Source organism: Panthera leo, chromosome A2, assembly GCF_018350215.1.
Source record: "Panthera leo isolate Ple1 chromosome A2, P.leo_Ple1_pat1.1, whole genome shotgun sequence".
NCBI classification, from domain to species: domain Eukaryota; kingdom Metazoa; phylum Chordata; class Mammalia; order Carnivora; family Felidae; genus Panthera; species Panthera leo.
In genome coordinates this window covers 100,573,181-101,726,613 of record NC_056680.1, presented here as the reverse complement: position 1 = coordinate 101,726,613, position 1,153,433 = coordinate 100,573,181, and the positions used below count along the sequence as shown (strand labels likewise).

At 36.8% G+C, this 1,153,433-nt stretch overlaps 5 protein-coding genes, 3 long non-coding RNA genes, 2 other non-coding genes and 1 pseudogene across 40 annotated transcripts in view; 3 read left to right on the top strand and 8 right to left on the bottom strand.

Annotated features, from left to right (window-relative positions):
- Positions 1-141,015: 141,015 nt before the first annotated feature.
- On the bottom strand, positions 141,016-190,419 carry LOC122208139. Its single transcript, XR_006197125.1, has 3 exons — positions 190,353-190,419; positions 190,013-190,130; positions 141,016-141,131 (listed from the first exon to the last, which is right to left on the bottom strand). It is a non-coding gene; the product is annotated as an uncharacterized LOC122208139 (long non-coding RNA).
- A 103,452-nt stretch (positions 190,420-293,871) lies between these two features.
- Positions 293,872-927,501, bottom strand: NXPH1 (neurexophilin 1). 5 transcript variants are annotated; one of them, XR_006197112.1, is made up of 8 exons: positions 927,282-927,501; positions 854,337-854,452; positions 812,415-812,666; positions 811,381-811,544; positions 520,353-521,006; positions 501,167-501,298; positions 403,751-403,831; positions 401,614-401,686 (listed from the first exon to the last, which is right to left on the bottom strand). XR_006197112.1 is itself a non-coding variant. In XM_042918775.1 (7 exons), exons 4-6 carry the CDS (start codon positions 811,432-811,434, stop codon positions 501,197-501,199), a joined length of 810 nt encoding a protein of 269 aa, XP_042774709.1. In that variant the 5' UTR covers positions 811,435-811,544; positions 812,415-812,666; positions 854,337-854,452; positions 927,282-927,501; the 3' UTR covers positions 293,872-293,907; positions 501,167-501,196. The 5 variants fall into 5 exon arrangements, 3 of the variants coding, with proteins under 3 accessions (XP_042774709.1, XP_042774719.1, XP_042774692.1); XM_042918775.1 differs by lacking the exons at positions 401,614-401,686; positions 403,751-403,831 and adding an exon at positions 293,872-293,907; XM_042918785.1 differs by lacking the exons at positions 401,614-401,686; positions 403,751-403,831 and adding an exon at positions 450,912-451,023.
- Positions 324,934-325,491, bottom strand: LOC122213182 (annotated as a pseudogene).
- LOC122214616 lies at positions 416,964-417,070 on the bottom strand. The gene has a single exon (XR_006199997.1). It is a non-coding gene; the product is annotated as a U6 spliceosomal RNA (small nuclear RNA).
- On the bottom strand, positions 674,628-685,123 carry LOC122208138. Of its 2 annotated transcripts, XR_006197123.1 has the most exons (5): positions 685,043-685,123; positions 683,642-683,788; positions 676,306-676,327; positions 675,571-675,720; positions 674,628-674,772 (listed from the first exon to the last, which is right to left on the bottom strand). It is a non-coding gene; the product is annotated as an uncharacterized LOC122208138 (long non-coding RNA). The 2 variants fall into 2 exon arrangements; XR_006197124.1 differs by lacking the exons at positions 675,571-675,720; positions 676,306-676,327.
- Positions 861,742-861,932, bottom strand: LOC122214712. Its single transcript, XR_006200087.1, has one exon. It is a non-coding gene; the product is annotated as a U2 spliceosomal RNA (small nuclear RNA).
- On the top strand, positions 863,730-873,783 carry LOC122213181 (the record flags this gene model as incomplete). The annotated part of the gene is given in 2 exon segments (XM_042927342.1): positions 863,730-867,445; positions 873,690-873,783. Coding segments are annotated over 2 exon segments (3,810 nt in total), but the record flags the coding sequence as incomplete, so codon positions are not given.
- On the top strand, positions 926,711-933,868 carry LOC122213180. The gene is made up of 4 exons (XM_042927341.1): positions 926,711-926,804; positions 927,440-927,664; positions 928,105-928,184; positions 933,070-933,868. The coding sequence occupies exons 1-4, from the start codon at positions 926,711-926,713 to the stop codon at positions 933,283-933,285; spliced, it is 615 nt and encodes a 204-aa protein (XP_042783275.1). The 3' UTR covers positions 933,286-933,868.
- Positions 933,869-943,856: 9,988 nt separating this feature from the next.
- LOC122208129 lies at positions 943,857-964,970 on the bottom strand. Of its 3 annotated transcripts, XR_006197122.1 has the most exons (5): positions 964,868-964,932; positions 963,124-963,269; positions 960,963-961,005; positions 944,451-944,553; positions 943,857-944,181 (listed from the first exon to the last, which is right to left on the bottom strand). It is a non-coding gene; the product is annotated as an uncharacterized LOC122208129 (long non-coding RNA). The 3 variants fall into 3 exon arrangements; XR_006197121.1 differs by lacking the exon at positions 943,857-944,181 and having other exon boundaries at positions 944,410-944,553; positions 964,889-964,970; XR_006197120.1 differs by lacking the exon at positions 943,857-944,181 and having other exon boundaries at positions 944,410-944,553.
- An 11-nt stretch (positions 964,971-964,981) lies between these two features.
- ICA1 (islet cell autoantigen 1) lies at positions 964,982-1,113,705 on the top strand. 24 transcript variants are annotated; one of them, XM_042918556.1, is made up of 16 exons: positions 964,982-965,125; positions 986,405-986,439; positions 990,194-990,359; positions 994,163-994,235; positions 999,235-999,358; positions 1,003,232-1,003,430; positions 1,072,335-1,072,460; positions 1,073,466-1,073,564; positions 1,085,831-1,085,928; positions 1,087,925-1,087,977; positions 1,091,209-1,091,271; positions 1,091,382-1,091,414; positions 1,101,037-1,101,306; positions 1,111,145-1,111,234; positions 1,111,691-1,111,786; positions 1,113,429-1,113,516. In XM_042918556.1, coding segments are annotated over exons 2-16 (1,509 nt in total). In that variant the 5' UTR covers positions 964,982-965,125; positions 986,405-986,422; the 3' UTR covers positions 1,113,431-1,113,516. The 24 variants fall into 24 exon arrangements, 22 of the variants coding, with proteins under 22 accessions (XP_042774490.1, XP_042774518.1, XP_042774509.1 ...); XM_042918635.1 differs by lacking the exon at positions 1,111,691-1,111,786 and adding an exon at positions 967,335-967,387 and having other exon boundaries at positions 965,039-965,125; positions 986,402-986,439; positions 1,113,429-1,113,705; XM_042918593.1 differs by lacking the exon at positions 1,111,691-1,111,786 and adding an exon at positions 967,335-967,387 and having other exon boundaries at positions 965,039-965,125; positions 986,340-986,439; positions 1,113,429-1,113,705.
- Positions 1,113,706-1,129,175: 15,470 nt separating this feature from the next.
- The window catches only part of GLCCI1 (glucocorticoid induced 1), a 105,191-nt gene continuing 80,933 nt past the window's right edge, over positions 1,129,176-1,153,433 (bottom strand). Inside the window, exons 5-8 of the mRNA XM_042918745.1 lie at positions 1,153,042-1,153,194; positions 1,147,659-1,147,869; positions 1,133,257-1,133,377; positions 1,129,176-1,132,082 (exon numbers count right to left, since the gene is read on the bottom strand). Coding sequence (XP_042774679.1) covers positions 1,131,740-1,132,082; positions 1,133,257-1,133,377; positions 1,147,659-1,147,869; positions 1,153,042-1,153,194 — 828 coding nt within the window. The 3' untranslated portion in view covers positions 1,129,176-1,131,739. The remainder of the gene's footprint in view (positions 1,132,083-1,133,256; positions 1,133,378-1,147,658; positions 1,147,870-1,153,041; positions 1,153,195-1,153,433) is intronic.

Sequence of the window (1,153,433 nt, the reverse complement as noted above, 5' to 3'; positions counted from 1 at the left end):
TATTTATTTTTTGGTTAACATAAATATTTTCTTTCTGGATATTTACACATGTATATTTAGCATTAACTTTAAACTTTTAACATTAACTTATAACTAAATCTGCATCTATTTAAATAATTTTTATTCACTGAAGCTATTATTCTGCTTAGGGTTATTATCTGAGGCCCTTATCTTTAATATTTTCTTCAAAACATCTTTAAGATTTGTTTCATATTATCTGATATCTTTCATAGGCAGACCTATAATTTTTAACACAAATCTCTACTTCCTAGTTTAGTTTTATTTTTAACTTTTTTTCCATTTTAAAATTTTCTTTCTCTTTTCCTCTATTACATGAGAGCTTCTTATGTTTATTCTCCTCATCCCATGATATGCTTCCTTTTACTGTTTCCAATGTACATCTGAATTCTTCTTTTAAATTTTACTACTACTTTTATTTTCTCCTTCTGATTCTAGTCATCCATTTATTCAGTATATCCATTTATACTTCACCCTACAGCCCTTTGCACTTTTAAGATAACAGTTATAATTTTTTCTAAACTTTTACTCTATTTCATGACAAAAAATATTCTAAACCCAGTTTTCTCAGTATTCAAGAGAACACAAGAAGTCAAGTATTCTATTTCGTACAGAATCTTTTCAAAGACAGTAAGATTTCCCTCTGCTTTAAACAAGAACAAAGAGAGATCTGTTTTGCATTCACCTTTTCCAGCAAACATTGGTGCAGCAAGAGGCTTCAGGTAATTCATCAGTGTGCACTTGTAATCTGTTAGCTTCTCATATATATAGTTGTATTGTTTGCAGCTACAAGAGTGTGACAAAATCACTCCCTAGGCTGTTAGATTCCTTAATAACTCTCAAAAGTCAGATTAAGTGTGAGGGTCTTCACTGTGCAACAAAGTACGTGAAAGAATGCACATACTGGCATAAATGACCCTTGGCCCCCTCATATCTAACCACGTTTATACACATTACTGAAATAAAAATACATTCAGAATGCCATATCCTGTAACTTTACCACCTCATCCCAGCATAATAACGCATTCTGGAATTTATAGTTTTTGCATAAAGTGAGAAATGAATCGAAAGGGCAGCCAGTGGAGAGAAGTAGAAGGCACATTTCTTGATTTCCTGAGTGTGGTATGAAATCTGTTGCTATCTGCTGTGTTTTTTTCTTTCCAATCATATTAATGCACTGTAAGTTGTATTTATTAACCGGTAAGCTTACTACTTTATATGACATTTAGATTTGATTAGCCTTTTTATTCACAAACTGAGGAACCAAAATAGGCATGGTTGTTAATTTGCATGTGATATGAGAATAAAGTTCCTTCTCATTAAAGGATTCTCATTCTACAGAAATTATTAAATATATCCTATATACGGAAATAGCTGCCATTTGTCCCTCTATAGTGAATAGCTGTCATTTGGCCCTTTAGATACACTTTCCTTGGATTGCATCAGTGGGTTGCTTGTATTCCGGATTGGCAAAGATGAGGCACCAGAAGGAGGTGCTGAGGCCAGTAGAAGAGGGAGTCCAGGGTATTTATTTTCTCAGCTGCCTCTCCATCAGGTAATCATAGGTTTATAACATTCATCTTTAATGGCTTCAGCTCCTGTCCGATGGCTCTTACCACACAGATTTCTCTTATATTCCCCCATCCCTTATCATTTTCCTAAACCCATCTGTATATCTGTAAATAATCCGTTCAATTAAACTGTCCTCAAATTTCCTAACTTGAATGTATCATGCATTTCTTGACACCAACTCAATTAATGCACCTACTCAGAGAAAAAATATGCTACCTAGAAATAACAAAGACCCTGACATTTAGAAGCCACGTGATCTGGTCAAATTGCTTAGTACCATGTAGCCTGTTTCTTCATCTGTAACCATGTCTAATAACATCTACTTTGGATGATGTGTAAAGAAAAGTGCACATAAAGCTCTTGAGACATAGAAGACATCATATAAATGGAATCTGGTATTATTTTTACCTTGTGTTGGCCAAATAATCTTAGTAACTAAGAATAAAAAATAAATATATGTGTATATATGTAAGGCACTACAGAATTTTTATTGATTCTTTAATTCTATTCCAAACACAAAAGCATATGAAACATTTTCATGTCAAGAATATATAAGTTTAATCCACATCATAACTTTGTAATTTGTTTTAATGGTTATTTATTTATTTTTGAGAGAGAGAGGCAGAGAGAGAGGGAGAAAGAGGATCCCAAGTAGGTTTTGTGCTGTCAGCACAGAGCCCTACGCAGGGCTCAACGCAAACCTGAGATCATGACCTAAGCCAAAATCATGAGTTGGACGTTTAACCAACTGAGCCACTGAGGTGCCCTCATACTTTGTAATTTTTAATGTCACTTACACTGCAGAATAAAACACAAAACTGCTGTAAAAAGTAAATGCAGCAATAACAAGAGGTAAATGGGCAGCGTTAAACTTCAAAATATATTTTCTAATTTCTATATCCCTCTCTATATGGCAAATTTATTAAGTTGTTGCTATTTTTCAAATTTCTGTGTGTAGTTATCTTAAATAATGGGTCAAAGTGGTTTATTGTACCTGAGATTTCACAATGCAGAATAAATTTTTACCTTCATGCAGTATTATCTTCTTCCAATCATTTCCAGGCCTGAACCACTTCTGAAGCATTTACAACTCAAAATAACAACACTATGACATCCACATTAGGTTTAGTCAATAAATGTAATGTAAACTTAAATATTAGTATTGACATGGGTTCTATTAATATGTGTTATTTTCCATGAGATGCATGAACAGAGCTTTGATTTTCCACTTCTGAATTGCAATACTGCTATAGGTGTGGAAGATCTTTTTTTTTAATTAATTTTTAATGCTTATTTATTTTCAAGAGACAGAGAGACACACATAGAGCACAAGCAGAGGAGGGGCAGAGAGAGAGGGAGACACAAAATCAGAAGCAGGCTCAGGCTCTGAACTGTCAGCACATAGCCCAATGCGGGGCTCGAATTCATGAACCATGAGATCATGACCTGAGTTGTAGTGAGACACTTAATCAACTGAGCCACCAGGGTGTCCCTGAAGATCTTTTTTAAGATGTTGGGTTCCAACGTCCTCTCACTAATATAATTTTAAATAACATGCACATAACCACTTCAATCTAAACACACTTTATGTTAGGAATCTTTTAACGAGTAAAATGCATATACAATGTTTTAGTATATAGTGCCAGTCTTATAGAATTTATAAATTTTGAAAATGTAATAAAAATATTTTCATTTATATCATTAAAATATCTAATAAAAATGTTTTTCAAAGCTCATACCATAATACTTTCTTCACTTTAGGTTAGAAGATTAAGGGGGCACCCAGAAGTTAATATAGACTATATTTATCTGTTCAATAAACATTAACTTTCATTTTGTGCCATAAAATGTGCTGAGCAGGTGTCTTAGACTAGTTCATGTTTTACAAATAAAAATATTGAGGAGAGACATGAATTATCTTTGCCATAAAGTTGGTAAATAGAGAAGCTAGAATTGAACCTCAGACAATATAACTCCAAAGCCTAAAATCTCAACCACTATATTATGCTTTTCCCCACCTAAGTATTACTTTTTACTTTAACATTCTAAAATTGAGGTGAAAATATCTTCCCTCAAATAAAAATAGGTGGTAAACCTAGGTGATACGGTATTCTATAAATGTTCTTACCTTAGTATTTTCTTTCAGTTACAGCCAAATAATTATAATTATTTTGATATCCCAAGGTGTAGAGGTACCCTCTGAGGTGCCAAAGAAATCACAATGTTTTCAGTATAGTCATGAGCTAAATGTTTTAGTAGTCTAATTCTCTGAAAATTATTAATGCATATTTGAAATAATTTTACATTATTTATAATATTTGCCTAAATAGAACACATATTCCTTGCACATGTTTTATAATAGTATATGTGTCTGTAGCTTAGGAAACATATAAATATTTTATTTCAATGTGACAATTAGAAGGATTCTGCTAACTGAACTCCTGTCCCTAGTGTTTTAAACCTTGGAACTAAAAAAATACCTCATGGGACTTGAAACACCCTGAGAGGGTATATATAATAGCTCAAAGTTGGGTTGTTTTTATACAATGGAAACTGAGCATTCTTACCTTCTTAATTACTATTAGATTAGATGGATTTGGAAAAAAATAGTTAAAGAGAAAAAAAAAAACAACTCAATATCAGCCTTGGTGCTGAGAAAAAGACATGACCAGATTTTGAAAATTAAGTGATTATTCTTACAACTTTTAATACTTCTTAGAAAAATGAGAACTTACTTTTTATTTTATATATTTTCTCTATAGTTCTTATGACTACTAAATAGTAACAGTTACTTACCATCATGGGTGTATCAGATCTGGCCTTCAGGGATGTCTGTGTGGCTTAGTCAGTTAAGCGTCTGACTCTTGATTTTGGCTCAGGTCATGATCTCATGGTTTGTGAGATTGAGCCCCACATTAGGCTCTGACAGCTCAGTGCCTACTTAGAATTTTATCTCTCTCTCTCTCTTTCTGTCCTTCTCTCCCCTCCCCCCGCCTCATGCACACACACACACACACACACACACACACACTCACACTCTCTCTCTCTCTCAAAATAAATAAATAAAATTTTAAGATCTGATCTTCATAATTACCCTCAGACACAGGTGGCATAATTATTTTATCTGATATTAAAGATGAAAATGCCTTGAGACGTTTGTGGAGTTTTCCAAGACAACATGACTAGTAAATAATGGAGGCAGAATTTTCTCTTTTACTTAGTATTATTCTTATGTGCTATATACTCATCTATGTCAATAATTATCCTAACAAAATTATTATTTTAGTGATAAGAAATGAGTTACAATTTCATAGAAATTCCACAAGCAATCAATTGATGCTGATTTAATTTTGTTTTCTGATTGTAAAAATATGTGCTCACTGCAGATTTCTGAAAAGTAGTGGGAAATATAGAACAATGAAAAATATCTGTATGTCTGCCACCAAAAGATAACTGATTTAATATCACAGACCCACCTTAATTTCAAAATGTCCAAACTGAACTCATTATCTTTCTTCCCGTTTTCCCTCCTAACAAACCATGTCTTTATTTTCCTCATAGATGCTGAAAACAGAAGCTTAGGAAATATCTCCAATTCCTCATTTCCATGCATCCTTAGCAACTAATTAATCATTAATTTCTACAGATACTTATATCTAAATATCTCAAATTTATTTAACACCTCTCAGTGCCCAAACCTGGAATGGTACAGTCTATTAGGATTGCCTCTGAGGCAAAAAACTCAAAGTACAGTTGTCCTTCCAATATTTTTCATTCTAAACTATGTTCTGTCACATACTTGAAATTCTTGCTTTCATATTTTTTTTTATTTTACTTTTTATTTTAGAGACAGAGAATAAGCAAGGGAGAGGGATTGAGGAAAGGAAGAAAGAGAGAGAGAGAGAGAGAGAGAGAGAGAGAGAGAGAGAGAGAATATCTTAAGTGGGCTCCATGCTCAGTATGAAGTCCAATGCAGGGCTCAATCCCATGACCCTGGAATCATGCTCTGAGCCAAAATCAAGAATTAGATGCTCAACTTACTGAACCACCCAGGTGCTCCAAGTATGGATATCTTAATGTTATTATTATCTTTTTAAATATTTTGTGTCAGATTTGATATTTTTACTCTTTTATGAAGATGTGGTTGGTATAGATTTATAAGTCAATCACATTAACAAAATAAAAAAGAAAACCTAACTATTTCAACAGATTTAGAAAAGCATTTCACTAGCTACAATATATCAGAAAAATCATTATCAAATTGGAGCTATAAAGAACTTCTTAATCTGATAAAGCACATTAAAAAAATACCTAAAGTTCATATTTAAAGGCAAAATCTGAAATTTGTTTCCTGGATAATAAAAATAAAAAAAGAGTTTATGCTGTGATCCTGTATATGTTATATTTTACTAGAGACTATCCATGGTATAATTTGACAAATTAATAAATAGTCATTATAAATAAATAAAAATAAATAAATAAATAAATAAATAAATAAATAAATAAAATAAACCATACACAGACAGGAAATGAAAGGATTTAACTGTCATAATAAACAAATAACTTGAAAGTCAATGTAGAAAACTCAAAAGATTTATGGGCAAACTACTATAATTAATAATTGAGTATAAAAAGTTTACTAGATATACAAATGATATATAAAACTCTATTTACTAGGCACAGATCATTAGTAAATGATTTTTAAAAATAGGTTTTACAGTAAAATAAAAAACATTTAAAAAGCTAAGAATAGGGGCGCCTGGGTGGCTCAGTCGGTTAAGCTTCCAACTTCGGCTCAGGTCATGATCTCACGGTCGGTGAGTTCGAGCCCCGCGTCGGGCTCTGTGCTGACAGCTCAGAGCGTGGAGCCTGTTTCGGATTCTGTGTCTCCCTCTTTCTCTCTGACCTTCCCCCGTTCATGCTCTGTCTCTCTGTCTCAAAAGTAAATAAACGTTAAAAAAAAAAAAAAGCTAAGAATAAATCTAATGAAGAGCGTAAGACTTTTATACGCATTGTTATAGAATTTGTTTTAAAGAAATTAAAGAAGACCTTAATATAAAGACATGATACTCTATATCAATATTTATGAAGACTTGGTATTATTATAAATAAATCATTTTTTCCTAAATTAATTTAGAGACTCAATTACATACCAACAGGTTTTTCATGGGAATTAAATAGAAAAAACTATTTTTTAAATTTACATGGGAAAATAAAACTAAAGTAACCTTGGAGAAAGAATGTGATATAAAATCCTATAGTAGAGAAAAGGAGTAAATCAACAGTAATTATGATAGTGTGGCACTAGTAAAAGTAGTATAGGTCAAAAAAAAAAAAAGAGAGAGAGAGAGAGAGGGAAAGAGAGACCAATGGAATCAAATAGAAGGTACAAAAACCAATAAATAAACAGGCAGACATGTTAGATAGATGATAGATAGATAAATAGATGGATGATAGATAGATGATAGAGATGATAAATGAATACTTAGAGAAGTTGTGTAAAAGTAGTTTTCTTTAATTGGTCATGGGTTAACTGATTGCATACATAGAGAAGAAATAAAACCTGACCTCTCCCTTTACACTATTTTGAATACGTGTTCCAGGGAAATTTTTGATCAATATTGAAAAGGTTGAATGATAAATATTCTAGAATAAGAAATATCTCTTCGACTATGCAGAAAGGGAAGCAATTGATAAAGTGGACTATGCTAAGTATAGGAAGTTCTGAAATGAGTAGTTACAATATACAATAATACAAAACAAAAAATATATAGATAATGGGTATTAAGGAGGGCACTTGTGATGAGCACCAGGTGTCGTAAGTAAGTGATGAATCACTAAATTCTACACCTAAAACTAATGTGACACTGTATTTTAACCAATTAGAATTTGCATAAAAACTTGGAAAATATATATTTCTATATATCTATATGCTATATGTGTATATAAATTCCATGTATCTATGTATGTATCTATTATCTATCTATCTTATCTATCTAGAGAGATAACCAAAAGAGAAATGACCAATAGAAAAATGAGCAAGTTCTTGAATAGACCATTCAAAAATAGGTTGATCAACTGGTCAATAATAATATAAAAAGATGCTCATTCTCATTGGTTATTAGAGAAATACTCATAAAAGGTACAATCAGGTATTCCTAGAATAAAATGTCTAAAATAAAGAAAATTGACAAAGATTTGGATTAGCTGGCATTTTCATGTAGTGTAGCTGCTGGGAATTTAAGTTCATTCAGACACCCTGGAAACTGCCAGTTATCTACTAACGTGAATTAAAGCATTCGCTGTGACCCAACCATTCCACTCTAAGACCGTACTTACAGAAATATTTTTATGTCTCAAAAGACATTGCAAAATGTTCATTCAGTGTTACTATTAATAGCGAAAAGTTGGAAAAACACCCCAATTGTTTATCAAACAATATGTAATAGATTGAGGTATATTCTTTTTTTCATGTTTATTTTTTATTCTTTTTATTGGAAAATTCACTGGAGAATCTACTTTTTTTTATTAACTTGTTTTATTTTTTATTTTTTTTTAATTTACATCCAAATTAGTTAGCATATAGTGCAACAATGATTTCAGCAGTAGATTCCTTAGTGCCCCTTACCCATTAGCCTGTCCCCCCTCCCACAGATTGAGGTATACTCTTATCATGGAAGAGTGCAGTGAAAATTAGTAAATTGCTACTCATAATATTGGATGGAGCTCTCAAAAATCATGTTTGCCCAAAAAGCAGACACAAGTAAATATAATATATGGTGTCATTTTTATAAAGCTAAAAGCAGCCAGACTTAATGTATGGTATTAAAAGTTGGGCTAGTGATTAACTTTGTGGAGTAGGAGAGACTAGTGATTAGGTGGGAATAGAAGAGTAATTTCTGGTACTGGAGATATTCTTTTCCTTGACATAGGTGATAATAACATGGATAAGTTCATTCCCTAATAATAAAATAAAATTTTTATATATAATACAACAAAAGTTTTTTTTTTTTTTTTTTTTTTTTTTTTTTAATATGAATGCACTAGGGACCCCTGGATGTGGCTCAGTTGGTTAAGCGTCTGCCTCCTGATTTTGACTCAGCTCATGATCTCACGGTTGTTAGATCGAGCCCTCCGTCGGGCTTTGTGTTGTCAGCATGGAGCCTACTTGGGATTCTCTCTCCCTCTCTCTCTGCCCCTCCAATGGTCGCAGGCTCTTTCTCTCTCTCTCTTTCTGAAAATAAACTTAAAAAAACTTTTAAAAAATAAAATAAAATATGAATACACTATACAATCTTAATTTTTAATTAAATGGAAAAAGCATTAGAAAGAATACATGAAATATGAATATTTTGTCTCCTTGTGGCAAAATTAAGAGTGATTTCTATTTTTTCTTTTAATTTTTTGCATTTTAAATTTTGGGTAAATTAAACTTTGTAGTAATCAATTATTTTAAAAGTCAAAGAGATGAATGCACATTAAAACTGGTTCTACAATATCTTAATGCATTGAATGAATTATATAATCCACAAAATCCAACAATACAAACACAAACTAATGTAATCATATTAGCTTCGACCTTAACCTTTGGTTTTCATAATCTGATTTCATAGTCTGTCTGCTACCAACTCATACAATTATACAAAATAAAGCTATTTTTATTGCTCTGTTAAACTACATCATTCCAAAACTAAATAAATAGTTTATGGTTCTCAAAAAACACAGATTCCAATGATGAAATATAATACTTACATTAATCATGAGGTAACACCAATTTTATTATTTTAATTTGCCAAAATCTCAACTCAGGAATTGGGTTTTATATCAGAAAGAAACACACTAGTAAACATTGTATGTAAATACAAATATTTGAAGAATGATCTGGAGATATTTTTATGTCCCTTTCCCAGATATAGCTTTTATTTCTCATGTAAAATGTGAAAACATTCAATATGAATGTTCAGATAGTATCAGCATAAATCTAATTAGAATAAGATTATTCAACCAACAAAAAAGTAATAAAGTTTTTATGAATATGCCCAGATGAAACTTTATATTCATTCAGTGTCTCACACATTCATAAAATGATATTTCTTCTGTTGAACTACAGTTGTAAAAGAACAAGCAAAAAAAAAAATCAAGTTGCTAATGGCTTTTATTTAGTAATTCAGAAATTCACATTGGAAACTTGTTCTAAAGGAACATAAGTTATAAGCCTTTGCGAAATGTGCACATAGATTTGCTATTTTTGATGCGTCTGTGGCAAAAGTTAGTTAAATGCAAGCAGCAACTGGCTTGTGTGAAATACTGGGATACTTTTTTTTAAAAAAAATTTTCCTTCCAATTATCCCAGAAATACTTGGAGGATAATACTATCTGTACTTCAAGAAGAGAAATCTGCTTCTTATCTGAGAACTTCCCCAAGATCATAAAAGTAAAAAAAAATTAAAAAAGTTTTTCAATTCTGGGGTTCGTTACAAACCTGTGTAGTAATTTTACACATTTTAAAATGTCTATGTATTTTAGGAATTTTGCATTTACAGCTACTTTTATTACTAGAGCAATTAATATAAATTTTACACACATTGGGTTCTTTAATGGCTCTTTATATTGATCAAATTAAGCAGATAATTAGTAAATCTTAGAAATCATGTACATGTTGTCACAATGTTCACATTTTACTTTTTATAAGAAAGGTACTTTTTTCCGTTTGGTGGAAAATGAGTGTATTGAGGGATGGTATAATCGGACAGAAAAAGTCAACTATACTGGGAAAGTCTAAGGTGATGTGCTACATACAGCGCTACGTTTTGGTCCCTATAATAATATGTGCTTTCCTTCACTCAATTTTTACAATGAATAATGCCATGATAACATATGTGTGGCAGTTAAAGTTTATAGAATTTTTAAACATACATTTATTCATTAAGATCACAAAATCTGTGTAAGAAAAGTAGGGAAAATTCTTTTCACCATTTCACAGTTAAGCAAAGAGGAGGTCTTATGACATTGAAAGGCACCCAGAAATAAATTTGACATACTTTTACTCCAAGTTTCTGCTTTTCCTCCAAGCATGCCACCTATCCTGTACCAAGGCTTAATTTTGCAAAGTTTGTGTTATTATTGTTTTTAATTTTATTTTGTATTTCAGACACCTGACAGAAGTAGGGTTTACATTATTGGGCATAGAAAAAAAGCTTACCTGAGCATTAATGGTGTTAAAGTAATTCTTAAAAAATTTTTTTTTTAAGTTTATTCATTTTGAGAGAGACAGAGACAGGGCAATTGAGGGAGGGGCAGAGAGAGAGGGAGAGAGAGAATCTCAAGCAGGCTCTCAGCTGCCATCACAGAGGACGATGCAGGGCTTGAACTCACAAAATGGTGAGAACAAGACCTGAGCTGAAACCAAGAGTTGGACGCTTAACCGACTGAGCCACCCAAGCTCCCCTGAAATAATTATTTTTAAGCTATACAGTCATGATGCCATGTTAAATACTGGGTATGTATGGGTTCAACTGTGGCACGCTCTGTGGTCTCAAACACACTTCTCATTCTTCCCATGTCCCCATAGTAACAACGTAACAAAACATTTCTCTGCCTGAAGTGGAGTTACCACTCTTCTAGTATAGCAGCTGTATTCAGAAAACATGCTTAGATTTTCTTGTATGTTTGTGTGATATACTTTTTTGTTGGTCCTGTGGAAGGTGCTAGTGATGGCTGAGTATAAATGCTGGATCAGTGGTGCCTGCCCACATCTTGGCCACTAGGATAGGATGCAAGTCTTTATGGTTTGAGGGATAAAGACTCATGGATTTTTAATATGAAGTATTTTAAAAGATCCTGAAACAAGCAGAACTTGGAAATGTGAGGAGCAGTAAATTCCTTGTCCAAGAATCAAGGAAAGCTGTATTTTCTTGCCTCAGATCCCAGCACTGTTGTGAGAACTCTGAGAGGTAGCTTTGGAAGACTGGGCAACGCACCTTGAGATGAATGAGTTCTGACACTATATAGTCTGTGAAAATTTCTGGAAAACAAAAAGTGGGTGGGACAGGAAAAGAAAGCACAGAAGACTTCGCGTAGTCAGTAGTATGCTGACTAGTGTTTTACAACTGATTTTCGGAGGAGGGGGAAGAACAAGTTTGTAACATTTGCCAATTCCTATAGCTTAAACGCTTTCACAATGGGTGGTTTCAAATCACCAAGATGGAGTTTCATGTAATATGGAAGAGATGTCCACAAACAGAGCATGTGAGTCAGTAGAAGCTCACTCAAGCACAGCAGTGCATGTAGTAATTCTGGAAGGACTGGTGATAAATAGGGAACATTAGAGCCCCTTTTTGGTTCCTTCAGGCATACATTGTAAATATTTGTGTAAAGTGAACAGGTTTGAGCAGTGAACAGTTGGGGTGTTCAGACCACTGTAATTTGACCAAAAATATTGTGATTAGACTCTGGGCACCATCTCAGTCACACTTAACATTGCTTGATATAAAATGCGGTGTTAAATGTTCTGATCCTACTCTTTGGAATTTCTTTTCTTTTCTTTTTTTTTTTTTTTGGTTTATTTTGTTTATTTTAAAGAGAGAGAGAGAGAGAGGGAGACAGAGCATGAGCGGGGGAGGGGCAGAGAGGGAGACACAGAATCTGAAGCAGGCTCCAGGTTCTGAGCTGTCAGCACAGGGCCTGACGTGGAGCTCGAACTCACAAACAGTGAGATCATGACCTGTGCCAAAGTTGGACACTTAACCGACTGAGCCACCCAGGCACCCCTATCCTTTGGAATTTCAAGTTCTGTTATTTTATTTTCTAAATACATGTTAGATCCTTCTTCCTGTCTGCTCATTAGTTCAACTTTATGTCCAAGTACTATTCTTGTTACTGGGGATATAATGATGAAAAAGACAGAAAAGGTTCCTGCCCTTATCATTTCTTGCTTCAACTATGACAAACCTTCTGATTTGTTTCACTGTATCTAGTGTCTTCATTCCATTTGAACATTGTGGCCAGACTGATTTTTTTTCCAGGCTACAAAAATGATGACCCCATTCCCCCAGTTATATTCTACAAAAGTGTTTCAGAATTAACCCCTGTCTATCTTATTCTAATATCTATCCCTACTCTTCTCTACTAGACTCAGGCCTGAAGCATATGATAAATCCAGCTCCCTTGTCTTTGCCTGTAATGTATGTTCTGCCTGAAATGCCTTTCCCATCACACTCTGGAAAAATATGCTCCTTACGGTTCAGGAACAGCAAAAACATAACCAAATTTTTAAAGCTTTCTCTCACTTTTTCCACATAAAAGTAGGTTCTCTATTTCCTACTCCTGCATTCTTAGGTTGCTCTCTCTGAGCAGTTACTTGTTGCTGTCCAAAAACAAAAAACAAACAAACAAACAAACAAGAAAAACACCAGATATGGCCACACAGAGTGTACCACACAGCCTCAGAGGACCCCACGCACATAAGAGTGTATGCTATAATTAAGGAAGTGATAACCATAACCTATGTGAATGGTGAATCTTTGCAACATGGAAACCTTGATATTGTATGTTCTCAAAGAATGTGAACTCACCATTGAAAGAAATTATGTCTTATCCATTTGTAAAACCTGCTTGTAATAAATTACTTGGAACCCAATTTTTTGGTGAAATGACTTACTGAATATAAGAAAGTGTGTTTACCAGACATTTATATGGATATGTACTCCGAATGATGTCACCACTCGAGGCCAAAAGGACTGATGTGCAACTAATTTCTAATCCACCCTTATGCAAGCTCTTGATCTGAAGTATTTTCAGTTATTAAAAATGACCATTTTTAAGTTGGTTGTAGTTTATTGGTGCTTTATTAACTCTCACCTATCTCTAGATTCATATAATTGGCATGTTGTTAAACTATTCCTTGTACCTAGAAGATTTTCATATAGCAACAGACAATAGTCTCTGATGAAGCTTTGATTCATGATTAATTAGTACAGCAAAAGGTTTTGCTGTTGGCTCTGTCCCTTCAGTAAATTGTGATATGACACATATTTGCATTTATTCAGCACAGCTGGTTTTCATGAAAAGAGCATTTGCCCTCAGAATAATTTAAAGCTAATGCAGAACCGTTTCATTCCTAAAAGAAGAAAACTATGGTGCAAAGCAGGTGGCTTAAATGTGTTATGGACAAAAAGCATTTTCCATGTATGTTATCTTAAGAAATCTTTTTTAAAGAAGCTCTCCCTTGTTCATCAGTTGGAAACCTTATAATAAAAGATATGTATCATGCAAAATTCTGCAATACCATATTATATTATTCTTTGAGATGCAAATTTTATACAGTATATTAAAATCATTCTATACTACTTTATCAGATAATTATTCTAATCAAGGCTATTAATCTGTTATGTTGGAAAAATATCTTATGGTAGGTTAGTGAATATTAATTTTCAAATGAGTTTAGATCTAATGTGAATACATGCATGGAACATATACAAACTCTTTAAATCCACAGATTTTCTTCAGCTCTGACTCATTATTTACAGCATTTTATACAAAATTAACATTTTTTTCCTCAAATACGATTTATATTGTGGTTTTATTTCTATTAAAACATGAACCTGAGATCTTACCATTATAATTTCTTTGCACCATATAATTTGAAGAAACATTTGGATACAAGAAAAATGATGTGTGGGTGTGAAGATATATTTCTACTGAAAATGAACTAAAAATACCTTTGAGATCTATAATTTTCCAAAGGATTTGAATAGTAATCACAGAAGGATTTGGCATTTCATCCTAATAATATGTATCATCATTGTACCAAGTAGGGTTTTTTTCCACATATGTTAACATTATGTTTCAATGTACTTGGACAGTCTTAATATTTAGTATTATTATGTTTAAATTAGCTTGGGCAAGTTTAATATTTAGAATATCACTAACTGTTGTTGTATACACCATACACATACTTCTTAATGCAGAAAGATGAAAGAAAAAATCCATTTTAATGCAATATTGTCTCTGATAATTTCCTTTATTCATACTACAACAAATTAGAAGAATAAATTTAACCCTAAAACTACATTGAATAGAATTTAACCATACTCTAGGAATAAAAATTTTATTCAAAAATTTTAACTGAGTCATGATCTTTCATCTTGTATATTATTTATAGGACAATATACCAATATTATTATGTTTGAATATAGCTTAATGGGACTCTCAGCTAGTATTAAGTTATAACCTGGAATTGCTTATTTTGCCAATTCGTTCAATGAAGTTCTGCATGTGCAGCCATTCAGCAATATTCGATTACACAGCTGAGGACACTTGACAACGTGCTGAAGACACTGCTGGAGTCTTAATACCTAAGGGGAAATGTTGCCTTAGGAAGAGTCTTCTTCCACTGTATCACCAAAGGAAGATTGGAAAGACATCAAGAGTGTCAGGGTCCATGACTTATAGTTCCTGATTTCTATCACCTTATGTCATAGCATACCTGTTTCACTCGTCTGGGGTCTATCGAAACTTGCCTTACCCAGTTCTGTTATCATTGTTTTCAGCTATTTGAATGACCCTGCTTTATTTTATTAGTAGCAAAACACCACTAACACTTCTATATATCTATATCTATATCTATCTATATCTATATCTATATCTGTATGTATTTATATATTATCTTTCTTCCCCTTCCATCAGAAGGGCTTATTTCCCTGTCTTATAAAAGGGAAGCAAATCAATCTCCAACTTTCTTTCTAGGTCAGAGCTAGTTATTATCGAAGTCGGAGGAAAGCCAACAAATAACTCTTTGGTATCTACTCCTGTAGTCATTTGGTAGCAAGTTCTCGAGAAAATGACTTCAATTACCGATCAACCCAGTCAAGGAGTGTTCACCTCATTTTTGAGGAATTTTAACTTGTGTTAGAAGAACCCAGACATGAGTTCCATTTGAGCAGAGGGACTTGTCCCATGTCAAGGCCGAAGGTGGCAAGGTAGCTGGCCTAACTATAACCAAACTCATGGCCAGACTTGCACCGAGCTGAATGATGAGAACTGTGTTTTCTTAGTTTTTCAGGCCAGGCCTAATTTTAAATTAACAGCCTGATGTGTTTGGAAAATATTTGTATGACACAGTATTCAAAAATGTGTTCTCACAATATGGTGAGATTTTCTTTGACTCTGAAATAGGGTTTCCTGCTAAAAGAAATATTTTAGATGAAAAATATATCCAATCTGTTAAAAGATTACATATTTACACTTAGCCTGTACATGTAAAACTATGTGTGGGAAATAAGTGTCATTCAAGGTAGAGCAGGCGTTTATGCAGAATGAGTGAACGATTTTAAAATCATTCATATCCAGGTCTATAGAAAGAAACATCTACCTAATAGGATATTCATCTCCACATTTACCATCACAAAATCATATAATTTGTATTTTATACATATTATTTAAATGTAACATGTATAAACTATTTGCAAATACTGATATTACATATCATGTGCTATATCTATGATGCTAAATAAATGGTAATATAATAAAATACTAGTAAACCTAAAGTTTTAAGGATAAGGATAAGCTGAGTCTTCAAAGAGAAGTGGAACTTAACACCGTGGCCAGGGTCAATTCCAAGGACTCTGTGCTTTGTCTGATATCTGTTGTTACCATGTTGAAATCTTTAATAATTGTATCTTTGGACTTATGCTTTTGTCTCAACAGGCAATGGACCATGTACATTGGCAAAGGAGACACATGTAATATGTTTTTGTTCCTTGCCACATTATATTTGCACATAGTGTTCACAATACCCTATGAATACAGGATTCTGATGGACCCCTCATGTATGGGAATTGAAAGGCTCAGTAAGGACAAGGTAAGAAGGCCACATTGATGGCCCTGCTTGCCTCTGAATCAGAACTTGCTTCAAATGCAGAAAGTGGTAGTGTTCCAAGAAACACAAATGACCAAAGAGCCCTATATCCTTGATTGCATGTGCTATTTTCCTACACTAGCCAGCCACATATGTGAAAATGATGACATAAAAGAAAGGTAAAGATGGGACAATCCATACTTCCTCTTCTTTCAGCCATTTCTTATTCATCAGTAGGCTAAAGGTAGTGCATTAGTAGAATGTGCACATATCAAGAAGTGAAAAAAAAAGGTGAGTTAATTTTGTGCCTCATTTCCACTTTTCTGGAAAGAGAAAAATGCATATACCTATGTGAGGCAGAAAATACGAATTGTGTGATTTCAGTGATTCCACAGGCTGCTCCTGTATTTGCCTTTAAAACTGACACAGTACAGGGGCACCTGGGTGGCTCAGTCAGTTAAGCATCTGACTTTGGCTCAGGTCATGATCTCACAGTTTGTGAGCTCAAGCCCCATATTGGGCTCTGTGCTGACAGCTTGGAGCTCGGAGCCTGGAGCCTGCTTTGGGCTCTGTGTCTCCCTCTCTCTCTCTGTCCCTCCCCTGCTCACACTCTGTCTCTCTCTCTCAAAAAATAAATAAACATTAAAAAATTTAAAACTGACATAGCACAATATGAAAATGAATGGTAAAATTCTTGCTAATAACTTTTCATTTTAATTTTTATTTACTTAGAATGATATCAAATAGAAATAAAAACAACTAGACAAGTGTAGAGAGAGACCATGGAAGAAAGAAAACAAAAACAAAAACCTTTATAGTTTTGTACCATTAACAGCACTTTTTTCTTCCTTTTTGAACAAAGCACCCTGGATTTTCATATTTAAAAAAATTAACATTTATTATTGAGAGAGAGAGAGAGAAAGAGAGGGAGAGAATATGAGTGGGGGAGGGGCAGAGAGAGAGGGAGACACAGAATCCGAAGCAGGCTCCAGGCTCTGAGCTGTAAGCACAGAGCCTGATGCAGGGCTCAAACTCACAAACTGTAAGATCATGACCCAAGCCAAAGTCGGAGCCACCCAGGTACCCCTGGATTTTCATATTTTAAATGGGCCTCAGGAGTTATGTAGTTGGCCTTGCAGGCAGACATCAGACTGGAAATAGAGGATGCAAATACCAAGAAATGGAGATAGGAAAGAGATTAACATAATTGAAGCACAGCCTGTGAGTGTCTGTAGGCTAAAAATAAGCCTAAAGTTCAAACACAGACCACATTTTCACATCTTAAATATAAATTGTACCAAGATATTTCTATTTCATCTCATAGGAAATGTGAAAGTTTGAAGACAAGTGGGAAAACATCTAAGGAGGGGCAGAATTTTATATGGTCTGGTTTAGAAATTAGATGAAGCTAGTTTCAAATCCTAGTTCTACAATCTGTCTCCTCTGTCACGTTAGTCACATGAGTGAACAATCATGTTGGGTCAGTTTTCTTATTTCATATGCAGGTATTTGTAATACCCACCTCATGGGGATATGAAGAGGCGTACATGGGGTAAAATGTTTTTCAAAACTTACTTTAACAAGGATACCTAATTAACCTTAATAAGTGATAGCTATTATCATTTTTATCAGGCTTTTAAAAAGTAGGCAGCCTGAGGTTTGAAAGCTGAATTCCAGTATAATTTAAAAAATTAAGCCAGGGCACCTGAGTGGTTCAGTCCATTAAGCATCCGAGTTCAGTTTAGGTCATGATCTCACAGCTCGTGAGTTCAAGCCCCACCTCAGGCTCTGTGCTGACAGGTTGGGCCTGGATTCTGCTTCAGATTCTGTGTCCCTCTCTCTTCACCCCTCCCCCACTTGCACTCTGTCTCTCTCTGTCTCTCTTAAAAATAAACAAACATTAAACAATTTTTAAAAAATTAAGGCAAAGTTTGTGAAGAAATGATCTAAACATAAAATACAACTATTTGTTGTATTTTTCAACGGAAAGTGAGAGTTCCTACAATTCCCAGATTTCTGACTTGGATGATAAGTCAGAAATACAGATTTAGAGGCAATGGCCAGGGAATAAAAAATACATATTCAGTTTGGGATCTGTTAACACTGAAGCCTGTGAGGGAAACAGAATATGAAGGTAGACAATTTTATATATCATTTAGTAGGTTATCAGAGAGATCTATGGTAGAAATACAAATTTGGACTTATATAGCAAAGTTAATTAAAACCACAGAAGTGAGTGAGGTAGCCCAGGTGCAAGATTTATATTCACAAATCTTAATGGGATATTTGTACTCTGAGGAGAGTAGTGAGTCTGAGACTGATAATAGGCAATGGAAGCTAGGGTTCACATAGTGAAAATAGCAAGGAATGGAATTCTTTACATTGGGTTTTCAGCCTAGTTCTGCCACTATATTCCCTGGACAACTAAGGTAACTTTCTGGGCTTCAGAAAAAATAACAGCATTTATTGAACATTTACGATGACTCATACATTTTTCCAAGCAAATTACAATATTAACTCATTTACTCACAAAATTCTAGGAGGTAGGAAGTTCATTATAAAAAATTGTACAGATGCAGATCCTGAGATACAAAAATATGATGTAATTTTCCCAAGGTCCAACATCTAATACATGGCAGAGCAGGTACTAGAAACAAGGAAGTTTGATTCAGCACTTACACATTCCTAACTTCTATGTCCCTTCTCCTTTACTGGAACTCTCTAATAAGGCTGATTCCATTTTTGATGTTTGCTGACATTTAAGCCACACTCCTTCCTTTTCATTTTCTGCCCTATATCTGGGCAAACTGACAAGAAAGCCTGGATGTTTCCTTCATTGATGCCAACAGGAGATTCTGAAGACTCAAGCTCTTGCCTCTAGGTGGAAACCCAATAACCCAACCCCATTTGAAGCCACAATGGACACCCTGAGCCAGCATCCTTTCCCTGCTTTCTCAAGCCATTTTGGATCTGATTGAGAGGACTGCCCTGATCTCCCTAGTGATCTCAATTATATAAATAATAAATATCTTCTTACCTTTTGTATGTGTGGTATCAACAGTCTTGATATCAAAAAAAAATATTTGGTCTGGGAGTCTATGTTTTATCCACAGGGTAGTCACAACAAAATTCATTATATTCCAACACTGCATCATTCTAGAATTTTGAGTAAGTGTTGTGCTAGTTGTATAAATACTAAACAACTTTTGGCATTGTGTCGATTTAAGTGGCTTTGATTTATACTGATTGAAAATTTTAAATTTACACGGTTTTTAAACTATTATTCTTGCTGTATTAAAAGTTATCTTGATAGACTGCCTCATTTCTACAGTCATTGATACATGATATGGAAAAATTTATATATTTAGTCAGGTTGTTAACTTCATCTATCTAGAGCCACAAGAAATATCCATGTAGCCATTTTGCAAAATCATTCTTAGACAAATATTTGTTAAGTCCCTACTACATGCAAACTACTATGATCTTTCCCTCAGTGATGGCATCATATTATTTATCCCACCAAAAGTGTAACAATATTCAATTCTCTGAATTCAGGTAAAAAAACAAAAACTCAATTTCAATATTACTATATTTTCTTGCCCAGATTTCTGCTTCTTTCCTATTACTTTTCTCATCAGGGAATTTAAAAATATAAAACAAGTTATATAAGCAGGAGTGACAGAGTGAACAGGTTGTGAATTAATACTTATTATATACTTAATTGCCTTAAAATAAGTGTGGCATCTGTGTATGTAATATTTGCAGGTAGGTATCTTGATTAGATCCTGGTAAATCTTTTGCCTATAATATTCTCTATTAGGACACTAACATCTGCTTAACTTATTTTTAATTTTGTTGTAGGGTAAGCTTACTGATACAGTTGTGAGGTAACATCTATTCCCAGTTGCATAAGATTTTTTTTCAAAACTTTTCCTTATTCCTGTGATATATACTGAGTTGAATAATTTACTATTATCTATAGTTTAATGACAAGTATAATGGATAAAAGCCAAAACATGGTAAACATGGATACAGAATTTTTCTTTATGAAATATAAACGTGGAATATGACTCCAAAAGTATGATCAACAAAAGAAAAAACATAAATAATATTGGCTTCATCAAAATTAAAACATTTGTGCCTCAAATGGACCATCAAGAAAGTGAGAAGATGACCCACATAATGGGGGAAAGTATCAGAAATTATATATTCTAAATAAGGACTTATGTCTGGACTCCATGAAGAGTGTTTAGAGCTCAATATTAAAAAGCCAACTCAATTATAAAATGAGCAAAATATCTAAATAAACACTTCTCCAAGGAAGATTACAACAAGCACATGAAAAGATGCTCAACGTCATTAATCACCAGGAAAATCAAAATCCAAATCATAATGAAATACTACTTCATATCCAGTAGGATGGCTAGAATCAAAATGTCAGATAATAAAAAGTTTTAGAAAGGATGTGGAGAAATCAGAACACTCACACTAACTGCTGGTGGGAATGTAAAATGATGTATTCACTTTGGAAAACAGTTGGGCAGATCCTCAAATTAGTAAACACAGAAGTACCATATGTTCCATCAATTGCACTCCAAGGTATATATACCTAAGAGAATGGAAAACAGGTAGGCAAACTTGTGCGTGGTAACAGGTAACAAAACTGGTGCATGAATGTTTATAGCAGCACTATTCACAGTTGCCAAAAGGTACAAACAACTCAAGTGCCCATCAACAAATACATACACAAAATGAGGTATATCCACAGAATGAAATATTAAATCAAAAAAAGAAATGAAATACTGATACATGCTACAACTGAGATGAACCTTGAAGATATTAAGCTAAGTGAAAGAAGCCAATCACTAAAGATCACATAGTATATAATCCTATTCATATGAAATGTCAATGATTGGGAAATAATAGAGACACAAGTAAATTAAGAGTTGCTTAGGTCTTGGAGGAAAGGGGTGAAAAGAAGAAGGATAGCTAAAGTGTAAGGGATTTCCTTTTGAGTTGATGAAAATATTCTAAAATTGATTGTGGCAATTATTGCATATATCTGTGAATATACTAAAAATCATTAAATTGAACACTTTAAAAGAGTAAATTGTATAGCATATAAATTATTTCTTAATAAAACTGTTTTAAAAAAGAGAAAAAAATGAAATCAGATTATTTAAAATATATTTTGTTACTACCAGCAAAGAAGGAAGTTAAGATAAAATATAAAACACAATTATGCATACTCAGTCACTCTCTGTTTGATATCATTTGATGTCACTCAGTTGTCCACTTCGCAAGACATAATCCAGACACTTCAGTATGGCTAACACTTGCTGACCCCTCAACATCCATTTACCCACTACCAGATACACTCCAATTTGGCTACAGGTAACTCCCTAGTTCCCTACCATGCAATCCTTTTTCTTAGGAGGATGCAGGTCCCACCTCCAACAGTGAGTCATGTCCTTGCCAGTGGTTGGCTCTGAAAGTCCAAGACTAATCCAGTCACTATATAGGGTCCTATGGTGGCAGGGATTGGTAGAGATAGACATCTAATCTAGCCTGAGGTGGTGAAACATAGGAGAATTTTACTGGGGAACTACAGGAAATAATTTTTCTTTCTCTTTAGAGAAAATCACATGAAAAGCCTTTAAATATGGTCCCAGAAGCACAGTGATTTTAACACATAAAAGAAAGCAGTTCCAGAAAATCACAGGAAACAGAACTGATCGGGCCATACCTGATCTGAAATTTGTCTTCACAGCTTTTTTAGGAAATAAATCCCTGTAATGATTTATATCTGTGTGAGTTTACTTTCCTTTTACATTCAGCTAAAAGCAGAAATTTAGTTCCAACTTATCTTTTCAGTCCTCTGGCTATATTCAACCATTAACTTCTAATTCTATACTGGTTAATGTTTTATTGTTCTTAACAGATATTTTTCCTTGTGGTGTTCTAGGCCCTAACACATCTTTTCCAGCTGGGAACTCTTCATTTCCCAGGTGAAAAGCCACTGCTCCTGAGAAAGCTCGATAAATGCTCATAATGATCATCACAATGGACTCTTCTCCTATCATACACAGCACTATGAATAAAAGTGTCCTCTCACAAATTTCCATTGGGGCTGTATCTGTGAGTATTCATCCATCTCTACTTAGCTGTTAGAGTGAACGTGGTAACCATTCCAAGAGCAAAGAGCCATTTTCATTGATCTGTATTAAGTTCTGAGAATAGTGCCTAGCTATGTAGGAACCAAGAAATTATTTGTTTAATGAATGAGCAAGTAACTATATGTGAAATGGATAGAATTGCAACTGAGGCTTTCAAGATACTGTTTCCAAAAAAAAAAAAAAAGTATTTTAAAGTAAGCAAAAGAGATAATAATAATGACTTATTAGTTTAAAAAGTGTGGTTTATAAAATTTGTGGTATTTGTGATAAATGAATATAAAAATATACTAGTCATTGACAGTTATATAATATGTATTATATATATTTAATTAGAAGAGAGGTTTGTTTAAAATTCAACAGACTGTAAAGCCACACACACACAAAAGGAGATTAATAACCTTTATGCCAATGGATCCATGCAGGTTTACAGTGTGTTTAATTAATGTTACATTACAATGAGTGGATTGGAAAATCTATCTGAAATAAATCTGTTATGAACTATCAAAGCTTAACATAGAAAATCCTTGAGACAGTAACTGTTTATTTTACTTTATCCTAGATACTCAATATGTATTGTGATTAATATATGGTAAAACATAATCAGTGTTTTCACTGAAGAAAATCTAACCAGCAATGCTAATTTTGGAATAATAATGTCATATTAAACTTTTTACTAGGAAAATATGATAGAAGCAGAAAATACTTGAGGGGTTTGGATTTTTCACTCATTTATAATAAGGACTTAAACACGTATATACCTATTAATATATAGAAATACCTCATATGTTTAACTTACAGCTGGAGGGGTAAGCTATAGCCTACTGGCCAAATCTAGACCACCACCTATTTTTGTATAGCCCACAACTAATGAATTGTACAGCTTCACATGCCTGAGCAAAATCAAACACGAATAATAATTTTTGACAGATGAAAATTACATAAAATTTAAAATTTTATTAGGACACAGCAATGTTCATTCTTTGTGTATTGTCTGTTGTTATCTTTACACTTCTATGGCAAAATTGAGTGGTTTTTCAGAGACGGTATAGACCAGAAAGCCTAAAATGTTTACTATCCCTTTACTGAAAAAGTTTCCTGATCCCCACTCTAGATAAATATAAATTACAAACCATAGTTTTCAAAGAACTTCAATAAAGAGGTACATTATATGAAGGTACTGTATTTTGACTCTAACATTATTCAAGACTTGCATATTAGGGACAATTAGAAATCTTATCTGGAAGTATATACCTTTGTAAAGAAGTATAGTTCTTACGGTAAGCAAATGACAGGGTTTTAGTATTAGGAATTTAGGAACTGTGTTGTTTGACTTTAGGGGAGACAAGGATAAGGTTGAATGAGTGGTACAGGAGTTGCTGACACATCAGGCTATAGGACTGAATGCTGGACACGGATCTTCTATCCCCTTTCCACCATAAGCCTTCAAGCGTCCAGATTTAAAATCAGGGGAGCAGGGGCACCTGCGTGGCTCAGTCGGTTGATTGTCCAACTCTTGACTTTGGCTCAGGTCATGATCTCACAGTTCGGGAGTTCCAGCCCCGCATTCAGTTCCATGCTTACAGTGTGGAGCCTGGTTGGGAGTCTCTCTCTCTCAGCCCCTTCCCTGCTCGCTCTCTCAAAATAAATAAATCAACTTAAAAAATGAAATCAGGAGAGCAAATGGAGAAGAGAGAGAGAGGGAAACCAAGAAACAGGCTCTTAACTATAGAGAACAAACTGATGGTTACCAGAGGGAAAGTAGGTGGGGGGATGGGCTCAATAGGTGATGGGGATTAAGGAGTCCACTTGTTGTGATGAGCACTGGATGATGTATGGAAGTGTTGAATCACTGTACTATACACCTAAACTAATATTACACTGTATGTTAACTGACTGGAATTTAAATAAAAACTTCAAAAAATAAAATAAAATACAAATAGATTTAAAAATTAGTACTATAATTGAACAGGACAAAATTATTTTGCTTTGGGCAAAGAGAGGGTATCAGAATAGTACTATATGGACTTGTCATCCAGCAACTCTATTTTGAGCTACCTTGAAAAACATATTTTGCTGTATTTTCCCAGAGCCAAATAAGAGGGAGTAAGTGACTGGGGAGTTTAAATGATAGATAACCAATTTATTTAAAGACTTTTGGGGCACCTGGGTGGCTCAGTCAGTTAAGCACCTGACTGGTCATGATCTCACGGTCAGTGAGTCTGAGCCCCAAATTGGGCTCTGCACACTAGCAGTGCTGAGGCTGCTTGGTATTCTCTCCCCCTCTCTGCCCCTTTCCTGCTCGCTTCCACTTGGGCATTCTCTCTCTCTCTCTCTCTCAAAATAAATCAATGCTTTTTAAAAATTAAGAAGACCGTTTAATGATGTGCCTATTTATATGATACTAGTCTCCAAAGGTGATAGGTGATTCTTATTCCTTATATTTAAAACTTCTGGCATTAGTTTTAAAAAGAAAAATTCCAGGTGCTATGACACAAAATTATTGTTATATTCTAGCAGATTATAGGGACTAAAAAGAGGCAGGAGTCTGTTATGACTGAAATACGTTTCTGTTATTCAAGGCAGCCTCCAAATTTGTAAAAGTCAAGTTCAAGGAAGTCCATTTTCACCACCATTGATTTTCACTGAAGGCAGACTCTTTTCACCTCATTGATTTTGATGTTGATTGAGTCATGTTCATCTGGCTGGTCAGTATTTGGGAGCTTGTTCACTTTTGATGGGTTAATTTGCTTAGGATCACTGATCAGTTACCTTGATCTAGAGCTACTGTTATTCAACACTTTCTCAGGCCACATATTAAGAAATTTAAAGAGCCATTTAATTGAATGGGATTGTTTCCTAAAGAATTTACCTAATTCTAAATAATTAATAGCTAAAAATAATAATTAATAGTTTATTTACCTTTAATCACAAAATTTGGATCACATATTATCCTTTAACCAGATGATACTACACAAGGCCATATAAAACATACATTTATGTTATTCCTGTTGTAATTAATTAAAAAAACCCACAAGCTTTACTAGGGAAAATGAGTTCTACAGGAGTATAATTTGCAAAAGTCACAAAACTGTGAATGGCCATTAATTATTGAAAATGGAAAGCAAGTTCTACAATCAGATAGGACTAACAACATCCAAATAAATCTCCAAATCTAAAATTCTTGATTCTGCTATGGTCCAGTTATCATCATTCATAAACCAGCTTCTCTACCTACTGCATTGTAAACCATCAAATGGAATCTTTCTGTCTAAACAGAACCTTCTATCTGTGAATATTAATATGCAATTCACAGGAGAGCATCTGGTTTATATCTGAGATAATAATTACCTTTTTGTGACACATTTATGAGTTTTCCTTTCATTAATTTTTATCTTAGAAGTTTTCATTGTTCTGGTAGTCTACTTTTAGAACAAACACCTGCTTTTTACAACTCTTAGCTGAATTCCTCAAGATTTTATGCTGAAAACATCTGACGATTCTATATAAGATTTTTGAGCCTTTGTTATTCCAGCTGAAACTGTCCTATCTTCCCTTTGTTTCCAACTCTTTCATAAAAATATAAATCTGTAAGTGATTTTGAATGAATGGTGAATCAAGAATTTGCTTTTTTTCTATACGAGCAATCTCCTCCAATTGGCTTTTGTCCCATAAAGTGCAAATGATTTAGACTTACTATGAAAATATTTCTGAAACCTCTTTCAGTTCATCTCATTTTGCACTGAGATCTTCTATAGTGCTGCTGATCATGCTATAAGCAAGTGACTCCTAACACTAGAAACACATTATTACTCTTATTTATTATTTTTTTTTATTATTACCACCATCATTTTAGTCTACCATCTATTTTGTATGTCAGGTAAAGTGTAAAATGTGAAACTAATTTTGTACTCAGAAAAAATGATATATTGCCCAGTATACTGAGAACCTATCTAGTCTCTTACCTATTATGAGATGTCTACAGAGATATCATTACATTTCTAGAACTCACAGAACTTCAATTATTTCCATATTATACAATGTCTGACATACAGAGGCAAGAGTTTCTGCTATACTATTTACTAAAAAATACCTTTCTGAACATCTTGTATGTATACGCATAGACTATTAAGTCTTAGGAAAGGTAGCATTACTTTTACACAGCTTACAATTATTTATGTAGAGCAAGACATGGAAATAGAAAAAGTTAATGTATGATTATTATAAATAATATCACCTAGTTATGTAAAATTAATTGCCAGATAAGAATTTTAGGCCATTAGTATAACTAAAGAAGAGGTTATTTAGTGCAGTGTATGGTATATACTACAGTAAGAACTTCAAATTTTACTGAGTGAATTGAGAAAACCTTTGAAAATTTTAAGCAGCTTTGTGCCATGACCTGACTTGCTCTTTAAAAAAAAAATCACTGTCATTTCAATTAAGGCAATTGCACCATTCCAAATGCTCTGTTAAAAAAACTCAAAGTCATCTTAGGCTCCTCTCTTTCTCTTAAGCCCTACATCCAATTGTTCAAAAAATTCTCTTAGTAGGTTCTCCTTAAAAAAAGATATCAAGGATCAAAATATTGTTCATCATCTCCATTGTTACTACTCAGATTCCAACCATAAAAATCTCCTAACCTGAAATATTTCAATAGTTATCAAATTGGTGTCCTTACTTTTTGAAGGTGTTCTTCTTGAGATTATGTTTGATTGTTAGGTTCTGCCCTTTAAGTTCATTTCGGAAGGATTGGGAATATTCAAATACTCTGTCACTACCATTATCTTGGCCCAAGCAAAATGCATTCTTGTTTTTCTTGATCCTACCCTATAAGTTTTCATCTTCACCACTGAAATAGATCATGGTCAAGGCAAACAATGCCTTGTATTTTGCCAAGCAATATTTTCAACAATTAGACCTGTTCTGAATTGGCCTATAGGACATGGTTGACCACTCGGTCCTTCATAAAATACCTTTCTCAACTTCACTTGCAAGGTACCACCTTACCTTTCTTGGGTGCTTTACTTGTTGGATAGACTACCTCTCCTAAGACTCTTTTACTTGTTGTTCTCTTTTTCTGAGTTCTGAATGTTTGGGTGTTCTGGAAATCTATCTTGAGAGTTGGCATTTTCTTAACTTAATACTTCCTAAAGTATATGTACCTAATCTCATGACTTTAAATAGCCTTATTAAACTGACAACCCTAAATTTTCAGCTTTAGCTTTTCCTTGTATATCCAATTAACTACTTCCAAAAAGATCCCCTGATTTCTGTCTACAGATAAACTCCTTTAGTCTACTGTGTCTCAGTAAATATCAACTCCATTCTTCCTCTTGTTCATGCAGATTAACTTGTTATCTTTAACTTCTTTTTTTATTTCCTATTCCATATAAATTCCATTAACATATTTTATTGGTTGTAAATCCAAATTATATCCAAAATTTTATCATTTTCCACCACCTCCACCTCCAAACCCTGGGTAAAACTCAAGATACTCTTATACTCTAGTCTATATATAGTCTAGTCTATATATAGTCTAGTCTATAACTCCTCCCTTTAAAACACCTCAATATTTTCTCACCCAGTGAAAAACCCAAAGACAGCATGAGTTCCCCATCCCCAGATGAAATGGTTCCCTCCTGCCTCTCTGACTTCATCTTATACAACATGTTCCCTTGGTCCTATGTTTCAGTCATTAAGGTTCCCTAGTGTCCTTAGATACATCAAGGGCATTCTTCTATTTCTAGACTTTTGTATTTGTTCTACCACCTTCTAGAGTATGTTTTCCCCTTAAAGTCTTCACTGCTTAGTCTCCTACTCTTTTAGTCTTCTACTAAAATATTAACGTTAAAGAAATCTTCAGTGGCCACCCTATAAAAATGAACACTCCCCTGACCTGGAACTCTTTAATCTTTCTGACTCCTGACTGCTCCTGTATTCTTTTCTTTTCTTTCCTTTCCTTTCTTTCAATTTTATTTAAACTCTAGTTAGTTAACATATAGTATAAAATTCGTTTCAGGAATAGATTTTGGTGATTCATAACTTACATATAATACCCAGTGCTCAACACAAGTATCCTTAATACCCATCACTCATTTAACCATCCCCTGCTCACCTCCCCCCCATCAACCCTCATTTTATCCTCTATAGTTATGAATCTCTTATGGATTGCTTCCCTCTCTTTTTTTTTCCTTCCTTAATGTTCGTCTGTTTTGTTTCTTAAATTCCACATATGAATGAAATCATTTGTCTTTCTCTAATTTATTTTGCTTAGCATAGTACACTCTAGTTCCATTCTTGCCATTGCAAATGTCAAGATTTCATTCTTTTTGATGGGTAATATTTTAATATATATATTATATATAATTTATATAATGTAATATATTATATATATGAATATATATGAATATATATGAATATGAATATATATCTTCATATATATGAAGAAGATGTGGTATATATATACACATATACATATATGTGTGTGTGTGTATATATATATATATATATATATATATATATATATATATGAAGATGATGTGGTATATACCACATGTGGTATATACCATGATGTGATATATATATATATATATATATATATATATATATATATATATATATATATATATATGTATACCGCATCTTCTTCATCCATTCATCAGTGGATGGAAATTTGGGCTCTCTTCATAGTTTTGCTACTGTTGATAATGCTACTATAAACATTCGGTGCATGTGCTCCTTCTATCCTTTGGGTAAATACCTAGTAGTGCAATTGCTGGGTTGTAGGGTAGTTCTATTTTTTTAACTTTTTGAGGAAATTCCACACTGTTTTCCAGAGTGGCTGCATTAGTTTGCATTCCCACAAGCAGTGTAAGAGGATTCCCCTTTCTCCAAATCCTCACCAACATCTGTTGTTTCCTGTGTTGTTAATTTTAGCCATTCTGACAGGTGTAAGGTGCTATCTCATCCTGGTTTTGATTTGTATTTCCCTGATGATGAGTGATGAGTATCTTTTCATGTGTCTGTTGGCCATCTGGATGTCTTCTTTGGAAAAATGTATATTCATGACTTCTGCTAACTTCTTAACTGGATTTTTTTTTGGTGTTGAGTTTGATCATTTCTTTATAGATTATGCCTTTAAAAAAGATATACTTGGGGTGCCTGGGTGGCTCAGTTGGTTAAGCCTCTGACTCCTGGTTTTGGCTCAGGTAATGATCTCATGGTTTGTGAGATTGAGTCCTGCATTGGGACTCTGTGCTTCCAGCTTATGATTCTTTCTCTCCCTCTCTCTCCCTGTCCCTCCCTGGCTCTCTCTTTCTCTCTCTCTCTCTATCTCAAAATAAATAAACATTAAAATAATAAAATAAAGATATACTTAGCACCGATTAAAGGTGAGACATTGGTGTGTTTATGTTTACTTTTTGACTCCTCAATTATTTTGTATGATTCACTGATACTGATACTTTTCTGCTTTGTCTAGTACAATATTCCCAGTGCCTAGAACATTTCCTACTCAATGGAAGATGCTTAAGAGATATCTGTTGATGAATATATCTCAACACTCACATTTAATAAATCTTATCTTTACAACAGATTTTCTTCAGGTCCAGTTTTAATAAAATGTTAAACTATCATTGTCTTTCCTAACTCAAGTAGAGGTGGTGGCATTTTGCCTCTCCACCTGGGTGGAACAGAAATAGTGGAAGGAGTCATGTTGATGATTCCTTCTCTGCATTAGGCATACAAATGTACACAAAAACTGTAGATGTAAGGGGAAGATAATGGGAAAGAGGAAGCTGGAGAAAGAAATCTATTATATCTGTGTATGAACTCTTTGCTTAAGAAGTCCATTCATGAAAGCAACTGATAGGTTCGTGTGTGTGTGTGTGTGTGTGTGTGTGTGTGTATTATGTGCAGACACACACACACACACATATATAAAGAAGAAACAAGTGGAAATATTTAGAACTACACATATGACAACCAAAATAAAAGTCACATTTGATAGGCTCAGTAGCAAAATCCAGAATACAGAGGGAAAATCAGTTAACTCAAAAGCAAAGCAATAGAATTATCTAAGTTGGACCACAGAGAGAAAATAAATTGAGATAAATTGAACTGAATTCCAGGGACTTGTGAGGCACTAACATAGGTGTAACATATATGTTATCAGAATTGCAATAGGAGAGGAGAAAAAATATGGAGCCAAAAATTTTTTTGATAAATAATGGCTAAAAACTTCTAATTCATAAAAGACACAAACCTACAGATTCAGGAAGCTCAGCAAATCCCAAACAGGATAAATCAAGAAAAATCCATGAGCAGACACATCATCACATTTTGAAAACTAAAGCAAAAGACAAAAGTGTAGCATTCAGAGATGCAATGGGCTAACTGAAGAAGAATAGAAAATTGAATGACAGTGGATTTTCCATCAGGGATTATGGAGGTCAGAATGTTGCACATATTTCAACTACTAAAAGAAAATAACTGTCAACCTAGAATTATACAACTAGTGAAAATATCCATCAGGAATGAAGTTTAGATAAAGGCATTCTGAGAAGAAAGAAAACTAAAAGATTTTGTTGCCAGCAGATCTGCTCAGGCAATATAAAGTTCTCACAGTGAGGAAATAAGACAAGAAGAAAACGTAAAATATCAGAATTTAAAAAGAGCAATGGAAAGGGAATTCACATAAGTAGGGAAAATGGGAAATAACCTAAATGTCCATTAACTGGACTATCATAAAATACATAATAGAATATTATGCTGCTCTTAAAAATAAGAATAATGATTAAAAAAGACATCCACTACTAAGTATTACAACTCATTACAGTGCTAGGGTGATCAAACTTTATGGCATTGACAGAGTAGTGTAAAACTATTCAGTAGAATAAAATGGAGAGTACAGAAATTCATCAAAGTTAATATGAAGAATTCATACATGATAGATGCTTAATTTAAACCAATGGATGCTTTGTTTTAAATGGTGCTGATGTAATTGAATATAAATTCAGAAGAAATTACATAATATCATGTAAAATGCCATATAAAAATAAGTTACAGATGGAAGAGATTTTATACTTATACATAAACATTAATAATATATATCTTTTAGATATTTATTAGATATCCAACAGAGATACAGTAATATTCAATAAATAATAGGTATGTAATAAAATAAGTAAAAAGAAAATGATTTATAAGAAAATACATTTGGAATCTCATAAGTATCAGTCCTTGCCTAAAGCAAGTATGGAAGTTCAGATACCATAAAAGAAAATGCTGAAAAAATTCGCCACATAAAATAAAAATTTTCTATGGCAAAATTCACCCTAGGAAAAAAATCAAAGACTGAGGAAAATATTGTCAATATATATGATAGTAAAATTGTTGGCACCTTAAGCATAAAAGTGACAATAAAAAAAACCATTTACTTAAGCAGTGTTTGAATGTAAAAATTTTATAAATACCTACACGTAAATCAATAGGGCAATGGTTGAATGATTTATGCTATACGTATGGTATCACATGCTATGGAAGATATTAAAGGTGGAGTGCAGTCTATAAGTATGTCCCCCAAAGAGAAAGGGACATGACAGAAAGTGAAAAACAAGTTTTAGGCTATATATTATTTTATAAAAATAAATAGAATAAAAATAAAACATTACATAGGATGTTGAGGTTACTTTTTGTTTGCATTTTCAATTTTATTTTAATTTTAGTTTCTTATTTTATTATTACCATTATACCTGTACAAATTAAAATACAACATGCAAGTAAGATGCTTGATATCAGAAGTGGTTGTTAGAATTTTTACATAATTTCTTCAGACCTAAAACAGTGTAAAACACCAACTTTCTATAGAGGAAAACCTTTCTCAAACTGACTACTTATCTTCACTCACTGGGTACCATATTTAACAATGCTCTAATTAATATACTTGCTTGCTAGTCAGGAGATGTGGATTCCATTTCTGCTCTTACCACTCTGCTTTAGCCATGACACTGACCACAAGAGTCATTCTGTACAAGAATATTCACCACCCCTGTCTGACAGACAAAATGAGTGAGGAGATGCCATGGTGTCTGAAAAACTAAAGTCAGCCTTTTCCCAGAGGTGTCACCATAAACATGGAGTTATCTTCAGCTTTTCTCATTTTTACACCATAAATGCTGTCTTTCAACCTGACCTCAAATTCTAAAGTTATTATATATATTGCTGCTCTTCTAAAAAGCCAAAGGATCTTAAGATGCTTATAAAGAAAAAGAAGACATCAGCTGTAAGCATATTTGAAGTTAATAAAATATAGCTTTAAAAACTATAGTCATGTTTCCAATGTGATCTAAATTTATAGGATCCTCCTTCCCCTATAGAAAATAATAGTATGAAAAAGTAGATGAACACTCCTTGCTGGATATCTTTTCCACCTGAAAAATAAGAACATTTTTTTCAAGAAATATATACCATTACAAAATACAATACAATACAGTGAATAAAATCTATGAAATAAAGAGTAAAAGTGAGTAAAGAAAGTTAAAAAAAAAGAGTAAAGTGTAAAAAACAAACAAGAGATATTCCAGAGCTATGAAAGGAACTTAATGATACACCTAACTATTACAGAATAAATAAAATACATTTAAAAAGAACAAGAAATAGAATATAAACAGCAAAATGTGCCAACTGCATTCAATATTAAAAGGTGACTAAAATCCCTTAAGGGAGGATGTTTAGCCCCTCAAAATATGATCTTCAGCTAAACTGCCCTGCGTGCATACATATATTTTTAAATGTTATTCAATGTCCACAGAATCAAAAATTTAACAACCAAAAGTGAGAGCAAAAGCAACTACTACAACTTGTGGCTGAAATCTAACCAACTACGACATTTATCAAAATAAGAAGCTCAGGAATGAAGAAAGTATACTATAAAAGAAATTGTATTTAACATTGAGTGTACAAAGATGCATAATGGGGCTAAACAGCTGTTGTAGTTCCAGAGACGAAACAATGCATTATTTAAAAATGACAGAAATCCTACAATATGTAAAACTATTAATATAAACATGGTTGACTGCAATAAAACTAAAAACGCCCATAAACGAACTTCTGGACAGCGCTATTGTGTCTGTTGCTGAGGTTATAATATATATTATGCCCTGCCTGGTTACAAAGGCGGAGAGAGGTTAACATATAAAGGCCTGTTAAGAGTACTAATTCCCCCATATTTTGGCAACAGTCAATACTGTTGCTTTTCTAAAGCTAACAAATAATGAAATAGAGATTTAAGTGTGTTGTTTAAAGCACTAAAAGAAACCATCAGAAGAGAAAACAATTTCTACATTCTCCAAATTCCCTTAAGAGGAGATAAAAAATTGAGGTCTACTAATACAAGATAAATACAAAAGCAAAAAAAAACAGAAACAAAAACAGATATATATAGGCACATATATCTCCCATGTCACTTCCACGTCTTGGCAAAGGTTTCATAACATTATGCAACGTGCATCTTGTTTCCACTCAAATAAAGCCTCTGACAGTATTTTATTTAAAAACTAACAAATGTACCTTGATTTTACAATAGCATAGATATACTGGTGAGAAAATTATATTCCTCCAAAATTATATAACATCTTAAAAGTCTGGCTGTAGGCCTTCTTTGGAACTGTTGTTTCATTTAATGTATCTTCAAGTGAGAGTTTAGTGTTCCAGATAGAAACATAAAATCCAGCATAAACAGACACCAATAGCCTTTTGTTTATTTTTCTATAAAACTCATACAACTGGAGCTTGCACAATTATCATCACAAGCTGTCAGCTTTCAAAACACTTTATACTCCCACAGTTTTAGGGAAGCAATGGCTTTATGTTAAGTGGTTTTGTAAATATTACAAATATATTTGTAAACACTTAGAAAATATACATAAAATAGCAAAAATCATACTCTTGAAATTATAAATGCAATTTTGAGGGTCTTTCTTATCTCCATGATAGCTTGAAAAGTGAGTTTGGGTTTAGAAAGTCTCTCATTAAAAATACCAGTCATATATTTCAATATAAAAGGTACTAAAGTTACTATGAGTTTTTATTTATTCACATTACATGTAAAGTAGAGAGAATCATTTGAATCAGTTAAATAACTAGTAACTATCTAGTAGTTGAAGCACAGACTGATTATATTAAATTGGAAACATCTAAGCTTCTTTCAGTTTGTGTCACAACTTGTTTGTTTAACTGGCTGAAAACATTAAGAAGGTCTGATTAAATCCAACTTCATTGCATGTATGGAGAAATTCTAACCTTGAGTCAGGAGTATTTTGCATAGATTCCTATCTCAATGGACAAGAGGAGTAATAAGAAAATTTGTCATTTATTTAATATTTATTCATCAATATAGAATTTAAGGTTTCTTGTGGGATTCTGCTGGAATTAACACCTACTGTGAATTATGATTTCTTAAGTAATTTGCATAAAATATGAAGTGATTCTCTGAGAAATCACTTGTATCTTATAAGACAGTCAAGTATTACCATTTCATTTAAGATGATAAGATATAGAGCTCAAGTAATATGTCCAAAGTCAGTAATTTTGTAAATGGGGAACAAGAGTTTGCAAAAAAAAAAAATCTGAAAGCACATGGATCCTTTATGTTAACACTGGGAATCATAACAGCATATCAGCTTAGATATTGCATATAGTCAAGTGGTATAAAGACTTCTGGAAGTCTAATATATGTCAAATCTGTAACCATTAAATCAGGAAAAGAAACAACACTTAGCTTCTTGCCTCCCATTTGTTATCCCATCTTAAATGATTCAGCACTGCAGCAGGTGTATAGGTTGTTATCCAGAGTAACCTTCATATACACAGCACACATTCTGCACATCCCAGACATGATGACCCTAGCAATCCTTGATGAATTATTCTTATTCAAATTTCTTTATATTCAATATTTTTCAGTGTATTCCTTTCAGTGGTTGAGGTATTTCCATTGTTGAAATGCATACACAAACACATGGAAAACCTCAGGAAGATTTTGAAATGCTTTTAGGGAAGGTGTTGCATCACTGCTATGGACCGTCAGCCTCACTTTTGATTGGTCACTAACTCACTCATACGTTTTTCCAAAATTTGGCTCAACTGAAAAAATAAGTTGAATCAATTTATCATTTTGTGGAGTAAGATCTACATTAGCAAGTTTTTTTTAATTTTTTTTTAATGTTTATTTATTTTGAGAGAGAGAAAGAGACAGGTCATGATCTGCAGAGGGGCAGAGAGAGGGAGACACAGAATCTGAAGCAGGCTCCAGGCTCTGAGCTGTCAGCACAGAGCCTAGAGTAGGGCTCAAACCCATGAACCGTGATATCATGACCTGAGTCAAAGTTGGACACTTAACCGACTGAACTACGCTGGTGCCCCGTTTAAGTTTTAATTATACATTGAAAATCAATTCCCTTCTTTTTGGAGGCTCTTCCAAAGTTCAAATAAATGGTAATCATATATAATTTAATGTAAAGTGTTTGTATTTTTTTGTTATTGTTGTTGGCATTTCTAAGTTCAAAACACCTGGAAGTGGGCATACATATGGGGCCAAAACCCACCTACTGAAAGAGATACTCATATTTCATACTCCAAAACCTAAGAGGAAAACCTTTCCTCTGGCTATTTTCTTTTGTCTCTTTTTCCTCTGGAAATTATTGCATCACTAACAGAAACAAGGGAAAGACCATTTTGACAGAGCTGGTAAGTCTACTCTTACATTACACATTGTGCCTTAGTTTGTTTTGTCATTAACTCAACCTGGGTGACTCAGCTTCATTTGAAAGGAATTAAATAAAGGAATAAATGTCATGTACTCCTCCACAGGGCCATTATTTTCACCTTGCAGATATTTCCTGAATATCTCTTTCCTTTAAAACAATTTAACTTTAAAAGTTCTCATAGAAATTATGTATCCATCATCATGGACTCTGAGATGCAAAAATCACTGGGAAGGGTTACTTGACTCCTTTTCCAAAGTTCATTTTAGGTAATAAAGTGGGGGAATTTGTTCTACACCTTAGCCTTGTGCTACAATTGTGTGGTGGCTTTATCCTGAGTGCAATCAGATATTAGACTCTAACGATACACACTGCATTTATTAAATATGTAAACTGATGCTATACAAAATGATTTCCTGTTTTGCACAAGTGAGTAAGAATTATTATCAAAGGAAACTGGATGTATTGAAAGAAGCAAAAATGGTTAGAATGTTCAAATGAGCCCAAATGTAAAATATTTTACGTATCTGGGGTTTTTTTTGTATTATTCCTAGAAATTTTCCCCTCAAGTCACAAAAGAGTAGCCAAGAGCACAAAAGTATTTATTTTCTTTAGCAAAAAACAAAAACAAAAACAAAAACAAAAACAAAAGTATACACTCAGCAATGCATCATTTCTGTTATTGTATATACAAACTATCAGTCTTCAGGAAACTATAAGAAAACTTTGAAAGCCTTTAAAATTGGCTATTTATGACAAGGGATTAAAAACTGTCATCACCAGATTGCAATTTTCTACTAAACCATTTTAGTTCAACCATTCAAGTCCTTTTTTAGTAATGTAAGAATTGTTTAATACTAGATTACACTGTAAATCCATTTGGGGCAGTAAGTAGACTACAGGTCTCAAAAAGCAATATCTCAATTGTCAAGAACAACTCTACCTGATTACTAGAGGACATTGTATTTAATCTTCTATCAGAGGTAATTCTTTATTTTACTTGCATTCCCAATTTACTACTTACATATTCTCATTTCATTGATAAGGTGGTATTCATCTGCAGGGTTCTTAGGACTGTATTGTGACTTGGGACTGTACTTGCAAAATCTTAGCAATTAACTGACTGTACAGGTGTCTGCATGTGTGTGTGTGTATGTGCGTGTGTGTCTAAGAGAGAAAGAAAGGAGGATGGAGAGAGCATGTACAAAAGTAGTGGTTTTTTTATTTACCTGAATTTTTATTTTTGTATTTTTATTTTTTAAGTTTATTTATTTATTTTGAGAGAGAGAGAGGGAGAAAGCAAAAATAGGGAAGGGGTAGAGAGAGGGAGAGATAGAGAATCCCAAGAAGGCTTCGTGCTGTCAGCTTGCAGCCCAACACAGAGCTCCAACTCACGAACCCTGAGATCATGACCTGAGCCAAAATCGAGAGTCTGATGCTCAACTGATTGAACCACGCAGGCACCTCTATTTATGTGAATTTTTAAAGACATTGAGTTAGATCTTAAAGAATTTAGGAACACTAACAGAAGATTAACTTTGTTTATTATTGACATTTCATCAGCTTGTTATATTTCCTTTGCTATTATGGATATGTTAAAAAACAGATTTCATATTTCAACCAATGCTTTCTGCAAGCATAATGTTATTGTTCATTTTGCAAAAAGACCCATGCCTGCTGTGCTACAATAGCACCACATGGTGACCAACTCCTCCTTATGAACAACCCCAGGCCTTACAGCCTTTGGAATACAAGCCAAGTTCTAGGTCAATGATCTCCTGTTGCTTTATTCTGATCTTGCTGGTACTGACTTCATTTCTAACTAGGCAAGTGTCATTCAAAAACAACAACAAAGTCCTTGTCTAGAATATTGAACACAGATGAGTCTTGTTGTATGTGTCTTTTTAAAAAAGTTATCAGACCCTTCACCTTTTGTTATTTAGAGTCTGATTTTCACATCAGTTTAGAGTAGTTTATGTTACACACACACACACTAGCAGATTCTCATGTATGTTGCAAATGCATAATTTTAAAGCTGGATGGCATAAATGTATTTTAGACAGATAATATGTTCCAACTTTTTGATATACCCTCACATAAGACAGAAAAGTGCAAATGAAAATGTAAAAGACCACTAGACATAGTATCAAAAATGAAAAACTACGTTGAAGCATTGTCCAGACTGAAAATAACACATGCAACAGAGAACGTCAATATGTTAAGTAAAATTAGAACTGTGCCTTCTGATCACTATGTCAAGCTGATTATAAAAGCTGAATATGTATTTCAACTGAATACATAAAAGTTTAATATTTAGAAAATGTTTCCTATATAAGATTTTTCTTATTTTCTGTATGGAAACAGAGAAAATAGCAAGCATAAAATAAATCCATATTGGTAGAAAGAACTTCTTTTTGTTTACCTGCAAGAAAGTAAATTTGAGGAGGAAAAAATACCATGAGTGATGAAAGTAACTTATTTGTGCACCCAGTTTTCAAAACTGTTTATTTCCTATCAAGATATTATGTGACTTCTTCATTGATATTCTTTATGTAAAATTAAACATATACCTTTAATTCAACCAAATCTAAAGACTAAAAAGTTTTAGACAAGCTGGTTTTCTTAAATTGCAAAGAATATAGATTATGAAAATGGAAAGATATTTTATATAGAAGATCATGCTAATAACATTAACCAAATTATTCCTTATAAAACCACTTGGCGCAGATATTATTTCAAAAGCATCTACATATTAGAAATCTAGGTTAAAATCTTACCCATTAACTGTAAAGTGTAGGCTGGAATCAAGACACACAAGTCCATTAGCAGCAAAGATCAAAATTTAGGGAAGAATGGGTCACTGAAGATAGTAATTATATTAACAGGTCATTATAAAGATCCAGGAAATTTATTTGTCTGCTCTATTTTTTTCTACAACAATATAAACAGTAGTGATAACAATTGGCAGTTGCAAAGTGCTTTATTGTTTAGTAATTGCATCACATTTGATATCCATCTCACTGTTCCAAACACTTTCAGATGTATTATCTTATCTATCCCCATTTCAAAAATGAGGAAAAATAGACCCACATAACCAATAGGTTATGGACAGAAGAGAGTTCCACTAGCAGGCCCCATGCAGTAGATAATACTTTATATCCTGCATCACGTACCCCTTTTTTTTTTGCTGATAGATAATATATGGTTTGACATAAACACTACCATAATTATTACTCCAATTTTAAAAGATTTTCAGGTTATTAAACTGAATAAACCAAAAAGAAGACAGTGACAATGATTATGTGGAATATATATTATCAAGCACTTTTTTTAATTCAATTTTTAATTTTTTTTATGTTTATTTTTGAGAGAGACAGAGGCAAAATGCGAGTGGGTTGGGGCAGAGAGAGAGAGGGAGACACAGAGTCTGAAGCACGCTCCAGGCTCTGAGTTGTCAGCACAGAGCCTGACATGGGGCTCGAACTCATGAACCATGAGATCACGACCTGAGCCAAAGATGGACGTTTAACTGGCTAAGCCACCCAGGCACCCCTATTATCAAGCAATTTAAAAAAAATATTTTAAAAGGCAAGGTAACTTTTAATACAATGTATTTGTGATAACTGTAAGAGGTGAAACTGAGTTGCTACAAGAATTTGGCAGATAAGTGACTGATTACTTAAATTATTCCATATTTCAGAATAGATGCATACTTTATACTTGCTATATTATAGCAACAATTGTAAAATTGGGGCAAACAAAATCATTCCAAACATTTAATGTCTCATTTTAATGCCTGTACTTCTTATGTACTGACTGCTACTAGTAATTTTTTTTTCTACTAAATTTGAAAGAGAAAATAGAACACTATCTTATATATTTTAATCAGGAATGGTTTGGGAGTTTTCAAGGAGTAAGAAAAGTTCCAGGAATCAACTTTGGCAATCATTTCCCACAGCGAGTTGAAGAATAGAATAGCAGAACTACATCAAGATTGAATTTGCGGTTGATAATGCCCTTGCAGTCCTGCCCTATTTTAGAAGACTCTCTTGGCTGAAAGGCAAATTTGGAAATCTGCTCAAGGTTAGGAGATTTAAATCTAAAAGCTATTCAAAGACTACAACATACTTTACTAACTAAAAATTTGATGGCTCTTACAAGCCTGTATGAGCTGGTTCTAGCACACCACTGCCTAAAATCCATTGTTCAGCAATTCACACTGAACCTAGCAATATTTCAATACATTAGAAAGTAAAATGATTTCTTCTGATTCATATTTTAAAACATATGGTACCTAAATTATCAAGAATGAGTTGACTTTTAGAACATATTTTGTAAATGAAAGCAGATAAAATTATTTTTCATGAGTTTTCTTTAGATAATTACATAATCAGAAGTGATTCAAAATTTGGTTCACCAAACTCTCAGAAGCCGTGGTCCAGTTTCAAGAGAAGTGCAACTCACATGAATGGTTTTCAGTACACTACCATAGTTGTGCAACTATCACAACTATCTAACATCATCACTCCAAAAAAGTAAGTCATTATCCATTCCATTTCCTCCAAGTCCTGGCAACTATAAATCTACTTTGTCCCTCTGAACTTGCTTATTCTAGACATTTCATATAAATGGAATCATACAGAGTGTGACTACTTTCCTTCACTGAGCATTATGTTTCCATTGTATCGACATAGACATTTTGCTTATCCATGAATCAGCTAATGGATATTTGTTTTGTTTCCACCTTTTGCCAAATGTGAATAGTGCTGCTATGAAAATGCATGTACAATTTTTTTTTCAAATACTTGTTTTTAGTTCTTTTGGGTATATACATAGAAGTGCTAGGTTACATGGTAACTCTATAATTAATTTATTGAGAAACAGTGTTTCAAAGTGGCTATACTATTCAATAATGCCACCACCAAAGTATGAGGACATGAATTACATTCTTGACAATACTGAGTATTGTGTCTTTTTAACCTTAGCTAACAGAGAGGGTAAGAATCCACAGTTAAAATCATTTTGGTTTTGATTTGCATTTCTCTAATGACTAATGATGCTGAACATCTTTTAATGTGCTTATTGGTCATTTCTATACCATCTTTAGAAAAATATTTATTCAAATCCTTTGTTCCTGTTTTAATTGGGTTGTTTGACTTTTAAAATTTGAGTTACTATTATTACATAAATGTATTCTGAATATAAATCCCTTATATATATGATGTGCAAATGTTTTCTCACATTCTGTGTATTGACTATCCATTTTCTTAAAGGTGTTCTTTGAAGTATAAAAGTTTCTCACTTTAATAGAGTCCAGCTTCTCTATTGTTTGTTTGTTTTTTCCACCTTTGGTTGCATGTGCATTTAAGGCCATCTCTAAACAGCCATCATTAAACCAAAGATAACAAAGATTTATTCCTATGTTTTCTTCTAAGAATTTTATAATTATATTTAGATCTCTGATCCCTTTTTAATCATATTTGTATGTGCTGTGAAACAAGGGACCAACCTCATTCTGTCTCACAAAGACATCCAGTTTTCCTGACATAATTTGTCAAAAATACTATTTTTTCTCATTGAATTGTCTTGGTACCTTTGTTGAAACTCAATGTACCATAATTGTGAGACTTAATTTGTGACCTTCAATTCTATTACACTTGTCTAAATATTTAACATTTATCTTTATTTCAGTACCACATTGTCTTGATTACTGTAGCCTTTAGTAAATTTTGAAGTTAGGATATGTGAGTGAAGTTAGGATATGTGAGGATAAGTTTGTTATTTTTCAATATTATGCTGACTATTTTTATCTCCTTGGATTTTTATTTTCATTAAGACAAGATTATCGATTTTGCAAACAGAAAGGCAACTGACATTTTGATAGGGACTAGGTAGATTTAGTATATCAATTTGGAAAGTATCGTAACATGAGATATTTTTCCCATTATTTGTCTTCTTTAATTCCATTCTATAATATTTTACAGTTTTCAGTGTACAAACCTTATACTTCTTTTGTTTAAATTTATTCTTAAATATTTTATTCCTTTTGATGCTACGGCATGGAATTTTCTTCTTTTTCTGTTAATTGCTAATGAATAGATATACATTTGACTTTTGCATATAGAGCTTATACTCTGCAAACTTAAACTCATTTATTAGTCATAAGAGCATGTTGGTGCATTCCTTAGGAACGCTACTTGTGAACAGAGGTAGTTTTGCTTCTTGCTTTCCAACCTTTTTTTTTTCCTTTTTCTTCTATGCCTTTGTGATGGACTGACTCATTCATCCGTCTAAAGTATCTTTCTTTGTCTCCAATAATAATTTTTATCTTAAAGTGTGTTCATCTGATATTAGTACTGCAATTTATTCTCTCTTTAGACTACTATTTGCATGGTGTGTATTTTTTACATCTTTCAAAAACTATTTGTGTCTTTGAATCTAAGATACGTCCATTTTAGATACTATATAGTTAGACCATAGCTTTTCATTCATTTTGCCAATCTCTGTCTTTTGATTGGAGTGTTTAGATCATTTACACTTAATGTAATTAATGATGAATTTGAATTTACATCTGTCATTTTCTTGTTCTTTATACCTTAGGTACATTTTATTCCTCATTTCTTTCATTACTGCCTTTATTTTTGTTAAATACATTTTGTCCTAATATCACATTTAATTCCCTTGTTTTTTAGTGTTTCCCCTGAATTTTTCAATTACTTCCTTAATTTAAAACATTGTTTTTGATTAAAATCGATTAGCTTTAAATAGTATATAGGAACTTTGCTTCCACTATAGCTCCATTCCCTCCTATCTCCTTTGTGCTATAATGGTATTACAAATTATGTCATTATATAAGCCCACCAGTGTAGTTTTATTATTATTTTATGTAATTTTTGTTTAAATTAGATTGGAAAATATTTACAACCAAAATTAGATCTGTACCATCTTTACATTTACCTATGTAGTTTTCTTTACCAGTTATTTGTTGTGTTCTTTCAAGTTACTGTCTAGCATTCTCATTACAAGCTGAAGGACATCCTTTAATATTTTCATGGGGCAGTTCTGCAAGATATAATATCTCTTAGTTTTTGTTTATCTAGAAATTATTTCTCCCTTTTTGCAAGATATTTTTTCTAGTTACGGGAATCTTTGTTGACAATTTTTGTTTCAGCACGTGTTTTGTTTTGTTTTGTTTTGTTTTCTGCTAGTCCATGCCCAAATGCAGATATGAAACTGGGTAGCCAGAGGAAGAGGGTAGGGGTGGGAGGAGCAGGGCTGCTATTGCAACAGGCCACAGGGAGGCACAGTGTCAAGGAGTTTGGAATGGGAAACAGGCCAAGCAGGGGCAGCAACAAAACACATGGCAGGTATAAGTTCAGGCAGAAGAACAGGAGGTGTTAAGTGGAGATAAGGACAGCATAGTTCATGGGGTCCCAGAGGGCAGATTCAGCACTTTAAATACGTCATCCAACTGCCTTCTGGCCTCCATGAATTTTCGTAAGAAGTTAGATAATATTCTTATTGAAGATTCCTTGTATGTAGAAAACCTTCTCTTGATGCTCTAAGAATTGTCTTTGTCTTTGACTTTTGACAGGTTAGCTGTGATGTGTCTGGATGTGAATCACTTTGAGTTTAATCTGTTTGGAGTTCATTGAACTACTTGGATGTGTAGATTAATGTTTTTCATCAAATTGGGGAAGTTTTCAGATATTATTTCTTCAAATATTTTTTTCTGTACCTTTGTTTCTATCCTCTCCTTCTGGTAATTCCATTATGTATTTGTTGGTATGCTTAATGGTATCCTATATGTCTGGAGCTCTGTTCATGTTTCTTAATTCTTTTTTTCTTTCTGTTCTTCAGATTGTATAATATCAATGGATTTATCTACCAGTTTGCTGATTCTTTCTTCTGCCAGTTTAAATCTGTTGTTCAGCTCCTATAGTGAGTATTTTATTTAGTGTAATTTTCAAATCCAGAATTCCTTTTTCTTATAATTTCAACTTTTTATTGTATGCTCTATTTCTTTAGATATCATTCTCATACTTTCATTATTTAAAGATGGTCCTCTTTAGTTCTTTGAATATATTCATAATAGTTGATTTAAATAAAATATTTGTTTTTTTTTTAATTTTTTTAGTGTTTATTCATTTTGTTGATAGAGCATGAGTGGGGAGCGGCAGAGAGAGAGACACACACACACAATCAAAAGCAAGCTCCAGGCTCTGAACTGATAGCACAGACCCCAACATGGGGCTGGAACTCATGGACCATGGGATCATGACCTGAGCCAAAGTCAGATGCTTAATGACTGAGCCACCCAGGAGCCCTGACAAAATATTTGTTTTTAAGGGGCACCTGGGTAACTCAGTCAGTTAAGTGTCTGACTCTTGATTTCGGCTCAGGTATCGATCTCACACTTTGTGGGATTGAGTCCTGCACTGTCAGCATGGAGCCTCCTTGGAGTTCTTGCTCTCCTCTATCTCTGCCCATCCCCCCACTCATGTACACTCTCTCTCTATATATATAATAATATATTATTATATATATATATAATATATATATTATATATAATATATGTATATTATATTATCTATATCTATAAAATCTATATCTATAATATCTATAATTATCTATATCTATAATATCTATATCTATAATAATATCTATATCTATATTATAATATTATCTATATTATATTATATATAATAATATATCTATAATATAAATATTATAAATATTATAAATATAAATATTTATAATATTTATAAATAAATAAATATTAAAAAAGTCTTTTTTTAGGTAAGCTTGATCACTGGACTTCCTCAGGGACAGTACTATCAACTGTTTTTCCCCCTGCGTATGATTTTTTTGTTTGGAAGTCTCGATCTCTTTATCATAAACTGAACATTTAAAATAATATAATGTGGTAACTCTAGAAATCAGATTTCACCTCCTAGGTTTATTATTTTTACTGTTTGTTTTAAGGACTCTTCTGATCTAATTCTCTAAAACTTATATTCTTCCTGATATATGGTAACTGAATCCCTTGCTTGGTTAGCTTAGCGGTCAGCTCGTGACTGGTCACAAATTTTCTTAAATTCCTTGAACTAGTAGGGGCGCCTGGGTGGCTTGGTCGGTTAAGCGTCCGACTTCGGCTCAGGTCATGATCTCATAGTCTGTGGGTTCGAGCCCCGCGTCGGGCTCTGTGCTGACAGCTCAGAGCCTGGAGCCTGTTTCAGATTCTGTGTCTCCCTCTCTCTTTGCCCCTCCCCTGTTCATGCTTTGTCTCTCTCTGTCTCAAAAATAAATAAACGTTAAAAAAATAATTAAAAAAAAATTCCTTGAACTAGTAAGTCTCTCAGTCTTTGCCCAGGGGCTCTGAACATTTGTGTTATGGCAGGACTTCAGTGTTTATAACAGTTTATAATTCTGCTTAGCCTTTAATTTCTGCTTGTGTAGTGCCTCAAAGTCAGCCATTGTTGTCTCATTAGGGCCTCCCCAGCTCTTTTCTGGTCACATGCATATCCCCACATATGGAGGTAGCCTCTTATATTCCCAGAAATATGTCAGAGCTTTTTCAAAATGTCTCCTATGTACATCTCATTGCACATATCTTCCTTTTAATTTTTTTGTTCAACCTCTCACTTGCCCCAGCTGGTACTACTGCCTTAGGCAGCTGCACACATAAACAATTTCCACTGAATTTTTTTTTTTTTTTTTTTTTTTTGGACAATCATCTTATGGATCATCTATTCTTACAAATTGAGCTCTAAGTCATGTGAAATAAAGCTCCAAGTTAGTCAAATAGTAAAAGATCTCCACGTTTTACATTTTTGGAGTAACTCTAAAAACATTCTGCACCTTCCACTGGCCATTTGGCTACTCTTTTTCACAACAACTACTGTGTAGCTGCCAGTATTCAAGGATACATGTTACTGGAAAGGGTTTAATGGGAACAGGGAAAGTTAAAACACCTTTACAAAGCTCATTGTTCTTTTCAAGATTCAGCACTGTTCTTTGAATAAGCAGTCTTTGGACATTTGTATGCCTTGGGTTAATTCCCAGAAGTTCCAAAAAAAGTTGATTTTGACATATTTTGCCAGTGATCTTGTTTTAATGGAGCAGCAAATTTTTGGAAGTCCTTACTCTATCATTCTTAAAAGTACTTCTCCACATTAAGGAATTTGGCTACTTTTATTTTTTTTCTTTATTAAACAAATGAGATCTTAATATTGAAAACCAGCAAAATGTGTTCCTCTGTAAAAATTAGTATAGGGTCCTAACCTAAAGATTAAGAAAACTTTCAGAACCCTTAGTGCTGCTATGATTTTACATATATAAAGAGTCAATTATAATACAATTTTTATAATATTTTTGAGTTAAGAAGCTCTTCTACACATAATAAAACAATGACACATGACATTTATTGAACACTTAATATATGATAGGCATGTTCTAAGCACCACAATTCCAGTTTATTTCACAACTATTTCATTCTAGAAATGCAGACATTGCATATATATGGTCTCTGCTCTCATGTAGCTTACATTCCCATGGAGAGAGTACATACATGAGAAAGATAAATTGGAATACAGCAAATAATATTTCTAAAAGGAACAAACCTATCCTGAGAGAGAGAGTGAGTGGTGGAACAGATATTCAATTAGGCTATGCTGTCACCAAACATTTCTTTGAATGAGTAACATGTGAAATGAGATATGAAAGACAAAGTAGACACAGACATGTCTATCAGAGAGGGAATATTTCACACCAACAAGCCAGCAAATGAAAGTACTCTAAAGCCAAAAACAAGTTTCTTATATTTACAAAATAGAACAATGGCCTTGGTTGCTGGTGATCTGTGAAAGAAAATAAGAATACAAGTTAACAAGTACAGAAAGGTAGGCAATGACAAATCATGCGGGGCGATAGAAGGTAATTTTATTTTATTTTAAATACTGTGGGAAAATACAGCAGAAATTTAAGTGAAAGACTTTCTGACTTACACTTTGTATAGATGTTTCTGGGTGCTCTGTGGTGAATGGAGTGTAGGAATTTAAGAGCGAAAAAGGGAGTCAAGTTAAAAGGCTATTGCAATATCTAGCACAACCTATTTCTCTTGGTTGGTTGTGGCAATGGAGAAATTGAGTATAACATATAGAATGATAGGATAAAATGTGAATGCAGAACAGACAGAACTTTTTGACACACTGAATGGTAAGAAGAGGGAAGTATCCAATGTGACATCTAGATTTTCACTTGAGAAGCTAAAATGATATCATTGGCAGTTATAGAAATAAGACAAATAAAGCTAAAATCAGTTTACCAAATGAGAACAAAATCTTCTATTTGGATCATATTAAATTTGTAGTATTTATTAGTAGGACTGGCTATTTATCTTGTAGAGTCCAGGGTAAAATGAAAATGTGGGGTCTTTGTTCATAAATTATTTCAAAAGGGTGACAGCAGATCATTAAATCAACTATGATATCTTCCTCAGCACAAGGCTCTGTATGACTGAATACCTAGGATGAAGCCAGCCTTGCCTATTGGACAGCCAAGAAGAGACTTCTATCAGTTGTACATAGATGCATTAGGCTGTGACAGGACTTAGTAAGGGCAAAGCCACCCAATTAAAGGTGAGCTATTCACACAGCATTGGCCAGGTCTACGGATAAAAATGAGGTTGTCAACCTGTAATGCTATTGAAGTTTGAACACAGGAATGGAAAAAGACCTTGAAAAGTTGAGAGGTTTTTACAGGAGTAGGAACATTTTATCCAACATAACTGAAGGGAAGGGAAAGAATGTGAATAAGGATATTAAGAGTTTGATAGATTTAGAAATGAAAAAGGTGAGGGACTTTAAGTAGTAATACCCTTATTTTTAGAGAAAAATGAAAACCGATTTTTGGCTGGAAGTGTGTGTGTGCTCAGCTGTATTTTTTATGTGTGAGTGGAGTGTGTGAGTGAAGTGAATAGAGATTTAATGAACTAGGAAGTCTGAAAGGATTGTTTTTGGGGGTGAAAGTACAAACGCAAAGAAATTTAATGGGCATATTGGATGACTATTTGAGATCATGGCAATTATTTTAAAATTGTACCAGTCAACACCCTTGCAAGTTTTTGTCTAACTACAGCTGCACATGTGCAGACATCAAGTAAATTAATCCAAGGACTATAAGATTGGGAAAGCAGAGCAAGGAAATTGAGTCTGGATCCAAAGAAGTGTTCATTGTGATAGATCATGGAAATATAGGGGGATAAGGATGGTCATGCAATGTGAGTAGGGTTAATAATTAATGAAAATGCAATCAATTCAGTGATATGAAGATTATGGGACTAAGGGTTTCTGGAGAAGGAGGAAGGAGACTTTGAGAGAGTAGAGGTTTCTGAAGTGGGGGAAGAGGGAGAAGAAATGGCATTGAAATGGCATTATAGAAAAGGAGGACCACCATCATCACATCATAGCCTTAATGACAGATGGTACATTTGAGAAGACAAATTGGAAAGGTTTACAAGAACATAGAGAATCTGAAAACTGAATCTAATTAGTAGATATTCAGAGCCCCCACGTTCTTAAAGATGATGAAAATAACTGATCCCAAAGGCTGGAAATTCTAGCAGTATCTCTCATAAACAGAAATATGCCACAAGAAATAACTTTTTGGATCAATTACAGGGATATTGGGTATGAGTTCAAGCCAAAAGTATTGGGGTGACTGGTGATAGACATGTCTCAAAGTACACAGTGAAGGCCAAGGCAATGATCAATCACAGTGCTTCTTTACTGGGTTGATCTGCAATGCCTAAAATAGGTGAGAAAAGCATGGGACATAGAAATCTAGACAGGCTTATACCTGTAAATCTATACTATCATAAATATCTATATAGATTTATGAGGTAAATCTTTACTTCTTCTTTTTTATAGAAAAACAAACTGTGGCTTAAAGAAAATTAGAAAATCTTGGCCCCAAGTACACAACAATTGGTGGCAAATCCAGTATTCAAACTCATGTCTTCAGCTCTGGAAACCTTAACCATTATACAAACTGCTTGTCCTCTGATCCCACCTTTGATCTGCAGTAAAATACTGATAAGTAAATAAAGTTATATTAGGCTATTATGCTCATTTTTTTCAGACATGAAAACCGAGTCAGTTGAAGAGAAGTAAATTTCTTAGTCATACAGCTTTATAAGTGACCCCGCCAAGACTTGAATACATAGCCCAAGACATCCAGAATAAAGTGGGACTTTTAAGACTCTAAATAAATAGTATCTCATAAGAAGACCTCTTGTTAAAATGTGCTTGTTTTTTCCGGATTGAAAACAGTATATAAATTTAAACCTCTAGTTCAAAGCAAAGAGTAGGAAACTGTCTACTTGTGAATACTTTTGTCTTACAATAGAATGAGGAGAAATGGATTAAATGAAAAGCTCCCATAGATTTGAGAGGGTTCATCTGAGTGTAAAAGTGCTTCAGTGACTGAATGTATTTTATATATTGTAGCATTTTAAGATCTTGGGCGTATTATAAGTAAATGATTTAACTACTTTCAGCTGTCCTGTAAGTTGTTCATAATCACTGATTTTGCTTTTCAGATGAGCATAATAAAGTTCTCAATATAGCTCTTTCAACAGCAACAGCAGTGCTGACTCTTCAATATGAGATGGCTCAGTCACACAGGATATCTTCACATCCAAGCGAAGCAAAAATTAAAAAAAGGAATGAAAGTCCATGCAGCGGCAGTCTGATACGTCTTTGGTTTCTTTTTTGTTAGATGAAGGCGCTGAGTCTTTGAAAAGTTAGACACTTTATATCAAATTTTTCATGACATCCATGGCTTCTGACCTCAGTAATTCTGGTAAAGTGACGTTTTTCAATTTAGTAATTTCTTTTTATAGGTTTGATTTACAAGCCAATTCTGATATTGTCAGATTAAAATGTTGTGTGCCAATGAAAGCCAAAACAAAACACTATCAACCGACATTCACCAATGAATTAAGGTACCCTTGTTCGTGAGAACATCTGTCCTTGTCTCATTTTGATCATTGTCTTCTCTTTAGGAACCTAGAGCAGATAACAAGACAATGTGTAGCGACAGAAGGACTTGGGCCAAGAGTTAAATCATCTGACACGGTCAGTGAATGTCCAGTTGACCTCAGTGAAGCTGTCTCACCTTTCTAAGTTTAGCTTTGAGTATGGGTCAAATTACGGCACTTTATAGATAGGAATATGCTAGAGCTCAACACCATAAGAAGATTTTTAAGTTATGCATGAAAAAATGTTTTGAAGTAAGGCTTTTATAAAAGTGAGGTTTTAAAAACATCCTGCATATTTGTTTTAGGTTTTTTTTTTCCTTGATATATTACCTTTCCATTTTATCAATGATTTCCTTTACAGAGCAAAAGCTTTTTAGTTTGATGTAGTCCCTTATGTTTATTTTTGTTTCTGTTACCTTTGTTTCTGGTGTCAAATCCAAAAAAATCATTGCCAAGGCTGATGTCAAAGAGCTTACTCCCTATGTTTTCTTCTAGGGGTTTTATCATTTCAGGGCTTATGTTCAAGCCTTTAGTCCATTTTGACTTGTTTTGTTTTGTTTTGTTTTTGGTACGGTAGAAGATATGGGTCCAGTTTCATTCTTTTGCATGTGGTTGTCATGTTTTCCCAGAACCATTTGATGAAGAGACTATCCTTTCTCCATTGTACATTCTTATTCTTTTTTCATAAGTCAATTGACCATATATGTGTGAGTTTACTTCTGGGCTTTCTATTCTCTTCCATTGATCTATGTGTCTGTTTTCATGCCAGTACCATATTCTTTTGATTACTATAGCTTTAAAAAACTTTGAAACCAGGAATTATAAAACTTCGAACTTTGTTCTTCTTTCTCAAGACTGCTGTGGCTATCTATTAAAGGTCTTTTGTGGTTCCATACCAATTTTAGGATTGTTTGCTCTATTTCTGTGAAAAATGCCATTGGAATTTTGATAGGGATTGAACTGAATCTGTAGATCACTTTGGGCAATATGTACATTTTAACATTTTCTAATCCATGAACAAGGAATATATTTCCATTTATTTGTGTACTCTTCAATTTGTTTCATCAATGTCTTATAGTTTTCAGTGTGCACGTCCTTTACCTCCTTGATTACATTTATTCCTAGGCATTTTATGCCTTTTAATGCAATTATAAATGGGTTGTTGACTTAAGTTCTCTTTCTGATAGTTTGCTGTTAGTGTATAGACATACACTGATTTTTGTACATCGATCGTATATCCTAAAACTTACTGAATTCACGTGTACGTTCTAACAGTATTTTGTTGGAATCTTTAAGGTTTTCTCTATATATTATCATGTCATCTACAAATGGAGACATTTTACTTCTCCCATTCTGATTTAGATGACTTTTATTTCTTTTTATTTACTAATTGCTCTGGCTAGGACTTCCAATACTATGTTGAATAAAAGTGACAAGAGCATCCTTCTTGTCCTGTTCCTGATCTTAGAGGAAAAGCTTTTGGCATTTCAACATTGTGTATGATATTAACTGAGCCTTGTCATATATGACCTTTATTATTTTGAGGTTTATTTCCTCTATACCCAGTTTGTTGAGAACTTTTTTATCATGAAGTTATGTTAAATTCTGTCAAAAGCTTTTTCTGGATCTATTGAAATTTCACATAATTTTTATCCTTCATTTAGTTTATGTAGTATATCACATTGATTGATTTGTGGATGCTGAATTGTCCTTGTATACCTAGAATAAATCCCATTTCAGCATGGTGTATGATCCTTTTAATGGGCCACAGAATCTGGTTTGCTAATATTTTGTTGAGTATTTTTGCAGCTATGTTTGTCAGGGATACCGGCCTATAATTTTCTTTTCTTGTAACATTCTTTCCTGGTTTTGATGTCAGGGTAACATTAGCCCCATAAAATGAGTTTGGAAGTGTTTCCTCCTCTATTTTTCAGAAGAGTTTGATGAGGACTCATATTAATTCTTCTTTAATTGTTTGGTAGAATTCCCCAGTGACAATCCTTTCTCCTAGACTTCTGTTGAGAGTTTTTCGATTACTAATTCAATATCCTTCCTAATAGATAGAGAGCAGAGGAGGAGCAGAGGGACAGGGAGAGAGGGAATCCTAATCAGGCTCCACACTGTGAGCACAGAGCCTGACACAGGGCTCAATCTCACAAACCATGAGATCATGACTTGAGCTGAAATCAAGAGTGAGACGCTTAACCAACTGAGCCACCCAGACACCCCGATTTTCTATGTCTTCTTGATGCAATCTTGGCATAGGCTGTATGCTTCTAGGAATTTATTCATTTATTCAAGTTGTCCAACTTGTTGGTGTATGATTGTTCATAGTAGTCTGTTGTGATCCTATGTATTTGTATGGTATCAGTTGTAATTTTTTCTCTTTCATTTTCAGTTTTATTTTTCTGAGTCCTCTTTTTTCTTGGTAAGGCTAGCTAAAGATTTGTCTATTTTGTTTATTATCTAGCCCTTAGATTCACTGATCTCTTCTATTGTAATTTTCATCCCTATTTCATGTATTTATGCTCTGACCTTTGTAATTTTCTTCCTTCTACTAACTTTGGGCTGCTTGTTTTTCCCAAACAATATTTTTAATATGAATAAAGTCATGTAAATCACATTTTTAAATCTCTTCCAAATGAATCTCCCACTTAGTAAAAATCAAAAATCCTTAAGTTGGCCAAGAAGTTGCTTCATGATCTGTCGAGCTCATCAATCATATATCATATCCCTCTCTTCCCTCCTGTTTTGTCATGTTAATATTTTTTTAGTCTTGGCTGTGCATAGATTTTTTCCACCTTCATGTTATTCACATATGTAATTCCCTTTGCATAAAAAGTTTCTTCTGGAAAACTCTATATGAGATAAATACAATTATTTATTTCTTCTGAGAGGACCATGCCTGATACCTCAATACAACTTATAAATAAACATTTACACTTCTTTGAGAAGATTCATCATCTTTGTTTTGTTGACCCTGACACACCTATTTTGTAGCACAGTACCGAGCATATAGTAAGAAGACAACAAATATGGATGTATAAACTCATGTATTAAATATACTGATTGTTTTGTTGAATGAATGGAACTATACTAGACATAGTATCCTCTCTCAAAAAAATTAAAATGGCTATATTGATAAAACTTAATAACTCATACTGATACCTCAAATATTCATAAAACCTTAGTTTTTAATGAAACATTAGAGGTTTTGAAGAGTCTCATATAATCAAATTTCTACTTTCTAACACATCTGAACCTACCAGCTCAAGTGGGTAAATCTATTTCAAAAAAAAATCTTACTAAAACTAATTGATTCATGAATATACTGATCCTACTCACTACTCATATTTAAATCATTATGGTTTCCAAAATTAAATCAAGTCCAGGAAAACTGGACCACCGGATAAAATATTTTCAATATGTAGAATGGTCTACACTGAAGTACTGTACTAATTTATTCCTGAATGTAAAATTGTTGGATCCTCAAATATTATTTGAGGCTGAAAATTTGAGAGTATGTTTATTGATTCGAAACAGTGGTTCAAGGTGACATGTACAAAATTATAAATATAAAAACTTTGACTCAAGTATTCTATTATTGTCAACAAAGAGTATAATCTCCTTGAAGCAAAAATGACATCTTTTTTTTTATTGAAGACCTACTATCCCTAGTAGTCAGTAAAATTTTAGAAACAATAAGAAATTAATATGAATTGTTAATAATACAGATAATACTTCCTTAAAGAAGCTATTAAGAGAGCTAGTCACATTGTATACACAAAAGTAATAAAATGAAAAATGAATCCCAACACATAAGAGACCATTTTCTAATTAACTGATATTATATCATGACATATGAAAACAAAATAGAGTGTAGAAATTGTTCATTCTTACTAAGTAAATTCAGGAAAACAATGATCAAATTCGATGTATTTAAGAATAAGATGTATCAGGGGCAGCTGGGTGACTCATCAGTTAAGCATCTAACTCGACTTCAGCTCAGGTCATGATCTCAAGGTTCATGAGATCAAGCCCCATGCTGGACTCTGTGTTGACAGCGTGGAGCCTGCTTGGGATTTTCTTTCTCCCTCTCTCTCTGCCCTGCTCTCACTCTATCATAATAAAAAAACAAATAAACTGTATCATGTTGGGTGAAATAAAGTTTTATTAACATACTGTGTTGACAGCACTGTTTTTTTGACTGTTTCAAAGAAAATGGGCACTTTTGTAAACACTGTCACATCAGCAGGAGTTTACAAAATATTTGCTTTAGAGATTATTTTGCTCACAAATGTAATGCATAACAGTTCACATAAGAGAAAATACGATATTGTCATAATATTGTCAAACTTGAAAAAACACTCCACTGGACCAGAAATCAAGTGAATTTCATTGAAACACTAGATTTCATTAAATTGCCCTTGTAGTACATTTTTTAAACTAGCAATAAGGATTTGCAGAAGTGCTAGTACATAATCTAAAACTGTTTTAACACATCATTTAAGTTGTTGTTGGTGTCCTTTCATATTTTTCTCTTTACTTTTTTATAGAGATTCTACTAAAATCAAATTTAATGGATCATATACATCTTTTCTCTCTCTTTAGCATCTATTTAGTAAACTGTCTCATCTACAGTTCTTGGGTAGATATGTTTATGTGTGTGTGTGTGTGTGTGTGTGTGTGTGTGTTGTTCTCTCTCTTTCCTCCCCTTCCACCTTTCCTTCCTTTCTCTCTTCTTTCTTTAATATAGATGTTCCTAACTACAGACCACTTTCCATTTTTATCTTCATTATGTTTCAGCCTTACTACTTGGTGGTTAACCTAACAGAAACAGCATGAGATCACGTCTACTGACACCAATGAGGAATGTGGTAATTCTCTTAATTTAGTTGTTTACTGGTAACATTATATATGTGCACCAAATATTGACAATTAAAAATAACTCGCAATTATAAGTGTACATTTCAAGGTTCTTTTCTAAGTTGATATTCAAAACTTAGATACACAGATTTTTATCCTAAATGTCAGAATTGTGAGGTACACCATTTACCAAATGAAAAAGTAAGAGAGCAGCACTCTTGGCTTTCTTGGGTGCCTTTTTATAGTTCTTCCATTGACTCACTTGTGACCTTCAGCAAATGGAGCTCAGTTGAGCTGACTGTAAAAGGAGGACAGCCACAGTGACCTGTCTTCCAGTCGTGTTATAAGACTCAATAAATCAGAGCCTACAAAGTTCTTTAAGGTTCTCAGATGAATTGTGCTATATAAAGGTGAAATGTCAGATTAGAAAAACTGCTTATACCTTTTATACGTCAGTTATTACCAAATGGGCACTACAAAATAGTATCACCTCACACCTTCATAAAATTATTCTCAATTTCTGAAAGAACACTTAGTTCAGCCACTTTAAAATAGCATGTTTAATAGATTGTGTTAACCTCAGAAAACTATTTCTCTTCTCAGGCATTCAATAAAACTATTTTTGTCCTGTTATCTCTGATCACTAACATAAATAAGTCCTTTTAAAATAAATTATGAATTAATAAATGCATTTGATATATTTGCATGTTATACTGTCTTTGCTCACTTTTCAGATATGCTATTTGCAGTTGATTAACAACTGTGAAATCTTCACCAACCCAATATATAAGTAGTTGATGGTATATTTTTAATCATCTATATTCAGAGTTGAAAATTAATTTTACTTTGATTTTTTTTAAACATCCACTGATTAAACTTAAGCAGCCTAACATCTTAGGCATTTAACTTCAATGTTGTGTCCTCCCTTATCAGAGCAAAATTGGGCATTTTCCTACACACAATAGAGGAAAAAAAGCAATTACTATCAATCAGTGACTAAGCAACAGATTGGAGTATTTAGAAAGACTCATTCATACACAGATTTGCAGCAGTGTTCAGCTCCTCTGATTAGATTCCATAGATTTTAAATTGTAGCTAATTAGGCTGTCATAGGTTCATTAATGGCTCTACTGATTCAGCACTCCCTCACCTGCATGCATATTAAAGCTCATTAGCTCCCTTGTCTAAAATACCACCTGCATTAATTGCTGCCGATGCACCAGGACTCTTCAGAAGGCTCTTCTGACAATGATTCTACCTGCTTACAGTGCCCCGTGCCCCTGAAAGCTCTTCAGGAGAGCTCACACATAAAGTTCATGGTGCCGCACACGTGGTGAGATTGCAGCTGTTGTAAGGGCAGTCAAGCCTGTTTTACGCTTAACAGCAGGATATAAATAATTAGTGATGCTTCTGCTATAGGGCTTAACACAAGGCCACTGTATTCCATTCTAAGCTTCTACTAAACCATTCCTCTCTACCAAATAAGCTCCCGAGTCATCTTTCTTTTGATTCTTGATTCTTTAAGCAGCTTCCACAAAATGCTAAGACTACGCCAGAGGAGAAAGAACAGTGTAGCTTTCTTTCAGTTCACGGTCAATGTCCCTCGTGAATGCAAGATGAGTCTCTGAGCAGTATGTTTAAAAAACTCTCAGTTCATAGCTGCCTGAATAAGTTACCAGCATCAATTAACCAATTATGAGATCATGTGTTTTAAAATAGCTTTCTTCTCTAAAGTCAAAATCCGCTTTTATTTATTTTTTATGTTTATCTTTCACTCCCTCAGAGTAGCACCTTTGTAGCGAAAGGCTGTTGAATTCAGAGTCACCAATAGAAACTCTCATGAGAAATCCAACTACTCATGTTAAGCAAAGGGCTCTACTAAGGATGAGCTGGCAAAAATGGTGATGATTTATGATTTTGAAGTTGGTTAATGGTAAAACTAATTCTTATTTTCGGCTCTTTGGAATTAACTCTCTCTCCTTAGTGCTAAATCTTCTAATGTAGGTGACTACCAACTGCTAGTTACCATTCAGAAAAGTATTTCTGTGTCTTCCAAATGTATTATTGTAGTGACTCATTTGAGTTGAGTTTCAGATGTGGAATGAGTGTCAAATTAGAAGAAATGGATGATGTCAAATGTATTGAAAGCCATTTTTTTTCCATTCATTGTTTCCAGTTTTTTTGTAGTGGCCAATAAGAGGGTATATCTGTTCTCTTTCAATTCATCGTAGGCAGAAAAAGGCCAGTAATAAATAATGTTTAAAAAATGAATGAATAAGAAATTAAGTACCTAGTAATTTGAGTTTTGTTTTGTTTTTATATGATAACACATGTAAGTGAAAAGCAGCTGGATATTTTTTGGTAGATTATCAACAACACTGTCTTTTCTTATAATAAAAGCATCTGATGGATGTAAACACAAATCTTTTTTTTTTTTTCCTTCTTCTCTCATATTGCCTAATGATTTTAAGCCAGGTTTGTCAATGATCATTGATTGCATAGACCAAGGGATATTTATTATTTTTTTGTGTGTCAAAAGATAAGGCTAAGCCATATTGAGAAAGAAGAACCAAAAGCTTTTTCTGCAAATGCCCATTTATACTCAAAATAATTTATATGTTTATAAGTTTAAATTTCTCTTAGAAATTTTAAGTTTTTGTACATTTTAACAATAGTTTTGTTTTAATCTGCAAGGAATGTTATTTTCCATAGGGTGTATATGATGTTGACAAATACTTTTTATGAAAAGTTAAATAAGTTACCCAATTATGACCTATCTACTTGAAAGTGGACAGAGAGGAGGGAAAGGTCACTAAAGAATATTTTTTTAACTATTACTAAATATATCTTACTTTGTATTTTCTAGCCCTTTCTATCAATCAAAATCTACCACAATCAAAAAAATCACCTGTACTGCCCAGGACATCTGCAGACTATAAAGCCCCAACAGGCCAAAATATAAATCAACATACTGAACCCAAGATATAAATGAACAATTTTTAAAACCTACACTCTAGACTGGCATTTTGGATGAAAGTTATAGCTGCTCATGACAATCCTTTAACAGGCAACAAATTAGGGGCGCCTGGGTGGCTCAGCCAGTTAAGTGTCCGACTTTGGCTCAGGTCATGATCTCGAGGTCTGCGAGTTCAAGACTCACATCTGGCTCTGTGCTGACAGCTCAGAGCCTGGAGCCTGTTTCAGATTCTGTGTCTCCCTCTCTCTCTGACACTCGCCATTCATGCCCTGTCTCTCTCTGTCTCAAAAATAAATAAACGTTAAAAAAATTTTTAAAAATAAAAAAAAAACAGGCAACAAATTACAATACAATGCTCATAGATTTAGAAAAGCAATTATTGATGCTTAACATCATACTTTGCTGTCCTACCTGGAATAATACAAGGAGATATTTTATACCAGTATCACCATCTCTTCCAGATTGTAGCTTAAAACCCCTTTCAGTTTCCAAATTTAGGAAAAAGTCATAAGTGCTTCAGCATTTGGGACTTATCCCACCACCTTTAATTCAACTACAAACATTTAGTAAGTACTTACTATGTTGCAGAGACTGCATAAAGCTCTGGGGATGATGATGACATAATGTTTATATATATGTATATATATGTATATACATATATGTGTAATTTATAAAAAATTTATTTAAAAATTACACATTATACTAAATGTGTACATATTACAATTGTTATTAGTTATATTCCTAATATTATATTGAACCATAAAAATTTATTTTGACAAAATTGTAATTTCATATGCATCAACTATATAAGAGGGCCAATATAAACTCTAAGCTTGAAGAGAAAAATATGTCCGACCATGTTTATCATATAGTTTGATGAGTATAATAAGGGGTCATGGTATGGTAAGGTTTGATTGGGTAAATATACAAATTTGGTACTATAGAAATATAAGTAGAAAAGAAGATGCATGTAAGCAGGAGACAAATCTTTAAGACCTCTGGATACTATTTTGTGCTCATCAGTCTAGACCCGACCCCAACACCAAATATGTCCATGATGTGTGAAATACCCACACATCTGCATTCTGCATTCTGCATTCTGCAGACCTTTGAATGCTCTGATCAGGTAAGTCAAGCCACAGGTACAAATACCCAGGGATGGTATATTCTCTTTCTTTTAATGCTGATAAGTCTACAATTTAAATGGGATTTTCATGTATGACATGATTTTATTTGTCACTTACTGGAAAGTTGGCTTTAGTATATGATAATATTGCACTCAAAAGTGATAAATCAGTATTAAGAAACCAATTTATCTATAGAAGCAATGTTTCAAATAATGACTAAGGTTTCTGAGTCATGTAATCAAATGTAATTAACCCATAATTATTCACTGATTCAACACATTTTTGTTGAGCACTTGATGCAACTTTGTTGCAAGCAGAGTTCTAGATTTGTCCCTAGACTAGATTGTCAAATTATTTCCCGCTAAGGACAATAAACTCTTATTAACCTCTAGTGTACTAGCTTCTCCAGCAATCCCAAAGGAAGGGCTTTCTGACAGAGAGTTTTGGGTGAAGCACAAAAACAACTGTACATCTATATTAAAAATTCACTTATCCCATGGTCTGAAGAGCAAAAGTCTATGTAAATAAATATTAATACTATATACACCTAAACCTTATAATCTTTAGTAACAAAAGAATGTAACTTCAGAGGCAATCTACAGCATTAAGAGTCCAATTTGGGATATTCTAAATATGTATCTTAATATTTATGAAGGAAAATTTGCTCCTACCAAAGGAAGCATAACTTTAGATCTTACTGTTGATGAAGTAACATATTAGTTGGTGATGAATAGCATGTGGTATTGATATAAAGGCAAAGTTTCACACAGTCAATTCAAGAGTATATAAAAATTTTCTTGGTTACAAAAGTATTATTATGATCATCGTTTAGAATTTCTGATACTATACACCAACTCATAAAAGAAACCTTCTATTTAAATATGCATGGACATCTGAGATTTATTTTCTGCTATGCATCATACTTAATATATTTCTCAGGCAATTTTATTCCACTTATGGCATAGTGACATGATTGTAACTAAACACATGATTCATAACAAATATATAACTATATCTATAATCCACATATATTGGTATGTCAGAGAATCATTATTTCAAAATCTATCCAATATAGAGTAATTGACATCATTCAGGTAAAATTAATGACTGCCATAATACCTTGCACATACTAGGTTTTTACTAAATATCCACAGAATGCATTGATAAATGAATACGTGATAGTATTTCATAGGCAATAACACTGAATTTATAGCAGTTGGCAGTTGCATATTCAAGACAGAAAAAACAGTGTGTTTGAGCCTGTTGGCTTTATTATCCCATTCACTTATTCTGCTCTGTTTTTCTTCATAACATTTGCTGTCATCTGACATATAAGTATTTCTTCATCTGCATATTTTCTGTTTCAACCTACCATAATGAATGCTCTAAGAAAGCAGAGACTTTGCCATTTTCTTGACTGCTGTAATCTCAGCAGCCAGAATGTTGTATCATATTGAATAGCCATTAAACAAATTAGTTGAAGGAATAAATACATGGATGAGTTTTTAAACAATCATGCAAAAGAGTTTGTACAATTCAATCAATAATACATCATAAGACAATGACTCAGTCATGACAATAAAAATTGAGAGTAACAAAACTGGGACCATATCCAAGATTTTCAATCTCCATTCTTTATTGTGTTATACACTATTGATTCATAGGGATTGGATCAACAATCTAATAATTACCTTAAAAGCAGGAAACTTATCTTAAAATTCCACTACATTAGGTTTCTATTCCACTGCAATGTTAAACCCATAACATGTGTTCAGGATACATTCATATATTTTGGTTTTTATCATTAGGGTCTATTGAGGAAAATATTGCAGTAGTAGCAGTCTAAGTATGTGGCCCTCTCTGCTAATGTGTATATTTGTCAGGGGAGAGGGATTTGGTTTTATGATTCTGGTTAATAGTAAGCTCCACTGAAATTTTATAATTGTCATTTAAAATGAATACTTATGTCAAATTAGACCATCTACAATCCCAGATTTCACACTAGCAGATATTAGGAAGGAGCTCTGTCTTGCGTTTACTAACTAGATTGCCATTTATTTTCCTTTTATTTAGGTATAGTAATTATTAATGTTGAAATTATAAGTTTGGGGCAGCTAGGTAGTTCAGTCAATTGAGCTTCCAACTTTGGCTCAGATCATGATCTCACGGTCTGTGAGTTCGAGCCCCGGGTCAGGCTCTGTGCTGACAGCTCAGAGCCTGGAGCCTGCTTCAGATTCTGTGTCTCCCTTTCTCTCTCCCCACCCCCCACCCACTCACTGCCCATTCATGCTCTGTCTTTCTTTCAAAAATGAACATTAAAAGAATTTAAAAAAAAACAAAATTGTAATTTTATCAAAGAAAAAATATTTTAATTTGCCACACTTTTGCAGGATTGCTCTTCTTCTCCCTGTCCTATACCCAACAGCAGAGCTAAGCTTTTGGAAACCTTTAGGTAATCAGACCTGAAGGAAAAGTTTGTGAATTTTACAAAAAATATGTGGACATATAATCAAACATGACAGCTATACTTACCATAAGAAATCAAAAGCTTAAAGCCTAGACTCAGTTTTATCTATTTTGTGTAATGCTTTCAGTTTATTCACATAAAAGTATGATAGAATTCCCACATTATATTTAGGGTAAACTGAACTTGGATTTATATGTCCTTTCATATTCCTAATGTATTCATGTCTTCTTTCTTATTTTCTTCTTCAACTGAACAAAGATTTATGTCTTCTGTGTATTTCTCTATATTATTTTTATTTTTTACTAAGTTCTGCTTTTATCTTTATCATGTTTTTATATTTATCTTTGGGTTTATTCTGTTTTATTTTTTAATAATATCATAACTTGGACACAGCTCATAAATTAATATCAAATATTATTTTATAAGTATTCAACTATAAATATTGACTTTAATTGCATTTCATAAATTTTACATGCAATATTTGGATTGTTATTCAAATCTAAGAAATTGTTTATAACCATAATAATTTCTTCTTTGACCTATGAGTTATTCAGAAGTATATATTTAAAATTTCTAAATAAGTGGAAATTTATGAGAGTTTTGTAAGCTTACTTTTTCCCTTTCTTTTTTTTAGTTATTTTATTTTGCCATTTATGCCAGTGTTAATATTTTTTGTGTAACTGGAAACCTACATATTAAATTTATTCCCATTTTTCTGGCTTGCAGGATATAAAAAGACATTTCAGATATTTTTCTTATTTTCTGAGAATCAGAAATCCAATAAAATTTGTTTTAGTAGGGATCTATCAATTTTGCAGTGAGTAGGGGCCTTTGCAGTGTCTATTCCATTATAATTTATAACACAGAAGTCCCATTAATAATTTGTGAAATTTTCTAATTTTTTATGCAAAATTTTTTTGTTGAGCTTGTATTTTTAAAGAAATTTTAAAAAAAAGAAATTGAGGTTGTGCATTGTTGTGTGAAAATGTGTGTGTGTGTGTGCATGTACTAAATTTATTTTATGTTATAACATTATTATAATTTCCGCCTTTATTTCTGCTTTTTAAATGCTTAATAAATTCCTTAAGTAATGTTATTTAAGCCTGGGCTTTCCTTTATGGGGATATTTTAAATTACTAATCAATGGCTTTACTTGTTGTTGGTATACCCATATTTCTATTTTATCTTGAGTCAACTTGTATCTTTATGGACTTTGTAGATTCCATTTATCTAATCTGTTGGCATAAAGTTCTTCATAATACCATCTTCTTTATGCAAGATTTGGTTATTGATTTTCTAATAAAAGCACTTAAAGCTATAAATTTCCCCCAAGCACTTCCCTACAAACTTTATCTGCATCCTGCCAATGTTGATCAATTATTTTTTCTCTTGGGGTATCATCTCTGTAGGTTCCTAGAAACCTGTGGTTTAGTAGGCTTATTCATTGCCTTTGAAAGTGTTCTCAAATTGATTTGAGAATTGCTGATATCCTGGCACCAAGTTTATAATTTACATAACCTTCCCTAAATCCAACCAAAATAAGATGGCAGATATTGTAAGTCTTATTTTCACCTTCAATTTAAAAGAAGTTTTTTAAGAAAGGAAAGGAAATGTGACATTCTGTATTTGATAAAAGCATGATCTTCAATGAAGAAAAGAAAAAAAAGAATATAGAAACATACTGATAAATGCACTCTTATATTACATAAGCTGGTGGCCCAGTAGATCATAATATTAATTCATTGGTATATTTCCCTTTTAAGCCAATCTCATTATTAACATAGTAAAGTTTCTGTATACTGCTCTTGAATTTCAGATAATAAATCCAAGTTTCAGTATTTCCTTGAGAACGAGGGTAGATTTTTTTTGCTGGACAATCTTATACATGATTTGAAACTTCAAAAAAACAGATATTATCTCTGCATTTTCCAGGAAAGATTCCATAGTGTCTCTGTCAGGAGGAAGGGAAAAAGTAATCATTTTGAAATATGCCTGGTGCATTCTCTGTAACAAAGACATAGTTTCCAGTAGGAAAACCTTATCAAAGCCTTGTCTCAGAGAAATTGATAAGGACATTACTCTCCCTCCAGCCTCCCATAGTCCTCCTGTTTCACCTAACAGTGGAAGGGAACTATGTAAGAATATACACTTATGAAGGTAATAGGCCAGACACATGTGCACTAGAACACTGAGATTTAACTGGAAGATTACAGCATGTATCCCTGCCACCACCACCATCATACACTTTACCACCACACCACCCCAGGGCCAGAATAGTAACAATGGAATACACTTAAAGTTGTAAAATGCATGTAAACTACTCCTCTAAAGAGGAACACTTAGGGAGATCAAAATTAACAGGAGACAAAAACAAGGATACTAGGAAATCATGAACCTTCAAGCACCTATAATAACAGCAAACATTTCTTAAAATACAGCTGCTAGCCAGATTAACAGAAATTCTCACAATAGAGACCTATGTACCTCAGTTCCCATTATACAAGTCTGGTTCTTGACAAAAAATTATGAGGTATTAAAAAAATACCAAGTCAGAAGAGAAAAATCAAGCATCTTAACCAAACTCAAATATGACACAGATGTTGTAATGATCACGCAAGTAATTAAAAATAAGTATAATTAATATGTTAAGGGTTATAATAAAAAAAGCAGACAATGTAAGAACAGATGGATAACTTACATGGAAAGAGAGAAACTGTAAGAATCAAGATGAATTCAGTGTAATAGGGAGTAGAATCGTAGTTACCAGATGCTGGAGTATGTGCAGAAGGGAAGGTTTAAAAAAAAAAAAAAGAAAGAAGAAGAAGAAAAAAGAAGGAAAGAATTTAAAGGAAATGTCAGATATCAAAGGGACTGCAACAGAAATAAAGAATGCCTTTGATATATGCATGTAAACTAAATGTAGTCAAGAAAACAATCATTTGCTGTGTTTACAAATAGATGAATTTCCCAAATGACTTTTCCCAAAATGACTTTTTTTAAAGAGTTAATTTACAAAAGAACAAAAGAATCTAAGAATTGTGGAGATCTCAATAAGAAAAAGTAAGGGATTGAAAAACAAACTTCAGGATTATTATTGCCTCCTCTCAGGATAAAATATGAGAGTCATATAGATATATGCATAATTTGGTTTGAGAGAAAAGAACACAGATGCCTGATTGTTTCATTCTTAAGATTAGGGTAGGTTCATATGTGGTAATTATTGTTTTATAACATGCACGATAAAAAGATAAACAAAATACAGTTTCCAAAGAACATTGTAACTAACATTGATACACTGATGAGATATCAGTGTCAAAAATGGAGTTATCCTTTTAAGTATATTGCATAAATTCCTTAAAATTTCTAAAACCCTATAAGCCCCATATATATTTTTTAATGAATGAGGAAATAATCTCAGAGATGTATAATAGCTCCTTTAAGATCAAAGACCCAGAAAGTGGTGGAGGCTGATTTGGAACTGGAGCCTAATTCCAAATCTTTTGAGTCCAGTTCACTGTAACTATTAAAATAATAGTTTGTGGAGACCTGGGGAAGATGGTGGTGTAGGAGGACCCTGGGCTCACCGCGTCCTGCTGGTCACTTAGATTCCACCTACACCTGCCTAAATAACCCAGAAAACCGCCAGAAGACTAGCACAACGGAGTCTCTGGAGCCAAGCGCAGATGAGAGGCCCACGGAAGAGGGTAGGAAGGGAGGAGAGGCAGTGTGCGCTCCACAGACTGGAGGGAGGGAGCTGGGGCGGAGGGGCGGCCCACGGGCCAAGCAGAGACCCTGAGTCTGGCTGGCAAAAGGAGAGGGGCCTTCCGGAGTGTGTTCCGACAGCAAGCGGGACTTAACATCTGGAAGGTTATAAGTTAACAGCTCTGTTCAGAGAGCGGGAGGGCTGGAGGACAATGGGAAGGAGAGTTATTGAGCCCCGGACAATAGAGCACAGCTTGGTGGGGAACAAAGGCGCTCACCAGGGCCATCTCCCTCGCCCATCCCCCAGCCAAATTTCCAAAGGGAACCAGTTCCTGCCAGGGAACTTGCTTGTACCGGGCAAACACCCAACGCTGTGCTTCTGCAAATCCATCACTCCTTTGGGTATGACTCCCTCCCAGTCAGGGCAGGGCCCCTCCCAAAGCATATCTCCTAAGGAAAAGCCAGCTAAGCCTGCCCCTCCCGCCCCTGTGCACCTTGTGGATCCAACCCAGCTAATATGCCAGATCCCCAGCACCACAAGCCTGGCAGTGTGCAAGTAGCACAGACGGGCCATGCCACCCCACAGTGAATCCCACCCCTAGGAGAGGGGAAGAGAAGCACACACCAGTCTGACTGTGGCCCCAGCGGTGGACTGGGGACAGACTTCAGGTCTGACTGCAGCCCCGCCCACCAATGCAAGTTATTCAAGACAGCACAGGGGAAGTGCCCCGAAGTCCTGCACCACTCCAGGGACTATCCAAAATGATGAAACGGAAGAATTCTCCTCAGAAAAACGTCCAGGAAATAACAACAGCTAATGAACTGATCAAAAATGATTTAAACAATATAACAGAAAGTGAATTTAGAATAATAGTCATAAAATTAATCACTGGGCTTGAAAACAGTATAAAGGACAGCAGAGAATCTATTGCTACAGAGATCAAGGGACTATGGAACAGCCAGGAGGAGCTAAAAAGTGCTATTAAAGAGCTGCAAAATAAAATGGGTATGACCACGGCTCGGATTGAAGAGGCACAGGAAAGAATAGGTGAACTAGAAGATAAAATTATGGAAAAAGAAGAAGCTGAGAAAAAGAGAGATAAAAAAATCCAGGAGTATGAGGGGAAAATTAGAGAACTAAGTGATGCACTAAAAAGAAATAATCTACACATAATTGGTATTCCAGAGGAGGAAGAGACAGGGAAAGGTGCTGAAGGTATACTTGAAGAAATAATAGCTGAGACCTTCACTGATCTAGGGAAGGAAAAGGGCACTGAAATCCAAGAGGCACAGAAAACTCCTTTCAGATGTAACTTGAATCGATCTTCTGCATGACATATCATAGTGAAACTGGAAAAATACAAGGATAAAGAGAAAATTCTGAAAGCAGCTAGGGATAAACGTGCTCTAACATATAAAGGGAGACCTATAAGACTCGTGACCGATCTCTCTACTGAAACGTGGCAGGCCAGAAAGGAATGGCAGAAGATCTTCAATGTGATGAACAGAAAAAATATGCAGCCAAGAATCCTTTATCCAGCAAGTCTGTCATTTAGAATAGAAGGAGAGATAAAGGTCTTCCCAAACAAACAAAAACTGAAGGAATTCGTCACCACTAAACCAGCCCTACAAGAGATCCTAAGGGGGATCCTGTGAGACAAAGTACCAGAGACATCACTACAAGCATGAAACATACAGACATCACAATGCCTCTAAACCCATACCTTTCTATAATAACAATGAATGTAAATGGACTAAATGTGCCAACCAAAAGACATAGGGTATCAGAATGGATAAAAAGAACAAAACCAAGACCCATCTATTTGCTGTCTACAAGAGACTCATTTGAGACCTAAGGACACCTTCAGATTGAGAGTGAGGGGATGGAGAACTATTTATCATGCCACTGGAAGTCAAAAGAAAGCTGGAGTAGCCATACTTATATCAGACAAACTAGACTTTCAGTTAAAGGCTTTAACAAGAGATGAAGAAGGGCATTATATAATAATCACAGGGTCTATCCATCAGGAAGAGCTAACAATTATAAATGTCTATGTGCCAAATACAGGAGCCCCCAAATATATAAAACAATGACTCACAAACATAAGCAACCTTATTGATAAGAATGTGGTAATTGCAGAGGACTTTAACACTCCACTTACAGAAATGGATAGATCATCTAGACACATGGTCCATAAAGAAACAAGGGCCCTGAATGATACATTGGATCAGATGGACTTGGCAGATATATTTAGAACTCTGCATCCCAAAGCAACAGAATATACTTTCTTCTCGAGTGCACATGGAACATTCTCCAAGATAGATCACATACTGGGTCACAAAACAGCCCTTCATAAGTATACAAGAATTGAAATCATACCATGCATACTTTCAGACCACAATGCTATGAAGCTTGAAATCAACCACAGGAAAAAGCATGGAAAACCTCCAAAAGCATGGAGGTTAAAGAACACCCTACTAACGAATGAGTGGGTCAACCAGGCAATTAGAGAAGAAATTAAAACATATATGGAAACAAACGAAAATGAAAATACAACAATCCAAACGCTTTGGGACGCAGCGAAGGCAGTCCTGAGAGGAAAATACATTGCAATCCAGGCCTATCTCAAGAAACAAGAAAAATCCCAAATGCAAAATCTAACAGCACACCTAAAGGAAATAGAAGCAGAACAGCAAAGGCAGCCTAAACCCAGCAGAAGAAGAGAAATCATAAAGATCAGAGCAGAAATAAACAATATAGAATCTAAAAAAACTGTAGAGCAGATCAATGAAACCAAGAGTTAGTTTTTTGAAAAAATAAACAAAATTGATAAACCTATAGCCAGGCTTCTCAAAATGAAAAGGGAGATGACCCAAATAGATAAAATCATGTATGAAAATGGAATTATTACAACCAATCCCTCAGAGATACAAACGATTATCAGGGAATACTATGAAAAATTATATGCCAACAAACTGGACAACCTGGAAGAAATGGACAAATTCCTAAACACCCACACTCTTCCAAAACTCAATCAGGAGGAAATAGAAAGCTTGAACAGACCCATAACCAGCGACGAAATTGAATCAGTCATCAAAAATCTCCCAACAAATAAGAGTCCAGGACCAGATGGCTTCCCAGGGGAGTTCTACCAGACGTTTAAAGCAGAGATAATACCTATCCTTCTCAAGCTATTCCAAAAAATAGAAAGGGAAGGAAAACTTCCAGGCTCATTCTATGAAGCCAGTATTACTTTGATTCCTAAACCAGACAGAGACCCAGTAAAAAAAGAGAACTACAGACCAATATCCCTGATGAATATGGATGCAAAAATTCTCAATAACATACTAGCAAATCGAATTCAACAGCATATAAAAAGAATTATTCACCATGATCAAGTGGGATTCATTCCTGGGATGCAGGGAAGGTTCAACATTTGCAAATCAATCAACGTGATACAACACATTAATAAAAGAAAAGATAAGAACCATATGATCCTGTCAGTTGATGCAGAAAAGGCATTTGACAAAATTCAGCACCCTTTCTTAATAAAAACCCTTGAGAAAGTCGGGATAGAAAGAACATACTTAAACATCGTAAAAGCCATTTATGAAAAGCCCACAGCTCACATCATCTTCACTGGGGAAAAACTGAGAGCTTTTTCCCTGAGATCAGGAACACGACAGGGATGCCCACTCTCACCGCTGTTGTTTAACATAGTGCTGGAAGTTCTAGCATCAGCAATCAGACAACAAAAGGAAATCAAAGGTGCCAAAATTGGCAAAGATGAAGTTAAGCTTTCACTTTTTGCAGATGACATGATATTATACATGGAAAATCCGATAGACTCCACCAAAAGTCTGCTAGAACTGATACATGACCTTAGCAAAGTTGCAGGATACAAAATCAATGTACAGAAATCAGTTGCATTCTTATACACTAATAATGAAGCAACAGAAAGACAAATAAAGAAACTGATCCCATTGTACCAAGAATCATAAAATACCTAGGAATAAATCTAACCAAAGATGTAGAAGATCTGTATGCTGAAAAGTATAGAAAGCTTATGAAGGAAATTGAAGAAGATATAAAGAAATGGAAAAACAGTCCGTGCTCATGGATTGGAAGAATAAATATTGTCAAAACGTCAATACTACCCAAAGCTATCTACACATTCAATGCAATCCCCATCAAAATTGCACCAGCATTCTTCTCAAAACTAGAACAAGCAATCCTAAAATTCATATGGAACCACAAAGGGCCCCGAATAGCCAAAGTAATTTTGAAGAAGACCAAAGCAGGAGGCATCACAATCCCAGACTTTAGTCTTTACTACAAAGCTGTCATCATCAAGACAGCATGGTATTGGCACAAAAACAGACACATAGACCAATGGAATAGAATAGAAACCCCAGAACGAGACCCACAAACGTATGGACAACTCATCTTTGACAAAGCAGGAAAGAACATCCAATGGAAAAAAGACAGTCTCTTTAACAAATGGTGCTGGGAGAATTGGACAGCAACATGCAGAAGATTGAAACTAGACCACTTTCTCACACCATTCACAAAAATAAACTCAAAATGGATAAAGGACCTGAATGTGAGACAGGAAACCATCAAAACCCTAGAGGAGAAAGCAGGAAATGACCTCTCTGACCTCAGTCGTAACAATTTCTTATTGACACATCCCCCAAAGCAAGGGAATTAAAAGCAAAAATGAACTACTTGGATCTTATGAAGATAAAAAGCTTCTGCACAGCAAAGGAAACAACCAACAAAACTAAAAGGCAACCAACGGAATGGGAAAAGATATTTGCAAATGACATATCAGACAAAGGGCTAGTATCCAAAATCTATAAAGTGCTCACCAAACTCCGCACCCAAAAAACAAATAACCCAGTGAAGAAATGGGCAGAAAACATGAATAGACACTTCTCTAAAGAAGACATCCGGATGGCCAACACGCACATGAAAAGACGGTCAACGTCGCTCCTCATCAGGGAAATACAAATCAAAACCACACTCAGATATCACCTCACGCCAGTCAGAGGGGCCAAAATGAACAAATCAGGAGACTATAGATGCTGGAGAGGATGTGGAGAAACAGGAACCCTCTTGCACTGTTGGTGGGAATGCAAATTGGTGCAGCCACTCTGGAAAACAGTGTGGAGGTTCCTCAGAAAATTAAAAATAGACCTACCCTATGACCCAGCAATAGCACTGCTAGGAATTTACCCAAGGGATACAGGAGTACTGAGGCATAGGAGCACTTGTATCCCAATATTTATAGCAGCACTCTCAAAATAGCCAAATTATGGAAAGAGCCTAAATGTCTATCAACTGATGAATGGATAAAGAAATTGTGGTTTATATACACAATGGAGTACTACATGGCAATGAGAAAGAATGAAATGTGGCCCTTTATAGCAACGTGGATGGAACTGAAGGTGTGATGCTAAGTGAAATAAGCCATACAGAGAAAGACAGATACCATATGTTTTCACTCTTATGTGGATCCTGAGAAACTTAACAGAAACCCATGGGGGAGGGGAAGGAAAAAAAAAAGAGGTTAGAGTGGGAGAGAGCCAAAGGATAAGAGACTCTTAAACACAGAACAAAGTGAGGGTTGATGGGAGGTGGGAGGGAGGGGAGGGTGGGTGATGGGTATTGAGGAGGGCACCTTTTGGGATGAGCACTGGGTGTTGTATGGAAACCAATTTGACAATAAATTTCATATATTGAAAAAATAATAATAAAATAAAAAAATAAAATAAAATAAAATAAAATAAAATAAAATAAAATAAAATAAAATAAAATAAAATAAAATAAAATAAAATAAAATAATAGTTTGTAATAATTATACTTAGGAAAAAGAAGAATGTAATTAGCATCAAATACTCACTTTACTATTATAATACTTGGTAAATGCTTCCTTAGTTGCTCCCTTTCTTCTTTTAGAAAAAGACTTGTTTATATGGTGTAAGCACTCAGTACAGATTGAGTTGGTGTGCAAATACTGTGGTTTTAAAAGACGAATTCAGTTAAGTTTCTCAAGATCGACATGAGTGAAAACATATGGTATCTGTCTTTCTCTGACTGACTTATTTCACTCAGCATAATACTCTCCAGTTCCACCCAAGTTGCTGTGAATGAGAAACTTAACAGAAGACCATGGGGGAGAGGAGGCGAAAAAAAATAGATAAAACAGAGAGGGAGGGAGGGAAACCATAAGACACTAGTAAATACAGAGAACGAACTGTAGGTGGATGGGTGGGGGAAGGCAAATGGGTGATGGGCATTGAGGAGGGCACTTGTTAGGGTGAACACTGGGTGTTGTATGTAAGCCAATTTGACAATAAATTATATTTTTAAAAAAAGACCAATTCAGTTATTTGTAGACAAATGGTTAAAGTCTTATACTCAATATGCATATACCCACTAAAATATATGGTGATGGACTAAATTTGGAGATGGTATGAACTCATGTTTAGATTAAAATAAATATATAATAGAATACAATACTATCTATCTATCTATCTATCTATCTATCTATCTATCTATCTAAGTATCTGCAGTAGATATCTGTATGCACTAGTTAGAACATACACATATATTCCTTTGCTCTGTCAGTTTAGAGGGCTTGGAAATAATGACACATCATTGGCAATGAAACACCTAGTGCCCAGATCTTGGTTTACAACACTAAACTCTAATAACAGAAACCAGATCTCCTTGAAGAAATGGCTGATTCTAGGACTAGACAGAAAATACATGAGTCTAGAATATCATATAGTGTCAGAAAGTAAGGAGCTGCTTAAGAAAAACACAAAGATAAGGGTAAGTCAAAAGGACAAAAGAGTCAACTGAAAAGAGTTCCAAATGGTTAAAGCTGGAATAATTTGAGCAAAAATAAATAAATATCAGTTTATAACCCCAACTATAAAATAAATGCCTGTGGTCCTACACTGATAAAGACATATGATTAAAATAAATAAACTGGGAAAAACTAGACATATCCCCACACAGAAAAAAATTCAAAGAATTCATGTAGATAATCCACTCTGGGGGAGGTGGAATGTAATTCCCCACCTCTTAAGTTTTGGCTGCACAGAGCTCTTTCTTTCCAAAGAGTATAGTATGAAAGGGAAAAAATAACTTTACAAGTGGAGAAATCTGACAAAAACTATCTTAGCCAGGTAATTAACATCAGTAGAAATACCTAATGTTGACAGGATGTCCCCTTGATATGATGTGATGAGATGGCACTTTGACTCTATAAGTTGTCTCTCAAAAAGCAGTAATCCCTGTTTATTCATGAGAAAAACATTAGATAAGTGAACCATGTTTTACAAAATACCTGATCAGTTCTCCTCAAAACTGTCAAAATTATCAAAACAAGGTAAGTCTAAGAAATTGTTATGGCCTAGGGTAGCATGAGGAGAAGTAATGACTAGATGTGATGCAGTATCCTGAATGGGACTGGGGACATAAAAAGGACATTAGGTAAAAATTAAAGGCATATGAATAAAGTACGGGCTTTAGTTAATAACAATGGATAAAATTGATTCATTATTTGAAATAAATATATCATACTTATGTAAGATATTAATAATAGAGTAAGCTGGATGAGAGTTATATTAGAATTCTCTACATTATCTTCACAACTTTTCGGTAAATATAAAGCTATTCTAAAATAAAATGTTATAAAAAAGGAAAGGCATCACAGAAACTTACAATTTAGTAAAAGCCCATGTAAAGTGAATGAATTTCATCTCATTGTGATTAATTATTCCTCAATTTTTGGAATTATTCTTAATTTAACATCCCAAATGGGAAGATGACTATGTTCACCAAAAAATCTTGAAATATAGTGTTTTCCTTGCAGCCAATAGGATAAAATGAGGAAAAATTGGGGAGCCATTATGAAATATATTTAGAAGGAAGTATCTATTGTATCTATGGCATGGTAAAATAACTGATATTCCTTTCTCATTTAAAAGTAAGATTTCTATTGGGTTTTAGAAAAAAGTTTTGTCTGTCCAAGTAACTGTTTTTAGTTCAGCACAGTGATTAAAGAGATATGATTTTGCCCATCCTCCTGATCACTAATTTAACATATTCCATTGAAATGTCCCATTATGTAGGGTAAGAAGAGTCTTATCAGCCAAAGAATGCAATCATCCTAGGACCAGTTAAGTGTGAAATAATGAAAAAGGAAGAAACTGAAGACAGGATTATTGCAACATAAAAGCCTTAAGCAAATATAAACTGAAGACATAATTAGGAATACTCAGCTGAGAATATTAGTGTTTTCGAATACTTATATATCTTATTCTTGCAAAAATTGTCTGAAACTCAGTTGTAAAATGACATTGACAGAATGAATGAGAATGATTCAGCAGCCTGTTATGGGAGAGATTAATAGCTTCTGTTCTCAAACAAGTTAATCTTTGTAAAAATATAGTGCCTTTAGGTTACCTTAGAAGAAAAGAACAAAATACTTAACATGATAGATCTTTGTGTGTGTGTGATTCACCAGCTGCACTAATTTCCTATCAGTGTTCTCTTTCAGAGAGTAAAAAATCTTTGTGTATAGAATATATTCTGTAGTGTTCTACCTAAATTATGTTAAGGTAGTAATATTGGTTAACATTACGGGAATTAGAAAGAAAATAATTATAGGCTGAAAGAGTCAAAGTTGAGGACCTAGCAGATTACCAGGCATAAGGAAAGTATCTAATACATTCTTCTTTAATCTTCATTAGCAAGCATTCAATAATAAAGCTATCAGAACTAAATTTTCCATTAAGATACGTATATAAAAGAATATGTCAGACAACAGATGTAAAACCCTTTTTTTGTTATTGTTTTTGTTTTCATTTTTCTGGATAGAGCAGAAAAATAAACAGAAGACAAAATCTCTGCCATTGTTTCTGGATGAAGACATAATGCCCTTCTACTGAAAAGATTTAATGAGCTTACCTAAGTCATTTAACCTAACATTAAACAATCAGTTCATATCTATACAGAGGGGGTCCTATCAAAATAATCAAAATATATAGGTCAGAAGTCAACATGATGGCTTCTAATGGGAGTGACCTTTTATATAATAGTTAAAAGTTATATATATATTTTTTCACATACGTATATATATATATATATTTATATTTCATATATACACTTTATATGAAATTGAAATTTCCTGTAAATTTATTTAAAACATATAGGTACCACATTTCTGATAACTAATGATCACATTATTATCACCAGTAACATTCAAAGCTCAATTTCTGTTTGGAATATGTTTTTAGGCATTAAAGATCATTTGCACCTTTACTACCACTTAGGGAAAGAAGAAAAGCAGAAAAGAATTAACTTTTATAGAGCATCCACTATGTGCTAGACCTTATAGTGGCATTACACATATAATTATATTTGTACCTTATGAAAGTAATGACATAAACTCTTTTGTCAATGAGGATACTTAGGGCAAAAGGTGAGAAGATTACATTTTAAGGTCACAGAGTTGTCAAATAGTGAGGTTGAAATATAAATGCAGACCTTTTCGATATCCAACCACCAAGTTAAACAGTTTTGCACAAGAAATTATTTTCTTATAAATCATGTATGTATTTTTCCACACCAAAACCAGTTCATAAATAATGTTGCACTAGTCCTTGTACATTGAGCAGTGCAAAATATTTCTAAGACTGCTGTACCATAAACAGCTCAAGTAATACTTTAAGAGAAATACTTTCTCTTTCTCTCACTTGAACCTCAAAACAACGCAAGGTTGTTCTTCCCATTTTACAGATAAGAAAACTCAAGTTCAGATAGTTAATATAATATCCTCAAGATAAAGAAAAATAAAAGCCCTTAAAAAGTCGAGGTATGAATACGACTAAAAAATACACTTCATGATATTGGTGACTCAGTAATGGCAGCTTTGTATTCAAAGGACAGTATAATACTGTTGTCACTTTATACTGTGATAGCACAGGTTATAGCAATAAAATTAGTTTATAGCAGTATTTTATTATTGCTCATATATCAGAGTATATAGTTTAAACTGTATGGAGATACAAGAGGGTATTATGAATAAAGAGCTTTTGAACATAGTGCTAAATATCCCCAGGTAGGTAACAAGGAAAATTGCTTTGAATTATTTCTGCTCAGTAACCATTCAACTCACAATATTGTAGACAGTTAGCCCCATCAGAAAAAAAAAAATCAAAACCACTAAAATTTAGCCTTATTAATATTCTGAAAATAACAAAAACTGTTCTTTTGGTCAAGTAAGAGAGGCCACTACAGGTTAAACTTAACAGTTAACACAGTTCATTTTTAATGGAATTAAATTAAATATAGTCCCTTTCCTTTTGTATTTAATCATTAATATTTTTTGTTAAAAATACATATGAGAATGATTATAATTATTACATAATTTGAGTACAAGTGCACTTTTAAATTTTTGAGAATTTAGGGAGACTGAATATCCTTGCATACTGAGGTGTGTTTATATTTTTCTGCCCTTCAAACATATTTTCAATTTTAATACTTGAATGTGACCAGCAGTTAGTCCACAATTTGTTCCAATCATGGATGATCAAGATAATGAAGTTTAAAAATCAAATACTGTGCATGTGGTAGCTTCTTCTAGCTATGCTTCTACAATAAGCACACAATACTTTGACACGATTGTTGCAGACCTCCAACTAAGAGTTGCTACTTAACAAGAAGCCAGCAAATTCTTTAAAAAAGAAGGATCGGTGTTTGGATATCTCCTGCTGTGTTAAAAATTTTAACTGTAGTAATTAGCAGCAGTTTTTTCCATCTTTATATGAGAGGTAGAAGAAAGGAACCTCTGGAAAGGAGAATAGAAAGAAAGCAAAAACTAGAAGAGAACTGTAACAACTGAGCAGATGGCATGCTGCTAGATCAATGGCCACAATTGTTGTAAATATGTTTTATAGGAAAATATCAGAGAAACACTCGAAATTAACTCCATAAGGAATTCATGAGTTAGAAAATAATTTCTCAGCACCAGGATCTTTAAGTTTAAAAAATATGTAAGTACAATTGGGCCCACTGGAGAGAGTATACTTTTTATTTGATGTTTTTAAATAGTGTTTCTGGCTTTTGTCTAAATCATGGGTTTGACCTATTGGCAATTTTTAAATAAAATGTCAAAACATTTTATTTTTCAAAGATACAACTCACAAATTGGCACTTTAAGATCATAAAAACACTTTAAATAACCATTCTAAAAAGCAACTTTTTATATTAAATTCTAAGTATTTGAGTCTTAAATGTAAATTATTGTCAGTGAGTAAAAGGGTTAATAATGTTAAATTATTAAATATATTTTAAAATACCTTCAGTATATTCTTAAAATAAATATTTAAGAAATTCCTCCAAATTGTTACAGATGTGTATCTTGTTTTTTGCAAGACTACCTTTGTAAACTTAAACAATCATTGGTTTCATAAGAAATTGAAATCAGAGACAAAAAAAAATGTTATCTATCATCTATCCATCCACCCATCCATCCATCCATCCATTTATCTCTCTCTATAAAACCTATCTAAAATGAAAATTTAACATGTCCTCAAATTTTTATACTTGGAGTAAACATATGTGATAAAAGAGAATGAGATTTGTTTTAATATTTTTTTTAACTTTTTAATTTATTTATTTTGACAGAGAGACAGAGAGCGAGCAGGGGAGGGAGAGACAGAGAGGGAGACACAGAATCCGAAGCAGGGTCCAGACTGTGAGCTGTCAGCACAGAACCCAACGCGGGGCTCAAACTCACAAGACTGTGAGATCATGACCTGAGCCTAAGTCGCAGGCTTAACTGACTGAGCCACCCAGGCGCTGCATGAGAAGTAGATTTATTTTAAAGAACAAATTCATATACACTACATTGAGTTTCATTTCTCAGCAACATCTATTTTAAGCACAGGAATAAAGAAATAAGCATAGTCCATTTTAGCCCTAAATGGAGACTTTGCTTCTCAACAAAAAAGGAAGAATTGTATAATTTTTTTTGAGAAGTGAAATAATTTCTGGAAACCTTCTTGTCAGCACTAAAACTGTTAATGCATAAATCCTTTTCAATTTTTGAGAGATTTCATTCTCTTTAATTCTGCTTAGGATCCACTTTAGTGATACTTTCTGCCTTAGATTAATTACCCTGATCTAATTCATTTAGTGGAGGACAGCTGTGGTACGTGGGTTGCCCACTGATGTATTGTGTTAAATGACGCCCATCTGTCATTGTAGCATATCAGCATGGATTCAGTGTCATCCACTTCATTGGTTCTGCTGAGATGTGAAGTACAGCTACAATGTTTACTACTGTTGTTAATTTAATATCTACACCTTTAATAACCTGACTGCTGTCACTCGGTGAACAATGATACATGATGGCCAGCAAAAAACCAGATAGAAAGCATTAACTAGACAGCACAGCAGACCCTCTGGTACAGTTAATTAGAACACTTCTGGCCAAAGTTGTTATTGGGGGCCCTGTAGCACATTCCCTTGGGAAATTCTTTATTGAGAAATAAAGCTAAAAGTATCTGTGCTAATATCCATTTTAACTAATGTAATCATTAATCTGTTCTCTTAAAACAGGATTATTTTTCATAGTCACTTATCTCTTAAATAGTTCAAATGGATCCTCTTTTTCACATTCTTTTGTTCTTTTCTTCTACTCCCCAAATTTGAAAATTTATGTGTTTTCTTGAGTTTGCTTATGCAAATGTAATACACCAAATCTAACATTTTGGACTTAAGATTTTCCTTCTTGGCTAAACCACCTTAACCCAAAATTTACTGGGAAGATTCAAGAATTCACAAATATACATATTATGTTCAATATTTGACTGTTTTTAAAAGAATAATGAAATATTACTGTATATATAGGACATGTATATCATTGCTTATATAACATGATAAAATGAAAATTTTAAAAAAATGTAATATGCTTTAAGTTCTAAATACATGAAAAGACGATCCTAATAAATATATGAAATTATACAAAATACTGATAGACTAGAAATATAGAGACAGGCAGATTTTTATTTTAATAGTTCTAAAATATTGGAAAAGGAAAAATTAGCTAAAGAGAACGTAATTTGATTTTTCTATTTCCTTTCAATTATGGTTTTTCGTATTTCTTATGTTAATATGTCTGACTGACTTACATTGTATTCATACTTGAACCTTTCAAAAATCTCAATCACTTCTTTAAACTTTCCTCTACTTCTTGCTTTGAATAAAATGTGGCTGCCCCCAAAGGGACTGCTTACATTACACTGTTTCCCAATAAATTCTACTCCATTGCCCCAGGATCTATATACTTAAGTTTGAGAAATTGAATCAATCTCTCAGCAATACTCAAATACCACCAATACACAGTTATTCTTCCCATTTTTGTCTGCATACAGATTTCTCTTTCAAGGTTTATGCCATCTGGATAAACTTCAACCCCTCCTCATTTTGATTTCTTGGTCTATTCTATTCCAAGCATTAGGATCAAACTGTTTCAAAATCACTTAACTGTGCCCCAGAAAAAAACTTGAGAATATTAGCCAAAACAAAAAAGCAAGATTATCCATCACATACAAAAAAGTACAATTTGCAATGCTTGACATTTACAGACAGTTATCATTTTATGCTTATGCTTTTCAGAAAGTATTCCTGCAAGGGTTTCATCTTCAAGGAGAGTCATGGAAAGGACTGTAACAAGTACAGGTTTCTGATAACTTTCAGGTCACACTACTCAACTGAGTAAGACAGTACAGAACTCTTTAGATTCATAAAACTAACAAAAGATCAAGATCTTTTGGGAGTAAATGAATGGAGATGATTATAATTTCTATGACTTGTTTGAAACAATGTTGCTTCTTTAATGTATTCTTTTTTCCAGATTTAATGAAAATTTTCTCTTTTCTCTTAAGCTATCAGCAATTTGATAAAGTATAGCTTTGTGAACAAAGATAAAGCAATTATTTTTTCACTACCTGATTCCTCCAGAATTTAGAAATTCTCAGTATTCTTATTTTTATGACAATATAATTGTTTGTATAAATTCAATAAGAGTCTGTTCTCCTTCTTTTATAAGACACAATGGGAAATATTGGTTATAGAACAACAGCTTTGACTGGAATGTCATATTTGAAAGAGATATACATATACTCAGGTACGACCAAACAGCTTTAAGGAAGCAAAGTTGACTTATAAAGCCAAAAAAGCTCCTTGGAAAATGGAGCCTCGTATCTCGCTTTACAGGATTCCTGGAAGTCTTTCAAGGTAAGTAAGAAAGGTCACTTCTTGGCAGGCCAGGAACCTCAAACGACCTTGAGAAGAGAGGAACTCGCTCAAATCTATAGGTATTACAGGGAAAATCCTTGGCTTGGCTTCCTAGCCTTGAGAGGCTTTTAAAGGTCCAATCTGAGATTCCTTATGAAAAGTTCCAGCAAAGCAGACTTAAAAGAGCTATATAAGTTGTTAGAAATAAGCCCATTGACCCAATCAAAGGGGGGATGCAGAGACCCGGAGCACAGTAAAGCGAGGCTTTAATCAACATTTTTGTGAGACCTGATATCTGATGGACAGGCACACTCTGGGCAGTTAGAGCAGACAATTTATCTCCTAGTATTCAAGTCCCTCCCCTGGCTCCCCATTTGCTGAGTACTACAGAGGTTACAGCCTTACCCAGATGTTGCCAATGCCCAAGTAAGGCAAAAACTAGTCTGATTGGAACAAATGTACATTCCCTGAGGTAGCACAGAGACCTTCAGTCCCTCCTCCCTTTGTTCTTTGGTGCATGATCATTGCAAAGCCTGTGAAAACAAGCCCTCAAAGGAGAGGGGAAGAAGAACCAGGAAGTGAAGTGTCTAAGGGTTTGTGACGCCACTGGTGGGGGTGTTCATGGATATTTCCAGTAGGTTATAAACCTATTGTTAATTAAACAGCACAGCTTTTATTTGGTATTTCTGAAAATGAATCATTTCCCTTATTTCAATGATCAATCGCATTCTTGCTGAACTTACATAAAAAAGTAGACCAAATTTAATGAGACTAGACTTACTTTGTAAACAAATTAGTTGTACTTTGATTATCTCTGATAGAAATGGGAGTGACTATAGAGAGAAAAATTACATTCCTATGGAAAACTATAGTACACCTTTGTGGCTATCAGATTCTAGTCCTGTTCATTGTCTTTGAGGTGTTGTTTTCTGCCTGTAAAATGTACTGGATCCTGAATTCTCTCTTCCCTCCAACATCTAGCTATAAGTCTCCAAATTAATGTTTCAAATTTTTCTCCCACCCTTCTGAATTGCCACCACGAGAACTAAACTGCCCTTTTCCCAAAGCCATGCAAGCTAGAGTGGGTCAACTCGATATATACTTCAGAGAAATCAGCACAATAGCTTATCTATACACAATCTTCTTGAGAGTTGTTATTTGGGCCACTCAGAAAGTTCACCAGAGACATTCAAACTGCAGAGCAGGAAAATCTGTCAGATTGCCACTGCCTGCCCTCCCTCCATCTAAAGATGCTTTGAGCCCAACATCTAGAAATCTAACCCACTGGCTATCCTCAGGACTCAGACTAGGTTTATAGTCTGCTGCAACCATTAATCATTATATTCCATTTGTTTCCATAGAAATGCCTCTCACTAAATGCTTGGATCAGGTAGGCCTGACGTTGGGAGCAAACCTACATCACTGCCTCCTGAAATGAGACACAACCCTTTAACTGAACTGACCTGTTCTGCCACTAAGAGATTGATTTGATGAGATATGGAATATCTACCAATTTGGGACAATTTCAAACCTACTTACACCAGATGACCCAAGATATTAAAATATTCCTCAAAATTACCCAAATCCTTGAACAGATTCCCAGAGCCCCTGTGATCACTGACCTATATTCATGCTGAACCCTTCACGTTTGGGACAATGGCTATCGACTGGATTTCAGGCTATTGCCTACATAATTGTTATAGGACTTGCTACTATAATACTATTAAATGTGCAATATATATGTTAAAACATGTGCCAGCTTAACTTTTAACTTTTAATGTATCTGTTACCCAAAGTCCTCACTATTGACTCTGATGCTTGAGCAGCACAGGGTGGATTTTAATGTAAGACTTGACAGTAGCTGTTCTTTTTGTAATGCAAGTGTCTGATTTTAGTTTTGATTGCTGAGGCATCCACTGCAAAAAGTTTGGGTGGGGGGGCAGTCACCTTTATTTTGGAAATCTTGGTTTGTTCTGATAACTAACCATTGAGGCCTGATGTTTTTTTTTTCTTTCCCACTTTAAATTCCTTCTCTTATGTTTTAAATTTTTCAATAGTGAGTAAGTGCCTGAAACCCTGAAACCTCACCCTTGACTCCAGTAAAATCAGAACTTCAGGTCCATTGATACTCTCTCTCTCTGCTTGTGACCTCTCTGTGTGGCCTCAGGTGTGCCGTGTAATTTCCAAGATCTATAAGAAGAAATAAACTTTTTTCCCCAAAGTTTCCTAGTGGTTATTGCTGAGAGTGTCTTGCAATCATAATAAAAACCACAAGGACCAGACGAGTTATAACATTGGTTAGTGACAGGCTAAGATTAACACAAAACAGAACTATTACAAAGCTATAGTAATCAACACAATATGGTATTGGCATAAAAACAGACACACAGATAAATAAAACAGAAAGAGAACCCCAAATTAAATCCACACACAAATAGTCAACTATTTTTCAACAAAGGTGCAAAGACTACACAGTGGCAAAAGAGTAGACCTTTCAACAAATGGTGTTAGAAAAACGGGATAACCACATGCAAAAGAATAAAATTGTACTCTTACTTTATGCCGTACAAAAAAACCAGCTCAAAATGGATTAAAGACTAAACCACAAAACCTGAAATCTAAAAAGTCTATAAACAAACAAACAAACAAATAAGAGGAAATGTTCTCAACATCAGTCTTGGCAATGATTTTTTTTATATGCCATCAAAAGCCAAAAGCATGGGTAATAAAGGCAACAAAAGCAAACAAACAAATAAAAATTAAAAATCCCACAAAACAAAACAAAGGTAAAGAAACAAAAAATAAGTGAAACTATATTAAACTCAAAAGTATCTACACAATACAGGAAACAAACAATAAAATGAATGGGAGAAAATATTTGCAAACCATATATACAAGATTGGGTTAATATCCAAGATATATAAGAAACTTATATAACTCAGGAGCAAAATCAAAACAAAACGAAAACTCAGTAAAAAACAGCCCAAAAGGTGCACCTAGGTGGCTCATTTTGTTAAGGGTCTGGCTCTTGGTTTCAGCTCAGGTCATGATCACATGGTTTCGTGAGTTCAAGCCCTACTTCAGCTCTGCACTGCCAGTGCAGAGCCTGCTCGGGATTCTCTTTCTCCTCCTCTCTCTCTGCCCCTCCCCCACTCACACTATCTATGTCTCTCTTAAAAGAAATAAATAAACTTTAAAAAAAAAAAACAGCCAGGGTTGCCTGGGTGGCTCAGTCGGTTAAGCGTCCGACTTCGGCTCAGGTCATGATCTCACTGTCCGTGAGTTCGAGCCCCGCGTCGGGCTCTGTGCTGACAGCTCAGAGCCTGGAGCCTGTTTCAGATTCTGTGTCTCCCTCTCTCTCTGACCATCCCCTGTTCATGCTCTGTCTCTCCCTGTCTCAAAAATAAATAAAACGTTAAAAAAAAAAACAGCCAAATGACTTGAATAGACTTTTTCCAAAGAAGACATAAAAGTGGCCAACAGTATAGGACAAGGTGCTCAATGTCACTACTCATCGTGGAAATACAAATTAAAACCATAATGAGATATTATCTCACACCTGTTAGGATGTCTATTCTCAAAAATACAAGAGATAACAAATGCTGGTGATGATGTGAAAAAGAGAACATTTGTTCACTATTGGTTGGAATACAAATTGATACAACCATTATGAAAATACAGGAGGCTCCTCAAATTTAAAAATAGAACCTTAAAATGAACTTCCATATGATTCCACAATCCCACTTCTGTGTATATATATAAAGGAAATATCTTGAATATCTTCAATATTTTGAAGAGATGTATATCTGCACTCCGATGTTCATTGTAGCATTATTCGCAATAACCAAGATACTAAAACAACCTAAATGTCCTTCAACAGATAAATGAACTTTTATTCAGCCTTAAAAAAGAAGGAAATGTTGTCATTTGTGACACCATGTATGAGTCTGGAAGACATGCTATGTGAAATAAGCCAAAGAAAGAGAAAAACTGAATGACCTCACTTATTTGTGGAATTTAAATAAAATCAAACTGATAGAAATAGATAGTAGAATGTGGCCAACTGGAACTGTAGGGTACTGGAAACAGAGAGATGTTGGTCAAAGGGTGTAAACTTTCAGCTAGAAGATGAATATATTCTAGAGATCTAATGTACAATGTACTAATGTACACTACTTAATAATAATGTATACCTGGAAGTTGCTGAGAATGTCTTAAGTGTTCTAATTACACACACACACACACACACACACAAAAGAATAACTATATGTAGTGATGGATATGTTGATAAGTTTGGTTGGGATAATCATTTCACAATGCATACATACATTATCATCAAATTGTTTAAGTTAAATATGTACAAGTTTTGTCCATCTTACAACAAGAAAGTTTGAAAAAAATAAGTTAAATTTTAAGAATTAAATAAATAAATAAATAAATAGGGCTGATAAATTTTTGACTCCTTCAAGAAGCATGAAATATTTTGGTCATTACTGTATATACATAATAATCAGTCATTTCTAACATGCTGAAAATGGAAATATTAAAATTTAAAAACTTTTTGTACCATGTGGTAACAGCATCATATAGATAATTGAGTTTAAAAAGGTCTTTATATATAAAATAATTTTATTGTATTATAAAATAATTTTAAATTTGAGGAGGTCTAATTATCAACTTTTTATTCTACAAATGGTGGTTTTGGTGGTATACCTACAAAATCTTTAATTCAAGTTCACAAAGATTTTTTTCCTATGTTTTATTCTAGAAATTTAATAGGTGTAGATTTTTATTTCTTTTAAGTTTATTTATTTAGTTTGAGAGAAGAGTACACCACCAGATCATGAGTGGGGGAGAGACAGAGATAGAAGGACAGAGAATCTCAAGCAGGCCCCAAGCTGTCAGCGTAGAGCCTGATGCAGGGCTGAATATCATAAGCCTTTAGATCATGACCTGAGGTGAAACCAAGAGTCAGATGCTTCACTAACTGAGTCACCCCAGTTTTAGATTTTTAAATTTATGTCTGGTTTTGAGTTAAGTTTTGTATATAATTTAAGGAATGCATCAATATTCACTTTTTTGCATATGATGCTCAAATGTTCCAGCACCATTTGTTGACAGGATTGCCTTTCTCCAATGAATGCTTTCTACCTCTAAGATTTCCCACCATCTTGGCCAGGCTGGCTTCTCCTCTTTGACATCCATAACTGCCCCATTCAGGAATTTTCAGGAGTCTGTTCAACTAAAGTCGGCCTCTGCCAAATAGGCAGTCACATCTCCTGAATATCAGCTCTTAAATATCATTCAGCATCCTAAGACAGTTTTATATTCTGAGTTTGCTTACCATTTGGGTTTTGCAAAGGGAGGGAAGGTGCTTCTGGGATACCCTTTATATTCTTTCAGATTTAGCTAAATGTTTATAAGAATGATTCCTGGCTTATCTGCCATCTTGTATTTTACAGCAGAAGGATTTTCCAGACTACCTAATTGACCACATTGCTAGAAATAAAAGTCTCTCCTTCTCTCCTTCAGCTAACTCACATTTCACTTTTATCCTTATTAAAGATTACCTGGAGGCTGAATAATGTTATATACCATTATTTCTATGGAAAGTCATCAAATTCCTTGTACCTGACTTACAAACACAATTGGAATTCAGTTCACACATGGATTTGGCATAGCCATAGGTTCAATAGTCCCTTGAAAAACTATTTTCATAGACACAGATAAAAAGTATGTTAACATGAATGATATTTTCTTAGGCTCCATCATGTGCCTTAATCACCATTTGTGGGAAATGCTTCAGAAAAACTCCCAGAAATATTTGAGCATTACTAAAATTGAGAAAATTGAACCACCTCAAATAAGTTCATGCCAGTTGTAGAGACAGCCGATCTTTTCAAATTGAGATAGCTGAATGAAATGTCTTATTTATGACAATTTTAGGATAATGACACCATTTATATGAAAAGATAAAGTGTGAATAAAAATAATTTATAGTTTTTAAAAATAATAGTGATACTTCAATCTCCAATTCTCTTTGACCCATGAAAATGAACCTAAGCTTGATCTAAACATTTATGGAAGAACTACTTAAGAGATTTCTAGGGGAAAGAAAACCTCTATCATAAATACAAAGAAGTTAATGAGTAATAAACTATTTTATTATTATTTCTTTTTAATTTTTTAACATTTATTTTTGAGACAGAGACAGAGAGAGAGAGAGAGAGAGAGAGAGCATGAACAGGGGAGGGTCAGAGAAAGAGGGAGACACAGAATCTGAAACAGGCTCCAGGCTCCAAGCTGTCAGCACAGAGCCTGACACGGGGCTCGAACTCACGAACAGTGAGATCATGACCTAAGCCGAAGTTGGACGCTTAACCGACTGAGCCACCCAGGCACCCCTAAACTATTTTATTATTAAGTAGAATCCTGATAACTTTTTTTTTTCCTGAGTTCAAAAGTATTACAAGAACATTTGTGCTTTGCACTTCTTGATGTCTCAGGATCCTAATGAAAGTAAATATAAAGAAAGACTTCTTGTCTTTCATGTTTCTATATCTAATAGAACATACAAGGAACTGTACTGATGTGTTGATATGACCTACAGACAAACGGATAGATTTGCTTTGCTGACATCTAGGTCTTTAAAACTTTTTTTTTTCAATAACAAAAAAAAAGTAAAAAATGATAATAAAGCAAAATGAAAAATGTTGGAGGGGCCTATGCAAAACCAATCTGAACTGCTTCTGAGGCTAAAAAACCCTGTGCATATACATCCATGTCAAACACTTGCCATTTTGATATTTTATTTATTTCTAAGACAGAGACAGAGCATGAACAGGGGAGGGGCAGAGAGAGAGGGAGACACAGAATCTCCAGCAGGCTCCAGGCTCTGAGCTGTCAGCACAGAGCCTGATGTGGGGCTTTAGTCCACAAACCGTGAGATCATGACCTAAGCCAAAGTCAGACACTTAACCAACTGAGCCACCCAGGTGCCCCAAACATTTGTCATTTTGAATATGAGAAATATTATTTACTACATTTTCTTAGAAGAATTCAAGTGGAGTTATGCCTTAGAAATTATATGTAGATTGTAATCCAAACACATTGTCCTACTTAAAGAAAGCATGTTTTGTGTGTGTGTGTGTGTGTGTGTGTGTGTGAGTGTGTGTGCATGTGTGATGTTTATAGATAGTTCCAGGTCAGTTAACAATGCTGACTTGACTTAGGCAATATAGTATATTATATTGGTTCATTACATAAAATGCACATACTGTTCATGTGTTGTCTGTAGTAAAGTCATGGGGTTTGGAGCCTGGTTCTACTACTTTGCTGACAGCATGGCCACTGTTAATCTCCTAAATTTCTTTGTGTACCAGTTTCATCATCTGAAAAATAAAGATTATTTTACTTATCTGTGAAAATAAATTTGTTGTAGAAATTCCATAAAATAATTGCTACATAGTTTTTGGCATAGTATTTAGCACCCAGTGTAGCAGTCCGTACATTTAGTATGTAAAATTATTATCATCAATAATATTACTTTTTTATATACTATAGCAAGATTTTGAATCCTACCAATCCGTCACAAAGTCCATTGTTTCTCACTGTAAATTTTAACTTGAGGCACCAGTTAAATAGAGTGAGTTTATTGATCCTGGAGACATTAGGACTGGGATTTAGTTAGCTCTGACACTGACTAACTGTGATGTTGCATGCTTTACTTAGCTGTTTGGACGTAGGGGATGTGCTCCCTCAACCACCACCAACCAACACGTTCCAATTTTGCACTCATCTTTCATGCATTTATAAAATATCTAGATAATATTTTGCTTTCTTTCAAAATATTTGAGCTGTATCTTTACCAACTAATAAGACATAAGAAGATGCAGACAGGGGATAAATGGTTAAGTTATGTGGAACCAATTGTGACAAATAATTGATGTACAGCCTTTACTTAGGATTCTCCCACAGGAAGTAAAGTCTGGAGCAGGGAGGGGGAAGCGCTCATTATAGGTAGGGGCCATCAGTTTCCATTGTCTTCATATGCATGGACTCACACAAGTCCCGGCATCAGTTAGCATAAGGAATGTTGTAAACCACTACAGTAGTGCATCACCTTTTCAAACATCTGAGACATGCCTTTAGAATGTACATAACTTTTTGTTTTTTCCTTCCTACCTCAGGACTTTTTAAAGCAATAGTGACAATAGCTCAAGTATCCTAAGTATTCCTAATATTCTGAATCTAATTTTCCCCACTTAACAACAGCAACAGCTAACACTTATTAAGTGCTTATTATATGTCAAAAACTATGCAAAGATTTTTGTAAAAATCATTTAATTTATTTCCCGGGGCAATTTATAGATCAGATACTATTGGCAATATCTGAAGACTGAAGCATAGAGAGGTTCAGTGACTTTTCTAACATTACAGACTGAGAGGCAGCAGTCATACTCCAGAGCCTGAGAGCTGAACTACTGTCTTATACTGCCACAGTAATGCCTCACTTTTAAAATAAATTGTTTAATAGCAAATACCATCACCACAATTACGTTACCAGCAATTAAAGTGGGAAAGGAATTACTAAGAAAGAAAAAGGAAAAGAAAAGGAAAAGGTAAAGAAAACAGAAACAGGCTCACATGATGTACTTTTGGTGGGTGTCATTGACAACTGCCTTGGAAAGCATTTAATACTACTCACAGGGGTGCCAGGCTGGCTCACTTGGTTGAGTGTATGACTTTTCATTTCATCTTAGGTCATTATCTTGCAGTTTGTGAGATCAAGCCCTGACTCAAGCTCTATGCTGACAGTGTGGAGCCTGCTTGGGATTCTCTCTGACCCTCCCTACTCGCTCGCTCTCTCTCTCTCTCTCTCTCTCTCTCTCTCCCTCTCTCCCCTTCTCTGTCTCTCAAAATAAATAAATAAAAATATTAGGGAGATACTACTCATACTCCAGAATGGCTACCACGAGGGATGAGGGATTAGATTGGGCATTAGAGGAATGAGGCATGGAAATAACCCTTTCAGTTAAACTAATCAATTGTGGACAATCTACCAATTCCTAACCCTTCAGGTTTATAAATTCTTAAAAAGAGGTGGAAAGGTTAGGACCTTTTTATTACAAAATATACTGTTTTTCCCCCATCTTTTTGAAGTATAATTGCATGTGAACTTTTATTTATTTAGGGTGTACAACTTGATATCTTGATATACAGATACACCATGAAACAAACAACAGAGTCAAGCTAATTAACATATCCATCACCTCACATAGTTAATATTTTCTTTTCTTTTTCTTTGTGTGTGTGTGTGTGTGTGTCTGTGTGTGTTTGTGTTGTGAAACACTTAAGCCATACCCTCTTAAAAAATTTATGGTATATAATACAGTATCGATAACTACAGTCTACTTTTTTTCTTTGTAAAGAACTTTACTTTTTATTGCAATTATTTTCTTGACTTTTCAAGAAAATTTTTTCTTATTTTTCATCTTTGCAAACACAAAATCTACCACAAAGAGCATATAGTAGATGTTTAATAAGTTCTTGATAAAAATATTAATAGGAAAATAAAGGAAAAGAAATGTTTATTAAGGCCAAGTTCAATGTTGACTTCTAATTGTGTTGTAGATTATAGTGAATCTCTAAATCTCTAAATCATAATTTTCTCATTCTTTTGAAAGATAAAATGCAGCGCTGGCACACTCATATGTCAAAAAATCAGTGCTGCCTTTTATTGTTCCTTTTACTCCTTGAAAATATTATCAGGTCAGTAGTTCACATTCATTCTCTGTACTTGCTATTGCATCATATCAGAAGGCACAAGATGCTTGGGTGTCCTACTTTAGAGATGCTAATGTTAATCAGCTGAAACAGTTCATGACAGCCTGATCTCTCTGTTAGGCTTTCGCATACACTTTTCTTCTTTGTGTGTGTGTGTCTGTGTGGGTGTGTGGGTGTTAAAATTATTAGTGCCTGAATACATTATTTTAATGTTAATGGCAATTTATCTAATTCTGTCATTTTTTTAACATATTTATTAGCAAAAATTTTTCTTTTATTTTATACTTTTTATTTTTTAAATCAGCTAGCAGCTGGCTTTATGGACGTGCAACATAAATAGTCACATTGAACACCATGTTCTGAAGGATCCTATACTTAGTTTAATTCTCAGAATTTGCCAGCATGAAATCTTAGTTTTCAAACAAGAAGTCCTATATTTTCATTTTGGACTCGATTCCTCAAATTATGTACCTGTTCTCAAAAGGCACCATTTCACTACATTGAAATGGAGTTCATAGAGAAATAGAAAGATGAATAATTCAGTTTTTCTTTTAATTGTTGATTTCCAGAGAGAGGACTTGGAGACCTAGTTACTTACAATGGTAACCAAACTGCTGTTGATTTTATATATAAATGGTTTGAAAATCAATTGCATTTGTTATTCTTTTTGATGATCAAATTGTCCCATCATTGGTCCATAAGAGTCCCATCACATTGACTTTTATGTTCTTTTGGCACATTGCTATTAGTCTTTCGTAGGTTTCTTTCTTTCTGGTGACTATTAAATGTCCCAGACTCATTTTGCACATTTCATCTCAGAATTTCTTTTACTATTATTTCATTGCAATATGGTACTTTTCTTCCAAGGAGCCCTGAAATATTTTAATGGAAAACTGTATTTACAGATGACAACTAAGGAATTATGTGTGCTCATTATTTGTCAATGTTTCAGTTTGGTTTTAGTTGAAGGGCTAAAAAATATGTATGTAGATATATAAATATGTATGTATGGCTATGGATACTTAAAACCCATACTTATTTTGAATATTTAAAATATGATACACTTTGAAATGCCTCCAAAACATAAGTAAATGCCAACTGGATACATTTTTTCTTAGAAATTCAGAATTGAATGATCCCATCAAATGTTTTGTAAGTAGCAGAAATCAGCTGTTTATCCCTTCATTCTTTCATTTCTTCTGGTTTTATACTCTTCAACAGTAGCAAATCCATATGGTTATATTCTTGCCCTCTTTGCTTATTTAAAGAAAACAACAACATCTGAATAGATGATTGTGACCTGCTTATAAACCACAGTTTATGGAGATGAATTTGTTCTTTTAAACTGCTTTGTTTGGTTTTTGAATGCATTCTGAGGGGAGAAAAGTTGAGTTTCTGCTGTAAATAAAGCAGGCTACAGTAAATGGAAACAGCTTACTCTGTTGTAAAACTTTTTTTTTCCTCTTGAAATATATCATTGCAGACTGAGCACCTATCACTTCAAAACATAAAAATAGTGCCTATAAATTATCAAAATATTTTGGAGCCAAGTCTAAAACCAACACTGTCCCTCCAAAAAATAAAACTAAACAAATATAAAATAGAGCAAAAGATAAATTTCTTCAACTTATAAGCAAAAATTTAAAGAAATGTTAATTTAATTATTTTTAGTGGTAAGCTATAGTCATCTACTTATGGAAATCTTTTTTCTTCCCCCTGACATTTTAATAAAAAATCAGAAGTTGGTAGAAGCCAATATCCTTAGGGAGTTATCATTATACATTATGGCAAAAATAAAAAATGAAGACATATAATTAGTTATTTCTAAGTAAGTTTGATGTCCGTTTCCCCAAAGAGCCACCACACATGACATTTGGTATTGTTTTTAACAAATAAACTTCTCTCATCTTGATGCCCAATCATTTTATTCACTTTCTCCTAATCTCATCCATTTAATCAGGATATGCTTTAATTTCTAAAATTTACATTTCCTGTACAAAAAAAAAAAAAAAAACCTGAAGAAGCAGAGGTTAAGATGAACCCATTCACCATGTCTACTAATGTGGGGTTATTCTTTTGAACTTAAATACATATTCCTAGTTTCTACCACCATGCTGTATACATGTAATCTATGTGTATATTCTCCTGGTCTCAGTCTACATGTGAATCCATTCTCTTGGTTATATAAAATATTGAACTATCTTGATCACTGTAAGAGAAATAATGTACGATAAAGGATAATTTGATTTTAATTTATAATTTATGAATTCCATTTCAGATGTATTTCTAATGTTCTTTGTCATGTATGGATGGGTAACAAGAAAATATGGATGAGTTACAAAACTTCTCTGGGCCACAGTGTCCTCAAAAGTAAACTGAAGGAACCAATGTTTAAAATAGGGTAAATTACATAATAATTAAACTCCATATACCAAACTTTCACAGCAAATTTATGACCTAGAGATAACTTCATTGGAGATATGAAGTATTTTTTTTCCTAAGTTTTATTGTATGTACTTTGAGAGAGAGAGAGAGCATGAGCAGAGAAGGGGCAGAAAGAGAAGAGAGAGATCCCAGTGCAGAGCCCGACTCTGGGCTTGACCTCATGAACCATGAGATCATGACCTCAGCTGAAATCAAGAGTCAGACACTGAGCTGATTGAGCCACCCAGGAGCCCCTGAAGCATTTTTTTAAGCAAGATCACCAGTTCCCACACTTTAATGCCTAGCAGAATCCAAGTCTGTAAGAATAAAATAATCCCATTATTATTTCTGCCTAATAATTCTTTTTAATAGTTAAAAGGGATTATTCAGGGAAAATGATTCTGTCATTCTTAGACCATTCTGTACATAATATGGTAAGGACTGTTCAGTAACATGATTTTGCTAATTTGGGTATTTTTAGAGGGTGTATTTTTTTTTTCTATTTTTACTGAGTACTATTTAATACCTGAGTTGATATTGGTTTTGAACTTTGTCCTATTTTGGGATTTTTAGAAGCCAACCATTATACAAGCACCAGTGAGGTAGTAGAAAAAGTTAAGCAGGGAAGATAAAGGGCCAATAAAATGTGCACTCGGAGGACTGAACAACTGGGCTCAATTTTGTGAAGGAAATTCAGTTACTATTTAGGACATGCTTCAGTATTGTCTGAGAGTGGGGAAGCAGTGGTATGTATCCACCCACACTTTCTTGCATTAGATGAGGAAACTCTAGCCCAACTTTTAGCCAGGAAAAAATAAAAAAGAGAGAGAAATATTATAAACATCAGAAATAAAAGAGAAAACATCATTATATAATCCTACATACAGTAAAAGTTAATAAGAAAATATTAGGCTTACCCTTATGCCAATAAATTTGATAACTTAGATGGAATGGACAAATTCCTTGATAGACACACTAGCATAGTTCACTTAACTAGAGATAGAAGTAAAAAGAAAATAATTACTCCAGTGTTGAACAGCTGAAATAGAGGTGTAGGGAGAAGGAAGAGTATTAGTAATAAAAGAAGAAAAGAGTATGTTCAGAAAAATAGAAAAGATCTTTGAAGATGCTACATCATGAAAATAAAAAAATAAAAAAAACATTTCACAATATGATGACGTATTTCCAAGTGTTTAATGATGATGGTGTTTGGCAAGTAGTGGCTGACATATAGGAGAATGGTTTCAGTAGAATAGAAAGGGTAGATACCAAATTATAACAACTCAAAGAACAAATAAACAGTGGGGCAGCTCAAGCAACAATGTATAAAGTACAATTTCAAGAAGTGTAGGGGCATCTGGATGGCTCAGTTGGTTAAGCGTACAACTCTTGATGTTGGCTCAGGTCATGATCTCATGGTTTGTGAGACTGAGCCCCACATCAGGGTCTGCGCTGACAGCATGGAGCCTACTTGGGACTCTCTCCCTCCCTCTCCCTCTCTCTGCCCTTTCCAGCATTCTCTCTTTCTCTTAAATAAACATTTTAAAAAGTGTATTTATTAACTGAAGCTTAGAGAAGGGTAACTTAAGGAAATCAGGGTTAAGGAAGTACTTTGATAGCCTATTTTCCATTCATTCCATATCACTTGGAAATGTCTCTGTTGTGTATACTGTGTGCATGACAATTATATTTACTCAACCAAAATTGAGGTATGTTTTCTGAAAATTAATATTATGAGTCAATACATATATCAGAGTCAATTTGGGAGATGTATTACTGGATGAGCAAATGTTTGCATTTCTGCAATAGTCTGAAGATTTATGGGAATAATGAGATCATTTTGGGAATATAAATTGCCCTACAAAACCAAAATACATAATTGCTATGACTGTATCCTTGGCATTTTTCTAGGTGGTGTTGAATCAGCAAAGAATTAAACATTGTCTTTGCCTTTAGGATCTTACAGAGGCAAATACCTAAATATGCATATACAATGTAATGTATCAAGTATTGGCATAGTTCTCAGAAACCTACCTCTGTGGTTCATCAGAAAGAAAAGTTAATTTTTCAAGAATGAGTCTGTGTGAGTACATGTGCATGAATGCTGGAGTTCACTGAGATCAGGAAGAAAAGTCAAGAGTAAATCCAGGAAGATATGGTGGGCAAAGACCTAAGAAAGTCCAAAAGCCAAGTGTCAAGATTCACTCCTCCCAATAACTAAGTGACATTTGTGTTAAAGGAGTAGAAAATATAACAGCAAACATCCCAGAAAAACATGGAGATACTTGGAAAGGTGTTTCAGAAAAGAGAGCAAAAAACAAACTTGGTGAGGTTCCCATGGACTGGATCTACTTGTGCAATCAGGCATCTGTTTTCTGGCTCTAAGAGTAAAATCTAACACCCAATTTGTTCTCCAGCCTAAAGCAATTATGATTCATTTTGATCCCACCCTCTAAAATACGTTATACTCTCTACTACAAACATACTAGATTTGCTTTCATTTTCTTGATAAAGTCATGAAAGTTTACTCCAAACATTCTCACGTGCACTGTAATATATATATATGTAATGTATATATATATATATGTATAATGTATATGTATATGTATATATATATACATATATATGTATATATATAATGTAATACATAATATATATGTAACATATATACATAATATATATGATATATAATACATATACATTATATATTATGTATATATATTTATTTTAATTTCTAAGAGTTCATAATTGACATGTTCTCTTCATATAACATTCCTCATACATTTCTTTCCTATACTCACTGTCCCTTTATCTTAGGGCATTAGATGGGATATAGGCCAACAAGTACACATCAAAATGGAGATAAAAATAAACAAGATTGAAAATTATCTTACCAGTTCAGAGTTGGTATGTAAAATCTTGTTTCTGAGGTCATCTATAGATGTAACTTATAGACCTCTAAATACTGCAGCATTGCCACAGAATGGAAGAGGGAAGAACTTATTTACCTTATCACTTTTTACTTGGCTATCAGAAGCACAGTTTTCTTCACATTGTATTCACAAGAACTTAAGCTATTAGTTACTCCCAGCAAAGAACACTGGAAAAGTAGTCTTCATTCTTGACAACCATGTGTCTGGCTAAAAACCAAACGTTTAATTGAATTATGAACAAGAATAGGAGAAAATATTGAGGCATGATTAGTTGTCTCTGCTATATTCTATCCCTGGATTATCTACATATTCAAGTATTTACTTTTATGCCAACACAGAACACACTCCCCTCCACCTTGTCAAAGAAACTACCACCCAAGCCCATTTAGTGACTACATCTATTTCAAAGTGAGGGCAATGCACTGTTTTATCTATCAGGTATGGATATGGTTCTTATGACCTGGTAAATTATAAAATAAGAACACTTTGTTCCCATCATACCCATATACAACAATGGAGTAGGAATAAAATAAGCAGAATAGAAATTTACTTTCAGAAAAAGGAAAAATGGACAACAGAGGAATGGCTGATGAACAATAAAGATGAAATCCTGTTGCATGGTGATTGAGAAGACTCCCTTTTCTGAGAACAGAATGGGGTATTTGGTGCGCTGATTTGGCAGTCACTGGTTCAGCCATTTGGGAGGAATAGAATTGCCTTATCTGTTTTCATCTGTAAGCTTCAGTTTTAATTCTGGAAGGCTTTTCCATATCGCTTATCCTCAGTGCAATAGCAGAAGTTGCGTCTTGAGAATTAATGTTTCATGGGCCTGCATATTTCTCTTAGATTGAGTCATACCAGGACAAATTTTAGGCCAAGGCACACTTTATGGATAGAATTGGCTTTCATAGGCCAAGCTTGTGTCTCTTCAAAAACTATTTGGAAGTAATATCTTTCTCTGCCCTGCCCCCACCCACACAAAGAGACCCATGTGCAAATACTAACAATCAAATATTTCATTCAGAAATATTTTTAAACCTGAATACTATATTCCTTTACTTTCCTTTACTCATTTCCTTTACTCATTTCCTTTACTCATTTCCTTCTCAAGTTAATGATGGCACCATGAGGCTATTTGAAACAATAGCCTTGATTGGGAAACGAACAGCTTATTTTGATTTTTGTTAGTAGTCTGGTTCTCATGTATTGACAGATAATCTTAATAGGAGATGGCTGAAAAGCTTTGGAAAATCAGTATATCTTCATTTATGCTACCATTTTGGTAACACAGGCATTAGCTTCAGAACTGCAAGTAATTGGTTTTATCAATGTGGTGTCTTCAAATTACCAGATTTAATGTAATTTAACATATCAAGTTCATGACAGAAGATGAATTTAAATTCATTGACTACTATCTACTTGCCATGTAAATACAACTAGTAGTAGCCACACAGGGATAAATTAGGGACTTGAAAATAAAAGTGTTTGTATTCTATGTAATAGGAATTTGAGATTATTAAGTGTCGATATCGAACATGTAGTTTGACTCACACATTTTACACATGCATAAACTACCTATGCTAAGTCTAGTTTCAAAATAAATCTTGTCATTACATATCTAGTGCAGTTTCTACTGTAACGCATCATTGTACAATTATTTTTGTAAACAACATTGTCTTGAACTTGATATGTTTTAAAAGTTTCATTGTATATTGTTTGGTTTAAAGACTAGTTGACAGTGAATTTCTGTGCTCCACTCTGATTCCTTGGTATATAGTACCTTTGATTTCTTAGGATTAAATATACTGAGATAAGAAAAATTATTAAAGGTTAAGAGCTGTCTTATTCATTATAAATTTTCATTGTACTATAATGAAAAAGGAAAAAGCAGATTAAAAACTGATTTGAAAATTAATCCTTAAATCTCTTCTTCAAATGATTTTGGTTTTCAATTAATAAGATGAGATTTTAAGATTTCATATTAAGTACAATGAGATTTGTGTTATTGTCATGGTTGTTGTTGCAAATAACATGGGTTTAGTTTACTTTAAAAATAAAAATAATCCTTGAATCCCATTTCAGTAAGAGATTTCATTAGTAAGAAAGAGAAGTCATTAATCTGCATATTACTTACATGTAGTCACACTGTTTTGCCCTTGGAAATAATATTATATGGGTCTAAGCTAGAAAAAAATTGAATAGTCAAAAACAAAAGAACTTTTGCAAAGTCAAGAATGAAGTTCTAGGGAACACTGATATTTTGGCAAAAAGATTACCCTGTATTCACAGTTCACAACCTCACTTAATTACCTCCCAAATAACCTTGCACTATATGCCAAATTTGACCTTTTTAAAAACCATTTGAGAAAAACATTAAGTTTCAGGTTCAAAATATGTACCAAATTAAAAAGTCTGCGTAGCATTTTAGAAGATACACATAAGGACCTTCTTTTCAGAGAGTAAAAACATCATTAACCTTTAAATAAATAAATATTTTGCAACTTTATTTGTTGAGGATTTATATATCATCTCCTATAGGATTAGAACTGTACTTGCTAGGGAGTGCATACTTGGACAAGAGTTTGTAACATAATCCTACCTTCAGTGAGTTTACAATATGATTATGGAGACATGATCCAAACCTTATGAGATCTACTAGTTACCAAAAATTTTCCAAATACATATAAACATGTAAGGAAAGATTTAAAAAAATGGTGTTGGACAGATCTTGATCTTAATATTGAGTCCTTTTTAAATTGTATAATTATGTACCTATTGGCATACGCTGTGCCAAGTATTTTGCTGGGTATTGGGTCTACAATGATGAATAAGTGTTATACAATATCATCCCTCAAAGATCTTTCAGCCTGATAGTGGATGATACACAGCCCTACCACAATATTTAAATATATAACAAGAGTTGACAAGCATGGCCTTATTGTTTCCTTCAGCTTGACCGAACTTTAGACAGTCTTCTCCCTGCCTCTAGGCCCCTGACTTTCCTCTCACTCAGACTTTACAGAATCCAGGTGGTGTAAGGACCTAGGCCCCTGACCTCCCTTTCTCAGAACATTTACTTTAGAAAATTCTGACCTGTAGAGATGTAAATCTTTCAAGAAGCTTCTTGGGAGTTTTACCACCTAAGAATGCCTTTCTCAGGGTCCTGGGAGCCATGCCTTGCCTGTTTAATTTTCTCAGGTGCAATTTTTGCTCTGACAGGGTTCATAAAGAAACCACCTGGATCTGCTTTCACCAAGCTTTCACCTAGGTAGTGGCTTCCTTTCAACTTCCTCAGAGTGGCCATATGTAATCTGTTCTTTTTCTTCAGACCACTTATCCTGAGTTGTTAATACACGGTGATTTGTGTTTACTCATTTAATGTCCCTGCCTTTACTACCACACCATAAGCCAGATTTCGGTATGATGTCTGACTCACACTATCACTTCAGTTGAATGAACATATGAACCTGGACAATTTCAGATTTTGGACCATTTAAAACGAGTGCTGAGTAGGAGTTATTCAGGTAAGGTGTTAGGGGTGAGGTGAGGTGAGAGCCTCATAAGAAGAGGAAACAATATGGGATTGACATTAAAGCAATAATGAGCTTGATGCTATCCAGGAGCTTAATAATGAATGGTGTGAGCTAGAGAGTAGGGTAATAACATGCCACAGAGGAGGGTGCTGAGACAGGCCAGAGCTGGACTGAGCCAGGCAATGTAAGTTAGAATGCAACCAAATTATGCTCGTGAATTATAAATTTCATTTTGTCTTTTCATTTTCTTCAGAAACTCATAACATGACATGCAAAAGTTATCATGTCCTATTTCCTACATGTCCAAGTTCTTTTTACCTTGTCCCTCAGGGTTCCAAACCTTCAGTTATACTAACACTGCTTAGAATTTGCCTACTGTGCCAGGCTTTTTTCTAACAATACTCTTGATGTATTGCTAGTTCCTTAATTCTACTCTCAGCTAATGTATATCACTTTAGAACAAGTGCCAAACATTCCTGTAAGAATTCTTAAACACTTTCCACTGCAGTTAGGTTAAATGGACTTCCCCTGTGCTTCATTACTCTTGTGACTTTCTCTACATGTTACTCATCAAACCATTTTATACTTGTGGTTTGGCCTCTCTACAAACTACCATTTCTTCCATACCACACTGGGACTCATTGACCTTGCACTAATTGTCTTTGTTTCCCCAATATTTCCCATCATACTTGATATATAGTAGACATTCTAATTAATAATTAGTGTTTGGATGAATGGTTAAGAAAAGGTGGTGATAGAGGGGATGCTTTAGAAAGATAAATGCACACCTATGTTTATTGCAGCATTATTTACAATACATATTTACAATATGGAAGCAATGGAAATATTTATTAATAGGTGAACATATAAAGAAGATGGAGTATATAGACCCAAATATTATTCAGACACAAGAAAGAATGAAATCTTGTCATTCGGACAACATGGATAAACCTGGAAGGTATTATGTAAGTGAAGTAAGTCTGACACAGAAACAATAATACCATGATTTTACATATATGTGGAATCTAAAAAACAAAACAAATGAACAAAAGAACGAATAAACATATTCTTAAATACTGAGAACTGGTGATTGTCAGAGGGAAGGTGTGTCATGGATGGACAAAATAGGTGAAGGGTATTAAGAAGGACAAACTCCCATACTAAATGGAATGAAATAAGTAAATCAAGGAGATGAAAAGTACAGCATAGGGAATATAGTCAATAATATTATAATAACATAATATGGTGACAGATGGTGACTATATTTACTGTGGTGAACATTCAGTGATATATAGAATTGTCGAATCACTACAATGTCACTGTATACCTAAAACTAATATAACATTGTATGCCAACTATACTTCGATAATTTTAAAAATAGTAAATCAAATAAAATATGAAATAAAAATAAATAAAATAAAATAAAATAAAATAAAATAAAATAAAATAAAATAAAATAGAGTCATTTATTTTAAAAAAGAATTGGTTTCACAAAGGAACAGGGAAAGAAAAGTTGCCCCCACTTTCTCATTTGATCCTCTGCCTGATATTACCCTGAGGGAAAAAACCTATGTTTTTAGCTTCTCTGCTATCCTTTAAGTTCAGAGGACTTATCTGAACTTTGAAATTATCATTTCATACCCAGTGTAGCATACACACACTGCTAATTATCTAACGTAATAATTCGTGCATAATAGCAGTTGAACGGGTCTCTGGTGGTAAAAGAGGGGATGGGCCAAGAAAGCAGGATCTAGAAATATGTTTTTATTTTCTTTTGCTGCTGTGACTAATTGCCACAAACTTAGTGGCTCAAAACAATACAGATATATTTTACAAAGTCCAAAATTAATCTTACTATGCCAAAATCATGGTATCTGCTTTCCTTCTAGAAGCTCCAGGTAAATATCTGTTTCTTGCCTTTTACAGTTTGGGGAGGTTGCTTATATTCCTTGGCTCATGGCCACATCACTCAGACCTCTGCTCCCGTGATCACATCTTCTTCGACTCTCCTGCTTTTCTTTTCCCTTAGAAAGACTTTTTGATTACATTGGTCCATTCAAATATCTAAGATAATCTCACCAATTAAAGACCTTAAATTAATCACATCTGCAAAGTCTCTTGTAATCACGTTTATTAGTTACCTAGGACTGCCATGACAAATTACTATAAACTAGGTGATGTAAAACAAAAGCATTTATTTTCCCAGTCTGGAGGATAGAAGTCTAAAATCAAGGCTTTGGAAGAGTCAGTTCTTTCTGGAGAAAGGGAGGATCTGTAAGAGAGTGTCTATTCTATGCCTCTCTTCTAGGACCTGATGGTTGCCAGCAATCTTAGGTATTCCTTAGTTTACCGACTTGTCACTCAACATAATATCTATGTTCACGTGTCTACTTTGTCTATATGCATCGGTGTCTCTATTTTCTCTTTTTAGAAGGACATCAGACATTGGATTAGGGCATACACAAATCTAGTAGAACCTCACATTAGTTAATTACATCTGCCAAGACTCTCTTTCCCACATTCTAAGGCTCCAGGTACACATGAATTTTGGGAAATACTTCACCCAGTATACCATGTAAAGTAGCATATTTACAGGTTCTGGGTGTGGACATCTTTAGTGAGCCATTATTCTGCCTACCACAAAAGCTAATGTCTAACTGAAAAACAAACAAGCAAATAGAAAAACATGCCAAGTGTGAGAATGAATATGTAGAAACCAAAAACATTCAGAGCCAGGGTATAGATGCCAGTCAAATAAGACTGAAACAGGAGCATCAAGAGTTTTGTAGGATCAGAAAACTTTCTGGGAGCAGGTCAGGAGAATTCTTGTTAGTGGCAAGAATATTCACTGAGACAAAGTGCCTGAGACAGAACATTTTCAACTGGGATAGACACCTGGCTTAGGAAGTGCCCAAAAGTCTCCTGCTTAAGTCATGCTACAGATATAAGCGTCCTCTTTCAAAGGCCTCTTTGACCCTCCTCAGCTGACTTAAGTCTGCCCTAGCCTTCAGAGGAAACTTAGAACATTTTCAGGAATTAGGGTGATCTGAGATGTGAAAAACTGGGCATATGTATGGGAACCTTTGTTATCATCTTGCAATTCTTTGGAAACCTAAAAATGAAGTTTACTAAATGTTAAAAAATAATAGCAATAAACCTAAGGGATCAGAATAAAGTACACACTTGAGAGAATGTCCACATAGTGGTATTAGTCTCATGTGTTTGGAAAGAAAATTAAAGGTTTAAACCATTAAGTGATTTAGAATAAGAAAGGAAGGGAAGAGGGAGGGAAAAGAGGAAAGGAAGGGGAGGAGGAGAAGTGTTGACACCAACAACATTACCTGGTAGACCATATGGCAAGACTAAGAACTGCATCTTTTCTAGTAAGACCACTCCATCATTTCCCCTCAACACGCACAGCATCAGCACCACAATCAGCCTGAGAAATGATTGAGATTCAGGCCATCATATTTTACCTCCCTGCCTCACACAATACAAGAAGCTCAAGTCTCCCAAATCATCCTTCTACCTAATTCTTATGCTCCAATCTCAGTCTTACACCTCTTGCACCCCCACACTCTGGTGTGCATTTGTGAATTGATGACCTTTTGAGAGCAAAACGTTCTCACTCATTTTTTGAATGTTCATTTTGGCTACCTGTTCTGAGACTCAGCACTCCACTGAAGACACTACATCCCTGTTTAAAGTAATAGGTGTTTTGCCTCAAGCACCCCTGGGACTAAAGGAGGAGTAAATGCCCACCTACTTGCCTGTCTTACCATTTCAATTTGAATCATTTGCTTCATGCTTGGATCATGGCTTTCTTTATTGGGGTGAGAGGTAGTGAGAAAGCAGTGGTGGTAATTTCTGGTATCTTTTTCTTGCTTGATATCTGTGCCTAATTGTATTCCAGTCTCTCCTAACTTCAAGTTATACGAAATAATATTTTGAATTGTTGTCCTGGAAAAATTGATATTAGAACCCTCTTTCTCTTTTCTATCTCAATTGGTTACTACTGAATAGTACTGCCTAGCCATTTTCCTCAAATTTCCTTTCAGTGATTTTTATGGATCAGAACCATTATTAACCTGGATCTTACATTCTTACTTATTATTATTTACCCATATTTTGCTCAAGTACATTATGTATTTTAGTATATATTACACATACTGTTTATATACTATATACATTTGGTATGATACATATGAATACATATAATGGTCATATCTATACTCTTGTAGTATATACATATAACGTATATACCAATGTTATATATATTTTTTGGTAATAAAGGAGTTTTGGACAGCTCACCTTCCCAAGAATATGCCAGTTTGACATGTGGGTTATTTTGAGCTGAAGGTAATGCAGACCCTGTGGGCTCAAGAGAAAATTTTGCCCCTCTCTTAACTATATAGAAGAATCTAAATTGGGGGTCTTTTGTTATTAGCAGAGATAAATTGTATATGAGTGACCCAACTGGATGGAAAAGCAATAATCTAATTACCAAATAACTGTTCATCTTATCACACTATAAAGTGCATTCCTTTCCTCTAAAGTCCCAGACCTTGACTCCTTTATCCTTAGTTCAGAATGAAATATATACTTAATTGTGCCTGACTGTCTTTGGAATTACCAGGTCTATGTAGACTCCCTCTATGTATATTATTAAATTTGATTTTCTCCTGTTTATACCTCATGTCAATTTGATTCATAGTCCAGCCAGAAAGATCCTTGAGGGGACAGGAATTCTTGTTCCCCACACTGACTCCATTAGACCATATCATTTGTAATATTTTAATTTTTAATGTATTTTTAAATGTTTTTTTTAATCTTGAGAAAGAGAGGAAGAGAGACAGACAGAGGGAGGGAGGGGGGAGGGAGAAAGAGGGAGAGAATCCCAAGCAGGCTCCACACTCAGCACAGAGTCCAACACAGGGCTGGATCCCACAATGGTGAGATCATGGCCTGAGATGAAATCAAGAGTTGGACACTTAACCAACTGATCCACCCAGGTGCCCCTATAATATTTTTAATTTTATCTCAATATATTCCCATTTTAAGCCTCATTTCCTATTTATTTTTAAATGTAGTAATTATGTTGAATATATTATTATTCAAACAAGTAACCCAAATATTTGAGTATCTCCTTTTCTCCCTGCTCCAGAGGTAAGCCCATAATGCCTCTATAAGAATCAGTAGTATAGAAACTATAAATACATGATACCTATAGTTCATTTAACCTAGAAATGAAAGGATGAGAAAAGGTGGGAAATAACTAGAGTAAAAAAAATAAAACAAAATCATAATTTTTATAGCATGTGTTGTTGAGGTAATCGGGATACATACTCATAACCGCTCTATTTGTGTTAAGGCTTTTCATATAGGTTAGTGGACAGTAAACGTTGTTAATTTCATCAAGATATTCAAAGTATATATCAAATGACTTTCTTTTTCCACCTGCTCTGTTTATTTTATCTGCAGATGATATATAACTTTGTTCTTCTGGAAATGCCAAACATAAATTTGAGAATTTTCAAGAAGTTTTATTCTGAATGAAGAAATTACTAATAGCTATTTGCAATAGAATCGGGAAGATGTATGTCATTTTTAAAATGTATTTAATCAGTACAAAGCCTTCAAATAATTTCCTGGGATCAGGTTTCACATGAAATTAATTTTTTCCTACAATATATTAGAACCAATGTTTATATATTTTTTTCAATATATGAAATTTATTGTCAAATTGGTTTCCATACAACACCCAGTGCTCATCCCAAAAGGTGCCCTCCTCAATACCCATCACCCACCCTGCCCCCCCTCCCACCCCCCATCAACCCTCAGTTTGTTCTCAGTTTTTAAGAGTCTCTTATGCTTTGGCTCTCTCCCACTCTAGCCTCTTTTTTTTTTTTTTTTTTTTCCTTCCCCTCCTCCATGGGTTTACTGTTAAGTTTCTCAGGATCCACATAAGAGTGAAAACATATGGTATCTGTCTTTCTCTGTATGGCTTATTTCACTTAGCATCACACTCTCCAGTTCCATCCACGTTGCTACAAAGGGCCATATTTCATTCTTTCTCATTGCCATGTAGTACTCCATTGTGTATATAAACCACAATTTCTTTATCCATTCATCAGTTGATGGACATTTAGGCTCTTTCCATAATTTGGCTATTGTTGAGAGTGCTGCTATAAACATTGGGCTACAAGTGCCCCTATGCATCAGTACTCCTGTATCCCTTGGGTAAATTCCTAGCAGTGCTATTGCTGGGTCATAGGGTAGGTCTATTTTTAATTTTCTGAGGAACCTCCACACTGTTTTCCAGAGTGGCTGCACCAATTTGCATTCCCACCAACAGTGCAAGAGGGTTCCTGTTTCTCCACATCCTCACCAGCATCTATAGTCTCCTGATTTCTTCATTTTGGCCACTCTGACTGGCGTGAGGTGGTATCTGAGTGTGGTTTTGATTTGTATTTCCCTGATAAGGAGCGACGTTGAACATCTTTTCATGTGCGTGTTGGCCATCCGGATGTCTTCTTTAGAGAAGTGTCTATTCATGTTTTCTGCCCATTTCTTCACTGGGTTATTTGTTTTTCAGGGGTGGAGTTTGGTGAGCTCTTTATAGATTTTGGATACTAGCCCTTTGTCCGATATGTCATTTGCAAATATCTTTTCCCATTCCGTTGGTTGCCTTTTAGTTTTGTTGGTTGTTTCCTTTGCTGTGCAGAAGCTTTTTATCTTCATAAGGTCCCAGTAATTCATTTTTGCTTTTAATTCCCTTGCCTTTGGGGATGTGCCGAGTAAGAGATTGCTACGGCTGAGGTCAGAGAGGTCTTTTCCTGCTTTCTCCTCTAGCGTTTTGATGGTTTCCTGTCTCACATTCAGGTCCTTTATCCATTTTGAGTTTATTTTTGTGAATGGTGTGAGAAAGTGGTCTAGTTTCAACCTTCTGCATGTTGCTGTCCAGTTCTCCCAGCACCATTTGTTAAAGAGACTGTCTTTTTTCCATTGGATAGAACCAATGTTTATAAAGCTAGTATTCTTGGAGTATTTAAACTTTTTTTTTGTATCTGTCAGATATAAAGAATTTAATAAGTTGAGCAGAAGAGTAGATAGTTCCTAGGTGATATTAAAGCCCTGTATTGAAAAATAGCCATGGGAAAGAGGAAGCATGAGTGTCTGGACCCTTCATCTCCCTACTACTACCTATCACTACAATAGGGCAGTATGAACTGTTTCTAAGACTGAAGGCTCTTTGGGGGCAAATAGTATACATTTTCTATATCCATATTATTCTATTCTTATTGTCTCAGCAAAGTCTTAAAACACAATATATACTAAATATTGAATATACATCCTAAATTCTGATTTTTAGCACATGACTATTCTTGGAGTAAAGATGGAAGTAAATAATTACAAATAGAATTGGTTGTCTAGGTCAGTAAAAAATAAGAAATGACGGTGGCTGAAAAACTGTGGTTCTGTCAATTTTGTGTGTTCTCTTAGAAAAGGATTACATGAGAAGATATTATTATTTGTTAACTTTGACTCCAAAAAATAGAGACACAGACAAATGAGTATGTAATTTTGAGGATGAGAACGAGTACACAGACAAGAATCTGACTGTGTGTATATAAAGGTATATGTCAAAAATAGCCATGTAAGTATATCACATTTACCATACTATATTTAGACTAAAAATCATAATGAATAAAACCAGCATCTCTCAAAGTTCCCGATTCTACTTAAACCAGTTCTCTCCCCAACAATTAGCAAATATTGGCTTGAAGTACAAAATTAAAATTTTAATTAGTATCTACAAATTCTTTACATGTATTTCCAATTTTTCTTAAAAAGACAAAAACAGGAAAGGAAATTTGTATTCACACCTAATAATAAAGACAAGAGCAGACTCTAAGGAATAAAGTAACTTCCCCCTAAATATTGGGTTCTCCTCCCGGAAAAGACAAGCAGAGAATGGAATGTAATTTCTAAAATGGATCCTTTACAAAGTCACATTGTGTTGCTTAATGACACATAGTTCCTGATGAGCATTCCAAATTACAAGGTAGTTGTTCAAATAGAATTTAAACCAAGGGCTTCATTGATATGCTTCCTAAAACAAGGGACTCTTTTAATTAGAAAAATCTATGGTGCTTTATTTCCTGGCAGCATTTGTGGGGGCTCCCACCAGAGAGTTCCCACAGGCAGCCAAATGCAGGAAACATGCGGAGATTCTAGCTTTGCATCATTGCCTCACTCTCCACACTCTGCATAGCCATAAACCTTCCAGAGGCCAGAGATCAATGATTGTTTTCTCACCAGATTTTAAATAATCAAAGGAATATCTTCCTGCTATTTAGAGTGCACAAAACACAATATGTGTCACTTTATTTTCCCCATTCTATTAGCCTATAGTCATATGACACAAGATACTGGCTCACTTAGCATCTTTTCTCTGTACTCAATGGAGGAAAAAGCTAATTGCCAAACTTATGTTCAATATCAATTATACCTTCCACCCTTAATCAGATTTGATCATTTTTTTTCTGCTCACCACAAAAATGCCGATGAGTTACATGCATACATATGCATGTATTGGAATCATCTACATAATCTGCTTTTATCTATCCAGAGATCCTCTCTCATCTGAGCTTTTTCAATGTCTGCAGAGTGAAAGTTCAATCATTATCTGATCCCTGTGTTTTCACATAACATTAGTGTTATTGACATAACACTACTGTTTCTGAAATAACCTGTTATTTCAATGTCAATAATACAGAATTCCTGTGTATCCTTTACTTAGTTTCCCTAATAGTAACATCTTAAAAATTATAAATCATAACCAGGAATCTGACATTGATTCAATCTATTTTACTGAGATATTTTCCCCAGTTTTACTTGTACTTGTGTATCCATGTGTATTTAGTTTTATGCAACGTTATCACATGTGTAGATTTGTGTATCTACCACCACTGTCAAAATAGAATGGTCCTTTCAAATATATGTCCTTCATTTTGTCCTTTGATAACACATTCACTTTCCCTTCTCACCCCTACCCCCACGCCTATAAGCCCTGGCTGTCATATTTATTTTTACAACTTTTATCAATAGTTACAGCTACCGATTTTAATATTATTGCTGATATAGTTTCAGCTTTAAATAAATTTAATATAAATTTGCATAAAATATGCACAGATTCTAAACACCAAGAAAATTATAATATAGGTGTTATAGAGATGTGAAAAATCAGTAAGGTTTAGGTATGCTGCAATTGGTAGTAACATGGAAATGACAGATTAATGAGGATGAGGACATTACTTTAGTCAGAGCACATGATACACATTCAGGAGTTAGAACAGCAGTGGTTCTCATATTTTAGCATACAAAAGTGCATAACAGCATGACCTAAATGACTTGTTAAACACTGATTGCTAGACCCCATCCCCTGAGCTTCTGACCCAGTAGGTCTGGAATGAGGTCTCAGAATTTCCATTCCTTAAAAATTCCTAGGCGATGTTTTGAGGATCACTGGAAGAGAGTAGAGTTTATGTTGAAGGCTGGGTCTGTGAAGTAGGGGTTCAAATGAAGGAAGATGGCTGGCTGAGGAGACTATTTTATAGGCAATATGGAGCCAATGCAGCTTTCACAGCAGAAGACCACATGACTAAAGCAGACATTATAAAGAATCATCTAGGGATAATTGAGCTAAATAATTTAACAACAAAATAATAGAGAAACAATGTTGAATGAGCTTGGATACTAAATAGCAAAGAAGGTATTCAAATGAGAAACAGAATCCCAGAATCGATAATTAAACAGGAGAAGACCATGGGGGAGGGGAAGAAAAAAAAAGAGAGGGAGGGAGCCAAACCATAAGAGACTCTTAAAAACTGAGAATAAAGTGAAGGTGGATGGGGGGGTGGCAGGGAGGGGAAAGTGGGTGATGGGCATTGAGGAGGGCACCTGTTGGGATGAGCACTGCTGGGTGTTCTATGGAAACCAATTTAGCAATAAATTTCATATTAAAAAAAAAAAAACAGGAGATACTTCAATACCTAATTAGAAGGTAGTTGTGTGGAATATAGATTTATACTGACCAACTCGTTTTGTTCCCTTTCTTAGCCTTTCTATATCTTCTTAAATTTTGTAACTCTATTTCCAAAAGAAGAATCTTTTCAGCAGGAAACACATCCAAACATATCTTAAACTTGTTACATTATAATCTTAACCTATTCCTTTTATCTTACTGGAAATGGCTGGTGAGCCAACTGAGGAGCATGAAAACTATGGTTTGCAGCTATGGTTTGGATTATAAATATTATCTGGCTTAATAGGAACTTGGGGGTCTTGAGCTAAATCTTCAAATCCTAAATTCTACATTAGTCCCTTTGTTTTCCATGCTTCTCTTTGTTATCCTTATTTCTGTGTTCTATTTTCTTTCTTTTTTTTCTTTTTTTCTACGAAGATTGTCAAATAGACAGGTTCTTTCATCAAAAAACAATTGTAATTTTAAGGGCAAACTGAACTCCAAAGAAAAAAAGTTAGAGATGACACTGTTTTAGATTATACTGTAGAGAGATTTTCAAGGAATTTCAAACACTATGTTTCAAAGAAGTGACAACCCATTTTGCTTTCCTTGGTAAATTCAAAATGCAACACAGCATTCGCTCTTCTGTCCAAGCACTTATACACTTCATCTTATCCAGGATTTCTGAAATATCTGGAACACTCATTGGGATCCTTGGCTGAGTATCTGAATTAGCTATTGAGTTTACATTCTGACTGAGAACACCCTTTATTTCCTCCTGTGATATTTTTCCGAGCAAAATATGACCAAATAAATTAAGATTTATAAGAGTCACTCATGTTAGAGACAATTGAAAATAAATATAAATTAGACATCACCCAGCAAAAGCAATACCACAAATGCAGAAAACACAGGGTATACCTCATTACAGAAATAAACTACATTGTCTGCCTAAGGTAGTAATGACTCTTTCTGTGTTTTCCATAAAATTCAAACACAAATATCAAACTATAATGTCTTTCAGGAAAAGCAGTGTGTTATTTGGAATTTATTTATTTACGTTTGAGAAACATCCCTCAGGGCAAGAGACTCAATTTTTCATTGCTGTGTAGATAAAATAGAAGGCTATCCAAAGGCAGGACAGTTGGGCACAGAAAAACTAGTGGAAACTAGAGGAAAAATACTGGATGTGGAAGTGGGCAATTCTCACAAGTTTGATGGTGACCATGGATTATCTTAATCTGATCATCTCAAATTGTATCAGACTTGCAATAAAAGTAGGTTTTGAAATAATGTGTAAGATTTTCTTTAGATACTCTTTGGAGTATCTTTGGGTGAGCCATGGGAAAGAAAGAGACACTTTTGAAGAGAAAGGAAATAGCAGGATAAGAAAAACTGAATACTAGTGTTAATTTAGATCCTGTTCAAATTCTGTATTGAAACATATAGACATTGGTTCTCATGTAATGGTCAAAAGATGCTTTACATGCTTTCTTCATGAACCAACTAAAATGTTTTCAAAGAGGACAGCAAGAAAAAATATTTGTTTCGGTTTTTGGTAAACTAACACAGTTTGATTTAGTAGGCCAGTTTCTGGAGAGTTTAATAAATTATGAAAATAGGGCATGAAGTCTTGGGATGTAAAGACAGATAAACAACAGGGAGAGACCAGGTACACACTCCCATAGTTTCCAATCCTTTATCAAAAATAAATAAATAAATAAAAATAAATAAAAATGCCTGTCCCACTTGCCCAAACTTATAACTAGTTAAGATTACAAGTAAAAAGTGATCAGCTCTTTTAAAAAAAAAAAATAATAATTTAAATTCAAGTTGGTTAACATACAGTGTGATATTCGTTTCAGGAGTAGAACCCGGTGATTTATCACTTACGTTTAACACCTAGTGCTCATCCCAAAAAGTGCCCTCCTTTTTTAAAAAAATATATTTTTTAATGTTTTATTTATTTATTTATTTTTAATTTTAAAAAAAAAAATTTTTTTAACGTTTATTTATTTTTGAGACAGAGAGAGACAGAGCATGAATGGGGGAGGGTCAGAGAGAGGGAGACACAGAATCTGAAACGGGCTCCAGGCTCTGAGCCGTCAGCACAGAGCCCGACGCGGGGCTCGAGCTCACGGACTGCGAGATCGTGACCTGAGCCGAAGTCGGCCGCTTAACCGACTGAGCCACCCAGGAGCCCCTGTTTTATTTATTTCTGAGACAGAGAGAGACAGAGCATGAGCAGGGGAGGGGCCGAGAGAGAGAGGGAGACACAGAATCCAAAGCAGGCTCCAGGCTCTGAGCTGTCAGCACAAAGCCCAACACGGGGCTTGAACTCACAGACGATGAGATCATGACCCCAGCCGAAGTCAGCAGCTTAACTGACTGAGCCACCCAGGCGCCCCTAAAAAGTGCCCTCCTTAATGTCCATGGCCCATTTAGCCCATTCCCCAACCAACCCCTTTCCAGGTACCCTTAGTTTGTTCTCTGTATTTGGAAGTCCCTTATGGTTTGCCTCCCTCTTTTTTTTTTTTTTTCTTATTTTTCCTTCCCTTTTCCTATGTTCATCTGTTGTATTTCTTTAATTCTACATATGAGTGAAATCATATAATATTTGTCTTTCTCTGACTTAGTTCACTTAGCGTAACACAATCTAGTTCCATCCATGCTCTCCTAATGTTAATTTTTCATTCTCTTTAAACATATTTTGGTTGTCTTTAACCCTACCCTGTGAACAGATAACTCCACCATTTTATTGGTTTTGCTTTACAACTCTCTGCCTTTCATTTAGGATCGAATGTGCACTGGGTTTCTGATTCTAAGGTTTGCCACTATAGTTATTATTGGAAAAAAATTTCCATTACTAATTGTGGCTCTCATTTTAACAATAAGTATAATAAAAAAAGCAAAATGCTTTTTTATTTATCCCCCAATAAAGTATTAGAACTTTAAAACATCTGGCATTGAACACGTAGATAGTCCGGATGTTTTTATATAGTGCTTTATTATACTATCATATTTAAACTGATGCATAAAACCTTAATTTCAATCTGTTATTCTCCAGTGAGAAATATAATAATTAGAAGTTCATTTGCTTGAAATTATTTGCTATGTTTGCATGGTAACCTTAGAATTCATATAAGGAAGATAGTTATTTAATTTGAATTTTTAAATAAGTTGTCATCCATAAAACAAGTAAATGAGACTAGTTGACTCTAAGACTCGTAGGAACATTTGTTGTCCTTAGGACTGTACATGGATGGATCTTCCTTCTTAATAACTTGAATGTGCCCACTTGGATTCATTGGAAGAGCCAGTACCTCACTTTAGTCTTTGTTGGTTTTTATCTGTCTTATGATTCTGGTTATCTATTAGAGTAATACCAAACCACCCCAAAATAGTGGCTAAAAAGGATAACATGTATTTTGCTCACAAATCTGAGGGGACAGGGCTCAGCCAAGGCAACCAGTTTTTGGGGTTGCATGCAGTTTTAATTAGATGGTGGCTGGAGTAGGGCCATCTTTGAAGGCTTCTTCACTAGCACTTATGTTGACTGGGCTGGGAAGGCTATGACTCCTTAGCCTTCTCTTTCTTTATGTGATCTTGCCATTGCTCTTTTTACATGTTGGCTTCATTTCTGCCAGACTTTCTCCATGTAAACCATTTTTTTAGAGAACAGTATATACATGAGACAACAGCTCTACATTGGCCTTATCCAGAGGAGTGGCATCATTTTTTTCTTGAGAGCGGTCTTTTTTCAACAACTACAGTTCCTGTCCATGGAATGGCCAGCCTGGATGGAGGACAAGCGTGAATAAGACTTAATGTTTGCCATCTCAAGCATTCTTTTGTGTGACCCCAGGGGAAAAAATTAAAGTTTCTCAGAGTGCAAGGAAGCCAGGAGATCAGCCATTTACAATGACTTTACATCTGGCTTCTTAAGTAGTTTTTTTTTATTTTTTAATGTTTATTTATTTTTGAAAAAGAGAGAGAGAAAGAGATCACGAGTGGAGGGGGGTAGAGAGAGAGGGAGACACAGATTCTGAAGCAGGCTCCAAGCTCTGAGATGTCAGCACAGAGCCCGACAAGGGGCTTGAATTCACTGATTGCAAGATCATGACCTGAAGTCAGATGCTTAACTGACTGAGCCACCCAGGTGCCCCAGGCTTCTTAAGTAGTTTTACTCCTATGTCCTCTTTTAACTCACATCTCAAATGCAATGACACTACATTAGTACAGATAAACCAAAGAAAACAGGCAGTCCACCAGCATCAAAGTCAGACGCATCTGTGAACACAATTTTTCTGGCAGGCATCCTAGTTTGGATTATAATGCTAATAAAAACAACAACAATAAAACAAAACAAACAACAAGACAGGCAATGTGTAACCTACTGAAAGATTTTCACTAGTGGGAGACTCTCTCTGTCCTTATCAGCAACCCACTGCATTAAAAAGCTGCCCACCTTCTCTAGTGTCAGGCCACCACAAACAAGAGTTAACTTGCAAAGATTACAAGTAGAGAGGGCCAAGGTGTTTCTGCAAGGGAGGTGTGAGCTATTATAGGTGTAAGAAAGAAAGAAAGAAAAGAAAGAAAGAAAGAAAGAAAGAAAGAAAGAAAGAAAGAAAGAAAGAAAGAAAGAAAGAAAGAAAGAAAGAAAGAAAGAAAAGAGAAAGAAAGAGAAAGAAAACCAGAAGCCCAAAACGGTGTCACTTAGACAGAGTTTCCAAACCAGGACGTAATACACCATCCAATTGCACTTTTAACCTCTGCTTAGAAATGTGGCTCTAACTGGTCAGTAAGGAAATTTTTCTTCCCATCAGTGCCAGTGATGGTCACATGGGTCCTCTCCAACCCCCAAAGAAAGATCAGGTAATCTATAATACAAGACCTCTTGCATTTTCCCCTAGCAAACAGCCTCCTCTGAAACAATCCTCTTCTTTTGTTCATGACTTTCTTGTCCTCACCCTCCATCCATGAAAACCTATTTTGTGTAACTCCTCCAAGCACCAATCTACTTGCAGATGAGCTTCAGCCAATTCATGAATTATTTAATAAATCCAATGAAACCTTCAAATTACCAGGTTGAATTTTGTTATTTAATACTGTGAAGGTACTTTGTACATGTGCTTAACAGCTACAAATAGTTGACTTCAAGTAAAGGAAATTTCATTGATAATGCTGGTGGGTCTTATATAATCAGTGTAAAGGTCTTAAGAGAAAAGCTGAGTTTCCCTGTGAAAGAAGAAATTCTTCCTAAGAGTACAGCTTCAACTCCTACCCTAGAGTTTCCAGATTACTTATCTATAGATTTCAACCATGCCAGCTCCCACAATAGCTTGAGCCATTTCTTTGAAATGAATCTTTATTTCTATCCCTATCGATCCATATATCCCACTGGTTCTGTTTCTCTGGAGAACCTTGACTGATAGAACTGGTAATAGAGTGATCATATAATTTATCATCCAAACTAGTACACTTTGGGGTGTGAAAGGGGAATTATTAATAATCATGCCAGGAAACTTGCATGAGCCAAACCTTTGCCAGGTAAACCATGTTAAAGTGTTCCATAGGTAAAATAAATCTTATCCACCTAGAGCTATTAAAATAGTGCAATTGAGAAAAGAGATGTTTGTGTTTTTGCTTTATTTGTAAGAAAATCTAGTTAGTTACCAAAAGTGGTCTAAACTAAGGTAAGAAATGAATCACTGGATAATTTTTGAAGAAACCACCTATTGACATGATAGAAAGTATTTTCCTCTCTTTTTACATTTTGTAAAGGTCAAAAGTTTGGAATCCTACAATTATTTTGCATTTGAAAAGTGATGAATCAAAAGATAATTCAGGATCCCCACCCTCCCAGATAATGGCAGGCACTCAGACCTGATGCACTTAATGTACCTATGCAATTATCCAAGTTTAACCCTCCTCGTCGTCACAGCCCTATTCAAATCTGTTATCTGACAAAGTAGGTTTTACAAGACTACTAACTGGCTGAGCATCAAGAAAAAAATGACTTCGTGAAACTGAATGCCGTTAGTGCTTCTATTTAATCTGTATTTGGGTCAGACTGTCAACTGTAAATAACTTTGGTAACTGGGGAATATAGTCTATCATTGCCAATCAAAGTGTATATCTACACCCATTTTTTTTCTTTTTTTGAAAACTAGCAATGTGACTCTAGAATCCTAGATTGGCTCTGAGATGAATTTGACAAAGAACAAGTCACATTCATGGCCGGGATCTCTCAATATCTAATACATTTGCTATACTGATGAAAGATGTGACTTGGTATACTATTGCTAAAATCTCTGATAATAATACTGAGAATTAAATGAACACTAGATAATTATGACTTCATGTGCAGCTTAAGTGGAACCTATTCCAATATTCTGGAAAATATCAACACAGTTGACCATTTAATGATGTCAAAAAGGAATACTGTAGACCTTGCCTTCACACTTGTTCCCCTGTTTATACACTCTACATACAGTATGCAGATTCAATGATTAATCCAAAAGAATCTCTTCTACTCATGAGAATTTCTGGATGAAAGCTTACATAACAAAAAGGTAAAGACAGAGAAAGAGAGAGAGAGAAACAGAGAATTAAAAAGAGTTATAGAAATTATCCAGTAAATTAAGATGATATAAATAAATTTCAATTCAAAAGACTAATTAAAGTAATAGAACATGTTATCAAATATATTTTATAATGGCTCTTCTGGATAGAAGAATGATGGCATATTTAACTGATAGATTAGTCGATCTTAAAAAGACACATGGACACAGCTAGGGACATTTAAAAATTCTGTTATGTTTTATAAACAGACATAGACACACACACACACACACACACACACACACACACACACCCATACCCATCTCCTATGGTCTCACTTGGAAATGTTATACTTGAGAAAACTAAGTCCATATTTACTGAGTCCAAATAACACTGATAGAAGCTGGAGTCATGGTATAAAGCTGTGATATATTCAGATTATTGATGAAATATCAAAGTTTTAAGAGAGTGTTCTGGTTGGTCAATAAAATTATCAACTGAATAAAAATCACATCTCAAGGTATCAAATACAGAAAACAAAAGGCAATGAAATTACAAAACAATAGCAGGCAAAGAGAATCTGTGGATAATTTGATTTAAATAAAATTTGACGAGAACTATAATAATCACATCACATGAACATAACAAGATCACTGTCCTACTTAAAAATTCGTAGGTTAGAAAAAAAGAAAATAAAAATAAGACTGTATAACATTAAAAATTCAAAGGAATGTGACTATATTAGAAATAAAGATGTAATGAGAAAATATACATCAATCGGTATTTTGAAAATATATGTGAAATGGATAATTATATGATATAATTAAAAATGATTAATGAAAAAGGCAGGATGTTTAGATATCATGACAATCAAAATTTTGAAAATTATTATAGCCCAACAGCCAATCCAGTGGGCTTACTAGAGAATTCTTTCAAACTTGCAAGAAGAAAACAAAAACAAAACCTACATATATATATGTATATTTAAATATATATATTTGGACATATTTGGGAAGCGTATCAGTTCATTTTATAAAGCTAGCATATTGCTAATATCAAATGTAATGTTAATTAGCACTCATTTCCTCACCCTGTCTTTTCCTAGCTCTCACATACAGCTCTAGATGATACTACATGGAAAACACCACAGGGGGACATAGGTTAGTAGCCACATAATTTTGGAGAAGAAGAAAGGGATTTTTTGAAATGTCAGTGAAGACAGAAACTATTAAAAAATTCTTAAAAAGCATGTGTACAGTATACTGAATTACACATTAATGAAAATTCACTCAAGTATTAGTTTCAATATTTGTTAGAGTACACATGTTTACGAAAATGGCCAAACTTCTCCACTGCTATTTTAATCCAGCACAGTCACTACATGTGACCTCATCACCTTTGTGGGCAATTCTTCCTGACTTGAAAGATAACAATGTATTCAGCAGTGTTTCTAGTTACCAGATACTCATCAAAATCACCTTGGGGTTGCAGTGCCTGGGTGGCTCAGCCAGTTAAGTGTCCTACACTTGATTTTGGCTCAGGTCATGATCTCACGGTTTGGTTCCTGAGTCCACACTGACAGTGTGGAATCTGCTTGGGATTCTCTCTGCCACTCGTGCATACTCTCTCTCTCTCTCTCTCTCTCCCTCAAAACAAATAAATAAACTTAAAAAAAATTACATGAGGAAGCTTTTATAAAATAGCTGCTGTGCCATGTGCTGACTATTACATTAGACTCTCTGGAAGTGAGATGTAGGTTTCTTTTATACTTATTTAAAAGTATTTTCATGAGAGTTGTTGAAGCTTTCTTTAACATTTTTAGAGAAGTAAAAAGGACATCTCTTCATTACAAGTAACAAAAGCTGCACACATTTATTTAATTCATATGAGGAAATGCTTTTTCATTTTTTTTTCACATCCAAATACAGTAAAACCTTGGTTTATGAGCATAATTCATTCAGGAAACATGCTTGTAATTCAAAGCATTTGTATATCAACATGAATGTCCCCATAAAACATAACGGAAACTCAGATTATTCATTCCACAACCCAAAAATATTTATTAAAAATGATTAAATAATGTAATATAATAAAATATAATAAAGAAAATACAAAATATAAAGAAAAATAAACAAATTCACCTGCACTTACCTTCAAAAACCTTTGTGTCTGGCATGAGGGGGGCAAGAGAGAAGAGGGTTATTGCGTTATCTAACACAAAAAAGGATGACTTTTACTATCACTGCTATCTATTGACTCAATGGAATCTTTTTCTTTTTGCGCAAATTTTAACAAGGAACCTATCCAATGACACTTGCTTTTGCCTCCCTTTGAGGATTTCGTAGAAATGTGACATTGCATTGACAATTACCCACAATCCTACAGGGAGAGAGAGGGAATCGGAGAGAGAGAGAGAGACAGAGAGAGAGAAGAACAATTGACTCAGTTGTGATCATGTGATGCTCAGGGTCACGTACTAATCGTATTGTAAGACATTGCTTGTTTATCGAGTTAAAATTTATTAGAAATGTTTGCACATCTTGTAGAACATTTGCAGAACAAGTTACTTGCAATCCAAAGTTTTACTGTAACCCTAATACTTTGGTTTACCTTGTAACTGTGCTAATTTTCATCTGAAATATATTAAAAATAACAAATATTTTTAAAATATTTTTTAAAAATGTCTATTTATTTTTTAGAGACAGAGTGTGAGCAGGGAAAAGGCTGAGAGAGAGGGAGACACAGAATCTGAAGCAGTCCCCAGGCTCCCAGTTGTCAGCACAGGGCCAGAAACGGGGCTCAAACTCACTAGCCATGAGATCATGATCTGAGCTGAAGTCAGACGCTTAATCAATGGAGCCACCCAGGTGCCCCATCTTCTGTACTTATATTTACTCCCCATAACATCTAGCACAGTGTGGACTACAGGTAAGCACTCAATAAATGTTTGAGTGAATAGTACTAATATAACATGTACCAAGAAAAGAGATAAAAGAGTATCAAACAATGACAGAAAGGATTGTCAGGAGGAAGATAGCAATTGATTAGTAGTTGCCAGAAGCCATTCAATATTGCTCCCACATCAACAAAAGAGGACAAACATAGACAAAGATCAATTTTCCTTTTTACCATGTATTTCTAAAGCCAACTCCACATCATTTTCCTCCTCTAACATGGTAAATAAAGGAGGTCATTTTTACCCTGTTCCTGCATGAGGCAAATTACCGTCATTACCTATTCAGATTCCCTCTATGAATCCACTGCCTAAGAGTGGCATTATCATACACAAAAGGAATTTGTGGAAAGACATGTCATGTCAAGAGATACAACTGACTTCAATCTGCATTAAAACTCATTTTACCATGTGGGCCTCATAGAGCAATATATTGAACTTCTTCTTTCAATTCTCTCTTATTTACAAAGCACTATTTCTAAAGCTACATTAAAAAAAACAGAGACTGTATATTTAAGAACCCCAGTCAGCTTGCTGATTTTATAAATATCATTTGACATAAGAAATAGCATTTGAACAATGTACAAGTTTCTATGAGCAGGGACTAGATTGAAGAAGAAAAGAATAGGAAAGAGAATAAAAGGAATTGGAGAGTTTACCTACATTGAAAAAAAAAATATATATATATATAATATAAATATAAGTATAAATATAAATATAAGAAAAACAAAACAAAAAGAGCAGTAGATAACACTACCCTTCCAAAAAACTTTTCTTTCATTGGTCTTTGAGAGAAAAGTAAAATCAAGCAGTGTTGTCAGACATGCTCTCAAATTTCTCTCCTGTTAGAACACAAAGAGTTACCTCAAATAGTAATAGCAACGACTTAAAGCAGATATTTATCTACAAACTATTAAGTGAAACAGTTGAGCATTATATGATGAATTATACTATGCTTAAGAGTGAGCAATAGAACATTCATTCACTTATTCAACAAACATTTTAACTCTCATGCAAAAACCCATCTATCGCAAAAGGCAAAACAAATGCTATGTGAAATATCAAAGCAAAATCCTCCTGGAAGAAAAAGGAGGAAGTGATTAAAGCCATATAAATCAGAGGAGGCTAAAAGAGAGAGTAAGGAGAGCAGAATATGCCACCCTGAAATATGCCTCTTTGGTATAAGGATTATTTTGGGCTGGTTATTAAAACAAAACAAACAAACAAAAAAACAAACAGCACACACAAGAAAAGCTCTGAAAACCAAATAAATGTTACCCTTTTACAAAAGATACTTAAATTATTTTTAAGAGAAATCTCCATTTGTAAGGCTGTCTCCTTCTTTGTACCAGGGAGAGAAGGATGACTGAAACTCTAAAAACTCATCAAAGGAGAAGGCAAGGATTTGAATGTACATGACAAACTTTCCCTTGTTTACTGTGTCTTGTCTGGTAACCTTCCGTAATTGCCCAGGCTTCAAAACTCAACATCTTTTTTTTGTCGTTAGCTGGGAATATATAAGGCAATGGCTTGGGTCATTTCAGGAAGTGAAACAGTTTTTCTGGGTCTCTCCCATGTATACAGGAGGGATACATGCCATTAAACTTATTTGTTTTTCTTCTGTTAATCTTTTATTACAGGGGGCTGTCAGTCAAAAACTAGAAGGATAGAAGGACAATTGTTTTTTTCCCCCATAAAGAGCATGTTTGCAATGACCTTCCAGAAAGCAGAGGGATTTGACAGGTGGTAACATGAAGCTAAGAGGGAAAGTGAGCAGAGGCTCCCAGACCAAGAAAACTGAGAAGGTAGTCAATTGCAACTGGAGTGCACAGCAGACCGAGTATTTTGGCACGTGTCACTGGAGGTAGTTAACAGAAGCATGAAAAGCAGAAAGGCTGATATATTGAAGGTTGGATGATCTTTCAGTAGCCATTAGATAATTCTCTGTGAGCAGAGCAAACCTGGCACAAAGAAGCTCAATGAGACAGTTGTCAATTAAGATACATTAAGGAAACTATTTAGACAACAGTATAAATCTATGTGGGATAGATTTTATTAATTCATCCAAAACATGTATTAAATGATTGTCACTTGTCAGGAATTATGCTAATTAAATCAAGGGGTATTGACGTGCAAAAGACTACTTCGTCAAGAAATGAAGACAGGGTAAAGCATCAGAGTGAATATAGGGAAGTGTGCAAAGATAAATCACATGGTTCTTAGATATGGATCAGTTTCCCTTACAGGTTCAGTCTAATAATGTAGGTTCCAAAAGCCTAATGACTAACATAAGTCTAGTTGAGGAGGTGGGGAGGATATAAGGAAGAAATGAAGGGGAGGGCTAACAACATGTAATTTCTTCTTACTCTTTGTTTGTCTTATTATTCTTATCTTGCCCTCAATACCCAGGGTTCATCATCTCACCACTTTGAAGAATGAAGAGGTAGACACAGAATAAAGTGAGCAGCAGGCAAAAGTTTAATAGAGTATAAGATCAGAAAGTAAGAATAGTATGGAAGTTCTCTTACAGAGAGGGGGCATTCGAAAGTGAATACCCCTGACTACAAGCCAGGGGCTTTGTTTTATTGGGTTTTGGTCAGGTCACCTTCCCTTCTTCCTTGTTCCTTCTCAGGTTCTACCCTTATTGGTTTGATCACTCTAGGTGCTGAGTCGTTCATTCCTGAATGGCTCAATTCTATCGTGTGAGGAGTCAGACTATGGTCATACTGTCACTTGTATAATATATGTTTTATGGTTTACTTATTTTAGGTGGTTAATTTGATTGTCAAATTCCTGAGGGGAACACAAGGGGGAGTAGGTGGTATCTGTTACCTTCTTAAGAGGAACCTTATGCCTGAGGGAGTTTGCTGAAGGTCAGACGTTTCCTGAAGAAATGTTTTAAAATATGTGTTTTTCCCCACCCAGGGACCTTCAAGCCCTAGCCTCTCCCTTTCTGCCTACTGAATCCTATCTTTCCCTATTATATTTTCGGACTAGTGACAGAAAAGCTTTAAAACAAATGCTCTGGAGGAGGATTACTGATTTAAAGTATACGCTCATATTTCTGACATTGCATGCCTTTTTTTATTTCTTGGCATTCCTTCATAAATACAAATTAGCACTTGTCATTACAAGCTTTCAGTAGTACACAGGCAATTCAAGAACTTTGCCTTTAGTCTCAGTCACCTTTGGAGCTCAACCTAACAAGTATGAAGTAACATACAGCCTCCAAGAAGAAAGGAATATTTTAAAGAAAAAAAGTCCTTAGTCCAGTCTTTGTGTTTAAATTTAACAGCGTGTTTGAGATAGGGGTTATCTTAAGAAAAATATAGATTTACATCTTAAAAATGTAAACTTTAAAAAGTTTTGAATTGCAAGTAAAAGGCAATAGTGATAGACAGTTTCAGGAAGGTGCAAGATGACAAGCTGCTGTCCTTACTCTGTCTTCTCCCTTCCCTTCCCTTTCTTTGATGTTATCTATCCTTTCTTCTCTAACATTTAGTTTTATGTTATTTTGCCCCCTCTTCTAACTCTCATTTGCAACTGGACACAACCCTAGCTAAATAACATCTGGGAATTTTAAATATAGGTGTGTATTTGTACACACACACACACATGCGCGCGCGCACACACACCTGCATTCCATGTCTCCAAACTACTGGGATTTTACCCTTGTTTTTCTCATCCCAGTTCTACAATACCTGTATCTATGTCAGGAATTTTTTATTTTCTCTCTGCTTTACCTTTTGATCTGCCTGCTTGTACTGAGACCAGGACTTTATCAATTCCATTCTTCATGATTAAGGTAGATTCCTACTGGGAAGAATTTATAAATGCTATATTTAACCAAAACACCTTCCCTACCCAGCTGTGCCATTTGCTAGCTGGGGAAGTAGTTAAAGCTCTAAGCCTCCACTTTTCATAGCTAAAAACTAGGAATAATAGTGCCCACTTCTTAAATTTGTTTCTAAAAATTAATTGGGACAGTGTATAAAATGTAGTGATTAGGGGCGCCTGGGTGGCTCAGTCAGTTAAGCGTCCGACTTCAGCTCAGGTCATGATCTCACGTTTTGTGGGTTCGAGCCTTGCATCCGGCTCTGTGCTGACAGCTCGGAGCCTGGAGCCTGCTTCGGATTCTGTGTCTCCCCTCTCCCTGCCCTTCTCCTGCTCATGTTCTGTTTCTCTCTGTCTCTCAATAATAAATTAAAAAACGTTAAAAAAATTTTTAAAAATGTAGTGATTAGTACATAGTTCCTATCAAATGTCAGTTATTTTTTATAATCATCACTTTCATCATTACCATTGAAAATTTGAGAAAATCCCAATTTAATGAGCAAACCCAGCTCTCATCAAGTTCTTTTTGCTCTCCACCTCTTTGAGATTTTTTTTTTCATTCTTTTGCCCATTCATATAAAATTTGTTCTTTAAGTCTATGGTTCCCAAACTGTGTGCCAAGGTGCCACAGAGTCTCTCTGAGATACCTTAAGTTTTCAAGAGAAACAGAAACTATCAGCTCATGATCATACTCTCTTCCTTTCAATGGCATATTCTCTTTTCAAAGCTCAGAATTTACTAGTCACTATCTTAAAAGTCAAGTACAGTGAAAAAAACCATTGTGGATGGAAGTCTTCAACCTGAATCCACGTTCTGAGGAGTTGTGCATTGTCTACAATGTGCACACATTCCACCATGATTTTGGTTCTTAAGAAAGTAAGAAAAATATTGTTTTATTCTTTCAATTTGTATATATTAATTTTCAAACCACTGCTAAGTTGGTAAGACATATAAGGTACTAAGATGCTTGGAACTAATACTCAAACAAAACTCAGGTGTTTTATTTTAGGGGTTCTTAGAAAAAAAATTACTGTAGGTGTCATGAACCAAGAAGACTTGGGATCTCCATTGGAAGTGATTCTTAATCCTGGTTGCTTATTAGTATCATATAGAATAACTACATACATGTTTAACCTCACCAGAGGATCCTGCTATTCCTGATGACTGAGAACTACTACTGTAAAGAGTCTGTTTACTAGATGACAAAACTAGAGAAAAGAAAAACTTCCAGAAATAAGTCCTCATTCTAAGGCCAAGTCCATCAAGATTATATTTTCATGAGCTCTTAAAATGAACTTTTTCCCATTGTTTTCTCTCAAATTCCCCACTTCTTTTTTACTGCATTTGTCTATATTAAAGATCAGTGCTATGTTAAAATTGACTTTAAGGAAAAGGCAACTCCTTTAGAACAGAAATTCTCAAAGTTTAATAATCTTTCTCCAGAGAAATGTAGTAATATGATTATTTCAAGGGCCTTTTTTCTCAGAGATTCTGAGGCAGCTGGTATTAGATATAGGTATTAAATACATTAGGAAGTCTATAGTAGAAAAAACAAGGAAGCAATGACCAAGAGCTCCCCAAAAACTTGAAAATAAGAAGTACTTCTGGAAAGTAAATCATAGTATCAATATGTGATAGATAAGAATGAAACTTAAAACATTTTAAGTTTCAAAAGATTAGGATATGATTATAATCTTAAATGTTTAGTATATTTAAAGAAAATATCCTTCAGGGGAGCCTGGCTGGCTCAGTCAGTAGAACATGCAACTAGTGATCTCAGGATCATGAGTTCAACCTCATGTTGGGTGCAGAAATTACTTAAATAAATAAAACTTAAAAAAAATAATCAGGGAGGAAAAAAAAAAGAAAATATCCCTAAGAAGAATAGTTTTTCAAGAGTGAATGCTTATAAAGTAGTATCTAGGAAATTGACAGTGCATTGGTGTGACAAAGCTGGCTGGTGCTGGCTTGTGAGAGCTGAGTTGTGTGCATCTCTTCCCACCTGTGCACTTAGTGATATTGGTAGCTTGAACTTGGCCATGGTGATGATATGTACACCATAGAGGTTGACAAACACTACAAATTTAGATGGTTTTTCCTTTAGAGTTGGTTTGTTAAACATTTATCAGTACCCTGGATATTGAGAAAACCTACCAAATATGATAGAGAAAAGAAATACCCCCAACAAGAGGATAGGAGTATAATATCTACCTAGCACATCTATTTTTGCCGTGGAGAAAGGTAAAAATTTATACATAAAAACATGAAAATCTTCAGTATTCACATCCTAAAAGAATTCCTCTTCCTCTGTTTTCAAATTCTGACAATTTAGCTTCACATGCAAATTTCTTTTTAAAAGAATGTTACACTGGGTCACCTGATATCTCCTTGTCTGATGGAGACACTCCTCAGTGTAAATGAATAAACTGCTCTTCTAATTTATACTACAGTGAGAATTTAATAATCATTATTATTAATTTAAATCCAAGAAATCTTCAGCACTGACAATATTTTCTACAGAGTAACTCAGTGGTCAGGACTGTCATATAATGTTACCTTATAACCAACAGTTAGTTGGCCTTCTCTGAAGACACAGTTTTGCTTCAGAAGCAATCTACTAGGATGATTAGAGATAGCAGTGCTTCCTCAGACTAGACTTCCTCAGACTTGTTCCAGACAAATTTTACAAAAAGTTGTTGAAATTAATAATGTCACAAGGTTTTTTTTTTTTACCATGTAATAATATTCACATCAGTTAAATTCATATTTAAGAGTCCTCTGCTCTCTTTTTAAAAAAGATTTTATATTTATTCATTTTTGAAAGACAGAGGGAGACAGAGCACAAGCAGGGGTGGGGTGGAGAGAGAGGGGGACACAGAATCCAAAGCAGGCTCCAGGTTATCAGCAGAGAGCCTGACGCAGGGCTTGAACTCACAAACTGTGAGATCATGACCTGAACCAAAGTCAAATGCTCAACTGACTGAGCCACCCAGGGGGCCCAATTCATCTGCTCTCTTTATGGCTACCTTGAGGTCCTTGCAGGTGAAAGGAACAAAGGTATAGGGCTTCCACCCTCTACTCTGTGCCAGTAAAAACACAGTCAGCAGAAATCAAACTCCATACAAGCTCAAATCTTCAAAGTGCTAAAACCTTACTGATTGATTACTTATAAATCTAGATATTTGAATTTATAAGATCAGCATTTGAAATATTTTTGGTACAAAATATTTACCCTAAAGGAACAAAACAACATCATTTGTCTACTTATTATTTCAACCTAGGGGTTCTACTGATTTAGTAAAGAAATTTGAAGGTAAAACTCCCTTGATGACTATCAGATTTATCATGTTCATTAGAAGAGATTACTACTAAAGATTTTTTTTAGAAGAAAACCCATTATAAATTGGAGCTTCATAATAATGTATGGTTATGTTTCCAAAGATGACCTCTGGCATGTATCTATAGATCCATACGGATGGTTTCTCAGGTCTAATGATTTACCGTCATTGAGACAAATGAAAAAATAATCTTGTAAAATTATAATTACTTACTACTTTTTAATCTAGATAGGTTTTTAATGATAATGCCTTATGAAGCTATATTCTTCTGTTCTAATACACTATTTTCAAGACAACCTACTTCAATAGCAAACGAACAAAAATGATTAGTGAGATTAGGAAAGATACATAGAGCGTCTAAATAAATGGAGCATTTTCATGAAAACTATTAAATTGATGAATTAGATTAAAATGTCACTACCATTAAACTCTGTTTAATACATGTCAAATAAATACTTTAGCAGTGTTCTATAACCTTCATGACTGTTACTGTATCTGTTAGGGAAGGCATTACCAATTGTTTTTGCATTTTATTTGTTTTACCTAATACAAAGATTTAATTTCTTTATGAGATTATAATTTTTGAACACTATTGGGCTTCAGTGGGAAAACTTTGAGACCAAGTTAAAATTTTTTCTAATTTCCTACCCAAATCTATATGTTATTGGCCTATTATTATTAGCACTTGGTGGGATAAGCACTAGGTGTTGTATGTAAGCGATGAATCGGGAATCTACCCTCAAAACCGAAAGCACACTGTACACATTGTATGTTAGCCAACTTGACAATAAAGTATATTAGAAAAATTTTCCTGCCAAAATCTATATATTATTGGCCTTTTATAGATCCTTTGAAGACACATACACACATAAATACATCTTAGGATGTTTTTTTTAGCACTGTAGAAAAAGGATATGAGTGTACAATATCTTAAATCTACACAATATTCAGTCCAGGTAGAAGCATTTGATTCTCAGAGCGTCAAGCAAATAGAGATGATTCCGCTCACTGGGCCAGAGCTAAAGCCTCAGCTAGGTTTTTCAGTAGTGGAAGAGTAGATACAGGAAGAGAGCCATCTGCTTTAAAGGCTAATGGAATGTCTGTTCCAGTAGAAATAGCTTACAGGTTGTTGTTCGAACTGCAGAATGTAAAGATGAAGTAGTCCGTGTTCCTGAGAGTATGGGATACCAACCTACATCCAGAGTTAACATCTGAGTGATGGGCATGAAAATCTCCTGCTATACTTTTGGGTTTGTCTAATCTTCCCTTAATTCTGCCAGTTTTTCCTTCATATACTTTGAAGTTCCACTATGAGTGGTCTACACGTGTATGATTTTTATTTCTTCCTCAAATTGACTCTGCTGTCATTATGAAATTTTCCATCTTATCTCTGTAACATTTCTTGTCCTGAGACCTGCTATTTCTTACATTTCTATGGCTCCATTATATTTCTTAATTATATATTTGATTAGAATATCTTCTTCCAACTTTCATATTCAATCTGCCTGTGTATTTGTATCTAAAGTACAACTCTTATCGATAGCATATTCATGACCCTCCCCATCAATGTGATGATTCTTCCTTTTAATTGGAAATTTTTATTATTTTATTGTTTGATTTCCATATTTATTTTTATTTCTTTTTATACCTTTATTCTGCTCTTCTGTTTTTATTTTCTTTCAGGTTAATGAAATATATTTTAATATTCTATTTATTCCTCTGTTGGCTATTTAGGCATAATTCTTTATGCTCTTTGAGTACTTGTTTGAGAGATTACAATATGCATTCTTACAATGTCACAGTCTATATATAATTTATATTCTAATACTTTAAGTAAGTGGTAAGCAATTTATAACAGTATAATTTCATTAAATCTCTCATTGTTTGTTACTATTGTCATTTATTTTACTTCTGTATGTCTTATAAATTACAGAAAGAATTTTTTTGTCTAAAACTGTCAGTTCCTTATTAAAGAAATTAAGATAGGAAACACAAAGTAGTCTTTTCTATTTACTTATATATTTACCATTTCCAATGGCTCTTCATTCTTTTAGATGAATTCAGTCTTTAAAATTCGGTGTTTAAAATTTATAATCTTGCCTATAATCTTGACTATAACTTTTTTATTGTATTTTGGACTTCACAGTGATAGATTATTTGGGGTCTCAATTATTTGAACTTCATTTATGAATCTTGACTTTTATTCTTATGAGGCACTAAAGTATGAGACAATCCTCTTGATCCTGTCAGGGTTTATGTATTTCCTCATAGGGTTATTCTATGTTGGTTTAAGTCTCAGTCCTACATATGATTTGTTCCTTAACCCTATGACATGGCCTTTCTGGGGTCTCCACTAACTGTTCAAGGTTGTTGTAAAGTTTATGTACTATAATTGGGTCAAAACTCCAAGATCTAGTCACACAAACAACGACTCCCCTTCAATGCTCAGTCTTGTATCACTTGCTCTTTATTTTACTTCATAGAATGTTGCCATGTACATGTTTAGCCCAGCCCTCAGGTAAGGAACTAGCCTCTAACCAACATCATGAAACTTTATTTGTGCTCCACATACTATAAATTTCTCCCCCAAACAAGCTACATTGTATATGAGGCTCACCTCATGTATTTCCTTCATTCAAAAATTACAGTTTTTATTGCTTATTGTCCAGTGCTTGAAAGTAATTGTGTCATATATTTTGTCCAGCCACATTAGTGTTTAAGTGGGAAGATAACTCCAGTATCTACTACTTGTTACATCATGGGTTCAACTTAACTTTAAAGCCAAGTAATACTGAATTCAAAATAAACATATTACAGACTCTTAAAAAATACAGAAAAATAGAACATTCTTTAAAGTCTGCCATCAAATTTTAAAATAAATATAAATTAAAATCACATATAAAAATAAAAAATACATCAATCGGATGGTGCAGATATTGATTTAGTGAAAGTCATTGAAATTTTACAAACTAACAAATAGGTTTTGAGTAATGGACGTTTTGACATTATTGTGTCTTGCATGTTGTTTCTAATCTTGGTTAAATAAAATTTAAAATCTATTTTAGTGACATTGTAGTGGAAAGTAAATTACCATCCAACTGAATTAAGGACACAGAGTCAAAAACACGTACTAGAAATCAGATGATCACCATTACTGAGCACTAAAAATGATAATATTTTTTTCCACGTCATTATGTTGTAGAATTAGAAAGAAACCTGTGTGATATAGTAAACAAGGCACACTCTCATCCCTGAACTTGTCAGGAAACATTAAAACCAAAGGAAAAGACTAGACAATAGAGAAGAAAGTTAGGTAGAATTGTATGTTTGAATAAAAATCAAAGTTTCGACTTATTAGAGAATGATTATTGATCACAGATATTATTTTGGATATATTACCAAAATGTGTGAAGAGATTATATCCAGGATGATTAGCTCTCCCCAGTGTTCAATGAGGACTATTTATATATCTTTTTAAAAAATTATATTTAAAGCTAGGCTAATAAAATATTTCACAGTACATTGAATGACACAGTAAATGTTATAAATGGTTGAGAGAAATTAAATTGCAACTTTTTGAAATAGCACCAATCTGACCAGGGTACTTCAAATAGGCACAAATAAAAACTCAATAAAGGCACACATCTATAAGAATGAGAAACAAAATGAAACACAATGGTACTGAAAACACACAGAAGTGAATACTAAGCCTGTAATAAAATCATGGTTTACATTTTAATGAAAGAAAAAAGTTCATATATAAATTGAGTAATCAAATAAATAAAATGGTGGGGGGGAGTAAGTTAAGACTGACAAGTAATTTCTTTTGCCAGCTTCTTATACTTTACTCACACTGATAAAATTAATGATTCTGTTGAGACATTATTCTCCACCTTAGAAACCACAGGAATTTTTTAATGACAATTTAAGTATCTGACACAGAAAAAGGAAGATAAACTATATCAACAGTAAATAACTATCTTCTTAATTTTTTAATATGTATTTTCACTGAAATAAGGCAAAAATAACCATTGTTGTAAGGAAATGAATGCATTTTGACAGACTTGTATATAAGTATTACTTTGTTGAAGATAAGAACTTTTGTTTGTTTTTCATATGGAAATGGATTTCTACCATAAAGATGTGGGGAGAGGAAGTAAATGTTAAATCCTGAAAGCAAAAAAAAGAGGATTGGGAAAATACTGCATATATAAGCACACTGTTGGGGGCCAAGGGCAGGTGGACCCAAGATGGGCCACTTTGGCACCAAGATTATTTTGAGTTAAAAGCAATCAAAACCCAGCAGATTTATAAAAAGTTCTTTGCCTTTCCCACAACTACTTAAAAGAATTAAGAATATTGCTCCAGGAAAAGAGCTATCACCATAGATAACTACACTATGATATGAAATAGGTATGCTGAACAGAGAGGAATCTAACAAAGCCACTTTGATGAAAGTCCTCTCTATCCCATTGTTTTTTAATGACCCAGCAAACATTTGTTTACCAAATATTTATTCCTTTTCATCTTCTTATGAATTTCATTCTTTTACTCTGAAGACCCAGACCCAACTACTTTTTCCTTAGTTCAGGATGATGTATATATCTTATTTTCCTTGATTGTCCCCATATGCATGCTATTAAATTTGATTTTCTCCTGTTAATCAATCTCATGTCAATTTGACTCTTAGTCTGGTTAGTAGGACCTTGAAAGGAATTCTTGTTCCCTAACAATACAAATACACAAAAGGAGTTCTACACATATAAAAATGAATTAGATATATTTAAAATGGTAATATTAAACAGATCTATAAAGACTTCAGGTAGTTGAATATATAAAAAAAGATCATGCACCATTTCTTATATGAACTGTCGTTAAGACCAATATAAAATTCAATGTCATGAGCAAGAGTAACTTGAGAAAGCAAGATGACTGAAGGGAAATAGAAAACTTAAATCAGTGAATACACCACTACAAAAGATAAATAAATCCAGTTGTTAGGGAAGTAAGTAGAGAATAAGATATTTATCAAAGGGAGGGAAAAAAAAATCTCCATCACAAATATATGAAGTAGAGCAAAAATATAGAAACTTACAAATTAGCAATGAAAAGAATGCATCCTATTAAGAAACTAAATTTAAGCAACTAAATTTAAAGAGCTAATTGGCTTTATTAAATAAATGCAGCAATAATCCATCTAGTAAGTGGAGGGGAGCTCCAAAGAGTTGTACAAAATGGAGGGTTTTTATAGAAGGGAGGGTGGGGCAAGAAAATTATTAACAAAAGAAAAGGATTGTTTCCAGAAAAGTTGCTTTTGTTTAGAGGGAAAGAGCAGGGTGTGTTAGTGTGTAGATTACTTCATCTTCCTTTAGGGGATAGAGAGGGCCCACAAAACAGACTCATTGGTGTTAATCAGAAAATTCTGATTAACTAATATAGTTAGCTAACATACAGGGTATATGGTGTGCTCTTGGCTTTGGGAATAGATTCCCGTGATTCATCACTTACATAAAACACCCAGTGCTCATCCCAACAAGTACCCTCCTCAATGACCACCACTCATTTTCCCCTCACCCCATCCCCCCCCCCGACTCCCTTCCACTCTCAGTTTGTTCTCTGTATTTAAAAGTACCTTATGGTTTGCCTCCCTCTCTGTTTGTAACTATATATATATATTTTTCTTTCCCTTCCCCCATGGTCTTCTGTTAAGTTTCTCAACATTCACATATGAATGAAAACACACAATATCTGTCTTTCTCTGACTGACTTGTTTCACTTAGCATAATACTTTCCAGTTCCATCCACGTTGTTGCAAATGGCAAGATTTCATTCTTTTTCATTGCTCAGTAGTATTCCAAAGATATAGATATAGATATAGATATAGATATAGATATAGATATAGATATAGATATAGACCACACCTTCTTTACCCATTCATCAGTTGATGGATTTTGGGCTCTTGCCATAATTTGGCTATTGTTGATAGCATTGTTATAAACAGTGGGGTATATGTGCCCCTATGAATCAGCACTCCTGTATCTTTTGGATACGTTCCTAGTAATGCTATTGTTGGGTCATAGGGTAGTTCTATTTTTAATTTTTTCAGGAACCTCCACACTGTTCCAGAGTGACTGTACCAATTTGCATTCCCACTGACAATGCAAGAGGGTTCCTGTTTCTCCACATACTCACCAACATCTGTTGTTTTCTCAGTTGCTAATTTTAACCACTTTGGTGTGAGGTGATAACCCAATGTAGTTTTGATTTGTATTGCCCTGATTAGGAGCGATATTAATCACATTTTCATGTGTCTGTTAGCCATTTGGAAGTCTTCTCTGGAAAAATGTATATACACATTCAATGCAATCCTAATCAAAATAGTACCAGCATTCTTCTCAGAGCTAGAACAAACAATTCTAAAATTTATATGGAAACACAAAAGACCCCAAATAGCCAAAGCAATGTTGAAAAAGAAAACCAAAGCTGGAGATAATTCTTGACTGATGGGTTGAGACTACTTTTTCGGGGGAGGTTGAACCGCATTTAGATTAGGTATTAAACCACTATTTAGGGATTTGTCTTAAGTGATGCCATTTGGGGTCAATGGGTTTATTTTTAATAATCTAGATGGGTAAATAAAGGATTCAAAAGCTCAATGGGAGAAAAACAAGAGGGATGCAAACTTTAGGATTGCATGTTTAAGAAGTTTGTATAAAATTATTATGTTAGGGGCGACTGGATGGCTGTCTGTTGAGCATTTGACTCCAGCTCAGGTAATGATCTCATGGTTCATGGGTTCGAGTCCCACATTGGGCTCACTGCTGTCAGTGCAGAGCCTGCTTTGGATCCTCTGTCCCCGCCCCCTCTCTGCCCTTCCCCGATTGCTCTCTCCCTCTCAAAAATAAATAAAACATTAAAAAACATTAAAAAATTATTACTGTAATGTTAGTAGCAGTATAATTGTAAGTACACAAATGCATGTACTTGCCTTCAGATAGCCAGCTTAAGAAAATTGCCTAAAATATTTCTGTCCTAATTTTTATAATTCTACCCTACGGCGATCAAGTTTTCATAGACGAAGGACTTAATGGTGACTTGCATCAAATTATCAAGGGATTTTTTTCTTTACGCTATCTCTAAAATAATCAAAATAATCAATGTTTCCATAGATCAAATCCCATAACATATAGAACATTAGAAGACCAAGAACTTCATTTAATTCAAGGCCATTCTGCTCATTCATACAAGCTTAGAACAATTCTCTCTTTTTTTTGACATTTAAGAATACAGAAGTATAAAGACAAGCTTCAAAAATATTAAATTATTTATATATTATTAATAGTGTTAATAATTAACTTTAACAAAAAGGATGTTAGCTTATCCCATTGTCTTTTTAGCAATGTTATATTAATAACCATAGAGTACTTAGTGAATAATTTTAATGAGAATTTAAAAATATTAGCTTTTAAATGAAATGCAGATTTCTAGCCAGGCTTCTGGATGACTCAATTTATAACAATGTTACTTTTTACTAAATTAATAAAAAATTCAATGAAATTGCCATCCATATCTAAATAAGAAAGGTGTTCTTTAAACAACTTGACAAATATGTCATATGAAAAACTCACAAATAGTGACAATTTTAGGAGAGAAGAACCAGTTAAATTATTATGTTTTACCATATATCAAAATGTATTTCATGAGTGCAAAACAAAATATTTCAGGAAGCTAAACACTGAGAGCTACTTTTCTCCAACAGGCCTGAACGGCAAGATATGCTAAGAGAAGTTTTAGGCTGAAGTAAAATGGTATGTGTTAAAAAGCCTCGGAAGAAAGGAAAAGAGAACACAAGAAAGGAAAGATACAGAGGAATGTTTCATAGCAATAAATATGTATTTATATCTATTAATATTATTTTAATGTTAAGTATTTAAAATTCTTGGAAAGAAAAAAAAATAATGATGTTATAACAATGTGTGATGACTACCCCATCAGTCTGGGTCTATGGGTGACTGTAATGAACACTATAGACATGTAGCATAAGTGAGAAATGGGCTATTTTCTTTAAGACAGTGAGGTAAACATATTACAAAATGTGTTTAGTTGAGAAAATACCATATCTACTTATATTAGATTAATATGCTAAAGGAAAATTGCAAAATGTTCAGAAATGTAACCAACTATCTATAAGAAATTGAAATTCAAAGCAAAACACATTAGTACAACAAATCATTGGGGGCAAATGTTGACTATAATATATGGTCTGGATATAATTGTTCATCTGAGTGGGAAAAAAGTCTTAGAGCATACACCATACAAACATCCCAAATGAAGTAAAAGTTTAAATATAAAAATCAAAACACTGAAGTATTTAGAAGAAAATACAGCATAGTTTATGCTATAAATTTCTTAGCAAGACACAAAAGGCACATCTTATCAAGTAAAAGTTCAATTTGGTTTCAGTAAAATTTTATTTTTAAAATTTTTTTTTCACGTTTATTTATTTTTGAGACAGAGAGAGACACAGCATGAACGGGGGAGGGGCAGAGAGAGAGGGAGACACAGAATCGGAAGCATGCTCCAGGCTTTGAGCCATCAGCCCAGAGTCCGATGCGGGGCTCGAACTCGCGGACCGCGAGATCGTGACCTGAGCTGAAGTCGGACGCTTAACCGACTGAGCCACCCAGGCGCCCCAGGTTTCAGTAAAATTTTAAATTTTATTTTAAAAATAGTGCTAGGGCACCTGGGTGGCTCAGTCGGTTAAGCGTCCGACTTTGTCTCAGGTCATTATCTTGTGGTTCGCGGGTTCGAGCCCTGCACTGGGCTCTGTGCTGACAGCTCAGAGCCTGGAGCCTGCTTCAGATTCTGTGTCTCCCTCTCTCTCTGCCCCTCCCCCATTGCACTCTGTCTCTCTCTTTCTCAAAATAATAAGCATTAAAAAAATTTTTTTAATAGTGCTATAAACCAAAAATGCATGCCACAGATCAGAAGACTATATTTGCAATGTGTATAACTACAGAGTAATATCCATAATATATTAAGGATTATTACTAATCAATAAAGGAAAAACAATAAAATAGAACAATGGGCAAAGTTAAAAAAAATCACAGAACTTAAATGGAAAGTACACACTTAAAACATGTTCAAACTTCACTAGTTATCAGGGAAATGTAAATTAAACAATCGTGAGATACCATTTACTAGCTGTCAGGCAAAAGTTAAAAGTCTGAGAGTAACAAGTTCTGGTACACTGTAGAGCAACAGTAAATCTCAGACATTGTTCAAGGAAGCATTACTCTTTAAGTGCAAGGACTTGAAGGAGTAATTTGCCAGGGCACCTGGGTGGCTCAGTTGGCTAAGCATCCGACTTCAGCTCAGGTCATGATCCCCCAGTCCATGGGTTTGAGCCTCATGTCAGGCTCTGTGCTGAGAGCTCAGAGCCTGGAACCTGCTACGGATTCTGTGTCTCCCTCTCTCTCTGCCCCTCCCCCACTCACGCTCTGTCTCTCTCTCTCTCCAAAATAATAAATATTAAAAAGAAAAAAATTAAAGAGTCATTTGTCACTACCTCATTAAGATGAATGTGTGTATTGCTCATACCCCAGGAATCCTACTGCTCAGTAAATATCCTATACTTTTGTTCCTAAAGAAACCTTTGCTCATATGCACAGTCATAACAGAAATATGTTCACTGTAACATCATCTATAATAAGAAAACATAAAAACTCTGACATTTTCATGGACAAGAAAATGGGGAAATTATTCGCAGTATAGTCATATAATTGTATAATTTATATAAATTATAAATATATATAAATATAAAGTGGAAGTATCAGCATAAAAATTAATATGTTTTGTTCATAAAAAAGAAATTTCCTAATAGCCAACATATGGAAATAACCTAAGAGTCTACTGGTAGATGAATGTATATAGAAGAAGTGTCTTATGTGCAATGGAATATTACTTAGCCATAGAAAAGAACAAAATTATGCCACTGGTGACAGTACAACACAGACGGACCTAGAGGGCATTATGCTAGGTGATATAAGTCAGACAAAAAAAAATACCACATGATGCCACTGACATGTGGAATGTAAGAAACAAAACAAATGAACAAACAAACAACAGAAATAGACTCAAACACAGAAACCAAACTGGTGGCTGCCAAAGGGGATTGGAGTGGGGGATAGGCAAAATAGGTAAAGGGGATTTAAGAGGCACAAACTTCCAGTTATAAAAATACATAAGGCATGGAGAGGAAAAATACAGCATAGGGAATATAATCAGTAATACTGTATTAACTTTGTGTGGTGATAGATGGTAACTAACATGTTTACCATGGTGAGCATTCTATAATGTATATAATGTTGTACATCTAAAACTCATACATTGTATACCAACTATATTTCAGTTATAAACAAGGAATTTGACCAAGATAAAGTTTCATACCTTATTTACAAAATTTAAACTCATGCAAACAATGCTGTCACCTGCTTACAGATACGTTTCTATATTTTAAACATATATGCATGCATGGAAATGATAATCACCAAAATAAGGATAGATGTTATATCTAGGAAGGATAAAGTGGAAATGGGAGAAAAATAATTTGCGATATTTTAAGTAATTAAAATGGAAAATATGTTGAGTTATAAAGATTTGAAAACCTGAGTTGTGTGTACACAGGAATTATCATGTGCACATAATTCTTCTATGTATTTGAATTTTTTCATTAAAAAATTCATATAAATAAAGGATGAAATTGTCCTCCAATCCACCAATTCCAGATTGAGTAATGTGGACCTATTCTCTTGAATATCTTTGAAGGCATTTGAGAGCTAAAAACAAGGAAAGGAAAGGAGGTATACACTGCTGGCCTAAATCCAGAGGACAGCAGAGCTCAGGCAAGAGAAGTGAAGAGGTCTGCTTTTTTCCCTGGAGATATTTATAGGGTGAATATGGATATGGTAGATATGGATAGGGTGGCTGAAAGGTTGAACTTTCTAATATTTTAAAAATTTTTGTATAGAATTAATTTCAAACTAACATAAAGGGTTCAAGAATAAAAATATTCAGTACATACTCCTAAGCACTTTATACCAATTCAGTTATTGTTAATAATTTATGCTATTTTCATACATACCTAATTTTTATTTTTTGAAACATTTGCATATAGGTCAATATATTATGGTTCTTTATCCCTAAATACTTTAGCCTACAAGTATGACCATTCTTTTAGATAATGGCAGTATGGTTAACAATTTCAGTACATTCAACATCAACACAATATTTTGACCAATTTTATCAAATGACAAAATAAAACCATTTATAACATTGCCCCCTCCAATACAATATCTCATCTAAAGTCAACTTTTTAATTATTTGCCAAGTCTCTATAGCCTCCTTTAATATGGAACATTTTTACAGCCTTTAACTATTATGATATTAATAACTTCAAATAGTGCAGTAACACCCTTTAAATAGAACTATCCTTGTTTTTTTCTGATATTTCCTCATTAAATTCTCAGTCAAAATACAATATAAGCATCTTAATGTCTTCTGCAGTGTATCACATCTGGAAATTATGATGTCCCATTCATGTGCCCTTCATTGGTAACACCAATTTTCTCCCTCTGAGTATTGTCTGACTGTTCCACTGTACAATGATTATATTCCCTTGCAACCAATAAGAAACCTGACATTTTAAAGCCCAACAAATATACCATTACTTATCAAATTTTTCTCCTAAACTTAATATCTATATTAAGATGATCCTTGCCTAATTCAATCCTCATATGATACTTGAAAATTACTTATCTTCCAACTCCAGTACTCTGAATTTAGCACACATACATGGCATTCTACTGTAAGCAATAGTCCAATTTTATGCCTTGTTAATTTTATGCATTAATGGTTATTTATATGTATTTATTGTTGATACAGATTCATGAATCTCTACATCTGCAATGGTTTATAATTAATTTTTGTATTTCATTACTTTTGTGTTCAAATTGCCTAATATTTGACCAGTGGGAGCCTCTTTGAGATGGCTTCTTTATATATTTTATAATTCACCATCATTTATTTTTAGCAATTCCTTACTTTTCCTGCACAACAAAATATTCCAAGCTCATTCTGTATCTTGTTCCAGCCTTGGAATCAGCCAGATTTGGGGGGATTATTGGTTTCAGCAATACTTTCAACTGTATTATGGGAGTATAACAGAGACTGGAAACCAGAGCTTAGTAAGAGAAGTGGCTCTGCTTAAATGCTCACTTTGGAACAGAGCCTTAAAAAAATGTATGGTAAGAATAAGGTCAACTTAAAGCAAATAGTCAACTGCAGTGCAACTTCAAATCATCTCATTCTCTCAAATTGGATTAACATGATACCAGCCTGCTAATGCCCAATTCCCTTCCAGAATCACACACAGAACTTAGAGAAAGGTAATATCATCCTAATTATCAAATTACTTCCAAAAATACATCTAGAATACCATTAAGAAATAACTAGGCACATAAAGAGAGGAAAACATGGTGATAATAAAGAGACACAACAGATGGTAGAAAGGGATACACAGAAGTTCAAATTCTTGGCATTAGCTAACTTTTAAAAGGTTGTGCTTAAAATATTTGAAGAGGAGAGGCACCTGAGTGGCTCAGTCAGTTAAGCGTCTGACTTTGGCTCAGGTCATGATCCCACAGTTCAGAGTTCAAGCCCATGTCAGGTTCTATGCTGACAGCCGGGAGCCTGCTTAGGATTTTGTGTCCCTCTCTCTCTGCCCCTGCCCTCTGCTTGTGCGCTCTCTCTCTCGCAAAACTAAATAAACTTTTTTTAATTTGAAGAGGAAAAAGTTAATATTGAGAATTTCAGCAAAAAACGGAATACAATATGTAATAAACAAAGATATAAAGCTGAAAATGAATAAGTAAAATTAACACAATTTATGGCTTATCTTAATTTTAACAGAAGTGAGACAGGGATGCTTGATATCACCATTTCTATTAAACGTTATTATATGACCTAGCATATGTGGTAAAGCAAGAAAAATATTGAAAAGTTGAAAAAAAAGACTGGGAAGAAAAATAATACTTACATTAGTTTTAAATAATATTGTTATCTACAGGAAAATATCAAAAGTAGATATATATAAGGTATTAAAATTAATAATTTTAGTAGGGTTTTTGGATATGAGCTCAATGAACACAAATAAATGCATTCTTGTATACTAGAAACAAGAAGATAGGAATTTAAAAACTGAAATTCATTTATTACATTAGAAACATTACTGTCCACGAATAAATCTAACAAAGAGTGTACATGACTTCTATGTAGAAAACTTATAAAGTATTATTAAAAATTTTTTAAGGCTTGTATAAATGGAGGAATATGACATGTTTATGGTTCAGAAAACTTAGTATTGTACGCATGTAAATTCTCTACAAACTGATGCTTAATAATATCTCATTAAACTTTTAGCTTGGCAAGGTGATTATAATGTTTATATGTAAATATGAGAATCAAGAATAGACTAGCACTCTTGAAAAATAAAAGTGTAAAGACTTCTTTTACAAGATTTTAAGACTTCTGAGTCACTTATTAGGATAGTATAATGTTAGCACAAATATACACAAATGTACCAATGGAATAGCATGGAGTACCTAGAGACAGATATATGGGCACATAATTTGTGATAATAATGGTAGTGTACATGAAAAAGAAAAGAGAGCTACTTTATTAAATGGGGGTGGCTCAATTAAATATCCTTGTGGAGAAATACAGAACTTGATTCTTACATATAACCAGATACAATCATTTCCAGGTAGATTATAGATCATAATGAGAAAGGAAGAGTGATATACTTTCTAAAAAAAATAACAAAAGATAATATTTTCACATTTTTCATGTTAAGGAGAGATTCCTTAAATAAGATACAGGAAATAATAACCACAAAGGCAAAACCTTGATAAATTTCACAACATTTAAATAAAGAAATAATTTTCATGAAAAGACATAATTTTGAGAGAGTTAAAGGCAAGTCACATACTCAGAGGAGATATTTATAATATATTTAATTAAAATTCATTGATATTTAGAAAATTCCTTCAAATTTTTATGAAAAAGGGAGTCAATCCAAAAAAAAAAAGAATGATTTTTGAACACAAACTTTAAAAGAGAGGGTTGTCAAGTGACCTACAAGCTCATGAAAAGTAGTTTGACCTTATTAATAATCAAGGAAATAAAAATTAGAACCACAATGATACAGATTCTATGTCCAACAGGATAGATAAAATATATATGTATTGACTGACCATCACAAAGATGTGGAGATATTAGAACTCTTGCACACTGCTAGTAGCAGTAGCCCTTTAGAAACCACTTTAAAAGGATTTTGGCACCAATCACATAAAGTCAATGAATATCTTATGATTTATTAGTTGTACTCCTAGCTAAATTTATGCACATTTGTGGCAAATGACATGTTTCTGTGTTAAGAATGCCATTGTAGCACTGAATGCCATTGTAGAGTTATTTATAGTTTCCCAAAGCTCAAGCAACCCAATGTCCATTAATAATGAACTATGGCATATTTATACAATGGAATATTATACAACTAAATGAATGCGTAACACATTTCTACATAAATTAACCTGATGAAATCTAAAAACACAATGCTGCATGAATAAAACTAGAAAAAAAAAGAACACAAACGGCATGCTTTTCTTTACATAAAACTTAAACAAGTAGTGCTGCAAGTTATATGTAAAACTGTCACAAATATGTGTAAAACTGTAAAAACAGTAATATATGACAAGGAAACAATTACCATACAACAAAGATAGTGGTTATTTTGAAAGGGAGAAACTATCTAGTTATTAAGAAAAGATAGTATTCTATTTCTCGACCAACTGAAAGTTATATTGATATATGTGTTGTTATATATCTTTGTTTATTTGTACTTTCCTATTTTTCTTCCATATTTTAAGAAAATTAAAATTAAAAGATGGCATAGAAAAAATATCTGTTCAAAACCTTTCTGCTTTATTCTATACACCCAGTGGGAAATGACTTACTTGAAAATGACTTAAATGACTTAAAATCTCTCTAAATCTCTTCAAGCACGACCATCTTTGTTTTTCAACAACACTTGCCTACACTTCCATGGAAAGCACATCCAATATAAACTCTAGCCAGGACAAATGACTAGAGAAAACCAGGCTATATCTGTTTCCACCATTATTACAGAATTGCAGACTGGAGGGTGGCTAGAAATGTAACTGGAAAAGTAAACAAGGGTTAGATTACAGAAGGGGTTTTTTTTTAATTTATTTTTTTATTTTTTCAAATTTTTTTGCCAAGAATATAAGGACAAACTCTATGTTCACCTTGCCCACATGCCAACCCTGGAATATAGCAACTATTGCTGAAGAAAAGAATGAATAAATGTTTTTGAACTTTAAAAAATTATGGATTTTATCAACTTACCTCAATGACGGTCTTACAGAGGCTAAAATAAAGGAATACAAATAAATGCACCAGCATGATTCATGATATATAGTATATCCAAAGCACATTATTTTAAGTCTTTGAGCAACTTATTTCTATTTAGGCCATAACTCTAGCTTTAGTAAAATGTGAAGAAATTGTCTTAATGTGCTAGGGTTGCCTTATAAAATACCACAGATTGAGTGACTTAAATAAAGAAATTTATTTTCTTACAGTTTTGGAGGCTGGAGTCCACGATCAAGGAACTGGTAGGGTTGGTTTCTCTCTTTGGCTTACAGATGACTGAATTCTGTGTTCTCATATGGTCTTTTCTCTGTGGGCACATACCCCTGGCGTCTTTCTTTTCCTATAAGAACCAGTCACATTGGATTAGCACACTGCCATTATGACCTCATTTAACCTTAATTCCCTCTTTAAAATACCTTATCTCCACATATAGTCACATAGTGGTTAAGGTTTCAGTATATGAATTTGGGGGGGACATGATTCAGTCAATCATGGGGACTAAATTAACTTGAAACTTTCCTCCAGCTATAATTTCCAAAGAATCTTTAAAATAGATAACCATAGAGCCACACAGCCTTGAAAAAATAGTGTGGAAAGAAATATATCTGTCGTCATGTGTGTGTATGTGTGTTTGTGTGTGTATGTATATATATGTATATATATATGTGTGTGTGTGTGTGTGTTATAAAACACTCTCCAAATCAAACTTCAGTTTATAGATTCACATATTATTTAGTATCTCTAATCTCTGGCTTTTGTTATTACCAGAGAATTTTTAATAAAGGACTGCATGCATTGAGTTCTATGATAGGCTGAAGACAGTTTTTTGGTTGTTTTGTTTTGTTTTGTTTTTATGTGGACCATGCATATAATCCTTAGGGAAGGAGGAAGAGAAAAAAAATGTGAAGGATATGAAGACTAAGAGAAAAATGGATTGGTCTGCAGATACTTCCTAGCAAGGGAACAGTCTTCAAAACATATAAACACAGCTTAACCGTGTACAGAGACATGGCAAATCACTCTCTTTTTCTTCCTGTCCCAATCCACTAAACCAGATATGAGGTTCTGCCTCTTAAGAGCTCTGTGATATAAAACCATTTTAATAAGCTCTGCTGAAATCCTATTTCTTCTACAAAATGGAAATAAGTACATTTAACCTGAAGAAAAGTTGGGGAGATTGAATGCAACAATGTATATCAAAGACCTGGAATATTATAGCACGTGGAGTTCTTAATGATCTTACCCTGAAGTTTTAGTAAAAGTCTTGTATAATTTTCATAAACTAATTGGGTTTTCATTGGAAACCAATTCTAGTGTCATTGTGACATGTTTGCAATATTACTCTGCCCTATAAACAGTGATTAATAGTCATAGATAACTTCATACCTGATGCTATTTCTTTCTCATCAACTATGGGAGAGCATCTTTTCATCCAGTGAGAAAGCATCACAGGGGTAAGATACATAAAATTTTCATCGTTACTATGTTCGATGCTACTTTGCTTTTAAATAAATGCATTATTTTAGTTATTTTTAAGTCATCCTTTTATTTTCATACTCAAAGGATAGGGATAAAGATAGATTTTTATGTTTTTAATCTATTTCATAAAGTTACATACGTTAACCACTTGCCCTTCCTCATTAAGGAAACCAACTAAACCATAAATTCGTTAAAATATGCCAGCTATGCCGTGAAGTCTCTCAATAATGCCGAAAAGGAAAACATAAATGTTTGGATCAAAATAGAGACTGAGGTCTGAAGGAGAGGTTAAAATTTATTTATGAAGAGAGAATCCATGACTACTGGAAGTAATTTTCCTTTGTGGGGCTTGATAGCTCAATTCAACCTAATTTGGAAGGTACAGTAGTCCCCTTGGCCAAGATCCCCAATGGATGCCTTGAAACCATAGGTGGTATTACTACACCCTATGTAAACTATGTTTTTTCCTATACATACATACCTGTGATAAAGTTTAATTTATAAATAGGCACAGTAAGAGATTAACAACAATAAGTATTAACAGAACAATTTTAACCATATACTGTAATAAAAGTAATGTGAATGTGGTCTCTCTTCTCAAAAATCTTATTGCACTGTACTCACCCTTTTTGTGATAATGTGAAAGATAAAATGCCTGCATGATGAGGTGAAATGAGGTGAATGAAGTAGGCATTGTGTTGTAGCATTAGCTACCATCGATTTTCTGAGGATACATTAGAAAGGAGGATCATTTGCTTCTGGACCACAGTAGTCTCTCATTGAAGCCATGGAAAGTACAACTTTGGATAGGGGTTTGAAGGGGAATAGTTTTGTGAAAGATACTCTTTAATGGGACACAAGCCATTGCTGAACAGAGTGATGCCTTTATGACATAGCAAGAATTATTTTACAATGTGTATAGTGGATATGTCTCATTCTAGTCCGCATGTAATGATACGTTTGTTGCTATCCTGTTGTGATGATTAAGTTTTAAAAAGGTGTTTAAATGAAAGCCTAACTAACCAGAAGTTTAGCTCATATCCCTGTTATTGAGGAAGGAATAACTTTGTCACTCTGTTGCATTCAGTACAGATTTTATTTTTAATTCCACAGTGACTTTAGTTAAACCTTAATTACTCTCACCTTCATTAAAAATAGAAAAAAAAAAGCTAGTATTGATCTTTGCATTTATGTTTAAGAGTGAGCTAGGGAGATAATTTATATAGTACAGTCCTTAAGAGCTTCATTCAGTAGTGAGAGCCTGGGTTCCAAGCCTGTTTCTCCCACTTGCTGGCCACATGCCCTTGTGAAAGATGCTTATTCAATCTCTGCCTCAGGGACATTCTCAATAAAATGAGGCTAATAAAAGTACTAATCTCAAAGAGTTCTCATAAGTATTAAGTTAATTTATTTATAAAGCACATAGGCTAGACAGTGGTCCCTGGTATACTTTAATAAGCTTTTTTCTCTCAATTATAAACATTGAGTAATCAATACAGGCATGTTCCTAAAGAAATCAAAACATGTTTTATTAATAAAATGTAGTTTAGTTTTTAAAAATACCACTGATTATTTTCAATGCTTGATATGGTATTTGCATTAATAAATGTCTTTCATATTTTTGCAATGTTTATTATTCTAGACTCCAGAAGAGCTGTGTTTCGGAATTTGCCAAAGACAATCTACAACTGGGTATGAAATGACTGAACAACAGCAATCTTATTTGCTTGATTATTTAAATCACTAGAACCAGTTTAATTCAGCCACAATAAATAGTGTAAGTTGTTAATATAGTAGAAATGATTAATTAACTATAACAGTTTCTTTATGATTTACACATATTATAAGTAAAATCTGTCTTAATTGACTCAATTGTGCATATATAGAATTAATAAACAATAACCATGTATAGTCAGAATTCAAATAAAGTTACAAGCTTTGTGTCAAGCTTCTAGTATTCTTGTCTTGTTTTGTTTTCACCTCTTGTTCCTGAGAATAATAAAGGTTTTCACATTGTCAAGACTCAAATTCTTAAATTAAACCATATGCCCCCCTTTTTTTCTTATCTATAATGTTGTAAATTGCACCAAATTTATAAGTGAACTGAATGCAGTTGTATCATAGGGTTTCCACTTTGTGGAAATGACTTTTACCACTTAAATCTCACAAGTGCTGTTTGGAAACCCACACTTTCAATCTCATAAGCTGTTTTTTTTTTTTTTTTTCTTTTCTCCCCCCAGGTTTTAGAGCTCTTTTGTTTGGAAAACAAACTTTATAATAAAAAAGAAAAGCCTATAGTTGCCTTAGATTCTGTTTATAGTTTCTTTTCTTATACATTGGGATTTCTCAAATCAGGGGAAAATAAGAAAGGAAACAATGATAACTTTATTTACTGAGAAACTTGAGTCAAAAATATTAAAAGGAGACAAAATTTACCTAATATAGGTCATAGTGGATGGCCTAGTCAGTTCACTTGAAGGCATTTACCCATTATAAATGAAGAATATGCTCACAAAAAGACTTGCACATGAATGTTCATAGCAGCTTTGTTTATAAGAGCCAAAACAGAAAAAAAAAACAAACCCAAAATGCTCATAAATAGGTAAGTGGATAAACAACTTGTGGAATATATAAAATAAAATATAACTCAGCAATCAAAATAAACGACTGCTGCTACATCCAATAGCATGGATTCGTCTTGAGAAAGCTATTCTTTGTTAAAAGAGTTAAAAATAGTACATACAGTGTGAGCCTGCTCATTTAAAATTCTAGAAAATGCAAATTAATCTATAGTGACATAAACTAGATCAGAGGTTCCCTGTGAATGGGATGAGAAAGACAGGAAGGAGCAAGAGGAAGAGATTTCAGAAAGCACAGGGAAAATTTGGAGATAATGGATACGTTCATTATTTTAATTGTGGTGATAGTTTTATGGATGTATAAATATGTTAAAACTATTATATATTTCAAAAATGTGTAGTTTATAATATGTCAATTCTGCCTCAGTAAAGACATAAAAATTATATGGGAAAAGCAAAATTTACTAAAATTTACCTCTGTGCTTCAATCCACCTTTTTCTAAACTCATCATCTAAGATGGATATCAGAGTGGCCTCAGTGCTCCCAGTAGATTCTACTTGTCATCCTAGAATTGCTAACAGATCATTTGACTTGTGGCAGACTATGATTTTATATAGCAAAATAGGGAATGTCGAGACAGGAATTCATATCTAACCAGCTCTCACAAAATTTTAAAGGATGTTGGGAGAGAAAGAATAAAAGAAAAGTGAGCATGATCAATTTCTTAAGAAACCAACTGGATAGGTTAACATAGAAAAATCTTTTGGGGGCTTATCATAAGGGAATAAGTACAACAAGGGATAAGACTGGGTTTCTTTTAGGACCTTATTTCTTTCCACCAAAAATACCTCTTTGCTAAATAGTACAGGTATTTTATTTTGAACTGTATAAACTAGACCACATATTAATATAAAGCTCTTTGGTGATTGTGTTTCCCTATTAAGTTCTATCCTGCTAATAAAACAGGTATGTGCCTCATTGCAGGGTTATGAAGGCAGAGTTCAGACTTCTAAGTGATACTCTCCAAAACTCTCTACTATAATAATTTGGTTTTCTCTTGACTTCTCATTAACATATTCCAATTATTTGACAAATAATTTCATTAATTTAAACTCCATACTAGCCTTTGTTCACTATCAATTTGAAAGTAGGTACACAATTACTCAAACCTGTGTTAAAATAAGGATATGTGAATTATAAGGTGATCTAAAGAGTTTTGTTTAGTTTTATTTGAGTATAATACATATAACATAAAATTTATGCTTTTAGCCTTTTTAAGGGTATACCTTAGAATTTTTAAAAATATTAAATTGCTTTGAAATTGTTTATATCAGGAGTTGGCCAACTGTAGCTCATTAACCAAATCCAGCCAGTCATCTGTTTTTGAAAATATATCTTCATTGGAATACATTCATGCTCACTTTTACCTATATTTTACATGGCGACAGAGTCAAGAAGTTGCAACAGAGCCCTTCTAGGCTGGAAAACCAAAAATGTTTAATGTCTGGCTCTTTATTCTAAAAAACAAGCAAACAAACAAACAAATAACAACAACAAAAACTCGCCCATCCTTACTGTTAAGTAAATAAGTTATTGCTGCAACAAGAAAATTCAGAGTGCTACATTGATAGTCAAAAGACAGACTCTTAAGCCAGGTCTACCATTAACCGATTATGTCTATTGAAAAGCTCATCATATTTTTGTTCTCAGTCTCCTCAATTTGCATATGTTGGTTAATTTATACAATCCCTTCTAACCTGAAAATATATTCACTAAGGCATTTAATTCTCTAGTGGAGATTGTTAATACTTTTGACTCTACTCATAGTATCTTAATTCTTTCCTTCTCAAGTCTTTTGGAGATTGAAGAATGTATTCATTAATGAAAATTTCATAATGCAAACTAAACATTTAAATTATTCATTGAAGTTTACAATATCAGTGAGCTAAATACATAATGTTAAAATTCTAATATTCTATACTTAGCTTAATTTAAGAAAATGCTAATCATAGGTGTATTCCTATGCTTTCAAGAGCCCATCTCTTCACTCAAATACTATTTAGGAAAAAACAAAGATTTCTCATGTCTAATGTTTAGAATTACTTCAGATTATCACCCTAGCTCTGGATCTTTTCAAACCAAATGGTATTTAGTAGTTAATAGGCAAAATAAGTGAGTCTTATGAAACATGAGAACAAAAGGCTCTCTCAGTAAGAAAACAACATCGATACCACCTAAGGAAGATCATTATTAAAAAGGTTAAAAGAAATACAAAACTGGAAACCTGTAGCTGTTATTTTATTTCCATGTTCTATGCAAAGGAGAAGTATTTAAACCAAAAATGGAGGGGTGCCTGGGTAGCTCAGTCGGTTAAGCATCCAACTTTGGCTCAGGTCATGATCTCGCGGTTTGTGGGTTAGAGCCCCGCGTCAGGCTCTGTGGTGACAGCTCAGAGCCTGGAGCCTGGTTCAGATTCTGTGTCTCCCTCTCTCTCTGCCCCTCCTCTGCTCATGTTCTCTCTCTCTCTCATCTCTCTCTCAAAAACGAATAAACATTAAAAAATTAAAAAGAAAAAAAACAGTAATGGAACATTTATAGGCAAGATGAAACCACAATGAGCAGAGTAATGAGCCCAAAGTGTCTAGCATTTTAATTTAACTCAAGAGTCCAGTTATTGACATTTAAGATACTGAGTAAGTTCCAGGAGGAATCATAGAAATACTCTCGGCAATGGTGATTTCTCACATATCTTGGAAAAGAGGAGACACAAGATGGAAGAAGTTTAAATGTTCTGATTTGCAAGAAAAAACTAGAAAATTCCAGAAGTTGTCAACCAGAGAACTAGTTGTTTCTCCCTGTCAAAATGTAAAATGAATGAATGAATAACAGAGAAAATTCTGTATTTGTATTCTGTATTTCCATGTGCACCTAGGAAAGGATAAAGGAAACCATAATCTCTAAATTTCTCAAGAATATATTATGGTCAAATAACATCATATTCTAATTCACTGGAGTTATCAGAACAGGATAGCAAAGGACACTATGTTGCTTATATTAGAACCATTTAGACAAATATCTTAGCAGCAAAAGAATGCTTAATTAAAAGGCCTACAGAAATATACACAAACATCTCCAATACCTACAACTGCAACCTGCATATTCAACAACCAACATGAAAACAAGAAACACTGTAAAGGTTTAGAATAGCTGAGTAATCTGTTATTAACCAGAAAAAAATTTTAAACACTGTTCTTCCATTATATTTGTGAATACATGTGCATTTCTTTGAGTAATATAGAGACTATTATGGTATTGGTAATATATTAAAATGTCTTTAAAAATAAATTGCTATTGAGATAGATTGATTCTATTGGCCTAAAACATAAAAGTTACCCATAACAAAAGAAGACTTTTGAAGATATGAAAAGACTTATAAAACATTTAATAAAGCCATGTTATTTTACCAATTAAAGAGTAATGTTTTATAGGGTAAAGAAAGTTCTCCAAATTCCCATGGATAACAAGGCCAACTGGAGCCCCAATTCTATTCCATTTAATCCTTTATATTGAATTTGCTAGTTGGTTATCACTTCGAAACTACAGAACATCCTTACGTAAAAGAATCAAAATGAATTCTACATTCATTTGCTCTTTTTTCTATACCTTCACACGTTGCGGAGATTACATCAGTAAAAACAAATCTTCCCTCTTATACTACTCATTTTATAGTGTGTGGGGGGTGGTGGTGATGAATTTTCTAATTAGTCAATACTCTCATCACTAATGGTAACTAAACCCATACATATATGTCAGCAGAAAAAAATGACTAGAAAATTATGGGAAAGAGATACGACTTACAATGATTTAATTTTAAATTTTGGTCAATCACTAGACAGAAGATTGAGAGGATTATTCACCACTTATCAAAGTCTTAGAGGTTTTACTCTCAGGTGTTTTTATTTTTTTTAAGACTACTAAACACCGGAGCAAAATTAAAAACTAAAGTTAGAAAGTAATCAACACTGTGTTTTCTCTTTTAATTGAAAAAGCAAATGTAGTTCTGGTTCAGCAACTGTGGCTTAGAATTTCTTTTAATTCCTCTCCTACCCCTTTCTTTTCAACAGGGTTCTTCATTTAGCTGGTGGAGATAACTAGTAATGCAAGCTTGAGTTAACAAACAAAAAAGGCATTAATAAAAAAGCACTGCATCCTCATTTCTGATATCAGAAATATATTTTTTTCTTTATTCAAGTAAGAACAAAGGTCTTTACCCTTTCCAGAAATAGAGTCATTATAATCTATCTTTGTATATTCTTTAGGATTATGTATTTTTTTCGCAGTTCATTAGCTTCATAGTAAGTTTCCCTATTGTTTTATAATTATTCATTTCACTACAGAAAAATGTTTTATCTTGATAAATAGCCTTAAAAATTAAGCATTTTAAATATCTCGGGATTTTGCTCAGTATTTTTAGAGATAGTTTTCCTTTCTATCAATCAGCCTCCTATCCTTCTATCCCCACCAAAGGGAAAAAAAATATGGAGAAGAGATGCATGAAGGTCATCACTGAAGAGTCATAAACCATTGTGAATAATGTCAGAACTATAATTTAATTAGTGCCCCATCTGTCACTTTCTGTTTGACGAGCACTAAATGTCCAATTATCATTTAATATCTGCTCTAATCAGTTCTGGCAAATTTTGCAGGCACACAAGAGATGACATTAATAGATGAAAGTGAGGCTACTCTTGCCACATTATCAGAAAGAAATCTTGAACAGCACTGACTTACAATTGGGAAGGTAAGAATTTATTCCAATTAGTGGTAACAACGTTTTATATCAATGATGTTGTGAGGTGTCTAAAAAAGAATTCTTTGTTCTCATAGGAAGTTAATGAAATAGCTCTATGATTTTTCAGGAGTTATTTTATGGATTCTGAAATAAAAAAATATAAAATATCATCTATGTACCCAACTATCCTTGATGCAATGTCTTTAAAAGCCATCTTACTTCTGGGTTAGTCATCTGCCTCTTGTAAACTAGTTTTTCCACAAACACAGGCATTATTAGGGTGCAATGAAACTACAGGGAGTTTTGTAAGTAAACCATATGCTTAGTGCATTTAGTATATTGTCTTTTGTAAAATAGAAATGTGATTCAGTAAGGGAGTCTCCATTTAAAAATAATAACACTGAAAATTTTATCTAATTTATATAACAGTGAAAATAATGGAAATGTTACAAATTTGGTTCCTATTGCCAAAATATTATATCAGTGTTCCATTTGAGGCTACTACTTAACATTTTGGTTTAATTTTTTAAAAATTGGAATTATAACCTGAATTCTTTCACTGTTGTCAAATTATTAAAGCATCTGATATTTTGTGCACCATTCTTATCAATACTAACATTTTTCCTAGTGTTTCTTCACCATCTTTATCTTACCTTCAAGATGAGGGGGAAAAAGGCTTTTATTATTGACTGAAAAGGTGAAAACCATCAATAAATTTCACGTTTTCCAGAGCATAATTGTAGCAGAAGAGATTATTTTAGATATAAAAGAAAATTGAGGCCAAGAGAATTGTTTAACTTGCTTAACATTGGAACAAAGACTTTTGAAAATTATTTCTTCCTGCAATGTTTTATATTAACTATATCTCCTTAATCAGAATTTAGTATGAGGTAGATATCCCTAAGATAAATAAAATGCACTCTATTCAACCAACAAGAAAAATTATTAAACATCTATATTGTGCCCTATTTTCTAGATTTTGTACCAGAAAGGAAGAACGGAGTTAATGTCACAGAGATTCAAAATAGTAAAATTCTGATTTTGAGTTATTGGGATTACAGTCTAGCTGAGGGGCTTCTGGAAAAAAAATATATTTTTAGTTCATACAGGTTATCTGTATATGCTTATGAAGTAAATATCTAATAAATATTTGACACCTTCTAACACATGGTCTATTCACTGCAATCTGTTGTGCTTCATCTTACTCCAGTCCTGCCTCTCTTCTTTTGCCCAATAATGTACAAGCTAGAATGAAAAAGGACCAGCAATATGCCTGTCTGCCTAAAATGTGAGCAATAGTAAAAAGCAAATTCTCAAACAAAACCTCACGTCCTCAAATATAAATGTTTATCATCACAAGAGAGATCAAAGGTCCTTATTGATTCAAAATTGAATTATTAATTTTTCCTAATATGTGTTTTCATTAACAATCATTAAAGGCTTTCCTTGACTGGCTATTCCCTTTAATGACAAAGTACATTTCACAGAAATTTGGGGCCCAATTTAAATATTCTTCCTAAATGAAGTGACTTGTATTTGCAATAGTTATCTTTCCCAGGAAACTGAACTTTATATACCTCCTGGTAGTTGCTAATAAGACAAAGAAAGGTTTTGACAGATCCTTTCCAGTCATCATGACTAGAGATTTAAAATATAGCTCCTGCCCTTACACTGTATATTTCAACTATATTTCTGGTGGGAAAGAAACACATCATTACTAATACATTTATATTCTTGTAAGACTGAAGCTGAGATTGAGCTGAATGTGGTTTGATTTTGGGAAAAATTTGTCAGGCCACTGTACTTCTATTTGACTCCTAATTATATTATCTACCCCAAAACACAGTTTGACTCAATGTTTGTAGAGAATAGAATCTTGATCTCTGCAACTTTGGCAGAGGAAAGAGAAAGAGATTGTACCACTACTGTATGTGAGGGTGAGTTCTCATTACGGGTGTCTCTGTATGTATCCGTTGACCTATAACTTGTAATAAACCTGCTGAGCTTATGAGCCAGAACTCTCATTGTCAGATTTTTTAAAGCATAGGCAGGGAAATCCTGAGTCACAACTTAAGGAAGTTCTTGAGGGGTGGGGTGGGGATAAACCAGCAAATTTAAACCCCGAAGTATTCTTTTCTCATAGGAACAGATCACCATTTAAGCCCTTTTCTATGAGAAGGTATATTATTGATTCTAAATGCCAATGTTACAGTGCATGCTTCAAAGAACAGCCTTAATTTTGAACAATACTACAAGACTCTATTAAAAAAAAAGCTTGTAGGCTCTTAGCCTTATATAAATGAAATATACAGTGTTTTCATTTTCGATGTTTGGAGCCAAGGGACTCATTAAGCTACCCCATCAGTATTTGTTTCTTTGTTCAGACTCCTTAACTGACACATGGTTCATTTTATCCTAAATACCATGAGGAACTAACAGAGAACACTTTATTAAATAGAAAAAAAGATATGGGTTTCATCTTGGTTTGGAAAATGTGATGCCAGAAGAAGCATCACCTTTATAAGCAAAGAACAGCTGTCAGAGATCTGACCTAAGGATAGAAACCTGATTCCTCTATTAGTTTACTCAGTAGCTTTTACACTCAGCTCCTCAGTGTTAACTTTCTGTTCATCTCTGCTTTAGGAAATTCACTTTGGACTATATGTGGTACTAACAGGAAACAAGACAAAATATTTATGGTATATTGGAGAGTTGCTAATTCCTAGGAAGGGAATATGTGATTTCTGCTTTCTCTGATCTCAGTGGTTCAGGGAATAGTAATGTCCTGGGAGGTATCATGGGGAATGGGAAGCTCTAAAAAGACCAGAGTCCTTTAGTCAATAACCTTTTTTTTCCCTTTCTCTAAGATTGCAAAATTGCCTCACAACCAGAGGGCATTCACTCCAATTCTGTCTAGGCTACTTCATACTAATACTAATTAATTAAACACATATTTAAATCAGATAATCAAATAACACAGGAGATGAAGTGTCAAGAGAGGGCATTTCTCAATTTTCTAAAGTTCTGTGAACTTTAATTAAGACTTCTGAAAATCTATATCATTCTGTAAATTTACTCTTTTCACTTAATGACTTGAACTTTGTGTGATTATGAAAGGAAGTCTCTAAGGGCAACAGAACTCAGTGGCCACCCATCTGAAACACTCATCTTATGATCCTATCCAGTCAATTTCTAACCTTTATGCCTCTCCAAACAAACATTTAACCAAAAATAGTGCCATTATTCTTACAGCTTAGAAAATATTCTATCAACTTCTGTATTTCGTATTAATATTAAATATCCTAATTATAATTTTCTCCTAATGCGACCTAACATAACCAAAAAGGACAGATGTAAAAGAGCTGAGTTCAGCTAATATGTAACAAGTAAAATGTATTTTACAGTAACATTGCTATTGTTGAATTTAATTGTTATTCTCTCATTGTGAATTAGGATTAACTCTTTAAACCCCTAAGTGTGCTATTTATTTCCACTTTAAATGTAACCATGTTCCAGGAGCCAGGAAGAGGTAATAGAACTCCAGAGGAAGCTCATCTACACTACAGTTTTATACACACACACACACACACACACACACACACACACACACATATATATATATATAGGTAGACTAAATAAATTGGGGTCCTTGTTTAAATTCTAGATGGTGTCACGTTACATTTGTAAACATTTCACCACCCTGAGCTTCACTGATTGAGTGTCAACACTTATTTTCAAGTTTTTCAGACAGGTAAAGGTAATTTGACCCATTCACAGACAGAATCATCAAGACAGAGCAAACACTGGAACATTTGCAGGACTAAGTTCAGTAAATAATATTGCTTCATTAAAATTCAAGCTGTGGCTTCTAAACCAGATGGGTTAGCAGAAATTTCTACATAGCTCATGAAAGAAAATTGCTTATTTGCATTGAAAAAAACACTGTAGTTTGGACAACATTCTGGAAAACAAAAATATAGGTGGTAACCATGAAAATTTACCTTAAAAAAACACAAGCCCTATGTCTTTTAATATAAATGTATACTTTTGAATTTAATGTAATTTTATCAGACTAAAAAATTGTCTACTTTGCAAGGAACAGGACATGATAAAAATGTAAAAATATTTGAAATAGTAATGTCAATTGTAAATTCATTTAACATTGAAATTCATTAAACAGGTGGGTAAAAATAAACCAAATGGGTAAAGGATATCATGCTTTATTCAAGTGCAAAAATCTTAATGCACTGAAAGAAGCAGAAAGAGAGATATTTCTTATTCAGTATGCTCACTAACCACTACCTTATAGTCAGTAATGACATGCACACTTTGTAGAAAATTTTAGAAAATAAAGATTGATAATTGTTGGAAACAAACATAAGAACAACTGGAAAATAGGATTTTCCCTTCATATTTATAGTAAAAAAAAAACATATAGGTTACTTTTACATTGTTAATATGAAAAAGAAAGTATGGGAATTATAACAAACTCTTACTATTATTTTCAAGTTAAAAAAAAGATTTTAGGGGTTTTAAAAACAAGATCCACTCTAAGCCTCTTTTTATAAGATGACTTTAAGTGCATTACATAATTTAAAAATATTTTTAATAAGGTGACTTTAAACATATCACTTCATTGGAAGACATGGGAGGACAGATAAAATCAACATAAATCAAGATTTTCAGAGCCATTTAGAATACTCTCAACTCACTTACTTGGGTATTACATCACAATTAAATCAATGGTGTGAGAATGTAGGTATGATTTTTAACAGCTAAATGGAATAACAAAGTTTTGTCTCTTAACTATATATTTTATCTGTTTGTGAAAATAGCTCTTATGCTCCCCCACAAAATAAGCATACTATGATACAGAACTGAAAAAAAAAAACTTTAAGTGATAATAGCTTATCGATTTATTAATAATTGTCAGCTACTGTGAGCTTGTCACTGCTCTAGACAACTGGGAATTTGGGAGTAACTGAGAACAATTCCCCTCCTTCATAAAGCTTAGAGTCAAGTCTTCACTATTAGTTTCTATTTGCCCTTTATATTAAGAAAGCATTTTTAACATCAACAACATTTTCATTATTCTCTACAGACTCAGAGTGCTTTGTTTAGTTGTGTTTAGTATTCACCTTAAAAACAAAATGCTATAAAAATTTTTGTTGAGGTAAAAAAAAAAAGAAAGCATTTCTAGTCATTTTTATTTTTAAACTGTGCACACCAGAAAAAAAAAGAAATATAGTCAGAAATATTTATTTTAAGGCTAACACAATTGCTTTTTGTAAACCGATTTACTTTATGTAGATTACTATAATCAATTTTCCTCTTGACAGTTAAGAAATTTATTTATTTGGGGAGGAGACTAGAATTATTTGCATATATTGTTTCTTCATATCATTTTGCCATAAGGGCAAATGATTTTACATTCAAGAAGCACCAAGACATAGAGACAAGTCAAAAATAACATGAATAGGTAAGAGAAAGTATACCCAAAACTCGTGTGAATTATAAAGGATATGGCAAATTTAATGTTTTGGGTTCCTAATATGGAGAATTATCTCACTCTTTTCAAAGCAGCAGAAAGTGTTTTAGCTGAATGGAAAAAAAAAAAAATACCCGCAATCAACCTACCTATTAATAAGAGCTGTCAGTCTCAACATTTCAGAGGAAACGGCAATGAAGATATAACACATACATATTAAGGGAACTATTTTTGGTTTAGGAACCTGTAATTTTTGTGTAACAGTTAAAGTGTGCATCTGTTCTCTTATTTCCAATGAGGGAAAAACATGATCATCATCTGAAAGCATTTTAGTATATTTTTTAAGCAAATGTGTTTTTTACCCAACAATAAGTCACTAGAATAAGCATAAAATGAAAATGAAAAAAGACACAGGAGACAAATTAAACACTGTGGCAAGTTTTCTACTTTCCTACACTTACAAAAGAGTTACTTACCCATTTGTGTGAATCTAGGCCTAGTATTGGTCTGTAAATGCACTACCATGTGCAGGAGCCAGGGATACCATTAAGAAAGAAAGTCCTCAAAACTGGCTTCTTGAAAAAAAAAAAAAATAAGGATATCCTCATATCCTTTTATTTATCTCATCTCCTTTTTTAACTTTTGTTTCCTTCCATTTATACTGCTATGACAACATCAAGTAATGCTCATGCTTCCAGTCCCTTCTATGTGTTCTCACCACCCCCCCCCCCCCGACTCCTTTAATGCCATACATCAACAAATACCTGGCCAATCTTTCATCCTCTCTGAGTCTTTAAAATGACCGATGTGCTAATATTGTTTACATCTTAGAGGGAATGTTCTACAGAGTTTTAGAAAAGGCTCTGAATTATGTTCAGTGTCTGGAATCTTTACAAAGTATCTCATCTTTCCTCAAATTATTGCAACATTAGTAGAGGTGCAAGTAATGCTTTAATTTTTAAATGGTCTGCAAATCCTTAGAAATGAAATTGAGCTATCTGAGGCTACATACTATGTCCTGCATTCTTGGTTGTGGATATGCAGAAAGTAATAAAGAGGGAAGGAATAAAAAAAAAAAAAAACGAATAAATTCTAAATTTGTCTCTTGAACAACTGCAATAAGGACTTTTGACTTCCCAGTTCCCAGTTTATCTTGAGTTGCCTTTTTTTTTAATCGATATAATGAGAGTATATTTGCTAATGTAGAAGGCCCTATCTTCTGAAAATGGCTTCAGAAAAAGATAGTATAATTGTCCTGATGTCCCTTCCTCCTTCTACCTAACCCTTTAATCAAACATATATATTCAAGTACATAAAATTTTAAATGTATAAAATTTGCATTTCGATAAAATACTTTAAATTGGTTCTACTATATCATCAATGAAAAAATTTAAATCATCCACTATATTATTATAATAGGAAGCTTCCCACGGGAGGCGATGATAATAAAGACAAGAACAATTGGGATTAATTGAATTACTGAGCAATGAAGGCAGAGACAGGATGATTTCAACAAGATAAAAAAGAGTAACAATATACATACACCCTCATGAAAGGAGGTTTTGGCATCCAGAAACATAAGACCCAGCTAAAAGCAGGGAAACGAAAATTTTTTTTTAAGAGGAAAGGGAATTTTTCCTATTCCAAAATTGTTTTGTTAGATTCAAATGAGTTGTGAAGGTCACCAAGATAATAATCTAAATAGCTTTAAATATTACTTTAATCTCATTGGCACAGTATCTCAGAGCAAGAGCACAACACCAGAAGAGGATATCCAGACAATCCCAAGATTACTCAGGTCATTGACATTCACTGCATTTATACGATATCACTGCATAAGTTTCCCCAGGAAAAAATGTTGCTATGGGTTGGACATTTGTAAAAGCTCATTTCATGTCACTAATTTGTAGAGATAAGAAATAAAATATTATGCATTTATAAATTTAAAAAGTGAGGTTCTGATAAATGTAAAAAGAAAAAAAAAACTTATGGCCTTAATTTCACAAAAGAATTTCCCTTATATTACTACTAATATAAACACTCTGCTCAAAATATGAGGACCAATATCTAGGTGCCAAGAAATGTGTGGACTAGGACTACCATTAGCACAGGTTTTCAATGATTTTCTGGACACTTTCTTGTATATCTCATTGTGTACTGCAGTACAAACAGAACTAGTCAGCAAGAAAGTTTGACTGATAAAGCATTTGTCATGATAAGAAAAAAAATTAATTAGATAAAATCAAGGAAATGGTGACTGCTAAACCATTTACATTCACAGACATGTGCACTACTTGATTATTTGCCAAAATCTTGGTATTTTTAATGTACAGAATAAGGACAAATCAATACAGTGTATAAATAAATGATAGCTAACAATATTTAGCATTTGTTATTTTAGACATTTTAGATCTCATAGGATGTTCTTGTACTTTAGTCTGAAAGGGAAATTTTACATTTAAAACATTTTTTTAACGTTTATTTATTTTTGAGACAGAGAGAGACAGAGCATGAATGGGGGAGGGTCAGAGAGAGGGAGACACAGAATCTGAAACAGGCTCCAGGCTCTGAGCTGTCAGCACAGAGCCCGAGGCAGGGTTCGAGCTCATGGACCACAAGATCATGACCTGAGCCGAAGTCGGATGCTTAACTGACTGAGCCACCCAGGCGCCTCTACATTTTAGAAAATGTAAACAAAATTAAAAATTATTTTTCTAATAGAAATGTGGATACAAAGTGAAGTAGATCAGCTATTGAAGAGAAGGTAAATAAATTAGCAAGAAGTTAGAGTCAAAGGCAAAAAGAATGAGTGCTTGATAAAAGAAGGAGGATTTATTAATTAGCAAATATCTATGTAGTACTCACCATATGTCCGGCCATGTTACAGACTTGTTTATGTATGTGTGTGGGTGTATGTGTATGTATTCCTAATACCAGTCCTATTATCCCCATTTTGTATTAAGGAAAATGAAGTATAGATATATTCACTAAATACCCATCATTGATGCAGAGCTGGGTTCAAACCCAGGGAGCTCATTCCTTAGATGTGATCTTATATGCTATAAAACATTGCTCTTCAAGTAATGCTACTAAAGAATATGTATACAAGAGAATTTAATAAACCAAGGAAACAGAAAAATAGAAAAAGGTCAAATATGGTTTTGGGATTAGTTACTGAGACAAGAAAAATAGTTAATATCTCTCCCCATAAAGCAATTCTAAAGTTGCCTTAGTGTCAAGAAAGCACAGGCAATTTTGTCCTTTCTCTTCGAAATCCAATTTATGATGTCCAAGGCTGTAAATATTCAGCAATAGCTGTGATCTATAAATATTTAATACAAATGAAGTCATAAGTATAATTCAGACTAAATGCTAATTAAAAAATATAAAGAAGATTGGTAGTTACTTTTCCCCCCAAACTTCCAGATGGTATTTAATCAGTATACGTGACTATATTTAAGAACTGCATAATTTAAATAATAATTGAAAAGCAATTTGTCAGTTACAGCAAGCAGTGCTGCGAAAGTTTCGGTGACTTTATCACAGTCCTTTTACTACATAGTTGTTCTATAATTATCCACTGTACTACCAACTTCCTTTTATCTGGTTTAATAATTCTAAAGTATTTTGTCTTTACGACCTAGAGAAAACAAGTAATATATAAACCACTCAGAGATTTAAAGAAGCTAGACATATTTGACTACAAGCAATGTAAGAAGACTCCAATCATCTTAATATTCTACTTATGTTAAATAATAATCCCAAAGATAGCAAATCATCTCACAAAGCATCTTAAGTAGAAGAGATAAGAAATCATTTAATCAGTTAAACTAAACATCCAACAGCTATTATTAACTGATACCAATAACTAACCCACACAGGCTCAACATAATTGAGCAGAGATTAACAAGTGCAATTGATTTTTTATTATCCCTGTTCAATTAAGTGTTAAGTATGTATGTATGCATGTATATATATGTATGTATACATGCATGTATGTATGCATATATGCATTATCCATGTGTTTCATAGATTCCTAAAGGTTTAATACCAATTTCATCACAGGCTAAACTTTTTGAACCATAAGCATACAAAATTAATTAACAACTTGTGTTTATATTCCAATTAATGTCTACTCATTTAGTTGAGCGCACATTAAATTTCAGTGTGTTAGGCTTTATATATAATGCAATGCTGTCTTGGTGAGAGGGGACTAGATAGAGTCATTCGTTCGTTCATTTGAGATAAAAGGTTGAGTTTAGTCTTCTGAGTCTTCTATCTTAACCATCACTAAAACCATGAAAATTCTCATTGAAAAAATAAGAGGTTGCAAGTTTATAAAGGCTCTGATAAAGTACTTTGTGCTGTGGCCAAGAAAATGGTGTCTGAGTGAGTTAGAATTTAAAAGAACTGTAGAAGTCACCTAGCCTTATTATACAAATGAAGAAACTAAAGCCTAGAGAGATTAAGTAATTCACCAAAGTTTTTAAAATGAGTTTTTATTTGAACTGGAAGTAAATTCCATGCTCTCTGAACTATAATCCGTGGTCTTTTAAAGCACACTAGATTTCTAAATTATATTGTCTGGAACAGAGTTCTGATAGATGTTAATAGCTACTTTGAAGAAGAAAAAAATCCCAACATCAAGGATATTTCAAAGAGAGTTACATTGTTACTAAGGCATGAACATATTATACAGAAACCAAAAGGGATAGTATAGAAATCCAAGGCTGTGAATACAAACTTTGTTACTAATACAAATTAAAGTGATAAGAAGAGGGAGAGCTAACCAAGCATAGAAGGAGAGAGTCATGTGTGGAAGATCATTTTGAGAGAAGTATGGTTTCATCAGAGACAAAAATAGACAAAAGTGACTTCAGGATAGAATGTTAAACATGTTTACACTAAACCCTAAACATGTTTACACTAAACCCTAAAACAACTGCTAACAGAACAAAACAAAGAGAGCTTGTTGCTTAAGACAATAAAGGAAATAAAATTTAAACATAATAAATCCCAAAGAAGACAGAAAAAGTGGGAACAAAGAATAGATTGGACAACCAGAGAATAGATAGCAAGATAACAGGATAAAATTTAACTATATCAATAATAACATTAAACTACTGTGGTCTAAACCCTCCAAATAAAAAAGGAAGAGATTTTTAGACTGGATGAAAGAGAAAGTCAAAACAATATGATACCAATAAGGAACACTCTTTATAAAAACACAAATATATTAAAAGTAAAATGATAGAAAAAAATAGCCCATGTGAATACTAACCAAAACAAGCCTTTCACTGGCTATACTAATACCAAACAGGGTTGATTCAGAGAAATTAATCAAAAGGACATAACATTAAAAAAATATCTATGACCTTAATAACCAAACATAGAATACTTAAAGCAAAAATAATTAGAACTGTAAAAATAGACAAGAAATCGACAAGTTCACCATTTTGGTCAAGGATATGAATATCCTTCTTTCAATAATTGATATAAAATGTAGACAGCATATCAGTAAAATTATTGAAAAAACAATTTCAACCAATTTGACCTAATATACATTTGTAGAACAGCAGGATATACATTTTTAAGTGCACATGGAAAATTTATTAAATACATAATATTCTGAGCCATAAAATACATTAATTCTGAGCCAATCAATTTAAATGGATTCAAATCATACAACGAATGTTCCCTTCCCACAATGGAATTAAATTAGAGATTGATTCTTAAATGATATCTGGAAAATGACCAAATATTTGGAAATCAAATATAATCCATGGCTCACAAAAGAAATCAGAAAGGAAATTAGAAAATATTTTGAACTGAATGACAATGAAAAAACAACGTAACATAACTTGTGGTTTGTGCTAAGGTAGGATGAGCATATTGGAGGGCATGGATTTACAGCACTAAATGCCTATATGAGGAAAGAATAGTCTTCAAATAACCTCAATTTAAACTGGGAAAAGACACAAAATAAACTCTAGACATGCAAAACAAATTAAATTATCAAAATAAGAGTGAAAATCCATGAAAAAGAAAAGGGAAAAATAATACAGAAAATCAATGAAACTAAAACTTTTCTTAAATCAATACAAATTAATAAACCTCTTAGTTGGACTGATCAGCAAAAAAGAGAAAAAAGAAATAAATTACCAGTACCAGGACTGAGTAGATGACATCAGTGTACATTCTGCAGATATGTACAAGATAATGAATGAACGTCATGAATAATTTTATGCTTTTAAATATGACAGATTTGATGAAATGAAAATATTTCTGAAAGACACAAACTATGAAATGTCATGCAAGAAGAAATAGATATCATGAATTATTCTATGTTTATTAAAGAAATTGAATTTGAAGTTAAAAGCCTACCAACAAAGAATATTCCCAGGCCAGTTAACTTTATGGATTAGTTCTACCAAATCCTTAAGGAAGCAATAATATCAATTCTACACAATCTCTTCTAGAAAACTGAAAAGCAAGAAATGCTCAACTCACTCTATGAAATAGCAATACCAAAACTGGACAAAGATGTTACAAGACAATGAAACATACCAACTGGTATACTTCATTAATATACACACCAAAATTTCAAGCAAAATTTTTGCAAAATGAACCTAACAATTATAAAAAAGGATAATACATGTCAAGAATAATTTATCACAGGAGTGCAAACTTGGCTTAAAATTCAAAATCAATTAGTGTAATTAACCATATTAAAAACAAAAAAATACATGATCATCTCAATTAAAAAAAAAAAAACTTCTATAAGTTGTATCAGCCATTCCTGATAAAAGCTCTAAAAGAGAGTATCTTCAATCAAATAAAGGGCATCTATGAAAATCCTACAGCTAACATCATATTTAATGGTGAGAAATTACATGCTTCACTTCTAACAATAGCAACAAGACAAGGGTATTTGCTCTTGCCGTATCTATTCAATACTGTATTGGAGGTTCTAGTCAGTACAAGCAGGCAAGATAAAGAAGTAAACAGCATTCAGACTGCAAACGAAGTAAAACTGTCTTTACAGATAATTTTATCATCTATGGAGAGGAGAAAATTTCATAAACTTATACAAGTTTAGTAACATTGCAGGATATAGGATTAATATAGTAAAAGAAATTATATTTCTATGTATCACTAATGCATAATCAGAAATTGAAGTTTAAAAATACCCTTCATTTTTTGAGAGAGATAAAGGGTGAAAATGAGTGAGGGACAGAGACAGAGAGGGAGAGCAAGAGAAAAGCAGGGCCCACCCAAAGCAGGGATCGTGTTCACCCAATGCGGGGTTCAAACTCACAAACCATGAGATCATGACCTGAGCTGAAGTCAGATGTTTAATGACTGAACCACCCAGTCACCCAAAAATACCCTTTAAAATAGCAATAAAAATATAAAATACAAAAAAGTACTCAAGATGTGCAAATCAAAAACTGTAAAACAGGGCACCTGGGTGGCTCAGTCAATAAACATCTGACTCTTGATGCAGGTTCAGGTCATTATCTCACAGGTTCATGGGATTGTACCTCATGTTGGGGTCTGTGCTGGCAGTACAGAGCTTGCTTGGGATTCTCTTTCTCCTTCCTCTCTCTGCCCCTCCCCACCCCCACCTCTCTCTCTCTCAAAAATAAATTTAAGAAAAAAACTATAAAATAAAATAAACCTGTAAAACAATGAAAACCTACCCAGGAAAGGAAGAGAAATACTTTAGTCAATAGGTTAAGATACCAATTTCACCTAAATTGATATATATATATTCAATACAAACTCAATCCAAATTCCTGAAAGTTTTTTTTTTTTTTAAAGAAATTCACAAAGAGATTCTAAAATTCACATGAGAGGGAGAGGTCAAGATGGCAGAATAGCATGGAAGTTTTTTTGAGTCTCTTGTCCCTGAAATACAGCCAGATCAACACTAAACTGCACACCTAGAACTGATTTGAGGATTAACACAACAATCTGCACAACCTGAGTCACAGAACTCAACAGGTTTGTGGTGCGGAGAGGTGCACTGGGGGAGAAAGCCATGGAGTGCATAGAGTTGTTTTTCTTAAAGACAAAGCAGCTAGAGAGAAAAGAAAGGGTAGGCAAGGGACTGAACAAAAAAGAGAAAGGAGAAGGTTTAAATTCCATTAAGACTCAGCAAACTGGAAGTGCAGAGTCTGAAACTCTGCAGCTCAATACCTGGTGATGTTCTGGTGGGAAGGGCGAATCCCCAGAAGCAGAGTGAAGTGCAGGGGCGTCTTCAGGCCGCATGGGCGAGGCAGCTCCCCTGCTGGGAGGACATTCCGTACAGGTGGTACGGCAGCCCCATGAGCAAAGGTCCCAGCAGACCCCAGAAAATGGTCACATCCACTGGTGTTGGGGCAAGGACGTTAAGGGTGAAGCCTGGTGCCAGATGTGTGTTTTAATTTTCCATAGCACCCGAAACACTGCTGCTACACAATCACTTGAACTTTTTCTGGGGTAGGCTGGCACCCAGCTGCAGTCCCTGGGCATCGGCAGCAGCACGTCCCACAAACGTTCCTGGGTGCAGCTGGCACCCAGCCATTACTCCCTTACTCGATGAGACGCTCCCCCAGAAGTTCTGAGCAGGTCAAAGTCACAGTCCCTCAGAAGTGAGAGGTCGGGAAACAGCTGCATCCGAGATAAAACTCAGGAGGGAGGTGCTGCCCGACAGCCTGACGGCTTGGTCACAGACAGTGTAGAAGCGGGGAGTGGACGGAAGCCAGAGACAAAGGAAGGGTGCTCGATTGCTGGTCAGGGAAAGCAGAGAGTTCTGATACTAGAGACTGGGTAGAGACTGGGTAGCTGGGTGTTGCTGCTTTCACCCCTCCCGCACATGCGCCTACACACCTACAGGCACCACAACAATCCAACCCAGTAGGCTAAGCAGCGCCATCTAATGGAGAACAGAGCCATTACACTAAGCCCTGCTGAACCGGGCCAACCTCGCTCTTCAGGAACACAAGCCTCTCCACCTGCTTAGTTAATGAATCATAAAGTGCTTCATAGTTTGACTTCTAGGGAAAACCCATGTAATTTCAATTATACTTTGGTCTGCTTGCTGGGGGAAACCCATGTAATTTCAATTATACTTCAGTCTGTTTGCTGGTACATCTATTCAATTTTTTTTTCTTTTCTTATTCTTGAATACAGAAAGAGAAGAAAATTATTTTTATTTTCCATTTCAATTAAAAATATTTTTCATTAATTTTTTCTACTAAATTTTTTTACTTTTTTGTAAATTTTTCAAATTCTGTTTTTTTACTTCCATCATTTCATTTTATTCTATTTCATTGTATTCATTTTTTCAAATTTTCAAACATATTCCTTTTTTTAAATTTTCCCCCTTTTTTCTCTAATCTATCAAGCTCCTTTCAACAACCAGAGCAGAACACACCTACAATCTAGCGTCCTTTATTTGATTTTTTGGTGCTGTTTTTAATTATTTAATTTAATTTTTTTTCTTTACCTTATTAATTCCTTTTCTTCCTTCAAAATGATGAAATGAAGGAATTCACTCCAAAAGAACAGGAAGAAATGACATCCAGGGACTTAACACAGATACAAGCAAGATGTCTGAACCAGAATTTAGAATCACAATATTAAGAATAGTAGCTGGGGTTGAAAACCGATTAGAATCCCCTCCTGTGGAGATAAAATCTAGTCAGGATGAAATAAAAAAAGCTATAACTTAACTGCAATCTTGAAATGGATTCCACAGCGGCAAGGAAACAGACAGATAAGGCAGAGCAGTGAATCAGTGATATAGAGGATAAACTTATGAAGAACAATGAAGCAGAAAAAAGAAGGAGACTAAAGCAAAAGAACATGATTTAAAAATTAGAGAAATCCGTGACTCATTAAAAAGGAGCAACAGCAGAATCATAGGGGTCCTGGAAGATGAAAACAGAGAAAAAGGGGTAGAAGGGTTATGTGAGAAAATCATAGTGGAAAACTTCCCTAACCTGGGGAAAGACACAGACATCAAAATCTAGGAAGCACAGAGGATTCCCATAAGATTCAACAAAAAACAGCCATCAACAAGGCATATCATAGTCAAATTCACAAAATACTCAGGCAAGGAAAGAATCATGAAAGCAGCAAGGGAAAAAAAAGTCCTTAACTTACAAGGGAAAATGGATCAGGTTTTCAGCAGACCTATCCACAGAAACTTGGCAAGCCAGAAGGGAGTGGTAGCATACATTCAATGTGCTGAATCAGAAAAAATGTGCAGCCAAGAATTCTTTATCCAGCAAGGTTTTCATTCAAAATAGAGAGATAAAAAGTTTCCCAAACAAACAAAAACTAAAGGAGTTCAGGACCACTACACCAGTCCTGCAAGAAATTTTAAGGGTGGCTCTCTGAGGGCCGAAAAGACAGAAAGAAAAAAAAAAAAAATTAGCAAAAGCAACAAAGACTAGAAAGGACCAGAGAACACCACCAGAAACTCCAACTCTACATGCAACATAATGGCAATAAATTTACATTTTTCAGTACTCACTCTAAACATCAATGAACTAAGTGCTCCAATCAAAAGACATAGGGTAACAGAATGGATAAGAAAACAAGATCCATCTATACGCTGTTTACAAGAGACCCACTTTAGGCCTAAGGACACCTTCAGATTGAAAGTAAGGGGATGGAGAACCATCTATCATCCTAATGGTAACCAAAAGAAAGCCGAATAGCCATACTTATATCAGACAATCTAGACTTTGAAATAAAGACTGTAACAAGAGATGAAGAAGGACATTATATCATAATTAAGGGGTCTAGCCACCAAGAAGATCTAACAATTATAAACATTTATGCTCCAAATGTAGGAGAACCCAAATATATAAATCAATTAATCACAAACATAAAGAAACTCATTGATAATATTACCATAATAGTAGGGGACTTCAACACCCCACTGACAGCAATGGACAGATCATCTAAAAAGATATACAAGGAAACAATGGCTTTGAATGACACACTGGACCAGATGGACTTAACAGATATATTCAGAACTTTTTGTCCTAAAGCAACAAAATACACATTCTTCTCCAGTGCACAAGGAACATTCTCCATAATAGATCACATACTGGGACACAAATCATCCCTCAACAAGTACAAAAAGATCGAGATCATACTGTGCATATTTTCAGAACACAAAACTATGAAATTCAAAATCAACTACAAGAAAAAATTTGGAAAGGTAACAAATACTCGGAGACTAAAGACCATCCTACTAAAGAATGAATGGGCTAACCAAGAAGTTAAAGAGGAAACTTAAAAGTACATAGAAACCAATGAAAATGATAACACCACAGCCCAAAACCTCTGGGACACAGCAATGGTGGTCATAAGAGGGAAGTGTATAGCATCCAGGCCTTCCTAAAGAAGGAAGAAAGGTCTCAGATACACAACCTAACTTTACATCTTAAAGAGCTGGAACAAGAACAGCAAATAAAATCCAAAACCAGCAGAAGACAGGAGATAATAAAGATTAGAGGAGAAATCAATGTTATCAAAACCAAAAAAACAAAACAAAAAACAAAAAACAAAACAAACAAAAAACAACAACAGTAGAACAGATCAATGAAACCAGAAGTTGGTTCTTTGAAGGAATTGACAAAATTGATAAACCCCTAGTCAGTTTGATCAAAAAGAAAAAGGAAAGGACCCACGTAAATAAAATCAAGAATGAAAGAGGAGAGATCACAACTAAGACAACAGATATACAACCCAGCAATTGCACTACTAGGTTTTTATCCAAGGGATACAGGTATGCTGTTTTGAAGGGACACATGCACCCCAATGTTTATAGCAGGACTATCAAGAATAGATAGTCAAAGTATGGAAAGAGCCCAAATGCCAAATGTCCATCGATGGATGAATGGATAAAGAAGTTGTAGTGTATATATATATATATATATATATATATATATATATATACACACACACACACACACACACACATATATATATATATATATATATATATATATATATATATATATTACTCGGCAATCAAAAAGAATGAAATCTTGCCATTTGCAACTATGTGGATGGAACTAGAGGGTATTATGCTAAGCAAAATTAGTCAGAGAAAGACAAATATCATATGACTTCACTCATATGAGGACTTTAAGATACAAAACAGATGAACATAAGGGAAAGGAAGCAAAAATAGTATAAAAACAGGGAGGGGAACAAAACATAAGAGACTCTTAAATATAGAGAACAAACAGAGGGTTGCTGGAGGGGTTGTGGGAGGGAGGATGGGCTAAATGGGTAAGGGGTTTAAGGAATCTACTCCTGAAATAATTGTTGCACCATGTGCTAACTAACTTGGATATAAATTATAAAAAATAAATAAATTATGGGGTGCTTGGGTGGCTCAGTCGGTTGAGCATCTGACTTTGGCCCAGGTCATGATCTCACGGTCTGTGAGTTTAAGCCCTGCGTCGGGCTCCATGCTGACAGCTCAGAGTCTGGAGCCTCCTTTGGATTCTGTGCCACCCTCTCTCTCTGCCCCTCACTCTCTCTCTCTCTCTCTCTCAAAAATAAACATTAAAAAACATTTTTAAATAAATAAATAAATTATAGAAAGTTAAAAAAAAGTTCAGGAAAATTAATTAATTAACTAATTCACATGAGAATGCAAGTATCTTAAAATAGCTAAAATAGTTTTTCATTAAAAAAACTTTCTAATATTTATTTATTTTTGTGATAGAGAAACAGAGCATGAGCAGGGAAGGGGCATGGAGAGAGGGACACACAAAATCTGAAGCAGGCTCCAGGATCTTAGCTGTCAGAGCAGAGCCCTACGTGGGGCTTGAACTCACGGACCGTGAGATCATGATCCGAGTGGAAGTCAGATGCTTAGCCAACTGAGCCACCATGTGCCCCGCTAAAATAACTTTTCAAAAGAACAATGTGGGAGTACATATGGAGTTCTACATATAGAATGAAATCAAGATAACTATCCAGTTTCATATGTTTATACAAAACTGTAGTAAATCAATATCGGTGGTATTGACTCAAAGATACACAAATACATCAATAAAGCTGAGTAAGGGTCTGTTAAGAAACATACATGTAAGTGGTGAACTGATTTTTGACAAAGATGCAAAGACAATTCAGTAGAGGAAGAATAGTCTTGTCAAAAAATGGTATAAAATTTACATATCTATAGCTTAAAAAGAAATAAAGAATTTACTCAATTCTTCGCAGTACATATACCAATTATCTTAATACGGATCATAGACATAAATATAAAACTCAAAACTATAAAATGTGTAGAAGACAACTATAAGTGAGACTTTTCAACCTTGGATCACACTAAGTTTTCTGAGACATATCAAAAACATGATACATAAAAGAACAAATTTAATTAGTTTTTATCAAAAGTAAAAACTTTTGTGCTTTCAAAAAGCACAGTGAAAAGAATAAAAAGACAAGGCACAAGTTGGGAGAATAAATTTGCAAAGCATATATTTGACAAACGTATTATTTCCACAATATATAAAGAACTCTCAAAACTCAATATTAAAACACAGACACACACAGACACACACAGACACACACACACACACACACACACACACACACAATTAGAAAATGAGCACAGTTTAAACAATCACTTCACCAAAGAAGGTATGAGGGTCAAATAAGCACAGAAAAGATAGTCAACTTATTAATCATTAGGAAAATGCAAATTAAAACCATACTGAGATGTTGTGATTAAACCCAGTTAGTAAAATGGCTAAAATGAAGAAAGATCAACTATAACAAGTGTTAGGAGGCATATGGAGCAAGTAGAATTTTCATACAATGTTGATGGATGTTTGAAATGGCAAAATCACATTGAAAAAGAGTTTGGCAGTTTCTTAAAAAGTTAATATACACTTTCAATATGGTATAGTCATTCTACCTATAGATATTTACACAAAAGGTAAAAAGCATACTCCCCTACAAAGACTGGTACATGAAAGTTTCTACAATTTAATTGTAATAGCTAAAAATTGGAAACAATACAAATGTCCACCAAGAAGTGGATAAACAAACTGAGATATCCTCATACTGTTGATACATGCTATAGCATGGATGAATTTCAAAATGTGTGCTGAAAGAAGTCAGACAAAAAAAGAGTATGCATGGTATTAATCCATTTAGATAAAATTCTAGTAAATTAAAGTCAATGTATAGAGACAGAGGTGCCAGGGAAGGGGAGGTGTGGAAACCAAGAATTACCAAGGGACATGAGGAAACATTCGGGGTGATGTCTATATTCTTTATCTTGATTGTGGAGAAGGTTTCATGGATATTCATATAAATCAAACCACATCAAAATATACATTTAGTATGTGAATTTTATTTTATGTCAGCTATACCTCAATAAAGCCACTAAAAAATGGAAGGGAAATTAAGACATTCAGATCAACAAAAACTGAGAGAATTCTTTGCTAGCAGATCTGCTCTACAAGAAATACTTAGTGAATCTTTCATCCTGAAAAGACACTAACTGAAAAACGCAAGAAAAAAACAAAGAATGCTGGTAAAAGTAATTTCAAACTTAAATATACCAGACAGTACAAATACATATTGTTTATACATTATTTATTCTTCTATATAACTATAAGCATATATGAAACTAACATCAGAATCCCAAAAAACATGAAGTAAATTGACTGAATTGAAGGGAGATATAGTCAGCAATAACTGCAGACTATAATGCCCCATGTTCAAGAAGTGATAGAACAAATACACAGAAAATCAGCAGGGAAATATAAAATTTCATAGGCCTAATGGGTATCTATGGAATAATTCACCCAATAACCATAAAATACACATTCTTCTCAAGTACACACAAAACATTTTCTAGGACAGACCACATGAAATCTCAATACACTTTTTAAATTTTTTGTAATGTTTATTTATTTTTGAGAGAGGTACTGAGGTCGAGTGGGGGAGGGCACATAGAGAGAGAGACACACACACACAGATTTCGAAGCAGGCTCCAGGCTCTGAGCTGTCAGCACAGAGCCAGACATGGGGCTCGAACTCACGAACCATGAGATATGACCTGAGCCCAAGTCGGAAGCTTAACCAACCGAGCCACCCAGGCACCCCTGAAATCTCAATATATTTAAAAGTGCTCATTACATAAAAGGTATGATATTAGAAATCAATGTCAGATAGAAATTTAGGAAATTCACAAATATTTAGAAGTTAGACAACATACTCCTAAATACTCAGTGGTCAGATAAGAAATCACAAAGCAAATTAAAAAAAATACATTGAAATAAATGAAATCAACCCCTAACCTTTCACCTTAACAAACTAGAATAAAAAAGCAAATTAACCCAAAGCAAGCAGAAGAAAAGAAATAATAAAGATTAGAGCAAAATTAAAACAATATAAATAGAAAATGTATATAACAAATACAATTTGAACAAAATCAAAAGTTGGTTCTTTAAAAAGTCCAACAGAATTGACACCCTTTAGCTAGACTGACCAAGATAAAGACAGAGCAATTGATTTACTAAAAACAGAAATAAAAGGACATTAATATTGCTTTCACAGAAATTAAAAGGATTATAAGAATGCTATGAGCAACTGTATGTCAACAAATTAGACAACTTAGATGAAAGGGAAAAATTTCTAGAAAAATGCAAAGTGCCAAAATTGACTCCAGAAGAATTAAAACTATAACCACCATGTTATACATTAGATCCTCAGACCTTACTCATCTTATTAAGTGTTCTCACATATACAAAAAAACAGGTAAATATGTGAGATGATGGATGTTTAATTAACTTGATACGGGAATCCTGTATATGTCTATCAGATCATCACACTGTAGAATTTAAATATCTTACAGTTCTATTTGTCAATTATACCTTGATATAGCTGAAAAAAGGAACAAATAGAAAATCAGAATAGATATATAACAAATAAAGAGACAGAAATAGCAATCAAATTTTTTTTTTCCCACAAGAATAAGCCCAGGGATAGATTGCTTCACTGGTTAATTTAGCAAATGTTTAAAGAGTAATTAGCATCAATACTTCAAATCTCTTACAAACCTTAGAAGAGAAGGAAATAGTTTCCAAATCATTCAAAGAGGTCAGTATTATCTTGATACCAAAATCTAAGACATTACTAGAAAACAGCAAACCAACATCCATTACACATGTAGATGTAACAATTCTCAACAAAACTACCAAACTGAATTCAGCAACACATAAAAAGGATTATATACTATGACCAAATGCTTAGTGATGAGAAATTGCATGCTTTCTTTCTACAAACCAGAACAAAGAAAGGATCTCCCCCTGTCATCATGCTTATTAATATTTTATTGGATTATAATATTTATTGTACTATAATAATACAAGAGAAGTTAATAAAAGGTATACACATTGTGTAGAAAGAAACAGTATTGTCCTTGTTCAAAGATAACATGATTGCCTTGTAGAAAATTCCAAAGAATAGGGGCGCCTGGTGGATCAGGAGGTTGAGCGTCCGACTTCGGCTCAGGTCATGATCTCACAGCTCGTGGGTTCAGGCCCCACATCGGGCTCTGTGCTGACAGCTCGGAACCTGGAGCCTGCTTCCAATTCTGTGCCTCCCTCTTTCTCTGCCCTTCTCCTGCTCATGCTCTCTCTCTCTCTCTCTCTCTCTCTCAAAAATAAATAAACATAAAAAAAAGAAAATTCCAAAGAATAAACAACAATAACATAGTTCGTGGAACTAATAAGTGATTATCTCAACAGAATTCAAGATGAATATTCAAAAGTCAAATACTCTATATCAGCAATGAACAACTGGAATTTGAAATTAAAAATATAACACCATTTTCATCAACACCAAAATAAAAGGAAACACCTAAGTATAAATCTAACAAAATATGCATAGGATCTATACGTGAAGAACTATAAACTCTCATGAAAGAAATCAAAGAATATCTAAATAAATGGAGAAATATTTCATGTTCGTGGTTTGGAGAATCAATATTGTTAAAATATAAGCTATTCCCAAATTGGTCCATAGATTCAATGCAATTTTAATCAAAATTCCAGGAAACAATTTTGTGGATATTAATTAACTGATTCTAAATTTTTATAGAAAGGCAAAAACCAAGAATGACCAATGCAGTGCTGAAGAACAAAATTAGAGAATTAACATTACTCAGCTTCAATAGTTATTATAAAGCTATAGTGATCAAGACAGCAGTAGTATTGGTGAAAGAATAGACACATAGATCAATGAAACACAATAAAATGCCCATAAATAGATCCACACAAAAGTATTTAGCTGATCTTTGTCAAAGGAGTAAAGGAAATTCAGTTGAGAAAGGATAGTCTTTTTAACAAATTGTGCAGGTACAAATGGATGTCCACATGCAAATAAAAAATAAACAGACTTTATACATTTCATAAAATTAATTCAAAATGGATCATAAACCCAAATATAAAATAGTAAATGATATAACTTTCAGAAGAAATGATAGGAGAAAAATCTAGGTAACTTTGGGTTTTGTAATGAGTTTTTAGGTACAATACCAATACATGAAAAAAATTGGTAAGTTGAACTATATTAAAATTAAAAACATCTGCCCTACAAAAGACACTGCTAAGAGAATGAAAAGGCAAGTCACAGACTGACAAAAAATATTTGCAAAAGACATTTCTGCTAAAAGACTTGTATCCAAATAAAGAAAGAACTGTGAAATCTCAATAGTAACAAAACAGACAATTAAAAAATGGGCAAAAGATATGAACAGATCTTCCATCATAAATATACACAGATAACAAATATGCACATAGATATGCAATATCATCTGTCATTAGGAAATTGTAAATTAAAACAACGGTAAGATACCACTACACTCCTATTACAATATCTAAAACCCAGAAATCAACAAAATGAAATACATGTGAAGTTACAGTTCAACAGTAACTTTAAATTATTATTGGTGGGAATGTAAAATGGAAGAGCCACATTGGAAGACAGTTTCTTACAAAGCCAAGCAAAAGCCTACTAGACAGTCCAGCAATTATGTTCCAATTGATATTGTGTTTTGGCTCAGTTGAGAAAAAAACTTATACAAAATTTTGCACATAAATACTTATGGTCATTTGATTTATAATATTTATTTATTAAAAAACTGGAAGCAACCAAGATGTCCTTCATTATGTAAATAGACACACATTATCCCCATACCCCTATATGGCATATGGTATATCCCTATAATGGCATATTATTCCATGATAAAAAGAAATGAGATATTAAGCTCAAAAAGACATGGAGGAACTTGAAATGTTTACACTAAGTAAAGGAAACCAGACTTTAAAGTCTATATACTACATGATTCTAATTACATGATTTTCTGGGCTTGGCAAAATTATAAAGATATTAAAAAGATCAGTGATTGCCAAGGATTTAGGGAATAAGAGAGAAATGAACAGATGAAGCACAGGGGACTTTTAGAGTATTGGAACTATTCTGTTTGTTATTTTAGTGGTGGATACATGACATTATGCATTCATCAAACTGGATACAAGCTGTAGTGCTTGTGCTATAAAACATATGTTCTTACACATGTACGTTGCAGTTTAACAATTATATACATGAACAGTGAGTGGTGGGAACTGGGTTTCTTGTTGTTGGACTGGACATTTACATATTAGCAAAGAGAAACAATTGGAATGATCCATGTGGTAATGGATTAGAGTTGGAGAAATCATTAACACTACACATTTAACTTAGATACAGGAGGTTGCATATAGAAATATTCACAGATATATGCATATAGTATTAGTATTAGTATTAGTATTAGTATTAGTATTAGTATTAGTATGCACACACATATTTTCGTGCTTTGTCACTGACAGAGTCTAAAAGCAATGACACTCCAATTGCAACAAGCACAACTGGTCCCAAATCTTTGGTCTCTTAATAAAAGGAATCAGGGCTCCTTGGAGAAATGGCTGATTTCAGCCAAGTGATTTCAGCCGAGTAATCTCCCAATGGTAAAGCTGGAAAAATCTGAGTAGCCAAATAAGTAATTTAGGATTGGTTTGTAACCTAAAGTATAAAATAATTATCCCAAAGTTCATACTTCTATAAATGAATGACTGAGTAAATTTATAAACAAGAGAAGAGAGACAGCTTTCCCATGCAGAAGAATTCTAATTAAATTATATAGGTGCTCCATCCTAAAGAAAGGGGAGCATAACTCCCCACTCTTTAAGTGTGGATTGTGCATAGTGATTTGATTCTCAAGAGTAGAGATTGGAATAGGGAAAAACGAAAGTAACTTTACAGTGGAGAATCCTGACAAACTACTTCAGCCAAGTAATCAAAGTCAACATCAAGTCATAAATCATGTTGATAAAATGTACCCTTGATAGAATGTGATAAAGATAGCACTTTAACTCTGTTATCTTATTTAGTCTAATAATGAGAAAAACATCTGACAAAATTCAGTATAGAGGCTTTCTACAAGATACCTGACCAGTACTCCTCAAAATTGCCAAGGTCATCAAAAACAAAGGAAAATCTCAGAAAATGTCACAAGCAAGAGGAGTCAAACAAGAGATAACAACTAAATGCAATGTGGTATTCTGAATGAGATCCTGGAACAGAAAAACAACATTAGATTAAAACTAGGGAAAGCTGAATAATATAGAGACTTTAATTAACACAGTCCATCATTATTGACTCACTAATTGTAACAAATGTATTTTATTAATGTAAGGTGTTAATAATAGGGGAAACTATTGGGGGGATGGTATATATTGGTATATATTGGAGCCCTCTGTATTATCTATTTACTTTTTCAGTAATTTTAGAATATTTCTAAAAATAAAGTCTATTAATTTTAAAAAAACCTGTATGAAACTATTTATATAATATTCTTAAAAAGATAAAATTATAGAAATGGAGATCAGATTAGTGGTTGCCAAGGTTAAGAAGGGGGTAATGATAGGAGGAAAGTGGGTTTGGTTGTAAAATGGCAACATGAGGGATGCTGGTGGTGATAGAGATTTTCTGTATCTTGACAGAATTAATAACAATATTCTAATAATGATACAGTACTATAGTTTTACAAGCAGTTATCACTGGAGAAACCTGAGTAAAGGATACACAGACTCTCTCTGGATTACTTCTTTCAACTGCATGGAAATTAGCAATTATCCAAAAATTAAAAGACTATAATTTTTAAAAATAGTCCAGTTAGTGTTTTTATGTAGAGATCTGTTTTTCCAATTATGGATTATGGACATTAAGTGGAAAATTCTAACCTTTATTTAAGTAGTCATTCTTATCCTGTGTGGTACCTACTTTGTAAGCCCTGTCCTTCCTTCTGTTTTATTTGATACCTAAAGATGTGGTTAATCCAAAGGAGGGGTCCTATTTCCGTAACCAACTGAGGAGAGAATATATATAACTAGTCCGAATCCTGTCCTTCATTCTGACGTAAAATACTTGTCTCCTCTTTGTTGCTGACTTGTGGACCCAGTTCCCCGTCATGGTGAAAAACTCAGGCAGATTCCCAGGATTGACTCTTTTGTTCAGTCAACCTTTTTCAAAGGCTTCAGAGGTTAGATCAAGACTCCTACAGATGTTGGCCATAATAAACATAAAAGCACAATTCTGTTTTCTGTTTTCTTCCTTCAGAATATGGGGACACAGAGATCCTATAACCTTCCTTTTAAACTAAGACTGGTCTGATCATATATTCTTTAAGGGGCTAAGAGTACTGCAATTTCCCCTCCGCTCTACTGAGCTTAGATGTGTTTTGATAACTGAATTTATAAAATGTAATAGGCTTGAACAAGCACCAAATTGAATTATCTTTAAGAAAGAATAAAGGACAGGCTACATCACAGTATGCACGGCAACAGCATAGTAGGGGTGTGTGACTGCTCTATGCTCAGCGTCTGATGTCCCGGTGATTTCATACTCCGCATTTGTTTTGGTCGCAAGAAATGAAGCTAAATATGTGCAGACAACCTCAGCTCAAGGAAGCAATAAGCTATAGAGTCCCATTAGCCTTTGCTACCAGTTAGTCTCACAGCTCCTTCAGATGTATAGATGAGCACTCATCCCCAAATGCAGTTGCACATCATCAATACTGGTTGCTCCTCATTTAATAAACAATGTTGACCACAAATTTGGTTCAGTAGATAACCTTAGCTAGGTTCTTATCTACCTTGTATTTGGTGTAGTGAGTTTTTAACAATTCTGCAGTTTACTTTATAAGGAGAATGGGCCACACAGCAAATCCTCAAACTATCCCTTTGAGATGGGACAAAGTGAAACAATGTGCTCCCTCATAGGTTGCATTTAGAAAAATAGGGGGACCTAGGTGGCTCAGTTAGTTAAGCATCAGACTCTTGATTTTGGCTCAGGTCATGATTTCACAGTTTGTGAGTTCGAGCCTCACGTTAGGCTCTGTGCTGATAGTGCTGAGCCTGCTTAGGATTCCCTCTCTGCCTCTCACTGGCACATTCTCTGTCTTTCTGTCTCTCTGTCTCTTTCTCTGCCTCTCTCAATAAATAAACTTTAGAAAAATATGTCACCTCTGTGGTATTAGTCCCAAATATATACAAACTGAATCTAATCATGAGAACACATGGGATAAAACCCAAATTAAGGAAGACACTGCAAAATAACTGAACTGAATTTTTTAAATCATGAAAGTCATGGAAAGATTGAGAAATTGTTCAAGTAAGGAAAACTAAAGAAGTATGGGAACTAAGGTCATTATCTCTAAATAAAGAAATCATAGATGATTTTAAAGTCCTTTTTAATATTTTTGCATTAACTTCTAATTTATCTACAAAGAGCAAATAAGACATGTTTCCTAGGAATATACAGAATAAATATATACTAATAAACAGAATGCTTATGAATAATTTAAAGAGCAGATTAAACTTAAGTAAACTTAAGTAAAAATAAAAGCCATATCTTTTAGGCTATTTGCTTATATGTGAATTGTAATAGATTCAGAAACCTCAGTGACACTGACATTTGACCTTCTCCAAGCTCCTCTTTCTATCATATCCTGGGAGAAAGGTAAATATTTTTGAAATTAATTTCATTCTACTTTCCTATGACATGTTCAGTGGTGGAGAGACATAAGTATTTAAACTTGATATTTTATAGGTCATGGTAATATAGACCAACAAGTTGCAAAATGTCTTAAAGAGCTAAAGGCCTTGATAATGACACTGGCCCTGCCACTCACCAATTCAGTCCTCATGTGCAGGTTATTTCATCTTTCTGTATCACAGTTAGTTATTTATCACTTAAAATTAGTGGATGGAATGATAGTTGTTAATGGAATTCCTACAAAATTTATTTTTTCATCTTTTAATATATGGCCATGCTATTTAACAATATTTATATTGCTCGATTTTAAAATATAAGTGCATAAATAAGATTAGGAAAGATTTTGTCTACTATCTCATAATCAAATTAGTGTTAACATTTCAGCATAATAACATTGTGTTTCTTGATTTAAAAGAAGACATTTTCTCATACAGAGTTAATATTTTATTGACCATTACTAATGACCAGGATTTTCTTTTATCCTGAAGAGCCAATACTGCTATTATAACCTTAATGTAGTGTAACTAGTTGAAATGTGTTGTGTCATTGCAAATGATCAAATAACTGGATTAGAATTTTTTAGCAATATATGAAAATCCTTCTGGTGAAAAGCTCAGTTCTCTTGCTATAAAATATCTCCAATAATTTAAACATTTGTTATTATTCATAGGCATCTGTAAAAAGAAAAGAGAAGAAAAGAAAAGAGAATAAAAAGAAAAGAAAAAAAAAGAAAAAAGAAAAGAGTAACTAAGAGATCTGCACAATTTCAATCACTGGTATTTTTTTATTGTCTTTAATTTTTACATTCACATTATGTTTCTTTTCTTTCTCCAAATTTTTATTTAAATTCCAATCAGTTGGAATCTATTGGAACTATAATATTAGTTTCAGGTGAAGAATTTGGTGATTCATCACTTACAGACAACACCCAGTGCTCATCCAAATGCCCCACCCATCACATATTTAAACCATTGCCCTGTCCACTTCCCCTCCAGCAACCCTCAGTCTGTTCTCTATAGTTAAGAGTCTGTTTCTTGGTTTGCCTCACTTTTTTTCTCATTTGTTTTTTTCATTTGTTTTGTTTCTAAATTCCACATATGAGTGTAATCACTTGGTATTTGTCTTTTGCTGACTGTCATTTCACATAGCATAATACTTTCTAGCTTCATCCATGTCATTACAATGGCAAGATGTCATTCTTTTTTATGGCTGAATAATATTCCATTATATATATGGACATTTGGGTTCTTTCTATAATTTGGCTATTGTTGATAATGCTGCTATAAATATTAGGGAGGAAACTCCATACTGTTTTCCAGAGTGGCTAAACCAGTTTGCATTCTCACCAACAATACAAGAGGGTTCCCCCTTTGTCCACATCCTTGCCAACACCTGTTGTTAATTTTAGCCATTCCAACTGGTATGAGCTGATATCTCATTGTAGTTTGATTTGTATTTCCCTGATGATGAGTGATGTTGAGCATCTTTTCATGTGTCTGTTAGCCATCTAGATGTCTTCCTTGGAAATATGTCTTCTTCTTCCTATTTTTTAACGGGATTATTTGTTTTTTGGGGTGTTCAGTTTGAGAAGTTCTTTGTAGATTTTGGATACTAACCTTTTATCAGATATGTCATCTGCAATTATCTTCTCCATTCTGTAGGCTTTAGTTTTGTTAATTGTTTCCTTTGCTATGCAAAAACTTTTCATTTTGATGAAGTCCCAACAGTTTATTTTTGTTTATCTTGCTTCAGAAAACATATCTAGGAAGAAGTTGGTACGGCCAATGTCAAAGAGGTTATTGTCTGTGTTCTCCTCTAGGATTTTGATGGTTTCCTGTCTCACATTTAAGTATTTTATCCATTTTTAATTTATTTTTGTGTATGGTATAATAAAGTGGTCCAGCTTCATTCTTTTGCATTTTGCTATCCAGTTTTCCCAGCACCATTTGTTGAAGAGACTGTCTTTTTCCCATTGGATATTCTTTCCTGCTTTGTTGAAGATTAATTGACCATATAGTTATAGGTTCATTGCTGTGTTTTCTATTCTGATCCATTAACCTATATGTCTGTTTTTGTGCCAGTAACATACTGTCTTGGTGACTACAGCTTTGTAATATAACTTGAAGCCCAAAATTGGGATGTCTGCAGCTTTGCTTTTCTTTTTCAAGATTGCTTTGGCTATTTGAGGTCTTTTGTGGTTTTTAGGGTTGTTTGTTCTTGCTCTGCAAAAACTGCTGGTGGTATTTTTGATAGGGATTGCATTATATGTGTAGATTGCTTTGGGCAGTAGAGACATTTTAACAATGTTCTTCCAATCCATAAGCATGGAATATTTTTCCATTTCTTTCTGTCATCTTCAATTTCTTTTATCGGTGTTTTATAGTTTTTAGTACAGATCTTTTACCTCTTTGGTTAGATTTATTCCTAGTTATCTTCTGGGTTTTGGTGTAAGTATAAGTGGCATTAACTCCTTGATTTCTCTTTCTGCTGCTTCATTATTGGTATATAGAAATGCAACAGATTCTGTACATTGATTTTGTATCTTATGACTTCATGTATCAGGTCTAGCAATGTTTTGGTGGAATCTTTGGTTTTCTATATAGAGTATCATGTCATCTGCACATAGTAAAAGTTTGACTTCTTCCTTGCTGATTTAGATGCCTTTTATTTTTAAATTTTTGTTTTCTGTTTGCTGAGGCTAGGACTTTCAGTACTATGTTGAATAACAGTGGTGAGAGTAGATATCCTTGTCTTGTTCCTGACCATAGAGGAAAAGCTTTCAGTTTTCCTCCATTGAGGATGATATTTAGCTGCAGGCTTTTCACATATGGCCTTTATTATGTTGAAGTATGTTCCCTCTATCCTTACTTTATTGAAGGCATTTATCCGGAATGGATGTTGTACTTTATCAAATGCTTTTTCTGCATCCATTGAAAGGATCATATGGTTCTTATTCTTTCTTGTATTAATGTGGTGTATCAGGTTGATTGATTTGTGAATATTGAACCAGCCCTGCAGTGCAGGAATAAATCCCACTTGATCGTGGTGAGTGATTCTTTTAATGTACTGTTGAATTCAATTTGCTAATATTTTTGTTGAGAATTTTTGCATCCATGCTCATCAGGGATATTGGCCTGTGATTATTTTTTTTTTAGTAGAGTCTTTTTCTGGTTTTGGAATCAGAGTAATGATGTCCTCACTCAATGAATTTGGAAATTTTCCTTCCATTTCTATTTTTTGGAATAGTGTGCAAAGAACAGGTATTAACGTTTCTTTAAATGTTTGATAGAATTCCCCTGTGAGGACATCTGGCTCTGGACTTTTGTTTGTTGGGAGATTTTTGACTACTGATTCAGTATCTTTGCTGGTTATTGGTCTGTTCATGTTTTCTACTTCTTCTTGTTTCAGTTTTGATAGTTTATGTATTTCCAGGAATCTATCCCTTTCTTCCAGGTTGTCCAATTTTTTGGCATATAATTTTTCACAATATTCTCTTATAATTGTTTGTATTTCTATAGTGTTGGTTGTTATTTCTCCTCTCTCATTTGTGATTTTACCTATTTGGGCCCTTTCTCTTTTCTTTTTGATTTGTTATTATTTTTCTAGCTCCTTTAGGTGTAAGTTTATGTTCTTTATTTGAGATTTTTCTTGCTTCTTAGGTAGGCCTTTATTGCTATGTACTTCCCTCTTACAACTGCTTTTGCTGCATCCTATAGGTTTTAGACCATTGTGTTTTCATTTTCATTTGTTTCCATGTATGTTATTTTTATTTCCTCTTTAATTTCTTGGTTGACCTATTCATTATTTAGTAGCATATTGTTTAACTTACATGTATTTGAGTGCTTTCCAATTTTTTTCTTGTGGTTGACTTCAAGTTTCGTAGCATTGTGGCTAGAAAATATGCATGGTATGACCTCGATCTTTTTATACTCGTTGAGGCCTGATTGTGACCCAGTATGTGACCTATTTTTGAGGATGTTCCATGTGTGCTTGAAAAGAATGTGCATTCTGCTGCTTTAGGATGAAATGTTCTGACTAAATCTGTTAAATCCATCTGGCCCAATGTGTGAGTCAAAGCTATTGTTTCCTTGTTGATTTTCTGCATAGATGGGCTGTCAATTGATGTTAGAAGGGTGTTTAAGTCCCCTCCTATTATTGTATTATTATCAATGCTTCCTTTATGTTTGTTATTAATTGTTTTTAAATATTTGTTTTCTTCCATGTTGGGAGCATATATATTTACAATTGTTAGTTCGTCTTGTTTGATAGTCCCCTTTATTATGGTATGGTGCCCTTCTTCATCTCTTGTTATAGTCTTTGGTTTAAAATCTAGTTTGTCTGATATAAGTATTGCTACTCTGGCTTTCTTTTGACTTTCATCTGCATAACATACGGTTCTCCATCCCCTCACTTTCAATCTGCAGGTGTCTTTAGGCCTAAAATGAGTCTCTTATAGGCAGCATATAGATGGATCTTGTTTTTTATTTATTTATTTTTATGTTTTTATCCATTCTGAAACCCTATGTCTTTTGATTCGAGTATTTAGTCCATTTACATTCATAGTAATTATTGATAGACATGTATTTAGTACCATTTTATTACTTGTTTTGTCTTTGTGAAGATTTTCTCTGTTCCTTTCTATTCTTCATCACTTTTGGTCTTTCCTTTCCACTCAAAGAGACCCCTTTAATATTTCTTTCAGGACTGGTTAAATGTCACAAGCTCCTTAAATTTTTGTTTATTTGTTTGTTTCTTTGGGAAACTTTATCTCTCCCCACAAGTCTTTTGAAATGAGCTTACTTCTCCTACAAAATATGTGCTAGGAATATAAAAACATTAGCATTCTAATAAGTAACAAATACTGATGGAATAAATACTGGAATAAATACCAGTGATGTCCAAATTTCCTGGCCCAATTGTCCTTCCTATTTAGATTTCCTATTTGGGAATTTTATCTTTATAATACACTCTGATCAATGTCTTTGGAGCTTTTTCAAGTGCATTTTAATTTGTTTTGCTTACTTTGATTTTATTTTTATTATTATTTTTTTTAATATATGAAATTTATTGTCAAATTGGTTTCCATACAACACCCAGTGCTCATCCCAAAAGGTGCCCTCCTCAATACCCATCACCCACCCACCCCTCCCTCCCACCCCCCATCAACCCTCAGTTTGTTCTCAGTTTTTAACAGTCTCTTATGCTTTGGCTCTCTCCCACTCTAACCTCTTTTTTTTTTTTCCTTCCCCTCCCCCATGGGTTTCTGTTAAGTTTCTCAGGATCCACATAAGAGTGAAACCATATGGTATCTGTCTTTCTCTGTATGGCTTATTTCACTTAGCATCACACTCTCCAGTTCCATCCACGTTGCTACAAAAGGCCATATTTCATTCTTTCTCATTCTTTCTCATAGTATTCCATTGTGTATATAAACCACAATTTCTTTATCCATTCATCAGTTGATAGACATTTAGGCTCTTTCCATAATTTGGCTATTGTTGAGAGTGCTGCTATAAACATTGGGGTACAAGTGCCCCTATGCATCAGTATTCAACATTCGCAAATCAATCAACGTGATACATCACATTAACAAAAAAAAAGAGAAGAACCATATGATCCTGTCAATCGATGCAGAAAAGGCCTTTGACAAAATCCAGCACCCTTTCTTAATAAAAACCCTTGAGAAAGTCGGGATAGAAGGAACATACTTAAAGATCATAAAAGCCATTTATGAAAAGCCCACAGCTAACATCATCCTCAATGGGGAAAAACTGAGAGCTTTTTCCCTGAGATCAGGAACACGACAGGGATGCCCACTCTCACCGCTGTTGTTTAACATAGTGCTGGAAGTTCTAGCATCAGCAATCGGACAACAAAAGGAAATCAAAGGCATCAAAATTGGCAAAGACGAAACTTTGATTTTAAAGTAAGGATACTTACTTTACTTCAGGATATTATTTAGATTACCATGCAATTACTTTACATTATTAGATGTGGTTAAAGATATGTGCATCAAAAATCTCTTGAGACTTTCCCTCATTCTCACCTCCAAAACTGGTCAAATCAACAGAATCTACCATCTGGCATGGTTAACAGTTTTCCATTGAAGTATCTTTATCCACCATTTTCATCCTTTTGTCCAATCAGTTTGCTTATCTCCTTATTTTTTAAAATTTTTTAAATGTTTATTTATTTTTGAGACAGAGGAAGACACAGCATGAACAGGTGAGGGTCAGAGAGAGGGACACACAGAATCTGAAGTGGGCTCCAGGCTCCGAGCTGTCAGCCCAGAGCCTGACACGGGGCTCAAACTCAAGGACTGTGAGATCATGACCTGAGCCAAAGTCAGATGCTTAACCGACTGAGCCACCCAGGTGCCCCTCCTTCTTATTTTTTAAATGATAAACCATCTTTGAAAAACCAGAATAAATGCCACTTAGTTGTAGGGTATGATTCTTTTGATATATTTGTTTGTTTTTATGTGATCATTTTTTGTTTAGGATTTTTACATCTATGTTCATGAGAAATATCAGTCTGTAATACTGATTCCTTGTCATTTTATTTGTTTGTTTGTTTTGGTATCAAGGTAACTCTGGCCTCAAAAAATGTTTTTGGAAGTATTCCCTCTGTTTTTATTTTTCTGAAAGTAATTTTAGGGAGTTGATTTAATGTTTTGTAAATTCCCCAGTGAAATGATCCGGGCCTAGATCTTTGTTTATTTTTTTTATTTTTATTTTTTTAATGTCTATTTATTATTAAGTGAGAGAGAACGAGTTGGGGAGGGACAGAGAGAGAGGGAGACACAGAAAGTGAAGCAGGGTTTAGGCTCTGAGCAGTCAGCACAGAGCATGATGCAGGACTCGAACCCATGAACCGTGCAATCATGACCTGGGCTGAAGTCGGATGTTCAACCCACTGAGCCACTCAGCCGCCCCTAGTTCTCTCTATTTCAGAAGGATATTATTAAATGATTAAATTCTGTTAACAGATATAGGCCTATTCAAATGATCTATTTCTCCTCATGTAAGTTTGGTAATTTGTATCTTTCAAGGAATTGGTCCATTTCATTCAAATTATCAAATCTTAAGTCATAGAGTTGTTCCTACATTCTTTTATAATCCTCTTATTATTCATTGGAACAGTAGTGATAACCTCTATTTCCTGTCTGATATAATAATTTGTAACTTCTCAACTTTTTTTTTTTTTTTTATCTTAGTAGCCTGTGATATGGACTGAATTGTGTTGTTTTTAGTTTTGGCAGTTTTTCCTGCTCCTGACATGAGTTTAAGCTCACTAATTCTTTCCTCAGCCATGTCCAGTCTACTCAGGACTGTCGAGTCTTTTTCTTTCTTTCTTTCTTTTTTTCTGTTACATTTTATTTGATTTCTAAAAATTTTTCTTGATTCTCTCTTGGGGTTTCTATCTCTCTGCTTACATTACTAATCTGTTCTTTCATGCTGCATCCCCCTTTTTTTTATTAGAGTTTAGTGCATTAATCATAGTTGTTATAAATTTTTAGTCTGATAATTCCAACATCTCTGCCATATTTGAGTTTGATTCTAAAGCCTACTATTTCTCTTCCAACTACTTTTTTGCCTTTTAGTACGCTTTTTTAAATGTTTATTTATTTATTTGAAAGAGAAAGAGTGAGTGTGGTAGGGACAGAGAGAGAGGGAAATAGAATCACAAGCAGGCTACCCACTGTCAAAACAGAGCCTGATGCTGGGCTCTGATCTCACACGTGAATTGTGAGATCCTGACTTGGGCTGAAACCAAGAGTTGGTGCTCAACCAACTGAGCCACCCAGGCACCCCAGTATGCACTTTTTTTTAAATTGAATGTTGGATATGATGTATTCAGTAAAAGAAACTGAGGTCATTTACACTTTAGTGTGAGGTTTTATGTTTATCTAGATAAAAATTGGGCTATGTTTACTCTTTGCTGCAACTTTAGATCAGAGTATAAAATTTTCTCTAGTGTCCTTATTTTGGTCTTTGTTATCTTTGTATTTCTCTAGATACTCTTTCTTAAATAGAGCATGAATGAGCCTTAAAGTTCTTTTCAGTTGTAATCCCATATTACTATACAGGGACCTTACTGAGATGGTGGTAAGATGTGAGGGTGGGGAAACAGTCTATATTTCTTTTTTTTTTTTTTTTTTAATTTTTTTTTTTAACGTTTATTCATTTTTGAGACAGAGAGAGACAGAGCATGAACAGGGGAGGGGCAGAGAGAGAGGGAGACACAGAATCTGAAACAGGCTCCAGGCTCTGAGCTGTCAGCACAGAGCCCGACGCCGGGCTCGAACTCACGGACCGCGAGATCGTGACCTGAGCCGAAGTCGGCTGCCTAACCGACTGAGCCACCCAGGCGCCCCAAAACAGTCTATATTTCTATAAGTAAGTCTCAGTCTTTTTGTGGGCCAGTGATTTAGACTGTGGCATCCACACTGCTTTTCAGGTATTTTCTTCCCTTAGATGAGACAGGAAGGCTGGACGAGGCTTAATTAAGATATTTTCATTCCTTTTATTGCCTAGGTTCTGTTAAACCCTATATTGGCTAGAATCTGGTAACAAATTCATTTGGGGGAAGTACTTTGTTAATGAGAATAGAATACTCTGGATGTATTTGAAAATTATTTTTTGCCTTCCCTCTGCCAGATGCATGATGGGATTTTCCTCTAATCCTTACCTGGAGAGCCTGTTGGGCCTCCTGGAGGTAAAAACTCACACAAGTGTGGGGATCTCCTAAAGTTAGGCCTCCAGGACATTTTTTTTTTTTTCTCTCAAGTTGGTCCCTACTTAATCTCTAGCAATTAGTCAATTACCTTTTGATTGTCCTTACCAGGCTCCAGCTACAATTTCTGTTCCTGGTAATCTCTGATTCTCTGTATTCAGTTATCTTTCTGGTTTTAGGGGCAACAAATTGCCTCGTGACCCCATTTTCTAATGGATCTAGAAGAATGGTTGATTATAAGATATTGTGAGTATGTTTCCTAAAAATAAGGAAACATCTCTCTGGTCTAGAGATGAGTGCAGAAATCTTTTCAGGTGAATAATGTTAAGTCTGGAATATTCAAAATAATCCAGTAGAGTGGGGAGGAGGGCATAATGTGAAAGGATATAGGTGAAACATAAGTTCATAGCAGATATCATTGGACGTCCAATACCCTCTACTTTTGTATGTGTTTGAAATATGCCATAATAAAACTATCAATTAAAAATTTCCTCAAATTTCAACATAACAAAAAGATATAAACAACTGGTTGAAAGAATGTATTTGTAAAGGACATATCTGATGAAGGACTGTTATCCAGAACATACAAAGAATTCTTAAAGTTTAATAACAAGAAAACAAACAACCTAATTAAAAAATGGGCCAAAGACCTTACCAGACACCTCAACAAAGAAGATATACAGATAGAAAGTAAGCATATAAAAAGGTGTTCCACATTATATTTCACCAGGGAAATGTAAATTATAACCACAATGAGAGAACACCACACACCTATCAGAATGTCCAAAATTCAGAAAAATAAAACCACCAAATGCTGGCAAAGATGCGAAGCAACAGAAACTCATTTACTGCTGGTGGGAATGCAAAATGGTACAGCCACTTTAGAAAACAGTTTGGCAGCTACTTACAAAACTAAACAAACCCTTATCATATGACCAAGCAATCCCATTCCTTGATATTTACCCAAAGGACTTGAAAATTCATTCTCATAAAAATCCTGCACACAGATGTTTATAGCAGTTTTATTTATACTTGCTAAAACTTGGAAGAAACTAAACATTCTTCAGTAGGTGAATGGTTAGGGACACTATGGTGCATCCAGACAATGGAATATTAGTCAATGTTAAAAAGAAATGAGCTATTAAGCCATGAAAACAACATAGAAAACTTAAATGCATATTACTAATAAAAAGAAGCTACTGTACAATTCCAACTATGTGACTTTCTGGAAGAGACAAAACTATATAACAGTGAAAAGATCAGTAGTTCCCAGCGATTAGGTGGGAAAGAATAAGAAATACAACACAGGGGCTTTTAAGGCAATGAAATTATTCTGTATTATTGATACATGCCATTATCAACCCATAAAATATACAATACCAAGAGTAAATCCTCATGTAAACTATGGAATTTTGGTAACAATGACGTGTCAGTGCAGGTCCATCTATTGTAAGAAACGTGCCACTCTGATGTGGAAGATTGAAAAGGAGGGAAGCTGTGCATGTGTGGTGGCAAGAGATATATGGGACTCTGTACTTTCCACTCAATTTTGCTGTGAGCTTAAAACTGCTCTAAAAAATAAAGTCTATTAAACTTTTTCTTCAAATTTCTTGTGTTTTAACTCTATATTGAGACCTCAACATGAGTTCAGACCTAAATAACCAGAAGGGAAAAGACAGCAACTTATGTGTTGGTAGTTTCTTCACTAGTAGTCAAGAATCCTAGCTCATTCCACTACTGGTATTCACCCAGAGAAAAGAAAACTCTAATTCTAAAAGATGCATACACTCCTATGTTTATTGCAGCATATTTACAATAACCAAGATATGGAAGCAAAAAAAGTGTCCAGTGACAGATGAATGGATAAAGAAGATGTGCTATATAAAGGATTATCATTCAGCAATAAAAAAAGAATGAAATCAAGGTGAAATAAATGAATAGATGATAAGGATTAAGGAGTGCACTTGTGATAAGCATCAAGTGATTAAAATGAAAACTTTAAAAACAGCAATGAAATCTTGCCATTTGCATCAATATAGATGGTCCTAGAGGGTATTATGCTAAGTGCAATAAACAAAGAAAGACAAATTCCATATTTTTCCCTTTAAGTAGAATCTAAAAAAATAAACAAGCAAAAAGCAGAAACACCCATAAATACAGAGAACAAACTGATGATTGCCAGAGGAAAGGTGGATGAAGGGAAAGGGAAAAAAATGGATGAAGGGCAGTAGAAGGTACAGGCTTCCAGCTATGGAATGAATAAGTCACAGGGATGAAAGGCACAGCAAGCAGAGGGAAAGGATCAATGGTATTGTAATAGTATTTCACGGTGACAGATGGTAGCTCTACTTGTGGTGAGTATAGCGTAAGGTATAGACTTGTTGAATTAGTATGTTTTACACCTGAAACTAAAGTAACATTGTGTGTCAACTATACTTCAATTAAAAAAAAAAAAAAAAAAGAATCCTAGTTCAAGTACAGAGGTGCTCCTTGGGAGCTGTTTGAACTAAATGTGCCAACCAGGGAAAAATCAATAAAACTATTTAAATGGTTTCCCAGGGACCTTTGTGATGATGGAATACCACTCTTCTATCAAGACCAATAGCCGTACATATTCTACATTTTTATTTTTTGGTCGAGGAACAGTAACTAAACTTATTCAAACACTGACAAATTTGGGACCTGGAGAAACTACAAAGCAAAGCTGGCCATATTCTCTTACTGTCATATCTGGCTGAAAAATAGCTTTAATTTCTATTTTACTTATACACAATAAATCATTAAATCTCTGAAGCCAGCACCTTTTGAATTAAGGGTTTGTGGTTTTTTTGTTTCATTTTTTAATGCAGGAGACACTGTAGACACTAAAATTTTCTTAGAATACTGAGACAGTACTCCATATGATATGGGATGTTATAGTAGATTAGACTGTACTTCATTTGAAGTAATCATTTTAGTTACTCATCTACACATTACTTGAAAGTCTGGATGATTTGAGAGTGAATTTTCCATTTACAATGAAGACTAGAGCTCTAAGTCATATGCTTTTAAATACTGCCTTCAAAGGATCTGGTAAAATGTTAAATTATGAATAATTTAACTGGTTTTATAAAAGCAATAAATTTAAACATATCTACAGAATTCCTACTCATGGATCTTTGCCTTCCTTGCTTAAATGAGTGGCCAAGAAATGTTCTCTGATTCACAAATCCATTTCAAGTTATTTCAAATGGGTGAAAACAAATGAAATAAATCAACAAGTGTCATTTCTGTATGATTGTATAATTTACAGACTGATAAGTATCAGATCATATCAAGAAAGGTGTTGTCATGTCTTTAATATTTTGTACCCTTAACAGTTCTAGATTTTACCTATATGATGTCATTTGAAATCAAGGGGCAGGACAAAATCTATTAGCTAATGGTAGATAAGAGTTAAGTATATTACCCATAGTAATCCATTTATCTTTTCATTTGGCAAGCATATATGAGAGTGGTAGTATTCAACACTGTGGCCAGTTCTGAGGTGGACATAAAAGAAGTCAAATAATTGTATTGAGGTCTGGGAAGAAGGCAAGAGAAATAAGGTTTTCAGAGCACTAAACCTATGCCAGCTCTTGCTATGCAATTTAAATTTATAATTTTATTAATTTAAAACAATAACTTGTTCTTATTTAAGCAGAAAAGGCATATTAAGTTACTCAAATCAAAACACATAGACATACATACAAAAGAGAAACATCTCAGCCTAGATAAAGTAGAACAACATTGGTAGTATATAATGAAGGTGGGAAAACTAGGTTGGGGAAATGGATTTATGGGAATATGAGGAATTAGTAGAATTTAGAGAAGCTAAACTCCTAGATTTCCTAAGACTGTCAAATTACAGAAACAGTCTATTTGAGATCACTGGCACTGGATACTGGATGTTACCGCAAATACCAAAATTATCTTTTTCTCTACCTGAGACTCCCTAAATTCAAAGTGTCAAGGAGAGAATAAATTGACCAACCTTATGTCATGTGTCCTCAGCCCCGCTGTCAGAGTTCACGGAACATAAGAATTTGGCCTTTGGCTTTTATAGTCAAAGTATGGCCCTTTCTCTTCTGCAGATGGATGAAGGGACAATCCTGCCATAGAGAGAGAGAGATTTCTCAGGGACAACAACAAGTCAGTTGATCTTTTGGTAACACTATGAGCTGATGAGATATATTAGAAAGAGAAAGAACCTCAAATGCTACAATAAATTTCTCACACCAACAATTCTTCCTCTATAATTACCCTAATTATGAGTGGGGGTGGGGGGGAATGGCAATGGGGAAAAGACTAGAAAGCAGAGAGAAATTACATACCCTGGCATATCATTGTCATGCTTGAGTTCAGGAGCCCTGCCAGAATTGAATCCCCAGGTGAACCAAAATAACCTGAAACAAAATATGTCTAATTTATTCCCAGATCAAAAAGACAAAGTCGAATGGCAGGCGTGTAGGGATCCTAAGTTGGACAAATCACAGGTAAGTCCAACCTAATTTAAGCTTTGGTCCAGTGTCAGCTCAACTTCACTCAAGGACAAATCTGAATTATAAGCTCCATACCCTAATCACTCCCTGGAAAATAAAAAAAATAAAAAAATTAAATTTTATTTAGATCTCCATTGTTATTTTATGTACAATGTCTGGAACATGATAAAAATATAGATAAACCATAAAAATAGTAGGTATCTGTGACCTATACACAAGAAGAAAAATGGTCAATACAAAGACACCTCCAGATGATCAAGTTTTTGGAATTAGCACATAAGAATGTGAAAAGAAAAACAAATCTAGGGGAGCCTGGGTGGCTCAGTTGGTTAAGTGTTTGACTTCGGCTCAGGTCATGATCTCACAGTTTGTGAGTTCGCGCTCCACATCGGCTCTGTGCTGACGGCTCGGAGCCTGGAGCCTGCTTCAGATTCTGTGTCTCCCTCTCTCTCTGGCCCTTCCCCTCTCAAGCTCTGTCTGTCTCACTCTCTCTCTCTCTCTCTCTCTCTCAAAAATAAATAAACATTAAAAAATTAAAATATTGTTCAAGGAAGTGTGTACTACTAAAATTATTCAAACTGCATTCATATTACACAATCAGAAATAGAAATTACTAAAAAAAAATTCCTGAGAAGATTTGTGTCAACAACAGCAATTATAATGACAATGATGACTAAGATCATGATGATAATGATAGCTGCTTATTTAGTAAAAATTATTGAGCACCAGAAGTTACTTAATATTACCTTAATGGTTTTGCTATAACTCAGAGAAATTACTTAACTGTATACATACAAACAGCTGGTGAGTGAAATTATATTTAAAATATAGATCACTTAAAAAAAAACAGAAACTTTAGTTCTGCTTTCAAATCCTTACTATCTGGTGGAAAAATTGGTGCTGACTTCAAAGATAAAGGCTGATGCCTATAAAGGGACGGCTTAGAGAAGTGGCCCAGGAAATAAAAATATTCCCAAGAAACTGGACACAAGAAGGAGCCTATAGGGTTATTCCTCCAGCAAAGAACCAATATTTGATTTAAAGTAGAGAGAAAAAATTTCAAATTTTTTGCATATACTTCAGAATTTTTGCCTCTGTCCTCCATGGTATCAACTCATTGATTGATTCATTCAACAATCACTGCACAAGTACCTCTTATGTGTAATGGTGCTCCCAGATGCTAGAACTATAGACATGAGCAAGACCAGTTAAGTCCTTGTCTTCATGAAAAGGATGGTCTTGTTCATGAATACAGTATATGGCTTAAGATTCATTTTAACTTAGAATTCATTAAATAGTTTTGCCCTACAGTTAGACTACTTACTATAAACTACAATTGATCAAGAATCTGAAAAAAATATTTCAGATTTTTCTATGGTGATAGCATATATTCTGCAGAGGGAAGTCACCTGAATCATCAAGCATTCACTTACTTACATCATAACTTTTGTGCCAATAGGTTATATTGATATATAATCTTTTGTGTAAATTTTATCTGTGTGCCTTCAATTTTTCATAATAGTATATTCCAGGTAAGTCAGAATTCATTTATGAACAAAATATCCATGGATAAATCTCTAATTTAGCCAAATGAAACTGTTTTAAAGTGTGCTTTTTATACAGTAGACATTGAATAAATATCAGTTATTGTTAATGGTGCAATTCTACATATGTACTGGAATTTTTAAAAATGAGAGTAGTTTTGAAAGTGCTTCTAAGTTTTGTCTGTATTGGCCTACTTATCAGCTTACAGAGAGTGTTATTAAGATATATTACTTTTCGAAAGTGAAATTCTGATGCCATTATAAATGTGTGACTTTAATCAAAGAATCTGGCACAGAAACAATATTATGGGATTATTTTGTTTATAACAGACATGTTTATCTCTCGTATTATAAGCCATACTATCTTGAAATTATTCTGTTTCCCCATGTTAGAATCAGCCCAACTTTGGCTACTTAAGTTTACGCTGGACACTATGAAATTGAAATTTAGTAATTAAACTAGGTAATCAATGAATTACATGGCCTACCCAAATGCTTTGTTACCAAAAATTCATGTGAAAGGCTGCATTATTTAAATCAATCCCAGTTTAGCCATCAACACTGATCAAATTAATTGGGTAATTGCTAAATCACTACTTTGTTTTGAGTTACAAAGACATACATCTAGAGCCCCTCTGCTGCATATTTCAAAGCACTGAGAACATTTCTAATCTAAGCGATACCCTGGAGCCAGAAAGACATACTGTTCTCCTAGAGGGTCACCTGCATGCTGGGTATAACAAAACTAATAAAAATTTCCTTAGTTTGAGTTGAAAATATAAAATATTTTTCTATTTCTCTGCAATCATTGAGATTATTTTCTTTCTGAAATCTTATCTCTACAAAATACTCAGAGCCAAACAAATAAACAGTCCAGAAAGCAAAGAAAGTCATTTTAATTAAAACAAGTGCAGGTCCTTTGTTTGTTTTCCCTTTTGAAAAATTCCAAGACTGACAATAAACCTTAATATCCAGATTGTCTTATATATGACATTTGCTTTCATAAGCCATGCAGTTATCAAGAGCTAATCCTGTAGAGAAACTAATCAAGGAAGGTGTTACACAAATGCAAAACATATGATTAAAGAGAGGGAAGGCAAATCTCATGCAAAGAACTGAATATTATAATGAAATTGCCACTGAATGGAGATATGAAGACTTCAAGCTCAGTTTAATTAGGCCACTGAGTGGAATCCCCTAAGACCAACAAGAATTGAACAGCTAATAATCAGTTTGTTCTTTGCTGATTACCAGTAAATCATGTCCCAAACACAATCCTGGTCCCTTCTCTAATTATGAATACATTTTCAGGCCTCTCCTTTAATCTCTATACTTTTTATGGGTGCACAAATCTTAATCAGCTATCTGTAAGAGTGCCTACAACCATTAGTGTCTTTGAAAGGCCTTCCTACTGTTTAGGAAGTAAATATTTGCATCCTTTTGTGCCACAGTGGTAAACATTAGCTGATCTTACAAGGGAAAATAAGAGCGTAGGAGGCAAGTGCACATCAATGTAGGGCAGATTCTTTCTAAACAAGGATTATTTTTCCTTATAAACTGTTTGTTCTTTATGGAAATTTGTAATTTTACACAGAAAGAAAGGAAGAAAAAGAAGGAAGGAAAAAATTATCCATGGTTCTACCATGAGAAGAGAATCACTGATGGTATTTTCATTTATTTCCTTCAACATATATTTGGGGAAAGAAATATATATGTCTCATGTATGTGCTTATAGGTATGTATAGATAATATTGCATCCTACTATTAGAATTTAATAAAAATGCATTCTCTAGGTATACTTCTTAAATATTTAATGACTGCATAATTTTCTTTAAAGTGATATAATATAATTTAACAGTTACTAGCAATCATTTAGTTTCTCTTTTTTGACATGATGAAAAACTCTTTGATGCCTGAGGATTTAAAAATCATTTTACATTTATGATTATATCCTACAGATATATTCAAAAGAAACAAACTTAATACTTGTTTAACTTGTCTTCCAAACACCAAGTTCAAAGAAGCACTCTACTTTGTGGGCTCAGGTTCTTTATTTGGTTATAATAATTTCCATCTGTAGAATTCTATTATTTTTTCACCATTAATTTTTTTTATCATTCTGGATTTTTTTAATAGCTCAGCTGTATAGATTCTGAAATCCATAGCTGCTACCTCTTTCAAGTATTCTAACCTAAATTTTCTGCTCATCTTCATTCTGGAAATCAATTTTATGTGAGTAAATTTCCTCACTAGTTCAGTCTTTGGTGATAACAATGCTGCTACTAAATATTTGCAAAATAACTGTCAATATCTTTATCGATAACAACAGCTATCATTTATTTATTCAATGCCCATTATGTACCAGAAAGTTTATGGCTACTTCCTATGAGGTAGATTTTGTCATCACCATTTTTTTTTTCAGAGAAGGAAACATGCTCAGAGAAGTGAAATAACTTGCTAACTTCCACTGGCTGCCATACAGCAGAGGTAGGTTTCAAACATAGATTTGTGAGTCCAAAGCCCATGCTAAATTTATTGAATGATGTATCTTCTAGCCAGATAGTTAACAATAAAAAAGTGGTGTAGGAAGATGGTTAGTCATGGGGGTTATTAAAGTAGGGGGTGGTGGGTTGGTTAGGAGGTGAACTGGTAATTCATAACTTGCCTGAGAGAGTAGACTCCACTGAATTTGAGTCAACCCACTTTTATTCAATTCTGTGCTATTTACAAGCTTTCTAATATTAATTTAATCTTTCTTGGTCTCAGTTTCTTTATCTAAAAAAATGGGGATTATGATGAGTACTGTATAGAATTGTCATGAGATAAAGCATATAAACTGCTTAGTCCAATACTTGGTCCACAGTAAACCCTCCATATCTATCATCATCATCCTCACCCTCATCATTGATGTTGTTATCATTTTGTAGTAATTACTGTATAATTGATTAAAAGTTCCAAATGCAAATAAGTCTATGCAAAAAAAGCAAATAGAAATGAACACAGTTTGATAGAAAAAAATAATAGTCCAAATCTTATGCCAACTAATGCTAAATGTCAAAGAACACAAACCCAGAATAGAATGGAATGAGGGTAACTTGCAGTTCCAAATCCCTGAACTAACACTGGATGATGCAGTTCAAGAAAGGTGTACACCTAAAAAAGAAAAAAAAAAATTGCTTTGTTAACAAGTGAGATTTGAAGTTTGTTTTTTTTTTTTTTCAACGTTTTTTATTTATTTTTGGGACAGAGAGAGACAGAGCATGAACGGGGGAGGGGCAGAGAGAGAGGGAGACACAGAATCGGAAACAGGCTCCAGGCTCCGAGCCATCAGCCCAAAGCCTGGCGCGGGGCTCGAACTCACGGACCGCGAGATCGTGACCTGGCTGAAGTCGGACGCTTAACCGACTGCGCCATCCAGGCGCCCCAACAAATGAGATTTGAATAGGTTAAGTAAGTTGTACCCTTTTTTTCTTTATTTCCTACTGTATTTGGAAAATCACTTTAATTTTTTAGAGTTATGTTTTCTCTTAATTCTTCCAAAAGGAAATTTCTGGTGCCTACTAGATAGATGAATAAGTAAGTGCATTACTCTGCATTAAAAGATGTATAAGGAAATAGAGTGGACCCTGTGATGTACTGTCAAGTTGCCATACAGGACTGAGGCCCTCATTCCGTCTGCTTGCTGAGGTGTTGAAGTTCAGTATCTCAGAGCTGCTCCTACTCCAGAAATTGCCTTCAGCTTAAGGAAGCTGCCATGCCTAAGGGTATATCCTTTCCCTTTCCCTGAACAGAGCCTGCACGGAATGATTGATCCATGTGGGTGGTGGGAGAGGATGTATGTAAAAGCCCAGCCCCTTTGCCTCATTTGGAATAACTCTATAAGGCAACCTCAGTTCCAGAGTTCCCTATGGGATTGGCCAAATCCTCCATGGCAACTGCATAGCTATGTACTTTTTCCCTCTGTTCAATTCTCCTTCCCTCACTTCTCACAGATGTTCCCAAGAGCATTCTCCAGTACAGTCCTTGCATGCAAATCTCAGAGCCTGTTTTCTGAAAATCTAACCTATACCATGTAGTTTGCAAACTGTAATTTTTACTTTTTATAACCTCCTACTTTTATTAAAGATAAAGTTACTTGTGTATCTAAGTATATTTAAGACCTATTATCACTATGAGATTGTAAGGGCAAAATACTGGAGGTTTAATAGACTGTTGCAAACAAGTAAAGATTTCATCTCCTCTCTTTTCTTAGAGACTTGACTTTAGAAAACCTGTCATCACAACTCCTTTCTTTGTCTCTTTGAAATGTATGGAAAATTTTTCAAGGAAGGGGAAATAAGTATTTGATTTAACCCCAGGAATGTGTTTCTCAAAAACCTAGGAGCACCCCTATTGCCCAGTTACTGAGGCAAGTAGGGACCGGACTTCAGTAGGCTCCCTGCTCAAAGTTGCAAAACTTTCTCCTGTCCTACAGATTTGAGAAGTTTATTCTTCTTTTGGACAAAGCAAATATAGAACACAGATGTTCCCTTCATTACTAGTAAATTTAGGATGAGCCATGTACTGTCAGCTCCTCTTCCTTGAGGACCAGTTACTGTTTATCTTGAGAACATGTATGTAATAGGCTGTCCTGGCTTGGCTATACATAAAAAGTGAGATTTCCTTCTGTCTTGCAATCTCTTTAACAAATGGCATGTGATGAGCATCACATTGTGGTTTAATGCTTATCTTTAACACATGAACATCACATTGTGGTTTAATGCTTATTCAACATTTTTCTTTTTCTGTTCTACTTTTGTGGAAAGGTTTTCTGGGTTGTTAGAAAACTTTGCTTTTAATTTTATTTCCTCAACAATATTACATGATCTTTAATGGGATAAGGCGGCATGATAGTGTTTGCTGCTATGTCTGAAGGAGAGAAGTGGCTACAGGGAGTCCTTTAGATTGTAGACGTGGACTCGCCTGAGTCTGATGGCCTAGCCATCACGGTGCTACTTTCCTACCCAGGCTTAAATTTCCCAAACTGGTCAATGTTTGTTTCAGAACAAAATTAGAACATTATCTCCAGAAGTCCCAATCAGTCAAAATGTTTATAAGACCTGAGGAGGACACCTTTAAGTCATCTCCTGATGACAAGTTTGTTTACATAAGGCTTCAAATACTGATCGAGAGGCTGTCCTTTCATGGCCATGGTAAATAGCTGTAAGTGCTCACAGTTATCTTACTGAGCTGGGATGTGGCCTCAGAACCATTCTTAGTCAGAGACACTCGGTACCAATAAATCAGCACTGGCTCTTAAGATGAAACCTATGTACTACTAGCCATAATTTATGGCATTTGTTAGTTGGCACCAGAGGAAGTAAACAAAGTCTGGAATTCTCTGCTAATTTATGGCAGCAACAGAGATAATGAAAGAACAGTTAGCTTGACCGAATCATAAAATATTAAAGTTAAAATTAGGGTATGGAGGACTGTATGAAGTAAAATCTGTGTGCCTCTCTTCCCAGCTTCACAATCAATGATGTCATCTATTTACACCACAGAAATAGCACGTACTACCAATCAAAAGTTGTTATATTTTGTTGTTTGCTTGCTTGTTTGTTTTCCAGAGAGCCAGTCTTCAAACTTTTACAAGAATATTATTGGCTGAAAGCTACTTGAGGGTGAGAAACTCTGAATTAGTGAGTGTTAAGACATAGAAGACAGTTTCAGGTGACTAGATTCTGCAAATTTGTTAGAGTACAGTCATGATAAAAGCAGATTTTCTTTTTGTCGTTTTTCCAGATCAGTCTTTAAGATATAATATATAAACAAGAGCCTTCTAATAATATTATTTTAATCATCAATAATGAAAATTGAAACAATTGTTCAAAATACAATAGTAAAATAATTATTAATATTTTAATAAGAAGTTCTAACAAGTATTGGTTTCTTTTTTTTTTTTTTTTCAGTGAACTGGCACTTCCACATGACCTATCTCAAATTCTTTCATAAATGATTCTTAACGAGGTCTTTTAAACCTCATTAATGATGGAGAAAAAACAAACTCCTCAGGTAAGGGAGGGACCTGTCAGAGGTCACAGAGCTAAATAAGTTGGTAGAGACTACGGTTCCAACTCACTCTTGGTTCCATATAAGTGATTTTTTTCTTCCACACCAGGCTTATCTTACCTTCTACTTCCTTAGATTATAAAAACAGGGAAAGGCATAAAATTACTGGGGAAATATCTTGAAAGCGTTCATTAGACACTTGAAAAAAAGAAAGGAAAAAAGAAAATCCTGTGCAAAGAATACATCTAGCCACATTTGGTCTATGTGTCTTTGATTTTAATATTGTAGCTTTTGAATGAACTTTTTCATATATTTAACAAAATAAGATATAATATCTAAAGAAAAAAGAGGAATTAATAGCACACATAAAGGAAGGCAAATAATATCTAATAATATTGCACTCGTATTTTGTGCTTGGATACTGTGCTGTTTTTAACACACATTCAAAAAGCAACCTTCAACCCATATTTATTGAGCTTCTATTTTGAGTCAGCCATTGTTCTAGATGCTTGACTAGAGAGTGATCAAAAAAATTGTAAACCCCTGTTCTAACAAAGCAAAGGTTTTGTGTTTTTGTTATACTAACATAGACTGAAGCTTAGAGAGATTAAGTAAATTGCCCAGGTTCACACTGTGATTTGCACAGCAAAGTTTCTTCATTGTTTACAATGTTCTGCTCTGGACAGGATAAAAGGAAGAGAAACTACCCAACACTGTTAAACTACATAGCCTCCAGGAAATGCATATTTCAGGTATGGCCATTTTTAAGAACTTATTGATAAAAACGTTATTTTAAAATAGAAGGGGAGAGAAAGAAAAAGAGAGAGAGAAGGTAGTCTCAAAATAGTATGAAAAGGTGGTTGTTATTGCCAAATCTTTTTAGAGATAATTTTTTAGAGAAGTTTTTTGTTCATAGCAAAATTGGGAGGAAGGTACAGAGATTTCCTATATATCCTATACCTTCACACATGCATAGCCTCCCCATTGTCAACATTCCCAATCAGAATGGTGCATTTATTATAATTGTTGGATTTATATTGGCACATCACCATCACCCAAAGTCTACAGTTTAACTTAGGGTTCACTCTTGATGTTATACATTCTATGGCTCTGAATAATGTATAAGGACATTTTTCCAAAATTATGGAATCATATAGAATAGTTTTCTGCCCTAAAATCCTCTGTGATCTGCCTATTTATCCTCCCTTCTTCCCAATCCCTGGTAGCCACCAATCTTTCAATGTCCCCATAGTTTTGCCTTTTACAGAATGTTATATAGTTGCATCATACAGTATGTGGCCTTTTTAGATTGTCTTGTTTCACTTGGTGATAAGCATTTAAGGTTCTTCCATGTCTTTTCATGGCTTCATAGCTCATTTCTTTTTAGTGCTGAGTAATATTCCACTGTCCAGATTGAACACAGTTTATTTATCCATTCATCTACTGAAAAACATTTTGGCTGTTTTAAAAATTTTGCAGTTATGAATAAAACTGCAATAAATATTCATGTGCAAGTTTTTATGCAGAATTGTTTTCAACTTCCTTGGATAAAGACCAGAGAGTGCTGTTGCTGAATGACATGGTAAGAGTATGTTTAGTTTTATAAGATATTGTCAAAATGACTTCCAGTGCCACTGCACCATTTTTCACCATATAAGCAAAGACATAGAGTTCCTGCTGATCCACATTCTTGTCAGCATTTGGTGTTGGTGTTCTGGATTTTAGCCATCTTAATAGGTGTATGATGGTATGCCACTATTGTTTTAATTTGCATTTCTCTGATGACATATGATATAGAGCATCTTTTCAAATACTTACTTAGCATCTGTATATCTTCTTAGTTAAGGTGTCTGTTAAAGTCTTTGGCCCATTTTTAATCAGGTGTTGCTATGTTTCAATAAAATTTTATTTATAAAACAAGTGGCAGACCAGATTTGGTCCATAGGCTATAGTTTGTTGACCCCTGTCTTAGAGGATACACAATAGATATTTGAGAATTATATGATCACATACAATACTAATGTGGCAATATTTTTTTGAAACTTAAGTTAATTCAATATTGCATCTGACAATAAAATTATGTAAGGAATTAAAATTCCCCCCCATAGGCTTTGAATTAGAGAATTGGTTTTATGTAAATTCATCTTTTTTGGAAATAAAATTCCTCTGTAGAATACACAATTTGTTAAAATAATAAATAGATGGGAGTAACAATGCAAGCTTTTCCAGAGATTATATCTCCCAAAGGAAGTTGTGCACTTTCAGGCATTTATTGAAAGCACGTAATTATGTCCTGTGTGCCTCCATCATTTGTAGGACTCCTTTAACTTTAAAAACTACTTAAGTATTTCGTTAATTATAGAGGAAATTCTAGTACAATTGGCAATTGTGACTTTTACACTGTCTTGTTCATTCTCCTAAAAGCAGTAGGGCACAAATAGAGTAACTTCTCCCATTCACCTTTCTCTGAGCAGAGACCAGTAGCCAGCCTGAGTTTTATCAATAGGACCAACTAAATTGCAAACAGGCTGTTTTTAACTTTATAAAAATAATGTTCAAGATACATTTTTTCCCTGATTTTGACTTTTTTATTATGGCAGAAAAGAGAAATAAAACCTCTTTCCCCCCTGCCCTCGCATTACTTCTTCATGCTTCAATAGTTTCACAGTTCGCTTCTGGTGGAGGGAAAATAAGTTGCTCACTCCTTGGATGGAGGTTCTTGTCTGAATGGCAATATATCCTCTTCCAGGGACATGTTATGCCAGTAAAAAGCCCTATAAATGAGTTCAAGGTAATAGAAAAGAGTCTACAGATGACATGTTAAAGAAGGTGCCTTCTGGTTCCACTTCCTCCCTGGAGGTCAGGGGTGGTCTGAGACAAAGTTGTATAATAAATAAATATAAGAAACTTAATTCTTCATTCTATACATTTTCACTATTTAAGCTCATTCACATAAAGAGGCTTTGGAAATATTCTTCTATTCTTTCCAAAGATTCTTCTATTCTGTAGCTGTGTGACTTTGTACAAGTTATTTATACTCTGAGCCATAGAATCTTCATCTATAAAACAGCTTATAATACATTCTGCATAGTTCCTTTAGTTATCTTCTCTCTGTGCTACACTCATCTTAAATATCCTCTGTTCAGGGCACCTGGGTGGCTCAGTCAGTTAAGCATCTGACTTCAGCTCAAGTCATGATCTCACAGTTCATGGTTTCAAGCCCTGCATGGGGTCTTGGGATGTCAGCTCAGAGCCTGTTTCAGATCCTCTGTCCCCTTCTCTCTCTGCCCCTCCCTTGCTCATGTTCTCTCTCTCTCTCTCAAAATAAATAAATAAATATTAAAAAAGAAAGAAAAATATCCTCTGCTCTATGTTTATGAGGCTGGGAGTCTGTACACATTTCTATAAGGCCCATGGTTTCCCATCTCCTCAACCAGGGAACCAACCAATTTCCATTAAGGTTTACCAGTATTGACAAGAGATAAGAAGACAGAAATAAAATTTTCCTGCTTCTGACTTATGTTATGGTGGCAGCAAGATTGGGGTGATCCTAGACTTAGCTACCTAGACAAAGGCAATAGCTTTTCTGAGGTGACAGCCTTTTTTTTTTTTTTTTTTTTTTTGAGAAAGAGAGAGAGAATGCAGAGGGAGAGGGAGAGAGAATCTTAAGCAGGCTCCACTGCCCAACGTGGAGCCCTATGTAGGGCTCTATCCCATGACCCTGAGATCATGACTTTAGCCAAAACCAATAGTCAGGAGCTCAACCAACTGAGCCACCCAGGCTTCCCACAGCCTTTTTCAAAAAGAGATGCCTTTTAGAGAATCCAGTCCCTACTGAAACTGTAGGTCCAACAACAAATTAGCAGGTAGATGCTTGCGAGATTCCTTGTATTAATATCTATTGCTATATAACAAAGTACTTCAAAACTGTTTCTCACAGCTACAAACAACAACAAAAATTATTATCTCATAGTTTCTGATGACTAGGAATCTGGAAGTAGTTATTTAATAGTTCTGCCTCAATATTTCTTTATTATTCCTCCTGAAATCATTGTTGCACTATATGCTAACTAATTTGGATATAAATTAAAAAAAATAAAATGTTTCTTTATTTTTAATGTTTATTTATTTTGAGAGAGAGAGTGTGTGTGTCACATGAGCAGGGGTCAGGCAGAGACAGAGGGACAGAGGATCCAAAGTGGGCTCTGTGCTTACAGCAGAAAGCCTGATGCAGGGCTTGAACTCACAAATTGTGAGATCATGACCTGAGCTGAAGTCTGATACCTAACTGACTGAGCCATCCAGGCACTCCATACCTCAGTATTTCTTATGAGATAGTAGTTAAGCTGAAACCGGGCTACATCATCTGAAGGCTTTACTTTGGTTGAAGAATCTACTTCCATGGTGACTCCCTCCCTCACATGACTATTGATCAGGGGTCTCAGTTCATTTCAGGCTGTTGAGAGAACACCTCAATTCTTCATTATATGAATCTTTCCATAAGGCTGCTTGAGTGTCACCACAGCATGGTAGCTGGCTTCCCCCTGAGTGAGTGATAGGAGAGAGAGAAAGAGAGAGGCAGAAGGCACGACATCCTTTCTATTCTAGTCTAGAAAGTGGTATATCATCACTTTTGCAAAAACTTGTTAGTCACACAGACCAGAAAAGATCACTCAAGGGCATATATGCTTGGAGGTAGGAATTACTGCCTTAGAGGATGGTTATTAATCTTTTACCTCTTCTTCCGAAAGCCCTTCTAACACCTTTTAACTTTCTCTCTCTCTCCCTCTCTATCTCTCTTCCTCTCTTTCCCTCTCTGCTTTTCCCTTTCCTTCTCCTTCTTCTTCTCCCTCTCCCTCTCTGTCTCTGTATCACACCCAGGGTGGTTTCTGTTTTCCTAACATGATCCTTTCTACTAACCCTTCTTAGCACTTATTGAGAAAGTATAATGTGGGAATGGACAGCAATAAGTTATCAAAAACCTGGGCTACTATATTACTTCTATTTTAATAAAGTGAAAAGCATGCATCTTGGCCTCCTATGACTCCCCTGAAAGAGTTAGATCCTTTATCTTTTATGCATTCAAACAATTTAGCAGTACCTCCATTATAACTCTTAAGGTGTAGTGTTAAGACGAATCCATTTACACATCTGTATCCCCATTTAAATTTGAGCTCCTTCATGGCAAGAATCTTATTTTATGTTTCTTTTTTTTTTTAATTTTTTTTCAACGTTTTTTATTTATTTTTAGGACAGAGAGAGACAGAGCATGAACGGGGGAGGGGCAGAGAGAGAGGGAGACACAGAATCAGAAACAGGCTCCAGGCTCCGAGCCATCAGCGCAGAGCCTGACGCGGGTCTCGAACTCACGGACCGCGAGATCGTGACCTGGCTGAAGTCGGACGCTTAACCGACTGCGCCCCCCAGGCGCCCCTGTTTCTTTATATCTACAGTACCTAGCACAGTGTGTGTCTCATAATATGCACTCAGCAAATGAGGGGTGAGGAATGTGGGTTGAGGGTGGGGAGAGATGGGGAGGGGTGGTGTTTCCAATCCCCTCCTAAATGAAAAAAGAATTGGTGAATTGAACTGAAAATGTGGAGATCACTTCAACCATTTCTGAGAGAGTAATATTTAGACACCTTTTTAATCTTTGTACCAAAACAGGAGGTAGAAATAGGTTTTTTTTTTCTGCTTTCTATTCTAAAAATTAAATGGGTCTTTTCAAAATTACTTCGGTATGCAATTTTGCTTATAGAAAAATAATTTTTATTTCAGATAGTCAAGTAGTAAAATGTTGGAGTGGGAGGAAGGGCAAAAACAGGACCTAATTTTTTAAATCTTATCATAAAGCAACCTAAAGATTGGAGCTCCCTTTGAAACTGTTCATAGGTCCTGGAGCAAGATGGGGAATAACAACTATGTGATTAAGGACTGCAGCCTGGTTATCTTTTTTTTGTTTAAATGCCTTCAACTCATTCTTTTGTCAGGGACTGAACCGGCCATACTGAGAGCCTACTATGATGTCACGGTGTGTATTTGTGTGTATGTGTTTGTATGTGTGTAGGATATGTGTGTGTATGTGTGAACCCACATTTTGGAGTGTGTGTGTGTGTGTGTGTGTGTGTATGTGTGTGTGTGTGTGTATGTGAACCAAGATGCTGGAGGGAGAGTCGGGACAGAACTTGACAAACACTGCGGAAGAAGTAAAGGAACATGTTCACTATCTAACAGACTTCAGGAAGATGTGTCTCCCTCACGTCCATGCTCTAACCCATTGTAATCACACTTAACTTTAGGGAGTTAAACTGGCACCCTGAACATTAGCTACAATGTGATTTCATAAATCTAGTTCTATTTTTAAGCACTGTAATCTCTGCAGCATAGGAAGGCACATAGAAGAAAGTGGGGTTTGGATTCCAAGTACGAGCAGACCATATCTAGCATACTTTAAATAAAAATTAAACTGTGTCTGTACCTATAAAATTTTACATTCTAAATTCTGATCTTTTGTTTGTAATTAATTAACAAGCTTAACTGACATCTTGACATAGCATTGCATCTTTTCTAAGGGTAATTAATTACTCAGGAAAAAAATGGTATTTATTTCTCTGTGCTAACCTTTTAAATTTTACATATAACTAGAAGGTCAAGTTGTCCATCCTTGAGTAAGAATTATGACAAAGAATATTCCCTCCAAATAATTCATTTGCATCACAGAACCTTAACTTAGCACATTACTACTTATCCAAAGACCAAAATAGTCAGCCACCCTTGCAGCTGGGTATGGTCATATCTGGTCAGTGATACTGAGGTGAAAATGTTGTATAAGGTGTGGCCTTAGAAAGGAGGGAGTGTGCCCTTCTCTGCCCTCTTTTTATCTAGCTGCCTGGAATTTGAATGTGACCATCAGAGCTATCTTAACAACTATACTGCATTGTGAACACCAAGATCACTTCATGAAGAAGAGTAAACAGGGATTTAAAAGAGTCTGAGTCTCCAATGATAGGTGTAAGGGATGCTATTTGTTTTTCATTCTGATATTCCAAAGAAAGAGATGTGCATAATCTTTGAAACTTAAATCTTGCTTTTGTTTTCAGTCCTGGGCCCAACACAAAATTTCTCATATCAAGTTATTCTTGGAAGGTAGCTTGTTGAATTCTTGGATGTTTGTTGAAGGCTAATCTGACCATAGGATACTATCCATATGAATTGCCACAAATCTATACATTAACATCACCTCATTCATTCATTCATTCGTTCTTTCATTCATCAACTGTAGGTCAAGTGCAACAATATGTCAGACATTGCAATGAGTTTTAGTCATCCATATATATTTCAAGTATCTGTATGGAAATCTATGACGTCACAAGGTAATGACACTTTTCTGAGCTATCACGTCAAAAATGTAATCCACAACTGCCATACATGTTAGGATGATTGGTAGCCATTTTAATGTGAAGGGCATAAAAGGACTTAGGATTTAAATGTTTGAGATAAGGATGAGGGAATCATAAAGAGAAAAAATGATTCTTAAGGTTTATTTCTTATTTACTTAATTGGTATTCTATTATCAGCTATTTTATTAGTAATTATTGCTAATTAATACTAGTAAGTAATTAGCACTCTAAGATTCAAAGTAATGTCAGAAATATCTTTTCCACCTGATTGCTTAGAACCTCAAAATCCCCTTCCACAAATTCTGTTTCCTAGGACACATATGTTCACTGTTACACAGTCTCAAAAATCAGTAAAGAGTGGTATTCTAAAAAATGTGGTAAATCTATATGCCAGTCAGTTCCAAGAGATGCTGGGAAACTGTGGAAGCAAAGGCCAGTCTGGTGGTAAAGGAGGTAGCAGGAATGCACAAAGGGAAGATCAACTCCAAATAATGCAATAGACAGGAAGAGGCAACCAAAAGTTTTTTTGAACTTTTCACTTGATTGTTAATGGCTGACTGCCGCACTTTTGCATACAGTTAATTTTTGCAAAGTGAAATTGAAGACAGGAGATTTTATCCTGTGGAAAACCCATATGTTTAAGGATAGGAAGTATTAGTTCTTAATATTTTTTTAATTAAAAGCTATATGTGTCTAACTGCTTCTGTACCTTCTGGGGGTCTACAACTCCCCAAATTATAAAACCTCTCTTTACATAGATATTTTGTACACAGGAATGTGTTCAGCCTTCTTTCATTTGCGACGGTCTCATGTCAAGATCTTTAGAACTACACTTAAATTATTTTTGAGGTAAATAATGTTAAAAGCTTAGGGAGATTCTAGAAGATAAATTACCCCCAAGGAGAGTTACAGGAGGCATTGTTCTATCATAGAGTTGACAGGATGCCTCTGTTAACTGAGAATGACATGCAGAAGGAAAGGTTTATAACACACAGTGAGCCACAGCCTGTAAGGTCATGGATGCAGGGACAACTTAAGCCTGATGAGAAAGAGCCTTTATGTAATTTCAAAGCTAGATCCTCCCAGGATTGCTTTTCATATTGACTGACACCTGAAACACAGGGATCAACATTGGAACTTAGCAGAGATGAAAAGAAAGACAGAGTGGAAGCAAAATGACAAACTGAATTAGTGGGATGTGCCATACACTCAGCTTCTTGGAGACACAAAACCCTTGTAATACAGGATTATAAATCTTTAGCCCTGAAGACAAGAGATTTATACAATTGTTATGGGGGGAAATTAAATGATCAATGCAAGCAAACACCAGAACACTTACTATACAAGCACTTTCCTCAGTATTTTAAGGGGAGTCTTGCTCTGTATAGGGAGTCCTTACAAAACATGTGTCTTACTGTTTATTTTACCTATTATTTTTGCAGCTTATGTAACAATTGAAATCCTTTGGTGTCATGTTATACATCGCTATTCTACTTATACTTTATGGACCACAACATGCTACATAGTCATTTCTGACTTCAAAAGACAAGTCGACCACATACCTGGAAAGAGACCCAGGGCAACATATTTGTGAAGGAAGAGGCATAATAGCTACTGCAAATTGTATCTAAATTCCATTTTTGAATGAAAAGGTAGCACCAAAAACTCAAAACAGAAAAGCTAAATAAATTATTAATTTTTAAATGATTTTTCCAAGTAATAATTTTAATAGGTAATTATATAGAATACACACACACACACACACACACACACACATAGACAGAGAGAGACAGAGTGAGACAGACAAAGAGAGGATGAGGGAAAAATTACCTCTAATACCAATCTGGAGACAAAGCCCCACCTTTCTACATACTCATTTTTAAAAATTTTTAAATGTTTATTTATTTTTGAGAGAGAGAGAGACAGAGACAGAGCATGAGCATGGGCATGAGCATGATCAGGGGAGGGGCAGAGAGAGAGGGAGACACAGAATCCAAAGCAGGCTCCAGGCTCTGAGCTGTCAGCACAGAGCTCGACGCGGGGCTTGAACTCACAAACCATGAGATCATGAGCTGAAGTCAGGTGCTTAACTGTCTGAGCCATCCACGTGCCCCTACATACTCATTTTTATTTTAAGTATCACACCAGTTATTTAGGACATATTATAGAGAACAGAAGTCATATTAATATTTATATATGTATACATATGCCATACACATTAGTGTGTATACGCATGTATGCATTTATAATATATAGATATGGTTTTGTATCAAGCTTATAATAATTTACAGTCTGATTTGTTTGTTGATAAGTGTTCAAAAATGATGTTTAATAGAATAGTACAGATTATAGATGCATTACAATATTTAATCAGGTTCTTACTTTTGTATACATTTTCCAACATTCTGAAGTAACACTTTTATATCTATATATACTTTTTAAGGAATTTTTATTTTAAGTAGGTTCCACACCAAATGTGAGGCTTGAACTCATGACCCTGAGATCAAGAAGGGTTGCATGCTCTACCAACTAGGCCAATCAGACACTCTAGAAGTAATGCTTTTATAAACCCCAGGAATTCACTAGAATGTGAACACAAAGAAAACTGGGGCCATTTATTGTTTGCCAGCGTAACCCCAGTGCCCAGAACAGTATCTGGCACATATAAGATATTTAATTAATATTTATCAGATAAGTGAAAAATGATGAATAAATGAATGAATGCTTTGATTCACATCACTGAACACGAACTTTTGTTGAATTCTGTCAAAATTTTCTATGGTACATTGTTAATGCCCAATTGTTATAATCAAACAGTAATAATACTATATAATCTCTTTTAAAGACTATTAACCATTTAGATAAATGTAACCAGTGTGAAAAGGACAATTTCATGACATTTGCTCCAATAATAGGTATAATACTTAAGATGTTTTTCCAAAATATTTTCAGTTATATAACTTTGAAGTGTTTTTTTTTTTATTTAAAAAGTTAATTGACTTTTATTTGAAAACAACTGAAATAGGGCATTGTTTCACATTATTTGTTAATGTTTGTATTTTCCCTAATATAAATGTTTGCTTGCTTTCGGCCAATATCTTTGCTTTATCTTTTGTTTTATATTATTTACTTGAAGGTTTTTTAGTATCTTCTCAAATTAAGAAGAAAAAGGAAATCCTTACATATTCTTAAAACAGGGGCACCTGGGTGGCTCAGTCAGGTAAGCATCCGACTTCGGCTCAGGTCATGATCTCACAGTTGGTGAGTTTGAGCCCCGCCTCAGGCTCTGTGCTGACAGCTCAGAGCCTGGAGCCTGCTTTGGATTCTGTGTCTCCCTCTCTCTCTGTCCTTCCACAGCTAGTGCTCTGTCTCTCTATCAAAAATAAATGAACATTAAAAAAAGAAAGAAAGAAATATATGTCTTCATTTTATTACAATTTTTACTTTGTGTGTGCTTTAGGTTTCTTTTAATCATACACAGAAGTAAAAGGAAAAATCTGTACAAAAAGTGACCATTTTCATATGTATTTTACTTTCTTCTCTACTTTTTAATATACTTGACTAAAATAATGTCAGTAGTAATGCCTTGAAAAAAATTTTAGGAAAATATAAACATTGGAGAAACTGTGTTATACACACTCTAGACTCAGGATTTCAGCCTGTAGTAATTTTTCTCAGGATGATTGTGCCCATAACCATATTTATTTTCATCAGCACTAATGTTATTTATTTAAAAGTATATAATCTCTGTCATTGCCATGAGAATATAGATTTATGAAAGAATATAATAATTCGTTAGCTTGAAATGAGTGACAGACTTTATAATATAAAGAATCCAACTTCTATTCTTGCAGAAGTCAACAAATTCTGAATACATTTTAAAGAAAACTTTGAACACTGACTAAAACATAATTTAGCTACGCTCAGTTGTTCCTTTCCTCTATTTAATTTACCTCAATTATGTCACTTGCATTGAAGTAAATAGTGTAATTTATTAAAAATGTCAAATTTCACATTTCACTTCCTTGATTGATTTCAGCTATTTTAGAAATTATGGCATTGTACTTGTTGCCACATTTTAGCAAACACCACAGCTTGTGGAACTTTCATTTTTTTAGTCTTTATTGTATTTTTTTAATGAAAGCATGGGTCCTTTAGGATATGTTACTTTTATTTATATAAATATTTATAACTTTTAAGAGGCCAACCAAGTGACTGAGTTACCTTTAATAATTTTTATTTCCTTCATCTCCACTCACTGTCTAGTATTCCTTTACTATTGAGGAGATATTCAGATTAGCCAAAATCAGCTTCTTTTTTTCCTACTCAGAATTTGGGAGATTGACTAAGAATTTTCCTGGAGAAAAATAAAACAGTGTCTATGTCCAAATACTTTACAGAAATCATCCTTTCATTGCAGGGGACACAAACTCTGCAGAAGATATAAAACACAAAGGAGGTAGCTGCCTTATTAAAAAAAAAACTCAAATATTTTTCCTTTCATGTCAATAGCTAGGTTTAGCCAATATTTTTACGAATCAGAGTTTTAACATTAATATAGGATCTTGCTCCACCTACCTAAAAAGTATTATACTTAGATATAAAATTGCAAACATAACTCTATAAACTTGTAAATTATCTTAAACTCAAAATACCAACATCTCTTCAAGCTGACTGTTGTAACTGGTATAAAAGAACCACTTTGATCATTTAAAAACCACATCATTCACAGATGAAGTCTGACTAATAATAATAATAACATGCTATATTATATCTCTAAATAGATCTGAGTAAGTTTGATAACGAAGGAAGAGTTACAATCTATTCTTTATTTTATTTGTATGTGCCAAATAATTATTAAAACTTTTAGAAATGGTTAGTTCTATCAATCTGCTGAGATAATGTTATCTTCGTAGATATACCTTTAAACATTGTGATTTAGGTTCCAGGCTCTGAGCTGTCAGCACAGAGCCCAACATGGGGCTCAAACTCGTGAAGTGAGAGATCATGACCTTAGCCAAAGTCGGACACTCAACTGACTGAGCCACCCAGGCGCCCCTAGATAAAAATATTTTAAAGTAAACAGTTTTTAAAGACTTTTCTAGATGGATTAGGAAGATGGAAGCATAGGAGGACACTGGGCTCACCTCGTCCTGCTGATCGCTTAGATTCCACCACATCTGCCTAAATAACCCAGAAAACTGCCAGATGACTGGCAGAATGGACTCTCCAGAGCCAAGTGTATACAAGAGGCCCACAGAAGAGGGTAGGAAGGGCAGAGAAGCGATGCCTGCTACATGGACTGGTGGGAGGGAGCCAGGGCGGTGGTGGTGGTGGGGGGGGGGGCAGCCCACCTGGCAAGGCAGAGCCCTGAAAGTCTGGCTTGCAAAAGCAGAGGGGCTGGACTCCGTGAGTTCTGACAGCCAGCGGGACTTAACATCTGGAATGTTATAAGTCAACAGCTCTGCTCGGAGAGCAGGAGGGCAAGAGGACACTGGGAGGAAGAGTTGTTGAGCCCGGGAAGACAGAGCTCAGCTCGGAGGGGAACAAAGGAGCTAGCCAGCGCCATCTCCCTCTCCCATCACTCAGCCGAAATGCCAAATGGAACCAGTTGCCATCACTGAGCTTCCTTGCACCACGCAAATGCCCAACGCTGTGCTTCTGTGGATCCATCCCTCTGACAGACCTGCCTCCCACCCTCTGCTACAGGGCCCCTCCCACAGGGGACCACCGATGGCAAAGCGAGCTAAGCCTGCCCCTCCCAATCCTGTGCACCTTGCAGATCCACCCTGGCTAATACACCAGATCCCACTGAAGCAGCACCACAAGCCTGGCAGTGTACAAGTAGCCCAGCAGGGGCCACACCACTCCACAGTGAGTCCTGCCCCTGGGAGAGGGGAAGATAAGGTACACACCAGTCTGACTGTGGCCCCAGTGGTGGGCTGGGGGCAGACATCAGGTCTGACTGCGGCCCCACCCACCAACACAAGTGACTCTAGACAGCACAGGGGAAGTGCCCTGCAGTTTGGAGCCACCTCATAGACTACCCAAAATGATGAAACAGAAGAATTCTCCTCAAAAGAAACTCCAGAAAGTAGCAAAAACCAACGAATTGATCAAAAACGATTTAAGCAATATAATGGAAGAAGAATTTGGAATAATGGTCATAAAATCAATCGCTGGGCTTGAAAAAAAGTATAGAGGACAGCAGAGAATCTATTGCTACAGAGATCAAGGGACTAAGAAATAGTCATGAGGAGTGAAAAAAATGCTATAAATGAGGTGCAAAATAAAATGGAGGCGACCACAGCTCAGATTGAAGAGGCAGAGGAGAGAATAGGTGAATGAGAAGATAAAATTATGGAAAAAGAGGAAGCTGAGAAAAGAGAGATAAAAAAATCCAGGAGTATGAGGGGAGAATTAGAGAACTCAGTGAGGCAATCAAGCACAACAATATCCATATAATAGGAATTCCAGAAGAGGAAGAGAGAGAGAAAGGGGCTGAAGGTATACTTGAACAAATCATAGCTGAGGACTTCCCTGATCTGAGGAAGGAAACAGTCACTGAAATCCAAGAGGCACAGAGAATTCCCTTCAAACGTAACTTGAATCGATCTTCTGCATGACATATCATAGTGAAACTGGCAAAATACAAGGATAAAGAGAAAATTCTGAAAGCAGCTAGGGATAAACAAGCTCTAACTTACAAAGGGAGACCCATAAGAGTAGTGGCAGACCTATCTGCTGAAATTTGGCAGCCCAGAAAGGAATAGCAGGAAAACATCAGTGTGATAGAAAAAATACGCAGCTGAGAATCCTTTATCCAGCAAGTCTGTCATTCAGAATAGAAGGAGAGATAAATGTCTTCCCAAACAAAAAAAAAAAGCTGAAGGAATTCATCACCACTAAACCAGCCCTACAAGAGATCCTAAGGGGATTTCTGTGAGTGAAATGTTGCAAGGACCACAAAGTACCAGAGACATCACCACAAGCATGAAATCTATAGACATCACAATGACTCTAAACCCATATCTTTCAATAGTAACACTGAATGTAAATGGACTAAATGCTGTAATCAAAAGACATAGGGTATCAGAATGAATAAAAAAAAAAAAAAACAAGACCCATATATTTGCTGTCTACAAGAGACTCATTTTAGACCTGAGGACACCTTCAGACTGAAAGTGAGGGAATGGAGAACTATCTATCATGCTACTGGAAGTCAAAAGAAAGCTGGAGTAGCCATACTTATATCAGACAAACTAGGCTTTAAATTAAAGGCTGTAACAAGAGATGAGAAAGGGCATTCTATAATAATCACAGGGTCTATCCATCAGGAAGAGCTAACAATTATAAATGTCTATGCACCGAATACAGGAGTCCTCAAATATATAAAACGATTACTCACAAACATAAGCAACCTTATTGATAAGAATGTGGTCATTGCAGGGGACTTTAATACTCCACTTACAACATTGGATAGATCATCTAGACACAGGATCAATAAAGAAACAAGGGCCCTGAAAGATACATTGGATCAGATGGACTTGACAGATATATTTGGAACTCTGCATCCCAAAGCAACAGAATATACTTTCTTCTCGAGTGCACATGGAACATTCTTCAAAATAGATCACATACTGGGTCACAAAACAGCCCTTCATAAGTATACAAGAATTGAGATCATACCATGCACACTTTCAGACTACAATGCTATGAAACTTAAAATCAACCACAGGAAAAAGTCTAGAAAACTTCCAAAAGCATGGAGGTTAAATAACACCCTATTAAAGATGGAATGGGTCAACCAGGCAATTAGAGAAGAAATTAAAAAATATATGGAAACAAATGAAAACGAAAACAATCCAAATGCTGTGGGATGCAGCGAAGGTAGTCCTGAGAGGAAAATACATTGCAATCCAGGCTTATCTCAAGAAACAGGAAAAATCCTAAATACAAAATCTAACAGCACACCTAAAGGAAAGAGAAGCAGAACAACAAAGACACCCCAAACCCAGAAGAAGAAGAGAAATGATAAAGATCAGAGCAGAAATAAACAATACAGAATCTAAAAAAACTGTAGAGCAGATCAATGAAACCAAGAGTTGTTTTTTTGAAAAAATAAACAAAATTGACAAACCTCTAGCCAGGCTTCTCAAAAAGAAAAGGGAGAGGACCCAAATAGATAAAATCATGAACAAAAGTGGAATTATTACAACCAATCCCTCAGAAATATAAGCATTTATCAGGGAATACTATGAAAAATTATATGCCAACAAACTGGACTCCCTGGAAGAAATGGACAAATTCCTAAGCACCCACACACTTCCAAAACTCAACCGGGAAGAAATAGAAAACTTGAACAAACCCATAACCAGTGAAGAAATTGAATCAGTTATCAAAAATCTCTCAACAAATAATCCAGGACCAGATGGCTTCCCTGAGGAATTCTACCATACATTTAAAGCAGAGATAATACCTATCCTTCTCAAGCTGTTCCAAAAAAATAGAAAGGGAAGGAAAACCTCCAGGCTCATTCTATGAAGCCAACATTTCTTTGATTCCTAAACCAGACAGAGACCCAGCAAAAAAAGAAAACTACAGGCCAATATCCCTTATGAATATGGATGCAAAAATTCTCAATAAGATACTAGCAAATCGAATTCAACAGCATATAAAAAGAATTATTCACCATGATCAAGTGGGATTCATTCCTGGGATGCAGGGCTGGTTCAACATTCACAAATCAATCAATGTGATACATCACATTAATAAAAGAAATGATAAGAACCATATGATCCTGTCAATCGATGCAGAAAAAGCTTTTGACAAAATTCAGCATTCTTTCTTAATAAAAACCTCGAGAAAGTCTGGATAGAAGGAACAAATAAACATAATAAAAGCCATTTATGAAAAGCCCACAGCTAATATCACCCTCAATGGGGAAAAACTGAGAGCTTTCTCCCTGAGATCAGGAACACGACGGTGGTGTCCACTCTCACCGCTGTTGTTTAACATAGTGCTGGAACTTCTAGCATCAGCAATCAGACAACAAAAGGAGATCAAAGGCATGAAAATTGGCAAAGATGAAGTCAAGCTTTCACTTTTTGTAGATGACATGATATTATACATGGAAAATCCGATAGACTCCACCAAAAGTCTGCTAGAATGGATACATGAATTCAGCAAAGTCGCAGGATACAAAATCAATGTACAGTTGCATTCTTATACACTAATAATGAAGCAACAGAAAGACAAATAAAGAAACTGATCCCATTCACAATTGCACCAAGAAGCATAAAATACCTACGAGTAAACCTAACTAAGGATATAAAAGATCTGTATGCTGAAAACTATAGAAAGCTTATGAAGGAAATTGAAGAAAATATAAAGAAATGGAAAAAACAGTCCGTGCTCATGGATTGGAAGAAAATATTGTTAAAATGTCAACACTACCCAAAGCTATCTACACATTCAGTGCAATCCCAATCAAATTGCACCAGCATTCTTCTCGAAGCTAGAACAAGCAGTCCTAAAATTTGTATGGAACCAGAAAAGACCCCGTATAGCCAAAGTAATATTGAAGAAGACCAAAGCAGGAGGCATCACAATCCCAGACTTTAGCTTCTACTACAAAGCTGTAATCATCAAGACAACATGGTATTGGCACAAAAACAGACACATGGACCAATGGAATAGAATAGAGACTCCAGAACTGGACCCACAAAAGTATGGCCAACTATTCTTTGACAAAGCAGGAAAGAATATCCAATGGAAAAAAGACAGTCTCTTTAACAAATGGTGCTGGGAGAACTGGACAGCAACATGCAGAAGAATGAAACTAGATCACTTTCTTACACCGTTGACAAAAATAAACTCAAAATGGATAAAGGACCTGACTGTGACACAGGAAACTATCAAAACCCTAGAAGAGAAAGCAGGAGAAAAACCTCTCTGACCTCAGTCACAGTAATTAATTTCTTACTTGAGACATCTCCAAAGGCAAGGGAATTAAAAGCAAAAATGAACTATTGGGATATCATGAAGATAAAAACATCTGCACTGCAAAGGAAACAATCAACAAAACTAAAAGGCAACCAACAAAATGGGAAAAGATATTTGCAAATGACATATCAGACAAGGGCTAGTATCCAAAATCTACAAAGAACTCACCAAACTCCACACCTGAAAAACAAATAATCCAGTGAAGAAATGGGCAGAAAACATGAATAGACACTTCTCTAAATAAGACATCCAGATGGCCAACAGGTACATGAAAAGATGCTCAACATCACCCCTCATTAGGGAAATAGAAATCAAAACCACACTTAGATACCACCTAACGCCAGTCAGAGTGGCTAAAATGAACAAATCAGGAGACTATAGATGCTGGAGAGGATGTGGAGAAACTGGAACCATCTTGCACTGTTGGTGGGAATGCAAACTGGTATAACCATTCTGGAAAACAGTGTGGAGCCTCCTCAAAAAAATAAAAATAGAGGGGTGCCAGGGTGGCTCAGTCGGTTGGGCGACCGATTTCGGCTCAGGTCATGATCTCACGGTCCATGAGTTCAAGCCCCGCATCGGGCTCTGTGCTGACAGCTCAGAGCCTGGAGCCTGTTTCAGATTCCGTGTCTCCCTCTCTCTCTGACCTTCCCCCATTCATGCTTTGTCTCTTTCTGTCTCTAAAATGAATAAACATTAAAAAAAAATAGATCTACCCTATGACCCAGCAATAGCACCACTAGAATTTACCCAAAGGATACAGGAGTGCTGATGCATAGGGGCACTTGTACCCCAATGTTTATAGCAGCACTTTCAACAATAGCCAAGTTATGGAAAGAGCCTAAATGTCCATCAACTGACGAATGGATAAAGAAGATATGGTTTATATATACAATGGAATACTACTTGGCAATGAGAAAGAATGAAATATGGCCCTTTGTAGCAACGTGGATGGAGCTGGAGAGTGTTATGCTAAGTGAAATAAGTTACACAGAGAAAGACAGATACCATATGTTTTCACTCATATGTAGATCCTGAGAAACTTAACAGAAGACCATGGGGGAGGGGAAGGAAAAGAAAAGTTAGAGGGGGAGAGAGCCAAACCATAAGAGACTCTTAAAAACTGAGAATAAACTGAGGCTTGATGGGGGGTTGGAGGCAGGGGAGGGTGGGTGATGGGCACTGAGGAGGGCACCTGTTGGGATGAGCACTGGGTATCGTATGGAAACCAATTTGACAATAAAGTTCATATTAAAAATAAATAAATAAACATTATGATTTAGCCTAGCCAATCCTGAGACTTATACTGGCAGCATAAAATTATCCTTTACATTCAATTTATCATTTAATGAAATATCTACAATTCGTGTGTGTCTACAATATGTTTGTCTGCTAGGAAAATTTCTCTGATTAGAACAAGATCAGAGTAAAATATAAAACTTTTCTCACTGCCCCACAGATAAAAAATTCCTATTAATGCTATCTTTTCCAAAATACCAACCTTGGCAGGTGCTGTGGCTTAGTTCACTCACAGTACCCTTTCGATCCTTTTCCCCCTTGGCTTCTTTACTAGAGAGATAGAAAATGGAGTACTTGAATTCCGTGTGCCCCTACAGTTTGTAGAGGTGTAAAGGTCCCTGCAACAAAATCCAGCCAATGAGATAGAGGCTTATGTCTCTGTCCTCAGCAGACAGACATCTGCCCTCATTTTTCTCCAGCCTCTTTCTTCCTGCCTGAAATATATATTTGAAGTATGGAAGTACAGGAATCACCTTCCACTATTAGAATGAAGGTAATGAGTGAAGAAAGAGAAAAAAAATTGGCCCACATCTTTGATGAATATGTTAAGCAGCTGCATAAACTCTGATCAACCCACTTCTGATCTTATTATTACAGCTGGAAATAAACCCCTTACTTTCAGCCATTGTTTTAATCAGGTATTCTCTTATTCACACCAACTGGAATCCCAGCCAGTGAACTAGCCCTTCTAAAGTGGTGGGAAGATGGTAAAGGAGAGGAAATGAGGGATGAGACACCATCCATGAGAATTTCTGATTTGAACGGAGCTATAGAGAACTGGAAGGGGCCTTAGAAATATTAACAACTCCTCGCATTTCATAAAAGAGGAAATTGATGCCTGTGGTGGTAAGAAATTGCCATTTATCTAGCTGATTAGTGACAAAGTAAAACCCAGATCTCTTTACCATCAATCTTTCTCATTCCCCATTTTATCATGTTCAAGTGTACCAAGAGTTAGTGCAGATGTCCTCAATTCCTTTCACTTTATTAGTGTGGTCTATACCCCTCCATTTCACACATAGGCATGGTGTGATATTTCTTTTTTTTTTTCTTTTTTTTTAATGTTTACTTTTGAGAGAGACAGAAAGACAGAGTGACAGCAGGGTAGGGACAGAGAGAGAGAGGGAGACACAGAATCAGAAGCAGGCTCCAGGCTCCGAGCTGTCAGCACAGAGCCTGACGCAGGGCTTGAACTCACAAACCGTGAGATCATGACCTGAGCCGAAGTCGGACGCTTAACCGACTGAGTCCCTCAGGTGCCCCTAGAGTGGTGTGAAATTTCCAGACACACATAAAGGTGCCAAGGGGTTTGGGGAGGGTGATTATGGAACTAGGAAATTTTTATCACTTGGAAAATTTTGACCTTACCCTCCCAATATTGCCTTCCACTCCCACCCCCAATAAATCTCTTTGGCCTTCATATTGTGTAATTTTTGCTAAAAAGTATAAAAAATGAAATGGAAATTAACTTGCTCTATTCTCCCACATTGTGGAAAAGGAGAAACGTATCTCATTTAAACAATAGTGATCACTTTAACTACATACATGTATAGGGATGTATCTAGATATATGTAAAGAATAATGAAAGAAAGAGAGAAAGAGACCATATCCTATAACATTTAAAAGCCAAGTCTGTTAAAAAGTTGTGGGTCTCTCATTCTACTTTAAAGTTAGTTATTATGTGGGAGCCAACAAAGGGGTAAAACTTTTGAGTGAGCATGTGACAAGCAGGACATTAACTTCTGGGCTTGGGTTCAATGTTGTAGTCCTTGGGAAATTAGAGAGACAGGACAAAATCTTGCTATGGTCCTCAAGGAACTAGGACACTTGGCAGGTCACTAAGGCAAGACATCCACGCATAAGATGATGAGATGGACACCCCAATGTAGAACAGGATTATTTTGTTCTTATAATAAAGGCACCTACTAGAAGCAGATATAAAACTGCCATAAATCTCTACTTGATTGTGCTACAAAATGTTTTATGTGTTTCCAAGTATTTCCTGTTTTTTGTTTTGTTTTTGTTTTTGTTTTCTCTTTTGGATAGTTCAGGGCTTTGTTTGTTTAGGAACAAATGACAAATTGTTTAACTGAAGTATCACATGAGGTAGCCAATGCTATAGTGTCCAATCTATATCTTCTCAACCCACCCCAGAAGCTATTTGTAGCTGTGGTAAGCAATACTATACAAGCTGATGGCTTCCTAGTTCAAGCACCCAGGTCTTTGTGCCTCAAGACCTCTTGTCACAGGATAGACAGAAAATATCTTATAGGCGGGCACCAAATTATTTCAGCTGTGATGGGAAGTTTCTGGACACAGTGGTTCTGGGACACAGGTAAGACAAAAGAGCTTACAATGTAGCTACTTTTTAAGAGGTGAGTTAAGAGAGTGGGAAACAAATGCACTTACCTCTTTACCATCTCTGAGTTCAGAAGGCCAGGTTAATTAATGCGAAGTATCAGCTGCTAGAGCAGTGCAGGGGGTTGGGACAGGAGAGAGGATGCAGAAGGATATTAAGATTTGTTGCAAAGAGCAAAAGGCAATTAATAATTAGTTTCTGACCCTCAAAGTAGAACCATGCTCAATACAATAGGTTTGCCAACCAGGCTATTAAATCGTGAGAGATTTCTAAATATATTTCTCTTTCTTTAGAGATATCAAAACCTAGGCCTGGAAGATTCACAACCTAATTTTCTCTTTGGCAAATAGAAAAAACAAACAAACAAACAAAAAACACCTTTGTGTACCATGGATGCCCTGCCATTAGCCTCAATCAGGAAGACAGGGGTAATGATAAGATGGAAGTAAAAGAAAAATAAATGTTTTCTGGCTTGGTAGTTTGTTGGAAAAGAAGAGAGGATAAAAGAGAGAATAAAGAAGTAAAATATGTGGCATTTTTCCATTCTGAAAGTTTTAACCCAGAAAGAGGGGAGATTAATTTGATAAGTGAGGGTAACATAGAAGCTGAGGAGTGGGATTTCAGAGCATTTTCATGGGATTTTGAGATCTGTGGAAACTTTCAAGCTTTTTCTATTTCAGGCTGCACGTTTTCCTTCTGATTTGACTCTTTAATATGATCATTTTCTGCAAAAAGCATCCTTTCCAAATATACAGTAAGTCTCAATACTAATAACCATGGTTGTCTCTTTTAGAATTGGACTTTCCTCTCAAAAATGGTTCAGACTAGGCAAATTTATAGAAAGCAGATCTACAGAAAGTACAATAGTGGTTATCTAAGGCTGAGAAGAATGAGGAAGTGACTGCCAGTGGGGTCAGTGGGGGTGGAAGGGTTATTTTGGGGTGATGAAATGATCTTAAAACTAAATTGTGGTGCAGGTGCACAACTCTGTAAATACAAAACTTTACTTTGAATTATACATTTTAAATGGGTCAATTTTAGGGGTGTCTGGATGGTTCAGTCAGTGGAGCATCCAGGTCTTGATCTCAGGATCATGATTTCAAGCCCCACATTGAGCATGGAGCCTACTTTAAAAAAATAAAAAACAAAAACAAAAAAAAATGGGTCAATTTTATGGTATATAAATTATATCTCAATAAAGATATTAAAAATGCATGGTCTACAACAGTTGTTTTGAACTGTGGACATTTTTGTCCTTCAGAGGATATTGATCAATTTATAGACACATTTCTGGTTGTCACAATAAATAATTATCTAGACTCAAATAGCAACTGTAGAGATGGAGAAACCCTGGTCTAAAGAAGGGTGCTTGGGGCACCTAAGTGGCTCAGTCGGTTAAGCATCTGACTCTTGGTTTCTGCTCAGGTCACAATCTCACAGGTTCATGAGCTCAAGCTCCGCGTTGGGCTCTGCACTGACAGCAAAGAGGCTACTTGGGATTCTCCCTCTCTCTCCCTCTCTCTCTGCCCCTCTCCCACTCATGCAGTCTCTGTCTCTCTCAAAGTAAATAACCTTTAAAAAATAAAAATAAAAATAAAGAAGGGTCCTTAGTGAAATTTTATATTGTTTCTTCTGATACCTTGTATTTGCTTCTGTATTTTCCACAAGCTTGTGGCTCTGTGGTCTACACAACACAAAGATGTTCTATTTTTTTATAGTCCAAATTTTAAATATTTTATTTATATGTCACCATCCTTTGTTTTTGTAGATTTTCTTTTTCTTATTTTAATAGACTTTACCATATGACCCAGTAATTCCACTATTGGGTATTTACCCAAAATGAAAACAGAAAAATGAAAACAGTAATTTTAAAAGATATATATATATATATATATATATATATATATATATATATATATATCTTTATGTTTATTGCAGCATTATTTACAAAGGCCAAGATATGGAAGCAACTCATGCTCATAAATACATGAATGGATAAAGAGAAAAAGAAATATATGCAATGAATAATACTTGGCCATAAAAAGGAATGAAATCTTATCATTTATAATAACACGAATGGATCTAGACACAAATAAATGGAAAGCTCATTTTAGTCTATCCCAAGGTCATAGATTAGAAGATTCAGTATTGTTGAAATATCCATAGTACCCAAAATGACCTATAAATTCAATGTAATCTATCAAAATGCAATGATATTTTTATAGAAATAGAAAAAAAATCCTAAAATTTATACAGAATGAGAAAAGACCTCAAATTGCCAAAGTAACCTTGAGAAAGAAAGACAAAACTGGAGACATCACATTTCCTGATTTTGAAATATATTATAAAACTATAATTAAAACAATATAGTACTAATATAAAAAAAGACACATAGGAGCACCTGGGGGGCTCAGGCAGTTCAAATGTCTGGCTCTCGATTTAGACTCAGGTCATGATCTCACGGTCGTGAGATCGAGCCCCGCGTTGGGTTCTGCACTGAACATGAAGCCTGCTTGAGATTTTCTCTCTCCCTCTCCCTCTGCCCCTCCCTTGCTTGCACATACATGTTCTCACTCTCTCTCTCTCCTCTCTTTCTCAAAAAACAAAAACAAAAACAAACAACAAACAGAAAAAAGTCACAAACACATAAACCAACAGAATAGCAGAGAGAGGCCAGAAATAAATCCACAGTCAACTGATCTTCAACAAGAATGTAAACAATATACAATGGAGAAAGCATTGTCTCTTCAACAAATGGTGTTGGGACAACTAGATATTCACATGCAAAAGAATGAAACTGAACTCTTACATCATATGCAAAAATCAACTCAAAAATGGAGTAAAGACCTAAACATAAAACCTGAAATTACAAAATTTCTGAAAAAAACATAGGAGACCATCTCCTTAACATTGGTCCTGGCAAAAAATTTCTTGAATATGAAAACAAAAGCAAAAGTAGAAGCTTTTGCACAACAAAGGAAACAACTAAGAGCTAAAGGGCAACCTAGAACTCCTGCAAATCAATAGCAAATAAACAAAATACTCTGAATTTTAACAAAGCAAAAGTCTTTGTATATGAAAAGTATATGAAAGTATATGAAAAAAATTGCTAAGCATTAATCATCAAGAAAATGCACACAAAAAATACAGTGAGATATCATCTCACACTGTAAGGATGGCTATTATCAAAAACCAAATGGTAGCAAGTGTTGGTTAGGATATGGAGAATTGGAGCTCTTATCCACTGTTGGTGCAGCCTCTATACAAAACAGGATGGGGGTTACTTCTGACTTGTTTGGCACTTCAGAGTATGTGAGTCTAACACGGCTGCCAAAGCAAGCATCTGCACACATTTTCTGAAAGCACCAGATACTGAATATTTGGGTTTTGCAGGCCCTAACTTCTCTGCTACTATTACTCTGGTGTGTCTTTATAGCTGGCAGAGAAAATTAGCAGCACTCTGTATATCACCATAGCGAGTAATACAAAAAGAATGAGTGGCACTGTGTCCTAATAAAACTTTATTTACACAAACAGTTTGCCAGATTTGGCCTGTCGACCACAGTTTGCTAACCCTTGATCTGAAGCATCCAGTTCTAGAAATGCCAGCTACATGAGAGCAATGCTTGCTTTATTCCCATGCTATTAAAAACTTGTGGCCATTTATGCTGCCTCTTTATCTGGGTTGCTGCTCTGAGGCAAGTGGCCCTCACGTGAGCTATAAGGAATCATAGTAGTGTGTACCCATTTTTCATCTCACTTCCAGTTAGCCTTTCCGATTTTGCTTGGATCATCCCTAGATTGAAATCCTAAGCATATATTTAAATTTCTTTAGAGTTCAGGCCTTATGACAGACCGCTGCTTGGATTACAATGCTTTTGTTTTTGTACTCACTATTTTTTTGATGCTAAGAATTAAAAAAATAAAGTCCTTCCTCCTCTTCTCCCTATTAGTGGTAGGTCAGACCACCACGGATCTTGGCCATTAACTTTCCTAGTGCTCTTGCAGTTAGCTCAGCATCTCCACCCACAGCCCATCCAGCAGATTTTGTGCCAAAGCTTTTGCTGGATAGTATCACTTATTTAGTTTCTTTTGAGTTGTTCCAGAAACCATATGAGAGGAATCTAGCCTGAGAGATCTAGCTTGAAATTCCTGTTCCCATGCTCACAGAAGCAAGGTCAGATCATCAAGGTGCATGAGGAATACAGAACAATATGCAAGGGCATTAACTTATGTTTCTTCTCTCTTTACTTAAACAGACACTGGCATTTTCAATCTCTAAAAAGGCAAAACACATGTTTCCTTGAGTTGAGCTATTAACGTATTTATATTAACCAGCCCGTGAGGAAGAATATAAGGCCCAGAGCAGCTGATAGAGGAAGAAGCCTTATACCCCTTACAAAATTGTTTGAAAAAGGTTAGACTTTTCTAGGTTTCATTATTGTCTTGGATCTCTAATTTAGGCATTCCAACACCAGGGTACCTTGACATCTAGAGAGAGAAAGATAAAATTATCAGGCACACGTGATAACATATGATGCATTCTCAAATGCACCCTGGAAAACTCATTAAATATCCTCCCGTCTTCTCTAATTATCCCAGTGGCCTACCAGGAGTTTCTTGTAACATCATAATAAAAAAGATATTTTTAACTGGCAAATGTAGAAGCTTTCATCAAATTATTTGGGGGCAAGAATTCCATTTCTTGTTAAATAAAAAGATTTCATGTACAGGAGCTTCAACACAAGGTAGCAAAGAGCTTTGATTATTATATTTCAGAGCCTGGGAGTCAAATGTAAAAGCTAAAAGAAAATTCTGTTCCTCTGTGGGAGAACACTCCTCAGAACAAAGACCTTTTACTACCCAGGACTTTTCTGAGTTTTAGATGTTGATTTTCCTCACTTTTCTTTTCAAGATCAGAATGTCTCTATTAGTGCCTTTTAGACAGAAATCTCATGCAGAGAATTGAAAGGGCACCACAGACTGAAAAACATGACTTATTGTATAGATTACATGCATCGCAATTTATTTAATTATAAAGTTACTCCAATTCATGTATATTTCGCATCTGTTAAAAGCCTCAAAACTGAATTACAAAAGTGAAAACTGAGTTGATCATTTGCTTAAAGACTGCATTATTGAGCTTTTATTCCTAAATGAGGGGAAAAAAAGACAAAGAGAAGAAACATAATTTTTTATGGTACCAAATGTATATGTGCTTACACATCAGTATATACCTCTGTGTATACACACACACACACGCACACACACAGGACACACACACACAAAGGACATATAAGTATGGGTCTGTGTTTATAAAACTATATGTATATAGAAAGATATACAAAGACTTTTCCAGGTTTTATACAGTCTATGGCTCAAGCATTTAAAATTTTCTAGTTTGGGGTGCCTGGGTGGTTCAGTTGGTTGAGCGAATGACTTCGGCTCAGGTCATGATCTCACAGTTTGTGAGTTCCAGCCCCGCATTGGGATCTGTGCTGACAGCTCAGAGCCTGAAGCCTGCTTCAGATTCTGTGTCTCCCTCTCTCTCTCTGCCCCTCCCTGACTCATGCTCTGTCTCTCTCTGTCTCAGAAATAAATAAACATTAAAATTTTCTAGTTTATGTACAACAAATATGTTATAAGTAAATCATATATAAAGAAAAATAGCAGTGTTTTAAGGAAACTCCAAAATCCTGAATATAAGTGCAAATTTCAATTAGGTTTATCGATATATTTTAATTTTGTATTATTGACTTGCTGAGTTTAAATTTAAATGGAATACGATAAAACATTAAATTGACTGTTTCTCTTCATTAGGGGAAACTATTATCACGTCTCTGATTTATGTTGAAATATGAAGGTCAATGATAAGGATGGTGGCAACGTAACACCATGGTGTTTTAGTAGATTTAGTTGTGCCAAACTCATCCCTCATAAGAAACATCACATGTTTCTGTAAATCAGAAACCACTGGAAACCTCCACTGTCCAAATCAGCCTCCCTAGAAGTTAGTGTTGAATGAAAATATGACAGAGAATCCCTAAAGATCATTGACTAAATTTAAGACTGACACACTGTTAGGATATGTGAGATGGATGTTGATAGGACTGCCAAGAAAAATGTAGTCATGGAAAGAATGACCTTTCCTGTTTGTGGTAAAGTTTCATGTGTCATAGTTGGGGAAGAGATACAGTGCAAGAACACACCAAAATGTTCCAGAATGTTTGCTACCAGACAAAAGCAAAATACATGGGATTTACCCAAACACCTTAAATGACTCTGAGAGCCATTGGAAAAGTGAAGGCACAGGGCAGGAGTAAAATTAATAAGCTAATTCATTAGCCCTGTGGAGGAAATATTACCATATTTTCACAGAGAGGAATAAGGATTTCTTCCCACGTGCAGTACTTGGTGACAGAGGATAAAGCTCTCTATATCATTTCATTGATTGTCAAAACAGAAGCCTTTAAAGACTTTGGAGCCCTCAACAGCTGCTGTTGGAAAAAGCAAGAAGAAAGTGCCAGGTGAAATGTGAATCCTTCCTATAAAATCAATAGTTTGACTTGGTTCCCAGCCACGATCCAACTGTAGTGAAGGGAAAGTTCTACTCATCACAAGGACACAAACAACAGAAGGATTCTCAAGTGTCCATTACATTCAGAAGAACAAATATTATGGTGATTAAAAACATAAACTCTGGATGGAATCTCACACCTGAAATGCTATGAAGCCTCAGACAAAAAACTCAGCATTTCTAAGCATCATATTCTACATCTGTAAGCTGGGTATAACAATAATGTCTAAATTACAGAGTTGTTGAGAGAATGAAATGAGTAAATTCATGCAGAGTTTTCAAAAACATGTTTATCATAGAGTAAGCAGGTAATTTTAAAGTAAGTAATTGTTATGACTTGTGCTGTTTGCACAAAACAGTAAATGAGTAGGCATTTAAAATCATCAATACTTCATGGGAATGCAAACTGGTGCAGCCACTCTAGAAAACATAATGGGGTTTCCTCAAAAAGTTAAAAATAGAAATACCCTATGATCCAGAAATTATACTACTAGGTATATACTCCCAATACAAAAATACTAATTTGAAGGAATACATGCACCCTGATGTTTATAGCAGCATTGTCTATAATAGCCAAATTATGGAAACAGGCCAAATGTCCATCAACTGATGAATGGATAAAGAAGATGTGGCATATATATGCAATGTCCATAAAAAGAATGAAATCTTGCATTTGCAACGATGTAGATGAAACTAGAAAGCATTATGCTAAGCAAAATAAGTCAGAGAAAGACAAATACCATATGATTTCACTCATATGTGGAATTTAAGAAATAAGCAAAGGGAGATGGAGAGAGAGAGAGGGAAAGAAAAAGAGAGAGAGAGAGAGAGAGAGAGAGGCAGGCAACTCAAGAAATAGACTTAACTATAGAGAACAAACTGATGGTTACCAGAGGGGAGGTAGGTTGGAGGCATGAGTGAAATAGGTGACAGGAATTAAGGAGGGCACTTGTGAGGGGAGCCTGAGTGGCTCACTCAGGTGTCCGACTTCGGCTCAGGTCATGATCTCATGGTTCATAAATTTGGCCCCGCATTGGGCTCTGTGCTGACAGCTCAGAGCCGGGAGCCTGCTTTGGAATCTGTGTCTCCCTCTCTCTCTCTGCACCACCCTCACTTTCTCTGTCTCTTTAAAATAAATAAACATTAAAAAAATTAAAAAAACAAAAAGGAGGGCACTTGTGATGAGCAGTGGGTGTCGTACGTAAGTATTGAATCACTATATTGTACACCTGAAGCTAACATTACACTGTTAACTAACTGGAATTAAATAAAAACTTGAAAAAATCACCAGTACTTCAATGAAAATAAGAATTTAGGTAATGATGATGAAGGGCTTCATGTTTGATGTCTTTATCTATAATTCAAGAAAATAAAATCACTATTTCAAATGCTTTCTCACCTTAAATAATTTCCTTCTTAATAACATAATAGATCCAATAAGATATTGGTGTCAGGTTTTACAAAAGGGCAGTGACAGGGAAATAAGAACAAGTAATGCTTTTACCATTTTGATCACTCACCTCCTCTTATGTTTATAGCTTTACTGTAATTTCTGACATGCATACACACAGACTTCAGCACTCTTTTCTTAATCTAATTTCCTTTACCTAAAATTACAATTTTAGATTCTATTGACCAGCTATTCTATTGTTATGATTTATGTTCTTTTTTAAAAGATACCTGTAAACATCTCCAAATCAATGTTTCTCAATAATGATTTTATGTTTTCTTGAGCAATCTCAATTACTTTATAACAAACTCTGATATTTTATATTTTTTCATAACCAATCCATAAATTCTGTCACTTCCCTTAATGAGAATTTGTGTGATATTTTTATGTGAGACTCTACTCATGAGGTCACTTATGATAAGTGTCTTCTGAAAAGTATGATTTTGTAATAGAGAAAATCTACTGACTGAAGCAAAGAATGTGTGGTTCTCTTTAGATGGAATTTTGTTTATTTATCTTTTTTTCCCCTACTGCCTGCCTCTTTAACACATGTGATCTATCTGTGGCTTTTGAAGACATGATCACAAATAATGTGTAAAAGAGAGGGTAAAATGTCCTTTATTCTTTCATTTCCAATAATTATATCTATATCACATCATCTAGAAAGTAGAACCTAACATCTACAGTATATGCCATAGTTTCTGGTATAAAATCTTTGAAAAGAAGGTAGTCAAAAAATCAACTTCAGAAAGATGTTAATTGACTGCTTAGAGGTAAAGAAAGAAAGATAAGCTTAATTATTTTTAGAACTTTAGATCTTTATATGTAGATTAAGCAAAATGACTGTTATTTCCCAGGACAGTTCTAATTTCTCATTTTCTCAGCCTTTTCCCATAAATACACAGTTGTCAGTCTCTGTACCCAAAGCTTTAGTTTTAATTTTTTTTAATGTTTATTATTTCTGAGAGAGAGAGAGAGAGAGAGAGCACACGTGCACAGCACGAAAGGGGGAGGGGCAGACAGAGAGGGAAACAAAGAATCCAAAGCAGGCTCCAGGCTCCAAGCTGTCAGCACAGAGCTCAACTGACACAGGCCTCTAACTCATGAACTGCGAGATCACGACATGAGCAGAAGTCGGGCCCTTAATAGACTGAGCCACCCAAGCACCCCTCTAAGATGTAATTTTAAATGTTGTGTCAACTAGTATAATTGCTGCTAAGGGAGCATGGTATTTTCATTTTCAACACCTTGATATGTAACTTTTGGTGTTTAGACCACTAAATAAATTTATAATCAACTCTTTCTTCATCAGATTTTCACCACAAGTAGGATTTGCCACCTTTGCTTCTCTCTTTTAGGTTGAGTCCATCATAGAAAATGAAGCAGGCAACTTTTTTTTCATTTTAGTTTTCCCAAAACCTGACAGACAGGAAGAAAAAGACAGTGAAGAACTCGGGTTGGGTGTCTTTTATTTATTTATTTTTTTCCTACTATGAAATAGGTAGAGAAAACGTGTATTAGAAAGTCAAAACACATATTTGTTGAAGGCACAGAGAATGCTGTCTTGGTTCTAGACAGCTTTCAAGAATGTGTCTCAGCACGTTAAGATTCCCCTGGAGCAGCCATAGCCACACTGCTTCTGGGGACCATGTGACCCCCTCTGGCCCTTCTGATTCACTTTCTCTTCATTGGTGGGTAGAAGAGGATGGGTGGAAGCAGGGGACAGGAGGTTTCTCCGCTCTGGGATACTATCTTCCCTGTGAAGTTTCCAATTCTCAGCCACTAAGTAAGTTTTAAACAATTTTCTTAGGATTGTGGACATTTTGTTATATTTTTCCATTTCCTAGAACACTGAGAGCTTTGACTTTATGACAGCCAGCCTGTCGAGTATAACAATGGCAGGACATTTTTAACACGTGAAGATAAAGCTGCTGTATCACAGGCTTACACCAAAGTAGATGAAACAGTAATAAAATAACAAGAGTCATATAAGATTAAATAGGACATGCATACCTCTGTTAACATGACCTCAGCTCACTGCTACCTAAAGGCTCATAAAAACTATATCGGAAATATGGAGAAGATTCCATGGTTCAAGCACCACTGTATAGCTTCCAAAGAAACCTTAATTAAATTTCAAGCAACAGGATCCATATTAGCAGAAAATAATTGCTCCATTTGACATTACTTATTTTTATCAAGTGAAATCGAGTTACCATGCCCTCGTAGGCTAGCCTGTACTAATCATTTATCTGGCACACAGTCACTTTAACAGAGTCATGTGAGGCGTGTTCCCCTTTTCCTCAAAAGCAGTCAGCTCTCATCCATGTTAAAATGTACATTGTCCTCGTCCGTAATATGAAAGCCTATTCAGGCATAGTGATTCACCATGGGCATACTCCATCATACTCCATTATGCCAGCACTTTACTTAATCATTGTCAGCCAGGTCCACCCATTTTTGCTCTTGTCCTACTACCTTCACACTCACAAATGTAGCAGATGCAAGCATGCCATTAATGATGGTCAATTTTTTTATTAGTTTGCACAGATGGTTGAGTTATTTTTATTCATGAGGAAGCCTCAAATTTCAGATTTTAATGGGGGTAAGAATCGTCCATCATAAAAAGATCATCAGTTTAACATGGTGCTTTCCAATAAACTTTTAAGATAAATTTGAGTGTAAAGTGTTAATGTTCCCTTTCTCTAGACTTATTGTTTTAAGACCATCTTCCTAATCATCAGAAATAAGGAATCTAAGTATACAATGCAGCATTATTAACCATAGTCACATTGCTGCACATTAGAATTCCAGAACATATTTATCCCCATAACCGAAACTTTGTACCCTTGACCAACATCTCCCCCATTCCTCTACTGCCCAGCTCCTGGCCACCACCATTGTACTCTCTGCTTTTATGAGTTTGAGTTAGACTACTTTTGATTTCACACATAAGCTAAAACATGCAGTATCTGTCTTTCTGTATCTGGTTTATTTTACTTAGCATATCTTCCAGGTTCATCAATGATGCAAATAACAGAGTAGATCTTAAGTGTTTTGATCACACACCAACAACAATAAAAAAAAGGCAACTAAGTGAAGTGATGGGTATGTTAATTAGCTTGACTGTAGTCATCAGTTCACAGTGTATATGTATATCAAAATATCGCAGTGTACACCTTCAATAGATGCAATTTTACCTTTTTAAAAAAGAATCTCCTCTAAAGCATGCATTGTATTTTATATTGGCAAAATGGGAGTAGTAGCCTGCAACTACACAACCAAGTACAAACAGAAAAATGTATAGAAGTACTTTATATTTTTCCTAATATAGAGTCACTAATGCATATTTCTCAGAGTTCTAAGTAATTTACATGATTAGATTACCCTCTGAGGTAGGTGTTAATACTGTTCCAATTTTAAAGGTAAGGACACTGAGACAAGGATTAAGTTGATTTGAGATTGAATTATGTTCAATAACCCTAATTTGGAACTGCAACAATAATATTAACTTGGTGATTGACTTTAAGGAAACTACCTAAACTCTCTGAACTTTAGTTTTCCTTCTCTGTAAATACGAAATAAAAATAGAGGTGGTTTGGTGTGTCAGTTGGTTAAGTGTCTGACTCTTGGTTTCAGCTCAGGTCATGATCTCATGGTTTAATGAGTTTGAGCCCCGTGTCAGGTTCTGTGCTGACAGTGCAGAGCCTGCTTGGGATTCTCTCTCTCTCCCTTTCTCTGCCCCTCCTCCATATGTGCTGTCTCTGTCTCTCTCAATAATGAATAAAAAAATGGAAAAAAAAGAATTATAGAATAAAAATAACCACCTGCAAATGCTACTATAGCAATAAAATTATGTCTGCAATATGTCTGGTGCACAACAATAAGCACCCAACACATGAGAAATATAATTGTCACAATACTTAGAGAGGGGTACAGTGAGAGAGACTTTTTTATGTGAGTAGCTCTGCATTTATCTACCTCACATTGATGACCACCTGAAATCAGCAATCCTCCTTTTAGAACTAGCAATGTATAAATTTGCCTTTCAAGTTTCAAATGTACCCATTTATTTCATATACCTCATGACCAGGAGGTGAGATCAGTGCCTTGTTCACTCCCAAATATGGCTTCCAGAAAATTATATTCTATATTAAAAATAAGTCTACAAAATTCTCCATTCTCCTTCAAGGAGGATACTATCCAGTTATACCACCTTCCCCTCTTTTTAATACAATTCCATATTAATTTTATTTCCAATAGTATGTTCCTTAATGCCTTCCTTATCATCCTGTTCCATTATCATAGGGGCATGGGATTTTCTAAAGCCATCAATACCAACAATTTTGTCTACTCATCTTTAATGACATTCTCGTCCACTGTACTTCATTCAAAAATTATTACATTCTGACTCCATTCTTGCAATCAACAACTTCCATATCCCTCTCATTGGCCATAGTGTCTAATCCTTTATGAAAAAAATTATTAGAATTCATAAGGCCTTGCCCTAGTTACACTGAATCATTCAGCCTGTTCCTGGCTTTATGCCCTTCCTTATTCCTCATTCATTCATGATCCATAACCACTGTCACTCTCTTGCAAACATCCTTAATTCTTGGACACTTATGTCCGACCCCCACAGCTCATCTCACAATCCCAAATTCAGTGTTGGTGGAGAAATTACAATGGACAGACTGTTTTCACTATAAATTCATGATCACTAACCATAAGGGACTCCTTAAGGCTGCCAGGCCACCTTGCTATGTTTTTCTAGACCTAAGGATCTTTCATAGTCCCTACCAACTATCTAATAACTTTGCTACTCTTCTCAGATCTCCACACTCTCCTCTACTCCCTAGTTTCAATACATCATCCTCACTTCATAGCTCACAGAGGAAACAAAGCCAACAGATTAGCTTCTTCCTCAACTTCCTGCTTCTGATCCCGAGTCTGTCTCCATTTGTACAAATCTTCTCCCTCTTCTGTAATTTTAAGATGAAAGAAGCTCCCCTCCACTTCTCAATAACTACCTCCTTAGTGTGACATCAATATTTCTTCTCTTTCCTTTTTCTCGGGAACCTTGCTCCATTGACTATAGACTTATGATCTTGTCTTCTCCATAATCACTTCCAAAACAAAACAAATAAACAAACAAACAAACAACAACAACAAAAACTCCCTCTAAACTCTGTTATCTTTCCAGTCTTATTTCTATTGGATATTCCAGTCAAATGTCTTGGAAAATACTGTTACTTAACAAGGTTCCTTTACTTCCTGAACCATCTTTCAAGCTTTACTCCTAATTCCAAATCAGGTTCCAATGTCCAGCACTACAAAAAGCACCCTGAATTTCTATATTTAAAGATTATATATAATTATAAATATATAATACAAATATTATTTTTAAATTTTTATAAAATTTTATAAAATTTTTATATAATTTTATAAAATTTTTAAAAATTATATAATTTTAAAATATGTATTTAAGTATATAACTTTCCATGAGCATTTGACAGACCTGCTTAGTTTTACCTTATTAAAAACATCTTCCTGTTGCCTGCATCCTCTAGGCATTTCATTTCTGTCTTTTTCCTCACCAAACATCTAAGTGCTGGTGATTCTTTGTCCTGAGCCCTCTTCTTTTCTCAGTCTGTATTATCGCCTTATGTAATATCCATCCCTAACTAGTGACTGGAAACTCAACGCCACAAATAGCAAGTGGTTGTAGGCTGTAGCTTCCATGGTTGAAAGTAAGAATCAAAGCCCAAAAGCTAAAAGCTGCTCCTGCAGAGGGATTCAAGCACAGAAGGGCAGTGCATTTTTAGAATGACCCACTACTGTGAGATATTTGCATTTATTAAACCTTTTCCTGAACACTAAATGTGATTTCATATTTCAGTTTACCAGATGAAAGCTCTAAATCTACTTTTCAGACAATATTTCAAAAATCTCCAAACAGTTGACAATGCTTCAAAGCCATTTAACATGAGACCTCGTCCTGGGGATAAAGATATCTTATTACACTCAATAACAAAAGTACCTAGAGCTCATCAAATACCTAAGGATTATCATAACCATCCAGCTTTCTGACTTGCAAATGTTGAAAAGCTGCATAAAACTTTAACAGTAAATTTACCAGTTTTGTATGTGTGTGTGTGTGTGTGTGTGTGTGTGTGTGTGTATATATATATATATATATATATATATATATATATATATATATATATATATAGTTGGAGGAAAAAAGGAATAAAACAAGCACTTTTCAAGCCTGCTCATTTTAAAAATATTTTCCTGCTCCAAATTCTTAATTTAATAAACTTTTTTTCCCAAACTAATGAATGGCTCAGATAATAAGATAAACCAATAAGCTTTGGAAATAATTATATAACATGAAATGACTCCCATTTTTCAAGAAAGGGAATATGCATTTTAAAAATAATGTACAACTGGGGACATTTTTCTACAATGAATTCTAAAAGCCTGCGTCCAAATAAAAGGAAAGGGGCAGTTTGAGTTCAATAAAAATGTCCTTTCTAGGAAGCTGACTTTACTTTTGCTCATAATTATGAGATAGGAAAACCAAAGAGTCTTCACTTTAGAAAGGCTCCATCTCTGCTGATTTTCTTCTAGGCCCGATTTCTGACAAGCCAAAGAAGCTATGTTCCCACTTCAAGAGGGAATCAAGAAAGTTAATCATTCTCTGAGTTTTGTCCTAGGCTCCAAATACCTGATAACATCTGAGAGTTAGATCACAAACATCTTCCAGTTTTGAACAAAACTCAGCTGAAATTGGCATCAATACTCCTTACCTTCAGTGACTTATAGAATAACATCTATTGTTCACCCGACACTCACCTTTGATTGGTCCCTACTCAGGATTCCTGAAGGAACACGTACCCTAGACCCTTTCCTATATTAACCCCTAAACCCAAGCATCTAGGAGACTCATTCTCCTTTCCTTTCTGAGTTTCCCAGACACTCTATCTGCTATACTCTGTCATTCACGCTATTCAATAAACACTGCTTTAACTTTCTCCAGCTTGCATTTAATTTTTATTCTGCGTGAAGCCAGGGGCACTCTTGGCTCATCCTGCAGGACTCCCCTTCAAATCCTTGGACCCAGCCTGCCTGCATCATTTCAGCTACTATATTTTTTGCTGACAGAAGCTGCATCTGCTGTAAATAGTATCTTTTCATACAGTATAGAGATGACTTGAAAAGAGCAAGCATTCAGAATCCATAACTAATACTAGTCTTTGCCAGTGTAAAAACCTTAAGGATGCTGGACACTTCATCAAAGGGTATTAAGATACTAAAGTCTGAAGCACACATTTAAGTCATCCATTTTCACCTCTTCTCTAACATCCCCAACAACTCATCTCAACTTGGGCACTTTCAGTGAAGATCTCTCTACAAAGTATCAATTGCCTACATTTATCAATTGCTCATTATGTGCCAGTAAGTTTGCTAGGAGATTTTACATGGGTTATAATAACTGATTTTCTAAACAATCTTTATTTCACAAATGACAAATCGCACAAAGTGCTCAAAAGTTTGCATTACCCACCTAACATGATAGTGCAGTTAGTAAGATGTTGTGTCATGATGACCCCCATCTCATTCCCTTCTTAAACCAACATTATTTCTGCAATGCCACATAGTGTTTTTGAGTAAATTGTTCAAGTTCATACTAGAATAGATCCAGTATGCTTTTAAATGACTACCACCTATTGACCTAATTCTCTATAATGAAGCAACATAAATGATTTCTTGTCTTTTAAAACATCATCATAACAAATATTTTAACCATTTCTTGAAGGCTTATTTTGTGTCTGGCACATTTCTATGTTCTACACAACTTGGACTACCTGGGTTGTGTTTCATTAACCCATTTTTTCAAATTGTCATATTATTTATCTTTCCATTTAGTCAAACTTTCTGAAATAATCATGTTTTATGCTGTCTATAATTTAAAAAAAATCACTTCCTTTTTAACCACCTGTAATTTTAAAAAAGGAAGACAAGAGGCCTCAAATGGAGTTGTATCACCAAACCAATACCTCTGTACAATTTCAGGTCTAAAAAGGGATCTTAAACCTGTCACTCAGTAATCACCAGACCAACACCAGCTTGGTAATATGCCTGATAGGCCTTATCATCTCCTAAAGAAAAGTAACTTTACGACAACCAACTCTCTTTTTTTGCCAGTATAATTTCCTTGTTCCCTCTCCCTTCTGCCTACAGAAAACTTTCATTTTGTATAGATCCTTGGAGCTCCTTTCTATTTGCTAGACCGGATGCTGCCTGATTGAATAGTTTTTGCTCACATAAACTCTTAAAATTTTAATATGTTTCAGTTTATCTTTTAATATACTCTAATAACTACTTTCATGAATTTACTGAAATTGCTTTATCAAGTTTATCACTGATGTCCGAAATCAATCAATTCAATAATTTTATTTTTTATTCTTTACTTTTGTTGATATTGTTAAAGACTCATATTTATTTGTTTATTGTAAAGTAGTTTATGATAATCCTTAGACAATAAACAACTGGAAAGGTAGCAAATCTCATGTGAAGATTCAGGGAGGAATGATAAAGTAATGACCAAGTTGTTGGGCATATGACCATTATAGCCATGGAGTGTCCTCAAATTTAGGACTGCCCGGGAGTGGCACCGATTCATATGTACTATTACTCTCTAAATTTCCCAAAGATAAGAATCATGCCACATTCCTTCATCTTGTACATGACAGGTATTTACTAAATATCTGTTGAACAATCCTAATTTTTCTCCTGTATTTTAGCATCATATTGGTTCAATTTTTACTACATTAAAGTCAGTTACATTAAACAAAAATTTACTCCATACCCAAACTGCTCTTATTCTTCTAGATATCAGCATAAGATATAAAAAATAATGCTAATTTGCTAATAGCAATATAGGAAGAAAAGTACCTTTTGTATAGGCTCTCTCTTCATCCTCTGCTTTAACCATCATATTATACTTATTCCAAAGCAAATAAATTCCTAAAGATATGAGGCATTGCTTCAGTGTCTCTATTCCTAGAAGTCCCTTGAAGTTCATGAGTGGAATATTTGATAATTATGCAGATAGACATGGATATAAAGCCCTCAATTTGTGCCCTAATCTGTTTCCAATTTCTTAATGCAGTCACTGCCCAGTACATTAGATTATACAGAATTACTACAGCATCTAGTGCTTATAGACTTATAGCTTTAGGACATTTTTCTGTACCATTTATTAAGGGTGAAAGTAATTAGGAGAGAGAATTGATAAAATGGTTATTGTCTCTCTGGTTAAATATTGAGAGTTTTTCTGAGATGGATGTGACACAAGCCAGTGAGAAACAATCCATGTGATATATGTGGTACACAGTTGCTACAAGTGATGAAATTGGCTTTTCTGGCACCAAGCCTACACCCTGATGGGGTACAGGATGTCCTCAGCTCTCAGTGTGTCCTCTTTTGTTTCTTCCTTCCACAAAAACACATACATGCATTTTCCTTTGATGCTATTAACTTTGGCAGAGAAATATGGCTCTCATTTTATTTTCACGATTCCATCTTTAAAAGGCAGTGCTTTCTACCTTGGGATACTCAAAAAATTATTTGTCATTCTAACACAGTTGTTTAACATTAGCAGCCTTCCTTGTAGAAGAATTGAAATATTCAAACTAATGAAGCATTGTTGATATCTTTGAGTTTCAGCATGGAATCCAGGAAATACCAGTGATTTATGTCCTGGCTGTCTGACTTTACTATAAGAGATGTCATTATGGTGTATAAAATGGAATAAATTGCCTTAAAAGTTAAACAACATATATATTTCAGTAATCATACAGAAAACATAGCATTGGTATCTAAAACTGAGCTGAAGGATATATTAGTTGTAGGATTTTGTTAAAGTATAAGAAACATTTGAGACATGCTTTCCGACTGATGGAATAAGTATCTCCAAAAAATCTGCCTCTCCATAAAAGTAACAAGAACACTGTCAAGCATTGTATGCATCAACTTTTCAAATTCTGGAAATTAATCACTTTTATAATAATTTAAGGAGTGTTTATGCAAGGAAAATAGCTGACCCTCAGAAATAACAAAGCTTGGTGGTATTTTAACTTGTCCTATGCCCATTACCCTCTCCCCAGCTCCATGGTAGGCTTGAAGATTAATAGCCTTTTATCTGTGAATACTAGCAGCCTAGCAACTAGTATTTTCCTTAGCCTAGAGGGAACACAATGTGTCTGGAGTTCTCCAAAAACTGCCAACCCAGAAAAATGTTCATTATTTGACATATATGGCAGCTCCTTAGAAAAGCCTTATTCTTAGAGTTTGTCTTTATTTGAGTTGACTCAGAGCTCACTCAGTAAAACAAACAATCAGACAAAACCCTTATATTCAGAGTAATTGTTGAAATAATATTAGAGACAATTGTTTCACAATGTAGACGCCTGAGTTGGTGAAAACAGGTGGAATATAAGAGGTTAACAGAAAGAAAGAGAAAGAAAGAAAGAAAGAAAGAAAGAAAGAAAGAAAGAAAGAAAGAAAGAAAAGGTCTGGAGAATGAAATGTCTATAGGGCCTTTGAAAGTTTCTGCTGTATTTCCAAGATCTAGAAGGCCACACTAAAGTACAGAACTATGCATATGTCCAAAAAAGATCTCAGAATATCATAATCTCTCATCTATTAATCTTCAAAAGGAAAAAATGAATATTACAGCAGGATTGTAAACTGTCGAAGTGTTGAAAATATCCCCCAACACATACACAGATCTCTGCTGCAAGGGTTGGTAGATTTATTGCTTCAAAGAATTAAAATGAATCTGTATCTAATCATTATATAAATACTAAGCTAAGTCAGCAGAGATATCACTTGTCCACATATAAACACAGACTTTACAGCATTATTTCAAGGAAGTCACTAAGCAGACAAATAGAAATAATATAAACAAAAAATTCTGGAAAGGAAGTGGAGAATCTGATTTCCATATTTGTTAATATATATTCTTTGATGAGTCCAGTTTTTAACAAAAATGATTGTGAGATACACAAGGAAACAGAAAAACATGTCTCATACCTGGGAGAAAAAATAGTCAGTAAGAATTATCAGTGAGAAAGTCCAGAGATTAAAATTTCTAGGCAAAGAATTTAGACCAGCTCCTATAAATATGTGCAAAGAAACCAAGAAAACTATGTATAAAGGATTAAAAAGTTGGGAAAGTTATTTCTTTCCAAATAGACAATATGATTAAAAAGAAAGAAATTACAAAAACAAATAGAAGTTCTCAAGTTGAAAACTATAATAACTGTTATGAAAAATTTACTATCTTGACTCAACATAATATTTGAGCTGGTAGTAAAAAAAATAAGCAAATTTGAATATAGAAATATAGGACAATGGAGATTATCTAGCTTGAGGAACAGAAAGAAGAAAAGTGAACAGAACCTTAGATCCTCAAGTGCACCAAAATATACATAACGAGAGTACCAGAAGAAGCACGGAAAAATAAAGGAGCAAAACAAATATTCAGAGGAACAATGGTTAAAACTACCTTACATTGATGAAAAGCATGAGTTTGCACATGCAATAAGCTCAACAGATTTAAACAGAATAAATTCAAAGAAGTCACCATCAATGTACATCATAGTCAAAATACTAGAAGTCTAGGACAAAGAGAAACTTGAAAGAAACAAGACAGGAGTGACTCATCATGTACAAGTGATTCCCCAATAAGATGAATATCTGATGTCAGATCTGAAATCATGGCGACCAAAAGGCAATTGAATGACATAGTCAAAAAGGGCTCAAAGAAAATGATGTAAACCAAGAATTCTATGATGAGTAAAGACGTGCTTCAAAAATTAAGGAGAAATTAAGCCATTTTCAGAACAGTAAAAAGAGAATATTATGAGCAATTATGTCAACAAATTGGAAGAAATGGACACATTTCTAGAAACATATAAACTACCAAAACTGAAACATGAGGAAATAAAAAATTTGAACAGATCCATAACCAGTAAAGAAATGGAATCAGTAATCAAAAACCTCCCAACAAACAAGACTCTAAGACCAGATGGTTTTCCAGGGGAGTTCTACCAAACATTTAAAGAGTTAACACCTATTCTATTGAAACTGTTCCAAAAAATAAAAATGGAAGGAAAATTTCCAAACTCATTTTATGAGGCCAGTGTTACCTTAATTCCCAAACCAGACAAAGACCCCACTAAAAAGGAGAACTATAGACCAATTTCCTTGATGAACATGGATGTAAAAAATCTCAACAAGATACTAGCCAACCAGATCCAACAATACATTAAAAGAATTATTCACCACAGTCAAGTGGGATTTATTCTTAGGATGCAGGGCTAATTCACTATCTGTAAATCAATCAATGTGATAGATCACATTAATAAAAGAAAGGATAAGAATCATATGATCATCCTAACAGATGCAGAAAAAGAATTTGACAAAATATAACATCCTTTCTTGATAAAAACCCTCAAGAAAGTAGGAATAGATGGAACATACCTCAAGATCATAAAGGCCATACACAAAAAACCCATAGTTAATATCCCCAATGTGGAAAAACTGAGAAGTTCTCCCCTAAGGTCAGAGACATGACAAGGATATACACTCTCACCACTGTTATTCAACATACTTTTGGAAGTTCAGGCCTCAGCAATCAGACAACAAAACGAAATAAAAGGCATCCAAATCAGCAAGAAGGAAGTCAGACTTCATTCTTTGCAGATGACATGATATGCTACGTGGAAAACCCAAAAGATTCTAACAACAAAAATACTAGAACTGAGACATGAATTCAGCAATGTCACAAGATATAAAATCAATGTACAGAAATCAGTTGCATTTCTATACACCAATAATGAAACAGCAGAAAGAGAAATCAAGGAATCAATCCCATTTACAATTGCACCTAAAACCATAAAATACCTAGGAATAAACCCAGCCAAAGAGGTGAAAGATCTATACACTGAAATCTATAGAAATCTTATGAAAGAAATTGAAGAAGACACAAAGAAATGGAAAAACATTCTATGGTCATGGATTAGAAGAACAAATATTGTTGAAATGTCTATACTACACAAAGCAATCTACATATTCAATGCAATCCCTATCAAAATAACACCAGCATTCTTCACAGAGCTAGAACAAACAATTGCAAAATTTGTATGGAACCAGAAAAGGCTCCAAATAACCAAAGTAATGTTGAGAAAGAAAAACAAAGCTGGAGGCATCACAATTCTGGACTTCAAGCTGTATTACAAAACAGAATTCTTTGCTGCCAGACCTGCCATTTGAGAAATACGAATAGGAATCCTTCAAACTGAAATGAAAAGACAGTAGAAAATATTACAAATCCATGTCAAGAAATGAAGAGCACTAATAATGTTAACTGCTAAGATAAATATAAAACATAACATAAATGTATTTTCTTTTAAAAATTTCTTTTCTTATATAATTTAAAAAGTAACTAATAAAGAATAATTTTTAAATTTTCTTAATGAAATTATGATGTATAAAAATGTATTTTGCTTGACATAGCACAAAGGAAGGAGGAAAAATTATCTGTATTGAAGCAAACTGTTTGAATTTTATTGAAATTAAATTGTATCGCTATAACCTAAACTGGTTTAAATTAAGTTGCTAATTTCAAACCCCAAGGCAATCTCTAAGAAAATAGTTTAAAATTTTAGTAAAAGAAAAACAAGAAAATTAGTGTTAGTGTAGAAATATTATTACTTAAACTTATTCAACACAGGAAGAGATAATGGATAAGATAAAGAATCAAACATGATAGAAAACAAATAGCAAAATTGTAGGCATAATTCCTACTTTTAAAATTATTACATTAAATGTAATCGGATTAAACAAGCTAATCAAAAGGCAAAGATTAACAGAATGAATTAAACACAGGATTCAACTATATAATTTCTTCAAGAGACACACTTTAGATCCAAACATAAAATAGACTGAATCTAAAAGGATGGAAAAATATATACCCAAGCACACAGAAATAAAAAGAGCTGAAGAAACTATAGTAATATCATATAAAATAGCTTTTAAGGCAAAAAGTGTTGTTAGGCACAAAGGATGGCATTTGTGATTGATAAGAGTCAAATCATCAGGAAAAAATAACAATTATAAATGTCTATGCAGCTAGGAACAGAACACAAAAATGTGTGAAGCAAAAAGTGATAGAATTTAAGGGAGAAATAAATAATTCAATAATAATAATTGGAAACTTCAATACTGTCATAACTTTCACAGTATTCATAGCTATATAGAAGAATAAATGACCTACAAACAACATGAATTTATGTTGTCTGGTATAATTAAGTTTGAAATTACGTTTACTGGTATTCTTTATATTATTGTGTGTTATTTGAATTGGTGATTAATGTCCTTTCATTTTAGCCTAAAGGATTCCTTTAAGAATTTCTTATATGGCTGGTCTGCCAGCAAGAAATTCTCTCAGTTTTTGTTGATTTTAATGTCTTAATTTCTCTTTCATTTTTAACAGCTTAAATGAGGTATAATTAACTCACAGTATACTGTACATATTTAAGGTGTACATTTTTTTAAGTTTTGATCTATCTATCTATCTATAGATATAAATACATACACATATACACACACAGGACTGTGGGGACCTCCCACAGACTGAGGTCCCTACAGTCATGATAATGAACAGATATTTTATATCCTATGACTAGCACAGCTATAATATAAAATACAGTCAGTAACAAGCATTGGTAAGGAACGTACAGAAATTGAAACCCTCATATATGACTGGTGTGATTATAAAATGGTACAGCACCTTTGGAAACAGTTTTGCACTTCCTCAAAATAACATAGAGTTAATATATGACCCAGAAATTCCCTTCATAGTTGTATACCCAAGAAATAAGAAAATATGCTCATGTAAAAACATATACATAAGTGTGTTCATAGCAGTATTCATAATGGATCAAAATTTGAAACAACCTAACTGCTTACCAGTTGATGAATGGGTAAACTAAACATGGTTTATCCATAACATGGAACATTACTATACACAAAAAAGCAATGAGCAACTGATACATGAATATATACTACAATATGATAAACCCTGAAAATATACCAATTGAAAGAAACCTGACACAAAATACCACATGTTGTATGATTGCATTTCCATAAAATGTACATAATAGGGAAATCCTTAGGTACAAAAAGTATAGGAGTGGCTCCCAGGATCTGGAGGAAGGGAAGAATTAGAAGTAATGCAAATGAATAAAGGGATAATGTTAATGTTTTAAAATTGGAGAGTGGGTAATGGTTGTATATCTCTATGAATATACTAAAAACCACAGAATTATACACTTTAAAAATGTGAATTATATGGTATGTAAATTATGTGAATTATATCACAAGAATGCTATCATGAAACAATTTTTATTCAACTTCTGAGATCAAAGGACAAAAAAATAAATTATTCAATACTTGAGAATTAAATTCATAGCACACCAAATAATTTTAAAAGTCTGTCAAAAATAAAGTCCTCAATTAGGGAATTAAACTTCCTGAGTGATAAATTGAGGCCTACCTAAGGTATTCCTGAGAATAATAATATTGATGAAATAATAATAAGCCAAAGCATTAAACAATGATAAAATGACATTGGTTGGTAATAGGTCTCTGTATTTGGATAGTTCAAATATATCAGAAGGATACATAAGTATTTTCAGAATAATTTATATTTAGGTATTTGGTGAAGTTAGACTCCTTTTTGGAGAATGGAAGATTTCTACTTTCCAGTGCGTCATAAGTTTTTATCAATTTTACTCAATTGATATATTTCATTATCATCAAAACCTCTAGGGGAACAGAATTTCAGAGTTAAATAAAAAGTTCCTGAACAATGAAAGCATTCTTTTCAAAGCTCTGGTATCTGAAATGGAAGAATAGGATTAAAGCACAGAATATTCTTCTACTCTTTGCAAGTTAAATTATTTCTTTCTGCAACTAAAATAGACTTAAGAAATAAATACTTTTAGACATAAAATTAATTATGTTATAAAATAAAATTCATGCATGAGATAATTCTTATAAATGTTTATAGTGTTAAAAATTTTAAACAACTAAAACATATGATCCAGAAGATAGAGGGAACTGCAATTACTAGAAAGAGTACTTTATTTTCACCTACTTTCTATTAGTACTCATTATAATCAAAATAATCCTAGAACATGTAATTTAAATCTCCTTACACTGTTCACTATTGAACTTCTCATTTCCTTCTCAGCAGTATTCATGGAAAATCAGAATATATGTAGTCATAGTGTTTATATCTAATATTCTTTGCTCCCAAAATAGTATAGATATGATGAATAATTTTTGCTTATATTTAGAAACTGATCACCTTGCTTTATTCTGTTTTCTGTATAGCAATAAAACTGTATCATCTACCAAATAAGATTTATACTAATGAGCATCAAATAAAGGCCTTTGATGATCTTCCAACCTTTACAATCACACCTCTTAAAGCTCAATCCCCAGCTCCACACTACATGCCCTGAACTCCCACCATTTGAAACTACCTCTAAGTTCACTGCCTGTCATACCCTATTTCCGACTGAATATTTTTTCTGGAATGCCATTACTTCCTGTATATATTAGGTCCCCTTCTTATTCATGATTCAGGGCCAACTTAAATGCTACCTGCCAAAAGAATCCTCCTTTGACCATCTCAGTCAAGAAAAACTAAACATTTACCCTCTCTGTGCCAATAGCATTTGAAAGTATCTTTCGAATACTTACCACATCATTGTGTTTATTTATTTTTCTGATTAAACAGGAAGGTTTAGAGGTAGAGAAAACATAATATTTCTAAAAAATGTGGAAAATTCAATTCTCATGTCAAACTATTTCTGCAACCAAGGTACCATTTTCTTCCATAAATATACAAATGCCAAACTTGCTCATAAATATGACATTTTTAGGTTGTCTCACCATAGTAAGTTGGAGAGTATTGAAAGCATGTGTTTCCTCATTCTTCAATTTGAGAGAAATTGTTCTAGAGGTCTCCCAAATTTAAAATTTTTGTCACTACCAGGAGCATTATAAAATATCTGAAACACATTTAGATATATAATATGTTATACAGAGCTGGGGGGAATTATCCAAATCGTTAAGGAATTGATAACATGACTCACTGTCTTCCTCCCAAAGTTTGTTTCAACATTAAAAGATAAATTATTTTTAGGATTTAAGTTGTTACAGGGACTTGGAATTTAAATGCACTGTAAGAACATTTTTTTTTTTTCTCCTTAAAAATTAACTCTGCAGTAAGGCATAGGACAAACTGCTACCAACTTGAGTTCAAGTTTTCAGTTAAAACACTTTCCAGAGGTTTCTCAGGAAAATGCCTTTTTAATGAATCAAGTTCAACTCATATTTTCCTGCCCAGACAGATAAAATCAGAAGGCTCAGTTTTTAATTAAGTAGGTTCACAATCTCTATACCTTTATTGTAGTTGTCATATTTGGTAGTCTTCTACTTACTACATAGGCCAGCCAATATGTCAAATATGACCTGAAGAGTCACAAGACGTTTCTAAAATTAGATATATTATTTATTTTTCTATTTAAAGAAACAAAAATATGTTTAGAAGCATAAAAGTGTAGAATACCTATGGAATAATACTCTCTTTTAGCACAGTGACATTTAACAGGCATGGGCTAAACTCCTACTATATTTTGGCATTGGGGACAGAATAGTAAAGCTCAATAAAAGAAATTTGGTTCTCCTAGAACTTATATTCCACATAGGAGAAACAACAAGCAAATAAATGTGAAAAATATATGACATATTGCATGACATTACTTTTATGGGCAAAAATAAAGTCAAAGGCAGAGATAGTAAGTGTTGGGGGTAGAAATAGACTTTTAAATGAAAGGGGCATGGAAGACTGCATGAGAGGGTAATATCTGAGTGTCAACTACACAAGATGTAGGGGGATAGGGGAAAAGCATTATAAGTAGAGTATCAGCAAATGCAAAGGCCCTGAAGAAGACTGTATGAAGTATGCTGAAAGAACTGTAAGAACCAAAATACAGTAAAATATGTCACAAATATAATTTCAGAAAAAGTGGTGAAGTATATGTATGTTTCATTGAGAGATATATTTCCTTTGACCTAAAATATTAAAAAATAAGGCATCTTAATCTACATATTGGGAATTATTAAAACTAGAATATTTATTATACACCCATAACGAATGTGAAGTTTATAGTTGGTAGATATAAATGTACAAATTAGATTGGCATTTTAGTACCAATTATGCTACTTAAAAACTATGAATTTGAATGGGTCAAATAAACTCAGTTTCCTCAGTTATAAAATTTGTTGGACATACTCTAAAATTTCTCCCACCTCATAAATTACATGAACTGGAAATTCTGAAGATCTATGGACCATCTATCCTGAATAGCTAGTGTGGCAGATGCAGTGCGTAAGATACTGTTGCATAAAGTGTCCTTTCTTGTGTTTAGGAGCCTACCCGGGAGAGGAGAAAAGGGACAGGGGAAAGAAAGAGACTGGAACTGTGCACACAGTAAAAAGTGATGTCTTGAAAGCAGTGCTGGAAGTAAGGGCTTTAGAAGTTCACAGCAAGGAAAGATTACTTAAGGTCAGATGTATCCTAATAAGTCTTCACAGAAAAGTTACTTTATCTTGAGGAATGGTGGAGTTGGGATAAGTACCAACTTGTGGGGAAATGGTCTGAGGCAGACGGAGCTAACTCCATGAGCAAGGCCACAATGAGGGAGCAGTGTCTCAGAGCTAGTGGAAAGTCCTGAGTCTATAATGAGGACAAAACAGATATTTGGTTGGCAGAGGAATTGGTACAGGACAACATATAGTTTTGTCGGGGTGCCTGGGTGGCTCAGTCAGTTGAGTGTCTGACTTCGGCTCAGGTCATGATCTCACAGTCTGTGAGTTCGAGCCCCGCATCGGGCTCTGCGCTGACAGTTCAGAGCCTGGAGCCTGCTTTGGACTCTGTATCTCCCTCTCTCTCTGCCCTTCCCCTGCTCATGCTCTGTCTCTCTCTGTCTCAAAAATAAATAAAAAACATGTAAAAAAATAAAAAACAAATAGTTTTGTCTTAGAGTCCAAATGTAAGAAGGATAGCCTTCAGAGGCTTCTGAGATATAAAATAAAATAAATAAAATAAAATAAAATAAAATAAAATAAAATAAAATAAAATTTTAATTTGAAAAGACAAATCTTTGGTTTTTGGGTTTTTTTTTGTTTTTTTTTTTTTGTTTTTTTTTTCAATATATGAAATTTATTGTCAAATTGGTTTCCATACAACACCCAGTGCTCATCCCAAAAGGTGCCCTCCTCAATACCCATCACCCACCCTCCCCTCCCTCCCACCCCCCATCAACCCTCAGTTTGTTCTCAGTTTTTAAGAGTCTCTTATGCTTGAAAAGACAAATCTTTGAAGTCAAGTCTTCAAAAATCAAAACTAAATAAGTAAATAAATAAATAAATAAGCCATCACAACAGTCAGAGCATGAAGTCAAAAGGTCATAAATTTGATATGCAAAAGATTTTGAAACAAGAATCAAAAAGCATTCATCTGACTGAGGAAGAATAAGAGATACTGATTATCACTAACTTTTTTAGTCTAATGACAAAAGAATAAGGTCAAGAATGCTTGGGATGAAATTTATTTTGGTTTTTGGGAAACAATAGGTAGTAATATCTAGTGTAGGAGTGCTGACAATACCGACTTCATCTTTGGCTTTCTATCTGACTTACTCACCTCCCTCAGGGCTACGTGTTCCAGATTCCATGCAGGTTAACGAATGCCCTGACTAGAATACATAGGTGTAGGTTTGTCCTGGTCTTCACTTAAGTTGTTTACATATCGAGTAGTTGTTTAGATATCAAGTAGAAGAGTATAGTCTCTTCCCCTCCTTCTGATGCACAAACGGTGCCACAAGGTCTTTTAAGAGTTAGACCACAATGTCCTCTGCACATCCCCTCACTCAATAAAATCTATATGCTAAGGTCTAGACTTTGTGGAGTTTAGCTAGCTGCATGTCTATGGATTGTAGGCCACCTAATCCCCCATTAGTTAGCTTCCCTGAATAAAACTGTGTAAAATGTATGAAGTCGCCTGCTTCAATTTCTCGTCTCAAAGTGCCTTCTCAGGAGGATACTTTACTGTCCTTCCTCCACCTTCTAAGACCCAACAAGAATTTGAGAATAAGGCTGGCCTTAAAAATCATAATAGAATCTTAAAATAATAACAGATACCTTACACTGACAACCTGTTCTCTTATATAGTTTATACAAGGTACTTACCTATTTCTAAATCAACATTATTGACTTGTTTTTAGGGACTTTGAGGTTTGCATTATTATATATCCTACTGAGAATCATTCTTCAGATAAGTAGTCGAACTAGGATTCAGTGTGACTCAAAGGTCAGCCTCTTCAATGAATATAACACTCAAATAAATAAATATAACATACAAATAAATACATTTACAGAAATTCAAGAGTATGCTGAATGTGATGAATCCATAATTAAATGGTAGGATTAGAAAATTAGTGGTATTAAATCAAGGAAGTGGGCCTAACCTATAATAAAAAGAAACAACACTGGGCAACAATTAGGGGCAGGAAGTCATTTAGGACATTTAGGATCAGCTGGATGAAGGCTTGCAGGTGGTAGAGGGAATACTGAGTGTGAAGAGAAAAAATTGCAGAGCCAAATTCTTTCAAAATAACAAAGCTATCTGGTCAAAAGCTGGGAAAACCCTGCCCAGACTGTGACCTGCCTGTCCTGAGAGGTGATAAATTCTGTGGGATTAGAGGCTTTGAAGACCACCTAATCCCCCAAAGCATTGGTACTGACTATGAGGACACAATGTTAAGGAAGATTTTAATAACTGACTTTATATTGTGTCAAGTTTAATTTTGGTAAATCACTGTTTAAATAGTAATTCTTTAAAAATTATAAAAATGTTATAATCTTCATTTTTCTTCATTTTTCACTGATCTTCGATTTTCATTTGGGCACCATTCTCATAAGGTTTTAATTACCATTCTCATGAGGTTTTAATTTCTGAAAGAAAAATAACTTGTTTTATAAGATTAGATAAGTTTATTTATATGTTTTAAAAAACACGTTTATTTATTTTGGAGAGAGAGAGAGAGTGAGCAGGAGAGGGACAGAGAGAGAGGGAGACAGAGGATCCAAATCAGGCTCTGCACTGACAGTGCAGAGTGGAGCTTGAACTCACGAACCATGAGACCATGACCTGAGCTGAAGTCAGACACTTAACTAATTGAGCCACCCAGGGGCCCCAATATACATGCTTATTGAAAAAATAAATAATGGAGTAAAGAAAGTACTTGAGAAAAGAAGTAGATAATCTTCCAATATCACCCCAGAGACAATTATTCTTAATATTTCAAAGCGTAAGTGTTGAGATTGTTTTGTTTTTTTTTTTTTTTTTTTTTATTCCTACAAGAAAGAACTTAAAGTACTGTATTGTTAGGGGACATAAGTGATTGCATTGACCTTTGAAAATGAGAGTGCCAATTATAAGGACAATTTACCACTCAGTCATAATGAATACATTTGTTGTAGAATATAGAGACATAAAACAATAAGTAAAAACTTATCTCTAGATAACAATACTTATTATGTCTCTTATTCTTTGTTCTAATAAGTAAGCCATATGGAAGATGCTGTATGTTAAAAGGTGAAGTGAGGCTGGGGCGCCTGGGTGGCTCAGTTGGTTAAGCATCTGACTTCAGCTCAGGTCATGATCTCACTGCTTGTGAGTTCGAGCCCCACATCGGGCTCTGTGCTGACAGCTCAGACCCTGGAGCCTGCCTTGGATTCTGTGTCCCACTCTCTCTCTGCCCCTCCCTCGCTCATGCTCCTTCTCTCTCTCTCAACAATAAATAAAACATTACAAAAATAATAATAATAAATAAAAAGGTGAAGTGAGGCATATTAAAAATTTTTAAGAGCTTATTTGAACGAAAATATATTTGAATTGGGCAGTATCCAATACAGTAAATAGAAAGGAGCTCTGAGGAGTTATACAAAATTAAAAACAGGCAGAAGGGAACAGGAACAAGGTAGTTATTCCAGGCAAAAAAGTGGGTTGGTTGTAATGAAGTTACTTTTCTTTGGAGAATGGAAGGGGTCTATAAAGCAAGCTATATAACTAGTGCTATTCAGGTGAATCTTGGTTGGCTGGGTTAAGATCCCATTTCTGGGAGAGTCCAAAGTGTAATGAAGTTGAGTCTTAGTTTGGGGACCTGGGATTAGCATATGTGACTCCATTTGGGGTCCGTTATCTTGCTTTTAACACCTGGTAAGCCAACTTGAATTTGTGTATGGCCTAAGTCCTAGTGAAAATTAGCCCATTGATTTAGTTAATCAATATTACAAAATTAAAATCTAGAATACCATAGGGGTGAGGTAAATGTTTATTAAATGCTGAATGAATGGAAGGGAGTTTATGAATTTATGTATTGGTCAACATTTATGGAACGCCTGCTATATATATATAATATGCTGCACTATTATTGCAAAATATTAATAAGCAAAACAATCTTTTCCTTCTAGAAGTTCATTATATAGTAGGGGAGAAAAAAGCAAAGAAATAGTTATAAACCCATATGTAAGTGCTGTTATAAAAAAGCATTGTGGATGCATACATTTGCCTGGGTGGTGGGTGGTGGTGTAGTGCTTTGAGTGATGATAACTGAATTGATTTTTGAAGGATAAGTACGAATTTACTGTAATTGTTATTATTGTAATTTCATTTTATAAGTGAAGAAAACAAATTTCAGAGGAGCAATTGCCACAGATCTTGTAGCTAACAAATAGGCATTAGAAATAAACACTTCTGTTTTCTATATTATAGACTTTAGTTATTCCATTATATCACACTAATTGATGTAGAGGCAGAAGCCTGGACATTTGCTTGAGATAACATAGTTAATAACTGGGTGAGGGCAAAAGAGACTTCAGATGTAAAGGTCTCCATTGTTACTGTTTTGTTTTGGGTTTTGTTTTGTTTGTTTTTTTTTTCCTAGACACACAGAGCAGTGGATATACTTAGACACATGAATTTGTATAATTGAATTAACAGCACTTCTCACATAGTGATATCAAAAGTGGGAGAATTATAAGCTGTCCCCAGTGTGTATTCCTACCTCAGTTGTGTTCCAAACTTTGACTAACTTTTGGGAGTATCCATCAAACATAACCTGTTGTTATGGACAGATCTGGCCTAAAGGACACAGGCCCAGAATGGCCACGGATATTGTACTGCTGTAGTTTTCTATATGACCTTAGCAGAGCAATCACTTATTGCTGAAAATCCAGCCCAAATACATTAAGCACTTATTCTGGAAATGAGACCCCACAAGTTTGAGTTTCCACAACATACCCAGGGAAGGGCCTGCCTCCAGTCATTCTGGAACTTTGTCAAAAAAAAAAAAAAAATAGGCCAGTCATAATATTTTACAATTATATATTTGAAACTTGCTTTTTTAAACCATTCTATAAGAGAAATGCCATTTTGGGCCAGTAATAAATAAAAGCTGACTAAAAATAATTCTGGATATTTTGTATTTTATTCTAGCAATTTATCTGAAAAAGTTATTTTGATAATTTGGTGTATCTTTTTTTAAATCCCATCTGTAGTTACTCAAATGACTTCATATACCAGAAACTGCATGATATATAACCTTTCATAGCACTTGAATGTTGCATTTTTCTTAGAAATGGATTTCATCTAGTCTGACAATCTTTTTCTGAAATCTGTGAGCATAAAATTAAAATACCAAACACCAATGAAAATGGCTCTCTGAATTAGAGAAATTTATGCTATGAATTTGATGGGACCTAATGAGAATACTTCTTACTAAGTTTGAAATATATATCTTTTCTTTCACTTGATTTTTTAGTTAAAATGATACTGAGAAAACAGGAAAATAATCCTAGAGTGAGAAGACAGAAAAGGGTTTTAAAGTCTATCCCAAACAAACTAACTAACTAAAACCAAAAACTAAAAACAAAAACAAAAAAGACAATAATTCAAAATGTAAGAGAATTTGAAATTAACAGGAACACCAGAAATCAACTACATTTTATATCTTCATAACCATCTATATTTCTCTTCTGATTCCCAATAACCAACCAACTATTCTTAGAACTATATTTACTATTTTTCTAGAATTTTAAAAGTAAATCATTTAGATGGGAATTAACTATCTGTTTCTGGAAACATTATTTAAATACTGCATGCAGTTCACTTTTGGTCAATTAGAAGTCAACAGTCACATCTCAGTCTCCTTACCTCTATGGAACCTGTAAAAAAGTCGCTAAATACTTGACTTTTTTTTTAAGTTTATGTTTTATATCTGTTATCTCTGTGTAGATAGTCTTAATTAAAGATAAATAAAAACTATTTTTTTCACATAGGACCTAAAAAAAAGGCGAATTGAGGCATATTAAAAATTTTTAAGAGTTTATTTGAACAAAAATCTATTTGAATTGGGCAGTATCCAATAAATAGAAAGGAGCTCTGAGGAGTTATACAAATGAAAAACAGGCAGAAGGGAACAGGAACAAGGTAGTTATTCCAGGCAAAAAAGTGGGTTGGTTGTAATGAAGTTACTTTTCTTCGGAGAATGGAAGGGGTCTATAAAGCAAACTATATAACTAGTGCTATTCAGGTGAATCTTGGTTGGCTGGGTTAAGATCCCGTTTCTGGGAGAGTCCAAAGTGTAATGAAGTTGAGTCTTAGTTTGGGGACCTGGGCTTAGCATATGTGACTCCATTTGGGGTCCGTTATCTTTCTCTTAACACCTGGTAAGCCAACTTGAATTTGTGTATGGCCTAAGTCCTAGTGAAAATTAGCCCATTGATTTAGTTAATCAATATTACAAAATTAAAATCTCCCTTACTCCCTGAAACATAATATGTATGTTACAGGCTTTTATGTTTTCATGGGTATGTATCTGTATTTTCTATAGTGAACATAAAGTAGTTTTATAAATAACAGGTAATAAAAGGGAAAGTGATGTATGCATGGGGAAAAAGTTGTAGGTAAACCCAAATTCATGGCCCAGTTCAGTATCTTTTTCCCTTATGAGAATCATAGCTCTTTATCTCCCAATTCAGAATACTAGGTGGAGATGGAGGTAGAGTAGTACTGTATTCTACACAGGTATAGAAATATAATAATATCCACCACAGACTGGGCAACTAGTTACTCTCTAGAATATATTTGGTATTCTTCCCAAGAAGGCTGAAATTGAGAAGGTTACATAATTTGCCTACGACCAAAAATCAATAAATGTCAGAGGAAGATTTGATTTCTCATCTGTCTGGTAAGAAAGCCCCCACAAAATTCACCTAGAAGCTTCTTCCCAGGTTGGAAAATCCTTTTCACATGAAGATGCAGCAGAGAAAACAAAACCTCTTACAGGTGTAAAAAGGTAGCTTTTGGTAATGACAAGCCCATCTTCCTTCAGAAAGATTTTTCTACCACAAATTTCTGGAAATTTATCAACTGCAGGCAATCTGTTTAACTGGGGCTTTCTGCCTGGGTAATTTAGGCACATGCAGATGCCTAAGATGTGGCCAAGAACATCCGTGGTACTTACATATGAGGGAGGTGAAGAGGGAATCAACAAGGAGAGCAGTGGAACTGTTCTAACTCAGCAATGCGGTTTTCTATTTGGCAGAAAAAAAATAAATGAACATATTTTATTGCCTTTGCCACGTTTGTTAAACAGCTAAATTAGGATTTGTTGAATAACAGGACAAGTGGTCAAGAGAAGTAAGTAGTCAGCAACTATCCATATTAACACTGTGATATATGTTCATAAAACCAGAGGCTGGGTGTCCACCTGTCACAGGTACTTTAGAAAACAGTCTTGCATTGGCTAGACTTCTAGATCCTTCCATCTGTGAGATTAAGTAATTCTAATTTTACATTTATATTTTCATGAACTCTTTATTTAGGGTGACAAGATGGTGGTGGGTAAGAAAAACAACATTTGAATGTAAATACATTCTAATGCATGATGCCCATCAATTCCCTGCCAAAATCTTCATTTTATATAGTTAGCATTCTTGTTGTCTAAATATAGTAAGTTTGAATTGGGAGAAAACAATGTATTTTATTTTTAACATGCAACTTAAATGTTAAATTTCCTTTGGTTGATATGAAATACTTTTTATTGCAATAAAATGACACTGGAAGTTCTATCTAAAAATAAAATATGTGACTATAAAATGCATTCATCAGTTATTTTTTCCCTCTTTCATCATTTAATTGCCTGATTTTCCATAAATATGCTAAAAAGGAACAGAATGGATTAGTTGAGCTCAATTTACTTCTCTGGACAAGATCTGAGCAATTAAAGAGATCAATCCTATTTATAATATTTTCTGATTCTAACATTTTCCAGGTTAGAATGTCTTTCTCTTTTTATTCAGAATATAAAAGTCCCACATATCACTTTACTAATTAGAAAAGTTTTTTTTTAATTCCACTAGCTGTGAATATATCTCTCATTGTCATATCAATGAACAAAGTAGGATACTTAAAAAGCAGCTTTAAAGTTAAAGAAATTAACAATATGCCCCCATATTAACTGTAATCTGCTAAAACATCTCGGTTTGCATCATGCTATGATGGAGATAAACTAAATCAAAACAGATCTGCTCTGAACTATTTTCAACTTCAGCACATCAAGTAAAATGGCTACTTGTCCCATATGTTGTTTATTCTGAAAGTGAAGGATATTTTATATTAAACATCTGCCTGCATATTGCTTTCATGACCACATTCATCTGAGAAAAAAAATCACAAACTTAATTGACAGCATTTTATGACCTTTAAATATACAATATAATAACACTTCCTTTAGATTGACAATAAACTAGATATTCAGCTTTGATGTAATTTTCAGAGGGCTTATGTTACCAGGATCCATGGCATAGTTCACATCAGTGCAAAGAAGTCTGAGTGACTGTAAACATGGGATCAATAAGAGGTTTGAGGAGATTTTTTTTTCTTATTTCCTTTACATATTTAAAATTTTAAAAGCCTGTCAATTTTCCCCCTTAAAGATATAATTTTCAACCTCTTTACCTGATGTCTTACCTAAATCCTTTTACAGACTGACTCCTATGTATGCTTCAAGCAAATCCCAAGTAACATTTTTAAATCCTTTTTTTTTTTTTAAAAGAGCTATTCATTTTCCCTTGTGTGTACCTGGCACTGTCTAGCTTTTGCACTTGTTTTTCACACTGATTCTCTTTCAGCTGCTCTGTCTTGCCCTCTGCCTTCTGCCAAAGGAGTACATTCAAAACCTAATCATAGGGCATAATCTTTCTTGTTTTATAAATCCTATTTTTAAACACTCAGAGACTACTATAGTCTATAATGATGTTTCCATTCTGTGTATTCCTAAAACATGCCTAATTTCTTCTCTTCTTTGGAGGCCAGTACTGTGGACTTCTTTCAATAATTGTTAATAGTATATATTATATTGTAGATAAGTTTTATATATAGTAAATATTATTTACTATTACACTATCTTATAACTATACATGGTATTCTTTTTAAAAATTTTTAATGTTTATTTATTTTTGAGGCCGGGGGAGGTGCAGAGAGAGAGAGGAGACACAGAATCCTAAGCAGGCTCTAGGCTCTGAGCTGTCAGCACGGAGCCCAATGCAGGGCTCAAACCCATGAACTGTGAGATCATGACCTGAACTGAAGTCGGATGCTTAACAGACTGAGCCACCCCGGTGCCCCTATACATGGTATTCTTAAACAGACTGTTACCCCTTGAGGAAAGGAACCATCTACTATTTTTTATATCTTTCTTATTGTTTCTAGCTTTTTTTATTGGCTAACTTGACCTCATAATCTAAGAGTGCATTTTTCATATTTGGAGAATCAGATTAATTTTTAAACTTAAAACAAGTAATCATGACTCTCAAACCGGATCTTACTTATCTCTTTCTGACATGTTACCAGGAAAGGGAAGACCAGTGTAGGTGGAAGGGCTGCACTTCTGTCCAACAATCTATTTGCAAAAGGTACAATGTTTCTCATCCATATAAGCATATACATTTGGATAAATTCATTATAATAATTGAAATGAGATATGTTCAATGATTCCCTTGTTGCCAAACAAAAGCATTTCCCCAACAATACAAAGTTCTCAATATTGGCTACATGTGAAAATCACCTATGGAACTTTCTAAAAGACAGAAATGCTCAGGTCCCTATTGGAACAATTAAATTAAAATCAGCAGAGATTAATCTCAGGCATCTATATTTCTTTTTAAGTTCTTAAAGTTATTTTAATATGCAGCCAGAGTAAAATGCCAGTGGTTTAAAAGGAGGTATGATAAAAAAAAAAGTAGCTGGGGGTTGATAATGAGTGAATGAGCTCTGCCCTAAAGACTGATCCAGAGAAAGTGAGTGATGGGCACTGAGGAGGGCACCTGTTGGGATGAGCACTGGGTGTTTTCCGGAAACCAATTTGACAATAAATTATATTTAAAAAACAAACAAAAAACCCCTCCCCCCCAAAAAAGACTGATCCAGAAAAATATGGGTACACTGTCTATTCCCATTCTGGAACACAGATTAGAATTTACTTGTCTCAGATGAGCATGTAACTGCCTTTTAGTCCAATACTATGCAAGCAGCCTATAAGTTTCTATAATTTTAGTTGGCCTCTTCTGCCCATTGACACAACTCAGAAATATGAATCATTTCTGGACTGTGAGGTAAATAATGACAGTCTAATTAAATTCAGTTCATTAAAATAAATAATATAGTCTACTCCTACTACCCCTATATTTTATTTGATTATTGTTTTCATAGATTTGCCTTTATACTTAAACTGTGTTTTGCTTTCAAAAAAATGTATGTGTTCTCTGACTCCACTGTTTCCAATGATATAGGATACAGTTGAAAAAAGTAGATATTGTATAGGTTGATATCTGTAGGTCTAGAAATAATATAAACAAGGCAAAAGATGGACAGCTTTATAATATAACAGAAGAATAGCCTTATTACTATTATCAACGAACATAAGGTGAATTTAAGCCTACTGAATGCAATGTTTCACAAGCTTTAATGGGGATGGAAATAATCTGGGGTCCATCGTTTCTAATTCAGCAGATTTGAAGACGTGCCTTGGGTAAATATGATGGAAGTGTTCCCTTAACCACTCCTTGCAAAACTTACTCAATTTTGGTTACACGTTTAATTATCATGAGATACTTTTAAATAATACTGTTTTATAGATCCCATACAGAACTAAGTATATCAGAATTACTGGGAATAGGGCTTTCCTATTTTTTAAAAGCTCCCTAGGAGATTGTGATGCACAACAGAGCCAATGACTAGGGTCTAGAGTAGGCAGAGTTCTCAGATCTCACATTATCAGTAGATTCAATTTTATTCAAAAAATGTTGATTAGAAAAGAAATACACCTTTCCAGTAAATTATAAAACAAAGCTACTCTGTTAAGACAAACTGTATAGTATTTTGATAATCTATGATAATCAAGCTCTGTCTTGTCTTTTCTACCTTGATACCAGTAATTTCTGAGGAATCCTGTAGTATACTTTAGTTCCACTTTTTGATATGACCCAAAATAGCTCTAGTAGGTTTTGAATGTTGCCAGTGTGTTTGAGAAGCTTGAGGTCATGAAGATAAGTTAACCTAACATGGAGCTCCTGGGTTGCTGGCAGCTAGGAGCCTGGAGCCTGCTTCGGATTCTGTGTGTGTGTGTGTGTGTGTGTGTGTGTGTGTGTGTCTGCCCTTTCCCCACTCATGGTCGTTCTCTCTCTCTCCTCTCTCTCTCTCTCTCTCTTTCTCTCTCTCAAAAATAAAAACAGTGAAAAACAAAAACAAAAAAACAAAACAAAAAGAGAAAACCTAACATCAGATTGGAAGCCAAGTAACTTGTGCAGGAGGAATATATAGAGAATATTGGGTTGTTTGGCTAGAGCATAATTATAATTAGGGCGGGGTGCAAAGGCTAGACTTTCTGGTTTTCAAAAATCGGAATTGTAATAAAATTTTTTTGATGTGGTGGCTCAATTTTCAGTAGCAAATGTGTATGCAGAGGATCTTATTAAAATTGAGACTTATTAAAAATAAATAATTAATAAATAAATAATAAATAACAAAAAACACCTCTCTAAATTACATTTGAATTCTGAGCAGTCAACAACAAAACAAGAGCATATTAGTTAATTTGAAGGAAGAGCAGAAAGAGGTTTCATATTTGTGTCAAGTGTAAGTCTCCCCCTGCCAAACTCCACACGCCCTGAGGCTATCTGCCACTGCCAGTCATTGCCACTAAGGTATGACAGAGTCAAGTCAAACTATTGAACTGATAAGGTAGACCAAACGACAGCCTCAGATGATCATGCAGTAGAAGAGAATATGGTTACTTAGGTTGAGTGACCTGGCAATTCAATCACTATGATAGAATTAAATGTTGGTTGGGGTTAACGGGAAGGAAAAAGGGACAGAGCTATAAGCATATAGGCATCCTTTTCAAATTCCCCATGATTTTATAGTATTCTATAATAAACTCTGTCCCACTTATTAAACTCTTCGAAAGAGTATATGAGAGAGAGAGAGAGAGAGAGAGAGAGTTTGACAGATACTCACTGGAAGTTTGACGTTAATATATTAACGTCAAAAATATTTTACCTTTCTGTGAGAATATGGGATTGCTAACAAAGATAGTATGTGAAACATAACATACGGATATGATCCAATGAAATAACTACTAACCAGTAACATTTTTACTACAGCAACACCAGGTGGTAGTGCCAGGATAAAATTTCTTCCACTTCCTCCTTTATTCTCTTACATCCATTCTCTTAAACACGTGTAAAGAGACAAAGACCTAGACAACACTGAGATGTGGGTAAAACTTCCTTTGCAGCTCTTACACGTTATTTTCTGAATTCATTTCTATTTTTCCATGAGCAGGACAAATTATTATTATAAGGAAAATAACAGAAATATCAGAAATTCCAGAATCAGAAGCAAGTCAGTAGAAAATTGAGCTTAAATTAAGGTGGCCACCGAGCTTCACCTCAAATCACATTTATTCATTAGTTAATACAATCATTCAGAAAACATTTATTGTCCCATGGAATGCCAGGAAATTTGTTGCATTCTGGAAATTCAGCCATGGTTTCAGCCATCAAGGAATTCATATCATGTGAGCAAGGTACGTTTATAATCCTAATAATGAATTGCAAAAGATAATAAATTCTATGAAGAAAATGTTTTTAACTCTCTGAGAGAAATAAGGTGAAATATAAATCAGAATGGCAGCTCCAACCTTTAAACAGTGGTATAGAGAAAACAAGCTAACAATGAAGAGAGAGAGTATAGAAGAAGAAGAAGAAGAAGAAGAAGAAGAAGAAGAAGAAGAAGAAGAAGAAGAAGAAAGAAGGGTAAGAGAAAAATCAGAAGAGGGAAATTTGAAAAAGAGAAGAAAAGAAAAGGGGTTAAGGGGTGCCTGGGTGGTTCAGTTCATTAAGCTTCTTGATTTCAGCTCGGGTCTTAATCCCACAGTTCATGAGTTCAAGCCCCGCATTGGGCTCTGGGCTGACGGCATGAAGAATGCTTGGGATTCTGTCTTTCTATCTCTTCCAAGCTTGCTCTCCATCTCTTTCAAAATAAATAAAAATTTTAAAAAAACTTTAAAAAAAAGAAAAGGGCTAAGATAAAAGAAGTTGGCAACTGTATTGATAATGTTGGAAAATTAAGTAACTTAAAATTAAAGAAGTATCCATGTGGTTTTACAACCTGAAATTCATCAATGAAGTCAGTTTCACTGAAATTGCTACTGGGGCAGTTTACAATGAACTGAAGAGTGAATACACAGAAAGTAGATATAGATTTGCATTAAAAAGAGGAGGAGGAAGAGGAGGAGGAGGAGAAAGGGAGGAGGAAGAGAAGAAGAAACAGCAGCAGCAGAAGAGGATGAGGAGAAGGAGGAAGAGGAAGAAGAGAAGAATGGAGGAGGAGGAGGAGGAGGAGGAGGAGGAGGGGAGGCGGAAGAGAAGAAGAAGGGGAAGCTGCAGAAGAAGAGGAAGAGGGGAATGGAGGAGGAGGAGGAAAAGGGGAGGAAGGGAGGGGAAGAGAAGAAGGGAAGCAGCAACAGCGGAAGAGGAGAGGAGGAAGAGGAAAAAGAGAAGGATGGAGGAGGATGAGGACGAGGATGAGGAAAGTAATGCTGGATGTTCTGAGAACGTATATGTAAAAGTAAAACATAAATTGGGGGTAAAATCTGTAGGAAAAATGTAAAATCACATCTATTTTAGTTGCATTTTATTTAGGTTTGTTTAGAACAGGTTTTAATAATGCTGGGAATAATTTACTAGGAAAGGAAATATGAGATGTGCAGGAGAAAGGACAGGGGAGAGTATGAAGAATTTAAAGGCAGATGTAATCCAGAATGTAGTTGGAGGGTCTATCTTGTGGTCTGATCAGACGTAATACATTCGTTATGACAGAAAACAGAGAACATGAAGGAAAAGAACACAGTCGTTGTCCTTGCCTGATTGCTGCAATATTTTAAACCAAGAATGAGAAAAAAATAAATTAGCTGAGGGTGAGGGAGGAGGAAAAAGAAATGAGAGATTTGAAAAAGAGAAGGTAGGAAGGAGTCATATTGAAACAGGAAAGGAAGCTCACTAGGAACATTGAAGGGATGTATAAGGTAAGAACATCACCTGAAAGAGGAATGAGGCAAGGAAACAAGACTAGATGTTGCAGTAAAGTAAAGATGGTTAGAAACAGTCATTGCTGAGGATAGAAAAGGAGGACTCCTAAAACTTTAGACATCAACTTTTCCCTTTAACATATGGAAGGCCAATTAATGATCTACAGCAGTAGCTCCCTTTCCTCCCACAGATGACATTTGGCAATGCCTGGAGACATTTTTTTTCATCACAACTGGGAGAGTAACAGTAACATCTAGTGGATAGAAGCCAGACATGGTGCCAAATATCCTACAATGTACATGATGCCCTCTGAATTATCTGACCAAGAATTAGTTGATCCTGTCAAGAGTGACAAACTTGAGAAACTCTGGTCTATGGGAAGATGACTTTAAAATTTAGAATGTTTTGCTACTGGATGTTAAGATTTTGGAGATTTATCATCATTAGTAGACATTTTGGTTTCTTTTTTTTTAAATTTTTTTAACACTTATTTATTTTTGAGAGACAGAGTGAGACAGAGTGCAAGCAGGGGAGAGGCAGAGAGACGGAGACACAGAATCTGAAGCAGGCTCTAGGCTCCAAGCTGTCAGCACAGAGCCCAATGCAGGGCTCGAACTCACAGACCATGAAATCATGACCTGAGCTGAAGTCTGACACTTAATGGACTGAGACACCCAGGTGACCTGAGATTTTGGTTTCTTTACAAACCTGTACATCAAGAAGTTTTCCTTAGTTCCTAACTAAACAGTTTCTAAAGATTTTAGATTCATTTTATTTTATTCTCTTCTCAGGGAATTTGGAAAAGAACTCCCTGATATTTTTTAAAACAATGTTAACAAGTAAAACTTGTTAGATCAACTTCTGCTTTCTTATACATATACTTTCCAAAACATAGTTCACTTTTTGATAATAGAGGTTTATGTTTTGGATGCAAGAGCACCCCCATGACAATGATTATAAGCATGGTCTGGCAGTGTCCCAAAGGCATCCTGGAGGAGTATAAAGGTCTGCTGGGAAGGAAGTAGTTCTATAATGTCAACAACAAGAAAGATGGTGTTGTAAATGATGTTACAAATGTTTTCCTAAGAAGTCTAAATACAAATTCCTATAATACAATGTTGGTATCATGGTAAACATTTCTTAAAGCAAGTATATTCTCTTGTATACTTGCCAAAGAACCTATAATTCATTTTGGCTTTGAATAGAAGCTATGGTTATGAATCAGCCAAGAGCTCAGCATAAATAGAATAAAATCATACATCCCTACCACATTGAGAAAATACTAAAGGGACAATCACCAGGGGAATACCTATACTAATCTAAGTCTGATCTCTGTATGAAGGTAGGTCAAACTAATCAACATTTAAATGGGACATGCATTTAAATAGGACAACTGTTCCATAAATAAGCTTGAGGTTAAAATGAGATTAAACAAAAACTCATACACATTTGCATCAAAAAATTATATGCTAAAGCTATCTTATTAATAGCAGTAATTAAATTCTATTCCATGAATCATCAGTTTCAAACAATTTAAAATTCCAGTTATCTCACTGAAGGGAGATGAGGATTTGAAGATTTCAACAAATATATAGAAATTTTGGTTCACTGAAATCAAGCAAAACAAAGATTATTTACCTTTTGAAAATTTAGATGATTTTACTGTAGAAACTTATGAACAGCTCATTCCCCCCACCAGTTGCCACGTGTGACTAAATGGAATAGAAGTAGATTATAAAAATAAACTTCAACAGAAACTGAGTTTTTACTCACATAGTATTTATGTCAATTTTTAAATTAAACTTTAAAAAAAATTGAGATGATGGCACACTCACGTGCAGTTTAAGAAATAATACAGAGGGGCGCCTGGGTGGCTCAGTAGGTTAAGCGGCCGACTTCAGCTCAGGTCACGATCTCACAGTCCGTGAGTTCGAGCCCCGCGTCGGGCTCTGGGCTGATGGCTCAGAGCCTGGAGCCTGCTTCTGATTCTGTGTCTCCCTATCTCTCTGCCCCTCCCCCGTTCATGCTCTGTCTCTCTCTGTCTCAAAAATAAATAAAACGTTAAAAAAAAAATTAAAAAAAAAAAAAAAAAGAAATAATACAGAAAGACCTTCTGTTCCCTGAACTCAGTTGCCCCCAGTGGTAAAGTCTTGCAAAATTATAATGCAACAACACAGCCAGGGTATTGGCAATAGTACAGTCAAGGTACAGAATATTTCTATCCCCACAAGTGTCACTCATGTTGCTCTTCAACAGCTACACTCGTTTCCCTCCTATCTCTACTTCCTCCTTAACTGGTAAATGGCCACTAATCTTTTCTCCATTTCTCTGATTTTGTAATTTCGAGTGTTATATAAATGGCATGAAACACAGCATGAAACCTTTGGGAACTGACTTTTTTTCATTCAGTATCATTCTCTGGATATCCATTCCAGTTGCTACATGTATCAATATTTTGCTCATTTTTTATTACTGACTAATATTCTGCAGTAAGAGTATGCCAGTTTGTTTAACCATACCCCTGTTGAAGGAAATATGGGTTGTTTGCAGTTTGGGCTATAATAAATAAAACTGTTATAACATTCAGGTACAGGTTTTTGTGTAGATAAAAGTTTTCATTGTTGAACCATATGATAGTTTGATGTGTATTTTTTGAAGAAACTGCCAAACTGTTTTCCAGAGTGACCATCCCAAAATATAATGAGCAAAGTATTAGTGATTCAGTTTTTCTGATTCTGCCAACATTCGGTGTTGTCACTGTTTTTTGTTTGTTTGTTTGTTTTGTTTTGTTTTTTAGTCATTCAGATAGGTGTGTAATGATATTTTATTGTAGCTTTAATCTACATTTCCCTGATGGCTAATGATGTTGAACAGGTTTTCATGTGCTTATATGCCACCTATATCTTCAGTAAAATGTCTCTTTATGTTTTCTTCTCATTTTCTAACAGTTTTTCTTTTACTATTAAATCTTAAGAGTTCTTTATTCTATACATAACCATTTGAAGAAATATTTAGTTTGCAAATATTTTCTTAGTCTGTAACTTGCATTGCCATCCACCTGACAGTGTCTTTGTACAGCAAAAGTTAATTTAAATGATGTCCAATTCGTCCATTACTCCTTTTAAGGATCCTGCTTTTGATGTCCAGTCAAAGAATTCTTTGTCTAGACCTAGATTCCAAAGAATTATATGTTTCTTCTTTTCAAGGAGTTTTATACTTTTACATTTTACAATTAAGTCTGTGGTAATGTTGTGTTAATTTTTATGTAAGATGTTAGGTTTTAGATAAGACTTCTTTTTTTTTTTTTCCTTATGAAAAGTTATCTTCCCTCCACTAAATTTGTTCCGCAACTTCCTTAAAAATCAGATGAGCAGGGCGCCTGGGTGACTCAGTCGGTTGACTGTATGATTCAGCTCAGGTCATGATCTCACAGTTCCTGGGTTCTAACCCCAAGTCAGGCTCTGTGCTGACAACTCAGAGCCTGGAGCCTACTTCAGATTCTGTGTCTCCTTCTCTCTCTGCCCCTCCCCAACTCATGAGCATGCTCTCTCTTTCTCTCTCTCTCTCTCTCTTTCAAAAATCAAGAAAACATTTTTTTAAATCAGTTGAGCATATTTGTAGAAGTCTATTTCTGAATTATCCATTCTGTTTCATTGATCTGTGTATCTCACACTCCATCAATACCACATGTCTTGGTTAGTATAGTGATATAATAAGTCTGAAAATCAAGTCAACTGAATTCTCCTACTTAATTCCTAATTTTCAAAACAATTCTCATTATTTTAGTTCCTTTGATTTTCTATATAAATTTTAGAATAACTGTGTCTATGCCTATAAAACATTATACAGGAGTTTTAATAGAAATTTTTCTAAAACCTGCATTTCGATTTAGGGAGAATTAAAATCATTACTATATTGAGTTTTCCAACCATTTTTAAAAATTTATTTTGCCAACATTTTTTAGTTTTCAATATACTATCCTATACAGGTTTTACTAGGTTTATACCTGTGTTTTCACTTTTTGAGCAATTGTAAATGTCAGTCTAATTGTAATTATAATGTTTCTGTGTCCACCTGTTCATTGCTAGTATATAGAGGCATAGTTGATATATATATATGCTGATCTTGTATGATCTGATCTTGCTGAATTCAGTTATAAGTTATATGTAGGTGTGTGTGTGTGTGTGTGTGTGTGTGTGTGTTTGTAGATTCTTTGAGATTCTCTATGTAGACAGTGATGTCATCTGCAAATAGGAAACACTTCATTTCTATTTTCCAAATAATAATGCCTCTTCTCTCTTTTTTTCTTTTTTTTTTTTTTTTGCCTTTTTCACTGGCTAGAATTTGCCACACTATGTTAAGTAAGAGTAATGAGAATGAATATCCCTACCTTGTTCCTGCTATTAGCAAAAAGTATTTAATGATTCACCATTAAGAACGTTGACTGAAGGCTTTTGTAGATTTTTTTATCACATTGAGGGAGTCCCCTACAGTCCTATTTTTCTCAGAAAAACAAATTATGTCATGAATAGGTTTTGAATTTGGTCAGGTCCTTTTCCTGCGTTAATATGATCTTGTGATTTTTCTTCTTTGGCCTGTTAATATGGTGGGTCACAAGATGGACTTTAAAATAATGAGGCTTGCATCCCTAAAATAAATCCTACAAGGTTTTAAGGTAAAATTCTTTTTATACATTACTGAATTCTATTTGATAATGTTTGTTAAAGATTTTTGCATTTATGTTCATAGGGGCTTTCCATCTGCAGTTAACTTTTTTGTACTATATTAATCTGGTTTTCTATGAGAACAATAGTCCCAATCTAAAAGGAATTAGGAAGTGTTCCTCTTCTATTTTCTGAAAAAGATTGTGTAGATTTAGTGATAAATTTTTAATCATTTGATGGAATATTTCTAGTGAAATCATCTGAACCTGAATATTTATTTTAGAAATGTTCCATTGCAGATTTAGTTAATAGTTAAAAAGCTTTCAAATTATTGATTTAATATTGGGTAAATTGTAGGACATTGAGTTTTTAAGGATTGTTCTATTGTACATAAGTTATTAAACTTAATGGTGTAGAATCATTTCCTGATTATCATTTTGATATGTGTAGAAATACCCTTTGCTCCATTTCTAACACTGGTAATAGGTGTCTTAATTTTTTTTCTGCAAGTCTTGCTAGAAGCTTGTCAACTTTATTAATCTTTTCAAGATTAAGTTTTGTATTTATTTTGTTTTTAACTGATTTCTTCTCTTTATAATTTCCATCTCTGTGCTTGCTTTAAGTGTGCTTTTGAATTTATGTATGTATGTATGTAAGTTCCTTTGGTAGGAACTTACATGTTTGACTAAGGCTTTAAGGTTTTTCTTCTTCTTTCTTCTTTCTTCTTCTTTTTTCTCCTTCTCCTTCTCCTTCTCCTTCTCCTTCTTCTTTGAGAGACAGAGACCACGTGTGAATGGGGGAGGGGCAGAGGGAGAGGAGAATCTCAAGCAGTCTCCACACTCATCTCAGAGCCCCATGCCACCAGGCTCCATCATGACCTGAGCCAAAATCAAGAGTTGGAAACTTAACTGACTGAGCCACCCAGGAGTTCCGAGGCTTTTCCTCTTTTCTAATGTATGCATTTAGTGCTATAAACTTCATTCTTAGCAATGCTTTAGGTGTGGCCTACAAATCTTGACATGTTGTATTTTCATTTTCATTCAGTTATATATATATAACATTTCTAGAAACTTTTAATGTTTATTTATTTGAGAGAGAGAGAGAGGGATAGAAAGCCATCAGGGAGGGGAAGAGAGAGAGGGAGACACAGAACCCGAAACAGGCTCTAGACTCTGAGCTGTCAGCACAGAGCCTGACGTGGGACTTGAACTCACAAACAGTTAGATCATGACCTGAGCCAATGTTGGACACTTAACCATCTGAGTCACTCAGAAGTCTCAATATTCCTAGAAACTTTTAATTTGACTCATGGATTATTTAGAAGTGTATTTTTAGGAGGGCCTGGGTGGCTCAGTTGGTGAAGTGACTGTCTTCGGCTCAGGTCATGATCTCATGGTTTGTGTGTTTGAGTACTGCGTCACTGCATTGGGCTCTGTGCTGTCAGCACAGAGCCTGCTTCAGATCTTCTGCCTCCCTCTCTCGGTCCCTCTCCCACTTGCTCTGTCTCTTTCAAAAATAAATAATATTTTAAAAAATATATTTTAATTGCCAAGTATTGGGATATTTTCCTATAATCTTTCTTTTTTAATGAATAAGTGGTTCTACATTTATTGAGCTATGATAGACATATAAAAACTGTATATATTTAACATATACAATTTGATGTGTTCGGAAGTAAGTATACACCCACGAAAACATCACCACAATAGTACCATTTGACCAAAACCAACCTGTTTTCCCCTCCCTCCAGCCCCTGGTAGCCCCATTCTCTCTGCTTCTACGAGTTTGACTATCTTAGACTCTTCATATAAGTAGAATCATGTACAATTTTTTTTTCATGTCTGGATTATTTCACTTAGCGTAGTGCCCTCCAGGTTCTTGTCACAAATGACAAGATTTTCTCTTTTTAAAGACTGAATAACATCCACTGTATCGAAATATTATATTTTCTTTATCCATTCAACAATGTACATTTAGAACGCCTCCATGACTTGGCTATTTGAATGGTGTTATCACACACATGAAATGCAAATATCTTTAAGATCCTGATTTCAATTCTTTTGGATATATACCCAGCCACATAAAAAAGAGAAAAGACTCAAGTAACCAATATCAGAAATAAAAGAGAAATTAACAACCAACACCACAGAAATACAAAATATTAAGGAGAAAATTATGAAAAATTATATGACAACAAATTGAACAACCTAGAAGAAATGGATAAATTCCTAGAAATATATAACCTACCAAAACTGAAGCAGGAAGAAATAGAAAATTTGAATAGATATATTACCAGCAAGGAAACTGAATTAATAATCAAAAAAATCCCAAGAAACAAAAGTCCATGACCAGATGGCTTCATAGGTAAATTCTACCAAACATTTAAAGAAGAGGTAATACCTATTCATCTCAAACTATTCCAAAAAATATAAATGGAAAGAAAGCTTCCAAATTCATTCTCTGAGGCCAGCATTACTGTGATACCAAAACCAGCTAAAGACACTACAAAAAAAAGAGAACTGCAGGCCATCTCTGATGAACAAAGATGCAAAAATCCTCAACAAAATATTAGTAAACCAAATTAACAATGCATTAAAAAAATCATTCACCACCATCAAGTGGGATTTATTCCTGGGATGCAAGGATGGCTCAATATTCACAAATCAATGTGATATGTCACATCAATGAGAGAAAGAATAAAAATCACCTAATCACTTCAATAGATACAGAAAAAAACATTTGACAAAGTACAACATCCATTCATGATAAAAACCCTCAACAAAATAGGTTTAGAGAGAACATATCTCAACATAGTAAAGGCCAGTTATGAAATAACCACAGTTAACATCACACTCAATGGTGAAAAACTGAAAGCTTTCCCCCTAAGATCAGGAACAAGACAAGGATATCCACTCTCACCACTTTTTTTCAACATAGTACTGAAAGTCCTAGCCACAGCAATTAGACAACAAAAAGAAATAAAAGGCACCCAAATTAGTAAGTAAGAAGTAAAACGGTCACCATATACAGATAACATAAAACCATATACAAAAAAAACCTTAAAGACTCTACCAAAAAAATACTAGAACTAATAAATGAATTCTGTAAAGTTTCAGTATGAAAAAGGACAGGGGCGCCTGGGTGGATCAGTCATTTAAACGTCTGACTTTGGCCAGGTCATGATCTCATGGCTCATGAGTTCAAGCTCCGTGTCTGGCTCTGTGCTGACAGCTGAGAGCCTGGAGCCTGCTTCAGTTTCTGTGTCTCCCTCTCTCTCTGTCCCTCCCCCCCCTCCTCAAAAAAAATATGAATAAACATTAAAAAAGAATTTTTAAAAAATCAATATACAGAAATCCATAGCATTCTAAACACTAATAATGAAGAAGAAAAAAAGAAATTAAGAAAACAATCCCATTGAGATTCCTGGGTGGCTCAGTTGGTTGAGCGTTTAATTTTGGCTGAGGTCATGATCTCACAGTTTATGAGGTCGAGCCCTCCATCGGGCTCTGTGCTGACAGCTTAGAGCCTGGAGCCTGTTTTGGATTGTGTGTCTCCTCTCTCTCTGCCCCTCCCCCGCTCACACTCTGTCTCTATCTGTCTCAAAAATATGAACATTAAAAATTTTTTAAAAAGATAACAATCCCATTTAAAATTGTGTGAAAAATAATAATGTACCAAGGAATAAATTTGACCATGAAGGTGAAAGACCTGTACTCTGAAAACTATAAAACATTGGTATTTTAAAAGCTATAAACACTAATGAGAGAAATTGAACACAACACAAAGAAACGGAAAGATATTCCATGCTAATGGACTGGAAGAATAAATAGTATTAAATTGTCCATACCACCCAAAGAAATCTATAGATTTAATACAATTACTATGAAAATACCAGCAGCACTTTCCCAGAACTAAAACAAATATCCTAAAATTTATATGGAGCCAGGGAAGATGCAAAATACACAAAGCAATATTGAAAGAGAAGAATAAAACTGGAGGTATCACAATCACAGATTTCAAGATATACTACAAAGTTGTAGTAATCAAAACAGTATGGTACTGGCACAGAAACAGACATATAGATCAATGTAATGGAATAGAGAGCCCAGGGATAAAACCATGATTATGTGGTCAATTAATCTTTGACAAAGAGGCAAGAATATTCAATGGGAAAAAGACAGTCTCTTCAACAAATGGTGCTGGGAAAAACAACAGCTACATGTAAAAGAATGAATCTGGATGAATTTTTTACACCAGACACAAACATAAACTCAAAATGTATTAAAGACCTAAATGTGAGACCAGAAACCAAAAAAAAAAAAAAAAAAAAAAAAAAAAAATCCCAGAAAAGACCACAGAAAGTAATTTTTCTGACATCAGCCATAACAATATTTTTCTAGATATGTCTCTTGAGGCAAGGTGAACAAAAACAAACAAACAAAAAAAAACTATTGGGACTACATCAAGGTAGAAAGCTTCTGCACAGAAAAGCAAACAAAGTAAAACTAAAAGACAATCTGAGAGGAGAAGATATTTGTAAATGACTTATCTGATAAAAAGTTAGTATCCAGTATATATAAAGAACTTATACAACTCAACACCAAAAAATAAAACAAACCAAATAATCCAAATTAAAAAATTTCAGAAAATAAACAGACATTTCTCCAAAGAAGATATACAGATGGCCAACAGACACATGAAACATGTTCAACATTAGTCATCATCAGGGAAATGCAAATCAAAATCACAATGAGATATCACTTCATACCTATCAGAATGGTAAAAATTAAAAAATAAAAAATAAAACAAGAAAGAACAAGTGTTGGTGAGGATGAAGAGATAAAAACAAACAAAACAAAACAAAACAAAAAAAAAAACCTCATCATGCACTGTTGGTAGGAATGCAAACCGGTGCAGCCAGTGTGGAAAGCAATACAAAGGTTCTTCAAAAAAGTAAAAATAGGATTACCATATTATTCAGTAATTCCACTACTAGGTATTTATTTACCCAAAGAATACAAAAACACTAATTTAAAAAGATACATGAATACCTATGTTTACAGCAGCATTACTTATAATAGCCAAATTATGGAAACAGCCCAAGTATCCATTGTTTGATGAATAGATAAGAAAGAAGCTGTGTATATATATCAATGGGATATAGCTGAGCCATAAAAAATAATGGCTCATGAAAATGAAATCTTGCCATTTGCAACAACATGATGGGTCTAGAGAGTATAATGCTAAGTGAAAGAAATTAGTCAGAGAAAGACAAGTACATATGATTTCATTCATATGTTGAATTATAAAAGAAGGAAGGAAGGAAGGAACGCAGGCAAAACAGAAAACAGACTTAACTATAGAGAACAAACTGAGGGTTACTAGAAGTGAGGTTGGGGGCAGGGAATGGGTGAAATAGTGAAAGGGATGAAGAGTATCATGATGAGCACTGACTAATGTATAGAATTGGTGAATCACTATATTGTACACCTGAAACTAATATAACACTGTATGTAAACTCTACTTAAATTAAAAAAAAAAAGTTTTCTGATTCTTTCTTCTATTCCCTCCACATTGCTGTTAAAACCATCTATTGGTTTTTGTCATTGTAACTATATATTTAAATCTAAAGATTTTCCTTGTACCTTCTATTTCTTAACTGAGACCTCCTATTTATTTGCTAAGATATTTTATTTTTTTATTCATTTCAAACATGCTTGTAATCATTGAAACATTTATTATGGCTGTTTTAACATCTTTGTCAGGCAATACCAACATTTCTATTATTTCTGTGAGCATCAGTTGATTGTCCTTTTTCAATTACATGGTGATCTTGGTTCTTGGTATGATAAATGAACAATTACTGACAATAGTTACTATATTTATAACTTGTAAATATAGAAGCAGGAAGGCTCTTAAAATATACTGCTGACTGATAAAATGTGGAAAACAGATTGAGATACAGTATAACACTATTTACATAAAATAACACACAGAAACAAAAATGTGCGTGCTATGAGAATTTATACAAATAAGATGACAAATATTAAGTCCATAAGAATAGGTGTGTTGTAACTGAAGAGGATGAGGTTTTAAGGGATTTGAAATATGGGCATCAAAAGTAACAAACAGGTGAAAATTGAGATATAACTAACTTTGAAAAATGGTTAGGAGTGGCAGTACAAGGATCTAAAATATTTTCATGCATTGCAATTGGATCAATATTATTTACAATGATAGATCGAGAAAGCCTGATGTAAACTTAATATTTAGAGATATGAGAGTAACCATTGAATCTATGTACTCAAATAAGAACAATTTTTTTAAAATAAAATGAGATAAGTGTTGGAGAAGCCTAAGGCTTGTCACTGCTGCTTTTCATTATAAAGCTTTTGAGGTTTTTTTTTTTTTTTATTTTTACTATTTGAATCTTTTAATTTCATAGACTTTATTCCAGCAAATTTGATTTAATTTAGTCAATTAATTGGTGGTTTCATAACCATATAACTATTACCTGGAGAGCTGCCTAGTGTTAATAAAGGGAAGGACATTACTGAAAACAAAAATGGAATTTTAATTTTATAGGAGGAATTAATTTACTTTAGCAGCTCCAAGGTGCCATGTTGAAATTTAATAAATAATATAATAAAGATTTACTGGGGATCTACTAAAATGTGCCCATTTTAGATGCTGGGGTCACAGCAATATATTCGAAAGACAGGGTTTCTGCCTTATTATCAAAACAATAGCCAAAGCATGAATTAGGCAGATTATCAAAATAATTCATTTTATTTTTCTAGTGTTGACCTTCTTTCTATGTTGTACTAAAGATAACGTATCTTACTTAAAAATCCCTATTTGTTTTGAATGGATACAATGAATTACCCAGTACAAACTAGTCATGTGGAACATTTCATTAGGAACGAACTGTCAATTCTTACACACTAAATGACATTTCATGTTTCACAATCACTTCAATGATTCTCTGTTTTCCTGCAGTGTTTTATTAGCCAGATGTCACCTCTTAAAGTGTCAAAAAAAAAAGGAAACATAAGGACATAATAAAATATACCGCAGACTTTTAAACAAGTGCAGGTCTTTGCATAGGTTAACATTACTAGTTGATTTCAGCTCCCAGATTTTGTCGTATGTCTTATTTAATAATTATTTTTCTTTCTTATGTTATCTTCATTGATGTTTTAATAAGATATATATTAACTAAAGGCAAGTCCTCCTGTGTAAAACCTACCATAATTAATTTCACTTTAAAACCTCATTTTTTATCATGCTCTAAAATGACTAAACAAAAAGTTGATAATATAAACTTGAAAAAATCTCTTCCTTTAGACAATGCTTAATGCACCCCAAATTTTCCCTAGATAAATACCATTAGGCTATTTAAACAATTATACATTATATAATGTTTTCAACATTTAAATCAGAAATACAGAGCTTATTGTGTGGGGATATCAACTTAATCTTTCATAAGTCCCCACTCACAGATCTAGGATAGACCCAAAGGCACTGTGATGAAATCTATTTAAAATTAGTAAACATTTTTAAAATATTTTTTTTTTACCAGCATGGTACATCATTTACTACGCCTATATTATGTTGGAAACAAAAATAATGAATAAAATATTTTTAGGTATGTAAGCATAGATGAGCAAGAAATCACAGGAAACATAGAGAAAAAGAGAAAGGAGAACCTCAGAGGAATGTTCAGTTGAACTCTGAAATTGGGATATTGCTGAAGGAAGGGATCATTTTTCGGTAATCACAGCATTTCAGAGTAAGGAAAACTGGAAGTAAAGCCTACAGCCTTCCCCACGTAGGGGAACATGACATATTTTCTTTTTCTTTCTTCCTTTTTTTTTTTTTTTTTTTTTTTTTTTGAGAGAGAGAGAGCACAGGTTCGTGCAAACAGGGAAGGGGAAGAGAGAGAGAGAGGGAAACAGAATCCCAAGCAGAATCCATGCTGTCAGCACACAGCCGGAGGTGGGACTCAAACTCATGGAACCCTGAGATCAGCACCTGAGCTGGAAGTCAAAATCTGACACTTACCTGACTGACCCACCCAGGTGCTCCTCTGACAGATTTTCTAGAGCCACTCTCCTTCATCCACCATAAACTAAGGGCCCAAGAGGGCTAAAACATTAGTGCAATGATCAACTAGTAATAATGTAGGAAGTAACTCCATTAACCTGAGAAGGAATACACTTTAGATGTATAAACTTTGGAAAAATTGTAAATTTAGCATCATTATTTGAATATCTTATCTTGCAAAACATTCAAGAGCATCTATGGAAAACATTTTAAAAGTAACAAGAGAGTTTGGCAAAATTTTTATTTAGGAAATTAATGTGCAAATATTTCTAGACTCCAGCAATAACAAATGAGAAAATGTGACTTTTAAGTAGACGTCATTCATACTAGCAACAAAAAAAGTAAAGTCTCTGAATAAATCTAACAAAATATGTGAAACATATTTATGGAGAAAATTATGAAATATTATTAAAGCATAAAATAAAACCTGAAAAAGTTTGTCCTATTTGAATTGGAAGTTTCTCTATTAGAAAAGATGTCAATTTTTTAAGTTAATATATAAGGCAATTTTATTCAAAACATGACGAAATTTTTATAAGCTCAATAAACTGACCCTAAAATCAATATGATATAATTAAGACCCAATAACAGCGAAGAAAATTGTGAAAAAAGAATAAAAAAGAGAGAACTTTTCTAACAAAAACATAGAGTAATTGAAGACATCATTGTATTTTTAAGAGACAGAAATATAGATCAAAGGAATAAAACAGCCAAAAAACATACTGAAGCATATATGAGACTTTGGGATACAACCAGGTAAATCAGAGGCTATAGACAGTCTGTTCAATAAATCATGTTGGGCAACTGCCTTTTTGTAACAAAATGAAGTAAAATAATATCTTTATATCTCCCCTCTCTCCAGTCTCTTATATATGCTTAACTATAGAAACCAATCTTAAACACCATTAAAACTATTGGAAACAAATATAGTAAAGGATCTTATTCCTCAGGGTGGAAAGGAATCTCTAAAACAAGATATCTATAAAACAAGATATAAAAAGTAGTGTAAAATGAGAGATATGGTTATTAACATTCAAGTTAGCATATTATTTTAGAAAAAAATAAGGGCTTAACATTCCCTTGCTACAAAATATGGCTGCCATGAAAATATATCTCTAACCACATATGGCAGGAAGCATAATTGAGGAACAACCCCAGACACTACAGTCTGAACTGCATGATGCAGTTCATGATGAAGATGCATTTCCCTCACTCAGCCTTCTCCAGCCAGTGGCTGAGGGCAGCAAAATACTAGGGTGACATATTCTTGGAGACAGTGGACTCCAAGAACTCGTGTGGCCTGAGAAGTCTCTACCTTTTTGCCAAAACTTTCTTAGAACTGCTTCACAGTCTAATCTTTTCCTTACTCAACCTTCCTTCTTTTCGTCTTACCTCCTATGAATTTGATATGTCTCATGGTTTGACAAGTCTCCCAGCCTCTTCTGATTCTTTGCCAAATTTTTCTTCACACTTTGTCTCTCCTCTTGTATAGCTAATCTCACCTTTGTGTCTGATTCTCAAAGGACATGAATTAACACAGAGTGGCAAACACCAAGAAATACAAGCAGAAGTACAAACAGAATGACAGAAAAACTTAACATCAACTTTTGTCTATAAGATGTAATAGGAAATACACGCACTCTAATGGATCATAGAAGCATGATATGGCTTGAATATTCATGGGGAAAAAAAACAACTATCAAAAAGATAATCACCTGTATCAGCAGTTGGTCAACTTAAAAAATGTTAGGTAGTAAATATTTTCACTTTTTTTCTACCAAGTTGCAAAATTTAGAGTGTTATATAGTATTTATGAAGCCATTTAAAATGTAACCTTTTAAAAACATAAAATCATTTTAGCTGAAGGCCCTAAGAAGGAGGAGGAAGAAGAAAAGGGAGAAGAGAAAGAGGAAGAAGGAGAAGAAAGAGAAAAAAAGAAGAAAAGACAATTATTGTGTGATGACAATATCCAGATATTGATTCTGGTTGACCTATCACAAAGGTAAGACTAGTCCAGTCTATGAGACTGGTGTACAAAACTTTACTTCTACACCCACCCCTAAAGGAATTTTGAAAAACTGTATCCATTTGTACATGAGGATGACTTAACATTTTCATCTTCAGTTTAACAAAGGATATAATTACAGCCAAAATTATATTGTACCTGTGTTTAAGCATGCTTTTATTAAAAATTTGGATCTGTAGGTTTAGTTTATTCAATTTATGGAAAATGTATGTCAAAAATTCCAAATGTCAAAGCTGGTCCTATCTTTCTCAAATTCAGACTCACTTCATATCACACACACACACACACACACACACACACACACACACACACAAAGACTTTGCTTTTCATTTTAAGTATCATGATAAGAATCAGCATCATTAAACCCATCTCATTGCTGACTTTTATGTCTAGGAGACAGGAAAAAAGATGGGTGAAGGGATGTAGAAATGAGAAGTGGGCACATGGACAGATAATTGCTAGATAGAGGCAGACGGGCACACAGACAGGCAGAAAAGACCTTTGCCCCAGAGATTTTTATACCCTGGGATTATGCCACAACTGGATGTTGAATGAGTTGGTGAGAGTTACCTTTTTCCTCTGTAAAGGTGTAGAAGGAGGGTTCTGATGAGAGGTGAGGAAAAGCCAGACATATCTGCTAGGTCAGCTAGTTATGGAAAGGGTACATATAGAATTTGATCATCTGGAAGATATACCCTCCAATTCTCTTTGCTCAGGTACCACTCCCTCCCCACACCAAAAGTGGTTGATTACCTCCCTCGTTACAAATACCCCAACTTGAAGACCACTAGTCTGAGAACCGAAATGTTCCATTTACAACAATAATAGTTGAACACAAAAAGTGTTTGGTGGTGATGGCAGTGTTGGTTTGTATGAGTATGAAACTCCAAGCTCACAAATTTAGGAAATTCTGTGATATTGCACACCTGTTGTTATTCTCCTTATCTGGTTCTAGTTTGTGTATTTAAGTAGCAGGACATTCTCATTGCTTGAATTTCTCTATCAGCCTTCGGAAAGGATTGGCCCTTACATTGGGGGATGGCAGAGTTTGCTCCACTGGCAGTACCTGTAATTGATAGTGACTGACAGATTACTAATTGCTTAACTTTTTTTCCCTCCTTAAAAGCTCCAAGATGGCATGAGATCACTCTGAGGAAATGAGGGCATGTCAAAAGAAGGCTATGAATTCCTACCTCTCATATGGGTTTAAACATTCAAATGCAAAGTTAAATCAGGATTTTTTGAAGTGTATTTTTCTGCAAAAGTCATCACTGAAAGCACAGTAATATGCTTTTATTAAATATAATACAAATTATCATATGTTGTTTAAAAACTAATAAAAATAAATTGATTCTCACCTGAGTAATGTAGCACACAATAATATGCAGGATGTTTTTCTTCAGTTTATTTAAAGTTGATATAACAACTAACTCTCCTCTGAACATTTACTAAGGACCCTTTCTAATGAAATAAACAGACTTTAAAACCCTGAAGACTTTAATGTGAATGAAAACAATATGAAAAAAAAAAAAAAAGCATTGCCACTGAAGTTACAATGCAGTGTACAAAGTAACAAAATGCTTTGATAAAATCTACCAGAAAACATGATAGAACATGATGAGATGACTTCCCAGTCTCATTAGCTGAAACATCAGTTTACAATGGACTGAGGCTTCTAGTACAGCAGTTTCCAGGGAGTACCCAAATCCTGGTTCCAGGACAGTCAAAGAGGTATTAATACCTCACCTGGGTGAGCCTGACTGTTAATGTTCTAATTCATTTCTTTTAAAAATGAAATGATTTGTTGAAACGATCACACACACACACACACACGTAATTCATCTCTTTTATATGAATACTCTACCCTTCTGTACTTACTAAGCATTATATACATGCCATATCATATTTAAGTACCCATTGTGTGTGTGCATTTTTATGTACTCTTAGGAAACATGCTTTTCCTGTTTTACTCAACTGAATTCAGGTTAATGTATATTCTAATAAAAGGATGGCTTATAAAGAAATTCCTAGCAGAAAATAGCTATTTTTGCCTTTGTATATTTAAAAGGCATGCCTGAATGGTTTACTGAGATATAAAAGTACATAAAAGCTTTATTAGTGTTTTATTAAGGGACTAGATGCATAAAAAATAAGTGTCTTCCATGGTGCTACTCTATAAATAAAAGTGATCTCCTTGGTAATAAATGATCTCTCTGCTCCTTTTGTCGTCTCAGTCTTGGGCTACAACAAAACATTTGGCATTGTGTTGCAATCAGCACGACACAAATTCTGATCCAATTTCTGTCTTTAAAAGACCTTGCTTTTTTAATGAAGAACTTGCATAGGAGATCTTATAGTTGTTCCCTTTAAAGTTCTCCATTCCTGGTTGAATTTGTGTCTCTAGAAATTGGGCATTTTGGAATGCTTCCTTGGACCAGGCAATGCCTAGAGAAAGATTATTTGGAATGGGACTTCCCTAGAGACTTGATACATCAATCTGCATGTGACATATTAAGCAATGGTGTTCAGAATGTCCACACGTGTGTACGCGTGCGTGCATGCGCGCACACACACACACACGCACACAGAGTCAACTAGAAATTATTAATGCATGAAAAATGGAAAATAGGTTCAAAAGAAAGACTCCATTATCTAACAAATGATGTGCTTTCAAAGCACTTTAAAATCCTACAAATCTTAACAGGACTGGTTTATTAGAGAACAGTTGCTTTGCTTCTGGAATCACTGTTTCAGAGGCAAAGTGTGCCTCATTTCACTTGCGATTTTATAATGAGATTCAAACCAACATTAAAGAGTGGCATATTTGTTTTCTGAAGGATATTCCCCAGGCATGCCCAAAGCCAGGCTGGCTTCCTGTCTGTGCCATTGTTTGCACATTTTGTAAATATCACTTGAGTTTTTCTGTATCCTATCATAAACTCTCAAATTCCAAACGACCTCCCAAATCTACCATACCACAAATGCTGCTTTAATATCTTGGAAGACACAGTTTTGAGAATAAAAAAAATTCTCCTCAACAAAGGTCACCTAAACACCATCTTCACAAAAGGAAGACATTTCTACTGTCTATTCTATCTCCATTTTGATTGTAGGCTGCCTGCTGCCTACTTTACATTCTGTTCTCTAAAAGGCTTATTAATGGGGTCTAGAGGGAGGCTGTCAGAAATGGCAGACTGAATCAAGGGATTTTCCTTCAACATCCAAATGACACACTGAAGCTAGAGAATTAAACAGATGACTACCCAGTGCCCTTTTGTCTGAAGATGAAGGTGGGATTGCCAACTTGCAAACCAATGACTGACATTTGGGTGGATTAAACCATCCTGCTATTGTACTGCTAGTTTATAATCACTACTGCTTTCTTGATCTCAAGTGCCTCAGCAAAAGCCTTCTCAGTTCTTAGAGTCATGTTTGTAGAAGCCCTCAGCTGAGCTTTTGCTGTAAACATTTATCTACCAAGAAGCAGTGTTCTGACACTAACTGAGAAGAAGCGTTGGCTTCTAGGTATTTAATTAAAACATTAAGGGAAAAAGCGTTCGTGTCAACATTCACAAGTACTTTCCTATAGCTGAGGGTTGCTGTAATTGAGTTTCCCTGTAAATGCATTCCTCCCCTCCCCGGCCTTCTCTGAGAGCAGCAATAGCTTGAGGTTCACTTTGCTTCATGCTGTTAGTTGTGGCTTTGAGACTTTGCCCCATGCTGTCACTTTCCTGATTCTCTCAATCTGGTTGTTAGCTTTAATTTCTAAAATCAAGATTGGATGGCAACAAGGGGCTTTAATGAAGAGTGAAAAAGTCATTTGTTAAACAGCATTAAGAATTCTTATTTGCACTGCTGTATAATGTGGTCAAGCCAAATGCTTTCTCCTTTTATGAATCATCCAATTTCCTTTGCCACATAATTAATGTTAATAAGGAGAAGGCATTGTATAGGAATGAAATTCATCATAATAGATGCTGACTCTAGGTGTAGGTTCCTGGGGTGCCACCATTTTCATTTTGAAGTACTGTAGGAACCATTTATTTTAAGGAAGGACATGGAGAACAAATCATATATGGTCATTTGATTGTTGACAAAGTTCATACAATAGAAGTACTTAGTTTTCCTCAAAAGTTGCATTTTTCAGTGAAAAGATAGTAAAAAGATATCCAGTAATGCCGTATTAGTGCACCTTTCTGAAGAGTATCATTTCTAAAAGCACATTTTAAGCTACTCTGTGCCTTGGACCATTGAATGTAATAAAGGGAGATTGCCCATGCAATTCTCTTCAATGTATCAAGTCAATTGAGAGAAGAAGCTTTATTCTCCTTTCATAAAATGGAAAGGTGGGGATTTCACAAAACATCTTGAACCAATCAAGATGGTAGCAGCCAAGTGTTGCAGGAAAGATGCAAAAGTAGTTATGGCATCCCTATTAAGTTCAAGTTCTACATTCACATGTAAATAATTCATGGGGTTCAGCAGATTTGAAAGAGTTCACTCTTTTAAAGATAACATGGCTACATTCTTACTTCAACGTCATAATTTAGAATAGTCAAATTTACCTAATTGTTACGAACAAGTTAACATGTCAATTCAACAAATACCAACTGAAAACTTGTTAAACTGGTAACACTGTACTATGAAGTGAAAATACACAAAAATGTAAATATACAAAAAAATCACAAAATGCCCAATTTATGGGAATTATTTTTTCCTAAAAGGGAAAAATATTTTTTAAGAGAAAACTATTCTTTGAAAACTTAAATAAAAATGCAGAACATGCGTATACACTAAATTAAGCACTGCAGTCAATAAAGTAACAGCATTACAGCAGGGGTAATGCAGACACAATGGCATGCCAGGCTGTGCTCCTCTTAGTTTCTGTAGTCCTTATAGCTCATACAATAAGTAGAGTCCTAGGCCAGTTCAAGACTTGAACAAGTAAGAATCAAGTCTGCCTTTACTATAGTAACACTCTGACTGGTTCCCTGGCATTTCCTTTTGGTATGTGAGTCCCTACCTTGATGAACTGCCATTTATTTGATCTGTGAAATTGATTTCCTACCAGACTCTCCTTGGTCTTGCCCTTAATCCTGTTCTTACGGCAGACATGTTTCTATGTTTTGTACAACCACGATAATGGCAAACACCTGCCTGCCTGCTTCAGCATTTCCTTACTTGTCAGGTTTCCTGCCTACTTTCTTGTTATATTTTCCTGTGTCCTCCTTCCCATTTGGATGTCTGTTTATTGCTTATTGATACCATTTCCTAGTTGAATGTGAAACCTACCTGACTTATTACCAATAAAATCTGTAATGAGTATGACCTATTCCCCACAACATATGCTTATTTTGGTCTATCACACGATCAATTTACTTGAAAAGGGCAATCTATAGTATATGCCTTCTAATATATTATCCTTCAGTGCTTTCCCCCTAGGACAGGACATGAGGAAGAACCAGTTGGGATAAAAGAAGTTTCAATGAGAGCATTTTGCTTGACATTATTCTATCTGTTCTCCAGGAAAGTAGATTTCCCTGTGGCTTACCCACTTCAACACCAGTCTCTGTCTATTAACCACCATTCTTGACATCTATCCCATTATCTAGCCACTCACCTGTACCTACTTATTTTTGGCTATTAAACTATCTTTTTAGAATTCAGGGTGATTCAACAAACACTGATTAAACACCTACCATGTTCAGGCACCATGCTAAGTGCTAGAAATACAAAGATGAAAATATTGTCCCTGATTCTGCAAAAGTTCCCATTTAATGAATACCCCTCTATCACTACCTGAAATCTGGAATTAACTCACTTCCTACTCTCTTGATCTCGGCAACCACTTTTGCTCTCCCACCAGTAGCAAATTGACACCTTCACTGGTAAATAACCAGTGATAACAAGATTATTCTGGTAAATAATCAGAATAACATGATTCAACTTTCAGGAAGAAAACTCCAGACTCCTGTCTTGAGTATTTCCATGATGAATACTCTGTGCTAGAGAGCTTGAAAGATTAAGATTCATTTTAATCAGCTAGAGGGCATGATATTTAGAGATTATGAAACTGGTACAAAACCTAAGTACAACAACACAATATTCACTCATCTTAAACAAGTTTTTTTTTTTTTATTGTCCTCTACAAGGTAAGACTTATATTACTCAAAGATACCCAACTGAATAAAGACACAGGAGATGAAATCTAGTATGCATTCTATTTTCCACTATATGCACCCTGGCTTGTAACTGCATCTGACTAAACGGGGAATTTTTTTCTAATTTATTTACCAATAACTTGTTTTCTAATTTGTCCAAAGGGGCATAAAAGAAAGCAGTACCCTGATCCTAATGGCTACTGTCTAATTCTTTAGAATTTTAACAGCCAAAATTCTCAAAAAGATTTACATTTGCTGTCTCTGTGTCATTTCCAATTCATTCATAACCCACTCCATTCTGAGTTCTATGCCCAAGACACTTGTGCACTAACTGTTGGAGACTTTGCTAAATTAAAATATCCCACCTAGATCTGCACTTTATTGCTCAGCTGATCTTCACAAAATGGCTCTTAGTATAGTTGTTTCTATATCTTACTACCTTACTTGAAGTGCCAAGTATCAGGAAATATTTATCATCCATATTTGTGTTTTCCATATACTTGTGTTTTCTACAACTCTTTTTTTAATGCTTATTTTTTATAGAGAAAGAGACACACAGAATGAGAGTGGGGGCGGGTAGGAAGAGAGAGACAGAGACACAGAGTCTGGAGCAGACTCAGGCTCTGAGCTGTCAGCACAGAGCCTGATGTAGTGTGTGAACTCATGAGCTGTGAGATCATGACCTGAGCTGAAGTCAGACACTTAATTAACTGAGCCTCCCAGGCGTTCCTATGCTCTGCAATACCTAAACAGTAGGTATTAACTGTTATTGAACATCAAAAGCCCTGTGAAGCTTTAAAAAAAAATCAGAGCCTTAGCTCACCTCCCAAAAATCTGATGTAATGAATCTAAAGTGGCAGCCATGCATCTCTATTTTTGAAGTTTCATCCTAAATGTTCATCAATGGAAGAATAGATGAAGAAAATAACAGAATATTATGTAGCCTTAAAAAAGAAAAAAAAATTGCCACTGTGACAACATGGATAAGCCTAGAGCACATTACGTTAAGTGAAATAAGCCAGAAACAAAAAGACAAATAATGTATTATTCCACTTATGTGAGGTATATAAAATAGTTGAACTTATAGAAGCAGGGTGGTTGCCAGGTGCAAGCTGGTGGAAGAAATGGGAAACTGTTGGTCAATAAACAAAAAGTTTAAGTTATTAAAAATGAATGTTTTGGAGATCTAATATGTAGCAATATGACTATAGTTAACAATACTGTATTGTATACTTAAATTTGCTAAGAGGGTAGATCTTATATGTTTTCACTATACACACACACACAAATTATAATTATGTAAGGTTATGGATATGTTAATTTGTGTGAGATATACATATATATGCATATATAATTGTGTGAGATAGTAATACCCACATTATATATATAGCGAAATATATATACAGATATATATGCACACACACACATTATATTTAGTGAAATAATCCATGGTAATCCAGAGTAATGATCACATCTAGTTTCCTAGATGATTTGTGATACAGCCAGAGTTGCCAAGCACTGGAGTAGAAGAGTTGGAAGATAACATGCTCAAAAATATTTATTGAGCATACCAACCAATATTTTTCAGTAATCACAGTAAAATAATTAATCACATTAGTATTATTGAAAGAGTTGCTTGCTTCAAAAGCACAAAATAAATAAGTGTTGATTTACCTGGCAAGAGACCGTGGACTTCAGTACTATTTTGGAAAAAAAAAAATTAGAAAAGCTTTTATGTTTTTTTTTCCCCAATAAATATAAACAGGCAGTGATTGCAGTATCCAAAATTAATAGCAGGTACAAAACCCATTAAATGAGACACCAATTGATTTGGGGTCCTTTTTATTTAGAGGCATGTATAAATTAACTTACATGGTATTGTAATATGCCAATAAATAAAGTTGTAATTTTGATACAAAATGTGATTGCCTTTACCCTAGGAAAGTTTATCCTTAAAAAGGATATCAAAATTGTTTGGATGGAAGAAAAAGAAAATTATACTTTAATTCATTTACTTATATATTCATTCTTCTAAAATACTTAACATGAATTTTCTAAACTTCTTAATCAGGTAGAGAAAATCTCAGAAGATATGGGAATAAATTGATGAAAATAAATTTATGTTTCTCAGTCACCTCTGAACTGTGTCATTGTTAACTTTGTTGCTTTCAACCCTAATTGAAGAGATCTATGTGAATTGCCTGTATAAAATGATTTTTTTCATTGAATAGTGACATATATCACCTCTTAAAGAATTAATTAACCCAAAAAGGTACAGATTGAAAAGAATCCACCATAATTTACATGTGTAATATAATTACCTAGGATGCAATTTTGTACCAAAAATAGATAATTTCCTTTTTATTGTGAACTACTATGAATTTTAATAACCAAAGAAATGATGAGTTGTTTTGAATCTTATTTAGAAGAAAGCTCCTTAGGAGTTACTACTGCCCTGTCATATGTCAAATATCATTTCATTTCCCTATGCACTTAATGAGTGCTTTGCTGGTATTATTTTGCTAAAGTTATATTGCTCTTAATTGTTGATACTGTTTGTAGTATGGCAAACAGAAATCAGAGAGACAAGAACTTCTGAGCATCCTTTGAAGAGTTCTGGGGCAAACACTATGAAAATACTAGTGTCCATTCCCTACCTGTTCCCACCTTGTAGACTTCCTTTCTACACAAATAGAACTTTTATGTTACAAGGTTAAGATGACTACTCCAGGAAAAAAACATATATGAAGCCCTTTTTTATTACCTTACCCTTCAAAATTTCTGAAATATATTTGTTGTAGGAATCATAAGTCTCAATATATTATTTAAGAAGTTCACTTCCTTTCTATTTTTTCCCCTTTTTGGTCTATTGTTTGTTTATCATTTTTCCTCACCTGAAATTATATTAGAATTTATAAAATTGGGGCGCCTGGGTGGCGCAGTCGGTTAAGCGTCCGACTTCAGCCAGGTCACGATCTCGCGGTCTGTGAGTTCGAGCCCCGCGTCAGGCTCTGGGCTGATGGCTCGGAGCCTGGAGCCTGTTTCCGATTCTGTGTCTCCCTCTCTCTCTCTGCCCCTCCCCCGTTCATGCTCTGTCTCTCTCTGTCCCAAAAATAAATAAAAAAAAAAAAAAAAAAAAAAAAAAAAAATAAAGAATTTATAAAATTTTTTAATTGTTAATAAATTAGTCAATAAGAATACACAAGTACCAACATATAACAACAGGTGTTTTAAAATACAGGTCATTCAATCTCTCAAGTTGCACACACATGCATGTACACACAGACACACACACACACACACACATTCACTCACTGAAACTGTGCAAGAGTCCACAACTATTCAAAGTTTTGGCATTTTTCAGAACTATATTATCCATAGTAGAATCCAAGATGCTAATAATATTTATGTCAGTAGTTTGAAATTCTAGTCACATATGAGATTTGTTAAAATAGCTGCTGTTTTTTAAATATTTCCTCTAAAACAGGTTTTACTTTTCGGGTTTAGAAATAGATTCCTGTACCCACAATGACTATAAAGGGCATGCTAAAAAGCATATCCCAGTGGAAACCCCTTAGCCTGATAGGGACTGCCTAAATGTTTAATGACATTAGCTCCCTGCAAACGACATTCATTTCCTACATATGCAAATTTTCTTAATGTGAACCCCCCCATAACAGGTAGAATGTATAAAGTTAATGAAGCCATGTAATTACAATCACTATGGTGACTGCAGTCCCCTGAGAACAATAATGCGATAATATACATGAGTTTTGACTTTCTTTGGAAATAACAGCTTATAATTTGAAAATAGATAGTAAAATATTTCCATTATTGTCCTCTAACTCCTAAGGCAAAAGCAGGTACAAATAGATTATGTTCTTTATTAACTGAAAATAAAATGATAAGAGAAAGCAAAAATACAATGTTAGTAATTGTTTATTTTCAATTTTCATTGTCTTCATTTGGCTTCATTTTAAAGCCTTTTTTCCCATTTAATCAGGAAAACACCAAGGCCTTTGAAACCAGATTTTTTTTTTCTTAAATCTTGATCTTGTTAATCCCAGGGAGTCTACATAACTAGTGTTTACTGCTATTGTGCTAAGATGACAGGACTAGTCATTTTCAATGGGATAACAAAGTCTCAGGGATTTGAGATATTTCTCAAGGGATATTTCTCAGGGATATTTCTCAGGGATTTGAGAAGCCTGGGAGGAGGAATGAAAGGATGATGCTTAGGAATCCTTGCTGCGTTGATTTTTTTATTCTAATTATTACATGTTTTCCAAAGGAAGAGCAAGGAAATTAGTAACACAGCAAAAAGTCTACAACTCCCTCCTTGTAGGCTACTTCTGAGCAATTGCTAAGTCCGTAGTGAAGTGTAGATGATCATATACAGTAAAGTATGTTTATAGCTCAGGAGTTTTGGGGGGACTGTTAGATACACTGATACCTAAATTTGTTTCCTTTATCTCACATCTCTATTTCCCCAGATATCAAACAGTGTAATCTCTGTTCTTCCATACCACTCAGGACAAAATGTTACATGAGGTATCTCCTATGAAGACACATAATCAAACCATCGACATCTATATCATCATACAATGTTTGTGAATATGGTCCACACCTGAACTTCCCTTTACACACCTCCCAGTCAATTATACTTACTCTGACTCTCGCTCACTCACTCATTCAAAATGGAGGGCCTGTCTTAATCAAGCAGCAAGTTTGGGGAAAGGTTGGTGGCACACAAACATACACTGAGAATTTTGTGTTCCAAATAGTTGAGAAATATAGCCCCCTGCAAAATTAAAACTAATAAAGTAAGATTCTGCTTTATGTAATTACATGTTTTAAATATTAACCAATTGAAACTGTTTGGAGAACACTAATTGATTTTCTTAATCTTCCAAATGAAATCCAATACAACCCATTAGAGATGGAATTGGTCATAGTCAAACACTGAAAATTTAATATACATTATCTATGTATCTATCTATCTATCTAGTTAGTTATTTTTTTAATTAATAAATTACATTTCTCAGAGCAGTTTTAGGTTTACAGCAAAATTTAGCAGAAACTACAGAATTCCCATATATTCCCTGCAACCCCCACACGCATATACACAACCCCTCCCATTATCAACCTCCTGTTCCACAGTGGTATATTTATTAGAATCAATGAACCTACATTGACACACTGTAATTTTATTTTATTTTATTTTATTTTATTTTATTTTATTTTATTTTGTTTTGTTTTGTTTTATTTTATTTTATTTTGTTTAGTTTAGTTTAGTTTAGTTTAGTTTAGTTTAGTTTTTGAGAGAGAGAGGGAATAGGAGAGGGGCAGAGAGAGAGGGAGAGAGAGAATCCCAAGCAGGCTCCACACTGTCAGCGCCGAACCTGATGCGGGGCTCAAACTCATGAATTGTGAGATCATGACCTGAGCTGAAATCAAGAGTCGGGACACTTAACCGACTGAGCCATCCAGGCACCCTGACACACTATTAATATGCACAGTCCATTAATTCACATTAGGGCTCACTCTTGGTATTGTACACTCTTTAAATTGTTGATAAATATCCAATGACATCTATCCCCCATTGTAGTATCACACAGAATAGTTTCACTGCCCTAAACATCTTCTGTGCTTCATCCATCTATTCATCTCTCTCTCCCTTGAACCCCTAGCAACCCCTGTTCTTTTGGCTAACTCCATAGTTTCACCTTTTCCAGAGTGCCATATAGTTGGAATCATAAGTGTGTAACCTTTCCAGGTGGCTTCTTTCACATAATAATACACATTTAATTTCCCCCCACATCTTTTCAAGGCTTGATAGATCCTTTCTTCTTTAGCATTGGATAATAGTCAGTTGTTTGGATACACCACAGTTATTTATCTATTCAATTACTGAAGAACTTTTTGATTGCATCTGTTTTGGCAATTACAAATAAAACTGCTTTAAAAATTTAGGTGCAGGTTTTTGTGTACACATGATTTCAATTCCTTTGGGTAAATACCAAGGAATGAATAACATACATTTTGACCTGACTAGTACATTTCTATGATGGTAAATGTTCATAAATTGGCCTCTGGGTCAGAACAGTAGACTCAGGAGATGGAGTATGTGGATTTATACCACTGTTAAAAAGCAAAAGTTTAAAAACAATGCTTTGGGCTAATTCACTAATTATCCAAGGAAAATGTGTGAAAAAATGTTAGATAATGTGAAGTAGCTATAGAGATGATATTTGGACATGTAATTAATATATTTATTTGAATAGTCTCTACCAATTGACTAGCCTCAAATGAATAGTCTCATACCATTTTGCTATGGAGAGAAGGTAGGTACAAAGACTGAATTTCCATGAAATCTGGCATTAAGGTGAAAAATGAAATAAGCAAAGAATACTAGATGTTTTATATTAAATTTTTTTTTAATGTTTATTTATTTTTGAGACAGAGAGAGACACAGCATGAACGGGGGAGGGGCAGAGAGAGAGGGAGACACAGAATCGGAAGCAGGCTCCAGGCTCTGAGCCATCAGCCCAGAGCCCGACGCGGCGCTCGAACTCACGGACCGCGAGATCGTGACCTGAGCTGAAGTCGGACGCTTAACCGACTGAGCCACCCAGGCGCCCCTAGATGTTTTATATTAAACCAGTCACTTCAGTATGGTATTTTTTTTTTCTGAACAGTGATGCTAGATGGACAAATGATAGATAAATAGATAGATGACAGATGATAGATAGATAGATAGATAGATAGATATAAAACCATTTACACCTGTATCATCATATAATGTTTATGAATATGGCCCACACCTGAACTTCCCTTTACATACCTCCCAGTCGATTATACTTATTCTGACACTCACTCACTCACTCACTCAAAATACAGGACCTTTATTAATCAAGCCCTTAGTGTCTATTAATTATTTTAACTTTGAAAATTAGAGAAATTCCTTAGTATTGTTGGCTTGACCCTGATACTAGATGATGTTTTGTTTATACAGGTGGCAGGTAAGCAATAAAATGGTTAAACATCATCAGGCATATATTTGGTGTTTCTACTACCACCTCCATTCCCTCTGTTTAAAACCTACTCTCATCAGTTTTTTGCCTCCAAAATTCCATCAAACTTGTTTCTGTCAATGTCATCAGTGACCTTCACATTATTAAATCTAATGTTGATTTCATTCCATTTCATCTACTGCATTTGACACAGTTATTCACTTCCGTAATCTTGCTTGGCTTTTTTACAGGGCTCCCTGCTCTCTTAGCTTCCCTTCTACCTCACTGCTCCTTCTGTCTGTGTGCTTGGCAGGATCCTCCTCATCTATTTCACCTGTGATGGTGTAGCACAAGGATCAGTCTTTGGTCTTTTATATGTGCACTCACCTGCTTGGTGATGTCATCCTGTTTCAATCTGTCACATCACATGTATGTTTATTCCCGGTGTTTTTATCTCCACCTTAGACCTCTCTCCTAAACTCTATAAATATTTGTTGAATTAAGAAAATTATGTTTTTAAAGTAATGGGTATTTGTAGAATAGTCATGCAAAGCTCTAAAGAGCAGATTGACAATAGTCAATAAATAAATTGGCAAGAATGTGGGAAAAAAAGGAACCCTCGTGCACTGAGTTTTTGGTAACGTAAATCGATGAAGCCAATGGGGAAACAGTATGGAGTTCTCTTGAAAAATTAAAAAATAGAAATAACATATGATCCAGTAATTCCACTACTGAGCATTTACCCCCCAAAATGAAAAGACTAATTCAAAAAGATATAATGCAACCCTAGGGCTCCTGGGTGGCTCAGTCAGTTAAGCATCCATGTCTTTTTTTTTTCTTGGTTTTCTTTTTTTTTAATACAATTTTTTAATGTTTTATTTATTTTTGTTTTTTTCAATATATGAAATTTATTGTCAAATTGGTTTCCATATAACACCCAGTGCGCATCTCAAAAGGTGCCCTCCTCAATTCCCATCACGCACCCTCCCCTCCCTCCCACCCCCCCCATCAAACCTCAGTTTGTTCTCAGTTTTTAAGAGTCTCTTATGCTTTGGCTCTCTCCCACTCTAACCTCTTTTTTTTTCCATCTCTTGATTTCAGCTCAGGTCATGATCTCACAGTTATGAGATTGAGTCCTGTATTGGGTTGGTTCCATGCTGAACGTGGGCCTGCTGGGGATTCACTCTCTCCCTGCCTCTCTGCCCCTCCCCCACTCATTCTCTCTTTCTTTCTCTCTCTCTCTCTCCCTCTCTCCCCCCCAATAAATGAACATTTAAAAAAAAAACAAAAAGATATATGCAACCCTATGTTTATTGCAACATAATTTACAATAGCCAAGATAAGGAAGCAACCCATGTCCAGTTATAGATGAATGGATGAAGAAGATGTGGTATGTGTCTATAATGGAATATTACTCAGCCATGAAAAAGAATGAGATCTTGCCATTTGGGACAGCATGGGTAGACCTAGTGGGTATTATGTTGAGTGAAATAAGTGAGACAAAGATAAATACCATATGATTTCATTTGTATGTGATATATAGAAACCAAAACAAACAAATAAACAAACAGAAACAAACATGAATATAGAGAACAAAATGGTGATTGTGGTAGGGGGCTGTGAGGGGAAGAGCAAGACGTGAAGCAGATAAAGAGGAACAAAATAAATAAATCATGGAGATGAAAAAAAGAGAGGGAAGATAACACATCTCCTTATACCAATTTAAATTTGGTTGCATGTAACCAAAAAACAGCCCCAAATTTACTGCAGAAATGCCTTCATTACCACAGGTGAGCTATTGAAACAGTCTAAAGTTTATTATCCCTTACTTGTACACAACAGAGGGAAAAGCTTATCCCTTTTTCAACTTTCTGACCAAAAGAACCAGGATTCCTTCTAGGTAGATCATTTTAAATCATGTGCTCATCTCAGCCAATTGTTATGGCAACTGTGATAGAATTAATAGTGGACCAGCGAGAGTCCATATCTAACACCAAGGTTGACAGTTTCATAAACAGAGAAACACGCAAAGAGTAAAGGAACAGCATAAAGCTTGAAAAGCGCTCAAGTTTTGAGGGAACATTTAACAATCAGTGTAGTTGGTGCATAAATTGCATATAAGTTTGCAGTGAAGCTGAAAACAGTTTAGCACTAGCATGGAAAAAACAAAAGCATATTATTTTAAAAGGACAAGTTGACATGCTCAAAGTGCCTTCCCTTTCTTTGTCTGGGAACTCAATCACTAGCCCTAAAGATGTGGTGAAGTTCAAATGTTCTATGAAGCACCTCATGTGGATAGGTGTGCTAACATTTGATTTATTAAAATGAATAGTTTTGTAAAGATCACTTAAGCAAAGTTTTACAAGGTTTTAAACTCATTAGGAATTTATGACTACTTTTTTGAGTCCACAAAATGCTGAATAAAATAAAAATATAATATTTTTAATGGGAGGTCTAAAGGCAGTTAAAACACTGGTACTCTCCTAAAAAAATATGTTTGAAACTCCATTTATTAGGATTTTATGAACCAATATGTCCATGGGGTAATAATGCCTATATTTCACTAATAGAATTTTGATATTTGAAGCTTTGCATTTTGCTTAAAACTTTCAATAAAAGTTTCAAGATAAGTGCTGTATTTTCACTTTTAGCAAAACTGGAAATTATCCTACTAATTGTCATGATTATTTTGCACCTACCTGGATTTCTTTTCACTATCTACTTATGGAAAGATAAATGGTCAAAAAGCTTGTATTTTTATTACTCCTGACTCACAACACCAATAATCCAGAAGCCAGTAATAACATTATTATGCTATTGATAATTCTGTATTGTTTGAAAGATAAGCATATATCATTTATTGTTTCCTGTTCAGAAAGATGTTAGGGATTTGAACTTACCTTCCTGTTTCAGAGACAAACACCATTCTCCACTAAAAGGAAATCCACATCTATGTCTATTATTCATTTTATTCTTTGGCCATTTTTTTTTCTTTATTTCCTGTTTCCTTACCATATCTATAATTGAAAATAGTGGCAACTACAACCATATTCCCAACCCCCACCCCAAACATGAAATAAATGTGTGCATTATCTTTGCACATTTACTCACTGTATCAGCATAGGGAAAGGGAATGGTTTCTCACTGTTTTGGGTCTCTGGAATTTGGTCGGGTCACATTTATAATTGAAGAGGATGGCTTATATCCAGACAGCCTAAGCAGCATCAAATATCCTTCAATAATTGATAAAGTATCTAGCCCCCATACTTTCTTTATTATAGTCATTGAATGCTAAACCATTGCTGTAAATTCCATCACAGGATCTCTCCTCTGTATTATGATTATGTAGGAAGGAGCTCTGAATTCCCTTGTCAAATTTATCTCTGAATAAGTGCTCCTATTCTATTTTATTTCGATGTATGACTCCCCAACCACTTAATGCATTTCAATAAAAATATTTATTTTACTATTTCAATAGCAGACTAGCTCTGTGATGTTTCTGGCTGTTCACAAGCTGAATAGCATTGAAAACACTGTAATGTTACTGCTTGTCATTTATAAGTTAACTATCATTTGCACAACACAGTACTATGACATGATAAAATTGGTTCTTAGAAAACTGTTAGACACCTGAGAGAAAGCTAATACCGTCTGAAATAGGCATTGGGTTGTTCTCTGGAATGGAGTACATTAAGAGTTAAATGACCAAGAACTACTTGGAAACAGAATATCCCAATTCTCTTTGCCTTATTGAAGAAAGGATCAGGTGCACATACTTGAAAGAATTATCAACTAGGAAAAGACTGCAAATATAAATTTAAATTGTATATATAGACACCAACTAAAAGTAGAGGGGGAGGGGTGGCTTAGTGGTTAAACATCTGACTTCGGCTCAGGTCATGAGCCCACAGTTCATGGGTTTGAGCCCCTCATCTAGCTCTGTGTTGACAGCTTGGAGCCTGGAGCCTGCTTCAGACTTTGTGTCTCCCTCTCTCTCTGCCCTTTCCCCACTTCCCCACACACCTGTGCTCTCTCTTGCTCTCTCTCTCTCTCTCAAAAATAAATAAACACTAAATTGTTTTTAATAAAAAAAGTAGAGGAGGAAACACTGTAAAACCATGTGAAACTATAGATATTCCCACACTTCCTTTAGCTACCTACTCCAGCTTTTAGTTAGAGTTAACAAGGCTATCCAAAATTACTTACTATGGCTTCCGTCCTCCCAGACACCCTCTTCTCCCCTTCCCTCCTTTCCTCCTTAAATTCCCTGCTCTTTTCTTTCTTTGATTATCATGATATTAGAAAAGTCAGTAGCAAAGCTTAAGTGTTTTATTTTTCAATGTAAAATTTACACTTTGTGTTTAAAATATAAGGAATATACACTTCCCACCTTGATGCCTCCCATCTACTTCTCAAAAGACTACCATCTCTATTCTAAAAAAGTAGAATAAGTTAATTATAAAACTAGCATGTTTTCATGGAAAAATTAAAATGAAAGAAACAGCATGCCACCTATTCCAAGGAATTCTGTAGCAATCCTTTGGGTAGAATTATTTTCTTCTTTCTCTGACATCCCACAACTCATTTTATGACCCTCCTTTCATTCAATTCATATAATAATTATGTAAATTCCTATCTATTATTCCAGAATGTAGGTTACAACCATGTCTTAGTAGTCTCTAATGGGCCACAGTACATAACACATAAAGAAATCCTGATTTTTAAAAAAAGCAGTGGCTTTCTATATTCCTTAACATGATTTAACATGTCTCCAAAGTTACAGAGAGACTCCCCTAAAGATAGCAGAATGGGAAGCTGAAAAAAACAACCTCTTCTAAGTAACTAGATAGCAGTAGGAACAAAATATTAAGACAAAGTAACCAAGAAAAAGAAAATGTGATAACACCAAATACAAGCATTTTGAAACAACAGTCTTGCTATCATGCAAAATCTCCATCTAGCTTTCAGTTCTCACATCACAGAGCAGCACATCATTAAAAGTGAACAATTTTAGTCTACTCCCAAAATGGAAATGTAAGCAAAAGAAAGCCTTGAAAATGAAAGCCAACCCTAGAAGCGTGCATTTAAAATTGGAAAGCAGTCGTGGGGGAATGAAAAAAACAGACTAATGCCTTACGGTGGTGAAACCTATATGTGTATAATATATGTTGCAGATCCAATTAACTGTCAGCATCATCAAGTAAGAATTCCACAGATAGTTAATGGTTGGTATTACTTGGAGAAGATTTTGGAGAAGATTTTGCCATGTCCCATAAACAAATAACAGTCAATGCTCCCATGGGGAAAACTACAACGAGAAGAGAAAGTTGTTTCTACCATCATGACTTGAATACTCGAAAACTCATTGCCAAGAGTCAGCAGAATGGAGTGCTTATTAGAAGCAAGGGTTTGAAGTCAAATAGACCTTGATACAAATCCAGGTTCTGTCCATGTAACTTTGGACAACTTGCCTAACCTAAACGTTTTCATCTGTAAAATCAAAATACCAATACATATCTATCAGGAGGGTATGTAAGCTACTTAACCACAGGGCCTACGTATATAAACATTAAAAAAACGGTCACTATTATTAGGAAAAGCCTGACTTTAACTTGACAGAATCTCAGATAAAAATAGTTTCATGTTGTTACATGAAACTATGAGACAATCTCACTTAATATAAGAAAGGATTTTTGTGATCGCATGGTTAATGAAACACATCGGGACTTTAAAATGCGAGGTATAATTTCGTACCTAAAGATCACCTCCTACCTTCATTTCTGTAACTGGCAGTCATCCCAGATTCTCTTGGGTGTACTGAGTTTGAAAAAAAAATAGTTTCCATCAATTCTTAGTGCTGTCATCTAGAAAACAAAAACAAAAACAAAAAGCACTGGTGTCAAACTAAGTTGAAGATCAAAATGCAAAGGCTGGCTTAAAAAAATCTTTTCTACCACATGAATGATTAATTTCATAAAGAAATGAAAATCTTCTGCCCTGAGCACAAAGAATGTAACCATTACTGTGCTATAAATACCCCAGGCTCAACTGGGGGATAGAGAAGGAAAAGGACAGTGAAACTCATGGCATCTTTAAAAAGCTCTTTTCTTACAGGGTTCTAAATCAAAAACAGATTATTCACCAAAAGCTTTTTGATACCTTGAAGGGTTTCTTGGCTGTTTCTTTGGAAGCTATCATTCACTAGTTCACACGGATGCAACATTAGCTGTCACTCAGATATGAACTTCAAATTGCTGCCACATGGATGGAAAATCAGTACCAGGAAGAAAGTGTCTTTGTTAACTCAGAAAACATATTTTCTTTAAAATGGAAAGACTGACCATGTGATAAATGCTTTTCATATAATGGATAAAACCACTCTTTACTCCAGGAAGCATGCACCAGCCTTCTGAGACCTGACAGCTCTCAGATTTTTTCTTTCTTCAGATCACATGCAAGATTTAGCTTTACTGGGTGCCTTCATAGCACCTACATCTTGCATTTTCCTCCTTCATCTCTCCATTTCCTTTATTCTTCTGCTTCAGGAAAGAGCAATTAAAATAAACTTGTAAGTTAGAAAATAAGGCTTTGAATAGAGATTAAAGGAGCTAGAGGTTATTTGGCAGACATTACATGGAGAATTAAAGTTTTTAAAAATGCGAAGTATTTTATGGTTATTCAATTTAATTCAACAAATGTTTGTTTAGCACTGAACATGTGCATGGCTTGATGCTTGGTATCATGAAAGAATATGAAGAAGAAACAAACAAGAAATTGACTTTCAAAGGACTTTAATGTAGAAGGCAAATATCTTAAAGTACAGAAATGATTTGCAATTTATTGTTAATACCTCAGTAGATCTAAAGGGGAGATTCAGACAAATCATTGCTGGGGGAGAGGCAGGTGTTATGAGAAACAATACTTTCCAATCGTTTTATCAGAGAAAGCTGAATACAGCCTCAGCTATAGCGGTAGACCTCAAGGGTCAAAAGGCAGTCTAAATTGGGAGAATGATCACAGGTAATGGAGTCTGAGGATAATGAGGCTTCAAGACTGGTTGTAGCATAAGATAAATGAGAAGTGACGGGGAGGTTCTAAAGTGGTAGGCTGGCATTAGATCTTAAGATTTACATGTTGGGCTAGGGAATTTGGATTATAAGGAGACTTTATAACTTTGGAGCAGTGAAGTTATATGATCAGAGTTACAGTTCAGAAAGATAAATAGAGGGCTTGATTGGTGGTAGAAGATATTGGCAAAACCAATTTGAAGACTGTTTGCAGTAGTGAACACGAAAGCACAAAACTGAAGCATGTAGTGGGGACGGAGAGAAGGGAGCATATTTAGAAACAGTTTTGGAGGGTATAACTGACAAAATTTGGGTCCTTTACTTGGTCTAAAATGTTAAGACTAAGTTTCTGTAAGAGAAATAATTTATAATAAATAATAAGGGAAGAAAGTGGGAAAAACAGGATCAGTTTTTAAACAGATTGATGGCAACAAGAAATTAACTACCAGCCAAATTTGGGGAGACTCCTTAGGTGTCATACCAGTACCAGGCATCAGGATATGAAAAGGATCTGATAGAAAGAAAAATAATCTGGGTCACTTCATTAAACTATATCACACAATAATCCCATGTACTGATTATTGTTATTTTTCTAACAGATAGTTTAAAATTAGTTTCATATTGAAACGCTTCTGTTTTCACCCAGTCTGGAATTTCAATAATTCTACAAAAATGTTTGCTTGTGCCTAAAGTTCAAATGTTCACAGAAATGTAAACACTGAGGATAGAAATTTGAAGTGGTCAAGATCAATTACATGCACAATGAACTTTGGATGTTAAAGAGAAGTTGATAATTCTTTTTAAAAATTCTGTAATAGGAATATATTACTAGGTCCTAGACTGCTCTAAACTTAAAATTTTGATGAACGGAAATTAGGAAGAACAACAAATAGAAAAATATATGGTGTTGATATTTGGTAAGTGGATTACATTTATATATTTGACTAAACATGGAACTTTATTTTAGGGCCTCATCGTGAACTTTCCCAGCATGATTTAATAAAACTGTAGTATGTGAATGAATATACAAACTAGTGTAAGAGTCATTACTTTCATTAAGAATATTACAGTGAATAAATTAACCCAAAACAATAAAACCTGAGCAGTTGATATATGCAAGTCATTTACATCTTGTAGACTCATTTGGGGTAGGGAAAAATAAATGTGTTATGGTGGAGGTTTCATTAGCCCTTGCATTTCAATTGACTTCAAAAGCACACAATAAGAATACAAAAGCAATAAATATCATCCATAAACAAGAATACCATACAGGGTTGTGGCTTTTTTTTAACAAGATGTTCTGTGCCATTACACTTTAATAGTCCTGCTGAATTTTCAATATGAAAAAAGCTAAAGAGGACTGCCACAGTGCCATCACTATTCTGCAGCCATATTTTATCCTGTTTTATTACATCACTCTGCATTCAGAGCTACGTACATGATGATGTCTCATGGGAAATGCCAACAATGCTACAGGAAACCTTAAATGTAATATATTGACATCTTTTGGCATTCTGTACCTGATGCTAAAGGGCTTGGCTTACGTAGTGCAAAATAAATACTCAGTGTAAGTCACATAATAACAGCATGTCATATCCGCTGGATTTATAAGCCTGAGGATTTATTGACAGATACAGATATTTTAAAGGTGTTTTCATTTAGAATCTTACTAGTATCCTGGTAGATATATACTGAATGGACCTTCTCACTGTACTCTTGGGGGAGAGAACAAAGCCAAAAAGATTTTTTTTTTGACAGGTAGCCATGTGCTCCTCTATTTTCACTGCATCCTTTGAAAGATAAGATTTCTTTTTAATCCTGTCTCGATCAGTATTATTTTTCAGAAGATTTGTATTTATTATACCAAGCTAGAATGAAAACTCTAGGCTTCAGTATTGACAACGCTGAGTTGGAATCTCATTGGTGATCCAACAAAGAGCTCTAGATATCAAAAGAGCAAAAAAAAATAAAAATAATCTCCTTGTAACAAACATTAAGAAAAATTTTAACTGATCCTTGAATATAGCAGTTATATGAAAAACACTTTGGAGATCCCTTTGGGGGTGAATTAATACATGATAAGCACCACTTGTCATAGCTGACATTGCCTCCAGAATAGGCATTTTGTGGTAGCTCTTCTAGAACCATGTGATAAGGTAATCACAGACACCCAGGCTAAGACTGATGAGCATGACCCTGGAAAAAATATATCTCTGCTCCCTGGAGAGGGTTTGCAGCTCAGCTTCACTTCAGGTACTTCATCCTGAAAGACATCAGGGCCCAAAAGAACTTACACCTATCTGCCTACAACACACCTACACACCTCACCTGGCTCTCACTTGACCGTCTCTCTCTTCCTTCAGCTCTCAAGATTCGCCACTTCCTCAGAGAAGTATATCTTGACCACCCTGCCTAAAGTACCCCACTCCCAACTCATTTCCTTCTTATCACTCTCCTCATTGGCTTCTTTATATTATCAAAATCTGTAGCCATTGGGCTTGCAGATTTGTTTCCTTGCTTACTTGTTTATGGCTCTGACACCAGAATGTTATCTCCAAAGAGGGAGGGATCATGTCTGCATTTCATGACTTCATGCAAGCATCTTGTATAGTACATGGCACATGATCAGGCTTAATAAATATTCTGGAAGAGGGTAAGAAAAGAATGATAAAAAAAATTGAAGGAAGGAAGGAGGAAAGGAAGGTGGGAAGAAAAGAGGAGGAGGAGTAGGGATGAGAGAGGGAAGAGGAGGGAAGGGATGGAGTAAAAGAGGGAGCAGGGGAGGAGGGGAGACAATGGAACCAAGGAGGAAGAAGCAGCACATTATGTGGTTTATAATTCTTCTTGTTTGTTTTTTTAGCTAACTGGTACTAGTGTTTGACTAGGGTTGGATGACTTAACTGCTTTTAGTCTCATTTTTTTTTTTAAATGAAAAGAATAACCAGAGTTGCTTGATTGTTGCCAAGTCTAAATGACACAGCAATTGTGAAGCTCTCTGCAAGTTGCCAAGCATAATACATAAAATTTTGTAATCTATAAAACCCTAAAGAACTGTTAGGTATTACTATTAGCTGAAGTTACTATTTTCTCCACTAAGGATAACTACAAAATTAATGGTTTCATTCTGGTTTCTCCTCCATCCATAAGCATATTGATATAAGGATATTAAGGATCACTCTTAAATGTATACAGTGTGTCTATTAACTGGTTGTTAATATGGTACTTGAGCATACCCTTACCACAGAGCAACATAATAACAATAATAATAAGTTAGATTGATGAACAGCTATTATGAGCCTGAAACTATTCTACAACTCTGAGCTCTTTTTATATCTTTTATCTCATTCAATCTTTACAAAATCCTGTGAGGTAACATATAATTATTTGTATCTTGGCTTAAAGTGAGTAAACTTAGGCACAGAGAGATTAAATAATTTGCTCAGGGATCCAATCCAATAAGAGACAAAAGTTGGCTGTGAAGAGAATATCTAGCCTCAAGGTTAACCGTCTGTACCTGTGCTCTGCAGAATTTTTTTTAATGTTTATTTATTTTTGAGATAGAGAGACCGAGACAGAGTACAAGTGGGGAAGGGACAGAGAAAGAGAGACAAAGAATCCAAAGCAGGCTCCAGGTTCCTAGCTGTCAGCACAAAGCCCAATGCAGGGCTCAAACTCACAGACCTTGAGATCATGACTTAAGCTGAAGTCAGATGCTAAACAAATGAGCCACCCAGGTGTCCCCCTCTGCAGGATTCTTAACAGGAAATCTATCTATCTATATAACTATAAGGCCTATGGAATTGTTTCTAGAAAAGGGTCTTGAATCTAGAATTGCGTTCAGTCAATAGAATGGTTCTCTTCTGCACACTCAATAAGAACATAAAATAATGACCGGGAGATGCCAGAAATGAAAACCGTTTGACCATTTTTAAAAGAATTTTCAAAATATTTTGAAGTAAGACGGGTAAGGCAAGAAGACACTGAAGAAGGAGGCAGGCCACTCCAGATTGGTAGGTGGCAATTTTAATAAACAAAGGAAATTTCTTACAAGACTTGTCTTGGACAGTCCCAAGATGGGTAGAGCTCTGTACCTGCTCACCAGACACTTGAAAGTTAATATAGAGGCTTTAATGAGGCTCAGTCATATATTCAGTCCATATGGTCTCAACAACATCTTATTATTTCAAAACTACATCTTTGAAACAGTTCCAGCTATGGGAATAGTGGGTGGAATGCACATTCCAAGGGCAAGGGAGAGGGTGAAGAACTTCCCATTGCTAGCTCATGGGTCAACTGGAGGCCACATCCTCTCGATAACCTCCTCCAAGAGTACTGTCCTTAAAGATTTTCAAAACAACATGAATGGGCACCAGAAACTCTAAGATATTTCTATACACTTTCAGGGTCTCTTTAACTCACCCTGCCTCTTCCTACCTGCCCTTCAGAAGCTCTTCACGTAGTACTACTTGGTGAGTCCTATTACTGAAAATATGCTCTATCCCATTAGCTCTTAGGTTTGGAATAAAGTTAAGAATCACTGGCTTAACACTTTCTTACACCATACAGAAAAATAAACTCAAAAATTGGTGAAAGACCTAAATGTAGGACAGGAAGCCATCAAAATCCTTGAGGAGAAAGCAGGCAAAAACCTCTTTGATCTTGGCCGCAGACTTCTTACTCAACATGTCTCCAGAGGCAAGGGAAACAAAAGCAAAAATGAACTACTGGGACCTCATCAAAATAAAAGGTTCTGCACAGCAAAGGAAACAATCAGCAAAACTAAAAGGCAGCTGACAGAATGGGAGAAGATATGTGCAAACAACATATCAGATAAAGAGTTAGTATCCAAAATCTATAAAGAACTTATCAAACTCAACACCCAAAAAACAAATAATCCAGTGAAGAAATGGATAAAAGACATGAATAGACTCTTCTCCAAAGAAGACATCCAGATGGCCAACCAACACATGAAAAAATGCTCAACATCACTCATCATCAGGGAAATACAAATCAAAACCACCATGAGATACTACCTTACACCTGTCAGAATGACTAACATCAACAACTCAGGCAACAAGAGATGTTGGTGAGGATGCGGAGAAAGAGGATCTCTTTTGCATTGTTGGTGGAAATGCAAGCTGGTACAGCCACTCTGGAAAACAGTATGGAGGTTCCTCAGAAAATTAAAACTAGAATAACCCTATGACCCAGCAAATGCACTACTAGGTGTTTATCCAAGGGATACAGGTGTGCTGTTTTGAAGGGACATATGCACCCCAATGTTTATAGAAGCACTATAAACAATAGCCAGAGTATGGAAAGAGGCCAAATGTCCATCGATGGATGAATGGGTAAAGAAGATGTGATAGATATAGATATAGATATAGATAGATATAGATATAGATATAGATATAGATATAGATATAGATATAGATATAGATATAGATATATGATGGAGTATTACTTGGCAATGAAAAAGAATGAAATCTTGTCATTTGGAACTACGTGGATGGAACTGGAGGGTATTATGCTAAGCGAAATTAGTCAGAGAAAGACAAATATCATATGACTTCACTCATATGAGGGTTTTAAGAGACAAAACAGATGAACATAGGGGAAGAGAAACAAAAATAAAAACAGGGAGGGGGCAAAACATAAGAGACTCTTAAATATGGAGAACAGAGGGTTACTGGAGGGGTTGTGGGAAGGGGGAATGGGCTAAATGGGTAAGGGGCATTAGGAATCTACTCCTGAAATCATTGTTGCACTATATATTAACTAATTTGGATGTAAATTTTTAAAAAATTAAATTAAAAAAAAAGAATCACTGGTTTAATCAGTTAGAGATTGGTATGGGGAAGATGGCAGGGCAGATGGAGAGTGGATTTTGTTCTATGCTGCTCAAATATAAACTGAGCACTATTTTCAAGGCTATTTCTAGAACTACTGTGCTACCAAGATGTAGTAGTAATAATAATAATAAAAAAAATAGACCCATCTATTTGCTGTCTACAAGAGACTCATTTTAGATCTGAGGACACCTTTAGATTGAGAGTGAGGGGATGGAGAATTATTTATCATGCTACTGGAAGTCAAAAGAAACCTGGAGTAGCCATACTTATATCAGACAAACTAGACTTTAAATTAAAGGCTGTAACAAGAGATGAAGAAGGGCATTATATAATAATTACAGGGTCTATCCATCAGGAAGAGCTAACAATTATAAATGTCTATGCGCCGAATACCAGAGCCCCAGATATATAAAACAATTACTCATAAACATAAACAACCTTATTGATAAGAATGTGGTCATTGCAGGGGACTTTAACACCCCACTTACAGAAATGGATAGATCATCTAGACACACAGTCAATAAAGAAACAAGGGCCCTGAATGATACATTGGATCAGATGGACTTGACAGATCTATTTAGAACTCTGCATCCCAAAGCAACAGAATATACTTTCTTCTCGAGTGCACATGGAACATTCTCCAAGATAGATCATATACTGGGTCACAAAACAGCCCTTCATAAGTTTACAAGAATTGAAATTATACCATGCATACTTTCAGACCACAATGCTATGAAGCTTGAAATCAACCACAGGAAAAAGTCTGGAAAACCTCCAAAAGCATGGAGGTTAAAGAACACCCTACTCACGAATGAGTGGGTCAACCAGGCAATTAGAGAAGAAATTAAAAAATATATGGAAACAAACGAAAATGAAAATACAACAATCCAGACGCTTTGGGACGCAGCGAAAGCAGTCCTGAGAGGAAAATACATTGCAATCCAGGCCTATCTCAAGAAACAAGAAAAATCCCAAATACAAAATCTAATAGCACACCTAAAGGAAATAGAAGCAGAACAGCAAAGGCAGCCTAAACCCAGCAGAAGAAGAGAAATAATAAAGATCAGAGCAGAAATAAACAATATAGAATCTAAAAAAACTGTAGAGCAGATCAACGAAACCAAGAGTTGGTTTTCTGAAAAAATAAACAAAATTGACAAACCTCTAGCCAGGCTTCTCAAAAAGAAAAGGGAGATGACCCAAATAGATAAAATCATGAATGAAAATGGAATTATTACAACCAATCCCTCAGAGATACAAACAATTATCAGGGAATACTATGAAAAATTATATGCCAACAAATTGGACAACCTGGAAGAAATGGACAAATTCCTAAACACCCACACTCTTCCAAAACTCAATCAGGAGGAAATAGAAAGCTTGAACAGACCCATAACCAGCGAAGAAATTGAATCGGTTATCAAAAATCTCCCAACAAATAAGAGTCCAGGACCAGATGGCTTCCCAGGGGAGTTCTACCAGACGTTTAAAGCAGAGATAATACCTATCCTTCTCAAGTTATTCCAAGAAATAGAAAGGGAAGGAAAACTTCCAGACTCATTCTATGAAGCCAGTATTACTTTGATTCCTAAACCAGACAGAGACCCAGTAAAAAAAGAGAACTACAGGCCAATATCTCTGATGAATATGGATGCAAAAATTCTCAATAAGATACTAGCAAATCGAATTCAACGGCATATAAAAAGAATTATTCACCATGATCAAGTGGGATTCATTCCTGGGATGCAGGGCTGGTTCAACATTCGCAAATCAATCAACGTGATACATCACATTAACAAAAAAAAAGATAAGAACCATATGATCCTGTCAATCGATGCAGAAAAGGCCTTTGACAAAATCTAGCACCCTTTCTTAATAAAAACCCTTGAGAAAGTCGGGATAGAAGGAACATACTTAAAGATCATAAAAGCCATTTATGAAAAGCCCACAGCTAACATCATCCTCAACGGGGAAAAACTGAGAGCTTTTTCCCTGAGATCAGGAACACGACAGGGATGCCCACTCTCACCGCTGTTGTTTAACATAGTGTTGGAAGTTCTAGCATCAGCAATCAGACAACAAAAGGAAATCAAAAGCATCAAAATTGGCAAAGATGAAGTCAAGCTTTCTCTTTTTGCAGATGACATGATATTATACATGGAAAATCCGATAGACTCCACCAAAAGTCTGCTAGAACTGATACATGAATTTAGCAAAGTTGCAGGATACAAAATCAATGTCCAGAAATCAGTTGCATTCTTATACACTAACAATGAAGTAACAGAAAAACAAATAAAGAAACTGATCCCATTCACAATTGCACCAAGAAGCATAAAATACCTAGGAATAAATCTAACCAAAGATATAAAAGATCTGTATGCTGAAAACTATAGAAAGCTTATGCAGGTAATTGAAGAAGATATAAAGAAGTGGAAAGACATTCCCTGCTCATGAAGAATAAATACTGTCAAAATATCAATACTACCCAAAGCTATCTACACATTCAATGCAATCCCAATCAAAATTGCACCAGCATTCTTCTCAAAACTAGAACAAGCAATCCTAAAATTCATATGGAACCACAAAAGGCCCCAAATAGCCAAAGTAATTTTGAAGAAGACCAAATCAGGAGTCATCACAATCCCAGACTTTAGCCTCTACTACAAAGCTGTCATCATCAAGACAGCATGGTATTGGCACAAAAACAGACACATAGACCAATGGAATAGAATAGAAACCCCAGAACTAGACCCACAAACGTATGGCCAACTCATCTTTGACAAAGCAGGAAAGAACATCCAACGGAAAAAAGACAGTCTCTTTAACAAATGGTGCTGGGAGAACTGGACAGCAACATGCAGAAGGTTGCAACTAGACCACTTTCTCACACCATTCACAAAAATAAACTCAAAATGGATAAAGGACCTGAATGTGAGACAGGAAACCATCAAAACCTTAGAGGAGAAAGCAGGAAAAGACCTCTCTGACCTCAGCCGTAGCAATCTCTTACTCGGCACATCCCCAAAGGCAAGGGAATTAAAAGCAAAAGTGAATTACTGGGACCTTATGAAGATAAAAAGCTTCTGCACAGCAAAGGAAACAACCAACAAAACTAAAAGGCAACCAACGGAATGGGAAAAGATATTTGCAAATGACATATCAGACAAAGGGCTAGTATCCAAAATCTATAAAGAGCTCATCAAACTCCACACCTGAAAAACAAATAACCCAGTGAAGAAATGGGCAGAAAACATGAATAGACACTTCTCTAAAGAAGACATCCGGATGGCCAACAGGCACATGAAAAGATGCTCAACGTCGCTCCTCATCAGGGAAATACAAATCAAAACCACACTCAGATATCACCTCACGCCAGTCAGAGTGGCCAAAATGAACAAATCAGGAGACTATAGATGCTGGAGAGGATGTGGAGAAACAGGAACCCTCTTGCACTGTTGGTGGGAATGCAAATTGGTGCAGCCGCTCTGGAAAGCAGTGTGGAGGTTCCTCAGAAAATTAAAAATAGACCTACCCTATGACCCAGCAATAGCACTGCTAGGAATTTACCCAAGGGATACAGGAGTACTGAGGCATAGGGGCACTTGTACCCCAATGTTTATAGCAGCACTCTCCACAATAGCCAAATTATGGAAAGAGCCTAAATGTCCATCAACTGATGAATGGATAAAGAAATTGTGGTTTATATACACAATGGAATACTACGTGGCAATGAGAAAGAATGAAATATGGCCTTTTGTAGCAACGTGGATGGAACTGGAGAGTGTTATGCTAAGTGAAATAAGCCATACAGAGAAAGACAGATACCACATGGTTTCACTCTTATGTGGATCCTGAGAAACATAACAGAAACCCATGGGGGAGGGGAAGGAAAAAAAAAAAAAAAAGAGGTTAGAGTGGGAGAGAGCCAAAGCATAAGAGACTGTTAAAAACTGAGAACAAACTGAGGGTTGATGGGGGATGGGAGGGAGGGCAGGGTGGGTGATGGGTATTGAGGAGGGCACCTTTTGGGATGAGCACTGGGTGTTGTATGGAAACCAATTTGACAGTAAATTTCATATATTAAAAAATAAAAATAAAAAAAATTAATAAATAACAATACAGTTTTTACTTTGTACTTAGTACTCAGTTAATCATTTTAACATAAATGCAAGGCTTCCTAACAACATATATATATATATATATATATATATATATATATATATATATATATATATATATATGATAACATGTTTTCATGTTTTCTTGTTACCTCTGTCTCACACAAGAAACTATTTCAGTTATTTGCCTAAGGTCTCCCAACTACATGAATGGTGGATCTGACATTTACAGCCAAATCAACCTGACCCAAAACACCCTCCACTGCTACCTCAAAATACATCTTTCACCACATGAATGTATGCAACACACACACACACACACACACACACACACACACACACGCACACACACACGCACACTTTCTGTCTCTCTTCCTCAGATTCTGCTTGGCTACTTAGGGACAAAGCCAGAGAGGAACTATGCATGAGTATCAACAATCCTTAGGTTTGGGCTACAACATGAATGCTCTAAAACAAAAAGCACTTTGCTATTTCTGTATGCATTTAATGAAATAAAGAACTCATTTCCAGCAAAGTTTATAGTATTCCATATTCAAAATATCTCAGAGTCTGAAACTAAACCTTTCACATGCTATAGCTTCTACACATGTTTTAACCTTAATTACTGTTGATAGATATACTACTAAAAATTCCACTGTCCCCACTTCCTTGGGCCATTGAATTTGGCAGCACAACCACCACCTAGTGTACTAATGTCTGTAATATTTCTGTCTTCATCTTGTTTCATACCATCAAATGTTTCTCCTGTTTTCACTGGGCTGGATCCAGGAGCTCCTGTATGGACTGGGAAGACAAATCATTAAACTTGCTAAGAGTTTTGTGTTAAATAAAAATGAATAAGGTGTCCAAAGGAAGTAGTGTTGGAAACAGGATTATAAGTGAGAAAAAGGATGGCCAGTTCTTTCAGACATTCAAAGTTCTTTTCATAAGATAAACGGGATGCTAATGTATATAGACTCAGGAATTCTCCATTTCTCATTTGCAATAACTTTCATGAAGAAACAGTTCTGCTATGTGATGATTAAGGATCAATGGAAATTTGATTTTAACCTCTCCTCAATCCTCTAATTAAAAGAGCTATGACTCTCATGAAGAAATTCGATAATAAAGATACTGCATATTTTAATTATCTACTGAAATTGAGCAATAATATTCCAACAGTTTAAATACTTTTCCTGGAAAATCTCTATGTTTTGTACTAATTAAACAATTAAAGAAACACTTAGCTCTTACAGAATTGTGTATATTTAAAGACTTTTATAAATATCCAATTAATCCCCATCGTGCCTTTTATAGATGAAGAACATGGGTTGCAGGAAACACCTGTGATTTTCCCCAGATTCCACATCCATAAGACTGTCTATACTGTAACTAAGAAGCTTGGAGAATGGTCTGTACCTACTAAGATTCATGCCAGATTTGGAAAGGGAGCAAGTTTTCAGGATTCTACTTGTTTTGTTTCAGGTATCGCCCTGAATAAATGTTTGTCATTATTTCATTGTTTTCATGAGAAAAAAATGACATTACAAAGTGTCTGAGTTTAGGGGTGCCTGCATGGCTAAGTTGGTTAAGCGTCCTTTTGGCTCAGGTCATGATCTCATGGTTCATGGGTTCGAGCCCTGTGTTGGGCTCTGTGCTGACAGCTTAGAGCCTGGAGCCTGCTTCAGTTCTGTCTCTCTCTCTCTCTCTCTCTCTCTCTCTCTCTGCCCCTCCCCTGAATGCACTCTATGTCTCTCTCAAAAGTAAGTAAAACATCAAAAAATTTTAAATTCGGCTAAGTTTAATTCAGAAGGTGTAATAACCTACAAATTTCAATTTTGATGAAAAATCTACTTAAGAGTGGGATATTACTATTTCTCCTGACTCTTAAATAAATTTGCTACTACATATAATTCTCTGAACAATGAAGGAGATTTTTGATGAATATTATGGACAAATAAAGGCAAGGCATCTCCTCTTATCATTTTTCACCAGGAATTAATTTTTAAGAGAACTAGAATAGTATTGAACTTTACAAAAATAAAGGTTTCATTTTTAAGCTAATATTTATTGAATATATATGGGTCAGGCAAAATGCTCAGCATTTTCATAAATAAGTGGATTCTAATTTCAACTAATTCTCACTGTGATGTCATTTCTTCCCTTTATTAGTTGGGAAAGCAAACCCCACAGTCACACAGTCAGCTAGTAGCAGAGCCATAATTCAAATTCAAGTCTGCTAATGTCATAAAGCCCAGGCTTTGACATCGCCAGTCACTAATATCTCTGTTTTATTTGGTATTTTACATTTAGGTTGCATGACTACAGCACTTTAAACCCTCCAGATTAAGTAAAAATTAACAAAATCAAGAGGAAAGAATATTTGCAGGACTCCTCAAGACTAAAAACCAACAGAATAGCATGAATGAATTGATCTTTGCTTCTGTGCTCTCTTGATTCATAATCTAGATGGGAGACTGAGTAGCATTCAACTCAAAGGCTAGAGCAACACTGCCCAGGCTCTCCATTCTGTGTCTTCAGCTCTTTGCTCTTCTTGCCACTAAGTGTCACATATCTTCAATTCAGTTTCTACCTTCTCTCCTCATTTTCTAACTTCTAGACTATACCAGACAACATGGAGCCACCTGAGGCTGGCTTTATTAAGGAAGCTTGTATTTTGTATCTGCTTACGAGACAAAAATAAGCACTCACAATTCCACACAGTGGCCAGGCTTGTTTGAGCTACAGACTTCTACACCATATACCCAAGTTTATAGGGCCAACTTTACCTAGCATAACATTTCAGAACATCTGGAACAGAGTGGCAAATTTTAAAACTGGGGCTTAACCTGGTTAAGATCGACTCTGCCAATGTGTGTGAGACATTTTATAAAGGAAAATCAAAGAAAGAACTCATAATTCAGTAGGATAAAAGCTTCCACTCCAACCTGCTCAGATGCCAGGATAGGCACTTAGAGATATATGGAAATATATAAGACAGTGTACTTAGGTTTAATATTTAGGTGGAGAATAGAAATACAGTCGCAAGAAAGCATGCCTAAGAGTAGCAATAAGTGTTGAATAAAGAGTGAAGGAACCAGTAAGTGTACTAAGAGTTGGGGGTAGAAAGTAGAGAAGAAAGCTTTTTGAAAGAGGTGGAGTCTGCCTGGTTACAGGAACATGAGTTTGGCTTGGATGGGGCGAAGCCACAACACAAGCAAGGGCACCAGAGTGACACAGAGGAAAGCATCTCCTTTTTCTACATATGTTTTTTTTTTTTGATAGAGAGAGAGAGAGAGAGAGAGAGAGAGAGAGAGAGAGAGAGACAGCATGAATTGGGGAGGAACAGAGAGAGGGAGACACAGAATGTGAATCAGCCTCCAGGCTCTGAGCTGTCAGCACAGAACCCAACGCAGGGCTCGAACTCACGAACCGAACTGTGAGATCGTGACCTGAGCCGAAGGTAGCCGCTTAACCAACTGAGCCACCCAGGCGCCCCTCTACATATGTTTTTAAGTCAGCCTTTTCAGTTTCATAAATTTATCCTATAGGTGTTTTTATTGGGATCACATTCAATGTATAGATTAATTCATGATGAATTGACATCTTTATGGTTTCCTATCTTTCTCAGCAAGAACATGATATGACTTCCGTTTGTCAAAATATCCTTTCATGCATCTTTTCTTCATTTAGGACTTGATTATTCTTTTTTTTTTTTTAGTCTTTCTGTTGTTATTATAAAAAATGTTGTTTCTTCAACCCGATGGTTATCAGAGGGAGGAGAGCAGGAGTGGGCAAAATGAGTGAATGGGAGTGGGAGATACAGGCTTCCAGGTATGGAACAAACAAGTCATGGGGATGAAAGTATAGCATAGGGAATATAGTCAATGATATTGTAGTCGTGTTACAAGGTGAGAGATGGTAGCTACACTTGTAGTGAGCATAACTCAACATATAGAGTGAATCACTCTCTTGCACACCTGAAACTAAGGTAACATTGTGTGTCAACTATACTTAAAAATTAATAAAAATTAAAAAATTAAAGTTGAAAAATGCTTCTTTTGTTATATTTTGTAGCTTATTTCAAAAAAAAGAAAGAAAAAGCACTCACAGAGAATGGTGGTTGTCAGAGGCAGAAATGTGGGGGTAAGGGAAATGGATAAACAGGATCAAAAGGTACAAACTTCCAATAATAAGCGATGGGAATGTAATGTACAGCATAAAAATTATAATAATAATACTGTATTGCATATTTGAAATTTACTGAGAGTTCTACTTAAAAATTGTTGAACTAGAAAAAAATTTGTAACTGTGTATGAAGTCCGATTTTAATTAACCTCATTGTGATCATTTTGCAATATATAAATACCAAGTCATTATGTTGTATACCTGAATTATATAAATTATATCTTGAAAAAATTAACAAAACAAAAACACTATGTATATGAAAGCAACTGATACTACTCCATGCCCACCCTACTGGATTCTCTTTGTTTTTCATAAAAATTCCATTGCTTATCTCAGAATTTCCAGATGAACAACCATATTGTTTGCAGATAGTGATCATTTTACATTTGACTTTCTATTTCCTATGTCTCTTTTTTCTTCTTCTTTACTAATTACATTAACTGGGAACTCAGAACAATGTTAGATAATAATGGTATAAAGAACATTCTTGTCTTATTCCTTGTTTTAACGGGTTTATATGGTGAAAATGAAGACCCAACTAGGTCCAAAGGGTAAGAGGTGGAGAAGAAGTGAGAGCTGCATAAGAGTAATTATAAGACTGAAAAGGTAGGCTGAGGTAATTGGAAATCTTTTAAACACAGGAATCCATTGAAGGTTTGTCAGTGAAGAAATGAGGTAAGGTGACAGGGACATTTCAAAAGAGTTAAAGGTGTTGTGGACTATAAGTGGAGATGCAGGCTAAAGAGGGAGGAGGACAGTAACATTAATCTATGACTTTTTCCGAAAAGACTAAATTTCTAAATGGATTTTAATAGTACGCAAGTATTATAAATTGTAAATTATAAAATAATGAGACTATCTTTCATTTATAATTAGTGGAATCAGGCTATTCAGAGGCAATAAAGAGCAATTAATTCTTTGATCCACATCTCTTTAGAAGGCTTTACTTTAAGTGCTGGGGGAATTCGGAGATGTTAAAATCTTGTACCCTTTTCCCTAGAATACAAACATAATTGAGTAAATATATAAACTGACATATACCAGGTCATATAGGATAAGTACCAGGACTGGTGCAAAAGAAGTGCTCAGAAGAACATACTGGGAGAGATGGTCAGGAAGGCTTTATGTTTGAGGTTGAATTTGTACATATACTTGAAGAGAATGGGCTTTGACTGAGGATATAGAATGAGGAGTGTTTATATAAGACAGATGTGTGTATTTAGGCATTGCACTTCTGACTTAAGCAAAGCTGTAATGAAGGCAAAATATTGGGCAAGAACAGAACTATTTGATAGTAGGTTTTTGCCTGGTTTTTGTTTGTTTGTTTGTCTGTTTTTGGAGAAATGTCAAAATTACTAAAAACCCAAATCAAGGATACATGGTCCAGAACCTTTATTTTTTATTTGTTTTTTAATTTTTTTTTAAGTTTATGTATTCACTTTGAGGAGAGAGAGCACACAAGTGGGCAAGAGGCAGAGAGAGAGGGGTGGGGAGGGAGAATCCCAAGCAGGCTACACACTGTCAGTTCAGAGCCCAACATGGGGCTCGAACCCACAAACCAGGAGATCATAACCTGAGCTGAAACCAAGAGTCAGAGGCTTAACCAACTGAGTCACCCAGGTACCCCAGTCCAGAACATTTAATAAAGAAAGTTTTCAAATTTATTTTTTTTGTTATAGGGAAATGCAACAAATTTTATTGGCAAGAAGATACATGATTAGAGTATGTTTATTTATTGTTTGGTAACAGAAAGTAAGAAGAATGGATGTGAGTAGGAAGATGCCACTACCCTTGCCATGACATTGAATGTTCTCTAGTCTTTTTGTCTCCTGTTTGTAGCCAGTATCACAGATTGGCACCATCTATTTTCTGTACTATAATTCTATAAATGCAAATTTTGATTTATTTAAATATTGAAAACCAGGACAAGTGAAACTTCTTACTTTTACATTGCCAGGTATTTGTGTGAACTACTGTCATTCAACTGAATTTTAAAATTAATTAGTAGGTCTAAAACTTAACCCCAAGTGTCCTATTTATAAGGCCTATTCCAGTGCACATTTTAATTTCTTCTTTTTTAAGGAAAAATCAATAGCCCATCATATTTTATTAATTTCTAAAGTCAAACCTTGGTTAGTATATTCTGCTGGCACATAAGAGCCCTAAGCAGATCTGCCGCTGAACAGGAAGTCACACTTTTAGATATAACTTGAATAATACATTTTTTAATTAAAGAGAAAAACAGACAGTTATTCCCAGAAAGTACAGGGTAGCAATAGCATGACTCTTGCACTCTATAAAAATAGTTCTTACATTTTCAGTTTCTCTTATAAAAATGAAGAGCAAAGAAGCAGACCCATGCTTTCAATAACCACCACAATGAAAGCATAAAAGCATTCGCTTTGTTTCCTTGGTCAGGTATGTTTAGAAGGGCATAGAAGAAGTAAAGTAAAATTTGGCTTCTCAGATCCCGAATATTCTTCTTCCATGGTATCTCCTTCATGAACTCACAACTCATGAAAATAAAGAGTAAATGACACCAACCTGAAGTGCACTCATAGTCCCCATACCCCCCAAAATTGTACTTGAATTGGGGCTCTGCTGTATCCCTGTTGTGTTCAGTGAAGAAAGGGTGACAGCAGATCAGGACCCCCATGGAGAATAGGAATAATTATTAATAGGTTTGTTTCCCTCTGCCTCCATTGAGCATAGACTGTTCTCAGTGAAAATCCAAAGTATTAAATGGAAATTTCAGTTATGTGTAACAGAAGCTTTAGATGTACTAAAAAAGAAAAAAAAATGTTTTTCAAAGGCTCCCTTTCTTTGAAATAGACAAAAAGGAAAGGTGAAATTCATTTGAGAACTGTTCAAAAGCATTATAATCTCAGTAAAAGGGGAAAAATGAAAATATGTTCAAAGCCATCTTTGTTTCTTCAGAAATATTTTACAAATGAAATCAAGGAGTGTTTGCTTAGAGCAATAAAGTCAAACTCACCAGAGAATGAAAATGATATACATGGATGTTTATAGAAAAGTGTTCTTCATTTGAAGTAAATTTACTTTACAGAACATTGAACTTACAGGATTAAGGTGAATAACTATTAAGTTTCAGGAAATGGGCAGCCAGTAATGCAAGAACTTTCTACCTGAAATAAATTGTAAAGTATATTTTGGAAATATCTTAGAAAATGTGACTCTATTTACTAAAATTATGTAATAATTTGTGAATAATATAGAGAAACACTCACTTCTAAAATCCTAAGAGTTGAGGGCTGGGAGAATCAACTGTGTCATCATAATTTTCATTTGTGACCATTTGCCATAACTGGTGTCAGTTTTATGTTGCAATACAATAACGTAATAGAATTTCACCCATATTGTTAAAGTACATCTAAACTGATAGGAAGGGATTCTTTCACTCTCAAAGAGTATCTTCTTTACTCAATTCATGAAGGAGGAAACTTACTAAAAGTTAACAATGCTTGAATGGAACAAAGAGTGCTGCAAAGACATTTGGTCACTAGATTTAATGTAGAAGTTGTCATACATGTTCTCAGAGTACAGAATGGAAGTGTCCATCCTCTGCTCGGGTTTCCAAAGTGGGAACAGTTTCCTGTCTCATCCAATCAAAATAGTTGATGAAAGGATTCTTCTCAGGCTTGGGAGGGGGAAAGAGGACTCGATGTAGGAGGCTACTCTAATCATCTTTGGCTAAAATGGCGTCTGACAAGTAGATGAAGTAGTGTAAGCGCCATTTACTCATAAGAAAAGAACTTTGTGTTTAGAATCCTGTTCCGCACTGTTTAGCTGAGTAATTCCAAGGATGGTATAACTTCTTGAAGCCACAGTCTCCTCATCTGTGAAATGAGGATAAGAACATCTACCTCTCAGGGTTCTCAAAAGAACTTGCTCAGAACCGCTTAATAAAAAGTAGGAAATTGAACAAAATATATGTCTAACTACTATAATATATATACATAAGTATATTTATGAACACATGAATCAATTACCTTTCTGGCACTCACCATGCTCAAAGGATAAATACTAGTACATAGGCAGAAAACTGCTTTAGTGTTAAATATTATGGAGAATATACAAATATACATGAAATACCACATGGCTCCTTCCTTCAAAAAAATGTGTGTACAATGTCTTTTTATTTACTTACTGAATCCAAATAAAAAATTGAGGTGCTATTATTACCATCCCTTTTTTATAGAGGAGAGAATAAGACATTGTGTAGTATCAAGAGGTAGTAGAAGTAGTTAGTAGTGGTAGTGGTAGCAGGTGCTCTAAGTCCAAACAAGATGTGATGTCGTCTAAAGCCAGTGATCAAAAAAAGCTAGTGGTATTACAAGGAATTTGTTTATCCGTGAATAATTGGACTGAAAAATGAAAGAAATTTTTTAAAGGGTATTTTCGCAAAGGGAATGAGCAGTAGTTCTCAACCTAGTGGATCACAAGCTTTAGATAGGGCTATTTTAAAATACATACGTACTGGGGCGCCTGGGTGGCTCAGTCGGTTGAGCCGCCGACTTGGGCTCAGGTCATGATCTCCCAGTCTGTGAGTTCAAGCCCCGCGTCCGGCTCTGTGCTGACAGCTCAGAGCCTGGAGCCTGTTTCAGATTCTGTGTCTCCCTCTCTCTCTGACCCTCCCCCGTTCATGCTCTGTCTCTCTCTGTCTCAAAAATAAATAAAACGTTAAAAAAAAAGTACTTTTAAAATACATACGTACTAAAATGTAGTGGAATTGGTGTGAATATCTTGAAATTGACAACCAAACGTGTAATTTTATTATTAACTATTGGTGACACTATAATCTAAGGATTTTTTTTAAATGGCATGAAACAGTGGACCCAAAATCTGACCAGTATAACAAAAATCAATAGATAAAAGGTGAGAGAGCCTGGAATTATGGAGGCCCATGAGGAGGAGTTTCCAACTGTTTATACTGTTATAAAAGGGGAAGTAATGTTTATGTATGTGTGGAGAGAAAAGAAAGTGATTCTTTGGCAGTCTATAAACAGGAGTACAGAGTTTTAAATGATGTTTAAAGATAATATTTTAAAACATTTTATTTTTTGAAGTGCTTTCACGAACTTTATCAAAAAATCTTCAAATAACGTAAAAGGTGGAGCAAAACAGCCATTTCTTTCCTTGCTAAGTGTAAAAACTAAAGAATATGCAAACCACAGAATTTGCTCAGTCACAAATGTAGCAAGTGACAGCCATCAAAATGCAACCTATGTCTGTTCTCTCTTAATTACGTTTACCCCACTGTACCACACAGTCTTTCAAATGCACGTGTCATTGTTCTCTTTTTCACATCAGGTTATTTTCTAACTTGCAATGTACTTTCTCTGGGGAGGCTTTTGTGAAATTATAAAAAATAATAATCCTAGAATATTTAAGCTTCATGAAAAGTATAAATGTGTTTTATAAATATTGAATGGTAGGTGACTAGAAGTATTAAAATAGTTACTGACTACGTTACTACCGATAATTAAACATACTTTTTTAAAGAGCTGCTCTTTGAGGATTCTATTTATTTTCAAATCCAGTATCTGGCAATGCCCTCTCTTACTGTGGCCTTTTGTACTGGCTGTTTCCCCCCACCCATAAAATCTGTTAGATTCTATTGGCATAAATAAATGGAGGCACTATCCTCAACAACTGAAACCAACAAAGAGCAAAGATGGTGTTAATTGGGAACCAAAGAAAGAAAAACAGTGAGAATGAATGTTGTGAGGATATTTTAAATCCAAGAGAAGAACTGGCTTGATTGATCGTTGGGAATACTCTGTCCATAAGGAAGAGTGGTTCCTAACGAGGATGGATGTATCATCTAAGTGCATACGAAACGGCAGCCGCAAGGAAGAAATTGTGATGCATGTAGAGTGCCTTTTCTTTGAACAGTGCCTGTTATGAGACCACATCTGAAGCCAGTAGAAAGCATTCTCCTATGTATTGTACAATAAGTAAAATGGCATGATGGAAACAAATATCATCAAGCTATAAGAGGCTACAAATTGTGAGTCCTTTGTTTTCCAAACAAAAGAATTTTCCACTGTCCAAATGTCTGACAAGCAGACACTGTATCTTTTACTCAGTTGAGAATTTGTTTCAGCTTCATAATCAAGATGAATTGCTGCAGGATAAGAAAATTATTTTGTAGGAGAATAAAAGACATTTGTAGGGTTGGATATATTAATAACTAATGATTTTAGTTCAGATTTTATTGAAAACAATTGAGGCAGACAAGACAATGAATGTAAGAAAAGCATGATTTGCAACTATTTGCTGGAAGCCTGTAAATAATTGTGCATATTCACTTGTTTTTACTTACCAGTAATTCCAAAGAAAATGTATATATAAATATGTAGCAAAGATTTATTCCCAAAATAAATATTGCACCTAACACTTTGCACAGAGAAAAAAAAATTACAGAAGATACAAATACTTTTGTCCATCATGCTACATGAAAGGATAAGAAATTATATTTCATTTCCAAGTAACAATAATACTACCTTATGGTTACATGGTACATTTTGTCTGGGAGCTGGAAAGGTCAACTCCATGCAAGGTAGAGCAGGATTTTATCATTAAAATTAATAACATTTCTGGTGGTGAAAATTCAAAAGTGATAAATAGCATCTGATTTTTGCTGTGTTGGCACAATACAGCCACTGAGAAAAATTTAGAAATTTGTGGCGTCATATTTTCAGATCCATAAATAGATAAAAAGAACCATCTGGAGACTTCTATAAATTTTGCATGTATTTCTCAGGAGTGAAGTTTGAATCCTAAAGGTAAAAAATATGTCAAATATAAAGGGTTCCTCTTCTATTTAAACTATTCACTTAAGATCATTTAAAGCCCTTGCTTGGATTTGGAAATCTGTGAGATTACTAAATAATTTTCTAGAAATACAAAAGACAAAAATATTTACTTCAATATAACATGAAATTCTGACATATTTCATCTGTCATGACATAGTTCATATATAGTTCAATATATTCTCATTGTACTAGTGAAAATAGTTAACTCAAAATTATAGTTTGGTCCCAACCAATAGTTACCTGTGATCACTGGTCTTCTGATCATTGTATCTATTCTTATCTTCCAGAAAGAGACCTTACGATATATTGTTAACAAAGAAGATAAAAGACAAGCTCTATGTGCTTCCTGTAGATGTCACTTACCAGTAATACTTAGCATTGACTACACTATAATTTTAGATGACATTTTAAAATATATAAACATATATTCAAAGGTATTTTATATAACCACCTCTCAGAATTTCAAAGGCAAAATAAGTTTTAGGAGTCATCTAATCCTCCCTAATTTCACAGCCAAGGAAACTGGAGCACAGAGAAATTAAAGTGACTTTGCTTTAGGTTATGCAATATTAGTAGAACTAGTTCAAAAATCTTGGTCTATTGATTTGCTTTGCTTATATTATTCTCAACTGTTGATTTAAGAGTAGATTAAGACTTGTAATTTGCTTATTTGTGTGTACTAAAAGGATGGAAGTATCAAGAGCACTGAAATTTTCAGCATAGAATTTTTAGTTTTAATAATTTCTTAGATGATGGATTTCATTATTTTAATTAGTATTATGCTGCAATTAAAATCACTGTGACCTGAATAAAATGTGAGTGAACTTCAATGAGTAATCTGTATTAATTCATTCATTCAATCACTATATACTAGGTTCCTACTAATTGTAAGGCACTGTTTTAGACATTCAGAGTACAGGGACAAACAAAAAATAAACCAATTTCATACAATATTTTAAGAAAAAGTTGACACAAAATAAATATGTTAATTGGTGATCAATTCTTAGGAGAAAAAAAGAATACACTTTGTAAGGAAGTCTAAGAAATGAAATAGAGTTTCATTTAAGTAAGGTGTTCAGAAAAGCCCAAATTGAGGTGTTAAAACTTGATTGGCAAGTGAAGAAGCCAGAAGGAAGAACATTACTGGAGGCAGGAATAGCAGGTGCTGAGATCTTCCATGGGGAGAGTGCCTGGTGTCCTTAAGAAGCAGTGGAAGGTTTAGAGTAGTGGAATATAGGACAGAGTTGCTAGGAAAGGAGATCAGAGCAGGTGTAAGAGAGCCATGGACTGGGGAAGATTGTTAGTTCAAGACATGAACTCTTAGATTTGAAGCCTTACAAGAGCTCTGAGCAGAGAAATGATCTATTCTTTCTTATATTATAACAAGATCACTCTGGTTCCTCTGTTGAAGATCAACTTTAGTGGAACAAGAGTAAAAGCAGGGAGACCAATAGGAGGCCATTGCAATCAAGCAGGCAAAAGATGATGTGGCATTGAAAATTTTACCCCTAAACTCAGTACTCTGGGAAATCCATCCCCTACACTATAACAGATCAGTCAGGAAACAGACACATCATTCAAATGGGGTAATTTGATATTTTAATAAAGGAATTCCTTCCAAGAGTGTCTCAAGATTTTAAGACATTGTCGTTAGTGTAATTCATTGAGGCGAGTAATAATAGAGAAAAAAGTGCTACTGTATGGGTCTAAATAGGCAACGGGAGCAAGATATTACTGGAACCTAAAAAGCATAGCTATATGGAAAGGGCCGCCTAATGGAAGTCACCCTTTCCTAAAGGGGAGTAGTCAGCACATCACCCATGAACACAGAGATACTTTGAGAAATAAATGCCCCTACATCACTCTCCCCTCTCAGGATGGAGAGTAAACTAGAAGCACAAACAGAAGGTAACAACATACTGCCCTAATTCACCCTAAGTATACTTACATACACAGTAAACTGTTAAGAACTTACTATATTTTGTTTAGAGAGAACGCATATGTGCAGAAATTTAAAATACATATATTCATGAAAATAATTCATGAATATGACTAACTCATTAAAGTTGTTAATGTGTTCTTATTCTTGGGCAATGGTGTATAAAGTTTATATATGATGGAATTTATTTTTAATGAAATTATTCTATTCAGTATGTCAGTGGAAAAAATGATGTATGTTTACTCATCTGTATAATACCAAGTCATATATTTAGGAATTATTATTTGGAGTTATTGAACATGTGTTGGGCACTTCAGAGATTTTTCAGAAGATAAAAGCATACTTAATTCATTTGAAGTTCTGCTTATCTTAACCAGTTAGTCTCTCTTCTCTCTTTTCCTGACCTTCATAGCACCCTCAGTTGAAACAGATAGTTCAGACGGAGGAAAACCATAGCATTTCTAAAGGCTCAGTAATTTCTCAAGCTGATTCCTACTTTCAGAGTAATTCAGAGTAAATTCAGTACCTCTTATCCCAGTAGAATTCTCAAACATAGAAAAGAACAACACTATAATAAAAGTAAATATTATGTTTTATAGTCCTTTTTATTTTTCAAAGCATTTTCACATGTAAGAACTCAACTGGTAAGGAAAACATGAATAGCAAAAACCACTTACAAACTTAACTACAGCAGTAGAATCTTTGGGTTTTATGGAAAATGGATGTTGTCAGCAGTCCAAACAAAACAAAACAAAACAACACCCCACATCCCAAAACAATAGTGTAATGTAAGTTCAAATGACTGAAGTTACTCAGAAACCACTGAATGTAGAATTCAGTGAAGATTACAGTGAAAAATTTCATGGGGCAGAAGTCAATCTTTCCATCCCTGCTCTTTCACTTGAACATTCAAATAAACTTCTGCTGTGATTCCTAGGTGTATTTCCAGCTATTAAACAATTGAAATGAACCAGGTGAAGAGGAATGGAGAACGTACTTCACTGATAATTCATCTTCTTTCCCATTTCCTTGACTGAATCAACAAGTAAGCTCCAACCCATTCCACAAGAAATATTTTTTTTTGATACTTGTTTTTGTTTCTATAAGAAGATATATTCCAGACGCTACTATCATGCATGGTCATTTAGTTTCTTAGATAGTCCACAAAATTGTATTTAATCTATGACTTATTTGAATTACACTATTATGAGAATGATAATTCCTTATTTTGCTCTGGGAAAATACATTATGAGTTCCAACAAGAGAGTTAGGAAACTGATATGTAGTTCTGGGCTGGTAGAATGAAAAGAATATGTGCTTTATAATTAGATATTTTTTTTTTTTACAAACGCTTAGATATTTCTCAATATGATATTCTAAACACTTTATAAATATTAACTCATTCACTCCTAATAATGACCCCTGGAAAAGGGTTTATCTTTATCATTCAAATTTCATGAATAAGAATCCTGAAGCACAAGAGGTTAAATAACTAACCAAAAGTCACATAACTTACAAGTGGTGAAGTGAGGATCTTAAATCAGTCTCTACTCCTAATGCGAAGGAAACATATCATACCTAAGAAAATTATAAGGATCCAATGAAATATTTAAGTGCTATCACCCTAATGTGACTGGCACATAGCCAGAACTTAATAAATATTAGCTATTATTAGCTGTTTATATTAAAATTGGTGCCAAATAAAATTAACAACTCAGGAAACAACAGATGTTGGCGAGGCTGCAGAGAAAGGGGAACACTTCTGCACTGTTGGTGGGAATGTAAACTGGTGCAGCCACTCTGGAAAACAGTATGGAGGTTTCTCAAAAAATTAAAAATAGAACTACCCTATGACCCAGCAATTGCACTGCTAGGTATTTATTCAAAGGATACAAAAATGCCAATTTGAAGGGGAACATACACTCCAATGTTTGTAGCAGCACTATTGACAATAGCCAAATTATGGGAAGAACCCAAATGTCCATCGACTGATGAATGGATAAAGATGTGTCATATATATATACATACATATATATATATGTATATATATACACACACACAAACACACATATATATACACACACACACACAAACACACATGCAATGGAATATTACTCAGAGATCAAAAAGAATGCAATCTTGCCATTTGCAACAACATGGATGGATCTACAGTGTATAATGCTAAGTGAAATAAGTCAGTCAGAGAAAGACAAATATCATATTATTTCACACATATGTGGAATTTAAGAAACAAAACAGATGAACATATGGGAAGGGAAGGAAAAATAAGATGAAAACAGAAATGGAGGCAAACCATAAGAGACTCTTAAATACAGAGAACAAACTGAGGGTTACTGGAGGGGATTTGGGTGGGGGAATGGGCTAAATTGGTGATGGGCATTAAGGAGGGCACTTGTTGAGATGAACACTGGGTGTTATATGTAAGTGATGAATCACTGAAGTCTTTTCCTGGAACTATTACTACACTATATGTTAACAAACTTGGATTGAAATCTTTTAAAAAGATAATTTCAAGTAGAAATAAGTTTAAACACATATTAATTGTTCAATCACTGTTTAACCCCATTCTCCTTCCAATTCCCTCACATGTAGAAAAGACTACACTAGGGGTGCCTGGGTGGCTCAGTTGGTTAAGCATCCAACTTCAGCTGAGGTCATGATCTCATGGTTTGTGAGTTCCAGCTCCATGTCAGGCTCTGTGCTGACAGCACCAGTCAGCTTCAGATCCTCTGTCTCCCTCCCTCTCCGCCCCCCCATTTACTCTCTCTCTCTACCTCTCTCTCTTTTTCGTAAATTAATTAATTAATTAATTAATTTTTTAAAAGACTGCACTGTAGTTTCCCTCAAACTCATGAAAAGGGTAAAGCATTTTGCTCTTTAGTTGACCCAGCACTATGAAGTGGAAAAATCATTCATCTCTTACCACCCATCGCCCAAGATTAGAAGTGTTTCATATTCCCTCATTTGAGGATCCTCTTTTCCTTTAGGACAAAACTTTAGCCTTCTGTGCTTGGGAAAAAAAAAAAAAAAAACGCACCAAGAAATTCACAAACAGCAGCAAGTTGTAACTATGACTCCCTCACATGCAAAGATCACAAAAACTTCAGAAGTTTATCAAACTCCTGGACTACTAAAGACTACATTGTAATCCTCAGTAGTATGGATTCAACAATGTACGTGGAATGGAATATTAGAGGTCATTAAAGTAGTCACAGCATCCACTAGTGTGCATATGAAGCTATTCAATATTATGCATGTGAAGCTATTCAATATAAAGCATATGAAGATATTCAATATAATGAAAGAAGAGAAAAAGACTATGAATAAAAATGCCTTGCTTCTTGACAAAATTGCTCATCTACCTGTGAGACCTTCAACAAGCCAGTCAGTGTAAAGTAAGTCTCAGGTTTTTTTATTTGTAAAACAAAGGCCATGATGCCTTTCTTGCTCATCACAGCATCTATGGGGAATACTATCTACTCTCCCAATGTTCTGGTTTCTTCTCCCAAACAGTGAAATATCCTCAAGTTTCTTCCTTAAAACAAACAAATGAGTTAACAAACAAAAAACAACCTTGTCTTACTCTACTTTCTTCTCCAAGAATTACCTGATTTCTCTCCCATTTATTGTCAGATTTACTGAAAGGACTATATAACTGCTAACTATACTTTCTTATCCATCCTTCACTTTCTCACTTACTCACCGCTTCCTCCATTCTGTCTTTGATTCATCCCTTAACAAAATCTGTTTTTATTGTGGTCACTAATAACTTCCAAATTTCAAGTCCAATGGAGATTTTTCATCATTAGTCAGTAGAAGTCAATACATTTGGGCACTCCTTATTCAGAATACTCTTTTTTTTTTGGTACTTTTGATTCAAAATTCAGAGTTCTTTTCTATGCCTCCCTTTTCTCATACTACATACCCTGCAGAGATGATATTGTCCACTACTCTGATTTTAATTTCCTTGCATATAGATTCTTGGGAAATATCCTGGGCCCCAGTGCAGTATCTCTTGCCCTAATGCCCAGCTGACAACAGCTCCTGATGTCTATAGTAAGTGAAACCTATAACCTGTTACCTGATTTGTCAGACTAATGATGCTCTTCCCTACTCTGGCTACACAGGCTACTACGATGCCATGTGGTACATTCAGTGGTCTTCAGACCCCAAAAGGGCACCCCCTCCACAGCCTATGGCATTGTGGATACTGCAGAGACATCACTGCTCCCTTTCCTTCCCCTTCTCTAGGGCTCTTTTACCAACTGGAAATTCTTTGGTGTGAGGTGGCAGGTCAGACCGTTTCCCAGCTATCTGCAGCCTCCTTCTCTGGGGCTTAAAGGAAAACTAGAAAGTCCTGTGGAAAATGAGAAGTCTGCCTTTGCCCTTTCTCAACTGGTTATGCTACTGCCTTACATTCTACCTGGGTAGCCACATGTTGTAAATGACATTCCCTTCAGGGGAACATTGAAATTTTTCTAATATGTAGCTAGAAAAGTGAGAAACAAATATTCTTGTTTTAGAATTCCTGAAAATACATTCGGTGTTTCTATTGCTAGAATTATTATAGTGTGTACTGAGCAGAAGAGAAGGGAAGAACAAAGAGAATGGATTTATCCTGCAATTTCTGTCTTTCCTGAGCCAGCTCCCCTCTGGCAATGGGAATGGCAACTTTCATTTTCATTTTCCTCAGTTTACAATTTACTCTTCCCTTTTCTGGGGCCAATATATCAATATATACATAAATATAGTCAATATATATTCAATACTATTCAATACTGTATTAATTTATGTATATAATTATATATCATATTCAATTATACACACACACATAATGGGTTCTATTTCTCTGGAGAACCCTAATACAAGGTTTTATGTCCTTGAGTATCTGTTGATGAATCAAAGGTTAAATGAGATAGTGAAAGTAAGCATGTTTTCTAACTCTAGTTAAGTATGACATGGGGTAATGGGCCAGTATATTGACCAACAGTGGGCTCTGATTGCCCACTTGGCCCACCAGACTACAGTGCAGAATATGAAAGGAAACACTGCTAATATTTTCTACAATACAGAAGGATAGCCAAGTAAAAATTTTATGCATCAATTCATTAAGTCTCCAAAGACCATTTAATTTTAATGACTTTTATTGCGTAAGTCTGCAGTATAACATGATACGACTTCTGATCATGTCTTTCTGTGGGATTCTGGAATTTGTGTTAAAGATCACTGAAAGTTTGGAAATGACATCTCTAAAATTAAAGTTTAGTGGCTATGGCCATGTTTATTTGCCAAAGGCAAGGTTGGTGATGTAAATATATGATCTATTTCAGCTGGTTATGCAGCATCCTAATAAATGCACTGACTCATGCTGTGATTTTAGTCACTTGAGATGAGCTGTTTGGATTAAACCCTTTTCCCCCTGACTCAAAATAATTTTTTTGTCTTATCTTTACTACCTTCTACAAATTTATGTAGACAGGCTGTGCAAATGGTGGAAGGAGGATAAAGAAACCTCTTTTGCTTTGAAAATTTGCATTTTGATTTGTGCGGTGTTAAAGTTGTTCAGAGGTGGTTAAAACTGGAAAAGAACCTGAGCGAAAATGGAAACAGCTGGGGGTATACAGCTAAGTGTTTTCCCGATAAATATCCATTGGAATTATTCAGGGAGAAAGAAGGCAAACAACAACAACAACAACAAAAAGATTTAGAAGTTTGATATTCCAAAGGGCACTAGAAATCGCTTAAAACAGAATTCTTTCATGCTAAAAGTAGAGAATACAAAAGTGTTAAGAAGGCAATTATCACCTGTAACCTAAATATCAATTAACTCTAGATGGAAACTAATGGATTCATAAATTCTGAAAGTGAATTATCGCTTCCTCAAGGAAGAAACACAGCATATTCATCCATTCATTCAGACATTATTTATTAATAATCTAATGTGACAGGCAGTTGGGTTTCAGTCACAAAATATGAGAAATTGGTGAGACACAAACAAGCAATGAAACACATGGATAAACAAGATACCCAAAGGCTATAGGAGGTAATGTAGGAGAAATAAGCAGATGTTTAGATAGGGAAAACAGAAGTTCAAAGTGGGAAATCTTCCAGACAGGATAGTCAGGAAACACCTCTCTCAGTTTGTGACATTTCATCTGAGATCTAAAGAATAAGAAGAATCATAAGAAAATTGCTCAGGCAGAGCTGAGAGTGGATACAAAGACTCTAAAGTTAGAAATCTCCATGTCTCCAAAGAAGACAAAGAACACCTCAGCTGAAGAAAAAGCGAGGGGAAACATGAAGGGTAGAAACCCAGACAGGAGTCAAATCACTCAGCATCTTATAGACCAGGATAAGGAGTTTTTCAATTGCATCCTAGCACAACAGAAAGCTATTGAGAGGTTTTAAATGGACAAGTGTTATGATCATGAATGATCTTTCAAAAAGATTTGTTTTGTGGGAAAATAAAAGGAAGAAATAGAAAAACACTCATTAATTAGAAGACTTCTAGGAATAGAGATGGGTAGGGGTTGGACTAGGGAGAGGCAGGACAAAGAATGTATTGTATAGACATGTATTTTGGAAGAAGAACTAAAAAAATGTGTATTTTGAGCACATATAACTTAAAAAGAAAGGAATTAAGAATGATTTTTGTCTACAGCAAGTGATGGTGCCAGTATAAAAAATGGAAGATATCTGGTAGGTGGAGAGGGAAATCAGCTGATCTATTTTTTTGTGCTGGTTTTTTTTTTTTTTTTTTTTTTCATTAGAGGTCTTTCACTCATCTTTAAAATATCACAAATAGGTCTTAGGAATCATCCAGCATTTTTCTGTTTCCATATTGGACAACTTTTAAACCTTATTCATTACCCTGCTATATAAACTTTTCCTTTTTCAGAGGTATAGTGACCATCCAAATTTTTTCTAACAGTCGTGTTTTTAACTGTTGTGTCTTGCTGAATCAAAGCAGCTGAATTTGATACAAGTTTAATGTCATTTTCTTTAAGAATAATTCATCTGTCTGGACTTGAAATACTGAATAAGCAATGCCCCACATCATCTGAACCCTGTGAGTATATTTTTCAACCAAGAAACATTTAATTTCAATGAGAGATCCATTCTAAATAACAAGGTTGATGGGAGGTGGCACAAATCTCATCCTGTAAAAGAAGCCACTGTGATCCCCTTGATCATGTTGTATATGACTACAGATAATGTGAACAGTCATCAGGGCCTTTCTATTTCCCCACTGTTTGTCAAAGTGTAGTCTCTTTTCATTCCAAGGAGACGGAATTCTACATTGATGTGATGGAAGTCCCTCCACAGAGTTCCTCCCAGGTCCTTGAAAATAATCGTGCATCCTTTCAAAGTGATGTTACATTTTCTGGAATGTCAACAGTCTGATTGCTGAGAATGTTCTTCATCTCACAGTAGATGTGGCAAAAAGCTCAAATGATCTGTTTTGAATGTATTATATTTTAATTGCCCCCAGGGACGATGTCAGAAAAACAGCTGAATATATGTGACTAAAGCTCAGAGAAGAGATCTGGACTGAAGATAGAATCTGGGAGTCATCAGCATATAGGTAAATATTAATTACAGTCATGGAACTAGTTAAGATCATTATTTGGCAGCTGTTAGAGACCAAAGCTAACTAACATGTGTGGAGGAAACCTAAAAAGTCTTGTAACGTTAAACCTGAAATCTGAAACCTGAAACCATTTTGCTGAAGAAATTATCAGAGAGGAGTGATCTACACTCAATTTGGGTATTATTTCCTGATTCATCTATACCTCAAATTCACTCTATTTAGCTATTCTACTCTATTCATTCTATTTAGTTATACAAGGCCTCTTGCATTATTCAAAGAAGCTCCTATAATTCTATCACTTTTATTATTTTTTTAGCTTATTTATTTTTGAGAGAGAGAGAGAGCAGGAGAGGGTCAGAGAGAGAGGGAGAGAGAATCCCAAGCAGGCTCCACAGTGTCAGCACAGACCCTGATGTGGGGCTTGACTCACAAACTAAGATATCAGGACCTGAGCCAAAATCAAGAGTCAGATGCTTAACCAACTGAGCCACCCAGGTGTCCCATCTATCACGTTTATATACTATTTTCAAAGAATGAATTAGCACATTAAAGAGATTGGTGATTTACATTAAGACTTCATTGGAACACTTAAATTTACAAATGACAAAGAGCGGGCTAATGAATGTGTTGACAAAGGTAAGGCTCAGGTGATCAATGACAGAAACAACTATCATAAAAACTCAGTAGTCCAGAGTGATGACCTGGAACATTAGAAAGAAATGAAATTAGTTGATATGAAAAGTTACATATTGCAGTTGAAATAATTACTCAGGTAGAAGATAGAGGAAACTTAACTCTGTAATCACTTTTATTTAAAAAAATAAAAGTTAAACTTCAATTAACTATGTGAATGCAGGTACTTAAAATGCAAATTTAAGCTGTGTGGTTATCAGTTCAAAATCAGACCTGAAGTGTAATCCAGGCCACCACCTTGCAGTCCTATGACTTTGGAGCCTATTTTTTTTCCTTCTCAGAGAGAGAGAGAGTACATGCATGAATGGGGGGCAGGGCAGAGGGGGAAGGAGAGAAAGAGAGAAGTGAAAAGCAGAAAAGAAAGCAATCAGAAGAGAATGCACCAAGCTGCTATGATCTGACCTCTTCACTTATTTGTATCTGTACCTATACACTCTGATTTCCCTTCTGTTACTTTGAATGAACAACCTATGCTTTCAGTGAAGGACATCCCTTCCACGTACACCTGCTCAAACACATCACTCCAGAAAATTTTTTCTTTCTCTTGGATATTATTATTTTCCCTCTTGACTAAATTATCCCCCTCCCAAAATATACACGATGTGCTATTTCTCCAATCTTGATAAAATGGGGAAAAAAGCAATACTAGGAATTTATCCAAAGGATACAAAAAATACTAATTTGAAGGGGCACCTGCACCCTAACATTTATAGCAGCACTATTGACAACAGCCGAAGTATGGAAAGAGCCCACATGTCCATCCACTGATGAATGGATAAAGAAGATGTGGTATTTGGGGCGCCTGTGTGGCTGAGTTGGTTGGGTGTCCGATTTCAGCTCAGGTCATGATCTCACAGTTCATGAGTTTGAGCCCCGCATCAGGCTCTGTGCTGACAGCTCAGAGCCTGGAGCCTGCTCCAGATTCTGTGTCTCCCTCTCTCTCTGCTCTTCTCTGCTTATGCTCTCTCTCTCTCTCTCTCTCAAAATAAATAAACATTAAAAAAAAAAAAAAAGATGTGGTGTATATATATGCAATGGAACATTACTTGGTGAAGAGAAAGAATGAAATCCTGCCATTTGCAACAATGTGGTTGGAACTGGAGGCTATTATGCTAAGTAAATCTGTCAAAGAAAGACATTGATATCAATCATATGTGGAATTTGAGAAACTCAACAGATGAACTTAGGGGAAGGGAAGAAAAAATAAGATAAAAACAGACAGGGAGGCAATCCTGTACTTAAGACTGTCTTAAGTACAGAGAACAAACTGAGAGTTGCTGGAGGGGGTTGGAGGTGTTAAATGGGTGGCAGGCATTAAGGAGGGCACTTGGGATGAGCACTGGTTGTCATATGTAAGAGATGAATCACTGAGTTCTCCCGAAGCCAAGACTACATTGTATGTTAAAGTGGGGGGGGGGGGGGGAAGCAATCCCGCAATACTACATACTTCAGCTACTTAGATTGCTCTCCCTTAGAGGAAAACTTCTATACAGTTCCTTTATAAGCTGCTCTTAGCTCCCTTTCCCCCATTCTCTCCTTAATGCAGTCCAATCAGTATTTCATCCCATATGCCACCAAAACATCCCTCAAGGTTATCACTATCTCCACATTGTTCGAAGCCAATAAATTCTCCATCCTCAGCTTATCTGAAAGACCAGCAGTATTAATATGGCTGATGATGGTCTCCTTGATATATTCTCTTCACTGATCATCAAGGATTTCACGTGTTCTTTCCCCATTTTACTAGCTGCTCCTTCTCATCCCACTTTTAGTTTTATAATACCTACATGACCTCCTTACAAACTGGAAAGGCCCAAGCCTCAGTTCTAAGTTTAAAACTTCTTCTATACCAGTATTCTCCTTTGATCTCATCCATGAATTTTGTTAGCTGAAAATTTACAAATTTATATCACCAGCTCAGATCTCTCTGCTAAACTGTAGATGTGTGGCTGCCTACTAAAAGGGATACCTATTGTGAGGTGTTAGCAATCTCAAAGACTAAACTCATGACCTATACCCCCAACCCTCCAAACCTGTCCTTCCCACAATCTTTCTAAAAGCAGTAAATAAACCAACACCCTGTCCTTCCCATTGCCCAGGCCAAAAATATGAAAACTAAAAAGTCATTCAGGAGTACTATTTTTTCCTCTTATACCTCTTCTCTGTCAGCACATTCTTTTGTTTTTACCTTCAAAATATATGCAGTATCTGAATATTTCTCATTATCTCTGCTACTTCTGTCTTGATACAAGCCACTATTATCATTTACTTGGATTATTGCAATAACCTTCTAATTCAGAAGTGTGCACTGTTCTCTGTAAAGCATTGAATAGAAAGTATTTTAGGTACTGCAGGCCATTAGGCCCCATTGTAACTATGTAACTCTACCATAATGTGAAAGAAGCCATCAACAATATGCAATTGAATAAATGTGGCTGTGTATCAATATTTGAAATAAAAATCATAGCCCATGATGTGTTTACTTAAAACTGCTTGCGGGAGTGCCCGAGTAGCTCAGTCAATTACGTGTCCAAGTCTTGATTTAGGCTCAGGTCATGATCTATCTCATGGTTTGTGAGAATGAGCCCCATGCAAAATGATTCTCTCTGTCTTCCCCTCCCCCCTCAATCTACTCCTTCCCCATGCACTCCCCCTCTCTCTCAAAATAAACTTTAAAACAAAACAAAAAATAACTCCTTGTGTGCCCCATTTCATTCATAGCAAAAGCCAGAAATTCTTATTGCACACTGAGTTTTTAAATAATATGTTTCCCCAGTTTTGCTCACTATGATCCAGCCACATTGCTTTTTCTGCTGATCTTTGAAACCACCACACATATGAGGGCATCTGTCTTTTCTGATCCCCCTGTTGAGAGAACTTTCTAGAACTCACACAACTGGAGAACTCACTCTTCACCTTCCTCAGTCCGTGGTCAGATGTCACATTTTCAGTAAAGCCTTTCCTCTCTAAGAAATTACAATCCCTTTCCTCCCAACATGCTCCATTCTCCTTTCCTGCTTAATTTTTTTCCGTAGAAATTTTACCACTACCAGCTGGTGTGCTAAAAAGTTTAATTGTCTTATTTACCTGCCCCACCTCAGAATATATTCCCTTAGAATAATGGGATATACTTGATGATAATTTTGTTTTAATTGTTCCTTACTTTATCCCTAGAGTCTAGAAAAGTTTCTGCTACAGGGTTGAAAACTAATAAGTAAGCATTTGTTGAACGCAGCACTGTAGACGAACATGGGAAGGGAGAGAGAGGGTTAGTGGCCTACGTCTACAGAAGAGAAATTATTGTATCACATGATAGAAGTTATTGAAGGCTTTTAGTGTAATTTGCCAACTTTTGTCTCTAAATTTTTTACATGAAGTTTTGATGCTGTTTTTGCTCCTCTGTCTCTATGAGGGTTAATTTTTTGGTGTCGACTTTATTAGATTAAGGGGTGCACAGATAGCTGGTAAAACATTGTTTCTGGGTGTTTCTGTGAGGGAGATTCCTGAAGAGAGTAACATTTGAATGGGTGAACTGAGTAAAGCAGATTGCCCTCCCTAATGTAGGCAGGCATCATCCAATCTGTGGAGGGCCAATATGGGACAAAAAAGTGGAAGAAGGATGAATTTGCTCTGTCTTCAGTTGCTCTAGAACATCAATCTCCTCTTGCCTTCAGACACCAGAGTTCCTGCTTCTTAGGCTTTATACTCAGACCTAATCCCACCAGTGGCTTTTCTGGTTCTTCAGCTTGAAGACAGCACATTCTGGGACTTTTTGGCCTCCTTAACTACATAAGCCAATTTCTATAATAATTCTCTTCTCTTCTCTTCTCTTCTCTTCTCTCTCTCTCTCTCTGTTCATATTTCTATCTACTATTAATTCTGCTTCTCTGGAGAACCTTGATGAATACAGTCTCCAAAATGAAAGTGACTATCTTTTTTTTTAAATTTTTTTAATGTTTATTTATATTTGAGAGGGAGAACAGAGCACAAGCAGCAGAGGGGCAGAGAAAAGAGACAGAATATGAAGTAGGCTTCATGCTCCAAGCTGTCAACACAGAGCCTGACACGTGGTTCAAATCCACAAACCACGAGATCATGACCTGAGCCGAAGTTGGACACTTAATCGACTGAGCCACCCAGGTGCCCCCAAAGTGACTATTTCTTTAACAAGCTTTCAGTATTACCCAACAGAACCACATGCACATAGTCATATGTATAGCATTTTCAGTTCACATATTAATCTCCTATTTTCTCCTATTATGCTCACAAATGAAATACATAGGTGAAATGTTTTACTTAAGATCAAAGAACTTCAGTGACTTCTTTAAAGCATTCTATGAACTTATCCCTCTAAACTCTAAACATTATTTTGATCGTTGGCTACTCTCACTAGATCATCATACTACTGAGCATGCTAACTAATTTAGCTAGTATTTTGGAACTAATTTAACTGGTAATGCCCCAAATATCACAGTTTCAGGTACAAAAAAAAAAAAAAAAAGTACTGAATGAATGAAAGATTAGCAGTGCTAGAATCAGGGCTTGGGCTTTCTTACTTCATGTAGGGTCTTCACTACAGCATGCTTCCTTCATAGTGACTTCACAAATACTTGTCAAAGAGGTAGAAGGATCCCTGGACTTTGGGTACAAAAAAGAAACAAAAGCCTTACATACAACTACTGTCATTCTAACTGGACAATAGATAATTTATGAAATGAAAAGACTAATAAAAGCAAACCACAAAATGAGTTCCACAAGGTTATTTTGAAAACAAATACAGTAAAAAATTAGTCACTGGCTGTGTCTAAAAAAAAACATGGACAGAAGAAGGAAGAACTAGTAGATAAATCCCTCCCATGACTCTATGACCGTGCTAGGCTTTGATTCTTGAACCACTGGCATCAATACCACACAGGATATTTATTAAGAATTTAGAGTTTGTGAACAGATACCATCCCAATTTCTGAATCTCTGGAGCTAACTCCAGAACCTAAATTTTTAACTATTTCCCAGATTCTTATTTACAATCAGAGCCTTGCTACTCCTAATGTGCTCTGGAATAGACAGCAAGGACATCACTTGCGAATGTGCTAGTCATGACTCACAGTCTCAGGTCTCTCCTCAAACCTACTGAATCAGAGTCTGCATTATAACAAGATTCCCAGGTGATTGGAATGCAAATTAAAGTTTAAGAAGCACTGCTCTTGAGAGTATCTTCCTATAAGCAATGAAACATAAAGGAACTATTATTTCCCCTATTAGATAGCCTTTCTTTACACTTTCCCTTAATCACCCTCCAATGTTACTTTAAAGCCCTACATGGAAAATGAGCCATTAATTTACATAAGATGGAATTATGTAATACATAAAAACAGAATGTTAGAAGAGGTAAGGACCTTGGAAAGTATCCTTTTGAACTCCTTCATTTTACAGATACAGAAAAATCAGCCCAGAGAGGTCATTTGGGTTCACAAAGATAACTGATAACTGATGGCTAAGCCAAGAACATATGTCAGGCCCCCTAATTCTGCTATTCTGTCTACTTTAATCATACACTACTTCCTTCCAAAAGAGTTTTACCCACAATTGGGATTTTACTAAAAATTTGGCATTTAACATATAGCATTTTTTTTTTTTTTCAAAACAAAGTCAAATAGTTAGCATGGAAGAAATCCATTGTGTTAGTCACATGTGATCTCATCATTCTTTCTAAAAAAGGACTGATTACAAAAATGGGCTAGACTCCTCTGTAATCATGAAGATTATTTTTTAATCTAATTCATTTTTCAGGATAATTACTCAAAATCAATCACTGTCGGTTTATAACAATAATCAGACAGGAGTTAGAAAATATTGGTAATATTGCAGGGTTCAATTTCTTCCCAAGATACAAAGATCAAATCAATCCAGCAACTGGCAATTGCATTAACAACTATTTCTAAATGGAGTTTAGCTGCCTCATTTTACATTCCAGGCCCTTTGGTCTCCAATGTTCAATTTTTTTGTGTGGAAAAATATATGCACAGTGGATATAATATGGTATTTTAGAACTAATTACAGCCCCTTTCAGCTTCCAAAAAGAGGCTTTCTTAGCACAAGCAAATGTCTTTCTTGTTTCTTTCTTTGCATTTTATCTAGTCAAAAAGGAATGACAAGTAACTCAGTCTTGAATGATTCTCTTTTGAGTTGTAAAAGAGGTAAATAAGAAAGGAATGTGCCAGTAAAGCAATAATACAGTCAATATACATGTTAATGGTGATGCATTCATACAGGGTTTGTTTCTCAAATAAACAACTTAAGCTAGTCTGCATTTTCATCCTAACATGTGTGAAATCATGTAGCACAGTGCCAAACCCAGGGGTTCTAAATACATATTACTGTGGTTTTTATAACCCCCAAACCATAGTATAAGCATTGCCCCCATGTTTAAAGTCAGATTTTTTTAAAAGTCCACCTAACTTCTGCAGAAGGGAAAGCATTAGATAACTCAAAATGTAAGTGTTTTTACTTAGAAATTGTGGAATCAAGTCAGTCAGGACACAATTTTAAGAGAGGAACCCAATTGAGTGGATTCAGATTGTAGAGTGGAGAAAAAAACTGTGCTGACTCATTGTCCATCTGACACTGTTTTTCTGGCCAAATGCTTCATTATATAAAGATTTCTTCTTTGGTATGGCTACTTGCTCTTAAAATTGCTGTATCTCAGTGCTCACAGTGACCTCAAATGTCTCAGGGAACAATGCAAGTACAGTGGGTTACCAAGTATTTACAAGAGAGAGGTGACTCAGTTGGTCTAAAATGGTTCTAGAGGAATCAATCTTGAGGCAGCATTAGATATCCATTTGATAAATGTTTTAGCCTAACCTAAGCTTCAGTTTCTTCTCTAAACTGGGGATACAAATATATACTTTAGAAGGTTCCTGAAAGGGATTAATGTTATGCCGCAGGAAATCAGGTGCCCAACTGAAGTTAGACACCCAGCACTACTGATTTCCTTTATCCTTTTCACATGGTGGTCTCATGACTTCCTGTGTGTCTTCCTAAAAACAGTAAAAACTACAGAATTTGGCAAAATCCATTCAGTTGGATTTAATTTACATATCCAAGAGCAGACCAGCCTGTAATGGTCCTTTGGTAGTTGGCAATCAGGAGGATAGTACCTTTTGATTACTTGATCATATTACATCACCTCTATGTGTGCTAATATGTTTGGAATTCAGGCTAAAGGATACCACAAGAAATTTGATTTTAGGAGTCTCAACTGTAAAGTAAATGATGACCAGAGCTTATATTTTGACTAGGGAATTTTCATGTGAAAGCAATTACCAATTGCTTTGTCAATGGAAAATATCAGGATTAGAAGTGCAAACTACTCGTAACTCCTCAGTGGTCACCAATAGTCTCAAATCAAAACCTGGTAAAAGTAGGTAAATAAAAAAAAACAATTCTCCAAGACTGCAATCAGCCATTTTTTTCAATTTCATCCACCCATATTTCACTTAATTGAGCCAGGAGGATACAATATTCAATTGAGGGCAATATAGGCTTTAAAATAATGACTCAGTCCAAAATTCATAACGGGAAATTTTGTTGCCTACAAAAATAGTGAAACGTATTATTAAGATCTTTGGGAGTATGTTCTTAGGCTGTGTAAGCACCATGAATTTAATTCAGGAAAACAATTTTCTTTTGCTAGACTTTTCTCTGCTGCTGAATGAGTTTCATTAGGATGTACTTGAATTTTTAGTATACCACACAAACCAAAGCATATAGTGTAGAATTAGGAATGGGTTTAAAAAAAACGTAACGATAGTCAAGTGAATTTAGTATGCATGCCTGCACTGCATTGGACACTTAGAAGCTTGAAAAATTAGCCATACCATAAATAGTGGTTTGATTGCACTGAGTTTCCACATGAAGAGAAAATGATCTAATTCATACTGAGAATGAAAAAACAAAAACAAAAACAAACAAACAAAAATCAATGTCATGGAAGAGAGAACTTTTGGAAGATGAGAATTGTATTAGTTTTTTAGGGCTGCCATAACAAAATATCACAGACTGGGTGGCTTAAACAATAGAAATTTATTTCTCACAGTTTTGAAAGCTGGAAATCCAAGCTCAAGGTGTCAGCAAATTTACTTTCTCCTGAGAACACTTCCTTGGCTTGCCCATGAGGAATCTTCTTGGTGTGTCCTCACATCATCTTTTCTCTATATGCATGCTCCTAGTTCCTTTCTCTTCTTCAGGATACTAGACATATTGGAATAAGGCCATACCCTACTGCACTTATTATTTTAACTTAATCACCTTTTTGGAGATCCTATCTCCAAATACAGTTACATGGATTAGGGCTACCCATATAACCTCATTTAACCTTAATTACCTCTTAAAAGTTTTTATCTTCAATTATGGTTACAATCTGTGGTACAGAGGGTTGAAATTTCAACATATGAATTTAGGGGAGTGCATAATTCAGTGCTGGCATGTGGCCAGGAACTGGTTCTTGCTATAATTTTACTGCTATAAAACTGACTCCCTTTTATGAACACAGTCACTTATAAAATTCTTGGGTGTTTTGTTACATATCTGTCATTCTATCATTCTTGCAGTTCTTTAGGTTGGTTATTGACAGGCATAATATATTATATATTTTTTGGACCTTGTTATTCTAACACTTTTTTATAAAAATCTTTTACTTGTAACAGAGTTAATAGCTGAGCATAAGATTAAACAATACATTTGGTATCCAAGTTTCCTTTAAACTTTTCATTGGAGGGGCACCTGGGTGGCTCAGTCAGTTGGGCATCTGACTTCAGTTCAGGTCATGAATTCAGGATTTGTGGGTTTGAGCCCTGTGTCGGGCTCTGTGCTGACAGCTCAGAGCCTAGAGCCTGCTTCGGATTTTGTCTCCCTCTCTTTTCTTTTCCTTTCCCACTTGCACTTGCTCTCTCTCTCTCTCAAAATAAAAGATCTTAAAAAATTTTAATAAAAAAAAGAAAGAAAGAAAGAACTTCTCCAGCATTTGCTGTCTCCAGAGGAAGATTAATCTGAATATTAGATATAGGGAAAACTCCTGAAAATATTTGCATTATCTTGACTGAGCAGAGCCATAAAATTAATATCATATGGACTCACGATATGTCTCTAATCATCTATATGATACACATGTTCAGCCACTATGTCTATGATTTTGTCTTATAGCAGATTAGGATGTGACAAGACCAGATGTGTCCTTCTGGGTTTCTCTTCATGCAAATTGGGTTTCCATTTTCTTAAAGACAAGAAGGGAGTTCCTTTGAATTTCCAAGCCACACTGCAAAACTTGTACTTCAACTCTACTATATTTTACCATACACTTTACTTTTAATCTCTATTTCATTCTTTTCCTAATAAAAATATTTACTCCTGAAAATTTTTATTGCAAGAAAAAGTCGCATTCTAGGAATAGATTGAACAACAGCAAAGGTTAAGTTTAGGTTTTATATGGAAAGATTTATAATCTTATCACAAATATTTCAAGACAAACAATTCACACCAAGTATGACTTTATAAACATCTATTTTTTTTAATTTTTTTTTCCCCAGGGATCAGGGATTTTTTGAAGGGTAAGAGAATTCATTTTATTGTCTTACTTGCAAGTGGTTATTTGTTTGGAAGCAATAGAAACCGACAGAAAAAATATTTGTAGGATACTATGCAGTTTACAGGATTGAAGAAAGAGTTTAGCATTCAGTTCTAAGAAAGAATAGATATCAGGAAGGTTCTGGCAAGCTTAATCTCCTAGAAATTGAGTGCACAGAGAATAGAAATGCTACTAAAATTGGAATTTATTAGAGATTATCAGATAATATTAAGATATTGCAAAGATTTATGGCAGAAGGATGAGAAAATAAACAACCCTTAACTAAAATGCTATAAAATAATCTATAGTTTACATCACTGGAAGTACAAGATAAAGAGAAAAGATTTATCATGTAGAAATTGTGCTAAAAATAAGCACAGATCACTAAGATGGCTCAGTGTTCTAAGATTTTCTTCTAACTTTCAAATCATACTGAGTAGAAATAAAGCTTTGAAAAAGTAGCTAAAATGGCTAAATCAGAGCTCTATCAGTATTTTTAAGAAATACATTTTTAAAAATAATAAACCACACAACAAATAAGTCAAAATACAAGAAACAACATTATTCTTGGCTTGGTTTATGCCATTAAGAACCTGAACCTTATTCTTTATAAAGCAAAAGATGTTGACTCAGCCAACATTAATCTATTAATGTAGGAACACTGAAGTTAGCTAATTATTCAAGTCCATCAACAAACTCTCCCCGATTTTATTATATTTAACATTTATATGATATTATCTAACTCAATATCATATAAAAGATATTACAAAGAACATAGTGTATTTGAAAGAAAAAGTACATAATAGGTGACTCTGAGGAGAAAAATAGAAAGATGGAATAAACGAGCCAAAATAATTTAAAAATGTAATTGAAGAACATTTCTGAAGCTAAAGAGTTGAACTTAGGGGCTTAAAAGTAAAAGTTAAAACAAATCATATAATATATGTTTTAAAAATATTTTCTTTAGCTTCTTCTATAATAATACTCAACTTCAGAATACAATGTAATAATACCTAAAATATTCTGAGAGAAAGGACTGTAGCATAAGAAATTTATATGTAAGCAATCTGTCTTTCAAAAATATAGTAACAAATATGCATTCTCTAGCAAGCTTGGATACTGAGACTACAGCATATATGAAAATTATATTAGATGATAACCTACATTAGACCAACATATTAATTAAACTGAAAAATCCTAAAATAGAGATACTGTGGTGAATAGATTTTGGATATATGTAACTATAAAGCTAGTACTCAATAAAGGAGATAATTAAGTTTTCATAACTGCAAATAAGTAGCAGGTACCTTGACAATTTAAAAATAAAAGTAAAATTTAAAATATTTAGAGAGATGAAGGAAAAAGAAAAAGAAGTGAGATAATTTCCTTATCATATTTGTCAAGACTTCAATATAGCCTAAAATTGAAATATACTATTACAAGAAACATATATAATGAACTCATAACCTTAAGGGTCTTCATAATATTTCTTTTATAATTGGAGAAATTTCTTTAGATGTTTATGTCATTTATTATAAGGAAATTTAACAACTGTTTCAGTTTGACCTTATATTCCTTTGTAAAGTATATTTTATTTAATGGTTTATATTAAAATCATATATAATGTTTTTAAAATTAATTCTATCTATATGCCTTTATATTTTTATAGATATTTTATAGAAATAACCAATGTTTCTAAATTGTTAACAAATGACAATATCTCAGATACTTACTGTGTTTGTTTGTTTGTTTGTTTTTTCTTTCTCCATTGCATTTTTTGGACTACCTTGAATTTTTCACCCTGCTGTATATAATCTCAACAGAAGAGAAGATCCATCATTCCTTAAAAAAAGTGTACTCTGTATGATAATATATAGAGAGATGGAATATTTAAAATATTAACTCATAACAATATAACCTGGAGGGAATAATTGTAACTATTTTGGAGCTGACATGAAGATTAATGGTAACAACTTAGAACTGTTTTGAGCACATAGTAAGAATGCAGTATTCATTAACTTTTCCTTCAACTAATCACATTTATACTAGTAGAGTTGTGATTTTTACTTAAACAAGAATTTGATAAATTATAATTTGCAAATACTGCTATTGTATGTTTCTTTTTTCTCTTGGAAAATGGAAATAACAGTAACTACTGAATCATTATTATGAGGTTTAAAGGAAATCATTACTTAAATACAGATGCTGGGGTGTTGTCTAGGCTACCTCTCTAATTGAGTCAGTCTCTTACACCATCCTTGTACCCATCCATAATTAAATATGTGCTATTGCTAACGTATTGTACTCGACACTCCAGACAGTGGTGAACAAGACAGATCACTCATAGACATTCAAGGTCTCTCATGAATAGTTAGAATTTTGAATGGTAAATCTTGTCATATGCAATTTCTAATATCCTGATTAATATATTCAATACATTTCAGTGTTGGTTTTAAAAGACTTTAATTGTTTAAGCTACATTTTATTGAGTTTATTTGTATCCTTGTATAAATTAATTCTGACATAATTTTCATTCATAATTTACTGAAAATGTCAATAAGTTTTTAATATTCAATAGTGATTCAAATGGGGTTTTGACCTAAATCCTAATATGTTCCATATCATTTCTTTCGGAAGACTAGGAGGCTATGCTTAAAGAAAAAGAAGTAAAGTCAAGAGATCCTCACTGCCCAAAAAAAACCAATGACTTTGCAATAGAAACCACCGTGTATTCTTACTACAATTTAATTACTTTTTGACAAATTCTCTTAGTGTTTTATAAATTAATAAATTATTTTAATTAAAGCAATGCATTTCTTTAGTAAAAGGGCATTATAATATACTGGCATTGAAAATAATAAATTACCAAATTTATAAAGTCAAACACACAAAAATCCAATAATGAACACATTCCCTAAAAATTATCTGTTTAACAAGGAGTACAAATCACTATCCAATATAGTCCTTTAAGGGTCAAATTTTAAATTATCTTTAAAATAGGTACTTCTTTAGATAAAAAGTTGAATATTTAAGCTAAATATTTGCAAACCCTCAAACATATAGTAAGAATATTATGTTTTAATGTTTAAGTCTTAAATATTTAATAATTTTCCAGCTTTATACTATACATGATTCACATAATGCTTTATTATATTACTAGCAATTCAGGTAAATGATGTCACTTTTTGTAATTAGAATTCTCTACTATATATTTTGGTATTGAGTATGCTTATAAATATAAAATTTATAGATTAGTTCTTAAATGTTATCCCAATAAAGTAAGTTCACCCTTGAGAAGAAATGATCAGAAATAGCATGGTTTTAGTCAAAATGTGACTCCAAGTCATTATACAAAAGTGCTATTCCCCTTGGTTAGCCAAGAAGGTGTTGAAATTGAGTAACCAAGAGAAACTAAAATGCTATTAGATGAACAGAAAATCAGGAACATGCAGAGCGAATGGTAAAATGTCTTGTCACAAGAGGTAGGTAGTATCGTAGGGACTAAACCAGTAATAAAATCGTTGAGGGGAAATCTTTATCAAAATGTTCCAGCTGAAAAAAAGATACAGCAACTAGAAGGGAAAGCAGGCAGTTCAAATTGCCTCTGAAACAACTCTACTGCCTCCAGAAGGAAATGTTTTCACTGTTCTGGAATTTTTAACAAAAGCATATGTTCAGACTAGAAAAGGTTCAGCAATCTCAAACACCTCCAGTGGGAACACACACATAAGTAAAGATTTTCTAAACATCATATTCACAACACATAACAAAATCTTCAAATAAATACGCAAATATCTTATAATTACCACACATGTATCTTTAGAATTTAACATGGATATTCAAAAAAGATTTTATTCCATGAACGTTCTTTTATTGTTTTTTTTTTAAAGTTTATTATACTTGATTTGAGAGAGGGAGCATATGTGAGCAAGCAGGAGAGGGGCAGAAAGAAAGAAGCCCAAGCAGGCTCCACACTGTAAGTATAGAGTCCAATGTGGGGCTTGAACTCAGGAACTGTGAGATCATGACCTCACAGAAACCAAGCAGAAACCAAGAGTCAGATACTTAACTGACTGAGCCACCCAGTGTCCCTCCTCTAAGAACGTTCTTTAGGAGTGTTAATGAGAAATTATTCTAAACAGAAAATCTAAATAGTCAACAAAAGGCAAATGGATAAATTAATTATGGTAAGGCCATAGAATCATGAGAGCTCTTTTGGAAAACCCCAGTGAATTGTGTCTTCTTTAATCTCATCTATTTTCATTCTTTTGGCATATTTTTCTCTTCAGTTCTTTTAAAAACCAGTTCTTTTCTTCTATGATGTTTAATAAACTCCTAAAAAATTTCTCTTTTTCTTTCCTTTCAAATACCCCTTCTTCCCACCTGACTAACTTTTATTCAATCCTCAGGATTATACTTAAATGCCCTTTCTTCTATTACTTCTTCCCTGAATTCACAAGTCCCAGTTAAATACTCCTCAGATGCATTCCTAAAGCACAATGAATCTTTGCTCCTATCACCTTTATAATACAATGCTTTCTAAAATTTTTTCTGTATTGTTCATTAGATGTTAAGCTCCCTGAGAAAAGCCGTTATATGTACTTTATTCAATGCTATATTCCAAGTGCTTATTATGTAGTGAGTATTAAGAGATATGTTTAAATAATAATTACTAAACCTTTTGGTAAATAAATTGAATATCTGTTCACTATTCATGTAATAAATAATATATGAGATTTTGCTCTATCAGCCTAAATAAGGAAGAGCTACTAATCTTCCCACCAAATGTAAACTTTGAAGAATACAAAAATATTCTTATGGAATCACAGAAGAGCAACTAAACCACTAAGGATTTGAGAGACAAAGGTCCCGGTGGGGTGCAGGGAGGGTAGGGGGGATGTATTGAAAAGAGTCCTGTATTCACCACTGCTTTTTCCCTTAGGGATTTTTTTTTTTTTTCTAATTTTCAATGCAAGGCATAGAGTTGAAACAGAACGTTATGGCTTAGAGAATGAAAAGTCACTTAGTTAAGAAGTGAAAAATTGGAGTTCAAGCCTCCAATGAAGCAAGAAGGAAGGTAGGAGCTGAGATCATTCTGGATGTAAAGAGACAATAAAGATAAGAATCTAATATTTTATACAGTCTCCTCAAGGGATTTGGCGATTCCTAAGCTGCAGATGCATTGGGTAAGTGCTAAAAAGGCAGTTGTTAACAGGCTAAACTCTCATTTTAGAAATATTATGGCATTAATGAGATGAACGTTGGAGTTTAAAGTCCACCAACAAAGAAGAGCATTTCTAAATGCTTTTAAATGAGATTCTGGAATCAGTTGCTGATTGGTTGAAGATAATTTTCCTGAAAGGAGGAAATTAAATTTTTTCCTGGGAAGATATAGCCAATCCTTATTCTTCAATGATTTCATATGTGCAAATTTGTCTCCTCACTAAAATTTGTAGTCCCCCAAACATCAATACTTAGATTTTTTTTTTTTTTTTACAATCATGGTGAACATGAACAGAGTGATGAAAAGTTTGAATTGCCCAGATGCTCACATTCTCTGTTGATGTTGAACAGGTGACACTCTGCCTCCTTGTTTCAGTTCTCATACCGTAAACAAGTCTCTGTTTTGTGATATATTTAGTGCCAAACTTTTTGCATTTTTTTATTTTTTGTGATTTCATTGTTTAAAATGAGCTCAAAGCACAGTGCTAAAGTGCTGATTAGTGCTCCTAATTGTAAGAAGGTTATATTTGCCTTATGGAGAAAATGCACATTCGATAGACATGAGTTATAGAGCTATTGGCCAGGAGTTTAATGTTAATGAATCAACAATGCATATTAAATAATGTCTCTTTAAATAGAAACACACATAAAACAAGGGTCTGTTTGATTGATTGATGACAATATATGACCAGATGCCCCTAGGAACCTAATTCTGTGTTTCCTCAAGGAACACTGGTTCAATATTCACTAATCCAATGACTTTATAACATAACTACCAAAATAGTGAGAATTGACCACACCATAATCCAGAGGCTCTAAAATTATTTTAAATAAAACATTAGGCATTTATTTAAGAATACAGTTGTGGGAGAAAAAGGACTCAGAGACTAAATATATATACATCTTATATATATATATTAAATATATATATATAAGATGTATACATATATATATACATAAAATCAAGATATTAGGATTATTAGAGAACAGAGAACATGATTAAATTTGAATTTTGTTATGAATATTAACTTTGTCATGATAATGGCAATAAACACTCTGCAATCCATATAATACTCACTGCCAACAACAGCATGTATAGCTCTTATTGTCTTACTAATTCTTCACTTGACAGTTTAGATGATAGGACTTAAAATAATTTATTAATATATCCCTACAATAAATAAACAGATATGAAATGCAACTGAAGGGCTAGAATCCATAGATAGCAATTAAATAGAAATTCTGAGATTGAAAAACAAATAATAATCAATAGATGTATTTAAAAGCAGACTAGCCCAGCAGAAAAAGGCAATTAGGCAACTGAAAAGGTGTTGAGTAGAAAACACCTAGACTGAAGCAAATGCATGAATAAGTAAAATGGAAAATATGGAAAAGAGTGAAAGAGAGACATAGGAAATAAGGAAAAGATTAAATATATCTTTAATTGGAGTATAAAAAATGATGAGAGAGAATATGAGGCAGAATCAACATTAAAAGAAGTATTAGTCAAAATTTTCACAAACTGATAGAGCATATCTTGTCACAAATTTTAGAAGCTCTTTGAACTTCAAACATAACTGATAACAACAATAAAAACAACAACAACAAACACATTCAGGTACATCATGGTAAAACTGCTATTAACCAAAAACAAAGAGAAAAATTATAGGAGCAATCAAAAATAAAGAGAGGAGAGATTATTTTCAAAGGGCTAATGGCAAGACTGATACCTGACTTTTTAACAAAAACATTGAAAGCCAAAGACATTGGAATGACAGCTTTAAAGGACTAGAAGTAAATAGTTGTCAATCTAGAACCTATATTCAGTAAAAATATTATTTTAAAATGAGGACAAATTAAAAAAAATTGCACTAAAAATAACTGACCAAATGCATGGACAGGAGTCCCACGAGGTAGAAGGAAGTTCAAAAAAGTTCTCCAAGTAAAGTGATACAATTCCAGATGAAGGTATTATACTATGGTAATAAACAAAGACTACCAAAAAGAATAAGTGTGCATATAAATCTAAATAGATACTATTTCAGACAGCAATAAAGTTGTCTCATTATTTAAATACATGTAGGAATGAGAGCCATGGGAACAATAAAAAAAAGGGTGAATGAAGAGAAGTTTTAAAATTTTTTTTAATGTTTATTTATTTTTGAGAGTAAGAGAGAGAGAGCATGAGTCGGGGAGGGACAGAGAGAGAGAGAGAGAGGGAGACACAGAATCTGAAGCAGGCTCCAGACTCTGAGCTGTCAGCATAGAGCCCAACATGGGGCTAGAACCCACAAGCAGTGAGATTATGACCTGAGCCAAAGTCGGATGCTTAACCAACTGAGCAACCCAGGCGCCCCGAGAGAAATTTGTACAGATATTTACACAATCAAAGAGGTGGTAAAAGTATTTAAAATATACCTTTATAAGGATGTATATCATAATCTCTATATTTAGCAATTCATTTCTAAAAAATAATGTCCAATAAATTTGACACTGTTGGAGATCTGAGCCTGAGTCATAATAGTGGATACAGTTTTTGCTGGCTTTCACCCTCTCTCCCTCCTTTTTGGGAAACTACTTACTACCCCAAGTAGTTGCTTCAGCAGAAGCAAAAAGGAAAATCATGTTATCCGGTGCCCATAATCACTGTCACCTTGAGGTTGTTGAATCTGATGGACTGCATGTAGGAATTAAGTAAAGGGAAGAATCTGTTTACCAGCCAAGAGGATAGAGGTGCTATTCATTGAAACATGTAATATTAAGGAAACATAAGTGAGCCAGTAACCCACAATCCTAATAGAGGGGAGCACGGAAGGCACAAAAAGTGAAACAAGCCAACTAACAAGTAACCTACGCAAAGAAATAATTTTTGTTATGAAATTATATAAAATACTAAGTGGTTAACATAAATTAGATTCTGAGAAAATCAATCAATATATTAAAAATTGTGTAATTTGAAATCTGCACCTACTAAAGTTTCCAGAAATACTAATATTGATAAACATTTCAAATCCTTCCAATGACAATGTATATTTATGTATACAATATTACCAAATTCCATGCAGGTGGATGAGAATGATGTTTACCCTAGAGATTATACACAGAACAGGGAAATTTAAATATAAACATTGCAGGTCAGAGGTAGTATGAGATAAGTACTTTCACCAGTTGAACTCCATGAGAGAGTAAATATCTTCAGATAACGATTTAAATCATGCTTCTGAGCAGGCAGCTTGATGATTTAAATACCTAAAATCAGCAGTTTTCCTGTTCATTTGTGTTATCCAAAAAAACTTCTTCCTGCTTATAAAAGATCCTTAGAAAGTAGGTCTTACTGACCTTGAATGTCTTCAAAAACTATACCATGATACTATACCCCATTACCATCATGCGGGAAAAGTACCATATCACATGTATTTTCTCCAAAAGCATTTGTTAAAAACATACTACCTTACTATACCCCATGGAGTAAGGGAGGCAAAAAAGAAATAATAATAAAATGATAGATCTTCCTGCCCAAAAGATATATCAATACAGTATATAATGGAGACTAATATATTTGAAAAACTCGAAAGAAGTCAGTGTAACTGTATTGTAATATTTAGAGAAAAGTATTGATAAGTGAGGCTGGAGAGATATATCACACTCAAATCATCCATAGTTAAAAGAGCTATACTGAGGAGTTTGGTCTTTATCTTGACAGAAATAAAACCATATTAAAGGCTATTCCACTGCATAGTGCCAAGATCAGATATGCGTATTTTAAAGGATCCCTTTGCTGCTATACACAGAATAGAGTGAGTGACGTTATTACAATAATTAAGTAGAGACACAGTGGTAGACCTGGCTTCGGAAAAAGTGTTGTTGGCATTGGGAAAGATAGGGGAGGGCAGATTTGAGAGACATTTAGTGAGAAAATTCAGTAGAAGGTATTTATGAATTGAACAGGGAGAGTGGCAAAAAGGTGGGGCAGGGAGGGACACTGAGAATAATATCAGGCATTAGGGCTGGCAAGAGTGAATGAACACTGATGCCAAACAGTTGAGCAATACATCTTGCATCCTTTTATGTGTGGCTTCCATCCTGTCGGCAACACCAAAGTTCTCTCAAAGGCCCTTAATGATACTCTGTCTCCAAAACCAGCAATTATTTCTTAACTTTCCTTCTTGGTGTTTTCTGTAGTTCTTAATAGGTTCCCTTGGTTCCTCCTACTTCCTTGATTATTCCTGATATTGCGTTTTCATGGAGGATTTATTCTCAGCCAAATTTTTAGTCATGTTACCTGTTTTCATTGATAGTACCACTCACCCCCCAAATAATACAGTCAAAACCTCAGACTCATTTTAACTCCTTTCTTTTACTCTCTCCTATCAAATTGGTTGGAAGTCTTATTGATTTTTCCATCTAAAATATCCTCTCATTCACCTCACATTCTTCAATCTTACATCCTCATACCACTCTACATACTTGCATTTCTACAGTGCTTACTTTCTTCCAGGTCCCACCAAAGCCAAATCTACCCCTCCTCATTTCAGCTTATATATTGTTGACATATAAACTGGAGACAGCTCCTTAATTTCCCATTGTTGTTAAAAATAATTTGAGTTGGGTTTCTATGTCTTACAACCAAGAATCTAATACAGTAAACTCTTTTCATTACATTTCTTAAAATTATAACTAATTACTTATTTATTATTTATCTAACAAAATTATTATGTATAATTATTTGCTCAACATTTGCCACTCCTGCTAGGTTAGAAACTCCACGCTGCAGGCAAGGATCCTATCTGCCAGGTCCCAGCAGAGGGTCAAAATAAGTCAAAGATCAAATCAATTTCCAAAAACATTAAAATATTTGAAAATTATATTTAAAGTTCTGTGTATGTCTTTTGCTGGTCAAATAAAAACTATTTTCTTATTTATAAACAAAACCTGGAAACTGGAGCCTACCTAAATCCAGGGGAAAAGATCACTTTAAAAGTAGCAGCCCACTTAGGTGGCAATTAGGAAATGGTGAAACTTTGTGTGGTATGGGAATGTGGAAGATAGGTACTTCTGGGAGGATCTGAGTTGAAACCTTTGTTTAACTTACAAACAGTATTTCTGGGCTAACCAGTCTTTAAAAGAAATGATTTGAAAGTCCATTATAAGTTTCAATAACATTTATTTGATAAACATTTACCAACACAACTTGATAACTTATAGCTGGAAGAAAGCAGGACACCACAGTCAAAGGAGACTATTTGCAAAGATAAGGATAAACAAGGTTTGGAAAAAGCAACTGCTGCAGATAGTGTGTCTGCTGCACAAGGTTCAAAGTAAGATGTCACAGCTTATTTTAATGCAAAGGTAGCTTGATTAGCCTTTCTGGCATCTTCAATATACTGTGAGCAAGGTGAGGGGAAAGACTCTGTCTTATTCATAGCTGCAAATGTAGAATAGCCTGATACATCATAGAAGCCCAGTTAACATATATGAAAACAAAAGAATGAGGCAGGCTCCTATCTCTTGCTAAAAAGTATAGACTTTGTTCTGCAAAATTTATGGCAAGGTTTTTTGACAAATGAATATATTCATCCAAGTCTGGAGAGGGTATTACAGAAGGGAGAAAGGAAAAGTCTGAAAACAGTTACAATATTAAAAACAAAAAAAAAGGGAAAAAAAAATAGTTGGAAGGCAATATGAGTGGGGTGTAAATTAAAAAAGAAATTGCAGAACATTGAAACATAAAGGTTAATTTGGGGACTCTATGTGGATTTTTAAGAAAATGAGGGAAGCCACAAAAATAAGAATGACTCCAAGGAACATCCCATAGAAAATTTTTTTCCTAAGCTTTAAATATATATATATATATATATATATATATATATATATATATATATATATATGCAACCACTCACTCCCTGAGATTCCTAGATAATTTGGTTTCAGAATTACAAACTGACTTATTTTTATATTCTCCATGTTTTCACCCACATAAATAGTCAATGTGTTTTGTTTCCCATTCTTGCCTTGTAACCAGTACCATCTTGCTAACTAGGCCTTTCATTTGATCCCACATAAGAGTTCAATACACAGAATGCAAAAGTATTTTTTCACTAAGTAGGGAAGGAATAGGTTACAAAAGACTTAATCTTTTGAGTGATAGCTTTTGTTTTCAAAATGTCAGAAATGTATAAAATATAGACATATATACAGTAAGTGTAGAGGAAAGCAAGATATAAGAAGAAGCAGGATATAAAAGCAAAGAAGTAAATAGAATAAAATGAACAAAAAGAATACATTAGACTCCTAGGTAACAATAAGGGTCACAGGAAGATAAAAGATTTTACATTCTCCATTCCTTTTTATTTACTTGGCTTAAAAGTTAAAAGATTGAGTACCAGGATCCAGCAAGGGAATACCTGAAGGCCATGTATGAAGTATACAACAGTTATTCACTGCTCTTAACACAGACATGAAGACAGAAACTATGAAGGAAGGGGTCTTCAGAAAAGATCTTTAATAATTTCAGGATTGGTATTCTTCTAAGACACTAGGGGACAAGCCATTTGAGACCACCTAACTTAATGTCTGTTAATGACTCTGTGATATATTTGAATCCCAAAATGAGTATCATAAGAAAAGACAAGGAAAAAAGAGAAGAATGATTCTGAGAAAAAGAAAATAAAGAAACATAATGGGACTACAATAGATGATTCTCCTTCTTCAATTGCTTTACTAATACTGCTAAAAATCTAGTAGGACACAAATGTGAAGAAAGTTCTATCCATAATAACACCAAAAATACAAAACATCTAGGAACAGATAAAACATGAATATGCAGGAGTATGTGAAGAATACTAGAAAGCCAGACTAACAGACAAAAAATAAGCACAACAGAGCACCATAAACATTACCCTAAATGTAAAGAATAAGTATTGCAAGATGTTGATTCTCCTCAATAGTAAATTTAATCCAATCTCCCTCCAGCTAAATACTGAAATGTCCTGGAATCTGAAAAATAATTCTACAGTTCTATTGGCACAGAAAGGATATAAAAAGAATAGTAACCAAAAAAAGTGGGAGGACTTGTCTCTCTTTATACTGTAACTTAATTAAAAACAAGGATAATTAAAGGCCTATGGTTATATCATATGAATGAAAATAGAGTAAGTTCATGTGTGTATGCATATATGTGTATATATACACCCCATAAATCTACATACGCACTTTATACACATGGTATGAATTCAGAATATGATTGAAGTGACTTCTCCTGTAAGTGCTTAATGTGTTATTAAATAAGTGAAATTGGGATAATAAACTCTTTTGCAAAACAAACAAAAAGATTAGATCTCTATCTCGTATTAATTTGCTAAGGCTTTCATAGCAGAGTACTACAAACTGGATGGCTTAACACCACCAATAAATTTTTCCATAATTCTGGAGGCTAGAAATACAAGATGAGGGTATTCACAGGGTTAGTTTTTTTTCTGAGGCCTCATTCCTTGGCTTGTAGATGGCTGCCTTCTTCCAGTGTCTTCACAGTAGTCTTCCCTCTATCTATCTCTTAATCTCCTCTTTTTAGAAAGACATCAGTCACATTGGATTAGGGCCCACCCATATGCTCTCATTTTACCTTAATTACCTCTTTAGAAAGGCCCTATCTCTAAATGTAGTCACATTCTGAGGTGGTGGAGATTTCAACATAGGAGTTGGAGGAAGGGGCACATTTTGTCCTAAAACACTTATAAAAAATAGATTCAAATATAATTAATAAATGTTTAAAAACAAAAAAAAAAAAACATGACCCTTTGACCTTGATGCACAGGTTTCAGAGATTCTCTGAACTCCCTGAAGTGGCAGGCAAAATTTTCTGTATATTTGTATTTCTGAGTGAGACACTTTATATCTCATAAGCTATGTGAAAGGATCTGTAATTATTTTTTAAGGTTTAAAACGCTAAACTAGGGGAACATATAAATGCTGTTTATATAATACTGAAGCAGGTAAAGACTCCCTAAACTTAACAGCAAAAGCACACACCCTAAAGTAAAATATGGATGGATTTGACTACATAAATATTAAACAATTTTTATGGAAAAAGAAACTGTTAATAAAGTTAAAAGTAAAAGCCTGGGGGGAATAATTACAGGATAAATAGAGAGATAGCATAAAATAGAGTTAAGTACATGGGTTTGAAATGACCTACCTTTATATACCTTTAATACTAGCCTATCTGTTATAGCTATGTGACTTTCTACAGATTGGGTTAATTTCTCTTATTCTTTCTTCAATTCTAATGTGAGGATTATAATACTATTTAATACGGTGTTGGGGCACCTGAGTGGCTCAGTCGATTAAGTGTCCTACTCTTGATTTCTGCTCAGGTCATGATCTCACAATTCATGGGTTCAAACCCCATGTAGAATTCTGTGCTGACAGCACAGAGCCTGCTTGGGATTCTCTGGATCCCTCTCTCTCTGCTCCTCCCCAACTCATATATACACTCTCTCTGTAAAATAAATAAACATTAAAAAATATATATTTAATAGGGTATCAAGAAAATTATATATTTGTTAAAAGCTAGTATAATGACTAAAATACGGTGTGAATAAACATTGGTTAAGAAGGCAAATATTTAATGTATGTATAAATATACATAATTTTTCAGAGTTCTCTTTTTTTTAATTTTTATTTATTTATTTTTGAGAGAGAGAGCACAAATGGGGGAGGGGAGGGAGAGAGGGATCTATTAGCACAGAGTCTGACTTGGGGCTTGAACTCCCAAACTGTGAGATCATGACCTGAGCAGAAATCAAGAGTCAGATGCTCAATCAACTGAGCCATCCAGGTGTTCCTACAGTTCTCTTTTTAAGTTAATACAACAAAATAAACACCTCAAGGAAAATTGGCTTTAGTCATGAACAGAAAACCTAGTAAAGTAGAGCACTTGGTGAAAACCCTCAGAAACGATATTCAACCTCACACTCAGAATAACAAACAGGCCAGTACAAGTGGCTTAGTGATGGTTCTAAATTGAACCTAGCTCATACATTATTAATGGATAATGCCTAGCATACGATAAGTGTCTGATAAATAAATATGAAATAAATTGTTCTCACTTTAATAATATTAGGTAATAAATTTAAGCCATATTAATGTTTTAGAAGTTAAAAAAAATAGAATAAACCATAAGAATAAATAAGATTAAAAGAGAAATAATTTTAAAGGAAATAAATGCATGAAGCAAATGACAAGACAGAATTTAAAAGGAACTCTAAAGAAAGAGCACAAATCAAAGCTGTAGAATGACTTATAACAACTCCAAGTTACCATAAGCTAAATATTTATAATAGAAACTCAAAATGGTAATTTAGCAAAACATACAACAAAAAGGAAGAAGGGTGGTGGGAAAGGGGAGAATCAGTTGGAGTCAATCACCCATATAATTAGAATGAGTAAGATGCATTTTTTAAAGTCCCATGTTTTGGAAACTTCCACTCCTAGAGAGAGGGGAGAATCTCACTTTATTTCCCATCCTCATTCTCCTTTCAGCTCATATTGTCATCACAGGTGCTGTGGCTCTATAATTAAATTAGGGTCAACTGTGTCACCTGCAGATGATACAAATAGCCCAGTCTCTCCCCAGACTTGCCTTCCACTATGACAACCTCTTCCTTCCTATGTTCAAAATTGTCCTGTCTTGGTTTATTGTGAGAAGAAAATTAGATGCTGCACATGAATATACTTTAAAAGTACACAGCAATAGAATATTTTAACTATAAATATCTACTTTGAAGAGTTGATTCAAGAGAAATTTGACCACTGAGGTTTGAAACGGATTTTGGTTAAGGACTCAAATTTCTATCACTTGTTCCATAGCAATGTATTATCACCACTCCACTTGCTCGCATCCGGAGAGCTGAAATGCCAGCCTTCCATAAAGTCTTCCATAAAGAGTAGCAGTTCAAGGACCTCTCAAATCCCAGCTGACAAAAAAAAAAAAAAAAAAAAAAAAGAAGATATAGAAACCACAAAACTTCTAATACTTTATACTGGAAGATTGAGTATAGATTGATTAAACATCAATATCTCCTATGTTGCTTATCCAATCAATTAGAAGAAAAAAATAAATTACGCTGGACTAGGAATAGTGAATAGAAGAAAAGGAAAAGGAAGCATAATATACGGATCCAAATCACAACAGTAGAAGGTTATAAACCAAGTGTCTGCGAGTTGTCATTCATAGGTGATCAGAGGGAGAAGACACCTTACTTACATTGCTAAGCCAGCCTCCTAACTCCCAGACTAGCTTCCACTCCCCTAAGCCATGCCACTTCCCATTAGCCTCTATGTTTGTTAGTTTGAGTGTTTTACAAAGTGGACCATCTCTTCCAGAAATTTATGAAACAGATCTTTGTCATTAGATTGGATCACACTAAACAGACAGGGGTAATATGAAGCTCTGAGTAACAGAGAGCTCATTCTAAATTATTCATAGGAAATATGCCTCCAGACTGAAGAAATATCCCACATGAGATGAACCCGCATCAGCACACACCTGCCCTATTTTTATTTCCCACTTTGGCTTGACACCTTACATATACAAAGTCTCTCTGAGATTACTGTGGTTTGGATGATTGCCAATTGCTGATATTACATCATTGAAATGAAAACTACATTAGCCATGCTTTTGATGTGCCCTGCATAAAGTGGAGATGGCAGAATAAGTCCCTGAATATATGTAGCCTACATCTGGCTGTGACAAGGTACAAATTTCTTCTATACTCTGACTTGCATTACTTGAAGTGTTAATTTCCATGAGCTGAGATTTTTTTTAACCCACCAAATTAATTTCCTCAAATACTAAAGTACAGTTGATAATCTTAATAATATAAAACTCTCCTCATTATTTTTCCTCGTTTAATTTTGCCCTATTTACAGCCCATTTAGATAACACAAATTAAAGAGGCTATTTTGGAGGGGGTGTGTTAGACTGTACACTAGCATGTAAATGAGGAATAGCTCAGCCTATCTCAGATAGGCAATTATGCATACTGAATGTGTTTTGTATCATTATATATATATATATATATATATATATATATATATATATATATATAATATGTCATATCATATATCACATATATGATATATATATATGATATATGATATATATATATATCATATATCATATATATATATATATATCATATCATATATATATATATCAGCTCACTGCCACTTTGCAAAAATATACCTAAATGTATTCTTAGGTGGGCCCAAGAAGACATTCTAGTTTTAATTTCTGAAATAACAAATTGACTAACTCCAGAATGTTGCTTACCATTACTGGTTGTGGCTTTAGGGACAGTTACTTTATTACCTTACTGAACCTCACTTCAAAGGAATTAATTAATTGATGCTCTTAGCAGCCTCATTCTGACAAAAACATATGATACTCAAATGTTAAACATGGAACCTCAGATGAAACTGTCAGGAAAAAGCTGAAAGTGGTTATTAATATGGCTTTTGATAAATATCTGCTCAGACTCACACTGTGCCTCGTCTGTTTTCATCTTGGAAAGTAGTTAATCTGATTGATGAAGATCCTGGTTCATATTGTCTCCCATGCTGAGTTTAATAACAGCACTTTTTTTTTCCAAAAAAAAAAATCTTATTTTTGAGTGAAGATATTTGCACATTTTCATTTGACTGTTTTCCGGAGCACAGGCTTTAAGTGGGGTCCCTGGCATTTCCTAATTCCTACTGTCGCACATCACAAAAGCACAAGAGGTGGAACTAGTTTCCGGGCCTTAGCCCTTTGCAAAGTGAAGTTCATAAGGATGCTGTCAGACACTAATGACCCTCCAGGCACAGAAGAGCAAACCCATCAGGACAAATCAGGCAGCCAGCACGGATAGGCTACAAACCTTGGCTCATTATCATTATCTACCATCTTTAATGAGCTGTGACATTTTTTCATCATAATTCAAATAGTTCCACTTCTACATTAAGCACAGACACAGATATGGTTGACACAATAGAGAAGGGGCTGTGCCTCGTGGCATTCATGCTTTAAATATGTTGGAGCCACTTAAGTTCCCTCCACCCACCTTAACTGCTTAGTGTTGGCACATATCACTATTCCCATTTTAGTGAAAGAGAAATTTAATCCAAGAAGATAATTCAGAAATTAATCTAATTGGAAATAGTCAAAGATCAGCTTTGAAATAATTTCTTAATGCCACAGTAATTGGCCATAATGGAAATTCAAGAAAAGAATGGAAAACTTGCGTGTGTGTGGGTGTGTGTGTGTGTGTGTGCGCGCGCGTGTGTGTGGTCAACCATATTTGAATAGCACGTATATGATTAAATTATGAATCAGTGCTATAGTGAGAGAGAAAGCTCGCTGCTAAAATTCCCATTCTTTTGGTAAAAGGCCTATAATCATACAGGGAACTATGCAGCCGCATCCATTTGACTATCACAAATCAAGCAACTGATGTTTTTTCATTTTATTTGTAGATGCAGACTTCAACATCCTTGTGCATAATCTAGATATATAACTTGGACCTTCAAACTTTGAAAGCCACGTATCCTCATTTATTCAACAGTACTTTTTTTATATCAATTAATAATGGGTTATTGGATAAGAGGCTTACTTCCTTGTCTTCAATTATTTTTCAAATGCCCTTCTAAATGCCATGGGTGTCTATCTGTGTTCATAAAATTCATGTATATGGACACACACACTTGACATCTCTAAAACAATGTGCATCTTAAAGAAATCAGCACTATTTTACATTAACCAAGATTGAGTAGATAAGATCAACATACTCTGAATTGAAACTGGCCTTATTTAATGCATCAATTTATTTTTAAGGATTGTTAACTTGTTTCATGTTCTATATGGTTAATTCTGTAAATTTAGCACATTTTCTACAAATAATAATACAAAAATAGCAAATTTTCCCTTTATAAAATTATTCTACCATTGGAAAATATTCTTGGCCTTCTATGGGAAAAAGACACTTTATGCAGCTTCCTCCATGGAAAAATAACTTATAACTTCAAGTTGAAATACCTACTAGTACTTATCCAGGTATGGCTACCATTCAGGAAAAAAACAAAGCCATTACTCTGAATTAAAAGTCACTGGATGGGTTTATTAATCAGAAATAGAATACCACTTAGCTTTAGAGAAGCAATAAGATTGGCAGGAAGATATCAGGACTAAGAAAGCTAGTTTCTTGTCTGGATTATTATACAACACTAGAAAAGTAAATCTGCTTACTCAGTGACTGTAAAAAGAAACTAGATGTTATCTTTGGCCTCTTAAAGTTTCAGCATTCTATGATTATAATTTTTTAATTATCACATTTATCTTTGATTTTGGGATAAAATTTTAGACAAAAATTAGGGATAGGACTCTGAACTGTATCTTGAAGATGAGGAAATGTACTCACAAGGGAGTGAAGAGGCAGCTGTAGAAACACATTTCAAGCAGAGGGAAAATGCAAAGTGTGTGTGGTACATACAGGAAAAATAAGAGTATGATGTTCCCTGAGGGATTGTTGCAATAGGCAGAGTCCAAAGATGGCACTCAGTTATCCCCACTTTATGGTACTTGTACCTTTTTTAAATCCCCTTCTCTCGAGCGTGGGCAGGACTTATTGACTCATGTCTAACAAATTAACTACAGAAAAGTGATGGGATGTCACTTCCACAATTAGGTTGCAAAATACCCTGACTTTGATCTTGTTAGCAGTCTCACTCTCCTTCTCCCTCTCTGACCAACCACTCACAAGGAAATCAGGCTCTCAGGAAATCAACCCACCATGAACTGATTTCTACTAGCAAACCCATGAAGATGACACTGCAGACCTGGCTGACACACTGATTACTTATTTGTGAGATTCTGATGCAGAGTAATTGATTTAACTATGCCCAGATTACTAGCACACAAACTTTGGAGATAATAAATGTGTGCTATACTGAACCTATAAGTTTTGAGTACGTTATTGCACAGTGATAGATAACTGATACAAATGTAAAATTCATTAAAACAGGGCGTTTGCTGTGCTCAGAATATAATTAGGTACCTCATATATAGAAATGTTAAATGTATATTTTTTTAATGGAAGGAAGGAAGGAAGGAAGGAAGGAAGGAAGGAAGGAAGGAAGCAGATTCCAAAGATGGCAGTCAGTTATTCCCATATGGTACTTATAACTTTTTTTAATCCCTTTCTCTTGAGTGTGGGCAGGGCATACTGACTCATGTCTAACAAATGGATGGATGGATGGATGGATGGTTGGAAGGAAGGAAGGAAGGAAGGAAGGAAGGAAGGAAGGAAGGAAGGATAAGGTCTGTAAGAAGCGTAGCATGACTAGAAAAAACATCAATATTAACATTTGATTTCTTTTTTTTTTTACTTATCTTTCAAAACAGTCATTCTTAATTTTAGGGAAAAATGCAAATGACTTCACTTCTGACCTTTAGGGACATTTGCCATGAGAAAAACAAAGTAACTATTTAAGAGCTCTACAGAGAAAGGGGTATCCAGGAGACATTCCAAATTCAGTCAAGAAGACAATGGCGGAAAAGGCCCATATTTTCCTAAAGAAACTGGTAAACTGTTCTCAGTGCAAAGAGAATGTTCTGCAGGGCACAGGTGAAAGGTTTTGGAAAGAAGGAAGATGACTATAGTTTTTTAATTGGGAAAACAATAGTAGCTGAATAGGAAAGATTGAAATTTTGGTGAGGGACAAAAATTACAACTGTGAAGCATAAGGATTAATAGACCTTCGGTCTTTACAATCCTGACTTCTCTGAATAGTCATCCTTATCCTGAGAGCATTTCTAAGCAACTTCTCATCCCAGTGTGCATGTAATAGCAAGAAGCAGCAATAAACATACTACTTGCTTTATGCTAAGATGAAAATTTGGTTTGCGTGGTTTTTAGAGACAGATAAGGTTAAAAGCTTGCTCTCATGGAATGTCACTATATCAAGAGATTCCAAGTTACCAATATTGAATGATTTATTATTGTCATGGAGCTCTTTATTGTCCCTTTCAAATAATTAAAAAGCCTATCTGTATTCTCAAAATATAACTGATTCAGAAGGGAGTACAACTACTTATGCATCTTTAATTAAAGATTAACCCTACCTCTATGACACAAGAAATGACACAGAGGGAGACATACATGTATTAGTGAAAAAGAAAGGTCATAACTCCAAGTCAGCTAGACCAGCCCCACTTGGTAGTTTGGTTGAAGGCAAATTTTCTCTCACATGTAAGTTATAGCATTGAAAAATCACTACATGGAAAAGAAGAGTCACTCATTTGAATGCCAATGTTCATAGTAGGGTATGTTCAATGTCTGTATTCAAATGGATTCACCAAAGTCTCTCTCTAGTCTACTACAGCAAATACTTTATGTCCCAATCTTATCACTCATGGGCAAAACCCAAGATAGCTCAATGTTTCAGAATTTCCTGGTGGAACCCCTAACCTAACTAAATTACTAGGTTTTTTTTTACAAACTTTTTTTATTTCAGAATAGTTGTAGATACACAAAATTATTTCAAAGATAGTACAGTTTCTGAACTCCCCACATCCAGTTATCCCTTTTATTAACATCTTACATTAGTATATTTGTTATAATTAGTGAACTAATACTGATACATTATAGTTAACTAATGTCCATATTACACTCAGAATTTCTCAGTTTTTACCCAATATTATTTTCTGCTTCCAGGACACCATTTAAGATACTGCATTACCTTTATGTTATTTTTCCAATGTTGATTTAATTTTGAGAAAGAGAGAGAGCACAAGCAGGGGGAGGACAGAGAGGGAGACACAGAATCTGAAGCAGGCTCCAGGCTCTGAACTGTCAGCACAGAGCCCGATACAGGGCTCAAACCCATGGACCATGAGATCATGATCTGAGCCCAAGCCAAAAGTTCAACTGACTGAGATACCCACGTGCCCCAACACCACATGACATTTAATTGTCATGTCCCCTTAGTTTCTTCTTTTTTTTTAATTTTTTTAACGTTTATTTATTTTTGAGACAGAAAGAGACAGAGCATGAACGGGGGAGGGGCAAAGAGAGAGGGAGACACAGAATTGGAAGCAGGCTCCAGGCTCTGAGCCATCAGCCCAGAGCCTGACGCAGAGCTCGAACTCACAGACGGTGAGATCGTGACCTGAGCTGAAGTCGGATGCCCAACAGACTGAGCCACCCAGGCACCCCCCGCCCCACTTAGTTTCTTCTTAGCTGTGATAGTTTTTCACAGATTTTGTTATTGTTTTTCTGTTTTGATGACCTTGAGAATTTTGAGGAGTGCTGGTCAGGTATTTTGGAGAATGTTCTCCAATTTGTGTGGTATTTTTTTTTTCTCCTGATGAGGGTCAGGTAATTTATGTTGGGGAGGAAGACTGAAAAGGTAAAGTGTAATTCTCATCACATTTCAGAGTTTCATACTATCAATGTAATTTTTATTGTTGATATTAATTTGATAACCTAGATTAAGTTAGTTTTCTCCAGTATACAGTTACTCTTTTTTCCCTTTCCTATACTATACTCTTTAGAAGAGAGTCATAATATACTTTCCACATTAAAGAAATGGGGGCTTATGCTCCAGTTATACTTCCTAGAGGCCTATGTATCTGGAAATATTATTTGGACTCTTTTCTGCACTGAAGATTTGTCTGTTCTCCCCATTTCTTCATTCAATCATTTATGTCAATTCAGACTTATATTTATTTTATAATTTGGGTTATAAGTTAATTCTATTTTATTTATTTTGTTGCTCAAATTATTTCAGTTTTGGCATGAGGAGCTGTTTTCATGGCTTTTTTTTTTAAGTTTATTTATTTTGAGAAAGAGAGAGAGAGAGAACGTGCCCATGCACATATGTATGAAAAGGGCAAAGAGAGAGGAAGATAGAAACCCAAGCAGGCAGGGCTTGAACTCACAAACCTTGAGATCATGACCTGAGCTGAAACCAAGAACCCAATGTTTAACCAACTGAGCCACCCAGGTGCCTTGAGAGCTATTTCAGTTTATTCCTGTGTGTTTTTTACACACTTCTGTCATTGTGAATTTTGGATTTTTCAAGGGAAGGTGGGTACTGACTTCCTTACTATAGTACCTTAGGTACTACAACATGCTACAAGCTCATCTTGTATATTTCCTACCTCATTCCTAAAATTAGCCATTTCTTCAAGGAAACATAGTACCATTTTGGAGACTGGTAGAAACCAAGATTTGGGTACTGGAACTATTGAAAATTGTGGTTTCATTGAAAATCTCTATTGTAAGAAACAAAGGTCTATTTGTATGTTTCAGATGATATCATCTTAAATTGGGAGTGGGGAGAAATGTGAAACCTTAGGGAAAATTTAAATTTTGAGTTCCAACTATGTGACAACCCACAAAACCTGTATAAATTTTTCTCCCTGTGGCAGAGTACTTAAACACTGAAACACTATATTGGCACAAAAATAATAAGCTTTTTTTGAGGTACTATTTCATTTTAATATTTGACTATTCCCTTAATTGAAATGTTTAAATGTTATTCCATTTTTAATTCCAACTTAGTGGCAGAAGGAAGTGGATAAGGCAGGGCAAACATTAGTGACTATAAGATAAACTATAAATTAAAGAAACTTAATAATGTATTTTTAAAGTTAAAATCAGTAATCATTTGGATAGTTTTGCTTTAACATTAATTTTTCATGGATAAACATAAAAATTCCATTATCCCATCAAATCACTTTAAATTTTGAAAATGTAAAGTGAACATCAGTACCATGAAATTGCTTGTTTCACTCCAAAAAGGATACACTTTTCTGAAAGCCCAGTCTATTAAACTAAATGCTGTTAATTCAAGAATAGGGAATTTAACAAAGGAAAAAAGACCGGGATACCTCACTTTCAGTAGTCATAGTAGTTTACTAGTTATTGAAGTTTCACTCATTTTTTCACAAAAGTATAGAGAAATGTAAATAGAATCAGCATCAAATGTTTATTAAGAATGATTAAGAATGATTTACAGTATATTTTACTAAGTCCCAGCTAAATAAATTGGTAAGGCAGAATAAGAACCTAAGAGGGTGTTACTCTGAGGAAGATAAAATAAAATTTCTTATATTTAATTTGAACTAAAAATGTTTCTTAAAAATAGCAGCATAAATTTCAGTTCAAAAGGTTCTTATTCTTTGAACCTTCTCTGACTACTTTGAGTGTAATAGTACATAAATAGTATAAAATATACAGTATACCTTATGTTTATTAATTTTATATAATTTAGCATATTGAATAGTAATTGCATTTTACCTGTCTATTCCCTCAATTGGATTTGTTTAATCTGCTTTCAACACTATTTATGTAGAGGCATTTACTCTTTGATTGGCAGTTTAACATAATGGTTATTGAAGTAACTATAATTAAAGTGCTACATTTGGAGCCTGAATCCACTACTTACTAAATGTGTAGTGACTTTACACAAGCTGATTTACCTTGAAGAGTCTTAATTTCCTCTTCTATAAAGAGAGAAAAATAAGTAATAATACATTCCTTATAGTACTGGAAAGAATGATATGAGAGGAGATACACACACACACACACACACACACATCATATAGTATCATTTGAGAATGTCATATATATCATATGTATCATATCATTATCATTATAGTTCTAGATAGGTAAACGCCCTGTTTATTCTGGAAATTCAATGCTAACACCATAGTTCTTGCCTTCAGTGAGATTTCATTCTGGTGGGTAGCAGACAAATAAATAGCTATTTTAAATACGCTATTATGATAAGAGATACACAAAATGCTATGAATATAAAATGGGCACGTCAAATAGAATTTGGGAAGTTAGGGAAGGCTGACACTTATTTCTTTGATGTTAATAGACAATTGGGCTAATTGATATTCAAGGTCCCTTTCAGCTTTCTTTGTATGTAGCCCAATACCAATGACAAAAATCCAGTACAGTGACAGTTGTTGAGGTTTTGGTTCTCTCGCTTTGTGAAAAAGAAATGTTACCAAGCCTTTACAGTTGTAAAGGCATGCAAATTGCCAAAGTTCCTTTGATTTTATTTCTATAAAAGTATTTATACATCTTATATGAAAATAGAAATTATACTTGTTCACTTTATAAAATCTCTCTGGTGATGAATTAATGCTTGAGACAGCTGATTTCCCAAGCTGTTTTCTATCTCCTCATAATTGTGTGCCATCAGACCTTCAGTTTCATGATCCCACATAATAACTTTAAACCAAATGTAATTAGAGAGGAATTTGCAGTTTGCTAAAATAAACTTCTGATATTATACGCCAAAGAAACCTTTGCAACTTAGTGAGTTTACAGATTTATTTAAATAGATAGAAGTGTATTCAAATTGTCTCTTCTCATGTGACTTCTGGAAGACTGTGTCTTTCAAAGAGTTGGTCAATTTCACCTAGGTTGTCAAATTGTGGTCATGGAGTTCACAAATATTTTGTCAATTTTTTGCATCTATGTTTATGAGATATCTTACTCTATACTTTTCTTGTAATGTTTTTGTCTGGTTTTGGTTATCAGAGTAATACTGGCCTCAAAATGAGTTAGGAAGTATTCCTTCTATCTTCTGGAATAGATTATAGAGAATTGGTACTGTTTATTCTCTAAATGTGTGGCAGAATTCATGAGGGAACCCATCTGGCTTAGTGTTTTCTGTTTGGAAGGTTATTAATTATTGATTAAATTTCTCTTATATGTCAGTATTTCTGATAGATAGGACTTCAAATTGTCCATTTCTTCTTGTATGAGTTTTGGCAGATTGTGTCTTTCAAGGAATTGTTCCATTTCATCTACGTTATCAAACTTGTGATCATACAGTTGTTCATAATGTTTTATTATTAGCCATCTAAAGTCCAGGGATCTGTAGTAATGTTCCCTCTTTCATTTCTGATACTAGTAATTTATGTTTTCTCTTTTTTTTCTTAGTTAGCCTGGATAGAAGATGATCCATTCTGTTGATCTTTACAAAGAACTAGCTTTTGGTTTTGTTGATTTCCTGTTTTCAGTTTCATTGATTACTGCTCTAATTTTTCATTATTCATTTTCTTCTGCTTACTTTAGGTTTAATTTGCTATTCTTTTCATAGTTTGGTAAGGTGGAAACTGAGATTATTGAATTTAGGTCTTGTGTCTTTTTTTTTTTTTAATATATGCATTAGATGCTACAAATTTCCCTCTAAGCAGTTCTTTTGCTGCATCCCACAAACTTTGATAAGTTTGATTTTATTTTCATTATTTTTAAATGTCTCTTGAAATTTCTTCTTTTGCCTATGTGTTATTTAGAGGTATTTTTTTTATCTCCACATATTTTGGGATTTTCTAACTATCTTTCTTTTAGTGGTTTCTAGTTTAATTCTATTGTTCATCGAGAAGAGACATTGTATAATTTCTATTCTCTTAAATTTGTTAAGGTATGCTTATGGTGCAGAATGTCATTTATCTTGGTGAATGTGTCAGGTGAGCTTGAGAAGAATGTGTATTCTGCTGTGGTTGGATGAAGTAGTCGATAGATGTCAATTGTATCCAGTTGATTGATAGTGCTGCTGAGTTCAACTATGTCCTTACTGATTTTCTGCCTGTTGGAGCTGTCCATTTCTGATAGAGAGAAGGTGAAATCTGAAACTGTAATAGTGGATTCATCTATTTCTCCTCACAGTTCTATCAGTTTTTGCTTCACATATTTTGATCCTCTGTTGTTAGAAGCATACACATTCATGATTGTTATGTCTTCTTGGAGAGTTGAACCCTTTATTGTTATGTAATTCCCCTTTTTTGTTCTGATAACTTTCCTTGCTCTGAATCTGCTCTGTCTGAAATTAACATAACTAATCATGCTTTCTTTAGATTAGTGTTAGCATGGCATATACTCCTATATCCCTTTAATCTATATATGTAATTACATTTAAATTCTATTTCTTGGGGTGCCTGGGTGGCTAGGTCATTTAAGAGTCCAACTCTTGATTTTGGCTCAGGTCATGATCACGGTTCCTGGGTTCAAGCACCACATCAGGCTCTCTGCTGATTTGCTGAGACTGCTTGGGATTCTCTCTCCCTCTCTCTGCCCCTCCCCTGCTTTCACACATGCTCTCTTTCTCAAAATAAATAACCTTTAAAAAAATAAAAATAAATTGTATTTCTTTTCGGTCTTTTTTTAAAATTTTCTACTTATGTTTTTATCTATTTCTGAGACAGAGAGAAAACAAGGGCTTGGAAGGGTAAGAGAGGGGGAGACAGGAACTGAAGCGGGCTCCCCAGTGACAGCAGAGAGCCTGATGCAGAGCTCAAACTCACGAACCTAGGAGATTATGACCTGAGCCAAAGTTGAACGCTTAGCCAACTGAGCCACCCAGGTGCTGCTGAGCCTTGATTTCAATCCATTCCAAAATTCACTGTCCTTCAATTGCTGTAGTCAAACCATTGACATTTTAAGGTAATTATTGATTTAGTTGGGTTAGTACTTACCATATTTGTTACTGCTTTTTTTTGCCCTTGTTCTTCATTCCTATTTTTGTCTCCTTTTGTTCTGCCTTCTGTTTTTTTTTCTTTATGTTTATTCATTTTTGAAAGACAGAGAGAGACAGAGCACAAGGAGGGGTAGGGCGGAAAGAGAGGGGGACACAGAACCTGAAAAAGGCTCCAGGCTCTGAGCTGTCAGCACAGAGCCCTATGCAGGGCTCAAACTCACAAACCGCGAGATCATGACCTGGGGCAAAGTCGGATGCTCAACTGAGCCACCCTGGCACCCCATCTGCCTTCTGTTGTTTTATTATTTTTTTAATTTTTTTAATGTTTTTATTTATTTTTGAGACAGAGAGAGACAGCGTGAGTGGGGGAAGGGCAGAGAGAGAGGGAGACACAGAATCTAAACCAAGCTCCAGGCTCCGAGCTGTCAGCACAGAGCCTGATATGAGGCTTAAACTCATGAACCACGAGATCATGACCTGAGCTGAAGTTGGATGCTTAACCGACTGAGCCACCCAGGCACCCCTCTTCTGTTGTTTTAATTCAGCATTTCATATGATTCTATTTTCTCTCCCTGTTTAGCATATCAATTATACCTCTTTTTTTTTTTTTACCTATTTTATTGGTTGTCCTAGAGTTTGCAATATGCATTTACATTTATACCAAGTCCACTTTTAAGTAACAGTATACTGCCTAATGGGTAGTGCAAGTAGCTTATGATAAGAAAATAATACCAATTCCTCCCTCCTACTCTTTGTATCATTGCTGTAATTTGTTTCACATATATATATATATATATATATATATAACCACATTTAAACTATATTATTATAATCTTATTATCCATAAGTATAGATAATTGAATATATTGTTGCTATTATTATTTTGAACAAACTGCTGTTACATCAAGAGTAAGAAAATTAAATAATTTATTTTACCTTTACTTATTTTTTTCTCTAATGATCTTCCTTTATTTATGTAAAAACTAAATTTATGACCTATATTACTTTCCTATTCTTTTAAGAATTTCTTTCAACATTTATTGCAAGACAGGGCTACTGGCACAAATTCTATCATTTTGTTCGTCTGTGAAAGTCTGTTTCTCCACTTTTCAAGGATAATTTCACAGCGTAAAGAATTTTAGATTGGTGGTTTTATTTTTCAACACCTTACCTTTTGCATTCTACTGTCCTCCTGCTTGTATAGTTTCTGAAAGGAAGTCACGTGTAATTCTTATCTTTGTTCCTCTATAGGTAAGTTCTACCTCTTCTCATCCCTTTCAAGATCTTTTCTTTAACCCTGATTTTCTATAGTTTGAATTTGATAAGCCTAGGTGTATATGGGTTTTTTTGGAATTAATCCCCCTGGTGTTCCCTGAACTTCCTGGATTTGTGGTTTAGTGTGTGACATTAATTTCAGTTGTTATTTCTTCAATATATTATCTTTTCCTTTCTTCTCCTCTGGAATTCTTATTATGTGTATGTTACACCTTTTGTAGTTGTCCTACAGTTTCTGTATATTCTATTATAAATTTCTTTCAGCCTTTTTTCTCTTTGCTTTTCAGTTTTGGAAGTTTCTATTGACATATCCTCAAGTTCTGAGAGTCTTCCCTTACTGTGTCTCACTACTAATGAGCCCATGGAGGCATTCTTCATTTCTGTTATGTTTTTGACTCCTAAAGTTTATTTTTATCTTTTTTTTTAGAATTTCCATTTCTCTTCTTCCATTTCCCATCTGTTCTTGCATGCTGTCTACTTTATCCATGAGAGCCACTATCGTATTTATCATCATTATTTAAATTCATATTCTGATCATTCTAGCATCTCTGTCACTTCTGACTCTACTTCTTATGCTTGCTTTGTTTCTTCAAACTGTGGTTTTGGCCTTTTAGTATGCCTTGTAATTTTTTCTTGATAGCCAGACTTAATGTACTGAGTAAAAGAAACTGAGATAAATAGGCTTTTAGTAATATAGTAATAAGTATGTGGGTAGGGAAAGCATTTGATAGTCCTATAATTCAGTCTCAGTCTTTTAATGAAGCTCTGTTTCTGAATTGGGAACTTCACAATTGCTTCTCAGGTTTTCCCTGTTATTTTGCAGGACAGTATGGCTATAGTAGGCTAGAGTAAGGTTTTTCCCTTCCCCCACATGGGAAGCTACACTGAGCTTAGGTTGGTATTTCCTTTCCACTAGGTCATTTAGGCTCTGATAAAACCTCAGGAGTTTGGACTTTTAAATAGTTTCTCCTGAGAGAAGGCTTTTTAAGGACAGAATTCCCTGGCATATTCAAAATTGTTCCTTTTCTCTTCCCCCTGCTATAAGTATGAAAAGATTTTTCTCCAATATTTGCCATAAGAACATAGTATAGCTCCTGGAGATAAAACTCACAAAGGTGTAGCCACCACCCCCACATGCCTGAGTTGTTCATGTTGAGCCCCAACAACTTGTCAAATACAGTTCAGATTTTCCTGTGCAGATTTCTGCTTGAGAGTTTATGCTCCAGTAAGTTGTTATTCTTCGTGTTTCCCCGTTTGTAACCTCCAATTTGGTGGCAATGGTTGGCCCTGTGACCTCACTTCTCTGAATGATCTAAGAAGAGTTGTTGACTTTTCAGTGTGTTCAGTTGTTTACTTGTTGTTAGGGCAGAGTGATACCTTCTGTGCTCTTTACATGCTGAATCAAAAACCAAAAGAAAACCAAAACAAATATTCTTATATTCTTGTTAGTCTCTTTAAGATAGAATATAGCTGACTTTTAAAATCCTATATGGAATTATTATTTTTTAACTGCACACTTTTTTGTGATTACTGATACATTTAGATTTAGTTTTGTTATTTTCTCTCCTCTTTTTTCTTGCCCCTTTTCCCCTTCTTCCTCCTCTCTTGCATTTATTTTAATGTATTCATTATTTTTTTCATTCCATTTTTTCCTCTTCTTCATTTTGAATTTATACAATATCTATTCTTTTAGTGATCTTGGTATGGTATTTAACAAGAGTTATATTGTTCTATATCTATATATGCTCATTTTAACAGTATAAAGAGACAAATCATTATCTCTCACCACCATCTTCCTAAGTTACAAAATTATGTTTTCCAGCATTTTGTCTTTTTTCACACAACACTATAAATGTTACACTTTGTTTTTCATGAAAAGTCTATTTCTAACACATATATTAACCAGTTTCTGTGTGTGTCTTTGATTCTTGTTTCTCAGACCTTACAAATTATAACAAAATCATTCTCCCTGAAATATATTCTATAGATGAATTTTTGATGTAAGTCCTATTAGTGTTAAATGTTTTCTACTTTTGTTTGTCTGTAACTGTCTTAATTTTAAGCCCAAAATCTCAAAAGATGCCTTTGCTTGTATAAGTATAAAATATAATTTTAGGTTAAACATATTTTTATCAGCACAAAGAAAATATGACTCCACTGTCTTTTACTTCTTCTGTGAGTAGTTGGTTGCCAGTTTAATTATAAATAAACTCTTTTTATTTTTCCTTTCTTTTCTTCCTCTCTGACTTCTAAGAACTTCACTCTATCTGTGGTGTTCTAAGTCTCTCTATGATCTGTCTGTATTTGAGTAACATCTTATTTATTCTGTGTGAGATATTTAAATCCAGTGGGTTTCCTGAATCTGTTTTTGGTGTCTTTGTCATACACATTTACTTTGAATATTGTCTCTCATATGTTTTATTTATTCTTTATTGAATATATTTTAGACATATTTATCCCAATATCAATGTCTTCTCCCTTCTTCTTAATATTTCCATCTCTTTATCTTTCTGTGCTAAAGTTTTGCAACTTCTTCCTTTATAATTTCTCAAGTTCTCTAACTCTTTCCTTACTTGTGTTATTTTAATGTTTAACCCATCCATACCATTTTTCATTTTAATTTTTATATTTTATTTCTGACTTATATTTTACTCTTTAAAATACTGAATTTATAATTGCAATATTTGAATACTGTATGCTTTGTTTCAGTTGTCAGCTGTTTGGGGCAGCTCTCTTATGGAGCCCAGGTTCCTCAAGTATTTTGTAATTCTCATCTCTGATTTGGTTTTCTTGTACTTTATATTAATATTTGCAATTTGGTATTGAGAATGCATTCCTCCAGAGATAATATGCTTTTGGTTGCCAGGCTTCTGGGAGCACAAAATCTCAGAACCACTTAAAAAAGTATTTTAGATTACAGCTTTTGTTTTTTGTTTTGCTGTTGTTATCATTTTGTTTGGACCAAATAGGGCACAAATCTAGAGTAAGATCCAGAATTTTCTTTCAAATACTCAAGGCAGAGTTTCCCTTGTCTATCTAGTAGCAAGTTTGAAAAGGCAAGTTTTCTTCACTTTCCATTATGTTTAGCTCCCTCTTACATTGTGATTGTTTCCATCTGGGGTCTCAGCTATATTTCAGTGTCTCCAATTCAATTTTCTACTTGGGAAGGTGCTAGGATTAGTTTCCTGATCCCATCCATCTTATGACTATCAATATAAACTTCCATCATCACCAGAGTTAAGGAGAGGTCTACAGATTCAAATTGGCTTGAGTATTGTCTTCTACCTTTTTGGATTTCAACATTCATACTGTCTTTGCCTTCTTAGGATTTTTTATTTCTTCACCAAGTAATTTATAATTTTTTCCAAATGTAGCTTAAATTTTTTTAGCATTTTATTGTTTATGTTACTGTGATTTTTGTTTTCAGGGGATTCTTATTCCAGGAATCAAGAACTGAAGAAATGGCTCTCAATCTTTTCTTAATCTCTATCAGGATTTTATGCACACAAATCCACTGAAAGCATCCTTTTCACCTGCACCAAAGAATCCCATGCTATCAAATCCAAAGGCTATTCAATACTCATCAATATATGACACTGTTACATTGCATTCTTTTTTCATTGGTTTCCAGGTATCACACTTCCCTGATTCTCTTTCCACACATATTGCTCCTTCTCACTTATCTCTTTCATGTTCCCTCCTTGATTCTTTAGAGTATATATCACAAATTAAAGTTATAATAGCCATTTTCTCATTTATTAGAGCTCCATTACATTACACTGTTAACCATCTTGTTCATTGCTGTTTCTAGAATTAAAATAATGACTGGCACATAAAAAATGATATATCAGTGCGAAAGGCAACTTGGCTAGTGTTTAGGGACAGTGTGGACTCTAGGGCCAGACTCACTGGGCTCAAATCCTCATCCTGCTGTGTACTATGAGCAAGTTATTCAATTTTCCAAAACCTTACTGTAGAATTTTACTAACTATTAAATGGAGATAATAATAGCAGCAATCTTAGGATTAAATTAAGTCAGTAAAGGTAAAAGTACACAGAGAAGTTCTTAGTATAAAGTTAACAGCCAATAACTAGCAACATTGCTATTATAGTAGTAGGCAGCAAATAAATGTTGAATTATTTATGAAATAAACAAATAAATAAATAATTTAGTAATTAGTTGTATTTTTAAAATGATTATTTATTTATTTTTGAGAGAGAGAGAGAGCGTGCAAGCAGGGGAAGGGCAAAGACAGAGGGAGATAGAGAATCCCAAACAGCCTCTGCACCAATAGTGCGGGGCCCGACATGGGGCTCAGACTCATGAACTATGAGACCATGACCTGAGCCAAAATCAAGACTCGGACATTTAACCAACTGAGCTACCCAAGTGCCCCAGGAATTAGGTGTTTTAAGATAGAATAGTTTGTATTAGGTCTATTTTCTTTTCCTCTATGAGAATACACTCTGTAAAAACAGGATATACCATTAAAAGAATTAACTATGGATCTGCTTACTCCAGGATCATAAGCTGGAATTTTTATAAATACTTTAAATAAAAGAAAAATGTTAGAACACACTTTTATCACTGATTCTATGCTATATTTGATCAGTTAGGTTAGGTTTTGATACTATATGTCAAAGAGCAATTGTCAGATAATCAGAAATAAGTGGGGTCAATAGAATAATATATTTTTATTCAAAAAATGAGAAAATAAATATCAATAAATGGCATTTTTTCTATTTCAACAATTATAAATAATTTTAAATTTAACTTGTTCACTTTCTTAGTCAATTTATAGTAAGTTTTGCTATAGTAACAAACAAATCCATATTACCAGATTTAAAATAATAAAGGATTATTTCTCAGTCATGTCACATATTCATTGTAGGATGGCTACAACTCAGCTTCTTTTATCTTTATTTCAGGACTCAGGTAGTCTGAAATAAAGGAGTAGACATGTCTAGAGGATTGCAAGTTTGATGACAGAAGGAAAAGACACTATGTCAGAATCATATAATGGCGTTTAAGGTACATACTTAAAAGTGGTACAAAGCCCCTTGACTCACATGCCATTGGCCCGAGGAAATCATATATCAAGTGTGGTGTCAATGTAACAGAAATCCATAATTTTCTCATAAAAAGAAGCAACACACATCACATGTCAAAATATGATAGTGAAAGTATCAGGATGTATAATCCCAACATAAGAAGGGTGAAATTATGTTTAAAGGTCTCCCATACCAACTTTAAATAAGGGATGCGTGTGTGTGTGTGTGTGTGTGTGTGTAGCTGTGATTTGAGTATCTATTAGAAATAATGTTTTATGTTTTTATTTTAGAGAAAGAGAGACACAGGGAGGGAGCAGGAGCATAGAGAGAGAGTCCTAAGTAGGCTCCATGCCTAGTACACAGCCCCGACTTGATTCCACAACCCTGGGATCATGATCTGAGCTGAATTCAAGAGTCAGATGCTCAACCACTTGAGCCACCCAGGCACCTGAGTACTTATTTTAAATTATACTTGAAAAGTCATTTCCAATGATCATAAAGAAGAGTAGCCTTCATTATAGTTAATTCATCAATTTAGTTAATCTTAATAATAATGCATATTATTACATGAATTATTTGGCTACAGTGATTACCATTAATTGTGAAACTGGCAAAAATGCACAATTTGTGTATGCCACAATATGTCATTTATTGAAAATAGAATTTAGGGCTCATTGGATCATTGAATTTAGACATTCAGTAAGACTCACCTTCTTCCAAAGTGTTCTTATATAAGCCATATACATTTTTCTCTTAGTGCTTAATTAAGAGATTCATGCATAATTAGCTATATGAAGAACTCGGGAACAAGAAAGATTGACTCAGCCTCCTTTATATTTCCATGCAAGATATCCGGAGACAAAGATGCAATAATTTTTGTAATTTCATGGAAATTTTCAGGGGAAAATACCAATTTCATGGCTACATCTAGAGAAATGTGATGATTTCATGCAGATTTAATTCTCTGTCCCTAAACCATCCACAAACACAGCTCACAAAAATGTAAAAACAGACAGCTTCCTGTAAAATTCTCAGTATTCTAATTATGAAAATGAATGAAGAAGTGAAATAGAGCATTTTGAAAGTTAGAGGAGTTGATTCTAGAAAAATTAAAGGAATGGTTATATATTCTCTTGAAGGAAACTCTTCAAAAATATGAATTTAGATTAAAAAACTAATTCAAATCAAATACAACTGCCCATTGGCAAATTCTTAATATAATTTTGACACAAAATTGCCAATTTTCCTATAAGTAACATAAATTGTCATCTGACAACTCAGTTTGGAAAATCTAGCAAATATGTGTTATTGATGTAATCCAAAAAGAGATATTCAATTATTTTTTAAATATGTCTTTAAAATATTATACCATGACATGATGACAACTCATGGATCTGTGGACAAATAGATATTGTTCTGTATAATCTTTGTTAATATATCAGGATATAACCAGCCAGGCCTTTGATTTTAGTCTTTGCCCCACATAAAAATGATATACCCTTCACTAAATCTATTCGAGATGCAGAGTTCTTATAATTGCTGACAGCTAATAAAACAAACACACAAAGAAATAATACAACAAAAACTTCCAGGGTCAATATACATAATCTTCCTGCCTGAAGATTTTCCTCCAGACTCTAATTTAAGCCACCTCCAGAACCTACTGTCTTTTGATTCTATTTAAGTTCATTAGAAAACTTCATAAGAGTCTCCCCATTTGGGGAGGAGAAGGAAATAAAAGAAGTTAAAGGAAAACTATGAATATACAAGAGAAGACAGCTACTAGTGTTCTTAGAGTTTCCCAACCTGGCCACAGCAACTCAGCCTTCCTTGATCATCTTCCTGTCTTACACATAATGTAGTTATTTACAGATCTTTAGTAAATATTAAATTATGAAACAATTGTGTCTATAAACATACTATGTAATGAGACTGGTGTCCTGATGATGGTGAACCTGATCAGAAGTAATACCAAGAAAAAAAGTGTCAAAAAACACTTGAGTAACTCTTTTAAAGTTAACTAAGATTGTGAAAAAGTTAACGTGACTATCTTAAAATCTGCTAAAATTATGAAAAATCTGGTTTTTTTCAGAAACATATCTCACTCTGAATATAGGGACAATCTGCGCATAATTATAATGTTTGCTGCTTGACTGTGTTCATATGAGTGAAGTTGTATGTTTATGTCTATACATCCATACAAACTCATGAGTTATGTCAAAACCCACAACTCAACCACTTTCAGACTTCTGTGATAACACAGAAGCATACTAATGAAAATTCTTAGTGATAAAGACTACACTGGTTTTCTTTAGTAGTGGTAATGTGAAGTGAATTATAGCAATTACTCTCCATGAAATCTCTCCTACCCTTCCCCCTTTTTTATGTTGGCAAGGCACATTATTTTTTCACTACCACCCCAGTTAGGATTTAAAGAAATACATTATTAAGGATATACTCTTGATTATAAAAGACAATGGCTCCAGAACATAGCAAGCAAGGAATAGAGTGGCACAAATAGAGTCTGAGAAATTAGGCAGGCAGTCAGGGCCAGATCACGCACAGACCTTTGGCTGGAGAATGGAGGTTGAATTGTATTCTAGGAGCAATGGAAAGTTTATTATATTGTTTTTATAAACATGTGAGGACTTTGTCTGACTGACATTTTCAATATGTCTACCTGGTGTATGTGCAAAATGGTGTGGAAGTGGGCCTGAGTCGAAACAGGAAAACAAATGAGGCAACGATTGCAATGGGCAGAGGGCCTTGACTATCAGGCGAGGAAGCTTGGAGTGATGAGATAATAAACATTTGCTAGCAGTAGAGGAATAGGACCAATTCTATATTTTCTAGGGAGAACTCTGAGGAAGTATATGTTGGAAGGCTATTGTAACACGCAAATGTGTGTATATGTGGGTGTGTAGAAACGATATGGCCTAAAGTAGAGAAATGGCAGTAGGAATGAAAAATAGAACACCTACATGAGAGAAGATAGAAAAATGTGCCCATTTGGTAACTTTGAAATGGAGGTTAGAACAAGGGACTAAATAAAGCCATTACCAATATTTCATACTAGCTAATTGAAAGAAGTAACAATTTGAGAAACATGATGTTGAACAGAATTTGGGAGAGCAAGTCCCCTAAATTTCAAAGACATTATAATTAGAAAGAATATAAAGATATAAGACAAACTTGAAAATTATGTTTAGGAAAGAGGTCTAGATTTAAGAGCCATTAACATATTCAAAGTCATAAGAATAGACAAATTCACTCAGAGCAAGTGTAAAGATAAAACAAGAAAGATGTTGATAGAACATTGAAAATGACTTATATTTAAGTAATGGGTTAAGGCTGAAAGCATGCACCAGTTCTCTGTGAATAGCCTGTGATACCATCTTGTATAATCAAGTGGATAATGCATCATTTGATTCAGCGCTGATTAATGTCCCAAGATTCAAAAGCAAATGGAGGACATTTAGCCCTTTCAATATCTTAATAAAATCTGATAATCAATATATTCTTAATCATTTCTAAATGTATCTTTCTCTAGTGGCCTCGTCAATAATAGAGATTGGACTTTTCCATCTTGGCAAATGTTTCCAAGGACATCAGATGGCATCCATTGCTGGTACCAACTTTTTAAAAAGTACAACAGTATGAATACAATGTTGGTAAAGCACTGACATTATCAATGGGGAAATAGCTATTATGAAATTGTAACTGATCATCACTACTGAACACAAAAGACATTAGTCAGTTCAGTGAAAGTATTTCCTGTGCTCTAAGTTATTGCCATGCCCATTATTTATTTTCTGTACACTGCCATGACAATGACAAATCAGAAAATGGATAGAGATTTTAATTTTCTGAGGCTGCCACTGTGATCTTGTAAATGGATATGAATTTAAAAAAAAAAAAACCTCTCAGGTATTAGGTAGGTGAGAAGGAAAACTTGAAGCCATGAGAAATGGAACTATGAAACAAATTATTACAGTGCTTCTGAGTTAAAATTTAGACTTTCTGATTCTGGGTAAAAGGTCATTATATCCCAAGTGTTAAAGGTGATTTTAAGTGCAAGAAAACACTTGCACTAACTATGATGATACTAACCATGCACTATTTTAAAGAAAATTTTGGTATAATGCAACCCTCATGAAGGCAGCGACTTGTTACTATTTTGCTCGCCATTGTGCACAGCACTGAATAGATTTTGTAATATTTATTAAATCAACATATGAATGAATAAATATATGAATGCATGTAATGCAATAATTTAGCCATAACAGTATTGCAACTCATGCTAAGAAAGATGTTCCTGTCAAAAAAAGAAAAGGAGGAGACAGAGAACCCAAGAAATTCTAATTCCAGCTGAAGTGATTAATTTACCTTCTTTTATATATTCATATCAATGTCTCCAAACCTGAAGTTATGTTTCACATTTTTATGACTTTCTAGGGAAAAATGATCTGACTTGTTTATTTCTCAAATTAATTTTACCCTTAAAATAAAATACAATTTACAACTCTAACATCTCTTTAAATGGATTGGGTATAATATGTTGTTGATAACAGACATACTTGATTAGACTGTCTAGTTAACTGATAGGGCTGGCTAATGTGATCAGTGCATATAGTCGAAATAGTCAATTATGTAACTGAGGAAGACAAAATGAAGGCTAATATTTCAGAGTTCTGTTGCAAAGTGAAATAAATGAATAGTTATCCTGGTGCTTGGATTCTGTTTGAAATGTTACATGTGGCATTTTCCAACAAAAGATGCAATTAATGTCATGGCTGTCACTGTCATATTGCATGGGAAACACTTTACTGGATGTCTGTCAAAATCAAAGCAGCTGTCACAATTTAACATAAAAAAAACTATTTTAAAGAATTTCCTGTATACTGCTGTTAAGTCAACCCCGTAATTATACAGATAACAGCCAGAAATTCGAACGAGAAAATTAATATATTTTCCCCAAAAAAATAGTTTTGCTTTATCCTTTCTTGAGTTTTTTTTTTTTTTTTTTTTGAAGATGTGACTTTGAAAAAGGAGCAACTCACAAAGTGGGGAATACTATTATGACATTAACTTGCCATTCTATGGAGCAAAAGGCATCCCCCCCCCCCACCACTAAATGCCATCTCAGATGCCTGCCATAAAAAAAAAATGTAGCATTTTATTCCTTATAACTTTTCTATCCTTAGGATAATATGTTACTTCTTTCAGTCTCAAGATTATTAGGTTTCTACAAAGACATTCATTTCAGTGATTGGAAAGAGGAAGCATAGATAACTCACAAAGCAAGCAAGTGACCTTGCAAATAAAGACAAACTTCAGGGACCAGAGATTATATATGTTGTATATTTGTGAAATACAAGTACTATTATCTTTGTTCTTTCACTATTCTGCAAATAAAAAGACTGTGAACATGAAATGTAAGAGAAAATGCATTTATGGATCTCCTTAAAGCTTTTGATTGGAATAACAATTCCTGGAGCATAGTTAGTGTTTTGCATGTCCCTGTCTGTGAACTAGTTTAAAGATAAACTATAAATAGACCTGGGCCAGAACTTTTGGTGTGACCTTGAGAAGATCATTTTACCTTCCTAATTCCACATTCTTTGTTTTCAAAATTGTTTCCCCCATCTTCTTTAATTTAAGCTTTAGAAAAACAAAATATTATACAGATATTAGTAATATACTGGCCCCAAGACATATTGTAAAAACTGATTTTAAGGTCGAATTAGTAAGGGATCCATCTCTATATTATGCTCTTCTCAGATATTAAAACGGCTTTCATTTGAAGTTTCTGTCAAAGAATAATTTTTTTAATTTGATGAGAGCAAGCCCATGAACTTCACTTTATTGTTAAGTAATAAATCATCTCGGTATCTGTGAGAGTAGCTTTCCTTGAAGAATGAATTGAGACTGAGTAGCCCAATTATCTAGGAAAGGAGTTCAGAAGACCTTTGTGTTCTCAGAATTTAAAAGATAAATTATCAACTTTTGGGGTAAACTCCAAGGAGGATTGAGTTCAATGAATAGGATAGAAAGTGTTTCTGAGAATGTTAGGTAGCAGATGACAAAGTCAGTTGTAACACTTTCAGGTTCAGCTTGTCCCAAGGTAAGTGTTCTTGTATATAAACTGAAAGAGCTAATGTCTGGGCCTTTAACTTCAGGATCTCTAGCACAGAGCTCCAGTGACTATGTTGGCATTATAAAGGGAACCCATCCTCTCTTGAAGACTACTACAGACTGCAAGAATCTGAACTTGCAAAGAATCATTACAGCAGGGCACAGGCTTTATGTGTCAGGCCAGTCTAAATGTAATTTTGTTTGGCAGCAAGATGAAATAACAGTAATAAACTAATCACATGCGAATTGGCTTGGAAGAGCCCAAATGACCCCATTTAAACAATCTAAATTATTTGTATTCTTTGACAATACGAAAGATATATGCATGTTTAAGGGGGCAAATTTGTTGATGTCCTATTAATAAGACAAGTGAGAATGTAGGTAACTGATTGGAAAAATAAGAGAATTGTCATCAATTTTGTGTCCTGTGTTTTTGTCCAAGTACAAAGGCACATTATGGCACATGGAGTGGGATGGGGACTTAAACACTATATTCATTTGGAATCCTCTGTCATTAAAAAAAGGTCACTGGTGTGAATGTGAAAAGATAGAACCCCTTCTGAAAAATAGTTTGACAGAGTTTTCAAAAAACTAAGTATGCAACTACCATATGACCCAACAATTGCCCTCCTGGGCATTTATCCTAGAGGAAAGAATAGTAAATTTCACACACACACACACACACACACACACACACACACACACGGAGAGAGAGAACAAAAATGTTTACAACAGCTTGTTTGTAGTAGTTTATCTCTGGAATCAGCCCAGATATCCTTCAGCACATGAAGGATTAAACGAACTATGGTATATCTATGCCAGAGAATACTACTCAGCAATAAAAAAGAACAAATTGTTGATGCACATAACAAACTGGATAAATCGGAAAGTCATGAGTGCGAAAAGCCAATTCCTAAAAGTTTCATATCGTTATGTTACAGACTAAATGTTGGTGTCCCTCAAAAATTCATGCATTAATGCCCTAACTCCCAATGTGATGCAGTTTGCAGTTGGGTCATTTAGAAGGTGTTAGGGTTAGATGAGGTCATGAGTATGGGACTTCACTATGGGAAGAGTGTCCCTTAAGAAGAGACACCAGAGAGACATCAGAGCTCTCACAAGGAACTGCATTGGCCAATGCTTTTATCTTGGACTTCTCAGACTTCAGAACCACGAGAAAATAAATTTCTGTCATGTAAGCCATCCAACCTTTCGTATTTTGTTATGATAGCATGAGCAGACTAAGACATGACTTGATTCCACATACATGCATTCTTGAAATGACAAAATTATGAAAATGGAGAACTGATTAGTGGTTGGCAGGGGACAAGGAATGGGTGGAAACAGGATAAAGTAGTTGTGGCTAGAAAAATGACAACGTGAAGAATGGTTGTGGTATGCAAAATATTTTGTTATCTTCACTGTATCAACATCAATATTCTGGTTACTGTATTATCGTTTTGCAAAAGGCTGATACTGGAGCAAACAGAGTAGAGGGTACATGTATTGTGTCTTATGAGACATTGTGTCACATGTCTCATTCACATGTGAATGAGAGAGAGAGAGAGAGAGAGAGAATAATAGGTTCTAGTATTCCCAACACAAATAAAAATATGTAGATGAATCAAGACAAAATTTCCTATTGCACAGTAATTACAGAAGACAGACTGTTCCATATTATACTTACTGAAGAGAGTAGGATTTAGAAGGGATCTGGTTTATAGAAAATCCCCTCAAGCAAATAATATTCTTTACTTCCAAGATGGATTTCTTTTTAGAATAATAACCCACAAAATATATAAAATGAAGACCTGCCCTCACAAACTTCAAGGGATTTTATTATCATAGTGATATTCCCTTTGCTAAAGTATCACATATAAAAACACTTGTTTCATGGTTGTGTTAGCCAAAGTAGCAATGAGAAAAAGTTCCTATATCATAGACAATTTTTTGTCATAGATAAAAATCTGCAACATATTATTAGCTACTATGATAAACAAACAGGACTTGATTCTATACTTCAGATTTGAAAGTAAACACCAACCTTCCTCTAACAAAATAAATAAGTAACAAACAAACAAACAAATAAATAATCAGACTGAAAATTATATGGTTTCCATTGCAGGTATTATCACTTGTCAAAAGGTAGAAAGGGAAAGAAGTAACTGAACTCTTCATTGTTCTGTTTACTATTTTATCCTTTTACTAAGTAAATTTCCATTAAATCTGGGTGTTATGGGCTGATTTCACAGCAGGAACACCCAGAAACAGACTTTAGAAAGGAAAGAATTGTCTTTTTAAAGTGTAAAGGAATCCATGCATTTATTGATTTTCTTGTCTTTCCCTTCAAATCCTTTGAAATATGATCAAAAAAGTGTCTCCATTTTATATACCACAATTTCCTTTTAATAGCTTTTTCTCCACAACAGAGTCAGAGCTCTGCCTTCCGAACTAAAGAGGAAAAAGCTGTCTCAGAGGAAAAATAACAACTGAGCTAAGCCAACCCTAAACCACCATTAAACGTGTGAACATTTGAAAGGTCAGGAAAAGGCTATCTGGTGGCTCAACTGTCTCTGCTGTAGCTACTCTGCCCAGCAGGGCCTCCCTGGGCCCAGATCTAGATGACATGGCTTATCTGTTTTTTACTCATCTCCTCAGCATCTCCCACCTACCCCCATGTCCCTTCTTATTTTTTATTTTCCTACTTCATTTATTTGCTTACAAGTCCTGATATACCCATGGCATTACATTACTTCCTAGTCCCAGCAGCCAGAAGGAATAATCCTCTGAGGATTCATGGAATGTTTAGGCCCTCAAAACATGTGTGTTTTAACTAGCTTTTGATATTTGACTCCCACTGAGAACACTCTTGCCAGAAGATGTCAACCAACCTACTGGGGAAACTTCCAGATATGGGAAATTTGCTCTCTCAAAAAAGCTTTTTTGAAATTATTTTCAGACAGCTCTGACAGGTAGAAATAGCTTTTTTTTATGTTTAGGTGAAAATATGTGCCTAATGCTTCTAATTCTAGTCTTCGGGTCTATTCAAGATAAGCTAATCCCTCTCTTATTTGACAGGCTGCATAATACTTAAAGACAGTAAACATATCTACCCAAAATTTTCCCTTTATCATGTCTTGTCCCACTTCATTCTGAAATGGCTTTAAGTTATTTTAAGTTCTTTTTCCATCCTGATTTTTACCTGTTGGATAAGCAACCATTAGACTATAATCTTTTTAAAGAACTATATCCTTTGGTAAATACATTACAATGGTTAAGTATGGATTCAAGTCTTGGGTCTTGCACTTACTAACTTCATGACTTTTTTAAGTTAGCCTATGCTTTCATTGCCTCAATTTCATCTGTGAAATATTGATAATGCTATACATCTCCTAAGGTGTGCATGAAATGTGCTCATACATGCAAAGAATTTAAACAATGGCTCACAAATAATGCTCATTAAAAGTTAGCTACCATAATCACTATTTCTGATTTATTCTTAGAAGAGTTAGGTAAGACCAGACAATCACCACACTCATTCTCCAATAATCTTGAATGCCATCTAAGCTCTGGTTTGACTTGATACTTAGACAACAGAGTAACACACAAAATCTATAAGAATTCATCAAAGTGAACTAAGGGTAAGCACGTAGGCCTTGTTGAAGACATTAGTCTTAAAGCAGATGTTAAAGAACTAATAGAATTAAGTATGGACAGAGTAATCCCAGTATTTTTTCAAGTTGAGAGAAACAAACACAGGGTGTATGCTGCTAGGCCAGCAACTAGCAGGCCTAATTGAAACAGAAAAGGCAAAAAGGCGAATAGTTGAATAGGGGGCGATAATTTTTAAAAGGTGCATTGAGACCAACCTAATTATGGACCACTCTGAACTCTGTTACAGTGACAGTTCCAGGTAGAGCATGGTCTATGGTCACTCAGTTTCAGACACAGCTGGAGGCTGGGGAAATTGCATATTGGACTAATAGTAATGTCTAACACACTGTGTCTGGAGTTTTCAGTTTTTACTCCAGGAAACAATCCTTTCTGTGTAAGGTAGTTCAACTTGGATTTTCTGGTACTTATAACTGAAAAAGGATGAGGGACCATATATCAGAGTTAACCAAAAACATGGGTTTGACACCAAATGGAACTGAATTCAAGTCCTAGGTCTCTCACTTAAGAGATAAACCATTTAACCTCTCTAGTGCCTTCATCTAAAAAAAATAAATGGAGAGTGAATTTGATAGGATCATTATTGGTTCCAAATAGAAGATATGGAGTGATATTTTTCTGGAAAGGAGATGAAAATACCCAAATTGTCAGATGTAGAGAAGGAAATATAGAAAATTACCCTTTTTTGGGTCACATTTACTTTGACAAATAGCTTGTCACTAACTCTGACATTCTTTCCAATCAGAGCTATAGAAATGACTAGGTATTGGATCTATTTTGCTATCTATCCCTAAGTCTCCTGAAACACATGTTCATCTCTGGTGGGACTGCTTTCATTGACAGAGATCCTTGTCCTTTGATCTATAGTGGATCTCTTTTAAAATATATCCTCCCATTCAGTTTCATCTCTTCAGCAAATATTATGTGATCATGAGCATGGTGCTATTTCAGGTTCTATTCAATGTGATTGACAGGAGCATGGACACTATCCTTTTGACAATTTTGCTTAGGGAAACCTTAAGTGAACACTCATTCACTTCTGGTTTAATGGTTGAGGAAACACTCCCCAGAGCTTGGCAATAGCAAACGTAGTGTAAGTTACTAAATCCCCACCTGAATATCGGTCCTGACTCTTCCTCCATTACCTACCCATGCCCTCTTAAAGAGGTTTAGGTTGAATTACAGAGTAAGCAGAACTGTGGCACAGAGGAGAATTGCCCTTAGCAGCAAGGAGAGATGAGAAGAGTTCTACCACATCCTGACTTCTCACTTCTGCACTGGAGAGAGCTACAGTACTTTCACAAATGACTAAAATGGGAAACAAAACAAGAGCTTTCCATCATCACTCCCAGTTCCCAGCAGGGTCCTTGACAGCTTCAGTGGGCACTGCAGAAGATCATAATGAAGAGGAGGAGAGAAGCTCTGTTGGTGAGATCATCATCCCACAAATCACTGTTATTTACAGATGAGGCAAACCTGTCCTTCATCACCCTGCTAGCTATTTCTCCCAGCTTCATTTCCTCAGACACAGTATTATTAGGATGACATCTTGGCACAGAAAATGCCAATTCTCTAGTGCTATAATGACATTTCTGGAAGTACTGTCTAAGAAAATGCTCTATGAAATCATGTTTCTGGAGGCCAGGTCAGTGACAACAGAACAAAAGAGGTAAACTCACAAAAATGATATTTTATTACACGAAAAGAAATCATCATAACTAAGAAACTGAAACTGAAGTTGATAACAATTTCTATTTCCTTGTCAGTGAACTAGAATAAGATGGGAAAGAAATCATAGTATTGCATTTCATCCTCTACCCTATAAACAAAAAGAAATCTGGCTATAAATAAGCTGCAATTATGCAATATTTGAGGAATACAAAATAATGCAGTGATAACACATAACATAGATACATGAATATGGGTATCATGCCACAACATCATAATTTTTAAAATGCAATTTTATTTTAAAAAAAGAAAAAAGAAATTAAACATTGAAGATAAAAATTGATAAAAATTAAAAGACAGTTCATGGATGTAAGTGTCACTAAAATTTCAATTCCCTTATTAAACATATCTTGAACTTGTAAAATATACATGTTCAAAAAGAAAATGTCTTTTTCTAAGACTCCAAGATGTCATCTAATTGTCTTTTTTTTTAAGTAACATAAAGATAGGACTTTTATGACTGAAAAAAAGGCAATTTTATCTCCATATCTATATGTTTGTGTAGATATGTTGTAGATATGTATTGATCAATTTAGCAATGATCAATAAAATAATTTATTAAGCACTTGGCTATAAAATGTTAAGATAGTTACAGGTAAAATTAAGCAAGCAAACCTAGCCATCGTATTTTAGAAACTGATAATTTCAAGTACATTTACATAAAACAATGACTATAGTCAGTGCCTTTTGTAAATATATATATATATGCATATATATATATGTATATATATATATATCCTGAAATATACTCATTCCTACTCTTCCTGATATTTCATGATTCTTCTCCAATAATATAGGATTTAATGATTTAGATTTAATTTGATTAATGTTAAATTTTAAAATCTAATGAAATATTATCAATTTAAATAAATCATAATGCTTAACTATTAATGAGAATCTAAAAGTTAAGTAAATCATAAAATTTAAATATTAATGATGATTGAAAATGTATAATCTATTGAATTCCTTAATACAACGACTATACTTTCTCATAAAATAATACCAAAGTCCACAACGTACATGAAACTGTACCTTCGCCATGTTCTCATTTCCCTGTCAATAATGAAGAACTGGCAGTATCTCTGATTTTAAGCATTTTATTTGAGGGGAGCACTACAAAGACCTAATAGAACATATCTATTTAACTACATTCTCAGACTATAATAAATACCAAATAAAACATCCTCCGTTTTTCATGATATTTTTCTGTGAGAGCAACAATGAGATATTCTGTGCTCACTCACACGAAGGGAAACAGGGGCATTACTTAAAAGACACGCATTATGAAAATATTATTAATACTATACAAGAAGAAATGAAAAAAGCTGTATTTTGACAAATGACAATTTTTCTAAACTCAAAAGCAATAAAACCATTCTTGTTGAACAAAACAGAAATTTGTAAAAATTAAAGTTGCCCATAATCTTTGACCACTCCTACATGGAGTTGATGTATCTACCATATTTTAACTAATCCTTTATGATGTATACCTATCATTTTTATTCCAGTTTTGTATTCTTTTAGTTTGTCTTATTATTAGTAATGTCATAATCAACATTACTAATCACAAATTCTTTGTACACAACTGTTAGCCTCTAAACTTTGAATCCCTAGAATTGGAATTGCTAACTCAATGAGGCTTGCATGTTAAGAAATCTTTAAAAAAAAATCTTGATACATATAAGCCAAGCATAAAACTTCAAAAATTTACATGGTCATAAGCAGTATATGAGAGTCTTTCTTTTTTAATTTACTAAAAATTTTTTATCAAAAATTTTCTTTGACAAACTCGTCAATAAAAAACACAAAACTGTTTCACTTTTTACATTTATTTAACTATGAGTTAGCAGCATCTTATATGCTTAAGCAATTTTATATCTTTTTCTGTGAACTGTGTTATGTTTTTGTCCAACTTTTATTTTTGTTTTAATCAAAACTATATTTAGAAAACTGAAAAAGATATTATAACAAATATATTAATATTGTTCCCAGTTAACAAAAAAAATTATGGTAGTATGTTAATATTTCCTTATTTTTAAGGAATAAAAACCACATTGTTAAGCTTGCAGTTTATCTTCTCCTTCAAATTTCTATCCTCCATTTTTGCTTCCTTCCCAAATTCACTGACACATATTTGACTATATATTTTCTATATGTATATTTCTGATTATATGGGTTTTGTTTCATTTTTAGTTATGCAAACATTGTCATAAAGTATTTATTATCCTATAGCTTGGTGTATTATTTAATATTACATTTTTTTAATGATCAAGGTTGAGGATATTGATCTAATTCATAGATTTCAACCACTATATATTTCATCACATGAGTTCATCTCATTTTATTCATCCTCTTTCTTACCAATTGACATGTGTTGTTTTTTTACTTGCCTCTTTAAGAATAAATATTGTGATACATATTTTTCTGAATGGTATGTGAGAGATTCTCTAGTACAGTGCTTCTTAAATGTTAATGTTTACAGAAATCACTAGGGTATCTTCCTAAACTCTAGGTTCTGATTCAAGGTGATGGGTGAAGCCTGAGAAACTTCATTTCTAACAAATTTCCAGGTACTACAGGGGCTGATGGTCCAAGCACCTCACTGTGAGTTGCAAACCCTTGCATATAACTAGAAAAAGGTTTGCTAGATAAACCATGTGTGCATTTTCAGTTTTACCAAATATTCCTCAAGTGCTCTCTAAAGATATTGAACTAATTTTCAGTACTAGCAAATATCTAAGAAAACTTCTCCCTTCATTCTCACCAATACTTAGCATCATGATACATGTTCCCTTAAGTGTGTAACACATTGGAACTAGGATTTTCTTTCAATTAACTGAAGTCTATTTTATAAATTTCAATTCATTTTACTTTTTGACCAGACCACAGTTTTGCTCTTTTATTTGACAAAATCAAACACTTCTAGAAATTAAGCTGCTTCTCTCCCAAGAAAACAAGAAATCACTGGTAATGCCTGATGCTTTAACAATAGTTCTATTCAAATTAGTCACTGGAGAACTTATTATGATTTCACCTGTTCCAGAAGATGAGCCAGTTTTTCCTGCCTTGAGTTGCATTATTTAGTGAGTGGTATCAACAGAAGTAGAGGTAAAAAAGCACATGACTCTGTTGAGATAAGTCACCTGGTTGATGGTGATTATCAGCTGCCACTGCCCTTAGAACACATTGCAGTTTCAAAGATGTTTAAATGCAAAATAAAAGTGGGGTTGCCTGGATGGCTCAGTCAGTTAAGCGACCAATCTTGATTTCAAGTCAGGTCATGATCTCATGGTTCCTGGGTTCAAGCCCCTCATCTGACTCTGACACTGACAGCATGGAGACTGCTTGGGAATTTGTCCTCCGCTCTCTCTCTCTGCCCCTCCCCCTGCTTGCTCTCTCTTTCTCAAAATAAGTGAACTTTAAAAAGTGCACTTTATAATAGATAATAGTGAAAATTCAATTATCTTAGCATCATTTATTGAACAGGTAATTATTTTTCCACTGACCTGTAGTATCTTTTATATTCTAAAATTAACACATGCTCGGGTCCTCCCTAGGAATTTCTATTCTTTTCCATTTTTCTGTTTCTTTATTCTTACATCAGTAACATACTGTATCATACATTAGAGTATGTGTCTTGATAACTAAATAGGTGTACCACGCAACATTGCTCTCCTTTTCTTACTTCTTATCTTTATTATCTTGGTTATTCTTAGACACTGCTATTCTATATGACCTTTAAGTTCAGCTAATCAAGTTCCATATGAAAACCATATAGGGCTTCACAGGAATTGTAGTGAAAATTGGACATAAATTGGGAAGAACTGAACTTTTTATAGAATTGATCCTTCCCATCCCTATTTTTTGGGTTATCTTATATTATGTTTTGTCTTATATATATTATATATATGGTCTTATATATAATAGTATATTATATGTTAGGATTATAACATTTTTTCCACTGATATTTTGGAGATGTCTTGGAAAATTATTTCTAGAAACCATATTAGTTGTATAGCTATTGTGAATAGAATTTTTATTTTCTTGTTGGAAATGCTAGTGATGAAATAATTATCTTCTCTATGCTATACCTTTTATATATAACAATTCTTAATTATCTTATTCTACTTGTATGTCTAGATTCTTTTGGATTTTCTGTGCAGACATGTCCATAAGAATTAACAATCTTATCCCTTACATCACTCTCCCTCCCCTTCTCCCTCTCTCTCATTTTTCTTTAATTGCCTTGACCAGTACCTTTGGTACAAATATTGAATGGACAGGGTGACAACAGGCATCCTTTCCTTGTTTCTACCTGTTTTGAAATGCTTTTTAAAATCATGATTAATTTGCTATAGGTAAATATACTTTATCAAATAAAAGCATATTTTCCGTTCTAAGTTGGTTTAATATTTTTTTCATGAATTAGTATTGAATTATTAAATGTCTTTTGTTTAGCTACTGAAATTATTTAATCCATTCACATAGTGGCTTGCATCAGATTTTTCCGATATTGACTCACCTCTTCATTTGTAGAAGAGGCTCAATTTAGTCAAAGATACTATATTTTCATACACTATTTCAATTTGTCACATTATTCATGAATTTTACATCTATGTTTCTTTATGCTAAGCTATAACTTTAGAGCCTATCAAGTTCTTGCAATGTTTTCTTATCAAGATAATCCAATGAAAGGAAATGGACAGACTTTTTTCTTTTTTCTTTTTTTTTTTTTTTTTTTTAATTTTTGAGAGGGGGCAGAGGGAGAGGGACAGAGAGTCTTAAGCAGACTCTACATCCAGTGGAGAGCCAGTCAGCGGGCTCCATATCACAACCATGAAATCATGACCTGAGTCAAAATCACGAGTTGGATATTCAACTGACTGAGCCACCCAGGTGCCGCGAGATTTCTTCCTTTTTATTCTCTGGAACAGTTTATGTACTGTTGGTGTCATGTGTTCCTTTGATGGTTGAAAACCAGAAGTTCTGATTTGAAGGTTTTTAGAAGGAGATATTTTAAATACTAATTTAACTTACATAACTATAAAAATTCTATTTCTGTTTTTATGACTTATTGAGCCATTTTTTTTTCCTGGAAAATTGTCCATTCACCTAGATTTTCAAAGAAAGTGACTTAAAGGTATAGAGATCATTTCCCCCACCTTTTTTATAATTTTGGCTTTGAGGTGTATCTGTCAAATTGTAAGATATTTAAAGGTACTCCATGGCGAGATGACATACATGTACCTTGTGAAGGGATGCTCTCATGTAGTTAATTAACACATTCATCACCTCACATATTTATCTTTTTTTATTTTTATTTTTAATGAATCCATTTATTTTTGGTCATAAAATTTATGTTCTACTCTTTTAGCAAATTTCAATTATAGAATACAGTGTTATCAACTACAGTCTCCATGTTTTGCATTAGATGCTTAGACTTTATTCATCTTACAGCTGAAAGTCTATTCCCTTTTAAATTATTTTTAAGTATGATAAAGGTAATTAATTATTTCTATAACAATATAGTATTTTTACTTAATTTTGCTTTTACTCCACTCCTGTACTCTGAATTTATGATCTCTTTTTTCATCTACATTTTTTTTTAGTATTTCCTCAGGATAAATTCTAAGTTTTTGTTTGAAAATGTCCTTATTTTGTGCATACACTTGAATGACAATTTATTTGAGTACAGAAAGATGTGAATACATAAATAGAAAAAAATAAGTGCAGATTGTAAGGAGTGCTGTGGAGAGTACCTATTGGTGAATGAGATAGGGAATAATGAAGGGTTAGGGTACAATTTACTTTCAGCAATACGTGTAAGGAAGACCCCTCCATCATGGGTCTATTTAAACTGAGTTTAGGAGCTAAAAATGCAAAGAGCAGCATTAAGTGACTGCAAGCCAAGTAATGAGCATTTACAAAGGCTCTGAGTTTGTAGTAGGTATTAGAGGGCAATGGGAGAATACAGAATACAGGGGTGTCTGTAGTCAGCCAGTGGATTGAGATGAGGTTTGAGAGGGTGAGGCAGGGTCAGATGACACACTGTACATCCCATAGCAAGTAGTCTGTATTTTATTCTAAGGGTCATAGTTAGTTGTTAAAGTCTTCTAATTAACTGTGATTTGAGATCTATGTGCAATGATGTGGAGAATCCAAAGACAAGACACAGAGGAACAAGGGAGCCAGAGGCTTTGGTAGACGTGGTGCCTAGAACAGAGTAGAGGCAGTAGAACTGGAGAGAAGGGGATAAATCTGTGGAATAATCTTGAGCCAAATTTATCAGGAATTAATGAGATCAGGAAAGGCAACAATCAAAGCAATTGGAGGATGGTAGTTTTGATAATTTAAGATAATGAATATAAAATATTTGGGGTTGTCTGGGTGGCTCAGTCAATTGAGAATCCGACTCTTGATTTAGGCTCAGGTCATGATCTCACAGTTGGTGAGTTTGAGCCCCATATCATGCTCTACGCTGACAATGAGACTGCTGGGGATTCTCTCTCTCCCTCTCTGTCCCTCCTCCACTCTCTCTCTTTCTCAAAAATAAACAAATAAACATTTTTTAATAAAGAAATAAAATTTCAACACTATGTCTTCTCTAAACAATGCATTTCTTACTGACTTAGTTGGCTCCATGGAGAAAAACAAAGCAAAACAAGTCCTTATTTATATAATATCATGGTCCTTTTTTTTTCCCCCCAGGCTACAGTCTCATGTGAGAACATTAAACTTATCTTCTTTCTCAATCCACCCTTTTCCTTATACCCTTGCTGCAGGGTAGTTTTGCATTTCTTAAATGTTATCTGTGCTTTCTCCAAGGGGTCAGGAAATGGTTGTATGTGTATGTATGTGCATGTGCCAGAGTGACTGTGTGCAACCACAAAGACAACCCTGACAGGAAAATGTATGATTAAAAGCTGGTGAGAGGGAGCTGATAAGTATAATTATGCAATAACTGTGCTATCAGGGAGAAAGGGAAGGCTTTGTTTTTAAAGGAGTGAACCTGTGTTCTGAAGCCCATTTCTACTTTCTACTGTCAAAGGCTTGGAAAGAGCTAAGGGTTCCGAAGGCAACAGACTCCATCTCTGAGAGAACTGCTATACATAGGAAGGCAAAAGCAGCAAAGTATCTACCTATAAAGGGCACAGCCTTTGTCCCACTGAAATGAGAACCCAAAGGCATTTCTGTGGTTAAGTGGTCATTAGTGGCATCTATGCTGGGTGTCCAGCCCAGTTCCCTCTTTGTACATATTGTTAAATAATTATTCCATCTTTTCATTTTGTGGACTTGTGTTTAAGACTTTTATGGAACATAAAGAATTGTTCATTTGAATTAAGTTTACAATCTAAGAAAGGAAAAAATGCCAAATTGTCATCTGAGTAGGGAGACACTGACTTTTTTAAGTTTTTAATTTTAATTTTTTTTTACTTAGAGAGAGAGAGAGAGAGAGAGAGAGAGAACACGGCGGGGGAGGGACAGAGAGAGGAGAGAAAGAGAATCTCAAGCAGGCTCAGCACTGTCAGCACAAAGCCCAATGAGGGGCTTGAACCCACTAACCATGAGACCATGACCTGAGCTGAAATCAAATCAGATGCTTAACCAACTAAGCCACCAGGTGCCCCTGTTCTTAATTTTTAATCTGAATGTTATTTTTTCTATTTTATTTTTTAAGTTTTATTTACATTCCAGTTAACATACAGCGTAGTATTTGTTTCAGATGTACAATATAGTGATTCAACACCCATACAACAGCCAGTGCTCATCACAGCAAGTGTAGCCCTTAATTCCTATCACCTATTTTCCCCATCTCCCCACCTACCTCCCCTGTGGTAACCATCAGTTTGTGCTCTATAGTTAAGAATCTGTTTCTTGCTTTGCTTCCCTCTCTCTCTTTTTTTTTTCTTTGCTCATTTCTTTTGTTTCTTAAATTCCACATGTGAGTGAAATCATACAGTATTTGTCTTTCTCTGACTTACTTCACTTAGCATAGTACTCTCTAGCTCCATCCATGTCATTGCAAATGGCAAGATTTCATTCTTTTTTTAATGACTAAGTATCATTCCATTGTGTGTGTGTATATATATATACATATATATATATATATACTACATCTTCTATATCCATTCATCAGTTGATAGACACTTTGGCATCTTCCATAATTTGGCTATTGTAAATAAATGTGCTATAAACATTGGGATGCATGTACTCCTTTACATTAGCATTTTTGTATTCTTTGGGTAGATACCTAGCAGTGCAATTGCTGGATTGTAAGGTAGTTTGTAGTTCTATTTTCAACTTTTTGAGGAACCTCCATACTGTTTTACAGAGACACTGACTTTTTAAACAACACTATTATTCTACAGTTTGGGGGAGAAACTCTGAAGATTATGTGGAAGATTCCAACCTGTAATACAGCAAATGTATTGTTGCCTGAAGTAACATGGACTTGCATAGGAAATCACAATAAAATCATGCCAGTAACTTTTTTCATCCTATTATTGAAAATTCTTCTCCCCATTCTCTCTCCCTAACTATCGCTTTTAAAAATACTTTAACACAATCAAATTACCTGTTGTTAATTTTATCTTTCACATTCCCAATATAGCAATGATAGGGACACAATTTCCAAGAGGTGGGCAGAAGAGATATGGGGAGTACATAAATAAAACATAAAATGATACTGTTTCCTAAATAATCAAGAGTCAAATCTATTGATGTCGTGCAATTTAAAGTGCCTCTTTTCTTTGACACCAAATGCTATATAGCAAACCATCCCCAAATTTAGTGGCTTAACCCAGTAATGATGCTTAGTCTCCCCACAAAGCTGCAATTTGTGCAGGGCTTAGTGGGGGTAGCTTGTCTGGGTTCCATTAGTGTCAACTGGGCAGCCTGAAAACTAGGGATGGAATAACCTTAAGGCTTACACCCTTGTGTATCTGCCAGTTGATGCTGGGAAGACTCTAATAGCTGGGAGCTTTAACAGCGAGGGGTCTTCAGGCACCTCTCTTTATCTCTATGTGACCTGTAATTGTGGTCTCTCTCACATGGCTGCTTTAGGAATCCAGACCTCTTACACACAATCTTAAGAGTTCCCCCAGAGTGAGTCAGGTGGAAGCTCAATTCCCCTTTTACGACATAACCTTAAAAGTTTTGTAATGTCGCTTCCATCAGATTCGGTTCAAAGCAATCACAAAGCCCCACTCAGCTTTTAGGGGAGGGGAAATAGACTCCACTTCTGTGGTTTGACAAGTTTCTAGAAGAACATATAGGATCAGAAATACTACTGTAGCCAATTTTTAAAATATTGTCAATACAATAAATAAATACAAACCATGCAATAAACTTGGCTCTATCACAAGTGTGCATTTTCTTGAAATCATAAACACAAATAAATACAAACCGTGCAATAAACTTGGCTCTATCACAAGTATGCATTTTCTTGAAATCATAAACATATAGATCAGATAGAATGGAGTGTGCACACTACCATGTTCTTGTGTTCCTTATTACACTGCTACTATATTTTCACAAATAAGTCCATTTCTTAAAGTACAACCCTCCTAGCAAATGGAAGTGAACAACTCAATCTGATTTATTATAAAGAGATAGAGCTCAGAAATCTTCATAGGGTTAGTTAGAAAAGAGCTGGACAGAATGGCAGATTTCACTCTAGCTCCTGGTTTTTGTTTATGTCTGATTCAGCTAAAACTCAGATTCATATTTCCTTCTACTTCCAAAGCATGAATAGTAGGTAGTAGAGAAGATTGATTAAGAAGTTCAAGTGGAAAATAAGAAACCTGTTCCAGGACTGCTTTGGGAGGGCTTTGAAGTTCATGGCTAGGGGCAGTTATGAGACTACACATTTAAGCTATTTGTAATGAAAGGAATGGTTTTCGTTTCACCAGTTAAGCTAAATTCTTGCCTTTAGAAATAACTTTTCTCCAGAACTGGTATCATGGTCTAAAAACTTTACAGTGTTTTGTTTTGCTATCATTTACAGTCTCTCCTGGAATTGAAAATGAGGAATGTTTAATATTAGAAATCTACGCAAAAAAGTTATAAATTAATATCATTGTCAGGAAGGTGACTCTTTTATCATATATATATATGAATATATATTAAATACATATTAAAGGACTTGAATGAGCATCTACTTTATTTCAAAATAGTGTACAACCAATATGCTTAAAGGAATGCTAAATAATTACACTGTGAATCTCTAGCAATATAGCAGGAAAAGCCCTGAATTTGCAAATTAAAAACCACAATTTGATTCCTGAGTCCACTCTTCAGTTGCTCTGTGACCTTCAGCAAATCACTTAATTAATCTTCCCATATGTAAAAGGGAGATATTAACTGCCTTATTTCTTGCACTGCTTTGTTGTGGGGGAAAATGGTATGTTACATTGAAATTGTTTTGAAAAATAAAAATAATGGTATGATTGCATGTTTATATAGGTAATACTGGACTTGGTTTCTTCCTTCTCCAAATCTGCCTGCATTTGCACCTTAATAAAGCACATCACCATCCATTCAGTCACCCAATCCAGAAACCAGTGATCATACAGACCCCTTCCTTTCTAGGAGCTCCCTGTCCTGAGTGCCTTTGCATGCTTCTCCCATTGCCAGACGTACACTTTCCCTGCTCCTGGTGCTAAATCAATTCATCATGTACAACTTAATTATGAAGCTTCTCCTCTGAGAAACACTTGATGACATTCCAGTCATATTAGATAAGTGGAAATTTTGGTGAATTTTAAATCACTTCCCTGGAATTCTTTTTGCAATGTGCTCACTGATTTAGGGTAAAAACTACCTTCAAAGCATCTCTAAGCTGATAATAAAACTGATATGTTAAATGTGAGAGGCAAAAATAATTAACCTCTTATTGTTAACTTATCACCCTAATAGAGAAAATCTTAAAAATCAAATTAATATAATCATGTAGTCTATACTCTCATACATAACACAATAAAACCAGACATTAATTTCAGAATATGAACCAAAACCAACTACTGATATTTTTAAAATACCCTAAATAAAAATATTTCAAAAATAAAACCTAGAATAAAATATAAAATCACATAGAAATATAAATAAAATTTAGAATCCATATTTTATGTGGTACTGAACAAACTCTTAAAAACTTAAGAAACAGGGGCGCCTGGGTGGCTCAGTTGGTTAGGTGTCCGACTTCGGCTCAGGTCATGATCTCGCGGTCCGTGAGTTTGAGCCCCATGTCGGGCTCTGTGCTGACAGCTCAGAGCCTGGAGCCTGTTTCAGATTCTGTGTCTCCCTCTCTCTCTGACCCTCCCCTTTTCATGCTCTGTCTCTCCCTGTCTCAAAAATAAATAAAAAAACGTTAAAAAAAATTTAAAAAAAAACTTAAGAAACAAAGCAATAATAAACTTAAGAAAAATTAAAAATACATGATAAAATAAAAAAAAATTAAAAAGTTAAGTTATAAATCATTTGTAAAATGAGAAATCATGAGAATAAAATAACAATAAAGTGAATTATTTCTAAAAATCACCCTCTTTAGGAGTGCCTGGGTGGCTCAATCAGTTAAGTGCCCAACTTCAGCTCAGGTCATGATCTCACAGTTTGTGAGTTCGAGCCCTGGAGGTTGCTTCAGATTCTGTGTCTCCCTCTCTCTACCCCTTTCCCACTTGCACTCTGTCTCTCTCCCCCTCAAAAATAAATAATAAAAACATTAAAAAAATTTGTAATAACCAAAATATATTAAGTGTAATTAACTCTAATTAAATCTGAAAATCTCTATGAAATTAGAGTATTACATACATATAAACATAAAATTAAACCAGGCAAATTACACCTGAAAAGATTAAGAACTTAAAAAGTGACTGAGAATTTACCCTGAAAATTTCTAGGAATTGGAAAAATGAACAGATTATTTTCTTTTTTTTTTAATTTATTTTTATTTTTATTTTTTTATTTTATTTATTTTTTTTCAATATATGAAATTTATTGTCAAATTGGTTTCCATACAACACCCAGTGCTCATCCCAAAAGGTGCCCTCCTCAATACCCATCACCCATCCTCCCCTCCCTCCCACCACCCATCAACCCTCAGTTTGTTCTCAGTTTTTAAAAGTCCCTTATGCTTTGGCTCTCTCCCACTCTAACCTCTTTTTTTTTTTTTTTCCCCTTCCCCTCCCACATGGGTTCTCTTAATTTTCTCAGGATCCACATAAGAGTGAAAACATATGGTATCTGTCTTTCTCTGTATGCTTATTTCACTTAGCATCACTTAGAACTCTCCAGTTCCATCCACGTTGCTACAAAGGGCCATATTTCATTCTTTCTCATTGCCACATAGTACTCCTTTGTGTATATAAACCACAATTTCTTTATCCACTCATCAGTTGATGGACATTTAGGCTCTTTCCATAATTTGGCTATTGTTGAGAGTGCTGCTATAAACATTGGGGTACAAGTGCCCCTATGCCTCAGTACTCCTGTATCCCTTGGGTAAATTCCTAGCAGTGCTACTGCTGGGTCATAGGGTAGGTCTATTTTTAATTTTCTGAGGAACCTCCACACTGTTTTCCAGAGCGGCTGCACCAATTTGCATTCCCACCAACAGTGTAAGAGGGTTCCCGTTTCTCCACATCCTCTCCAGCATCTATAGTCTCCTGATTTGTTCATTTTGGCCACTCTGACTGGCGTGAGGTGATATCTGAGTGTGGTTTTGATTTGTATTTCCCTGATGAGGAGCAACGTTGAGCATCTTTTCATGTGCCTGTTGGCCATCCGGATGTCTTCTTTAGAGAAGTGTCTATTCATGTTTTCTGCCCATTTCTTCACGGGGTTATTTGTTTTTCGGGGTGGAGTTTGGTGAGCTCTTTTTACATTTTGGATACTAGCCCTTTGTCCGATATGTCATTTGCAAATATCTTTTCCCATTCCGTTGGTTGCCTTCTAGTTTTGTTGGTTGTTTCCTTTGCTGTGCAGAAGCTTTTTATCTTCATAAGGTCCCAGTAATTCATTTTTGCTTTCAATTCCCTTGCCTTTGGGGATGTGCCGAGTAAGAGATTGCTACGGCTGAGGTCAGAGAGGTCTTTTCCTGCTTTCTCCTCTAGGGTTTTGATGGTTTCCTGTCTCACATTCAGGTCATTTATCCATTTTGAGTTTATTTTTGTGAATGGTGTGAGAAAGTGGTCTAGTTTCAACCTTCTGCATGTTGCTGTCCAGTTCTCCCAGCACCATTTGTTAGAGACTGTCTTTTTTCCATTGGATGTTCTTTCCTGCTTTGTCAAAGATGAGTTGGCCATACGTTTGTGGGTCTAGTTCTGGGGTTTCTATTCTATTCCATTGGTCTATGTGTCTGTTTTTGTGCCAATACCATGCTGTCTTGATGATGACAGCTTTGTAGTAGAGGCTAAAGTCTGGGATTGTGATGCCTCCTGCTTTGGTCTTCTTCTTCAAACTTACTTTGGCTACTCGGGGCCTTTTGTGGTTCCATATGAACTTTAGGATTGCTTGTTCTAGCTTCGAAAAGAATGCTGGTGCAATTTTGATTGGGATTGCATTGAATGTGTAGATAGCTTTGGGTAGTATTGACATTTTGACAATATTTATTCTTCCAATCCATGAGCAGGGAATGTCTTTCCATTTCTTTATATCTTCTTCAATTACCTGCATAAGCTTTCTATAGTTTTCAGCATACAGATCTTTTATATCTTTGGTTAGATTTATTCCTAGGTATTTTATGCTTCTTGGTGCAATTGTGAATGGGATCAATTTCTTTATTTGTCTTTCTGTTGCTTCATTGTTAGTGTATAAGAATGCAACTGATTTCTGTACATTGATTTTGTATCCTGCAACTTTGCTGAATTCATCTATCAGTTCTAGCAGACTTTTGGTGGAGTCTATTGGATTTTCGATGTATAATATAATGTCATCTGTAAAAAATGGAAGCTTGACTTCATCTTTGCCAATTTTGATGCCTTTGATTTCCTTTTGTTGTCTGATTGCTGATGCTAGAACTTCAAACACTATGTTAAAAAACAGTGGTGAGAGTGGGCATCCCTGTCGTGTTCCTGATCTCAGGGAAAAAGTTCTCAGTTTTTCCCCATTGAGGATGATGTTAGCTGTGGGCTTTTCATAAATGGCTTTTATGATGTTTAAGTATGTTCCTTCTATCCAGACTTTCTGAAGGGTTTTTATTAAGAAAGGGTGCTGAATTTTGTCAAAGGCCTTTTCTGCGTCGATTGACAGGATCATATGGTTCTTATCTTTTTTTTTATTAATGTGATGTATCAGGTTGATTGATTTGCGAATTCCTGCATCCCAGGAATGAATCCCACTTGATCATGGTGAATAATTCTTTTTATATGCTGTTGAATTCGATTTGCTAGTATCTTATTGAGAATTTTTGCATCCATATTCATCAGGGATATTGGCCTATAGTTCTCTTTTTTTTACTGGGTCTCTGTCTGGTTTAGGAATCAAAGTAATACTGGCTTCATAGAATGAGTCTGGAAGTTTTCCTTCCCTTTCTATTTCTTGGAAGAGCTTGAGAAGGATAGGTATTATCTCTGCTTTAAACGTCTGGTAGAACTCCCCTGGGAAGCCATCTGGTCCTGGACTCTTATTTGTTGGGAGATTTTTGATAACCGATTCAATTTCTTCGCTGGTTATGGGTCTGTTCAAGCTTTCTATTTCCTCCTGATTGAGTTTTGGAAGAGTGTGGGTGTTTAGGAATTTGTCCATTTCTTCCAGGTGGTCCAATTTGTTGGCATATAATTTTTCATAGTATTCCCTGATAATTGTTTGTATCTCTGAGGGATTGGTTATAATAATTCCATTTTCATTCATGATTTTATCTATTTGGGTCATCTCCTTTTTCATTTTGAGAAGCCTGGCTAGAGTTTATCAATTTTGTTAATTTTTTTCAAAAAACCAACTCTTGGTTTCGTTGATCTGCTCTACAGTTATTTTCAGATTCTATATTGTTTATTTCTGCTCTGATCTTTATGATTTCTCTTCTTCTGCTGGGTTTAGGCTGCCTTTGCTGTTCTGCTTCTATTTCCTTTAGGTGTGCTGTTAGATTTTGTATTTGGGATTTTTCTTGTTTCTTGAGATAGGCCTGGATTGCAATGTATTTTCCTCTCAGGACTGCCTTCGCTGCATCCCAAAGCGTCTGGATTGTTGTATTTTCATTTTCGTTTGTTTCCATATATTTTTAAATTTCTTCTCTAATTGCCTGGTTGACCCATTCATTCTTTAGTATGGTGTTCTTTAACCTCCATGCTTTTGGAGGTTTTTCAGACTTTTTCCTGTGGTTGATTTCAAGCTTCATAGCATTGTGGTCTGAAAGTATGCATGGTATGATCTCAATTCTTGTATACTTACGAAGGGCTGTTTTGTGACGCAGTATGTGATCTATCTTGGAGAAGGTTACATGTGCACTTGAAAAGAAAGTATATTCTGTTGCTTTGGGATACAGAGTTCTAAATAGATCTGTCAAGTCCATCTGATCCAATGTATCATTCAGGGCCCTTGTTTCTTTATTGACTGTGTGTCTAGATGATCTATCCATTTCTGTAAGTGGAGTGTTAAAGTCCCCTGCAATTACCACATTTTTATCAATAAGGTTGCTTATGTTTGTGAGTAATTGTTTTGTATATTTGGGGGCTCCCGTATTCGGCGCATAGACATTTATAATTATTAGCTCTTCCTGATGGATAGACCCTGTAATTATTATATAACGCTCTTCTTCATCTCTTGTTCCAGCCTTTAATTTAAAGTCTAGTTTGTCTAAGTATGGCTACTCCAAGTTTCTTTTGGCTTCCAGTAGCATGATAAATAGTTCTCCATCCCCTCACTCTCAATCTGAAGGTGTCCTCAGGTCTAAAATGAGTCTCTTGTAGACAGCAAATAGATGGGTCTTGTTTTTTTTTATCCATTCTGATACCCTATGTCTTTTGGTTGGCGCATTTAGTCCATTTACATTCAGTGTTATTATAGAAAGATACGGGTTTAGAGTCATTGTGATGTCTGTATGTTTTATGCTTGTAGCGATGTCTCTGGTACTTTGTCTCACAGGATCCCCCTTAGGATCTCTTGTAGGGCTGGTTTAGTGGTGACGAATTCCTTCAGTTTTTCTTTGTTTGGGAAGACCTTTATCTCTCCTTCTATTCTAAATGGCGGACTTGCTGGATAAAGGATTCTCGGCTGCATATTTTTTCTGTTCATCACATTGAAGATCTCCTGCCAATCCTTTCTGGCCTGCCAAGTTTCAGAAGAGAGATCGGTCACGAGTCTTATAGTTCTCCCTTTATATGGTAGGGCACGTTTATCTCTTGCTGCTTTCAGAATTTTCGCTTTATCCTTGTATTTTGCCAGTTTCACTATGATATGTCGTGCAGAAGATTGATTCAAGTTACGTCTGAAGGGAGTTCTCTGTGCCTCTTGGATATCAATGCCTTTTTCCTTCCCCAGATCAGGGAAGGTCTCAGCTATTATTTCTTCAAGTACACCTTCAGCACCTTTCCCTCTCTCTTCCTCCTCTGGGATACCAATTATGCGTATATAATTTCTCTTTAGTGCATCACTTAGTTCTCTAATTTTCCCCTCATACTCCTGGATTTTTTTATCTCTCTTTTTCTCAGCTTCGTCTTTTTCCATAATTTTATCTTCTAGTTCACCTATTCTCTCCTCTCGTTTATAGCATTTTTCAGCTCCTCCTGACTATTCCTTAGTCCCTTGATCTCTGTAGCAATAGATTCTCTGCTGTCCTCTATACTGTTTTCAAGCCCAGCGATTAATTTTATGACTATTATTCTAAATTCACTTTCTGTTATATTGTTTAAATTCTTTTTGATCAGTTCATTAGCTGCTGTTATTTCCTGGAGATTGTTTTGAGGGGAATTCCTCCGTTTGGTCATTTTGGATAGTCCCTGGAGTGGTGTGGACCTGCAGGGCACTTCCCCTGTGCTGTGGTGTATAACCGGAGTTGGTGGGCGGGGCCAGACCTGATGTCTGCCCCCAGCCCACCACTGGGGCCACAGTCAGACTGGTGTGTGCCTTCTTTTCCCCTCTCCTAGGGGCAGGATTCACTGTGGGGTGGCATGGCCCATCTGGGCTACTTGCACACTGCCAGGCTTGTGGTGCTTGGGATCTGGCATATTAGCTGGGGTGGATAGGCAAGGTGCACAGGGGCGGGAGGGGCAGGCTCAGCCCTCTTTTCCTTCAGAGATCCGCTTTGGGAGGGGCCCTGCGGCACCGGAGGAATGGATCCGCAGAAGCACAGCGTTGGGTGTTTGCGCAGAGCAAGCAAGTTCCCTGGCAGGAACCGGTTCCCTTGGGGATTTTGGCTGGGGGATGGGTGAGGGAGATGATGCTGGCGATCGCCTTTGTTCCCCACCAAGCTGAGCTCTGTAGTCTGGGGCTCAACAACTCTCCCTCCCGTTGTCCTCCAGCCCTCCTGTTCTCTGAGCAGAGCTGTTAGCTTATAACCTTCCAGATGTCAAGTCCCGCTCACTGTCGGAACACACTCTGTCCGGCCCCTCCGCTTTTGCAAGCCAGACTTGGGGGCTCTGCTTGGCCAGGGGGCCGCTCTCCACCCCTGCTCCCTCCTGCCAGTCTGTGGAGCGTGCACCGCCTCTCCGCCCTTCCTACCCTCTTCCGTTGGCCTCTCATCTGCGCTTGGCTCTGGAGACTCTGTTCTGCTAGTCTTCTGGTGGTTTTCTGGGTTATTTAGTCAGGTGTAGGTGGAATCTAAGTGATCAGCAGGACGCGCGGTGAGCCCAGCGTCCTCCTACACCGCCATCTTCCCTAGAATCCCCCCAGATTATTTTCATATTTCATAAACTCTTTGTGAAAAAAATAAGATTACTCTTATTTAAAATATAAGCCCTAGTCTACTTTGTAAATATAGACCACACTACCTTACCTGATATTTTTATACACAAAAGTTTTTGTCTGATTAAAAAGCAGTTTAATAGCAAACTCATGCCTAGCATTCAAAAATCTGACTTCCAATTTGGCACTGTCCACATGTGGCCTTGCTCTCCTTGCTGACAGTCATGTGGGCAAGCCCCTTCCCTCACCAACTGCCTGAAGTATGACTGCCTGTAGTTTTAGATTTCTTCTGAGCTCAAAAACATGTATTCCACATCTGCAAATATGACTATTATTTAAATCATACCATCCCCATAATAATTTCCAAATTTTAAAATACCTAATCCTTTTTAAGTGATATTATAACAGATAGTTATAAATCATATTGAGGTTTGGCTTTTTGTTCATTCATTCATTTACTTATTATTTCTAGGCATTATAGCATGACAGAGCCCCATTTTGATGTTTATACAAAAATAAAGTATCAGAGAAGTCCCTAGATGGCAGATATTTAACATTACACATATGGGAATTAGAGCTGAACATTTTGAGTCAAATAAGTCCATAATCACTCTTCTCTCTTTTTGGAAAGCCAAACATTATCTTAGTAAAATTCCTTATACCACAACTCCACCAAAGCCTGAAAATGCATGCTTCCAAAATGAGCAGCTAATTCTCAGATAATTGTCTAACATAAGGTTTATACTAGCATCACTGAACAAGACAAAACATGCCAGTTTTGACAAAGGTTAACTCAACATATTTTTATTAATTGGCAAGTGAATTTGAAATAGGACTCCAAGACTAAAAGCTCTTATATTGCCCTGATTTAGCCATGGGTTGCATTCTTTTACCAATTACATGTAGTAAATGAGACATAAACACCGTGCACCTAAACATATGAGCCAGCAACGCAAGGAAATGTGTGAGCTCAATTCCAACTGAAATTGGTGAGTGAGCTCAGAGGTTATGAAGACGCTGACGTATGAAGAAAGCACCACTGTATACACTTCGCTCTTAAACACTAAACATTTCATTGGGCCAAACCACCCAATTAAGAAGGTCAAAGGTTGCAGAAAGTTGAATGTTGGAATAACAGGGTTAACACAGCAGATATCTAAGGCCCATTCCACATATTCTCATGTAATGTGATATGGCAGGTATATTTTGCAGGTTTTCACACTTATTGCTTCACCAAATAAATAGTGGTACAGACTCTATACTCCTGAATAGTAAGTAGCATTTTTATATTATCTTATGAAAGCATTAAAAAAAACCTGTTTTCTGGAAACAGTTTAGTTATAGCGGCTTCTTGATACAAACTCCTTAGTCATGAACTTACAAATCAGCAAAAATAAAATCCTAAATATCAGCAGGTTCTTCCATGATACTTTCTTTATAGATCGTATAATCAAAAGCAGTATAATACCACCACTTGGAAATATCTCAGTAGAAAACAATAAAACAGACAGAAACTCAGATAGCTATATATTACTGATAAATTTAAAGTATGTGTCAAGCTGAAATTTCAATAAAATGTGATAGTCATAATGCACAGCATTGATTTTCATCTACAGAAACTGAGAATTCACTTACATATACCATGGGATCTCACAAATGCTTGGAAGCTTAATGCTGAATATAAGATCTGAATAACTGACTACGACATTTCTCTCAGAATCCTAATGCCTAAACCTTTGTCCTTTGAACTATTTCATTATTATATCACCAGTGTTCCCTTCACTTTATACTAAGATCTGCTTCCTTTGAAATCCAGATGCTGATACTAAAGGATGGTTTGGTTTGATTATGTCAATTGTGATCATAGCCTAAATCCCATCTCTTCTTTCATCTTTAGGCACTACTGGATTATAAACTGAAAAAAATTGACATTCTATCTCTCTTAACCTTTAGAGATGCTCAAGAAACTATTCCTTGTTTGTGAAGCCATCTAATTGCTAATCTATAATCCTTTTAATATGCTCTGCTTTTTGGATTGATCTATTGCCAGCTGACCTAACACTGCCCATAGCTATATTAATCCTATTATTCACATCCTATTACAGAGTATCAGTGAAACTCTTTAATGAATCCTGAAAAGCTTGCTTGCCAGACACCAATATTAAGGATGATTACACATGTATTCATTCTCTTACTCTTAATTATAAAGCTTCTGATTGTATTAATTGTATTCAGTGGGGTTCAGAGTTTTTCTTCTCCACAGCTTTCTGTGAGCTGACACTAGGTTTTGGGAAGTATCAGTTTTTCTAAATGTCATTACCATACATATTGTTTTGGTCCTTCTCAATGGTAAATAAATTCACAAGATAAAATGTTGTAATATATTTAGAGATTAAATCCTGCTGTAAGGTAAATAAAGTGTATGGGATATGGTAGAATTAAGTAGGGTTTATCAAGAGTAGATAAAATATTCAAGAGAAAGGTTTGCATTTTGAGTTCCTGATATATTCAGAGTACCATTAATCCCCGAATAGGATGGATAAATCTGTCTTGGATGATAAGCCTACTTGTTAAGGGAGTACATTCTCTATTGAATTAATCACCCCATATGAAAGTGAAAAGTATCATCAGCCTGAAAAACTATGATACCTTATCATCAATTTCAGTCTGATGAGTGGCTAAAGAGAATAGTTGTGTTTTTTTTTTTTTTTTGTTGTTAATCTGGTGAAATATATTGGTAATGAGACTCCTTTTATTTAAAAAAATCTGAAAAAGTAGATTTATAGAAAAGAAAACAATATTGCTGTTAATGATGTTTTTGTGTCTCATGAAAGGACAAATAGGGTTTTAAAGTGGTTAAAAGTTCTGGAACTGAAGCTTGTGGCTGGATGAGGAATCTGAAATCTGCAGAATGAAAGTGAATGTCTGCACAAGAGAAGTTGAATAAGTATCCAGGAACTATGGATATTGGAAGTACCTAGAATCTTGGGAGATAATTAAAAACAAATATGCATAATAACATGGTTGTCATTGCAACCTCCCTCTAGATAATGCGCCATGTAAACAAAGTTCTGAATGTAAAGCTATAATTGCCCTCTAATACATAGTCACTTTGCCAAATCATAAAGATAGCTTAAGTTATATTTAAGGCCAGGATCTTAAGCAAAACTTCACACTGGTCTCTCTTCAAGACATTGATCCCCAGAAACCATCATTTTGTTTTCTCCTCGGTATTTGAATATAAGAAAAAAGGCTGTCAATAAAATACAGAACACAAGGTTAAATTAAATTGATATATTTCTAAGGATAAGTATGTCTCAAATATTACATGTGACATAGTTATACAAAACAAACATCTAGTGTATATCTGAAATTCAAATTTAACTTGGTATTATGTATTTTTATTTACTAAATATGGCAATACTAGAGAAGGGCCCTGAAAGTGTAAATAAAAGAATAGACAGTCTATACCAATAAGAGGAAAATTTTTAGCTATGTATCTTCCTAAGTTGACTCAACAGTAAGATTCCTCCAAAGCTGTGGCTTTGAGGATAATGATATTAAAATTATCCATCTTAATGTTTCACTGTCTTGGTGGACACTTGCTTTTTCTCTCCCTGACTTTACTTTTTAATTTTCACTTTCAAGCCATATTATTTAACTCAGCCTTTTGGAACATGATTTTAAAGAAAGACTATATATATAAAAGTAAAGTAATATTGAATTAAATGAGAACTTTCTCTGGACAAGTGTAATTTTCAAAACAGCAAGAGAGAGAGGTTTTACACAGTAGAGTAAAAGCATTAGAATTGAAACTCAAACCAACTAAAATAAATTCACACTTCAATTGTGACCTTCATAGTCCCCTAAATGCATTTTAAACAGTAGGCTGCTTTTCTTTTTATAGTGTAGAGCTGCATGTAATCATAAAGGAGAACAGCAAATGTATACACTGAGCCAGTTATGTAGGGAATTTGCCAGGTCCACATTCCCCCACCTGCCAGCCCTACTTCTTTCCTGATGTGTTTATCTTAGAACTAGAACTAGTTTGATCAGCAGTACATATAAAGTTAAGGTGCAGTAGGCAAATGACTGTTTGCATATACCCTCTTATACACATGACCCACAGTTATTCAGTCACTACCACTGGTAGAAAGTAAAGTGCAGTACGGTTTGAATTGGATAGACATACTGAGATTTAAGAGTCATTTTCACATAATCCAGGAATTTTCACAAATCCCTCTTTTATGGCATTGCTTTTAATTTGACATTTTGGCAAACCTGGCTTTCGGGAAATCCTTAATACAAAAAAAAATTACTTTCATATCCAAATATATGATCTTTTTCTCTCTCACACAGATACTTTTAGATATTTTTTTTCACTTTCCTCATTGATTTAATTCAAATAATTCCCCAACCTTCTATTATAATAGTAATTATTGTTTTTTTCACAGTACATCACTGTAATACTTTAATGTTAAGTCTTATTAGCGCTTGCTATTACAGATGTCATTAAATTTTATAAAGTTCATATCATCCTACAATTACTCACAAATGTTCAAACTAAAAAAAAAAAAAATTCCAAGGCTATTGTAGAAATCTGGAGACAAAGATCAAATACATGCTTGGTAACGGAATCAATGTACATCCTGAAAGGTTGTTCTGAAAGCTCAACAGTTTATGTATATTGTGAGAAAAAAAAAAAAACAAAAAAACAAGCTGGATTCAATGAAACAGACCAACAGATGAATGAGATAGAACAGCCTTAATCAATCTATATTATTAGGAAGTCAGTAAATGCAACTATTAAAGACAAAATACTTTTTAAAAAATAAGAAAAAAAATAATTCAGGTCACTTGCTGAAGGATAATTCATCATCTCCTTTATAGACTAGTATTCAAAACAAGATTACATTTTACTAGATGAAAAAAAATATTGAATGGTCAAAAGTAATATGTATTTAGAATTTCAGGAACAAAATATTTTCCCTTTGTTTTTGAGGTGTATTTTTCTATTTTTTTGATTGAGAAAAATTATTTAAGCTCAAATATATAGGTTTTAAATATATTACTCCTTGAGTTTTGATACGTGCATATACTGCTATAACTTCCACCTAATTAAAATGCATAATATTTCAAATAAATAAAAATAAAATAAAATATGTAATATTTCCATTACCATAGAAAATTCCCTTACACTTCCTTCCAACCAATCCACAATCACTAAATAGATAGATAGATAGATAGATAGATAGATAGATAGATAGATAGATAGATAAACACTGCTCTGATTCTATAAGACATAGATTAATCTTACTTGTTTTTGAACTTCATATAAGTGGATTCATTCGGTAAGCACTTTTCCCCCCTGTGGATTCTCTTATTCACCACGGTGTTGCTGAAATTCAACCATAGTGGATTCATCATTCTTTCCATCAGTGCACTGCATTTCATTATATAACATAATCTGCTTCTCCATTCTTTACTTGATGGACATTTGAAGTGTTTCCAGTTAAGGACTACCATGGGTAACACTGCTATTCATATTTTATGCAACTCTCTTGTGGATACAAGTTTATATTGCTCTTGAGTTAACAATTCAATATATAGGGTAGGTATATGTTCCAATTTATAAGAAATAGCCAAGCAGTATTGTATATATACTCCATGGATTGTCAAATATCTTCCTAAAGGGTCACATATCTAATGTTTTAGGCTTCTTAAGAGCCATAAGTTACAAATACTCAAGTTTGCGATTATAATGCAAAAATAGCCAAAGATAATGTGTAAGTTAATGGATGTAACGGTGTTCCAAAAAGAACTTTATTTACCAAAACAGGTTGTTAATCCGTGGGCTAAAGTTTGCCAACTTCTGATCTACTCCAACAGTCTTTGTTTTTTAATTAAAATATTTATTTAGTCCATTGACATTTGATATAATTATAAATGTGGTTATGTTTAGGTTCACCATTTTGTTATTTTTCTTCTAATTACACCACCTGTCTTTTTTCTTTCTCTTTTCCTGATTTCTTTTGGGTTAACTGAGCATCTTTTGACATTCTATTTAAATTTCTCTATTAGCTTTTTCTCCACACCTCTTTGTATTATTTAAAGCTAAGGGTTAAATGTGCATCTTCAAATTAGCCACTTAGAATTATTGTTGTATCATTTCACACAAAACCTAAGAACTTCAGAGTGGCGAACTTTATTTACAGCACCCAGACTCATTCCATGTGTTACTAAATCATATATTTTAATTATACACATATCATAAACATAAAAATAATCATCTTCTGCTCAGTTGTCTTTTAAGTAAGAGAAGTAAGAAAAGATATTCTCTCATATTTACTCATATATTTACCAATTATGTTAAATACCTTTCTGTAAATCTAAATTTTTATCTTGTATCATTTCCCTTCAGCCTAGAAGACTTCTTTCAGCATTTCTTATACTTCATGTTTACTGATGAAAAATTCTCTTCACTTTTGTTTTTCTGAAATAGTTTTTATTTTACCTTCAGTTTTGACAATTGTTTTTTGCTAAGTATAAAATCCTGACCTAGGTTTTTTTTCTTTTCTTTGTATTTATCATGCTTGCTATTTACTAATATCCTCAATTCTATGTGTTGATGTTTTTCATAAAAATTCAGAAACTTTCAACCATTATTTCTTCCAAAATTGTTGTGCCTTATTGCACAACGATATTTGTCTACAACTCCAATCGTATATATTCTATATTGCTTGATACTACCACATAAGTCACTGGAATTCTGTGTTGTTGTTTTTTTCTAATTTTATTCATTTATACTTACATTTTTATGACTGGACAATTTTCCAATTGGACAATATCAATCTGTCCTTGTATTCACTAGGCCACTTTTCGTAATTTTAAATTCATTGTGAAGCTTACTTATTAATCTTTATATTTCATAAATTACAGTTTGGGGTTTTAAAATTTCCATGTTTACAGTTTCTATTCCTCTGATATGACCTATATATTTACTCATTATAACTATCATTTCCTTTAAATCTTCAGGCATAGTTATATACATCTACTTTGAAGTTCTTGTATGCTACTTCCATCATTTGAGTTATCTTATGGTCTGATTCTGTTGACTACTTTTCCCTTGACCTTGAGTCGTTCTATCCCATATCTTTTAATGGCATATTGGTTTGTTTCATATTTTCTATCATATAATAGACACTATAGATCAAACTTTATAGGGGCTTTGGATTCTTCTTCTAAAGTGCAAAAATTTTCTTCTCATAACCAGTTCAATGAATGACTCATCTTGCCTTTAGACTTTTTTATAATGCATCTGTTTTGGGGCACCTAGGTGGCTCAGTCAGTTAAGCACCCGACTTCGACTCAGGTCATGATTTCATGGTTCTGGGGTTTGAGCCCTATCAGTCTCTGTGCTGACAGGGTGGAGCCTTCTTCAAGTTCTGTGTCTCCCTCTCCCTCTCTCTCTCTCTCTGCCCCTCCCCTGCTCATGCTCTGTCTCCGTCTCTCTCAACTATGGATAATAAAACATTTTTTTAGCTTAAAAAAAACACAATGCATCTGTTTTGTTTTTAGTCTTATTTTGGGGCAAAACTTTTAGTCCTGAAATTTAGTCACTAATTCTAAAGTTGAGGCCATTCTTGAGTTTCAACATAAAACCCACAGTATTTATTACCAAATACTTCATCTATGGAAGAATTCCAACTGCACCTTCTATATACCTTGTAGTGGAAGATTGTCAAATTCATACTTAACTTTTGAAAGTTCAGCTGTTGTTTTTCCCTTGGACTTTTAGAGTCCCCTCTGGATGTGTGTAGGATTTGAAGAAAGAATGTCACAGATGTTTGGGCTCCCCCTCTGGGAATACTTCCTCCTTCCAAATTACTCTCTTAATTGATACCTGCTTTTGCAGTCCTGAACTTCATATTCTGAGACTTCAAGCTTTCTTCCTGAGCTCCAGCTGCCTCATGCATATAAAATTGGGAGCTCTCAGAGGGAAAGACATATAAACATATATTTCACCCAGTGGTGTTCCCTTACTCCAAGAGCTAGATGCCCTCCAATTTCTGTTCGCTTTAGTTACTTCTTGATGTTTTCAAATGTACATTTTAATATATTTACCAGAGATTAAAATTCTTGTCTTTAGGATAGTCTGATAAAAATCCACTTTTCCATTTCTAGAACTAAATATCCAAGTAAACTGTTTTTTAATGAATTAAATTAGCATTTAACTGTCTCTTCTCTACCAATCACTATTGGCCATGCAGGCCATAAATTTGTAGACATGAACCAGACATAATACACCTTATTTGGTGAAGAAAAACATACCTGAGGCTTGATAAAATGCAAATTTATAATCAGTGAGACATATATAAAGACTAACTCATTGTTGGATAAGCATCTTATAACATTAACTGAAATTTTACTAATTAATTTAACAACAAGCTCTTGCTTTTAAAAGACATGGATAGCACGGATATATGGTTACTACTTAGATTAATCATACTCTTAGTTTGACACAACATATTTGTATTGGGTGTAACACAAAAGATAGAGTGTAAGAAGAAAGTAAAACAGCCTAATTAATTTCATCTTATAATACTGAAAACTACTTAAACATGAAAACTCTTAAGATGTTTTAGGGAGGTATTTTAAAATACTGAAACAAAATTTGTTTTGTTTCAATAATATGCCCATTAATTCATATATATATAGTCATATGTATATTCATACTCATATATATTCAGTGATAATTTTTATGCAACCATAAGGCAGAGGCTATGTTGCAATTAATATAAAATATAAAAAGCATCAAAAGAGGACTATGTACATGTTAACACTGAAAGGTGGTTGATCAAGTATGCTTTGGTAAGATTGATAATAAGCTGGTCAGTGAAGCCCTCTCAAAGAAGATAACATTAATGCTAAGCAAGCAATCTTGTAAGCAATCCTTCAGTTTGTGATAATGATCTGGAAATAGTTTCCTTGGCTTTCCAGTGATGTGTGAAATCCTCCTGTTGTACCAACTCAGTAAAAGCTAAGAGAGTAATTTAACAGAACTATGGGTTCTTTGCAGTATTGCTAAGTGAATAGACACACCTGTAGGATGGACTGTCATCTCAGGAGGTAGATGATGATAGAACTAAATGATGCTTTAGATATTACATTTTAAAATTATTCACAGTGGGGCACCTAGGGGACTCAGTTGACTAGATGTCTAACTCTTGGTTTCGGCTCAGGTCATGATTTCACGGTTCGTGGGTGTGAGCCCAGCATCGGGTTCTGTGCTAGCAGAGCCTGTTTGGGATTCTCTGTCTCCCTCTTCCTCAGCCCCTCCCCCACTTTTGCTGTCTGTCTCTCTCAAAATAAACAAGTAAACTAAAATAACTAAAATAAAATAAAATAATTCCCTGTGGAAAAATAACATCATCATCAACTACAATTTTCATTCGTGCTATAATTAATATTGGTGCATGGTCAGTGGAATGACTTGAATTCCTTAGCTTTCTCTGAAGAAACATGTCAAGAGGGAAAGGCATAATAGTTCTAATTTCTGTGTTTAAAAAGATCTGTGGCAGGGCTCCTGAGTGACTCAGTCCGTTGAGCGTCCAACTTTGGCTCAGGTCATAATGTCATAGTTTGTGAGTTCGAGCCCTACACTGGACTCTGTGCTGACAGCTCAGAGCTTGCAGACTGCTTCAGATTATTTGTCTCCCTTTCTCCCTGCCCCTCCCAGGCTCACACTTTGTCTCTCTCTCTCTCTCAAAAATAAATAAACACTAAAAAATTAAAGAAAGACCTGTGGCATCTAAATCATTGTACAAAAAGTTAACCTAAAATAAAGGTGAATAGAATTATGATAAATTAAAATTTTTTATTTTATTACACAATATATGAAGCAATACCACATTTATGTTTTTTATGCATACTTTATAACAAATTTATTAAATCACCTCCTATAATCAATGCAATAAGCATGATGGTTATACCTATATATAACACAGTTCTATTTTTTTAAAAAATTATTAAAGAGACACACAAATAGTTGTTTCTGTACTGTAAAGCATCTGTTTATTCATGAATATGATTTATTTGACATTGAGGTTGGCCAGAAACAGAGAGAAAGAAAAATAGTTCTGGAAAAAGGTGTCATACGTTACAATAATACACAGCATCAAAATTTAGAATTCTCTCTATATGTACTTATATTGGGTTAAGGGAGGAAGAAAAGGTAACATATTTAAACCTAATAAAATATTAATTCCATTTTATGAGAGGAAAAATTTTAAGTTTATTTATTATTGGGGTGTCTGGGTGGCGCTCAACTCTTAAACGTTCAACTCTATTTTGGCCAGGTGATAGTTCACAGTTTGTGAGGTCGAGCCCTGCATGGGGCTCAGCACTACTGGTACAGAGCCTGGTTGGGATTCTCTCTCTCTCCCTCTGTCTCTCTGCCCCTCCCCTCCTCTCATTTTCTTTCTCAAAATAAATAAACTTAAATAACTAAAATAAAGTTCATTTATTATTTATCTTGAGAGAAGGAGAGCACGAGTGTGCAAGCAGGGGAAGGGCAGAGGGAGAGGGAGACAGAGAATCCCAAGCAGGATCTGCGCTGACCGCAACCTAAACTGACCTGAGCTGAAATCAAGGGCCAGAGGTTGAACCCAACTGAACAATACAGTAGCCCCTATGAAAGAAAAATTTTAAATTATATTCAATAGACATCTTTTCTGACTTAAATATTGCTTTGGTGTAACATAAATGTTATCATTTTGTTTCTAACGTGTTACCAAATAATCATCTACTTATTAATTCATCTATTTTTAATTATTAATTCCATAAATATTTGTTGAATGTTTCCTTTGGGACAGGCATTGATCACACAACAATGAATAATACAAACAAAAAAATTTGACTTCATGGAATGCAAATCCTAGTGTCAGAGGTAGAAAAATAATAAAATAAAGAAAGAAATTATAGTATTTTAGATGATAATTCATATGGCAAGAGCTAAGATAGAAAGGTAGAGAAGGGCAGTGAATAGAGGGTCAGTGAAGCAGACTGATATTTTACTTAATATGGCCAGAGATAGTGATATTTAATTAAATACTACAAGGGGAGTAAGTGCAAAGGTCCTGAGGTGGATTCAAATTTGGAATGTTTGAGGGAGAGTAAAATAATCATTATGCTTCCAGTGAAATCATTTTGTTGGGTCATATAGGCCATGTTTAGGACATTAGCTTTTTGTAAGATGGAAAAATATTGAATGGCTTTGAACAGGGAAGTGGCATGGCCTGACTTATTTTTAAAAGATTCATTGTAGCCATTGTGTTGGAAATAGATGTTAGAGAAGCAAGAACAGAAGTAGAGAAACAAGTTAGGATGGCAATGAAATAAATGGATCAAAGATAATTCTCATGACATCCATACTGGTAGCAGTGTTGATTAAAGTGAGATACAATGAAATTTGGAAATGTCTAAATATGAAGTCAATATGATATATTAACAGATTGGATTTTAAAAGCAAGAAATAGAGTATTTAAAAATGATTCCAAAGTTTTTGAACTCACTAGTTGTGAAGATGGAGTTGTTGTCATTTAAGGTAGGAAAGACTATGGATAAAGTAAGTTTAAGGTTTAAGGGAAATAGAAATAAAGTCCATGCTATGTTTGAGACGTCAATTAAACCTTCAAATGAAGATGTCAAGTAGGCAATTGGATATAGTAGCCTGGAACTTAGGGAGAAGACAGATGTATATATATAAATATTTATTTTATAGATATGGAGATATATGGAGATATATAGACATTAATATAAAATAAATAAGGTAAATATATCAGTTATGTCAGTTATGGAATCTATTACCTTGGCTTCACATTCACTGTTTTTTATCCTACATATGATACTAGCATATTTGCTCCTTGCTGGCTGGTACAAGGAAATGTTTCCTCAGTAGATTTCAGAGAGACACTGGAGGGGAGTTTCTCTTCTTCCTGGGAATGTGCACCTTTTGGCATAGTGAGGCAATCAGGGGCATGCAGCACCTCTCCATGGGCAGTTTTCTTGAAACTCCAGGAGTTGGCTCCCCACAGGCAGTTTTCCAGTGAGTTCCATGGTGCAGTATCTCAGTGACTTGTGTACCATCCCGTTGGCCATGGCCATTATCTATCCAAAAAAATCTAGACCACTTCCTGGGGGAAAGAAGTCCTTTTCCATGTTTGTTTCTGTTGTGGGTGTTCTGCCTTAGCCATATAAATAGTTGCTACTCTTTATATTTGCATTCCGAAGTGCTTTAGACTCTCCTTTCCCCTTAGTAGGCAATCCTGTTTACGCATAATTATTACATTCAATTTTCTCTATTCAAATTACTATGTGGTTCTGTATCTTCCTTTGATTTTGACTAATACCGTGATATTTAAAGCTATGAATGTCCATCAACTGATGAATAGATAAAGAAATTTTGGTTTATATACACAATGGAATACTACTTGGGAATGAGAAAGAATGAAATATGGCCCTTTGTAGCAACATGGATGGAACTGGAGAGTGTTATGCTAAGTGAAATAAGCCATACAGAGAAAGACAGATGCCATATGGTTTCACTCTTATGTGGATCCTGAGAAACTTAACAGAAATCCATGGGGGAGGGGAAGGAAAAAAAAAAGAGGTTAGAGTGGAAGAGAGCCAAAGCATAAGAGACTCTTAAAAACTGAGAACAAACTGAGGGTTGATGGGGGGGGGGGGGGGGGGGGGGGGGAGGGTGGGTGATGGGCATTGAGGAGGGCACCTGTTGGGATGAGCATTGGGTGTTGTATGGAAACCAATCTGACAATAAATTTCATATTAAAAAAAAATAAAGCTATGAATCTAAAATAAATAGAGGATGTGCTGTAAGACCATGCTTTTCAACATCTAGGGGTTGAATAGAAAGGAATACTAAGTAATGGAGTCTGGAAAAAAGGTGACAAGATAGAAGAAAAACTAAAAGGAGATGGAAATAAGTTGGGAGGAATGGTTTCAAGGGCAAATGAATGATCAGGCATGTCAAATGTAACTCATAGGTCAAGTGAAATATGAATTGAGAATTAACCATTCCATTTTACAATGTAAGTCATTGGAACCTTGACAGCAGTAATTTCCGTGACTGAATGGAGAGAAAGGCAGATAAACAGGTTTAAGAATGAATAGGAAGAAAAGAACTGAAGAGCACATAGATAAATGGTCAGAGTACACTTCAATTAAGGAAAATATTGTAATGGAGTATCAGGTGGAAGAAAAAAAATACAATCTGGAAAACACTGTTGCAATTTTATTGTTTATAAACAATAAACAATTGTTTATAAACAATAACAGAATGTGTCATTACTAATGTGAGTAATCATTTTGATGGAAAATTAATGATGCAGGAGAGAGAAGCAAGAATTACTATTCTCTAAATAATTTAGTTAAGATTTGAAATCATTTGTAATGGTCATCCAACAAGGTAATGGTCTATTTAGGATTAGAACTCAAAATTCAGGCCAAGACTCTCACTGCCACTGGAAAATCTTTGGTCAATCACACATTCCAATGTAAAATATGTTAAATCATGTTTTTAGCTTAAACTATTAAAATATATTAGATTCTTATATAATCTTCTGCTTAAAATAGTACTTCATTTTGGAAATAAAACACAAGATTATTTCAAAAAGTTTTTGCATTTTTATCATTGCTTTAGACATTGTCAGCATTTAAGGCAATATAACTCTATACAATATATGTGTTCATAAATATGAAAAGAAATATGAATAATTTAGGTGTGTGTATACATATATACACAAGTAAAGAGTGACAAAATAACAATATCCATACTTAGTATGGCCTGTGTCTCCTTACCTTTAATCATACCAAACTTATTACATGTGAAATATCCCAAGAAAAGTGCCATAGATAGTTCAAGTGGTGTAAGAATTAAGAAAACTACTATAATATGTCTACTGCTTTGTTACATTTTCTACTATTGGACGTTATGAGAATAAATTGTTAGTTTTTTTCTGACTGGGAACTTCATTTCATACAAAGGGATGATTATCAAATATGGAGCTGCAAGATTCTCCTCATTCCAGTTAAGCTACATACTATGTCAGCTTCTCTTTCTCCGAAGAGTATCATTTTGTGTATTATAGATAAGATCATAGAGTTCTGATTGGTCTAAGACACAATCACTATTGAGCCCCTTACTGAATTCTTTTGTGTTGCCCAGTCCTGACATTTTCAAAATCACCTTTGTGTGAGGAAGTAGCCAGTAGTACTCAAAATCAACAGAATCAGGGGTGCCTGGGTGGCCCAGGTGGTTAAGCATCTGATTCTAGCTCAGGTCATGATCTAGCAGTTCATGAGTTCAAGGCTTGCATCAGGCTGTGTAAATAGCTTGGAGCCTGCTTCAGATTCTGTATCCCTCTCTCTATGCCCCTCCCCAGATCGTGCTCTGTCTTTCTCTCTCAAAAATAGATATATTTAAAAATTTTTAGAAAATCCACAGATTCAACATGAATACTGTTCCGTCAAGTCATGTGGATCTTACAAAAGAGTCTCTTTTTCTTGCTTTCTAACATATACTAGCAGTTAAACCATGGGATACTGACAGAAATTAATAATGATACTGATTCCTCCAAGTCAACAGAGTGTTATACACCCAGCATATTAAATTTTTGTCTTGATTTTCCTTTCTGGAGAATGTAAAGTCTTAGATCCATCTTTTATATCCTTTGTGAAATATGGTAATGCTTTATTTATTGGCAATCTGACTCATCTGATTAATATGCTACAATAAGTACTGCATATACTGACAGAGTTTCTAGGCAAGAGTAGCTGGGCATTTATATTTGGCTACATTTTTGTTTTTATCAGTCAATTTTTGCATTAATTGCAAGGTATTTATACTGATTTATATAAGCCAGTATCAATAGTGCTCAAAGCTCCCCTTTGGATTTCTGACATCTTCCTCAGCCATGAGCCAAAGGAAATCATCCACCTGAATAGTCTAGCTGCTTGGACACCAAAATGTACCTCCCTAAACTCTGGTCTCTTTTCAAGTTCAAAGAAGTACTAACTCTATAAATACGTATAGACTGCAAATGACTGTATTGTCTTCATTTGATTGTCTTGATATTTATCTTTGAACCCCAAGTCATGCGTTTTATATAACACATTGTACCTGATATAATGTTTGACAATGTTTACTATGCAGCACTTTGTCTTCTTAAAACCCATGCAAGGCCTTATATAGAATTCAGTAACACACTAATCCATCCACCATGTAAGTTTTTCAACATCCTATATGCTTTTGTATCATTTTTCATATTCAAATATGTTTATAAAAATAAACAGTTTCAGACACATGGATGGCTGGTTAGTACGAGTTGCACTAAAGAGGCTCTGAAATATATTATGTAACGTTTAGATTAAAAGATGTTTGTAAATGTTTATGACTATCTGATATGAGAATTGATCGATCTAACAAGCTTAAACTGCATTATGTTTCACAAAACAGTTATAACCTTGAGGCAAAGCTATCAAACAGAAATAGCAACATTAATCAAAAAATGGCTCTCCACAATAATCGGAGCTTTAATAAGAATAAGTGTATTGAAGCAAAACGGTTGGTTAACGTTGTATATACTATGCTGAATAAGCAAAACTATCTTAATATTTACTGTAATAGAGAAGATCTTCCTCAAAATGATGGACTCAAATTCCTTCTGGGAGCTAAGTTTTACCACCAAACTAGCCTTGCTTTTCTGCTGAATATTTCAATTCAACAAGTATTTATGCACTGGATGATATGCTGAACTCAAGTTTTTCTTTTTTCCTTAGATAATAAAAAGATCAAATCAATAAAATTCTTAGTTTTAATATTATAAAGTAAATCAGATATGTTTCCTGAGTTCATCAAATGGCCCAAACTTGTAATTGTTGATTAGATGCTGTGAAAAAGGCACATTTTTATTGAAAAATTATGAAGGTATGGTTATTATATATGTATTGATCAGATAAAATTATGGCCCGTCTAGGGGAGCCTGGGTGGCTCAATCACTTAGGTGACTGACTCTTGAATTCGGCTCAGGTCATGATCCCATGGCTTGTGGATTCAAGTCCTGCATCAGTCTCTGTGCTGACAGCGTGGAGCCTGCTTGGGATTCTCTCCCTCTCTTTCTCTCTCTCTCTCTCTCTCTCTCTCTCTCTCTCTCTCTCTCTCTCTGTCTCTCTTTCTCCCAAAATAAATAAACTTTTTAAAAAATATGCCCATCTATGCTATTGTTTTATCTCCAACAAATTCATCAGATAGATAAGTTCAGCTATAAAGAACATGAGAAAAATTAGCCATTACAACTCCTTACTCACTTTTTTTATTATTAATGTTTAAGGACTTAATGTATACTATTATTTAGAGGCTTCCAAACATTCCCTGGTTAAAATACAAAAGTTTAATTCTAGTGCTCTCTACAACTACTGAAAACATCTCAGAATACTTCCATTCCCAGTCACTTTGCTATCTCTTTTGATGTCTATTACTTTCTCTTTTCTGGGCACTTTTTCCTATTGTCATACATATAGCAGTCTTACACCACCTTACATCACCAGATACACTTGTTCTACTCCTTATTTTGAATTGTGAAATTTAGTTACATTGTGAGATATTCTTTAGTTCACACAAGCCAGGCACTTACTCATACACTTAGCTTTAAGACTACCTTTGTTTTCTCAGTGTAAGTACACACATATATTATATATATGAGTGTATCTGCATATCATTTTCTTGGGTAAAGAGCAAACACAGGTTAATAACGTCCAAATACATGAACAAGCTATAAGCAAAGCTCACTATTGTTGTTTCTTTTAACAGCTATATTGTAAGGCATAATTCTCTAATAATCTAAATACAACCCTATTGTGTTGAAGAAGTGTCATGCTTTGAAATATTAACCAGAATGGGTCTCTTCTGCCAAATGTAAACCAGTATTGTTCACATAGTCATATAAATTTCAAGCTGATTATCTCTTACTGAGAGGCAGTAATGAGAGTAATATAACAGGGAGATCTAAATTAGAACACAGATATTTTTTTCATGACAATAAAAATGCAAATGTAATCCTAATTAATTAATATGCTAATAGCTCTTCTCTATTTATAGACAGTAACTCAAGTCTAGCTTGCACTAATACATATACAATTCTTTCAATTCTCTTCTCCAAACTTAGGTAAGATTCCTGAGGGTAAGAACAAAGTCTAATCTGTTTTCTATAACTTTTTCATAGAAAGAAATCGCACTGTTCAATAAAGATGCGATTGTATTAGTGTAATTGTTATCAAAATTGCCCTAATCTGATAAAATTTCAGATTTTCCTATCAGGTGCAATCTTAGTTGAGGAGAAAAAGGCTGGAACACGCTTGATTTTTTTTATGCATAAAGGCTATCGGGAAACTTTTCTTATGAATCCATAGTCATTAATTCACTTACATTAGGCCCTTATATAATGCCAGAAATTTGAGTTTTTGAAGATGGTGTACACAGAGCTTCATTGTCCTAATCTCTGTGTATTTGTACATGTGTGCCTGAAATTATCCATAATAAAATTTTAAAATGAAAAAGAAATGCCATTCTTCTGTTATAAAGAAATAGATATGCTTTTTGAAAAATCTCTTTGCACAATTTAGATTTTCTTTAAGTGTCTTACAAAAGAAGTTAATATTTATAGTCTAAGGTTGCTAATCAGATTTTCATTCTGTCAATTTTTTTCCACTCAAGAGAAGGATATATCAGCCTCTCCTTTGAAAATATGTAGAAATACAGGAAGTTTTACTACAGCTGATAGACTATAATTAGAATACATGTTGTCCAGAAAAAAAAAAAAAAAAGAATACATATTGTCCTGGTAATCCCTTAATAAAAATCTGATATGAGCTCTAAGGGATATGAAGAAAACCACACCCTGGTAAGAGAATCCTGTGCCAAGTTACCAGTTGACAGAGAAAGTAGCAAGGATGAAGATGTGGCAAAGAAATAATAGTTCCTGCCAAGCAGTTACTAAGCAAAGAAATCTTAGGATTTCACCTTATTATGCTACTTATAATAATTCAATGACATGGTAAGTGTTTTCCAATTCAAAAACAATTGAAGCTAATGACAAAGCAAAATATACCATCTGAGCGTGACAACCAACTTAACTAGGAGGGAAAGTCCTCTTCTATTTGGAGGAATTGTAATTTTCTCATATAAATAGTTACTATCTATTCTGATGAAGAATTCAATTTCAAGCACAAGAGGAATAAAACATCAGTCTTTGTAATGCATTTCAATCTGGAATGGAAGACAAAAATGGGTGCATATATTAAAATATGTTAATTTTAGTGCTCACATAATAGCATATTTTTAGTGTACTTGGACAAACTGGAAGCAACCAATATTAACAGAAAATAACAAATATGGTTAGTCTATGTGTCCAGTTCTTAATTTACAAGCAACAATTATTATACTTCTTTTTTTTTTAAATATGGGACGCTTCACGAATTTGCATGTCATCCTTGCGCAGGGGCCATGCTAATCTTCTCTGTATCGTTCCAATTCTAGTACATGTGCTGCCGAAGCGAGCACCAATTATTATACTTCTTGTCATGCATTTATAATGAAATAGCAGCAAAATAAATTAATCTAAAAAACAGTAAGGAGAGGTTACTGTCATTGAATTTATCACCACTACAAAACCTAAAAGAAATAAATGGGAAACAACAAGAAATCCATTGTACATATTTATTCTATTACTAGCACAAAAGAGTTCAACTGAATATATGGACAAGTTGCCAGAGCCCTGGGAAAATGTATTCTATTTAACCTGTCAATAGCAAACCCCATCAGCATAATATAACCAATATTCAGGTTTCCAAGTGGGTTGAATGACTTTGATAACTCCATTCACAAAGAATGGTCAATATAAAATATGATGTTCTTAATAGAAAAGGGCATAATACTGATAATTAAATAAACTTTTAATAATGAAAATGTCATAGATATGGAAGTGCTACGAATCATTCATACTTGACTTGAAATAAAAAGTGAGAAGTGGTAGACTCATTTATAGACTTCCCTTTGCCAGTTTTGGAAGCCTTTTATCAATTTGATGTGAGTTGTAACCACAGTAATTTCATTCTGTCATTTAATGCTACATAAATTGAATAAATGATAGAGGTATGAGCACATGATGAGCTAACATGTATGGAACTAATCTTTAAGAGTACACTTTTTATTAACTGAGTATCCTTTCCAGAGATGCCATGGGTATTATTTAGTAAGAGTTCATTGAAAGACTGTATTTTATATCCATTTGTTAATTCATTCAACCAACCAATATTAACTACTTGTTTACTAAATGTCAGGCAACACAGTTAGATTTCATGTATGAAAAAAAACCATGTGATAATTATTTCTTTAGATAGTTCAGTCATTTAAAGTGGGTATTGAATTGTAATTATGAGTATTTGGGGGAAGAATAGGTATCTGGTCGTTATTCTTAATAATTTTGGAAAAGATTGTTTTAAAAATATAATTGTCTGAATACTGACATAGCAACATGATTCATGTCATTTATTATTCATTTATGCTTGATAGTGCTTAACATTTCTTAACAATTTATTTTGTAAAGAAAGGACATGTATTACAATAGAGAAGTTCTAAATATGAACACAATCCTCTTCATGGAGTTGCTTTTAAATCAAACAAAATAATGGAGTTGCTTCATGGAGTTGCTTTTAAATCAAAACAAAAATAATGTTTTAAATAAATCTAAAAGAGAAACTTTATAGTTTCTGTTTCCAGAGCTACGAAGTTTTATACAAGTTGCTATAACTTGGGAGAAGAAACCTTTTGGGTTGATTTATATCACCATACTTCTCCTGAAGGAAAAGGGGGTAATCCTACCCTGCTGTCTACTATCTGTATGACTTTTAGTTTCTTAATGTCTCAGTTTCCTAAATTAAAGTAAGATCCTTCCTTCACAGAAAATTGTAGGACTACAGTGAAAATGGCTGATCCATAGATGGTATTCTATATAGGGTCGTCTTTTTTCCTTCACATTTTTACAACTGGCCCAATTTGTAATGCCTTGAAAACACTTACTCATCCCCTAGAGATGGGTAACAAAGGGGAAAAAATGTCTTCTGTAGTCTAGATGTGGCCGTCTTGGAATCACTACATTCTCTACTGATAGTAAATGGAGGACAATGTAAGGCTCAAACAGAAGCTGTAGGGACAAGCCACTGGAGTAGAAATCTGATGGCTTTAAATGCTGCACTGAAATAGCTTCAAGTGCTTAGTGGGTTTCTACCCCTTTCCTACCAGCTATATTTCAGAGAATGGAAACTTATTAACTTCCTGACATTTGCCTTCTTGCAAGTCTGTCTACATTTTCCTTCAACCCAACTAGAAACAGAAATAAGTGGTTCTTCTCAAATTAAAGGACAGTCCTTCCACTTAGGCTCCTACTGCTGTTTCCTTCTATGTTTTTCTTCCTTTACTAGATTTGACTCAACACTGTTAAAACATTCTGAATTCTATACCATCTCCCATCTCCCAAGTAAAACATTCATTGACTCCTCTGTTTTCCATTCCTACTACTGTACAATATTTTCATTTCAGATTCATATTCCAACTTCCTGAAAAAGCTCCTTGAATACACAGCCAGTCACCATTTCTTCACTTCCCAATCACTCCTAAACCTACCTCACTCACTAAGGCTTCTTTCTCCCCACCAGTGTACCAGAATTGTGTTAGGGAAGATCACCAATAACTTTTTTTTTTCTGCTAAACTTAATAAAGGTTTCTCTGTCCTCATCCTTTCTATCAGCACTGATAAAACATAACTGAGCTCTCACTTTTTTAAATAGTCTTCTTCTTTGGCATCTGTAACACCAAAATGCCTTAGGGTTTTTTCATCTCTGATTTACATCTCCTCAACCTTATCTTTAAATGTTGGAATTAGTACGCAACTCTGCAACTCCTTCCCACCTTCATACCTTCTCCCTAAATAATACCAATCATCCCATAGCTTTCAATACCACAACTTTGCTAATGACCTCTTAACTTCACCTCAAATATCCATTCTGACCTACAAAATCATATAGCCAACCACTTTTTTGTGCACTATCTCTGCTTCATCTTCCTTGGTCTTGATAGAATGTCCTTGCTTTTCAGTTGGCCCTTTCCCTAAGGCATGGATTATAGTTCCCTTTCCCCTCTAATGTTTCATACAATCATATCTTTATCATTATAAGTAACATTTTATCATGATCATAAATAAACTAGGATGCATTTCTCTATGTTCAAATCTGAGGGTATATCTGACCACTCCATGGTCAGCCTGAGCTCCTGTGGCTCAGCCTTAGCCAGAGCCCTATGATCTTACTTGTTCCAACAATTGGCTTTTCTGGAACTTCCTAAGTGCAGCCTCTTATATATAGCAGGCAACCCTTGAGGTGAACACTAAATAGGTGAGTATTAAGATTGTACCTAGTTAAAAACATGGTTGCTTAATGAGTGGGAATAAGAAAACACACACACTTGGAGAAGATCCCAAGATCTACTACACACTCTAAAGGTACTAAAATATCCAGAAAAAAAAAAAAAAAACTGAGTTAATCTCATGTCTGCTTGATGTACATTTTAATACTGTTCCTTTTTTCCTATTTCTACCCAAACTAGCTGCATAGGACTTCTAATAAAGAGACATGAGGATATCAAACTTTCTGAGATAGTACCCTAAGCTTTTGAAATGAAGTCATGTTTTTAAAGTGGAAGTTAATTCCAAGTTAGCTTATGCTTTTTATCCCTAGAGTAGGATAAGTAAGTGTGCAATTGATTTTAATTTAATATTCATGGTGTATTACAGCTGCCAGAGAATGTAAGAATTTTTTAAAAGAAAGCACAATCTGAACCTAAACTTACTCTTAGAATTATTGCCAGAGTTGCAAGAACACTCTTGAATACTAAAGAGCATGTATATAGGAAATAACTGCATAAACACATTTTTAAAAGGCAGTGCCTACACCAAACATTCAAAGTAGCTATGTGCTATAGAGAACTCAAAGAGGCTTTTCTCCATGTCATGATCACTTGGTATAAAAATAATACTGCAGTGTCTCCTGATACAAATTACCACCTGAAACATTTTCATGCAGACCTGGCCTGACTCTTATTATACAGTTCCCAGTTCAAATGTCACTTCCTCAGAGATGACTTCCCTGACCATTTATAATTAGGCATATATCCCCTTCCTCCCACATCACTATATGCAACTACCCTGTTTATTCGTGTGGAGTTTTTTTCTTCCTCCACCATAGGAACACATTCAAATATAAACTATGCAAAAATATGGACATTGTCTACTTTGATCACTAGAGCATGACAGCCATTCCCTAAATATACGTATAATACATACCTATCTAACACTGAACTATTTAACTTTTTCTAAAAGTCAGTGACCTCATCTAGAGAGGGAGTCTAAATTATACTCTACAAGATTATTGGGAGTTGAAATGGAAATAAAATGTGTGTAAGTATTTTATACATAGAAAAAATCTTAACATGTAAATTCAAACTGGAAATACATATGATCCTATAGTTATATATAAAAAATAAAACTTTAACAGTTTATACTTTTACTAAGTATTTCCTAGAACCAGTATGAAACGGTCTTATTAATATATATGAGTTCTTGGCTCACAAGAAACAATATAAGTGCTATATTATGTGGGCCATTATTAAAAAGGCTGGGTTATATAAGTCATATATATGGCTTATTTTCCCTTACCACCTATAAATTTCAAGTGTTTTTTTTCCCCCCTTTTACTTCTCCCATAAGCCTTGTCTCATGTTCCAAATTCTCCTCCTCCACTCCTTTCTACTAATCTGCTCACTTAGATACTGCTGTTTAATAAATACTGAACTAAGGCTGTTTCTGGCTATGGCAAATCCTACTGGCTCATTTCTAGAAAGGGTTTTGACACTTAAAATATCACTCTTTCTGCAATAGGGTCTAATACTTTTACATTAATTTCCAAAAGGGCTAGTACACTGATACCAACTCTATCTCATTTTATTTTTAACCAGAGAGAAAACAAGAATGCAAATCACAGTTTCCCTTTGATCTTCACATCCACAGCAACTATTTTTTTTACCCAATAATAAAATAAATTAGTTGAGGTCACTGAAAAGCAAGAAAGAAGTATATAAGAAACATAGAGGAATAAGTTTATAATGACATCATTTGCTTTCATAAATGAGTTTTAGTGCAAAGATCCCAACCATGTTTTGCAAATGTTTTACTATTCCATTGGATTTTAGAGATTGAAAGGATTCAATGGGATATATAAAGACTAAGAAAATGTTAGGTCATACTTAAATGGCTTAGCTGGATAAACAATTCACAGTTGAGGGAGTTTGTCAGGTATACCAAGGATGATCTCTCAGCAGTCTCTCAGATCAGAACACATCCACGGATGTCACCTTCCTTGAAAGGCTTGCACGACCTAAGCAAGAGGAGACATTTTTCCCTCTTTTCCTTGGTTCCTATGAGCACACACATCTTTCACCTTCCTAAGAACATTTCTTAAATATTTCCTACCCCTACTAAACTGAGAACTCCTGAAAGGCAGAAAGCCTTTAGATTTTTAAGTTGAATAATTATTCAGCGACCCAAGTCTTCATAATTTATAACCATTGCATTATGCTGTTATATAGAACTTTCCTGGGAACCTATGCAGATATAGGGGTCATTTTCCCTCACCACTTCATGTACCCCCAGACTATTTTATTTTCTGGGGATGTATATTTGTTTGTTGACATTTTTCCTCTTCTATCCTCTGTTGTCAATTTATACATACCTGTCATAACACTTATTACTTTTACGTCTACTTTAATATACACATCAAACCTGCATGTGTACACCATGGATTAAAATAAGTCTGTGTAGTCACTTCCGAAGCATCTGCCTACCTATGACTCGGGGAAGGACTGTGTCACATCTATCTGGGTTCCTCTGTGGCCTTTTTTACTTGTCATTTTTCACATGTCTCAGATTGAACTCATTCAACATTTCACTGGCTACTTATATTATGTTTAGATTTATTTCATATGTGAGATAGCTGAGTCACAGAAAAGGTTAAGCAATTTGCTTAGGCACACACAGCTACTAAGACAAAGCAGAGACGAGCCTCAGTTCTGCCTGATGCCCAACATAGTATCCCCTTCATTGCTGCTTAATGAATGCCATTGCTCTGCCTTACTATTTATCAGACATTTGACCTGAACATATTTTTTTAAAAAGCTGTTTGTGGTTTTTTTAAATTCTTTATATTGGAACTTCTGGACACATGCATATGGATAATATGCTTGTCCTGACATAAAACTAGAAGATATAATTCCCCAAGCTGTGAAAAGAAGTACATACACCCACACTCATACATCCAAAGAATAGTGAATACCAAGCAAGGCAACTGTTAAAGTACCTTAAAGATCACTTTAAATACTTCAAGAATTTAGGACTTGAAACCAAATACTAAAACTTGAAATAAGAGCCTACCAAAGACCATCATCTATTAGATGTCACTAACTATGAATGTATTTATTCCACAAATAACAGGGTATAACAGTGAAAACCAGAGCTGAGTCCGTGTACTCACAAGCTACATATGTGTTTTATGTTTTAGCTGCAATGGGTCTCATTCTGGTCTTTGAATAAACCAAGGCTTTTCCCACCATTAAATCCTCATGCATCCTTTTGCCCTTCACTTGGAATATTCTGCCATACCATCATCAGCTCAAGTCACAACCACAAAACCCATTTTACCTGGCTAGCTCTTATTTATTTCTCAATTCTAAACTTAAATATCACTTTTTCTCTCAAAGAATATATTTTTCTTCTCATCAAAATTACATGACGTAATAATGTACATAAGGTTTGCATGTTTATTTAAAACCTGTCTCTCCAATGAGATGCAAATCCTAAAATGTAAGAGTCTTAACCTGTTTTGTTCACCAGCTGGCACACAGCACCTAGCACAGTGCCTGACACAAATGCCCACATGGTTTTGTTGTTTCTTTTCTTATTAAATGCTGGACCAGCACTCTCAAGATTTCTGGTTCCCTTTACACCCAAGAGCAACCACAGAGGAACAAAAGAGATGAAACACCAAATAAACCAACTTGTGAGAAACTCATGGGTTGATGGGACAGTTTTGTACTGGTATGATTTGGACTCAGGGCAGGAGGAAAGCCAGGAAAATTGTAGGAGTTTAAATCAAAAGGCACTGTTAGAGGTCTGTTTTTTCTTATTCCTGCAATTTCCTTTCAACCAACAGTACTTGTTTCCTAATATTCAGAGACTCAGATCCTTTTGCGCAAGCATTTTCACAGCTAAATCAGAACTATACAAACGTCTTTTGCCTTTGATATATAAAGATATATTTCTCAGAAGCAAAGGAAAATAGACAATCGGTATTTACCAATATATACTGGAGCATACTTTCTGTACAAAGTGTTACATCATCTTTATCTAATTCAATCCTCTGTCTCAATTTACCCCTTAAGAGAAGAGCAAGAATAATCACCATTTTAGAGAAGAGGAAACTGAAGTTTATAAATACTTATCTATATCACATTGTTACAATGATATAAACAGAATATAATCCTATTTATATATAATTCCAAGGCACATGCCTTTTCTAATATACCAAAATTTTGATAAGGTACTCAAAGTCAGAGGCACCTGGGTGGCTCAGTTGGTTAAGAGTCCAACTATTGGTTTTGGCTCAGGTCATGATTTCACAGTTCGTGGGTTTGAGCCCCACATTGGGCTCTGTGCTGACAGTGCAGAGCCTGCTTGGGATTCTCTCTCTCCCTCTCTATCTGCCCCTCTCCTGCTCTTGCTCTGCCTCTCTCTCTCAAAATAAATGAATAAACTTAAAAAAAAAAGGTACTCACAGTCATAATATAGTACAAACACCACAGATTATGTAGTGTTCTAAAAGTCAAGTATTATAAGCAAATATCCCATAAGCCAATAAAATTTTTGTCATAGATTGATTTCTGTTTTTATATCTGACACTGCCCATAAAAATTCTATCATCAATAGACATTACTGGCCATATTTTCTAAGCAATAGAGTGCAGGTGACACACTCAGATAGTCATATAATTTAGACCAAAAAACCCACTCTGGCTTGAATTACATTGGTAAAGTAATTATTAACCTATATCCAGAAAACAGTGATCTCTTTTGGTCACATTGTGTTTTTGAATAGGATTCTAGCTCTTTGCTGTTTTGTTTTTTTTTTTAATTTAATATCACCTAGCAAAAGCATGCCATAGGCACCACTTAAGACATTGCCAGAAACTATTCCTACCATTTGCCTTATGTTTCTAAACAACAAAATAGTGTTACCCAAAGAAGAAAAACTCTTAGTTTACCATGGCTAATTTATGTTTATATATTTTTACTCTATTGAATAGAATTAAATATTAAAGAAAATGATCAAATATGGGTGAACTTAAAAAAAAGTTGTAGGGTTAGTACTTAGTGATCTATTAAGTAACAACATTTGCAAACTTGGAATTTTTGGAAAACTTTTATATTAGTGATAATGCTGATTTAATATTATAAGAACTGCACATATCCATTTGCTCAAAGTTCAGGCACCTTTTTCTTACTTTTTCTTCTCCAGTCTTCCATTCTTTCAGAATGTATTGTATCGAAACCATGGTTATTTGATTTGGTCATTAACAAATGAGCAATTGTCCATGCTGTCGCCCTGTCATTTCAGATTTGACTAACAAATTAAATTTTCATTTCAGACTGAAAATGAAAAGGGGAAGTTGGTGTTCCCTATTACACCATCTTAAGGTATTTAGCCACTTAGTCAATTTTAGAGGAAAAATCCATTTGTAATTTTAAAGGCTACCCTTCAGTACTATTCACTGCTGTCATTCTAAGTGGTAAGTTGCTTGATCCTAACCCAAAATCCTCAATTAATTTCAATAGCAATTCTGAGTATGTATTTAATACAAGGATCAAGGGGGAAGGATTCCATTCTCATTTCACAGCATCTTCTTCTTTCTCAGGAATCATTTCCCTAAGAGACAACTACCTAGATAGACTGAAACAATTGTTGTGAAGGGTTGCTTTGCATCAACTTCATTTTTAACTACTAATCAGAGAAAGCTAATTAGACGTGCTATTTTCTTATTCCTCAATTTTTCAAAGTAGAGACTTAAAAAGAATTCTTCCTCACTTGTTCCAATTATCGAGTCTGGTTTTAGTACATATATAAAATTTGGGTGTTGATTTCCCTGACATCACAAACTAAAATTTTCAGGTAAAAAAAAAACTATTAGAAACTTAGTTATTTGTAATAAAATTATTACAAAAATTAGCTCTACTTGGCTAGATTGCTTTAGAACTAAAGCTTTGAAACCTGTCACAGGTCTTAAAAATAAAATTGCTTGAGTAGCTGAGGAGAACTGTATTAAAATGCAAATTTCCAGCTGTTAATATTTCTTCAAAAACCAATAATCCCTCAAGGCTACCAATATGTCATAATACTTAATGGAAAAATATCCCTTAGGCAGAATGGCCTTTCTAAGTTGACTTTTGATTAAACTTAAAATATTATATGGCAAAAAAATTAAAATAAAAAAGGAACATAAATATAGAACTCAACTGAAATGTCATACAGTATAAATCGAAGGGAGGGGGAGACCCATCTTGTGTCATTAATTTGTGAGTAAGACACTCTGCTTGAAGAGTAACCAACCCATAATTGTTAACATAACGTATATACCTCCTTCCAAACTGGCCAATAATGATTTCTTCATGTGGGTTTATGTATACACAAGGATGTTCCATTTTGGAACTGGCAAGAATTATTTTTGGCAACATAAACCCTTTGGACAAAATGACAAAAACTAGACATAAGAATTAAATGACTATATGTATTTTTTAGTTAAGATTTCTACAGGTATTAGAATACAAAAATACAGAGTTCATGAATAGTTTATCTACTGCTGTAAAACTATATGGTATTTGCAAGAAATAATACCCAATTTAAAATATTTGAGAGTTCAGAGTTGAAAAAAACTGTGCATTGCACTTCTATATATCTCCCACCTAGATTCTATAAATAATATTTTTATACTTGCTTTGTTACATATCTAGGCATTGGTAAATTATAATGAGAGTTTCTTATTCCAAACTGGTTCTGAATTGGAAAGGGTCGAGCTAATTCACTAGGTAATTAACTGGGTGGTTACAAATGGAAAGACTCTCCTCGATATACAATTTCCTAAAATTTACATTTTAAGTATTTATATTAGGACAATGTTTACATAAGGCTAAGGTCATTCAGTCAAATCTAAGATTTAAATGTGTCTTTGAGTCTACTTAAAATAGTCACCCAAATAATGCAAATAAATGAATCACATACTTTAAAACATCTTTGAATTTCTCCTACTCTAGACTAGATCAAGAATTTTCTTTGTTTAGTTGTTTAATGTTTAAACAATTAAACAATGTTTAATTGAGAAACTACTTAATCCAATTTACTGATCTTCAATCCAACAAAGTTAAGAATCTACAAAATTTGTCCTGCCATCCAAAGTGCTTTCTGTCATATCAACTGCAACAATTATTTTGCTCTGGGGTATTATCCCCCTACCAACTACTGGCAACAAGGGGAACTAGTTATAAATAGAACATGTGCGTTTGTTTGTGTACATTGATCCATGAAAACCCACATATCCATTCTGTGCTAGACAGACTTACAGGTGCAGCTGGATATAAGTGACCCCAATTACAAATAAATGACAAATTAGTATGTAAAAAGTAATGTTTTAGACCTGAAATATTATGATTATAGAAAGCACAAATGATGTTTACAGTTAAAAATTCAAGGGGGTGTCTAGGTGGCTCAGTCAGTTAAGCATCCGACTTCGGCTCAGGTCATGATCTCATAGTTTGTGAGTTTGAGCCCCGCATGGGCCTCTGTGCTGACAGCTCAGAGCCTGGAGCCTGCTTCGGATTCTGTGTTTTGCTCTCTGCTCTTCCCCCAGTTACTCACGTACACGTGTGCTCTCTCTTGCTCAAAAATAAATTTAAAAAATTAAAAAAAAATTCCATCCATAAAGGAACTAAAACTTTTCATTTAATTTATTTAATATTAAATTTGGTCAAATGAACAAGAGTTTTTATGTTACTTTAAATTTACTTAATTTTGATTAGAACGATCTTTAAGACATGCCTCTTCTATTACTTCCCCCAACTATTTTTATTAACAAAGAGTTGTATATGCCTTTCATAGTAAGAAAATTAATGACAAATGAAATGAGACTAATAAATCAGAAATCATAGCACTCTTTATATTTATATATGTAATAAATTTAGACATATGATTTTAAAAATAGATACTTGGAAGAGTCTTAGTTTATCAAGATTATAGGAAATCAACAGTAAATAGTGGTGCGTGGATGGCTCAGTCAGTTGAGTATCTGACTCTTCATTTTGGCTCAGGTCATGATCTCATGGTCCATGAAATCAAGCCTCACATGGGGCTCTGCACTGAGAGTACAGAGCCTGCTTGGGATTCTCTGTCTCCCTATTTCTGTGTCCCTTCCCCTTCCTCACTCACATGCATGCTCCCTCTCTCTCAAAACTAAATAAACTTTTTAAAAAAAGAAACAGTAAATAAAATTTACTTTATAATAATTCTCAAATTCCCAAGACTAAAAACTTATAAATATGACAGCTGTTTACAGAGTTCATTCATATACATTTTTTATTTGTTCTGTAACCTATAAAATAAATAAAGCAAGTAGTTATTTGCCCATTTTACAGGGGAGTAAGCTGAGATTCAAAATGATCAAGTGATGTGACAAGTTGTCACAATAGCTCGCTAATTCAGACAACACTCAATGTTAGGCCTCATTCCAACAACCTTGAGAATATACCTTATAGAAGCTTCAATGTATTTTGTCACCTCTGCATCATTGCCTTTGCTACTCTTTTTTTCCCTTGTATAAAATTGTACAAAGCACTGTTATTTAGAAACATCACTGTACTAACCGTAAGATCTGACTGCTAAGGGTAGAGTACTCATGGTGACTATGTGCCAAGAAATGGGTTAATACTGTCTCCATTTTGGTAATAATAAAGTTCATTAACAAGAACATGTCAAATTTTAGAATAAAGCAGCACAGAAAGGTTTTGTAATTTACTCAGAATCCCATAGGTAATAGCAGACAAAGTTTGAGTTAATGCTCAACGCTTACTATATCTGAAGTTCTCTTTTTCTATGCCAGAAAGTCCTATGAGAATTACTTGTGTGTCAGTTTTAGGTGTCAACTTGGTTAGGTTCCAGTCATCAGTTATTCAACCAAATACTAATCTAGGTGTTGTTCAGAAGGTATTTTACAGATGTGATTAAAGTCTATAATTAGTCTACTTGAAGTAAGGGAGATTATCCCTGATAATTTGTGTGAGCCTGATTCACTAAGTTGATATGCACTAAGAGCAGAACTGAGGCTTTCCTGAAGAAGTAGGAATTCTGTGCATTGAGAACAGTGTTAGCCTGTGCCTGAATGTTCTAGTCTGCCCTTCTGACAGCCAGTCCTGTGGATTTTGGACTTGTCTAGCCAACATTCAAATGTTAAGGAAATTCTTTGCCATAAATATGTTAGTGTACATCTCCTGCTGATTCTGTTTCTCTGCTTGGACTCTGACTGATAAGTATTCAAAAACTTAAATTTTCTGGACCTTAAATTCATAAAGTTAATTTATGTACTAGGACAATTTTCTTTCTAGAACTTATTTCTTGTCAGATGAGTGTTCATCTATTCCCCAGTAACTGGTCACCTCTACAGTTTGCTAATCATCCAATAAATATAAATATTGCATATTTACAGGATGTTTAGTGGTCTCCTGAATGTTTGGGAATATATTAAGGATTTTCTCTGCTTCTTACCCCCAAAAAGAAATAGGAAAAGTAGAAGAGTGTGGTATCACCCAGGCCAAGGAAGTCAAGAATTTCAGAAAGAAAATAGTAAAAAGTATCAAATACAGTCAGGGTATTCAGCTCATTTATGATCACAGAGTGAATTCATGATTCCTAAATTCTCCTGGCTTTGTCATTCAATTACTAATCCTTCCATTTAATTATCCTTAATTGTATCATGACACACAAATCAGAAATTGACAAATGCCCAATGAAGGCAAGCACAGTTGTAGTTTTTCAAAGAGTAGCTAGAATGCCATCCTCCACCCAAAAAGCATGGACTTCTGATATCTCAGAATAAAACCAAGGCTAAAGATTTAGAAATAAGGAATGAAAAAATACTGAAAATAAAATGTATTTCCCATTTTTCTTTAGAAGTCGTGTAGCTAACTCATATGTATAAAGTTCATACCCTAATTCTTTCTGTGTGACAGAGCTGCTCATTTATTTGAAAGTTATATTCAGTTAGAGTGGGAGAGAGCCAAAGCATAAGAGACTGTTAAAAACTGAGAACAAACTGAGGGTTCATGGGGGGTGGGAGGGAGGGGAGGGTGGGTGATGGGTATTGAGGAGGGCACTTTTTGGGATGAGCACTGGGTGTTGTATGGAAACCAATTTAACAATAAATTTTGTATATTAAAAAAATAAAAAAAATAAAAAAAAAGTTATATTCATATTTCGGGTTCTGTTTTTACTGAGTAGAGAGTTGTCCCCATGTATCATGATGTTTCATCTCCAAATAAAGACTTAGAAAATAAGGATTCATCTCATCAATTGTTACAAATGTCTAAATATCCAGGAATATTTTCCTGATTTTAAAGTGACAAAATCGGCCCATAATGTTCCGATCAACTGCACTGTAATATATGCACAGCACTTGACAAGATTCTTCATTAGGTGCAGCCTATCATAGTAAATAAATACAACATATAATCTTCACACAATTTTCTAATGCCAGAAATATAGCAAATCTCCCCCAAACAGACCTCTAAAATTATAATGCAATCCATTATGAAAGCCTCCAAATCCTAAAGTTGCTTTCAAGCATAGTTTTGTGCTGCCAGCTGAGTTGCTGATTTTTTAGCTCTCTCATAAAATATTTCTTTTTTCTTGTTTCTGATCCTCTACCTTGCTGGGCAGCCTCATGCCTGGCAGGATTCTTTAGTCCCAAACTAATTGGCAAAAATCCTCCTGGGAAGATGGATTTCCAGCATTTTTACATCTCAGACTGTCTGTGATCTTGCCTATATAAGGGCTATTGGACATAAGCAACTCAATGTTCAGTTTGTCAAATGGCATAATTAATGTGAAACTAGATTTTATTGTTATATTTTTCGTAGGGCCCCCCTGGTGCTTGCATATTAGCATCAGAGTGAACTTCATTATTTTTCTGAGTTTATTATTATTATGTTCAGAACACTTAATCTATTTTATACATTCAAAGTAGAATACCATTCTTTTATTTTCCAAATTGTTTTTGCAGAGATTATGTACTCTCAAAGTCATATTAAATCCTAGAGCAAGGAATAAATTTTGTTTTTTATCCTAATTAATTCAATTTGCTTATGCATATTTGCTCTGTCTATATATTTTTTCCTTCTTTTCATTCCATGCTTAGTGACACCTCTCTAAAAAGAAATTAGCCCAAAGAAAAGGAAAATAAACACATGTATGTCAAAAATAAGTGTGCTTTGATACTTAGATGTAGATGAACCCTCTTCCTTCTCACCTTGTATCACTGGTTGGCATGTAAATCACGCAAAACAACTTGAAGTTTTGTGGTATTGAAAGGTTCTCGAGTGTAAAGTGTAATTACAGGATAATGATAATGCTCTTCTGTCTCACATCAGTCTGACCTGAAACCCAGACTGACTGAGGGCCTTGACCTTATGATCCCAATTGTTTTTAATGTCCTCTCGGTTCTTATTTATGGTCCTCTTTTTAGTTTTCTCATTTTTAAAAAATATTCTGCTCATAAAGTATTTCAAAGTGACATTTTATGTAATTGTAAATTTGTGTCTGATATAAATAGGATCTGTAGCTAAGTTCATTACACCAAGTACTCAATAGGTCAATCAATGCTGCTAGATATGGTAAGGTGCCCAAAGTGACATGTCTTCCAAAACAAAACAAAGGTCTGTTTCCATAAAATTTATTTATAGGATATTACTACCAGAACTAAAATCCTTGAAAACAACTCACTTCTTATTTTATAACAAATAAACTGCAGTTTATTAATGAAGGTTCTCAAGAATCAATTTGTTAAGGAACTGTCATAGAAGCTTAAACTCCAAAAATCTTACTTTATAATGTACTCTCTTTGAAAATGATTTAGGGTTAATAGGACAGAAGTAAAAATAAACACATTTAAAATTAAGTTGGGTGGCCGCCTGGGTGGCTCAGTCAGTTAAGTGTCTGACTTCAGTTCTGGTCATGACCTCGGGGTTCCTGAGTTTGAGCCCCGCATTGGGCTCTGTGCTGATAGCTCAGAGCCTGGAGCCTGCTTCAGATTCTGTGTCTCCCTCTTTCTCTGCCCCTCCCCCACTTGTGCTCTGTCTCTCTGTCTCTCAAAAATGAATGTAAAAAAATTTTTTTAATTAAGTTGGTATTAATTTATGTTAACATAGCACAGTTCAAATCTTCCAAATCATACCATAGAGTCAATAAATTCTGGATTTTAGATGGAATGCCTCCAAATGATTTGATTTTATTTTGTTTTAATTCAGAAAACTATATTTAAAATTTACATACTGATAGAAACTATAGAAATAAATAGGGTTTCAAAATTATTTTCATTTATATATGTATGTATAATAAATGTGTACTTCTAAATATGTATATTTGGCTAACTTAACAAAATTATGATATTCCTACAAAATAATCCACACAATTTTATGACAACATCATGATCTCAAGAATCATTTAACTTTGGCTATCTAAGTAGAAGCTATGAGAAAGAGAAAGCAAAATTTCTGTTGTGGAAAAACAGCAATTTGCGTTAGAAGAGCCCACTGTTTAGAGCCCACTGTTTGTTGTACTTTAGGTATATCTGGGAAAGGATGGTACATATTAGATATTGCCTAAATATTATTTTATTCAAAGTACTCTATCACAAAAAAATGAATAGATCATTTCCTAATAAGATTTTACTGGTCAGACTGTAAAGCAAACATTATCAATCATTTACCCCCAGGGTTAGGTCATTAAAAAAAACAAAATCCTTGAGCTATTGTTGCTTGAGATAACACTGCTTGAAATTAAGATAGCTAGTTGTTTCATTTTTGTCATTTTCAGGAGGCAATGTTATTTGAACAAAAAAAAAAACAAAAAACATTTTTTAAAGCTCTTTTCATGCAGCAAAGAACTACTATAATTTTTAAACTGCCATTCACTAATCTTCTGTGGGTATAATATCTTATATCCAATACCAAAGGCTGGCTGCCCAAGAAAAACAAAAATCAGCACTGTTCTGTATGGACATCGTGGTTGATTTATTACTTTATGAGGTTTAATCAAAAATACCCCCCCCCCAATAGCTTAATTTTTAAAACCAAATTGCTTCTCCATAATTGTTTGTTCTATAATACAATTAATCAGGAGTTGCAGCTTATCTATTTCTCAGTGAAGAAAAAGAATTTTAGTAAGAAAACAGGAGTTCAGTACTTTTATGTAGTTACATAACAAACACTGCTGGCAAGAAAATTCACAACTAAAGTTCATGTTGCTAATTTCTCAAGGTGTTGAGTCTGCTGTACAAAGGAAATGAACAAAAATGGCAATTATTTATGTTGATCAGTTCTATTCAAATTGTTCCTTAGAATCTTGGTTTTAATTGAATTAGATATGTGATTACTACATAGTCAAGATGATATTGGTGAGAGAGGGATGTACAGTGAATAGACTAAAGTAGATTAAAACTCAGAAGTGGTCTCAGGGTTGAAGAAATAAGGAATCCTTTATTTCCAAAGGACTTAAGTCTCTAACTTAGAGAACTTGCCCTAATTCTTAGGTAGTCATGTCCCTGGTGATCTAACTTCACATATGCTCAATACCTATATATATGCACTGTACTAAATGAAATAATTCTGAAATGCAACCTGGAAGTGGCAAAAAGAAAGAGATCACCAAACAGTATTAAACAGAAGAAACTCCAGAACAACACAGTCCTTACTGAAGTAAGCCAATTCCTGGACCTTGAACAATATTGCTGGTCACTGGCCCAGATGTTGCATAACTTTTATTCCCATAAGTGATCTTTTGGCCATTTTCAGTATTTTTGATGAGACCTATATACTTCCACTCACAAATCATGTGACAGCTAAGTTTAAAAGCTAGCATTTCTTAGCACCATAGCAATACTCTATCTGAAAATAAGAAGCTCTTGAGTAGTTAGTTATTAAATGTTGAAGGTGGCCAGGCTGTTGAAAGTCAAGGATTCAGTGGTTATCTCTTCTTTTTCTTGTTCCAGTGGCTACAAGCAGGATTTTAAAGGTGTGGCAATCAACAGTATCATGGATGCTCAGCATCATCTAATCTACCTGATCTGTCTTCTTCTCAATCATCCAGAACAACAACAGGCTAACCAAAAAAAAAAAAAAAAAAAAAAAAAAAGATAAAGATAAAAAGACAATTTATCACAATATTAGCCAAGAACAACAACAAAAATTCACACAGCCATTTGGGAATATGAAGAGATGAGATTTTAGGGAGGAAAAGCTTCAGGATTAACATAAAGACAAACCAGTTGGTGACCCAGGTAAGAGGAACATGAGAAAAATTATCAAGATGAAGCTGAATTCCCAAAGAATTTCATGGAATCAGGAGCATAGGCATTATTTTTAATCTCTCAGAATATATACTATTTATGTATTAGTTTGGATTTCATCTGCAATGCAACATTAGCAATAGGGTATATCTGAGCTAAGAATTACCCTCATTTCGTATAGGTCAAGTGAGTGCACTTGAAATTACACAGGTTTAGGGGGTGAACAGAATGAGTTTGAATACAAGCTCTTCTTCTAAACATATTATTTTCCCTCTCTGGGATATTTTTTAATCTATAAAATGAGTATTAATGTTCACTTTATAGAGCTGTTTATGGGGATTAAAAGAAATAATTTTTGTAAAATATTGAGTAGTTGCTTAATAATATGCATTAAGTCTCCACAATTTAAAATGAATATTAATGAAATAGTACAACAGACAGCAATATTTAAACTTGCACCCCAATTTTCCCTAGAAATCATGGTTTAAATAAAAAAAAAAGAGTTATCATAAGAAAAACCATGATGACTGTTCATTCTTAAACATGGGAGCCAGTATCTATAACGGTGAGCCTACTCTTAATTTTATTAAGGCACTCCCCAGGACTAACCGCTGCAACTTTGTGCACATTCTAAAATTTTTGATGAGACAGTTTAGCTACAAAATGCATAATGCAAAAAAAAAAAAAAAATTCTCAAATAAAAGTCTAACTTTACACCTCAAGGACCTAGAAAGAGAAAAACAAACTAAACAGAAGGTTCGCAGAAGGAAGAATGTAGTAACAATTAGAGCAGAAATAAATCAAATAGTGACCAGAAAAACAATAGAAAAGATCAACATAACTATGAGGTGGTCATTTGAAAAGATAAACAAAACTGACAAATCTTTAAGTAGATTAGCCAAGAGAAAATGAGAGGACTCAAAATTATAAAAGAAAGAGGAGACATTATAACCAATAATGCAAATATACAAAAGATCATAATAATACACCAATAAATTAGATAGCCTAGATATATGGATAAATTCCTAGAAATATACAATCTACCAAGGCGGCATCATTGGAAAGTAGAAAACCTGGACATGTCATTAAGGAGAAAGGAGATTAAACCAGTCATCAAAAACCTCCTACCAAGAAAAGCCTAGGACCAAATAGTTTCACTGGTGAATTCTAAATATTTAAAGGTAAATTAACACCAATTCTAAGTTATTTCAGAAAATATAAGAATAGGGAACACTTCCAAATTTATTCCTCTGGGCGATCATTATCCTGATACCAAAATCAGATAAGATCACTACAAGAAATGAAAATTACAGGTTGATATTCATGTAAAAGAATGAAACCTGACTCCTGTCTTGCATTACTCAAAAAAAAAAAACCTCAAAATTAATTTGACTTAGCTATAAGACCTAAAACTGTAAAACTCTTAGAAGAAAACATACGCAGAACGCTCTTTAACATTAGTCTTGATTTCTTTGTATATGACACCCAAAGCACAAGCAATAAAAGCTAAAATCAACAAGGCTATATCAAACTGAAAAGCTTTATCAAAGAGAAAAAAAAATTAAAAGGCAACCCACATAATGAGAGAAAATATTAGAAAACCGTTCAATTGATAAGGAGTTAATATCTAAAATACATAAGGTAGTCATGCAAAGCAAGAGCAAAAACAAACAAATAACCTGATTAAAAAATTGGCAAAGGATCTGAATAGACATTTTTTCAAAGAAGATATACAAATGGCCAACAGGTACAGGAAGAGGTGCTCAACATCATTAATCATCAGGAAAATGCAAATCAAACCTACAAGATATCACCTCACACCTTTTAGAATGGCTGTGATAAAAAAGACGAGAAATAATAAGGGTTGGTGAGGATGCAGAGAAAAGGAAATCCTTGTGTACTGTTGGTGGGAGTGTAAACTGGCACAGCCACTGACGAAAACAGTACGGCAGTTCCTCAAAAAGTTAAAAATACAACTACCATATGATTCAGCAGTCCTACTTCTGAGTATAGACCCAAAAGACACAAAATCATCACAAAGAGATATCTGCACCTCCAAGTTCATTGCAGCACTGGTCACAATAGCCACAGAAAGAGTGTCCATCAATGGATAAATAGATAAAGACAATGTGCTATATACAATGAAATATTATTCAGCCATAAAAAAATCCTGCCATTTGTGACAGTATGGATGAACGTTAAGGGCATTTTAATAAGTGAAATAAGTCATAAAGAGAAAGACAAATATTATATGATCACACTTAAATGTGGAATCTAAAGAAGCTGAACTCATATAAACAGAGAGTAGACTGATGGTTCCCAGGGGCTGGGAGTGAAGTAATTGGGGAGGTATGGGTCAGAGGATATGAACTCTCAATTATACAACAAATCAGTTCTCGGGATCTAATATACAGAACAGTGAATATAATTGCAATATTTTATAATATACTTGAAATCCGCTAAGAGACTACACCTCAAGTGTGCTCAACACACACACACACACACACACACACACACACACACACACACACACACAGTACAACTGTGAGGTGATGATAGATGTAACTAATTTTACTATGGTAATCATTTCACTATATATGTATATCAAGTCATTATATTATTTATCTTAAATTTACACAATGTTATATGTCAGTTATACTTCAATAATACTGGAGGAAAAATGCAAATGTCCTTTAATTAAATTAACTCCATGGCCCAATGTATAATTGACTGAAAATTAACTCTCCATTTGTTACAGACTTACTTCATTTACCATCAAGATTTGGTCAGCCATTTCTGCTCCATAGGCATTGGCCACTTGATTAATGGTAGATCCTGGCCATCACCTTCCTGTCCTCATTGCTGTCACCCCAACTGGTTGGGCCTCTCCACAAGGTGCAGAAATTAATGCACATCCTATATAAGATTTTTCACTAAGTTCTTAGAAAAAAAGTAGCTTATGTTCAGCTTTGTCCTAAAGGATTCATTATACCACTGTCACAGTCAATTTTTAATCATGAAATACTGACTTAAAAATAGGAAACACCTAATGTGTTCCTTTGTTTTCATATCCTTTCCTTTAAAGTATATTTTGATTTTTTTATTTGGATTATTATAAAAGTACCTATAATAAAACTGTTTCAATTTTTTGCATTGTTTATTTTTTCTTTTACCCTTTTACTTTTTCCTACTTCTTTAACACTACTACATGTATGGTTTCAGAAATATTTGACAATACTGAGAACACGCACAAAGCATTAAAAGGTCTAAAAGAAGCTACACAATGAATAGATGTGCAGTGAAATTTACAAAAATGTGCACTGACATTTTAGGATAAGGCCAAATTGTATTTTTTAAAGTACAATAACTAAGGAATATTAAATAATCTGAATGTCGTTCTGCCTGCCTCACACATGAACTTCCTTCTCATTATCTCAAGTGAATTGTTTTGTGAACTTTTGTCAGGCTCACTCAAGCTCTGCTAATATTTTACTGATGTTTTGATTCAATCTAGTAGATATTTGATCTTTTCTCACATTTTCAAACATCCATTTAAGCATCATGGGATTTGTTTCCATTACCTTTCCCAGAATGTGCCTGAGTTTGGGTAGTAAAAAGCAGGTAGTTGTTCACTTTTGATCATACCATTAATGTAGAGGGGAAAAAAAAAAGGTACAGATGATTTTAATTGTGGCTAATACCAATGTATATAGGCCTAATTTTATAAAGTAGTTTAATAACTGTCAAAAACAAATAAAGATGGTCTTCTGTGAATTTTCTCCAAATGAAATGACCAATTCTGCATGGTCTAACCCTCTTTGCCTTATCCAACAAATTTCATGGCAAACCCCTTATTCTTTGTATTCATTCTTTGAAGATGCAGTGTCTTCCCACCCTTGGGCACATTTTTACTTCTGAAGGAATGTGGCTTCTGGACATGTTTCCTTCTGGTAGAATGTGGCCCTTGGACATGTTTTTCTTTCTTTTGGAATGTGGCTTCTACTCACTCCACTACTAATCCCTTCCTTTTCAAAGTTCAAACCAAACATTACTTCCTCACTGTCATCTTCCTATGGTTGTATATAGTTATGTTCTCCAGAGAATCAGAATCAAAAAGATATGTACATATAAATAGAGATTATTTTAAGAAATTGTCTCACACAATGGTGGTAGCTGACAAGTCCAAAATTTCTCAAGACAAGCTGGAAATCTAACAAAGAGTTGATGTTATCTTGAGTTCACAGGCAGTGTGGAGACAGAATTCATTCTTCCTTGAGAAGCTTAGGTTTTGTTTTGTTTTGTTTCTTGGAGGACCTTCAACTGATTGGGTGGGGCCTACCCATATATAATGAAGGCTATCTCTTTTAATCAGAGTCTACTGATTTAAATGTTAATCTCATGTAAAGAATACCTTTACAGCAACACCTAGACTAGTGTTTGGCCAAATATTGGGTACTATGGCCTAGTCAAGTCAACACATAAGATTAGCCATAACAGATTGACAATTCTCCAATCAGGATTTGGCCAAGATTGTCTGTTAAAGGCTTTTATTACTACCATTATTTTTCTTTGTAACACCTATAATAATTGTACTTCAATGACCTTCTTTGTAACTACTTATGTAATATATTTTTCCATATTTGGAATGCTATGTCCATTAAACCAAAAATTCAACTTATCAGTTGTGTCATGTTTATGGATGAATCCCAAGTAAACATTCAGTCATTTACTCAGTATGGTTCATAGAGTCCCCTCTTAGTAACAGGCACTGGTAATTTAACAATAAAAAAGACATACTCCCTACCCTCTTACAATGTAGTAAGAAAGATAGATGAATAAATAGGCAGCTTTAACACAGTATGAAAAGTACATGATTGGGTTCTGTAAGAACAAAGAAGGGCACTGAACTAATCTGGAGGTTGAGGGAAGGTTCTCTGAGGAAGTGGCATCTAAATTGAGACCTCAAGGAATAGTAGGATTTAAGCAGGCACAGTTACATGTAGAGAAGGGGAGAAACAACTCACAGATTAAAAAACATTTGGAATATTCAAGAAATTTTAGAATTCCGTGTGGCAGAAGAATATGTTAGGGGCACAGAGAGTGGCAAGTGAGGAAGTTAAAGTGAAAAGCTGGGACCAGGTTAAAAATCACAGCTGCTAACTTTACTTTGACTCAAAACATCATTATTCCATTTCAAGGCTAAGACTGAAATAATTAAGAGAATAGAACTAGCAGGTGGTCTGATTAGTTTTTGAACCCAAATCAGCCTGATTTCAGAGCCCATGTCCTTTCCATCTTAATGCAATGTCTCACCAATGCCCATCTTGGGAAGGAACAGTTAGCTAGTCTTCCTATTCTAATCCTTTACCCGGTCCCACATACACATGGCTTCAGAGTAGGATATGATTTCAAATGAGATGAAATGTTACTCTCTTCCAGGACTCAGAATATTTTAATATCCTTGTTTCTACAACATCTAAGGAAATAACTAAAATAAAAAAGTGATGTCAATAACCTCAGTTACAAAATTTACAGTAGATAAACTAAAACATGGAACCCTGATGAACTAACTCTGCTCTTGGACTGTGAATATTGATACTGTCCTTCCTCCTCACTAGTAGAGTTCCAATATTTTTTATATTCTTGGATTCAATTCCTCCATGTACAATCCCTCTGATGATTCTAGTAGGTAGTGTTCACACAAATGATTGGTAGAGTTATTTTTGATTCATTAGAACTGCCAAGTATTTGTCTATATTAACACATTCCATGATTTTCCTACATTAATTTTCTCAGAGTCCACACTTTTATTCAGTATGTTTAATGAATATTTTTGTTCATGATTGTGAAGACTGCACCCAATTGTGAATATTGTACCCAAGAAATACTTCCAACATAAATAATCCCTAAAATTAACTTAGCATATTTCTTATGTAGGATATTATACAAGTGCTTATGTAAATGCATGATTTTAATTTTTAACATTATTCTTATTTAAAATATCTTTAAAAACTTAAGTTTTTCCAAAGAGTCATTCAGTCAAAGTAAGTATCCTCCCATAATTAGCACTGGGCTACATAGTAAAGCCAAAAATGAAAAAAGACACAGTTGAATCCTAGGGAAATCTATTGTACTAAACACATTAATTTATCTCTATCTTTTCCCACACTCTTACTCTGTTGGTGGGAATGCAAACTGGTGTAGCAACTCTGGAAAACTGTATGGAGTTTCTTCAAAAGTTAAAAATATAACTATCCTATGACCTAGTACTACTAGGTATTTACCCAAAGGATACAAAAATACTGATTCAAAGGAACACATGAACCTTATGTATACAGCAGCAATACCAACAATAGCCATATTATGGAAAGAGCCCAAATGTCCATCAACTAATGCATGGGTAAAGAAGATGTGGTGTGTATATATATATGTATATATGTATATGTGTGTGTGTGTGTGTGTGTGTGTGTGTGTGTGTATGCAATGGAATATTACTTAGCCATCAAAAAGAATGAAAACATGCCCTTTGCAATGACATGAATGGAGCTAGAGTGTATTATGCTGAGTGAGGTAAGTCAATCAGAGAAAGACAAACACCATATAATTTCACTCATGTGAAATTTAAGAAACAAAACAGATGAACGTAGGTGAAAGAAGGAAAAAGAGAAGGAAGCAAACCATAAGAGACTCCTAATTATAGAGAATAAACTGAGGGTTGTTGGATGGGGAGGTGGGCAAGGGATGGGCTAAATAAATAATGGGGATTAAGGAGGGTACTTGTGTTGAGCACTGGGTGTTATATGTAGGTGATGAATCACTAAATTCTACTCCTGAAACCAGTATTAGACTATATGTTAACTAACTAGAATTAAATAAAAATTTCAAAAAGATAAAAGAAAATTAATGCACAATAATATAAAGTTAAAACACCTAGGCATTATCATAGTAAAACTGCTAAAAAACAAAGATATAGAGAAAACATAAGATAATCAGAGGAAAAGAAGACAAAATGTTTCAAAGAAATAAAAAATATAATAAAAACAATTTCCTAACAGAAACAACAGAAGCTGGAAGACAGATTGAAAGTTCAATGTACTAGAAGGTAAAAAACAAACAAAAACGATCAACCTATAATTCTATAGTCAAAATAACTTTTTTAAATAAACTTTTAAAAAAAATTTTTTTTAATTATTTTTAGACAAGTAAAAACTGAGATAATTTATCACCATCAACTAAAAGATGTTCAAAATGTGCTTTTATGCATAAACAAAATGATCCCCAAATAAAAGATGTAATAGATTGGGGTGCCTGGGTGGCTCTGATGGCTGGTCATCCAACTTCGGCCCAGATCATGATCTCACGGTTTGTGGGTTCGAGTCCCACATTGGGCTCCATGCTGACAGCTTAGAACTTGGAGCCTGCTTTGGATTCTGTGTCTCCCTCTCTCCCTACCCCTTCCCCACTTTCACTATGTCTCTCTCTCAAAATAAATAAATAAATAAATAAATAAATAAATAAATAAATGTATGTTAAAAATTTTTAAAAAGATATAATACAAAGCAAATCAATGATAAAATATATGAGTTTATCAAAATAATCCTTGACTATGTACTCAATAACAACAATATATTGTGATGTCAAAACTATATATTGGATTCCAATGCAAGACAACAATGGCATATAAGTAAAGATGTAGATAAATGATATTAAAGTACCCTAATGTCATCACACTAAACATAAAAGTATCATTTATAATGAGCTTTAATAAGGCAAATTGTATATTATCATCTCTAGGTTACTCATTATAACAAGCAAGTCAACTCACTCATAAACAAGTTTAAGAATATCGTAAATAAATCATTATCAAATCTTATTCAGTGATAAAAAAATAACATGATCATATTTGGTCAATTCTAAAAATAATCCTATTCCAAATATAATGCTTATTAGTGAATTACAAAAAGCTTTTTCTTTGAAATAAGGAATGAGACAACATATCCACTATCACCAGTTCTATAATTATACTGGAAGTCCTAACTGGCATAGGACAGCAATAAAAAAGAAATACTACTTTAGAAACTTCGAAAGGAAGAAATAAAATCACTACTATCCACAGATAATATAAAATATATTTTTAAACTACAAAAAAGTTCTAGATGAGTCATTAGCCTTCATAAGTGAATGTTAAGAGGCCACTGAATTCAAAATCAATTTTTAAAACTCAATTGTAACTTTAAATGCTGGCAAGCAACATTTAGGGAAAAATAAAATAAATATGTTATTTAAAATATGTCATTAAAAACATGTCAATAAATCTGAAAATGGATATGCAAGATCTCAACAGAGTAAAACTACAGAAATATTAATTTAAAAACTATAGAAATTCTCAGTAAATGGGGGAATACTGATATTTATGGATTGGAAGAATACATATATATATTAATTCTACCCAAATTGATATATAGATTAAAAATAATTCCAATCAAAATACCTGGTTTTTAGAAATAAAAAGTTTATTCTAAAATTTATATGGAAATGCTAATTCTCAGAAGAGAACTGTGGAGAGCTTACACAGATATCAAGAATTAAAATAGTTCACAATTATTAAAATATCAAACTACTGGCAGAAGGATGGATGCATAGGTGAAAGGAATACAACAGTCCTATACAGTCCTACACAAATGGAGACATATAATGTATTCTAAAGTGGCACTGCAATGCAGTAGAGAATGAGGTAGGTAAACTATAAATCTGTATGAAAGCAAAATAATGAAACTTGGCTGCTACCTCACACCTTATACAAAAATCAATTCCAGGGGAATTGTTGTTCTAAATAAGAAAATAAAACCCTCAAGATGACAGGGAAAAAAAAAAAAAAAGGTCATGAATTTGGGGTTAAATCTTTTTAAAGAACACAAAATAGCACTAGACTTATAGAAACAGAGAATAAAATAGACTACATTAAAATTAAGAACTTCTGTTCAACCAAGACTTCAATATGAGAGAGGGGAAAAAAAGGAAATCAGAGGGTGAGAGAAGATACATTTAGTGGATAAAAGACTCATAGAATATATAAAAATTCTAATGTATCAATAAGGAAAAGGTAATTGATCCAGTAGGAAAAAAATGGGTAAATAATGAAAAAAATGAATAGCCATGTCAAGAGAGAAGATATTCAAATGGCCGGTAAGTATGAATAGGTTTTCAACTTCATCAGTGATCTGGGAAATAAAAATTTTAAAACAGTAGAAGATAGCACCATACACTTAAAAGCACGGCTAAAATTTAAAGGACTGTCCACACCATATGTTTGAAAAGATATGGAGCATCTGGAACTCTGACACACTACTAAGGGTTAGGAGGAATTTGTACAATCATTTTGAAAAACTTTTTGGTAGTATTAATAAAATACAAACACACATTTGGACCCAGAAATTCCACTTCAAGAAATGCATCATATGTGCACAAACAAAAATATATAAACAAGAATATTCATAGCAGCAGAATTCATAACATTAAATATTGGAAACAACTCAAGAGTTCATCAACTATAGAGTGAATATATAAATTGTGGTATATTTGTACAACGTAAAATTTAACATTATAGAGCAGTAAAATAAAATAACTACCACTAGATGGAATAACAGTAAATATAACTCACAAATATGACTTTGAGATGAAAGAAGGCAGACTCAAAAAAGTATAAACTATAATACTATGAAGTGTGGGGTTTCTTTTGGTACAAACATACATTAATTCCTTATCTTTTAAATCAAAACCTCAGTCTTCACATTTTTTAAGTCTCATAATATGGATAATATTTAATACCACCAAACATTATAGTTATTTGCAGGTATTCACTTAAGAAACTTCTGAAACTGGTTTTATCTCTGAGATGGTGTACTTGCAACTCAGAGCAGCTACTTCCAGATGGTGGCGATGTCTTGCTTTGTAGTTACCCAGATATGGCACTATAAATATATATCTTGTCCCCTAGCTTCAAATAGTTTCCTGTTCACTTTAAGGAATAGGAGATGTTTTATTTCCATTTGGTACAGAGACGTTAGGATTCAGATGTGACACACTGGCAGCCAGAATCACAAGTACTGATCTGGGAAAGTCCCTGTTGTGTAATACCCACATGCCCAATCTCTGCTCCACCTCCCTTCCCTCTCCCTTTCTACTTACTTCACCTGCCTGATACCTAAATATCACTGCTTTCAGAATTCCTGGCTAGGCATCCAAAAGTAGCCCCTAGGTCTATTTCGATTACCTTTCCCTCATTAATGCCATTTTAATGGGAGGGTCCATTTTTATATTATTAGCTTTATTAAGCTAGGCATCCCAATCATTGTTTCCCTGGGATTTGAGGCCAGGTGAATTTTACAGTTAGATTTTTTTTACTTACCCAGCACACAGAAAGGGGAATCTCTATACCCAGCTTCTTGCTCTCAAAATCAATTACTAATCTATCCTTTCTTCAATTCTTTATCTTATTTTATTTTGCTGTTTATTTAAATTCCAAGCCCTACAAATCTTTTGAATTATGTCTTAGATGTAAGGAATTAGTGATTCATAAATACTATAATTCTGTTTTAATCAAAAGATTAGTTTTCAATAGAAAAACTAAAGTCAGTCAAAAGGCACTGTTTTTATCTCTAGATTCACTTTTAGTGCAACTGATGTCTGCCTGTGTCATTTAATAACCTAACAAAGAATTATTTCCATCTACTCAGAAATGTAGGCATGGAAGTCAACAGCAATGGTAACATAAATATCTCTAAGGATAGAAATGATCTATACCTGCACTGCCCAACATTAGTCACATGTGGTTATTAAACACTTATCAGGTGACTAATGCATCTAATCATTTCAATTAATTTAAATTTAAATAGCCACATTTGGCTTGTGGCTATCCTATTAGACATTGTTGAACTATAGACTAAAATGAGTATGAAAATATTTCCTAAAGTGTGATTAGGAGAGGAAAACAATGCATACTCTCTTAGTCTTGCAGTGTGCATTAGGAGAATAAAAGTCCTGAGAAGGCCTACAGAAGACAAACTGATTTCATTGTTCATGCCATCACTTACCAAATATATTCAGCCATGGTGACCACCTATATGAGTTACTACCTCCTGGAACTTTTGTTTGGGGGAACAGATGTTGGACAATGCAACTATGGAAGTTGAATTTAATAAATTAGTAACATTTTGTGACAAAACAGTTAAGTTCAGAAATATGTCTAAAAAGTAACAAATGAGGTGGAACATGGGCTTTGACCTGAGACTGTTTGGGCTCAAATTCTAGTGCCATCACTTTCTGGATGTGTCACTTTGGCCAATTTGCCTAAACACTCAGCTTCCTCATCTATAAATGTAAAGGAAGATGAGTATCGATTTGACAGGATTAATTTGAAAATAAATGTTGTAGGGGCGCCTGGGTGGCTCAGTCAGTTAAGTGTCCGACTTCAGCTCAGGTCATGATCTCTCAGTTCATGAGTTACAGCCCCGCGTCATGCTCTGTGCTGACAGCTCAGAGCCCGGAGCCTGCTTCAGATTCTGTGTCTTCCTCTCTCAACCCCTCCCCTGCTCATGCTCTATCTCTCTCTGTCAAAAATAAATAAATGTTAAAAAAAATTTTAGTAAAAAAAAGAAAATAAATGTTGTAACTTACAAATTACTTGGAACTAATCCTGGCATATTAAAGTTCTCAATAAACACTGGCCATTATGATAATCTGCTATTCTTTGGCAAGGTTTATTTATCATTCATTATGGTGGTATCAACATGATGATATCAAAATCAAAGAGCAGCGTCCTAATTCACTCCACTTTTGCCATAAACATTTGAATTAGGTGAAGAACCAGAATCTTAAATGTTGAAAGAGAAAACTTAAATGACTTCTGACACAGAAATGTTATGGAGAAAGTTAAGAAATTTCTCCTACAGAAGTCTTTAAAATGAGACCAACCAGAGACTGACTTACTAGGTCCTCTTACCTGGTCTCTTACATTGTAAAGACACATATAGCAGCTATGTCTATTTGAGTAGAAAAAAACAGAGTAAACAAAGAAATAATTCATCTGCATGAGATACTATCTTTCCCTCTTCATCCACACATCAACTCTCACAAATGCTTTCTAAAAACTGGGAGTTTTGATTATAGGGAGATCCAGAGTTGTTCTTTATATTTTAAAATCATTTATTTTCACATGAATGATAGGTACACAATGACAAAAACCAAATAGCTATTTATTCTGATCAGTAAGTGATAGTGATTTTTAGCAGAAAGCCACATGACACACATGTAGATTTCATTAATACCATTCAGCTTGGAAGCTAGAATAATTATAGGTATTTTTTAAATTTTGTTTTGGTCTGGTACTTTGCCCATTCTACTGTTGAAATAACTGTCACCGTCTCAAGAGCCATTGCTTCTGAAACCACAGGGCAATGAAAATAAATAAGCATGTCTTTTGCAAATATTTGTATTTACTTAATTGTATTTATGAGATGCTACAGTTGCCTGCCTAAGAAACATCTTTATTAAATTCTCATAATTCAGTGATGTTAGGTGTTAGACCAACACACATTAATTGCTTTTTCTATCTTTCTAGATCTCAGAAAACTGATACTTGAAGGTACTGCTCCATAGAAGTGATTAAAAAAAAAAAAAAAACTATAACAAAGGAGACTCCTTTACAATAGCTCCTTTCTCAAGGCAAATATTCTCAATGCTAAGTCCATTTACAAAATCTCTTATTTTTTAAGTTTTAAAATTTGTTTAAAGTACAAAATTATGAACTTCTTAATGATAAAGTCTATGTATTTGCTTCCTTAAACATGCTCAGCTGCTTTTAAGAAATAAGGAGCCTCTGAAATTAGAAAAAACTGGAGCCACACGAGCTTCTCAGTGCAGATACCTACAAAGACAACATATATACTCATCAATACCTGGACATTTAATAGAGCATTGGTTCTGGACAAATTTGAGAAGTATAAAAGTTCATTAGTGAGAGTTGCCTGATTTTTTGTTTAATACAAAACCTCGATGCTTTCTCCTCTGACTCAGTGTTTTATGGCTACTTTTCACCCCCCTAAGGTTTCTAGCTCCCCCTCTTGGGCATTCAGCCTGCCTGGCAGTGGTAATTCTGCCAAGGGTCTAGTGAATCAGTTGAATTGATTGGTTTGTTTGGTGTAAGCAAAGCCTATGCAAGGTCATTCTGACAATCTAAGCCATCGTTGTGAGAAGGATAGCTAAAGTGCGTTCATTACCAGTTCACAAGTGTAAGGTAAGGTTATAAATAAGAAGACAAATCACAAAGACAGAATTCAGTAAAAAGGGGGTCTCTAAAGCTCTAAGGGACATGGTGCTAGATAGGCTAAGCATGCTATAATTAGGCTATTTCATTCATGCATTCATTTATCCACTAATTCAAAAGTGATGGTTAAACATCTCCTTTGCACTAGGAATTGGTGAATAACATTCACTAAGGGACAAAATACCTACATCTTTACAGAGTAACAATTAATTTAGGTAGTAAATTCAATCATAGTAATGGGAGAAGTTCAAATAATGCACAAGGCCTCCCTCACATATATTGGAAAATACAGAATCAAAGCTTCCAAGGTAAAACAGACCTTAGAGAGCATGTGGTTCATCATCCACACAGAGGAGAAAACTGCAAAAAGCTCAAACACCTTTCTTAAGTGCATGTAGCTGAGTCATTCATTGGTGAATCGTAATTAGGCCCCATGTCTCTTGACTCTCAGTCTAGGACTTTCTCCACTCTAAAATATTTTTTTGTAATCTTCTGTAAATAATGACCCTCTCCATCACCTTTGGACATTGAACTCAAAGAATGACTCAGATCAGACAAGGATAGAAGAGTTGTATCTTGACAGAACACCAAATGAGATATTGTTGGGTAGAGGAAACTTTGCTGTATCCTTAAATCATTTCATTTACCCAACTCCAACTGGGCAGAGAGCCAGCTCTGACTTTGTAGCTCTTGTTATCAGGATTTCCTCCAAGCAGCAGTACAGGAAGAAGAAAAGAAAAAAAAATACATCTGGAGTACTGCACTCTAGAACAGGGACCAGCAGACTTTTTCCACAAAGAAGCAGAGTGTATATTATAGACTTTGTAAACTAAATAGTCTGTGTCACATCTATTTAACACTGCTGTTGTAGCAGGAAAGCAGCCGCAGACCTAATAAGTGAACAAGAGCATGACTGTGTTCCAATAAAACTTTATTTATGGATACTGAAATTTCAGTTCCATCTAACACTCCCATGTCATGAAAGATTAGCCTTTTTGATTTTTCAACCATTTAAAAATGTAAAAAACAATTCTTAGCTCATAAGCCATACATAAACAGGTGGTGGACTTTAGTTTGTCAGCTTCTGCTCTTAGAGGAACATATAGATAATCTAACTGCAACACAAAATGTACATAAAAGAAAAAAACAAACTATTTTGAGTCCAGTAAATGCAACATTCACAAGGACATTGTTCTTTATAATCATAGCTGCCCCTCAGATATATTTCTTAAATTCTTTTTGAAAACATTTCCAGCCTTTATAATATATTACTATAAACTTCTTAATGCGAGAGGCTCTTTTCCTTTGTTTGCATCATGAGCTAAAAGCCCCACAACCACTATCCTTGTGTTTGAGCATGGCAAGTGCAGTTTCTACAGTCAAAAGCTGTGATTTTCCTCTGCCTACCCTTAGTCTAAATGGCATCCTATTATACCAATCAGAAGTGTAACAAAAAGTTTCAGTTCTTTCCAAATCTAAAGGAATGATCTGTGGCAAATACAAAATGCCCTTATAAAGCGAAGCAAGGTAATTTGAAAAAAAAAAATGTAATGAGTTTCAGGTTCATGAAATGTGATATTGACAACAGCAAAAATAAATTGCTCCTATTTAACTGCAGTCTAGCTCAGAAGAGATGAGCATAAGCCATGCTCCAACAATGCAGCTGATGCCGGACCCTGAGAGACACACTCTATTAAGACCAAAGTGCTATTAAGGAGACAGACTTACACTGTAAAGTTGGAAGGGGTGGAGGAGAGGAAGAAAGCCTCAATCTACACATCTCAGGGACTTGACAGCACTTGGCTTCTTATAAATCTGTCTAAGTAAAGTTATTAAGTGGCTGAGAAATGTACCATTGGCAGCCAACCTGGGACAACAATGGAAAATGGATAGCCAATAGACAAGACAGACAAGTAAAAGGACCAGGAAAGATGCTTGCTCACAGATTCTGAGAGGTAATAAACACTGCAAATGGGATTTGGGCTGCATCTCTCAGCACTAAGAAATAGCAGATTCTGAGTAGACTGCATAGCTGCATTATCACCCACTATTTCCTAAATATGGTTGGGAAAGAAGATCTGAATTCTATTGGAAAATGGTCTGGAATTTTCTAGTTATAATAAATGTGCTGAACGAAGTCAAAATAAAGACACCCTCCCCCAAAAAAGAAAGACTCAAGGAAAGTTCATTCTTCATGCATGCCAAGATAAAATTAAGAATAATAAAAGCAACACAGTATGTTTCACTTCCTAATTCCTGAAGCTTTACTACCCAAAACTGAAAAGATGATCAATAAAATCAATTAAGCAGAAAACTACTTGTTTAGTAATGTATAGAATAGACACCAGTTTTCTAATTTTACTTCTGCTATCACTTAATCTAAGTTACACTGAAATATCTTAACAAAGCATCCATTTAGGAAGTCATTTTAAATTTTGTAAAGTCTAAGGTGTCAAATACATGTGTGTATTGCCTTATGGGCTAGATCATTAGAAATGTTTGCATAAGGAAATTGCATCTATTGAACCTTACTTTGCAGGTCTTACAACAAATAAACTGAAGACATGATAAATAGAAGTGATACTCAGGAATTCAGGGTTCAAACCCTGACTCTATCACTAACTAGATGCAGAACTTTTAGCAACTCCATTTGCTTCTCAGTTTCTTGATCTTCAAAATGAAGAGATGATGATTTCTTTAAGAACACTTAAAACTGATATTCTGAGGCTTTATATTAAAGTGAATACTCTTTCCAAATGTTTGAAATATATAATTTAAGAACCGTATAGAACTCAGGGGTGCCTGGTGCCTCAGTCAGTTGGGTGTCTGACTTCAGCTCAGGTCATGATCTCCTGGTTTGTGGGTTCTGTGTTGACAGCTCAGAGCCTGGAGTCTGCTTCAGATTCTGTGTCTCCCTCTCTCTCTGACCCTCCCCTGCTCGTGCTCTCTGTCTCTCAAAAATAAATAAATGTAAAAAAAAAATTTTTTAAAGAACCGTATGAACTCAAAATTCAAAATATTTTTATTAAACGTAGAAAAAATATCACAATGCCAAGTATCTCTGGTTATTTTTATGTTTAAAGCAATTAGAAGTCTAGAATGGATGTTATTAGAAGGTATAAGGAGGGCCACATGTTATCCCACAAATGTGTTTTGATTGTCCTGAATCGTACAAACCAACAATGTGTTTTAAAATTTTAAATTAATTTTTCTCTCTTAAAAATATGGAGACCTCTTGAAAGAAAAAGATATCAGATCAGAAACATTAAGTCTTTATTTCTACACTGCAACAGTAAGCAAAGACACGGCTGTTCTCCTGAGATAGTAAATGAATTCTTTCATTCATCATCATCTTCACTCCTGTTGTCTCCAGATACTGCAGTCCAGTTTCAGCTGCCGTTTATCATCACATCTGCTCAGTCACTTTTCTTAAAGTACAGTTCAGGGAAAAATGAAATATTCGTTGGATTCATCTCTCTATCAAAATTTAAAAATAGAAGGTCTACCAAAAGGACTATGGTATTTAAGAAAACTAGAAGAATACATATAACTTCTGAGAAGTAAAGACTCTCACTCCTTAAATAATCTGCAAATTAAATGATACAGAAAGAATTCAACTTAGTCAATTAAGACCACAGAGCGTGCTTGGGATTCCTTCTCCCTCCCTCTCTCTCTCTCTCTCCCTTGCTCGCTATCTCTCGCTCTCAAAAACAAATAAATAAACATTTTTAAAAACTGAATGAGTTCTATAAATGTTCACATTTGTGTACTGCTTCTGGACAATGGCACAAACTTGTAAGTATCTTAGTAAGAATTCCCCTTCAACTGACCTAAGAGAAAGCCAATTCTCCTCTCAAAGGTAAAAGGCATCATTTGGAATTTATCTTTAAGTATGATTTGTAGGAGAGCTAATCCTGTGTGATGCTACCTTCATTTCTACTAAATAATCTGATCCTCACCCAGAGCAAAGTGTTACAATAATGGTAATAATAGTAATAGGAATAGTAACAAAAACAGCACATTAAAATAACATACCCATCCTTTAATAATTAATGTGCACCACACACAAACCTGGAAAATGCACACATTTTTGTCTTTGTTAATTGTCACAATTATCCAGTGAAATGTATTATTTTTATCATTTTATACCAAAAAAACTGAGGCCCAAGGAGATTAAAGAACTTCCAGTTTAGCAAGTAAGAGACAGATGAGGTTCAGTCACTGAGAAACCCAAATCCATGATCTTTTCTGCTTCCCTGAACATTGCTGGCTACAAAAGAAATGGACATCTTTACATGCCTAACCTAATAACAGGGAGAAAGGGAATAACAGCACTGGGGAGACTCAGGCTCATTAATTTCTATCCCCTCTCTCCCCTCTTTCACCCATGCTGCCTGAGTAACTGGTATCTCTAGGCTGTCAGATAAGGCAGTAACAAGCAGTCTGTCACAGAACACCCTTCTTGAGTGAAAAGTAACCAAAACTGTGAAAACCCTCCTTTTCACTTCATTTTAAAGTCCACATTCATTTTAAACCATTGAACTTTTTTCCCTCACTAGCAATACTGAAAAACACTAAGTAGCCCAGGAGTACCCAGATGAAAAGAAAATCCCAATCTTATCTAATTGCTTTATTTTATCCTCTTCTTTGATTTGTAATGCATTGCAATTTCATCTACAATTTGCACTCTCATTTTTACAGCAGATCAATTAAAGATAACTGGACAAATGCTTGATTATACTCTGAAATCCAATTTTAATATTACTTCCTGATGAGGCTAATCTTAGCGATGCAATCTCTCTCATTTTCCTTTTACTTCTTGGGATTTCCAAGTGTTATAAATCAACCAAGTAGTATATATAATACACACACAATTCTGTTTATCAGTTTGCTCTCATGAAAACTAAATAATAAAAAACAAAACTGGAAAAATTGAGTCACAAAACTAATATTCTAGTAACTCCCTGACATTAAATCAAACCTGAATTTATTATCAGACAAAAGCAAGCAAATTTACCAAATGAGTTTAGATAACTTAAACATCAAAGAAAAAAAGTCTTTCAAAATTTCCAGAAATATCTCAAAAGCAAGAAGAATATAAGCTAGTCTAATTAAGAAAAATCTGGTACCCTTTGATACACTTGTGCTGGTAACTCAGGGATTTCTGTTGTCCTAAGAAATAAGAGAAGATTAAGACAGAGAAGTTAGGAATAGGTGTATATAACTAAGATATGCTTCTAAATGCTGCATATGCATCATCGTCAAAACCCAAGTACACTTAGAACTATGTCCACATCAATACATCCATCCTGATAGACAATTTTGCAGCGTATTTTAAAACTCAATCTGTGTGCATCTTTTATCCAGAATTCAATATTTAGGGGTTTCTCTGGAGGAAATTCTCTGATACCCTCACAGAGATAAAATTCCAGGATGATCATTTTTTATTGACATTGATGTCAAATAAATAGGAGACTGGATAAATAAAATATGATACATTCTTATAATGGAACAAAAACTAGATTAAAATGATATTTCAGGGGCACTTGGGTGGCTCAGTCAGTGAGCATCAGACTTGATTTTGACTCATGTCACGATCCCAGGGTTGTGGTATACAGCCCCATGTCAGGCTCTGCACTGAATAAGGAACCTACTTGGGATTCTCTCTCTTCCCTTCTGCCTCTCTCCCCTGATTGTGCTCTGTGTCTCTCTCCTAAATAAATAAATAGCCTATATGTTAATAATATAAAACATATTAATATCATCTACTACAAGTATTAATTTGTTCCACATCACTTAGGAAAGGAAACCTTATATGCTCCAAATCATTCAGGCTCTATGTCCCCCACTTACCAATGAGGCAAAAGCCTTACTTTAATCATATCTTGTAGTGGGGCAACACACTTCCTAACAATGCATCCAAAGGCTTACAAGATTGAAACTGCTGTTCCTCCTTCTGCTATACCCAGCTCCCCTAGGGCTTGCTCTTTGCAGCCTGTGAGCCCTTGAGAACCTGGTGGTCTGAGAGGTCATGCAGAGCAAACCCAGAATCAGCCTATACTCTGCTCTCAAGGTGTGGATTCAGAGTAACCATAGCAACCTGAAGCCATCCCAGTCCCCACTTCCCAAACTCTGGGCAAACAGGCCAGTCTCTGAAATTTCCGCAGGGGCCAGTCTTCTCCTTTACCCACTTAGGGGGAAGATCCTTGGAAAAGACACCATCAGGTCCTGCACATTCTCTCTCATTGCTCTCTAAAGAACTTCTCTGTGCCTGAGGGTTTTGTGTTTGTTTTTTGTTTTGTTTCCTAGAACCAGAAATGCTTTTCTCCCGTATAAGAGTCTGAAAATTCCAGAGATTTAACACTGTCTTCTCACCAGAATAGGCTTCATTGAGCTCATTGGAGATGGTATATAAATACTCTGGCCCCTTCATCCCTCTGCAGAGGATGAGGAGATGATTTTAAGTCAGGTGTTTTGTATTAGTTCAAAGTTTCCTTACAGGGTTGAGCTCCAAGTGCCCTATGGGATCAGGCTGAGTAATGAACCATTTATTGGTCTCCTTCCTTTCCCTAATCACTTCTCTGCCTTCTTGTTTTTTTTTTTTTTTTTTTAACATTTATTTATTGATGTGAGAGAGAGACAGAGCATGAGTAGAGGAAGGGGCAGAGAGAGAGGGAGTGACAGTATCCGAAGCAGTCTCCAAGCTCTGAGCTGTCAGCACAGAGCCCAAGGTGGTGCTAGAACTCAGGAACTGTGAGATCATGCCTGGAGCTGAAGTCGGACATTTAACCAACTGAGCCATGCAGGTGCCCCATTCTCTGCCTAATTGTTATTTTCTGCTCTTCCCAAATGAACCTCTGATACTCAAATCCTTTTCTCGTTGTCTGCTTCTGGGATAACCTAAACTAACAATTTTCTTTTCCTTTTAAATCTGGGCACTTCAACCACTTCAACTTGAAAAACTAGCCTTTCTCAAAGGATGAAGACAAAGCAAATTCTCCTTGTGATCACAAAATACCAAGGTCCCCAAAGATCATCTGATGCAAGACAGCCTGCATTCAGCTACTTTTTTGGAAGGGGGAAGGAAATATACTTTACTTTTTACTTATTTTTTTCTGTTTTTCTCTAGCCATAGGGAGAATAACAAAAACAAACATCATATGGGAAACAAAACAAACAAAACTTCATATGGGAAAAATATTATTCTGTGTTATTCTTCCATAGTAGTAATATGATCCTATTATTCTTTTCACTGTATATGTGTGTGTGTGTGTGTATATATATATATATATATATATATATACACACACACACATAAAACATACATATATATATATATATATATACATATATATATATACATAAAACATAGACATGAGTGGATATGTTAGCCTTTTTTATGTGAAACAAATTACTCCATACTTTAGTGGCTTGAAATCATATTAATTCTCACAATTCTGGCCTGGGTTAATTTGTGTGATAACTGCACTCAGATATCAGACAGATATGAGAGGACCTATGGGCTGGACCTATTCATGCGTTGGTGGTTGGCAGGTTGTTTTTGAAAGATTTTCTCTAGAATGTATGACTAAGTGTAGAATTACCCAATTGCATGTTATCTGCACCCTCGATTATATTAGATATTGCTAAAGTGCTTTCCACTGAGGTTGTACCAATTTATATTTACAATGCATAGGAGAGCAACTGTTTTTTCACATGCTCATCAACATTTGAAACTGTCAGATTTTTTTACTGGACTTGAAACAGTATCTCACTGATGTCTTATTTCATTTTCCTGTTTTAAATTAAGAATACATATTTTTTTCATATTTATTGGACATACAGGCTTCCTTTTCTTTAGATTGTCTCTTCATATCTTTTGTCCATTTCTCTGTGGGCTTGCCTCTTGCTAAAATGCAAGAATCTTTATATATTCTGGGTCTTGCTGTTGTGGGGATCCCAAAAATTACACATTTCTTTTCCAGCCTCTGGTTTATCTTTTAAATTTGTGCACATGCCCTTTTGCTTGGGGGTGGGGGGGGGACAGGTTTGAGTGTAAATTATTCAATTTGCAATAAAACAAATTATCAATTTTTCTTTTTTTATTCCTTATTTCTATGTTGCTTTACATTTATTGAAGTTGGGTAATCTGAGGCATTAATTCTCCAAATGTGAGAATAGAGTTTGAGTCATGCTAGCATCAAAAGGTACTAAAAATCATTCCACAGTGTAACAAACACAACAAAATAATCATTGTTTCAGTTTTTATAATATCAATTGTATGTATGTTTTATTTTTCTTTCTGGATGTTATATAATCTTTGAAAATCACTTTTTTTTTCTGGGATAAGAGAGGGATTTGGTTGCAGTAAGACAGGCTAATTTTAAATCAAGGGACTTTTGCTAAGTGAAATAAGTCAGAGAAAGATGAATACCATGTGACTTCATTTGTATGGAATTTAAGAAACTAAACAAAGGGACAAAGAAAAAAAAAAATGACCAAAAAAAAAAAAAAAAAAAAAAAACCACCTCAAATACAGAGAACAAAGAGGAGGTTGCCAAAGGGGAGGTGGGTGGGAGGATGGGTGAAACAGATAAAGAGGATTAAGAGCACACTTATCCTGAGCACTGAGCAATGTTTAGAATTGCTGAATCATTATATTACACACCTGAAACTCACATAACCCCGTATGTTAATTAAAGTTCAGTAAATAAATCATAAAAGTACATTAAAAAATGAAAAAGGGACTTCTTCCTTTTTCTATAAAATCTTATAAATCAGACCTCTGTATTGACTCAACTCTAAAGGTTATAGAGTCAACTATCAAAGCTGGTTCCAAAGAGATATAAATAATTTCTTGTTAAATACCATTTGTAATTATAGAGCTAAAATAATCAAACATATCATGTGTCAAGATCTGTGCTGACTAGCAGCAGCAACATGATGGAATCCCCTGCCCTATGGCACCCTGCTGCCTGAGCTCAGTCGTGGGAAGGGAAAGATTTCCCTCTTAAAACACCTAGCATTTTCCTCAAAAAGCAGCAAGCAAGGAGAAATAAATTTTTTAAAGAGCAGAGAAAATAAATGAATAATTCTTTTTATTCCCTTACTCCAAATCATATAAATATCTTTGACATCCCAAAATCTAGGTGAAAATAATGAATGTGTAATAGCCTTAAAATGTTCATGCACTGGGGCACCTGGGTGGTTCAGTTGGTTGAGCATCCAACTCTTGTTTTCAGCTCAGGTCACAATCTCATGATTCATGAGATCAACTGAGACTTCCATCAGGCTCTGGGCTGACAGTGCCACAGCCTGCTTGGGATTCTCTCTCTCCCTCTCTGACCCTCCCTTGCTCGCACTTTCTGTCTTTCTCTCAAAATAAGTAACTTTGGCAGTCGGTTAAGCATCCAACTTCACTCAGGTCATGATCTCGCAGTTCATGAGTTGGAGCCCTACATCAGGCTCTTTGCTGACTGCTCAGAGCCTGGAGCCTACCTTGGAATCTGTGATTCCCTCTTTATACGCCACCCTCCCACCCCCCCCCACCCCCCAAACATGCTCTGTCTCTCTCTCTCTCTCAAAAAAAAATATTTAAAAAAGTTTTTTAATAATAAACAAATAAACAAACTTAAAAAAATGTTCATGCACTTATTTCTACCAGAAAGATATTCCATGAGAAAAATATGGCTAACAAACTTGGTATAAACTTTAATAGATAATAGATAATAGATACCTATCAAGTGATAATTTATATTTACTCTTGTAATGGTTACATGTATAGCCTAACTTTGGTGCTGGACTTTGAGATAACTCATGTGGAGCTCAGAATCTACACCCATTTTTGAAGGTCAGTCCTTTGCTCCCCTGTGTTGGGAGCATTCCACTTCATAATGTGATTTTTCTAGTGCAAATGAACAGATGACACATATGAAAATAGTCCAAGAACCCAAAGGAAAACTAGCAACTGAGAAACCCATGACAAAAATCTCCAAACTGAAAAAATATAAATAATCTATTTATTATGGAATGTTGGTTCTTATGATAATGAGAAGCAATAGGTAGAAATCAAACAATTTAATTACACAATTATTCAAGTTGCACTTATTTATTTCTCAAAACTTTATTAAACACCTACCACATGCTAGACACTGCTCTCATACTCAGCTAAGATTGTAAGGAGAACATGTACAGATCTCAGTGATATTTTGATGCTAAGAACTGACTCGGGGATTTTTTTTTTTTTCCAATGCTAATGAAAGAATCCTGTAAGTCAAATAATGCCAGGTTACTTATAGATTGTGGCTAATTTTATATCATCATCCTTGGTTTATTTTGTCCTATTCTTCACTCTTTAAACTACTTTCATTTATTTGAATATGAGTGGAATTTATATGCTCTAAATTTATATATTCATATGTGAACTATACATAAATTTATACACTTATATAAAAGCAATCATTATTTACTCTGAAACTCCTAAGATATTCAGATTAGCAATGATGAACAGTAAGAGATTACAACATGAAAAAACAATTTAATGCAGAAAAGGTATTATGCCCATGCCTTAGTATGTGTTCTCCCAGAAAGAGACTGCTAGACAAAGATTTTAGTTCAAGTAGTTTATTTTGGAAATGATCCCAAGAAAGGATGAGAAGGAAGGGAAGAAAACCATAAAGCAAGTAACCTCTGCAAGTGACAAAATCTCTATCTAGGAAACACCTCATATAGCTTCACCACCCAAGCTAGGGGTGAAGAAGGTGTGGTTGTTTATGTATTAACTCTCTCCCATAACAGGTTGAGGGCTGCTCCCAAAGTTTTATTAACTCTCTGCATTTTTGGTGTCCACAGAAGAGGTAAAAATGGAGGAGGTGAATGGGGTATTGATCTACACTTCTTCTCCTCTTCGTTATAAATTCTCTGAAGGTTCTGTTTGTAAACATAGTAGAAATAGGGAATTTGGAAATTGATATGAAGAATGGGTTCAAAAATATAAATCATTTTATAGATTTCTTAATATGAAGTTTATGCTTACGACAAACTTTGATATCTTGCCCTCCTACTGAGAAAAAAAAATGTTTCCATTTGACTCTTGAATGAGGAGTAGAAATTTACTAAGTGAGGTAGGAGGCAAAGAAAGTTTGGGGATAAGCATTTAAGCAGAGAAAACTGAATATACAGAAGCAAGCCTATATAAACATAAGGAAATGTTTGAAAAGTAGCAAAGTGTCCAGGACTGCTAAAGCACTGAATGCAACAGGAAAGATGGCATGGAGAAGTAGCCAGGAAACATTTCCCACAGACTTGCTTACACTATTCTAAGGTATTAACACCTATTCTAAAGGCAATGGGAGATGACTAAAAGATCTAAGTCAGAATTTAAGCATTTTTAAAATGGCTTCTAATGAAACATTGGAAGAAGAATGGAAGTAAAAAACGGGAAGCAGCAAACTGAAATCTGGAAATAATGGTGGTTTCCATGGACATTAACAAAGAGAGAAGAGGGAAGCCTGCGTGGCTCAGTCAGTTGAGCTTCCAACTTCAGCTCAGGTCATGACCTCACAGTTCATGATTTCAAGCCCCACATCGGGCTCTGTGCTGACAGCTTACAACCTGGAGCCCACTTTGAGTTCTGTGTCTCCCTCTCTCTCTGCCCCTCCCCTGCTCACACTGTTTCTATCTCTCAAAAATAAACTTATAATAATAAAAAAAAAGAGAGAAGAGAATATATGAATATATTTGAAAGATAATGGGAGGCAGAAAAGTGAAGAAGAAGAAGAAGAAGAAGAAGAAGAAGAAGAAGAAGAAGAAGAGAAATTTAAAAGAAAAAAAATCTTACAAATATTTGCTGTCACACACTGGATGAATAAAAGCAAATGGCAGAAGTGGTCAGGAGGTCAGTAGCTTCTCTGGTCTGCAAGAGACAATTCCTTATAGCTAATATTACATATTATGGTATTTTGTACATTAAATGTTTTAAATTATTATTTCTTCATTTAACTAAATTGAGGCATGTAATTCAATTACAAAATTGAAGGAGGGAGTGGTAAAGGGAATGAAATATTCATTAGAAAGCATTTCCCATCAACCACTTGTTCATGCTTAGATCAAACAGATCTAATAATTTCTTGTTAAATTCATCAGTTTTCATTAGAAGAGTAATTGTATTTGGTAAAAGGTAATGGTTACAGCGTGTTACACAATTAACACAGTGTGAAATGAACTAAAATATGTTCTCTATAGCTGATTTTCTGAAAAACTGAATACTGGGTTTAGGATATATAAATGTAAGATTTTTCTAAACACTCTATCATTTTGTTAAATCAAATCAAGTCTTATTTATGTTTCAATTGAAAACTAACACTAGCATTTAGACATTATAAAAATTGATAATGCTTTCACATAGTATTCAGGGCTAAGGGAACAAAATTTAACTTCTGTAAATGATCATGATGTCTGCATGAAAGACCGGAGGAAATAGCTTAAACCTCTGTTGGTAAATTTGCCTAACAGGTCAAAACTTAAAGTGTATATTTAACCCTGGAAACTCAGGTCTTTGCTTTCTATTTTAATATTTTTTTTCTAGTTGTAAAGTCAATGTGAAACTCATTTGAAAAATATGAAAAATACGAATAATACTGAGAAGAATATGTAGGAATTATTATTGAAATACGGTGTTAAAGCGTTCTGGGTGTGTTTTGTTACATGCTGTATTATATGGTATTACAAATGTTATATTGGCCATTTAAATATACGTGTATATGTATATACGTGTATGCTACATCAAGAGTATAATATCTTTATATCTTATTGTACCTTTCTGCATTCTCACATACTTTATTGATGTATAATTTAGATACAATAGGCTACATTGATTTGGGTAAATATATACACTAGTCTAACCACCACCACATAAAAGATTTACATTTTTAACTCTCCAAAAAGTTCCCTCTTATAATACTATCCCAATCATTACTCCCACCCAAACTCTAAGCTCTTGGCAACCTGATCTGCATTCAGCCCCCAGAGATTCGTTTTTGCTAGATTTTCATATAAATGAAATCGTGCAGTATGGACTTTGAGCCTGGTTTCTTTTGCACACAGTGATACTTAATATTCATCTATCTTGTTGCATATATCAATCGTCTTTTCCTTTAATTACTAAATAGCGTTTTATTATACAGGCAAAGACCAATTTGTAAATTCATTCATCTGTTGAAAACTTTGGGGTTGTTTCCCGTTCTTGGCTAATGTAAACAAATCTATAATGAACATATATGGACATGTCTTTAACACTTTGGACAAATAAACAGAAGTAGAATTGCCCCAGTTGTATAATAAGTTCATGTTTAACTGTTTTCATACATGTTAAACTGGATTTCAAAGAAACTGAACAATCTGTGTTCCCAAAAGCAGTATGTAAGAATTTTAGTCAGTCTACATGCTCATCAAAAGTTGGTGTTGTCTTTTTCCTTTTAGACATTATAATATGCATATAGTAGGATCATATAGTGGCTTTAATTTGCCTTGGACTAATACTGGTGAACATCTTTAATTTGCTTAAAAGTCTTCATATATTTGCTCTAGCAAAGTGTCTGTTCAAGTGTCTATCCATTTTTTATTGATCTGTTTCTTATCTTCTAATTGTAGAATGTCTTTATACATTCTGGATACAAGTCCTTTATCAAAGAAATATATTAAAAACATTTTCTCTCAGTATGTGGCTTGTATTTTCTTAATAGTGTCTATCACTAAGCAGGTGTTTTTTATTTAAAGTGTTCTTTTATTTAGAATTGTGCCTGTGTCCTGCCTAAGAATCTGTTGCCTGCATTTTTCTCCTGTGTATTCTTCTGTAAGATTTATAGTTACAGATTTTTTAAATTTAGTTCTATAATCCATATTGAGTTAACATTTATATATAGGGTTAAAGTTTTTATTTATTCTCAAATAAATACCAACTTCTTTCAGAGCTATTTTTAAAAATTAAAAAAAAAACATACTTCTAAATAATAGATGAATCAAAATAAAAAGAGGTAAAAAGAAATGAGGTATCAAGCCATGAAAACATATGAAGGAATCTTAAATGCTTAAATGCATACTATTAAGTGAAAGATGCCAATCTGATAAGGTAATATACTATATGCTTTCCACTATATGCTATTCTAGAAAAAAGAAAAACTATGGAGACATAAGAAGACAGAATCTTAATGTTCACTGGTCTTTTATTCTGCAGTGTGTAATCTGAAATTAATCCAATATAGTGAAATCTTATTTTGGACACCATATTTTTCATCTCTAGAAGTTCCAATTTACTTTTTTTTATATCTTCCTTTTTTAAACCTTTGTGCATAATGTGCATACAGCTTTCTAATGCTTTTGTCTGACAATTCTATCATCTTAGTTATTTCTTCAACTGTTTCAATTAATTTTTGTCTTAATTTTGCATTACATTTCTTTCTTTGTATATCCACTTTTAATTGGACAACTCCTCGTCTCCTTAAATCAGCAAGATTCACAGACTCTGCATGGATTCTCAAAAGTAAGGCCCAACAAACATATTTCTCTTCTCTCTCTCAGGGAATCTTAGGTCTGTGCTGCCTGGTGCTTGAAAACAGTGGTTTTGTTTGGCTTCCATTTTTTTCTATTTTTTTTTTCTGCAAAAGTATAATTCTTTTCTTTTTTAATTTTTTAAAAACAATTTTAATGTTTATTTATTTTTGAGACATGCGAGAAACAGAGTGCAAGCAGTGGAGGGGCAGACAGATTCTGTGAAGCAGGCCCCAGGCTCTGCGCTGTCACCCCAGAGCCCAACGTGGGGCTCGAACTCACGAACTGTGAGATCATGACCTGAACTGAAGTCAGACACTCAACCCACTGAGCCACTCAGGCGCCCCTGCAAAAGTGTAATTCTGTACTAGTTATTCCATTATGGCCAGAAGCAAAAATTCACATTTCTTTCTTTATTCAATTTAATACTATATAGTAATTTTTTTCCTATTATGAGTTAGGAATTGAACTTAGCTACAAATAACAGAAAACCTAAGCTATAATGGTTTAACCATGAAAGGATTCTTTGTTTAATGGGTAAAAGACATGAATAGACATTTTTCCAAAGAAGACATACATATGGCCAATAGGCACATGAAAAGATGCCCAACATCACTCATTATTAGGGAAATGCAAATCAAAACCGCAATGATACACCTATCACACCTATCACACCTATCAGAATGGCTAAAATCGAAAATAAAAGAAATAATTCTTGACAAGGATGTGAAGAGAAAGGAAAACTCTTGCACTGTTGTTGGGAATGCAAACTGGTGTAGCCACAGTGGATAATATTATGGAGATTCTAAGAAAAGTTAAAAATCGATCTACCCTATAATCCAGTATTCACATTACTGGGTATTTACCCAAAAAATACAAAAAATACTAATTCAAAGGGAGACATATACCCCTGTGTTTATAGCAGCATTATTTACAATAGCCAAGTTATGAAAGCAGCCCACGTGTCCATCGATAGATGAATAAAGGTATATAGATACATACACACACACATACATACACACACAATGGAATATTATTCCAGCTATAAAAAATATAAAAAAGAATAAAATCTTGCTATTTGCAACAACATGGATGGAACTTGAGAGTATAATGCTAAGTGAAAGAAATCAGGAAAGAAAGATAAATACCACACGGTTTCACTCATATGTGGAACTTAAGGGGAAAATGAGAGGAAAAGAAAAAGGAAAAGAAAAAGAGAGAAACAAACCAAGAAACAGACCCTTAACTATAGAGAACAAACTGAAGGTTGCCAGAGTGGGAATGATGGGTTAAATTTAGGTGATGGGGATTAAAGAATGCATTTGTTGTGATGAGCAGTGGGTGATGTATCGAATTGCTAAATCACTGTATTGTACACCTGAAGTTAATATAACACGGTATATAAACTACATTGCAAATAAAATAGAATCAAATAAAGATTCTTTTTTCACACTGCAGGAAGATCAGAGACAGTTAATACAATTCTGTGATGGCAGGCCCACGATGCCAACACAAATACAGTCTCCTTAGAAAATAATACCACCCTCATTATTGCTGTCTTGTGAAGAAAAAGTGGTTGCTCTACCTTCATCTCTGTATCTGTGTTCCAGGAAATGAAGGGGAAAGACAGATGGTAAGTGCTAGCTGAATGTGCTCCCACCCGGCAACTTCTTCTCACATCTCGTTGACCAAAATCATTTCACATATCTACCCCTTGGGATAAGGGAAAGCTAGGGAGCATAAATTTGTTGAAACCCAGAACGTTGCCAACATGCCCAAATCAAAAGGGAGCATCTGGAAGCCACATTTCATTAAATATTCTGCAACATTTGCAATAGGTGAATTGTATCCTATAGTACAGAAATACTACCATCTTAACTGACTCCCTACTATTTGACATTTAGAAGCTACCTCAGCTCTGGGGCTTTTTTTTAGAGCAACAAGTACAGGTAGCTTATATATAAACTCATTAATAATCAAGAAATGAGAAGCCGACATGGAAATGAGAGAAAAGACTTAGATTTTCTGGGGTTTTTACTTGCCCCTTGTCTTCCCATGTCAATGAAATGAATCATCTGTCTTTCAAAATTATTTCATTTTTATTTATTTATTTATTTTTTGGGGGGAGTTATAACAGAATTTAATGTATGGTTCATATTTTGCACAAGATCTAGAAGATCTAACGTTACCAGCATTTCTTTTTTTTTTCAATATATGAAATTTATTGTCAAATTGGTTTCCATACAACACCCAGTGCTCATCCCAAAAGGTGCCCTCCTCAATACCCATCACCCACCCTCCCCTCCCTCCCACCCCCCATCAACCCTCAGTTTGTTCTCAGTTTTTAAGAGTCTCTTATGCTTTGGCTCTCTCCCACTCTAACGTCTTTTTTTTTCCCCCTCCTCCATGGGTTTCTGTTAAGTTTCTCAGGATCCACATAAGAGTGAAAACATATGGTATCTAAAGAAGGCATCCGGATGGCCAACAGGCACATGAAAAGATGCTCAGCGTTGCTCCTTATCAGGGAAATACAAATCAAAACCACACTCAGATATCACCTCACGCCAGTCAGAGTGGCCAAAATGAAGAAATCAGGAGACTATAGATGCTGGAGAGGATGTGGAGAAACGGGAACCCTCTTGCACTGTTGGTGGGAATGCAAATTGGTGCAGCCACTCTGGAAAACAGTGTGGAGGTTCCTCAGAAAATTAAAAATAGACCTACCCTATGACCCAGCAGTAGCACTGCTAGGAATTTACCCAAGGGATACAGGAGTACTGATGCATAGGGGCACTTGTAGCCCAATGTTTATAGCAGCACTCTCAACAATAGCCAAATTATGGAAAGAGCCTAAATGTCCATCAACTGATGAATGGATAAAGAAATTGTCGTTTATATACTCAATGGAATACTATTTGGCAATGAGAAAGAATGAAATATGGCCCTTTGTAGCAACATGGATGGAACTGGAGAGTGTGATGCTAAGTGAAATAAGCCATACAGAGAAAGACAGATAAAATTATTTCATTTTTAAAGGAATATGATAACCATAAGAATGAAGAAGAGTCAACATACTTAATTCTCTTCAGGTGAATGAAGATACAAAAAAAAAAATCATATCACTTTAAAGGTCCCTGACAATTCCAAGAATAAAGTATATTTTCTACATGAGATCTGCCAAACTTCACAAATATAAATCATAGACTCAATGAACCAGTGAAGCCAACAGTTCATATATAAGTGGCTTATCAATGCAAAGAGTTACTAACTATCCAAATAAATAAAGATAGCAAAAGCACTGGTACTTGTCAGATCTTCAAAGGTCCCATAATCTCTTTCTTGTTGACTACATTTCTTAGTATTTGTAATGAAAAACTTCAGTGGTATAAAGAGCATAAAACTCAAAGACTACCATTCTGCAATGAGAATAAACATTCTAAAATCACACACACACACACACACACACACACACACACACACACACACACAAATAGAATGGGAATTATATAATCAAGTCAATTACAAACTCAGCTTTTCTTAGCTGAGGCTCAGAAATCAAAATCAGTTTAGGGAATTTAGGCACTACTATAAACTTCCCTATTCTGCAGAGATGTCCTGAAGAAGTCTAAGGGATGAGAAAGTTTCAACATTGCCTTATAGCGCCTGCTACATCTCCTGGCAGCTGAAATAAAATGAGCCAAATCTTGATGGAAGGACCGTGAAGAAGTTTCAGACATGCTATGCGAAATACTCATGAAATGCTTTCATATAAATGGAATACACTGAATTCCACTATACTTGCTGTTGCACATGCAGACTCTGCATTAATGCTTGTAGTGGGCCAAATGACATCACTTGTGTGTTTTTTGATGTATGCTCAGATCCACACCCTGTGGTCTGACAAAACTACTTCACTTAAAATTGCTGATCCTGGGGCACCTGGGTGGCTCAGTCAGTTAAGCATCTGACTTCATCTCAGGTCATGATCTCACAGTTTGTGACTTCAAGCCCCACATTGGGCTCTGGGCTGACACCTTTAAGCTCAGACCTGGAATCTGCTTCAGATTGTGTCCCCTTGCCCACTGTCCCTCCCCCGCTTACACTCTCTCACCCTCTCTCTCTCTCTCAAAAATAAACATTTTAAAAATTTTTTTAAAAATTGCTGATCCTGCATTGAGTATATTTTTGGTCTTTGACCATCCATGGTGGCTAAGTTTAGCTACCATTCTTGAGGAATAAAGTCTATATTTTTTCTTGTTTTCTTTACATGTATAGCCATTTTTAATAGTTTCAAGGTGAAAGCATCTATATGGGAAACGGTTGTCACCTATTACAAATATTTGCAAAGCTATAACCTGCTGTTTTACGAGATATGGTGGTATTTACTGGTGTTTAGAGGCTTGAGGGTTAAATTTTAGTTGAGATGAAGCCAAAAACTGCCTTTTTATTCATTTACCATAAGAGAGAAATGCTCATGAAACATACTGTTTTCACTACTTAGATTATGAACATGTATGTGTGCAATGACCATATAATTTGGCATTTAAGAAGCAATTTCCATATACACTTATTTATTCTTAATAGATGAAATGTCTTCTGGAACATGGGAAATTTGGGGTTTGATGTAATAAATATATGACTAACTTCATTACATATAGTTAGGTATTTTCCTATTACAAAACCAATTCCTGCTTTGTAATGCCTTTGGTAACTATCTTTAGCATGACACTCATGCCCACTCTGATCTAGCCCCTGTTCATTTCTGTAGGCTCATTTCTTAACACCTCTTGCTCCCATCAAGCTGCTTTCAGTATTATGGTTTTCTCATATGTTTGACTCTTTGATCATATTGCATCTTCTTCCTGAAATACTTATCCTTCTCTTGCTTGTCTGAACCTTGTGAAGACCTATTGTCTTTCAATATTCTGGTGAAGTTTTACTCGTGGAATGAAGCCTTTTCTGGCTGACCTATGGCCCATCTTAATAGAAGGACCTTGTCCTTCCTTGTATTTTGCTTAACACTTAATAAATGTCCCTTGAAGGGTGCCTAGCTGGTTCAGTCAATTGAGCGTGTGACTCTTGATCTCCTGGTCATGAGTTCAAGCCCCCATTGGATGTAAAGTTTACTTGAAAAATAATAATGATGATGATGATGATGATGACGATAAATTAAAAATACTTTAAAACTTAAAAATAATAAAATGCTTTAAAAAATAAGTGCCCCTTGAGTAAATGAATAAATATATAAATAAACCATTTGAGAGATAGCACAAACTTAAAATTTTAATAAAAGTCTGCAGTTCCAATTGGATTTCTTTAATGTAAATGTCTGCTTCCAGGAAAACAGTGGACCTCAAAAATTTTTAAAGCATTTGAATATCTTTCATGTGAAAAAATTATGATTTGCACAGTGTGGATTCTCAATAAATATAAAGTATGATGCTTATGCCTAACAAATCTAAAATATAATTGGGAAGACTAGGCTACAACATGGATTTCTGCCTGGGGCTCAAACCCACAAACTGCGAGATCATGACGTGAGCCGAAGACTGACACTCAACCGACTGAGCCACCCAGGCACCCCTTTTTTATGTTTATTCTAAGATCACCTATCAGATGCTTCATGAGTGCATTCTGTGTAACTGACATAAATATCTTAAAATACAACCACCAACAAATTTCACGAGGATATTTTTCATGTTTTCTCTCAAAATCTTACTGCATTCTCTCATAATGTCATATCATTTCCTGGTTTATTGAATCTCAATACGTTATCAAATTGAGGAGAACTCCATTGTTAAAAATTCACTCATTCCTTATGTTGTCTGGCCATTGTTTGGTTATCTCTTAAAAAAAGATAATTTATAGAAACAATCATTTCGTCATTTCTGAACAAAGTGAAGAGTCACAGAATGACTACCAGGAAAGCAGGACAGCCCGGAAACATAAGAGACTAAGAACCTAGGTATCTCCGTGTGTCTCTTTGCAAAGTGTGTACCCATCTAACACCAGATGGATAAAACTGGACAGGATGGCAGATGAAGGGGAAATTCCCCAGTGGGAGAACTGTTTCCCTACTCTCACAGAGCAGGTGTACTGAAGACAGAAGATATCAGAACTTGTTAATAGGACAAGCCAAAAAATTCAGGAATTTGCAAATTGAACAGGTGAAAATGTAACTGGTGATAATTGAAAGCTAATTATCGTCAGCTAGCAATTGGCAACCAGGTGTTCTGAGTCACCTAAAAGGCAAAGCAGGGAGGACTGTGAAGATATTTGCTTTTGGCACAGATGAGATAAATTAATTTCCTGCCTTAAGTTTCAGTAAAGGAAAATGATTAGTCTGTTTGTTGCTGCTATGTTTTAACATGCCTAGGAGCTAACCACAAAAGAGCAAGTGTTGCAAAGCTAAGTAATTATGACTTAACTTATGTGTAAGAAGTGCCTTATATTTTTTCTAAATTGGCTACATCCAAATGAGTAAAGTCAAAAATACGGTAACCACCAAAGCCATATCTATAGGCTATAAGCCATCCTGGTAACATGGTGGTTTCACTATTTAAGCAGTACTAAATACAAAAAAAAATTCTACGAAAACAAAGGTTCCAGGCCTATTGATAAATTTTACATATTCCTTAGATGCGTTTTTAGAAGCTGAAGATTAGATAAAGTTATGCATTCAAGGTCATAAAGCCAGTAAACTGTAAATTTAGAATTTGTACTAAAAAATTCCTGATCCCAAAGTCCATGTTTTTTATTATACCATCTTGTTTTTGATGGAAAATGTTCCCTTGCTAAAAGCAGTAGCAGGTTTTTCTTTCCACATTAACTCCCTGTAATTCCAAATACTCCGAATTATAGGCATTTCAACAATTTTTAATAAAGATTTATATTCAAGTATAACATTTATGTAGGAAAGCATACATAGCATAATTGAACTGTTCAATGAATGTAGATAGGTGAACGCATCCCTCTAACTCTGCCTGCCAAGAAGCAGAACACCAGTAGCAGTTCTGAGACTCCTCTGTGCCCCTCTCAGACACTACTCTCCCCTTAAAATCAATCCGTGTCCAGACTCCTAAAACAAGAGATCTTTCCTGACAAGAACTGAATTTTATACAAATGGAACAATACCATTTATGTACTTTGTTTCAGCCTTCTTTCACTGCACATTGTGTTTGTGAGATTTGTCCTTGTGATTGGGGTTATAAATAATGCACTCATATTCATTGCTGTATAGTATTCCATTATATTAATACATCACAACATATTTATCCATTCCAACTTTAGTGAACTTTGAGGTGGACTCCAGTATCTGTTCATTAGTATTAACCTTGTGAACATTTTTTTTAATGAAGACATGTATGCATTTCTGGTGGTTACATACCCATTATGTTACTATTGAGTCATAGGGTTTGGCTAGTTCCAGCTTTTCCAGCCTATCAAACAGTTCTCCACTCCAAAGTGGTAGTACCAATTTATACTTCCACCAGCAATGCATGTGGGTTTCAGTTATTCTACAATCTTGCCTATCCCAAGTATATATCATTTAGTTTTAGCCATTCTGGGGAGCAGTTTGAGCTCATGAATTCCAAATAAGACCTAATGAGGTTAAGCCCTTTTTTCATATGTTATTTTGGCCATTTGAAATCCTCTTTTGTAATGTACCTATTAAATGTGCCCAATTTTCTGTTAGTTTTGAACATCTTTCTCTTATTGACTTGTAGAAAACTAATATATTCTGAACAAGAGCTCCTTTTTTCAATCATAATACTGTAATGATCTCCTTGAACTACAGATTTCCTTTTACCACATAATAATGACTCCCAGTTAAAAAAAAATCTTTTAGTTTTGGGGCACCTGGGTGGCTCAGTCAGTTGAGTGACTGACTCTTGGTTTCAGCTCAGGTCATGATCTTGCCTTTGTTGGGCTGCACTGATGGCATAGAGCCTGCTTGGAATTCTCTCGCTCCCTCTCTCTCTCTCTGCACCTCTCCTGCTGATGCTCACTCTCTCTCTTACTCTCAAAATAAGTGAACTCAAAAACAAATGTTTTAGTTTTATAAAAAGTGGAATATAGCTTTCTTTTTCTTAAAATTTAGGTGAGGTACTTTTTTGTATATTTAAGAGTTTTTTGTATCCCAAAAGACTATAAGTATGCTCCCTTATGACAATTTTTAAAGAATTTTCTCATTACTCCTACCTTTTCCATTCTAATTGCTCAAAAATTTCTCATAATATTCTCTTACAATCTTCAGAAAGTCTATAGAATCTCTAATTATCTCTCTTTTCTTACTACTTACATTAATATTAAAATTTTATACCTCTTTCCTCTGCTTTCCTTGCAAGAACTTTGTTAATTTTATTGATCTTTATAAAAACTTAATTATTGGATTTCTTAATCCTCTCTATTTTAGGTCTGCTTATTATTTTTTTGATTTTTGCCATGATATTTTTAATTTTCTTCCTTCTATTTTCTTTAGGTTTAATTTTCTGTTCTTTTCCCAATGTACTGGGACCAATACTTATTTTTAGTCTTGTTTTTAATATATTAATTTAAGGATATAAATTTCTCTCTTATCCCTGATTTGCTGCACTCCACAAGTTTTGAAATGGCATCTTTTCATTATCTTTCAATTAAAATATTTTGTAAATTTCATTATGGTTTGTTTCCTTAACAAATAGCTATTTATATGGAGAACAAACAGAGGGTTACTGGAGGGGTTGTGGGAGGGGGGATGGGCTAAACGGGTAAGGGGCATTAAGGAATCTATTCCTGAAATCATTGTTGCACTATATGCTAACTAATTTGGATGTAAATTAAAAAAAATAATAAAAATATAAAAAAAGAATTTTACAAAGGAAAAAAATAAAATAAAGAGAAATGTTTAATTTGCAATTCTTAATTTATCTTTATTTCCCTTTATTATTAATTTCTAGCTTAATTTCAGTGTCAGAAATCATAACCTATAATATTTCAATTTCTAGAGGTTTTATTACAACTTGCTATAAGCAGTACCATGTAAGGAAATACATTCAAATTTCAGACTGTTATTATGGATTCAGTTAGTTCTCTGTTACTTTATAAGCTTTGAATATGTTATTAGGCATGTATGAACATAAAATAACATGTCTTCCTGATAATATTAACTTTCCTTAACCCTAAATTATCCTTCTGTCTCTAGAATGTATCCTAGCTTAAAAATCTGTTTTGTATTATGTTAGGTAGCTGTATTAACCTGTTTTGGTTAGTATCTTTTATATTTTATTTTCAACATGTCCATGACTTTAAATTTAAGCTACCCATCTTGTAAGCAATATTTAAGTAATTAAATTTTTTTTAGTCTGGCAATACTTTTAATTATAGTATTTTGTCCATTTATACTTAATGCAATTATTGATCATTTCATGTTTAAACATTACTGTTTCACATATACATAAACACAGCTGTATATATACATGTATAAACACAATTTTTTTTATTTTTTCTTATTTTATTTTTATTTTTACTTGGATCATTCAGTGTTTATTTGACTTTGTCCACATAGTTACTCTTTTATATCATAAGTCTTATATGATTTGGTAAATCTCTCAGTGGCTTCAGATTGTTTTCAATTCAGTGTTACTAATTGTTCTTCCTGGGGAATTTGTTTTGATACAAGAAAGTCTATCAAAGCTAGTAAACTGAAAAGAAATTTATGAACTGGGAGTCAGTACCGAGACTCACTATAGAAAGAAAAATCAGCAGTATCTTGAAAAATTAGACCTCATTTAAATGGAAAGATTTAACTGTCAAACAGAGGATTTTTTTTTAATTTTTAAAAATGTTTATTTATTTTGTAAGAGAGAAAGATACAGCACAAGTGGGGGAGGAGCAGAAAGAGATAAGGAGAGAGAGAATTCCAAGCAAGCTCCATGCTGTCAGCACAGAGCTGGACACAGGGCTCAATCTCACAAACCATGGGATCATGACCTAAGCCAAAATCAAGAGTCAGATACTTAACTGACTAAGTCACCCAGGTGTCCCCATCAGAGGATTTTAGAGTTTTGCCTGTAATTAAAATACCTGTGCAATTTCTGACCCAAATCAAAAGATCTCACAAAATAGAATTTATATAAAATTTGTGGACAGAATATACACTATGAGTTTCCTTAGAGCTTTTTTCTATTCTAATTTAAAAATACATTTGTTTTAATTTTATCCAGCCTCCATGAAAATTGTGCTGTGCTTCCATTTTAAAGTTTTAATTACTTAAGAACATGCTTCCATAGATAGTCCCAGATATATATCTTCATGTAGCATACCAAATTGTGTTGTTAATGTTTGCTTTATTTGCCAGTCTTTTGTAAAGGCTGTAAGCCTATCATAATAGAGACAGAACCATGCTACATATTCTATATCCTCAACACTTAGTATAGTAGGGCCTCCATAAACATTCAGCAGTTTTAAAACCTTTTTGCAGGGATAATCTTCTTCAAAACATTTTGCTACATTTTCAAATATTTTTAAGAGATTTCTTCATGTATTAAAAACTACTTGTTGAGGGCCACCTGGGTGGCTCAGTCTGTTAAGCATCCAACTTTGGCTCAGGTCATGATCTCAGGGTTCGTGAGTTTGAGTCCCACATTGGTCTCACTGCTGTCAGCACAGAGCCTGCTTGGGATACTCTGTCCCCTCCCTGTGCCCCTCCCCCACTCACTCTCTCTTTCTTTTCTCTCTCTCTCTCTCTCAAAATAAATAAACTTAAAAAAAAAGAAAAGAAAAACTACTTGTTGAGTATTGAGCATGAAGTACAGACAATTCCTTTGAGAAAATGTGCCACAAAAAGATATTTGCTGTTATTTTGAGGTTTTTTGTTTTGTTGTTATTTTAATGGTGGTGTTGAACATGTTTAATTGTCACTGAGAATAATCCAGTAGACAAGGGGAAATTGAGAGCAATTTTAAAAGAAGAGTAAAAAAAAATAAGCAATGGCATATAGTTTCTGAGAAGGCAGAAGGAGTTACTTTAGTCTTAGCCAAGAGCATTTGAAGGGCCAGCTGTCCCATTATAGGAGGAAAGGATAATGGGTAGAAAACCAATTAAGTTTGAGAATTAGTTCTCTTTTGTCTATTCCTTTCTCTTTTGTCTCTATAAATAGAAAGTAAAGTGATATGCTGACACGGAGGGAGTCAAATTGGGAATGAGATGGTGGACATTAGAGAATTGAGAAAAGTAGAGAAACTTTAAAATATCAATATGGAGGGTAAGAGGGTTGCCCAGTGAAATGTACCAGGACTGCTGAACAATACTAAGAGTTGACCTGAAGTTGGAAGTCATGAATTGATAGAAGCAGCAATCTGTTTTTGATATATTTTCTCTAAAATTTTTGTTCTACCTGGGCACAAAGGTCAATGGATTGACAAGTGAAAGTTGTCTACCATCCATATGGATATAAAACACTTGAGATTATGGAGCTTCTGTAGTTCAAAGAGAAGGGGCCACTCAGCTTTACTCCTGCATTCTCTAGTGCTTTGGACACACCTCTACAGAATCCCTAATATCAAGAGTTTGAAAAACCATTTAAATTACTGAATGATCTTTGTTTTGTTTTGTTTTTTAATTCTTTTCCCTTGTTTTTCTGTGAATGTCAAAGCAGGAGAGGGTGTCATTTATAGGAAAGGTAGCTCCTGAAATGAAACCACATGTCAAATCACAATTATATAAATCCATTGAAAATCAGTCTGCGTATTTTCATTTTTAAGCTAAAATAGTTTTCAGCATCAAAATGATAGTGCTTGCCAAACACCTCTACTGCTATTTCACCTGTAAAGCTAAAAGTGGTGTAAGCCAAAGACCATTATCCTTCACTCCCCAGGTTTAATTCCAGATCACCTACAGGGGATAGAATATGTTCCTGTACCTATACATCCTCATCCTTACATATGTACTAAAGGGAAGAAAGAACTTCAGAAAGCTTTTGGCCATATGGAAAAGGATGTGTTAAATGGGTTAAATTTTACATGATTTGCTTCTAGAGACATTTATATTCTCATTATTAAAAGCAAAAGACTAAGGGTGCAGTTTGTGAAAAGAGAAGAATAAAACAGCACAAATAGAAACAAGACAAATAACCACTTCTGAATTGCTAGCAGAGGGTGAGGAGAGGTTAAGTACAAAGCAGTTTCTAGGAGAGATTCATAGAACTAATTCAGCTTGTTCTACTTTGGCAGGGGGAAATGCAGGTCTCTGTAACCACACCAATAGTTTGGGAAGAAGAGTCAGTCCTCTTGCCCTACAGATAGTAGGTCAAAGATATGCCAGGTAATGCTGGATTATTTAAGGGTTCATTATCTTCTTCATGAGCTTCCCCTTAGACCTTTTCCTTATTCATGTCCATGGTTTGGTCATTTCACTGCTCATTAGCATCTAAATTAAAGAGTTGGAACTTAGGTTAAGTTGAAATTTTTTAGATGCTCTGAGTGGGGGGGAAGGATGGGAGAGTAGCAGTAGGTTCAGGAATAAGGCTCAGCTGTGCCAATTATTTTCTTCCTGCCCCATGTTCCCTTCTTGGAGAAACTCTCCATTCTCTCTTTTTAGACATCCTGCTCTAAACAGTGAATACTGTTTCATGTGACCCAGCCTCCTGGCTTTAAATGATTGGAAGAGGCTAACTGTCAACTCAACATGAACCAATTAGGATTTCTTCCCTGTGATCGTAGAATTGTGTCACACAGACATTAGCTATTTTTTTACTGGGATCTTGACTGAAGAGACTGTATCCAGCCCAAATCAGGGTCTCCCAAACACACCTAAATAGAGTCAGTCGTTAGACACAGGATAATGGAAACAGGTACAGGCAGAGGAGCAGGGATTGGAGACCATGAAGGCTTGGGGGAATAAATAGAAGAAAGACTGACTTTTCAAATCCTCATTCTTATAGCTCACAGTACCCGCCAATAACTCTTCAGTCTAACTCCTACACCTTTCCAAAAAATCCTCTCACCTTATACCTTCACTTTTTTTAAGTTTTTATTTAAATTCGTTACCAGACATGTAATACTCATTTCAAATGTACAAAAGAGCAATCCAGAACTTCCATACAACACCCAGTGCCCATCACAAGTGTACTCCTCAATCCTTACACCTTTTAACCCATACTCCTACCAACCTCCCCTCAGGTAGCCATTAGTTTGTTCTCTATTTTTAAGGGTCCATTTCTTGGCTTGCCTCTGCCCTTCTTTTCCCCCTTTGCTCATTTGTTTTGTTTCTTAAATTCCACATAATGGTAAAATCACATGATATTTGTCTTTCTCTGACTTATTTTGGTTAATATACCACTCTCTAGCTCCATCCATGCTATATCTTTACTTTTTATGCAAGTTGAGTTTCCCTCCTTGTATCTAAAGAAGATTTGTATACACATATGTACGTATACATGTGACTGGAGTGCTAAGACAACTTGGGGCTCAATCAGTATTCATGATAAAAATAAACTGTTGCCATGTGTCAGGAAATGATATTGCATTATATATGAACTAAAGAGTCACTAAAGCTTATATTTTGTGTATATATAAAAAAGTAAAAAAAGTGTTTTAAGGGGAAAGAATCTGATAGCTCTATGAAGACTGAATTGGAGGAAATGTCTGAATGTTTGATTAATAAAGCTTATATACTCTCAGCACAGGGTGGCTTTAGATTTCATAATCGGCTGCATATTTCACTATGGGAAAAATTTAAATTATATTATGGAGAAAAATAAAATTTGAAAGACATAAAAGATAACCGAAGAAGTAAAACAGGTCTAACAAGAAGGAGAGACATGAACAGGAAAGAAGGCATCTTTACCATTGAGACTAAGACCTGAATCCCAGACACATCCACCTTCTCGCCTCACCACAAGCAAAATCACCACTATTTCCTCAAACAAGCAGAGAAGAGCTCTGATCTTTAGATCTAATAGTGAATTATTAATAGCCAAGAGAAATGTTACCTGCATCTACTATACTATTGCAGAATGCCCATCACACCCCAACATCCATTCTCCAACACCACCTCTACTCAACTGCCAAGCCCCACTGAGTTGTACAATCTCCCTCTCCCTCTCTCTCTCTCTCTCTCTCTTTCACACACACACACACACACACACACACACACGCACACCCATCACTACAACTACTACCACTTGATGTGTCAAATGCCACCCAGACTAAAAATAACAATGTGCCTGATAGGATCTGACCTATGAAATGCCTGAATAACATTTATCAATGACCCTCATTGCCTATAGGATAAAATCTCAATTCCTTAACATGGTATGTAAGGTTCCTTGTGATCTACCTCCTGCTTGCTTCTACAGCCTGATCCCATGCCAATCCCTTATACTCTGGCCTTCTCCCAACTAATCTCCATTATCAAAACTCAACATACTCCCTTCACCCTGTCCCATTGCACATACTGTACATTCTACCTGGAGTGTCCTACTGCTTCAGCTCACCAGGCCTATTGGTCACCTTTAAAAACTCAATTCAGGGGCACCTGAGTGGCTCCGTAGATCAAGTGTCCGACTTTTGATTTTAGCTCAGGTCACGATCTCAGTTTGTGAGAGCAAGCCCCACGTCAGGCTCTGCATTAACAGTGCAGACCCCGCTTGAGATTCTCTCCCTCCTTCTTTCTCTGCTCCTCTCCTATTCTCTCTCTCTCTCTCTCTCTCACAATAAATAAATAAACATTTAAAAAAATAAATAAAAATAAAAACTCAATTCAGATTCACTTCCTCTGGAAACATTCATAAATTGCCATTCCCTTCCTACTTTTTGAGACTGGACAAGGCACAATTGCCTATTTACTGTATTTTCTCCTCTACTTGACTGTTAACTTCTTTAAAAGAGGGACTATGACTTTGCTTTCAATCCTACCAGTATCTATAATAATGGCCTAGCCTATAAGATATACATGTCAGTTTGATAGATATTAATTAATTTCTGTCTGGTTTTCATAGCTAATACCTTCAACAAGTTCACTTTGGGCCTTCTATTTTAGTAGGATTACAATTTAACTAAAAGCTGTTTGGGTCTTACTTTGAAGCTGACTTCTTTTACTGGATTATTTCTAGACATAACAAAGTATATTATTGATATTAATTTCCTTCACGATCCAGCCATTCATCTGAACTTTACTCTGGAACAAGGGGTCTCTCTGCACAAATGAAATATAAATAGTTTTTAAATGTTAATAATATTTTAATAAGGAAAGATAACAATTCTATACAGTACAAGAAATCTACTCATTAGCTTTTATAATTATAACATTTTAATTAGCAGCAAAAGTAAAAAGACATAGCCTTTTTTATTTTGCCTGGTTTTATTTTGCCCATAGGATGCTGTTACTCTTTCAGAGAGGCAGTTTTATTTGTATTAGCATATCCTGTCAGGTGTCTAAAACCCAAGTCATTACAGGGTTTTGCTAATCTTGGGAAATTCTGCACCTCATCTTTATTAAGAAATGCTCTCCCAGGAAAAAGACTCCCAAATAGAGAAATCCAACATTAGATGCAAAACAGTGTAATTCTACTCAAGATGGCCTTGAAGATGAAGCCCATTCATGGATTTTAGCATCCATGAAATTGGAGGAATAAACATACCTTGAAAATGGTTTTATTTTCTTTTAGCAAGCAGAATAGTACTTTCTTGCTTTGCTGCTTCTTGAAAGTTTTTGGATCTTCAAATGGCATTAAAAGCTAGAGAACGGAAAACAAAAACTGCAAGCAATTGCCCAGCTAATGTGTGCCTCGGATCCAAAGTCGGGAAAAAGTAGAACATCTTCAAAGAATGTAATCAGCTTGAAATGAGTGATAAAAATTCGATTATCTACCAGTGCAAATTTGTGCAACAAATTGCTATCAGCCATGTATGGCCTAGAAACCTACTCACTATTTTCAAATCATTTTGACTTATGATAGTAAAATAATCAAAAGGACCTCAAAAAATATTTTTTCAAGTTTGTAATGCCTACCATATTTGGTTTTAGGCACCATTCATGAACTTCAAGTAAATTCTCTTCTTAACATAATTATCCTTTTTGTATAAAACTTAAACCATTTTAGAGTAGCATTTCCAAAGTATATTCATGGGATGATAATTGATGTTTCTCAAAACAAGAAAATATTAAAATAAAGATTTAAATAAACTAGATTGTATGTTCAAAACTTATCAGAAAACTGAGAAAGCAAAGCTAAAGAGGTTTCCTTATTGGTCGATGTCTTTCAGACCTGGATCACCTGGATCGTTGTGAACGCCCATAAAGGAAACGGTTTTCCAAACTCATTTGACCATTAAATCCTTTTTCTAGAAGTACCATAAGAGACTACTACTCTTCTGCTACATTTTCCTAATAGAAGCCATATTAAGTATTTGTGACCAAATGGTAATTAAAAATAATCTCTTACAGTACTTTATTGAATTTTGCTCCTGTGTTTGTCTTATTTCACTCCAGTTGCTATTAAAATATACTGCAGTGATTCAGGGAGAGCTAATTCTCAAAATGATATCACGAGACTTCTAAATGTATAGTCTGACAAGTTGGCTTGGAAATAAATAAAATCACTAGTTTTGGAGGATAATACAAAACTTCCACGAGGTCCATTCTGACCAGCATTTTCATTGTTCAGCTCCATAGTTCATCTCTTGCCCACAACTACCTCCATTTTTTCCAACCAGATAGTGGAGTAAATCCCTTGTGGATAACCGTTCTCAATCCAACTCTATTTTGGCCCTAAAACTTAATCTTAAGTAACAAACTCCAACATACCTCAAAAGTGCCTAAAGATAATGTTCTCATCCCTCCAGATCTGCTAAAGTCCCTGAAATGTCACCACAAAATAACCACTCTCTTCTTCAAGGATGTGACTACATGGGCACTTAAATGCAATTAACTTGTCTGTATTTCACTGGCTTTGTTGTTGATTTTTCTTTCTCTAGGGTTTTAACTTTAGAATAATATAAATCCTAAGATGGTGGGGCTTTGTGTATGTTATGCTAATCATTGTATCCATAGTGCCTAAAACTATGCCTGGCATATATTAGACAGTATAAAATATTGTTGGGTGAATGAATTAATTTTAGAAAATAAATTCCCTTATCTCTGTGATGTTAGAAACCTCTTCTATTACAAGTAAAAGAAAAATTGGCAGAGGCAAGGGAAATTGGCCATTTTGCTTTTTTCGACTTCAGTTGGATCATTAGTGAGTTCCCAGAGTTATATAATAAATTCTGCCCTTTACAACTATAAATCTTATGCCAACTGGAATCACCTTGCCCTTTGCAATACAAATAAAATTGGCTTTTGCCAACCAAACATGAAGGAGTATATCTCTCAATTTTTCTTAAAATTCCTGGGGGCTTACATCCCTCCTAGTCTTGACTAGTGTCAAATTATTTCCTCTTAATTAGTTCAGATAGTCTTCGTGTCAGATATATATTGTTCCTTTCCTTCACTGAATCACTCCATACTGGAAAAGATCTTGATTCCTCCACTCTCCAAAACAGCCACTGATTCAAGGCTATGTCTGCAATTGACTTTTACTAGAGATTAAATCCAATGGATGAGATTTATATCACAGCAGAATAAACAAACAAGAATTGAATATTCTGTATCTCAGCTCTTAAAATTCCTTTGGGTACCCCACTATAAGGAATGTGCAACTGGATATTCTTTTTACAGATTCCTGTGTTCTCATTAGCCCACCCTCTCCTATCTTGCTACTTATTTTTTATATAGACATGTGCATGCAAGGATTAGGGTGATTTTATCCCATAACTTTCTGAGAATTTAAATAAAAAATTCTCAACCAAACTCATTTTCAAACATAATTTTTCATTGTTGAATAGTGTCTAATTCTACCTCTCCTCACACCATTCTCAGACAAATGCTCATCCAGAGCTCTGAGATAAAATTTGTGAATGGACTTCTGGGAGAATGAGACTTGATTGGATATGGATTTTTACTTGGCTCAGGACTGATATATGTGGAGCCGTGAGGAAAATTGAGTCATGGTCAAGGTGGCTTGGAAAATTTCAGAAGATTTTTTAAATGCCCCATTTTGGGGGGTGGGGGGTGGGGGGAAGAATTATTCCATTGTAAAATCATGCAAAAATTTTTCTGACACCATCTTTTTTTTACCATAGTTTATTTTGCCTTATGAAAGGATACTCAGAAAAGAAAATATGGAGTATAGAGAAAAAGAAAAGAAAAAATGTCCTATTAGCCTATTGGTATATTTTATTCCATTCTTTTTTGTATACAGGGCTCCCTTATGCAAAGTTGTTAAACCTTTTCTGTATATTCATTAATATATATTACTTTTTCATTTAACCTATCTTAAGCATTTTCAAAATTGTCACATTTTTAAGATCTGCACAATACTCCATCAAGTGAATATATTATAATCAACTTAATGATTCTCCAAGTAGATAATCAGTTCCCATATTCTAATTTTCCATTGAAAATAACCCTTCACTCACTAAACATACTTGTACATAAAATTTGTTCAATATTTAAGATTGTTTCCTTAAGACTCATCCTCAGAACTCAAATTAGTAAGTCCAAAAATAAGAACATTTATATCTTGTGATATTTAGTACTGATATTTAGTCTTGTGATATTTAGTGCTTCTGAAAAGGTTTTGTTATTTTTTTCACATTATTATATTTTAAACTTTACTGCTTCAGTTTTTTTATTGATCTGAACCAAATATTTGCTGCTACCAAGGCTGTTCAACTTGAGAATAACAGAGCTGACACAAAGCCTTTGAGTTTGGCATGAGGTCAGTGAAGGCTTCTGAATATCTTTCATCTTCTTGTGTTTGACTGGGATGATCACTCTCTTGGTTACAGAGCAGTCACTTTGCAGGCTGTGTTTCCCCAGTTACTAACAAAACATCGTGATGGCCTTTGGGATATATTGCTATCTTTGCTGAGATGTATAATGATACAGCTTTTTTGGTGACATATTTCTAATAGCAAAATTATATATATTTACTGTGAAAAAATGGAAAAAACAGAGCAAAGTGTAAGGAATAAATTCTTAATTACCTGTTGTGCCACCAGCTAGCAGTAATCTCTCTTAACACTTTATACATTTCTTTCTGAATGTATTGAAACATATTGCCACACCCACAGCACCACTAACAGCACATCATAATTACCAGGAGCATATCATATAAACAGCCTCCAGCGTTGTTCAGGTAACATTCTGCTATGAGACTTTCTCATGCCATTACATACCCTTTGAAAATATGAATTTAAAAGCATACTGTATTTCACAGTATGGATATACCATAATTTATTTAACAATTCTGTTATTAGACATTTAACCTTTTGTCTTTTTCATTTTGCATGGTCTTCTTGCATCTTAAAAAGATGTAATAAAGGTCCGTGTACATTAATCTTTGTGTGGAAACTTGACTATCACCTAAGGATAAATTCTTAGTCAAAAATTTCTGAGCCAAAGTTTATGAGCATTTTTAAAGATTTCCAAACTATCCTTCAGGAGGTTTATACCAATTTACTTTCCGTGTTCTGTTACATGGACAACAGATGGCAAAATGGAAAAGTGGGTAAAAGATTACTGAAAATTAACTAATATTTATTAATGCCCCACTATGAGCATTTGGGGAAGTAATTTATGCTTTTAAAAAAAGCAAATATGCAAAAATACTTCTCATGAGACTTAAAAGTAATTTTTTTAAAGCAGCAATAAGAATTTAATTTTTAGAAATAAAATGACCAAGAGATGCTTCCTAATATACATATTTTTGTTTTGTTTTGAAATTCATTAAAGGCAGTGTCTAGTAATTTTCTTCCATAATATTTTTAATATTTTTCCTAAAATTATTCTCAAAAAAGTCATATAATAAAACTAAGCAATCTTGACCTTTTTTAATGTTCATTTATTTGGGGGGGGGGGGGGGAGACAGAATGTGTCCGCATGAGCAGGAGAGGGGCAGAGAGAGAGGGGGACAGATGATCTAAAATGGGCTCTGTACTGACAGCAGAGAGCCCAATGCAGGGCTTGAACTCTTGAGTCATGAGATCATGACCTGAGCCAAAGTTGGCCACTTAACCAATTGAGCCACCAAGGCACCCCACAATCTTGATCTTCACAGACAAAATTACACTGCTTAATATAATCCATTATAATACGCAAAGTGAGTATAGCTTCAAAATGTATGAAATACTTCTAAAATCTCAAGGATACAATTATATACAAGAACATACACACACACACACACACACACACACACACACACACACATATTCTTTTGAGAGAGAGAGTGCAAATGCACACGCTCAAGCAAGGGGAGGGGCAGAGAGGGAGAATCTTAAGCAGTTTCCAAGCCCAGCATGGAGCTAACAACACAGGGCTAGATCCCATGACCATGAGATCATGACCTGAGCTGAATTCAGGAGTTGGACCCTTAACCAACTAAGCCATCCAAGCACCCAAAGAACATATATTTTTGTAAAATGTTTGTTTTATTTTTTAATGTTTATTTATTTTTGAGAGAGAGAGAGAGTGACGGAGGGGCAGAGAGAGAGGGAGACACAGAATCTGAAGTAGGCTCCAGGCTCTGAGCTATCAGCACAGAACCCAATAGGGGGCTTGAAATCATGAACTGTGAGATCATGAGCTGAGCTGAAGTCAGATGCTTAACCAACAGAGCCACCCAGGTGCCCCAAGAACATATATTTTAATCGTTATTTATTTTTGAGAGAGAGAGAGACAGAGTGCAAGTGGGGGAGGAACAGAGACAGAGGGAGAGACAGAATCCAAAGCAGGCTTCAGGGTCTAAGCTGCCAGCACAGAGCCTGACACGGGGCTCAAACTCACATTCGTGAGATGATAACCTGAGCTGAAGTCGGACCCCCAATGAACTGAGCCACCCAGGCACCCCAAGAACATATATTTTAATAAGAAAACAATCTTGGGGCACCTGGGTGGCTGAGTCGGTTAAGTGCCCTACTTCAGCTCAGGTAATGATCTCACGGTTTGTGGGTTCAAGCCCCACATCAGGCTCTGTGCTGACAGCTCAGAACCTGGAGCCTCCTTTGGATTCTGTGTCTCCCTCTCTCTCTCGGCCCCTCCCCCACTCGCGCTCTGTCTCTCTCTCTCTTGAAAATAAATGTTAAAAAAAATTTTTTAGATAAGAAAACAATCATTACTTTTAGAAAAATTAATAGCAAGGAAACTGCTATTTACCTAGAGCCAACATTAAACGGTATAATTTGATTGAATCCAAGTTCATTAGCATAGAAGATATAGTCTCAATATTGCACTAATTCTACTGGGTTACAATAAGCCATCACAGAAATATGCAGTCTGGTGAGACAACATTGCACAAACCACACAATATAAAATCATATGCCAAAAGATGGGGTGCCTGTGTGGTTCAGTTTGTTGGCTCAGGTCATGATCTCATAGTTTCATGGTTTCGAGCCCCAGTCAGGCTTTTCACACTGACCAGGTGGAGCTCTCTTGGAATATTCTCTCTCTCTCTCTCTCTCTCTCTCAAAATAAATAAACTTTAAAAAAAGAAATCACACGCTAAAAGAAATGGATCAAATATACAGGGAAGAAGAAACTGGGTAATTTGCATGTTTTTTCATTTGAGTTAGTCTATTTAGACCATCTAGGAGTGAAGAACTTTTTAGTATTGATTGTGATTTACAACTTCGGGAAACATTTCCATGTGTATTTTTACCATTGCCCTCAGAGTAGTCTGAGTAGTAGATAACAATCTAGCTACTATTCCAGATGATGACACATGATTCCTTTAGGCACTAACACCTTCACTGCTCACTGGAGAAAGTATTATGGATTAAAATGATTAATTGTTGAATAGACTCCAATAAAGCAAATAGTTGTGATTTTCTTACTCAATCCATAAATAATTTATAGCAAAAGATGTCTTTACTAACACTGTGGCCAATGTATGGTCTTTGCAGACAGAATAGGCAGGTAGAGTAATATATATTAACTATAGATTTATGCTTTTTTTAAGTTTATTTATTTATTTTGAGAGAGACAGAAACAGTACAGGTGGGGGAGGGACAGAGAGAGAGAGAGAGAGGGAGAGAGGGAATCCCAAGGAGGCTCCGTGCTGCTAGCACAGAGCTCGACGTGGGGCTCAAATTCAGGAAACTGTCAGATCATGACCTGAGCTGAAAAGTCAGACGCTTAACCGACTGAGCCACCCAGGTGCCCCTAGCTTTATGCTTTTTAGAAACAGGTAGATGCATACTATCATTATATGCCATCCAGATGTGTCTGTGTGCACGTTTACTATAATACAAATGTGTTCTTCCAATCATCAAGGATATACCTATTTTATACAAAATGACAGCTATCTAAATCATGTAGGAATAAAAAATCACTTATTACCCACCCTGGAATTACTGTTGCAAAAGTCTTATGAATTTTCAGATTTACAACTTCAACATGGGCAGAAAGACTGACACCCTAAATGAATACCACCACTACTGCTGACTACCTAGGGGATGTTAATATGATCTAGGATCACAAGCACTGATTAAATCCAGGACTTAAGGGTCAAAACAAACTTAGGCTGCACCATCCAAGTTAGGCATGCAGTCATTACATAATTGATCTGATAGTGGAACATGCCTCCTCCTTTCTCACTCTGGCTAAGTGGACAAAACCCAAAATCATCCTCCAGGAAGGTAGTTTATAACAAAAGAAAGTAGCCAGCCATATAAAAGCTCCAGATTTTGCTCATTCTCACCTGTTAAAATTTGCTGAGGTCAGAGTGCCTGGGTGGCTCAGTCAGTTAAGCATCCAACTTTGGCTTAGGTCATGATCTCATGGCTTCTGAGTCTGGGCCCCACATCAGGGTCTGTGATGACAGCTGGGTGCCTAGAGCCTGCTTTGGATTCTTTGTCTCCCTTTCTCTCTGCCCTCTTCCTCTCTCTCTCTCTCTCTCTCTCTCTCTCTCTCAAAAATAAATAAACATTAAAATTTGCTAAGGTCGGTTAAGAGTTGATCATAGGTTTTTTTGTTGTCCTTTAGGTTTGTTTTTTGTTTGTTCACAAATAATGGTAAAATGGAGTGATTAGCAGTAATCAAGCAGTAATCAATAACCTACCATTTTCAGTGTTTCTTCAATTGAAAATTCTCTTGTCTACTTTTTTTTATTTCCCAATAGCCTATTAAACAGAGTCTTTTAAACATGACTTTATTAAAAGTTTCAATCTTATTAATACTTTTGGCAATAAAGGCTTAGGGAATGTGATCAGGCATTACAGCCTAAGATGCCACTCATATCCTTAACCTATAGTGAATGTCTTATTGCAGACAATTTATGCAAATGATATCAGTCTGGAGCCAGATGGACAGTAGGCTGGACAGTTTTCCATGTATGGCTGCAGTTCACTTGAAGGGCTATTAAAAACTAGTCATGCACAGTTTCCATCCTCAAGATGAGTTAAGTGGTGTGAGGTGGGGGGTCTGAGTATCCATATATACTTTTGTAAAGCTCCCCTGTATAGTCTAATATGCAAGTGTTTGAGAACTACTGGTTTAGACTAAATGTATATTTATGGACATAAACATAGGTCATGAAAGACAGAATTATTTATGAATAACTTCAACTCAGGGACCTTCAGAGCCTATTTCCTGGCTTCTGTGACCATATGTGTTGCCATTGCCATTACAATTGGATTCTCATATTAAAAGATATCCTTTGCTAAAATCTATCAGAGCAGCTAGCATTTCTGGCATCTCTACTGTGTGTAAAGCACCATGTTAGGTTACTTTATAAACTCCACCATATTCAATCCTTATAACCCTCAGAGGAAAGTTTCATTACATCTATTTCACAGATTAGGAATCTAAAACTCAAGAGAGATAAAATGAATTGCACTAAATGAAACCAAAACAACTTAAAAAGTGAATCCATATAAATCATCTTTCACAACATCTCCCTCCTTTCCAATTGTACCTCTAATATTGCAACCAAAAACTAATCTGGCTTTATATCTACACATTGTAGAGTCAAGTCAACACATGCCAGAGTGTGGGAACTGTTCTGCTCAATTAATTAATATAATTAATTGACTGCTGACACAATTGTCTGTATTTCAGCTTCAAAAAGATTTCAATAATGGGAGCAAACTTTAAGAAAATATCCTCCTAACTTATATTGACTACTTTCTCTCCCTCTTGGAAGACTTGAATCCAAAATGAGATGCTTCCTGCCTGCTGAAGAGCAGTGGAAACAGAAAGATATTTGAAGCCATAAATATGCTTTGGGGTGATGGTTTACAGGATTTACTTGCACATAAATCACCTCAGAAACAGACTGAATTCCCATTCATTTCCATACAATTTTCAGCTGCTAATAAATAGCAATCCTGAGAAAAAACACTTGTTTAAAAAAAAAAGTGAAAGAACCCAAGACAGTAGAATCCTTTACTATCAGCCGATACACAAAATTTGTTCAGATATAAAAATCCTTCCTCTGGGCTAAATGTTTCACCAGCCTAACTTCAACTAAAGGGGATATTTTACCCATAAAATGTCATGCAAATGTGTAGAAGATGAAGCTCTTATGAGAAAATCCCTTAACACTGAAGTTATCAAATCACTTTTAAAAAGGTTGCATTATCAAGTTACTTCATTTCTGTTTCACAAGAAATAGCTTTTCAGAAATCGGGATCAGGTTCATGTTTATTTTCTTCAGAATCTCCAATGAAGAACCTCTTATAAAGTAGTTTTTAATATAGTGGTTAGTGAAAAAATACATCAATAAATACTTTATCTTCAAATATCAAGTGAAAAAGAAAATTTTCCAGTATTTATGAGAGAGTGATATTCTTCGATTCACATCATGCCAGAATTTTTCTAGAAAAGTGATGCCACCTCAACATGCTATCTCAAAGTCAAAGAAATGAATTGGATTCAGGTTAAAGGAAACCATTTGCACAAAACACTGTAATTCAATCTTTTTTGCATGACTCCAAACTAACTCATTAATCCATTAAAGAAAATATGTCTAAAATATTTATTCTCAATAATGTAAATCTCCTCATGTTATTACTAAGAAAATTCTTACGTTAGTTTTTTTTTTCTTTTTTACTTTTCGATTGACTGCATTGACCCAACATGGACTCTGCCTTGTACTTAATGAGAAATAACACCGCAGTGGAAAGGCTAATAGAGTAGGGGCCAGAAGTCTCATGTTCAACTCCTAGGTTTGTTGAGACCTGTGCCTTGATCCAATGATGTAACCTAATACCTCGATTTCCTTCTCTCTCACATTCTGATATCAGGGCCAATCTGAGAAGACAACTTTGATATCAAAATACAATAATATGCATGAATTTTATACAATAATACAATAATATACATGAATATACAAGAATTTTAGAAGTTGAAAACACTATTTTCCAAAGCATGATCCATAGAAAATTGGTCCCATGAGCTAGTCTTTGAAAGAAATGACTATAGTCAAGTAAGTTCTGAAAATGTTAGAAGATTCACAATTTATATTCAAACTTTTAATATTTTAAGAAGTCCTATCATCATAGTGAGGAAAACTTTGAGCAAAACTTTATCTCAGTATTTCCCCAATTTGACCATGCTATCTTTTGACTGTGAACATCATTCTGCTTAGATGTGCAACTACAGAGTATAAAGAAGATGGTATAGAGTACATTATGTTAAAAAGTATTGTGAGACTTTTAAATTAGGTTATATTTGGACCAAATTTAAGTTTCAGTTAAATATATTATTAAAATTGTTTTAGGTTCACTGATTAGAACAAAGGTGATGCCCAAAGTGTAACGACCAAATTTTAAAAACACAGAAAATTCTCAGTTTAAGAGATGTTTTGATATGTGATTTCCCCTGCATCACATTATGAGTGGTTATAAAATAAAAGATTTTCTTCGTTTTGTTCTAAACAATAATGACACCCAAATGTTTCTTTTAATAAGAAAAATATTAGATTAAATTATTCACTAATCTTTCTAATCTCTTCCATATGTTTTTATACGACCCCTGTAAAAGAGAGAACAGCTCTCCCCTGCCACCTCTCCAATAGAAACCCATAGGGAAAAATCTGTTCTGAAGATACTCCTAGACTTTCTTTGCTCCCTTGCTGTCTCCACTCCTGGAGAGCAGTGGTATATCCAACAAGTAAATGTGGGAGGAATCACTGGGCACATTCAGCTCAGCCCCACCCTGCTTCTATTTGAGAACAGCCTTGCTTTTCAAGACCAGGAATTCTTAGCTTACTCAGTATTTCTTGGGCAAGCTGTCCTTATGGAGAAGCGTGGTGCCTGAACCACCAGATAAATCAGCCTAATTCTGGGGTGTGAACGTCAGATGGATTTAGCTCTAACAATAAATCACATCAGAGAGTTGATCTTTTGACTTCCAAGTTTACTTTTTAATTTCTCAAATTGTATAACATCTGAGTCGAAGAAAATTCTGCTATTTTTGGAGGCTCTCTTATCAACCCTAAAAATCTGCCTCACAAATTTTCATCAAATCCTAAACTAAAAGAACAATAAAAGCTACCTATTTGCTGCATAGAAAATGCCCAGAGATGAGATATCCTTAAAAGACAACATCAGTTTCACACTAGTCTGGTATTTTCAAGTTGAGCCTTTAAAGTATTTTGGACTAATTAGGAAAATTCTAAAAAAAAATCTATATATATATTCAGTGAAACTGTTCAGGACAACCCCCCCCCCCCACCCCACCATGAATGTGTCACTTTGGCATATGGATTAATTTGAGCTGAAGGCAATTGACACCCTGTGGGTTCAAAACAAACTTCTGCTCCTCTCTTAACTATACAGAAGAATCTTAACTGGAAGTTCTTTCCAGAATAAGGGTTATTAGCAAAGATAAATTTTACCTGAGTGACCCATCTGTATGGCACAGCAAACATCTAATTACCAAACATCTGTTCTTCTTGTCCTATGAATTACATTATTTTCCTCTGAAGTTCCAGACACCTACCCCCTTCTCCTTAGTTTAGGTGGACATATATACCTTATTTTGCTGGACTGTCTTTGGAATTTCCATGTCTACGTGAATTCCCTATACATAAGCTATTCAATTTGGTATTTTCCTGTTAATCTGTTTCATGTCAATTTGATTCTTAGTCCAACTTGAAGGACCTTAGGCGACACAGAAATTCTTGCTCCCTGACACTAATAACTAAATACATTGATACAGAAATATAGAAAAAGAGCTCAGTAAGGTCACTTTCTTTCCTATAGAAATATCTCCAGTCTGAGTTCCCCAAAATCTTTTGTTCTTTGTCTTAGAACCAAGTTTGAATGCTTTACTTAAGGTTCCCAATTAACATTATACCTTTCAGAATGCTCAGCTTATTTTTTATACTGTTTCTAGTTCCATGTATAACAATTATTATGCTCACCTACAAGCCTCCTTTATTGGCTTCCTTACTTCCCAATCTCATTTCTCTACTTCCCAAATAAACACTTGCACTCAAACCTTTCTCACAGGGTCTACTAGTAGGTTAACATATAATAGAATGCTCTCCCATGCTATCTACAGGCAAAATATCTTATTTCTTCATCATTGTTACAAAAGCGATATACATTTCATATTATAACATGCTTATATTATCATGTTTATTATATATCATATTATATTTATTACATTTTTATATTGATTATATTATATTACCAATCAGAGGATATAATTTACTTTTACCCCTCTACAATGTGTCAACTCTTGAAAATATTCATCTTGGTGCTCTTAGGACCTAGTATGATGCCTGGAATATTGTATATGCTCAATAATTATTTGTTAAATGAATTTTTTTAAAACATAACTGCAAAAAGGCAAAAACTATGGAGACAGTAAAAACATCAGTGGTTGCCAGGCATTGAGGAAGCAAGAGAGAGTAAATAGGCAGAAAGCAGAAGATTGTTAGGGCAGTATATATACTTTATATGATATAATAATAAATATATGTCTTTATAACATTTGCCCCAACCCATAATATGTATACAACACGAAGAGTGAATCTTAATATAAACTATGGACTTTGGGTGATTACAATGTGCCAATGTAGGTTAATCAACTGTAACAAATGCACCACTCCAAAAAAAGGATGTTATGTATCTGTGGGGACAGGGGATATATGGGAAATCTCTGTACCTTTCCTTCAATTTTGCTGTGAACTTTTAATTATTCTAAAAAAAAAGCATTCATAAAAAAATTAAATACATTGCAACAAATAAAGACCCTAGTATTTGAAATATTATTTAATCTTTTCAAATACTTCTAAGAAAGTGAGGAATCATTTATATGTAAGGAAAAAAAATACATTCTGGGTAAAGCTAAACTGTGGTTGAGAAACAGAATACAAAGCTAAACTTATAAGCATGGAAAGCTTTCTCAGTTAAATCTGTGGTATTTCATAAATTATTTTTATGTGAAAATCCATGTTTCTTAAAATATGACTTTCTATGCAATTTATGCACTTAAGGAGAAAAATACTAAAAAATAGTATTTATCTGATTTTCATAGCATCAAAGGCTTTTATTTTGCACATGATGCTTTTAGTAATGCTAAAGTAGGCTATATACATGTTTCTATTCCAATTAGGCAAATGCTAAATAGTCACCTTGAGGGATAAAAATGATCCTCAAATCACAGCCGTAGTTGTGTCAAACGTCTGCCATTGCTAGTGGGTAATTAAGTATATCATGGCCCCTTGATTCAGAATAAGGACATAAATAAATTGCGAGTGCATGTTTAAATTCTAGTAATTCAGATAGTACTGTATAACATTACTGTATCTAAGTCATCAGAGTTAAATATTTCATGTACATTATGTGGAATAAACTGCTTATACCACCTTCTTCAAATACAAACTCAGTAATTCTCTATTTATAAATTTATTTCTCAGTTTTTTTTCAAATTTATGCTGCTTAAATGTATTTTTTATTATTTTTTAAATATAGTTGATACAAAATGTTACATTAGTTTCAGTTGTACAACATAATGATTCAACTTCTCTGTTTCTTATGCTATGCTCAACACAAGTAACTACCATCTGTCCCATATAATGCTATTACAGTCTAATTGACTATATTCTCTATACTGTGACTTTTATTCCCATGACTTATTCATTCCATAACTGGAAGGCTATATTTCCCACCACCATTTTCTCCATCCTCCTCAGGTCCCTCCCTCTGGCTGCTATCAGTTTGTTTTGTAAATTTCTTTTTTATACATCTTTACCAACAAAAAAATAAAATAAAATAAAATATGTACTCAGAGATATATCTGCATTTTGCTAGGCTTTAACAGTTTATCTAAAACCTGTTTATATCAAACATTAACTTAATTATGTCCAAAAATTCAAAACAAAAGGATAGTGTAAGAGAAACACACTGTTTGGAATCAGACTTAACCTCTCTGAACCTCAGTTTCATCATCAGTAAAATAGGAATGACTGTATCTATAGATCTCATAGCATCATTTTAGGACCAAAAGAGATAACTTGTAAAACACCTAGAACAGTGATTGGAACCTAGTAGAGATTCAATTAATGATTCCTACTTTTAAATTCAGCTATCAAATTGGAAATTTACTACCTATGAAAATTAACGTATAATGCTACATAAATACTCTTGTACAACAGTTTCATAGGATAAAAAGATAAACTAAATGTGCATCTGTTCTTGAAGTTGCTGATGCAAATCTACCAACAGATTTTGCCATATAGTCCTGATATTTTATTTTGATTCTGTCTCATCTAAATCAATTCCTTAAGGAATTGGTATATTTTACAGAAAATATGACCCTTCCTAGATTAACACACTCATCCGTTCCCAGTTCAAAACAACATGAAACTCACATAAAGTCCACATTTCAAAAAAAAAAAAAAAAGCCCGCATTTCATTAATTAATGTAGAAAAGGAAGCTTAATATCACAAATTCCTCTTAAAATTCTTAAACATTTGCAGGTAACTATTTGATTTCCTATGGAATTTAATGAAAGTGTCAGAACAAAGGTAAAGTATAAAGGTGATTCAGAAGAAAGCATACTCTACAAGCAACCAAAATCCTAGCCTTATCTTCTTCAGATAGGTCAACTGGAGTCAGAAATGTAATTTCTCAAAAGATATGGTGAGGCAACCTTCTGGAGAGAGGTAATTTATGAAAGAGCCAAAAGCTGAAGTCTACCCTCTCAAAAGCTGGGGCTAATTTATTTTACTGAATGAGAATATGAGTAACACATCACAGTACCCAGCATACCTAACTGTATGGCTATCTTTAAGGAGCACAGTATAAAAATAAAGCCTTTGGTAAGTCAATGATAAAGGGCTTTAAAAAGTATACTATAAAATGCTAATCAAAAGAAAGATGGAGTGGTTATATTAATTTTTTAAATGTACTTAAGATTCCAGAATATTGCTAAGAATATAGAAGGATATTTCATAAGGAAAAAGTCTTCATTTTTCAGGAAGACATAACATCCTAAATGCGTATGTACCTAATAATTGAAATTCAAAATACATGCAGCAAAAAGAGGCAGAAATGAGGGACGAAATACATAAAACTAAAATTAATAGTTGCAGGCTTCAATTCTCTTCTATAACCAATGGAAAAATAAGTATATACAAAATTGGTAAGGATATAGAATACTGAAATAAGGCCTTTTGTAGCAACGTGGATGAAACTGGAGAGTGTGATGCTAAGTAAAATAAGTCATACAGAGACAGACAGATACCATATGTTTTCACACTTATGTGGATCCTGAGAAACTTAACAGAAGACCATGGGGGAGGGGAAGGGGAAAAAAAAGGTTAGAGAGGGAGGGAGCCAAAACATAAGAGACTCTTAAAAACTGAGAACAAACTGAGGGTTGATGGGGGGTGGAAGGGAGGAGAGGGTTGGTGATGGGTATTGAGGAGGGCACCTGTTGGGATGAGCACTGGGTATTGTATGGAAACCAATTTGACAATAAATTTAATATTAAAAAATAAATAAATAAATAAATAAATAAAATAAAATAAAATAAACTTTATCAACCAATTTGACATAATTCACATTACACAACACTCAAACTATAATAGAACACATATTCTTGTCAAGTGCGTGTGAATCATCCACTAAAACAGACCATATGTTGGCCTATAAAATAAATATCAGTAAATCTAGATATTAAAATTATGTACTGTATAGGGGGTATCCTGGGAAGATGGCCACATAGGAGGACACTGGGCTCACTGCACATCCTGCTGACCACTTAGATTCCACTTACACCTGCCTAAATAACCCAGAAAACCGCCAGAAGACTAGCAGAACGGAGTCTCCGGAGCCAAGCCAGACGAGAGGCCCACAGAAGAGGGTACGAAAGGCGGCTGAGGCGGTGCGCGCTACACGGACTGCCAGGAGGGAGCCAGGGCGGCCTGCAGGCCAAGCAGAGCCCCCAAGTCTAGCTTACAAAAGCGGAGGGGCCGGACGGAATGTGTTCTGACAGCAAATGGGACTTGACATCTGGAAGGTTATAAGCTAACAGCTCTGCTCGGAGAACAGGAGGGCTGGAGGACAACGGGGAAGGGGAGAGTTGTTGAGCCCCAGAGCATAGAGCTCAGCTTGGCGGGGAACAAAGGCGCTCGCCAGCGCCATCTCCCTCGCCCATCCTCCAGCCAATATCCCAAAGGGAACCGGTTCCTGCCAGGGAACTTGCTTGCACCCTGCAAACACCCAACACTGTGCTTCTGCGGATCCATCACTCCACCGGGTCTGACTTCCTCCCGATGCCACAGGGCCCCTCCCGAAGCAGATCTCCGAAGGAAAAGGGAGCTGAGCCTGCCCATCCCGCCTCCATGCACCTTGCCTATCCACCCCAGCTAATACACCAGATCCCCAGCACCACAACCCTGGCAGTGTGCAAGTAGCCCAGACGGGCCACACCACCCCACAGGGAATCCCGCCCCTAAGAGAGGGAAAGAGAAGGTACACACCAGTCTGACTGTGGCCCCAGCGGTGGGCTGGGGGCAGACATCAGGGCTGACTGCGGCCCTGCCCACCAACACAAGTTATTCAAGACAGCACAGGGGAAGTGCCCTGCAGTCCTGCACCACTCAGGGACTATCCAAAATGACCAAAAGGAAGAATTCCCCTCAAAAAAACGTCCAGGAAATAACAACAGCTAACGAACTGATCAAAAACGATTTAAACAATACAACAGAAAGTGAATTTAGAATAATAGTCATAAAATTAATCACTGGGCTTGAAAACAGTATAAAGGACAGCAGAGAATCTCTTGCTACAGAGATCAAGGGACTAAGGAACATCCAGGAGGAGCTAAAAAACGCTATCAGTGAGCTGTAAAATAAAATGGAGACAACCACGGCTCAGATTGAAGAGGCAGAGGAGAGAATAGGTGAACTAGAAGATAAAATTATGGAAAAAGAAGAAGCTGAGAAAAAGAGAGATTAAAAAATCTAGCAGTATAAGGGGAAAATTAGAGAACTAAGTGATGCACTAAAGAGAAATAATATACGCATAATTGGTATTCCAGAGGAGGAAGAGAGAGGGAAAGGTTCTGAAGGTGTACTTGAAGAAATAATAGCTGAGAACTTCCCTGATATGGGGAAGGAAAAAGGCATTGAAATCCAAGAGGCAGAGAGAACTCCCTTCAGATGTAACTTGAATCAATCTTCTGCATGACATACATAGTGAAACTGGCAAAATACAAGGATAAAGAGAAAATTCTGAAAGCAGCTAGAGATAAACGTGCTCTAACATATAAAGAGAGACCTATAAGACTCGTGACCGAGCTCTCTACTGAAACGTGGCAGGCCAGAAAGGAATAGCAGGAGATCTTCAATGTGATGAACAGAAAAAATATGCAGCCGAGAATCCTTTATCCAACAAGTCTGTCATTTAGAATAGAAGGAGAGATAAAGGTCTTCCCAAACAAACAAAAACTGAAGGAATTTGTCACCACGAAACCAGCCCTACAAGAGATCCTAAGGGGGATCCTGTGAGACAAAGTACCAGAGACATCGCTACAAGCATGAAACCTACGGACATCACAATGACTCTAAACCCATATCTTTCTATAATAACACTGAATGTAAATGGACTAAATGTGCCAACCAAACGACATAGGGTATCAGAATGGATAAAAAAACAAGACCCATCTATTTGCTGTCTACAAGAGACTCATTTTAGACCTGAGGACACCTTCAGATTGAGAGTGAGGGGATGGAGAACTATTTATCATGCCACTGGAAGTCAAAAGAAAGCTGGAGTAGCCATACTTATATCACACAAACTAGACTTTAAATTAAAGGCTGTAACAAGAGATGAAGAAGGGAATTATATAACAATCACAGGGTCTATCCATCAGGAAGAGCTAACAATTATAAATGTCTATGCGCCGAATACAGGAGCCCCCAAATATATAAAACAATTACTCATAAACATAAGCAACCTTATTGATAAGAATGTGGTCATTGCAGGGGACTTTAACACTCCACTTACAAAAATGGACAGATCTAGACACACGGTCAATAAAGAAACAAGGGCCCTGAATGATACATTGGATCAGATGGACTTGACAGATATATTTAGAACTCTGTATCCCAAAGCAACAGAATATACTTTCTTTTCAAGTGCACATGTAACCTTCTCCAAGATAGATCACATACTGCATCACAAAACAGCCCTTCATAAGTATACAAGAATTGAAATCATACCATGCATACTTTCAGACCACAATGCTTTGAAGCTTGAAATCAACCACAGGAAAAAGTCTGGAAAACCTCCAAAAGCATGGAGGTTAAAGAACACCCTACTAAAGAAGGGATGGGTCAACCAGGCAATTAGAGAAGAAATTAAAAAATATATGGAAACAACTGAAAATGAAAATACAGCAATCCAAACGCTTTGGGACGCAGTGAAGGCAGTCCTGAGAGGAAAATACATTGCAATCCAGGCCTATCTCAAGAAACAAGAAAAATCCCAAATACAAAATCTAACAGCACACCTAAAGGAAATAGAAGCAGAACAGCAAAGGCAGCCTAAACCCAGCAGAAGAAGAGATATAATAAAGATCAGAGCAGAAATAAACAATATAGAATCTAAAAAAACTGTAGAGCAGATCAATGAAACCAAGAGTTGGTTTTTTGAAAAAATAAACAAAATTGATAAACCTCTAGCCAGGCTTCTCAAAAAGAAAAGGGAGATGACCCAAATAGATAAAATCATGAATGAAAATGGAATTATTACAACCAATCCGTCAGAGATACAAGCAATTATCAGGCAATACTACGAAAAATTATATGCCAACAAACTGGACAACCTGGAAGAAATGGACAAATTCCTAAACACCCACACGCTTCCAAAACTCAGTCAGGAGGAAATAGAAAGCTTGAACAGACCCATAACCAGCAAAGAAATTGAATCGGTTATCGAAAATCTCCCAACAAATAAGAGTCCAGGACCAGATGGCTTCCCAGGGGAGTTCTACCAGATGTTTAAGGCAGAGATAATACCTATCCTTCTCAAGTTGTTCCAAAAAATAGAAAGGGAAGGAAAACTTCCAGACTCATTCTATGAAGCCAGTATTACTTTGATTCCTAAACCAGACAGAAACCCGGTAAAAAAAAGAGAACTACAGGCCAATATCCCTGATGAATATGGATGCAAAACTTCTCAATAAGACTCTAGCAAATCAAATTCAACAGCATATAAAAAGAATTATTCACCATGATCAAGTGGGATTCATTCCTGGGATGCAGGGCTGGTTCAACATTTGCAAATCAATCAATGTGATACATCACACTAATAAAAGAAAAGATAAAAACTATATGATCCTGTCAATTGATGCAGAAAAGGCATTTGACAAAATTCAGCAACATTTCTTAATAAAAACTCTCAAGAAAGTCAGGATACAAGGAACATGCTTAAACATCATAAAAGCCATTTATGAAAAGCCCACAGCTCACATCATCCTCAATGGGGAAAAACTGAGAGCTTTTTCCCTGAGATCAGGAACACGACAGGGATGCCCACTCTCACCGCTGTTGTTTAACATAGTGCTGGAACTTCTAGCATCAGCAATCAGACAACAAAAGGAAATCAAAGGCATCTAAATTGGCAAAGATTAAGTTAAGCTTTCACTTTTTGCAGATGACATGATATTATACATGGAAAATCTGATAGACTCCACCAAAAGTCTGCTAGAACGGATACATGAATTCAGCAAAGTCGCAGGATACAAAATCAATGTCCAGAAATCAGTTGCATTCTCATACACTAACAATGAAGCAACAGAAAGACAAATAAAGAAACTGATCCCATTCACAATTGCAAAAAGAGTCATAAAATACCTAGGAATAAACCTAACCAAAAATTTAAAAGATCTGTAGGCTGACAAGTATAGAAAGCTTATGAAGAAAATTGAAGAAGATATAAAGAAATGGAAAAACATTCCGTGCTCATGGATTGGAAGAATAAATATTGTTAAATGTCAATACTACCCAAAGCAATCTACACATTCAATGCAATCCCAATAAAAATTGCACCAGCATTCTTTTCGAAGCTAGAACAAGCAATCCTAAAATTTGTATGGAACCACAAAAGGCCCCGAATAGCCAAAGTAATTTTGAAGAAGAAGACCAAAGCAGGAAGCATCACAATCCCAGTCTTTAGCCTCTACTACAAAGCTGTCATCATCAAGACAGCATGGTATTGGCACAAAAACAGACATATAGACCAATGGAATAGAATAGAAACCCCAGAACGAGACCCACAAACGTATGGCCAACTCATCTTTGACAAAGCAGGAAAGAACATCCAATGGAAAAAAGACAGTCTCTTTAACAAATGGTGCTGGGAGAACTGGACAGCAACATGCAGAAGGTTGAAACTAGACCACTTTCTCACACCATTCACAAAACTAAACTCAAAATGGATAAAGGACCTGAATGTGAGACAGGAAACCATCAAAACCCTAGAGGAGAAAGCAGGAAAAGACCTCTCTGACCTCAGCCGTAGCAATCTCTTACATGACACATCCCCAAAGGCAAGGGAATTAAAAGTAAAAATGAACTATTGGGACCTCATCAAGATAAAAAGCTTCTGCACAGCAAAGGAAACAACCAACAAAACTAAAAGGCAACCAACGGAATGGGAAAAGATATTTGCAAATGACATATCAGACAAAGGGCTATTATCCAAAATCTATAAAGAGCTCACCAAACTCCACACCCTAAAAACACATAACCCAGTGAGGAAATGGGCAGAAAACATGAATAGACACTTCTCTAAAGAAGACATCCGGATGACCAACAGGCACATGAAAAGATGCTCAACGTCGCTCCTCATCAGGGAAATACAAATCAAAACCACACTCAGATATCACCTCACGCCAGTCAGAGTGGCCAAAATGAAGAAATCAGGAGACTATAGATGCTGGCGAGGATGTGGAGAAACGGGAACCCTCTTGCACTGCTGGTGGGAATGCAAATTGGTGCAGCCACTCTGGAAAACAGTGTGGAGGTTCCTCAAAAAATTAAAAATAGACCTACCCTAGACCCAGCAATAACACTGCTAGGAATTTACCCAAGGGATACAGGAGTACTGAGGCATAGGGGCACTTGTCCCCAGTGTTTATAGCAGCACTCTCAAAATAGCCAAATTATGGAAAGAGCCTAAATGTCCATCAACTGATGAGTGGATAAAGAAATTGTGGTTTATATACATAATGGAGTACTACGTGGCAATGAGAAAGAATGAAATATGGCCCCTTGTAGCAACGTGGATGGAACTGGAGAGTGTTATGCTAAGTGAAATAAGCCATACAGAGAAAGACAGATACCATATGTTTTCACTCTTATGTGGATCCTGAGAAACTCAACAGAAACCCATAGGGGAGGGGAAGGAAAATAAAAAGGAGGTTAGAGTGGGAGAGAGCCAAAGCATAAGAGACTCTTAAAAACTGAGAACAAACTGAGGGTTAATGGGTGGTGGGAGGGAGGGGAGGGTGGGTGATGGGTATTGAGGAGGGCACCTTTTGGGATGAGCACTGGGTGTTCTATGGAAACCAATTTGACAATGAACTTCATATATTGAAAAAAAATTATGTACTGTATAGCCTCTGACTGCAATTGGATTAAAGTAATATCAATAACATACTGATAAAGAAGTCTGGAAAATCCAAAATGTATAGACATATAGATCAATGGAACAAAATAATGTCTAACAGTAGATCTCATGTATAGTTTCAATTAATTTTAGTAAAGTTGTTAAGATAATTCAACAGAGAAAAGGTAGTCATTTCAACAAATGTTGCCACAAGAACTGTACGTTCATTTGGAAAAATATTTCAACCCTTATCTCACACCACACACAAATGCTAACTTCAAATGTATCATAGATCAAAACAAAAAAAGCTAACACTCTAACACCTCTGGGAGAAAATGAATAGACAAAGATTTCTTGGGCAAGATACCAAAATTCATTAACCATATAAAATGATAAATTGGATTCTACTTTTTTTTTTTTAACATTTATTTATTTTTGAGACAGAGAGAGACAGAGCATGAATGGGGGAGGGGCAGAGAGAGAGGGAGACACAGAATCGGAAGCAGGCTCCAGGCTCTGAGCCATCAGCCCAGAGCAAGCAGGCTCCAGGCTCTGAGCCATCAGCCCAGAGCCTGACGCGGGGCTCGAACTCACGGACCGCGAGATCGTGACCTGAGCTGAAGTCAGACGCTCAACCGACTGAGCCACCCAGGCGCCCCTGGATTCTACTCTTCTAAAGACACTTTTAAAAAAATGAAAGGCAAGTGAGGACCAAGAGATATTTGCAGTACATATATCTGACAAAGGCTGGTATTTGGAATATATAAAGATTTTCTACAACTTAGTCATTTTAAAATGGGCAAATATGTCAACAGATAGGTCACAAAAAGAAGATATATGAGTAGCAATAAGCATCTGAAAAGATACCCAGCGTCATGACGGATCGTGACAGAAATGCAAATTGATACTAAAATAATAATGATATATTGTTAAATACTCACTAGAATTGCTAAGATTAAAAAGAATGACAATACCTGGTATTGGGGAAGACACAGGACAATTGCAGCTCTTATAAACTATTGTTGGGAATGTAAAATGTATAAAACCACTTTGTAAACCAGTTCGTTCTTTTTGCTTAAAGGTAAACATACCTTTATCATACAACCCGGAAATTCTACCCTAAGGTATTTACCCAAAGGAAATGGAGAGGTAAGTCCACACAAAGGCTGCACATAAGTATTCAAAGCAGCATTATTTAAAATAGCTAAAAAACTGGAAGCAACTCAAATTTATATCAACAGGTTACTGGATAAGCAAATCGTAGTATTTCTTCACAATGGATTACTACTTGGAAATTAAAAAAAAAACTATTGAATCATAGAACACACAATTAATGAATCTCAAAAACACAATACAGAGCAAAGGAAGCCAGACAAAAGAGTTTATGCTGTATGATTCCTTCTATATGAAATTCTAAAATAAGAAAAAGTATTATCTAGTTAGAGAAGACAGATTAAGTGATGGGGAATTAATTAAAAACAGGAGGCAAATTGTTAGGGTGAACTATACACCTAAAATTATTGCATTTTATTCTATGTAAACTATATATCAATAAATATGATTTAAAAAATCAGTATTCATAAAATATATCATTTAACCTTTATGATTGAGAGAAGTATCATCATCAAATAAAAGTTTTACAATTGACATTTGTCTTAATGTGGATTTCACAGAAGCATTTCCTGAGACAAAGATTTGAATCAAAGTAGTTTATACTGGAGGTGATCATAGAAGGCATCAGAAATGGAGGGAAGAAGTGAAGCAGGGAAGAGAATGAATTCAATAAAGTTTGTTCCATTAGGCAAATTATTACTGGGGGATTTGGCAAACAAGTGTATGGCTCACACATATCAAAGTTAGTTATCCCACCTGAAGATCAGTGGTTGAGGGCTCCTCTGGTCATTGTTGGAAGCCTGTCCCTGGAAGCCTGCAGAGCATTACTTCCTGGGCACTTATCTGCTGTACAGGGAGCAAAGCAGGAGCCAGTAGACAGAGATCCTTCTGGAAAAGAAATGCAGGTGCTGGCAGATCGAAGTTGAATGACTATAGACTGAAATGCTGAGGGGAGTAGGAACTTGAATGGGACACTGTCAGTGCCTGCTACAACATTACTGGAAAAGAACACCCAACAATTTAAACCACATTGCTGATTCAGAAATTTTAGCTATATATAGGTATTAGAGTTGAACACAACTTTGGATCTTTGATAGTTTTATTTGTAGTTTGTTTTTAAGATCAACACATTTTTTACAATAAAGATGTAAGCCCCAGGAACTGACCACAAATTTGAAATCCAGGTTTATGCCATTTGAATATGATGGAAAATATAAATATCAAATTTAGTCATCATCAAAGTACAGAGCAATGTAAAGAGAATACAAAATAGGAACATGATTTAGAAATATTCTAATTATTCTTTCCCACAGTGGTCTTTATTTGGCAAAGAACTACATCTTTCCCATGATCAATCACTAGCAGCAATATATTTAGGGATAAATGTAGTATGTAAGACACTTAACTGTTATAACTATCAAACTATTATTCTGCAACAGAAGAACACTAAATGTTATCTGAGAATCCTAAGAGAATATAAATTCCCACATAATGAAGTGGAACAATTAGACTTGTTATTGTTTTGTTTCTTAACAACTTGAGGAAATTTAGCATCAACCATTATAGTCATAACTGTCTATTCAACTTCCACATATATTTAAATTTTCAAATGAATATGAATTCTACATATTTCATTTCCAGGCACAATACTTTTGAATATATTGTCCCACTACAGTATATCTAAGTAGATTAAATACATTAGCCAGCATACAATGACATACCCAACTACACAATCATTTTTTTCTACACATGTGAATTATAGCATTTACATTTTGTGATTTACAGATTCCTTTTGTCTTCAAAGTTTTGACTGAACATTTCTAAAAAATCTGAGCTCAGGCCTAATGTCAGTACTCACAGATTTTGAAAATTTTGTAGATCAACAGATAATTCTGGTGTCAACACCTGATTTTAAAGTATGCCTCAAATATGTTTCCAGACATTTTTGGACAAGATAAATATTTTAAAAGTTTAAGTTATTTATTCAGTTTTTATTCAGAGGCTTAAAATATATTAGAAATGGTCTTTCTTTACTAGTCACATTACAAATAATTTTTAAATTTGCAGATAGTAGTAGATATAGTAGATAGAGCATTAAAACAGATACACTTTTAAAGTAATCCTCTATAACATCTTTCAAAATTTCCTTTTATTGTTTGATAACTTTGGCCCTGCCCAACTGATCATAATTCCTTATCATCCAATCTTTTTGCTCTTGAACTTATTTACCTTAAAATTTTCTTTTTAATTTTGTTCATGTTTTATTTATTTGTTTTGAGAGAGAGAGAGAGAGTGGGAGGGGCAGAGAGAGGAGGAGAAAAAGAATCCCAGGCAGGCTCCACACTGTCAGTGCAGAGCCTGACACAGGCTTGATCTCACAACCATTGTGAGATCATGACCTGAGTCCAAAACAAGAGTTGGACACTTAACCAACTGAGCCACACAGGTGTCCCAAAACTCCTTTTTAAATAGATGGCTCTCTCTTTAAATAAGATCTCTCTTCCAAGAAAAAGGAATATACATACAATTTGGGGAGTTTCTTAGCCTCCATAAAAGCTAATTCTGGAAGCCCTACCCTATCTGCAGATTACATGTAGGTCTGCTTAGTCATGAATTGGATATCAAGTTTTAAAACAGAACATGAAGAGATTTACATGTTATACTTTTCTATTTACTTATTCATTCCAATTTATATTAAAGTGGTTTTTCTTTCAAATTTTCAACAACGGATTGATACACTATGTGAAAGCTCTTTATACATTTTTTAAAATCACCACCTGAAGAAAATGTGCAAATCTCATAATACCTTTAAGAATAATAAAAGTAATTGTCAGAATGGACCAAAAGCAGATATATAGACTTTTAGAAACATAAAATCAATTTTTTCCCTTCCGTGAGTTCCAAAGAAATTAGAGCAAACTTACTAGTTCATAGGGATCAGAAGGTGAATGAGTATCTGTAACTTCCAGTGAATTTTAAATCAGGTTGTAAAATACGTGTGTTTTTATAAAAGCATCTGTTTTTATATGTTACTGTATATAAAAAATAAGACATCATTGACTTCTCTCTTTCTCTCACATATCACAACCAGTCCAACTGTCATTCTTGGGCTCTCCCTTTGGAATATATGCAAACCTAATGATTTATTTCTGCTAAAACTGCTACCACTATGATCTAAATCCAAGCCTTCATCACCTCCTACCTACACTCTTCCCCCATATAGTCCATTCTCCATAGTGAAGTCAGAGTGGTCCATTTAGAACACATCTGCTTTAAACCCTCTGAAGGTTCCTTTCACATTGATAGGTAAATTCCAACTCCTGCTTCCTTTCTTAGCTCATCTTCTAAGATTCTCTCCAGTGCTCACTCTGCTCCAGCCACTCTAGCTGGTTTGCCTTTCCTTAAATGCATGCCAAGTGAGCCCTTGACTCAGGTATTTATTATTGCTTTTCCCTATTCATGGAATGCTCTTGCCCTAAATATCCATCTGACTAGCTCCCTCACTTCCTTCAAATGTCACTGTAGAAGAACCACTTTTCTAAGCCCCACAATATAAAGATTAAAAATTAAATTAAAAAACAATAAACCTCTGTACCCTCTCTCTGCTTTGTCTTCATAGTACTTATTACCATCAGACATACAATGTATGTACTTAGTGAGTGCTGTCTCCTCCCACTAGATTATAAGCTACATAGGGCATGAACCTTGCCGATATTGTCCACTGCTGTATCCTTAGGACCTTATACCAGTGCATGACACATAGTAGGTATTCCATAAATGTGTGTAAAAACAATAACTGAACACTTGTGTGAAAAGTCTTACAGACACCTACTTCCACCCCCTCTTGGCCTCCTTTATGTCCCACTCCGAAGGTCCCAGAGCCATCTCCTTGGAAATTTACGGGTTCTTGGGACCCACTTGCAAATCATGACTGTAATCTAGAAACACTATTTTGCAGACACACAAGTAGGAGTTCTCAGGGAAAATGGGGAAAACATAACTGGAATGTGATGAAAAGAGTGTTAGACGTGTAGCCTGATGAATTAGGTTCAGTCCTATTCTCACTTCAGGGTATTTCCCTTTGCAAAGCCCTAGAAGATATCCTAAACATTCTATTCCTTTTAGTGTGTCAGTGTTTGGGATCAATTTCTACAGTTAGCCACAAACTGTAAACATGTAACTGAAAAAGGGAGGAAAAAAAAGAATGATTAAAGGTGTGAGTTTATCCTCTACCCATCTCCATGTTTCTATAATTATCCCTTTAATCCAAAACCATTATTTATAAAGATTATTTAAGCCAGTATAAAGTTAAGGATTATATTGGATGGAAAATATCATTAAGGTCACACATCCTCTTTGCTTTTTGTTTTAATAAATTACTCTGTCCTTAAATATATGTATCTCCATATTAAAACTTCTCTGTTTCAGAATCGGTATGCTAACATTGCATCTCCCACATGATATATATCAACAAATTCTATCAAAAGAATGAAATAATATCTAGCAGATGTTAATTTCAAGTCACATAATCAACTGTGGAATAAATGAAATTTTACCTTTCTATAACTTAATTTTTACCTTAATCCCAAATTGTACCATATGGAGAACACTAAAATCTCAGCCAATTGAGGCCAATTTCAGTCTATCTAGGGGTTCTCCCAACCTGTTCCCAAGGTTGCATAAAACTCGTGGGGCATGTATAATGCCATGGTGTTGGCAGGAGATGGTACCAGGTTCCATTTATTATCAGCCCACACTGGCCTCCCCGGAGACACCCATCCCATCTGGGTTCCAGTAGTCAAGTCTGGGTAGATTTCTCCTGCCTACTCCTCTCAACCTCAAGGCACTGTGGTTACGCTGGGCTCTGCCAAGTTTATGGCACTCTTGGATACAAGAGAAAACTTTCTGCTGTTCTCATGACACTTTTTATACCCCATTCCCGGTGGCCTAGATATTCCATGCAGCCATCTCAACTCTGAAGCAGGTGCTGCTGCTTCCCCAGATTCCATCCTGAAGCAAGTACCACCTCCTGCTCTCAGGTTCCCAAGTGTTCAGAGCATAAGGCTCTTTCCCAGAGACACACTGGCATTCATAATCTTGCCTCCACCAGTGACTTCCTTCACAGCGTGAATAAGGAGCACCTATTCTGAGTGAGGAGCAAACTGGCTCTGTATGATCTTAACTTTTCCCAACAGATTCTATTAGACATGACATACAATTTTTGCCCTAATGTTCCAAGGCCTTCCTTTTGATATACATAACTCAAGCTAAAGGAAAACAAAACAGCAAACTAAGAAACTTTTTTGGACAAACCCATTTGCTCGGCTAAATTTTTAAAAATAAATTTACAGGAGCAGGGGCCCGAATGTGGAAAGCTATAGTTGTCTAAGTCATGGAAAGCCCCCATAGCCCAGAGAAATAAAGTAAAAGAGTATATGGAGGCTTGAAAGCATCTACTTATAAAGGTCCTGCATGAGTAATATCTAATAGATATCTGGTAAGAGGAGAGGGGAGGACAGGGGAGGGGAAAATATCTATGAACTGAAGAAAAAAAAGAACTACATTTTAAACTCAACTAATCCCTCAGTTTTTACAACTTATGTAGAGTAAAATACTATACATATTTCAAACTTGAACAGAAGTGTTATTTTAATGATAACTCAATTTTCCCTAACATTGAGGGGGGTGGGGAATGAAAAGATAAGTATCAGGCTCAGTTAACAAAAAAGGAAGAACTCATAAGTGATTTATAACATGACAAAATTTGAGCAGGATTCTAGTTAAATGAATGGAGTATAACGTGCCTGCCTACTTATGCTTTCTTTGAAAGAATATTAATTTTGAACATGAGCAAAACATGTGTAAAATAAAAAATCAGAACGAGTATCCCTGTTATAGTCAGAAGGCCAGGGTATTAAGAGTACTCCAATTCCTGTTTTGTGTATAAAGCTGTCTCTAAAAAACTTGAGGAAGTAAAGCAAGAAAATGGTTATAATTTGTTGGTGTGTTTGTTCTACGAGTAAGATACGGCAAATGAATAATGAAACCTGTCTGAAAAGACGATTGAGCAATCCTTCCAAATGCACCCATCCACTTCTGCTGTATGTAGAAAATACCATCATGTGTTGTTTCCCCTTTGTGAAGAAAACCTAATTCAAAGCCTATAATAACAGGAAGGCAGAAAACAAATTATGAAAAGGCATAACGAGTTGACTGAAAATCGTATTAAAATTACTTGACTCATTTTTGAGAAAAAATTGAAGCCATTTTGCTGAAGATGTCCTAAACATACAGTAGGATTTTCCCGAAACGAGATTCCTATGCAGGGGATGGGTAATTCAAAAGTACATTATAGCTCTGCTCATCCCTGACCATCAAATTTCATACTCATCAAGCTCAAAGACACTTCTGGCCCCAAATCAAAAATGATTTCACAAAAAACGGTTTACGAAACAACACTGGCTACCACAGCACATTGGCATAGACAGGCCACTGCAGAGCTGGTTTTGCCCAAACCGGGGCCAGGACTGAATTTGCCACAGGATTCTGAGGGCTCCTTCAGCTTTTGCTTAAGAAAAACAAATGGATTAAATGAATTATTCATCTCTTTTCCATGTAATGATTCTCTGCTTATGCTCATATTAAATGTGCTAATTTTGCATACACTTTTTTTCAATGCAATTTGAAAAAAACAAAAAAATTAAAGTAATAGGATGAACGGTTGAAAAAGTCAGGCTCCGGAGACATAGAGATGGGATGACTCCTACATGTATCACTTAAGAGCTGTGCCACTCAGGACAAGTTAGTTCACGTCTCCGGGCATCAGACTCCTCATTGGAACAAGGGCCCTCATGAAAGGCCTGTACAGCTTAAATGGGTGGGGCCACGGAGGAACTCAGCATCTTTAAGTGTTCGATAAATATTAGCCATTACAAGGGACTTGCACCCCTTTTTCTTTGGGGTGAAGGGAGTAGTAAGAGAAAATAACATTTGCTTACCTCTCTGAAAAAGTTCACCAGCGAGGTCCAAGTCCAGTTCACATGGCCACATAGGAAGGTCCTCAACTCACCTCCTCCCACAGACACTAAATCTAAAGCTACATATGGAACAATTTCCACTGGGGGGAAAAAAAAAAAACTAAACTAAAAACTATCAGAGCCACTCCTTCACACTGGGAAGGAGAGGGAGAACACACACTGAAGCGGCCAGGAGAGGGAGAAACACAGTCTCGCCGACCAGAAGGAATGCAGAACCTGGAGCTTCTCTCCGAGGAGCTAAGTTTTCATATCTCACATGGCACACCCCACCTCTTAACACCTGCCCTGAGAGACAGCCTCCAAGACACCCAGCTTGGAAACCACACAAGCTCTCCTCTGTGAGACCCAGAGGGCTGTGCGAACTGAGGAATGGCTCTTAAAGGGCCCGTGCGCAGACTCACCTGCTCCAAAGCCCCGCACACAGGAGCTGTTTGAAAAGTGCCCAGACTTTATGGGAAAGAGGCTCATTTCCTGATTTTAAAGCACTGGGCTCAGAAGCTGAGATACTCTCTGGGAGGGAGCTTAGTGAGAGCCATGTTTACTCTCTCTCTCTACCTTGTTGAAGCTGTCAGGCTCCATCTCTTTTTTTTTCTGACTTTTATTTATTTATTTATTTATTTTTAACTTATTAAACTAAAAAACAAATGGAGACCAGCTTTAAAAAAAATCCCTGAGGACTTCCAATTATGGAATGAGTAAATCACAGGGGTAAAAGGCACTGCATAGGAAATATAATCAGTGATATCATAATAGCGTTGTGCGGTGACTAATAGTAGCTACAGCTTGTGGCGAGCATAGCATAATGTGTAACGTCCAATCACTGTGTTGTACACCTGAAACTAATGTAACAATGTGTATCAATTCTACCTCAATTTAAAAAAATTCCGGGACTCCTGGGTACTCAGTTCGTTGAGCATCAGACTCTTGATTTCGGCTCAGGTCATGATCTCGTTCGTGGTTTGTGAGTTCGAGCCCCATGTCAGGCTCACATTGACAGTGTGGAGCCTGTCTGGGATTCTCTCTCTCTCTCTCTCTCTGCCCCTCCCTCCACCAAAATAAATAAACTTTGAAAAAAATTTCTTTTAATTCCCTGAGCAGACAAAAGCAGTTTAGTCATAGAAAGTTAACTTTAGCTTATTTTGCAAGACTAACTTAACCTGAGTCATTTCTTGCTTATGCCTCTGGGAATCATAAGCAAAACTTAAACTGCTTCCCAAAATTGATATGAGGTAACTACTAACCAATTCCCTATCATTTAAGAAAATTTTAATACCGTAACTAGTCACTGTGAAGAACACAGTCACAGCTCACTACACAAGCTGCTTTATAACAATATACCCCTGAGCTGCACTCCACATTTTGGTCTGAGTGTTATCAGTGCGTGCATGATAAACTTTTACTAATTAGTATTTCAATAACTATTTGGTTTTACTTCTGGCATTTCTGAACTTCTGACAGTTCAAGTCATCAGATATGGGGTACAAAGAAGACCCCTCCAATAACTCTGAGGCCCATGAGCAAAAAAGTGCCAGTATCCACAGAGCCCACTGAGTTCCCTGCTTTCTGGCTCATCCTGGAGTTTGAGGGTAAGTCCCTTGGACCCAAGCTCTGTTCTCTTTGTATTTTGAGCTCTCCAACTTTATCGTGCATGACTGTATTTTGTATGCTGAAGCTTCTTGTTAAGTCACCCTATTCTGTTCAAAAGGGGGAAAATACATAATTCCCTGTGTTTTTGGAAAAGCTATGAAGAAACAAGTCACCTCAAATTTAAGACATCTTAGGGAATCTAAGGGCAAAGATGGACTCCACCTTGTCAAATCACTTTCATCACCTCTGTCAAAAAATTCCTTTTTCTTCAGTGTATACCCATCATGGAACCAGAAACTTGTAACTTTTTAGAAAATTGGTGAACTTTGGATAATTTGTAATCGTAGTAGCTACTTTGGAGAAACCTTACCTTGAGTAAGTCTACCTTAAAGGATGTCCCTCACAAGACAGGGTGTCAACCTTCTTACAGACAATGGATGCATTCTTTGATGGTATCCAGAAGCTTCTAAAAAAAAAAACTAAAATGCTCCAAAAATAGCTCTAAAAGGATTCTTACACCATGAAAATAAAAATTTTCAGTAATAAAGTTTGGCCATCTGAGAGGTAAACTTAACTTCCTCATTCATTTTCTAGAAACACAATTTGGATCCAACTGTTCTTTTATAAACTAGTAAGTTTTTATAGCTAAAATTTTAGAGTAAAAAATGTGAGGTCTCTGTGTCTGCCTATAGGTTTATGTATGTCTATGTATATGTATTATAGATGTGTGATGTTTTTCTACTTCAGATGGTATTGCCAAAGTTAATTTGTAAAGAGACCTATTTCGTTGGCTTAGAGAAAAATAAGTGTTTTATATACAGTATTTCTAAAACTCTCAGAAATATACAAACTAACCCAAATATTTTTCAAGTTCATATGATCTGAGACAAACTTTGATAAGTAAAAGCTAGTTTTAAGTTTGTTGATTTAATAAAACAATAGTTTCTTCACAGTTATCAACATGAAGGTAATGCAGACATACAACTTTTTCTACCTGGGTTTACCTGAGTTAAATAAGCTTATGCTATCTCCATATTACAAAATTTGTCAACAACAAAAATAGCTTAAGATGAGCTATTTGATGTCTAATCCAAACATAGTTGCTAAAAGCAAGTAATTTAAATAAATGCAAATAAAAGTTTATGCTAAGTTAAACTAAATAATATTGATTTGATTCGCTATTCATTGAATATCAAAATTATCTCCAAATAAAATAAATGCTAAACATAGGTTTGTCTTCTCTTGTCTTTTTTAACATCTTTACAGAAAGACAAAAGATATTTGGGTCTATTAGCAAACATGTTTTGTGTCACATTGAAAAATTTACTATGAGGAAGAATATACTTTAGAAATTATTAAATATGTTTATAAATTTGCCAGTCCAGAATTGCTTCCTAGGAATTAAGGATTCTAAGGGTTAAGAATTCTAAGTAAAATATGTGATAAAATCTCCTGGAAATAATAAAGGTGAGACAAAACAACTGTATATGAAAAATAGGTAAGGAAAATAGAATGTGTTTTTTTGGATAAGGAAAGGTATAAAAGACACAAGGGGGGCGGGGGGTTTGGCAGGAAAGCTGGTGAAGGAAAAAAGAAAGTAATTTTGTCTTAAAATAGAATGATTATTCCAGAATGAAGAAAAGGGGGGTGGACAAAGGGTGAATGGACATAAAAAAGTTGTAGAAGTCTATGGAAAAGAAATCTAGGAGACACAGATTGAAATGGATTTAGTTATTTTTTTAAAAAAAGGAGTTTTAATATCAAAAGTATACTAGTATAAAATCTCTCTGTTAAAAGAACAAGGTTTTCTTAGATTATTGGTCTGCTCTTAATAAGAAATTTATAAATAAAGATTTTCCTTTAAGGTCTGTGCCTGGGAAACCAAGATTCTGTGTCTTCTCAAAATATTTCCTGTATGCAATGTTATCTTTATCAGGTCTTTGACTACTTAAAAACAATAACAACTGAGTCTTCTCTATTAAAAGAGCTAAGTTGTTTTTTGTTTTTTTGTTTTTTTGTTTTTACTACAGTCTAACTTTCTGTATTCTCCCTAGAATCTTTTGGCACTTGGGTTGCATGGATAAATAGGTATTGTTTCACAGTGACCTGTGATACTATTTGATCAAATGTTTTAAAAATTTTGGCATTTTAAGTAAACTTCCCCAAATCAAATTCTAAATGAAGTCTTTTTGCTCTTGAATGAACTTGGACTTTTCCAGAGGGTACCTAGAAGTTCTCAAAACAGTTGCTCTCAGGGTGCCTGGGTGGCTCAGTCTATTGAGCGTCCGACTTCGGCTCAGGTCATGATCTCACAGAGCATGGGTCTGAGCCCCACGTTGGGCTCTGTGCTGACATCTCAGAGCCTGGAGCCTGGTTTGGAGTCTGTGTCTCCCTCTCTCTCTGCCCCTCCACTGCTCATGCTCTGTCTCTCTGTCTCTCAAAAATAAACATTAAAAAAAATTAAAAAAAAAAACAGTTACTCTCTATCCTATAAAAAGAGCAATGTTATTTGCTTAGCCTTATTTGATATGCTAAAGTTCATGGAAAATGTCAAATAAAGAGTAATATTTAAACTTCTAGATCACATTTATATGGGAATATATATAATTAAAGTAAGTAATTCAGAAATTAAATACCTAAAACTTATGTGTTCTGGTATAATGTTATCAGTTATAATTCTACTTATTGCTTTACAACATATGTCAGAGAAATAATCAAATTTTGTTGTCAACTCTGCCATAATAAACTCATACCAGAACATTACCAGGCCATTTTTAGGTCTTTTGTCTTTTATAGGCAGTTTTTGTTTTACTCTGATCCTTTTGCAAAGTCTTCCTGAAAAGTGTTTCTCTTCAAGGAGATTCATAGAAAAGACTCTGACAAGCACAGGTTTCTGATAACTTTAAGATTATAACACAAAACTAGGTTAGAATTTCTAAAACTCTAATGGAAATCTCATTGATCTATAAAGCTGCTAACCCAAGATGAAGTAAAACAAGAATTAATTACAGGTGACGGAATCAACTGATGGAGGTGACTATAATTTTTATGGCTTTATTTAAAGCATTGCTGTTCTTTAATGTTTTGTTTCCCAGATTTAAAGACTGACTCGTGGAGAAATAGAAAATCTAACATACTGATTACTACTAGTAGGGGAAAGAATCACTAATCAAAAACCTCCCAAAAACAAAAGTATAGGACCAGAAGGCTTCACTGGTGAATTCTACCAAACACTTAAAGAAGAATTAATACTGATCCTTCAAAAATTCTCCCAAAAAATAGGAAGAAATACTTCCAAACTCACTTTTGTGAGGCCAGCAGTCCCATGATACCAAAATCAGGCAAGGATACCACAAGAAATACCATCATCATCTATGATGAACATAGATGCAAAATCCTCAACCAAGCATTAGCAAACTGAATTCAACAATACATTAAAAGGAGCACACACTATGATCAAGTGGGATTTATTCCAGGCATGCAAGAATGGTTCAACATTTGTAAATAAGTCTACATGATATACCACACTAACAAAATGAAGTATAAAAATAATATCACCATCTCAATAAATGCAGAAAAAACATTTAATAAAATTCAACATCCATTTATGATAAGAACTGTCAACAAAGTGGGTATAAAGGGAACATACCTTAACACAATAAAGGCCATATATGATAAGCCCACAGCTAACATCACACTCAATAGTGAAAAGCTGAAAGCTTTTCCTCTAAGATCAGGAACAAGACAAGGATGCATATTCTCCCCAATTTTATTCAACATTGGAGGTCCTAGGTGAAAAAAAAGAAATAAAAGGTATCCAAGTTGGAAAGGAAGAAGTAAAACTCACTATTTGCAGATGACCTGATATTCTATATAGAAAACCCTAAAGACTCCACCAAAAAACTGTTAGAACTAGTAAACAAATTCAGTTAAGTAGCAGGATACAAAATCAACATACAGAAATACATTGCATTTCTATACACTAATAACAAAATACCAGAAAGAGAAATTCAAAGCACACCCATTTACAATTACATTAAAAAATACTTAGGAATAAACTTAACCAAGGAGGTGAATATTCTGTACACTGAAAACTATAAGACACTGATGAAAAAAATTGAAAAAATTGCCAAAAAAAAATGGAAAGATATTCTGTTCTCATAAATTGGAGGAATTAATATTATTAAAATGTCCATACTACCTAAGCAATCTACAGATTCAACATGATCCCAACAAAATACCAACAGCATTTTTCACAGAACTAAAACAAATAATGCTAAAATTTGTACGGAACCACAAAAGACCTCAATAACCAAAGCAATCTTGAGAAAGAAGAATAAAGGTGGAGGTATCACACTCCCTGATTTCAAACTGTATTACAAAGCTATAGTATTCAAAACAACATTGGCATAAAGACAGACACATAGATCAATGGAAAAGAATAGAGAGGCCAAAAATAAACCCACACAAATATGGTCAACTAATTTAAACAAAGGAGCCAAGAATATATAATGGAAAAAGGACAATATCTTCAAAAAATAATGTTGAGAAAACCAAAGAGCCACATGTAAAAAAATAAAATATAAGTAAATAAATAAGTAAATATAAAAATAAAACAAAACAAAGAAACTGTACCACTGTCTTTCACCATACACAAACTTAACTGAAAATGGATTAAAGACTTGAATGTATGATCTAAAACTATAAAACTCTTAGAAGAAAATATAGGTGGTAATTTCTTTGACATTAGTCTTGTGATGATTTTTTGGGGATCTTACATGAAAAGCAAAGGCATCAAAAGCAAAAATAAATACATGGGACTACATCAAACTAGAAAGCTTCGGTGCTGCAAAGGAAATCATCAACAGAATGAAAAGGCTGTTTAGTAAGTAGAAGAAAATATTTGTAAATCATATATCTGAGAAGGGGTTAATATCCAAAAAATACAAAGAACTACAACTCAATAGCAAAACTAACAAACTAAAAAATCCAATTAAAAATGGTCAGAAGATATGAATAGAAAGTTTTCCAAAGAAGACATACAAATGACCAACAGACACATAAAAAAGATATTCAATATCACTAATCATCAGGGAAATAATATATTTCCTTATCAATAAGATTACAAAATGAGATATTACTTCATACCTATTAGAGTAGCTATTACCAAAAAGGCAAAAAATAACAAGTGTTGGCAGGGATGTAGAGAAAAGGGAACCCTCATACACTTTTGTTGAGAATCTAAATTGGTGCAGTCACTACAAAAAACAGTATGGAAGTTCCTCAAAAAATTAAAAATAGAACTACCATATGATTCAGTAATTCCACTTCTAGGAATCTATCCAAAAAAATTAAGACACTAAGTCAAAATTATACATGCACCCCATGTTCATTGTAGCATTATTTATAACAGTCAAGATATGGAAAAATTCTAAGTATCCATTAAGGGATGGATGAAATGTGTGTGTGTGTGTGTGTGTGTGTGTGTGTGTGTGTGTGTTGTGTGCACAACGGAATGTTATTCAGCCACAAAAAAAGAATAGGATCTTGCCATTTGTGACATGAATGGACCTTGAGGGCATTATCCTAAGTAAAATAAATCATACAGAGAAGGAAAAATTCAGTATGATCTTCCTTATACATAGAATCAAAAAACAGAAACAAAAACAAACAAACAAACAAACAAACAAAAAAAAAAAAAAACAAGCTCATAGATACAAAGAAGAGACTGAAAGTTGCCAGAAAGGGGAAAGGGGTATAGACAAAATGGATAAAAGGGGTCTAAAACGTATAAAATTCCAGTTATAAAATAAACATGTCATGGGGATATGATGTACCAACTATAGTTGGTAATACTGTATTTCATATTTAAAAGTTGCTGAGAGTAGGTCTTCAAAGTTTTTTATCACCAGAAAAGAAATTTTATAACTATGTATGGTGATGGATGTTAACTAGACTTATTGTAGTGATCATTTTGGAATATATACAAATATAAAATCATTATGTTATACACCTGAAACTAATGTAATATATGCCAATTATACTTTAATTTTTTTTGAAAAACTACATGAAATATTTTCAACCTGATTAGGTGATATCACTTAACCATTGCTTTTTACCAAAAACTTTTATAAATTGCAAAAAATAAATTAATTTTAAAATAGGGTTTCAGGGCACCTGGGTGGCTCAGTTGGTTAAAAGTGTCCAACTTTGATTTCAGCTCAGGTCATGATCTCACAGTTCGTGAGATTAAGTCCCGCATCAGGCTCTGGGCCGACAGGGTGAATCCTGCTTGGGAGTCTCTCTCCCCCTCTCTTGCCCCTTCCCAGCTCATGCTCTCTCTCTCTCAAAATAAATAAACATTTTTAAAAATAAAATAAAATAAAACTTAGTTTCAGAACACTGACAAAGTTAATTTGGGCAGTAACAGAAACAATGGCAGGTATTTCATTAAAAAAAAAATACCTGTGTGGCATTAACATATTCTAACAAGTCTCTTGGATTACTTCTTTAAATAGTCACAATCTCAATGGCCAAGTGTACTTCGGTGTTTGAGTAAAGGAATTTGACCATCAGAAATCAATCATATTCTAGTTATCTCTTTGGAACTCTGACATAGGATTAGGAAATAGAAAGTCAGCTCCTGCCAGGTGAGGATGATGTGAACAGAGTTTTGGCTGTTTGTCCAAGTCACTAATTAGAATTCGGGGGAATCAACAACTGGCAACTCTAAAGGCACCTCCAACTGCAACAGCCACTACAGTCACCGAAAGACATTCTCAAAGCCTTCTGCATCCATCACTTCTGGGACCTTTAGACTTGTCCTCCAATCCATCAGTGAGAAGAGACATGTTCTTACAAATGCAGAACCAAAAATATTAAACTGTTTTTGACCAAACTTGGAGCACTTGGCCAGCTTCTTGGCACTGGTAGTCTCCTAATTTTAGGATAAGGAAATTAGAAAATCTTTCTAATTTCTAGACTGTGTTCATACAAACAAATTGAAACTAAAATTTGCTCATGAGAACTCTGTTCTTCCCCATCCTAGTCAAAAGTAGTTGTAGATTTGTTACTTAAAATATTTCTGATAGTACAGGATGTAAAACATAATGATACACCACAATTTTAAATTAAGGATTGTTTCCTTTATGAGCCCAGTCTCTGAAATCAGTCTCTGATATGCATGGGACTCCTGAGAAAATCCTGACTTGGCAACCAGTTTTTCAGAATTCAATTCTGTCTTTAAGATACTCACTTTCTGTCTCCTATAAACTAGGTAAATAGTAATTATCTTTATGCATATTAATGTTTTTAAATTTTGTACTTTTAATGCACCCACTAATTTGTATTTTATTTAAACAAAAATGTAAAGATGTATAATAAATATAAATAGGTAAATCTATCGATAATTGAATAAATATCAATAAATATCTGAAACTGGTACACAAGCCAAGTCTTTAAAAGGCTTATTAGGGGTGCCTGGGTGGCTCAGTCGGCTGAGAGTCCGGCTTCAGCTCAGGTCATGATCTCACGGTTTGTGAGTTCGAGCCCCGCATCAGGCTCTGTGCTGACAGCTCGGAGCCTGGAGCCTGTTTCGGATTCTGTGTCTCTGTCTCTGCTCCTCCCCTGCTCATGCTCTGTCTCTGTCTCTCAAAAATAAATAAATAAACATTTTAAATTTTTTTTAAAAAAAGGCTTATTAAACCCAGCCATTTGAATTTGCCTTAAGCTAAGAGTTGGCATTCAAAGTTGATGATGGAGATGCAAATTGCTTTTCCAAAGAGTTGTTTATATTGGTTAAGCTGCTTCTTACATGTAAAATAGTGGGGAAAAGGGAAAAGACAAAAACACTTTCTCAGGCTTCTCATGATTTTTTTAATCTATTCTGTGCAAAAAAATATGGCTTACAGTTTATTGCTGAAATGTAGGAACCTGAAGATTCCCAGTCCACAGTTTTAAATTTAACAAGTATCTCAATTGCTTGCAGAATAATTACTTCCAGAACTTTAATACTATTCTATTAACAGTTAAACTCCTTCTATTCATGCAGAGAAATTCTAACAAGAGCCATGGACTCAAAAATGCCCAACTGATACCATACCATGACAATGCATCGTTTTTATCATAAGTAGATAAACCAGTAACTTGTATCATTATTCTTCCATGAGGCAAGAATCTGCAATAGTTATTTCTTTGTAGTAATTTCAATTTTACTAAAATGTTTCTGAAAAGAACAATAGGTAATGACAAACACATGTTTGCATTAGGTGCTATTTCCACATTGCAGGTTTTTTCTATAACTTAGCAAAGTAATAAAATAATATTTAAGATTCTAGCGAAGTTGATTATCTTAGACAACCTAAAATTTATTTTCTCCAAATAACAAATAAATTTCTAGTATAAGTAAAACTTAACTGACCAGTCTGTTAAAGCAACAAGTTGGTCTAATAGAGTTTTAATCTAACCCTTAGAACCTTCATCTTCATCATGATCCTTGTCTAGAATAGGAAGAGTATATTGGATACAAACTCCTGTATCATCGTGACTTTTCTATATTACAGAGGGAGGTGATGATGTAGCAATTTGGGATAAGTGTGTACAGGGCCAGAAGAGTCCTGAAAGTTTAGATTTTTAAAAATTGAAAGTCTTGTTGGAAGTTTGTTACATTTTCTTTTTCTTTTAAAGGAAAACTACACAGAAAAATAATTGAATTCATTGGATGTTAGTTAGCTATGTTCTTAAAAAGCAACATTTCAAGAAGAGATTGGAAAGCAGGGCAGATGGGTGGAAATTGAAGTATATTTTTTATCTCATCTTGAATTTGGAATTAAAAAAGGACAGATTAGACCCCGTAATGGAAATCACAGTCCATTAATCAGATGATCCTAAAAATTTTTTTAATGATTTTCTCTTTCTCATTTCGTCCTCTTTTTGCTAAGAGCAACTAACTCCTAAGTGATCATTGTGATAAATAAATCCCAGAATAACAAGATTTATCTGTGGCAAATTTGTCCCACAGTTAGAGTTCATGATGCATTTATTGCCTGTTGTGCCAGATAGAGTCTGTTCTAACATTAGCTTCTAAATTCCACAGCAAATTAATTAATGCATTGATAGAAATGGTTGTCGAGATACATTGGAGGATTTTGAGAGATGGACATTAAATGGAATGATGTGTCTTTGACTTGCAGTTGAAGGCTTTCTTTAGTCAAATCAGTTGCTGAGTCGTCACTTTAGAACTCTGTGGTCTTGTGTTCCCTATAGTACTTCTATTATTTTCTATATGAGAACATACTTATCCTTATGCAGTATGAAGGGAAGATGAAAATGGGTTAGTGTTTTAATTTGGCTTCTTTGGTTAACCTTTGAGACTCTTAATATCCCAATCCCTCATTTGTGACTTTAAAAATGGGTTCCCTTACATATTTTTTCTTCTGTTTATTTCGCTGGGATTATATACAGTAATTTTTTTAAAAGAAAGTTTAATGTCCATAAACAATGCTATATAAATAAATTGATCCAATTTGGTATAAGTAAATTGAACACCTAAGCCTTCTCACTGCTATTGTAATTTTCTCAGTTGAGTTGAATGATAACAGTAGAATCAGGGAAAGCCAGCCACAGTTCTTCAGACATCTTGACTTTCTTTTAAAGAAAAAAAAATTACCTTCTTCTCAATCTCCCTGCTAAATAAAGACTCTACACAGGAAAAAAAAAACAGCTATAATCATTTAGGAGACCTCAATCATCTCTTATGCTCATTGATATTTGGTATTCTTGAATTAACTAGCACGACAGTAAACCAAAAATGTGTGCAATGCTGTATGCCACAACTGTTTGCCAGGCTTGAGACTGAAACTCCTAACTTGTTTTGACTGGGCAACTAATAGCAATTTAGATAGTTCTGTACAAATTTAGAGACATGAGATGCAAAACCATTACTGTATTCCAGCACATTCTTCCTGTCAGAACCATTTAAATCACCATCTTACACAAGCACATATTGAAACTCAACTTTAAGCATTTTATTTTTATGTACATTTCATTTTGTCCAGAAATAAAATATCTAAATACAGACAGACTGTAATGTTGTATATGTATAGCTTTCAACAATACTTGAGCTGAATAAATGCTTTGTACATTAAGTTTGTCTTTTTAATGGAGGTCACAGCTACATTGATAAAATGGATTCCTCATATCCTTTTTTTTTCTTTTTTAACCAATAACAAGCAGAGAGACAAGTACAAGTTAATATTAATAAGCAGCTCAAATAACACTTGGTTAAACTATGTACAATACAAACCATTCATACAAATGAAGACTAGGATATTGAATTTGTTACAATATGTGTAGTAAAGATAAGACAGACACTTATAACTTACATGGTGTCTGTCAGGCATTTCCCTTCTTATATAATGATCAGAACTTGTTTTAAGCAGCCTTAGTTGGTCTCAACTTTGCGAAAGTCCAAAGACTGGTGATGAAAGCTGTAATCCAATGTCTGCCCACATGTAAATTCCAAATGTTTGCTCATCTTTACTGAAAACAGGCTCCCTCCATAGAAAAAAAAAAAAGAGCCATCTTATATTACCTTGAATGTGCCTACTGTATGCTGGAAAAAAGTTACTACACTTTGTTGTGTTCATAAAATAAAGAATACTGAGCTCTAAAGACACATTTTTTTTTTCCATTTGAACAAGCATATACTCCTACAGTAGTATTTACCAGTACAGCTACTCCAAGCAGTAGGAATGCATGAGTGGGGATTATTGATTAGCATGTACTCAAGACTTTAAAAGAGATTTCCAGAACAGCAAGTGTTAGAAACCATTCACTGTCTAGTTAATCCTTTTGCTTGATGATAGTTTATCCTGAACCATTATGAGTCAAATAACGAAAGCCCTCTTGACAGCAATCATGACAGATGCAAGCTGAAATGTATATGAATGTGTGTTTGTGTATATCTATGTGTGAGAGTATGTCTTCAAGTGTGCCTTTAAAACCTGTAGTGATTTACAACTATGCTGAGAGATGAAGCTGACTGGGCAGAAATTACATCGGATTGTTTTCCACTAGCGTCTTTGCAGCCAGTTGACGAGAGCAGCAGTGTAGACACATTCCAGGCAACAGATGTGACCTTCCTCTTTGAGGTAACAGCCCTGTCATATGACCTTTAATTCCTCAGGCTTCAGTCTCACCCATGTCCATCCTCATCCGGAGGGGAAGTAAGGTGTGTCACTGTGGTAGTTGTAGTCGGGGCACACTTTCTGTACTAGTTTATAATCTGTACTATAAAAGGAAATGTAAATACAGATCACCTTGAAGGGCTTGGAGCAGAGCCAGGATACATGACTTTGGGTCTGCTCCTGGTAACAGGTTTTTGAAGGATCATAGTTGCAGAGTGTGTTCTTGGTAGCCTTGTCAACCTTCTCATATTCAATGCGACAGTTAAAAGACTTGGAATCTTTGGCATCAATCACGGTTTGTTGTGCCAAGTCGAATTCCACTATTTTTGTAGGGGGCACCAAGCTGACAGATACATTCCCTTGACCAGTGGAGTTATGCCTGAAATAAACACTAAATGTCCCATTGCCGTGATCTACAATTTTCCCAGTTATCAACAGGTTTAGCTTCACTGTTTTGATGTTGGAATGAAAATCACCCCATCCAAACATTTTCTTAAACTTGCCCGTCTTAACAATGGGCCTTCGCTTGGCCCTGGGCCGAGGCTCTTGTTGGTCTGTGGAGTTCCTCAGCCAGTCCCAAAGGTCTTGCTCAGAATAAGGTTCTGGGGTGTCATATCGCAGGTCTACATCTGTATCATTTTCTTTGCCACGAAAAGTCTGTGACAGGAGTCGGCTGATAGACAAGTCTTTGCTGCTTTCTGTCCATATGTGCTTTAGTGTGGATTTGCTGCTTCCTGATTTTAGAAGTTCTGACTTCCCACCATTCGTTAAATTGGCACATGTGACCTGCAAATGGAACAGAAAACAATGGTGTTTACATCTCTGTATCTGAGAACAGCTCTTTCTCAGAGGCTCAGAATTAAATGAAGATACTTCACTTAAATTATCTTCAGCATTTGGCCAATATTTTCAACACATGATAAAACACCACTTCTATTTTTATATAATGATGGGAGAGAGGAGGTATAGGTGGATAAAAACCACTAAACATGGCTGAAAGACTATATAAAAGCATTGACTTTGACAAGGAAAAGACCATCTAAGATGAGTAGAGCAAACTGCATTCAAACAGAAATGAAACCAGTTATTTCTCAGCACTAAGATCCAAAAACTTTTAAAATAAAAATTTTACAAATAATTGTTACTTTTCTACTTCAAAATTGCCATTAGCTTTAAAACTATATGATTCTCAGAACTATGTCAAACAACATCCTAAATATTTTTGGTCACCCATGCCACAGTTATATTAGAAAAGTCAGTTTTGGCAAGAGACTCCAGTATATTTTAACTGGTCAAAAGAAATCATGTTTATTATCAGCTATTAGTAGCATGGAACATACTGGATAAGACATAATGTTTTTACCCTAAGGGCTTAAAATGTGGTCCAGGAAAAGGGACATAAATGAAAATATCAAATACACAATGTCTTATAGATAATTGTCAATCTAGAGAAGCTAACAACACATGGTCAGTGACAGAGAGGTCACTTCAAGTTGGATATTGAGAGTCACATTCAGAACCATTCTCCTGGGATCCTGGTCTTCTCTCTGGGAAGATTTAGATTCCACAGCTAGACCAGGGAACCCTAAATCTAACTGACTGCTCAAACATTCAGATCTGTCTTGCCAAATTATACAGGCATTGTCCTATATTTCACAGCTCCTATATTTATGTTTTAGTGTAGAAGAAATAAAAGAAAGAAATGAGAATCCATGATGCATTCATTAGTCTAAAGTTAAAGCAGTGACTTCTGATCTTAACATGGAGAGCTCAAGGACAGTAGAGAAGACAGCTAAGGACCCACAGGAATCAAAACAGCCAATACAAATAAACCCTTTAAGATGTGGACTGATTGCCTCTAAGGTAAGTCTGCTGAAGAGCCAAGATTCACAATAAACCTCTATCACCAGCCCCCTCTAGAATCAGTTCTAAGTCCTATCTCAGACATGAGTCTGACTACCACTCAGCAGCCTCATTTGGGCCTGCTAGTCTCCTTCCAAACTGTTCTCAAAATAAGAGGTAATTGCTGGAGAGCTTTTTAATTCAGGCCTACTAGGAATTAGAGCTGCATTCTAGGGATCTCTCCACAGACTTAGGTGCGGAGGCTTCTTGCTAAGATACAACCCTGGCCTGAGAATGGCCTTTTACTCAGTCACTTGTGCTAAAAGGACTCTATCCCAATCCCTAGGGACTAGGGCATAAACTTTAAACCAGTCTTTCTGGAATCCATGCTCAGTGCTGCCACTTTCAAGCTGTGTGCCCTTGGTCAAGTCATTTAACATCCCTTTACTTAGTTTCCTGCAACTGCAAAGTGAGGGTAACAATGGTGCTTACCTCATAGCATGGCTAACACATGTAAATGGTTCAGTTAAATTTAGCTATGTTTGTAAATTCCAAGCTGCTATGTGAAGACAAGTAGAGAAAAAAGGCCACCAAATAGTACATATGGAAGTCTGGCTTGAGAGTAGCTTTGCTCTTGGTCACATGGCCAAGTATTCAGAATCTGCACAGGATAGGTTTCCCAGGGACTTATACATACAAGAGGGCCTGGTAATCTAAACTAGAACAAAATCACTTAGAACTTGTAATCTTGTCTTTTCACAGATTCCTCAGGAACAATGAGCTTTACATTACCAGCTGGTAAATAGTCTTATCTCTGCCCAGCTCAAACTGACAGATGTGAATTCTATGAGGCCATTCCCCTCTAGGATAAACTACCAGTTGAAGCTGGTCTCTTCCCAGTAATGCTGAGCTTTAAAAAAAAAAAAAAAAAAAAAACCCTGCAAGCTAGTTAGTCCCACACAAATTCATTGTATCTGAGACTAAATGAGATTTTATAATGGATTTATGTCCCATGACTATACCCTGAAAAACCAAGATGGCAATATTGGGTAGGCTAACACAAAATGTCACTATTTCAGGCTGCTAGTCTAAGTCCAGTTGCAACCCCTGTGATCCCCAAGGCAATAGTGATACCTTTATAAAAAGATCCAGAAGGCCATTGTGCACAGAGGATAACAGAGGAGAGACCAACACTGACCAAGGGAGAATAAGACCCTAGGGATGGGATGAGGCTCAGAAAAATGGATGGATTGTGGTGGGGATGAGATCACATGTAAGAGAAATACAGATCAGCCTCATGTACATAGTCTCCAAATTCTTAAAACATATTACCCAACTGAAATGAACAAACCTCCTCATGTGGAATCAAGGATGGCTATCATCAGATGGGCCACTATTGATCTTGGGGCAAATACTGGGAATTGAAAGAAGTTTGTCTTTGCTGCCAACTTTCTTTTAGTGCTAGGTTCTTCCCCTTCAGTTCTCCTCAACCCTTGAATTGGTCTCTCTCTTTTCCCCCTGCGCCCAAACTGCACCTTTTCCCCCTGCACCTGTTTTCAGAATCCCTTCATGCCAAAACATTCCAGAAATGGATCATACTCAAGCAGTATGTGAGTAAAAATAGCTAAGTGGCTGCCTTATCAAAATTCAATTTGTTGTTTAACAAGGACTGAATATTAAGTCTTAAAGGGATGAAACTGAGAAATAAATATCCTGTGGGGAGGGGGATGATACATAGAAATGTATGACTTTTCTTAAGGGAAAAGCATAAATTTCCCACCTATCCTCTTCACCTGATAATAAAGTCAGTTCTCTATGGAACAATTTTTACTCTAATATGAAAAGTATAATCCTTAGTAATTCCCAAGTTAATATTATAACTTTATAATTTACAAAACAAATAAAAACAACTACAATTCTCCTACCAATTCACTGAAGGAAGTACATTTCAAAATACACTTTTTCTATAAAACAAACATTAATTTATAAGAGTAGTACATATCTGTTAGCTTGGAGTTTATTTTTTGTATATTTGTTTTATGTTGTCTCAATGAAATCTAATTGGTTAGTCAAACATCCAAATCTCAACTTGCTTGATTATATAAATGTTGTCATTAACACAGCTTCTATATTTATGCTTAAGGTACAAGAAATAAAAGAAACAAACCCATATCCTGTTTTCTCATTTTTACCTGGAATTATATAACTATTTTCCCATTCTTTGGATGACAAAAAAAAAAAAATACAGGAATGCATTTGGTACTGGCTTGTCACTTGTATCTCAGAATCGACACAGTTGATCAGGAGAGGCACTGTAATGAGCACTGGCTCAAGAAGCAGTAATGAATTGTCCCAAAAAAGGAAGTTAAATGTAATTAGAATGCAATCCAGCAATGCCATATAAGGAGTGAAAGAAAAGGAAAGGAAAGAAAAGGAAAGGAAAGGAAAGGAAAGAAAAGAAAAGAAAAGAAAAGAAAAGAAAAGAAAAGAAAAGAAAAGAAAAAAAAGAAAAGAAACATGGAAGTGGGAGATAGGATTTTAAAGGACCAATCTATCCAAAAAAGACACTAAGACTGGCAGGCAGAAAAACTTCTGAATTTCAGATAGAACAGAAATTTAGTTCTAAATTATACTCTCCACAGCTGTAGTGATTATGAGTATGAGTTCTGGAGTCGGATGGCCTCCCAATCCAGGCTGAGGTCTGTAACAGGTATATGATGTAGGGAAGTTTCTCAACTTGTGTATACTTATGTTTTTCTTTTGTAGAAAACAGGAGAATAATGCCCACCTCTCTCATAGAGCTGCTGTGTGAATTAAACAGGACACTCCATTTAAGGCACTAAGAGCAGTACCTGGGCCACAGTGATTGTTCAACATTATTAATACTATTAACATCCTCAAATAGTTTAACCTTTAAATCTCACTACATAATATTTTATGTAAATGAATAATAATAGGATGTGAGAGCAGAAAATATTTTCAAAAGAAAATCTCCTTTTTACATAACCAAAAACTTTAGCAAACAATTAAAAAAAGAAAGCATTTAATTTTGAGAGTTCTTGTATTACAATGAAAAAACATGGCAGGTCGAATAGGCAGTAAAACTCAAGTTAACAAAAAATTAACATAACTTCAGCCATTACGCTGTTCAGCTACCAAATGCAATGAATTTATTTATAATGTGAAAGCCTTCCATTGGTGCTGATTGTCAAGACACCTCTCCAGAACATCTCAGTTTGAGCACAGAATCAAAGCAGGTTTCAGCTGTACTGTCAACAACACAGTCTGGAATATTCTATTCTCTTTCCCTTCCCTTCCCTTCCCTTCCCTTCCCTTCCCTTCCCTTCCTTTCCCTTCCCTTCCTTTGGGTCCATAAGAAATTCCCCAGACATGTCGAGCATAAGCATCCTGATTTATTTTGTTTTATTAGTTCAATAACTATATAGTGAAACTCTGCTAATATTGAGTTAAATAATAGAAATACAAAGATAAATGAAACATGGTCCTTGCCCTCAAGAAGTTCACAGTCTAATGGGAAAATAAATTAAGCATGTTAACAGTGTGATGTATACAACATTCTAGTAGTTAAAATCAAAGTTAAAAGACAGAGAAGATGTAACAGTAGAAATAATCCTCAGATCTTGGAGATAAAAGATGTTTAGGAGTTCAACAGAGAGAAAATAAGCTTAAGGAGAACTTCTAAACATAAGGAACATACTGTGTAAAAGCAAAGAGCTTAGATGGGACATGTTAAATGTAAGAATGGAAAATAGTTCCTTATTGCTGAGCCTTAGGGAGCTCTGATAGGAAGGAAAAGAAGTTGTAAGAAGTGGGTAGAACTTGAAGAAGGTGGGCTAGGGTCATATAGTGATATTCCTACTAAGGCACTGAAACTTAATCTTATAGGTAATGTGGAAGCACTAAATTTTTTCTGTTTTGCTTTTAAGTAGGTCATTCCAGTTCTAGAAGAATCCCTGATTAGACATTGAAAGGAGAGACCTTGAAGGAAGAATGACTGGTAGAATGATTCATTACATAACTAATTGTGATATTTCATTTGAGAAAGTAAAATGAGGCTTAACCAAGGCAACGGAAAAGAAAAAGAGAAAAAATGGATATGAAATATTTCAGAGGTAGGATTAACTCAACTGGATGATTTTTTTGGCTAAGCAGGAATATGAAAAGTTGAATTAACGAGTTTCCTGGCATCTGCAGGGAATACAAAGGTAACAAGTTAGCTGGAAAATATAATTAAATCTCAGAGGAAAACTGGAGGTTAAGGTGCCTGCAAGCCATTCCAGTGGTGCTATCTAAAGAAAGTTGATAACATGGGTCTGAATGTCTGGAGAAACGTGTGAGATGGTGATGTTGATTTTGTAGTATGAATAGATGGCATTCTGCAGATAGAACATGGGGATACAGAAGAAGGCTGGTAACAATATGTAATGCCAATGCTTTGAGGACAAACAGGAGAGGATCCAGGCTAGGTAGAGACAAAGGAGGCTATTAGAAAGAAAATAATGTTATAGAAACAAAGAAAAATTGGGGAGAGTAAAGACAGGCATGGGAAGATTCAAATTCCAAGTAAAAGTCTTGTGTAAAAGTGTAAACACCTGGAGAGAATCCTCTTGACTTTTGAATCCATTGCTAATGGCCTTACTGAAGCTCGTTTTCATGGTGGTGAAGACATGATGCTAGATGAGAAAGAGCAACTAGCTTGATGCATCCGCTCCCAGCTACAGTCAGGAATCACTGGCTGTCTCGTTCTATCATATTGCTTTACATCTTAAGAACTTTCATTTTTGAAACACATACATATACACACAAAATTGAAAGTTTTTGAATCTTACCGAATAAAAAAAGATATTAGTAAAAAGAAACGTTACATCCAGAACACCCTCTACTATTGATATTACGAACATAATAACAAGTTTCTTTTTAAAAGTCACCTGAAGATTCTTTGATGTCAGTATATCTGAGTGGTAACAAAAGCGGTGAAGACTATGGCATAAAGATGAGTACAAATGAAAAAGCTGACAACCTCTAATGAACTCAGTTCTAAAAACACAAAGCATCATGAACTTTTTCTACAAGCAATTTATTCTATACCAGTGAAAACAGCAAATATACTTTCTGACAGTATAATTTGCCATGTCAAAAGTCACCAACGCCCATTCCAAAGGAGCAGGCTTGCCAGCCCAATGATACCATTTCCACAAATTATATGTGTTTGTCTTTCTCACTGTCTTAGAATCCCTAACGATAATAAAGATTCCTAACATAATTAGATGTATGAAATTGAAAGTATACATTAAAAAACATCCAAAAATAGGTGCAAAGAGAAGCGTCATTTCCTGCAACCATAAACACAGACAGAGCTTGGATCTAACATGAAGGGAAAATGTCTGGGGCAGGATCTGTGCATGGGGCTGAGAAGAAAATACGCCTCAGATGGCAGAATGTAAGATATAAGAGCTACCACACTTTGATCTAGCTCTTTCTCTGTATATTTTAGGGCCATACTTTCACATCGCTTTTTCTAATACCTTTTCATTAAAGGCTTACAATCACAATGTCCTACATCACCTTTTAAAATACTTTTGAATGATACCACTTTGGGAAAATAAACCACCCCTCTACTATATTGTCACCTCAATTATGCTCCTGGCCTTATGAGACGGTATATAAACATTTCACTCCTCTACGTGTACTATCTCCAGCTAGAGGTTTCCCCAGATGTTGTGATAAGATGCCTTTTAATTTCTACTAACATGCACATTTTTCTGTCGATCTATTACTATTCAATATAAATAATTTCAAGATTACTTTGAAAATTATGTATTTATTTCATCAACTGTATGAATACTTAAGCCAAAAATTTTAAACAACTTGATGCTTAAGCAATATCTTTCAACATTGAATAACTAATCAGCAAAGTGGTCTTGCTCTATGATTACTTCATTTTAACAATTTTATGATTTGCTATGTTGAAAATATGTTGCATACTATTAGCTGCTATTGGCTAAGGGCACACTATATTCCAGTCATTGTAATTAGTTTTCAGATATGGCATTGTATTGTATTTAAACTATTCAAACACACTTGCTCTCTCTCTCTCTCTCTCTCTCTCTCTCTCTCTCACACACACACACACACACACACACATACTTTAAAGTCAATATTGTTATGTTCAGCTTACAGATGGGGATATAAAAACTCAAAAAGAGCTTGACCAGATTACTGCTGTTAAGTGAAAAAGCTACTCCCTATTATTCCACAGGCTATGTCTTTTACTCTTAAAATTATTTTAAATATGAAATTCTGCATTACTATGTTTATAAGAATATTCAAACATTATAGAATTTATTAAATGAAAAGTAAAAGCCTGGCTTCATCATCAACCTCTTCTCTCTTATAATCCCATCTCTCTCTTCAGAGGTAAAAATCTGTCAAAATTTTGGTGTATATTGTTTATAAATATCTCAACTATTTTTCATATATAAATACTATGTATATAGTGTCATATTTTGTGAATTATATTGTATACTTTCCCATCAACAAAATACTTTAGAGAGACATATCTCTTATACATCCAGGTATGTCATCTTTATTAAAGGGGAAGATAGAATTTTATATATGAATGTACTATACTTCCACTTTTTGTTTACCTTTTGTGATAGATCCTTAATCATTACATTATTTCACAGCCAGGTTACCTATAGTTGTTTTTTAACCTTGATTCTCCTACTTTTTCTGCCATTGTTGTTTCAAATATCTCACTCCTTCCTCCCTTGAGCTGGATTTTAATTTTTATTGATGTATAGAGTTGTGTGATTCTTTTAGAAAGCGTTCAGAGGGGATAAACTAAGTTGTCTATGCCTTAAAATGTCTTTATTGGACATAGGCTTACACTGGGTCAAATGTTCATCATTTAATTCACTTTGTTCTGCTTGACGTTTTTCTCTCCAAAAAATAATTTAAATTTTCTCTATTTCAGGCATTGTGCAATCTCCAGCCTGTTTCTTAGCTAGTTCAGAGAAAAACATGCAGATATTTCTAGATATATGAGGCTTTTCATCAAATTTTCCCAAGAGGTCTATAAACTCTTTGAGGGATGTTCTTCTACAGTATGACATTTTGTAACTTGGGGGAGGGAATACCTCGCATACAGTAACCACTGTATAAATTACCTGTATGGTTTATATTCTTACTTACATCTATTTCAACAGTTAAGGTCATTAACCATTTAGTCACAATCAAGACTGGGGAGGGGTTGGTACATATGACCTTAAGAGATTTCTCTCTTGAAAGTTTTGAGGCTGCACTTGACATTGACAATACCTGAAGTGCCTTTATTACATATGATAAGCCAGAGGAAATGGGTTAGTGTTTTAATACATCAAAAATACATCATTTCCTTATGCTTCAAAGCAGTGCTCCAGGAGCAACAGTGTTGCATTAACAATGAAAAAGCAGACAAGGAACTTTGTGCTTCTCCTTTAATCCAGTAGGTGCTATGAGGTTGTACTGCATACAAACTAAGAAAATGGGCTTTGCAGTCAGAGATCGCAGGACTAACTCCAAAATCTGTTATTTTATCATTAGTGACTCTTTAGGACCACATTTTCTCCAATAGAAAATAGAGATGATACCCCACTCATTGGGTTTTCATGAACATAAAGTAGAAGATTTTATATGTAATACACATAAGAATAGGGCAAACAGTATGAGTTCGACATGTGAGAGCTATTATGCTTGGCTTGGTTATGAAACCCTCAAGAAAAGAAAAACAAGCCTTTCAGAATGCACACTGCTATTCTATTCCTGGTTCTCACTAGAGACATTACATCTGCTCAAATGATCCAAACAAACTGAGATGAAAATTGGCATAATTGTAACAACTCTGTGGTCATCTTTAGCAGTAGGCGGTGATAAGGGACCATACTGATTACATTATGATTTAGTATTGGCAAATGTGGGCAATAATTTATCTTTAACATAATAATTTTAAAAGAAGGCCTCCTGACCAGACTGAACATTCCATGTCATCCTCAAAAACTAGAAACATGGTGTCCCTGTCAGTTTGAAGAATGCTCAAATGGCTAAGAATTTTAGGTATGTTACCCCATGAGTTCTCGTGTTTCCACAGAGGATGGCTCACTTCTAACATAGGGTACTAACTGTTCTCAACATCACTATATTAGAAATTGGTGTGAGTCATGGATAACTGAGCTCCTCACAAGTTTGTATAACCATAATCATTAGCTTTCTCTTTGGTTCCTTTTCCTACAGGTACTCTTAAGAAATTATATTAAAAATCTTCTTCGTTCTTTAACTGCAGGGGAAAAACACACCTTATGAAGAGGCATGAACAATAGTTTCTGTTACTGAGAAATACAGTTTTTCATCCTGTGAAAATATTGTCCCCTCCCTCATGCTTGCTGTATAAACTAATGTAAGTTTTGACACATAAACACATTAATATTAATGAGAAATTAAATGTAATTATTCCACTTAGCCTCACTTAACCCATTCTTTCAGAGTGTAACTATGGATTACCCAGGTTTGCATTGCAAAAGTTGCTTCTTTTGTTAGTATTTTATATTACCTCCATTTAGACTACATAAGGAGTAGCTCATGTAAAGACCTCTGGGTATGTGGTTAATATGATGAACAAAATGTCTAAAATAACATGTTGAAAGAGTATTTCTGGGCTGAAATAAAGCCATTTCAGCATCATTTTCAGCATCATTTTTTCATTACCCTTAAAGAGATTTGAATTTGTCAGTAAATCCAGATGTCTTTGAGGAAAAGAGAAATGTTGCATATGTAGGAATGGCTGGTTAGATCCAGTGTCTTTCTTTCTGAAATTAAGGTTAATACGAGTGATTTTCCTTAAAAAAAAAAAAAGGCTTTTTATATGGATGGTAATGAAGGTCAAAGTGCATGCCTATCTAGCATGAACCAAATGAGGAAGGACTGATTCACCTTACAGCCCTATTTTCAGTAACTTATATCTACATATTGAGTAGTAATAATAGTACACCTTACCCAAAAGAAGCTCAAATTCTTGAGGAATAAGGACTTTGATATTTTTTGAGACAATATACCTACTTACCCTCTGATTATCAAGAGATTGATCTGGAAATATTTCAATAGAGACAAAAAATTATATAAAAGAAGTGATAGAAACTAGTTATAAGGCAATATCATCCCTTTGCCATTTAGGTCCTAGATAGGTTCAAAAATTCTTCTAGGACATCATTCATATCAGGCTACAGTGTGTGGGCACTGCTAAGAGCTTCCCAGTTACAGAGTGGACAGCAAGCCAGACAGCCAACACAGAAATATAATAGGGGCTAAAATCCTAGAAATACAGTCCCTCCATACTACCATAAAAATCCTGTGGACTAGGAATCCCCAGTTTCCTGAAGTGGAACAAATACAGTGTTCTGAGAAGATACAAAATCTAGCAAGGAAAATGGACCCCTCACCATTTCATCAAAAGTTGATGATGATGGAGTTTGAGTTATGTAATAACTTTTGACATTGAGTAAATAAATATTTTTGGATCATGCTTTAGCCAAAGATGTGGTAAAGACACATACACCTAGAGCACCAGGCCCCAGTGGCTCTTAAACGTAGCTCAGGGAAGACACAACTCATGCACAGGGAACTTCAACGGCCAGTGTGTCCACAAAAATAAATAAACAAATAAACAAACAAACAAACAAAACAAAATAATAAAATCCCTTGAAAGCTCTTAAACTAGCCTGTTGTTTTGTTTTGTTTTGCTCTGTTTTGTTTTTCTAAAACCCCTCCCAAAATATTAGCAGGCATTCTTTGACTTTCAGTTTCTTTCTTGTAAGATTCCTAGCACTGGGTAAACAGACTCTATCCTCCACAGATCTCTTATCCAGTGCCCGTCAGCTTTGGAACCAAATGCACCTATTGTCCACCGTCTGGGCTAGATTTCACGTTGGTCTTTACCAACCCCTCTCCGCTATTCTCATGGCATGTGGAATCTCATACCAAAGAGCTAGATGGAAAAAGGATATTTAGGCAGAGAAATTTCATAAACAAGAAAAAAGATGGCCTCTGGATCGTCTTTAATGATAATCCAATTAATCAGATATAGTGGCATGCCTGGAGTCCAAAAAGAAAAAAAAACTTTGCTCTTATTGTCACCAAGGGAACTAAGTAAGCGGTGTCACTAAATCAAAGAAGGATGTTCACCCAAAGTTTATGATATAGGGAGATATAGATCATGAAAGGAATGGAGTAAACAGAGCCCCAAAATGACAGAATGCTGTAAGTGAAGTCACAATGGGAGTTTAGATGAAAATATGTCTACAGTCAGAGCTCTAAAATCCCCTTGACCTTTAATGTAACTTTTTTCTTCAGTTTAGATTATATACCTGTTTTTTATTGTTCTTTTTTTCACTTGTATTAAGTTTTGAATTTTAATTCTCATATAATTAACATACAGTGTTATGTTAGTTTCAGGTGTACAATATGGTGATACAACAATTCCATACGTAACTCAGTGCTCATTACAGTAAGTGTACTCTTTGATCCCCATCACCTATTGGGGTGAAATAGGTGATAGAGATCACCCATCCCCCAAACCTTCTGCCCTCTGATAACCATCAATTTGTTCTCTATAGTTAAGAGTCTGTTTCTTGGTTTGTCTCTCTTTTTCCCTTTGTTATTTGTTTGGTTTCCTAAATTCCACACATGAGTGAAATCACATGGTATTTGTCTTTCTCTGACTTATTTAGCTTGGCATTATACTCTCTGGCTCCATCCATATTGTTGCAAATGGCAATATTTAATTCTTTATTATGGTTGAATAATATTCCATTATATATATATATATATATATATATATATATATATATATACACACACACATATATGTATATATATACACATACCACATCGTCTTTATCCATTTATCTATTGATGGACACTTGGGTTGCTTCCATAATTTGGCTATTGTAAATAATCCCACAATACACATAGGGGTGCATATATCCCTTTGAATTAATGTGTTTGTTTTCTTTGGGTAAATACCCAGTAGTGGGACTACTGGATCATAGGGTAGTTCTATTTTTTATTTTTGAGGAATTGTCATACTATTATCCACAGTGACTGCACCAGTCTGCATTCCCACCAACAGTGCACAAGGGTTTCTTTTTCTCCATATCCTTGCCAACACTTGTTTCTTGTGTTTTTGAATTTAGTCATTCTGACAGGTATGAGGTGATCTCCTTCTAGGTTTGATTTGCATTTCCTTGATAATGAGTGATGTTGAACACCTTTTCATGTGTCTATTGATCATCTGTATGTCTTCTTTGGAGAAGTGTCTGTTCATGTCTTCTGGCCATTTTTAATTGGATTATTTGGAGTTTTTTGGTGTTGAGTTACATAAGTTCTTTATATATTTTGGATACTAACCCTTTATTGGATATGTCATTTGCAACTATCTTCTCCCATTCAGTAGGTTGTCTTTTACTTTTGTTGATCACTTCCTTCCCTTTGTAGAAGCTTTTCATTTTGATGTAATTGCAATAGTTTACTTCTGCTTTTATTTCCCTTCCCTCAGGAGATAAATCCAGAAAAATGTTGGTATAGCTGATGTCAGAGAAATTACTGCCTAAGCTCTCTCTTCTAGGATTTTTATGGCTTCAAGTCTCACATTTAGATCTTTAATCCATTTTGAATTTTTTTTGTGTATGGTGTAAAAAAGTGGTCCAGTTTCATTCTTTGACATGTAGCTGTCTGTTTTTTCCAACACCATTTATTGAACAGACTAATGAACTTTAAAATGACTTATTACAGCATTAGTAATTTGTACTGCCATGAAAACTTTGGATATAACGTATCATAGGATAACTGAAAGAAGGATAGGTTGTTAGGGTAGAATTTCCTTCCCTAGTATGTCCCTACGTTCACTTACTTCCAAACTCTGAGAGGCAGTTTATCCTTTTCAGAAGAGCTGGGTAACACTCTAGTTGCCACTAGAGGGCACAACTAGGACATCTGACAGCTGTCTTTATTCGTGGTGTTGAAGTCAGAATTGTTATCATGAAGGGTTCTGGAGCTCTTTAAAAAAGAAGATAGAGCAGGAAACTTTGTAGTCACTGCTGAGTGACACAGCCCCAGGGAGCCACCTCTTCTGTGAGTTGCAGAGACCAGGAAGGAGCTGCTGTTGCTCAATGAACTCCTACAGCAATCATCACCAACTAAAGAAGCTCTTGTACATCTTCAGTTCCTAACAGATAGTGTGTTAAGGATTAAGACTCTTATATTTATTTGTTTGGAACTAGTCTAGGTCAGTGCACCCTATTTCTACATCTCCAGCCTAATCTTGGCTATGCTTTCCTTTGGCCTTAGAGTTCTGATCATATCTGAATGCATTTTTTACATGTTCTCTTTCTTCCAACTTCAGGACCTTTGCATAGGCTGCTTCCCCAACCTTGGAATCCTTAGAATCCATTCCCATTTGCCTAGTTAAATCTTACTTATTTTATAGCCTAGTTTAAACTTCATTTCCATAGTAATCTTTGATCCTTTCAGGGTGCCCTATACTGTTCATTCACGAAAGTAACACCATTATCTATATTTACTCCTTCCTTCCTACCTTCCCTCCTTGCTCTCCCTCTCTCTCTCACTCATTCTCTTTCTCCCCTTCCCTCCCTCCCTCTTCCTTCCTTCTTCATTTCTTCCTTCCTTCCTTCCTTCCTTCCTTCCTTCCTTTCCATGAACTGTTATCTCCATGATAAACCCACCCAATGTCTTGGTAACTACTTTTTACTACACTTAATAAAATATCAGTTTCCAAGTAGGTGCTCTACAAATGTTGGCTGAATGAATAAATGGATTTTTGAATGGAGTGCCTATCCACACATAATGATATCCTTTTGCTGATGAGCTTGCTGCATAAGCAGATGAACAGCTCATTTTCTGACACAGATAAACGTGTTTATATTGTAAGCCTTTGTGGAGGCTTTGTGTAATTCTGTAAAAATGCAGTGATACAAGAGAAAAGGTGATGTTTTTCTAGGAAAATACAAGTCAGTGGCTGCTACAGGCCATTACAACCAGTCAGAAATGTTGCAGAAAAAATATCCAAATAACTATAAGAATTTTCATTTAAATAAAAGTGAAAAGTGAATAAGAACAGTATTACCTAGATGAACATAACTGTATTTTGGAGGTTGACGAACATCAGAAAGACTTAACAAAACAAGTATGGTCTCTCAGATGGCAAGAAACTTAGTACCATTATCTGAATTTTCTTTCTTGAATTTCTGGAAATTTGATCCTAAATATAATAATGAAAGAAAATGCTGATGGGATTCTAAAAGCAGAAGTTCCTTCAACAAGAGCCTGCCAAATTTTCTGGGGGCATTTTCTTTGCACTATTCAAGTGTACATTTGTATTGACAAATAATAGTTGCTTTGAAACAGACAGACATGTGTTAGGCTATTTCTTTGCATAAATGCCATTTGCTTGGAAAATGTAGTAGGTTTTATAAATGTGAAGCAATACAACCAGTTTTATGGGTGTGTTTGCAAAGTCTCAAAATTAAACTGTAAAAGTGTCCATTAACAGTACAAATTAAATTGTTATTAAAAAATTTGAGTCTCAAAGGCATTTTTGGCTTTACTCTAGAATTGATAGGTTGTAAATAAATGCGATATGACTGTGACATTTCTGCCTTGTGTCCATATTGCAAAAATCCACAACTGTTGAGAGTTACAATCCCAAAATATCTTTTTTTTTCTTTTCCCAACGTTTTTTATTTATTTTTGGGACAGAGAGAGACAGAGCATGAATGGGGGAGGGGCAGAGAGAGAGAGGGAGACACAGAATTGGAAACAGGCTCCAGGCTCCGAGCCATCAGCCCAGAGCCTGATGCGGGGCTCGAACTCACGGACCGCGAGATCGTGACCTGGCTGAAGTCGGACACTTAACCGACTGTGCCACCCAGGCACCCCAATCCCAAAATATCTGAAGCTAAAGAGACCTCCCTGGAAAATGTTTTAAAACTCAGGAAGCTGAGTAACTGCCCTAAAGCTTACAAGATTGTTAGGGGCAGAGTTAAAATTGTAGTGAAGGTTTCCTATCGTCTGGCCCACTTTTCCTGTATTCTAAAGTTCACTTTTATTGAAAGTGGGTACTTGATATCTCCTTCAGAGTTTGTCGAAGCTCTAGAAATCAGGGAGTCAACTTCAAAAGAAGGAACTGGCTTATTTTTGTTAAAGGGTTTCTTAATTTTGTGACAGGAAGGGCTACTATGGAAATATGGCACCATGTGCCAACCCTAAAACAAAAGGCACTTCATGGCAATTGTAGCTTGGGGTCCCTGGGGTTGCCTGTGTACACAAATCTACCAACATTTAAGTCTGAATAGTGACTGCTCTGCAGGAAGAAAGAATCAAAACGAGGAAACCACAGTAACCGGTTAAAGCAAATTACAACACAGAATTATTCTTCCATCTCTAATAGAGAAAGTGCTTTAGATTTGTTTCCAAAAACTTTGTCAGTTTCTATTTTCAGAAAACTTATTTTTTTTTAATTTTTATTTAATTTTATTTTTAGTTTATATAGAGAGTGCATGAGCCAGGAAGAGGAGCAGAAGGAGAAAGAGAGAGTCTTAAGTAGGCTCCATGCTCAGTGCAGAGCCTGACACAGGACTCGACCCCATTACCCTGGAATCATGGCCTAAGCCAAAATCAAGAGTCGGACACTCAACCTACTGAGCCACCCAAGTGCCCCAAGATTTTTTTTTTTAAAGCAAAGTTGAAGCACCAGTTTCTGAGTCTCTCTTTTATAAATACATCAACAAGCATTTGTTAAGTAACTATGATCTCAAACATTTTCAAAAATTACCTCAGGGAAGTCATTTTACTCACTTCAAATCTTTCTGTATGCCTGCTCATTCTAGATAACCGACATCAGTACTTTTTCAATAAATAACAGTCTGAGTATTTTGGAGCCCTCCCCTTTCTGCAATGAGCTTTGAGAGTCAGTGACTCTCAACAGGGAATGCTAACGAAAAGCCAGTAATGTGAGCTGTAATCTTGCTGAGAATCATGTTGCAATTGGTGTGTGTTGGGGGTGGGGGGTGGGAGTTGGAATGTGTACAGCATTAAATAGCATATTTGAAATGTACCATTGATTTGATTTTAGTCAAAATATTTATTTCATAGTTTGACACGTTAAAAGGAAGATGTGAAATTTATGTGTTTTTTCTGAAAGTAGAGATTAGTTTTAAACAGTCAAGAAGTGCATTTTTAAGTGAGGTCATCTTTTACCAAGTGGTCTTGGTTCTTTAGATACACTGTGAGGATGATCCATCTGAATCTGAATCTGTGTAGAAATGGTATTTATGTTTATATTTCTGTAATTTTAAAATGTTGATATAATTTCTAACTTACAGAAAGTTATAAGAAACTTACATAGCCCCTTTACTCAGATTTACTAATTAATTTCATTTCATTGTTTATATTTCTCTTTTTCTCTTATATATGTAAAAATGTATGTATATAGATTTTTTTTCCAAGCCATTTTCAGAGTAAGTTGGAGACATCATGCCTACTTATCTGTAAAAGGGTTCTGGAAAAATTTGTAACCACAAGAAAAAGATTTTTGTAACTATGTATAGTGTAAAATGTTAGCTAGACTCATTGTGGTGATCATTTCACTATATATATATATATATATATATATATATATATATGATCATTATGTTGTACACCTATAACTAATATAAGGTTCTATGTCAATTATACCTCAATTTTAAAAAGAAGTCTGAAATAGTTCCTAAGAAGAATGACAGTCTCTTCTATAACCATAATACAACTATCAAAATCAGTAAATTTAACCTTGATACATTACTATAACTTAACCTGTAGTCAATATTAAATGCCATCTGTTGTTCCAATAATATCCATTATGTTTACTAATTTTTTGGTTCAGGATCCAGGGCAATATCATGCATTACACTTAGTTGTCATAACGCTTCAGCAGCCTTTCTGTTTCTTTTTCTTTTACATTCTTGTAAAATGTAAAGATTTGAGTTAATTAATTTGTAAAATGTGTCTCAATTTGTCTGCTGTGCACTGAAAATCAGCTTATAATAAAATTCTAGGGATCATGGTTGACAAAGATGATAATGGGAAAAGAGTGTTCCTTGATTTGAGAGTATAGGAAGCCACGCTTTTGAGTAGGTGCAGAGAGAATAATATTATAGTATGCTAAAGCATAGCCTTGTTAAATTATTTAGACTAATATAATTTTACAGGTAATTAATTTGCATTGTATATCATTGTTTTTCTATTTTTGATAATAAACTCATAAAATTTTGTCATTTTATGCCCTCTTCCATTTCACAGTGTGTTAAATGAAACTAATTTTTGTGTTTTTTTAATCTATTTTCTGGGTTCACAAAACTTAGTCTAAGGATGATATTATTTTGTTTTAATCAAAAAGATTTTTAAGTAATATTTGCATAGTGTTTATCATTTTCACCATATATTAACATGTTATATGAGTGGATTGATCTCCAAAATCCTTCCTGGGATGGAGACACCAATAGCTCCATGATAAATTGGAGGAAACAAAAGCCCATTGGCAAAAAGTCTTCCTTAGAATCACATATCCAGGAAGGAAAATTCAGGTTCTGGCCCCAAATCCCAGGGTGGTTCTACCATTACCAAATAAAGGTGGTAATACTATCTATTGTTATTTAACAGGAACATTATTATTCAGTTCCTTGAAGAGGAATGAGCCAATTGACCTTGACCAAGTAGGGGTATCCTCATATTTCAATCTTGAATATAGAACTTCAAGTTCAAGTGTAATCTAAATCATCATTCCACACACACAAAGAAATTAACTGGCAAATCACACTGTTCATTCCATACCAGGTGCTCAGGTGTGCAAATAATGAATTATATATTAAGCAGGTGTTTCATGGCCAAATGACAATTTCAAAGCCATACTCTTAAACCTCAATTTTTTTTCCAAATTGTAAATTAGAGATACTAATACCCTTGCCCCAGCTTTATTTTGAGAATTAGAGACCATGTATATGAATGTTTATCCTCAATAAATGGTAGATATTAATAACATTTCCTTTAATTTGTTTTATTTTTACTCATCAAGATGGCTATATTGATCCATGTAGTTAACTTTATATGAAAGAATTTAATTTACATAATTTAAATTCATGTAGAAAAAATTGCACATTTTAGGTATCTTGGCATAGTGGTAAGAGTATGGACTCAAGCCAGGCCATGGGCTCACATCCCAATTCTTAAGGCAGATGCCCTTGTCCATGGGAATTGCCTATATGATGACTTTCCAAGTCATTTGGCAACCAAAGAACTGTTATCCTTTTGAAGTGGTAATACTCCAAGCATAATATTATTTGCACAAATAATCCTAGTATTAGAATGTGAAAGTATGACTTTAAAAAGAAACTTGATTCAAACCATAGATTTTTATTTGTTTTCGTCCTTTCTTCCTGTCCTTTTTTGTTTTCCTTTTTCTTTCCCTTTTTTTCCTTTCCTTTCCTTTCCTTTCCTTTCCTTTCTTTAATGATACAGGAGAGAGAAATACCACCCAATGTCCCCATCAGAGTTGTACTACCCAAGCCACGACATTGTTGATCTATTCTCTACAAAGCATCTCATTAGAGTCGCACAGAAACTCTTACTTTCTATTATGTCAATGACACCTTCGCTGGCCTGGAGACATCATCAGCTCTCAGAGTACTGAACCATGAAGCAATATCTCTGTAACTAGGCCAAATAGGCCATGACCTGACAGGCTATAAAGTGGTCATTATCGCCTATGAAATCTGAAATGTGTGCTTTGCATACTTTAGAACAACTACCCAGTTGTGCTATAAAGGTATATCTGCCAATGAATAATTAGATTTTTAGGAGACTATAAAGAGGACTAAAATGCTTTCTACTGTGCCAAAAACAAAGTCAATTCAGATTTTATTTTCTCTCCTCCCCTGTTTTTATCCTCACTCTCTGGCAGTCAAACCAAAAATATTTCAATAACAGATAAACAGGCTTCTGTTGCACAATTTACTGTAAAAAATGAAGTCTGAGTTGATGCCACATGGGCACCAAAGCACCCTGTGTTGTGCACTATGAGCCACTTTCTCATACAGTTGGGTAGAACGCTGTGGGTAGTCAGCACCTAATAGTTGCTTTGTTTGGCTGATGTGATTACAAAGCGAGTTTTATAAAATGTAAAATGACTGAATGAGCCACTTAAATGTCAAGGCTCAGAAGAGATTTGCTTTTATGGTTTAAAATTTAAGTGTTTTTTTTTTTTTTCCCTACTCCCTGGAGATGTCTAAGTAACTCATTTCATACAGCTTTAATGGTAGAGATGCAAGTGACTTTAGAAAGATTTGGAATAGGATTGAAATATAACTATATAAAATATCCTATTAACTTTTGCCCTCTGTTTTACATTTTGAAGAAGATTTTTAACTAAACTCTTGAAGCTCAGTACCTATGATGTCATTAAACATTTTTCACTTCAGTGGATTGTGACTCTGGAAAATTTGCAACCACTCTTTTCAGCAGAGGATTAAACTTTCAGGGAATAAATTAAACTGGGTTAAAATGTCTAACAGAGTTTTCTGATGAGTGCCTTATTCAAGTGGCACAGAGACATGTTAACTTTGAAATGAAACTCTAGTTAGGTAAATAACTTTTGTCAAGAAGCTGTTGCTCAGGTGCTGAACTGCTCTAAGCCGACTTTATTAATATTGGTTTGCCATCTTCAGTATGGGTGCGGAAAGGAATTTTAAATGCAATTAAAGCTGAGCTAGAAGGCCACACAACTACGTTTTAATCAAAAGCTGAGTTCAAGCCTGCTTTACATATAATATGTGCAAAGAAAGATCCCTTTTTCACATTAAGTATGACTGTATAAATACTCTATTTTGAGAGAGGGCAAGTGCATTTCAAGGAGAACTGCAAAGGAAGAACAGTGCCACACATAAGGAATGATATAAGCACCTAAAGAAATATTGTGCTAGGAATACATTAGTATGTTAAGTATTAATAGTTATGACTTTTTAAACTCTGATCAAGCCAAAATGAATGTGTAAATATGTATGTGTGTGTGTGTACACAGACATATTAATGTGGGTTTTTATATATGCACACTCACACTCGTACATGCATACATACACAATCCAATTTTTTTTATTTTATGGTTTAATATTTATTAGAAAAATCTAGAATCCATTCATCTCAAGGCCATTTAAACCTAGATATGAACATTGTAAAAAGATGATTGTCATTATTCAATCCTATTCACAAATGGTAGCATAAAAAAGGGCAAGAACATGCAAAATTAGTATGTGGAAGCATCCTTAATTCAAGACCAAGGATGTATCATCCCCTAGGTCATGTTTTTATGCTCCTCTAGGAGCCTATGAAGGGAGCAAAAGGAGACACAGAAAGATGCAAGAATAGCACAACTTGAATATGAGAAGAAACTGTTGCATTTTCAATCACATTCAACCAATTACTTGGCATGTTAAATGGTTAACAACTGTACATGAGGATGGGTGCTGGGGCAGCAGGGCATGTCCTAGAGGCTTTCTGCTATGCTAGTCAACCCTTTAGATGCTGGACATTAGGGAAGTAAGGAAATTATCCTGGGGGTAGACCAGAGTTCAGAGAGGCCAGAGTGCCCAGCAGAGTAGTAGGGTGGAGGTTGGGGGAGACACACCATTGGTTCAGGGCATGGTTATTTACCAACCCATACAAAAGTATTTAAGTATTTTAACTTTGGTGCATACCAGTTGAATATCCACCCTGTTTTTTTTCTTCAGTTACCCTTCATGGTTCACCAGCTTAGAAATACAAATATGTCTCAATAACCATTTAATTCCAAAGGCCAAGGAATTCAGAATGGCTAAAAGTCAATGAAAGGATAGAACCATACTTTCTTTACTGTGTACCCTTCTGTAATGTGTAGGTAGAATTTTTTTGAATTATTGATATCTGATACAATAAATTGGATCAATCTGCTATACTTACTTATAAATTGCATTGTAAGTTTTCTAAGTAAATATTTTTGTTAAACTGCCCTTTTCATGAGATTATGAAACAATGTCAGTGCTTTTTTTTTTCTTTATCCATTAATCCTAATCCCAGAGTCCAGGGTTTGAAAAATTATATTAGCTAAATTCCCTTCTCTAGTACTTTTTATATAATGAATTATAGATCAAAGTTATATCCAGAGCCATCTCGAAGGGCAAATACATGAGAGGCCTTCCTGATGTTTCGGGGTGTATGATATAAAAAGCAGGAAGCTGACATTCACCTGATGTTCACATTGCTTTACTACTATGAGGAAAGTTTTAAAAATAATTTGAGAGGCACCTGAGTGGCTCAGCTGGGTAAGCATCTGACTTGATTTCAAATCAGGTCATGATCTCATGGTTCATTAGATCAAGTCCCACAACAGGCTCTGCACTGACAACATCGAGACTGCTTGCGATTTTCTCTCTCTCCCTCTCTGTCTGGCCTTCCCCCACTCTCTCTCTCTCTCTCAAAATAAATAAATAAACTTTTAAAAATTAAAAATAAATTGAGTTTTTTTAACACCTGGAGATGCCAGCCCCTTCTCCCTGTCTTCCCATTTGTTTTCTTTCACCACATGAACCCCCATCAGTGCTCAGCACCACAAGGCACCACCATCTCAATACGCATTTGCAAATCACATTATAAGCCCACACTAAATTTCCTAATCAGGATTTCAAGTCCCAGTAATGCTGCTAGTTTGAAGACGTACCTCTCTTCATCTCTCACCTCACACCTCACCTCACACCTCTCACCTCACCTCACACCTCTCCCTGCCCCACACCTGTAACCTTATTGTATTCTGATTACAAGTCTGCCATTTTCCTGATCTGAAATGTTCTCCTGAAGACTCTCATCTATTCTGTGTCACTTTCTTTTCTCACAATCCCAGTTGCCTTCAAATCAAGACTCTATATAACTTGCCAAATCACTTTATTTGGTATTAAAAATCAATAACTTCGGCATTTTTGCCTTTTCACAACTGATTATAGAATCCTCAATGGAGACCTGGCACAAAAGGTAAGAGAATCATGAGTTCAAATCCTGAGTCTGCCATTGTGTGACTGTGACCAAGATAAGATGGCCAACCTCTCTGAGCTACAGACTCCTCCTCTGAAATATTAGGGATGCCAACAATATAATCCACGGGGATGATGCAAGAAGTAAGTGAGATGATGTTTGTGAAATGTCTGGAAACAAGGGTTATTTGATTCAGAGCTATTACTATTATAAGGGTCTTTTCAGGTTTGGGTTTAATCTTTTTTAAAAATATGTTTATTTATTTTGAGAGAGAGAAAAAGCAAGAGAGAGCACAATTGGGGGAGGGACCCATGATTGGGAGAGAGAGAGAGAAAGAGAGAAAGAGAGAGAGAGAGAGAGGATCCCAAGCAGGCTCTGCATTTTCAGTGCAGAGCCCAAAGTAGGGCTTGAACTGACAAACCATGAGATCTTGGCCTGAGCCAAAATCCAGAGTCAGATAACTTAACCAATTGAGCCACTCAGGGGCCCCAGTTTTAGTTTAATCTTTTAATTTGTGCTTTTTCTCTTTCTCTTATTATATTACAGTCTTTCCAAGGACAGATTAGTCATCTAATCCTTTGTATCTTCCCAGAATATGGAGGAGAATTCTTTATTCAATAGGCACTGTACCAATACTGACTGACTTTTCAAAAAAGTTTGAACTGCTCATTTGTCTGAGCAGTTGATTTACTTTGCTATCTTAGAGTATCATAAAAATGTGGCAATATGAAATCTGGTGAGATTATGATAGTTGCTGACACGAAGATTTATTGTCTAGATGAAATATTTAATGCATGCTTAACTCAAGAAAACAGCCTTGTAAAAATATTGAATATTTTGTGGGAAAAGAGAGAGAATTGATACTGAAATTAGGCATCCTGAATTCAACACTGATCTAGGGACACATACTTAATTGTGTTCACCATCCATCTAAATATATAGATACTTGAATCCAGTACCTAACAGGCAATACCAATACTGTGGTCACATTAGTACATATTGCTAAATTGGACAACACCTCTCATCTCTGTTTTGACAAAAGACAATCTTGAGCTTTCAGAAAAACAAAAGCCAGTGTGATAAATCAGAATCTCTGGCTGTGAAACCAGAAAGTGAATGGCAAATAATATAAACATAATTATCTCACAACTGGATGGTATTCAAACCAGTATCCCTGACACCAGCCCTTGCCTACTCAAATCTACCTTCCATACTGTAACAATATTATTCTTCCTAAAATATGCTTTCAACATGCCAACTGTCTACTAAAAAAAAGTCAGTGGTTTCCTAATGTCTGGCACTCAAGTTCCTCAAGGATCAGACTCCTATCTACCTAACCCTGTTCCGTATTATCATTAAAATATACCCTCAGTCCTTCTCAGTTCATTTTCAACTCCTTTTTGAACCAAGTCTTTGTTCATTTTGCAATAATGTGCATACTCCACCATGCACATGATTCCCCAAACATATACACCTATGTACACTCTCATATCCATACACAATACCATCTTCCCATAGCCCTACAAAGCATGCATTCTCTTCAAGCCCAGAAGCAGTCTTGTCTCCTACCATGAATCATGCCAGATCATGTTGATCTCCCTTTTTCTGAACATACACAGGCCTCCCTGACACCAGTTACCTAACATTTAACCTGACACTGCTTATAACATGACATAACTTTTTTTTTAGCGTGTATGTTCTATATTCCCAACAAGACCATGAGCTTCTAAAGGGAAAAGTCACTTCTTTCATTTCAACTTCCATGCGTGCCTCAGTGCTAGGCTCATTAGAAGGATACAGTAAATTCTTCAATGAAAAATCACACTATTTTGCACAAATAAATATATTTAACCCGCTGCTGGACTAGCAGCACAATAACAGTTGACTTACTTCAAAGTGAAAACAGAGAAAAGGCAAAGAAAGCCAAATATGCAAACATCAGGATGGCTATTAGAGTCAATAAATAGGTACATCAATAAGGTTTTTCCTTTCATCTCTAGGAGTATTAACTATCTAGGTCACACATATGCAGTCATTATTTAGAAATGATTCATTCTTCAGTTTTTACTTTACTAGGAATACTGGGATACAACTTGAAAGTTATTTTGCTTTATCTAAATTTAAAACTGCTGAATGTGGAGGTGTAGCAGAAGGATACAGGAAATAAAATTTATTTTCCATGGAATACAGTATCCTTGCATTATCACAAAACCACGTTTGACATGCTTCATTCAATAACCATGTAGGCAAACTTGAAAAGATTTATGTGTTAGGTAGTTGATCACACTTGGCCTTCAATGCCATTTGATTAACAGGTTTTCCCTTGAGCCTGTTTTACTGAAAAAGAACTCAAGGTTTATTTCTCCAATCCTAGATAAATATACCTTTTTAAAATTTAAAATATGAATTGTAGAAAAGGGAGAATGAACCTCACACATTAATAAACAACCCTCCCCACCCTATAAGAAGACTTGATTAAAAGAGATGAAAATCCACCTCAAGACTCCAAGATAGGCGAGGAGGCCCATTTGCCCCAGCTGCCTGGAGACATTTTAACAGCAGGCACTTGAAGCTTTTAATGAAAATCAGGTTGAACAGTGTGGTATCAGGAAGCTGCCCAACCTGTCTGTCTGCCAGAATAAACTGCTCAACTTGTAGGGCCCCTCCTCTTCTAATCAAGAGCTGAAACACCCCCATGAAGTCTCAGAATTGTTCTTAAAACCAGTGCTGATCCTTAAGAAGAAGGCTTTAAAAACATCAATACAGCCACTGCTTAATTATTCAATTCTCTTCATAGGGCAAAGGAGATTCTTTTTTGACCCCTGCAGTGATTAATTTATGCCCTGAAGCATAAGATTTGATTACCCCTCTCTTAGCATGTATAACGTGTGAACCTTATTACTGGTCATAAAATTATTCAGCCACCATAGTTGGTTCAGTGGCCTCCTGAGGCAGTAAGTTCAACTATTTGGCTGCCTGCTGGTAAAGATATATAGCCTGACATTAGCTCAGAATTTACCTGCTATTTGTTTTATCAGTACGTGTTTGATGTAAATGATTTCTAAATTCTTAGGAAATTATTGTATCCAGTAAAAAAAAAAAGAGTAGTAGAAAAATAATTTGTCTATAAAAGACTTAAAAGACTGATATTCACCAGTGTGCTCATGAAATGGGATGTTTTAATTGAAGTGAATGTTCTGATTTAGTCAGAAATCTTTTGGGTTTTCCACTCTTGTTTAAAATCTTTATAAAACATATTAGTTCGTGTTTCTGGCTCAGTAAGTACAGTATAGTGTGCTGAGCATAATTAATACTTCTCTAATAACTCTAACCCCCAGAGTGCCTTCAAGATCCTCATAGTGAACATTAATTATGATGCTCAGAAGAGTAGGTGGCGAAGAGGGAGTGGTCTAGGTTTGCAATACTCAAGTCATATAACAAATCCTAGAAATATTTAGGCTGCTTATGTTGGTTTTATTTTTTTATACTTCACCTCATTCCACAAAATATTTGAGGCATCCAATATACCACATACCAATTTTTTAATTGAAACTATCGAGGCAAAAGGGAAATGTGGATGATGTACAAAAGTACTTCAAAAATGCCTGCGTATAGTATTCAGCAGATGTAACATGAACTATAAGATGTGGCTAGGGCAGAGGGAAACGGGATCAATCACAACATTCACAGTGCTCAAAAATTTAAAAAACAACTGTAACCAAAAAACACTTGTTTTGGAGAAGCACAGTTTTTTCCCTTGATTATGTGTATGCATAATAATAATTTTATTATAATATTTTTTAAATTTTTTTAACGTTTTATTTATTTTTGAGACAGGGAGAGACAGAGCATGAACAGGGGAGGGTCAGAGAGAGGGAGACACAAAATCTGAAACAGGCTCCAGGCTCTGAGCTGTCAGCACAGAGCCCGACGCGGGGCTCCAACTCACGGACCGCGAGATCATGACCTGAGCCGAAGTCAGCCGCTTAACCGACTGAGCCACCCAGGCGCCCCTACAATAATTTTTATGATAAAATAATTCTATGAGAAATGTCATATAAAGGACACTACTGGGTGATGTTGTCCAGTGTTTCTCATGCTTTAATGTGTGGATGGATCATCTAGGGATCTAATTAGAAGGAGGTTCTAACAGTACATCTATAGTTAGAGCTTGTGACTCTGATTTCTAATAAGCCCTTGCTGCTGGTCCATGGACAATATGTTGAGTGGCAGGATCTAGAAAATACCAAGGATAATCTTGGTGGCAATCCATCAATAATGACCTTAATTTTCTAAAGCATCCCTCATGGTATGCTGATTGTATAATATCAATGCAATAAGTGAAATTGTGTAAAAGTAATTTTATGAGGTAGAATATAAAAACATGCATTGAGGCACACATATCTCTTGATATGTACTTTGGCCCAAAGGCAAACTTTCAAACACTTGGACAAGCAAAAGGTGAATAACATACCTTCATCATGTCAGTGGAATGAATAAACTAATAGGCATTTAGTTCCTCATGTCTGGTGATTTTTCTGAATGAAGAAAAGAACTAAGAATTCTTCTTAGCCATGATTTGTCACTATAGTGATTCAAATGTAGGATAAATTCTTTGTAATAGAACGTTATAAATATTTTCAGTTTTAAATTAATCCCGTGTAAAATTTGCATATTCATATATATGAATGCATATTAAATTATTTAAAGATTTATGTTTTCTATCCAAGCAAAGTTTGAAGCATTTATCATCTTCAAAAGAAAAGAATAAGCTTTTATCTGCAATATTTAGGCAATTATTTTAAACTATGTAAAAATAAAGAATACAAAAAATTTTTAATTTATTTATTCTATTTTATAATTTATTTCTTTTTTGATATAACTCATGAAACAGTAGAATTACAAAGTTAAAAGAAGGCTCTGTTTAGAAAAGATGGAATTGGAGCTCAGGGGAGTTAAACAAATGACTTTGTCAAGGTCACACAGCTAACAAATCCCAGAGTTAGGCCTTTGACTATAAGACCAATGCTTGTCTCCCATATGTCACACTGCTTTACTATCATTAATTAAGTTGACCTTTAGACCCCAATATCATTGTGATTCAATATAGTGGAAAAAAGAAAAAGAATGGGAAGAGAAGGATATTCCACTCACTCAATGAATATGTATTGAGAACCATTAACATGATAACCATTGACTTGGAAGCAGAAGGGCAGAATGCAATAAGGGAGAGCATTGTCAACTCCTCATTAGATACACAGTTCAGTAAAGGTAAACATGCATTTATAATATACATTTATAATATGCATAATATGTTCTTACCACACAGACTGAGAAGTACTATGATACAAATGCATATAAAGTATTGTCAGGAATTAAAGGAGATGGAACTTGAGATGGATTGTGAATGTTAGATATATTTTGGTATGTAGAATAGAGTAACTGTGTCTTCCAGAGGCACAAAAGTGTGGAAAAGCATAATGTAGAGTAATGCCAAACAGGTTCCTTCTAACAATAAGAAATATGGGATGGGGAAAGAGTGGAGAGCTAGAGAGAAATGGAAATCAAGGATTCATGCAGGTTTCTAGCTTAAATAGTAAAAGTCAACCTAACAGAGTCAATAAGTCATTAAAACATCTTAATTTTGGTGGGGGAGGGGTGCCTAGGTTAAGCATTCAACTCTTGATTTCGACTCAGATCATAATCACACAGTTCATGCATTTGAGACCCACGTCAGGTTCTGTATTGACAGTGTGCAGCCCGCTCGGGATTCTCTTTCTCCCTCTCTCTCTGCCTCTCTCTCTCTCTTTCAAAAATACATAAATAAGCATTTTTTTAAATCTTAATTTTTAGATAATTAAAACAGATCTGTCTAATGTAATGAACCTGCCCTTAGATGAGGCTCTCACTCACCAAATGGGTATGGTGTCATATTGAGGACATAGTGTTGGCCTTTGTGGTTATCAAGTTAGTCACTCAGGACTGGCAGTAATCATACCAGTCTTGCTAAGGGGACATCTATGTTGTTGTTGAGCCCAGGAAGAGTCTCTATTTCTGTGGCCCTAGCCACTGTCAATAGGACCATTGAGCAAGAATGAGAGTGGCTGAAAAAAGAAGCCAACTGACAACCAGAGTGGGGGTCATCATTTCCACATTGATGGTTCTCTGGTAGATGCCCTTTGTTGAACATTCACATAAAACACAAACATCTTCACACTCCGACAACACCAAGAAGATCATGAATTTACCTCAACCAAGTTGAACACTCTTCAGTCCTCAAATAGGCATAAGGAATCTCCCCATAAGGTCTTGGTTATACATTGAAGGGGGAGGGTCAATGCAGTAGGAATATGTGTAGTAACGTCTGAGATAACCGCTTATGCCTTTTGTATCTGCTTAAGCCTGACCTCAAACTCAGGTTTCCATTAATGATAAATCATAGCTGTTCACGCATAACTGAATACTCATCTCATGATGGCAGCTAAATTTGCATGGTCATTTGGTGGTCCAAGATCAAGCATTCCTACTGTACCAAGGCTTGATATTCTTCCAGGAACTGTTTCTCAGAAACATATCTGCAGAAGTAGACACTGCTTTGTTTAAAACTCTGGAGATCATAGCTGCAATTCTCCTATAGGGGTTTGTCAGAAGTTCCACAAACATCCCTATTTCCAGATACATCAAATATTATTGGATCTGACGGCTCATTAACCTCAAGCAGAAGAGCATTTTGCACTGCTGTGCTACTAACTGCAGAGCCTTTTCTTGCTTCATTTTGAGTTATTCAGTAAATATGGTAGAGCAGCATGTTTGTGGTATATGCTGTCTCCCAAATCCAAATTAGCCAACCAAACTTTGTATCACCATAATCTTTGAGAATTAAATTAAGGCAGAGGGAAGGAGTGTTGACAGAGCCTTAAGGCAAGACTACGAAGATGCACTATTGATTGTATTAAGTAAAAGCATGCTGCTGCTGGTGATCTTTGCAAATTGTTATACAGACAAAAGCAATTTTAGATCAATAGCTGTGTAACAGGTCCAAGGGGCTGTGTTGATTTGCTTCAGCAAAGAAATCACATCTGGAACCACAGCTGCAAATGGAATCACTGCCTGATTGCATTTAAGATAATCTACAGTAATTCTCTAAGATGCATCCATCTTCTTCAAAGTCCAACCAAGTGAATTAAATGAAGACACAATGGAAATCACCGCCACTGCATATTTCAAGTTTTTGATGGTGGCACTAATTTGTGGTCTTCCTAGGGATGCAGTACTACTTTAGGTTCACCATCCTGGCAGAGATGGAAAGTTCCAGAAGCTTACACATGCCCTTTCTGTCAGAATAACCTTCACTTCATAAGTCAAGGGCCAATGTGTGGAACTTGACAATTTGCATTTAAGTGTGTTCCAATTATATATACAGATATTAAGGCAATACCGAAAGGGTGGTTTTATGAACCCACTGGAATAAGATTTGTCTAAAGGTACCTATGTTACTGCAGGACTGAGACATCAGGCAGGTTTGCATTTGCATAAACCTGCAGGTACATCCTAAAATCTTGCACCCTAGACCCAGCCCTGTGTCACTTGACCCATATCTCCATTTTGACTGGTCAATTGTATTATCATTTTGGGTCCCCATTAATTAGCATAAATTTAGAGAACCTGCTTAGTAATTTCTAAAATTTCTGGGTATTTTTCTTTCCCAAGTACAAGTTGTACTAGTTAGTGGTTGCAGTTCCCTTTGGGGAAAGCTTAGAGAAAGATTAACCATATACTTGTGGCAATATTTCAGGGTTCAACTCAAGATCTTGGTGTCTAGGTCTGTCAACAGGCTTAGTCTGGAATCTTGGTAACATATCAGGACCCTCCTTGTGGTGACTCAAGTCAAGTTTCTGGCCACCAGACCTAGAATTTTGTCTTCTTACAGTTTAAACGATATTTAATACGGTGTCCATAATCTCTTACTCCTACAAATACCATAATAATTATCTATAACCAAAATATCCATGCAGGAAAAAAAATTCTCAGTACCCATTTGCCTCTTCCGTGTTCTACTAATTCTGTCAAAGGCACTTCACTTGGACCTTTCCCTTCCAGAATTCCAACATCTCCAGTGAATTCAGGGACCCTATCTCATTGTCAGCATCTCCCATGATCATCTCTGGCTTGTAGAAGACAATGATCCCAGGGGTGTTCATGTATTCTCAATACCTAAATTAAAGGAATGCCCTTTGGGCTGTCTCTGAGAATATAGTGTACATGCATGGTAGGTGGTTGGGATAGGGGAAGAAGATTGATTATGATGATCCCACAGGATAATCTACTGCAAAGTACCTACTTCCATATGCCTTTGGATTCCTTCCTTGCTATATATGCCACAGTAGTTCTGGAATTTCAACCTCATTGAATGCAGACCACCATTAAGTCAAAGTTTCAATCAGTTAACCAAATTTGTAGTAACACTTCCAACTGCACAAATTAAAACACTACATCATGAATTTCTACCAAGTTTACCATATCAATAAATTCAGCCTTAACCAGTTATAGGTCTTCCCTCTCAGTCTAAAACTCTTAGGAACTATTCAGTATAAATTACAAAATCTTGCAATTATTCTGGAATATAAGCTATCTCATTCTGAGTGAGACTTTATACTTGTTCCCCTGGAATATTCTAAGATCTGATTCTAGTTATGGGAATAGAGACAATAGGAGATATTTGGCATGGGTCTTGAGAAGAATGGACATCCCTTACATGGCAAATGCCCCGGGTTAACTAATTACAGGAACATCAAGCATGGGAAGCCTAGTACGATTTTGTGTCTGTTTTTAATGAGGTTAACTCTAAAGCACAACAGGATAAAGGAATCTTTTGGGCTGTTTCGAACATTCTCTGGTTCTATAATGATGATTTGAAACAAGGGTTTAAAGCCATGAGTTTGTTCTTTTCTTCCTTTAAGCTTCCCAGTGTAGCCATAAAAAGCCACCTCGCGCCCTAGTCTTTGTACCTGTTATCATTGCCATACTAAATTCAGTATCCGTTTGATCCCCCCAATACATTGTTTCACAAGATACTTCATTTCAATCAACCACAGGCAATAGTTTAATTGTGTGCCACTGCATACCATAAACAAGGAGGTCAGCATTACTTTCAAGACAAATATCTCAATGTCAGCATCTCCTAAATCAATGTCCAAGTATCATCTTTGAGAGTGTGTTTCCAGGACCACTTCTGATACTCAGTATGTGTCATGCAGCATGTTGTCAGGAAAACCAAAACCAGACCAAGTATTTTAATACAGCACAGATAGCACAGGAAACTGGTTTCACAGGTAATGAAAGGATTGAAAAAGAACACTAAAGTAACTTGGACATAATTATGAAGAGCAGCTGTCACTGCAAAGGCTAGAGAAACAGAGGAGAGGGGTTGTGGCTATCAGGACCTGGAAGCCAATAGAAGGGACAGGGACACAGAACACTGGATAGAGGCACTGCCCTGCTGGTGCTGGTAGTTCTGGAGAGGTATGATGGGTGAGGCTGGTGTAGGAAGGCCGAAAGAAGCTTGCATTCCACTATCATTAGGTATATGCTGACAGGAACAGCAGGGAGAATATCACCCTCCTAATATCCAGCCTCCTGCATGTACCCTTATTGGCAAAACCTAACCAGAAGCCAACGGTAAGGAACAGGACTCTGCAGTCTTAGCCCCATACCACAAATCAAAGTATGGGAAGGTAGCTTCAGAGCCAAGAGACAATAGTTTGATAACCAACATATATCTTATGCGAAGAAAACAAAACCACAGAAAAATTACATGGGGTCAGGAACTAGGTTTTGGTCTCAGCCACATCTCTAATGCACTCTAAGAAGTTCAGAAGGTAATTTCACCTTCCTGAGCCTCAGTTTCACTTGAAAAAAATCACTATAACGATACCACCCATGCCTTCCTCACAGGAGGCATAATGTAGTTGCAAGCAGTTTGAATAAGTATAGAGTACTATATAATCATAAGCTTGTCTCACTATTATTATCCGTACTAAATGGAGCTAGGAAAATAATAGATGAATGAAACTCATAGATAATCTTAAAATCTTCCTTTAGATGGCTTTATATTCTTTTCTATCTAACCAGTCTTTATAGGACACATGCAAAAGAGCTCAATAAGCTCCCTGTCTAGCGTCCTGTGGAGTTGCTTAGAAGCAATAATGTGAATCCAAGGACAGTACCAGGGGAGAATGAGACAATATCGGGAGTTTAGCTAAGTCCCCAAATGAATGCCCAGTTTGAAGAGCTAAAATATGGTCACAAACTATTTATACATAACCTACTCCTCTTGAAAACTGAATTTCAAAATTTAAGTATTGCCTTCACAAATAGTAACAATTTTGTAAATAAGTAGTAGGCCAACATAGAACACATAAAAAAATTCAGAATAGAAAGGGTTTTGCTTTGTTTTGTTTGTTTGTTTTGTTTTGTTTTGTTTTGTTTGTTTTTGTTGTTTTTTGGTTTGTTTTCATTTTTGTTTTTTGTTTCTGGTTTTTGTTTTTATTTTTGTTTGGTTTACTTTGAGGTCATGAATAATTATTTGGAAAGGAAAGAGTTAATAGATAAATTGGTATATTTAATTCAATAGTGTTGCAAGTTAGAAAAATCACAAAACTAAGTAATGAATACTATAGCACTTAGAGATGCCTATCAAAGACTTTCGGGTAATTGCCCACAAATCAGAATTTCATTCCAGACTAGACAGAATTAACAGACTTGATTGTTACTATCTTACGTTTTTAGCTCTACTGAATTAAACTGAAGAATCTCTTTAAAAGTATATGAGCATTTATTTATTCATCCACAAATATTTACTATCTTCTTTGTGACAAATCCTAGGTTCTAAGGATATAAAAACGAGGACGAGCTCTGAAACCTACATAAGTGTTGAGCTACCGTGTGAGAACAATTAAGTTTACCTGAAGGTTCTAGGAAAGGATTCTCAAATGTGACAGTTAAGCTGAATCTCAAAAACTTAAATCAAGTTTGCTACTTAGAAGGTATTAAAAGGGCAGTAAAGCAAAAAGCAGCCACAGTACAATGGCAGAAAGTTATGAAAGGCAGCAACATACTAGGGGGACAATAAGAAATACTGCCTTGCAGGAACTGAGGGTGCAAGACAGGGAGGAGAGGGTACAGCAGCCAAAGGAGATGAAACTGGTGAAGCCAGGACCATTGCATGAAGGGATCTGTTACAATGCTGAGGAGTTTGGACTTGATTCTGTTGGAAGCAGGATCCCTATGACATCTTTAATAGGGAATTGAACTGATCTAATTTATTAATTTGCATATGACAGCTTCAATACTCCAACAGAATGTGAATTTTACTGGAGAAGCACTGGGGTTAAGGAGCATATTGCAGTTAGGGCTCCTGGGTTGTTCAGTCAGTTGAGCGTATGACTCTTAATTTCAGCTCAGTTCATGATCCCAGGGAATCCCATGGAGCCCATTTAAGATTCTCTCTCTCTCTCTCTCTCTCTCTCAAATAATTTATTATTTTTTTAAAAAAGGAGAATATTTCAGTTTCACAGGCAATAGATGGCAAGGACCCACGTGCAAAGCTGTGGAAGTGAGAATGAAGACGAGGAGTCTGGTCTGGAGATGTTCCTTATATACATCAGTAGGATATGCATGTGAAAGAGGAAAGGCTGGAAAATAATTCTGAGGTTTTGATATTGGGAGATTAAAAATTGAGAGAGTGGCAAAATCTTCCATTCAAATGGAGCAGGAGTCAGCAAACTTTTTCTATAAATGGCCAGATAGCATAGGCTAGTTTAAGCCTCTGAGAGCCAGACGGTCTTCATCACAAGTACTCAGTTCTGCTTTTGTGGCATAAAAGCAGCCATAGGCAATACATGAACAAATAAGTGTGGCTGTATTCCAATAAGACATTTTTATGGACACTGAAATTTGAATTTCATCTAACTTTCACATGTCATGAAATATTTTTTTTTCATTTTTTCTTAAAGATGTAAGAACTATTCTCACCTTTTCATAAGGCCATGTAAGAACAGGCAGTAGGCTAGATTTAGCCCAAGGACCATAATTTGTCAACCTTTACAACAGAAAAAACATGGAAAGGAATAGCATTCGGATTAAGCTTAAGGTGCTGTGGGACATCCAGGTGAGGACGGCCAGAGGCAGGTGTTCAGGTATGGACCTCAGTAAAGGGAACTCTAGAGTCCCAAATGCTCTGGAAACACTGTTTTTCATGGTCATAAAGAACCAACATTATGTGAGAATGCAAGTACAAGAGAGAAATGAAAGACCATATCCTACCCTAATGCTGCTTGCAAAGTACTTTTTAATTGCAGGTAAAGCAACATTTGAGGATTTCATATTATCAAACCCAGACACTTATCTCTATAATAGGCAGTTAGAAGCTAAGGCCAAAGAGCTAAAGCATTTATGACAGAACTTATAAAAGTAATGAAAGATGATAGAGTACAGGAACTGTCCAAGAAGAAAATAATGTTTCATCCTTTATGGGTGAAAGACAGAAATGAAGCTGGATTTAATTTTAGAAGAGGAATTTCATTTGTTACTTGTCAAAAACACTGATGCAAAAGGTAAATAGAAGTCATGAAACTTCCTTCTTAGGCAATATGTAACACCACTCTGCCACATTATGCTTGTTAAGTAACATTCAAACCACTCATAAATGATCCTAAAGAGAAATGGTTTACAATTCAATTTGATAAAGAAACGATGACAGTGTCTCTGGTGCCTCACTGAGACAGCTTTTGTACACGTGCTGCCCTGCCTTTCACAGTCAGAGTCATGAAAAGTACATTTATCTCGAGATTGCACCTCTTATTTGGTTGAGGCGCGGTATCTCTGGTCCACATTGGATTTTTAACAGATGAAATATTTCCTAAGCCAAGTAATTTGATTCTGTAGAGATAGTAACCACAGGCAGTGTAATTAATTTCTTTTATATCTTCAACACAGTAAGAAAGTAGATCTTCCCTTTCTATCCATAAGACAAAGCCAGACACAAATCACCATGAAGAGCAAGGTGCAACGTGAAGATTAAGAAATTTCCTATGATGTTGTGGATCCAAGCTATTCATCACCTCACCATAAAAGTGAAATGTTAAAAATCAATCTCTTAATAACATGTCAATTTCCCATGCAAAGTGGCCCAAACAAAAGAAGACATATTTAGCATTTTAACTTACATTTCCCCATTGTCTAAACCCTATCAAAAAAAAAAAAAATCCTTTGATATAGCAACAAAAAATTGTCACATATTCCCTAGCAACTATTTTTCTAAAATGTTGCAAATTCTTACATTAAAATTAAAATGCATTGGTGATAGTCCCTAGAACTATGGCTCACAAAACTGTCATGTCTGTTCAAAATTACTTTTCTACATGAGAATTACTGCCAAGTTAATTCCTTCTCAGTTACTCTTCTACAGAATAATAATATGTTGATACCCCATAAGATAAAACATTGACACTAAAAAGAACATTTTACTAGGTGAATTTCTACAAAAAGAAAATCAGAGATAAAAACTGAACAGCTTTTCTAGTAAATAAGTATTAGTTCTAAAATCTTAAAGTAAAAATCTGTAGGGGTTTTCTATTTGTAAGTCATGCAGCATTTGCCTAACCAATATGAGATAAACTTGCAATAAGAGGAAGATAATTAAAAACAAATAGAAATTACTTTAAATTTTAAATTAGAAACCATGATAAAAACCAGTCTTTTGCACAAAATACCCTAACAACTACAAGTGAAAAATAAGAAGCCAAAATCAGGATTTATTTTTCATATAATGGACCAAATCATTATTATATCTGTCCTTACCATCCAAATTTAATTATTTTCATCACTAAATTGCCTGAATTAACAACCTTGTTACCAGTAGAGGGACAACTTTACAATACTTTTTTCAGGCCAAGTATTTAAGCAGGACACTCTACTATAGGAAATAAACTTCTGAAAATAAATCTTTACCCTGATGGGTATGATATAATGAATATGGGCTTTGGAGACCGTCTGAGCTAGGTTCAAAACCAGTATCTATGGCCAGTTAGCTATCTGTTCTTGGGCAAATTACATTAATCTAAGAGACTGTCAGATCTAAATCCACCGAGTTTAACATCAGTCATCACCAGAAACCTAAGCTTTCCACATTATCCATCATTACCTAGATCCATCATTACCTAGACCAGCACTCTGAAATAAAATCCGTCTATACTGTAACTTATACATTTTTCAAAAAATTAGTATAGTGTTCCATAAAACGTACTTCAGTATGTGAACGTATGGATGCTAGTACTCTCCAAGACATGTTAGTACCAGGTGCTTGCCTGTGCCTATACAAAGAACCATCAATAAGGTGACACAAATGCAGATAGATATAGATGTGAGGTACCGGCCATTTAAATACGATTGGGGCACCGCTATCAATGACTTGATTTTCCAAAGTAGGGAACAGCAGTTGGCAGAGTTCTGAACAAGACAAGGACAGTATTTCTTTAAATATACACCATACTTACATTCCTAGAAAATTTAGTGTAGACTGAAACCATGCACAAATTACTTATGTTAATATATATGTAAATTTATGTTTATACAATTGTACGTAGATCTTTCACCTCTATGACTCTCTAGCTGGGGGTTCAAAGATCATGTGGAACATAAGTGAGAAAACATGTGACTGTGCAGAACTCACCCACACACTGAAAGATGTCTCCTATCCCTTGCTCCAATCACTTTCTAGTAAGTTCCTTTTCCCTCCTTTTCTATTCTTCCTCCCTATCCCAACGTCTCCCCATCAGTTAGTCATAGAACAGCCAGAGTAATCCTTTTAAAAATGTTAATCACACTGTGTTACTTGGGCTAAACCCACCAATGATTTTCTGCCACGCTTAGAATACAGTCCAAACTCTTTTGCATGATCTTTAGGCCCGAAATGATCCTGCCTGAGGCCAAACTCTGTGACCCCACTTCTACTGGTGTCTTTTTTGCTTCATGCTCCAGACACACTAGTTCTCTTGCTGGTCTTAAAACTCATCAAACCTACTCCAGATGTGGGGCTTTGCTTTCGCAGTTCTCTCTGCAGAACACACTCACCTGGCCCTTTCTCTGGCTCCTGTATCCTACTTGACCTCTTAACCTGGATGGTTAATTTCCCAAAATGGACATTTGGTTCACTATTTAAATCATCACCCTCTGGATCTTAAGAAGTGGCACACTTATAATAGCCAGTTATTCAGGCTAAAATCTCTGACAATCATCTTCTTCTTACCCCAACATATCTATTCACCTAATAAATGAGTAAGTCCTTTTGACTTCACCTCTAAAACATATCCCAAATTTATCACAGCCACTGCTACTATTCCAGTCTGAGAAACTATCATCTCTCGCCTACACCATTTCATAGGCTGCCTAACAGCTCATGCTGCTTCCATTCTTACCCTCTATAATTCTTTCTCCATGCAGCATCCAGAGTGATCTTTATGAAAGATAAATCAGATCATGTCCCTCCCCCTTTCAAGCTTTCTACCGACATTTTTCACACTTTGAATTGAACCCAAACTCTGAGCATCACAGTCTACAAGGGCTTCAACAATCTGAATACCTTACCTCACCATTCACCTTTCTTCCACTCACTCTCTGTGCCACTGGCCTTCTTTCTGATAAAAGAACAAGTCATATTCATTCCTACCCTAGGACTTTTGCTCTGTCTTGGAACTGTATGCTTGGAAATTAGTGCAACATATATTTATATGGCTGGCTTCTTATCATTCAGGTGTCATCTTAAAATGGCACATCCCCAGCAAGACCTTTCTGACTTACCAGGTCTAAAGAAATGCCCATTTACTCCATCTCACAATATATTTCTTTATTTTAATCCAGGAATTGATCAGTATGGAACATTTTTTGGTTTACTTGGGGTTATGTATTTATTATTATTATTTAATAATAATAATATGTGGCATATCTTCCCCTGAATGTAAGACCCATGAAAGCAAGAACCTTGATGAAATTAGCCATAAGTCTGTACCCAATGCTTGAATAGTCATTAATCAGAGTGGACACTGAAGAAAAAAAAAAAAAAACCCTGTCAAATGAATAAATTAATGAGTAGCTTAGTACTCCAACCAGATCTTCCTGGAGAAAATTCCTTAACTTTACAATTTTCAAATTATGTGCACCACCAAAAAACATGAGTTACTTTGCCAAATAGCTCAAACCACTGGAAAATGTGGCATATCTTCCTGAAACATCAGTTTTATGTGAATGTAATTTAAAACATTTATATCTATTTTGATAAGAATATACTACTTACATGAATTTTTAACATAAAACAAAAATTCTGTGAAACTTCATGATTTTAGCAATTGCTACACACTATGATTCCAAATCCCCTGATTTATGTATGATGTTATTCTCCCCAGTTTTAAGGCATACACTGATGTAAAAATAAAACAAAATTAAGAAGCAAAGGAATAACTCCATGACTAATAATTGGAGCAAACAGTTGGGAATGGAGATTTTCATTTAGGCTCCCTTCTAATGCTCTATTTTAAAAATACCATCGGAGAGATAAGCAATGTCTCCTATATGGTGGATAGTTTCCATTGTTCTGAATCTTAGATTTGTGAGGTTTGGGGTTTTTTCCTTTATAGAAAAGCTTTGCATGCTGCTACTTCCTGTCAGTGGTAGTAAATGTTAACTATGGCACCAAATACTTGGTGTATTAGAATCTAGCTAGAAGACCAGGACCAAGAGGTATCCAAAATGCCTTAGTGAGAAAAGCCAACAAGACCTCACATCTACCTAATCCTAAGGAAACTAAGAGGTAAGGGTCATCAAATAGCAAAACAATTAAGTCTGATGATGACAATCTGATAAGAATAAAAAGGTGTTCAACAAGTATTTAGGTCAACAGTAAATTGTGACTTCCTCTAAAGCAATAATGACATTTAGGAAGAAAACACCATCACAATAATAATTTTGCTCAACAAACTGCATAGTAAGAACAAAGCCTGGCATTGAAAACTATTTCTGTCAACGTCTAACTGTGTAGCTTTGACTGGAGTACTAATCTCAGTTTTATCATATGTGACTTGAAGATAATAATATCTAGTTCTTGAGCAGATTGGGAGGATAACACAAGACAGCACATACCACAGACCTAGCAACCACCAAGCCCTTAAATTGCAGCTATTATTGTTACAGAATAAAGCACCTACCATTATAAAAATTAAAAGCATCCTATTCTAATTCTAGATTTAATATAGAAGGAAGTTTGGTTTAATATTAGCAATGAATATTTCATGTTATTTCTAGAAGAAATTGTTTTAATAAAAGTTGATACTTTAGTTCTGCCAGACATCCAAAATTATATCCAATACTTTAAAAAACCTAAGCTATCTAATACTTGGTTTTAAAGTAATAATGTATTCAGAGATTTTCTTTGCCAAGTGGACTGAATAATCAACACAATCCCAAATCCTGTACTAAAGTATTCATTTATAACTTAATTTAGCACTTACCTTATATTGTATTCCCATTTTCTTCAACTTTTTTCATGTGTATTTCTCTAAGAAGTTTGCAAGCTACTGAAGGCAGAGGCTATTTTGTGTAACTGCTTTTTATGAGTTTCTAGTTACACTGTGGTGGGGTATGGTGGTATATGGAGAATAGTGAGATGAATTTCAAAATGTATAACATTTATAAATTATAACATTATGAGTTTCTCTCCTACTTTCTTGCTATAATGTACAACAATGAAAATATGAATCAAATATCACCCTATGAAGAAAATAGATAAGTGTTGTTATAACTTGTTTAAGCAGGAATAAAATACTGAAGGTTCAAAGTTTCATGGTTTCTCCAAACTAACATGGTACTATGGTGAGGTCCACACTAAATTTTTAAATTTATTTTAAGTTTATTTATTTATTTTGAAAGAGACAGAGACAGTGTGAGTGGGAGAGGGGCAGAGAGAGAAGGAGAGAGAGAGAGAATCCCAAGCAGGCTCCACCCTGTCGGCACAGAGCCCAACACAGGGCTCACAGTCACCAACCATGAGATCATGACCTGAGCCAAAACCAAGAGTTGCACACTTAACCGAGTTAGCCACCCAGGTACCCCAGACTAAATTTTTAAGAGTTTTTCTCCACACAATGTGTAGGTTGAGAAATGAAATCACCATCCCAGAAAAATGTCATTCCAGTGGTTCCCCCAGTACCATCCTACTGTATTTTCTGCTGGGACATATAAAGCTCATTTTCCCAAAGAAAGCTGTGGTTCTCTGACAAGCTCACATGACATGGCTGGCAAAGGACAATTCAAACTTCCCCTGTGTGCATGTAATGGCACTTGAATCAAAGAGACAACCCGGCACCTATGTTTGGGGAAAATGGAGCCATGAGTGTTTTCCAAAATTATGAGCATTTTTATAACATGCAACTTGAGTAAATAAACCTACAGGAGTGCATCTGGTTTGGCCCAGAATGTTCTAGCAGTACAAGTCATCACAAGCGTGCCATGCCCATCAATCAGGGTTTTCTTGTAGATTCATTGCATATTTGGTAAACAAGACACAGCTTTCTTCAGAAAATCATTTTTACAAACTTAATCTTGACTTGAGTCTTCCTTCGCAGAGCATTAAGTTTTCCAAAGACAGATATAGACATATAGATATAGATAGATATAGATATAGATATAGATATAGATATAGATATAGATAGACATAGACATAGACATAGACATAGAGATAGATACAGATACAGATACAGATATAGATATATAGATGACATAGATATAGATAGATGATATAGATACAGATAGCTATAGATATAGATACAGATATAGATAGATATGGTTTTCCAGTTACATATTGAATGATTTCATGAGTAACAGGAAACATAAGAGGGGTGACCATGTATTTTGTTGTCCAAACTGGTACACTTCTGAGAGCAAAAAGGGAAACTAATAATAATTATTCCAAACAGAGAGGAAGAAGTCATGTGTTTATCTTAGGAGAAAAATAGTTTAAAGCGGCCATATAACCATTTATGCAAACTTAGGGACAAAAAATTGAACATTGTGGGAAGAAAACGACTTTCTGGAAGAGGAGTGATAATGAGATGCAAGAGTTGAAGTAAAGAAAATAACATTTATCCATGGCTTGCTTTTGGCCAAGCTTTTAAGTAATAAAAACTCCAGCAACAATAAGTAAAGTAGTGATACTATAGTAGACAACAATCTGTGACATTGTTATTAATCCCATTTTTCAGATAAGGAAACCAAAGTTAAAAAGGTTAAATCTTGGGGTGCCTGGGTGACTCAGTCAGTTAAGTGTCTGACTTTGGCCCAGGTCATGATCTCACAGTTTGTGAGTTTGAGCCCTGCATCAGACTCTCTGCTGTCAGCCCAGATCCTGCTTTGGATCTTCTGTCTCCCTCTCTTTCTGCCCCTCCCCTGTTCTCTCTTTGTCTCTCACTCTCTCTCAAAAATAAAATAAACATTTTAAAAAAGCTTAAATATCTAGGGGTACCTGGGTGACTCAGTTGATTAAGTGTCCAACTCTTGATTTCAGCTTAGGTCATGATTTCAGGGTTCATAGGACTGAGCCCCATGTCAGGCTCTGCACTGACAGACGGACCCTGCTTGGGATTCTCTCTCTCTCCCTCTCTCTCTCTGCCCTTCCCCCACTCATGTTCTCACTCTCAAAATAAATAAATAAATATTGAAAGAAAGAGAGAGAGAGAAAAGAAATAGAGAAAGAATGAGAGAGAGAGAAAGAAAGAAAGAGAAAAGAAAAGAAAAGAAAAGAAAAGAAAAGGAAAGAAAAGGAAAGAAAAGAGGGTAATCTCTAAAGTCACTGTTTTGTCTACCAAAGCGTTGACTGGGCTTTTGTTCAAAGACTCGGGTTTTATTTGGTTGGTTTTTGGTTTTTGTTGTTGTTGTCTGTTTGTTTGCTTGTTTTTGAAGGAACTGGGAAATGGAACTCTTCAGCCTTCTTCTCTGACTCTGCTGAAGCTCCATTTCCACTCTAAACTTTTCCCTCCTTGCCTCTAACTTGACTTTTTTCCCCCCTCTTAAATATTTTCTAAATATTTAATCAAGATGCCTGACCTGGGCTTATTGGAAACCTTACCTTACTAGTAAGGAGCTTCAGTCATTTATCCCTTACATCACTTACAGGCTGTGTTTTGTCCAAGGGTGGTTTATTCAAATCTCCTTCGTTCTTATCTAATTCCTTCAGCGTGGGTCAGTTCACCCTCCAAAGCAACTTATACTCCCAGCATCCCTTTCCACCATACTTGTCCTTCTTTCACCTTGGCTTCAGAGTTACCATCACTCTTCTGAACAGCATGAAAATCTGTAAACTGCATGTACACACAAGTGGTGCAGGGAGTTAGGCTAACACAAAGCACTCCTTCAAGAGGAGCAGATTGAGAGGCACTATGGAGGAATTTCCCACAGTATTATATGAGGAAGTTTAAGTGGCACTGTTTTAGAGGAGTGGCCAAAAAAACTCAGGAAAGAAGAGGTTGTATAGTGAAGGCACATATAAATTTATCTTACGTAGGAAGCCTTGTTCTAATAATAAGAAGGAAACAATCCTCTGATGCCAGTCATTGACTATTACGTTCCTATAAACCATATTCTAAAGGCAAATATCCACAAAGCAAGACTTTTCTCCATTCTGCCTGCTGCCCCCCATCCTTGTCACCAGAACCCTAGTGCAAGCCACCACCATCTCTCATTGGCGGCACAATAGTTTTTCAATGATCTCCAGGCTTCCATTCTTTCTTCCTTATGGTTAATTGTCTACCCAGCAGCTAGAGTATTTTTAAAATATGCTCATCATAACATGTCACTGTCTTATGTAATGCCCTCCGTTATATCCCATAGCATTTAGCATAAAATTGGAACTGTTTTTACTGGCTTAAAAGCACCAACAGGACCTTGCAAGCCCTTCCTACCACCTTATCATACTCTCCTCCTTGCCCACTCCAGCTTCCCTACACTTCTTCCCATGCCTGGAATGTGCCAGGCTGGTTCTGGCCTGGGGGTCTGTGTGCTCACTATTCCTGTTGACTGGAGTCATGTCTCCCCAGATCTTTGCTTCGCTGATGCCCCTTGTCGCTCAAACCTACATTTGAAAGCAACCTTCTCTAAAAGACCTTCCTTTACCTAAAGAGCAGCCACTCTGTTACTCAAACATAGTAATCTTGACATAGAATTTGATATTTTCTGTTCATTTATTTATTTACTTGTTTTGTACTTGTTTACTGCCTGTCTCACCTACTATAAATGTAAGTCCCACCAGACTAGAGAATGTGCCCATCTTACTCGTCTTTGTACCCCCTATGTAGAGAAAAACACTAGTGTGTAATAGGACTCAGAAAGCATTTGGTGAACAAATAAATAAATTAGTCAATAAATTTATTTATGAATTTTTGCTTTACCTTTATATGATAATTGTAGTGGATAAAAATTTTTAATTGCCACTTTTCAACTTAAAAGTTGGCAGCAAAGATCTTTTCCTATGATTATATATGACTTTAAAATGTATGTTTACTAATGTCAAGTTGTGAAAATTCCTTGGTTGTTTTCTGTGATGACCTCAAAAAGTTTCAGAAAGAACTCACAGAAACTACAAACCCTTGCACAAACATATTATAAAAACTAGTGAGGCCTATGTAATCTGTACTTTGAGGAAGGCTTGGTCCTTCACTGAGGCTGTGACCAACCTTGCCTCAGAAAGCTTTCTGATATCATGATATCAATTACAGGACACAAAATACTGCCTCTATAATGTTGCTATGTGTGCCCCAGTTCAAAAATTCATATAAGACAAGGTCACGCACCCTAGCTCTGAAGACTCAAGGCTTCACTGATGGCACAGACCAGGTTGAATGACCAGAACAAATGTCTGCTTACCAAAAAAGTTTGTTCAGTTAAAAAAAAAAAACTCACTGAAAAGTTAGTAGGCATTTTCCTTAAGGAATAGGCTTGGCAAAACACTAGGGCTGAGTGAGCCAGATGTCACCCCAATCCATTAGAGTCACACTCAAGTGACTCTCCCAATTGGTAACTAAAAAGAAGTCTCTGGAGAAAAGGAGTAAGTTACTCCTTGAGGAGATCTTATTCAAATATGGCTGCATGGCATTAAGCAATGCAAGAGCTTATGAGCACAGAGATTCATCCAAACTGGACAAAAGTAATGTTTTCAAGAAAGTCAACAAGCCAAGAGCCAGAGCACCAGAGGTAGGTTCAAGTCCAGGCTGCCCATGACTTCAGGGAACTTCAAAGGGAAGCATCAGGTCACTGACGTTGACGGAGCTATCACAAACATAGCAGAAAACCATAAATATAAGCAGAAATAATCAAGGTTATTTGTTTCCCTAGTACATTGTCAAAAATTCCAGCATGTAGGATGTAAACCACACACAATTTGCACAGAGCTTCTTTTGTTCCAAATCCACTTCATCACATTTGATCATATTGACACTTCTTGGCTTAACTAAAATTATTTTTGTCTGAACTGATATGTACCTATCAGCATATGCTGAAATGTTTGTTGATCTCCTTAATTCCCTGCATTCATTAGTATTCTCCCTTTTCTTGCTCTGTGTTATACATAATGACATTGAAAACCACTCCTGTTCAATCGCCAATATTTACCCAGACTAAAAATATTAATCACAGGTGTCTTCCAAATCAAAGCAACCAACATGTGCAGTAATAGGTTTTAAGATATAAGTGAGACAGCAAGACTATGCCAGAGAAGAATAAACACCTCAACAAATTCCCCTGTGCATAGTACGTGTATCCCATTTATTGAGTAATAGACTCTCTGTTGCCTCTACTGTCTTTAGTGTTCAAACAAGGTTTCTAAGCAGGGAGAAACTACCAAACAAGATAATCAGGTTTTAGGTTTAAAAAATACCCTAAATCCTTCTCATTCTTCTGGCAGATTTTAGCAAGGGACTCAGTAATAATTACCAACTTTGGAAAGCCTGCCACAGGGAGATGAGTCTAGATTGCTTTATTAAAATAATCCAATCTTCTTTCTCAAAATACCCACATTACTCTATTACAGGAGGAAAGAATCTGAAAAAAGCATTAAAGGAAGGGAAGGAAATTCACATTTACCTAGGCTTATTATGCTCTGTTAGTAAGATGACAATGAGCCCTGATTTGCCTGGCACAAATCTGTTCTATGCCTGTTCTCCCAGTACTATTATTAATAGTATTGTCCTTTTTTTGCTCTAAAAAAAAAATGTTGCAATTTAGGCAATAAATTATATGGTTACCCTGTGTGTTATGTAGCAAGCACTCTGTTCATGATGGATCCATAGATGAACATAGAGAGGGAAGCAAGAGGGTGAAAGTAGAGAGAAACATCTTTCTCTCTACCCTGCTCTGTTCCCCAGGACAGACCTTTACGAACTAACCTGTATTAGTGTGTTCCTTCTGAGTGTATTTGGCTTATCAGAGGCACTACCAGGAAATGGGAGGGTAGAAATAAAGACAAATCAGGATATTTATTCCCTGATCTCATTCTCTGCCTAGCTACGGTCTAGCTGCATCCCTCTACCATAGGCCACAGCTTCAGATGCCTCCCTCCAACAGCACAACACTGTTTCTGGGTTCTGCCAACTCTTCACTCTCCTCATTCCTTCAAACCTAGGCATAGCAGTGGCTTCCTACTGTTGCTAGCCCCAGGAAGCTTCATAATACCTTGTAGATATCCTTCAACCTTGTAAAATAGTCTCTTCCCTCATTTTCCCATTAAGTGTGCCCTGTGTTTCCCTCTAGGAAGCTGACTGGGAGAATTTTTTTTTTCTCTCTCTCTCTTCATCCACACAGAAACCCTGTGTCATACAAAACATATAAATTTTACTTGTAAAAAAAAAAATAAGGTTCAGAGAAGCTACTTTATTTTTCCACCTAGTACATGATAGAAGAGATTCAAATCTGGGTGCCTCTGATTCTAAAACCTCTCAGTTATCCTCCTATGTCAAATTAGTCAAGCTATATACTCCCACCCTAGATTAGATAATGAAGGATGCAATAAGCTCTTAAATTTCAATGATAAACATAATACTTATTCAACAATTACTTTTTTAAAAAAGTGACCAGTATGAATTAGGTAATATGCTAATTGGGGAAAGCACTAGAAGAAGTCGAAAGAAAGACCATGAAAATAAAAAGGTACTTCGAAATATTAACTGCTGTCAGTTTTTAAATGTGACAATACAGCAGCCAAGAGCTTGTGACTGAAGCATTAATCCCATCCTGCAACATTTATTGATTGCATTCTGATAAACTGAAATCTTGATTGTTAGCTGTGTCCTAACAACGAAAATCTACCTGCGATTTCAAGTTAGTTTCTCAATAAGACTATCAGATGATGAGCTGGGTGAGAACAGAACACACATGTCCCCTTCTCTAGCATGGGCTCCTTCCACTGTAAGGGTGACTTGTGTCTTGATGAGTGCCAAAGGCTTAAAGTTGAAAGAAGATAAATCCATTCATCCAATCTGAACGCCACACACTAAGTTCAAATACCACATACCTTCTATCACATCTTCCGTCTGCTGTGCCTAGACCAATGACTTATGACCCTTAGCTATACTTCCCAGTTCTGTTGGGAACTTCGGATTTAAGAAATCTACGGACAGGTTTAGAGTAAAGAGAGGAGGACACACAAAATAAGAACAGAAACATCAATCTAAGATATTGTAATAATTGCAAAAAAAATGAGAATCATATTTACCAAGATACATAATAGGAGAGAACACATTTATGGTAAAAGCTGAGTTATGCATAAGATAAGAAAAGGAATCTATGGTATACAATGAGTCATTAGTGTTACCCTGCAGTTATTAATCATATTAATGCTCTTTAAAAGTTTATATTTCTAGGGGCGCCTGGGTGGCTCAGTCAGTTGAGTGTCCGACTTCAGCTCAGGTCATGATCTCACAGTTTGTGGGTTCAAGCCCCGCATCAGGCTCTGTGCTGACCACTTGCTCAGAGCCTGGAGCCTGCTTCAGATTCTGTGTCTCCTTCTCTCTCTGCCCCTCCCCCACTCACGCTTTGTCTCACTCTGTTTCTCAAAAATAAAGTAAAATGTAAAAAATAAAAATAAAAAAAGTTTATATTTCTATTTTCAAGCTTCTGCATAACAAGTGTTAGAAAACTTGTTTGACAACATCAGATCCCAGCGCATCTATCAGCTCAGTATGCTCTACATTTTTGAAGATATCCTTTTACACACAGAGCTCTGCCAAAGTAAGCAGGGGTCCCTATCCAAGGAGAAACAAGTCACAATGTGCATTTCATAATGAGTACAAAGAGCCACATCAGTTTCCAAACATAGGATCTTCAATTTTCTTGACATAAAAAAGTTAGACTGAGATTCTCTTAACCCAGTTATTTGGCATCAAGTTAACTATGCATATATTTGTACCATTTGAGGGGGAAAAAAAAAGTGACACAGCCTAATGATTCTGACTTCACAGTCATAAAAATGGAAAAATGAAATTTCATTTATTTGTGTTAAATCTGACCAATAGGTTTATTTCCAGAAAGAAATAATTGTCAGAATGTGTCAGCAGAGAGGTACCTGTATGCATAATAATGATACTAGCTAATAATGAATATTCACCATGTACCACTCAACCAGATGATGTAAATATATCATTGTATTTCTCCTCGATAATTTCATCAAGGTGATTGTGTTTATTTCACAAAAGAGAAATGGATGGTCAGGCAGTTATTTCACTTGCCCAAGATCACTTTGCTCCTAAGTAGCAATGCCAATATTTAAACTCATTTTGCTCTGATTCTGTGTCATGCATTTGAGGGAAAGGAATGCCCAGAGACATAAATTTGACACAAAAGAAGAACCATGTTTCTATGCTTAAAAACATGAAGCTAAAATAATGTTTCAATACATCATTTTCCCCAACCAAATGTCTTCATGGTGACTTGGCAAGTTAAAATCAAATGGGAAAAAAATGAATAACACTAGACATAAAATTCACCTCCCTCGATATGAAAAGATTTGATGAAATTTGGATTCTCCATCTCCCCGTTTTAGTACTTCTCTTCTTTGGAGTTCCTTTTCTCTTTGTTCTTCCTTGGCTGCACAAATGCCTCTATTGGCAGCTCAGTTGACTCACTCTGGCAGTGCTCAATCCTCTAAAATCCAGACCTAACCTTAGGATCCCAACACACCACCACCTAGCCCCACCTCCTCATAGTTTACCTGTATGGTATCCTCAGCACCTGAGCAGTGATGGATCATGTCCTATGAATTGACCTAAAGGAGCACTAGTGTGAGGGATAATTTTAACATATAGCATAACTTTAACTCACAGAGAAGGGCTTTTTTATTTTTTTATTTTTTTTGACACTGAGAGACCTTTACTTTGCTCTTCCCAAACCACATCATATCGACGGTGATTTACTTGGTCTTCATGGAAAAACTCTTGCCAAACAGTGCAACTGCTTGCCTGCTGTTTTTTTCTTTAAAACAATGTCTTAAAGGCAGCAAAATTAGTGTAATTTATTTACCATAATGTGTAAATCAGAAAAAAGGGCAGCATTATTGGCCATAAGTGTGATAATGACGTGAGTGACATAAGTTCAAGTTTATCATAAACTTAAGCTGATTTGAGGGGAACCTTGCTTTGAGTTGCATGTGGCATTCCTGATACAGCAATGTTAACATTATTCTCTTCTCTTCCTTGATTTAACAAGATTAACAAACAAGTAAAGCCACTTGTCCCTTTGTCTTTAGCACATTCTTGGGGCTAACTTTCTTTGGTTTTTCCCTTCCTTATCAGAGCAACAATCCAATTCTCATATGAGCAATTGCATAAAGAAATTAATAGTTTTTCTATGTGTCGATGACCATCTATTCTGCCAGATTTCTCCAATGGTCCTACAATACAGCCAGGCACTTTTCTAATATTATTTTCCCAAAGGTCATATCCAAGTCTAACAAATACACATGATATTTTCTACATTATTTGCATGTAATTTGCTTATGTCTAAACAGACTATGATTTAAAAGAGTACAAATCCAATTTAAATTTTCCTGACCTACCACAGTGAATGATAACTGTGCTTTCTCAATTTTGACAGCAGCACAGAATTTTCATTAGATGTAAGTAGAAAACACCAAACACTTGAGGAATGAAACATATTCTAAATGCAAACTAGGAGCAGGAAGCTTGTAGGCATAAAATATCAGGTGTATTCACTAAACTTAACATAATACCTAACAAGGAGCTTTAGAAGTTACCTAAATAAATATTTAATTTAAAAAATGGCTCTTTTTGATTGAGATGGGAGAGGGTAAGTGTACGTTATTCATTTTAAGAAGCCAGGAATACCTCACTACCTCTAACATACCCAATTAAAAAATAACTCCTTTGGCTTAGGATAATATGAGCTATTAAAAGCAAATAAGAATGATAAAGGAAACCCACCGAGAGTTATCAGTTTATTAAACCTTTTTGTGAATTAGTTTAATGGAACATTACCAAAGTATGAGATTTGAAGAGAATAAGCAAAAACTTCTCCTGAGAGAAAACCTAGGGCCACTGGCCAGACAGGGAGGAATCAGAGAGAAGGCTAAGGAACCAGAAGATTAAGCTCCCTCACTTCGGTTCTACCCAAAGCCAGCCCCAAATATACTTAATGCTGTTAGACAAAGCAACATAGTGAATTTGAGTCCTTTAAACTCACATTCTAGATTACCCATACTCCAAATCAAATCTACTTATTATTTTTGTTGGAAGGTAATTCAACAACACACCAAAGGCATCCCATGGAAGATTCAAATGTCACTGAGGGGGCAAACTCAATAGATTTCAAAGAGGTAGGCAAAATTGTTCCAAAGGACTATAATAAACAGCACAGGAGACATTGGATACTGGAAGAAGTGATTTGGAATTTTCTTCTCGTAGTGACAAAAGTAGGTTTTAGAATATAACTAATGATTAGGTCTGGTTTGTTCTTTAAACTGAAACTTCAAACACATGCAACCACTTTGCACAGTTATAGACCTTTAAGTATGCTAGGTGGTTAGTAAGACAAAAACAAAGCTCTGAACACCTAGGATCTCTAGTGTTTCTTACTAGGAAGCCTAGATTCTCTCTTGTTTTGTGAACAATGGTCTCTTTTTCCAACACACAAAGAATCTTGAGACATACTGAAGAAATAAGATTAAGAATTAATAAAATCAGAGTATAGCCTGAGAGAAAACAGTCAAGAAAGTAGAAAGACTGAACCTAACCTTTGGTATCCCAGTCTTACATATCAAAGGCCAAGTTTCAAAGCCAGGATACCAAGCAAATGTCTCCCAGAAAATAAGCCCGGGTGTGGGGAAACACACATACAATATCATGGTGATCATAGCTAAAGGCAAAGGTGTCCTGAAGGCAGAAATAAGAAATTGACCAGCTCAGAAATGGCCTGATCTGCAGAAAACTGTTTCCGAAAAAAAACAAGGCCCATGAGCCTCACTAGAGGCACTTCACCATTGGTAATCCAGCCCATGTTTTCAGCTCATTTCCCAGGGATTTCCTTCCTGTGTCTGGTACAACAAGCTGAACTATTCACTCTTCTCTAAATACGATCCAGTTGTTTCATCTCTCTGTGCCCGAAAGGCTGCCCCCACCAAATTTCTACTTTCAAACCCTATGTGAACTTTAGGGTATCACTCGCATACCATCCTATAAATATGAATCATACCAGAAATATGCTTTCCTAGTCTGAATTCTTAGGACAATCATCATTTGCAACCACAGTGTTTCTTCTTTTCTGAAACATTGTATGCTTCTTATCGTCTCTATTAATTTTTAAATCCCTTTGGAGTAGATTTTTCATACTAAGTATCACAGTGTCTTGCACACAATATATGTCAATAAATATTTGTTATATGAATGAGTAAATGAACGAAGGACACGTTAGGATGGTCTATAGAAATAAAATAGATCAAGGAGCCAGGAATATGGGCTGTCATTTTTTATTCTAATTAAAAGAGCTTTAAGGATTTAGGGGACATAAATGGCTAATCCAGAAATGATCTCATTAGTTGTTGCCTCTTACTAGAAGAATGTAAAGCTGTATTGCTGCATTTTTTTTTTTTCTGCCAACCACTATAGTACTACGGTCATCTGACTCATTTCTGTCTGAGAATCCTAAATTACAAAGACAAATATCATAGACTATTAGATCTTGAAAAACCTTGGAGACATAGCCCTGCCCCTTTCTTCAGGGACACGGGGACAGTAGCTGAATGAAGGGTAGAGCCTAGATTCCTTGAATTGACATCAAGAGCTGTTTTTGCTCTAACAAGCTGCCTCGTGGTAAATCTATCTTTCCTGATGTCTGAAAATATTCAACATCACATTCTAATGACTTGAACTATAAAAAGGTTAATAGTGTGTGCATTCCTTCAAATGACATATTTTGTGGTACATTTCTGAAGAGGCATCACTCATCCTTTATAAAATGCTACAATGATTTCTTCTGACTAGTGGTCAATACTTCTATTTATTCCTGCCCAGAGTCTAGTCAGTGGGTACTCATTTCCATTAAGCACCGGGGCATGAGATTATGTTTCAATTTCGTGTCTGTATGTTAATCCCAGTGATGTTTATTTCAGATGATATTTTTTCCCCCAATGGTATAAGAGTAGGAGAGGAAAGTCTTGCCTCATATTTTAAAATCTCTATTTAGACTCAAGAAATTTGGTAAAGTGAAGGTAATCTCTTACAAGCATTCCAGAGTCTTTATTAAACATTAAAATATCACCATGAATTACTTTGTTAGTATTGTAAAAAATTTCCAAAGGAATGTAACCCCATATCCAGTTGTATATCAGAATACTTTAGGATTCTGTTTAAAAACACAGATTCTTTTTTTTTTTTTAATTTTTTTAAATCTTTATTTTAATTTTTGAGAGAGAGACACAGAGAGACAGATTGTCGGGGCTTGGGGGGGGGGGGTGGGCAGAGGGAGAGGGAGATACGGAAACTGAAGCAGCCTCCAGGCTCTGAGCTATCAACACAGAGCCTGACGCGGGGCTCAAACTCACAAGCTGTGAGATCATGACCTGAGCTAAAGTCGGACGCTTACCCAACTGAGCTACCCAGGCAACCCTTAAAAACACAGATTCTTGATCCGGATCTCAACTAAGACCTATAAAGTCAGAATACCTTTCCTAACCACAAACCTAGAAACCTGATCCCAAGGAGCTTCTGATACATACTTAGGTTAGGGAATTGCTATTCCAAAGACCTGCACCTCTTACAGAAGTCTAAATTCTATTCCCACCTGTGCATACCTACTCTGATTTTGCTCTTGTTGTACCAGCCACACTGGCTTGGAACTGTGCATTCCCACATGCCCACCCAAAGTGTCCAAGAGCATTTTAATATCCTTGTGTTTAGTTTAGACCTTAGACTCTGACCTCTGCCTCTCCCCAAGATGCTGAGCAACCACACTCCATCCTCATTGCCCACTTTGCCCCTTGCTGCCTGTCAATGAGGAAGGCTCACCCAAGTATACTGCTGAATGTGATCATCACCTCTACCCCAGGGCTCTCCCAGACTATCGTTCTGGTGGCCTATTCACCCATCACTCCTACTCTCCTCCTCCTGCTATTTCCCTCTGGCTCCTGATAACTATCTCCACGATTCTTCCTGGTTTGGGATATCAGCTTTCCAGTTTCTAGAAAAGACACATAGCTTCTACAAGTCTCACTGCAATGAATGAAGTACAGAGATCTAGATGTGCTTCTCCAGTCTTCCAGTAGCAGGAGACTGAGCAAAAATGGATGCAGTAGACTAAACAGGGAATGTCTCCGAACCACCTAGGACCCAGTCTGACACAGTACTGATGTTTCGCAAGGATTACAGCCTCCCTCTAGCAACAATCACAAAGTTATCAACCAAGTAAAATAGTTAAGATTACATATTTCCATTCATTTTATATTATGAAACCAAAATTCTTAGACATGACTGTTATTACTGAAAAATTCGTCACCTCATGTAATTGTCCTTCACAAGCCACATTCCTCTCAGAAGTCCTGTGAACTTACTGTCTAGTCTTGGAGACTCATGGTCTACTGATGCATTGGAGATAAGGATAATGGCATTACCCCACCTAACGAGCTTTTCCCACTCTGAGTAACTTTATTAAATGCCACATTAAAGCATATGTCATTCATATATATATTATATATGATATATATATGTTCATATATATATCATATATATGTATATATATGATATATATATGTATGATATATATATTATATATTATAATAAATATAAAGTCCTTTTGATCTCTGGGAAGTGAAAGTAGCTCACATCCTAATAAAGTTCTCTCAAAATACCTCAAAATCACTTAACTTTCACAGAAAAAATATAAATCAATTCCAGTTGAAATTTGGTATTTCTGGACCATATTATGATAAAAAAATATACACAAAAGGTGGTATGATATGATAGAAAGATTGCAACACTAAAAGGACTGATTATTATTATTATTATTGTTATATATTTTTATTATTATTCTGAAACTAAATGACTTGGAAAGGCCACTTAATTCTCCCCAAAATACCTATTTATCTAACTACCTAATATGTGATACAATAAGAAATATATACTTTGTCTTTATCTCTCTTTCCTGGCACAGAGTGTCTAGTACCCTTGGGATTTCCTGAATGAGAAAGGTGATAGGAGTCTTTTTTTATTCATAGCAAGTCTTCTTCAACAATACCTGAGTCTAAGCTAATGAAGTGACTTTTGGAGGATGAGGCTGGTTGCCAGAGAAACCAACCATGTGATTAGGGGGTTGGAACTTTCAGCACCTCCCAGACCCCCCAGGATAGGAGAAGGACTAGAGATTGAATTAAATCACCAACGGTGAATGATTTAATCAGTCTTGTCTATGTAACAAAAACCCTCAACAAAGGAATTCAGAAAACTACCAGGTTGATAAACACATGAAGGATTTGGGGAGACAGCATGGAGGTTCTGCACCCTTTCTCCATACCCTGTCCTATACTTCTCTTCTATTTGGCTGTGCCTGAGTTGTATCCCTTTCAGTAAACCAATAATAGTAAGTATAGCACTTTCCTGCATTCTATGATCCAGTCTAGCAAACTAACAAGGCTGAAGAGGTGATTGTGGAAACTGCTGATTTAGAGCCTGTTGATTAGAAGTATAGGTGACAACCCGGGGCTTGTGACTGGCCTCTGATGTGAAAGTCAGCCTTGTAGGAATGAACCCTTAATCTGTGGAGTCTCTGCTAATTCCAGGTACTTTGTGTCAGAATTGCAATGTGCAGAAAACTCACACATTGGGTGTCAGAAGTGTTCAGAGTACAGAAATAAGTTTTTCTTTTGTTTTGTTATTTGGCTAATATAAAGGGATGGACAGGAGTAGCAAAATCTATGAAACAAGTGGTGTACGTTAGAGCCATCTCTGTTACTAACCAGCTGTGTGACTTTGAGCAACTCCATTTACCTCTGTGAACCCGGGCTGGCTTATCTCTAAAACAAGGGATTGAACTAGATGCTCTCTTAAGGCTGTCACCATTGAAGGTTTCTGACAGCTTCAGATCACTGTGATCATTTCCCAGCACTAACATTCTGTTAATAGAAATTTCCCTCATGGTTTATGTGGGAGCTGTTTTAGCACTTCTTTGCTTATAAAAAATGCTGATAGCAGATATTTTTGACTGAAGCTACCTCATTAACAGTGGCAGCTCCAGGTGTTACATTCATATCAATAATTCCTACAATGATCTCTTGTATTATGTGAATTCCCTCCTTTGATTATTGCATGATAATTCTACAATTTCCTCAGTCACTACTAAGTCTCTTGACAAAGTACGTCACTTTTTGAAATGTACATACACCATCTTCCTAATTCTACCGGGAATGTATTTTTGTTTTTGTTTGGTTTTTAAATGCTTTCCTGTCATCAAATGAGTTTTACTTAAACATCTGTGTATGCTACCTAGAATTTACTCTTCAGTCATTTGGAAAAATAATCTAAGACATGAGATCTGGTTTGCACAATGCAATCGACAAATCTTCTGGATTCCCTATTTCTGTAACTTTAGCTGTAGCTGACCATTCACCTGACATCACACAGCCCATGTGTTTTCCACACACTATGCTTTATGCACATGCATGCCTTCCATCTGAAACAAACTCTCCCTCTCCCCTCTTCACCACATGCACACCCTTACCATGTTCAATACATCTCCAAATCCCCAGTGCCTGTCATAGGATTGTGCATGAAATGTTTGAACTAAATTTAACTTCTTTTGTATAATTACCAACATAGGAAAACCCACAAATGGCACTGAATGAAAGATTTCTGATGCTGATGAGAATAACCATACCATGAATGATTACAATGCCATGACTGAAAAAAATAGATTTTCAAATAGCAGAATTAGCTTAAATCTTAATGAAGACACTGTAACAAATGGAGTGTGATTATGTTCACGAAGGAACAATCTTTCACCCAATTCAGACACATCTAATCAAATATATATTTGTCAGCAGGATGTGACCTACTACCCAGCAGGAGGCCCCATGGAACACGTGAGGGTCTGTGATTCAGCCAGAATTGTGGGATGAGAGCAATAAGAAATGGCAGTCCAGGGGCCATCCCTGTTCCTGAACTCAAGCTGGGCTGCCCATTGGTGCAAGCAGCACCAATGCGGGCTTCAGTTTGCAACAGCCAGAGGAAGTTCAGATGCAACTGGAGAAAAACCACGATGAAAAGCAGAGACTGCAGATGAGAAACTCGCACAGACTCCCAGAAATATTCTGGAATATGGGAGGGTATCTCAGAGAAGCCAAAGACAAAATCAAAGGTCCTAAGCAGAATACAGGAAAAGGAAATGTTTCTCTACTCAGGGAGAGGTATGTGAACTCAGATATTGGCAATTAGACCAGGCAGCCAGTGGTGGGTTTCACTGAGCTTTGGCATAACTGCCAACATAACTTTCCTGTTCACCCATAACCTAGTGAGCCCTGTGTTTCCTTGGGCTGCTAAACAATAATACCAGCCATCTAAGAAACTTAGGAAATCACCTTCTATAAAGAGTATTTGAAATAAGAAAAATTTCTCCCTCCTGTTCAACAGATGATCTCAGAAATTTCCTCTGGTTCCATCACACTTCCACTTACTCTCTCCACTTATTTTTCATTATTCAGTAGGGCCATATAAAATAGAAATACTTTTATTTTCTGACGCTAAGGATTATTTTCTATAACCTAATATAAACTATATCTGTTTTACACTCATTCCTTGGGCAACTGATTGATACTATAATCACATCGATGACACAATAAATTGGACGGAGTCCATTGTATCAATTCATTTTATAAGTTTCAAATAAGCCTTAATTAATTTATTGTCTGGGAAAATGCATGGTTTTATTATCAATACAAATTATCTTGCTTCCATACCTAAATTTATCTTTGATTTTCTTTTTCTAAATTCAATATATTTTAGTACTTTCAACGTAAGGTCTTGTTTCTTTGGAAACCAAGGATGGGAAGATAGGTTTATCTCTTCCTTTCTCCATCTCACAATTATGGGATGGGCTCCATATGGCCTGGAGCTTTTGTCAGACTTCACATTCTAATACCTTGATCATCTGGTTTTGTGCTATCATGGTTCTTCTTTTCCTCTCTGGGGAACTTCAAGTCTGCTGCCGGCATCTGTCCCCTGCTTTTCCCTGCAAAGGTCTTAGCGAATAATTCATCTAACATCGACTGTTCCTATTAACAAACTAGCACTTTCTTTTTTGTCTGCCATTTCTTAAATGTACTTCTAAAACATCTTTTAATATCTTATCTTAAAAATCTATGAAGTTTCCACATTAACACTCTGATAACCTTCTACTTAAATGGAATCCAACTGAGACATCTACTCTCTAAAGAGACAAAAATTCTGATATAAATATAATAACTTCAGGAAATTTTTAGTTTTAGTTTTATTCCCTAATTCTGCCATTATCAATCTGGTCAAATGTAGCTTCTGGAATTTCTTTTTTTTTTTAATTGACCTTTCCTTATTGTTCTCTTAGTTTCATTAAGTCTCAACACCAAATTAGGAAAAATAAAATACATCTATAAACTTACTGCTCTCTGCTGTCAAGACACAACTCTGATCTATCAGGATACCACAGATTAATATCACATTCAACCTGTAACACTCTTTCAGAGACTAAAAGTTCAATGAGATTCTTGAAATAAAGTATAGATACCCAAAGTTTCCTCAAGAACATAAATTTAAAACGGGGTTAGCTTTTCTGCATTGACCCTTATACTTAAGAATGATAAGTAGACTTATATTTGGTTCAGAATCCTTTCCCCCCTTAATCACTTTAGTTGGCTTTTTCAAGTTCTTGATAAATACAGAAATTTGAAACAACACAGTATAAAACGATAGGTTTGCTTCTGGCTTTTAGTCCCAGATCATGAAGTATTCAATTTATTTAAATGGATACTCTTGTACCCAGTTAAGCAACTAACCAATATGTCAGAAGCACTAGGAACTATATGGACACAGCCAAGCTCTATACAGATAAAGAAGCAGCCCTTGATATCTTGAGTCACAAGCCATCAATTATTTCCTAGTAATGTAAATGAATATATTCAGAATTTTCTCTATATACCATGCATTTCCCTATACTTAGACAAAAGCAAGCCAAAGCAATCTTTTAAAGATGATTATTGTATTCCAATAATATACAAACAAAAAGACTTGTTTTGTCCAAAAGATCTCTTCTAACATTTTTTTTTTCTAGCTAAAATAAAAATCACAAGTGTATAGTTGAAGACTGATTTGGGGCTCTCAGTGGATCACTATGCAAATGACTTCAGTTATTGCTGCATATTTTAGCTCACACAATCCAACTAAAGTACAGAGGTCCAGAACTCTATCCTTTGCTCTGATAGAATATTTATTTGTAACAAAACTTAAGCCATGTTTTAAGCTAGTTCTTATGTGCTTTAACACAATAGAAGCTTAGGATAACATGCATTTTAGGAGTAGAGAGTCATAATCCTTACTGGTTATTCAATCTACAACACTCTTTTTCAAGGCCGTATGCAAAGTATAGGAGTAACTGCTTTGAAATGCTAATACCCAATAAAATTTTACACGTGTTTTTTTTTTTTTTTTAACTAGCACAGATGTTAGTTAAAAATCTGTGTCAGCGCAACACTGACCACAATAGTTAAATTGTTAAATTGTTTAGAAAAACATCTAAGACTGTGCCTGAAATTGTAAGGCCCAGCCCTAGAGCTTGGTTAGTTTACACAGCCAAGTGGCATAGAAAACGTTTGATAATTAGACATAGATGGAGCCAACAGTGAGAGGGAGTGAGTGACAAAAAAGAGATTAGATGGAAATGTGTGTCCTTGACTAGAGTTGAATTGACTAATTTACTGGAAGCCATTTAAACCTTATAAATGCCCTTTAAAATACGGGAAAGAGACCCATCCATGGTTTTCTAAATAAGGCCTTCATATCTTTGTATATGTTACCCTTTTTAGGGAATATACCATTACCCTCACTCTCCTTTACCTGAGTATCTCACAGTCTCACTTCAGACGGCTCCATAGATGACCCATAACCCTCAGATGTCTAGGTGCCCCCTTAGCATCCTGTACTCAACACATTGTATTGAAGTTATTCATTAATTCTGCAGTGATCAGTGAGCAATGTGGAAGCAGAGGTTGTGTCCTCTCTATAATCCCAGTACCTGGCTCAGTTCCTGGCATACTGTGAATGTTCAACATCTGCTGAATGACTCTCAAACTTTAGGAAAGGAGCAAGAATGCAAGGAAAATATAATCAGGAAAAGACAGCACACTATATATCAATTCTTATCCCTAACTAGAAAGAGACTGATAGAGCCAAAATTTATTAAATACATGTTGTATGTCAGGCTATTACCTATGTCATCTTAGGCATTTTGAAGTATTGTCAGTCCCATTTCAGAGATAAGAAAAACTTAGCAAGATAGTAAATAACTTACCCAATTTTGCAGAAACCAAATGGGAGAGCTAGAATTTGAATCTAGGTCTCTCTGACTCCAGAGTTCCTATTTTCTCCCCTACACCCAAGACCAGGAAGACTTAGCCTACCTTTGCTTTGTTCTATTTTAGGACTTCCCCAAGCACACCATGTCCAAAAAACCCTGTCAGCAATGGTAGGAAAAAAGTCAGGGCTCCTCTCTCACTAAGTTGGCTTAGAAAAATCACATACTTCATCTGAAGCTGAAAATACTAGTAGGGGCTTGGCTATAAGATATCCCTTAAAAAACTGGCATCAGTTTCTAGGTCAGTTGTTCCTGATGAGCATTGGTTCATACCTCATCAGAGTGATGCATGGAATCTCATTAGTTGCATCCCTTCTGTGATAGGCCTCCAGAGAGCATGATTTACTCTTTGGTGCGTGCTGCTGGCTGTCAGCATGATTCACCCAAAATTGACAAGAACCTGCTTCATTAACGCAGCTACAATCCCACCTCTCTGTCACTATGGTCACATTTTACCAGTTTGTCTACTGATCAGTTTCTCACGTGTTTCTCATCTCTGGCCTTCTGCCTTTTTCAATGCCCAGGGCCCTCAATTCCTTTAGAGCAAGTTCACTTCCCTTTCTGCTTCCAAAGTTTTGCTTGCCAAGCTTCAGACCTTCCATGGCTCTCCATCTGAATGCACCTTTGTTTCTTAATAGAGATTGATTTTCAAGAATGGGCTTTCTTTTTAAATATGATACATTTTCTGGACATAACAAAATATAGTAAAGGTCCACAGAGTGGCCTCACTGCAATCCTCTCAGGAAATAAATATAAATTTAGAGAGACAAAATGGCACAATGAAGAGTCAAGAAATTCCCCCACGCACTCAGTGTGTGTCCTAGGCAAGTTATAAAATCTTTCTAATCTCCAGTTTTCCTATTTGTGCAATAGAAATATTAGTATCTGCCTTGAAGATTTGCAGAAATAATTGAATTGAGTGTATCTGTGTGTGTAGTGTGTGTGTGAGTGTGTGTGTACCAGAGACTTAGAGTTGCATCTTACAGTAAAACAAAGGTGAGATTCATGTTTTCTATACTTTCTTGAAAAAAAAATCATTTTTTTAAAATTTAGGTATAACCCCAATATCGATAGATCCTTACTCTGTCATATAGAATAGCTTTTCCAACCTTAGCTCTCTTTAAATTCTTTATCAATGAACAAATAAAGTATTGATAATATTAATCCCCTTATTTTGGACTCAAATAGTGGCCTTTTCTAGTCTTTGAAGATATTCAGTGTTTAATCAACATTAGCCATAAAATAATTTTAGCTTATCAAACATAATCATTTTATTTTTTTAATTTTTTTTAGGTTTATTTATTTTGAGAGAGAAAGCGGAGGAAGGGGAGAGAGAGAGAATCCCAGGCAAGCTCCGTGCTGTTAGCATGGAACACAATGTGGGGCTCAAACTCAAGAACCATGAGATTACCTCCTGAACCAAAACCATGAGTCAGACGCTTAACCCAATGAGCCACCCACACATAATCATTTTCAAGTAGCACTATCATCTTGTAGCTTCTATTACTACTACTACCACTAATAATAATAGTAATAATAGTAATAATTAACAACAACAATAATAGCACTTAATAAATATAGAATACTTATTTTTTGCCAAGTACTGATATAATCCCTTTACATGTATTAACTCAGTTAATTAGCACACATACATGCACACAAATTATATTGCACAGACCGTTTATAACCTCAAATTTACACATGAAAGCATGAAGTACAAAGCTGTTAGGTAGCTTGCCCATCGTAATACAACTACTAGCTGATGAACCTGGAATACAAACCCTGGCACTCAACTTCAGAACCCTTGGTCTTAAATGCAGCTCCCCTAACTTGGAAAACACCATATGCAAAACTGATACTTGGCTTTCACAAATAAACATACAACCTCAACTTACACTTGCATTTTTAAGAATATATAAAAAATATTTTTCTCCATGCTGGCTTCCAATCAGGAAGGTTATTGATTACCAAAGGTGATAAATTATATTTGAGAACTTAATGCTATTGTATTAAAAAATAGATCTCAACTGAAACTATGTTAATAATGCTTGTTTCTTTTTACTTTTTGGCTGTCTCTTTCAAATATTTTTTGCTTTTATTTGTCATGCATTCTTTTTTTCAATAGCCAATTTGTACCCTTTTATCAGTCTTAAAATAATTATATTCAAATTGGCAGTGATATTCTGAAACAACATATGAAAATAGAACAATAATGCCCAATAATTATTGAGAATTCATTCTGTGTCAGCAACTATTCTAAGGTGTTTTCCAGATACTGTCTCATCTTGTATTAACTTTGAGAGGTGGAAATAATTCCAGGGTTCTCACATGAGGAATTGTAACTTGACAAAGCCAATCCAAATGCTAAGTAGCAAAGCAAGACATGAACCCAAGTCAGTATGAAATCACCAACTCCATGCACTTTCACTCTGTCATCTTGCCTCTCCTCTGAACAGCACACAAGGGAAAGAACTGATGGTGGGGCTCAGAAAAGTAAGACAGAAAGAGACAGCAGAGGGGACAAAGGGAACCCACTACTTGGTAATAGGGGTGACACCTCTTAATGCATCAAGTTGGTGACTTAGGTCACTTCTATGAAACAATGTTTCTTCCCTGACTTTGGTCCTAACTTCTTATTTCTTTAAAATGCAAACCGCAACCATCACAACAGCTGAGATGTATCGAAATTAGAAAGCAATTGGACAAGACGATTTTAAATTTCTCTTTCAAGTTCTTTCCTTTACATTTATTATTTCTCTTATCCTTAAACATGCACTTCAGAAATGGTGAAAGAATTAAGATTTATGCAATAACTTTATGACAGAGCCAGTACCAGGCCCAATTTTTCTGAACAGGAGTGTTTTTCTGAACCAAATTTATCTAAGACACTAGAACTATTCAAAAAGAGACCTAGAATGACCTCAGAAACCATCACAGAATCGTTCCTTCACTGTAGAGAAGTTTCATTAAGAACTCCAGGAATATAAATAGCCATTCTGTTTTTAAAGACCTTAATGGGAGGTAATTATACGACCTTCCACAGTACCTCATTCCAATGCTCTAAAATGTTTTTCTCGCTGAAACTGAGGGAAAGCATTGGTATTTTCATTCTTTCTGGCAAATATACGAGAGACAGTCCCTGAAGCCAACTTTATATTGGCAATCAGAAAAGTGCTTTCAGAATACTCAGGCACATATCTGTCCAAGAAAGCTTCAATGGCTGAAAACAGCTGGGTGCTTAATATGATAAAATCCTTAGTCAAACATATGGCTTCTCCACATGAAAATACTTTCCTGTAATAACTCTCCCAATTTTTTTTCTTTTTCACATAGAAATCACACTGTTTATTTAAGTAACACAACACACATAAATAGTAGGTGTTATTTGTTTAACATTTGTACAGAAATACTTTTTTTCTATTATAATGAGGGTCTATAACATGTACATCCTTTACTAAAGCTGAATGACACATACTTATGGAGTGCCTGACTTGACTTTGTCCATAGATGGTGGTAGAGTGATGTTTTTAGGTATTTTTTCCTCAAGAGCATGATGATGGTTCAGGGAGATGGGCACATTGCATTTAGGTCATACCAGGTCAGAGGTGCCATCAGCTTGGGTACACCTAGCACAATATATATTGATCTCAAAATCAGAAAGCAATCCCAGGGGGGTGTATGTAGTAAACAACCTTACAGGCCAGAAATCCTCAGTGAAACAGGAGCAAAGACTCCCCTGTCTCCATCCTCCTGTGTTTAAAAATAAAACTTTTCTATGATGTAGGTACTTGAAGTATCAAAAAATTGTTTAAATTGCTTTAATATTGTGATGTATTACATATAAGACCCTGTTTTACCACTGACTTTCATTTCCAAGACTGACTGACTGACTGATTGATTGATTGATTTATAATGAGGACATCGGCAGCACAAAGGTGAAGTTAATAGAAGTAAATGTTCAATTGAAACCATGAAGGATGAATTTCAGTGGAAAGAAAAGGAGGAAAAAGGAAGGACTCAGATATATTGGTAGAAAAGATGAGTGAGAACAATTTTATATGAGAAGCTTTGCATTAGCCAACTCATTAAAAGAAATCAAGAGGTCACAAGAAGTCCTGAATTTGGGTTAATGAAGTTCAATCTTATATAAGGTTAGATAAGTCCAATTTGGTTTTAAACATTGGTTTTAGGTGGAAATTTTTTAGTAAAAGAGAGACAATCGAACTTGTGAGAGATTTCAAGACTGAAAATGTGGATTTCAGAAAAGTGAATTTTCCACAGAAGAGTCTATTCAAATAAGAAAGCCATAGACACTGCCTTGAGGACCACCTACATTTAGGGAGAGGGAAAGGAATGAAAGAGCAAAAGAAAGATCAAAGGCAGAAGGAAGTTCATGTCAGACGATGCAGCCACTCCAAATGCCAGATGTCATTAGGTTGGATGACTAGCAGTCATTGCTTACTCTGTCTGAAGAGAACAATTCTAGTACTTTTATAAAGAAAAACATCCTAAATGCCTAACAACTGAAGACTGAGTCCTGATGCTACAGTACAAAACAAAATACTAAACAATCATTTAAAGTCATATTTTCAGGGGCGCCTGGGTGGCTTAATTTGTTAAGCATCTGACTTCAGCTCAGGTCATGATCTCAAGATTCATGAGTTGAATATATATGTATATGTATTCATATCTATATCTATATCTATCATAGATAAAGGCTTAAAAAGTTACCATTAACCTATAAAATGAAATGATATCAAATTTAGCTGTGGTTATATCCATATCTGGAGAATGATTAAAGGTGTTGTTGTTTTTGTTGTTTTCTTTTTTATATCTTTTCAAGTTTTGCCATGATAGATATTACTTTAAAAAAAACAGAAAGAATACAATAAATGTCAGTCAAGGCAAGGGAGAAGTGATTTCAAATGGGCAGTGGGAGATTACCAATTGCAAGAGATTAGGGAGTGAGCAGTTAAGGTGCACGTGAAGTAAACGTACTCTTTTAACAAGTTAAGCAATGAAAGGCAGAAATAAAGAGGGCAGGTGTCCCAGGGGTCACAAGGAAGGAGGTTTTCTTGGTCCTGACAGTGTGAGAGGAGATGCAGAAAGAAGGATAAAGGAGAGAAATACTTGCCAAAGGAGATAGGATGGGATTAGCTTTGTCTTCCCCTACGAGACAAAAAGAAGAGAAAGAGTAAAAATACCCAGAACTGAGATAAAGAGAATGTGTTAGAGATGGAAGGAAGGCATCATACAGGGTGTCCCAAATACAGTTAAAAAGATGGTGAGATCTTCTTTCAAAAGACATCAGGATTAGGATGAGGGGCTAAAAGACCCAGATACACAGACATCATCAGAAATAAAAAGGAAATGACTACCTCTCTTCAAGAGAGGGAAGCTATCTCCATGAATTAAAACCATCAGACATTGGAAATCTGATTGTTTCTGTGTATCACAGAATTAGACTTCCTTCAACTGTTACATTTGAGAAAGCTAACTTTGGCTGCCCTGGCTGATGAGTCCAGTAATTAAAGTATTTTTAAGAATTTCCATGAATTAGAATATTAGGTTAACATAATGTTATAAGGAGTACTTTGGCAATTAAGCAGCCTGGAACAAATTTAAATTTTTTTAATGTTTATTTTTTAGGGAGAGACAGACACAGAGCACAAGCACGGGAGGGACAGAGTGAGAGGGAGACAGAATCAGAAGCCAGCCTCAGGCTCTGAGCTGTCAGCTCAGAGCCCAACATGGGGCTTGAACCCATGAACCATGAGATCATGACCTGAGCCAAAGTCAGATGGTTTACTGACTGAGCCACCCAGGCACCCAGAGGAACCTGGCTAACATCAACAACATAAGAAACAACAGGTGTTGGTGAGGATGTAGAGAGAAAGGAACCCTTGTGCACTACTGTTCAGAATGCAAACTGGTGCAGGCACTGTGGACAACATTGTGGAGTTTCCTCAAAAAGTTAAAAATAGAACTAGTTTATGATCCAGCAGTTGCACTACTGGGATTTTACCCAAAGAATACAAGAACACTAATTCAAATGGATATATGCACCCCCACATTTATAGCAGCATTATTTACAGTAGCCAAATTATGGAAGCAGCCCAAGTGTCCATCAATTGATAAACAGATAAATAAGATGTGATATATTTATACAATGGAATATTATTCAGCCATAAAAAAGAATGAAATCTTGCCATTTGCAATGGCATGTATGGAGCTATAGAATATAATGCTAGGCAAAGTAAGTCAATCAAAGACAAATACCATATGATTTCATTCATATGTGGAATTTAAGAAACAAAACAAGTAAAGGGAAACATAAGTGAGAGAGAGAGAGAGAGAGAAGAATCAAGAAACATATTCTTAATTAGAGAGAACAAATGGATGGTTACCAGAGAACAGAGGAGTAGGGGGGATGGGTTAAACAGGTGATGGGGATTAAGGAGTGTACTTGTGATGAACACAGGATGATGTATGGAAGTGCTGAATTACTATACTGTACACCTGAAACAAATATAACCCTGCATATTAACTAACTGGAATTAAAATAAAAACTTCAAAACAAAACAAACAAACAAACAAACAAACAAACAAAAACAGGTCTTTTAGCCCCAAATTGGTTTGGCCTGAAATAGAAGCAGACCTTTGCTAGTATTTATGTGCAATGACATATAATCAGCCAAATGTACATTTAAAAGTCATGGATTGGGGCGCCTGGGTGGCTCAGTTGGTTAAGTGTCCGACTTCGGCTCAGGTCACGATCTCGCGGTATGTGAGTTCGAGCCCCGCATCGGGCTCTGTGCTGACTGCTCAGAGCCTGGAGCCCGTTTCAGATTCTGTGTCTCCCTCTCTCTCTGACCCTCCCCCGTTCATGCTCTGTCTCTCTCTGTCTCAAAAATAAATAAATGTTAAAAAAAAAATTTAAAAAAAAAAGTCATGGATTTTTGCGCAGGAAGGGTCCTTGGAATTCATCTACAGGTCTATAGGGCTCATGGTAAAATGTTAAGTGTGTGTTCTTCCTAAAGGTTTGAAAACAGGAAGCTGTGTACATCATGCCTGCCAAAAGGAAGAGAAAGAAGAATCAGCCAGAAGACACCACGAGGAATCCTGACCTCTACCAATCCCCTCATTTTTACAAGTAAGAATATTTGGTACTCATGTATAGTAAGTGACTTCTTATATATTAAATGACTCCTAGGTCCCAATTTTCTAGCCCAGAACTCTCTGTGGGACTGGACCTCCATGGCTTCTGATCTTGTCAGTCCTTTGTAGGCAGCCATTTTATCTCCCAACACACTGAAATATTGCATCCATAGCAGATCAGAGAATTGTACCCATTACTTCCATTCTTTACCACTTACTGTGTTATAACTACTAAGCATCTTGATAGAGATAAAAACAGGTAACATGGATGATCTGATTTAAAAATGCCTTCACTTGTTAAAAAATGCACAACCTGTACAGTGTTCTCTCAAAAAGTTAAAAATAAAACTATCACACGATCCAGCAATTCCACTATGAGCATATATCCAAAAGAAATGGAATTAGGACCTTGAAGAGACATATCTGCACTCCCATGTTCATTGCAGCATTGTTCACAATAGCCAAAAGATAAAAACAACCTAAGGATCCATCAACCAATGAATGTTTAAGGAAATTGTAGTATAAATATACAATATTCAGCCATAAAAAATCCTGCCATTTGTTACAATATGGATGAAAGTGGAAGACACTATGCCAAGTGAAATAAGCCAGAGAGATAAAGACAAATGCTGTATGATTTCATTTATATGTGGAATCTACAAAAATCAAACTTACAGAACCAAAGAGTAGAGGGTAGTTACCAGCAGCTGGGGAATGGGGAAAATGGGGAGATGTTGGTCAAAAGATACAAACTTTCAGTTGTAAGATAAGTTCTACACAGCATGGTGTTTATAGTTTACAATACTGTATTTTATACTTGAAAGGCATTAAAAGAGTAGATCTTAAGTGTTCTCATCATACCAAAAAAAAAAGTAACTATGTGAAGTGATGAATGTGTTAATCAGCTTGATTATGGTAATCACTTCACAATGTATAATATATATCAAGCCATCATGTCAACACCTTAAATATATACAATTTGTATTTATCAATTATACTCCAATAAAGCTGGAAAATAATGCACAACTTTTTTTGTTGCATCTTCCCAATATTTAATGATTACATATATTTATGAATATTTAGGTAACAGCACTGGCAGTAGCAACACATCACAAATTGTGGCTTGAGGATAACACTGCATTATTGAATAGATTTAGAACATTAGCTGTGATTTAGTGGGAAAAGTATTGAACCTGAAGTCAGATAGCTGTGGCTTAAGCCCTAGCTCTGACACTTACTTTCTGTCTGACATTAAGCGAGTACTTCACTTCCATTTTTTTTCATTTGCAAAAGGGCAAATGCAATAATGCTGACCTATCACTCAGAATGGATAAAGAATTAAAAACCTTTCCTTTACAAATACATTTACACATATGTAAAAATTTTTAATTTTGCACAGTTTCCATTGAGAAATAAAATCATAATTACACTTGAAGTTGTCATAGTGAACTTTCTTGTTCTGGTATAAATAAGCACTCATGAGCAAGTTTTATTAACTTAAGCCAAACTTATCCCCAAGATTGAGGGAAACTGTTCTGTTATGAATTGAATTAAAAGACAAGCAACTGCCTGCCTTTCTTATTTATGGGAATCACAAGACATTAACATCATCTAGTGTCAGTGACAAGTATATATAGCAGTGTTGAATCAAACATGGAAACAAATACAAACTATGCATCTCCTCTTGATATACACTTATATATGCAATATCTCAAAAAATATGCAATAATCACTGAAACCAGAAATATGAGCCAAAACATAAGGCACTTATAATGTCATTTTCAAGCCCATGAACAAGTTTTTGGCTGGAAGTGAACTAAAAAGTTTTTATATTTTTATTTACTTAATATGTTGCTGAATTTACAACTTTAAATTGTTTATTATTTTGTACTTGGAATATATCAAATACCTGTAAGTTTTCCTCAGTTTTCGGATGCATAATTCCACTTATCAGTCATACCTGGTATGTGCCCTGGATTGTTTTAGTATTATGGAAGACCTAGGATTTCTCATCATTTAGGAAACGTCAAATGTTTAGCAATATCTTTACACCTGAAGAACTTCTATCTCGATTTTGTTATTTCTTGGGATTACTACATATCTTGGGTACAACTGAACCAAGTCATTAATTCCATTTACATTGTGTTTCTTCTTTGTTTTACAATGCCTTTTAATGCCTCCCCTCTTTGTTAATTATTGCTCTGGCAGTTGTTAGATCCAACTAGATTGAGTTCCTTTGATAAATCTGGATTTGATGAGCCAAGTTGTTATTTAAGAATCAGTAGATGCAGGAGATGATCACTTTGATATTGGCATCACTCAGGATGAAAAAAAAAAAAGTCCTTTTCTGACGCATACTCAGTCCCAGCTGTTCTCCATCACTATCATTTTGTGTACTGTAACTTTAAGACAACTAAGTTTCAAATCTATATAGTGAGGATAAAACAAGTGATGAAATGCTCTGAGGTTACAAAATGAAGACACCTCAATATTCCAAGTTATTCTTGCTTTGACTACTTATTATTCAGACATGATTTGGAGAGGAAGCAATCACTCTGCTGTCCTTTTCTATGCCACTGAGCAGCTTCTTAATCAAAAGAGATTACCTGAGGAAAAGATCATTCCAGCTAAGGCTATGCTATGTATATTGGTGTTAGCCATTTTTTTTAATAAGGGAATGATATATAAATGATGTTCTCTGATTTTCATGTAATTGGCAATTCTCTTCAACTGTGAAATTAACCATTGTCAAGCTGGAAATTTTTGACATCAGAAAACAAACAGGAAAGCTAAAAACTGAATGTTTAACCTTCAACACTAACCTAAAACTGTTTCCTACGTTGCATTAAAAAGACGTTTGCCTACTTCTAAGCCTATTATTGGAAGGGTTGTGAACCTTTTCCTTGTCTGGTACTGCTGCTTCACTCATACATAAATATTTTACAATTATTCTTGTGCCAAAGAAGCCTTCAACTGTTATTATTGAAAAGGATTTCTGTTCCAGTGAGTGGCTTCACTGTGTGCAATTCATTTTACATTTATATTTCCTGTCCTCGGATGCCAAAAAGTGAGTTTTACATTTGAGTCCTATTGATCTAAAAAAGTTCAACAAGTTTGCCATGGCAATTTTAAAAATTTAATAGGAACTCAGATGGGGGAGCGTCTGTTCTTAATTTGAAGCAGTGGTTGTGTTAGTTGTACACATTGTGTGCTACTTACTGTCTCCTCTCAGAAGTTTTGCACGTGTGTTTATGAAAGTTAAAGTATACCTTTAGTCTGTGTCCATCTCTACTCCTGACTAGTTTTGTGACCATCAGACAGCTACACAACATTTTTAAGTCTCATTTCCCTTCTTCATAAAATAGTTCACAACAAAACAAATTAGTGCCCATCTGGTAGGGTAGTTTTGCGGATTAAAATGGCATGATGCACATAAAACATGTTCACAGAAATGGCACAAAAAAAGATACTGGATATGCATTCTGCCATATTCATTATCACATTATTAGCAATTTAAATTAACTTAAAGTAAAATTGTGAAGTGAAGAAAGTCATGCTGTTTTTTTTTTCCAAGAAGGATTATGCCACACCTGTGTATTGCCAAAAGCCCCCACACCAATATCAGCCCGGAACTTCTCTCTGTATTGCGGAATGCCCGAATCACTTGACTGTACGACCAGTCACATATCTCTAACACTGGATGATGGATTTCATCAGGCTGATACTACATGGTTTCCTATGACGCCCAGGCAACTTCACAATAAACAGTATTTTTGAGTTGATTAAAGAAGTAAATCAATGCACTTATTACTAAATTATATTAATTCATTCCTCTTAAAGGTTTTTCCTGATAACTTTTCATTAAAAAAATCTAAGAAACAACCCTTAGTACTCTGGACATCCAAAGTTTTTCTAAGTGTTTATTTATTTATTTTTAGAGAGAGAGACAGCATGGGGGAAGGGCAGAGAGAAGGGGACAGAGGATCCAAAGTGGGCTCTGTGCTGACAGTAGACAGACCGATGCAGGGTTCGAACTCATGAATCATTAAGATCATGACCTGAGCCGAAGTCAGATGCTTAACCGACTGAGCTATCCAGGCACCCCAAGTTTTTCTAAACAGTAATGTTTCCTGGACAAATAAACCTGTTTAAGTTCCTTTTTATCTCCATTTAATTACTGTCAGGAGCACCATGGTAATCTTCCTTTTTAACTATGTTGATTAGCCTTCAAAACTTTCAGGGTTCTCCTATAACCAAACAAGTAGGGCTCAAAACCATAGCCACACAAAAGCCACCTATCACTCGAGTTCAAGACATGAAACAAACCCATTTGCAGGTTATCCAGTTCAAACTTTCCTATTTCAGCCAAAAAAAAATTATTCTTATGCCTACTTTCCCTTTATCACTCTTCTATGAGTCACAGTATTCAAATAGTAAGGATATGATATAAATCTTGCCCATACAATTTATTTTGGACTGTTCAAAACCAATATAAATTACCCAAAAATATTCTCATGCAATTCAAACTATTCTGCCTCTTCACACTGTTTAATAGATATATTATCCTATATTGTTATATTTTCTCATATGTAAACTAAATTGGTTGACTCTTTTCTCATACTAGAATCTTAGCACCTGGAGAGCAGGACCATATACAATATTATAAAATAATAGATATTTTATTGAGAGCTGGATATAAATAGTTATGAACGAGTGGTGATGTAGGGACCAGGATGATTTCAAATGACAGTTTTAATTTTTCTTGATTACATATCGTACAAATCAATGTCAAGGATAGATAAGGAGGGTTTTTTTTTTAGTGTTTGGATATGGCCACATTAAATCCACTTTTTTTTTTTAAACCTCAGAATCAGCTCATTACCAGCAACCAGAATAAAACAAAGTTTCCTTGCCAGTATGTGTTTCATAAGCACAGCAGATTTATTGTAGCCGCAGTTACAATATCATTTCATTATGAATGAAATGAATGATATGAATACAATTCATATCATATCATTCTGATATGAACACATCGATATATTGACATCAATATATCTGATATAAACAAACTGAAACTCAAGAAAGAGTTCTTTTCTTAGGTACTCAGTGCCGCTAATACACTAAATGAACATCTGTTCATTAATCAAACTGAGCACTTATTATAAATTAGACACTATGGGTAAGGACCAAAGATAAAAAGATGAATAAAATATAGCATTAGGAATTCACCATCTAGGCACTTAATAATGTATGCACATATAAGTATTAGAACTAATTTGATTCAAAATTTACACAGAAAGCATATAAGAATGTACCTATTAGAAATACTGTATTTCCAAAGTCATCAGATACATTTCAGAAAATGAGTGTGTAGAGTGAAATTTATTTTGAATTGTTTCATTCTACTGAATATGTTTTCTCCAAAAGACTACTTTCCCAACACTCCCATTATTATTGAGGCCGAGAAATGTTTACTTCCTGAAGCTTCTGATATTGGAGTTACCTTTGAAATAAACCTCTTGCTGTTAGATGGCTGATGATAAGTGATACCTGAGCCTCACACTCCAGTCTGCTGCCCACTTCCCTTTCAGCTGCCATGACATCCCCTCTGATTTGTCACTGGTCTGCACCTCCCCAATACTGCCTGGGAGTAGAACAGGGTTCCTGCACTCTCCTCTTACTTGTTGTTCCCAAGACAAGCGCGCAGACCCTTTCCATCCCATGTAAGGAAATGTCCTGCAAATCACTACTGAAAAGCAGTTAGGAACTATCAAAAACAATCCAAGTGGGAAATTTTCAAAACATCTTACAAAGTTATCAAATCCAACTGTCCTGAGCATTTCTACCAACAATTATTTCTCACACTTCTCAATTCATAGTCCATTTTACTTATAACTTATTTGCTTATTTTGCTTATTTGCCATTTGTATTACTTTATGAAATTTATGTTATTGTTTTTTGCTCTTTTAATTTGGAATTGCATATTAAGTGTTTGTATGCTTTTATAAGTAAAAAGTTCCATTAGGTAAACACTCTGAGACTAAGAAATGAGTGAAACACAATTCCTGCCCTTAGGTAGCTACAGACTGTATGTCCTATAGCGGATAGTACAACATCATGTACATAAAATTTCAATACACATTTATTGAATCAAGGAGGCACCAACTGTAGAAACTCAATACTTACTCTGCCATGCATAATTAGAATGAGGACCAAAATAAAAATTCCATTAGTGAAGAACTATAAATTCATGGGCAACACGTACAGTGGTTAAGAGGATAATGAGAAAGCAAATCAGACAGACCTCAATCAAATACCGGCTCCACTTGTTTACAAATTAATATGATCTTAGTAAAGTTATATAATTTCTGAGTCCATTTCCTCATCTTTATAATGGAGATTATAATACCTCACAGAACCATAAAAGTAAAATGAGATAATGTAAATAAAGTAATTCACTCAGTGTCTAGCTTACAATAAGTGTTTAAAGCAAACAAGTTTTTATTGATTATCCATTTATTCTACAAATATTACTAAGGAACTCCTATGTGTTTTTGTAAAACAAAACAAAATAGTATTTAAAAATTCACTGTCAATCACTACTACTATTCACATGACCAGGAGTGAACTACAAGAGTCTACCTTGCTACATTCCCTGCATAGATAGATGATAGATAGATGAGAAAGAGAGAGAGACAGAGACAGAGAGAGATCTGCCTTATAAAAGCAACCAAGACTTAAGCCAAAACTGAAGTCACCATATATATCATTTAGATAAAAAGCATTCAGTCAATAAAATTTTATCTTGCATCTAATTTGTGCCAGAAAATTGCTATGCACTACAGATACCAGAGATCAGAAAGAAAAAAAAAGAAAAAAAAAAAAAGACACAGTGGAAAGTCTTGCCTTCAAGGATAACTGAATTTCTCTGATTATGCAATAAACAATCTGCACAATTATAGTTTCTTTTTTCCATACAGCTTCCATACAGTTTCCATTTTCCATACAGCTCCCTTTGCCTTTCATTCCTCCTGGGGATTATTAGATCCACCTAATCCCCCCTTACCTCTAGGAAGGCTCTGTCAAAATCATCCAGCTGATAATGTCCAAAACCCTTCTTTCCTGTTCCCAACCTGAAGACCCAAAACTCCAGCTCAGAGAGATAGAATGTCTGTAGAAATGACTTGGAGCAGACAGAGGTACCACACCTGCAACACCTCTCCCAAAACACAAAGTCTGTGGCTAAGCAAAGAAGTGACTTGAGTAGGAATGAAAAGATTGGCAAGAATGAGACAGTCACCATCACTGTGATCATTGTCACATGCCTCATGGGATGTTTTATGGGCCACATAAATCCTTCTATCAACATCTGGGGATGGGCTGATTTTGAAAGGAGTAAGTTTTCCCTCTGCATCTGAATCCCTCAATGTGACACTATATGGCAATGAACTTGTATTATATGTTCCTTTAGTGGAATATAGTTTTAATGGTGTAAATTCAGATTAGGAATGATAAAATAATCATATTCATTTTGTGGCATTTTAAAAATCAGATGATTTTCAGAACAGTTGAGCTATAAATGCTTGTTCCTCATCTTTGTCTTTAACTCCAGCTAAAAATCCTTCCTGAATGTCAATTAAAAGTGTACATGCTAGTTGGAATATGACCTTATGAAATTTGTGATAAGTGACTCACTTGAAATAATCTAATAGAGTTTGTTTTTGCCAAAAAGGAAAAAAAAAAAAAAACAATTCTTGAACACTAATTCTGAATTCTCCCCGGAGAAATGGCAGAAGAAATTGAGATTATCCAAAAGCAACTTGGAGAGTTTGCCAAGAGTTAAGGGCTGGAGAGATCTTTGATTTCTACTATCCTACTGGAATTGAATCCTCTGAAAAGAGATTTATGCATCAAGAGAGATGCAATTAAAGCCCAATTAATTATCAACTGAACTTCCACACATTAAATCCAAACAAGGTTAACTATTAACTATTAACTAAATCTTTTAATTTACATTTTCCTAATAATAATAGTTGACCCTGGACATGTAAAAATATATAGAGGGGAAAATGCATGTATTATATTATAAAGAATTATATTCTCCTGTGTATTATAAAGAATGAAAGCAAGAAAATAAATGAAGTCCAATGGTATTTCATTTTTCTGGTAAAAGGAAAAATCCTCTGAAAATTTCATCTATCAGCTTATGAGCCAACCTAACAGTTAAGAAGATTCCCTGAGGAGGTGAGTGGACTGCCCTTCTGCCTTTGAGAGGGTAAATGTTTCCCAGAACTGAGTGAGAGACGAGAAATCAAACTTAAGTTTAGGTAGTCAGTATAGACTATATACTTAATTAAAAATCCTGCTATCCCTATGATTGAGAACAATAGTATAATATATTTAAGAAAAATTAGGACCATAAACTGAGAGAGTGCATGAATATGTGTACACAGAAAAGGTTTGAAGCTATTTGAACTAAAATCTTAAGAAGTATTTTTTTTTAATTTTTATTTTTTTAATATAATTTCTTGTCAAGTTGGCTAACATACAGTACATACAGTGTGCTCTGGCTTTGGGGATAGATTCCCATGATGCGTTGCTTACATACAACACCCAGTGCTCATCCCAACAAGCACCCTCCTCAGTGCCCATCACCCAGTGAACTATTTTATGATGGCGCAATGCTTCCTTGTCTAGAGCTGACAAGCACTGGAGAAACCATCTAGACACTCTTTGTTTTATAGTTGAGGATACAGAGCAATATCACACAAGCAACAATGGAATACCAAGTAGCTTTTTCAAAATTCCACCACCAGGGGCGCCTGGGTGTCTCAGTTGGTTAACCATCCATCTCTCTATTTTGGCCCAGGTCATGATCTCACTGTTCGTGGGTTCAAGCCCTGCCTCAAGCTCCACACTGATGGCTCAGACCCTGTTTGTGATTCTCTCTCTGCCCCTTCAGTGCGCTCTCGCTCTCAAAATAAATAAATAAATAAACTTAAAATAATAATAAAAAAATAAAATTCCACCACCAAAACAACTATTAAAACATACAGTGCCTATAAAAGTCAGATAAAATTATATTGTAATTCATATGTACTAAAATGTGTTCAGTTAGGAACATTTATTTTTAATGAGTGACAGTAAGAGATGACTCTGAATCAATAAATACTAATAATTCCAGCTATGCATTTGGATTTCTATAAGAACACTTACTCTCTTGTACCATCAAAGTCTCCAAACAAAAGCACAGAAACCTAACAGTTACTTACATAGCAGAGGATAGAGGGATAGAAAAGTATACACGAGGCATTTTTTTCCTTAAGTTGGATAAAAAACTTAAGCAAATTAAGGTACCTATGTGATCATGAGGGAGAGTAGTTCAAATTAAGGTACCTATGTGATCATGGTGGATAGCAAATTAAGGTACCTATGTGATCATGAGGGAGAGTAGTTCACCCAAAGAGGGATAATTTGAATGCTACTCTCCAACAATAAGTGTCACATGGGCAGAAACTTACCTGTTTTGTTTACTGTGAAACTCCACTGCCTAGAATAGGGCTTGGCACTTGGAAGATCCTCAAAACATGTGTTTAATAAACTGATGTTATTAGAAACCTCCTGAATTTCTAATAATTGAGAATTAATTGAGTAAATCTTGGCACATCCACATAATTGAATTTGGGCAGATATAAAATATAAATTTTAGAGGTATATTTATTGACAGGGAAAGACACCCATGATGTAAGTTGTTCTCTCTGTTGAATGAATAAAGAGATTATAAAACCATACATAGGTCAAGTATGATTCCATTAATTTTTGTATATAAGATAAATAAAATAAGGCTATATTCACACATAAATACTTTAAGAAGTATATATCAAATTGTAACATTAATTATTTCTAGGTAGTGGAGATACAGATGGTGTCATTATAGCTTTTTCTTAAGTTTTATGTTCTATAATAATAATTTATTGCTTATGGAATTTTTAAGTCATTTTTAAGAGAATGGTTGGCCCAATGTATGCTTACCCGAAAGACTGAACTGGTCAAGAAAAGGGTGAGACTGAAGATTAGGGCTTCAGAAAGTGAAAAGGTCCATCATAGATTTGTGAAAATTTAAAAAGGGATTTTTTTAAAGTTAAAAAATCCTGCTGGGATTAAAAAGAGAGAGAGAAAGAGAAGGGAATGGAGTGGGGTATGTGAGGATAAATGGCCCTATATTGTTCTGTGAGCCAGAAAAATACAAAAAAAAAGCCATAGTAGGAGTGTCCTAAAGAAAATTATAGTCATTCTCAATAATTCATATAGTACACACAAAAAAGAGGATGAGATAACTATTTTAACCATGAATTCTCCAATATAACCATTTGCAAAAGTGGTACTGAAAAATACTTCTAATATGCTGATAATTATCAAAGAGTTGATGACACTCTGATTTGGAACCGTTTTGAAAAATTTTCCTTCAAATATCACAACATGTAATAAAGACAAAATATAAACTTAAAATGATGAACCACAACTAAATATTCTAAAGTCAGTCATCCAAAAGGCTTGTAGATACAGAGGAATTCTATTTGACAACTTAAAGTTATAATGTCCTAAATTAAATCTCGTCTTTTGAATAAGTCTTCAACGATAGATTTCCAACATTTTACTCATGCAGTTTAATTTTGTTCATTTTCTTCACAATTAAACTCATAATCAATATAATGAATGTCTGATTAAGGCTAAATATTTGCTGCTTTGGTCCATCGTAATGGCTTCCACCTTCTTCACAACAGCACTGCCAATTACTTTTTTCTTTTTTTTTTTTTTTTTATGTTTATTTCTTTTTGAGAGAGACAGAGCACGAGCAAGGGAGGGGAAAAGACAGAGAGGGAGGCACAGAATCTGAAACAGGCTCCAGGCTCTGAGATGTCAGCACAAGCCCAACACGTGGTTCGACCTTGGGAACGGTGAGATCATGACCTGAGTCAAAGTCGGACGCTTAACCGACTAAGCCACCCAGGCGCCCCAAACAATTACTTTTTTCTCATCATTGTTTATACACTATTGAATAATGACAGGCATGTTGTCAAAACTGAAATAACGGCTAGAAAAGAATACTTCCCCATGGCAACTAGAAATAGGTATTAAATGGGAAAGAGAGTATATCATATTGTAATGTATAAAAAGGCAATTATGTTTAATTTTTTTTTAATGTTTGCTTATTTTTGAGAGACAGAGAGACAGAGCATGAGCAGGGGAGGGGCAGAGAGAGAGGGAGACACAGAATCTAGAGCAGGCTCCAGATTCTTTGCTGTCAGGACAGAGTCCAACATGAGGCTTGAAATCATGAACTGTGAGATCATAACCCACATGAAGTTGGATGCTTAACCGACTGAGCCACCCAGGTGTCCCCAGGCAATTATGTTTAAAGATAAAAAGAAGAGGGCTGCAAGAACCCTACTGTATTCTCATACCTCTTGGACTAAGGTTAGGCAGGTATTGGTAGAAGAAAAAAATGAAATAGAAACTAACAGACTTACATCAATCACCAAGACAATATTAAAGCTCAGACTGCCTATCTTCCTGATTAGTGCTCATTCAAAGAGACTATGTCTTTAGGTCACAAGACATACTTTCAAATTTCATAGAAATCATATGTGGTACGGGCTTCCTTTACTGAATCTCTTCTTTCCAAGTAGATGAAAATCACCTAGCAAACCTTAATATTTTGTTAAACAATCTTTTAATTTGTCATATTTTCAGCTAATAATTTCATTAAGAAAAGAAGAATAAAAACAGTTTTTGAAGTTTCTAATTCATTTTAATCTCAAATTTTATGGATAAAGCATTAAGAACAAAAGTCACTGGATAAAATGTTTTCCATATCACTCAAAGACCGTATCTGTTTCTTCTTCAATAAAACAAAATAAAAATTGTCTACTGCACTCTACTTGTATAGCTGTCTAAAAATACCAGCAACACAGCTCCTGTGTGATGAAAACAGGTGGATGTGTTTCATTAAGTATTACTGTCCTATGCCCAGTTCACTCACCACACATTACAGCTTCTCAGTCCCTCCCTACTTGATACCCTATTCACCTGCACAGGAAATAGGAGAGAAGAGAGAGTAAAAGAGCATGTAGGACTTCTGTTTCTGGAAAGATGGTGGATTAGATCTCCTTGGAGCATTCCACTACCAAACACTAAAAATGTCGGACCTTAAAAATTATATCTTTTTAAATGTATAGCTGATTCTGCAAAGAAGTAAGGAAAATACTCATAAAAGCTGAATAAAGTAGGAGTAAAGTAGAAAATTAGGAGAAATTTAAGCCTGTGGCTATTATAAGGGTGTCTGCAACACAAGAAATCTATTTCTAACAATGGCCAAAGGGGACAAGAAAGAAGGCCTTGATCTACTTGCAGTAGACTTGAAACCTGAACACATAAAGCTGGGGAAAAAACTCTCTAAAGGGCTATGCACTGAAAAAGCAAATTTAAAAAATCCACCAAGGGAAACAATATGGAAATTTCTTTCCTAGTCTTGGGTCTTTAAGTGTGTATGTGTGTGTATATATATACACGAACAGGTATGGAGTCACAGTGGTTTTGTCTGTGTGAAATAGGTGGGTTGAGTGTAAATTCTAAAATAAAGGGAAAAATAATAATAAAAAATAAGTTTTTAAAAAGTGTAAAAAAATCATATGACACATTAAAAGCCCACAAAAAAGAAAAAAATCAAATATATTGTTAATCACAATGAATGTAAATGGATGAAACTTCCCAGTTAAAATACAAAGATAGGTAGACAGAATTTTAATTTTTTTTTTAAATACAGCTTTGGGGTGTTTTAAAGAGATGTATGTAAAGAAAAAAAGTAGAACATTAATCAATTAAATGTTATCAAACACAAAACGGTATAAATATATCACATAAAAAAGACTTTAAGACAAAAAAGTGTTAAAAAGGGATTACATAATAATGTTTTAGTCTAAGATAAGGACATGCCAATTTGAAGCTTGCATGTATTTATCAACAAAGCTTCAATTATTTATGAAGCAAAAATTAATAGAACTACAACAAGAAATTGGCAAATCCACCATCATAGTAATGACTTTCTAAGTAGGTCCCTCTCTCTGTAATTGATAGATTAAGCAAATAAAAGAAAAATGAATGAAATTCTGATGTTTCCAAGGCAATTAACATATTTGATCTAACAAAAATATACAGTATAGAAGTATCCTCTCAACAATAAGAAAATAAACATTCTTCTCAAGCATACATGAAGGATTTATGTAAATTTACAATTAAAAACATACAGCAAGTTTGGACAGTTTCTTATAGGCCACGTGCTTACTTTGACCAAAATGAAATTAAGATAGGATTCAATAACAAGAAGATAACTTCTTTTTGTAGGTAACTAACAGGCCAAGGATAAATTAGGTGAAATGAACCAATTACTTAAAAGGAAATATAAATTACCAAAACTGATACAAGGAGAAAAAAAAAAGACATGAATAATTAAGAAAATGAAATCAATGGCTTAAAATCTTCACATTAAAAAAAAATCATCACGCTTACAGGAAATTTCTACTAAAGGTGGAGGAATATATAATTCCGATGTTATATAAATGTCACTAGAGACTAAAATCATTTTAGACTCACCAAATCATTTAGAGATATCAAAACTAGACAAAAGGATTTCTAGAAAATAAAATTATAGAAAAACCCACTCATGAATATAGACACAAAATCCCAAACAAAATGCTATCAATCTAAATTCAATAACATATATATATCATGACCAAACTGGGATTATTCCAGGTATGAAGACTGATATAATAGTATATAATTTATTAATGCAATTGCATCATATTAACACATCTAACAAGAAAAATCATATGATCTCCTTAATATATTAGAAAAAGCATGTAAGACAATTAAATTGACATCCAATATTAAAAAAAAAAAAAAACAAAACAGAACCTAGGAATAGAAGAAAATGCCTTGAACTTAATAAAAAATATAACCACAAACAATACAACAAAATTTATATTCATATTTCCTTTAAAAGCAAGAAAAGAATGTTTTCAGTTACCATAGCCAGTAAAATGAGACCAAAAAAATTCAATAGAATAGATCAAGATAGGAAAAGAAGAAACAATATTGTCATTGAAACTTGAAACAATATACAAATTATAAGAATTGATACAAGTTTAACAAAATTGCTAGATATGAGATAAATGTAAAAGAATCAATTGCATTTATATTTAAACCAGACAGAGTTTTTAAAAAGCTTCTCTAATAAGTTCATTTATAATAAGAAATAAAATAATTAATAAATACCCATTAACACATCTAAAGAAAGTGGTGCATGGTCTTCACGAAAAAAAAAAAAATCTTTGCTAAAAGACATTAAAGAAAAAGACCTTTTAAAAAGCAGAGAAGGGGTGCCTGGGTGGTTCAGTTGGTTGAGCATCTGAATTTGATTTTGGTCATGATCCCAGAGTTGTGGAATTGAGCCCCATGTTGGGGCTTAAGATTCTCTTTCTCCCCAACTTATACTCTCTCTCTAAAAATAAATTAATAGGGGCATCCAGGCTCAGTTGGTTAAGTATCCGACTTCAACTTAGACCATGATCTCACAGCTCGTGAATTTGAGCCCCGCGTCAGGTTCTGTGCTGACAGCTCAGAGCCTGGAGCATGCTTCAGATTCTGTGTCTCCCTCTCTCTCTGCCACTCTCCTGCTCATGCTCTGTCTGTCTGTATCTCTCTCAAAAATAAATAAATATTAAAAAATCTTTAGTTAAAAAGTTCAATAAAAAATAAAAACAAATTAACTAATAAAAAATTTTTAAATAAATAGAGGAATCAACCGCAAACATGGAGAAAATGATTATATTTTAAAATGTCAATTTTTCACTTTAATTGGTTTAATGCATATCAAAATCATAATGTCTGAGAATTGTCAAAAGACTTGACAAAATGGTACTAACATGTACACAGAAGATGGCATACTTTTCCTGTAGACTTACCACTTTTTATAAAAATATAATTAACACAACACAGGATTAGTAAAAATGATGACAAAGAAACAAAGAATTAGACCCACAAATACATGTAAATTTGATATACAACAGGTGGAACTGTTGATCAGTGGGGAAATAATGATGCTAAGAACTCCATATGGAAAAAAAAATCCATAAAATCATGTGATTACCTCATAACATACCCAAAAAACTCAATTCCAATAGGAATAAGCACTAAAATATAAGAAAAAAAATCTTGATGCTTGTAGAAGAAAATATAAGTGAATAACTTTAAGACTTCAAGATAGGGAAAGATTTCCATAAGACACAAAGAACATACACCATGAAGAAAATGATTGAAGAAATTAAAAGATGAACCAAAAACCAGTGGGAATATATTAGTGGTATATGTGATGTTTAACACATATCATCAAGGAAGGATTGATATCTAAAACTCATTTTAACAAATTCCTACAAATAAATTTAAAAAACAAGCCAATAAAGTGTGTGAGTGATTATGAAGAAGTATTTTATAGAAAGAATATAAATAAACATATGAAAAGATACTCAACCTCATTAGTAATCAAAAACAGCAAATTAAAAGCAACCTGATATACAACATATTTGCAGAAATTTAAAAACTTGAAAATGTTGCTGAGGGTGCAGACCTTGCAAACTTTTATAAAGGACTTTTGGGAATGTAATAGATACAGCCTTTGGAGATAAAACATTTTTTTAAGTTTTGTTTTGTTTTGTTTTGTTTTTGGTTTTGGTTTTGTTTTGAGCAGAGAGAGCGCAAGCAGGGGAGGGGCAGGGAGAGGGGGAGAGAGATCATCCCAAGCAGGCTCTGCACAATCAGCACAGAGCCCAGTGCAGGGCTCAATCCCATGAACCTTGAGATTATGGCCTGATCTGAAATCAAGAGTGACACACTTAACTGTCTGAGCCACCTAGGCCTCTTTTTTTGGAAGGAAAAATTTTATCTAAAAAATCCAAGATATGTATCTGGCTCATTACCCACCCATTCTAATCATACCCATATAAACTATAAGAATTTTGCCACTGTGGATTAGGAGAAAAGTAAGAGAATCCTAGCAGTATTGTATCTAATTAAACAAAAAAAGTATCTGGAAACCACTTAGATGTTCATCAATAAGAGAATGAGCTCTATCTTTATTCAGGGTAATTCTCCACTTTACAAAAATGACAAACTAGAACTGCATTTATCAACAGGGATGAATCTCCCATACAATTTGTAAAGCAAAAACATAAGTTGCCAAGATGACATTCCATTTATGTAAAGTAGAAAAAATATGCAAAACTAGATATAGTATTGAGATATAAACCTATAGTGTCAAATTATTACAAAAAGCAAGGGAACAACTTGTGCAAATTTAAAATTGTGGGTACCACTTTGAGAGGAGGGTAATTATCATGGTATTTCTTATATCTAAATATTTTAGATAATTTATATTCATTTTCAAAAATCCTGGTCTTTTAAAGCACGTGACAAGATTAATTCAAGATAGCAGATTGAATACAAATGTTCTTATAAATTCCAATATGGCAGGAAAAAAGATCCCAAGAAAATAGCTCAACAATAACTGTAGTCACCAAAAAGAAAGGATGCCAAAAACAAACCTGAAATAAAGGATTTTTAGAAGAGAGAATAATGATGGATCAAACAAAAAGAAATCACAGTGAGAAAACATCAACTCGAGTGACCTACAAAAAAGCCATTGCCAAGGTGAGAACCTTTCTTCCCAAAGAAGCTCCAGAGAAACCAAGCTTAGTCAGCAAATTCAAAGAGCAGGACAATCCTGGGGACAATTAATTAAAAGACCATCAGTCAAACAGCTCCTACTGTGACAATATTGGCTTTCCTTCTCTGAGACAAAAAGCAAAGTATCTAGAAACACTGGCATTTTCTTCCCAAGATAAAACGTTAAGAATTACTTTCCAAACAAAGAAGAATCTTCCCTGAGAGGGTACTTAGCCTAGATATCCAGGACAGAGAGAAAAACAAACCAAACTTCCTCAAAGGGCAAAGAGATAACTTAGCAGTATGTGAAGTCCAGAAGTGAAATATACCAAATTTTTCTACCCCAAGAGCAGACTTCAGCCTGTTGTTGCCCATAGCTCCAAAGAAAGCCTTCTATGAGCACATATTATTATCAGATAAAATGAAATACTGGTACAATGAAACAATATGTATATTTTTATTAATAAAAAAACATAATACACATAGAGATTTACATTTTGTATATCAAATAACAGCATTCAAGGTTAACACTCTTAGATACATAAGAAATTACTTTCAGAAGTTATAATCACATTAATACACCTCTATGTAAAAATAATAAAGTAATAAAGTACCCCAAAATAAAATTTTAGTCATTTTAATAATAATCAATTAATAATCTTACAATAAGTAGATAGATAATTTTATATATGACAGAATTACACATTTTGCCAATATCTTTTGCAATAATTAGAAAATTTTAACATGTATTAGGCTTATTAAAAAATCTCAATAAATCATACAAGCTATAGTCAAATAAACTAGCCAAATTCTCAGATTAACAACAGAAAACTGGCCAGAAAATTTCTGAAGGCTACCATAACCTGATAACAAAAGATAAAAGCACAAAAAAGGTAGTCTCTCAGAACATCCATTTTTGTATTTACATAAAATTCCTAAAATATATATTAGCAACAATCCAACAGTTTCTTAACAACATAATACCTAATAGCCTCAAATGAGTTATCTAAGAATGCAAAATTTTATATATGTAAATACATCATATAATATATATATATATATATATATATATATATATATATATATATATAATTGTTAAGTTTTTGCTAAGTTATTTTGGCACCAATTATATATAATTGGCACTATATATGTGTGTGTGTGTACATATATATATATATATATATATATATATAATTGGTGCCAAAATAACTTAGCAAAAACTTAACAATTATTTCTAATGCTGATCATATTAAGCTAAGAATGGAAAACAACTTTCTTACTTGAAAAGTATATGCCCCAGACCTCCATAGCAAAAGGACTCCTATTAAAGTCATAAAAAAGAAAAGGATAACTGTTACTACAGTTACTATTCTCCATTGGTCTAGATATCCTAGCCAATGAAATAATACAGGAAAACATTAAGAATAAATATGGAAATACAGGAGGAAAAAAGTCAGTATTTGTTGATGGTAGTATTGCTTACCTGGAATATCCAAGAAAATCACCAGAAAACTTGAGAATAAAAAAGCTCAATCAAGTGGCCAACTAACAGACAACATAAAAAAATACTCTTCAAAATATTATTAGTATCAATTTAAAAATATTAATAAATCACAGAGGGGACCAGTCATATACTCTCACTCTTAAAAACCTACCAAATCAAGGGAAAAAAATGCCCACCTGAGGCATATCAGTTTGATTTAAGAACACCCAGGATAAAACAAAACAGAAGATTTTAAACTTTTCCAGAGAGAATGAAAGGGGCCACCTACAAACAATTTGAAATGAGAATGGCATCAGACTTTTTAACAACATTGGAAGCAATAAGATAATAGAGCAATGTCTTTAAAATCCAAGGGAAAAGAATTTCTAAATTGAATGCTATTCTCAGTTCAACTATCAAATAATTATGAGGCAAGAATAAAGATACTCTTAATCATGCAAAATCCGGGGGGGGGGGGGGGGGGGGGAATGTACCTCCTACTCACTTCTTTAAGGAAGCTAATTGAGAGTGCTTCAAAATAAAGGAATAGCCCAAGGAAAAGAAATTCTAGGGGATAGAAGTAGAAAGAATTCCCAGATGATGGTGAAGGAAAGCCCAAGGATGGTAGCTTCACTACAGACCAAGAGAACAGAATGGAACAGGAAGACAGAGGCTCCAAAAGGAATGTGTCCAAGAGAAAAGAAATAAAATTAAGATTAACTACCCATGTGTTTGCTTTATTGCGAGGAATTTCACATAATTGGTTGTAGGAGATTTATAAAAAAAAAAAAAAAAAAAAAACTAGGCAGGGAAAAATAAGATAATTATTAACTTGAATAAGGACAAAAAGTTCGTACAGGAATGGAAACAAAGTTAGAGAGTACAATATAGCTCGTGTGAAAAATATTAGCATAATCATAATGATGTGCCTAAATAATGAATTAACTTAAAATGTTATATAACTATAATGGGTTGGGAAGGAAAGGGACCATGGAAGAAAGTGAAATTCTCATCATACAGGGTAGAAAGTAAATACTATAGACACTATCTAACAAATGAACAACAATAGCAAAATCTTAGCAGTAAAACATGATATTTAGAAATAGATAAACATAGCCAAAGAAACTGCTAAAAATGTTGAAAATTTTTTGTTTCTGGGGGTGGGAATTGGGATGGAGTAGTGTTGATCCAGGGGTAGGCTGGTAAATTTTTAAAATTTGCTCTGGAAACAAAACAAAACCCTGATTTTTAGGATGTGCTGATTTCTGTGGTTGAAATATTCCCACCATGGCTGATTTAAAGGTACCAATGTGTAATCCCCACACACACAGTTGGGAAGAGATCCATACACCTGTCTCCAGCCCAACAGTGTTTGAGATCCAAGGACAGGTAATTTTTATTATTTGATGTTAAAACTCTGTACATGTATTACTTTAAAAAATACTTAAATAGATTAGTTGGTATAATTGCTTAAAAATTTTTAATTAATAATAATGGTCCCAATTTTATATATAATAAAAAATAATAAAATACCTAGGAATAGACACAACTGGAAATGTTAAAGTTCAACATCAAGGAAATTAGAAAACTTAAATAATGGTTAAAGGACAAAAAAAAAAAGACTTTTTTCTTACATGGCAGATTCCATATAATTAAAATGCCAAAGCTTCACAAATCAATTTTTAATTAATTGAAGCCTCAAACTAATCTAAATAGGTTTTTAATAGAATTTAGAAGTAGATTCTAAATTTAACCTAAAATAACAAGAATTATATGAGATTTTCAGTTAAAAAAAAAAAGAATAGTGAGCAGTTGCCATACTATGCTGAAATATACCATAAAGCCATATTCATTAAGATAATGTTACTGGCATGGGGCACAGAAATATAAAATACTAATAATTAAAATATTCAAGTGAGTGGGGAGAAATTGTACTACTCAAAATTACATAAGGAGCAGTGGATATTCTAATAGAGAATATATTAAGTTGAATTATTAATTTAGATCTTTTTTATATAATATTAAAAGATCAATTGCAGATAAAAATCTAGACATTTTTAAAAACTTTAAAAGCAGTTAAAATATAGATTTGTCTTTAAATATGGAGTTTAAAAGATCTTTTTAAGTTAGATATAAAACCCAGAGGCCTGGGTGGCTAGGTGGGTCATTTGGGTAAGCATCTGACTCTAGATTTCAGCTCAGGTCCTGATCTCAGGGTTCATGGGTTCGAGCCCTGTGTTGGACTCCACACTGGTAATGTGGAGCCTGCTTGGGATTCTCTCTCTCCCTCTCTCTGCCCCTCCCCAGCTCTCTCTCTCTCTCTCCATCTCTTTCAAAGTAAGTAAATAAACATTAAAAAAAAAAAAAAAAAACAGAGGTCTTAAAGGAAAAGATGTACACTGAAATAAATAGTAATAATTTCTAGGGACTGAAATACAACACAATTAAAAATTAAAAGGCAAATATTTTAGGGATAAGGATTTGATGTATACATTATTAATCAAGATCTATATAAAAAGGTTCTATATATCAATGAGAAAAACACATATAGTTGAATAGAAATGTGCTCAAAGCATAAGATCAAATAATTCATAGAAGCCAGGTAAATAGCCAATACCATTAGAAGCATGCTCAACTTCACTAATAATTAGGAAAATGTCCAAGAAAATGATGAGATACGGTTTTTTACCCATAAAATTGGCAAAAATTAAAAAGCATGTAGAACAATAGTCTTTTTTTTTTTTGCACTGTTGATAGTAATGCAAACTGATACAATCATTTGGAAGACAATTTAGGAATATCTATCTAAAGTAAATGCTCATGCCTTTTTTTGTAGTGTCTGGGGTCATGGTGTGAAAGTCTATTTGACTTCTAGACTTAACAGATGCTTCCTCATATCTCAATTTGTCCATATAGATGCAGTTATTAGACTATTCTTTTTTCTAGATTAAAGTTCTAGACAGGTCTAAAGTTTGATAATGTAATTTTATCAAAGTCAGAATTCTCAAAATGTTAATACTATCATAATTAGTTACTAGAAGTTTCATTTTTAGTTTATATGAAATAGTTTAATAATTACATAATTACTTTTTTATATATGTAGCAATGACAGAAAAATGTCAATAGCTATCAGTTATTGATGGCTTGCTCCACACCAGAAACTATACTAAGCACTTTAGGTATATTTCATTTCGTAGTTTTAATACTTTCTTGAGGTAAGTATTATCATCCTCAATTTGGAGCTGAGGTTTAGAGAGTTTAAGAAAACTGTCCAAAGTCACACAGCAAATTAGGGGAATTCAAGGACAGATCTGACGATCTCCAAAGCACCCAACTTCTCTCTATGTTATGACTGTAAAATATGAACGGTAAATAAATTGCAAACAGTCAAAACTAATGCAGTCAACACTGATTATATTACGAATTTTTATTACATAGAAATAACTAAAAGATGCATTGTTAAAATCATACAATTGAAACATTAAAAACTAATCATTCGTTGAATTAATATGTGCAGCACTATACGGAAGGAGCAAGGGAGTTTTTAATGTGCTCTTCTCTCTCCTCAAACCTCTCAAAGTGTTATCTATCCCCAAACATAACTATTTATGAAAAATATACAAAAACTGATCTCTAAATAAGACATTTGTTCATTCTCCTCATCCTCCTTCAAAGGTTCACCCCCAGGTAGGTTACAACTTCTTAATGAAATATCCTAAGTTATTTCTTTGGTTTGCTGATGCATTTAAAATAAAAATAGGATCAGCAATGGCTAATATGCAAACCTGCAGAGACTTCCTGGCACCAGGAGAACTCTAACTCTCTCCAGTGATCACTGGTCCACGGTGAATGTGAGCACTTACAGATGGGCGATCCCTCTGTTTTTTCCAATATGTCCAAGACAATGAGGTGAGTAGTGCCAATTCAGGTTCCTAGCTGTATGACATGGTTGCCGAGGTGTTTGTTCGCTTTTATTAGTCCATTGTAGATGTTGGCTCTCCTCCCAGATTTTCTGCTTTGTTTTCCTAGCTTGTGTTTGTTTGGACCATCTGCTTCACTAGATCAGCATTCTCCTCTCCAGGTTCTTCATCTCCATCGCTACAAGTTGGAGTATTTTCTTTTCAAAGTAACAGCCACCTGCACCTTATCCATTTTTATATTCAATTCTCCACTTTTCTTTGGCAGACTTTCCATTTTGGGGAGACGTCTGTCTTACTTAATGTGAAAGTCTATAAAAGGATTTCTACTCCAGGTATAGGCTGAGTTTGTTCAATGCATTTTTTAACCCATACTACATTTAAAATAAATTCCTTTGATTTGCCTTATGTCACTGGAGTCCCTCCTATTAATATATTTACCCAGTTGGATAACTTATTTCTTTTCTGTCTTAAACCACATATCCAATAGAAATACCAATCTCTATTTTAGCAACACATTCAACAAAGCTGAATAACATGTAAGGCACTGTGAGTTCATTCCACAAATTAATAAAGGCTAGAGTAGTTCAAAGCCTGAAAGACAACCAAGGCACAATATCTAAACAAAAAGAAGCCATTGCAGCAGCAGATCAATTTGTGGCAAAAGCAGATTAACCAGGTACAGTCCAGCCTCACAGACCAGACCAGAAAGTGAGTCAGTCCCAGTTGAGATAAAGGACATGAGGTGTGAAGGACATGATTTTAAGGGATTTTAGCTACACAAAGACAGAGGTCCTGGAAGTTCTTTGGTCTGTGTGTAAACTCTGACTTACATGTCTGTGGTCTGTGCCAAGGCTCTATTTCCTGAAAAAAGAGTATAAACCAAAGTAGTTCAAAAAAGCATTGGAGTACCATACACCAGGTTCCAATGGAGAGAAAGCCAGGTTGTTCAAGCAGAGCTGTAACACAAAGTAGGATTATGCTCATAAAATCAAAGTCATAACCCTAGTTCTGGGACTTAAGCACCAAGTGAACAAAGCTGGCCTCTTATTGAACCTTCAGTTATGACTCCCAGATTCTAATATTTCACTTAGCGTAGAGACCCAATGGCCTTAGAGCCCATTGAATTGAATCAGTTGGGCCTAAGCAGCCCAAGCAAAGAAAAGATGAATGATGTAGCTCAGAACACCAAACAGGTCACTATAATTATCAGCTTACACAAACGTGATGTTGAAGATTTAAGCTGGAGGTGGAATATGCCAACACTGAACATATGTTCAAATACGAGACTTACTCTTCATGCCCATGGCAGACATCATAATTCAATCATAGCATGCTTTCCCCCTGAATGCATTCTCATCATCTGACTTAGCCTGTAATTGTTCCACAGTCACTAATTGATTGCAATTGGCACTCCATTGGAAGCAAAATCAATTTGCTATCCTTGGTTTGTCCTTTTCTTTTTAATCCTTTGCTGTTGGGTTTTTATGGAAAATTTCAAAGGAATATCATTATCTCTGGTAGCCAGATGTAGTTCTTTTACCTATTAATATGGGAAGAAGGTGGCTGGAAAACATCAGAGGTGCTATTGGAAATTCTGCTGACTGATGAATACTTTTGCAGGCCAAAAAGTATTTTTCAGATCTTATCTTGAAGACAGTTGTACAGATAAATTTCTTTAAATATTCCCATAGTGTCCTGAGTTAAACTTTTGTTTAAAAGAAACACAGAGACAAACACAATGAGCTTTCACTTACATTTACTCAAATATCCCAAAGGGCTGTAGCTGGAGTTTGGCTATTGAGTGAAAGAGTCTCCTGAGTCTATAAGCTCAAACACAATCCTTTTCAGGGTGTAAATGAAGCTGGGCACAATTAGGCAGAAAACAGTATCTTTAAAGGAAAAAGAAAGTCTATGCAGGCTGCAGTCCAACTTCAATAAAAAATAAAAGAGAAAGAAAAGCCTTACCCTTGGATAAAGTGACCTTCAGTGGATGTAAGTAAGAAACATTAGTTTTAAGTCTCATATTCCTTGGATTCTCTCTCTTTCTCTCAAAGAATAACACTCTTTAATATGGAGGAGGTAAAATTAATACACATTTTAAAACTCTACCAGTTAATTGAAACAATTATGCAACCTGTTCAGTTGCAATTTTATATATTCTAAATTCATTTGGACAATTTTTTTTAGTTGTTAAAAAATCATTCTATCTTTCCATTGGTTAAAGACTTAAGACAAATGCTTCAAAAAATTCAGTATAATTTAAATATGATTTCCACAGGGTTTTTTAAATATATTTTTATATTCTTTTTTATTTATTTAAATACCACAAATATATTTACACCCAATGTCGCTATACTCTCCAATATTCCAGGAGATAATTGAATAATTGAGCAATGGTTCTTCCAAATTATTTATCTTAATATATCCTTATTTTCTTATTTCTATGACCATGACTTTGCCCTTGAGATTTAACAGTGGTCTTCATAATAGAGGAAGTCCCAAAAACCAATTACTAAGATCTTGTAGAGTTTAACAGAATAATTCAAATGGTGCTCAAGAGATTCAATGTATTTATAACACCAAAAAGAGAAAGGTAGAAAAAGAAACTTGAAAGAAACTCCAAAGTTCTTTTGAGTTCAATAGCTGTCTAACTAAATAAAATGTGATGTGAGATTTTAGGGCAAAAGGCAATAAAGACTGTTGTGTATTAGTTCTTAAAGAATTGTACCTTCAGCCTGCTAATAGCTGTCATTCCCATAACCTTTGAAGAAATACAAATAGCACCTGGAATCCAAGTTTACCTCTGCCTCAGTGATACAGCATTTTTTTTCCTATTTGCAAGTCTTATTCAGCACTTTAGTTTACCTCTTAAAAAACTGCCTACTGGTTGACTGCTCCTGACAGATAAGACTTCTAGACTGCTCTTGACAAAAATGATTGCAGATCACTATTTTAACAAATTCCCAATATTATAACTACATTGTCAAAATATTGCTTGTGCTCCCAGAAAATATGTTGATGGTAGGAAGAAGAAGAGTCATTGCTACACATAACAGAAAGTTATACAGAAAGGCATCACAATCCCAGACTTTAGCCTCTACTACAAAGCTGAAATCATCAAGACACAAAAACAGACACATAGACCAATGGAATAGAACACAGAATGCAATAGACCAATAGAGAACACAGAATTGGACCCACAAATGTATGGCCAACTCATCTTTGACAAAGCAGGAAAGAATATCCAATGGAAAAAAGACAGTCTCTTTAGCAAATGGTGCTGGGAGAACTGGACCACAACATGCAGAAGAATGAAACTAGACCACTTTCTTACACCACAAATGAAAATTAAACTCAAAATGGATGAAAGACCTAAACATGAGACAGGAAACCATCAACACCCTAGAGGAGAAAACAGGCAACAACCTCTCTGACCTTAGCCACTGCAATTTCTTGCTCAACACATCTCCAAAGGTAAGGGAATTAAAAGCAAAAATGAATTATTGGGACCTCATCAAGATGAAAAGTTTCTGCACTGCAAAGTAAAAATCAACAAAACTAAAAGGTAACCAACTGATAGAATGGGAAAAGATATTTGCAAATGACATATTGGATAAAGGGTTAACATCCAAAATCTATAAAGAACTTACCAAACTTAACACCCAAAAAACAAATAATCCAGTGAAGAAATGAGCAGAAGATATGAACAGACACTTTTCCAAAGAAGACATCTAGATGGTCAACAGACACATGAAAAGATGCTCAACATCACTCATCATCAGGGAAATGCAAATCAAAACCACACTCAGATACCACCTCACACTAGTCACAGTGGATAAAATTAACGACTCAGGAAACAACAGATGTTGGTGAGGATGTGGTGAAACAGGAACCCTCTTGCACTGTTGGTGGGCAAACTGGTGCAGTAGCTCTGGAAAACAGTGCAGAGTTTCCTCAAAAAATTAAAAATAGAACTACCCTATGACCCAGCAGTAGCACTACTACGAATTTATCCAAGGTGTACAGGAGTGCTGATGCATAGGGACACATGTACCCCAATGTTTATAGCAGCTTTCAACAGTAGCCAAATTATGGAAAGAGTCTAAATGTCCATCAACTGACGAATGGATAAAAAAGATGTGGTTTATATATACGATGGAATACTACTTGGCAATGAGAAAGAATGAAATCCTGCCATTTGCATCCAACCCAGTGGATGGAACTGGAGGGTATTATGCCAACTGAAATGAGTCAGTCAGAGAAAGACAGATATCATATGTTTTCACTCATATGTGGAACTTGAGAAATTTAACAGAACACCATGGGGGAAGGGAAGGGGAAAAAATAGTTACAAACACAGAGGGAAGGAGGCAAACCATAAGAGACTCTTAAATACAGAGAACAAACTGAGGGTCAATGGAGAGGGGGGTGGAAAGGGGAAAATGAATGATGGGTATTGAGGAGGGCACTTGTTGGGATGAGTGCTGAGTATTGTATGTAAGCAATGAATCATGGGAATTTACCCTCAAAACCAAGAGCACACTGTATATGCTGTATGTTAGCCAACTTGACAATAAATTGTATTTTTGAAAAAATGAAATTAATTAATTAATGAAAATTTTAAAAAGTTATACAGAAAATATTCAGTATTCAAAAATGCCAGGTGAAGAAGTTGGAACTTCTGTATTCTGGAGTTCTTAGTCTTGGGAAAATTATCAGAGATTTGAGTCAAAGATGATCTCTTTAAATATAAACTCTATCATTTCCTGGGCCATTTCCATCTCAAAGCAAATTACATTGTAACAAGGAGGAAGCTCTCTTTGGAAATAAACTTCTGGACAATTTCTATAATGCACATAAGTGCAGAAGAAAGCTTTGAATCCTTTGACTCCAAAATATTTCATTATTATTACTTTGAAAATTAATGCAGATGTGCCCATATCATGGACCTGAAATACTCACACAAGTGTGATAGCAAAACGAAAGAAACTTTACCTTTATTCAAAAAATGGAAAAATAAAAGTTATCAGAAGATAAATTTCAGCCCAATGTCAAACTCAACTTTCAAACAATCAGAATTGCCCTATAATGGAATAAATGGCTTCATTATGGGGAGAAATCCCTGTTTACAGATTCTCTTAAATAGAGCTTTTTAATAAATAAGGAAACTGAACCCAACATATAACATAAAAGTTCAGATTCTTAAGCAAATACTTCACCCAAAATAGAGAAAAATATTCATCTTTAGTGCAACCTGACAAACTACTTTCATTAGTAGGCTTCATTTTTTCATCTGCAAAAAGAGGGTTCAAACAAAATGGTAATTGTCAAATATGTGCATTGTTGTCAGCTCACACAGGGCCAGCCTGATGAGCCATGGACCTCACAAAATTACACGTCCTTTCCTGAGTTCATATGGGTAATTGGCTGGAAATCTGTTTTTACAAACTATTGCAAGCCACTAAATATCCTCTTGAATGGTTTATTAATTGTTTCTAAAGTTTAGAATTCATAAACAAATATTGGCACATTACTAGAGCTGAGACTGAAATTAAGTATTCTATTAAATTTGGTTGTCACATAGCACTGAAGGACAATGCAGATGTACTTTCATAGTCCCACAATTTTAGGGAAGGAAACTTTGTTGCCAGATCATAAACAGGAATGTCTTGAGTTGACTGCAGCTTTCACTTGCTGTTATTCTTATTTTAAGAATACATTATAGTTACATTAACTTCATCATTATTCATTGAGTTCATGTGACTTGTTTGGTTGCATGTGGCAGTAATGGATTCATCATTGATAATGTCTGTAAAATACCATTAACTAGTCTTCCATATACTAGACACATGAATCCATCTTTGAAAAAGAATCAGCCATACTTCCATGGGCAAAGTGATATAACATTGCACATAGCAGTAAATAAGTTTCCCCCAAAATATATTTGCCATGTTTCCTTTTCATCACTAGGCATTTGGTCTATTAGATGATCATCTAAATAAAATAGGTCTCAAAAAAATTCTAGAAAAGTATATTAAAAATCTTCTACCACACTGGAAGATTTCTGGAAGCCTTCAGGGCCCTACTTTATACTTCTCATTCTACACCATGGAAATACTTCTTGTGTTCAAAAGGGAGATTTGAGAGTGAGTTGATACCATGTTAACTTACAAGAATAAAGCTAGTTACACAGCTACCATTCTTTGAGAAGAATGCTCTCTACTTCAGAAGAATCATGAGGAATCCAGGAAAAAGAGATAACATACTCCAGTCACTGTTCCAGCTTCTACATTTCAGAAACAGGGTGATTCACCATCCAGCATATAAGTGAGAAAAGTCAAAAACCAGCACCTAACTTGACTGATAGCCCACTCACCTTTGGCAAACCTCAAAGTAGCCAGAAAGGAAGCTTTCAGAGAAAAAGATACAAAGACCCCAAGACACAGAATTATAGGTACATTTACATGTAAACAGGTGAAGAACAGAATCAAATGCAACAAAACAGAAGAGCAATCTTGATAGAGAAAACACTATAGAATGAGCTGTGAGATGTTTTCTATCTTAAAACTTGTTTCAAGATAAAATTCTTTGCTTAGTCATAATAAAGAGATTTTCTTAATTCAGTGTATGTATTTAAAATAAATTTTAAATAAAGATATTTTAAATAAACATATTAATTAGAAGACAAAAATTTCAATTATGAGTAAATCCTTGCTCCACAACCACCAGTCCTTGAAGAGAAAAGGAAGTACAAGGCAATTTTTGAGTGTGCCACAGCCATCTGATGGCAGCTCACTGAATGAAAGATATAAGGTCTCAGATCTTATATGAGTCTCTAGCTCTTTATCAGTACTACAGATATCTCAGGGCTTACTAAAGAATATCCTATAACCTACAAATGGATAATGTGTCCTTTGTCAGACCAGGGGACTGATATCATTTGTGCTATGAAAGATGCAATACCCATCTTAATCAAATACATTTTGAAATAATGTAAAGACACATTCAATGAGAATTATGGTTTCCAATTTCATGTCCTGACAACAGTTATAAGGTAAAACTTCCTTCTAAGAAGAAGATATTAGAAAAGAATGGAATACAATTAAAATGAGCTACTACCTAGAATATCCAATAATCCATGGCCCTATGAATGGTGACCACAGTTCTTGTGAATAAGTTAACACAAGTGAAATTGTTAAATTGCTTGTGAGTGGTAATTTCATGGACATGCTACTGACAAAACAACAAATCAAAGAAAGCAATTGAAAGTAAAAAAGTTGAGATAGCACTAATTCTATTAATAATGGGATGCTGGAAAAAAAATCCCTGCATTTGTATTTTCAAACAATAAAATGAAGTGAAATTATGCATAATCTTCAGTAGTTGATTTTGCATCATTAACATCACAGGCAAAAAGAGAACTGGAAAATTCAAGACTTATAAAAATTAGTTCAATATCTCTAATTAGACTGAGTCTATTTCTTTTGCTGGTAAAATGACAAATTACTGAGAACATTAATGAATTTTATTATCTATGCTTATAAAATATTTTTATAAATATCACACCAAAATGTCTGCCCTATTTTTAGCTCTGTTAATATCTTCTTCAACATATTTGTTGTTGCTGTTTTCTTTGGTCAGATCCTAGAGCACTCATGGGGATGCATTGCATTTGGAACAACATACAGTACTAGGTGCAAAATACAGCATTAAATGTCTTGAGAATAATGAGTAATTACAAAACATTGTACAATTTTAATGCTTCAATGGTCTTTTCATTCAGCATTGAATTGAATTTAACTAAACCCTTATAATTTTAGGAAGTTTCTTAGTAGGAACAACTTTCCATGTGAAGTCTCTTAATGAGCACAGGGCCTAGCACTATAATGTCACTCTCTAATTGAATCTATTATAATAATATTTTGTCAATGTGATATTACTGAACTACTATCAGTAAGACTTACAACATGAGTTGTTCCGGAAAAGTTAGTAGTATACTTTTTTTCTAAGACGTAGGGATAAAATGTGGGGAGGGAAGTATTCACCAACCCATCCATCTTGGCTTCCTGAGCACACTACAGCCAAATCAGGCAAAGAGATATATAAATTTAAAGCCATTATATAGGTTATTCAGGCCAAGAATATCTAATTCTCAGAAAGAAGAAGGGTTGTAGGACTTAAATTATCCACAGTGACTGCCTAAGCTGATAAATGTATCAGATAATTTCTAAACTCTCCACTTCACTCTGTCTGTGTAGCTACAACTGTGTTTAGAGAGTCCCACACATGGCTTTAAATTGACTCATTTGTAATATACTGCAGATTGTACTCTCATTTATTTCTGGGTGTTGCTCTGCACTGTATCATAACTTCAGCCTTTGGACAGCAATCTGAACATTTTTCACCAGTGGCCTCTACTTTATAGAAAACACTATGTAGTTATTACCTACCAATATAAAACACAAATTCAGTAATTTCAATGAATTATCCACATAACAGCTTGTAATATTATTTTAACACACCAAAGTTAAAATGAGTCTGAATTATTTTTAACTAGCTCTGAAAATCTATCCAAAGATTTTAAATGAAATGATATCTCCCTCAACTGCACAGAAGTTATCATAAGCCTTATATCAGAAAGCACTCATTATGATTCCTTCTAATTCAACTTTTTTAGCAATTATAAATTGGCTATAATTTCCAAGAGGTGGTCTCAGTCCAAGAATAAACTTTCCAGAAGTAATGAAACATATTTTCAATACCTATGTATCCTAATCTTCAAAACTCAACTTTTTTTTTTTAACTGGAGACTTTTGTGTATGAAAATAATGCTAAAGAAAAAATGTTGCATATAGTTTTGTTTCCATATTGGATTTTCATAAATACGTGATTTTTTTTCTCTGATCATAAAATTCTACAATCATATGCATAAAAAATAACCTTTCTTAGAATCATTTTGATAACACAACAGGATTTCTGAAAGAGAACCTAATTAATGTACTCGAAGATTCACTTTTGTTCATTGCTTAATTCTTTTACTTCTTCTTTTCAAACACAGCACAAAGCTATTAGAATGGCTTACTAGATTTATCTAAAATTTTGCCAAGAATTAGAATGCATGTGGCCTTGACCAATCTCATTAGCCTAATGATAGTGAGATATATGAGGCTTTTGTCATCCCACCCCATATGGGGTCTGGCTTCAAGGGAAAATGCAGCCATCATAGAATAACCTCAGCAGATAACAACTGCACCACCGTCTGTTCAGACCAAGACATCAAATCTCTGCTACATTTACACATTCTAGCTCCAAACTCAGGTTCTTTAATTATCCAGGCAACATCTATTGCTTTTCTTTCCTTCTTTCTTTCTTTTTCTTTTTCTTTTTCTTTCTTTCTTTCTTTCTTTCTTTCTTTCTTTCCTTCCTTCCTCCTTCCTTCCTTCCTTCCTTCCTTCCTTCCTTCCTTCCCTCCTTCCTTCCTTTTTAAATACATCAATCTTTATATATATCACTCAGGAACATACTTGAGTTTTCCTGAAGATAACCTATACATTGTTTCTGGCGTATGAATAGAACCCTTGCATTCACACCCGATACTTCTCTTTCCTTATACATACACAAAAAGGCCTCATTTAATTCAGAGGAAATGAAGGTTCTAGTTTAACTCACGAATTTTTTTCAATTGTATGACCAGAAAATGACATTCTTTCCACTGGATTTCCTCTTTAAAAAGAGTTTCTTTGTAGGGTTTTGGTTCATTTTTCTTTTCTCTCTCTTTCTCTCTCTCTATCTCTAACTCTCTCTCTATCTCTAACTTGGTTTTCTGTTTTATTTATGATGATTCTTCTGACCTTAAATTACAAAGAACTATGCATAAATGCCCCAATGTTCCTTACATCGCTGAATCACTAAGACCAAGTACTTGTGTAGAATTTCACTGAAATTTTGTCTGAAGATAGATGACATCTAATTCTGTAACACATTAGTGACGTTTTTATTTGCACCTTTTCATCTCGCTTCTCTGCGAAAACCTTTTGAGAAAATATTCTCAAGTTGCCAAGTCATCCACATATTCTCCTTTTATATTTCCCTTACTTTGATTCAGGGGGAAAAATCCTATCCATTATAATAAAGAGTAATAACAACCTCTGAACACTGCAATAATTCTAGTTGTCATGATCTTCTCTCATTTTGACTTTGGCAATTATTCTCATATATATCCAAGATAACCTATCCAGTCTAGACATCACTTCTTGTCCTTCTCTTTTTATAAAAATCCTTTATACCCACACTGTGCCTTTCATCTAAAGATCTCAAAGTGGTTCTTTTTCTCTAATATGCCTTTATATTCTCTAGAGAACCAAAGAGGCTTTTATTATTATTATTATTATTGTAGCTCTAGCTTTTTATTATGGGTGAAATCTGGTCTGGTTGCTAAGAAGCATGGATTTGAATACACTCTCTAGCAGCTCCTATCCTTCCGCTTTTAAAATGGTTATTCTTTTTAATCCATTGAAATGCATTTGACTATCATTTTTAAAAATCTTTTTTTTTTTTAAGTCAAAATGCAACTCTCTGGAAACCAATGAATCTCATTGCCACGGTATGGTAGGTTCTCCTGCTTCAAGATCTATAATCATTTCTTCAGTGTCAGTAATAAAATGCTTCAGTAACCTCTCCCAGCCCCTTGGCAATCTGCCTACTAGAATCAGGCCATTCTCCCTTGTAATCCTGCTACTCAGAGTCAGGAATGATGGTGCTGCTTGTTGTGGCAATTTGGAGCACTGGAGGCCTGGAATTCTTTTTGTGTTTTATGTAAGATAATAGCCAAAGAATGTATATTGCATAATTAAGAAGCTTATATCGTTGCCAGCTTCAACCATTTTCCCCTCCCATGTAGACTTGTCTGTCAATATATGGCCTTTATTTCTAGATTAATAAGTGGTTTCTAGTCCTACATCGTTTCATCCAATGAATATTCCCTTGTTACCTTGTCCAAGGTCACACATGAGTGGCCTGCTACACATATAATAGTTATTGTGACACCAAGTGTACGTGAAAATTTGCGTGAGGGCGTTTGGGTAGCTTAGTCGGATCGTCCAACTCTTGATTTCGGCTCAGGTCATGATCTCGCAGTTCATGAGTTTGAGCCCCGCATTGGGCTCTGTGCTGACAGCTCAGAGCCTGCTTCAGATTCTGTGTCTCCCTCTCTCTGCCCTTCCTCCACTAGCGCTCTGTCTCTTTCTCTCAGAAAATGAATAAACATTTTTAAAAATTAAAAAAAAAATTAAAAAAATAATAAAAAAATTAAAAAATGCATGAATGCATTTTTATTCTTCCTTCCAAGTAGGCCAATTCACTTAAACATATATTAGTCATTTACTATGTACTAAGCACTGGGCAAGATACCGGAATACGATAATTAAGAAAATCTGACACTTATGGAGATACCATACATAAACAAAATATAAACGAGATGGGAGATGTCCAATGAGAAGTATTAAAGGTATCAAGAGAAAGTACAGAAAGACCTCAGTCCAGTACAGGAAAGGAGTGAAGAGGTCAGAAAAGATAGGCTGGGGAAAAGAAAGTCCCAGCAGAGATGTACAGGATGAGTAGGATGTAAGTAGGCGGAGTGTGGGAAAAGTATCCCAAGAATAAGGGAAGCATGAATAATGACATAGGAATGATAAACACCACATTGCATCTGGGGAATTATTAGTTTGCTGTTATTAAAACATAAAACCTGAGTAGGAAGAATGGAAGACACACTTGTGAATCAGAACTTGAAGAGTCATATGCAGCGGTTTGAACTAGCAAAATGGATAATTAAAGAATACTTTAGTTTTGTATGACCTGAAGCCTCAAAACTGAGTGCAATATTAGTACAAAGTGCTGGTAAAGTGTGCTCACGTAACCTTCTTTATCAGTCATTGGAAAGAGCCATTTAAAAGAAAAAGATAGAAACTCAAGTGCTTGCTCGGGGGTCCTCCAGGGCAGTGAAAAAGTCCTGGGGACTAAGCTGGGTGGGGTAAGTTATCCTCAGCAGAAAGAAGGACCCAGAGTAGGACAAGTATTAGAAGTTGCCAAAAAGAAAATAAACCCCATGATAATGATTATATTATTTTGAGCAATCAGATTTATGGTCCATGAAATTCAATAAAGTTGTGGGCTGCAACAGAGACAAAGACCCAAAGATGTGTAACCCATTATGCATATCCTACCATGTTGCATCCCACCCAGTATGATGTGGATGCGAGCACTTTCAGTACCACAGGTTTCTCCCTCTTTTCAGGATTGACTTTCCTCATCAAGTTAATGCATCCTTTGCCGGCCAGTCAAGTCTCATATGCTTAAAAGAGAAGAAGGTTCCTTAGCGAAAGGTAAAGAAAAAATGAATCTCTCTAAAACATGAGAAATAACAGCACCTTATATTTCCTATAGCATTCCCAAACCAACCAGCAGGAAAACAGTATCCAAATATCACAAATAAGATAACTGATTCACCGACCAAAAGGTTATGCAACTAATTGAAGGTCACAGAGAAAATCGGTCATCTCAAGATCAGAACTCAGGCCTCTGACTCATTCTTTAAAATCCCTCATTATGTCACTTATCTAACAGAATGGTGCGGGTTAATCTACAACTGCACTGTGCCAGAATCCTTTCCAAAAATCTTTAGTTTGACATTGATCTAGGATAGCAGATGATGCTTGAATCATAAGGAAGATTTCAGACTTTTTATCTCTTTTTGTGATAACAAAGATCTGAAAGCTTTGTTAAGAAAACTGGTTATGAGCCACTTTCCATTCAAGCCTCTGGAAAATGTTCTGAGAAATAGGAAACTGTAGAGTTAAAAGGAGTTGGTAGATTTCTAAGGCAACGCTATCCCCTTCAGAAGATCTGTGATTCATATATTTTATAGTCTACTTGAGACTGTGTTCCACAGCATTTCTTTTAGTCACTGAGAACGCTAGCAGAGGTTAATTGACCAGGAAAGGCATTTATCATTCCAGGTTTGTCATGTAAGTAGAAGAGTACCATCTGCATAATTCTTTTCTGCATATTTGGACCTTATAGTGTTTGCAAAGGTTTATAATGGGGCAAGGAAAACATTCAGAGTTTTGAGTAGGTCTTCCCACTAACTTCCTGCTAGAAACAGTTCCTAATGCATAGCAACCTATAATGACAGTTCCTTACCTTACCTCTTAAAAAAAAATCTTTGATATTGGAAACAAAAATTTAAAACACAATTTTGCTATTCAACCAAGTCACATTTTGTTTGTATCAAAATATTTTATGGATATATTTATTAACCATTCCAATAATTGATTAAAAAATCAGTGAGGTTGCATAAAAGAGAGTAAGATGTTTCTAATACAGGGGTCTACATATGGTCTCAATGGTCAACACAAATGTGACACACAGGATTCTCAAAATGACACTGTAATATGGAACTTAGAACAGTCCTGTCTAAATACTTTTTTTTTCTCTAATAGTAAGGCCAATAGAATATGTGTTGGAAGAAATACTGAACCCTCGGTCCAACCACTTTTTTAGAAAAATAAAAATTGAAGCTTAGGGAAATCTTTTATGAGTTAAGAGCCATGACTTGAATCCATGTTTTTTATCTCCAAGTTCATGAAGGAGCCTTCTTCAACTCAGCTTCTTCTCTTCCTGATGCTGATTTGTGCTTCCCCAATGGACTGCTGCATATCCTCTTATAAACCTCTAGTCTGAGTTAAAAATGATACCTTAAACCTTTTAACTACCTTTTTTTTTCACTCTCCAATTTTCTCTACTGCTCTGCATCTTTTTATTTTGATGACCTTTACTCCTTTGCAAAACTCTATTCATCCATTTGTTCAAAAACAATTATGGAGAGGGCCTTCTTCAATTGTCACACCCAACCTCGATTTCTCCACATGACACTAAGCTATTTCCTTCGGATTTGGCCTGCTCTGTCTGCTTTGTGAATGCCACTTTTTCTTTCCACCTCCTAAACATGGGCATTTCTCAAGGCTGTTGTCAGTTTTCCTTTTGAAAATTTCTTTACTCAAAATTTTCATCTGATTCCATAATTTCAGCCATCACCCTCTGTGACTGAATGACAAAGTTGCATTTCTAGCCTAGATTTCCTCAGAACTTGTAACCACCTTCCTCCAGCAAGTGTTCCCAGGAAACTTCAGATTCACTTGAAACTAACCCCTTCCGAAGTTGCAAATGTATCCTCCCCACCCCCCACCTACTTCCTCTGAAAACTTTCCTGTCTCTGTAGAAAATGTGATGACATCCCTTCAGCAAGGCCTTCATGCCAGGACTCAGGCTTAAGAGAGTCCTCTGATGCTTTTGGTTAAACAAATCACCCAGTGTTACCAATTATCCCTGCACATCTGCTCCTTCTTTTCTACTCATACTGCTTCTGCTTTAGGCTCCCAAGCCTGACCTATTTCTCCCTCTTCCCTCTGGCTCAATTATTACTATAAAAATCTTCAACATATAGAAAAATTAAAAGAATAACAGTGGGTACACAGTTTGTACCCACAAACTAGAAATAATTTTTATCATTATATCATATTTTCTTTTTCTGTATCTATAGCTGAATCTAGCTGTAGGTATACAGATAGAGATAGGGATGAATGTGGGTATGGGTATAGATATAAACACAGACATAGATAAGATGTAGACATAGACACAGATACAAAAATACATATATACGCATACATATACATATACATATACATATACATATACATATACATATACATATACTGTGCCAAGCAATTTGAAAGTAAGGGGCAGATAATCATGAGACTTCTCAGCACACATCACACACCTCTCAAGAATAAAAACTTTCTCCTATATTACCACAATGTCATTATCACAACTAAAAATTAATAATAATCCATGAATATTACCTGAAATTCAATCTATATTCAAATAGCCTCACTGATCCCCCCCACCATGGCTCTTATAGCTATTGTTTTTTTTGTTAAACTATGATTCCATTACAGTTTATAAGTTGAAGTTGTATTTGATTATTCTATTTCTTTGATCTCCTTTTTACTTCCCTCCTTCCTATTTATTTTTCATAAGGGTTCACTTTGTCTGAGAAAATGTCAGAGAACTGAATTTTTCTGATTGTCTCCCTGAAATACCATCTATCTTTTACCTCTTTCCCCTATAACTTGTAGAGGCTTGGCCTATTCCAATCACTTTCTAATTGGTCCTCTTTATGTCACCTAACGTTCCCAATCTTTTATATACCAAATGAATCTTTCTCGCTACTCTCCTTATGCTTTAACTCTTCTGCTAAAATCATCCCTGTGCACCAACCTCTCCCAACCACCATTCTGCCTACATCATTAAATCCAGACCCCTTATTTTTTCCTTTTAAGACCTCCTCAAGCTGATCCTGACCCACTTGTCTGGTTTCATCCCTATCTGTTCCCCCTTTTTAAATCTTGGTTTCAGACAAACTCCTCCCTAGAGTATAACGTGTATTTCCCTATCTCTCTGCTTTTACTCTTTCTGATTTCAGGACATTCTAATTTCTTCAAGTCCTACTTTCAAAAACCTACTTCAAATACTTCCTTCATGAAGCTCCTCTAGACCACTCCAGTGCCTACAATTATTTTCTTCTTGAACTGATAGTTCTCAATATTCATGTGCTATCATTCATTTGGCAATTAGTTAAATATACTGCCCCACAACAGTTGTTCAATGTTTTCTCATTCATTACTCATCATTCATACTATTTAACCTTTCATGTACTGTTGTATAACTTTTCACCTTCTCCCTCAATCATATTTTAAGTGCCATTGGCATAGGGTCCACACAAAGGCCTTTTTAAGTTGATACATAATTTCACCTAATAATAGGTACTCAATAAATATTTGTTATCTGACTTAATGATAGATCCTAGAAAAAAAATGATGAGACAAATAAGAAATCCAAATTTAACAGTTTGAAAAAGGCTTACCTCTGTCAAATCATCACTAATACTCAATAATTACTTTAAATTTTCATACTAACTAGTAAAAATCCAAATGTCAAGTTTCAGAGATAAACCTTTCAGCCACTGTTGGCCTAAAGTAGTGGGAAAGAACTGGACTTTAAAGGGCCTGAGTTCAAGTCACAGCTCTTCCCTCACTAACTACATGCCCTTAAGCAAGCTATTTAAATACTTTTGATCTCAGTTTTATTGCATATACAGTGAGAATAATGACACCTTCCCAGCTTGTTGGGGGAAAAAATGAAATAGTAATGACACAAGAACATTAACTCAATCCCTAGATATTGTGATGTTCTCAATAATTGTTAGCTGAAACTAATTTATGAGATTTTGCTGTCTTGTTTGAAGTCTAGAAGAAACAGAATCTCATGTTAAAAGAGAAGCTCTTCAAATGCTTGAAATCCAATCATTCTAAGAATTTGCAGGTAATAACTCTGAATATTAAACTTGCCAAAAATACAAATATTCACTGGACCATGCAAAACACTATATCAACTTGCTTATGCAAAGTAACCACTCTGCCCATCTTAGAGAAGAGAGGAAAGTTCATGACAGAGAAATTGCATGAATTTCAGAGGCAGACTGACCTGGGTAGTTCTGCCTCAACTACTTACAGTCTTGGTAAACACATGCAACTTTGCATAAAATGCAGACAACAATAATATCTACTTCAAAAGTACTATTATCAAGTGAGATCATCCCTGTGAAATGTTTAACCTAATGTCAGGTATATGTAAGTGCTTTAAAAAGGGTTGCTGTGATGTTGTTTCTCAATACAAATCCTAAGCAAAGAGCTTTACTCCAAAGTTGTTTCCCAAAGTAATACTAGATGGAAATTTTAAGCTACTTTTTTCCCACACCCTACTCCTCCAACACAGCCCATCTTATTGACTCACTACCTTCCTCGATCACCATTCTCTCCTCTGAGTCCTTGCCTGTGCTATGTATGCTTAGCTCCTGGAGAGACTTCTTCCTCTTCACCTACCCAAATCCTAAAGAGTGGACTCCATCCCTGCCTCTCTCATGGCAACTGTCATTTTTTCAATCTTTGATGGCCTTGTCTTACTTTGACTTACTCAGCAACACTCCCATTTAGTTACATATGTTGTTATAAGTATATATATAAGTATATAAGTATATATATGTTGTTATAAGTTATATATGTTGTTATAGGCATATAAGAATATATATATATATGTATATACTTGTACTTGATTTTCTTTACACAATAATATACCTTTTCTACCAACTAAATGACAAAATTTTTGATGGCAAGGATTATGCCTTATTCTCTAGCCTAGTTCAGTGTCAAAACTATAATTATTTGTTGAATTAACATAGCTAACTGGTATGACAAAATCACCTTCTGGAAACTCATAGATTATGTAAAACTTTATATACTGATAGTTTTTATTCATAAGTTATGAATCACCTTTTCAAAGGTACAAGAAAAACATACTTCAGCTGAAAGAGATGGGTCAAATTAGGGCATCCATTTCTAAATCTCTCCTATCTCCACAGGCCTTTGAAATGACAAATCAGGAATTTTCATCATTTGTGAAAAAGTCCCAGTGTTTGTTTGTTTGTCTGTTTGTTTTTTCTTGACCAGAAATATATTAGGATTCTTTAGGCTTCAAATGACAACAACCTAATCCAATTATTTCGAGAAAAGGGGAGAATTTTTTGGTTTATATAACTCTAAAGGGTAGAATTATTTTTGACTTTTTTGTGCAGTTCAATATCATATTATATCAGCAGGGCTGAGTTTATCCGTCAGCTCTCCTCAGTTACAGTATTTGCTTCAGGAGAAGTCAAGGCAGTAGTAGCAGTTCCAGCCTGCATGCATCCTGGTTCAGTTCTAAAAGGGCAGCAATATTCTCTTTCCCAAAAGTCACAGAGAATGTCTCAGGAGATTCGTTTAGCTCTGATTGAATCCATGACCACTGTGGAGCCAATCACCATGACAAAAGAAGACAGCACACAGACCTGCTAAGGCTCACACTCCAACCTGGGTCAGAGGTATTGTTAGTTGGCTTCCAGGGACCTCACAGACTGAGAGTGGGGAAAGGTGGTTTCTTACAGGAAAATGGATTCAGGTATCAGAGGGTGGGTGGATACATGCTTAGAAACCTGTCCAGAACTCACAAGCTGTACATGCCTAGTAATCACCAAGTAAGCTCATTCCATGACCTAAGCAGGTCTCCCATCACTATATGCTAAGACGGTGCTTCCAAGCTTTCTTGAAGTCATCGTATATAGAAAATAATAGCCATCCTGTGTTACGCTGAGGGAAGAAGGCAGCTTACAGCTAGAGGTTAATGGCTGCCCCAGCGACCTTAAGTGTTTATGATAGAGTCAGTATCTCAACACAGCACAGCACAGCAGCTTGTGGCTGGGGAAGCTCTGTCCAGGAGGCAGATGACATTGTGGAAAGGCCACCTAATCAAGTGAAGTCTCAAGTCCTGGCATTTACAGCAGATCACCACTTAACTTGCTGTAAGTAGTTGAGACAAGTCTCAATTTCTCTGTACCTTAGTATCCTCATTGGCAAAATAGTGATAAATAATACCTACCCAGCCTACCACACAGAACTGCTGAGAAAAAGTTACTTAAAATAATGTGTATCAGTGTATTTTACAAACTGTAGAGTGTTAAACAAATGTGAGGTGTTATTTCTATTTTCTTGGACTCGGTTTCTCATTTGAAAAATAGGTTGGGAGATAGGAGAGTTCTATGATACTTTCTTACACTGAACTTATTCTACTATCTGATTCTGATTCATAGCTAAATGAATTCATAGGGATCAATGAGATTATTCAGTGTAGATACAATCCACACCACAGACACATGTTGGTAGAAGGGCTTGGTCAGGATACACATACTTATAAGCTTAAATTACATTAAAAGACACCTGGAAGAGCACTGAGCCACATTTACCTAAACAAACATAAACAACATAATACCAGGATTGGCCAAAAACCAGAGTGAAGGGTTCACAATGGACATATAATTATAAACTCCATCCCTTAAACATAAGCAAAGGTTAAAAAGAGCACAGAAGCAAATTACAGAAGTTAAGTAGTGGGGGGAAAAGAAGATTTGCAGGTCAATCCAAACAAAGAGATAAGACAGAGCATGCTGACTAGACAGAGTCTGACTTCTTCCAAAATGAAATTATACTCCTCCAAAGTACATGCTGCCTCAGAATTATGCCATGAACACATGGAAAATGTAGAAGTGTTCACCAGGGAAGACACAATTCTAAAATCAAACTCAGGGACTTCTCAGTATCCTTTGCAAAGGGAGAAAATAACCGGTGATGCCATGGGAGTTCACTAATCCCACCTCTCTTGTTCATACTAAACTTTTCCTGCTTAAAAACAGTCAGATATAAAATGAAAAGATTTAAATTTCATAATTTCCTCTTTGTAATATATTCCCACCATGAAATATGCAGTGGGAGAAGAGAAAGAATTAGGGGTCAGATAACTTCGATAGAGGCACATGTAATTAGACATTACTGGAAGTCTGGATAATGTGTTTAGCAAAAATATCAAACAAATAAAATAAAAAACATACATAGAATGTAATAAATTCTTCTTATGTAGATTCAACTTATAAAGATATTGGATTAAATATTTTATATAATCTCAGGAGGCCCTCAAAATGAAAAATAAATGATACAACGATTACATTTCTGGCAACAATAACATGTTAGCAAAATCCTGATTCCCCATTTCTAGTTCCTTTCCCAGTTTGCCAGGGAAATGTAAGGCTCACTAACATCTCAGTGCCTCAAACTTTGTTCCATTAAAAAAAAGGCTAATTTGGCCTCTTACTGTCATTAAAAGGACATAAAGAGCATGAAGGGCAAAAAGTGTATGTGAAAGAGCTTTGGGCTCCTTATAGAAAGTTAATAAAATATTTAATTAGTTTTACATAGCCAGACGTTGGGTGGACAACTAAGTTCTGTTAGTAGAGTGTTAATGTTCTCAACAGATAGATTCAATGGCTATTTTGATCTCTGCACTGAAAATGAGTGCCACATATACCAGCTGTGTGAATAGTCAATAACGCAGTGCCATCACATAGTCGACTGAAATATCAAGCCAAACATTGTCATTCATTACCTTGTATCACTACCATAAAATATATCCCAAAATGCCCACATCCCAATCATAAAGTACAAACATGACTAACCATTCTAACCTTCTCAGTTGGTGTTGTTACTATCAAATAAAAGGCAAGATATAGGATGGACAGAAATCAATGATTCAATATGAGCAGAAGAACCTAGTAGTATTATAAGTCCTCAGTGAGTAACACTCATCCATTTAGTTATGCAAGCCCAAAATCTAAGTTACCAATAATACCTCACTTCCTTAATCCTCATATTTATTCCAACACAAAGTTCTGAGTTTTTACCTCATGTTCCTCTAAAACAGGTTCCCAGTGTCATCACCATTGACATTAAGTCTGGATCACTAATTCTTTGTGGTGGAAGCTGTCCTGTGCATGGCTAGATACTTTACAGCATCCTTGGTTTCTACTCACCAAATGCCATTAACAACCTACCCCTTCCACCCTCCACTAAATTAAGATGAAAACATGTTGCTAGACATTGCCAAATTTCCCCTGGGAAGCATAATTACCCCAGTTGCTAACCAATGGTTTGAAGCCATTCACTCCTCTTCTGATCCACTGAAGCCACTAGCTCAGCTGCCATCATCTCTCAATATAAACAACTACTACAACAGCCTCCTAATTGATCTACCCCTATCCACGCTGTCCTTGATCAATCTTACATCCATAAATTGCAAAATGATCACCACTGTGTCTCTGAACACCAATCACCATGCATAGTTACAGAATTTGTTTCCTTGCAATGAGAACTTTCAAGAGCTACTCTCCCAGAAACTTCCAAATATGTAATACAATATTATCAACTATAGTTGTCACTCTGGTTATAGCCCCATGTATTTATTTGATAACTGGAAGTTTGTCCTTTTGACTCTCTTCACCCATTTTACCCACCTTGCACTCCCTGTCTCTGGCAACCACCAATCTGTTCTCTGTATTTATGAGTTCAGTGTTTGGGTTGTTTTTTGTTTTTGTTTTTGTTTTTGTTTTTGATTCCACATATAAGTGATGTCATGTATGTGTGTTTCTCTGTCTTATTTCACTTAGCATAATACCCTCAAGGTCCATTTGTCACAAATGGCATTATTTCAGAAAAATGTTTAACCACTGCATGATCCAGTCCTTACCTACTTTTTCTTTTAAGCCTCTGTCACTCCACACACATTTTTGTTCGCTTTGTTCAACATCAGCACTGTACTTCTCTCAGCTCTTAGCTGACAGACCCCTACCTACTTTGGTGCCTTGGCATATGCTTCTCCCTCTCTCCTAAATGCTCACACCTCCATGTCTCTTCATCTTGCATTTATTCCCCAAATACTACATGAGCATCTAATACCTTCCAGGCAATTTTCTGGGAGCTGGGACTTCAGGAGTAAACACAAACTCCTGATCTCACAGAGTTTTCAACAAGGTGAGTAGAGATGGGGAGAGAGAACCAAAAATAAGCAAAAAAGTGAATTGACAATATAGGAAGTGGCAGTAAATACAGTGTAAGGGTGATGTGGAGCACTATGAAAACAGAGTTTCTATTTTACATAGGACCATCAGAGGAACCTCATCAATAAGGTGAAAGGGCATCTGGGGAAGAGTATTTTGGGGCACAGAGAATCATCAAGGTCAAAGATTCTGTGGTGGAGTTTACCTGTGTTTTCTGTGAACCGCAAGGAGGCCAGCATGGCCTCTTTGGAGAGCAGTGTGTACATGGAGAACAGTATATAAGAAGACAGTGCAGGAAGATGAGGTCAGATAGGTAGTGAGAAGCCAATCACTTAGGACACAATTAGTTGAGTCAAGGACTATGAGATTTACTATAAAATGGGAACACATAAAGGAGAGGGACTTGAGAAGAGGTTTAATGTAATCTGACCTCCATTTCCATGGGATCACTCTGTCTTCTTTGTGGAGAACATAGACTATAAGAATCAATGGCAGAAATAAGTAGACTAGTCAGAAGCCTACTGCCTCCCCTATTTAACCCTTATTTTTTCTTTAACCCCTGTCTCACTTCTTCAGAAAAATCTTTCCAATCTTCTATATGCTCTTACAACCCATGTATGTCTCATTTATATAGTACTTGACATCCTTGCAATTTTAAATTTATTTGTATGGTTATCTGATTAATATTTGTCTCCACTGGTCAATGAATTCTTTCAAAAGGATTAATTCGGTTTCTCCTTCTCCAATGTCTAGAACAGTATAGAACACAGTTGGTGCACAATGCATACTGGGAATGGAAAAGAGAAAAGGGTAAAAAAGGAAGGAAGGAAGGAAGGAAGGAAGGAAGGAAGGAAGGAAAGAAGGTAGGAAGGAAGTGACATAGGGAAGAGAGGAATGAGGGAGAAGGAAAGAAGGAGAGGAAAATATTGACATAAGAGTTACTTTACCAATTCTGATATAGTTGTTCCAAAATGATGCAATAACCTGGGGCAAACAGTAGTAACTTTTGCAAAGGCTCTAGGAAAGGTTATCCTCTACTATCTGAGGGAAGTATGGATCATGAAGCAACATCAGTAAAGACTAACATTTATTGAGAACTTACTAGATCCCAGACACTTTATTTATCTTGTTGAATCTTCTCAATAGCCTTAAGGGATTCATACTAACATCTTTTAGATGACTAAATACACTTAGAGAGGTTAGTTACACAGCCAATAAGTTGCAGAGCTGAGGGTTCAAACCTTCGTGTTTAGCTGCCATTCACACTGCCTCCTGAAGGGACAGTCAATAGCAATTTTATTAAAGATTTTGTTCCTGCAATCCCATTCCTGAAAATCCATTGTGTCAAACAAATAGCAGGGTTCAAACGTAGATGAATTTCTGCTGCACATCTAGTGTGTACATTTCCCCCAACAGAAACAATTCCAATCAGTGCCACACAGTTCCATTTGAAATTTTAATGAGGCACAACAAGCAAAAAGGAGGAAGGGAAGAGAATGGAAAATCAGAGCCACCTACTAGCAGAATTTAAGAAACTGTATTTGCTGCAGGATTAAAGCACAAAACAGAATCTTTCCTTTGTAGCACCATTTAAAAGAACTTGGTTTGTTTCACATATGAACGAAAAGTATAATTTAGTATCACTTTGAGGCATAGAATAATTCTTATTTCAGGGTGTTCAATAAGAACAATAATTGCCATAAAAATGAATCTCTTTTTGATAAATTTTTAGGGAGAAATAGGAGAAAAGCAATTTAATGCTATACTTTGGAATTCTTCCATCACAGCTACCTAATGAAACATTAGGTTTTTAAAACATATATGAAAACTTTCATCATTTAAATATTTTCAGCTAATTTCATTTTTCCCAGGGAGGAACTTTCCTTTTTCCTTAAAAAACATATTTTTATGTATATATATGGTAAGAGAAAGAGACAGAGATGCCTGCATATATACATATGTATATATATGCACACACACACACACACACACACACACACAGCTTCCTTTAATAAACAAGCAGCAAGAATGTAAACTGGCCCAACTTTTGCAAGGCAATTAAGGAGCATACATCAAGTTCTTATAGAGTCCATATTTTTGATCCAATAATACAATGTCTGGGCATTTATCTTACGATAACAGAAATATTTAACTACAAGTATTGTTATCTTGGTATGGTTTATAGTAACAACAACAACAAAGATGTAATCTACCTAAAAAAAGTGATCAGTTAATAAATTACAGCATATCCAGATACTGGAATATTATGCAGTCATTATAAATGATGCTACAGAAGCACATTTGTTGACTTGGAACCATCTTTAACAGTATGCTATTCAGTAAAAACATATTAATTTAAAAAAAGCAAGCATAGAGTATTTTTACAAAAACATTAATCCTATAGACAGAAATAAGTCTGAAGAACAATTATCAAGATAATATTAGTTGCATATGGAAACTGAGATTATGGGGAAATATATATATATATGTATATATATGTGCGTATGTATATATATATATACACACACACACACACGTGTGTGTTTATAATTTATACATGTGGTGTGTGTGTGTGTATATATGTGTATATATATGCATATATATATATGCATATATGATATTCACAGTTTTCCAATGAAAAAAAATGGCCAAGGTATATGTTTCTTTCTAGAAAGAAAACTACCAATGTGAATTTTTAAAAATAAAATTGTTATAGCCAATTACCTTTAAGAAAACTATAAGAAATAAAATATATTTAGCCAAAGTCAAGAACTTAAGATATTTAATGAAGATACAATTAGTAAAATAAAATTTACCCATCTCTCCTAATTATATATTGAACCATAGATAAATATCTTCGCTTATTCCTTTCTACAAAGATATCCTACATTAGCAAATCATTTTACCTAACTGCATTTTCCCTAGATCTTTTAAGAATGTTCAGAAGCTATATCAAGTGTATTTCTATAATAAAAATACCCACTGTGTTCCCACTCAGCTTGTTAAGGAATCAAAGAAAGAAATTAAGTTAGTTTGGCATGATTTGTTTTTGATGAGCCCATGTTGCCTCCTAATTATCACATTATTTTCCTCCAGATGTTTGCAAATTGAGTGAGCACAGAGATTCTCTTTGTTGAAATGCACCATGAAAGCCCTGGACAATAGACTATATTTGAAAGCCTTTGAGTTACTAGGTTTTCTAGCACTTAAAATGGACCTTATCTGGCCAGATTAAAAAAAAAACTTGCACGTGTTGTAAAATATGATTATAAGTATTAAACTTGGCTATATAAAAGTAATGGAGCTAATGATGGGAAAAAAACCCTCTGAATTCTATACACTAAGAAATTTCCAGGATCATCTGCTCTTAACCATTGAAACAAACAGAGGATAGTAGTGGCATGAAAACCAGAATATATGGTTCTATAAACGTAGATGCAAATGTATGTGGCTATAGGTAAACACACATATATATCTGTAATTTGGTAACACCCTGATCATCTTTATTATGGCTTATTCCATTTGTGCAGTGTTGCTGCAGCATATAATCCCCTAGTGCATAACTGAGACCTAACTTCATGCAAGGTAAACAAGGAAATAAAGCTGCATTTTTCATTACTTTTATCTAATATCAACAACTGCAGTGAGTGGACAAAACACTTGCCAAGACTGTTGACCTCTGTGTCTCTTTATCTACAAAGCAAGGTTAATGATACCAGGCAGGGAAAAGGGTTTGATGAATGAATGAAACATACTGTGAAGACAGAATGCTAACAAAATATGTAGTGATTTCATATCAAATAATCTGACCATAAACATAGAATTTTAAATATTCACTTTTAACTGTAACAGAAGTGGAAGCAAGAGGTACTGTAAGGCTGCAGAACTGATTAGGTTCTCTTATAGCCTAAGAGATATAAATGCCCATTAATTCACTCCTGGCAAAATTGGCCGTCAATACTTTTATAGATCTAATGGGATACCACCAGATAGCTTATAAAATTACAAGGGAAGTCAAGTTTCTCTTTAGTGCTCCTACTAACCCTTACTCAAACTCCTCTCCTCACAAGTATTTTTGAGTATATGAGAGAAAAGCACAGATTTATAGAACAAACAAAAATCTTTACTGCAGCCAAATTGCCTGAGTTGGTTGATTATATCGCTATAAATATTCAAAAGGGAAAAAAGAGAATGAAGGAAGAAAAGGGAGAAAAGAAAAGGGAAGACAAAGGAAGGGAAGAGAAAAGAAAAATAGAGAAAAGAAACTCAAACACTGAACGTATCTATAAAATAAATTTCACATAATCATATACCTTTGTAACTCCCTGACTCCCAGGGAGTCAATTTTTGATATTCTTTATTATCGAAAACTTCAAAAAATTCACAATCTTGAAATGTTTGTAAGTATATCTGGCTTATTCTTAAATAACATTTCCTTCCAGAGTTACATATATCCTGGTAACTTAAGGTTTTACTGATGAGACCATTTTCAAATAACTCACCATGTTACAGTAGACTAACTAGCACCAGTGACAAACAACAAAGCCCTGCTGAGGAGCAGATGCTGAGTAGATGGTTAGCAGCATCTACTCACTAACCAAGGGTCCTGCTATCACTTCACCATGAACTTGATTCAAATTCAGCATGATTATAAATTCCAACATACCAAGAGATCACTTGAAATTATTAAAAATATATTTGTTAAATGTGCCACCAGGATTCACTGCACAGAATATAGTCTTAATTTTTCTTTCCCCTTTTTCTTCACAAATCCCCACTAAGCATTCAGAATTCTCACATGGATTGCTGGTGACTCAAAACCATTCATTGTCATTCTGTTACCTGATTGCTACTAATAGTGATCTACGCATTTTTTCAAAACATACTATTCCATTTCATCTGTCAAGATTCTTGTTTTATGCTCATTTGCTCACAGGTTTGATCTCTGGTAGGTAATCTGTGTGGAATGATTGTTCCTCCCATGTAACACATCTATGTTCATATACTTTCTTTTTTTTTTAATGTTTATTTATTTCTGAGACAGAGAGAGACAGAGCACGAGTGGGGAAGGGGCAGAGAGACAGGGAGACACAGAATCTGAAGCAGGCTCCAGGCTCCTAGCAGTCAGCACAGAGCCCGACACGGGGCTCGAACCCACAAACCGTGAGATCATGACCTGAGCCGAAGTCGGTCACACAACCGACTGAGCCACCCAGGTGCCCCTCATATACTTTCTTTCTAAAGACAAAATGATTTTTAAAAAATATTTAAAGGAATATAGGGGTAATATGAGTCCTGGGGCTAGCTAGTAGAGAGATATTTGGCATAAGAGGACTTCACAAAACCCATTAAATCATATCATGTAGATGGCTGCCCTCCCTTCAATAAAAAAGGTCATACACTATAGTGCCTTGTACTCTTTCTAACGTGCTAAGTACAATATAATCATGCGAATGAAGATTTTGAAATAGACATTAACGGAATAAAAACAAATGGGGAGAATGTTGATAGGTACATAAAATGTCACTGAAATATAAATTCCTAGGTAATTCAACCTTCTTATTGTGTTACCAGAGAGTGCTTGGATTATATACAGCTGTTATGTATATGCCAAGCTATGCTTTGGTTCATGGAAGGGCACTCAGTGCTTTTTAGAAAGTTTGAAGAGAAATATTTGCCACTTCTCTTAATTGGAATTATCTCTCTGAATGCTGACAGCCAAATGTGAAATTGTAACCAAAACTGTCTCAAAAAGACTATAAAGTGCATTATTTTCTGGTAGCAATTTTCCACTTAAAATGCTATGAATTCTTCAATGCTATCATTGTAGCAAACAAATAAATCAAAACCAAAGTTCAAAACTCTTACCGTGTCTAACAGCAGCAATTCCAAATCAAACAAGGAAATTTCAATAGTGCAATACCTTCTTCACCAAAGGATTTGGAAGTCTGAATGGCAAAAATAATCATACTCATTTATCTTAACTGCAAAAATGTTTTTCCTTTACCTAGCATAAAGTAAAAGACAAAGATAGTTCTCCCTTAGAACCCTCAAATTAGGGGCCAGCTGGCTCAGTCAGTTGAGCTGTCCAACTCTTGATTTAGGCTCAGATCATGATCTCATGGTCTCCACATCAGGCCTCACACTGAGCATGAGCCTGCTTAAGATTCTTTCTCTCTCTCTCTCTCCCTCTACCCCTCTCCTCAGCTCCCACTCTCTCTAAAAAAGAGAACCACAAAATTAGAAAATTGCAATCTCTGTTATAATTAAATTAATCAAAAAAACTGAGAGTTTGGCAAATATATATGTTTACATAAATATATATAATATACATATATAAATAAACTAAAAATATACTGTGTTTAGATCATTCTGTGCTCACATAAAATCATGAGACCACTAAAATCCAGGTGCACAATGCAGGATGACACATGTGATAAAGATTTTTCTTTGTAATATTAGTTCAAAGATAAATGTTCAAAAAGAGTCATCAATAATAACATACTTTTTACCAAGAAACATTTCCATCCTTAAGCCCTTCTCGTCTTCACAGTCACAATCCCAGTCTCATTCCGTCTCACAAGGTCTGTTTGTTTAACACCAGCTTCTTATTTGAGTCATTTCTATGAATTAGCTAAGGACTGTGCTTCTCTTTCTTTTCCTTTCTATTGCCAATCTTTCAGACTATTTCCTGATTGTTATAGTCACCATCTCCAAAGGGTAGAGAAAAACTATAAAGCTCTTATTTATAATGCCTGCTCCATTTTTGGAGTAAAAGGTTGAAAAATCATCAAAAATAATGTTTAGTTTTTTTAGTCTCTTATATATAGTGAGTTTCTAAGCTTTTCCTGGGTTAGCTAATACAGGTGGTAGACATTAAGTTTACATAAAAAAGATTAGAAAGTCTGACATATATCTTTGGACCTAAAATATGGTTAAATTATATGTATTTTCTTGGCTCTCATTTCTTATACAAGTTATTTTTAAATGTGATCCCAAATTTCCTACTGTAGCTGCCCATAATACAATATGGCACATTGGGTTTATAGATATAAATTGTTAAAATTAAAATTATTAAAAATAATAATTTAATACTAAATTAAACTATTATCATTAAATTATTATTATTAAATTTTGAATTTAGGACTTCTACATATCTTTTGGAAGACACAATTCAACTCAAAGTATATCCTGTAAAGAGATAGCCAACTATGAAAACTATAACAAAACAAAGATGTCTAGCAAAATATTCCCAAAGTGGAGTGTCAAAACCATTGCAACTGGGTATATGGAATATTCTAAGTATTTCCAGGAGGATTTAATGATGAGTTTGGAAAGAGAAGAAACAAGGTTTTTCCAGAGCTAAACTAAGTTCTTGTCCTCTTAGTCAGTTCTCCTAAGAAAAAGTTGCAGAAGTCTACTGCATTAATAACCAAGGGCAAAATGTAGTCTGTAGTAATTATACTGATAACATGATCAACTAATGAAGTTCATTAGTCTAGTTGATGGAAACCGGGATTTATTGACTTTTTATTTGCCACTGGTAAATGAGTACTGTATAGAAAGACACCATCGAGGCAAAGTATAAAACAAATGCATTCTTTCAGCATCTCATTGGTCTTAATTAAATTGTCCTTTCAACTCATTTAAGCTAGAATTATCCAGAGCATGTAAAATTTAAATACCTATTTAAGCAATAATACATATAAGTACTGTATTAATTATGGATAGGCCAATTATTGTTACTAAATTTAAAAAGATCCAAAGTGATTTCAGACTGCTCAGGTTCAAACATCTTTGATTTAATTTTATTAATATTTGCTATATCCTTAAACATCTTGGTCCCAAAGCAACTAGAATCAAAGCCCCGAGTAAAACAGCTCAATAAAATATGCCCTCAGCTTATCAAATTTACTAATAGATTACATCCAAGAAACACCAGAAAATAACCAATCGTTAAACTTAATGTTCTACTTCTCAAGATCAAAAAATATCTAGGAAAAAGAAAATAAAGATCTTTGTCAATGTTCCAAGAAAATAACATGTCATCGTCATTTAATCCCAGCTTCCTACCAACTCTATGCCCCTTCAGGTTCTTCATAAATTGTCATCAGCATCACTTCTTGATTTACACATACATATTCACTGATCTAATTGGATACACACTTAGATTTGAACTAAGGACCTTGTGTAAATATTTCAAATTTACAATATAATAAATCCAACAAGGTTTTGAATGTTTATTTAACATTCAAAGAGAGAAAGAGAGCAAGAGAGCGTACTAGGGGAAGGCAAAGAGAGGGGGGCAGAGGATCTGAAGCAGGCTCTGTGCTGACAGCAGAGAGCCCAATGAAGGGCTTGAACTCATAAACCATGAGATCATGACCTGAGCCGAAGTCAGATGTTTAACCAACTGAGCCACCCAGGCACCCCAACCAGTAAGCTTTTGAAAGGCAGAGTGTGGACGAGGGTAGCAGTTCTATACTTTTGTCCATTACAAAAAGAGGGTCAAAAGCCATGCCTTAGCTTCCAGTGCCTGACAGGGATTGTATGCTGTGCTTGTTCCAGACTGTTTTCTTGATCCCCATTATATAGTTAGCTCAGCAGAGGAAAGAGACAGTTTTAAAAATGTCACAGTGGGACGTGTTTTAATATTGAGTGGTAAATCCCCAGAGGCAAATGCAAAATATATCCACATTGTTAATATTGCCTTTGAAGCAGGCGCAAGATTGTTAAAATAAGTGACTTGGGTTTCTTTCCTTTGGTTGATGTTGTTTGTGGTTTGGGGTTTCTTGGGGGTAGGGAAAAGGAAAATTGTTTTCCGTAAAACATAATTATTCTTGTGTTCTTAGACATTTTATATTATACCCAAAATATAAAGAACCTTCCCTACCATCTTCTATCTGTATTTTTAATATTAACAAACTAAAATATACACAGAACAAATGTGATGTTACTGAACACCTCAAAATGTAAATTTGTCTGTCAAGCCATGTTTAATAGCATCATTGTAGACCATTGTTACCCCACCCCCCACAGGCAATCACCAGGAACTATTTTTATATATTAAACACAGGGGAAATTATGAATATTCAAATGTGATCTAATTAATGTTCCAGAATGACAGATTCTGTCTTTCAAGGAAAAATTATGGCCTCATTTAATTCATTGTATTGAAGAAAAGAGAAAAGATATAACTACAGTCTCTGGAGATTAAAATCAAGAATGGGTGTTTCTACAAGGCTGGAAATAGAAATATTAAGATCTTCTGAAACTTCCATACATCCCTTTCTGATGTCTTTTGATGCTCTTCCTTCCTAATCTCATTTGGTTTTTATTGTCCCCACTCTAAAAGATTTAACTTATCTATTTTCAAAAGTGCTTAGGTTTTCCATATCCATTGCAACTCCTTTGTAGGCAAAATTGGTATTTTGATCTCTGACGTTGAACATCTGCAAACTAAATTTATATGCATGATAATGACACACAATCATAAAGGATGTGAAATAATCTGTCTGTGTTACAACAGATGTCAATTTTTGTTGCTTGTTATTACTAAAAGGGGAAATGGAGCTCCTCTCTGTGACAAGTAATGTTGCTTCTAATTCCTAGCAATAAATGCACCTAGAATATGTGCAGAAGTGGCACTCAGCCTGAATATCCATCACCGGTTTGATTGTTTGAAATGCATCTGGTCCCTTTGAGTATATATACTGTGATTACCCAGTTCAAGCCTTTTCACACTATTGTATGTGTCATCAAATGACAGTAATGAAAATAACTGCAGCCATTATTATAGGTTTTAGGACTTTGCCATCTGTTGAGTATTAGCCTTTGCCATTCCCCAACTGGCATTCCAGTGAGCCAAAATTACACAGAAGCTACCCCACAACACTAGATTTTTATATCACCTTTCATCTCCCACACACCAAAGAGAAGGCATTCCTTAAACAGTCCTACCAGAATCCAGTAATTAAGAATGAATCTGAATGAACTCACTTGATGTTATTTCAAATCTTAAAGTACAAGTATAAAACCTTAGAAATAAATTTGGCAAATGCAACACAATTCCGAGAATTAGCAGTGATATATAATGTTGTGTCATTTAAGCATCAATCTAAAATGGCAATAAATGGCAAGTATGTTATTTTTCCATGTAATGTAAATTACTTGAAAGCATATCTATATCTCTTATATGAAATGAGTAAGTAGGGTTAGGCTTATTTTAGACTACAGACTTCTAATTCATCAGAATGTCAGCATTTTAACTGGCCACAAATCTGTGAGAAACTTGTGTTCACAAATCCAAAGACTAGTATTTGATTATGCTTTTGTCAGCAGTAGTCTATTACCATATTAGAACCTGACTATAAAACCTTGTTTTAGAAAGTGATTCAATATAAATTCCAATCAAAAATAGTGTGTGTGTGTGTGTGTGCGTGTATAGTGATATGTAGTGAAATATAATGATAAAATATTAGGGATTCCAAAATAAAAAGGAAAAATTATAAACATGAAGCTCAAACTTTGAAAATTATATTTTCCAACATTGTTAGTTTGAAAGTCCCTTTTGCATAAGTCAATTTTAAACAAAAATCTGTGAGAGAAGAGCAGTCTGCTTTGGAAAGGGAAAAGAAAATCAAACAGTAAGAAAGCAGAAAAAGGGCAACAGAAGAGAAAATGCCGAAGAAAATTTAGTGTTTTCTAGTTACAACACATTATACTCCATTTGTACCCCTCAGAGAGTCCACTTCAGGTTGGGTACATTGTAAGTACTCAAGAGATACTTGCAGAAGATAGCTGGAAATTAAAGGCCAGGCAACATTAGAAATGGCTGTAGAAAATGTTGAATCAATAGCTGCTGAAAAAATACACAGTGTTTTAAACAACTGAATCTAAATCACTTCTTATTATATGAAATTCAAATGTATTTGGGTAGCACATAATCCCAACCAAGAAATGCTACCCACATTGAAGCCAGATGCCAGCTCAGTCTTTAGAAGAAGGGATAGAACCACCCATACCTTCTCATTGTTTCCTCAGTTACATGCACTGTTGCTAATACAATGAAGCCAACATTCCATCATCATTGCATTTGTCCCATGAGACAACAATGATTTGGGGAACATTCGTTTTCAAGAATGCAAAAGAACAGATTTCAATATAAATTTTTAATTTTTTTTCAGAAAGAATTGAAGACTAACTTTTCCCAGCTTGTCTGCCAGAAAGTAAATGAGAAAAGAATGATACATAAGGAAAAAACATAACCAGGTATAATTTTTTTAATTAAAAGAAAACCCAACAAATAAAGGAAGAAAGACTCAGGAGATTGCACAGTGTGATAGAAAATAAAACATGCCGTTTCCTATTAGGATCCTAGAAAGAGTGAGAAAAGTATGTATATTTCAATGTCACTTAGAGAGCAACCAAAAAAAGTAAAACCATTTTCTATCCAAAGTAAACCTGGAAAGATAAATCCAACTGGAATACATAAAATCTGAAAAAGTACCAAGAATTGAGGAAGAGTTAAGCAAATGACAATGAAGACCAATAAAACCCAAAATAATTAAGGCAAAATTGAGTGGTCATCTAAAGTAAATGGGTGGTACTCTGCCTGGAATGTAGCGGATGACACAATTATTGATTCTATCTCAGTGATGATGTAGCCAACTGAACAAAAACAAAAATAGTAAGAGGAATAATGTCTCAAAAGGTTATAGTGGCTACTGAGGTCACTAAGAACACCCTGTAATACCAACTGCTGCCTAGAATATTTACTTACTCTATTTCTATTCAAAATGCTTTATACTCAAATAAGTTTCAAAGTAATGAGCTTATTTCCTCTGAAAATGTTCCAAAGAATTTGGACAAGTCATAGAACTTTGGTGTTTTGCCCATGCGTGCTCCTTATTTGTGGTCTATAACAAATAATTCAATTCAATCAATATCTCAGGTATTACCATTTTCTAGGCACTGTGCAAATGATGCAGGGTAAATGGGACTCAAATATTATTAAGTTTGTGCTATTATAACTCCAACAACAGGAACATGATGTTGGAGCCATGAAGGTGGACCATGCTTTTATTTGGACTACAGGAGAGTTGGAGAAACTGACATTAAAGAAGTTATGGCAAGAAATTATAAGGATGATAATCCCCACTTACCAGATTTACAGTCTAGTGGAGAAAGATGGCATGCAAACATAGAGGCTGACCGAGAGATATACCTAATATTGAGAGAAATGAGCTGTGCAACAGAGTGAAGCAAGGTATCAATTCTAACTGAGGACATTCTGAGGGAAGAGATATCTGAAAAAGCTTAGCAAGATGGATAATGACGGGGGAAGAGTATTTGAAACAAAAGGTTCGAATATCCAGAGCAGTACCTATTCAAATGACAGAGACCAGATAATGGATCAAACGGTTTAAGGGAAATGAAAAAAAAAAAAACAAAAACATGAGGGGTCTTAAAAGCCAAACCAAAAAAAAAAAAAAAAACCTGAGTTTGTTCTATAGGAAAGCCAAGGCAAGTAAAGAATTTTGAGGTGAGCAGTAATGTGATCAGGCCTCTGGCTCAGAAAGAAAATTTTGGAACACATTTGTGGACCATTTACAAAGCTATTTTAAATACAGAGAGAAATCACTAAAAGAACATATACCAAAATAGTCACAAAAGTGGTATTTTTAAGTGACAACAGGTAATTACCTCTTTGCTTATTGATATTTTCTAAATGTTTTACAATGAGCACAAGTGGTGTTTGTATTTTTAAAAACAAGTTGTATACTTTTCTGATATAAATGTCCATCAATATAAGTATACTATTTATTATTACATAAATATAAGAGGCTGGAAGCAGAAAAAAAAATCTAAAGCCATATAAGTATTTAACTTCCAGTATTGATTAAGCCAAAATGCAGCCATTGGTCTTTGGTCAGGACTTTTACTGAAATTGATTTAAAGCCAAATATTTCTAGCAGCCAGCAAATGATGGCACTTTCCCGAATATCCTGCGGTCTGGTCCTAGAATAGCACTGTCACTGCTTGAGTTACAGGAAGAAGAACCAGTTGGATCACATATCTGGGAAGGGAAGATGTTTCTCATCAGAAAGCAGGAAGGCACTAGATAAGCACAAGGGTACATTGACTTCCTGTGTTTCAGGGAATCAAGTCCTGAGATGATATATTCCAGGGTGACTAGATGTCCTTTTAAGAGCTCACTCCCCATTTCTAATAAAAGACTATCTAGATATAACATTGATGAGGACAAGGATCAGCATCACTTACCATTCTGGAACAAAATTACTTGTGCTCCATATGGGAGAGAAAAGGAAAAAGTGAGGGGACCTCCAGGCAACAGCGTCTTGAAGAATAGGTACAGTACACTGCAAATACTAGTAACTTCGGGGGAAACTAGATATACCTCTTTAGTAGCATTGTTTTAGTTCTTTTCCCTTAATATAAAATATTAGTAACTTCGGGGGTCACTAGATATACCTCTTTAGTAGCATTGTTTTAGTTCTTTTCCCTTAATATATTAAGAAATAAGTTTAGGGGTGCCTAGGTGGCCTAGTCAGTTAAGCGTCCGGCTCTTGATTTCGGCTCAGGTCATGATCTCACAGTTGTGAGGCTGTCAGCACAGAGCCTGCTTGGGATTTTCTCTCTCCCTCTCTCTCTGCCCGTCCCGCACAGATGCTCTCTTTCTCTCTCTTTCTCTCTCTCTCTCAAAAGTAAATCTTAAAAAACCCAAAACATTAAAAAAAAGAATTTTAGAAAAAAATTCTTTTTTGCTTCCTCTCAGCCTAGTTCCCCTATATCCACTATAGTAGATTAAATTCATATACTAAAAAGGAAGTTTGATTACTTAAATAAATGAAAAACACTTTTTTAATAAATGTAATCTCTACACCCAGAGTGGGGCTCAAACTCACCACCCCAACATCAAGAGTCACTTGCTCTCTGACTAAGCCAGCCAGGTACCCCTAAATTTGATTAATTTTTAAAGTTATATTTTTAAAAAGCACTCAAAGAGGCGGAATGATGACAATATTACATAAGCTTCAAGAAAGAAAAGTTTGCAATCACCACATAGGAAAAAATTAAAAATAAAAAATAAATACACACACACACACACACACACACACACACACACATTTTCCTTTAACAAATGGAATATTTTCATTTGTATGGAGTCTCCTGAAGAGAACAAAACAGTCCATCTATATAATGTAACAAAATTTAAATTTTTCTTCTCAAGCCGAAGGTTAAATATAAATTGTTACTAGAGAAAAGGTCCAATGAAAGTGACCTAAAGTTCAGGACTTAGGGCCAGTTGGTCACACCACATAATCTACATATCTGCTTTGAACATCTGTGTCTGATCTCCCCCAACCCATCCTGGGCAAACAGAGCTAGAAGTTGCTGCAGGTCTGGGGCAGCAGGGTCTGCAAGCCCGTCTAGGTCAGAGCAATGGCCCTCCACCTGTCAAGTGAACGGCACTGGAATGCAATCCGAAACCCTGTAACCAAGTCAAAATAGATCAGAAAGGAGAGCCAACACCACAAGGAGCCAAGTGGGTCAAGCACTGAGTGAGCTGAAGCATAAAGAAAAAATAAACTGAGCCTTACAAAATCCCCCCAGCTGGATTCCAGGTTTCCAAATTAGCTTTTTGCATGGTTTCTCTCCATCACTAGCATGGATTTACCTGGGTCCATTAAAAAAGTCAACACAGAAAAAACGCAGGCATAGGCCCCAGATCAAGCATGAACCCAATTTCATATAACTGGCCCTTTTCCAATAATTATTTACTAAATAAATGAATGAATGAATCCAATTTTTCACTTGAAGACTGACATCATATAAATACATATTTTCTTAGTAAAGGATTTGTGGATATTGGAAAACATCTTCTACCATGCCACCTCCTCACTTTCAACTACTAATATCCCCCTCAGATACTTCTTGTTCCCCTTTGTTCTTTCATTTCTTAAGCTCTTTCTTCAAAATTAACTTATTCTAGTATCTGCTTAGTTATCATAACATGACCAAAAGATACATAATCACTAAAGCTGGAAATTTTATTTAGTAATAAACTAACACCAACAACCCCCTCCCCATCCAAAAAAAAAAAAAAAAAAAAACCTACCAATCATGAGGGTAATATTGGCACAACTGGATATGAGTAAGGTTGGTTAAATAGCACTCTGGAATGGTGCCACTTACCTGCTCCACTCATACTAGCCTACAGGACTAGCTGAGTAAACAGTGTCTTAATGACTAACTTTAGTAGAGCTAGAAGTGACTAAACCTAGTGTTTGACAGGCAGAAGGGAGAGGAAGGCATTAAAGTCAGAAAGACAAACAGGTACAAACGTCTGCTTGCCAAATAGGTAATCCTGAATGAGACAGCCCAAAGACATGAAACGGCAGACACAGGCACCTACCAGATCATGGTGGGTCTCATATACTAAGACAGGAAGCTCACTCTTTATTTGGGGGCAATGGAATACTATTGTAATTCTCAAGCAGAGGAGACAATGAAATTCATGAGTTATAAAGGTTACTACAGCAGCATGGAGGAAAATGAGGTAAAAAAAAAAGTGAATGAGGCTGGAAGATGGGTACACAGATAGAAAAGAGAAGGACCCTGAAGACCAGGACAAAAGCAGTGGAGGGGAATGGTTCAGAAGATGAAAAAAACCTTAAGCTGTAATGGCATTTGTGACTGTGATGGTGCTGCCTCAGCCTAAATGCCCAGTGCTGCTTATAAAAATCCTTCTCACTCTCAAGGTTTGGCTAAAATATTTCTTCTTCCATGAAGCTATCTCTCTGAAAACTGTTCCTCCATCTGTTCTCCCACAGTGTTTTGTTTGTCCTCATAACATTTAGTTCTCTCTGCCTTACATTACAGGTAGCTGTTTACATGTGTATGGTCTCCATTATACCACAAACTCCTTGAAAGAGGGTCCCTGGCTGTTTCATTCAGTTATTCCCCTTCACCAAAGAATACCTACCATGGCAACTTGCACTTAATAGTTTGGGTGAATAAATAAATAAACTGAAATACCTCAAAAAATACTTTCTTGGTTCTGCATTGCTAGAGAGAGAACAAAATTCCAGGGCTAAAAGCAGGCAATCAGACTAATTTCAGAAGACTCAAACTAGACTACAGAGAAAAAAAAAGTAACTGGAACATGAGATGTTTCTAGGTAAGCACTGATACTTATTTCTTTATCAAAATATTTCTCTGCGCATCTCCCTGCAAATCATGACAATAGTAGCAGAGATCCAACGGCATTTTATTTGTAAACTGCAAACAGATAAATACTGGCATTGTACAAAGACAACCCATGACTCACAGCAAAAAAAAAAAAAAACAAAAAAAAAACGTTTTTTACATCTCGCCTGCCTCCATTCTAACATTAAAATGGAAAAAAGAAAACTCACCCCAATGGCTCCCTAGTTAGGAATAAACACAAGCCCTTGGGGTCCAGAAGAGTTTAGTTATTAAGGAGGAGGGAAAGTGGCAAAGATAACAGCTTCTCTTTAATTACGATTCTACCACCAAGGAAAGAAATTATGTCTATTTTCCCCAATATTAACCAAAGAGAAGATTGGATACTGAGTTATTCATTAACAACTTATCAGGCATTTTGGATCTCATAATTGAGAAGGGATGAAACACAAAACGAGAACCATCTAGCACGACTGGCTTCCTAAGAATTCCTCAGTATTAATACTCCTCCTCCTAAATCCCTTTGAGGATTGCTGCTTAGATGCTGAGAAAAAATAATTGAACAATTTCATGGTGACATTAAACAGCAGCTCATAATTGACCTCAATATGAATAGCAATAAAGATGGAGAGAATGACATATGCTCTATACAGTGAGTGTGGGCAGGATTCAAATCCTAATGCCTTTAACTCCATCAGGGAAGGAACACAAGATAAAACTGCTTAATAATTGTCCAAAGGCTATTTGCTTTCTAGAGCAGAGCGGGATGTTTTCATATCACCTCTGCTAATTGACCACGCTGAAATGATAGGACCACTGTCTGCAACAAAAGAACTCTCAGATTTGCATTGATCCAGGAATAGACCAATTTGGTAATGCCGCTTGTTTCCTAAAAGGGCATTTCACTGGCCAAATCAAAATGAGGTGTTGTGCAATTTTCTGTATGATCAGCGTTAACAGCTAAAGAACAACTGGTCTTCAGAGTAAGGAGGCATGTTGCCAAGTACAAAGGTTATAGCTGTTCCTCACCCATCCCTGACCACCTTCCTTTTATATCTCAGGTTTGACTGAGCAGAGCTGCAGGCATTTACTCACAGCGTTGTGATTCTTCTTTAGACAAATCTGAAATCTGGATGAGCAAATACAGAGAGGCTATCTGGTTTTTAATATTGACTCTCTGAGCATCTGTCCCCACAAAATAGATCATTCAGAGCCAATATTTAGAGTATCTGCATATTCAAATTTGTATTAAAAGAAATTCTAGACAAAGAGGAAATACAAAATACTACCAGGTGACCCATTCTGAACTACAAACTTGATTCAAACTCCGCATCTTCTCCAAGCCTGCTCTTTGCTCTTGTATGCTCTACAGAGATGCTCCACCATCCACCTACCTCCCCACCCCAGAGCTGGTAATGTCCTTGGTTCGATTCCTGCGCTGGCCTCCCACCCATTCCATCTGACCACCACAAATCTGTCCACATAAACAATCAAGTTGATTAACAAATCTGACTCATGACTGAAGCCCCTCATTCTGGCTGAAAAGATCCACCTGTTCTGGTTGTTACCAATCTCTTTATTCTCAGCTCTTGGACTCCACACACACCCCACTCCAGTTAACATTTATCATTACTGAACTACTTGTAGTTACACAAACTCACATTATAGTGTCTGTATTTCCACATACTCTTCCCTCAGCCATGAAAGGCCATTCCCACTTTTCCTACTTAGAAAGCTTCTCTTTATCCTCAACACTTTCCTAGGTGTCACTGGCCCTGTAAGCTCCTTCTACAAGGCCACTCCATAGAGAATATTAACAGTCCCCTTTTTATAGTAGCCCTGCTTTTTGTGCATACTTCTTTGACTGCATTTATCCTACCATATTAAAATAATATGTTTTCTGTTCTCTACTAGATGGTGAGCTCTTCAAGCGCTTCTCCTGAAGTAGAACAGTAATGAGGAACACGGGCTCTGGAACTCCTTGATTTCAAATCATGGTACCACTTCTTAATGTGTGGCCTTGGGCAAGTTACCTAACCTCCCGGTGACTCAGTGTCCTCAACTGTAAAATGAGGATTATGACAATATATACTTAAGAGAGCTATTGTGAGGATTAGAAAATCTTATTTCTATAAAGCATAGCAAATGTTTAATAAATGTCATTTTTCAGGTTGCAAAGTCAGTGGCATTCATATTTAATCTCCACTGGACACATGGTAAAGACTTAGACATGATAGTTGAACTAGATTGTGTAAACTGAGTTAAGGAAAGAAATAGTGGTAAAGTTCATTTCAATAGAAACACTCTGACAGTGGTTGATGCAAGATTTTGAAGGCTGTTTTGGCAGGAAACATTCTTCTAACAGCACTAAAACCTAAATATCTTCATTAACTCCTTCCAGTAATCCTATATCTTTTCAAACTTTGATTCTCAAATACACTCACCCTTTTTAAGGTTTTATTTCTGTACCAGCACTGTCACTATTGTCCTGAACAGAACTTCCCCATGTAATTCAGAATGAGCTAACGAGCTTTCTTACTTACCCAGAAATAACTTTCCAATCTCAGCTTCACTGCTCACCTTGGAAAGAACACAATTTCACCAGTCTTTAACCTTACCTAATTTTTATATCATTATAACAAAGAAATAATAAAAACCTTTTGAAAAAATACATAAAATATAAGTGAACACATATAGCATTTGTCTTTTCTGTGCACACAATAAAACATATCAAACTTCAAACTTATATACAAAGGGTTTTTTCAAGAATTTTGAAATTAATGTAAGAATTCATTCATTTGAGAAACTTAAAAATATTGAATCTGTTATTTATCTGTCTTCATAATAACTTTTTAAGAATTGGCAACACATTGTAAAATTGAACCACAAATGGGTACATGGACCATTAAAGTGGTCATGAAGGATTGTCTTTGTTCCATGCTCTTTTCACTAGCACATGAGGGTTTAAAATTCAAAAGAAAAACAGCCCCAAATAAAACACAGAAAACAAGAAAACTAAGCTCAGCTTAAATACACTCAGAACACTGTGGAATCTGTAGAAGTGAGTTACGGCTTCACAAATTATGGGCAGTTATACCATTAGAAATTGAATTTTATCAAACACCTTCCAAACAAATGCCTAGCAGATTCAGTCAATTTCACATGCCAAATTAGCCATTTATATCCCATTTCTATTTACAGTGCTTAGTGGATCTCCATAATATAAACTTACTTATGAAATTAATGTGTGAGATATATATATATATAGATAGATAGATAGATAGATAGATATAGATATATATAGAGAGAGATATATATCACACACACATATATATATAAACATATATGGTCTAAATATATATCTAAATATATATGTCTAAATATATATTATCTATATATAGAGAGATAGATAAATTTTGGACAATTTCACCAAATTATTTCCAAATGGTCATCATTTTTCAGCTTCTTGACATGTGGTAAATATGACTTTAACATCCATTTTTTTTCTTAGGACACAAGTAAATTATTATTTGTAAATCCAATCACATTTTAAATGTCTTAAAATTTGGTTCATGCCTCCTTTAAATACATATTTGTTGTCTTCATTTCATGTTTTCTTATATTGGGGTTGTTCAAATGACATAAGCCTAAAGTCTTACAATCAAATGCTTATTTATTTATGTATTTCACTTGTTTATACCATAGAAAACTTACTATAACTTTTAAAACTACAGATAAAAGTGTGTTTCCAAAGAAGATTGTTATGATGCTGTGATTAAAAATTTGAGGCCAAATAATTCACCAAAGTGACCCTGAGTTTCTACTTACTGGTGTAGAAGTTAAAACTTCATTTTTGTCAACCTACATAGTTTTTAGTCAGGTTCAAGAACTCCTGAGTCTTACCTAGGCTGGCTCATTTTTTGGCTTCTTTGCTTCCTGCTTTGCTAATTAATGGAAATACATACTCAGCCTGTAGCAAATGCAGGAAGTTTATTCCCAATGAAAACCTAATGAAAAAGCTATGCCTCCACAAGGCAATAATTTGTTTAAATTTGAAAGTGCCAATTGGAAGAGGCATTGATTCTTCGGGGACACCAGGGCTCTATTAAGTACACTCTTCCTCCACTGAACCACAGTAAAGTTAAGTTGACTTCCAAAGAAATATAACTTGCTACCAACCCTCCCTTGAGAAAACTCCACTGAGGCCAACAAACTTCATTTCTCCTCCCCTCGGGCCTTGCTACCATTTTGTGGCAATCAGCTGCTGAGGTGAGAACCTACTTACTTGATTTATTTTCTTTTTCACAGCCTTGTCCCTCATATAAGCAAAGAGGAACATATTTTTAAGCTTGAATGGCTGCTGTATAGGCACACAGACTATGCATCATGCTGCTGAGGTACACTGTAGTTAAGAAAATATGCCTTCTCTGTTTCCAGACTTCTAAACAGCATCAAGTTAACTCCCTTCTCCAGATGTTCAAGGCAGTTATATTCTCCAGCTGTTTACCATTTTCAACAATGACATACTTCTGCATGTCTGAAATATATGAAACTTTAAAACAGCCCTTTCATGTTCCTATCTAGAACAAACATCAAAACATTTCCTCTTCCTGCAAATACTAGAAAGTGAGAGACTTACTGAAAAACTACCGTAGCTTATATGCACGTCATTTTCTCTATATCCTATCATGCTTACATTTACCATAAAGCCAGAGTAGGGTGGAGAGGGGTGGTCAAGTAAAAGATGTGCCTCTAAAGGCAGATAACCCTTAGAGATCTTGAAGTCCAACTTTCAGAAAAAGCACTTTAAAACAAATACCCTAAATCAAAGGTCTTCAAAATTTGTTGCTATCATACCCTCCAGAAGAATTTCAAAACACTATATCCACTCACACATTTTTAAGTTGACATCTTAAAATTTTATTATAAACTGAAAATGTTTATAAAAGATATGTAGGCTGGTATGTGAGGGTGTCTGTCTGCTTTAAATATACTTTTTACCAAAACCTTGGTACAATATATTTTAGGTCTTCCAATTTATAGAAAATGTCTGCTACAACCAGAACCCTAAATAGCAAAGCCAGTTCTCATGGTTAAAACAATCAGCAATTTTCTAGATGTTAATACATCCCTGGGACAGCTTGGTCACATATGAATTTTAATTTTAAGGTAATAGGGAGAGAGATGAAAAGAGACAGACAGCAAGACAGTAAGGCACTGTTTATCCAGGTACTATTTAATGATTATGGATCTTTTCAAGCATTTTCCACTTATTTACTCATTTTTTAGTTTTAAAAGTGCTAACATTTACCTCTAAGTGACTCTACAATTTCAAACTAAAAAACTAAAAATTCCCCATGGTTTACAGAACTAGAAGGCAATTAATTCCACAAAGGAAGAGAAATCAACTTTCTTGTGTTTTATGAGTGTTGCATGTGAAAACAGGTAACATGACACTAATTCTACAAATGCGACATGGGAGTTGGACCTAGAATTTTTATATTTCTAATTAATCTTCAGGGCCACATTTTGGGAGATAAAACTATACAGGAAATAGAAATATGATTTCTATGTATTCCCCCAAATCTTTATAATTCCAAGTCACTTTCAGAGAGACTGAAGGAAATATAAGCCTTCAATCTTTTGAATGCCTCCTGCAGGTCTGTCATTGTTGTGGAGGAAAATAACACACAGAAGAAAGCGCCTTCTGCAACGTGCAATCTGGTTGCAGACTAGGCTTTATACACCAGAAACAATTAGGAAGTTATTCCATGAACCCAACAGAATTGTTATTGCTATGAGGCATTTGAGTTAAAGGCAGGAACTTTGGAATCTATCAGTCTGGGTTTCAATTCTGGCTATAAATTACTTTTCACTGACCTCAGCTTCCTTGTCAATTAAATGGGGACAATGAGGAAAGCAGGGATAGACAAGCTTTAGCCAATGGGCCAAATCCTGTCCAGTGCCTGTTTCTATATATCCTGTGAGCTAAGATTAGTTTTTATGTTTGTAAAAGATTAAATCAGTTTTTTAAAGAATATTTCATAACATTTGAAATTGTATAAAATTCAAATTTCAGTTTCTAGAAATATAGGTTGTGGCTTCCAGAACGAAGCCACACCCATTTATTTACATACTATATATTGCTGGTTTTGTGTTAAAACAGCGAAGTTGAATATTGACAACAGAGGCCATGTGGCCTGCAAAGCCTAAAATAGTTAGGCCCTTTACAGAAAAAAAAAAAAAAAATGCTGAGAACCCTGTTGCAGAGAATTAGAAGAAATAATAAAAATAAAATGGTTAACACAGAACTTGGCATATAAGCACTCAGTAAATGGTAAATATTATGGTTGTTTTGTCAGATATTATAATCTGAACCGAATATATAATTTCAAAGGTAAACAAGGTTACAAAAGGCATGACTTACCCATTTAGTAATTGGCCATTAAGGCTCCTAAAATAATCGAAATATTGTTATGGTCTAGCCTATAACCATACAATTCATATAGGGCCTATCATGCATGCAGGATGGAGAACTGACCACCAGAAAGTAATTGTTGTTGTATTATCTATTCCATGACATTTGAATCTGAGCCATGACAATATGACTCAATTTTTCAAGCTCTTTCCCACCTCAGGACTCTCACCCATGATATCCCATCTGCGAAGGACATTCTTCCTTCTGCTTATCCCAGAGATCTCTCCTTCTCCACCCATCAAGGCTTGACTTAAATATCGTTTCCTCTACTCTGTCCTAGGATCCCCTGTTTCCTTCACAGTACATATAATTAAAGGCTTAGGTGGCAACTCCCTTATTATTATTTGTCTTCTCATTAGATTCTAAACTACAAGAGAAAAGTGATACAATCTGTCTCTGTCACCACTATAGTCCCAGCTCCTAGAAGCTGACAGTAAGTATCAGGTGAAGCAATGCCTGTAATTCTAGAGGTTGCTCTTGGACAACTTGTCCTCAGCCATTACCAAGTGCAATGACGACACTCTCAAAAGAAAATAGCCTTTTCACTCTTCCTTTCAACCCAGAATTTAAAAAATAAAATGTTCATTAAGTTGTTAGTGAATTTTCAAAACCATGAAGAATGAAAATATTTTGAGTACCTGCTATTCTAGGCACCAGGGGAAAAATTAACTTTCTGCAGCTAAAGTGCAGGTCACAGGATAGGTGCAAAATTCTAATCCCCAGCAGACTTTGAAAACAATAAATGGAACCAACGTGTTATAGGGTTAAGAGGAGAGAGTAATGTTAATTTTGACTGGAGAGATATGGAAAGTCTTCTTGGAGGAGATGAGATAAAATCTGGATCTTAAAGCATGGTAGAACTTCAAAAGGCAACTAGAGCAGAGCGTTTCTAGCCCAGCTTGAGAAAAGACACATTCAGGAAAGTATAGATTATATTCAGTACCGTCTTAGTCAACTAAGGAAGAGTGGTGGTTAAAAACATGTTTTCCAGAATCAAAAAATTTGAGTACAAGTCCTAAATCCACTTACTAGCTCTGTGTCATTGAGGAAATTATTCTGTCTCTCCAAGCCTCAGTTTCTTCAGCAGAAAAATGGGAATAATAACGCTACCAACCTCAAATCATTCTTGTTGAAGTCAAATAAAATAAAACACATGAAAATAAAACACAATGTTTATTTCATGGTAACAACTCAAGAAATCATAGCTTTCTTATTTTTTGTTCTTATTTTCTTGCCTTAGTACCCACAGGTGTAAGAAATAGTATGCTGCTTTCTTCTTTCTGACTTCCTCATGCTATTCTGAACCAGGCTATTCCCTGGTAGCAAATTAAACATTTCTGAAACTGCATGAGCACTTGAAAGCTCTTGGGGTGCCATTGTGTACACAGAAGCAATACCTAATTGAATAGTAGCCTAATAGCCTCAGAAAGCTGCCGCAATTTAAAAAAAAAATGTTGAGTTAAAAATAGGAACAGTTCAGGAAGTGGGAGAATGAGCTTCTGTGAATTGTCTTGACATTCTTCCTTAACACCCTTTTAGAAAGAGTGAGATCTAGCAAAAACTAAATAAATATACAAATCCAAATAACTCACCAATTCAACAAAATTGGAGTCAATTACTGTGAAAAGAGGTTTGTATCCCTAGGAGAAATCATTGATGAGGGCAAGGAAGACCTAAGTTAAAATAAATACACCAAATCAATGAACAAATGTTTCCAAATGGTAAAAGATGGATTCCATTTTTTTAACATCTTTTTCTTATCATGAACAGATCAGGTTTTTTCAAGAAAATATATCGCTTTAGTCTCAGATTCTGGAACTACTACATTCTTGGAATAGGGCAGGAACTGTCTACATTAAAAAAAAAAAAAAAAAAAAAAACACTTGGAAAAGTATCTACAAGGCATAGATGAAGTATCTGATTTTACCACTAAATCTAAGAAGTAGGAAGGATTTCCTGTGAGAAGTGAGGCAACATCTTTCTTTAATGGCCCCCAGCCAACCTCACCTTCATATTTGGTTCAAGTTTTAATAGTTATTCACCAAGTGCTTTTCAGGTTATGTTTTTTTCTTTTGCTGACTTGCTGACCTGGGATGTTTGTGTGGCCCCATGCTGCCATTTCCTGTCCCTGGAGAACTGTGTCCAAACTGATCTTGTCTGGGTACAGACTGATCCTAGCACTCTGTCTGGTACACACATCCTCAGAAACCTCTCTTCCACTATCTCTTCTCTTCAGCAAGCTACCACTCACATAGTCCTGAGCTTTCTTCTCCTGGTTAGCATAGCTATTTTCTCCCTCTGGATAGTAACACTTTAAGAAAGAATATTGTACCTTCAAAAAATTATAATTTCTGGAAGTTCTGTTCTTAAACCTTACACCCTATGGCTTAATATAATAGAGGTGGTCAGACCTGACAAACAAAGATAGTTCAGCTCCACCTCTAATTCTGATTCCCAGATCCTATTTTAAGCATCTTATACTTTAAGATTAGCCTCCTTTTTTTATTATTCATCTCTAGTCTGCTTTCCACGGCCCAGAGCAGAGGAAAAACATCTTAGAAGTTAAATTTTCTTTTTCTAAAGGTCAGTTATCCAGGTGTGAAAGTGGGCAAACTTTATTTCACCAAAAACTTGTTTTTAATCTTTTTTTCTGCACTGATAAAACCCACTGTTTTATTCTTAAATTACAAACTTGAACAGTCAAGATCATTTTCCCATGAGTTTCTCTCTAATGCTATTATATAAAGGGATAAAAAGAAAGATGATGGCATACATGTAAAAAGTGTACATTTATCAAACATTCCTATAATTGTAAACAATGAAGTGCTTGAATGCTCTGAACTTTTATAATTTACAACAGCATTTTAAATGTACCTCCCCTCTTTCTATTTTAAGCCAAGTATAGTTTTATAAATATATTTGACACAAATTAGGGAGGGTAGTTGCTGAGCTCCTCCACCAAAACATACCAGATATATAAGAACAGACTCCCCAGTGCCATGATTGTGCCAGGTGACTCCATTCAAAATTGACTGGGCACCTGACCCAAGCCAAACCAATCAGACATTCCTCAAAATCTTTCAGTTTCGAGCTAAGGGAAGAGAATTGGTCCTTCTCTGGAGGGATGTAGGATATCAGGCCTCATAGCCTTGAGCAACCATGTTCTCAGCCATGTGGATGTATGATCTACTATGCAAAGAAAGGAAAACACGCAGGGAGAAGCAAAGCATTTATTTCCCTGTGTTCTGGAGCCCAACTATCCCTGTCCTTACTGTTTTTCACTAGATGTCCCAATACTGTTCCAGTAAATTCACTTTTCTCAGTTAGTTCAAGTTATGTTTCTGCTATTTGAATCCAAGAGTGTTAATTAATGCAGTATTTTTAACACTTAAAAAAATCCACCCCTGAATAAATGCAGCATTGTGGATAAGAATTGAAATTATATACACAAACCCAGAAAATTAAAAATGAAAGATCTCACAACTGTGCTCAAATGTCACATATATATAGTAGTTTATAAGAAACATGATATTTGAGATATTACTAGGCAATGAAATGTCATATTGAATTATCTGACATGTATATGTTTACTTGTATTTTGAAATTATTTATTACTAAAAATAAGTAACAGACTTTTAAAAACATGCATAGTATGATCCTATTATTTTTAAAACTACATATGATTATCTATCAATTATATCCACCCATCTTCATATATTCATATAGAATTGCCCAAATATCTGCTTAATGTCAACAACAGTCTTTTTTGTAAGGGCTAATATTATTACATGGGTTTTTTTTTTCTTCATATTCTTATGAATTAAAATCAATTGAAATGCCTTACCCCAGACATATCAAACGTGGCTTCTGTGTGAATACATAAAAGCAAGCAAGAAAAAACAACACAAAGAAAGACCCTTAGTGCTGCTTCAACAGGAATACAAAAGGTAAAAAAAATAAATAAACCTGAAAATCACTACTTCTATTCTAAGACAAATCTCTGAATTACTGCATAGTATGTAAAGCTTTTGCTCAATGTATATATGCTCTTTATTCTCCTAATGTGTCATTCTTACCCCTGGAATTTTGGGTCATGTTCTCCCTTGATCTACTTTCCACCTTTCCAATTTGTATTTACCTTTCAGGAATAAACATATTTTCCTTGGAATCTTCTCTAACCATCTCAGTACTCAGGGATCTCATTTCTCCATAGAACCCATAGTTCTTATTTGCATTCCTGCAAATACAATTAGGTACTGGGCATAGGACATGGGATTCCGTTAAGTATATATGAATTAATCCTAAATCCCAAACTAAACTATCTACACTTTGAGGTGTTCAGATACAGAGAACAGATTGGTGGTTTCCAGAGGCTAGAAGTAAGGGGGTCGGGGGGTAGGGAGGAGAAATGGGTGGAGGAGGTCAAAAGATAAAAAGGAAGATAATGAACATGCCAAAACACAGTTCTTCAACCCGTTTGTAACATGCTCTCCCTCCACGGTTTCTTCTCTTCCTCTCTCACCCTCCAGGGCTCTGGTACAGTTTCCCAGAGAGTTTTTATACTAGAATTTTCAGTATTTCAGGTTCCTCAGTGTTTGGGAATTGAAATTTTCATTTGATTTTAGTAGGCTAGTTCCATTCTTACCTAATTAACTAAAGATGTGTCCAATCAGACTTTCTATGTCACTACTTCTTCATCTCGGTAGCCAACTGTATTCCAAATCCCTCCATGATAACGAGTAATGGAATAATGTCTATTCTACACTGAGCTTCCTGAATTGCTATCTCAAATACCCCCTTGCAAAAATATTTGAGGAAGATCAGTTTTATGACTCCAGCCAAGTATCCACCCAGTCAGGTCAGAAGTAGTCATTTCTGAAGTTCACTAAAAGTCTCCTGATAAAAACATGGCACTGTCACAAACTGCAAATTGGCATGAATAAGAATCTGAAACGATTGCCAAGGCTGGCAGTTTGCCTTTCCTGCCCAATCACTTAAGAGAGTAACACCAACTAATTGCAAATGCTCCAACATATGTAAAGCATACTCATCCTTTTATTTTTAAAACACAGAAGAAGTTTCTTGAAATAAAACAGTCCAGCCAACGTATATCCCATTGCCAAATTGAAGGTAAACATGAAAATAGATGCATCAAACTGACTTAAGATTTAAGGCTTCTTACATATGAAACACTTTTATGTAACAGTGGCAAGACTGGAGCATAATCTTCCCGTTCTTAAGACTCTCTCTGAAACCTGACTGTGCCATCAATAACCCTTGCTTTGATTTACCCATGGAAAGCATCTCAAGTTTTACTGAAAGAATTGAGTTAATTATATGAAAGCTCCAGTTCAAGATCCCTAACGAAGGACTGCTTGCAGCAGCTAACACAAAGCCAAGTGAACTCCACACCACCTGACAGAGCCAGCACGCCTCATCTGGACATCACAGATAGGATGGGCCCCTATCAGCAATCTGGATTTCTTACAGAAAGGCACCAATAAAACAGAAGAGGCATGCATCTCTTTATAAAAAGGCATAAGAGGGGTGCTTGGGCGGCTCAGTCAGTTAAGCATCTGGCTTTTTTTTCTTTTTTCAAATTTATTTATTTATTTTAACAGAGAGCAAGTAAGCAGGGGAGGGGCAGAGAGAGAATTCCATGCTCCACACTGTAAGTATGGAGCCTGACATGGAGGCTCGATCCCACAAACCACGAGATCGTGACCTGAGCCAAAATCAAGAATTGAATGCTCAACCAACTGAGCTACCCATGCAACCCAAGTGTGTGACTCCTAATTTCAGCTCAGGTCATGATCTCACAGTTGTGAAATCGAGCCCCGCGTTGGGCTCTGTGCTGAGCATGGAGCCTACTTCAGATTCTCTCCGGCTCTCTCCTGCCCCTCCTTCACTTGCACCTCCCTCTTTCTCACTCTTTATTTTAAAACTCTTTATTTTAGAGTTTATTAAAGAGTTTATTTTAAACTCTTTATTTTAAAAATAAAAATAAATAAATAACTTTTTAAGTTTAAATATTTAAAAACAAACAACACATAAGACAGAGGCTTGTGGAAGTATAAGCAAACCAGATGAAGTATCTCACATTACCATTTGTTGCAGAAATAGAATGATTTTAGGAGATTCCCATAATTATTGATGTATCCCAACAAAAAAGGACATATAAAAACATTGTGTAGACCTATTCTTCAGACTTTGAATACTACTGACATTTCTGATATAGAAAGTCAGTAAGAATGCAAAATGATAACATTTCTTGTGCTGTAGAGTAGCCTTAAGTCATTAAAAAAAAAAAAAAAACATAGAAACATTAGATTGTACTGGAAAATGTCTGTGAACCAGTGTCACTGCACTTGTTGCTCTGGATCCCTCTGGGATTTTCTCTCCTTCTCCCACATTCAATGTCTGTGCCCTCTTCCAGAAAACAGAAGTGCAACATCCTTCACCAGGGTAATGCAAATCCCAATTCCATCACCAAGTGCTGGGCTATGAATAACGGAAATGTTAGATAGAGTGTGAGTGAGGGAGGGACAAAGAGAGAGGGTGACACAGAATCTGAAGCAAGTTCCAGGCCCTGAGCTGTCAACCCAGAGCCTGATACGGGGCTTGAAGCAACGAACAGTGAGATCATGACCTGAGCTAAAGTTGGACACTCAACCGACTGAGCCACCCAGGTGCCCCACAACTGAAATCTTTTACAGCCCAGTCTCTCCATCTGTAAAATGTGGGTAATAATAACAATAATGATTTCAAACATGTCTTGAATGCTTACAATCTATTGGGCACTGACCAAACAAAGCCACATGGCTAGTAAATGGCAGGGCCAGGATTTAAACTCAGATGCTAATTCCAGAGCCTATAAACCACTGCACAGTACTTGGCAATATAATAGGTGCTGTCTAAATGCCAGGTCTCCGTACCCCTTTGTAAAGTCATAATGAATCTGGGTACTGGCAGACCCTATAGAAGTCAATACAGGAGTCCTCATTATACCCTGTGGGTAAGACAGCCTCTTTAACAGATTCCTAAATGTGACTGCCACACTCTTCATGGACTGGCCCTGTTTATCTCTCCAGTGCCATTTCTCACCATCTCTAATCCCACCCTTAGTGACACTCTCTCCTGACACTGTGACCACCAAACTTCACTCCACTCACATGAACCTAGCTCAAAGCCTTAAATGTATCACAATCCCATAATTTCTATTCTAGATCTTTCAACTTGCTGTTCTCTCTTCTTAGAACATTCTATCAGCTCCATTTTACCTGCCTCATTATTATTTAGTTTAAAAGTTATTTCTATGTGGAGTATGTTGGACCCACTCTCAACCTTCTTCCCAAGTAAGTTGAGTGTCACTGCTTTTTCCTCCAGCTCCTGACAATTTCTTGTTATGGCTCTTAACACACTGGACTATAGTGGTATGTTTCCTATCTGTGCTTCCCTCTACATTCTAGGCTCTGTGAGGACTTTGGCATGTTGTTTTTTCTCCCCTAATGCTCGATACATACATGCCTTTAGTAAATATCTATCTTAGATAAAAAGAAAGGACGTGAGACAAGAAAAATGTAAAATATTTTTTTCTTCTCTTCTTCCATTCTAATTCCCTTGTAGAGAAAACTTCAATAAACCTGGATCATTCTGGAATTTTAGACCAATAATTTCTATGATTTCAGAGGTGGAAGGGAAATGTAATAAATTCTCCTTTTCCTGCTTAGGGGTTTGGCATTTGCCAGGGGTAAAGATATATTCAGAAACCCTGGAGGACTGACTGGGTTGATGGTTAGGTGAAACAAATAAACAAACAAAACAACCTTCAAATATAAAGACAAATGTTAAGAAAATAAGAATAATTCCATATGACAAGCACCAAAATATAAAATACTTCACTGATAGAAGGGCTGAAGCGTGAAGGAAAGAGGTGCCCTAAATGGTCTGGAAGGAATTTAATTTCTTGAGAAGTCAAACAGGGCCTTCCATCATGTACAGGTACTTTTCCCCCTCCCCACAAGAAGAGGAAAAAAATGACCAGCACAAGTCAGTCTGCATGAATAGAGCAGATTCAGCTTGTATGTCAGGGAACTTCACTCAAATGCCAATCACCAGAATTCTAAGCTATCCAGAGGTTTGGCTGGATCACTGCCAGTCAGTTCTATGACTGATATCTTTTTCTTCAGACATCGCAACATTCAAAAATAAAAGGAAAATATGTTCAGTCGTTGCCTCTTCAGCAGCTTTGCAATTTTCCAAGGATCAGCCCCTCTCCTACTCTTAGTCCCCTAATCTCCAAGCAAAGTAATAGTTTCTCCTTGCCTAGGCAAGGAATCTGTGGTTAATAATTCAAGAATCCTTGGTCTCTTAATCTTTATCTGCCACAAATAAACATGTAGGTTAGTTAAATACAAGACCCCATGTAAAACCCTCTTTTCTCTCCTCTGTCCCTTCCATCTTTCAAGGTGTCATAGATAGTGAAAATATAAGCTCTTAATAATAGTAGCCTGTGACTCTCTCCCCTCTAAATTTCATTTTCAATCAATTCTATCTTTCATCCACATCCATTCTCTAGCAGTGTCCGAGCACCCTTATGCACCTTCCTTCTGTTCTTTTATGTAGAAGGTCCTAAGCCCAGTCCTTATCCTATGTACCCCTTCCTCAGTGAAGCAGGCTACAAGGACTCAGCCTAATTTGTACCCCTTAACTAACAGGCATGATTCATTTTACACTTTTTGGTTTTTGGCCAAAGGGATTGTAGAATAGCATAGACTCTTCACAAGTGTCTCTGCTCACTGCTCCTGATGACAAATACACAAACTATGTTTTATGTAAAGACTTTGCTACCACTCTCTATAGGTACTGAAGCTAGGGGCATTCAAAGCTAATAAATACCCAACTCTGTTCTAGATGGCCCCTAGAAACCCTAAGGGGGTTGACTGGGCAAATGCAACCAGATAAGCCTCCAGGTTTTCTGATAGCCATGGACCTATCCTCTGCAACAGACACTTTAGATGCTTCTCACAATCAGGTGGAACAATCACGTGGATCATATGAAACCAAGTGGATAAAATGAATTACATACTGGATTTTGAGTCATAAAACCTGGATTCCATGAGTATCAGACCAACATTCAAGTCCCTGGCTCTACTATAGATGAGTTATAGTTTTAGGTAAGTCTCTCCTTGCCTGCACTGAATCTTGTTTTCTTCCTCCCTTTTACAGTAGGTATGGGGGGGGGGGGGCGGTGGTGGTGCGGCACCTGGGGGCTCAGTTGTTTAAGCACCCAACTCAATTTCAGCTCAGGTCATGATCTCATGGTTCGTGGATTCGAGTCCCCCAATGGGCTCTGCACTGACAGCATGGAATTTGCTTGGTATTCTGTCTCTCCCTTTCTTTCTGCTCCTCCCTTGTGTTCATGCTCGCTCTCTCTCTCTCTCTCAAAACTAAATAAATAAATATTAAAAAAATAAATTAGCTCTTTGGTTACTTGCAGTTTACCTGTTAAGGATATTATAATAAAGAAATAGTAAATGCTATAAGATGAAAGAGGTAGAAAGAAAACCCAAGTTCTAGTTCAGTCACATAAAACCTTACACTTCATTTCAAGTGACTCCCCTTAACTCTTTTTTTTAAATTTTTTTTAATGTTTATTCATTCTTGAGAGAGAGAGAGCATGAGCAAGGGAAGGGCAGAGAGAGAGAGGGAGACACAGAATCTGAAGCAGGCTCCAGGCTCTGAGCTGTCAGCATAGAGCCCCATGTCGGGCTCTAACTCACAAGCCGTGAGATCATGACCTGAGCCAAAGTCAGACACTCAACCGACTGAGCCACCCAGGCACCCCTAAGTGACTCCCCTTAACTCTTATAGGCACCTGGTATTACAGGGTCTAAGGTAATGAATAGCTGGTGCTGCTTAGTCCTTTTGCATCACCCAGCACCATCTGTCCTTTCCCTTGTCCTACTCCATCCATACATGACTACTTTCAGTTGTTCCCACAGAGCACACTATTCTGACTCAGGACTTTATATACCTAAAATATTTAGCCTCACCTTCATCTAACACTTTTTTTCCCCCCTTGGATAGCTCCCTTAATCTTCTAATACTCAAATGAACGATAGCATTTTCATAGAAGCTCTCCCTTACTTACCCTTATTATTTTGGCTTCCCTCTTTTTTTTTTAATGTTTTCATAGCAAATTATGCAAGGTATTATATAAACCTTGGCAGCAAGCACAAGTCTTACAATCATTTAAGCGTTTCTGCCCTCTTCAGTGAAAACAGAGAAACTTTGTCTGCCTTGAGCTCTGGTATGACCCCAATACCTAGCTCACTTGCTGGCATATAGTACATGCTCAGTACAGATGTAGTAACTAGTCCTCTTCTGAAATCCTCACTACTTTCAGACAGCTACAGTTATTTATATACATTATGTGAAAGCACTTCATAAACTGCAAAAGTAAATTGCAAATTGCTATAAAAACCCAAGTCACTACTATTATCCATTTATGTTTTGAATTCCAAAAATCTCAAATTGTAACTAAATCTCTATGTGCTGAAGCTATGGTTGAGCTTTTATTTATTATTATTATGGCTTAGAAGTGAACACTTCTCAGTGAGTACTACCATCCCCTGCTAGACAAGGAAGTATGATATGATGGTGGAGACCAGTATCAGAATATTTTGCAGTGTAACAAATTACCCCAAAATTTAGTGGCTTAAGACAAGAAACATTTATTATCTGTCACAGTTTTAGTGGGGAAAGAATTTGGGAGTGACTTGGCTGGGTGTTTCTAGCTCAGGGTCTTTCATGAGGTTGTGGTAAGATGTCAAGGTGGCTCACTCACATGAGTGACGAGTTGGTACTGAACAAATACCACAGTCCCTACCACATGGGCCTCTCCACAAGACTGCTTAATGTCCCCACAACATGGCAACTATCTCTCCTCACTGCAAGGGATCCGGGGGCGGGGGGAGGGGGGGAGGGAGGACCGGGAAATGGAAGATACAATGCCCTTTAAAACCAAGACTTGAAAATTGCACATCATCACCTCTGTCATACTTGGTCTGACAAACAGACAGGCCCTGGTTCTTTGTGGGATGACACTACACAGGGCATGGCATCAAAAGGCAAGGAACATTGGGAGCCATCAGGTCTGTATAAAGTCACCAGCACAGTGCTTCATACACAATATGTGCTCTAAAATAAATATTTAATGGAATCTATGGATGGAATCACAGATGAATTGATAAAAGGATAGGCCAAGGAGTGGATGTTACTTAGGATCTGATGCTAGTAATGGAAAAATCAGAAGGAAAACTGAAGCAATTAATGAGACTACACACAGATTCTTCCCAAACACCACAGCAAAGACTGTTACTACTGTTTGGGGAAGAGATGTAAAAGAGGGGTTAGTGAGAGTGAGAGAGGACATGTGTCCCTGGAGTAATTCTCAAGCTTCTGAACCCAGTCTTACTTCTTCTTAGCCATCTAGCATAGCTGAAAACAAAATGTATAGATACAATGGACTTTTCTTTTACATTAAAAAATTTTATAAGAGGCTTAGAAACTGCAAAAGCCGATTGTTTTCATTATTCTTGTTATTGAAATACATAATTCAGCTACCCTCATGAATGTTATGCAAATGCATTAAACAATACAGGGGGGATTTGAGCTTTTAGAATTCTTGGCTAATACAAGCATTAGTATAATTATCATTTCAACGTTCTAATAATAACTTATTTACATTTTCTTTGACACTGTTTTTGAAAGAATTTTTAAATAGTTGAGTAAATATTTGTAAATTATGACCATGAAACAGTAAAGGCCATTCAGAGTGGGAAGGGAACATTGCAGACCAGAATTGATTACTTTAATATCCAGGTTTATTAGTTCACTCTAGAAACAGTTCTGACCCTATTGGGGTTCATGATCTAATGAACCAAGAGTAGGACAGTATTTCAATATAAATCAACCTTCCTCCACATAGACAGCACATCAGACACCTGGTAGTTATCCTGAACACCTCCCTCTCTATCACCTCCTTTACCAAATCCATCAATATCTCCTAAACCCATGCAAAACTCCATTACCACTACCCTTTGTCATCAAAATGACACACACAAGTTTCAACACACATATCACCATGACTCTAATCTGTACTCGCCTTTACAACCAGACTGATCTCTTTAAAAACAAAGATCTACCTTAATACAGGAGTGCTGATGCATAGGGGCACTTGTACCCCAATATTTAGAGCAGCACTTTCAACAATAGCCAAATTATGGAAAGAGCCTAAATGTCCATCAACTGACAAATGGATAAAGAAATTGTGGTTTATATATACAATGGAATACTACTTGGCAATGAGAAAGAATGAAATATGCCCTTTTGTAGCAACATGGATGGAACTGGAGAGTGTTATGCTTAAGTGAAATAAGTCATACAGAGAAAGACAGATACCATATGTTTTCACTCTTATGTGGATCCTGAGAAATTTAACAGAAGACCATGGGGGAGGGGAAGGGGAAAAAAAAAGTTAGAGAGAGAGGGAGCCAAACCATAAGAGACTCTTAAAAACTGAGAATAAACTGAGGGTTGATGGGGGGTGGGAGGGAGGGGAAAGTGGGTGATGGGCATTGAGGAGGGCACCTGTTGGGAGGAGCACTGGGTGTTGTATGGAAACCAATTTGACAATAAATTTCATATTAAAACAAACGAACAAAGATCTACCATGTCTCTCCCCTTCTCAAAAGTCTTGTATGGCTTTTTACTCTTGAATATGCACTGTAAATAAAAATCATTAACATAACCTATGGAGTCATGTATAACGTGGTCCAGATATAATTCTCTGTTTCACCTGATAATACTCCCTCTTCATGCTCTGTGTCCCAGCCTCTTTCAGTCCTCAAGTATACACTCTGAACACTTTATTCTGTAGTCTACCTTGTATAGAATGTCTGTCCTCATATCCTGTCTTACAAGTCCCTTCTTTTTTAAGTTTATTTATTTACTTTGGGAGAGAGAAAGAGAGAGAGAGAGAGAGAGAGAGAGAGAGAGAGAGAGAATCCCAACCAAGCTCCATGCTGTCAGTGCGGAGCCCAAAGCAGAGCTGTAACTCATGAACTGTGAGATCATGACTTGAGCTGAAATTAAGAATCAGATGCTTAGCTGACTGAGCCACCCAGGCACTCCATAAGTCATTTCTTCAAGGAAGACTTCCCTCAGTGGAAAGACCTTAGTGGAAATTAGTTCTTCCTATTATGGATTTTATAGCACTATGTATCTCCTTGGTAGCTCTTATCACAACTATAACTTTTATTCTTCATGGGACAAATTGAGTAGGGTTGATCTCTCTCTCCCCCCATTCTTCCTACTCCACCCCATGGGCCTAGACAGTGAATACTGTGTTCACTCTTATGTTTCCAGTGCCCAATACTGGAAGCTTCCAGCTCAACACAGAGCTGATGTACACTGTCGTGCACATGGCTTGAAGAAATGAAGATTTCAAATACATACAAAGAATGTAGCTTACATTATGGAAGACTTTGGTACCCTTATTTAAGAAAAATAAAGTAAAAAGCAGAAACATAATGTCTTTCTTGATGAGCTCTGTCAATATCAATGGCAAGGATAAAAACAGATAGAAGCTATTCTGGACAATCAGGAAAGCGGGTATTCCAATCCCAATTTAGTTGGGAGTTTTTACAGATTTTAAAATCTTTCTAGACAGGCTGGAAATGTAAGTTTGTTGATGGTAGCTCTTTTTCATTTAGAAGGCCTTCAAACACTCAGTAGAGGAAAGAGGGAAGGGGAGACTTAACAGGAAGGGGAAAATATAATGCAGCAACACAATGCAGAATAGATTCACTAGTATCAATAAAACATTTTCCACTACCTACATATAGACCATTGCTAGTTAAACTTCACCAAGTAAAGCCAATTTCATTAAAAATAAAAGCAGGATGACTGCCTAATGCCTCAACTTTGGGTAGAATTAAAGACAAAAATATCCAGTACTTTTCAGAAATATAGGAAAGCACTAGAGAAAATTCCATTAAATGTATAAGACCAACCCAGATAATGCAAAATGAAATAAATATATTCATATTGAAAGTATGGACATCCAGAACTAATGTTCTGTCTATAAAAAGTTAACAGCAGACATTCAGGAATAGTGAGTGACAGCATTGACTATAGGTAGAAGTAATTTCTTGTACTTCCATTCTTTTTAAAAGGATTTCTATGCTTTCTATCCATTTTAACAAATTCTAAACATGAACTCCAAATTTCTATTAGGACAGTTACATATAAAACAAAAGAATTTTAATGAGTTTTCTTCCCCCAAAATACCCAGAGGTTTAAACCCACATTAAGGATTAATGACCTGTCAGCTTGTACTTAAAGGAAAGAAGAGACATTTCAGTTGTAGAAATTTAAAAATAAAAAAGTCTGAAATAAGAAAACTTATCATTTTTCCCTTTTGTGTCATAAAAAGAACTGACCTGATGTATTTGCTTTAAATTGGCCAAAAGAAAAACGTATTAAATGGTTGGCCTTTTAAGCAAAAATTCATTCTGGGCAAAATTTTATGACAAAATTAGAAAGCCTGGTCAGAAATACTCTTTTAGTCACTTAAATGATATAGCATTAATGTCAGAGTCAAGCATAGAATAAAAGGGAGAGGCTATTTACATTTTAGATTTAACAAAATGTCTCCAGCGACTGCTGTAACATGGAAGGAGCACCTCACGCTCTTAACCAAGCATGTCTGGTGGTAGGTGCCATAAAATACTTGAATAGCTATTTCAAACCATCAATGCAATTTTATCCCTATTTTTTAAAGTCTTATCTATTTCAAGTAAAAGTTAATGCTCGGTTTTCTGATTCATTTACACTTGACGCACGGCCATGCCCGAGAAGCTCTATTTGAGGTGCTATGAGTCTCTTTTCTTCCCCTTTGAATCAAGAAGTGATGTTATGACAGCAGGAGACAGAATCCAAAGGCTGAAAAGATCAAGTTGAATTTGAAACTCAGAACCCTCAGTGTTTAAATAGATTCCAAATTTAGAACCCTGTATTTTCCTAGCCCCAGTGTATGTGACACAAGACACCAAGAAAACAACCCATGGAAAATCACGTGACTGCCACAGTCAGACAGTGTTTCGTCTTCCTTTTTGTGGTCATGCACTCATATAAAAGAAGTCAACAGATCTCATATTCTTCCTTCAGAAAGAGACAGTCTCCATTGACCAGACTGAGCAACATTAATCTTAGTCCATACTTGCTCCATGAAAGCTTCTGTGTGATGGGAGAAAATAAAATCACCCTGTTCTGCCTAAAAAATGTAAAATAAATCTGGATATTTCAGTAACTTAATTTTTTAACATTTCATATAAGTATTTAGTGCCATAGAGAAACAGAAGCATTTAGAAGAAAAAAAAGTTCACTGCACCTGATTTTAAAAAGACAGTATGTACCTGAATCAACTCTTTTTGAAAGCATTTTTGCTCTGCCAGTCCTGCTCTGAGCCAGGAATGGTTACAGGGCACATGATTAAACAAGAAGGTCCTGGAAACATCTTAAATCCTCAATAAATCTTTATAACACTCACAGTTCTATATACCACTGGAGTACACATTAAAAGGTTTCCATGACATAGAGTTGACCTAGCACTTTCTACCTTCCAGGTGCTTTATGCAGTCACTGACAGAAGTGTGTAAAAATCAATTTATGTTCAATAAGGTAAATGTCAATGATATCTTTAAACATGATGAGCCAATGGCATAGTTTATTTCCAGACATTCAAATTTTGATAGCTGATGACCTCAAATATTATTTGGGCATGATCCAAAAGTTCAGAGACATTTAATAACCTATAATTAACTGGAAGAAAGTTCTAAAGTCATGACATTCTCCTACTCACAAGACTTCTGTGGCTCACAACTGCCTGCAGAAGGAAGGCTCACTGCCATACGGGGCATTTCAGGTCTTCCAAAATCTGGTTTTAAATGCCGTTTTTAGCCTAATTTCACTTACCATCCATCACTCATGCTTATGCTCCAAACAAACCTGACTATTCCTTGCTGGTGACTACATGCTACACTTTCTACCTCTATCTTCCAGTGCTCCCTTTTATCCTTTCTGTTGACTCTTTGAGTGTAAACTGGGACAATCTATTCAGAAGGCAGTTTGGTAGGATGTGTGTCAAGACCATTAATGTTATTTTAGGCCTTAATCCAATAATTCTACTTTTAAGTCTTAGAAATAACCAGAACTATAGATTTTTTTAAATGAACAACAGCGTATTTTATAAAAGCAAAAGAAAAAAAGACTCTGGAAGGTACCTAAAAACCCAAAGTTAGAGGATTATATTAAAAATCAGTTTTCAGAGCACCTGGGTAGCTCAGTCAGTTCAGATTCCTACTGTTGATTTTGGCTCAGGTCACCATCTCATGGTTGTATGATCCAGCCCTGTGTCGGGCTCTACACTGGGTATGGAGACTGCTCAAGATTCTCCCTCTCCCTCTCCCTCTGTCCCTCCCCACTTAAAAGATAAAAATAAATAAAATAAATAATATTATATTATTCATATAATGGCTTGTTGGTTAGCTGTTCAAACAATGTTAACAGAGAGTTTTTAATGATAATGAGAGAAAGAAATATTTAAGACACGTTAAGTGAATTAGCAGGATAGAAAATTGCATCTACATATGCAATCTTAACTATGCAAAAAATATCAGAAAAAAGACTAAAAGAAAATATATAAAAATAATATTGGTATTTCTAGCTCTTGAGACTTGGGATGATAGTTTTCTGCTGCTATTATAGGCTTTGTAAAACTTATGCATATATTCCTTTATATTTAGAAAAAAGAACATACTAGAAAGATTTTTTTTAATCCTATATTTCAAGATGCTCATATGCCACTCCCTCTGTGAAACCTTCTCAAATGATCCTTGATGGAAGTAATTCCTTATTTCCCTGTTGTTCCGTAATATATTGTACTGCAACTACTTTTTAATCACATTTTCTTTCTGGCATATTTTTTGAATTTTTAATTGAGAAAAAAGACCTAATATAGATCCATGTCTTAAAATTTCTAAAAACAGACACAACTTAAGAGGTATATATATATATATATACATATATATATGTGTGTGTGTGTGTGTGTGTATACACATATATATACACACACACATATATATATATACTATGTATGTATTATCTAATATATATGTATTAGATACTACCTGTAATACAGCTTTATTTTCAACATCGTCTTGGTAAGTAGAAGCACATCTGATTAACATCAGAGTCTCCCCTACAAATCAAGCATCAAGCCTACCCTCACAGCTCTACATCTGCAGTTTGTTTGAAAACTTATGCCTTAATTATAGACTGTCTTCCCACTAAACGCTGTATTAACATTATGGAACAAGGTGCTAAAATGTATGTAGGGGTTAAAAAAATAAACTAGTAATTTTATCATAAGCACAGGAAGAAAAATCATGGCATAATGTTCCTAACAAGCCTATTCTGTTTTTTTCCTCCAAACTGGATGTTTGTATGAATTAATGTTATAAATTTCTACATAACATCTTGAAAATTTCTCAGCTTAGTCTTTGGACATTAATATTTGCTAAAATTTACTGTGTGTGTGTGTGTGTGTGTGTGTGTGTGTGTGTGTGTATACATTCTTTGTCATAACTAGGACATTGGAAGGAATTGCCAGGTAAAATACATAATACTTATGTATATTTTAATTTCAAATAAACAGTGATTCTTTTTTTAAGCACATGTATATGTATATCCCATGCAATATTTGGTCTAATATTTTTATACTAAAAAACTGTTTGTGTTTATATGAGATTCAAATCTAACTAGGAATCCTGTATTTTTATTTGCTAAATCTGGGAACTCTGGGTGGGAGAGTGATTGCATATTTAGAGATTCTACAATCTGGCTAAATAACCTCTCAAACCTACCCCCGGGTAGCATTTCATTTAAACTCAGCAGATAGCGAACTGAGATATCTGAATTCTCCACATCCTTCTAAACCAAGTTTAAAAAAGAAAGTCCACTAACATTGATGCCAAGAAATCACCAGGAGTCCCTAACCTCTCCAAATTCCAGAGCCTGAATTCTTGCCAAGTCTGCATGGTAGAATTATGTACAAATTATCAAGCTCTGTTGTGTCTTACAGTTTTATTTTTATGCATTTATACTTAACAGAGGAGCCAGGAATGTTTGACTTTACAAGCTCAAAAATTTTTCAGAGTACTTAATGCACACTAGAGAACCTATTCTAATGTGCCCTTGTTCTATTATAGAAGAACAGTAGAGAGGATATGTCTAGCATTTGTCATCATTGGTTTCTCACTTGACGTTAAGATAACTACTTTCTTCAGATTTTCTTCTTAATAACGTACTTTCATTTTCCTCAGTCCATTTTTTATGGATCTTCTATGTCCCATAGGCTGCTTAAAATCAACATGCCATAAAATGAATTCTTTTTCTCACCTTTGTTCCCCAACACTTCCCCTTTTCCTGCATTCCCAGTCATCCATCCAGAAATCTTAATAAGGAAACACAGATTTATTCTCAGGGCACCCTCTTCAACCACCCCCTCTTCGACCCCCATAACTTATCAGTCAAATCTTTTCAGTTTCACCTCTTAAATACATGCGTTAGTGGATCCTTATTCTCTGTTTGACATCCCCAGTGTCCCTGCCTTAGCCCAGGCACTCCTGGGCTGTCTCCAGACCAGTGTTTCCCAAATTTCAGTGTGCTCACGAATCACCTGCACATTTTGTTAAAATTCAGGTTCTGAGGATGGTGCCCATGAATTCCCATTTCCTGCTGGTCCAGGGATGCACACTTTGAATAGCAAGGCTCTAGGTTATTTTTATAGACTCCCAGCAAGTCTTTCTTCCATTCCAACTAATCACCACATTTCTGTCACTATTCTGGGTAAAATTTTCCTATGACTCCTTCTGCTACTGAATTATCAAGACCTAGGCCGCCCAGGCTACCAATCATAACTTCACATGCAGCCCCTCTCCATCCTCCAGACTCATGTTCTAAACTCCATTCCCCACACCACTCCTTTCTGCTGCTGAAACTCTTCTTTCCTATTTCCAGGCCCTTTGCCTAAAATGTCCTTAGAGTAATCTTCTTTGCCTGAGTGGCTCCTTCTTCCTGGTGAAGTTCAAATGTCACACTTTCTCTGTGAAACTATCATCCCCTCAGCACCAACCCCTGGCACCTGTTATAATTACATGCATGAAGGGGCGCCTGGTGGCTCAGTTAACCTTCTGCTCAGGTCACAGTCTCCCAGTTCATGAGTTTGAGCCCCATGTCAGGGTCTGTGCTGAAACCTCAGAGCCTGGAAACTGCTTTGGATTCTGTGTCCCCCTCTCTCTCTTCCCCTCCCCCTCTCTCACTCTTTCTCTTTCTCAAAAATAAACATTAAAAAATTATATATAATTACATGCACCTCCCATAACTTTGGACATGCATTGATTACAATAATATACAGGGTTTTTTGTGTACTAAGTACTATTGTCTGAATTTTATGTGTAATCCTCAAAACAATCCTATAAGGTAAGTACTCTTATGTCCCCATTTTACAGACCATGAACGAAGGCACCATGAAGGAAGACAGTAAAGATCCTGACTTTATTCAGGATCACACAATTCATGCAGAGCCAAGTTTCAAGCCCAGACAACCTGACACAAGAGTCTGTCATCTTAAACACTTCATCTCACTACCTCTGTGATTATATCTCACTTCAGTTACCTGGTTGAACCACATGAAGTTGCTGGTATTTTACCCTCTTTTACATGTACAGAACACCAGTCTCCTCAGATTCAACTTTTCCAATAAATTAAGAATCGTTCATAGGCAGATGCCACATCTCTTTTTTCTTCCTTCATAAAAACTCCCTAGATTTAGCACAAGTCTGGCATATACCTGACACTTACTCTGTCTTTGTTAAATGAAGCAAAGATAGCAACAGCCTTATTTATTGAGGAATGAATGCATGCTGGGCACCGTACCAGGTGTTTCACATACATTTTCATGTTTAAACCTCGTTACAACCATTTATTGTGGATACTACTATTTTTGTAATACCGATGCTACCTCTATGCCTATGGACACACAAGCAGTAATACAGCAAACTAGTAGCTAAAGCAAGCCTATCCTAAGACACAAGTTTTCAGCTTTCAGTGTTGAGAACTTGAAGAATATCTGTTTTTCTTTTCTTTTCTTTAAGTTTTTTATTTATTTTGAGAGAAAGAGAGAGAGCACAAGCATGGAAGGGGCAGAGAGGCAGGGAGAGAATCCCAAGAAGCCTCCACACTGAGAGCACAGAGCTCTATGCGTGGCTTGATCCCACAAAACATGAGATCATGACCTGAGCCGAAATCAAGAGTCAGCCACCCGACTGAGCCACCCAGGTGCCCCAGAATATCTACTTTTCTTACCAAGTCAAACCTGAGTTCTGGTTTTAAAAATCTCACATATTCTGGAATGAAGACATAGTTTCCTTTGTTGGCTCTTCTGTAATTCTTTTTATTTTTAAAATCTTGAAACATACATGAAAACAGAGATAAGAGCATAATAATCTTCCATGGATCCATCAGCCAGCTTCAAAAATTATCAGTAGTATGCCATTCTTCATTTCATCTACCCTCTCATCCTCTGTTTATCACTGTTTTAAAATAAGTTCCTAATATCGTATCATTTCACATGTAAATACATCAGTATGTATCTCTAACAGATTATCTTAATATAGCCACAAGAAAATTATCACACACAACAAAATTAATATCCTTGAGTATAATCTAATACCCAGTCTATACTCAATTTTCTTTGATCTCAAAAAAAAGTCTTCTTACAGTGATGTATTTGAATTAGGATCCTAGCAATGTCTACTCGTTACACTTGGTTCCCCCTCACTTTTTTTTTCTTATGCTGTTTATTTGTTGAAGAACTGGGTGCTATGACTAGGGGCTTAATTAAATTCAGGTTGAACTATTTTTGGCAAAAATCCTCATAGGGGCTGCTACGTATGTTCTATGGCACCAATAGGATGCACATAATATCTGGTGGTCCCAAATTTTGTGAGATTAAGATTCATCAGTGGGTTTAAGAATTGTCAATCTAATCCACTAATTATTCTGTTCCTAAAAATTTTATTAAAATAGTTTTAGAAGCCATTGGCTTCCATTTTTAAGAACCAATATTTTAAGAGTTTTTTAAATGATTTTTTTCTAATTCTATAATTTCTTTTGCATTTGTAAGTTGGAATTCTTATTGATTATCAACCCCCTGTTGGGTTGCTCAGTGAATGGGTGAGGGTATAAACACAAAGATAGTAAACATCTCATTCAGCACTGGCTTCAAGGTAAAGTTCTCTATTCTTAGAAATTATTATCCATATCAAGACAAACAAAAAAGCCCTCCATTAAACTATAATTGACATAGACGTCAAGTACCAGCAAGGTACCTGGTTCTTCACAGAACATTTTTTCACTGATCCAATGAGCATTTATCTTGTTAAAACTAGGTGTTTGCTAAGGAAGTGAACTTTCTTTTAGGCATCATGGATGAGGTATTTGATGACCTGCTGTTTGACCAAAACACCAAGTTTGGAGATCTATCAAAAAAATAGAATCATAGTTAAGTGGTTATATTACCTTGGAGAGTAACTTAAATATTTTCCCCATTACATTAACATAGCCTACAGTACGAAATATAGCCTTTTTCTTTATGGACCTACATAATAAGCTGCTATGCTGGGCATTGTGTAAAAACTTATCATCTAAAACATTTGCACAGAGTATCAGATAAAGAAATTCATAACATCAGGGAGAAGAATGTAGCTAATGAAAGTACATTATTAGTTCCTGCTTGCCTATTCATTGGCAAAAGAAATTGGGTCCCCAAAAGAAACATACAAGGGAAATTTTAAATGTTGACAGCATTTGAGGAAATTAAAGCCCAGCATCTTGGCTCAGAACCAGATATACATGTTAGAGGTCTCTACATCCTCAGGATATTTCTAGTTAGTATCTATATAACTTGCTCTATTCTATTCACCTGTATTTAAAAGGCTCTTGATGAGTATAATTTTAAAGCCATATGATTTATCCATCCTTGCCAGTAGCATGAGACATTAGAAAAAGCCTTACCCTAAAATCCAGCAGACATAGCTCCTAATTTCCACACCCACACTAATTACCTGTTTTTGGACAAATCTTTTCCTGTAAACATGAAAAGAATGGATTAGATGATGTTAGGTCACTCCCAGCTCAAACTGTCTATAACTTTGTTAAGTGCCATACACAGAAAAGTACACGATTGAAATCAGTCCAGTGAAACCATGCCCTAAGCAACACCAAAAGACCATATGTTCTCCTCGAACTAAACTATATTTAGATCTATTATGATGAACACCATATTCCACACAGCCTTACTAGCAGAAAAGTAACCTCAGACAGCAGCACGTATGGTCCATCTCAGAGAAATGTACACCCTTCAACCTACTGGCATTGAATACCCGAGACAAAGAGAACAACAGAGTTTGAAAAGATCTGGTATAAGTCACAATATTGCAATATTCTGTTTCATAATTTCACATTTTTCCTTTAAGAGTCATTCAAAACATAACAAATTAAAATGTTCAAGTTCAGAATACAATAAAGTTGGTCCCTCCTTTATCTTTCAATGTATGTTTGATTCACAGTAGTTCTGTAGAAATACTTTCAATCCAAAATTGGCTTCTCAGGTGTCAGTCTTTGCAGAATCTGCACACAGCCTCTTCCATGAGGAAATGTCCTTTCACAATCCCTAGGCCCAGTATTTACTCTAAGACCCTTGCCAGAGATGATCTGACCAGAGGTGGAACAAAAACCAAAGGCAAGTAATTTAAGCTTAGCAATCAACTTCTGAAGGAACCTGTTATTTAAAATAAAAATGGAAGAGGGCTTCTCAAGAAATAGCTTCTGGAAAACCCAAAAGACTTTTTTTAAACACTTTGTTTTAAGTTTACCTATTTATTTTGAGAGAGAGTGAAGGAGGGGCAGAGAGGGAGAGAGAGAGAGAGAGAGAGAGAGAGAGAGAGAGAGAGAATCCCAAGCAGGCTCTAGACTGTCAGTGAGGACCTCAGTGAGGGCCTTAAACTCACAAACTGTGAGATCATGACCTGAGCCAAAATCTCAGCTTAACTGACACATAACGGATGAGCCACCCAAGAGCCCCTCCCCCAAATACTTTTAACAGTTATTTGGGAGAACTGAAAAAATATCAGAGGTGGAACTGTAAGACTTGTCATAAGCTTGAAGTATGAGGGACCAAAGACCATCAGTTGAGAAAAACAGTTGGTAGAGAAGGTGTAATGGAGGTAAGAGAAAGGCAAAGCTTCCATCAGAAATGTTGATGTGGGAGAGAAGAAGTCACCAAGTAGTCAACAGAGAAGCCAGATTTCTCACAATGCTCCCACTGAAATTCAGGGCCACATGGATCTTTGCTCTAGATACTCTTTTGCTTGAAATAATCTGAGTAAGTGATGGGTCTCTACCCATTCAACTAAAGTTAAGCAACAGGTTTAGTTTAGGAACAATTTCACAGTCATACAAAAGAGGCTATGACTTTTCTCACAGCGCAGTCACATGAGAAACTTCCAGTGATTCCATATGGACAAGTACCTGACATATTAGGAGAAGAGAATGTGCACCAAAACTAAAGAGATTAAAGCTTTTCTGCTGGTGTCTATGGGAGACTCTGAAAACACAATGTTGTACTTCCTTGAAAACCAAAGCAGATAAGAAGGAAGTAATAACAACTGGATTCTCTTGACAGTAGAGAGGCCTTATCTGGCACCTAGTTAGGAGTGGTCAAAAACAATAGAAATTTCAAGGGAAATGTCAAAATTTAAGGCACACAAGGAATCCTCTATACCTAATCCAAAGAGAGGAGTTAGGCTACAGTGAGATCTGAGGGAGAAGACTGAACCAAAAGAATAGGGTTTTTTTTTTTTAATTTATTTATGACCCTATAATCCACCAGCTATGGCCCTAGAAATGGAAATCCACTGTAAAGGTATTTCTCCTAAAACTCTGGTAAAAGCAACAGTGGACCAAGAGATGGTATCAGGTTATTCCTTAAAGTATATGATGGGAACACCTAAGCATACCAGTAAACCCAGGGCTCTTTAATTAGATTCGAGCAGACAATCTGGATTCTACATTTAAATTTTTCTGTTGTCTCATACTCTCCTTGGTGTTTCTGGCTTTAAAAATGCCAAGATCCCATATTGCATGCATGCTTAAAAGATGGATGTAAGACAAACTCTTTCAACAGGTGGTAACTAGACATTGTGGTGACCATTTCATAGTGTATATAATTATCAAATCACTATGTTGTACGCCTGAAACTAATACAATATTACATGTCAATTATTCTTCAATTAAAAAAAAAAAGACAAACTTTCCTGGGAAATACTTCCGAGAGTGAAGAAACGAACAGCATAATGACAACAAAAGCACATTTTGCTTATTTTGAAGGGACAACAGTGGGTTGGAATTTATCCATCCTCACTCTCCAGGTCTCTCAGAATAATCATTAGAAAAAAATACGCCAGGTCGCATCTGCTTTGAGGTACAGTTTTATAAACCAGAGGTAATCAGATTGTAAAGAGTTCTCAACAAAAGTTTCCTGTTTTATCTCTACTGCTTGCTACCTGTAGTCCAAAGTTTAAGGGGACTCTTGAAGTACACTTGCAAAGTGGATCCTGTCCAGCAAATAGCAGAAGAGGATTCAATAAAATGATTGCCCATGCCTCCCAGAACAGGTGACAGGAGTGTCAGGTAAATAAAAAACAAAATAATCCTATGCCTCCTGCTCCTTCATTTATTTCCAGGAAAAACTTTCAAATTCTGCTTTCTAAGGAGCATGGCCTGCACGTTTTTTCTAAGCGTGGGCAGCAGTTGACTGGCTCTATTAATAAGATTACGAATGAAAATGGACCACACGTCATCTGCTTTGAGTTCTGGGCTAAAAGAGAAACTCCTGCCTTCATGAATTGCCAGTCAGCAAAGCATTCAGGTGATGCTTTGATTTTCTTGATTTTCTCTTCCCGTCAGGAATTTGGAGTAGACATTCAATCCAGCAGGGAAGCTACAGTGTTTACTAACTGCAATGGCAGCTACAATCCCTCGATTTGAGATATGCCTTCAACTAGGTGATGCCAACTTTCCTTCCAGATGGCTGTTAAGCACCCACAACCAACGACTGACACAGCTTCTGGCAGCAGTTGGGAAGAGCTGTGAGCGATGTCACATCCCGAGGAGAAAGCCAGCAAAATCACATTTTCAATACAGTTATTCTCAAGCACAAGAAGAGTTCTATTTTTATTAACAGGGCCATTTAAAATAGGCATGAAATTAATTTATTGCTACACTGGTTAAAAATATTTACTTTTTTATTAGTTTTGCAGTTGGCATAAATCTGTTTTGCTGTAAGAAATCAGGATGGCGAGCAGGCAATGAACAAGGAAAGACTACATAGCCCCATCAGAGCAAGTGTTTGGCAAGGTTATTGGTACTCCTGCCCAAGAAGCGAGCAGTTAGGCACAAAGCATGTGCTAAATCCATAATTTCTGTGCTCTGGATGCAATAGGAAGACTAGGGAGACTCTTAGCTCCATGCAATGAAACTCAGATAAACATTTCCCTTGTCCCTTGCACAACTTCTAACTGGCAGTGAGCAGTTCTACCATTAAATAACTGAAGAAGCATAACTTACTCATTTGTTTTGTGGCCATTTGTTTTGCTCTTTTAATTTCAATGGGCCATCAGTTTTTAACCGAGTTCTCTAAGGGGTTTAGAATTTGGGCAGGCGAGTTAAAGCAGGGTAAGTAGCGTTCCTAAGGAATTACCTCCAGGTAAGCAGATAAAGCATTTGCTGGTGAAGTTTGTGTCAATCTGTAAGAAGGATGGATTTCCAAGAGGGCAACCCCTCTCTCCAATCAGAATCATTCTGAGGTAGTTTTACTGCTTCTGAAATTCTTTCCCTTTACCAGCCCTCATACTACATCTTAATGGTTTTCATGCCTTATTAGTCATAGTCAAAGAGTGCTTCTTAAAGTCTCGTCTTTGTCCTTTTTGCTTCCTTCTTCCACCATCAATGAAAATGGCAACGTGGACATGTAAATGTAATACTTTCATAAGTTTAGTTTTCTGGTCTCCAGCTACTGTATACTCATTCCATTGTCCATTCTAGCACTTAACTAGGTGCATAGATATCCAACTTCCTAGTGAGTGGGCACTCTCAAAGAGCTCCATGAATTCAGATGCAATAATTGAATATAACACACATAAAATAGGGCTGATTCTTGCCTTGAGATATAGTTTCTTACAGTTTTAACATGTTGCTTTTCTCCTTCCAACTGAACAGTGCTATTCACTAAGACAGCAAAAGATTCCACGGACCCAAAGTTTAGACCAGGAGCTGACAGTTTTCTTTGCAATGTGTGATAGAGAATTGGTTCCATTTTGACCTTCAGAAGCTTGACTAATCCTGTTTTAGGTTCGGAAGTCAATGTTTTATCTTGCTTATAAAGTCAGAAGATTTAGTTCAAATAAAAATCAGAGATAGGGATATGCGGGTTGGTTAGAATTCATAACTTGATTAAGTATCTACCAAAACCATTTCTAAAACATGATGCTGGAACTGTGTTTATTTTCACTTTTAATAACATCCTTTCTGCGTATACAGGTATACATGTCATTTTTTACAACTAGGAAATTCAGAAAAGTAAATAGATAAACAGAAAGCTTTCATAGTCTCAGAGATAAGTGGAGGTATATATTTCCAGTCTTTTAAAATATGTGCATATACATATATACATACATACACACATTTTTATTTTTTTAATGTTTATTTATTTGTTTATTTTGAGAGAGACAGAGTGCAAGCAGGAAAGGGGCAGAGAGATAGGGAGAGAGAGAATCCCAAGCAGGCTCCATGCTGCCAGTGCAGAACTGGACACAGGGCTCGAACCCATAAATGGTAAGATCATGACCTGAGCTGAAATCAAGAGCTGGACGCTTAACTGACTGGGCCACCCAGGTGCCCCCATATATACATTTTTTTAATAAAATTGGGCTTATGCTTGACATATTGTTTGTGTATCAGGAGCACTCCCAATTATGTGAAATATTAATATTATTCCATCAACTTTATTTTTAAATTAGTTTTAAAGTTTCCAGTTAACATTCTTCAGAAGACCAAAATACTAGTCTTTAGGTGTACCTGGGTGGCTCAGTCGGTTACGCGTCCGACTTTGGTTCAGGTCATGATCTCACAGTTCAAGAGTTCGAGCCCTGCGTCAGGCCCTGTGCTGACAGCTCAGAGCCTGGAGCCTACTTTGGATTGTCTCTCTCTCTCTCTCTTTCTCTCTCTGACCCTCCCCGGCTCACACTCTCTCTCTCTCTCTCTCTCTCTCTCTCTCTCAAAAATAAATACACGTTTAAAAAAATTAAAATACTAGTCATTGATGAATATCTGTAAAAAAAAAAAAAATCACATTCAAGCAACTGATGGCTTAAGGAAAAGAAAAATTCATCATTTCACTGTACCCAGAGCTGAATCCAAAGCTACGGAGGCAAAGGAAAGTGACTTCATTAATTCCTGTAAGGAAATTAACCAATCTTTTAAAACCATGAATTTTTAGAGATCCCCTTTTGTGGAGACATCCTGTTACTAAAATGCTTTTATTAATACTATTCATCTGCATAGCTCAATTCTACTGATTTTTGAGGACCAATCTTTATCGGGGCAACTGCTCCAATCTTTTCTTAGAAAGGCTCTTTCAGCTCTTAGGAGGAAGCTGAAGAATAATGGTTAAGAGTATAACGTTGACCTTGAGCAAGTTATTTAAACTTTGTGCACTTCCAGTTCCTCATCTGTAAAATGGGGATAAAAATATTCTCTTCCTCAAAAGATGGTTACAAGAATTAGAGGTCAATATATATCTAGCACTTAGAATGGTGCCTGGAACACTATAGGTATTCAATAAATGCTATAACTCTCATTTGGTCATTAATCACCTATTGTTTTGCCTTTTTGTTTCTTGGAAACTATTTTCATTTTCTCCTTTTCTGTAGTATTACTGTTCGGGCTCAACTCTCTTTTTATGTAAATACTTCCATTTTTCCTTGCCTGTGCTCTGCTCTACATTTTCTTTCTCCTTTCTTCCTGGTGGGAACCTATGGACCTTTACAAAACCTGATTATGCCCTCTAATAGTCTAAGGCTTTGGACTGTCAGCCTGAAGTTAGAGAGTAGTCTAGCAGAAAAGTCAGCCTCAAAAGACTTGGTCTGTGCATCCGTTTCTGCTAACAGGCTCTCTACCCCATGTGACTCGACCCATTTTATAATCTTTGCTCATTTGTTTTCACCCTTGGGCTGAATGTCCTGGGGCTCAAAGAGCCTGTCTCTCAGGTAGCAGTTGAGCCAAAAATAAAATCTAGTACTACATTCCCTGGTACGCTATTCTAATTACTGAAAACAGCCAGAGGAGCGAGGAGAAATTGAGAATCACACAGGCTTCCCTCATCTCCGCAACTGAGTGTTATAAGCAGAGGTGAGGAGGCCCTACCATGCACCTAAGGGCAATTTCCCACACAGCTAGCTCAGCAGTTGTGAGTGGTTCTTCCTCACCAACCAAATCTCCTTGCTAGAATCGTTTTTCTCTTTTAGAGCCTCAAAACACCAAAGCACAAGGAAGCATCGAGTTACAAGTATCAGAGCCCAGCTGAGTCCCTGTGTGTGCATCTGTGTATCCTACTGGGAGAGTATATAGGATTCCTGTAGTTATAATTGGTGCTGCTGCCCTTCGGCTTAGAATTGCATTACTTGAAAAGCAGAGGGGTTGCTGTTGTACTTATGATCATTAATATTTCAATCCAGAGGGGACTGTTTCCTAAACCCTAGGAGAGGTAACAGAGGTTAGCATGGTGAAACGCAGCCAAAATGCCATAACCTGCAGCCAGATGTGTTGTGAATAACAATGCATGGAAGAAATAATAAAAATGGATAAAAAGAACAAGCTTCTAGTGTTAAAAACCTTAGCAAATTGAGGTTTTGTTTAAGAACGTGGGAACTAAATGCCAAAGAAAAGCCCCCTGACCTAAACAGCTTGCTGAAAGTGGCTGTACATAATTCAACAACTCCGCCAGGAAAGTTACACACAAAAGGTTGAGAGGAGCTGATCTAATAGATCAACTAATGGCCTGGAAGGAGGTTATAGAACCAGACATCTCATCCCAGACTCCTCTCCCTCTCCCCCTTTCCTTGACATTCCCTCAGGGCCCCATTGCCTTAGAAAAGGAATTTAACTTACATGGTGCGGAAAGGGTAATAAATACTTGCCGACAACCTACCATTGGAGGGTGCAACAGAAATGATACGGGTCCCAGTAAGCGGCTGCTTCCAACCTGAGAGCACGTCTGTGACCACACAGTGCACTCTCCCTTGCACTACTTCACATCAAACACAGTCAAACAGATCAGATCACCTCTTTTCTAGAAGTAGAGTGTTTAGAGAGTCAGTGTTCAGCTTCTCTGGTTTTCAAATGTCAACAGACTTTGAGGTATCTGCTGCCAAGGAGGAAAGTGGGTCTGTAGTCACAAATCTTTGGTTTCATAAAACGAGAGGGCTGGGTCTGAGAAATCAAACCACACAACTTGTAATCTTTTCATAATGATAAACTTCTACATGTGTCATTGCTTTTTTTATAAGACTTGACTCTACTGTATAGGTGTTGTTGTTCAGAAATGAGTTATGTGAACCTTTCAAGCAGATTCCTGTTTGTAGCTGAGGCATCTAAATGAAATGAAAAGGAGCCCTTCTTTGTTTTCTTAATAAATAATACATGCCTAGATTAAAGATGGCAAATATATGGCTCTCCCATTACCATTGTTCCCTTTGTGAAAAGGCATAGAGGGAATCATCACTCCAGAATTTTTTTTTTCCATCAGCCGGGTTGTGATCTCAGAAAACCAGTGCTTCCCCCAACTACTACAAATGGATCAGAGTGGGCAAGTGAGTTGAGAACTGGCCCAATATGTCATGACCACTTCACATTGGTGACATCATGTATTCTGTATTCATCGAAATATTTGCATTTCTATGGCAGAAGTCTATGTCTCTGTAGAGCTATATTGAAGGAAGAATATAATTAACAGACCTAAAGTGATAGGGGCTCCACTTAGCTCTGCTTGGTCACCAGACCCAGCCCAAGCTCTCTAGCTACACTGTAAAGCTCATGCACTGTGAACTTAACTGCTGAAAGGTTTAGGGAACTCAGATAAGAGGCAGACATGAATATTCTCAGCATAATGAAACAATTATAATGTCTTATGAAATTAGGAAGAAAATGGGAACCAAAAGCATTTATATTTTTATTAAATTTTAGGATCCAAATGATAAGTTTGTCTGGTTGTGAATTTTAATAAAAACACCTAAGACAAAAGCATGGCTTGCTAACCTAAAGGAAACTGAATACAGATCTCTTAAGCCACTAAGGAAGTGACAGAAGAAAGAAAAGGCATGTTTTTTAATCAAATGAAGTTTTGTTTTTTTTTTAATGTATGTATTGATGTTCTAAAACTATTAGGATGTGATCGATATTCCATGGGGTTTTTTTTCTTGTGGTTCATTATGCCTCCAATACAAAACAAACAGAAAAAAAAAACAAAAAACAAAAAAAAACTATAGCAAAACAGAGAAGCAACAAAAAGGATAGCAGGCAGATCTGAAACAATTAAAAGGAAAGCTAGAAACTGCAAGAAAACTAGGCAGTTCAGACCATCAATTTTAACTATAAAATGATTTGAGTTCTTCTATAGGCTGGTGAAACTTAATACAAAAGTAACAAAGAGAAATGAAAAAGTTATTAAGTATCAGTAATAGTTACATAAAAGGGAAGGGTTGTGTTCCTTGGCAATTTGGGCCCAGGACAAGTTTGGAGCCATCTTCAAAGCTTTGAAGAAGTGAACCTACCTGTAAAAAAAAAAAAAGGCCTCAAGAATAAAGAAAGAGACCAAACTGGAAGCACCTTCAGTAAATATTCTGAATAATTACCAAGTTTTATTGGTTCCGCCGCCTGCCAGACATTAAAAAGATAAAGAGATAACATCAAAAGCCTACTTCACCCTTAACCCTTTGTTAACCTACTCTCTCAAACCTCAGCTGCTCTAACTATTGAAGTCTGGGAGCATGTCCAGGTAGTTATTTGAGAAAAGCACTCCGGAAGAATTACATATTATACTTCCATTACAAGCAAGAGCTCCCACAGAGACATGTTCATATTTGTTCTTAAAAAACAGATAAAATTCTGCCTGTGAAAGCTGATAATTAAAAAAAAACAAACCCAAAACCATAGTAATTATAAAAGTTTAAAATCAAAGTATTGCTCAAATATAAATTACAGATGAAAATCTCTCCCAGATTTTATTAACAAAACAGCAAATTAGGGAAGACCAGAGAGAAATTTTCATAACAGGTCTCTGTTATTAAACAGGTCTCTGTACCTTTAAATAACAGGTCTCTGTACCTTTCTTTTAATGGCAACACTTGCAGGGTGGTGGTAGATACTGGTCTACACAGAAGAGATTAAATGCTTTCAAAGCTGGGGGTAACCTGGGAAGAACTGATCAGAAAGTGAAGAAGCAATTGCCTGGATTGATTTTCTGTATCCCCTTCACTTGGTCCTAACGCTGCAGGATGCTTCTGCACAAGGAGGAAAATATGGAGCCTGCATGCTACTGAATACCGAAACATGAGCTGAGCCGTTTATGTAGCCACATGTAAGCAATGTGGTATACGGAGGTCTTTGGGGATTTGTCCTGCCTTTAGAGGTTAGCAGCTACTTGAGAAGAAAATGTTTTTACCGCACCAATTCTGTGCAACACTCAAAATACCTTTAAAGGAAATAACACCAGATGAAAATCTATTACTGCCAGGTATGTTACACAATGCATATTATTTTGTCCTCCCAACTCTTAAAGGTCATTAGCCCCATTTTGCAACCCAGGCAACCAGGCCCTGAGGGGAGGGGTCAGTAATTCACCTAAGATTATAAGGATTGCAAAGGAGTCGCTGGGATCCTGACAAAGTCTGTCACAGGCCACAAAGCTGGTGTGCCCTCGGTGTTGCATGGCTGCCTTTTTCTGAAGGTTTTAAAGGAGATGGGGCACCTGGGTGGCTTAGTCAGTTAAGCATCCGACTCAATCTTGGGCTCAGGTCATGATCTCACAGCTCGTGGGTTCAAGCCCTGCGACAGGCTCTGCGTTGACAGTACGGGGCCTGCTTGGGATTCTCTCTCCCTCTCACTGTCCCTACCGCACTCGTGCTCACCTGCTCTCCCTCTCTCTCTCTCTCTCAAAATAAATAAATAAAATTTAAAAAAATAAAGGAGGAAGTTAACTGATCCTGTAAGAAGTTGGAAAGTAAGCCCTTTTTAGGAAAAAGGGGAATAATTACATTGCATTTATTTATTCATTTATTTATTTACATTTAAGAATTTACAAAGCATACCTTTTTAGGAATCTGATAAAAGCAAATACACATACAAACAATACCATGTGATAATCACAGAGGTTTCAAGTGCCCCAGAAGCACAGGGACCCAAACCCAGGTTCTTAACTCCTGAACTAATGGCTACTGGCATTTCTTATATATCTGTGCTACATTACAACTTCTCACTCTATATAGTGACTGAACAGGAAACAGAGAGTGTGAGTTCTAGGGTTAAACTCCTTGTATTAACATCCTGCCTTTGCCATTTGATAGCTGTAACCCTGAGCAAACTCTATTACCTCTTTATATCCCAGTTTCTTCATCTGTAAAATGGGTACAATAACAAGTGTCCAGCTCATACACTATGAGAATCAAATGAGCAATAATGTATAATAAACCTTTTAGCCTAGTGCCTAGCAGAGAACAGGAAATAAATGTTAACTATCATCATTAGTTATTTTTTAATATTTTTTTAGATGTTTATTCATCTTTTAGAGAGAGAGAGAGAGACAGTGTGAGCAAGTAAAGGGCAGAGAGAAAGGAAGACACAGACTCTAAAGCAAGCTCCAGGCTCTGAGCTGTCAGCACAAAGCCCGATGCGGAGCTCAAACTCACGAACCGTGAGATCATGACCTGAGCTGAAGTTGGAGGCACTGACTGACTGAGCCACCCAGAGGACTCTAACTATCATCATTAATTTTGAAAAGAGTTTACAATCAAGGAGTTTCCTCCCTTTATGCTATTTGACTTTGTGTAGTTTTGTTAGTAAAGCAATATCTGGTAGGCTGTATTTTCCCAAGAGGGTCAAAATACTAGCTCCCATCACATGTAGTCTTCTACCATGTGACCATGCCACTCCCTCATAAAGAGGCAGTATTTGTTTCTGACAACGTGAGGCTGTACTAGTTCTAGATGTATCCCTTAACTGACCTGTTAGCTTTTACTTCCTGCCTTCTAGACCACTCTCTAACTCAGCCACCATGCTGTGAGGAAGTACAAGTAACCTCACCGAAGTACCCATATGGCAAGAAACCATGGCCCCCAGCCAACACTCGCAGCTGAACTCCCAGCCGACAACCAGAGCCAACTTGCAAACCAGGTAAGTGAGCAATCTAGGAAACAGACTCCAGAGCCCATCTAACCCCACATGGACCAGAATTAAACAGTTCCTTTGAAACTCTGCCTAAATGGCAGATTATTGTATCAAGTTTCTATGTTTGGGGATAGTTTGTTATGCAGTAGTAGATATCCAGAACATATGTAGCACTTTATATAATCACTCTTTTTTTGCACTTTCTTGCTGCTCACCTTCTCTAAGTATGCCCATCATAAAGATACTTCTTATTTTAGGATTTATAACTGTTACACATGCTTAGTGCCTACTGTTTGCTAATCACTGGACTGTCCTGGATGGAGGGAGAAGGAAATTATACATTGCATAAGTAAACGTGTTCCTGCCCCTAGGCAGTGACAATATAGTTGGGAGAAATAACTACCCATATGCAGAAGTAGCCAAAACACATGGTTACCAAATATTTAATGCCAGTAAAGGGTTTACAAATTCTGGAAGCCTAAATCGGGTCCATTTGTTCCAAATACAGATAAAAGGCTAAGCAAGGGATACATGGGCAGGACCCACTTAGTTATGTAATGCCTCCCAAGAGTTAGATTTAAGCCAGATTTTTCAAGGACAGCAAAAACAGGGTAAATATACAAATAGAAGGCAGAGAATATATTCTGTAAGTTAGAAATGGCTATGTGAAGGTTCAAAACTAATAATGAACAAGTCATAGACAAGACTTGTGAAGGAGACTGCTTACATTCTAGCAGAGGGTCCTTGCCAAGAAGAACAAAGGAATGAGGTTGGGGAGATCGGGACAAGGGGTCAACAAATCTCTACTCCAGGCTTTTACAACCTGGTGTGTTTTGGCCTTGGGGAAGTTTTCTTTTCTTCTTTCAGACAGGAGCCTTCTCTCTAGCCCTCAAAGACAAGCGGGCAGAACCGTGACTTAGGGTGCTTCTGTCAAATAACGCCTGGGCTCTTTACAAACTGGCTTGCTGTGTTTTACTCAGCAGTCTGTGTCATCTCTTTTGTGGAATCAGGATTGCTCAAAATCTAGTCGTGTCTTCTGCCTGGTGTCTTCTGTCAGAGGTGTCGAGGCGGATTCCTTACACATCCATCAAAGCGATACACTTCAAAATGGGAACTAAAAGCGTAGTGACCATATCAATAAAAGCTGCTCTTAGTTGATTCACAAATGCAGCTGCCAATGGAGTGCTGAGCAGAAAATAACTCCCACTGGACTTCAGTCTATCAGCTGTGTGTCAGTTTTCCCCAACCAGCGAACTACGTTCACTCCTGACCATTCAAACCACGGGTTCTCGACACCAGCTTGTCTGGGTTGTGTGCTATCTTTTCATTCAGTGCCTTTTATTGAGGATCTACCCTTTATCAGAAATGAAGACAAACTATAGGATCCTATCAACACTGCCATCCAAGGGCTGTCCTTCCCTACTGCCAAGTTTGGCAAAAAAATGGCATCTAGCTATGCCCTGAGCCAAAAGGGACTTAAAGCCCATGTAAATCAGGAAATCATGGCAATTTCCCACCAATGTGAGATCCCCCCTGGAATTCTGATGGAATCAAGAAAATTTTTAAACTGCAATTAGACAAGCTGAGGTCTTACTATTTGTCTCTTTTTTTAAATCCTTAAAATCCTCTTTCACATATTGTTACAAACCCTATTGTTCGAGTGACCAGACTCTACCATTTCAAGCAGAGAGCCTTCCTAGGGAACAAGAGGATTTAAAATTGAAAAAGCTAAAGAATTTAGGAAATAGATCATCCACATTCTGTTTATTTTTTTTAATGTCAAAACAGATATCCTCAGAGCCTCTTTTCTTCCCAAATACTACTTGGCTTCTCCTGAAAATGAGAAAGGAGGCAAAACTATGAGGAAAACATACATAACATGCACTAATAAAAGAGGAGCACTTTTATTTTAAGTGCATCTAGGTATCACAATTCAGGGTGCTGAGGACTGCTGTTCACTTACCTACCCACATACAGCCAAACATGTGAATAACCCATAAGCACAACACCCTTAGCTTCAAATGCAAAGAGCCCTGATGGGATCATCCTGATGGAAGGGAGCCGACCTCACACCATATGGTCCACATCATTCCTCCACTGAGGAGTGCATCATTGCCAGGTTTGGAGCACATCTGTCTCATTAGCATGAAGGTCTGCCCCTGGCTGTTATTGTATTTTTAGACCACATCAGTATTATCCCAAATGCCAGAAAGCTAAAACCTAAACAATGACAGAAAGCAAACATTGACATATCTTTCTTTTTTCTTTTGTTTGTGTCTTCTTTCTTCATTTTATAAGCTCTCTGGGTCCCACATCCTGTGGAGACAAAGATTTTAGCTCTTAACAAGCTTAGCTCTGACCCTAACAACCTCTGTATCTCTTAAGACTTTGTGGATTAAAATCATACTCTGGCTATTAATAGGACCTCCAAAGATTCAAAACTAAATTCCACCTTTAAAGAATTTCTTCTAAGAAATGTGCTTGGAAATAAATATAGTTGAAAAGTTGTCTTAGTGCCATAGGAAATCCCAACACTGATCAGAACACTAGGTGATGATATGAAATTAGTGATATGTCTCAGCTGGGGAGGACCAGTAGACTTCATAGTCCTTATTAAACAGAGCAAATGATTAAGATGATCATGACTCAAGATGATTGATTCCCTTCTTTGAACATGTTAGCTTGATGGTTCATGGTGATTCATTAAACCCACAGAGACAGGCTAGTTGGAAGACTGAAGGACAAAGAAAGTATCAAGTGGATGGATCAACCTGATGTTGGACTGCTATATATATGCTAAATTAGAACACTGAGGAAGTTTGCTGAGCACCCCTCCGTCCCTTTAAAACCAATCTTGGAGGGGCACCTGGGTGGCTCAGTTGGTTGAGTGACCGACTTCGGCTCAGGTCATGATCTAACAGTCCGTGAGTTCGAGCCCCGCATCGGGCTCTGTGCTGACAGCTCAGAGCCTGGAGCCTGCTTTAGATTCTGTGTCTCCCTCTCTCTCTCTCTGCCCCTCCCCTGCTCATGCTCTGTCTCTCTCTCTCTCTCTCAAAGAATAAATAAACATTAAAAAAATTAAAAAATCTAAAAAAAAAAAAAAACAATCTTGGGTTAGGACTGGAACCTGAGTGTAGTTCCTGTAAGCCAAATAATCATGAAACTGGACCAGGCTTCAAGCCAAGGCTACGCCAAATAATATTTAATCTAAGAAGCACTTATTTAACAATAACCATGTACTAGGCAATTCCTGTTCCAGCATTCAAATATAGAAAATTACTAGACTGTGTTTGTTTTTCTAATACACATAAGCAAAAAAATGCCCACCATCTCCCTTAGGGGAAAAAAAAAAAAATATATATATATATATATATATATATATATATATATATATATACACACACACACACATATATGACATTACATGAAAAGCTACAAAATTTCTAATCCTTTGGGATGTCATCTTTTTAAACACCATAAAGGAGATAACTTGTCTGCTGGAATCCATTTTCCATTCATCGTATTAAGGTGGAGAAATAGATTTATTCATCCAGTTCTACCCTTTTCTTTTTCAGCCAAACAGAGCCTGCACAATTTCCAAAGGCAGCCTCACTAAAACTATCTTCTAGTCATGTTTGATAGAAAGAAATTGTTTAAGGGGGCTTTGGTACACATGTTTTTCCCCCTCTTCCATTTTGCAATTACATTTAATTTTTGTTAAAATGGCTGCTAGAGCTCTTAAACAGACTGGTAGGTGATTACTTTTCAACATACTTCACACTTAACCATGATACACTCATCTTTAGAAGGAAAAAGCATATATATATGCTTTTATATGTATATATATGTATATGTATGTATATACATATATATATATTCTTTTCCCCTCCAATCTGATTTGCTTAAAATGTATTGCATATGACCTGAAGTGTAATCTCCTGGGCAAAGAGAAAACACAAGCAGTCTTCAATTAAGGGTAGTTAAATGGTGACATTAAAGGAATTGTGGAAATAAATACAATGCAGTAATCACACAAAACTAAGAAACAAAACAAATTGATTTTTTTTCTATGCACTTACATCCAGTAGAAAAACTTGACAGTACACAGTATATTTTTAAATTGTGGACCTGATTGCCCATTGTAGGGAGAAAACAGTTTAAGAAATCATAACTCTACACTGCACAAGGTTAGTGCTATTTAAAATGCAAAAGCAGGGAGATGGTACCCATTTTACCTGGTATTTTCACCACTTATGCACCCAAGAGCAGACATGTTTATCTTTCACCTTGACATCTGATTGCTGTGCTAATGCCATTTAAAACTAGATGGAAGAAAATTATATTCTCCTAAGGAGTTGACTGACTCTTTAAAGAAAAGAAAAAATAAAGACAGCCATTTTGATTCAAACAAAGTGCTACATAGAAACCAGTAGGCATAAATCGCATCAGGCCTCTATAATTTTTGCTGGGATAATTGCACAGGAACAGTATTTGTGTAATTGTCAGCAGTAATACTCCTGGACCAAGGACCAAGGCCTCCTGCAGATTTCTACAGATCATTACTCTCCTTACAGTTTGTGATTTTTTTGTTTGTTTTTTATTTTATTTTTCTGTTTGTTTGTTTGTTTGTTTGTTTCAAAGATCACTGGAGTTAAGCCAAATGGAATTATTATTCTCACACTTGGAAAGATTCACATGAATTTCTGAAAATTAGAAATAAATTTTGCAGCTAGCCAAACTTACATCCTTTGTTTAAGAAAAAGAGACACCAGAGGGTTGAGGGGGAAAATGTTCAAACAAAATGCACATCTTAAAAGCTGTGGACCTATTTGAACAAATGAAAAGCTAATTTGGTAAATAGGATCAAAGAAGCCATCAGACTGTTTAACCCATAGGGTTTGGATATCGGGAAAAGACATTTGACAATGTTTGTGCAACTGTTTTCTTGCTCATTTCTTTTTCTTCCAAGTTGTTGTAACACATTATAGGAATGCAGAAGCAATGAATTATACACTTATAGTCATAAACAGGGCTCAGAAATATATCTGTATATACAGAATGCTTTTCCCTTTTTTCCAAATTATATACAATAATTTTGCCTTATTTATAACTTAGCAACTTTTATATTATAAGCATGTTATTTGATCCGACTATATCCTTCCATGTTTCTTCTACAAACAGTCTTAATAAATATTAATAAAAGAAAAAATTTTTAACTCCTACGAAATTGTTTGATTGGCATTTTAGTATGTTTTGCTTTCAACAAGTTTGTTCAGATTAGCCAACATTTTGATCATAACATACAATAGCAAACATTTAACAGTTTAGATCCTAGACAAAGAATGAAGTAGACAATTCATTTGCAGAGGAAACACAGATGACAATCATTTAAGAAAGGGCAATTGGCTAGGATATGATGCACTGTCAGCGCAGAGCCTGATGCAGGACTTGATCTTATGAACCATGATATCATAACCTGAGCCGAAAGCAAGAGTCATATGCATAGCTGACTGAGACACCAGTATGCCCCTTAACTAAGACATTTTCAATGATAATGTCGCAGTATCTAAATGTAGAAAATTATGAGAATGAGGATTTGGTGAAACAGACCTCCTTTTATACAGCTGACAGGACAAAAAAAATCGGTAAGAAATTTCTGTAAAACAATTTTTAAATATATATCAAAGATTTTATTTTAAGCTTCATTTTAAACTTTAGTCTGAAAATTTATATCTATCTTAAGGATGACTATACTAAAAATAATAACAAGTTCAGACAAAGATTCATGTATAAAAATACTTATTATTCAAACATCTAAAAATAATAATCATCCAATAATAGAAGCATATCAAATAAGTTATGATATAGTGTGCAACGTGTTATCCACTCATTCACTGGTGTTTTCAAATCCAAAGTTTAAAAGTATGTAATGATCTGGAGAAACATTCACATAAAGTGAAATATACATTCAAGGTGCATGTAATTAATCCCTAAGTTGTTATAACTATAAATATGCACAGGAAAATATGTTAACTTAGTTTCTGAATAGTAGAATATAAGTGATTTTTATTATCCAATCTGTGTTGGTATTTTACCTTGTTTTGCTTATAATATATCTATTCGAGAGCCATTGTTTCTGACATGTCAATACCATACTTTCAAAATCAAGGAACTACAGAAGCATTATTCTTGCCAGTAAGTCTAAGCAGGAGTTAGTAGGATCACCCATATGTCTTTGCCACTGTAAAAAAAAAAAAGACTTTAAGTATGCAAAATATGGCTTACTTCTATAAAATGAATGCTGGGAACTCAAGAGTTGAATAGTAAGATTCTTTTGGAACGCCATTTTAAAATCATTAGTTTTGTTTTAAGTTGAGGTTGCCAGTGAAGTTATTACCATAAGCCAGATCCCTGCAATGTTCTTTTTGCCCCCAAGCATTTCATGTTCTGTCACTTCCCTCTGGAATCACTAATTGTCTCCTAGTTGTTTCTATCCCCTACAGCCATTGATGGCTGTCACTGGAAAGACATATTCTCTAGTGGCTTTAGCCACAAAAACAGAGTTAGTCAGCAGCTTATACCTATTCCTGCTCTCACTAACATCTCTAGATGACCTCAGGCAAGTTTTATAACCACTTATTAGCTGGTCCTCCTCCTTCAAAATTGGGTTGCATTTGATATCATATTCCTACTGGGAAACAAAATAAATATAAATACACCAGATACAAACTTGCATTCTGGGTTCCAATTCTCACTGTTCAATGCTTAGTGTGTCTTTCCACCTTGAGGAAACCAATATAATTTAGGAGAAATTTGAGAAATAATAGTAGTTTAGTGGTTACAACCTCAAACCCAAACTGGACTTCGTAGATGTGAATCCAGCTCTGTCACTCACTATCGATATGATCTTGAGTAAACTGCATAGTCTCTCTGTCTTCTATTTCCTTCTCTGTAAAACAGACTCCATGAGTTAACACATATACAGCGCTTAAAACTGTTTCTGCTATAGAGCAAATATTAGCTATTATTATTACAAAGCATGTATCTTCTTTTTTTCCCAAGGTTATAAATATGTTTACAAAATTCTTGGTTAAAAAAAGTATAGATTACACTGTAATCTGTTCATAAACAGATTGTTTATAAACACTTCCATCTTCGATGAAAGCAAAAAAATAAATAAATAAAATAAAAAATAGAAAACACTTAATCTCTTGGGTTAGTCTTAGAGGTAACTTACTCAAAACAGGATAACACACAACCTAATCTGTTGGGTTAGTCTTTGATAACCATATATTTCCTCAGAAAAGAGCCTGGATAAATAAGGATTCCCATGTAGCTTTGCATGTGTTTATATCTGTCTGCGATGTGAAACTACAGTCCAATAAGAACAGATTTAAAGTAATTACATTTCATTTGAGCTCATGTCAGCCATAAGTTAGCTCAATACTATTTAATAGAGAAATTCATTGCTTTTTGCACTTAATGAGGCCACACTTGATAAGGGACTCGGGTGGGATCTGGAATTGTAACCGTAATGAAATTCAAAGCTTGTGCTCTTGGTTCATTAGGAAACAAGATTTCCATCCAAAGAGAAAAAGACCAACTTGTTTGATTTTTTTAATTTATTTTTTTAAGATGCTAGAAAATGAGTGGGCTTTTATCTTTCAATTATTAAACAGAGAAGTTTCACAACAACTTTGACTTAAAAATAAGTTTTACAAGTGCAATGTATAGTGAACCAAGGTTACTCCTATCATACAATTTTATGAATCTTAACTATAATTTAACTACTCCTTTTACTGATGAAAAAACTGAGGCCCACAAATATAATGTGCTTGCCAATGTCAACAGGTAGTTAGTGTCAAAGACAAGATCAAGTGCAATGACAGAAATTGTATTTATTGAGCAGTTACAAATCATGTATTAGTTCATTCAATCCTCAAAACAATCCCATGTAACAGATGATGAAAAAATGTAAAGGCATAATAGGATTAAGTGACTGGCCAAAGGGCACATAGTAAGCAACAGACTGTAACTGAGATCCCAGGAACTCTGATTCCAGAAACCAAACTCTCAACCCCTGTAACAATACTGACTCCAGTGAACTGGAGAAAGTCCTTCTCATGGCAAAGGCAGCATCAAAGCATTATTACACAGTCTAACTGGAAAACCATCAGAAAATATTAATAGTCCCTTCTCTCTCCGTCCCCCAGCATTTATACAACTGCTTAATAGCCTTCTTAGGAACTTGTAAGTTAACTAGATCAGAGAATTTTGATATCTGGAAAAAAAATCTGATAGTCATTGCATTCTTCTAGATTCTTTACAACAAAGAACATACCTTATTGAGGTGGAATTTTTCTTGGAGAAAAACTATCATTGCACAGCTTGCTCCCCCAAACCAGGGCAATGCTAAACATGTTAACCCAAGCAACAATGGACTATACTAGAAAAACTGATCATTGAGGCACAGCAAAGTCCATGAACAGGAAACTTGCTTTTTAAATGAATGTCACCTTATTCAGTTATGTGACCTGAAAAATGTTGCTAAATTCTTTGTCTGAACTACTGGGAGAATAAGATTTATACCTTTTTATTCACTCATCCATTTATTATACATCTATTTTGTATAGCAGCAGGAGGTCTATCACTAAGCTAGATATAGGTAGATGTGAGTTTACTGAGAAGCTAATGTAGCTTGAGCTTTAGGAACCTCATTTGCCTGGGCCCCTCCTAGGGAAGCGCTGGAGGAAGAGGACAATAATGCACTTTCATAATCATCTATTTTGCAAAATTGTGCAAAAGAAGATATATTAACTACAATCAAATAAGGCCACCATCTCTTTCCCCTCAGATCTCCCCTATGTCTCACTTCCTTTCCTTGTGTGCCATGGCTTTGGAGTGACTGTAGGGATGTTGGCACCCACCTAAGGAAAAACTGAGTTGTGAATAGTTACATTTAGTTGGACATTAATGGGATATATTTATGTAGTACACAGTCATTTCCATGTAGACTAACCATATCTCAATTTAGGAGGAGTCTAGGAATACTCCCACTTCTCAATGTGCCCATTCACTTACAGTGACCCCACAGAAGTCCAGAGCCAAGTTCATTTCACAGTATAAAAATTCCCTGCAACTTCTGGCACCAGAAATACATGAGAAAAGAGACACAAGGTTTGAAATGTATAGAGCCAAATATCATTATTATTGTTGTTCTTATTCAAATAGAAATATCCCCTAGAGAATCTAATACTTTTAAGTTCCCATTAGGAGGCATTAGTTGACAATTCACCAAAATGTAAATAAACTAATGGTAGGAGGTGGAAAAAACATGAGCGGTCACTGGAAAATAAATGATCAGAAAAGTAGGCAAGCCAAAGACAAAATGATTGCTCTGAGTTCTGGATGCTGCTAAGTTAGTAATATGAGAACTTTTAGTGAGTGTCAGAATCACCTGGAATTTTTGTTAGGAAATACATCTTTTCAAGCTCGTCTCCAGACCTATGAAAACAGAATATCTGGTTGTGAGGCCAGGGAAAATGCAAGTTGCATTTAAATTAAAACATTCTGTTGATTGTAAGGTAGATAGTTCATAGATCACACTTTGGTCTATGGTGACAAATTTCTAAAAAAGCTAATCCAATTAATTCAGCTGGAATATTCACAGCTATATGACCAGAAGCCTGACAACCACCAATGAAGAATATCCCCATCTGGTTTCAATAATGATCTGACAGAACCTACTTTTCTCCATGTTTGCAATTTTCTTTCCCAGACTCAATTGCCCTTTGGGGTGAATAGGAAAAACATACATTAATGTACTCAGTTTTGTAAAGGAAGAAGAAACAACTACAGGAATACTTGAGTATTCTTTCAAAGGTTAATGTGTGGATCTTTTTGGCACTTACACATCTAAACTATTACAACAAGGTGCACAGCCATAATAAATATAAAAAAGAAATTTCTGCTTTACACACTGATCCAAGAGCAAGCTTACATGGTGTGCATAATCACTGATATTTTAATTAGCTTGCATCAAAAGATCTCTGACCTTTTGTTCCAATCTTTAGGGTGAGATCAAAAGTGCAACAGCTGTTCTCCCTACACACAGTGAGCATTTAGCCTACACACAAAAAGGTGACTTTTTTTTTGTTCATCAACATAATTAAGCCCAGATATTGACTGTCTGTGTCAGACTTTGGCCAAGAGCTAACTTGTATGAAAGTTTGACGTAATCGTATTAAGGGCTGACAGCACTTAGTTGCCATGAACTGAATAAGAAAAATGATACCAATAATGTAGGTATATACTCTCTACTGCATGCTAATAAGCTAATTGGAGTCTAAGCAGTTGATATTTATAATTTCTATATTTTAATTACAAAAATCATCAATATTATAATTGCTGAGTATTACTTCCTTTAAATATTAAACAACTAATTGACCTAATTGAGCAGAATACTGCTAAGAGTATTTTTTTTACCCACAGAAGAAGGCAATCATCTGGAGGTTAGTATTTTGTTTTAATTAGAACTATTGTGTATGAAGTGTCCATATGCATATGTCCTCTAAGTAAAATCCTGTGTCCAACCATCTAAAAGAGGACAGGTTTTTTCCTGATGAGGTATACATTATTACTTGGAACATTTCTCTAATGCTATTTTTCTTCTTTCTGCTGAGAAATATTTTATTCTGAGCAATATAAATAATTGGAACTTGTGGAGTAGATGTGCAGTACAAATATGTACAAGATCATCTAACCCAACACTATCATGCACTGATAAATAAAAATGCACCCTGGGGTGCCTGGGTGGCTCAGTCAGTTAAGCATTCAACTTCAGCTCAGGTCATGATCTCACAATCCGTGGGTTCAAGCCCTGCATTGGGCTCTGGGATGACAGCTCAGAGCCTGGAGTGCTTCAGATTCTGTGTCTCCTCTCTCTCTGCCTCTCACCTACTCATGCTCTTGTGTGTGTATCTCTCTCTCTCTCTCTCTCTCTCTCTCTCTCTCTCTCTCTCAAAAAGAAATAAGCGTTATTTTTTTTAATGGACCCCAATGTACCAAACAGAGCCAGGACTGGAACTCAACCTACCACTCCCCGCATGCTGCTTCTGTTTTGCAAGCTACTCTTTGGGATAAAATTTTTCTTACATAATATTTCTCTTCCTTTCTTTTGGACCCTGATTTACACCGAAGAGATGTTTCTCTAGCAGCTGTTTGATAATATGTTGTTCATCCGTTAGATTTCAGCTCATGTTTCGTATCCTGGGAGAACAGAAAGATGCTGTTTTCCTTAGCAAAACAGCAAAGATGAGCAGATACCTTTCAAGAAATTATTCTGTTAAGGTCAAGCTTGACGAAGGCAGTCAAACAAGCTTCCCTAAGCTTCTACATTCAAAAAAAAAGTGGGAGAGGGACAAGACGCATTGTATGTAACAAGGTATTATATGTACGTACATTTTCCAAAGGGTGTATCTACATAATTTTTCCTGACTTCTGAAAAATCCACAAGACAAACGCTTCATGTATACATTGGTTACAGATGATGAAAATCACTCTTTAAACCATAACATAATGTTCCAGTTAAAGAAATAACAGGCGCTATAGCACTGAGAAATAAAATAAAAAGGAGCATAATAAAAATTCATATAAATAAAAAAGCTATAAAAATCCATCTAAATCACACTATAATATGCCTATATGTTCTACTTACAATACCGCGCTGCACTCCTACCTTCACCATCCTTTTGTTTAGAACATATGTATTTGGTGTCTTCAGACAGTGATTGCTTCAAATGCAAAGCATCTTCCCATGCACAAATATGTTTCTTGAAGAGGTCTCAAAAGACCCTTTGAGTCTTTCCAAGAATTTAAGAATCCAAGAATTCAAGAATTTATGTCCTTGTCTATATAAAGCAGAGGTTCTCAACTGGGAGTGATTTTGTTTCCCAGGGGACATTTGGCAATGTCTAGAGACATTTCTTATTGGCACAAGTAAAGTGTACTATTAGCAACCAGTGCTTAGAGGCCAGGGATCCTGCTAAAATCTCTACAATTCACAGAACAAGGAATTATCTGACCCCAAATTATCCAGAACAAATAAGCTAATGCAACAGCTACTATGCATTCTCTGGAATGACATGAAATTTTTTCACTAAATTTATTGAAAAATGTGTGTTTCAGTCTTAATCACTTGTGCCACTACCTTGAGTCACTGGGCAAATTTCTTAGTAAGAGACAAAATGTGCAGCAGCAAAAACACTAGGCTTGGGAGCCTGGAGAGTTGGCTTCTGTAGCTATAGCTCTGTCACTAAGTAACTGTGTGAACTTGGGTAATTGTTGGGTAAGTCTGTTGACCTCTCATGCTCTGAACTATTTCATCGAAAAATGAGAGAACCAAGCTAAGTTAATTCTAGAAAGACTTTCTAGCTCTAAAATTCTATCATTCACAAGAGAAATCAAATCACAAGTTTAAAAAAAAATTAAGATAAATGGCTGTGCAATCAGTGAAGAAAATAACTAAAGAGTACATACAGTAAGGGCGCCTGGGTGGCTCAGTCGGTTGGGTGTCCGACTTCAGCTCAGGTCACGATCTTGCGGTCCGTGAGTTCGAGCCTCGTGTCAGGCTCTGGGCTGATGGCTCAGAGCCTGGAGCCTGTTTCCGATTCTGTGTCTCCCTCTCTCTCTGCCCCTCCCCCATTCATGCTCTGTCTCTCTCTGTCCCCAAAATAAATAAATGTTAAAAAAAAAAAAAAGAGTACATACAGTAGTCCCTCTTTATCAGTGACACGTATGTTCCAAGGCACCTCAGTGGATGGCTGAAACCACAGATAGTACCAAACCTTATATATACTGTGTTGTTTTCAGGTAAAGTTTCATTTATAAATTAGGCACAGTAAGAGATAATAATAAAATAGGAAAATTATAACAATATACTGTAATAAAAGTTATGTGAATGTGGTCTCTCTCAAAATATACTATACTCACCCTTCTTTTTCTTGTGATTCTGTGAGATGATGAAATGCCTTATGGAAGTGAAGTGAATGACACAGGCATTATGACATAGCTTTAGGCTACCACTGACCTTCTGATGATAGGTGAGAAGGAAGATCTGAATGGTGATTGGCCTCAGGTAACTGAAACCATGGAAAGTGAAACTAGGAATAAGGGAACCTACTGTACATTAAGTGTATAACTGCATTGCTTCAATCAGTTGGTGAGCATTTACTGGGCATCCATTATATGCTTAGCACTCTACTTGATAATATGAGGATATAAAAGAATTGGACACTGTGCATCTCTGAGTGAAACAGATTGAGTTATTGAAATTCAATAAAGAGTTGTGTTTGTTTTTTGGTTTTTGGTTTTTTTTTTTTTTTTTTCAAAGTGTAACATGCAGACTATCACATCAAGACATCCTGGGATCTTTAGTAAAATACAAATTCCTTAGTCTTAGTGGTTTGGGATCTCTGACAATTTGGCCAAACACATTTTTTGCAATCACTCTCAAATGATTATTATGCCTACTATAGTTTAAAACCCACTGAATTAAAAATTAGTAAGAGAGTTTGTGTTATACTTCTTTAGTCTTGATTACTCATAAAATTCTAAAGGAACATTCCTGGCAGGTCAGAATAGTTGAAGGAAAGTCCATAGTGGGTAAGCTGGGAGCTTAAATAGATGAGTTTTGAAAAACAAGATGGGAGGAGCCAGGAAAGGTATTCATGTGGAGTTTCAACATGAGCAAAGGCACAGATGTGGGAGTAAATGAGATGTAATTACAAGTCAAGAAAAAGTCCCAGAATACCTGTATTGGTTTTGAGCAGAAATAAAAAGTGAATTAGCTGTATATATGTATGGCAGAACCAATTTGAAAATGTCTATCCCCCTGCCAAAGGATGAGAATCATGAAAAAAAAAAATATTTCAAAGATATTTAAATCCTCTTTAAATGCTGTCTGCCTGAAATATGTTTCACCAAATTTTAGGCTACATATGCCATTCAAGAAAAAAATAAAATTACCCGATGCATTAGAACATCTAGATCTCAAAGTCTACTAATTCATTTCATTTCTCAAGAGCACATGGTTATTTGATGATCTTATATCCCTCTAGTACACATTATTTTTCTAGCATAAACTCATATACAAAATGTTGTTCCTATATTGGCCATTTTTATACACTCTAACATGATTTTTCCTCTTGAGGAATAGGAACTGAGAGGTTTTTTCCCCCCAAGCCCAAAGATATTTTCACTTGACTTGTTGTGTAATATAAACAATTTCATTTGTTAATTTGTTATATGGAATACTTCATTGATTTCTAATTTATTTCCATTGTGGTCAGAGAATATGCTTTGTGTGACTTGAATACCTTTAAATTTATTGAGGCCCAGCGTACGATGCACAATGTTCTCAAACTTGTTTCAAACATTTTGTCCATCTTTGCTCGTTTCAAGTAGAAGTATAAATTCAGCCCCTATTGCTTCATTTTTACTGGATGCAGAAGTCCCAGTTCAAGTAGATTACTTTAAATATATTATGATGCCTAGAAATTACTTGACTCAATTTCATTAATATTATTTTTGAGCCTTACACAGAAATATCAGTTCTTATTGTAACTATGAAAATAATAGGTTAAATTTATAATGTTGTTCTAAGTTCTTAATACAATCAACCTAGGGAATATTTTCAAATACCACTATTCTCAGATGCTTAAAAGAATCACCATCAACATCCCCATGGCACTGGAGATGTATTTTGATAATTAAGTTAATTTCATGTGATTCCACGATGATCTTGTAACACCATTAACCTCCTTCACCAAATCTGCTAGTAAATATAAAATTAATGTGTGATAGGATTTTATATTTTCCAGAGTATATAAAACAAAAATGATTCTATCAAAAACCATCTTTTTGGCTAAGTAAACCATTATATAAAATAAAATATAAAGGCTTACTGGCTTGCATAAATTCATAAGAAGAAATGCCATGTAATTTAAGTCACGAATGAAAACATATATAATTCATATATTCAGTCTCTTGTCCTAAGAGTTACCAAAGATGAGAAGAAGACTCAGTTCCTTCCCTTCATAAGCTAAAAGTATAGAAAAAGAATGAGAAGTGTTATCATGTTACAATAACAGTGTTGTATGGGACAGATGGCAGCTACATTTGTGGTGCGCATAGCTTAATATACAGAGAAGGTGAATCACTATGTTGTACACCTGGAACTAGTATAACATTGTGTGTCAGCTACATTCAAAAAACCTTTTTAAAAAGAAGTGTTACCATGAATTATCATGAGATCCACTTGTAAAAAAATATTTGCAACCTCCGTTTTTGGTTGAAGACATGGATTTGGTGATATTAATACAAGCTTACTGGTAATACAATCAAAACAAGCTTTATTTCCAACCGTAATGATTCCTTAAGTTTGTATCTAAATGTCAGAAGAATGCTATTGCCAATACTACATATTATAGAGATCCTTATTCATAATGTGTGGGAGCTATATTTCTGAAGCCACCGTCAGAGTCTTTATAAACTTTATATAAATTTTACAGATAATTCCTTTTTATTTCATTTAGGAAAGATACAAACAGTACAGACAGATGTAGGTAATCTCTTTTTTCCTATTTTTTTTATCAAAATAGTCATCACTTTAAAAGTGAAACAGTAAGTACATAAGTGCATACAAGACAAAACAGTGGTCTCCCCATCATGCCCCACTCCCCAGTCCTGTTCTTCAGCTATAACTACTTTCTAGTTTTAGCTGTTTCTCTTTGTAATTGCCTTAATGTTTCCAAATATAAATACTTATTTTTTATTTGTTGAGTTTAGATATTATTTTTTGACTTCTTGTCATTTTAGATGAGAATTTAGTTTCTCACCACCATCCCTCAACTCCTTCCTTTCCACCCACCATCTTCCCAGTAGAATGAAGTTACTATTTGGGGGTACACAGGTAATCAGTGATTAAATAATTTTAACTGTGTCATATTGTTCAACCAGACAAATAATGAACAATGATGACATTTTCCTTACTATCCATGTGTTTTCTTGAAGCTCTGTGTGTCATTTACTTAGATTCACATGAACTATCGCTAATATTTTCTTTTGTTACCACAGATCTATCAAAAACCAATAATATTTTTCATATTCAAACACATCAAATAATCTAAGAGTTTTCATTTCTTTCCTGCAGACCCTCCGATGGCCCTTCATCCTCCGTTCAATTCATAACAGGCCTGATGCACTGTTGTCATCTTCTAACATCCAAACTAAACTGCTCTGACAACATTTCCCAAGATGATCTTTGAATTGATATCTTTGTCTACCATGGCTGGCAGTATCGAGACCTTCCTTCAAGAATGCATGTAATTTTGGGATGCCTGGTTAGCTCAGTTGGTTAAGTGTCCAACTTTGGCTCAGGTCACAATCTCATGGTTCGTGAGTTTGAGTCCCACATCAGGCTCTCTGCTGTCAGCATGGAGCCCGCTTTGGATCTTCTGTCCCCCTCTCTCCCTGCCCCTCCCCTGCTTGTGCAGTCTCTCTCTCTCTCTCTCTCTCTCTCTCTCTCTTCCTCTGTCTTTCTCTCTCTCTCTCTCAAAAATAAATAAACATTTTTTAAAAATAAAAAAATAATGCATGACATTTAGTAATTCATCACTTACATATAATACCCACTGCTCATTCCAACAAGTGCTCTCCTTAATGCCCATCACCCATTCTACTCCTAAAACCAATCCTACACTATATGTTAACTACCTTGGATTTAAGTTTTTAAAAATAAATTTTAAAAACAAACATTAAAAAAAGAAAGAGAAAGAGAAACATCATCCATATATTAAGTACGGCACAGGAAATGATAAGGTTCTTTAGCAGATATTTCTGATAATTAGCTTAGTATTCGATTATATACATGAAAGAAATCATCTTAATAAATATGAAGTGAACAACAACAACAACAACAACAACAAAAGAATACATGTAATAGCTTCCATGTAGGCAATGTGGAGAACTTCTGTCACTCAGCAAGTTTGGGGAGGGTGGTGAGGGCAGATATTTAGGATAGGTACTGTTTGTTGACCTTATCCATGCTATGAACACCCCCAAGTACTTGACATACATTACATCATTCATCCTCACTACATCTCTTTGAGCATGGTGCCCATTATTATTATCCCTATTTTACAGATGAGGAGATTGAGACTCATAAACATTCAGTAACTTATCCAATGTCACACAGATAGAGTACCAGAACCTAGTTTCAGACCCATGTTTTATCTTGCCCCTAACATATGCTCATAACCATGTTAGTGCAGTATCACTACAGTGTTTGAGGCATAGTCAGCTCTGATTTCTGGGGGAAAAGATAGGAAGGGCCTAGCAGAGAAATGGAAGGCTTGCCCCTCTTAAGGAAACATTTTAGCCCCAGCTTGCCACTTGCTAGTCAGATATCCTTGGGAAAGTCACATGACATTTAACAGTAATCATCATGAGAACCAGCATTTATTGAACATTTATACCTAACAAGGCACTTTTGAATGTTTTATGTAATTTTATTCCCACAAGAATCTTGATGTAGGTGTTCTTCCTTATCATTATTGTTCTTATGGTTACCATTATGATCATTTTTGTCTATCTTATAAGTGAGAAAGCCTATCTCGGGGTTCCACTTCCTTCACCTTTCACATAAGTGAGTTGAATTGATTATCTCTAAATTATCTCTTTTTTTTAATGTTTATTCATTTATGTATTTTTGAGAGAGAGAGGGAGACAAAGAATCTCAAGCAGGCTCTAGCTGACAGTACAGAGCCCGATGAGGGGCTTGAACTCACAAACCGTGAGATCATGACCTGAGCCAAAATCAAGAGGAGACGCTTAACCGATTTAGCCACCCAGGTGCCCTTAAATTATCTCTTTCTAAAAATACATTCCTTTGAAACAGTTATAAAGTAAAACCTGCAAGTACATATTTGATTTGCATATCTCAGAAAAAAAATACTACAGAATTTTCAAACTGGAAGAAACTTCAGAGATCACCTCTAATTGCCTCATTTTTCAGGTGAAGAAACTGAGGCTCAGAAAAATATTAATTAGACCTTCCAGAGTCACACAGCTAGTGGAGACTCCTAACCAAATGCGATGATTTTCAGTTTAGTGCTTTTTCTTAAACTGAAAAAAAGCATGGAATTGGCACACAGAGTGAATGGGAAAAAAGAAAAAGAGGCAAGACCGGGAGATAAAGAAAGAATAAGCAATTTGGAAGTCTCTATCACCATCTATTCATTCACTCAGCTATTCAAGAGGCCCCAGAAATACAAGGAGTACAAAAGTGAGCACAAAAGCACTCTATCCTATCTTTGGAAGGAGTTCACAAACTGCCCCCCCCCTCAAAAAAGAGCAACAGGTTAAGAAATTATTTTAAAACACAATTAATGTAATAATTTGCAAATTTTGTACAAAAAGGACAGTTGGATATATCAATCGTTTGGCATTTGGCATCTAGAATTTAAAATGTCCGTAATGGAACTTTCAGTTTCACTCACTCACCATATAAGCTTTGTCATTTCATTGAATGGCACCTCCATTGAGCCAGTTACTTATAGCAAAAATCAGCAGGCAAATTTAGTTCCCTTACACAACATATCCAACCCATAAAATAAATCCTCTGGATCTTATTTCATGATACATCTCAAATATGTCCACTTCTCTCCTCCATTTCCACAATTCTAGGACAAGCCACCCTATTTTCGTCTTGACTATTCATATAGCTTCCTAAATAGTCTGTCTTCTTGCACTCCAGCCCCCTATGTTTTCTACCCAGCAAACAAAATGACTGTAGAAACAGGTGAACCAGGTTATGTAACTCCCTTTCTCAAGCCTACCAACAGAAGCTTCCTTTCTGTTGTTTATAATTGAGCTTATATGTACTTTTTCAAATTAATCCAAGAAGGTAAAGCTAGCAACCCTCATCAGCTGCAACCTACTAGCAAAAGGAACCATTGGTGATTTCAGTTACCAGAATATGTTACATGATATGGTTCTCTAAAAGAGCAAAGGCAGAAAAGTTCATTGCTTACTAGATCTTCCCAATGCAAGAATATAAATATCTAAAACCATTTTCTTAATCACCCATAAAGTCACTTACAGGCACCCATCTTTGTTCCCCTCGATATGTGATTAGTATTGAACTTTAAATACTCTATATCATTGTATGGGTTTACACATGCAAGTCCAATCCCCCAAATGGAAGATAAATTCTCATGTTCTTATCCAAATCTCCACATTTACAGAGATAAAAGGAAGAAAATGTTAAGGTGAACCAAGAAGCTTCATTTTAGCACTCTGGTAACTCAATCAAGTAGGACAGACTGACACTAAACACAAATGTGATTACCATTATGGAAGTGGAGGTATGGAACATTTAGGAAGAATTGAAAAGACAATGCCTGTCTGAGGAAGCGATCAACTGAGTTGAGACCTGGAGAATAAATAGAAGGTACCAGAATCACCTGGGTGGGATGTGGGAGCAAAGGAGAAGCTTCTAGTAGAGTTGGACAAAAGATGAACATAACATGATTCTACCATCACGTATTGCCTTAATCTTTTCATATCCACTACTTTTGATAAGCTCAAACTTTTTACATAACCACAAATTGACTAAAATGTATTTTTAAAATTTTACCTTGTCAAAAAAAAAAAGGCCTGTCTGACCACCCTATCTGAAAGAGCACCCCAGTCACCATCTCTTTCTTACCTTTGCTTATTTTTTCAAGTTTTTATTTAAATTTCAGTTAGTTAACATACAGTGGAATACTAGTTTCAGGTATACAATATAGTGATTCAGTGCTTCCATTCATTACCCAGGGGTCATCGTAAGTATACTCCTTAATCCCCATCACCTATTTGACCCATACTACCACCAACCTCCCCTCTGATAACCATCGGTTTGTTCTTTATAATTAAGAGTCTGTTTCTTGGTTTGTCTCTTCCTTTTTTTTTCTTTGCTCATTTGTTTTGTTTCTTAAGTTCCACATATGAGTGAAATCATATGCTATCTGTCTTTCTCTGACCATCTTATTTCGCTTGGCATAATACGCTCTGGCTCAATCCATGTCATTCCAAATGGCAATATTTCACTCTTTTTTATGGCTGAGTAATAGTCTATTATATATACATAGATGTGGTGTGTGTGATCTGTCCAAATTTTAACTTCACCTGGGCATAAGTGATGTCAAAGAATAGTAGTCAATTACGCAAACTTTCTGAAACACTGCACTTCACATTCACTGATCTGGACAACTCTACATAATAAATTTTATACAGACAAAGCAAACTAGGTGCTGGACTTTTTTGGGGGTGTTTTTTCTTACTGTTTGTTTTTAATTTACATACAGATGTTTTTATACCTGTATTTTATATAACAGATCTTCAAAACTGACAAAAATTAGTGCATAAGCCCCAGCTTGGTAGGTATAATAGCCTGTGTTATAGTTTTGACCCTACCAGTAACCTCAAGCCAATGGTTTAACCATGCCTTAGTTTCTTCATCAATCTGGAGTGAAAATGTCTACCTGATATAGAGCTGTAATAAGAACAGAATGATAAAATAGATCTAAAAACATGCCAAATATCTGAGAGTATTATAATATATAAATGTGAGATGCCATTATTGTAAGGTATCACTTCTTTGGCTACACAAATAACAAACTTTTCCTCTCCACATTCTCAAGAGCTAACAACAACATTTCTCCCCATTTTAGAAGCTCTGCTTTTATATGAAACACCATGAAATACCTTAGTTCTGCAGCCTCCTTTCCCATTAGCTGGCAAGCAACTCTTATTATAAGTTGCTTAATGCATCAGTATGTCTGGGAGATTATTATTGTTGTAGGGGATTGTCCCATATGGTCTACAATTTCTTTATACCTGTAGGTTTTCAATGTAGTCATAAATGGATTGCACTGTGCTATCCAAAAATAAAAAAATAAAAAAAAAATTTGTAATCACATTATTAGAAAATTGAATGTTTTCAATGGTTCTTTTTTGGCCCTGAAAAGTACTAGGGCCTTTTTCATTACATTTCCTTTTACAGCATGGTATTTTCATAATTATTCTCTTTGAAGCACGAGTATCTCTTCAGAATCCAGTGTGACCTCTAACTATGTCAAGCGGTAATTAAACAAATACATGAACAGTAGAGAAATTCCATCTATAAAGTGATAGCTTGATCTATAAAATAACACCCAAATTGGGGCACCTGTGTGGCTCAGTCGGTTAAGCATCCGACTTCGGCTCAGGTTGTGATCTCACGGTCCGTGAGTTCAAGCCCCGCGTCGGGCTCTGTGCTGACAGCTCAGAACCTGGAGTCTGCTTCAGATTCTGTGTCTCCCTCTCTCTCTGACCCTCCCCCATTCAAGCTCTGTCTCTCTCTGTCTCGAAAATAAATAAACGTTAAAAAAAAATTAAATAAAATAACACTCATATTGATTTTTGTGTTTCCAATGACTTGGCTGATGTTGTTTTTCATTAAGTTAATAAGTTTTGGCATCATGGAAACATAACATGTTGTTAACATTTGGTCAAAATTAGAAATGAATTTTCTTGCCTGTTTGTTTATTCTGGGGCTTAGTCCTCTGGTTACCCTAGGTTAATTTTCAAGGTCAGTGAACTGAGGCATACTTCTAACAGAGCTCACAGAGTTTTAAAATATTCCCTCTCTCACCAGCAACTCTTTCCTCCCGTTGGCACCAAAATATTGATCATCTTTTCTCTCAGTGTCCTATGGAGGTGACCAGGATGCATGCCTAGGAGTGAGCAGCAGCCTGGAGAAATAAAAGACTAACGCTGTGAGGTCCTACTTGCAATTAATTTGCTTTTTATTTGAAGAAAGCATTTTTTTTCTTTCTGAGTTCAAAAGTATGATAAGTTATTTGCAGTACAAAATTCAGAAAAGGCAAAAGAAGTAAAGGAATTACTCACAATCCCACCAGCCATAGCTAGCCATCAACAATACTAAATTTTCCATTTGGTTCTTAAATGTTTCCTTACTGATTCCTCTTGAGGCATACTATCCTAGACCAAAACAAGCAAACAAACAAACACTATACTAATTCTTCTCATTTCTCACCTACTGTTGGGTGTGTGGGGGGAGGGGGGGGTGAGTGTGTGGGTGTGTTCTAGAATAGCAGATTATTTACATTTCTTACGTTCGGTGAGGTAGTTTCTTATTTTAGCATTTATATATCTGTGTCGAGTTCCCCTTCACCGATAATGGTGTTGGTACCAGAACATATAGAAGGACAACAGATGAGCCAGGAAGATGACTTCAGTGTGGAGAAGATGTAAAACCAGAAGAAGAAAGCTAGGTGGGCTCCGTGTGGAAATAAGTACTAATAGTAGATAAAGTTTGTGCAGTCACACAAATCTGGATTCTTGTCTTTGCTCTACCCACTTCACTGCTGTGTGATCTGAAACAGGGTACTTAATCTCTATGTGCCTCAGTTTTCTCAAATGTATAAAACAGGTATAATTGCAATATCTACCTGAGAGTTAAAAGAGTAAATACACGTAAAGTACTTAGAACAGCGTCCCTCAGACTAAGCGTTCAGTACATCTTAGCTGCTGATCGTAGTAATGGTACAATATTTATCAGACTGAGCTAAATGCTTTACACACGTTGCCTCATTTACTCTTACACTATCCTCTAAAGTAGGATTAGATGAGAATGTATCCAGAATACTTTATCATCCATAAGCTTGAGGTACAAATGAGAAAACTGAGGTTTATTAAAAGATTCATTATCTTGCCCAAGGCCATAGAATTTGTGAGTGATGGAGCCTGAGTTCTTACTCAGGGCTTGTGGCTGCAAATGACACTATTTTTCAAAGTATGGCATTGGGACCACCTATGGTATAATCAGAATCTCTGTAATGGGGCTCAAGAACCTGCAAGCTTAACAAGTTTCCCCGGTGGGTTTTAGGCCCCAGATCATGGCTCTTTGATCCACAGTGATCTACATGGGAAAGTCATTTTCTGTCATTTTTTCCAGAGTGGACTAATTTCGAAACCTCAATGCAAGCTCAAAGACCCTTACATTTTATTCAGAGCACTGCACAAAGCAGGCCCTCAAAAAATTCTAAAGGATAATCCTACAGCAGGTGAGAATATGCTCCAAGAAGAGACCAACAGGATACAACATAGGAGCAGGGCTGAAGCAAATGCTTGCTTTTTTTCCCGCCTAAAGGTATCTGTTTACATGTGATTGATTTTTATCTTAAACTTGATGGATTGATACATAGGTTTAATTATATCATGTGTTGTCCCATCAATACTGCTCTGAAGCTATTTTATATTCAGCCTGGGTGCCAGATTGAATTAAATGGTTTTTTTAAAGCCTATAAAGCAGGAAAATATCTTTCCCTAGTTGGTATTTTTTACATATCAGTTACTAAGAGTCTGTAAGCTAAAGCGAGTAGTAAAGTTCATTTGTTAGTGAGGAAGCCAATTTGACTTTTATGGCTATTAATTTTTTATGGGGCACATAGCAGAATTACTGGTGTTTCTCCTAACTTAGATACCTTTGTAGCTATTGGGATTGAGAGCACTTCCATTTGGGAAGCAATTATCCTGACCATCCCTAAGCAGACAAACAATCATAGATAAACAGCTTCCAGGTCCTGGTCATGAGATCCATCTACATTCAATGATACCTTCTATAAGACATTAGAAAAATCCCAGCTACTGCTTTCAAACTAGATGTAATATATTATAGGCTTTTTGACTGAGTGAAAAGGGGTTGATCATTTAAGAAAAATAATTATCACAGCTGAAGCATCCCCCAAAGATATTAAACATCTTTCCTGTGTACCTACTCTATGTTGTGTGCTGTTGTACAAATCCAGTTTATACTCGTGAGAAAAGATAAAAACAGACAAAAGACCCATTTTCATGGATCTTACATTCAGTATGAGCAGTCAGATAATAAAAGTAGACTTGTCAAGGAGATAGTACATGCTGAAATGGAAAACGGGGCAAGATAAAGGGTAGAGAATAATTGGAGAAGTTCTATTTTAGATAGAGTGTTCAGGGAAAGTATCTCTGAGATGAGATAACACTAGCAATTATACCATCCACCTGACTTAAGTAAGAGATACCTCAGCTAAGAAGAGACATTTAAGGTTTAAGGATTTCTTTAGAATGCTGTTGCATATGTGAAAACTGTTGCTTCAACAAATAGAGTATAACTTATTCCTATGTGTCACTGCATACATTGACTTATTTTAAAATTCACAACACCTTTTTTTTCTCATTTATTCTGTCAATAACTATTTTTTGATTGTTTCAAATTTTCTAGGTATTGTGCCAGGGCTGGAAAAAATAATAGCTGATAGTTATGGAGCATCTACTAAGTGCAAAGCACTGTGCAAAGCACTTCACGTAGATTTGTAGGCTGTTGGGGCAGGTATTATTAACTCCACATCACTGATAAGAGATGAGACCAAGAGGGTCACAGAATGTCCAAGTCCACATCTCTATTTAATGCCAGAGCTCAGACTATAATCAGGTTTTCTGCTTCTTATTCTAGTTTTCTCAAACTATGACATACAAAACCTTAAATTCCTTGTCTTTTTTTTTTTTGAGGCAAATGAGATAATGTATATCCCAGAATAAATATACCTCATTGTTAAATGAATTTCAAAAACCTATATAACCTGACCCCTAGCCTCAGACAAATAAAGTAAAATTAGCCTCATTTATAGATGAAGCTTTCACCAGTAGAGTTCAATCAGCCTGGGAAACAGGCTACTAAATTTATAGTATGAATCAGATATCTGAATAGATGATCCTACTTTTTTTAATGTTTACTTATTTTGAGAGAGAGAGAGAGAAAGAGAAGTGGGAGAGTGTCAGAGAGACGGGGGGGTGGGGAGAAATAGAATCCCAAGTAGGCTTTGCATTGTCAGCACAGTGACCGTCATGGGGTTACCAAGAGTCAAACACTTAACTGACGGAGCCACTCAGGCGCCCCAATAGATGAGCTTTCCAGTCAAAGGTTGTCACCAGCGGAAAGTGGGCAAGGAGCTTCATGGCACTCCTTCCTCTCCACTCACCATGAGACCATCTCCCCTATTGAATCACCTCCTCCTTCATGCCCCTTCAAACCCAACTCTGGCCCCATGCATGCCAGTGTCCTCTGTTGCCTGTAGAAACCCTACAACAGCCCTCTCTTTTGCCTATGCCCCCAGAGTAATCCTCCTGGAATATGTGCTGCTAGGATGTAACTTACCCAACTTTTATACATTAAGACCAAAGACTTTACAAATCCACCCTCTCTTAGCAGTCTAAGTCATAGAATCTTAAGGAAGAAAAGGACCTTAGAGATCATCCTAGACCAACCTTTGTCTTTCACAAATAAGACCCAGAAAGTGTATATGACTTATGGCTAATTGGTTCTAGAACCAAAGTAGGATGCAGATTTCCTGCTTTGAGTGAAATATTCTTTGTATTCCACCACATTGTTTTTGAGGTCTTAATATTGGAAAAGGAAAAAAAATCTCTAATATTAGTATTTGGGGCATTTGCCACAGATTGATAGAAAAGATTTTAGGGGGAGTTTGACTGTTTGACACCTCTCAATTTCTCAATTCACATCCCTTAGCCAGCCAGCTATGCTGCCCATCTATGGGGTAAGTTCACTTCCAACATGCTCCTCATGATGTTTGGTTTTCTCTACATCCTATTGAATGATGGGCTCACAGGAAATATCCTGAACTTCTTCCATTAGTTGTAGGGTGACTCAAAGAATGTGCTAAAAGAAATCAGGATTGCTTTCCTCTATACAATCATATACATTTCATAAATAACAAGTGATTATTTCAAAGTGCTCTAATGTCACCAACTTACTTTTGACATGATTAGCATAATTAACATCATCTTCACTTTAAATGTGACAAAACTGTAACACAAAGAAGGGAAAATCGCATAACTACCTGATGGAAGAGAGAGAATAGAAACTAAATTCAAACCACTCCCAGCTTGATATGAATTATTCTGGGCCATTTTTCTGATATAAGGGAAAAAGGAAGTAATAATAAAAATTACAAACATTTATTGACAACTGCTTATATGCTAGGATATTCCCTAGCTCATTCAACCTCACACCATCCCTATAAGCTAAAAAGTATTATTACTTTCACTATGCACATGAGAAAACTCAAGCTTAGCAGAATTAAACAATCTGGCCAAAGTAATAAACTTAATGAATAGCAAAACAATAAGCTGAACACAGTCCTTCTGATCCTTCAGTTCCACTTAACCAGTATGCAGTACGAGTAGTGAAACACTTTCTTAACAGCATGAAGAATGTGTCTGGGCCCATCATAACTCCTAACTAGTCTACTTGTTTCCAGTGTTCTTTCTAAGATGCAATCATACAAACAACTATAAAAATGCTAAAATCCTAGCCACATTTCCCTTTATCTTTTCATATACACCGTGCCCACACCTTTAGTCCTGCTATGCCTCCTGCCTTGAATCCCTCTTCCCCCACTGTGGCAGGCAGAATTTTGGTCCCCCTGGTGCCACACCATGAATATGCTACCTTACGTGGCCAAGGGACTCTCCATATGTAATTAAGGTTTCTAATTAGTGACCTTAAAATAGGGAGACATGGATTGTGCGAGCCTGAGATGATTATATGAGCCCTCAAAAGCAGAGCTTTCTCTCAGCTAACAGTACAAGAGGAAATCAGATGTTGCAGAAAGGAAAGTCAGAGATTTAAGCATGAGAAATTTTCAATGTGCCACTGTTGACTTGATGATGAAGGGAGCGTGGGCCAAGGAAATAGAGACCAGTACTATAGCTGCACAGAGCTAAATTCTGCTAAGAACCAGTGAACTTGGAAAAGGACCCTGAATCTCAGATGAGAACTGCAGCCCCAGCTGATAACGTGATTGTTAGCAAGATGAGACCCTGACTAAAGAATCCAGAAGACCCTGCTGAACTTCTGACTTATATTTGGGTGTTGTTCTAAACTGGTAAATTTGTAATAATTTGTTACTACAGTAAAAGAAAACTGATATTCTCTCTTTGTCTCGTAAGGTTTTGTTCTTCTCCAAAGTCCACTGTGGAGAAGTCAAATAGATATCTCACCTTTAAGATAAACAAAATATTAAACAAGTAGGTACAATTTTCTTGACTTGTCTCCTTTCAGTCACTAACCCACTCATTCTACCCTTCAACAAAGTAAAAACGTCATGCTTCTCAATTGTAAACTGGAACTGATCCTTGAAAGAAAAGGAGGGAGAAGAGATCACTGCAAAAAGGGACATATTTTTCATATGCAAATGAGGCATCAATCTAGACAAAGAGTCCTAAAACAAAGACAATTCAATATGGTCCATGCCTTGCACTTCATCTGTGCAGATTTCATGTTAAAATGAATCGTGTGTCTGTGAGTGCTGTTTACTTGTGGGATGCAATCTGTTGGAAAAACAAAAGCATTTCTGCAATCCAAAGCCATGCCTAAATCCCACCACATCCTCCTGAAATATGTCCAGCCTGCAGCCCCAGGCTGCGTGGGCACTCCCGCCCACTCCAGCTCCCTGCAGAGCCAGCACCACAGCGGCCAGCCCAGGCACTGTGGAGAAGGGCACAATCTGTGCTGCTGGTGGTGGGCACCACCACAGTCCTCCACGCTTGCCCTTCAGGGGAGGAAGGGCCCTTTGCAGGAGAAGCTTTTGTTTCTCTCCCTCCTCTCACCTCTGTTTTCTATAAATGAAACTACCCCCTTCCCACTACAGCTCCTATCTCATTGAAAGCACCAGTTACTGTGCTTTTGGAGCTGGGTCAAAGAACCACCCTTGTGAGTTCTGTCAGCTACAAAGTGAAGACTAAAGCAAAGGAAACAGTCCAAAGAGGGAAGCCTCTTCCCCAGGAAACTCTTTTCACCAAGCAGTCAGTTAGAAATAGATAGTTAGCATGTCATGGATCATTAACAGTGGATCAAAATCCATCTGGTCAATTCTCACATCCCATGCTCCTTCTTTTCCCTAACTCTCCCAATGAAAAGTACATCAAGTTGTGGATATCTCTTTGCCATGTTTAATCACTGTAGCTGGGCCTCTTAAGGAAGGGTAAACATCTGCCAAACAATTTCAGGTTGGATCCTGGATGAATAAGCTATTTGGAGGACACATCAAAGATTCAGCTAACCCAACAAATTCATTTATCCCCTTGCCAGAGTCTGGATCCATGAAAATATGTCCATTGGGGGTTCACAGAAAAGCTTCATTCAAAAGTGTCCACTTGAATTAATTCATGCCAAACTTATAAATGATTAAGTCCTGCTCTCAACTAATGACATAGGTCCTCCCCTTCTGATTGTGTAGGCTGGACTAGTCTTCTCTGTCAGTCTGCCAAAGCCATACCTGCTGTCATTTTTTTTTTATTTTTTTTTCAACGTTTTTTTATTTATTTTTGGGACAGAGAGAGACAGAGCATGAACGGGGGAGGGGCAGAGAGAGAGGGAGACACAGAATCGGAAACAGGCTCCAGGCTCCGAGCCATCAGCCCAGAGCCTGACGCAGGGCTCGAACTCACAGACCGCGAGATCGTGACCTGGCTGAAGTCGGACGCTTAACCGACTGCGCCACCCAGGCGCCCCCCTGCTGTCATTTTTTTAATGAGGGGACTTGTTATTTTTATCTAAAAGGAAAAGATGTGGAAGCAGGAATAACTAGCTGCATGCACTGAAGATAAAATCCTGAAGGCAACTCAGAGACCATCTGAACTTCACTGAGCCTCCTCCTCCTTACCCACTTCCTAGTCATCTTGCATAGATCAGGCTTTCGACCCCTGGTGCTCTGCACATGAGGTGACAGGTCAATATATGACCCCAACCAGAATTTCTGCATAATAAAGAACTGCCATTCAAAATGGTCTCACCTTCTCCTACCCAATGGCCGTATTTTTCCAGCTATTAATGAAAGAAGAGAGGGTTATCAGGTCTGGTTTAGTTGAATTTTAGGTAGCAGGAAAATCCTATCACCTCCTTTTGGAAATTCTAATGGGAAATAACTATAGGAAACTTCCCGATGAGATGTTATCATCATAGTAGTCCTGGCTGGCAGAAGAACAGAAATCCAAGGCTGTGATAGCCTGCAACACCCAAGCACAATGATACATTTGCCTGTGCCTTGCCTCTGTCAAGACATTTCTGCATTTTCTCTCTAAAGCAAAGGCAGTGTTTAGTTTCTAAGAGAGCCCCTTATTTGGGCAAAAAGTAGAGGAATAAACTAGGAAGCCACTTTGTGATTTTTAAAGGGCAATTCGTAAGTCTGTTTAAGTAAGGAGGAGAAGGACAGGGTAGGTGAGCCTCTGAAACAGACCTTGCAGACTGACCACTATAGGCAAGTCCTGCCTGGGGTGCTCCTTTTAAGGGTTTAGCATCCCAGGGGGAAAACAGGACTCCAGAGGTTACTGACTGAGAATTAATTGCTAGGGTCACTATATACACAGTCTAAGGACTCACAAGCATGGAAATAGCTTTCCTAAATCTTTAATATACCAGAAACAGTGGTGTTTCCTCTCACATCCTCAGAATTGAGACAGGAATATACAGGCCTGAAAAGATATTGCTAGTGGGGAAGGAGAAGAAACCAGGTCCGGGACCATGTAAGTAAGGGATGAGAGGTGAGGGATAAAAAAGGAAGCTGATGAGGTTCCAAAACTGGATCCAAGAAGAGTAATCTAGGTGTAACTCAGCCATTCATTTATTTACTCATTCATGAAACAAATATTTTTTGCATGCCTAGTCTATGCCTGGTATCCTAGAGATGTAAGGTACAAATTAGAATACTGAACTAAAAGAAAAAAAAAAATTTAGTTCAATGTTCCCCAAATGTATTTAATCCTTAGAATCCTACTTTTTTTTTTCTTTCTAAGAACATTTAGACCATCTCAAAGAATTAGTATTACCTAGGACAGTTTTGGAAATATTAGTATAGAGCAAATTGTACTTAATTCTCATTTAAGGGCTATTGTATAAACCTATTTATCAAATCCTTCAGTCATTTTCATACAAACTGAAGAGTAAAGAATAAACTACTATAAGAATTTTCATATAGGGCTACCTTGATTTGGAGGTACCCTAGCTTCAAGATGCAGATACCACAGAGGTCAAATTAGGAACATCTCCCAAACAGGGAATTCTGAGTGTGCCTGTCATAACGTACCACATGTGAGAGGCGGTAATAAGCTTCCTGCCTTAACTCTCAAAGATGTAGGCTTGCTGGACACCAGATCAGGCCCAGTGTAGCCGCAGCAAGTCCTGGAATAGCACCTTGCCAGCATTGACAGTTAGGTTCATTCATGCAATGATCTTTTGAGGGCCTGTTAACTTCAAATATGAAACACACCATCTTTTATAATTCTCACAACTACTCCTGCATTATGCCCATTTTACAGATGAGGAAAGCCAATCATGAAGAGGTATCTTGATTTGCACAAAGTAAATAAGGTAAGAGAGCTGAGACTGAAATCCAGGTCAGTCTGCCTCCAGAGCCAATGTTCTGCATCACATCGTAACACTCTCCAAAGGGAAACCCCACAAGTGCCCAGCTGACTGTAGAGCGTCCAGGCTTTTGAGTTCAAAGTCTAGTGTAATCAGACTCACTGTCAGAGGGACTGGGTGCACGAGGGGCCTGGACATACAGGTAGGAAGCAGCAGTGGACCCAGCTTTGGCCATTTACGGGAGATACAGACTGAGGAAACCAGTCTATAATTGAGCTGGCAATTCAGCCTTTAAATAGGAAAATTAGTTTTCTGGAACCCAGGAGGAAATTAATCTAAATGACAATGGAATAAAGTTAACAATCACAAAATGTGGACTTGAATTTTAAGACCCTCACCAGCATCTTCTGTGCTTTTAAAAGAATGGTGCCGGAGCTGATACAAATTCATGCACATATCTCTCAAAGAATTATCTACTCTATAAAATCAATAATGCATACTCAATAAAATAATATTAACTGCATAAAATAGATTGGATCCATTTTCTACGGGACTTTTAGCAATGTTGTGACATAACTGGTCATTACATTCAAATGTATGAACTAACTGATTTATGGGCCCAAACTCTGTGCAATAAAATATGCTGGCACTGCACACCTCTAGAGAAGAAGCCCAGCAGACAGTGGGGCCAAGGGACGGAGCTAGACTCAAGCTAGTACCACTGAGTTCACAAGAATGGCCTCCGATTGCCCAGAGGTCCTTATTGTCTTTGTTCGGTTGTAACTTGTCTTGTTCTCTTTCAAATAATAAAGTCTGATATTCTCTATCCTGAATGCTAGTAATGAATTGCAGCCCTAATTTTGAAACATGGACTCTTAATTGAGAACGATGACAAGCTTTGTGCACACAGACTAATAGCTTTTCATATTTAATGATAAGAACTTTTGTTTTCTTTCTCTTCCCTCTCCCAAGGCAACAGTGCCAGGGTCCTACTATGAAGCTCTCCCATGCAGCCGTGGAAGTCTTGGCTCACAACATCGCACTACTGCCTTCTCAGAACATCTTTCCTCTTTCCCCTGTCCTCTCCCATCCAAGTCTTCCACATCTTTAAAACCACTTCCATGTACACTGACCTCATCCCTCCTTAGGCTAAGGAAACTTGTTGGCCCTACATCTCATTTGGTAAATATTCGTATTTGCCATTATCTTCTACTTCCATTTAATTCTTATAACTTTATTTAACATCACATTAGGCAGAATAAGCCACACTGTGGTGTGCTATCTGAATAAGAAACCCCGTATCTGAATTATGTAACCCTTCAAAAGTTTATTTTCCACTCACATAAAGCCTGATGACGATTACTTAGGGTCTCTTCACCATTTAGGGGCTCAGAGACCCAAGCTCCCTCCATCTTGGGATGCTGTCATCTCAACACCTGACCCTCAAAGATACCATGGCAAAGGAACAGAAAGCATGGAGGTACCTTTTTTAGTTCTTCAATGTTCCAGCCTGGAAGAGACACACATCACAGCCACTAACATGTAACTAGCTAGAACTAGTCACGTAACCCACCTACCAACAAGGAAGCTGGGAGGTGTAGTATTTCTATATGTTCTAAAAGAACAGGAGATCTAGATATGGATGAGCCCTAGTCTTCTCTGCCACAGTGAGTTTATGTCATGTCTCTCAAACAGACTGGGAGATCAGTGATGCTAATGGCAGGTAAACTGCACTTTGGTTGTTTGTTGGTGGCCTGGCTTGTCTGACCTCTCTGGGGTTCTTAAGTGCAAGGCACTCACACACATGGTTGGGAGTCTGCCAGAGTTCCTAGAACTATGCATCATATATAATAGAATTGCCTTAGAAAGTATTTATTGATGGATTCAATCTGAAGACCGACAGGGAAAACATTATACCTGATCAAGTTATGTCTCTTCCATAGCTCTTGGCCCCATTTTCTAACTGCAGGAGGAAAAAAGTACAGCTTGTAAGACAAATGAATGTGGCAGGGATGTCAGAATTTCTTGTGGCTGTCTCAATTGACTACATGTGAATGACACAACTCTGAAACTTCCCCCTTCACTGCTTTGTACTCTAGGACAGAATGAAATCAACAGTGATGGACAAGACCCTACTGAGGAGAAAATGAAGTGACAAAACCTGTCAAGAAACATATTGATGATATAACACAACACAACAGCACATTTCCCTGAACCACCTTAGATATGAAGGCTCAGAGTAGAGACACTGTTATCCCCATTAACAGATGGAGAAAATGATACCTGAAAAGGTTAAGTTTCTTGGTCATAGTCAAACAGCCACCCAAGAAAAGCCAGGGAGAGTACCTGCAAGGTTGCAGGCTTAGAGCCGTTCCTATTAAATTAGATGATGTTCATTCGTCACTGACAGCTTTGGGGGAAAATGGATCAATAAGCACTTCCCTTTGGGTCACTTTCCTACTGTGTCAGATTTATATCTGCAAATGTTTAAAGAGTTCCCATTTACCTGGGGTTTTATGACTTTGTTATAATTGCCAGAGCTGAGAGAAAGCTGCCTTCCGTCTGGCTTCTCCTCCTGCAGGGAGCAGTCCAAAAACCATGTCATCTCAATCATAGAACAAAAATGCTTTGAAGGAAAACAAATGCGGTGGTTTTTTTTTTTTTTTTCTCTTAAAAAGAAATTGTTGAATTGCCTGGAAAAGTCAGACAGTGACTTGCAAAAAAACCTTTCTTTTAAGTTGTCTAGCTACTGGCAGGAGAGGATGGATCACTGCAATGGATTTTCTGAGCGCCTCATCCAGGTCAGCATGAAAGATTGGAAGATTATTCCAGAGTCTCATGACACCGTGGTCAAGCAGCTTTTTCAGTACAGACTTCTCAATCTTAAATTTGGTGACTATACTCCCATCCTTTTTATATAATAGGGAACCTATACTATGCTTACATTCATATAGATAATTATTGCTGAGGATTACTGTGCACAAAGTTGCGAAGTAACACTAGCACACTTATCTACAGCTACTTGATGAGGTAGCATTGAGTTTTTTAGATAGTTTCTCACAAACTTTTCCATTTCAAACATATATATTCATGTTAACAAATGGCGAAAATCAATAAACTTTCGTTTGCCTTTTTCTTGATTTTTCGATGGCAACATCCTTTAGCCCATACACGACTTTCAAGTAAAGTACACAAATAAGAACGGTAAAAAGACGGGGGCAGGGGGAAGAGAAAAAAGCAGAAGAAAAGAGATGCCGTTTTACAATTTATCAAGACAGAAGTATTGACAGTTCAATTTCATAGCAAAAAAAAAAAAAAAAAAAGGAATGAGTGTGCTTGTTCCAGATTGTAACTCTTTCTTTGTGTAGTCCTTTTTCTCTCCTTGGAATCCCCTAGTTCAAATGCATTTTCAGTTTAAATGTGCTCACTGCTAAAAACAAAATAGCATTTGCAGTGTTGGGGAAAGTTTGCCACTAAATCAAGCAATATGGTAAGGCCATGCTGAATCTGAACAAGTAATTTATAGAATAGATAATTCTTCGGAATTATATATACATGCAACAGGGAAGTTTTAATTAACATCTATGTCATTTGCTTCACCATTTTCAAGTGTGTTCTTTGAGTGTAGTTAACACATTTTATGTAATATAACTTTCTTGACATAATTTATTTTGAAAAACTTGCCCTTCTACAGTTTACAAAAGTAAGCCTGTGTCTATCCCTGACAAATAATAAATAATTCAGAATACATAAATAATAGTACTGAGGCTGAGCCATACTACTGAGGAACTTGGACCTTCAGAGCAAAGGAGAAAGTGATGGGAAGAAGAGACAAACAAAAATTAAATATCCCTTCTCTGTGCAGGCCTTCTGCTATATGCCTGCCGCACATAAAAACACAAATCTCATTGTATTGTCACAAAATCCTATGAAATTGGTACTGTCTCCGTTTGGAAATAAAAATAATAGTCAGGAGGTAGGTAGGAGTACCCAGGGGAGGAAACCCAGAGAATTTAAGAACTTGCCCCGTATTCCTCCCAATAAAACACAGGTTTAAGCACAAACTTGTAGGGTTCCAAACTCCATGGATTAGAAGGAGCTACATGGAGCTAGAAAATAAATGTATATTTTACAAATTATTCTCTGTTTTTACTATCAATGTCTTTCCTCTTTTTTTGATAACTGTTATCATTTAGGACAGATACATATGAAAACACCTTGGAAAAAGTGAGACATCATAGTAACTGTCATTGATGAAGAAGACATTTCTTATGCTTCTCCTAATTGGGACTACACTCCTTCAACATGCCAACATATAGTACACATCAAGCACCCAGCTCAGTACTAGGGATAGTGCAAAAGAAGGAAATAAACTGTTCTTAATAGGAAAGAAAATAAATCTGGGGTTTCCCTTGAATTCCAATTGATCTACAGTCTTTAGTGATATATTCAAAATTAAACTTCAGTCAAATAATAATTTTGCACACCTATCATGCACCAAGTACTGTATCATGATCTAAATGGGAAGGAGGATACCTTGGGCTTGCAAAGTTCCACAAATACAGCTACTAAAATTCAGCACCTAAGCATTGCTATTTCTACCTCCATTTTATCTGCGTGTTTGACAACACAATGACGGAAAGAAACTGCTTCAGTGCATCAAACATACGCGAAACTTCCAAGTGTCAGTACAATTTTGTTTACCAAAACACAGTCCCAGGCAGGTCTTTTCACTCCCAACAGTTCTTTACAGACGTCAGAAATCACCTCCATAGCCTGCTCCCCAGTGCATGTTAACACAAAGAACTGCCAGGAACTGCCTCTGTGTAAAGGTCCCTAGTAGAGCATAAGAAAAATCAATATTATTCCTCTCCCTCTTCCCTGAGCTCCACTCTATTATTCCCATAAACAGAAGCCCAGGCACAAATATGGGTGGAGATCTCTCTTGGGAGGGCTCAGTATTCCAGTGTCGTATGTTCTTTTTAAAGACAAATAATCAGGGGTGCTTGAGTGGCTCAGTCGGTTAAGCGTCCGACTTCAGCTTAGGCCATGATCTCATGGTTTGTGAGTTTGAGCCAGGTTCTGTGCTGACAGCTAAGAGCCTGGAGCCTGCTTCAGATTCTGTGTCTCCCTCTCTCTGCCCCTCCTCCACTCACTCTCTGTCTCATAAAAATGAATAAACGTTAAAAAAAATTTTAAAGAGAAATAATCGGGGTACCTCTTTAGTCCTTGTGTATATCCTCCACACTCAGTCAGATCTTGAGCAGCACATGTAAAAGCTACTGTGCAAGAACCACTCTAGATTCTGCTTCTCTCTCCCCTATCCAGAAAGTGGGTTCCCACAAAAATAAACCTCATATCCAGGGAGCACTGAATTGTATCTGCCCCAACCATCCATCTGCCCCTGCCCCACCCCCACACCCCACCCCCACCGCCTCGTGCTGTAGCCACAAGGACCTTCACACATGTCACATTCTCTTTCATCCCAGACCTTCACACATGTCCCTTCCTCTGTTTATGATCCTCTTCTCATTCTGACCAATTAACTTCTACTTAGCCTTCAGTTCCCAACTTGTAGATGGGCCCCCACATCTGCTTGTAGCTCCCCCAAAGCACCCTGTCATTCCCCTGTAACAGCCTGGTCACACTCCACTATTGCTCACTGCTCAATTGTTGTTACATACACTCATCTGCAAGCTCAGTTGGGGGACATACTGTCTCTATCTTCTTCACTATTGTCTTCTTGGTGCCTCACATTATGCCTGCACGAAATAGGTGTTCAGTAAATATTTGTGGATTGAATGAATCTATAAATCAATTAATGTTAATTTGTTAGTTGATGTATGCTTTCTTTGACATTAAATGATAAATCCTATCAGATTGAACCCTAAACAACAACAAAACCCTAAGGTAACCAAATGAGAGATCATATAGGAAAAATATCTGCCTTCTTTCTTTTCTAGCTACCTTTCTATACCCTCGATATTGAACCTCTCTGCAGTCATTCATGGTTTTGTTTGATAAAGAGCTTTATAGACCCATTTGGCAGAACTACCCTATGATCTAGCAATTGCACTACTAGGTATCTACCCAAAGGATACAAAAATAATAATTCAAGGGTATACATGTACCCCGATGTTTATAGCAGCATTATGAACAATAGCCAAATTTTGGAAAGAGCCCAAATATCCACTGACTGACAACTGGATAAAGGAGATGTGGTATAGATATACAATAGAATATTATTCAGCCACAAAAATTGCAAATTGCAAATTGCAAATTGCATCCATTTGCAATGACATGGATGGAGCTAGAGAGTATTATGCTAAGTGAATAAGTCAGGCAGAGAAAGACAAATACCATATGATTTCACTCACATGTGGAATCTAAGAAACAAACAAGTAAAGGGAAAAGAGAGAGAGAGGCAAACCAAGAAACAGACTCTTAACTATAGAGAACAAACTGATGGTTATCAGAGGGAAGGCAGGGTAGGCGGATGGGTGAAATAAGTGATGGGATTAAGGAGGGCAATTGTGACAGGCACATCACAACAGATGGAGTGTTGTATGGAAGTACTGAGTCACTATCTTGTACACCTGAAACTAATATGACACTATATATTAACTAAACTAACTGGAATTTAAATTAAAACTTGGAAGGAAAAAAAAGAAACTAAAAAAAAAAAAAAAAAAAAAACAGAACTCAATAAATACTAGCTATCATGGCAGAGACAGATAAATAAATAAACTCATTTCAGTGGGAATAAATGACAAGAGATCCATTCTTTTTGTCTTTCTTCTACTTCTTACTAAAGTTCTAAACTCAAAAGACTCTACAGTTATACCTATTCTTGGCCTCTTATATTCTTGGACATGTATATAAAGGCACAAATAACTTGATAAAGCAATTCTCCCACTCAGGTGTTGGCCTTGTGCCAATACTTTCCTTGAGGAAAGACCATTACTTCTCAACTTAATGAAAATCTCAGCAGGATCAAGATATTTATGGGCCCCAGATTATATCTGAAGACTTTCAAATGATACTCCATACAAAGCAATTTTAATTCCTAATCAGCAAAAACAGTATTAGATAGTTCTTTGAGGGTCACTATAATGCTCTTTGATCTATGTTTATGTTGTTATTTTACAATGGACAAGTAAGCAAATGTTCTTGATTGAGTGATTGGCTTGTTGATTGATTATTCAAATGCTATAAGGTTCAAGAGAAGACCCACGTCTGAGATATTCCCCCACTAATAAGCAAATTCCAAGTAGACAGAGCATGAGAAATGATGCAATGGGAGGGTTATGATAGATGATCCAAAAGATGTGTAATGGTAGGGAGGGGGGGAGGGAAGGAAAGCTTACCAATGATGAAAAGGAAGGGGTATCTAAAAGGGCCATGAAAAATGGTGTGATTTGAGAGCTCCATAAAAATGCCTGAGATTTAAGCAAGCAGAACATGGATAATAGCATATGATGATACAGATGAGAAAACAATAAAAGCAAAAGTTTGGTGGCAGAAAAATAGATGACTAAGAAGGTATTATGAATCATCTAGCTTGGCAAGAATACCAGATACGTGTGCAGGAGCACGTGAGTGGCTGGGTAGGGGGTGGGGCAAGGGAGTAAGAAGGGAAGAGGGAAGATTTAGCGGAAAATACAACTACAGAGTAGCAAGTAACCCATGGGCCACGACAAAGAGAAATTTATATTTTATTCAGTTTGTCCTGGCCTGGAGGGCCTACATGAACAGATCCATGTTCCATATGTGAGCTTATTGACATCATTAAAATGCTCAGTGTCTCAGTTCTCCCAACTCTAAAATGGGGAAGATGATAATACCTGCAATAAACACATTTCCCAGAAATGATTCTGAATATATATTAGGTCTTATCTAAAGCACTTTAGAATGTCTTGGTAAAATGTAACATGGAGTCCGTGAGTTATATTATTATTATACTCTTAGCAAAAAGAAAAAAAGCTAGTTTTCACTGTAATATATATATTCCTCTTCTTTTCTATGATAATCAGCTAAAATTGATACATACTTATAATAGGTTTCTCTTGATTCCAAAGACTGTGAAGTAATTTTATAAACAATAGATGACTGGCGTCTCTTTAACCAACTGTTCAAGTATCCACCATTTAGCTGTGAAATGTAGCAACTCTCCAGGATCCCATGGCAGGAAATAAAATATTACCCTTTGGAACAGCATTCAGTGTCATGTGCCTCATGATCTATCACTCAATAAATATTAATTGATGATGATGAAGCAGAATCACACAGACTAGTGGGAGTTCTGCAGAACTGTTCTCTTATTTATCCCACCTCCTACCTAGACGCATCTGCCCAGAAATGCAGATTTTTTGCCTCACTCAAAGTCAATCCCCCTGGGAAACATTTTCAACCTAGCTAGATTAGAAACTAGTGAAAAAGGTCATTTTGCTGGCAAGTGTCTTGTAAACTACAAACCATCTCTTTCTGTCTCTTTCTCACTCTTGTTCTATCTGTAGCATATGTGTGTATGCACACACGTATGTACACACATCCTTTCTGCAATGCTCTGGTTTTTTTTTAATTTTTTTTAACGTTTATTTATTTTTGAGACAGAGAGAGACAGAGCATGAACAGGGGAGGGGCAGAGAGAGGGAGACATAGAATCTGAAACAGGCTCCAGGCTCTGAGCTGTCAGCACAGAGCCTGATGCGGGGCTCGAACCCACGAACCATGAGATCATGACCTGAGCCAAAGTCAGACGCTTAAACGACTGAGCCACCCAGGCGCCCCTTTTTTTTTCTTTTTTAATTTTTTTTTAACGTTTATTTATTTTTGAGACAGAGAGAGACAGAGCATGAACAGGAGAGGGGCAGAGAGAGGGAGACACAGAATCTGAAACAGGCTCCAGGGTCTAAGCTGTCAGCACAGAGCCCGACAATGCTCTGTTTATTCTAATGTTCTTTGGAAAGGGAGAAAAGGCCCTTAGTATGCAGTTCCTTCTGTGTGGGACAGAGGACATATGGGCCATATGAATTAAACTGACCGCAATGTGTTTGTAAAATAAGACAGTAAAGTACATTTCTTTTGGAGTGTAATCTGTGTTAGGTCATCTCGGCTGAATCACTGACTTATAGCAAGAGGAGCTGAGTGGAGGGGTAGGAGGTGCAATGAGGTAGACATTCGCCTGGTGAAACAGAATGTCATGAAATTGGAAACCTTGACATGCATGCAGGCTTACAGAGTGCCTGTCTGGATCACAGCTGACAGTGTAAAGCACCAAAGAGATGGTAGGACCTACCTACCAGACACGTATGCCCTACAGCTTTCAAAAATCCACACTTTTGACGTGAACAGCAAAGGGGGAAGGGATGTTTTATATACCATCCTGAGGAAGTATGGGAGACAGGTTTCTCCCCTGGTTTAACCATTTTCCAATAGGTGGGCAAAAACCCAAAGCTTGTCCACCAAGGTAGGAAGCCTAAGATAGAATCGCAAGTCTGCTACTTACTGCGTAAACTTAGGGATATTACTGGACCTCTCCGAGTCGTTCTTAGAAATAAGGAAACAATAATTAACTTACCCATTTTATGAATATTAAATGCTTAATAAATGCTCGAAGAGGATGAGTAACTAACAGAGAATCAATGCTTTTATCTTCAGTCTAGTAATATAAGAAACTGAAGGGACTGAGAACAGGCAGGATGTGGAGAGTTATAGGTTGAATTGTGTACCCCCAAAATTCATATGTTGAAGTTCTAACCCTCAGTATCTCTGACTGTGACTTTATGTGGAAATGAGGTTTTTAATAGATGTAACTTATTGCGATCAAGTCACTAGACTGTGCCCTGACTGGCGTCCTTACAAAAAAGAGAAATTTGGACACAGAGATACACACACAGGGAAAGCTTTGTAAAGAGACATGGGGAGAAGATAGCCATCCACAAGCCAACAAGAGAGACCTGAAACAGATTCTCCCTCACAGCCCTGAGAAATGACCAATGCTGCCAACACCTTTGTCTCAGACTTCTATCTCCAGAATGGTGAGACAATAAATTTCTGCTATTGATGTCATCCAGTATGTGGTACTATGTTATGGAAGCCCTAGGAAACGAATACACGGAGCAAGGCAAGTCTGGAAAACCACATAGCATACCTAGTTCTCTGCAAAATCTTTAATGGTGAGCTCAAAGGAAATTCAAGGGGCTCAAATGATGCCTACCTTTCTCATCCTATCTCCCACCATGCCTCCAAATGTTCCTTGTCCCCTAAACATAATGAAATGTCTGGATACCCAAAGGTATATAATCCCTTACTTGAAACCTTTAGGGCCAGATATGTTTTGAAATTCAGAAATTTTTGTTTTTTATAAAAGTATTATAGTACATGTACCATATATTATGTAAAACTCCTGGTAGGGTATGATAATACACCCTATAATTGACACATTAATATTTCTGCAAATAAACATGTGAATACTACCACTAAGAGGAATAAACAGAAACTACATGTAACCTCACATCACTTCAGGTCAAAAGTTGCTGAACGAATTAAGAAAAACCTTCATGTTTCAAAGCTTTTGAGATTTCAAAATTTCAGATAAGTGCCTAAGAACCCATAGATCATTCTAATCCTCTCATCCCTATATATTCTGTTTCCTTCGCCTAGACTAAGTCTCTGAGTATTCCTATATGTGTTAGTATTCCATTCACCTGTAAAATTCCTATACCATGATTATCAGTCAGTTCAAAAAGCACCAATTGAAAAAATCTTCCCTCATTAGTTAGGTAGTTGGGCACTTTCCCTACCTTCTTCCACGGTATCTTCTAATGCATATATTTATTTGAATAATTCTCAAATTGACTGTGTACACATCCAAAAAGAACACCTTTTTCTGGGTCCTTAGGGAAAATGAAAGTCAATATTATACATGTTAATGTATCACTAAGGACTACTTACTAGTAAAATACCAAGTGTGCCAGACGTTTCTAACACCTAGCATTTGCCAAAGAAAATGAGTGTTTCTGAGCACCTACTTCTAAGTCATTCAGTTTTCTGCTAAGTAATCTGGTTGCTATGAAATGTTGGTCCTCCTCTATACACATGCAAGCAAATAGATGGGATTTTGAATTTGGAAGACAAACACTTTATTACCAGCACATTATCAGCACTATAAACTGGATATAGTTTGCATTTGTTACAATTAGTAAAAAAAATTACTATTAATTTAACTTCTTCATCATCAATTTACTTTGAGTTATTTGGTTAATACTATAGCAGGATGAAATGTGTATTTGCATCAAAATTATTTTAGCCTATAGTTTTACATTACTAGACTAGGCAATTATTTCAAATATAAGCCATGTATGTATCACTAGTTCTAAAATAAATTCATCATACTCACCTTCTCAAATTTCCTGCCACTGAAAGAGGGAAAAGGGTGAAACAAGTGAGCCATAGAGCCTTCAGCCCCTCCTATGTGGGCTGTGTTCAAAACGTTTGAGAACCACTACCTTAAAGTAAATTACTATATTTTTATTTAACCTCTGTAGTCTTGCTACTATCCATGTAGTAGCAATGAATTCAACAGATGAATGCTTTACGAATGGAAAAGAGTCACAAAAAAATGTACAGAATTTGGCTCACCACCTTCTCTAGGTATTGCAATGATACACTGGGTAAAGATTATTGCATGGTTCTTTGAGCTTCTTAAAATATAGAGGAAATTGCAACGTTCTCTTAACTTCTCTTTAATGTTGTATTTGGAGAAGAGCCACAGCAATCCCTCTGGTTCCTTCCTGTCATCTCCTTCAGAAGAGCCAACTCATTTGGGCACTCAGGGGGCTAGTTTGGCATCTGTCAAGCTCTGGATTATGCATCTTGAGCCCTGGCATCTGCAGCTGTAGAGAGACTCATCTCTAGTGTCTGCCCTGGCTGGATTCCAAGGGCCAGAGCTGCCGGGGCAGGGTCGCCCAGTCCTGAGCTGTCAGAACCTCCTGGTGGCTACTTTCTTTCAGTCAACCTTTATAAAAGGAAATATGCCTTCAATTCAGTCCCCTGGCCCATGTCTTATTGAAGCTGCCTGCACTAGGACTGAAATTGTGCCAGAATCTTCAGCGGGATCTACAAACCTGCTGCGTGAGGATTTGAAGCTAAGAATCTAATTCAACACTAGAACAGAAATAACTGGTATTAGCTGTATTATGTTGGTGCCAGTGGCATAGAGCCCACCATTTCTCTAGGGCCAGAGGGTTAGGGTGCAAATAGGAAGTCTATTCCCAAATCCTTTGGCTACAATGTACAGCTTCCTCCTTTGTTCTACTATTGGGCTGCTCATCTCCAGTCTTCACAGAATGAAGGAGACATTTCAAGGTCTCTAGCTGAATTAGGGATTGGTCTACATTGTACACAATGGCCTCATACTTGGGAGAAGGGCAGGGTGCCAGACACCATTGGACCCAAGGCCACTTGCAGCAAAAAATCTGAACTCAAAGGCAAAGACAATATTCATAGGCAGTACAATTTCCACACTTAGGAAGGAAATGCAAAATTGTGGTTGGCAGCATCTAACAGAAGACTTACAGTCTCTACAGAAAAGGAGATAAACTCTTCAGGAATTAACCCAGAAAGTCACCAACACAAAGCCTGGTAATATAGCAAGGATTCATAAAGGAGGTATTCATAATACCCCATTTTGCCTGTTATCATTAGTGGTTAGAATGCTTTTTTAATGTTACACACAATGCATCATTTCTTTAGAAAACTTGTCTGTAATTGTAATTCAAGTCTAATTCTTTTTGGATTCTAGTTAAAAACAAGCTCTATTGTTCTACTTAAAGTAAGATTTGTTTACAAAGTTGAGAACATCTATTGCAGCCTCTCCTTTATTGATCCAAGGTCAAAGAAACAAAGATCAGATGGTACCACATACTACAGGTATTTCCCAAGATCCCATGACAAAATAAATGGAACCTTCCAATGAAAGGGTTCAGAAGTTCAAACTTAAATGATTTAGAGCCAAATGGCAAGTGTTTATTGAGAGAGACTATAGCACCAGCTAAAAGTAACAAATACCTTAAATTTATACTATTTCCTCATTTTGACTCTACAAAAGAATTTTTAAGTAAATATTAATGGCATATATATATATATATATACATATATATATAAATACATACACACAGAACATAAAATATAAATATCTTTCGAAGTTATATATCCCTGTATTTTAGCAAATATATATAATTCCCCCCCAAAAGGAGCAAGCTTTCTATACTTTTGTTGCCATACTTCTTATTCTACCTAAAAATGAAATGCAACATTTCTTCAATCATCAAAATTCAAAAACTTTCCTTGTGACCCTATGTTTTTAATGAGGCTAATGCTAGAATCGTATGTACACAGTATTTGAAAAAAAAAGTTCCTGGAGTCAAGTCACAATCGTACTACAGACAAATGTCTCAACATCTCTGAGGCTCACTTTTGCCATCTGTAGAGATGAGGATAAATAAGAATTACCTCCCAGAGTGGTTGTGAGAATTATATGAAAAAAATGCTTGGGAAATCATTTCATTTAATATTTGTGTACATTGATAAACATTAGGAATTACTAATAAGACTACAATTAGATTTGTCATTATAGTCATTTCAGGGTCAGAAATAGGTAAAATGTCAAGTTTATGATTCTTGCCTCCCCAGCACCTCCCCTTCTGTCACACCTGGATTTTAGCCTCACTTGGTCCTCAGTTGGGCTCCCTTTTTTTATTAACAACTTTCCCAGAGGATGAGGGAGAATTGTGTCTGACACATAAGCTTGTCAGGATTGGCACCTAAACCTTAAAGTTTAGGATGAGCTCTGAGCTAGTGACTCCGAAACAGTAAACATCTAAATAAACTCTTCAGTGCAACATTTGTAGCTAAGGATTGTTCACAGACTCTTTTCTGTTGAAGTTTTAAAAAGCCATTATTAAGCAGATGCTTTAAGAAAAAATAATCACCGCTAATTCTCAGCTACATGATAAAACGTTGTCACCCATACTTCCTGTTGCTCACTATACAAAGGGATTGATGAGACATCCTTATGTTGGTTTTGCTTTTGTTGGAACATGTGTGAACTATTTCACTGGTGCTAGTGAGGCTCTTGCTTACAAACATCAAAAACAGCACAGGTCATACTGAGGTTGCATGGGACAGCCAACATCCCCCTCCGCTTTCACTATTCTCTTCTCATTCAGATACAGCACTAGCTTCTGCCCACAGCAGACCCTTGCAAGCTCCCTTGCTGGTCCCACACACAGAAACAGGAGGGAGAATGCAGTAAAGAGGGAGAATCAGACTCACCAACAGGTTCCTCAAGGTAACTGTGATTACTCTAGACCCTGGGCAAATGAAGATGTTTATCAACAGAGACAGAAAAAGAGAAAGAAAAGAAGAAAGAAAAGACACTCTACATATCATGATATTACTCTTTATAACAAGGCACAAGTCGATACTATCCTTGGAGAATGAATGTGCTACTCCAAAACAAGGTGTTTATCCTAGACACCACAATATATTTACTAATTTAGAATTAAGCTACTTGAATTATACAAAATGCCTTCCAAAATTAATTCTACCTTGCAATATTAAATGAGCATGACTTGGATTTTTCAATAACCCTGTGGAATCAACATTCTAATTTTTAAATAATATATATAAGTTTTGTGGTTCATCTCAGACTAGTAAACAGTAGACTTAGCAGTCATACACTAATGGATTATATCATTTAATGAAGTTATCAAAATTATGCAAAATGTTGGAATTTTTGTTTCATGGTGTTTCATGCCTCCTTTAAATAAATCTTATCATTTAAAAGGAGGAAATATCCACAAATATGGAGTTATTTTTACAAATATCACTTGTTGGGATTGTGTTGCAAGAAACTGTGTTCCAAGAATCAGCTTTCCATTTTGCCAGGAAATTCAGTCCCATTTTCTCTGATGTCCTCCTCAAACGACTCAAACGACTCCTCAAACGACTATGGGTATGTTATTAACAGCCTCAGATTGATTCCTCTCCTTTTAAAATACCCTGACTTGTACCTTCCATGGAGTCTTGAGGATAATGAAAAGCCTATAAATCACTGTACTTTGTATTCATTTGTGCAACACACATAGAGCACATGGGACCAGACACTGGGGTTATAAAGAGAAATAGATGGAGCCTCTGGCCTCCAGAATTCACATTCTAGACATTAGACATTTAGAAGGAAAATACTGAGCAAATTTGAGATCTCATAAGTGAAGGGCAATTTCTTTTGGTCTGGCTCACACTCTACCCACAATTCTCTCTCTCTACGTTGAGCTAAGAAGGGAGTCTTTGGCAATAAGTAAAGCCCTCACAGAATGAATGCTTATTGCAAGACTGAATGTGTGCGTTCCCTCAAAATTCATATGTTGAAATCTAAACCCCCAATGCGATAGTATTTGGAAGTAGGGCCTTTGGGAAATGATTAAGCCATGAGGGTGGAGCCCTCATGAATGGGATTAGTGTCCTTATAAAAGACAACCCAGAGAGCTCCCTCACCTCTTCCACCTTCTGAGGACACAGGAGAGGACAGCCATTTATGATCCAGGAAGTGGACTGCCTCTAGACCCAGAACCTGCCAGGGTCTTGGTCTTGGACTTCCCAGCCTCGAGAACAATAAAAAATAACTTCTTCTTGTTTATAAGTCACCCAATCTCAAGTATCCATCATATCCATCACAGCAGCTAGAAGAGAATAAGACATTCATACCATGTGGTGGACACTGTTTAAAGCATTTTGCAGACATTTATAACAGATATTTTCTTCATTTAATTCTGACAATTATCCTACGAGGGAATAATGTTACTATCATTTCTATTTCACAGGTAAGAAAAGCAAACCTTAGAGAGGTAATTTAACACAGCCAATGCCATACAATTAATGAAGCAATCAGAATGCTAACCTAAATCAGATGGCAAAGAACCGCTAACTCCACATATTCTTAGCAATCTAAGTTTGTTAGCCAAAAACATCTAGATTTTCTCTTGGGTTGAAATACACCTGTAAATATGCAAATACGCATCTAATTGTGATTTTGTTTCACAGTAGGCAACTGAATATATAACAGAAAAATAAAAGCTAAGTCACAATTATCTGAGTATTGTTTCACTGCAAAAAAATATATATCAACCACAATTTAGTAATAATAAACTGGGAACTGTCTAGAGTCAAAATCAGAAACACTGGATGACCACCAGGCACCAGGAATATGAGATCCACTTAAATCAGCTTGGCAAAGCTTAAGGATTCTTTTCAAAGGGTGTTCCTGATTTCATCATTAATCAGCTTATTCCCCCTTTTCCCTATTGACTGGCCATCTACTTCAATAGAATACTCTGGCTGTTTTCAGAGCTTTCTCATTCAGCCTTTAAATTAGCTAACTTCCCAGCCACAAGGCAGGTAGCAATTTATGCCAAACAAATCATGAGGCAGAAGGCACTGAGGAAAGGCTGCTTATTTTCCTTCTGCTCTCTTGTGAGGGGCGGGGGGTTGGGGGGAGTGTGACAAATGTTTGTGGGTTGGTAAACTGTACTAATTTACAAGCCTGCTGTTATCTTTCTAATGTAACACTCCCTAGAGGAGCTCTGAGGAATGATCTAGTTGAAGCTTTCAGCTTCAATCAATAAACTTGGAAGATTATGAAACATGGGCTCCTATTTAATATAGTAAAATCCTGCTTTTATGCCGTTGGGGGAAGGATTAATGTTATAAGTGATTTTGAAGTATAAGTTAAAGAAATTAAAACATAAATTAATATATTGCTTGCCGAGCTTTATGACCAAAATAATAGTAATAACCAACATTTGTATGGCTCATTACAGCTCAAGATATCCACTAGGATGCCTTGAAGGCATCTTAAAATCATCACCATCATCATCACAGCTACCATTCATTGACCATCAGGCACAGCTCTAAGTGCTTTGCATGTGCTTTACTCATGATCTCTCCCTTCACCTTCAAACTCTTTGTCCTTGTAGTGTTCCATATCTTAGTGAATGAATTACCATCTATTTGATTATGTGAGTCAGAAATAAGAGTCATCCAGATACCACACTCCCCACACCCTCCAAATATAACCCATAACCAAATCTAATCAATTCCATCCCCTAAATCTATTTTGAATACTCAGCATCGTTCTAGGTCTACCACAACCACCTTAACCCATCGTCCCTCATCTCAGTTGTTCCAATAGCTTCTCAACAGGCTTTCTGGCATCCTCTGCCCTCCCACACTCCCCATTCATCTTCCCAGAGTGAGCATTGGAAATGCAAATCTGGTCATGTCACACACACCTGCCCATGCATTTAACACCCTTCAAGGATTAGGCCCTGAACCATCACATGGAAGCTGCTCCCTAGCACCACCTTATTCCCTGAACTTCGTCCTCCAGCTACCCCAGCATTTGTTCACATCCTACAATTGTATCCTGTACCCTCTGCCACATCGTTCCCTACTCCTTCTGCCTGGAGTGCTAGCACCAGCATCTCCTTGCTTAGTTAATGCCAGTTCATTCATCAACTCTCATCTCAAACATTCTCCCCTTGAACAAAACTTTCCTGACTCTCCTCAGACTCCCCTCTCCTCACTCAATTTAAATTTCTTTGTTATATGCCCTTAGAGGATCATGTTCAATTTCCTTACTGTCTGTTCCAAGACAGCAGGGATGGTGTCTCATTAAAGTACCTCCACTTCTTAGACCAGTAATTGAGCAGCAGAAGGTAGGTACTCATTAGTTAAATAATTTAATATGCGTGCAAATTATACTCCAAAAACCTTTTTCTATTTAATCTTCCCAAGAGCCCTAGAGAAGAAATATTAATTAATGTTATCCCCATTTTATAAAGGAGGTGATGAAGACTCAGAAAAGCCAACTCTCTTGCCCTAGGTCTCAGGCCACTGGATGATGCAGCCAAAGCTCAAACTTGTGTCTTTTGACTCTCTGGTCCTCCCCAAACACTTTGCTACCTTCCAAATAAGAAATCACGTTATACGTTTTCACTGGTCAGCATAATGGACTGTGTTGAAGATTGATCCAGGCAAAAAAAGAGAATATAACAATTATCATGATAGCTGCACAACTCAGCAAATTGCTAAAAATATTGAATTGTCCACTAAAGTAGGTGAAGCTTATGACATGTAAATTATACTTCGATAAATTTGTCTTTGAAAATCATCATAATTCCTAAGTGATATTTTGAAATTCAACCCAGAAAGTACCTCAAAAATGATGGAACACTTGAATATCTTCTCCAGAGACTAACTTAGTGTTTCTTAAAGTGTGGTCCTCACACCACATACATCAGAACTACATTGGATGCTTTAAAAGTGCAGATTCCTAGACCCATTTCCAGATCTACTGGATCAAAATGGTTGGGGCTTCAGAAATTTACATTTTTAATTTGCATGGAAAGTGACTCTTATGCACATCAAAGTTTGGAAACAGTGATCTATCTGCAGCAAGACTGCTTAAAAAAAGGGAAGTGCCCTCAAGAAGACGAATCACCTGGTTAAGACCTTGTCTTAACAGAGAAACCTACCTGTTCTTTAAAGTAATTTTCGAACAAACAATGAAATTCCTGATAACTGAGAACAAAACGCCATGTGTCTTACACGGATAGATATTCAACTAACAGCTACTGAATGTTCAGCGTACGCAAAATTTTAGTGCAAGCTGAAATCCCCGGTTAGCCACATGGGAAGTCTGATAGGCACAAAAAGAGTCTGGGTTTTTATAAAAAGTTTTGTGGATGTTATCTAATAAGTATACACTGTGATATATCTCCTAGAGTGTGCTGATACGAAAAATGTGATTTAAAACTATTTTTTTTCCAATACTGCTTCTACCAGGAGCCTCCATTGAATGGTTCAAGAATTCAATCTACAGCACTGAACTCTATAAATGACTATTTTGGCAGTTCAAGTTACTCTGGAACAAATTATAGACAAACAATAAGGCCCTAGAACTGGAGAGGAGGTGGAGGCAAGCCTTCAAGGATCAGCAGGATGTCAGCACTGAAAATGAGCCCAGATCACTATAAAAGTTTCAAATATCAAGCAATTAGTGGAAGTGTGAATGGGGCTAGGAATTAGAAAAAGGTAAAGGCATATATAGACAGAAGCAGGGCCTGCAGTGGCTCAGAGGCCAAGCATACTCTTGATAGGTAGGAGAATGTTGATTCTTCAGTGCAGAAAAAAACCAAAAACTTAATCCAAAATAACATACAATTACAATGTTTTTAATTTTTAATTTTCTACTATGTGTAGGGTACCATGCTAGGTAATGTGCTTTACCCTTTCAAAGTTCTGTAGCTAACAGGGAATTTGACCTCATGGACCCCAGAAAGAGTGACTTCTCTTGATATATTTCCTCTCCATTCATTCACTATTAATCTTGACACAAAAACATATCCCAGCAATGACTAAGAGACATTAGAAACCATGTATGAATGGTTTTAGACTCTATGATGATACTATAATTCATACTTGTCTTCCCTGTTCTACATCCTAAGTAAATGTGATACTAAGTAAGCCTAGGCAAGTCTTGCAAACTTGACTGACAATCCAAACCTTGAAACCTATATTGGTGGCCTCTTGAATTTTGGGATATATAATCAGTCAATTAGGTAAGTAGGGAGTTAAGTAGGTAGGTGGGTAGGTAGGTAGGTAGGTAGGTAGGTAGGTAGGTAGATAATGATATGATATGAGAAGTAGAAAAAAGAAAAAAAAGAATAAAATATTGTCCTTGCCTTTAAGGAACTTGTGAATCTAATAATAGTACAGAAATCAAGACCAATGTTGCTATCCTAAAAGGCTACAATATGAGAAAAATATAGCATTCTAGAGTCTCAAAAGAGAAAAAGATTATTTTTTTAATATGAAGTTTATTGTCAAATTGGTTTCCATACAACATCCAGTGCTCATCCCAACAGGTGCCCTCCTCAATGCCCATCACCCACTCTCCCCTCCTTCCCACCCCCCCCCATCAACCCTCAGTTTACTCTCAGTTTTTAAGAGTCTCTTGTTGTTTGACTCTCTCCCTCCCTACCCCTTTTTTTTTTCCTTCCCCTCCCCCATGGTCTTCTGTTAAGTTTCTCAGGATGCACATAAGAATGAAAACATATGGTATCTGTCCTTCTCTGTATGACTTATTTCACCTAGCATAACACTCTCCAGTTCCATCCACATTGCTACAAAAGGCCATATTTCATTCTTTCTCATTCCCAAGTATTACTCCATTGTGTATATAAACCACAATTTCTTTATCCATTCATCAGTTGATGGACATTTAGGCATTTGTACCCCAATGTTTATAGCAGCACTTTCAATAGCCAAATTATGGAAAGAAAAATATTATTTTAATACAGACAAGGCATTGTGGAAGAAGGAGCTTCTGAAATGAGGTCGGACTGGACCTGTGCAGCTGAGCAGAAAAGATCCCAGCAAAATATACACCTGAAACAAAGGCTGGGGGCAGGAAACAAGGTTGGAGGAAAACTAACTAGTCACTTAGCTAGGAGAATTGGTGCTAGTAGAAGAGAGGAGAGTTAGAGCCAGAAAGCTGCTTAGTCAGGATCATCATGTAGACAGCATGGCAGGTTGAACTGAAGGAATGTGCATTAATAGGAAAGCACCTGAGTAACCCACTGGAGACTGTGGAGGGGGATGGTGATAAGACCAGGGCTGCTCTTCATGGAAGCTAACACAGTGATGCTGTTCAAGATGAACCAGACCTCTGACTGGCAGTAGACAGACTGGTAGGCTGTGTTCACAGTCAGGTAAGAGGTACTATGGGTCTGAACTAGTATAGTGAGATGGAAAGCAGAAAACAGATATAGAAGTATACAGATAAAGGATGTAAATGTACATAGATACACAGATATAGAAATGTTATAGAGCGAATCCACAGAATGCTCCTTCATATTTTCCCCCTCATAGAGAACAGAAAATGCTTAAATCTGAGGTTTGGTTTGGATATACAATTTTAGGAAAAATTAAATAAACATGGAAAACAGAAGAATGGTCTCATGGGAAGAACAACAAGAAAACTTTGTATTAAAGTTCGAGGATTTTACATCATGTCTATAAATACAGGAACTGTCAAGTGGGACTTGCACATGAAGCCACGAGATAATGTTGAACATGCATCACAGGTGAGGAAATAAACATGAAGGCTGCACAGGGGAGTAATTTAGAGTAGGTACCAGAGCCAAAATATAAGGATTCAAATCCTAGCTCATCACTTAATGCCCATGTGACCTTCCTTTGGCAAGTGCCTTAGTTTTCTCATCTGTAAAATGGGGATAATAGTAGGACCTATTTCACAGAACTGTTGAAAGGTATTCCGGTTATCAATATATTCCTTCAAAGTTCCAAATTCAACCTTTGCTGCCTGCTCTGCACAAATTGAGATGGGCCCTTTAAATATTTCTCCTTTGCCAACTGGCATGATGCTGAGCATCATCATAAGAGGACACTGGGGAGACACCGGAAGAGAAAGGGGTTTCCCTACCAGCTCCCCCTCTTCTCATTCAACAGCCTCCTGCAGCTTGCAGTCTTTCCAGTATGAGGCTCTTGTAGGGAATTAGTTTTCCAGTACCCTGTTTCTGCAGTGTGCAGTGGCCAATATCAGCCAGCACCTAGCACCCACCAGCCTCCCTGCTGCCCTAAACTAACACTTCCTTGAGCATTACTGCAGCAAGTTCTGAAGTACCACACACCCTGGTGATGTGAATAGCTTCTTCTAGCACCCCAGGGAACAGATTCCTAGCAGGTTCCACCAGTGAAGTGCCTTGGAATCTCCTCTGCTATCCTGCATGCCATGACCACACCTTCTCCATTGAGGTCTGGATCTTAATCCCAGAGTGGGAAGAACCCACTTTCAGGTTTATTTCTTCCTTGAGGGCTCTATCTCAACCTGGGCAGTAGGTGGGGGGGGGGGGGGGGGGGTAGGCAGGTAGTGGCTGCTCCTGTATGTGTTAATCCCATAATTTTTTGAGTTCTCTTTACTTCTTACTAGCCAATGCCTCATAAATCCAATCTCTTATCATGGCTTTTAATGCTTTATATTTTACTTACACTGCTCAAATCACTGTGTAGTTTCTGTCTCCTTCTTGGACCCTGACTGATGTAGGAGGATTAATAAAATCCTATTTGTTAAGCATAAAACAATCCCTTGTACAATAAGAATTTTTAATGTGTTTATTATAACAATATTTTAATATGAAGGCCAGAAAAGAAAGGAGTAAGTATAGTTTTAGATCTAACTATATTATATAAATGTCTGCTATGACCCAGTATCCTTGGGGAAAGAAGAACTATCTGTTTTCCTTCTATTTCATTTACAGTTTTTGCCATTAAATACACTTGTGTAATAAAACATATTGCCTGCCATAATAGACAAAGACCAGAAATTTACATTAAATAAGTGATACTAAAAAAAATATATAATTAAAGCATATATGTTTTAGTGTTTTAATTGATGTGTGTGATAGCACTGGCTAGATGATAAACTCAAGTTAACTAACATGCCCCTATTTCATAAAAAGGCATTTGTACTTAAATGGTTTCCCATACAAGATTTAAAATGTATAATACATCATGCTTTTCAATATACTTTCTTGGGACATTTTTTTAACTTTTACATCCATATGATTCTGAAAGTACTTAGGGAAGATACGATCGCGCTAATTTCTGACATAGGGAGACTGAGGCTGGAAGAGGTTAAATGCTCTCCCTATGACCCTTACAATGCTAATTAGTGATGAATGTGAGAACAGATTCCAGATCTCCCAGTTCTCAGCCAAATGCTTTTTCCCCTTTACTGTATTAACTCCTCGACAACTGTGATCAAGATTGATTCAACCTCAAATGACATCTTAAATTAACTTTTTCCCTAAAATGTGAAATATTCTAAGACAAGTTTAGATTTATGCAGCCCAACTTGATAGGTATACAACTTGGGCCTTACCCTCCAATACCCATCTCCACACCAATGTGTCCACAGCCCTTGGAAAGACCTTGAATATGTCTGTTATCACTCCCTTATCCGTGTGATGGGGGCAATGATAGATCTCAGCTTGCTGCTCTGACTTTGACCCCAGACCCTTCACACAACCCTCCTACATCTGTTTTTTTCATCTCTAAGAGGTTAGTGACCTGTCACATCAAGTATGATCTTTCTTCCTCCTCTAAACCACTATAATCCTAAAAATGCTAAGTCATTCCCAATCTTACTTTCCTCACCTACAAAATGTAGAATTGGACTGGATGTTACATTAAATCCTTAGCAGTGCTCATGTGCTTTGATTCTAATATTTGAAACATGACTCCAGAGTTTTATGACCATTTTAATGTGTCATTTGGGAAAGTGGTTCATCAGAAGCACCATGGAATTTTTAAAGAATAATGCCATCCACTATATATTCTGACTCCAAAGGCTTGAATGGGTCCAAGAATCTGTATTTTAAAATGTACCAGGGATTGCATGGCTGGGTGTGAGAATCACTGCTTCCAGGCACTCAGACTCATTGTTTTATAGTCCTATCTTGTATAGCGCAGCTCCTCAAAGCTTCCAAGAACTGATTATTTGCCATTTCATTACTCGATAACAAATTACAGTTTCTCATTTTTGCATTGTGCACATCAAAAGCCCAACTTCAGTTCAGTGGTGAAAACTGATAGCCACATTATATTATGAAATTTAGAAATGACAGATCCTTAGTGCTTGAAAGAACCAGATGACAGAAATCATATCTGTGACAGCTGACAGATTTTCCAAAGCTCTCAAAGCAAAAACCAAAAACATATGCTGAAGAGCCCAACTCAAAAACAAGCATATGAAAGGATTTAATAAGACACCTATCATGATAACAGAAGCTTAGAGTTATAGAGACTTCCTCTATAGTATTTCTCTTTGAACATTATGTTTTATGGGAGACTTCTTAGATCTAAGAGTATAAAGATCTGTATTCAAATTCTGACTTTAACTGTATGCTTGAGGACTGATACCTACTTACTTAACCTTTGGTCATATACATGTCTGAAAAATAAAGATGTTCAACTGGAAATGGTCTGCATTAAAATTAAATGATTCTGTGAAAGGTGAGGTTAAGAAATTTGATTTTGCTATAAGGATTATGGATGATGTATCAGCTAGTTCCAAAAGTTATAGGCAGTGGTATGACCACTGAGTTAAGAAAAAAGTTTCCTTTCAAAAACTCTATATCCTAGCAGCAGGTAAAATAAGCAGTCTAGACAATATTGTGCCCTTCACAAAAGAGGAAGCCTGTGTTTGGAAATAATAGCAAATGCTTATATAGCAGGCACTGTGATAAATGTTCAAAACAGCAATTTACTTAATCCTCACAACAGCCAAATAAAACAGGTACCATCTCTGAAGCAGAGAGATCAACACCTGCCCAAGATCCCACTGCTAGGAAATGCCTGACTGGGATTCAAACTCAGGCAATTTGATCCTAAAGTCTGTGCTCTTATTGTAATATCCTGCCTCTTCCCAGTTCAACAAACTTTTAAAAATTCCCACTTAGGAATTATTTCCACATATCAATGGGTCATCAGTTTTCCAGAGAAACCGTAAGCAATTCAAATACCTGATCCAATGTTCTTACCATTAGTGGTTGTGTAACACATGGGAATTTGATGCTGTTGGAGGGAAACATTTAAAATGCAAAAGTGACCACGGCTTACATGCATTCTACCCCAAAACTAACCTTTTTGCTATCTTTTTAAGTCTGTGTACACCCAGACTCCAAAAAGTCTTGCCTTGTTTTGCTCTACTGGGTTCCAAAATCTTGACCCTCATGGCCAGGAAGTTTCTGCCAGTGCAAATCTACACATAAAATATTGTCTAGATGCAATATTTTAACTCACAAATACATGAAAATGACAAAAAAGATTTATCCAGGATGTTAGAACCCACACTTTATTATAAAAACATTATTAATTTTATTTTACAGTTCATAGACTGCACACAAAACAAGGTGTAAAGAATATGGAGAGAGCTCCCTGCCTGTAATTCTTCCTCACAAGAGAACTAGAGATCACCTGTAACTAATGTGGCTGCAGAAGGAGTCTCTTTGCTCATCCAGTCTTCCCCTCCCCCACTAAAGTCTACGGTGATGTGGGAAGCCATGGCTAGTCAGCTGCACAGGCCCACATGCAGAAGTGTGCAACTATGGCATTGACAGGAAAGACCCCTAAAATAGACCTTTGAGGGCTGGATGGGCCTTGCTCAAACCCAGTTTTTGCTCTTCTGACCTAGTTTCCCACTGGACACAGGTACTGATTGCAGAACTTGGGAGCATCTATCTCTGTGTAGAACATGAGAGGCACTGGGAAAGTGCTATACCCACTAGCTCATTGTACCCTTATCTTTACACTGCTTGTTTTAGTAGTTCAATAGTTAACAAAACTGCAAGCAATTTAAAGCTGAATCCAAGTCTCATTCTTGCTAATCTTTAAACCCAGACAGGCCCTTGTGGGCTGGCATAGCTCAGCTGGGATCTCTGCTGTTTGCATCAGGCACCTTATTACCGAGTCTTTGTCTTTGCCTGGGCACTTGATTAAAGTACAGTCCTGGAGCACTGGATGTTTTCTGTGAACCTGGGGAGGGCTGTATAAGACTGCCTCAGCTGGAGGTCTCCCGAGCATTCCGTCTGAGCTGTCTCAGCTGGAAGGAGCATTCTTATGCTCAACTTGTTCTCTTTTGTAGTGGTAATGGGAGGGGTTTTTAAGCCCTTTTCTTAAGAATGATCTCTTCCTGCTTGATGTAGAACTGAAAAAGGATCCTCCACTGGCACAGCTCAAAGATACTTCCTGTCAAACACCATTAATCACCCAGTCACCTGTAGTGGGGGTTCCCACTAGCATTACTGCTTCATCTCAACCTGCTGATCTGAGGTTTACAATATGTAGAACCTGTTGCCTAAATCCAAGTTGCTGGAGTACCAACTGCCAAACATTATACTCTCATGTTAAACAAAATATATACCACCTAACCAGAACTGAAATTTCCGAATTCTCAATAAAGCCACTTATGTCCATACATTGTCTACCCAACTCAAACCTAGACTCTATTTGTTCATACCAAATTGACTGACATCACATTTTTCCCTTCCCTAGTCTAAAATCTCAACCCTTTATCTAACTAAGCTCTGAGAACAACTTGGAGCTATATCACATTGGCATCTCCGCTAGGACTTTACATATAACAGCTCCTCAAAATAGTGTGATCCCTGACCGCTGGCAATACTGAAGTTCATAACACACGGTTTTCAGTATTTTTAAATGCAAAATCCCATGGTGCTCTAATTCCCCAGTAGAACTGAAAAAGAGGAAAATGAGACACAATTTTCAATATGGAAACAACTTTCCACAAATGGGAATTTCAAAAACAGTCAATCTCATCCTTAAATTCCTTTTGGTTTGCAAATGTTATTAACCTCACCCAAGGCTGTGTCCATATGATGGATAGAAACATTTTTTAAAGTGAGGGAAAGGAAACAGGGGGATTGATAGACCAGATGTCATTAAGTTACTCTAAATATCCAATTTCAGCCTTAACAAAATCCATCAACTGTATTTTTTCTCACTAAAATTAAAGCATTCAGCCATGATTTGACCAATTTTCCCTTCTGATTTGGCTCTTCTGCTTGATACCTTATTAGTTAGTGGTAGGATCTGGTTGACAGGTGTGATAATGAAAGTTAAATGTTCAGCAAACCCCAGGGATACCACTTTCAAACTGAAGTTGATGTCCATGTAAATAAGTTACTTGTAATAATAACAACTTGCATATGTACGGTGCTTCGTGGTTTAAAAAGCTTTTCCAAGTATATTAGCTTATTTGATACAATATATTCTTACAAAATAATCAGAGAAGGAATGATTATCTCATACAGAAGAGAAAACATCAGTTGTAATATTAGCGCCATAAAGAAACAGATTAAATCTTTTCTTATTTACATACCTTCTTTATATTTATTACCAGAGGTGATGATCATTAAAGAGATTTATCTGAGTGCGGTATGTGCCACTGTCAGACATTGTTGTAGGACAAGAGTTTTCAAGGTTTAGCATGCATAATAATCACCAAAAGGGCTTGAGATTGCCAAAGTTTATGAGTCAGTAGGTCAAGGGCAGGAGGAGGAGGAGTTGCATATCTAACACGTTCTCAGACAACGTTAATTTAAAGGGTCTGTGGACCACTCTTTGAGAACCATTTGTCAGACACTCAAGACACAATTCTCTTCTTTCCCCCACTGGCCCCAGATGAAAACTTGAGTAGGTCCCAAGGCATTCCTGCTCACAGTTGTGTTCTCCTAAATTACAAATACTCTAAATTATAAACATAATTATAAACATAATCTCAATTCAGAAAGTGGAATGTCTACTTTATGCTATTAATCAAAACTCTGACTTAATTGCATGTCAAAACTCCTCCCTTCTTTCTCTTCAGGCTTTCTCAGGCTGATAGACATCAGAGTAGCAAAGAGGGACCTGACTGGCTTCTGATTTCTCTCCTTCCTCTTCCCCACATAGACCAGCTCCTCTGTGGTTGGTGGAGAGGATCTTGTAGAGGTAGAAAAAAGAAAGATAACACGTAAAGAAAGACCTTACATGAACTGGTTCTGTTGTAATGACCTTCACACACTCTCACTCAGGCATTTTGAAATTGACTCTCCCATGAGTGCTTTAGTGGGTTAATTGAGAATGTCAACATTGCAAGTCATGTGTTATATCTCTATTCTAATTAGCTGCCACCTACTCCTCCCTCAGCCCCTAGAAATCTAATGTTCACCCTTTAAGTTCCTGCCACAGGGTCTCTGTCCCTTCGGAAGGCACTATTGGATAGAACCATGACCTATGACATTAGTTCTCTCTCCTTTGTTTGGTTCACTAGAAACACTACCACATATCTTGCCCCAACAAATTCCAGGAATATACACCAATGGTATGGTGGCCACTTCTATGCTGCTGCCACAAGCCTCTTTACCATTCTCATGTATGTGTATGCCCTCATCCTCTAGGTCTTTTCCCAACTGCAAGGAACACATTTCAGGGTCTCCAAGGGGACTCATGGAAATCTCCCTCACAAAGCTTGAGACAAAGGAAGTAATACACATGCCCATTCCTTAGAGTAAGGGCAGGGGTACAGATTCACGATTCACTGTCCCTCTCTTCATTTACATCTCTTCACAAATCTTGCCTTCTCTTCCTTCCCCTTAGCCCTTTATATTTTCAGCATGTGAAAAGGTTAGAAAAGTGTGGAATTGGCTCTTGATCATTTCTTCTATGAATTGACCTATGTGAAACCAGTTTTGAAATTTCTCATCCATTAAATCATAGGTGTACTGGTTAAGTTTACATTTCAACTCGGCTAGACTAAAATGTCCACTTATTTAATCAAAAAACTATCTCAAAAAAAAAAAACTATCTCAGTGTGGCTGTGAAGGCATTTTTTAGTTTCCTGAAAAGGAAGAGATTCTGTCTCGAGACTGCCTCAGGACTCAAGACTGCAACATTAACTTTTGCAGGAGTTTCCAGCCTGTTAGCCTATCCTACAAACTCCAGACTTGCAAGCCCCCACAATCGTGTGAGCTAATTCCTTAAAATAAATATCTGTAAATCAATCTCTAGCTAGATAGATAGTATACAGAGATAGCTAGCTAGCTGTGGGATTTGAACAAGACTTTCTCACTCTAACGATCATGTTCTCACCACCATAGAGTATTACCACATGCCTATAAAGGCTGAATCCCTACAGCAGTTGTAACTCGTAAGTAGATTCACCCATGAAATCATATATCTAGAACAAGAACAGTTAACTCAGTAATTTTAGGTAGAGATAATTTTATCAACTTGATTGAACCAGTTTGTTGTCACTTGACAAAAATATACCATTCAGATGACTGACTACATTTTGCTTATATTGTCAAGGTATTTGGTGAGGAAATATATTTGTAATAATAGTAAAAAAATTTTTTTTTTTTTTTTTTTTTAGTAAAAAAATTTTTTTAAATTAATTTTCTGAAATCCTTATTCTGAGTGATCTTCATTCTATGCACATTATTGTTAAACATCTATAGAAAAGGTATTATTAGCTTCATTTAACAAATAAGAAAGGGAGGCTTACAGATGTCAAATAAGGTTGCACAATGAATAAGTTTAAATCCTAGCTACATCAGCAGTAAAACTAAAAAATACTACTTACCTCACAGTTTGACATGAAGAATAATATGTGAATAATATATGTAAAAGTGCTTATCACAATTTTAACACATTCTATGTATTCAATAAATATTAGGCCCTTCTCCTTTGCAGAAATAAATATCTACCTAAAGAAATTATACTTACCTGCCTAAAAATTTTATTTTGCTATTAAAATTCAAGAAGGAATTAGAAAAAAAAGTGTGCCAACATGTACCTCTTGTGAGCCTGCTAAGCACCTGATTCTCAGCTATGGCCTCTGATATTAGACACAGTAATAAAAAATCTAGGATATAGAAGTATGACCCTTCCTAATAGAAAAATAGTTTTAAAAATCAACTAACTGCTCCCTATGTTTTCCTTCACTTTACTTTTGCATTCTTACCCTTATATAAGCAAACAAAATTAGGACAAAATGTCCCATTCTATGGATCTCATCCAGAACTACTCCCATGTTGTCCCTGATGCTTCAGACTTGTAGAAAATTCTCTCATCTTAAAAGAGAGAGAGGGGCGCCTGGGTGGCTCAGTTGGTTGAACATCTGACTTCAGCTCAGGTCATGATCTCATGGTCCATGAGTTAGAGCCCCATGTCGGGCTCTGTGCTGACAGCTCAGAGCCTGGAGCCTGTTTCAGATTCTGTGTGTCCTTCTGTCTCTGACCCTCCCCCATTCATGCTCTGTCTCTCTCTGTCTCAAAAATAAATAAATGTTAAAAAAAAATTTTTTTAAAAAGAGAGAGAAAACAAGAGCTCACTTGCGCACACACACACACACACACACACACACACAAAGCTGTCATCTAACTAGAAGTGGCTTCTTCCAGAAGTTTTTTCCTAAGCCAAAACGTAGGCCTTGACCTCCCTAGAAAGTTTCCTTGACCATATTATCTTTCTGATTGCATGTATATGAGCATTTTATTATGTTGCTGACATCAGTGAGCAGAAAATAGGCAATTAATTTTCCTCTAATCCCAAAAGTGGACACTTACCCCAGGTCAAGGTGGGAAAATATATTGTGGTCATATAACAATGAAGTTTATACTGCTCTCCAGGTTTCTGCTCAAGGTAAATTAGCCTGAACTGTTCCTTCATTCTATCAGGACAAAATGTTCTTTCTTCACATGGTACAGACAAATATTTCAGAATATAAGTTCCTCGAACAGCAAGCAGTAAGCAAAGTCAAAGCACAAAGCAGCCTGATCATTCATCATTTACTAACCGGCTATCTTTTAAACCAGCAAAGTACCGGGTTTGAACCCTACCTTTCATTGAGCAGTGCTGAAATAGCCAGAGTTATAGGGTTAAAATTGCAAGTAATTTGAAACATACTTTCTTCCTTGGCTGGTACAGAAGGCTCAAAAGGATATATCCCTCCAAGTAAGTTAACTGCTGCCCCCTATTAAAGACATAAAAAATCCCACAATATAACCCTAGTCATGACTAAAGCCTTCTAGTTCAAAGAGTCACAACCCCTTAATCACAAATTTGCCCTGCCTCACAAAGACAGTTAAGACAATGGTGGGTCACATGTTGACCCAAGATAAGATTCTGAGAGGTCATGGATAAAATAGGAAAGTTTATTTTTTGAAAACTAACTTCCCGAGCTCATTAGTTCTGATAGATTATATTTTAGAAGAGTATAAAGAAAAGGCCTTTCCTTCTTTTTTCTTTCTGTCTCTTTCACTTAGAACACTCTGGATACAAGGGAAATAATCAATAAATAGAGCTTCCAGCCAAACTTAAGGGGATGAACTGGTAAATGCTAAGCCTTGGAGCATTAAGAAGTCTCATTGTGCAGTTTCAGAACAATTTCCATGTCATTAGCTCTAACTGTTCCCTCCACCAATGGGACCGACTGTCAGAAACAACATCAGCATTGTTTTACTTTCCACTCTCAGGCATGATAACAACAACAACAATATAACAATAATGATGATGATGCCACATTCCATATGTGTGACATATTCAAGAATACGGAGTTTGTTTATATACCAGTTGATTAAACTCCATGAAGGCAGGAATCATGAGTGTCTTATTCATTGTCATGTTTCCCAAAGCCTGTCAAAATGCCTGATTGGTAAATATTTGTTGAATAGACAAATTAAATATCTCATTGGATTCTCAGAAAACAATGTCCCCCAAGTAAATTATTAGTTCCATTTTACATAGGATAAAACTGAGATTCAGGAAGTAAGCAGTGTGCCCAAGGTGTACACATAGTGGCTGAGTCAGAAGACAAACTAATTTAGTATTCCAATTCCAAATTTAGAATTCATTCCCCTACAAGTGCTGCCAAACTTGATGAGAGCTACATCGTGGATAAGGCAAGTAATAAGATTAGCATAGTCAAAGTGTAGGAGCAACTATGCCTTTGAAAAGAATGGCAAAAGAAAAAAATTTTAAAACTCTAAGGTCAGATCACAATAAAAGTGTAGTGAGGAGTCAAGTTCAAGAGATTGGTCATTATTAATCAAATTATAGATCAGCCCCAATAGCCACATATTTTCTTGCACTTGCACTCACGAGACCCTTTTGTAAAACATTCACAGAAAAAGATCAATACCTCTCTGGAGGTAAGTGGCATAAATTATGTCTCAACATATACACCACAGGAGTTTTACTGTGTGTTGTATACAGTAATTGCATTTTATAGATGGCTGTGGAAAGCTTCAGTCCTCATTGATTTTGATCATAAACTAAAAGGCGACAAAAAGAAAAGAACAGCACTTTATATGAAGAAGTCAGTCAGCTGAAGCTGCAAAAGAAAATGAAAATTTGGCATGCTGAATGTGATCAATTCATGTTTCTTGGAAAATGAATGTAGATATTTGAGTGCTTCCATTATGAGCTGGTGGCAAGGCTTTAACAGTACTATGAGAATCTCTGTTCATCTAATAGTCAGTGGTGGTACCTATCAGCAGGATTTAAGACGACAGGAAGCCAGCCTAAACTAGAGCTCTTTCTAGCTTGCTACATTATGGATGCCATTAGAATGGCTTATGAACCACATTAACTGAATATTTGTGTTTTTATTATTGCATTTAATGTGTCTTTGGGATTTACAATCAAAATTAAATGGAGATTGTGATGTAATCTGGGGCCATCAATATGTCACTAATACTTCTAACTTCCAGAAGCATATTTTTCAAGCATTGCTCTCTTGATTTCCTTCATTTCTTCATGCCCTTCGCAGCAAGCAATTCTGAAGGGATGTTAATGCAGCATAACAACTCTTTACCCTGTTTCAAGGCCAATTTTGCAATATGGGCAAAATGATTGGAAATGGAGTCCTGAAAATACTGAAGCCATCTGTCAGGGACTCAGTTAAGAAGATCCACACTGTTTCACAGCCAAGGATGGGGATAAATTATGCCTGGCTGGAAATGTCCAAAGCAAGTAGATTCCCATTCAAACTTATTAAGATGAATTACAAAAAATTTTTTATTATTCATTGCCCTGGTAAAAATCACACTTTTAGATGACGACAAATCATAGCTACCCTGATGAGGAAGAAGGCAAATGGTGTATATTAGCCAATTTTTTTTTTTAAGTAAGTAATATCTAAAGTAGGTGTCACTAAAAGAAACCACAATCTTCTGTCAAAATATCTGTGGACCTATTTACATTCATAGACACAATCCTGTGAAATGTTCCTGTGCATTTTGTAAAAATAACCCTGTTAATATTTAATCACAAACTCCAGAAGTACTTGGCTAATATTTATTCATGAAATGTATTTGGTAAAATATTAAAGAACAGGAGGGTGGGGCTGTTGTGATTAAATTATATGGCTTGGGATGTCAAGCTTTAGAATAAGTTAAACACTGTGCCTCCTTCCTCCCTTAAATATTTATTGCCATTATAAAACTATTGACATCTTACAGAGAAAACAGGAATTCTCGCATTTTTTAACACGGATTTTTATACTAGTAAATAGTGCTACTCAAAATTTTCCCACGAATGTTGGAACTGATCTGCTTCACAGGAAGCAAAGACCTCCCTGGTTGTTAAGTGTTGTACCACACAAATGAATCATCACTTCCACATTCCCTCACTACACAAGGCTGAGTGAGAAGGAAATACAGTGCTCTTTCTATGAAGTACTAAGTAGACAGTTTGGTTGCAAAGTTGCAACTGGTGAGTTAAATGTGTTGGGAAAACAGCCCGTGCCATATGTGAGGACAATTTCTGTACTAATCCAAGTACTGCTGATGGATTCTTTTAGTTTCCCTCCATTTCTTTTTTTTTTTTTTTTCATTTAGACTTAATCTGAAGTACTGCCAAAGTGAGTTGGTTAATTTTTCTCTAGGTATCATTCATAAAAGCCCTTTTTATTAACAGAAAAGTAGTTAGATATACTGTTTGAAGAATTATAAAAGTTGAATGTCCAAATCAGAAGCTTACCTAGAGAAAGATGTTCCAAAGAGTAAGATTAGGTCATTAGGCAACCCAGAAGGAACCTCCCTCTCAAGGCAGGGTTCTGCATTTCTGGCTTTACCAATGATGATGTAATAGGACTTGAGGGTGGGAGGAACCAAGATGCAGATTCAGAGGATCAATGTGGAATTTGGCTTAATTAAGGGCCAAATCACCCTGAACTAGATGTCAAGTCAAAATAGGATCCAGCAAAGCTATTGAGATGCAAAGAAATCCTCCCCATCCAACCACTGATATATGATTTATAAACTGATAGATCATATTATGGTAGTACATAAATATTTAGTATGTAATATTATATTTATAAGATAGCATAGTATGGTACAGTGGAAAGGAAGGAAAAGAAGAAGTACCTACTATAAGCTAATGCTTTCTATGCAGTATCTTCATACATCCTATAAATTAGACATTGTTATTAAGATTAAGCAGATTAAGAACAAGGAGTGTACCAGATAAAATGATGGGTAAAAAAATTTCCCTAAACAGGTTTATAGTCCAGTGGCAGGGACTGATAAGTACCTCGTGCCACCATGCTACAACCGATGAACTTTATAAGCCTTGTAATAGCTCTCTGTATTTTTTTTAACATATATTACTTCAAGTGACCCTCAGCATGCTACAGGTGAGGAAATTAAGGTTTGAAAATTTTAAATGAGTAAGTGTTGGAAGAAAAACTCAGAACTAAACCTTCTAATATTAAACTAGGAGCTCTCTCCGCTGGCCCACACTATCTCAAGATCTCACATCTCACCCCAGATGGGGAAATTATCCTACCTAAGTGAATTCCAAAATGTTATTCTCTAAGACTTCCTATTTTAGGTAAAATTACTTATTTCAAGACAAGGTGGTAAGTAAAGTTAAATGAAAAGACTTACATTTTAGGGGCACCTGGGTGGTTCAGTCAGTTAAGCATCTGACTCGCGGTTTCTTCTCTGGTCACAATCTCATGGTTCATGGGTTCAAGCGTCGGGCTCTGTGCTGACAATGTGAAGCCTGCTTGGGATTCTCTCTCTCCCTCTCTAGGCTCCTCCCATGCTTGTGCTCTCTCTCTCTCTCTATCTCAGCATATATAAACATTTTTAAAAATTTTGTAAAGACTTACATTTCAGGAAACTCAAATCTTCCACAGTGATTTAAGAAATACAGTATTAATTCATAAGTATTACTCTACTTATGGAGGTGGTTATAAAATGAAAGAACAAAAGAGAAACTAAGCAGTGACGTGTCTAACATCCTATTAGCCAGTGAGATGATAATTTGGAAAAGAAAAAGAAGAAAACTAGTATCGATGGGACACACACTACATGCTAGGCACTTAATGTATTCATTCAACAAATATTTATTGAGAAAATATTATATGTCAGGTACTCTGCAAGGCTCTCAGTATACAATGGCAAACAAAATAAACACAGTCCTGTTCTTATATGCATAATAATCAGACAGGGAAAACAGACATTAAATAAATAATCATCTAAATAAACAAATATGAATTATAAATCATAAGGGCTATGAAAGAGAAATAATAAAGGGCAGGTAATTTAGATAATGAGGAGGTCAGGAAAAGCTTAACTAAAAAAATTATATTTTTATATATAAAAAAGCTTAACTAAAGAAATTATATTTAAGCTGAAGTAGGAATTAATCAGATCAAGAAAAATGGGAAGGCCTGTCCAGGTACAGATAATTGTATACCAAAACTCCTGAGATAACAAAGAGCCTGACATGTACAGGAACTGCAAGATTATGGAACCAAACATTGAGAACAAAAGGGGAACAGCACAGGATGAGTCTGGAGAGGAAGTCAGGGGCTAGATCCAGTTTAGCATGCCTGTATCATCTAAATCAATTACGTGAAAGAGGTACGTCTCTATTGTGTCTGTCTTACAGATGAGGAAACAAAGATTTAGAAAAATTAACAAATTCTCTGAGTTCACACAACTAGTCAGTAGGAGAGTAGTCTTATTATAAGAATGTATCCTTTAAGAAAATGTCCCTTCCCTTCCAGATGATTTCTTCCAAGTGAGAGACTCCACTAGCAGAACAAGCCAGATATTCTCCACTCCTGCAGGAGCAACTTCATCCAATAGGTGAGTTTGGAAGGTGAAAGGGGGTGCTCAGAGCCTAGGTTCTGCTTCCTCTCTTTCTCTTCCTTAAAGAAGCACACATCTGCTCTGGTCTTCCTTGTGTTACATTAGGAGTCACACAATGCCATTCTGCTGCTTGTGGCTTAGGGCAATTCTCCCCAGTTCTACCTTTAGAATGAGGAAATCTGGGGCACCTGTGTGGCTCAGTTGGTTAAGCATCTGACTTCGGCTCGGGTCGTGAACTAGTGGTTCGTGAGTTTGAGCACCACCTCAGGCTCTGTCCTGTGCTGACAGCTCAGAGCCTGGAGCTTGCTTCAGATTCTGTGTCCCCCTCTGTCTATGCCCCACCCTTGCTTGTGTGCTCTGTCTCTCTCTCTCTCTGTCTTTCAAAAATCAATAAACATTAAAAAAAATTAAGAATGAGGAAATTCATTTGCAAGCAGATAAAAGCCACACTTTCCAAAGTCAGTCAGAAAAAGACAGATATCCTATGTTCTCACTCAGATGTGGAATTTGAGAAACTTAACAGAAGACCATAGAGGAAGGGAAGGAAAAACAAGTTATAAACGAGAGGGAGGCAAACCATAAGAGACTCTTAAATACAGAGAACAAACTGAGGGTTGATGGGGATGGGGGAATTGGGTGGGGGCGGGGAAAATGGGAGGTGAGCATTGAGGAGGGCAGTTATTGGGATGAGCACTGGGTGTTGTATGTAAGTGATGAATCATAAGAATCTACTCCCAAAGCCAAGACTACACTGCATACACTGTATGTTAGCTAATGTGACAATAAATTATTTAAAAAATTAACAAAAACGTATGCTTTGTAATACAAGTACAAAAAGGAAACTGATTAATATGCCATATATCTTTCCAATTTTAAGAAGCCATTAAAATTGTATACATATATTTTGAAAAAAAAAGAAATAGAGATATTTTGGACTCATCTTTTCTGACACCTTTCAATTGGTTCAAATTCAGGTAGGGAAAGTAGTGATGTTTATGGGGACATCTTAAATACCATAATATAAGTGTATTTTTAAAATCTAAGAAGTAACTCTTTTTCTAAGCATTTTATCCTAGCAAGTCAGCTTGGAAATGGCAAACCAAGTAGGTTGAAACTGATCTTTACAACCAGCGCCAATGCCAGATAAACACCAATAATGTTTAACCTATCAGATGGTTCTGGCAGCTACTGTTCTTGTTTTTATGACATTGATTTGAGCTTATCAACCCTGGACTCCTCTCATTATCACAGAGGGTCCTAATCAATACCTGAATCCAAAATGTTCTCTTCAGAAAAATGATTTGTAGTTAATTGCCTCTTGTACACTATCTCTGGTGAATCCCATGAAATGTATTAGCCTGAAGTTGAAAAAGAGGTTTCCCTTTTTTAACATATTTAAAACACAGAAAAAAAGTTTACCAAATGGAAAATTAAGTCTTTTAAGCCCTCCCCCCCTCTACCCTCCAAACAAAACACTACACCTCTACTCCTATCCCACTTCTATCACCACCTAGGTCCTGAAAGGGAATTGAATCTCATGGGACCTGGAGAAGAATAGGGTAGTTCTTTGTGTCATCCTTCAGTGGAGCAAAGGCATGGACGTAATGAGAAATCCAAAGTTTCTTCTAAAGAAACTTCTGAGATCCCTATGAACAGGATGCTCTGGAGGATGAGCTGACAAGCTATAATCTAGTTTGACTTCAGTTTGAGGATTGGTCATGTCTTCTTCCCTTCAGTCAGAAGCTTAGATTTTGCAAATTGCTTAGGTGACGGTCTCTAGATCTCTGTATAGTATGAAATGACAGAGGTTAAAGGTCATTGTTGGAATTTGATTACATCTGGAATATAATTTTAAGGTTAAAAAAGTCTATTACAGAATGAAGAATATTTTTGCTGGATGAAAAAAGACGAATTTTTTTATTGAGGGAAAAGAGAAAAATTACACAAACTTACATATGCCCATTTTACTTCACTGCTCTCCAAAGTGATAGTTTATTGAAGATTTTCTTTTTTTTTTTTACATTTATTTATTTTTGAGAGACAGAGACAGAGCACAAGTGGAGGAGGGGCAGAGAGAGAATGAGACAGAATCTGAAGCAGGCTCCAGCCTCTGAGCAGTCAGCACAGAACCCAACGCGGCGCTCGAGCTCACAAGCTGTGAGATCATGACCTGAGCTAAAGTCAGACGCCCAACTGACTGAGCCACGCAGGCACCCCGAAGATTTTCTCATTTTTATTGAAGCTTAGTTCAATGAAGTTCAATGAAGTTTAGGGTAAATAACCCTAAAGCAACGTATGAGCTGGTTATGTTGTGTATTGTTTAAAAAGGGGAGGGCTAATTTCATTTCGATTATTGCTTTGTTAAATTTTTTTAAAAAGATATTTTTAAAATCTCTAACTTACATTTTTCTCACTTTGTTAAAAAGAAGGTTCAAATGCTTTGCAGAATTCACACACAAATCCAAAACCTATTTCTTGACAGCTGCCATCACTAAGCCCTGAGACACAGGCATTGCCATCATCCAATTTGATGGTATAAGCAAAGACAAGCTACAGCCAATAAAGCAGTCCAAATATTTCAGGTACATAAATCAAACTATTTTGTTTTACCAACCCTTAAAAACCTAATAAAATCCTGGTATGTAAGGTCCAAGATATAAAGTACCAATTTGTAATTTGCTGAGCACAGTTTGAAAACAACTGTGATTATGTGAGATCCGTGAGGCAGAGCTGTGTGTTAGTGACCTTTGTAACCCCAGCACAAAGGTACCCCAGGCAACATCATGCCTAGCACATACAGGACACGAAACAAATTTCTATGGTCCTTAAGAGAGCGTATGGAGGATTCAAGGTTTAATGAAACAGATGGCTCCGTAGACAACACAGCTCCATAGACTGTGAGAGACATTTCTGATGTCCTCTATAGTCTACTTGTTAAAAAGAGACAGTGAGAGAGAGAGAGAGAGAGAGAGAGAGAGAGTCACTTACTCTAATTATTGGCTATGCTTGCTTGCATAGACAAGGGTATAAACTTTGATTATTTCTAATGTATGATTAAAAAAATTAATCCAGGTATTGAGAGAGAAGTCTTCTTTGCTCAGTTAGAATCATAGAGTCTTAAAGACTGAATGGATCTTAAAACTATATATCTGGGCTAATGGTTTTCAAACTGTGTTCCAGGGGACCCCAGGGTTCCACAACTCTGGGACACTTGCAGAAATGGTCAAATAGGCAGTCCTCTAGACATCCCAGTCCCTTACAATTTAGCACAGTTCCTTTTATATATCCCAATTATATAACAGGGTTTCATACGATTTTATTAGTAAATGTGGTTTCAGGTACTAAAAGCAATGCCTGACACCCACTCATCTAATTCAACACTCTAATTTTGCAGATATGGATGTAGATTTCAAACACCCAAGATGTCATAAACAAAAACCCAGACGTGCTAAATCCCAATCTACCGCTTCTTTCATATTCTTTCACAGCAATATTCATACTGGGAATTACAGGTATTTACTTAAAGTACCTAGCATCTAATACTTCCTATAAGTCTAGGAAATAGAGAAGCAGATATTTTCAATATATTACGTTGCTAACAGCTTATATGTGTTTCACAGTAGGCAGTTTGCAAAGGCATCCACATACATTTGTTTATTCTTGCATATTTATAACAAACCTGCAAAGTATTTAAATTGGATAGTCCATTTATTCTGATGAGGAAAACTAATTTCCAAAGAGATCAAATGTAGTTGTAGTTAACTGGTAAGTAGAAGAGCTGAGACAAGAACATAGTTCTTCTAACCATTCTATCCAAGACTCCATTCATTTCAGTACTGGGGCAAGGCCAGCTTACCAGTCTCTTGGGCAACTCCACTTTCACTCAAGCACCTCTTACTAAGAACAGGAAAAAGGATGCAACACATAGGCTAACTCATTGATTGGACATATTAACAAGTATTCTGAGGTTGAGTACTGATTTAGCAAAAAGGAGTCCATGATTATGATCAATATCAGCCTTTGGCACAGGAAGGGAGAAATGGAGCCATGCACGTCAAATCATCACCATCCTTTATTTAAAATGCCAAAAGATCAGAAGAGAGAAAGAGACTAGAACGCTAAATCTTAAGTCGCAAGCTAGCTTTCCCTTTAAGTCACATTATCTGCCAAGTTAGGCTTGGAAAGCCCAGAAGGAGACATAAAGACCCCAAAGCCATATGAAAAAATAAGTGCTTCTAGATATTTTCCTTGCCTACACAGTTCCCAGCTAAAAACAGAAGTAAGTGGGCCTGACTAGAGGAGGTATGATTGTTTGGGAAATGGACTTTAAAAAAGGGAAATGAAACCACCCTCATTTGACTGAGGCACAATCAGATGGCTGTGTTTGGGCACTGCTGACAGGGGCCAGATTCCACACACTCATTTGGGAAAGCCAGCGAAGCTCACGGAAACACTCTCCCCTGTAATTTAGCCCCAGCTGTTCAAGCTGAGGCTGCTCTTTAAAGTGAAGCAAACTGGTGAAAAAGCTGAAGTTCAGCAGTTTCACTCTGTTGGGCCAAAGCTTCTGCAGAGTCCCAGCCCACGGATTCTGCTACGTTGGCCAGATGCTCAGGGCCTCCCAAGCCAGTCTTACAGGGAGTTCCGCAAAAAGTCAACAGAACTCCATGTGCATTAGGTCCAGGCCAAAATGAAGCTGCCCAAAGAGGGTACTGGGTCCTGCTCAGCCTGGTCTGAGGCACAGAGTCTGCTCTATGCAAAAACTTCACAGGGCTCCTGAAATGGAAATCATCAGGATTCATTTCAAAAACTAGTTATTAGACCAAGATAAAGCATTTTTATGGTGGTAGAGGGTATTTTACTTTCAACCTTACAAAATACATTGCTTCCTCTCAATGAGAACTTCCTCCAGATAAAAGGTTGCTAAGTTACAAACAAATCCAAAAGCAATGAAAATGAACTATTTTACCTCTGACCTCTGTTTTTCATTTCACGGTATTTATTTCATTCCCCAATACTCCCAAACCCTCAAATTAAAAAAAAAATAAATCTTTCCCAATTACAATCAAATGTCTTTATGGGAGTTTTTTTTTTTTTTTTTCCTGTCTCAAGATGCTTCTATACCCATACGATCACCATTGCTTTGCACCTTTGCAAATGCCTCTGATATATGCTCCAGGAGCTAATGCAAAAATCTTTGCCTTGAGCCCTCTCCAGTCAGTCTGGCATTATCTATGAAGCAGTTTATTCAACATGAGTTCTGCAAAGAAGAGAAAAAATTGTTGACTGGTGTAATCATTGCAGGGTATTTCTTTTATGTTTTTAGATGTTGACTGAAAAGGCAGACCCTGAATGGAGTTTCAGAAATCTTCATCACTGTCCATGAAAGAGGCTGCTGTGGCTCCTTCAACAGTGAAGACAGTATATGTGTGACCCTCATCCCTAAGCACCAATGTACAAATGAAACCTCACTACTTGAGCCTCTCATGTCCAGTTTCTATCAGTAATTGAAGTGTCTGGAAGATAAAAAGGATCTCACCATGAAATGAAAAAATAATTCCTTTAGAAACATCCATTTTGACAATGACTAAATGTGTGGACCATGATTGCAAACACTTAGTGAATCACTAAGGAAAACAAGGTTTAATTTTTACAACTGCTTTTGGGGGAGGGAGAGTTTGCCTTCCACAATGTACAAGTCTTGGTGACTCATTTTTCTTCTTACAATTCCCAGGTGGCCACATTCACACAATGGATGGATAGATTAAATAAAGATCAACTCCAGCTTCTGGAAAGTACAGCTTGCAGTCATTGTTAGCAGCTATTCATGGAATGTTAAGGCATAAGTAAGCCACTTAGGGCAGTGGTTTAGTCCACTGAGATTTATTGCCCAGTTCCCTGGCACCCCAGTGTTAGAAATTCTCACTGATGACAACAAACCCATTAAGTCATGTTGTTTTCCCTGGAGGCACATAAAATGCAGAAAAATGCTGGATTTCAAAAGGAAATTATGTCTGTCTCATGTAAAGATGGATTTGTCCTCTACTTTAAGAGTTTCTGGACTTTAGGCATTAATAAGATCTCAGATCACATATACAAGCAGAGGAAGAACCACAGAATTTACTTAGGAGAGGGAATAAAAATCCCATCCAATTTCATTTTCCTTTTTTAAAATAATTGTAAAACAAATTGTAAAATAAAATACAGAGAACCATACAAAACTTATGTATAGTTTAACGAGCTATTACAATGCAGACATCCTGCAACCACCACCTAAGTCAAGATATAGACCTTTTCACAGCCACCTAAGAAACTCCATGCATGTGCACCATCCATATCTCAAAACTGTACTCTTCCCAAAAGTTATAACTATCCTAATTTTTATAGTAATCACTTCTTTATGATTTTAACACATAAGTGCACATTCCTAGACCTCATATTTTAGTCTTGCCCATTTTATTAAATCTGATACATTTTTTAACTCTCTTTTAATGCACAGTTTTCACAACTATTCTTTTCTTTGCCTTTCACTTTCTTTATTCTAGGATCTGGGCGGTCCCTGAGTGGGTCAGTCGGTCATGATCTTCAACTCACGTCATGATCTTATGGTTTGTGGGTTTAAGCCCCACATTGGGCTCTCTGCTGTCAGCACGGAGACCACTTTGGATCCTCTGTCTCCCTCTCTGCCTCTCTCTCTCTCTTTCTATCAAAAATAAATACATGTTTAAAAAAAAGATTTTACTTATTCAAGAATCTGGGCATTTGACCTGCAGAGCTTCTCATGGCCCCTGCTGATGGAGATGGTACACAGAGTTCAACATGCTCCTCTGCCCTGTGTATTTCCTGAAAATTGGCAGCGGCTTCGAGAACCTTGACTAGGTCTGGGTTCCAATATTTTGCAAAGATTCTAATTAGTGTGGCCTTTCATCAAAAAGCATTTAATGTCTGATGATCTCTCTTCTTCTGTTCGCAGCTGTTGAACTTTAATACATAAATCTAGTAATTCATTTGGAGTGTGTAAAATGGTGATAATGAAATTTTATCCAGTATTTTTCATTTACTAGTTAAAATATTTTATAAGTAAATGCTCATTCACTATTTGGTTTCCCAGTGTTTCATATTGGAAAGGCAGTATAAATGTTTCATTCATTCCCTTTGCTTGTCCATTTTCAAAAAAATAAATTGGTTCTCTAGGATTTTCTGAAGGTGGATAGGTTTTTTAAATACAATTATATACTTGTGAATTTAAGCATAATTTATAGGGTTTCATTCTATTGGAATTATTATTTCTTTTGAAGCTTAAATTGTCCCACTGAGAAGCTCTTTTTTTTAATTTTTTTAATGTTTTGTGTTTTTTTGTTTTTTTTTTTTTTTGAGAAAGAGACAGAGACAGAGCTCAGGCGTGGAGAGGGGCAGAGAGGGAGGGTGACACAGAATCCAAAGCAGCCTCCAGGCTCTGAGCTGTCAGCACAGAGCCCAATGAGGGCCTCAAACCCACAAACTACAAGATCATGACCTGAGCCGAAGTCCAATGCTCAACCAACTGAGACACACAGGCGCCCCTAATTTATTTTAAGTTTATTTATTTCTTTTGAGAGAGAAAGTGTACATGCGAGCAGCGGGAAGAGCAGAGAGAGAGGAGAGAGAACTCCAGGCAATTTCCGTGTGCTGTCAGTGCAAAGCCCAATATGGGGCTCAAACCCATGAACCACAAGATCATAACCTGAGCTGCAATCAAGGACACTTAACCAACTGAGCCACCCAGGTCCCCCACAATGGGAAGCTCTGAAAGTTGGTTCCTGAGTTCTTTTACATGACCCCAGTAGTTTCTGATATGGTATGACAAGATGTTCCAAATGAATCTTGTACATTTCTTGTCCCAGACCTACAATTAGCCATTTCTCCAAGTCCCAGTTTCTTTTAAAGGGAAATGTTATTTCAAATCCACCACAATCTGGATGTTAGGTGTACATTTGCCCCTAAATTGCTCTTTGTTTCTGGGCCTCTCTAGTAGGGAGAGAAAGGAAATAGATACACATACTTATACATATTTATACATATGCAATGTTTCATAAGTTCAAATTGGTATCTGCAATTCAAGAATATAGGGTTTTTTATTAAACCCCTCAGACTACACCTATATCTCTTTCTTCCACATGAAAAATTACAATTCTCAAAGAGAGTGTAGATGGGATGACAGAATTAGAAAATTACATAATTGCTCATGTACTTTTTCTTTTATTAGAAGTATAAGTGTCTCAGAATAACAGTACAAATACTACCACCACCAATATAATTAATGAGAACAGTTTTGGGGTGTTTATTTGCATATGCTTTCTTATTTGTGCTCCCATGTTTATAGATAACCTTTAAGTACATTTTATAGCATACTGCTATTTTATAAATACTTGCTCCCTTCCAGACCTCATTTAATCTTAGCTCTATTTGTAACTATATCTTTAATACTCATCACAAGTCATTATGGCAATGTCTCTCTAGTTATCCTCTTTGTTTGAAGTTCATTCTCTAGGATATTCCTCAGAAAAATCTGATGGGAACAATATTCTTTGGGTCATTGTATGTTAATCACAGTCTGTGGTCCTATACTTGAAAGTTATAAAAAGCTTTGGCTCACATTTTTGTTTCTTTGAATTTCTTAAATATGTTACTCCATTTTCTTCTGGCATAAAACATTGCTGTCAAAAGAAAAGTGTGATGATAATCTGATTTTATTTCCCTTATAATTCACTTTCTGTTTTGTCAAGATGTTCAAATAATTTTATTCACCAAATTTTACTGGAATATGCCTTGGCATTATTTGTTCTGGATTGATATTCTCAGATACATCTTCCAATATGTAGTTTCAAATCTTTTTTGAATTTCAGGAAAACTTTCTTGAATTAAGTTTTTAGAATTTGTTCTCATCTGTTCTCTTGGTTTACTACTTCAGGGATTCCTATTATACTTGTGATGGATCTTCTTTCTTTCAAAACTTCTTTACTTCATTTCTTCTTGACCATTAAAATTTTCCTCCTTTTCACCTTATATCTCTTTTAAGAAAGTGTCTGTTATTCATTCTTGTTTATTCTAATTTAGTCTTTATTTTTGAACTGATTTTTCTTTTATTTCTGATTCTTTCCTGAGTCACATTCCCTCATTTCTAAGTATTTTTTTATTCTTCTTTGATTGATCCATGTATTGAATCATTTTCTTAATCTTTAGCTTATTTTTACATAATATATTACAGTCTTTAATTCTTTTTAACTATATCTTTTTGGTGACTTTTTGGAGGAGATGGAAGAAGAAAAGTTTTGCAAGTGCCCTGCAAGCTACACCTAACTAAACAATCCAACTCAAACCCCAGAGAAATCTCCATCTGCAATGTCTCCCCAATCATCATGCATTAATTATTTTATTCATTCAACAAACATCTAATGAGTTAACTCCTATATGTGTGCAATAGATCAAATTACCAATATGATAATTAATGATTAATAAAATGAATGATTATTGGAAAAGACATGGTCGAGGCCACTATAGATTTACAACCTCATGGTGGGGGGAGGGGGGTCAGAAAAATCAAATAGGTAACTATAATGAAGTCCTCAAAGAAAATCTACTTCTGTGATCCTCAACCTTCTTCTACCATAACATACATAAGGGATGGAAGAGCAATAGATAATAGTCTAACTAGGCAGTGAAGATTTTTCAGCTCAGTAAACATGTTTCCTTACAGTAGCACATCAATCAGTTCTCCACATGATTTCAACACAGCTATCCTCCCCACCAACACTCCTGCAGCAAGAGGTGACTCGTATTAAGAATCATTGGGGGGCACCCGGGTGGCTCAGTCAGTTAAGTGCCCAACTCTTGATCTCAGTTCAGGTCATGATCTCACAGTTGATGAATCTGATTCCTGCACGGGGCTCTTCACTGACAGTGTGGAGCCTGCTTGTGATTCTGTCTGTCTATCTGTCTGTCTCTCTCTCTCCCTCTCTCTCTCCCTCTCTCTGTCCCTCTCTGGCTCACTCTGTTTCTCTAAATAAATAAATAAATAAATAAATAAATAAATAAATAAATATCATTGGTCTGTATAGGTTAATATCTCAAATATATAGAGAGATCATACAACTCAATACCAAAAAACCAATAATACAATTAAGAAATGGGCAAAGAACCTGAATAGACATTTTTTCCAAAGAAGATACATGAATGGCCAACAGGTATATGAAAAGATGCTCAGGATTACTATTCGCCAATAAAATGCAAATTAAAACCACAGTGAGATATCACCTCATATCTGGTCGAATGGTCATCACCAAAAGAAAAAAAAAAAACAAGAGATAACAAATTCTGGAGTGAGTGGATATGGAGAAAAGAGAAGCTTCATGCACTGTTGGTAGGATTGTAAATTCATACAGCCACTATGGGAAACAGTATGGAGGTTTCTCAAAAAATTAAAAATAGAATTACCACATGATCTAGAAATTTCATTTCTGGGAACACATACAAAGGAAATGAAAACACTAACTCAAAAAAGATACCTGCATCCCTATGTTCATAGCAGCATTATTTACAATACTCAAGACATGGAAACAACCTAAGTGTCCACTGATGAATGAATAAATAAAGAAGGATGGCATGTATATATACAATGAAATACTATTCAGCCATGAAAAAAACAAAGAAATGTTACCATTTGCAACAACATAGATGGACCTTGAAGGCATGATGATAAAGGAAATAAGTCAGAAAAGGACAAATACTATATGATCTCACTTATATGTAGAATAAAAACAAAATAAAACAACAACACTACCAAACTCATAGAAAAAGAGATCAGATTTGTAGTTACCAGAAGTGGGGGACAGGGGGATGGGAAATTGGGAGAAGGTGATCAAAAGATACAAGCTTCCAGTTATAAGATAAATAAGTACTAGGGATGCCATATACAACATAAGGACAATAGCTAATGTTGCTGTATGATATAGAGGAAAGATATTAAGAGAGTAGATCCTAAGAGTTTTCATCACAAGGAGAAAATTTTTTTTTCTTTTTATTAATCTGTTTGAGATGAAGGATATTAACTAAACCTATCATGGTAATCATTTCACAATCTATGTAAATCAAGCCATCATGCTGTACAGCTTAAACTTAAAAAAAATCATTGGTATAACTCAAGCACTAATATGCCATTAACTGTAGAATTATATTAAGAGACCCATTAGAGATGTGATAAAATCAGATACATTTGCATATCCCCTTCTTAAATTATATAGTTCACTCTGTCCTATTGAACATCAATATGTGCATCTACACAAAAGGGTAAGAAGGAAAGAGAGTTACTGCTATTTCCCCAGTCATCTTCATCTCAAGGAAATATGTATTCATTCATCCAGCTGAAGTTACAACCTATAGCCATCAGTCACTTGCACTCCAGCAACATAATTAATAAAAAAACAAGAAAGGATAAGTAAACACAAGGTGGACAAATATACCAATCTTCGGGAAGACCAGAATTTTCTATTTTTTTATTGCTTATAAGAACTGTGGGAGTTTGTTGTCCCAGGTCATCTACCAGGAAAGTGCCTCTTTAGAGTTGTATCTCAGACTGTTGTCTCCATTTTAGAACCAAGAAAAATAAAATAAGAAACTCCTTATCAGCTCATTCTCCCACCTATGCAGACACAATACATTTTGGGGAATTGTTTGACATATAGACAAGCCCAAGTCTCACAAAAATGTGACTATATTTGAACTTGGATATCCTCCTTTAGCTAAAATTCTCAGCCAATTATCAATTTGAAATAAAGGTGGGGTGAGCATAAGGAGGGAAGATATTTGTAACCTGCTCCAGAAATCAACTCTGGGAACTGTTCTACACTGTTGTGAGATTTTAAATGCAACGATAGATTTATTATCTTTATTAAGGGAAAGCACATTAATACATTTACTAACAGAAAGCATGTCTTTTGTTGACACACTTCATAGCTAAGGTATAAAAAAATCCAGATGCATAGAGTTGCATTTAAGGATGTCAAATCAGAGGAACTTTAGCATAAAAATTCATTTACAAGTAACTAAAATAATACTATAATTGTTAATATCACCAATAATAACACTAATAATATCAAATATGACTTTGGAAGTCTTGAGGGGAAAGAAAATAAGTGAACATTTGAATACTGTTAGAAAGGGAAGAAAATTAATTTAGTATGATCTCAGATAAGAAATGATTTAGGGTAAGATGGTTCTGTAGGGAGAGAGCCAGAGGGCATATCTGTGCTGGGGACATGAAGACACAAACCTAGCCCTAAAAGGATAGCAAAAGATTTTTTTACTGCACCATGATGTTTATAGCAGCATTATCATAATAGCCAAATTATGGAAATAGCCCAAACGTCCATCAACTAATGAATCGATAAAGAAGATGCAGTGTATATATATACAATGGAATATTACTCGGCCATAAAAAATGAAATCCTGCAATTTGCAATGACATGGATAGAGCTAGAATGTATTGTGTTAAGTGAAATCAGCCAGAGAAAGATAAATACCATATTTCACTAATATGTGGAATTTAAGAAACAAAACAGATGAACACAGGGAAAAGAGAGGCAAACCAGTAAATAGACTCTCATCTACAGAGAATAAACTGAGGGTTACTGGAGGAATGTGGGCAGGGGGATGAGTTAAGTAGGTGGTGGGTATTAAGGAGGGCATTTGTGATGAGCACCTTGTGTTGAATGTAAGTGATGAGTCACTAAATTCTAAACCTGAGACTCTATTACACTATATGTTAATCAACTGAACTTTAAATGAAACTGAAAAGTGAGAGAGGTAGAGAGCCAAACCATAAGAGACTCTTAAAAACTGAGAATAAACTGAGGGTTGATGGGGGGTGGGAGGGAGGGGAGGGTGGGTGATGGGCATTGAGGAGGGCACCTGTTGGGATGAGCACTGGGTGTTGTATGGAAACCAATTTGACAATAAATTTCATATTAAAAAAAAGAAACAAACACAGAATTGAAGGAAAAAAAGAATACAATGTATAATACATATACCATTAAAAAAAAAAAAGAAGTAGGCCAAGTGCTTAAGGGAAGAGAGTGATCAACTGATGGAGAAATAATTGGGCCTTTCTCTCACTCAGTGAAAGTGGTACTAAGAGCAGGTACCATAATCATGAACTTCTTTGATGAACTTCCTTTAAATACATATATAATGGGAGAAGGGAATACAAAATCTCTAAAACAGAGAATTAAGAAACCTCCCACAGAAGAATTTAAACTACTTTCAGGATCAAGAGAATAATGTTAGTATCATTTCAGACTCACCCCCACTTCCATTGCCCTAAGAACAAACAAACAAAAATATTCCCTGTTAGCAAGGTGAGTGACAGTTGGAAAAGTTGGGCAGGGGTGGGGGACATGGGTATTAGCTAGAATGGAAACAAGTGGAGATAAAGATCATAGAATCTAAAAGCTTGTTTGAGATACCATTTTACCATGACTAGTCTTACTTCAATCCAATTATTTAGCAATCCCTAATCTATAATTGTATATGTGATATCAGATCTTACTTAATGGGGGAAAAGAGGAAAGGAAAGAAAGGGTGGAGAAGTAAAACAATAAAAATATTGAAAAACACTAGAGTTAAGATACTGAAAGAGGAAAGAAGAACTTCCCACCAAAGAAGAGACACTGAACACTAAAATTTCTCCTATATTCATTCCTGATTACTATGCTCTGGGCAGCAGAAAAGGAAAGCATATGAAAGCCGCCAGCTTCATGTGATTCATAGAGGGCTATTTTTTGGTCTAGTTGGTTTTTCAGTATAGTTATTGCTATTTCTTACAAAGGCTCTCCAATCCATGGGTTTAATTAATTGCAATGTAATTATAAATCATGTCTAAATTAGCCCTCCTATACCTAATCCCAAATATTCCCAAATGACCCATTACTTTCATACCAAATGTAAGTGGTAAAACTTTATATTCTGGTTATGGAACAGAAAGACTCACATCCAAGGGAAACATCTAAGGAAGTACAAAGTCCCAGAGATTCCCTCTGACGAGACCAAGCAGAAGAGTTTAAATAGAGTTTGTGGGGGACAAGTCAGTATGGAAATCAGGCTTCACATCCTAGAGTTCTCTATAAAAGGTTTAAACACCTGAAGTTTAAGGATTTCTGAAGGAGTCAAGGAAGGTGGAAGCAAAAGCAAAGAGAGTAGGACACTGTAGGAAAACCAGGCAAGAAAACAACCAAAGGTGGCCGCCCACCAGTAGAGGTGGTGTCCAGCTCCAGGATGTTGCTAGGGACATCCCTGCTCTCATACCTGCTTCCCTCCTTATACTCAGGCCTCAGTTGCCTTTATTCCGCCTTTATTCTTTATTCTTTATTCTCGGGAAAGGGTTCATGGAAGAACTAGTGTGGCCACAACTTCATAACACATTCATCTTGAACTCCATCTAAGAGGGAGTAAAAAGCCAGTTTCAGGTGGAAAATGTACTAAAGCTGGAGAGAGGTACATGAAAGTGAGGTTAGAAAAAAGAAAAATGGAAAAGTGTGGGCTTGGATGAAGTAAACTAGAAGAAAAAGGTGAATTATTAGAGCTGAGCTGAGTAAAATGCTATATGCTACTGTGCAGCTATTGAAATCATATTTCCTAATACATGTAGTGATACCAGGGAGATGGTTGCAATATAATCATCAACTACAATAGCAGGTTATGAAATAGTGTACAGAGTATCTATTCACTCTTTTCAATATGTCTAAACATAGAGGTTAGGGTACTTGTGTATATATTAGCCGTGTGTGAGATAGAGATGGGTGAGAAGATAGGAGGAAGTAGAAAAAAGTGTAAGCATGAGTTATTTTGTGTAATGGGATTATGGGAGATTTTCTTCTTTTTTAGGCTTCTCTGTATTGTTTAATTTTGTGTAATACATGAAATAATAATAATAATTAATAAAAATGAGAAAGCTAAGGGGAGCCTGACTGGCTCAGTCAGTAGAACATGTGACTCTTGATCTCAGGGTCATGAGTTCAAGCCCATGGGTGTGGAGCCTACTACTTAATTTTTTAAATTTTTTAATGTATATTTATTTATTTTGATAAAGGGAGGGAGGGGCAGAGAGGGAGGCAGAGAAAATCGCAAACAGGCTCCACGCTGTCAGCACAGAGCCTGATGCAGGGCTCAAATTCACAAACCATGAGATCATGACCTGCCTGAGCCAAAATCAAGAGTTGGATGCTTAACCAACTGAGCTACCCAGGCTCCCCTACAGAGCCTACTTAATTAAAAAAAAAATGAGAAATCTATGCTACCACTTCTTTTTCTGTATCCTTTTTTCCAACACCCATCTGATGAAAACTTGTGATCAAAACTGTTTGTACCAATTGAAGAGAAAGAAAAAAATAATTGAAAGTATTTTCATAACAATCAACACAACCCCTAAAACTGTCTTCACTCACCTGATTCTCAATTTCAAGTCCTCCCATGTTCCAAATTATCATAAGGCAAATAAACATCATGAAAAAGAACATCAAACTCAGCCTTCTGACAAGGCAACAGTTAAAATTCATGAGGGTACATTTTGCTGTTAATTGGCCATCCACCATTAGAAACCTGGCTTCTTGATTCAAAATAGTCACAGCAGGCCCTCACAGATTGGCTAATGAGCTGTCCACTCACTGGTGAGTCCAGCTACTCATCAAGCCCCTGGGTAATTTGAAGGGAGCTCAGGATACCTGCAAGCAGTTCAAGTGGAAAATGAAATCTGAGTAGCCTATAAACGGGAAATGACATTCTGTCCAAGCTGAAAATGTCTGTTCTTTTGGGGTAGATTCATCTAGACTACTAAAATTGGACTAAGAAGTTAACTAAATAGAAGGTCTATCATTGCTGGGGTTTGGCAACTTGTCTTCTCTCCTAGAGAAGTGTGGCACTTTAGTATCTACCTCAAGTCACTTGTCTACTGCCTCAGAATGGCTTTAGAATCTAGCACATGAGAATATAACCTTATTTATACAGAAAACACAGCAGAAGGAGAAGGAACCCTGAAAAAATAGGACTAAAGTTTGGTGAAGGGACACAAGATGTTGGAACTGACAGTACAATACAATAACAAGTGATATGGGGAAAAGCCAATAAGAGAACAATTATTTAAGAGGGCTTTAATCTGAATCTTCCCACCCACATGCCAGTTTTAGAGTACAGGAGGTATAAAAGGACACCCAAGCTTAGCAATGTCAGCCAACTGTCATCCTGTCAAGAGTACAGACAAATATGCACCATGCAAAAATCAATAGCAGCGGGAAAAAGGCTTTCTTGTACATATGATGGATAACACAGCTTGGGTGTAATGCATTGGAACAACTAACTTAGGTGATGCAGCCTGCTTCAGTCAATGATTTTCAAGCCTTGTCGGGAACAGCTGCACTGCTAAAGCATTTACAGTTCTAGGCACATGACAATGACCATTTTCCCACATGGAAGAATTATCCAATAGTTTGTTCCCCCAAAAACTCCAGGTATAGTAATAGAAAGAAAGAGTGGAAAGGAGCATCAGTTATGCCATGTCTAAACACCGTAACTGGAAAAGTGGCTCTTGGCCCCAGACATTCTCTGCTTCTGGAATTAACTGGAGGGCAGCACATAACACTAATATTAATCTACTCTTTTATGTAAAGACAACAAGGTGATGTCTCAGTGAGGAGGTATATTGGCTGTGTTGTTAAACTATAGAGAAACTGGAGCATCAGAGCAGTAATGGCTTTTCCAAACTCCTGGAAGCCTGTTGGAAAGTTGGGACAAGGTGCTAATACAAGCAAGTTTCCATCAATTAGTCCAGATCCTTGTATTCAAGCTTTCTGCCTCCATTAGGGAAAAGGGAATCTATTGTGGCTAATAAGCAGGTTTCCTCCACAACCTAGTTTCACTCATTATTAGGCTGAGAGGGATTATTTGCAATCCTCTGATTTAGCCTGGTGATTTCTTCCATCTGCTGTCATGGGGTTACTCTTGGAATGTGGTATCCCAGCCAGAGTCTCTTTCCTACCATGTAGGGGCCCACCCAGGAGAATGGCATCCGCAGCATTTACAGAAGCCAGAGCATCTGAAAGAACTGGTGGCAATGAGGCAGGCAGCCCAGGGACAAAAACATGGACTCAGAGAAGGACAGCCACAGCCTTCACATAGGCTCGGATACTGGTTCAGGGTGACTTTGGACAAAGCGCCCAACCCCTCTGTGGCTCAGTTCCTCATTTGTAAAATAGCATTGATCTTATTTCCCTCACTGGGCAGTCTGGGAATCAAATGAAATCATGAATATGAAATTACTTTGAAAAATGTTCACTCATAAAAGTATACAATTTTAGAAAGAACTTAGAGATCATTTAGTGCAGTCCCTTATTACAAACAGATGAGGAAACAGTCCCCAAGTGTTTAAATGACTTAAACAATGTCAAACAGAAGCACAGCTTCTGTACAAGTCAAAGTACAATTATTACAAATCAGTGTAATTCCAATGTGACTACATATATATTAATAACTTATTTTTCTTTCTTCTCAGCACAAAGGACACATCACCTATAGAAATAAAATGAAATGATCAGGGAGTGATCCGAGTTCAGAATATGTAATAAATGGCTTATTGTGATGACACTGTAAACATGGTAAAATTATTTACATTTTCAGTTTTTCTGGCCCCACTATAGGTTAGCAGAAAATAAATAAATGAATAAAAATTACCTGTAATCCTTCTCTCGGGAAAAAAATGTTGGTGTTAACATTATGGTAAACACCATATACCATGACATTATACTCTACATACCATTTTGTGATCTGATATTTTGAATGAGAAGAATTAAAAATGTTATTCTGAGGACACCTGGGTGACTCAGGCAGTTAAGCATCTGATTCTTGGTTTTGGCTCAGGTCATGATCTCACAGTTCATGGGATTGAGCCTGGTGCAGAGCCTACTTGAGATTCTCTCTCTCTCTCTCTCTCTCTCTCTCTCTCTCTGCCCCTCCCCTGCTCATGTTTTCTCTCTCTCTCTCTCTCTATCTCTCTCTCTCTCTCAAAATACATACATGTTTTAAATTGCTATTCTGTATCTTCTAACAAAGTAATACCTGTGAAATATGTTAATAATGAAAAATATGAAAGAAAAATAGGGCACTTATTTTCATGAGAAGAGAAAACCCCTATAAAGGTCTTGATGTATTCTCCAGGGAACAAAAGACTATAGATAGCTGAAGAATTTAAAAAGTTAAAAAGTAGTTTCTCCAGTTAGTTGAAGGCCATGGACAAATCCATCCTACTAATGTTCCATGGTAAATCAAGATCTGTTCAGTAGTAAGCAAGAAAACGAGCTCCTATGAGAAGTCACTTCAATTGTACTTACAATCTATTTCCAAAGCAATCCCTGACTCAGCAGCTCCTACGCTGAGTAACAAAACTGGGATATTGTGACTTTTAATAGTCATCCTTCTCCATCCTCTGTCCTTCCATCCCTCTTCTAAACAAAAGACCAGCTTTATGAGAATATATCCAGCATATATGACCAGCATATATGAGAATATGAGAACATAACATAAAGTTAATGATATGCCTGACCCAGTTTTACTCCTCACAATACTTCCTCACAGAGCGAGGGCTCATTCTACTTATAATTTCCCTTAAATGCAAACTTAACTGTAGCGTGCTGCCTCACTGAACTGATATCCATCTTAAAAAAGTGAAATTCACATAAGAGACTCTTAAAAACTGAGAACAAACTGAGGGTTGATGGGGGGTGGGTGATGGGTATTGAGGAGGGCACCTTTTGGGATGAGCACTGGGTGTTGTATGGAAACCAATTTGACAATAAATTTCATATATTGAAAAAAAAAGTGAAATTCAGGGGCACCTGCATGGTTCAGTCAGTTAAACATCGGGCTCTTGGTTTGGGCTCAGAGCATGATCTCACAGTTCAGTTTGTGAGTTCAAGACCCACATCAAGCTCCACACTGAGAGTGCAGAACCTGCTTGGAATTCTCTCTCTCTCTCTCTCTCTGTCCCTCCCCACTTCAAAATAAATCAATAAACTTTTTAAAAAGGTGAAATTCAAAGATGACCATGTCCCACTGCTTATTCTTTTTATGAATTTATTTATTTTTAATATGAAATTTATTGTCAAATTGGTTTCCATACAACACCCAGTGCTCATCCCAATAGGTGCCCTCCTCAATGCCCATCCCCCTACCCTCCCCTCCCTCCCACTCCCCATCAACCCTCAGTTTATTCTCAGTTTTTATTTACTACCTGGCAATGTTATGCTAAGTGCTTATTCTTTTTAATTCTGAGATGCTAAACTTGGCAGTTCTACATAAGTTTTTCAAATCTAATTTGGATAAAACCAGGTTTACTGAAGTAGCTCTAATTTTCAGATACAAATCCCTTGGAAACTCAAATGCCATCATTTTGTATCTGTCCAGTGCCTGACTGTCTAAAAATGAGACGCAAGAAGTTTCAAGCTGTTACTTCCTTTCCTAACCTTGCCCTAACCTCCAGTTATCTTTCTGCACCACAGAATTTTGTAAGACCCCCATCCCCATGTCCAGCCCATCCTGCCAGTCCCGTGTTTTTTATTTAAAAAGCCATTTTGGGGGCTTCTGGGTGACTCAGTTGGTTAAGCATCCGACTTTGGCTGAGGTCATAATCTCGTGGTTTGTAGGTTCAAGCCCTGCATCCGGCTCTGTGCTGACAGCTCAGAGCCTGGAGCCTGCTTCAGATTCTGTCTCCCTCTCTCTCTCTCTGCCACTCCCCTGATCATGCCCTTCTCTCTCTCTCTCTCTCTCTCTCTCAAAAATAAATAAACAAATATTTTTTAAAAGTTTTAATTTAAAAAGTCATTTTTCAGGTGACTCAGTCGGTTGAGTATCCAACTCTTGATTTTGGCTCAGGTCATGATCCCAGGGTCATGGGATCAAACCCCGCATTGGGATCCACACTGAGCATGGCAACTGCTTAAGATTCTCTCCCTCCCTCTGCCCCTCTCACTCTCTGCTCACTTTCTGTCTCTAAAAACTAAATAAATAAATAAATAAATAAATAAATAAATAAATAAATAAGTAAGTAAGTAAATAAATAAATAAATAAATAAATAAATAAAAAGTCATTTTTCATCATCCCAGAGGCATAGCTGGTGGGAAAGAGCAGAGCTCACAGCCATTGGCCTTGTAAACATTGTGCAAAAGTAGCAACTTGCAACAAGCTTTTTATGATTATTTCACAACATTTGAAAGAGCTTGGTAAAGAGCCATTATAAAAATCCATGTGAAAACAAGACTGTGAAACACCTGTTAAACAAGAATCTTAAAGGTGGGGTGCTCATTTTGTACTCACCCCCTCATCAACCTTCAGTATAGTCTTCCCCTTCCCTGATGGCCTAGCCAGGCACCAGGTTTCCCTCCCTGAGATCTATCTCTATTCCTACTCTGCATTTTTTCCAGTAAAGCTGAAGTTGGCCTTAAATGGTCTAAACTTCAAAAGTCGTTCAACTTTAAACAACATATGCATTCTCTGAGAATTTTAAAAACAGTACACCTTGAATAAAGTGAAATGTTTCCCTTTATAGGAAAATTATTTCCAGATTCAGGATTTCTTAGGAATGTTCGCCTGTTACTCTTAACCACATATCATAAACTTCAACCCCCTAAATACCTCTCATTCTTAGATGATATGCACTAACTTCACTTACACATACATGAAACAACTGGAATCTACATTTTAACCATCTCAGTGGTCAATGTAATTCTCTACATGATCCATCTGGCAATGCAAGCACAGCATAAATTACAAATAGAGTCTTTTCTGTAAGCCTGGCAGGTTGAGCTATGGCCAACTCCAGATTCTTGAGCTAAACTCATCCCAAAAGGATTTTCACACAATTTGACTGCACCTGAGTTGGATTTCTATAACACATGCAATTTAACTATATAGAAAAGACACACAATCCCCATTGTCTAATATTTTTATCATTAAAATATATTCAGAGACCAAGTAGTAGAGTGCGAGGGACTTGGGCTTTGGAAGCAGTCAGAACTCAGATGGAACCACAGCTCTTCCAGTCACAGGCTACAGGGACTTGAGTAAGCCCAACAACACAGTTCAGCTTCCTTGTGCAAAATTAGAGTAATAATAATGACATTTCATTGAGATTGTATGTGTATTACAGATAATGTATACAAAATTTTCACCATAATGTCTAACCTATAGTAAATGCTATACATATGGTAGACTTCTACAGTTAACAATAGTAACGATGTGTATTTTGCCCCAAACATAGTGTACATTTCAATCTGCAATTATATTGAAGTGTAAAAATCTCTAGGAGCCTTCACAGTGAACTTGTTCTACTTATTCATAGTTAACTTATTCAAGATAAGATGTAACTTATTTAAGATGTACGATGTAAGATTATCTGACTCTGATTGTTTCCTGAGATGATACTTTGAAGAAGAAAAAGACCAGTAGTTTCATGAAAGAGTAAGAGGAGAGGGAGTCCTTACTGGAGGAAACGGGACTCAGAAAAAAAGAAAAAAAAAAAAAAAAAAAAAAAACAGATGAGAGCACAAAGACATATTTGTTCCTCTGTATCATTATGTCCTACGTGATTGTTCTCCCAAAACCAAGAGCTCCTAAGCTAGAACTAAATCAACCCGGCATCGTGTCTGGCACCTGGTAAGTACTCAATAAAAATGTATTGACAGGGGTGCCTGTGTGGCTCAGTCGGTTTAGCGTTTGACTCTTGGTTTTGGCTCGGGTCATGATCTCGCAGTTGGTGAGATTGAGCCCAGTGCTCTGTGCTGACAGTGTGGAGCCTAGTTGGGACTCTTTCTCTCCCTGTTTCTCTGCCCCTCCCCCACTTGCACTCTCACTCTCTCTCAAGATAAATATATTTTTTTAATTTTTTAATGAAAACAAAAATGTATTGACAAATAAAGATTATGTTTGAACGACTATTATCATGGAGAGTCTATGAGTCACTATAAGAAAACTCATTTTCAGGAAAGAGGCTTTCAAAAATAAAATGCAAATAGGCTTTAAATTTTTGAACTGATTTTAAATCCTCTTCAACTTCTCTAAAGTCATCTACATACCCATTTTAAAAGAAACTATAGAAGAAAAGATTATTCTTAAACATTTGTTAAGACATTTGTCTGAGTTTTCTTTATTTTTCATGTTCTAGCCAATCTCTAGATTTGATTTCATACAACACCCTATATATTGCACTCTGGAAGGATTTATGTTTATCATTTTTCCTAGAATCTGATACATCTGTTTTAGAAATTCTGGTGAAAGCTTATTAAAACATGGTCCAAAACACTTTCCTTACTTATTTTTTCTGATTTATTTAAATAGTGTATGCACAGATCACAATTTCTTTTCTCTTTCTCATTTTGTGCAATTTACTTCCCAACTAAATGCTCAATAAACTTTATTAATTAACTACATACAAATTACAGGCATCCCTACAGAGGGCAATCAATAACACTGATAGCCTGAAATGTCCAAAAAAACTTGGAATCGGCCTCAAAATAAATAGCAGTGCTTGGTAATAAATTTCTAGAAAAAAAATAGGCAGAATACCCAGTAACTCCTTTCTTCCAAGAAAATGTCTATTCACGATTATTCACTTTAAATCAAAAAGTTCTAAACTGAGAATGACTGTTATCTTGTTACTGATCATCATATTAACCAACTAGTCCTAATTAACAACCTGATACCAGTGAACTTCCAAGATACTCTAGCAAGATCTAAAGATACTAGATTGAAAATACATTTTCATGCCCAGGCTAAAATGCTGGCAAAGGTTTATGCCAGCCCCCTACTCTACACTCCTCATTTAAGTTTATCTATCTGCTGTCTCAGGCTCATGATTTCTGAAAATTAACAACATAAAGAGTGTAAGACATAAGAAACTCTCCAAGAAGATTAGGGAAACTCAGGAAATTAGTGTCCTGAGGGGAGCCATAATAAAAGTCTAAGTTGAAAATATCTCAGAACAGATAGGAAGCGTGTGTAAATCACATGCCAACTATATGCAAATGTGCATGATATGGCCTTAGAGAGATTCTAAGAAGAGGCCTCATCACCTGATGCTTCTATGATTCCTCATTTAGCAGTATTTAGCTATTAATACCCTTTCATAGTCCTATAAAATACATTGACCTTTTAAACCAGATTTGAGTTAAACTTGGCCACACTAGAAAAGGCCCAAAGCAGTCACAGACTTCTATATAGAAAAACATACTCTACAATAGAAGGATTTTGCAGGACTCAAACCCAAATAGTAAAAAAATATTCACTCAACATTAAATATCAGTCAATGTGCTAAGTGTTTTATATTTCTCTTATTTATATTATTCATCCTCAAAACACCATTGGGGAGTTATTATCTCCATTTTATAGATGTAGAAACTACTACAATCTAGAAAAATTAAGGCAAAGGTCCCAGGTTACAGAATTAGCAAGTGTCAAAGCCCATTAATTGCATCAGCCTTAATGACTCCAGGTACTGGGCTCATCCCCACTATCTTACACCACCTCCCATGCACATCACTGGGAGAAAACAAATGGAGAGAGAAGTGAATTTTTAAGACTAGGGAACAAAAGACTAGGACTCAGCCTCTCTTACATTTTTTCTGGGTCTAAAATTCTTTTTCTCTTCTTTTTTTCAAATGGGTAATATGAGTAATATCAGAGGAAATCAGATAAAAGGATTTTTCACACCTCACCTTCCCTTAATAATATATTAAAAACTAAGAATATGTAAATTTATAATGTCCCTTCAAATCTTTATCTAGATGTGAGACTAAAGAAAAATGGAACATGAATAGATCAGAACTCCAGCAAACGTTGCAGACACCTTTATTCTCCCAGTTAAAGATGTCTACATTTTATTTTTCTGTTCATAAAAATTCATAATTAAAATTGCAAAGAGAAGCCTAATCTCTCCCTCATTTTTAGTGCCTCCATACATCACTGGTTCTGCTGACCTAATAAAAAGAGCTCATCTTTCCCATATCAATTGATGTACCAAATCACTGATTAGCTAGGGTCCATTTTGTGTACAGACTAGGACTGTATTTAATATACCAACCCCATTAGCTGCTTAATGCCATTTTCAAGATTTAACAAAGCAAATTCAAAAGCCATTCAACAAACTTCCTGACAATATGATGGTCCCAGTCCTGATTTGCTATAACTCATTAATTCTTTTGTATTTTCTCACCAGTTTTCAAGATGTTAACGAAAAAGTCAGGGAGGGTCAAGAGAAGCCAACAGTACCAAATCCCTTTTTCACTACTTCCCATTTTTCACAGATCATTTCATGAGAAATGACCTGAGTGAATTAAAGCAAATCAAGGAATAGCCTCAAGGTTCCCTCTTAACACCTAAGAGCAGCCCATTGAAATTGCCCTGTCCACTGGATTAGACTGGAAGGAATGGGGAAGGGGGAGGGGCTTCTCGCCTTCCTCTTCAAGGCTGTGGGCAGAGCAGTCTCTCATTTTGTTAATAGCATGCCAATGCAGCCACTTCTGCTCAGGGGGCTGCTGAAGTCCCCATGAGAGTCACATTGTGTGACACGAAGCCAGCTATTGCTAAGTGAGGTCTAGGGAATAATTAGAAAGCAGGCATTTTGACTTTTAAATATTCTACTGTCTTTAAGTGGTTTAAATAATTCCTAAGCAGAAGTGCCGCTGGGGAGAGCAGGGTGTCAGCAGCAGAATGGATGTTGTTGCTAACAGCCAACAGCTGGAAAGGGACTGTGACAATGCCCCCTGCTTTGCAATACTTTCCCAGTATCCTGCGCTACATTGGTTCTGGAATCTAATAGCACGATACGGGAAATGAGAGCTCATCTATCTACTTGTCAGGGGCACTGCAGGCATCCTACATACAAGCCTTCCCAGCTCGACCCAGGCTGAGCTAGACCATGACCTAAAAGGAAGCCTTTCAGGGGTGAGAGGCCTTTCATGGTACTTAATACTCTGGGAGGCACAATCCCCAAAGTCACCTGAGCATAGAGGAGCGAGTACGAAATTCCCTTATTCTAAATTCTTTATAAAGATCACACTGAAAAATGGTTATATCAGAAATTCTAGAGGTAAACCAAGTATTTCTGTAAGTTTGCCATTTTAATCTCCTAGAAGTTTTAATTGGATTTTACTCATGCTTTTGCATTAAACCAAGACCTCCTCAGGCTTCTTTCTTTTAGACTTTGGGAAGATACTCTTTACTATATCTTTTAGTTTTGTCCTTTCTGCTATAAGTGAAATCATTCCTAGTTATACCTGCTTCCCTTGCCCCAGACTCCTCAATTCTAGTATCTAGATCCACCTCTTTTTCTTTTTTTTTTTTTTTAATTTACTTTTGAGAGAGAGACAGATCATGAGCCAGGGAGGGGCAGAGAAAGAGAGGGAGATACAGAATCAGAAGCAGGCTCCAGGCCCTGAGCTGTCCACAGTCCAATGTGGGGCTCGAACTCACAAACTGTGAGATCATGACCTGAGACAAAGTCAGACATTCAACTGACTGAGCCACCCAGCCACCCTTACATCCACCTCTTCTTAATTGGTCTCTCCATGTCTCCTTCTCTCCCAACACACTGCCAGATTAATTTTCCAGAGTACACTTTGATTGCATCCCTCCCTGACTCAAAAAACATCAAAAGTCCAAAGTCTAAACTACTTAGGCTAACTTTAAGGCCCCCCAGAGCATGTGCATATGAATCCTTGGCCATAAATGGTGCCAGCCCAGTGAGCAGTATACTTGCTGTATGAATTCTCAGGAGACTTCCAGGTGAGCTGTCGAAGACAGTCTTCAAGGATAAGAAAAACAAACTGCACGCGTTACATGTCTACTGTGTGCCTCTCACTCTACTAAACTCTTTGATAATCATCATTTAATTTTTGTTACCCTGGATCTTAATAAATGAGGAAACTGAGTCTCAGTAATCTTTCCAAACCAAATAGAACAAGGATTCAAATCCAAATCAGCTTAACTCCTGCTCTAAAACAAGTCGTGTTACTTCAAAATGCCTCATAAGTACAAAGTGCTGTTTTCATATAATGTGATCAGTTTTGGCCACAAACATGTAAGAATACCACTTTAGAGGACAGGAATTTGAATTGTCCCTAAAGAAATGGGTGAGGATTCAACAAGCAAGTGATAAGAGTTGAGGGAACGGTTTGAGAATGTTCAGGGAATAGAGGGATTTGAAGAGCTAAATATCAGGAAACCTCTGGGGCCATGGAGAGGATTAGGATAGTGGGCTAAAAGTCTGGAAGACTGAAACTGAGAAGTGCTTTGAAGACCTGATTGAGGAGTTTGGACTTTAGCCTGTGGGCATTAGGCAGCTATCAAATAATTTGAAAAAGATACAAAATAACTAATTTGGTGGGTTTTTTTGTTGTTTTTGTTTTTGTTTTTTGTTTTTTTGTTTGTTTTGCTTAAGTGAGAAACATTTACTTAGCATTCCTTGTTTCTGGAATTACGTGATATCTCATTATTTTGTTTCTTTTTTTGTCCTTTTTGGATTCTAATTGTTTGTTTGGACTTGTTTTTATTCTTCCTGAAGTTTCTTTTTATTTTTCCCCCTCTTTTATAACAGCAAATATCTGTGTCATTACCTAAGATTATTTATTATCTTAATCATTTGGTTTTTAGAAAGAAAAATTACCAAAACAGTAAGAAGGATGGATTGAAGAGGCAAGTTCCCAGTTAGGGACTGTAAGAAAAGGCTCTATCAATGGATATAAAGAAGATGTCTAGGGAGGGCTAAGAAAGAAGGAGACTAAATGGATTGATTATTGAGGTGGAATTGATAAGATTTAGCAGCTGATTAGATATGGGAAAGGAGGAAATGGGAGGAGTGAAAAGCTCCAAGAATTGTCAAACCTGATTATATAGGAGTAGGAAAGAGCCACTAAGAAAACAAAAAGAAGGAGAAGGAGGAAGAGGAGAAAAGATTCCTGGGAGATACTGTTTAAAACAATAAGAGAAATATAAATATAATGTAAATATATAAATATAGAAATAGAAATAGAAATCTGGAATTCTAAAGAAAGATCCAAATGACAGAGAAGAAAAGGTGCTGATATAGAGTAGTAATAAGAAAACAACAATACCAATCAACATTTACTAATTGCCTATTTTCTGTCAGGTGCTGTACAAAACCCCCTTACATTCTCAGCCCTAAGAGCCCCTCGGCTTACAGATGAGGGAACTGAGGTTTAGAAAGCTTGAGTGACTAACCTGGAATGAATAGTTCATAGAAAAAGAAATACAAATGCATTTAAGCACATGAAAGTTTCTCAAACTTAGTCAAAATTAAGTGAAAATAATAAAAATGTTACTATATTTCTTCTTTGAAAGCGCTAATGATCAAAAAACATGATGAGGATGAGAGAAATAGCTCACGTATACATTGTTGGAGCTACAATTTGGGACAAAGCTTTAGGAGGGCAATTTGGAAATATCTATCACAGTTTTTGTTTGTTTCTTTGTTTTCTCTATCATAGATTTAATTTTCCAACAACTCCACTTCTAAGAATTTAAAATACTGGTACATTTGCATAGAAAGCGTGTGTGCATGCATGTGTGTGTGTGTGCGTGAGTGTGTGTGTATATGTTATACTGATAGTTAGCATGCAACAAAGTCATTTGGATTTGAGGGAAGTTCAGCGACCTAGATAATACTATCTACTTCAAATCAGTGCTTCTGTCCAGAGTCTCTACAAGGCCCTCCTTTGTCTTCTAGGCTCCTTAATTTTTTCACTTACCTTTTCTCTTCTTCTTTTGTTCTTCCATAGAACCAGGTAGTAGCTAAAGTTACTCTGCTCAACTGGGGTTTTAAAGAAAGTGAGAGAGACTGAGAGAGAGGGAGAAAACTGGAGAGCAAGAAAGGGATTTGTGCAAACTAGTGTCTCTTCCTGATCATGTAATGTGGGAGGGAAGATGGAGAAGAACAAAGCTAAACACTTAGCAAATGCTGGGGGCAGGGTCCACTCTCCAAATGCCCTCCTCTGCAACCAAATGCTGGCATCCTCTCCCAGTAGCCCTCACTCAGATCCTTGTGTTTTCCCAATGCTCTCAATAGACAACAGCTACCACATTTTTCTCAGTCCAGTACTCTGTCAACAATGCAATCCAGTCATTTTTAATACCTAATGTTGCAAAGTTGCAGACACAAAGAGCCAAAAGGAAAGGAAACAGAAGACGAAGGAACGTAATGAAGCCCTATTATTATGTGCCAGATACTTTCATAGATACTATTTCATTTATTCTTCACAATGTTCTGGGAGATGGTTACTATTTTCAGCCCTATTTACAGATGTAGCAACAGAGGCTTTGGTTGTTAGTAATTTTGCTAAAGGTAGACAGCCAATAATTAGGAGTGCTGAAATTCAAACTCAAGTGTGTCTGGCCCAAGGCTCCTGCTGTTTTACTTTCCACTTCGCATTTTGCCAAAAATGGGACAAAAAAACTTGAGTGCAAGAAGTAAAAACCATTCAAAACCTTGTGGAATTATTTCCCCTAACCTACTACTCATCTGGGGAGATCAGAGCTTGGCATGTCCAAAGCCAATGCAAGGTTTGAAAGTTAGCCTTCCCACTGATAACCTTCCCATTGATCCCATTCTATTACTAATGAAAGAGACCTGCTTCAGATCTGCTTCCTAAGCAAAGGATCACGCAAAGAGGACTCAATTTTACTATCAAGGTTCAAACACTTAAATTTGTATGCACACTGCCACTTAATTTTTAAAAATTGATACTTAATGGAATCTAATATAAAACAATGACTGGATGGACAAGAAAAGATATAAAGAGGGCCCCTCTTGACTTTCATCTTCCTTTGAAATGGGGAGTCTGGGGCCATTAGGGAAAATAAATGAAGAAGAACTGAGATACAAAATTGGTAAATGATAATTTTCAGACAAAATTAATAAAACATTCAGTTCAAAAACTCATCCTGGTTACAAAATTATATATCATATCATTCTTATATTTGTAAATAAAATATTTGTTAAGTTCTTTTTACATGCAAGGAAGCTTTTTATTTACTTATGTAAACAAAACTAGCAGAGAACCTAATATGAAAACAGGAGATGTCACAAACTGAACTGTAATCCTGAGGAAAGCCAGTTATTTTATTAAACTTTGTGGGTCATCATGGCATAGTTCAGTCTGACTAAGCATCCATATTTTATATAGCTCATGGCTGCTTTCATTTCTAAGGGGTCTCCTGCCCTATATCATTCATTCATGAATTCATTCATGCAACAAATATTTATTGCCTATCTAGCTCTATATTGCTTTCTGTCATTCTCTTCACAGATACACATACTTCATAATGGGCTTTATATCTACTACCCATCCTTACATTTTTCCCCTTAAATCTCCCTTACCTTTTCCACTCCATTTTGATGCTTTTGTCTCCCCAATCTCACAGTTTCTTCCAGCCTTGAGGACCCACCATGGACAAGTTTAACAAACTGAAATCAAAGCTGAAGTCATAAGTAGAGGAAAGTCATGTATGCATCTGCATTAATATTTCTAGGTGGAAGAAAATGACAGGGCAGTGCACAATTACACATTTTCCCAAATTAAACTGAAAATGCAGTTTAACATTTCAAAACTCTGGCACTCAAAGTTGTTTTCTCTGTTGATGAAACTGTAATTATACTACTGGGCAATTTAATTAATTTTGTGTTTTAGTACAAAAGTCCATGATTCTGCCTAAGTAGAGTTAAATTAATGGAATATAAATCGGTTTGTCACATCTCCAAGAATTTTCATGAAGGGTATTTGGCTTTAATTTCTAAAATCCAGTAAAGTCTCCACATGATGAAATTAATCATCCTTCTTTCATATCATTTCATCTAGAATTCAGGTAAAAAATGAATAATTTTATGTCCTCATTAACTATTTTGCCTGCAAAATACTAAAATTCTTAGATAAGCATTAAATTATTAGACCGCAGAGACAACCCAAGATGCTCATTAAATTAACTTCTTCCTACTTCAAAAAAAAAATCAAAGAAAAATCATTAATAGATCATCATCAAAAAGCTACTATATGATATGGAGATGTGTTGTGTAATTTTAAGTTTATGGCTAAGAATGCCCCCAAGACAATAATCAATTCATAAATTTAGTTTAAGAAAAGGAAGGGGTCATTTGTTCTCCCTTAACCTTACCCTAAAATTCCATTTCCAGGTCAGAAAGCATCTTTTAAACTGAACACACTTGTATTCAGTGTGGTCCTTTCCATCAAGATTATTTCACCCTACTATGTTTACAATGTTTCACCCATAATTCCTACTCCACTAATTTGTTAATATAGCTACTACTCTGTATCTCTTTCTCATTCATCACAGGTTACTCTCTGCAACAATGCTATTATTAATAGTTAAACAAAAGACCACAATCATCATTTCACAGATGAGAAAATGGAGATGTGGAGAAGCTGAATGACTTTGACAGCAGTTTACTGTAGGAAAAATACTAAAGGATTTAAAGTCAGAAGACCAGAATCCTATTCTTTGTTCCTCCTGAATTAGTCATGTCATCTTTCTGCTGATTTTCCTTACCAGGAAGATAAGGGGCTAGTGTAAATTAACTCCGAGGTGCATTTTAGTTCTGAATTCTAAGGCTTGCCCAAGACTGAGAGTCATAATTAGGATACAAGTCTCTGATTATTCATCTGGTTCTCTCTCCAGTGCTTAAGTCAATAAACCTAAAAGTAAAAGATCCCCAATGTCTCCTCAGAACACCCTTGTTCATCATTTTACATCAGCATAGCCCTACAAACTATGAAAGAAAAAAAAGCAAACTATATGCAGTCTCCTTAGACATCAATTCATTAGGACCACTGTATTATTTTTATGAACCAGCACTTATTTTCATAATTTAAAAAAATGTATCAATTTAACTGAAAGAGGTCTCAAACAATTAGTGGGCCTTTAGTATGACATCATTAAGAACTGTTCCAGGAACCTGGCTCTGTCATTTGACTGGCTGTCTGACCTTAAGCAAGTAAGCATAAAAATTTCTAAACTTTTTATAGTTCTAAATTTTTTAAAATTATTTTGATAAATGGCAACAAAGATGATAGAAATGCCTACCGTAGTCTTCAAAAAAAGATACATACATACACACACACACACACACACACACACACACACACACACACACAGAAAGGGGAGAAAAATAGCCTACACCTAGTCTTTGCCAGAGGACTGAGAAGCAAAGGATAGATATGTGAGTACTTTCTATGGATCCTCACTAAGAGCTCAACCCAAAGAGAATGCTGAGGAAATCTAAGTATTAACAATGGAGGAGAGTGCCAGTAGCTACAAGACCTAATGGACGAATGAAATTGGCTTACCTGCCTTTTGAGGCTGCTTTCAACTGTTCTTTCTTTTTTTTTCTTTTTAAATCCATGAAAATTAGGGCAATGAAAAGCATCCTACCAATGAAAAATATGGTGTGTGATGAGACCCTTGGTTTCTCAACTATGTTAAGAATGTGCGCCTCCAGGCCAGGGCTGTCACAAGTACCATGATTCTTAGCTGTGTAGCTTGACAAATATTTTCTCCATTCTGATGGAATGGACCAATTGGGATGCACCAATTGCATTGGAATGTACCAATTCTGATCCAGCATACACCAGTCACACATTGCATCTGTAGTTCTTTCTTTCCCCCGTTTAGAAAGAGGCTGTGGAACTGCCTGAGAAAATGAAACTACTTACACCAGAGAAGTAGAGATTCGTTTCATTTGCATTAGTTGGCAACTGTTGTAAAATGGTTGCACCACAGAGCATTTCTTTAATGCCATAAGAACTTAAGTGGAAAAGTCAAGAAGTAATGTCTTTTCCATAACTAAGAAGTTTGAAAATACCTCTTAAAAGCCATTTTAGGGGTATCTGGGTGACTCAGTCAATTAAACATCTGACTCTTGATTTAGGCTCAGGTCATTAGTGAGCTTGAGCCCCACATCGGGCTCTGTGCTGATGGCGTGGAGCCTGCTTGGGATTCTCTCTCTCCCTCTCTCTCTCTCTCTGCCCTGCTCCCACTTGCACTATCACTTTCTCTCTCAAAATAAAAAAAAACTTAAAAAGATTTTTAAATAAAGTAAAAAAAAAGCCATTTTAAAATGTAAAGAACCCATTGCTCCCACAAAGTGTTTTTAAATGTCCACCTGTTGACTATAAATACCCAGTTAATCTTTATGGGAATAAGAGATTCTCTGTTCTAGATGTGAGGTAGTATTTGGAAGTCTACCCAGGATAATGTGTTACCATTTTGAAAACTTAATTTGAAACTTGGAGAGTATATGTAGATAGTGGTAGGGAGAGTAGTGTGAATGGAGAGTTAGAAATCATTGGCAAAGAAACAATTTGAAAATACAAATCAAGGGGCGCTTGGGTGGTTCAGTTGGTTAAGCATCTGACTCTTGGTTTTGGCTCAGGTCATGACCTCATGGTTTATGAGTTGGAGCCCCATATCTGGCTCTGTGCTGGCAGTGTGGAGCCTGCTTGGGAGTCTCTCTCTCTCTCTCTCTCTCTCTCTCTCTCTCTCTCTGCACCTCCCCCATTCATGCTGTCTCCGTCTCTCTCAAAATAAATAAATAAACTTTAAAAAAAAATGAAAATACAAATCCAAAGCAAAGCACTCTTTTCCCCAAGCTGGACTTTAATAAGCAAATAGATATAAAAGGGCAACCATGGTTTAAATTAAAGGTCTGATAAAACCGAAATTTATTTACTTTTGTAATTAATTTAATATAGCTTTACGAATTTGGATGTAAAAAGTATAGGAAATAGAAAAATCAATTACTTTAGTTTTTGTTCATTTTCTGCTCAAAATCAAATAGACCAGAAAAAAAAGTTATGTTTTCAAGCCTGTCGCATTCCTCTTCCACCATGATTCACTGAACCCTGGTATGACATGTCTGGCCTAGAAGAGAAGCAGATGTCATTCCAATAAGACCTCTGTTTCCTTGAACCTACGTCTCCATTCATCATTTTTGTCACATGCTGAGCACACACAGCCACTTGGACCAGACTCAAGGTCCCACAGCCTCTGTGAATTCTAAAGAGATGGGCATATTATTTCTTGAAATTGCTCAAACTACAGCAACCTTGGAATCAAGAAATAATGGCAAACAATCACAACACTTATTCCTTATTTATTATTCCCAACCCAGCAATCAATGAACTATAATCAGCTACCACCAGTATAAAACAGAATTCTTTATCTCCCTTACAAATATTGTGCTTTTAGGTAGATCCCCCTAAGCCAATATATTAAGCTTTTACCCTTATCTAGACAGGGAGGGGTATATAACAAAATCCCGTAGCTCTCATTTTCTCTTGCTGGCAAAATAGAAGTCAGTAGACTTGAGTTCTAACTCAAACATATAATACTCAGGTAAGACGTTTATTAAGTATCCTGTGCCTCACCCTTACCACTTATAAAATAACTTACCAACACCTAGCTTCCCTAACTTCCCATTTCAGAGCAGAGGTTACATCTAGAAAAGTTCCTGATGACTTCACAAGAATGATACAAAAGAATTATTCTTTTCTGTCAGGGTCAGCAAATAAATGATTGGGAAAAAAATAAGTCCTTAGGGCACAAGGGAAAAAAAAAACAAACCTGCCTCTCATATTTAGCTTGACCAAATGACAAGCACATCAATGTGCATTGTAATAAGCCACTTAATATTTTATAGGTTAGTGATTTGCAACAGCATCTGATATCAAATATTGGCCCAAACACTTTTGGAAGAAGTGGCAAAAAGTGGACGCTGATAAGCATCAGCCAATTTCCTCCCAACCTGCGCTCACAGACGGCTTGTGAATGTTAAAATTCCAGGCTCAAATTCTGATCCTTTCTGGGAAGTGCCATTCTCTCTGGACAGTAAATGGCAACCCAGGCCACAAGGCTGTGCATGCAGATGGTGTACAGAAAGAGGGAAGTCTGTTCTCATTGTGAGCTGAAATGGCTGGCTGGGAAATAAAGCTTTACCTTTCACCCTTCCATTAAAGCTGTAACAGCCCTGATTTCCATTAAAAGATCCACTCATTTCTTTTTTCAATGGCACCACAAAGGAAAATAGGACCAGAGATTATTCACCAAGACACAATGTACAGTACATCAATTTTCCTCATGCATGGAATATTACACTAACTGATTAAAGTCTCAGGATTAGTCTGTTAAAGTGGCCACAAGTTGATCTTTAAGCCAATTCATTTTCTTTTCAGCCCTATACTACAGTTCTGCAAACCCGACTTTAGTCTCCTTTTGTGAAATTTACACATAGGAGAACTAACAATATATAGTTCATGGAATAATTCACTGATTCATTTGAGGTCTTATGGAAAGTAATGGCAAGACATACCATTACAAGGTTACTGGTGATAATAATGTGGCACAAACACCCAGCCCCTTCTGGCCCATGATTCACTCTACAGTAAGTAGCAACACAAATGATAGCACCAGTAGCATAAGTTAGATTTCTGGATTCTATTCTTTAAAAAATTGCCCTGTTGGGGCACCTGGGTTGCTCAGTCGGTTAAGCATCTGACTTCAGCTCAGGTCGTGATCTCCTAGTTCTTGAGTTCAAGCCCTGAGCCAGGCTCTGTGCTGACAGCTCAGAGCCTGGAGTCTGCTTTGGATTCTGTGTCTCCCTCTCTCTCTACCCCTTCCCCACTTGCACCTTCTCTCTCTCTCTCTCAAAAATGAACATTAAAAAAAATTTTTTAATGCCCTTGTCTTTTGCATTTACCAAAGAAAAAAAAAACTTCTATACAACCTCTTCATATCTCTATTTCCTGCCTGAAACACAATGTACCATAAGAATACAGAGAAATACACAAGAATAGAGAAATTCATGATTTACAAAAAGTGTCACATTGCCCCATGTGGATGTAAATAAACTCTGATTTCAATGTTGGGACTCCAGTGAACACTGATTACTGCAAAATTTGACTCATTTCTACCTTCACCGTGAACTGGCAATGTGTCTCTAGAACCATGTTTCCCTTTTTAAAGAACACTTTTGCACTCATTCTTAATTTTGAGGATATCCTAAATAGAGACAGGTAAGATACAGTAGGAGTCGAAAGGAGGAGCTAGTGGGGCATCAGGCTGGCTAAGTCTGTAGAGCATGCAACTCTTGATCTCAGGGTTGTTGAGTTTAAGTCCCGATTGGGTGTGGAACCTACTTAATTAAAAAAAAAAAAAAAAAAGGAGCTAGTGACCAAAAACATATCAGAGGATCTTTTATATCCTTCTTGCCCTAATTCTATCACTTCCCCAGTCATTAGAAGCCAAGTATGGAAAAGATGTATTGTGTAACAAGGGAAGCATGGTATACAATGCAGGGGAGAAAAGCTTTGTCCCTTACCTGTGGTAGTTAAAACTGATCACCTCCTTTAAACTTTAAATATCTAAGACATAGAAAAGCATCTATTATTTCAGTCATATCTTATTGTTTACTGGCAATCTGCCAAGTCCCAAAGGCAGTCCCCTAACTTTTTGTTTCAAAATTATGTATAAGACACATATCAGAAAAGTCAGGCACATCTGGAATTTATTAGTACCAATATCGTGATAGTCTTCAGAGCAATTAGAACACACAATTCAGAAATTCCTCAGCTAAGGAAGTTTAATAAATAAAACACTGAATTTTCTTAAAGCAAATGTTTTGCTTAAGAGCATATTTGCCCATTTTCTATATTTAGAAAAACAATCCCATTGCAAAATGCCACGTGGGATACATAGCCATCTTGGAAATCAATGAGACATTTCCATAAAACTTTTTGGGGGTTGCACATGGTATTTGCTTGCTAGTTTGTTTTTTGTTTGTTTATTTGGAGTGTTTCTCCTTTGGTCTCTTTTTTACTGATTAAAATATTTAGAATCATTTTCGGATGTTGAGTGACTAAGAAGGCAGAAGCTCATGTCAACCATTTAGCTCACTGGAGAGGGCAATATTTTTATGATGATAGTTTCTAAATAGAGAATAACTGAAAATACTAAATATTTTTCTTTCCCTTTCTTTTTTCCTTTCTCTCCCCCTAATCCTATAGGGGGAAAAAAAGTATCTTTGAAAAGAAATCTGATGATTTATTTTAGTCCATTTTAGTTTCCAGGTTGGAGTGAAGTTCCTGGCATGTGATATTAACTCTTAAATCTTTCCTTGCTCCTCAATATTGATCTTGCCAATGTTTTGGTTTCTTTGTTTGTTTGTTTGTTTGTTTGTTTGTTTTTGTGTTTTGTGTGGGGGGGTTTTCTTGGATATGGCACCAAAAGCACAAGCAACAAAAGCAAAAATCCACTCATGGAACCACATTCAATTAAAAAGCTTCTGCACAGCAAAAGAAACAATCAACAAAATGAAAATGCAACCTATGGAATGGGAATAAAAGTTTGCAAATCATAAATATGATAAGAAGTTAATATTTAAAATATGTAAGGATCTCCTGCAACTCAATAGCAAAAAAAAAAAAAGTCTGATTTAAAAATAGGCAGAAGACTTGCATAGACATTTTCCTAAAGAAGACATACAAATGGCCAACAAGTACATGAAAAGGTGCTCAAAATAGCTAATCATAAGGGAAATGCAAATCAAAATCACAGTGAGATATATCACCTCACACCTGTTAAGATGGCTATTATCAAAAAGAATGGAAAGATCCCAAATGTCCATCGATGGATGAATGGATAAAGGAGATGTGGTATATATATACAATGGAGTATTACTCAGCAATCAAAAAAAGAATGAAATCTTGCCATTTGCAACTACATGGATGGAACTGGAGGGTATTATGCTAAGTGAAATTAGTCAGTCAGAGAAAGACAAAAATCATGACTTCACTCATATGAGGACTTTAAGAGACAAAACAGATGAACGTAAGGGAAGGGAAACAAAAATAATATAAAAACAGGGAGGAGGACAAAGCAGAAGGGACTCATAAATATGGAGACAAACTGAGGGTTGCTGGAGGGGTTGTGTGAGGGGGGATGGGCTAAATGGGTAAGGGGCATTAAGGAATCTACTCCTGAAATCATTGCTTCACTATATGCTAACTAATTTGGATGTAAATTTTAAAAAATAAAAAATAAAATTAAAAAAAGAAAGAAAGAAAATGATGCTGGTGAGTTTGTGGAAAAGAGGGAAATACTGGTACACCATTGGTGGGAATGTAAATTAGTACAGTCTCTATAGAAAATAGTATGGAGGTTCTTCAAAAAATTAAAAATAGAATTCTCACATGATCCAGCAATCCCAGTCATGGGTATATATCCGAAGGAAACAAAATCACTATCTCAAAGAGATATACATCTGCACGCTCATGTTCACTGAAGCATTATTAACAATAGCCAGGACATGGAAACAACATAAGTATTATTTAGCCATAATAAAAAAGAAGAAAATCCTGCCATTTGTGACAACATAGATGGATATTGAGGGCCATATGCTAAGTGAAATTAGTCAGAGAAACACAAGTACTGTATGATCTCACTGATATTTGGAATATAAAAACATCGAACTTACAGAAACAGAGAATAGAATGATGGTTGCCAGGGGCTGAAGGGTGGAGGAAATGAGGGTATGTTGGTCAAAGGGTACCAACTTGCAGTTATAAGATGAATAAGTTCTGAGGATCTAAAGCACAGCATGGGAACTATACATACAGCACGGTGACTATAGCTAACAATGCTGTGTTATACGCTTGAAATTTACTATGAGAGCAGAGCTTTAGTGTTCTCACCACAACAAAAATGACAAATTGGTAATTATGTGAGGTGAGAAATACGTTAACGAACGTTATTATGGTAAACACTTCCCAATATATATGTGTATCAAATAGTCACTTGTGCACTTTAAACTTACACAATGTTGTCCATCAATTATACCTCAATAAAGCTGGGAAAAAGCTATGAGAGGGGATTGGCTTCAACAAATATTAAATAGCTAGACAGTCATCCTAATGAACATAGTGTTTCTGATGCATACAGACCAATGGAATAGAAACAGATGTAAGGGTATTTAGTATATGATAAAAGCATCATCTGAAATCACTGAAGCAAACATGAGACATTAAATAAATGATGCTAGGATGTCTGGTTACTGATTGAAAACATAAAATTAAACTAATACTTTATACCATATACAAGACATAAATTCCAAATGGATCAGGGTCCTAAATGTAAAAAAAAATAAAACCACATGTGTACAAGGAAATGTGGATGAATTCCTATATTAACGAGGTATAAGCTAAGGTTCTCTATGACTCAAAATCAACAGAAAATAAAAAGGTCAATAAATATGACTACATTAAAGAATATTTTTAGTTAAAAAGGGAGGAAATTCTAACATATGCTACAACATGGATAAAGCTTAAGGACATTATGTTAAGAGAAATAAGTCAGTCACAAAAGAGCAAATATTGTATGATCCATTTATATGAGGTACTTAGAATAGTTAAATTGGTAGAGACGAAAAGTCGAATCATGGCTGTTAGGGGTGGAGGGTAAAGGAAATGGGGAAGTTGTCATTTAATGGGTACAGAGTCCCAGTTTTACAAGATGAAAACAGTTCTGGAAATTGGTTGCACAACAATGTCAATGTACTTACTACTGAACTGTACACTTAAAAATGATTAAGAGTCAGTTGAGCATCTGACTCTTGGTTTTGGGTCACGTCATGATCTCACAGTTTGTGAATTCAAGCCCCACGTTGGACTCTGCATTGACAGTGTGGAGCCTACTTGGGATTCTCTCTTTCCCTCTCTGTCTCTGCCTCTACCCTGCTCATTCTCTCCCTCTGTCTCTCTTTCTCAATATAAATAAGCTTTTTTAAAAATGATTAAGGTGGTAAATTTTATGTGCTGCATATTTTACCATAATTAAAAATAGAAACTAATTTTTAAAAATTAATTTTAAACTCTGACCTTGCCAGAGACCTGTGCAAATTAGATTTCTAGGGAAAAAATCCCTCATGAGATTTGTCCCAGAAAAGCAAAGTAGGAAGCACACTCATCTCCTGAGCTATCAAAAGGAGCAATCCACATTGATACTTCCTACCAAGGGGGATCCAGTTAATTTTTGCCAGTGCATTTGCAAAACAGAGGAGAATCTGTGAGGTGGTTCTAGCATTAATCCCCATAGCCACCTCACTCCACTCCCCTTCCCCCCACCAACCTTTTTAATGCTTTACCAGGTACCAACTTCTACAATCCCAAGAAATTTGGAAAAACCAAGACAGATCTACAGAATGCCTACTGTAAAAACAGATCAAGCATTTAAACAGAGGCATAGAAAATACTTTCTCCTCCCCTCTTCCCATCACACATCACACATGGCTTCGCATAGGTGCCTATCTATTTGCTTAAACTACCTACCATTAATAACTCCTCAGTAAAGGTATGAAATAAAAGCCTATTAAGTCAACATCACATGTTCACATATCCTAGTCTCAAGGCCTTGCAGAGCCCTAAAAAAGGGAAGATATAAAAGATGGTAGAGGGTCAACAGTGTCAACAAAGTTCCAGCCCATAAAGAACCATGATATTAAAGAAGAAAACTATTAGAAAACTATTAGATTCCCTGAATGAACAAAAAGTGGGATAGGAAGAATATCCAATAGGAACTGTTGTTTGAAGTTTCGTCAGTGATAGTAACATATTCAGAGAAAGAATGGATCAAAAGGACTGAATGGGTTTGTTAGCATAGAAAACGGATTCACAGAAGCAAGCAAGATCATGCATGCTCACCACTCTCAAAGACAGGAAAGCGCAAGACAGAAAGAGAATCTTCACTCTACTTTGGATCCTGCCATGTCCTCTTATGAAATAACGTCAAAGCTTTCTAGATATATAGAGAGAAACGGATGCATCGATATATGGATCTGCATCAAGTTTTGATTACTAATTGGGCTCTCCAGAGCTGCTATATGTGCTTTAGGTATTCTCACAGGAAAAGGGCATTATCAAAATAATGTTCTGGTTGCAGTGAGTCTATTTCTGACTGTTAACTCTGAAAGCACTGGCAAAGTTTAGTTTCTGGGCCTTGGACTAAAGCAGTTTCACCAAGCTGATGCCACCCTGCAGGACCTCAGCTAATCATTTTTCTACCAGCTTTTCTCAGGATTGTTTAATGCACAATATTTAATTAAAAATTTCTCCAGATTTTTAAATAAAAGAGTATGGGGTGGGGCAGCACATCATGGTAATGGAGCCTAGTTACCCAAGTTTTCATGAAGAACCTGAATGCTTCATGAGAAAGAGAACAAATGCTATTCTTGCCTGTTCAACAATCTTGCATAATCATAAGACTTTTATAAAGACTTATAACCAACCTTTCTAAGTCAGCCATTTGAACACTGAGTTGCATGTAAGATGACCATATAATTTATCATCTATACCAAGATACTTTTGAAAGTAAAAGAAAATTTTGTTTATATCAACAACAAGCATAAAATAGGACTGTCTCAAGCAAACAGAAGTATATTATCATCTTAGTCTTATGGCCTTGATCACTGAATATTCATTAAATACCTACTTAGAAAAATGACTAATTCTCTTTACAATTAAAGACACAACTAGAAGCTTTTGAAACAGAGTGATCTCAATTCATTAGTCAATAAACAAAATAATTTCCCAAACACAGAAAAACTTAGGATGACATTGGTCTGTTCATCTTCCCCCAAAAAAATTTGTTCAGCTCAGGGTTAGTAAGAAAAAGAAACTCCTACTGCTGTTGATGAAGCCATCTGTGCTTCAAAGACGGCTGACAGGTGCCTCCAGAAGAAGCAATCAAAAGTCATTAACGATCAAAATCATGACAATTAAATACAAGGATCTATTAGGGTCTTATTATCCAAATTTCAATGAAAAGAATTCCAACACTCTCTCCCCCCAAGAGAAGAGCAGTTACTTTAGTTTTTCAATCCATCCGTTGTCCTCTGCTTTTCAGATTATAACTGGAATAGCTTGAGCCCTCAAAAATTTTTAAGAGTACACTCTTCTCTCAGCCAGACCACTTTCATACTAAGGAAATGTATTCTGAGAAGATGTGGCATTTTTAAAAGTTCAAAGTTGAAAGCATACATTCTATAAATAAACCTACAATGAAGTGCTAAAAGGTTTATTTCTGATTTCTTATTTCACAAACTAGGAACTAGGCATAAAAATATTGGGTCATAAAATGCTTAAAAAGTAGATTACTAGAAACTAATAGAACACATTATTATCTATTGAGCCAATGATGGGTCAAATGGCATTTTGAATTCTTGCAGAGAATATGAATATGACCTTCATGTATACCATTTACAGAAAGCAATTTTATTTACATTTTTAAATCCACATAAAGGTGAAAGATGATACTGCTGCAAAATGGAACATTTAATTTTTTGCCCCAAGGCATAACTAAGCTCTCCCAAGGTCAAACGTAGCACAAGCCTGAAATGAAACCAGATTCTCCCCCCAGCATCCAATGCCACTTTGGGCAGGAGTATGTTGGGTCTACTTTTATTCTTCAGAAATAGAAAAATTCCTAATTCTAACACGAGTAAGTGTATAGAATATTTGGTGGGCATTTTTCTATTTTATTTTTTAAATCATATATCTAGACTATGATAAGAATGCCTAAGCTAAAATAGTTGAATGTTTGGGACTATTTTGACAATAAGGTATTAAACTAAACAGATATTTTAAAGTTTCTTAGTTTGTATCATCACGCAAAGACTTTACTTTTAAAAGAATATGAATTTGCATCTCTGTCTTATATCCAGTAAGCTGTCGGAACACGGGACTCATGAGAATGCCACAGGAGAAACTAGAGTTTTTGCCTCTTACATGTGGTTATCCCGTTACAAATAAACTCTGTTCTCTCCCCACCTCCTTCTGTCCAGACATGGCAAGTAATTCAAAATACAGGTATATGATTTGCTAGGAAAGATACAGATATTATGGATCATTTTAAACTCCATCACAGATGACTGTGAAGGTTGTGCTTTATGCCCTGGTCTCACTTATTACCTTACCCTGAAGCCCAGGGATCATTTTTTATATCAGTCAGGTCAATAGATGCAGACTTCCTAAAGAGATTGTGTCCCACATGCCATCAGCATAAGCTTGAGTCACAGCCATTAATATCATACCTGCATTTGTTACCCTTGTATCCCCCATTTGTCGGGAAGCCTCTCCAGAATAACTACATCTAATGATGAAAACAACATTACAGTAACACCACAGCAATTTTATGTGCACTCCAGCTACCCGAATAAGGTCTACCCAGACCTAGAGCAGTGGAAAAGAAGAACTCTGCGTTAAAGTGGAAAGCAACAATTACTTCTTTCAAAAACTTTTTAAAATGAGGCTCATTCTCCTCCCCCTCCATTACAGGCACCCATGCATGCATACGTGCATATATACACATACACACACACACACACACACACACACACACACACACACACACACACAATATGGTGTAGGAATTAAAAGCACTGACTCGAGAATTATATTGCCTAGGATCGATTATTGCCACCTTGCACTAGATACATTCTCAATGCCTTAATTTCCTCATCTATAAAATGGTGTATTATTAATGATATGACTACAATGGGCTTAGTAATATATTAACACTAGTCATATCAACAATACTGATACTAATAGTACCTATCATCTCATAGGACTGAGAAAAATAAAATGAAAATGAAAAAAAAAATCCATGGTAAAGTTGCTAAAGTCCTGGCACAGTGCTTGGCTCTGGGTATAAACAGGAATGTAGAACATTTTATCCTCTGCAGTCATCCCATACCTTTCCCAATTCTCATGTCAAATCCAAGACACAAAAAAGTTCTATGTAGGAACTCTTCTTGGGTAATCAGGGCAGTGCCTTGGAAGGAGGCATATGGTGGCAGACAGGAGATATTTTGAGCCATATAGGAGAGGGGTGCTGTGGCTTTCACCTATTAAATTATGTCATCTAGTACTGCTGGGAGCTTAGGGTGCTGCCACATCTAGGAAGTCAGCTACAATGAACTTTAGTGGAGAAAAGTAGCCCATACCATGGCCAAAGGACCCTGGACTTCAAAACCCAGGAGGCTAGATGTTTTGATTACTTTGTATGAAAATTTTAACAGAATTTCAACTGTTAGCAGTAATTAAAAGCAAAAATTGCTCTCAAATATCAATATTTTATTTTTTTAATGTTTGTTTTTTGAGACAGAGACAGCATGAGTGGGGGAGGGGCAGAGAGAGGGGGAGACACAGAATCTGAAGCAGGCTCCAGGCTCTGAGCTGTCAGCACAGAGCTCCATGCGGGGCTCGAACCCACGGACTGTGCATGACCTAAGCTGAAGTCAGATGCTTAACCGACTGAGCCACACTGGCACCACACAAATATCAATATTTTAAATCAGATCTTAAGAAATGTTCACACTGTTTGCCACCTAAATTAAAACATCACAAAAATTCTCACTCAACTAGGCAATCTGTTCAGTAGGCCTGTCAATTACTTGTGTCTTCATTTCAATAAACACTTGATTGGTTGCTGTGGAAATAGCCATTTTCTTCTGGCTTTACACAATGGTTACTATTCCCATTAAATTTACATGGCTCTCTGGGCAACACTGGGCAACTGTACAGCAATAAACCACTGGGAAAGAAAAGATGGTCCTAGGGTAGAGTCAGCCTTTGCATTCACCCAGATAAGGGCTGTGTTGGGAGCAGGGGAACCGTCCAGAAACCTTCCTGTCTAAAAAGTATCAACACTTTTTTATTTACTAGTTTACCACTTTTATGTGCCAGGCACATGTCAAAGCTCTTTATAGCACGTTACCTCAGTTAATCCTCAATAATAACCGTATGGTTTATGAAGTATTGTTAGTCCCATTTTACAGATATGGAAACTGGGTTCTGAGAGGTTAAAAAGTTTGCCCAAGGTCATCAAAAAGAATGAAATCTTCCCATTTGCAACTACGTGGATGGAACTAGAGGGTATTATGCTAAGTGAAATTAGTCGGAGAAAGATAAACATCATGTGACTTCACTCATACGAGGACCTTAAGACACAGAACAGATGCACACAAGGGAAGGGAAGCCAAAATCATATAAAACCAGGGAGGGGGACAAAACATAAGAGACTTAAATATGGAGAACAAACTGAGGGTTGCTGGAGGGGTTGTGGGAGGGGGGATGGACTAAATGGGTAAGGGGCATTAAGGAATCTACTCCTGAAATCATTGTTGCACTGTATGCCAACTAACTTGGATGTAAATTTGAAAAATTAAAAAACAAGTTTGCCCAAGGTCACAGAACTAAGAAATCACACTGCTATTCTCTTCCAGCTTCTTTCTCTTAACAAGTCTTTTTTTAGTGCTACTTCCCTTAAGGGAAGTGAGTGATCTGAGAGAGGGAGAGATCCTGAAATGACTGAAAAACGGCCTGTTTTCTCCCTCCCGTGGCCAGGTCCACATTGGAGCCAACAAGTCATCCACTTTTTCATCATAACTCTTTTTTTAAGCATTTTTTTAAATGTTTATTTTTGAGAGAGAGAGGAACAGAGTGTGAGTCAGGGAGGGGCAGAGAGAGAGGGAGACACAGAATCTGAATCAGACTCCAGGCTTCTGAGCTGGCAGCACAGAGCCTGACGCAGGGCCAGAACCTGCCACCCATGAGATCATGACCTGAACCTGGCCGCTGAACTGACTGAGTCACCCAGGCGCCCCTCATCATAACTCTTCTATTTCTACCATGAATTCAGTGTTGACACTTGCACAGGGGCCATGGCATTACCCATTTAGTAGAAATAACAGAAGTAGTCTTGGTAGGATATCAGCCATCTTTCCACATGTGCATTTGCCTTTAAAGCCTCTTGTTTTCTTCACCAGTTGATCAAAGAACAGAAGCAGACTGTAGGGGGCTGGAGGGGGTGTGTGGGTATACATCAATCTGAGAGAGGTGCATGTACATCCAGCCACACATCAATTATAGCCATTCTAATTGTGAAGGACTTCAATCAAGAATGCAAGGCAGGATTAAACATCTCGGGCCAAACCATTCACTTGTCACGTTTCCACTCTCCAGCACATTTCAGAGAGCAAAGCTGCAGATCCAAAAGCAGTGGTTCAGCAAACCTGTGCTAATGCCAGATCTGCATTAGTTTGATAATGGCTAGAGATTACGACTGGCTCTTTGGTGCAGCTGTTCATAACTCTGTCTTATTAAACCAAAAGAAATAAGGTTGAAAATCTAACATGAGGCACTCATCATTCAATTATGTATTTCTTGTGAAAGAGGCAAAAACTCTGCCATGTTCTGCAAAATCTCCACATCAATAGCAATTAAGTTTCACATCAAGACCAGAGAAATACTACACTGACTATGCATGAATAACTTCCTTTCATATGCAGTGGTTTGCATCTTTCTCTGCATTTAATTCTGGAAAACAATAAATGACGGTGCCTTGGTACAAGAAACTATATGCAAATAACTGAAAAAGATACGTGAGTAAAGGTATTTTATATTTTCAATTTTAGAGATCATATAGTCAGCCCTATTACCAATATCACAGCTGCCCCAACAATAAATTACAACTCATCATTTTACGAAGAGATTTAGAATCAAACCTGGGATTAATTATAGTATTTTCACTGAAAACTTTTCAAACAGAAAGCGTAACAGAATTCATGTTATCCAGTCCATGTTTTTAAGAGTTTTCTATCAAGCATTGAACAGCATCAGGAATGAATATAGCCAGTTGGTAACTCAGGGCATTGTTTCTTATTTAAAGGAGATGTTAACACAATAATTAAGGGCCCATTTTTACAAAAAGGACAAAAGGGACAAAAAAAGAGTCTAACTATTTTAGGTAGTCTTTGAATGAAATAGGGGGGAAAAGAATGTTTTGAAAATGGTTTTTGGGCATTATAATTTTCAATCCAATCAGACAAAATAAGAAAAAAAAAACCTTCATTCTCTAAATGAAAATACACAGTTAAAAAAAGAAAGAAAAGAGAAGAAAGAAATTCATAGTGGGGCTTATGAGATCCCAAGTGTTTATGAGATGTTTTATAAGCCAAGGGGCTTATGAGATCCAAGTGACAGAATAAAGAAAACCATAGTTTTTAACGTATGTTTAAAGGGAAGAATGAAAACCACCAATTTTTCTAAATTTTGCCCACATTTATGGAAAGTAGCTGAAGAGATTTAATAGTGTCATTATATTCAGAAAGTCTCATTTATAAGGAGTTTGAGGCTAAATTAAAACCTCTACTTATTTTCTTCTTCAAAAATTCACATTTAATATTCACAGTCCACAACTCCAATAAGTATATTGTTGATCATTTTAAACAAAATAATAAAAACAATATTGGAAGGTTTTTTTTTTTTAATTTTCTTTATAGTAACCCATGGATCTCCTTGTAATCTGGTAAATCAAACAAATGAATCTTTCCTAAAATTTTGATTGTGTACTTCGATGTTGCCTCAGAGTCTTACAATCAGTTTCAAAACTGGTCAAGTACATAAAAGAAGGGGCAGGTTTATGATTAGCACATCAGTTCACAAAGAAGGACAATAAATTTCCATTATATTGTCAAACTCACTCAAAACAATCAAATATTTCACTGAACCATTTACAACTATTGATTGCACACAAAACCTGACTTTATATTCTTCCTATTTTAAGTAGAAGTGATATTTTACAAGGGCTTCACAAGTAAGAGATTGTGAATGTAAAGCAGTCCATTAATTTTATATAAGCTGTTTTATATACCTGTGGGCCTCTAATAACATTCAGCTACAAGGTTACAAGGAGAAGAATCATTTTCTAAAGTTCAGTTGGAGAGGTTGGCGTATATATACATAACTAAAATTCTAGCTGTCATGCCAGCAGTTTCTTTACCAAAATTGCTTTCATTCTGTAGCTGAAAATACTGACATAAACAGGACAGTAGTATAGTGTCAGTTACCAGATTCCTATCAAGGAAATGTTACTGTCAAACTCAAGTTGAAATTTCAAGGCCAGCAACTTAGAAAACAAAAGGATTCCCACATGGGAAAAAGTAATTTCCCATGGAATCCTTCAAAAAGGAAATGTACAGATGTATATCTAATCTTCCTCTATATGCGTGTGTGTATGTGCGCGCGTGTGTGTGTGTGTGTGCACGTGCATTTAACTTGTAAATGAAAAAGACTCTTCTAAATCAGGAAATTTTCTCCAAGCCTTTCTATCATAATTTTTTTCTGGTAATAATCTATTTTACAGAAGGAAATCTGTGCCTCCTTCCTTTCAGACTGTGACTTTTGGTTTTATTAAAATTCCTCCCGATTTGCAGTGTGATATCTTTGTGTTGGCTCTGGAAGGCCACGTTACTTACTCTATGTATAAATGTGTGCACTGTGGTGGGTTAGGTACAGGGAGGGGCAGAAAAAATGCAGGGCTTTGCAGATGTTTCTTTCTGCTCAGCTTCCTGCATCATAATGCAACTTTGCCATGCTAAGCCCAGTGTACATTTTCATTGAGCGGCTAGCCGGGCCTTTTGTTCCACTAAGTTAGTACAAGCTAATAAATGTCTTTTCACTTTATTGGGACCTCTCTTTAAAAAGACATGACTGTGAGGTCTGGTCTTACAGAGATAGTCTTTCAGACTTGAGAAAAGTAAATTAAAAAGACATTCCTGCTAATATCAAAGCAGGCTTATTACTTCAATATAAGCACTTCCTTAATTTTCCTTCCTCAGCATGCTACATAAATATAAATAAAAAGGCTCTCCACTGGATGCATGTTACATATATCTCACAGAGTTTAATTATAAAGCCTCTAAAAATGAAGATGGTGGGAGGAAATGATGTCAGTAGATCATACAGTTCTGGTATTGAGTTAGCTGGCTGTCCCTGACAGCACAGAACAAAGACACTCAGGTAATCACAATATACCATGAAAGGCTGGGCTTGGAGAAAAAGAAAATCCAAGGGGTAAAGAGTATGATTTCTACTTTAGTGCTTGGAACTTCACAATTTTCAACTTTGTTTTCATTAATGTTATTACAGATGTTATTATAATTATGATAATTTTAATGCAATTAAGGAGGAGGAGTTAGGTTTTCTAAATACCACACCCTCTCTTCTCTGCTAGACTGATCAGATATAAAGAAGCGGTGAGGCAGATGAAGGCCAAGTACTCAAAAATACACACATACACACAACACCCCTCAGTTGATCCGTAAAAGCAACGACATTGCAGGAAACAGTGAAGACACCAGAACAAGGAATACAACTTTCATCCCAGTGGCTGCCCACCAGGGGTGGCAGGCAACTTCTAAGAGTAAGAAAGACTTCCCAGGGGTGCGGGCTGCGCAAACAGGGAGAAACAGGAAAACGCTGTGCAATTCACTAGGCAGGACCCTGAACACTACAGTGACTTCAGTGGGGTTAAGGTAGGTTAAAAACTGCAGCCAGCTGGCCCCGAAGGCAAAACGCTAGCTTCGCGCTGGGAAGAGGAAGGCTATCTCAGCCAGGCCTTCAAGAATACCCTGGAGACGTTGCGCCTGAACCTTTACTTCCATTCCTATTCAGTTCCCGGTCTCTCTTCACCTCCAGATTGGCTCTCTTCTCGCAGGTTTGCCTTTCCCCAAGCCGGTTTCTCACACAGGTTGATGGAGCACTGCCTGCCAGACCTCTGCTCCTTTAATACTGTGGGGATTTGCAGAATCGGGTATCCTGAAAGGATTGACTCTTCCAATAAGGCGAGAGAAACGGACAGAACTTCCCAGCCAACCTTCGCCTTTGACACAGAGAACCCCTAGCGCCAACTCTGGGTACTCCCCGGCTGATTTCTGGACCAAATCAAGCGTGTGACCACCGCCAAAGAGGAACTGCGCACACTTTAAGTGACCGCAGTGACGGCTCTAGAGGGCTCAGAAAGGCCCAGGAAGGATGTGCAACAGCAGCCGGAGAAGGGGAGCGGAGGAAGGAAAAGGGGAGGAGGGACAGTCATGGTGTAGGAGGGTCTGGGGGTTTGTTCGGGGGGTTTAGGGGCTTTTTATTTCTTTTGTTAAGTAAATAAGGAGAAATTTCCCCCCACCCCATCCCTGTTCTAATGATGATAGATTCCACGCTGCATCAGGCCCCACGCTGGGGAGCCTAACCACACGGAAAATAATGAGGCTGCATCCCCATTCGTCTGCATTAAAGGCGAGCCGGGCGCTTTCGATAGGAAATACATCGATTCCTTTGCCCGGGCCTTGGTTTGTCCTGCTCCCCGTGAATAATTGCTGCTCCTTTAGAAATTCATAATAATTAGGACTTCCCACCCTGCGCCCGCGCCGCTTTTTAAAGGCGCCTGATCCTGGAGGGCGTCTCGGTGGCTCCAGCCGTGTTCCCTGCAGGTGGGAGAGAGAGCATGAGTCATCCCCCCCCCCCCCACACACACACACACGTGGTTTTACTCTGAAGAGAAAGTTGATTCCCCCTCCAAACCTCAGTTTCCTTGTGTGTCAAATGGGGCTTTTGCGCTGTTAAAGATACAACTTTACATCACTTGATTCATGCCTGTTTGGGAGGAGGGGGAGATTTAACGAACTGTGTGAGGGAATGCGGACAGGGGAGGAGAAAGTGGGAGACACAAGGATTCACCACCCCTCAGCCTAAACTCTGTGGCAATCACGTGACGCCGCAACCACCGATGTTGTGGGGGGAAGGGGTGCAAACGAGCCGATCTGACCACAGGAAACACCGGGACCTAGCTATCCGAGCCCATTGCTCCCGAACGCCTGGGAGGGGGAGGCAGGTCGTTAAAGTCGCGACTGGGCAGTAGAGAAGTGACTACGGAAAGCGCCAACTCTACTTCTAGAGGGGCCGAGCCCGCGCGGCCGCGGGGGAGGAGGGCTCAGCCGCGGACACCAGGCGGGGCGGAGCCTGTGGCTCTGTCCGTGGTTCTGAACTACCGCTCTGCAGGCCGGGCTGGCACAGCCGCAGGCCACCGAACCATTCAATCTCGTACCCGCGACCTCCCTCCGGAGAACTGCTGCAGTCCTGCCTGCTGCCCCAGAAGTGCCGAAGCTCGGCGGCGTCGACAAAAAGTTCCCCTGAAGCAACGCTTTGGTGGGAAGGCTTGGATTCCAGACGCGAGAAGGCTGCACCTGTGTTTTCTCCAACCAGCTGGGATTGCTCGAGGTCACCTGAGGCTAAGAGCAGACAATAGAGCTTGCGTAGCTGTGGCGGCGGCGACTCCCGCCCGGAAACTTCGCGGGGCCCGAACACTCTGCGGCTTTGGTGAGAGGGCTGTGTTTTCCGACTCTAGGGTATGAAGCCTACGTCGAAGAAAGTTTCTGGCTCCTAAACTGCAGAAGACGACTTGATATGGCCTTTAAAATCAATGGATGGGGAGGCGTTCTGAGACCTAGGGCGGGATGTGTCAGGAGGACCCCCCTTCCCTCCGGTGGGGAGAGGGAGTCCAACCTCCCTTGGCGGCCTTCGCCGCCACTGCCTCGGATCCTTCCCGTCAGGATCCATTAGGCTTAGGAGGGTGATGGGCGAGGCCTGGCCGGAGTCAGGTTCAGCAGAGACGCGCAGAGCCCCCACGAGCCAGTTTCTAAGGAAACCCTCAGTATTTCTCAGCAGCAATTTGTCTTATTGTAGGAGAAAGAAGCAGTACAAGAAAAGCCTCTCGGTTCTCCATTCTCATGCAGATGAGGTGATGCGCTCCGGCTGCGGCCTGTGTATCCCCCTCCCCATCGTATTTCCGGCTTGAACAAGTAAAATACCCTCATTAATTTAAAGGAAGTTGGAGCGTCAGAAGGCGTTTCGCTACTTGCGGCGGCCGGAGAGGCAAGTAGTGCACTCTCGCTGCTCCTGGGACCCCACTGCGCTCACTATCCCAAACCCCCGCTCGCCACCTTGCTTTCCACCGTCCCGAGCACCCGACTAAACGCCAAAGGAACTTTCTGTAACGAAGGGCACCTGAAAAAAGATTTCTCTCCCTCCCACCCCCACCTCACCCCCGCCAGCCCTCGCCTCCGTAGTAAACAAAATATGCCAGAAAAAGCTGTTTACAGACGGGGTAATTAGGTTTTCAGCCAGCAGCAGAAACGCGGCGCGCTCATTAGAAGTTTAAACAAACAGCCAGCAACCCTCGAGGGCAGACTGCAAAGTTGGAAAATGCGCAAACGTGCGCCTAGGCGCGCGGAGGGGCACGAAGAAGCCGCCAATATATATCATCTCAATAAAAAGCCGCTCTTGGAAAGCTTGCATAGTAATTGAGATGGGCGCTCTTTTCTGATCTGGGTTGGCATTTCCTCATCTCGAGCTGACAGAGCCAACTCAGGAAATTGCGGGTAATATTCATCTGGGGAGCACTTTCATTAAACGTAATTCATTCGACTTTCACAATAAATTGAGTGACATCCTTACAGCGGAACCTTTTTATCCTTGATTAAGTGCTTGCCAAGCTTTGGTTTCCCACTTTATTGTCACATTCCTTCAAGCAGAGTCGTCAACATGCCAATCGACAGCAGAAAAAATGTGCGCGTCTTGTTTACCAAGCTCCGGGAGGGGTTAGTGCTGACATAGAGAAAAAGAGCTGGTCGGGAGCTTGAGTAGCGGATAAATCAAGACAGCAACTTCCTGCAAACACGCGTCGGGACCTGAGGAATGGTGGCGAGTAGATGGCAGGTGGGGGGGCGGGGGGAGGGGGGGAGGCGAGAGAGTATACCCAACTTACCACCCCGCTGCTCCTGTACGCAGCCGACCCCGACCGCCCCTCGCCTGTCTGATTAGTCCGCCTCCCTCCATTAATTAAAATAGTTAAAGACTGTTAAGGTCTTAGAATGAGATCTGAAGATCCTACAGGACTTGGTTGCTTTAAGGGAACTTTACAGAATCGAATCAAAGCTAGGCATCTTATTTAAAAACAAACAAAAAACTCTGAAAGAATCCACACTCCCTAACTTGCCACTGGAAAGCAAGCAAACTTTCAGAGCCTCTATCGGCTTTCTTTCTGGGCGCAAGGGTGCAACAAGAGTGTTATTTCTCATTCCCAAGATTCCCTTTTGACTCTTTGAACAAACGCCGCCAGAGCCAAACTCATTCTAGGTTCTTCAGACCCCGGAATTCCAAGAGAAGCTGAGGACCGCCTCGATAATTCAGGACTGGGAGAGATCAGGAAGGCGTCCCTTTGCCAATCGGTGGTCCCTTCTCCCTCACCCCCTATAAAATCAAAGAAGGCCAAGACAGAAAATTGCTTATTTGAAAAAGCAATATCCAAATGTTTTCATCACTCAAATGTCCTTTTGAAAATATTGTCCACGGTGGTTATTACCTGGACAATGCTGTCAATTTCTGTAGTCTGCAGAAAATTTTCCCTCATATAAAAAAGTAGGACATTGGGCACCTGTCTCAAAAAAATCAACCAATTTCCCTGCCACCAGATACATTTTTCACCCAGACAACACTTTCATTAAGGAGGAAATAGCAGTCAACAATTCAAAGCCAAACAGAAATCAACTTCACACAAAGAAGAGCCACGAACTTAATGGCTTTCCGGGAAAACAGCTGAGAAAGTTGGAGTAATTCTGGTTCTCCCCTTCTGATACTGAAGGCAGTTTCCCCCAGAAGCTATTACTAGAAGGCCCCACACCACAATAATCCTCCTGAAGTGTGGCAGAAGGACAACCCACCCAAGCGCTTCCTACCACCCAGGGAGCTTTCTTGGTCAATGGATAGTTGAACATTTCAGGAAAATACCTGGGATAGTAACAACTTTTCCTCCCACAGAGCCCTAGAGTATGTCTTGGGACTGATGAGTTCTCATGTTAGGCTGCTGGGGTACAGTCTTCTTCAAAAATCTAGGTTTAATCCTGTATCAGGAAGGCTGACCCAGGATAGAAAACTCTGTAAATGCAGCAGGGGCGGGGAACTTTTAGTACTGTCTCCAAGAACTGGGCTTAATAGAAAACACTGAATAACTGTTAGGTAGTTAATGCACTTTTCTTTTTAGGAATAAACCCAAATTGTAAAATTTTCAGTGGGCAGTGGCTTAATTTTCCAAGGATATAAAGTGCTTATACCTAATCCAAAGGACAGAGATTGGTGGTCTCTCTCCTGCTGTTTTTCCTCAGCTTCCTCAGTTCTTAACAGCCATCTTCACACTGCGTGAAGTTCACCCAAACGGTCTGGCTTCTAATAGTGTGGAGGTAGTATTCCATGGATTTATTAATCATTCTTTAGTCTCTGTTAAAAATTGGTGTGGAACTCATATTTTAAGGACACTCTAATTTTGAGGGAATAACTGACTCAAAATCTTTTTTAAGGACAAGGTTTGGAAAGAATTTTTCAATTCATGCCCATATTGGTTAAAAAAGCAACCAGATTATTAGCGATTTTAATTCCTATCAGAACTAGTGGGGCCTAAATTGGAGAGTGAAGAGCCCCTTCTCATGAGAACAGAACTGTGGATGTGTGACTGACCACAATAACATCATTCAACCCCTTGTCACATTCCCTGGACTCAATTTCTGAATAACATTTTTGTTGACATGCCCAGGGATTGCTCATTAGACTCAGTTCTCAACTCTGAAAATTGCCATAGGTGAGCCCCCGACAAGACACCTCTGCTTTCTACAGGGAGGTGCTCTCCCTGAGTGCCCTGGCCTATCCTTCAGTTTGATCCACTGAGAATGACCCAATTTAGGACTCCCTTTCTTCAAGACCAGAAACCACATTTTCCTAGTTTATCCAGCGTGTGCTTCAATTCAGTTAAAATGCTATCGTCCTGTTACCCATTCTGTCATACTGAAACATCTGGGAATCAGTCCAGAACTGACAGGAGAATAAAGATTGCAGGACTTTTTTTTTTTTTTTTACACAAGTATTGTTATGCCATAGGTTCCTCTCCTGCTGAATTGAGACTTTTAAATAAATCTACAATACACAAAATTCAATGGACAGAAAATTTCCTTGCCTTTATTTTTTTTAATGGTTTCCAATTCCCCTGCTTTTATGGCTGGAGTTAGCCCTGTGGTGATTTTTTAATATGCCAGCTAATATGCTTCAGAAGGTTACTTTGTAGACACATTTCTAATTAACTTCCCTTTGCAGTACTAAATTCGCTTCCAGTTTGAAATAGGACAGACTCATCTCACAATAAACACAAAAACACTCAAAATCCTCAACCTAGAACAGGCATTCAAAGAACTCTGGGCCAAGAAACATACTCTGAGAACATTCACCCAAATACAGGCAGGAGACTGTGGCTTAAGAATAGAGCATTGAATGCTCTCTACAGAGAACTGGTTTTCATTAAAAAAAAAAAAAAATCCACAATTTGGGAATATTTAAGGTATTCGTCAATAGGCAGAAGCACAAATATTTTTGTGTAAGAAATACCTAAACAAATCTTGTTCCCTGGACATAATGTAGCGATCACTCCTTGGAAAACATAACTGGGATTCCAGGGGCTGAAAAGGGAAAGGAAGGTGCACTGTGCTATCAGCTAGAAGGCAATGCATAAACAGAGCACCCTGTCACTTACCTTGTGGTGTGAACTCATAAAGACATAAAATTACTCATTAAACTCCTTCTTGGCTATGGCAACTCAAGGAGAAAAATAAAATAAAATAATGGTTTTGCCACCCCTGCCTTCTTGGAGTATAACTTCAAGCAGCTCCTGATAAACTGCATGCATCTATTGTAGTTTCTGGCAAAGACCTGGGATGTTCTAAGGTACAACTACAAATAAATGATAAATTCAGTTACAGTATGAGGTGTTTTTAAACAGATGGAGAAAGAAGCTTTGACCATTTCTTGGTCCCGCTGCCCTAGAGCTTTAATCAAGGCTCTCCACTTCCTTAACTGCCTAGAACCAACCTGTCCTGACTGTCCAATTCACCCTTTTAAGCTCATTTCCATGGTAAAAATCAGCTCTCTGCTCCTCCAGGAAAACATCTTGGAATTCTGTGGGCAAATAACCAGAGGATTACAATCCCTGGAAATACTACTTTGGGTCACAGCCACCAGCCTTTTGTTTTTGTGGTTTCTAATCCCCGACACACAAAACAACTTTAGATCCGAAAGAAAAGGATGGACTTCTAAATCACCTTCTCTATTTTATTGTTCACATTTTGTATTGTTTTGAGTGAGATTGGAAAAATTGTCTCCTTTCTCGGTATTGCCAAAAGGCATTCAGGTAATGAAGTCTGTAACTAAACGGTAATTGAATCAGCATAATTTGCACACTGAATGGTTTTCAAATGCTCCCAGTTTACAATTAAAGGAGAATTAATGCGCTTGTTGTTGAGAACGCAGCGCATTAGAATAAATCCAGCACTGTTGTTGTAATGAGTGGAAAACGGTTTAACTGCCAACAAACACATTTAAAATTTAACACAACGTATTGATTTCACTTCTGCTTTTGATAGATTATTTCACAGACTATCGAAATACTTGCTCCAAGCAATAAACTGCACCACGGTCGGGAGCCTTTGCCGTGTGTGTGAGCACAGTCCAAGGACAATAAGAACAGTCCTGAGGTTCAGGTCATGCGTAAAGGTATGCAGAGGAAAGGGGCAGAAGGTTTTCCATGGTCAAGGGAATCGTTAATATCCCTCCTCTGTAGCTTTCATTTTGCCGTCCCTCCCTTCTTTCAATAAACAATTTCTCTATTTTCTCTGGTCAAACTTTCTGTCCTCGGTCTTTGGGCTCTCAATGTCAGTGGGTTGACTGGACACAGATGGGGGCAAGAATGATTGAAGATGGTAAATGGGAAGGACAATTTTTACATTCTGTCTGCGTTCCAGTCTAGGAAAGCACAGACTTCGGTGACAGAGTCAGAAAGGCTGTTCTTTTGGATTGGCTGCCCTGGCTTTCACCTGTTTACCCCAAGGTGTCCTGTAGGCGAGGACACTGACGCGCAGCGCCCTCTGGCGTCCACGGCTGTGATAGGCGATAAAGATGCAAAGACAGGCAACACTGAGGGTTCTTGGATTGAAGCTGAAACCCGTGGAATGCACACGCCCCACATACATATTCACACACGCGTATACATACACACTCATTAACATACACAGAGTTCACACAACTAGCAGCCCCTCAGTCACATGTACCGGGGCAACAGCTGGGAAATGTTCTCAGGTTAGCAACACTTTTGCTCCCAAGCTTGTGGGTTCTGAAACCCTTGGGACTGAGGGACCGCACCGACCCCCCCATCCCCCGCCCCATCCCGTTTATCCAGCCCCGTCGGAGAGCTCAGGCCGCCCCAGCGCTCCTCGCCCCTAGTCAGAACTCACTGAGCCCTCTGTGTGCTCTTGTGAAATAAGCTATGGGGAGTCGGTGCACAGAGCACAACTTTGCCAGCAGGGTGCGAGTGTCCCTGGCCCTCCCTGTAGCCAGCTAGGAGAAACTGCTCCCTCCGTCTTGGCTCCACGCGGTGCCCACCTCTACCAATTCACCTCCACCCCAGTTCCAACTGTGTGCAAAATCCGGACCCCCGAAACTCCATTCCAGAAAGACACGGCAGCAGCTGGCTCTGTTTAGTATTCCCTTCCTGACCACAAGGTCCGCCATTCCCTAGTAAGGGGATCGGCGCTGGAACTGGGGTTCAGTTATTTGGTGGAAAGGAGAGCTAGGGAGGAGAGCCACTATTTGTTTTTGCCAGGGCACCCCTGACTTAACTCTTTCTGATCTGATCGCTTGTGGTGCTCCTATCTGATTAACTTGTCCTGTGTGAACCCTACGAGTCGAACAAAGTTACCTGTACTTCTTTACGTGCCATACCTCCAAACTGGGGGACTAGGTGGGTGGATTCACTTTCAAAGTCACAGACCTGGGCAGATTCGTGCTCCGCACTCTCTACCTCCATTTCCTTTCGTTTAAACTCTGGATGAACTAATGAGAGTTCCATGTCTTACACCCTTTCTCTCTGTCCTGTCTCCCCATAAAGCATCCCGTCCCACTATCTCCTCGGTTTCTGGGGGTCTAGGGCACCCTATACCATGTTCGGAATCACGCACAGGAGAGGGAGGACCGGAGCAAGAAGTGAGGGTGGGAACCCCGGAAAATCCCGCAGGGATCCAGACACCAGCTTGCCAAAGTTGTTCCAACACGGTCGCTAGGAACGCTGCTCTCGCTGAACTGGCAGTCTCACCCGCCTCCCGCGCGCCCCTGGGTGTCTGGCCTCGCGACCAGGGTGGGATTGCGGGGGCGCCGGATCCGCAGCGACTTACCAAGTAGACGGTGGGCTGCAGGAGGAGAAGCACGTACCAGCACGCAGCCTGCATCCTCCCGCGTCTCAAACTTCCTCGGCGGTGCTTTCGCTGAGTCTTTGTTCCTTCAAAAACATAGATCCACCTGACATCCACTTTACAGAGCAAGGAGCGCTCTCAGCAGCCTAGATACAAATGAAATTAGACATCCCATGACCACGCGGGCAAGGTTAGGCTTGGCAACCAAGCGGGGAAAGGGGGTCGTGGAAGGGAGGGGTGGACCAAACACCCGAAGTGGGTAGGGGCAGGAAAAATTGAAAAGCAAGTAAATCCAGCGCCTGAAAGCAGCGAGCGCGCGGTCCGCAGGCAGGCGGGCAGGAGGGTAGGAGGATGAAGGGCTCCTTGCGCCCTGCGCTCCTCGGGTGCGTGTTCCCCGGCGGTGGAGACAGGAGGTGGCGGGGCTCACAGAGCCGCGTGCAAGCTGGTTCGGAGCCCAAACGTCTTTGGCAGCGAGACCTGCCCCAGTGTTTGATGGCCAGGCGGCTCGGACTTAAAGGCGGCGGCTGGTTCTTCGCCAGCCCTGGCAGGGCTCACACACGTACACACCAGCAGAGAGATGGAGAGAGAAAGAGAGAGAGAAAGCGAGCTAGAGAGACTGGGGCGGGGGGGGGGGGGTGGCACGGGAAGAGGAAGGGGTAGGTAGAGCTGACCAGGATTAGGTACTGGGTATCTTCACCCGTTCGGTGGAGTGGGGGTGGGGAAAAGGAATGCAATTTGCATACAGTAAAGCCGGGCTCAGTTTACCCATTCGAGCCCCCTGCACAAAGAGAGATACACGCGCATACAAGCACATCTTTGCCACTACTTTTTTATTTCGAGCCAAGGGACACAGTCAATCGCTAACTTCTAGAGTGGGAGCCTGCCCCGGTCTGTGAGGTCACCCGCCAGGCGCACTCTGTCCCCCAACCAGTGGCCTGCCCGCCGCCCCTCTCTGGTGTCCCACCATCCCGCCCCAAAATACCCTCTCCGGGACTGTGGAGGCGAAGTGTACGTACCGCACAGGACTGGGGGCGAATTCGGCGAGCAGGTACCGCTCTGGGCAGGCTCCATGGAGGAGCTACTCGGGCCTGGCGTCTCCGGCGCCCCGGACATGCCCTCCCTGGCGCTTCATCTCCATGCTCAGGCGCGGACCGGTCCCGCTGCCTCGTTCAGCCTCGGCGGAGTCCGCGTCTCAGTGCCCGGGTGGCGCTCAGGCTTGGTTCCGTGGGAGCCTAGGCTCGGCACAGTTTGATTCACGGTGCAGGAAACTTAAGAGGCAAGAGAGGGAGGGGGAAGCAGAGGAGAAAAGAGAGGAAGAGAGAAAGGGAGGGAGTGAGAGAGGGAGGGAGAAGCGAATGTGCCGGACAGACTGGGACTGCCAGCGCAGGCTCTGGGACACGCAGCCCGGGGCTCCTTGCCTTCCCAAGCTGCCGAAGGATGGTGGCAATGACTTAAGGGGAGGAGACTGGACTTGAACTCGAGAGAGGAACACTGGCCTTTCGGAAGAAAAAAGCCACACGGCGGGCGCAAACGGTCCGAGTTTCTCAGGGAGGGGTGAGGTGGCAAGACCTGCAGGCTCCCGGCGCACGAGTAGCTGCACGTCTACCGCGACACTGGGAAGCCAAGGAACCACTCCAGAGCCGAGTCGCAGGCCCCGTGCACGGTCCTGCCCGGCCACTGGGGGACGCTCTGGAGCGCGCTGGGGTTCGGGGCGCCGACGAAGCCGTTCTTTCTCCGTAGGTCCGCAGCTCGCGGCGCCTACCTTCCCGACACTGGCAATTACATTGGCGAGTGGGTCAACGATTCCTCAGAGACTAATTAATACCCCGAGTAAATAGATCCCGCTCCCAGGCTCTCGGAGGGCCGGACTCGCAGGGAGAAGTGGCTCCTACGGTGTCTCTGGTGGCCCCAGCGCCCAGTCCCCGGGGGGCGTGAGGAGAACTGCGACAGCCAGAGGAGTAACCGGGAGCGTGGTGGGGCGGTGCGTAGGGCAGGAACGGGAGCAGGCGGGTGCAGGGCCCCCCAGCCCGCCTCGGGCGCCGACGCGGGGCGCCACCGACCTGTGGCTGCGGGGCGCGATGCGGGGGCGCTGCGGACCGCCAGCCATTCAGCGCGCGACAGCTGAGAGGACTGGGCGACCTTGCGCGTTCGACTCCTCGCCGAGGGCTGGGCGAGTGAGAGGAGGAGTGGGGTGGAGGGGGGACGCCGGTGGATGCCTTGAGCCTTCGCCACCTCCCTCGTTCCTGACACCTCCTACCAACCAGCGTCTCCCACTCTCAGCCTCTTCGCTCTGACTTTCGCTGTCTTTCTCCCTTTCTCCCTTGCTGTCTCTCTTTTCGGTATCGTCTTTTTATCTCCTTTCTCTTTCTTGTGCTCTGTGCCTGTCCTTCGGCCGCATCTTTCTACCTTTCTCTGTCTCTTTCAGGATTTCTGACTCTCTCCATCTCTGTATTTCTCTGTCTTTACCTCACCCCGCCATTTCCTCTCAAACCTTGCCCTTTTCTTCTTCCCTTCACTCTCTCCAGCGCGCAATCCTCAGGCCAGCGTCGCCCATACCCGGGGTGAAATCCCAGGACCAGGCCCTTCTACTGCTGGCCAGGCCGCCAGCACCTCTTCACGGTGCCCAGACTCGGTCCACAAGTGTGAGCAAGGCAAAAAGCACTCTTCTTCCCCCCACTTCCCTGGTTACCTCTCCCAGCCCTGCTTCACCAGAGCTTGACCTGGAATGATGTCCTCTGCACAGTGAAGGCTCCATAATCATCCATCTGTAAGAGTTGGGCTGAAATTTATCTCAGGACCTCTAGTTGATGGCATCAAAATAGAATCATGATTGTTTAATGAGTCTTGGGGAGTCCTTTCCTCCAGGGTGCCTATTGAACACCTCATGTTCCACCCTTTCCAGCTGGTTGGGGGCCAAGACACAATAGGTCCTAGAGGACTACAGGTTGAGTTCCCCTGGAGAAGCTGCTAACCTCCCGCCCCCCCCCCCACCCAGCCCCTAACACTGCCAATCAGCAGAACCACCCTTTTCTGCAGCAAAGGCAGAAAGAGCCCCATTGAGACCTTCCTCTGGAATCAGACCTCCAATTTAGATCCCCACTGGAGGACATACTGCCAGGCACTTTGAGGCCTACACTTTCCTTTCCAGCTAAAAATAGCTCTTTAAAGAGCAAACTCTTCTAATCTCAAAAGTTGTACTCTGCAGCCCTGACCTCTTGGAATTCATTGGGGCATATGCAGAGTAAGGCAGTGAAGCACATTTTCTAAGTGGGACTCCGAAAATGCACTTTGGAAAAAATGCACATTTATATATAGCATAGTTGCAATGTTATCTTGGCTGTCTTCATTTACCTGGTTTTTCATGTTCTTAAAAAGTTTAAAGAAGAAAAATAAACTTTAGGGCACCCATATCTGAGGCTGAAGCTTTGTCTGTCTCCACCCTCCAGGATTCAAGAGGCCACCCTAAAATTCATCCCCACTTGTACGTAAGTTCCCAAGCTGGAGGTGGGACTGGAGTGAATGTTGTCTGCCTCTCCCTTGATGCCCAGGTACAGTGCTGTCAGAGCTGAACTTGGAATATGACCTTTGGGAAAAGCGATAAAGAATCAGGCCAGCTTTGGGATATACCTAGTTCTTTTTCAAACCTTACTTCAAAAACATTCGGCCTCTAGTGCCATTTAGCCTTCAAAATTACTGCTTATGAAATAGACGATCAAGGACCTTAAAATCTCTGTCTGAATGGGACTGATTATTTAAGAAAAGCACCACAGGCACCTAGTAATGGGAACTGGTCTGACACTTTGTTCTGTGACAGAGGGAGCCAAAGAGCTTTTTATGGTAATGACCTGAGACCTTCTGCCCAGACATTCAACTCTTACCGGATCCTATGAGACACTTGGCCTGAGATATGAAACAGCAGTGGATTGTCATTTTTTTGTATCTTTGCTAGAATCTTCATTTCCTGTAGTACTCAATTATAAAAGGACACTAAGCCAAGTAAAACTTATTTTTTGTTTCTGCTAAACCTCTCCAATTTTAATGGCATAATATTGGGGGGATGGGGAGGCAATAGGAGACAAGGATGGCTCATTCACCCTCCTTCTCTCCTAATCATTTGCTTTAAAAAGAAGTAAAAATGATAAGGACATGATTTGCATACATTCTTCTGTTTAAAGGATTACCTTACTCTAAAATGCACTCTTAGAATACATCTACAATCAGCCCTAGAAAGAACAAAAGTGTGATTATCCTTAAAGAGTATAGTATTTGTGCCAGTTTTTTCAGATTTTACTCTGAAAAGTTTATGTTGAGAATCCTTTCAGAAATCACTCTCACAGTTTTGTGTGTGAGGCAATTTAATACACATATGAACTCAGCATGAATGATAACCATGGTAAAACCAAGTCCTCTGTCTTCTGCTTTTCCCCAAGTCTACTTGATTCAATCTGATATGAATAGTATAAAGTAATAATATATATTCTTCTCCAAGAAATATATCTTTTAAAATAATTAAACTGAGCTAACAGAAAAGAAGCAGTGATATTAAAAAATTTTTCCTGAAAATGAAAACCAGAAGAAATTAAAATTAGAATTCACCTGAGATACACTGATTATTCTGTTAACTAACCGTAATTTGTTGTTTTGGTTGATTTGGTTTGGTTTAGCTGTATGGCTCTTTTTCTGAGGGGGAAAGAAAGGGCAGGAGTTGAAAGTTTGAATTATCTTGCAGCTGGGGAAAAGAAAGACATTAACTTTGAGTTCTACAAAACTCTGTCCTAAAATGAACCTGTCTTAAAATGCATAAATATCATCATCATTTACCCAAAATCCAAATAAAACCAGAAAACTGTTGTTATGAAGCACCCAGCTGTGGTCTTGCTTAAGCTTCAGGCCAAATTATATCGCTTTGTACATAGTAACTGCATTGTATCTATTTTTTTTCCCTAACAGTGCCAAAACACTTACAAAGCATGCATTATCCTTCTGCCTTGACCTCAGTATAACCTGGTATTTGCATGTTGATGACCTTGGGCAAATGCCTGAAGATTCCTCTGGCCTCAATACCCTCTCCTATATAATAAAGAAGTAGGATTAGATGATGTGTAAAATGTGTTTATTCTATTTTTGTATGATTAAAGAAATGTAAAGTCATCTCTGGTTTTAAAAACCTACTTCACAAATAACAACTGTATACAGCATTATGATTTTCAAAAATATTAACAATTTAAAAGAATATATTCTCTTCAGTGCATTGCAAAGATTTTAGGCAAGTGGGTTTGTGTGAGAGCTTTTTTGTGCATTTCTTCTGTGCCCATTCTCAATATTTTTTCTAAGTCAAGGGTTGGTGTTATTGTATTAATTACATCATTTTTTTCAAATAAATTGTTCTGCATGTTTTTAATGTCATTGATTTATAACAATGTGCAATCAAAATGGCATCTCTATTAGACTTATCATTATTTGTTTAAAAGAACCAAAAACCATTTCTACTAACTTTTGTAGAATTTTAAAATATCACTCTGGACAACTAAGAAACTCCCTGGCCCTTCCACGCCCCAAGCTATTTTGCTAGTGGAAGGAAAGAAGTATCATTTACAAAGTGATTTGGTATTTGAATGTAGTAGAACTTGGTTAATAACTATGAGGCATGTGTGCTAAATTACCTTTACAAGAATGCTTTAATAACAAGATCACTGGACTAGAGAGAAAAAATAACCGTCAAGCTCTGAAATAAAAAAAAAAAAATAAAGAGAATCAAAAAGCTTTATGTGGAAGGCATTTTCTTTTTTAGAGGTAATTTATATGCTCAGTCTTTGTATCCATATTTCATTTATTCTGCTAGGTGAGAACAGAGGGTTCTCAAAGGTAGGGTAGTTTTAATTATACTCACAAACTTTAAAAAGAGAATGAATACAATAAGAGAAATTGAAGAAAGTCAGCATTAAAAAGGTAGTTGAATATAAAAGATGGGAAGATTGGGGTCATCGCCCAAAAATCGTAACTAAAATTTTTAAAAATACTGTGACTAAGCAAACCTTTGCATTATAATCTAGTTACAAAAATTCTTCATGGTAGCCCCTCCAGGGATTATTAATTGACAATTCCCTAAAACAAAATCATTAAAGACAAAGAACTTGATAACCAATGTTCTGTTAACAACGTGAAACACAGTATATGCTTTCAGCCAGAAAGAACACTGGGGCTCTGAACCACACAGAGATGGAAGAAATTATGAGGACAAAGGCTGCAAGCCCTGTGGTTACCTGAACACTGAAACAAGTCTGCAAATGCATATTTCATTTCTATAATCTAAAGTACATGGCTATTTTGAAACACATGCCTTTCCAGCTTTTATCCTGATTGGGCAATATGAAAACAGAACTTAAAACAATATGACTTATACAGGCAGGGAGCAAAGCTGCTTCAACCAAATATCATTGTGATAAGAATGTCTTGGATTAGACATCTTTTAAAAAAGGAGATATAACAGGGATGCAACAACCCCCTCAATTTCCCTTTTTACCATCAAATTAATGAAAACAGCTACACCAGAGTTTCACCATAATTAACTTCAAGGGTGATGCCATAAAAATCACATACTCTTACATTTTTCTGCTGCTTCTAGCTCTAATAATAAGATGCTTTTGATAAAACTCAAAGCAAAATGGTGTAACATCAAATTTTGTATTTTAAACTGGGGGTGGGGTAGTTTCTCAAAGGTCTACAGCTTTCAATAGGATAATAATGACTACCCATTTAGGGAGTGCTAGGCACATGCCAAGAACCATGTCCTAGGTTTTATTTATGTTATCCCACTGTTTCCCTAGTGATTCTGTGAGCATCTATTTGCAATTTAGTTTTGAAAGGAAACTTGTCAGGTGAGATAAGAAGGTCTACTTCCTCACACTCCAGTTTTCCATCTCTTAAAATAAACCTGAGAGTCCCTGGACCATTCATTCTCTCCCTCCTTTTGTAATTCTCTTCTCTATTTCCGGTTCAGTATCTCCATTCTCTCTTCAGGTCTTTCAGCTAATCCTCTAACCATTCCTTCTCAGATCATCTACATGCTCATCTGCATACACAAAACACTGGCGCTTCTCAGGGCCATCAGTAACTCTTTTTCTGTTTTCACTTTGACCAGGCAATCCTATCTATTTCCATGGGTTTATTTACTACTCCCACCCAATGACCAACTAGTTCATAAATCTAGCTCTCGTATTTTTCTTGACCCACCTATCTGGTTGTCTGTATGTCCACTTAGATGTCCCAGAGACCCTTAGAATTAATATGTCTAAAACTGAATACATTATATACCATTACATTACACACATATTCTGTTGGCTGGTGTGACAGATTCTGGAGTTCTCTACTTGTAATAGGATTAAGCCCATGCCCTTTGCTAAGTGACCTCACAGTGGAATGGGAGAGTCTTCCTCCCCATATATGCAAAATTTCTTTCTTTCTTTCTTTCTTTCTTTCTTTCTTTCTTTCTTTCCTTCTTTCTTTTCTTTCTTATCTCTCTCCCTCTCTCTTTCTTTCCTTCTCCCTTCCTACTTTCCTTCATTCCTTCCTTCCTTCCTTCCTTCCTTCCTTCCTTTCTTCCTCCTTCCTTCCTTCTTCTCCTTCCTTCCTAGGAAATCCTTCTTTAGGATTCTTTTCAATCCTAATCAGAGTCTTCAAGAGGTATAATATGTTTGCAACGTTTTCCTCTAGCCAACAGGAAAACAGTACACACCAGGTAGAAACTGAATCCTTCAGTGTGGGTCCTAAAATGAAAAACCACATGGAACAGACTGGAACCTGACCTGTGATCTGGACTACAGCCACCAAAGCTGACTTGTAGTCCCACAAATCCAAAAGTGAGCAATAAATGTTTATTATTTATCAAAATGTTGGTGTTATTTGTTTTGCAGCCAAAGGTGACTAATTAGTTGACACCATTAATATACTGGAAAATAAAGGTATCAGATTCCCTTAAGCCTTATTTTTTTCCTACACATCAAAAGTAAAATTACTAATACCTCTCAACTTTTCACCTAATTATATCTCTTCTCTTCTCTGTTCTGCTACTGACTGAGGCTCATATTGTCAGTCATCTGGTCTACAACAATGGTCTTCTAACTGACCTCCCTCTTTTCAGCGTCTACCTCCATACATATATCCTCCTCAGTGCCACCCAGATGACAGAACTAAAACAAAAATGTGTGCATATCACACGCTTGTTTAAATCTCTTCAGGGCCTCCCACTGCTTACAGAAGCAAGTCAAATTCCTTAGTGAGGCACAGAACACTGCTTTGAGCTTGCCTCTGTCCACTCCTTTATCCTCCTCTACTGCCTCCTGGCCCCCGTTTGACTGCATACTTCACATCCATCAGTTATAGGATCCTTAGAGCTGCCAACACACAACTGTATGTCTCAACTTGGGGCCTCTGCACCTTTTTTCCTTTGCTTTGAATCCTCTCAACCCAACCTCTAGATGAGCTCCTAATATTCCTATAAACCTCTGCTCAGAGATCACCTCCCATCCTCCCAACTTTTCTCAGAGATTTGTGCACTAAAATATATTACTAAATCAATTACATCATGCTGTTTATACATTCGTCTTTTCTACTGGACTATGTCATTCAGTTTTGTACTCCTTGCCTTACCTTAGACTGGATTAAGTTGAATGTTGAGCCACACTTAGAAAATACAGTGCCCAGAAAACAGCCTAGTGCACCTCTTGCAAGAAAGCATACCAGATATTCTGGAATAACAAGTCTTCCTCTGGGAAGTACGCAAACAGTGCATAATTGGAGAAGGTTTTGAGGCAAAGCTCAGTGCAGTAAAATGAGCAAAAGGAAGACCAGTGTGGGAGGCTTAGGCTAGAAGACGTAAGATGCTTCACCCAAAGCACACTCAGAGACTCTTCTCAGAATCAGGGGCGGAATGAATAATCTAGCCTGAATGCGTTACTCAGGGACTGATTTATTAACCGCCCTCACTTCCAGAGCCAACTGAGCCTTGGTACCAAAAGGTCCCCAGATGTCCCTAAATTCTAGCTTCATCCTGCACAGGTATACCCCAAATCCTATCTCACATTTCTGTTGTTTCACCTCTTATTACTATCTTACCCCAAAATTTATTCTGATCAGAAACAAAGGAAAGAAGGTGCAGAGGCCCCAAGTTGAGACATACAGTTGTGTGTTGGCAGCTCTAAGGATCTTATAACTGATGGATGTGAAGTATGCAGTCAAGCGGGGGCCAGGAGGCAGGAGAGGAGGATGAAGGAGTGGACAGAGGCCTTATCCACTCTGTTTTTGGGACCAGGTGAAAGAGGGCAGGGGATGGAGAGAGGAGGGTTCAAGAAAAGAACATAAACACCATCATCATAATACTACCAATTCTGGACCTGGTAAATGGGGTTAACCCATAGAAAAACAGGACACTAGGCCTTATGGTCTGGGCTTCTGAATGAATCTTTTTGGCAGAAAGTAGAACTGGGAGACCTTTGGTCAAGGAAAAAGTCTAGCACTTTTTCCTGTCACAGTTAATCTCCTGACAGGATAGACACCAATGGTTCTTCATTCATGATCTCTGAGACCTCACTAAACGCCCTTGAATTGTGTCTCCCTCCCTCCATTAATAGGACCCTAAGGTAACTTGTAGCCTACATAGCACTGGAATCAACGGCCTTTCTCAATTTTCATGTCATCAATTTTCCGCAAAAACCATCCTTTCTGAGTTTTTGTCCTGTCTTTGGCAGTTCCTTCTTGTTTCCGGTGCTGGCTATTCCCACCAACTTTCCCCAGGCTGTCAGTATTCTCTTTCAGGTCTTCCCCTTTGACCTAAACTGCACTCCAATATCTTCAGCTACCAGAGGGCATCTTCATTCAAATGTCTGACACACAATGTTCAAGAATGAACTCACCGATACTCCCAACACCCCCGCCCCCCCAACAGAGACACATGTCCCTAGTCACAGCTAACCTAATTTATCAGTGGCACCCACATTTTCTCTGCACACTGAAAAGAATTAGCTCTCATCGTTTTGTACGTATCTCACAGACCAGTTGGGCACACCGCCTTGTCAGGTCACCCTTCAGAGTATCCATGTTGTCCGCCCGCATGCCACTGTAGACCGTGTCTCTATCATCGCATATCTGGCCAGCTACTTTCCAGTTGGTTTCCCTGGCTGTAGTCTTCCCCAGCTAACCTCTTTACTGTGAGTACCATAATGGTGTGCACCATGTCTTATTCACCTGTGTACTTCCAGCTCATAGTAGATACTCAATAAATATTTGCCTGCCACATGGATCAATTCCTTATACTAACTCTAGATTATTTCCTAAATAATGTATTTGCCCTATTACATTGTGCACACACACCCCTTCTTTTATCTTTCCACATCCATTAACAGGGCTATTTTTGCATATTTTTTTCCAAGAAACTATTTCTTCAAGAGAGCCCTCGCTCAGAAACGTGACAAGCAAAACAGAAACATAAAGCTTCTCTGGTTAAATAGGGTGTAGAACACTGGAACCATACCTATAGCCTTTTCTATGCCACCTTTCTTCCTCTGCCCCATCCCCAAGCATTCCTTGAGCTACTATCTATCTAGGGTACCCTAAGACAGTAGTTTCCAAACCTTAGTTTGCTTAGTTTTCACCTAGAAGGTTTACTAAAATAAAATGCACATCACCAGGTCCCCACTTTCTATTACAATTTATTAGCCTAAGATTTGATGTTGAAAAGGAAGCATTTTAATAAGCATCCAGGTGATTCTGATAAACACTGTCAGAAGAATGCACTTTGAGAAACCTTACCTTAGAAAGTGGTGGATTGGAATGTAAAAACCCTATCTCACAGAATGACATCTGAACCACTTGTGGTAGCAATTAAGGTCAAAGCCTCATGAGGAGATGACAATTCAGTAAAGAGTGAAAGAGGTAACAGAATGAACCATATGGCTATTTGGAGTAAAAACTATCCAGGCAGAAGGAATGACAAGTGAAAAAAGCAGAGACAGGAGTACACCTCATGTATTAGGAACAACAAGAACGCCAGTGTGCCTGAGGAAAAGAGAGCAGGAAAAGACAGCAAAGAGATAAGGTCAGAGGTGGCAGACAAGTAGCATCTGAAGGGCATTGGAAGGACTTGGCTTCTTAAGCACCTACAGGATGCCCTTACACTGAGCAAAAGAGTGACATATCTGACTCACCTTTTGACAGCATTATTCTGCAACCACACCAAAAGCAGCCTGAAGTGGGAAAAGAATAGTTAGGAATTAGTGGAATAATCCAAGCAAGAGGCAGTGATGGTTTGGTGACATGGATTGTGATAGAAGTGATGAGGTGTGAGCCAATTCTGGATGTATTTTGAAGGGAGATGACATAACTTGCTGATAGAGTCAATGTAGAATGTGAGAGACACTGCTCTCTCCAAGGTTTTTGCCCTGAGTACCCAGATTAATATTAGGAAGACTGTCAAAGAAGAAGATAGGCAGAGGGAGAGGAGAAATCAAAAGCTGAGTCTGAGACATGTTAATGTGCTAAGCTTGAGATGTATACTAGATATCCATGTAATACATTAATCTTAGGAGTCAGGAATTCAGAAGAAATGTTTGGGATGAAAATATAAAATTGGATATTACTTAGATATTAGCAGCACATAAAAGATATGTGAATACATGGGATTGTCAAGAGAATCAGTGTAGATGAAGAAAAGAGGCCTTAAGCACTTCATTGTTAAGAGGCCAGGAGTGGGGTGGAGCCAGAAAACCAGACTGAGAAGAAGTACTCACCATTGTAGGAGGGAGCCAAGAAGGAGGAGAAGGCAACCCAATCAAACACTTTGTTAAGTCAGGTAAGATTGGAAATGCCAACTGAACTTAGAAATAAGGAAGTCTTTGGTGACCTTAACAAGAGGAGTTTCAGTGGGTGGATATGGGGGAAGCTGAATAGAGCAGATTCAAGAAAGAAATGTACAAAGCAAGAGTGTGTACACAGTACAGACCCGTCTTTCAGGATGTTCTTTCATCTCTTTTAATTTCCTTCTACCTGAGTCTCTATACCATCCATGAGTACCAGTTTACTCATGTTGGCATTTTATCATATTTTGCCCTCAATGATACTTCTTATTATGTTTAAATCGTCTTCCTAACTACTTTGAAAGGTCTTAATAGAGAGAATCAACATCTCCTTTTCCATCTGCAAAACCCCGTCAGTGCTTTTATACAATTCTGCGCCTATAGTATTTGAAAATACATGATGGATTAATATTTACCCATTCGCTACCCCTTTTTCTAGCTCTTCTGCCTGATTATAATTTCAATTATATGTCAAATTTCTACTCTCACTTTAAACTTTAAGAATCTTCAAGAAATGGTCCTACCCAAAATGTATCTTTTAGTATTTTCTCATATAGCCCTCTGCTTTAGTTAAGACAGTTTATTGACCATTTCGTGAAAAGAGGACATTTATTATTTTTACCTGTCATTTTAATTGTAGTAATCCTTGTCTGGAAATTCCTCATGTAATCCAAGGGCTTTTCTCCTCTCAGAAACTAACCAAGGAAGAATCCTAATCTCAACTTTTGGTGCTCTTTTTTTTAATGTGTAGTTACTCTAGATTTTAGGCTTATCATATATACCTCAACATCATGGCCTCTCTTACATGATCTATTAGATTCAAAAACTGTACTTTTATATACACTCGATGTTTTAAAAAAAACTATCTTAGACCAAGCTTAGCATTTTTAGTTTTCTGTTTATTCTATCCATCAAATAACACTTTTAGAACCAATGAAAAATCAGATGAGAAAAAAAATATCACCATACATGAGGATATTTAATGAAAGATGACTATATGATAGAATGAATAAATAAATGATGAAGGGATGAAGGCATAGATGAAAAGGACTTTATACTACAGTTGTTTCATTCATCAGACATTATCATCTTTGATTCTCTCAAGAGCCATAGGATGTGGGTAGGATACTTTTTATAAGACTATGATAAAATATTCTTAAAGAGGTTGACCTGTCCAAGTTTATGCCAGAATGCTGGAATCTAAATCACTGACTGTAGAATCTAGCCCTTTCCTGTTTCCTTCAAAGTTGCTTGCTGGATAAAAATACAGACCCACTCAAAACCTAATGCAAAGCTGTTTTGCAATCTCTTCACTCAGAATTGATGAGGTTTTGCTGAATTTGTTTTTCAGTGAAATTGTAGTTCTTTAATTCTCTTCTTTTCCTCTTTAATAACATATGAACTACTAGTGTCACAATTGGCTTGATCATTTAACTTAAAATATCAGCAAAACAAAGTGCATCATTCTTAACTCTCTTTGATTTTGATTCCTTCTCATCTCCAAGGACTCATCAAATACCACAAACTCCAACAGTAATGGTTTACAAGTTTGAGTTTCTGAAAATCAAGATACAAATATTCTCTGGGAATATAGTTCCTCTTTGGACTGGACTTCTTTCTACCACAAGACCTTCCTCTCAGATTTCTGATCTTGAGAAAACAAAACAAAGAACAGTTTATTAAGCAAGTGCTTTCTGAGCCTAAATGAACTCCATACCTCAGATATGTTAAAAAGATGTTCTGTTTACTTCCTCAATATAGAAAATCTTGTGAATTTTGAAAGCTTTCTTAACCCTCATGGTCACTGGGCACCATGAGGGATCTGAGTGAATAATTTAGTAACAGGTATCCCAACATGATAGAATCTTTCAAAGTTAACAACAAAAATCTGACAATCCTATTTGCTTTACTTTTGGTCATGGGCTCTAAGAAAAAAAATTAAGAAAGCAAAGTTATATGGCAACACATGATGGTATAAAAGAAATATATTCTCCAATAAGAAGAACCAACTTGTGGGGCACCTGGATGGCTCAGTCGGTTAAGCATCTAGCTTCAGCACAGGTCATGATCTCCTGTTTTGAGGGTAGTAGCCCTGCATCAGGCTCTGTGCTGAAGCCTGTCTCAGATTCTGTGTCTCCCTCTCTCTTTGTCCATACCCTGCTTGTGATCTCTCTCTCTCAAAAATAAATAAACAGTAAAAAATAAAAACAAAAAAGTTTTAAAGAAGAACCAACTAGTTAAGGGAGTCCAGTAGTTCATTAGGCACATCAAGTACCCACCCAGGATGCCCTCAGGCTGTAGCTTACAACCTAAATCATCTGTCCCAAAATTTGAGGTTATGTTGAGATATCTGGAGGATTTGTGTATAAAACCAAAGTGCTTTAATATTTAAAATTATCTTTGATAAATATGAAATTGCGATGTTAAATTTAACTGTATATTACTTATTACTTCTCTCATTTTATATAACACTAAATGCCTTTCAGTTGTTTTCATGGCAAATTGTGAATATGCAATGTAAACATTTTGGATTTTAGCTTCTATAATTCAAAGTAAGATTAACTAGGGGCGCCTGAGTGGCTCACTTGTTTAGCTTTAGACTCGATTTTGGCTCAGGTCATGATGATGACCATGAGGTCATGAGACTAAACCCCAAGTTGGGCTCGGTGCTGTCCATGGAGCCTGCTGAAGATTCTTTCTCTGCCTCTGCCCCTTCCCCCACTACTTGAGCACACGCTTTCTCTAAAAAAAAAAAAAAAAAAGAAAGGAAAAAAAAGATGAATTATATTAGACACATGTTAATTTTGTGAAAAATGATCTTTCAATTAACTAAGATGCTATTTATCTTTAGATTATGTATTTTTATATTTAAATCTCAAGTTCACTACTTTTAACTTGTGTCTTAAGGTTTTAGAATTAATGAGATAGAACCTTTCCAGATATTGTGGAGGAATCTGGCAAATAAGCTGATTGAAAAACTAGGTATATGCTTTCTTTTATCATTTTCAAAAAGAGAATAGAAATGTAATGTTAATTAACCCTGCATACTATTTTTCTCTTTCGTCAAATCTTAACTGACTGCCAGAATGTGGATACCTTTCAATGAAAATGGACAAAATAACCCTCAGTGGAATGATTATAAAGTGGATTTTCCTGTTGAAGAGTGAAGATGAAACATGAAAAAGATCAGCTTATGCAGCAGACATTTTTCATTCTTTTTTACAACGTGAGCAAATGGAGGGTGAAGGAACAGCCTTCACCTTTCATCATGTGCTCTGCTATGCTCCAAGATTTACAGTGACCCTCTAAATTAAAAAAAAAAAAAAAGCACAAAATAAGAAAACTGTCAGTCACTGGAGAGGTGACTATCAAGTCATTTTCGTGTGGATTACAAAGAGTTTATGACTGTTAACCAAACTAAGACCACTCCTTTGAGGCTAAACAAAATTTGAAAATGGGAGCATCCGAAACAAAGGGATGTTGTTTTTCCACTGTAATTTATTTTGGAAAGTTCTTGCCCAGTGAGCACTGCAAAAACTCTATTTCACTCATGACAAAATTGCACTTAGGTTTTTAGTGAGTGAAGCCATAGTCAGAAGAGAAAGAAATCTGATCATTTGCATCACTGTTAATGTAAAATTTCACTCTTCTTGATTCTGACAATGGTGTGATTTGTAAAGGACTCTAATTGTGGTCAATTATGACAGTCCTCCAGCGCCACCTAGCGTTTTCCATGCATTTCTGTTGTCCAGCTCACCTATTCAACCAAACTAACAATTTCTTACAAAAGTAGACATAAATCCTAAATAAAAGGAACAGGAACTTCATAGCTTGATTTTGAAATCTTAAAGCCAATATATTTCCTATTATCTTCTCTTAATACTTAATAAATTTCTGAAGGCTCTTATTTTTGTTGAACTCAAAGTCTTTTTTATCTTTGTAGTTCATTCCCATTGATAAAGTCTTAATTAACCATTGCTTCCTGGCAAACTGACACAATTGTAAGGTTGACCCTGTTTTCTGATAAAAGTGAAGATACTTTACAGTTGATTCAGTTGAGTATTTTAGAGCGAAAGACCTATACATATATGTGCTGGGTTTACAGAAACAGCCAAGGAAACACGGAAACAAAGGGTGACCATTGAATACCCAATGTTTGTGAACTGACTTGGTTGAGCACACTCTCCAGTTCTTGTTATTAGAAGTAATGGTCACAAAAGAAGGTTAAGGTGGGTGACACCTACTCCCCCAAAACCTCATTACCAAATGATAATGAAAGCATGTCTCATCAAATTATTCCACACTTATAGACATGTATGAAATATTCAATAGCTAGCACACACAAAACTTTCCATACAGTCTATTCTATAAGTTTAACAAAGTCTTGGTTCCCTTCTTTTTAGTGCTGACAAAACTACTTTATATGATAGATTCACTCAAGGCAAATGTGGCAACATTCTTAAGGCAGAATCTTGTTATATTACGATCAACATCAGGCAACCAGAAACCGTTCCAAACCAATGGCTGGACACAAGGCCACTTACATGTAGAGCCTTATGTACCATCCTTATAGATGAAAGCCATAGGTCTCTAATTTTATTCCATGGTAATTACTGCAAATAATGTTGCCATGCAGAGAAAAGCTTGTGTTAAAAAAATTATATACTCCAAGTGTCAAATATGTTAGGTATGTCACAGAATAGCACCAACTAAGAAAAAAAAAATCCCCTTGTTCTTGAACATGCATAGACATGAGATAGTCTCTATATGTGCCTCAAGGAAATATTCTATTACTCTTGTTCTGGTTTTCTCTTCCTCAAATCTCCGTATCAAAGTAATCCAACAATGAGAAAAACATCTTTGCTTCTAGATAAGAAGTGCTAGGATTGGGTCAGATAAAAAGCATTGTCTAAGGAAATAGAATTACAATCTGGATCTTTTTAATCCAGATACACACCAGGGTAATAAACTAGTTTGATCTGCTCATGGAAAAGCCAAACACTGATGTGCAACTCCAGTCAGGTAATAAAGGAGGAAGGAGAAAGTTCATCATTTAGGCCTGACGGGCTTTTTTTTTTTTTTTTTTTTTTTTTCCCATTTCTAGCCAAGTCCATGAATGGAGAAGAATCTAGATTTCCTATAAAACAACTTCAATTTCTTCATTTACAAAATACAAATGGGAGTAGAAATGTAACAAAGGCATTTGATGCTCAGAAGAAACTGTAACATCACTTTGTACTCAATTAAAAAAAAAATTTCAACATTTGTTTTTACTTTTGTACCAAAGAAATGAACAATATTTTATAAAATTAAATTTCTGTTTTGAAAAATAATTAATAAACATCTCATTTTATTTCAATACAGTAGGAGATACATCCAGGCTCAAATAGTCCTGTAGGTGACTTGCTCTGTGTGACTTAAGGGATGCCCCAAGGTTCACGTGTGCCTAAGTATCTCCCCACTTGCTCAGGGAAGTGCCATCTTCCTTTATTGCTGAAGCTCAAACTCTCACCTTTCACATCAGTGCTCTGACATAGACAACCCCAAAGGAATCGGTTCTTAGCATTAAATCCTAGAGTCAGAGGTTGTAAACACCCTAAAAAATATATGTAAAATGTTGTGTACTTGCATATATGACCCCTTTTCCTGGAAAGCGTGTTTCACAGTTTTAATTAGCTAATCAAGAGTGTCTCTGCTCTGACTTAAAGAGCTAATGAGCACTGCCCACAGGATTCAACCAGCCCCTGCAATTATCTTATTATTACAGATCTATCTATTAGAGTTACCCAACCTCCTGACACGATGTAGAAAGTTCATGGGGAATTTAGATCTTTTGCAGGTATATGCTGCCTTGCATGACCCAGAGTTAAAGTATCAGATTCTGTGATTAAAACCCATCTTTGACAGGCCTGGACTCTGGAGTGAGGAAGATCTGGGATTGCAGTATCTGCTTTGTCATTCACTCCTTGTGTGACTGGTTTCAGCCACCATTACTTGTGGCCTGCATTGCCGCAGTAAGCCCACTCAGTGCTTCTGCTGTTGCCCTTCCCCAGTTTGTCCTCAATGTAGCCACCAGAGCATCACTGCAGGGGACCCGTCAGCTCACTCCCCAATCTTCTCAGGACTTCTCACATCAGGCAGCAGGAAAGCTGGAGAAGTAAAATGGCCTCCAAGGCATGCAGACCACACACCACTTTATCTCAGACCCTCTTGTCTCAGACCTCATCTCCTCCCACTCTCCTCCCTTCGTTTCTCTCTCAAACCTAGGGACACTCTCCTGAGAATGTTTTTGCAGTTCCCAGTACTCCCCAGATGCCTTCAGGTCTCTACTCCCAGGTCACCACTTCACAGAGTCCCCGTCTCCATCACATACACCAACACATCTCACTGCAGCACACCCTGTCTCCCTTTATTGCTTCTTTGTTCTCCACTGCATCCATCACCACCTGACAAAGCACTCTTCACTGGGGGCAGCTGGGTGGCTCAGTCGGTGAAGCGTCTAACTTCAGCTCAGATCATGATCTCAGGGTTTGTGAGTTTGAGCCCCGTGTTGGGCTCTGGGCTGACAGCTCAGAGCCTGGAGCCTGCTTCAGATTCTGTGTCTCCCTCTCTCTCTACCCTCCGCTGCTCACACTCTGTCTCCCTCACTCTCAAAAATGAATAAATGTTAAAAAAAAAAAAACAAAACTTTTTTTAAAAAAAGAACGCTTTACTTTTTTTTAATCTCCTTCAATGACTAACCACCATTCCACACATCCTCGAATTTCTAGAACATGGATGAGTAAACTTTTTTTAAAAGGCCAAATAGTAAATATTTTTGGCTTTGTGGGCCATATGGTAAATATTTTTGGTTTTGAGGTCCATCTGGGTCTCTGTCAGAACTTCTCAACTCTACTATTAAGGGGAAAGGAGCCATTGATGATATGTAAACAAATGGGTGTGTCTGTGTTCCAATAGAACTTTATTTACAAAAACAGGTGACAAGTGCTGAGTTTGGCTCATGGGTGATAGTTGGTTAACTTCTGCTCTAGAATAATAAACTTCATTAGGCAAGGATGCAATCTGCCTTATTCACTATTTTAGCTCCATCTCTTTGAGGAAGGCCTAATACAAAGTAGTTCCTTAAACAATTGCAGAATGAATTAATGTCCTTGACCATTGTATCAGTTTCTCACTAGTAACATAAAGTAATAATATCAACTGTGGGTTGTTTGGTTTTTTTTTTTTTTTTTTACAAAACAGTTAATGAAAGTATGTCACACAATGAGCAGAATAGGTAAATAGCAGTTGTTAAAATCATTCTGAATTCCATACCCCAGGAAGAATATGGAAAAACTGAAAGACAAACAGGATTTAAAGAGAAACCAAAACTATATAGTTGAAGAAATACTGAAGGGAAAGAGGGTGTTTTGTCTGGGGGAAGCCCAGGGGAGGCATGGTCATAGCTTTCTTAAATTTGAAAATTATTTTGAGCAAGAGATTTTTCTATATACTTTGTGGCACCAAAACGGGTAGACCTAGGATCACTGGGTAAACATTTTGTGGAAATAGATGTCCGCTTATTGCTGGGATGCACTTTTCAGTCGACCCTGCAAAGAAGAGGCCACATTCATTTTCTTCACCGATGCACCTTAATGCCCTAGCATGGGCCTTAACTGAATGGATGAATCAGAATGAAGAGTGAACAATCTAATCTTCAGAGCTGACCAAAGCTAGAACAAGCTTCCTCAATTCGTGCATTGGAAGGTTCAAAAAGGAACTTTCTGACCTCTTGCTAGGGTGCAGCAAAGATACATTGCTACAGTACATTTGTCATAGGAATACACTGATGTTAGTTCTTTAGTTGTGGCATGCTGATTTTTCACTATAAAAGACATTCAGGGTTATTATAAAAACCTGGGAAAACTTATTTACACAGGCATATTATATGTACAGCTTGGTATACTATTTTCCTCCTAAATAACATTTCTATACCTAATGAATACTTTGTAAATATAATTTTAATGACTGCTTAATGTTCCATTCAGTCAAAAGATGATTATCAGCTTAACTATGTCTCTGTTGTTGGAAGTGTAGACTGTTTTATACTCCTTAACAACATAAAAAATGCTGAAATTCATTTCATATCTCCAAGAGATAGAATTACTGTGCCAAGGTATTTAAAGTTTTCAGTGAATTTTGCCAAATTACTATCATAGGAAATTGTACTCATTTAATTCTAATATTATCAGAGTGGCTTCACTGCCACATTTTAATATTACTGTTTCAGAGCAATCTCTACTCTACAAATGGCCATTATGAGCCTTGTTCTTATCATGACCAACTACAATTTAATTTACTCAACCCCCTACTTCCAGGTATCAAGTGATTCCAAAAAGAGTTAAGCTTCCTGGTAGGATTCTGATTAAACATTGAAAAAGTGTGTGTGTCACTTGATATTATAAAGTATTGTTTTTATCAATTAATCTTCTGAGAGAATATGCTTCCGTCCTTAAGGCTTAATCTTGTTTTGCTTACCATCCTTAATTAAGTAAGAACTCTTGGTAATAACAGTTAAATGAATCAACTTTTTTTTAAGTGACATAGCATTTATTCACCTTTATTTTTATTATATATATATATAAAATATTTTATATATAAAATATTTTTATATATAAAATAAAATATTTTATATATATATATATATATATATATATATATATATATATATATAAAATTTATTGTCAAATTGGTTTTCATACAACACCGCGTGCTCATCCCAACAGGTGCCTTCCTCAATGCCCATCACCCACTTTCCCTTCTCCCCCACCCCCCATCAACCCTCAGTTTGTTCTCGGTATTTAAGAGTCTCTTATGGTTTGCCTCCTTCCCTCTCTGTAACTTTTTTCCCCCTTCCCCTCCCCCCTGGTCTTCTGTTAAGTTTCTCAGGATCCACATATGAGTGAAAACATATGGTATCTGTCTTTCTCTGCCTGACTTATTTCACTTAGCATAATACTCTCAGGTTCCATCCATGTTGCTACAAATGGCCAGATTTCATTCTTTCTCATTGCCAAGTAGTATTCCATTGCATATATAAACCATATCTTCTTTATCCATTTGTCAGTTGTAAATCAACTTTCTTTAATATCTGCAGTTGCCAGACTACCATGCTCTGATCCTGGCCCCAAGCTTATTGTGGGGAGTCCCAGAATCAATATGTGAACCAAGAGTTACTTACATATTGAATACAAATTATGTATCATAGAAACACAGTTGATTATTTTTCCACTATGTATATATTGTGGTGAAAAATACAAATTTATTTCAGAGTGTTGCTAAATTCATAATAGCTTTTGTCTTCAAGTGTTTTCTCAGAACATCCTAAAAATACAACTGCTATTATGAAGATTTTAGAGATGAGGGGACATTAAAAATGTTCCTTTGTACTCAAAAATGTTGAAAATTACTTAAATAGGTGTACACACATAAACTTGGTGGTGTTAGGCAAGGCATTCACTTACTGGACACATTAATCCAAATCTAGTTAGGATGATCCCTGTTTAGCCAGTGTTCTGCACTGGGTAAAAAATTAATTATCTTACTCCTTTCTCAGAAGTTTAAGTACTGTCTGCTTTCAAGAAACAGGTGGCAACGGTACCCACCTTCAAGGCTGAAAGTTTCCTTATTAAGCCCAGATTATTCAGGGTGAAAGCCAAGCACAGCCAAAATTTTCCCTCAATTACTTTATGTGTGTACTCAGTCTCAGCTACTCATCTCAGACATTTCCCACAGTGTAGATCAGGGGCATGTGTGGTCAGCACAGAGTCAAGAGAAATTACAGGGAAGCTGAGCTATCATCAGCTGATGGGGTGGTTTTTTTGAATTCCTCTGCTTCCATTTACATATCTTCAAAGCCTGAGTGACCATGCTAAGGCAAACACCAGGCAAGAAAAAGAAGGCTGATTTTCATAAAGAGGAATGGAAGTACTGTTACTCAACTCTGCAGTAAGACCACGAAACCTTACAGCTCGTTTTATAGGGAAGAGCAGCGAAGCAGGAAATTGCTAATGCAATGTATTTGGAAGAGAGGAAACATTAAGATCCCAGGCAAAGATGCAGAGATTTTAATACCTACCTAAAGCCCCTACAACACAGGCTGAAAAGTTCAGAGTAAGCATTCAAGAAGTGAAATGCCACTTAATTAATTACAGAGTTGAGCTCGATTAGCTTTAAGGAATCTTATGAACAAGCGAATGGGGTTAACACATAGCATTTAGTTAGCGGGCTTCATTTTTCTTCACAGCTGTGATCTGCCATTGTTCTTATTTCTAATAAAGCATGATAGCTATCACATATAACATACGTTGTAAGCATGTAGTCTTTGCTTTAACATCTTATAGAACTTATTTCTCAGGTATTTAGGCTGCACTATACACATGATATCTTTAAGCCTTATAATAATGTTTAACACATAAGAATTTCCAGAGCATATGTGGATATAGGTAGCTTTAAGGAAATCTTTCTTCAAAGTTATTTGCTCAGCTAACTGGAAGAAACTGAGAAAGAAAATACATAACAATAGTATTGGTTTCTCAGCCAAAGAATAAAATAAATATCTATGATTCTGTTGTGATATAAACAAATGATGAAATAAGTAAATTAATGGAGAAGGATGAATTTTCCTTATATAGTTACTTGGATAGGAGTGAAGCCAAGAAGGAATGAGTGAACTAGAAACTCACCATTAGAATGCCATAGTAATAACTGCCGTGGAGAAGACCCACCGATGCATGCTAAAATTAGTGGGCAAACTTTAATAAGAAACAGGACCATTGAATAGCCTCAAAGAATCTCTCCCAAAATATGTATTAATTACTGTGGTGGTTTTAACATGTATCCACATGCTTTGATACTCCTCCCTCCAGAAGGTGGAGCTTAATTTCTCTCCACTTGAGTGCGGGCTGTACTTAGTGATGCCATCAAATAGAAAATGGAAAGGGAAAAATAGTAACTTTTCTGTGGAAAACTGGCATACAGTACATATCCTAGCAATCAAGGTTAACATCACCAGTAACAAATCATGTTGATATCATGTATCCCTGATACGATGCAATGGGAACACTTCACCTCCAGGGTGTTCTTCCTAAAAATGCATGACCCCTGTGTAACCATGAGGAAGCATCAGACAGACCCAAAATGATAGAGATTTTACAAAATACCTGACAAGTATGCCTCAAAAGCATCTGAGCCATGAAAGACAAGAAAAGATCAAAATGCAGTCACTGACTGAAGAGTTTAGGAAGACACCAGAAAACTGGTGAAATGTGTACCACTCTGTAAAGTCTGTACCAATGTTAACTTCTCAGTTTTGATAAATACACCACGGTTGTGTGAGATGTTAACATAAGCAGAAGCTGGATTTTTTTGTTTTTGTTTTGGAGGAAGAAACACCTTTATTTTCATCAGAATAATAATGCTTACAAGCTTGTAGAAACAGTTTACTCTAAGAGACAGAAAGCCAGGAATTAGAGTAAAGGTAACAGTAAGATGAGAAATTATACAAAGATTAACCTTGATGGCATGTTTGCTCTAAGACTAAGTGGCATAGGTAACGATTTAGTATTACCCAATGTACCCAGTGGCTGAACTGATCCTTCCTTTCCTTTGCCACCTTTTTGGTGGTGGCTGGCTTACACAGTAGTGATGTGCTCTCAAGGTAGCAGTAGTATATAACAGTAGCTGCCTAGAGATCAATTATTGGTTTAGGATAGATCCAAGCTATTAACTTTGAGATGTGCTTTCTATGAGGAGGAGAATCTCTTGTCTGACTTGGCCCCAAAACAATTGCCAGGTCACAAGCCACACATTCTCTGTTGGGAACAGAGATGCCCTAGTTTCTTGGCAGCACTTACAGATCCTCTAGCCTTCTCCCCTGCAAAGCAGATCTGAAGACCATAGTGAGACAGGACTTTAGAGCTACAGGCAGAGCTGGAAAGAGTTCAGCATTCTTAACGCTGTGTGAAGGGTACATGAAACCTCTCTAGACTATGTTTGCCACTCTTCTATAAACCCAAAATTATTTTTTTTAAAAAAGATGTCTGACATACTTGAGAATGCTTCTCCTTTGAACCATTTTCTGGTTTTCTTCTTCCCTTCACAACAACCCTTCTCCCACTTGACAAAAGAAAACACTTCTTCCCCACACTCCACTTATTTGGTAAACTGCCCTAGGGTATAAAACCACCTACAAAGCACACCAGAGTACACATCTCAAATGCCTCTGAGGGTGAGTCTAGTGAGAGGAAAGCAAAGAGTATGCAGGAAGGAATAATGACCAGAGCTATTTTTTTTAACCTGTAGCCAATCTCTCTCTCTCCTGCCTACTTACTTCCTTGATTACTACTATAAGCCTACAAACCTAAGAATTTTAATTCAGAACTAAGAAGATTATCACAGGAATGCGGTAATACATTGATGTGAATTTTTCAAGAATTAAAGTCTAGGGGTGCCTGGGTGGCTCAGTCAGTTAAGCATCTGACTCTTGATTTCAGCTCAGGTCTTGATCTCGTGGTTCCTGAGATTGAGCGTCGTGTAGGGCTCTGCCCTGACAGAGCATAGTCTGCTTGGGATTGTCTATCTCCCCCCCCCCCCCCCCGACGCTTCTCTCTCTCAAAATAAACAAATAAGCATTAAAAGAAGAATTAAAGTCTAACACTTTTTCTTGGAGAAAATAACTTTGATCTGGCTGATAAGTTCAACTGCAAGGATTGACTTTGCTAATTATATTATGTGTCAGACATTTGCATATACTGAATGAGCTAAATTTGAAACTCTAAAGTTTTGGTTCAAATATATTTAAAGTACATACAATATGCCAGAATATACATCTTCTGCAGCTATTTAAACTTGATAAAAATTTTATATATCCATTTTTAGATGTGAGGTTGTAAACACTTTTTCAAAATTCCTTTTAGGAGAATGCAAGCAAAAACTTTTAAGAGCAATTCAGTAGAAAGGGAAGAATCACTGTACTGTACTTTACTAATGTGAAGTGGTATCCTTGAGAGCTGGAAGGGTGTTTGGTCGGTGGGAGTGCATCAGTCAGAGCTCCAGGAGCCACAGGGCATGCTGGGATACAAGCAGATACCGAATAAGATTGAACACATGTCTGGACTGCAGAGACTCAGAGGGAGAAGGCCAGATCCCTTATCTACTCTGGTATTTTACCTGCCTTGGGTCTTAGATCCTTTTGAGAATTTCTTTAATGTTATAGACTTCCCTCAAAAAATAATTCACATAATTGTGTACTCTCTAAATTTGGGGTACAATTTAAGGACCCAGTAGGGAAGCCTTGGTAGAGAAGGAAGGATAAAAATGTCAATCAGTGTGTGAGAGCATTCCAAAGCATTTTTTACACCCATTAAAAAGCTCAGCCCATATGGGATCATAATATTGACCTGAGAATGAAGCCATGCTCATGACTAGGTATGTCAACTAGGTACATCATTAGTATATCAGCCACCCTACCCTCCTCCTCCTCTACCACCATCTCTTTCAGCCATTATCCATCTCAGTCTCCCTTCTTCCCTCTGCCCCCCATCTACCCCTGTCCAACATCTGAAAAATACTCTTTAATTTTTAGTGTGAACTAAATCTTGGCCAATCATTTAATCTGATAACCTGATTTGGAATAAGAGCCAATACTAGCCTATAAGGTGCCTGTATACATTTTTTAAAGTCTCCTCCCTCTCAACAGACAAGTTAGAAAAGCTCCCCTCTAGGAAGACGTAGACCCTAATGTAGGGATTGACAAGCAGATAACATTTTTGTACATGGAAAAGGTTACCCCTTCCTCTGGAAGGATGAAGCCAAGCAACAGGGCATAGGTTTTGGTGAAGAGCGTCGGCTGGATTTCTGCCCTCCAATCTTGATGTCACAGTCTGAGCTTCCCCTGAAAGCAGAGACTGATGTAAAATCTTAAGCGCAGGTAGTTTCTTTAGGAAATATGATTCATGGAGCAGCAGTGAGAGTGAAACAGAGAAAGAGGAAAGAGTAATACAAGGATGCATTACAGAGTTTGTCACTGCTATATGTGACTCATGCGTGGTCTTGCTGTAACCTTCTGAGCAGCCTTAGGAAATGTCATAACTGTTCATCCAGGAGACAAAAGGGAGATAGATGTAATTTATCCACTGGCTTCTGTTTCCAGCGGTCAAGGATGTCTCCACAGATGCACTTTCGGGATTCACATGCATGGAGGTCAAGGTTTGGCACTAGAAAAGCTCAGGGGCAGGGAGCAAGACAGATATTAGCACCTGAGGTAAGGTGCTAACAGACGACATCTGTGAGAAGCTGCCTGAATGATGCATAGAACCAGTCACTGAAACATGGCTACAAGGATGCAAGTGGTTCATAAGAGGTGTCTTATACAGGTTCACAGCACACACTTGAAGCCCCCTTCCTGCCCATATTTGAATCTTCCCTTAGCTCAAATCCTTCCAAATATTCAACATTTCACTACCTTGCCTTTGCCCTAACTTGAAGCCCACCTTAAAGGAAGAAAATGAGAAGAAAATTGAGATGTATACAGTTTCTAAAAGATAAAGAAGGGATGAAGAGGCCCAGTCAGTACATAATTTGTCACTGGGCTAAGCACACTCTGAAGAAGGCAGCAACCAACACAAAAATGAACCCAAATTACTGTTACCTTAGATGGTCCAAGAATCTTGATCCAGAGATACTTTATGAACAACATCTTTAAAGTCTTTCTGAAGGGCTGGCAATATCACAACCTTCACTCATCCAAACGAGGCAGCATGTAGTTTAGGAGAACTTGATGTCAGGCAGGACTGTGGCAGGAGAGGGCTGTGGTAAACCACCTGCTCCTGAGTCTCAGCAGAAAGTAGAGAGAAGTCATTTCATATGTTTTGGGTCAATCATAACTCCTCATGCAATGTCAGAAATTAGCCATTTCAGTCACTGATGGGGTCCACAGCACAGGGTGTGGGAATATAGGGATCCTAAGGAACACATCCATTTACTAGTTCAAGGTCTAACAAGAACAAGGGAGAAGAAGAGGAAATAGAGGCAGAAGGAATAAGGGGTTGAAACAACAAATCTGGCAGGTCAAGACCAATGGAGATGGGAAGATTAGTGCTTCAAGAATGGTTTAGTTTAAAAAAAAATGAGGGGGCCCCAAGCCCAACCTCAGTTGGGGCCACCCAATTGGAACCTAGGCCAAATTTCTGCAATAAACACTTCTGGATCACATTTAAAAAAATTTTTTAGATAAATAAATAAATAATAAATAAAATATGAATGAATGAATGAATGAATTAATACACACATAACAGGGAGCATAAAAGAAGGTGGAGAGGGATGTCATAAATGAATGAGATTTAACTAGTAGAACCGAAAATAGTAGAAAGGAAATGGTTAAAGTCAGACTAACACAAAAAGACGCACGCATGTGCACACAGAGCAGAAACCACAGACACACTTGTGCCCTCAATCCTTCCTGCACAGCTGTTAGCACTTGCAGGAAGCCCCACCTAATCCCCAGGCTCAGTTGCCACCTCTCCTGGATGCCCTTCTCTACTACAGCCCTCCTTAAGCTGTGTGGAACTGATTGCTTACTTGTCTGTCTCCCCACTTTGAGTGTTTGTTCATTTCTGGAAAGCAGAAACCTTGGCTCTTTTTTGTAGCAGTGTATAATTCAAAGTTGTATCTCTGTGACAAAATATTGGTTAAAAGAATAAACCAACTATCCTTTCCATGAAATGGAAGTGTGAAAATAAGTCTAGAAAAGTCAAATTCAGAGTGAAGTAGTTTTGGTTAAAGACAAAACAAAACATAATAAAAATACAAAATTCTTATTAAAAATACAGATTATTTGCTTTCATACCAAGGGATTCTGATTCAAACTTTCTATCTCTCTAATTGCAGTTTCAAGTTTAGAAAGAAAGAGTTCTCCCAGGAAATTCTTGCCATCAAGCATTTTCTTCCAATTCTGACAAAACAATATTTCCAGCTTTCAATTATATATTCAGAAAAACTTTCAATCCAAAATAAGATAAAAATGGTATCAAACAGTATTTGTCTTTCTCTGTCTGACATATTTATATAGACCACATTTTCTTTATCCAATCATCCACTGATGAACACTTAGGTTGTTTCCATCTCTTGACTGTTATAAACAATGCTTCAATGAACATGGGAGTGAAGATATCTTTTTAAGTTAGTGTTTTCATTTTCATTTCATTCCATTTCCTTCAGATACATTCCCAGAAGTGGAATTACTAGATCATATGGTAATTCTTTCAATTTTGGGGGGAAACCTCCATACTGTTTTCCAAAGTGGCTGTACCAATTTACATTCCCCACCAACAGTGCACAAGCATTCCTTTTTCTCCACATCTTCACCAACACTTCTTTCTTGGTAGCTGCCAGATGCATGGGGGGAAGGTGTGGGCAAAATGGATGAAGAGAATCAAAAGGTACAAACCTTCAGTTTTAAAATATAAAAGTCATAAGGATGTAATATATAGCATGGCAACTATAGTTAATAATACTGTATTGCATGTTTGAAAGTTGCTAAGAGGGTAAATCTTAAAAGTTTTCATTACAAGAAAAAACCATTTATAAGCAAGTATGATGATGGTTGTTGACTGGACTTGCTGCAGTGATCATCTCACAAAATACACAGATATTGAACCATTATGCTGTATGCTGGAAATTAATATAATATACATCAATGACACTTCAATTTTAAAAAGAGAAAAAGGAAGGCAGTTCATACATGCAAATACTTCGTCACGACTTCAATGATTTTGACTCAGTAGTAGTTTTGACAGGAGCTAAGTGAATTTACACTTTTACAGAACTTCTGATTCAGGTGATCCATGAGCCACCCTTTGTGGAAAAGCCACTGGACATCTATTGAACTATAGACAGTAAACCCTATGCTAACCAACTGTCTTATAGTGATAATTCTGTCCAAGGGCATACAAGAATCGTCATCAATGAGCATGTCCTCCTGGGGCAGGAGGCCCCAGGAAGCACTGGGATCACATGCAGGGCTGTCCTATCCATGTCAGGAGACAGAAAAGTGAAAGCAGGCCTGACCCTGAGGCACTGCTAAAGCAAAATGATGTAGTATGTCAGGAACATAGTATGTGAACGTCTCTCACAGTGGGAAGTGTGTTTAATTTCTTCAAGGAAGAGGTTAATGGTCAACAAAAATATATAATCAAATATGCTTCATAAGGAACCCTTATTCATTTTCTTGGAAACACTGAGGAGCTGTCCTAAAAAGGGTGGGGCTGATGGGTAGAAATGTGTTGGAGAAGAGAAGGGTGTAAGGAACAACCAGAAGCATAATAGAGAATGACTCCACAGGGGAGAGAGTACTAGGGCTGGAGAGTTTCACCAATGGATTTTATAAAGGGCTTTGACAGTTTAAGGCTTGGACACAGGCTTAAGGGAAATGGCCAAGCCCACCATACATGGATGAACAAAGACCTTGATGAAAACAGGGTTATAAAAAAACATCTGGAAATGAAAAGCCATCCTGTTACTGAATCCAATTAGCATCTCCATCCATTGCTGTGTCTTCCATGACACTGTACATACAGCAGGCACTTAGCAGATGCTCCTAATATTGGCTATGAGAGGCATCTCCTCAGATACAAAACCCATACAATCCAAAAGAAAGAATATTTCATAACTTTTAATCATCCTAAAATAATAATAATAATAATAATAATAATAATAATAATAATAATAATGGTACCAAGTAAGACATAAAGAGATGGCAAGGGTGTACCTTGGCTCAATCTGGAAAATCTAGAAATATCAAAATTGGTCTGATGCTGTGAGTAGCTCTGCCAAGAGTAAATTTACATGAGTATTATTTGGCTTGAGGAGGGTTTTTATTTTCTTCTGTTTTTCTTTTATTCTTTTCTTTTTTTCTTTTTTGGCATGGGAAATGCTAAGTTTCTTTAAAAGACAAAAAGTTGATGTCAAGCAAAAAATAATGGACTGTTGACAGAAAAGGAAATGTCTGAGGTCAGTGGGAGAGACAACACAGTGAAACAGGATCACTCAAACATTGCTGGAGTAAGAACAAATTGGTACAAAATTTTAAAAAGCAATTTGACAGTATATATCAAACATCCTACATTTTTTAAATAAAATCTTTGACCCCCCCCCCCAACTTTACTTTGGAGAATCTCTCTAGGAAATAACTGAAAACTATGCTATTTATCAGTGTCATTTACAATAGCAGAACACTGAAGAAAAATATCTGAACATCTTTATAGAAAACAATTGCGATTTAGCACCTGAACATCCCTTCAATTTAGGGGAAATCCCAAGAGGTAAAGACTTCCAGGCCTAGCCTCCCCCTGTGGAAGACAAGTGGGCCATGTGCCTGCAACACAGGGTCAATCAGTCAGATACCCATACCTGGAATTTTGAATATTGAAAGTGTGGCACAAAGTCACACTAGGGGACAGTTGGAAATCTATAATAATTGAGAATGTTTATTCTGGGAATTACTGAATCACATTATTTTTTTAAGTAGGCTGCACACCCAGCACAGAGCCCATTGTGGGGTTTGACCATGAGATCACGACCTGAGCTGAAATCAAGAGTTGGATGCTTAACCAACTGAGGCACCCAGGTGCCCCTGAGTCACATCTCATATGTTAAATTTAAATCCATTTAAATTCATATGTTCACCATGTGTCACATGTGAAAGCTAGAACATTAGTTGGAAAGTAACTGGACTTTGAAAATTATACTGAGGATATATGGTGCTATGGACTGAATCATTTCTTGCCAAAACTCATATGTTGAAGTTCTAGTCCCTAGTGTGATAGTATTTGGAGATGGGGCCTTTGGGGGGGGGTAATTAATTTTGGATGAGTTCATGAGAATGGTGTCTTCACAATGGAATTAGTGCCCTTATAGAAAGAGAGACGAGAGGGCTTGCTGTCTCTCTGCCATTGTGAGGAAACAGCAAGAAGGCAGCTGTCTGCAAGCCAGGAAGAAAGCCTTCACCTGGGAACCAAATCAGCTAGCATTCTGGTCTTAGATTTCCAGCCTCCAGAACTGTAAGAAATAAATTCTTGTTGTTTAAGCCACTCAGTGTATGGTATTTTGTCATAGCAACTTAAACTGACTCATACATGAGGGAAGATTTGGAGGTCTCTAAGTACTTTGAACAGTCAACTGCCACTCTTTGTGATGAATGAGAAGGCCCTCTAATAACCTCATATAAAGAAGTTTTTTTGCAAGAAAAAAAGCCATTTCTCTTTATCCCTTGCTTCTTGCTACCACTAGTCTTATAACTAGTGTCAGATCCCAGCATGTTTTGGAAATACAATTACAAAGTCAAACACTTGCAGGAAAGGTTTCTACACCAAAAGGATTGCTGGAATGTACAATTTTAAGTCAGAAAAATCTGGGGAATATGTGTAGAAAGAATTCTGAAGTTTTTCAAACAAGTGTACTCAGCACAAGTACATTCACCAGAGACTGTAGATTTGAGAAATGAATTCAAGCAGTTACAAGCTGTTTTAATTGGTGTTGGGAGGCTTTTCCTGAAACTTAAGACATAACAGAGGGCAACACTAAATGAGATGCCAGAAAACAAACAAACAAATTTGGTTTATAAACAGGACTATATACAAAGAGCTCATGAAATACGAATGATGGAATGAACTATCATATGCAACTCATCTACCACCACCCATCCTCTATAGCAGTCAAGTGGCTCTGACACCATTCATCAAGGCCATGAGAAATACGTTGGTGAGGAGAGTGTTAATATCTCTGAAAAGCACTTTAAATGGCTCTTGACTAAGACCAGGATACTGAGGGAGGCACTGCAGCAAAACAGACCCCCTGAACTCCCTGAGGATGGAAGGATCCTGAGATGTCAGAGATTCAGAAGCACTGCTGAACCACCTAACACAAGATAAGAGTGGCTGCCACAAACAAAAAGGAGGGCCAGAGTGAAAACTGGAGTGGCTGACTTGCAGCTGTTCTCTCTGACAGAGAACAACTGACCATGAAGTCTACGGCACCAAAGTGTACCAGCAGATCACCAAAGTGCTACCTAGTTTGTATAACTGGTTAAGACTCCAGGCTGGTGAAGAGAGGCCTAATCTGAGCTATAAGCATCGACGATCTCAATACCTCATGGATGAAGAGCTTCTTAACTGGAGGGGAAGAGGAGTGTCCTTGAGGAGGACTCAATACAAGCACTTTCTATGAACCCTTCCCCTAGCCTTCAAACAGAACCTGTGGCACTGGGAACTTTTGGTCACATGCTAAGGTTAACTTTGAATCTCGCCTATTCAGAGTACCACTGGAGTTCACCTGTTAGATAGGGGCTTATTGGGTCTTCTGATAAATATCGATAAATTCCAAACAAACAGCATATCAACATAGCCCTGGTGGAACCCCCAAAATATTATGGGTACAATAACACAATAAATAACACAATAACATGAGTTATTTCCCTATATTCTGGTATACCATTGCCAACTTATCAGCTGAAAGATTCTTCTTCCTAGCTCCTTGATTTGTAGAGCTAGTGAAGTGGTGAATCTCAAGTCAATAAAACTCGAGAAACATTTTTAAAATTTTTAATGTGTATTTATTTTAGACAGAGAGAGAGAGAAAGCAGAAGGGCATGAGCAGGGGAGGGGGAAAAAGAGAGGAGGACAGAGGATCCAAAGCAGGCTCTGTGCTAACAGCAGACAGTCCGATGCGGGGCTCAAACCCACAAACTGTGACATCATGACCTGAGCTGAAGTCAGACACTTAACCGACTGAACCACCCAGGGTCCCTGTAAAATATTTTTAAAAGCCTGCTTTACTTCCCTGGAATGAAATTCATAAATATAACCAATCTACACACATACATACATACATACATACAGAACAACCAGAATGGCCTACCTATAATATGAAGAAGAAATAAAAGGAAATTAATTTATAATTAATGCATGATTGCATTGGAAGTCATAATAGATTAGTCAGATACTTGCCCCATACAAAGAATCACTGTGAATGTTACATCTGTCAATGAAGGGTGACATATGTATGTCATGTGGCAACTCAAGACACAGAAGCAGCATTGCCATCATCGATGTGATTTTGAAAACTTGTGTTCACCTCAACACAATTAGGCTATTAGAATATCTGGAGTATCATTTGCAATTTGTGCAGGGGTAGGACAATGCTCTCTTGTAGAAGTCTGCCTTGTGTGCAGGGTGACTAACATTCCCGGCCCTCGTCTGCTGAATCTGGTAGCACTGATCAATCATGGAGCAGTCAAAAGTGTGTCCACAAATTTTCAAAATGTCCCTGAAGGCGGTACCACCCATGTTGAGGACAAGTGTAGAAAGTGAGGACCATAAAGCAGGGAGGGCTACTTGGGTAAATCTCCAGGATGAGTGTCTTCCTCCAAACATGAAAAATTCAGAGGAGGTGATTCCCACTAGAATATAAGCTACATGATGGCAGAAACCTTTGTGTTGTTCACCTACATATCTCAAAGGTGTAGAAGAGATGTGGCACTCATTAGGCACTGAATACATATCTGTGGAACAAAAAATGGAAAATTCCATTTAATCTTTCAGTTTAGCCCACGCAGAAGACATTAGGGTCTCAGGGAATTGAAGATAGTGACAACATGCTCACTTAATCAATTGATTGCACTATGTGAAAGTGCTCTTCCAGATGTGTTGTTCTTCCTGAAGCAAATAAATACAGATTTGGGTATCTAGTATGTGGCTTTCAATTTTTAAAAAATGTTTTTCTCTCTCTGTATCACTAAAACCAGAAAAGTCCAGAAGCAGTTTGCTACAATCTGGCAAGGAGCATAGTATATTTTTACCATCCTGCCTCAGAATCTTAGGAAATCTCTAGCTCCATGCCGTAATTTGGTACCAAAAATTTTTTTAAACATCACATCCTTCCACAAGATACCATGTCTGTCCCTTATCGAGATGATATCTTAATATGTTCTGTAAACCAAGACAGAATTTATCCTGGAAACCTTGGGTAGACACCTACATATCACAAAGTGGCATTTAAATCCCTTAAAAATATAAAAACCTGATAATTTAAGGAGGGTAATATCAGAATATTCTTTCCAAGGTTTCTATGCGATGCAGGGAGCCTCCTACCACACAGACAGGTTTCTTGGGCCTCTTTGTGTATTGGAGGCAACATTTAAAGATTGCACAGTCAAGGGTGCCTGGGTGGCTCAGTCAGTTGAGTATCTGACTCATGATGTCGGCACAGGTTCATGGGATCAAGCCCCGCCTCAAGCTCTGTGCTGTCAGCTACGAACCTGCTTGGTATTCTCTCTCTCTCTCTCTCTCTCTCTCTCTCTCTGCCCCTCCCCTGCTTGAGCCCTCTATCTCTCTAAAAATAAATAAATAAAAACACTTAAAAAATAATTTCTTAAAGATGGCACAGTCAGAAGAGAGAGCCCAATGACCAGGATCCTAAGTGTCCTAGGCAATGTGACCTTGGCTACATCTCATCTCCCTTGATTCTCCAGTCTGCCCATTAGTTCCATAAGTCACCCAAATTACCCTTTCAATATAATATGCTTTTCTGTTTCCATTTGGAGAGTTGATTTTTTTTTTATATTTGTATCCAAGAACCCTTACTGGGTTTGGGTTTATTCAACAATCCAAATTGGAGAACAGAAAAAAAAAAATTATAGTCACAATAAGTTCACAAGCATACAGTGAATATTTATATAGTATTAAGTAAAAATAGCAGGATGCAAAATGTTATTACGTAAATAAGTACAATAAACATAAAAAGTGTGCATAAAACACTGGAAGAAAAAACATTGAATGGTTTTCTCTGATAATGGGAAAATGGATGCTTTTTCTTTTTCCTTCTATTTCCAATTTTCTATAATGAATACCTAATTCATTTATAATAGAAAATGCTTATCTTGTAAAAATCAGGTTAGCAGGAAGATAATAAAATTTGAAAAGACTTCATATATTAGAAACTATTAATGTTTTTGTATGCTAAGTTAGAATAAAATCCTTTCTAATAAAAAAAATCTGTTGGGATAAATGAGTCAATGTAGAAAAGTTTTTTGAGCTCATTAAAAGTCATGTGTAGCATTCCTCTCTGGAGCTGCATTTATTACTGTCCCTGCTTAGCTCATGGGAATCACTAAACAGCACTATGAAAAAGGAGGACTAAAGGGTACTTTCAGAGGAGATATTGGAGCCTAGAACCTTGGTGTATTTGCTTCCCATTGCCACTGTAAAAAGTATCACAAACTTAGTGCTTAAAACAACACAAATTTATCACCTTGCACTTCTGAAGGGCAATAGTCTAAAACAGATGTTGGCCAGGCTGTGCTCATTCTGGAGGCCCTGGGGGAGATTTTCCTTCCTTTCTCCCCGCCCCCTCTCCCCCACTTCTACAGGCCACATCCTTGGCTCATCACCCCCTCCAATCACTCAGACCTCTGCTTCCTTATCACTCCTTCTCTGGCTCTGACCCTCCTGAATTTGTCTTATAAGGGCTGTAATTACATTAGATGAATCCAGATGGTCCAGGACAATCTCTCCAACTCAAAATCCTTGACTTAATCTTATCTGCAAAGCCCCTTTTGTTATGTAAAATAACATGTTCCCACGTTTCAGAATTAGGATATAAACAACCTTTGGCAGGTAGGATATGATTCTGCCTACCATACTTGAACTTTCAAAACCTCAGCTATCAAATAGGACTCAATGCCTTTCTGGAATGGGAGAGGGGTATGACTATCTTTTCAGGGCAATTTTCTTCACTGCCTTCCCCAGAGCCTGGGTACTAGCCATGGCACGTTGGGGGCTACAAAATGAACTGAAGTGACCCTTGCATCCTGCAAACAAGATTTCATGACACAGCACTTAAAAAAGTTTCTGAGTTTTCTGAGTTTTTTAAAAGTCTGAAGAGCACTGTGTTCCTTTAAAATCTTCAGGCAGTGCTTGCTTCGGCAGCCCATATACTAAAATGTTCAGGCAGACTGGAAATTCTTGGGGTTTTTTTGTTGTGGCTTCTTCCTATTGGACTAGTCTATTTTCCTCACAATATCCACCAGAAAAGAGAGTATTACGCATTTATGTGGTGACCTCTCCCAATAAAACATTTTCTATCTGTCTATGAGAGAAGCAAAGTATAAGACATGAGTCATAAGGCAATTAACTAGGCATCTTGGGAAAAGAAATAAAAGAAGAAAGTGATAAGTAAACTCTCTTCTGGGATAGCTTTTGCCTGATAGCAGCAACAATTAGATCAGAACAACTAAAGAATCACCTTTTCACAATTATTTTTACAGTATTTTGCCACTTTAGATGCTCTGGAGAGAAGTGTTGTGTGTTTCTTATGTTGTAATAGGCAATTTCAAGAATTACATTTGTATAGCACTTGATTATTACAAAATGTTTTCATATAAATCATTTAATATTATTTAATGTATACGTTATTTTGTGTATTTAATAGAATAAATGTGCACTTTTAACAATTTCTTTTCTCTATTAACATTTTTGCTTGCCATCAGAGTGGTATGATGGTAATCATTTAACAACTGGCTTTGCTCCCTACCTGCCCCCAGTTAAGCCCTAATATGTGGTGATTTCAAATATCCATATGGAAACACTGCCACCATAGTTGACTGCAAGTTACCAGTGCATCACTGAGCTAGGAGTTAGGAAAAGAGATGTGCACAATCAGACCTGGCAAGTAGATTGAAGTGGGCTCCAGAATCTCTCTCCTATTTGGTACCCAAGCTTCCTGTTAATGGTCTCGTATCCTAGTAGGCTTAACTAAAGGGAAAACAACTGGCCTTTGAGGAAACACCCAGGTGGTACTCTGGAGCTCAAACCAGCTTCCACAGGAATTATAGTATGTAGTTGTGTTATGCTCTGCCTACTTGCCCTTTGCTATTTCTGTAGCCTCTTCTGGCTGTAGTGTGCCTTAACCTCCATTGGATAACACTTGTTGCTCTTCTGTGGCATACAGCCCTCAAGCTACTAGCTTGCTTCACCGTCAGAATATTTAGCTAGTGATTCGTGGAGCACAGGATTAGAGAAGCCCAGTTTTCTTGCCTCAAATATTTCCCTGTGGTATAGACCAAAGCCAGTCTCCTCTGGATCTCAGCACAGAATCACACCCTTAGTTCCTTCACTCCCTGTGTTTGTCCAGGGTGCATTTCTTTAGAAAATCACTCATACACTAATCCTCATCTTGGGGACCTGCTTCTGAGGCACCCAACCTAAGACATGTATAGGGATGATCACACCAGGTCTTTGCCTCTAATTTGACCTTGTTTCAACCTCACCCTCTGGATTCTTTAACTACACTATTCTCCTGGCAGTTGGTGTAAAATTTATCAAGAATTTCTGATTATGAGAATTCAATGTATTTACAACATAGAATATTATTGGGTGGGGTAGGATATCAAATTCTGGGGAAATGTGCATTTTAAACTGTTTAATTAAAGTAACAAAATGTGAGAAGTTCTTATACATATTTTCTGAAGCTTCTGGCTCCAAGCTGCCCCCAACATAAATTAGGCCTATTTAATCATACCACCCACTTCCTGATTACACCCAATCACGTGAGCAGCATTTCAGACGGTGTGCAGGGAGAGTTATGCCATAATATGGGGGATTCTGTTATTAACATAAGCTAACCAGATCTTTTCTGGCTGAGGAAAAAGAAAAGATCTCTCTGGTCTCAGTGGAAAAGATTTAATTTGTCTTCAGAAACACATCCTGTAACTAAGTGGAAAGGTCTGTTGCGCCTGTAAGAGGATGCCAAGTGCACAATCTGTAACGAGAAACCTCTACAATTTACCCATAACAACGCAAAGCGAAGACACAGCTCCTGACTTCTAGAGACTTTCTTTGGCTCCACACACAGAAAAAGACCCCAGAGGAATGAATGCTTCTGTTTCCAGACTAAAATATAATAAAAATCCTACTACCAGTAAATTTTAAAAAGAAGTTCTCTGCAACAAACAGAATTCCTCTCAGTGTAAAAAGTACATGCCTGTTGGTGCACATACCTGACTGAGGTAATATGAATGAAATTATGTCCTTACTCTGTGTGGATCATAAAACCAAAATAGGATAAAATTCACAGTTTTGGGGGAATAGGGGAAGATGCAAAAAGATGCCTTAAAGCCTCATCTGTTAGTATTTCCTCATCTTCTGGAAGAGAGAAGGTTAAATTCTCATACAGCTTCTAGACAGTACTTACAAATGCATTCAGAAAATAAAGCAGATGTTGGCAGCAAGAATAAAAATATGAACAAATGGGAACTATTACAGAACTTTATAATCTGCATCCACACATGAACTATTACTTCAATTATTGAAAAAAGTGCAGTCCAAACAAATTCTCAGGCCATGCATTCTCAGGCACCTTGCAAAGTCGCTGTCCAAAGATAGCACACAGGAAGTTAAATCTTGAGAGAGCCTTTTTTGTTTTACTGATTTTATCACACCACCTAATTATAAAATTTTCCAGTTCAAGGGGAAAAAAATATTTCAAAAGAAATATATTTTTAAGCTGTTAACCGATTAGAAATAGGATAGCAGATTAAAGAATAAAAATTGATAAAAGAACTTTAATATTATGCTAACTCTGTACACATTGGTGCTGAGAAAAGGAATTGCAGAAGCCTGCATGGGTCATAAAAGTTAATTAGAGACTTTATTTACATAAAACATTACCATCTAGGCAGATATGACAAGAGATTGTTATGGAGCAGTGTGTGTGTGTGTGTGTGTGTGTGTGTTCACTCATTGCTCACAGAAACAGAAGTCCAGGTACAAATGTAGGCACATCATACATGTATTGGCTTACACAACAAGCCAGATTATATTCTTTTGTACTGTCAACGAAATGCAGTTCTACTCGATTCAATGCCATTATGGTAGGAAAAGGGTTTCTACATCCAGTAAGAAAAAAAAGAGAGAGAGAAATGAAACATTTGAAGAGAAGAAAGCATAGTCATATGACAAGACCAAGCAGCTTCAGAAGCAATGTGTCTTACATAAAACAAAGTAGATGATTTCTTGTCTTGTGCAAAACCTTAAAGGAGCCTTATGATTGTTTATCGTCTTCCCCACAGAGGTATATGGGTGGCAACTGAATTGTAATTTTTTGTTCTTCCTACTCATTGCATTGCTATTGCCCCGACCTTCACCTTTCAAGTCCTATAGCTGTTCAAGTTAAAATCCCATTTCATTGTTATTACAGTTCTCTCTGGTGGGCATGTGGATAAGTGATAAGAAGGGTGAAAGGGATGTAGGGAAAAGCTAGAAACCAAATAGCAAAGCCTAATTAAAAGTGCCTCATAAAGACATAATCTTTGACAAGTGATTGAGTTCAGAGTCTCTCCTAACCCTGTCTTCCTTTGTACCACACAATGGCACCTTGAGCATGGCATTGAGGCTCCGTCCAATGGCAGACAGAGGGGAGAGAGGAGACATGTGCGGGCAACAATGAGCAGGAGTGTTGGTTTTGAACTGAGAGTGTCAGGCTGCTGACAGACTGCAGCCTGACACAAAGCTGGCAAATGACAAAGCGAGGGAGCTGGTAATGAGACACTGTTTGCACCCGTAAATGGGCACCCAGTAAAGAGACATGAAGGAAAGGTCACCAGGTGGAATGCATGAATGACAGACCCCAAGGAGGTAAAAGTCACCTGCCCTGAGAGGCATCTGCGTGCAAGGCAAGCAGCAGTGTTGAGCTGGGAAAGTGGGGATGCCCTGCAGGGCCTGACTTCCCACAGCTGTGGCCACAAGGCAGGGTTCAGGATTCCTCAGGCAGCTGCGACAGGAGACAAACCTTGACACATACAGGCCTCCAGCGTCCTGTGTAAGGACTCAGCACCGCTCCTGGGAGCCCACAGTGGGCGGGGATTAGCATTTTGACAGTCCTCGGTATTGGGGATTAAACTGCACTTGACACTTCCTGACAAGACTGTAAGGTACAGTGGATGTGGTCAGGATTCCCAAGAAGCTTGGCAGGCCACACAGTTTCAGAAGGCAGGTAACAGCTAGAGGAAACTCATCAAGCAGGAAACCTGAAAGGACTCATAGGGGTCTCTAAGGTTATTGTAACCTGGGTTGCAAAAGGAAAAGCCCCTGCAATCTGAGGCAAACATCTGAGAAACATGTCTCAACAGAATTGTTCACAGTGCAATGCTCAAATATCAGCGGGCGTTTGCACCAGAAGACAGAGCATCCTCTACTCCTGTCACACTGTCTGTATACGCTCTTCCACTTGGGAAAGTCAGTCACTTTGCATCTACAGGAGGGCTGCGTCAAACAGGCCTCCCAGCCTTCTCTTTGGGTGTCCATTCTTGATAGACATCAAAGGCAACATGAGTACAAACAACCTGACAGCTCTATTAACACAAAGGAAACAATTCGTAACTGGTTCAAAGTATTGAAAACAACTCGGTTTGTAAAATCTGTATTTCAGACAACATTCCAGAAAACAAAATTTTTAAAAAATACATTGTGAGAGTATTAGATACTAGTACATATGGAATGAAGGCTGTGTTTTTTAACATTCTTTATAAATTCTTTTTTTTTTCTAATGCACTCTGAGTCAACTCCATAAAGTTGGCCTGTTACACTTTATTCTTTCAAATACCACTCCTCTAATAATGGCTTCTATTGAAGACCTGCATGGATTGTTAAGAACTGTCACCATAAAAATATCATCTCCTGGTCTTTGATATTTTCTAAAGTAAAAGAGCAATTAGAATGTAACTCTGGTTTAAGTTTAGCTGGATTCCAATCCAATTAGCTTTATAAATTAATAACTCTTCGTATTTTAACAGTAAGTGATGTTGTTTAATTAGTCAGTTTACTGTTTCCAGTCTTAGTTCAGAATTTCACATTCTGATGAGTTACAGAGTTTTAATTGAGTGGGTGAACACTCATCCAGAAAACTGTGCTAAAACTTCTGTCAGAACACTGTGGTAACATTAAGATTCCCAGGTGTAACAAAATTACAATAATCTATCTCTAGAATTCATAGTATTTATAGCAGGAGTCACAAATAAGCTGCCTAGGGATATTCTAGGCCTGCAGACAGGTTTTTTTTTTTTCTTTTTCTTTCTTTCCTTCTTCCTATCTTTCTTTCTTTCTGTTTTTTAATGTTTATTTTTATTTTTGAGAGAGATAGAGAGAGAAAAAAAAAACCACGAATGAGGGAAGGGCAGAGAGTGGGGGACAGAGGATCCGAAGCAGGCTCTGTGCTGACAGCAGCAAGCCTGATGCAGGGCTCAAAGTCACATGAATTGAGCCAAAGCTGGATGCTCAACTGACTGAGCACCCAGGCACCCTCTCTATCTTTCTTTCTTTCTTTCTTTCCTCCCCAGAAACAAATAAATAAATAAATAAATAAATATATATATATATATATATATATATATATATATATACACACACACACACACACACACACGCACATGCACACACACACACACACACACACACACACACACACACACAGATATATAGAGATTAGTTAGCATCACCCCAAGTTAAAGTCATGTAGATTGCACATTGTTAAGGGCAGAAGCTTCAGAGTTGAACAGCAGCTGCCCCCCACCCCCTTGAATGGCTTACATGCTCTTCCATTCTTTTCCATTCTTACTAGGTCTATGTCATTTACTTGCTTTAAGTACCTGGCTCCTGTGAGCAGGCACTCACATTTGCCACTACCTATTCACATACAGGGTCATGCAATGTTTGTCTCACCTTAAGGCTTTATCTTTCTTAGAATTTTCTACATCTTTACAGTAGAAATTCTGCAACTGGGTTCTGCAATAACTTTCTCCCCTTTTTTCACCAAGCACATTGGAAATAAAATCAGTTCACCAAATATTAGGATATAAAAGGAATTAAGACCAGCATCAGCAAATGCTTTAGTGCCAACAGGCATCAAAATGTCCAACATCATCTATGACGTGGCCTAAAGATTTAAGGATAGAAGGTGTTATCAAAAGGAAAAGGAAGCAAATGTGACATCCAGGAAAGAAGGGAAAAAAGAAAATACCTGAGTGAGGATAAAGAGAGAAGCAAACACAAGGAGAGAAAGGCACTGTGTCCCTCTGGTAGAGAGACACCCACAGTGCCACCCACGACTCTCTCAGGGGCAGCTCAGCGGCCCAGATAACACCAGTTACCTACCCAAGATTAAAGCAACATATTAGAATAAAATTTCTCAGGGAGGAGGAGGAAGAGAAGGAGGATTTTATCTGCTAGGTAACAATGTTATGCAATCACTTGCAAAATGAGTAGAGATAAACCATTTGTTCCAAACAAATCCACTAAAGAAAAGTAGTTCTCCTTGAAATGTGTTCATTTCTCTCAAGGTTTTGCTGGTTTGAGTCTTAGGTAAGCCCACATACTAGTCAGTAATAGACACTAATCTCATCATCTCCTAGACCAACCACACTGGTGACCAAAAAAAAAAAAAAGCTCATTTCATTATTTCAGCTTATTCCCAATATTTAATAATAGGAGACATTTTGAGGGCACTAACAGGGTTACTTGTCAGGAACTCCTTTTACATAAGGATAAAAACACGCCAGGAGTGACACTTGAAATTGATCATCCTTTTAGCCATTCTGTCAGGCTTCCGAAAATTAATGAGTGGGCTGCAGAAGGGAAGTGGCTTACCAGAACATCGCACAAATTTGCTGATCCTGACTTGTTGAAATTCTGCTTACCTAATGCAAAGCTAAACACCTCACTTCTCCACAGTGTTCACATCCTACCCAAGTCTCCTCCTGGGCTTCCTCCATATTCCCTGTCACTCCCTCCTCAGGCAGTCACAGTGAAATACAAAAGAGAGCAGCAAAAGTCACTCTCTTCAGCTAACGGAATGACACAAGGGATACTTTTCACACTTAAACTACAAAATCACTGTACTTATGCAAAAGTCAAGATTCCAAATGTCGTATGACATGTATTCAACAATACTAACTGCATGAATATGGTGTTCAAATCACTACCTGAGATGCAGTAAGAAACTTACCTGGCTGAGGAAATATCTTGATCAGGAAGCTGTTTCTCCCATGGCAAGGTTTACTTCTGCACTCTGTAGGAAAGACTTCTGCCATTTTCCAAGTATGAGAAACTCAGTTGCAGGAGCTGTGGAAAGAAACAATATTCTCTGTCCTTAAAATACTATAATTTACTGAGCTAGAGAAAAAACATAAACTGAAAAAAAGTTAAGTATAACTTAAGGCATTCTCCAAGTTATGGCAATTGAATAATAAACACTCCACACATATTTCTCACATTCACTTCCCCCTATAAACCCTAGGTCCTGGCTAAGCCCCTTTAGTCACAGAGCTGTATCAGACAACACTGCCATCTAGTGGGCCTTTGAGGAAACTATCAGAACCCGCATTTATGAAGTTGTTTTCCTTCTTGCTAACTAAAGCACTTAACAGGGCCCCAAAGTTATCTTCCGAATACTCCTGGACTTGAATTTCAGCTCTACCACTTAGCTCTGCAAACTTGAGAAGTTACTCTTGTGCCTCAGTTTCCACCTCTGTAAAATAAGCAAAATCATAGTACTTGCCTTGCAGGAATTTTGTGAAAAGTAAATGAATTAGCACTTGTAAGGGACTTAAAACAGTACCTGGAACACATGAAGCTCTAAGATTTTATTTTATTGACAATATTACAATAATATTTTCTGATGATGCTTTTTAAATATTTGTACTTAGTCCATACTTTGGGATAAATAGACTTTGTTGCTTGGCTTGGAGCCATAACTACCACAGATGACATTGTTGAAATTAGAAAAAAATGTTTAGATTTTTAAAAATATTCTTAAACTTTCAGACAAGATCTTGGTTATAAATTAATAACCATCTGTTCACATTAACTTCACAGAAGCTAAGGAACCACTGAGAGGGAAGTGAAGATGATTGGCTGCAGATGACATTAGAAAAGAATAATTTCCTGAAGCATTTGTTTGGGGTTTTGTTAAATTTAGAAATATTGAGAAGCAGAGAATAGAAAAAAGGAGGATATATTCCAAGTGATGAAAATAGCATGTGCAAAATCTTAGAGGAATGAGCAAATGGAAAGCTTACAATTCAGATAAAGCTCTGCTTAAAAAAAAAAAGGATACCTTGGCAATTAAATTTATTTTAATGGCTCTTGAATATATAAAAAAAAAAAGAGTGTATAAACTCTTTTTCTTACAGTCTAGAACATAATACTGCTGTCTTAAAACCCAAACTGTGATCTAGATCCAAAAAAGAAAGTGGAGTGTATTGTCAACATCCTTTTTCCATCACAGTATTTAAAGTGGATGAAAATTGAACATATTAAAAGAGATTTGCCCTCCATTTTTCACACTGCTCTAAACTGAGCATGAACTGATGCAGGGAATCTGAACAGTGGGGGTGGGTGGCAAAAAGCATGTGTATTCATGACAGCAATCAGAATCAGATGCTTAATTTATGGACTCATAGCACATAAAAGGAAAAAATTCAAGCATTTACTGTAGCTGCTGCTGATTACTGACTATTCATTAAAAAGGTATTTGGCTAGTGCCAATGTAACCCCAATGTTCTTTGTAAAGAAAAAGGCTATCATGCAGTTTTCCTATAAATTATGCAGTTCCCTGTTCATTCTTCTTCAAAAACCCATGTCCTGCTTCATAATAAAGAGCTGTTTAAAGGTTCTTACAGCCTAGGGATTGTGGCTAAAATACTGAAATCACACAATTAAAGGGAAGAAAAAACTAAATTAAGCCTCCTAAAAGGTACACTGCCCAAGTTAATGCTCCCCTTGTGCCTGGGTGAAACTCACTCTGACAAGTGGGGCTAAAATGTGTTCTGGTAATTGCCTCCTTCCCCAGCACAGCTGAGCAATTGCTCTGCAACTTTGCCCTCCCAGCACATACTCATAGAATTATGATGATATGATCCCAAAATGATACCTAGACCCAAAGAGCAGTGTCTTGTAAATCCTGCAGTTAAGAAGAATAGGAAAGATTACCAAGACAACTCAGTTTTCAGCCTACTAGCATCTTTGGCTTTCACCCAGAAGGGAAAGAAACACATCCAGAATACCATCAGCACTTATGCCTTATCTTCTCTCTCTAGACAACAGTCCACACAGCCAAACACAATCCATCCACATGTTTTGGCTGCTCAGTGTCTATTCCAATTGCAAGAGCTGGAGAACATAAGAAATGGCTTTCTGGATCAGACAAATAGCTTATATCATCAGGCCATCCATGAGAAGATATGTTCATCCTCCCTGATACCAATCTCAAAAGCAGGAAGGTTGACTCTAGATTTCTTTTCCTTAATAAAGCTAGTATGCATATAATATTGCCTCTTTTCTCCCTAAATCCTTCCTGACTTCATACGCATTTTCAGTTTTTACCGACCTCTTAAAGTTCCAAAAGCTTATAAGACCTGTTATGATAAATAATGTTTTATTTGCTTGCCTTAAAATAGCCTCTTTTTAGGGGCATGTGGGTGGCTCAGTTGACTGAGTGTCCAACTCTTGATTTCAGCTCAGGTCATGATCTCAGGATCATGGGATTGAGCCCCACATCAGGCTCCGTGCTAAGTGTGAAGTCTGCTTAAGATTCTCTCTCTCTCTCTCTCTCTCTCTCTCTCTCTCTCTCTCTCTCCCCACCCCGCCCCTCTCCCCCACTTACTCTCTCTCTCTCTCTAAACACACACAAAAAAACAAAAAACTCTTTACTGATGGCTGGCACAGTGGTAAGCACACAGATGTTTCAAGAAAAGTACATGCCAACTCGAACTAACTGGATTGGAAATATGCAAGTTCTGACCCTAAAAGTAAATGCACCACCTGACTGGCTCCCCTTGACTGGATGCTTCAGGACGCCAACCTGAGTTTTTGACTTCGAAGGGGAGACAAGCACTTGATATCTGGGTCTCTTGATTTTTTAATATTGATTTCAAAAGAGATGAGACAGGATTTTCAGTGATTCCACTAGCTTAGGGAAGTGGTTCTCAATGATAAAGCTGACTGAATTTCTTACAACATGGCACAAAGCCATCTGGAAAATAAATGGGCAGGTCTTGCTTCAATGTATTCCAACCTCACTCCTATGAAAAGCAAGTGTATCATAATCTCTTCACCAATTCTTTTATCTTCAGTAGCTGTCAAGCCCTCCACATGTCCTGCTGCTCATTATTGAGAATTTCTCCTTACTTTCTATGACCAATCAAGGAATATTTAAACTCAGAGAAGGGATTTGGGGTAGGTCATTTATAACTGTGAAACTTTGGAAGATTGTTAGAGAGACAAATTCTAAGACTACCATGGGAAAGTCACCAGAATTCCCAGACTAAATTATGTCTATCCCCAAGCCAAACCATCTGTCACCAACTAAGTGTTGAACTGCATGTATATGAGCCAATATTCAGGTTTAAAGTCATCTATGTTATAATAGTTTTCACTCTATAAGAATGTATACTGTACAGACTCACTACTGTCTTATTTAATAGCTTAGTTAAGAGGAAAACTCAATGCTACAAGCATGCCTTGATAACATTGATTTTTTCTCCTTCCTAAAATATCCCATCCAATTCAATCCCTGAACAATAAGATACCAGCTACTTCTGGCTCAGAAATATAGACAACATTTGACACTAATGTTCATTTTCCCTCTGCTGTAGTCACAGCTTATCACTCCTATTTGATGGTAGGTAGACCCACTGTGTTGACTTATTCTGTTACTTATGTGACAAAGGCTGACCCACCAAGGTCAGTGTTTGGGTGTCATCCATCATGTTGCCAACACGTCTGCCATGATTGATGGGGATGATGTACTACAGGGTCTCTGACTTCTGTTACTGTCTCATTTTCTCCTCTCCACCACACTGGGACTAGAGATCTCAGGTACTGTGGCATCTCATCTAATGGTCCTCTGATTACAATGGCTCAAGAACTGGCCTGCTTTTACAGAGCAGTGGGAGACAGAGTAGGGTAGGACTAGCGTTCTTTTTTTTTTTTTTTTAATTTTTTTTTTTAACGTTTATTTATTTTTGAGACAGAGAGAGACAGAGCATGAATGGGGGAGGGTCAGAGAGAGAGGGAGACACAGTATCTGAAACAGGCTCCAGGCTCTGAGCAGTCAGCACAGAGCCCGATGCGGGGCTCGAACTCACATACCGCGAGATCGTGACCTGAGCCGAAGTCGGACGCTTAACTGACTGAGCCACCCAGGCGCCCCTAGCGTTCTTGTTCACTCAATAAGTGTGCTGATGTGTAGGACCTAGGGCAAGAACTCACACTGAGTTGTAATCCTTGGGTATAAATGTGGATGATATTTACCCCAATCCATACCCCTAATAAATAAACACATCCCAAACATTAAAGCCTGGATGATGTCAACAAGCCCATTAAAGTCATCTTAAATTTTTAGCAAAGTTAGCAATAGATCAGTGAATTTTATAGCTAGAAAAATGAAAACAAAAAGGAGTAATCTTGTTTTTGTAGATAATATGCAATCTTAGAGACATGATTAAAATCCTAACCCGAGGTCAACAGACACAATACTCTTGATTTTCAAGCCTCTCCTCCCGGCAAAGCTGACAGCTCCAACACAGGCCAGAGCACAGAAGTCGATTATGGGGAAAATGCAACTGGACTGTGTGTACACTTCCTCTTCATCGTCTTCTCCCTTTAATCAATAGCACACCGAGTCTCCAGTTTCTATTGAATTAGGTTTACAAAGCTTTTTTGTTCTCACCTGTCGCTAAGAAAAATCATTCATGGCATCCTGGATCTGAACTAGCGGAGACTGCATGAATCAAAAAGGTAAAAACGTTCCCTCCCTCGGGAGGCCGCCAGCTGTCTCATTGATTCAGCGCTGCTCTTGGCTGATTTGGAGGCTACCCTGGCACCAGTTCCAGAGAGCACCGTATAATAAGGTACCACAATGCAAACTGTTACCAGGGAGAAACAGAACATCTGGTCTGGAACAAAGGCAAAGTCCATTGCTAAGAAGCAGCCTGGCCTTTGGCGTCCAAGCATGAATATGCTGGGGCCAGTCACCTGAAAGAGGGGGCTCCTGGGGCCAAATGCATGAAGATAACATAAAAACCATAAGGAAAAAGAATTTCTGAGAGAGAAATAACATATTATTTTCGCACCATTTTTGTCTAAATGTAAAATGATAGTATTAAGTGGGATGCTCTAAGAGCTATTTTTTTTTAATTCAACCAAAAACAATGGTAAAAACTGAAATTTTAAAAGGCAGAAATCAGTGTATTTGTGTCTTTCGTCTGCATGTGTGTGTTTAATGGCTGGAAGCTTCCCTTGGTATCCTGCTGTTGTAAGCAGAGCTAATGATTGGCCTCTGTTCTGTAGAAATATTTTAGCTGCCAAGGACCTATTGATGTGGGCAGGGAGTCTGAGGAGAGTAAGAAGCAGCAGCAGTAGTGACGCCTACCCTCTGCCTTCTATCACGCTGTGCAGCTCCTCCCGGAGCTTCAGAGTCTGAGGCTATCCGGGTGGCTTTACAAACCATTGTTGTTTTTGTTGTTTAAGTACTAAATAACACCTCAGAAAAGGAGAAGAATTTGACTTCCAACTGCTTTAAAATCCAGTTTAAAAAAAAGAAAAAGTGCTTACCCTGTTGACAAAGCCCCTGTCAGAGTGAGAGTCATTATACTCTACATAAGGTTTGTGTACTTCATTTCTTTCTAAAGCCATCTGTCTGAATTTAATTCACTGATAATTTTATCAGGCTCCCCATGCTTTGCCTGAAACCTCTCCATTGCATTTTTTATTCTTCACAGATGTTAACTCCTTGAGTGACAGTTTCAATGCAGTTAGAATTTTGATGAAGATACATATCCTCTCTGAAGGATCTCTCTCGTATAGACGACTTGTTTCGATGCTGTACCAGCGGTTGTGCTTTCCAACAAAAGTTGTGCTTCTCCTGGGCAGAGCCAACCTACGAGCAGAACTGTATCTAGGACATTGCCAAAGAAGTCACCAGCAGTAGTGCCATCCCGGGCACACTCGACACCCATCATTTCAGATGCCTTTTTGGAAACTGGAAATCGGAATACATCTTATGGGGATAATTCCAATCTTTCTCCCTACCTGATTAGAGCATTTAATGTTATCTTTGAGAAATGCAGACCATTAAAAGATACCATAGGGGCACCCGGGTGGCTCAGTAGGTTGAGTGTCCAACTTCGGCTCAAGTCATGATCTCGCAGTTTGTGAGTTCGAGCCCCATGTTGGGCTCTATGCTGACAACTCAGAACCTGGAGCCTTCAGATTTTGTGCCTCCCTCTCTCACTGCCCCTCCCCCACTCATGCTCTGTCTCTCTCTTTCTCTCTCAAAAAGAAACATTAAAAAAATACTATAGATCTATTTAGAAAATTAACTTTTTGAAGGGATTGTTTCTGTTTTGTTTTGTTTTTTTTTTAAAGAGAATCCATCTAAATGCACTTTTAGGTTGTACATAAGTAGTTTATCTCAAGTATGTTATCTAATCATTTTGAGGATAGTCTATTTTTAGTTTCCAGATTAATTTGAGAAAAAGGTCTTTGTACAGTTGATGTCACAGTCTGCTTTTAATTTTGTCCAATAAGCATTTCTAAGCATCTTTGCTGAGCAAGGTGTGATGCTGGGCACTACAGGAGGTGGATAGGAAGGTTCACAAAACATCTGCTCCCTAGGCTCTTGTGGCCCAGCAGAGAAGATGAGACACAAAGCAGACTGTGAGCAGTACAAAGTGCTACACAAACACAGGAAAGAGAGAGATTTATTTAACCAGAAACATGGGCGCAGACTTCAGAAAAGAGATCAATTTTCAGTTGGGCCCTGAAAACTGGCTAGGACTTTGAGGAGGAGAGATGAGAGGTTCCCAGATACTGGGAACTCCATTTATAAGGGCATGGATGTGAAACAGTATGGAACAAGTTCTAGAACACAAAGGTCACCAGTCTGACTGGATCAGGGGGTGAATGAGGGAAGAACCCAGACACAAAGTTAGAGATATAAGGTAGAGCTGTGATTTGGAGAAAGAAATGTGCCACTGGTGCCAAAAGTGTCTGAGCAAGAATAAGACCTAAAGATAATGGAGTCCTCTGCAGGATGAATGAGGAGGAAAGATATTAAAGACAGGGAAATGTTAGATGTGTTGTCATCAGGAGGGCAAAGAAGGTCCAGGTTTAGGGCAGGTGCAGTTGGAATGAAATTCAGGGAACTTGCTCAAATACTCCAAACAAACAGATGGTTTGGATGTACTCAAATCAAAAGAAAGGCGGACTGAGCAAAGCAACCTGACCAAAGGCTTCGCCGATTTGCTTGTAAGTTAACTGTTGGTGTCCCTTGTGTTGCTGCCATTTCCCAAAGGACCCTACACATCCTTTCTGGAAGTGTCTTCCTCAAATTCATGGTTTTTAACCCCACAGGGTGCACCTTTCCTAGAAGTATCATGATACCAGGTTGATGCATGGTGTGTACAGAGCCAGCTCCTGTTCCATCTCCCTGCTCCAAAAATCCACTTAATATATTGTCCTAGGACAGAGGACATACCAGATATTAAACTGGTAAGAACAAATACTATACTTGATCTTAGCCAAAAGGCTGAGAAGCAATGGTGATTATTTTTTGGCTGTTAATTTAGCACTGATGTTGCTTTCACGACAGTTAGAAAGTTCCTGACACCCATTTTGTGTTTACAGACTCTCAGCTTTCACTGGAAGATACCATTCTGAAATCCTGACACATGGACAAGGAAAGAAAGACCAAGAAAACAAGGCATTGACTCCTCAGTAGCCCAGGTCGAAGCAGCATATGACAGGAGGGAATGATGGGAGAGCAAGTGTAGTGCCCTAACTAAAATAATGTAGATACTGAAAGGGCGGGCCTATGCCGGCCGACTCCATCTTGTTCTGTGTCCTTCACCTTGACCACACCTCCTCCCCTTGAGTAACCCCCCCCCTCACCTGTCTAACAGGACTCGGACCCTTCCCCAGCCAATCGGCTGAGGCCACAGCCGTTACCTCACCAACTGCCCCTGGGCCCCAATAAAACCTTTGTCCTTTTGAAACTCGCTCTCTCTCCCTGGTATCTCACCGCTGCGTCGGTGCAGGTAGGGGATTGAGCTCGAGCTAGCTCGAATAAAGGTTCTTTTGCTTTTGCATCGGACTCGGCTCCCTAGTGGTCTTTGGGGATCACGAATTCTGGGCATAACATTTGGGGGCTCGGCCCGGGATCCCCAAGACCCCTGAGGGACCCCCGACCCGGAGAGCCTGACTGGCCACGGTTAGTGTCTGTTTGTTTGTTCTGTCTTTTCTGTGTGAGCTCACTTCTGGAGTTCTGGTAGTGCCCGACGCGGTCTAAGTGGACGCACTGGAGGACCACGGGCCGGGAGTTTCGGAAGACGTTCCGATTCTCCCTTCTGGAGGGACGTGGAATCCCCTCAAAGGTCTGAGACGAGGCGGGTCGCTCCCGCTGGTCGGCGTGAGGCCGTCGTCTTTGGAGGGACGTGGAATCCCCTCATCGGTTTTGGAGGGACGTGGAATCCCCTCAAATGTCTAAGCTAGCTTTCAGTGTTGCTTCCATGGAGTTGGAAGATTTTCTAGGGGCCCTCTGTTTGTCTGTTTTTGTGTTTCTCTGTTTTGTTCTGTGGACTTACTGGACGGACGTTATGGGACAGACTCAGACTACTCCTCTAAGTATTATGATTGATCACTTTAAGGATGTGAGGGGAAGAGCTAACAACCTCAGTGTGGAAGTCCGAAAGGGTCGGTGGCAGTTTTTTTGTTCTAGCGAGTGGCCAACTTTCAATGTCGGATGGCCACCAGAGGGGACCTTCGACCTCCCTACCATCCACCGAGTCAGGAGTATCATCTCTCAGCCTAAGACGGGCCATCTTGATCAGCTCCCTTACATTATCACTTGGCAGGACCTTGTGGAAGACCCACCCTCTTGGCTTAAACCCTTCCTAGCCCCGCTCCCTCCGGAGCCAAAACCCATTCTTGCTTTGCAGGGGACAAAGAAGAAGAAAAGTCTTATCCAGCCTTCAGCACCCCTCTACCCTGTCTTACAGGGGGTACTGAAGAAGAATTAATTTTTCCTCCCTCGTATAACCCCTCTAGGATGCTGGAAGAACACCATCCTCCCCCTCCGGGGGAGGCAGATGCTGTTCCGAGAGCGGGAGGCGGAAACGCTCCAGTGGGAAGCCCGCCCTTCACCAGACAAAGGGCTCAGAGGGAGCAATCCGCCTCCGCCGCCGACTCCACTATTCTGCCCCTGCGAGCCACCGGACCCCCAGACGCGGAGGGGAACCAGCCCCATCACTATTGGCCTTTCGCCACTAGTGACCTCTACAATTGGAAAGCTCAGAATCCTAAGTTTTCCGAGAAACCGGCAGGGCTTATTGATTTATTAGACTCTGTTCTTTTTACCCATCAGCCCACGTGGGACGATTGCCAGCAGCTTTTGCAGGTCCTGTTCACGACTGAAGAAAGAGAAAGAATCGTCAACGAGGCCCGAAAACTAGTTCCGGGCACAGACGGGAATCCCACCACCAACCAGGCTCAGATAGATGCCTCCTTCCCCTTAACTCGGCCCCAGTGGGATTTCAACACGGCAGAAGGTAAGGAGAGGCTCCGGGTCTACCGCCAGACTCTAATGGGGGGTCTCCGAATGGCTGCTAGAAAGCCAACCAATTTGGCCAAGGTAGGAAATGTACAACAGGGAAAAGATGAATCTCCGGCTGCCTTTTTAGAACGGATCATGGAGGCATTCCGTACCTATACCCCCATGGATCCAGAGGCTCTGGAAAGCAAGGCAGCTGTTATCATGGCCTTTGTAAACCAATCGGCCATAGACATTAGGAGAAAATTACAGAAAATAGATAGACTAGGAGAAAAAAGTCTGCAGGACTTACTGGTGGTAGCCGAAAAGGTATATAATAACCGGGAGCTTCCTGAGGACAAGCAGGCTCGCGCCATGGCGGCTGCCAGCAGTAAGCAGACTCGAGACCTGGCGAGAATACTACTAGTTACCACTGCTGACTCCCCTGAGGAACGAGACCGCCGTCTCTGGCAGCTGGCAGACGACGCAAGAAAAGGTAAAAGAACCACCAAGGGGGGGAAGCAGAGGCTGCAGAAGGATCAGTGCGCATACTGCAAGGAGATAAGGCATTGGGCCCGAGATTGTCTGAAAAGGGCCGGCGGGAAAGGAAGCAAGACTGATCGAGTAAAAGTCCTAGAGCTAGATGAACTAAGTGATTAGGGGAGTCGGGGTTCGGACCCTCTCCCCGAACCCAGGGTAACTCTTAAAGTGGAGGGGACCCCTGTTGACTTCCTTGTCGACACCGGAGCACAACATTCGGTCCTCCGCACCCCACAAGGAAAACTAGCCAGCAAGAAGTCCTGGGTACAATGGGCAACTGGTATGAGCCAGTATTCATGGACTACCCGAAGAACAGTAGATTTGGGAACGGGCCGGGTATCCCACTCCTTTATGGTAATACCAGAATGCCCCTACCCGCTGTTAGGACGGGACTTACTGACCAAGATTAGAGCTCAGATAACTTTCAGACAAGGGGGGCCTCAGGTCACCGATGGCAAGGGCCACCCCATCCAGGTCCTGACCATGAAACTGGAGGATGAATACCTCCTCCACCAGGAGGCGCTCCCGAGAGAGGATAATATAGACAGATGGCTACAAGAATTCCCCTCGGTTTGGGCAGAGACTGGGGGGGGGATGGGACTAGCCGCTCATAGGACCCCAGTCCTGGTAGAGCTCAAGCCAGGAGAGAGTCCGGTAAGGATCAAACAATACCCCATGTCACAGGAGGCCCGGAAGGGGATCCAGCCACACATCCGGAGACTACGAAGCCTAGGGGTACTAGTTCCTTGCCAGTCTGCCTGGAACACCCCCTTACTGCCGGTCAAAAAGCCTCACACAAATGACTACCGACCGGCACAAGACCTCCGGGAAGTAAATAAGAGGGTCGCGGACATACACCCAACTGTTCCCAACCCATATACTCTCTTGAGCTCCTTGGCGCCCTCCAGGGTCTGGTATACTGTACTAGATTTAAAGGACGCCTTCTTCAGTCTGCCGCTGGCACCCCAGAGCCAACCCCTGTTCGCCTTCGAGTGGCATGATCCGGAGGAGGGCTACAGTGGGCAACTCACCTGGACACGGCTACCTCAGGGATTCAAAAATTCACCCACCATCTTCGACGAGGCACTACACGAGGACCTGGGTGAGTACAGAAGGGAGCACCCTGGCCTCACCCTCCTACAGTACGTAGATGACATCCTGATTGCTGCTGACACGGCCAAAGACTGTGAGCGAGGGACCCAGGACCTGCTGGCTACCCTGGGAGCTTTAGGGTACCGGGCATCCGCGAAGAAGGCTCAGATATGCAGGGAGAGGGTAAGTTACCTGGGATATATCCTGGAGGGCGGACAGCGGCGGTTATCAGATGCCAGAAAAGAAACTGTCCTAAAGATCCCTACTCCCACCTCCCGAAGAGAAGTGAGGGAATTCCTAGGATCAGCCGGCTACTGCCGCCTCTGGGTTCCAGGTTTTGCTGAGATCGCCAGGCCCCTATATGAAGCTACCAAAGAAGGGAAAACATTTAAATGGACTGAAAAAGAAGAAATTGCCTTTAATCAGTTAAAAAAGGCCCTCCTAAGTGCCCCAGCCCTGGGCCTACCAGACATTATGAAACCCTTCCACCTCTTTGTAGACGAACATAAGGGAATAGCAAAAGGGGTTCTAACTCAAGCCTTAGGCCCCTGGAACCGCCCAGTGGCTTACCTGTCTAAGAAACTAGACCCAGTGGCTGCCGGCTGGCCGCCATGCCTAAGAATTATTGCGGCGACAGCACTCCTAGTCAAGGATGCAGACAAACTGACCCTAGGACAGGAGATCTGGATCACAACCCCACACGCCATTGAAGGGGTCCTGAAACAGCCTCCTGATAGATGGATGAGCAATACACGTGTGACTCATTACCAGAGCCTCCTACTCAACCCTCCACGAGTGCGGTTCCACCCCAGTGCAGCCCTCAATCCTGCAACCCTGCTGCCCGACCCTGACCTAGGTGCTCCACTACATGACTGTGCGGGAATCCTGGAACAAGTACATGGATTCCGGATGGACCTGACCGACCAGCCCCTCCCCGATGCCGAGGCTACTTGGTTCACTGATGGCAGCAGCTTTGTGCGAGATGGACACAGGTATGCGGGTGCAGCGGTGGTCACCGAAATGGACACCGTATGGGCGGAGGCTCTACCCTCCGGAACGTCAGCCCAGCGAGCGGAGCTCATAGCCCTCACCAAGGCGCTGATGCTGGGAGCTGGAAAACGGCTTAACATCTACACAGACAGCCGTTATGCATTTGCCACAGCTCATATTCATGGGGCAATTTATCAGGAGAGGGGGTTACTGACGGCAGAAGGACGGACTATAAAAAATAAGCAGGAGATACTTAACCTGCTTACGGCCTTATGGCTTCCTGCCAAGCTAGCCATTATCCACTGCCAAGGGCACCAAAAAGCTGATAACCCAGTAGCTAGAGGTAATCGAAAGGCTGACCAGGCAGCCAAGGCAGTAGCCCTTACTCCAGTCCCCACCATGACCATACAACTACCAGACCCGGGAGACCCAGTTTTACCAGACCAGCCCAAATACTCCCAGGAGGAGTTACAGCGGATCAAGAAACTCCCCATGGCCCAGGAGATAAAGGGATGGTGGTATACACCTAACAAGGAGCTCGTGCTGCCAGACCGGCTCGGAGTCTCAATATTAGAGCACATGCATCGGTCTACTCACATGGGGGCCCGAAAATTAAAAGACTTAATCCGACATGCCGGAATCAAGATTCACCAACAGGACACCAAAATAGAGCAAGTTGTATCTGCCTGCAAGACCTGCCAACTCACCAACGCGAAAGCCACATCAAATAAAAAAGGAACCAGGCTCAGAGGCACCAGACCGGGAGCCCAATGGGAAGTCGACTTCACTGAAGTCAAACCAGGAAAGTATGGTTATAAATATCTTTTAGTATTTACAGACACCTTCTCTGGCTGGGTGGAGGCATACCCAACCAAGCATGAAACGGCTCAGACGGTGGCTAAGAAGCTACTAGAAGACATCTTACCCAGGTATGGTTTTCCTGCCATGGTAGGATCAGACAATGGACCAGCTTTTATCTCTCAGGTAACACAGGCAGTAGCCAAGGCGGTGGGGGCAAACTGGAAATTACATTAATGAATAGAACCCTAAAAGAGACCCTTACCAAATTAACCATGGAGACTGGCGGGGACTGGGTGACTCTCCTACCGTACGCCCTTTACCGGGTTAGAAACACTCCTTACACTCTGGGTTTTACTCCCTACGAGATCATGTTTGGCAGGCCACCCCCTGTTATTCCCAGCCTTCGAGCTGAACTTCTTGCAGAGTTTAAAGATCAAGAACTTTTTCTTTCCTTGAGAGGGCTCCAGAGGGCGCACGAGGATATTTGGCCGCGCCTCCGTGCCATCTACGAGGCTGGCCCGACCCCGACACCTCATCAGTACAAGCCGGGAGACTGGGTCTATGTCAAGAGGCACCACCGAGAGACTCTCGAGCCGCGCTGGAAGGGACCCTACATTGTAGTGCTGACAACCCCCACCGCTCTCAAAGTAGACGGCATCGCGACCTGGGTCCATCACACCCACGTTCAGCCAGCGGACCCCTCCTCGATCCGGAAGGACTTCGTCACGCGATGGGCCATCAGTCGGGACCAACACAACCCGCTCAAGCTCAAGCTCAAGCTACAGCACATTCGACCCACCTAATATTGGTAACTCTGTTAACTCTGCTTGTCATTGCTCATGCTACCGGGAGTCCCCACACCCCCCAAAACATCACCTGGCAGATCATAGATACCAGCTCAGGGACAATACTTAATTAGACCTCCCAGAGCCACCCCAGGGACACATGCTTCCCAGAACTTTGCGTAAACCTCTAAACTCTGTTCCCCTTGTCACCATAAATGCAGCCGGTCCCATGATTGGGTCCCTAAGCTACATGACAAGGGAGGAATGAAAGGGCGGGCCTATGCCGGCCGACTCCATCTTGTTCTGTGTCCTTCACCTTGACCACACCTCCTCCCCTTGAGTAACCCCCCCCCTCACCTGTCTAACAGGACTCGGACCCTTCCCCAGCCAATCGGCTGAGGCCACAGCCGTTACCTCACCAACTGCCCCTGGGCCCCAATAAAACCTTTGTCCTTTTGAAACTCGCTCTCTCTCCCTGGTATCTCACCGCTGCGTCGGTGCAGGTAGGGGATTGAGCTCGAGCTAGCTCGAATAAAGGTTCTTTTGCTTTTGCATCGGACTCGGCTCCCTAGTGGTCTTTGGGGATCACGAATTCTGGGCATAACAATACCATCTATAGATTAAAGTATTAAAAATAAAGAATAAAAATGTATCCCTTAAAATTGGGGATATCGATAATTATGATTGCCCCTCTGAGGGACAATATGATACATGATCTCTGAAGATCCTACTTGTCTCAGGACATGATTTGTGTTAACTTCACTAACCTCAAGGATGATAATGTGTGATACTAAACCAAGCCCCAGCCTAGAAAAATGGCATTTATTTATTTTTTTAAGATACAAGTATTTTATTTTTTTCCTAAATCCTTATTTAAATTACAGCTAGTTAACATACACTGCAATATTAGTTTCAGGTACAGAATTTAGTGATTCATCATTTACATACAACACCAGGTGCTCCTCACAAGTACCCTCCTTAATCTCCATCACCATCCCCATTCCCCTCCCCCACCTCTCCTCCAGTAATCATCAGTTTGTTCTCTACAGTTAAGAGTCAGTTTCCTGGTTTGCCTCTCTTTTTTTCCCCCCTGCGTTCATTTGTTTTGCTTCTTAAATTCCACATATTAGAAAAACAGCATTTAGAGCAAGGTGTATAAATGCTTCCCAACTAGCAACTTAGGGGAGAATCTGGGTTAATATAGTATGGTAGGACTGGCTGGTTCTTCACCAAAACCCAGTCTCTTTTTTTCCTGAGGACATAGCCAGATTATATTTCCTGGCCTCGAGACGGATTCTGTAACTGACTTCTGCCCAACTGCATGTGATCACAAATGACCACTTACCAGCCTGAAAATCCTCCAGCCTGATCCTCTACATTCTCTTTTTTGTCTTCTGAGGAAGTAGAGGAGCAGAGAACACCAAGTCCCCAGGGAATGATGGGGCCACAGGCAGGAAGGATGGCATGAGGAGACATTTCCAACAAACCCATATTGGAATGTGTTGGGAAGGAGAAGAACACTTTCACAAACCATTACTGTGGTTAGCCACGGAGACTTAGGGGTTGTTTGGAACATCATTTAGCCTGCTCTGACTGACATACATTTAAGGCTTTAGAGTCAGACAAACTTAAGCTTTTGTTTCAGCTCTGTCACTTCACTAGCTCTACAAACTTGAGCCAGTTACTTAACCTCGCAGAGCCTCAGTTCCCTTATAAGTAAAACAGAAGAAATAGGGCTGCTGTGAACATTAAATAAAATAAAATGTATGTAAATCTACTGGCACAGTGCCTGGCAATAGAAAGCACACAATATAAGATAGCTATAATTATCATCGGTAAAGAGAAGGCATTGCTTGTGTGTTCTCATTAGCCAGCATTTAAATGGCCTTGGAGAATGGAATAAGAAGGTAGATCAGAAATGTTCCTCTCTAGTATTTTCTAGGGAAGGAAGCTACAATTATATCTTCATCTATTACCAAAGAATTACTTCTGATTAAAAGAATATCTTGTTCATCTCAAAGAATGATAAGGAAACCTAAGATTTAGAGTTGACATTCAATTCCAGTATGAAATATCTAACTCTGGCCATGACTGAATGACTGGTATGGGAAATATTCTCACTGCAACTATAAAACTGTACAGAGTATATGAGTCAATTATTTTCAAGCACTGGACAACGAACTATACAGGGCTATGATCCTTGACAGAAGGGTCACAGAAACATGTAGGATGAGCTTCATATTGACCCCATATTTCTATCTAGGGTACTTTCTGAAGTACAGAAAGTGGTGGTCTCATTAGCCAGAGGAGACAAACTTTGGAATTTAGGGTTGCTTAAAAGGCTAGAATTTAAAGAGAAAGAGACTTGAGATGGGCAAGATACAAAAAGTTGGATCCCCAGAACTCTGCATGGAGGTGCCCTTCATGACTTTGGCCAAGCACTAGGCTGCACTTGAGCAGGGTAAAGCTCATTGAGTCCATTCAGAGAACAGTTGCTGAAGTGACGCCTCAATGAAGATATAAGAGGTTATAAAGTGCTGTGAGAATTTAGAGTTCTATTCAGTCACAGTGGAACAGAGAGACTTCACTTAGTACCTTGGGCATTTAGTGAAGATTCCACAAAGGCCACACATTAGAAATAAGAACTGTGCCCTAGAATAAGGGAGATGCTCTAACAGGGAAAAAAAAAAACTGTACTATATCCTTTCTAACAATGTCTAAAACAACTACAATAGTGTTTCTCAACCTCAGGACTATCGAAATATTGGATCAGATCTTTCTTTGCTGTGGGGTGCTTTATCTGTGAACTATAAAATGTTCAGAAGCATTCCTGATCTCTGCTCACCATATACCATCATCATCTCCAAGTTGTGACAACCAAAAATATCTCCATACATTGCCAAATGTTTCCTAGGGTGGGAGAAATTACTCCTGGTTGAGAACCACCTCTCTACAAGATCTAAGGGATCACTATGAATTAACTGTCATCCAGAAAAACTCAAAATTCAGTAAAGAAAATAGCATAATCCATAAATTATGTTTCACCCACGACATCCAGTATACATTTTTAAAAACCACTATAATGGGGGTGCCTGGGTGTCTTAGTCAGTTAAGCATCTGACTTCGGCTCAGGTCATGATCTTGCAGTTCATGGGATTGAACCCATGTCGGGCTCTGTGCTGACAGCTCAGAGCCTGGAGCCTGCTTTGGATTCTGTGTCTCCCTCTGTGTTTGCCCCTCCCTCCCTCACGCTCTCACACTCTCTCTTTCAAAAATAAACATTAAAAAAAACCTGCTATAATACAAATAAGGGAAAAAAAGTATGACCCGAAGTGAAAAAAAAAATTCAGTTAAAAGTAGTCTGTCAGAATGATATGGATGCTGAAATTATCAGAGAAGTACTCTTAACATGCTATTATAAACATGCTCAAAGAGTTAAAGGATATGATGAATAGAATGAGTGAATACAGAATATCACCAGAGATAATAAAACTATAAAAAAGAGTGAATTGAAATTCAAGAGCTGACAAATAAAATATATGAAATACATAACTCACTGGATGAGCTTAGGAGAAAATTGGACATTGGAAACAAAGGGATCAGTGAGCTTGAAGATAAGTCAGTAGAAATCACCCAAACTGAAGAACAAAGATAAATCTTAATTTTTTAAAATGAACAGCACCTTAAAAAAACAAGCAAACAAACAAACAAGGAATAGTTCCTTAGTGTACTGTGGGTCAGTAGAAAGATGTTTAACAGGCATACAATTAGAGTATCACAAGAATAGGAGAGAAAGAGATTGAAGAAATAATCATTGAAATTTCCCCAAATTTGGTGAAAAGTATCAATGCACAGATCCAAACAGCTGAGCAAACCAAAACAGTACAAGTACAATGAAGACCATACCTGGGCACATGATAGTAAGACAGTTGAACAACAAAAATAAAGAAATATTTTAAGACCACCAAAAGGGGAAAACTGATCACACATACAAGAACAATAATGGGGATGACTCTGACTTCTCATCAGAAACACTGGTAGCCACAGGACAATGAGACAGTATCTTTAAAAATGCTAAAAAGGGGACTTCAGCTTCCAACTAAAATAGAATAATAAAACAACTTAAAAAAAGAAAATGGGGAAAATAAAATTTATGAAACAATGGTTTCAAGACACTGGATATCAGTCGACAAAGGAGAGTGATCCCTGAGAGACAGGAAATAAATAAGGTGAGATTCAAAATTGTCTCATTTGCATGCCTTGAGAGTTTCCAGGCCTCTAACAGGGAGGGAGAAATCAGGCAGAGCCCATCAGACTTTCTGAATTGAGGAGATAGAGCTTAGAGCCTAGGAAAAACAAGGCAGATGGAGTCTGCAGAAAGAACAGCACAAAGAGAACCTTCAAAGTCTCCAGACAGTCTCCCTGATATTCAGCACATACATTTGGGGAAACTTTCTGGGGGACCAGGGAATTAAAGGAATAATACCCAGTGGCCTCTCAGGACAAGGACCAGTGCCCATTATCACCAGCCAGATTGAAAAGTCACATCATTCATGGAACACTGGATAAAATACTCAAAAATATTACATTAGACATGAGGTCAAAATGATGCTCTGGTCACACATAATACAATTAAAAAAGCAAGACCCAAAATGTTCAAGCTGTTTCCAAGTAACTTAACTGCATCCTAGAACATAGCACAAGAATATTTAAATGAATATAAAAATATTCAGCAGCCAACAAAATAAAATTCACAGTATCTGGCATCCAATCTAAATTTACCATAAATACAAAGAAGCCAGAATATACGACCCTTAAAGAGGAGGTAAATCAATCAACTAAAACTGACCCAGACTGAGACCAATGTTAGAATTAACAGAAAAGGACACTAAAATAATTATTATGACTATATTCCATATGTTCAAAATTTTAAGTAAAGATAAGAAATATTTTTAAAAAGGGAGATTCTCCAAAGTCAGAAATCTCGGGCAATCAAACTAGATATGAAAACAGCCATGTCTGGAATGAAATCTATACCTGGTTAGTCGGTTAAGCATCTGACTTCAGCTCAGGTCATGATCTTGCAGTTCATGGGACTGAAGAGATTAGATATTAGATATTTCAGAAGAAGAAAAAATAAACACGAAGAAGTAACCACAGGGGCGCCTGTGAGGTTCAGTGGGTTAAGTGTCCGACTTCAGCTCAGGTCATGATCTTGCAGTTCATAGGCTCGAGCCCCATGTCAGGCTTGGAGCCTGCTTCAGATTCTGTGTCTCCCTCTCTCTCTGCCTCTCCCCTGCTCACACTCTCTGCCCCTCCCCTGCTTGCACTCTCTCTCTCAAAAATAAATAAGCATTAAAAAAAAAATTTTAGAGAAGTAACAACAGAAATTATGCAAAATGAAACTCAGAAAAAAAATTTACAAAAATTAACAGAACAACAATCAGTGAGCTGTGGGCCAACTTCAAGTGGCCTAGCATTTATGTAATTAAAGTCTCTAAAGGAAAGGAAAGGAAAGGAAAGGAAAGGAAAGAAAGGGAGGGACCCAAAAATATGCTTGAAGAAATGATGGCCATAATTTTTCTAAATTGATGAAAATCATAAACTCACAGATCCAAGAAGCTCAACAAACCCCAAGAACAAGAAACAGGAATTAAACTACTGAGATACATTAATCAAATTGGTCAAAACTAGTGATAAAGAGAAAATCTTAAGAGTAGCCTGGGGACAGGAGATTGGGGTGGGGAGAAGGAAAGCATGTTACATTTATAAACAAACAAACAAACAAACCAGTAAGGATGAAAGCAGATTTCTCACCCCAAACAAAGCAAGCAATAAAACAACGGAGCAACATGTCTAAAACACTGAACGAAAAAAACAATCTGCCAACCTAGAATTCCTACTTACTTACTTACTTACTTATTTATTTATGTTTATTTATTTTAGAGAGAGGGAGAGAGAGAGAGACAGAGTGCCAGTGGGGGAGAGGCAGAGAGAGAGGGAGATAAAGAATCCGAAGCAGGTTCCAGACTCTGAGCTATCAGCACAGAGCCTGATGCGGGGCTCGAACTCAAGAACTATGAGATCATGACCGAAGTCAGAGGCTCAACTGACTGAGCCCATGAGGCACCCCATAGAATTCTATATCTAGCAAAAAATTTTGCCAAAAATGAAGGCAGAATAAAGTCTTTTTGAGTCATACAAAAGCTGAAAGAATTTATCACCAGAAGATACGCGCTATGAGAAATGTCAAAGGAAGTCCTTCAGGCCAAATGAAAAAGATATGAGATAGAAATATGGATCTATACAAAGGAATGTAGATTACTAGAAAATGTAGCTACATAGATAAATACATGATTTTCTTCTTATTTTTTAGATCAATTTAAAAGAGATTTTACTGTTTAAACAAAATCAATAGCAATATACTACGGGATTTATAACATATGTATAAATAAAATATATGACAAAAATAGTCCAAAGTCTAGAAGGGAGAAATGGAACTGATTATTATATTATATGTGAAGTTGCCTACTAATGATACGAAGTACACTATAATAAGTTAAGAATGCATTATTTTTATTCATATCAATGCTTTTTTTAAAAACTAGACATAGGAGAACCTGGGTGGCTCAGTTGTTTAAGCGTCCAACTTCAGCTCTGGTCATGATCTCACAGCTCATTAGTTCAAGCCCCATGTCAGGCTCTGTGCTGACGGCTCGGAGCCTGGAGCCTCCTTTGGATTCTGTGTCTCCCTCTTTCTCTGCCTCTCCCCCACTTGTGCTCTCTCTCTCTCTCTCTCAAAAATAAAACATTAAAAGATAGATAGATAGATAGATAGATAGATAGATAGATAGATAGATAGATATAGTTCCAAAGTCAATATAGGAAATAAAACAATATTATAAAAATATTTTATTAACCCAAACTGCAATTGTACTTCTTACTCTCTGTGTGAGTTTTTCAACTTCTCTTCAGTTCCTCATCTCTCACTAAATGTTTTTAATAATACTAATTTCATTAAATTATGATGACAAAACCAAACTTTAAGCTCATTGAGGAAAAAGACAGTACTTTATTTTTATATCTCCTATATCAGGCATAATGCTTGATAAATATATTTTTATATTTACTAACTTTTTCTTATGCCCTACACCTTATTAAGTAATTTTTGCTTGGCATATAATAAGCAACAAATATTTTTAAGTGAATCCATTGCAAAGTACAAAATGATGAACTATAACAAGTCAATGAATGTATCAAGTTAATTAAAATGTCATGTATTTCTATTTGCAATAAGTCAAGGGAGAACTGCACATATACAAAAAAAGTCACATTAAGAATATTTGAAGATGATACTCCATTTCTTTGCCTCAACAACATTGATATAAATATCAAAATCTACCTTACAAATGTCACCAAAAAAGTTTATCCTTCAATGATTTAAAAGAGTCACAAGTTAAGTACTAAGGCTCTGAACTATTTGGCTAAGCGCTACTTTAATTTAAATGTTAAGTAGGGTCAAGGATAGAAAGCAAGAATAACTTACTGTTTCATCTCTAAGAAGATGCATCAGGAATATCTTCAAATCTGAGGAATATTTATGGCCCTAAAAAGATTCCCACTCACTCCTCTCATAATTGGCAATGGCAATCCTCATCAGCTATTGAGCACAAATTCTGTCAGGCCCTGAACTAAGCGCTTTGCCTATATTATTTAACCTAATATTTATAACTCCATAGACCAAATATTATATATACATTACCATTTTATGTATGAGAAACCTAAATCTTAGGGACACCTACTGATATCCAGATTCACACATTTAAGAGACAGAAACAAACTTGAACAAAGTCAAGTCTGTGATTACTAAATCCAGACTCTCTTAAATTCTTGACCCTACTGAATCCTTAAATTTATGTAGAAATGAGGAAATCTGATATCAGAACAGCATTCACCTAAAAAAGTATATACAATATGGTGTTCTAATATATCTTAATTGCTTATAACCCAGTTAACTTCAGTCTGACATTTTGGGAGGTCTTCAGTGATTTACACAAAAATAGCTCTCTCTCTCTCTCTCTCTCTCTCTCTCTCTCTCTCTCTCTCTCTCACACACACACACACACACACTTTAGAGTCATTGTAGTGAATGGAAACAACACAGCCTTCAAAGTCAGCTAAATTTGTTTCATATTTTAGCTCTACCACTTACAAGCTGCATGCCCTTGACAGAATATTTACCTTTCTGTTCTGTGATATATAAAATAAGGATAATAGTGTAGAGCTTCTAGTGGTTTAACATAGCAGTTGTGACAGGTCCCAACACAGAGACCAGTAAATATTTCTCATCTTTTTTTCTTCTCCAAAAATTTGTAAGCATTTAAAATGAAAGATTCTTACCAACAAAGAAATGACCTGCTAATTAGGCACTGTCCATTGACATGTGGGCAATATTGGAGATTACAGGTCATGCTTTGGTCTCCAAATATCAAAGGGCTGTGTCTGCCTGGTCTCTTCTTATAGGCTCAGTAACCTACCACCAGATGGCAGAAGATGTGTAATGAATCAGATGCAATAGGGCATCTTGACTGGGAAAAAGATAGCCAGAGAAAACAAATAGTATGGACACTTTTCACAGATGGATATAAGACATAATATAGATGATTCCTACTGTCCATGAAAAGGTAATGCTTAAGATTGCTTTCAACTCTTAATAGCTATAGTCTTAACATTTCTCAAGAGAGCTCTGGGCCATGTTAGATTCAAAGCCACATCGCTCTCAGGTCTCAGGAGAAGGACTAAGTGTGGATCTACATTAAACTAGCTCTAATTTAATTATCATAATGAAGAATGGCAGAAACCACTTATAACACGGTGACTTTTTAAATCCATCAGTCCATACAGATATAAAATATATCTTACATGTATGTGGGTTACAATAATAAATAATATTTTTAAGTGGGATGAAGAAAAAGCTCTTATCTACAAAAGAATTCTAACTAATAAATGTCTGAGAAGAGTCAATAGAATTAGAAAATCACCATTGGGAAACCACCACAGTAATAACTGATTCCGTTAAGAATCAGAAATAAATGCCAAAACAAGGGTGGAAGATTGCTGGAGAGGATATTCACATAGTTGTGAAAGTCTCACTTTACTGATAACTTACTAATTTCAAAGAGGAAAAGGTATGTTTGATAGTAAGAAAACCTGATGCACTCTATCTTAATTAATGATCAAACTTAACATCACCAGTGAAGGACAAAATGAGCTAACGTGTCTCCTAACTGGAAGTACTGGGAATGGTACAACATCAAGTCAGTAGTATTCCTGCAAAAGAAAAAAATTCACTTGGATCATAATAAAACAGTCAGACAAATCCCAATTAAAGGATTATCTACAAAGTAACTGATCTTAACTCTTCAAAAATGCCAAAAAAGCACTAGGGAACTGTCCGTGAAAGACCCTAAAGAAGGATGACAAGTAAATGCAATGCAAGATCCTTGACTAATTCCTAACTTTCAGGTTTGAAAAAACGAATTAATGAAAACATTACTGGGACAATTGTGGAATTCAGAATATGGACAGTATACCAGATCATAGTGTTATGTTAGTGTTAGATGTCTTGAGTATGAAAATAATATTGGGTTATGTCAAAAAATGTCCATTTCTTAGGAGACATAGGCTGAAAGGGGAAGTATCATGAATCCTGCAAGCCTACACCTAACTCTCAAATTGTTCAGGGAAAGAAAGAAAAAGTGTGTATGTATAATTTTTTAGGTATATACAATTTCATACATGTAGTTGAGGCCAGAGGGAGGAGCCATTTCTTTCTAACACTGGCATAGTCTTCAGTCTAAACCTGTATTCTTTGGATTTGCCTTTCCAGTTGGAGCTAGAGGAGTGACTATCAGTGCATGTGTAAACCTGGCTGCTCTGAGCTCTGGCAGCACGCTCATTTGTAAGGCCACATGTGGGCTCCACAGGACGGCAGCATGAATCTTTATCTGAATTTATTCTCCACCTGGAATAGAAGTGGGTCATCACATCTACATCTGAGAAAGGTCAGACTTCAGAGCTTCTCTCAGCACCCAAGCTGTTCTTCCTTGTATTATTACACTTTACAGGGCTCCACCAAGTCTATTTTGAGATTTTTTTTCTAATGGGGAAGTTGGTATGGTGTCTATGATCCATTGAAATATTTTTGCTAAAAGACAGACTCCAGTCTGATGCCCTACCACACCCACTGTCCCTTATGCTTGACCCTCATGCATGTTAAACCTGAAACATATACAGGAATCTGTTAGATGTTGAAAGAAACAACATGGACTGGGAATTCATTTGGGCATGGACTTTCCTGACAGATCTCCCCTGCTGAGTCTGGACCGACTTTAAGTTCTTCCTTTCTCCTATGCACTTTCTCAGCAGTATGCCATTTGTAAAAGTGTATCTTTATCTTTCACTACTATACTAACCCAAATCCAGAAAAACACAGAAAGTCCCAGTGTTTCATGGTGTTAGACAAATCATCTGATCTCTCTGCATTTCTGTTGCCTTACCTCTAAAATAGTGAAAATAAGTATCTGATTGAGTTGTATGGGGAATGAAAATATAACCTTCTGCTTAATCAGGAGCTCCTAGAGAGTAGGGGCTCCCCCATTCATATTTGTGTCACAGCACCAAAAACTTTAAACACACATTGGGTTGAATGGTATGCCTGAATATAGATGCCTTAGAAAAGACAGTCCCCTGCTCCCATATAATTGAGGGAAGAACATTTTGACTAATACGTCCTAGAGATATATGACAGTACGGTTGATGCAGGTAGATCCATTTTTTATATGTCTGTGTTGCTATCCTTACACTGAACACCATTAGTTCTTAGGTACAAGAAAATACTGTCTTGAGTTGGCATACTGCTGTCTAATTAGATGGTTAAGATGAACTGAGTGAAAAAAAATACTATTCAAATATTTTCATATGTTAGGACAGGGGTCAGCAAACTTTTTCTGTAAAAAGCCAGATAATAAATAGTTAAGTTTTGTGGGTTAGGTAGTCTCTGTCACAACTACTCAATGCTGTCACTGTAATAGGAAAGCACCATAAATAGTACTTAAATGAATGAGCATGGCTGTGTTTTATGGACACTAATATATGAATTTCATATGATTTTCATGTGTCTCAAATATTCTTTAATTTTTTATTCAATTAGAAATGTTTCTCTGAGCTAAGAACACACAAAAGTGGACATTTTTGTGTCAGGACATTACGTGTGCTAAGATAATACATGAATTTATCATGCGTTTTTATATCAACCTAAAATTCAACTTCTGAAATCATGAGTTAGATATTGAATTGAAATTCATATTTTAAGAAGAGTGAAGACAGACATAAATGTTTCCTTAAAAGGCAATTCTTTTTCAGAAATTTATTGATTTGTTTTTCACTGTTTTCTAGTGACAATAAAAATTTCTAAAATTATCAGTGAAGTGTAGAAATTATTTTCACTGTGTGTAAGTAATTTAAAGTGATTAAATTAGACCTGCCTCAATAGACCTTATAGGTACCACTTAACAGCACATTTACTCATTAATTTTGTACAATTATCCCTTAATACAAACAACTTTAGAGCTTCCATACAATTTTGTTGAGAAATATGTGGGGTTTTTTTTCTTTGACATATAATCATCCCAGTTAGGAGTTTGGTATATGTCAACAGCAGGGACAAATCTAGAAACCCAGTAAGAGAATTTAAACGTATAAAAAACTCACAAAGGAAAAGGGAGCATGTTAGATGATTGCCCACCCCTCTCTTACTTTTGCCCAAGACTTCAAGGCTCTATGCCTGAAAATCTGTGTCATTACCTTTTTTACATGGTATAACAAGGAGTGGGGAGAATCAAGTTATTCATTTAACAAATACATACTGTGTTCCCCTTATATGGCAAGAGCATTAGCAAAGCAGTGGTCAACCAATCAAGCAAGCTCCCTATTCTCATAGGATTTATATTCTAGTGATGGAAGATAGACAAATAAAGAAGAAAAATGTTAGATGATGGTGGGTGCAATGCAAAGAATTTCAATAGGCTAATGTGACCAAGAATAAATACCAGAAAGGCTAGTTAAAACAGGGGATCAGAAAAAGGTCTCTTAGAGGAGGTGATACTAAAATTGAGATTTAATTTACAAGGAGAAACCTGTTGCAACAAGAGCAGAGGAGTGCATATCAGGCAAAGGAAACAACTAGTGCAAAGGCCTTGGGTAAGAATGAGTTGATCTATTTGAGAAACTTAAATAACAGCTGTGTGGCCAAAGCACAGGGAGTATAAGTGAGTGGAGATAAATTCAGGTGGGTAGGCACCAGCCAGATCAGGTAGGGTTTTGTAAGCCAAGGTAAAAACTCTGGACTTTATTCTTAGTGTGATGGGGCAAGAATATAAGGAGTGACAACAGTGAGAAAGGTGCCACAGTAGTCCAGGCCAGAGATGATGGTGGGTCTAACCTGGGTAGTAGCAATGGAGCTGAAGAAAAGTGGGTAAAGGTCAATCTGTGTTGAAGATAAAGGAAACAGGTTGGTCTGTTAGAGGGATAGAAGTAGAAGTGAGGAAAAGAAGAAGAATCAAGAATGACTCCTCCAATTTTGGTTGCAGCAACTAGATAGATGTGGTTGCCACTTGCCAAGAAAGCAAGACCAAGGGGAGGCAGGTTCTGGGTATGGACAGATCAAAAGTTCTGTTTGGGTTATACTAAGTTTGAGATACCGTATTAGTTTTCTAGGGCTGTTGTAACAAATTACCACAGACAGGGTGGCTTAACACAACAGAAATTTATTCTCTCACAGTTCTGGATGGCTGAAGTTTAAAATCAAAGTATGGACAGGGTAATAAGTTCTAACTGATTCATTCCAATCCTAAATCTATTGAAAGCTGAAAATATCTCTTTGATTAAGAAAAACAGTAGCACAATGATTAAGAGTATAGATATTTTTGGCAGGTAGATAGCCTGGATTTAATTCCTGATGCTGCCACTTACTAGCTGGGAGACTCTGGACAAACTATCTGGCCTCTGAATGCCTCCATTTCTTGATCTGTAAAGTGGGGCTACAATGCAATTGTGACACTAGCTACTTAGGAGTGAGGCACAACTTCACAGGTTAAGGGCTCAGGCCTTCACAAGACTAGTCTCACCTCAAACACTGGCAATAAGCCGAGGGGTTCCCAGGCCACTTCCACTTCTGACCAGCTGGCTAAAAATCTGGGAGTTCCCATTATCAGGTCTGATAATTTGCCAACACAACTTATAGAACTCAGTAAAGTGCTATACTATTACAATTGTGTCATAGCAAAAGAATAGCGCTCAAAACCAGTGAAAAGACACACAGGACATGATCTGTGAGCATACCAAATGCAAAACTTCCACAACTTCTCCCCATGGATTCACGACACATCACCCGGCTCATGTAAGCTTTAATGTATGGAATTTTCCTTAGGGTTTCATTATGTAGGCATGATTGGTTGAATCATTGGCTACATGACTAAACTCAATCTCCAGGCCCCTCTCTCCTCCCAGGAGGCTGAGCTGATGTTACATGGCTCAAGGACTCAACTCTATAGTCATATATTGGTCTTTCTGTCAGTCAGCCCCCATCCTGCTACTGTATAGGAACCTATCATGAGTGATCTAGTTACCATAAGCTATCAGAGCCTACCCGAATAACAAAGACACTCCTATAACTGAGGAAATTCCAAAAATTTAGAGGCTCCCTCCCCACAACCAGGAAGAAGGCCAGCCAAAGTCTTCATTATATGACTGGGCCTAATGACAAAAGCTACCTCAAAGGATTGTTTTAAGGATTAAGAGAGCTAATAAATATACTTAAAACACTGAATGGCACTAAGAAATATTAGCTACTTTTGTTGACTAAATATTAGATATTCCTACATACATTCAGTAAGTATTATTAAATCTCATACTCCTACAATATTTTCCTCCCTTGACTTCTCCAAATGTAATAGACCCCATAGAAAATTCTTGCTAAGGCTGAACTATATCTATTTTTCATCTACCTTTTCAAGATCTGTGACAAGTTTCTAATATAGTATGATCATGTACCAAATAGAGCATGGTTTTTATATAAAGCCTATAAACTGTTGAGTGATTGGAATAATTACTAGCAATCGTTGCTCCTAATTAAGACTTCCTGCTATAATGTAAGATAACCAATTTATATCTTCTATTTTTTATTTTAACAAATATTTATTTAGTACCAGGTACTATTCTAGATGCTGAGTCTATAGCAGTGAACCAAAGTTATTGCCTTCATTGAGCTTGTATTTAAGTCGGAAATTCAGATAATAATCACATTTTTTAAGGAGTTTATTCTATTTTATTTTATTATTTTTTTGAGAGACAGGGAGAGAGCGCGTGCATGCATGCATGTGAGAGAGGGGCAAAGGGAAAAACAGAATCTCAAGCAGGCTCCACGCAGAGCCCAACATGGGACTCAATCCCATGACCATGAGAACATAACATGAGCCAAAATCAAGAATCAGGTGCTCAACCTACTGAGCCACCAGGCGCCCTATTTATTTACCTATAATATACATTTAACATATATTTAGTACATGTAACACATACTATACCTTTTATATAACATATATGTGATAAAAAATAAAGCTGAATGAGGGATGGAGTGTGATGAAGTGTTCTGTATTTAATTTGGTGTTCAGAGAAGTTTTTGATGACGAGGTAATACTTAAGGAGAATCTGGAATGAAGTGGCTCATGTATATCCTGACCTGTTTTCTGCTGTTTGTCCACCAGTGGATCTGCCCCCTGGTTTCTGTACACAATGTCTTTCTTTCTCTATCTAGACTAAACCAGTTGAACCTGTTTATAGCTGCCCATTTCTTCCACATGCCAAGGTCAGTTTGAAATTCAATGATGTTCTACACCTAGTCATTTTGAGACAGCATCAAATTCAGTAAAATTGTAATGCTTATATTGATGTTTTAAGGATTTTAGTCAGAGAGAGTGGTTAAGAGGGTGATTTTGTGGAAAGGACACAGGGACCAACTTCAGCCATGCGGCTTAGTAATCTTTCCCTTGAGAAAGCAGCAGAGTTATTTTTTATTTCTTTTTTTATATTCTGCAACTGCAGATTTCAGTTAATATTAAATTACTTATCAGAGAGAGTTTGGAATATGGTTTTCTTTATATTCCATTTGACTTAACATCATTTCTCTGTGGTGAAGTCTCCTTGCTATAAAAGCTCTTTTTATAGATAATTGAACCTGAGAGCAAAATCTAGGCATTTTGAAGGAAATATAGCTGATTCTCTTTCCAGGGGAAAATAATCCTGGATTCCTTCCTGAAACCAGCAAAGTATGAGGCAAATGACAGTCCTTGATTTCGATCAGAGATCCAAGACTATTCTCTGACAGTTGGGGGGCAGATCATCAAGTGAAAGCTGCCTCATCTACCCCACTGTCTATTCAAGGCATCCAGCACTCAGATAATAAATGATAGGTTAATGAAACCATTAACAAAGAAAAAATGCATTGATAACTTATCTTCTCTTCACAAAAACTCAGCAAAAAATATTCATCAAACCCAAATTGTGAAAGAAAAATACACAGATGAAAGGAAGGAAAGAAGGAGGAAGGAAGAGAGGAAGGAAGGGAGAGAAAGGGGAGGAAGAGAAAGAAGGAGAAGGAGAAAATAAAGAACAAAAGAAAAAGAAAGAAAAAGAGTCATCATCAAAAAGGATATCCTCATTTATGGTCAGAAAATAGCACTACAAACAGATAAACTCCTTAGTTAAAATCACAGAAGAGGTTATGTTCAACTTTATTACTGGATAGCAGGGTTGTACATTACAGACCATTACAAACAGAATCATATGAACAAAGCAGCAGATATATACAATCAAACCGTCTATTGAGGCATGGAACCACAAAGCAGAAGCAATCACCATGGAAAGCAGTGCGGTGACAATACAATTTTAAATCCATTTGATAGGCAAACTATATCAGTTGAAATTTCTCAGGATGAATGAGTTTAAAACTCGTTATCTGTAGAGCAGCCTATCCCACGATACCACTTTATTTATTCAGATGAAGATTGGAGAATATGGGTAAACATTACAGCTCCAGCCACAACATGTTTTGTAGATAAATCCTGTAGAGTATTTGTTCTCTATGCCTTTGCATACAGTTCTTTTCCACTGTAGAAGAAAAGAGTGGGCCATGAGGGGAACAGTGAAAGGGATATCTTTAAAAGACACCATGCACAAAACTGCGAAATGCCAACACGTGTTTGCCATGCAGGCCATAACAACACTGGAAGGCATTCTGTCATTTAATGTCCCCAATTTAGAGCTTTAAATAGCTGGGAAATGTTCTAACCTCTTCAAGCAGTCTATCAGACAGTAAGATTCATCATGTCTAAAGATACCAGTTAGCCAGAACACACAGCAAGGTAACTTCACAAAGTGCAGGTCATAAAATACACATTTGCTTTATGGTTGAATATTCACATTTTCCCTTTATTCCACTGGGAACCCTAGTTAGTTTCAGCCGAATGAAATGTAATGTCTAAAATGGAATGAAGGGACAAAATGTTTCTGTGAAAGTACAATAAAAATAATTCTTGAAGGAACTGTGGTTGGAGAAGTCTGGAAACATCTTCCATGGAAAAGATGAGAACTAGAATACAAAATTTAAACATCCAGTGTAAAAATTTTGTCACAACTCTTATGAGTGGTCTGCAGAAATTTTTTCATTTACTCAAAGACACAGATGGATTCACACCAGACAAAGGACTCTGTCTTGATAGATGTCTTAACTCTTCTGCTGAAGGTTGAACCCATTATCTTATTTGTCCATTTCTTTGTTTCATCATGAAAAATTTGCTATTTTAGGTAGAAAAAAAGAATACAGTGATCAAAAAGATCTCTATTTCCCCCACAAGGAAGAAATTTTTGGTGAACTCACTGATTTAGGGGTAAAATACTATATTTGGAAATTCTAGAAGTGAACAGTATATTTGTTGAACACACACTTAATATTATGGAGATAGAGTCAGGTGTGGGATATTGGTGTGAGATTTGGAGTAGGTCACTTAATCTCCACTTGGTTTTTGTTGTTGTTGTTTCCATCTATAAAACAATGAATTTAGATTAGATCATCTGAGTCTCATTCCAGTATTCTATGATTCGAGTCTTTGTTAATGACCCTACAACAGTACATAATTTTTTTAAAGAGAGTTCTTAGCTCATATGACCTACTCTTTACCACTCACATGCAATCTTACTTTCATTCCCCACAACAACCCTACAAGGTTGTTATGATAATTTTAACATTTGAATTATTTTTTAAGTAAGGAAAGGAAACAAACCTAGAAAGATTAAACAAAATTCTCAAGGTTTCACAGTTATGAAGTAGAAGAGGTCCATTTGATGGGAAAGACAGGTTCTTAACCACCAGGTCATTATATCATCCATTGGAAATGTGATGGATTCCAGGGCCTTATTTTACATTGGCAACTGGTAGCTACACAAGGTCAAGTAACTTGCCCAGGGTCACAGAGCCAAAAGTGTTAGAGTGAGAACCTGAATCCAGGTTTGTTTTCCTCCAAGTCAGCCTATATTAACTTATATCACATTACCTGTTTTCTTTTTGTTTGTTTGTTTATTTATTTATTTTGAGAGAGAGTGTGTGATCAGGGGAGAGGCAAAAAGAGGGAGAGAGAAAATTCCAAGCAAGCTCTTTCACGGTCAGCCAAGAGCTCGAGATAGGGCTCGAACTCACGAACCAGGAGATCATGACCTGAGCTGAAATCAAGAGTTAGATGCTTAACCGACTCAGTCACTCAGCTGCCCCACATTACCTGTTTTCAGAAGCCACAAGACAGTTCATAAACAACTAGGTTAGCACTCTCTGTGATTCTAATTATCAGATTTAATAAACATAAATTTATTATGTTTATTAAACATAATAAATCCTAACTGAAGGATAGGTGAGTTTTCCAAAAGAGCAAGCAAAAATGAAAGAGATTTGATGAGACCTGAAGATTAAATTAAGAGGGCTTTAATGCCATCTGCTTTTCTTCCCATCAATTCGCAACCAAATGGGATCTAAATTCTCTTATCCGTGCCCCTGGTAATGGTCTAGATCCAAAAATATCCTCAGTCCAAGATCCTCGGAGAGCCTCTCTCGTTTGCACTAACCTTTACTAAAAGCATGAGCCATAGAGAAGCAATTTAAACGGACCGACTCCGTTTCCTACGGACGTGTCACCATTCCTAGCCAAGATGAGCATCTTTTGTGATGGTGAACAGCTTGATGCTTAAAACTTCAGTCAATTTTGAGCTGTCATAAAAAAAAAAAAAAAAAAAAAAGCAGCAGCTCCTTTTGCACAGAGGGAATATGTACATATATTTTGTCTCATCAAAGAGGACTTGAAAAGCCCTCCTCCAATTTGCTTTGAGAAAAAATAGCCTTTAAACTCAGATTAAGCAGGGAAAAACTCTTGATAAAAAGGAAAATTTTTCAAAAACTTGCAAGTGACTGCAAAGCCAGTTAACATAGAAAACCTTGTCACCTTAAGTATGCCATTTGTTATCACACATGCCGGAATACATCTATTCATCTTCTTTTAATTGCTTAGCTGTGCTAGAAATACAAAGCAGCTCAGTGATGCAGAGACTGTGGAAGAATATTTTGTCATGGAAACTTTGAAAACATTTCAAAGCAGGAGCTCTTTTCTGGTAAAATGAAACCTTCTAGCTGTTTGTTGGGCATTGTATTCAGCTGTTAAGTGTCTAGAATAAGAGGGCTTCTCTGTGAGTGGCTTTTGCATATATCATCCTGTGCTCTAAGATGGCTGAGAAAATTCCAGCAATTCTCTGAGCACTCTTTGAGAGAGCAGTAGGCTGCTGCTGCTTCCTCTTGTCTCAAAATAAATAAATAGGTAGGTAGATAAATAAATAATAAAAATAAAATAATTTAAAAAAAAATGACAACTGAGATTATCCCTGAGGCAGCAGGTGATTACCTGTATCTGGCTGCCTCATGAGTGTACCTGAGACCAATCTGGGGGTATTTTTGAGCTCACCCTTCCTCTGAAGAGTTTTGCCAAAAGTAAACACTGCACATGTATATACATTTTTTTAAATGTTGTTTATTGAACACCTACTAGATGTTTTATGACTTAGGTGCTTTAACTATGCTATTTCATTGAAACTTTACAGACATTTACAACATCTATTTAAAGATTATCCCAATTTCACTTATGACAAAACGGGTGGTTTAATTGCTAATAAGTAACAAAACCACAAATCCAAGCCAGCCTCCTAAACCCAGGGTCTTCCACTATATCACACTGAGTTTGCTCCTTGTCAAACATGGCCCTGGAACTGAAAATATGACAGAGAACATGACAAGTGGTTTTCTTTTTCAAACCTTTTCTATTCATCAATGTTCTACCGAGAATTATGGGAAAGTTATAATCCAGGTCTTCCAAGAGTCACTGCTGACCCCTGAGGGCTCAAGATTATTCCAAAGGAGAAAATGGGCACAGAAATTTTTTTTTAAATTTTTTTTAACGTTTATTTTATTTTTGAGACCGAGAGAGAGCATGAACGGGGGAGGGTCAGAGAGAGAGGGAGACACAGAATCTGAAACAGGCTCCAGGCTCTGAGCACTCAGCACAGAGCCTGACGCGGGGCTCGAACTCACGGACCGCGAGATCATGACCTGAGCCGAAGTCGGACGCTCAACCGACTGAGCCACCCAGGCGCCCCAAGGGCACAGAAATTTTAAGAAACACGATTTCCCAGTCTTATCCTCAGCTTCAGCAAACAGTATAGTCTTTCCTAAAATTGACCTGAGGAAGAATACACCTGCAATTATACCTGTTGAGCTTTCCCTCCCCCACTCCAATCCCCTTTTGCAGTTGCTCTTTTCCCATTTTACAAAAGAAAAGCACACCTCCCACTCACACCTTACCTCCTTATGGCACATTGTCTTAGGGGATAATGTGAAATATTGCTTCCCTTGAGATACCTTAGTTCCCCTTCCCATGAGATACACACAGAATCACAATTCTTCTTGTTAAAAAATGAGCTTTTGGGGTGCCTGGGTGGCTCAGTCGGCTAAGTGTCTGACTCTGGCTCAGGTCATGATCTCACGATTTGTGAGTTCAAGCCCCATGTCAGGCACAGAACCTGAGCCTGGAGGCTGCTTCAGATTCTGTCTCCCTCTCTCTCTCTGCCCCTCCCCCATTTGTGCTCTGTCTCTGTCTCTCTCTGTCTCTCTCTGTCTCAAAAACAAACATTAAAAAAAAAGAATTGTTAAAGAAATGAGCTTTTATGTTTTTGCAATACTAATGTGCCAAAAATTTAGTATGTTTCCTTTGTTTTTGCAAATTATTAGTTAATGAAAATGTTATAATAATAGAGAAAAACATTTTAACCCACAGAGCTTTACAACATTACAAAGAAAATAATTCCCACTTATAAACATGTTTTGGTAGCATAGAAATACAACAGGATAATCGATTTTAAAAAACTCTCAAAAATATACATATTTCATTGGGTCAAAATTCTGTGGGGGAAGTGAGAAAATAACAATGTAAAATGACTCTTAAAGAAGACTTTGTTGTAGTAATTTCAAATGGATGCTGGTGGATAGCAAATCACTTTGGTAATGGCTTCCACTGGGTACATTTAAAAATGCCTAGTGTGGGCACCTGGGTGGCTCAGTCAGTTAAGCATCTGACCCATGATTTCAGCTCAGGTCATGCTTTTATGGTCATGAAATTGAGCCCCACATCAGGTTCCACGACCAGCATAGAGCCTGCTTGGAATTCTCTCTTTCTCTCCCCGTTCCTCTCTCTCTCTTTCTCTCTCTCTCACCCCTCCCCCATTTGTGCACTCTCTCTAAATAAATAAATACACTTTAAAAAAATAAATAAATAAAAATGACTAGTGTAACAGTTCTAATTTTAAAAGGACATAGTTTTGAGGCTAGTTCAGGTCCTCACCAAAAATGCCATATTGATTTGCCATTCTTGACAGAGAATGAGAGCAGGATCTAGGACTCGTGAAGATGTATGAAAGGTCAATATTTAGACTCCAATGAATGCAAGTAGATTGGTACAATTTCCTCTTCTCCAATCCCATTATCTTCATTTCATGAAAAATGCTTTCATACTATCCACTGTTTCCTCTTCTTGTTAATATCTTTGTCATGTGGGAAGATATCAGCATTTTAATGATTTAGTTATTTAAACTTTTTTGATACTTGCTGTCCCTTGATTGACCCTTCCACTTCACCTCTTCTGTTCTAGTTATAAGAACTGAGGATAAGAATTGTCAGCAAATCAAGTTACAGAGTGTTGGAAAGGTTATTGTGCCAGAAACTGCTATTATCTTTCCGACAAAAATTATAACAAGCACAGAAAAAGGTGCAACTAGAATTCATTAATAACCTACCACTCAGAAACAGAGGATACCATGGTACAGATTTTAGAAACACCAGAAATGGTTGCTCTTCAAAGAAATGCCATAATTCATGTTCAGAATTGATTTCCCTAGCCTTTTTGCTGAGACTGTCAATATATGAAATGATTATTTAATGTGGCAGTGGTTGGGATAATATGATGCCTATCAATAAAGTAATTAAAAGATGCTTCCTAATTCACCATTACAAATATTTGTCTGAGCTCTCAACATAAGGCAACTCATTATACCTTGGAATTCAGTTCAATAAAGGTACATCTCAGCCCTGAAACATTTTTGTGGAAACATGTTCTCACCTATGTACTTTTCCGGAAGCATGGACGGAAACACACACACACACACACACACACACACACACACTACACTGCAATTGACATGATCTTTGATGGTAACACATTTTACTTTCTGGCATGTGTCTATAAATTTAGACTTTATGGAAAAAATATTATGAGAAAATGGTTTCAAACATACAAATCAGCATTTATTATAAAATAAGGATTCATATTATATTACTACAAAAATAATTTTTGCCAAAATTTATAAAGTGCTATCCACCACACAAAGTATGTGTTTTATATATTGTATCAATTAGGCATCGTGATAACCCTTTGATATAGATACTTTGATTACTTCCATTTTAAACACAAGGAACATAGGGCTGACAGAGTTACTTAAATTGCTCAAGGTCATTTGGCAAAAAAGACTTGAGTCCCAATCCAAACCCAGGACTGAAAGCCCTTGATCTAAACCTACCCTGTCCAATAAGGTGGCCATAGCACTTAAAAGTAGCCAGTAGAAATTCAAATGTTCTATATGTATAAAATATGCACCACATTTTAAGGACTTAGAATATAAAATAAAGGTAAGGTATCTCAAAAGTAATTTTTAAATTGATTACATGTTGAAATGACAATATTATGGATTTATTGGATTAAATAAAAATATCAGCAAAATAATTTTTATCATATTCTTGAATTTTCAATGTAGTCACTAAAATTTTTTTAATTTTTTTTTTTGAGAGAGAGTGTGAGAGGGCGCACACACACACACACACACACACACACACACACACACTCACACACACAAAGCAGGGGAGGGGCAGACAGAGGGAGACAGAGGATCCAAAGTGGGCTCTGCACTGTCAGCACAGAGCCCTATGTGGGGCTCTAACTCACAAACCGTGAGATCGTGACCTGAGCTGAAGTTGGATGCATTGACTGATGTATGTGATTTGTCATATATTTCTATTGGACAGTGCTGTTCTAAACCACTGTGTGTGGTGCCATATCTGTATGTATTTGTATATGTGTGTAAGTGTATGTATTTTTTTAGACTAAGAGAATATTAAAGTATAAAAGAATATATAATATTAGTCTGCATTAGTCTATTTTGGTTGCCATAACAATACATTACAATAGATGGCTTAAACAACAACAATTTATTTTCTCAACAGTTCTGGAGCTGGATGAAGGTGCCAGAATTGTTTCTGGTGAGCACGCTCCTCCTGACTTTCTAACAACCTCCTTCTTCCTATGTCTTCACATGGCAGAGAGAGAGAGAGAGAGAACAGAGGTCTGGTGTCTCTTCCTCTTCTTCTAAGGGCTCCAGTCCTATTGGATTACAGTTTTATTACCTTTATTCTCTCCCAAAGGCCCTGTCTCCAAATACCAGCACACTGGAGTTAGGGCTTCAACCTTTGAACTTTCACAGAGGGGTCACAAACAGTCAATAACAATGGCTATTTCTGGATAATTGAATTCTAGGTGATTCTTATTTTCCTGATAATTTTATACAATATTTTTCTCTTTCAATCAGAGAGTACACTCATTTTCCATTTTGCAAAACAAAATTTTACAATGTGATTGTGATTGCAAGCAATAGTATCATTCTTCTGGGTCCTTTCTTATGTTATTATTTTATGATAAAGATAAAAAGTTCATCAATATTAGGTATCTCTTGCTTATACAGTATGTTATTTTTTCAGCAAATATGTTCACTATTCGTAACTTCTAAGTGTTGAATTGTCCCTGATATGTAAGAGATTCTGGCAGGGCTAGACTACCTGAGGCAGGAGCGTGGTCACTCAGAAGTTCTCCCTCTGCCCCCTGGAAGGCCCTGGGCCTACTCACCATGATTCTGGTGGCTCTGGAAGCATGAAAAAAACAGGAAGGATAGATAAAGGTGGAGTATGCTGGAAGCGTCCAGGTAGGAACCTCAATGCCCATACAAGCGCAGACATAAAACCTGACCTTGCTTATCCTTCCTGAATTTGAAGTATTTATCTCTGTATATAAATAAGGGATATTAAAAATACACAAAAGAATATACTTGTGTCTATAACGTAATAATACATTATTATTTATATGAATCCTGATGGAATTTTCAGGCTCATTTAACCAGTTTTCAAATGACCAGAAAAGCAGCCAGGAGCTACAGACCAAGATATTTTAGGATAATGGGATGCTGAGTGGAAGAGACAGATTAGTTACAAGTGTTTGATTCTCAACAGATTTCATACCTCCCTCTCTACTGCCATTCCAATAGCCATATCTGCTAGCTATTGAATAATAAAGTTTAAATTCTCTTGGGCTATTATCATAGCTACAGCAGCAATCTTTTAACATAGTGCTTGCTCATTCAGCTCCTATTATAGTTTCCAGTGAAATAAAATATCACAAAGTCATTCAAATTCATAGACTAAAGATATATCTGTAATGACAAAGTAAAGTATAGGATAAAATTCATTATCCTGATAAATTGATGAACATGGACAGTCACTCTCAATAATTTGAACTAAAGGAACTTTTTCTCTCAATGGTTGGATATTTTTGGCCTGATTTATCCACATAATTGCCTCGGCTCTCCATTTCATTTTGCCCGTGTCAACACAACGAAGTCGCCGTACTTGATTTTGAAAGCTTCACTATTTCATGTCACGTTAGCAAGAGAGACGCGCATAGCAAATTCTGGATGAGTTCTTATGACAAATGACTTCTATGGTTTGCACGTGTCTCTTCAATGACAGCTGCTGGGAAGAAACATCACCTCCCAGCTGCACAACTTGATCCTTCTCTCCCTTGTGAATTAGGAGGAATTGAATGTTTGGCTTTAAAGTGGCACTTTGCACTCCTCTCATTGAATATCACAATTGTGCCCGGACGAATGGAAACAAAAACCCCCATCACTGGCAACTGATGGGAGAAAAAAATAGTCCTCTCATTACAGAGATAATAAGCAGGATGTTCCCCTGCAGCCTTTCTTCTTAATTCCCCTTATTGTATTTTATTAAATGATGCAGTTTGAAATTAAGGCTCTGGCAACCTTCGTGCACACGCGGCATAAACAAGCAAAACAGAAACACAGTTCAAAATGCAAGTAGGAGCCCCTCCCAAAAGCCATCTGCTTTCTTTTTGTTATGAAACTTCAATTCATCAGCAAAACTCTAAAGAAAATATTTATAGCAGAAATGTAAGCCCCCATTCTGAAGCTGCTTTGAGGCAGCGTTAACGGAATGCTAGAGAACTTGGTTAGATTATGTCACTTAGTAACCAGTCTAGACTTCATTTCCTAAGACCTTCAGTGTGCCAGGACCTGTGGCAGTTGCCTCTGTTCCCATATCATTAAATGAAGAGAATAGTTACACCAGCCATGCCTACCTCTCAAGGTTGCTAAAAACTGTAAAACAAATAAGCTATAAAACAAAAAGCCCTATAGAACAAATAACAACATCTGTGTTTGTTTTCCATCAGTAAGCCACCAGAAGAAAGTGCAATGGCAATTTAGTTATCCTTGCGAAACAATCTGAATATCATTGTAACTTAAAGGAGATTTAATTTTATATGTCCACCAGCACAAACGTTCTGCTAATTTTCAATCTGGTAAATCTGATAAAATATCTTCCTCTCCCTATTATCCATTGCTCTTCACAATGGAGGAAAACCAGTGATTTAAGCACTGTAAACTTTCCTAATCATGTTGAATGAATACACAAATAAATATACCTAAACAATACTACTGACATGTAATCCAAGTTTGCTAAAATATCATCCTGAACTTTTTTTCCCATTTTCCTCACAATGTATACCTATCTGATGTGAAGGTAGCTTATAACCATGGTCTATAGCAAAATAAGACAGGATCCTGAAGACATGAGATGAAGAAGAAATAAAACGTCACTGTGTCCAACAACTAGGTCAGTGTGGGGATATTTGTTTCCACAGCATATTCTAGACTGACATACTCTAGAATTTTCTAGCATATTCTAAGCAACAAATTCAGAAATTGTACCAGTGATATATCTAGGCCATAGCAAAGAAACTTAAAATATGTAGCAATGGCTTAGCAGTTAGACTGAGGACAGTAAGGAATCCAATGTCAGAGGCAGGAAAATGCTAATCCATTTTATGTAGTGGGAAAGCATTTGGTCAAATTATTTTCTGTGGTAATTTGAGAGGTACACCATGTGCTTCTGAGCCCACTGATTTAGGGTAACAATGTTAAAAGCAAATGTTGGCTATATTTGACAAAAGATGACAAGGATAAAATATACTCAGGAAAACCCTGGCTGGTTACAAACAAAGGAAAGAGATGGGAATAGTTGAGGAATACTGAGACTTGCAAATTGAAAAAAATGACCACTTCTAGAACCCAAACAATAAAACTAGGGATCTCAGAAAACTAGGCAACAAAATCACTGTGAAACTTTCCTCTTGGATGAAATGACTCAGGACAAAAATGCGATTAAGTATGTGAATTTCCCACCAGTTCAGACATCTTCATGGTAGTTACCATACAATTGACAGAGAAATTCACAGAAGTGGGAAGCACTGAAACAGCAGATTTTTAGAATTCTGTCTAGAAAAGAACTTTAGGTGTGATTAGTAGCACATAGAGCATACTGAAAGTAAGTACATCAGAATTCTAGTATGTTTGCAAGGGAACTATACTGCCAAAGAAACCACGAATCTGCATTTTAAAAAAATTGATATTTTGAGACTTGCAACTCTTGGGTCCCCATGTTCCATAAGAAAGAAGGTCACTGAGAAAATTGTGCAGCTCTCAAGGAGGCCATGTTCCCTAATACCCATTTCAGAGGTGGCTTAAGAGAATAATAAAAAAGAAGAACATCTCAAAGAGTACAGCTTGCAGCCATGAAGTACAATGAATGAAAGAACTCCAAGACTCAGAACTAAGGCCTAATTCAGGAATACTCACCACCCTCAGGGTAAAGAAGACTTTATTATGTCTTCCCAGTGGATTTTCATCATCATTGCTATGTGTCCCTTATCTTCCCTTTTCCAAGGGAGAATGCTTACCATAGTTATTCTGCCCATTTCCACCAATGTATATCCAGTAGAGGGGGAAATTTATATGATTTTCTTTTCATTTCATAGGTCACCAATCAAGAAGAGCTTCACATGGACAAGGCCCAGAAGTCCATATATTCCATAGAGGTTGATGTAGTGACTGGACTGGAATTTGGGGTGTCTCCCCTGAATTTGGTTTAAGATGTCCTATGTACGTGAAAATGGCAGTAATTGGAAATTTGATGACTAGATAGGCAGAGAGGGGAGAAATTTTGGGTGCCTACTTATTATTCCTGTGTTTCTCTATTTCCAAGCCCCCATCCACCTATCTAAGTGGGATCATGCAACCAGATTATGCCAGTGGAGGGTGAGCAAAAGGAATAGGTAACTTCTCAACAAAATTGTCTCTAGTTCTTTCCCTATCACTGCTCTGGTGACCTTGGAGAGGTTATATGATCCAAATGGTATAGCTATACATAGAGGAGCAGTGTAGTGATTATAGTTAATAATACTCTCTATATGTTTGAAAGTCATTAAGATAGTAAATCTTAAATGTTTTCACTATAAAAAATAACTAGTAATTTTATGACATGGTGAAGGTGTTGGCTATGATGGTAATCATTTTCCAATATATAAGTTTATCAAACTGACATACTGTATATCTTAAAGTTACACAATGGTATATGTCGATTATACCCCAATAATCTGGAAAAAAAGGATGAAAGAGAGCATCAGATTCTACATGAAGGATAAATATGTATTATTTGTGTAGAGTCACTAACATTCAGGGGTTATTATCACAGCATAGCCTAAATTAGATTAACTAACATATTATGCAATAGAAACCCCATCCTCATTCTCCCACAACATTTTTAGTGGGGTCTATGCTGATGACCAATTTTCCTGGTGTAAATTAACAGAGAAGGATGAGTTTCAGAAGGTTTTGTGTCTGGGTTAAAGTGAACTGGAAATATTAAGACATTATGTGCAAACACAGATGCACTGCAATGAGAACCAGCCAATGTGTAAGTTACACTTAACTACCTGTTGGCTCCCAGTGCTCCTCTCTCTGGATACAGGAGGCAAATACCAAAACAACTGCAATGGGATATCCCAGCTTCATCCTGGGCAGGATTTGAATAAATCTGGGTATGTCTCATATAATGTTGTGGCAAACTTACAGAATTGTATTTCTGGGAAGTTCAAAGGAGCCTCCCAGAAAAGAACTCATCCTTAGGTAGGGAAGAGTTGGGTATGACAAAGTTCCCCCAACAACAAAGTCTTCATTTTGTTTTTGTTTTTTTAATATATGAAATTTATTGTCAAATCGGTTTCCATACAACACCCAGTGCTCATCCCAAAAGGTGCCCTCCTCAATACCCATCACCCACCCTCTCCTCCCTCCCTCCCCCCATCAACCCTCAGTTTGTTCTCAGTTTTTAAGACTCTCTTATGCAAAGTCTTCGTTTTGAAGGGGAGAAGCATTCTGGGTATAACATGGCATCTTCACTCATTTCTTTCCTATCACAGTTTCTAAGCACTAGGTAGATGGAGGGCTATAAATAAAACCTGAAATTTATTTAACTTAAACTTAAGACAGTATGTGTACTGATGTAGCTTTGATAACCATGTAATAGGGAATAACACAAAATGAGGAGAAAGGCATTTCTGCAACTTTGCCACTCTCCCTCAACAAAGCTTTGGCACCTTGAAGCACATCTTTTCAAAGCCAGAGCACCAGGCAGTAGAAGGTAGAAGCAAAAGCTGCCACCAGCACAGTTTCAACCTGCCCAGATGGAACAGCAGTATCCAGCAGAAGTACGGGTGGGATCCCGTGGATGCTATTTGGCTGATCACCAGACTTTTCATGAACGCTTATAAAACATTGCCTAAGGACCCCAAGAAATAGGTTCAGATGAAAGGACTTTACCAAGAACTGAATTCTTGGGTGAATGAGTGGGGGGTACAGCTAGGGAAGTCTCATGTATCAGCTTTTATTGTATAAAAACATACAAAAACTTATTGGCATAATATAAGAACCATTTGTTATTTCTCACAAGTCCAGATGGATTGAGCAGCTTTGGTAAACTGGGCTGGGCTTGGTTTATCTCATCTAGGCTCACTCATGTGTCTGTGGTCAACTAACAGGTTAGCTGCAGACATGCCAAACTAGTTGGCCTTGGCTGAATGCTTCAGCTTTCCTCCGTGTTTCTAACAGCCCTCCCAGTGAATTAAACCAGACTTGTCCTCATTATGGAGGTAGGAGTCCAAAAGAATGAGAGAGACAGAGACAGAGAGGGACAGAGACAGAGAGACAGAACGTGCGCACACAAAAGAGCACAAAACTTTTTTCTTTTTTTTTTATGTTTATGTTTGAGAGACCGTGCAGGTGCACAAGCAGGGGAGGGGCAGAGAGAGGGAGAGACAGAAGATCCGAAGCAGGAGCTGCACTGACAGCACAGAGCCCGATGCAGGGCTGGAACTCACAGACCATGAGATTATGACCTGAGCCGAAGTTAGATGCTTAACCCACTAAGCCACCCAGGTGCCCCAAGAACACAAAAATTCTTGAGGCTTAGAAATGGACCTGGAACACCATCAGTACCACCCCTTCTACATGTCAAAGCAAATCACAAGGCCAGGTCATATTCAAGGGGTGCAGATATAGATTCTACTTCTTAGGGAAAATCTGCAAAATCAATCGCAAGGGTGGCAACTTCTGAGAGGGTAATGACTGGGGCCATTTTTGCAATCAATCCACTGCATCTGTGTTACTGTTTTTATCATGGTATGGTTTTTATGAGAGAAACTTGGTCCTATGCTCTCCGTAAGCTTTCCAGAAAGCTAAAGTTGGAAGGATCTCAGTGATCATTGTCTACTCCAACCTCCTAATATCTGAGAGAAGGAATGTGAGGTCCAGAGAGGTTATGCAATTTGATTAATTTCTCATAGGCAAAGGAGGGCTAGAATTTACTTTTGATTCAGCTCAGAGTTCTTTCAAAGACACTGTACTACCTTCTATTCCAAGGACACCTTTAGGACACAAAAGAATTTTGGTTTTGTTCATTTTTTTACCCACCACGTATGCCATGAAATGATTATCTAGAAAAACATCAACAGTAGCCAAGGAAGACTGTTGGTCTTTTAGCTGTGATCCCTCACTGAGACCTTGTCCTGTTGCGCTGAGATTTGCCTTCTAACCCATGAGTATAGTGCTTAAGACCTCTCTCACAGTGAAATTCCATAAGTCTCATTACCTACCCTGTCACATAACTATCCCTCCCTACACAACCAACCTGCTCCAGAGAGTCCCAGCACTTGCCCAACAACATCTATATTTGCCTCAACAGTGTATGGTCTTAAGAGAACTGCTATTGACAAGCAGTTGCTAATAATCTTAATTTTGCAATTTTGCATTCCTATTTTGCATAAACATCTACAATTCTGCCTTCCTCAGCTGTAGCTTTTCTCCAGGATCTATACTACAAACCAGAAAATTCAAAGTGCAGTCCTTACTTCCCGTCTTAAAAGATTATAACCCCAGTGAACTGACAAGCCATTAGAAACGCAGCTAATTCTTGGGGCGCCTAGGTGGCCCTGTCGGTAAGTGTCCAACTTCAGCTCAGGTCATGGTCTCATGGTTCTTGAGTTCAAGCCCCACATCGGGCTCTGTGCTGACAGCTCAGAACCTGGAGCCTGTTTCTGATTCTGTGTCTCCCTCTCCCTCTGCTCCTACCCCACTTACACTCTGTCTCTCTCTCTCAAAAATAAACATTAAAAAAAACTTTAAAAAAAGAAACACAGCCAATTCTTTTGCTTCCAAGTTGAATGTGAGGGATAGAGGAAGAGGAAAGAGATAGCTTTCTGGCAATGTAATCTTGATCCCCTTTAAGGTGTTGGAGCTTAAGGGTAGGGTGGTAGGTCAAGAAAATGAGGTGGCATCTACACTTTTAAAGACAAGCACATGTTGAAGTAACTTGTTACTGAAGAGGTCTGTTGCTTGTACACAAAGCATGACAATAGGAAGAAAAACCATATTTTCAGTCATTTAGATGATTCATCTCTGTTTTTATGGGCAGCACAGCATAGTTCACCTCATTAGCCATTATAGAGATTTTAATTCTTGAGTTAATCCCATGTTCATTCATCAGAATGAATATTAATATCTTTCTAATGTAATTTTTAATTAAATATAGCATCACCATTATAACACCCCAAAGATCTAAATAGAGTTTGAAAGAGAAGACAGACACTATCAACAATAAAAATCAGAAAATTCTGCTCACATTCTTTTCAAAAGGCTGATCACCTATGAAGTAATGAGAATAAATTGTGAGATAATGTAGGACAGATCTAATTAAGATAATAAGCTATGATTATGGACATGATTTTCCAGGGTTAAAGATCTTAACAAAAGGCAATATATGAATATGTTTTAAATATCCTCTTTGGACTACTTACTTATATTATCATTGTCTCTTAAAAAGGAAAATATTCATCAAAAGTAATGACCCTGACTCTGCTGCAAGTGCAGAGTTTTAGCTATTTTGCTATTACTTATGCATTTAATACTTTGACAGACTTTGTGAAAAATTTGCTTTGTATATGTGACTGAAAGCTTTTTGTTTTTAAATTATGGTATTCAAGGGGAAAGAGACATTAAGATCTGTGTTCTCTCTGTACTATGAAAGCTGTATTCTGAAGGTATTTTGACTTGGCTAGTACAGATTTAGGTGGATATTTCTGGATGGAACTAATTAGTTTGCCTTCAACAGCAATGGCAGGCAAACAACCAAAAAAAAAAAAAAAAAAGGTATAAATGAGCTTTCTAGGTATGCCGGGGTGCCATCTTTGGTCCTCTCCAAAGACAGAACAACAACCACTTAATCTTTCCTCAATAATGGTCAAGCAGCAGACACAAATATTTCCTGAGAAGTGCAGAAGTGCCATAGGAGAGCCTTGGACAGGTCTGGTGGCTCCATTACTCAGTAATGATTCAGCCTTGCACTTTGAAAACTGAGACACTTTGACTGTTACCCACAAAAGGTGATGAGTGGAAGGAATTGTGATCCAAGGGGTATTGAGGCCTGCCTGCATCCTGTGCTGAACAGCGGTAGCCCTCAAAGGGAAAACTCAAAATCTAATCAGTGATGCTTGTGCCAAAGTGGATCCCCAGCCCAGAGTCACCCTTAGAGGCATGCCATTTAAAGCCGCTGTCATTTGCATCAAATGGCACCACACCCTGGGTCTGTTTTAGACAATGGAGCAAGCAAGCTCAGCTCACTACCAGCAAGGACACTGTAACTCTGGCACTGTGCTTGACTGCACTGTAGTGGGCTTCTGGGCATTAACTTCTCAACCTCAAGACCCTTCAGTGACAGCCTGTGGGGCTACATCAAGCGACGCTTCACTGAAATCTCTCAAGAGCCTAGGGATCTTTGAAAAAAGACAAAACAGAAGGATGGATATCTGAAAGACATAAATGATGCATGTGAAGCAAAGAAATGGTCAGTTCCCTGTTCCCTAGATTTTTATTGAATCCTACTTTGCATTCCTCTTCTCTATTATATATCCTCCCCTTTCCCCCTCCTTCTCTCTCTTTCTGTATAAATCTATACACACACATTCACATTTGTGTAGCACTGTGGAAAGAATATTGCTAATAAGCCAAAAGTCTCTCATTTTCTAGTAATGGCATCAACTCTTAGTAGCTGTGCAAATCCGAGTAAGTCACTTAACCTCTCGGATCTTCCATTTCCTCAGCTCTGACACCAGGAAAACAAAGTTATCTCATAGGATTGATTTAAAAACTAAATGAGATCATGAAATTTAAGCACATTTAAAATTATAAAACTCTCATCTACATATTCTCAAAACAGAGTGTTGTCAATATGTTCCCACCATGTTAGATAATTTGGGAAGCAAAGCCACTGGATGGAAAGCTTTTGTAACCAGTGATTAACTGATGTCTTGAGAAAGTAAAATAATGATTTTCAGATCTGGCTTATTTCAAAGGCAATCTTCAGGGCCCTGCTTAGAGATCTAAAGATCTGGGGAAAGGCCTAAATACAGGCACTGCAACAAGAAGTCATGGGAACATCTTCTCTGAGGACCTACATCCATCCAACACATTAGAATAATGTTACCCATTCTTTCCCTTTAACACCATGCTCATCCTATTTTCTTTCCTCTTTCTCTCAGGATCCAATAGGATAGAGTAGAAAGAGATTATGGACTTTGTAGGCAGAGATCTGGCTCTGCCATTTATCAACTATTCAACTTTCTAAGTCTGAGGTTTTTCATCTGTAAAGTGGGCTCACAGATATGATGACATCTACTTTAAATTAGGGTTTGCCTGGGTGGCTCAGTTGGTTAAGTGTCCAACTTCAGCCAAGGTCATGATCTCACAGTCTGTGAATTCGAGCCCTGCATCAGGCTCTCTGCTGACAGCTCAGAGCCTGGAGCCTGCTTTGGATTCTGTGTCTCCCTCTCTCTCTCCTCCCTCCCCTGCTCATGCGCTTGATCTCTCTCTTTTTCTCTCTCTTTCTCTCAAAAATGAATAAACATCAAAAAATTAAATCAAAAGCACTTAGGATATATATGTCAGGTTTCTTCAACTGTCCTCCAATTGATGGAAACTGTTAGCAGTAGCACAAACAGGACGCTGTAGGGAAAAATTCCAAAGTGTTATAACTGGGCTCTCCCACCTCTCTATCGGGACTTGCTTCTCCTGGAAGGTGGCACTTCTTCACCCTAACCTCCTAATTTGGGTGGCATCAGGCACCCCCAGATGCCCAGTGGCCATTATCCCATTAACTGCAATTTCCTCCACATCCCCAAACTAGTTCCTCCCGTTTCCTCCAAATCTAAGATCAGCTTAGTTAATTGCTAATTATTATTTGCCATGAGGTTAAGAGTGACTGGCAGCCCATTAAACTTCCAAGGGACATTTTTCTTTTAAAATCCACATTCAATGCAGTACTAGGGTTGGTACTGGCCACAGAGTGGAAAGGGCTTGAATACAGGAGATGAATGCCTCCCAGAGAGGTACTCTGTAGGCCTACATGGATGAATACTCCTCTGCCTTTGAGGTCAATGTCAACACGTGCCATCCCCTACCTGTCCTCTACACTGTCATTTACCACAAATACAGCAAGTCCAAAACTCAGTTACCTTCCTCCCCAAACCTACGTTCCCTGTCCTAGTGAACCAAACTACCACAACTCCCGTCTACAATCTCAGAGTTATCTTCATACCTTTTTATACCAAAACTCGGTCTGGTCTAAATCCTGGTTTCTGGCAATCGCCTCCCAAATCAGCATTCCTTCCTCCAATCAGCTGACAACAAAGCAGACTGAATGGTCTTCTTGAAGAGCAAATGGAAACATTTTATGCTCCTATTCAGAAGGCTTCCATGTGCCCTTCTGGACTAACAGGACAACAGGCAAATCCTGAGCCCGTCATCCTCAGTCTGCATTCTCTCCAGTCCTCTCACCACTTGGTAGCACACTTGGTGCTTTACATGTGGCTCAGATCCATTAAACACTCCCAGGTCCATGATGTACTTGCCTCTCAGAGCATCTTCTCTTACCTCTTTGCCCGCTGAACTCCCACTCATCCTTAGGTATTTAACTCAAGGGCAGCACTTTCTGGGCTCTCCCTATTCCTTCCCTGGCCCTACCCTCTATCCTACTCCTTCTCTATCTCACATCTCAATTTTGTACAAACCTCTTTTGTAGTGAGTGACCAGTATCATGTGTTTACAATTATTGCTAACATTATTTGGCTCCCCCCAACCCTCCGCAAGATGGAAATTTTGAAGAACTATGCCTTGGTCATCTATCCCCAGGAACTGTCAGAGAACAGTCCCTCCAGCCTCCTCACCCCTGTTCCAATCTTACGTAGTAAGTCATCCTTCACGCAAGTGGGAATTTCATGGTGATGGAAGAATTTGGGTGCCCAAATTTCACTTTGCCCAGGACTAGCCAAGAAACAGTTGGATGGCAGTGTGAAGTAATGGAAATACTAGTTAGTTGTCTAAGTGTCTGAAGTAATGGTTTATAATCCTGAAAACTATCGGTACTTATATGGGTCTTGGAGCTGTTGTTTCCTTATTTTCCTTACTTAGTACCTGAATATCTAATCCTTGTCTTCCCCCCTTTTCTTTCCTTTCAAATGGAGCTAATTTATTCATGTGTTGAAGAAGTATGTCTCCATACATTACAGGGGATATAAACCTTAAAAACTTGGTTTCAATTAAAATGAATGCTATCCCAAAGTACTGCCTCAAGGTATCTCAAAGTAGGACAGCAGTAATGTTTGTCATATTTTGACATTGCACATAGTGTTATTCCAAAAAAACTGTAATTTAGGATTTTTCACCACTACTTTGTGCCTTATTCACATTTCTCTAAAGTTTGATTTTCAAGGTTCTATGCCAGTGCTTTTTATTGTTTTGATTGCCACTTAAGTCACTTTAATGTGACAATCTTGTCTCTCTCCCTTCTGATAACATCAGTCCAGTTTTCTTTGCCAAAAACCTGTATTTGGGAATACTCTCTGCAAGTAGTAATAGCAAACAAAACAAACATCCAGGATTTTTCAACTTATACTGAAATATCAAGCCAAGAGCATAAAATGTGGCTGCACAATCATTGTTTTTCAAGCCCACAACATGTTAAACACTTTGAAACCAATTAGAAATATAAGTGCATTCTGTTTTCTTCTGTGCTCCAGTGTTATCTATGTGTATTCACCACCACATAAAACAGAGGGGTCTCTCTCAGTCAACAGTGCTGTGCACAAGATCAACCTCATTCAGGGTTTTGTCCATTTCAGTAATTTTTGTGGGGGAAGGGAACGGGATACTTTTACAAGTTAAGTGTCTGGGTGCTTTGTGGCTTTTTAAATTGTTGCTGCTGCGGTATACCTGCAACTTATACCTGACAGTTTAATTAAAATTGCTCTTATGATCTGAAAGGATTTTTTCTGTATTCTGGATGTACTATTTTTTATTGCATTGATAACTATTGATTAATGATTCCTTTCCAATATTTAGGTACAAAGGGTAGGTTCTAGTCAAGAGTCCTAAAAGGATGGATAGACTTCAAATTGGACCTCACTTTTTTTTAATGTTTACTTTTTTTTGAGAGAGAGAGAGAGACAGAGCGAGAGTAGGGGAGGGGCAGAGAAAAAGGGAAACACAGAATCTGAAGCAGGCTCCAGGCTCTGAGATGTCAGCACAGAGCCCAATGCAGCCCCAACGCACAAACTGTGAGATTATGACCTGAGGCAAAGTCCGACGCTTAACCAACTGAACCACCCAGGTGCCCCAGCTTGGATCTCACTTTAAAAATATTAGCTGTGGCAGTTCATCCAGATATTTTTGTCTGTGGGATTAGTGTAACCCAAGCCAGACTGTTTCTTACTTTAGAATAGGTAAGTTTTATTAAAAATATTTTTCTTAAAATTCTGCCTCAAATAACATTGCAAAACACCACCTTATGGGAAATGCTGATGTAGTAAACAACTATGTTTTCATAACAGCTAATGAAGAACATATAAGGTCCCAGACTCTTAAAGAACAAAGAAATAGAAAAAGCTGACTCCTGGCATTCCAGTGTCCCTGAATCAACTAAAGCTGGATGAATGTTGGAACCAGAGACTCCCAGAGGCCTTAAGCCATTTTATGTGAAAATTTAAATTGATTGCTGATCCTTCAGCTCTATAACCAGTGAAGGATAGATTTTATCTTTTGTGTGTGTGTGTATGGAATTTTTTCTAAGAGGTAATGTGTCCTAATGAAATAGTACATTATTCCAGCAGGCAAAAAGTATATGGCAAAGGGAGAAACAACATTTCAGGAAAGCTCAGTAACAGTGTACAACCCAGGTGCAGCCCTCTTCTAGGACAGACTCCTCACCTCAAGGATTTATATCAGTTTTCAGATGGAATCTCACTGGAATAACGTATTATACAGGGAAAATCCAGCCTAGAATTACTATAGTTCAGATTCAGTGTAATAAATACCATTTCAAGTAAATTTCTACAGAACAGATATATTTCTATATGCTAATATTTGTGGATTTGACTTCGAAAATGCTTTACAACAAATAAACCTACTCAAAAAATGGCATCTCTGGTGCCTGAACATGTAAAAGGCTTTCTCTGCCATGACCACACCTACTTGTCTGAACTAATCAATTTAGAACTCAGTTTACTTCCTTGAACTGATTCCCACATGCCATTATAGTCCCAAGAATTGAAAATAAAAATGGATGCTTGAGAAAGCAGCAGCTCTGGGTAAACACCAATCACTGTGTTTGGCACAGATAGGAAAGAACTTTCTATGTGCACCTGGGAGTAGTCCTTACACCCGTCCATTCCCCAGTACACAGAGTTCTACAATTTTGTCTTTGTCCATGATCACTGCAATCTCAGAGCACAGCCAAAGCCAGCAGGTCATTCTGACCTGGCTCTGTCAGCCCCCTGCACCCATGACTCACCCGTCTCCTCCTAAACAAACATCATAATTTAGTTTTCAGGCTCAGCACCCTTTCTTTCCCAAGGCTAGCTCAGAAAGACACCTAATGAACCATTGCTTTTAATAATAGCAGACATGGTAATCAATACCAATATTTCCCCTGAAGACAAATTGGGAAATGCTGGATGAAATGTTTTCAAAACAGATTCTTAAAAGCATCAAAGAGCTAACAAGAGCATGAGGAATAACCAGGCCAAAAGGGAGAGAACCCAGAGAAAGTGGGCTGCTCCTACCTGTTAACATTTTAACTGGAAGGGGTAGCTGAGAGGCTGAGCTGCACAATGAACAGCAGCCCCCACAGAGGGGCTAGAGAGACAAAAGTAGAGTTCAAGGCCCATCAAGGTCAGGGAAGTTGTTAAACCACCCTCTGCTCTAAGCCGTAAAAAACCTACACCCTTGGAATAAGGGAAATTTCAAAGAAATAAAGCTGTCATTATTCACAGACAATATGACTGAGAATGTAGAGAATTCAAAAGAATCTACAAATAATTTCTTAGAATTAAAAAGTGAATTTAGCAAGGTCACTGGCTATCAAACCAAAATCAGTTATATTTCCTTATGCCAGCATCAAACAACTGGAAAATGAAGTTTTTGAAACAATATCATGTATAACAGCATCTACAGGTCAAATATTTAGAAATAAATCTAATAAAACATATACAAAACTTTTATAAAAAATGATAATATACTATTGAAAGAAATTAAACGTTCAAATAAATGAAAGGATGTACCATATTAATTCTCTTCAAATTAAACTATATTTTCAGTGCAATCTCAATCAAAAGTCCAACTCTGTGTGTGTGTGTGTGTGTGTGTGTGTGTGTGTGTGTGAGAGAGAGAGAGAGAGAGAGAGAGAGAGAGAGCTGACAACCTGACACTCAAGTTTTTATAAAATGCAACAAAGAACAACCAAGACAAGCGTAAAGAAGACAAAGTTGGAGGATTCACTCTACCAATTATCAAGGCTTATTATAAAGTTATTGAAATTAAGCCAGTGTGCTACTGATAAAATAATAAATAGATATATGGAGGTGTAAAGAGCCCAGAATAAAAAAATGCATATATGGTCACTTGATTTATGACAAATCTGCCACTGTAGAGCAGTGGGAAAGGGTTATATTTTCAAAAAATGATGCTGAGTCAATTGGATATCCATATGGAAAACAATGAAACTTGACCCTTACTTCACATCATACAAAAAAAATCAATTCCAGGTGGATTGTAGATCTAACCATGAAAGGTGAGACAATCAAGCATCCCAAAGACAACACAGAAAACAACTTTGTGACCTTGAAGTAGGCAAAGATTTATTTAACAACACAAAAAACACTAGCCATAAAGTGAAGATTGATACACTAGAATTCAATAAAATTAACCATTTCTGTTTATCAAAAGATGCACTAATAGAGTGAAAAGACAGGTCATGTGATAAGAGCACATACTTGCAACATCATAACAGACAAAGGGCCAGTATCTAGAATGCATAAGAAATGCCTACAAGTTAATATATATGCCAGACAAATGGCAAAAGACTCAAATACATCACAAAACAGAATACCAAACGGCCAATAGACATATGAAAAGGTGCTCAACTTTTTAATAATCAGGGAAGTGCAAGTTAAAACAACAATGGAGTTATCATGACTCTACAGAAATGGATAAAACTTAAATGACTGACGGTAACTAGTGTTTGCAAAGATTGGAGCAACCGTAATTCTCATACACTGGTTGTAGTAATGCAATTTGGCACAAGCAGTTTTGAAAACTCTTTGGCATTATCTATTAAAGTTGCACATATACATGTGACTGAGAAAAATGACTCCTAAGTTTGTACCCAACAGAAACATGAGTATATGTACACCAAACATCTTTTATAGGATATTTCTAGAAGCATTGTTCTTAAATACCAGAAATAGAAAAACAGCCAAAAATACTTATCAACAACAGAATGGGTAAATAACTTGTGGTATAATCATACAATAAAGTATACCTATCCTTTGCTGAATCCTCTAATTCCTTCCTGAAAACACTGCCACTATTGACTCTGCTCACCAATTCCAAAGTGTGGAAGGGAGTTTCGCCATTCTCAGACACCAGCTGGGTGTTCTACAATTCAACTCAATTGCGACACTACCTACCTGGAGATCGCATCAGATCTCACAGGTTTAAGGGTCAGTCCTACAAGACTACACACACACACACACACACACACACACACACACACACACATCACCTTCAGACACCAGTTGTATGTCCAGGTTACCACAATGCTTCTGCACCACACTGGATACAGATTGGAGGTTCCAACGACCTGCTCTTTGGGTTCCATTAATGTGCTAGAGTGGCTCACAGAACTCAGAGAAGAAGCTTTTTACTTACCAGATTACCAGTTTGCTATAAAAGGATAAAATTCAGAATGGAATTCTATCCTGAATTCCAGATGAGAGAGATGCACAGAACAAGGTATGGGGAAAGAGTACTGAGTTGTCCATGCCTTCTCCAGACAAGCCTTTCTCCCCCAATTTCCACATATTCACCAGCCTTAAAGCTCTCCACACCCTGTCCTTTGGGATTTTTATGGAGGCTTCATTACAGAGTCATGATCAACTAAATAATTGGCTATTGGCCATCAAATCAACCCCTCCCTGCTCCCCAGAGGTCAGAGGGATGAACTGAAAGTTCCAACGCTCCAATCACCTGGGTGGTTCTCACGGCAACCAGCCCATCCTTAGAAGAGGTCCCAAAGTCACCTCATTAACATACCAAAGGCACCTTTATGGCTTCCATTACTTAGGAAATTCCAAGGGCTTTAGGAGCTATAGGCCAAGAACAATGGAAGAAGACTAAATACACATTTATTATTATAAATACACTATCATAGCTACTAAATCAAAAACATTCAAAGAAAAATATTTTTATTAGTTGTAATTTTAAAAAACTGATGCATTTTATTCCAACCATAAAGATTCAAATAATATTTATAGATAGAAAATATATCAAATGAATAAAGAAAACATATTTATAAAAGTAATAACCAATATTTTCAATTTTTTTAATGTTTACTTGTTTTGAGAGAGAGCCAGCACAAGCAGGAGAGTGGCAGAGAGAGGGAGGGAGAGGGAGAATCCCAAGTGGGCTCTGCTCTGTCAACACAGAGCCCAACACAGGGCTCAATCTCATGACCCTGGGATCATGACCTGAGCCAAAATTAAGAGATGCTCAATTGACTGAACCATCCAGGTGCCCCAATGACCAATAATTTAAAAGCAAATTGTCTGCATGTAAAATGTAATGTGATATAAAGTTAATTGTATTCATTCTTTTTCTTCTTTCTGTACCATTTTTTATAACAACTTTTTAAATTGTAGGGGGGAGGATGGGATTTTACACTCAAACTGCACCTATAAACAAAATAATAGCACAATAAAACACAGAAGAAAATAAAGGCTAAACATGAGATCTCTTGAAAGCAAGTAGAAATACAACATTCACACAGCAGTATGAGTGAGTAGTCATGGTGTGCCAAAAAAATAACACATTTTGCGTTCATGCAGATATAGCACACAATTAGAATTTGTTCCACGTGACATTTTTTGAGTATGAACAATTGTTTGAAAATTTGGGTGAATGTATCTGGCTGAAATTATAATGTTAAAACAACACTCCACTCCCCAGAGCATATTCATTTAGTATGCCAGGGGTTGAAAAAGTCATTATGCTGAATAAAATGGAGTTATTCAAAAAAAGTGGAATAAATTTTCATGAGCCTATTGTAATGAAGAGTTGTTAGCTGAACCGTTATTAGGTAGGGTAAGTCTGAACTACAAGCAAAGAGAAACTATTGCTACATGCAAGAACATGGATGAATATCACAAATATATTGTTGAGGCAAAGCCAAGCAAAAAAGTATGTATACTGTATACTTCTATTTACATAAAATTCAAAAATGTGCAAATCTAACCTACGGTGTCAGAAATCAGATTAGCAGATAACTTTGCGGAAGAGAGAAGATCTAACTGGGAAGGGCATGTGGATGGCTTTTGGGGTATGGGTAATGTTCTGTTTCTTGATCCAAGTAATGGTAACCAGGGTATATTTTTGTGATCGTTCAGTTGCATTACTTGTGTTTGGGGCACTTTTCTGTTTAGATGTCATAGTTTGCTAAAAATATTTATTTAAAACAATTTTTTAAATATCATTGAAAAAGTAGGGGCACCTGGGTGGCTCAGTTGGTTAAGTATCCGACTTCGACTCAGGTCATAATCTCACAGTTTGTGGGTTCGAGCCCCGCATGGGGCTCTGTGCTGACAGCTCAGAGCCTGGAACCTATTTCAGATTCTGTGTCTCCCTCTCTCTCTGCCCTTCCCCCACTTGTACTCAGTCTCTCTTTCTCTCTCAAAAATAAAATAAAACATTACAAAAAAATTTTAATATCATTGAAAAAGCAACAAAAAATATCAAGTACCTAAGGAATAAAACTAACTAGAGATATGCAAATCTCTATGGAAGAAACTATGAAACTTTGCTGAACAAAATGAAAAACCTAAAGAAATAGAGATTATCTACTATGTTCATAGCTTAGAAGGATCAATGTTGTATAGATTTAATTTTCAAAATGATCTATAGGCTCAACACAACCTCAATCAAAATACCAACAGTTTCTGTGTATGTGTGTGTGTGCCTGTGTCTGTGTCTGTGTGTGTGTGTTCTGACAGGCTGATTCTAAGATTTAAATGGAAAAGCTAAAGTCTACGAATAATCTATATTCTAGACATTCCAAAAAGGAAAGAACAACGTGTGGTAAGATTTGTTCTGCTGGATATCAACACTTGACATAAAGCTAAGGTAATGAAGGGATCGTTACATTGACGGAAGAATACCCAAATCAACATAGAACAGAGAGAATAGAAACAGACCCTCATATATAAATAAACACTTTATGACAAAAGTACCACTTCAGAGCAGTGAGAATGGGACCATGTTTTCCATAAATAGTGTTTGGACAATTCAACATATGGAAAAAAATAAAATTGGACCCCATCTCACACCACACAAAAATTGATTTCAAATCTGTTACAGACCTAAGTGTAAAAGGCAAAATAATAATGCTTTTAGAAAATAATATAGCAGAATATCCTTATGATTGTGGATAGAAAATTATTATACAAAGGACAGAAATAACAAAAGAATTTAAAGAAAAAGAAAAAAGAGAACCAAAAATCTTAGTAAATCCTACTGTATTCAATTATGAACTCTGTTCATCTAAAGAGGCCTTAAGTGCACCTTTTGGGATGAGCACTGGGTGTAGTATGGAAACCAATTTGACAGTAAATTTCATATATTAAATAAATAAATAAATAAATAAATAAATAAATAAATAAAAATAAAAAAATAAAATAAATAAAGATGCCTTAAGTAAGTGAAAGGCAAGCCATGGGATGAGGGAAAACACTAATTGTAGCAACTATAATCAACAAATATAAGATTCATATTATATAAAAAAAAAACTTTTATCAATCAATAAGAAAAAGACAACCTGCTTAAAAATGCACAAAAGCCTTAAAAGAGCACTGTACAAAAAGAGAAAATCCAAATGAATAAAACTAAATATTGGAAAACACCCCTACCTCATTATGTAACCTTGGAAATGTAAATTGAATCTACAACATGATATGACTAACTTGACAATGGAATGGCTAAATTTTTTTTTAATTTAATGTCAAGTGTTTATAAGGATGCTGATGAATGAAAACTGCCAAACATTGCTGATGACAGTATCAATTAGTACAACTGGAAAATAACAGCACTGTTAATAAAGTTGATAATACAAATATCCTATGACCTAGAGATAAACCCCTAGATACATACACAACAAAAATGTGCACTCTGGGCTCAAATACACATACAAGAATGTTCTATAACATCATTATTCATAATAACTCCAAAATCTTTTAAAGTGCCCATCAACAGCACAAAAGATTGTGGAATATTATACAGCAATGAAAATTAATGAACCATGGTACACATCATCATAGTTGAATCTCAGAAACATACTGTTGAAAGAAAACATACACATAAGAGTACTTACTTCATGATTTCATTTATATAAAGCTCAAAAGTGGGTTAAAAGAAGTAAATAAGCCTTCATAGTATTTGGTAATGCATTCTTCATAGATAACACTATAAAGTAAAATTAAGCAAGGAGATGCTAACTACAAAGATCATGGTAAGGATCTCCTCTGGAGCAGGAAAAGGGCTTTGATAAGAAAGAGGTATGTTGTACATATTTCTTGATCTGGGTAGTTTTCACGTGAATATTGTTTTATAATAATTCATTAAGCTACATGCTTATGCTTTACCTATGGTTTACTTGATATATTTCACTATTTTTTTAAAAGTTATAAAGAGCAAAAAGAAAAACAGAGAAAAAACCTCACCATCCTATACCATCCCATTTATTTCCCTTTCTTCTCTAGTAACACTTGACGTTGTTTTTGTTTTTTATAATACCATGTTTCTAAACACATACAAAAAACTTGAGGATGTTCATGTGCATTGTCTTAAGCCTTACCTAGCATGAAACAACTTGAGGGCAGGGGCCATATCTTTATCTTCCCTAGTATCTTCCAGAACCTCTGCACTATGGTCAGCTCAGACCAGGCACTCAGTACTCAAACATGAAAAGATTTAGAGACTTGATTCACTGGCTGACCAGAATAAATCTCTTCCCAGGGAAAGTTGAAACTCTCCTTTGCCTGCTTCATGCTTCCCATATCAAAAATTTGTAACATACACAGAAGCTGATAAGCTTATTAATCATAACCAAAAAAAAAAAAATTGAGGCTCTCAAAGGAAAAAGAAATTGAGAAAAAGAATGGAAGAAGGTGAATTTCCCCTTATTGTATTCTGTCATTTCCTTCTGACTTTCTAGATGATTTCAGAAAACCTAGGCATTAGCCCTAATTCCTTTCTGAGTCTGAGAGTAGGAAATATATGTAGTTCCATAGTTTTGCATGGCTTTAGTATTCCTTGAGATAAGAGGCATCATTGTCTATGAAGTATTTGTGACATTCTAATAAAAAGTGTTGTATGAAGTACCTGGGTTAAGCAGCCAACTCTTGATTTCGGCTCAGGTCATGATATCACAGTTTTGGAGACAGAGCCGCATGTTGGAGCTGCACTGACAGTGCAGAGCCTGCTTGGCGTTTTCTCTCTCTCTCTCTCTCTCTCTCTCTGCCCCTCCCCTGCTCTCCCTCTCTCTCAAAATAAAGAAACATTTAAAAAAAAAGTGTTGTGAGCTTCTAAGAATTAATTCAGCAAAGTTAGATTATATTAAAATAAGATAGTGAGATTTGGGATAAAGAACTGGATGGTCCCTGGTCCAGACCCCAGATCTATCACTTCAAAACTGTCTGACATTAGTCAATTATCCTCTATGAGCCTCAGTTTCCTCACATTTTAAAATGGAGATGATATATTAACTCTCCATCTAGGTTGCTATGAATAGCAGTTAAGATCACACATATAAAGAATAGCAGTAAATTTACACATATAAAAGGACTTGGTAGATAGAAGGCTCTAAACAAAGGTTCTTTTCTTTCCACCCCCTGCATTTGTTGGAGATTGTGATGGGGTTAACCCCCAGTTTGTAAACTTCATTCTTTCTTCGAAACACAGGCTGGTAGACTTGATAAATCAACTAATGGCACAGATGGAAAAAAAGAAGCATTTTGAATTCAGCCAAAAAGAAATTTAAGAAAGCACAAAGTAAGGGCACTAACATTTCTTTATAGAAAGAAACCCTGAGAACACAAAACACAGAAAAGTAGAGAACTTACTTTACATGAATAACATACGATATTAATGCATTTGGTCAATGGTCAATTGTTTACAAAGCAATTGTTTACAGACAATTATTTGTAAAGACTTATTTAATTTTTTTTGTAATGTTTTTACTTCTTTTTGAGACAGAGACAGAGCATGAGCAGGGAGGGGCAGAGAGAGAGGGAGACATAGAACCCAAGGCTCCAGGCTCTGAGCTGTCAGCACAGAGCCTGATGCGGGGCTCGAACTCATGAAGTGTGAGATCATGACCTAAGCTGAAGTCGGACGCTTAACTGACTGAGCCACCCAGGCACCCCTGTAAAGACTTATTTAGAAGGGTTCCGGAAGATGGTGGCGTAGGAGGACGCGGGGCTCACAGCGCGTCCTGCCGATCACTTAGATTCCACTTACACCTGCCTAAAGAACACAGAAAACCGCCAGAGGATTAGCAGAAGGGAGTCTCCGGAGTCAAGCGCAGACCAGAGGCCCACGGAAGAGGGTAGGAAGGGCGGCGAGGCGGTGCGCGCTCCACGGACTGGCGGGAGGGAGCCGGGGCGGAGGGGCGGCTCGCCGGCCAAGCAGAGCCCCCGAGTCTGGCTGGCAAAAGCGGAGGGGCCGGACGGACTGTGTTCCGACAGCAAGCGCGACTTAGCGTCTGGGAGGTCAGAAGTTAACAGCTCTGCTCGGAAAGCGGGAAGGCTGGAGGACAAAGTGAGGGAGAGCTGCTGAGCCCCCGGACGGCAGAGCTCAGCTTGGCGGGGAACAAAGGCGCCAGCGCCATCTCCCCCGCCCATCCCCCAGCCAAAATCCCAAAGGGAACCAGTTCCTGCCAGGGAACTTGCTCGCTCCGCGCAAACACCCAACTCTGTGCTTCTGCGGAGCCAAACCTCCGGCAGCGGATCTGACTCCCTCCCGCTGCCACAGGGCTCCTCCTGAAGTGGATCACCTAAGGAGAAGCGAGCTAAGCCTGCCCCTCCAGCCCCCGTGCACCTTGCCTACCCACCCCAGCTAATACGCCAGATCCCCAGCAACACAAGCCTGGCAGTGTGCGAGTAGCCAAGACGGGACACGCCACCCCACAGTGAATCCCGCCCCTAGGAGAGGGGAAGAGAAGGCACACACCAGTCTGACTGTGGCCCCAGCAGTGGGCTGGGGGCAGACATCGGGTCGGACTGCGGCCCCGCCCACTAACTCCAGTTATACACCACAGCACAGGGGAAGTGCACTGCAGGTCCTCACCACGCCAGGGACTCTCCAAAATGACCAAACGGAAGAATTCCCCTCAGAAGAATCTCCAGGAAATAACAACAGCTAATGAACTGATCAAAAAGGATTTAAATAATATAACAGAAAGTGAATTTAGAATAATAGTCATAAAATTAATCGCTGGGCTTGAAAACAGTATACAGGACAGCAGAGAATCTCTTGCCACAAAGATCGAGGGACTAAGGAACAGTCACGAGGAGTTGAAAAACGCTTTAAACGAATTGCAAAACAAAATGGAATCCACGATGGCTCGGCTTGAAGAGGCAGAGGAGAGAATAGGTGAACTAGAAGATAAAGTTATGGAGAAAGAGGAAGCTGAAAGAAAGAGAGATAAAAAAATCCAGGAGTATGAGGGGAAAATTAGAGAACTAAGTGATACACTAAAAAAAAAATAATATACGCATAATTGGTATCCCAGAGGAGGAAGAGAGAGGGAAGGGTGCTGAAGGGGTACTTGAACAAATTATAGCTGAGAACTTCCCTGAACTGGGGAAGGAAAAAGGCATTGAAATCCAAGAGGCACAGAGAACTCCCTTCAGACGTAACTTGAATCGATCTTCTGCACGACATATCATAGTGAAACTGGCAAAATACAAGGATAAAGAGAAAATTCTGAAAGCAGCAAGGGATAAACGTGCCCTCACATATAAAGGGAGACCTATAAGACTCGTGACTGATCTCTCCTTTGAAACTTGGCAGGCCAGAAAGGCTTGGCACGATATCTACAGTGTGCTAAACAGGAAAAATATGCAGCCGAGAATCCTTTATCCAGCAAGTCTGTCATTTAGAATAGAAGGAGAGATAAAGGTCTTCCCAAACAAACAAAAACTGAAGGAATTTGTCACCACGAAACCAGCCCTACAAGAGATCCTAAGGGGGATCCTGTGAGACAAAGTACCAGAGACATCACTACAAGCATAAAACATACAGACATCACAATGACTCTAAACCCGTATCTTTCTATAATAACACTGAATGTAAATGGATTAAATGCGCCAACCAAAAGACATAGGGTATCAGAATGGATAAAAAAACAAGACCCATCTATTTGCTGTCTACAAGAGACTCATTTTAGATCTGAGGACACCTTTAGATTGAGAGTGAGGGGATGGAGAACTATTTATCATGCTCCTGGAAGCCAAAAGAAAGCTGGAGTAGCCATACTTATATCAGACAAACTAGACTTTAAATTAAAGGCTGTAACAAGAGATGAAGAAGGGCATTATATAATAATCACAGGGTCTATCCACCAGGAAGAGCTAACTATTATAAATGTCTATGCGCCAAATACCCGAGCCCCCAGATATATAAAACAATTACTCATAAACATAAGCAACCTTATTGATAAGAATGTGGTCATTGCAGGGGACTTTAACACCCCACTTACAGAAATGGATAGATCATCTAGACACACAGTCAATAAAGAAACAAGGGCCCTGAATGATACATTGGATCAGATGGACTTGACAGATATATTTAGAACTCTGCATCCCAAAGCAACAGAATATACTTTCTTCTCGAGTGCACATGGAACATTCTCCAAGATAGATCATATACTGGGTCACAAAACAGCCCTTCATAAGTTTACAAGAATTGAAATTATACCATGCATACTTTCAGACCACAATGCTATGAAGCTTGAAATCAACCACAGGAAAAAGTCTGGAAAACCTCCAAAAGCATGGAGGTTAAAGAACACCCTACTAACGAATGAGTGGGTCAACCAGGCAATTAGAGAAGAAATTAAAACATATATGGAAACAAACGAAAATGAAAATACAACAATCCAAACACTTTGGGATGCAGCGAAGGCAGTCCTGAGAGGAAAATACATTGCAATCCAGGCCTATCTCAAGAAACAAGAAAAATCCCAAATACAAAATCTAACAGCACACCTAAAGGAAATAGAAGCAGAACAGCAAAGGCAGCCTAAACCCAGCAGAAGAAGAGAAATAATAAAGATCAGGGCAGAAATAAACAATATAGAATCTAAAAAAACTGTAGAGCAGATCAACGAAACCAAGAGTTGGTTTTTTGAAAAAATAAACAAAATTGACAAACCTCTAGCCAGGCTTCTCAAAAAGAAAAGGGAGATGACCCAAATAGATAAAATCATGAATGAAAATGGAATGATTACAACCAATCCCTCAGAGATACAAACAATTATCAGGGAATACTATGAAAAATTATATGCCAGCAAATTGGACAACCTGGAAGAAATGGACAAATTTCTAAACACCCACACTCTTCCAAAACTCAATCAGGAGGAAATAGAAAGCTTGAACAGACCCATAACCAGCGAAGAAATTGAATCGGTTATCAAAAATCTCCCAACAAATAAGAGTCCAGGACCAGATGGCTTCCCAGGGGAGTTCTACCAGACATTTAAAGCAGAGATAATACCTATCCTTCTCAAGCTATTCCAAGAAATAGAAAGGGAAGGAAAACTTCCAGACTCATTCTATGAAGCCAGTATTACTTTGATTCCTAAACCAGACAGAGACCCAGTAAAAAAAGAGAACTACAGGCCAATATCCCTGATGAATATGGATGCAAAAATTCTTAATAAGATACTAGCAAATCGAATTCAACAGCATATAAAAAGAATTATTCACCATGATCAAGTGGGATTCATTCCTGGGATGCAGGGCTGGTTCAACATTCGCAAATCGATCAACGTGATACATCACATTAACAAAAAAAAAGAGAAGAACCATATGATCCTGTCAATCGATGCAGAAAAGGCCTTTGACAAAATCCAGCACCCTTTCTTAATAAAAACCCTTGAGAAAGTCGGGATAGAAGGAACATACTTAAAGATCATAAAGGCCATTTATGAAAAGCCCACAGCTAACATCATCCTCAACGGGGAAAAACTGAGAGCTTTTTCCCTGAGATCAGGAACACGACAGGGATGCCCACTGTCACCGCTGCTATTTAATATAGTGCTGGAAGTTCTAGCATCAGCAATCAGACAACAAAAGGAAATCAAAGGCATCAAAATTGGCAAAGATGAAGTCAAGCTTTCGCTTTTTGCAGATGACATGATATTATACATGGAAAATCCGATAGACTCCACCAAAAGTCTGCTAGAACTGATACATGAATTCAGCAAAGTTGCAGGATACAAAATCAATGTGCAGAAATCAGTTGCATTCTTATACACTAACAATGAAGCAACAGAAAGACAAATGAAGAAACTGATCCCATTCACAATTGCACCAAGAAGCATAAAATACCTAGGAATAAATCTAACCAAAGATGTAAAAGATCTGTATGCTGAAAACTATAGAAAGCTTATGCAGGTAATTGAAGAAGATATAAAGAAATGGAAAGACATTCCCTGCTCATGGATTGGAAGAATAAATATTGTCAAAATGTCAATACTACCCAAAGCTATCTACACATTCAATGCAATCCCAATCAAAATTGCACCAGCATTCTTCTCAAAACTAGAACAAGCAATCCTAAAATTCATATGGAACCACAAAAGGCCCCGAATAGCCAAAGTAATTTTGAAGAAGAAGACCAAAGCAGGAGGCATCACAATCCCAGACTTTAGCCTCTACTGCAAAGCTGTCATCATCAAGACAGCATGGTATTGGCATAAAAACAGACACATAGACCAATGGAATAGAATAGAAACCCCAGAACTAGACCCACAAACGTATGGCCAACTCATCTTTGACAAAGCAGGAAAGAACATCCAATGGAAAAAAGACAGTCTCTTTAACAAATGGTGCTGGGAGAACTGGACAGCAACATGCAGAAGGTTGAAACTAGACCACTTTCTCACACCATTCACAAAAATAAACTCAAAATGGATAAAGGACCTGAATGTGAGACAGGAAACCATCAAAACCTTAGAGGAGAAAGCAGGAAAAGACCTCTCTGACCTCAGCCGTAGCAATCTCTTACTCGGCACATCCCCAAAGGCAAGGGAATTAAAAGCAAAAGTGAATTACTGGGACCTTATGAAGATAAAAAGCTTCTGCACAGCAAAGGAAACAACCAACAAAACTAAAAGGCAACCAACGGAATGGGAAAAGATATTTGCAAATGACACATCGGACAAAGGGCTAGTATCCAAAATCTATAAAGAGCTCATCAAACTCCACACCCGAAAAACAAATAACCCAGTGAAGAAATGGGCAGAAAACATGAATAGACACTTCTCTAAAGAAGACATCCGGATGGCCAACAGGCACATGAAAAGATGTTCAACGTCGCTCCTTATCAGGGAAATACAAATCAAAACCACACTCAGATACCACCTCACGCCAGTCAGAGTGGCCAAAATGAACAAATCAGGAGACTATAGATGCTGGAGAGGATGTGGAGAAACAGGAACCCTCTTGCACTGTTGGTGGGAATGCAAATTGGTGCAGCCGCTCTGGAAAGCAGTGTGGAGGTTCCTCAGAAAATTAAAAATAGACCTACCCTATGACCCAGCAATAGCACTGCTAGGAATTTATCCAAGGGATACAGGAGTACTGATGCATAGGGGCACCTGTACCCCAATGTTTATAGCGGCACTCTCAACAATAGCCAAATTATGGAAAGAGCCTAAATGTCCATCAACTGATGAATGGATAAAGAAATTGTGGTTTATATACACAATGGAATACTACGTGGCAATGAGAAAAAATGAAATATGGCCTTTTGTAGCAACATGGATGGAACTGGAGAGTGTGATGCTAAGTGAAATAAGCCATACAGAGAAAGACAGATACCATATGGTTTCACTCTTATGTGGATCCTGAGAAACATAACAGAAACCCATGGGGGAGGGGAAGGAAAAAAAAAAAAAAAAAAAAAAAAAAAAAGAGGTTAGAGTGGGAGAGAGCCAAAGCATAAGAGACTGTTAAAAACTGAGAACAAACTGAGGGTTGATGGGGGGTGGGAGGGAGGGCAGGGTGGGAGGGAGGGCAGGGTGGGTGATGGGTATTGAGGAGGGCACCTTTTGGGATGAGCACTGGGTGTTGTATGGAAACCAATTTGACAGTAAATTTCATATATTAAAAAAAAATAAATAAATAAATAAAAAATAAAATAAAAAAAAAAAAAGACTTATTTAAAAATCCCACTCTTGTAATACATCACAATTGTTTCCATATCCCTGAGTGCAGTGATACTGTGAATTTCTATTTTTATTTTAGCTATCAGTTAATTAACTATTCAGTCTCAGGAAGGTGTTTGAATCAATTAAATTCCTATAACCATATTAATTTATGTAAATCCACCAATCTCATTATTTCGATTCTAAGTCCACATCTTTTTTGCATTTCAGCAGTTAGAAAAACTAACAGAAATTATTAGATTCACTTGGTCACCTTTAAAGATTCTATGTTAATCAAGAAAGTCAACATTAGGAATTTTTCTTATTTCTTCCATGATGTTTCTTCCAGATTTGTTAGGGCAACAAATGAAAAAGTAAACCTACCTCATTCCCCAGTGACCTGCTCTATAACATTTTCCCCTAATGAGATTTGAGATCATCTCTGGTTCCATCTTGCTTACTGGGTAATATTTGTTCTGGCCAGTGCCCCAGATATCTGGACTCCAAATATCACGTTTGTGCTTAGTCTGGTCACCTAGAAGGCTTTCCTTTCTCCCCCATGGAACTTCACAGTACAGCTCCCCTACACTGTCCCCTCCAAAGAAACTCCCCACTGCACCAAGTCCTCAATGACAGCCATCTTTGGAACTCCATCCTACCACATGCATAACCATCTATCATCTTGATTTGCTCACTATCATGGATTTGTCCTATGTCCCTAACTACATCGTAAGTTCTTCCAAAACAAGCCTGTCTTCCCAACAACTTCTAACATAGTTCTTGGCACCTAATAGGCTTGTTGAGAGGGGAGGACAATAGAGGATAAAGAATGTCTGAATTAAATAGGCTGATCCAAAACTACCAAATGCTAAACGCATCTTAAATCACCATGTGGCCCATCCATAAAAAATCACAACAGGTGGAGGGAGTGGAGGGTGCAAACACAAACGCACACAGAGAAGCCCCTATAATCTTCTTTGCAGAAGAAGTTCTGTTTTGCTTTGTTTTGTTTGACAAACTATATATTGTTGATCTTTTCATCTTTCCTAGTATGAGAGATGAAAAAGGATATTGTTGTTTACTGTGTTGCCAGAAAGCTAACAAGGCTGCCTTATCCACTGGCTTCCAGTGGGTTCCAATGCTGAGCAGTGAGGTCAGGGTAGTTATTCCTCCACCTCCCTCCCTGAGGGGTCCCCCCAGGCTAGCTGCATCTTCCCACCAAAGGCCTTGGCAGCCCTGTTCACATAGCCTCACCATGTCTATGTCCTGATAACTCAGTCCCCTCACCTCACCCCTGGTTCTCGATGGCACTGCACTCAGCGCTTTTCCCACACCCTGCTCATATATCCGCAAAACTCTCTTCAAATTACCCAATTTGAATGGACTGTTTCCTGTAAGGACCAGAGGTGACTTGAGAATCATGATGTCCAAAGAAAAAGAATAAATACAATGATTTCTAGGCAGAGAGACAGCAACAACACAGGCCCTAAAGCAGGAGATGCAGTATTCAAGGAACAGCATGTAGTCCAGGAGGGCTGGAGAAGAGGAAAGATTAAGAAGAGATGAACCTAAAGAGAAAGCAAAGGCCAGATAATTCAGAGATTTGATAGCATTATAAAGACTTGACCATTTACTTTGGGTGACCATTGGAGAGTTTAGAGGACATAAATTATCTAAGTTTTCTTTTTAGCAGGATGATTCTGGAAGCTGTATTAACAATAAACTGTGAAGGGCCACGTTAAAACAGAGTGATCAATCTGGAGGCTACTGCATTATTCTGCCCTTGATATAATCTTAGTGGGTTGGCCTGAGCAGGTGGAAGTGGCAAAAGTGCTTGGATTCTGAATATATTTTACAAATAAAACCGTCAGAATTTGCTGACAGAAGTGAAATCTCCTTTCCTGCATTATGTTTCTTCCTAGAACTTATCACTTTCTAACACAAGACAAATTTAACTCTCAGTGTTTTAACTGAGCCTCTAGCAGAAAGGAGAGCTCCATAAAGGTGGGGAAATTTGTTGTCTGTTTTGTTCACTGCTCTACCCCCAATGCCTAATACACAGTAGGCACTCAAATAAATGTTAACTGAATTGATTCGTCTGAAGAATTTTAATAATTCAATCTAGATATTTTACTCTTGTCATGTACCGCTCCTTTTGTGGACATTAATTACAGGTTTGATGTTACTATTCCACTATACATAACTTGCTACAGTGAATCCACTTTAAATTGATCTACGTTGTTTAGAAAGTGCCACCTAGATTACTTCTATAGTTTAGTACTCCTATTCTCATAACTGATATGTAAACACACAGCTGTTAATGTGCCAGACATGGAATTAAGTCATTGCTGACTTCTAATGCACTTGATTTAATTGGCATGAATGTCATGGAGGCATTTGCAAGGGCAGATGGTATAACAACTACTCTTGTATTGAGGTAATGTGCCTGCTCTTTATTTTGAGGGTATGATCTATTGATAAAGCTGCTTTAATGCAGCCATTCTGATGGCAAGATAATATGATGACACCAATCTGAGGAAATGGGTTTGAAGCAGGAACATTGTAACACTACCTAAAAACAAACCATCAGATTTCTACCTTTCATTTTCCACCAAGTGATGAGTTTCATTCCACCTGGGGGGCTCAGTCGTTTACGTGGCTGACTCTTGATTTTGGTTCAAGTGATGATCTCGCAGTTCGTGGGATTGAGCCCCATGTCGGGGTCTGAGCTGACAGCATGGAGCCTACCTGGCATTCTCTCTCTCTGCCCCTCCCCTGCCCACACTCTTTCTCTAAATAAATAAATACATACATGAATAAATAAATAAATAAATTTTTAAAAACACAGTGTAGCTATAGAAATAAGAAACTAAAACCAAAGCAAAACTCTAAAAGATTATGATTATTTATAGGCATTGAGTTTTTTCCAAAAATACAGAGTTCACTGTAGAAAGCCCTTCAAGTACATACATGATGCTAATATTGCTATCTCAGTGCCACACTGTAGAATTTGAGGTGGAGGACTCATGATTATCTCATTTATTCTAATTAATCTCACCACTATTATGTCCAAAGACCCATCCAGTCAGAATGAATGTCTCCCTCCTCCATATTCCTCTATAATTTTGTATGCAATGCTGCAGTGGGCTATCACTATTCCCCATTCTTACCAAACTGATAAAATGTGACATGAATCAGAAGTTACATTCCTCAAAGTGTGTTAGGCTCTAAGTCTTGAGAGAACACCCCAGTCTTATTTCCTTTCTTCTTTATCTTCTTCAACTATCCCAAGGAACTTAAATCGCATCTATCAGGGAAGACCAGAGATACTATTTTTACATAATGGTTTAATAAAAGTGGTATCAACTGAAAAAAATTACACTACAGACCTATTTAATTAACTCAGGGCATTGAAGATACAAAAAAAAAAAAAATCCCTTAAACATGCAACTATGAGAGGTCAAAGCAATTCCTTGTACTATAATCATGTAAGTTTAGAATTTGCTTAATCCCAGCTAAGTGCTTATAGTTAATTTAAGAAGATTAGTTTATTCCATAGATTTCGTGCATTAGCCAAGAATAATGAAATGGCAATAATTCTACCATATGGAGAAGTGCATTTATGAGACTGTTTGGCAATTCATCTGACAAATATTGGTGAAGCACCTACTAGGTGCCAGGCACTGTTCTATATGCTGGGAAAACAAAGGTAAACCAGACAGACAAAGTGCTTGATATCATGGAGATATCTTAGGAGTTTGGGGGACAGGAAGTAAACAGGTAAATAAACCAATTTACAACATAATTATGGCAACTGTTAAGGAAAAACAACAGCGATACAGGGATAGAGTACAATTAGGGGTGTGTGAAGGATGAGGTGGTCAGGAAAGGTTTCTTAGAAGAGGCCATGTTTTAACAGAGATCTCAATTGGCAAGGACAGAAGTAAACACAGATCTGGAGGAAAAATATTCCAGGCTACGGTAAAAGCAGGTTTTAAAACCAGAAGGCAGAAGAAAGGTCCATGTGGCTAAAGAATGAGCAAGGAGAAGTCATAAGCAGCCAGTGTGAAGAGGGAGGCAGGAAACAAGATAATGTAGAGCCTTAGAGATTCATGGTAAAGAGTCTGGATTTTACTTAAGTGTAATGAGAAGCAGTGGGAGTTTTCTTATATCTTAAAACTTCAGATATAGTGCTATGTACTTAGACTACTGTGTTTCACAAATATGCACTCATTTAATCATTTATTTTTTTAAGTTTATTTATTTATTTTGAGAGAGAGATTGCAAACGGGGGAGGGTCAGAGAAAAAGAGAGACAGAACCCCAAGTAGGCTCCACATCATCAGCACAGAGCCTGATGTGGGGCTTGAACTCACGAATGGCAAGATCATGACCTGAGCGGAGATCAAGAGTTGGACACCTAACAGACTGCGCCACCCAGGCGCCCCTCACTTAATCATTTAAACAAGCCGAGGGGTGCCTGGGTGGCACAGTCAGTTATGTGTCCAACTTTGGCTCAGGTCATGATATCACAGTCTGTGAGTTCAAGCCCTGCTTCAGGTTCTGTGCTAACAGCTAAGATCCTGGAGCCTCCTTCGGATTCTAGCTCTCCCTCTCTCTCTGCCCTCCCCCACTCACATCCTGTCTCTCTCTCTCTCTCTCAAAAATAAATAAACATTTAAAAAAATTTGTAACAAGCCTATAAGATAGATGCTTTACTATCCTTATTTTTTGGATAGTAAACTGAGGAAACTGAGACCCAGAGAGATTTCAGAACATATCATCACACATGCCTGTACATAACATGGCCAGGATAGTAACTAGGACAGACTACAGAACTGATTTATTTATAAAGTTCACTCTGGTTGCAATGTGAAAGAGCAAATGTAGGAGGGCAGGAATAGTCTAGGCCAGAGATGATGGGGGCTGGAGATGTCAGTGCAGCACATGAGAACATGGTGTCTTAGTCCGTCCAGGTTGCCACAACAAAGTAACAGTATGTTTGCTTCTACAAAGTGAAGCCTATAAAAGCTGAGAGATTATCTACAAAAAAAGGAAACCAGAAATATGTGACCCACAGACTCAGAAAAATTTCGTTAACCCTTCAGAAGATTACAGAACACTTAACCCCAGAAGATTAGAGAAAAATCTGAGGTCTATACTACAAAGAAAAAAATTGGTTTTACCCATATATTCACTCCAACCATTTGAAAAAGGCACATAGTACTCTCACTTCATGGTTACTTATGCATTGCCCTATCGCTGTATTGCTCTCTCTGTAGTATCTACAATAGGCAGGCCCTGAGCTAGCAGTCTGGGGGAAAAAAGCAAATAATATTTTTAAATTATATTAAATATTAAATTATTGAAAATTCAGGTAAATGCGACACCAGCAACAAACAAGGTTCTGACATGGAGAATAGTAGAGGAACCTACTTAAATAGGGAGGTCGGGGGCACCTGGGTGGCTCAGTCTAGGTTAAGCAGCTGCCTCTTGATTTCAGTTCAGGTCATGATCTCACGGTTTGAGCCCCACTTCGGGCTCGTAGGGCTCTGCGCTGACAGCATGAAGCCTGCTTGGGATCCTCTCTCTCCCTCTCTCTGTCCCTCCCCCACTAGCTCATGCATGCTCTCTCTCTCTGTCAAAATAAATAAACTTTAAAAAAGTCAAATAGGGAAGTCAGTGAAGGCCTTTCTGAGAACAAGACATTTGAACTGGGACCCAAAGAAGGACAGAGAAAAGAGTATTCCAGACAGAGGGAAAATATGTGCAAAAGTTCTCATATAGGAGAGATTTTAAACACACCAGTGCAGAGGCACCTGGGTGGCTCAGTCAGTTAAGCGTCCAACTTCAACTCAGGTGATGATCTCATGGTTCACGACTTCAGAGCCTGCAGCCTGCTTCAGATTCTGTGTCTCCCTCTCTCTCTGTCCCTCCCCCACTCATGGTCTGTCTCTCTCTCTCTCAAAAACAAAACATTGAAAAAAAATTTTGTAAATAAAAAAAAAATCCACCAGTGCAGAAGGGGCTACATGAGGGAGGTTTGAAAGATAAGCAGGGCTTGAAGGTCAAAGACGGGACTTTTTTGTTTGCACAACATGAGGCCCTTAGAAGATTTCAAGCATGCCGATGGCATCATCATATTCACTCAGGCAGTCAGTTTAACAATTATACAACAATTACATAACTATACACAGAACATCTACTGTGTGACAGGCACCTGTGCTGGCACATGCATACCCCAGAACTTGGGAAGCAGTAACAGGCCATCCTCTATGCCACTGCTGTGTGTTCCAGAATTCATCCTCTCCTAGACTATATAGGGGAACACAAATGAGGAAGCAATATTTTAAAAGTACAATGGTTAAGTCTATCAAATTAACTGTGACTTCTAAATTGCTTAAGAATATAACCTAATCTGGTTCATTCCTACAGTATCTGCAGAATTAAAGGCTCACTGACTCAATTTACGAATGAATAAATGATAGTAAAGCCAACTGCAGCTCTAAATAATAGACACTATAAATGATTCTGGCCTAAAATGGCAAGAGTTCCTAAAGTAAATATTTTGCTACAGTCTCTTACAAATAATTCAGATTTCTGTTTGAACCAGCTGTCAGTGTTCCTGGGGGAAACTAAACTGAATACACACCTGCCTATAACTCTACTTCCTGTTTCATAAGCCACAGTGGACAAGGGTATAGAGGAAAGAGACGCTCTCCACATTGTCTCTTGTTGGATCCACTTTCTTGTCCACAAACAATCCTAAAACTACAGACAGTAGTTAAGAAGGAGCTGAAGAGGAGGAATTGGGTAGGGAGGGTCTCACCCTTCCAGACTTAAGACCATTTGGACATGTTGTGAAGACGCACACTTCACGGAAATTTCTTCAAATGTGCTGAGTTTCAAGTTTCTTATCTTAGATCATGGGGGAAAAAACAGCAATAGACAGATTAATAGAGACGATCACTGTAAATGTTAAATGTATGAAAACAAAACAAAATAAAAAACAGACCACTGCGACCGAGACTGGAAAAGGAGGGAATTCAGAATAAACCAGATAGCATGGAGAAGGACAAAGCTGGAGGTGGTGGTCACTCTGCACTAGGGGAATTTCAAGATTCCACACACCATAAACTGTGGCTATTAAATGGTGGGGGTGAGGGGGGTAGGGGATGGGGGGAGGCAGGAATATTGAGCATTGCTCACTCATTCATTCCTGTGTAGAAACTAAGAGCTGTCCGGAAGGAACCAAACCAAAACTTCACTTACTTACACTTTAGGCTCTCCCAGGAATGCATTCTTAAACCAGTCAATCAGGAATTACCGGATCAGCACGGGGGGGGGGGGGGGGGGGGGGGGGGGGGGTGGCGATCGTGCCAGAGCCAAAGCCTTTCTGCTTGGTATAAATTCCTGGTTCCCGTGCCCTCCACGTATAAAAATCTTTAAGTTTGTGCAGCTCCTTGGAGCTCCCTTCTATCGGCTAGATTGGAAGCTGTCTGATTTGAACCCATTTTTGCTCAAATAAACTATTAAAATTTGTAACGCGCCTCAGTTTATCTTTTACCAGCTCCAGGTCAGAAGAGGGACCTGAAGGAGACTCCCAACAGCCCCAGGAGCCCCAGGACACAGGTACCTGTTGAGCTCCTTGAAGGTGCAGCGTTCTTGCTGTCTCTGGAGGACAGGGTAAGTCCCTCTAGGACAGCTTCTGTCAGGAGCCTTCAGACTTGGAGGTCAGAGAACCAGCTGGAGCCAGTCTGCATCAAAGTTGGAAACCGGACCGGCTCCGGGTAGGGCCGGGGTCCCACTTGGAAACCGGACCTGGTTCAGAGACAGCCTGGGTCCCACATGGAAACCGGACCGGATCCAGGGACGGCCTGGGTCCCACTTGGAAACCGGACCGGGTTCAGGGACGGCCTGGGTCCCACTTGGAAACCGGACCGGGTTCAGGGACGGCCTGGGTCCCACTTGGAAACCGGACCGGCTCCAGAAACGGCCTGGGTCCCACTTGGAAACCAGGTGAGCTCTAGGAACGGCCTAGGTCCCACTTGGAAACCGGACCTGGTTCAGGGACAGTCTGGGTCCCACTTCGGAACCGGACCGGGTCCAGGGACGGTCTGGGTCCCACTTGGAAACTGGACCGGGCTCAGGGACGGTCTGGGTCCCACCTGGAAACCGGACCAGGTGCATTCACGGACTGGGCCTCTCTTCGAAACCGGATTAGGTCTGAAGTCAGGCTGGATCCAACTTAAACTGAACTGAGTCTAGTATGAGGCCTCAGGTGAACAAAATTTTAAGGCTGAACAAGCAGGATAACCTTACCAACCATTATCTTGAAATTCAGTGGCCAGTGGAGAACCTTAAACCTAGATAAGTCTTGAGGTGCCATAGAGATAAAGGTGTCTCAGCCAGGTACTCACTGTAAAAGTAGAGGAAAAATTATTTTTCCTCCTCTACAGGTTCTGGTGACCAGGACATCCCACTCCCTCCAAAGCCTGCAGCCAGGATCCTTGGAAAACTGGCAGAAGCCAGCAGAAGAGTAAGTATTCTTACCAGTCAGCTCTCCCAGATGTCTATTTGTGGTGCCTGATCGAGAAAGGAAGGTAAAATTTCATGTCCTTCTTTATCTTTATTAATGTTTATTTTTGAGAGAGAGACAGAGCGCCAGCAGGGGAGGGGCAGAGAGAGAGGAGACACAGAATGTGAAGCAGGCTCCAGGCTCTGAGCTGCCACCACAGAGCCCAACGGTGGGGCTCAAACCCAAGAACCAGGAGATCGTGACTTGAGCTGAGGTCTGAAGCTTAACCAATGGAGCCACCCAGGCACCCATCATATCATTCTTTTACAAATTCAGATTGGCAGGGAAAAAAAAATCTTTGCATTGTGACTGGTCAGTTTGCTCTCAAGTGCCCATTGGTTGTTAATCCTTCCTCAGAACAGCTATTACCTTATTTGCCTCATTTTCTGTCATGAGAACTTGGTTTGTCAGCCATCAGGTTGGGGGCCCCCCAAAATATGGCCAAACAGAAATGTTGCCTCCCATTTGCAACTAGATACAGCTGACAAATGTGGGTTGCACTCCACTTGCTTCTAGGGGCCTACTAACTATTGCCAGATCTCAGTGGAACTGAGGGTTTTTTTCCCCCTGGGTTATCTTTGGTAGAGACTCTGGATCTTGAGAGGATATTATCTTTTGTACCCTCTTTGGGAACACGGTTTGCATCCACAGGGTTGTTCAATACTGCCAGGAATCGTTACTGTTTGTCCTGGCTGAAATCTTACGATTCAAATTGATTTTTGCACAAATAAACTCTTAAAATTTTTAATATGCTTCAGTTTGCTTTTTAACAGCCTGCACTAATGGAGACAATTGTATGACAGCCGCATAATCCTCCATGCCCGGGGGCGGGTAAGACACAAGAGCTCTGTTTATAGTACTGCATTTAAAAGATTACCAAATTATCATTCACTGAAAAATATGTTGTTTATTCACCTCCTTAATCATAATTTTAAAAAAAACTCATAATATAAAAAATAAATTAGACAAAATCTGAACTAGAAGACCTCCATTTGGCCCTTGGACCATTATCTCAATGAAAAGGCAGCCATTTTAAAAAACCAGCCTTACCAAGCTCTGGGAAAACTTGAAGGCATCTAAAAAAGTCATTAGCATATCCAGCCACCAGGTGTCACCATTGGTTTAAGCAAATGTGCTCTATCTAGCTCTAGGCTAATTCATAGTTTTGGATCTCTGCAACATTAGATGGCATCTCACCTTGACAATTGTTGAAACAGGCTCCAGTTAGTTCCAACCTATTTATGGAGAAATTAGAACTCATTCTAGCAACTTCAAACTTCCTTTCTCGTGCTTTCATGTATTTTTATTAAATAGAAAAAATAAATGAAACCAGCTCAGTAATGCCCTTTAGACTAGTAAACTACAATTAGGAAGAATTATATGAAAACAGTTGTCTGTGTCACAGGGGTAAGATTCAGGTAACAGTGTTTGCTCACCGTTTCCCTTTTTAAAACTGCACTCTCCCATACTGCCTGTTGGAACATCTTCACAAAGGGAAAAGGAGTGGGGAAGAACTTGCCAATCGAGGTCCAATTAAAATTTGTTCTTTTTAGGCAGATGATATTTAGATAATAGTCCCTAGGAAGGCAGTTCATATTCTGAAATTTACAAATGATTTTTTCAATGCATGGGTGTATCCAGGATTCCTTAGTTTCTTTTTTTTTTTTTTTTTGATTAATATAAAGTTTAAGTTAATATCTTTTGTTGCTAATCCTTGGCTTCTCTATAGATTGACAAGTAGTCTGCCATTTATACAAATCCATTTTCTGTCCAACAAGACTCCTTCTGTATCCTCACCCTCATTCAAATATTCCAACAAGCAATTCTTTTAAATTCCTACCTCCTTCCATCTCATGACTACTGCCTTCTCAGGGAGAAAACATCGGATAGATTTCTGTTTCCTAAAGATACTGCAAAGATATCTTGGCAGTTCCTCACTACATAGAAACCATCAGTATTGGTTTTCCCACTACAAATGTAAATCTTGAAACAAGAAACAATACATGATAAGAGCAAAGGCCAAAGGGGAAAGCAATGAAGTGTGTGTCTGAGATTGGAAGGAAGAAAATACCAAGTAAGAATTTACCCCTGGCTTGTTCTTATTAAATCACATGATTCTGGCATTGTGTTTTTTATAGCCCCATGATTTTGTTTTTCTTTTATTTGGCAAACAAAATTAAACTCACTATTCAAACAAAATGACATGGAATTGTGTGAGCCAAGATGAACAAAAATGCACAGTTGATTTATTTAAGTTCCAGGAATAATAGTCAATGAGTTTGAATAAAATGTGCTGCTAAAAACAGGACATTAAAGATAATTTAAATATATTCAGTGCAGTCATTCATTCTAGTTCATGCACGTTAAGTAGGTTTTTTATCTCTAAGGTGCCATCAACGGAACTCTCAGACATTCAAAATACCAGTATTATATCATTAACACATTTCTGGTCAATGAGTTGAGTAATGTAGAACTTATGAAAATATGTATTGCCATTCTCTTTCAAATGAGCTGCATATTACATCCATTAACATAACTATATTGATCTAATTTCGTTATTTTCAGTAGAGTGCAGTTTGGAAATATAAAATTGACAAATGAGAGCCAAATGAAGAGGGGGCTAACATCAAAGATCATAAATTACAAAACCTCAATAAGGAATATCTTTGTAATTGCCATAATGTGGAAATGTTAAATAGCATGCATTTAGTTTTTTAAAAAAGAGAAAATCTTACATGTTTTAACCATTTTATTTTGACCAGACTATATCTGTTGGTAGTAGATTATTTACTCTTCCTTTCAGAGAGCTAGTTGGAGTACACCTAAGTATCTAGATTATTTATCGTATGACTGTGGGAAGGTCAAATCATATGACTGTGGGAAGGATGGATACTTGGGTTCTACTCCCAGAGATTCTTGCTTTAATTGGCCTGGGATGTGATCTGAGCATCAGATATTTAAAAGCTTCCCAGGTAGTTATGAGGCAGACAAGGTTGACAGTCACTGTACCGTTTTCATTTTACACAAAAGGATGTTAACACTCTTACTGTTATTTTCAATGTTATTTAATAAAGGCGCTTAGTTGCAAATAGGAATTAAAATGTGCTTGAGGAAATCTTTCAAATTACTGCAAAACATAACTGCAGATTAAACATTCTTTACAACCAAAGGAAGAAGAACATGGAATCAGTAGATGCACCTTCATGCATCTCTTAATTAATCAACGGATCCATTACAAAATTCCCAAAAGCCAATTTTCTGGAGCTTCCAAACAATTTTGGTGTTACCAAAAAAAAAAAAAAAAAAAAAAAAGGCAAACTAAAAAAACCTAATATCAAATAATTTGGGGTTAAATAGACTTTTCTATAGGATTTCCTAGAATTTATAATGGTAATAGACTGTAAATCTTCAAAAGGGACAGAATGCCCTGTCCTGTGTAAGATGCAGTATGTTGAATGGTTGAAGGAATCGTGGATTCATGGAACACACTTTAGGAAATACAATCCACATACATGTCTTTTAAGACAATGATAATTAATACCTACAGCCAAAAATGTTATCCAAAGATTTCACTCTGCAGGTCTGAATTACCACTTGCTTTTTAACCTTCTCCTTTGGATAAAACATTATATTGCCTTCAAATATTTGAAAGTATTCTACCAGAGGAATTAAGACTACCAACTCAGGAGCAAAACTTCTTATGTTCACACCAGCATTTTTTACTTAATCTCTCTGTGCTTCAATATCTTCACCTGCAAAATGGGGGAAATGTATCCCCCCCACCCCCCACCTCAGGGTATGTAGCACTTGAGAAACTTAGGTCCTTGACATTCTGTTACAATAACAAGAGTGACACTTAAAAGTGAAGGGCCAAACTACCATATAAAGAATTTCAAAGGAAATTTCTTCTGAGAATCTATTCCATGACTTCTGAACCCTCTGGCCTACTTTGAGAATATGAAAGAATTGAAAAGAAAGGAGAAGGGATATCTGTGAAGGGAACACTCTAAAAAGAGCTGTTGCCTTATTAATAGTCCACCACCCCACTCTATATTAAGGATTCAGATAGGTCCACTTGGCCATCCTGAATGGTGCACCCCTGTACTTTGGGGACCCCAGGCCTGCCATTTGCTTTCTACTCAAGGGATCTAGAGGACTAGGGACGCCTGGATAACTGCTCTGGAGGCAGATCCACCTCATTCCCAGAGTTCTTCAGGCAACAGGACACTAGCATGTTTCGTGTGGACCAGAGGTAGGCAGCTGATTAGAGTCTGGCCCAGTAGCAAGAAGCTGGAGGTAAGGACAAATTCGCAGGATACAAAGCAGGAGGAGCAAGTGGCTACCAGAATTCCAAATAGCTCAGCCAGCCAGCAACAGGGGCACTAGAAGAAGGAGATCTCCAGCACCTGGAAAGATGCCACAAAAGTACTCCATGAGGAAAAAAATCTGCTTTAAACCAAAAGGCCCAAAATGGCTATATAGAGAAAGTCTAATGAGAGCCTCTTTCCAGGGCAGACTGCAGGGAAAACAGTCCCAGGCTGGGCCAAAGGAGATTTTCCTGTTAAATTAAGGGCAGAGCTTGGTTAATATCCTGGGCCCCCAAATCTAATTATTGAATTGAGCCTGGTTCGTGATCTTAATTGACAGTGGGATGATCTATGACCTAAGCATGAGAAGAAAAGTCACAGGGTCTGGAGAAATTTTCATCCAAGGGAACCAGTGATTACTGAATGAATTTTAAAGGGGCAGAAAGACAAAAATAATTTGATTACATACCATGAATCCTGCAACACATGCATGTGTATATTTTAAAATATAATGTTTCATAAATTCCCATGAATTGCAGGATGATAATACTCTCAAGTTTACATCCATGCTACAAAGTGTGGTCCATGAACCAGCAGCAGCAACAGCAACACTGGGAGTTTTTTATAAATGCAGAATCTCAAGCTTCACCCTAGACTTGCTGAATCAGAACCTGCATTTTAAGGAGATCCTCAGGGGATTTATACGCATATTACAGTTTCAGAAGCACTGCCTTATGCCACTCTGCTGCCCATAAGGAAGTCTTTGTGATATTTGAATATCTACTAATTATGACGTAACCATCCATTGAAGTCATCATGAAGGACTCCCAATAGCAACAAATATGTTATAGAACTTTGGCATTTTCAAAGCTCATTCTATTTCTGTTATACTCACAGTTAACTGGTTGACTTTTAAACTGATTTAGGTATTTCACCTGTTACCTCATGTACTTAATGCACATGCAAGTGGTTGCACAAGTGACAAGAAAACCTACCTCTAACAACTGATGTTCTAGGACACCTTCCAATACCAAAGAAAGATTAGACAGATCAGCATCTGTTATTGAGTAATATACTCTCATTAGCTTATCTTAGCAATATGGCCACAGAACTTCTAGATTCTGCAGATAATAAGTGAGAGACAGACTTCCAGATTACCATAGCCTCAGGAAAACTTGCTTGGGTGGCCTTATCAGCAGAAATGGAGAAATATTACCTCCTTTGGCTCCTCATACCCCTTTACACCAGCCTCTCTCACTAACTGGGATGCCCCTGGCTGCAAATCAAGAAGGAAATTATCATCTAAGTGTCAGTGAGTGGATTCAAGGATAAAACCTGCAAATGAAGGTTCACTTTGGAAAGCCAAAGAAAATACAACATGGTACCAGAGAGGCACCCAAGACAAGTCAGGTGTGGGTAGTATGGGCTCATTGTACTTGAAGAATACCAAATTAATATTTACTGAATGAATAAATATATCATAAATGAGTAAATGAAATGAATTGGTCTGGAATTCATATCTTTTAGGCTACTTTGTATTTCTAAATCCCTATAGTTCCCTGCCAAATGAAACCTTTATGCAATATTTCTTTATTCTTTCTCATGCTTGAACTCACCTTACAGCTGTGGGGATTCCATTGTGTTTCAACAGAACAACATTGAAATCCAGACAAGCCCATCCTCATAAGATGGCCATCCTCATAAGATCACTAGCTATGGTTTTAAAAGTTTAAATCTTGGTTCTACCACTTGTAGGCTATGTAATTTTGGGTAGTTACCTAACTTGTGGAGCCACTAATACCTTCCCTTATAAAATAAGGCAAGTAACGCCTCGTCTATAAGGCTATTGTGTGATTTAGAGAGGATAACAACTGTGGAAGTTTGTAACATAGTGTGGGTATAGAATAAGTCCTCAATAATGCGCTGTACATTTCTCATGACCTCACCCTCACCCTACATGTATTGTTCTGGATGTGCTTAAACCTTATCCCTGTCCTTACTAGATTCAACCTCTGAGACTAATACAAATTGTCTAGTTCTATAAATTATTCATGGAGACAAAGCACAGAATTAGTTTTATTTTTCTACTTTCAAGTTCATTTATACATTCATTCATACATTCATCAAATAATCTATTGAGCACTTAGCAAGCATTAGATATAATCCCAATATATCCAACTAGAAATAAGCCTCATTAAGAAAAAATTCTAGAGGTGCCTGGGTGGCCCAGTCAATTAAGTGTCCGACTCTTGATTTCAGCTCAGGTCATGATCTTACAGTTCATGAGTTCAAGCCCGGAGTCAGACTCTGCACTGACAGTGCAGAGCCTGCTTGGGGTTCTGTCTCTCTCCCTCTCTCTCTGACCTTCCCCCACTCTCATGCGCACTCTCTCTCTCAAAATAAATAAACTTAAAAAAATTTTTTTAGAAGTTTTAAAAAGTCCATCCATTCACAATGGCAATAGAAATGGATCAATATCAAGTATCTGAGGACTAGACATATAAAAATTCTTATATACAGTTCTCTTCATAACAAAACATATTTTGAGTAGAAAATGACAGGCATATACATCAGGTAATATTTATGTTCAGTATTTTCTCATTTTATTTTCTAGAAAAAAAGCTCCAATAATAGACTAATTTAGAATGGGATGCCTGAAAACATTTTTAAACTCCAGTTGGTGAGAAGTGGCCTTTCCTAATTATCATCTGAACCTCCATGATATTGAGCTATGGATGCCATGATTCTTCCCGAGCAAGACCATTAAACATAGCACTGGTGACCTCACATGGGGCATTTTGTTTAATCCTCCTCAAGGATAAGTTGCTTATATTAGGTACTTTTACATGCACATGTACTTCAAATTCTTACCAAACCAAAGCCACACATGGATCAAACAAAGAAAACCAATGCCAATAGCCCGTAGGGAGCTAGAACACTATTTTGGGTATTGGTTTAGAAATTGATTTAGCCACAATTACAAGTGACTTTATAACCTCTACCTTCTGAGGAGGGAAAAACTATCTTAAAAAAAACTACTAAAAACAAAAAGATATAACCTGTAAACTTTACAGATGCTTTTAACAATAAAGGTAGGAAATGCAAGTGAAAACTGAATATCAGAAAGGAGGTACCCTTTGAAAAAGAAAATATTTTAAGTCCCAGGAACACTGGTGACCACAAAGATAAATAAACCTATTTAAGACAAGAGTTACAGACTACAGAGAGAAGATGGGTATTACTATCAGAATAGTGATTGGCAAGAAATCCAACCAAGCAGAAGAGTTAGGAGACCCTTAGGTGGGATGCAGTAGCAGAGCCTGAGGCTTCTTTTGGATTGCCACATCTTTGAGTTTTAGGAAATAAGCATGCAGAAACAGACGATCAAGTGTTTATACAAGGCTCAGAGTTGTCTTTTATCCTATTTAGTTGACAACAGGGTTTTTCGGTTATTCCGTAAAGCACTACAAACTTTCAATCTAGCATAAATAAATTTCCATCCTTGCTTATGATTCAGGTGAGTCCCCTTGCATCCCCAGCATTCTGCCTGGCTCAGAGCGGGAATTCAGTCAGTATTTTCTTAATTCAGGAGACTGAATTGACCTAGAATTTGATGTAGACATTCCTATATCCCCAAGATTCTGGAATTAATTGTGACCGTGTGTGTGTGTGTGTGTGTGTGTGTGTGTGTGTGTGTTTTATGTTTTCCCTCTAATAGAGATTAAACTAATAAAACAGACTTTATAAAAAGGGCCCAGTAAAAGTTAGTGATAGGTTTTCACATTATTAGAACAAAACATCCAGCATGTAAAAGACTAAAATAATTATGAGTATCATTTAAATTTAAATTCTATTTGAAATAATGAAATGAAAGCCAACTGTGAGGCCCAGGTACCACTTATCTGCCCGTTACTTTGGTATTTCCTACCCAGAGAGTAAACGTATATGTGCAGATTAGGAAATAAAGTACAGCTTGATAAATCTTGACAAGTAGCCAGTACTCTGGGATATATCTCTAAAGAATACTAGATTGGAGGACACAGCTTAGGCCAGAAGACCTAAGTAATTTTCTTCCACACTAAACTGCTATCCATTTCACTTCTCTTATCAGAGGGGGGTTATTACAATGCAGTGAGAGAAGAGACCAGCACAAAACCCCCTTCAGTACAAGGGTAAAGGAAGTACCAGGGTTTAACAAGGAAGGACACCTTGTCCCCTTGCCTGATGCCAAGCTGTCTTGTTCCTTGCTAGCATATCAGGCTGCCATTCTGAGGAAAGAAAACGCAGTGGGAACATGGCTGGGCTACTTCTCACACTGGGAAAAAGGGTCTGGCTCTCTTACCACTCTGGACTATGGATTAAGAAAGTAGACGAGAGAGCAAAACAACACACACCAAACGTGACTTTGGCCTTCCACATGGAGACACTGCCCAGCAGTAAAAATATGGCTTAATCAACATGAGAGCGTAACCAATCAGAGTAGTCATTTGAACTTCTGGGACAGAAAACTAAGCAAGGGGTTAGAAGCCAAAAAATCTCTATCCCAAGTATCTCCCTTCATGGAGAAAAAATGCTGGGATCCCCTTCTCTGTTGGTTGAAGCTGGCATATAAAAAGGACAGAGATTAAATTTCCTTTTATGTAGTGGCAGAGGTAATGATCAACGTCCTATCTAGTTAGGGTCTCCTGAATTCATGGAACTGTCACTAAAAATAAAACAAGGGGGAAATGGGAGGTTCGCAAGGAGAAAAGCTAAAGAAAAAGCCCTCAGGAAGGGCAAAAACCAAGTTAGTTATGATAAGCTATAAACATTCTCCCATTCCCTCATTCTTTCTCTGTGTCTCATTCTCTCTCCCTTTCTCTCTCTCTCTCTCTCTCTCTCTCTCTCTCTCTCTCTCTCTCACACACACACACACACACACACACACACACACACACATCTTATTGTCTTCCTAATCAGCTCCATTCTTTTACCCAGGACCCACCCCAGTCCCCCCTCCCACCTCAGTAGGCTTCCTCTACTGAGGCAAGCAGACACTTCTCTAACACCAATTTATAGTAGGCTAAATGGAGACTTCGATTCTCAAGTTCATTTGACCTATCAGGTCTAGCATCTACCGTAATTGACAACTTTTCTCTGTGAGATTTAGTTATGTCTCATCAGACCAGTGCATCTTTAGGTCACTAGAGAGAAGTTATCTTGCACCTGCATATACTAACTAACCTCTCAGGAGTACCTATAACTCAGGCTTTTAAAAATAAGAGTCTAATCTTGTTCCGAGACCAATTCTGACCACCAAGCAAATGCTGAGGACACCAACTGGGTGTCCTACAACTTAATTCTGATACTACCTGGAAGTAGCATCAGATCCCACAGGTTAAGGGCTCAGTCCTACAAGATTGCCCTGCCCCTTCAATTTGGATGCCAGTCACAGTGTCTACAAACCAGAGGTTCCTACCACCCCTTTCTTAGATTCAATTAATTTTCTGGAGCAGCTCACAGAACTCAGAGAAATATTTCGCTTACTAGATCACTGGCTTATTGACAGGGATATAACTCAGGAACAGCCAGATGGCAGATATGCACAGCACAGGGTAAGGGGAAAGGGCACGGAGTCTCCATGCTCTCTCCTGAGGCACTGCTTGCCCCAAATCTTCCTGTGTTCACCAGCCCAGAAGTTCTCCCAACCCTACTGTTTTTGGATATTTATATAGAGGCTGCTTCATTACATAGATATGATTGATGTAATCATTGGCCTTTGGCAATTGATCCAAGCCTAGCCCCTCTCCCCTCCCAGGAGGTTGGGGGATGGGACTGAAAGTTCCAGCTGTCTAATCACAGAGTTGGCTCTTCTGGCAACCAGTGCCCAATCTCAGATACTTTTGAAAAGTCACCTCATTCACATAACAAAAGACACCTTTATTGTTCTCATCATTTAGGAAACTAGAAGCGTTTTAGGAACGCTGTGCAAGAAATGGGGACAAAGACCAAATGAATATTTCTTATTATAAATCACAATATCACAAGTCATAAAATGCTGGCCAATCCTGGGTTCAATCCGGCAGAATGTGGATACTGACTGCAGCAGAGGTCGAAGTCAAGAATTTCTCCACAGCTGTTCCAAGATGCCAGTGCTTTTAGTTGCTTTATGCAGTATCTTCTGCTCAAATGATCCTGCCTCAACAGAGCTGGCTAATAGAAATGACTTCCAATTAATTAAATCATCTGAGCAAAATGTCCATTTTAAACGTATTTCCTATTTCTCCTGATTCTTTTCTCATAGAGTAATCTATAAAGATTCAGAAACAAAACTTTGTTTGCAAAAGGTGAATTTTTAACTAATAGAATAATTTTAACGTGACTGCCAGGAATTTTTCATGTATCTAGCTTCTTTTATGTTAACTGAAATTAATCATTTGACCAAGTTGGTACATAATTAATGATATTAAGTTACAGCTTATATTCACCTGTATTTAATTTGCCATTGTAAATAAAGTTATTGCCAATAAAAGTCATCAAGTTTTCTGTAATTTTTTTGCAGCTGTCAATAAAATTTTACACATGCACAGAGACTATACACAGATGATTTCATTGGGAAGTTTTAGAATTATCAGAACTACTATTGTAATTATTTAATAGTCATATCTTTTAGATCTATAAATGCACTATCTTTCAATCAACCAAATAAGAATATTAGGTTTAAATTAAAGTAAGAGAATTTGTTTTAACCATACTTTTTGTATGCAGCATTAGAACTATAAAATCCCCCCCCCAAAAAAAAACCGACCAACCAAACAAACAAACAAACAAAAAACATTGCAATTGCAAAGAAACAATACAAATACATGTAACCTAACACAATGTCTGGCCCATGATAGATGTTAAATAAGTGTCCCGTGGCACCTGGGTGGCTCTGTCCGTTAAATGTCTGATTCTTGATTTTGGCTCAGGTCATGATCCCAGAGTCATGGAATCAAGCCCCAAGACAGGCTCCACACTCATCAGCACAGAGCCTGTTTGGGGTTCTCTCTCTCTCTTCCTCTGCCTCTCCCCCCCTGCTCGTGCTCTCTCTCTCTTAAAAATAAAAATAATAATAATAATAAACAAACAAATGTCTGGCTGAATGAATGGACATTGAGAAGACAACACAAATGTGGGACACATAAGTACATATATGAAGAATTATAGAATAACTTTCTTTACATACAGGAGATAGAAGAACATGTTTTTTTATTCGGAGATCCCAAAGATGGTAAAATAAATAATGTTCAAGTAGCTGCTGGAAAGATAGAAATGTGGAGGAAAATCATTTAGACTAATGTGTGAATATTTTCATTCTCCATTATTGATTTGAATAGAAATATCAAAATCCAAGAATAATTACAGGTTTAATATCTTGAGAAAGCAGGAAATTTTAATTTTTACAAACAGAATAAACCTAATTTAAGTATGAATGCCTCTTTAAAGGAAAGGAATTCATAATAAAAATGCTAGTATAAATTAAAAAAAAATTAACAGCATGGAAAAAAATTAAGAAGAGAAGGAAAATTAATTTATAAAGAGAAATTACTCTTAACACAATAAATATTAGTAATGCAATAGCAGAGAAACATAAGTCAGGAAGGAACTAGTTTCACAGTAATAGGTTTATAGAGAGAGAGAAAATGTCTACAAGAACCATTAGGAAATTTCCTGGCATAATGTGGGTTAACAGAAGCTGAAAGTGGCATTTATTTTATAGAAAGTATGCACACCATAACACAGCCTACACTTAAGAAAAGTTTTTTTTTAGAGTTGACATTTGCCTCTTGTTGAATTCCTTAAGGAGAGCTAAATCTAAGTAAAGAATTTCAACTTATAATTTTTAAATTGTGTTTATAGTAGTTAGTATATGAAAGATGAAAGGTCAAAGAAAAAAATGACTTGTTTAAAAAGTATGTATCTCTCCATCAATGTGCTTCATGTTGCTCCAAGACTCTAAAAACATCTATCAGATGATACAGCATCAACAAAGATCAAAGAATGATGATATTATCTGCCTATGTAAATCCCTTTTCTTTCTGATAAAAGAAAGAAGTAAATGTTGTAAAGCTCTTCCAAGCTCCCTAGAACTTCTAACTTTAAAATTTGGGGAGGGGTATCATTTTCTATGAGGCGAACAATTCAAAAGGTCAGGGATTTTAAAAGGAACATTAACTTGTCCATGTCATCATGAGTATAATTTGCTTCTGCAGCAAATACCATTTCTTATTACTCATATGAGATAGTTAATGCCTTCCTCCTCTTCAGCATGTACCTACTCTTCTGACACACTTCTTGACATGTTCCCTACAATAGAAACCCAAAATTAACTGGAAAAGAACAAAGTGAAACCTTATCTTTGCCTACAATAGTGACTCTAAACACAATGACAATCATGCCAGAAGAAAGAGACATAATTTTCTATTTACAATGTAACATCACTTAAAATACTTTGGAGTAACTAGTCCTTTAAATGTTCAAGGTTAAAGTGTTTCTTGTTGAATTGGTTAACTAGCATTAAAATAAAACACATGGTTTCTTATTTGTTCGGTTTATTTTTAATGATGTTGGGCTAAACATGGATCTAGAACAGTAACAAATCATACCAGTTCCAGGAGCTGGGCTCTGTTAGAGGATATGGATTTTTTTTTTTTTTTTTATAGTAAGAGGAATGAAGGCCCATGGCTGTGTTCTTCCAGCCTCTGACTTTCTCATTCTTCTGGATTGCTCAATGAATATCTAGTAAATAAATGGGTGAGGGAGGGAAGATAAAGAGGGAAAGGATGGACAGATAGAAGAGTAAGGGGAGGAGAAAACAAAAAGAATTCTGTGATTTAAAAGTACTTGAACTGGGGCGCCTGGGTGGCTCAGTCGGTTAAGCGTCCGACTTCGGCTCAGGTCACGATCTCGCGGTCCGTGAGTTCGAGCACTGCGTCGGGCTCTGGGCAGATGGCTCAGAGCCTGGAGCCTGTTTCCGATTCTGTGTCTCCCTCTCTCTCTGCCCCTCCCCGTTCATGCTCTGTCTCTCTCTGTCTCAAAAATAAACGTTAAAAAAAATTTTTTTTTAATAAAAAAAAAATTAAAAAAAAATAAAAGTACTTGAACTATCTCAAAATCGTTGGGCAAACAAGCCTACCAAAGGTTATATGAAATTTCTGGGGTACAGCAGTCAGGCAATCCCCCATCTGAAAAATAAATGGACTTCCATCTATTTTTTTCCTGAGGCCTAAAAACAAGACATATATAGTATACTACATATAACATATATGCTATGTATAACATACATATTATATGTATACATATATACATATACATACATGTATATAATGTGTGTATATCAAAGACATTCATACTACAATCAGTTTTATTGTGATGTTTGAATCGCTATGACAGAAATTTAATTTCATTTACCAGTGTTTCTCAAATGTGATCAATGACTGGCCATCTCAAGGACTGCCTGGGATAGTGCTGGTTTGCACCTATCCTTCCAGAGTAATTATTAGTAGCAACTCACTTCACTCAGAAGTGTCTTAGTTTGACAAATAATTTTTATGGTCAACCAATGACCAAATGCATTTAAAAATCCTGGTCCTTGGGGCACCTGGGTAGCTCAGTCAGTTAAGCATCCGACATTGGCTCAGGTCATGATCTCATGGTTTGTGAGTTTGGGTCTTGCTGAGTTGTCAGCACAGAGCCTGGAGCCTACTTTGGATTCCTTGTGTCCCCCTCTCTCCGCCCCTCCCCCACTTGTGCTCTGTCTCTCTCTGTCTCTCTCTCTCTCTCTCAAAAATAAACATAAAAAAAAAATTTTTAAACTGATTCTTATTAAAAGTAGAGCTTCCTGGATCCTACCTTAAACCTAATAACTTCAAACCCCTGACAGGCAGACCCAGGATCTTCATTTTAACTAATATCCCTTAGGTAATTGTCAGGGTTGCTAAAGTTTGAGAAATGCTGCATTAATATATAATAGAGAGTATTTGATTTCAATGAGGAGAAAGCTGAAAAGACCAGTGTATGAAAATAAACAGGAAGAGGTGACATTATTGAACAATATACCTATCGCCACCCATCAATATATAATTGTGTTTATTTGGCAAGTTTCTTTATGGCCTGCAGTGACTACAACATCTATCTTTGTCCCAGGGGCAGGGAGATTAGTAAAATGGTACAAATAAGAGGAATTTAGCACTGCAGGATTTCATCTAGCTGCTGTATTTACATTTGTTTGGCCATTACTCCAAGCCTATGTACAGTAGCCTTCCTTATCCACAGGGGATATATTCCAAGACCCCCAATGGCACTGAGGACGGTACCAAACCCTGACTCTACTACGTTTTCTCCTATACATACATACCTATGATAAAGTTTAATTTATAAATTAGGTAGAGTAAATGGGGCACCTGGGTGGCATCTGACTTTGGCTCAGGTCATGATCTCACCTTTCATGAGTTCGAGCCCCCATGTCGGGCTCTGTGCTAACAGCTCAGAGCCTGGAGGCTGCTTCAGATTCTGTGCCTCCCTCTCTCTCTGACCCTCCCCCACTTGTGCTCTGTCTCTCTCTCAAAAGTAAATAGTTAAAAAAATTTTATAAATTAGGTAAAGAGATTAACAACAATAACTAATGATAAAATAGAGCCATCTTAATAATATACTGCAATAAAAGTTATGTGAATGTGGTGTCTGTCTCAAAATATCTTATGGTACTGTACTCACCCTTCTTGTGATCACATTGGATGATAAAATGCCTGTGTCAGGACATGAAGTGAGGTGAATGATGAAGGCATCATGACACAGTGTTGGTGTACTAATGCCCTCCTGACTACATGTCAGAAGGAGGATTATCGCCCTCCAGGGCCACATGGTTGACCTTGGGTACTGAAACCACTTAAGGGAAACCACAGATAAGGGGGAACTACTGTATCTTTACTTCCTCTCCATTTGACTTCATTCTCTCTCTAGACTAACTACACTAGGATTCCTGTAAAGAACTGGTCATTCCAGATGGCTGGTTTTCATCCTTCCCCATGCCATGTCCTCTGTAGATACAAAATTTAGTTTTAAAAAAATAAATATAATTTTCCAGTAATTAACACTGAGTTTTTTCCCAGAGACATAAGGAAAGAGAGAGAGTAGTGTAACCCCATGAAGGAAGATATTAGCTTAGAAGTCTTCTTTTCTTCCTGTAGTTTTCTTTTTCACAAATACTTAGATGATTTTTAGTTAAAATTGAGCAACTCCATGTAGGATCACTGTATACATAGATTGTCCTTGCTTTCTGTATTTGTTAACTAATGTCCTCTGATTATAACAAACATAAAACAACTCTAACTTAGTCAAAAAGGGAAGATTATGGGAAACATTCTAAAACATTTCATGAAATCCAAGGAAGGCATAAAGGGCAAAGTCTTAAAAGGACAAGAAGTGGGGAGGTTCCAGGGCCTCAAGGAGTTTACAGATCTCTCTCCAGAATTTGCCACTAACGTGCTTTGGATCATGGCATCCCATCTCTCTGTCTCACCATTTCAAATTTTAATAATTGGGATATAGAACATAGGGGACAACTCCAGACAGGTACTGGTGACCAGGTAGACAGGATCAGCACAGATCTAATCTCCTACGGCCTATGTCTGTGTGCAAAAGAATAATCTCTGTGAGAGAGGAGAAACTCATAGTGGACCATCTAGCTACCCCAAAGAGATGTACTATAATTCACCTTCTGGCTGCTCAACACACACACACACACACACACACACACACACCCTTTTTTCTCTATATCCCAGAAAACCACTCATAACACATGATCCAACTAAATCCCACACAACTGCAATGGGGAATAACCAAAGCTATTTCCAGCCACTGTGCACAGAAGGGAGATGTTGGCCTTCAAGTCCAGGACCTCTGGGTTATGTCCATTCCTCTTCAATTCTGTCAGAATCCCATTTCATTCTACATGAACTACATGATAAACTGAACCATTTCCTGGATAGCATGATATACCCCTGGAAGAAAGAAAGAGGAAATAAAAGAAAAAAATAATTATTATAATTCTCATTTTAGAAGGAAACATGAGAATAAATAGCATACTTAGCAAGGAAATACTGGTGCAAGCTGCAGTCTTCCACTCTGCAGGCATTCACAAGACTGCTGCTGACATATGAGACAGATTCCTCCTCTGCTCGTTCCAAGTTCTCCTGGCTTTCAGCCAGCACCACAGCTTGCCAAGGATCTTTGCCCCAATTGCACAAGGAATCCAACATGCCCAGGTGGTAGTCTCAGCTCCTAATTCAAGAAAACCTACATTTTTTTTAACCCTTGGATGAAACATTCTTCCATTAAGTACTGAAATACTTAGACTAAAAGAGTTAAAGAAAACAAAACTTCTGAAAGTGAAAGAGTAGGTATAATTGTTGGAAAAGTCTTCACCCGGGGCCCCTGGGTGGCTCAGTCATTTAAGTGTCTGACTCTTGATTTCAGCTCAGGTCATGATCTCACAGTTTGTGGGATCGAACCCGGTGTCGGGCTCTGTGCTGACAGTGCAGAGCCTGCCTGGGATGCTCTCTTTGCCCCTCCCTCCTCACGTGTGTGTGTGTGTGTGTGTGTGTGTGTGTGTGTGTGTCTCAAAATAAATAAACTTAAAAAATAATTTAAAAAAGAAATATCTTCACCTCTAGGTCCTAGGTTGCATTCCAGCTGTGAAAACAATATCAGATGTATTGGTCACTAGTTCTACTCATGTTCTATATCCTACAACAGCATACCAATATCACAAGGTACTACTACTTAGATGCTGTTATGGTTAAATTCCCAATAGGTCCTTCCAGTGAGGCCTAGCTTCATCAGGATGATAGGATATTTATGCAGTAAGGCCAGGCAGTTAGTAGCTTATTGCCTTGTTGGCAGTGCATGAGTTCATCAATTAAAAGCTATGTATGGAATCCTGTGATGCTTATAAAGGCATATAAACAGGGAAAGCAAATCCAAATCCAGAAAGACTGTGATGATAAGTTGTTGTTCTTCCATGATGAAGCGGCCTTTTTAACTGAAAAGAATTTATCTGCCACAGGGCAGTAGACCAGGTCCCCAGAAGTTTATTGCTAGTCATTGTTACTAACAGTATATGATCAGTCTTGTTATGAAGTTAAATATTGAGTTTGCCCATGAACCAATAGATTGGCTTGAGGAGGAGGATGACTAACTCCCACAAAATGAATCATTTTTTTCTCCTGGTACTAAGAATCTCTTCTGCAATGATGGCCTTTTAGTGAGCATCACATAGACACAGATATTCTCGCTCTGGGTCCATTCTGAATGGTCCATCCACCCTTCCCTAAAGCCTCATTGCCAGCAGTTCTCCCATCTTGACTCTTCCAAGTTCTTGACCATATACTCGGATCAGGACTAAAAATGACCTAGTATGTATTCATTCAGCCTTAACCAGCTCTAAAATATTGCAACCATCTGAAGGTTCCTGCCTCAGTATATCCATCATTGCCCAAGTCACTCTGGCCCTTCCCTCAGAGACATCTCTGACCTCCCCATAATCCAGCAATGAAAGGGTAAATGTCTGGCACAACAGGGGGTCTTTAGCCTCAGTCTCAATGCTAGATTCCAGTTGCTTTGTATATTGCAGATTTTGGAAGTTACCTTTCAGCTAAATAATTAGCTCAAGAATTACTATAGATCCTGACCTCAGGTAAAGTAGACACTAAAATGTTTCCTTCTAGGCACAGTGGACAATAAAATTTCTGCTCAAAAATTTAACTCTTGTAAGCTTTTTCTTCCCAATTGTAGTGCTTGGCCACCCTGAAGAACAGCAGCACTTCCTCTCATCTGTCTGGTGCCAGCATATCATGCAAAACCATCTGTACAGCAGGCTCAAGTTACTCTATCCCTGATCCACTAGGCATAGGAAACTCCCCATGGGCTTAAGGAAGAAAGTAACATAAGAGTACAACTGCCTGTTCATATAATTTACCTGTGTCTTCAGGCTTCTCATAGGCTCAGCCTCACAAGTTTCTCTTCTTTCTCAATCCACTTGATGTGGAGTACTCCTGGGAATGGCTGGCTTTATGGCCAAGTGTCTGAGACAGCACCACGTCGTATCAGGCATCAAGGTACCATGGCTGTGTTATGCCAGATGGTGGAATGATTCAGTCTCTACATGAGTCTAGCCACAAGCCAGGAGTCATTTCTCAAAATGAAGGGTCATCTGCTAAAGAGGCCTTTGCATTTTCCCAAACACAAAGGGTCTCCTTTGTGGTGGCCTTCTTGGGGCTTGTCATGGAGTCCACGCAGCTTTAGGAAGGGCCACAGACTCTTCCAGCAGCACTGACTGCAGACTGAGCTAATTGGAAAGCCCCCTTGCCCTTTGGGTCCCTCTCCAAACTGGCAGCTTTTGGGTGGCCACCCAGGAAAAGGTGATACCCAAAAGGTCAATACTATGTCTAAAATTCAAAGAGGCCCCGACTCACTGTGCCTGGAAAATTCTTTAAAATTTGTAAATGAATGTTTCACTACCTCATACAAATTATAAACTCAATGTTTAACTTAAAAATGCTAAGATTTCAAAGTGCTGCTCTATTATATTAATCAAATGTGGTGATTATTTTTCTCTTCATTTAATTCTTTCCTTCCTTATTTAAACTTCATCTACTGACAAAAAGGATAGAAAACGCCTTGTCATGTCATATTGCTTTTTCATAATAAAATAGGAGCAAGAAGTGGCCGAGTAAAATAACATCTTATAAAATTCAAGTAAGGAAGTATGTTTATCACATAGCTACATTTAGTTTCTATGTTATGAATCCATATGCAGAAATCTGCCCATTTGAAAAACCAAGTAAGGGGTGCCTGGGTGGCTTAGTTGGTTAAGTGTCCAACTTCAGCTCGGGTCATGATCTCGCAGTTTGTGGGCTCAAGACCCGAGTTGGGCTCTGTGCTGACAGCTCAGAGCCTGGAACCTGCTTTAGAGTCTATGTCTCCCTCTCTCTCTGCCCCTCCCCCACTCATGCTCACTCACGCTCTCTCTCTCTCTCTCTCTTTCTGTCTCTCTCTGTCTCAAAAATAAATAAAAACATTAAAAAAATAAATTAAAAAAAGAAAAATCATGTAAGGATCGATCAAAAGCTCTTAATGGGACCTAGGACCTAGGTCCCAACATAGGACCTAGAAGTGAAGACATTTCTTTTTTAAATTATTTTTTAAGTTTATTTATTTTGAGACACACACACACACACACACACACACACACACACACACGTGGGGGGGGGTGGGGCAAAGAGAGCATCCCAAGCAGCTTTTGATTAAGAGCTTTTGAATCTTCAGCTCTTATGTGAGACAAACAGAATGAATATTGCCCTAAGTGGAAAATCATCCTTTGCCATGCTCTTTCAAAGCCATCACAGCCATGACTTTTTAAATGCAAAGGTCTATCAGGAATTTTTTTAAACAAATCACTCTTTTATTTATTCCCTTTAACAAAAATCAGAAACAAATTAACACCTATGTTATTATGAGCCTTTTTAAAGCAATTTTAACATAAGTTGATTTTGAGTGCCCTCAAAAAATGCTTCAGTTCTTTTACTTCTACAAGTATTTAGTGATCATCTACTATGTGCAGGCTCTGTGTGAGACCATAGAGAAATAAGACCCAGTCAATAAGCCATCAAAGAGTTTACGGTCTAGTAGAAAATATATAAATAGAAAATTACCATATGGTCCCACAGATACTATGAAAGGACTAACAGGAGGGTGCTATGGAACTGGGGGTCAACGAAGACTTTCCACAGGAAGTGATATCTAAGCTGAGGCCTGAAGGGAGAAGGACCCACAAAAACCAGGAAACCATTAAATGAAGGATGGAGAATATGTTGTGGGCAGAGCAAAGGTTATGAGCAAAGGCCCACAGAGGCCAAAGAAACCACAGAGAGCACAGGATGTTTGGTTGAAGACAGTTTGATAAGGCTGGCTCTTAAAATTGGGATAATGGTAGCAATGGTGGCAGGGGAAGGACAGGGGAGGATAATGGAAATATGTGTGGTAGACATGTTTCCTTGACTATGCTACCGTTCCATTTTCCTTTCTCTGTTAACTGAATCTCATATAATTGACACAGATCCATTGAAGTAAGGACAGTTAGGGAATGGGTCAAAGTAATTTTCACTTCACAATCATGAGTCTGGGGTTGGGCATGTGGCCCAGTTTTGGCCAAGGAGATCCAAGGAGAAGTCAGCTGAACTTCCCTTCCAGGCTCAAAACAGACCCTCCCAAGGAGAAGGCGATTGCCACCTTCTTCCTTGCCCGGAATGCTCACATAGGTCTTAAAGACTGTCTGGAGCTGCTTTCTTCCTTGATCAAGGAAAAGACCCCAAGAACTGCAGAGCTGACTATAGCATTATCATTTGGTCAAACTGATAAACCATCTCTGGAACTATCTCTGTCTTTGTCTACACTTCCAGGTGTGAGAGAGAAAGGAATGCCTTTATTATTTAAATCTATTTGTGTTCTGTTACTTGCAGCTGAGTATCTTCCTGAGGGTTTTGTGAAGATGGAATTGAGAAGCTTGGGACCATATCATGAAAGACCTCATAGGCTATTCTCATCTAGATCCTTTGTTTGCAAGTGACAAAAACTTATTTCTAACTGGCTTAGGTAAAAGTGGGAACTTTACAGGAAGGTACAGGGGTGTTTCATGTGATGTAAGGAGGGTTGGAACAACCAGCTTCTGGAAGGACAGGATTAATGACAATCAGCTTCTGGAACGACAAGGATTGGGGACAATTTGAATCAGGGCTTTGAATACCACCAGCAGATTGCTCCCTATCTCTCATCTCTTCTTCTCCCCATGGCTTCATTCCCCCCTGGGGGAATCTCTTCTTCTCCCCCCCTGGGCTTCATTCTTTCTTGCTATTGACTGGATTCCTGCACATGGTGAAAACATGACCACTGACAGCTCTTGAGCTTCTCTCTTAGCTTCCACTCCCCAGGAAGAACTGGCACAAAATTATGTCCTCTAATATTAAATTTAAGAATCCCACTTAATTTCGATGAATAAAGGAATAGTTCTGAATGGACAGAACGACAGGTTCTGGTAACCACTGCACAAGGAGCCGACAGAAAAATCTAAACAAAAGAGAGAAATAATTAAATTTGTACCTTAGAAAGAGGACCTTAGGCTGAGGCTAGTGAATGGATTAGAGGGGTAGTTTCCTTCCAGAAGAAGGGGGCAATTGCCATAACTTATGTGAGCAGTAATACTGTTTAAACAAAGGTAGAGATGGCACAGCTAAGATCATAGCTCTTATTTAAGCAGCACTGATGTAGCCATTGTGGTTAGTGATTTTCAAAACACAATAAAAAGCACAACTTGTTTATGGGAGCAGGAAGTAGATGGGAAGTGGACAGAGAGCTGCAAAGGTTTTGAAAAAGACTAATCAATTTGCCTGCTTTTATTATAATCTAACTTTTTTAAAAAGTCACCTTAAGACTCTATTGGCTTCAAGTTCTGCTGAGGCTAATGCTTATTAAATACTGATTTAACATAAAAATTGATTAACAATTCACAAGTTTCTTTTAGACATAAAATATCAAATATGAAAATCCAATGATCCGTCCTTATCATGTGCTCATACCAATCCAACATATCTTAGTGGAAAATCATTTACTGCTTGCTTTGCAGAAAATACACAGTTTATCTGAAATCAAAGGCAAATGAAGTCTTAGGATGTACAAAATGCTAGTAAAGGAAAGCAAACAAAAATAAAAGCATAGTCATGAAACAAAATATGGGTCAAATACAATTATACATAACAGTAAAAATAACCCAAGTGAATGATCAAATATGCTATTAGTGCAATTTAAAGATGAGTTGGGTGGTTTCAGATATAGTGGTTTTTTGGTTTGTTTTTGTTTTTGGTGCCTAGGTCTGTTCTAGATGGTGTTTCTTCAAGAGCAGACCACAATCCAACAAACCAGGGAAGAAAGATTATAGATGGGAAAAAGTCAAGTTGAGGAAGGAAAGGAAAATGGAGAACATCTAGAACATCTTACAGCCACTCTAAGGAGAAAATTGGACTTTCTTCTGTGTCACTCCTCCTCTCTACCCCATTATCTTTCCAATAGGGGCTATTCACCCCCACCTTAAAAAAAAAAAAAAAAAAAAGAAAACAGAGAAAGAAGGAAAAGGAGTATTTTCTCAATACAAAACCCATAAGTATTTGCTGCATTTTCCTCGATGCAGGCTCCATGCTTGGATTGACAACAAAAATTGATAGGACTTACCACTTCAAATTTATTAACTATCAGAGGAAGTAATCAAGAGGACATGACCACCAGTTCACCTGGGAGCTGGACCCAGGAAATCTCAGCCTCTTTACCCCCTCCCATCTTTGGAATGTAAGTTTTGCCCACTGTTCCCATAGTGGGAGCCATTTCAAGGATATGGCCTTGAGAGAGCAATGTGTTGAGCCTATCTGGGTGGTATATATGACTGAATCCAGTGAAGGCCTCTATATACACTCAAGATTCTGGTAGGCGGGTGTGAAGGTTTACTTGTGATGCTGTCACCCAAGACAAGCCTCATATATAAGTTCCCTTGCTTATTAAAACTGTCATCTACCAATCTGGAGTAGTCTGCTACTCTCCTCAGTCTCTCCTTGCCCTCTGTACATGAGGATCAGTTTCCAATTTCACCTGGGGAACTCCAGAGGTTGTGGACCACTACCAACCAATGCCTGGTGACTCTCCTTAGGGTCACTGAATAACAACATAGTCACTTACCACTACTTATACTAAGATGAGGCACAGGAAGGCAAGGAGAGAACACAAAAATGCCTTACAGAGTTTTGCATCTGGATCCTATGAGGCCTCCCTTAGTATTCTTTACCATACCAAAGCTACCCAGCCCACCCCCCAGCCTCTGATTCCATAGAGCCAACAGTTCTCAAAATTTAGTGTGCATCACAATAACAGAGGGAGATAACTTAAAATTCAGAATCCTGGAACTCAACCGAAAGGTTAATTCACTAGGTCTGGACGGGGTGTACACTGTTAACGAGATCCTCAGTGTTCCACATGCCCACTGATATTTAAGAACCACTGCCCTAGAGTCACAGATTCCAGACCAGCAGGGGAACCATACATTTTCTGACTTTTTAAAAAGGGAACTAGTGATCACAGACATTGAGAAGGTTTGCTTATATATCAAGGCCAGGACACATTTTAAATAAAAATTGTAAGATTATATAATAAAGACTGAATGGTAGTAGTAATAAGAAATCATATCCATATGGATTCAAATGATTTTTAAGCTATTCTAAAATTGTTTTCTGCTCTACATGATGAAGAGATATTTCTAACATTGAAAAAAGTAGAACATTTATGACTAAATCCAGTAGATAGAACAGAAGGCCTAAACAGAAATAACAAACTCACCATGGTTAGCAACAAGTCATTTGAATGATGTGTTGATCTTGATAAACCTACAGAAGCTAGAGTCCCACTCAGACCTACTGAATCAAAATCTTTGGGGATAAACCCAAGCCAAGAAAGATTTTGATTTGCAGTGAGAGCTGAGAACCACTGCTTTAAACCAGGACCCCAGACAGACTACTGCCACCTGATGGGAATGTACCTAAATTCTAAGGACAGCTTTTTGAATGGTGGTTTCCTTTGCAAGGTGAATCTACCAAACTAAACTATTGAACTGGCAATCACAGTCACAAGCATAAAAAAGTGGTATACAGAAAGTATAAAAGTTCTTATCTGCAAATTTGTTAACCTTTATTCAAAATACTTAGGAGCCAAAAAAATGCTTTGAAGCCTTAAATATAATGAATTGGGTATATATAGTGTTTTATCATTTATAAGATATATTCACATGCATTAATTAGATTAATTCCTAATAACATTTTAGAATGAGAGTTATTGTCTATAGAGGCTTAGAGAGGGTAACTGATTAGTCTAGTGGTTCCCAAACTTGTGTGCACGTTGGGAAATAAATACTAATTTACTAGTATATATGAGTCAAAAAATACTAATGCCTGTGTCACAGCCTGAGAGAATGAGATTTAATTTGTCTTGGGTATGACCCAGATTTTGGCATTTTTAAAAGAGCCCCTGTGAATCTAATTTGCAGACGAATTTGGGAAAACACTGTACTAGCCCCAAACCACTCAGATGGTAATTAACAAGATTGGAGTTTAGGCATTTTAATGTCAAGTTAATGCTCATGGAATTGTATTTGGCATAAAGATCAAAGACAATAATTAACCTCAACTAAGACTACTGAATTTCTCAATAAGGCAGTTTCCAAATTTCTCTGGCCATAAGAGTCACTAAGTTGAGTTTAAACATCAAGATCCTTAGGACCTTCCACAGAATTTTCTGATGCCATAGATTTGGAAAGGTCCTGGAGAATATGCACATTTCCCAAGTTTGTCTTAGTCTGTTTGGGCTGCTACAACAGAATACCATAGACTGGGAGGCTTACAAACAACAGAAATCTATTTATCACAGTTCTGGAGGTGGAGGAGTCCAATGTCAAGGTCCTGGGAGGTTCAGTGTCTGGTGAGAGCCTGCCTTCTGGTTTGTAGACAGCTGTCTTCTGTGTCTTCACACAGAGAGGGAGTTCTCTGGGATGTTTTTTATAAGGACTCTGAATCAGCTCGCAAAGGCTTCACCTCGAAATATCACATTAAGAATTAGGCTTCAACTCATGAATTTGGGGGGACATAAATATTTACAGTTTATAGTACAAGTGCTTACGTGATTTGTAGGACAAAATAAGAGTGGGAAAAAACTGTATTAAAGAATATTACACAGTATCAATATTATAAAATATTAGTATTGAATGTCAAAGTTAGGTATTAAAAATGGCTAAGAATTAATGGAGAGGCTTTAACAAAACGAAACCAAGGGAAATAACTGGCCACTCCACCTACAAAGGGTCCATTTGTATACAAATCATCCATGAATTCAACAGATTTTCACAGAACACCTAAGACTGTACATCTGAGGCATGCTGGCAGATGTGCTAAGGGACACACAAATGAAGAAGGCAGAGTCCTTGCCATCAAAGGTCTGACTGCCTGTGTACGTCTCTTGTGCGAAAATGCAAACTGCTTGAACTGGCTCTGGGTTTTCAGTCCAATAGTCTTTATTTTCCTAATTGAGACAATTTTCATTTCAGATTGCTTTAGGAAGCATTTAATAAGAACTCTTACAAGACAGTGTTGTGGTAGAAGTGGTAGTAGTGAAAACAGGAGTGCCAGGAGTTACTGGACCCTCCCAACTGGGAGCCGAGGAACACCTTCAGGGCAAGTCTGGCCTTGGCACCTGGTGACAGTGGTCATTCTTGTGTGAATGCATCCAGGGGTGGGTGGGAGTGTTGATGTAGGGGGTATGAACAAGAGAGGACAAGCGGAAATCAATGTTGGCAGGTGAGCAAGGCAAATTAGGACTGATAAAGGTGTTGAATTGCTTGATCAGGCATTTGATTTTGATGTAACCTTTGGAAGATTTTGTAGCTGGGAATGAAGCCAGACTATGATAATAGAGTTTAATTAACGTCATACTTAAAAAGTGTAATTCTAAGGCATAGGTTCTGTCTTCTCTTACCTTACACATCCACCCTCCCCATCCCAAGCCACCATAACCCACCAACCCACACAATCACACACCCACATCCACACACACACACATGCACACACACCCAATTCTCAGGTTAGATGCAAAATTAAGTACTTAAAACACTTATATTGTAACAATCTTAACTGACTTAGTATTGGTCTAAATATACAATCCTGGATGGAAAGAAATTTTTAATTTCCAGATAAGAAACAGCCAGAGTTGGAAAGGCAATGGAGATAAAACTGAGAAAAATGGACAGAACAGCTGAGAGACACTAGAAAAGAAACTGTAGTTTCTTGTTATGAATCATAAACCTGTGATGAACAGGGATTTAGCGACTAATTGAAGACATGCAGCAAACTACTAGAAAGGAATTCAAAATAATTTTGAGGTTTTTAAGCCTGCAGAGATAAGTAAGAGAAAGAGCTCTGGAGGAAAAGATCTTTAATGTAAAGTCAATTCATGATCCTCCCTTTCCACTCAAATCTGAACAACCTCTGATCCCCCAGAGAAGTTACTAGAACCACTTCTAGCTTTCCAACTCCAAATGCCTATATGCATGTTTCCCATAACCAGCCCAAGATTGTCACCCAGCAATAAAGTCACTTGAAATATGAGGAAAAAAAGAAGAATTTGAGCCAGTGTATGCACCCCACCACCCCAATCAGGAAGCAACCAAGCTTTACCTAAGCAATTCACCTTTGTCATGTGGCAGCAGCAAGGAGAAAGAAGGCATGGACTTCTATCTAGCACTTGGAAGAATCTCAAGGTTAGTCCAGAGATTGGAATAAAATATTAAATCAAAAAGGAATTTTAGAATACAAATCAGTGTTAGATAAACCAGTATTTCCAAATATTTTCAAATGTGAGAACCATTTTTTCTAGTGTCAAAATTTAAATCATCCTAATTTTGCAAATTGTAAAATGCTATATGTACACTTCAAAAAAGCCAAATATTACTAAAGAGTATAAGTGAAAACCCCCACCTCCAACTACATCCAAAAAGAGATCACTCCCTCGAGACAGCCTGTTAACATTTTAGTGAGTGTAAATATATAGTTAACATAAAATATTTACTTAAATAGCATCATATTTCACATGGTGTTGTGCAAGCAGCTATTTTCATTTAAAAATACCTTGACCTCTGCAGCCGCTCTGGAAAACAGTGTGGGGATTCCTCAAAAAATTAAAAATAGAACTACCCTATTACCCATCAATAGCACTACTAGGAATTTATTTAAAGGATACAGGAGTGCTGATTCATAGGGGCACATGCACCCCGATGTTTATAGCAGTGCTTTCAACCACAGCCAAATTATGGAAAGAGCCTAAATATCCATTAACTGAAGAATGGATAAAGAAAATGTGGTTTATATATACAATGGAATACTACTTGGCAATGAGAAAGAATGAAATCCTACCATGTGCAGCAACATGGATGAAATTGGAGGGTATTATGCTAAGTGAAATAAGTCAGCCAGAGAAAGACAGATTTCATATGTTTTCACTCATATGTGGATCTTAAGAAACTTAACAGAAGACCATGGGGGAAGGGAAGGGGAAAAATAGTTTCAAACAGAGAGGGAAGGAGGCAAACCATAAGAGATTCTTAAATACAGAGAACTGAGGGTTGATGGAGGGTGTGGGGGAGAGAGGAAAATGGGTGATGGACATTGAGGAGGGCACTTCTTGGGATGAGCACCGGGTATTGTATGTGAGCAATGAATCACGGGAATCTACCCCCAAAACCAAGAGCATACTGTATACTCTGTATGTTAGCCAACTTGAAAATAAATCATATTAAAAAAATACTTTGACCTCATTCTTTTTAATAGCTGTCAGCATTCCAATATGTAAATGTACTAAATGTATAATTAATTAACTAATCCTTCCTTTAGATGGACAATTTACTGCTTTCAGAATTTAACATTATGAACAGTGTTGTGATGCTCATCTTCATATGCTCACTTTTGTACACTCAACTAATAATTTCTTCAGAGAAAATATCCTAAAAGTGGAAATGCAGTGTCACAAAATGCACAATTAACATATTGTATAAATTGCCAAACTGCCCCCCATTAAGGTGCGTAAAATTTTGGCTTCTATCCTCTGTTTATGAGTGTATGTCAGTGTCCACTTCCCATATCCCTATCAAGCCTGAGCATTATCATGTCTGCCAGTATGATTGGTGAAAATGTTTTAAGTTGAAAAAAATTTATTGAAAATGAGTATATTTTTCATTTTTACTATTTTAATTTCTTCTTTTATGAATTGCTTGTCCCTGCCCTTTCAGTTGGAGCATTTGTAAGGACTGTTCTTCAATATAAAAAAAAAAAATTCCTAGATTATCCCCCACAAAATAGCAGTAATATATATAATATATATTGGTCAAGAAAATACATAATGCAAGGTTACTATTAAATCATTAATAAAGGGGCTTCTGATCACGATGGAATAATAGGGACCAGATTTATAGTCCCTCTAAAATAACTAAAACAAATGCCTCTCAAAATATTGGATATTAGGAAAAAACATTTCTCTCTCCCTCCTTCCACCCAAGTCCCTGGCAACTGATTTTTTTTTTTTACTGTCCCCATAGTTTTGCCTTTTCCAAAATGTCATATAGCGGGAATCATACAGTGTGGCCTTTACGGACTGGCTTTTTCATTTAGCAATATGCTTTTAAGGTTTCTTCATGTCCTTTCATGTCTTGATAGCAATTTTTTAAAACACTGATTAATATTCTACTGTGTGGATGTACTACAGTTTGCTTATCCAGTCATCTATTGAAGGACATCTTAGTTGCTCTCAATTTGGGGCAATTGTGAATAAAGCTGCTATAAACATTCACGTGCAGGTTTTTGTGTGTACATGTTTTCAAATCATTTGGGTAAAGTAATTGTAAGAAAAGTAATTGTAGGACTCTACGGTAAGAGTAAGTTTAGTTTTGTAAGAAACTACCAGAGTGTCTTCCAAAGTGGCTGTACCATTTTGCATTCCCACCAGCAATAAATGAGAATTCCTTTTGTTCCACATCCACTCCAATATTTGATGTTTTCAATGTTTTGGATTTTAGACATTCTAATAGATGTGCAGTGATATCTCATTGTTTAAATTTGCAATTTCTTAATTACATAGGATATTCAGCATCTTTTTAAAATGCTTATTTGGCATCTGTGTATCATCTTTGGTGAGGAGTCTGTTCAAAATTTTTGCCCATTTATTGAGTTATTCATTTTCTTATTGTTGAATTTTAACATTTCTTTGGTATATTTTGGAAAAGACTGTTATCAGATTTTTTTTTTAATTTTTCAAAAATTTACATCCAAGTTAGTTAGCATGTAGTGCAATAGTGATTTCAGGAGTAGAATACAGGGATTCAAACCCTACATATAACACCCAGTGCTCATCCCAACAAGTGTCTTCCTCAATGCCCCTTGACCATTTAGCCACCCTCCAACTCACAACCCCTCCAGAAACCCTGTTTCTTCTCTATATTTGAGAGTCTCGTGTTTTGTCCCCCTCCCTGTTTTTATATTATTTTTGCTTCCCTTCTCCTATGTTCATCTATATTGTATCTTAAATTCCACATATGAGTGAAGTCATATGATATGTGTCTTTTTCTAATTTCGCTTAGCATAATACCCTCTAGTTCCATCCACGTTGTTGCAAATGGCAAGATTTCATTCTTTTTGATTGCCGAATAATACTCCATTGTATATACATAGGATATCTTCTTTATCCATTCATCTGTCAATGGACACTTGGGCTCTTTCCATACTTTGGCTATTGTTGATAGCACTGCTATAAACATTGAGGTGCATGTGTCTCTTCGAAACAGCACACCTGTATTCTTTGGATAAATACCTAGTAGTGCAATTGCTGGGTTGTAGGATAGTTCTATTTTTAGTTTTCTGAGGAAGCTCCATACTGTTTTCCAGAGTGGCTGCACCAGCTTACATTCCCACCAACAATGCAAAAGAGATCCTCTTTCTCCACATCCTCACCAACATCTGTTGTTGCTTGAGTTGTTAATTTTAGACATTCCGACTGGTGTGAGGTGGTATATCATTGTGGTTTTGATTTGTATTTCCTTGATGATGGTGATACTGAGCATTTTTTCATGTGTCTGTTAGCCATGTGGACACCTTCTTTTGAAAAGTGTATATTCATGTCTTTTGCCCATTTTTTCACTGGATTATTTGTGTTTTGGGTGGTGAGTTTGATAAGTTCTTTATAGTTTAATTTTTTTAAACATTTATTTATTTTTGAGAGACAGAGCTTGTGCGGGGTAAGGGAACAGAGAGAGGGAGACACAGAATCCAAAGCAGGGTCCACGCTCAGAGCTGTCAGCACAGATCCCAAGGTGGAGCTCGAACTCAGGAACCATGAGATCGTGACCTCAGCCGAAGTCAGGTGCCTAATCGACTGAGACACACAGGTGCGCCTATCAGATGTTCTCTGAAAATATTTTCTCCTAGTGTGTGGTTTGTCTTCTCATTCTCTTGACAGTGTATTTAGCAGAAGTGTTTGAGGTTAATGAAGTACAATTTGCCCATTTTTTAATTTTTTTTATTTTTTAATATATGAAATTTATTCTCAAATTGGTTTCCATATTTTTTTAATATATGAAATTTATTGTCAAATTGGTTTCCATACAACCCCATTTTTTTCTTTTATGCATTGTGCCTTTAGTGTTTTATCGAAGAAGTCATCACCATACCTAAGGTTGTTTAAATTTTTTCCTACATTATCTTCTAGAGAGTTTATAGTTTTGTGTTTTACATTTGGGTTTTTCATCCACTTTGAGTTAATGTTTGTGAAAGATATAAGGTCTGTGTCTAGATGCATTTTTTGGCATGTAGATGTCCAGTTGTTCCAACAGCATTTGTTGAAAAGACTATGTTTTTCTCCGTTGAATTGCCTTTATTTCTTTATCAAAGTTTAGATGACTATATTTGCATGTCTCTACTTCTGGGTTCTCTATTCTGCTCCATTGTTCCAGTTGTCTATTCTTTTGCCAGCATCACACTACCTTGATTACTGTACCTACACAGTAAGTCTTGAAGTCAGGTAGTGTCAGTCCTTTGACTTTGTTTGTCTCCTTAAATATTGTGTTGGTTATTCTGGGTATGGTTGAAGTTTTTCACAGTTCGAATTAAACAAGAAACCCACGGCACTGAGAAGCTCAACAAACCGAAAACTATAAGAAAAAAACAATACCAAGGACATCATAATCAAGTTTTGTAAAACTAGTTATAAGGGAAAAAAAATCTTAAAAAGTGGCCAAAAATAAGACACAGAGGACCAAAGATAAAGATGACAGATTTCATGCCTGAAACAATATAAGCTAGAACACAACATAGCAACATCTTTAAAGTACTGAAGAAAAAACTTTCAACTGGCATTCTTTACCAGTGAAAAAGTACTTCAAAAACAAAGGTGAAATAGACTTTTTCAAATGAACAAAGCTAAAAGATTCATTACCTGCATTTCAAGAAATTCACTAATTTTGAAAAACTTTTGTTTTATAATCACATAATATGTATTTCAAAAATCACAATTTTTATTTCTGAAGCAGGTGTTTTGTCTGCAGATGTTACTGGTTAAAGATCCATATCCCTTTGAATTAACACCAAATACAATAACATCCTTTGTATTAACACCAAAGGCCCTCAAATTGAGGTCCTGTGACCCACAGATTGAGAAACATTGTTTTAGAATATAAACTTCATGGAAAATGAAGATCTAATCCAACATCATGGAGTAGACGAATTTATTAGGATAAAGGCTGGGTTGTAATAATATCCAAGAAACATAGTGGCTTAAAAAATAGTGGACTTTATTTCCTTCTCATAAAATAACCCATGCAGGAGGACCAGGGCAGTGTGGCAGATCAAGTGGTCAGGAATCCAAGTTTCTTGCTATCACCAAAATATTGCCCTCACCTTCATGGCCAAAAGTGATCCAACCAGTGGGAAAGGGGCAAGATAAAGGTGAGGGTGTGTTTCTTTCAACAGCATGACCCAAAAGTTACATATGTGTCTTTCAGTCATATTCTATTGGCTAGAGCCTGGTCACATGACCATACCTTGAAGCCAGGGAAGCTAGAAAATATAGTCCACAACTGGGCAACAATGTATACTCAGCTGAAATTTATATTACTGTGGGTGTGGGGAGAAAAAATACTGGGAAATGATTAACAATCTCTGCCAAAGTAAGTTAGTGACAGAGTTAAAACTAGAAGAGGAAAAGTGCATCTGATTGGGAGTTAGGAAATATGGTTTATAGTCCTAAATCAGCCTCTTAACCTCATGATTAGACCAAACATTTAGTCCATGCTTCACCTGAATTACCTTTATTATCTGCACCAGGGTTCTTAGTGATTCTTTTAAATTGTCCCTCTGGCGAGGAGGAGAAGACCAAAGACCTAGAAAGTTCCATCCTATTCTTTCAGGTAAATCCTATTCCTTACCAGACAGTGACCCTTTAAGGGGTCATTAGCCCTATGTCTGCCTTGGGGGACATAGTCTCATGTATGAGACCAGAGGCAGAGCTCTGAACCCTGGACTGAGGTTTGCCCCAACTGTAACATAGTTCCTAGTCAAAAGCAGAATTATACCAGAAGGTACATGACAGACAAAATAGTGGGTAAGATGTCCCATTTGATGTTATCATCAGCATTATTCTTGCATAAGTTCCAATGGATGATACTGGGAGTGAAGAGGCAGGGTGTTATTTACCCAAAAATCTAAGCTGGTATGGGAATGAAAATAATTACCTTTCTCTTCGGTATAAAATAAATCTCCTCTCTTCATTGAAGCCTTAATTTTGAAGGGAAAGGAAGTTAATTTTAATTAACAAAAGTTAATGCTATTAATTAAACATTTGTTCTATTTTCACATGCGCACGCAAATTTGCTTGAAGACATAACTAGCTCTACTGAGAGTATAAAAGCTTTATTTTGCTATGAAAGAGCACAAATGGTGATAAAAATTAAACCAAAATTGGTCAAGATACTTAGTTGAGTACATCTAATTCCTCTTTAAGTATTACACAATACAGGGAATAAATTATTTCATTTTTGCCAATCAAATTTAGTTTAAGTTAAATTTCTATCACCAATAAAATCAGACAGTAAGTTTGATAATAAATTTTTTTAATGTTTATTTATTTTTTAAAGAGAGAGAGAGAGAGCGCGCACGAGTGGGGAAAGGGCAGAGAGAGAGGGAGACACAATCCGAAGCAGACTCCAGACTCGGAGCTGTCAGCACAGAGTTCGATGTGGGGCTCGAACTCATGAACTGCAAGATCATGACTCAAGCCGAAGTTGGATGCTCAACCAACTGAGCCACCCAGGCGCCCCAGTAATAATTTTTAAAACATCAGTTTTTCCTAAGCTTATTCTTACAGATTATCTAATTTTAATCTCCCAGCAACTCCAGGAGAAGTGATTTTTGTCTTATTAATGACTTGAGCTTTGAAGAGATTTATATGTATAGCTCTTATTATTATTATTATTGATAAAAACAGTAGCTTAAGCTCTATCTTAGCATCTGACTCTAAAACAGGTACCATAAGTATATATGATGCTGTCAAAGATGAGTCAGAAAATAAAAGGAGAAGTAGGAAACTATAATTATCTGTCCAGATGAGTGGTAAGGCACTCATTTGCATTATGGTTCCCAAAAGGAAGAAAGGCATTCTGCCCTATTTGCTCATGTTGGCTGAAAGCATAAGGGGCACTCAGAACATTAAAAATACAACCTAAAAATATACTTCAACAGTCCACTCAAATATACTGTATTATATGTAGATTAACAGTTTGTATACGTACATTCATACATACACTTATACAAGTGTATGCCCTAAATGATCGTTAGTCTACTTCCTGTCTCTGTAGATTTCCCTACCCTAGACTTTTGCAAAAATGGAATCATATAATATATGGACTTTTGTGGCTGGCTTTCTTCAATTAGCGTGTTTTCAAGGTTCATCCCAGTTACGTATGTACCAGTATTTCATTCCTTTTCATGGCCCAATCATATTCCATTATACAGATATAATACATTTTGTTTCCCATTCATCTACTGATGCACAATTGGATTGTTTCCACCTTTTGACTATTTTGAGTAATGCTTCTATAGACATTTGTGTGCAAGTTTTTGTGTGGACAGAGGCCTTCATTTCTCTTGGAAAGATACACCTTGGAGTAGAATCGCTGGGCCATCTGGTAACTCTATGCTTAATCATTTGAGGAACTGCTAGATGGTTTCCTACAGCAACTGCAACATTTTACTTTCCCACCAGCAACACATGAAGGTTTCTACTTCTCCACATCCTTGCCTGGATTTTACCTTTAAGCAATATTGCTTTGCTTTGAATGATGAAATAAAAGGAGAGGAGGTCAAAACCCTGATGATCCATCAGAGGCCACACTAACTCCAGACTACTTTCCAATTTCCTTAATGTGAGAAAAAATAAACCTTTACCTCATTCAATCCACTCCTACTCTGGGTCTCTGTTAATGACAGCCTAACACAAGTCCTAATTCATGTGGTTCTATTAGCACATTTTGAACCTTGGAACCTCTCAAAAAATCATTAAATTGAATACGTATTTATTTATTCTGTGGAAAAGTTTTTTTTGTCATCCTGTTACACTCTTCAAAATGTATATTACTATATAATTTTTCTTAATTTCAGATCCCATCATTCAATAGCCATTCTCTTTTTAGAAATTGTTTCAGGTACTTTGTAAGACTGAAACAACTGGATATCCAGAAACAAATGGAAGTTTATAGATGGAGCAATTTTTTTTTTTAATGAGAAGGAAAAACCCTCATTGTGGTGATATAGAATGAGCATGAGTTTATGATTTCCTTTCTGAAATATCCTAATGTTAGGACAACAATAATGATAAAAAATAATTTAAAGATTTACCTTAAACTCTCTGGGAGCCCAAGGAATTTCAGTGCCATGCTGACCTGATACTGCTTGTAGAACATATTTGTTCACCTTAAGACACTGTCTTCAAAGCCACTTTTCGCTTGCATTGTTTGAGTCACCGCCCAAGTTTTCACCTTGGCCTTTAGAGAAGTAAAAGAAACCTGAGTAATTAGTTACATAAATCAGCTTTTGTACTCATTTCCTCCAAAGCTTGTGTTCCAATTATCTGCATTTTGAGAAGATACTGCGAATACACTATCAACCTGTGTTCTACGGCTTTCTTGTAAAAAATTTAAGTATCTTCCACAAAGCCAGCCTTTGATAAATAGGGTTTCTAATACATTTTCATGTAACTAGTAAATCACCACTGGTGGAAAGGAGAACATTAGGGAGTCAGGAAATTTTGTGATCTATTTCCCAGTGTTTCAAACAACTGATTGATACATTCACCCAACATTCATGGAGCACCTAGTATGTTAGAAATAGCACTTTATTCTGTTAGAGATAATATTTTTTAAAATTCCAAATAATATGTTTTTACACATTAATGGTTCTTAGAATATTTTAAAACAAAACATCTTAATTGTCTTGCCTTCACAAAGAAGACTTTGTTTCTTATTTTGAAGGGTTTTGTGTTTTTTTTCCTTCGTACAAACAGCAAAAATAATTTGGTCTGTGTTGTTAATGGGTTACTTTGAGTGCTTCTTATAAAAGCCAAATATATAGGAACTATGTTTTTCTCTTCCAAAGTTCCTCTTGAATTTCAGCTTTTCAACAATTTGCTATTTTGTAGATCATATTAATTCAGTACTTATTTGTAAACATTTATTAAGGATTTGACGTTTTCTCAGCTTTGTATTTTGTGACATACTAGAACGAACTCAAATCTGTCTATGACAAACAGAATCCCTGAAGAATATATCCAAAGAATAATGTCAACTTTTAAGGTTATATAAATTTCTGGAGCTGTACCATTTTACTTCCTATTTAAATGTCAACATCGCCTATACTTTTTTCTCTATCTACCTTGGTTAGGCACCTTTCTATCCTAAGATTAAGCTAAACCTCTTATGCATGGTTCAGAAAACCCTGGATTCAACTCCCTGCTGAATATGCTATGAGCTGAACGCCTTAAAGGCACTCTGGGCAGTGTCTTCATCTGTACATAGGGATAATAACTGCACCTACAGCACCGGGTTACAGCAAGGATTAAAGGTAAAGTATACAGCATATGCCTGACACATAGTAGCCTGTTCATATTAGCTGTGCATCATTAGTCAGTAACCATCTTCCATTCCATTGTTAAATTGTTTCAACCAGTGACTACTCTATGGACTTATTTATAAATATATAACATAACCAGGGATTGAGTCATACATAACACATTGGGATTGCTTTTTAGCATAATTTTAGGAAGCACCTATTGCAACACCTTCTCTTTGTGTGATCAACGCAGGGTACTCTAAAGACAAGAGCTTGGTTTTTTTTCTTTCTTGATAAGATGAAATTACTATAAATATATATCTATACATATCTATACATATCTATAGATATATATAGATATATATATATCTATAGATATGTATAGATATGTATAGATATATATACATACACAGTTTTTTTTCACATAGCCTTTCTCCTTTAAGCTCAAAGTTGATTTCCAGATAAAGGCCCCTGTAACTTTTCTTGGCATTGAAGTCATTTAGTCTCCTGTTTTCTAAAGCCACACGAGTCTTACGTGGAAGTGAGTAGGACGCACCATGCACAGCGCAGAGGGAACCCTGGGGCGTTCGCTGCGGCTCCCACCTGTCGGCCAGGTCATTGTGACGTAAACGCTATGGACACGTGGAACACCTGCGGGAGAGCAGGGGTGGGGTCACCCAGAGCGGTAGAGCCGAGCGGGGGATACCCCAGGAGATGGGGGTCGAGGAAAGTCCCCAGGGAGGAGAGAGAGAGGGAGGTTCACCCCCCTCATCCCGGACCCGACCCCCAAAAGGTGAGGCCTTCGCCCCCTCGCTCCTCCGGATGCCAGGGTCCTGCTGGGAGGGGTCGCCCTGCCAGGAGTCTCCCGAGGAGAAAGGAAGGGAGGGGAGGCGAGGCGGCGGCGCCCAGGGCGCCGGCGTTCGCTGGGAGGCGAGGCCGCCCGCTCCCCCCGGCCGCTGCGCTGCGCTGCGGCGCGCACGGGCTCCGCCGGCTGCTATTCCGGCTGGCGGCGACCGCCGCAGGAAGGGCCGGTTCCTGCGCTCCCCCCGCCCCTTCCCTCGCCTTCTGCTGACGCTGACGTCGGATGAGGGAGCTGGAGGGACGCTCCGACCGCGGCCAGGAGGCTCTCGGGGGCCGGGGCTCCGAGGTACCTGCCGTCCGGGGTCGGGGCGGGGGCGCGCCGGGCGGGCTGCAGGCTGCAGCGGGAGACGCCCGGCAGCCGCGGAGGTCGGGGCGCCAGCCTGGGGCCGCCAACTGTGCCCTCCGCGGGCGGCGGGTGACAGGCGGGTTGCCTCCTCCAGTCCCTGGTCCGCGTGTGGGAACCGCTACAGCCCCTACCCCTCCCCCGCCTCCTCCCTCGGGCCTGGGCAGGTCTGGAGGATGCGCGCGCCATGAGAGCGTGCGTCAATCCCGGGGGAGCGGGAGGGAAGCGTTCGGGGCGCGGGCCGCATCTCCTGCCCCAGCGCCGGCGGCACCCCCACCCACGCCAGCCCACTCCACCCACGCCGTGCCTCGCCTTCCCAGCAGCTGCGGCCCCGGGACCCCGAGGTCCCTTCTGGGCAGGGACTTGCGTCTGGGGCTGACTTGTTGACAAGTTCACCTGCCGCGGCGCCTGATGTTTGCTTTGCTCTTCGCCCCATTGCCCATCTTTGGCGGAGGTGGCAGGGAGCAGATGGGTGCCTCTTTATAACCACTAGTGCCAGGAGGCCTGAGCTTGGTCTCCAGCGGGTGAGGTGCTCACCAGCCTTGGACCCGACTGGACCACGAGTCCCTAAGTGGGCCAGGTCCGTGCAAACCCTCGCGCGCCTGGTTTCCTTAGGTTGCTACTGGCTCCGCCTTTCCTGCCCTCGGGCTATTGCAGCTCCTGCTTCCTCTAGAAGCGAACATATCCTGTTATTATGTCTGCCTGTGCCCAGAGGCCCCCTTCCCTTCCTTTTCCACTTTTTTTTTTTTCTTGTTATGTCCCCAAGTCCCCTCAGCTTCTTCTTGGGGGTCTTAAAAGTACTGTGTCCTTCGGCTGGGGAAAGACATTAACTGCCTGTTTAGAGAGATTTGCAATTTAGAAAGAGAATCAGGTTCTTTTCTGTTTAGATAGCATGACAAAATCAGCACTAGAAAAGGTGCTAGGTAGCAACCTTAGAAACAGATCTGGTAACTTCATAAAAATCATTAGGGCCTGGAAAATGTATCACCAGCTGGTTTGAGAATGATATTGCATGTAAGAAGAAAGGCACCGAAGGCATTGGCCATTAAGATCTTATGAATTATGACTCATTGCAAACATGTTCCTGTCCAAACATTTCAGTAGTCTCTCCAGAAAAATCTCAAATTGGTTTCTGTGGACCTTTGGTTTACATTTTCTGAGATCTGAACTGTTCCTGGGGTTTGGAGGGAAATAAGAAATGCTTATAAACGAGATCAATGTTCCAGACTCAGTTTCTTAGCTTCTATTTAAATCACACACACCAGTCTAAAAATACTTTAAAGTGGGTTTCAAACCAGTTTGTTTTTAGGTTTCAGTCTTTATTTTTGAAACGTCATGTGTAGAGAATACAATAGGGGCAAAATCAGTTTATAATTCTTAATAGTTCAAATATCGCTGTCTGGTTTTAGATTACCGTGTATATAATTACAGGAGATGTGGCTTTTCAGTTGTATTATTTTGCATTATATAGGTAAACAGTTCTGTCATTAAAGATATGTGTTTGGAAAATGACAGTTACACAACCTGGGGTTTAAAAAACTGAGTGTGGATCCTCCCCCCATGGGTCATTAAATGGTAAAGGCACTGGACGGTAAATGCCTAGAGAGTTTAATTCATAGCTGTCTTTCCTCCATTTGCTACACTTGAGTATCTGATTTCTCTGAGCATCTTTATTGCTATGCGTTTCTCTACATGTCAACCTTATGACAAATACAGAAGATTGTGTTATTCAAAAGAAAATCTTCAAGATTGCTGCACTTTCAATATATTTGACTAAACAGTCCTTTTTTTTTTTCAGGTGCAAGCAGTTTTATCAGAGGCAGGGAAGTGTGGCAACCATGAAGTGACATGGTAGGGTCAACCTGAATTGGTGTGAAGTTCAGGGTTACAGAAGCCTCATATAAGAGAAGGTGCAAAAGTCGATAGGCCATAAGGATCAGAAAGAACTTTTCCTTGTTATTGGTTGAGTTCCACAGCTAGAAGCCTGAGGGTAGGTGGCAACGTTTAGGATTAGTGCACTGGTCACAGATGTCCTTTTTATTCCATCTGTATTATCAGATTTATGGGGACCATGGACAAAGATGCAATCTGCATGTTATTGTTCATAAGGTATTACAGATCACTAATTAATTAACCCTATCCCCATCCTCACCCCCTTCTGGAATCTGCCTTGGCAGAGCCTTGAACTCAAAGACTGATAGAGGAGAAAATGTTTTTTCCCACTTTTTCCCTAAGCTGTCACATTTTGTACCACAATCATACCTAGCTAGCATCACGGAGGATGTACAGAGGGCACATAGGCTTTGAATTCCAAAAGAGCAGGATTGGAAGCCCAGCTGCAACCCCCAACTAGCCATGTGACTTTGAGCAAGTAACTTATGCTCTCTATAGATGTCATCATTTCCTTATCTACAGAGCAAGAATATCGACCTTGTAGGGTTGTAGTCAGGATTAGAAATAATATATTTAAGTGCTTTGCACAGTAAATAGGACTCAAGTAATAGTGATTTATTCTTTTACATGCTAAACCTATGTGCTATCTGTGTCTGGAGAGGATGCTACTGCTCTTCTCCTGAGATAGGGAATGCGTTCGAATTTGGTTTTGAACAGTTCAAGTGTGTTCTGGCAATACTAAGAGCCTGGGCTTTCCGGAATACTCCCCGAGGCTGGGAGATTCAATCTGTGGTCCAGGAACAAAGCAAAGCTAATTTGTTCCAGTGGGAATAGATCTTCCAACCCCCTGCCACTCAAATGTGATCCATAGACCAGTAACATTGGCTTCCCCTGGGAGCTTGTTAGACATGTGGTATCTCAACCTGCCCTCCCCCCCACCCCCCAGGCTCCCTGAATTCAAATCTGCATTTTAACAAGATCTCCAAGTGATTCATGTGTACATTAAAGCTTGAGAAGCATTGTCCTAACCTGGTATTTATCAAACTTTTGTGTCCGATAGGATCATTTGGGAACTTGTTAAATGTGGACTCCTCGCCTGGCTTCTCCCATCTGCTGTTAACACTTCATGTGGCTCTGATGCCACCACTCTGAGAAACACTGCTCTAAACTCTTCATCCAGCGTATTGCTCTAAAATGGGCCTTCAACCATTGTTTTAACAAAGCATTTTGGCAAACATGATCTTTTTTTATATTCAACCCCTTTGAACTAAGTAGGTATTATAATCCCTCTTTATCTGATAGAAACTGAAGACTACAGGCATGATTTACCTAGAGAATGCATATGGTAGAACTGTCTTGAACCTCTATAAACCCTAGTTAACCATGTTTTCACTACTCCAACATCTAAATTGATACAGTAGGTGTGTGTGTACGTATGTGTGTAAGTAATTTCAAATACTAATGGATCTCTCCAGGACAGGGCTGTACATAACAGCATTTTATAATGCTTTTAAACAAAGCATTCCTTCTGTCTTACTGTATGGACAGTCATACAGGATAGGATAACTGATTTTGAGTTTCCTCCATAAAGTGAGGATGCTGTTGACCTGTCAGGATAATGCACAAAACATACAGCTCAGTGTCTGAGAAGTGGTAGTTCCTCAACTAATAGCAACTCCTTGTCCCAGTGTAAACCTAGTGAGACAGTGAGTTCATGAAGAGCTGAGAAAATGGCTTTGCTCATGATGAGAAGTCTTTTCTTGCTAGTGCAGATGGCCAAAGCAGGGAAGTGGGGTCACTACTCAACATTTGTTATGTGTATGCCATATGTTACACACTGTGCTAGTACTGGGAATCCCAAGTCAAGACCCAGACCCTGCCCTGCTCTGAAGGAGTTTACAGCCTAATAAGGGGGATAGAAGAATCTGCTAATTACACTTAACCGTAAACAGGGAGGGGATGAAGCCCATGGCCAAGGCATCTTACCCAGATGATAGAGAGTGAGAGAACACACAAATATAGAAAACCTGAGAAATCCATGGAGGAGGTGACCCCTGAGTTAAACCTTAAAAAACCAATAGGAATTTGGCAGGTGAAAAAGGTTGAGAGTAGAGACAGAGAGCTCCCAACACAGTAAACAGGTTACAAAGAGAATACTGGCAAATAGCCCTCATGTCTGGAGCCCAGTGTACATGTGTGTCCTTACTAGCTGAGTGACCTTGGGCAGTTTTGATCATCTGTGAGTTGACAGAATTAAATGAATTAATCAGGGTAAGCACAGGACTGGTTTCAGTTGTGTGCTGGATAGTTGTAGAGGTGGTGGAGGTATTAGAAAATAGAGAACTGAGAGTAAAATGTCATTAGAATTAGAGAAAATTGAAGAAGTCAATTTTAGAATGCATTTAACAGAAAACAAGTACAATTAAAAGAGGATGACCAAAAAGGATAACTGAGTGCAGTACCGTACTGTGGGGTCAGAAACAAGAAGTATGTGTGTCCAGGGATGAATCACTGAGCATGTACATAATGGTATGTTGTCAACCCTGAGAGTCTAGATTTGGGAGTGGAAAGGTCCTGTTGTTCTAGTGGTGAGAGTATTGTACAAGGAGGGACTACAGAGCCCTGCAGCTACTTCCAGCACACCCATTAAAATCCATTCCATTACTTGCCACCATCATGATCTCTCACACCCACTTCTCTGTTCCCAGGATAGGGCATGAATGTTACACCAACGTCTGAAACCTATTGGTACTTAGGAGAAATCTAGCCTTCTCTGCATGTTTCTAGAGAAGTGCATCCTAAGCCAGAGACCAAGGAGATAATTGTAATAAATGGTGCTTCCTCTTCTTTTTAAAAAAAATTTTTTAATGTTTGTTTATTTGTGAGAGAAAGAAAGACAAAGCATGAGTGGGGCAGGGGCAGAGAGAGAGGGAGACACAGAATCTGAAGCAGGCTCCAGGCTCTGAGTTGTCAGCACAGAGCCGGATGTGGGGCTCAAACTCACAGTCTGCGAGATCATGACCTGAGCTAAAGTTGGACGTTCAACCGACTGAGCCACCCAGGTGCCCCAGTGCTCCCTCTTCTTAGTGTTGAGAAGCCTGAAAGCCACTAGGAGTCCATCATCAAGGTTTTCTTGTGCACAAGAACCATGATGGTAATGGATTTAGGACTAACACAGCACCTAAGTCTGCAACCAAGAGACATTGTTTTTATAGAAATGGAGCCCATTATCTAGTCTCTTTCATCTAGGAATTGAATGGAATGGTTAAAAACAGGAGCTTAGAGTCAAAAGCAAACCTAAGTTTATCAGTTATTGACTTTGGGCAAATTGTTTTACTTTCTGAGTGTTTTTTCTCACTTGCAAAACGGGGTGGTATCCCCTCCATGGTGGCTGTGTCCACACATGAGATAATGGTGTTAAGCATTTCACACATGTAAAGCACTCTGCGAATGGTAGCACATAATTGTTGCCCTTTGTTCAGCACATATTTTCTGAAGGCCTACTGTGTTTCAGGTACTGTGCTTTGTGTAAGAAGGTAAAGATGAACCCATTAGGGTCCCTGCCCTCAAGGGACTTGCATTGGAGTGCCCGAAATGCAGATGTAATGAGCTCAGTGCAGGAAAATGGGAGTGCGGGGTACGAGCAGCATGAGGCAGTTAAGGACTATAATCGAGGACAGGAGTGGGATGGCCCTGGGGGTGCAAGGGTGGGTATTCAGTTAGGAAAGCCTTCACTGAGGTAGTGACATTTGAGGACAGGCTTGAAGTACACTGTAAGTTGCCAGTTGGACAAAGGAGGGGAAGACATTTTGAGGGAAAGGAACCTTCATAAAGCCTCCAAGAAGCATAGTGTATTCAGGAAAGCTCTAGTATTCTGAAATGGTCTGAAGGAATAGTTCTGTGTAGAGTGTAGTAAAATTTTTGAATTTTGCATTTGGGTTTTTTTGCTAAGAATTTTGGAATTTCTCTAGCAGCAAGAGAAAGCAATTAAAGCATTTGGAGTGGGAAGGCAGCATGGTTAGATCTGCATGTTATAGTAGTAGTTCAGACCAGGGTATAAAAGATTGGAGTGGGCAGATTTAGGTATAGTGTTGCCTCTGAAGTCCTCGACTAAGTCCTGGCTGTCAACATAGAAAAGAGAAGACGCATTTAATAGCTTTTTAGGAAGGGGGCACCTGGGTGGCTCAGTCGGTTAAGCTCTGACTCTTGATTTCAGCTGAGGTCATGATCTCAGGGTTCATGAGGTTGAGCCCTGCTGTCAATGCAGAGCCTGCTTGGACTTCTCTCTCTGCCCCTCCCCTGCTCACTCACTCTCTAAACAAACAAACAAACAAACTTTTTTTTTTAAATAGCTTTTTAGGAGGTAGATTGGAGAGAACTTGGAGACTGGCTGCAAAAGATGAGAGAGAAGTCACATTTCCAGTTTAGACCATTTAGTGGGATTTGTGCCGGTAATTAACATAGGGACCACAGGCCAAAAGAACAATTTGGAGATGCACATGGAGAGAGATAAGTTCAATTGTAGATGTGCTGAATTTGAAATGCCTGTGGGACATCCAGGTGAAGATTCCAATACAGAGAAGGGAATTTAAACACCTCTCTAGAGTACCAGATCCATATTTCCATCTCCCTACTGCGACATCTGGAGAGGTGTTTAATTTTGATGTCATTGACATATACAGCTGTTGGTTGAAGCCACAGAAGTGGATTAAATCACCCAGAGAGGCAGGTAAAGTGCGAAAGAAGACAACCAAGGTTGGAACCTTCCAGATCACTGATCTATGAGATGTGGATACAGAGAAAGAGGGGCTAACAAAGAAATTAGAAAAGATTCAAAAGTGCAGAGTGTTTGCTGAGAAATCAAGGAAGGAGAGCTTAGCTAAAGGTCAAGTGAGATGAGCATTTAAATTGGGTTCCTAGTGAAAAACTTTCTGTAGCATGATGGAGAAGGGAACCAGACTATGTGGGCTTAGAAGAACTCAGTGAAGAGAAGGAAGATATGGTAACTGGAGGAAGAGGTTGAAGAATATGAGCTAAGGGCAGAAAGGGAGGTTGATTAACTTGAAAGGAAGGGATAATAGATGGGCAGGTACAGCAAAGACGGCTAATTGTTGACTGTTGCTGGAGTGTCTCTGTATGGCCTCGTAGCATGGCATATCAGGGCTCCAAGAGGAATTCCTAGAGAGAGTACTCCAGCAAGCACTGTGAAAGCTGCAGAGTGAAGCTGTGTCATACACAATGTTCAGCTTCCACATTGCTTTCTGGAACACTCCAATCAACAATAGTAGCTAATTCTGTCTTCAGCTATCTGAGCAAGGTGAGAAAGGGCGGAGGGAGTGAGACCTGTTCCTTCCAGACAGAAAGAAGGAAACAGCAGTAGTTATAGTCATGATGCTGGATAGTTCCAGAGAAATGAGCAGTGGTGCAAGAAGAGTGGAGGCTATGAGAGGAGGTGCCTAGCGCAATGCCAAGAGCTGTGATTCCCTACAGTGAATGAGGAGGGAGACTGGTCATCACTCTAGGGAGTTTTCTTCCACCTGCTGCTCCTTGAAGGCCAGGATTTGTATCTTTGTATCTAATGCTCCCTCCTCATTGTTGACATAGGCAGCACAGGCATCATTGTGAAGTAGGTAAACTTTGCATTGGTGCCACACCACTCCCTCCTTTCTGCTTCCTGCTTCTCTTTTTTCTGCACTCCTGACTTGGACCTGTGCCCCTTTGACTACTTCCTGGTTATTCCACCTACACTACCAGGTATATGCTCATGGCCCTGTCTTTTCTGATCCTCATCAAAAACAAAAAACAGTTTTGTGCCTTATTCACTCTGGGTGTTGCTGCTATTTAATCCTGTAAGTTTCCTCCCTGAGAAACTAGAGAGAATCTGGAAAAGAGATCTTTGACTAGTTCTCACCATCAGCTAGATGACCCAGTATAGGCAAGGGGGGCTCTGTTGGTTGTGACATGTGAAAATACAGAACTTCTTTTCTGTCTGCTTCTCTTTGCTCCTGACTTTTATTTTAAGGTCCCATTGCTTCTCCCCCCTCCCCTACCTGGGCTGCCTTCATCCCTTGCTCTGAAGCCAGCCCAAACCCAAACATGAGTTAGCAGCTGCAACCTTACTAAGAAAAGTCCTTAAATACACGCCATTTCCAGAGAAAGGAGCTGTGGTAGTCTGTTTACAGGACCTGTGCATAGCATAGACATTTTTAAACTACTTGCTGGTGTGTGCGTATTTCGGTAATTTAAGACTAACAAAAAAGGTTTACTTTGTGCCTTGGAAATTTTGTTCAGCCCTGAGCCTTAGTTCTTTCCCCCTGCGAAAACAGGAAATTATACTAAATGATCTATAAATTCTTCCTAGCTTTCAGTGATCTTGTGAAAACATAAGAAATTATTTGATCATCTCTATGCTGTACTTCACCTTATAAATTTAATGTTAAATAATGAGCTTTGTAAACATTAATGTCTCCCTAATTACTCCAGTTGCTGACATTATGCCTGTGTGTAATTTCGTAGAGTTGTGGTCACTACATTCACATACTTCCATCATGCCTGTAATATTATTAACCATTCATATATTTCTATATATTTGTATATGAATTATATATAATGTATTTCATTTGTAAATATGTATATACACTTTATATTTGTAGGTATATATTTATGTGGCATATGTATATATATACACGTAGAGAGAGAGACTATCTTTTCATTTTTGAATTTTTTTTGATGGTCTTATAGTAATTTATCTACTTTTTATTTCCATGAATCTGATTTGAAACTCTTAGTACATTTTATACATAGATTTGGACCTTTTTAAAGCAATTTATTATGAAAATGTGGATGCAGTCACTATGTAGGTCATTTAAAAAGACTGTATAAACGTGTGTCTGTATACACACATCTACAGTCTTTGTATATATACATATATATTTAAATATATGAAATTTTATTTTTGTAATGACATTTCTGACAATAATTATCAGAGCTTCTAGGGAAAAAGAACTATTTAAAGGTATTTGTATCTGTACAGAGTGTTGGTGACTTGAATTATGAAATTAATTTCTAACTCTTTGCTAATTTGCTCAATGTCTTAGACCAAGGATGTATGCGAAAATATAATAGCAGCCACATATGCAATTTAAAAAGTACTAGTTGACACGTTTAAAAAACTAAAAGGGAACAGGTGAAATTAGACAATATATTTTATTTTATTTATTTTTTGATTTTTTTAATATGAAATTTATTGTCAAATTGGTTTCCATGCAACACCCAGTGCTTATCCCAATAGGTGCCCTCCTCAATGCCCATCACCCACTTTCCCCTCCTTCCCACCCCCCATCAACCCTCAGTTTATTCTCAGTTTTTAAGAGTCTCTTATGGTTTGGCTCTCTCCCTCTCTAACTTTTTTTTTCCCTTCTCCTCCCCCATAGTCTTCTGTTAAGTTTCTCAGGATCCACATAAGAGTGAAAACATATGGTATCTGTCTTTCTCTGTATGACTTATTTCACTTAGCATGACACTCTCCAGTTCCATCCATGTTGCTACAAAAGGCCACATTTCATTCTTTCTCATTGCCAAGTAGTATTCCATTGTATATATAAACCACAACTTCTTTATCCATTCATCAGTTGATGGACATTTAGGCTCTTTCCATAATTTGGCTAAATATATTTTATTTAACCCAATATATTCAAAATATCATTTTAACATAAAATACAAAAATACACATATAACATATAAAATATAATTAAATATCAAATAGAATGTATAAGTAGGTATTTACATATAATGTTTTGATACAGCTTTTATCAAAAATATGAATATATACAAATGTGTTGATATAAAATATATATACTTTATATAAATATTAAATATAAATAAAATGTAGATTTATCAGTGAGCCATTTTACCATTTGGGGGGATATACTAAGTCTTCAAAATCCAGTGTAGACTAAAAGCATACCTATATTCAGACTAGCCATCTTTCAAGTGTCAATATCCATATGTGGCTAGTGGCTACTGTATTTGGACAACACAATGTTAAAAGATACACTTATTTCAGATAATTCTTCTATAAAATTTTTTTAAATTGTTAAGAGTTTTCCAATTGTAAAATGCAGTTTTAAACTACAATTTACGGAAAACATGTATTACTATCATTTAATAATATTCTGTGCTGGCAGTTGAAGAGTATACAGTATTTCTTTGTAGAAGGTGATTGCGAACTTTATCTGACTCTGGTGTTCCTTCCTATTTCACCTTTTGAAGTTAAGGTTTTAGAGAAAAAACTACCATAAGTACTAGAGATTAAAATCTGTATGCTAAATTTGAATTGACCTTTGAAAGTTATGTAAACCAACCTAAATAAAATCAAAGGTGAGTACAGTTTATAAGCAAGGGTTTTCAAAAATCTTTTCTTTAGCAAAGACAACCTAGTTTTTCTTTTCCTGTCTCTATTCTTTTAATCCATTTTATATTATTTGTTCTTGTGGATTTCTTTAAGGTTTGTTGTTTTCAAATGCCAGCTTCTTTGTTATTTCTGCCATGTTTTTTTGTTGTAGCAGAAAATTCACCATTGATTGTCCTTTGCAAGCTGTTCTTTAAATAAGAGATGAGCAAAATGTAACTGATGCCCCTTCTGAGCTGTTTGAGGTTTTTTTTCTTATTTTTTTTAATGTTTATTATTTTTGAGAGAGACAGAGACAGAGAGCAGGGAAGGGGCAGAGAGAGACACACAGAATCCGAAGCAGGCTCCAGGCTCTGAGCTGTCAGTGCAGAGCCTGACACAAGGCTTGAACCCACGAACCCTGAGATCATGACCTGAGCTTAAGTTAGATGCTTAACTGACTGAATCACCCAGTCACCCCAATGAGCCATTTGAGTTTTGCGGTTTGTTTGTTTTGTGGGAACATAACATTTTAAACTAACATTAATGGTGAAGATGATGGTCTTTTAGAGAATATCTTGACTTGTTCTTTTTTTAGTTTCTTAGAATATGAAATGCTGTGTTGGATATTTTCCTTTGAGAAATATCTCTTGGGAAAGAGGGAGAAGCTGAGGAGAGCACCAGGTTGCTAATAAGAGATTAGTGTTTCAATTCCAGCTTTCCTTCTTGAGAACTTCCCCATTTTTAGAACCTCAATTAGCTCATTTTTAAAAAGGAAGATGTGTTCATTATCTTGAAGCTTTCTCTTAGATATAAATGTCTTTAAACTTAATTAAAGTCAGCTTTATAGTTTTTGTGACTGAGGACATCCGACATGTCAGCTAGCCTGGTCTACTGTTCCACAGACAAGCAAAGTGAGGTAAGATAGGTGAAGTGACTTGAAGAAGGCACACATGTGCAGCATGATCATGGGTTTAGTGGCTTTTACTTTGTATTGGGAGACAAATATTTTGACATTAAAAAATTTACTTTAGGAATGTGGTTTTAATAGGTTTAGGGAAGCATTAAGCTTAACTAATGCCTGTATGTAGTATCTGAGCTATATCAATGTGGATTCAATGATCATTTAAAAACATCCTAAGACTCCAATTCACTAACAGAAAATGCAGATTTTAACAGTGATTTGCACGTGTAGGGCTTAAATAAAAACTCACTCATCTTTTAGCTGCCTTGAAAAAGGTTAAGAATTCTATTTTCCTCTCATAAGGTTTGCTGACTCACAAAATTGAAGCATGATTGTGTTTTACTTTTACTTGCAAATTTGTGAAGTGTCAGAAATCACTTGCAGGAGACACAAAACTCAACTAAAAACAGAATCCCATTTAAAGTTACATAGAATGCTCAAGTAATCATAACTATCAAAATATGCACAGAAAAGCTATGTGATATCTGAGAGATAGGAAAAACACCTGTAAATGCTACTCAAAATCACATCACTTTATTAATATATATTTTTATTAAGTAAACTTTGCACCCAGCATGGGGCTCGAAATCATAACCCTCAGATCAAGAGTCACATGCTCTACCAACTGAGCCATCCAGGCCCCAAAATGATGTTACTTTAATTAATATTCAGCTTTTGAAAGCATGGAAGGCTACTTCAACTTCCCACCCTCTGTAGGAATCTTTCAACTATGTGTGAGTGTGATTGAATCAGTATGTGTTTTAAAAATAATATAGTTAATTACGTATGGAGGAATCATTTTTCTGTTTTTACTGAAACTGTTTTAGCATTTATACTTAAAACATACCCTTCCTTCTCTTTGTAGAAAATTATAAAAATCATTGACATAAAAAAAAGTGACCAGAAATAATCCTCCGGGGAAAAAAAAGGTGAAAAATGACTTGGAGCAACAGAAATGTACAAACATTAAGTTATTTTTTAACTCAGTCCCTAGAACCTCTGACAGATTTATATTGTTTTCATTAGGCAAGCCATCAGGAGCCCTCATTGAAGCCTTGGCTCTGAAGCTCCTTGGCTTTGTTTTCTCAGGCCCATTAGTCACCTCCCTGGATCACAGGTCCCCATGTTACTTCATTTAGTTTTTAATTCTTTGATTTTCCATTTGTTTTAATTTTTATTATTGAAGTGTAATTGCTACATAGCGTTACCGTTTTCAGGTGTGTAACACAGTGATTCGACAATTCTATATGGTGTGCAAGAAAGGGGCTTCATTTGATTGTTTCTCAACTCCCTCTAGGCTCTAAATTATATGACGTGCATTAATTCTGAGACTGCACCAGAGAAATAAACCAAAGACAAAGCAAGATATTGAAAACTGGTAATATTTCTAGATGAAAATAATCTCTGAAATAATGGGAAGATGGAATTGTCAGAAAATTACAGATTGTATAGTTGGAAGCTAAATTCAAGAGGCATTCCACAGGCTTCCAGCATTTGTTATGGATAGTAAGGATGACCTCTCAAGTGAAGGCAGGACATAGAAGGTGCTCACTCGATGTGAAGTAAACCACAGTGAGTGTCTACCCTCCAGTGGCTATAGAATATATCTAGATGCTGAAGGGACAGAAGGTGGCCTCAGAGATTGGTCCCTATGTCTCCTCAGCCATGTCTCATCTTTAAGTTTTAGGAATGCACAACTACTTATGGTTGCATGCACACACCACGCAGTTCTGCTGTGCAGGAATTTGGTCATTGTTTTCCCTCTGTCTGGAATAATTACCACCACCTACCCACCACCCACTCCTGCTGCCCCCACTCTTACCCTTCATCTGGCCAGCCTCTACTGATTGTTAGAAACTCAGCCCAGAGGCCACCTTAGAAGCCAGGTCTGGTTCCTCTTCCCTTTTTTTCACCTAACCCTGGACACTTCCTCTGTCATGACACTCATTCTACATCACAGTAACACCTGGCGTTCCCTGACTTCAGGTTCTCCTTTTTGGTTATACACAAATAGCCCCTAAAGTCTGTAGCATGTAGTGATGTGTTTTTACTGAGGTTTAATTTTAATGTTTATTTACTTTTGAGAGAGAGACAGAGCATAAGCGGGGAGAGGGACAGAAAGAGAGGGAGACACAGAATCTGAAACAGGCTCCAGGCTCCCAGCACAGAGCCTGACATGGGGCTCAGACTCACAAACTGCGAGATCATGACCTGAGCCGAAGTCAAGACACTTACCGACTGAGCCACTCAGGTACCCCGAACTGAAGATTTATTTTAAATAATTATTCTTTATTTCATCAAATATAAGAGACCATTGCTCATGAGACCTTTACCATTTTATGTTCTGTGAAGAAAAAAAAAAGTGACTGGCAGACCGTTGACAAGGTATCAATTGTAGGACGTATCCTAGCTTCGGGAATGTTGGGATGTGAACAGATTTGCACTTGTTCAGTGATGTGTGGTGCCATGAAGCTGGTGTTTGGGAATGCGTGATTTTACTCTAGGATGCAAATGTACCACTTTGCACCCACATCACTTGAAAAGTGTGTTTCTTATGGGGGAAAAATGGCCCACTTCCCAAAGAAAGCTAAATGCTGGTGTGCACAGCAGTACTGAGGAGCTCTCAGTGATGATTTTTAGTTGGAAAATAGGAATTTTGAATAAGTTGGGAAAAGACAAATTTGGCAGTGACTCAGATCTACAATTCAAGAGAATCCACCATATGCTCAGTACAGATACAGGGAAAAGGGATTCTGGACTCAGTTTCAACTAGTGCTCCATCTAAAAGAAAAACTACTCACTGATGGAAGAGAAAAATCTGCTAAAGTTGGAAAGGTAATTTGAGACTTAAAACTGCACAAGATACACAACACACTTAGAAAATGTGATTCAAGAGAAAGCTTATTGTAATATTTTTCCAAAGTACTGATACAGTGAAATGTAACTACTATCTTACCTTTACTCTGTTAAGTGTTGGCTGAAGAGTTTTAAATTCTTTGCATAACTCAAATGTAATTGGAGGTGCCATCAGCTAACTCCATAAGCTCATAGAAAAGGATTCTGGGCCAGAACAAATGTTCACTGTGGCTGAAGCCAGCCTATGTGGAATGAAAATACTTCCCCATGTTAGATTTCCAAGGAGGAGGCTCTAGTAGAAGGGTTTAAGGCATCTGAGGACAAACCAACTCCTCTTCTTTGCAACAATGCATCAAACTTTGTTTAACACAGGCTTGCTTTAGCATTCTGAGAACCATGGAGTATTTGGAAAAAACTTTGTCTTAGGTATTGGCCATCTATTGTGTTCCAAATGGCTTTTCAATGGCTGTAGGAAATAAAACGCAAGTTGTAGCCTGTATGCATGGGTGACTAAAACTGAAGACACCACAGCAAGCATGTAAGAAAAGCATAGAGGAAAAATAAGCAGAATCATTGCCTAGAGCTCCGGTACAAACACCGAATGAAGTATCCCTCATCCCCGTTCCCCCAATTCTTCCCACAAGGCAGAATGGCCTCTCAGCCACATGGGTGTGGCTGAGAACAGCTGTGGTCTTACTGCCTGGCATGAGGTAAACTACTTCAAGGTGCAGCCTGGTTAAGTCTGGGAGGGTTAGGTTGGCAGGCTTTGTGTCACCTGAGAAGGCACTGACCTCAGCAGCACTTCCGCCTTTGAACAGACATCTTTCCCCTTTAGTACAAAGAGGCCACTCCTCACTAACCCATCCCCATACCATCTGGGTTGTTACATCAAAATTAGGAACTTACTGTCTTTTTAAGTAAGCTGAATGGCCAATGGGGGGCTTGAACCCATAACCCCCAGATCAAGAATCACATGCTCTACCCACTTAGCCAGCCAGGAACCCCAGGAATTTGCCTTTTATTGATCTGTTAACTCTTGGGTCCTTAACTTCTTTGAGAAAGTCTTAATTCTTATTGACTCATCTGCTTTGTCCTTCCTTGGGGATAGAGTTTAGTGAAACACAAACATTCATATGGTCATATCCTGTGAATTTAACAGTGCCTGTGCTTTTCTTTTTCTTTTCATGGCACTCGTGTCATGGAAAGTCGATAAACAGCTTGATGCTTCCTTTTCTTTGCTTATCTCCCAAAGCAGTATGGCCACAAGCAGAACTTTGGGAAATCTTCTCTGTGCCATTCATTTAAAAAAACATTTTTAAAAAATGTTTATTTTTTAGAGACAGAGCATGAGCAGGGGAGGGACAGAGAGAGAGGGAGACACAGAATCCAGAACAGGCTCCAGGCTCTGAGCACAGAACCCAATGTGGGGCTCAAACTCATAAACTGAACCATGAGATCATGACCTGAGCTGAAGTCGGACACTCAACTGACTGAGCCACCCAGGTGCCCTATTCTCTCTGCCATTCAAATGCTTGAGACATGATACCATTCATTATGGACTTCTTTCATAAGTGTCTCATGGCAGAAGTGGAGATACAGCCTCCTTTGCAGAATCATGAATTGTAGTATTAGCTAATTTTAGACTTTATAGTGTTTAATAGGGAAAACGATTTTTTAACAGAAGATTTTACAAATTTGGGGGTTCACAAAGATCTTTTTATATGTCCTTTGCAAATTTCAAGAGTCTCCTGGATCTGGACATTATGTTTATAAGTCTATCTTAATGGCTCAACCTACATTGTCCAGTACTGTACTAATAACCACATGTGGCCATTGAGCACTTAATATGTCAAGTCTCAATTGAGATGTACTGTAAGTGTAAAATACACACCAGATTTCAGATGGTACAAAAACACAGATGCAAAATATATCAGTAAATTACTTATTGATTATATGTTGAAATAATATTTTAGATATATTGAGTTGAATAAAATATATTATTTAAAACTTTTTTACTGTTTCTTTTTACTTTTTTTTAATTTTTAATGTTTATTTATATTTGAGAGACAGAGTATGAGCAGGGGAGGGGCAGAGAGAGACACACAGAATCTGAAGCAGGCTCCAAGCTCTGAGCTGTCAGCACAGAGCCCAACGTGGGGCTTGAACTCACAAACTGCGAGATCATGACCTGAGCCGAAGTCAGACGCTTAACCCACTGAGCCATCCAGGCACCCCTGTTTCTTTTTACTTTTTAACATGGCTATTCAATCATTTAAAATTACATATGTAGCTTATAGTGTATTTCTACTGGACAGAGCTGATCTAGACTGTAGGTTCCTTGAGGCTAGGACAGTGCCTGGTGCATATAATTAGATGTGTGGTGCATGTTAGATAAACCAAACTGTTGAACTGAAATGAAGGAATGGATGAGAATTATAATGATTTTTTAAAGTAGTGATTTTGACGCTGTGAATTTAGAAAGTGGTAGGGCAAGATGAGGTGAATTTTGTGCGGAAATCTTAAAATGTGTGTTAATTGTCCCTGGTGTATGGGGCTGGAGATGGGAGTCCTGACTACAGCTGCCTTCTCATGAGACATTTAGATATGCCCTGTAGAGTTGATCTGATTTTCCCACCCATGATTTCTTTGCTGTAATACTATATTATAATTCAGGTTAAGATCCATTTCCAGAAAGGGCTTTTCCTGTATGCCATTTAGCTGTGGTATTCAGACTTAATGTGCTTTATAATCACTTGGAAAGCCTGTTACAAATGCAGATTCCCAGACTGCCCAGAGATTTTGGATCATTAGGTAAAGGAATGAGGCCTAGGAATCTGCCTGTTAACACCCCAGAAGATTCCAGTGTACATGGCCTATAAACAGTACCTTGAGGAACACTGGCATCATAATCCAGAAATAGCTTAAAAGTCCAAGTAGAAGGGGCAGTGTGCTCAGTGATTTTTTTTAAAGTTTTTATTTTTAAGTAATCTCCACACCTAACATGGAGTTCAAAGTTACAACAGGAGATCAAAAGTTGCGTGCTCCACCGACTGAGCCAGCCAGGCATCCCTTTTGCTCAGTGATTTTTATTATCTATTATTACATGACAAAGGAATTAAATTGTTAAATACTTTAATAATCGAAAATGAAAACGTTTTAGCAAAGGAAACAACAGTGAAAAGGCAACCTACCGAATAGGAGAAAGTATTTGCAAACTGTAAAGGGTTAATATTAAGAATATATAGGGGCTCCTGGGTGGCTCAGTCGGTTAAGCGTCCGACTTTGGCTCGGGTCATGATCTCGCGGTCCATGAGTTCGAGCCCCGCGTCGGGCTCTGTGCTGACAGCTCAGAGCCTGGAGCCTGTTTCAGATTCTGTGTCTCCCTCTCTCTCTGACCCTCCCCCGTTCATGCTCTGTCTCTCTCTGTCTCAAAAATAAATAAACGTTAAAAAAAAAATTAAAAAAAAAAAAGAATATATAAAGGACTCCTACAATGCAATAACATAATTGTCCAATTGAAAAACTGGCAAAGGACTTGAATAGACATTTGTCTAAAGAAGATATGCAAATGGATAGTAAGCATTGAAAAGAGGCTCAACATCACTAGTGATCAGGGAAATGTAAATCAAAATCACAGTGAGATACCACCTCACATCCATTAGGGTGACTCCTACCACAAGAAAGAAAGAAAGAAAGAAAGCAAGAAGGAAGGAAGGAAGGAAGGAAGGAAGGAAGGAAGGAAAGGAAGGAAAGAAAGAAAGGAAGGAAGAAAAAGAAAAGGTAAACAACAGGTGTTGGGGAGGATATGGAGAAACTGAAAACCTTGGAGTACTGTTGGTAGGATTTTACAATGGTGCAGTCACTGTGGAAAAAAGTATGGAGGTTCCTCAAAAATCAATAATAGAACTACAATATGAGGGGTGCCTGGGTGGATCAGTCAGTTAAGTGTCTGACTTCGCCTCAGGTCATGATCACGCAGTTTGTGAGTTGGAGCCCCACATCAGGCTCTCAGCTCTCAGCACAGAGCCCTGCATCAGGCTGTCTACTGTTGGCACAGAGCCTGCTCAGATCCTCTGTCCCCCTGTCTCTCTGCCCCTCCCCCTCTCTTGTGCATGTGTGCAAAAGCTTTCTGTCAAAAATAAAACATTAAAAAAAAAAAAGAACTACCATACGATCTATCAGTCCCATTTCTGGATATGTATATATAAAAAACCTGGATATTTGGACACCCTTGTTCATTGCAGTATTATTCATAGCCAAAATCTGAAAGCAACCTAAATGTCCATCAGTGGATGGATGGGTAAAGAAATAAGCTTTGTACATACAATGGAATATTATTCCACCTTTAAAAAGAAGGAAAACCTGTCATAGGTTACAACATGGATGAACCTTGACACCCTTATGCTAAGTAAAATAAACCAGTCACAAAAATGACATACTGCATGATTTCACTTATATGATGTGTCTAAGATAGTGAAACTCATAGAAACAGGAAGAATGGTGGTTGCCAGTGTTGGGGGGGCAGTGGAGGAAATGAGGAATGGTTCAATGGGTATAGAGTTTCAGGCATGCAAGATGAAAAAGTTCTGGAGATCTGTTATATAACAATATACATATAGTTAACAATACTGTAATGCACATTAAAAAATTGTTAGGATAAATTTTGTTTTTTACCACAAAAATAATTAAGTGTTAATTAAAAATGAAAAAGTATCAACTGTCCTAATAGTTCATGGTGAAATTGGACTCAAGGAAAGACTATAATTTTGTTTCCTTGAACAGTACCTTTTCATGAGAAATTTTGTTGGAAGCTTGAAGCTAAATAAAGTAAATGCATACTTGCAGGGAAGCTGTGTGGGTGTTAAGACTAGAAGTGAGTGGCCTTTCCATGATTTACTGAGTAGAGAGCAAAGCTTACTCATCATGAATGTCATTCCCAAAGCATCTTGTCCAAAAACTTGGATGCCCTCCAGGAGGAAAAGACATGCTGATTATCGGATGCTGTCATTTCAGAGGCATCCAGACACTCCAGCAAAATATCTTCCTTCCTCTCTCCTGTCCCTACATCTGAAGCCTGGAATTTTAACTTTCATTTTGGTTTCCTTAAAACATTAAAAAAAATTAATCATTGAGGGGCATTGATTGCCAGGACCCTTTCTGATGCAGAGGGAGAACAGGTGGGTTGATTTTGTGGAGTAGCCAGAAGCACTCCTGTGCTGAGCATTCACTCTGGCAGCCAGCATTCTGTGTCTGGACAGAGGCCATTCCTTTAGGTAACAATCTCTCCAGTCTTTCCAGAAACTGGTAGGCAAATGTGGTTGGGTTGGGTTGGTTTGCTCTGCCCCTGAGGATGGCCATTTTCCTGAGTAGGGCAAAGAAAGTGGGGGACAAAAACTAGAGTTACTTCCATATTTACTAATGAGATGAAAATACAATGTTAGGACAGTAAGAACTAAAATAGTCACATTTTCCTCCTTTCTACCCTTTCTTGGTATCTAATGTTAGCCTTTTGTGGGTTTGTGTGTGTGTGTGTGTGTGTGTGTGTGTGTGTGTGTGTGTGTGTTGTTGTTGTTGTTGTTGTTTTGTTTTCAGTGTGTTGGCTCATTTTTTGGAAACATTGATTATGAAATATTTTGTTTTCTTTCCTGGCTACCTAAGGACTCTATTTCAAATGAAAATTAAAAATAAAAAATTGAAAGCTATTTCCCAGGGCATGGGAGAGAGATCAGGCAAAGAATTACCTGTGGCTAGGCCAATACCCTCATACACTGGAGGGGTTGTGATTAATTCCCCAATTTCCTTCATCTTCCCTGTGATGGGGAACCCTGGCAAGTTCAGGACCCTATGCCAGAGCCCACATACCAAGGGCTACTTAGGCTAAGGGTCAGTCCCTGGGAGGGGACAGAATCAGGCAGCAGCATAGCCAAAGGCCAACCACAAGATCAAGTCTTAAGCACCAAGGACCTACTTTTCTTCTTTCCTGTGACCCAGAACAGATTAAGAAGCACCAGGGAGTCTGGACCCTCACAACTCTCCCCACCAAACTCTACAGTTAACACATGATCCTTTGTATTTTCTGCCTTCCAATTCTCTTGGGTAGATGGGTGGGTGGGTGGGGTTTCCTGGTTTGGGGTTTCTCGTGCTAATCTTCTCTTTATTGTCCCAATTTTGGTGTATATGCTGCCAAAGTGAGCACATTTATGAAATATTTCTAATCTGTAAATAATGTGTAAATAATGTGTAAAGAGACACATAGATGCAATCTACTCATCATCAGTCTTAACAAAGAGAACACTATGAGTACAGTTGAAGTTCCTATGTACCCCTCTTGAATAATATCCCCCACCCACTTCTGCAGTGCTAAATGCCATCTGGAATTTAGTGTTTATCATTAGCCATTTTTTGTACCTTTACTATATAATATTTGTATACTTCAGTTATTTTGTATTTTGTGGTCTCATATTTTATATAGTCGTTTGCAACCTGCTTTTCTCATGCAATCTGCCTGTTTGCTTCCTATACTTCATCTGGGATATTTCTTCCAGCGGTAAACTATTCTCAACACCAGTGTACAATGTTACTGAGTAATAGTGTTTGGCCCCTAAAATACAATTATAAATGGTTTAGGATTGGAAGATTTTATGTGTGTCAGATTAACATATAATTATAGTGTTAACTGTTAAACATTTGTTTTATTTCAGGTTATAATATAACTTATCCTCTCATGCTTTTTCCCTGCCCCTTCTCCCCAAATCATCAACAGTAGAAAAAAGAAGAAGAAAACATGTCAGGACACAAATGGTAAGTAATTTGTTGTCTTTTCTGAATTGGGAGAGACTAATGAAAGAAGAAAGCACATTGTATATGCTCAGTAAATCTGTGTTGCATAGAAAAATCATGATTTAGGGGCGCCTGGGTGGCTCAGTTGGTTGAGCATCTGACTCTTGATCTGGGCTCAGGTCAGGATTCCACGGTTGTGGGATCAAGCCCTAAATCAGGCTCCACACTGAGCATGGAGCCTACTTAAGATTCTCTCTCTCTCCCTCTGCCCTTCTCCCCTGCTCACTCTCTCTCAAAGAACAAAAACTAAAAAAGTATAAGTAAATAGGTAGATAGAAAGGAATCTGTATAAAAAGAAAAAGAAAAAGAAAAAGAAAGAAAAAGAAAAAGAAAAATCAAGAATCACATTAGCAGTAAATAATGTTAGCCGCTATCCAATATGGAGTTTAGTCAAGTTTCAATATCTTTTCTAAATAAATATGGAAACCAAATAACTAAAAATATTATAAGTTCTTATGTAATGTATATTCTCTTAAGAAATTAATTTACATATAACTTTTCTTTTGAGAATCTAATGGCTTTTCTTACTACCAGTTTTTCAAATGTAATAAGTTGATACTTTTTTTAGCACTATTTTATTTATAGGTTATTAGCGTTATCAGGAAACTTGATATAGGGCAGCTATAAAATAATGAGTGAACACGAACCCAGACTCATTAATTTATAGTCATGACTTCAACCTTCATGAACACTTAGGAGGTAAATATGGTTAGAAAATGATGATGCTGAGTCAAATGTGGTAATCATGGCAATGTTAGCACTGTCATTTACATGCCTATAACACATCTCAGCAGCATATTAAACGTCTTAGAAATTCCAGATCTGCTACAAGCAGTGTTTCTGAACCATTTTGAACTCATGACTGACCAGGCAGGTAGATCTTTGTCATGTTTCATCTCTTGAATTTGTAGCATGAAAAATTGTGATGTGTATTTTCATGTTTCAAATGTACAATTAATTATAAATATACTTTTAATTTTTTAATTTTATTATTATTTTTTAGGAATATACTTTTTAATCCTTCCTGTGTCAGTAAAGAAGTAATCAGGCCCAAGGCCTCTGTAGTATCAAATGTCAAACCTTAAAAGAATTTTTGCATGTCTTAAAATGTAACAAGTTTTAAAGGATAATTCATAAATGGCTAAGGGATTTAGTTTCCCTGAGTATCACCATTTGCCAGCTTTGTAACCAAGAGTTGTCAGACTGTTTTCTTAATTGTTCCATCTTGCTTCGTTAAGACAAAGGGGTGGCTCCATCCTGTGACCCTCATACTGGCTGTCATATCCTGGCAGCAGACTAGGGAAGTAGGTAGTCATGCACCTGAGAGAGACAGGAGAGCCCTAAGAAGTGGGCACTTCCCCAAAGTCTTTTTCCCTCTAACTCTGCCACTTCATTGCTTGCTGCTGAAATGCACTGGCTGCAGAAAACATTGAAATGAGCCCTGGCCTGGATTTTAATCCTGTGTGACTTTGGGCAGAATTCATAAGCTTTTGAAACCTAAGATACCTCATTTGTTAAATGACAGAGGTGAGGGGTGTTCATTAGATCTCTGAAGTCCCTTTGTCTTTGTCTTTTTTTCAAAATGGAAATTTTTTTAATCCATGACCTTTCACAATAAATAAATAAGTACATAAGTAAGTAAGTAAGTAAATAAAAGGTACAATACAAAGAAGTCCACCCTATTCCCCACTCCTAAAAATTCTGTTTCCCCAAATAGTTTTGGAGGGTATATCCTTCCAGTCTTTTAATGTTGTTGTTTTTTTTAATGTTTAGTTTTGAGAGCGAGAAAGAGACAGAGTGCGAGCCAGGGAGGGGCAGAGAGAGAGGTAGACACCGAATCTGAAGCAGGCTCCAGGCTGTGAGCTGTCAGCACAGAGCCTGACGCGGGGCTCGAAGTCACAGACTGTGAGATCATTACCTGAACCAAAGTCAGATGCTTAACTGACTGAGCCACCCGGTACCCCCTTCCAATCTTTTAAAGCACATATTTATAGAGATAGATTTTCTCTTTTACATAAAAGTTATATATTTTTCCACTTGTTTTCTCTGATGTGAGCTCATAGTAAAACAATTTTTAATTCAAGTATAGTTGATACACAGTGTTAATTAGTTTCAGGTGTAGAGCATAGTGGTTCAACAAGTCTATACATATAAAAAGAAACTTTTAAATAAGGCAGAAACCATGAAGGTCCCCCAAATCCTACTCCTCTAATGATAACCTTTGTAAAGAAGTTATCTGAAACCCCTTTTGACTTTTTAAGAATAAATTTGTGTGTGGAAAATTGTAAATGCCATCTGGAAGGAGAGTAGAAATCACCAAGTTTCAAGGTATAGGTATTTTTATGTAGTAATGTAAAGCAACTTATGCTTTAGGACTCAGGTCTGGCACCTTTGGAGTAGTGATAGCATGCAGTGGAAAAAGGTACATGTCTGCAGAGAGGAGAAACAAGGGACCCTGTGTGGACCTGTGCACTAGGAACTCTAGACAGGAGGAGGGTGTAGACAACATGGGGAGATATAGAACACTATGGCAACATTTCTGTCAATATTTGAGGTGCTCTGGTCTTTTACAGAATTTGAGTTCATCTCAATTCTTTTTCTAATTTCTTTTTTACATATATTGTGTCCTTCCTGAAATAATGTTTTTTTTTTTTCCTATCTGTATTTTAAACATTTATGTTTAAGAATTTAAAGTTTTAATGTCAGGGGCACCTGGTTGGCTCAGTCAGTTAAGCATCCCACTTTGGCTCAGGTCATGATCTCACGGCTCATGAGTTTGAGCCCCACGTTGGGCTATGTGCTCACAGCTCAGAGCCTGATTCAGATTCTGTGTCTCTCTCACTCTCTCTGCCCCTTCTCTGCTCTCTCTCTCTCTCTTTCTCTCTCTGTCTTTCTCAAAGATAAGTAAACATTTAAAAAAATTTAAATTTTTAGTATCAGAAATCGGTAAATATTTTTTTAATTGTTTTTTATTTTTTTAATTTCATTTCACTGTGGTTAAGACTACTTAACATGAGATGTGCCCTTCTAACAACTTTTTAAGTGTACAATAGAGTACAATAGAGTACAATTGTACAATTGTACAATTGTATACTTAACTAAGTATAGGTACAGTGTTGTAGAGCAAGACATCTAGAATTTACTCATCTTGCATAATTGAAACCTTGCACCCCTTCAGTAATTGTTTCCTATTTCCCTCTCACCCCATCCAGCCTCTTGGTAACCACTGTTTTCCTTTCTGATTCTATGAGTTTGACTGTTTTAGGTACCTCTAGGACACATTTTAAATGTGCTATTTTTCAACCCCTTATCTCTACTTTTCTGCCATCACTTCACTGTCAGCTCTAATGCTAGAGTGGAGAGAACATTGGTGTCTGGCCTTATCTCTATAACTCCCTGGGCTGCTTGAACCAGGCACCCTGCCTAGTTTGGCCTCACTTTCTCCACTTGGAAAAGGAGTATGTCCAACCTGCTGGTAGCTAAACTCTTCAAGGTTTAGCTTCTCAATTTCCTGCAAAAGCCACTTGATTTCCTCACTAACTTTTAAGGTTTCACAGTAAGAGTTGGTTGACTTTTTTGGTGTAATAACCACATAAGAAAGTATCTATATGTTTGTTAATGTTATTATATAATGGTTAGATAGATTTGTTCACACTAAAATAGCTTAATATTTATGAAAGTCGTGAATAAGATACCTCTTTAAATGTTTTTTTAGCAGTTATCCCTGGGACTTACAGGATCGATATACTCAAGATAAGTCTGTAGTAAATAAGATGCAGCAGAAGTATTGGGAAACAAAGCAAGCCTTTATTAAAGCCACAGGGAAGAAAGAAGATGAGCATGTTGTTGCCTCTGATGCAGACCTGGATGCCAAGCTAGAGGTGAGCTGGTCGCCTGGGCAAGCCTAGGTGAGCTTTGTATCTGAAAACATATTGCAAACTAGTTCTTAAGGAAAATCTAGGATGAGGTAAATTCAATTCCAGAATATATATATAGTTTTTTATTTGAGAGAAAGAGAAAGAATCTTAAGTAGGCTGTAGGCTCCACACTCAGCACGGAGCCCAATGTAGGACTCGATCCCACGACCCTGGAATCGTGACCTGAGCTAAAATCAAGAATCGGGTGCTCACCCAACTGAGCCACCCAGGTGCCCTAATCCCAGCATATTTTTTAAAAACCTACAAATTCTTGTGTAACCACTAGTATGCTTCAGTTAATTTGTTTTTCAAGTTTGTGGCTGGATTGCATGGCAAGTGGTAAATTCTCAATAAATGCTTGTTGAAAAAAGTTAATGGAATCAGAAACCCACTGCACATGGTATTACACTAGGGTCAGGCAAATACTTACATTCTAAAAAGGGGAAAAGATGATAGCACAAGATCCTAGTAGAGTCTAATAAAATTCTTGAATGAATTAACTAAGCAGATATTTAGTTAGATTAGTTAAAAATACAGTAAGTTGAATTCCTATCTGGTTGATTCCCAAATACTAATATAACTAGTAGAAGGCCCACTAACTCCCTGTCTTGCTAGACATTCTGCCAATAGTTTAGATTAAAATTTAAAAAGCATACTTATCACTTCTGTGAGGAACATTACATGACCTGATAAGAATTCAAAATGATCTCTAAATTTAACATCAAAGCTAGGGAGTGCCTGGAGTCTCAATTCGTTGAATATCCAACTCTTGATTTCTGCTCGGGTCATGATCCCAGGGTCATGGGATCGACCCCAGCTTTGGGCTCCACACACAGTGGGAGCTTAAGCTCTGCTTGAGATCCTCTCTCTCCCTCTCTCCTCCTTTCCCTTTGCCCCTCTCCCCCACCCCCTCTCTCAACAAACAAACAAACAAACAAACAAGCATGTAAGCTAAAATTAATGAACTGCACATTTAATAGGACTAGAGTAAAAAGCCCAGGATTTCAAAAGGTTATACTGGAACAGAGAGGCTTAAGGGGACCTATATTAGTTCTTGATTGTATAGAAAGGTCTGTCATGTGGGAGAAGGATAATTCATTCTGTGCCTCTGAGGGGAGAACCAGACCCAGGGCCCCTGTTCATAGTATGTATCTTTCATGAAAATATCCCAAATGTTTATGCATTTGTCTGCCTTACTTCCACTAACAGATCAAATTCCATGTCAGCCTTATTTACCATAGTATCCTCAGCCAGACACACTATACACATTCAGTAAATACTAACTGAATCAGTGTGCATGTTAATACAATAAATATCAGTTCCCAGCCCTTTCCCCTGTCTGTGGAATTGTTCAAATTGAAGCTAGGTTTGATGGGAATGTTCTAATGGAGATTGCTAACAGTGGAGAAAAGTGGAACCAGGAGGCATCTGTTCTGATTTTAGTATTCTGCATATAATTGAAATGATTATAAATTGCATATGCTTTTCATGTCTTGTACCTTTATTTTTTTTTTCTTTTTAACAACCCAGTAAGTACAAGTATTATTCAAAAAGGAATTCAATATGTAATTATTAGTTCATTAAATGCAATATGGTAAATTTATTTTTATGCTTATTCGCCCCTGGCAGCATTTTTGCTGAACCAACTGTACTTTAATCAAAATAGCTGCTGTCCGAGGCACATAACATCCACAGTACTTAGCTGAGACTAATAATGTTACACAATAGAGGTGTTTGTTGCAAAAATGTTCAAACTAGTATTGATGTTTGTAGAGAGCATGGATTCCATCAATAAAACATATGTAAATGATGTGGAAACCATTTTGATGTGTTCTTACCCTAAGTTATCCACAGAATGCTAGTTTATGAAACAAGAACTTTTATTCTGCCAGCATAAGAAAAGTTTATTGCCAAGTTATAATAATGGTCAGATTCTACTATAATCTGTTGGGAAGTTAATACAGATAGAAATGTTGCACTAAGTTTAAATATGTGTCAAGAATTAGTTGTTAATAAAATATTTTCTCAAAAACAGCTCTTAAGAATGGACAAAAGTAACCTGTGATGGCAGGTCTTTTAGTGAGTGCCACAACATAGTAGATGGTCTTTGGTTTCTTAGTTTGGATGTGGTGAGAAGAGTGTAGGCAGTTGTAGGCCTGCAGAACTGGACATTCTAGAGGTGCGCATTTTATTGGACTTATTTTTTTTAAGTTTATTTATTTTGGAAGAAGTGAGCAAGCGAGGGCATGAGTGGGGAAGGGGCAGAGAGACAGGGAGAAAGAGAACTCCAAGCAGGCTCCGTGCTGTCAGCACAGAGCCTGACGTGGGGCCCCATCTCATGAACCGTGAGGTCTGTGACCTGAGCCAAAATCGAGTCAAACACTCAACTGACTGAGCCATCCAGGTGCCCCAGTTGCATTTAATTTACACCTCAGTTTTTTAAAAAAATGAACAGTGACATCAGAACATACTTTTTGAACTTCTTGCTCCTATATTCAGGAATTACTTATGTGTTGGTGGTTTGTGACCCAGAATCCTGATATCAAGCATTTGTTAAAGAAGAGATTCAGACTGCTGATTCTCTGTTTTCTTTTATGGTAAAGGATTTTCTTTTCCCTCTCGCTCTTTTCTAAATAGAGGATACAGTGTAATGAAATAAGATATAGCAAAATTTATATTCTTCATGACCAGGTTTTATCATATTAAGCATTTCAGGAATGGTTTTTAATCTTTTAAGTATATATGCATGCATCTCTTTTTATTAGATAATTGGTCATGTTTATTATGACACACATCCTCTGTTTTAACTCAAACAGTGAAGTACTTCATAATACCAACACATAACTATTACATCACCATGGCCAATAAGATCAAAGAGAGGGGGAAAAGTTTTGCTCTGGCTCATTTAGGTGGCTCTTCAGAGACAGAATATTTGCTAGGTTTTCCAACTGATACCAGCCCTGGTCTCTGAGTTGGTAGACAGAGGGTAGAGACAGTTTGAAGTATCTGTTTGATTTTCTCTTGAGCTTGTTTGGGTTTCTGAAGCAAAGACCAGGACCCCTGTTAGTTAAAATCTAGTTAGATTCTTCTCAATATCACCCACCTGCTTTTCCATTAATTTCCTCTGATATGGCCTTGGCATTACATTAGATTTCAAATTATCTGTATATCTTATGAAATCATTGGGAAAATGAATGATCAGGGCTACTAGCTAAACTCCGTTTTACCAGATGTCTTCTAAATTAAATATTCAGCTGGTTGATTTTTGTTGGCTTTTTATAGAGTTGTTTAAGCATGCCATAAAATGCATTAGGATCACAAAATAAGCTAATGTTGTGTTTTAAATATGATGCTTAATTGAGGGATCCACATTTGAAAAAAAGACATCAAGTGGGAGAAGAAATAAATTAACTTATGAATGAATATCGGGTCTCTGGTTTACCGAGTCCTCTAATTGGTGCCTTCGTTTAGGATTTCTGTTTTTCAGCTATTATTTCAGTAGTCTGGAGGAAATTATTGTTCTGGAGATCTTAATTAAGATCACAAAGTTGATGGATTCCAATAAATATAGAATAATGTGAGCATATTTTTAAAGACTCTGGTCTTTAAGTTCCTGCATAGTATACCACATAACACCAAGCATACTTAGGCTTGCGATCTTATGTTTAGTGAGCAAATCAAACACTATAGTTATGTTCAGTATAATAATTTTTATTTCACTGCTGTCTGTTTGTTTTTTTAACATTTTGTTTCTGTTTTTATTATAGCTGTTTCACTCGATTCAGAGAACCTGTTTGGACTTGTCTAAAGCAATTGTACTCTATCAAAAGAGAATATGTTGTAAGTATGCCCTAAGTATACATATTGATCAGATAAACAGTGAGAAATAGGATATTTTGCCTTAATACATCATTTCATATGTTTAGGAAGTAAGACAAGGAAATTACTATTGAGGAGTGCTGTCTTTGGTCTTTAATTGGTGGGAAGGAGGGTCTCTAATAATTTTATCAGAAATTCTTTACATAGGTTGTGTATCATTCAATGTAAATAACTAGAACAAGAACTTTATATTGGGTCTTCCATGGGTAAGTACATATCATTTATTTTCCTAATTATAAAAACGTTTTCTCAGTTTTATGTTTGGGTTTTAAAAAAAATTGGTGTTGTTTATATTTGATTGCCCTGGCTCTCTCATATCCAGGTTTGTTCCTCTTAAAATGGAGAGAGAAAGCACATATAGGTAATTCCTTGACTATATTTTGACAATAGTGCTTCTTCATTAGCATTTTTTATGTTGGATATTGGATTATTGGGAAATAGGATTCTGCCTTAAAGTTATTACTCACAGAGTTATCTCTGAAATGCTAAATATCAAGTTATGTGTTAATATGTTTTAAAATGTCCATTCGTAGATGATTTAATAGTATAATTTCTATATTTCTGAGACTAGAACATGGGAAGCTTTTCTATTTCTGACTGCTGCTAGACCTCTTTCCAATAATCACAAAGTAACAATTGATGATTTTCCTTCATTAGTCTTTAATTAAGACTCTTCGGGGGAAAGTACAAAATCCTAGGACTTAGAGGCAGAATTTGATAAATTTTCTATGTTACTGTTTACTAAGTTAAGACTTCTGGACTATAGCTTCATAGTCTTGAGTTCTGAGTAAATCAAGACACAGGACATACATCCCCCACCATTTCTCTATCCCACATCCAGTTAGTCTTAAATGCTGGTTCATTTTGTTGCCTGAATAGCATTCAGTCTCCTTCCTCTCTCCATCCTCTCGCTATCTTAGTTCATGCCACCACCATCTATCACTGTCCTACTTGATTTGCTTCAGCTTCCTAAATGATCTCCTTGCCCTCTCCAGCCCATTGTCTATACCACAGTCAAAGAGCTCCCAATGGTCTAAGCTGGGACAATTTGAGTAACAAAATAAATAACAGTAGTTCTGGATTATAACCAATAAAGTAAAGTAAAGTAAATATCCATTAAGTCAGTGTGGAAATAGACAAACAGGGAAGAAGAAACAGCTCTTCCTTATAAAATAATTTCAGTTAATAAATACAGAAGGAATGAGGGAACCACAAAATCATCATTAGGCAAATACCACAGTAAGAATTGTGGCAGGCAAGGTTCACTGAAAGGTGGCACAATTAATGGGCGAAAGTTTGAGGAGAAACTGGATATTTTCACAGTGTCATGTATTTCCTTCCAAGATTTTTAATAATTACAAAAGAAAGAAATCATAATTTTACAGTGGAGAAACCCAGTAGACACCACCTGAATCAAGTGATCCAGATTGATACCAGTAGTGACAATGTGTTGTTAGTATCATGTAGCCCTGGTATCATGCACTAAGAAGGCCACTCCACCTGTGTGGTTTCCTTCCCCAAAATCTGTAACCCCAGTCTAATTGTGAGAAATAAGACAAATCCACGTTGAGAGACATTCTACAAAATATCTAACCAGTACTCTTAAAGGGGATGAAGGTCATGAAAGACAAGAAAGGCTGAGGAACTGTCACAGATTGAAGGAGACTAAGGAATCTCGATAACTCAGTTCAAGGTCGGATCCTGGATTAGATCCTAGAAGAAAAAGGACATTCATGGGAAAACTAGTAAAATTCAAATAAAGTTGTGGTTTAGTTGATAGTACTCTACCAATGTTAATTTCCTAGTTTTGAAAATTATACCATGATTATGTAAGATACTAATGTTAGGAGAAGCTGAAAAGGGTATACAGGAACTCTGTTCTATTTACAGTCTAAGCCTAAAATTATTGCAAGATAAAAAGCTTTAAAAATGTACATTGAATCAAGATCCAGACTTCCATACCATAGTCTATGAATTCCTACATGATCTGGCCCAGCTCACCTCTTTAGCCACCATGCTACCTGAGGCCTTTTACTCTCACTATTTCCTATGTCTGGAATGTTCCTGCCCTAATTATCTTAAGAGTGGCTCCTTCTTGGGTGTTGGGTGGGGGGATGGGCTAAATGGGTAATGGGTACTAAGGAGGGCACTTGTTGGGATGAGCACTGGGTATAATATGTAGGTGATGAATCATTAAATTCTACTCCTGAAACCATAATTACACTATATGTTAACTAACTTGGATTTAAAAAAAAAAAAAAAAGAGTGGCCCCCTTCTTGCCATTCAGAGCCCAGCTTAGTGGTCACCTGCTCAGAGAGGCTTTTCCTGATCACCCAGCCCAAAGCAGCTTCTCTTACTCCCCTCTTCTTACTGCTCTATCTGGTATTTTTCTTTTTGGGTTTTGTATTTGTGAGTACGTTTTTTTTTATTTTCTGTCTCCTGCCACATGAACAAAAGCTCCATAAGAGCAGGGACCTTGTGTGTCTTGTCTGTCTCTCTATTCCCAGTGGCAAGAACAGTGCCTAGTATGTATTAGATCATCCATAAATCTGTGCTGAGTGAATTAATGCTGCCAATCTAATTGGTTTTAGTTCCCTTTTTAGGAAACATCTGAAAATCTAATCAGCAATTAAATATTAATAGGGTTTTTTTGTGTGTGTCTGAATTCTTAAGTCCTGGTTAAGTTAAACCTTGTAAGTGGAAACTGGCGAGTTATCTGATACCTGTGTTGCACCTGAATTTTAAAGCTCCCTAAATTAATTTCAGTATTTGAATTTTAAAATTAAAATTAAGAAATGGGCATCCCTTCTTGGAAAATAATAGTCATCACTAAGTAATCCAAGCTGGAGTCTGATGAGGCTCAAACGTTTTCTACCTCCCTCTGAACAACACTGCCAATTAATTAGAGTCCAGCTCTTGAAACCATTTCCCACCCTAGATTTAGTCCTCAAGTGCATAAAATAACAAAAAGTAATTTTTCAAATGCTTCAACCTGCTGAGGTTTATTCAGGAAAGAGTACATTTCACCAACTGTGTAATTGTGTAGGTGCCATGAATGGTTTCTTCCTAGCCTTAAGCTAAATATGTTCATTTATATGTGACTTGAGACTTCAAGGTAAAAAAAAAAAAAAAAAAGGTGACAGTAGCCTCGTGCTATTAGGAACAAAAATGTGAAGTTGCTCTCCGTAGGGACATATTCGTTGTGGAATCGAGTCCCGTATCAGTAAGTAGAGAGAAGGAATAGAAGGTAATATAAAACAACAAAACTTCTTATAATTAGGGGTTTTTTTTAAGCTACATAGAATCATGGCTAAGCATTTAAAATGAAATAAAGTGGGATAGGAAGTGGTGAGGAAAAATAAAGTGAAATAAAGTATGTGAGGATAATAAGGCAAAAATTATAGTTAATTTAATTTTACGAGCACTTAATAGTACCCTGTATAAGATGTTATGCTCACCCTGGGGAGTCCATAGTTGGATGAGGTCCCTGTCCTGAGAAGGTTAGAGTGTCAAGATATAGAAGACACACTCCCGACCCCAACAACCTAATACCAGAAGCCAAGAGGGCGCTGCTGTCACAGAGAAACAGGGATCAACTACTTCATAGGGAAGTAGTCTTTGAGCAGACTTTGACTCAATGTGATTCTTGAGGGGCAGAGAGGAAGGAGGATAGTCATTTATTTCTCAGGAAGAATGGATTCCAGAAACGTCTTCCTCTGGAAAGTTTCATGTGAACTACAGTCACAGATTAATAAGGAAGCAGTAACAAGTGTAACCTTCACCTTTGGATTTGTGTTTCCTGGCTAATGCTCTCATTGGAGTGGTTGTGTCAGGAATGGGGTGCATTCTGAAGGAATTCTGGATTGTTTATGAAAATAGACAAGAATCCTAGTAGCATTCAAAAAACATTTTTAGAGACACATGATGTGTAAATGCATAAATAAGTAAATGTGAAATCAGAGTAGTGGTCAAAGTCAGTCCATAGAAGGGCTATATTTTGAAAAGAAAACATTTAGGAAGCTCAGTGTCATTCTTTGCTCAGCTGTTGGTAAATGTGGATTTGGGACCAGTGGCTGTGTAACAGCCCACTATTCCATTGTTTGGATACACACTAGTTTATAAATCAGTCCCCAGGGTAGAGAAAGAAAGTGTTTTGCTGCTATAAATATTGATGTTTTGGTTACTTTTCTGTCTGCAGCTTTGTGCCCATTTCACTAAATCCTTGGAAAGTGCTAACAGTAGAAGTGCAATGTCAAAAGATACATAGAATTCTGTGACATGTTATGTTTACTGTCAAATGAATCTGCAGAAAGCTGTACCAATAACTGTCTCACCAGCAGTGTCATCTGAGGTTGTCTTTAAAAATGAGGCCAAGATTAGACATGACCAATTCATGGTTCCAGCTCTGCATTTAAAAACCCCACTGAGACTTCAACCCAATTACCTGCCCACCCTTGATCCCCACTCCCACTTCCAACCAAAAACTCATGTCATGAATAAGGTATGGAATTGCTTTGCAATCAAGTAGAATGTACCTCAGAAAGCAGAGATCAAAAAGCCAGTGAGAGAGAATAAGCAGAGGAAACCGGCCCTATATTATAGGCAGCCACAAAAGATTCCCACAGTCATACTTGACAAACCCAACTTTCTTTATTTCAGCTCGAAGCGGCACATTATCGGCTCGCTTTTCAGTGCAGAGGTCATTTTCTGGTTCTGATTACAGGGCACCAAACCCACTGACAGATGTACTCAAGTGAATTTGATCTCTCCTTTTGCAAATGGAGGGACAGCATGAAAGTTAAATGGTGGTGGGGGGAGGGCTTACCTTGTAGCTTGCCACGTGGATTTAATTTCATCCCGTCTTTCCCTCTAAAAGAGAGAGGAACTTGTGGTGGGTCTCTCCTCTCTGTAATAAAAATGCTCATTGTTCATGGCTCCTTTTGGTCTTTTCTTCATCAGTCTTGTCTCAAGAAGAAAACGAACTGGGAAAATTTCTCCGATCCCAAGGCTTCCAAGACAAAACCAGAGCAGGAAAGATGATGCAAGCAACGGGAAAGGCCCTCTGCTTTTCTTCCCAGCAAAGGTGTGTGGCCTTCACTGGGGTTCCACTGGGGGGTCAGCAGAGAATCTGGCGTCTACCCAGCCATGGAGGGGACTCTCCTGTTCTTTAGAAGTCTCTCCCCTGAGACTGAGGAGCTACTCTGTTCTCAGTTATTAGTCTGTATTTAACTCTCTGATTAAGATAACATGTATGATTTTTTTCCCTTCCTATTAATTTTTAAGTTTTTCTTTTTTTTTCATATTTCTTCTGGTCTGTAGGGAGCGTTTCATTTGGCAATCACTCTGAGTGCTGCCTAGGCTTATGTTTGACCTTCAGCATTGCCCATAGCAGTTAGGCTGATCCCCTTCTAGCCTCTGATTAAAGCAGGAGCCTAATGAGACCAGGTGGAAGTGTTCCCTGTCTGCTCTCTGTAGGCCAATTAACTTTGGAGAGGTGGTGGTCATGATTCCCGGACCCATTCTGCTCAGACCCTGGACCAGCAACATCAGCAGTATCCCCTAGAAGCTTGTTAGAAATGCAGAATTTAGGCCCCATCTCACAACTGCTGAACCCAAATCTGCATTTTAACAAGATCTTCCCAGTTGATTTTGATTCAGCACATTTAAGTTTGAGAAGCTCTGGTAGAGAGGAAATTGTGGCAGAGAAGTGACATTTTTTTTAACACTCTCATGACTCATTTTATGGTTGGTGTAGAATAAGCAGGAGCCCCCACATACAGTTGCATTTAGTGCCTGAGGAAAGTGACACTCCTTCTCCATTCCTCTTCCTCCAGTCACTAATTAGCCTAAACATGTCACTTACTAATATTAGGCAAGATTATACCTACATAAGACATGTAGGTAGTTTCCAAAAATTTTCAGGTTACAAACATTTTGCTTCCTCCAATTGTCCAAAATTTTCTTCTCTTAATTTCTTCTTCTTTCGGTCCCTGTGGGCCAAGAGCAGGCCATCAGCCTGTTACACAAGTTTCAATGAAAACCTGGAAAAGGTGGGGTGGAAGGAAGAGACCAACTGTGTCAGTTTCCCGTGGTCCTACTCCTGGGCACGTTGGTTCTCCCTAATAACATCTGGACCCTGACTTTGTGGGCAGTGCCAACTTTCATAGTTGAATGAAGCTATGTCTAATAGTTCTGCACTTGTTTTCCAAGAAAAGCGTTTGTTTATAATTTTCAGTTGTACCTTTTAATCAATCTTATTTATAATAGTTTTTCCTTGTAAAAATACTACTGAAAAAATTTAAGAGTCAAGTCCAAAGGAGAAAATTAAAAAGCAATTAAAAATTTCCTAATACAGATGACCCACATGTAATGCTTTGATAGGTATTTTCTATGCATATATACTTTCCCCAGCCTTACCAAGATAATTGGTTCTCAATAAATCTTTCAAAGAGTAAATTCTCATGTGTTAAACATATCACTAATTTCAGTGGGAAAAATTCTTATACATACCTGTATGCCAAGTTGTACATCAGCTTATGGGAAACAAAGCCAAATCCCTGGACACAATCACTGTAAGAGTTGCCATTACTGATCACATAATTACTTTATAACATGGCTATCCAGTTACACCGTTTCAGAGTTGTGTACCAAATTATCTCCCAGAACACACATGTGGTGCCTTAAGTTTATATAATCTAACCTTTGGATATAAACAAAAACAGTAAAAGAAATCAACAGAAACAATGCAAACAGTACTTAAAAGTATCACCACTATAAACTAGCAAACTGCACTGTATCTATAATTAATGCAGCTTGGACAACTTTAAAATTTGGAAGGTGACCTCCTGCAAGGTGGCCCTGGTTTCACAGCACTTAGCTGCTGACCGGGCACATGACATCCACACCAGTCCTCCTAAATATGAACAAAATAGAGGATGACATAAAACTCTGACAAAGTTGAATTTTCAGATCTTGAATGGATGTAATTTGAAATATGCTGGGATATATTTGTAATAGAAACAGTGTCACACCAGACAGTTTTTTTGGAGTACTGCTTGCTGATCACTTAGCAAATTGATTTTTTGATCAAATAGCCATAACACCTTTTGTTCTCCATGTATACATTTTAAAAAACAACTATAGCATAGTGTTCCAGGGCATTCCACAATACGCTTAACCTGAGCCCTTCTTTTTATTACTTGGGTCACTTCCACATTTTCCTGCTAAATGATAAATGTCTTTGGAGTAGACCTTTATTTAGGCAGTTTATTAATTATTCCCCTTGTGTAGGTTTTCATCAATGAAGATGTGTACCAGTCTTCCACTAAAGCTTGGTATTTCTGGTTATTGAGTTTTTCCTTGGTCTAGACTCAGTCCTTGGTACCACAAATGAACAGGTTTTCACCTTTCTAATCTTGTGCGAAGCAAGTTACAGAAAAAAATGGAAGTGATTTTGTATGCTTTTTTCTTTCCTTCAAGATCTTAACATCTATCATCATGTCATTACCTCTTCAAAGGTTTCTGTCTAACTTTACAACAGTCAAAGAAATTAAGAATATTTTATTCATAAGACTCTTTTTCAGCCAGTTTAGGGAAATTGGCAAGGTCCAAGGGAAGAGAAGAAGGAGTCCAGAAATGAACAGGATTCTTAGGTGGACAGCTGAGGACTCTTTCTCTCTTTAAATAGAAGTCTCCAGTTTTATAAACTTTCACACCAGCATTTGTTTTACTGACTTATTTGATAGTCATTGCTACAACTGTGCATTCAATTTGATGAAAGGTGGGTATTAAATTTAATCCAATGGTGATAAAGGACAAGCTTACTTTATGGCACCATAATATGTCTTTGAAAACCACCTGCAACACTTTGGTAGGATGATATGAGCAAACTACTTTTAGAGAAGTGCTGACTATTTAAAAACAATGCTTTACAGAAAAGAGGAAAACTGGAGAAAATAATAAAGGGTTTTTTTCTTAAACAGTTTATTGGCCCATCTGTAATCTTCCCGTGCTCTACACATGTGAGGCACTGCAGAAGCTGGTGGAGATGCCACGCGCTGACTTCAGCTCACTAACACCACTGTTCCCTTCCGCTAAATAAGTTTGCATTTCAGTTGAGATGTAATTCTTCATCTTATTTTTATGTTTTGAACCTGTGCCCTGCAAGTTCATGCAGACAACTGTATCTTAAGAGTGTAATTCATGTAATGTTACTCATCTTGGGTAGGAAGATGGGAGAAGCAGTATTTCCCTCCCCTGTAAAATATTGCATCCAAAGTTTGATATGCCTCAAACATTTTTTTTTACTTAATAAATGATGATATGTTACAACTAATAATTATTTTCTATCCACTTCATTGTATGGCGTACATTCATTTATGGTAGAGTCCTTAAGTTTTGTTTCTTTATAAGGCTCAATCCTATAACCTGTCTGAATGTACCTAACACAGTAGATCCACAGTGCTTCTCTCCCTTCCTAGACCATTTAAAAATTCTTCTGTTCATGCTTTATTCTCTGTGACTGTGGGAGCAGAACTCCTAGCATTTGGAGAGTAATCTAACAATGACGTAGCCAGGGAGACCCTAGTCAAATACAAGTCCACTCCTTCTCAAAGAGCCAGGCTTCAGAGGAGCAGAAGCAGGGAATGCCAAGAATAGAGATGGGAAATGGTTATGCCTTGACCCTTCTCCATGAACGCAGGATTGGTTCCAACTCCAGACAGGTATTCTTTGCCCAGGCATGAAACCACCCCCAACAGTACTGTTGGAAACCCTTCCCAATGGTACATTCAAGTAACAGTTATCTAAGGAATGAGTACATGGGTAATCATTTCTGGTGAACTCATCAGTTCATACGTTTCAATTATAATCCATCAAATATTTCTGCAGCATTGTCTATATTCTAGGCACTGTTCCCCGCCTGGTTTCAAGATTATGGCTTTATCCTCTTGTCTAGGTTGGCCTTGCGAAATCCATTGTGTCGATTTCACCAAGAAGTGGAGACTTTTCGGCACCGGGCCATCTCCGACACTTGGCTGACGGTGAATCGCATGGAGCAGTGCCGGACTGAATACAGAGGGGCATTATTATGGATGAAGGATGTGTCACAGGAGCTTGATCCAGACCTCTACAAGCAAATGGAGAAGTTCAGGAAGGTAGGATATTTTATGAAGGTTACCAAGAGGGGTACCTGCTGAAAGGTAATGAGGTGTGATTTGAATCACTCTAGTGAAGAAGACATAACTCAAAAGCACCAAGGATGCAATTAATCATCACCAGTGTCTTTTTATGTGACAGAATACCAATTAATGTGATATATAATTCTCTAAGGGTAAGATAGAAGAGACAGCTGGAAATTGCTGGGATTTAGTAACTAGTTCTAATTGAAGTCGGATTTTCATATAATGTACACTTTTTGTAAGGTTGTCACTTTAAAATGCTTTTTCATGCATAACTAAAAATCAAGATTAGATCAAATGAAAGTGGGAAGTGAGGACAGGCTATTGGAGAAATCTTTTTTAATTGCTAATGAGTATTAAAATTAATAGAATAATAATGTTCCTTTGTTTTGTGAAGTGGTTGGGAAGCAGTGGGGTTTGGTTGTGGGATTAACTAATGTGGCATCTGCAATAGACCACTTCAGAAATTTGTCTGAGGATAATAGATTGCTGAGGAGGTGGGTATGCTCTTAAATTTCCCTGAAATAACTGGTGAGTAGCAGAAGAACAATATTTCCTTGTTTTTTTAATTCTCTTGCGTCAATTTAGCTGTTTGGAGATTTGGCCATACGAAGACATATCCTACCACTAGGTGGCAGTCATATACTGAGTATTTATGAATATGCAGTGACTGTTGTGTACAGTCTTGGTAGTTCTTTGTTTGGTTGATTTGGATGTATTTCAGGATGTGAAAGAAAAAAAAATCAAGCAAATGTTAGGTTTGACATAATATTGTGTCAATTATCTTACTCATTTCAAATGATCCATTTGTAATTAGTGATGTTGCTTAAAATCCCAAGATTTCTTTTTAGGTACATCATGTGGAGTTGTAAATGGGAAACCCTGCTAGTGCATAGGAGGTTGTGTGTGTGTGTGTCTGTGTGTCTGTGTGTCTGTGTGATGGGGGAAAGGAGGGACCTTCTGTTGCTTAAGAATAGGGTCACCAATTCTTGGCTTAGTATTAGATTGATACAAATTCTTTTAAAAGCCAAATTTTATTTTCGTTTACAATTTGGAATCCCTCTCTATGAAGGGACTCGGAGTTTATTTTCTGATTATAGATAACCTTAATGTAGTAGCAGCATCTAAATTCTTGGCAAGACAGATTTCTGAATTCATGGAAAATATGAACTGAAAAGGCATGAACTAGTAAAACTCACTCATTCTATAAATGGGAAAATCAAGGCCCAGCCTACATGAGAAATTTCCTGACTTTCTAATCAGGCCAGTAATTTGGTTTGTCTTTGACACTTTATTCGGGGGTTGGAGGAGGATGGAGTAGAGAAGTTCAAACAAACAAACAAGACCGTACTTGCAGGCAATAGTGCCAGTCATTTTATATTTACTATTTCCTTTCAGCCTCACAATAATCAAGATACAAATTTAATTTTATAGATGAAGAAAGTGATACCTAGGTTAAGTAACAAGTCCAAGGTCAGACAAGGAAATGAAAGTCAGAATCTTAGAAAATAGGCATAATTTTTTTCCTTAAGAGGAAAAAAAAAAGTTGAAGAACATATCTAAAATTGACAGTCATTTTCATAGTAATACCTGTCTGTGATTTATTTATCCAACAAACATTTATTGAATGCCTTTTTTTGTGCCGTGTAATAAAAATAAACATACACTTACTCTGGAAGGCAGAATTTCACGTGGAATTGTGTTTATTTGGTTTTGTTTTGGAGGGTGGTTACTAGCTGTGTTAGGATGAAATAAGAACCAAGCTCTTCGTCATTTGGGTCGAATGTTGAAACACTACCCACTCTTTAGTGTCATCAATCTGTTGATTTTGGAAAATATGGTTTAAAAAAATTTTTTGCTATGCAGAAGTAGCTGAAGCAGTGCCTTACTCTACAATCCCATGTGCCCTGGATTTAATTTAATAGCTGAACATGGTGTACTTTGAATTTAGGGAAATAATTTTTTTTAAAGAAGTCTGTATTCAAGTGGATATTTGATTAGGCAGGACTGTCCATGAGGACAGGGACCAGATTTGTCTTTTCACTGGCCAGCACCTGGCCCCCAAGTTAGCACTCGTATCAGATGGTCAGATTCCAGCCATTGAGCTTGAAGTTCCAGACTCTGTTTCTCAGATGGATAGGGATTCCCACCACCCACACCTGGAATTGACATACGGTTTTGTAGGTAAGAAGTAACATTATTATTTTGTGGCTTGCCGCTTTCTTTGGAATGGATTTAAATTGTGGAATGTGCTGTTTGCTTGGAGTTTATAACATGAAATTTAACTGTGAGCAAGCTTTAGTGTTTTGTCCCAGCGGGATTCCATTTTAAACAGTCTCCATTTATCTCTCAGAAACATGCTACTGAAACACTTTTCTGTATCCTCTGGGAGAGGGGTCTGGCTGTGGGTGGCTTCTTAGGTGCCACTGTGGGAAGGAGAATTTCAGTCTCTGCAGAGCCAGCTGTCACCTTCATATTTCAACTGATGAATCCTGAACGAAAAGTGGTATTTTTCAGTAAAGTCAGTTCTTTGGGTTCACACTTTCTGAGGAGACAGAATTCTAATTCATCTTCACAGATGTGATCCCCTGAATTGCAATCTTTAGTATGCATTCATTCATTTATTCTTTCATCCAGCAAATGATATGGAAACCCCACTGCATGGTAGGCCAGATGCAGAAATGTATAGTAGTGAATAAGTAGACATGATCACTGCCCTCCTGTCACATGTAGTCACTTGGGGATCAAGCAAGTAAACTTGATGCAGTATGATGAACCATTGTCTGTGGTAGCACATGGTATCATGGGAACACATAGGAGGGGCTTCTCAAAGAAGCATAACCACCTCTGTGTTCTCACTAGCTCACCCAGAAAATATAGAGAAGGGGTTGGAAGGACCCAAGCCTTGAGGCTGGGAGAGCTGCTTGGGAGGCTCTTGTACAAATCTAGGTGAGACATGGGGTGCCACAGAACCAAGATGCACGTAGACCAGGGAAATATATGTTCTGCCTTCTCCTACACTCCACAGTAGCAGCACTTTAATTACAGAGTCTTCTGTCTTCTTAGAAATGTGCAGAATAAGTATAAATAAATAAATAGCAAGATCAAGTGGACTTTCCCTTCCAACCAAAGCTTTTCTCACAGTATTTTCAAAGTGCTAAGAAACTTTTAAATAACACACCGTGAGCATGACCAAAACGATGAATGAAAAACTTAAAATTAAACAAAGCAAATAATCTGTTTTCATTCTGGCAACCTTTGAAGCACATAGGCCTGATGACAGATCTCTCAGCAGCAACACTAATAAGCATTTATTAAGTGCCTATATTTGGGGATGGAAATACAAAGAGGTGGAAAAGCTTGATCCCAGCCCTCAAGAAGGACCCTGCTAGTCATCTGTTCCTTGTCAAAATTACCGTGATAAACAAGACACCTGGAGAGTGTGGCCATATGTAGTTATTCTCCTAAAGACCAAATAATAGGAAATGGTGGATGAATTTAAATGTGCAGGGCTGGATGACTGTGAGCAGTAGGAAGCCCCTCCTGACAGTGTGATTCACCCCAGGAGGGAAATGGACGGGAGACTACACCACAAAGTATTTTATGAGCAGTTACAACGTGTGATATATGTGCCCTTTGAAGGCAGAGTAAAAGGGTATGATTTAAAAATAGAAGTCAGCTCCTTGTAGCAGATTACATCAGCTTAAGTTGTGAGCTCACAGAAGAGCTTTTGCAGCCTGATGCCCTTGAGAGAGTCCTCCTGTGGTCAATTAAATGTCTTGTTTTTCTTGAAAGTCAGAAATGGGATGGAGGGTAATTATTCTAAATGGAATAAAAGCCGTGTTAGGTGTAAGAAAATAGTTCTGAATCCTCTAAAGAGATAATATGGAAATGTATACGTGGGCATTTGTTATGAGTCAGAGTCCTTATAGACAAGGACAAGGGAACCAGCGTTTTAATGAGGGCCATTTATTAAATGGCTTAATGAAATCCTACAGCATTTGTCTAGGGTTTCATCACCATAATTCAAAAGGGTATCTAAAACATATTGTAGGAAATATGAATGATACACACTGGCATTCTTGGGCTTGTGTCTTTTTAAAATTGTGTTAGATTTTGGAGAGCTGTTAATTTACTAAAGTCCCATTATCAAAGGATATGTTACTGTGAGAAGGTTTCTTAACAAATGGCTTAATAGGTGGGACCTCGCTGGGGTCATCAGCCCATGGTGTTCCTGTGTCCTGACTGAAGGTTTGGATCTATAGAGCTTGGTCAAGGACTAGTAAACAGCAGTATTGACATTAGAGAGTTTTTTTTTTTCTTGTGGACAAAGACTTGGGTTAATTAATTTGACAGTATCATTAATTACTGCTGAAATCATTGGTCTTTGTCAGAGGTCAGGCTCTTTTAGCAATTGAGGGCAGGTCCCACGGGAGCCGGAGACGCCAAGAGATGCAGGAGTATCACCACTCAGCCATCTCCTCATTCTGAGATAAAAAGCTTTTCCTTTTTGCCTGGGCCCTCCAGCTTTCTGGCTTACAAGAGTATTCTGCTTCATTTCAGTGCTAAGGGCAGGGCTGAGACCCCCCAATGAGTTGTGTTGAGTGAGCATGGAGAATTTCAGGTTTGGGTCCACACAATAGACCAACACCACCGTGCCTGCTTAAGCAGTGCCTTGACTCCAGGACTTGCTTTAATTCATACATAAAAGGGAAGGGTGTTTGGCCCATTATCAATTCTGTCTCTTCCAGTGCTACAATCCTATGCACTGGCTTGAGCTCTTTGATGAGGTGAAAGTTCCTTTTGTAAAGCTAACATACTCTTTAACCTATCTGTTTCATAACTCTCCATTTTCTTTTGTTGGTTTTTGGTGTGTGTTTGTTGTTTGTTTTGGTTGTTTAACTAGGGCCCCTGTTTTTTGTGGTCCCCAAGAAGACCAAATCGGGTTGCTAAACCTTACCCTTGGGTGGTGGTTTCTTTATACTACCTGAATGCCATAGGAAAAACATGCCATTTCCATATGGTACCACTGGGAAGGGAACAAATAATTACACCCTTGCTTTCATGTTTAAATTTCATGAGGTGAGGCCTTTGGGGCTCTATGTGTCTTTATTAATTTCCCCCCTGAACTTGGCAAATGACAAAAATTAGTTTCAGGGTTAAGCCAAGACCATTTGGAATAGCAGGCATGAAACATAACTTACAAACCTGGTGTCTGGCCGGCTGTGGCTCCTGATTGGAAATACAGACAAAGGAGCATGACCTCAGAGTTCAGATGGCTCTACCCTCTGTCTCCAGCCCTGCCTACACCAGCTGGGACAGCTTGGATAGGTCCTGGTAAGTCTATGGCAATTTTCTCAATCACTAAAGGAGAAATAGGTACTAGATGACCGCCAAGCTCTCTTCCAGCTGTAATATTTTTCATATTCATTCTCTAAGTTGTTAAGGTCTGAAATTGTTAAGTTCATCTGTAGAGAGGTGTAGACACTGGTACAGAGCTAACATGTCCTTTGTCAGTGAAGTGTTTTCCTCTTAACTCTGGGTAAGTATTGGTCTTGTTGAGTCGGCTTGGTCTTGTCACTGTTGCTTTAATCTTAGACTCTGGAAAAGAATATTTCACTCACAAGATAAATCTTGGGCAGAGGAGACTTAAATTTTTACAAAATGAGTATAATTATATTTTTATTTACAGAATACTTTTGCAAGGGTCAGAAACCTATGGCCCATGGGCCAGCCACCTGTTTTGGTAAATGAAGATTTTATTGTAACATGACCATGCCCATTCATTTATATATTATCTATGGCTGCTTGCATGATACCATAGGGGTATGAGTAGTTACAACAGAGACTGTGGTCTGCACAGCCAAAAATATTTAGCCTCTGCCCCTTTTACAGAAAAGAGTTTGCTGGTCCTTGATTTATAGACACCTCTAATGCATGCTGAAGTTAAGAAACTTTAAGAATTTAAAAATGTCTAATTGCGATAAAACACATAACATAAAATTTGCCATCTTAACCATTTTTAAGGGTCCAGTTCAGTGGTGTTAAGTATATTCACTTTGCTGTATAGCAGATCTCCAAAACTTTTTCATCTTGCAAAACTGAAACTGTGTACCTATTAAACAACCACTCCTCATTTGCCCCTCCTATCATTCCAGCCCCTGGTAACTATCATTCTACTTTCTGTTTTTATGAATTTGACTACTTTAGATAACTCATATAAGTAGAATCATGCAGTTTTTGCCTTTTTGCGACTAGCTTATTTCCCTTAGCATATTGTCTTCAAGGTTCATCCATGTTGTAGCATGTGGCAGGATCTTTTCTCTTTTCAAGGAATAATAATAGTTCTAAGGAGTAGTATTTCACTGTATGCTTATACCACCACATTGTACTTATTCATTTGTCGACAGACACATTTAAGTTGCTTCCATCACTTGGCTAGCGTAGATAGTGCTACTTATGGATATTGGTGTGCAAATAGCTCTTCAAGACCCTCCTTTGAACCCCAAATGCATAATAAACAAATATAATATACATCTTATAAATATTTGTACTCCTGAATGAAATTTAATCCTTCCATTGAATAAAAATAAGACTTAGGTTATACGAGCAAGGAGTTGTTTGATTTTATCCTAGAAAATACTGTCTACACAATACTAATTCATAATTTATATTCTGTAATTTCTGTAAGAATAGTAAATATTGATATGTTTAAAAATAAACCTATAGAATAGCATAAAAGCAAATGTTTTGGTTTGAAATAGATTTTTTCACAGAGGAGTGGAGAGGACTACTTCTCTCTTGAGAGAGGTATCAAATCTTTGCATATGGCATTTCTCCAGTTGTTTGAAGGAAAAGCCTGCTTAACTCTCAAGTTTCAGAGTAGACTGGACAAAAGTGTGTTATCGAAGTGTGAACTGATCCCGTCCAAGATAGTTTTCCTTTTGCCAAATTGTCTGGCTTTTCTTCCTAAGACTTATATGTATTGGATGGCATATGCAAACCTGGTTTCTAGAATTTCATGGGTGATAATATACAAAACATAAGATTTTACTGAGTAGAACCATCAGGTTCCAGATCAAAATGCTGCTGTATAATGAGCCCATTTTATAACAAGGGCTTCTCAGTGTGTTAGCAGCTAGAATGTCTTGGATGGATTCATTATTTCCATATTTCATCATGTTATGCTTTTGGCTGCAGGGTCAGAGGAGTGGCTAGTGCCCATGACACTCTCCCTCCCCTCCCCCTAGCCCAACCGCAGACTGTTCCATCTGCCTCTGTCTACTTTTGGTAGCTCCTGAAGAAGGTGTCATTTTAGATTATGGTTAAATGGAAAATCACTGTATTCAAGAAGTATGATATACTAGTTACTGTCTCTCTAGTCTCCGAGTCTGCCATATCTGTCTATCCCTCTAGATTAGCCTCTTCCTTTTGATTAACAGCTCAGATTCATCTTTCCCAGCTAGTCCTCTTATTCTCTCTTGGCAAATTGCTTGCAATTCTTGCCATCTTAAGGAATTTAGTGTAAAAAAAAAAAGACAGTGGTAGCTGGTGGGTTAGCTAAGCACTTTGGTTTTAAATGTTTATGCTTGAGAGATTTGTCCCACTATGCTATTATTCTTATTTTACAAAATGGTGGCTTACTTAGGTACACAAAATAGAATGTGATTTTATTTAATTTCCAACAGAGGCAATATACTACTTCCTGAATGCCAGTAACTTCACAATACTGTACGTTGCTTTTATTTGAGTTAAAAAGAATTTTCTTCAGAAACATTCCTCTTCACAACCAGACTTTTCAGTGACGGAGAAAAAATCATGATTTGATGGTTTCTAAATTGTCACTTCTACATCAGACTGGATTTTTTAATTGGCTATGGAGAGTTAGTCTTTCAGAAAGAAAGCTCTATATCACAATTACTTTGGGAGAAATCTGTGTTCTGTGTTAGTTTGCCATCAAGGGATATTGAAAGGTTTTGAGTAGCACTCTTTAAATTGATTGGGTTAATTTTTGAGAAACCCCCAACAAAGCATTTCTAACAAGATTTATTCAAGTAGTAATCGCCACATGTTGGAGTCAAAGGCTGTTAGTGGTTTCATGGGTTCTCCCGTCCCTCAGGAAAACTCAGAATCTTCTTGCATCCAAGTCCTAAGTTGATCTATACTTTATTGTTTGAACTATCAAAAGAATGAGTTAATAGAAAACTGGTATTTCGATTCACAGTTCTGAGATTTAAAAAAAAAGCAAATAGTAAGAAGATAGTTGATGATTCCTTGATCTCTAGAAAACTGACATAATACTAATCTCAGAGGGAAATTAGCCATGGACGCCCACATGTCACCCCATTTATGACTGGTTCATGGTGGCTCTGTTCGCTGAAGCATGCACAGTTCTCCACCAGCTACTTCTCTCACGGTGGCTTCATGTTGCCTCCTTTAGGAAATTTTTGGTGAAAGTAAAACTTTGAATAGAAAGCAGCTTTAAAGTGTGTATGCTGAACTCTTCTAGCATAAAACTTTCAGGACAATTCTAGGTGTAATAGAACTATTTGAAAAACTTCTGTTGCATATTCAGCAATTATCCTACACTTAATCATTGCATAAGATGAATGAAATTCATATACAGGAGCCCTAAAATCTTACACTGGCCAATTTCACATGGACTCAGGGAGCCCTAAGAAGAAGCAGGCCCTTGAAAGGCCATTGGTATAACTTTGACATGCAATTCCCACATGCATTAATCAGGCTTCTGTTGTTCCCATCAAATGAAATATGATTTTAGGGCTTGGTAACACTTCACAGTTGATTGGCTCTTTCTATCCAACTACCCATCTATCTGTCCATCCATCTATTTAAATTCACTCCCCAGCTGTGATCTTGAGACAACTATTGTCATTTAGATGTTGATTCCTTACTGTGGTTCTTCTAGTGACTGCTGACATTGGAATAGGGGGTACTTCTCAAGATAGATTAATTATATAAACAAATTGAAGAATATTGTTTTTTTTGTTTTGTTTTGTTTTTTGTTTTTGTTTTTTTTTTCTGCTTTGTTCCTTTAAATAGTTCCTCCCCTCCTCTGGGCTTGAGAGGTGGGACTCTGCATTCTTATAAGCAAACATAGTTCATGGGTATTAGTTCATGTTCTGAGAGAGGTCCAGGCAAAGACACTTGGAAAATAACCCACATATAGGGAAGAAGAGCCATATGAAAAGCCCATAGATTAATGTATAGGAAATAAATAAATTTCTCACATAGGGAAACTGAAAAGAAGCTAGCAGAGTAAAATTTATTACATTTAGGATCTTGTTCCCCTTTAATTTTTTCATCTTAAATTAGGGGGGAAAGGATACACGAGAACCTGGCAATAGTGATTGCTTCTGTGGCAGAGGACTAGATTGGGGGATGAGAGGAGAGGGTTGAGAATGAGGTTGGAGTTGCACCATATGAATGAGAACAGATAAGATTTGGTACAAGGAAAGAGATAAAATGAGAGGAAACTCCAAGTTGACAAAAACAGATGAGAAGCCAGGTTCCAAAGGTGATGTCACATGGGCAGCCAGATGAAGAAGTTGGAAGATGAAGTCATTTTCAAGAGCCATCAGCAGGGGGAGAGCCATGTGAGGTGGTGAAGTCACTGAAGAAAAGAAGGATCAAAGGCAGATGCCTGAGGGAAACCCACCAAAATCAAGAAAGAAGAGAATGCTTCTTTTGAAAGCCTTCACTGTTCTAAGAGAACTGGAACAAGCAGAGTTTCGCATATCCTGAAGGGTTTAGGGAAAAGGTGAGAAAGCAAGCAGATAACTTTTCCCATCTCGTCTCAATTGCGTCCTGGAAGGAAGGAGTTGTCTGAATTGCACCAGTGAGAATGCACGGAAAAATCCTTTCCCAAAACAGAATCAAAGGGGGAGAGGGCAACTATTTTAGAGGGAACAGCCTCCATGTTTTGGACCCCACATTAGGTCCTTGCAGTTGCATTGCAGCATTGTATAGGCTGGTATTGGATCTCTTAATGTGGAGGTTTTCTGCCGGCTTGAATGACATGTTCTGTGTTCATTGTCCACATCTAATTCTCGTGCATGCTGATTAATATGCTCATACATCTTGCTGGCACTAAGTATCTCTCTCAACTCTTCTCTCTAAATCTAGCAATTTCATCAGTTCCTTTTAATTGGTAGTCTTACGATGAAACCAAGCATACTTACATGCCTGTGAGCCCTGATTTTTGTCATTAAAATTTCTAGAGAAGTAATATCAGTTGTCGTGAATCAATCTCTGTTCCCTTTGGCTTCCCAGTGTTTATTTATTATCAGTTTATTTTTAATACTCTTACAAGGGCCTCTTAATGCTCCTAATGCTCTAAAAAGAAATTGAAATACATTCAGGTTCTAAACCACGCATCTTTTTGCACAAACATTGTAGATTGGGCTCCCACAAACAAAGTATACATGTCAAAATCAGATATGACTGGGAAGGCATAGGGACTTAGTAGCCACCAGGCCTTTCAGACTGCATGGGGGACTCAGGTTTCACCCAGATTTTATCATAGTCACCATAAATCAATGTTTTAAAAAGTTGAAAGCATCTTTAATTTTAAAGATTGCCATATCTTCCACATCCAGACTGTGTAGGCGATGCTTCCTCACCCTCCTTCCCCAAGCCCTGCCAGGAAAAGCCAATGATTTGTAAATTGAAGCTATGTCAGCTAAAGCTTTTATTGGTACTTATTATCTGGGCCTCCGTCTGCTTTTAATTTTAATTCTCTGCTGAAAGAACTAGTTTGGCCTTTCTCTTTTTTCTTTTTCTTTTTCTTTCTTTTAATTTTTGCACATCTTTCCACTTTAAAAAGTAACAGCTAAAAGTAGTGATGTGAGCCAGACAATGGTTTCCAAAGTTAGCGTCCCTCTTTCCTATCCGTAGTGTATTTTGGGTTTGGGGCAAACCTCTTGTTTTCCATATTGACCTACTTGCCTCTCTTCTCTGCCTGGCATGTCCCCATTTCCTCCACCATTCTACAATTTCAGCTAATACATCATGTAAGTAAAGTAAACATTAAGAAGTTGATGCTAGGAAAGAGGGTTTTGAGAATAAAATAAAAGATTTAATCAACTTTTTCACCTATTTGATTGAGAAAGTAAGAACAACGTATTTTAAGAGAATGTTAAACATGAGTTGTGCAAAAGTCAAAATACTGCTCATTTTAAAGATATCTTTTTTCTAGTACAAAAGCACAGCCGATATTTAAGTCTACACTGAACAATATGATCACTTTATTTATATGAGATAATTAACATATTTGAATTTTTTCCCAGCCTCGAGTTTTTCTTAGCATTCTGCCATATAGATAGATGTAGCAGCCACTTAAATATGTACACAATGCGGAATATTTCTGATTAAATATTTGTAAAATGCTCTTCAGTTTAAAAAGCTGTTTCATATTCATTACTTCATTAAAGCTAGACAGCAGCAGTTCAGCGAGGGCATGAATTCATTGTCCTGTTTCTAAGCTAAGACGGAAAAGGCAGAGTCTGACTTACCTTTGGCTACTTATATGAATTGGAATTTGGACTCAGGTCCTCTGAATCCAAAAAATTAATGCTCCTTCTACCATTTCTGCCCCAAGTTCTCGCTAATCCAATAAGTGGATCCCTGTGTGTAGTGAGAGAAAATGTTTTTGTGGGGGAGGAGACCAGTTTTGCATTAAAGTAGCAGCCACATCTTCCAGCACATTCTGCATCCTCTGTTCTCATTTTTTTCTGACCCCAAAGACTTATTATACTAGTACTCTTAAAGAGTATTTGGAGTTTTTCTTCTCACCGAGGCAATCTGTCAATTTGTCTTCTAATCTAGTCACATTTCTGTATTCAGCATTTAGTACTTCTGTTGTACCTTGCTCTCTAAGTGCACTTTTGAAGTGAAATGACTGGTGTTCATCATGGGTTCCTTGGGGTCAGGTGCCTGAATCCGTAGCAATATACTTTAAGCTCAGAGCCCAATGTCTGAACAAATGCTGTAAGGCTCATGGATGGAGAGTAGACATCACAAAGGCCAGCATTCTCTCCAAGGCTCCTGTGCATATCAGCCTGTAGGTTTAAAACCAGTACAGTATGGAAAGATTTTGACTCCTAAGAAGAAAGTATCCAAGGCCCTACAGCAAATAGGCACAGGTAGATAGATAGCAGGCCATGTGATGTTTCCAGTGAAGGACACACATACAACCAACCCTGAGTCAGGGCCTCTGTGGCCCATGTTGAGCATAAGAATCTTCTGAGAATCAAGTTGGACAGAGAACCCTGAGTCCCACCTAAGGATTCTGATTCAGGAGGCCTAGAGTGGGGCCCAGGGCTCTGATTTTCAGTGAGCTCCCAAGGTGATTCTCTTGCTGGGGAATCCTTGACCACATCTTGACATTTATTTTCCCAGAGCACCACTGTGGGATAGCTGATGCTCATAATGATGACTGATCCATCAAAAAAGGTGATTTTGCTCTTTCAACAAGATAGACATTCAAAAGGACAAGTGTTTCATAGATGAAGATTTCTTATTTTTAAAGTATTTTTAAAAAATAGAGGAAACTTGAATTATATGGAAAAGTCAGTTAAATGAAACCACTTGATTCCCCCAGGGGTTCTACTATATTAAGCATTATTGTGCTTTTTGGCAATCACCATATATGTTTTCTTAAACCCTAGAGCCTGGAGATTTGTATACCACAGACACTCAAATATGCTTACTTTGCTCATCTACAATTAGTATTAATCTTGCTAATTAAATATTTTCTCCTATTTCCATTAAATTCCCCTCAGTATTCTCCAGGCTGACTCAGAAAACTGAAAAAGCTAGAATGGAGCCTCAGGTTAGTTAATATCTAGAATTGATTCCTCAAGATCATGCTGCTTTGTGGGCACATGGCAAACAATTCTGAGAATTCATTTATACATGTTCAACACAGGGAACTTTCCAGGAGCAATCTGGCACTGTTAGTGCCCTGATATGCATGTTAAAAAAATGCAGCATCACAAGTAAATCTCCCCCCTCTACATCCTTCCTGGTTCATGTGGTTTATCTAATGCCTGGAACTGGTCCATCCTCTTGGGACAAGATCATCCTAAGACAGAGAAGGCTTCATCACCAGGTTCTGTAACACTGCCATTGTTTTACTCTGTGGTTTGTTAGGGCTAACATTATTCATAAGAAATAATGTCCTGGCTGTGAGGTACTTTCTGTAGCGAGTACCAAGATGTTGAGAACGAGTTAGGGATGGTATGAAAACAGTAATTCTCGTTTGTTGTAGAATGACATTTATGGCCATGCATGAGAGGCTGTGAAATTATAAAGGAAGACTGTCAGGAATATAGTACCTTGGCATTTCTTGACAAATGTTCAGCCATTCTTGAATAGGACAAATGAAACTTTGAAGTTGAATGTAATAGTAGAAATAACAAAATTTGTAAATACATTATTAAAGATTTATCATGTGCCAGCATTTTGCATAAATAGGCTCATTATCATGATTCCCTCTTGACAGACAGACAAGGATTTTGAAGCTTAAAGAGGTTAAATAACTTTCTCATTGCCACACAGAATGTGGCTAGGCTGGGGAGCAAGGGATTATAAATTTTCTCAGGTCACATCTACATGCACACCTCCTTATTTTCTAGACTGGAAGTGTTTTCTTTCTGCCCATGCATGGTGGGGACTTCTAGACTTGTTCAGTTAAAGGAAGTTAAATATTCTCTCTCGTTTCAGTTTAAATGCTGAGTTTATTAAAAATTTGTCTTCTTGCTGGCACTAGTTTAAGTAGTCTCTTTTTGGATGATCTTTCAGAATTCCATCCTACTTCTTCTCCCTGGAGGACATTGGGCTATGTCCTAGAGGTGGGCAGAGAAGATGGTGTCCTTGAAGCCACCCTTAATCCCCAGGCTCCTTTCTTGTCTTTGCTGCAGGATAGCCAGTCTATACTTGCATGTTCTGTCCCTGAAGCCTGTGGCTGGGATAAGCCATCTCTTTCTCTTCTTTGGCAATGTTCTAGGAGCTTCAGCCACCTTCCCTTGATGAATCACCCTAATGGTAACTCAGATTACCTTAGGCTCCAATTTGGCCTCCAACCTAGGGCCACTCCCTGGTAAGCTCACCAACCTGCACCCTCAGTCACCTTCCTTTTCCTTCTAAAGGTCATGTGAGATCTTCTAGATTTCTTCCTCTCCACACCCCAAGAGCTCAGGGATATCCAGGGGAGCGAAATTCCACCCTGCCTCATCAGCTGCACTGCTTTACTTGGATGCAGCCTGTCCTATTTGGAGCAAAGACAGGCTTGAGAGGCAGTCTCCTTGCCAACTCCTAAGCAGGCAGTGAGGTAGACCACATTCTGCCTTTAGTGTTTATTACTACCATGCTGGAAGAGAGGCAGACACATAAATGACAATACCAGTATAGTGAGCTATACCATAGTCCCAAAATAGGGAGGAAATGATTTCTCAGCTATTCACTGTTCTGTTTCTTCCAGAAAATTTCCTTTCTCCTTCCTTCCATTTCAGTAACAGGTGCCTTTTCTTTCTCACGCTGAATAGCAGAGTGTCCCTCAAAATCTTCATCAGATCCTCTAACCTCTTTTCACTGTCCTCACAATTCTTTAAGTGAGCTAATCCGGTATCACAGATGCCACTCCATGTTCTAGGTATTGATTGCTGGACCTCTCCCTTTAGGCCTGATTTCTCACTTACGATAACAGGACACCCTAGGAAATCTAAGACTGTGGGTCTCCTCACAGACCACAATCCACTTGACATGACATTGCCTTCTCTCCATGTCCTGTCTCCTCCTCACATAAGCCTCTTGTTTTTACAACTTACTTGGCTTTGTTGATGGCCCTACCAGTCTCCTAGATTCAAGACTCAAAACCTGACACATTCCTTACCTTCACTCTTGTTATCCAGTCAGCCATCATATACAGCCCACTGAGACTTCCTTCAGAATGCTCCTTGCCTTGGTCTCTTCCTCTTGCTTCTTGTTGCAACCACCCTAGTCTTGGATTTTCGTCACCTGGGGCTTTAATGAAAGACCTCCTAGCAGATGTCACTTCTGCTCTTTTGCTTGCCCCTTTCACATTCCTCTCCCTCCCCCCAAACCCCTCACCCAGACTCTTATACTAAATAAACCTTCTCTAGTGGTCTTGATGGTCTTGTCATGCTAAATCTCTGCTCAAGGATCTCTTCTGCTTCTCTGTTAACCTCCCCCTTCTCCATGTTCTCTGTGACCTTGCCCATGTTGTCCATCCAGTGCTGGCCCACACTCCCTGGAAGTTCTGTAATCAGACCAGGTTGCAGCACTACTTGGCAGTAGAGATCCTGAAGGAATAACTGTTAATGTGGGAAGAGTCCTAAGGGAGCTGAAAAACATCTTCCTTTTTCTGTAGATTTTAAAGCAGTAAGAGGTAGACTAATTTGGATGTTTTAGATGCAGGAGCCAATAGGTGATCTTGTTGGGTCCTCTTCAGATAGAAGTGTACATCCGTCCACATGACAGTTACGTCTCATAAAGAAGTCTGGAAAGCCTTTTGCATCTACACCAAAGAGGTTAAGTACTCTATCAACCTTACCTATGTTGTTTCTATCTTAGTAATGAAATGTGCATGCTTCCTCCAGATAGAAGCCCAATACAAGGACCTTAAATGAGATCTGCTTTGTGACTCCCTTCGGTACTCTTTATTTATTTATTTTCTCCCACTGCTTCAGTAAAAAATATTGTTCCTTTTTCATTTGTTCTCTCAAGCATTTTTATATGCCTGTTTGTGCATTAATTGAGAATCCCTTGTCACTGGGAGAATAATTCTTTTTTTTTCAAAAGCACTTTACAACCTTGCTGTTCCTCATTATCTTCCTTTGAAACGAATCAGCAAGGTCTGCCTTATCCTTTAACATCTAATGTTGTGCCTTCTGTAAAGGCAGAGTTTTTCCTTGAAACACTGGTCAGGATTCTGGTTCCCCTGAGTCTCCTAGAAAGAGGCCCCCAGAGAAGCAGACTGACCCTTCTGTGATGAACAGTAGCTAAAAAATTGATGGGAATGTTGATCAAGAAAAAAATCAGATTTTTAAAAAGACATGTGAGTTCCTAGATGTTTGCCTTCTCTGTGGCAATATTTGTGGATTTTTACCATTTTGCTTTGATTGTGGAGCAAAAAGTTACATTTGCAAAAAGAACACTCACTTCAAAGATAATCTACTGTCAACAGAAACTCTAGGCTTACTTTTCATTCTTTGATCTTCCTTCCGTTGCTTCAGTGAGCAATTATTGAATGTGCCTGTTGAATTGGATGCTATGGAAAATAGAACAGAGATATAAAATCATCCCCTCCTCAGTTTTACAGTTTAGGTGGGGAGATAAGACATACACTTTTAAGAGAAAATCTGCTGGGTTGCTTGGTATTCAGATGAGTACTATGGTCCCTGTATGGCATTCCTTAGATTCCTGTCCCTTCAGAACTGCGTAAGGGTACATGAAGTCCCATCTAAATTGGGTGAACTTACCACTTTATTCTAGACTGAATATATTTCTATCCAAATTAAAATTCATAAGCCATAGGAGGGAACAATCTCTAATAATAACTACTCACACTCAGAGTGTTCCATTTTTTTCACCCTTCATTTTATAAGTCATATCTCATGTGCCATGAGAGAGACGTCATAAGGAGGAAGGTAGAGGCTCCCAGAGTTTGATTTACACGTGGTTGTGCTGGAGAGCCTGCTAGAACTGGCACAGAGACTCTTGCCTGGTGGACTCCAGATCTAGTGCTCCTTTCAGCCAGAGCATGACTTGGTAGAGAGCTGGTCATGAGACTGACTTGACCAGCCAAGCTTTCTGCCTGGGAAATAGTAGGAAATAAGCTTGAAGTTACTCGTAGATACTAAGGATCTGTTTATTTTTTATTAAAAAATTTTTTTTGATGTTTATTTAGTTTTGAGAGAGAGAAAGAGAGAGAGAGAGAGCACAGAAGCAGGGGAGTGGCAGAGAGAGAGAGGGACACACAGAATCTGAAGCAGGCTCCAGGCTTTGAGCTGTCAGCACAGAGCCCAACGCGGGGCTTGAACTCACAAACCGTGAGATCATGACCTGAGCTGAAGTCAGACGCTTAACCGACTGAGCCACCCAGGTGCCCCAGGCTGTTTATTTTGGGGGTCAAGAACAAGGAAAAACAGCATTATGGTGACTACCTCCTAGAGGCACTACCAGGTTTTGGAGAAGTGTGTGTATGAGAGAGAGAGAGCGAGAGTGAGAGCATGCAAGCACAGGAGTATGAGAACACACAGGCATGTTCATAACCAGCAATGTATCTGCTTCCAGCATTTTTCCTGCCTGTCTTTACATGATTAAACCACAGTTGGAAGCGGTGAGCTACATCAGTAGTGGATACTTGAATTCAGCAGCTCTCCCCACCAGTCAGCACCTCTGTATCCCACGGCATTTGGCCAGTTTTCTGCATTTTCTTCATTGTTCGAAAACAATCCTGGGGTTTCTCTGTGCTTGCTTCTGGTGCTTTGGAAGTTTCCATCCTCAACTTGATGTAACTCATTCTCCAAGCATGTGTGCGTTTCCTCCCATTGAGCACACGTGGTGCTAGGCAACCTTGAGGGCACACAGCTTAAAAGGAGACAGCAATTTAAAGAAAAGAAATCATAGCTTAATGTAAGTGATAGATATAAATGTGTAAATACGAACATGTAGCATTCAGGGCATTTCCTGGGTATCTGACTATCCCATTACTAGGTGCTATTTTATATAAACTGGACAAGCTGGCTACCTTATTCTTAACAGGCTCCCATTAATATGGTTACTTGACTCATTGCAATAATGGAAGAAGAAGAAGAGCAGTACTTCAATTTACACGTGCCATTAGGTGTTAGCATTCACTCATTTAACAAAAGTTTTGAACCATTACAATGTGCACAGCACCAGGGATACAGTGCTGAGCAAAAAAGCCACAATCTCTGCCCTCACGTAAGCAATAGGGAGATAGACACACAATAAATATTTCATACTGAGGAAGACATAACTAAAAATTGTGACATTATCTGTGAGAGAAAATTATAGTTTGCTATGGGAGTATAACTGGGACCTCATTAAGATAGGAAAGGGAGAGCAGGCTTCTCTGTGTAGGGTTCCTGATTTTAGTTTGGAGCTTGAGGGATGCAGTGGTGACAGCCAGAAGTTTCAAGGGTGAGCTCTGTGTGAAAATAACAGCATGCAGGAAAGTCCTGAGGTGAAAAAGGGCTGGGAGGAAAGAGATCTAGGTTGTGGGAGGATAGTCAGCGAAGGGCAGGAGGCAGGACATGGTGGACTTTGTAGAATAGGTAATAGTCTCAGAATTTAAGTTTAAGTACACTGAAAAGCTATTTAAAAATGTGGGGGGGGGGGGAGTGAAAAATAACAGATTTGTGTTTTTAAATGGTTACTCTGCTGTATTTTTGAAAGTGTACTAAGAAATGGGTGAGGAAGGGAGTGGAGGGCAAACACGGATTGAAGGAAAATATTAATGTAGCATTAAGGTGACTAATGACGGTGGTTTGGACAAGGGCAGCAATAATCAATGTGAGGGAAAGTTGGGGCATTTAAGATCTGCTTTGGGGTTAGCATGGACAGAAGTTGGTGAAGGCTTACCTATGGAGAGAGAAGAAGAGTCAAAGATGGGCCCTACATATCTAGCATAGTGGAAAGAGGTAGCATTTACTGAACCAAGGAAGACAGGATGAAAGGCAAGTTCGGGCATAAGAACAGTAATTTATTCTTTGAGTACATTATGTAGGAGTTGAGTGTGAGAGACTCTCAAGAGAGGTTGTGTATTTCATTTTGGAGCTCCACAAAGAGGACTAGGTGAGATACATTTAGGAATTGTTGGTATCTGAGACTGATAATGCATGAGAAATGATGAGATCCCCTAGGAGAGGGTTTAGAATACGAAGAGAAAAAGGACTAGAATTTCAGCATTTAAGGGTTAAGTATGGGAGACACCAATGAAATAAAGAAAAAGCAAGATTATTTGGTATCATGGCAACCAAAAAGAAAAAAAAAGAAGAAAGTGTTTCAAAGGAAGAATCTGTCAACTCTAAATTTCCCCACTGTTACATTAAGTATCAATATGAATAAAAGGTTTCCAGATATAGCATCAGCCAAATCCATTTTATAGGATTATTGAGTAAGTGTTCATGTATGGATATGAGGAAAAGGGAGATATGGACATGGAGACATCTCTTTTTGAGAAGATTGGATGAGAAGTAGAGTGTGGAAGAAGATTGAGCCTGATTTTTCCTGATAGGAGACACTAAAGCTTGTCTGACTACAGATGAGTAATGGGAGGGAGATGGAATACCGAGTTAAAGATAATGAAGAGAAAGGGCTGTTGTAGTGTTGGTGGGTCCTCACCTAGAAGACTAGAAGGATTAGAATACAGAGCCCACACAATGAGAGTGGTCTTTGGTAGAAAGAGGAGAGAGAGAGGGGGAGAGAGGGGAAAGAAATGGTGGAAAGACAGTGGATCTGATTGTAGGAAAATTAGGAAGTTCCCATATCATGGCTCCAGTTTTCTCCTTGAAGTATCAGAAATATACATCCCCTGAGAATAAAGGGAAAAAAGAAGAGTTGGGTTTGAGAAGATAGGACAAGCATGATGTATTTGACTAAAGAAACATTCAGTGTCTTGAATGCCTAGTTGAAAGTAGTCATCAGGGCCATCATGTATAGCTCTGTAGGTTGTGCATTGTACAAAGTTGTCATGCCCAAGAGGGGCGCTATTCACATCATAAGCATAGGTTTGTATACATATTATGACAGGTTACTGGCAGAGGGCAGTAAAGTATCTTGTTCTTAAAAAACTGAGCTATCACCCCAGCTTCCTGACAGAGAAGTGAAGTGTCTTGAGGAAGGGACGTATTTTAAGTCCCACACAGGCACCATTTGGGATACTTGTATTGGCACTCACACACTTATAGGATAATACCACTCTGCGCCATGGGTGACTTTTCTTCAGCAGCATACAAGTTACTGCAGGCACAGACATGAGAAGGTGGGTGATTAGATCCATCCATTGTTGGAGTTTTCCAGGCAGTTGTGACATGAGAAATGTCACATGAGAAATGTGACATGAGAAATGAGAGTGGACATGAGAAATGCTGATGATATCAGCTAAAGAGATGGTGCCCACAGAGTACAAGCTAGATGAGGAGGAAAATGAGGAAGGAGGTTAGTGGGTCTGAACTATCAGTGAGAATGAAACCTTGGCTATTATACTGGGGATTTCTGAGAAAGTGAGTCCCAAGGATAGGAAGCTGTAATCAAAGAGTATGAAATTTAATTGGCGATTTTGGAGGTAGGGAGTTTCTGGTGAAGTCAAGGTTGGTGTAAGGGAGGAGAAAGTATGCTGATAAGCTTTCTCAGTATTTACTCAGTAGTGCAAAAAAAGTATCTTGTATTTTTTTCCTTTAATTTCAATGTACTCAGTCTAAACTAGAAAAGAAATAATGTCCCTAAGACTGAAAAACGTGATTATCTCAATTTTCTGCATTTGAGCTCCAGAATATGAAAATAGAAATTAAATAGAAATCATGGTCAGTGTTGTAAAATACAGTTTTATGTACATGTGTTTTCTCAGATGTTGCTTGGCTATTTCTTGGAAATTACTGAGAGGATTTTAATTATTTTTTCTCTTTAATGATCTGAAAAATATTTCAGCTCTGTTATTTTTTACAGAGGTAAGGCTTGCTTTAAAAATAAACCCTCTGTGTGGGTATGTCTAAGTTAATGCCCAAGGATAGGAAAAGGTAGTATAGAGACTCAATAAATTATTTTTGAAAGTAGGCTAGCACACTGGAAAGCTATTTAGATGTGATAAAATACTAATTACTATGAATACAGAAATAGCAAAAACAAACAAAACAAAACCCTTTATCCCAGCTTAGAGATAAAGTAATGGCTTAGGCATAGACATTTAGGGTACATTTAAGTTCAAATTTAGGAAGTGTGTGAAATTATTATCTTGAATTCGAGAGGGATCAGAACAATAACCTCCATATTGGACTATGTCTGGGATACAGGAATATCTTGTTTCTCCCTAATATTCATGCTCACTTGAATGGATATTTGGATGCTGTTTCAGTTACTATGGCTGAGTAAATTACTCCAAAACTTAGTAGAATGAAACAGCCATTTATCATGTTCACAGGTTCTGTGGGTCAGGAATTCAGACAGGGCACAGAAATGACCCCTTGTGACTTCCAAGGCAAAGGACAATACAGCTTCAAACTGGCTCTTTTTCTCGGGATGCTTGCCCTTGGAACCTAGCCAGCAGCCAGCATCAACCACTAGACATGTGGGCAGTTGGGGCTTCCTGACAGCGTGGTAGCAACCCCACATCAAGAGCAAGTTGGAAGCTGTATTGCCTTCTGTCTTGGAGTCACATAGCATCATTTCCTCATTCCGTTCATTAAGGCAGTTAGTTACAAAGTCTCTCCCATTTAGGACTGAAAATATTGCTGTCGCCATTTGTGCAAAATACACTCGGCCGCATATACCTATCAGCTCCTTTAAACATTTTTCAAAGGTATCTTCCTGACATCCATTGGCACACACATTATGTGCCACTGAATCGGTGATTGCAAAAGCTCTAGAAAACGAAAGAACCTCAGGTACAGACAGGGGCAATTCTCTGAGAACATCTAAAGGATAGTTACCTCTCCTGCCTATCCCAAACCTTCATAACCCGCCTCAACTTAATCCTTCACCCTCACCTTGAGCCCATGACCATGCCCCCTACTTCAAAGAGTACTCCCTGCTTTCTTTCCATGCCCTTCTCATCAAAACTGTTTAAAAAAAAAAAAATCTCCACTTACCTAGTCTTATAATTCAGCCCAGATACTCTCCTGGAATGTTTGTGCCTTCCCAAAATCCAAATCCTGTCAAATTTTTTTCAGACTTTAAAGAACTTCCTCTCTACAGTTTTACAATGTTAACCACTCCTTCCTGCTTCAAACTCTGTGACCTTGACTCTGATATTCTATACCCTAGTCTTCCTCAGAACTTTGCTATCTTTCATTGCCACCTGCTCCTTTGCAGGCCATGTGAATGTTGGACTTTCCCAGGGTCACATCCTTAGCTAAATAGTCTTCTTAACTTTCATGCTTTTCCTGAGTAATCTGTTCATGCTCCTGATTTAACTACAGTTGATTCCAAAATATTTATCTCTAGTATAGTCCTCTCCCTCAAACCCACCCAAATATGCCCAACTTTCATGTAGAGAGGGACCAGCACTTTAAACCATCTCCCTGTGCCCCTGTATCACCACCCTTTACCACCACGCCCATAATAATTCACTTCTTTATTCTCACGGAGGCTTAAAGTCTAAGAAATATCTGGATACCGTACTTTCTTGTACCTTCTGTATCTAACAGATGACCAGATTTGTAGATTTTGATCTTCTAAATATTTTCCAGATCTGTGTCTTCTGTAAGCCTACTGTCTCAGCTCTCCTTCAGATCTTGTGACTGATACCGGTCTGGACTACCAGTCTCCACTATGCCTCCCTGCTTCAAGTCTGCCTTCCACACAACCAGTGTGATCTAAATGAAACCAAAATCTAACCACATCACCTCTCTGTTCAGTGGCTGCTGAGGCCACAGGACTGAGTTCAAGCTCCTCAGCATCCCACAAAGCCCTCTGTGGTTTTGTTCTTGTCCAAATCGAGGGCCTTGCCTTACACCACTTCCAGCCCCATATTTTATGCTGCAAAAGCATCAAGCTGCTTGGCTTAGTTTCCTCCAAACAATGAGCTGTTTCTTACACTCATATTGTCTCCTCTGCCAAGAGATGGCCTGAGGTCAACACCACTTCAGCAGGTAGTTGGTTGATACTGCCACATCCTTGAAACAGTAGAAGTATGCAAGAGAAGGGGTGTGGAGTAGCACAGTGTGTAGGGCAGGATGGGTGGATGTTTGTGACAATGGGTGACATTTACTCAAACCACATTTTCTGCCCTAGGCCATTAGCTTGTATTCTACTTCCATATTTTGGCTTGTGGTACACCACAATCAGTATTGTTTGTCACATGCACAACTTACAGAAACTTTAATTTTCAAAAAGAAGATTCATAGAAATGTTATTCCGGAATATATGCAGTACTCTTCTGATAAAGCTGTATCTTACAGCAGACATTTTTGGTGAATTGCCTAACTACCCCTACTTACTCTAAGATAGTAGTTCTCCAGGTGTGCTCCCCAACCAACTGCGTTAGCATGACCTAGGAACTTGTTAGAAATGCAGATTCTTGAAACCTACCTTACACCTATTGAATCAGAAATCTGGGCAGTGGGGTTCAGCAACCTGTATTTTAATAAGATCCTCCAGGTGATTCTGATCTGTGTACAAGTTGGAGAACACATTGGAGGCTGTCTTAGATGGTCTTGAAAATTCCATCCTCTGTAACTAGTTTTAGAATATATATAGGTAACCCAATTCTGGCTTGTGAAAGGTGAGAGGAAGTTGATTAGGTTGCTGCGAGCCTTATGGGAAAAGTGTCCTTGCTCCTAAGAAAGATACTCAGAAAAAGATCACTTCTGTATTTATCTGTATTATTATCATGTCTGGATGTGACCCTTGGAAGTGCCTCAGCCTTCTTGGGACCACGAAGTGTACCAGTTAATGTTAGGGGCAACATGCTGAGAATGACCAGGAAACTGGAAAGAACTTCGTAGACCCATTGAAATTAGCCAACTTTCTTAATTATTTAGTTCTTTTTGAATCAGTGTCTGATCTTGTTTAAAACAATAATAAAAAACATTGATGCATGTACTTAATTGTTATATATGTCTGGTATGTTTGCTAAAGGCATCTTTGCCATAGACATCATCTTTGCTACAAGCATTTTTGTAACAAATATTTTCTTTTTTTTTATTAAAAAATTTGGGGGGGGGGCACCTGAGTGGCTCAGTTGGTTAAGCGTCTGACTTCAGCTCAAGTCATGAACTCCTGGTTCATGGCTTTGAGCCCAGTGTCGGGCTCTGTGCTAACAGCTCAGAGACTGGAGCCTGCTTCGGATTCTGTGTCTCCCTCTCTCTCTGCCCCTCCCAGGCTCATGCTGTCTCTGTCTCTGTCTCCCTCTCAAAGATAAATAAACATTAACAAAATAAACAATAAAAAAAAATTTTTTTTATTGTTTATTTTTTTTTTTGAGAGAGAGAGAGAGACCAAGCACAAGTAGGGGAGGGACAGAGAGAGAGGGCTCGAACCCACGATCTGCGAGGTCCTGTCCTGAGCTGAAGTCAGATGCTCAACTGACTGAGCTCAACTGACTGAGCCACCCAGGTGCCCCCACAAGTATTTTCACTACATAACTAACTGGTCACAAGGCAGTTTTGTCATAAAAGAGAAATCATGAAAAATAAAAGAGGGACATAATGAAAACGTATATAGAAAGGGTTCCTAGGTATTTTTGCTATAAGCATCTTTGTTATAGGTATCTTTGCCACAAGCAATAATCTTTATATACATTAGTAAAAAGGACATAATGAAACATGAAAAATGAATAACAAAATTAAAAAGATTTCATCATGAAACACCATATTTGAACATATTCAGAATATTTGCTGTAGATGCATGGCAACCCTGCACAAATGTCTGATTTTATCTTGTGGATTGTCCCTGAGCACTTGTCTTCAAAGTCATTCATAGTATTCATAGTATTATACTTTCTTCTTTTTTGTGCTTGTTGATTTGCCTCCTCATTTAGCATCTCACTTTTTCTTTTTTTTTTTGCTAAAATTTCTTCCTTTGTTTGGAGAAGTATCAGTTTCCAAATACTAGGATGTGTATATGTAATTGAGCTTTGTATTGCATTGTGAAAGCCTTTTACTCTGCTGTTCTTGGCATCTTGTCAAATATCCAGTGATAGACATTCCAAAGTTTATGGGAAATGTGGGTTCAAAACTCTGCTCTACTGTACAGACCATTGTGAGGACTAAGATTTATATAATATAAAAATGGGAATACTGCATCAATGGGGAAATGAAATTAAACTGTTGAACGGTTATTTTTTTCTCTTTCACGACAAATTGCTTATGACCAATTAGCTATGCAGTGAACACGATTGCAGCAAAAAATGTTTGTGGCAAAGATGTCTACAGCAAAGATGCTTACAGCAAATGTATTTAGAATCCCTTATATATACATGCATTTATTCATACCTAAAACTCTCCAGGTAACAGTAGGTGATGATTATAATTACTTACTGCATTGTGAGATTCTTGGAAATCCATGAAACCCAGGTGTCCCATACATTTCTAGAATACAATGGTTATGCTTCACTTTGGCAATCAAATAATTATGTTCCAAGCCCATTTCCTACTTTTTCTAGAGATAGAGGACATTCTCAGGAGTCCCTGCTCAGTCATTCTTAAGAATCTTTCAAGAATGCTGTGTTCCTCAATTCTACTGTGACTGTTACTTGCGTCTTCAGTCAGCTCTCAGCCTCCAGTCTGCCAAACCACTTTCTGCAGGCCATCCCTTTGTCATCCTGTAATGGAAGAGAATTATAATACAGATGTGTGACTCCTAATGTATCAGTGTTTCATCACCCAAGTACTTTCAGAGTCTACTTCTGGAGGATGACTCCTTCATACCCAGAGGGTCTCTCACCTCGGATTGCCAGTGGCCCATCTTGCTCCACGGTGAGGTTCACAGAGAAGATTAAAGTGTTATTGTCTAAAGGAAGACAGCCTTGAAGAGACAATTCACCTGCTAGAAAGATTAGCATGTATTTTATAATGCAGGGCTGTTTGGCTCTGCCTTTTCCCTCACTTTTGCCTCCTTTCCACAATGTTCTTGGCTTTGCTTCTGTATAGTCTAAGACCTATTAAAGTGCTTTTCCTGAAAACAAAGAAGCAATTTCTCCTCAAAGATGAAATCAGACGTCACTTTCAATGTTGTTTCCCTTTCTTTTTTTGCTATCAAGGCTTTCAAAAACATGGAATTGAGTTTTTGCTGATATGGCACTTTACACAAGGATGGGATGCTATCTGAGGAGTGGTAGTCAGTGGGGATAGGAATAAGGAGGAACTTGGAAATAAGGCAGATGTTGGAGCTACCATGCCAGGCCTGTCAGGGAGAATAATGCAACTAGACCTCAAAGGCTCTAGAACTGGAGGGCACCTCGGGATTTGAAAACTGGCTGATCTCTCTCTGTCATCAGACAGAACTCATGGATTCCTAGCCACTCTCTGAGTCTGGGTCTTATTTAGTTCTCCACTGCTAATTATTTCTTTCCATATTCCCCAGTTCAAATTTCCAGGATAAAGAATTTGATTGGGCTAGTTCATCAATGTCTTTTATGTTTGAGCAGAGCTCTTTATACCAGATGACCTCACAGGTCATTGACCCAGATGGAATGACTCCCTTGGGTCAGGTGACAACCCCAGGTCTAATCAGTTGTGTTGATGGAATGGAGGTGGGGGTGAGGGACAGGGTCACAGGGTAAACCACCAAGCCACTCCTCAGGGAATAAGCTAGGGTTTCTCCTTCAGCAGAGGCTGTGGGTGGGGCAGATCCCCTCTGAAGAAGCCTGTGGGCCTGGCAAGGGCAGTAATTGCAGGGTAACCAAGTAGCACAATGCCGTCTTTCCTACAGGGAATACAAGGGAAAGCTGACTTTTAATTAATGATAAACATCCACACTTTGACCTCAGCATGTTTTCCTTTCAGGGCCTCAGTTTCTTCATCTGTAAAAAAATCAGACAGTCCATCTTAGTGATTTCTAAGGACTGTACTTCCATTCAGGGCAGATCCAAGTTTTATAACCCTAGGCTTACATGTTTGGATCTCTCTCTAGGAAAAAAAAATACGAAATCAGGTACAAGGTCTTAGAAGGGGCCCTGAAACTCAAGCTTTCTTGATTTCATATAAATCCACCTCTGCTTCTATTCTTAAATTCTGTGGTTCCTTTTGGTCATTGTTTTGAATTCTGCCTACCCTTTGTGCTCATAGCCCGAGGCCTATGAACCCTAAACAGGCTGGTTTTTAGCTTAATTCCCAAAAAACAGTGTGTTCCCCAACAGTCCCTTAAATAGACTATAGGCAATTTGGTAGTTTAAGAAGGAAAAAAAAAACTGATCCACAAATGTTTTATAAATTTGAAGTGTAGTGTTATTGAAATTAATTAGCATGATTTTTACAGAAATCTCTTTACTTTCTAACTATTCATTCTTCAAGGTGCATCCACGCCTCAAAGATAGAGGTAGTTTATGTCAGCTAATGTGCCTTCAGGCTCTTGATTTGTTGCTATGTATATTTGTTGAATTTGCATCTATTGTTATCACTGTATTGCACCATAATTGCCTGTTCACACATATGGATTAATAGCTCCAAAGAGATTCATGGTAATATAAAATTTGATATGAAAATATTGATGTATTAATTCAGAATAACTTTACGAATATAACAGGGAACAGTACTCTATTGCGGAAGGCCAGTGGGGGGAGGGGGAGGATTGTAAATGTATTTGTTGAGTTTGCATTTCAAACAAGCAACCAAAAGGGAAAACTTCTAAAAGGAAGTGTGGCATTATTGAAAAGCTGGGTTTAATTGACTCATTAGTGCATTGTCTAAGATGAAACTTTATCAAGTAGGGGCAAGAACAATTAGTTTTCTTTCATAACATTTTCCACAAAATGTTTAATAACGTATCTGTTAAACTAAGGGGCTTCTCCCCCAGCATGAGACAAAGTGATGCTTTCTTTCTAGTATAATGTTAATTGATTTTATTAACTAAAAGCCAAAAGGGAAAGAAATGAGAGAGGCAGCATTGTGAGCTGCACTCCACATATCAGTTCCTTAAAGACTACAGCTTCTTGTTTCTGGGCTGGTAAGGTAGGGACCAGCTGTGCTCAAGAAGCCTGGACAGTGGTGCAGATGCCTTTATTATTTGAGTTTATGCTTTGCCAACACCTGGTGGAGAACACAATTGATAATCCATTGTTCAGCACAACTTAAAACCATATTGAAATACTTGTGTAGACTATAAAGGAATGTTTCCCAGAGCCTAGTATAGCAAAAGACTGGATTGGAATTTACTTGCCACCACCCCCCAGGTGGACACAGCTTTCCAGCTTTTCAGTGCAAATGCCAGTTAGTCAGCTAGTGAACTGACAGCTTATCTAAAGTTACAAATCTCCATAAGGTTGGTTCATGCTCAGTCTGAATAGGAAGACTCCATTTTTTCCCCTCTTCCTCTTCCTCCTTTTCCTCCTCCTCTTCCTCTTCCTTCTTTTTTACTGTGGTTGGAAAATGGTAGACATAATTTTTTAAAGAATCTGAAACATAGTTTGTATCATTCTTCTTTCATCTTTATCATCTCTGTTTTATTCACCCCACAGGTACATTTTTTTAATGCCCATGATATAGGTTCATAGTAAAATTAACCCAAAAGTACAGAGAATTCCCACATACCTCCTCCCTCTACCACACACATAGTCTTTCCCACGATCAATATACCATATCAGTGTGGTACATAATTAATGAGTCAGCATGAATGCGTTGTCAAGCAAAGTCTGTAGTAAATTAAGATTCACTCTTTGTGTTATTGATTATATAGGTTTTAACAAAAGTATAATATCATAGATACACCATTAGAGTATAATATAGAGTACTTTCACTAAGCTAAAAAATCAAATCAAGTTAAAGAACTAATACACAATAGAAAAATAAAACATAAAATAAAATGTAATTCTCCTATTGATTATAAGCCAAAATATGACAGAGTTGAGACCCAAACATGTCAGTCTTTTCATGTCAGTCTTAAGCCCATAAATGTTGGTGGGCTTAACTCACTTATTAAAAAGAGAAATTTTCAGCTGAACTCACTAAGCAAGATTCGACCAAATAGGCTGTATCCAAAATAAAATTAAGAAAGGCTAAAAAAAAAAAAAAAAAAAAGGAATAAGCAAAGATATAACAAGCAAATGGAAATAACAAAAATCAGATGTAGCAATATTGATATCAGAGATATAGGATTTTAAAAGCATTAAATATAAAAAAAATACCTTTTAGTGCTAAAAGCCACAATTTACAATGAAGGGATAATATTTATGAATATCTATGTACTAAATTATATAACGCAGCAACTTTTATAAAGCAAAAAGTACAAGAGATACAAGGGAGACACCGGAAGAAACACCTCCTAATAGAAGAATTTAATGTACCACTCTCAGTATAAGACAAATAGACCAAAAAAAAAAAAAAAAGATATTGAAGATCTAGACAATCTAGATAGCGTAATCAATAAGGGTATATATCATCTTTATAGCCAGATAATAAGAAATATACCTTCTTCTTAAGTGCATCTGAAAGATTGACTAAAGAAAGATCCTACATAAATTGAAATTAGAGAATTTCTAAAAATCATAATGAAAAATGCCACACACCAGAATCTGGGGTATGTATAAAGCAATGATCAAAGGAATATTGAAAGCCTTAAACACTTAATAAAAATTACAGATGACAATAAATGAATTAAAGTCTCAACTTAAAAATCTAGAAAAAGAATAAGAAATAAACCAGAATAAAGCAAAAGGAAAGAAATGATAAAAATAACATATAAATTGAGGCATAAAACAGAAGAAAAAGTAAGTCTAATGAATAAATTATTTAAATACACCATTAGCTAACTCAAGGGGAAAAGGGAGAAAGTACACAAACAAGAAATAACAAAGGGGGAACGGTGTCTGGGTGGCTCAGTTCGTTAAGTATCTGACTTCAGCTCAGTCGTGATCTTATGGTTTGTGGGTTTGAATGCTGCATTGGGCTCTGTGCTGACAGCTCAGAGCCTGAAGCCTATGTGGGATTCTGTGTCTCCCTCTATCTCTCTGCTCCTACCCCGCTTATGCTCTGTCTCTCTCTCTCTCCCTCAAAAATAAATAAATTCAAAAAAAATAACAAAGGGAAATAACTATTGAATCAGAAGAATTTGGAAATATCATAAGAACCTAAATGTAGTTCTTTGCAAATTTGAAAACCTAAATGAAATAATTTCATAGGGAAATAGTTTATCAAAATTCATCCCATTTGGAAAGCATATACAGAAAAATTCTTTAGAAGAAATAGAGAAAGTTATCAAGGAACTACCTCATAAGAAAAGCACCAGACCCATAATGTTTTGCAGGGAAATAGTGCCACACCGTCCAAGACCAAATAAGTCCCAGTGCTATAGAAGTTATTCACCAGAATTATGAATGGAGGAAAATTCCTGAATTTTTTTTATTAGGCAACTATATATCCATACCTAAACCTGATGAAAACAGTACAAAAAGTTATAGACCAGTATCACTTACGAATATTAATGCAGATTTTCTAAGTAGAATATTAGAGAATAGATTGTGATCCTACATGAAGAAAATAATACACTATGACCAGATAGGATTTATTCCAGGAATGCAAGAAATGGTTTTAGGTGAGGAAATCCAGGAATTTAATATACCATATTAATCTGAGGAAGAAAATCATATGATTATCTTCATAGATTCCAAAAACCTTTTACATATTGAACATTCATTTCTTTGTTTTCAGAATTCATTTCTGATAGTTATTTAAAGAAAAGGAATTGATTAATATTTTCTGAATAGATATGTGATCAAATATAAATATGCCTTAGTCTTAAAGCCAGCTTAGTGGGGAAACACTAGTAATATTTCTTCTATTAAGATTGGAAGCAAAGCAAGATTTCCCACTATCTCACTACCATTTAACATTGTACTGGAGGTATTAGCCAATGCAAGTCGACAAGGGAAACAATGAGAGGCATAAAAGCGGAGAAGTGAAACTATCTTTATATGCAGAGAATATCATCATGGACTTAGAAAGTTCTGAAGACTCAATGGCAAAATCAAATCAAGTAATGAATAAAGTAGCAGAAGGCTACAAAAGAATGTACAAAGAAAAAAACCCTTTTAAAAAGAAGGTAAAATACCTAAGAATAAATTTAACATGAAATATGTAAAATTTTTATAAGGAGAACTGTAAAACATCCCTGAAAGATATAAAAGTAGACTTGACCAAACAGAGGCTACCCTTTACTTTTGGATAAGAATACTTACATAATAAAGATGTCAGTTAACCACAAGTTAGTTTATAATTTAAAACAACCCAATGGAAATACTAAGCTGATAGTAAATTTCATATGGGAAAAATAAACATATAAGAATAGCTAGGAAAATACTAAAAAAGAAATGCTGCAAAGGGGAACTAGCCTACCAGACATGTTTACTAAAGTTTCTTTTTAAAAAGTATGGTGCTGGCACATGAATGGGCAGACAGACCAGTGGAATAGAATAGAAAATAAGAATAAAATAAACCCAAGTACATATGGGACTTTAGCATTATGATAAAGATAGTATCTCAAATCACTGGTGCGAAAATGAACTTCTTAACAAATGATACTGAGACAACTGAGTAGCCATTTGGCAAAGATAAAATTAGTTCCATATCTCACACCATGCACAAGAATAAACTTCAAATAAATTAGGGATCTAAATGTAAAAATGAAACTATGCAAGTTTCTCTTTAACTTGGGTATACACAAAGAATTTCAAATTATGTCTCAAAATCCAGATGCAATCAAAGAAATGATTGATAAATTTGATTAAATAAAAATGAAAACTTCTATACAGAAAAACAGCATAAACAAAGTCCAGTGATAACTGAAAAACAGAAAATGTTTGCAACATATGTTGTAGATAAAGGGAAAATGTCCCTCATATATGAAGAACTTTATTTTATTTTACTTTTTTAAACCTTTTTTAATGTTTTATTTTTGAGAGAGAGGATGAAAGAGTGTGAGCGGGTGAGGGACAGAGAGAGGAGACACAGAATCTGAAGCAGGCTCCAGGCTCTGAGCGCTCAGCACAGAACCCAATGCAGGGGTTGAACTCACAAACCATGAGATCATGACCTGAGCAGAAGTCAGATGCTTAACCGACTGAGCCACCCAGGTGCCCCATGAAGAACTTTTTCAAATTAACAGAATAAGGTAAGAAGAAAAAAATCATAGAACTATGGGAAAAGACATGCACAGATCATTTACAAAAAGGTATAAAAATGGCCTTTAACGTACAAAAAATTATTTAACCTCACTCATGATGAAAGAATTTTAAATTAAAACCACTTTAAGATACACTTTTCACCTATTTCACTAGCAGATTTTAAAAGTGTAACATCCACTCCCTAGACAAGGCTGTGAGGAAACCAGAACTCTCATAGATAGCTGGGAGGGATGCAAGTGGTACTGCTCCAGTGGAGGGGAAGTTAGTCATGTCTAACAAAATTACCCACGTGTTTACCTTTTGACCTAGCAATCCCACTTCTGGAATTACCTTGAAGATATCTTTCCATATATATACAAATACATACACATAAGATGATCTAGTGGAGCACTGCATGGTTTATAATTGCAAAATATTGGAAACATTCCCATTCAGAGGAAGTTGTTGACTAAATTACCCCGTAGTACCCAATGGAGTAGTATGTGAAAGAGAATGAGGAGACCTCTGTGGTATGGTTTCCTGGATATATATACAATTAACAAGAAAGGCCAAGTGCAAAGAGTATGTTACCTTCTGTGTAACAAAGAGGGAGAAATGAGAAAATGTACATTTACCCCATCATTTGAGGAAAAAACAGCACAGGAATTAAAAAATAAAAGACTAGTAAGATCAGTTACCTACAGGATATCTCTGGGTGGAAATGGGGTGAAAAGGAGAGGGAATGGGGGAGGAAATGGCACTTCTCACCATGCCAGTTCATACAGACCTACCTTATGGAGTTATGTTATTTCACATATTTTTTTAAATGAATGAATAAATAGCAAAGTAAATTAAATAAGACCCAGATGGTTAGGGATTCTCAAGTTGGATACAAACAAACAAATGAAACAAATTATGTTTCAAATAAGTACTAGAAACCTACTGAGGAAGACAGGGAGTGAGGAGGTTAGGCAGTGAACTCAAGAAGCTTTTGAATGCAGTATTGTGACTGTATGCTCTCAAGCTAAATAAATAAATAAGTAAATAACTGAACAAACACTGCACTCTTGGTAGTTTATTTTCCTTTTTGTAGAAGCATGAGTGTTAGCAGTTCTGAAACTTTTTTTTTGTATATTCTAGGATTTAACAAATATGGTTATTTTTTTTAACAAATTTTTATTTACAAAAAAAAATTTTTAATATGAAATTTATTGTCAAATTGGTTTCCATACAACACCCAGTGCTCATCCCAAAAGGTGCCCTCCTCAATACCCATCCACCCACCCTCCTCTCCCTCCCACCTCCTATCAACCCTCAGTTTGTTCTCAGTTTTGGTTTTTTTTGTTTTTTTTTTTTTTTTAATTTTTTTTTTCAACATTTATTTATTTTTGGGACAGAGAGAGACAGAGCATGAACGGGGGAGGGGCAGAGAGAGAGGGAGACACAGAATCGGAAACAGGCTCCAGGCTCTGAGCCATCAGCCCAGAGCCTGACGCGGGGCTCGAACTCACGGACTGCGAGATTGTGACCTGGCTGAAGTCGGACGCCCAACCGACTGTGCCACCCAGGCGCCCCTTGTTCTCAGTTTTTAAGAGTCTCTTACGCTTTGGCTCTTTCCCTCTCTAACCTCTTTTTTTTTTTTCTTCCCCTCCCCCATGGACTTCTGTTAAGTGTGTCAGGATCCACAGAAGAGTGAAAACATATGGTATCTGTCTTTCTCTCTATGACTTATTTCACTTAGCATAACACTCTCCAGTTCCATCCATGTTGCTACAAAAGGCCATATTTCATTCTTTCTCATTGCCACGTAGTATTCCATTGTGTATATAAACCACAATTTCTTTATCCATTCATCAGTTGATGGACATTTAGGCTCTTTCCTTAATTTGGCTATTGTTGAAAGTGCTGCTATAAACATTGGGGTACAAGTGCCCCTATGCATCAGCACTCCTGTATCCCTTGGGTAAATTCCTAGCAGTGCTATTGCTGGGTCATAGGGTAGGTCTATTTTTAATATTTTGAGGAACCTCCACACTGTTTTCCAGAGTGGCTGCACCAGTTTGCATTCCCAACAACAGTGCAAGAGGGTTCCCGTTTCTCCACATCTTCTCCAGCATCTATAGTCTCCTGATTTGTTCATTTTGGCCACTCTGACTGGTGTGAGGTGATATCTGAGTGTGGTTTTGATTTGTATTTCCCTGATGAGGAGCGACGTTGAGCATCTTTTCATGTGCCTGCTGGCCATCTGGATGTCTTCTTTAGAGAAGTGTCTATTCATGTTTTCTGCCCATTTCTTCACTGGATTATTTGTTTTTCGAGTGTGGAGTTTGGTGAGCTCTTTATAGGTTTTGGATACTAGCCCTATGTCCGATATGTCATTTGCAAATATCTTTTCCCATTCCATTGGTTGCCTTTTAGTTTTCTTGATTGTTTCCTTTGCTGTGCAGAAGCTTTTTATCTTCATAAGGTCCTAATAGTTCATTTTTGCTTTTAATTCCCTTGCCTTTGGGGATGTGTCAAGTAAGAAATTGCTTCGGCTGAGGTCACAGAGGTTTTTTCCTGCTTTCTCCTCTAGGGTTTTGATGGTTTCCTGTCTCACATTCAGGTCCTTTATCCATTTTGAGTTTATTTTTGTGAATGGTGTAAGAAAGTGGTCTAGTTTCATCCTTCTGCATGTTGCTGTCCTGTTCTCCCAGCACCATTTGTTAAAGAGACTGTCTTTTTTCCATTGGATATTCTTTCCTGCTTTGTCAGAGATGAGTTGGCCATACTTTTCTGGGTCTAGTTCTGGGGTTTCTATTCTATTCCATTGGTCTATGTGTCTGTTTTTGTGCCAAACCATGCTGTCTTGATGATTACAGCTTTGTAGTAGAGGCTAAAGTCTGGGATTGTTATGCCTCCTGCTTTAGTCTTCTTCAAAATTACTTTGGCTATTCGGGGCCTTTTGTGGTTCCATACAAATTTTAGGATTGCTTGTTCTAGCTTCAAGAAGAATGCTGATGCAACTTTGATTGGAATTGCATTGAATGTGTAGATAGCTTTGGGTAGTATTGACATTTTAACAATATTTATTCTTCCAATCCATGAGCACAGAATGTTTTTCCATTTCTTTATATCTTCTTCAATTTTCTTCATAAGCTTTCTATAGTTTTCAGCCTACAGATCTTTTACATCTTTGGTTAGGTTTATTCCCAGGTATTTTATGCTTGGTGCAGTTGTGAATGGGATCAGTTTCTTTATTTGTCTTTCTGTTGCTTCATTATTAGTGTGTAAGAATGCAACTGATTTCTGTACATTGATTTTGTATCCTGCGACTTTGCTGAATTCATCTATCAGTTCTAGCAGACTTTTGGTGGAGTCTGTCGGATTTTCCATGTATAATATCATGTCATCTGAAAACAGTGAAAGCTTGACTTATTCTTTGCCAATTTTGATGACTTTGATTTCCTTTTGTTGTCTGATGGCTGATGCTAGAATTTCCAACACTATGTTAAACAACAGTGGTGAGAGTGGACATCCCTGTCGTGTTCCTGATCTCAGGGAGAAAGCTCTCAGTTTTTCCCCATTGAGGATGATATTAGCTGTGGGCTTTTCATAAATGACTTTTATAATGTTTAAGTATGTTCCTTCTATCCTGACTTTCTCAAGGGTTTTTATTAAGAAAGGATGCTGAATTTTGTCAAATGCTTTTTCTGCACCAATTGACAGGATCATATGGTTCTTTTCTTTTATTAATTTGATGTATCACATTGATTGATTTGCAAATGTTGAACCAGCCCTGTAGCCCAGGAATGAATCCCACTTGATCATGGTGAATAATACTTTTTATATGCTGTTGAATTCGATTTGCTAGTATCTTATTGAGAATTTTTGCATCCATATTCATCAGGAGTATTGGCCTGTAGTTCTCTTTTTTTACTGGATCTTTGTCTGGTTTAGGAATCAAAGTAATGCTGGTTTCATAGAATGAGTCTGGAAGTTTTCCTTCCCTATTTTTTGGAATAGCTTGAGAAGGATAGGTATTATCTCTGCTTTAAATGTCTGGTAGAATTCCCTTGGAGCCATCTGGTCCTGGACTCTTATTTGTTGGGAGATTTTTGATGACTGATTCAATTTCTTCGCTGGTTATGGGTCTGTTCAAGCTTTCTGTTTCCTCCTGTTTGAGTTTTGGAAGTGTGTGGGTGTTTAGGAATTTGTCCATTTCTTCCAGGTTGTCCAGTTTGTTGGCATATAATTTTTCATAGTATTCCCTGATAATTGCTTGTATTTCTGAGGAATTGGTTGTAATAATTCCATTTTCATTCATGATTTTATCTATTTGGGTCATCTTCCTTTTCTTTTTGAGAAGCCTGGCTAGAGGTTTATCAATTTTGTTTATTTTTTCAAAAAACCAACTCTTGGTTTCATTGATCTGCTCTATAGTGTTTTTAGATTCTATATTGTTTATTTCTACTCTGATCTTTATTATTTCTCTTCTTCTGCTGGGTGTGGGGTGTCTTTGCTGTTCTGCTTCTCGTTTCTTTAGGTGTGCTGTTAGATTTTGTATTTGGGATTTTTCTTGTTTCTTGAGATAGGCCTGAATTGCAATATATTTTCCTCTCAGGACTGCCTTTGCTGCATCCCAAAGCGTTTGGATTCTTGTATTTTCGTTTTCATTTGTTTCCATGTATTTTTTAATTTCTTCTCTAATTGCCTGGTTGACCCATCCCTTCTTTAGTATGGTGTTCTTTAACCTCCATGCTTTTGGAGGTTTTTCAGACTTTTTCCTGTGGTTGATTTCAAGCTTCATAGCATTGTGGTCTGAAAGTATGCATGGTATGATCTCAATTCTTGTAAACTTATGAAGGGCTGTTTTGTGACCCAGTATGTGATCTATCTTGGAGAAGGTTCCATGTGCACTTGAAAAGAAAGTATATTCCGTGGCTTTGGGATGCAGAGTTCTAAATATATCTGTCAAGTCCATCTGATCCAATGTATCATTCAGGGCCCTTGTTTCTTTATTGATCCTGTGTCTAGATGATCTATCCAATGTGTAAGTGGAGTATTAAAGTCCCCTGCAATGACCACATTCTTATCAATAAGGTTGCTTATGTTTGTGATTAATTGTTTTATATATTTGAGGACTCCTGTATTTGGCGCATAGACATTTATAATTGTTAGCTCTTCCTGATGGATAGACCCTGTAATTATTATAGAATGCCCTTCTTCATCTCTTGTTACAGCCTTTAATTTAAAGTCTAGTTTGTCTGATATAAGTATGGCTACTCCAGCTTTCTTTTGACTTCCAGTGGCATGATAAATAGTTCTCCATCCCCTCACTTTCAATCTGAAGGTGTCCTCAGGTCTAAAATGAGTCTCTTGTAGACAGCAAATAGATGGGTCTTGTTTTTTTATCCATTCTGATACCCTCTGTCTTTTGGTTGGAGCATTTAGTCCATTTACATTCAGTGTTATTATGGAAAGATATGGGTTTAGAGTCATTGTGATGTCTGTAGGTTTCAGGCTTGTAGTGATGTCTCTGGTACTTTGTCTCACAGGATGCCCCTTAGGATCTCTTGTAGGGCTGGTTTAGTGGTGATGAATTCCTTCAGGTTTTGTTTGTTTGGGAAGATCTTTATCTCTCCTTCTATTCTAAATGACAGACTTGCTGAATAGAGGATTCTCGGCTGCATATTTTTTTCTGTTCATCACATTGAAGATTTCCTGCCATTCCTTTCTGGCCTGCCAAGTTTCAGTAGATAGATCCTTTATCTTAGAGCATGTTTATCCCTAGCTGCTTTCAGAATTTTCTCTTTATCCTTGTATTTTGCCAGTTGCACTATGATATATCGTGCAGAAGATCAATTCAAATTATGTCTGAAGGGAGTTCTCTGTGCCTCTTGGATTTCAATGCCTTTTTCCTTCCCCAGATCAGGGAAGTTCTCAGCTATGATTTCTTCAAGCACACCTTCAGCACCTTTCCCTCTCTCTTCCTCCTCTGGAATTCCAATTGTGCATATATTATTATGTTTAATTGTGTCACTTAGTTCTCTAATTCTCCCCTCATACTCCTGGATTTTTTTATCTCTCTTTTCTTCAGCTTCCTCTTTTTCCATAATTTTATCTTCTAATTCACCTATTCTCTCCTCTGCCTCTTTAATCTGAGCTGTGGTCGCCTCCATCTTATTTTGCAGTTCATTTATAGCATTTTTTAGCTCTTCCTGACTGTTTTAGTCCCTTGAGCTCCGTAGTAACAGATTCTCTGCTGTCCTCTATACTTTTTTCAAGCCCAGCAATTAATTTTATGACTATTATTTTAAATTCATTTTCTGTTACATTGCTTAAATCATTTTTGATCAGTTCATTAGCTGTCGCTATTTCCTGGAGTTTCTTTTGAGGGGAATTCTTCCGTTTTGTCATCTTGGATAGTCCCTGGAGTGGCACAGAACTGCAGGGCTCTTCCCCTGTGCTGTCTGGAGTAACTTGTGTTGATGGGCGGGGCCACAGTCAGACCCGATGTCTGTCCCCAGCCCAACGCTGGGGCCACAGTCAGACTGGTGTGTACCTTATCTTCCCCTCTCCCAGGGGCAGGACTCACTGTGGAGTGGTGTGGCCCCTGTCTGGGCTACTTGCACACTGCCAGGCTTATGGTGCTGCTTCGATGGGATCTGGCGTATTAGCCGGGGTGGATCCGCAAGGTGCACAGGGGCGGGAGGGGCAGACTCAGCTCACTTTGCCTTTGGTGGTCTGCTTCAGGAGGGGCCCCTCTTCCGTGGGCCTCTCGTCTACACTTGGCTCTGGAGAGTCCATTCTGCTAGTATTCTGGCAGTTTACTGGGTTATTTAGGCAGATGTGGGTGGAATCTAAGTGGTCAGCAGGATGCGTTGAGCTCAGCATCCTCCTACGCCACCATCTTCCTTCCTAGTCAGATATGTTGTGGTTATTGGGAGTCAGATTTCAAACTTTGGGAGAAGGAAGCTACAATTATGGTAAAAGGAAAAAAAATAAAATGAACCCTGCAGTATTGGATGGAATTGGAGATATAGGTGTGAAATCATGGGTTCTACTATACACACACATAAACGCACATAAACACATATAGAGTTGTACATACATATGTATGTAAATGGGCATAGATGTGCATATGTGTGTGTGTGGTGTGTGAATGCATATGCAAATATTTATGTGTATGTATAAGCGTTTCCCAGCACTGTCCTCTAAGACGGTCTTGAAGTAATTTCATAGAAACGAGCTTACATAGAGCCAAGATCTTTGTTTCTGTATATCCCATTCTCCACTAAAAGGAGCTAGGGCTCCATGGAGAAATGCTTGAAATCAAGATGGGGTAGGGAAAGAATTTGAATGCCTTGTTATTCCAAAAAGTAAGAAAGTGCTTAAAGAATGATAAAGACATGTCAGAATAACACAGGAACCTGCTTGACGGGGCTCTCATTGGTGAAATCTGGGATAATGTAATCATTAAAGTACATTACTAATTTAAATAAGTAATGAAAGTAAATTTAATACCGAATAAAGTAAGGAGACTATGAGGTACCCTGATACAAAGAAGTAAACAAATAAATAAGGGAGAAGGGAAAGCTTTATTAGGAAGTACACTCAAATGTAGAAGGACAGTGGAATTTGAAAATCACCTTGTACAAGCATTTCTAAAAATATTAAATGATTCAGGCAAGAATCATCCAGAACACTATAACTAATTGGATGAAAGTTTGAGAAGAAATAGGATATTTACATTGTCTCAAACATATCCTTACAAGCTCCTTTTTATTTACAATGGGTAAAATAGTAACTAAGTGGAGAAACCTAGCAAACACCTTAACCAAAAGATGAAAGTTAGCATTGCTGCTAATGGGACTAATCAGTAGCATGTGCTTCCTAATATTGTTGCATAGAGAAAAAGCCAGAATCACTTTTTCCGTATGCTGCCAGAGGCATTTAACATTAACCTACTCATGAGGAGGACACTTAGGATAATCCAAAATGTGGGCATTGTATAAAATACCTGCCCTGTACAAAGACCTGGGAACTGTCCAGATTAAAGGAGACTGAAAAATCACAACGACTAAATGCAATGCATGCTTTTAGAATTTCTTTTGCTGTAAAAGATGTTATTGGAACAAAATCAATAACATCTCAATAAGATTTTGTAAATTAGGTAATATTTCAATATTAATTTCCCATAAGTATACTGTTTATAGAAGAGGATTTCTTGTTTTTGGGGAATACACATTGAAATATTTAAGAATAAAGGAGCATTATATCCACAACTTACTCTTAAAAAGATAAAGAAAAAAATACGTGTTTGCGTGTATTAAGAAAATGACAAAAGTAGTAAAAGTTGAAATTTTGGGAATCTGGGTGAAAGGTATCCCAGAATACAAAGAATTCGCACAGTGAAGTTCTATTTGATGACTTTATGGTTTAAACTTTAGTATACTACTTTATAAGTATTGGTAATAGTTACAGTACTGTGATAACACGAGTCTTTGTAAATTTAGTGAAACCTGGTCTCTTTCAGATGTAGTGATCTGAGGCTAGGATCGTATCAGTCATGTTATGTGCTAAGATAGTGATTCCAGTTATTCTCGTATAAATGGGGGGTTGGGGTAGGCAGATGGAAAGCTATAATCCTGTTAGATTATTGGAGCTTATTATTATTGGAGCTTACTGGAGTCAGACAATAGTTCCTCACATCTGCTAACTGCTCTGTGACTATGGAATAAACAACTCTGATGACCATTCAGCCATCATCATATTGGAGTCATGTCCCTGAGGAATGCCAGGGCAGTAAAATTTAGAAGCTAAATGTTTAACTTTCCAGAACGTCTGTGCAAGACAAAGCAAGGTTCACAGAAGCAAACTTCCTTGTTCGCTGAACACTCAGCCCAGAAAAATTGAGAGATTGCACATGTAACTGTGAACTTTGCCCTGCTGGGTTTATAAACTTTGCAAACTAAAAATAGATTCTGTTGGTGATCCAACCCCTTGCATTCTAACAATAAACTTAGGCTGGGTAAAACATTTTAAATGTTAGATTTAGTTCTTGCTCTTTTCCTCTATATGTGATTGAATCAGGTTAAGTTGATTTAAGCTTGGAAGAAGAAACACAGTGCCTCTGTAGGATTTTCTGACATCTGAAGAAAGTTACTAAATAACCTGTTCTGTTAGGTTTTAGAATCCTCCAGGGGGCACCAGAACATTCCACCGTAGTTGACCACATTTCATTAAGTCCAGAAAGGCTAACTGTATTACCTTATTATAATTGATTCACCTACTGTAATTTTTTTTTCATTTCCATTAACACTGTTGTTTTGTTTTGTTTTGTTTTTTTACATTTGGGGTTTTTTTGTACATTTGGTTTTACAACATTTATGAGTTTATGGAATATTTCTGCCTCTGAGGAGGTGGAGGAAGGAAAGAGATCATCTCTTGGATGAGCCCTTATAAACTGGAGCCATGTCTCCTCGGGGTAAATATTGAAGCTTTTAGCCCACTCTGAGAGTAAAGATTTTCCAAATGTTCCTAGTCTGGCTAAGGAAAAAAAAATTGATGAAACTGAGAATTCATTCACTTTCTCAGCTTAGTGCTGTGGATAAGCCACTCTGTTATTATCATTATTAATAATAAACACAGTGAATTTCAGACAGGCACTTCATGGTAGATTTTTATATGAATTTTATGCAAAAGTAAGGGGTTGCCAGGCTACTGCATAATATTACTCCGTTCTGGTCCAGGAGTACAAAATTCCAACAGGCCTCCTGAGCCCGTCCCTCCAATTAGTGGCTACTTCATTACGAATAAAGAACCCTCATTACCGTGGGCCTTCAAGTGAAATAGGATCCCCTACCTCTTGAAATCCGCCTTTCTAAGTACAGACAGTTCCCAACTTACAAACAATCCACTTAAGAACCACCAAGGCATTCAGAGGCTGCCTAGCCTCCTGCAGCTGCTGCCCGGGCCCCCTGCCCAGCCCCCCTGCCCAGCCCCCCTGTCCAGCCCCCGCCCCATGCTCCTGGTCTGCTCAAGGGAGCTCTGCCCTCCCTCCTGCAGAGCCAGCTGCCCACCTGCCCCCCAGACTGCAGGCTCTGAGCTAGGGGTTCAGTGAGGCCTCAGAGCTACCGCTGGTTTTATAGTTGAGCTCAGCTATGGGGTAAATAGGCTTTTGTGGCCTGGCCTGGGAACCGAACCACCATTTAAAAAAAAAAAAAAAAAAAAAAAGAAAAAACCTGTCTCCATGGGAAAATGTATTCTGCATTCCCAACAACCAGCCAACGAACATTAGTATGACTGTGGGAGCTGTCTTCATGCTCTTAGCAGGGTGAGGAGGAGAAAGGATGACCTGTGTGTCCTGGGTTCCTAGTCCAGCTCTAGGACTACACCCTAGATGGGGCCTTTAACCTCTCTGCATCTCCCATCATCTGTAAAACAATAGGATTGGACTAAATGAGTTATAAGCCTCCTCCTAGTATAATAACTCCAGTTAATCAAAGCTCTCCCTCACTTCATTCATTCAGAGGCATTTTACTCATTGTTCATTTCATTCATTCATTTGTATACACAGGCAACTGCTTTGTGTAAGGCTCTGGAGTAAGTATTGGAAATATAGTCAAATAATACAGATTTCAGTTCTCCAGGGGCTCAGTGGTTAGTGGTGGAGAAAAATATCTAAGCAAATGCTTATAATATAAGCAAGTACTGATTGAGAGAAGCACTGGGTATTGTCCAGAGTTCAAGAGGGTGGTGTCCAAATCAGATGAAAACTTCCTCAAAGAGAGGATGCTTCCCTGGTTCACTCCTGCCTTGGTTTGTTTTAATTCTCCCCTCATCTTGATTATCAGTGTTGTTGGTTTTTTTTTGTTTTTTTTTTTTGTTTTTTTTTTCACTAGAAAGCATGGCTTCTGCATCTGCTGTTCTAACACTTCAGCTTTGTCCCTTGGCCTCTCTGGGGGCATCTTGCCCTCTTCTTGCATCACTGGGAAATGGAACATAGTGGATTCTCCTGCCAAAACCATAGGCTTGATTCCCTTGAGTGTTGCCCTGAATGCTGCCTTCTTCCCTGCCTTAGTGATCCACAACTTAAAACACTCTCCCTTCCTATTCTTGGGGCTTTGCCTGCCCTGACCCCTCCTGGACTGCCAACAACTAGTATTCCCAGAATGAAAAAAATTCTTCACCCCCAAAATTGTTTTAAAGATCCAGTCAACTACTGCTCACCTATATTTGTAATTCCTGAACCTTTACCAAAAATTTCTGCCAGACTACCACACTTACTATTAAAAATAGAAACAAGGCTGGGGCGCCTGGGTGGCTCAGTCGGTTAAGCGTCCGACTTCAGCTCAGGTCACGGTCTCGCGGTCCGTGAGTTCGAGCCCCACGTCGGGCTCTGGGCTGATGGCTCAGAGCCTGGAGCCTGCTTTGATTCTGTGTCTCCCTCTCTCTCTGCCCCTCCCCCGTTCATGCTCTGTCTCTCTCTGTCTCAAAAATAAATAAAAAGTTAAAAAAAAAATAGAAACAAGGGGCGCCTGGGTGGCTCAGTCGGTTGAGCGTCGGGCTTTGGCTCAGGTCATGATCTCACACTTTGTGGGTTTGAGCCCTGCATCGGGCTCTGCTGACAGCGTAGAGCCTGGAGCCTGCTTCAAATTCTGTGTCTCCCTCTCTCTCTGCTCTTCCCCTGCTCATGCTGTCTCTCTCTCTCTCTTGTCTCTCCTTCAAAAATAAATAAAAACATTAAAGAAAAAAAAAAAAAACAAAAAGGGCACCTGAGTGGCTTAGTTAGTTAAGCATGTGACTGTTGGTTTTGGCTCAGGTCATGATTTTACAGTTCATGGGTTCGAGCCCCACATGGGGGGTCAGCACAGGGCCTGCTTGGGATTCTGTCTCCTTCTCTCTCTGCCCCTCCCGCCACTTGTTCTCTCTCTCTCTCTCGCTGTCTCTCTGTCTCAAAAATAAATAAAAAATATTTTAAAAATATTTTTTAAAAATAGAAACAATAAAGGTGGTTCTGGAAGGTTATGTTATTTGGAAGGTGGTATAACATAGTGGTTTAAGTCTGAGTCTTGACTCTGTAACTTGGTGTCTGACATGAAATTATGTCATTGTGAAGGTTCCCAAGCAAGGAAGTGACTATGAAAGAGTAGTTTTGGGGGATTTCTGTGTAGCCTGCTACAAGAATGGAAAGGAGGGAATAGATGAGAGATTTCTGAATAGAAATGATGAGACTTAAACCAGATAAATGTGGCATTATGTGTCATGAAACTGTGACAGTGTTTTTTTTTTATAATATTTTATATGTGAATACCTATTCCTCAAAAACATCTATAAAAATTAAGTTTGCACGTCTGTGAAAGCAGTTTCATAACAATAACTGAAAATAATGCCTCAAAATGTTTTTGTTTTTCATATAAATAACAAAGTACCTCAGGAAAGTTTTAGATAATAGTTTCCAATCCCAATCCCATTAGGTTCGTTAAAATGTCTGTAGTGTCAGGAACTGCCCGGTGCCAGAGTGAGAAATGCAGTCTCTATAGCTTGATGCTCATTGGTTCAGTTTAGGGCTCCAGCACTTTATAGTAGTATCATTCTGGGCAGGTCTCCTGACTTCCCTGTGTCTTGCTGTCTTCATCTGAACACTGGGAATGATAATATTAATCACATTAACATTATAAGATTCTGATAAGGATTAAATCTGTAATATTTGTAAAGTACTTACAACAGAGTCTGATCCTTGTTAAGCACATCAGAAACATTCGTTGTTGCCCAATTTAATGTTCATTAAATAAAAATAAATGAAACAAAATAAAGAGCCTAGATGCTATATCAAGGTATTGAATGGCTTGTCTTTTGAGAGATGGAGAGAACATTAGTGAAGTAAGAACTCAGTTCTAACTGAGTACAGTTAGACAGTTCTAACTGGTAGTCATATTTCTCCTCTCAGTGGCACTTTGGAACCCAGTCACATGTCATATGTAACAGAGCCCATCGGACTGACCACATCTGTGCCTGAAAGTGAAGTCATGATACTTTCTCCCTGACCTGCCCCTTCTCCTGACCTCCTTGTTTTTGTTGATATAGGCTCGACATACTAACTTCAGGTTCAACTTCTTCCTCCTTGTCTGAGATGTTTATTTGGTTTCAAAATCTCATCATTTCTGGAAATCTCCCTGTCATCCATTCCCTCCTCTTCATTTGGCATTGCCAAATTTATCTTCCAAAGTACCTACTACCCCAATTGAGGTCACTTCTCTGCTCAGTCGCTCCTATGACTTAAAAAGCAGAGCCCTCAGTCTCTTGTGAGGGATGCTGTGCTGCACAAATCCATCCTACCCTGTCCCTTTTTCCAGTACTCATTCCCAGCAGCCTGTTCTCCAGGGTAACCATATGCGTGGTCCCATTTAAATCTGTTGTCCTGACTTAACTTTAATGATGCCCCTTTCACTTGCAAAGTGCCCCTGTGTGAACAATAAATTATATGGTCCCCCTTCTGTTATCCCTTTGGTCAAACTATGTATCCCATGAGTCCCATGATTCCCTGCCCTGTTCATTTCATCTGGAATGCCCTTCCTTTCCTCTCTTAAAAAAAAAAAAACAACAACTTTTTTTTAACATTTATTTACTATTGAGAGACAGAGAGATACAGAGTATGAGCAGAAACGGGGCAGAGAGAGGGGTAGACACAGAATCTGAAGTAGGCTCCAGGCCCTCAGCTGCCAGCACAGAGCCCAATACGGGGCTTGAACTCACAAGCTGCGAGATCATGACTTGAGCTGAAGTCAGATGCTTAACGGACTGAGCTACCCAGGCACCCCACCCTTCCTGTTTTTTAAAAAATAATTCATATGTTGCTTCCTCCACCCTTTCCATTTCCCAGGGCACTTTATACACCACTCTCTTGCCATGTAACACTTTCTACTTTGTATCATGAGTATTTACATGCTAGTGTAGCTCCTCCTCCAGACTGAGGTCCTTAAAGAAAAAAACCATGTCTGATGAACAGTGTTTCCTGCAGCATGGAACACAGGGTCTTTCATGCCTGAAAAAATAACCCACATCAGTTACTGAGTGCTTACTATGCACTAAGCACTGTGTGTATGATGTAGACACTATAGATCATATCTGAATATATTTCCTTATTTAATCCTAACAATTTCCCTGAAACATATACTGTATGTGTTTCTAATTTGGAAACTAAGGGTTGGATTAAATGACTTGCTTCAGGTCACAGAGGTAGTACATCTGAGTACAAATATTTGAACCCAAATTTCTCTGACTTCAAAAAGGATGCTCTTAACCTTTTCACTATAGGAGGCTGATTCTCAGACCTTACCATGCAATTCAGTCACCTGGGGGGCTTGTAAAAACTTGTGCTGGGCTGCATCCTACTTTCTGACCTAGTAGGTCTGGGGAGGGGCCTGAGAATTACATTTTTAACAAGCTCCCAAGTGATACAGATGCTGCTGGCCCCGGAAGCCCATTTTGAGAACCACAGCATAAGCACAGTCATTTACCAGTGAGTAAATGGACAGATGATCATTTGATTTAAAGTTCCATAAGCTGGCTCTGCACTGTACACATTAGGCACATTCATATGTTCAGTTATAATTCTTAAAAAATCACGGTTAAAATTGAGTTTGATTTTCTTATTTTTAAAAATTTTTAATGTTTATTCATTTTTGAGACACACACACACACACACACACACACACACACACAGAATCTGAAGCAGGCTCCAGGCTCTGAGCTGTCAGCCCAGAGCCTGATGCGGGGCACAAACCCACAAACTGTGAGATCATGACCCGGGCTGAAGTCAGACACTTAACAGACTGAGCCACCCAGGAGCCCCAAAATGAGTTTTATTTTAAATACCATTTTAACTATCTCATAGTATTGTTTAAGTTTGAATTTGAGCTGACTTTATTCTATTCTTTTTAAACCAAAGAAGGACAGAACTCTTTTTCATTTATCTTTTCTTTTACATTTCCTTTGGTATCTTAAAGATGATTAGTTCTAGGGGCAGCTGGGTGGCTCAGTCGGTTAAGCTTCTGACTCTTGATCTCACCTCTGGTCTTGATCTCAGCATCATGAGTTCAAGCCTGGCATTGGGCTCCATGCTGGGCATGAAGCCTATTTTTTAAAAAAAAGAAAAGATTACTTCTAAATAACGTTAAAGATTGCTTATAGATTTTTCCCCTCTCCCTCTGAGGTAACTTTATCTTCTCTGTACTCCTGGGTATATGTTTAACATGCACTAGGTTTTTAACCCACAATAGATTATTAGGTATGTATGAATTATTTCTCCAAACCAAAACATATTCTGAAGGAATCTGCCCCTTGGGGTAGGGGTGAGAAAGAGAGGGAGAGAGAGAATCCCAAGCAGGCTCCATGCTGTCAATGCAAAGCCTGACATAGGGCTCGATCCCATGAACTGTGAGATCATGACCTGAGCTGAAATCAAAAGTCTGAAGCCCAACCGACTGAGCTTTATATTATGATATATTATAATATATTGTTATTTTTCTGAGAGACAGAAATAGCACAAGCAGGGGGAGGGACAGTGAGGTGGGGGGGGGAGAGAGAGAGAGAGACAGAGAGAGAGAGAGAGAGAGAGAGAGAGAGAGAGAATCTTAAGCAGGCTCCATGCTCAGCACAGAGCCTGATGCAGGGCTTGATCTCAGGACTGTGAGCTCATGACCTGAGCTGAAATCAAGAGTTGGATGCTTAAGTGATTGAGCCATCCAGGCGCCCCTACTCTGTTTTACCTCTTAACAAAACAAACCATGATATGAATTTAGCTTTTATTTCAAAGTACAGTGGAAAACCCTTTTGGTGGTGAGCATGTTGCATCTTATTGATAAAAGGTAGAGCTGGAGTGGAAGGCAGTATACTTACCCTTTCTCTAGGTCTTGTGGAGCCTGGAAATGGCACGAGGTCATGATGTAGGCCTATAATGAAGACCCCATGTTACAGAAATGGGATGAGACGTGCTTTTTCCATAGGAATACTTAAGCACTTCAAAATGTTCTTGAGCCACAGTCCCTTATGATTGGGCACTGCATTTACCAATTCAGAATGCACAATGATTATGACTTTGCTTGTGGAAGTTAAAAGCCCATTGATTTTGCATGTAGAATTTGACACTAGCAAATTAACCAGCTCTATTTATTTAATCAGTAAAGTTAACATTTTAATAGAAACTGAGAAGTAATTTTCTGTTAGTGATAATATGCCATATATAGAAAAATAAATTTATATAAATCCTGTCCTACATTTGTTTCTTAGCATGTTTTCCAAATACTACTTTGTTTTCTCACATCTCATCTTCCTGACTGTTTGAAATTTCCTTGAGTGGGGGTCATGCCTTATGCATCATTTAAAAATGTTTCTGAAGTGCCTGAGTGGCTCAGTCAGTTGAGTGTCTGACTCTTGATTTCGGCTCAGGTCATGGAATCATGATTTTGTGGGTTCGAGCCCTGCATTGCTTAGGATTCTCTCTCTTTCTCTCTCTGCCCTTCCCCTGCTTGCACTCTCTCTGTCTCTCTCAAAATAAATAAACTTTTAAAAATTAAGAATGAAGGAAGGAAAGAAAAGAAAGAGAGAAGAAAAAAGAAAGAGAAGAGAAAGAAGGAAATAAAAGAAAGAAAAATGTTTCTATTCATTTTACCCCCACAACCACCCTTACGTGAAGGCATCATTTTGCTAACCACAGGACCTTGCCTGTAACTCCAAATAATAGCCTTAATTAAGCATCGTAGTTTGAAAGAAAGCTTCTGATATACATTCTCTTTCTTATTTATCTCATGCTTATTTTACAGATGTAATGGTAGAAACTCAGAAAAGTTAAATAACTTGATCAGTATCACAAAGCTAGGAGGTTTCTGATCCATGCATAGAACTCAGGCCTTTTAGCCCTGGATTGGATGCCTTTTCCACTCCACCACACTGATATAGGTGTTAATTAACTGCTTGTTGACTGAGTACATGGAATTGTACCAAAACTACTACCCTCTACAAATCCCACCCCCCAACATACATACCATCAGTATGTGCCTATGTCTTATTGGATTGGATCGGCTTCTGATATGGCTGCACCCTTCAAGCTATAGGCCGGAACCACAGATAACATGAGGGTAAAAATAGCCTTTAGGGGAACAAAGATTTGAGAAATAAGGTGTTCAGAATGATGTTTTAACAGTCAAGATACCGCCTTCACTTTCTTGGATAAAGATTTTTAGAAATGCAGGGAAATTTTGGTGTCAATCTCAGCTTGATGGTTTCTGAGCTGATCTCCCCCCACCTCCATACCTCTAGGAGACCGAGAGCTGAAAAAGCAAACTCAATCTTCAGTCAAGAGCTGAAAAAGCAAACTAACTCAATCTGTTAGTTGTAGCTTCCTTCTCTTATCTGTTTCCCCTTTGTTATTCTCAAGTCTTAAGGAAAGATATGGTTAGAGGGTCTAGTCTGATCTCCATTGTGCAGTAGAAAATTAGAGAAATGTCATTACAAGTCCCTGCACATCCAGTGTTATTAGTGGGAAGTTGTGCCCTGAAGGCACTAGTGATTGAGGCAGAAAATTTAGGGATATGCCATCCAGGCATCTAATTTCCTTACGTGGAGATTCTCATTTACATTGCCAACCGTGGGGTGACAGTGGGTTTCCTTTCCGAAAGAACTATGTTACACAGAAGGGAAATGGAGGATAAATCCTGAAAAGTAGATATGCTGGCTATTTGGGAAGAACAGTCTTCATTCAGGATAATCTTTTAATTCATTTTTATTATTTTATGTCTTATAAACAATAAAAATTAGGAAGAAATACAGCACCCAGAAGACAACTACCAGGATTCCAGAGATAATGGGTATCCTTTTAACTTATTTCACTTTGGGATAGCCCAGTGTTGGTCTCTGCATACTCTGTTTTTTACAGAGAAAAAGAGAAGATTCTTTTCTTCTGCTCTGCTCAAATTTCATAGTAAGTCCATCAAATATTTATGTAATTAATATATGCCAGGTACTGTACAAGGCTCTGGAGATAAAATTGTGAATAATTCCATCATTGTCCCTGACATCACTTCAAGCCATCAAAAGTCCAGTGCTAGGATAGGAAGTCTAAAGCATTTTGTTGGGACACATAGTGGAAATGCCTAATTCTGTCCTATGGGTCAGGATAGGCTGTTCAGAGATATTATGTTTTTAAGCTGAAGACTGTGAGTGCAGCTTGGTGAAAGGGAAGGGGGAAGAGGACAAGAGTTTTTTTGGCACAGTTGTGGAATGTGTAAAAGCCCAGAAAGGGGTGAGGGAGAGAATGATACAAAGAAATGAAAGGAATTTGACTGGAGCATTACGTTTTTCTATCATAAACTGTGAAAATAGCTAGTGGTTCCTTAAATTACATAATAGAGAAGTAGGTTCAAAGAACATTGTTCCAATAATAATATATGCTCAGATATGTTCAACTCTTAGAAAGCAGAAGACTTTACCATTCAGATAATCTTCTAGATAGTTTTCATTATATCTATATTATATCTTTATTTTGCATTTGGGTTGTGTTGCTTTTGTCTTTTAAGCAAGACAGTATGAATACTAGTAATGCCTCACATTTTAAAATTAAGCACTGGCTTATTTTCTTAGCCACATTTAAAAGCTGAAAATGAGGGGTGCTTGGGTGGTTCAGTTGGTTAAGCGTCTGACTTTAGCTCAGGTCATGATCTCGTGGTTCATGGACTCGAGCCCCGCATTGGGCTCTGCACTGATGGTGTAGAGCCTGCTTGGGATTCTCTCTCCCCCTCTCTCTCTACCCCTGTCCTCTCTCTTTCTCTCTCAAAATAAATAAATAAACTTTAAAAATAAATACAAAGAGAAACTGAGAATGACAGATACCTAAGAATACACCTAACCAAAGGCATGCAGGACAGCTATACCAAAACTATAAAACATTGCTGAAAAAAAAAATTAAAGTAGACTTAGGGAGGGATATACCATGTTCATGGATTAGAAGACTCTGTCAGTACTCTCTAAACTGATCTATAGGTTAAATGAAACACTGATCTCAATCCCAACAGGAAATTCACAGGGTGATAATAAACTTATATGTAGTAATACAAAGGACATAGAATAGCCCAGGTGATCTTAAGAACAAATCTGGAGGACTTAAATTCCTAAATATTTAGACTTACTGTAGATATTAAGACTTACTGTAAAGCTACAGTAATTAAGAGAATATGGCATTAACTAATGAATAATCCTGTAGAACAGTGGAACAGACTAGATGGTCTGTAAACAAACACACACAGAGAGTTCTCTGATTTATGTCAAAAGCATTACTGTCATTCATTGGAGGAAATCATAATCTTTTTAATAAGTGATGCTGGGTCAATTGGATATACATATGGAAAACAATTAACTTAACCTTTATTTCATATCATACACAAAAATTAATGAGAGATAAATCGTAGTGTTAAAGTCCGAAGGTAAAACAATAAGTCTTTAAGAACAAAAAACATAGGTGAATATCTGAATGACCTTGGAACAGGCAAAGAGCTCTTAAACAGAAAGCACTAACTACAAAAGAAAATAATAAATTGCACCTTATCAAAATTAAGAAAGTCTGTTCATTAAAAGAACACTGAGGAAAGATAAGATCTACAGAGTGGAAGAAGATATTTGCAATACATATTCAAAAGGCAACTTGTATTCAGAATATTTAAAGTTCTACAAAAGAAAAATACTGACCACCTAATTAAGAAATGGGGAAAATATATGAACAAACACTTGGTAAAAGATCTCAACATTGCTAATATAGATATGCAAAAGTACTTACATTATTAGCCATAAGAGAATAATAATGAAAGGTACCAAATGGTTAAAATTAATTAAGACTGACAATCACAAATGTTCATGAGACATGGAGCCACTAGAATTATTGTACAATGCTTGTGGGAGTGTAAACTAAAAGAACTACTTTGGAAAACTGTTTGGTATTATCTACTAAAAATATATACTTCTAGGCATATATCCAAGGAAAATAAGTGTCCCTGTGAACGTGTACAAAAATGTTCATAGTAGTAGTATTTTTAATAGCCCCTAAATGAAAAGAAACCAGATGTCCATGAACAATAGCATGGATAAATTAATTCAGTAGGATACTATACAGAAATGAAAAATAACTACTACTGCAGTGCAATAATATGAATGAATCTCATGAGCATGACGTTGAGTGAAAGAGACGATGCATCACAGAGTATTTAGTATATGATTTCACTGATATGATTTCAAAATCAGACAAAATGAATCGTGAGAGAGGTCAGAATATATAAAATAATGGTTCTATTTTTGAGGAGATAATAATGGAGTGGAACACAATGGAGTCTACTGGAGTGCTGAAAATATTCTGTATATTGATCCAGGTGGTGGCTATGTATGAAGTGAAAACATATTTTAAAGCATATGGAGGTATGCTTTAATGTGCTGTAATATAAGCTATACCTCAATAAAACAGCAAAGAGTAATATAAGCTATACCTCAATAAAACAGTTAAAAAAATAGTCTGAGAAGAGAAAGGGAGGAATAGAGTCATTGAGCATACATTAAAGAAATCACGGACTAAAATGAGTTTTAGTGGTATAATTATTTAGAAGCACTTTAAAAAGAAAAGTACTGTTTTACTGGTGGTATCTTTTTTGCTTACATCTTCAACTATCTAATTTCCTCAACATTTTAAGCATATATCCTCCAGCCCTAAATATCAAGAGACCTCTTCTATACAGAAATATTAAAAATGGTGTGCCTGGGTTACTCATTAAGTTAAGTGTCTAACTCTTGATTTCAGCTCAGGTCATGATCTCACAGTTCGTGGGGTTGAGACCTGCGTTAGGCTCCATGCTGAGCATGGGATTCTTTCTCTATCCTCTCTCTCTCTTCCTCCCCCACTCAAGCATGTGTGCTCTCTCTCTCTGTCTCTCTCTCAAAAATAAATAAACTTAAAAAAAATTATTTAAAAAATATAAAAAATTACTATCTCCCTTTCAAGAAAAAGTATAATTAGCATTTAGAATTTAGTTTGAGGAACTTGGGCTAAGAACCTGAGAAGTTCACCAAAGAGTCATCTAGGACTTCTCAGTTTTAATGATAAAAGGAAACATCAAAGAATTTTCCAGCACTTTCACTCTTTTCAAGTTTACCCCACCATACTTATCTTCTCTACTGTTGCTGTACTAGTATTAGTGTACTAGTATTAGTGTATATGTGCCACCAAAGCGAGCACAAAAATTAGTACACTAGTATTAGTGTATTAGTATTAGTGTATATGTGCCACCAAAGCGAGCACAAAAATTCAGTAGCGTTAAAATGAATTTTGAACACTTTAGTAATCATCTTATATTATTAATGACATTCTTGTTGGTGATCACAATAGTAATGGAGTTAGCAAATCTTTGGATAGGTGACAGTTGTCTCTGGAAGTGTTAGACTTTAAACGTATTTCCAACCTTATGTCTAGCATCTTGTCATTTAACTCTTTTTATTCCCTATATTACATAGACTAGGCTAGGCTATGGTACATAATTCCATGGCTTAAACCAACAGAAATTTTGGTTTGCTGTTTTTGCTCACCAGATAGTCCTGGGCAGGTGTCCAGGTGGATGAAATGGCTCTCTTCTAAGAAGTTATTCAGGGCCCAGGCTGACAACAGCTTTGTAATCTTTAAAGCATGCTTCCCAGTGTTCCCTAGATGTAGACATCTCAGTTATCCTGAAAGGAAACAGAGCATGCAGGAACATGTGTAGAAAGGCTTTATGGGCCGAGTCTGGAATGGTGTGTTACTTCTACTCATATTCCATTGGAAAGAACTTTGTCTCATGGCCACACCTATTTTCAGGGGAGTCTGGAAAATATAGAAGAGTATATGGATTTTGGTAGGCAGCTAGCAGCCTCAGTCACCATAGCACTTACTTGGTCATCATACTGAAAATCTAAAATGTTCTCAGGCCTATAATGACAAAGGGAAAAATCACTGACACAAAATGTTAACGGATTGGGTGTGTACAAAGAACATAAAACCCACATTTTCCAGAACAGCTGATACAGAGCAAATTGGAATGACTTAATTTCCAGCAGGAAGGAGCACAGAAATGCTACAGAAATATGTTGAATTCGTACACAGAAAATGTTTTAAAGATTCAGACTAATGGGAAATCAAAGGAGTTGGAACAGCTTCTTTCTTGGCATACAATTACTGTGGCAGTGTTGTCTTCTAAAAAAAAGATCACATCAAGTGACAGAATGTCCATCTATAAAAGTAGACTGTGAAAATAGAAGCCATGGATCCAAAGTGATGGTATGTATTACTAGGCACCAGGTTAAAAACTTTTGACTAGGGTTTTTAGCTCTTACTGTCAGTACTGGGATGATGAAATAAGATAGGGCCCCTGCCACAAGCTCCCTGGAAAATAGTGGAAGACAGTCAATTAAAGTAACAGTGACTATGCAGTGTGATAAGTGTGAGATCATAGAGGTGTATAACAGAGTGGTGTAAAAGAGGAACGTCTACATTCAGACTTGGGGACTTAAGTATGCTTCCTGGAAGAAGTAGCACAAGCTAAGAGTTTTGAAGGAACAACGAAGGGGAAAAAATATGACATCAAGGGGAATAACATATGAAAAGGAAGAGGGTGCAACCCCTTTATGATTTGGGAGATTGCACTGGGAGAAAAGAATGAGAGAGACAGAGACCAAGAGGCAAAAGATGAAAGTGAAGTGGTCCAAGGCCAAATCATGAGGGCAGTATGTGCAAGTTACAGAGTCTGGATTCAGCCTCACTGTCTGAGGAGCCAGTGAAGGCATGGTCATGCTTCAGTCTTTTTAGATATTCTTGAACATCCAGATCCACCACACTTTGGAAATCAAGGGTAGCAAAATGGATCCATAAAGGAAGAGGCCTGAACGTTTCGTTTCCCCCATTCAGTCTATTCAGGACCCACTGTGGAGTAAATAAACACACTGCTACAAACAAGGTAATTTTCAGCCAGTCAGTTCACTGTTAATTTATCAGTTGATTTGTGTTTATGAGTATGATTACATGCTGAATGACCATCAGTAAGCATCATAAAAATACATTGTAATATAAAGTACAAACAAGTTTAGCTTGGGCAGCCAAGAGACACAGTAAATTCCCCAACCTTTCACATGGTACATAAACAAGAATAAATGTTAAAAAAAAAAAAAAGAAAGAAAGAAAGAAAGAAAGAAAGAAAGAAAGAAAGAAAGAAAGAAAAAAAGAAAAGGAATGGTGAAATATTTTTAAAACTACAATAAAGTATAAGAAATACCAACCGGAAAAAAAAGGCTAGTATTGTAGCCTTTTACTATCTCCTGAAATGTGTGCTTCTCAGATAAGAGAGAAATTGATAAAGCGGGTGCCCTGGGCTCAGTCTTGTGACCCAAGTTAATACTTCCACTAATGACCTGAAAGAGGAAGCGAAACCAGTTGGTTACATTTTCTGATGACAGCATTGCTTTCTTAAGTTAAAAACAGAAAGCAGAAAAAAAAAATTCACCAGCTGAGCAAACATTAAGAATGTTGGGACAGTGTGATAGCTAGCTAAATTAATCTGGAATGTATCTGCATATTATAAACTACATGGTTGTGAATCATTTTAACTGTGTATCAACCAAGGGCTTGAAAACAGACGACCTTTTGCTCTTTGATCCTACGTCAGTAGATATTTGCATAGTGAGCAATGGTTTGAATTTTAAAACAGGAAGCCAGAATCACAAACTTGTAACATATTAGAGCATTTTTATGTAACGAGTAGACAGGTAATAAAGAGAAAGAGTGGTAGATGAAGTGCTGACACCTCCATTTTGGGTAATGTCCAGCTGCTCTCGCAGGTTTGAGATTTGCTTCAATGGAAAAGCAAAGTGATTCGGTGGATTGAACGTGGATTTTCACATCCTCCCCTTCCCCTGGTAATCAGGTTGGCTTGGTCAAGTTACCTAGTGGTTCTGAAACCCAGTTTTGTTCTCTGTGAAACAGAAACAAAACTATGGTATAGGAGTGTTGTGAAAATCCAATAAGGGTATGCACCTGTATGTTATTTCACCTACTCAGTAAATGGTGGTGGTACTGGTGAGGAAGAAAGATAGTGTCTTGGAAAACTAAGAGTAATTCAGCAAACAGAGAGCATGCTGTGCTCTCTTGAAGAGCACTATTATAGAGTAGAAAAGCAGGGACTGATTTGTTCACTCATTCTGGTATCCTCTCTCCATTTAGTGTTTTGCATACCTGCTGCCTGGAGACACATAGCCTTAGCCTCCTGAAATTAAATAGTGTGTAGCTTTCACCCTCATGAAGTTTATAGTCCAGAGGGTAGCTGGGCATACATGGGAGCACGTCACACTTAGCACAGTTCTGTGCCATAAGGGTGTTTACAAAGTGACTGACTACAGAGAGGAAAAACTGCTAACTCTGATGAGAAGCCTTACAGGAAAATGTTCTCAGAGAAAGAAAACCTTTGAGTAGAAACTTAAAAAGCTGAGTGAGAGTTACCATGTGGACCTCAAGGGGAGGGCTTTCTAGGCAGAAGAATTGTGCAGAAGTGTGGAAGTAGGTTTGGCACGGTGTAGCTGGAGAATGGAAGCTTAGTTTGCCTGGAGCATATGGTGCCTGGGAGGTGTTGTGGGATGGGTCAGAGGTAGGCTGCAGAGTGTGGGTGCAGAGTCTGTATGTCACCCAAGAGGAGACAACCTCCAACTCAGACCAGGTGCTGACCTTTCTACTTACCTGCTGTTTGGTTTTAGGCAAATCATTTTATACCTCCATTTTCTCTTCTATAAAAATAAGGATAATTTTGCCTATCTTGAAGAACTGTCGTATGAAACACTTGTAGAACACTGTCCTCCATGAGTGTTCACACTTTTTCTTCCTTCTCCTTACTCAGTTTGGAACACATAGTTAGGTATAATAAAGGAAAGTTAAAACTCTCTTACCTGGATACTCAAAAAGTGGGCTGTGGTATGGACCCCCACTTCCCCTGAATCATCATTAAGATCATTATTTGATTAAGGTATTCATCCACCACAATACTTTATACATTCCTAGGAAATTACCCTGACACTTTCTTTGGTGTGTTCCCCTCTTCTGGTTGACTTTTGCATTGATGATCAGAACATGTTATATGCCTGAACTTCTGAAGAGCAAGCAGAACAGGGGAGAAATTTGGAGTTATTTCCATTAGTATCTGAAAATTAACATCTGAATGAAGGTCACATGCCATATTTGTATACATGAATTGAGATTATGTCAGCACTGTGTGTGCCTTGTCCTGATTACACAGATGGATCCAGAACTCTTGTCTTGAATAAACAGTTTTCATTCATCTAAAGTAAATGTTAGCTGAAAGATTCAATTCAGTCTATAAATTCAGCAGTAACATAGCTGAAAAACCTCAAAATTACCACTATGTATTTATTATTGCTGAATTGTTAAAGTTGAAAATGTGTGTTTAGGAGGAAATGAAGTAAAATGGTGTACACCTTCCTTGTTTTTGACAAAAGACTGGTAGGTAACTATCATAGGCATACCATTAAACATGTGTAGATTCTTTTCTCTTTTTCCTCTCCTTTTTCTTCTTTGTTTGACTGCAATCTTCCCTCTCTCAAATGAACCTACTTCCCTCCCTCCTTGAGTTAGGCTGAGAGTTAGCTTGGATGACCCATTCCATCCCCCTCCACAGTTTGCCACCACACTCTGCACATTTTTTCCAGCCTCTCACTCCTGCCCTACCTGCTTTCATTAGCTGTGGTGCTGAGCTTGGCAAGCCCAGGATTTGATCCCTTCCTTTTGTCTTCCAGACTGTGGGAGTGCTTTCTCCAATGCCATGTTTAACCACCTTGTGTCTCTACTTCCTTGTATTAGTGGAGCATGCCTCTTTCTCTGGACTTGTTCTAAAACATATCTCTCTCTCTCTCTCTCCCTCTCTCTCTCATTTTTCAGTATTTTTCTCCAGGTATGTATGTATGTATGTATGTATGTATGTATGTATGTGTTTATTTTTTAGTTTTGAGAGACAGAGAGACAGAGGATGAGTGGGGAAGGGGCAGAGCTAGAGGGACACAAAGAATCCAAAGCAAGCTCCAGGCTCTGAGCTGTCAGCACAGAGCCCAATGCGGGGCTTGAACTCACAAACTGTGGGATCATGACCTGAGCCAATGTGAGACAGTTAACCGACTGACCCACCCAGGTGCCCCATTTTCTCCTGATATTTAGAGGTAATTCTGTGAAGTATGGTGTTAGAAAGATGTTGGGAAGTGTGGAAGTGTTTGTTTCCTGTCTTGAGGGAAAACCCCAAACTACAGTTGTGTGTGTGTGTGTGTGTGTGTGTGTGTGTGTGTGTGTGTGTGTGTAGAGAGAGAGAGAGAGAGAGAAAGAGAAGCATAGAGCCTGCTTGGAATTCTTTGTCTATCTGCCACTCCCCTGCTCACGCTGTCTCTCAAAATAAATAAATAAACTTTAAAAAGTACATCTTGGGAGGAAAGAAGAGATTCAAGAAGTAAGGATGGTGACAGGAGACCTAAAATTTGGAATGCTTTCAGGTTTATGACACATTCTAGTAACGACAATACTGTTGTGAGTGTGTGTTCACATGAGGAGCTAGCCCCACTCTTGGGAACAGATGGTTTAATATACTACATATTCCTTCTTTGTTAATAAATTTGTGTGGTTCAACAATGAGTAACTCTCAGGTCATCCTGTTACAGCATGGTTGGATAGGAAAGGCAGGATAAATGTTTGGCTCTTCATCAAAATATTGAGTTGGTTCACTTGGCATTTTCTACAGGTGACCCATGAAGCCTTTTGGTTTTCAGTTTATTTGTTCATTTCTGGTTTTTAAGTATCATTATGAACTCCTATTGAACATATTTGATATGTTTGCATTGTTGTCAATATTACTTCATTTATATTCAAAATGTCTTATCTTTAGTTAGTGAGAGCCACTTCAGGTTGACTCTTGGGTCCTTTTGACATGATCCTGGTAGCGGTCTAACTTGCTCTCTTGTGCAACAAAATGTTCCCAGATCATCTTCTGTATTGTCTGCCCTAGCCCAATATCAGCCATTTTGACAAAGATCCCTGGTTATTGTAAGAGAAACATGGTAGTTAGAGACCATGATCTGGGTGCTAGGGATGCTTTGCTTCTGAGCTAGCCATTATTTTTATGCTTTTACTGTGGACAGAACTAGAAAATACATTTTTGGTTAATTAATTTGATCTTAAGAATGAAAGCAGAGAAAGCAGAACTACTAAACGTCTCTTGTACTTTCATTGACATTAAGGGAAATGGTACTAAAACTGGAAAGGAAAGTCACTCTTAAGGAAAACTTGAAGTTCAGTCTATAAGAGTGGCTAATATGTATTAGATGATTTAAATACAGTTTTATGGATTATGTCACCGAAAGAATTATGTAACCAAGCACAGAAATAATGCTTGTAAGTTTTGAGAAATCAGAGATGCCATAAATTATGTGTCCTATTGTAAAAGGCAATGTTGAAAACTCAAAAATTCAATAGTGTAAATTACACTCTGATTCTTAATCAAATTTAGAATTGGTTACAATATAAATGGTTTTAAAGACTTAGAAAAAATTTGGGATTATTCTGAAGTAGAATGGATTCACTTTATCATCAGACTAATGCCATTTCATCTTATTGATAATATTTTGTAAGTCTCATATCATTCTCCATAGATAAAATGGATAAAAATGAGTTAGAGATTGTCTTTAAAAAAAAGACTAAACTAGGACTAGTCTCAGGACCCACTTTAAAAGTAAAGATATAGATAGGTTAAGAGTAAAAGGATAAATTAATATCACCTACAAATCCTAATCAGAAGAAATCTGAATTGGCTGTATTAATTTGGATGAAATAGACTTCAGAACAAGAACTTTTATCAGGAATTAATATAATCTTGACTATGTATGGTAATCTGAGGAACAGAAGTCAACTTAAAATCAATAAATGTAATTTGCTGTGTGAAAAGACCAAAAACAAGCTATATGATCATCTCAGTGGCACCAGAAAAAGCATTTGATTAAATCCAATATCCATTTCTGATAAAAATTTTCAGCAAACTAGGAAGAGAATATTTCCTATCTGATAATGGGACTATATGAAAAAGGTACCAGCTAATATCATACTTAATTTTGAAAGACTAAACACTTCCCCTCCTACAATTAGGAGCAAGGCAAATATGTTTGCTCAAACCAGCTTCTATTCAGCATTATCATAACTAGTATAATAAGGCAAAAAAAAGTAAATAAAGACATACAAATTGGAAAGGAAGAAGGAAAGCTATCTATAATCCTGGACAACATGATATATGTACACAGGTCCATAGCCCTATCTATCTATCTATCTATCTATCTATCTACCTACCTACCTACCTAGAGAGGAAATCCTAAAGAATCTTTAAAAAAAAGCTTTTAAAACTAGTAATTGAGGGGTGCCTGGGTGGCTCAGTTGGTTAAGAATCTGACTTCATTTAGCTCAGGTCATGATCTCACAGTTCGTGAGTTCAAGCCCTGTGTCAGGCTCTGTACTGACAACTCAGAGCCTAGAGCCTGCTTCAGATTCTGTGTCTTCCTCTCTCTCTGCCTCTCCTCTGCTTATGCTCTGTCTGTCTCTCTCCCTCTCTCTCTCTCTCTCTCAAAAATAAACATTAAAAAAATTAAAACTAATAATTGAATTTAACAAGGTCATAGGATACAATATCAAGTTAAAAAATTAACCATATTTCTAGTAATGAGAAATTTGAACTTGAAATTTATATTTTTATAGAATCAAAAAATATGAACTACTTTGTAATAAATTTAATAAAATGTGTAATACCTGTGCACTAACATCAGCAAAATACTAGGATAATTTTAAAAGACCCAGTAAATGGAAAGGTATGCCATGTTTCTCAGTCTGAAGGTATTAAGATGTCAATTCCAAGTAAATCTGTAGCTACAGTGCAATCCAATCAATATCATGAAGGGGTTTTTGAATAAATTGAGAAACTATCCCTAAGATATATATAGAAATATGAAGAACTTGGAATAACCAAAACAAAAAGAAAAAAGATCATAGAATTTATACTAAACTGAAAGTCTCATTATAAAGCTATAGTAATCAACACAGAGTGGTATTGGTACAAGGATAGACACATAGATAAAAATAATACAATGGAAAATTCAGAAATGGGTCCACACATATAATGGCTTATTGATTTTTGCCAAAACGTGCAGGCAAAATCATGGACAATTGGATAATTTTTCAACAAATGGTGCTGGAACAACTGGATAGCCACTTCTAGGGAAAACAAAGAATCAACACCCCTACCTCACACCATCTCTGGATATTAACTTCATAAGGGGCACTTGGGTGGCTCAGTCAGTTGAGTGGCCAACTCTTGATTTCAGCTCAGGTCATGATCTCATGGTTCATGGGTTCAAGCCCTTTATCAGGCTCCACACTAACAGCATGGAGCCTCTCTGCCCTCCCCCCACCTTCTCTCTCTCTCTCTCAAAATAAATGAAAAAAAAATTTAAACCAAGAAAAAAATTAACTTGAAATTGATTACATATCTAAATGTAATAGCTAAAAATATATAATTTCCAGAAGAAAAAGCACAGGAAAAGTATCTTTGTGATGCTGGGTTAGGGAATGATTTGGTAAGACACAAAAAACAGAAATTGTTAAAAACAACAACAACCACCTGGTAAATTAGATATAATCAAAATTAAAACCCTTTTCTCTTCAAATACCACTGTTAAGCAAATGAAAGGGTTATTGTGAGGATCATTTTGTAATGTATAAAAATATTGGATCAGTGTGAAATATACATGAATAGGATATTGTATATCCACTATATTTCAATAAAAACAAATTTTTTTAAAAACCTGAGAAGACAAAAAAAAAAGAAAATGAAAAGCAAGTTAAACATTTGAAGAAAATGTTTTCAAGCTTAGGTCTGATAATGGATTTATATTTAGAGCATATTAGGAACTCATAACTCATATAAACTTAATTTTTTAAAATAGGCAAAAGATTTGAATAGAATAAGCATATTATGAAAGATATGTGATTGGCAAATAAGAAATTAAAAGAATTTCAACATCTTTAGTCATTAGAGAAATGCAAATTAAAATCATAATGACTATGACTACACATCCATTAGAATGGCTAGAACTTAAAAGATTGAAAATACCAAGTGTTAATGAGGATATGGAGCAAATCGAACTTGGATTCATTGTTGGCTGGAATGCAAAATGATACAGTTATTTTGGAAAACAGTTTGGCAATTTTTTATAAAATTAAACACATAGTTACTAAAAGAGTCAGCCTTCCTACTCCTAGATATTTGCCCAGAGAAATGAAAAACATGTCCATACACAGACTTGTGCTCAAATGTTTATAACACTTTTATTCAAAATAGCCAAACCCAAATGATATACAAATTACATCATATCCATATAATTAAATACTACTCAGAAATAAGAAAGAACACATTGCTAATATATGCAACAACATTGATCTCAAAGGAATTATGTTGAGTGAAAGAATCCAGCCACAAAAAGACTAGACTACATTGTATTATTCCACTGATATGAAATTCTAGTTCCAAGTGCAAATATCCTTTAAAAAGGGTTCTGATTCATACAGTTTGAATCAGATGTCTTTTCCTGAATCAGCCAACCATAATGCCTTATGATTGACTCAACTTGGATTAAGATGGCCATCCCCAGGCCAGTCAGTGGGAGTGGAAAGATGCCCCATAAAAGGATATACTCATTTAAACCACATGATTAAAGAGAAGGAAGATACTTCAAAATGGGTTGAGGATTTTGTTGAGCAAAGACCAAAAAATAGATGGCTCCTGGGTCTGCAGTTGGCTGCCCACACACATGCATGGTGCACACAGTCACTTACACATACATCCATGCATAATACAATGTCAGAATTGCTCCTGCCACCAGTGGATAAATACATGATGCAACCAATGATACAGTAAAGTGATTCAGGAAGGTGTTTGATTATCTGCCCCTCAAGAGGTCTTGGTTCATTGACCAGAAAAAAGTATCTTCTTTTAATGAAGATAAATATGTGTCTTTTGTTCTCCAGTGACTTCAGATGGGCTAGACTTTTCTTGTGGCATCTTACTAAAAGCCAAAAGAAATAATTGGCATATTCTCTGATCTTGACATTTTCCCCTGGATGTAAGATTACTACCTCAGAGGAGAATAGGATGAACAAATCAGTTTAATGAGGGCGGGGTGTTGAGAGCTGGTTGGGAAAGAAACCAAGAATTTTGATGTGGTGTGAGGTGTCCATGAGAAGCTGATGTGAGTAAAAACATCTGGTGGAAAGACAAGTTAGACAATGATACTGGTTTTGGGGTGGTTAGATACGTAGGAGTCGTCCTCCACACCCCAACATCTAATACTTCACTAGGTCCTGTATGTTTTACCTCCTAAATATCTCTGGAGTCAGAGCATTTTTTTCCCATATCAGTATTCCCACCCAAGTCTAAAGCTGCCGTCATCTCCCCCCTTGACTCTAAATCCATTCTCATCTACTCTTCCCTTCCTCCAGTGCATCCCCACATTATAACTGATGGACTTTTCAAACTGAAAATAAAATTCTATCTCTCCCATGCGTAAAGACCTCTAATGTTTTTACATGGCTTCTAGGGTAAAAATTAAAATCCTTAGCATATGCCTCCAAGGCCTCTGCTCTGGGATGTGCCCCAACCAACCTTTTGTGCCTCATCTCATTACCACCCCTCTACTTGCCTTAGCAACCCAGCTACACTGCCCTTCTGGACCTGCCTTATTGCCCCCTACCCCCACCCCAGGGCCTTTGCACATGCTTCTCTCTCTGCTGGAGTATTCTTTTCTTGCATGGTTAATCATGTTCAGTCATTCTGAATAGAATTTGAGCACCACTTTCTTGGAGAATATTCTCTTGGTCAGTTTCCTTGGTAAATCATTCTTGTGGATCAGTGTGGCTTTCTTTCTGAGCACCTCATTCACTTTGATGTTATGCCCTCACTGATGTGAAAATGCCCACTGGACTGTCAGCTCCATGAGGGCAGAGATCCCTGTGTTTTACTCACTGCTACCAGCATATAGAAGATACTGAGTGAATATTTGCTGAATGAATGAATGCATGGATGGTGGCAGGCAGGGCCCTTTCCTGGAAGAAAATGTAAAAGAGTAGGATTATAGTTTTACTCTGTTTGTTTTTAAAGGAAAGAAAACACTTAGAAAAAATTTAAAAACCGCTCTCAAATTATTTGGTCATGGAGCAATATTAAGACCTTTCCCACTGGATGGGGAAGTTGGATTGAAATAAGAGGATGAATAGCTTTGGCTTGACCATATGTAGTTCAAGTTGGGGCTAAGAGGTAGAATTTCAGGTTAGGAGAAATAAGTACAGAGAAGTGCCCTGTAGTCTTGGCACTACAAGACATTACTCCTTTCTCTGGTAAATTGAATCTCTGCAGCCTGGGGAGGGCAGGACTCACACTGAAGGGAGTTTAATATGCATGATCATTTCCTAGAGCTTAGAGAATAAGAGGAGAAAGGTGGGGCAATAGCAATAAAGTTAAGAAATAAACAAAGGGTACATTTATATGACTGAAGATACATTGTTTTAAAAACCTTGAAAACCACCCGAGCTCCTCAAGATGTTTATGTAATTGAATATAATTTATCTGGGATTGAAAGGAATAATAATCAAAACATTTTTCACTTAAGTGCGTCTGGAGGCATATGAAATTAGACTCTTGATAGTGGCCTCTGCTTGGAGTGTGTCCTCAGTGCTTTGTCCTCGGGCTGCAGCAGACTGGAAATGTGTTTTAGAGAGTAGGCATGGAGCACAAAATATTAAATGAACTTTACCATATTCAGAATGCCCAACAGGGTAACATCCTCCTTGTTTGGCAGGGAAAGGACTCAACATTTGGAAACTCAGCAGTGCATTAAGTATTTTAATAATCATTGTTGACACACAAAGCATATGGCCTTTCAGAACTCACTGGGTCAAGTGTTGAAGTCTTCTTCTAGGTTTCTAAAATTACTTTACAAAATTTAAACAAAATAAATTAGGGAACATTTCAGAGCATATTAATTCATGAGCTTTGTATTATAAGTAGCTGAAGTTTTCTCTTAGGTTAAAAAAAATATCTACATGAAGGAAAAAGCAAAATCCACAGCCTCACAAAAAATTAATTTGAATTTCATTAGAAGATGTAGAACCTCTCCATTAGCAGGCCAGTCTTGTGGATACCTTGTATTTACTGTTTACTCCTGTGTATGCTTTAAGACCGTCAGATATCCCCTCCTAACTCAGAAGCCTTTATTGTCTGCCTGCTTATCATTTATGTCAGTTATCTGTGGCCATAATAATGCAGTGAAATAAGCAATGCTATCATTCAGTGTCTTAAGACAATAAGCTTTTCTTATTGTTCACAAATCTGCGGATTAGGGCAGTTCTGGTCTCTGCTAATCTCACTCCTGAGTCTGTGGTTAGCTGTGGGGTAGGGAGGGCTTCTGCTGATCATGGCTGACCTCCCTCTCCTGTCTGCAGGTTAGCTGGCCAAAGGCTTATCTGCTGGGACAACTGGACTGTCCTCCTGTGTCTCTTGCATGCACAAGGCTCTCACATCCCTCCAGCTGGCTAGCCTAGGCATGTTCTCAGGTTGGCCTGGGTATATTCTCAAGGCCATCTCAGAGAAGCAAAAAGGTGGAAATGTGCCAGTACTTTTTTTTCCAAGCTTCCAGTTTCATCACATTTGTTAACATCTCACTGGGCAAAGCAAGTCACGTGCCAAGCCCCAAGTCAGAGTGGGAGCAGCCCACTATGACTTTGTTGTTAAAGGGCAAAGGGTGGGGATCCTGGGAGACCAGTATTTGGGGCTTCTTTTTTTCTTTTTCTTTTTTTTTTTTTTTTCAAGTTTACTTATTTTGAGAGAGAGAGGCAGGGGTGGGGGGCAGAGAGAGAGGCAGATAGAATTTCAAGCAGGTTCTGCACTGTCAGTGTAAAGTACGATGTGGGGCTCAAAACTCATGAGATTATGACCAGAGCTGAAGCCAAGAATTGAACACTTAACTGACTGAGCCACCAAGGCACCCCCAATATGGCTTTTTGACATCAACCTACTCTCCTGCTCCACACCACCCTCAGCATTAATCATTTCCTTATCTGTACTACCTCTGTGTTGTACTCTTCTTCTACCTTTGACTTTTCCCATTGTATTATTTTTTTTTAAATTTTTTTAATGTTTATTTATTTTTGAGACAGAGAGAGACAGAGCATGAATGGGGGAGGGTCAGAGAAAGAGGGAGACACAGAATCTGAAGCAGGCTCCAGGCTCTGAGCTGTCAGCACAGAGCCCAACGCGGGGCTCGAACTCACGGACCACGAGATCATGACCTGAGCCGAAGTCGGACGCTTAACCGACTGAGCCCCCCAGGCGCCCCCCCCATTGTATTATAATATAATTGTTAATTTGTCTTCTCTAAAAAAAACTAGAGGGTCCTTATGCCTAAGTGCATTCATTTGTAAGTATTTATTCACTCATTGCCATGAATCTTCCTCCTTTACAGATGCCCCAGTGCCTAGCACTGGTCCTGACACATAATGGGTACTCACCAAATATGTGTGGAATGAATGCAGATGTGAAAGCTCATACCCATATTAGTCTCCTTCCCCATCAGAAGAAAAGGGTGAAGACAGATGCCTCCCAGGATCCCAGTTGAGGAGGGCTTGCCTGCCAGAGCAGCTGGTGAACCAGTGGGGGGCTTGCAGTGAGCACTTCAGCTACTGTGAAACATCTTTCTCTTCATACTTTCTCATACCTTCCCTGTAGAACTTGGGTGTTCCTTTTGCAGTCTCCTTATTCCTCTCAAAGGAAGGCAGGAAATCACTACTTTGAACTAATTCTAAATTTATTTTATAGTCAGTGCTCCCAAGTACCTTTGCCTAGAATTTCTCCACTCTACAGTGGGGAATGATTGAGCTCCAGGATTTGTTTAAGCCCATGGTGTGGTCACTTTGAGAGGAGCTAGCTGGCTTCTTCTATTCTCTGGTTTTCTAGCCCTATAGTCCAAAAATACAGAGGAATTCTTAGGAAAAGTTTTATACAGCTATATAGAACAGAAGACCCTATTCACATAGGGTATTAATTCTGTCAATATGTTGTTAAATGTATTGCCTCATTGTTTTCCAATTCCATATAATCTACAGGGAAAACTAGGGTTTTTCCTAGAGTCAAATTTTGAGCTTCTTGATTTTCCAGTGACTAGTGTAAGTTGCTTGAGAGGCAGAATAGCATGGCTTTGGAGTCAGGCAGGCTAATCTCGAACGGCCGCCTTGCTCATTAGTTACTTCCCCAGATGAATCCTCTTAATCCTTAGCAGTCAGAAAGGGTAATAACAGAGGCTAAGAGAGAATAGCTGGCATGTGGTGAGTGAATTGTATTAATTGTGAATTGTAGCTATTGTTAAATTGCCTCAATGGTTAAATTGTTACAAATGGTAACAATTGTATTGATTGTTGCTATTATTATATAATGCCCTATAATCTTATAAACTATGATTATAAGTAGAATTATCAGTGGTAAAAATTAATGTTTTATATCAAATAATCTTTATGGTTATTTTTGTTAAAAAATAAAATCATTTCTAAAATAACAACCTTAAAGGTTATACTTTAAAATAATAACTTAAGTACTTTACCTTTTAAATAGCCTAGAAAATTTCTTCATTCAGTCACCAAATATGTATCCGGCACCTGCTTTGGGCCAGGTCACCAGGTACCAATCATGTAATGGTGATCAAGTCAGACATCATCCTTGCTTCCTGGTATCCTGTGATGGAAGAACTATCACTAATGAGTCAGCATTACTCCCATAATGCAGTTACCTGTCTGGTGTCTACAACTGCATGAATTACCTGAGATAAAGTGATATTTGGCAAGCTTTCCCTGGTTAAAATACAACCTTCCTCCTTCAGGTTGGAGGAAGGAGAAATTTTGACCTCACCATTTGTAAAGTAGCTGTGTTATTTTTAAAACCTTCTATTTTATTATCAAATTATGTGTAGAATAAACATTTCCAAATCTTTCCCTGACCTCATTCCCATTTTGAAATACCATATGGCTCAGGGACAGAGGGAGAATTGCTTACATACATACTCAGTAATAAAAACTTGAAAGTTTATCATTTTTTTAGATTATGTCACAATCCCCTTATGTGGTATCCTAGGTTGGATCTTGGAACAACAACAACAAAAAAAGGACATTGATGGAAAAGCTAGTTAGATCTGAATAACATCTATTGTTTAGTAGGATCGTGTCCATGTTGATTTCTTATTTTTAACAAATGTACTGTGTTATGTAAGATGTTAACATTAGGGAAGGTGAGTGAAAAATATTTGGGGAAGTGAGCTTCAGAGACCTATAGGAAAATGGTAATGTGGCGAAGGTTTTCCCCTTACCCCACTGCATGTTTCCAGACGTCTCTCCACCACAGTCACTTTGTGAATGCTTTGAGAGGAGAGGAGTTTAAATTTTGACTGAGAAAAATATAACTAGGATGGTAAATCTGCTGTAAAATCATCATATGCAGTGCTGTTGTTGAGATCCTTTGCAGGTAAAGAATGGATGCTGTAGGATCTTCTCGCCTGCTTGGAACTTCCAAAGGTGTTTTCTTACGTGAAAGAGATAAGCCCACTCTTGGCTTTCCTCACTGGCAAAGTTTAACTACTTAAGAGTCTGAGTGGCTCAAGGGTTCCCTTTTACTTTCTAGGTACAAACACAAGTACGCCTTGCCAAAAAAAGCTTTGACAAATTGAAGATGGATGTGTGTCAAAAAGTGGATCTTCTTGGAGCAAGCAGATGCAATCTGTTGTCTCATATGCTAGCAACATACCAGGTAATGAAGTGATGTTAGTTACAATGAACCAAGAATGCTCTGAGGCTTAGGGGACAGAAAAATGGTGTCTGAGCTAAAAGTATGCTTCGGGCATTATGAAGTTCTAAATGTCTTGCTCATAATTTACTTTCCACACCTGTCCCTTCTAGTGGACTACAGTGTAACCAAAATAAATATTAGCTGTTTCCTGTACATACACCATTTCCCACTTCCCTGATTTTACGTAGATGGTTCCTACCGCCTGAGTGCCTTTCCGCCCATTTGTACCTTTCCATATTCCACTGTGTGTAATGTACCTCCTCTTATTTCACTCCGTGTTGTTGCCTAGAGTTCTCCTGGCACGGTCACTGACTCGTCAGGTTGTCATAATTTAATGGACTTATTTTTGTCTCCTCCTAGCTTCTGAGTTCCTTCAGCATAGGACTTGTATCCAACAACAGTGCTATTAGACACCCGCTGAGTGTGGGAGGCCAAACTCTAGGTGTTGTAGGGAATATAAAAATTAATAAGATCAAATTTCCTGTCCTCAAGGAACTTGAAGTTTCAAAAGGAAATCAAAGATAGTACGTATAGTGTGACGATATTTTTTGTACTTCAAGGAGAGAACAGGAAGTGCTAAGTGAAATAAGTTCAACAAGATCCAATGAGGGTTTGAAGAGGGACAAATTGCATCAGTGGAAGGATCACAAAAGTAGATTGTTAACAATTAGCCCTGGGTTTTGGAGGATAGATCACATGGGACAAGTACAGAGAATGGAGAGGCTAATGTCCCAAATAGTGGAGCACCATTAGTCATGGTAGCAGTATTTGGGGGTACTGGGAAGCATTTAGTTTGGCTGAAATACAAGATTTAAAGAGGGGCATAATGGAAACAAGGCTGCAGAGATGAGGTGGAATCATATTTTGGAGGGTCTTGAAAGCCAGAGATGGGCACACTTCTCTGGGGCCTCTATGGCTAAAACTGCACATTCAGAACGTTAATAGCTGTACTGTCTTTCCTTACAGACCACTCTGCTTCATTTTTGGGAGAAAACTTCTCACACTATGGCAGCCATCCATGAGAGCTTCAAAGGTTACCAACCATATGAATTCACTACGTTAAAGGTATGAAAGCTAAGAGAGGCTGTTAGAAAAACTTAGCAAAAGTAATGTTTACATCACAGACAGTGTCTGACCATTGGCAGCAATCATCATTATTCCAACAGACTCCCAGTGTCCAAGAGATAACTGTGCCCCGTAGTATAGTCCTTTACTGCATCAATAAGTCACAACAGTACAAAAACACAGCTTGAACCTTGGGGTACATGTTACTGGGAGATGAATTGTGGGGACTGCTTTAAATGACTTGTTTGGTGCTGTTAAAGGAAAGATTGTACAGGTCTAGTTTACTCCATTACTTTTTAATTATTCAAAGATGTTCCCTTGCAAAGTATTTTTCTTTCCTCTCTTACTTCTGACAAATGTCATTTTATTCTGTGAGTACCATTCAGTACAGAATTAAATTTTCCCATAAGACTTACAGGAATATTTTTCATTCAAAAAAGCAACATTAAACTCAGTGATTTCTCAACTCAAAAGGGATATATGCAAAATGTCTGATTCTCAGTATTACAGCTGAGTGTGGGATCATTTTGGTTGATGAGAGAGAATGCATGTCAAGAAGGAAGTGATTTGGGTTCCAAAAGGATTTTAAGAAGGAGAAAACACCAGATTCTTTGTTGCCAGGTCATATCTTTGAAAGGAAAAGACCAGGAAAGAACTAGTTAAAGTTCACCTTGAAATTACCTTCCTGTTAATTTTTCAGGCAATTTGTAAATGACTTATCATCTTGCTTAAGAAAACATTAAAAAGCTTTTTTTTTTTTTTTGCTTTAAAATACCTTTGATTCTGAAATGTTTATAATGTCACTGCATCTACAAAAGTATTAAGACAGAAACCTTTAAGACCCTGGCCCTTTAAATGAAGGTCCCAAGAGGAACCCAAGACAGTCCACTCACCTTGAGAGGCACCTGGCCTGACTCCAGACAGGACACCTGGCCAATGAAGTTTCTTCACAATACTCCTGTCAGCTGGTCATTTGTTCATTTATTGGTACTTGGTGACATGCTGCATGGTAACCAGATTCAGAATGTGCCCATTTTTATTCTGTCAGGTGGACTCTAAGCCCTTGAGGGGAGGGACATTTCATTCCTCCCATAACCTCCTTTGTCTAGCTAAATGTTCTGTGTCCAATGAACCCGAAGCCTTTCTTAGCACATTGGCGATGTTACCATTGCTGCATTCCTGCCCCACCATTTACTACCACGTTCAGCACCTTAGAAAGCTGCTGTCCTGACTGAGCCAGATCGATTAAAATTATTACAATTCACACTCTTCACATTTCTTATAGAGGCCTGAACAGAATCCTACAGTTTCTTCTTTAGTAAGGCAGAGAGACTTTCAGGCTTTAGGGTATGTATGTGCATCAGATTTTATTTCATAATAAGTTTGTCTTTGTAAGACAGTTGTGCACAAATCAGCTAGGTGGAAGATGGAATGATGCCTAGCCCAAATACGATTTAAAAGAAGTTCAGGTTTGAGTTAATTGCATATAAAGTACAATATGAAACTGATGCCACAAACATGGAGATTCCTTTCTGGCCTCCTGTGCTGAGGAGAAGATGACTCTTTAATTGTTGCCGTGATATTTATCCTTCAGAGAGGATCAAGCTGATTATGTTAGAGGATTTCTGGGCAGGGAATTTAGCGGAAGTTTGATGGCGGTGGTTCAGGACATAATTACAAATATTTTGGGCACATGACTATCCATTGCCTTTTACATCCCTAGAGTCATCCTTAAATTATGGTTTAAGTAGCAGTTTATGGTTTAATTATAATATAAACTCAGTAGAAATAATGTATCTGTTAAGGTATAATATAATTAAAGTAATATTAAGAATGTTAAGTGTCCAGCAATCAACCAAATAAACTAGGCTCTTACTACTTTTCTAGAATGCTATTCATCTAGGCTTTTCAGAGATGCTATATTAGAATCCCAAGCTAGTTGCTAATTATTTTATTTATATGGACTCAAACCTATGTAATAGAATCCTGTTATCACACAGCTCATTATTGCATACACAGAGGCATGTTACCTATCATATTGTATGTCACAGAACATGAAAATGAAAACCACTAATAGCGTATGTATTACCATAAAGCATGAAGATATTACATGACTTACCAACCCTCTTGCACTCGTATATATTTTTAAAAACATGCCTTGTATTTAAAAGATTTGCAGTGGGGGGGGGGGGGGGCACCTGGGTGGCTCAGTAAGTTGAGTATCTGACTCTTGATTTAGCCTGAGGTCATGATCCCAGGGTCCTGGGATTGAGTTCAGCACTCAGTGTGCAGCCTGCTTAGGTTCTCTCTCTCTTCTCTTCTGCCCTTCTCCTCTGCCCATGCTCGCTCTCTCTCTCTCTCTCTCTCTCTCTTTCTCTCAAATAAAAAAAATAGATTCTTTCTTTCTCTCCCTCTATCTCTACCCCTCCCGTTCATGCTGTCTCTCTCTCTCTCTCAAAAAAATAAAAATTATAGGGGCGCCTGGGTGGCTCAGTCGGTTAAGCGGCCGACTTCAGCTCAGGTCATGACCTCGCGGTCTGTGAGTTCGAGCCCCGCGTCAGGCTCTGTGCTGACAGCTCAGAGCCTGGAGCCTGTTTCAGATTCTGTGTCTCCCTCTCTCTCTGACCCTCCCCCATTCATGCTCTGTCTCTCTCTGTCTCAAAAATAAATAAATGTTTAAAAAAATGTTTAAAAAAAAATAAAAATTATAAAAAATTACTAAAAAGGGTGGACACCTGGTGGCTCAGTTGGTTAAGCATCTGACTCTTGATTTTGGCTCAGGTCATGATCTGACAGTTCCTAAGTTCAAGCCCTGTGTTGGGCTCTGCCGGTGCAGAGCCTGCTTGGGATTCTTTCTCTCTCTCCTTCTCATTCTCCCTGTCCCTCCCCTGCTTGTCATGCACTCTCTTTCTCTCTTTCTCAAAATAAATAAACATTTAAAAAATTATAAAAATAAATAGCTAAATGAATAAATAATTTTGATTTGATTAAGTCATTTTCATTGTATGTAATTTTCTTCTGAATGACACTATATTGATAATGGATTATTTTGGAATTTAAATAAATATTTTCATGTTTTATTTGTTCTCTAGATTTACCTAAGCAAATAGCCCCTGAAATGCCTTTTGGTACTCTGGCTGGAAGGAAAACATTGTCTTTGGAGAGGTTTGCCAAGCTCTGTTAATGAAAAGCAACCCATTTGTTTTCTTTGCTGCAGGGTGTATTCTGAGTGTTGGTAATTGTGCCACTGCAGCTGTATTTCCTGACTGTTAGTTTTATGCTTGATGAAGGATGATAATTAATGTGTTAAACACTCGATGCATCCTGTTTGGAGGGAAGAGTCTTTTGCTGCAGAATTACAGGGATATAACTCATGCCCCAGAAGTTTATTTCTAATGAAGCTTTCTCTAGAAAATATGTATATTTCTTTCCCAATATAATTTTATTATAAAAATGAATTGAGTCTCCACCTCATATCCCAGTGACTATTTTGACATTTCGTGAATATTTTGTGGTAATGTTTTATGTGTCAACTATTGCTTTTTTATTCAGGCCTGATACGGTTCTATTAATTCTACTTTTATTGACATAATCCTTCATCATTCATTTTATGATTAATAGATTTTTGCAGCATTTTAACTTTATGGAGGATTTAGCATTGAAATTTAATGTTACAAAAATTTTTTTTATGTTACAAATTTTTTTAATCTAATTGCAACAAGGCTCAAATTTAAAGTGGAGAGAACATCTTTTAAGTGGTTTCCAGTAAAAGAAGCAATGCACTAATCTTGTATTTTTAAACAATACATACTTTTTCATTAAAATGCTACTACACATAGGTATTTTGTATGGGTTATTAATATGTTAATTTTTTTAGAGAGAGAAAGTGTGTGCATTAGGGAAGGGCAGAGGGAAAGAGAGAATCTCAAGCAGGCTCCATACCCAGCTCCAAGCCTGACACGGGGCTCTATCTCAGGAACCAAGAGATCATGACCTGAGTCAAAATCGAGAGTCTAAAGCGTAACCAACTGAGCCACCCAGGTGCCCCTAATATGTTAATTGTATACTGATTCCAAATCATCTGAGAATGTCTTTCACATGGTGGAAATTATCAAGTCGTGGAGATAGGAATGGAATATTTCTAGCCACATCTCAAAAGCACTGTCACTTTTTTAGAGAAAGTAATTTAGACTATGAGTTTAAAGCATTTTTTTAAGGTAAATGAAATGCTCTCTATTGGAAAACAGTGACCAGTCTTAAATTACCACCCCTCAGAAATGGTCATGTTTACTTTATTCTTCCAGGATGTCCTTTACTTACACATTGCTGCATAGATCTTCAGAGAAAGCAAAACAAAAACAAAACAAAAGCAAAAAACAAAAACAAACAAACAAACAAAACCCCTCAGGAGTCACGTGGCTTTTTCCTGGAAACTCTAAAACTCAGTGGTCTCTTCTTCCCTCACTATCATGTGGGTTGAGTCAGATGTTTTTACAGAGAAGTGAGCACTGGAGACCCTTTGAAGTAGACACACCATTGGGAGCTGGTTGAGGGGAAGGCATGACCTTCTGTATTTGTATTTTAAAAGAGATCAGCGTGCCTATATTTAATGAAAATGGCCAGCACTAAACATATTCCTGTCATGTCCCCCATTCTAGTGCTTTTGGCAGGAAAGCCAGATTTTTTACTCTGGATGCATGATTATGTAAGATCACAGGCCCTGTGCCAGCCAGGCCTGACTTTAACTTGGGCTCTGTCACTTTCTGGCTGTTTTGGGGTGCTGCTGGTGGGCGGTGAGGGTGGCAGCCATGGTGGGGGTAACGGGGATGGATTTATTGAGAATTCTCTCATGGATCCAGAAGACAGCCATTGGCAGTATCGATACACAGGGGTTTGTTGAGCTTGCCAGGCCCTATAGCCTCGCTTAAGTTCCTTTCTTACTGTTTGCACCCTAGATGATTAGTTTTGCAGTGAGTTTCGAAGGCGAGGCTGTGAAGGGCCGTGGGATAGGTCTCACAGACCTCACCCAAGATAACCCTCCCTGACTCCCACAGATGGCTCTGGCAGTTCCATTCCCAAACCTGTGCTTCAGGCCTGCCGGCCCTGGTCTGGGCTTATAGAACTCCCAAAGGGATACAAGAGGGCAGGGCAGGCCTACAAGCAAGGAAGGCAGGGAGGTTTCCCACCCTGCAACAAGGCTAATTCTGAAAAAATGCAATTTGGCTTTGCAACTGGCTTTTGCCCTGTGCCAGGATTTTAAGGAAACCCGAATTTGAAAACCTAACTCTGGGCATGTTCAAAAATAACCATTGAAACAGATGTGCCAATGTTCCCTCTTTTCTCTCCTGGGGTCTAGGACTTAGCACTGTTATATGGAACATCATTCTGGAGACTAAAATGTTTTTAGCTTTCACAATTCAAAAAACATCCTTCTCTAAATTTTGTTTTTCTCAAATTCGTATGCCTAACAGCCTTCTTCCACCCACCTCCACATTTCTCAGTTAATCACTTGAACATTTACCGACAAGCCACACGGCTCTGTAGTTACTTGCTTTGAAAATAAAGCCATAATAGTTTTTATGAAAATTGGGTAAATATCTCTGCAATGCTATTTTAGTTGCCAGTCCCAACATGGCAATTATTCATGGCGAGCATCCAGAATATCCTTGTAGACTTTCAAGTTTTCTCTCGGTGTCATTACTTTACTCAGCCTTTAGCAGAGTGATTTTTTCCCCCAAGCTGCTCCAGGCCAGATCATTGCAAAACTGAGAAGCATCCAAGTCCATGGGAGAAGAGGGGTTAGGGGGCTGACCATGGCACCACTGAAGTTTGAGGTGGACAAACCGACAGGTGGCTGATCATCAGTTCATCCATCCCTTGTGATGACTGGCGTTTGCTCCTCCAGGCATCTGGTAGCTCAGGCTCTCCTCATAACAGGTTCCTCTCCATCCCCTGCTTCGTCTCATTCCATTACTTTTCTTTGAGAGGAAAGGAAAAATATTATCATTGTGTGGGCAGTTACTTAATGCCAGGAACTCTGCTAAACGTGAGATGAAGTAGCATCTCAGAGAATTTGTCATGCTATGCGTGACTCTAATGTGCTGAGGTTGGGTATCATAATTAATGATACAGTTAAGTTTGGCACTGACATATAGAAAGGGCATATATTTTAGTTAATCCTCAAAATAACCTTGAGTAGTTGGGTCTACTTGTTTTTTTCTCCGTGTTTCAAATGAGGAAACTGGAGTTCAGAAAGGTCTGGTCATCTGCCCAAGGCTACATGCTCCATATGCAGTAGCTGTGGAAACAGGGATGCTCATGCTTTTCCCACTCTGCTGTAAGTCATTTCTTCCAGGTGGTACTTCGGGCCCTGAGGCAGGAGGGCAAGAGAAAGCACAAGTGCCACCTTTAAAAACTATAGTTGTAAACTTTCTGTTAAAAGTAACACTTTGAGGGGTGCCTGGGTGGCTCAGTCAGTTAAGAGTCTGTCTTCAGCTCAGGTCTCCATCTCACAGCTCATGAGTTCAAGCCCTCCATTGGACTCTTTGCCAACAGCTCAGAGCCTGGAGCCTGCTTGGGATTCTGTATCTCCCTCTCTGCCCCTCCCCAACTCGTGCTCTGTCTCTCAAAAATAAATAAACATTAAAATTTTTTTTTTAAAGTAGCCCTTTGAAATGTTTGCACATAGGTGAAAACCATCATCTATATCAGTCAATCCCTCAGATACCTAGGAATTTAGGACACTTGCTTTAGAGTTTGGAAGGAAGTGTTCTTGGTCTATTTGGTGCTACATATGAAGGAGTTCAGCAAATGTTCTTGACTTGGCTATTCGGTACCATTTCTTGACTAGTTGTAGAATTTTGAAGACCTGGATTCAAATATTGTTCCTACCTGTTAATGGTTGAATGGTTGAATGGACTGCAATACCTAACATAAGATGAACCTTTAAGACATCTAATTCCTTTCAAACCTTTAAAAACTGTTGATAAGAGGGGCACCTGGGTGGCTTAGTTGGTTGAGTTTCCAACTCTTGATTTTGGCTCAGGTAATGATCCCAGAATCATGGGATCAAGCCTCACGTGGAGCTCTGCACTGAGTGTGGAGCCTGTTTAGGAGTCTTTCTCTCTCTCTTTTCCTCAGCCCTTCTTCCCCACTCTCTTTAGAGAGAGGGAGAGAGAGAGAGACTTTAAAAAAAAGTTTAAAAAAAAGTTTAAAGAATAAGTTTATATATCTTATTTATGATTATGTTTGTTTTTCTCTAACTTTACTTTTTATTCTACGCTATAATTCAAGAGTACCTTCTGATCCTAGATTAATAGTGCTCCTTACATAGTATCTTTATAGATTTATAACTGCATGAGTGGGGGGCCACATGTGCTAAAATCCATGAATTGTGTGGCTATACACATCATCATGCCTCTGCTTTTTATTCCTCATGTGGTACCAATTATATAAACACAAACATACACACAACCGAGTTCACCATCTTTTAACCATGCCTCCCTATTTTCAGCACTTTTATTTCCTTTTATAGACAATTATTTGGCACCTTCATATGCATACAGTATAATTAATGGGAAGTAGCCTAAGAAAATTAAATGTCATAATTAAAGATTAGAGAAAATGTTACTCAGTTGTCAAGGCTAAACTTAAACTTAGGTCATTATATTAGGGTTGGCTGCTAGCCTTTTGTCTGTGAAATTTGTTTTGCTGAGTAGTTTTGCTTTCATTCAGATGAATGTTGCTGTTGCTTTTATTTTCCTAATACAGGAAGTAGTAACTCCCATTATTATATTAAGCTGTTTCCTTTCTAAGACACTTTTGCAAGCTCGGTCTGCGCATTTCCTCTGTCACGCTGATCTTATATATTGTGTGTGTGTGCTTCCTGAAACCATTTAAGCATTGATGGAAACTATTACCATGTCAGTGCAGGCTTTTAAACGGAGAAAGGTTACTAGTATAAAAACATTTTTTCTTCTGTATGAAACCTTTCAGTCTTGTATGATGCTGTTTTGCTGCTAATACAAAGTGATCTTCATGAACAATTTTAATGAAGAACCTAGTGGGTTTGGGGTTTAGAAACAGAATGCTTTGACGTTTCATTTCTGGACATGGATTTGAATGTGGCTTCCATCAGCCGCTGATTCAAAATAGTTCCATCTGATGGCTGCCTTGTCTCTACAGTCAGCCAAGGCCTCTTGGCTGAGCAGGTGTTCATGTCACACAGAAAATGCTGTCACCTCTGACTTTTACAGATGCTACAAGGTTAAGTGTTTTCAGCTGAGTTGCAGACTTTAAAATACCATAAAGAATCCCCTCCACCTCAGCCCCCACTTGGACCTTTTCATCAAACTTTGGTGAAAGCAGTGGTTCTCCAAGTAGAATGTCCTATATCTGACAGTCACACCCAGGAACTAATGTTGAGAGAGGAAGGGGACGTGATTTGTCCTCCATGTTGTTTCAGAGTTCCTCTGAGTTTCTTGATTGTCTTCATTGTTTACCATCTTTGTAAGAAACAAGTTCCATGCCTGTTGTGGTTTTTTTCCTTGCTGTATAGAGGAGCGTTTAGCTCAGTTTAATCTAAAACTCTCTTGCTTCAAAAGATGCCCCTTGAAGACGTCCTAAAATTGACTGTGGTGATGGTTGCACAACTCTTTGTCTATACTGAAAACCATTGAAGTATACACTGTAGGTGGGTAAATTCTATGGTACATGAATTATATCTCAATAAAGCTGATAGATTCCCCACACAAGATTCCCCTTAGCTCAAAATGCTAATATTTAATAAATAAACCCAGGTGCTTGGTATTAATTTTGCTTGTGGTTTCATAAACCTTTTTCTAATTATTCCCCTGAGGCTTTAAGAGCTCTAATTTTTTCAGTTTAACCTTATGTACATGAATTTATCAAACAACAAGTACATATTTAGCACCTCTCTTGAGTGGCAACAGCCAAATCCTTATAGGGACAATGGTAATAGCAGGAAGAGATGAGCAATTGTAACAGGAATTATTAATAATAAAGTAGCAATTGGAACTGTAGCCATTCTGTTGGTGAAGCACAATAGTGACTTAACTGTGATTGTGGTGACAGGGAGCCAACAATTGAGTCCCTGCTAATGGCCCAACAGGGAAGGGGTTGAAAAGAAGGAAGGAGTGGTTTACATTACAAAGGGATTGTCTTAGAACTGCCCAAGTGTGGTTATGAGGGGAGGTCGGTCTAGAGACAGAAAGGATGATAACCATGGAGCTGTCAAGGGCATCTCAGGGGCTTAGGCAAGCGCTGTGGCAGCTAGACGCAGCTGGCTGAGAGCAGACAAGTCCTGGCCCTGCCTAGTGCTGATTGAGAAAAAGGAAATGCAATGAGAAGATAATTGAGCAAACCAGGAGGCCTGGACAAGCCTCACAGAATTGAAAAGTGCATTTTGGGGCCATCAGAAGCTTAGCTGAAAATACTCCTGGCTTCATGTTGACCAGGATTGGACTACTCTTTGGGGAATAAAACTGCTGGAAGGGTGTGTGTGTGTGTGAGTGTGTGTGTGAATAAAATGCTGTGATTGGCAGATCTATTGAAAAGAGTAAGTCTTTGACATCTGTTGAACTCCTCCTTGTGATTGTACATTTCTGAAATATACACACACATGCACACATGTGCCTAGCTTTTACCAGATGCTTTGGGGTATGTGATTAAAAAAAGAAGAAGACCTAAACTATAGTCCATATTCCAATTACCTCATTTGTTCCAATAATGTCCCTTATAGCATTTCCCCCTCCAACTGATAATCATGGATTCCATTTAGTTGTCATACATTGGAGAAACATAGAGGGCAAAAGAATATGATGAAACTAATGGGGCATAGTGTTAAATATTGATGAATGTGGGTAGAGGAATGTTCTCCCTGTGTGACCGCTGCTGACCTCTTTATCTTGATCTCATAAGACCTGTCCTCTTGCCCACTACATTACAATCCCAGTGGATTCTTTTTGTTCCTCCAACAAGCCAAGCTATTACTACCTTAGGCCTTTGCGTTCAAGCCTCTCCTTCTTGAGTTATGCAAGGATGGCTCCTTCATGTCATTTGACTCTCAGCTAAAATGTCACTTCACAAGAGAACATTCTTACTAACTGAGGTAGTGATCCAATCACTTTTTATCCCCCTTTTTAATTCCCTGCCTAGACTCATCACTAACTGATAATTCTCTCTGTCTTCTTCACCAGTGTATCCCCTGCACCCAAAACAGCACCTGGTCATGGTAAATACTCTGAAACTATTTGTTGACTGAGTATACTAATCTAAATGTCCAGAAATAGCCATTAAAAATGATGGTAATGCCTTAAGGATGTCCTTTATGCAAGAAGATGTTTCAGAACTCTAAGCATAGGACATATATTCAATTAGAAAACCTTGGCCTTATGTTAGAAAAATGGTGAATGAATGTATATTTATATATAATTTAATATTGAATGTTTAGGATATATAAAATATTTTTTATATTCTCTAATGAAGAATGTTTCTCATTATGAAATACCTACACATATTATATTGCTTAAGTATACATCTATATACATGATTCTGATTATAAAAGTAGTATGAGTATGAAAAACCAGAAAGGAAATATATGAAAATATTAACTATTTTGGGGAGGAGAATGGAATTATCAGTAACTTGTCTTTTTTTAATTCTCCAAGCATTCTACATGTGGTTCTATTATTTTTCTAACTTAAAAAATATTTTTTAAGAGAAAACGTAATACAGAATAGATATAATCAAATATGAATAAGACTATAAATGCACCTTGAAGATGGAAGGACTTTCTTGAATTTGACTTGCTTAGTGAATGAAGTTTTACAGAAAAGGCAGTAATTGATCTGGGCTTTGCAAAAACTTATAGGACTCTTGAGGGTAGACAAATAGGTAGAGAGAGATTTTTTTAGGCAAAGCAACAGAATGAACAAAGATAGGAAGGGAGCAATTAGTACATACGAGGTGATGAGAAAGACCTAGGTGAATGGAAAGCTCCCATTTGGGAGCCACTGGGAAGCAATGTGGGAGAGTAAGATAAAATCACATTTTAGAAGATCTTTAAAATCAGGCAGAGAGGTTTAGACTAGAAGTGGAAACAAGTGGGGAACTACTGTGGGTACCTGAGAAAAACAATAACCTGATTGCCTAGGTATTTTAGGGAAAGTTTTCCATATAGGGAGTGAGAGTGCTGGCAGTTAGGAGTGAAACACCCGTGTTCACCTGGCGCCCACAGCAGGCACCACCATCCATCACAGCTGGACTTCGCAGAGACTGCCTCCACACCATCTCCATCCAGCCTGCAGTCAGAGACCATGAATCCATCAGAGCTGGTGTAGGAAACATGCTTGCCACCTTCTGTGTGTGGGTCACACTAGAGAAGAGAAAGGTGGGAAGGGGAAAGAGGAGGAGACAGGAAGCCCCAAAGGACAGGTTTTAAAAGTTCTAAGAATATAAGCAGGATAAGTAAGTATCTTGAGATGTTTCATGTGTATTTATAGGTTTGTGGTTTAATTAGGGCCACAAGTAGAGATCTTTTTGTGTAACTCATTATTCAGTTGTTATGGGAGTGTTTTGCTTTTTCTGGTGTACAGTTTCTAAGCACTGGATTTTTTTGAAAGTGTTTCCTTATACATTTAATGAGACTTGAGAACAATAACTCCAAGAAATAGTGTGCCATCAGAAGATCCCCACCCATCTTTTAATCGACAAAGATTTGGATGCACTTGCTGTGTCCACTTGTGGGAGTAAACTTGTTGGAATATGTTAAGCTGCTAATTTTTTTTCTTAAAAAAAGGTTTTGTTTTCTCTTATTTTTAAAAGCTGTTTTTAGATCACAAAATTGCAAACAAAATTAAAAATAAAATGAAATTGTCTCATCTTCGGGGGAGAAAAGCTTCTCTGTCAGTGTGTGGGCTGCTAGCAGAACAGAATGTTTATCTTTGCTGCATGTTAAAGATGGAAAATAAAGTTAGCAATAGCCAAAAGGCCTTCTTTTGAATAACTTATCGTGAAAGGGAAAGCATAAATCTAGTGGCAAAACAACTCTCCATTATAGGCTAGTATTTTGTGGATGGGTCTGAGAACATATAAAATTTCATGTCTGTCTACTGGGTAGGTTCAGGGTAACCCCCCAAACCTTGAATTCAAGGTTTGCTTTCTGGACCAGAGGTTGTTGAGTTTTTTATTGATCTCTCTCTCTCTCTCTCTCTCTCTCTCTTTTCCTTTTCATTATCATGTTCAAGAGCTTACAAGACCCTATGAAAAAGCTGATTGAGAAAGAAGAAAGGAAGAAGGTCACCCAGCAGGAAAGTTCAGAGGCCACGGTGGAGGAGCCAAGTCAGTAAGTTATGGCTACTTCTCTTGGCAGAATCTTTCTTCCCACAGGCAAGGGCAGTACAGGCCTCGCTGGCCAAGTCTGCTGGGGTCTCAAACACAGGGCAATTGCTTTACTTCCTCCTTTCTCTGAGTTGATGTATTAGAATGAAGGCCAAACTTGTCCTGCACATATTCCCGCTAGACCAGGACTCTTCCCAATAAGAGACTCACTTCTGGGATCTTAGAAGGAGCACACTTGTGAGGATTTGACTGGGACAAGAAAAGGCACACATTTCCAGTGCTCTCTGGCTCTCTGGGGGCCTCAGCCTGAGCCTCAGCTTCCTGCTCTCTCAGGCTTCTGGACCCAATCTGGTCCTTTTGTTACCATCATTTACAAAATCCTCTCCCAGATAGGAAATCCCCTGGCTTTTCTCTCGTAGAAGGAAATAACCTATGAAATTGTCTCATAAGACATATAGTACTAAAGTGTTACCTACAGAAGCACCGGGTTCTGACATTTTGTTTTCTAAGGTTCAGAACTTCTGCTTTTTTCCTCTGTGAAGCAGAGAGCAGCTTTGAGTGCAGGAAGTGAGTGCTCCATCTTCAGTTCTTGCCACTTTGCAAAGAAGACACCTCTAGTTATTTTACATACTGAGACAAACTTTTCCACTTACCTGGAGCATGATGTGTCCTAATCTCACTCAGCAAGGAGGTTTCAGTGTGAATCTATATCCTTTCCTATTCAGGTGCCAGAGCACGCAAGGACAGGGTTAATCCTAAACTGGCTGACCTAGGAAAGAGAAGTAGATTATCTTACCTCTATTTGTGATTCTTTTTCCACACACAAAAAATTTAGATGATAATTGTGTGATAAAACTCGCTTATGTTTTTACTGTGTTTCTAAATAAACTTTTAAGTATATATTTTTGTCACACAGAGGTATTTGCTGCCAATATTAGCCTTTTTAATTTTAAAGCAAAAACTAGAAAATTCCTATGGTATAGAGCAAAGACAACTTTTCACTGTAGAATATGATCTGAATCTAGTACAATTGACTATTGTAGGGAGCAGTTTAACCTATTCCTGGTAATAATAGTAATGCTAAATACCCTTTAGTGAATACCTACTATATACGAATCACAATGTCCGGTGCTTTATTTATGTTATCTCTACCCATTCTCATGCCAACCCTTGGTGTTATCAATGCCGGCATTTCCCTGTTGTGTAAATGGTGGAAGCAAGGCTCAAAAGAAGTTAAGAGACTGCCCACAGCCTGTGGTGTAGTAAGAGGCAAGGCCTGGAATGTGTTCTGGTTACCTATTTTTCACCATATATGTTACGACGATCAAAATGAAGCATTAGCCTTTACTCAGAAAGGAACTACCCACGATTGTCTTGATTAGTTTTTGTTAACTTCAGATTTCTCCATTAAGTATAGCCAAAAAGTATAATCCAGTAACTATAATAGAGGTAAATGTGCTTTAAAGGGAGGTTCAGAAGCACCAGCTGAATCTCAAGTTGGTGATACATCTCAGCTGTGATCTTCCCCATGTACAGTAAGAGTTGAGTAATGACAGTCTTCTGGAGAATGATCTTGCTTTCAGCCTTAGATAATTTAAGCTAACCTCCTGAGGTATCCTCTCCTGTAACACCAGGAGTCAGAAGAAACAGCTGGTTGGCCATAAGTTTTTTAACTATTTTTTAAAAGCGATAAATGTGAAATATCTTAGCTGTACCTACCAACTACCCACCTAGATATTTACAGGACGTATGACTTATGATGAAACCAGATTCAGCTATTCAGATGCTATGAACCAGCCTTAGGACAGGAAAAATCCAGCAAATTTATTTCTTCTTTAAAAAATGAATAGCATATAAATGACTATACATTCACCTTTCATGTGCGCATGCACATATCTGTGTGTTATAAGTGTAGTAATATTGTACAGAAAAACTGGCTGTATCATAAATATAAAATTTTCAGGACTAGATTGCTAAACTCTTTCTTTTTTAATTTTAAGGTTAATTTCATTAGAGGATGAAAACCAACGCAAGGAATCCTCTAGTTTTAAGAGTAAGTTTTGATTTTTATTTAGAATCGCTTCTGAAATAGTACTGCTCAGCAACCAGTTCATTTCCTTTTTTGGCAGGCTCTTCCTTTCTTCTTTTCCAATTGAGAAAATTGTATTTTAATTTGCTTTTTATCATTTCAGTTTTAAATTTTCAAATATCAGTGATGCCGACCATATAGCATTATTGAGAAAGGTTTTATATTGTGAACCAGAAAATAGCATCATTAGGCACTTCAGCAAAAGCCTGTCAGAGGAGCATCCAAAATTGAGAATTAGCAGCTATTTCTCTGACAACAGATGATAACATTTCTGCTATTGCCATTACTCATTCTAACTGCCATTTGGGCTGTAAAGATAGTTTTAATACGATTACATGATCAGATTGGGTGAGTTGGTTTTCATTGTGTTGTGGGGTGGGTTGGTCTTTGTTGGGAACAGATGGGGAGAGCTCAGACATGGTTTTTCCAGGTGATTCCTGGGTCTGTTCTGTCATGAGTAACCCCAGCTCCCTCGGGTATACCGACCCTCAGATAGTTGGAAAAGTGATCAGAGCGTTGGTAGATGATGCAATGTGCTGTGAAAGGTTTGTCAGCTATTCCTGTCTCCTGCCATTACTGCCAGTTTTCACTGGTTCTTCTCATAAAGGAGTGGAGGGTCCAGTAAAATGTGATGGGACTAAGGTGATATAACGCTGAGCTTTTCACTGGTACTCGAATCCTCTGAGATGCAGGGGAAAGCTTTACAGGTGATATGGAGAGAACTGAACTTACCCTAACCCTGTGTTCAGCCTGGCCCTCTTGGGGGGCATATCCACCTCTGCTCACTCCACCCTTCGTTCTGGCAGCCCTTCCAGGAGATAGAGGGGCAAGCAGACCCTGAAACTTCCTTTCTCTGCCTTTCCTTTACCCTTGACCTTCCTTCTGTCTTTCCTCCTTCTTTTCCAACCTTTTGCTTCACCTGCTTTATTTATTCTCCTCCCACGTTACTGGTTCATTTGCTTTTCTCACACCTGCCTTTCAGCAGAAAACAAAACAAAACAAAACCCTCTCACCTTTCTGCCTTTCGAACTCAGCTTCATGTCATCCTTTCATGTGTTCACACCTTCACTTACTCACATACTCATTCATGTTTTCAACAGATATTTATTGGGCGCTGTCTGTGTGGCAGGCAGGCATGGCACTAGGCTCTGGGCACACAGTAGTACACAGACAGATCCAGACCCTTCCCAGGATGGGGCTCATGGTCAAAAGGGGAAGCAGGTGATAATCTAACAATTGCACAAGTAATTGGATAGCTCCTACTTTGGTAAGAATGGCAAGGATTCTTGCTGTGTGAGAGGGAGAACTCACCTATTTGAGGGGATCACACAGCTAGTTGCAAAAGCTGTCAGAGTAAAACAAGCAGCCTGGGCAAAGACTATGAGCCAGGAAGGACCAGGAGAAGGTCAGAGGGACAGTGTTCTAGAGCATGAGGGTGGGAGCAGATGGCAGAAGACAGAGAAGCAGGCCAGCCTGATGTTGGCCACCTAAGAGGTCTCTGACTATATTGATCCAGACCTCCAGCCTCAGTATCCCTTGGGTGCCAACAGCATGAATTATGTTGTGGGAATCTAGGTAAGCAAATAGAAACATTTTAGTTTTGAGGGAAAATGTAAACTCCAGTTCATTATATTTGTATTCAAGTTACGTATCAATATAAATCGTATGTTTATGCAATATATGATAATATAGAGGATCAAATTTTCTCTTTGTGTAGTGTGTTCACTTGTGGTATTTGTGTAATATTTTGAGATTGCAAATGCTGATTACCTTGTTTTATGTGTACAAATAGAGGAATCCACCATAATGAAGTGTCACCTGTCTTTATTTTGTGACCTGTAAAAAGTCTAATGTACACATGAGCAAACTAAGTTTTAAGGATGTTGTGTTGTACACACACACACATACACACACATACACAGACACACACACACTTTATTATTTAGAGCAGTTTTTAGTTTACAGAAAATTGGAAAGCAGGTACAAAATTTCCATATATCCCCTGTTCCCACACACATGCATTATCAATATCCCTCACCAGGGCAGTACATTTGTTATAATCAATGAACCAACACTGACACATCATTATCACTCATAGTTTACATTAGGGTTTACTCTTGGTGTTATACATTTTATGGGTTTGGACAAATGTGTAATGACATATGTTCACCATTAGAGTATCATACAGAATAGTTTCACTATCCTAAATCTCCCCTGTGTCTGCACCTTGTTCATCTCTCCCCTCCCCCAAACACTTATCTTTTATATAAACACACACACACACACACACACACACACACACACATATATAGGATCCACATAGGATCCACATAGGTGAAAACATACGGTATCCATCTTTCTCTGCCTGACTTATTTCACTTAGCATAATACTCTCCAGTTCCATCCACATTGCTACAAATGGCCAGATTTCATTCTTTCTCATTGCCAAGTAGTATTCCATTGTATATATAAACCACATCTTCTTTCTCCATTCGTCAGTTGGTGGACATTTAGGCTCTTTCCTTAATTTGGCTATTGTTGAAAGTGCCACTATAAACAGTGGGGTGCAAGTGCCCCTATGCATCAGCACTCCTATGCATCAGTACTCCTGTATTCCTTGGGTAAATTCCTAGCAGTGCTATTGCTGGGTCATAGGGTAGGTCTATTTTTAATTTTTTGAGGAACCTCCACACTGTTTTCCAGAGTGGCTACACAAGTTTGCATTCCCACTAACAGTGCAAGAGGGTTCCCACTTCTCCACATCCTCACCACAAACGCTTATCTTTTTACTGTTTTCATAGTTTTGCCTTTTCCAGAATTCTGTACAGTTGGAATTATATTGTATGTATGGAATTATGTTACAGACTGACTTCTTTTACTCAGTAATGTGCCCTTTTATTTTAGCCAGACACAAATGCCTAACGTTCACAGCAGCATCAGTAGTCAATTACTTAAGTCATGCATTTGTCCATGAAAGAAGTGTGAAGTCAGTGTCATATAGTTTTCCACCAAACAAAACAAAGATTCGAGGCTGTCAGCTCAGAATTCATGGAGAGCCAACAGCTTGAGAAAATGTAATCAGAGGACCCCTGCTTCTGTGTGATGAGCTGTGTGTTTACCTTACACTGAAATAGTATACGAACCCACACACCATTCTGAATTTGCGATAACCAAGTGCATGTGTTCTGTTTACAGCTGAAGATGGAAAAAGCATTTTAACTGCCTTAGACAAAAGCTCTACACATAATGCATGCTCAGGTAATCTAGATTAAGGAAAATGACTCAATTTTAATAAATTTGACAAACTCCTTACAAAATGAAACTGACTCATAATTTTGTTTTCTTTGTTTCCTTTAATGGACCTACAGATGAACTATTAGGCATGAAACCCGAGGAAGGTGGTAAGATTTATATATTTCTTTGGGGTTATAATTTAATTTTTTAATACTGTTTTTACATGCAGGAAAATGTAATGTTTATTTTTTTGAATAGCTTTGCATTCCCAAGCAAATTGTTTTTAAGTAACTGTCATTTGTCTTTATAAATGACTTTAAATATGCCCAAGTACAAATTAGTACATGTGGGATTTGTCATCTTTAGCTTAATTACATAATACTCAGACTACTAAAGCTAAAAGTTATGTCACAGGTTGTATGCTATAGTAGAAAAAACATGGCTTTCAGAACCAGACCTAGATTTGAGTACTGGTTGTACCATAAACTATCTGTATAGCCTTAGGTAATTTGCTTCACACTTTAACTCTTTCAGCCTCAGTTGCTCCATTTGTAAAATGGAACCAATAGCAACAGTCTTCCTGGGCTGTTGTCAGAATTGGAGATCATGTATATACAGGGTCTCTCATGACCTCTGACACAGGAACACTCTTCAGATGGTAAGCACTTGAGACAGTGGCATTAGAAACATTGTCCCGGTGGTATACTGTGCTGCACCTCCACTGAACCTTAGTTATTTTTTTTTTAATTTTTTTAACGTTTATTTATTTTTGAGACAGAGAGAGACAGGGCATGAATGGGGGAGGGGCAGAGAGAGAGGGAGACACAGAATTGGAAGCAGGCTCCAGGCTCTGGCAGGCTCCAGCCCAGAGCCCGACGCGGGGCTCACAGACCACGAGATCGTGACCTGAGCTGAAGTCGGACGCTTAACCGGCTGAGCCACCCAGGCGCCCCTACTGAACCTTAGTTAAATGCAGAGGAGGAGCTTGCCTGGCTAGGTCACCCACCCAAGTTCACCGCCTAAAATAATTTACTAAATAACTCTCCAAAAGAGAATCCAAAAGCATGGATTTGATTGAGATAAGCATAGTCTTAAATGACTCCAGGAAATTGACTGTTCAGCCTGGTATAGCCTTTGTTTTCCATCCCACCAAGGGTTTGCTTCTGATGATTTATCACAAGTCCAAAATTCCACTGATATTCTGAGACAAACTCTAGAGCACCCTTTGTCCTGGACTGCTGGTCCATAGTCCACCCTGATGGAACAAGTTTCTCCTAGGACTGGAAATGGGGCAAGATGATCCTATGGACCCCATTTAACTAGGGCCGACAATTTCCTCTACTCAGTTTGAGCTTGATTTGGGTTTAATTCCTGAAGTGTGAGAGGAAGTCTGGGGAACAGAAGGCATTGATTAAAGCTTTTTCAAAAATGGAAAGGCAGCAAGTAGAACTCTTACATTAAGTTTCCAGGGCTTAGGATTATAAACTTGGAAGAAACCTGCTTTCTTTACCAATTTCTCATTCCAGGCAACACACTTTGCAATATTTCATCAATGTCCACATGTTTTTTTGTCAGAATCATACTTATTTGTAAATATTGAAATCACCTCGGGTTATGAAAGTACAAAGCAAATAATTAAAGCAGACTGCCATTACCTGGCCTCCATTTTCATAAAAACGTTTCCCACTTGGCATAAGGATAGATTACTTTTATGAAATAAAGAGCTTTTGTCACAAATTTTTTTGGAGGGAGAAATATTGCAGGCTTGCAAAGGTGAGATAAAGACAATAATCTAACACACAATAGGTACCCACCATGTAGTTTTACCAAATCTTAACATTTCACAAGTTATTTATAATTAGCTGTATCTTTCAACTTGTTTTGAAAGGAAGACTGTTATTTCTCCTGTTGCCAACCTCTTGTTCATGTAATTTGCTCTTTTATTATCTATTTAATTTCACTGTTTTAATAAACATAAGTTTTGAATATGTATATTCACATCGGTACGTGATAATGACAGTGAAAATGTAGACAGTGGAAAGTTCTGACTCCCATTTCTGCTTGCCATTCCTCTCTATTCCATATTCTCATCCCTATTTCTTTACATACACACAAGCAGATAGAAGTCCATATTCTTGTGTTTCCCCCCTTATTACAAAAAAGGGTTCTTGCTTTTGGATTTTGACTTTTTCAACTTGGTAGTAATGGCAAAACAAAAATTAACCCAGTACCCATGTATTTCTTCACAGAATTAAATCAGAAATGCTACTACCTGAGATAGATGCTTACTTTCATAAGCTTCATCCAGAGCCTGTCACAGATACACTGGAATAAGATTGTTATATTTCCCCTTATTTAAAACAACTTTTATAACTCATTGGTTTACAGTTAACAGTCTTTGTTTCATAGAATAGCAGCTCATACCCTTTTTTTGAGCACTCACTTAATACAATCACCCAAATTGTATTGTTTCTTTCCCAAAATTGTATTCTTTCCCAAAATGTGTATTTGTTTTCAGGCAGAAAAGTTGATTTACAGATTGTCTCAGTTAAATGCAATGTCACATAATCTCTCCTTTCCCTTTATCACTGCCAGGCCATAAAGCCCTTCTCGAGGCGTGAGCCGTGCTCTGTCACTATCTGACTCTTCTGCATTGGCAACCCCTAGGGCAGCATCAGCTTAAAGATTAACATGACCACAAGTCTAGAAATACTCTGTCAGTGCACAGAACTTGTGGTGAATGAAGAAAAGAACACACGATAATTAGTTGACTTCAAAATGTGTGCCCTTCAGAAAACCGCCAGAAGGCCCAGATCCTGAATTAAAACACTGATAATAATATGCAAGACATTAAGCAATCAAGAAATAAAAAGAGCTTAATCCAGGGATGGCTGCCTTTATAGGACTTGGGGGCTATAAGCTCTAGCGCCCTGCTGCTTGGGGGCCAGTTCACTCCCAGTGGTAATTCTGTTAGACAAGTAATGGCCAAGCCATGGTACAGTGTTATTAAAAAGCAGACCACTTATGACAACAACAAGGAGACAGTTCTCCAGGAGCCGTTGCCCCAAAAAATCACTCCGATTCAGTGTCGCAATGAAATGTGTTTTCTCCAACTAAATAGATAATGTAAATAGCAAACCAATACTTGGCCAGTTTATACAAATTTTTAAGTGAAAAAAAACTGAGTGACATTTTGCAGTAACTTTAAAGTGGCTCTGAAATCACCTTGTGAGCACATGTGACAATCCCAGCCTCAATTCATGAGTTAGTTGTAACATGCAGGAGTGTTTGTATTCCTCAAAGTTGGCTGAGAAAAAGAACTATCAGATAACTGAACAGGAAGTGAAGCTATAAAGCTAGTTATATAGCTAGATGAATTTAGCCCACCTAAATCTCATTATTTGGATTTATCCAAAAGATCCTTCTCTAGGACAAGACTAACTGAAATTTTTAAAAATTATAATTGTACACATTGCAACTAAAACGTTTGTCTTCTCCCATTTCCTTGGTTACTACTTTCAGACTTGTGACTCTAAATTCTGGGCAACCATCAGAACGACAAAGAAGCTTATTCAGTAGCTCCCTTTAGTCCGGGTGCAGACCTTTGGCCTGTAACAATAATACAGGCTTATGGCCCCATGCCTGGTTTCTCCCCAGATGTTCAGGACTATCTCTTTTGTTCTCTGTATAGAGCTGACTAGGAACCTGATTGCTTCCTCACACACAGTGTGGCAAAGACTAAGCTTGTTATCTTTTTTCATAAACTTTTTCTTCTCCCTGTCTCCCTCAGCATCCTAGGATGAACAGCTGACATTGGTCCTTTCATAAAATAATGGTGCATTTTTAAAACCAAACACTCTCCTGTTCTTACTTGATCACCCTGTAGTCAGTAGTGTTCTGTATAGATTTCCTCCTGCCCCGGGTGTCAAGTTTTTCAGTAAGATTACTTGCTTGTTAAGATCTAATGTTAAAATGGAGGACCAGGACTGGGGATCATCAAGAAGTCTTTTTTCGAGTGCTTACTCAGGGTCTAGCACGATTGGGGTTTTTGTTTTTGTTTTTGTTTGGGGTGTGTGTGTATTCCAGAGAGTGGGTAGAGATGGATTTTTCCCCATCTGTTATTATTATTATTAGCTGTGTCTTTTTTCACCACAAGGGAGTTTTTAGAAGTAGTATTCTTGGATTCCAAACAAGTACAATTTGTTACCGGAGCCTTTTATAAGGACGAATACTTTTCTCGTTAGACTTTTTGTACGGTGGTTTCCCACCCCACTTCCCCCCGCCTTACTCTCTGTCAGGTGATGTGAGGATTGTGTTGGTTGCTGGGGTTTTTCATATGTATTGCAAATGTGTGGCCTTTACATTAGTCATAATGCTGAGAGTGGGGACCAGGGAGAAAAACAGAGAAGCAGAGTCTTCCTGTTTCACACACAGATGAAGGTAACTGTTGTGACATTTATCTCTTTGTTTTGCTGTGCTCTCATTTTTGGTCTATGTAGCTCCATTTCCATCTCCTGGGTTCCTAATTCATGCTGAGGTCATGAAACTCAGTATGATTTCAAAAATATAACCTGAGTGGGCTGTCACCAGTGTCCCACATCTACTTTCTGTCACCCACCCTCTATCTGAACTTAAGAGAGCTTCCTCTGTATGTCAGTTTTCACTCTGAAAACTTGCTAGGTCAGAATCAGTTAGAGCTCATTGGCTCAGAATCAGTTTTCCTAGGGAATATTTTCCCAGGGGCCTAGGAATTTTATTTTTGAACCCCTGGCCAGTACAAGGCAAACATGCTGCGTGGGTCTGCCATTCTGCCATGCTGCTTACAGCCAAGAGCGTTGCCTGGCTGCTGGTGGAGCCATCTGACCTTAGAAACCCTCAACACTTTACAAAAGCTTGAATATTCATTTATATATGACATCATTAACAGGCTCTGAGGGAAAAGCGGTGTGCTGCACTGAGAAAACATCTTGATCTGTGAGCCAGGGGTCCCCAGACAGATAATCTGTAACTAATAAATTATATGACCTTGGGCAGGTCATCTGACCTGGGTATGTTTTTCCTCATCTGTAAAGTGAGTTAAATGGGGATAATCTCCAAGGTTCCTTTCAGTTCAGTATGATTCTTCTCTCTAGGCATCTCACTGGGAGAAAACAGGCTTCCAGACAGGAAGGCAGGAAAGCATGTTTGAGGAATGGCAAATGTGAGGGAGTTTTGCCAAAGCATAGGTTTCTCTGAAGGCCTCATGAGTTGCTGGAAGGGCTGCCTTAGAGCTGGACTGCAGAGGTCCTAAATACCACTGTAAGGAGTGTTCCTTTCTTCTGGAGTCAGAGGGAGCCATTGAAGGTTTTAAAATAAGAAAATGAAACTCTCACAGCTGCACTGAGCAAAGGTATACAGCGAGGAAGGTGCCTTTTATGGAGTGTCAGCAGGCTTGCCAGTAGTAAGCCCCAAGGGACCCTTGAGTCAGGAGTTTGTCATCAGAGTTCAAGAAAACTTGGAATTGTAGATGGAGATTTGAAAGTCTTCCCAGGTGAGATTGAAACCATGAGAATAGATAAGATGTTCTGTAGATAATGTAGGGAAGGCAGATAGGCTTAGGAGGAAACTGTAGGGCAACCAGAATAAGAAGAGGCAGCAGGGATAGTATTGTTGAGGAGATAGGAAGACACCTGAGAGAGCCACTTCATGGAGACCCCAGGAGATGACAGCATTTCCAGCTTGTACAACAGGACAAAGTCCCACAGAGGGTGAGGCCAGAGAAAGGGTTGAATCGGCCATGAAGATCTCACTGGTAACCTTCAGGAGGGCCACTGCTGTTTGGAGCAGGGGCAGGAACTTGACTACAGGTAGCGGAAATAAGAGCAGTGACAAAGTACAGTGTGTGGCTGTAGAAGGGAGAAGAAACCAGAGCAGCAACATTGGGGATGGGACGGGGTGCCCAAGGAGACAGCAGTCGCAAGATTGGCTGTTGTTGGGATGTGCACACGTCTTCTGAGGTTAGGAGAGGAAGCCTTGGAGAGAGAAAGAATAGAGACGCCGGAGCTGAATCCCAGTGGGGGCAGAGCAGGCTCCCAGCAGGAGGGGAGAGTGTACCTAGGGCTGATGTTAAAAAGGAAGAGGGAGGGGTGTCTGGGTGGCTCAGTCACTTAAGCGTTCACTTCAGCTCAGGTCATGATTTCACCATTCATGAGTTTGAGCCCCGTGTCAGGCTCTGTGCTGACAGCTCAGAGCCAAGAGCCTGCTTGGGATTCTGTGTCTCTCTCTTTCTGTCTGCCTCTCTCTCTTTCTCTCTCTCTCTCAAAAATAAACATTTAAAAAAAAAAAGGAGGGAATTCATAAAGGATTATAGAGCTGAAGACCTAGAGGTGAGAACTAGAGTTCATTGTGTCTATTGGCTTCTATTTTTGTAGTAACATCTGGGGTTGGGTTATTGGATGTGAGAGTGAACATGGAGACTCGGGAGCCTACAAGAGCATGACGGGGACTTGGAATGGTCTGTATCTGTGGGTTGGCACTTGAGAGCTCCAGAACTTTGGTTTACCCCTGAAGACAAAAGCAGGATGGGTGCCATGACCCAGGCATGATACTTGCTCAGCTACCTGGGTGGAAGCCCTGACTCTGCCTGTACAGCCCTTACCAGGGTTTCTCTCAAAGCGCTTGTCATCTCTCTGTGTGTGTCCCCATTTTCTCACAGTTGAGCTGAATTATTTCCAAGGAAAATGATAGCTTGATTCTTAAGAGCTAGTGTTATTTTTCAAGTCTTGACTTGTCTGGTTACAGACCTAAGCCTGTCCTTTTCTACTTGTAATTAAGTTTTTCTTATGAGTTATGTATAGTAATTTCAAGCATCTTAATTATCAGGGCAGTAATTGGGTTTCCCTGTTTTCTGGTTCAAGTCAGTGCCAGTTTCATTGCTTTTAGTGAAGTAATAAGTTCTCTTAGAGAAATGTCCACTGTGCAGCCCACTTTAACTGTTAAATAACCAGGACACTAATAGCCCAAATTCAGTGGTAGATCTCCAAGTAAATTTCTGTTCAGAAATAGCTCTAGACAGTATCATCCTTGCCATGGGTCCTTTTCTCATTATTGTCAGTGAAGTTGAATTTGACAGGATACAATATTGGTCAGGAATCTTTTGGTTGGAAGTAATAGAAACCCTTCTCTAAGTAGTTTAACTTTAAAATTAAAAAGAAAAGAACATATTGGGTATTGGTCCATGTAACTGAGGACATACAGTGGTGGGCTGGCCTCAAATGAGGCTGGATGCAGAGCTTAGACAGTGTTGTCAATATTCTGTTTCCAACTCTTGATACTGTGTTGTTCTATGTCCGGCTCTCTCATTCCTAGGAGCCTCAAAACTGTATCTTTAGAACCTGGAGTCTGAGAAAGACATCCTCTTCCTTCCCCCTTCCATATACCAAACTCAGCGAAGCCTCTGGCATGTGCTCATCCCTGAGCCAGTCTCCATGGTCTGAGAAATGAAGGACTCTGGCCAGTCTAGATGAGGGGTGGTGAGGCACTTTATGTAGTATTCACCAGGATCTGGTGGAGAAGGTGTTTCCAGAAAGGGAAAACTGAAGAGGAAGAGGGAAGGGATGCCAAGTTAACAAAACCCACAGAAGTCCACTCAGAACTGTCACACACAACCTAAATAGTTAAAGATTAAGCTTCCCCAGTTTCTGGTTATTTTTTGGAAGGCTTAACGTTTATTATTGTTGCTAATGTTAGTCATGATCTTCCCTGGGTTGACATCTTGATGATGTCAAATGTCAATTCAAATAAATTGATGATGTCAATTCAAATCAAAGAGTAGTCAGGGTTTGACTTAGCAGAGGGCTGTAAAGTGACTTCAGGAAGAATACGCATAACTTCCAGTGCTTATCTAAAGTCATCCCTTCCTCTAGAGTCTACTCTTTGATTTGAGTTGGTTCCAGTAAAACAGGTTTGGTTCCGCAATCAGCTGGTTTCAGTCAGGCCAGAAAGTAAACCAGGAGAAAAGGTTTGGATATTCCAGTCCCAAATGAAAGTAGAATGTATGGAGATTTGTGAAGTTAATATATGTAAAAAGAGTTGACACCAAGCGAGATTGAGAGCCGAAAGGAGGGAGGATGCCTAGTGAGGTGTATGTTAATGGACACAGCCATGCTTTCTGCCTGCATTCACAAATATGGGCTGTCCTACCCTACCCACCTGCCTTTCCACCATGCACAGGTCAAGGTGGATCCTGGCTGCCCACCCTCCTAAAGAACTGTCTCGCAAGCCTATTTACTAAAATGCCATTTCCCTTGTCTTCTCATCACCCACCTACAAGCTACGTCCAGTGCAAATTTCTGTGATAACACAAACAATAAGAATACTTAGACAGTTGTCCAATTAAAGCCATATTTCGCTACTATTTTTAAACCACAGTGATAAGAGAGTGACTGGACTCCTCCCTTCCTGGATTTATAGCCAGTCTGCTTAGCACATCAGAAGTCCTCTCAGTCAGAACACGTTTATATAAAGTGTGGTTGAAAGTAGATCCAGTTAAGCTGACAGATAAGCTTTATGTATTTTTTTAAAAAGCCTTCACTTGCTAATTGTCTCATATATTTGAGGAAAACCTGTTAATCTCACTTAATATGACAGTATCAAAATTGCAGTATAGCTCAGAAAATACAAATCACGATTATTCCTTCTCTTCGTGACTTACATTTGCAGTTCCCATGTGGCAAGTAGGTACCACAGCAAAGCCACAGTTAGTAAGGCCATCAGTCTTTGGTGTTCAAAATATGTAGAAAACCCAGTGAAAGGCCTTATAGGATTTCTGGCTAGTGATGCCCCCATTCTATTTGTATTCCCTGTTAAGTGTTTTGTCAGTGTTCATATTATGAGAATGAATCTCTTCTTTAAAGTCTCCCTTGTGGACAAGCAATGAGATTTAAAGGTGTATTTCCTTTCATCTTCCTGATAATGCTTTGAGGTGGGCATTATTAATATTATCATTTTACAGGTGAAAAATACAAGAGACCCAGAAGAGCTAAGGGTCTTGATGTAGTCACACAGCAAGTAAAGAATGGCCTCGGGGCTTACCCTCTGGTCTGGTTCTCATTCCAACCCTCCAGGGACTGTGTCTCTGGCCTTCTCTAGGTGGTTCCGTAATTTGCCGTTTTCCTGTCATTCTTTCACTGCTGCCCTCAGGCAAACCAGACCCACCTTTCCTCTGCTCTGGCAGAGCCTCGAGGTGGGTTGCATTTAGTTGCAGCAAAGGAGAAAGGAAGCAAGAGGCCTTCCTTGGTCATTGTTGGACTTCCTGACATCTTCTGTTCCTGCCCAAGGCGTGGCAAGTGTCCTCTCCCCATTGTGGATGACAGGGCAGACTCCTGCAGGGTGTGGTGGCTGTGGCTTTAGGGCTTGTTGTATGAAAAGATTTGGGAAGCTATACAAACAAGGAATGAAAACCTCCCACATGCCTTCAATCCTGGCTTTGTTTCCTGTCTGAGAAATGTTTTGGTGGTAAATTTGCTTTTATATTAAGGAAAGAACAAAACCCTAGAGTTTTTAATGGAAATCCTACTGATGCCCAGAAACTGGACTTGCTTTGGAGGAAGGGGCATGAATGACAGTGGGACTAGAAATTGAATTCTGGAATTTAAGAGAGACTATGATGAGAATCATTTATGGTTTGATAAACTTTTTCTTAAATGTAGCCATCACCCAGTGTGCTCCATCCCAGCCACCCCCTGTATTTGCTCCCAAAAGCTTGGGCCCTGGGTGGTGATGTGTTTTGTGCTCTGTTACTTTGATCAGCTTGCCTGGGCCCAGTGGCGGGGACCCTAGAACCCGAGGGTGCTGACAAAGATGACCTGCTTCTGTTGAGTGAGATCTTCAATGCTTCCTCCCTGGACGAGGGTGAGTTCAGCAAAGAGTGGGCTGCCGTGTTTGGAGACGGCCGGCCGAAGGAGCCAGTGCCCACTGTGGCCGCCGGAGAGCCAGACCCCAGACCCCAGGCAGGCTCAGGATTCCTTCCTTCACAGCTTTTAGACCAAAACATGAAAGACTTACAGGCCTCACTCCAAGGTACGTACCACGGGGATTGAAACAGGGTTTGTTGTTGTGTGCTCGTTCTTTATTTTTAATCCAAAAGCCTCTTTCTACCTTCTTTGTCTTTTTTTCATGTTTTCTGGGTTTTATTTTATATCCAGTGTCTTTTTAGTTGAAATCTCAGAGTCCTATCCCAGCTTTAAGATAGGTTGCTTCTCATAATTTTCTTGCTTTTCATAATTTTCTTGTCATGTTCATGTTTCCTTTTAATGACAGGTTAGAGAGGTGGCTCTCAATCTTACAGTCTTGCTCTCATTTTAGATTTTTGCAGGGCATACCGTAGAGAATCTTCCCGGTTGTGACCCTATTGGCTTTGGCCAATTCTGCCTAGCCAGTTCTCCACATTTCTATAGACATGTCGTCTTTCTAGGTGCCAAGTAACACCATGCTGGGCTTCTTAACTCTTTGCACATTGAATTTTATCTTGCTTCTTGCTGTCTTTCCATCCTGGCTCACTGCAACGCTGAGGATGCTGTCAGTTCAGCTGCTCCTGTTCTGCCTAAACCACGGGGCTCAGCAGCCCCATGTGCCTTGGCCACAGACGAAATACAGTTTCCACACTGATCATCTGTGGCTGGCAACATTGGTCAGGGTGCAGGGCAGCACACTGGTTGAGAACTGCCAGCATGAGGAGCACATTGATTTAGAGGGCAAAATTAAACTCAGATTGAAATTGAAATTTTAAAGTTTGAGTTTCTAAACAGACCTTGGGAAGGAGACTATTTTCTAGTATTTCGACACCGTTTTCCTCCTTTCATGTCGCTTTAATTGTAAGACAGGAATCACTATTAAGAAGTTCTCAAGTTGTTTTGGTTTTTCCATGAATTTAGGCTATCTCCTTAATAAGTGTTTATCTGGCACTTAAAGCTGAGAACAAACAGCAGAACTGGAATGATTAAGTAATTATGAGCTATTAAAAAAAAACCTCAGGTCTTTGGAGATGAGATCATGGACACAGCAAGAGTTGGTGGGCAAGACCAAAAAAAGGTGTTCCCTCTTTTTTTTTTTTTTTTTTTTTAAATGAAATACATGATTCCTTTTATCTTCTTCTGGGAGTCTCATTTTGTAGCCATGTCATTTTTTTTTTTTTTTTTCAGTAACAGAGTTAGAGATAGGAGAGATACATGGAATCCAAAAATACTACACCCTGAGTTTCACCTCTGGGTTTCGCCATCTCTTTTGCTGGAGCCCCAGATGAGCACCAGTGACTTGAGTTTCACCCCCACCCACCTGCGGGGGAGGTGCCAACAAGCTGTGGGAGAGCTGGAAGCCCAGAGCCAGGATCTACCTCTCAGATCTTGGGGCTGCTGGAGACTCTCCAGCTGTGCTGCAGGATGAACCCGATTCAGGCCCCCAGCTGTGGAGACACTAGGGCCTCTGATGCCCAGAGGAATGGTGGTGGCAGTGCTCTCACTTAGCTGGGGTGGCTGAGTGTCATTCACTTGTGAGTGGCCCCCACTGACAGCTGAGAAGTCAGAGCTCCATGCCTTTTTCCTGAGCAGGCAGGGTGAGAAGATCTCAGCTCAGGGGCCACAGCCCTGGAACTATGCCTGAGAGCTAGGACCAGAGCAGTGGCCATGGACTTGGCACTTTAGCCTTGTCCCAAGTCCAAGGAAACAGCACAAAAGCACACTTGGGTCTAAGAAGGGAGGTGTTCTGGGGCACCTGCGTGGCTCAGTCATTTGAGTGTCTGACTCTTGGTTTTGTCTCGGGTCATGATCTCACAGTTTTGTGGGATCGAGCCCCGTGTTGGACTCTGCCCTGGCAGCGTGGAGCCTGCTTGGGAGTGTCTCTCTCCCTCTCTCTGCCATTCCCCCACTCACACTGTCTCTGTTTCTCTCAAAAAATTAAATTAAAAAAAAGGAGGGAGGTGTTCTGACAGTGAAAAATGCAAGCTCATTTTGGAAAGAGGTCTTCTTATACTGGTAGAGAGGTACTACTACCAAGGCAGGCCATTATTTCTCAAGCAAGCAAAATCTAACTTGATGTTGCCACCCTACTAGCTTCTTAGCAAGTTTCTCATTCAACAGAGATTGGTTGGGTCCTTCTGGGTGCCAGGCACTGGGGATTCATATGAAAACATAACAGACAAGGCTTCTGCCTTCCTGGAACTAACAACATTCTAATGAAGAAGAGGTAATGAACAATAAACATAATAAAGAAAAATCACATAGTGGGTTAGAAAGTGATTGGTATGATGAGGAAAAGGAAAGCTAGAACCAGGGGATAGAGACTGTTAGGTGGAGAGCAGGGTAGGTCAGGCTGCAGAACTAAATAGGATTCTCATTAAGATGAGATCTGAGCAGATTTGCAGGAGATGAGACAATCGGCCATGTGGAGATGCAGACAGAGGGAACCCATGTGCCATTGCCCAAGGGAGGACACCCCTGGCATGCCCAAGGGTCGGCAGGAAGAGCACTGTGGTCTAAGTGAGGCAGGGAGGCAGAAGCTAGGCCACACAGGGCGTCCTAGCCTTTGGAACAACCTGGGCCTTTTTTTTTTTAGCCCAAGTGAAATTGGGAACCATCATAGCATCTTGGACCAACAATGGGTATGATCTGATTTACCATTTAAAGGGATCATCCTGGCTGCTAAAAGTTTCCTTTTCTCTGCTGGTGTTCTATGAAGACCAATGTTAAAGGAGTTGTTTTGTAACCTCTGAGTTATCCTGTTGCCTTTGCATGCCAACAGCCATCAATTGAATGTCTACGGAACTTAAAGTGACAGAAAAAAAAAAAAAAGTGGAACCTAAGTGTTTGAAAGAGGAAGCTCATTCAGCCTCTCTCACACCTATGGACTCCCAGCAGGTACTCCCAGAATTCCACCACTGGTGCTGCCTGAATTCAAGGAACCTTCAAAACAGATGTGGTACAAATAAAGAACAGCCCCCCTGCTTTGATGATTGATCATGTAATCCAGTTGCAACCACAGTCTATGCTTTTATGAGGACTTTCACCCTAAAAAAGAGGAAAAGATGAATATTAGCTGTAGATTTTTTTTTATTACATCCATCGTCTAGAAAATGCATCTATATACATGAACTGCAAAAGCATCTAAGTAACTGTTAAACTTCTGACACCTCGTATTGGAACTGCTTCCCCTGATTATCCAGATCATCTCAAAACCCAAATTAAATAAACAACTGAAAAGTCAAACACAACATGGAGTACAAAGGCCCATTGGCATGTTGGCTTAGTGAAAGAAGCAGTGGTAGAGAGTTGACGTAACCTAATCCTCACCACACCCTTCCTAGTCAGGTACTATCATCATCTCCATCATAGAGCCCAGGAAACTGAGGAACAGAGCAGCTACGTAATTTGCCTGAGATCATACATCTGATAGGAGAGAGAGAGTGAACCTGAGCCATCTGCCTCCAGAGTCTGTGCCTTTCACCTTTCCCTTCTGGCTGGCTCTCTGTACCAAGTCTTTGATGGCAAATGTGACTCCTCAGTGGGTTCCTTCAGGCCTCTCCGTGGATGCTTCCAGAGGAGCAGGAATTATAATATGATTAGCCTGGCCCTGGGTGTCCTGGACACACACACAGACCAAGGACAGGTGGTTGCCATGAAGGAGGAATGTGCATGTGGGGAGGCAGGGTCCCTGTCAACCACAAAAATCAGATGATGTTCCAGAATAGAATATTTGAAATCGAGATTGTCTATAGAATCTTCTCCTGTGCTAGCAGCCACCCACATCTTCCCTGAAGCGCATTCCTGCTCAGTCTCAACCACCGCTGTCCTGGTTCTCTGTGAGGTCCAGGTGGGGCTGCAGCCTCAGGGTCAGAGTGTCATGAGAACTTCGGGAATGCTCCAGGCTTGGGAGGCAGCAAACTCTGCTCTTCCACAGGCTGCATTTCCCTCTCACTCTCCCCTCCTCCCTTCTCCTTCACCTCTTCTGTCTTCTCCCCTCCTTATCTCCCCATCTTCCTCTGCCTCCCTCCCTCCTTTCTTTGTCCTCTTTCCTCATCCATTCCCCTGTGCTCTGGGGAGCAGAAAGGAAGGGGGATTTAGTAAGATAACAATTGCATTTTCCTCTGCTCCCCACCTCAACTTCAAGGTCTGGGAGAGCCAAACAAAGCAACTTACATTTAGGATTAAGTTGGGCTGAACATTTGAAAGAGGAGTTAATTTTATGTAGGATTTCTAAGAGTTTCTGAAGTTACCAGCATAATAGGGGCTGGAATTTCCTGTGTCATACAGGGAGGAGAAAATAGTGCCTTCCTAAGGCCTCTTAAAGTGAATAGAAGGAGAGCTAGCCAGAGGGGGTTGCCCAAGGTAGAGATGAGGTGAGGCTGATAAGCCTCATTTGACATTCTTCTCCATTCTCCACCAATATCCCAAATTTAATTTAGAAATAGACACCGATACTGAAAAGACTACCATCTGCTCAAAATAAATGCACCAGGACATCTTGTGATTTAGGATTCTGCAAACCAAAGTTAGGAGTTTTGTTCCACATTCTCACAAATGTACAGCCCTGTGTTCCTTCTGGATATTCTTTTGTTTTATACCATGCCTAGGTGCTATTGCCATCTGGGTGGGTTTCTATTTAAGGCTAATGTAATGCCAGGCTTTGCATTATCTCAAATTCACCTTTCCTCAAACTGAGCTCGCCTCTTGCCATTCCTGGCTTAGCCTGGTTCCAGATAACGTATTTCTGGGGCTCAAAGGATATGAAGGAGAAGACTGTGGCGTGCAGTTAGAGTTTAATGCAGTGGTACTTTCAACACAAGCCAGTGGAATTTTTGTTCCATCAAAGAAGCAGCTTGTTGAGGAGCATCTGTAGGTCTTGGATATGTGCAGAATTTAAGTGCCTCCTTTAATCCATGGAAGGGGCCTTGATGACCATCTATTCCACCCCCATTTAGTATATGAGGAAATCAGGGATTCCCACATAGGTCTTGTGACTTGCCAAGTTGTTGGAGTTTTATATCCATCATTTATATAATTTCTCAACTCCTCAGATTGGCTTACAAGGTCCTTTAGGACCTGACCCCAGTCCCACTGCTGCCTACACTCCCCACACCTTTACTTAGCATGACTTAACAACATTGTTTTGCTGGAGAAACATGTATTATGTCAGTAAGCTGGACTCCAGCCATATCGAACTTGAGTGAGCCTGGCTCTACCCACCACTGGGCTCTGGTACGCATTCTCGCTCCTCCTTAGAGCACGTCACCCACCTACACACCCATGATGCTTGCTTTCCCTAGTTAAGTTCTCATCCTTCTGGTTCTCAGCTTCAATGTCATTTCATACACGGAGCCTTCCCTGACTTCCTCTTCCTCCCAGCAGTCCAGGTTAGATGTTTCTGCCTCCATTCCCTTTGTACCCGGTATACTCACTCATTCCCATTCTCTCACGTCATTTTAAGATTGGTCTAATTTTCTGTCTCTTGCTTTTGGTTGTCATGGGCAGGGCCCATGTTTGTGTTGCTCACCATCATATTTCCAGAACATGGCTGAGTGCCTGGAATACAGTAGATGTTCAAAAAAGACTGGGTGGATGGAGGGATGACAAGAAGGGAGGGAGAGAGCAGCAGACATTGAATCACTAGATTAAAAGAAAACAACCCTCAGCTAATCTCAGGGGTTGTTCCTCGTGCTTGCTGAACTGGACTAAAATTCAGTTTCGGCTTAGATTTATTGATGGCCTGCTCTCTAGCCTCTCTACTCTCTCGTTTCACCTACAAGATCCTATCTTATTCAACAACAACCACCTATGAGGCAGGAATTTTTACCCACCCTTTGCAGAGATGGAAACTGGGGCTCAGTATGGGAAATATGGATGGCTGGGTGGTGCTTGGCCACCATGGCTGTGGTGTTCCCACTTTCCCTTTCCCTGCCAACCCCACCCCAGAGCCCCCCCACGCTATGATCATCAACCCAGCCTGGGCTTTTGCTCTCCCAGCTAGTGAAATTACATTCATGGTAAAGTGCTCCTCTGGATGGTGTTATTTTGGCTTCACTTGCTGCTCTAGCTGGCCAGTGTTATTTCTGGCTGATTTATATTTTCCCTTATGTAAGTAAAGGGGGCAGGATTGCTCCAATAAAATTTTATATGTGTTTCCTGCAAATGGGTAGCACAGTTGACATATCAAAGGAACTGTGAGCTAGGATAATCATTTTGCTCACAGAGCTCTCAGCTCTTGCTCTGCGGCCCCCACCCTTCACCACCCTCTCCTGACACAATTACTCTGAGATGGGGAGACATCTTTCTAGCCACACCTTCATGTTAAAAACGCCTCAGCCAGCTAACACCAACTAGAGAAGAGTTGATGGCAATTACAGGAATATTAGCTACACGAAGTTCTCTTTAAATAGCATTTTTTTTTTCCTGACAGAAGCCAAGACATTTGAAATCTGGCTTGGCATTCCATCCATAATTACCCTCATTGCACCCCTCCCCTAAATAATTCCCAAAGTGATATGAGTGAGGGTGACATTGCAGCTGAGTTTATATTTTCTTTTCTTTCTGTTTTAGCCAGTGTCCCAGCCATACTATTTTCTCCCCCTCATGCACATAAGTGCGTTAGACTTCTGCTTAATAGCTGTTCTGAGGGAACAATATGACTTGGCAGACTGGCTGTTGCTTCTGCTCCACACTGTGGGACAAGAGAATAGAGACAGCCTGTGTCTTTGTGAAAACTCTGAGGTATGTTGTCCCCATCATCTTAGACTCCAATGAGGGGATGTCATCAGACTCATCGTCCTTCGTTTCCTCTGCTCCAGAGAAGCCCCCAAATCCATAGATTCTAGATGTTGCCTGTATGATCATGAGTGTTTAGGTGAGCAATATTCCAAAACCCACAGTTACAAATGAATCCAATTAACAGACATGTATTGTCTTTATAAAGGAATATGCCATTATAATCCAATAGGCTTGAAAAATGATTTATATTTCTGGTACTTTTAAAATATGATTTGATATACAGACATTTTATTTATTTATAACTTTTCAGGAACATGCCCATTACATAAAGTGAGGGGAGCTCGGTTTTGACATGTAGATTTATTTCTGCCTCCTTTAGGAATGTGTTCCATTTTATACTCTAAAAAATACAATGCTTCCAACCTGCCTCGCTTTTTGAGTGTTCTCTGCAGCCATTTAAAAAAAATGACTGTTGTGCATATTTTTGAAATGCGAAAAATTATCTCATTGAGTTCCCACTGTATTGAATAGCATATAGAAACCAGGGAGGGTTGACTTCTGTACCTCTGATTTGGCTTTGCTCTGGGTCGGTTCAGGTTTTCTCTGAATGTGTGGATCTCCTTGAACTCAGAGAGCTTGACAGAACTGAAGAGCTTAAAGCTGCAGGACCTGAGGAAGTAGGGTTCTGAGACAGACCCTTCTGTTTCCTAGGAGAGCCTCTGCCTTTGTCTGGCTCTGGCCTCAACCAAGATGACCTGATCCTGATGGAGATAGTGACCCTTGTGCAGCCTCCTTGGAGACCGCCTATAACAGTGCTTCCCAAACTTGCACTTATAATCACTGGGGAGTTGTTAAAACAGTTTCCTGGGCTTTACCCCTAGGGATTCTGATTCACTGGGTCAGGGTTGGCCCTGGGAACTTGCATTTCTAGCCAGCTTACAGGTGATACCCATGCTGCTGGTGTGGGCACCACACTTTGAGAACCACTACTCTCAAGAGGTTAAGGCCAGCCTTGCTGGGGGTGCGGGGAAGGGTCCGTGGGCTCTGCTGAGCACAGGTGGGTCTTGAGTACATTTGGTGTTGGGGAGAGGATTGTAGGGGAAAAGGGTAAAAGTCACCCAGTTACATTCTACCTCTTTCAGCTTTATTTGGCATACTTATGGAATCACGATTTTAACTTTCCACATTTGCCACTGTTTTATGTGATTTGCGTTTAAAAGGAATGCTCATGGGCCAGTTATCTAGGAACTAGGGAGGTTGTGTTACTCCTGGATTACACTGAATACTGGTCATTTCTTAAAACTGCTTTTTTTGAACTGTAATTTACATACCATAAAAACCAGCCATTGTAAAAGAATGGTTCAAGGATTTCTGGTAAATTTATATTGTGCAATTAACACTATAGTCCAGTGTTAGAACATTTCCGTTATCCTAGAAAGCTCCCTCAAAATCTGGTGCTTTTGATGGCTTATGAATTATGTTAACTACATATTCAAGTACCTTTCCAATGAATAATAATACTTTTAAAAACCCTCTATATGTTTGCATTGTTTTAGAACCAATAAATAGGTCAAAGGCCTCCTGTTTTATTTGTCATTGGTTAGTCTTCTCGGAGAAGTCTGTATGTCACTTGTCTAAAATGAAATAATTCAGCCAGTGAGTATTATAGCATCTACTATGCCAAGCATTGCTTTGCTGTATCTTAAAATAATGCTTTATAAGTGTACTTCTTATGGTTTAAGACTATTCCCTAAAAGTTTATCCTAATTCAACAGCCATTGTGTGCCAGGCAGCACAGTACAGGATGTAAAGATGATTAATACATGGTCCTATCTCCAAGAGGCTCACAACTCTAGGAGGTGACACAAAATTGCAAACTAATAAACAGAGTAAGAGTTGCTAATACATCTCCTATTACACATCTTAGACTAGTGGCAGGGGAAATGAGCAGCATTAAATGCTATCATTTTTGTGGCATATACTCATTGACTTTTCTTGCTCCAGAAATTGGTTTCACTGCCCCAGCTGAACTGTGCCATCCAAACATGTTGTCTTATGAGGGCCTTATAGGAGACAAAACCTTTTCCAGAGAAAACACTGTAAGCAGAGCATCCCAGTAAAAGGATACAATTTTAACAATGATGGACCCGACAGTGATACATCATCTGATGGTCTGTGTTTCATGGTGAGAATCAAGAATGGACTTAGTCCACAAACACCTTCCTATGCTGCATTAGGTATTTTGGAGCACATTGAAGAAGGAATTTCTTCTCTCACTAAGAAGACAGGACTTAAACATACCAAGAATTAAAGCAGATGTGCAAAGGAGTATATGGTAAAGTTCTAAATTAAATGTGAGCCATGCCAAAACATCTAGCCATGCCAAAACATCTAGGGAAACTAGGTGTGCCTCTCCCCAAGCAGGACTGCCGGATGTTAAGTTTACATTAGAAGCAGGAAGAGCACAGGGGGCATTACAGAATGTTGGGTTACACAAGCCAAGTGCCATTGTAAGGACATGGCAGCAAATTGGGGGAGGGGGCTTTCTTTCCCCTCATAAACTTGGACTAGACTACCATTTATTTATCTGTATTAACTAAAACTTCTCAGATTAGCTGGATACAAAATAAATCAGCTGGATCATAATGAAGTGGAGAAGACCCACAGTTTATTAGTTGTATCACTATATTTACTATTGTTCACTTTTTTTTTTTTTAAGCTTTCTCCATTTATGACAGAAAAACAAGGCACTTGATTTCCTTGGAATGCTATGGATAATCTTTGGTGTGACCATGAAATGATGTTACTTGAGAAGAAAAATGGGCATAGAGCTAAAAAAAAAAAAAAAAAAAAAAGTTTCAACGTTAACAATTTCACAATTTTTTTTTTCCAAAATCCAATTTTTTCCCTAATTTTCCATACTTATGAATTAGGTATAATTATATATATATATATATATATATATATATATATATATATATATATATATGTACTGTCCCATAAAATATACCCCAGGTATGAAGAACATGGCAGAAGGGTCTTGTCACCCTTTTCCCTTTCTTTGGAGGCCACTATGGGTGAGACCGTGTGTGTGCCCAGTGCCTGGTAGGGCAGTGTGTGCCTGTTCTTCCCTCGACCTAACAACCTCTGGTTTTGAACATTAGGCTGGTCAGAGAACAATGTCAATCCTCCTCCTACTCCATGGCCAGCACCACAGGCAAGCAGTCCAAATGACAACAGCCCTGCAATGAAAGGTAATATAGTGTTTTATTCCCTGGAAATGACAATTGCCTTCCTTTCAACTAGCCTAACACTATTTTCTGTCTTTTCTTTACTAATTTTATTTGAGCACCTAGGGTACAAAGCATGGGCTACAAGGGTGGAGAGTTTTACATGATCCTAGGAATTATGTTCTTTTATTCTGGCCCAGTGTCCCAACTAATAATTCCCCTTATTAAACCAAAGGAGGAGGAACCAAATAACCTCTCCCCATGTGATTGTGTGCTGACCAAGATTGAATGGTTCCAGCAAGGTAGGAAAGGCCAGTGAAGTTTGCTGTCTTTTACTGAAACTACCATTGCCTCCACCTAACAAAGAGCCAGGTTTACTTAGCTGTCAGAGGAGGGCCTTTCAAGCTTGTGGGACTGTTCTTTTCTGAGACAGGTCCCCAAAGAGAACCTGTGCTTGACTGAAGATCTCTGTATTTGCAGCTGTCTCTCCCTTTGGTCATCAGCCACTTTCCGTGTTAACCACAGGAAGTTGCAGGGAGTGTCTTTATCATCCAGAAGCATTCCCAGGATGTTCTTGTAGGTATTGTGCAAACAGTTGCACCTGGTTTCCCAAACTCTGGCAGTAGAGGTCTAGGGAAGGTGAGGGCTGCACCAAAGTACAGTCACCTGACTCCTCCTAGCAAGGCCACAGCTACCCTCTGAGGCCGCCCTACAGCTTTGGGAGGTTAGGAGGAAAAGAGGAAGTGGATGTAGTGATGTAGTGTATTTTTGCTGGAGATCTCTTTAAGAGATCTTGATATTCCCTATCAAGAATCGAGATGGCTAATCCTCTTTAAATCAGTCTTGCCCCATACAGTTTGCTGTGTGGACTCCTACATGACTAAACGTTGAGTTGGTTACTCCCTTTTTAAAAATTATTCCCCACTCCACTCCCCAACCAACCTATATTGAGATCTCTTGGGTCTCAGTTTATCGTATCAAACTAAGCCAAGTGTTCTGCAGGTTGATTGTACATGGAGATCAATTAATGTTACACAATAACTTGCCTCTTGCCAGTGAGCATTGCTTGTAGTCATTTTATCTCTGTAATGGATGTGTTGATTATCTCATGATAAAGTAATATACCTATGAGAGATTATGGGGAAAAACAAAAGACAGGAATCAGAACTATACCATGATTGGCACCTTATCTTAACATTTCAGTGCCATTTTCGTGAAAAGACCAAAGGCCTTGTTGCTGTAGGATAAGCCCATAACCACTGTCCTGTTCCTCTGGCATAACCTTGTAGCAGCCTGTCCCACCAGTATTTTCTGAGACTCTTCCAGCCAGATGGCAAGCACATTCCTTGTTGCTCTCAGCTAGAAGGATAACTGTCAGACGTTTTCTTCGTGCTTTTGATACTCCCACCTGTTGGGGAAGGGGAAAAAAGCCTGGGTCGTCCAAGCCAATGAACTTCGGTCCTCATGTGGAATGATTTATATAAAGAGGCCCCAACTTGTGTAGAAATCACTTGCATGAGGCACTCTTTTGAAAATACTCTCCTCATCTGGAAAATAATTTGGCTCTGTAATTGTGGCATTCGGGAAGTTAGGGCGGGTGGTTCAGTTAAAGAACAGCTGAAGGGAGCATCCATAGATGGTGAAGTGGGAGGGGTGTGAGGGGGGAGGAAGGGAGGCATGTCAAAGGCCTCCTCCCTCTAACAGGAGATGGTGGATGAGGGCAGTGACCCTGAGAAAGGAGAAACCCTCCTCTCAGCCTGATGCTCTAAAGCCTGAAAAGAGTGACCATCATACTTCCCTTGACCCAGCAGATTCAAAAAGATTCCTCCAGTGGACACTGGAAGGCACCATGCATCCTCAGCCATTCATTCGATTTCTGAAATCACAGTGATATTTCCTACTTGTGTTGAAGCAGCACCATCTGAAGTTTTAGGCAACTTGTTGGGCCGTGCCATCCGCTGGGATGGGGATGCAGGTGTGGATTGACACTGGGCTTGTTCTTCACTGAGCTTCAGGCCATGGTTTAGAAATGTTTCTGCGATAGCCAACAGGGATATGTGGAATCCCCTAGCTAGTTTTAGAGACAGAGTGTAATAGGATTCGTCTGACTGAGCAGTATCCTCCCTTTTCCAGATGAGCCTGGACCCACCTGTATGCAGCATGGCAGAGGTGGGCCTTTGGAAGGTACGTGTATTCATGTTGCCTGTTCTCTCCCCAGAACCTGCCAAGGCTGCCTCCTCAGACCTGACTGCCTGGTTCAGCCTCTTTGCTGACCTCGACCCACTGTCAAATCCTGATGCTATTGGGAAAACCGATAAAGAACATGAATTGCTCAATGCATGAGTCTGCAGCCTCTCGGAGGGAGCCCTCGTGCCACTCCTCGGCCACACACCTGGGGACACGCAGACGTATGAAGTGATCAGTATGCTGTTTTCATATTTACGTGCCATTTTAATAAAATGAAAGGGTCAGAGGCCCTGTTTATATTGGTATAATTATTTACTCTTATTTGGTATAAAGGGTTTGAATGTATTCTCTATGTGGATCTAACAATACACGATTGTCTAGGAGCAATTTTCCGGCTGGCCGCTCTCCTGCTGACGTCCACATTATGGCTGCTGATGTGTCACTGGGCTACTGTGAGATCCAAGTTCAAATCATCAACCTATTCTGTGTTAGGCTGCAGTAACGAGTCCTGTAGCCTAAGAGGCGGCGGGAGGCTAGCAAAGCTTAAATGCCTCCTCATGTACTCCCTGCCTTTGTTGCCCTCGTAAGGGGGCTGCAGGAAGACTTCCCCTTCTTGCCAAGCCACCTTCCAATGAGCTCTGGATGAAGCCCCAGCCAACCAAAGACACTGTCCCTCAGCCCTTGTGTGGTGGGGTGTGTGTTCTCACATGGGCTGAGGAGCTGGGCTGGTCTCACTGCACGAACCTTTCTTATGGAAAGCAGCCATATCTGCAGATGCCAGTGTCTCCTCTTGTCTTCTCTGTGGCTGGAATTCAAAAGCATGTATTTCTGGAGTCCTTTGTGATATTAACTGTTTTTTTTTTTTTTAATTAAATGGCAGAGATATTTGACATGCAAAAACACATTAAGAGAGTCTGTTGTGGGGACTCAGTGGGGAGGTACCATGGACATTGAGGCTGGAGAGGGACAGATGAGGAGAACAAAGACGAGCCCCAACTGCATGAAACTACTGACGAGATCCCATGCATCCCACATACAGTGCAGGAGAGGAAGGCATGGACTTTTGTTGGCTTGGGGAGAGATAGGAGCAAGTTTTGCATGTGGGCATGTAAGTGGTTCAGACACTTCACGGGTGTTGAGTCCCCAGGGCTGGCACCTCTCCTCCCCTCCCTGTGTCACCTGTGGTATGCTGAGAGGCCACACACCCCTGTCAGTGAGCCAGTGGCCCTGAGAGGAGTAGCGTTGATGATTATCCTGGAATTGGTCCTCTCTGCCCAGCTGGGCTCTGCTGCATTCTTGTAGCCTCAGTCTCTGGCTTTGGAAGGGTCTCCTTTGGCCACTTCCCCCAACACAGGAATGTGGCTTCTTGGCTCTGCAGTGTGCCCTCAGGGAAGGACCTGGTCCAGCAGTAGCCACTGTCCTCTGCAGGATGGCCCTGGGGGACTGGAAGGCATCTTCCTCCTCCTCCTCCTCCACTGCTCAAGAAGAGACCTGAAGGCGAAAGGGGGCCGGGACTCAGCGTGTTCTGTGGCTGGAGCAGCTCTGCTCATGTCTTGGCCGGCATAAACTGTCCACAGAGTCTCATTTGTAAGAATCTCATTTGGTGACTTTTCAGCCTGGCATGCATGGTCTTTGAGGATACAGGGATACAGCCCTAGGCTCTCCCCTCTCCGCTCCACACAGCCTCCCCGCCTCATCCCACACATACACAGAAAAGCTTGCTGCACCAGAAGCCCTCCCTCTCCATGCTGGGCCTGTGCATTTGCTGCACACTCCCCCTGGGATGCCCCTGTCCCCTTACCCCTGGCTGCCATCACACCCCTACCCGCCCCTCAGATCGCACTTCCTTCAAGCATAGCCCACAGTTTTCCTAGGAGGAACCACCCCTCATCTCCTGCCTGCCCTTCCCCCGTTTCATGATAAGCACACCCTTGGTGCTCTGCCTGGCCCCTGAGGCCTATTTGTAGGCATCTCCCTCTGCCCCAAGGTGTTGCAACCCCAGAGAAGGGGGTTCCTGTTTCCCCAAATCTTCTGTGTCTCCCTAGTAATAAGCACCCTGGAGTCACCTTGTGAGCACGGGATTAATGATTCCTGAGTGGAGCTGCCCTGTGTGGAACGTAGATTAAGGACTCGTTTCCTCCTGGGTCACGTGTGTTCGCAGCCGTGAGAGCCCCACAGCAACCGCAGTAAGGAGACGAAGCAGAGAAGCAGGAGGGTAGACTTGCTCCATCCAGGCTGGAGGCTCAGGGAACTAGCTTGCTGGGTACTGGGTGGGGGTGAAGGGGTGTGGGGTTCTTCTCAGTTGAATGGATCATTTTAGTTGCATTTTAAAGTTGATCTGTGGGTGAAGGGCAGAGGATGATTGTGGTAGTTGAACAGGCTTCGCTACAAGTGAAAGGACAGAATTGCACATGGAGGCATTTTCTCTCTGAATTTTCTTTACATTTTTGTTAAAAAAAAAAAAAAAAAAAATTCAATTCCCATTCCCATCTGCAATCCACTTGGCCAGGCCCTTGATCCCTCTTGATAGGCGTGTTTTGATCCTGGCTCGCACAAAGCCCCCTCGGCCACCTCTCTAGTTTAAGGAGAAGCAGCTGCTGGCTTATTCTCTTTTAAGCGGCCTGTGTGCCGCCCAGCCAGGGGGCTTCCTTGGGGGCCCACCTCGAGGCCCCTCGCCAGCCGCCTGTGGAAGGACTGTCTCTGGTGTGAAGAAGACAAAGGTGCCCCACCCCCTTCACGCCCTGTCTCACTTCTCCCTCATTTTCATTCCTTGTCTCCAGGCCAGTCTGAACCACAATTGCACTGGAACCCTCAGAGAAATTCAGAAAGCACCTGCTCCTTGAAAACTTTCCTGCAGTTTTAGGTGGTCTGCAAGTGCCCCTTCCCTTCTCGAGCTGCCCCAGCCAATATATAAAGAATATTCAAATGTAAGGGAGGGAGCCAGAAACATTTCTCTTTCCTCTTTTCTTTTTCTCCCAGCTGGCATGGGCTTTGGTGCACTTTATAGATTCCTTGCCTTCAAAATGTAATTTTAGAAATGTCAGGTTGATTTTGAGCTGTGTGAGAGTGAGAAAAGCATCCGTCAGCTTCAGAATTAGAAAGGCACCAACTTAGAACTTTTTGTTGGAGGCTTATGCCCAAGAAAACGTGGTCTGCTCAAAGTTGGCATCCCCAGGAGGCGTGAGTTGCCAGTGGGCATGTAGACGGGCTCACCATCATGCTGTGGCAGGTGTTTCCATTGGGTGTGGGGCCAGGGCTGAGGCCCCCGAGGGGCCGTGTGAGGCTGCCTGGCCATTTGGGTCAAGATGCTTTCTGCCCATGCTTCACCTCCAGGAGCCCGCCAGCTGAGCTCCATGCTTCCCTTTCTCAGCTACCACTGCCGAGAGAGACGCTTCCTCAGGGGCCGACCCTGGCAGTGGCTCACGGCTAACAATTGGCACTATTGATTTTCCCAGTATGTCAAAGTGCATCTGTCTTTGTGATCAACTGGTGTCCTCCAGACAAGCCATGGCAGTTAATCCTTTGATTCAGACCATCTCTAGTCCTCTGATTGGCACCACACACAGTGCAGTGATGCAGCTCTCTTCAGCTTTGTTGGAAAATAGACTTCATCTTGGAGCCAACTCCAGTGATTGGCATTGGCTGCCAAGAATTCTACACTGAGAAGAATTCTGATAAATGAGTGATGTTTGTGATAAGTATGGGGCAGGGGTGGTGGCAACAGTGCTGTGTGTTTCCCAACACTGCATTAACCCATGTCTTTCATGGGGCTTTTGGAATTGACAAAGACGAGACGACGACTACTTACTACTACTCTCCTCCTCCTCCTCCTCCTCCTCCTCCTCCTCCTCCTCAAATTAAAAAAAACAAAACAAAAAACAAAGATTCTGGAACTCCTAGAAAGGGGCATATATGGATGAGAAAAGCAGAAATCTCCAAAAAACCCCACATAATTACTGAACCCTAATCTAATTCATCTCAGACTTATTTAAACAACAACAAAAAAAAATGAGGGTGGATTTATTTGTTCAGGTAACTGAAAGGTCCAGGCACATGCTTCAGGCACAGCTGGATCTAGAGGTCAGGTAGTGTTCTCGGCAATTCCCCTGTCTTTAGCTCCCAGCTTTGATTCTCTCTGTGTTCCTTCATCCTAACAGACTTCTCATAAGGAGGAAACATGGCCACCAGTATCTCCAGCCAAAGTCTTGGAATTGAGCGTGCTTTGGATCCTATGCCCAGTCTCCAGTCAGCCACTGGGATCAAGGTGGGTGGGGATGGGAAATAGGCTATATCCCCAGCTTCTCATGTGCCTGTCCCTGGAACCTGACTCTTAAGGACTGGGATGGAGAAAGGATGGTTCCTCAAGGGAAGGCTGTGCTGCTAATACCAGAGGAATAGGGAATAGATCCTGGGCAGGAAAATGCGGTGGTGATCCACTCCAGATTCCATCGGAATGACCTTGAGGACACAGGGGGTATGGAGCAAGGTGGCTGAAAGAACTGGAATGTTTTCCAGAAGTCCGTTTTGAGGCCACTGCCAGCCCTGGGACTAGAAGGCTTGGTGTTCTAGGCAGCCCAGTGAGGATGCCTATGTGTGGCTCTCCTATAGCTGACTTCCAGGAAGTCAGAAGGGACCACAGAGCTCTCTGCATCCAACCTGCTGATATCCAGATGAGAAAACCAAGGGACATATAAGAAAAACTATAATTTAGTGAGAAACCGGGATTAGAACCCACATTGTCTAACTGCTGGGCCAATGCTTCTTTTTCTTCAAGGTGCTTGCTAGAAACTTAGAGCTGAAGAAAGGAATTCAAAGACACAGAATTCCTTTAAGAACCCCTATCTTTTCTCTCCTCCCAACTTTTTCTCTCTGTCTCTCCCCCCCCCCCTTTTTTTGGCCAATTATTTGACATCTTTGGGAGATGCACTTCCAGACAGTAGTGTAGGGCAGATGTTAAGAGTTTGGGTTCTGAAGCTGGAGAAATCTGTGGCCAAGCCTCCCAAGTTGAGGCTTCGCCAGCTGTAACTACAAACCCTCTGCACTTGTTTCGTCGTCTTCTGTAGTAGCATCACCTGCCTCATGGAGTCATTACGAGGACTGAGTTGATGCCCCCAAAATGTAGCCCTGCACTTGCACACTGCAGCACACAGGGGAGCCACTATGTCACGGAAGTTCACTCGCTTGGTATAGGATGCTGAAGTAGGAGTGGGAAGCTGCTCTCTCCCCATGACCTTCCATGAGACTCTCCAAGCCCCATCTTCTGTTCCCATCACTTACTAATTTGTTCCTAAGTATCACGGGAATGGAGGAAGGTGTTAGGTAGGAAGGGACTAGAAAGTCTAATAAATAAGTTGCCCCTGATTTTTCCATAAACTTGGATAGAATTCTGTGCGGAGACCAGGAGAAATGAAGTGGGTTCTCCTGCCAGTCAAAAAGGACATGCTGCAAAACTTGTCAAACTTAATGATATTTTTAAAATGAACCATTACCTAGAGCACTGACCACCATCCCAAGAAACTGGGATGCGGAGCAACTAGAACTCTTACACACTGTTGAGGGGAAAGCAGAGTGGGACCAGTTTGGAAAAGTTTGGCAGTTTAACATCAGGTTAAATACACACTTACCTACCATACAACCTGGCGATGCCACGCTTAGGAATTCACCCTAGAGAAGAAAAGATACATGTTCACACAAAAACTTCTATGTGAATGTTAGTAGCAGCTTTACTCATAATCTTCAAAAAGTAGTAACTTAAATATCCTTCTCCTGGAGAATGAAAAACTGTGGTACATGCATCCAGTGAGATATTATTTAGCTGTGAACAGGAGGCAACTCTTGACCCATACAACAGGATGATTCATGTTGCTATCATGTACCCCTGATATGATGCAATGGACAGGGAACTTCATCTCTGTAGTATTCTTTCCAAAACTCATAACCTGGTCTAGTCATAAGAAAAACATCAAACAAACTCAAATTGAGTGACATTCTACAAAATGCCTGACCAGTGTAGCTCAAAAGTGTCAAGGTCATGAAAAACAAGACCAAGAAACCACCACAGATGGGAGGAAATTAAGGAGACATGACGACCAAATGCCATTTGGGATCATGGAACAGAAAAAGACTATTAGTGGGAAAATGGATGAAATCCAAAAAAAAGTCTATAGTTTCGTTGATAGTATCGTGCTAATGTTAATTTCCTAATTTTGACTACTATGTCAAAATACTCTAGCTATGTAAGATGTTAACATTAGCAGAAGCTGGGTGAGGAACTTTGTACTATCTTTGCAACTTTTCTGTCAATCTGTAAGTACTCCAAAATAAAAAGGTTTTCTGCTTTAAAGGCTACATACTGTGTGGTTCCATTTGTATGCCATTTTGGAAAACAAACCTAAAAGGATGGGCCTTAGATCAGTAGTTGCCAAGGGCTGTGGTTGGGGGAGGGCTGGACTCCAAAGAGGCACAAGGAAATTGGAGGTGGGCCGGGGTGGATACTGGTTGGAGCTCTCCTACAAATTGTATTGGTGGCTACACTACCATATGCACTTACCCGAATCCCACGGAACCCTACACTAAACAGGATGAATTTTACATATGTAAATTAAGCCTCAATAAATATGATTGTTCAAGAAGAGAAAGAAGAAATTGGAATCTGGATCTTGCACAAAGGGATGTTGTACTTTCCATGTGGTAGGAGAGCCCTTAAAATAACCAGGGAAGCAGAGAGACTCATTAGGTTTGCAGAGTTGGAAGTCTGATCAGCTGGAAGGTCCACAGAAGATCAACTCTATTCACAGTGGTGTCCTCCTGTGATGTCTCCTAGATCTGTCTGTGAGTAAGTCAGGACAGGCCAGGCTATGCTTTGGCAACAATCACCAAGAAATCTCAGTGGCTTATAACCAGGAAGTTTTCTTCCTTCCTCACTCATGCTCTGTTTCTAATGTGGGTCAGTGGAGCTCTGCTCCACAAACCCCCAGGGACTTATGCTGATGAAGCGTCACCAGCATACAGCTGATCACATGCAATGTGTGAGCCTCTTGGTCACTATAGCGAGGAAAGGTAGAAATGGAGCATTGTCACGCACTGGCTATGCTACGCTTCATCCAAAGAAAAACACACTTCTCTTCCTTCCAAAGCCCAGTGGCTAGAAATAGCCACATACCTCACTGCAAGGGCCTAGGAGATGGCACAGTATGGACAGAATATTTCATGAGCACCACTACTACTGCCTTAAAAAGGCTCTTGGTCTTTAAAGGTGAGTTTGGAAACTGGACAGTACAATCTAATTTGTTCAAAAGAAAAACAATATATGTGTATTAAAGAGGGTTTGTGTGTGTGTGTGTGTGTGTGTGTGTGTGTGTGTGTGTGTGGATTTTGTTTTCTTTTTGGTAGACTAAGATCTTGTACTATTGGCAGTTCTGCCTTACGAGACATGAGAACAGTCCCACGTGAATGTACTGACAAGAGAGCAATCTTCAAACTGTCAGTCACACTCATATCCCCCTGCCAAGCAGTCCCGACTCACATTCTGCAAGGAGGGACATGGTCTTAGCTAGTAAGTCACACTGTAAGCCCCAGGACCACCTGGTCGCAACTGACTACCTAAGGAAACCCATGTGGTAGGCCTGGCAGAATAACTTTTCATCCAGAGAGGAGCAGAGTTTATGGGCTTCTCCCTCCTTTGATTCTGAACTAGGGATGATACGAAATGATTTGTCTATTACAAAAGTATAGATACTGAAATTAACAAGAGCAATACACAGTTACTTATAAAGTGATGGGAGCCTCCTGAGTACTGAGGAACCGAGTGGTGGCCGCAGGGACAAAGTACAGATGAGGACGCAGTGAAGGAGGGGGTTGCTGCTAGAAGCCAGACCCCTGCAGCAGTCCAGGTTGCTTAGCCAGCTGTGAGCATCCCTGCTCTGATGCTGCTGATACTCATCTGGACTTTAATCAATTGCACTCTTTGTACTGAAAATAGAACTTACGGCCTTAATATAATACCTATGTCCTGGCTTCCGATAATTAACTAGTAGGAAACGGACTGAGGGCCCCACTGTTCTCAACATGCCAAGATATAGAGTTCACAAGCATCTGACCATACTCACTGAACCAGTGCTTCCCTGGAAGACACGACTAACTTCAGTTGAATTCTGAGGCTCCACAGGCTCTTGATCCATCTCTTCCTTTTCCCCTCTACTCCTATTGCCGGACACTCCTGTAGCACTTCAGGAGTCTGTCCGGGTGCAGTGAGACGCCCCTTTTCCCACTTCTGGGACATACCCCCAGCAACAATCTCAGTGGTGGAACTACGGGCCTTCACAGCAGGGCGAGCAACGTTTTTATAATTTGCCCTAACAGAGAGCTGGTCAAAAGTGCTCAGGAAACCCCTCAACCCCGACAGGGGCCTGTATCCTGACCCTTCTGCCACCCAAGGAGGACGCAATTGATTTTAGAAATGCCTCATCAGTAGAGGCCGGGCTTCTCTGGAGCTTCCTTTTTCAGCCACTTCCCAGGGAGCTCTTTTATTGAGCTCTGACCTGTGATGCCCCAAGGGTCTGTACCACATTTAGAGCATCATCTGCTGGCCCCCTGTCCCCCGCACAAACAGAAGGCATTCTCAGGACACAGCACTTGACATATCAACAGCCTTGCTTCCATTATCTCCCTACAGTTCATTGCTATTCTGATGGCTGTGTTATAAACTCTTTCATCCCTATTATAAACTCTATTCTGGCCCAGGGATTTATGGACCTCTTAGCTTCAAGAGTTCTGTACATCCTCTGAGCTGTGTAGTTTTGTGTGTGTGAAAATGCACCTCTGTGGATTTCTTTTCCTGAGGAAATGGTCCAGAGCTTCCATAAATTCTCAAAGGGGTCGATGCACAATAAAAGTCAGAAACATGCTAATAAGAGGTTTCATGCTGATGGAGAGGGCACCGGTGTGACTGGAACTTCCTCTGAGCACTAGAAGCCTGCATTGTCCACGTGTAAGTGGGCGGGAGGCTCCAACGGCCACCTTTCCCTGCAGGGAAGTCACCAGCATTCCGTACTCTTTCCTCTCTCCTTGCCCTTAATGGCTGAGTTGGCCATGCATGGGCCTCAGCAGTCAAACTGAGGGGTATTTTTATCCTGCCAATAGGAGCTGCCATCCCGGGTGAGCTGCAACTTTGACTCCAGCTGGAAAGGAAGAAGCTAGCAGGGAGAGAACAAATCCGGACAGCACACTGCCCCGAGCCCTTGCTACCTGCATTCTGCTACCCATCTGTTACCTGCCCTCACAACCAGCCCCAGGGAAAGCCTTGCTTCTTCATCCTGGGCTTCAGTGGCCAGCCTGTGGTGAGGGAAGCCTGGAGCCAAACAGGCTGGTTTTTCTGCCCTATAAACCAGGCCCGTGGTTAAAGACAAAGCACCTGGAAAAGACGGGAGTGGGCCCGGGCTGAAGCCTGAAGTGTCATGTCCTTCTGGCCTTGCCTTCTGGATGTGGGCAGGCGGGGAGAGCAGGGCACACGGCAGCACAGGGAACAGGAAAGGCATGGAGGTCTGTGGGAGAACAAGGTCAGAGGCATACATGCGGGCTGCTTACATGGTAGCCAGGGTGGTGGGTGCCTGCCTGACCCACCTGCCGAAGGCGAGGAAAGATGAAGATGGCAGATTGTGAACAGCAGAGGAAGAAGTAGAGCCATGCAGTGAACGTCCTTGAGGAAGTTGGAGACAGGATTCAAGGCTTGTGGAACCAGGTTTATGGCTTTACAACCTTCACATTTTCTGACCCTACATGGACTATTTTATCCATGGGGTGCTCTATGCCAGGCACTGTGCTATGTGCACACAAGTCCCTTTCACCCTCTTAATTATCCTACAGAGTAGGATTTTTTGGCATGTTGAGTTTATTTTTTGCATTACAATTCATATACCTTAACATTTATCCTTTTAAGGTATATGACCCAGTGATTTTGGGCATGTAGGGCTTTGGGAGGTAATTAAGGTAAAATGAGGTCCTAAGAGTGCATGCGGCCTCATCCGATAGGATAGTGTCAGAAGAAGAGACAGAGGAAAAACCATGTCAAAGGCCATGACAAAGCGGCTGTCTCCAAACCAGAAAAGTCCTTCCTAGAAACCCAAATATTGCTAGACCTTGATCTAGGACTTTGAGCCTCCAGGAACTGTGAGAAATACATTTCTATCATTTAGGCCCTTCAGCCTAGGTTCTTTTGTTGTGGCAAAAGCAGAAGAATAATCATTATCGCTATTTTACAAAGACTCCCAGATTCACAGGGTTGTCACTCATTCTTGTCTGATGGCCAGACCTGGACCATAGTCCCTTATGCCACACTGCCTCTGTCTTCTGACATGCAGGAGGGACATGGTTCTACCAGGTGTGGCCTGCCAGCTGACAGAAATGACAAATGGCAAAGGGCTGAGGCTCAGTTTGGTGAATGGGGGAGACACTTACCAAGAAGGAGAAATAAGCAAATGTCTGAATCCCCAAGTTGCTTCCTGCCCCACTGGATTATGCCAGCTACAAATTCAAAGACGAACAGGAGTCAAATTCTGCGCTGGTGATCCTCAAGCCAAGGCATCCACTGCAGCTTGTCCAGGGCTTTGATCCCCAGTCTTCTCTAATCCAAGTTCTGGTCAACCTCCATCACATGCACCCACTTCAGTCAAGCTCTGTAAAACTAGATTAAATATACCTCAATAAAGAGTGTACTGAGAAATAGGAATCACATTCAAGAACAGTCTCTTGACCACTTTCAGGTTTCTATAGTTTGCGTGGGGCAGAAGGTCCTTTTCAATTTTCTAAGTGAGGCTTCAATTTTCAAGAAGTGTAAATGACAGGACAGATTTCTGGGCTTTCTGGTGCCCACTTCATAAATCCATCTCAACTGAGTATAGGGCTCTTAGTATGGGCCACACTCCAAGGAATGCTCTGTCCTCTGAACCACAACTCCAGACTTCCCTAAATGCCATTCTAGGCTTAAATAATTTAATCTTGTGTACCTGAGTATGATGGTGTTGGGACCTTTTTTTTTTTTTTTAAATGGGAAAGTGAAAAGGGCATGAAACTGTACGTACATTTGGATAATTCCACTGAACCAGAGTTTGCTCTACCAAGCCTCTTCTCAAGCCACCTTGATTTTAAGAGATCTGCTCATTTCTGTTAAAACTAAATCTTTTCCTGCCATATCCTACTTTCCTCCCTACATTTTCCCCCTCCCTTGATAACTGGAAATTAATATGCATTTTCTCTCAAATTATAACATTTCTAAGAAAACTTAGAAAAACATAAATGCAAATGTTAAAGACAAATATCCACAACCCAAGCATAACCACTATTAATTTTTGTACATTCTTCATGTCTTTTTTTTTTTTTTAACTCACATATATATATTTTTACAAAACCAAGAGATCACTCTGGTTTGTGACCTGCTTTTTGCCACTTGGTGTAAGTGCTGCCAGGTTCTTGCTCAAAAAGGTATACTAACTTATTCTTCTAAGACCAGATATGAGAGTGACCATATCCTCACCACCCCCTTAGCACCGAATATCACCCTTCTTTTTCATCTTTGCCAATTTTAAGGCAACCAATTGTTGTTTTAATTTGCATGCTTTGATTACTTGTGAGGTTAAACATTTATTTTCATGTTGATCACTTCTCTTTGACTTTCACCTTGTCTTTCTGTTGGGGAATATGAAAAGCAGTCAGTTCAGTCATATCTGCTTTCTGCCACATACTGCATGATGGATGGCTGGTGAGAAGGCGGTATGAGCAGAAGGAAGAGGAATGCCAACAATTGCGGAAAGAAGATTAAGTTGCTTCCTTGACTTCTTTTATGAAACATTACAAAAGGAATACATAATCATTGTCAGAAAAAAAAAAAATCAGATATTTCAAAAGGACCTATGAATGTTGTGAAAGCTCGCCTCAGCACTCTCCCCCACTTCCCCACAGGCCCCATTTCCCAGGTGTAACCATCTTCTGTCCTTCCTACCCCTTGACTGTCTTCCAGCAGGACCTGCTCCAATGGTCATGGACTTAGGGGAGCTATCAGGAGAAAGGGTCAGGGTTCTCCATACAATAGCTCCCAGGGTGGTCACAGGAAAGGGAAGCAGGAGAGACCACACCAGGTTTTTGACTATAATCAAACAGTCAGATTGAGAGTGAGTTAAGATTACCTTGTTTGCCTTGATTTCAGTCCATATGAAAAATGGTAGGCTGTTTACTGCAGCACATGAGCGGTGTCCTTTGTTAACTTCTGTCCCTGGAGTATAACCCTTTTTTCCTTTACAAAGTGGAATAGAAAACCTGAGAAATGGTTTGCCCTTTCTGCATGAACCCTTCTCCCCATTTGGCAGGTCCTTATGGAGCCCTACATCCACCTTTTATCCCGCTTGCTTCCAGACAGTGGTTTGAAATAACATCCATTGCCTACGGGACCTTACCCAATTCTGGCTAAAGGAATGTCATCAAAGTCATGCTTGAAGCTGATGCCAAGAGTTGAGTAGAATTTATAGTGTGAAAGGGGACCCATTCCTTGTTATCAGAAAATCTTTTGTAGGAAAAGTGATCTAATTATTCAAATTCTTAGTGTTAAGAAAATGGCTGTTTTAAATGGGAGGGGCCGTCACCCAACTGATCTGGAACCTTTGAAAAAAATTTCCTCCTCTTTTTTGAGACACAAATGCCTGTGAAATGGAATAGGCCATTTTAGAACCAATGGGTCACCAGCCTCCTGTTAAGGATAGAAACCAAGACATTTGAGGTAGAAATATTTCTCATTTTCTTGAGATTTTGTTTCTTTTTTTTTTTCCAGCTTTGAAAACTGATCACCTATCCCGCCTCTTTTTGCATCATTTTCCACAGCAAACACTTTTCTGAGAGAGTCTAATTTCTCCCCCCAATTAGTTGTTGTAGGTAAGATGGTTTAATACCGGACAAGATAACTTTTAGGCACATACTGTAGACTTACCCTGTGGGTGGTTCAGGTAACAAAATTCTGTATGAGAAAGCTTTGTGTTCGACCTAGTCCCACAGAGCTTTCTTCAAGAAGTGTTCATTCCAAAAAGGCAAGCCTCGTTTTCTGGACCCGGGGTGGGGGCAGGATGGCACAAGACCCTGGGTGATCTTGCTGGCAGTAATGGGTACGTGTTGGGGGGCAGGGGAGAGGCAGGCAGGGCAGCTCTTTATTGTATTAGCTGTATAATCCTATGTAACAAATTACCCCTAAACTCAGCACCTTAGAACAACAAACAGCTTGTCCCACACGGTTTCTGAGCGTGAGGAACCTAGGATTTAGCAGGTCCGGTTCAAGGTCTCTAATGAGGCAGCAGACAAGCTGTTGGCTGGGGCTGCAGTGATCCCAAGGCTCCACTGGGGCTGAAGGATCTGCTTCCAAGCTCACCCACATGGCTGTGGGCTGGGGAGCCTCAGCGTTAGCTGCCAGCCATAGCTACTTGCCATGTGGGCCTCTCTCAGCAAAGACTGCCTCGGTCTCCTCACAATAGAGCTTCTCCCATAGCAAGTGATCCAGGAGAGTGCACGCCCAAGACAGAAGCCTGTCCTTTTACAGCCTAATCTCAGAAGTGACAGCCCATCACTGCTGGATTCCATTTCTAAGCAAGTCCAGCCCAAACTTCAAGGGGAGGAAAATGAAGCTCTACCTCTCAAAGAGGAGTATCAAAAGATTTATGGACGTATTTTTAAAACAACCGTGTGTATGATACAAGTTACCCAAACCCAGTTTGCTCTCTGGCCTATGTCAAAGGTTGGTACATTTTTTTCTGTAAAGGACCAGACAGTAAAATATTATCTTAGACATTGTGGGCCAGACTGTCTCCATTGAAACTACTTAACTCTGCCACTGTCCTGCAAAATAGCCATAGGCAATACATAAACAAATGAGTGTGGCTTTGTTCCGTAAATTTTATTCACAAAAATAGGCCTGCAGCACATCTGGCTATAGGCACTAGCTGGCCGACCCCTGGTTTACAGCTATAGGGGTTACTGGAAATCTAGCATACTAAATGATCTTGCTTCCCTGCCATCAGAATCCCATTTCAAAAGAAATTCATCCACAAGACATACGGTCTGATCTGCAGCTTGAAATTTAGTGAGATAAATAGGAAGACAGAGAGGCAAATGTGAGAGAGGTAGGTGGAGAAAACTTCAGAACACAGAACTGCAGTTGTCTTCAGGGAAAAAGGAAGAATTGGGATGTATTCTGATTTAGTACAACGTGGGACAAGACTTCTTCATTCCATTCAATCTGTGAAGCTGAGATAAGACAGTAAGTCTGAGAGGAGATGCCCCCAAGACAACTGGAACTGTAATGCTAGGTTGTGACTCCAGGTGTGAATTAAGGGACCCATACAAAGCTCCTGAGTTCCCAAAAGCCCTGAGTTTACCAAAGGTATGTAAAGAGGGGAAAAAAGACTTGTGAGTTTCAAGCGGGGGTAGAAGGTAGGAGCTGCTGGGAACATGTAGGGATAATGGAACTTCAGAGATGGAAGGGGTGGGAGCAAACATTTATTTTGAAATATTCATGAATAAACTTCAAGTGATTATTTTTAGCTAGCACAAGGCTAAAACTTAGATCTAGACCTAATTCCCCTCTCTCCTTGTTCCTTAGGTTTGGGTTTTGTTTTGTTTTGTTTTGTTTTGTTAATTTGCAATACTGACCTGTTTCTCAGGGCTGTTTATATTAAGCTTATATGATCAAGTCAAGCAGAGACGGAGCTGAGAATTCCACTTTCTCCTTCACAGTCACCTGCAGTGGGACTTTTAACCTCGGATAGATCGTTTCCTGCCCAAGTTATGTATCATCTTCAAGAAAACTGTTGATAAACATCACCATTGAAAAGTTATATTTTACTTTTTCTTCAGCCCAAAACATAGCTAATTACACATTTTTAAGCTAAATTTAAAGGTAAAATCTTACCAACCTCTTTAAGGAGATATGCTTCGGAAATGAAGAAGACTGCTGGCAAATTATTTCTCAAAGTAGTCTGTTTTGCTCTCAGGCCACCATGAGGCCTATCATGACCCTATCTGGATAACTGGGCATAACATCAACAACTCCTTTGTTCTGTTAAGGTTTTCTCCCTCTTATCCCAAATCTAAACCTAAATAAAAAGAGTAAACAATTTAAAATTTTTTGCTGCAGTTTTCTTTGTAAGAAACACACAACTTCCTTTGAGGTGATGTCAGTGGACTTAAAAAAAAAATGACTTTGGGGTACCTGGGTGGCTCAGTTGATTAACTGTCCAACTTCCTCAGGTCATGATCTCGTGGTCTGTGAGTTCAAGCCCCGCATTGGGCTCTGTGCTGCCAGCTCAGAGCCTGGAACCTGCTTCAGATTCTTTGTCTTCCTCTCTCTCTGCCCTTCCCCCACTTGCTATCTCTCTGTCTCTCAAAAATAAATAAACAAAAAAATAAAAAACAATAAAAAGAATTACTCCCATAAAAAATTCTTAGGTATAGAATAAAAATGTAAGGGCAGTGTCTTCTCTATTTGAGGTGCTCACACAGTTGGGAGCGGTACAAAGACTTGGAACTTTAGACATCCAGCTTCTTACTGTGTGATGGAAAGTGTGTAAATGACATGTCAAGAGGAAACCAGGCTGTGGAAATCTGATCCGGTCAGAGTCCCTCCAGCACCAGAGATACAGGTCAGGAATTCAGTGAGCACCAGATACTGCCATCACCCTGACCTAAGTGTATCTCTGTTGGGCAAGGTGCTTACGAACCAGTCTTTCCAAAAAACATAGGTGAACTATTCTGGTTTTACTAATAACTTTATTTAAATAAGACACAGGAACTTCTATACTGAAAAAATACAAAACAAAAGCCACACATTTCCTTGTGTAAAGCCATATTGTATGGTAACTCGAATACTGTTCAGCGCAGTGGCTAGAATTAAACAGTACAACTATGTACAAAATTTAAACAATTTCTGACAAATTTCTACAGCTGGATGTAGGATACATTTGAGCTCAACAACTTCTGGGAAATTTACATGGCAAAGCATAAGCTTTAACACATTTGGTTCGGAACTTTAATATATGCTAAGAACAAATGTACAACACAATATTTAGTTTCTCATGAGAAAATAAAAGCACATGTCACTATAAATATCGTACATCAGATTTCATCACCAAAAAAGCATTCAGTCCATCTTTCAGAAATTGATATTGATACTATTGCATCTTATTTGGACAAAAGCAGAGCATAAGATCAATACATTATGTAATGCTAAACCAGATAGCAGAAGTTAATGGAGCTCATATTTATCTTACAGAATAATTTTCTCCCTTTAACCATAATCTACAAAATATAGTATTTTCATCAAGGCCTGAGATTATTAGGGTTAAAGGTGTCTGCTGCTGAAGAGATTGTTTTAAAAGGTTCCCCTGTGAAAATGGCAAAAGTAAACTGAGTCCTTTTCCATGACAGTCTCCTACAATATAACACTGACTAATTTAAAGGAGCCAGAATGCACCTTCAGGAGAGAATATTACTGCAAACTTTGGTGGAAAGAAGATAATTGGAATCATGAAAAAATAATACACAGAATACATACACACACAAACATATACATATATATATATATACCATTTCTAAAAAAAAAAAAATCAATGGTGTTGCTTTCTTCTTTATCACTTCTTCTTTCTTCACCCTCCTTAGGAAATAAAACAAAGAAATCCCGAGGAATGACTGAAAGGAACTGAAACGTTCCTATAACTGTAGGCACCTATTCCCCTAACTGTTAAGAAAACTGTGCCATATACTGTAGTAGGTACAGATGAAACAACTCTGTGTTTTACTGAACTGAAGCAATGGAATAAAAATACAAAAACCTCCCTCTGCTTTAGGATACTCTCTTTGTGCCGCAGAAAACAAAGTCTGAGAGCTGGGCTCTTCCACTGATCACTCAAGAGTATCTAGGGCTCTCTTCACACTGTTGAGAATTCGGGTCAAGTCTGTGAGTTCAAGACTGCTTACCTGGGTATAGGCTTTACTTTGCACATCCAAAATACCACCAGAACTATCCATGATATTGTGAGGAGAGACGCAATGAGGCAGCTGTGAGCGACCGCCATGTAAGTCACCAAAGAACCTGCTTCCTAATGTGCACAGCATCTGAGACCCGCATGCTCTCTCTCCACACAAATGCGACTCGCACACCTCAAGTGCTTGAGGAAAACAACCAAAAGCGTGTCATTTTTCAACCTGCAAATTAAAGCATTTCCAAAAGTGAAACTGAACATTAATATGCCTTTAGCTAAAACAATGGCATTTCATGACCCTGATGGGCAACATAAACAAGAAATCTCCATCATCCCCTGGGAAAGTTCACTTGTTTGGAAATCAAACCTAGACTTTCTTGTTTTTAAATCCCATTACACACAATTGGAATGTTTACATACAGCCTGGTATCGGACGCTTTATTTGCAACATTAGAACAGTCATTAACTGAGCAACACCTGAACTTGTTTAAAAAAAAAAAAAAAAGCCACATCTACACATGTTGAAACAGTGGATTCAACAGTTGTGTTACTTGTAACCGCATGACAAAAGTGATGTCAGACACCACAGATTTGCTGGTTCTCCTCATGTTCACCCATGTCCAGGATTATTGTTCTCCTAGGGTTGAATGCACTTCTTATTCTAAGAATGTGGAATGTAATGAGGAAAGGGAAATGCAGAAAATAAGGAAAGGCAAAAGAGTGATGTTCCCTCTTTAGCTTTTTAGCTGTGAAATATTTAATATCCCAATATGATATACATTCCAAGTTACCTGAGTTTAGACTTCAACTGAAGTACCTGAAGCTAGGCCATAGGGTGGGCACTGTGCAACTGTTGTGGCCATTTATTTATTTATTTTTTTTGCATTGTATGTATTACAGAAGTTAGAAACAAACACCTGGATCAATTGTAAACATAATCCTGAAGTACAGTATTTTCCATAGGACAAAACACAGCAAGACATTTTTCTATTTAGACAGGCAACTTTTTGATATAGAGCTTATTTATACTGAAGAATTTGGAACAAAACACAGGACACACTACTACTCTGTCAAACATACTATGAAATGCATAGTCTCCACTTAAAATGCTGAATGACACACACATTTTGCAAGCATTACTGCTTTCCACAAAAACTGCTGAATAGGAGTTCCGTCCCTGCCAAGATCAGTGTCAAGAGATACTTTATGATGCTGATAAGTATTCTGTTGGTGGTGGTGGTGTTCAAAAAGTTTGTCACTCCATGCAGATAAGATGTCTGAGGTCTAGTTCCTAATCCATGAAGGTAGGGTAGAGGCCAGCTCCCCCTTCACTTTAGATGATCACATAGTTCTGAGCAGAGATGTGTTCCTCACCCTGCAGTTCCTGCAGGAGCTGCTGCTGGGACGGCTGTTGGACGGAGGCCTCCGTGGCGCCCACGGAGCTGGTGTCGTCAGTAAGGGATGTAAAGGAAACCCGGGAGGAGAGCTGCTCGACGGTCAGAGTGGCCAGAGCCGAGCTCTGGCCAGAGTTAGGAGAGTTCTTGAGCATCAGGTCGGAGGCAGGTAAGAGAGGGCCTAGAAGTTTTACAGGACAGAAAGCTGATCCGGTTGGGATGAAATTAACCTTGTTTTTGTCAGGACATGAAAAGAGAGGGGCTGAGATAGGCTGACGAGACCTAAAACCGTAAGACAAAATGACATTTATAATCACTAACAACTTCCAAACTTTCTCACTTAGCTGGAGTTCTCTACAACAGCTACAATGCGAATGGCAGGGAATGAGTTAAGTGTACACAGAGGGGTAAACATCTTCCATAGCACAAGTCAGCTGGCAGACTACGGATGTGCACAGCACTGAGTGAATTTTGACACCAAAGGATCTTCAAAAGGACTGGGCAAATTTTTTCTAAGATCATTAGTTTGCTTTCAATCATTTAGGAAGATGGAAAAAACTCCTACTTTATAGCTGAAGATTATGCAAGGTTAGAATGACCTTTTCTGTTAAGAAAAAGTGCAATGGGAGAGGGATGACCTAATCCTATATTTGGTTTTAAGCATTTCCTCCTTTTTCTGCATTGCTATACATCTACCAACAGATCAGAAAATTTCTCAAAGAGCCGGTCACAGCCCAGCAGAGCAGGGTCCTTTAGCCTTTCCTCCCCTCCCACTCCCAGAACTTAGCCATCAACTCCTGCAAGACCAGTCTCTGTCCCCTTCCAGGTTGCAAGAGTACAGCAGCCTTCCCCAGGCACTTGCACTGGGACAAAGGGATGAGTGAGTCTAAGAGCCACAGAGTCTTTTTTTTTTTTTTTTTTTTTTTTTTTTTTTTTTTTTGAGCTACTCTGCCAAGCATTCACAGCATGAACCTCTTCTTTAATTTCTAATTTAATGCGTACTGAAAATTCAAAAAGAAAAAAAAAATCTGTCTCCATTAAATGAATACACATGCTAGATAGCGTCTACAGGGAGACATGTTAGTTTCCTTCTGGTTTGGGGCATCACTATCGTAAGGCCAGCCACACATGGATATTAACTTTGCCTCTAAACTCCTTGTTAGCCGTCTAAATCAACAGAGGTTTTGAGAGGAAAATTCTTAGTGATCAAAAATAGATATTTTAGGTAGTAAGGATGAATTTCCAAGTTTCTGTATTAAGTTTATGTATTTCCAGCATACAGACTCCAATGCTACACTAAGATCCCTTCTGCTTATTCAATTTTCTTTTTATAATTTGGTTTTGAGACACGTTATCAGCTGGATGGAGTAGTTGATTCATCTGTAATCAACTGGTCTCAGTAAAAAAAAGCTTTACAGCTTTGCAGATCCCAGCTGATAGAAAAGACATTACTTACGCCATTTCCTCAAAGACCTTCACTCGCTCACATCCCTCTGGGGGCTCCCGTTTGAACATGTAGCTGTTGTTTGGTTTGGGAGATGAAGCGTACTTGGGTAACGGTGAGCTACTCCCACTGTCTGTAAATTTAAAGCAGTTATATTAACTAGTGATTGAAAGCTCTTTTAAATTAAATTTGATTTCCAAACAAGCAGCCTTTTGCACAGTTTATCCACTATGGCCCCTCTGCTTCCACCACAGAGCTTCCTTTTTTGCAGAGCTATTACTAACACCCTTGTGTAGTACATTTCTTAGAAATAAAAGATGTGATGCAACAGTTATCTGCCATACCACAGAAAATAAAAGGAAGATATTTCGGTCCAGAAACTGCATTTTGAATAAAGCAGCGCTATCATCTTGAAAACAATTACAGCAGTATGTATTTCAAAATGTAGATGAATGGGGCAATATATATAAATCATGCAAAAGAAATATAAGAGGTTATAACACAGAGTTCTCTAGGTTTTCTCACTGTCCAACTGGTTTAATTAAAAATTTTAGCATGTGGAATAATCTTCATTACAAAGTTTCTTAGCAGAAATATTACTTTTACTTTCATTACACCATGAACAGATGTATACAGGGGAAAAAAACAGGTTTGTAACACATAATATCTTTTTCCCTCAGCCCATCATGAAAAATGGAATTTACTCAGAAATTTGCCTTGAAAATGTCTACATAAAATAGTTTTTCCAGCAGTTTGTATTTTTGCTATTAGAAGCATGAGGAATCTAAAAGCATCTCTACCTAACATGTTTTCTTCATATTTTTGACCAAAAAAAGAAATGGTCTATTCATGAAAAGTCATAAAACCTATATGTAATTTCTCCCTTTCCTACCTGGCAAAGGATTTTGGAAAATCAAATCCACCAAAATGTGTCATTATCTTTGTAAGATGCCAAGTTGTAAAGTCAGTAACGTACCTGTATAAATACAATAGTCCCATTTAAACAAATTCTGACTTAATGCAAACCAATTCTCACTGCTAAAATACGAAGCACATGATCTATTGAGATGTATTATTTTCATGTATATTTTTTTTTTTTTAAATTTTTTTTTTCAACGTTTTTTATTTATTTTTGGGACAGAGAGAGACAGAGCATGAACGGGGGAGGGGCAGAGAGAGAGGGAGACACAGAATCGGAAACAGGCTCCAGGCTCGGAGCCATCAACCCAGAGCCTGACGCGGGGCTCGAACTCACGGACCGCGAGATCGTGACCTGGCTGAAGTCGGACGCTTAACCGACTGCGCCACCCAGGCGCCCCATTCATGTATATTTTGAAAGATGGCTTTGGTGTCATAATTAAGGTTGTCACAATTTTGATAAGTTGCTTTGGATTAGGCTACAGAACACAGCACAACATTCAGAATCTGAGTAACAGGGAAGTTTTCATCATCATGAACTATAATACATGCTTAGTAGACTTTTGAGGCACACTTAGTTGTATTTGGTAAGTGAGTCAAAGAGCACCTAGGTTAGTCTTGGGAATGGAGATGTGTGCTTATATTTGCATATGGCTGTATCTTGGGCTGGGAAATCATTGCCTACAAAATAAAAAGGCCACACAATTGGGAAACCTTAGAAAACCACCCCTTCTCCATCACTACTGTTACATATGTTCCTACAGATTACACACTGTCTGTTGGAAGGAATTAGGTCTTAGAATTAAGTTCCGTTTCTTCACATGTCATTCAGATTTAAAGATTTTCTCAGAGTCGATACTCATAGTATTTAAACAAATGGAAGCCAGGAGGAAGGATATAATTTTCTTTCTTAGGTGAATGCAAAACCTCATTAACCTGGCTAGAGTCTGAGTTTGCTGCCCTCTACTTGAGCTGGGCAAGACCAGAAAGACTGGTCTACAATCAAAAAGTGGTGAGAACGAGACCTTGAGCTTGGTGTAATACAAAAACACAGCCTGACCCTGCTTTATTATCCAGGCAGCAAGCAGCCCTGTGGAGATGGTATGCGATGTCTCCGTGGAGGTTCTTGCTGGTGATGGTATTCTCCAAGGAGGGCACAAATGGCCTGAAACCCTGGGCTCCAATGGTTGTGATAAGACTTTTTCTTGCTGTCAGCCAGGGTGTGGCCATGTCAGCAGTCAAGGACTCACCCCATCAGCATGTAAGAAAAGTCACCTCGGCCACTGCTACAGTCTTTTGGGCTCTACTGCTTACTACATCACCAGGTCTGCTGCTTGATTTCTCTCATGACTTTATTAATGACTTCAAGGGACATTCCCAGCATTGAAAGCTAGACAGGAGCTGGACAATGTACAAAACTGATTATCTTCCTATTAACAATTTACAATAAATTAAATAGTTTTATTCCTAATTTTTTTTTAAATTTCAGAAGCTTATAGTTTTAGTTTTACCTACTTAAACATTCTTTTCTTAAAATAGTTTTTTTAAAGTTTATTTATTTATTTTGAGAGAGAGAGGGAGGGAGGGACAGAGAGAGAGAGAATCCCAAGCAGGCTCTGCACTGGCAGCACAGAGCCTTACACAGAGCTTGAACTTACGAAGCGTGAGTTCATGACCTGAGCCGAAACCAAGAGTGAGACACTTAACTGACTGAGCCACCCAGGCGCCCCACTTAAACATTCTTGTTCTAGTTTAGGGGAGAAGGGGTGGTTAATGTTAAACAAAAAATAAATAAATATATTGCTATCCTAGAATAGATCGTATTTGGTACTATTATATCTCCTTACCTTTTCAATTAAAAAGTTGAGGGTTTTTTGTAGTTGCTGTTGAACTATATATATAACATTTATTTGAATTTTTGGTGGTCTGGAAAATAAAGCTTGAAAGGAGAATTAAAACTATTTAGAAAAAAAATTTTTTTAATGTTTATGCATTTTTGAGACACAGAGAGAGACAGAGTGGGGGGGGGGGGAGCTGGGGGGAGGGGCAGAGAGAGAGGGAGACACAGAATCCGAAGCAGGCTCCAGGCTTCAAGGTGTCAGCACAGAGCCTGTCGTGGGGCTCAAACTCACAAGCTGTGAGATCAGGACCTGAACTGAAGTTGGACGCTTAATTGACTGAACCACTCAGGCACTCCCAAAAATTGAAACTATTAACAGATTTGTTCAATCTGGAGTTTTGTTTTTTTTTTTCCCTCAGGTGAGTATATGATCTGGTAGACAGCAAAGAGGAACAGGAAATGGAGACCCGTGGTCCGAGGTCTCAGTTCTGTCACTAGTTGTAAAACCTTAAACACAACTGCCTTTCTGAGTTTCTATATAACTAAAGAAATTATCACTCCTAACTCGAAAATTCTGTGACTTTCTTAATGGTTCTAACAAGTATTTTTTTGCTTCACAAAATGGCATGATTTAAAAACAACCCACATGAACAACCTATTCTACCCATTCCAGACTTGGGGTCTAGCTGATTCGTTTAGAACTCTGTGCCAAATTTAATAAACACATTTCAGTAACAGAACATTACAAATGTGAGGTAAACACACTTGCTCAGGAGATTCAAGATGAGAAGTTTCATGGTAATCTTAATTCAATCACTTTTGTTCACAAGCATGATAAATTTTCACATTCTGTCATCCCTCAGTAAGAAATAACTAGACCTGTAGTTCTCATTAAGTGTAACTTTATATTCTTATATCATAGCCAATGTCAATTAATAAAACTAAATGTAAAAAATATGATTATTTACATATGTCTGTATTTTAACAGTCTCATCTATCTTTATAAAGAATCACCCAACTCTGGAAATTATGGAAACCTTTTACTGGTTTGGGAAAACTTATACATGTGTACCATATTTACCATTAAAATATAAGTAGGTTGTCAAATATTTTTAATATTTGGGGAGAAGGAGAAAATTGGCTTTTACAAACAAAAACAATATTTTTAAAACTACATGTACTTTGGGGCGCCTGGGTGGCTCGGTCGGTTGGGTGTCTGACTTCGGCTCGGGTCATGATCTCGCGGTCCGTGAGTTCGAGCCCCGCATCGGGCTGTGTGCTGACAGCTCAGAGCCTGGAGCCTGTTTCGGATTCTGTGTTTCCCTCTCTCTGACCCTCCCCTGCTCATGCTCTGTCTCTGTCTCAAAAATAAATAAATGTTAAAAACAAAAAAACAAAAAAAAACCACATGTACTTTTATTGTTTAAGAGTTTTCTGAATCTCTCCTTATATATGGCCCTCATTATTTCTGGTATATTAAGTATGGCCCACAATTCCAGTATAAAAAATGATATTATACAGTTAAGACATTCTGTGGGTAGGTATGTAAAATCTTTGCCATGGTTCTTACTAGTCTTAAGTCTTTAGATGTGCTTTATCTCTTACTATCAGATCACTATCAAATTAAGAGAAATTAGTACTAAAACAAGCAATGTAATAGCACAGTAAGTAGTCCTTAACTTTGGTTTCACATTAGACTCATCAGATGTTTCAAAAATATCAATAAATACCACTGTCCAGACCTCATCCCTAAGATATTCTGATTTAGTTAGTCTGGGGCTCTTCCCCAGCACGTGCTGCCTCGTTGCTTTCTTTCTTTCTTTTTTTTTTTTTTTGGAAAGCCCCCAAATATTTTTACAGCAGAGCCAAATTTGAGACCCAATCATGAAAAGGTCAAAGCACTGGTCTGGAGTCAGGCTGCCTGACTTCTATCAGGCCTAACACCACAACCTAGGAAAAATTTGATCCCTTTTTTGATCTGCAAAATGGGACTAATTACTGATAGGATAGCTATGAAAAATGTGTGCGAAAAGAATTAGGACAGTGCCTGAATCATATGGTCTGAATATGACCATAATAGCAGAAAGAACACACCCTTCCCTGTTTGCAAATGTAAGAAGGTGAACCATTCAGAAATTAAGTGCCTATTCTACTTTCTCTTGGCAGAAGAGGGGAAAAGAAAATAATTTTTAATAGATCTGCACATTCTACTTCTATTCAGGTACTTAAAAAGAGGAGATTTTTGTGTCTGGGAGCAAGGCAGGGTGATATTTGGAGTACCAGATTCCCCAGTTTAGACTGCCTAGCATAAACCCTGCCAGTTCATAATGTCATCCTTTAGCATATAATCTATCATCCTGAAATTAAAATCAATGGCTAAAGCATAGATTCTACAGATTCCTCTACAAAGACCGAACCAGTAGAATGTAATTCTGTCTTCACAGCGGAGGTAAGAGGCTGGGTAAGTGAGGGTAGAGTTCAACCAAAACTATACTCAATGACATATGAGGAGTGTAATTAAAAGCCAATGATGAGTTAGGTTAGAAATATGATTGACTAAATAGGACCTAAACAATTACTACTCTAGCATTAAAATTACTTCTTTTGCTTCAGGAAATGAAATTATCAGCTGTAGTGTGGTTTGATGGCCTAATGAAACTGGGAGAAACGTAAAACTATATAGCCTTTCTTGGCAACAAACAATTTGGAACCAGTTGTTTGTGATTACTGATTGTATTGAAAAGGAGTTCAATTAACTCCAAGACCAAACTGGGGACAAGTAAGGAAAAACTTTGGCTTTTACAAACAGTCTGTAAGGTTCCCCTAAAACTTCAAAGTCAACCTTTTATGAGAAGGTTACAGAATTTTAATAAAACAAGACATCAGCCACAGCTAAGATCTTCCTCAGACTGGCATTCAACAAAGGGTAAGGAGGAATAATGACCATCAGAACCTTCACTACTTATATTTTTGAACTTTATTTCAAATTAAGATTGTGTTTTGAATAATGGGCTTAACTCACATTCCAAATGTTTGGTCCATTAATTAAATATTTGTCATATGTGGGCAAGTGTTTTAATCACATCGTTCCCTAAGTGTTCATTGAATTGATATCAATTTAAAAATTAAGTAAACAATCATAGCTGTTCCTTTATTTTTGTGTACTCAATAAGTACAATTCTTCTTCCACAAACATAATCTTGATATGCAGAATGGCACGCTTTATTATTATCTCCTAATGTAACTTGGAGTCATTGATATGCTAACTAGTCACTCTGAATTTGACTATCTGACCTTGCAGTTCAAAATGAAAGCAAATCACTTTACTGAAGACAGTCTTCAAACCAGTTTATAGACTAAAATCCAGCCTCTTATACATATACATCACAATGGGCACGCAGAAAAATTTCAGTTTACAGAGAATATTTTATATCTTGAAAAGTAATGTAATTAAGGATCTCAGGAAAATCATGCTGATACAATCTTTTTTGTTTATTTTTCTAAAGTAGACTTCACACCCAGCTCAGAGTCCAACACGGGGCTTGAACTCCTGACCCGGCAATCAAGACCTGAGCTGAGATCAAGAGTTGGATGCTTAACTAACTGAGCCACCCAGGTGTCCCCCATCTGAGATTTTATATTCTTGAGCTTTTTAAATAGAAATATTTCCAGGGACATCAGTTTTCAAAAAACATTTTAAAACACACTATTCATATTAAACTACTCCTGAAGTATCCTAATGAGGAAAAATAAACACTTCTAATAAAAGTTTCACTGTAATTAAAAAAAAAATTTTAATGTTTACTTATCTTTGAGAGAAAGAGAGCACATGAACAGGGGAGGGCAGAGAGAGAGAGAGAGGGCAGAATCTGAAGCAGGCTCCAGGCTCCGAGCTGTCAGCACAGACCCTGACACGGGGCTCAAACTCACAAACTGTGAGATCATGCCCTGAGCCGAAATCAGATGTTTAACCAACTGAGCCACGCAGGCACCCCAAAGTTTCACTGTAATTTTAAATGCTCACTTAAATATTTGCTGAGCACTTAACTATGTGCGAAATAGAAGGTGGCAAAGAAAAATGCTACAAATGCTGTCTTAACGGTATTAGGGAAATCTTGGTATTTACTTTTTACCCCTAATTCTTGCTAAAGAAAAATGGTATTATAGTGTCTTTAGGCACTAACCAACATGGAATCTTAAACTTATCACTGTTTCCACCTTAAAGCTTGTTCCTTCTTTGATACTCACTGCCTAATTACTAATGGTAATAATCTACCTTCTGCATCTCCCAAATTAGAACTCTGATAGAACTTGGCCTTTATCCTCCCTGACCTCGTCCATCTATCAGCCACCAGATGCTGCAGACTCCTCTTTAGTCCCTCTCCTCCAACATCTCTGCACCCCCTCAATCTCTCTCTCCCCTGCCCCTGTGGTTTCCCAACTGAGAGGCATAAAACAATGTGCTGACATGCAAGATTTTTAGAACATTTACACACACTTTTTACCCTTAAAAATAAGAAAGTATGCTTTACTAATACATATTTAGTTTGTGGATCGAATTAAGTACATACATAACTTAGAAATATATGAACTTATATTAATGGTATAGATCAAAAATTGCTGCAAAGGACATGTGAGAAATCAAATTTGGAGACCACGGGACTAGACTGCCAAAAATTACCTTATCTGGTCCTCCTGCTCTCTCTCCACTTCTGTACTTCCACCTGTGCTGTGGCCCTTAAAGATAAATCTGGTCGTGTCCTTTAGCTGACAAAGATCTTTACCTGGTCCTTCATTTCTCTGAGCAAGGCCTACAAGGCCCCTTATGAAATACCGGCCTTTCTACCTCTCTACTCTCACTGCTTCTGCTCGCCACCATTCACCTCTGTGCTCTAGCCACACAGTTTCTTACTGTTCTCCACACACCAGGCCCTTTCACAGCTGATTGCCCATATAAGGCTATTCCTCCTGCAAAAGAGGCAGCAAGTAGTAGTATGAGGTTTGTATAGAAGATCTTTTTTGTCATCTGGACTACAAAGAACTTAGGAAAGTTACTTTATTTTGTAAGCCTCAGCTTCCCCTTTCTTAAAATAATAATGTTCCTCCCTACTCACAGGATTGTGGTAACATTATAGGAGATGACAAAGGTAAAATCACCTGAGCACATTTAATCACTATTAACAATCCTAGGAGGCAGGTACCATCATTATCTGTAATTAACAGATTAAGAAATTGAGATACAAGAGAGGTTGAGTAGCTTGCCCAAGGACACATAATTACTAAGTGGCAGAGCTGGGATTGAACCAGGCTGCACCAGAGTCAGAGCTCATTACCGTTAGGCTCCCTGTCTTGCTAGGTTTTGATCTGTCTCAACTGTAGTGTCCTTGCTGGAGACAGGAGGAGGAGACAAGATGATGATCAAGTTCCTTCCAATCTAACATCCCATGCTTCTAATTAAAGTCTGAAAGCTCAGGTAATCTGAATTCTAATTAAAATCTGAAAGCTTTATTGGGCCTGACTTTTGTTAGTGTCACAAGAGACCCAGTGTAAGCAATGGCCTCTATGTGTTGGTATTTTTCCTAGAGGAACACAGAAGATAACAGGGAGAAAAAATTTAACAGATCCCCTTTTGGGGGTATCAACAGGCCTAGTTGATACCCTACTTTCTGCCCAGTCATGATCAGAATGGAAGATGATATGGATTTTAGCAGTTACTTCCTTTCCCTGAATTTCAGAAGGGAATTTGGACTTTATGGTTTCTTCCCCACCAAAGGCCTTATCACTAAATTAGCATAATCTTAGTTGTTTAGTTCTCTGTACTTTTTTTTTGGTGGTGATCGGGGAGGGGAACATTATCACACTCTTCCTGAACATTCAAAGGCCTCATACATATAATTTAACAACCTAAAAAAAAGATACTGATGTTCAACACAGCTAAAAAATATATCCTTAAAAAATGGACATACCATAAAGACAGGCCTTAAAGGAATACGTGAAGAAATCTCCACTAAGCACTACTCTATGATAGGCACTACTCTATGCTGAGGATAAAGCAATGAGTAAAATAAAGTTATCTGCTCCTGCTGGAGCTTATATTCTGGTAAATAGATAACAGGAGATTAAGTGAAACATATATGCACGTTTGTTAATAAATTTTGGTTTGCTTCTATTCTAGGCTCTGGGTTGTAACTGCTAGAACGGAGATGTATACTTATTACTTAGTTTTCAACTATAAATAGTAACTCATCCACAGAGGGCTAGCACAGCATCTGCCATCAGTATGATTGTGAACATTTTCCTAAAGAGGGGAAAAAGGCATTTACTGGATGCTTCTTATGTGCTGTCAATGGGAATATATAAGATTTTACATGTTACCTTGAAAAAGAGAAACAGGGAAGATGACATTAGGGACAGGATTCTAGAACAGGTCAGTGTTAGCCTATGGAATAATTCTTGTGTTGTAGCTCTATACTCCTGGTCATTTTACCAAAAGAGGTTCTTCTAGGGTAACAAGGGATCCTAGAACTATGTGGAGATAATCTTTTGATAGAGAAACAGACTCAGGATCAGAAGCAGTGATTTTAAGATGCAGTTGCTAAAAGCCGTATATCCAACCTATTTATTTTAACAATATAAAACATGAAAAGAAATGTACCACAAAATCTCAGCTGATTAAGCTCTCTAGAAGATAGAGCATTGAAGTATGTTAAGGGCAAAGGTTGAAGAAGGTTAAGCAATACAGCCCTAGACATAAACGCAAATAGAATTAAAATGTGTGTAGGAAGGAATAAGATGATGTCAAAAAGAGCCCGGAAAAGACAAGATAATACTTTATTTTTTTCTCTCCTACAACTAAAGCCTTCTCAGTCCTAACCCCCAAAGTTCAGGATTATTAATATTTATGAGTTAATCACAGTAAGAGGTAAATAGGCTTCTATGCGTTGGCCTTGGGAAACTCCATCCACATAACATACGTTGTTCTTGTGGGAAAGTACAGTTTAAGTTCCAAGTAGCCAATTTGTGGACTCTTGGAATTGAACTCTCCGTACTTGGCCCAAGGAGAATGGTTCAGTTGACTTTATGATTAGAATAATCAATGTTTCCACAATATCTTGCAAAATTGCAGAATTTTATAACAACTGCCTATGCGAATTGTGCCAAAGATCAACTGTAAGTGGCAGACTGAAGTCTCGATTCTGTGGCTTGCCCAGCACCGGTTTGGCTAACAGCAAAGAATGCAGGCAGAGCTGCTAACAGCGTGTTTTAATGCTGCCATCTGTATTATATAAATCACTATTTATCTCCCTTGCATTTTGGGCATGATAATGTGAAAGAACTTAGCCTAACTCTTCGGGTATGTTCTGAGGATGTCAAGATGAGACATTCTCCACACAGTAGGAACCATGGCGGTTATTAGGCTAATTAGCCTGACAACTTTAGACATGTGACCAGGCTGCGTTCAGTCTTCAGGTCACTGGAAAAACCTAGCAAAAAAAAAGAAAAAAACAAACAAACAAAAAAAACCCCACCTCAAACCTGAAAATAGTTTCTTAATGGCTGGATCTTTCTCAATAGAGTGTTTTTGTCATGGCACTGCAGTCAAAATAGCCAAAGAAAAACCCAATATACTAATAATCCACTAAAATTATTTTATAGGTCTCAAATGATACATGGCTCATAGAAAAGAACATATGTTAGGAATAGGAAGAAACAATGTTAGCAAAATCAGGAAAAGGATAAGTATGCCACAGATGAGTCTTAGAAAAATAATCAGCTCACCAGCACATCTCTCATGAGCCCATGTATTCACAATGGCTCTCCCTCTCCTTTCTTGGGTATGCCTTTCCAGGTGCCTAACAATGTCTGAACTATTATTCTATCACAGAACGAATTCTCTACAGTAAGTGTAGAATATGTAGGTACTCCCAATATATTCTAGTTGACTACAAAATTACAGTACCAATTCTGTTTTCATAGTTAATAATACAAACCTATTCAAAATCTATAGCTTCCATTTTTTTTCTTTACTGGAAATCAAAGACTAATTTATGCTTTATTGCAGAAAATGTATATTATAAGATGGAATCAGTATCTTAACAAAATTTGGACTGTACACAAAGAAGTAATGAGTCAGAGACTACTCTATAGTTTAATTGACATCAGAAACTGTAAAACTAACAACTCCCTCTTTTGTATCTTCAGTATTCTGAATGTTCTTGTATACTAGTGTATTATTTGTTTCCATTACTATTATCCCATATTACACTATAAGTTTCTTAAAAACAGATTATCACATCCTATTCATCTCTATTTCTCTACTCCCTAGTGGAGCATCTGACATACATCCATGTTCAATAAATGTTTCTTAAACTAGAAGTATAAACACAGTTGAATACATAAACCCCCATCCTCAATCCTGAAATACATGCGCGTGTGTGTGTATATGTATATACATGCATATATAAAAGAGACAGATGTTATTTTAATTTTTTCTTCACAAAGGGGGGAGTTGATATGAGAACTAGAAAGTTCGCATTATAATAGAAGGTCTCCTAATTTTTTCAGGGAACGCTAACATCAGCTTGATCTTAATCACAAAGTAGTGCTCAAAGCTAATTATGGTAATATGTTGATAAACTAGTATCTTAATTCCCAAGCTGAAATAGTCTTGTAGAAAACAAAAAATGTCTAAAATGATTCCATAATTTCTACAGAGATTTTTTTTTAAAGTCACTATTAGCCATACCCAGCACAATTTATTGTTTACTATGGACCAATGGTTGTGCTAAGCACTTTACTATAATATCTTAATAACCCAAATAATGATAAGAGGTATGCATTATTACCCTGTTTTACTAAGAAATATTTTTTTAATTATTAGGAAAAAAATTGTTGGCCTTAGAGATGATCCGGACCAGTGTTCTCATTTTACTTTAAAACAAACAAACAAACAAACAAAGCCACCAAGAGGAACACAAAAAAACAAAACAAAAAAACATTTGTGTTAGAATAAAAATACACAGAAGAAAATATACAAAAAAAAAAAGGAAAAGTCTTAGAAAAAAGGACTAACTTATCTAAGAAATGGTCAGAATTCAGACTATTATAGTATCTTGAAGAGACACCTGCATTCCCATGTTCACTGTAGCATTATTTGTAATAGCCCAAACATGAAAATAACCTAAGTGGCCATAAATGGATAAAGAAAATGCGCGCACACACACACATACACACAGGAAATGTTATTCACCATAAAAAAGGAAATCTTACCATTTGCAACAGCATGAATGGACCTTAAGGGCATTATGGTAAGTGAAATAAGTCAGAGAAAAATAGTGTACAATCTCACTTATATGTAGAATCTTAAAAACATCAAACTTACAGAAACAGAGAGTAGGACAGTGGTTGTTAGGGGAGGAAGACATGCGAAGATGACAAACTTTCAGTTATAAGATGATTAAGTTCTCGGGATCTAAGGTACAGCATGGTGATTACAGTTAATAATACTGTACTGTATACTTCAAAGTTGCTATGAGAGTAAAACTTTAATGTTCTCACCATAACAACAACAAAAAAGTAGTTATGTGAGGTCAAGGATACGTTAACTAACCTTATGTGGTAAACATTTTGCAAACATACACATGAATCAAATCATTACACTGTGTACCTTAAACTTACATATGTTCTATGTTATATGTAAAAACAGTGTATATTTTAAACTTAGGATCTAAGTGAGTACCTCTTCTGAACTGCAGAAACCATATATTTATCTGCCTCATTGCATACTGTCATTTAGAGGCCCTAAAGGCAATCTCACAAACAGTTAACCAAAATGGAACTCACTTATCATCTTCCTAATATATTTCCTTTTCGGTTCAGTGTCTCTCAATTATCCACAATATTAAACTTAGAAGAAAACAGAACTCTAGAATTAATTTCCTAGCTTTATTATTACTGCTGTTTTTACTTTTCATTTTAACCCAACTATAGGTGCTAATAAACAGCAACAGTAGTCAACCTGAACCACACTTATCCTTTCTACTGAAAGAACACAGAATACAGGTTTTGGAATCAATCGGACCGACCCTTTTAGCCATTTACCACCTGGGTAGCCTCAAACAAATCACTATTCTTTAAAATTTCCAGTTACCTTCAAAACAAATCCTCCCACCAGAAGCAAGGCGTTTTCTTCTTTGTTGTACTGTGAAACATCCATAGTAAATATTGTGAGGATGTGACTAAAGGTGTTTGCTCCAGTAGGATGCCTCAGTGAAATAAGTTTCCTAGTCTGACATTCCACGAAATGGGAGACTTCCCACTTGAAGCAAAGAGATGCCTAAAGTACTGTCTTCAATACACCTTTAATGGAGGAAGGGAGTTCACCAGACTTTTCAAAAACGGAAGGGTGAAAAGAAAGTGGAGAACTGCTGAGATCCACCCACAGAAATAGAAGCAGAAGACAAAGTCCAAAGTAACTTCTACTTAACATCTCAGCAGAGAGTCAGGCATAATGATGAGTGAAAGAAGCCAGACACGAGAATGAATACACATGCACCATTCCATTTCTGTAAAATACGTTAACACAGAAAAACTAAATTATGGCGATGGAAGTCACAACAGTGGTTACCTCCAGATGGAGAGGGGAAGGGGGCCTGAGGGAGCCTTCTGGGATGCTAAAAAATGTTCTGTATCTTGATCTAGGTAGTAGTTTCGTGAGCACATACATATGTAAAAATTCACTGGGCTGAGCACTTCAAATCTGGCCATTTAAATGTAAGAATACCTCAAAATAAAACAAATTAAGGGGAATAGTAATCAAATCAGGGCAAGGACCACAAAAATCCTATAAGATACTGTAAATTTTGCCTTTTTAGGTTTTAAAAATTTTGCCACCTATGGTGTATTTCTCTACGGTGAGAAGCAATACATGTGTCATAAAATAAGTTCAGTGTTTCTTTGAAAGTAACTAGGAAGGTGGAGCCTGGGCAATCTTTGTTGCCTTCTGTGTCTAGGCCTGAGGGGGCCAGAAACCACAAGGCAAGAGTCAGTGGTAGCCAAGTGCCTGACACAAGTACAGGAGACATGGGTAAACAGCTGAGCCCTGACAAGTAACAAGAAATCCCAGAGGTTCTGCCCTCTTACCAGTGTTCGTTAGTAATTCATCTATATACCACGACAACCCCTGATATCCTGTAGGTACTTATTTAACTTTATCTACTTGGTTCAAACTACACCCATCCTTCCAAAAGAATATCTAGAATGACTTCCTCCTGAGTCAATCTGATTACAAAAATCAAACTGTAGGCATGAGAAACATAAACTCTACCATAACCATCAATAGCTTTGGACAACACCAAGAAAAGACCTGCGTGTTACATGATACAAAGCTGTACGCACTCCATCTTAGAGCTTACAGCTTTCGTTAACTATCAGAACCATGCGCTGTGCTTCTCTGACACATTTATGGAAGATGTTTGTGCGAGTCACAGAGAAGGGGGTACGGGAAACCAATGAACAAACCTAGATCAGCCAATCCTTTACAATCCCCCCATCCCACAAAAAAAAAAACAAAAAATGATGTAATGGTCTAAGACAAAGAAAGTAGAATGAGCAAGGCCCTACGACAAACCCTCTAAGTGGGTGATTTCATTCTCACCTTTATCACGATCATAGAGTAAATCTTCTGTGGAGCAAGGGCTCCCATCCTGGGATTCTGGGGGACAGAAGGGAGACACACACGGAGAATGGCTGCTGCAGCTACTGCTGCGCTCCTGCACGGAGGGGGTCTGCGTGTCGATGCTGCGGGTGCTGCTACTCCGGTAGTGAGCGGGGAGCGGGGCCCTTCGGCCGTCTGGGATCTCCAAAGGCTAGAAGAGAAACCACCGTCACACGCGTGAGTGACAGCACACACCCCTGATTCGTGCAGAAGTACACGGCGCTGTCCTTGTTTTCACATCCCACTGCTAGCTCACCATAATTGCTTCTTCAGAGAGTAAGATACCAGTCTTGTATCTGAGGTTGATTTCTGCACATTGCCTTGACCGAATGAAAAATTTATTTCAAATCCTGACGGAGTTCGGTCTCAAATACTAAGGATAAATTGCTTTACAAATTCCATAGCCCTCTGTATGTATTCGTAGGTTAGCACTTCCCAGAATCCTCAAGAGTAGGGGCTTTGTTTAAACATGGCATCCCTAGTGCCTACCACGGTGTCTGGCACATAGCAGACAACCAACAAACATTTGTCAAATGATGTTATCAAACTGTGCAAGAAATTACTCTGACTTGCTAGTAAGAAAAGTGAAATCTCATATTCACAGGGGTAGATATTTCTATTGGTCCATTCTTAATTTCAACTTTTTAGAGATCAGGAACAGAACTGTTTTCCATTTCCTTTACAAATTACCCCAAATTTCTCATAAAGTGATTTATTCTATTACTATTAAACAAAGGATGTTAACATAACTCAAAACAATTCTACTGTTTTGGTATCCCTCTAACTAGCACTATTCCTAAGTTTGCTTGGTTCCAATGCATTGTTTTGAGTGGCAAAAACAAGAATAGAAATGAAATAGAAATGAAACTAAATAGAAATGAAACTAAAATCACAAAAACACACGTTTTAGACCTGAAAAGACCTTAGAGTTCATTATTCCAGAGTCTTTACAAATAAAGAACCTATAACTTAGTGCTTCTGATGTCATACTAATTAAATGGCATGGGAGCCTCTGTCACAGTGGGCTCTCTACTCTTTTTTTTTTTGAGAGCGAGAGCGAGAGAGCGAGAGAGAGAGAGAGAGAGAGAGCATGAGTGAGGGAGGGGCAGAGAGAAAGGGAGACACAGAATCTGAGTGAGGCAGGCTCCAGGCTCTGAGCTGTCAGCACAGAGCCCGACGCGGGGCTCGAACTCACGAACCGTGAGATCACGACCCGAGCCGAAGTCGGACGCTTAACGGACTGAGCCACCCAAGCACCCCATACTCTGCTTCTGCTGTAAAGGAAATCTTACTCCATTTTCCTAATCTGTGTGCTAACGAAGTAAACTCAACAAGTAAAATTCTATACATTAATCACTTGAAGTATTTTGTTATTATAGAGGCAAGACTGCAATGCTAAGAAAAAGAACAAATACACACTTATTTACAACTTATTTTTACTGTGTACTGCTTTTACTCTGAGCTTTGTCATTTCAGAGTTTTTAGAAACACTGTCAGAGGGATAATGGAGTACGATAAAATTAGACAAGATTCAAAACATGTCAATTTTTCTATAACGAACAACCAAGTTAAGTCAAGGCTGAAACCATTAACTACTGAAATAAAAACTTCATTTATCTATACAATGCTGTTAAACCAAAACTATAGCATCCTGATAATGACTACCCTACTATAAAGAGAATATTCAATTATGTAAATATTAGTTCATTTTGTAAACAAATAAGAAAGTAAAACTTTCCAATTAAAGAAAGAAATATTCCCAAAGGAATATTAACTTCGTTGGTCAAACGCTAAGAAAATGTTACTTTAAAATTTTTTCTTTCATTTAAATAAGTTTAGATTTTAATTACAATTCTACACTAAATGTTAGAATGAACAAAGAATAAACCATTGGCGCAGGTGTTTTTGGACAAAATTGTATCGCAATATGAGATGTGTGAAGTTCTCGGGGTAACCCATAAGGAAACGTCATTTTCAAAATTATATTTGAGGGCTTCATGACAGAATTATTTCTTAAAATTTAGATACCTGTCAAGGAAAATGTTACTTTAATAAAAGTGTCAGTATTGGTAAGCAGTAAAAAAATATGATGCATAAATCTATAATTAAAAAAATTAAGAATTTGAGTTATCTTTCATTCATGTCCTATTTGATAGACAGTCTTTCTGTATTCCGATTCCTTAATCTATAACTGGGTAATATATAACAATCTCCTTCACCAACTTTGTTTTGTTATGAGAGAGTACAAGAATTATAAGAACAAAACAGATTTTAAAAATTTACTGTTTACACAAAATAACAATGGGAAAATATAAAAGCTTAGAAGACTGATATACTTAACAGGACATTTTTCTTTAGTTATTGGCAGGCTCACTAATGGTAACATTTTGTTTATTAAAACTTTGAGGCACACTTAATCATCAATCGAAAAAATTCTAAAAATTAGTATTGTAGCTGTAAGTGTGTAGGTTACCCTAGAGTAATTCTGAAATGGCTACTGTGAAATTAGAATATAACTTATTTAAAAGCAGAACTGTATAAAAATTTTACCTGTTTAAGTATAGCTGACATACAATGCACATTAGTTTCAGGTGTACAGCACAGTGAATGGACACGTCTATACATTATGCGATGCTCCCCACTAATGTAGCTTACCCCATCACCACACAACGCTATTACTATAACCACTGTACCTTTCATCCCTGTGATTTATTCATTCTGTAACTGGAAGCATATACCTCCCACTCCCCTTCCCCTTTTTCGCTCATCCTCCCACCCTCTCCCCCCTGGCAACCACCAGTTTGTATTTATGGGCCTGTGTGTTCATTTGTTTTGTTTTTAGACAGGTGAAATTATATGGTATTTGTCTTTCTCTGAGTTATTTCACATAGCATAATACTCTCTAGGTCCATTCACATCGTCACAAATGGCAAGATCTCATTCTTTTTTATGGCTGAGTAACATTCCATTGTGTGTGTTTTATTTATATTCATATGTACTTTCATATATTTTATACATTAATTATATATATATTAAACACACACACGCACACCACATCTTCTTCATCTGTCAATGGATACGTAGGTTGCTTCCATATCCAGGCTATTCTAAATAATGCTGCAGAAAGCAAAGGCATGCACCCATCTTTTTGAGTTAGTGTTTTTGTTTTCTTGAGATTATGTTATTAAGTTTTATATTCTAGTACAGTTTGTTTTGATGTTCTTAAGGATCAGCAAATATGTGACTGATTCTTTCATCTTCAAAGAATTAAACCAATTTCACTTCCTAACATTAATGCTTTTAAACGTTACTTAACGTATAAAGGAAGCATTTTAATGACAATGTGCTAACAGATGACATTTCCAAAAATGTCTTTATAGCATGATAAATATAAATTAAAAATTTAAAATAAAACATCTAGGAAGAAAAAAATGGCACAACCTTTCGGGAGGACAATTTTAGCAATAGTCATCAAAATTTAAACATACAAATGCTTTGACCCAGCATTTTCGCTGCTAGAAATTGTTTGCAGGAGTACACAATTTTTCCTAAAGCACTGCTTGAGATGACAAAAACTGAAAATAATGTAAATGGTCATCAACATGGAACTCCTAAATTATGGTGCATTCATACAATGATTCACTACATTCACACACATACACACGTCAAGAAGGATCACAAGAAATTATGCATAATGCTCGTATCTGCTAATAAGCAATACTGAGAATTGAAAGAAAGTTTTATGTTTTAATTTTACAAATATAAGATTGGACGGTGTGACTTTTGAAATTAATTAACTTTTAAAACCTGCACATTATTTAAAGGAATCAGATACACATTTGACATAAATTAAATCATTATTTTGGTTCAAAAAAATCACAGAGATAATTAAGTCAGAGGTTATTCTATGCTTTCTTTTGTTGAGTATGTATTTGTAATGTGGCCAAATATACGTTCACATGCAGTAGTGCCCAGATTACTTTTCTGGGACAGAGGTAATTTATAAAGCATTTTTGGTGAATTTAAAATGGTTCAAAGACCTAACCACAAGAGAAACCTAAAATTAAAAAACTCCTAGAAGAAAACACAAATATTATTGTGGCCTTATATTTAGGTAATGGTTTCTTAGGTATGACACCAAGTATACAAATATGACACCAAGTAAACAAAAGAAAAACAACAAATCAAACTTTATCAAAATTGAAAATGTCCTTTAAAGGACATCATCAAGAAAATAAAAAGTGAAGAGACAACCAAAGGATGGGTATTTTCAAGTCCTACATCTAATAAGAAATTGTATCTAGAAAATTAAAAAAAAAAAAACTTTATAAAGAATTTCTACAATTCAATAGTAAAAAGGCAAAATAATCCAGTTTTATGATTATAAATGTTCTAAACAGACAATTTTCCAAAGAAGACACACAAATGGCCAACAGCACACGAAAAGACGCTTAATGTCTTTAATATCATTAGATTCAGAAAATGCACAGCAACACCATGATGAGATACCATTTCACATCTACTAGGATGGGTATAATAAAAAAAGACAGAATTACAGGTATAGGTAAAGATGGAGAGATCGGAACCTCCATACAAGTAAATTGTGTAGTGCAGAATGCAAAAGTGCAGCCACTTTGGAAAAACAGTCTGGCAGTTTCTCAAAAGGTTAAACAAAGAGCTACCATACCAGCAATTCCACAACTAGGTATATGCCCGAGAGAAATGAAAACATGTTCACATGAAATCTCATACATGAATTTCATAGCAACACTATTCATAATAGCTAAAAAGTGGAAACAAGACAATGTTCATCAACTGATGACTAGCTGAATAAAATTCATACAATTGGGTATTTGGCAATAAAAAGGAATGAAATACAGATAAATGTTACCACTTGGGTGAACCTTAAAAACATTATGCTGAATGAAAAAAAAAACAGCTACAAAAGGCCACGTGTTGTATGATTCCATTTACAAGAAATGTCTAGAACAGGCAAACGTGCAGACAGATAAAGTAGATTAGTGGTTGCCTACCGCTGGGGACACTGGAAGGAAATGAGGGATGGTTACTGAAGGACATAGAGTTTCTTCCCAGGGTGATGAAAAGGCTGTAAAACTGACTGTGGTGATGGTTGCACAACTGTAAATATGCTTAAAAAAAAAAAAAAAAAAAAAACCACTGAGCTGCACACATTACATTGGTAAATTGTATGGTATGTGAATTATAGCTAATCAAGCTGTTACCAAAAAAAAAAAAAAAGGACTACTGAGACAGTTCTGAATGCTAAAGAAGAAAAAGATTCGAACATGCCATGTAACCTTACCTTGGACACTTCCTCCTTTCCATTATTTTCTTTAATGAATACCTTTTCTAATTCAGGACTTATTCCTTCTACATTGCAGGGCACACGTGAAACTGATGATTTTGGCACTGATATATTTGACAGTGGCATAGGGACTGATCTTGATCCAGTAGCCTACAAAATATAAGACAAGGTGGGGTCAAATTATTTGTGGTCAAAAAAAAAAAAATCAAGAAATCAAGAACTCAAGAGCATGGTAAATCTGAAAATGGAAAACTCAATGAACAGAGATTTTTCAATATTACAAATATACTATATATCCAGATACACCCACAGAAATGTAGGTTCTAAAGTAAGGAAGGTCCAGAGCCAAAATAACCCTTTATGTAAGTGTCAAGTTTTAATAGTATAAT

Coding starts and splice junctions, on each gene's coding strand:
- NXPH1 (XM_042918758.1), bottom strand. CDS start 811,434: ATGCAGGCTGCGTGCTGGTACGTGCTTCTCCTCCTGCAGCCCACCGTC. Junction 521,007..811,380: donor TGCAGCCCACCGTCTACTTG/GTAAGTCGCTGC, acceptor TTCCATTTGCAG/GTCACATGTGCCAATTTAAC.
- LOC122213180 (XM_042927341.1), top strand. CDS start 926,711: ATGGAGAAGGACAAAGCTGGAGGTGGTGGTCACTCTGCACTAGGGGAA. Junction 927,665..928,104: donor GGGTCCCACTTGGAAACCAG/GTGAGCTCTAGG, acceptor CCTCCTCTACAG/GTTCTGGTGACCAGGACATC. Junction 928,185..933,069: donor TGGCAGAAGCCAGCAGAAGA/GTAAGTATTCTT, acceptor CATGAATTGCAG/GATGATAATACTCTCAAGTT.
- ICA1 (XM_042918546.1), top strand. Junction 1,087,978..1,091,208: donor GGAATCCTCTAGTTTTAAGA/GTAAGTTTTGAT, acceptor TTCTGTTTACAG/CTGAAGATGGAAAAAGCATT. Junction 1,101,307..1,111,144: donor CTTACAGGCCTCACTCCAAG/GTACGTACCACG, acceptor TTTGAACATTAG/GCTGGTCAGAGAACAATGTC.